At 43.3% G+C, this 967962-nt stretch overlaps 3 protein-coding genes and 3 long non-coding RNA genes across 12 annotated transcripts; 2 read left to right on the forward strand and 4 right to left on the reverse strand.

Moving 5' to 3' along the window:
• Nucleotides 1-127952: 127952 nt before the first annotated feature.
• On the reverse strand, nucleotides 127953-136154 carry LOC309641837. The gene is made up of 2 exons (XR_014252784.1): nucleotides 133167-136154; nucleotides 127953-132863 (listed from the first exon to the last, which is right to left on the reverse strand). It is a non-coding gene; the product is annotated as an uncharacterized lncRNA (long non-coding RNA).
• Nucleotides 136155-164692: 28538 nt separating this feature from the next.
• LOC309641219 lies at nucleotides 164693-169125 on the reverse strand. The gene is made up of 2 exons (XR_014252566.1): nucleotides 169006-169125; nucleotides 164693-168544 (listed from the first exon to the last, which is right to left on the reverse strand). It is a non-coding gene; the product is annotated as an uncharacterized lncRNA (long non-coding RNA).
• On the forward strand, nucleotides 169120-772570 carry LARGE1 (LARGE xylosyl- and glucuronyltransferase 1). 4 transcript variants are annotated; one of them, XM_082420992.1, is made up of 15 exons: nucleotides 169135-169611; nucleotides 316111-316298; nucleotides 447257-447558; nucleotides 464324-464406; nucleotides 480373-480496; nucleotides 528354-528525; nucleotides 651471-651575; nucleotides 683413-683525; nucleotides 685350-685475; nucleotides 715989-716144; nucleotides 732586-732749; nucleotides 741753-742031; nucleotides 764426-764572; nucleotides 768390-768585; nucleotides 770972-772570. In XM_082420992.1, exons 2-15 carry the CDS (start codon nucleotides 316193-316195, stop codon nucleotides 771167-771169), a joined length of 2271 nt encoding a protein of 756 aa, XP_082277118.1. In that variant the 5' UTR covers nucleotides 169135-169611; nucleotides 316111-316192; the 3' UTR covers nucleotides 771170-772570. The 4 variants fall into 4 exon arrangements, with proteins under 4 accessions (XP_082277121.1, XP_082277118.1, XP_082277120.1 ...); XM_082420994.1 differs by lacking the exon at nucleotides 169135-169611 and adding an exon at nucleotides 213200-213506; XM_082420993.1 differs by lacking the exon at nucleotides 169135-169611 and adding an exon at nucleotides 214620-214768.
• On the reverse strand, nucleotides 289657-841050 carry LOC309641222. Its single transcript, XR_014252569.1, has 2 exons — nucleotides 840331-841050; nucleotides 289657-289868 (listed from the first exon to the last, which is right to left on the reverse strand). It is a non-coding gene; the product is annotated as an uncharacterized lncRNA (long non-coding RNA).
• Nucleotides 841051-841171: 121 nt separating this feature from the next.
• On the forward strand, nucleotides 841172-857343 carry LOC309641212 (protein HP-20 homolog). 4 transcript variants are annotated; one of them, XM_082421022.1, is made up of 5 exons: nucleotides 841172-848146; nucleotides 850165-850632; nucleotides 851455-851720; nucleotides 852550-852610; nucleotides 854398-857343. In XM_082421022.1, exons 2-5 carry the CDS (start codon nucleotides 850626-850628, stop codon nucleotides 854874-854876), a joined length of 813 nt encoding a protein of 270 aa, XP_082277148.1. In that variant the 5' UTR covers nucleotides 841172-848146; nucleotides 850165-850625; the 3' UTR covers nucleotides 854877-857343. The 4 variants fall into 4 exon arrangements, with proteins under 4 accessions (XP_082277148.1, XP_082277149.1, XP_082277147.1 ...); XM_082421023.1 differs by having other exon boundaries at nucleotides 850314-850632; XM_082421021.1 differs by lacking the exon at nucleotides 841172-848146 and having other exon boundaries at nucleotides 848167-850632.
• Nucleotides 857344-871040: 13697 nt separating this feature from the next.
• Nucleotides 871041-882086, reverse strand: LOC309641213 (protein HP-25 homolog 1-like). The gene is given in 4 exon segments (XM_082421025.1): nucleotides 871041-873501; nucleotides 873505-873800; nucleotides 874965-875102; nucleotides 878171-882086. Coding segments are annotated over 4 exon segments (636 nt in total). The 5' UTR covers nucleotides 878214-882086; the 3' UTR covers nucleotides 871041-873342.
• Between the last annotated feature and the right edge of the window lie 85876 nt (nucleotides 882087-967962).

The raw sequence follows: 967962 nt of genomic DNA on the forward strand, positions 1-967962 counted from the left end.
AAACATATATAAATGTTAAGTATATAAAAACTTGTTTGTGTACTTGTAATGTATATATATATATATATACTTGTAGAACTGATACAATTATAAGAGAGAGTGTACAGTAGGCACTGACTATATGTTATGAAAGTGCTGGTACAGAATAACTACAAAAAATGGGTGGGAATATAGGGAGAGTACCTAAGAATTGAACTAAGTTGGTTGATGTACAGTTATTAACTGGGAATTACAAAGTATTACTTTGGGATGGGGGATGCGAGGAGGAAGAAGAAGCTGTTAATTAATTGCAATCGTTCATAACAGAGAACCAATAGACCATAACCAAAAACTGAGGGGATTGAGGGTATTAGTATAGAGATGAAAAAAGAAATGAGACATATCTATATATACTGCTATGGAGTAAATCCCAAATTATATGTTTAAGAGAAAATTTTAAAATATAGAAACATGCATATAGCATACTCCTGTTTATTAAGAAAGAGGGTTATATATATATACTTCGATTTTTAAAAAATCAATAAAAGATAAACCATGGATTATTTTTAATGGTTATCTATAAGGAAAGGAAGGACTAGGGTGAAAGGTACAGAGATAGAAGTTACACTTGTTTGAATATATCTTGTCTTATACACTTGATTTAGAATCATTAATTATTTTATGTAATTGTAAACTAAAATAAAAAGTATTGGCTAAAAATTAAAAATAAATCAAGTTGACAACAACAACAAGAATCCCTAAAAATCTATCTGATTTGTGGCAGAGACACACAGAGAGGAATTATTCCAAATAACTTTAAAGGACAGTAATTTTAACTGTATATCCCTAGTGAGCTATAGACCAAGGATTTTTTTAAAAATACAAAATAAAAATTAACTGTTTTCAGTAATCATATTGTTAGAGATAGTGTTGGTATTATTCTTCTGCTGCTTATGGAATAATAAAGCAACTTTCTCTAATACTCTAATTCTATTATTCCCAATTTTCATGAGATCAAGCATCTCAGAATAGAAGAAAGGAGATATAGATGTAATACAGAAAAGATTAAGGAGAAACCCTATAATCCTGGCATTGAATTGGAAATATCAGTATAAACTCATGATGTAGTTTCTCTTAGAAAATATTTCTTAGCACTGTCTACTGAAAAGACCTAAAACATTGAAAACCTTAATAGCAATGAGCATCCCTAAAGCACAGATTGCAGTCTTGACATTTCTTTTCCCAGTAGAAGAAATCAGGTCTCCTGGCAGAAACGACTGATTCTCTATCTGAGGCAAGAAATGCACAAGGTGAGCCTAAAACATTATTAATATAAATTAATATATTAATATTAATATAAATATTGTCATACCGGATTCCTAGGAAACTCTCCAAGAAGACCAATAGCATAATGTCAGAAAGAATCCAGAACCAAAACGAAGAGACTTCCACTGACCAAAAATAGGACATTTTGAGCATCAGGGGAAAAATAACTTCAGTGGGTTAAAATACAACAAATTGATTTGCACTCGTGAGTGCCTAATGATGTTTTAAAATTTTAAACTAACTGGTCACCATTGAAAGATATTAGAGAACTCAGTTTACTGCTTTTAAATACCTGACTTCCTTTACTTCTAGGCAACAAAACAGTAGAGGAAAAAAGCTGATTTTTCTAGAATCAATAATTCTATACCGAATCAATAACTCAATCAATGAATCAACAAGGAGCAATAAATTTGGAATGTTGCCGTTTTGTAAAAAGTGATGAGTACCGCCAACCAGTGATGAGTATGTAGGGTATGCAAGAAGTAAAGCTCTGTGTTGAACACCACCAAGATTCTGGAGTTGTTTTCTATTACATGATAATAATAGCATCACCTGACAGACAGTTAACCGGGGTTCTGCTTTGCTTTATTTCAGCAGGAGCAAGAACAGGAGAAGCCGGGCTTGCAGCAGCCCAGATGAGAGTTGATGAAACCATGAACTAATGGCAGTGGAAAGTGACGGGACTGAGAGATGTCGTAGAGGTAGCATCCGCAAGACCAGGAAAATGAATAGAGGGCATCAGGGAGAGGAAGATGCAAGAAGCAGTCCAGGGATGCCTGGGTGAATGGTGCTACTTTTTACTGAGAAAGGGAGCGCTGGGAGGTGAGCGGTGGGCTGTTATTGAAGGGGAAGATGATGACTTTGGTTTTAACTTAAAAGGGGTCAAGCAAGACTAAAAATACACTCTATTTGTGTCACCAAGTCCAAGTTCTGCTCTCCACACAACACGCCAATAAATCCGGAGACAGGGTATTGGGGCTAGGAATAACGACTTTGTTTGGAAAGCTGGGGAGTCTGAGAAGATGGTGACTAATGTCCTAGAGAACCGTTTCACCCAAGTCAGAATTCAGGCTCCTTTTATACTAAATGGGGAGGAGGTGTGGTTCGTTGTTGCAGACTTCTTGGTATCAGAATCCTTTGTTCTTGCAGATGTCCGGGAACGTCAGGTCATGATGTTCCTGTAAACCTCCAACAAGACAAAAGTTATCCTCTGTTCTGCAACTTTTTATCTCTATATGAATGGAAAAGTGTTACACAGTTAAAGGTCAGAGCCTTGAGAATGGGCTATTCTGTATATTTCAGGCTATAGGCAACATTCTTAACTGGAAGAAAAAGCAATAGAATGCAAAGGTTAAAGTAAGAGAAACAGATCTAATATGGAGTTCGATTTGTTTTCCCTGTTACATTTATACAGTCTAGCTGCTCAGTAAGCAAAGCAGAATCTCAACACAGACTGCAGGTATCAGAAAGGTGATGATATGAGTGGAGGCCCCTCCCAAGGTCATGTACCTTTCCTGACCTCCAAGCTGGGCTGGGCCTACAAAATCCCTGACATATGGGTGTGTTCCTGCTTCCCCACCTCTGCCAGGAAAGGCAATTTTCCTGACTTCTCCAGGACCCCAGCAGTGTCTGACAAAGCCCGTCCTTAGCAGGTTTTTCTCTTAGTAAGCGGGTAGCATTCACCCCTGGGGTGGGCGGACTACAGAGTATTAATCAATAATCCCTTTTATCAGGGCTTTCAAGGTTTGGCGTTGGAGGTAGGATTCCTGGATTTCTGGAGTCTTTCTGAGCCTCAACTTTGAAAAGGCCTCTTTCCAGAAGTCTCTTTCCTTTCCAAAAGTAAAACACGCTGTGAGAGATCTAAGCCATACATCTTTATTTGGGAGCTTCCTGTGGTAGCAATCTCTTACTGGTAGTGGTAATAATAAAATAAGAATTATAAAAATAACAATTTATTTAGTACTTTTATTATATTCCAGATATTGTGCAAGGGGCCACTGAGCCTGGCAGGAAGGGGGGAACGTGAGTCTTTCTAGTCTTAGCTGGCCTTTTCCAAACAGAGAATCGGACTTCAGTGAAGCAAGATGCTATCCACTCAACCCCGTAAAAGGGCAGGACCTTCCTTCTGCCCGTCCCCACTACTGACCCCAATTACCTTACCAGAGATGCAGGGAGATATAGTTTGAGAAGCCGAGGTTGTTCCACTTGCCAACTGGATCACCTTAAGTGACATAATTTCTCAGATCCCCAGTTCCCCAATAAAAAGAGCAAAATGGACAAGACCTGCCTAACAGTGAGCTAGTCAAGCTAAATTAGTCTAATATATGTGAAAGCACTAAATATCAGGCTTGGTACACATTCAGCCAAAACATGGACATAGCGTCCCCCATCACCACTACTCGGGGACTCAGGACTTTTCTCTTGTGAGTCATGACTTAGAGGTAGGGTTTGGGAACTGGATACACCTGGGCACACATCTCTAGGTCATCATGAGCTCTCTGAACTCTGCTCACCTGTAAAATGGGAACAAGGACAGGGGCTCCTTCTCAGGACTTGTCTCAGGTCCCAGTGAGATCTTACATATAAATCTCTCAGCATAGAGGCTGGCCCGCCATCAGGTTCCTCAACAAGGTTGTTATAGAATGTTTGGTCTGGCTTTGTTTTCAAACGTCCTTTCTTTCATTTCCCCATCATGTGCTGGCAGGCACAGAGCCCGCTGGCACTCACTTGAGAGGGCAGTGTTTGAATCACCACTCAGGCTGGTCTGTGGATGGGCAAACTCGGAGTCTCATCACGTGCTAACAATTCACAGGGAACACGATGTGGCCCCAGACTGTATTTTGAGAGCATCCTTTTATTGGCTTCTGGGGAACGGATACCTCCTTCCAGATCTTTGTTTTAGAGATATCTCTACTTAAAAGGGCAAAACATGTTCAAGGGAAGAGAATTATATTCTTGTTCTCAGACCTTGTTCTGGAAAAGGAACAGAAAGTGCTCCCAGTAGGTCGGTATCAATACAATTCTACATTTAATGGTGTGGTTTGCTTTTGTGAATTCTTTATTAGCTGGTCATTAACAGCATAATCACTGATTGGAATCGGTGCAGAGGGAGGAATTTCTTTTGAGTCTTAATTGTAAAGCAGATGGAATGAGTTTGTGTACTGACCTGGGAATGGGCCTGCAGACATCTTTCCAGTGGAGTCGAAACAAACAAAGCAGCCCACACACAGCCTGGCTCCAAACTCAGCCTAGAAGGCGACAGGGAAGGAAAACCAGACAAACTTTCCTTGGGCTGAACTCTGGCTCCGGTGGCAAAGGGTTTTGAAATCTTGGTTGACCACCAGAGAGACAAAGGCTAGATGGATGGTCAAATATTTTCATCAAGCTTGTTCTGAGCCCCTAATAAGTACCCTGACCTAGATGCTTACTACATACCAACCACACAACCCTGGGAAAGCTCCTTATTCTTCCTGAGTCTATTTACCTACCTCTAAAATGGGAATAATAATGCCTACTCAAGAGGACTGCTGGGAGATTTAATGAACTTCTGTCTGGTACATGGTAGCTGTTCATTATGAACGATGATAATTGCAGGTGATATTTATCAAGTGTCCACTCTGTGACACGTGTTTTATATGGGTTATTTCATGTAACACAGACAATCCCATAAGTAGGTATTCTTATTCTTTTTTAAAAAAAACAGGAAATTTAGACTTAAAGAAGGTAACTTACTTTCCTTGGTTTCAAAGCCAGCAAACATAGGCTAGAACCAGGTTTTAAATTCAGATAATTTTATTTCAAATCTCAGGTCTTAATTCCTACAATATCGTGGTCAGCGACAGAAGCAGGAACATCTGGATTCATCAATAGGTAAACCACCATCCTGGCCCCCCAGTAGCTTGCAGACTGATGGGGGAGTCAGACATGTAAACACATCAGTGACTCAGCAATGTGTTAAACACTGGAATAGAGTCCCAGACAAATGCTGTGACTGTATCAAGGAGAGAGAAGCTGATCTGCCTGGTGGAGTGAGAAAAGAATCACAGAGAAGGAAATGCTGAAGCTGCAGAGCTTGCCAGGCTGAGAAAAGGGGTGGGGGGGGATGGTCAAAACAAGGAAATGGTATAGCAGTTACGAGTTCAAAACATCATGAAGGGGCACGCTTTGTCCAGGTTAAGATGGGAAGTCCGGTGTGCCTTTACTGGATGGAGTGTGGATTGGGAAGGCAGAAAGAACTCTGCATGGAGAGTTTACTGGAGCCAGATTATGAAAGGTCTTACATATGGCAAGCTTGGGCATTTGTCCTGTAGAAACCAAGGGGTGAATGGCAGTTAAGCAGAACAATAAATGTATCAAATTGTGTTTTTTAAGAAAACTATCTGATAGCAGTTTGGGGTAGCAGAGGCAGAACTGAAAAAGGTGAAAAAGACTTTGAAAATTCGATAAAGAACTGATGAGTGACAGACAAATTAGAACACGGTGTCAGCAAACTGTAGCCTACAAATGAGGCAGGATGAATGCTCTGGTCCAAGAATGAAAGGCGTGTTCTAAGATGGGGAATCGTGTCTGCATAAAGGTCAGACACAGAGATGGGGAGGCTTTAAAATGAGAAATGAAAGAGGGGGAATGCCCAGATAAAAACCTTTTGCTTGAGGAAGATAAGCATGCATTCAGACATTCAGTAAGTTCGTATTAAGTGCTTATTAAATTGTAGGCACTGGGGACACAAAGATGAACACATCGCTGTAGTTCCTGACCTCAAGGAGCACAGAGTCAATACTTATGAAGCACACAGAGCACAGGAGGGCACCAGGGGTCACATGGGAAAGACCTTGGAAAACATGCCCAGGTTTCTCTCCACCTTCCCGCAGAGCAAGCGTGGATGATGAAAAATTTGACCTGGTGGTCATCACCCAGGGGAGCAATGCACTCCCAGAGCATCACAGGGACCTGGCGAAATAGAATTTGATGTAGGATGACTAGGACATGGGAAGGTATTCTTTTTCCCTTCAAAAAAAAAGGATGTAGATTCCATAGACCCAACATTGGTGACCCTAAGTGACAATGGAGCATAAGTTTCTGTATCAACATTTGAATAAGATAGAACGGCTTGGCGCCATTTTAGGAACATAAGAATTGGAGTTTTGCCAACCTAGGTTCTCTCCTGTTGAGCCTCTGAGTGATCTTGATTGGTAACTTCATCTTTCTCCTGTTTCTACAGCCTCTTCATCTGAAGAGTGTGGACGATAATATCTTCCACCTAGGTTTGTGGTGAGGAATACATGAGGGGACATTATGAAATGCCTATTGAAGGGACTGGAATACAGCAGAGTATTACAGTGCTGAAGTCTCTGAAGAAGACCTAAAATATTTCTCTCTCCTCCCTGCCCAGATTTCTAAGCAAGGATAGAAACAAAACACAAGAGTATTCTATTATAACCTATATGGAAAAAGACTCTGAAAAAGAATGGATATATGTATATGTATAACTGAATCACTTTGTTGTACACCTGAAACTAACACAACCTTGTAAATCAACTATACTCCAATATAAAATAAAAATTAAATTAAGAAAAAAACAACACGAGTAAAGATGGAGGTCAAATATTAACTTTATTACTAATTATGTGCATAAGGAACCACCTTGAAATTTAGTGACTTAAAAACAATACTTATTTTGCTCCTAAAGCTGCCATTTGGACATGGCTGAACGGGAACAGCTTGTCTCTGCTCCACTCAGCACCAGTTGGGGCAACTTGAAGGTCAAGGGCTAGAATCATGTGAAGACTCAGTCACACAACTGGCAATTGAGGCTGCCGTCAGCTGGGACCCATGGCTGGGACACTGATGGATGTCTTCTCCATACGCTGGCTGGGTTCCATGAACAAGCCTTCCCAGAGGACCAGGCAGAAGCTGTATTGCCTTTTACGATTTAGCCTTGGCATTCATCTGGCGTCACTTCTGCCATTTTCATAGACCTGCCCAGATGTAAGGATGGGGACAAATATTCTCGTCTCTTGATGGAGGAGTATCAGCACCACGTTTGGGGTACGTATTGGCGCAGTCATCTTTGGAAAGTACAGTCTGCCCCACCGAGAGATGCTACCCAGTCAGGCTAAGTTACGGAGGAGGGTTTAATAAAATGACTATTGACAAGGGTGTGGGAAAGGTTTAGAAAAGGACCTGGACCTAGTTACCATGGAAGCTGTTACTACATCTTAGCCTAAAGGGATAACAGGGAGGAGGGTCACCTGACAGAGCCACAGACTTCAGTAAGGAGGACAACCAAAGGCAGTCAGTTTGGAGACAGCCAAGGGAATAAGTACCCCACCCTCACTCTCCTCCTTCCTTTAGATCTCCTTCTAGAAGCCCCAACCCGAGTCTGCAACCAGAGGGCAAGGTAGTCTGTTGATGCAGGAGACAGTGTGAGATGCAGCAGAGAACAGAGAAAGTACACCTGGACCTGAAGGGGCAAACAAAAGTCATACGGCACAAAATCCATGTTGGAAATGGATCGACTATCTTCCAGCCTCTCAACCTCGAACTAGGACCATCAGTAGGAAGTTTGCGTTTGCAGAGCAGATAGGTTTACCCTGACCATTGCCCCCTATGGGTTGTGCAGAGAAGGAAGGAGAAAGGGACCATATCAGTCCCCTCTGGCACATTAGTCCAAACAGAAAAGGGGATGGGTCACCAACTGGACAATTCACTCCATCACTCTGGAGGTGGAAGATGTAAAGGGGATGGGGGAGGGGAAAGTCCCAATCAAGAAATTGGGTGGGCGTGGAAGGGAGATTCCCCCCAACAGGGTTCAGTCATTCTCTCCCTCTTGTCTACCTGCCCCTCGCCTCCCATTGGAAAGGAAACAATGACACCAGGTTATGTGAGCGGAGTGTAGGGTAGAGACAGAGATTTTTGTCTGTATTAAGCCAGCAGTACAATCCATCAGTTTCAGGCACATCAGACAGACCAGTTTAAAACAAAAGACTTTTCATTGGATTTCTGCATTTCCCACGTACACAAATAATACAAGAAGAGACAAGAAATACCCAAGCATCTCAATCTTCCTCTTTCCAGATCCTAACAGAACCTGACATTCTTCAGCACAACTTCTCAAATAAACAGCCAGGAATGGACAGGAGGCAAATGCTTTGTGCAAACACCAATAATTCTCATTCTATCCTCTTACATATTGACATGTTCTAGCAGTAATCTTTGTTTTTTTTAAGCTGTTCTCCTTTGGGAGAAGGTGAAGAGGCTCAGAAGGCAATTCCAATGATGGAGAAAGCAGAAGAGGAAGAAGAGTGACGTGGGAGATGGTAGCCTGGCGATGGCCTCCTCTGGGAACCCACCCCGGACCTCCCAGACCTCTCTCACTCTCCTTTTCACTCCCCCAACACATTGAATCATATATGGCATCTCTCTGTTCATATGGTCCACCCTCCTAAAGGGCAGAGGCAGCTTCTTCCAGGTAGAGGCTGTATCTTTCTTACCTGTATATAGCTCAGTACCTAGCTCATTACACATGAGGTGTTTAATAGCATGAAATAGGGTAGGTTGGAGTGAACACACAGCTAAGGAGATAATTGTAACATTCTTCCTCTTCTTCAATTGAAATGTTCCATAAATGATACATGGGAAATTGCTATACAAACCATAACACCTATAATGCACTATACTCATCTGAGTGCTGAGAGGTGTGTGGTGGTCAAGACCCAGGGGCTCCATGGTCAGACTAGTACAGACGATTTCAAATCCCCAAACTACGGCACTATGGTTAAAAGCAAGATGGTATTGGTTCAAATCCCAGCTCAACTTATTACTAGCTGTGTGATTTTGATGGAGTCACTTACCCTCTCTGTGCCTTGGTTTCATCATTTGTAAAATTGGGAATATAATAGAATCTACCACATAGAGTGGCTTGAGAATCAGATGAGCCAATATATAAAAACTTTTGGAACAGTACCTGACATAGAGCAAGCACTATGTTAAAATTAGCTACTATTGATAAACATCTTTATTTTCATTATTAATGCTAATAACTTGTATCAGTCTCCTGCAATTTTAGAAGTGGAGCAAATCTTAGAGGTCCTGCATTCTATCCTCCTGCCACTGCACCTCTGATGGGTAGGTGCACATTGCCACACTTTTGTCCCCATAAAATTCAGTGAGGTAGATATCATTATTCCCCCATTTTATAGCTGGGGGAACTGAAGTTCAAAGGGAAAGCTACCCCTGGTCACACAGCCAGGAAATGGTGGCGTTTGAATTCCAACAGAGATCTCCATACCCTCAACCTTTCATCAGCTCTTTTTTAGCTGGGGTCTCACTCTGGGCTCCAGTCGTTGCGTGTGAGCTCGTCTTCTCTCTCCCACCCACTATTTCCTCCTGCTCCATCCCCTCCAACCACTTTAATAAGTGTAAAAATACTTTTACTGATTTATTTATCCATAATTTTCTGAACACCCCATGTGCCAGTCATTAGCATGTGTGCTGTGGGTACAAAAATGGAGTCTAGAGAACTCTGAGTTTCTAGCGCCAGTTAAACATCCATTGGGTCATTTCATGATGGAGATAGAGGAAGAGATGGACAGCCACAGGCTGAGGTCCCCCTGCAAAGCCAAGCCTCAGTCAGGGGCTTACATGCAGGTGCTTTGTTTTGGAAAGTGAGCCTGGCAACAGGAGTGGGAGACTGGATAGTGAATCGTAGAAGGAGGGGAACCTCAGAATCGTCTACCAACATTTATCTACCAGCTCTTATCCTCTATGGCTCAGGGGTTCACCATGAGGTGTTAGTTGCCTTGCACTTCCAGATAGCACAGCTTGAGTGCCACGCAGGCCTCCCACAAGCAGCTCTGCTGGAAATCCAGAGATGCCCCGGGGCAGAAAGCGGTGCAAGTACATTCAGCTGGGTGGAGGAGTTGGCTTCCGTAATGGCTGGAACAAAAGGAGGACCAAGCAAAATCAGCATCAGCTAAGAAGTTATTATAAAAACAAATTCTCACGCTCCACCCCAGACCTACCAAGCCAGATACTCTGGGGGTGGGCTCAGCAAGCTGTGCTCTACAAGCCCTCCAAATGATTCTAATGCACACTCAAGTTTGAGAACCACCTGTCTACAGAATTGTGGCACAGGGTACAAGACGTGTCTAATACAGGCAACTGCACTTATCCGTAATTCTAGCAACTTAATGAATATTCAAACAACTTCAGATCCCAAAGTAGAAATCTGCAGATCACCTTCAACTCTTCCCTCTTCCTCATCTCCCATGTCCAACGCAGCCTCGGCCATGACAATAACTTATTGTTTATGACTACAAACGGGGGCGGAATCTGCCACCCTAAAATTTATCTCTTTGGCATAAGGATTATTTTGAGTTGACTGGTTTTTTCCAACATTTTATTATGAAAAATGTCAGATATATAGAAAAGTTGAAATGATTTTACAGTGAAAATTCACCATCTAGATTCTAAAATGAACATATTACATCACTTTGTCTAAATCTACATCTATCCATCTATCAATCCTTCCATGTATTTATCAGTCAACTTTTGGATACATTTCAGAGTACGATGAGTTCTTGAGTACGCTGCCCCCTAAATATTTCAGTGTGAGTATCATAAACTAGAGTTATTACTTGTTTAAAAGAGTTTAGTATTTGTTTAAGGCTATTTTTTTTCTCCTGAGGTAAAATTTGCATAGCATGGAATGCATAAATCCTAAGGGCGCCATTTGATGTGTTTTGACAAATGCATACACCTGTGTAACCCAAACCACCAACAAGATACAGAAAATGACCATTATCCCAACCAGGTCTGTTATGCCCCTTCCCTGGCGATCCCACTCCCCATCTCTCCAGAGGAAACATCTGTTCTGATTTTCTTCACAACGGATTAGTTTTGCCTATTACAGAACTTCACACAGTGCAATTACACAATACTCTTGTATAAGGCTTCTTTCTCTCAATGTAACGTGTTTCAGATTCAACCACATTGTTGCTTTATCTGTATTTTTTCTGATATCCCTTGTTTTTCTGAGCGACCAGTTCAGTAGTGCTACTTTGTATGAATATACTACAGTTTGTTCTCCTGTTTATGGACACCTAGGTTGTTTTCTGGGTTATGGCTGTTACAAATAAGGTTGCTATTAACTTTTGCCTATGAGTTATTTTATGGATTATATTTCCATTTTTCTTGGGAAAATTTGAGCCGACTATTTTTTATGAAACTTCAGACACACGAGAAGCTGTAAAAAATCAAGTCAAAGTTACAGTTTTGTAAGAGACATTTATATTTATAGGGAAATCTCCATTTGTAAGTGTGTCACCCTCTCTGTACCTGGAAGAGAAAAAAAGATTCTAAATCTCTAGAAATCCTTATCGATAGAGAATACATTGGCTTAAATCTGTGTAACAAACATTCCCAAGTTTACTATGCTTTTCCTAGTAACCTCCCATAACTGCCTACCACACCCCTCACACACATCACCTTTTGTCTTTAGAGGGAGATACTATTTAAAGTAGTGGCTTGAGCCATTTCGGAAAATTACTCAGTTTTCTTGGGTCTCTCCCACGTATACGGGATGGGAGGTATACATGTTATTAAACTTTTGTTTGTTTTTGTCCTGTTAATTTGTCTTCTATTACAGGAGGGTCTCAGCGAAGAACCTAGAAGGGGAAAGGAAAAATTATTTTCCCTCTCCCTCAACTACTTTCACTACAAAAGAGACCACATGTCCCACAGCCTAAAATTGCTATTACTATTTAGCCCTTAGAGAAAAAATTTTCCAACTCCTAAAATAGAGAGTCCAGAAATTGATCCACACAAATATGGTCAGTTGATTTTTGACCAAGTTGCAAAGGCAATTCAAATGGTAATCTTTTCAAGAAGTGGTATTGGAACACTTATGTTTCCATGTGCAAGAAAATGAACCACAATCTATATCTTGCACCTTATACAAAAATTAACTTAAAGTAGGTAATAGACATAAATGGAAAATATAATCATATAAAACTCTTATAAAAAAATTTCAGCAAAAAACAAATTGTGACCTTAGGCAAAAATTCTTAGACATGATAACAAAGGCATGATCCACAAAATAATAAATTTATAAATTATGGTTCATTTAAAAAACTTCTACTTTGCAGAAAGCAATGTTAAGAGAATGAAAGGGAAAGCCAGATACCGAAAGAAAATATTTGCAAATCATATATCCACACACAAAAAAAATTGTATTTAGTATATATAAAGAAAGTAAAAACTAAGCAATAAGAAACCAAACCTGATTTTTAAAATGGGCAAAAGATTTGAACAGATACTTCACCAAAGATATTTGGATGGCAAATCAAAAAATGAAAAGATTCTCACCATCATAAGTCATTAGGGAATGCAAATTAAAATCATGAGATATCCCTACACACCTGTTAGAATGGCTAAAATAAAAAATTTTTTTAAATCGGACACTACCAAGTGCTGGTAACTTCAGAGAGCACTGGATCTTGCATGCTTTGCTGTTGCGTATGTAAAATGATACAGGAAAATATTTCAGCAATTTCTTATAAAGTTGTAAACATACACTTATTGCCTGGCCAAGAAATCACACTCCTTATATTTACCCTAAAGGGATGAAGATATGTTTTCTTAAAAAACTGTATGTGAATATTTATAGCAGCTCTATTCAAAATCACTCCAAAAAACTGTAAATTACAAATAAGTCCTTCAGTAGGTGAGTGGATAAACAAACTGTGGTACATCCATACAATGGAATACTACTCATCAATAAAAGAAACAACGTGTTGGTAGTCACAGCAACTTGGATGAATCTCAAAGGCATTATGCTGCGTAAAGGAAGCCAAGCTTAAAAGATTATATGCAGTATACTGCATGACATTTTAGCAAAGACCAAACTATAGGTAGATTCCAAAGGCTAGGAATGGGGACAGGTGAGATAACAAAGGAACAGCATGAGGGAGATTTTCTAAATCATGGGGCTGTTCTGTGTCATGAATGTGAAGGTGGTGACACAAATCTATGTAATAAAACTCATAGAACTGGACAGCAAAATAAAATGAGTTTTGTTGCTTATAAATTAAAAACAAACAACCAAAAACAAAATCTAGAAGGTAGGCTCTGGGGTCACTTTATCTATTTGGTTCCCAGCTGCAACTTTGACTGGCTGTGTGAACTTCAGTGAGTCACTTAACCTCTCTTTGCCTCAATTTCCCAATTTGTAAAATGAAGTTAATATTTTCTGACTCATAAAATTTTTGTGAGGATTAACTGAGCAAATCATATAAAGCACCCAGAGTGTGGCATATAAAATAAACGTAACCATAAAAAAAATTACTCTTATTTTCAAGTTTAGTCCACTTGTTACACTGAATTGATTTTACTTTGTTGTTCAAAAACTGTTCTCTTCAGGGGGTTTGCACAGCAATTCTCACTTAATTCAGAATATCCTTATTTCTCATAGCAAGTTTTTCATCTGTACCAGATTCAGAAGGATTTTATGAATTTTGTACTTTATCCTTTTAAAGACCATGAGGTCATCCCTACGTATTAAACTGTCTGTCTGTCTCCCAGGTTTCAAAGGTTTTTCAAGTTTGCCAGTTTAAACTAGTTTGGGGGAGGAAGTCAGGACCGAAAATTGGAGTCCAGAAATGGCGCGGTGTCATTTGTTTAACACTGCATGGTTTGAATTCTTCCCAGCTAGTCTTGAATACCGTCACTTTGATGCAGTGAATTGTGATTCTTGACACATAACAACAAATGACTCATACACTCTTCCTCAACCGTGGAATTTTCTCAGTTATTCTTTTCTTTCCTGTCCTGTGGTTCTTGAAATAATCTCTCTTTTATATTCCTTCCATCCCCCAGCCCCTAGGTTCCCACCTACCCTAACACTCTAAAGTAAGGAGACGTTGGCCTTTGATATGCCATTTTTATCTTCAAAGGACTAAGTGTCTCCGTTCTCCTTCGCAAATCATCATTAGTCTTCTTTAGCATATTTTCCACCGGAGATAATTGTTGTGACATGTCCTCAATTCCTTTCTAATGAAAGTGGAGCGTAACCCAAGGCTTTTCAAAATTTGAACAAAAGGATTTCATCTCAGTCACACAAAACACAATCATAGCCAGCTGTCAGTTCAATGGCTTAACAAATGTATATTGAACATCATTTGTGCCATGCACGATAGGAACAAACATGACTAAGAACGGCCCCATGGAGCCACAGGATTCTCAGATACTGCTGGTGAGAGTGTAAATTGGAATAACACTCGAGGAAACACTTTGCCATTATTATTAAAGCTGAAGATGTACCCTATGACCCGACCATTCCACTCGTGGGTCTATATCTTAGAGAACCTATGTGCCTGTGCTCCAAGAGAAGGGTCTAAAAATATTACAGAGCATTGTTCCTTACAGCACCCAAACTGGAAACAACCCAAAGGCTCATCAGCATTTGAATGGATAACGTATCGCTGAATGTTTATACAATGGCACACAGAAATGAAAATTAATTAACGACAGCTATGCACAACAACGTGGTTGAGTCTCACAAACACTGTCGAACAAAAGAAGCCAGACGTAAAAGAGTGCATTTGATTTATATAAAGTTTGAAAAAGGTATAACTAAGCCATACTGTGGTACAGATGGTGAGTAAAAGATAAGTATGGAAATGGCTACCATAAGAGTTAATGGTTACATCTAGCAGGGAAGGGAACGAGTCATCATTGATGCTTTTGGGATACCAATAATGTTTTATTTCTTAACTTGGGTGGTTATTTCATGTGTCAATTTATACTCATTTAACTATATATACATATACATATATACATTATATATATGTGGACCTATAGTTATAGATACATCTCATGCTCTTTTCTTATATCAATTTCTTACGCCAATTTATACTCATTTAACTATATATACATATACATGTATACATTATATATATGTGGACCTATAGTTATAGATATATCTCATGCTCTTTTCTTATATCAATTTCTTATGTCAATTTATACTCATTTAACTATATATAACTATATATATATGTGTATATGTAGTTATATATGTATCTCCCTTATGCTCTTTTCTTATGTATATTATGTTTCATAATAAAAAGGTTTTTAAAAAGGTAAAATTTTTTAAAAATTTTAAAAAAGGAGAAAAGTGGAGAAAGAGATTCCTCCATCTTTCTCTCACTGGATTCAGAGTGCATGGAGCAGCTCTTCAAAGACTCTGAAAAGTAAATAGCAGCAGGTAGACTAGGGAAGATGCGAATTTGAACCACCAAATGGGAGGTGTGTTTACCACAGTTTTTCCTCCAGTGTTCCCTAGCTGAATGCAATGCGGCCTGAAGCCAGGAGGCGAGCTTCAACATGAACAGAGAGCTCCAGAAGAAGCTTCCAGCTGTGGCTCCAGGCACAGGAAAGGGAACCGCTAGCACTCAGAGGGAGTATGGAAACACTCATTTTTTCCTTCTCTCTGTTCTTACATACCCAGGTCTGAAGAAATCTTGTGTTGCCAGTGGCAGAGGCCCCTGTGGGAGGCCACTAGGGCCAAAACTCTGAGAGAGGGGATCTGGCTCTCTGATCTGTACAACTGTGATCCCTAGAAGGTGGGGCAAATATTGATTTTTTTTTTTAAATACATGTTTTTATTTTAGAATAGTTTTAGATTTACAGAGAAGTTGTGAAGGTAGCACAGAGAATTCCCATTTGCCCCACAGACAGTTTCTCCTACTGTTAGCATCTTACGTTAGTGTCTTTTTCTCTGACTTCCCGCAGCTTGGCCCTGGATACAGGCACAGGTAAGTGGTTGGTGCAGCAATGTACCTAAAGCCCCACCTTTCTAACCAAAGGAGGGGAAAGGGGATCCCAGGCATATGTAAAGTGCCAAAGACATAAGGGAGACAGAGGAGCTCAGGAAAGTGACTGCATAAAGAGGTCAATGAATTCCTGTGCTCACCCCCAAGCTGTGCCCACATGGGTCTGATCCTAATCAGCATTCTTAATACTGAGAACTGGACCAACAGCTCTACCACTACTCATGTACTTAGACTGATCCCCAGGGGGTGCAGACACGGGCAGACCTAAAAGCACTGTGGAGGTTTGGAAACAATTGATATTAGAATCAGAGCCCACAGAAGGGAGGTTAGAACTTTCCACCTGAATCTAAGCAGATTGATTTCCTACTCATACAAAAATGTTCAACAGAGTTCAACAGGGCCCAGAGTTAGATAACAGACTATTCAAAATGTTCAGAATCTAATCCAAAAATTACTCAGCATACCAATAACCAGAAAGCTTGTAACTCCTTTGGGGAAAAAACAGTTAAAAGATGACACAGATGTTGGAATGATATGACAAGGGGTTTAAAGCAGTCAATATACAAATGCTCCAATAAACAATCGTCCACAATTTCGAAACAAGTGGAAAAATAGAAAGTCTTGTTAAAGAAATAAAAGATATATCAAAGAATCAAATAAACATTAAAAATAGAAAAATTAAAATTAAAAAAAAACCTCCCTGGATGAACTCATTTGCAGATTAGAGATGACAGAGTAGATATTTAGTGAACTTGATGTATATGAATAGAAATTATCCAACTTGAAGAATAGAGAGAAAAAGATTGAAAAAAATAAGCTGACCCTCATAGACCTGTGGCACTATAACAAAAGGTCTAATATTTGTGTTATCTGAGTCCAAAGGGGGAAGATAAAGAATGTGATGGTAAAAAATATTTGAAGAAATAAAGGCTGAAAACTTCCCAAATTTGGCAAAAGACTTAAAGCTACAGATTGAAGAGGCTCAATGAATCCCAAACAGGATACCCTCAAGGAAATGCACATACAAGGACACATCACACTCAAACTGCTGAAACTGAAGACAAAGAAAAGGTTCCTGAAAGCAACTAGACAATGTATTAACTAAAGGAGAACAGTTATTCAAATGACTATAAATTTTTCATCAGAAATCATGGAGGCCATAAAAAAAGTACTATAATATTTTGCAAGTGCTGAAAAAGAAAAATTGCCAATCTAGAATTCTGTATTTAATGATCTACATCAGGAATCAAGTTAAAATAAAGGCATTCTCAGATGGAGAAAAGCAAAGAGAATTTCTTGACAGCACACCTTTAAAGCACACTTGCTTCAAAGGAATTTCTAAAGCAATTTCTTCAGGCAGAAGGTACATGGAACCAGAAGAAAACCTGGAATGTTAAGAATGAAGAACAAAAGATACAGAAAATATCTGGATGATATCATGGATAATTCTTTCCTCTTGAGTTTTTAAAAATGCATTTCACAGTTGAAAGTAAATATTACAACATTTTCTGGTTTTAATGAATTTAGCTGTCATATATGACAAACATAAAGGTGGGAGGTAAAGTTACCTGTATAATGGTAAGTTTTCTGTATTCCGCTTGGAGTGACAAAATTTTGATTATAAGTGGAGTGCAAGAAGTTAAATATGTGTATTGTAATCCCTTTGTTGAACACTAAAATGGCTATTAAAATGGATATAGTCAAAGTCTAAATAGAAACATTAAAATAAAATACTAAAGAACATTAAAATAATTCATAAGAGAGCAGGGTAAGGGAAATAGAGAAACAAAACCAAAGGGAACAGAAAATTAAAAATAAAACAATAAATCTAAATCAAAACATAATAATCACATTAAATGTAAAAGGTCTAAATACACTAAATAAAAGACATATTTTTCAGAATAGATAAAACACATGACCCAAATATATGCCATGTATAAGAAACTCACTTTGCACATAATGATATAGATAAGTTGAAATTTTAAAAAAATTGTTTAAAATGACATATCATGCAAACACTAATAAAAAGAAAGCTGGAGTGGCCATACTAAATAGACTTCAGAGAAAAGAAAATTAACAGGAGTAAAGAGAGACAATATATAGTGGTAAAAGGGTCAATTCAACAAGAAATCCAAAATGTATATGCAACCTAACAAGTTTCAAAACACATCAAGAAAAACTAACAGAACTGAAAGGAGAAATAGATAAATCCACAACCATAGTGTGAGATTTTTAACCCTCCCCTTTCAGTAATAGATAGAACTAACACACAAGAAATTAGCAAGGATATGGAAGAACTGAACAAAAACATCAGTCAACCAGACCTCATTGATTTTATGGAACATTCCACCCGACAACATCAGAATACATATTCTCTTCATGTGCACATGGAATACTTACCAAGACAGACCATATTCTAAGTTATAAGACAAGCCTAAACAAGCTTAAAAGAATCAAAATTATGCAAAATATTTTCTTTGACTATCATGGAATTATATAATAACAGAAAGTCTGGAAAATCCCAATACAGTTGTTTATTAACAACATACTTCTAATTAATCAATGAGCCAAAGAGGAAGTCTCAAGGGAAACATACATCAAACTGAATAAAAATATAACATACCAAATTTGTCAGCTGCAGCTAAAGCAGTGCATAAGGGAAATTTTATAGTATTAAATGCTTGTGTTAGAAAAGAAGAAAGGTCTCAAATCAATAATCTGTTTCCACCTTAACAAGGTAGGAAAAAAGAGCAAAATAAACCACAATTAAGCAGAAGGAAGAAAATAACAAAGAACAGAAATCATAAAAGTGAAAAGAGAAAATCAATGAAACAAAAAATTGTTTTTTGAAAAGATTTAAAAAATGATAAACCTCTAGTGAGACTGACTATAAAAGATACCAATTACCAATATCAGAAATAAAAGAGGAAATATCACTTCAGACCCTAAAGACATTAAAAGGATTAAAAAGAGAATATTTTGAACAACCTGACAACATAAACTTGACAAATTGGAAGAGATGGACCAATACCTTAAAAAGTCAGAAACTTCTCAATTTCCTCCAAGTTTAAATAGATAAGCTGAACAGACTTATAACTATTAAATAAATTGAATTCAGAGTTTTAAAGCCTTCCAAAAAAGAAATCTCCACACCCAAATGGTATCATTGCATATCAAACATTTAAGGAACCAATAACACCAATTCTACACAATCATAAGCAGAGGAAACACTTCCCAACTCATTTTATGAGACCAGCATTACCCCGAGACCAAAGAGATTTCAGAGCTGACAATACAGAATTGGGAGTCAGCAGCATAATAGGAAATAACAGTGCATGTAAAATCCATGCAATTAGCTGAGATTACCCAAGGAGACACATCTAATAGGAAGAACCCAGAGCCCATGGGAGAATGCTGGGAAACCACAAGGGCCTGGCAGCTGAGAACAGGGTCAGTGAAAGAGACCAAGAAGAAGTGGTCAGAACCGAGACCAAGAGAAACAACAGCTTCACAAAAAAACGAGAGGTCAGTAGTATCAAAAGAAGCAGTGCGATTCAAAACAAGAAGAAAGGTGCCTGCAATTATTGTCCACTTAAGAGTATAGCCTCCCTAAAAGGGAACCATAGTGCACTCACTGTTTGTGGGATTGTAAACTGGTTCAGCCACTATGAAGAAGAGTATGGAGTTTCCTCAAAAAAATTAAAAATAGAACTACAGTACGATCCATCAATCCCACTTCTGGGTATATATCCAAAGGAAATGAAAACTGGTTATGGAAGAGAGATCCGCACTCCCATGTTTCTTGCAGCATTATTCACAACAGCCAAGCTATGGAAACAACCTAAGTGATGTCAATGGATCAATGGATAAAGAAGATGTAGTATATATACACAGTGGAATACTATTCAGCCATGAGGAAAAAAAGGAGATCCTGCCATTTCTGACAACATGGATGGACCTTAAGGACTTTACGCTAAGTGAGATAAATCAGACAGAGGAAGACAAATACTGTAGGATAGCCCTTCCATCTGGAATCTAAAAAGAACTGAACTCACAAAACAGAGGGTGGAATGGTGGTTACCAGGAGCTGTGAGTTGGGGAAATAGGAGAGATGTTGTTAAGATACATACTTGCAACTAGTAGATAAATAAGGCCTGGACACCTAGTAAAGTGATTATAGACAACAAAACTGTATTATAAGCATTAAACTTGCTAAGAAGATAGATCTTAATTGTTCCCACCACTGGAAGAAATGATCATTATATGATGTGATGGAGGTGTTAGCTAACTCTTCAATTGCAATATAAATGCATCAAATCAATATGATGTGCCCCTTAAACTTACACAGTGTTATATGTCAATTATACCTCAATTTTAAAAAAAAGGAGTAAAGGTTTTCAAGTCCATCTCACTGGGTTCAAATCCTGGCTTCACTAACTCAGAGCCTCAGTGCCTTCATCTATAAAATGGGCTGATAATAGTTCCTGCTTCATAGATTGCTGTCCAAAAAAAATGGGCTAATGGGAGTAAACACTTGGTACAGTTGCCTGGCACAAAGAAAGTGCTAGATAAATATTAGCTACTAATGTTTCAGCGCCCTTCCTGCTGACTTTCCTGGCAAGAGTCAGACCTAACATATGTGGAAGCAAAATGAGGTAAGCAACCAAACCCCCACCTCAGCTGGTCTCACTGCAAACACATCACAATTGCCTTCGCAGCAAATTCTGGCATCAATAGAGCTTCAGCCCTTCTCTGAAAATGCTCAGAGAGCACAGTGAAAGCCCAATCACGGGTGTGACCTTATTTTCTGACTGTGCTATGTAAATAAGCCTTATCTTCCACATATAATTCAAAGGCAGCATGGTATTTATATAGGAACTGTAGGCCAGTTCTCCAAAGATCATGGTTCTAGCCCTGGATTCTGCCACCAATGGGCTGTGTGAGCCTGGGCAATTGCACTGACTTCTCTGAGACTTGTTCCCTCCTCAGTACTGACATTTATCTTCCCGTCTCATATAATACCTGTAGGGCTTGAGCAGTAACTGACAGCGGACTCTTCCCCTCCTTCAACATTCCTGAGAATCTTCAAGATGCGGCTGTGTCTAAAGTTGCCAGCCTGAGACTTACCTGGGAGATCTTGAAGATCAGCAGGCCAGTATGATGGAAGGAGTGACTGCATCACTCCATAGAATTTCACATCCCCTTCCAAGAGGTCAAGAGGTTCCCCAATCTTTCTGCCCTAATGTCCGTGATGGAGGTCTCACTACCCATCAAGACTAAACCCTAAAAGCCTTCTCCACAGCTGAACAGCTCTTGCCGTCCAAAAGTCCCCCTGAGGATATGGGAGAAGCAGAATCACCAGCACAAGAGTCAGGGGACCTGGGTGCCAAGCCAAGTCCTGACCCCAATTAACTGTGAGACCTTGGACAGGCTACTACCCCTCTGTGGACCAGTTTTCCAGAGTCCATGGGAACCACCCAAGAAGATAAACAAAAAGCAAGTAACTTTCCAACCAGAATACTTTGTTATTTTTTAACAAGATTTCCCACCCTACCCCCACCCCCGTCCTTCTCTATCTATTTGGGTGGCATTTAATGTCCATGGAAGTGTAGGTTTTAAAGTTACCGTGGCAAAAATGCTAGATGACAGTGATGCAAAATGGGACGAGGGGAACTTCATCTTATAACTGCTTCTCATTCAGGGGCACAGGAGGAAATCAGCTCCCCAGCATTTCCCAATTATTTCTCTTCCTGAAGCCCATTAAGGCTTTCTCAATTCATAATCAATACATTAAGTCCCTCTGTTTTATAAAACAGTTCATCAATATTTTATGGTTTTAATAATTTATGTTTTATTACAGAAGCAGATGGAACCTTACAGCACACAAGGTCTCAAGAGACGACAGAGGAGATAGAAAACCTGAGTTGCAGATTCTGGACTTAAATAACCAGCTTTTCCAGGTCCCTGCCTCCAATTTGGAATTTTTGGAGGCAGAATGGTGGCTGGGAGATGACCCACCTGATTAGACACTTCATGAAGGGAGACACCATGTCCGATTATTTCTTGACTACCTACCCCGTGTCCGGCATTACACTGAATACAGGCATTATACCATCAGCTCCCGCCAATAACCTGATGACAGACTGAAATCATAGTAGAGTAATCCTAGTTCAGGCCTACAAAATAGAGTTGGGCAGCCATTGAGGATCTGGTCCCAGATATGTCCCTGCACCACTGAGAACCTGAACTTTCTGAACTGTACCAAAACCAAGGACACAACCAACCATTTTTAGAATATCTGCTAGCTGCAACCTGGGAGTCTCAAGGACCTCTCCTTGCAACTAGGCAACCATTTCAGACCCCAGCCTATCCTTGCTTAACAAGCACCCTTACTTCCTGCCAGCTCCAATCATAACTCTTGACAAACCACATATGTAACTAACTGTGGCCTTGTGAGTTTTGCCTTTATAAGCTTCCTTCATTTTATGGTCCAGCAAAACAAACACAGTTCAAGTGCTTCTTGAATCTGTGCTTCCCGGGCTGCAGTCCTAACATAGCCCAAATAAACTCCTCTTTTCTTCAATCAGGTCTTTGTTTCTGAAATTTTGATAAACAAACCATAGGAGAAAAGTATTATTGTCCCCACTGCCCAGATAGAGAAACTTGAGGCTCAGAGTTAGCCAGTAACTTAGCCTAGTCGGCACAACTAGGAAACGGCAACACCGGGATTGAAATGAAGTCGTCTGACTCCAGCATCTATGCCGTGAACAGCTTGCTATACAATGGTCAACATATCTTCCTTTGGAAATGTTTATTTATTGAGCACAGACTTTTCTAAGCATTGAGGACGCTGAGATGCACCACACAGGCAGGGACCTGAACTCTTGGAGCTGACGTATTGGTGGGGTTGGACCACGTACAAGGAAACGTTTTTAAAAATCAAGAGAACTCGGAACTCCCACCAGAGTCCATCCGATTTCCCCGTTGCAACAAAGCTCCTGCAGCCCATTTTGCATCACTAGCCGGGTCATGGTATGACTTGACCGTCTCAGCGGGGTTCATATGGTCAAGAACAAAGACCCAGACTGGACAATGGAGACACTTGACTAGGTTCCAAACAAGTACCCCCAGAGGTACATGTTTTGATTAACTTTCCCCCTGGGAGTGTGTTCTCCCAATGCACCGATGAATATTCTCCTGGGTGTTAATGTTTTCCCAGTGGCTGTTATTCCCAAGGAAGCTGTGGTTTACTTCAGGGCCAGGGGAGTAACTTGTTTTGCAAGCCCACGAAGGAACTTCAGGCTGGGGGACACATTTACTTCAGTTTCCAAGGTGGAGATGGATGTATAAAGGCTCATTTCACTATAATTTCATTGTCCTCTTATGAATCTATCTCTCACATTCATTTCTTAACACTGAGGTTTACGTTTCATTACCTGTTAGATCCCTTTGCCTAACGCAATGCTAGATGCTCAATAGATGAATGGATGGATCATTGCTTGAGTTCAAAGCTGGGGGCTGTCATTTACTTCCTGTGCAACTTTGTGCAAGTTACTTAACTCTCTGTGCCTCAGTTTTCTCCTATATTAAATAGGGCATAAAATAGTACCCACCTCATAGAGCTTTCATGAGGATTAAGTGAGCTAAGAGACATGAAGCTATTAGAAGAATGCATGACCCATGATGTACACAAAATAAATGATACTTTCCTCTTTTTCACAGTGGGTATATAGTCAAGGCCATTTTTCTGATGAAGATATATAATTTTCCCATGCATATTTTCCCAGTGAGTATTTGTCGCATTCAGGATACATCTCCGTAGGTATTTTAAATAACAAGTCTGGTTTTTTTTCCAGTATGTATTTTTCCCTGTGCATATTTTTTGAGTGGTCATTTCTCCTAGTGAAAATTTTTCTTGTAGGCATTTTTCCCAGAAAGGCTATTTCTCCAGAGGTTACCCCCACCCCCATCCCCCCTGTTTTTTGCAATGATGTTTTTCCAATGGACACTTTTCCTAGTGAATATTTTCATGGTGTACATTTTCATAATTAACATTTTTCCTAGGGAGCATTTTTAGTGAGAATTCTTCCTGATGTGTATTTTTCACAGTAGGTACTTTGGCTAGAAAATATACATTTCCACGGAGAAGGAAGTGGTTGTTTTTCCAAATAGGCATGTTTTCCCAGAAGTTACGTGTTTCTCCTTGAGTGTTTCCACCAAGAAGCATGATCCTCATTATGGACTGAATTTTGTCCCCCTCTCCCCACCATATATTGAACCCTAATCCCCAGTGTATTTGGAGATACGTCCTTTTAAGGAGGTAATAATTAAGGTTAAATGAGTTCATAAGGATGAGGCCCTGATCCCATAGGAATAGTGTCCTTATAAGGAGAGAGAGAAACACCAGGAGTGTGTGTGCACAGAGGAAAGGCCATGTGAGGACACAGCAAGAAGGTAGCTGACTACGAGCCATGGAGATTGGTCTCAGGAGAAACCAACCCTACTGACACCATGATCTTAGACTTCTAGCCTCCAGAACTGTGGGAAAATAAGTTTCTGATTTTTTAAACCACGCAGTCTGATGTTTTGTTATGGCAGCCCGAGAAAACTAATATAGTCCCCAGTATTTAATGTTTTTCTGGCTGAAGCCAAAATAGCTATGACCTTTGGCCACTTTCTGCTGGTCCCTCCAAAGCATCCCTTGCTCACTCCACATTAAGGCTTAACGCTGTAGAAGCAGAAAGCCTATACTGGCCTATGGCTCCCTTGTGTGCTGATAAAAGAAAATACCATCCTTAATCCAATTTATTTCCCAGCCTGCAGCCCTCCATAACTCCAGCCCTGAAAAACCAGCTCAACAATGAGTGCCTTGTTCCCATCCGTGCAGCCCGGAGGTTGTACTACAAAGTTGCAGACACATAAAGATTCTGAGGAGTGCAGAGAGGTGGTTTGGGTCATTTTGCCTGGGTAATCACATGGGAGGGGGCACCCCAAGAATCCTCTCCTCAAGGGTCCATCCCTTCCATCCTGAATATGGTTCCAGAGACCTGGATTTGGGTTTGGAGTTGTTCAGACCCTGTCCACTAGAGGGCTTTCAGTGGAGATGGGCATAGCATTTGCCCATAGCATTTATACATTCACACATTAGACTTTGAATAATCATATACTAACTCTATGTGAGCATAAGGAGAAGTACTGAGCAAAACAGACCAGAAAAGCCAGAGAGCCAGGCTGGTGGGTAGAGATTATATTAGAAAAAGATATTTCACCTTTAGCCTCCCAGCATTACATTCAAAGTTCCCTTCCTCTAGCTTCTATCCACATTCAAACTTACACCCCACACACTGGCTGATGGATTCCATGCCTTCTACACAACTCCACACCAAAAATCCTTTTACCTTCTTATCTCGATCTATTTTTTCTCAACAACAAAAATAATCAAAAACTGATTCATTCTGAAGTCCAAACAACTGATAACAACAAATAATTTCACTCCTTCTCCGCTTCCCATTTTTTCTCACACATTCTTTTAAAAGAATCAAAGCTTTAAATTAAAGGAATAAAGATCCACCATATAGAATTTCCAGGATTAGCTAATTGGGGGATGGATGATTGGCAGGTAGTGACATCTGCTCTGTACTTCGCTCTACCTTTCCCGCACCTGGGTGATGTTAGAGAAACAAAGGTGTCTTTCAGGGCATCGGAGTGGCACCCGAACGAGATCCTGAAGATATCAAACAAAGCACAACAAGATGCTCTCACCCCTACCCAGGGCAGCACAAGGCATTCTGTAGAGTGAGAACTCCATGAAAAACAGGTTCACCATGCGTCGTAAAAAGAATAATGCCCCATCCCCCCACAAAGATGTCCATGTCCTAATCCCCAGAACCTGTGAACATGTTACCTTAACATGGAAAAAGTTACTTAGCAGAGATGAGAAGATTATCTGGGATGATCCCTATAGGCCCATCATAATCTTTGTCAGAGGGAGGCAAGAGGGTCAAGGTCAGAGAGAGAATTGTAATGCTGTGCTGCCAACATTGAACCTGTGTGAAGCGATCATAAGCCAAGGAAATGAGGTGGCTTCTAGAAGCTGGAAAAGACAAGGGAATGGATTCTCCTCTAGAGCTCTCAAGAGGGACACAGACCAGCTGGCACCTTGATTTTAGCCCAGTGAAACCCATTTCAGATTTCTATCCCCCAGGATTGAAAGATAATAAATTTGTGTTATTTGAACCACTGAGTTCATGGTAACTTGTTACAGCAGCAATAGGAAACTAATATACTACGGCTAAAGCCACTGCCTTGTGTTTACATGATTTTTCCATCAGCCCAGAGCTGACCCTCAGATATCCCATTATAGTGAGGGAGTATATTATTTATCAAGCTGGTGATTGTAGTGGGTGGAATGGTGGCCCCCAAAATGGTATGTCCAAATCCTAACCTCTGGTACCTGTAAATGTGAACTTATATGGAAATAGGGTCTTTGCAGATGTGATTAGGCTAAGGATCTTGAGATGCTATTATCCTGGATTTAGGGTGGACCCTTATAAGAGAAAAGAGAGAGATTTATGAAACAGAGACACAGACGAGGTCATATAATTAATAGAGTCAGAGACTGGAGTCATGCTTTCCCAAGGCAAGGAAAACCTGGGGCCACCAGAAGCTGGTGAAGGCTCCTCTAGATTCTTTGTAGGGAGTTCAGCTCTGCCAACACCTTGATTTGGGTCTTCTGGCCTCATAAACAATGAGATAATAAATTTCTGTTTGTGAAGCCCCCGAACTTGTAGTCATCTGTTATGGCAGCCAGGATACAGCTCAAATGCCACCTGTATTATCAGCCTTCTCCCCATCACCAGGAAGAAGTTATCTCCCCCTCCTCTGGGTATCTCTGGTCTCCTCTTGGGCAAAGAAGAAGAGGGCAGCATGCGTGGAGCATAACAACATACTATAGAGCCTCTTTGGAAACACTCATTCCATCCCAACACCACGCCCTTCAGGGTCTCATTGTCCCCATCTTAGTTAGAAGTACAAAAATAAGCTCAGAGAGGGTGAGTAGGTCAAGGTCAAACAGCCTGCAGCTGGGCACAGGATGCTGTCAGAACTCAACCCAGACCTCTGTGGCTCCTCCCTCATGTTTTCTCCACTGCACTCTGCCCAACCCTTGTGGCATTTATCACTCCTGCCTCTGTTCTATGTACTTATATCCATGTCTTATCTTTAAACTAGACCAAAGGCCCTTGAGGGTCCATGCTGCTTTCAGCTCGAATCTCCTCGCACCTCTGGCATCTAGTAGATGTTCACCAGGTACCTGTGAAAGAGAGAGGTGAAAAGCAGAGGTAGAGGGGGAAATAAGGAAAGGAGAGATGGGGGGATGGGAAGAAAAGGTGGAGGGAAGGAATCAAACATATATTAGGCATTTCCCCTCTTTTCTGTTGTTCTATTACTCAGGGCCCAGCTCTGTCTCTTACTACCATGTGCTTCTGGTGGGCATGACTGGCACTCACCAATATCCATGCTCTCTTCTCCGGGGGCACACAGTTAGAAAACATTTCCTGGTTGCGCCATAGAATTGAGTTCTGGACGACGAAATGTGAGCAAAATTGATGTGTGTCACTTCTACGTCTGGCCCAGAAATGCCTCCTTGGCATGATCCTCACACTCTTCCTCTAGCTAAACAGAGGTGTCTCTGAGGACTTGTAGCAGGAAGGAGCCACAAGGTGGAAGGAACCTGGGTTCCCAAGAGACCGTACGGAGCAGAGCCCAGGCCTTCCCACGCTGCGTGTAATGTGAGTGAGAATTACAACTTGACTGCAGTAAGCCACTAAAAGCTTAGGAGTCTTTGCCAGAGTAATTAGCCTACCTTGGACCATTTATTGGCCCTCTCTGAGTCTGAATTTCCAGATTAAGTAAAATAAAGCAATTGTGCAATTCCTAAGATGACCTGCCATAAAAAATCTGCAGGTCTCTGACTTTCTCCAGAATTTAGTTCCAGGTCTTCAGGGATAAAAAAACAAACAAACAAGCAAGCATGTCCATCCACCAAGTGGCCTCTTAGTGTTATGTATGTTATGGTCTGAAGAGATCCATTTCTTTTAATAATAGAACAGCAGATCCATCCATAACTGGCTCATTCTGAAACAGGGTTTCAATTGACTGAGGCTTGAGCATTTGAACGCCGTAACAGAAAATCAGTCAGCAATTGACTGAATTTAACTAATTTCAATTTGTGGGATGGCTTCTGATTTAAACACCATATCTTTTTTTCCCCCTATCACCCAACTCCTTGCTAGCTGAACACCTACAGAAGGATGATTATTCTAAATCTTCCAGCTAAGAAAGTTCCCTGGGGGTACCATCTGTTTTGATGGAATAAACATGCATCTTGATCTCCTCTGTTTGGGAAGTTTGGGGCACACCTAGAGGGAGGGACAGTTCTCTCCCCAGGCTAACTCTATTCACTGACAATAGTGAAGTCTTTCCAAATTCCCTTAATACAGGCTGCAGGTGAGATCCACCTGGGAAGCTGAGAGAAAAAAGATGTGTTTTGTTTGTTTGATGACAATGATTGATCTTCCTAATGGTCCCACTATTTCCCTGCTTGCCCCCTAGAGTTTACTGTCAACACAGCAGCCAGTATGATCCTGTTAAAACACAAGTTGGACCATGTCACTCCTCTGCTTGCAGAATTCCAAAGAATTCTATCCTGTTCAAAACCAAAGCTAAAGTCCTTCCAAAGGCCCATGAGGCCTTACATTTTCTGGTCTGACTACATTTTCTTCTCATCTCTTATTCTCCCTCCATCCCAGCCATATGTACTTTCTTGCTGTGACTCAATCACCCTAACCAGACTCCTGCCTCAGGGTCTTTGCACTTCCTGTTCCCTCTTCCTGGAACACACTTCCCAAGATCTCTTTGTACCTGCCCATACTTCCTTCAGCTCTATTCCAATTGAGAGTTCCTCCCTGAAAATTCTATTTATAATTATAACTCCTCTCATCAATGGCACTGCCTAGCCCCCTTCCCTGATGTTATATTCTCTGTAGCCCTTTGATATTCTAACTAGCATACCTAGATTTTATTTTGTTGTCTACCTAGTCCTTCTTGAATACTCTGTGAGAACTTTATGTTGTTCTTTTGCTGCCATTCCCCTAGCACCTAGAAGATTGACTAGGACATAGTGAGTGCTCAATAAATATTTGTTGAATAGAACAAAAATTTCATTCTGCCCTTGTATTTATCAAATGATATTAGAAGCACCTTGCATTTAACATATTCCATTCTGTGCCCTGGGAAGGTGTCAATTGTTTTACCGTAACTCTTCTGTAATTGCAATTTTGTCACCCAAAGGTAGAAAATGCAATGGCATTGCCCCACTCTGAAAAGCCAGCCTGGGGAGAAGGAAGGCGTTGCTGATCGCAGAGACCCTTTTCACTCAGGGTTGGAGATACCTGGGCCACAGCAGAGGTTTCTAACCCAAGATGTATGGATCCCCTGCTTCAGAAGGCCTGTAAATCCCCTGAAACCACAGGCAAAAATGTGTGTGTGACATAAATACATGCTCATTCATTCTTTCCACAACACCTAAATACAAGTACCAACGGCTTCCTGGTTCCTCTTGGGTTACAAAAAAAAAAAACCCAAAACACAAATGCCCCTGCCCTTGTGCAGCTTACATTCTTGTGAGGGAAGAAACATTAAGCAAATATATGTTTCTGTCAATAATAAAGCTAAGAGGCCAGAGAGTGACCAGGCTGGCAGGTGCTGTTTCAGGTAACATGAGCTGGAAGCTCTCTTTGAGAAAGTGAAACTTGAGCAGAGATCTGAACAGAGTAAGGGACTGAGCAGCGCGATCATCTGGGAGACAGCAATCTGGGCAGAGGGAACAGCAAAGACAAAGACCCCGAGATGAGAAAGTCTTGGCATATTCCGGAGGTGGGAAGGAGGCCAGTGTGGCTGAGTGTGGTGAGTGGTGGGGAGGATGGCAGCAGTGGAGGACAGAGACGGGGCAGGGCCGTGGGGGAATGGAGGTTTGTAGCATCCTGCGGAGCAATGTGCAGACTTTGCATCTGATTTAGCTGGGAGGACAATGCGATTCCAGCTGAGGGCTGTGAGCAAAGATGTAACGTGATCTGACTTGGGTTTTAAGTCTCTCGCAAGCTGCTGGGTGCAGTACAGACTGAAGGGGGCAGTGTCGAGCAGGGAGATAATTTTGGAAGCAAATGCTGTGATCCACCTGACAGTGGACGGCCTCGACAGAAAGGTGGCCACCAAGAGGTCAGAAGTGGGGTTGTTGGCTGATTACATGTGGGTGTATGTACATTTGGGGGGAGCAATGGTCTTTATTGGCCATCTGTTTCTCCTGACAGCCCAGCATGCATTCCTGCTTCTCTGGCAAAGGTATCTCCACTTTACCTTTGGTGAGTATGGAACTGTCCCTCAAAGTTCCCAAGCTTCCCCTGGCTGAGGGGCCAGCCCTGGGCACAGCTAGGTCAATGAGGTCCCTTCCCTGGAAAACTGTGTCTTCAGCAGAGTGTCATAGGTCTGAAATTGGGACATACTCACCCCAACAGTGGGGAAGGGGCTGCACATGAGTTCTGCTATTTCCATAGCAACAGAAATGGACACATCAAGGGGGCTGATTTGCTTCCCTTCTTTTCCGATAATTGGAAGTTCCACGTTTCCTTTGTTTGCATCATCCTATTATATATATAATATATAAAATTATATATATACACCTACATATACGAATACAGTTGACCCTTGAACAATGCACGTTTGAACTGCACAGGTCCACTTATTGCAGACTTTTCTCAACAGTAAATACTACAGTACTACACGATCTGAGGTTGTTGAACGCAAGAATTTGGAACCACAGATACAGAAGAATCACAACTTCATATACAGAGAACCAACTGCAAGTTATATAGAGATTTTTGACTGCATGGGGGGTCAGCTCCCATAACGCCAGCATTGTTCAAGGGTCAACTGTATATACATATATAAATTCATATAGACCATGATATATTATTTTATATAATTGATTATGTTATGTGTTATGCTATGTTATTCTACATGTGTTAGTCAGAGTTTCTGTTATCAACCACATAACCTTAGTTGTATTCAGATTCTCAAACCACAGACTGGTGGTTGCCAAGGGGGAGGGGTTGGGGGAGGGCTGGAGTGGGAGGCTGGAGTCAGCAGATATAAGCTTTTATACAGAGAATGGATAAACAACAAGGTCCTACTGTATAGCACAGGGAACTATATTCAATATCCTATGATAAACCATAATGGGAAAGAATATTAAAAAGAATGTGTATATATATATATATATATATATATGTATAACTGAATCACTTTGCTATACAGCAGAAATTAATGCAACATTGTAAATCAACTACACTTCAAGTTAAAAAAAAAAAAGAATAGTGTTCTGGAGCTTTATTAATCAAATTATGGCCTGACCAGCATCAGCATCACCCAGGTGTTGGTAAAAAATGCAGACTTTCAGACCCCACCCCAGCCCTATTCAATCAGCATCTGCACTTTCGCAAAATCCCCAGGTGATTGCTACGGAAGCTTGAAGAGCACTGCGCGAGAGCCAGCATGATGTGGAAGGAAGCTGTCAGACCCGGATTCAGGAAACCTGGGTACTAGACTTGGTTCTGCCGCTAGATAGTCATGTGATGTTGCCAAGTATCTTTCCTTCTAATTTTCTGCTTTTAATTTTCTCACCTTTTACAAAAAATAGAGGAAGTAGATCTATGACCCACTCGCTGTATGCTCCCATGACACTTTGTACGTGCCCGTATTCCAGCATGTGACAGAGAACATTATAACCCATTAAATGTCCATATTACCCCACTGGCTGGAGGAGGAAGCAGCTTTATTCATTCACAGAGAAATATTTGCTGAGTCCCTTGCATGTGCCAGGCATCTGCAATGTTCTGAGATACCTGTGTCTGCCCAGATCTGTACTAGTGTTCAGGAAATGTTTTGGAACAAATGATTTAATCAAAGGATTCCTTTAGAAACCAGTTAATGCATTAAGTGTACCATCAAGAGTGGTTTTTAATTATTATTACTAAAATTATCTCTTTAGATACCTCTCCAGTTCCAACAGCCTACGAATCTATGGAATGAGTCGCTTATCACTTAAAGGGTTAGCAAGGATGCATTTTATCTTCTGGAAATCACAGACCCTCAGCTAATGCTCTTCTTAAAGAGATGTCACCAGCAGGTTATTCCAACCCACTCATAGAAACCTTCTTAGAAAACAAGGATTAGTAGATAATTCACCTGTCTAGAAAAAACAGGTGCTAACTTCTACTTTATGGCTAAGCTTTTGGGGAGGGGGTGATAAAAAGTAACTGTTTCCATAGCAACAGAAATGCACACATTAAAGAACATACTGTCTTGCTTAAATCTATTTATAAAAGAAAGTGTCAGAAACACAATTAAGGAAACTAACAGCAGATGAAGTACTTGGGCTCTGGCTTGTCCGTCTTCCATCATTTAGCACTCAAGAAAAATGGTTTGCGAGAGGGTTAAGGGGTCAGTGATTGGGGGGTGCGCACCAAGAGGAGCACGTGACTTTCCTGCATCACTGCAGAGAGCTGAGCCCCTCCAGAGCCCTGGTATTCCCAACCACAAAGCTGCAGCTCCTTCTGCCGGAACCGGAACTGGCCCCGTTCAGTGTTTCAGGGCTGGCCAGAGTTTTACGTTAGTAAGCCTTCCCCTTAGAGGCCTGATTTAATTGTCCCCTATGGCTTACTAGCTGCAAAAGTCTTCATTGTTTACCTGAAATTCCCACCATGAGATTCCCAAAGCTTCATCTATATCCCCTGCCTCTTTCCCAAAACTCATAATGCTACCTGGTGCTTCAATGGTGCCGCTAACTCAACATTTTTAACGCCAGCTGCCCTTTCTGACCAGCTTCCTTCTGTCCCATCACCCTCTCTAGCATCCAGAACTGATACCTCCCACATCCCTAAATCTTGCCCACTTTTTCTTCTCACTTGTCTCTTGTAACCTGTCCATCATTGTGACCAAAGATTTCACAAAATGCAGCAGAGCCCGGCTGGATGCAGGTCTTCTGAGGACAGTTCTTGGCCCTTTCTTGGGCTACATCCCCTCTCCCATCACACACTCTGGTCCTGGGTTCCCAACCCAGGGAGTACCCAACTGTCTAAATCCAGTATGCTAAGCAAAACCTTGACCACGCGTCTCCTGAACTTCCCAGCCCAGCCCTTGAGGGTCAGATGCTGGTGCAAATACATGCTGTTCTGGGCTTCCCTGCTGGCACAGTGGTTAAGAATCTGCCTGCCAAAGCAGGGGACATGGGTTCGAGTCCTGGTCTGGGAAGATCCCACATGCCGCAGAGCAGCTAGGCCCATGAGCCACAACTACTGAGCCTGCACATCTGGAGCCTGTGCTCTGCAACAAGAGAGGACGCGATAGTGAGAGGCCCGCGCACCGCGATGAAGAGTGGCCCCCACTTGCCGCAACTAGAGAAAGCCCTCGCACAGAAACGAAGACCCAACACAGCCAAAAATAAAATATAAAGAAAAAAAAACAAAAAAACAAAAAAAACATGCTGCTCTAATTCCCTGCACAGCATCACCAGGTGGGTTTCAGCCCTCACCTGATCTTGCGGAAGTTGTGGTTCTGCGCCTTCCCTCACCACTGACCTCTTCATGGCGCATGGCACCACACAGGGTGTGCCCAGCAGTCAGTGGTGACTGCCGATCTCTTTCCCACATCCTCCCATGCTCCACAGCAACAACAGACTCTTGTTCAACCTGGAAAAAGACCACTCGGAATATGCCTGTGTCTCTCTCACTAACGAGGCGAACCCGATAGAGCCACCTGCAATCAACACAGACTCCTGAGCGGAATACGATGTGCCTCTCCTCATCACGTGGGTTGATAATGACCCAACACTGCAACAGAAAGAGAAAACCATAAACACAAGCACAAGAATACACAGCAACCTTGCTTGTTCAACCAGCTTTCCTGATCCATTTCTCCAGCACCCTTCTCCCTCCCCCCGAAGAGTAAATCATCCTCCATCTTTCTTCTGTAAGGACTAAAGGTCAGGGTGCTGCTGGAGGGAACTTCACCGTCAGGTCATCTTCCTCAAGCCAAGTCCAGGTTCTCCTCAAACAAGCCAGGTGCATTCCCTTGAGAAGGGCTGCTCCCTCCCCCTGCATCTCTTTCCTCCAAGTCATTGTTTGTTTGGCTCCTTTTGAACATTCTGTTCTCAGCTCGGAGTAACCTTCCTGGACTACCCTGTCTAAAGAACCCCCCCCTTCCTAAAAAAGTCATCCTCTGTTTGTTCAATTTCCTCCATGTCATTCATCCCTGCTTGTGATTATTTTGTTCATTTATGGCTTCACTTACTTATTTACTATTTCCTCCACTTGGATTATAACATTTGTTTTTTTTTTTTAATTTTATTTATTTATTTATCTATTTTTGACTGTGTTGGGTCTTCGTTTCCGTGCTAGGGCTTTCTCTAGTTGCGGCAAGTGGGGGCCACTCTTCATCGCGGTGCGCGGACCTTTCACTTTCGCGGCCTCTCTTGTTGCGGAGCACAGGCTCCAGACGCGCAGGCTCAGTAGTTGTGGCTCACGGGCCCAGTTGCTCCGCGGCATGTGGGATCTTCCCAGACCAGGGCTCGAACCCGTGTCCCCTGCATTGGCAGGCAGATTCTCAACCACTGTGCCACCAGGGAAGCCCCTATAACATTTGTTGAAACAGATACCTTGTCGGTATAGTTCACCATGATATCCCCAGGGCCCAGAGCAATGCCTGGCATGAAGCAGGAGTTCAGCAAATATGCATTGCATGAATGAATGGTTTGCTCATAGAGCCTAATGGTTAGAACCACAGGCTTCATCCTTGCTGTACAGGCTGACATCCTTGCTGTAAATCCTGGATTGAACCTTTAGTAGTTACCTGAGCACAAACTGTCTAAGGTCTTATTTTTTTCATTTGTAAAATACAGTCATTTATCTCATAAGATGATTGTGAGAATTGAATGAGATAACACAGGTCAAGCACTAAACACAGTGTCTGGCCCATAACCTCAACAAATGGAAATTATCATTATCTTCCTATTTTCAGCTATTCTATTTTACAATACTTTTCATATTATTGCCAATTAATAGAAGTTAAAATTCATATTCTATCTCACCTATAGAAAGTTTTCTTAAGGAGTCTCTGGTCTAATCCAATCCTTCCCTATTGCCATATGGAAGTCCTATCTCCTCACAAATTACTGTAAAATAAGAACCGAGTGCTTATTTTTATCGAGCATCTACTATACTCAGGCACTTGACATACATCCTCTCTCACCCTCAGGGAACCCTGCCAGGGAGAAGGCAGACACTGACAATTGTCACACAATATCCACTCTACTGTCCTTCTTTACTGACTGAGCCCTGATTATTGGGGGAGGGGGAGCAAAGAGAACATTTTTCAGCCTCTTTTCCTTACCTTTATTCAAGTCAGTGGTATCTGGGCTCTTCTGTCCTAAGTAGCAAAACCTAACCCTAACCTTTACCATAGGCATTATAAGTCCATGTTCTTGATAAACAACCGGAAGCTCAGAATGAATGAATAATTTGCCTAAGATCACACAGCAAAAAGTCACCAACCTGGTATTTGAATGCAGACAAACTTCATTCCCATATACAAGTCTTTCCCATTCATCTGCAAGCTATTTCTCAACTCAGAGCAGAAAGGATCTAGAGGGGCTTACCTCAAACCCTCACACACTAGGGAATCCTGAAGGATGATGGTGGGTAATGCTACAGCTGCCCAAATTCCAGCCTTCAGCTCAGTGTCATACTCAACTGGCAGAGAGGCAAAGGTACCAACATGGCCCTGGGAGTGGATAGAGGGATGAGATGGAAGGGGTACTCCTGGGTCCTCATGGCTGTACCAGTGGCCAAGGGACCAGGAACATCTACATGATCCAGTGAGAGGACACTGAGTTTCCAAGGGAAACATCAGAGCAGCAGCCTAGTGATGGAGCAAAGCTACCACAGAAGCAAATAACCAAGACCACAGACTCCAGCCGTGTCAGCACACCTATCAACCCACAAAAACAGATGGCACCAAAAAACAACAATAACAGCAACAACAACAAAGCCCACAGTAATGAGTATGTCAAATGAGTACAGGAGCCACTGAAAGAGCTCCCAATGGTGAAAGCTGGAAGAACTTGAGCAACAAAATAAACTCCTATTTATTGGGTTATAACCCAAACCATAAAATAAATATTCATGGGTCTATGCAAATCCTTGAGTGAGTAGATAAATGGGAAGAAAAGAAAAATCTCCCACGCAGAAAAATTTGGGAAAACTCCACCCTCAAGCAGGTGGAACATCATTTCCCACTCCTTAAGTGTCAGCTGTGCAGAGAGACTTCCTCCCAAAGAGGACAGTGTGGCGATTGGGCAGGATAACTTTACAGTGGAGAAGCCTGGCATATGTGACCTTGACAGATCATCAAGGTCAACATCAACAGTGATAAGTCATGTTGACAACGTGTACCCTTTACCTCTGTGATCTTCCTCCCCAAAACCCATAGCCCCAGTCTAATCATGAGGAAAACATCAGACAAATCCCAATTGAGGAACAGTGTACAAAATAACTGACCAGTACTCCTCGAGACTGTCAGAGTCATCAAAAACAAGGTAAGTCTAAGAAAATGTCACAACCTAGAGATGCCTAAGGAGACATGATGACTAAATGTAATGTGGTGTCCTGGTTGGGATCCTGGAATGGAAAGAGGATGTTGGGGGAAACTGAGGAAATCTGAATAAAGTATGGACTTTAGTCAATAATAATGTAGCAATATTGATTTCTTAATTGCAACAAATGCACCATACTAATGTAAGATGTTAAAAATAGAGGAGACTGAATGTGCAGTCTATGGGAACTTTCTGTACTATCTTTGCAATAGTTCTGTAAATCGAAAACTGTTCTAAAATTAAAAGAGTATTAAAAATACAAAACAGATGGCGTCAGACAAAGTGTGCTTCAGGGCTCTGCACATCCGTGGAGACGCTCTGACCAGCCTCTCTGCAGCAATGACCAGTAAGGATCCCAAAGATTTGATCTGAATTCAAAGGCCCTGTTTCTCTCCTCCCCACCACCTCTTTAAGGTCACCTAAGACATGTTCTCCCTTTTTATTCAGATTCTAACTTGCAGAGAAACAGGAGAAGGGCAACACACTGAAAATCAATGAATTAATTATCACAGATAAAAAAGGAGCTTAAAACACTGGACTTTGATTACTGCTTGGACCCATCCAGAGGGGTGGAGACACTTGAATGATAAGAACAGTCTTGGAGAAATAAAGAAGCTCCATTTATGCTGCACGTTTTTTTAAAATTTTATTGAAGTATAGTTGATTTACAATGTTGTGTTAATTTCTGCTGTACACCAAAGTGACTCAGTTATATATATATATATATATATATATATACACATACTTTTTCATATTCTTTTTCATTATGCTTTATCACAGAATATTGAATATAGTTCCCTGTGCTATACAGTAGGACCTTGCTGTTTATCCATCCTGTATATAATAGTTAGCATCTGCTAATCCCAAACTCCCAGTCCTTCCCTCCCACACCCCCCTTCCCCCTTGGCAACCATGAGTCTGTTCTCTATGTCCGTAAGTCTGTTTCTGTTTCGTAGATAGGTTCATTTGTGTCGTCATGCTGCACAACTGAATGCTATGTGAGTAAACATGTACCTCCTCTATCCATGGGGCATGTTTGGGATTCTTAGGGATCTGTGTGCCATTTTCACCAGCCCTCACAGGCTGATTACAACTCCCCATCAGGCCACCCTGAGGCTGCCGCCATGATGCCGAGAGACAAGGTAGATGTAGAGGCCCCATGGGAGTCTAAGAAAGGGAGGGCGTGGAGAGGAGAGTTCTCCCTACTTCATAGAGTTCCTTGTCATGCATAATGGTCTACCACTCAAATTCACTCCACTCCGCAGATGGATTATGAGGCTGGCCCGATGCAGACCATATTGAGCCGCCAGAATGAAGACATCCGTACCTGCCCCTGATCCACCCCTCCGCTGGAGAAATTTCACTGATCCCACCTGATGTTGGGGTCACTTTTTCCGGAGCAGAGGAGAATGGGGGGTCAACAATGAACAATGCCACTGGTTTTTCTCCTTATTTTTCCATGTTCAGATGGGAAACTAGACCACCCATTGTTCTCTGCTTTGGATGAGGAGACCTCTGGAGAATTATTTAACATGTAGCTAATTTTAGAAAAGGTTTGGCAGATCCAAACCAACTCATGTGATGTGGTATTATAGAGACGAATAAGGAAGTGTGAAAAACGGGAACCACGGCTTGCTAGGGAATACTAGATAAGAAAATACAGCCAGTGGCAGGAAACCCTTGCTCGTGTTCAGGAAGCTTGGCAGCCTGCCTTAAGTTCCAACTATAGAGGGAGAGTGGAACAGGGTAACCCACAAACTCAATCTAGAGCCAGTGCTTCTCCCCCTTCTCCCCTACCCGCACCCCCTGACCCTGAATCAGTGGATCTGGACTGGAGTCTGTGAATTTCCATTTCTTACAAGCTTCCGGGTGATACTGACTGCTGTCCCAGGGACCATACTTTATGTCACACTGATATGAATAATTTTTTTTTAACATCAATCTCTGGCCTCCTTTCCCAGAGATTCTGATGCAAATGGTCTGAGTTGGGGCCCAGACATCACTGGTGTTTTGTAAGAGCTGCCAGGTGATTCTAATACGTAACCAGGACTGAGAAACACTGCTGTCGCCCATAGAGAACTTACAGGAGGACACGGACAGTGCATATACATACACAAACACACACATATACACAGATGGGGTCTGATGGGGTCTGAGCAGGCAAGAGGCAGAAACATAACAGAAGCATTCAAGGAGAAACTGGGCTTCTCTACCCCTAACTCCATAGGACATCAGGAGAACAGTACAGCAAGGAGTCAAATTGTAGAGATGGGTGTGTGGGGTGACTTGGATTGCAGGGTTCTGGGAGTTCAGCTTTTGAATGGATCCTTTGGAACCTTTCAGTGTACAAGAGTGGAAGCTGAAAACATCTGGAGTAATCTAGAAGTATAGGGACCCTCAAAGAGTTTGGACCATGGGCTCCAGTATAGAACTGAAGGATGTACTAGTACTTAGTCCCAAATAAAGGAGTTTAGGCTCAGTTACTAACCATACTTTGTGAATGTGCCATCCACAAAAAAATGCTTCCAGGTCTAAAAGATATGGTTCAGCTCCCTGAACCCCTGAAACCCTCCCCTATTTGGTGTGGGGTAAAGGGAATTCCTAAACAAACCTTAATATGCTTGGGGAAGGGGAAATGCAAAATTCTGCTAAGGAAAGAAACAAGGGAGAAAGTGTTTAGTCATTAATCCACTAAATAAATATTAACTGAGTAGCTATTATGTGTCAGGATAAAGCAGTGAACAGAACATCTCTTTTCCCATCTCAGTGTATGTGAGTTTCCTCACTGCCTGTCAGAAGCATCCACATTGCCTGAAGATGTAGAATTGTCAGAGAAAGAATGAAAAGAACAGAAAGTTGTGAGCTGTAGGGGATTTGATAATAAAGTGTTCTCCCATCCTACTTGATGCAGTTACTCTTCAAGGCTCTGCCCCCAGGATCTTCCTGCTTGAGTTCAGAGATAAGTTTTGACTTAAACTGGTGAATTTAAAAGAGAAAGTGATTAAACAAGGACTCAGTTGAAAACATGGGCTGAAAAGTCAAGGTCCCATTGAACAGAGGAGAGCTAGTTTCCTCCCCTGCCCTAGTTAGAAGTTTGGTTAGCAAGCCCGTCCTAACGAAAGCTGCTCTCACGGTGTCTGGAGTATAAATTGACATTCATAACACCCATCCAAGGAGTGGACAATAATCTCATCTACTATGCATTTATTTTAAAAGTAATTGCTTATCTCCTACTCTCATTAAATCATTTATTGAACACTTACTACATATTATATTCACTGGGGATAGAAACGAAGGACAAGGCCCCATTCTCAAGTGGTTCACAATCTAATGAGGAAAAAGGACAGATAAACGGACTGTGGTGGAGCAGTTTGATGTGTGCTGTGATAAGATATATTTGCAGAGAGGGAACTCAACCCATGTGGGGAGAATTGAGAAAGGCTTTCCAGAGAAATTAACAACTGAACCAAGACCTGTAGGACAAGAAAGACTTGGTCTATGTCATGAGCTGAATTGTATCTCTCCCCCCCACACCCACAAATTCATATGTTGAAGTCTTAACCCCCAAAGTGATGGAATTTAGAGGTGGGCCTTTGGGAGGTAATTAGGATTAGATGAGGTCATGAGGGTGGGGCCCATCATGAACGTGGGATTAGTGGCTTTATAGAAAGAGGAAGAAAGATCACTCTTTCAACCATGTGTGGACACAGAGAGAAGGTGGCGTGGATGAAAGATGTTGTCTGCTGTTATCAGCAAACAAAGGTGCTGCAGACATCAAGCCCTCAGCCACTGCATCTCCCTCAACAGTGCAGCCTGAGAGGACTCAGGATAAGAAAGAACAGATACTGGCCCTACATAGCTAAGGTGCATATCAAAGGAATGATTTCAGTGAGCCCAGACTCTTGCATCTTCCCATACATAGAAAAACGCTAAATTCATTTACTTGAAATGTCTGGTTTTCTTTAATGAATAGTAACCTTTGATGTTCACTACATGGTCTTTGTGTCCGGGCTCCTCCCTTACCTCTTCAGAGCTGTCCCTCAGAGCTATCTGAGAGGCTGTCTTCTGGACTTCAGTCCTCAGTTTTGTCTACCAAATAAAACATAATTCTCAAATTTTAGGTTGTGCATTTTTTTTTCAGTCGACAGTTTCCATCTGAAAACCAGAAAGAGAGCTTTCACCAGGCACTTTCATCTGAGACTTTCCAACCTCCAGAACTGTGAGAAATAAATGGCTTTTGTTTGAGCCACCCAGTCTATGGTATTTTTTTTAATAGCAGCCTGGGCAGACTAATACGGGCTAATAACAAAAGGAGGGACAAACATTCTAAGTAGCAGAACAGCACAAGCAGAATCCCAAAAGGATGAGCGCCTGCCATGTTCAGGGAGCTCCAAGCACTTCTGGAGTACACGGTTCCCATATTACTTCTGCTACAAGGGAGGTAACAATGACAATGACAATTAGAAGTGGAAAACAGCATATAACCAAGAGCTAAATTGCACACTGCCAACCTAATTAGGATGTACACTCAAGGAAGGGCAAGTTCAGTGAATGCTGGGGGCGGGGGCCATGAAGCAGGGAAGATGCTTAGAGAAGGTGTGGCAGCAGAGGGGGCAGGCGCTGGCCCCAAGCCATGAATGGAATCCAGTACATTCCTATTTTGCATCCAACTGTAATATGAACATGGCCGCCTCTCTCTTCTCAGACCCTTTGCAGAAGTTTTCTTTCCACCAGAAGCTGTTGAGGGACTTGTATTTGCCTAAGGAAGATTGGAGAGGTCATGGCTTTGGTAAATGCACATGGAGCTCATTCAAATTGAATAGATTAAAGTACAGTTTGGCCAAAGGATTACCAAAAGGCTTTGCCAGGCTGGTTACACAGAGGCTTTGCTGCGTATCCTCTGATACCCTTCCCTGTGCTGGGCTGTACATCTATGACCACGTTTTAGGGCACTTACCCAGCAAAAAAATAAAAATATGCCTTGAAGTGGAGGCGTGATGTACAAGAGAGAGACACACACATCTCTATTAAACCACTTAGCACCACCATCCTCAGCCACTTGGGACCGGAAGAGATGGTGTGTTTGAAAGGTGTTGTTTAAAAAAACTCTTTCCAAACACGTACAGAATTCGTTTTTTCTAACGACTAAGAAACATTTTCAGATACTTTGCTGTGATGGAGTATTTCAGAAACATTTGTGTATTTAAATGCCAGATTCTTAAGACTGGTTATTGCAGAAGTATGAAAAAAAAAGATTCTATTTGAAGAAATTTGTTTCAGAATTCACTCAGTGGTTTAACATGGGGGATTTTTTACTATTTTTCAACCTTTTAAGCATATCCAGGAGTGCTTGGGACCTCTGAGGACCTTAAGACAAGCTCCCTACCTCTAAAGGTTCTTCTCTTGAAACTCTTCAGTTTATCTACTACATTCAAATACTGCCAAAATCTCAATAATTAACCAAACGTTTCATGCTTTTGAATGCCTTTGTTTCTGTGCTGTTCCCTTGACCTAGAATGAATTTTCACCCCTGTTTGCCTTTCCTACATCCTTTGAAATAGGTAGAGACATGACTTCCTCCAGAGCCCTGAAGATAAAATTCACTCATTTCCTCTCTTCTGCAGCAAAACCTGTGAGTTCGGTCCCTACTCTTGGCCACTTGGACAGTATAAATGAGCTTCTGCCCCATCCTCCATGGCTTATAAAAATTGAGAGTCACTGCCATAAAAAAGAATGAAATAATGCCACTTGCAGTAACATGGATGGACCTAGGAATGATCATACTAAGTGAAGTAAGTCAGACAAAGACAAATATCATATGATATCATTTATATGAGGAATCTAAAAAAAATGATATAAATTAACTTATTTACAAAACAGAAATAGACTCACAGACATAGAAAACAAACTTATGATTACTGGAGGGGATGGGGGGATAAATTAGGAGTTTGGGATTGACATGTACACACTACTATGTATCAAATAGATAAATAACAAGGACCTACTGTAGAGCACAGGGAACTGTATTCAATGACTCAATGTCTTGTAATAACCTGTAAGGGAAAAGAATCTGAAAAAGTCTCTCTCTCTATATATATGACTGAATCACTTTGCTGTACACCTGGGGCTAACACTGTAAATTAACTATATTTCAATTTTTAAAAGTAAACAAATAGAGACACCAGAGGGCAGACAGCTGAAGCAAGAACTACAGCCCTGCAGCCTGTGGGACGAAAACCACATTCACAGAAAGATAAACAAAATGAAAAGGCAGAGGGCTATGTACCAGATGAAGGAACAAGATAAAACCCCAGAAAAACAACTAAATGAAGTGGAGAAGGCAAACTTACAGAAAAGGAATTCAGAATAATGATAGTGAAGATGATCCAGGATGTCAGAAAAAGAATGGAGGCAAAGACTGAGAAGATGCAATACATGTTTAACAAAGACCTAGAAGAGTTAAAGAACAAACACGTAAAAGAATTAAAGAACAAACAAACAGAAATGAACAATACAATAACTGAAATGAAAAATACACTAGAAGGAATCAATAACAGAATAACTCAGCAGAAGAACAGATAAGTGACCTGGAAGACAGAATAGTGGAATTCACTGCCACTGAACAGAATTTTTAAAAAGTATGGAAAGAAATGAACACAGCCTAAGAGATCTCTGGGACAACATTAAACACACCAAAATTCCATTACAGAGGTCCCAGAAGAAGAAGAGAGAGAGAAAGGACCCAAGAAAATATTTGAAGAGATTATAGTTGAAAATTTCCCTAACATGGGAAAGGAAATAGCCTCCCAAGTCCAGGAAGTGCAGAGAGTCCCAGGCAGGATAAACCCAAGGAGAAACATGCCGAGACACATAGTAATCAAACGGACAAAAATTAAAGACAAAGAAAAATTATTAAAAGCAGCAAGGGGAAAAAGACAAATAACATACAAGGGAATTCCCATAAGGTTAACAGCTGATTTCTCAGCAGAAACTCTACAAGCCAGAAGAAAGTGGCACGATATATTTAAAGTGATGAAAGGGAAGAACCTACAACCAAGATTACTCTACCCGGCAAGGATCTCATTCAGATTTGATGGAGAAATCAAAGCTTTACAGACAAGCAGAAGCTTAGAGAATTCAACACCATCAAACCAGCTCTACAACAAATGGTAAAGGAACTTCTCTAAGTGGGAAACACAAGAGAAGAAAAGGACCTACAAAAACAAACCCAAAACAATTAAGAAAATGGTAATAAGAACATACATATCGATAATCACCATAAATGTGAATGGATTAAATGCTCCAACCAAAAGACACAGGCTTTCTGAATGGATACAAAAACAAGACCCATGTATATGCTGTCTACAAGAGACCCACTTCAAACCTAGGGAGACATACAGACTGACAGTGAGGGGATAGAAAATGATATTCCATGCAAATGGAAATCACAAGAAAGCTGGAGTAGCAATACTCATATCAGGTAAAATAGACTTTAAAATAAAGAATGTTACAAGAGACAAGGAAGGACACTACATAATGATCAAGGGATCAATCCAAGAAGAAGATGTAACAACTATAAATATGTATGCACCCAACATAGGAGCACCTCAATATATAAGGCAAATGCTAACAGTTATAAAAGAGGAAATCAACAGTAACACAATAATAGTGGGGGAATTTAACACCTCATTTACACCAATGGACAGATCACCCAGACAGAAAATTAATAAGGAAACAGAAGCTTTAAATGACACAATAGACCAGATAATTAATATTTATAGGACATTCCATCCAAAAACGGCAGATTACACTTTCTTCTCAAGTGCACACGGAACATTCTCCAGGATAGATCACATCTTGGGTCACCAATCAAGCCTCAGTAAATTTAAGAAAATTGAAATCATATCAAGCCTCTTTTCTGACCACAACGCTATGAGATTAGAAATCAATTACAGGGAAAAAAACGTAAAAAACATAAACACATGGAGGCTAAACAGTACATTACTAAATAACCAAGAGATCACTGAAGAAATCAAAGAGGAAATCAAAAAATACCTAGAGACAAATGACAATGAAAACATGATGATCCAAAACCTATGGGATGCAGCAAAAGAATTTCTAACAGGGAAGTTTATAGCAATACAATCCTACCTCAAGAAATAAGAAAAATCTCAAATAAACAATCTAACCTTACACCTAAAGGAACTAGAGAAAGAAGAACAAACAAAACCCAAAGTTAGTAGTAGGAAAGAAATCATAAAGATCAGAGCAGAAATAAATGAAATAGAAACAAAGAAAACAATAACAAAGATCAATGAAACTGAAAGCTGGTTCTTTGAGAAGATAAACAAAATTGATAAACCATTAGCCGGAATCATCAAGAAAAAGAGGGCGAGGACTCAAATCAATAAAATTAGAAATGAAAAAGGAGAAGTTACAAGAGACACCGCAGAAATACAAAGCATCCTAAGAGACTACTACAAGCAATAAAATGGACAATAAAATGGACAACCTGGAAGAAATGGACAAATTCTTAGAAAGGTATAACCTTTCAAGACTGAACCAGGAAGAAACAGAATATAAACAGACCAATCACAAGTAATGAAATTGAAACTGTGATGAAAAATCTTCCAACAAACAAAAGTCCAGGACCAGATGGCTTCACAGGTGAATTCTGTCCAACAGTTAGAGAAGAGCTAACATCCATCCTTCTTTTGAGAAGAAAAAAAAAACTGCAGAGGAAGGAACACTCCCAAACTCATTCTACGAGGCCATCATCACCCTGACACCAAAACCAGACAAAGATACTACAAAAAAAGAAAATTACAGGCCAATATCACTGATGAACATAGATGTAAAAATCCTCAACAAAATATTAGCAAACAGAATCCAACAACACATTAAAAGGATGATACACCATGATCAAGTGGGATTTATCCCAGGGATGCAAGGATTCTTCAATATACACAAATCAATCAATGTGATACATCATATTAACAAACTGAATAATAAAAACCATATGATCATCTTAATAGATGCAGAAAAAGCTTTTGACAAAATTCAACACCCATGTATGATAAAAAACTCTCCAGAAAGTGGGCATAGAGGGAATCTACCTCAACATAATAAAGGCCATATATGACAAACCTACAGCCAACATTGTTCTCAATGGTGAAAAACTGAAAGCATTTCCTCTAAGATCAGGAACAAGACAAGGATGTCCACTCTCACCACTATTATTCAACATAGTTTTGGAAGTCCTAGTCACGGCAATCAGAGTAGAAAAAGAAACAAAAGGAATCCAAATTGGAAAAGAAGTAAAGCTGTCACTGTTTGCAGATGACATGATACTATACATAGAGAATCCTAAAGATGTCACCAGAAAACTACTAGAGCTAATCAATGAATTTGGTAAAGTTGCAGGATACAACATTAATGCACAGAAATCTCTTGCATTCCTATACTCTAACAATGAAAGATCAGAAAGAGAAATTAAGGAAACAATCCCCTTCACCATTGCAACAAAAAGAATAAAATACCTAGGAAGAAACATACCTAGGGAGACAAAAGACCTGTATGCAGAAAACTATAAGACACTGATGAAAGAAATCAAAGATGATACCAACAGATGGAGAGATATACCATGTTCTTGGATTGGAAGAATCGATATTGTGAAAATGACTATACTACCCAAAGCAATCTACAGATTCAATGCAATCCCTATCAAACTACCAATGGCATTTTTCACAGAACTAGAACAAAAAATTTCACAATCTGTATGGAAACACAAAAGACCCCGAATAGCCAAAGCAATCTGGAGGAAGAAAAATGGAGCTGGAGGAATCAGGCTCCCTGACTTCAGACTATACTACAAAGCTACAGTAATCAAGACAGTATGGTACTGGCACAAAAACAGAAATATAGATCAATGGAACAGGATAGAAAGCCCAGAGATAAACCCATGCACCTATGGTCAACTAATCTATGACAAAGGAGGCAAAGATATACAATGGAGAAAAAACATCCTCTTCAATAAGTGGTGCTGGGAAAACTGGACAGCTACATGTAAAAGAATGAAATTAGAACACTTCCTAACACCATACACAAAAATAAACTCAAAATGGATTAGAGACCTAAATGTAAGACTGGACACTATAAAACTCTTAGAGGAAAACATAGAAAGAACACTCTTTGACATAAATCACAGCAAGATCTTTTTGACCCACCTCCTAGAGTAATGGAAATAAAAACAAAAATAAACAAATGGGACCTAATGAAACTTAAAAGCTTTTGCACAACAAAGGAAGCTATAAACAAAATGAAAAGACAACCCTCAGAATGGGAGAAAATATTTTCAAATGAAGCAACCAACAAGGGATTAATCTCCAAAATATATAAACAGCTCATGAAGCTCAATATTAAAAACACAAACAACTCAATCCAAAAATGGGCAGAAGACCTAAATAGACATTTCTCCAAAGAAGATAGACAGATGGCCAAGAGGCCCATGAAAAGCTGCTCAACATCACTAATTATTAGAGAAATGCAAATCAAAACTTCAATGAGGTATCACCTCACACTGGTTAGAATGGTCATCATCAGGAAATCTACAAACAACAAATGCTAGAGAGGTTGTGTAGAAAAGGAACACTCTTGCACTGGTGGTGAGAATGTAAATTGATACAACCACTATGAAGAACAATTTGGAGGTTCCTTAAAAAACTAAAAATAGAATTACCATATGACCTAGCAATCCCACTACTGTGCATACACCCTGAGAAAATCATAATTCAAAAAGACACATGTATCCCAATGTTCATTGCCTCACTCTTTACAATAGCCAGGTCATGGAAGCAACCTAAATTTCCATTGACAGACGAATGGATAAAACAGATGTTGTACATATATACAATGGAATATTACTCAACCATAACAAGGAACGAAATTGGGTCATTTGTAGAGACGTGGATGGACCTAGAGACTGTCATACAGAGTGAAGTAAGTCAGAAAGAGAAAAACAAATGTCGTATATTAATGCATATATGTGGAATATAAAAAAATGGTAAAGACGAACCAGTTTGCAAGGCAGAAATAGAGACACAGATATTGAGAACAAATGTATGGACACAAAGGGGGGTGGGGGGTGGGATGAATTGGGAGATTGGGATTGACATATATCCACTAATATGTATAAAATAGATAACTAATAAGAACCTACTGTATAAAAAATAAAATTAAATTTTTTTAAAAAGTAAACGTAAAAATAAAAATGGAGAGTCAGAACCAGCTTCAGAACATGACCTTTTGCTCCTCATCCACCTCAGACACACATCTTCCCTAGCTCTCCCCCAGGCTTGTTCCAAAGCTCTCGCAAAGCTCAAGTGGGCATGTTCCTTCCCCGGTAAGTGTCAGTTCTGTGTCCATTCTCTTGATGAACATATAGGTACACGGATGCACATATAATGATATCTGACAGTTTGTGCTATGAGCTTTTCTAAGTACATCCGGTGTCTCAGCAAGTGGATTATTTCTTACTGTCAGTCTTTATAGGCCTGGGCCTATGGGCCAGGGCAAACCAAAGGATCAGCCTCATATTGGCCAACTGGCCAAGAATAAGGATTGAACTCTAGGCATTCTGATGAGCACGTAATAGAATTTTTGGCACGAAGTGCTGTGGAAGCGCAGAGGATGGAACTGCTGATTTTGCCCAGGGAGCAGAGATAGCTTCACAAAGGAGATGCCCTGTGCAATCATCATATCTTTGCCAGTGCATCCCACACTGCAATATGGGCTTATATGGGCTCTTTGGTAGTACACGGATGAAGATTTAAGTTTAAAATATGTGTCAATTTAAAGATAAGAAATAGTAAAAGTGGAATATGGGTTTGGCAAAAATTCGAACAACCCTAGTTTATTACATACAATTCTATTTGCTTAATTGATGAATGCCATTCTGTCTTTACTGTGAGAGGGTCACTAATCTATTGTTTTCAAATATTAATTCTTCCGATCTTCAGAACAATTCTATGAAGTAGATACTTTACTATGTTTAAATCCATAGGATAGAGAAACTAAGGCACAGAAATGTTAAGTAATTTACCCAAGGTCATGGAACTAGCAAGTGGGAGGATTTGATCCCAGGCAGTATAGGGTTAGAACCTATACACTTTGATACTATAATATGTTGCCTGCAATGCAGATAACCATAAGAAGAACCATAAACTCAAGGAAGGTAGGACCCATATCTCCTTTTTTCCCTCCACTGTATATCCAGCCCTGAGTTTACAGCATGGCTCATAATAGGAGCTAAATATTAAATATTTTTGAATAAATGGATGGTAGAAACAATGAAAAGAACAGCTTTTGATTATGCTGATCACACCGTTGTTCATATCAATTTATGTATTTGTCTTCCCTTCAGACCTTGAGATTCTTAAATATAAGAACTGGATTTTATTCATCTCAGATTCATTTTGCTGTACGCCTGAAACTAACACAACATTGTGAATCAACTATACTCCAATAAAAATTTTTTAAGAAAGAATATAATAGGTTTCCTCCCTTATACTGGTCCCCCGGAAATGAATTTCAAACTTATCATTTTCAAAATTTTACCTTGCACTCACTTTTTCAAGGACACTCCTGTGACCTAAAGTGAGTGTACCCATAAATCAATCAACTTACATTATGCACATATATGTCATAGTGATGCCAACAGGAAAGGGCACAGAGTGTTCTCATCAGTTAGTTCATAATTCTTCTGACAAAATTATGTGATTGTTACCCTTTCAGTTGTAATTAGTGACATTATCCAATAGAGTATGGTACAGAATAGTGAAGAAACTATGAACTTTAAAATTGGACCCACAGGGGTTCAAATTTCAGTCTGCCACTTCTAGTTATATGTGCTGGAACATGTGACTCCTGAAAAAAATGGAAATAATAATGTCCATCTACATGGGGCATTGTGAGATATCATATGTCAAGTGCCAGACGTATAGTAGTTCTGAAATAAAAATTTCTTCCTCTCCTTCTTTCACATGGTCCTCTATATTCATAAAAAGTTATCAATTCCATACTATTAATAAGAAACACCTAAGCTAGAAAAGACATGCCTTGCCAATGTCTTGACCCCTTTAGTCAGCTACTCAAGGAGTCTGGTTATCCAAGGAGAAGACTAAGACAGACTAGCAATTGAAATAGCATAATAAGATTGACCTTCCCAAATACTTTCAGGAGCATTTTAGTGAGTTCTTTGAAAACTCAACAAAGGGAATTTCCATTGTACTGTTTCCTGAGGTGAGTGATGCAAGCTCCAGCAAATTATATATAAAATATGCACACATGCACATACTCAGTATTACGATGTAGTTTTCGAAAATGTGTGTCCCAGAGCCGGACTACTTAAATTAAAACTGAGACTTCACATGTATTAGTTGTGTGTTCTTAGGAAATGTATATCTAACTTCTTTATGCCTCAAGTTTGTCATTTGTAAAACAGAGATAAGAATAATATCTACCTTTTAGGGTTGTCTGGAGGATTGAATGAAAGAAGACATGTAGAACACTTAGAACAGTGCCTACCATGTTGGAAGTACCCAAGAAATCATGCACATCCAAATATTAACAGGGTTATCTGGGTGGTAAGATGATGGCCAATTCTCAGTACTTTATATTATTATATATTTCCTGAATCTTTTACAATGTGAGTGTATCAGTTTATCCTCACTCACACACACCCAAAACCTTAATTTTGTTTTGACATGAGAGATTTTTTTTAAACTGAGCAGCCTTTAATTCAAAGAGGTGAGAGTTGGAGACATATATAGAGTCAGTGGGTAGAATCCAGGAAGAACCAACAATTGAAGATTGGGCGATACCGTCTAGAGCAATTTCTAGGGGAAAAGTAGCTGCGAAAGCTTTTTACTAGATGGCCTGAAACTGCAGGCCACAGGAGTGAAAAATCTTTAAAGTAAGATCCAAACTCGGACTTCCCTGGTGGCTCAGTGGTTAAGAATCTGCCTGCCAATGCAGGGGACACGGGTTCTATCCCTGGTCTGGGAAGATCCCACATGCTGCTGAGCAACTAAGCCTGTGCGCCACAACTACTGAGTCTGCGCTCTAGAGCCTGCGAGCCACAACTACTGAAGCCCTCGCACCTAGAGCCCGTGCTCCGCAGCAAGAGAAGCCACCGCAATGAGAAGCCCGTGCACCACAACGAAGAGTAGCCCCTGGCTCGCCCCAACTAGAGAAAACCCGCGCACAGCAATGAAGACCCAATGCAGCCAAAACTTAATTAATTAATTAATTAATTTTTAAAAATTAAAAAAAAAGATCCAAACTCAAATACCAGCAGGTGATACGAATGCGTGAAGCTGAGAGGTTGCCTCACCAGTAGGGAGTGGTGGGAACACTGCAGAAAGACAATACACAACTTATCTAAAGAGGGCAGCTCTTGCTTGCTGTGGCCATGCAGAGTTTCCAGATCTTGTGATTTTTTTAAAGACAACTCAAAAACCTGGAACTTTGTGTAAAATGTCCTAAATTTTAAATGTTGGAAATTAAATTTTTAAAAAATATTGAAAGCTAAACATGTCCCAAAGCCATCAGTTTACAACCAATGCATTAAAAGCTCATCTCCATCCAAAGTAGTCTGTAGAAGAAGCAAAGAAAGTTCACCTAAAAGCCAACAGGAGGCATGAGGGATGCCCAGAGGATGGCAGAATAGAAGGGACAGAAGGACCTGAATTCTTGATGATATTGTTGAAACAATAAACCAATTATAGCACTATCTCCTGTCTTGCTAAAAAATAATAATAATAAGTGCTTAATTGTTTCATCTACTATCAGCCAGATCTTCTTTTACTTGGAGCCAAATGCATTCTGACATACACACGAAGCAAAAGAAGATCAGGAATAATCTAGAGAGAAAGGTAGCAGTGGGGACAGGCAATGGCCTCCAAAAAATGTAATTTGTTTGCTCAGTCTTTCTGCAAATATTTATTCTGTAACTACACTTTGCACTGGGCTAGACACCAAGGGTTTCGAGGATAAATCAGATTCAGGCTCCACTGAACATTTGCAGATCATCTCCATGGACTCAAAGCACAAAAAGAGCAGGTTTGAAAGATGAGGCCATGTAAATGGGCTTCTTGTAGGTACAATCTAGAGGACAGTTTCATGCGAGGCAGGGTGAAGAAATACATCTGTAGACAGGGCTTTGGCTGGTTGCCAAGAACACAGAGCCTGTGTACAAAGGTCAAGGACAGAGTGTTCAAACGGTGACCCCCATGCCTTATTTATAACCATTTTCATCTGGCTGCTATCTGGGAAGGCCCTGGCTCTCATCTCCTTGTCACTTTCTTGTACAGTCCAAATTGACAGCGTAATTTCCAGTCCTCCCTTCTCAGATACTCGCTAGGCCTGGAAATGAGTAGATAAGCAGGGTAGATGGCTCAAGAGAGAACTTACGGAGACTGGGGCATCTGGGAGGAAGAAACTGGCTGGAAATCACTCTGCCTTAGGGAGATGAGCAGGAAGTTATTATTCTCAGGGTGTCTGTCTGTATCTCCTCCCTCTAATCTCCCCACCACACTCTTCCTAACCCTAACCCTAACCCTGGCCTAGACACTAATGCCAGCTCTGGGGAAAAACTGAAGCAGATTCGACCACCTCAGAAAGTCGAGTAAATTAAAAGATGAGGGCCCAGTGTGTCCAATAAGAAATAACCTCTTCTCCTCTTGTTTCTACGTCTTTATGCTCAGAAGTGGGAGCTGGGCAGATGACACAAAGGGCAGAAAAGAGAATTTCTTCCCAAAAGAGCCCCATCTCCTTCCCCAAAGACCCTCTCAAACTAGGAGAGATTTTTTTCACCTTTCTTCCTCAAAGCAGAATTTGCCCAATGTGGCTAAGGCCGGGCAGCACTTAATTACTTAACAGCACACAGAATACTAGTGTCAAGGTCCCGCATAAAGTTCAAAGACTCATAAAATTTCAGATCTGGAGGTGAATTTAAACACCATCTTGTCCATCCCTCCACCCCACCCCAAGCTTTAATCCACTCTGCAAAATCAATTATTCACTCAACAAACATTTCTTGAACACTTACTGTGTGCCAGGCACTGAGAATAGAACAGTGAACAAAACAGGCAAAGACCGTTGCCCTCATGGGGCTCACACTTGAATGCCAAGTGGTTGTCCTAACTTTGTTTGAATAAGTGAATGAGATCTTGCAAGCTCTGGGGCCAGAATAGCCCTTCTTGTGCTAAGTCTGATTTCTACAAAGTTCTTCCTTTCAATGAACTAAAATATCCATTTAAGTCCTTCTCCTCACGTGCATTGAGCACCTACATGATTCTAGGGCATTTAGCTTGACACTTTCACCTGCTTGTAATTTTATGTTCTTCATAATGACTTCGCAAGGAAAATATTATTTATTCTCATTTTACAGCTGGGGAACTGAGCCATAGAGAGACTACGTGACTTGGCCAAACTGGAATACAGATTCTGCCACCTGAAATCCGACTTGCTGGTCAAAGGCAGCCCAGGACATCCTTGCTGGGTCCCATCCAGACAGAAGAAAGAACAACCTTTCTCCCTGAGATGGGTTCTTGGGATGAAAGCGGTTTGACCCCAGCTGACTGTTATGAATTCAAGAAAGAACATTTCTTCCTTCGATACCCCCGCTTTTATAGGAGCCTACAGAGAGGAAAGTTCCCCCACTTCATTGCTGCCTGGAAGGAATCTTAGCTGTTCACAGGAATTGCAGAGTAATGCTCTCTCTGCCAGAAGCTTGTTCTCAAGGACCCCTTGAAGCCTGCAGACCACCCTTCACCAGAAAATTCTGTAGTTATTAGGCCCCCTCATTGCTGCTCATTTCATTCAAGTAGGCTTTACCGCAATGCAGTGACTCAAATCTCGGGGGAGCTCTGGTCTAGTCCCTCTCTTTTTACAGATAGGGAAACTGAGCCTCAGAAGCAGGTAAACTGTGGGCCTAAGGTCATGGCCAGTAGGTGGAAGAGTTGGGACCAGGGGTCAGAAGGTTGTGAAGAAAGTCTTGGTCTCATGTCACATCAGTTGGGTGTTGACTAGATGCCCAGACCTGGCGCAGTGTCGCAGCAGGGACTTTGTGGCTGTCAGTAAGGGAGGCACTGTCCAGAGGGCTCTGGAGTGACCCACATCAAGCTGTGTGACCTTGAGAAAGTTACTTAGCTGCTCTGTTCAGCAGCAGCATCTATACAAGGTAGATAATAATGATGGTAATAGTACCTCTGTCATTGAGTTGGGAAGATTCACTGAGATACTCTTAGCACACAGCCTGGCCCGTGGTGAGAGCTCAAAAAAAAGGGGCTGCAATGGTAGGAACTGCTGGTGTGCACTGAGTATCTACAAGATGCTAGATACTGCTAAACATTTTACCTGCACTAGTTCCTTTCATGCCTTCCATTCCTTTTTAACCCTACTTCACTACACAAGAAAAAACCAAGACTCGCTTAAGGCAGATTAGAACCTAGTTCTAGTCTGATTCCAGAGCCGGTGCATTTAAACATGACACGTATCTGCTAACACTGAGAAGGCACAGTTTCCTAGATAAAACACTGGCCAGATGGACCACACCCACCTTTCTGTCTGCAACTGTCCCCTCCCTTGGGGACTACGAACTCCCCAAGAGTAGGGAGTTACCCATTGTGTTCATTACGTATCCCTAGAACTTGATACATTTGGGTGCTCAGTATTGGTTGAGTAACTAATTGAAAGATAAGTAGTATCTCAGATGACGTCACTTGGAGGAAGAGAATGAAGGTGAGGGATGGCTGTTCAATCCATTCCTCCTCCCTTCCTCCCTGTGATTTCTCCTTCTCCCTGCCTCCCTTCTTTTCATTACTGAGAAGATCACACAAGCAAAGCCTTGAAACCCATCTCTCCTCCTTACCCTTCCTATGTTATTTCTGTTTCTGGCAAACTGATTTTTGACTAAGTGTCCTATATCTTCCACGCCCTCTCTACAGCTAACAGACTCCTAATCATCCTTCAAAACCCAATGGAAGTGCTACCTCCTCGGCAATCTTCTCCTCTCCATCAGGGAATATAAGCACGACTCCCCAGGCTCTGAAGGACTTTGGCTGTTGTTCACGGTTCTGCTTTTGCACCTACCAGGCTGAAATCTTTGCTCGCCACCAATGCTATATCTGTCCTCCTCCCCGTAGTAAAAGCTACCTAGGGGCAAGGACCGAGTCTTCCTGTCTCTACCCACAGCATCAAGCAGAGAGGCTGGCAGCTAGCAGGTGTTCAGGAAATGTATTGAATAAATGAATGAATGAATGACCAGCATGTGTCCAGTCTTTTTTAATAGAAGAGTTGTCATTCTGAAGGCAGTAGCATTCAGGTGTTCCATAGCGATTTCTTAAGTGCCTACTCTGCGCTGGGTACAGTTCAAGGCCCTGGGGCTAAAGTGTTGTACAAGGTAAGAAAGATAAGAAGCAAGTACAGGAATAAACAAGATAGGTTATATAGTCATGATGCTATGTGGAAAATAATGCAGGGGAATGTAAGAGAGAGTCACTGGGGTTTCTTATAAACAAGGGGTCAGGATGGCCTCTCTGAAGAGCTGAGACCTGAATAACCAGGAGGAGCTGGTGGAAAAGATCAGAGGGTAAAGCTATACTAGGCAGAATGAGCAGTGAGAGACGTGCTCTCAGGAAGAACAAGCTTATCATGTTGGAGGTAGAGCGAGGGGACCTGGGTATCTGGTGGGGTGGGAATGAAGAGGGTAGAGGAGATGAGCTTGGAGACAGTATGTAAGGGTCGGGTTGTTCAGGCTCATGGACCATGGTAAGGACAGCAGAGGGTTTCCAACAGAACGGTGACTTGATCTGCATTTTGTTGTTGGGAAATCACTCTGGCTCAGGTGAAAAGGATGGGTTTTGATGCAATAGTAGGAGTAGACACAGGAAAACCAGTTAGGAGGCCATTGCATGAGTCCAAGAGTGAGCTGATGACAGCTGATCCAGGATGTATAGTGGTGATCGAGAGGGGAGGTGAGATTCGGGAGGCGTTTTAGAGCTGGGACCTACAGACCTTGCTGGTGTGGTCGGTGTGAAGACTAAGAGAAGAATGTGAGAGTAGGGTGATGACTGTTTGCACAAATGCATTTCTAGGCTAACATGTTTCCGTTACTCCGATGCTTCTAGAGAGGATCCCTTTCGTTTCGCCCCTCCTCTTCCACTAGAGGGTCCTGGAGTGTGAAATCTACCAGCACACCCGGCTGCCTTCTTCCTATTCCCCAACCCTTCTCCGTTTGCCTCCTGAATCTTTTCTTCCTCAAAAGCACTGCCTGAGCCTGCAAGTCATTGCTACTGATTTCTCCAACAAATGTAATTTGGGAAGCTAGTTTACTTTTTTTAAAAGCATCATTTGTACACAGGAAAGCGTTATGTTGGGGCTGATGGCTTCCATGGAAAGCAGTGCCATCTCGGGTGTGGTACAGCACTGGATGAGTCAACAGTGCCAGGGGCTGGGGACTGTAGCATTTCATGAAGCGCTGATTCCTTGCGGGAATTTCATGTCTTGGGGGGAAGTGGCCTGAGCCGATCTCATGCCTCTTTGCCTCGTGGTTGCTAGAGTCCTTTGAGAAGGTTGGGAGCCTCATTACAACAAGAGCCTATCATAGACCACACCCCATCGACTCCTAGGCCATGCTATGAAATTGACTTCTTGCACTTTATTTTCATGGTTTAAACAACAAATGGGGGTGTTGGCGGCTGGTTTACAAAAATCCACAGGTGGAAAATGCACCCCACTTCCTGACTGCCCATTCTTCCCTCCTCCCACCGGCATACATTTGTCAGACTGAGCCCCTCCCCAGGTTCTCAGAGCATTTAGTCAGTTGAACAATACACATTCGTTGAACACCTCCAAATGCTCCGGGGTTACAGCCATGAGCAAGATAGAGGCAACGTCCCTACTATTATGGAATTCACATTCTACTAGGGAAGGGGAGGCTGAAATAACAAATGAGATGATTTCATAGAGTAGTGTTACAAGGAAAATAGAATTGATGGCTATAGAGTGACTCCAGAACAGGGCCTGGCAAAAGTTTTCTGTCAAGAGCCAGAGAGTAAATAGTTTTAGCTTTGTGGGCCGTAGGGTCTGTGTCACAACTACTCAACTCACCTGTTGCAGGATGCAAGCAGCCACGGGCAACATGTAAAGGGATGAGAAATAAAACTTTATTCCCAGAAACAGGCGGCAGGCCCAGGGACTATATTTTGCCCACCCCTGCTCTAAGGGGAGGTGGGAGGAATATTGAATAGGGTAGACTGAAATAGGATGACATTTAAGCCAAGGTCTGAATAATGAGGCAGAGCCGGCCACCTAAATATTAAAAGGGAAGGCATTCCAGATAAGGAGATGACCGCATGTGCAAAGCCCTGAGTCCTGATTATTTCAGGAGCAGAAACGCCCACCCACGTGGTGGGGCAACAGGAAGGGGAGGGAGAGAGAAAGGTTGGCAGGGATCAGGTTACAATGGGCTTCACAGCCCGTGATGAGGCCTGGCACATAGTAGGTCTTCAATTAATTAATTATGGCTCTAGCAAAGGAAATTTAAGGAGCTCTAGATCATTACCCAAATAATTTACATGACTTTCCATAATCTTTGTCCAGTTCTCTGTGCACCAATTCTAGACTCTTACTTTGCTCCTGTGATCAAACTCCCACTTAGAACCTCAGTCCCCTGAATTATGCTTTAGCCTTGACTCCTAAATATTAAGGGGCCCACCTGTGCCTAAACCCTGCCTCCATAACCTAACTTGAGACCCCAAATCTTCCAAAACCAGGTCCTCATTGACTTAACCCTCAGGAATTCTTGCCTCTGGCCCCTTAGAAAGGAGACCTCTACTATGTGCTAGCTGCTAACAGGTGGAGACTTGTTATGACAGTTATTAGAAATATACACAAATATTCTAGTTCTCCTTTTACCAGGTTCTTCCTCGTCCCTGGAAAGTTTTATGTAATCGGTGACTTACTTTAACCAATGAACTGTAAACAGACAGAGCATGTGTCACTTCCAAGTAGAAGCTTTAAGAACCCAGGTACAAATTGCCACCTCTCTCTCTCTGCCATGACTGTGGAAGTATCTGTCAAGAGGGAGCCTCCATCTCACCCATGTTGGACATACAGTAGCAGCAGAAATAAACTCGTGTTGTGTTAAGGCACAAAGACTTTGTGGTTATGACTGCAGCATGGTGATCTCCACCATCCTGACTTACACAGAAATGAGTACTTAGAAGTAAGAGACTGTCGTAACAAAAATCTAAAATATGTTACATTGACCTAGAAGTTGGACAGTGGGTGACCCCAGATATCCAAAATTAAGTCAAGAGACAGTAAGCCATGGGAACATAGGAAAACAACAAATCTAGGAAATATGGCTACTACAGAGCTGTGGATATAACCGTGGGCTCACAGGAACTACTAGAGGCTAATTCCGGTCTCTAGAAGGTCACACTCTGTGGAGAGCACATCTAAATAAACAAGGAAATACAATGCATTGTATAACAAATGCCATGGTAGAGTCATGAACAGAGTAATAGGAATCAGAGAAACTGAGGTGGCATGAATACTACATTTAATTGTACAGTAATAGTAAGATTAATGAGCCAGGCTAAGTTTGGTAGATTATGTAGGCTGTGTGAAGGTAGGGATTTGTCTGTCTAAACCTCTGCTACATTCCTAGAACCCTCCTAGGGACTGGTGAGTAGGTGTTTTATAGATTTTTGTTGAATAAATGAATCTTGAATTCCAGAAATATAGTAGTAAAATAGTATTTCAGGCAGAGGCAAGAGCATATGCCAAGGCATGGGGCTTGCTGCTATAGTCTGAGGATTTCCACTTACCTGCATAATGTGATGTGCCCAGGATAAGAAGGAGGCTGAGGGAGACATGAGAGAAGGGGTCAGGATGGCCTTGGAGAAGTAACCTAGGACTCTGATTTGCAGACATCCTTGCATGCTACACTGTGTGTGGCTATTAGCTTAGAGAGCAGGCTACTCAAGGTTAAATACCTACAGGGATAAGGAAGAAAATATGAAAGTGAGGTTATAAGTTGTTAAGATAACATGTGCTGGTGACAACCAGGCCAACTTGACAAACTGTTGGTGCGTGTTCTCCTGAAGGCTTTCAATTTGGGATGTTTAAAAATATGGTGATGGCCAAACACAACATGGTCTGTAGGCCATTTGTAAGGCACCAGTTTTCAAATCCTGCTAAAAGAGACAGAAGCCAAAAGAAGTTTCTAGAAAAAGAGTACAAATCCACAATCCGTTATCCGTAATCTTAAAATTCTAAAAGCCAACAACTGAAGACTTTTTCATGAGTTTGGCACAAACTCATCTGGCAGTGAACACTAAACTTACATGAGGATGTTTATAATCTTTATTTGTCCCTCTTCGTGTGAATATTCATACATTTTACTCTTATGTGTCTGAGGATGGGGTGCTGGCCCAGAGTACACTGCTAGACCTACATAATGTGCTGTATCTTGATTTTCTTGAATCCGAAAGATTCTGAACTTTTGGAGCACTCCATGGTTTAAGTAAAGGATTATGGACCTCTAACACGATCAGATTCATAATCTTTAGGTGGAAAACTCTGGCCGCAGCATTAATGATAAACCAGAGGAAGGAGGGAAGGAAGTTGGTGAAGGGGCTGTGAGCAAACCGGTGGTGATAAACATTGACAGCTGCACCAAGATGGAAATTCTGGAAATGGAAGGGCTTGGGGGCTATTTCCCAGTCAGATCAACACAACTTGGTGCCTGATTGGAGGTGGGAGGTAAGAGAGGAAGGAATCCAGGATGAGCCTCATGCTTCTAGCTTGTAAGACTGCACAGATGGTGAGCCATCTACCACAAGAGAAAATCGAGAATGATTAGAAGTAAGAAAAAAATGATAAATGCCAGTTTGGACCCGTGCGTGTGAAGTTCTTCTGCACCGTGGCGTTGGAGACATGTGGTAGGGAGGTAGCAATGCGGATCTGGAGCCCAGGGGAGAAGCTGGTGATGGAGGTACAAATTTAGGAGGGGTAGTGGTTTGAATAAGGTCCTTCCCCCAAAAGATATGTCCAAGTCCTAACCCTTGGTAACTGCAAATGTGAACTTATTTGTAAGTAGGGTCTTGGCAGATGTAATTAATTTAAGGTTGAAATGAGATCATCCTGCACTTAAAGTGGGCCCTAAATCCAATGACTGTTGTCCAAATAAGAGAAAGAAAAGGGAGATTTGAGACACGGAGAGAACACAGAGGGAAAGACATGTGATGATGGAGGTGGGGATTAGACTGATGGGTCTGCAAACCAAGGATTGCTGGAGCCACCAGAACCTAGGAGAGAGCCATGGAACAGAGCATTCCTCAGAGTCTCCTGAATGAACCAACCCTATGACACATTGATTTTGGACTTCTGGCCTCCAGAACTGTGAAAGTATAAATTTCTGTTATTTTAAGCCACCCAGTTTGTGGTGACTTGTTATGGCAGCTGTCAGAAACTAATACAGAAGGGTTTTCAGGTATTTTCAGTCCCAGAACATGGTGAAGGAGGAGAGAGGTGGATCAAGGACAGAAATCGGGTGACAACAACCTTGAGTAGAAAACATCACAGTGACTGAGAAAGGGCAGTCAGAGAGGTAAGACAAGAACCGGGAGAACGGAGGGTCAGAAAGGCATGAGCTCCAGGCAGGAAGCTGTGTTCCACGGTGTCAAATTTTGCAGAGAAGACATCTAGGATTAAGGCTTAGAAGAGAACATCAGATTTAGCAATAAGGTCATTGATGACATTGAGTTGGAGCAGTTTCAGTAAACTAAGCAAAAAGTAATATGTGAGAAAAGTGAAATCAGTAGAGAATCCTTTCAAGACGTTTGGCAATGGTGAAGGGGAGAAGATGGCCATGTCCGTAGCTTGAGATGGTTTAGAGTCAAGAGAAAAAGTTTGTAGGATCGGAAGCATGAATATGTCTAAGGCTTTTGTGGAAACTAGTGCTAGGCAAGGCTGTCAGTGTAGGAAAGAGCAAAGAAAATGAAAGAGCCAGGATCATCTGACAGCGACAGTTACACGTCTGTCAGCATTTGTGGTATAGAGTACAGAGTATTTCTTAATATAGAGCTGTCGTTGGGAAGCAGGTACCCAGTGAGAGGCAAAATTTTCCAGCCTCCATTGCAGCCAGATGGGGACATGCAATCAGTTCTCGCCAGTGGAGTAGAGTGGAAGTAGTGAGTCTCCTCCAAGCCGTGGTGGGTGAGATGTGGGTATGCTTTGTCTACCCTTTTATTCCCCATCTCCAGCTGGATGCAGAGGACTTCACAGCCCTTAGAGATGGCAGCACCACAAAACTGAAGGATTCTGAGTTCCTGAATCACCACGTCCCATTAATAGGAAAACCTGCAATGGACCGTTATATGAGCAAGAAATAAAGATTGTCTTAAGTCACTGAAATATGGAAGCTTGTTTGTTCTAGCAGCTAGTGTGACTCTATTACAGATTGCATATTATATTTGTCCAGATCTTAAACTGCTGGGTTCCCAACACCTGCCAGAGAGCTCAGCTCCTACCAGACTAACCCACTAAAGACCATCTGCCTATCAACACCTGGTACCTGTCCTATCCTAACCGAATTCTTTCATTCATTCAATATAGAGGTATTAATCTCCTACTACGTGTAGTACACTGAGCTGGAGACAGGGATACAGCCGTTGATGTGATGGAGCCCTACCTTCAGGTATATTATATTCTAAAGGGGCAGACAGAAACTAAACAGATAGACACATAAACATATAATATCAGGTAGGAAAATACGATGTGTTATAAAAAAATAGATAAGGCAGAATAAAGGGATAGGAAGTGACGGATGGAGTATGGTGCAATTTTAAATAGATTGGCCTGGAAAGCCACTTTGAGGCTGTGACACTGATGCAGAGACTTATATAAAGTGACCTAGCAAGCAAAAAAAGAGCTGGAGGAAAGGTAACCCAGACAGAGGGAGCAGCTCTTGCAAAAGCCCAGAGAAGAGCATGTGCTGGGGGTTTTGGAGAACAGCAGGGAGGCCAGTGTGGCCAGAGAAGAGCAAGAAAGGCAGGGAGGAATGATAGAGGTGAGGCAGAAAGAAAACGAGGGGTCAGATTATGTCGGGCCATGGCAAGGACTTCGAGTCCTATTCTAAGAAATAGAGAGCCATTGACCCTGCCTAGACTCCCAGACAGGCAGGATTTCTCCCGCCACTCCCCAAGAGCCAGTTACTTCCTTGCAGACCTGTGCAGCTGCCAGGGCCCAGCTCCTGCCTCTCTGTTCCCACCCTGTCAACTTGATCTGAGCTCCCCTGGGTACTGAGCCGCCAGACTACAGGGTGCATTTGCCAAGGGTGAGCAAGGCAGAGGAAGTGGCTTTTTTTTCATGGAGAGCTGATTCCTCTGGAAAGAAAATAAAGCTCATAGGTTTCCTAGGGGAGAAGCAGCACCCACGAGGCAGTGAGCGCTAATTCTATATTTGAGCTGAAAAACATGCAGACAGGCGGGCGGGAGCCCAAACACAACTGCTTCTGCCTTCTGCGACCACAAATGAGTAATTTTGCCTCCTGGAGTTTCAGGAAGCTCCTCCAAGCTCTGAAACAGAGCCTTTCCTCATACTAGAAGGCTGCAAAGGTACGTGTGAGGGCTTTGCGGCCTCTGCAGATGGAAACACTTCTAAGAGCAGCAATAACGTGCATTTGCAATCTGCACTTCACTCATCCCATCCACGTTGCCCCATCTTCACAGCAATCTAGGATGGAGCCTGGACAACTTAATTCTACAAAGGAGGACATTCTGGCCATGAGAGGTGAAGTGTTATGACTATAACATCACAAAACCAGTGACGAGATTTTTCTCATGAACCACATTTAAAAGTAATCATTATTCCCACCAACAGTGTAGAAGGGTTTCCCTTTTCTCCACACCGTCTCCAGCATTTATTTTTTGTAGATTTTTTGATGATGGCCATTCTGACATGTGTGAGGTGATACCTCATTGTAGTTTTGACTTGCATTTCTCTAATAATTAGTGAAGTCAAACATCTTTTCATGTGCTTTTTGGCCATCTGGATGTCTTCTTTGGAAAAACATCTATTTAGGTTTTCTGCCCATTTTTTGATTGGGTTGTTTGGTTTGTTGTTATTGAGCTGCATGAGCTGTTTGTATATTTTGGAGATTAATCCCTTGTTGGTTGCTTCCTTTGCAAATATTTTCTCCCATTCTGTGTGTTGTCTTTTTGTTTACTTTATGGTTTCCTTTGCTGTGCAAAAGCTTATAAGTTTAATTAGGTCCCATTTGTTTATTTTTGTTTTTATTTTCATTACTCTAGGAGGTGGATCAAAAAGATCTTGCTGCAATTTATGTCAGAGAATGTTCTGCTTATATTTTCCTCTAAGAGTTTTATAGTATCCAGCCTTATATTTAGGTCTTTAATTCATTTTGAGTTTATTTTTGTGTATGGTGTTATGGAGTGTTCTAATTTCATTCTTTTACATGTAGCTGTCCAGTTTTCCCAGTACCACTTATTGAAGAGGATGTCTTTTCTCCATTGTATATTCTTACCTCCTTTGTCATAGATTAGTTGACCATAGGTGTGTAGGTTTATCTCTGCACTTTCTATCCTGTTCCACTGATCTGTATTTCTTTTTCTGTGCCAGTACCATACTGTTTTGATTACTGTAGCTTTGTAGTATAGTCTGAAGCCAGGGAGCCTGATTCCTCCAGCTCCATTTTTCTTTCTCAAGATTGCTTTGGCTATTCAGGGTCTTTTGTGTTTCCATACAAATTATAATTTTTTTGTTCTAATTCTGTGGAAAATGCCAGTGTTAATTCAATAGCGATTGCATTGAATCTGTAGATTGCTTTGGGTAATATAGTCATTTTGATAATATTGATTCTTCCAACCCAAGAACATGGTATATCTCTCCATCTGTTTGTGCATCTTTGATTTCTTTCATCAGTAAATCGGTACAGCCACTATGGAGAACAGTATGGAGGTTCCTTAAAAAACTAAAACTATTTTTTACCCTATGATCCAGCAATCCCATTCTTGGGCATATACCCAGAGAAAACCATAACTGGAAAAGATACATGCACCCCAATGTTCATTGCAGCACTATTTACAATAGCCAGGACATGGAAACAACCTAAATGTCCATTAACAGAGGATTAGATAAAGAAGATGTGGTACATATATACAATGAAATATTATTCAGCCATAAAAAAGAACAAAATAATGCCATTTGCAGCAACATGGGTGGACCTAGAGATTGTCATACTGAGTGAAGTAAGTCAGACAGAGAAGGACAAATGTCATATGCTACCGCTTACATGTGGAATCTAAAAAACTGGTACAAATGAACTTATTTACAAAACAGAAAGAGAGTCACAGATGTAGAAAACAAACTTATGGTTACCAGGCGGGGAAGGTGGGAAGGGATAAGTTGGGAGATTGGGATTGACATATACACACTACTGTATATAAGATAGATAACTAATAAGGACCTACTGTATAGCACAGTGAACTCTACTCAATACTCTGTAATGACCAATATGGGAAAAGAATCTAAAATATAGTGGATATATGTATATGCATAACTGATTCACTCTGCTGTACAGCAGAAAGTAACACAACATTGTGAATCAACTATACTCCAATACAAATTAAAAATGAAAAACATAAAATTGTTAGTATTGCCAAAGTAATTCATACAATGCAAAAATGTTGAAAATAGAAAGTGAAAGTCAACCTATAGTCCCACCACACCCACAGCTATCTTCTGGTAACAGCATGGTATGTAATTCTAGAGCTTTTTCTATACATATACATATGTGTTTTATTGTTACTTATTAAAATATGTCATTGTAAAAAATTAAAAAATAAAAGTAATCTTTATTCTCCTGCTTGAAATTGTCCATAGGTACTTAAAATTCAAACCCCTCCCGAGGTCCTGCAACATCTTATACCAGGGACCAGCTAACTACAGCCCACCACCCAATTCTGTAAATAAAGCTTTATTGGGACATGGCCATGCCCACTCATTTGCATATTGTCTATGGCTGCTTTTGTACTACAATGCAAGAGTTGAGTAGCTTCAGACTGTTAGGACCCCAAAGCTGAAATATTTGCCATCTGGCCCTTTACAGATCAAATATGTTGACCTTGCTCTTGAGGATCAGTCCAGTCCCTTCTCTTATCTCTTCTGTCCTCCCTTTTACTCAGTTTTTTCCAGACACCTTGGTCTTCCTTCCCTTCCCCAAACAAGCCTGGATTTCCTGCCTCAGGACCTTTGCACTTGCCACTCTCCCTGCCTGAAACATTTTCCTTCATGATTTTCACTTGCTGGCTTCCTTTCACATTTCAGGTCTCAGATCAAATGCTGATTCCACAATCTCCATATCTAACAGGACCTCCCAGTCCTATCTCAAATTCACTCCCTTTTTTTTTTTTTTTTTTGATGGCATATATCACTTTCTAAATTATCTTATTTGTTTATATACTTATTATCAGAGTCTCCCACTAGAATAATAGCTCCATGGGAACAAGTATCCAGACAGTCTCAATCACAGTTAAATCCCTGATACATAGAATAGTGTCTGACACCTCCTGGGTGCTTCATTGTCAAGAGCTAAATGAATGAGTGAATCAAATGACTAATGAGCAATTCATAACTGTCCTTACTGTACGTCAGAGTTTCTCGTCACTGGCTCTGTTGACATTCGGGGCTGGATAATCCTTTGCTGTGGGGGGCGGTCCTGGGCACTGTAGAATGTTCAGTAGCATCCTTGCTCTCTATATACCAGATACCTGGAGCAACAGCCCACCACCACCACCAAACTGTGACAACCAAACATGTCTCCAGATATTGCCAAATGTCTTCTTGGGGAAGAAGACACCACTCCCCGCTGAGATCCACTGGGCTATGTGGTTTAAATTTACCCCTGGAGCTTAAAACATAACAGTAAGCTTTTACACCAAACCACAATCATTCCATATTTCTAATTAATCGTAGTTGTACCTACGGGTACCCCTGCCTTGGGGCCAGCTCCTTGATAAGTTGATGAGATGGCTCCTCTAAGGAAGTATCAGCACAATTTTGGACACAAAAGTCCGAAGTTAGAGACCACTTTCGTGTTTTCAGTACAGAATGATTCATAACTGGAGAGTCAGAAGGTATAGAGCTACAAGTTATTACCACGTTCTGGGCTGACGTCACAGTAAAGAGATGCTATCGTGTAACGACAAGGGTGGCAGGGGAAGGAGGCAATGTGAACAGAGAGGCCAAGGGGCTCTCTTGGGGATTTGGCCATTTACAGGGCATCAGAATTATCGATGTGAGTGTTTTGTTAAGTCTTCCTCCATGACAACAAGTAAAATGGATGAGAACAGGGACGGAGCAAATGTACCAACTGGCAAGGGCTGCCAGTGATCTCTGGGGTCCGCAGATGAAGGAAGGATATGGAAAGTCATTTAGTGATCTTGTTTTCTACGAGCAAAATGCTGAGTGCAGGGCAGCTGCCACTGCTGCAATCTGGCTGCAGCTGCCGCCTTGGATATAAAGGCTGGTCACTGTATTTTGCTCAGTTCCTGGGCATGGAGTCTATTTTAATAGCTCTAGCCCCCTTGGGGCACAGATTAATGGGTCACCCAATGGCTAGAGTCCTGCTCACCAGAAGAATGGTTGCCCTCCAGCAGATGACCCATGGGACACCGTGGTGTCAGCCAAGAGGAAGGACTCGGGTCACACAGGCTTCCCTGAACTGTAAGCTGCATTTTTCTGATGAAAGTGGGATTTGGAGGGGAGAAATTGGGTGGCACAGCCGGCATCCAGGAACCAGGAATGTTGAAGTAAGTACATTTCTCCCAGACTGACTTCCCATCGGTCCTTTTCCCCTTCTGAAAGCCTCCAGGGATGAATCCAGCTTCCTATTCCTCCTTACTGCTGCCTCTATTTCTCAGATTTGTCTCCCACCAAAGACTAGTTTCAAATTAGGATGCAGTCCTGGCTCCCAAATTTTACTGTGGAAAACAAGCCCACAGTTTTTTCTTCCTAGGATGTCAGGACTAGGGAATAGAGAGGGATGAATATAAATAGCAAAAGAAGAGAAACGAATGTAGTGGAATCTGTTGTTTTTAATTTATCTAGCATCCATTGTCCCTTCTGATTATAACACTCACATGTTAGGGGAGATCCACTGCCCTCTACCCCTCAGTCCTAGGAATTTGAGTTATGGCTAGACTCAGCCATGCCAGATTCAGGGGTAGGCACATGGCCCAGTCCAGTGCCAATTATGGGGTTCCATCTTTGTTCATGAAAAGGGGGGCCAGGTGGACAAATGACCCAGGTCAATTCAGTCGTCATTAATTCAAGTTCTTACGCTAAAGAATTTAGAGAAGAGGAATGTTCCTTCTGCCTGGGTTGAGGAGAGAACAGGATGAAGACTACGAGCTGCTAGAAGCCATCTTGTCACCACTGGTAGGGAGCCACCAATGGAGCCAACAGTGAAAGGTAGCACCAGGAGATGTGGACAGCATGACTGCATCCTGATGACCACTTGATATAGCCATGCCTGAATCTGGCCCTACGCTGAACTTGTCAATTACATAAGATATTCGTTATATAGAATACTCCTTTTGATTCTTTTTTTCTCAAGCATGTGTCAGTTGGGTTTGGTATCTCTTGCAACAAAAGAATCTTGTATTTTAACTGAAAAGTTTCCCAAACTCTCCAGATTTCACAGAGACATGATCTTCGGTCAGTATTAGTTTCCTCTAGTCCCTTTGATTCCTAAGCCCCTTTCTTAAACAATGGGTGGGTACTTTCTTATATCTAAGACTACTCCTTCTTTAATCCCAGTGCTGGAAGCTACTAAATAAGCATTTATTGAAGACCAAATATTATATTCAGAGCACCATGCTTGGTTTTTAACTACTTTTTTTCATTTAACTTAGGTTATAAGAACTTGTGATACATAGTCTTACTCTCAGTTTAAAGATGAACAGGGGACTTCCCTGGTGGTCCAGTGGGTAAGACTCTGCACTCCCAATGCAGGGGGCCCGGGTTCGATCCCTGGTTGGGGAACTAGATCCTGCATGCATGCCGCAACTAAGAGTATGCATGCCGCAACTAAAGATCCCACATGCCCCAACAAAGATCCCGTGTGCTGCAACTAAGACCCTGCTCAGCCAAAATAATAAATAAAATAAATAATAAATTAATAAATAAATAAAATATTAAAAAATAATAAAGATGAACAAAGTGTGATTCAGAAAATAGATAAAGTGCTAAAAGTCATACAGCTAGTAAAGGAGAGAGTGAACATTTAAACCCAAGACGCCTTTCCTGGGTCACAGAAGCTCTCCCATTGAAGCCTGAAGTTACAACTAGGAAGAGCTGTAGTTATGTACTGCTTGACGATTCAGGATTAATAATATAATTCACCATCTGAGTCCTCACTAGAAGCCCAAGCTCTGGGCTATGTACCTCACCCATAATGTTTCTAATACACAACACTGTAAGATAGGAATTGCTTTCTCTTCATCGTCGTCTCTTTTTTTATAAAGGAAGATACTGAGACTCAGAAAATGTTAAATAACTTGCCTAAGGTTATACAGTTAGTTCAGGGAAAGATGGAACACAAAACCACAGAGACTGTAAGTCACTGCTCTCTCCAGGAGCCAAATTTTCTCCCAAGTCTCAAGTGAGAAATTAGCATCTTAAGAACTTGGTTTTCTCCCACCTCCACATATCCCTGGCATATAAGAGAAAGTTCTTCTTAGGACATTTCATCATATACCATCCACTTAAATACTTCATGCAGGAAAAGCTTGAATCCCCAGTTAAAATAAGATACTTGGAGTCTAGGTCCATGACGTACACATCTACAGACCCAGAGGCATAGCTGGTGCATCTTTTCTTTTTAATTTATTTATTTTAACATCTTTATTGGAGTATAATTGCTTTACAATGGTGTGTTAGTTTCTGCTTTATAACAAAGTGAATCAGCTATACATATACATATATCCCCATATCTCCTCCTTCTTGCGTCTCCCTCCCATCCTCCCTATCCCACCCTCTAGGTGGTCACAAAGTACCGAGCTGATCTCCCTGTGCTACGCGGCTTACATTATATATGGACATATATAGTGTATATATGTCAATGCCACTCTCTCACTTCGTCCCAGCATAGCTGGTGCATCTTAAATACTTACTGAAGACATAAGGCAATCCTACGTTGTTTCCATACCTTTAGAGCCTCCACTTACACATTTTCCCCAAGCGTGGTCCATGGAGATTTCTCCAGGAATTCTGCTAAAAATGAAGATGCCCAGATCTGAGCCCAGGTCTACAAAATCAGAATATATAGGATGAAAGGATAAAGAAAATGTGGTATAGTGGAATATTGTGTGTGTGTGTGTGTGTGTGTGTGTGTGTGTGTGTATAAAATATATATAAATGATATAATTTATACAATATAAATTATAAATTAAACATAAAATAATATAATTTATATATATTATAAATTATGCTATATATAAAAGTATACATTATATATAATATTCCAGTAATGAGTATATTATTAATATTTATTTATATACCTATATAAATAAATATGTTATATAAGTACTTTTTATATGTATAAATATATTTACATATAAATATATAAATAAATTTATATATACACTCTATATAATTATATATAAATAATATATAAATTACATGATATTTAATTATATTGTATACATAATTATATATTGTGTTATCTATAATTATATATTATACAATAATTACTATATACTATATATTATATCAATTACATGATTTATATATATTATATATAATAGGCCAGTAAACCACGCAGCCCTTATATTTATATATAACACTTATGTTGAGCTCTGAATGTTGGGTAGGAAAGAACTAAGTACACAGGCAAATTGTTGCAGGCATGATGATCGGCATGTACAAAGGTCTTGAGATAGAAAGGTGAAAAGAGGGTTCGAGAAACTGAAGGAAAGGAAGAGAGTCTATGTCTTGGAGAGAGAGGGTGAGAGTTCTGCATTATGAGGCTGGTGAAGCACATCATGGAGGGGTCTGTACACCACAGTCAGATCTGTAGTTTTGAACTATCAGCCCAGCTGCTTTGTAGAGAAGAGAAGGGAAAGAGGACAAGGGCGAAGGCAGGAAAACCAACAGGGAGGTGATTGCTCTCCAAGCAGGAAAGGAAGGTGACGTGGCCTGGGTGGCTCTAGACAGTAGACACGACAGTATATTGGAAAATAGAAACAACAAATCTCAGTGACCGATCTGATACAATGGTTAGGAGAAGAAAGAGTTGCACATGACGAGGTGGAAACTCCAGAAGAGAACCAGCATCTGTCCGGGGATATGATGATCTTGGTCTTAAAATTGTTGAATTTAAGTATATATCAATCAAGGCTCAGTTTTAAGCAACAAAAACCCCTCTAGTTATTTTAAGCATTAGTGGATTTATTTCCCAGATAGGTGTTCTCTCCGTTATCTCTTACTGTGTAACAAACCACTCCAAATTTTGTGGCTTGTAACAAGAGCCATTTACTTAGCTCACAATTCTGTGGGCTGTCAGTTTGGGTTGAGCTTGGCTGGGCAGTTCTTCTGGTCTTGGCTGGGTCCCTCTTGTCTGTGGTCAATTGCAAATTAGCTAAGCCTCACTGCATCTGTTGATTGAGTGTGATGGGTACAACTGGGCCACGTATTAATGATCATTTAGCAGCCTAGCTTGAACTTCTCACACAGCTTCTGAGAGGGTTACAAAAGGGAAAATGCCTCTTAAGGGGTAGGTTCAGAATGGGCACAATGTTACTTTGCCTCATTCTGTTGGGTAAAGCAAGTTACAAGGCCAGCCCAAATTCTAGGAGTGGGGAAAGAGACTCCATCTCTCGATGGGATGACCTGCAAAGGTTCATTGCAAAGAGGCATGGATATTAGGAGGAATAGGGATTGTGGCCATTTTTGCAAATAATCTACCATGAGCACTTAAAAAAAAATCATTGTCAGGATTAGCAGAACACGCTCCACACTCAACCTCTAAGAACGAGCTGCTCATTCTTACCAGGCAGCTTCTGCCTCTGCCACAATCAGGAAGGCTACACCAGGACCACTGATTTCAAGAATACACTACTGTCTTAGGATCCCATGATCAAGAAGCCTCTTGAGCTGCCCCTTCAGCAGGAACTGCCTTTCCACATCCAGGAAGGCAGTGACTGGAGCCTGGAACCCTGCTGCAGAAAAATCCAACATCCCAGCTACTCTAGCAAAAGAAAATGGCCTCCACCTTCCAAACCTCATGCAAGTGCATATAATTGATGGTTTTGATCCATAACTTCAATTATGGGAAATGTAACTGCTAGCTTTCCAGCCTCAGTAGTACAGGAAGGTACTCTAGAAGAAATCTGGAATGAATTCTGTGTGCCATATCACCATATATATCTTATATATTGTGAAAAAGCCAAGGAGAAATAATAAGGAAGTAACTGGATAGATGCAACTGCAACTTGGGTAGGGGTTCTGGGCTGATCTGAGATTTGAACAAAGACCTGAGCAGGTGTAGGAATTCATCACTGTATGCCTAGGACTCATGCCAAGGTCAAACATCCTAACCATTCCTTGAATGTAGTTAATATCCAATCCCTTTCCCACTGTCTCAGTGATTCTTGCTTCAGGAGAGGAATATAATAGAAACATTCTTAAATTACACCAAGGAGACCAGAGTCTAAGCTTGTTACTCAATAGCTCTGTGAATTTGACCACCCTCCCTCCTCCCGCAGCCTTGGTGTTTCCCCCTATGCAGCAAGTTGAGTAGGATTTGTCTACATGGGTGAATGGCAAAAGCCTCTTTCAGCAATAGAATCTATGAGAGTTCCATGCTCCAATGTACAGGTATGATTCACCCACCCCCTCCAGAGTCTCTTTGTCGAATGCACACTTAGGTACAGCAGGTAGAAGGGCTTATTCACTTGACACTTGCCAATTAAAGCAAGGGAGGTACCCTGGATGCCTTCCAGACTGTCCTGTTCCCTACTCCTGATGAGCAGCTGCTGTGCCCCCAGCACTGGGCTCCCTTGTTTCTTTTTCCCATTCCACTCCTCCCTCCTATAATACCTACCCCCATCCTGCCCTGGACCTGGTCTCTATTGGTGGCCAATTATAGGACATAATCCATTTGTCCTACAAGAGCAGCTTAATAGCTGGGATCTCAGTAAACCCCTAATCCATCCATTACAGACTCAATAGTTACTCAGGGACCAGCCAGATGGTTGGTAAAGTTGTTTGAGAACCACAGAGCTTTGCCCTGTGGAGTTATTCAGTGGAAATCAAGGGTCAACTGAGAGAGGTTAAGTAAAGCGGAGCAAAAAATCTAGAGACTCAGCAGTTCCATCTTTTTATCTAATCAAAGTATATGAGAAAGAATTCAGCCAGAGCAGTCCTCTAGACATAAAAATGAAAAATAAGAACGCTGTTTATATTTTTGGAGACCACACACACAGCACTTAGCAAAATGGTCGACATCCAAAGTCTTAGCGTCCTGGTTACAGGTCTCAAGTTGCTTCTTACACAGGAACTGAATAAAGATCCCTCTTTCCCATCTCTCGTCCAGAATCTGAGTCCTGAAAAGATAATCTCTTCATTCCCACTCATCACCCCCTCAAAGCCATCTTCCAACAACTAGCAGTGATCTTGTTTAATTATAATCTGTTGCTGACTCTCCGTGGTGCTCCTGTTCATCATACATGAGACCTTTCATGATCTTCCACTGACCTCTCTGGCCTTGTCTCTTGTTACAACTTCCTAGTCCAGGCTACACTCCAGTCCCGCTGAGCTTCTTCTACTTTCCTGGAAACACCATATCCCCAGTGTCTTCAATTTCTTTGCACGTGCTTCTTCCTCTTCCTAAAAGAGTTCCTCACGCACCACTCCCATCCTGTATCTGGATTCCTCTAGCTCCTGCCTTGGAACTTTATTCAGGCACCTGCTTCTAAAAAGACCTCTTTGATCCCAATAGAGTGGGTTTCAAACCCCCAAATTGGGTTTTCCTTGTCCTCTTCTCAGAGGGGGAGCTCACGAGGGTAGATATCACATTGCTTGTCAGTGTCTGGCTCAGAACAGACACAGAGTAAAGGTTAGATTTTGAAAATCAATCAATCAATCAATGCATTAGACAATCAGCCGTCTCTGAGGATATGAAGTGTCTTACTGGGTACCTCAGTAGTAGACCCAGTACAAATGAGTTCAAAATTACAAGACCAAGGCTTTGGATTCAACTCACAAATGGTCCAAATAACACTACTGTGCATCTTGGCCAGAGACGAGATCCCTAACCTCACACCAACCCTGATGATCAGTTACTAGGGGTATCCAGAGGACAGAGTACCAACACAGTAGCCCATCCATTTCTCCAGACTGGCCAACAAAAAATTATTGGGCGATTACTAGGAATCAGGCATGGGTCCTGGTGCTGGAGGTTCAAGGGTAAACATGTTTGACAAAAGCTGTGCTGTCGTTAAGTTTCCTTCTAGAGAGGAGACAGTGAATAGAGAATTGAGCCCATAAATGAACAACAAACTCTAGTTGATTGTTAAGTGCTGTGAAGAAATCAAAATAGGACAATGGAAGTTTGAGTGACTGAAACAATCTGCTCAATTCCAGTGACTGAGAAGGCTGCTCAAAGGCCACCGAGAGGTCACCAAAGAAGTGACCCATGAGCTTGAATGATGCTCAATGGTGAGAAGCATCAGGAGACAAAATTATGAGAGCATCAGTTTCCAGAAAGATGGGGAAACAAGTGCAAAGACTCTGAGTGGGGGTCAAGTTTGGGGTGTTCAAGGACAGAGAGGCAGCCAGTGTGGCTGGAACTCAGTGAGCAAAACGTGGGAAGTGCCGAGGCCCAAGAGGTCAGCAGGGATCAATGATGTACAATTGTACAGGCCACCTGAGAACTGGATTTTATTCTAAGAGCAATGGGGAGGGGTCAGAGGGCTTTAAGCATGGGCATGATGTAATCTAACTTAAAAGATCACTTTGGCTACTATAGAAAGAGGAGATAAAGGGGGCAAGAGAAGGAGGATAATTGATTAGAAAGCTATTGCCACCATGTAGGTAGGAGGTGACATGAAAGATGATGGGGCCTCTGTGGAGGTAATGGCAGTAGAAATGGTTAAGCGGTGGTCAGATGGGGCAGTGGGAGACTTAGCCAACAAGACTTGCCTTTGCAAGGGGTTAAGGGAAATAAAGAAACTGAGAATGACTTCTGGTTGTTTTGCTTGAGCTTCTGGGTGGGTTGTGCCAACATCCCTGAGATGGAAAGTTCTAGAAGACAGATTTGAAGAATAAGTGTCAACTGTTTGCCCATTTCACACTTGAGATGTCCATACGAAGCTGAATTGGACGTGTGAAAGGGATAATGGATATGGGGATCTGGAGCAGAGGAAGGTCAGGTCCAGAGATGATAATTTCAACATTATCACCAAATACATGGTTTATAAAAGCTTGGGCTGGATGTGATGACTCAAGAAAGAACACACACAAGAAAAAGACCCCGGACTGAGCGCAGGTGCACTTTGTTATTTTGCAATCAGACAGAGGATAACAAGTCAGCAGGGCAGAAGGACAAAGCTAGTGAGGTAGAAGTGAAAGCAGGAGAGGGTGGAATCCTGAAGCCAAGAGAAGCCCAGCACCTGAGTAGATAAGGCTAGAAAAGCCCAAATCAATCAGCCCTTCTGGAAGGACGTTCGATCAGTGACGCCATCTCCATGGAGAAAGGGGGGCACTTACTGAGGAAACGATGTTGGGTAAATAACTATATGATAATCGATAACCATCATCAGGGAGAAGAACAATTTGGTTCAAACAGTAATTACAAGCTAAAATCACAGATCATGGTTTGAATTAATTTTGAGAGCTTAATCTGGAAAGCCCCAGTCCTGAAAATATGTGGAGACCATCTGGACAGGAAATATCATGAGAGACTCCACTCCATCCTTTAGATAATGTTGCCATAGTGACCATTAATTTTTTTTAAAAAAAAAGGTCTTAATATTTAACTCGTTTAACTTATATTTGCTTTGCAGTGTTTTTAACTGTAGTTAATCACTTGTAGTTTCAAAGTGAAATGAGATGCTTCTGCTACAGGATCCAGAAGACCACCAGAGAAAAGAAGATTGATTTCAGATTGTTCTAGATGCAGGGACCCCTTGGGAAGCTGTGGATAGAACTCAGGAGTCTATAAAATTGGGTGGCAAAAAAATTTTCATCTTTATTTTTACTAACCTCTGATATTTGGCATTTCTTTCAGTGCCTTTGACTCTGTCACCAAAAGAATCAAGGTATTTCTGCATCATATCTATATTACAGTTGTTGCAGACATCTTGAAATATTGTTTACACTCACCTACTACTTTGAAGGAGACCTGTCTCCAGATCTTAATATTTAATGTGTTAATAAAGTAGTACAGGGACTTCCCTGGTGGTGCAGTGGTTAAGACTCCGCGCTCCCAATGCAGGGGGCCCTGGTTCGATACCTGGTCCGGGAACTAGGATCCCACATGCATGCTGCACTAAGCATTCATATGCCAAAACTGAGGAGCCCTCATGCCGCAACTAAGGAGCCGGCAAGCCACAACTAAGGAGCCCTTGAGCCACAACTAAGGAGACCAACTGCCGCAGCTAAGACCCAACGCAACCAAATAAATTAATTAATTTAATTAATTAATTAAAAAAGAAAAAAGAAGTACATACACTAGTAAATCATGGTGCTTATTTGTTTTGTTTCATCAATATTTTGATAGCTGAATTTCAATGTAATTCCTTAGTACTCCCTTGTGTTTTATTTTATGTATTTAAAAGCATTACTCTGAGAAGGGGTCCATAATCCTCACCCTACTACAAAGGAATCTGTGATGCAAGAAAGATGAAGAGACTGTGTCTAGAAGGAAGTCTGGGACCAGTGGGGGAGAATTGTTTCAGGAAAAATAGAGATGGGTGACTCCAGAGCAAACCTGCTCCAGAAGAGAAAGTATTCAAGAAGGAACATACCACATACTAGAAGAACAGAGCTAAGAGGAAACTGCTCCTCAGAAAATCCAGAAAACGTCAAGTAGCTCTTAGTACCTGGGAACAGCAAAGAAACAAGCACCCACTTCTGGAACTATCTGAGGCAGAAAAGCCCAAAGCAGAAATTTTATAGTAAAGGTTAAAAAAGACAGTAATGCAGGTGATAGATTATCACATTAATGGTTTCCAATATAGGGATGCCAGATTTAGCAAATAAAAATATTGGGTGACTGGTTAAATTTAAATTTTAGATAAACAAAAAAATAATATTTTAGGATAAGCATGTCCTAAATATTGCATAGGACATATTTATACTACAAAAGTGAACAAAGAATAATTTTTAGTGTATTTCCCAAATATTACATGGAACCTACTTACATATATTCTTTACTTATCTGAAATTCAAATACAACTGATTGTCCTGTGTTTTATTTGGCAACCCTACCAATAAATCTTGACTCCCAGCGTCCATACGTTTGCATGCCCCTCCCATATTGGCTCTGGCCATGTGACTTGCTTTGGCCAATAATACATCAGCAAATGTAACACAGAGAGAGTCTTGCTAAATGCTTCTGCAATGAGGCTAATACTTTTGGAATGCTGCTGCCACCATGTGAAGAAGCTTGGTTTAGCCTCTTTGAGGATGGAAGACACCATGGAGAAAGAAGCCCAGTTGGCCAGTTGGCTTAACCCCAGCTGACCCTCCAGCTGAATGCAGCTGCATGAGAAGCCCATGTGGGCCCAGCAGAACTACTCAGAGTGCCAACCCACAGGATTGTGAAAAATAACAAATTGTTGCTTTTCTGTGGTAGTTTATTATGTAGCAGCAGATAACTGATATAGTGCATCTTCTTCAAATTCACTTAATGAAGATTCTGGAGCACCTACTATATGCCAACCACTAAAATAGGCAGATGAACTGTAATTCCCAGAGTGCTGTGATTCACCTGCATTAGAATCACACAGATTTCTTTGTTAAAAATCCATATTCATGGACCAGTACAATTTAAACAGAACCTTTGGAGGCTGGACTGAGTAATTTGCATTTTTGACAAGCCTCTCTGGTGATATGTAATCCTCTTTAGAGTTTGAAGATTACTGCACTAAAGAGACATAAATTCAGTAGACACTGCTCTGCCCTCAAGCTATGCAACCTAGGAAAGGAGACAGAGAGGTACACAGGTACCTATAATAAAAGACAGAAGGAAATGACTGCCCCAAAAGTGTCTAAACGAAAACTCAATGAGCCACAAAGAAAGGTTAGATTAACTCTGAGAGGGAGGTACAAGAAGGCTTTGCAGAAAACAAAGCTTTAGAGCTAGATCTTATAGAATGAGCATGGGTCAGCCCAGGGCAATGGGAAAGTGCTGGGCTAAGCATTTGGGTTCCTAGGTTTGGGTCTCAGCTAATAACAGCCACCATTTATTGAGGAACTATTTACCATTTGTAAAGGAATGAGCTGGGATCTTCATATGTACTCTTTTGCATCTTCATAAAACCTCTTCAAAGTAGGTACTATGATCCAATTTCTAACTGAGAAAAGAGGTTCAGAGAGAAGATGTCACTTGCCCAAGGACACACAGCTAGGAGTTGGCAGGTAAGGATTTAATACCTGTCTGCCTGACTCTATAAATCAGGTACCTTTCACCACCAGCATCAAGGAGGCAGCTCACCCTTCTGGACTGGCCTCCGTTTCCTCATCTATGAGATGGGATAGGATGCACAAGATGATTTCTGAGGTCCCATTATTGGAGCCTGATCAACTCTACTCTGGATAATGACTGTACTTGTTGAGTCGGGGGGAAGAGGGAGTTTAGCAACTGAAGGAGTGAACCTTAGCCCTTGGGGATTTGTCGCTATGTCAACTTGGGTTGCTACAACAGAATATCAAAACCGGGTGGTTTGTAAACAATAGAAATTTACTTCTCACTGTTCTGAAAGCTGGAAGTTCAAGATCAGGGTGCCACCATGGTCTGGTTCCGGTGAGAGCCCTCTTCCGGGTGGCAGATGGCCAATTTATTATATCCTCACATGGCTGAGAGCAGAGAGAAGAAGCAAACTCTCTCATGACTCTTATAAGGGCATCAATCCCATTCATGAAGGCTCCACCCTCATGACCTCAACCTCATGTAATCCTAATTATCTCCCAAAGGTTCCACCTCCTAATACCATCCCATTGTGGGGTAGGGTTTCAACATATGAATTTGGAGGCTGGGGGTCACAAACATTCAGTCCATGACAGAACCCAACCCAGACATGCCAGCCGCAAACCATCTGCCCGTCCCTTTCAATAACTGTAACTAAGGACTCTGCTTGTCTCCTTCTCGAGGAAGAGAATGAGGGGGAAAGATAGGGTGAAGGGAGGGATGCAAGTGAATAGTGAATAATTGAATGATTATTTGAGAATAAGTGAAAGACTGAATGAATGATTGAATGGGTAATAAGTCAATAAATGAATAATGAAGAAACAGGTGGTTGAGGAAACTCTGGTAGATTGGCTTCCAGTTGCTCAGTCAAATTAAGAGGAAAATCAAGTGCCTCCGAGCAAGGCACAGAGTGCGAATGTGTTTCTGGAGACAAGAAGAGTTTAGCGAGCATGGGCTGAGGCAAGGAGTAAGACAAGGTGTGAATGGGTGGCAAGACTGACCTGCATAGCCTTGGCCTTTGACAGTCCAGGAGGAAAGGCAGAGAGGACCCAGCAGAGGGTGAAATAGCACCAGAGCCCTGGGTGGTGACAGCAACCCTACACCAGATTGCCACGAAATGAAGGCTGAGTGGGGAGCATGTAACACTCTCTGCACAAAGTTCTACCCACAGTGGGAGAGAAGCCACTAATTGATGATGAAGTAAACAGAGAGAGTTCACTGCAAAAGGTCAGAGAGGCCATTCAGATGCCTGTGTGGTGAAGTGTTGGAATCATCAGACTCTGAGACTGTGCAGGCTGGTGTGATGGTCAAGGATATCAGCCCATGCTGAGAGCCCTTAATTCTGTATTAAATGAAGTCAATTCAGATCACTTAATTAACTGTGTTCTGACGTTTTCTTACTTTGAAGAGAAAAAAAAAATACTTTCATTTTATTCTGATTTCTGAGACAATTAGACTAGGCTCTAAGACTATGCATGTAAACACTTTGAAAATTATGAAGTGTTTTTAAGTGCAAGAGATTGCTTTGTTCAACAGAGGAATCTGCCCAGAAGGGGAGAAAAGGGACCAACATTTATAGGGTTGGCCAAAACGTTCGTTCGGGTTTTTCCATAAGATGTGTTGAAAAGACCCAAATGAATGTTTTGGCCAACCCAATATATGCCATGCAGTGTACTAGGCACTTTTGTGAACATCACATCATGTAATCCATACAACAACCCTCAATGGTGTCTTGCTGTCTCAATTTTACAGGTAAGGAAACCCAACCCAGCGGTATCCAGCCAACAAGAAACTCCCCAGTTCAGAGGCTGGTCGGGGGCTTGGCTCCAGGACTGGGATTTGTGTGTCATTGTTTGATTTCCTTTTTCAGGGCCCAACCCAGAGAGCTCATCTCTTCCAGTATTTGCCGTACTAAAGTCTCTGTTCCATTGCCAGAACACATTCTATTAATTGAATTTGGGAATCCAGACTAGGGCCTAATATTTCAATATTATTTAATACTATTGCTTCTTCCTAGTTAAAAGGGTAAATGTAAAAGTTGGAAAGAAGTATTCAATCCAATATACTCCTAATCAAGGCTTTCTTCTAGTGGAAATAATGATAATTTTTATTTACATAGAATGTCAGAAAATTCCAGGCATCTCATGCCTAACACATTCAAGACTGAAGCCTGGGTTTTCCCTGAAGTTCTCCCACCCTTCACTATCCTTCCTCATCTCAGTCAACGTCACTGGCATCAACCTACTGCTCAGGCTGTGTGTTTAGGAGACATTTTTCATTTTCTTTCCTTTACCCCCAACTTGTTCCCCATGAAACCCTGAGTCCCAAACTCTTTCATTTTCTCCATCCTCATTGCCAGCCTCACATCCTACCATCTCTCGCTCAGCTCCCCACCATGGCTTTCTAACTGGTCCTCCATTTCTAGTCTTAGCCCAATCTGATTCATTCCCACTCAGACCATCTTCTTAAAACATGTCATCTTAAATTGTTAAGTCATCTCCCTGCTTAGAGCCTTCCAATGATCTGGGGTGGAGTTCATAGCATTGCACCAGTGTTCATGCTAGCTGCTGATAAAGGGACCATGGAAGACGTCAACATTAGCAGAACCTGGATAAATGGTCTCAGAGAACTCTCTGTATTATCTTTGCAACTCTAAATCTAAAAGTATGTCAAAGTTTAAACAACTTTTTTTTAACCTTCCCGAGATTTCCCTTTGACTTGGATTAAAATTCAAACTCCTTCCTACAGCCCGCCTGCCTCCCGTAAAGAGTTCTTGTGACCATCCCATGCTCCCGCGCTCCATTCAATGCAGGTTCTTCTCCTAGAAAATGCCAATCCTCAAAAGTCCTTCCTCGGGGCTTCCCTGGTGGCGCAGTGGTTGAGAGTCTGCCTGCCAATGCAGGGGACACGGGTTCGAGCCCTGGTCTGGGAAGATCCCACATGCCACGGAGCGACTAGGCCCGTGAGCCACAATTGCTGAGCCTGTGCGTCTGGAACCTGTGCTCCGCAACAAGAGAGGCTGCGATAGTGAGAGGCCCGCGCACCGCGATGAAGAGTGGCCCCCACTTGCCGCAACTAGAGAAAGCCCTCACACAGAAACGAAGACCCAACACAGCCATAAATAAATAAATAAATAAAATTTAAAAAAAAAAAAAAAAAAAAAGTCCTTCCTCACTCCTGGGTCTTTGAAACTGCCATCTTCTGGTAACTCCTTCCTCTGTTCTTCATGTTGCTTCTTTTGGCTCTTCGGGTCTCAGATGAAAGAACTGCTGCTCAGGGTGACTTTCCTGGCTCCCCACCAAAAGTGGTTTCTTCCCCTAGTCTGCCTGCACCTGACTGTGGGTTCCCTGAGGGCAGAGACCTGATCTGTCTCATCCCCCTTCTATCCCAGCCTCTAACACACTGTCTGGTACATGGAACACGCTCGCTATGAGTTCTCCTTTCCATCGTCTTGCAACGTGATTCCAAGATGCATGTTTGGTGTGTTTAAGGCTCTCTGTCTCTGGCACCAGGATTGCCTTCACAGGAACACTGGCCTTAGGGACCTGGAGAAACTTGTCTTCATCAGGGTATCATGGAAATAGACAAATTGTAGAATTTACATTCCCAGCCTATAGTCAAGACAGTGGATATTTTGAACATGGTTGATAAAAAAGAATAAGAAAAACTCCCTTCTGCACACTGTTTCTGGTCCCATTTCAGCCCTCCCCCAACACAGTCTGTAAAATGGGTATGGAAAACATGATAGTGAGAAATGGAAGAAATAAGCCTGCCATTGAGAACTTCATCTTTAATTCAGATAAGGGTGACTCAGGAGACATCCTTCTGTCACCCCCTTGAAAGTTTTTGATATCGTGTGACCCTCCGCTCAGCATTTTAGTGCCTGGATTCCCCCTCCCCCTTCCCCCATATCCTAGTTCAATGGATCAGGCCAATATGAAAGCTACAGAGATTCTACGTGTCACCCATGGGCAAGGGACAGCCTTCAAAACAAACAGTGCACATCACAGTTCTGTTTAGTGAATAAGAAAACGTAATACAAATGTCTGTCATTTGATGAACACTTTATGGCATGCAAGGGGCTGAGGGAAGGGTTTTGAGTGAAGTGTTTGCCTTATATGATCTCATTTGATTCAACATATTGTTTTGTTCAATGATGTCACCCAAATACCTAGGATAGGCACATAGTATGTACTCAGTAAATTTTCTATAAATGAATGAAGAATCCTCTGACGTAGGTATTGTTAATATCACCATCTTTTGGATGAGGACCCTGAGGCTGGGGGAGACTAATTTGGTCAACATGATACAAGCAGAACGTGGGGAATCAGGATTGAACACACGTCCAGTCTGAGAGCATGTGCTTTCCAACTTTAACAGCTAATCATCACAGCCCCTGCTTCCCATTCAAAACTCATTTTGGATTCAAGGCTATAATATTGTCTATTTCTAAAGCACAAATACTTAATAACCCCCATAATCTAAGAATAGTCACCCTCACACCCAAATACTTCCCTATTGACTTTCCGGATGATTGGACCTGCGTGCTGTTCTGAATGAAAGAACAAACTTACAAAGAGACCTTTCTCCAAAATGGCATTTGCCCTTTAAATGTGAAAGTCACCCGACACTATTTCTTTCATTAGTTCAGGGTTACTGAATTTCCACTTACTTTTCCAATCTGAAGATATACAGGGAATACATATGGGTTAGAAAGTCCAAATCAGTTTTGCTGAGTAACCCAAGGGTAGAGACACTGGTTTGATTGGTGGTCTCACCAACCTGCCGGTCAGAACTCAGGGGTGGAAAGTCTTAAATAGCTCTACCAGCTCACAAGTCTTCACTTCTTTATATGGGAAACAAGAAGCCGAAGGGGGAAAAAAACAGGCAAGAAGGCAAAATGGGAGTCAGAGCATCTCTTCGAAAATAAAAACAATGATAATAAGGGATGTTTATTGAACAGGACAATGGTCTAAGAATACAATGGGAATGAGAACCCTGGAGTTGTGCAATATGGCAGACTCATACATGCGCCAACAACTGTACTAAACACTTTACACAAATTCTCTCAACTAATTCTCACAATAAAACTTTGTATAAACAACCTTACTGTATGCAGTTTCCAATGCAGAGAGTGAGGCTCAGAGAGATGAAGCATCTTTCCCAAAGTCACACAGCTACCACATGAGAGAAGAATTTTACCAACTACCATGACAATCAGCAAGACTACAGAGAGGTCCTGTGCATTGGTGAAATGCACTGGGTTTAGGAGACTTGAGTTTAAGACCTGAGTCTGCTTCTCACCAAATATGTTGATGGGCTAATCCCTTCCCTGCTCTGAGCCTTGACTTCCTCATCTGTAAAATGGGGAGACTGGGCCAGTTTATGGAGGGGTTGCTGCCTGTGGATAGTTGGTGTTTGGAAAAACAGAGGAGGGAGTCTAATCTAGTGTAGGTTAAAGCAGAGAGAAGACAGAGGGGTCACAGGAGGTTATGTTTGACCTGAGATTTAAAAGATAAGTAAGAGTTTATTGGAGATTGAACTTCGGGTGCTGGGGAGAGCATACTGTAAGGGATGGGTTAGTGAGCATAATTAGAGAACCGAGAGAAAATGACATGTTCAGAGAAGGGCAAGCCAACTCGCTTTGTGTGGTTGTCCATTCACCCATTCAGCGAACATTTAGCTCAGCTGTATCAGGTATGTTCTAAATTGATGGGAAGAGATGGGGTGGAAGTCAGGGACAGTGAAAGGAAATAAAGAAGTTGGGTGGGGAGATCATGAAGAGCCTGCCGTGCTAAACAAAGGAAAGCAGCATTATCTTGGAATCTATGGTGAAGTCTAGAAGGATTTTAAGCAGGGAATCATATCAGCACACTTGCAGGGTATTCAGGGAAGGAGGCCAGTTAGGATGTGGCAGATGATCAGAGGGAAGGGAGGTGTTGCCCTGAACTGGGGCAGCACTGGGGGCTGTGGGTGGAAGCAGTGGTAATGGAGGAAAGAGGGTAGATGCATAAGATCTTAAAGAGGTGAAAACTGTAATACAGAACTTGAGAATTGGTTGGATGTAGAGGGGAAGGGAAAGAAAGGAATTCAGAGGATGGATAGATGAATGGATGGTAGGTTTGGATATAACGCAGCTCAGTTGTGTTTTAGACAAAATGTGACTCATATTTTTTCTTCACATTCCATAAAGAAGCATTATGTCAAGTCCTCAATATTTTCCCAAGTAAGTTACCCCAACTTCATATCCAAGGACATTTGTAGTACACATATTCTAAAATATCAGTACTTTTGTTACCTACAAGTGTTCTTGGACTTGTCGATAAATAGAAATTGATCAGAGGCCAGAGAAGAAATTCAGTCAAGGCTGTATTGGGCCCCCTGCTGCAGCAGAGGGGAGTGAGGACAAACAACAGGTTCTCTTGCTTGCTGGGTCCCTGGGGGGGGGGGTGGAGGGGGGCAAGTTGGTTCCTTACATGGGGTGAGGGTAGGGGTGTGTCCAGGGGTCGGGCCGGAGGGTGGCTTAGGTGTTTTGCCCACCCCATCGGTGGTGTTGTGTGCAGGGGGCATGCGCAGTACCCTGCTTTTGCCCCTGGCTCTTCAGAAGTGGCAGTTGGGCTTTTTGGTCTCTTTGTATCTTGCTGTCCAGAATTTGCCCCAACTGCACATGCACGCAGTTATTTTTAGTCCCTTATGGTTTCTTTGTATTTTGTTGCTCAAGGAGACGTTTGTCCAGGTACAAGCATTGCAGCACTGCAGCAAAGGGTCCCAGGTCCCAGCCTGTCTCACTTTGAGCTTCAGAATTACGTTTAAATAATTTCCTTTGTTTGCCTCTGGAAACCCTGTGGGTCACACTGTGAGTAGAAGAAGGTCCACTGCACGAGAAGATAGGAAATTTCTATTTCTGCATCTTATTCATAGGGGCAGGGGAGAGGGGGAGCTTCTGGAGAGCAGTGGTCTCCAATCTTTTTGGCACCAGGGACCAGTTTTGTGGAAGACAATTTTTCCACGAACTGGTGGGGGTGTGGTGGGAATGGTTTGGGGATGGTTCAAACGTATGACGTTTATTGTGCACTTTATTATTATTACATTGTGATGTATAATGAAAAAATTATACAACTCACCATAATGCAGAATCAGTGGGAGCCCTGAGCTTGTTTTCACTTGCCACTCACTGATAGGATTTTGATAGGAGTCTGCAAGCAACTGATTTATTATGGTCTCTGTGCAGTCAGACCTCTCTGCTAATGATAATCTGTATTTGCAGCCGCTCCCCAGCGCTGGCATCACTGCCTCATCTCCACCTCAGATCATCAGGCATTAGATTCTCATAAGGAGCGAGCAACCTAGATCCCTCACATGCGCAGTTCACAGTAGGGTTTGTGCTCCTATGAGAATCTAATGCCACCGCTGGTCTGACAAGGTGGAGCTCAGGTGGTAATGTGAGTGTTGGGGAGCGAGTGATGGGGAGCGGCTATAAATATAGACGAAGCTTCGTTTGCTGGCCAGCCCCTCACCTCCTGCTGTGCGGTCCCATTCCCAACAGGCCACGGACCGGTACCAGTCCGTGGTCCCAGGATTGGGGACCCCTGCTGTAGACCACTTCCCTTTTTCTTCACTTTGTTTTTAATCTGTGAAATGAAGTAATTGGGTATCTATCCAGCTTTAACATTTTCTATTAGGAATTAAATATCTCCATGATATTATCTGGAACATCAGAAAATGTGTCTTATTAAATTCATTTACAGTAATGAGTATGTCCACCATTTATCTAGGTGTGTTATCTTATTAGGATAATTTCCTCCTAATCTCAACACCATATTGCAATTACAAGATTGCCTGGATTTAAACTCAGCCCTGTCAACCACTAGCTATGGAATCTTGGGCTGGTAACATAGCCTCACTACATAAACCTATTATTTTTCAGAAGATATTTCAGAGAAGAAACAAATGTGTCTCTCTTAAAGGTGATAAAACAGGAAATAGTCACTAAGTTAAGCTTCAGTTCTTCTCAATTCTCTCTCTTCAACCTGCTCTCCTGCTTCTAGAGCTAGAATGACTTTGGTCTTCAGTTATATTACTGGAATAAGATACGAAGAATGTCTTTATTTTCCTAACACTAACATTGCCCCTGGAAACCTGGGATTGATTTGGTAGATACCCAAGACTCAGCAGACACTTTCCCTTCCCACCTCACTCCACCAAGTGCAATCCTCCCACCAAGAACTCCAGAAACCTTGGAACTTTAACTTACCATAACCTGAAAAAATAATCACTACTGATTTTACAGACATCATACTTACATTTTCAAATTTGATTCACTAAAACAACTTTCAATCACCATAGATGGTTAAGCCCAATCTTCAACCATTTTTTTAAACTCCAAATGAAGTTTGAACCATAATATCTTCTTCCTGACCTGTCATACCACCTGAAAGTCCACTATAAACATACTCTTAATCAAGTCCTACTATAAATCTAAAACCTTACGTGTTTACCAGCTCATGCCAGACCACTTTCCAAATCAACAAGAATGACAGACAAAAGAATTAACCTCGGTATGGATGGACAAGTACAGGAGAGAGAAATGATAAAAGGTAATTCCTACTATGGTACAATTTTCACAGGGGCTCAGACCAAGTTAAGAAGTGCAGAGAATTAGGGGTTCTGCTCTTCAGAACTTACAAAAAGTCAGAAAGACAATGCCAAATGACCTCGATAATTGATGTATAAGAGGGCCAAAGAAAAAGAATGTGGAATCAACTACGTGAATCAAAGTCCTTTTTTTGTTTGTTTGTTACCTTACAGTTTCCAAACAATTTCCATGGCAATAATGATAGCCAAAATATAACATATATCATGTAGGGTATTAAAGACCTCTACAGGTATTAAACATATGTACCAAATGCACTGAGATAGAGCAGCAAACAGAAGTTCTTCCTCAATACCTTGTCCAAACTTAAATTCAACAAACCACAAAAGAAAGATCCATTTCCTCTTTTAAAATACCCCACTTAGGCTGTGGCGGTAACTCTGTGTGTTCTTGAAGCTAGAGAGGCACACAGCAATCTTCCAAAGCACAGGGAGAGTGAATTGGCTGGGAACAGTAGTCTGGCTGGGGTTTGTCATCGACATAAGAAATGACATTTATCTCCCAGTGTGGGGTAAATTCAATCTGAGATGGCTCTAAAGGGCCATCTCTCTTCAAAAAGCCCTAGCACATGCTTCCTACAAAAACGAATGTTCTGCCTTCTTCCTTGAAGAATACTGTGTTTTATCTGAATGGTTTATTACTTTGGAGTTTAAGGGATGGGAAGGGTTTGAAAGAAGTAAGACTGTGGTTTATCAAGAATTGATTCTGCGGGGCTTCCCTGGTGGCGCAGTGGTTGAGAATCTGCCTGCTAATGCAGGGGACATGGTTTCGAGCCCTGGTCTGGGAAGATCCCACATGCCGCGGAGCAGCTAGGCCCATGAGCCACAACTACTGAGCCTGCGCGTCTGGAGCCTGTGCTCCGCAATAAGAGAGGCCACGATAGTGAGAGGCCCGCGCACCGCAATGAAGAGTGACCCCCACTTGCCACAACTAGAGAAAGCCCTCGCACAGAAACGAAGACCCAACACAGCCAAAAATAAAATTAATTAATTAATAAGAAAAAAAAAAGAAGAATTGCTTCTGCGAGTGGAGAATTTTAACTCCATGTCTGTGACTGCAACCTCAGGGGTCATTTGGTGAATGCTTTCTTCTGACTCAGACATTGCCTCAAACTTCACATCCTCCTTTCCAAGCTTAGTTCCATACAAAACTCAATAGCACATCCACTAGATGCTATGGCTGGAGAGGTTGATGAAAATGCTTGTTCCAATAGATATAAACTGGAACTTAGGGAAAATCATGTAGTCGTCATTAAAAGTATCTGCTTTGGGATCACAGTTAGTAGCAAATGACAGCCAAATGACTTGACTTTTCAGAAATGTGTTTTCCCCATTTGTAGAATGGAAGTCACAAAATTAACCCTAAAGGGCAAAGGTTAAGTCTTAAATACCATGATGCCTGGAAAACACTCAGCACGGTGCATGGCATGCCGTGTGATAAGCAAACAATGAATGGAAGGCACTGATGTAAGTGAACAATGAGGAATAGAAATTGGACGTGAGGATATGGGGAGGGAGAAGGGTAAGATGTGACAAAGAGAGAGAGTGGCATGGACATATATACACTACCAAACGTAAAATAGATAGCTAGTGGGAAGCAGCCGCATAGCACAGGGAGATCAGCTCTGTGCTTTGTGACCACCTAGAGGGGTGGGACAGGGAGGGCGGGAGGGAGGGAGACGCAAGAAGGAAGAGATATGGGAACATATGTATATGTATAACTGATTCACTTTGTTATAAAGCAGAAACTAACACACCATTGTAAAGCAATTATACTCCAATAAAGATGTTAAAAAAATAATAATAATAAAAAATAAAATTAAAAAAAAAAAAAGAAATAGAAGAAAGTGGTATTCAGAAAATGGGCACAACCCAAGCCCTGTGGGTCCTCGAGACCTGTCACAAGCCTGGAGCTGTGAACACGCCGCCAAAGTGAAGGAGCATATGAGAGTGGTTTTCTGTTGGAACATCCGTGAGCTTGATAACAAGGACCCCTACCTTCTTATCTCTGTACTATTAATGCCTAGTAGCATGGACCTTGGCACATGGAAGATGCTCAATGAATATTTGAGTGAATAAATGAATGAATCAGTCCAAAATCAACAAAGTTAAAACCATCACCATAATAACATCAAACACTTCTGTAGTATCTACTAAATGCCAGGTGCATGTGGGAAAAACTTTAAATAGTTTAACTCATTCAGTCCTCGTATCATCTCTACAAGGAATCTCCTACTATTATGCTCATCTTAAGAATGATGAGACTAAGACACAGAAGAGGGTACTAATTTTCCCAGTTGCACACCGATAATAAGCAGAGCTAGAATTTAAATCCAGGCAGACTGGTTTTTGATTCTGTGCACTTAAATCTAAATGTATTACCTACCTCAAAAGAGAAATTTGCTAATTAAAAAAAAAACAGTTTATATTCATTTGGGGGAAATTGGAATGCACAGAATGTTAATCTTCTGGTTTACTTCCTTCTAGGCTTTTTTCTATCCTTATTAAACAGATTATAACCACAGCTTACATACAAATTTTAAAGCCTGCTTTTAAAGGAACTCACTACACAATTAACTTTGCTACAAATATCTTTGAAAAGAATTTTTGCAAGGTGAAAATAATAAGCATATTTATTACTTTCAAGTAATGGTACCCAATCCCAAAGTTGGAGTCCTTCTCAACCCTTCTCGAACTTAGGGACTCTGACAGAGCTTTCCTCCCAGAATATGAATATGGAATGTGGAAGCTGATGGTGCTTGCCTGGTGCCTTGACTTTACATGCTCCAGAACATTCCATTGCTTTCCATCTAGCATTACTGTTCCCTCCACAATCTACTCAATACCTTCCTCCCTCTGCTCCCCTCCACATCTCCCAGCTAGGGGTCTATTCGGATGACTGCTATTGAACATAGCAGGGGACAATAAGTACTTGTTTTTTCCTTTGAGTTCTTGTTAGTTTATCCTCTGGGGCTTGTGAGTTATGATCTACAGAAGGTAGAGTCTGTGCTTTTCAAAAGCAGTTAATAAAGTGTTAACAACTGAACCTTTACATCCTTTGCCCATTGCTGCTATCCAAACACAGGGTTTACTAAACCTTCCTACATGTTGAAAAGAATACACCAGGTGCAAGATTTGGAAGCCTTTATTTTCCCCTGATATTGACCTGAAATATCTAAGTAAGTTCCCTTATTTCTCAACATTACTTCACCTAGGAATATATAAGCCAAGGTAAGGATTCTAAATTTGGCTGATTAGTAGTATCTCCTGCATAATTTGGTTTAAATACAAATTCCTAAACTTTCCCTATCCCTCCTAGATTGGAATTTCCAAGGGTAGGACTCAAGATGTTCTGTTTTTAAAAGGCCTCCCAAAATATATCTGATGGTCAGTCATGTTGGGAACCACAAAACTAAATCAAGGCATTCTTAAAGATACTGGGTAATTAAATTTCAACTGAAATGTTAGCTTTTCACATGGAAAACATTAACCACATGGAAAACATTAATCAAGATATAACTCAATAATAAAAAGACAACCCAAATGAAAGTGGGCAAAGGATCTGAATAGACATTTCTCCAGAGAAGAAATACAAATGGACACAATAAACACATGGAAAGATAACATCATTAGCAATCAGGGAATAGCTGATTAAAACCATAATAAGATATCACTTCATACCCATTAGGACAGCTATAATCAAGAACATAGATAATAACAAGTGTTGATGAGGATGTGGAGAAATTTGAGCCCTCATACACTGCTGGTGGGAAAGAAAAGCAGTGCAGCCACTTTGGAAAACAGCCTAGCAGTTCTTCAAAAGATTAAACATAGAGTTAAAATATGACCAAACAAATCCACTCCTAGTTACATACACAAAGGAAATGAAAGCATATGTCCGTACAGAAACTTGTATGCAAATGGTCACAGCAGTGCTAATTATAATAGCCAAAAAGTAGAAACAATCCAAATATCCATCAAATGATGAATGGATAAATACAATAAAATGTGGTATATCCATATAATGAAATATTATTTGGTAATAAAAAGAAATGAAGTGCTGACAGATGTTACAGCATGGATGAACCTTGAAAACATTATGCTAAGTGACAAGTCACAAAAGATCACATATTGTATGATTCCATTTATACGATATTTCCATAACAGTCAAATCTATACAGATAGAAGTAGATTAGTGGTTGCCTAGGGATGGGGGGAGGGAGTTATGGGAAGTTGGGAATGATTGCTAGTAGGTACAGGGTTTCTTTGCAGGGCTATAAAAATATTCTAAAATTGATTTGGTGATGATTATACAATTCTGAATACACTAGGAAAAAACATTAAGTTATACACTTTAAATAGATGAATTGTATGGTATATAAATTACCTCTCAATAAAGCCGTTTTTTAAAAAAATCAATCAAGACAACCAATTAGCTCAGTCAGACAATTGTCATTACATCATTAAGATAGTCAGACACACCAATCAGACATTTTTGACTCAATCCTTTCCTTTGTCTGGATATGCTAACCATCCCAAAACAGAGTATTTTACAATGGCAATCATTTATTTAGCTCATAAATCTGTGGGTCCCCTGGGTGGTGCTGCTGGGCTGATCTTGCTGGGCTAGTTCATATGTCTGTAGTCAGCTAGTCAGTCGTCTGGGGTCTGGCTAGTTAAAGTGGTCTCCACTGCAGTGATTCATATCTGCCTCACGTGATCTCTCCTTCTCCAATGGGCTAGCCCAGCTTTGTTCACATGGAGAGAGTGGAGTTCTAAGAGGTTGAGTAGAAATCTGCCAGACCTCTTGAGCCCTACCCTGACATTGGAAATTGGAACACAGTCACTGCCACCACATCCAGTTGGATAAAGAAGGTCATAAAGCCAGTCAAGATTCAAGGGGGTGGAGGTATGTCCCTGAAAAACCACATTGCAAAGGGCAAGGTTACAGGAGGCATTAAATAATTGAGGCAGCTTTCATAATCAATCTATCCCATAGTCTTTGGGGCCATAAATCTAGCTTTTAACTTAATATTAACCACTCATCTTACAGGTAGCGTTGGCCACGTTTATTGCTTCTTCTTGCAAAAGAGATCAGGCATGCTTGACCTTCCAACAGATTTCTTAGTTGAAATTAGATTTAAAACTTCTCTAGGATACTTATTTCAAAAAAAAAAAATGTTAAGGTTAAATACAGAGAGTATTCCATACTTATTTGCACTAGAAGTTTTATGATCCATGGATATAAATAAGGCAGAGTTCAAGCTACTGCATACTAGAGAGATCTGAGATTTCTCAGAATTAAAAAGCTATTTAGGGGGACTTCCCTGGTGGCACAGTGGTTAAGAATCCACCTGCCAATGCAGGGGACACAGGTTCGAGCCCTGGTCCGGGAAGATCCCACATGCCACGAAGTAACTAAGCCCGTGCGCCACAACTACTGAGCCTGCGCTCTAGAGCCCGTGAGCCACAACTACTGAAGACCGTGTGCTACAACTACTGAAGCACGAGCCTAGAGCCCGTGCTCTGCAACAAGAGAAGCCACCGCAATGAGAAGCCCACACACCACAACGAAGAGCAGCCCCCACTCGCCGCAACTAGAGAAAGCCCGCGTGCGGCAACGAAGACCCAACACAGCCAAAAATAAATAAATAAATAAACAAATAAATTTATTTAAAGAAAAACCTATTTAGGTAATACCTTCCTTGGAATGAAAACAGAATACAGAAAATTCTTACATATCCAGTGTAATTCACCCACTCCAATCCGGTCAATTTATTGTGACCCCCGTGTAAGACATTGGGGATACAAAAAAGAACAATACCCTATCCTTTCCTTCTAGGAGCAGGTTGAGGTGAGAATAGGAAAAGAGAAGTTTCATTCTAGAATCCAGAGTGTGAGAGAATTTCAAGAAGGATGTCCAGTGAGCAGCAGCAAAGGCCTCTGAGAAGACTGCTAGAGTGGCAGTGAAAAGGGTCCACTGGATTGGGCTGAGCTCATTCACTCTATAAATGTTAGTTGATTGCTTCTCAGCCTTTTGGCTAAGACCAAGTATAGTATCTGCTCTTATCAGTTTAATATAAATATTAGTTGAGAAGTTACAATGTGCTGGGCCCTGTGTTGAATGCTAGAACACAGAATTAGTAAGTCTCCTGGATCTCAAAGAACAGGCCAGTGGGAGAAAATAGACATCGAAATACAGCAATACAGTGTGAAAAAGTGTTTTGATGGAGGTTATTGGTCTCCTTACAAAGTGTGCTTTCAATGGAAAGAGAGCCAGAGCAAGAACAAGACTGCTGCAGGATGGATAATGAGGGAAAGATAAAGATAATAATAGTAATAGAGGAGAAGAAGAAATCAGGGAGTAGCTTGAGGGGAAGGTTGAGTTCTGGGAAGTTTTCGGCTTGTTTTGTCTTTGGTTTTATTTTGGTATGTATTTTGCCCAAATTTCACAGTATGTTTGAAGGTTACCGGAAGAAACCAGTAAAAAAGAAGAGCTTGAAAGTAGAGGGGGGGAAAAGCAATAGCATTGCCTCCTGGAAGGGAACTGGATCCAGGACACATGAGGAGGATTTATTTGGAAAGGAGTGGGGACCACTTCTTCCTCTGAGCAGAAAAGAAAGGAATAAACTGGGGCAACTGCTCATATTTTTTAACCAAATATCTGAACACAGAGCAATTTGTGTCACTTGGGGTCAAATAGAGGCAGTCTAGAGAGATTTACTTCGGATTTTAAAATATTGCCATTTCCAGTTATTTCTAAAGTTTACTGGAAGAACAAAACAGAATTATTGAAATTGGGAGCTTCCAGGAAAGCGCTGACGTGTGTTTGCTTATATATTCTTTTTCAGAGATGGATGTGAGGGAAGTTGAGAGAAATCATGGCAGCATGTCTCCATTTTCTTGGTGGGGTTAGAATAAGGTCATCTGCTGAGAGTAGCAGGGTGCAGTGAAGCAGGTAACTTTCAGGAGAAAGGCAATGAGTCGGATCAACCGACACAAAGGTGGGAAAGGGTGCCAACCAGGGGTCATCTCCCCAGTTACTGGGAACATCTGAACAGGGATTTATATATTCTGGGATAGAGGCTAAAGAGGTCACGCTGGTTTGCGGCAAGCCTAATTAGGAAAGCTAATCAGATGCAAAATTATCCCAATGAATTCATGCGTTCCAAAGTTCAAAAGTTATGATTTGAGGGTTGCCTGCTCTTTTGGACCCTGTACGCTGCCAACTCTCCTCTGTTACTGCAGATAACTACGTTAGTGCCATAGAGTGTCTCTATATACAAATGTGCAGGGCATGTCTCACTTTTCCTGGGTGCCACTTGTCTCTAGGCTAGCTTGTTGTCTTGAAAAGAGTAGTACTTGTGTTTGTGCCTGGAAGAACCGCACAGCCAGACAAGAAGGCTACCAAGCCTTTGACGGTGTGTGAGTGATATGTGTACCATTCTCATTCCTAAAAATACGTACTCTCCATCTCCAAAAGTCAGCTCCAAATACCTCGTATTAAAATATGCTTTCTTATTTGCTAGGAGCAAATAGTTGAGGGAGATAGTTGACATTTTTATAGTTTTCCTTTCTTCCCAGTAAAATTTAAAATGACTGTACTAAAAAAGACTCGCTGGCTATTTTATTCATAATCTTGATGTAGTTAAAAAAAAAATATATCCCAGTACAGGTTTTGGAGTCGGACAGTTCTAGACTAGAAAGTCAGCTCTGTTATCTGGGGTCTGTTAAGTTTGCTGAGCCTCTGTTTTGTTCTCTGTATTTTTGGGCTGACTATACATACACAAATATGTGCACAGAGTGTGTCGACAGACAGTAGAAAGATAGATGATCGATAGAGAAAGGCGGACAGATAGATAATAGAGATGATGCAGATAGATAGATACTATGATAGATAGAAAATAGACAGTGAAGGAGAGAGAGAAGAAGAAAAATGCACATGTAATTCAAAGTACGCTAGTTAAGAGCACAAGCTCTAGAGTTAAACTGCCTAAATTAAATCCAAGATGTTTCCATTACTAGCTATGGGAACTTGGGAAAGTTCTGCCTCATAGGATGGTTATGGGGATTAAACTCAATAAGCCTTTAAAATCCCTCGCCCATAGCCATATGAATAACCAACAGTTATTGCATGCCTATTTTGTGTCAGCGTGCAAGCTAAGCAATCTATGCACAGTAACATGCTTAACTCTCCCAAGATCCGCACGAGGAAAAAATGTTCCCCATTTTCAGACAAGAGGATGAGGGTCCAGGCGGCGTGAGTAGCCCGGAGGTCTGTGCATTGCCCAACCCTATGGCTGCCATCCACAAATGGAAATTCAGTAACTTGCCCAAGATTATATGGGGAGCAAATAGTGGATCAATTACTTAAATCCAGGTACACCGAATATCTAAATAAATTTGTGTTTTTAACCCCTAAACACCTTCTACCATAAGCACTATTTATTATGTTACCCAAATTAAGCTGGTTGAAAAATCAGTTTATTGTTCAGAAAGGTAAAGAAGAAGGGGGGAAAAAACTGTTGAAAAGATCATCTTGACACGTCTCCCTTTCTTCTCTGACCCTCCATCTGGGGCACTGCACAAATTCCATTAGCAAGCCTACAAAGCCAGCTTACACAGGATTTAAAGTGTGTGTGTGTGTGTGTGCTTAAGCTCCGGTTGTTCCCTACTCTCGATTAATTGGGTGTGGCTTGTCCTTTGCAAATCCATCTGCCAATGTCCCTTATTTCCCAACCAGTAGCTACTGGCCACTCCTGCCTCTCTGTCCTTTAGTGTTTGCCAGGGAACAAAAGCCAATTTAAATCGTAGCCCTAGGAGATCTCTTTTTTTTTTAATTTTATTTATTTATTTATTTATTTATTTATTTATTTATTTATTTATGGCTGTGTTGGGTCTTCGTTTCTGTGCGAGGGCTTTCTCTAGTTGTGGCAAGCGGGGGCCACTCTTCATCGCGATGCGCGGGCCTCTCCCTATCGCGACCTCTCTTGTTGCGGAGCACAGGCTCCAGACGCGCAGGCTCAGTAGTTGTGGCTCACGGGCCTAGTTGCTCCGCAGCATGTGGGATCTTCCCAGACCAGGGCTCGAACCCGTGTCCCCGGCATTGGCAGGCAGATTCTCAACCACTGCGCCGCCAGGGAAGCCCCCTAGGAGATCTTAATTAGGAAGTCCGTGCGCTGTTCTCTTCCTCCTTGCTCTGACAGAGTCCATGGCTGAAGGCCCAGACCTGAGCACAACCAGAAGAGTGAAGACACTCACCAGCATTTAGATAATCCGACCTGGAATAGACACTGAAGGTAGCAGCACGCAGGCTCCAGCTCACTCAGAGGCTGTCAGCGTCTCACCCTAGCCTGCTCTTCTACCTGTGACCTCAGCCCACTTTTTTCCTCCTTAGAGTCATCTCCAGATGACATATGTATGTGCACCAAAGGATTTAAAGCAGGGGAGTAACATAGCCAGATTTGCATTTCAGAGAAAAGTCATCTGACAGAAGAATGGATTGGAGTGGAGACAAAACTAGAAAAGGGAACTGGAAAGAGCTACTGCAACCTGGCCAGAAGTCAGATTGAAAAGTAAAAATGGAAGGACAGGTATGACTCTAGACATACCGGAGGAATTTCCTTATGTGACTTCCCCCAGTTCTCCCATTTTGCCCCCACCTCAGGCTAGAAATAGTCTCTTTCTTCTCAGAATGCCTTTTTTTAATTGATAATTCTCTTATGGTCTTTACAATTTTCACCATCCATTATAGCTTTACCTACCCAACTGGATTGATGCTTTCGATGACTGGGACTTTGACTGATTCATTTCCCCTCGTTGACCCAGGTCAGAGTTAGCCATAAATCAATAAATTCATAGAATGAATTAATCTTTACAAGTTAGGACAGAAAGATTTTGGCAAAGCCAATGAAGGGTAAACCTGAAAAGAGAGCTGTGGCAGTTACTTACTGCTACATAACCAACCATTCCCGAAACGTACTAACTTAAAACACCAACCACGTTTTAGTGCTTACAAATTTACAGGCGAGATGGGTGGTCCTGCTGATCTGGGCCAGGCATAGCCTGTATCAGCTGACCTCACTCTTGTGTCTGTGGTCATCTGGCTGTCAGCTGAGGACTGACCAAGTGAGACAGTTGTCAGCTGAGCAATGAGGACGCCTGGACCACGTGTCTCTCATCACCCAGCATGCTAGCCTGGCTTGGTTCTCATGGTAGCAAGGCAAGATTCCAAGAGAGTAAACAGAAGCGTGGGGGGCCCCTTGAGGTCTGAGCACAAAACTGGAACAATATCATTTCTTCTGTATCCAATTAGCCAAAGCAAGTTGCACGACCAGCCCAAATTCAACAGGTAAGGAAATAGAGATGGGGAGACCTGACAAGTCACACTGTTAAGGACATAGAAATAGGGAGGGGTAGATAATTGGGGGCATTTCTGCAGTGAATCTACCATGGGGAATTTCCAGGCACAGTTTTGGTTGAGGCAAAATAATCCCTTATCAGCAGTGACCAAGAGAGAGATTTGCTTAATGATTACAGATGATGATAATGATGATGATGATGGTGATATGATGGTGATGATGATGTTGATAATGATAATGATGGTGGTGATGACGATGGTTGTAAAGATAACACATCACAGGGTTTCTTCTCCATAAATCTCCTAGGTAAATACTGCTGTGACCCCCATTTTACAGATACGGAAATATAGTTTTCAAGCGGGGAAGTACCTTACTCAAGGTTATCTATCTACTAAGATAATAAATAGCAAAACTGGCAACAAACATACAGAATCACCTTATGGAACGCGGGACAGCTGGCTCGGGACCCAGCTACGGGGAAAATTTGACAGAGGTTTCCCTACTTGGCTGGGAACCGCAGAAGACTTTTCATTGAGGTTTCTTCTTCCTATTGCATCTTCTTTCTCTTCTCAACCCTCTTGACTATTCCTATTCCTGTTAAGTCTGTTTTTCAGATTTAGTTCATAATGTTTCATAATAAGACTGTTTCACTGCTTTATAGAGATATGGAGAGGATTAACACATCATTTAATGTTTTCAAAATGCCTTCAGCACCTTGGAATTAAACATGTCACGTGCAAATAAATAAATAAAGGCTTTAGAGTAGAGACATTGGTCTTCTCTGAATTATATGCTCAGAGCGTCTAAATGCATGCATGCACACAGCTGAAAATCTGCTGATTCCACTAGACAGGGACCAGGCGACCCTAAAATTTGCTCTTTCACATGTGGTGTTAGAAGGAAGAGGTGCAAAACAAAATTCCATCACCCACCACATTTTCTCTCTATATATGGAGGAGGTGGAAATAAAGAAAAAATGCTTTCCTTAATGTTTGATAATGCAAGTACGCACACACGTATCTTTTTTTCTTTTTAACATCTTTATTGGAGTATAATTGCTTTCCAATGTTGTGTTAGTTTCTGCTGTATAACAAAGTGAATCAGCTATATGTATACATATATCCCCATATCCCCTCCCTCTTGCGTCTATCCCCTCCCATCTTCCCTATCCCACCCCTCTAGGTGGTCACAAAGCACCGAGCTGATCTCCCTGTGCTATGCAGCTGCTTCCCACTAGCTATCTATTTTACATTTGGTAGTGTATATATGTCCATGCCACTCTCTCACTTCGTCCCAGCTTACCCTTTCCCCTCCCCGTGTCCTCAAGTCCACTCTCTACATCTGCGTCTTTATTCCTGTCCTGCCCCTAGGTTCATCAGAACCTTTTTTTTTTTAGATTCCATATATATGTGTTAGCATACGGTATTTGTTTTTCTCTTTCTGACTTACTTCACTCTGTATGACAGACTCTAGGTCCATCCACCTCACTACAAATAACTCAATTTCGACACACACATAGCTTTCCTATTTTTTTTCATCCCCTCCTCTGTTCCCTCTCCCCAAAACTCCTCTACTTCTCCAGGATCCAATCAGCTGGTGGGTGACTGAGCAATGAGGGGGAAGCAGACCCTCTAGGGTCTGCTTTAAAATAGAGACAGAAGTAAGTTTGAAGCTTACAAGCAGGCAATATCTAGTTTATTAGCACATTTTTATACTGATAACCAGTTTATTGATAACCTCTCTGGTTACTGCAGAGAGGGTTTCCACCCATGCTATCCAGTCCTACCTTCCTGACTCAGCTAAATATCCCCCTGAGAACTCAGCATGCATGGAAGCCTGAGGTTGGAGGGAAACTCTGGAACTCGTAATTTAGCTGAAATTACATGTGGATTGAATACGCCTTTGTGGGTTTCCCTAAAACCACTTAAAACATCTTCTCTTTGGAAAATCCATTTCAAGCCCTAAACAAACTGATGTATGAATGGAGTTTCAGAGTAAAATGTATGGTGGTCAAGTGTCTGAATTTATACTCAGATAAAGCAAATCAGATGAGAAAAAGTCTCCAATGCTCCCCTCCAACCACATGGCGCGTTTTCAATCAACTTTTTTAGAGCAGTTTTAGGTTCACAGCAAAATTAAGAGGAAGACGTATGGATGTCCCATGTACTCTATGCCCCGGCACAGGCATAGCCTCCCCCATTATCACCATCACTCACCAGGGTGGTACCTCTGTTACAACTGATGAATCTATGCGGACACATCTCATGACCGCCCAAAGCCCATAGGTTACACTGGGGCTCACTCTTGGTGTTGTACATGCTATGGGTTTGGAAAATTTATAATGACATGTATCTACTATTATAGTATCCGACAGGGTAGTTTCACCTCCCTAAATCATGGTGCATTTTGGTGAATCATTTTCCCTTCAAGGCTGCTCTTGACTTTCATTTTGGCCAGATTAGAGGATCGGGCAGAATAACACATCCTGTGAGTGGCCCTAACCTCCACACAACGTTAAATGAAACTAGGGATGAAAGATGTGCAAAGAAACATACGTGTACCGGGCATCTCCAGACACTGGTGAAATTTTGTTTTTCTGTGTCATCACATTTAATCCCCCCTACCCTTCAGGGGTGGATATTTTTACCTGCATTTTACTTATGAAGTCAATGGGGTTAAATAGCTTGCCTTTAGGTCACTCACACAGCTCTTAAATGGACTGTAAACTCCTTGAGGACAGGAAGTATCTCACTCATCTTAATATCTCCCTATGCCTCACACAGGACCTGGCAGAAGATAGGCCTTCGGTACACATTGGCTGAAGGAAAATTAAGGAAATGGCAGAAATAGATTTGAAACCCACTCCTCTCAGTCTCCAAAATCTGTGCATGTTTCTACTGAACCGACCTCTGTGTGTATGTATAACCACAGAGTTTTCATCCTGGCATAGGAAATACCCAAACCTGAAAACCTGTTAAGCTATTTGTCTTTGTTAAGCGCCCTTCCTTCCTGAAAATGAAATATCATTGGAATGTATCTTCTTTGACAGTACCTTTTATTCCTCTTAGACACCTGTATTCTCATTGCCTTTTCCCACTTCCAGAGCCAGGCCCTGAGCTAGAGAAACTCCCAGTAGATACAGCCATGTTTCTCACAGAAAGACATTTTGAACAAGACCCTTGAATTCTTGGCAAATTACCTATTTAGTTTTCAGAACAATATACAGATAAGAAATTCTCATTTGGTTACTAATTAGGGTGTTGGACCCAACCCCACGAACCTCAACATGATCTTGCCCCCAGGCAGCATGTGGCACCAGTTTCCCACCCCTGTCTTCCTTACTCACTGAGCTTCCACCACAATGGCCCCCTTGCTTTGGACAAACCCACACTGCCTTTACCACAGGGCCTTTGCACTTGCTGTTTCCTCTGCCTGGGTCTCTATTCCTGCAGAAACTACATTTCTCACCTCCTTACTTCCTTCTGGTCACTGCTTAAATGTCACCTTCTCGAGATGCTGTTCCTGACCATGTGATCACAAATACCCTCCTCTACCTCATCATTCTCTGTGCCCTTAACCTATTTGCTTTCTTCCCAGTACACTACTGACATATCACAGGTGGATTTGTTTATTATCTTTTTCTCTTTCTCCCACTAGGATGTAAGTTCTTTATTTGCTCACAGCCTAGAACAGTGCCTGGAACTTAATAGGGACTCAGTATTTTTTGAACGAATGAGTAAATGAACAAATGGAATCCTAATGTCATGTATGGCAAACACGTGTGACTTCACTCCTTTCTTCTGTGTTCCTTTCAGACCTCACTAACTTGTCATAGTAATCATTCCTGCTTAACCAAGATAGAGCCTCAGAATCCTTTCCACACAGCACTCCAGCCAGCAGCTACCACCTCACTGAAGTCGGCACTTGCAAAGAAACATATTAGCCCTTCTGAGGCCAGTGTGGTCTTCTACCCTGGGGAACAAAGCTGGGCCACAGATCAGGCAGTTGGACCCTCATTTGTCCCTCTGGCTTAAGGCCAAGACTATACCCAGCCAAGTGGCTTATTCCTTTGTGTCGTAATTTCCACTAAGTCCACAACCTGGACCTCTGTCTTGCCCCTGAAGCATACTGGAGCTGTCTTGGATGGCTCACAATAGCAAATTGTGCATTCTCTCTTCCCAAATCTGCATTCTGTGACTTCATTTGGTAGCTTAAAAATAGCCACAGTGGAAATATTTACACTACAGAAATTAACAAGTGCTACAAATCAGGCTTTTTTTTGGGGGGGTGGGCAGTTGTTAGACCATCACATCACTTTCTAACTTCCTAGACCTTCTAAGTTCCAGTAACTAGGGGAAATGTGGAAAACAAATACAAAGGGAATGTTTCTTTCCTTATCTAGAGCAGAAGTGGCCTAAGACACGCATGAGAGGCTTCCAGCCCAGGGCCCCAGTCTGGTTTCTGAGGGAGCTAGAGGTAAGGGAAGTAGAGCCCCCAAAAAGGAAGCAGTTTGGGTTACAGAAGAGACAAAGAAGATAGCAGCTTGCCACAAGAAGGCCATTCACCTCTTTGTTTCTTCCAAGGAAACTCCACTCTCCATCCTCATAAGCAGCTGGTAACTTTATAAGAGCCCCTCCTTCCAAGTGGGGAGGTGAGGTGTGAGTGGGGGAAGGGACCTGGAGAGGCTCTGACGGGCAGTGTTTGTCCAAGTGCAGTTTTTCTATGACTTGCATTAGAGTCCCCCGAGATGCTTGTTAACATTTTCATCACCATGGCACCACCCCACCCACGTGTGCTGATCAAACTCAGAAAATGGTATTTAGAAAAATGCATTCCAATGAGCACAACAAGTGATTCTTAGTCTTGATAAAATGAATCAGACTCACTTAGGAAAGTCATTTAAAATGTACGTGTCTGGGCCTCATAACAGGATTTACTGACTCAGCAGGTCCAGGGTAGGGCCCTAAAATCTACAGTTTGATGAAACTTTACAGGTGATTTTGGTGCTAGTTCAAGTTAGACTTTGCAGTAAACACAGATTTTCTTTTCTTTTTTTTTTTCCCTCACAGGATGAGCTTTTTTGAATTTCTAACTTCTTTGCCAGAAAATCTGGGAATTTTCATCAGACTAACACTGCTAAACACATATTGGATATTTAATGTGAGCAGGCTTTGTTCTGAGCCTTTTTGCACAGATTACTTCATTTAATTCTCAAAGCAAGCCCACGAGGTGGAAATTTTTATTGCAGAAGTCGAAGCTATTATTTTTCCCATTTTACAGATGAAGAAACTGAGGCTTGGAGAAGTGAACCCATTTCTATGAGGCCAAAAAGCTAATGAGGCAAAACCAAAATTTACACCCAAGCAGTTTGATGCTAGGGCCTAGACCCTTAATCATTAAGCATATTGCCTCCCAAAGACTTTCAGAATAAAAAGATTAAAAAATTAATTTAAAAACCTCACCAACTGAGCAAAAGAATTTTTTTTTTAATCCTAAACATTTCTCCAAAATGTCAAATTCCATTTTTCCGGATTTTCCTCATATAGAAGTCTGAACTAGTTAAAATAGATTTATATGGGTGGAAAGCAATCAGAATAATTGGTTTGAGTAGCACAAAGTAACCAATAAATTAGCTTGAACATGACCTTTCTGAGGTGGCCTTCTATTTTGTTCCGATTCTCTGGCCCTGAATTGTCGCTCACTAATTGGTAGTTTGTTCCCAGTCGGGCTGCTGTTTCTGACACTGGGTAATGCATTATGAGATAATCTACTTTCTGTGACTTCACACAGTTCCCATGGCAACTGTCAGTGCCATTTCCCTGCAGAACGGCTGCTTCATTTGTTCCAAATGTGTTGCAGGAATGTAAACATCTTCTATAAAAATGTCCACTAAAATGACAGTCCAAGCAAAGGATGACATTTATATAATTACAAAAGGGAAACTATCTATAATTATCCCAACTTCTTTCCCCAGATTAAAAAAGGAGGGGTAGCATTTTTTTGGTTGTATTTTATTTTAACTTTTTTGTTTGGGGAAAAAAATAAGGCAAAGGTTTACTTAACAAGACTAAATTGAAGAGACACAACACTTCTGTGAAAAGACCTTGTTCATTAAAGCTGTAGTTCATTAAAGTCGAGGTGGCAACATTTCTAGGAGGAAGATATCCATCAACCCAACCACCCCAAATGCAAGGCAAGGGCTCACCGGGAGCATTGCCTCAGATGACCTAGACATCTTGACATTGAAGATTTTCTTGGTCGATGGTGAGAGTTCTTTATTTTTAATTCTTTCTGGCTAGCTATCTGTGTCCTCAAAGTGAGCTGCTGTGGAAATTTCTCCAATCAAAACTTCAAGATGAAATCCCAAAGTGAAGAAAATCAGCATCTGGATTTTTTTAAAGCTTTATTGAGGTAGAATTGATATACAAAAATCTGCACATATTTAATGCATACAACTTGGTGAGTTTGGACGTAGCATCTGGATCTTGATAGCATCCATTCAGTGCTCTCTCTTCCTTGCACATGCTGTTCCATTTGCCTTGCCTGGTCTTCCCACCTTCTAGGTCAATTCATTACACTTGCCTTTTGGAACTAAGTTCAGGTACCACCTACTCTAGCAAGCTGTAACAGGCAGAATTCTAGGACTCCCACCCCCGGTATACACATCTTGTTTAACCTCCTCCCGTTGAATGTGGGTAGTATGTATGAATATGATGGAATTTATCTCCTGGCATTACATTAATCAAAAGGAAATTTATCCTGACCTAATCAGGTAAGTAAGCTCTCAAAAGAAGTTAATACAGGGCTATCAGTTTCAGCTTGGACATATAAAGAGCTTGAAAATTATCACTCCCATCCTCACACCAAGAAAAAAACTGGACAATCTGAAAAATCAATAAATTTTTGGACCCATGAGAGAACTGAAGATGAAGGAGAAACTGCCACCCTAAAATCTGGAGAGACAGTCCTGTCCAGAGAGGTACAGCTGAGATCTTCTTATCTGGAGCAGAAACATCTGGGGTCATAAACTGGTAGGAAGAATCAAATGGTAATTTTGATAAATTGCTGGAGGCTCAGCATGTTCTAGCACGTGAGGAGAAAGTCCTCGGGACAGAAGTCTTAGGAAGACTCCCACACTTTTATGAACTGTACCTCCAGGGATCCTACCAGGATCCGTGGTGAAGATCCAAGAAATATTCTTTCCTGGCTCTGGCAGCACGAGGGGAAGAGTAATCACTAGGAAATATATCAAGTGTCTTCTCCATTACAAAGGGCTACTCTTCAGAAGAACTTTGCCAGAGCCATCCAGCTGGAAGGAAAGGAATTCCTCCCACTCCAACCCCCTTCAATATTCCTCTCTCACCTAAGGGAGGAAAAAGATAGTTAACAAGGGTAAGGGCTTCAAGGAAATAGATAGGAAACACTGTAGCCTGAGAAAAGAGGACAAAACAAGACAAAAAAAAAAAAAAAACTATAACTGGAGAAATACTTGTGAAGGTCACGGCCTCAAAACACAAGCCCAGCAAAAGACTGAGATTCAATTGCAAGTTTATAGACTGTTCCCCCTTCTTCATACCTTAGCACCACATCAACAGGGTTGCAGTAAAATAACTTAGTGGGTCACAGCTAAAAGAGCCGCAAGACACAGACTCTGAGAAGGAGTACTTAAGGAAGCCCAAAGTCAAGAAGAGAGACACAAACAAGGACACTAATGAATTTGAAGCCTCTGGCACCCGTAGCTACAGCAAACATTAAACAGAGTCCAACTTCTAGCCAGATTAACATAAATCCTTACACTAAAAGTCTGCTTACCCCAGCTCCTACTACCTGATACCACGCCTCTGGCTTTCGGCAATAATTATAAGGTAGGCCAAAAGACAAGAAAAACCATCTGAAGAGACAAAGCAATCATCAGAACTAGACTCAGATATGACACAGATGTCAGGATTATCTGTCAGAGAATTTTAAATAATTATGATTAATATATTAAGGGATCTAATGGAAAAAGTAGACAACGTTCAAAAAATAGAAGGCTAACGTAAGCAGGTAGAAACTCTAAGAAACAATCAAATCATGCTAAAAATCAAACACAGGAATAGAAATGAAAGATTCTTCCAGTGGGTTCATCAGTAGACTCAACACAGGCAAGGAAAGAATCAGTGAGCTTGAAGATAGTTAATAGAAACATCCGAAAATGAAACGTATACAAAGAGAAAAAAAGAAAGGGAAAAAAATAGAGCATCCAAGAATTGTGGGACAACATCAAAAGGTGTAACGTACACATAACTGAAATACTACAAGAAGAAAGAGAGAGTGAAACAAAAGAAATATTTGAAGCAATAATGGTTGAGAATTTTCCAAAATTAATAACACCATCAAACCACAGGTCCAGAGAACACCAATGAGGATAAATGCAAAAAACACCAAAATATTAAGACATTCATATTCAAACTGCAAAAAGACAAAGAGAAAAATCTTAAAAGAAGCCAAAAGAAAAACACACTTTACCTATAGAAGAACAGCCATAAGAATCACAGGGGACTTTGCATCAGAAACCATGCAAGAGAGAAGAGAGTGGAGTGAAATCTTTAAAGTGTTGAAAGAAAAAAAATCATCAACCTAGAAATCTATATCCAGCAAAATTATTCTCTAAAAGTAAAGGAGAAATAATGACATGTCACACAAACAAAACTGAAGGGATTTCACTGCCAAAACACCTTTCCTATAATAAATGTTAAAAGAAGTTGTTTAAGCAGTAGGAAAATTATATGGGTCAGACTTGAATGTGCATAAAGAAAGGAAGAACAAATGAAGGTAAAATGAAAGCTTTTGTTTTTCTAATTCTTAACTGATCTAAAATATAACATTTTTAAAGCAATAATGGTAACAGTGTACTGTGTGACTATATCATATTGATAAGTGAAATTAACAGTAATATCGCAATGGATGGGAACAAGGAATTGGGAATGCTCTGCTATGAGGCACCTGCAGGACCTGTGAAGTAGTGTAGTATTATTTGAAACCAGACTTCGATTATTTGTAAATGTATATTGCAAATTGTAAATGGAGTGTCGTATCCTGAATGGGATCCTGGAACAGAAGAGGGTATTAGGAAACACATGAGGAGATTTGAATAAAATATGGATTTTAGTTGATAATAATGTATCAATATTGGTTCATTAATGATGCTAAAGGTACTATACTAATGTAAGATATTAATTATAGGAGAAAGTAGGTGTGGAATATATGGAAATTCTCTGTGTCATCTTGTGGCTTTTTCATAAATCTGAATCTACTCTAAAGGTAAAGGGAAAAGAGTGAAACTCAGAGAGATGATCCTGCTAGTGTCAAGGAAGGAAGCAAACAGAGCTGCCTCTGGAGAAGGGCAGTACTTAGGAGCTGAGGGGCTCAGTCCTACAACCACAAATAACTGAATTCTGCCAACAGCCAAAAGGAGCTTGGAAGAGGACCCCAAGCTCCAACTAAGAATCACAGTGTGGTCAACACCTTGATTGCAGCCTGATGAAGCCTGAGCAGAGGTTCCATCTGAGCTGTGCCTGGATTCCTAACCCAAAAAAACTGTGAGATAATAAATTTATGTTGTTTTAATCTGTGACATGTGTGACGATTTGTTATGCATCAATAGAAAACAAAGGCACAAGGCTTCCCTGACTATTCTAACCCCAATGTATGTGTTTCCCCTGGGGCTACTTATCCCTTTTATCCATTCATCCAACTTACATATATTAAGACCTACTATGTGCTACACACTGTGATAAACAATGAGTAGAGGGTGGTAAATGAAATATACTCCTTGCCTTCTTGAAGCCTAGAGTGTGGTGAAAGACTCAAGCAAACATCATGTAGATGCTTAATTTACAAACAATGGTTAAGTTCTATAAAGGGAAAAAATAAGATGTGGTAAGAGAAGAAATTTTTAAATACAGGAAGATCAGAGAAAACTTCTCTGAGGAAATTGCAATTAAAGTTGAGACCTGAAAGATACACGTGAATTGGCCAGACAGCAAGTGGGAGCAGAGAAGATAGGTCCTGAGAAAGGAAGGAGCTGGAAGGTTTTTAGGACTTGAAAACTACCAGCCTGATGGAAAAACCAAAGACAAAGAGAAAATCTTGAAAAAAGCCAGAGAAAAAGGCCAGCATGGCTGCAGTGAGTGATCAAGGGGAGAGAGGCAGGAGGTGCGTGTGGAGGAATAGACAGTGGTTGACTGTGTAGGGTCCCAAAGGCAGGGATACAGATGTTAGGAGTTTATGTTGAGAACTCTAGGAAGCCCCTGAAGGGTTTAAGCAGGAGCGTGCTCAGATTTGCTGTGTGAGGAAGTTCAGTCTGCTGATGGAGATCAGACCCTATGGGGGCAAGAATGGGCTTGAACAGAACAGTGAGGAGACGACCCCAGAAGCCCAGGTAGGAGACCAGCCAGACAAAAATGGTTGCCATAGATACGAAGAGAAGAAGACCTGAGAGCAACTCAGATGCTGGGGTAGCTGGACTTAAGGTGGGTTGATGAGAGCATGAAGGAAACAGCAATGCCAAGGAGGACTCTGAGGTATCCTTCATCCTGGGTGAAAAGCAGGTGAGGAAGGCTAGGGAAGATGCCCACCCATTCTCTTTCAGGACTGCAGCTTTCTATTACTATTCCCTCTGCCTTACATACTCTTCCCAGGCATCTTCACCGAGCTAGATCCTATTCTACCTTCAGAACCCAGCTCAGGTGTCAATTCTGGGAAGCAACCCCTGACCACTGAACCTTGTTTCTCCTCCTCTTGTCCCCGAGCATCTGGGCACCACTCTCATAGCACAGAGTGTTCTGTGACATGTCCGTGTACTCCCTTGTCCGCAAAAGCAGGAAAAAATGTACTTCAAAGCTCTCTACTTCCAACTAGAGTATATTTGGCACACAACAAAGTTTTACTGCATGAGCGAGTGGAGTAAAAATGTAAGAATGATTCAACACTGAGAACCACTTCTCCTCAGCGCACAGCCCAAATGTGAGGAATAAACAAGAGTTCTCCGACACACGGAAGCAAATGCCTTTAAAGGCGAGAAGTGAAGTTCATGCTCTGTACTCCAAGGCAAGACACCCTCGAAGGAACTGAGAGCTAGTTCACAATTTTAAGAAATATGACTTATCTGGTTTCTTCATCCAGAACAGATTAGTTGAAATTTATGGGGGTTGTCTCCCTGACAATGAGCACAGAGCAGAAAACAAAATGCACTTGACTGTTGAAACTGGGGCATCTTTCTGCAAAAATGCAGCCAATGTGTGTCTATTCTCCAGCCTGTGACCACATAACTGCAGATTTTAGAACAAGGTAATTGTAATAATGAGCATTTACATTGCACTGTCCGCATACAAGATTCATCCAGTCTTCTTAGCAAATGTATGAGAAGTAAAGAAGCTTCCTTTCAAGGAAGGATAAATTTAAAATTTTGGAGGTAAGACGGGATGAGGTTGGCACAGAATACAGAGGGAGAGGAATATGAGATGGAAGAGTTCACAGGGCTCTTCACAGGTTTGGGGATGGTCTGGGTGGTAGTATAAGGGGCTTTGCTTTTGAGCCTTTACTTGATAGTTATATGCAACATTTTTTATTTGCATGTAGGAATTTTAAGACACAGTTTTCTTGCCCAGGGTTACAAAATTAGTCTGTGGCAGAACTGGTTGGCACTTCAATTCAGACTTTGTGATTCTAAATCTGGTGCCACCCCTATTACTGTTTGGTGCCATTGTTGCATAGCAAGTATCGCCATGAGCTGTGTCATAGTGCATCCAAACTAGTATCTATGTGTGACAGGGGTATCCAGGGAGGAGACATGAGCTGCTTTGGTTAATACCACAAAGTTTAATAATAATGATGGCTTTGTTATTATTACTCTTATGGTTTTGGCAGTGCATGGGTGTACATTGCTCCACTCTATATACGTGGAATCTAGAAAAATAGTACAGATGAACCTATTTCCAGGGCAGGAATAGACACGCAGATGTACAGAATGAACATGTGGACACAAGGGGGGAAGGGGAGGGTGGGATGAACTGGGAGATTAGGTTTGACATAAATACACTACCATGTGTGAAATAGATAGCTAGTGGGAACCTGCACTATAGCACGGGGAGCTCAGCTCGGTGCTCTGTGATGACCTAGATAGGTGGGATGGGGCGGGGATGGGAGGGAGGTCCAAGAGGGAGGGGATATATGTATACATATAACTGATTCACTTTGTTGTACAGCAGAAACTAACACAACATTGTAAACCAGTTATACTCCAATTTTAAAAAATGATGATGATTGGGCTTCCCTGGTGGCACAGTGGTTAAGAATCCGCCTGCCAATGCAGGGGACATGGGTTCGAGCCCTGGTCCGGGAAGATCCCACATGCCGCGGAGCAACTAAGCCCGTGAGCCACAACTACTGAGCCCGTGTGCCACAACTACTGAAGCCCGTGCTCCTAGAGCCCATGCTCCACAACAAGAGAAGCCACCGCAGTGAGAAGCTCTGCAATGAAGAGTAGCCCCCGCTCGCCACAACTAGAGAAAGCCCGCGCAGCAACGAAGACCCAACGCGGCCAAAGATAAATAAATAAATAAATTTTTAAAAAAATAAAATAAAATAAAAGATAAAATTAAAAATTGATGATGAAATAAATTTAAAAAAAAAAAAGAAAATCGCTCAATCACATCACAGCTGCCCTGCAAGACAAGTTGTATTGTTTCCATTAAACAGAAAAGGAGATTCAGATTAAGTTAACTCATAGACTAGGTGGCGTTGAATTCATTTCTGCCTGATTCCAAAATGTCATTCTAGCCACTAGTCTCTTCTTATAAGGTAGGTCTCCACTCAACCTCCTTATCATGCTTCTTAGCAGTAAAGGATGGTGTGTGCAGGATTGCTCAGACCCTGACCCAGCAATCACCGTGCCTACTTACACAGGGGACGATTACAGAATGGCTATCAAGGCTTCACTTCAGCCAGAGCTTCCCATGAGCTGAATTCGTCGTTGTGGAGTTCAAGTAAGATGCTGAGCGTGTGGCTCAGATCTCAGGGCTAAGCATCCCCATGCCTTCTGACACTGAGGATGAACCTGCCCAAACAGGCATGCAGCAAGAGAGACACAGACAGACAGAAAGACAGACAGAGAACTGACTCCTCAAGAGAGCCCCTGAGCCCACCTACCCACATAGCCACCTGGATAAGAGGGTGGGGATGCTGGGGGTCATGACTTTGTAGTCACAGTGACCTGGACCTCGGGCAATCTGATGAGTAATTCCACACCATTTGTCCTTCCTTATAGCGGTTCGATGCCTGAACCGTGCTGCTGGGAATAGACAGAGTGTTTACTCAAGACCTAGACGGTGCCTTCTGTGTTGCTTCTGACACCAGCCTTAATGAGCCCAGGCAATGCACTGGCCTTCCTGTCTTCTGCAGCACATCAACCTGATGTCTTCATGCAACGGTTCTCAGAGAGTTCAAGGTCCAGCTCTGGGTCATAAGTGAAAGTGACCCTTTCTCCCTTCCTTCCATGCGTGTCGCGTGGGCTGGTTCCCTCCTGGCATCGTACTAGACAGGGTCTCATGGGAACATCACACTTAACACCCTCCCACCGGGAACCCCATGATGCTCCTGCAGGTACCCATTTGCCTTGCCATGTTATTAACCAGAAAAGCTGAGGGTCATTTGCATCCTTGGAGATGCTAATGAGAAGAGCAATTGTGAAAGTACCTAAAGTCCAAGATCTCTCTCAAATCCTGTTCTTTAAGGGTCTCCCTCAAGAGAAGGGTAACTGTCATCAGTTTGTAAACATTAAGCTGGTTTCCAATCTATAGAATAGCCTCTTACCCATTCCATTCCATGAGTAATTTTTTTCTTAATATATATACTTCCCCGGAGAATAAATCTCAGCACTCATCAATCTCCCTCCCTGCTTTATTTTTCTTCACAGTTCAGATCGTCTTTTCTACATATTCTGTTATTTACCCATGTTTTGTTAATGGTTTCTCTTTTTTACCTGCACTAAACGTATGCTCCATGAGGCCAGGGCTTTTGGTCCGGTATCTTAGTGTATCTCCTATACCCAAACAGGGAGAGGCATATTCTTGTACTTGGTAAATATTTTTTGAACGATTGAACAAGTGAATATTAGAAGAGGAATTTTTTTTACTTTTCTAGATATGCCTGACAAGGTGAGTTTTTTTCCCAAAAACACTGTGCATGAGATAATAGCGAGTCATCTCCTATATAGGCTCTTTCTAAATCTCTATATGAGGCAGCTCACTCAGTCTTCCCTGGGTTATTACTTCACATTTGCAAAAGTTAGATGTAAGATGTTCGACATTAGATGTTAAACAAGTTCTGAAGCCATGCCTAGTCTCGAACTTCCTTTTTTGCCTAAGCCAGTTTGAGTTCAGCTTCTGTTGCTTGCAACCAAGATTGTTGATCAGTAGTGTAGAGGAGGGAGCAAACAAAACTGTTCAGCAAAGATTCCTAGTGAAAAACTCTGCTAAAAAATACAGACTAACGTTTATACAGCACTACTACGAGCTAACAGTGCTCTTTTGTGTGCTTTATATATATGAACTCATTTAATTCTCACAACCACCCTATGAGGTCAGGACTATTATTACGCCCATTTCATAAACGATGAAACTAAGGCTTAGCAAGGTAATGACCCGCCCAAGTCTCACAGCTGGTAAGTGTTAGAATTGGGGTTTGAACATTAACAGGCCACTATGCTTTACTGCGCTCACCAGCTTAAAGTTCATGTGAGAGGATCATGGTATTAGAAGAAATGCTATCCGGAGTAATTGGACTGGCCCCTTTTTGTGTCCTATGAGATACCTGGAGATACAAGGACAGTCTGCCTATGGGGGATACCCTTGACAGGACATCTGAGAATGCCCATCTCTATGGGCAATTGACCCAGGTGCCCACACTGACTAGCTGCTGTGCCCATGCAAGCAGCTCAGCACACACATGGTCAGCAGGCTGGACTTCTAGCAGTGACCCCTACTGGCTAATCCCCACAAGCAGCTCTGGCCAGCTTTGACTTCAATCACAAAATCTTTTCCTAATTGAGTTTATTGCCTTTTTGGCAGCTCTCACAGGGCAAAGGATTACTGCTTGATAAAAGGAAAGTTTTTACTGACATGGAGTATAGAAACTTTAACTTGTAGTTAATGCAGTATTGGTCATACATGGGGAGGGTGTGTTCCTGATGTTAAAAACCATAGAGCACAGTTGGGGATAAAAAACAGTAGAATATGGTTAACTGTCAAGAAAGGAAAAGCACCATTGTGTTCATTCCCTGCCATAAAGTGGAGTAAACGTGCAGCAATCGTTCTGGAGTCTAAACTGAGTACAAGTCAGATAGTAGGAGTGATGATTCATCCAGCCCTCAGCATGGATTTTTAGGTTGTACAGACCTAAATTCAAATGCAAGAGCCAATACGAGTTGCATGATATTAGGCAAGTGATTTAATTACATCAGAGTTGCTGTGAGATCAGGTTCCACCATGCTTAGCACAGAGTAGCTAAGAGTAGCTCCACAGATGGTCATTTCCATTTCCCCTTGCTCTGGACACACTTTACAACTGTAAAGAATAATACTCAGGGTTAGAGTACAGCAGGGAGTGCAGTGACAAAACAGTGTCTGGACATATTACGCTGAAAACACCCAGCAAAGTCCAAAGGAAAAAAAATTAAAAGAGACAGTAGAAGAGAAGGAAAGAAACCAGTCCAGAAGAGTCTTTTTCTAACTCTTACCCTAACCAATGTAAATCACTCAACATGCCTGGGCCTCAGTTTTCTTGCCTGTAAAATGGGGGCATAGGAACGAGTCCATTTTATAATATAAATATTTAGAGCTATAAATTTCCCTCTGGGCATATCTTTAACTGCATTACAAAGATTGTTGTGTGTTTTTTTTCATTTAACTCAAAATATTCTCCAATTTTTCTTATGATTTCTTCTTTGACCCATGGGTTATTGAGGAGTATGTTTCATATTCTGCAAATCATGGGAATATCCCAGATACCTTTGTGTTATTGATTTCTCATTTTATTCCTGGTGGTCAGAGAACATTTTGAGACTTGATTAATGCCCATCTTGGTGAATTCTACATGCACTTCAAAAGAGTGTGTATTTTGCTATCGATAGGTAGAATATTCTATAAATGTCACTAAGGTCAGGTTGACTGGTAGCATTGTTCAGGTTTTCTATATCCTTTTCTGTCTACGTGTTCTATTAATTGCTGAGAGAGGAGTGCTGAAATCTCTAATTGTAATTGTGGATTTGTCTATTTCTCTTTTCATCAGATTTTGCTTCATATATTTTACGCTCTGTTATTAGGTATATAAAGAACAAGGTTTGTCATGCTTTCTTTTGAGCTGACCCTCTTGCCACTATGAAAAGTGTCTCTATATTCCTTTTATCCCCCAGCTTTATTGAGGTATAACTGACAATACAAAATTGTATATTTTTTAAATGTACAACCCAATTACCTGATGTACATATACAGCGTGAAATATTCATCACCAAGCCAATCAACATATCCATCACTTCATAACTTTACCATTTTCCTTTTTTTATCTTTCTTTTTTCTCTTATGTAGTGAGAACACCCATGATCTACCTTCTCTGGAGAACTGGTGTACAGCAATGTGATTGTAGCTGACAATATTGTATTGTGTGCCTTCCAAAGTCTACTTGATCTGATGTTAGTACAGCCACTCCAGCTTTCTCATACTTAGTGTTTACATTGCACATCATTTTCCTGCCTTTCACTTTTTACCTATCTCTGAATCTTAAATGAATTTCTTATGGACAGCCTAGGGTTGGGTTTTGCTCTTTTTATCCATTCTGACAGCCTCTGTCTTTTGATTGACCATTTATATTTAGACCATTTATATTTAATGAAATTATCAATATGACTGTCTATTTATCATCTTGCTATTTGTTGTCTATTGTCTCATCTGCTCTTTGTATTTATTTTTCTGCCTTTTTAAAGAATTATTTTGTAGCATTCCATTTTATCTCCACTGTTGGCTTATTAGATACAATTACTTTGTTTTATTTTTCAGTGGTTTCTATAGGCTTTACAATATGAATCTTCAATCGATTATAGTCTATCTTCAAATATTGTTATACCACACATATAAGAACCTTACAATAATATACTTCCTTTTTCCCATTCTTTGTGCCATGGTTGCTAAACATTTTACTTCTACATACATTATAAACTGCAGATTACATTGTTATTAATTTTTGCTTGAAGTAGTCAATTCTTTCTTAAAGATAATTTTTAAGAGAAGGGGGAAAGTCTTTTATATTTACTTACATATTTACCATTTCTAGAGTTATTCTTTTGTATAGATTTCATCTGGCATTATTTCTTATCAGCCTGAATAATTCCTTTAATGAATCTTGTAGTACAGATCTACTGGTAATAAATTCTCTCAGCTTTTGTTTGTCTAAACATGTCTTTATTTTGTTTTCATATTTGAATGATAGTTTCACCGAGTATGGAATTCTATATTGACAGTTTTTGAGTTTTGGTAGGTATATTAGTCTGCTTGGACTCCCATTAAAAAACATCATAGACTGGCTGGCTTAGACAAAAGAAATTTCTTTTCCCACCAGTCTGGAGGCTAGAAGTTCTAGATCAAGGTCCAGCGTGGTCAGTTTCTGATGAGGGCTCTCTTCGTGGTTTGCACACAGCTGTCTTCTTGCTGTGTTCCCACATGGTATAGAGAGAAATCTCTAGTGGCTTTTCTTATAAGGACATTAATCCTATTGGATCAGGGCCCTACCCTTATGACCCATATAACCTTAACTACTTCCTTACTCAAAATACTGGCACGCTGAGGTTTAGGGCTTCAACATACAGATTTTGGGGGTGAGAGGGACACATATTGATAGATTCAGTCCATAACAGGGGGTTTTTAAATTTTAGATCATTGAAGATGCAAACCCCTTGTCTTCTGGTTTGCTCCATTTCTGTCAGGAAGTCTGCAGTCTTTCTTGTCTTGAACCCCCTGTACCTCATATGTCCTTTTTCCTGGCCACTTGGAGTTTGTTGAATTTCTTGGACCTGTGAGTTTATAGTGTTCAGCAAATTGGAAATTTTTCAATTATTATTCCTTCAAGTATCTTCTCTGTCCCTGCTCCTGTCTACCTGGAACTCCAGTTTACACCCATATTATATCACTTGATGTTGTCTCACAATGTCAAGAGTCACATGTCACCAAGGCTCTGTTCATTTTTTTCTTGTTTTAAAATTTCTTTTGATTCAGTTTGGATGATTAGATTATTTCTATTGCTACATCTTCAACTTCATTTGATTTTTTTGCAGTGCCTAATCTGTTAATCGCACCCAGTGAACTTTTCATTTCAGACATTGCATTTTTCATTTCCAGAAGTTTCATTTGGTTCACTTTTTATATCTTACTCTCCTTATTATGTTCATATTTTCCTTTAAATCCATGAGTATATTTAAAATAGCTTTTTGTTCATGTCCTTGGTTGACTATACCATCATCTCTGTTATTCGTAGATCTGTTTAGATTGCCTGGTCACATTTGTTTCTTTGTATGTGAAATTTTTTTATTGGATTAGATTTTTGTCTTCCCTTAAAAAAATGTTGAGTGTTTTCTGGCAGGCAGATATGTTACTTGGAGTTCATTCCTTTTAGGGTTGTTTTTAGGCTGTGTCAAGGGCAGACCTCGAGTGGTCTTCCCTCTGGGTCTACTCTAGCCTCACTACTAAGGCATGACCCTTCTAGGTCTCCACAAATTGTCCTGGGTGTTCAAAGTCACAATTCAAATGTCTTCAGCCCTGTGTGAACCCTGAGAATTCTTCAGCTTATAGCTTACCAGTCACTCTTTGCCCTCGTGGAGTTTCACCCTACACACGTGGCTTAGTGTTCAGCAAAAGACTCGGATGGATTCCCATATAGATTTCCAGAGTTCTCTCTTTCTATCTCTCTCTCTCTTTCCCCATCCTCTCTGACTCTATGCTCCGTAAATACCAGCCACCACAACCTCCCTGGACTCCAATCCCTGTGTCTTCATCCTAGCAAGACTACCGTGCAACACAGTCAGGACCGTGCCTCCAAGTAGAAAGCCAGGACAATGGCAGGGATCACACTTTTGTTTCATTTCTCTCAGGAGCCATCATCCTACACTGCCTGCTATCCAATGACTGAAGACAGTTTCACATATTTTATCTTATTTTTTAGCAGTTTATAGTGGAGGGCAAGTCTAGTCCCAGTTACTCCATCACGACTAGGAACAGGAATCTGGTCCCTTTTTAAACTCTTTTTAGCTGCAAAATTCTCTTTTTGAATGAAATCGGTCATAGAATCACAGTAGAGCAGAGGGATAAATGTGAGAAATTTGGAGTGTCTCTGAATTTAAATCATATTCTTGGACATAATTCTTTCATTATTTATGGAACCCCTTGTTGCTCCACTGTAGGCATGACGTTTGAAAATCATCATCTAGATCAGTCTCCAAATTGCTAGACCAAAGAAGGGTCAAAATGACCCTTTGGGGTATTGGGAAAAATACTAGAATTTGTCCTTATTTTCAACTCCTTTTAAAATTTCCATTTTGGATAAATGTTTTATGATTAAAAAGCATATTAGCATGGTAGTACATTTAAATACTACTTTATAAATAAACAACTATACATATGTAGGTCAAAGGATGTGGGTTTTTTAACTAATAGGAGTACATGATCAAAATAGATTGAAGGCCTCTGGACTAGATCAGGGTCGGTAAACTTTTCCTGTGAAAAGCCAAATTGTAAAATATTTTCGGCTTTGGAGACCATATGGTCTTTGTCAAAACTACTCAACTCTGCTTTTGTAGCATGAAAGCTATATGTACATAAATGAACATAGCTGTGTTCCAACAAAATTTTATTTGCAAAAACAGGTGGTGAGCTAGATTTGGCCTGCAAGCTGTAGTTTGTCAATGCTTGGGCTAGGTGATTTCTGAAGACCCTTTCAGCGGAAGAGTCTTTTGGCTCAATCTCCATCTACAGACTAGAATGGGACAGAGTGGAGTATCTTTGATACCCCCAGCTCCTATATGTTCTTCTTAAAGGGCTAGCATGATTTATGCCACTTAATCCTAACCCCCCACGTCCACAATCCCTTCTTTCACAGCATTGAAATAGACAACAAAAATTCTTCCAAAATCACAAAGTGGTTAAAACTCAGGCACTGGAATAAAACAGAAGTTAAAACCCTAATGCCGCTACGTAGAGCTGGGCTCAGTTTCATCATTTCTGTGGCCTTCCGTCCTCATCATGTGTAAAATGGGGACTCTGAGCTAACTAGCAGGTCTGCTGCACTGATTGAAAGAGATAATGTACTTGAACTTGACACAGTAGGTAGACAATAAATGCTAGATTCCTCCTCTAGGCTTCACTCTGGGCCCTTTTTGCCCTCCAAAACAAAAAATGGGAAGAGGAAAACAGGGTGAGAGCAAATGGAAAGATGGAGAGAGGGAGAGAGAGAGAGAGAGAGAGAGAGAGAGGGAGTTTTGTTATTCCTTTGTCCCTCTACCAAAGGTTTTGCTTCTTGTGTTCGTGTGCTGGGAAAGGTGAGGTTCTTTAATACTTTTGTCACACACCAAGGCACTGCCCTAAGGCAATGGGGTGAGGGCAGGAAGGTAGGTAATGGCCAGCAGAATCTGTAATACATCCCTTAAGTTAGCTGTCTCCAAAACAAGGTGTCTGCACCAGGGGTTTTACAAAATGATCCAATGGGGCATAGGGAGAAAATGTTAGAATTTCTCTTCATATTTACTTTTTATCTCATCTTTTAAAAATTTCTATTTCTGATGTGTTTTCTCATGTATTTAACATACAATACTGTAGTACATTCATGTAGTTCATCAATAATTATATATATATTTTTAAAAGATTTACTTATTTATTTATTTTTGGCTGCATTGGGTCTTAGTTGCGGCATGTGGGATTTTTTTGAGGCATGCAGGATCTACACTGTGGTGCACAGGCTTCTCTCTAGTTGTGGCGTGCGGGTTTTTCTCTTCTCCAGTTGTGGCATGCAGGCTCCAGGGCGCGTGAGCTCTGGAGTTGTGGCACGTGGGCTCTAGTTGAGGCACACAAGCTCAGTAGTTGTGGCACACGAGCTTAGGTGCTCCGTGGCATGTGGGATCTTAGTTCTCTCACCAGGTATCTAACCTGTGTTCCCTGCATTGGAAGGCAGATTCTTTACCACTGGACCACAAGGGAAGTCCATATATATATATATGTATTAAAGAATATGCTCAAAAATATTTCCTGACTGTGATCCATGTTCAAGGAGATAAAAAGTTGGGGAGGCTTCTGTGCTTGGGCTTGACAGGTGTATTCACACACATTGATGTGTCAGGGGATTCAAGGAGCAGCAGGGTAAATTTGGTGCATCGTCTTGGGGGATCCATGTTGTTCAAAGATGTTTTCCATTATATTAAAACAAACATACTTTGGAGTTGAATGCTAAATCCACATGATATATATTTTTTTTTAATTTTAAGTTCAACGTAAGACTTCTAAGAAATTTTGAAGGAGTGACTGTTTCCTTCAGACATACCCCAGACCACTCAAGGGTATGAGTTTATGCTCTTCTGTCTGGAAAATTAGAGACAGTTTGAGAAACAGTTCTACTGACAAAGGATCTCCTTGAATGAAGTTGGTCTTGGGTCTCTGAATCCAACTAGTCCCAAAATACAGACTGTGGGTGATATTCTGGGTGTGTAGCCTGGAGACACACATAAGACTCCTAGAACAATAAAAACAATAGTGAACATTTATTGAACACTATTCCATGACAAGCATTTAATCCATATCATGTCATATAATCCTGCTAATAATATTATAAAGGTAGGTGTTATTATTATCCTCCTACTGCTAAGGATTTGTGGTAGGCAGACTTCTCAAATGACCCTCGATGACCTGTGCTCTCAGATGATCTCCTCTCCTGGAGTGCGGACCAATGTATATGATGGATGTCACTCCTGTGATTATGTTAGACTATACATCAAAGTAGGTTTTTGCAGACATGGTTAAGATTCCTAACCAGTTGATCTGGGTTCGACCTGGGTGGGCCTGACCTAATCAGGTGTTCTCTTAATAGCGGGTCCAGCAATCACAAACTAAAGAGATCAGAGAGACCTGCTCCTGCTGGCCTAGAGGAAAGCAGAGAGTTTTGCTGTGAGCTGCCTATGGCGGTTACATGCTGAGGAATTACCAGCAGCCTCTGGGACCTGAAAGCGTTGCATGACCAACCTCCAGGAAAAAAAAACAGGGACCTTGGGCTTAAACCACAAAGAAACTAGTTCTGCCAACCGTCTGGGAGCTTGAAAGAGGACCTCAAACCTCAGCTGAGAATTGCGCTCTGGCCAACACCATGATTTCAGGCCGGTGAGACCCTACACAGAGAACTCAGCTAGCTCGTACCCAGATTCCCAGCCCATGGAAACTGCAAAATAATACATCCGGGTGATTTTAAGCCACAAAGTTTGTGGTAATTTGTTATGCAAATTATGGAAAACTCATACAGGAAACTAGGAAGCTCACCTGAGTTTCCAGGTAACAAGAGGTGGTGTCAGAACTCAAACCCAAGCCGTCTTGGTCCATTTATGCACCCATTCCTTCATTCAACACTCTTCCCAGTTCTGGAAATACAGCAGTGAAAAATAGGTGTTCCTACTCTCATGGAGATTCCCTTCCAGTGTCTCCGGAACTCTTGTTATTAATGCTATACTGCACTGCCTACCTATCAGCCAAAGGGGCTATAAAACAAAGTCTCATATCCCTAAGTAGGAGAGGGGATTTCAGATTCTTGTGAAAGGGTGGATTTTCCCAAATAAGAGAATGCGAAAGGCAAGCCAAGATGAGATCACCAAACCCAGTAAAATTCCCATATACTGCAATTTTCCTTTGGATTTCTTCTGGGATTCAGGAGATCTTTCTCACGCAGACCAAAGAAAGTCAGTATGTGGGGCTTTTGCCACAATGTGGTTCGTGATAAATTCAATCTTATTTAATCTGGTTTGTTTCAGTGGGGTTTTTTTCTCTAAACAGGTTGTGATTTTTTTTTAAAGATACTCAAGATAACTTACAGATTTTCCAATGTGGTCTTATTTATTCACTTTTTTTAAGATTCACTACTTTGATGGCAGTGCCTGGAGAAAACGGGCTGGAACGTTGACACGCGTCTGGGAAGGCTGTGGTTAAACCACCTCCTCCGGCACGACTCCTGCACTGCAGCGCCCAGCAACGTGGCAGACGTAAAGGAGGTCTGTTGTGTGGCCGTGTCCTCAGAGAGACTGGACAGAAAACCCATAAAAATGAAAACCTAAGAGGGTAAAGCTCCACAGAGGCAAACACTAAGGCACACCCGGGAAAGTCCATGGACTTTGGAGCCATCCAGACCTGGGTTTGAATTCCTGCTCTACCCGTCTCTCCCTTAGTAGATTTCCAGAGTAATCATAATGATAGCAATAGCCACCATTTTATTACGTGCCTACTGTGTGCCAGGCACAGTGCTGACTCCTATGTATACACAACTGAGATCACTAATTCTCATGAATCTGGAAAGTACAGTACGATCCTTATTTTATAGGTGAGAATGTAAAGCTCAGAAGAATTCAGCAACCTGCACAACATCACCCAGCAAAACAGTGGTGGAGGTGAGATTTCAACTCCAGGTCTATTTAACTCCTCAACCTAAACTCTGAGCTTCAATTTCCTCATTTATAAAATGAGTTTAATAGTCCCCACTTCATTGGGTTGAGTGGAGGAGTAAACGAGATAATGTCTATAAAGTGACCGAAGGTTGGTGCTCAGGACTTGTTAGTTTCCCTACAGAAGAAGCTATGGGGCTGCAGGAATCCCAGTAGGCTTCCTGGAGAAGGTGTGGCCTGGGAAGGATGGATTCGACTCAGAGACCATTTTGAGTTCAAAGCCTTTAAAGCTACCTTCACTTTGCTTCTGGTCAGGCTTCCATGCACCATGCAAAAACAGAGAAAACTCTGCCCACTCAATAACCACAATGTATTCTCTTTCTTCTCCAGGTAACTGACTAGGGGGAAGGCATCTGTGATTCAGCTGTTGATGCAAATGCTCAGTGCCGGGCACACACCAGGATGCCCGACTCATCTGCTTTGCAGAACAGCCTCATAAAGAGGCAACAGTGCCCTTCTCGAGAAGTTATAAGCTCTTTTCCATTTGAGTTGACAGAGAAATATTTATCCAGGGTTGCAAAAATCCTCCAGGAGGGCATTACATGGAAAAAAAAATAGAAAAAAGAAAAAAAGAAAAAGAAATTTCTCGCTGTCTTGGAGAAGTAGCACTTCCCTTTTGACATTTCATGAGGCATAAATTTGATAGCAACAGAAGCCCCAGAGACACGCTGTTAGCTAAACTGTGGGTGAAGGCATATTGCCAAGGAGCCCGGGGAGTGCAGTGTCCTTGCCTTTGTTATCCTGGGCACTGTCTTGTCTACAGCATCTCTGGTACACATCTTCCTCCCCAAGGTTAACTCACCGGGGACTCCAGCTTCCAGTTTACCATCTTAAAAATGCATGCTTTAATCCACACCCGTGGCTCCCTTTCAGAACCCGTCCTGACAGTGAACAATTCCGGGGTCTGAATTTAAGAAATCTGGCCGAGCTCTCTGGGGCCTTGCAAGAAACAATTCTTATTGTTTCTGGCTGCCTTTTAAAAGTCACCCCCTTGCTCTTGAGTAAGAGGGAGAGAGAGCTGGACTGCCATCCGGATGGTGATATTCGGACCAAGGGGAGGCTTTAGACAAGGGTGCATTTACTCAGTGCTACCAGCAACTCAAGGTGGGTTTCAATGAGGCATTTGCTGCAACTACTTTAAGAAGAAAAAATTTTTTAAATAACAGTTGGGCAGCGTTCAGAATCCGATCCTTGCTGAGATGAATTTAGGGATCTCCTTAGTTAATGAGAGAAGGCTGGCTTGCCATGGCTCTTGAACTTTGGTGTACTTGATTTACCTGCTTGTTTTATTGAAAATATAGATTCTTAGCCCCCACTGCAGGAAGGTCTGATTCAACAGGGTGGAATTCTTGACTCTGCATTTTGCAAGTAGGTATGATTTTGAGGCAAATGGCTAGGGAGGTAATTTCTGGAAACTTTGATAAAATGAAAAGAGAAAGAATTCCTGGGCATATACCTGGAGAAAACCATAATTCGAAAAGATACATGCACCCCAGTGTTCATTGCAGCACTGTTTACAATAGCCAGGACATGGAAGCAACCTAAATGTCCATCAACGGAGGAATGGATAAAGAAGATATGGTACATATATATATAACGGAATATTACTCAGCCATAAAAAAGAACAAAACAATGCCATTTGCAGCAACATGGATGAACCTAGAGGTTGTCATACTGAGTGAAGCAAGTCACACACTGAAAGACAAATATCATATGATATGGCTTATATGTGGAATCTAAAAAAAAAGAGTACAAATGAACTTATTTACAAAACAGAAGTAGAGTCATGGATGTAGAAAACAAACTTATGGTTACCGGGGGGCGGGGAGAGAGACAAATTGGGAAATTGGGACTGACATATACACACTATTATACATAAAATAGATAACTAATAAGAACCTGCTGTATAGCACACGGACCTCTACTCAATACTTTGTAATGACCTATATGGGAAAAGAATCTAAAAAAAAAAAAAAGTGGATATATGTATATGTATAACTGATTCACTTTGCTGTACACCTGAAAATAACACAACTTTGTAAATTAACCATACTCCAATAAAAATTTTTAAAAAAACAAAAACAGGAAGAAAACTCTGGAGTCAGAAAGAAGCATCCGCTCTGATTCAAATCCCCACTAGGTCATTGACTTGCTGTGTGACTTTGGGCATGGGACTTAACCTCTCTGGGCCGGATTTCCTCATCTGTCAATAAACCTCTGTCTCGGGGAGCCCATCACCATTTGGATTCCTAATCTACTGAATCTTTGGGTGGAAGAGAAAAGGGGAGAGGAACCAACATTTGACTGAGCCCCTACGATGTGCCAGCCATGTGATCTCCCCCCACTCACCTAAGTATTTCTCCTTGCCAAGTCAAAGGGCCTACGCCAATCTGCTTGAGCTTCTGGAAAACACCTTCAGGGCAGTGGTTTCTGACCCGTATTCTAACCAAAATGTGTGTGGTGGGTTAATTTTGTTCAACACACCTTGGTTCTTTTGTAAAAGGAAAGTTGGTATGCATGAGTTATTTAATGCAATTCAGTTTCATTTATTCAGCAAGAATTTATTGAGTTCCTACTGCGTCCCCGGCCCTGTGTGAGACGCTGGGGATCCCACACGGAACAGACGCCAGGCTGCCCTCTCTGAGCTGGGCACACGGACCTTCCTGGCTGGCGCAGACTCTGCCCTGCTCATCCTGGGTGAGGAGAGGTTGAAGAGGAGCTGGGAGAGAACGGCCCAGGCTGAGCCGAGTCAGAGTTTGGCTGCTCTAAGATGCAAGAGACTGAAGCCAGGTGAATTCAAAACACCTGCCTAAGATAAATAGCGAAATAATGATAATGTGTTATTTAAACCCTGGCATCCAGACTTCTTATCAGCTGTGCAGGAGTGTAGGGAGAAGGCCAGAACAATGGAAAAGTCACACACACACCCTTAGAGAGGAACACTGTGACATGAACAAGCAGGTTTTCTCCAAATGTGGACCCCAGGCCACTGGCCACACAACCACCTGGGGAGCTTATTTAAAATTCCTCCCTCCTACACTGTTGGTGGGAATGTAAATTGATGCAGCCACTGTGGAAAACACTATGGAGGTTTCTCAAAAAACTAAAAATAGAACTACCGTATGACCCAGCAATTCCACTCCTGGGCATATAGCCAAAAAAACCAAAAACACTAATTCGAAAAGATACATGCACCCCAGTGTTCATAGCAGCACTATTTATAGTAGCCAAGACATGGAAACAACCTAAGTGCCCATCGACAGATGAATGGATAAAGAAGATGTGGTACATGTATACAATGAATACTACTCAGCCATAAAAAGAATGAAATTTTGCCATTTACAGCAACATGGATGGACCTGGAGGGTATTGTGCTAAGTGAAATTAGTCAGACAGAGAAAGACAAACACTGTATGACACCACTTATATGTGGACTCTAAAAAATACAACAAACTAGTGAATCAAACAAAAAAGGAGACTCACAGATATAGAGAGCAGACTACTGGTTACCAGTGGGGAGAGGGAAGGGGGGGAGGGGCAATATACGGGTGGAGGAAAAAAGGGTTATTATGGGATTATATGAAATCATGTGTGTGAAACTTTTGAAAATCGTAAAACACTATATAGAATTTAAAGAATCTTTCATTCAATTAAAAAAATGAAAAAAAATTTAATTAAAATAAAATAGAACTGAAATAAAATAAAATAAAATGCAGATTCCTGACACCCCTCCCCCACCCTCACTCCCACCTCCACCAAAATTTGCTGATCAGAACCCAGAGGGGGAGGGCTTAAAAACTGCATGTATAAGAAGCTCCTTCCCACCTCTTCCCCTCAGTGAACCTGCTACAGCTAATCTGAGAATTACTGGAATCTTTCTGTATCTAATCCACATAACTTCTGTAGTAGATGTGTCTTCCTCCTTTTTGTAATTAGTGGCAATAAAATTAATAATTTATAATGTTTCCTGAGCATTTTCTATCTGCCAGGGAGTAGTCTAGGCACCTCACATATAACTCGTTTTATCCCCACAAAAAACCCTATTTTGGTCCTATTGTTATCTCCCATTTTACAGATGGAGAAACTGAGGCACAATAAGTTTGGTGACTTGCAGGAGGGACGCAGCCAAGATTCAACTTCAGACCTACAGGTCACACAAGAAAAAAATCCCCATTTTCCAGACCAGGAAAACTGGTCCAGCATCCCAGGGTGAGTCAAGTCAGAGTTGGAGGGTTTTATCCCCTTCCCAAAGCCTCTTTGGACTTTATGCTAACCTAGTAGGAGTGTCTAATTGTGTTCTAACTATAAGGGAATCAAAAAATACAAAATACAAAGATTTCTCCCTGGCACCCCAAATGAGTTTGAATAACACAGTCTGAAAGCTATCTACAGATGTAGGCTAGTTTCAAGACCCAGAATCCAGGATGGGAGTGAGGGGTGCCAGGGAGAGGTCAGTGATTTTATCCCATGAGACCTTTTAAAATAACATGAATGACCCCAATCTGGGCTGGCTGCAAAGGGCTTTCAGATCTTCTAGTGGTTCTCAAGCACCAGGCAGGCTGAGGATGGGCTTTGCAGAATCCTCTAAGCCTATTAAAAATACATATTTCTAGGCCCTCACCTAGACCTGCAGAATCAGAATCTCCAGGGCGGCATCAGAAAATCTTTATTTCTAACACTCCTCAGCTGCTCCTGATACAGGGCCAGGTTTAGGAGTCCTTGAGTCCTTGTCATTATGAATCTATTTATATCCTAAAATGGCAAACCTGGCTTAGAGATCATTTAGACCAACTCTTCATTTTATAGATAAGGAAACGAAGTCTTAGAGAGATGTTGCCTGTCCAAGTTCCTAGACCCAGGGGGGGGTTAACTGTGGCCCATTTAACTTTGAGTTACACTCCCGTATCTAATTTCAGGATCAAATTGGTACCACTGAAATACTCTTGAATATTAACTTTTTTAATGACTGAAAAGCAAAGCCAAGTTTCTCATCTAGATTCTTCCATCCAATGAAGTAGGGAATTTGAGTCAGAAGACTACGCATCCTCACACCCCATCAGACTCAACAAAGTGATTTCCATCATGAATGGGGGAAAAATGCATCCTGTGAACCTTTTGATTTGTCTGCATTGGTCTTCAAGTATTAAGCAGAGTTGGTCCTGAAATCAGGTCCCCAGCTCCTTATACAGCTCCCAGGAATGTTTTGCTCTCCATCTCTCATTGGCCCACTCAGTCGGATGGATGCCTGTGGCTGACTTGGGTCTTTCAAATCCTGAATGATCAGGTGACCTCCTTAGTCAGACCCTAATAGCCACTCACCTGCAACAAACAAAATGCAAATGCGTTCTGCACGTGCTTTCTCCCTGTGGCAGGTATGCACACAGAGGGTTGTACACACTGGTGACATCTTAGAAAAAAACAAAAAACAAAACACATGTCCCTGGCCCTGGGAACAGAGGCAGCAGACTGGAGAATAAACAGGCCATCTGAGTGGGTGTGAGAATTGGGAGGGCAGCTGCAGCTGTGACCACCTGCAGTTCCTACCAAAATCTCTCCCTCTAGGGCTTTGTCCCTGCAGTCTTTGTTTGAGCCACCAAGGCCAGGCTTGTTTATCTTGCTGCTGGCAAGCTGGGTGCTTTCCTGGTCATCTGTCTCCTTAAACTGACCAGAGGCTGCCAGGAGCCTTGACCCCAGTGCGGTGCCTAGCATCCAGTGGGCACTCACAAAAATATGTGGTGAATCTTTGAACTGGAGTTACCCTGATATCCATATGTTTCTTGGGCTGCTTTCAACCTAATGGCTGATGCCCAAGTGAATTCCACTGGATTTTCACCCAACAAGCACCGAGGGCCCGCTCTTTGCTGTAGCCGTGTTAAGATCAGTGAAGTAGACGCCCTGCTCACCAGGAGGCTGTAATCAGGAGGAAATGTGTGTCTACACATTCACGTCACCCTTATGTAAGGCAGCCTGTGATGAACACAACTCAAAGAAGTGCACAGAGGCAGGCAGCCCAGCGGGAGAATTCCTCCTTGACTGTCTCCTTTTTGTGTATATTTTTAACAGCTTCATTGAGATATCACTGACATAAAAACGGTATATATTTAAGGTGTGCAACTTGATGTTTTTATATACATATACATTGTGAAATGATCACCACCATCAAACTAATTAACATATCTACTACCTCTACGTAGTTACCCTTTGTGTGTGTGTGTGTGTTGAGATTTAAGTTTTATCTTCATAGCAAATTTGAAGTATACAATATAGCATTGTTAACTAGAGTCAGCATACTGTACATAGATCCAGAACTTCTTCATCTTGCATAACTGAAACTTTGAACCCTCTCCCCAGATCCTGGAAAACATTCTACTCTTTGCTTCTATGAGTTTGACAATTTTCAATTCCACACATAAGTGAGATCGTGCAGTATTTCTCTTTCTGTGTCTTTCTCAGTTTGTCTAACATAATGCCCTCAAGGTCCATCCAAGATGTTGCAAATGGCAGGATTACCTTCTTTGTTAAGACTAAGTAAGATTCCACTGTGTGTGTGTGTGTGTGTGTGTGTGTGTGTGTGCATGCCACATCCTCTTTATCCATTCATCTGTCTATGTTTTCATGTCTCGGTAATTGTGAATAATGCTGCAACCAACATGCAAGTGCATACAACCCCCAACCCACTACAGGTTGTCTACTGCCTGTGGACCCCTCTTCAGACAGTAAATTCCTCAAGGGTGGGGATCTTTGTTTCTGTTTGCTGATCTTGCCAAGCACTTGAAACAGTGGCTGGCACATAGGAGGTGATTCACAAATATTTCTGAATGATTTTGATTCAGATAGAGTCTGGATTCCAATACTCTTTCTGTTGATTATCATCTCTGGCACCTAGGACAATGCTTTTTTAGGCTTCAGTTTCCTTATCGGTGAATCCAGAATAAGGACAGTTGTGAGGATCAAAGTTCATAAAAAGAAGTGGTTTTCAACCAATGGCATTAATGTTACTGTGATCATTGTATTAACTTAGTGTTACTATTTTTAAAAGGCACAATATCTTGGGAGAGAAGGCGATTACTTATAACCAGCCCACTGATTCTATCTTTTAAGTATTTTCTGATAGATACTTGTGTCTTTCAGCCAAGTCACAGAAAACCAGTGGCTTAAACAATTAGGGATTTATTTTTTCTTATGTAATGAGAAGTCTGGAAGTAGATCCCCAATGTCAGGCCTTTTGTCTCTACAATTCTCTTGCCCAGGAGTATTAAAGTAGTAGTAAAAATGTCTATTGAGCATTTATTATCTATCTCATACCATGTTAAATACTGTATATAAATCACATTATTTGAGTTTCATGACCACCTTATTAGGTAAAAATTGTATCCCATTTTACAGATGAAGAAAAGGAGGGTGAGAAGGATTCATGGTTCCATTTCACGTGACCCGAACTAAGATTTTGAATGCTAAGAAAAAGTAGGAGGCTTCCAGGTGGATTTTTTTTTTTTTTTTTTTTTTTAATTTTTGTCTGTGTTGGGTCTTCGTTTCTGTGTGAGGGCTTTCTCTAGTTGCGGCAAGTGGGGGCCACTCTTCATCGCGGTGCGCGGGCCTCTCACTGTAGCGGCCTCTCCCGTTGCGGAGCACAGGCTCCAGATGCGCAGGCTCAGTAGTTGTGGCTCACGGGCCTAGCCGCTCCGGGCATGTGGGATCTTCCCGGACCGGGGCATGAACCCGTGTCCCCTGCATTGGCAGGCGGATTCCTAACCACTGCGCCACCATGGAAGCCCTGCCAGGTGGATTAAGGGTAGAAAAAAGACATTTTAGAGAGAAGAAACAGAAAAAAAAATAGGGTGTTTCACCAAAGCAGGTGATTTCCCAGCAGGAGTGGCAGATGGGCAAGACCTAGGGAAAGAGGAAGAGGGGGAAGCAGGCAAAGATCAGACAGGGAAGAGCCCAAGTATCACACAGAGATGCATGAATTTTACTCTGCAGATCATTGGAAGCCGTAGAAGGAAATTACACAGACAAAGGACATCACTCAATTTGCGTTTTGGAGACAGGAAAACATTCAGGAGGTGACCCCATTCATCCAGACCAAAAAAAAAAAAAAAATGAGTTGTATCAGAAGGACAGTAGTAGTAGAGATTTGGGAGAGCTTCAGGAGGTACCTTCGACAGTCCTGGTGAATAATTTGCACATTGGGCTGAGAAGATGAGGGGCACTCCTCAGCTTCTGATGTGGTTGTGTCACTCATCTCATTTAACTCCGTATTGCCCTTCGAGTTAGGAGTCAGCATTTTTTTTTTTTTTACAAATGAGGCCACTGAGACCTGGAGAAGGTAAGTGGATTGCTCAAGGTCACACCAAGTCTGTGATAGAGGCAGAAAGTCTATCTGGCCTCTCCAAAGCCCAGGATCTTGCTACGAATGACCCTAACTGCCTCTATCCCTAAGTCAGGAAATGAGTCTCTATCCTCAGCGCTTCTTGTTTGTCAGACGTTAAATATGGGATGACTCACTCATATATAAAGTGTTTCAGTTCCTCACTAATCCACAGAGTATCTTGCCCTCTGGGTTCTTTGCTTGACTTTCCTTTTGTTCTCTTTTGGGTAAATGTCATGTTGCAGACGGAAAACAGTAATCCCATTTAATGTATACTCATGTTTTTTTTTTTAATTAATTGATATTGGAGTATAGTTGCTTTACAATGTTGTGTTAGTTTCTGCTGTACAGCAAAGTGAATCAGTTATACATATTCGTATATTCACTCTTTTTTAGATTCCCTCCTCATCTAGGTCACCACAGAGCACTGAGTAGAGTTCCCTGTGCTATACAATAGGTTCTCATTAGTTATCTACTTTACATTTGGTAGCGTGTATACTCATGTTTTTAACGGTAAGGAAAACTTCCTAATCATCCCTGTCCTTGACTGAGCACAACTCCCGCTCTGTCCATCCTCCTCCTATTCACCTCCAAGGGTCTGGGGCAGCTCAGAAGGAACTCCTCCACAAGGCTACAGCATCTTTAGCAAAGCAGGATATCATAGGAAAATTATACCTTGGTAATACTTTGGGGGAGGGTAAAATTCTATTTTAAAAGCTAAGACTAAATTTAATGCACGTGCCCCCAAAAGCCTTAGTTTTGACCTCGGTTATCACACCTGTCACTTTCTGATTGGCTTTTCAGTCAGCTGCAGAAAGTGGTGCCTCTCACGACATTGGGAACACACCGTGGCCAAAGCCTGAGTCTTCCCCATCTTGGAATCACCAGCATTGGTCCCACCCAGAGCTCCTGCCCACCTTTGGGAGGTGTGTGGTGTTGCAAAGTCCCTGGGCAAGTTATTTGTGTCATCTGAGGTCCACTTTCCTCATCTCAAAATGGGAAGAACAAAATGTCCATCTAGCAAGATTGATGCCATTAGTAGAAATAAGCATGTGCCCAGCAGGTAGAAGCTACTTGATATAAATTTTAATTTCCTTAGTTCTTAAAGGAATGTTAGAGATACAAAATAAGATAAAGATGGCTTTATGTTTAAATCAGTTCTTTTACCTGTGTGTTGTGAAACACTAGCTTCTTTTTTATTTTATGAAGGTATTTCACACTTGGTCTGGTTAATATATTTATAAGAATTTACTTAGAACCCATCATATTCTTACCATGATGCTAGTTATTACTGGGGGGGAGGTGGGAGGGGGGCTGGGGAGAGGAAGGAGAAGATGAAGAGGGAGCCGTAGATATAAAACGGGAAGGAACTAATTTTTATTGAACAAATACTAATTGTCAGACACTGTTTTGAGCTGAATTATATTCCCCCAAAACTCATATGTTGAAGCCCTAACCCCCAGGACCTCAGGATGTGTCTGTATTTGGAAATAGAGCCTTTAAAGAGGTAATTGAGATAAAATGAGGTCATTAGGGTGGGCCTAATCCAATACGACTGGTGTTCTTATAAGAAGAGGAGATTAGGGCGCAAACATACACAAAGGGAAGACCATCTGAAGACACAGGAAGATAGCCATCTACAAGCCAACTGAGAGAGGACTTCAGAAGAAAGCAATCCTGTCAACATCTTGATCTAAGACTTCCAGCTGTCAGAACCGTGAGGAAATAAGCTTCTGTTGCTTAAGCCATCCAGTGTGTGGTCATTTGTCAGGGCAGCCCTAGCAAAAGAATACAGCCACCATCCTTACTGCTTTATATATTTATTCCTTCCTTTGTCAAGTATTTGTAGAGTAGCTACAGTGGGACGAGTCCAGTGTAAAACAAGTGGTCCCTGCCCTCATGGAACATCCAGTCTAGCTCATGTTATTTCATTTACACTTCACAACAGCCCCGTGGGATAGATCATTACCGCAATTATACCCATTTTACAGATAGAGAAACAGAGGCCCTAAGAAAAAGCTGCTGGACAGCATGGTACAAAATGTTAAAGAATCCATAGGTCCCATAAGGGTGACTGAAGCAGTCTCAGTAGCTGAGAAGGCCCAGCCCAATGAGTAATGGATGGCAGTTCAAAGCCAGAGCTATGATGGATCATAGAAGGTCCTGTATTAGTAGAGGACAGGCAAGATTCACCCTAGCCTCCAGAGGAGGGATGAACAAGAGTTAAGTGGCATGAACCTACATGTACCAAGGGCGCAGCTTCTGTGTGGTCATGAAAATCCGTGCCTGTATCTACTCAGTTTGTGAGCAGACATGGGTTCTCTAGCTCACCCTCATCAGCACACATCCTGGGTTAATCCATAGGAGATTTTCTAAGTTGTTTGCAGTGACTATTATACCCTCTCCACTACCTCCTCACAAAATAATTACCAAACCTGCAAAAACCACGATACAATTGAATCCAATGTGAGAATCAGTGAAGGGTCCACCTTTATGGGAAGGTTGGCTCAAGGCCAGAGCAAAGCCAGCCCATACAGTCAGAGAGACCACTGAAGGTTGCGTTGTAAAAGGTAATGTTTCAGTTTATCAAACACCTACTGTGTGCATGAGATAATTGCACAGATTATCTCAGTTAACATTTATAATATCCCTAGGAAGCAAGTACTATTATCCTCTGCATTTTGAAATTTAAAAATAAATAAATAAATAAGGGCCAGAGAGGTTCAGTAAGATGTTCAAGATCTTACCATCACTAAGGAGCAGAACTTGGGTTTGAACTCTGTTCCATCCGATTCCATGTTCTTGCTCTTAATTCCTATACTCTCCAAGTTCCCAAATTAAAGGACTGGGTCCAGCCTGCAGAGAGGAGAGTCTGGGGAAGAGACTGACAAGGAAGCCATTACTTTTTTTTTTGGATTCCCCATTACCCTTTCTGCCTACCCACCAGGCACTTTGCTTTTACATTTAGGTAGTGTTTTAGAAAATTGGAACAAGAGCAAAGACCAACTACGTGGCCCTACATCCTGCTCTCATCCCCAAACCCTGTAACTGGTAAAATATATTTGAAAGAGCACATCTGTAGCAGGGATGAAAATCAATAAAGGACAAATGGATCAGAGGAATATCTGAGAGACTGAAGGCAAATTGGATCAGACCATCGATAGAGGGAAAACATGACCTGAAACACCTGCAGGGGTTTCCCAGGTTCTGGGGTTGCTCCAAGATTAGAGACAATGCATGAAAAGGCTCTGAAGCAAACATCAACGTGATTGGCTGGGGAGCCCATATTTTAAGCATCCAGGCCCTTAGCCTCGTCTGTGTCTTACATCTTCTTATGCCAAGCAGTGGGCAGGGAGGTTCCTGTCCCACCCTCCCATCCAGGCTGGAGTTATGAGTGTAGGTGTTTTGGTTAAAGAACCTAAATAGTGCCCAAAGATGCTTGGTAACACCAAGAAAGAATGAGGGGCCCCCACACATTAAGAGAAAAAATTACTGAAAGGCCATCCTTGGATTATGTCCTATTGTTTCCTCATAACTATTAGAGACAGGTGGTAACAAAAAGAGAAGCCACAGACAGGAAGGTAGGGAATCTGAAGAACAAAGATAGGCATATAACCTAAAATCACTGAACACCTGAGGAAAAGCAACACCCTGAGAGATGTATATGTCACCAGCCTTAAAGGAGAAGGAAATCTTGTCATATGCTGTAACACAGATGAACCTTGAAGACATTATGATAAGTAAAATAAGCCAGTCAGTCACAGAAGGACAAATACTGCCTGATTCCACTTACAGGAGGTATCTAAAGCAGTCAAACCCATAGAAGCAGACAGTAGAATGGTGGTTGCCAGAAGCAGGGGAAAAGGGAAATTGTTCAATACGTATAGTTTCCGTTATGCAAGATGAAAAATATCTCCAGTTCTGCTGTACCATAATTTGCATATAGTTAATGATACTGTGCTGTACACCTAAAATTTTGTTAAGAGGGTAGATTTCATGTTATGTTTGCTACTTTTTTTTTTTTTTTCTTTTTTTTATTTATTTATGGCTGTGTTGGGTCTTCGTTTCTGTGCGAGGGCTTTCTCCAGTTGCGGCAAGTGGGGGCCACTCTTCATCGCGGTGCGCAGGCCTCTCACTGTCACGGCTTCTCTTGTTGCGGAGCACAGGCTCCAGACACGCAGGCTCAGCAATTGTGGCTCACGGGCCTAGTCACTCCGCGGCATGTGGGATCTTCCCAGACCAGGGCTTGAACCCGTGTCCCCTGCATTGGCAGACGGATTCTCAACCACTGCGCCACCAGGGAAGCCCGCTACTTTTTTTTTTTAACCACAATAGAAAGAGAGAGAGAGAGAAAGAAGGAGGGAGGGAGGGATGGAAGGAAGGGAGGGAGGGAAGGAGGGAGGGAGGAAGGAGAAAAGAAAGGACTGATTCTTTTCTAGAGCCTTCAGAGGGAGAATGGTCCTGCCAACACCTTGATTTCAGCTACCTAACCTCTGGAACTGTGAGAGAACACCTCTCTGTTGTTTTATGGCCATTCGGCCATTCGTTACAGCAGCTCTAGGAAACCAATGTAAGACAGAAACACCAAGCTCAACAAATGGAAGAACTAATGCCCAAGGAAATATCAGAGGGCAAAAAAAAAAAAAAAAAAGGAAAAAGATTTTAAAAGAAAAGTAAATATTTTCGCAGTGACAAGGGAAGATATCCATGAAATAGAAATAAGCTCTTAAGAGATAGAGCCATCATGGATAACATCCTAAAACTCAAAACAAATTGGATAGTCTGACACACAGGATGGACACACATGGGGAACAGTGTGGGAATATGGTAGGTGGAGCCTAGGAATTCTCCCAGAATGCTGTGGAAAGGAATAAAAAGGCAGAAAATAAGAAAGAAGATTAAGAAAATAACTTGAAAAGACCAAACATCTTCAAACAGGAATTCTAGAGAATGGAGGAAATACAGGGAATTTAAAAATGAACGAGAAGACATTTCCAGAGTTCACGAAAGACAAAAAACTTCAGACTCAACGGGCGCAAGAATGCTGAGCGTTGAAGGGAAAAGACAATATTTTGATGTTACAAATTTAGGTCCTTCACACATGAGGTGCTCAGAGGGAACTGGGTTCCCCACCCTCACCCCTAACATTTATATTAGGCACATCGCTGTATAGAGGCATTCTCCTTTCTCTCTCCAATGCAACTTCTCCGTTACCTGAAATGCAATAAAAACATTGGTTCAGAATTCATCCTTGATTCTGGGCCCATATTTGTGGTGTATGGAATTGGAAGTGCCCATTTCAGAAGAGGCCTATAGTGTAATTAGAGTTTATCAGTCTCAGTAGTGTGTATTCATCAGAAGTTCATCCTGTTTGACACAGTCTTGGCCTGTGACAGGCTAAAGCTTTCATCCCTGCCAAATTAGAGGGGAAATCAAGATAAGGAATCATCTCTGAGATCCTTTATTGCATATAAAATGTGCAAAATGCTAAAAAAAAAAAAAAGCTCATGTAACAATCTGTTTGGATAATATTGGATGGTATTTATTGGAGATGTTGACATGTAAGTGAGAAAATTATTGTTCATAAAGTGAAATGGACTGGGGATTATAAGAATCTCTGACCAGATAACAAAAATAAAGAGCTCCATAAACTAATCAAATTTTTTAAATTAAAAGAGCATTATCTGGGCTGTGAGATATCAATTTCGTAAACATGGTTCAGGGCTGGCCCTGGGTGAGGTCTAATGTCTCTTGAGGAGTCAACAAATTCATAGGATTATTTTGTTAATCAACTCTTAGGAGACAGAATCAGACAAAAAAACATTTTACTCAGTAAATGAAACATATTTAATTCGCTGTCTCATTCTATGTCAGTCTGTCTTTAGAGGAACCCATATCAAGACATATAACAACAGCTTCCCATCAATAATTGTTTGACAGTTACTATGCTACTGGGTGTACCTTTCAAATCTATAATTAGGAAGACTTGGCAGATGGGACATATTGATCAATAACATAGTCAATTTTCTATTATGGAAACAAATTGATATTTCCACTGTAAAAACATTTCTTTCAGTACCTCAGAACAACACTACTTATTTATAGCAAGAAGGTAACTAAGGATAAGTATAAATGTTTGACAAATTAGAGTAGGCATTTACCAGTCTTTTTGACTACACTACATTTTCAGTATCCCTAGGAGGTGTCAGGTTTGCTCAGCAACTTCCTTGCAAGAGTTCTGCCTCAGGTCAGGACAACTGGACCCAATACTTATCTTACTGTTCATCCAACCAAGGTCACTGTTATTGGAAATGGAGTTGGCATCTGTGGGAGGTGGGAGGCAGAGGAATACAGAGCACAGATGTAGAAATCAGAGCTGGACATAAATCTTGGCCTTGAACTTGAACACATTGCTGACTCTCTCGGAACCTTAGATTCCTCATCTATAAAATGGACCCAAAGGTGCCTAGAGAGGGAGTGAGAGGCCTCAGGAATGGAAAGAAAGACATTTTAAAGGTTTGGTGGCAGAGCTACAGATTGCTGCTTTCCCCCCAGGGCAGACTGTATTTGCCACAGATGGCAGCAACAACCTCTCCCATCACACATGCTCTTCTTTTTTTTTTTAAATAAATTTATTTATTTATTTATGGCTGCGTTGGGTCTCCTTTGCTGCGTGCGGGCTTTCTCTAGTTGCTGCGAGCGGGGGCTACTCTTCGTTGCGGTGCGCGGGCTTCTCATTGCAGTGGCTTCTCTTGTTGCGGAACACGGGCTCTCGGTGTGTGGGCTTCAGTAGTTGTGGCAGTTGGGCTCAGTAGTTGTGGCACATGGGCTTAGTTGCTCCACAGCATGTGGGATCTTCCCGGACAAGGGCTCGAACCCGCGTCCCCTACACTGGCAAGAGGATTCTTAACCACTGCGCCACCAGGGAAGTCCCCACACATGCTCTTCTACAAGGTGACCTAGACTCTCCCCCACCGACATGTGGGATCTAATTACCTCCCTTTGAAACTTTTTTTTTAAATTGATTAATTTATTTTTATTTTTGGCTGCGTTGGGTCTTCGTTGCTGCGTGCGGGCTTTCTCTAGCTGAGGCGAGCGGGGGCTACTCTTCGTTGTGGTGCGCGGACTTCTCATTGCGGTGGCTTCTCTTGTTGCGGAGCACAGGCTCTAGGCACGCAGGCTTCAGTAGTTGTGGCACGTGGGTTCTGTAGTTGTGGCTCGCGGGCTTAGTTGCTCTGTGGCATGTGGGATCTTCCCGGACCAGGGCTTGAACCCGTGTCCCCTGCATTGGCAGGTGGATTCTTAACCACTGAGCCACCAGGGAAGTCCCCTCCCTTTGAAACTTGAGCTCATCTCCTGACTTGCTTGTGACCAGGAGGGAGCGTCAGAAGTGACTCTGCGACTTCCAGGACTAGGTCAGAAGAGGCCGGGCAGCTCCCACGTGGTTTTTGTGAAACCAGGCGCCACGCTGTGAGAGGCCCACGCCACACCTGGGTGCTCTGGGTGAGTTCTCCCAGCCCGGGTACCAGACCGGACCTCCAGATGATCCCAGCTCCCGGGTGCCTGAGTCCCCACCAGCCATCTGAGCCTCCCCAAGACAAGCCGGCCCCTTCGCTCCCTGCCTGAATTCCTGACCCACATGATCTGTGAGCTGAACAACACAGCCACGATTTTACACCACTCAGTGTGGGGTGGCTTGTTATGCAGCGTCAGTGATTGGAACACTCCCCAATGCAGATAACAGCTAATGCAGATAACAGGTAAGCACATGCATACACACACATGCGTCCTCACCCATAAAGGGGAGTGGGGCAAATGTTAAAGAAGAAAGAGTGACTCACTAACTCGCTCTGTGGCCCACTTTCCCCATCTGCAGATGATGAGAGGATGAGATGATGTTCCCAAAGGCCCTCCCAGCTCTAACATTCTGCTCCTGTGACCCTCCCTCCCCCTCCCTTCCATTAAAGCCCAGTCTGAAATTCTTCAGGTTCTCTGAGGCATACATGACTGACAACTCACCAGCAGAGGTTGTATTTTAGGTAGCATCAAAGCCTAAAGAGAAAGGAATAAAGCTTTGATGGTGGAATTTCAGAGCCAGTGGTTATTTTTTTTAGATGACAGAGACGTGGTTATCCTAAGTCTTAAAATCAGAACACTATCTGCATAGCCTTGTGATATAAATGAGTTCTACCAGACACAGTGATTGTTGTTTTACTTGGAGTATTACGACGTGTGGATGCACATTTGGTGCTGAGCGTTCTTCCAGGCACCGTGCAAGCATTATGGTCCCACCGCATCATGAGTGGTACCTGCCCTGACACCATGTTTGAGAACATAAAGAAATCTGTCCCCTGGGGAGATGAGTCTACTTGAGAGTTCTACACTAAATGTGGGTCCGTCCAGCCCAACGGTTTTCAAATCTCACTACTGTGAAACACTTACGTTTTATACTCTGAATCAAGGTGTTCTGCTGATAAAAATTGAATAATGTTAATTTCTTCATTTGCAGGAGAAATATATTAATGAAGAGGATTTTCAATTTTCCTCCCGTAATCTTTTTTAAACCTTTGACGTTCGGCACCGCTTGCTGGCTAGGAAAATCAGTTCTAGCTCAAAGGAAAGGAAAATGTTGAAGCAATTATGAAAATGGGCTCTGGAGTTAGACTAGGGTTCAAAAAATGAACAAAAATTAATCAGTCACTAACTGCTGTGTGACCTTGGGTAAGTCACTTGTTCTAATGCTTAATTCCACTATCTGTAACATAGGGCACCTATAGTTCCTTCCTCATAGGGTTGAGTTGGGACTAAAGGAGATTATGCACTAGGTATAGTGCCTAGCACGCTTAAATAGTTAGTCAAAGTTTGCTGCTTTTATTAATAAACCGTTCCTATATCACTGCAGGCAGGTACAAGATAGAAGGAAATTTTCAAGGTGATTTTGACCTGCCAGAGAAAGTCTTAGGAAAAAGGGAAGTTGTGTGTAAACACACATTCACATCTGAGTTTTGCAAAGTAGATAACTTCTTACAATAAAATTTCCAGATTAGTTGTTTTATTTTCACTCTTCTGATATAAAAATACCCTAGAGAAAAATAATACAGTGAAGCAGGAAAAGCATGGCCTTTGGAGTAGAACAAAAATGGATTCTAATCCTGGATTAGTTAGTTATCTTCTCTGAACCTTGATGCAGACACGCACTAAGTGTTCAATAAATATTTGCAGAACAGAATTCTAAAATTTTTATACTATCTACCTTTTACTTTTTTAGGATTAAATGAGATAGAGAGTGAAAGTACCTAGTTCACAGATGCTAGTTGGCAAGTGACCATTTTCTTTATCCATACATTATTTTTTAAGTGCCTGCCATTTTTTATTAAGAAACTCCAACTTTGACTAGTTCTTTTCATCCTGATACATGTCAGTTCTTCTGTTTACCATACAGATAACTGTTTTAGCTACAGAGCTGGTGTCACTGAATATACTCTATTCTATCCCAGAGAGTCTCTAAAACTACATGCTTTGTGGATAAAGCAATGATGCTTCTCAGGGGAACTCAGAATTCACACAGATGTTAATCCTCATCCTTGTGAAAATAGGAACCACATCATTTTTCATTAAGTTAATAGAGAGCTGAGTTTGCTTTTATCATGGACACACACACACACCCCCCTTGAGTATGGTGTCTCATAACCATGAAGTCTGATATGGTCATGGAATCATTAAACTCCCTTCCTCTGGGGATAAATTTAGACCTCTGTGACTTCCTGAAAGAAGATCATTTGTTTCACCTTTAAAATTAAGGAGTAGTGAGGGAAAGTTCCGGTGATTCTTTTTTAATGTTCAGCAATTTCTACACTTCCACTTAGAAGCAACTAAATTCACATCACATGACTCACCTTCCTGCCATAAATCTGGTGATCAGTCTAAAATCCCCAGTCAGCCAGGCATTTCCTAGGTAACCAACCCCAAGTGGCTTTAATGGACAGCCCATAACAGTCAGAAACCAGCAAGAGAAAGAAAACACCTGTCCTTCTGTACTTTTTCTCAATATGCTTAAATAATTAAAAACACCATCAAGAAACTAATCCACAGATAAGATGACATGTAAAATATAATGGCATAGTCCTCCTCTACCTTCATTGATTCCCCTGGAGAGGAAAGAGCCACTCAAGCCTTTACTTGTCCCCAAAGAAATTTCTTCCAATCAGGCTTCCCTGATTGTTCCACAGTGATCAATTCTTCTGCAGCCTTCTCTCACATTCAGTCTAAACAAGGAGTCTCCAAAGCACAAACAGTGAATCAAAAACAGTCGGCCACCTGTGTCTGTAAATGAAGTTTTGTTGGAATGCAGCCAAACTCATTCACTTACTTTATCATCTATGGCTGCTTTCACACTACAACGGCCAAGTTGAGTAGCTACAACAGAGACCGTATGTCCCTCAAAGCCTAAAATATTTTCTATCTCACCCACTGCAGAAGAAGTTGGCCTGCCCCTGTTCTAATCACCAATTAAATACATTTTCTGTGCTGTTTATGGTGATGAAGATCTACTGTTATTTGAAAACCCCCCTCCTCCACATTAAGATTTTAAGTTCTTTGAAGCTGGACCACCTCACGTAGTTTTTCTCTAATAATACTATTTCACATTCACTTCTTTCTTGCCAAAGAACTTTGATGTGTGAGCTGTCATGTCCCACAGAGTCTAGTATAGTGTTGAGCAAACAGGAGACACTTGAAACATATTTGACTGATTGATTGCCTTTCTCTGATTTATTTCAAGCTCTAAGCAATTGAGCCAATGGTTATTTTTATCACTGACGTGATAGGTCATGAAGACCATCACAAATCCCTATATCAAATGGAGGCGGAATATTTCAAACCATTGTATGAAATGGCTTTTTTGTAACATTTCTGGTTGTCACTCGTTTCCATCCAAATCCTTTAAAAGTATTATGTGATTTTTTTTTTTTTCCACAAGAGACAGTGCTGTTTCTGTAGAAAAGAACAATGTTTAGAGTCAGACTTGAGCTAAAAATCCCAGCTTGACCACTTCCTAGCTTTGAGGCCTCAGCCATATGGCTCATGTTTCAGTATCATTTAGAATCTAGACAAGCCAGAACCATGTTCTTCCTTTCACTCAGATGTCCTAGTCTCACTTTTCCACCTAGCAGCTCCACAGAAACAATGGTTTAGAATTTACCAGTTCCTGGGAAATCATATTGGTGAATCGTCTTTTTTAATTGTATACAAGGGCATAGACCCACCTAAAGTCAGATAAACTCATTAAGAAAAAACAATGATGAGAAGCAATGTTCAAGGCAGAAAATAAGTGATGCTGAGAAATACACATGCCTACCTGAGAAGCTCTGGAGTGACGTGACATTTCTTGTCATTGATTTGACCTACTTATAGCTCTTCCATGTAATAAATGGCAAAGCACTCAACACTACTAAATATTCTATTTCTGCACAATGTATAGTTAATTTTAACAGTGCTGTCTAGGGGCTTCTCTGGTGGCACAGTGGTTAAGAATCCGCCTGCCAATTCAGGTGACTCGGGTTCGAGCCCTGGTCCGGGAAGATCCCACATGCCGCGGAGCAACTAAGCCTGTGCACCACAACTACTGAGCCTGTGCTCTAGAGCCCACAAGCCACAACTACTGAAGCCCACAAGCCACAACTACTGAAGCCCACGTACCTAGAGCCCGTGCTCCACAACAAGAGAAGCCACCACAATGAGAAGCTCACGCACTGCAAGGAACAGTAGCCCCTGCTCGCCGCAACTAGAGAAAGTCCATGCACAGCAACGAAGACCCAACGCAGCCACAAAAATAATAATAATAATAATAATGCTGTCTAGTTATTTTGTGCTTGGTATCATATAAACCAGAAGGACCTCTTTAAAAAAAATTGAACTTACCAAGGGGATTTCTTTACAAAAACAAGTTGAACATGGTCCAACTACTTAATATTGTGGCCAAATGTAAACCTGAGTTGAAGTTTTTAAATGGGAGATTTATGTAATTATTTTGAGTTAATTCTCTCTTTACTCCAGGTATTAGATGCTTCTTTGTTGGAATCTTGTATTTACTGGATGCTTTTTTTTGTTGGATAATTTATAGAAGAGCCTCTGACAGGCATTATGCAGCTGGAAAACAAGACCAAGTGTGGAAAAGAGGTTTTTCAACTATATGAGAAGATAGCATAGTCACTAGCAATTCTGCACACAATTGCAGGTAACCAAAGGCATGAATTACCTTCCATTTTGCTGTCAAATATATAATTATTAATATTATAATAATTTATATTATTTGACAGCAAAATGGATTTTATATTTATATTTGAATATGGACAGAGCTTATGTTATGGGAATTCACTTCAAATTAAATAATGAACCATGAAGACTTAAACTTGAGCATCCTTCAGAACTTTAATAATGATAAGTTTTGGTTAATAAATAATAACATTCTCCCCATGGCACTTATCTCATTTGATCATCACAGTGATCCTACAAGGTAGGCCTGGCTGGTATTAAAATTCCTATTTTATAGAGAAAGAAAGTAAGCCTCAGGGAAAACAAGAGCTTTCTCCATGCCTACTACTGGGTTTTAAACTCATATCTGACTTCAAATCCGTTGTGCTTTCCAATCCTTTATCGATGTGCCATCCTCTGCTCTTCAGAAAAGGGGCAAACAAGGTCTCAACAATTGTCCTGCGTTCTCCCTCCCTACAGAGTTTATATGGCTTCTGACTTTTTCTCTGGTTTTGTCTCTCAAGCCTAATCTGCACCATCCCCTTGGGAGCCATTATAGATTTCAATTTCCCTTTTGGGGCCATACTTCTGGCTCCTTGTTGTTTTAGGGTAACTATTCAGTACTACCCAGTGCAGCTGCAAGACCTGAATCTATTTCTCTGTACCGTTGGCAGTTAGTACCTGCTCTAATAAGGTGTTTTGGCCTGCAAAGAGTCTCTGCACTTCATTTACTCTGGGAGCATATGTTCAGGGACTAATAGTAGAGACTAGAGTTCTGCCTGGGGACCGGGGATTGAAGAGGAGATGAAGACTATGAAGAAAAAATTCTCCATCTGGCAGGCCACTAGAGTCAGTTTTAGTCCCTATGGCTAGAGGAATAAGACAGATAGGATTGTTTTACTGAGAAACTTTATGAGACTCTGAGCAAAATCAAAACTTCTTTGGAGCCTTGTATAACATTTATTCAGCAAATATTTAATGAGAAACTACTGTGTGCCAGACGCTGTTAATGGACACTAAAGAAACATCAGAGAATGAAACAGGGAAAAATTCCTGCTCTCATAGAGCTTACATTCTGGTGGGAGATGCTGCAATAAACATAAACAAAAATATATACATTTTAGTCTTCCAATCCTTGAATATGGTATATGTTTTGATTTTAGTTATTTTACTTCTCTCAACAATGTTTTATAATTTTTAGTGTACAGATCTTGACTTTTGGTATATTTAGTTCTAAGTATGTTTTTAATGCTGCTGTAAATAGAATTTTTAAATTTCATTTTCCAATTTTTTCCTACCAACATATACAACCCAGTTGATATGTTTATATTGACCTTGAACCATGCAACCTTGCTAAATTCCCAAACTATTTCTTGTAGTTATTTTGTGGATTCCTTAGACTTTTCTATGTAAATGACCATGACATCTGCAAGTAGAGACAGTTTTACCTCTTTCTTTCTGATCCTTATGCCTTTTACTTCCTTATCTTGCCTTATTGCAAAAGCTAAGATGCTCAGTACAATATTAAATAGACTGATGATAGTGGTCGTGCTTGTCTTGTTCCTGACCTTGGGGGAAAGAATTAAATATTTTACTATTAATTATTATATTATTCATAAGTTTTTAAATAAGTGTCCTGTAACAGATTAAGGAAGTTCCCTTCTATTCCTAGTTTGCAGAGAGTTTTTACTATGACTTGGTATTGACTTTTGTCAAATGTGCTTTTACAACTACTGAAATGTTAGTATGGCTTTTCTTATTTATTCTGTTACTATTATCAATTATATAAAATTCTTAAACACAGATATATAAAAGAAGTTGTAGAATAAATGCTATAAAGAAAAATAAACAAGTTAAAGGGAATGAGACTAATGGGGAGTGCTGTTTCCAACAGAGTGGGCAAGGAAGACCTCTCTGAAGAGATAATATTTGCGTAAAGATTTAAATGAAGGGAAGAAGCAATCCATGCAAAAGTATGAGGAAATATTCCAGGCACCAAACAGTAGAAGATGGGTTTGAAGAGATAACCAGGGGCTGAACATACAAGCCCTTGGAGGCCATTGCAAGGAGTTTGGGATTTTGTTCTGAGACCCTGGGGAATCATCAGTAGGTTTTTAGCTAAAGAGCACCATGAAGTGATTTATTATTTTAATAAGATCATTCCAGCTGTTATGTGGAGAACTGAATGCAGGTGGCAAGAGTGGAATGGGGAAATTAATCAAGAGACTGTTTTATTATGCCACCAGGGATTATAGCATCCTGGACTAGAATGGTAACAGGAGGTGGTAAAACGTGACCTGTTTTGGATTTTCTGTTGGATTGGATCTGGGCCCAAGGGAAAGTGAGAATTCAAGGAGAACTCCTAGAGTTTGGAGCCTGAGAAACTGGATGCATGATGGTGCCACTAACTGATGGAGGAGAAGAAGACTGGGAGATAGAATCAAGAGAACAGTTTTTGCCGTTTAGATATTCACCTCTTTAGGTGAATTCAAAATAGACAGCTGGATATAGAGTCCTGGAGCTCAGGGAAGAGGCGAGAGTAGTGAAAAAGAAATGGAAGTCTTAAGAATATAGATGATATTTAATTCCACAGGGCTAGGTGAGTTCACAAAGGATGTGAGAGTAAATAGAACTATGCACTGGGAAATTCTAATACATGTAGTGTCAAGAAGAAGAGGAAAGGCCAGCACAAGAGGTTGAGAAGGAGAGCCAGTGGGGTAAGAGGAAAATAGGGAGGACTAGGGTGCCTCATCGCCAAGTGAAGAAAGGATTTCGAGAAGGAGGGAATGATCCACTGTGTCCAAGGTCCTAAGAGGCAAAGTGAGATAAAAATCAAAAACTGAGAGGCTTGGGAGTGTGGTGGTAACTGAGGTAACCAGGGATTGCAGGCATAATGGGATCAGTGCTGGGGGTCTTATAGGGAAAGATGGGTACCCAATTTTCATTATGGACTCCCTTTAGGGATTAACCTAGTGGATATTTAGATGTGGGAGGCCTATTGTAATGGTCTTATACCAAGAGCTCATAGATTTCTGGGGGCCTCCTTCAATGCTATGATGGGTTACATCATGAGATGTCTCTCCCCATGTCTGCACAGATGCCCACACCCCCAAGTCCTGGCAGTTTGGGAAGGGCTGAGTCACTCTGCTCTGCATGGACTGAGGAAGCATCATGATGAGTGTGAGGTACAGTGACAGCTGCAGGCATCGTTTAAGCAGATTCCAGGGTGGTCAAGATCAATGATGGGAACTGGAACGGGAGCGGAAGGGCACCCTTTTAAGGGTTCCCCCCAAATGGCCTACGTTCCTGCTTGAGAGGGTACGGGTGGAAAGCTTCCTAGTCACTGTAATCTGGACATAAATGTGAAGTGACTCCATTCTATGGTCATGGGTGGATGAGGCCGGAGGACATAGAAGTTAAAGGCAACCGTTCTAATATCGAGCCTCCTTGCAAAACCTTTCCCAAATAACTCACTTCCTGCTCCCTCTCTTTTTAAAAAAAATGTAAAATTTGCCTTTTTTGAAAGCGTCCCTAGAGCAGCAGTGGTTCTTCAGAAGTTACATTTCAAGGGATATCTTCGTTTGCAGAGCTATCCAGAGTCGAGATGTTAACAAAGTAAGTGAGAGAGTGGAGAGACATGGGGCCGTCACGTACACTGTGCAAGTTCTTCTGCACCAGGGCACCCAGAACAAGGAGTGCTGTTTTCTAATTTGAACGAAGGCACCATACGGGCTAATGGCAGTCCTGAGTGTGTAAACTTGAAAGCAAAACCAGAGTACTCTTCATCTGTATAAAGTGGGAGGACGTGGATCCCATTTATGGGAAGATTCAGGTGAAAGATGGAGAAAGAGACCTGGTTACTTAAATACTTCTCGGGGTTCAACAGCTTTTTTAGCAAATCTTTTCAAAAAAGGCAATTCGTGATATTTTGTCTTCAGTTCTATATGGAGTGGAGGGTCTCTCCACATCTGTTCTAGCTCTAATAAGATACACACTTCTGTGTTTCCCTTCCCTTTCTGAGGGTTAGGATCATAGTCTAATTTGTCTTATATTCCCAGGATTTGACCAAAAGTGGATACTGAGAACATGCTTATTGCATGGAACTGAGCAACGCACTGTATGTAACACGTGAAGTTTCAGTTCTAAGACAATTCTGAGCTCAGAATTTTAATCTTACAAAATCAGAATGGATACCAAAAATAACTAATTTTTATTCAGAGCTCTATATGAATTATATTATTTAATCCTCACAGTGTAGTCTGTAAGGTAGATACTGTTATTGCCTCTTTTACAAACAATAATAATAAATAATAATAATAATAAACAATACGTAGTGTTTAATATGTTCCATGCACTGTTCTAAGCACTTTTGCTTATATTAACTAATTTAATCCTCCAAACCAACCTTTCAGGTAGGTACTATTATTCTCCCCCTGTTAATAGCATGATAGCAGAACTGAGTTGTAATTAACACACTTAGTAAGTAGCAGAGCTTGGAAACTCTCTGGCTCCAAGGTCCATATGATTACATTGCCTCCCCAAATTCCCCAGCCCAAATAATAAACATTCCAGGATTTTCCAAAACGTCTACATTGACTTCCATCCAAAAACCAATTATCGTTCTGAACTCTGAATCCAAAAGACTCTGTGTTCTTAGGAGAGGAGGGAGTAACAAGAAATGGGAAAGTGAGTCTTTGAACGTATTTAATCCCAATGAAGCCTTGATGGGAGAAAAAGAAAAATCAAGAGTTTAGAAATGTTATTGCAAAGCCTGACTGCACCATTTCAACGATCCGTGTGCCACCCTCACAGTAAGTGGCTCAAGTACAGATTTCCCATTTGGTCATTAACCCCGATTATCTCACTCCCCCCACAGACTTGCCAAATTTACTTTTAACTGCTCTCAGCACTGAGACAGAAGGGGGGCCGGATAATGAATCTCCACAGTGTATAATTATTATGAATGAGCAGAGATAAACTACACCTGTCAAAATAAATGATCAGTATCCGAAATCGCTGGTTTCTCCATTTACTGTTTCGTAAACTCAAGTTATTCACCCTTGCTAATTTCTCCCACTGCCGTTCCCACAATTTTTTCCCCTGATTTTAGCCCCTAGAGTTCGCTCAGAAGGTGCCTGTCACCCCCAAATTCTTCTGAGGATAAGAGAAAAGCTTGAAGTAAATTGTTCCTGCAGGAAATGAATTACTAAATAGCTAGAGTTCCCTGAAAGTATGTCAGACAGGGACTGGTTCATTGTGGCTCCATCTATCAGCGTTCAGCCCTTCAATAATATCCCCTTTTTATTCTTTTCTAAGGTTCTGCCAAAGTGACAAAAAGACAATGGCGGCACAGCATAGAAGTCAGGCTAATTTTAAGTGTAACTGTATTTAAGGACTGTTCAGCCGACAGTATTTTGGATGCAGAAACACTTATTTCCATAGTCTCCGAAGTTCAAATCCAACTAACAAAACTATTGCCGGTTCCAAGTCTTAGTCCATACTTGTGTAAAATAACTGTCTATGTGGTTTTTAATGAGAGTACACTTACATTTTTTCCTGTGATTTTTAAAATTTCTCACTACCTGGGTCTATTGCTCTGGATTCTCAGGATGCAAGCAACAGAAAAAAGGAAGGGAGCTTTGTTAGAAGGACAATGAGGTCACTCAGCAAATCAGAGAAAGGACAGAACAATCAGACAGCACGTCGGGAATAGGGACACAGTTCCTCCTAGCGGGACCAGATCAGATTAATTTTAGCACCCCTCATTCTTTTGAGAAAAGATCTGATTGACCTTGAGAGAGCCATATGTCCAACTGCAGAGGTGAGTGAACAGGATACTATGAAAACTGACCCTATAACCAGAGGAAGGGGAAATAAGAACAAAAAGAAAAATATATATAGCTTACACCCTGTGTTTGGTTTGTTACTCCACACAAGGAACCCTCAGGCTTCCAGAATTTAGTTCCTGTTTCAACACATGCTCTGGCCCAAGACACAAGTTGGTTTTTCTTTGAGTTCTTTGGTGACAAGCAGCTCTATAAAAAGAAGGGCTTCTGGGGGTTGGCGCACAAGGTTGTTCAGACCATGCTGTTTCCATGGACCTGTCCCTCGTTGGACTGCTCTGGAGGCTCAGAGTTTAGGGAGAATAAAGACTGTGTAGCTGGCCTCTATTTACCAAGCACCCTCAAAAAGAGCTCTCACACGCTCTCAATCTGCTGGTGATCCTGTGGTTAACTTCACCTTGAGGGTGAATACATCCAAGCATGATATTCAAAGCCTGTGGTAACCTGCTTGGCTCAGCCTCCCCTGCCCCCTCCAGAACAGATCCAGACCCTGCTGTGCCAGGAATTGCCCCTTTAGTTGCTGGATCATGGGAGGTCCAAAGGCTTCAGGGGCAGGGGAGAAACTGGGGTGGCCAGAATATTGGCAGGAGCACTCAGGGGTCTTAGCACAGCAGCTGTTTACCAACCAGTACAGAATACTTCAGTAGGTGAACAATCTGTATGGCTGTGCTGGTGTGTTTCCGATATCAGCCCTACATATAGCCTTGGAAGACTTAAGCCTATGGGTCTTTGGGATTTTTAAGCAGATAAAATCTAACAGCAGGGGCTTCCCTCGTGGCGCAGTGGTTGAGAGTCCGCCTGCCAATGCAGGGGACACGGATTCGAGCCCTGGTCTGGGAAGATCCCACATGCCGCGGAGCAACTAGGCCCATGCGCCACAACTACTGAGCCTGCGCGCATCTGGAGCCTGTGCTCCGCAACAAGAGAGGCCGCGACAGTGAGAGGCCCGCGCACCGCGATGAAGAGTGGCCCCCGCTTGCCACAACTGGAGAAAGCCCTCGCACACAAACGAAGACCCAACACAGCCAAAAATAAATAAATAAATAAATAATTTAAAAAAAAAAAAAATCTAACAGCAGTCTTAGTGATGAGAAATTTTGATTGAGTAAAGAGAAATAGAGGGGACCCAAAAAAAAAGGAGTTGTGAAAGAGAAAGAGGCAGATACAGCACAGACCAGATGTTTACTCCTCAGCCAGTCTCAGAGAGCCTGCCCTCTTCCCCATAGCTGCAGCCTCTGGGGGCCCACCTGTTGCTGTCGGGGAAGCACTGACTGAGATCGCCCGCCCTGGCCAGGCGCCACAGTAACCATTCGCGTGAGCTATCTTAAACAGGAGGTCCTGGTAAGGAACACGGAACTAACCAGCCACCATCAACAGGAAGAATTCGGGAAAGGTCAAAAGGAGACACCAGACCATAGGTCCTACCAACCTCCAAGAATCCTCCTCTCTGGAATCCATCTTGGCTGAGCGATGCGTGCGTCCCCCGAAAGGACCCTGAGTCAGAGTGATTGGCCAGAGATAACCCGGAAACTAACCCCGTTCCCATAAAACCCGAGACTGCGAGCCACGTGGCAGAGCAGTGCTCCTGGGTTCCCTTAGCCTCCTGCTCTCTGCCCGGGCGCCCCTTCCCAATAAAGTCTCCTGCTTTGTCAGCACGTGTGTCTCCTCGGACGATTCATTTCCGAGTGTTAGACAAGAGCCCACTCTCGGGCCCTGGAACGGGTCCCCCTCCCTACAACAGAGCCAGTCCTCAGGAGCATTCTGGGAGCTCTAGTTTGGCCTTGGCATCAAGCCGTTTGCTGCCCGCCGGAATTAGACAAGTTGCTCCTGTTGGATATCTGGGTTTCAGTCCTAATCTTGAGCAAGAGTCCCCACGGAGTGACCCATTATTTAGATCCTACAGTCACCCTTTGTCCCCTGGAACTAGCTTCTGTTCCAATAATATGCCTAGGATCTCATTCCCAACCTATGACGGGGGCATGGGCTGCTACACACTGTTCCCCCTGCCATTCATCCATTGGGCCATTCACAAATATTCCCTGGGGACTCCAAGATTAATCAAAACACAATCCTTATCCTCCAAGAACAAAATATCCTACTCTTCGAGCCCTACCTTGTGCTGGGAGCTGACTACCTGCTCATGGAACTCTTAGAAAGCGACAACCTACTTGGCTTTTTGGTTTACCGCCACGCCTAAAATTGCAGAAGTGGCGCTCTACCCATTTGTTGGGAAAGCTGAGTACTGGGGTGGTCAATACAGACCGGGGAACTTGGATATTAGGACTCATCCTTCCTTCAGCCCTAGAAGCTGCTCCATCCCCCCGAAATGGTCCTAATTTAGCTCTCTTAGCCCCCCTTTCAAGTTTCCTGGTCTTACTAAGTAACAAGGCACATCTAGCCACATCCCCAATGTAGTACCCTTAAACTCCTCCTAAATTTCTGGTTCATCACTATCATGGGGACTCTCATGTTTTCCCCGTTCCTTGGGAACTCTAAGGCCAAGGGCTGTACTAGTCTGTACAAAATGTGAATGTTCAGCTTTCCCCAAAGCCTCTGCTTTAATATAAAAAGTATATTAGCTTAGAGAGGTCACCATAGAAAAAGTCATCACCAAAAATAGGTTATTAATTCAGAAGATGCCTGATTTTGAGATGTCCTACTTTGTTACCCTAAATTTCAGACTTTGCTATATCCATATCCATGACTAGCTGCTATATAGATATCGTGGTGTTTACAGAACATAGGAAATTGGAAGCATTGGTTGAAATAAGTTTGAAGATATACTTGTCCTTCAGAGAGAAAATAAGCCCCAAAAGGCAAAATGTCACCTGTGGCTAACAGGCAAATTTTTGTTTTTATTCAAAGGCAACCAGGACACATAACTGGTGAAAACTGAGAAGGTATGAGATTGTCTTCCTCCATTGGTTCTGTAGTGAAGGGAAACCTGCCAAGGTGAGTGGGTAACATTGGATTGGCTGTATCTTGTCATTGCATCCTGTCAATGTCACAAGATGTAAAGAGGGAACATTTCTAGGAGCAAATGGCCATTGGCCTTCAGCCCTGCAAGAGCCTGTCTCCCTGATTCATGAACCTCGAATACCCAGTGTTACCTGATTCTGACCCTCTTCCCAGGGCCACTTAGTACATTGCATTCTAACCTGGTCCCAACCCCCCAGGCTTCCAATCCCATCCCTCTTTCCTGTTGATGGCCATGGTTCATTTTGAAGGCCTAGTGTTCAGTCCCTCTTTCCCTCCTTCCTTACTATGACCTTGACTGATATTTAGAAGCCATTTCCAGCTACTTTGCCTCTGGATGCTCTGGGAAAATACCTTTCCCAATTCTTTTTGGCCACTGGGCACTAGAATGGTGCCTCCAGAAAAAAGAGGATTGATAGACAAGCAGTCATTCTCTAGAATAAGCTAACATTTATCTTTCCCGTAAAGACTAGCCACGGCAGGAGTCCATTCCCTTACAAAGAAGCTGTGAAGTCTATTGCCTTTGTTTCTATCTGAGATTTCATGAGGTTTTGTGCAAAACAAAACAAAAAAACCCTGATTTGCTGCCCAAGTGGTGAATTTGGATGGTATGTGTACACTGTGGATTCCCTTTGGTTAGAGCAGCAGGGCCTCCCAGCTGGGTCTTCTGGGCCCATTCTCGGCTGTTGAAGCCATCTCTACAAAAGATACTCATCATTTTTGGCAATTTGGTACATTGTAATAATTAATTGGCAGCTTATGTGATTGATAACAGAGCCCTTAAAACAGATTTTTTCTCTCTCTCCTGTCCCCTTGTCAAAAGTTCAGGGCTTAATTGTTCTTCCAGAGCATTACTGAGAGAGTCTGGGGAGGGTGTGGAACTCAAAACAAAACTGATGCCCATGTGAGAAATTTTCTGAACACGTTCCGTCATGCACCTGCTTGCTGGGCAATGAGATTTGTTAGGAAGAATGTATGAAAAGGGAAAGTGACTCCTAGATTTAATGTGCTCCTGGATTTAGTTGTTTATAAAAGCAGGGAAGCAAAAGTGGTTTCTGGTTCTGTTCTTCAGAAAATGTTCGTGATATACCTCAGTCTCACCATGTAAAGCTCCATCAAGATATGTTTTGGTAGCAAGAACTCTGGACTCTGAATTCTAGATGTAACGTCTGCCCCCAGCGCATCATGTGACATAGAATACATATGCATTTATTCATTCACAAATATTTACTGAGCACCTACTATGTGCCAAACACTCTACTAGGCACCAGGAATACCTACGTAAGTACTGTAGACACCACCCCTACGGTGCAGAGGTCATGTAAAAGTGGAATTAGATCCAGCAAAATGGAGGCCAATGGTGACTCTAGCAAGAGCCATTTTCCATGAAGTAATAGTGTCAGAAGCTTTGGGGTTGGGGGGATGGTTTAAAGAGCGACAGGTGGGAGAGGAATTGGAGGTAGCAAGGACAAACAAGTATTTCTAAACTTTTCAATAAGGCAAACATATCTCAATTGCCCATGCTTAGAGAAGAGACATTATAGGCCAATCCCCCTCCCTCAGATATAGCAAATGGATAATGCCAAAATTAACCACTTGATGGGAGATTTCTCTTAACAGAGTTTAAATTCAGAATGATTTAGATTCTGTTCTCCTGGAACAGAATGATTGTCATCTTAGCAAGGCTTAACCAAGGAAGATTTTCTATCCTATGTCTACACTCTTACCCTCAAATACCACTGATTCTCTGGTATGGCCTTTGGCAACTATAACATGAGCTTAGACTAAGGGCTGGGATGTTAAACACAATTTTGCTTGGGGTAGACGGTCCAAGGACTGAGAATTGACATGTTTAAAAATTTTGTGGATGTTGGGTTAGTGCTGGGAAAATCTTACGCATACTATTGATGAAATTCTTTCTTGACTAAAGCTTCTGCGCTATTTACCTCTTTTTTTTTTAATAGCAAAATTTCTCAACATGCAAAAGAACAGTACCTGGAACATAGCAGACATACATACATATATATATGTGTGTGTGTGTGTGTGTGTGTGTGTGTGTTGTTGTTGTTGTTAGTATTACTATTATTTCCAGGACTTAATCCTCCTGCATCTGTAATCAGGACTTTGATGATGGATGTCCACATAACACTGGTAAATTTTTTTTTTAAGATTTTGTTTTTTGATGTGGACCATTTTTAAAGTCTTTATTGAATTTGTTACAATATTGCTTCTGTTTTATGTTTTGGCTTTTTGGCCAGGAGGCATGAGGGATCTCAGCTCCCTGACCAGGAAGAACCTGCACCCCCTGCATTAGAAGGCGAAGTCTTAACCACTGGCCTCCAGGTAACTCCCACACTGGTAATTTTGAATGCTAAGCAGGTGGTCACAGAAAGCTACCAAAAAGAAACACTTTTATACATAGTAGAGTTTGAAACACTATGAAATTGATCATTATAGTTCAGTTTGGCAGGGATGGAGAAGCCTGGGTGAATGGTTCTTGAGATACCTGTGTTAAGATGCAAGTAATGGATAACATTGACACAACCGATCTAAACAGTAAGGAAGTTTTAAAATTTCAAATTGCAAGCATCCTGAGGTAAGATGGCTTCAGAATTGATTAATAAATGTTCAGTGACATTATTAAGGACCCATCTTTCTTCTCTTTCTCGATTGTACCATAGTATGAGCTTTGTGCTTGGTGAAATCATGGTCATAGGACAGCTGCTGCCATTTCAAGCATTACATGCAAACACCAAAATGTCCAAAGGAAGGAGGGGGCTGTCTCTTCTACTGTGTCCCTTTTTGTCGGTAATGAAACCTATCCCTCAAAGCTGCAGCATATTTCTCACATCTCATTGGCCAGAACTGCCTTAAGTCATAACTCTAAACCAATTTCTGGCAAGGGGTATGTGCCTCAATGGTATATTTAGACTAATAAAGATTTGCCCTGGAGCTGGGGGCTTTGCCAATAAGGATGAAGGGAGAATGGCCTTGGCAGTAGGCAGCGCACACCATCTGTACAGCAGAATTACTGTATGGCCAGCACGTGGACAGTTTGCAGACTGGTTGCTTTGCAGAGAATAATCAGGCCTCCTGGGATAACTTTCAGTGAAAGGGTGTGGTACATATATACAATGGAATATTACTCAGCCATAAAAAGGAACGAAACTGGGTCATTTGTAGAGACTGGATGGACCTAGAGACTGTCATACAGAGTGAAGTAAGTCAGAAAGAGAAAAACAAATAGCCTAGGAGTGTTTTATAAACAAATATTTAACAATGAGCTGCTCTTCTGAGCTAGGGGTGATAAGGGAACAGACTTGGAAATACTGCCTCAGGCTATTTCCTGCTAGATGTGCATTTACGACCACTGACCAAAAACTTTCTATGGACAATGGATATTCCAAACTTCCCTTAAGACCCCCTGGCTGGAAGAGTCAGTTACACTACAAAGTTAGTGTGAGACCAGCTCTCCAGCATGGTTTGAGGCACAGTTCCTAATCTCTTGAGCCCGTTTCTTCTGCCCTGCCAATGATCTGTAAATGATCTCTCTTCTGCTTAGTCATCTAGAATCACTTTGTGTTGATCACAATCAAGATCCTTAGCTGATGATGTATCTCTCTTCAATTTCCACATCTGAATTTGGGAACTTGCCTTCTACCAAGACCTAAATAATGGGGATTTCCCCAAAACAGGGGTGGGATTCTGATCCTGGAAAGCAAAAAAAAAAAAAAAAAAAAGCATTACTACTCTGAGTGTACTCTTACATACATTATCTCCAATTCTCACAGTGGTCTCTTAATTTGTTATTACTATACCCATTTTAGAAATGAAATAAATCAAGGCTCAAAGAGATAAAGCAACTCATGTGAAGTCACGTAAGCAAGCAGAGCTGCTACTAAGCCCATTAAGTTCTGATTCCCAGCGAGCATTCTAAGCCAGATCTTTCTAATTCCTAACGCTTTGCTATTTTCCACGATGACACACCTTTTCGTTAACAGAAAGTAAAAACACAACATGGCACCAAACACAAAAGCCAAGATCTACAACAAACCCTTCCCTCCAGGGAAAGCACATTCTTCCTAGTAGTAAATTTTGAGGGTTTTCTAAACAGAGTCCTTATATAGGAAGATTCAGTAGGGTGACAATGTCCTCACCAAGAGTTTCCGCAGCAAACACGGGGTAGGGGTCGTGGGGGAGAACCTCTTCTGCTGGTTCTTGAGGCAGCAACTGCACCATATCTAAGAGTACAGGGTTGGAAGCCACCCACACCTGACTTTGAACCCTGACTCCGCCCTTGAGCTGTGGCGTCCTGGGTGCATTTCTTAACCTCTCTGAGCTTCATCTTAGTTTTCTGAGCAACGGGGATAACAATAGAACCATCCCCTTTGTCATGAGGGTTGAAAGATAATGCATTTAAAGCACTTAGCGCAATGTCTGACATACGTTAAATGCTCAACAAAGGTTGGCTATTCTCATCCTCGGGTGACCTTTGATAAAAGACGAAGGCATTACACAGAGGAGCAAGTCAGCGAAGGGTTCAGAGGGAGACCGCCGTGATGTAGCTGAAGCCTCACGTTGGTCCAACTTGATCCTGAATCTCTACCGGAGTGAATTAAGGCTGAGTTTTGTTTTATTTTTTCCCCAGGGAGATGATAACATCCACCCTCCCTAATTCACAGAGTCATTAAGTGGACAAAATAAGATAATGTATGTGCAAAAAAAGCACTAGGAAAAAAGTTAAGTGCCATAAAGTTGGAAGGTATTGTTGTCCTTATGGCTGTTATTGTTTTTGGAAAGCTTTTACGCTGGTGAATAATAAGACTTGCCCTTGAAAGCCCTTAAGTATGTAAGGTCTAAATATGTGAAAAAAAAAAAAAAAAGTTTGTGGAATTTAAATTAGTCTGGCAAAAGGAAGGCTGAACAGGGTGATTTAATCATTTTTTGTAACTTGAATATTGCCTCCATAGGGAAGGTTATGACCAAATCGTTTGATTTCTACTAAGGTCTGAACAATAGGAAATTAGTTTCAAGTGCAAGTGGAAGAGATTAGGTTAACTCCAAGAGATTTCATTGGAAGGATTAAAGCTGTCATATGATAATGCTATCTGTATAACAGTTAGGGCTTTCTAGAGTGTGGAGCCCAGGTGGATGCTTTGACAAAAAAACATTTATAAAATAAGATCATGGCTTTTATTCTAAAGGTAAGTGGGGATGGGGCATGAGTTCCTCAAAATGGAAACTCAGAGCCAAGCAATGGATTGGAGGTGGTCCCGGTAAAGCCACAGTGACTGAAAGCCCATCCCATTCCCACTGGGAAGGAGATGGATGAGGATGGGATGAGAGATGCCATCACAAATTGTAATAGGGAAGAACAAATCTGACTCCATACTGGATCTGTTACTTTAACCTTTGTATTCTATTGCTTTTGCTACAAGTTTATCACTAAAGGGATGTTGCCTATAAGCTTAAATTATACATAATGGCCCATCTCTGGGAACCCAGCCTCCCAGGTGATGAGCCTTAAGCTAAAATATCTTTGTTTAGCTCACAGGAAACATCCTGACCAGGCCCACCTGTGAATGACTGCCGGAAGGAAGAAATTAACACATCCCCTCCAGAGGCTGACCAGAACCAGGAAATGTTTGACTTTTCTCCCTCCCCTTTTAGTATAAAAGAAGCCTGAATTCTAACTCAGGCAAGATGGTTCTTTGGGACACTAGTCCGCTATCTTCTCGGTCTGCTGGCTTTCCAAATAAAGTCACCATTCCTTACCCTAACGACTCATCTCTCGATTTATTGACCTGTCGTGTGGCGAGCAGTACGAGCTTGGACTCAGTAACAAAACCAACTCAGTTTAGAGTCAAAGAAGTATTGACAGCTTTCAAATAATCTCCCTGCTTAGGATAGGGTAGTCCCAGAATATGATTTAAGAATAGGCTACATAAGGGGATTAAGTAGGTCTTCCAGCACGAATTAGAGAAATGCAGAGGGAAGGAGCAGGGAGACATCACAAAGGGTAAAGCTGGGTTTCTCCACATCTCCTTAACAGAGGCAAAACTGAAAGACAAACGGAGTGATAGAATATTGTTGGAGAAAGTTCCAGAACTGTGCTGACTTTGATCAGCATTAATTCATGCTAAGTTCAAGGGACCACGCTGCTCATTGGCAATCCACTTATTCATCTCTTGTGGATTCCCCCAAATGCCCTCAACAGCTGTTCATGTCCTATTCTTCTCTGCAAGATTCTCCCTCCTACTCACTAAGCTCCAGCTACCCTGGCCTTCTTTTGGTCCCTCAGACCTACCACGTTCTCCTGCTTCATTGCTTTGCACATGCTGTTTCTTCTACTTGGAATATCTTGTCCTCACTTGTTGCCTGAATTACTGAATTACTCCTACTTCAGATCTCAGCCTAAATTTCCCTTCCTTGGAAAGATCATCCTGAACTCTAACTTTGGTCCTTTTCCCATTGTACCTACTTTGTTTCCTTTGCAGTATTTCCCTAATTAACATTATGTATGTATTTATCTTTGCTTAATGTTTGTCTCTCCAACTAGATCCCACTCTCTGTGAGAGAAGGAACACATACCTTCACATCTGGCACCAGGCTAGAAGAGGAGGAGGCCCTCAAAAAGTCCGGTTAAACATACGAATGTTAAAATAAACTCGAATGTCTTCATTGGAGATATTTTCCACCAGCATTCAGCACATACTTTACCTAGGTTGGGCAGGAAAGAGTTAACTCATTACCACATTAGTCTCAATGGAAGGGTGAATCCAAAGCAACAATTAGGCTAATTGTTAGGCTAATCTGGCTGGCTTTGGGGTGGCTAATCTGATCACCAAATATGTCTTCTTGTGTTCTTCTTATGTTTGGTTGAAGTGGATGATTGTTTTCAAGAGAAGATGCAGTATGTGAATTCTCACAGCCTGCTCCCATTGGGAAGTTGGAGTGTATACTTTTCACTAAAATTACAACACCAAGCAAATCCTTCAGCAGCTGATGCTCATAAACAAAGGCCCTATAACCAGGCACAAGAAAATAATAAGTTGTGATCGTCTCCCTCGTGAGCATGAAATAGCTTTGGTTGGTCACACATTGTCTTTTGCAACTTCTTACAGCACAATAACATGGAAAAGTGGGCCTCTCAGTTGAGTTTTTATTTCTACCAACTATGCAGCTATTGGTGGGGATGGAGAAGCAAACAGTCATGGGTCACCTTTATTGAGCCAGTGGAAGCAGCAGGAGCTTGAATTCATAGATAGACCCTTCCTCTGTTTGAGAAAGTCTAGGTCTCAACTAATGAGGATCTGAAAGGTATAGTCCCCACAGGTAGAGCAGTATAGTGATGCACAGTGAAAGGAAGGGCTGAGAATTGTGGTTTTGCACACCCCTCTTGTTCAGAGTATCGGAGAGCCAGGTGGCAGGAAAAGAGAAGATTCATTCTCAATCCAGCAAGCCCTATGTGACCCAAGTTAGCCAGGGAGGGGACATTGGGCCAGTAGCTATTTGTGCCCATCAATCTCTGCCCAGCTGTAGATCTGGAAAACAGTTCAAAGCTACCACTCTGAGGCTTAAGCTAAGGGAAATCCATCATCAGTGTATTGGTAAACACTGCATGCAGGTGGATTTGTTCTTATTTGAGGATAAACAAGCAGGAAACAACAATTATATGAAGCCGATGAAAGCACTACAGAATAAGGGAAAGGGAAGAATATCTTAAAGATTTAAGGAAAAGGGAATTCTGTCAAAATGATTTACTGTTGGAAATAAAGTAATACTTTAGAACCTGCTTGACATCCATAAAACTGGAGCAGAAAGTCCAAGATGTCAGGACGAAGAAAATGAAGTTAAAGGGGAGACAGATGACATAAATAAGAATTGTAAGGAGAACCAAAAAATGAAATACAAATAGAAAAATTTAAAAGTGCAATGAAGCAGTAAAGAACAGAAGTGAACATATGGAAATGTGGATCAGTGCAAGGGAGGACAAACCAAGGTAGCCCTCTCTGAAGGTGTATATCAATGACAGGGTGTTAAAAATAACAAGATGGTGAATGGTATCTGTATTAGATGACACATATAGACAAAAAGTATAGGGAACTAGCCTGCATCTTTAACCACCTCTTCCCCAGCCATTACTCAAGGTTGTGAACAACCTTTAAAAAGCTCCTACAGCTTTGTTTTAGCGGCTCAGAGATGTACCTCCAAATTCATCTCTTAGTCTGTACTATGATCTTAATTTGTTCTGGTGCTCGCACTTTACAGAGGCAAAATGGCAGAGTGGTTAAGAACACAGACTCTAGAAATAAATTATCTGTGTTTGGATTCCAGTCCTACTATTACTGTGTAACCTTTGGTAAATTATCTGACTTTTTTATGTCCTATTTATCTCATCTGTAAACTGGTCATGATGATGATAATACAGGTGTCCCCCGCTATCCGAAAGTAGAGCGTTCCTATGAGACCTTTTGTCAGCCGAAATGGTGTAAAGCGAAGAAGCAATGACCTTAGGACACATCTTGCTAACAGATTCTCAAAATAGAGGGAGGTGAAGCCCAGATGCTCACAGGCACAGTTCAAAGCTATGGCGGCTCGATGCAGACATGCTCAGCAGAGTATAGACCTCCGGGAAGGAGCTTGGGTGGGGCCACTCTTACCGCTTGGGGTGCTTGCTGCCTCGGTCAAGGCTCCCTGCAAAACAAATGCTGAATGCTATTTTTGCTTTTCGCCTTTTTTTGTAAAAGCAAAAATTCTCTTCAGATTTCTTTTGGTTAGCGAAAACAGCTACTAATGTAGGTCTTCCATAAAAGAGAGGTGGCGTAAAGTAAACTTCGGAAAAGTGTTATAATAATAACACCCTCATAAGGTTTAGTATGATTAAATGAGCTAATGCATGAAAGTGTTGTGAACAGTACCTACTGGATTGCAAATCCATGGCAAGTCATTATTCATATTTTCTGCATTGTCCTTGGTTTCCTCTTTTTTAACTTAATTTTTTACTTTGTATCAGAGTATAGTTGATTTACAGTGTTGTGTTAGTTTCAGGTGTACAACAAAGTGATTCAGTTATACATATACATATATCCATTCTTTTTCAAATTCTTTTCCCACATAGGTTATTACAGAATATTGAGTAGTGTTCCCTGGGCTGTACAGTAGGTCCTTGTTGATTATCTATTTTATATATGGTAGTGTGTATATGTTAATCCCAAACTCCTAATTTATCACTTCCCCCCCATGTTTCCCCTTTCATTACCATAAATTTGTTTTCAAAGTCTGAGTCTGTTTCTGGTTTGTAAATAGGTTCATTCATATCATTTTTTTAAGATTCCACATATAAGTGATATCATATGATATTTATCTTTGTCTGATTCACTTAGTATGATAGTCTCTAGGTTCATCCATATTGGTGAAAATGGCATTATTTCATTCTTTTTTATGGCCGGGTAATATTCCAATTTAGTATGATTAAATGAAGTAATGCATGAAAGTGTTCTGAACAGTGCCTCTCAGATTGCAAATCCATTGCAAATCATTATTCATATCTTTTGCATTGTCCCTTGTTTCTTCCTCTCTGCTCAAACCTGGTTGATATTTCAGGGTTGATACTTCATCTGAGGCTTTCAAGTGACATTCTGGACTTTGGGCTTTTGGCTCTACTCTCTGGAGCCCATGGAGCTCTTGGATCCCCCCATACCCTGTTGGGGGCTGGTATCCCAGATCCCCACACAGGGGAGTCAGGCTAGAATTATAACTATTTTTTGCAAAGGAAGTGGAATAAATAAGACAGACATAAACATAATTTAGTGAGAAATATGCTCAGATTTACTTTGTAGTGTTAAGTTGGTTAACATGTAGGCATGGGGAAAAGTCAGTATTAGGAAGCTAGTGAGGTGGGTTTTGCAGTATTCCAGGTGAGCTAAGGCAGTAACAATTTGGATGAAGCAGTGGGAATGGATTTGAAGGATATTTTGAGGGTAGGATGGACAAGGATTGGTGACTGAGGAAAAATAGTGGATGAGTCAATGAAAAGTTAAGAATTTAACCCATCACCTTTTAATTTTTCCCCCTCTATCCATTTGGCTGTGAGCCACTAAAAGAACAAGAACTGTCTTTATTTGTATTAAAATTCTCAGTGGTCAGCGTAGTAACTGATACACAGTAGGGATTCAGATACTACTTGTCAAGTAATTCTAGACCCAATTTACCTTTCCAGTTTCTGAGCCCTTAAATAAATGTGTCATCTTAGCCAGTCACACCTTCTGCTTATCATTTTTGCTGCTTCTTAAAGCTTGAAACGCCTTCCTTTTACATATGGTCAACTCTTGCCATATCTTCAGCCCAACAAGAACCTTCTGCTTTTAGACATTTTCCAAAGACTCGATGAACCATGGTAATCTTTTTCTTCCAGAGTCACAGCACTGCTTATCTTTACTGCATCTTTCAAGAATACTCAATGACAACTCTTCATATTTATCTAATATTTGCAAAGTCATTTAACTCTTCACAGTAAATGCTTGTCTCCTGAATTGGATTTGGAGATTCTCATTTCTAGGAACCACATCCATATTTCTTTCTTCCACCTTCCCCACCTCTCCTACCCCGTAGAATGTGTAGCACAGTAGTAATGTGTGAATAGTAGCTACTCTTCACATCATCATTCTAAACACTCAGGTTACATTTTTTAACTTCTTAAGTGAGCAATTAAAAAAATTATTTAAGATGAGAAATCCCTGACTTTCCAGCAGGACTTGGTAAAACACTGTCAGAAATTGCCCTTCCCTTGCTTCTAGGCATGCCCTAACCTCCCATGAGAGAGGAGAATAATTTGAGGCTTGGGTTTGGAGTTTAACTGGGACAGCAATGACTGCCCCACCCACACAGTGGTCATCCATCTAAATCCCCTAGTTCTGTGACCATAACATCCTCAAGTGCAAATGTACAGAAGTAAAAGCCAACGGTCCAATTGCCATGGTGGAGAAAAGAGCTGTTACGGGAACTTTGAGTCATCAGCAGTTCTCAAGTCAGGTTCTTGCCAGAATGTAGATCTTCAAAGGTCAAAGCAAAGGTTCTGGAGGCAGGATCCAGCCCCCATGATAGAAATACTGGCAGTAACTATGGGGTAGGGGTGAGGACGGTTAAAGGACCAACCAAGCAGTCTGGGTCTCAGGATTTGCTTCAGACTCAGTGGGGGATTGGAGTGTTAAATAGATCCTCAGGCAAAGTGAAGTTGTGGTTCAGTAGACCAAGCACGGATGATGGGTATTAGATGAAGTGTGAGAATTGCAGGTTAATGCTCATGAGGCATCTAGGTCTCTGTTCATGCCAAGCATAAAATAGCAAATGATTCCCAATCCAAATTTCACTCTTGGGAAGAGAGGGAGTGCCTTGTACTTTTCCAGGATCAGCCGTCATTGCATCCAGGAATAGGGAGGAAGAGAATTGCTGAGTCTGAGTCTTTGGACAGGAGGTCTTTTGTCTATACTGGTTAGGATTTTTTTGGTTCCAAGTAAGAGAAATAACTAAAACTTACACAGGTAAATTTATTGGCTCATGTAAATGAGGAATTCAGAGTGAGGATAAGTTTCAGGGCTGGTCCTATTCAGTGGCTCAGTGGCATCATCAAGGGTCCTAGAGCAGGCACTATTAGTTTGTACACAAGAGCCACTTCCTCTCCTTCTTTGTTAACAAAACCCAACAATGTTCCATTTCCAGAAGGTGAATCATGATTTGTGTAAGTCAATCCTAAGGGGGAAGTATAGTAAAAGAAAAAGTGCTTTCTGCCTGCCTTTTTCTTTCTGCTTTGGATGCTGGTTTGAGAGCATGATGTTTGGAGCTACCACAGCCATCTTGTGACCATGAGGCAACACATAAAGCCAATATGCAGCCGATGGCAGAGTAGTAGACTGGATATAAAGATCCTGGGTCCTTGATGAAACCACTGAGCTGCTGCACTAAACCTGGACTTGCCTAGCTTGAGATTTCTCATTATGTGAGATCATTATTTAAAGTCCTATGAGCTGGGTATTCTGTTACTGGCAGCTCAAAGGAATCCTAACTGATACATATGGGGTTTTCTGTCTTTCTGTGCTCTGCTGTTCTCCGTGTCACTTTTATCCTTTGTGGCAGCAAAATGACTGCAGCTTTGTGTCTGTGGACCACGTGGTCCAGAGGTGAAAGAACAATTTCAGTAGTCCAGCATCCCAAAGTCCTGAGAGTCACTTTGATTGGACCAGCCTAGGTTGTCTACTCAACCTTGCACCAATGATGGTAATCAGGAGTATGGAATGCATTGATGAGCTTATGCTATTCAGGGTCTGTTCCTGGAATGAGAGACAGGTCAGGTTCAAAACAAAATCTGGATTCTTTCAGCAAATGCTGTCAGTACCTTGTTCATCTCCCCTAGACCCACCTTGGGGATCACCTTCATCTTTGATGGACAGCTTCCATATACACTAAAGGTTTCCTACCTTAAGCACCTGTAATTCTCTGCTGTGGGTATTGTCTGGCCAGGGGAGCATGGTAGAACTACTAGGAACTGACCGATTTCCAGAAGCAACCCTCAAAAAGGAAGGGATTTTGTGGGTAAATACTCCTCTAGTTTTCTCGGCCCTTAATGGGACAATTTCAAGTTATTTTCTATACCTGCCCCATCCAACACAGTAGCCACATGTGGCTATTTAAATGTAAATCAATTAACATAAGATAAAAGAAAAGATTCAGTGTCTAAGTCACACTAGCCTCATTTCAAGTGCACAATAGTCACAGGTAGCTAGTGGCTGCCATATTGGACAGGGCAAATATATAACGTTTCCATCACAGAGAAGTTGTTTTTGTTTTTTGGACAATGGCATTCTACACAATCTCTTAGGGGGTCCTTATCAGAAGACCACCCATTGACCATTTATTAATTCATCCCTTGTTGGTCTTCCTCCCTTTCCTATTTCATTTCCTCACTCTCACTGAAGCTTCCAAATAAATCTCTTGCCCCCAAGTCCCTGTCTCAGGGTTTACTTTTTGGGGAGCCCTACTAACACAATACCCCCGGGATGAGAAAGGGGATATAGGAGGTGGTTGACTACCGACAAGTGTCCTCCACAGCCTTGCTACTCAAAGTGTGGTCCATGGACAGGAACTTGTTGGCAAAGCAGAATCTCAGGCCCCACTCCAGGCCTGCTGAATCAGTATTGGCCTTTTAATAAGATTCCCAGGTGATGTGTACGCACATTGAGGTTTGAGATGTCCTGATCTATGAGTCCCTTAGATAGAGAGAGCAGGAAAAAAGCAAGATCTGATAAAATATAGCCACACAACTATGACAGCCATTTAAACAGAAGTTTTTTGCCTAAAAGCCCCAAAAGGAATAAGCTATCATCTTTTATTTCAGGACTTCGATGTCTTTACCAATGTTTGAATTTTTTTTTTTCATTTTTGTTTTGAGGGTCTTGTGATCCAGTGGCTTGAGGTCCCCTTATCTTTATGGGGGCCATGATCTCAGGAGAAAAGCTCACTCTGTCCTCTAAATTGATCTCTTTAGCACTGATGTTTCCTTCCTGTCTGCAGAGGGGCTTTGGGTCCCCAGTTGAGCATTTTGTCATAAGGTGATCAGGGTGCTATATACCTGGTAAGGTTTTCCTCTGATGGACTTTCACAGTCAGTGAGTGAATAAACTCTCTCTCCTAAAGACAGTGGGATTCTCCATCTAGAACCAAATTTGTTCTAATTAGCTGGCTCTGAGGTTTTCAGTGGCAAGTTTTCTGGATGTTAATAATGCTATTTTGAGAATACCTGTACCTTGCCTGCTTGATGAACACGATGATGGGAACATAAACGACATTTTTTTCCACTCGGAAAGACTTCATCCCCATTCTCTGTCTCATGTCTCAATTCTAGACTTGCTTTGTTTTTAGTTAAATTATGTTCAAATCACATTTCCATTAGTGTTAATTTGGTGGCTTTTGCAACATTCTTTAATTCTTCAGCTAGCAAGTAGCTTGTTCCCTGCTTAGCCCTGATGGAGGCATTTTGTTCTGCCCAGGAATGTCTTTTGATTATTAGCCTCAATGACAGAGAAGAGTTTCACACCCAGTGCTTAAATTTACATCTGAAATGTGTCTGGATATGACATCTTTTGTAGATATTTCTGCAGTATTGGTTAAAGGATAATTAGGTTTCTCCATATCTGTGCAACCTGAGTGCTGTTTGATTCTTGACCCTCATAAAAGACAGCTTAACCTTATTTACTGATAAGATGTGGGAAATATATTATGTGACGGCTAAGGATTTGGAAACTCTGAGAATCTGATTGCTAGATATTGAAGTTTACAAAAAATTGGGGGCAAATTTATGTATGGTCAGGGCTGATATTCAGTTGTTTTGACAAACATTACTTGTTAAAATATTGAAATCCTTCCATATTGGCTGTTAAGTGTCCCCTCCCCCACCCCACCATTCCAGCTCTACCCTGCCTGTCACCCCAGCTACCACTGCCCTCCCCAAGGAATCCCCCCCCCAACCCCATCCTCCCACCTCCACCTTCTCACCAGAACCTACACTAAAGATTTAATACCTGGCCTACCAGGTGCTTCTGATCTTGAGGAGGCAGCAGTGAGTGGAGGCTTGCAGCAAGATCTTAGTTCCCTGCCCAGAAATTGAACCTGGGTAGCCTGGGTGAAAGCCAGGAATCCTAGCCACTAGACCAGCAAGGGCTAGAGGCTAGAAGCAAAGTTCCCCTGGCTCTTGCCCCATTTGAAAGCAAGAATATCTAAAGGAGGCAAAAACTGTAAAAACAGGTACAAAGTTTATTATTTGAGACACAGCACAATAAGTGGGAGAGCACACAGAGAAACAGTTTATTTAAGGCAGAAGCAAGGCAGAGGTACACAGCTGGAGAGAAAAGGGTGTGGGCATCTTCTCTAACGAGGCGGAGAGCCGCAGAGAGGTGATCAAATCACTTATATAGAGCAGTTCTTCTGGGTCTTTGTTTGCCTTTGGCCAATTATCTCACTTCTTTTTCCACACCTGACCTGTCCTAGGTCCCTCTCTGACATGCATGCACATCTTTCAGCCAAGATGGATTCTAGTGCAGAGGCCTATGGGAAGGTTGACAACACCCATTATGGGGTGGCACCCCCTGCCTTTGGACCCCCAAGGAGACTTTCTGCGCATGTGTAGTCAGGGAGGTCCCCTTGACCTCAAGAATGAGAAATATGTGGTCTCTTTATCTTCTATCCAAGCAGGACTCAGCTCCTCCTTGCTCCTGCCATCATCTTTATCTTGGAGTATCTGTCCACAGGGGACAGATTCCAGCCGCTCAGCCTGGGGCCCATCTATCTCCTGCTTCACTTCCAGGACTCTGGTCTATTGCTAGTGCCCCTATGGTTGGCACACTTCCCATAAGTTGGTTGGTGGATGCCCTGCTGCACAGGTTGCTTAAAAGCTTTTCATGTCACCCCTGTGAGGATGCGTTCATCTTGCTGCCTAGCACTTGAAGAACATTCAAAACATTCAGAAAACAGCCCTAAAATCTTAGATGGGAGGTTCTATTTGGAATAGTAAAAATAATTGGGTTGGCTTAAAGATGGTGACAGTATCTGGCCACTTTCATCTCAATTAATGCAATATTCCTTTTTCTGTTGTATATCTTGGAAGCGAGAAGGGTGGGGCGACTAAACTCTTGACTCATGAGTCAAAATGGGACTCTGGTCTTTTAAGGCTTAATGCCCGATTTGCCTCCAAACTTTGCACCATGCTCTTGTTTTTAGATTCCAGTTTCATTAGTACCTGGAAAATGAGACTTGGAAAAACGGAGGTGAGAGCAGGTTTTCCTTCTTCCTCTTTGAGATGCTTCTAGGGCCCCCTAGTGACTGTTTTGAGACAGGTTTCTTACGATTAGGTCTCCTTGACCCTGATTTTTAAAAAGAGACCTTTCTGAATCTCTCCCGTGACAAGTGTGGAGATAGATAACAGTTGGTTCAGAGGGCTCAATATTTTTTCACTTCTCAGCTCTTAGCAAAAGCAGTGCAGATTCCTTAGAAATAACAGATATATCACCTTACATATTTTATTCTGCATTCCTCATACTATATTATGTCATAGCTGAAATCCTTTGAAGACATTTATATCCGGTTTGTGTCAAAGGGCTATAATTCATAGGCAAGTACATCCTACTTTTGGAGATATAGATAAAATCTTCTGCTGGTGGGGCAAAGGGATTCTTTAAACGTGGGGCTTGACGTGATATTAACTAACAGAAAGGTTCCGTTTGTGGAATAATTGGCAACATTCCTGTCTTTTACAGCATGAGATATTCCACTGACTTTGAAACACTGCAACACTGAATTGATAGAACGGAGTTTTTACACCTTTAAGGTGCTTATTGACTGATGCAAGTAATTTTTGTGAAATCCCTGAATAATGAATATATCTTCAATGTACCTTGCTGACCAGGGTGCCTATTGTTCCCTCCCCGACCATGGGCATATTTTTCTTTCTAAAATCCAATGTCGAGAATGCACTACACTTCGGGAATTATAATGGAGATGTTCAGTTTCCACGTGCTTATCTTTTAATTTCTAATGTTATTCCATTATTTTCTCCTTTGCTTGTAAATGTCAGGTCTCTCCTTCCTCAGTCACAGCCTTATTAATATGCAAATGTATTGTAATAATGTATTTTACACCACTAATGAAGTGAAGCAAAGCAATGAATAAAAAGAAAGCCCAAATTCTTGCCTTAACTTTACCCAGTTCCGGGGCAGGGGTTGGAGTAGGGGAGGAGGAATAGAGTTGGAAGCAAGGACAGTCGGCCGCAAAAAATAAAAATGATCCCCTTGTTTTCAGCGCATTCTACAACAGAGCTGCACGTCACAGGAAGAAAGGAGCAGCTTTGGAGCTAAAAGGCTTGGCATTAAACTTTGACACTTTAATGGTCTCTAGGATATTAGATAATATTTTATCACATAACGTTCTTCTCCGACACGGTAATGGCATCAAAACCAGATAAGATCTCCTGTCCCTGCAAACGTGCAGGGCAAGCCTCATCCCCGCAGAGATAGGACAGCAGGACCCCAGCTTCGCAGTTAACTTATCCCGAAGCTCCAATGCAAACGTTTTTTACTTCTTCGCCGGGGACGCTGTTGTGCAAACGCTACCTTCTTTTGGCGTTCTCCTCGGCTCGGTGTGCCACTGAGATTAGGTAAACAGCGCTCCAGAGCCGGGGAAGAGCGGATGGTGGTGGTGGTGGTGGGGTAGTTGGGGGGTGGGGGGTGGGTTGGGGAGTCGTTGCTTAAAGGGGCTGGAAGAGAGCGGATGGGGGAAGGAACCCGGCTGGGTCAAGCTAAAGGCCGTGAGCCGGGTTATTTAGGCAGGAGCCAGGTCCGGAGGGGAGCGAGGGACGAACCTCCGAAGCACTTGGGTCAGCGCGGCAGCCCGAGCTCGGCGTCCTTTTCTTACGCATCCCCTCGCTTCACCACCCTTGCACTTTCTCTTTTTGCATCCTTCCCCTGCTCCTTCCAAGCGCTAGGGTGGGCTTCCCGCTGCCTCCTCTGAGACCAAGGGCTAAGAAAGCCGGCGGCCCGCCCGGCTGGGGAGAGGTGGGGACCCGGGGGGAAGGGGACCCCAGAAGCCCTGGGACCGAGCTGACCAAAATCCCGGGAGCTGGATTACGCGCCGGAGCTCCGGTCTCCCAGAGTTGTCCATCCCTCTGCGTCCTCCTTCTCTCCCCGCCTCTGCTTTCTCCTCCTCTGGGTTTTCTCTCCAGGCCTCCTCCTTCCAGCCACTCTCACACCCCCTGCCCCTTTGCCCGGCCAATTTCACTCACTCCCACCTATAGGGGACTCTCGGCGCCCCACCCTCGTCTTTAGAATTGGGAGGCTGGAAGTCCATTCAGTGGGATATTGAGCTCAGGGTTCTTGTGCCGGGAGGGAAAGAGAAAGAATGAAATCGTAAGAGGGAGGGGGCGTGCTGTGCGGGCCTGGGGTGTGTGTGTTGGGGGCGGGGGGGGGCAAAAAATGCAGTTTCCCCGAAGAATAAGAAGCTTTGGACCGGATTCTTGAATACGTGGCCCCAAATGATGCTGTCAAAGCCCTTCAACGTGGCTTCTGGCAGCCTCAGCCTGTCCCATACTCTGCCCACCTTCGAGAGAAGCGGCGACCCGAGTAGAAGTGGAGGCGGGGAAACTTCCTACTTCCCACGACGGCTGTTTTGTACAAGGAAGAGTGGGCAGTCTGCACGGCCTTGCGAGCCTGCAAGAGTCTCTACGGCAGCAGCTGCGGACCCGTCCCGCTTCCCTTCCCCCTCTTTCCGCGAGGCTCGCCAAGCCCGAGGCGGCCGGGAGCGGCCGGGGTGGGGGGGAGAAGGGCGGGGAGCTCCCAGCTTGCACGCTTTCGTCCCGACCCCGGCCAGAATCCCGGCTCCGTGTGTTGCTTCCGCCTGCGTGTGAGCGAGCTGAAAAAGTAGAAAGGAGGAGCCTCGCCGGGGGGCGGGGCCTAGGCGGGGGCGGCCTCTCGGTCCGCGCGGCTGAGGCTCCTGCCATTGGCCAGCCGCGCCGTCACGGGGTGGGGGCGGGCGCCGAGGTGGGCGCCGGCCCCGCCCCCGCTCGGAGCCCGGCCCGGGCTCGCGGTCCCCCCCAGCTGCACAGACATGACACAGACACACAGTCACTGCAGCTGCTGAGCGAGCCCGGCGCTTTGGGCACGCGGCGGCGCGGCCAGCCCGAACCCCGGACCCCAGAGCTCGCCCGCCCGCCCGTCCCCCCGCCGCCCCCCGCGCGGCGGCCCCCGCCTGGCCGGGCGCGGGAGGCGGGGATCGCTCGCCGGCTCCGGCCAGTGGCGCCCGGCTGCCGGCGGCGGCTGCAGCGGCCGCCCGGCTCCGAGTGCTTGGCGCTCGGGGAAGCCGGCGCGTTTCGGAGGCGGCGGCAGCCGAGGCCGGCGAGCGCTCCCGGCGGCACCGGGGCCGCCCTCCTCGGTTCCCTGCACGCACCGCGCTGCGCCCCGCCTCCGCTCCGGTGACCTTCCCGGGGCGCCTTCCCCGGCCCCGCGCCCCCGGCCCCGCGCCCCAGGCCGGGGCGAGGCCCTCTCCAGCGCTTCCTTACCGCGGAGCCGCGGGCGGGCGGCGCAGGCCCGGGGGGAGGGGTCGCCGAGGCCGGCTGCAGCCCCCCCCCGCCGCCTCCGCGCTCTGTGCTCGGCCGGGCCGGACTGCCGCTGCCCCGCCGCCGCGCGGGAGCCCGGGCGCCCGAAGCTGGGGGCGCGGCCGCGCTCGGCCAGCCGGGCTGGGAGCAGGCAGGCCCTGCCCTGAAGGGGCGAAGCGGCGGGGAGCGCGGGAGGTGGAGCCGGCCCCGGCGGCCGCCCGGCGTCTCTCCCAGCGCCCCCTCCCCGGACTCAGACCAAGGCGAACCCAGGCCCCTGCCCATGCGGGGCGCCCCCGGCTCCGTAGAGTCCCCGGGGCAGGGAGCAGCTCCAGGCAGCAGCGCCGGAGGGAGAGGAAGACGGGACTGTGCTCAGCTCCGGCGGCCCGGACCCTTCCCGTCGCGTTTGGAGGCGGGGGCCGCCCCGAAGTCTGCGCTTGTCACCGCCTCTCGGACTAGGGCAGCGCCTGCTGGGACCCCGACCCGGAACCCCTGCGCCTCGTAGGTGGCAGCGCCGCCGCACCACCCAGCTCTTCCGCGGTCTCCCTCTGCCTGGCGGCAGTCACGGCCAAGGTAGGAGCCCCGGGGGTGCGAGAGAGCCGCCGCGGGGGCGCCCTGGTGAGCGGTGCCGGACAAGTTCTCCGAACCTGTGGCTGGTACCCCCTGTACTCGGGATGCTGGCGAAGAGGGAGGGAGTGAGGGCACGGCTTCTGCCGCCTGGGCCCGGAGCCCTGGAGAGGCTGGAGGTAGAAGTCACGGAGTTTCTGATGTCCCCCAGGACGCGTCCCAGGGCCTGCCCTGCTCCTTAGGCTCACGGGCTAACTGAGAGAGCAAGGAGGAGTTTCCCGCTAACACCAGGAGGCGATGTCGACCCACCCTCCCCGGCCGCTTGTTGGCTGTGAGCACCTGTGCTTTGGGGGAACCTGCTATGTTTAGAGCTGTCCCTTTGGGCAGTCCCCACCTGCCTTTCCTGGCGTGATGCTGTGAAGAACTTTTCTTTGCTCCTTGTTGCAGAGTCGAGGCCGATTTGGGGTGAGAGCCACAGCTTGTGAGTCCCTCTATTGGGCAGAGCGGTTGGCTGGCAGCGATAGCAGTAGAGAGGAAACCCAACCAGTGTCGGTCCTACTGGACAAAGCTGCTTGTGATGAGTGGTCACTGGGTAGCGATCCAGACAGTCTTGTGAAAGTCGTTGTTTCTGAAGGGTGGAGTGACTGACTCCAAAGTTTGTGCACCTCTAAGTTATTTTGCTCAATGCCTTATTACTGTCTTTAAAATTTTACTCTTAAGGAACCTCAGTCCTGCAAGCCTCCCCTTGCCCGTTTGAAATTTATTAAACCCGTGAGCTTTCTCTGGAACGATCTGATTTTAAATGGGTCACTTAGGAGGGAACAGATTGTCTCTCCTGCACTCAACCATCCCCCCGGGTGACCCTGTTTAATGGGGATGGATTTTTTTCGTCCCTGAGCTGATGTACCTCGGTTGAGCAGGTTTTTGCTGAATTCTGAATCTGTGAATTTTGTCACTCAGTCCATTAAAATGATCTCCCAAGGAAGCAAAATAGCAGCTTACACTTTGCGTGAATGTCACAGGAAGTTTTATAGGGTCTTATGTAAGTGCCGCAAGAGAGGGCTCAGGCTTCTGCTTCGTTCATGGGCTGGGGGTGGGGATGGGGAAGGGGTGGCAGGTGGACGTTCCCCTTCCCTAAATGCAGGTGCCATCCCTCTCTGGCACTGGTGGAAACCCAAAGTGCTTATTAACTCCCTGCCAGCATGCAGTCACTTCAGGTTAATTTTCCTCCTCACCTCTCCTGCCTTACCACCTCAGGAGTCAGCTTTGGTAGACTTAAGATAAGGGAAGGTTCTAAATTAGGAAAGGAACACGTGGAGGTTTCTCTTCTCATGTCTCACAAAAGGGTGACATGAATGAATTACTCACGGGCATGGTGGGTCCTCACTGGGGATTAACAAAAAAAAAAAAACTGGCTTGAAGGTTTCACACATCTCTTAGTGTACCTTTATTTTTCAGGAGTACACTTCAGTGAAAATTGCTTGAGGGAACACACATTTATTGAGCCTGGCCCTGTTAATTCCAAACTGGGACGAGAACTAATTGGAACAGAGAGGCAAAATCGTTAAGATTTAGATCTTAGTGGGTTTTCGAGAATGGCTGGGAAAGGAAACCAGTCTCCCTAGTGGTATAGAGAGGTTTTTAAAGAAAAGATGGTATCGCTCTGGAGTGGGTGGAAGTTGCTGACAAGTATAGGCCCTCTGGCTTTACTGAATGAAGTGTGCCGGGTTGGGGGTTAACTTTTTGGCGTGGGATAATGCAGATTCCTTTGCCTTTTAAAACATAACTAGAAGGGCCTTGGGAATGAAATGAAAGGTTTTTCCATCTCATCCTAGGTCCCAGGAGTGCTTCCACCTCTTGGGAAGGAGGTGAAGGTTTCCTGTGGTTCTGGGTTCCTGAGCTGTGCTTGAAAGTTGATGCAGGAGTGTCTCCATCCTTCAGCCACCTACAGTGGCAGGACACTAGGGGGGACTAGTTTTCTATTCCACCACTGATGAACCTATGTTACAAAAGGCTGTGGTTTATCTTGAAGGCTCAGGAACCTAACTTTTTGGTACCCAATGCATGCTTGCACTAATGAGTGGATTCCGAATGCTTAAGCGATGGGTCTGCTTACATCTAAAGTGTCATTTGGGCAGCTCAGAACAGGTTAACTGCAAAGTATTATGTGAGACTCTGAGCAGACTCAGTGATAATCTCTAAGTAAGTGAGGGCTATACATTTTGGGGAGACAGAACCTCTGCAAACTCCATCCTTTGGGCATTAGACCGAGCTAACTCTAAGTTCCCTGGGGGTTTGTAATCAAAACTCCCCCCTTTGGTTTTTGGGCTGCACATCTGCCATCTTCATAAAGTCATGCTACCTCCGTTCTAGATGGAGTCTAGAACTGACTCCATTAAACTTAAAATTTCTCACAGTTATCCCCTTAAAAGTACATACCTTGTATTTATACAGATGTAACATTTGGCAGTGTGGTTGCACTTTCATCTCAGATGCTCTCTCTGCACTTTCAACGGTATTAAATCATTAGTGTCTAGGTGTCTTCCAGCAGAAATTGAAGATAATTCTATTTCCGCTGAAGAACAAAGCCGCGTGGCCCAGGCTTACCCACCGTGGCCAAGTCTTATCAAAGCTGACTCCAGAGGTGGGCAGACAGGAAAGGTCGGAGAAAGAGTCTAAGAAGAGACTACCCAACTCAGAATACTGGCACGAAGAGAGGCAGATGTCGCCAAGGTTTAGGACTTCCTGGATTCTTAAAGACCCAGTGCAGCATATAGAGGTAGACTCAGCATTTGGATCTGTGAACCTGCATGAGTTATGACATTTCCTAGAACTCTGGAGTCTGGTAGACTGCATTTGTGATCCTTTACTCATATGTATAGTGCATATTTAGGTAGTTTGAGGAGACCTTTTGTTGTGGCATAGGGAAGTGGTCAGCATAAAGCTTTATTTCAGCTATCGAAGGCTTTGTAGATTGATTCTCATAGGTGCAGTATAGCCAAGGGGTTAGAGATTGGAACAGGAAAATACTATTAAATTTTCCAATGAGCATCAGCTAGTGAAAACTGGTCATGGGGAATATATATACTGTGATCTTAAGGCGTGAATGAAGTCTTGTGAATTTCAAGGAAGCCACATGGCAGAGGTCGAGGAAGAAAGTGACACAGGATCCTGACCTTCCTTAGGGTCCATGAATAAGGTGAAGGTGTCTTTGCAGCCAGAGATTCTCAGAGAGTGGGGAGCACATGGGGCCAGGGCTGTAAGACGCAGGGGACTGAGAACTCCAGGCACCTTGCCACTGACACCCCTTGGCGATACAGCCACTTCACGGGATCTGCTAGTGTTGATGAGGCTTTGCAGTTCTGCTCCAGAGCATTTGACATTGAGAGGTACTCAGGTCCTCTGTTCCTCCCTGACCACATTGACATTCGGAGAGACTTTTCTCCTTTTAACTTAGCAAGTAACAACTGAATGTCTATTATGTGACAGACGCCATACTCTGTGTAGAGGCTGCAGAGGGTCCACAATTAGTTTATAGTCTTTTGGGGGCAGGCAGACGTTGAACCATTGCTATGAACTGCTCACGTACAGGTTTGTTCAAAGTAAAACCTTGAGTTTGCCGGGATAGTAGAACAGGAGGGAACCCCATGCAGAAAGAACAGCATGGAAACCTTAAAATATGTAGTGTGAATGGAGAACAGTCAGTGGTGTGGCTGGAAGATGGGATGTTCTGGAAGAGGAAAGCTTGGTGTTAGCAGGGAAATAATTTAATAGGATTCCTAGTTTCATGCTCTGTGTATTCAAGCCGTGGCAAGAATGGTGGCTGGATAAGGTCCAAGAGTACCAGTTGATTATCCCACATTGTTGTTACAAACAGAAAAGGACATTTTCTTTTTCGTCCTTTATCCTTCTACATATAGCGTTTTGCCTGTTCTTTAAAAAACTATTAGCAATGCAGATAAAGAAAGGATCCTTTATCAACCCTAAGTCTGCCTTCTTGTGTATGTGAATTACATCTGGGGCTTTCATTACGTGATTATGCAGCAGTGGGAGAAATGACAAAGTTACTTGACAAATGATAGAGTGGCGGAGGGACACAAATTTTTCCCTGTGAGAGTGTATTCCATTTTGTCATATTTACTTCTGGGTAGAGTTATGGCTGCAGTTAACATTTGAACAAGGTTCTTGTGTTTGAATCATCTCAGTTCTGGCCTCAACTTTCTTTGCTGTTGGAAAAAGAAGAGTTTTATAGTTTTGAGGATGGGTGTGGGCCTGCCTATGTGTGTGTTTTGTGGAATGAGGAAACTGTGAAGTAAGGAAGAGATGCAACGATGTAATGGCCAGAGGATATTAGAGAGAATGGAAAACTGCAGTTGTTGGAGCGATCCCCAGGGTCAAATATATTTAGTTTTTCTGAAACAGGAGCCAGGAGGACAGTGGAGGTAAAGAAGCCCCAGTGTGTGTGTGTGTGTGTGTGTGTGTGTGTGTGTGTGTGTATGTATGTGTTTGTTTTGTCTCTGTCATCCTTCCCTGAGTTGAGTTGACTGGTAGGCAGGGTGGTATAAGTAAAATCTGGAGATCTGGGTTCTCATCTTGCATCATCCTATGCTAACTTGCTGTGTGACCTTAGAATACGTCTTGACCTCTCTGGGCTTCAGGTGCTGTCTCCAAACTTCAGTGAGTTTTTCGTCTTGTAACTAGGAATGTAGAGGCTCAGAGAAAGGGCTTGCCTAAGCTAGTGGCAAAGCTCAGACTATATAGGTTTTCTAGCTTTCCAGCTCTGAAATGGGAAGAGGCCTGACCAGTTCCAAGGTGTACTCTACCTTGAAATATCAAACACTACAAGTATGCAGTGCTGAAGAGAAGAACCACAAAGTCTTTTCTGTGTTGGTTGTAGATTCCGTAGACTTGTAGACTGCATTAGAACTTCTCTGATACATTAGGCCATTCATAAGCAGCTGGGCTTGCTTGCTAACTTCTTATGTATTATGGAAACCAGTGGGTTTGGGAATGTTACCTACTCTTTGAGAACTGCTTGAGGATGATGTGCTTTGTGATAAAAAGCAGTGCTGAAAATTTTAATTGTTTCCAAATTAAGTCAATGAAAGCTGAGTTGAGCCTGTGGGATTCTGCAAAGCCTGGGCTCTAACAGGGAAAGGGGAATCTTCTCATTTTGCCAGGGAGGTTACCTCGTAGGGGGAGCTGGGGGGTGAGTGTGAAGGGAGGGATGTTGGGAAGAAAAACAGATTCAGAAAAGCAATTGTGTAGAAGTACAAGTCAGGAAAATTGCAAACCGACTTAATTTTATGCCACCAAATTTGTGTTGCTAGAGAGAAGCTTCCTCACCATTCTGGCACTGATGCTGTCCTGGGTGGAGAGGGCAGTGCTTATTGGAAAGAGGAGATTCGAAGTTAAGTACAGTTATAAATATAAAGTTTGTGACATTATTATTTCAACATTGAAGCTAAGCATAGGAATGCCCTGTTTTAGGAGAATTGGGAGAATTTGTTTTTCACTCTTCAACTGTTTATTCCATAATTGAAGCTAAGTGTAAGAATGCCCTATTTTAGGAGAAGTTGTCTTATAAATCTTATTCTAAAAGCAAATAATTTAAGAGAAGTAATTGTTTGGGGTACAAAAGAATTTTTATTTTACAAAAAGGATTCATAGCAAGCATCTTTTTATTAGCTAGTCCCTTAATTGTATTTCAGGTTATTTGATTAACGCAATCATGATGGATGCTTTGGGAGCCTTACCTGTTACAGAAAACCAAGGGTTTTTCAAATATAAACTTTTCCGTGTTTTAACAAATAACTCACCAGGTTCACCTGCCAAGGAGCCTAATATTGAACTGTGTTACGGAAAGAAGGACAGTAGTTACATAAACTTTGTAACCACTGACAGACCACATGGTGTTACTTTGCTCACTTACTTACTGGGGGCAGGTTTCTGGTTTAACCACTGTTCATCCTGGAGATTGCAGTCATAACTACTACCTGCATGAGTTCCTCAATCACCCTCACATTCTGCCTCTAAGGGTATATCAGGAACAGAAGTGGTTTAAAAAGGAAATCAGGTAAGCGTTTCCAGGATTCTGAGTTTTCCTAGTTTCACAGACATGGAATTAATTTTGTTCCACCTAAGTATATGGTAGAGGCGATATGCATGAGATATTTACAGAAAAAACCCTCGAAATTGTGCTCGCTCACGAAATATCTAGGGCTTTTGGTTTTTTTGTTCCTTCATCCCTTGTGAAAGTTTCCAAAAAAGAATTGGTTCTAGGAATGAAAGAAAATGTAAGGCGTTTAAGGCTCCAGAGGTAATTTTGGGTAATCTGGAGTGGTAGATAATCACAGACTGGGGCTAGAATGGGAAGTGCAGCCTCACCCATGATTTTAGCCTCTTTCGTCGCATTATGGGGCTGTGCTTTGGACGCGCAGCAAACGCACATGGAGATGGAGCCCTGGCTACTGGGCAAGGCTTGCTCTTACCAGAGTCCTTTTTTGACGTACCCAGGCCAATTGGGAAGAAAGGACTTCCTAATCTTTCCAGCTCTCCACGGTAGCATTAGAATTTAGGGGAATTTATAGCAGAACACAGGCATGCGGGGATTTCATTCTTCCTCTTTTTTTTTTTTAAATTTAAAATCAGTAGCCAATCATGTGGACTCTTCAGTGTTATTCTGTGATTAGAGACTGCCTTGATGCATTAAACACATGTTTGTTATTATTAAGGTTAACATTTTTGTGGCTAACTGGGAACCATCCCCTCCCTGCTTTTGTTTCCAGAACATTTGCGTAGGTCCTTAATCTGCCAACACTGTTTGTGTACCAGCCTCCTCGACTGATGTCAGCTCTCATCCGGGAAGGGAATGGTATTTTGTGCTTGTCTGGGGAGCCAAGAGAGGCGCAACCCAAGTGATAAGCAGGATGGGGCTTTTCTCGCTTCCAGGCACGGTGCCTGGTGCTTAGTAGGTCTGCACTGAATAAACAGTTGTGTCCACACAGAATGATTTGCGTTCCAGAGTTGTGTTTCCAGCTCCGGGGGTGATGGGGAGGGAGAGGTGAGTGTTTACCAGCAGACTCACAGCCTCGGACTCCTTCAGACCTCTCCCGAAAGCTGTTATTTTAAAAATGTGAAGGACATTTCAGATCAGCGAAATGAATTCTCTTAGGGATTCATTGTTGTGGTTCAGACATTGACGGCTTTGTAAAAAGGCAAGGAAAGTACAATCCTGGAATGCGGCGTGTGTTTCCTTTCCTCTGAGTTTGTAGGGATTTTGACTTATCTGGCCTGGGAGGAGTGAGCAGGCTCTAGCGCTTGTTCGTGTGTGCATGTCAGGGCGCCTTGAAAAGCGTCTTAAATACCTTAGGATGGATTGTGGGCGATGATCTTTCCGGCGCCGGTGATGAATGTGCAGTGACTTAGATGTGGATCGGGCCAGGGCTCCCACGTTCAGAGGACGAAGTGGGCCCGAGAAAACAGGGGGGACTCGAGTGCTTTTCATCCAGTAGGAAGGACTCTCCTCTCTGCCATCTTGGCGTCTTCTCCCCCTTCTCTGTTGGTGCGAATCCTTCCCACCTGGGCTTTGTAAGTACTTATGGATGCCTCCTCCATAAGTGGAAGGCAGATCTGTGATGTTGAGACAGCTCCGGGGCTGCAGGAGACCCTTGAGCCCGCTCGACCTTCATTTCACAGCTCTGGAAACTATGGCTGGGGAGGTCGAGAGAATTATCCAGAGGGGAGGCAGATCCAGAGCCCCTGCTTCTTGACCACCTTATGCGGCCCAAGGCTCTGCCTTCTCACACCCCCTACTTTCTGGGTGTCTGTCCTCTGCTCCCTGCCCTTCCATCCAGCATACTGGACTTCAGTCTTTTCCTCACACACATTCTTCGTGCTCTGTTTTTGTGCCAGGCACTCTTCTGTTTGATCATTTTGTGTCATTTCATCTTTATGGTAACCCTACGAGGTGGGTGGTCTTACTCTCCCATTTTCCAGATATGGAAGCTGAGGCTTGCCCAGGTCACACAGCTGTGGAGCGTGGAGCCAGAACTTGACTCACAGCTGTTCTGACTCCTCTGTCTGCTGTCTCTGTGCCGACCTGGCCTCTAGTCAGAATGTCTGCTTCCTGCCTACAGGCTCTGTACACTCTGTCTCCTTGATGGCATTGGTTAACATCTACTAAGCCAACATTCACTCATCAGCCAGCATTCATGAAACTCCTGCTCTGAGAGGTGTCGGCTTGACATCAGGAACAGGGAGGTGAGGAAATCACCTGCCTGCGTCATCTAGTAGCCTCGTCTTGGTGAGGGAGGTAAATACTAATAAAGACGTGGACAGGGCAGTGGGCACTGTGTCTTGGTAGCATTACGCTTGAGGGAGTCAAAGAAGGAGAAAGTATTAGATTGGGTCTCAGTGAATAGGAGCTGGAAGGATAGAGTGAGAGGAAGCATCACCTAAAACACCCCAGAGGCCATGCTTGTTCCCTTCTACTTGGCATTGTCAATATCTGTATCCTTTCCCTCTTCTTTTCCTTGTGTGTAAGTGCCTGAAAGCACTGGGACTGGGTTCACCCATCCGGCTACACTTCTAGCACTTAGGAATCCTTCAATAAACATTTATTCAATTAAATGGAAAGCCTTCTGTCCTTGCCCTCAAGCAACATAGTTAGAGAGATTGGGGAAAAAAACATGTGTGAGAAGTTAAACAACAATAGAAGATTCAGGGGCTTCCCTGGTGGCGCAGTGGTTGAGAATCTGCCTGCCAATGCAGGGGACACGGGTCCGAGCCCTGGTCTGGGAAGATCCCACATGCCGCGGAGCAACTGAGCCCGTGAGCCACAACTACTGAGCCTGCGTGTCTGGAGCCTGTGCTCCGCAACAAGAGAGGCCGCGATAGTGAGAGGCCCGCGCACCGCGATGAAGAGTGGCCCCCGCTCGCCACAACTAGAGAAAGCCCTCGCAGAGAAACGAAGACCCAACACAGCCATAAATAAATAAATAAATAAATAAATTTAAAAAAGAAAAAAGATGACTACTATCTTTTAAAAAAAAAAAAGATTCAAGTGAACAGTTCAGAGCACCAATAGTAATGATGTGGCAGTGCGGTGAATGGCTGTGGATTATTGGAACCCAAAGTTGATGGGAAATCAGAGACGGGAGTTTACTTTAGCTGCTTAAAGGCAGTGGAGGTAGGATTTGCCTTGGGTCCTTGGACCCAGGATGATTAAGATTTGAATGGAAGAGTTAAAGGGAGGTAGAGCAGCCAGCTTAGGTTGACGAATGCACAAATATGAATTTTGGGGTTATAAAGTAAGTCAGCTTGGGTTTCCATTAGCGAGGAGCTGGAGATGAAGTTGGCAAGCTAGATTGGGGCCGTGGGCTTTTGGAAGGTAGGGCGACTTTTGATCGGGAAGATGGTGTACGCAAAGCTCTGTTTTAGGAAGATGAACCTAGTGGCAGTATCGGGGCCAGACGGGAGTGGGGAGAGAAGATAGCTGGGAGGTCGCTGAACAGGCTTTTGTACTAGTTCGGATATGAAGTTAGTTCTAAAGGCCACTGAGCTAGAACTGGTACAGGCGGATGGAAACAGAGGGAAGCTTTGGGATTTCCTCTGATCCCAATCACTGGTACTAAAGTCCGAGATGGTTTTCATTGCCCACTGGAAAGCGGCCTCACTGGAATAAAGACTGCTTGCGACAGTAGCAGTAGTTCTTAGAATGGCACTTTCTCCCTTGGCTGGGCTGGGCGTGGGGATGGGGCTGGGCTGAAAATGTCCTCTCCGCAGCCTCTCTTATTGGAGGTTTGTTCAGATGAGCCCAGGGTGATAGAACAACCTTTTTACCTAGTCTAGGATGACACCCAATAAGGGGTAGAATGTAGAATATTTTTCTTTTCCTCATGAGTGGTTCCTAAAGCAGCTGTGGAGGGCCGAGAGCGAAATTATTGGAACTCTGACATGTGGGCTCCGGATCCACCTTAAAAGTGAAGCTGGGCCATGCTTCCCGTGACTGGTGGTGTGTCTCTGCCCGAGGAGGGCCTTGCTGAGAGATTACAGTACGCACTTTTCAGAAATGTGGAGTAAGCCATTCTGGATAACAGAATTTTTCAAATAGGATAGTCCAGTTCCTTATAGGGAGTCTTTATTTTGAATCTTTAAAGAACGAGGGCTTTTCTAGGATGTTCTGTGTATTTACCCTCACTGGCTCACTCTCAGCCACTGGAAAACATCCATCTTTCTTATCAGGACACACAAAGCTTGTTGTGGACTGGGCCCTGCCTCTCTCTGCAGCCTCATCTTCTCTTGCCAGCCCCACATTACCACCCACCAATCCCCAACCCATTATTTTCCTTCCTTACTGCTTATTTTCCCCCAAATCTGCCAAGCTGTGCACCTACATCTCCTTCTGGCTGATAAGCTCTTTCCCTCTTTATTTGCTTGGGATGCTTCTGTTTTTCCTTCAAAACACAGTTCAGGCGGTCTTTCCTTCAAGCTTGTCCTGATACTGGGCGCTGAACTGTATCTGTCCTTGGACTGGCTTCTCCTGCTGTGCTTTTCTGCACCATGTTTCCCGAGCTTCCAGATGGCTGGCTTGCCCGGAGTGTGGGAGTCCTTCAGTAAAGACTGCATCTCATGGCTCTGGGGAATCTTCAGTGTTTTACCGTCTGCCTGGACCATGCTGTCTACCCTGTAAGTGGTGAGTGGTGGTGGTGGTGATTTTGGATTGCACTGAATTTGCTGTCAGGCATAATGTAACCTTTTCTAGTTGAACCTTGAGTATTATGCCGTACTGCAGGGGTATTCCTGAATCTAAAGAACGCATGCCCCCTTGCTGATGACCAGATGGTTGTGGGCCATCCCTGGGGCCCATCGAGGCCTTCAAGGAATGTGGTGCAGGTGGTGGAGGGGGAGGGGGGGGAGGGGGGAGGGGGAGGAGGGGAGGGGGAGGAGGGGGGAGGAGGAGGAGGGGGAGGAGGAGGGGGGAGGCGGAGGAGGGGGAGGAGGAGGAGGTGGTGGAGGAAAAGAAGGGGGAGGAGGGGGAGGAGGGGGCGGAGGAGGAGGTGCCTTTGCTGCCTTTCCTGCTATTTCCTTGCTGCGTTTCTCTGCTTTTTCCATTTTCTCAGATCTTCAGCCTCCTCGTTCCTCTCCTCTTAGGCTTTTTTTTTTTTTTTTTTACAAATTTATTTTATTCAGTTATTTTTGGCTGCGTTGGGTCTTTGTTGCTGCTCGTGGGCTTTCTCTAGTTGCTGAGAGCGGGGGCTATTCTTCGTTGCAGTGCGCGGGCTTCTCATTGCAGTGGCTTCTCTTGTTGCAGAGCACGGGCTCTAGGCACCTGGGCCCAGTAGTTTTGGCTCGTGGGCTCTAAAGCGCAGGCTCAGTAGTTGTGGCACAGCACGGGCTTAGTTGCTCCACGGCATGTGGGATCTTCCCGGACCAGGGCTCGAACCCGTGTCCCCTGCACTGGTAGGCGGATTCTTAACCACTGCGCCACCAGGGAAGCCCTCCTCTTAGGCTTTTTAAACCCTGATGGAATCATCGTCAGACAATCTAAAACACATCCTTTCTTCAAGTGTTTGATTGAAGGCCTTATCCTCAAGTGTTTTCTTTTTTCTGGCCACGGTGTTGATCCCTAGATACTGATGGAGGCTTTGACTGTGGTGCCTGTTTACTAGGCTTAATACCACTCCACATTCCTAGAGACCCCATTGCAGAATTGCAATTATTATTGATTGAGAAATTATCAAATAGTGACGGGGAGTGGCTAGGGAGGACTGGATGAATTTGTGCAGAAGCTCAGCATCAACGCCCAAAGACTCTTTGCTGGATAAGCACGTGTTTATGTTGGATATTTATTATTGCCTCTGGTATTTGTGAGGTCCATTTGGGTTTTTATTACACTGCCCTTGTAAGCCAGGCATTGGTGCTGCATGAATAGGTTTGCTTAGTGAATCACGGAGGAGTGATAGATGAACCCTGGGCATATCAGACGGTTCGTGTGATCCAGGTACCATGCCTTATGAACCTGTGCTTGGCATGGGCACTGGTTACATGGTTCAGGAAGCCCTTCGCTTTTCCTGCGGTGGTCTGACCTAATGCACACCAAAGGATGCTTTCTCTGGCTCGTACTTCTTGACATTTTCCTTTTCGTTCCGCTCGGGTTTATCCATAACTCCTGTTGACACAGCATTTTTGAGCTCATTAAATCTGTTAATGTGTGTGTAATGCTTGGGACAGGAGCTGGTACACAGAAAGCACTCCATACGTGTTAGCTGTTGTAATTGATGTTTGTATTTAGAGCCTCTCCACTGTTTCTCCCTCTCCCCTTTCTAGTGGTTGTGCTTGGTAAAATAAGAAAACAGCTCCTGGGGATGAGGAGGGGGAACACCGACTTTCTCTGTTCAGCCCTATCCAGAGGTCTCAGAAAGTTCACAGAAGCCCTGAAGGTAAAGGCAAACGCTTGCCCACTAATCACCCAGGGCCATTTTTCAGGAGCTTCTGGTCCACCTTGCTGTCTACTCTCACTGGGATTTGGGCTCCAACAGGTAAGGTGGATGAGAGCCAGTGAAGGGTATAGGAAAGGACTCTTGGCAAGTTGTGATGAGCGGTATTTAAAATAACAGTAACAATAATAATGGGTGGTCACAAAGATAGCTCCCATTTATCAGTTGCTTCTTATGTGCTTCTGAGATGTGCTTGACATGCAGGGTGCTTTTTGATCCTACAGCCCTCTGAGCTGCAGTTTCATTTTATGGGTGAGGAAACTGAGGTGCACAGAGGTTATTTGCCCACATGATAAAGCCAGAGACGGAAACTCAGTTCTATCTCCAGAGTAATTTCCTCTTAATCTCTGACCCATGATCCACTAGCCCAGGTGTCTCAGCACTGGAATATACATAACCCTGGTGATACAGAAGCCTTTTGTGGAGTATTGCAGGTGTGGATAGTTTTAAGGGAATCAAGTTCCAGATTTTCGACCTCATATATGGACCCTTTCTTGAAATTGATTGGACTGAGACCACCCCTTTTCACAGTCATTTGTCGCTATTTTATAAAAGCACATCTCTTGCCCAACACGTGCATTGCTCTGAGTATAAAAACCTTAAGGGGCACTGAACAAAGGAACTATGAAATTGGTGTGTGGGAACCTTCTAATCAAGGCACTTTTACAAGGCTGACCCTTTCCACATTCTTTTTTACTTGTTTAAACTTGGTGCTAGAAACAGGGCATGTGGGGTCCCTTTCTTATGCTAAGGAATGATATAAAATTTTCAGATCTTAAGAAATAACTTGCTTTTAACTTTTTAAAATAAATGATGGGTATCAGATTGTTAGACTCTGTTTAAAAAATATGATGTGGAAGTTTTATTTTAAAATGCTCATGTTTACAATATGTTGGAAATTCTATTCTTAGAAGGTATTCAGTTTATGATGAAAACTTTAGACGTCAGCCTAAAAATAGGCAAGGTTTTCAAATTTCAGAATTAAAAAAAGCTTGAAGATAATTGTACTATACTTCCCCCTAAGATACTGAAGTTCAGAGTGGAAATTCTGAAGTTGTTTTCTGCCACAGACTCTTATGCACCAAAAGATTATTTTTTCATAGAATTTCAGGGACGTCAGTGTCTCCTAAGGCTCCATCATTGCACTCCTGATTAAGCACCCTTGAAATTATAGGGAATTTCAATAAAATGTAAGCATAGTTTAAATTTTGTTGAAACTTTTATATATGTAGTTAGACGTGTGATCTTGTATACCAGAGTGCCTTCCTTAGTGGCTCAGCAAGGACTGTTTCAGACATAACTGATAGAAACCCAATTCACACCGACATTAAAGAAAAAGAAATGGACTTTATCTGCTTCAGTAACTGGAAAAAAAAGGGCAGCTTCAGGTAGTGCTGGATCCAGGTCCTCAAATGTCATCCTGAAGTCCTTGCTTTGTCTCTTGGCTCTGCTCTCTTCTGTACTGGCATCATTCTCAGGCAGAATGTCCCTGTGAGGTGGCAGGGATGGTCCTCAGGAGCCCCAGGCTTACATCCTACCCATCTCACCATCACAGCTGAAGGAGAGAATTTTTTTCCCAGTAGATCTGGTGAAAGTCCCGGTCATGATCTGGTTGGAAGGGCCAAGGTCACATCCTTGAACCTGGTCAGGGGAGGTGGGGTCCGTCCTATTCAAATTGCTTGGGGAGAGGAGAAGGGGGCTTCCTGAAGAGAAGCTGGGCAAACAGAAAATCCCAGCATGTTCAGTAGGAAGATTAACCTGAAGACCTTGAAGATCAAATGGACTACTGGTGTCTTCTCTAAAACCCTTTCACTCTCCTGGGTATGCTTCTTCCCTTCCATGCACCACCAGCCAACACTTTTACCTTTATGATACCCATCTGCCCATTGACAAAATGACATTAGTGATACCGTCTGTTGCCTGCTTTGGTAATTTCAAGACTCTTAAAGCAGTGCCAAAAATCCCTGACTTAATGTATTTTGTGATTTCTTTTTTTAAAAAAGCCATTAGTTATGCGATTAAGAAAAAGAAATTAAAAATTATGGAACTCCATCTGTGTTAGTTTGCTAGGGCTGCCATAGCAAAGTACTAGGGACGGGGTGGCTTAAACAAGAGAAATTTATTTTCTCACCGTTCAAGAGGCTAGAAGTCCCAGATGAAATTGTTGGCAGCGTTGTTTGTCCTGAGGCCTCTCTCCTTGTTTTGCAGATGGCCGTCTTCTCCCTGTGTCTTCACATGGTCTTTCCTCTGTACGTATCTGTGTCCTAATCTCCTCTTCTTACACCAGTCATACTGGATTAGGGCCCACCTTCATGACCTCATTCAACAGTAATCATCTCTTAAAAGACCCTTTCTCCAAATACAGTCACATTCTGAGGTCCTGGGGGTTAAGGCTTCAGCATATGAATTTGGGGGGCAGTATGGTTCAGTCTGTAACAAATCTGTTATTTTAACTCTGTTAAATGGGTTATATTTTGAAAAATAATATTAATACCCATATCTTGTTTAAAACCCAAGTTAGTAACAGGTTCACCTGTGCAAATGCAAGCACAGGTTTCAGGGATGGTAAGTTTGATGCAGTTTGCTGTTTGGGTATACTTTTCCCTTCAGTAGGAGTAGAGAGAAGACAGTGTAGAGATGAGCGCTGGTGGTGTGCGTTTGTCAAAGATGCTTGGGATCGGGGAGTGGGAATCTGGACCGTTCTCGTCCTTAAGCTCAGTGCTGCCGCTGTTACTGCAGTAACAACTTTCCTGAATCCCCGAAGGGTGCACTCTGGTTGTGAAATGAGTTTTAGGACTTTTGGGGGAGTGTCGGGTAGGCAGCTGCCTGAAGGCAGGATTCTTCCTGTTTCCACAGGAGCAGCGGATGATCTGGCTGAGAGCTCTGCCGGGCTCTCTTTGTGCCAGGGCTGGTGTGAGCGAAAGAGAATCTTGTCACCCTAGCTTCTGTGTCTTAGGGAACAAAGTTTGCAAGCGAGGGGGTTAATGAGTCACTTTGATCCGAGTCACTAAAGGGCCACCGTTGCATCAGAAATTGCTTTCCATTCACACCCAAGGCTCATCCTTTTTAAGCGCCTCAGATGACAAACCTGTCCGTTATTCTCCTCTGCTAAGCAGTTGTCACTGTTCTCTTCCCGGCGTTAATTATTGTTTTAGTATGGCTTGTGTGTTCATTGTCTGGTCTGTCGATGTTTGTAGTGGAATATCACAGCCGAAAGGAAGTGGGGAATAGGTAGCAGCTTGTCAAATGGTAGTCTTTTCATTTCAAAACCCAAAAAATCTCCCACCTGAATTTTGCTTACCTACAATCCAGAAATTCCAAAACTTAAGAGTTTGGAAAGCAAGCTGCTACAGGACGTGGTTGAAGTGCACATGTGTTACCTGGGAGGATGATGGGCTTTTGAAAAATCCATCCGCATAGTATCACTCCTTCATAGGCCAGTGTGGGGGGTGGTAACTGATTTGGAGATTGTCTTTATTGAAAGAAAGTGCCAGTCTCGGAGAGTATAGGACCCAGGAGCAAGAAGTTTTGACCAAGCAAAATGTTGTTTGCTAGCTCACCTTGGATAAGGCACTTACCTACTCTGTATTGGCTACGTATGGCTGCTGTAACAAAGTGCCACAAACTGGGGCACTTAAAACAACAAGTGGAATGTTTTACAGTTCTGGAGGCTAGAAGTCTAAAATCAAGCTGTCTCAGGTGTCAGCAGGACCACGGTCTCTCTGTTGGCTCTGGGAGGGAATCGTTTCTTGCCTCTTCTAACTTCTGGTGTTTGCTGACAGTCCTTGACGATCCTTGGCGTAGAGATACATCACTCCAGTCACATGGCCGTCTTCTCACTGTGTGTCTTCACATCGTCTTCCCTCTGTATGTGTCCCTGTGTCCAAATTTCCCCCTTTTATAAGGACACCAGTTGTATGGGGTTAGGGCTCAGTCCAGTGACCTCATTTTAACTTGAATCCTCTGTAAAGACCCTATTTCCAAATATGGTCACCTTCTGAGGTCCTGGAGATTAGAACTTCAGCATATCTTTCTTGGGGAACACAATTCAACTCATAACTCTCCTAGCTTTATTTTTCCTCCTCCAGGAAACAAGATCCACCTTCAACCTAAGGTTCAAACACAATCATAAGAGAAAGCACCCTAGAAAATATATCCCCCGGGTGATGGCAGAATGCCCCATGGGATGTTACAGGTCTCTTATTCCCGCTACATGGTATATAGGGAGCATTTGGATCTAATACATGATATGTTCTGTGCAGTTTTTCTTTCTCTTTTGGCCGTGCTGCGTGGCATGTGGGATCTTAGTTCCCCGACCAGGGATTGAACCCACGCCGCCTGCATTGGAAGCGTGGAGTCTTAACCGCTGGACCACCAGGGAAGCCCCCCGTGCAGTTTTTCAATTGGAAGTCCTTTGGGGTGGTGTGACCTGGGCTGTGTGTTCGGTGGAAACGTGGAGCAACTTGCAAGTTGGCAAGATTTGCAGGGGAAGTGCCACCCAGAGGGTGGAGCTGTGGCCCCTCAGAGTCTGTGGCTGCATCCTCCTGACTTGCTGGCCACTCGCTGCTGTTCCACAGTACAATTTGGATGTAAATCCTGAGATATCTGTCCCGACTCCTGAATCCCAACTCCTGAGAGCATGGGAATGTGTAGTAGCTTTATTGGTTTCTTTTCATGAGTTGTATTTTGATATTCAGAAGAGGTTCACTGGGGCAGAGGCTAAGAATGTTTTCAGAATATGCTTCTCTTTTGCCTGCTCCTAATAACTTGCAGTGGTAAGTAAAAAAGCAACAGAACAAACAGGCCCAAAACAACCCTCAAAACCTTCACACTGACATTTAAAGGATTTGGCGTCTTTAACTGCCTTTTACATACAGCACAGTCATGTGTTGCTGTCAGAGTATATGTACGTGTAGATGTTTTCTTTGAGATGCTCAAAGCTCTGCGGAAGTCTCACTTTGTTGGCTAGCTCTTAGCTCTCTCCCCATTAGCTGGTTCAGAGTTTTTAGGGGCTGCGGGTCATGAATGCCACTTGCCTCTGTTTCAGTCCTTGGTTCACTCCTTCAGTGAACATGCAGTTGTCAGTCATCTGCTGTGTGCCAGGCACTGTGCTGGGCTCTGCGGTGGGGAGGAGGGCGAGGGCCCTGCCTGCGTGGAGCTCTCACTCTGGGTGGCCTGGTTCATTGTGACTGGGTTCGCTTGTCTCCCAGATCGCCATCCTGTTTGCAGGCAAACCTACCTCCTCTGCCACCTGCCCCCGGCGTCCTGGGCTAAAAGCTACCGTATATCTAACTCCATTTGGTATTTATTGGGTTGTTACACCAAATTTTGCAAAGCCAGAGAGGCGTCACTTTGTCAGAAGGAATCCTCTTTATTCCACTCCCGAGAGGCCACTCGGCAGGCTTTTGATGTCCATAAAACCCAGCTCCAAATCTGACACAGGAGAGCTTGTAACCTTGTTTTTTTCTTTTTTTTCCTTTTCTGAATTTGACCCCTTTATAGAGTATTTTGAGAGTTGGGCTTCATCAGGTGGGTTTATATGTCTGTGCCTCTCGGATGGGCCATGAAGTTCTGGGATCAGTTTTGTTATATGGCAGCCTCGCGCAGTGCGGTGCTTGGAAGCGTTACAGCGCGAGAAGTGGTCTTTCCATGGCGGGATTTCAGTGTGGTAATTGACATGGGGACGCCTGAAAGGACTATTGGTGTCTCCGTGCCGCACACAGGAGTCCACAGCCATCTTGCAGAAGAGCTGAGGGCATTTGTTGCCCTGCTCACTTCTGATGGGGAAGAGCGCAAACGGGTCCCCTGTGGACATCTGGCCCAGCACATTCTGTCCTTGGGTTCCCATCCTTCCATCCACTTCCTGGTACACAACACTGGGAGAGGACTTGGTTACAGTGTTTAGAATGCGCTGTCCTGGAAGACAACTCGAGGGATGAGGGGCAGGAGGGAAGATTTCTACATGGATCGGAGAAGAGGGCACTGGGGGAAGATGTCATAATGGACATCTTGCATAATGGGTTGGTTTTTATTTTAAGATGAATCTTGTAATGATCTTGTTGAGAGAGAGGTGGAAAGAAAAGTATTATTATCTGGCTTAAAGCTCCGCCCACTCCCTCTGCATCTTCGAGAAATGCAGAAATCTTCCGGCTCCAGAGAGGCATGTGGACCAACTGGTTTGTTTGGGCAGATGGGACAGTTCAGCCCAGGAGGTCAGAGGACCTGCCCCAGGTCACACCAACTTAATGGTAAAACCCAGGCTTCCTGAGTTCCAACCTCTGACTGTCTCCCTCCAGCCCAGGCTGCCTGCCACATGATTCAGTGACTCTTTAAACATGACTAAGGCCGTTATTGGGCATGTGGGCCCCTGAAGAAACAGCACAGCCCTCCTGATAATGGTTCGGTATCTTTCGGGTTGTTGCAGCCGTGACCACATTGATGCTGAAAGGAATGCCAGGCTGGGTCTTGTTTTTTAAGCGGGGTCTCATTGCTACGATTATCAAATGTATCTTTTAAAGATGAATATAAAACAGCTACCCTCCCAAGCAAATCATAAAACAAATTATGCCCTCGCCACCCAGAACTACAGAGAAACAGCAGGCTCTTCGTGGCACAGAGAGTAATGGCTGCAATATTAAAACAATGATGGGAAAACCAGGAACCAAGAGCTGAAAGGCCGGGAGGGAAACAGTCCCGTAATCCCCCAGTGATAATGGGTCTCAGCGACAGGTCTGTGTGATTTATTGTGCTTAATGTACTTATTTTTATTTGTCCCCTTCAACACGGAGTTTCGTCCCTGAAGAGATTTGATAATGGCTTGTTTGCAGTCACTTAGACTCCAAAATAAAGCGCCACATTTTGGCTGTCTGGAGATCCGGTGTCCTCATTGGCATTCCCCCTCCGATTTCACCTTCACTGGCTGAGATGGGATGGATGGAGATAAGGCCTTCTTTGCTGCCCTTGCGTTTTCCCATCACACCACCATCGCAACTCCTACCCTAGAGACGGGGTGGCTCCGTGGCTGTCCAGACCCGGCCTGCTTCCCTCTTTCATCTGGTGCTACTTTGGGACAGCAGGAAGGAACCCCTCATTCTGCCCGTAATAATAGATCCCTGGGACTTTGTTTTCCTGAACCACCAGTGTGAGTTTGCCGGTGGCAGCTTTTGGGGTAAGCAAAAATAAGAACGGAGGAGTAGACGTGGGAGGTTTTCCAAAAGAATGTGCTTGATTTAAAGGCTGAAGCGTGTTTGGGTCGTGGTGGCCAGCTGTTTTGCAAAGATGGGTTTGTCTCATTAAGCAGTTGTGACTGAGTCAACCTAAGCTTTCATTTTGGCTTCTTCCTGGGTTTTGGGGGATGGGAGCTGGAAGACTCCAGGGAGCGTATCAAAGGACTAGATGCCTGCCTGCAGAGCTGCCCCACACCTGCAGAGGTGTGGCCAGAGAGCTCCACGATGCCCAAGACTGGGGAGATGGCTGGAAAGAGAAGCTCCAAGTCTTTCCTGATCCCAAGCTTCCTCCCTTGAGGACCTCTGCTGGAATGCCGCTGGCAGCTCTGGTTGGCAGGGAAGGGGCTCTGGCATGTTGCAGCCACACTCGGCCCTAGGGCGGTGCTTTGAGAGACTCTTGCTTTCCCTGTGAGCTTATCTATCTAATTATAGAAAACTCAAACAATGGACAGAAAAAGACTCCTTTCAAATGTAGAGTGATAGCAAAAGTCAGAAGCAAACTAAGGATCGGTATTGGGGGTGGGCAGTGTCCCTGGTATCCTGTAGGTGGGGCACTGCAAACACTGATATGTTTGCACATCCTAGTGAGGCAGTGGCATCACTGAAGGACCGGTGGTGCTGGTAGTGTTACATTGCTCTCAGGTACTTGGGCACCCTTTACTCTTCCTCTGCTCCTTTAAGTCTTAAGAGGCTCTCAAGCCAACCTGATTCAGTATAGGTACACGTGGGCCTCAGCGGTGTCCGTAGTACCATGTGATCCGGGAATTCTGCTTCTGGGTATATACCCCAAAGAATCGAAAGTAGGGACTTGAATGGGTATTTGAACATCCAGGTTTACACCAGTGTTAAAATAGCCAAATGAAAGCAACCCAGATGTCCACCGGTGGAGGAACGGAAAAACAGTGCGGTTATATCCATACAATGAATGTTACTTGGCTTTAAAAACAAGGATTTTCTGACACATGAGCCATCATGGATGAACCTTGAAGACATCACGCCAAGTGAAATAAGCCAGTCACAAAGGACAGATAATTATGATTCCACTCATATAAGGTACCTAGAGTAGTCAGATTCATAGAGACAGAAAGTAGAGTGGAGGTGACCAGGGCCTGGGGAGTTAGTGTTTCATGGGTACGGAGTTTCGGTTTGGGAAGATGAAAAGAGTTCTGGAGATGGATAGTGGTCGTGGTTGCACAACAGTGTGAATGTACTTAATGCCACTAAACTGTACACTTAAAAATGGTACATTTGGTTATGTATATTTTTACCACAACGAAGAAAAAGTGGTACCCTGTGACCTCCACGTCCTGATGTTCGTGCCCTTGTGTAATCCCGTCCACTTGGGTGTGAGTGGGCAGGATTTGTGACTCGCTTCACCAACGGAATATAGCAAAGATGATGGGATGTGACTCCTGTAATTGCATTAGCTGGCTGACTTGCTGTAGGGGCTCTCCTTGCTGGCTTGATGCTGTTGGCGAAACCCACATGGCAAGGGACTGTGGGTGGCTTCGAGGAGCTGAGGGTGACCACCAGCCACCAGCAAGAAGGTAAGACCCTCAGTCCTGCAGATACAAGGAAGTAAATTCTGCCAGCACCCACGCTTGCCCGTAGATTCTCCCCGAGAACCTCCACCTGGGGATGCCTTGATGGGAGCCTTGTTTTCCTTTTTAAATAAATTTATTTATTTATTTATTTTTGGCTGCGTTAGGTCTTTGTTGCTGTGCGCGGGCTTTCTCTAGTTGTGGTACACGGGCTTCTCATTGCGGTGGCTTCTCTTGTTGGCGGAGCACGGGCTCTAGGCACGTGGGCTTCGGTAGTTGTGGCACGTAGGCTCAGTAGTTGTGGCTCGCGGGCTCTAGAGCACAGGCTCAGTAGTTGTGGCTCACGGGCTTAGTTGCTCCACGGCATGTGGGGTCTTCCTGAACCAGGGCTCGAACCCGTGTCTCCTGCCTTGGCAGGTGGATTGTTAACCACCGCACCACCAGGGAGGTCTCTTGATTGGAGCCTTGTGAGTCTCTATTTTGCTGAAGATTCAGCTAAGCCATGGCCAGACTGTGAGCCACAGAAACTATGAGATAAAGTACTGATTCAGGCCACCAGCTTTGTGGTAATTTGTTACACAGCAATAGCTAACTAATACTGAGCCTCACCAGAGACTTCTCTGAATTTATTCCATCCTCACTTTCCACCCCAGACACCTCAGGCCTCTATCACCCCTTCTTGTCCACTGGGAGTGTGCAGATATCCTGTTTTTCTCTTTTCTGTTTATGTTCATATACATTCATTGTTAGGGTCACTTCATCCCTCTGGTTCCTTCCTGTTCTCTTATGGTTTCTGGCTTGAGGGGTGTGTCTCATCCCCTGTTGGCAGGAAGAACAGTGGTTTTTAAATTTTTATTTGTTTATTTTTTTATTGAAGTATAGATGATTTACAATGTTGTGTTAACTTCCAGGTGTACAGCACAGTGATTCATATATATATATATATATATGTATATTCTTTTTCAGATTCTTTTCCATTGTAGGTTATTATAGGATATTGAGGACAGTGGTTTTTAGTGCAGTGACTGAGTCCTGAGACTCAGGGTTCCAACTCCACCCACCTCTGTGCAGTTGAGCTTTCCTCTCCATCCCCCACTTGCTCATGCGTTGGCCTAAACCCATATCTTGCCTCTTGGTCACAATGCTCGCTACACAAAATATAGGTAATCACATTTTTCTGGGGTGGCTCTGATTTCTAATATTCTGCCTCACTTGTTGTCCCCATAAACTGTGAAGCTGTCCCAGATATTCTATTTCGGTATGTAAACTCTGATTGGACTGGCTCCCTTATAATAAATTAATAAAAGCCCCTGCCATTTTGGGGGCACCTGCTGTATGTCAGACACTTGATTAACAGTTGTCACTGTGTCTTTGCATCAGCCCCGATGAGGTGGTATCACATTGCCCGATTTACAGAGGAACACACTGAGATGCAGTGGGGTTCATTTTCTTGTCCGAGGTCACATGGAGCTTGTGTGTATCCAAACCAGAATTAGAACTCCAAACGTGCCCTCTAACTTACCTGCCTTGGAAGAGTACAGGGGTATTTCTCCCAGATCCCGTGTCCCAGTTTTGCTTGGAAAATAGAGTTGCTACACACCGGCCACCTGGAGGGTTCTGATGATTCCTTCCTGCTGGACCACAGTGGGACAGTGTGGGGTTGGGGGCATAGCTGAAAGCTTAAATTGAAATAGTGAGGGGAGGGACTTCCCTGGTGGCGCAGTGGTTAAGAATCCACCTGCCAGTGCAGGGGACGCGGGTTTGATCCATGGTCTGGGAAGATCCCACATGCTGTGGAGCAACTAAGCCCGTGCGCCACAACTACTGAGCCTGCGCTTTAGAGCCCGCGAGCCACAACTACTGAGCCTGCGCTCTAGAGCCCGCTAGCCACAACTACTGAGCCGGTGTGCCTAGAGCCCGTGCTCCGCAACAAGAGAAGTCACCACAATGAGAAGCCCGCACACCGCAACGAAGAGTAGCCCCCGCTCGCCGCCACTAGAGGAAGCCCGCGCGCAGCAACGGAGACCCAATGCAGCCAAAAATAAATAAATAAATAAATACATTTATAAGAAAAAAAGATAGTGAGGGAGACCAGGTGGTCAGGGGTGGAGGTCCAGCCTGGGGCAGCTGCCCTGCTGAGGGGGAGGGGGAGTGGTTCTCAGCCTCGGTTGTATGTTAGAATCATCTGGGAAGCTTTAATGTCTACTGATGCCTGGGCCCCACTCCCAGAAACATTGATTCAGCTGGTTTGGGGCGCAGCTTGGGCAGTGGGATCAAAAACTCCCCAGGAGATTAGCATAATCCCCCAAGATTCAGAATCCTGGAAGGAGAGGCTTTGTATGACAGGCGGTTGGGCAGGGGGTGGAGAAGATAGAGGTGAAGGATGGCGGCATGGTCCGGACACTCCCACAGCTCTCCCTCCCCATTTAGAGGCAAGACCCTGTGTGCTTCTAGCCTTAGACTTGTAGAGTCCAGGCCCACAGGACTGGCTTCTAGGAGCCCAATTTGGGGACCCAGGAAGGCAGGCCTGTGGATTTGATAGATCCCTGCATCTTCAGTGCCATCAATTCACACCTCAGCACGCAGTGAAAGGGACAGAGGGGTTGGTTCACACACCCAAAAGGCCTTAGTAAGTCAGCAGTTTGCGTCTGCACGGGCTGCCTTTTGCCATTGCTTAGAGTTAGTGGTTAAATCTGGGGTTGGTGGTTTTCCCATGTCACTCAAGTACCTCTTGATCGCAAATGCCTTGTGGGTAGGGACCCCATTTTTGTGTCTGCTAGAGGGAATGACATGATAATTTATCTGTCCTGGGTGCTTTGAACAACTTCATTTGGTGATTGATTTAAAAAGCCTTTAAAAGTTAAAGCACAAAGAACCTAAGGCCACTGAGAGAAATAAAAAAGTTGGTGGTTTTCCTCCTATTTAAATGTGTAGCTCTCTGTTAACTCCACTCACTGGCTTCCTTAATATGCTGTGCAATTTTCTTGAATATAAGCTGATGACCTCAGAGGTTTCTGCCCCCTTATTGCACATTGAAGACTCTCAGTAAATATTTGTTGAGTGAATGAGCAAATGGTGGCTTCTAGCTGGTGTCAGTGGGATCCAGAGGGAGACATAGACTCACCTAAGACTCGTTCCTTGGCTTGAGCTCCAGGAGGGAACTGTGGGCTTTTCTGGGGCAGGGGGACTAGAGAGCCGAGGGTTAATTTTATTTTACCTCGCCTCTTGGAGCAGGTGTCTTCTTTCTCAATTAAGATTTTTTTTTTTTTTTTTTTTTTAGCAGTTACCTTGTAATGGAAAACGACACTTGTGCAGGCTTGTGTTCTTTTATGTCTCCTAAACCGAGCCCTTTCCCCTGCTGTGGCTTCAATAATGCATCATTTCATAAGTTCACGGACTTTAATGTGCTTCTGCTGAACCTCTAGTCTCAGCTAGGTAGTTAAATGGAAATTAACCACTGTGGGTTTGATTCAAAGGCACCTTTTCACCTTCTCTCTCTTCATCCCCTCCCTCACCCCACATATGCAAAACAGTGTCACGTTTTTCTTCTCTTACTGAGAGGGTGTGATGTGTGTGCACATATGGGCTCACAAGTGTGAAGAGATATTATCGATGCACTTCGTAATCAGAGAGCCATAAAAAAATAACAATGTGTACCTGCAAGTTTTTGAAATTCCACCTCTCCAGCTAAAGTACAGTGGAGTCTAGGGACCCACCACAAACTAATATTTAGGGAGAGTGGTACAGATGTACCAGATTTAGGACTCAACAGTGGCTGCTGGTAAATTGTCATGTCTTGACAAGGCTCTGAAATTTACTCAGTGTTCATTCATTCATTTATTCATTCATTCAGTGCCTGAAGATTATTTTATAAGTATGAGGCACCTGGGTGGTGGATGTGATTCGCTACGTGTACTGATGACCCCAATTCTTCACACCTTTCTGAATTCCTAGCCAAAGATCATAGTATATTTCTGCAACTTTTGACTTTGGGCTTAATTGTGTGGCTTACTTTGACCTGAAGGATAAAGCAGAGGTGGCGGTGTGCTAGATCTGAGCCTAGGCCTTAGAAGACCTTGAGTGTTTCTCCTTTTCTTTTTCCTGCCTCTTTGCCTTTGCTGCAAGAACAGCATACCCTGGTAGTCCAAGGAGAGGCAGGATGGGAGACACTTGGAACAGAGCTGCTCAGCCAACCCGAGAGTCTTCAGTGAGAAACCAAGCCCACCCTCGATCAGCCAAGTCCCAGCTGACCTGTAGATGCTTTAGTGACAATGAATGATTGTTGCCTCAAGACACTGCTTTCAGGGATGGCGTGTTACGCGGCATGATTATGCAGCAGATGGCTGATAATAGTGGGATGTGATACGACTCCTGTGTGATGTGGATCCTGTTTGAAAGAAGTCCTGGAGTTTGGTGATGGTGGCGGGAGGGCCAGGATAAGCTCATTGACGCGTACAAGGTAGAGAAAGTGCTAAAGTGCCCTAAGAAAGGACTCAGTAAGGGGAGTTTAAATAGGGAGGGTCTTCCGCTAATTCGGAAAGATACATGCACCCCAATGTTCACAGCGGCACTGTTTACAATAGCCAAGACATGGAAGCAACCTAAGTGTCCATTGACAGATGAGTGGATAAAGAAGATGTAATATATATATGCATATATATATGTGTATATATATACACACATACACACACACAATGGAATATTAGTCAGCCATAAAAAAGAACAAAATAATGCCATTTGTAGCAACTTGTAGATTTGTAGCAGTCTTTTAGTATGGAACTTAGAAATTACCATACTAAGGGAAGAAAGTGAGACAGAGAAAGACAAATATATGATATCACTTACATGTGGAGTCTAAAAAAATGATACAAAGGAACTTATTTACAAAACAGAAACAGACCCACAGACACAGAAAACAAAATTGTGGTTACCAAAGGGGAAAGGGAGAGGGAGGGATAAAATAGGAGTTTGGAATTAGCAGATACAAACTACTATTTATAAAATAAATAAACAACAAGGTCCTACTGTATAGCACAGGGAACTACATTCAATATCTTGGAATAACGTATAATGGAAAAGAATCTGATTCAGTATAACTGAAGCACTCTGCTATATACCAGAAACTAACACAACATTGTAAATCAACTATACTTCAATTGACAAAAAAAAAAAGGAGGGAGAGTCTTCTGGGTGAGTGATCAGAGAAAGCCTCATGAGGGGGTGGGCTTTTGAAAAGGTGTTTTTAGATGATGTTATCAAAGTTTAGAGTAGAGAGGCATTGACTAGGTTTCTGAGTTTAAAATATGTGATGTTTCAAAATTGATTTCTCATCAGAGGCAACACACTATGCCAATTTCCCATTAAGTATCTAATGACCTTGCTACCAAAAAATAAAGACTCAAAGCTACGTTGGTATCAGAAAGCAACACCCCCGTTTGATAATAGCCAACATTTACAATTCTCATCACAAAGAATTATCCAGCATGGATTTGGCTTACCTACTGAGTGCCAGGGATCTGCTTGCTCAGCATTTTATAGGCATGATCTCACGTAATCCTCCTCATCATCTCAAGAGACAGTAATAGATAACTAATGTTAATTCCATTTTCCAGATAAAGTAACCAAGCCAGAGAGGGGAGGTTATTTGCTAAAGCCAAGCAGTGACATCAGAGTGCCATTCCACTCCCTGCACCTGACTCTCCTGTTAGATTGGCATCCTCTCCATTAATTTCTCTATCACCAGCACATAGCATGAGGCTTGGCACAGAGTAGGTGCTCAAAAGATGTCTGCTCAAGGAAAATATGAATAAATATCTTAAAAACGAATAATGGCGTCATCCATGTCCGAATGGAAGTCATAGCCTGGTAGGGGAGACAGATTCCTGAGCTGACTCTTAGGAAACAGGCAAGGTCAGTGGTGGAGAGATAGGAAATATAAGTATTTGGGAGAGCACAGAGCGGATGCCCTTGATATAACCTGGAAAGGTTAACACCTTCTGGAAGTGGTAAACTCTGGAATGAGTCTCAGATGAGGAGTCTGAACTAGACAAGGGAGGTGCAAGTGGCTTGCGAGCAGAGGAGACGTGAGTTTACAGCTTATAGCTTCTGGAACATGGTAGATGCTCTGTTGTAAATGTTTATTGTTCTGACCTGTTGGGTGAGGGAGGCACTGGCTGTGAACCTTCTGAGCTGCTCTGACCAATAAAGCTATGAAAATTTGAGTCTCTGCATTCACTTCACCTCTTTTGTTCCAAATTTTCCAATGCTTGTCCCTTAAGGGACACTGAGGCAGCACAACAAAAGGAATTGGGACCTACTCTGTCCTAAAGAACTTGAGGAATTGTTGCCTAATAAGGCTGGCTTATCACCAAGATAATGATCCTTTTGAATAGTCCTAGGAATTGTACAGATATAAGGTAAACCTGAAGTAGCCTCTGGTAACCCGAATCTTAAGGTTTTTGAAACTATTTACTGAAGACTGTTGACCCAAATCTGAATCCCGGCTCCAGCATTTACCTGTGAGATTTTGGTGAAGTTCCTTAACAGCTTGCCTTTTTTTTTTTTTTTTTTTTTTTTTTAAATTAATTAATTTATTTATTTTTGGCTGTTGGGTCTTCGTTTCTGTGCGAGGGCTTTCTCCAGTTGCGGCGAGCGGGGTCCATTCTTCATCGCGGTGCGCGGGCCTCTCACTGTCTCGGCCTCTCCCCTTGCGGAGCACAGGCTCCAGACGCGCAGGCTCAGTAGTTGTGGCTCACGGGCTTACTTGCTCCGTGGCATGTGGGATCTTCCCAGACCAGGGCTCGAACCCGTGTCCCCTGCATTGGCAGGCAGACTCTTAACCACTGCGCCACCAGGGAAGCCCCCTTAACAGCTTTCTGAGCCTCAGTTTCTTCACCTGTGAAATAGGGATAAAATCCACATCCTAGAAATATTACTCAGCCATAAAAAAGGATGAAATAATGCCATCTCCAGCAACATGGTTGGACCTAGAGATTAATAAGTGAAGTAAGTCAGACAGAGAAAGCAAATATCATATGATATCACTTATATGCGGAGTCTAAAAAAATGATACAAATGAACTTATTTACAAAACAGGAACAGAGTCACAGACATAGAAAACAAATTTAGGGTTACCAAATGGGAAAGGCAGGGGGAGAGATAAATTAGGGATTTGGGATTAACAGATACATGCTACTATATATAAAATAGATAAACAACAAGGACCTACTGTATAGCACAGGGAACTATATTCAATATCTTGGAATAACCTATAATGAAAAAGAATACATATATGTATGTATAAAGGAATCACTTTGCTCTACACCTGAAACTAACACAACATTGTAAATCAACTATACTTAAATATAAAAAGAAATCCACATTCTAGAGTTGTACAGGTTAATTTCAAAAAAAAAAAGTAGCTAGAATTTTTTTTTTAACCACCAACTATGTGCACTCTTTTAAACCTCTGTATGAATGGATTCATTTGACATTTTAAGTTCTCACCAAAAAACCTTACGATGGGATAAACATGATGATGATCCCCACTTTACAACATGGAGTTTATAACTTGCCCAGATTACAGGGCTAGTTAGTGGGGGAAACTAGGGTTTGAACCCCCAGACTCATGCATGCTCTTCACGAACCTAAGCTATACTGTCTCTGTGCTGGTACCCAGCAGACACTCATGGGCCCCTAGTCCCCCATCCCCTTCTCTGTGCAGGGCTGACCACCATTGTTCTCCTCCTGCCCTGAGGACCTGGTTGGGGGCTTTCCTCTCAGCACTGACATGGCGGGTAGTTTGTTTGCCTATGTGTTTATCCCGTGAGGTTGCATACTTCACCAGGGCAGGGACCGCATCTGTTTTCCTGGACTGCACTGTATTTCTGGTCCTAAGCTTAGTACCTTGTCCACATTGAGCACTCGGTAGGTACCCAAGAAATGAATATACTTCTCTCCTCCCGCATCTTCTGGTCACTCAAGACCATTCTCCACTCAAGGTCTGGTTCAAATGATCCCATCCTCTTCTGGAGAAACTAGCAGCTGGAACCTGTCTGTGATGCTGGCATTTTATGTCGGTCCCTCTGTGAGTGTTGGGTGAGCCCCTGGGGACCCCCAGAGCCCACCTCCCCACCTCGAATGTTCTCCGTCAGTGGTGTTGGCATAAATTGATTGAACAGAGGCCCCATCTGAAGAGAGTCTGACTTCCGCCTCTGCTAGAACTTCAGAAGGGACCAAGAAAAAAAAAAGTTTATTTACGGTAGCCATTTTGCAGAGTTTCCAAAGATGTATTATTCCAGCTCCAGAATCTCAAAGTTATGAATGGATGGACTCCAAAGCATACGTTTTCTTTTCTGCCATTGAGAAGGATGTCACGAATGGTGCTGGGGAGTGCTGGTCGGTGCACAAGTCTGCCTAGCCCCGGAGGGAGCTGCCTTCCTGGGCCTTTGCCATGAGAACTGTCAGAGAGCTACACTTGCAAACCTGACAATTAAAACAGAAAGACGAGAAGATTGAATAAGAATCGTTTTCATTTATATTGAATGAAGAGGCTTGAAGAAAGGCTTATGTAATTAAAAAAAGAACCATGGTGCTTCGCAGAGGAGCTCGGGGAGAGTTTTAGAGACCCCTGTCATTTCACTGCACCCAGTTCTTCAAACGGTAGGATTTTCTTTGGGGGAATGAGGTGGGGTCCTGCATGAAGCTCAAGCTTTAAGGTCAGGCAATACCTCGATTTAAATCAGGCCCTTGCATATATCCAGAGAAGACTATAATTTGAAAGGATACATGCACCCCAATGTTCATAGCAGCACTATTTACAATAGCCAAGACATGGAAGCAACCTAAGTGTGTATCGACAGATGAATGCGTAAAGAAGATGTGGTACATATATACAGTGGAATACTGCTTAGCCATAAAAAAGAATGAAATGATGCCATTTGCAGTAACATGGATGGACATAGACATTATCATACTAAGTGAAGTAAGCTGGACAGAGAAAGACAAATAGCATATGGTATCACTTATATGTGGAACCTAAAAAAATGATACAAATGAACTGATTTACAAAACAGAAATAGACTCACAGACAGAGAAAACAAACTTAGGGTTACCAAAGGGGAAATGGGGGGGAGGGATAAATCAGGAGTTTGGGATTAACATACACACCCTATGTATATAAAATAGATAAACAACAAGGACCTACTGTATAGCACAGGGAAGTGTACTGAATATCTTGTAATAATCTATAAGGGAAATGATTCTGAAAAAGAATATACGTATATAACTGTGTCACTTTGCTGTACACCTGAAACTAATACAACATTGTTAACCAACTAAAATTAAAAAAAAATAAAAAGAGGAGGGACTTCCCTTTCAGACCAGTGGTTAGGTTAGGATTGCATGCTTTCACTGCTGAGGGCCAGGTTCAATCCCCGGTGGGGGAACTAAGATCCTGCAAGCTGCATGGCGTGGCCAAAAAAAAAAAAAGAAAGAAAAACAAAGAAATAGAAAAAGAAAAAATAAATCAGGCCCTTGACTAAGTGTGTGTCTGACTTTAATCTGCTAAAAACACTGCTGGTTTTTTCACCTCTAAAACAGGTGAAATATTTTCCAAGGTGGTTATGGGCCTCGCGTGAGGATATATTTGAAGGTGCTTTATAGGTAGGAGGGCCTCCAATGTTGGCCACTTTCTCACCCCCATCCATGATATAGAAACATTCCTCTTACATTGACCCACCAAATGCACAGCATTTCCTGGATTGGAAGGGCCATGGAGAGGCAGTTGAAAATGCAGCAGGGAGGGGTTTTTTGGAGGTTGTCGAAGATTTTGACAAAATGGAAGGGAAGAAGACTCACTAGGAATTGTTTCTCAAACAGTGTTCCTTCATGGGCTTGCAGGTGTTCTCTGGGTCACTTTTTTTTTTTTCTTTTTTTTTAAATTTTATTTATTTATGGCTGTGTTGGGTCTTCGTTTCTGTGCGAGGGCTTTCTCTAGTTGTGGCAAGCGGGGGCCACTCTTCATCGCGGTGCGCGGGCCTCTCACTATCGCGGCCTCTCTTGTTGCGGAGCACAGGCTCCAGACGCGCAGGCTCAGTAGTTGTGGCTCACGGGCCCAGTTGCTCCGCAGCAGGTGGGATCTTCCCAGACCAGGACTCGAACCCGTGTCCCCTGCATTGGCAGGCAGATTCTCAACCACTGCGCCACCAGGGAAGCCCTCTGAGTCACTTTTTAAAATTAAATGTTTGGCTTTCATTGACATTTCAAAAAATTGACACTTTGATGTTATCTCAAATTAATGCAAGCATCCTCTGGGTCATCTGCGTGACTACGAATAACCAAATACCGCTGGATGGGCACCAGTGAGTCGTTGCTTGGGCACCAGGTGGTCCCTCCTGAGCTGAGGAAAGCTCAGGAAGGAAGGACGGAGGAGGCTGATTGTGCGAAGGGAGCAGCCGGGTGGTTCCACGGTGTTTCCAACCTCAGGAAGGCACGAGGCTGGGGCCACCAGTCTCAGAAGAACCCGGCTGATGTGAGCAGAGCCAGCTGTACTGTCTCGGGAGAGTGATGGTTTAGGCTTAGCATCTGCTGTCACTTTAAGTCAGTTTAAACTTGTTTAGTGTTGAACTGAACCACAACAAGGCACCTTGTGAAGGCACTTTGGCTTCGAGGCTGTTTTAGCGTCGCAAGTTCTGGGCCTGTGTCCCTCATTGGATGCTCATGCTCTCCCTTCTCTTGGCTTGGAATTCTGTTTTCCTTCACCACCCCTGCCCCCCACTGCCACCCCCAGTCCTGGATAATTCCTGCTCTCATCTTGCTCTCAGTTTAGGTACCGTTTCCTCAGCCCTCTCTCACCACCTTGCCCACGTAGAAATTTGCCTTCTATGTTTTTAAAGACCTTTGAGGCCGTGTTCCCAAGTTGATTTCCATGGCTTATGTAGGATGTTTGGGTTCATTTCTTTCTTTGGCTGATTGCTGGACTGGAAGCTTCTTGAGGGCAGGGCATATCTTTTTTTTTAAATAATTTTAATTTATTCAAATCTACAATGCCACTGTTTATTGAATAGGGAACTCTAATTTTTTTTTTAAATTTATTTATTTATGGCTGTGTTGGGTCTTCGTTTCTATGCGAGGGCTTTCTCTAGTTGTGGCAAGCGGGGGCCACTTCATTGCGGTGCACGGGCCTCTCACTATCGTGGCCTCTCTTGTTGTGGAGCACAGGCTCCAGACTCGCAGGCTCAGTAATTGTGGCTCATGGGCTTAGTTGCTCCGTGGCATGTGGGATCTTCCCAGACCAGGGCTCGAACCCGTGTCCCCTGCATCGGCAGGCAGACTCTCAACCACTGCACCACCAGGGAAGCCCAGGGCGTGTCTTTTTGTCACTGTCCTCGGCGCTGTATCCTGCACAGTGCCTGGCACTTAGCACTCAATAAATACTATTTAAATTTTTTTTTATTTTAATATTTTATATTTTAGTGCTTATATAGTACTGGAATAAAAACGATTTAAGCCAAAATAGAGTTCCTTGCCAACTTCTTTTCCATACAGGTGGCTGCTGGTCACTCAAGTTTGAGGAACATGGTGTAAGAGGGATTGCCTCCTGTTGGGATTGACATGTACACGCTACTATATTTAGATAAACAACAAGGACCTGGACTTCCCTGGTGGCGCAGTGGTTAAGAATCCGCTTGCCAATGCATGGGATGCAGGTTTGCGCCCTGGTCCAGGAAGATCCCACATGCCGCAGAGCAACTAAGCCCGTGCGTCACAACTACTGAGCCTGTGGTCTAGAGCCTGCGAGCCACAACTACAGAGCCCGTGTGCCACAACTGCTGAAGCCTGTGCTCCTAGAGCCTGTGCTCTGCAGCAAGAGAAGCCACTGCAATGAGAAGCCCGCGCACCGCAACTAGAGAGAGCCCATGCATAGCAACGAAGACCCAACGCACCCAAAAATAAATAAATAAATTTATTAAAAAACAACAACAACAACAAAGACCTAATGTGTAGCACAGGGAACTCTGCTCAGTATTCTCTAATAACCTAAATGGGAAAATAATTTGATAAAGAATTAAAAAAAAAAGAGGGATTGCCTGCAGAATGACCGACCTCAGAGGTGAAGGAGAAGGAAAGGGAGAAGTAGTAATGTACTGGGTCCATGTGTCCTTGCTGAGCACCAGGGACAGGACTGCCCCAGGCCAGCGTCCTCTGGATCCGAGAAGAGGGATGCAGCCTGGAACTCACCTTGGCTACTTCCTTACCTGAGAGACTGAACAGGGAGTTTGTAATTCAGGGCTACACTCTCTGGGTTTGATGTCTCTTGAAAGGTCCTTGTAAGGGCTGCATTTGTGTCTTTTAATGATGTTTGGAGAGACCAGGCTTGAGCAGGAGGAAGTTGTAGCTCCGGTGAACTCACGCTCACCCCCAGAGGGTAGCTGAACTGCTTATGCCAAAAGCTCAGCCTCTTAATGGGCATCACTCACTAGATTTCATCGTAATTATAACTTTGTTTTAATAGCTTTTTACAGGCCACAAAGCACATTAACAGGCCTTTTAGTGCTTCATCAAAACCACAAGGTCCTTCCCACAACCAGGTGATGGGCAAACAGTCCCATTTCATAGGTGAACAGACTGAGGCTTAGAGGGATTGATTTGCCCTGGGAGCTCAGGACTTCAAGGCCCTGTTCCCTCCACCGTGCCACTTGCCATCTAAGGGAAGGGCATCTGCCTCCCACGGTGCTCCTGGGCTCCAGTCTGGGGTTTCAGCTGCCCCCTGCCTTCTGCAGGGGGTCACCTAGGATACCAGCTTGTGATAAAGTGGCTTAGTGGCCACTTAATTATATTTTCAGCAACTTAAAAAAGGATAGATTCTGTTCAGCTCTATGAAAGGCGGTGTCGCTTGTGAAACGCACCTCCTGTGCCGTATACACGGGATTTGAAAGCAACTTCTGCCACTGCCTGGCTGGAGTGGGTGACTTCATATCGTCTGAGCCTCAGTTTCTGTGTGGGTGAAATGGGGATAGCAGTGTTTAATCAGGGCATTGGCGTGAAAGGAGTTGTCATTAGAAAACTGCCCCGCTCATCATACACACATTCCAGTTAGTATTCCTAGTTCTCCCAGATGCTTACCTGTTTTTTTATTAAAAGAACTTTTCTGGTGGAAAGTCTCCCCAATGCACGTGCTGTTGGTACGATCACAGGCTCAGGTGACTCAGCTTACCTTTGTGCTGGGCATGCACCTGAGAAGCGCAGGGAGCTTAGGCTTCAGAGCCAGGAAGGAGGTGGATTTGAGTCGTCGGGAAACCTGGAGACGCTCCTGTCACTGTCCCTTGGAGGCTTGGCTTTCGGAGTTGGCGCGTGTGTGCCACCAAGATGGTGACTTGCGAGAGGGGGAGGCCTCCCTTCCCTGGGCAGGCAGATCAGAGGCTGGGTTGCGGCCCCCAGCAGTGTAAGCGGTGACCTGGAGAATCCGGCTGCTCTGTGGGGCGGTGGCATCTGGCCTTTGAGGGCCTCCTGCATCTGGTCCTGCTCGGCTCCCACTGGTTGGTCCCTCGCATCGTTGTGACGCTCCAGCCAAACTCACAGTCGCTTGGACGTGGCCCCGGCCTTCCAAGGCCCTCTGCGGGGCTGACACGGTGCTGGGGCCTCAGAAGAGATGCGGGGGTAGATACGAGGGCAGCTTCTCCTGGACAGAGTCACCCTGAGCATCATGTGTGAAAAGCACGCTCTTTAAGGCCAGCAGAGGAGAGAGGTCCTGCGTACAGTGACCCAGGCCCGTGTTCTTTGCAGATATACAAGTGCTTTCTTTAAAGTGATGCATTCCCACAGCCTGGAGGGAAGGCTCAGTAATGACTAGTCCATGGGAGGAAACCCGTGTGGACCGAGGCCCATTCTGTGGGCTCAGTTCCCACCCTCGTGGGGCTTAACGCTCTGGCTGGGGGGAGAGAGGTGGTGTTGAGAGCAGAGATCACCCTGTGGCAGACCTGTGTTCAAATCTTAATTTTCTTTTTGGATTCATCTCACAGGTACTTACTGAATCCTACTGTGTGTGAGGCACTGCTCTCAGCGCAGTGGGTCTATTTCAGAAACTGAGCGATAGAAGTTCTTGTCCTCAGGGAGCTTATATTCTAGCTGAGGGAGGGTAGCGTGTGTGTGTGTGTGTGTATGGTGGTAAGAGTTTGCAGGTTTAAGTTGGTCACAGAGGGATTCTCAGGGAAGGTGATTTTATCAAACACCTGAGAAGGTGAAAAAATGAGTCATGTGGAGCCGTCTGGGGAAAGAGCTGAGGCTGAGGTAAGGTAAGCGGCCCTGAGGCCACTTCTCAGTTGCTAATTGAGAGGCCACAAGGCTGTGCCCTGGCTGGAAGGGAGGGAGCAGGGAGGAAAGTAGTGGGGGATGAGGTCAGAGAGGAACGGGGCCCAGTGGTTCAGGCCCTCGTGGGCCGGGGCCATCGGAGCAATGGCGTGAGTTACTCATTTATCAGGGGCACTGGGACTTACCCCTATGTTGAAGATTGCCCATCGGGAGCAAGGTGGAGGCAGGGGTGCCATGTAGGAGGGGCTTCATTTCAGGCAGGCAAAGAGGCTGACTTGGCTAGGGCGGCAGTGATGGGAGGCATGGAGAAATGGCTGATTCCGGGTCTCTGTTGCTTACAATCTCTGTGATCCTGGGCGGGCTACTCGCACTCATTGAATCTTCGTTTTCTCAGTGCTACAGCGGAGATAATAAAACCTGCTACACAGCGTGGTTACAGAGTGGTAGCCAAGCGTCGGCCTGGCTCTGGAGGGGCCCTGCCCTCGTGCTGCTGGCCTTGCAGGTTTATGCGTTGCCGCTGCCATCATATTGAAGGGAAAGGCTCTTAAGTTGCTGAGGCTGAAACATAAAGATAACTTCCCGCTGCATAGGCCCCTCCAGTGTTGGCGGCCAAGGAGGTCTTTAGAGAAGTTCCAACCCGACCTTCTTGAGTTATTGATTCGGAAACCGGGGCCCAAAGTGACAAGTGTTCCCATTTTCCACATAATTCGTCCAGCTGTATGTCACGTCTCACGGCCCCTGGGGATTTGTGAAGAAGCCGAGCGATTTGTGGTCCAGCGTGAAGAAAATTGGATTATGGAGCGATAAATTAAAAAGAGTGCTTGATCCGTCTGCTGAAATCCCCATAATTTTGGGCTCCTGGAGTTCAAGATAATCCTAGCAGAGAAAGCAGGAGAAGGGTGGAAGAAAATCAAAATTTCGGCTCAGTTCTGTAAGCAGGGAATGTACACATGTTGGCACAAGATCAAATCTCAGGAATATACTAGCGATGCTGGAGTGAGGTAGCTAAGTGCATTTTATTGCTCTGTGAAATGTATGGAACTTGGATTTGCAAAGTGCTTTATTTACCCCTCGTTAGTTACTTTATATGACAAGGGTCAGCACTGCTGTTTAACAAGAGAACCCCTGCTTTCCTTGTGGAATTTCATCCTGGGTGCTTTTCCTACGCTTTAACCATGTCCCCTGCTAGGAAGTCCCCTGTGCCCTTTCTGACTGCTGGGGGCAGGGGTGCTAGCGGCGTGGCAGATCTGGATAGAAGCTGGGCCAGCTTTAGACACAGGCTCATGTGCACTAGGTCACTGGCCCTTGTCTTGATGCAGAAGGACAAGGAGTATCAAAGGACAGAGGCGGTGTTGCTGGTGCAGAAAGGGGGCTGGGGAGGACTTTGCTCCAGGTCCATCCGTGTCCGTCCTGGTTGTTACGGCCCTGAGGGCTTTTGCAGCGTCAGCTTAGCGTCCTGGAGAACAAGCCCCAGAGGTCAGTGTTGTCCTGTCCACGCACAGGAGCGCGACCCCCAACTTCAGCCCCCTATTTCACCCACTGCCTTTTAACCCCTTGTAACGATGTGCTGTGACTTGTTTCCCGAACAGTCCAGGCTGAACCGCGGTGAAATTAACACTGTAGATGAGTCTTTCTCAGAATGGGATCCATGGGTCTGCAATCTGTATGTTCTGAGAGAGGAAGCTGCTATTTCCTTTCAGTACTTAAAAAAAATTTTTTTTGGCCACTTGGTGTGGCTTGTGGGATCTTAGTTAACCCTGACCGGGGATTGAATCCAAGCCCCAGCAGTGAAAGCACAGAGTCCTAGGACCAGCAGGGAATTCCCAGGAAGCTGTTCTTTCAACAATACTTTTAAATTGGGGGCTTATATTTTTAGGATAAATAACAAAACAAAACCTTGTTGTGATTCTTAGCTGAGCTCATTTGCAAGGGAAACGCAGTTTCAAAAAGTAAGACCTGCGCTTTTTAACCAGCTCCCTTCTCCCCTTTAAAGGGGTCAGTTTATTACACACGTTTGGGAGACTTGGTAATTCTAATTGTCTGACCTTCCGTTTCTCAAATTCCTCTCTAGGTAGTGAGGCTCAGGCCTTCCCACACAGACGCTCACCTTCCCTTCCAATTCTCCGCCTGCTCATTCGAGAGCCGGAGGTGACTTCACCTGCTTACGTTGCGCAGGGACCCCCTGGGGGCTCCTGGACTGTTGGAGGCTTTGAGCAGTTTGCTTGTTGAGCTGGACATAAGCCATGTGGTGCGTCTCGTGTGCGGAACTCCTTTTCTGGCCCCAGGGGGCTGGTAACTATGCTTCTGGAAACCTGGTACACGGAAGGCATCTGGAACGTTAGACTCTCCATATGGGAGCCTGTCAGGGAATGTCATCACAAGTCGGCCGAGTGGCCTCTGTGGCATCTTAATTGAATGTAAAAAAAAAAAAAAAAGCTACTTATAAAGTAGAAGGGGACAATTTGGAAGGCTAGTACCCAATCTTTGCAAGCAGAAGCCTAAAAAGTACATTCACGTGTATAGTAAATCTTTCCCTCTTCCTTCCATCCTTCTGCTTCGGTGTTTACTGCCCACAAAATGGTATGTATTTTTGTGGGCATAAGTGAGGGACAGGGAGGTACCTGCTTCCAATACCTGTGTCCTAAGAGGGAACAAAAACATTCCTATGAAAATCGTTTCAGAATTGGAAAGCAAGATCTTGCCGAAGGTTCAGATGAAAACATCTTAGGCTGTGATGTCTGGAAGGTTAGGTAAAACTTTGGCGGAGGAAGGAAAACATCAATTGTGTGAGGGCAGCCTGCTGCACTGAAGTGACCGGAATATGGCTGGTAGGTCTGGGACGGTGAGCCAGGCCACAAGGAAGAGGCAGGAGTGTGACCGTCGGGTCCTGGGTGGCGGGGACTCGGCATGACTCTTGCAGTGAAGATGAGTGAGTCTGGATCTTAGCTCCATCCCATGCAGCTGGGTGACCCTGGGCAAGTGTGTAGTATATTTCTCAGTCGAGCCTCAGTTTCCTTATCTGAAAGCTGGCATAATAACAGCTATCTCACAGGACGGTGACAGGGCTCAGATGAGGAAGTACATCAAAGTTCACTCTTCTTTTTTGGCCACACTGTGTGGCATGCAGAGTCTTAGTTCCCCAACCAGGGATCGAACCTGTGGCCCCTGCATTGGAAGCACGGAGTCTTAACCACTGGACCGCCAGGGAAGTCCCTAAATTCACTCTGATACCTGTGTGCTGTGTAGAAGCTGAGATTTTGATCAAGACTATTATTCTTCCATCCAATCTGACTTAGACCCAAAGGTTCTGAAATATATGGCAGTTGTGCAAGATCCAAAAGGCTGTGAGATTATACCTTTTGCTTCAGCTTACACCTTGTTTTCTTGGCCATCCAGAAATGCTTTCACGTTAGCGTGGGTGGGCACAATTTGGAGTGCTTGGTTAACCCAGCAATTAATAAAAGTGGAGAGATGACAATCGGTGTTACCAAGCTGCAGTCGAAAGCGATGCATTTGGCCTCTCTCCATGCAAACAGATTGGTGGAGAAGCCGCCCGTGGGGAGGAACATGGGAATGCAGGAAAGGGAAGCTGGTTGGTAAAAGGGACTCAGAACAAAAACCAGGGTGTCAAGATGGGTTGGTTGATTATTTCATTCAATCAACAGATATTTATTGAGTAATTCCTGTGTACCTGATACTGTGCCAGGAACTGAAACTGTACGTATGGACAAGGCCTGGCTTCTCCTCTGAAGACGCTCAGGCTGTCATGGAGGTAGCAGACATGTAAGCAGTGAATTCTAACACTGTGAAAAGTACGGGATACCCCGTGACCAAAGGACGGAGTGATTAGTTTTACGAAAGAGGGAGAGAACAGTTTAGACTTTACGGAAAAGGTGGTCTGAGCCAGACCTCGCTGGGGGAAGAGGGGATTCTAGCACAGGAGACCACAGGAGCAAAGGCTGGGAAGTGTGAAATGAAGGGAGGATTCGTAGTTGTTAACAGGAACTGGGATTGAATTCCAGTTCTGCCACTTCTTAGCTGGCCGACTGGGCAAATCATGGAGCCTTCCTGGGAGTGTGTTTGCTCATCTGTAAAATGGGCATAAAGAATCCAGGTCTCATGGGGTATGGAGAGGATTCACTCTTAGTTCATGTGAGGCACACCTGGCCCAAGGTGACCCCTCCTGTAACAATTAGAGCTCTGAAGTATCCCGGGTTCCTTGAGCGTATCCTGTGTAAGAAAGAGCTGAGACTGGAGATGACATTTAGGGCCGGGTATCAAAGGCATGGGACTATCATAACATCCTGATCTTACCTCTGCAAACGCTCACCGGCACCCTGGTTAAGCCATGTCCCCCCCTCAAGGTACCAAACAATCTTACGTTTAAAACACAGCCACCCACTGGTGGCAAGTAACTGAATGTTAGTTGCTTATTCTTTTCTGGGGTGACGGCATGGAGAGACCACGATCTCAGGGAGCAGATTTGGAGATGGGGGTGAATTCGTATCCAGCCTTGGAAAGAGCTCAGCTCAGCATTGAGCTAGACCCGGAGTCGAATTCTCGCCCCACAGTTTGTCAGCCTCTGCAGGTCACTTCATCACTCCCAGGTTTAGCTTCTACATCAATGGAATTTAGTCTAAAAGGTATTTACATATCAAGAGGAAACACTTATTTTAAGAACTGGGATGAAAATTCCTTTGAAAGAGGGAACTGCCTTTGTGTAGGAAGATACCTTGATAAGCTAGAGCAGAGCTGCCCAACAGAAATATACTATAGGCCACACATGGAATTTAAAAATTCCCAGTAGCCACGTGAAAAAAAAAAGGTAAAAAGGAATAGGCGAAGTTAATTTTAATAATAATAGGTCAGTATAACCAAAATATATTAAAAAATCCTTGAGATATTTTAATTCTTTATTTCATGCTAAGTCTTTGAAAGCTGGTATATATTTTATATTTATAGCACAATTCAAGGGTTCGGTAGCCACATGTGGTTATGGCTACTGTATTGGACAGTGGACATGTTGGGAGGAGCCAAAGCCACAGATGAAGTGGCTTTACAGGGAAAGTGAGTTTTCTTCCTCCCTTCTCTCCCTCCCTCACCTTCCCTCCCTCTCTCCATCTGTCTCTCTTTTAGTCTCTCTCTTCCTTATTTGGTTCCCCTTCCTGAGAGGGCTGAGAAGGTAAATGACCAGTGGAGACCACTGTGGATGCTCTGGGTTAGTGGGTTTTCATGGAAAAGGAAGACAGAGATAAATTTCATGGACGGATGTAGGGAAAGGCACAACTCACTGGGAATTCTCAGAAATCACAAAAGCAGTAGCAGCCAGACTGCATTGAGTGCTTACTATATGCCAAGCACTATTCTAAGCATGTTACTGACTCGTCTTGTATAACTCTCACAGAACCCTAAGGGGTAGTCATTACTCCCATTTTCAAAATGGGAAAACCGAGGCCCAGAGAGGTTAAGGAACTCGACGTGGACACAGTGCTCTGTCTTCAGAGCCCTGCTGTGCTGGATGCCTCAGAAAATCTTGGAGGGAATAGAAGTCTTAAAAAGGTTCTTGGCTTCTATGTGGCATGGACTGGGGGTGGTTTACACCAGAGGGCTGGGGGGTGGGGGAGCCCCAGGGGTCACCTGGAGGAGCCTGAAGATAAGCCTCTTGAAAGGAGGAGCGTTCTTAGTTTCCTCCTCCTCTAGGTCCGTGCCTGGTCCACAGTAGCTGCTCGGTGAGCATGTGTGGAAGTCAGTGAGGATGGGCTGGCATCACTGGATAGGATGGTCTCTGAGTCCACTGGGCGGCCTGCAGGTGCAACTGTGCCATTATGGGATGGCTTTGTGAATAAGCCCTGGGGGGGAAGGGGCCCATGTGGCGAGATAAGCAGCTTGTTCAGATCCAGAGTTCTCGCTTTGAGCTGAGGACAAAGGCCGATTTATACGTCCCGTGCCAAAGCTTTTTTTGTTTTTTTAGTAGATTAAAAGAATTGAATTATAGTAAATATATTCTACAAGCAACGAAGTACAGAAAGCATGTCGTGTACTGCAGGTACGCAGGGGAGTCCACTTGTATAACCAGCTCCCAGATCAAGAAATAGGACCTTACCAGTACCCCAGAGTCCCCCTTGGCCCTCCCAGAGGTGCTTGCTATCCTGGCTTCCGACTCCATGGACTACCTTTGCATGCCCACGCTTTCTAGTGAAATCTAAGGATTGGAATGGTAGGGGATCTAGTTTGTTACAGCCCTGCATCCCTCATGCTCTCCAGGGTTGGAGTTCTACCCTGGTTCTTGCGTCCATTGCACAGATGAGAAACTGAGGCCGAGAGGCTCTGCAGCTTGCCCAGGTCTCATGGCTTGAGAATAGATCGCTGATTCAGGCTCAGAGCTGTGGTGCTCCAAAGCCCATGTTCTTGACCATCCCCCGTGTTTTCTTCCATGACATTTTGTCTACGATCCCAAGGTTGGGATGTTCAGGTTGAGATTGCCTGACGGCGCAGTTTCCGGGAGTGGCTGCCGGGATGCTGCACTGGGTTTATCCTGAAGGCACGCTCCCGGGCCCAGGGGGACTGAAGGCCACACCTCACCTGCCAGAATGACTTGGCTAGTGGAGCCCGTCCCCGGGTGGGGCGGCAGGAGGCGTCAGCATGTGGGGCAGGGGGGGTTCCTCGTGGCCCCCGGGCTTCCCATCTCCGCTCGCTGCTGACAAACGCGCTCAGGCTCTGGCGAGAGAAGCTTTCAATTAACCAGAGTCCAGCAACTCCCTCCCGCTGCAGTGGAAGTGCTCTGTGCTGCCAGATTCAAGCTGAAGGCGCCGGTCAGCTCTGGGGGCGAGGCTGGGGCCGCTGCCTGGGGCACCTTGGATTTCAGCACCGGTCAACGCTGGCTCGGGATGGAGGCGGAGTGGCAGGCAGGGGAGGGCAGCCTCTGTCCAGCCTGCAGGCCCCTGGAAGTGGTCGGAGGTGGGCATATGTACGTCAGGCTGGGGAGCTTTTGTCTCTGTGTGTCGTGGCCTTCTGCCCCCTCCACTCCCCAGTCAGGAGAGACAGGTGATGGCTGTCATTCTGCAGTTGGCCGCAGCCGCCGAGAGATTTGCCAACAATTCTGGAATGGAGACACCCCCCCAGCCTCTTCGGCCCAGAGAATGCAGCTTGACCCATCGGGCCGCACACAGGCAAGCAGTTCCCTGAGCCTGGCTTTCTCTCCAATGGGATGCGAGTGGAGAGCAGGCAGAAACATAAGCGATTACACTAGGCTCTGCGCCCCTGGGACGGAAATTTAATTCGAAAAGGCAATATAAAATCACCCCTCTGGAGGCAATCGTGTTTATCAAAATAAAGCCAATATTATTATGATAATGCTAGCGAGTGAGTTGTTGAACCGTTTACTCTTTGCTGGCCATTGGGCCTAACAGCAGCAATTGAATGGTGTAGCTCTGAAGCCAGACTGTCTAGGGGTGACGTCTGCATCCTCTGCTCAGCTGTGTGACCTCGGGCAAGTTACTCGACTTCTCCATCTGTGAAATAGGATCACAACAGTCCCTAGTGAGAGTTGTTGTGTTAATGAATTAATCCACATTAGGCACTTAGATTACTGTCTGACATGTTGAAGTTCACATAGTGATGGTGAAGATGTGTCTAGGGTCAGTTACAGGTATTCTAGGTGGTTTAGTATTCTGAGTTAACAGACAAGGAAACTGAGGCACAGACAGGGTCGGTTCCTGGCCCAGGGTTTCACAGCCAGTAAGTGGCAGAGGTGGAATTTGAACCCAGAGCTACCTGATGGCATGCTTTCCAGAGAATGGTGGGCAGAGCCATTATTGGCTTCCTCAGGATTTATTGCCTGAGGATTAAATTTATTTCAGAACAACCCTCCTCTCCCAAATAGTTCCAGTAAAAACAGGACAAATTCTAATTATTTTATGACCCATTAAAATAATAAACATAACTAATGGCCGGTGAGTGCATTGCCCCATTCCAGCTGCTACATCTCCACTGCCCTATTGTTTGGGTCATGTCCTCTGTGAAAAAGTTTTGAGGTCAGATCAAATTAGAGGCGCTTCTTTTCTCACCACGGCTGTCGGCTGTGCTCCTGAAAGAGGAGATACCTTGAGTGTGAGGACCTTCATGGTGGCATCTTAGGAGCAGGGAAGACCCGCTTTTTCATCTGTGTCTGTGCTCGGTGTCCTTAATGGGAAGTACGCCCGTCACCCCAGCTGGCTGGGCCCTTCTGACTCTCCGTGCCTCTTGTGGCCCATCCTTGGTGTCCACGTCGACTCTCACAAAGGACCAAATCAGCGAGGAAAGATGAGGTTTCGGGTTTGACAAAGGTAGGACGGCACAGTGCAGTCTGCGGAAATAATATACCATTTTCTCCTTTAAGTTCCCTGAGCAGAGGCAGGAACACAGAGGACCAGAGGAGCGGCATAAAGGGGGAGGAAGAGAGATAAAAAAATACACAGTGGGGTAGGGATGGGGGAAGAAATGTCAGGGTGGGAGGGTGAGAGGGGAGGGCATGGGGCAGGAGTGGAGGTGGAGGAGGAGGGAGGTGCAGTGGGTGACTTGAACTTGGATTTTTGTGACATGAGAAGGGTGGGGCGAGACCTCACAGGAAGCAGATCCTAGGCCTGGTGGGAGGGGGAGGAGGAGGAATGTGAGATGCAGCCTTGGGAGGGTGAAGGGTGTGTGTGAATAGAAGAAGGGGCTCTATAAGTTTTTTTGTTTTTTTTTTTTTAATTGAAGTATAGTTGATTTACAATGTTGTATTAATTTCTGCTCTATAGCAAAGTGATTCAGTTATACATGTATATACATTCTTTTTTTAAATACTCTTTTCCATTATGGTTTATCATAGGACATTGAATATAGTTCTCCGTGCTATACAGTAGGACCTTGTTGTTTATCCATCCTGCGTATAACAGCTCACATCTGCTCACCCCAGCCTCCCACTGCATCCATCCCTCCCCCAGCCCCCTCCCCCTTGGCAGCCACCGGTCTGTTCTCTATGTGGTGATTCTGTTTCTGTTTCATAGATAGGTTCATTTGTGACAGGCAGGTGGAGGCCCATTGTCGGCCGTGTAGCTGATCGGTGGCAGAGTTTCCTGTTCCTGATCCAGTGCTCCTTGGCCATGCCTTGTCACCTCTCAGGCCAGAGGGAGACGAGCTTGCTGAGCCGGGTTTGCTGGATGGTTCAGTCGGGACATCTGCAGAGTTGCCCTTCTGCATCAGAGCTTTGCAGGGATGCCCGGCCCCGGGGCCGGAGCCGGGCACCATTTGACCCCATTCAGAAGAGACCAGACCAGTGAACCTCACGGTGCTTCGTTAGTCTGGGACAGCTCAAGCTGTTGGAGGCGTGCCTCTGTTGTGCACTGCTTATGCCAGGGGTTAAAAAAAGAAACACTCACGCCGATCCAAGGGCTTTTTGTGGGCAGTGCTGAAATAATAAACCCAAACCCAGAGTCCGGCCGCTTCAGACGTGAGGTTGCGTGTCCTACGGGGCCAGATTCTGGCAGCTCCAGGAGGTAATCAAGGCTGCCAGAGGCGGTCAACTCCGCGCCCTCCTGGGGGGCGGCCTCCCCATTGCAGGACAGAGGTGAGTGGGCATGTTTTCTGTTCAAAGGATCCGATTTTTAGTGGAAGAGGCTTGTTTGTTTACTCAGTGAGGCCAGTGCCATGACTCTTTACCAAGGCCAGCTCCTGGTGTGAGCGGGGCCCGGCCTCACCGTCCCTGCATTTCACATCTGGCCCTCATGTCCAGGAGAACTTGCTTCACAGATGTGGAAACTCAGGTCCAGGGATATAATGACTTGCCAGCTCCTGGTGTGAGCGGGGCCCGGCCTCACTGTCCCTGCGTTTCACATCTGGCCCTCATCGTCCAGGAGAACTTACTTCACAGATGTGGAAACTCAGGCCCAGGGATGTAATGACTCGCCCAAAGCTTGCAGGCGGCTTTGGTGGCGGTGGTGGTGATGACAATGGTGAGGATGGGGAGGATGGAGGAATAGGATGATTGCTGCTGTGTGTTTGCCTAGCGAGCCTGTGAAGTTCTGTGATAGCGAAGGCTGTGTTCATTAATAACAGGCGTGGCTAACGTGGGCTGTGTGTCTGCTCGGTGCTCTGCAAGGTCCCACTGGTTCAGGGAGTGACCGTAAGGCAGACGCTCTGTGTTCCGTTTACAGTGGAAGCGACAGAGGTCTGGGTCAAGTCAGAGTCTGCAGTCTTTCTGCTAAGCCGCCCGCCGCGTGATGACCGTGCCAGCTTGCGGTGTGTGGTGTGATCCTGTGGGTGGGAGAGTGGCCAGCTGAAAATTGGTGACAGCACACATCTTTATTCTAGCTCCTTCTTCTTTGGCTCCCAGGAACCCAGGTCCCCACCTCCCTGACATACCTCCCACTACCCCTGTCCCCATCCCTTTTCCCAGGGCTGTGTTCTCCTCTTTGTTGATAGAAATAGACTGTATCTATCAATAGAGAGATAGTTTAGCTGAATTAACATTCACCATCACTAGTTATCTATTGACTTTAGTTATCCAAGGCTATGACCCCAAAAGCATTTTTTCTGAAGATGACCAATTACCTCCGGTCCCTTCATTATGGATGAGTAATCAAGAACATTGAATGTTGCCAAATATCTTGTTGGTCAACTGCATGGTTCATGCAGTGAAAAAAAATCTAGTATTTCAGGGAAAAGTTGCAGAGAGAAAGAAACAAAGGAGGAAGGAGGGAGGAAAGAAAGATGTGTGTGTTTGTGTGTGTTTGCGGCGGGGGGCGGGGCAGGGTAGGGTTGGATTAGCCTTAAAATAAGAAATAAGCTTGAAATTGAAGATGCAGCTCAAATGTCACCTGCTCTGAAACCGTGTGCTGTTTACGTGGGCAGATTTAGGTGCCTGTCCTCAGTCCTCCAACAGCACCTCTGTTCTGACTTCAGAGGTAAGACTCATCAGGCTGTATGGCAATTTGATCATTTCCATGTCCATCCTGGGCTGGTGCTGTGTGTTTTATACTGCCATTACCTGACACAGTGCTGGCACATAGTAGGTGCTCATTAAATGTTTACTGAAATGACTTAGTACCTCAGAGCTTCGTAAGAGAGGAGCTTTATGTCACTCTGCCTGCTTAGGACTCCAGATAACCTAGTTACTCCTTTCCTGATTTCTGTTGTCCATATGGGCCTGGGTCACTCTTAATGGCTAAAATGAACTAATTTAAATTTAATTTGAACTAACGGGATGTATGCAAGCCACTGCTCATTTGATTAATTTGTTTGTATCATTGGATAAGCATTTTAAGGGGCAGCTAAGTACAGAACATTCCATTTGGCAGACGGACTACAAAGTTGAGAGAGAAGGATGCGGGCTTTGAAACTAGGTTCAGGTCCAGATTTGATACTCTTCTGGCTTTAGGTGGTTCTGGTGGGTAAGAGCACAGATTCTGGGTCTGGGTTTGAATCCTGATTCTACCACTCACAAGCTGTGTGACCTCAGGCAAATTACCTAACCTTTCTCTGCCTTACTTTCCTCTTCCTTAAAGTGGGATAGCTTCATGGGGTTGTTGTAGGCTTAGGGTTTTTGTGGGGATTAAACGAGTTACTCTGTGTAAAGCACTTAGAACCACGTTGGTATCTGTTATTGGTAGTATTTACTTTTAATTAAGCTTCAGTGTCCTCATGTGTAAAACCTGACTTTTTGGTACCTAAGTCTTCATAGAATTGTGATGAGGATTGTATGAGTTTCCTGTGGCTGCTGTAACAAAATACCACAAACTGGGTGGCCCCAAACAAGAGAAATTTATTGTCTCACATTTCGGGGGGCTAGAAATCGGAAATCAAGGTGTATCAGCGGAGCCCTACTCCCTCTGAAACCTGTAGGGTAATCCTTCTCGCCTCTTGCTAGCATCTAGCCATTTGCCGGCAATCTTTGGCGTTTCTTGGCTTGTAGACCCGTCACTCCAGTCTTCTGTCATCACATGGCGTCCTGTCTGTGTCTGTCTTCCCATGGGTATCTTTTTATAAGGACATCAGTCATATTGGATGAAGAGCCCATTCTCTTTCAGCGTGATCTCATCTTCATTACATCTGCAATGTCACTGTTTTGACATTAACTTGATCCCACTGGGAGTTAGGACTTCAGCATGCCTTTGAGCGGACACAGTTCGGCCCATAGCAAGGATGAAATGGGAGAACCCATGTGGAGCACAGAACCTAGAAAGAAACAGTGCCAGTAAACGTTAACTGTGCCTGTTCTTATTGTTACCCTGTCCTCACTGTCATGATGACTGCCCTTGGCTGGGTGACCTTGGGCGGTTCTCAGGGCATCTTTGAACCTCAGTCTCCCATGTACTAACTGTGAATGGTGTGGTCCGTGGCAGGAGAGCGAGGTACTCAACCTCCCTGATGTGCATTGTCTCATCTCTGAAAGGGGGAGGAGGTAGACCCACCTCCCGGGAGGGACCTGCTAGGCAGCATGGGGTGAGGGCAAGTGTGTGCTTGTGGCCCAGACACGCGGGGCTTCCTGTGCTTGCCATTCCTTGTGGGCCCCTGTGGGTGCCACTGTGCAGTCCAGAGACTGCATGGGGTCAGGAAGGCTCAGAGGTGTGTCTAGACGTGCACAGGCTTGGATTGTCCAGACCCCCAGTTGCTTTGCAGTCAAAATGGGAAAAAAATATTTTTCTCCACTTGGGAGCTGAGCAGATTTGCTACAGAGAAGTCTAGATATCTACGGAAACAGTCCTAATTTTAGCCTTGCTACACTTAATGCCAACTCGGAGAGTGCAGTGTTGGGTCAGGGCCCAGGGACTGGGGAAAGGGTCAGAACAAGCGCAGAGTAGCCAGCTGACAGGCGAGGAGTGGGAGGATGCTGAGGAAATCTAAGTGGTCATCAAGGGGCTGGGATTTTCTTCAAGGAGAGAATGGGTCTAAAGGGAAGGGCCTGGAGGGGTGAGCGTGTATCAAAAATTAGTACTTTAAACTGAGGGATCTCCCTCCCCTCTCCCTGTCTAAATTCTGCTCGTCTTCAGCTTAGTTCGAGACCACTATTTCCACTTCCTACCTTGGGAATCAGCCACTTCTGCTCTGAATTCGCATCATCTTTTATAATTCTGTTGAAGCATTTATGGCAGCCTATTTAGTTTTGAGGTGAATTCATGTCCTTGCTGTCCCCCACTTGTTTTTGAGGCCCTCAAGGTCAGCCATGGCCATTGTCCTGTCTGTATGCCGAGCCTGCCATGGAGGAGACATGCAGAAAATACATAACAAATGGAAGTAGACATGTCTGGTGATTTCTGGTTGACCAACCAGGGGTAGGCAGTTAACTAGAAAGGGGCATGAGACGTGTGAGTGTTATAAAGTGTACAGAAGCGCTTCCGGTGGGGAGAATCCACTTGGATGGGAATGGAAGTTGCCTGTAATTCTGCTGAGGACATGTTGGGGAGGGCCACAGCAAGAGGAAGCCGTGGTGTGGTGGGAGTTGAATGCTCTGGGTGAGGGAAGACATAGACGGAGATCCTTTCAGGCCACGCAGGGAGCATCACTTCCCGCGGGTCAGCCCTGTCCTCCTGGCCAGGTCAGTTCTTAGCGGAAATCACTGTAGAACATCAAGCATAGGAAGAACCTTAGATCTCACCCACGTCTGTGTGTTTTGAAGTGTGATATTCAAGACAAGCATTTTTACGTTAATCCTTCGTGATTTATTTTCACGTGTGAGACCTATCATCAGCACACGTTCTGATGTGACCATTTGGAAGTAAGTGTTATGCAGATGGAAGAGGTTGCTGGGATGAATTTTGGTACTGAATTTCCATATGCCCTGTATTCTTTTCAGCAGGATGTAAAGCAACGTGGTTGTAAACTTGGGAAATTCGTGTGCAAGAGATTGCAGGGTGGGCAGCATGGACCCAGTCAGGCCCCCTCCTTTGAGTGATAAGGAGGTAGAGGAGGCCCAGGTAGACCAGATGGCCCTGATAGATAGAGACAGGACTGGGGCCTCGAACCACATCTCCTCTTGTCTGCCCATCTTGACATACTAGATAGAATTTAAACCAGTTCCTACCGAATACAAGTTAACTCATTTAATCCCACAAACAGCGTTGTGAAGCAAACATTATTTCTCCGTGCTACACGAGGCTGAGGCTGAAGGACTTGAAATGACTTGCTGGGGCCTGCCCTGCTGGTAAGATGAAGACCCAGTGATTCCACACAGCCCCTCCCACGACGTTTAGCTGTGTCAGGGCGCTGCAAACCTACCAAAATGAGCTTTAGAGTTTGGAAATAGAAACACATGCAGAGGTGTGGTGCCATCTGCCTCTTTGTGGGAGAGCTCTGCCTCCTGAGTCCTAGAACCCAGGTCAGCATGCAGGCTAAGCTGCTCAGGCCAGCAGGCCAGTCTGGGGCTGGGTAGGAGGAGTTTTCTGGGCAGCGGGATGCCTCCCTCTTGGCTGGCTCTGTGTATCCAGAGCCAGTGAAAGGCTGTTTGCCCAGTGGGAGAGGTGGGTGCCAGCTTCCCCGTTGGTTCTGTTCCCCCCTGGGTAGTACAGAGGGGAGGGAGCTGGCCCTGCTGACAGGGTGAGTCAGAACACATCCCAGAATAGAAGCCGGAGGGCATGCATGTGAAGGCCTTCTCTATCCCAGTCGTTTGGGTTTTAAGATTCGTGCTAAAGATGATTAAGCATTCATACGTAACTCTGCTTGTGGACTGCTTTGGGATCGTTTATATTAGGGTCGCTTGGCAGCAGATTTCTGAGCTAGCCACACCCATCATGGGGTTAGTTAACTGAATCACCCAGGGCCCAGCTCCCTGCTTACGCATCTGTTGAGCCTCCTCCCAGCTCCCTCCATTCATTCGTCATTCATTCACTCATTCATTCATTCATTCACTTTTATTAGGCACCCCCTTTGTAGCTGGCTTTCTATTTGACAGCATTCCCTTTTTATTGTTGGGGGTATTTAATATGTGGTAAAAATGGAAATGTTGGTGTTTCTGTTGCGTCAACATCATCACCCCGTTTATCGAGACTGTAAGCTTCATGAGGGCAGGGGCTTTGTTCATGTCTCTGTCTCCAGCGCCTAGAAGAATGCCTGACACATAGCAGGTGCTTTGTGAACATCTGTTGAAAAAAACGAGTGAGTGAACTGAGCGTCTGCTGGGTGTTTGGCCTCATGGCAGGTACTTTACATAAAAATCTTTCTAATTCTCCCAACAACCCATTCTTCACTGTGCCTATGTCTGTCTCTCACTGTAGGGTATCAGCTGGTGAGTGTTTACTTCTGTCGTAAGCATTATTGTAAGCACTTGCCCAGCAGCTGTTCCTCATCATGACTGAATAATGTAGCTACTCTTATCCCCATTTTACAGATGAGGGAATGAGGCACAGAGAGGTTACATAACTTGCCTAAGGTCACACAGATCCTCTAGCATCAAGCCATTTTTCTTTATTTCTGTGCCATCGCCATCCAACAGAACTTTGTGCAAGATGGAACTCCCCTGTATCTGCTCTGTCCACTACCCACAGGTGGTTACCGAGCACCTGAAGTGTGTTAGTGTGACTCAGGAGCTGGTTTTTTAATTTAATTTTAATTAATTTAAAGTTAAATAACCACATACTGCTAGTGAATAGTATATTGGACAGACAGCTCCCTATGACACTATCTCTAGATAATAGTAACAGCTCACATTTATTGAGTACTTTCTATATGCTGAAATTTTAAAAACCGCTTTACATATAGGAAGTGATTTAAATCAATCCTCACAACTGCAGAGGACTTAACAATGGTTAGAGATTAAGTACCTCTTCCCACCTCCAAGATTTTACAGAAAGAAAGTGGTGTAGCTGTATTCTACCCCAGGGAGAACTCTGTCCGACCCCAGAGTTTTAAACGATCTCCCTGCTTTTCTCCCTATTTTCCATGTGTATTGCCATGAAAAATGGGATCTCATTCTTCTAAGTGTTTTTCAACCCCAAACACAATCCACTGCACTTCTTGATAAAGGAGTCAACCCATATGCAGGCTTGCGAACTCACTGTTCCCACCAAATGACTCATTTCGGTTGAAAACATAAAGTTGAAGTGGAGTTGTGTCAATGTCACTCTGAAAAAAAAAAAAAACAACAAGGCGCCAGTATTCCTTACCAGAATGTTCACTAATGAAAACAAACCAACCAAACGAAACCTACTTCTTGATGTAGTGCTGATAATATTTTAAGGTCAGGCTGGGAAGGAGAGAAAGTGGAGCTGAAATTTTCTGCGTCTTGCTGGGTGGTACAGGTGGCTGCAGCCTGTGGGCATGGTGATCAGATTTGACTGCTCCCAGCTGCACCTTCCCTTCTCGAGGATGGGTGAGTGAGAGTGGGCTCTGTGTCAGGGCTGGGGTGACAGAGGAGAAAGCAGAGGTCCCTGAATTTTGTTCCACCGTAGAGGTCAGCCATACTTGGCGATAAAAATTCATCTGAATGTGTTCTGCATGCTGCCCTGGGCCTGTCATGCGTGCCGGTGGTTTATCTAGAAACTGAACTGATCTTGAGGCAGGGCCAGGAATTCAGGTTAGGGGCAGAACTGGGGTAAAGGTGATTGGTAAAGGCACATGGAAAGAGAGTGAGAGAGAGAGGCTGGAGGGTTGAGACCACATCAGGAGCACAGTCCAAATACAGGTGACCACAGGTCATGAGTGCTTTGGGTTTTGATAAAAAGGAAAAGGAGAGATGTGACCACAGGGCTCTGGGGAAAGCCTTCTTTTGAGGGCTTTGATTGACCAGTTAAATCCAAATTGTTCTTCCTGTTGCTGTCTCTAGGCAGTCATGCAGCTTCCCAAACCATCCCCATCTTTTTCATCGCCTTGTCTGTTTGTCCGTCCATCCATCCATCCATCCATCCACCCACCCATCCATCCATCCATCCATCCACCCACGCACCCACCCACCCACCCATCCATCCATCCATCCATCCATCCATCCATCCATCCATCCATCCATCCATCCAGCATTTGAGTCTCATCTCACTTTCCACAGTGCTGGGGATAGTGTGGTGAACAAGGCACCATTCCTACCCTCAAGGAGCTCTCAGTCTTGTCTAGAAACATGTATGTGGACATGTGTTTCTGAAGCAAGTAAAGGAAGGCTTTGATGCTCTGTATCCCAATGCACTTTGCTGGTGTAGCTTTCCCTAGTAACATGATGCCAGCATTGGTTTCTCTACTTACCCTCTTATCTTTATCATACATGTACTTGTTATGTGTATTGTGCTTTGGGATATTTAATGTGTACTCAGTGTAGCACTTTATTGCATCTTCATGGTAACCCTCCTGAAAATATGGGCCTCCCTGAGACCTAGTTCAATTGTAGGCACAGGTAGGGATTATTGAGGTAAATCAGAGCCCTTAAACCTGGAAGGGACCTTAATAGTCATCAGTGGTCTGCAGGGTCGCTCCCAGCCTTCTCCTCTTTGCCCGTTTTAGATAAGGTCCATCTGGGCAGATTCTGTCATGAGCCATTGTCGGTCAGTGGAAGAAGAAAGGGAAGCCCAGCCTTCCCTGAAGACGTAATTGGAGCCAATCACACCTCTCTATGCTTCACGGTCACCAGGAAACACGGGAGGGATTTGTTTTGCCAGATTAACAAATGTGGGATTTCGCATATTTACTTTTCATTCAGGTAAAACTGAAATCTGATGTGAACATGCCAGTTTGTTTGGCTACAAAAAAATTCCAGGTTGCTCTTGGTGTCTTCAAGGTAGGGAACCACAATTTACAATCTTTTGAAAATAAAGGCACTCCTCCTCCCCTTTTAGTCCTAATAAAGTTAACCTGAGCCGAGAACGAGTCCAAGGCCCGGCCCAGGCGCCTGCGCGTCAGGATGGCATTGTCCAGGCGGGATGGCATTGTCCAGGCGTCGTGAGGTGTGCAGCAAGCCCAGAGGGCAGAGATGCCCAAACTGCTGAAAGGAAGGACAGCGACATTATGGGAGTTTACTTTGCATCAAGGACTTGATTCATGTTGCTTTATGTTAATTGTCTCAGTTACCCAGGGTGGCTATATTATTCTTCACTTTAGAAATGAGGAAGCTCTATAAGCCCAGTGAAACCCATTTGGGACTTAAAACCTTCAGAACTCTAAGATAATACATTTGTCTTAAGCCAAAACAAAAACAAACCAACAAACAAAAAACCAGGAAAACAAACGACTTGAATGGATGACATGCCCAAGGTCAAACAGCTGTTGAGTGGCAGACCTGAGGCATGAACCCTAATCTGTCGGCTGCTGTGTTTCCATCTGCCACCCTGCAGAGGCCCAGTGTGGAGGGAATCTTTCTTTTTTTTTCTTTTTTTTTTTTGTAAGGGAATCTTCTTTCCGTACTCACATTCACACGATCTCGGGTAACTCAGTTGACGTCTGTGCCTGTTTTCTCATCTATAAGATAGGGTAATAATAATAGTAATATCTTGTAGGATTAGTAAGGATTAAGTGAGATTCTTCAGGTAAAACCTGCACATCATAAGCACTCAGTACGTCTTAGCTCTCTAATAGATAAAAAGCTCTAATAGTAACATCAATGATTATAGTTTTGACAGTTTTTACTCCTCATAGCAATTTTGACCATTGTGTTGCTGGACTGCCCCTTCTTGGTCAATAGAGTTGTTGTATTGATGAAGACACAGCTCTTCCAACAAGAGTTTGTATTTTGCGATATCAAGCCCACGTGCAGCATCATGGCAGACCCCGAGACATGTAGCAGAGCTGGGATTTGAACCTAGACCTGTCTTGCCTGCACGTCCACGTGCTGCCTCTCCTGGGACCCCGGTGTCCTGACTGGCACTCAGTTCCATCTCCGTGGTCCTGGTGACTCTGCTTCTGGCAGCTACGGTGTCAGGTAGGCCCACCCTGAGTGAGTAGATTATAATCTAGTTGTGGGGGAACCTGAAGCTCTTCTGGAGAATTGAAAAGGCAGGAGCTTGCAAGTGTCCCTCAAGGCCGGGCTGGAGTTACTGCTCAGTGACTACCCTCTGCCCCCTTCCCTGGGAAAGTCCGGTGTTGTTCCTGGCGGGGTTCAGCTGTCACCACCGCAGAGAAGCCCTCCCTGATAGCGGGACCCTCCACCGCGGGCTCCCAGGCGGAGTGAGCGGAGTCTTCTTTGCTCCCGTAGCAGTTTGTGTGAACTTCTGTTGTGGCCTTTTCCATTGTGTGTTCTTAGGGGTCTGTGTGTCTCATCTCTTCCGCTAGCCGTGAGCTCTAAAGGACGGGGGACTGTGTCTGAGTTAGAAACGTCTGCTTCTGGCCCAGACCTGATCCTCCTCTTCCGGGGCCACGGGAATGATTCCCTTCCCGGCTCTTCTCCATTAGTCAGGGCTGTGCGCCTACTTCTGGCCGCAGGGTGCCGAGTGGAGGTGACTTGCGTACCTCCTGCTACGGCCTTTCTTTGCTGGGGAGCCAGTGGGGCTGGAGGGAGCCGTGGGAGCAGGACTGGGGGTGCCACCCAACGTGTGACGGGGACATCTGCGCACCCTGATCCCCACAGCAGTGTCGGGCTGCCAGGCGTGGCAGTGTGTCCTTTCTGCAGTGAGGACCCTGAAGGCTTTGCAGGGCTCACAGCTGGGATTCGAGTCCATGTCTGACTTGTTCTGTGGCCATGTGCTGCCATTGGCTGGTCCTCGTTTCTTGGGTTGTTGTGATAAGAGTAGGCTAAAGGGGTGTGTGTGTGTGTAAGGGGGGGGGGTGGGTGTGAGCGGGGGAACATTTAGCAAAACTGCGAGGCTTGGTTGCCTTGGCAGAGCGGGTGATGCCGAAGGCTGCATCCTTCGCCCAGGTGTGGCTGGCCTTGACCACCAGGTTAACCGAGGGGAAAACCAGTTCGCTGTTATCTCTGGGCAGATGCCAGCCTCCCTTTAACGTGGAGTTTTGCTGAGAAGAGCAGGACACAGCTGTGCTGGCTGACCTTTTCCTCGCTGCACAGATGGGAAGAGGGGGTGCAAAGGGCAGGAGGAGGCAGGACCAGGAGCCGAGGTAGAGGCTGCCTGGGCGATGCCCCCCCACCCCACCCCCTTCCCCATACACTCAGGCTAAGGAGGCTTCGGAGCCCTGGCCAGTCTATGATTTCTGGGAGCGAGGATGTAGGTGCATCTTTGCAGTTCTGGCAGTTGGCCTGAGAGGCAGGCTGGCCCGGGGGGTCACGGCAGTGGCCTGGCGATCGGCCAGGTAGGATTCGTCCCCACTGTGCCTTGTTGATTCCAACGAGGCTCACATTTATGAGCACTTAAGGTGTGTTCCAGGCACTTTCCGCACGTTTATTCTCAGAATGGTCCCCTCTGAGCTCTGGACGCTTCTGCTGCCTGCAGGGAGGCTGGGTGACTGGCCTCAGGCCACACCGGAGACTCAGTGGAGAAACCAGGTTTGCACCAGGACCGTCTGACTCCAGAGTTTCCTAACTGCTCTGGTTTCTCTTCCAGGTGCTTATTAACTTGTCTGGGTCACAGCTTTCTTTTTTAATTTTTTAAATTTTTTTCTTTTTTTAAATTGAAGTATAGTTGATTTACAATACCATGTTAGTTTCAGGTGTACAGCAGAGTGTTCAGTTATATATATATATATATATTTTCCAGATTATTTTCCATTACAGGTTATTACAAGATATTGAATATTGTTCTCTGTGCTGTACAGTAAGTCCTTGTTGCTTATCTATTTTATATAGAGTAGTGTGTATCTGTTAATCCCAAACTCCTAATTTTTCCCTCCCCCTGCCCCCTTTCCCCTTCGGTAACCATAAATGTGTTTCCTGTGTCTGCGAATCTGTTTCTGTGTTGTAAATACAGCTTTATTTCTTATTTTGAAAATGAAGACAATGGGAGACACAAATATCTACTTGAACACCCCTTGTGTGCCGGGTCCTGTATTTAGATTATGAACATCGTGCTGTCTAAATCTTGTTTCAAGCCCTGGGCTTAGGTATCATTTTGTTGATTTAAAAAAAGACATCTTTAAAAAAATTTTAATTGTGGTATAATACACATAAAATGTGCCATCTTCACCATTTTTAAAGGTACAGTTTAGAAGGGTTAACTACATGCACATTGCTGTGTAAGCAGTCTCCAGAATCCTTCATCTTTCAAGACCGAGTCTCCATACCCGTTAAACATCCCTTCTCCCAGCCCCGGCGACCACCATTCTACTCTCTGTCTCGATGAATCTGACTACTCTCTAGGTACCTCATGTAAGTGGAATCATACTGCATTTGTCCTTTTGTGACTCGCTTATTTCAGTGTCCTCAAGATTCATCCATGTTGTAGCATGTGTCAGAATTGAAGGTTGAATGATATTCCCATGCATGAATAAACCACGTTGTGTTTCTCCATTCATCTGTCAACAGACACCTGGGTTTGTTTCCACCTTTTGCCCGTGTTTTCTTGATTTTATTAATCGGATGAGAGCAGTGTCACACAGCTGCATTTAAATCCAGGCCTCTGTTTGATACTCGACTTCTGACTTCTTTTTACTGCTAAGATCCTATAGTTTTAGGAGTTAAGATTTTTGATAGATGAGGGAATGATGTTTTCTATAAAGGTGCCAATGGGGAAAGTTCTAGAAACGTTGGCTGAGGGTCTTCAAGCTCCTCCTGCAACCTAGCTGCTGTGGAGCTGCTGCTTTTCTACCTGAGGTTCTGCAGTGACTCGCCAGGTGGTTCTGAGGCGGCCCAGGGTGTGAGGGCGGGGTGTGTAGCAGCGAAAGCAGAGTACACCTGGTTTCTGGCCCTGGCTCTGCCTCACAGGACCAGCCTGGGCCCACCCCTCCTCTGCTCTGGGCTCAGTGAGTCATCTGAAGAGTGCAGTTCTGGACGATGTCCCGTACCTGGAAGTTTCACGTGCCTTTGAAGTCTGGCCCTGCCTGTCCAGAGAAGTACATTCACCTGGCTCTTGCTAAGCCTGAGATGGCTTTGGACCTTTTTTTTTGAATCCCTGCTGAGACAGTACTTCTCACAGAAGCCTTATGGAGACCCAGTTTATATCACCAGAAGCCACAAAAGTGAAGACTTTTTGTATTCTGTTGGTGCCCATGATTTCCCCAAAGTGTACTTTCTTTATGTACTTGACTCTATCCCAGTTTGTTGAGTTCATGTAAAGCTCTTGCCTTTCTTTTCCTATTTAAAAACCTGATTGTCTTGAGTTGCTATTCTGAAATTAGCAAGTATGGTAATGTGACATTATTATCATCGTATAGGTTGGAGTTTGCACGGGTAGCTCCCTTGAGGCTGGAATTTTTTTCTCAAGTCCTGATAAATGGATGGCACAGTCATGGGGCTTGTGGTGGCACAGGCAAGACCTCCTGTGGGATGTGCCAGAGTTTCTGTCTAATCCAATCTGTCATCATTTTTTATTTAAAATAAGCGTTTTGTTTAAATAGGAGAGCGTTAGTTACCCATTGCTAACATTTATATATCAACAACTATAAGAAAGATTTAAATACATGTTTCCTTAGTATGTTCCCTAAGAAACTGACCTTGAATGCTTACTTTAGCTCAACCTTTCTCTGACCCCATTTCTTACAGTTGTGTGTCCATTGGGGATGTTTATTTGCCCCCATCTCTTGAACTCTAGCATTTGGGGGCTTCTTTGCTATTTGAGTGTCAACAGCTCATAATGGATTTTCTCCTGCCCTTGAGGGGAGTCTATTTCTTTTCCTTCCAGGTCAAAGGAGGCGGTGGGTGATGAAGTGAGCTCCCAGAGGTCGCCAAGCTCTGTCTGCCCCACGAACCTTGACTTAAGGTGCTATTTCTGCCTTTTCTGCTTGCTCTTGGCAAAACAAAAATTGGAAGAAAAAGAACAAGATAATGACAGACAGGTTCATCAGACAGCTAACCTTAGAGGGGCCTAGACTATTTTTCAGAAACTACATTTAGAAGCAAATTCAGAGGCATCAGCCCTTTTTAGAGCACCTGTTGTGGGCCAGGTAAGATGAGAAGCATTTTCAGAGTTTTATTAAATCCCCATGGAAACGCCTCTGAGTTCAGGGCTCTGTTCTGGTTCTCCCATCACAGGAGACATAATGGCTTCCTCATGTTTATGCGGAAGTGATTCTAAGTCCCAGCTCCAGTGGGATTCTCTCTCTGTGTCTTTTTTTTTTTTTTTTTAATTGAAGTATAGTTGAATTACAGTGTTTCAGGTGTACAGCAAAGTGATTCAGTTATATGTGTATATATATTTTTCAGTTTCTTTTCCATTATAAGTTATTACAAGATATTAAATATAGTACCTTGTGCTATGCAGTAGGACCTTGTTGGTTATTTATTTTATATATAGTAGTTTGTATCTGCTAATCCCAAATTCCTTATTTATCCCTACCCCCCTTTCCCCTTTGGTAACCATAAGTTTGTTTTCTATGTCTGTGGGTCTGTTTCTGTTTTGTAATTAAGTTCATCTGTATCCTTTTTAAAATTCCACATGTAACCGATATCATATGATATTTGTCTTTCTCTGTCTGACTTACTTCACTTAGTATGATAATCTCTAGGCCCATCCATGTTGCTGCAAATGGCATTATTTCATTATTTTATATGGCGGAGTAATATTCCATTGTGCGTGCATGTGCATGTGCATGTGTGTATACATATACTATATATACATATACCACATCTTCTTTATCCATTTCCCCATGTGTCTTCTTCTCTTTGCTGACGGTTGGTAGATTTCTTTCTTTATTACTACTAGGAGCTGCAGAGACCTCAGAGGCTTTGTTTTAGCCTCTTAGTTTGGTCTTCACTGAGGCCCTGAAAGGGGAGTAACTGCTTAGACCCTCCACACAGCTGGTTCCATCAGGAATTGTTTCTCTATTTCTGTGGAGGGTGTGTGGCTTTCTGGATGGAGAACATTTCCGGAGGAGCACGGCACCCAAGAGCTGATACAGCCATGCTTGTGGAACATTCCGGAAACTCTTCAGTGGAAGTCTGGCTTCCTCTCTTCTATGGCTCCTCCCACCTTGGCTCTGACCCTGCTTCTAAAAACAGAGGCCATTCCTTACGTTCATCACCCAGGTCCTGGGTCCACAGGAGGCCCCCTCAGTAAGCAGCCCTGGGGTGAAAGATGCTTCTCAAACAGCTCAGGCTGAACCCTGACTCCGTCATTTATTCTTTGTGTTCACATAATCTTTTATGCGTCAGTTTCTTTATCTTAAAAAAAAAAAAGGGGGGGGAGGGTGAGAATAATAGTCCATGGTTTTGCTGCAAGGACTCAGTGAGCAAAAATGTTTAATGAAGTCAGGTATTTTTGTTTTATTCAGTAGATTACCAGGGGGGTACTCAATACATACTCATTGAATGACTGAATGAATAAGGAATCCCTCCTCTACGCCTCATTTGCCCCACTTTGAAAAATGAGATGATAGTGTTGATCAGTGGTTTTTAAGGGGGGGCTGCTTATAAGAAATTCTCTGGCGGCCCTTCTCATAAGCACATGACCAAGCCCCGCTTCTGAAATTCTGACTCATCATGTCTGGGGCTTGGCACATGCATTCTGTAAACGAGATTTCCAGATTCTCCTGTGCAGCCCCGGTTAAGGATGAGGGGCTCGCTGGCCTTCGAGGTCTCTTTCCTGGTTCTGTGTTGGACACGCTGGGGACAACTGGAATGACCTGCTAATTGTCAGCGTCTTCTCAGTGGTCACTCCACCCCTCCACCTCCCACCCGTCCTTCACACCCAGCTTAAATGGCACCTTCCCTGTCCCCGGATGGAAGGCACCCCTCTCTGCTGGATGCCCCGCAGTCCTCCTCCTCAGCTTCTCTGATGCCTCCATCAGCTGGTATGAGGTGTGTCATCTTTATCAGGCCGTAGGCTAGTTGAGGACAGAGTTTCCCTGATTCAACATGGTGCCCCTCACAGCACCTTCCCCAGCCTCTCGTATCTAATTGGGACGTCATATATATTTAAATATGTCACCAGGAAATACATGAAAGGCGATTTCAAAAGCTAACCTCTTTGGTTTTATGTGTGTAAGTCACAGCTGTCTGCCCCGAGATTCCTTCTGTACTTATTCAGACCAGTAACAAAGGGCATCTTTGTTAGATGGGTGTTTTTTATAATAAACCAGAGACATTTAGGGGGAAAAAAATGATTTACTCTTCCTTTGTAATTAGCCTTGATGATTAGGCTATCTTTTCCATTATGTTTTATTTTTACTTTCCTGGAATTTATCAAGTAGCCTCTTTTCTGTGAATGTTACCCTTCAAATGAGTAAGGGAGCTTGATGAGAGTGCTGGGGGATTTACTTTGTCTTTTTAAAAAAATAAGGAATCTGCTGGAGAGGGCTGATGTGAGCAGATGGGTGAAAGGTCAGCCCTTGAAATATAAAAGAGGGCTTCTCTTGAGAAACTGAAACTGACGCTCCAAGGACAAGATTTTTTTGGCTGGCAACTGCTAAAGTAATTAATAGTCACTTCTGTTTTTCAAATTCGTTTTATATTTGACAAAACTTCCTGACTAGTCCTTCATGGCTTGTCTTTTATGTCCAGGGCAAGTTCCTTTTTTTTTTTTCTTAAAGCATATTAATAATTGCATTTATCAACTATAACTTTACGTTAGCTATTTGAATGTGATTTTTTTTTTTTTTTTTTTTGGATACAGATAGATTTCAGAGTTAATTCTAGAGTGCCTTGGTGGACTACTTACCCCCCACAAGACAACTTAATCTTCTTGTTCAGGATCTGAAAGGAGTGTCATGTGAGGCCGGGCTGGGTGCCTGCTGCGTTTCTGCCTGCCTGCTTGGGACTCAGCTGGGGATTTGCTGAGCAGTTTCACTTTCACACTTGCTTCCTCATGTCCGTAGCTGAACCAGAGGTGTTCTTGGAGGCGTCCCTGGAGTGTTGAGAGCAAAGAGCAGAAGGAAGTGCTTTCATCCATCCATCCATCTATCCATCCATCCATCCATCCATCCGTCCATCCATCCATCCATCCATCCATCCATCCATCCATCTATCCATCCGTCTGTCCGTCCGTCCATCCATCTATCCATCCATCCATCCATCCATCCATCCATCCATCCATCCATCCCTCCATCCCTCCATCCCTCCATCCATCCATCCCTCCATCCATCCGTCCATCCGTCCATCCGTCCATCCATCTATCCCTCCATCCATCTATCCATCCCTCCCTCCATCCATCCATCCATCCCTCCATCCGTCCAATGACTATTTAGTGCCTACCCCTATCCTTGTGTCTTCTGAGGATACACAAGACAACCCCAAATCCTGTCCTTGTGAACATACTTCGGCACCAAGCTCTTTCCAGTGCAGCCTACGTGGGAAGGGAGGTGTCCTTGCTGCCTTAGGCATACTTATTTAGTATCACAACCCTGTGCAGTAGATGTTATTAGGCATTGTATACACACACACACATCTGTAAATGTTATACTGGTGTGTGGTGTTTTGCAGATCAGTTCCAGCTATGGAGTTATGCAGTCTGGGCTTGAAAATAGACTCTGCCTCTTACCAGCTGTGTGATATTGAACTTCCACCATTTATAGCCTTGTGTCCTCTGCTGAAGGAGGCTAATGGTTGGAACTACATCTCGGGGTCCCTGAGATAACATGTGAAGTGCTCAGCAGATGGTCTGGCTGCACAGGGTAAGCTCTTGGTAGGTTAGAACCTTAACAGGGGAAGAAAAATTTTCCTCTACCCTGTTAGGTTCATTGGCTGGACCTGTGAAATAAACTGACAAAAGGCAGATTAACAGAAGAAAAGTCTACAAATTTTTTTTTTTTAATAAATTTATTTATTTATTTATTTTTGGCTATGTTGGGTCTTCGTTTCTGTGCAAGGGCTTTCTCTAGTTGCGGCGAGCGGGGGCGACTCTTCATCGCGGTGCGCGGGCCTCTCACTATCGCCGCCTCTCTTGTTGGAAGTACAGGCTCCAGACGCACAGGCTCAGTAGTTGTGGCTCACGGGCCTAGTTGCTCCGCGGCATGTGGGATCTTCCCAGACCAGGGCTCGAACCCGTGTCCCCTGCATTGGCAGGCAGATTCTCAACCACTGCGCCACCAGGGAAGCCCTACAAATTTTATTGGATGTTAAAAGTTTCACGTGGCATGGGAGTGGGGCAGAGGTGGGTGGAGGAGGTTTCATAGAAAGAAGAAAAAACCTCCAAAGTAGCCGCTAGGATGGAAGGCTTGTATACTATTCTGACAAAGGATGATACGTTTGTAGAGAAGTGGCAAGACAAAGGAAAGGGGTTTAGGGGCAGTAAATTGTGGGAAGGTAAATACATGGGGGGATGGCAGAAAACGGTTACTTGGCAGGATTTGTTTATGTTCATGCTTCTTGGTGTCATCTTCATCTCTGATGAAAAGGAAGCTTTCCCTACCTTCCTGCTTTTGGAAGATGGGGGCACCTTCACAGGGGAATTTATACCCTGCTTTCAGGGACATAGGATGAATCTTCTGCCCTCTCCCTATGTCTGCTTTTTTATGTTCTGATCCCCTACTGTGTGGATCCATGGATGTATCCTAAGCCTGTGGGAGAGTGAGAAAGCTGAGGCTCTTCCCAGTTTCAGACCTCACGCTTCCACCCATGCGTCTGGAGTCATTCCTGCTTTCAGTCCTGCACCAGGATGATCTGAGATCTGGTTTGTTGTTGGAAAGGCAGATTGTGGCAGAGACTCTGGATGCTTCCTGGTTCCACCATGTAATTGCTGGGCAGACTCGGACACATTCCCCGACCTCGCTAAGTCTCACTTTTCTCATTTCTGAACTGGGATAAGGATGATGCTGATTTTCATGGTCACCTCCTCCACTTCCTTCATCTGTTTAAATTTCCCATGGAGGAGGCCTTCCCTGACCACCCTGCTTATTATTACTACCCAAGCCCAGCACTCCCAGTCCCCTTGGCTCTGCTCTGCTTTTCCTTTTTTGCCATAGCACTGATCACCTTCTAACACACTGTAGGATTTATTTTTTTTTAATGTATTATGTTTATTTTTAATTATCTTGTTCCCCCATTGGAATGTCACCTCATTAAGGGCTGGGATCTTTACTTATTCTGCACCGAGACCCCCTTGAAATTGCCTGACACAAACAGGTACTAAGAATAGTTGAACAAATTACTGAGAAAAGAAAAAAAACAACAACCACCACCACCCAGCAACTTCTGACCGCTGTCAGCTTGGCACTGGACCAGCTCTGATAGCTAGGACCTGATGTTCTCCTAGTGGACATGAAGAATTTCACAGCATGCTGACACGTGACAGGGTTACTCTGTGACGATGATAGAACAAGACAAAAACAAGACCACTCCATAATCAAGACGGAGTACAGATAAAAATAAGAACATTGTGCAGTCTGCAAAACTGGCCAAGCACCTGCCTCTCTCAGAGCATACGAATGACTGCTGTGTCTTTACCAATTATAGCCAGAGCCCTGTGTTCCTGATGCCTCCTAGGTAAACGTTTACAAGGATACCTGGGCATAGCATTCCTGCTTTATGACTGCACCCACTGGAGCAAAACTGTGTCTCCTTGAACCCTCCCCCAAATCACTGAACAAGCCCAAATCTGTACAGTGAGCATCCCCTAACATCCTCTACTGAGATACCAAGGTTCTCTGTGGCATGGTAGTACACCCAACCGTGTCTCACTTCACGTGAGTTCCTGGTGGTCTTCGGCTGGAGGCTTCAGCACCATGTCTCATGGTGAATAAAACTTTGTAACTAGGCATCACTCTACAGCTGTGTAGGTTATTACACTCGGCCCTCCGTATTCGCGGGTTCCTTATCCACGAGGATTCAACCAAGCGCGGATCGATTTTCAATCTTCTGACCGAGGTTGGTTGAATCCGCGGATGTGGAACCTGCGAATATGAAGGCTGACTGTACTATGTCATTTTATGTAAGGGACTTCAGCATCCATGGATTTTGGTATCTGGCGGGGGGGCGGGGGTCCTGGGACAATCCCCACTGGATAACGAGGGACAAGTGTATTACTAGCTAAACAAATTGAACAGATGTGCTATCTGCTGGGCCTGAATTTTCTAATCTGCAACACGAGAAGGTTGACCAGATGACTCTCCTTACAGGTGTCACGTTCTGTAATTCCTGAGTATTACTAAGCATTTAGTGTATGTTGTACGTGTGGGGACTCTAAAAGGTGGCGTCTTGGAATTTCCTCCTGGGCTGCAGTGCTTACTTGCTGTGTGGCCCTGGGCAAGATACAGAGCCCTGAACTTCAGTTTTTTAACTGTATCATTGTGGTGATGTTGGTTAATAATAATATTAATGATAATAATAGCATAAAATTTCTAAGAGTTTACTCTATTACCTGCATCAAGCTCCCATTAATTCTCACAATAACTTTAAGAGGTCAGCACTGTTACTCCATTAAACCCGTGAGGAAATGGAGTCACAGAGGAGTTAAGTAACTTTCCTAAGATCACACAGCTTAGTAGCATCAGAACTGGGATTCAAACCTAGGTTTTTGTCATATTACATCACATCATATTGTGATTTCTAAGCTCAGACTCTTAATCACAACACTAGTGAACTAAGGTGGTTGCTCCTTAACAGATGTCAGACCGTTCTTAGCATGAACCCTGCTTTAAAGGGTGCACAGTTTAATTGCAGGGCTAAGTCATACATACACTTGTTGGTAGTTGAAACAAACCAGGATGTGATAGAAAGCAGAAACGCAGGGGGTTGGGGTGTACATGCCTCCAGGCATGGAGATGAGCGAAAGGGAAAGTCTAGTGGAGTGACCTGCTAGAGGACGAGGTAAACTCCAAGAGGCAGTGCCTGTCTCAAGAGCACTGATTTGGGAGTTGAGAGACCTAAGGTCTTACCCTGATTTTACTACATAGGAGCTCTTAACAACTCTAATTATTAATGTTCTTAATTTGTAAAAATAGTGTCAGTCATCTCTCCTCCTCATCTCACATAGTAGGTAACATCTGTGAGAGCACTTAATTAATGGCCATGTGCTATAAAAGGGTAAAGCCTGGCTCTAATTGTGGAGAAAAAAAATCACATGCGGTTTCGAGGACTTTCACGCAACGTGAGCCAGGTGCTGAATGATGCGTGCGTTTTCCACTGCCCCAACTTTAGAAAGGAGGGTTGCCATAGGAACCTTGTCGTTATCATTCAGCAGATGTGGACTTGTGAGGGTGGGGTACTTACTAAAGACCCGTTAGGTTACAGGTGGGGTCTTGGGAATGGGAGTGTGGTGAGAGGGGCATGTTGGAGATGGAGTGGAATTAGAAGAAAGAGGGAAGCCAACAAAGCCCCAGGCTTATTTTTCGACCAGGTGAGGGAGGGGCCCGGGATCCAGCTGCTACCTTTAAACCATTTACCCTATCCCCACCACTCTAATTGCTCAAGGATTTAAATTGGAAAATGTGTTAGCCAGATTATCTTTCCAAATAAGGTTCTTCAAAGGTCTTACCGGTATTAAAAGGAGGAGGCATTCCTTCTGTGGAATTTCAGATGAGGATGAGGATGAGGATGAAGATGATAATAGTCCTGCCATCTCCCACTTACTGGGTGGTAGATATCAGACACTATCCAGCGTGTGCCTCATCGTCTCCTTTAGCACTTAAAGCAAAGTCATTGTTGTCCCCTTTTGCAGATGAGGAAACTGAGGCATAGAGAGGCTAAATTACCCACCCACAGTCACTTGGTTTTACAGCCTATATTTGAACTAGGTCCTTCTGATCTCAAGTCCCAAAGCCTTAAGACTGCTCCCTGTGTCCTTACAGATAATTCTAGAACATAAGACCTATTATTTAGGACCGTCATCTTTTAGATGGGAAAATGGAGGTTAGAAGAGGTGAGGCCCCTGCTGGAAGGCTGTGTTGTTACTGGTGGTGGGGACTGGGTTGGGGCCTGGATCTCCTCATCAATCCAGAGGGTTAATATGCCTTTTCTCTGGATGGATTTGATAGGTGCAGTTATGGCTGCTCTGGCTTCTTGGACCTCCTTCCCTTTTTTGCGTGGGGAAGACCTAAAGCTGCAGAGCCAGGGCTCCCATCCTGCCTCTACCCCTGACCAGCCATGTGACCTGGGACTTGTTATTTAATCTCTTTATACCTTCATGTTTCCGCATGTGGAAAATTGAGATACCAGGGTTGTGTTAGGAACTAATGGAATTGGTATAGTTAAAACTCTTAGCTCAGTGTTTAGAGGGTAGTGAGTTGCCTGTGAGTGCTACCTGGCAATGAATTGCTTGTTTGGGGATTGTAGTCCTAATCGGAGTCTGTTGCAGTATACTGAGGTCCCCGTTCTTCCCCCTGCCCGAACCAGTATCTCCCCAGAAATATGGATATTGTTGAAGATGCGGTGAAATGGATGGGGTGCTGGATGGTGGGGTGGAGAGGTACTGGTTCCTGAAAAAATGACATTTGCTGGCCGTACCCACCCAGGTGGTTGGGGGTCTGTGGAGTGGACCTGCCTGTGTCTGCCGGACCCGGAGTTTAGGAGGCAGGCTTATTTTGATGCAGCATCCCATCCTGGGGTGACTCAGAGAGGCCAAGGCATTGCCTGGTGATGAAGGCTAATGACACACCATCACCCCTAGACCAGGAATGGCACAGGGCTTAGAGGTTATGTTCTCCGTATCTTTCTGTGCACGGTCCCTGTGGCAGAGCTGGTGCTTGCTGAGAGAATGGTCCAGGAGCTGTCCTCAGTGGTCAGGTGCAGATGGAAGTAGACGGGGTAAGCAGATGAAGAACAGCAGAGAGAGTGCAGAGAGATGGGGTGGGGTGGAGAAGAAAGGAATTGGCCTTTATCATGCAGTTAGCCTTTTTAATCCTTTGTGAAAACCTTAGGAGGTCGCGAATATGGTCTTCCGATTTGGAGACCAGAGAGGTGTCTCAGATAAGGTATTTGCACAAGGCTCGTTAGGGGTGGATCAAGGAGCTGATCCCAGGTCCCCAAGGGACTCTCCTCAAGGGATCAGTTGAATACCAGTTTATTCAGAATTAGGGATCTGTAATTGGTGGGCATGCCTTTGGTGAGACCACTGGATAAGGGTCCAGTGCCTGGCAGCGTGCAAGGAGTGCTGGGTATTCCCGTGGCTTCAGGAATTCCCTCGTCTGGCAGAGGCAGAGGGTGGGCTCCTGCTCTGGGACAGGTTATAATGGGCCTCTTTCCTTTGCTTCATTAATCCTGGAGGGAATGGTTCTCACTTGGAGGGATTCAGTGGCCCTTGAGGAATAGGAGGAGGAAGAGAGCTGCTGCTGAAAACTTATCGCCTGCGCTGTCTTACTCCACTGTCTCCTTGGGCCTGCAAACCTGGTTTAAAAACCACTTAGCCACCATCTCGTTTCCCTCCGTATACACTACGTACTTTAGATGTAAATAGGTTCGTAATGAAAAATATTGGGGTGGCTGAGATAGACTGGGTGGGACACTTTTTATTAGTCTTTTCCTGATAAGCCACCCACCTGTTGATACTCTGAGCTTGCACGGCAGATATAAGGATTAGTAGCCTTCTAGTGTAAAAAGAAAAGCCTACAGAGGACAAATAAAAAAAAAAATCTGTGTTGCCCGATGTAGTTATGATTGCTCCTGTCTCTGGCTTCTTTTGTGGGACAATTAATTGACTTTAGGGAGCGGCTGCTCCTCACCACAACAAGTTCCAAGTCATGAAGTGGAACGGTGACATTGATCGTTTTGGGTACCTAAGGCTTGGCTACATAGAGACAGGCTGCTAATTCTGTAACCACCAGTTAGTGTTAGTGGGGGAGGCAGGAATTACTGGTTTGATTATTGATCGGGGGCTGTGGTTTATGCTGAGGCTATTTGGGGGAGGAATAAACTGATGAATGGGTGCGTTAAGGCAGTGAAAAGATGGAGTCATGTGGATTTTTAGGCAGTTGTTTAAAAATAAAAGACAAAATGTGATATGGTGAAGAACAGGATTTGCCTGGCTTTGCTTAATTTATAATCTGAGAAGACAGTGGGAATTTTTAGAAGTCTTGGGTGTATCACACAGTACATCTGGTGGAGTTCTTGTGTGAATTGATAGCATAACACTACTTCTAAGAAATCCACTGGATTTACTGGTATTGCTTGTTTATTCAGGAACTATTTATCAGTCACTTATTGTGTGTAAAGCACTATTCTGGATACATGCCAGAATTTAAACTATAATTATTAACATGTTAAGTGTATCTTACTGAATTTTAATTTTTTCAAGATTAATAATCTCAAATCATTAAATAAAAGGTTTCAGAACAATAGTAAGGTTTAATGCAATGTGGGTAAAAATTTAAAAATATAACGTTATGTGTTAATCTACGTGTGAAGCGTTTTGGAAGATACATAAGAAGCTGAAAAATAATCTTATAAAGCGGCCATCAGTGGTTACCAATAACACAAAAAAGAGATGTTATGTGCCTCCTGATGGAACTTGATTCTGGTCAAGACCCTGGATCTAACTCTGGAATCACCAGAAAGTTCGTGTTAAATGGCAAACAGAGATGCAGTCAGGAAAATTCAGGCAATGGGAAACTCTATAGAAAAATGACTCAGTTCTTCATCAAATTAATTATGCGGAAAAACATAATGGAGCAGTGACCTTGGATGTCAGATGATGTTGAAGAATTAATGTTTTTATTTTTCTTAGTATGGTAATGAAACTGAGGTCTAGTTTTTCTAAATCTCTGTATTTTACATAGTTATTGAAATATTTTTAACTAGGTCGATAATATATTGGAGATTTGCTTCAAAATAACCTCAGGGATATGGAAATGGATAGGGTAGAGATGAAACAAGACTTGGTAATTGTTGATGCTGGGTTGTTGGTATATAGAGGATTTCCTCTTTTTTGACTATTTTTCAAATATTTTTGACATTTTTCATAATAAAATTTTTAAGTGAAATCATCAATCTAGTCTTGTTTTTTATCCACTCCACATTGAGAGGTGTCATAAGGTCCATTGTAAGTAACATCCTGAAATATTCCAGTCTGATGTGATCTTAGAAAAATGATCTAGTTTGCTAACACCATCTTCTGAGTTTCTAGGATTCTGGGTTTCCTAGAGGGAAGGGAGAGAGGCTTAGGTAGGTGGGGCTTCACGAATCCCACAAATGCACTCTGATCGCAGCTGCTCCACTGTATGTTTTATATATTGGAGTTTCCCCGTGTAAGATTTCATTTGGGATGAAAAGGTGTTTTTACTCCTTAAAAAGAAAGTTTGGAAATTACCACCTAATTTTATAAACCTGGAAACTGAAGCCCAGACAGGGAAGGTGATGGGTCCAAGTTTGCAGGCAAATTGCAGAGCCCAGACCTCTTATTAGATGTTCTTTGCATTACTCAGCCGTGCTGCTGGTTACCCCTTACACCTTCTGGGAATTCCCTGGCGGTCCAGTGGTTGGGACTCCGCACTTCCACTGCGAGGGGGCACAGGTTTGATCCTTGGTCTGGGAACTAGGATCCCGCATGCCACGTGACGTGGCCCAGAAAGAACCTCCTGCACAGGGTCCTCCAGGAAGATCGGTCACCTGCATTCTGGATTCCAGTGCTGCTTTGCCCGGAAAGTGGAAGCTGGGCTGACATCATTCTCTGCGTGCAAAGAGCCAAAGAGAAAGCCCCATTAGAGATGCACTTGCTGTGCGCTCCACGCACCCCAATGTTGTCTTTTACTAAACTCCTGGCCGAGTGCCTGTGCCAGGGAGCCTTGTAGCAGGAGGAAGACATTGAATTTGGGGAACAAGCAGTTCCGTTGAGACTCTACATGGGCTAGAAAGCCTGTATATTGAACACTTAATCATTCTGAATGCTTGTTGTGAAACCTAGGAGCCTCGGAGGGACTCAGGAGATGCCCCCATCCTTCAGGGCCAGGTGCACAGGTGGAACACAGAACCCTGGTGTGTAGGGCTGTTTCGGTAAATTGAAGGTTTTTCTCCTCCACCTCCTTCATCCAGATATCCACCTAGGAAAAGAGGAGGAGTTTTTTTTTTTAATAATTTTTTGGCTGCGTTGGGTCTTTGGTGCTGCACGCAGGCTTTCTCTAGTTGCGGAGAGCGGGGGCTACTCTTCCTTGCGGTGCACGGGCTTCTCATTGCGGTGGCTACTTGTTGCGGAGCACGGGCTCTAGGAGCACGGGCTTTAGTAGTTGTGGTTCACGGGCTCAGTAGTTGTGGATTGCGGGCTCTAGAGCGCAGGCTCAGTAGTTGTGGCGCACGGGCTTAGTTGCTGCGTGGCATGTGGGATCTTCCCGGACCAGGGATTGAACCCGTGTCCCCTGCATTGGCAGGCGGATTCTTAACCACTGTGCCACCAGGGAAGTCCCCGAGGGAGACATTTTGGTCAAGACTTGGCCAGGTTGGGCATGGAGAGAGGGTCCGGTGGGACATATGGGGAGGGTGGTGGTAGTCAGTTTGGACGCACTTTGAATGAGGACCTGTAAATATCTTTGGTCTTTCTGAGACCTCAGCCTTCTGCCCTTGCCCGCCTCTGTTCTTTTTTAGTCTCTTAGTTTGACATTTAGAACAAGGCTGTTTAGCATTATGGAGTGTATTCAGAACTGAGTTTAGGATTAATAATCTTTAATGAATGTATACTGTGTACTCTGACTCTGGGTTATGGAGATGGCTAAGACCTAGTACATTCTCAAAGGTGCATAGTCTAATAATTTGATGACAAATAATGCAAAAGAGCTCAATTTTATTGAGTCTTTGCTCCTTGCCAGGCAAACCTAGTGATGTTTTATCTGCATTTGGTCATTTAGTTCTTGCAAAAACCATAAAGGAGTTACCATTAATAACTTGATTGTACAGATGGGGCACTGAGCTCAGAGAGGTCCTGTAACTTGCTTGATGTTATAGAGCGAATAATAAGTGCTAGGGCCAGTATTTGACACTAGGCAGCTGTCTCCAGAGTGCTCGCTTATACCACCACGCCCTACTGCCTTCCACTGTGGAAGGGACAGGCTCGTGACCCATCGCAGTATGGTTGAGCCCAGCCACAGAAGTACGCAAGCACAGAGGCAGTGGAGAAGGAGAGGTGACCTACTCTCATGAGTGCGGAAGAGAGAGGAGATATCAGGGAAGGCGTCAGAGAAGAGGTGAAACCTGGGCTGAGTTTGGGGAATGAAGAGGAGTTTACCAGGCAGGCTAGGAGTAGAAATTCCAGGCCAAAGGAACAGCACGTGTAGGAGTCCAGAGGCACAAGCAGGTACCCTATTTGGGGAACGGCAGGCGGGTTTTTTTTGTGCTGGGATAGAAAATGCAAGTGAGAGAGAGCAATCGATGACATGCCAGAAAAGTTTTCAGGGGCAGTATCTGTACTGCTCTGCAGTTCAGTCACCACTAGCCACATGTGATTACTTTAAAATAATTAGAATAAAGTTAAATACAAATTGTTTTTCTGTCTCTATAGCCCATGTAAGTAGTGGCTACCATATTGAATAGCACAGATGTAGAACTTTTACATCATTGCAGGAAGTTCTGTTGGATGGCGCCGGGCTAAATCGTTTTCTTGTTCGGCTCATACCTGGCAGGCTGCACCCAGTGTTCTGTGCCACCTGCATGTGTCAGGTTTTAGAGGGTGTTGTGTTTGGGGGAAGAGCGTGTGTTGGCTGCCTGGGCCCGCTGTGGAGGGGCGGTGGGGGGATGGTATGTACAGTGAGAGGAGAAGCATAGAGCAGTTTCTCAAGATGTGAATATTGGTAACTGTTTTAATGCACTGCTCAGATCAGTGTGTAAAAATCCCAAGAAATATGTCATTTCCCCTCTAAGCCGGCAGAGCTACCAGTTTCATTAAACAGGCAATGGCAAATCTATTTTTAATTTTATTTTTTATTAAAAAAGGCCCTCTTGCTTGAGATTCTAATCTCCAACTGAAAATAGGTGTCATTTTAGAGTTGCATATAGCCAGTGCAATAGCATGCATTGATGGTACTTAATAAACAGGAGTTGGTGCTGTACATTAGTGTAGGGACAAAAATAGGTCAAAAAGCTTTTCCTTTTTCCTTTTGAGTACAATGTTCTGGCTTTGCAGATGGTGAGGAACCATTTAGAGCTATAAAGGGATTTTGATTTAGATAATGGTCACCTTCATTTAATTTTACAAAATTTATATTTTGTAAAAGGAACTTGGCTTTCTTTGAAGTTCTGTAGGCAGTCGATCAATATTTTAGAATGTTATTTGTGACCAAGAGATTCGGTTTGGGAGGCTTTTTGTGATTTACTCTGTTTTAAACCAATTTGCCACTATTTTTGGAGTACTTGGTTTCAGAGATTGCTACTTGAGTCCTGATTTTGTCTCCTTGTATCTCTGTGACTTTGGGCAAGTCACAGAGTCTGTAGTGGGCACCTCTTGGTTTGCCAACTCAGCGTTTATTCACCCTGCTCAAGTTTTTTTTGGAAATCCATGCTTCAGCCCATGAGTTTTGGTATAGATGATATTGCATGACTTTAGGGTGAGACATATGACTCAAATTACCCCTGACCACAGTCATTTGGGTGGGCACGTGGCCTCCTCAGGGCCAATAAAATGTGATGGGGTTGGGGGGGAATCATCCCTCGTGGTCCAGTGGTTAGGAATCCACCTTCCAGTGCAGGGGACGCGGGTTCGATCCCTGGTCAGGAAACTAAGATCCCACCTGCCGCGGGGCAACTAAGCCTGCGCACTCTGGAGCCCCGGTGCCACAACTAGAGAGAAGACCGCGTGCTGCAACGAGGATCCCGTGTGCTACACCTAAGACCCAATGTAGCCAAATTAATTAATTAATTAATTAATTTTTAAAAAATGTGATGGGGATTTTGTAGAGACTGTTGAGAGACGTGTGTGTGTTCTTTTCCAGTGGCCTTGAACCTTAGAGGATGTAGCTGTGCATATCCTTGCTATAGCCTACCTAGCAGCTGTCGCTCCACAGCTTGGCATTTGGGAATGAAGTCAGTATGGATAAAAGCAGAGCTGAGAAATGGAGAGAGACCAGGTCACACCATAGACCTAGATCAAACCTTACCTGAGGGTAGATCTACCCTTGGGCTTTGTAGATTAAAAGCCACTAAATTCTGTGTTTTGTTTAGACTAGTTTTCCTATCACTTGCCACTGGAAAAGCCCCCTTCCAATCTCTGTGAGACTTTTTTTTTACACATTTGTAAAAGGAAGTAAACAGTGAGTATTTATCTATGACCTAGGGTGGTTGTAAAGATGAAAGTAATAAATATCCAAAAGCATTTGCAAAGTGGTAAAACCATGATCGGATATTACATATCTGCAAGGGATATGTGCTAGAACCTTTCAAACCAAATTTTGACTTTGTATTTGTTAGAGAGCAAAACCTTTTCACAGATCAAAACTAACAGAAGAGATTAGACTATATTATAACACTCAGTATTTTCCCAAAGTGAGTTGAGTTCCAGAAATAATTTTAAATGAATATATGTGAAAGCAGTGCTTAAGGACTAGGAGTAAAAGTGCAAAAGGATTCTGTATTTATTTTTAGGACCATTTTTGTTTTTCTGAATTAGATCCTTTTTTTTTTTTTTTTTTTTTTTTTTAGTGTATGTGGCCGTGATTAATTTTCCTAGATTTTTAAGCGGGAGCTGTTCATTATGGGAGGGTGGGGTGGTGCCTTTTTGGTGCCGTGCTAGCTGTTTTGCCTATGATATTGTAAAATTGAGTACTTTTGTATTAAATACAGAGTAGGAAAGAATCCCAAACCTAGTCGGTATGGATGTGTGTTTCTTACATTATACATTTTCCTCTGTAGGTTTCATAGTCTTTTACTTTCTGCAATTCAGAGGCATTTTAGAGGCATGTTCTCAAATGACCTGGCCTGTGGATCATTTCATGATTTTATAATCCACAAGTGACTGGAATGAACGGTTTTATGTTGTATGCAGCAGAAAGGGCCTGGGCTTTTAAGGTTACGTGGATCTGGGTTTGAAACCCTGGCGTCCACACTCCCTGGGTCTGGGTGACCTCGCCTGAAAAAATAAAGGATTGTGGTTCTGTGTAGTGTGTTTGTTATGAAGATTAAAAGAGGCGATGCATGTGAAAGTGCCTCATACCTAGTAGGTAGTCAATAATCACTTTTCTTATTTTTTTTATTCATGTAAATGAGATGTTTTAAGGCAGCCGGCCTGGCTCTAGGGAAATTAAGAATTTTATTAAAGAATCAATTGGTCTCTATAGCTTTCATCTTTTAATTCTTTAGGCTAGTAAATCTTATTCTCACTAGATGTTCAGTGTTTGTGATCTGGACTAGTTTTGGTAGAATGATGAAAATGTCTTCTGTTTAGGCATGCTAAAATATGTTTATTTGTTCATTCATTTATTCATTCATTCAACAAATATAATTCATTCTGTCCCAGGTCACCTAGAGGAAACATTTTTTTCTTTTCCTATTTCTTGTCTTCCTGGTAGGTCTGTGAACTGGGCTATTTCTGAAGCTGATGTTGAGATAAAAATAGAGTTTTCCACCAAAAATTCCATGTTGGCTCCCTCTCTTGGGATAGATTTTTCTGTCATGAAAGTAGTCCATTCCTTTCATTTTTCCTCCCCTGATGCAAATAATCATCAGAGACCAAAGGACAATTTTTAGCAAGCATGATTTGAGGTCCTGGTGGCTCTATGAGTCACTGAACACTGAGTGGAGGAGATTCCAGCAGGCTTAGTCCCAGCATAGAATGTCAGGAGGACCTTGACATTCCGACCATGAGATAGCAATGGGGAATGGTCTAGAGCAGGGATTGGCAAAACTGTAGCCGGCCACCTGTTTTTGTATAGCCCATGAGCAAAGAATGGCATTTACGTTTTTCAGTGGTCCAAAAAAAAAAAAAAAAAAGGAAAAAGAAAAGAAAAAAACAGAAAAGAATACCATTCCGTGGCATGTGAAAATTACGTGAAATTTAAATGTCAATAACTGTAAACAAAGGTTTGCTGGCACACAACTACACCTATTAATTTACCGAGGCCTGTGGCTTCTTTCTGCTACAGTGGCAGAGTTGAGTAGTTGCAGCAGAGACCGTACGGCCCCCAAAGCCTAAAATATTTACTGTCTGACCGTTTACATAAAAATGTTTGACGATCCCTGTTCTAAAGTAGAACTTCCTGACTCCTTGCACCCTGAAACCCCGTGGAAAATGATAATGTTTGCACAGCACACTGGGGTAAATGGAAGGGGCCCTGCTGGCCCAGGGCTGGCGGTGCAGCACCTCAGTACACCCAAAATCCCCATTCAGAGACCACTCTGGCCTCTGGCAGAGGCATCAATCCCACCTGGGGCCGTTTAATATGGACACTCTCACCTGGGTCAGCTCTTTTCCCGTGGCTTCTTGAAGATGCTTCAAGACTTAAATGTTCATGGTCACCTCCAGACGTTTTTATAGTTTGCAAAGGCTTTTCACTGATGCCTCTATCTTTTCCTCTTTGTTATGACTCTCTAGTTTTGCCTTTCACATCTGGTTCTGGTCCTCCATTTGAATTAGCTTTTCTTGAAGGTGTTACGGGCAGGTACGAAAGTGTTTGTTGTTAAAAAATTTATAGTGTTGGGGAAACGGACTTACATATATAGAATAAAGAGTATTACAAACACTCTGTGCCTTTGACATGACTGTTTTGGAATCTGCCACATTCTCAACACCTGCCGGTGGAAATGGCCTCAGCCTTGTTGAATGGGCTGCCCTGGGAATACGTGCTCATTGGCTTCAGGGCGGGCAGCTGGCACACTGGCCATTCCAGAGTCTGGGCAGCACCCTTTGTAGCAAGCTAGCATATCAACCTGTGTGTGATAATGGTGTTAGTTACATGCATCTTTTGAGAATCTTCGCTAGAAATACAGAGAGAACCAGCCACTTCGTAGCAGGAAATGAAGCAGGAGAGGAATTCATTCCTGTGGCCAACAGTCACGGCATTCCTAGTACAGATGAGGTGTTCTTCTAGGGACATGAGGACACAGACAATCCCTGCCTTCTTGGATGTTATATTCCAGGGTAAGGAAATATGACAAAAAATTTTTTTAAAAGATCGGTGCTATGAAGGGAATAATCCAGATCGGGGGCCAGAGAGTGGATGGTGAAAGGGAAGGGTTAGGTGGTTAGGGAGGGCCCCTTGGGGAGGGGACAGCTGAAGGCTATGATAAAGCAGCCATGCAAAGACAGGACAGTAGAGAATTCTAGGCAGAGGGAATATAGCAAGTGCAAAGGTCCTGAGGTGCAAATTGACCTGGCTCGTTCAAAGGACAGAGAAAAGCCACTGTGGCTGAGATGTAGCAGTGAACGTGAGGTTGGAGAAGACAGGGCCAGATCTCGTAGACACAGGGAGCAGCTGAATCAGCCTGTGGCCAAGCCCACACTCACCTAGCTGGGTCCCTTGTGCTGCCTGGGTTCCAGCTGCTGGCTCTGTATTGCTTGCTTGTAGTACAGCTGCTGTTCTGAGGTTCTGGGAGGGCCTGTCTCCCTTTTGTCTTCTAAGCGTTCCTGGGAAAATGCCATTATCTGAGCTGGCTTCATTGAGTCACTGTTTTTTGCAATCAGATACTAATCACAGCTAGGACTTACAGTGTGGTGGACCTTGTCCTCACGCTTTGTATGGATTAACTAATTTTTTTCCAATGAAAAAATAGATATTTGATCATTCCCATTTTATAGGTGAAGAACCTGAGTCACAGAGAGGTTGAGTTACTGGTCTCAAGCAACCAGCTAGGAACTGGAAAGGCTGATGTTTGAACCCAGGTGGCTCGTTTCTGAAGCTGTGCTGCCACTTGAAATCAAAGGACACAGCTGAGGCATGGGGTGGAGCTCGGCGGCAACAGAGTGAACGTTGAATTCTAAGGAGGTGTAGGCAGGTGAGGTTGAGCCTGGCTTGGTGCAGGCATAGTGAAGGTGCCGGGGTTCGTGGTGTGCAAGGAAGCGGCAGATGGACGGAAAGATAGGGCGGTTGGTCCTGTTGGCCAAGAAGGAAGCTTCTACTTTCCCAGCGGACTGTGAACGGTGAGATTAACACTTAGTTGGCACCACTGCATGCCAGACATTTATTATTGTATTTAACCCTCCCAGCAATCCTGGGAGATAGCCTTGACCCAGTGTTACTGGGGTGGCATGATGCTCAGAGGGGTAAAGAGCCCCCCCCAGGGTCACCTAGCGAGGAGGGCACAGAGCCGGGATTTGAACTTCTGAACCATCTGACTCCTTTGTTTTTCTTTCCATCACACCACCTCTGTCCCGCATGCAGGAAGCAGGCTGAACAAGAGGAGAGCGCTGGACTCCACACTGCTCACTGTCAGCTTTTTCTGGCTGTGATTCCCTTTAAGGGGCTGTTATAATTTGGCCTCTTCCCCAGAAGCGCTTGTTGGTGCGCGTGTGCACACCGACCCCACCACAGACACACACACAGTTCTGCGTGCACATTGAAGGGCTTTGCTGAATCCCTTCTGGGGGCCCAGAACCCTGTTGCTGACCTTGCAAAGTCAGGCTGGACACAGGGCTAAAATGGTCGGAAGAAAGCGTGATTCCTAACTTTGGGTCTTGTCCGGATCTTTCTGGCCAATAAGCAATGACCTTGTTCATCTAAATAGCATAACTTGAGTGCCTAGGCTGTGTCAGACCCCGGGATCAAGAGCTTATTACGTGCCTGATGGCATTTCCCTGTTGCTTGTGATTTTCTCTATTTCAAAGATGACAGAACAAAGCTTAGAACCAGAGGGATTTATCCATGCCAGGTGGGCTCGGAATCCTGGATTCTAACTTAGCTCATAGTTACCTTGACTCTGAAAGTAGACAAGCTGCCGTCAGTGCCAGCATGTTCTTAGCATGAGTGAATGAGTGCCGGGAGATATTGCCAGGTCCTCAAATGTCATTTCTCACCTGCCTCTGCGCTACGCAGCTCAGATCCATGAGCCTGGGGGATGCTATTGAATTTCTGGTTCCGTCTTGAATGCCCTCCAATGCGTGAATTAGTGTGACTGTGAAGGCATCGCACACCCAAGGAGGGGTATAGAAAATGTGAAGTCCTTGCAACCCCTCCATCGCAGGCTGCAGTGCCGTTAATCCCCACTGACACAGCTCTGAGCCATCCACGGGGTTGACAATCATAGGGGGTTTGCAGAGACTCGTCTGCCATTACAGACCCCAAAGTGCAGAACTGTAAATGAAAAAACACTTAAGAATGCCACATATTGCGTAAATGCTTCTCCAGCAGTAAAATATTATACCGACGTAAAACCTCTATAAACATGTAATAATAATTTACGCCTAAGCACCAACCATAAAGTGAAATTCAGCTCCGTCCAGTTTTGCAAGAATCTTCCCTGGCAGAATGTGCTAGCCACTGTGTGAATTCTCATCTGGGTGAAGAAAAACAAAATCCATTGCCGTGAGCATGGTTATTCTTTGAAATAGCTTTGGCCTCAAACTTTAGAGGGAAACATTTTTCCTGCATAGCAAACGCCAACTGTATCATTTCTAAAACCACAGCTTTGTCGCTGAGGCATGTTAACATGATAGAAACTTTTACTCAGAGCTGATGACTTGCTCCTGTCTGATTTTTTTCATTTACTTAAAGAAGAATGAAATAAATGAGCGATGCTCTTCCCCCCTGCCCCCAGCAATTTCCCTTTGAATATTCACTTTTATGGTTTAGCTTTTTAGAAAGGAAACTTTATAGTTTGGCTTAAATGTTTAGAGTCAAAACTATAGAATGAGAAAAAAATCGCTTATTTTCTCAACACACTCCACTTATTTCTGAAGGTAGATATTTTATATTTATTTGACTATAGTTATCATTTATCTCCTCCTGTTGTCGTAAACTCCATGAGAGAAGGGACTTCTTGATCACTGTAATATCCTTAGCACCTTAAAAAGATCTTAGCACATAGAAGATACTTGGTAAATATTTTTGAGTAACTGTCAGATCCTCAGAAAGTGGTGGAAACAGCTGATTCTCTTGAATCTCAGCTTTACCACTTGGTGGCTGGCTGGCTTGGGCAAGCCTGAGATTCCAGTGTTCCCGTGGTAAAATGACACTAATCACGCATCGAGACTGATGCGTCTCGGGGTGTATTGATTAGTTAGGGCTGCCATTACAGAGGACCACAGGCTGAGTGGCTTCAAAAGCAGAAGTTCATTTGTTCACAGTTCCGGAAGTAGATCAGGGTATCTTCAGGTAGTTTCTTTTGAGGCCTCTCTCCTTGGCTTGTAGACGGCCGTCTTCTCCCTGTATCTTTACATGGCCATCCCTCTGTGTGTGTCTGTGTTCTAATCTCCTTTCTTTTTTTTTTTTTTTAATATTTATTTATTATTTATTTATTTATTTTGGCTGTGCTGGGTCTTAGTTGTGGCACGCGGAATCTTTGTTGCGGCTTGCGGGCCTCTTAGTTGCAGCATGCATTCAGGATCTTAGTTCCCCGACCAGGGTTCGAACCCGGGTGTCCTGCATTGGGAGCATGGAGTCTTCCTCACTGGATCACCAGGGAAGTACCTAATCTCCTTTCCTTATAAGGACACCAGTCAGATGGGACCAGCCTAGTGAAGTCATTCAACCTCCATTACTTCTTTAAAGACCCCATGTCTGAGTGCAGTCACATTTTGAGGCACTGGGAGTTAGGACTTCAATATATGAATTTGCAGGGGATAGGGAGGATGGGGGAGACACAGTTCCGCCCATAACGCAGGGTTATTGATTTGATTATACTTTGTAATTGGTAAGGTGTTCTTTGGTGTTTAGGTAGTACTGAGGAGTTTAAAATCTAATTGAGGAGATAATCTCATTAACAGCATAAAAGTCAACTCACTCTACAGGCTGGTATATTCTAAGCTCCTCGGTGAGCGTGGTGCTTTCAGGGTTCTGGAGAAGACTTCATCGCACCCGCACAGTGGGACATAGGAGCGTTCTCCAGAGTGGCTTTTCCAGTTGAAGTTACATGTGTGCCCTGGGGCTTATTGAATCCCTGTGGCCTGCCTTTACCCACGTGTGGGCAGGGCCACACCTCAGACACTACAGGGTGCCTGCCAGGCCCTGTCTGGTCCCACCTAGCAACAGTGGTCTAATAATAGCACTTACTGTACGCCGGACACAGTTCCAAGTGGGCCCCGCTGTAGAGTTTCAGCAAACTCCCCCAGAATCCCACAGCATGTGCTGGAGTCTGGATTTGAATCCAGGGAGTCTGCTTCCGGCTCTGTGTTCTTCTCACCTACTGAGGTATCGTGGATCCGTCCTCCTGGTCGCTCAGCTTTGCTGGCCTGGGACGCAGGTCGGTGAGCCTGGAGGCAGCTGCAAAGCCCCAGGAGCAAGTCTGTGGCTGTAGCTCCCTGAGCCTCTGACAGCTAGTTTCAGGGTTCCGTGTCAGCCCTGAGAGTGCTCCCGTGGGCCGGGGCTGCCCGAGGCCTGGGGCGGGCATGAGGTCCCAGCACAGCCAGGAAAAGGGGGCAGCTGCCGAAGAGCTTCCCGCCCACCCTCCCTGCAGCTCTTTCCCGACTCTTGGTACCTTTTCAGCTCTCCAGACCTGTGTCTCCTCATCTTCAGATGTGTTACTGGAGGACTAGGAAAGCAGACACAGAGGAATGGTGCTCACATGCACCCAAATGCAAACCAAAATACTGCATTTTTATGAAACACTTGTGAAATTTTCTCTTCGTGAAATAATTTTGGTCACTCCTTTGCTCTGCGTAACCCCAGAATCTCTGCCAACGTGCGATCAGTGTCATCACCGCCATCACTATTACTGTTTCCACCAGCACTGTCCCCGCCATCACCATTTTTCTTCTCCTTCCTCTTCTCCTTCTCTTTCTCCTTCCTCCCTCTCCTCCTTCTCCTCCTCCTCTTCTTCTTCTCCATCATCACCATCACCACCATCATCACCATTTATCACCATTATCGCCGCCATCGCCACCTCCATCATCATCACCATCATCATCATCATCATCTCCAGCCTCTAGAATGCTTGCGTGAACCACCTGACATACATGCATTCATGTAATTTGAATAACAACCCTGGTTGGTCGTAACTTGCTGTGATCCTCATTTTACCTCTGAGAAGACTGAGCACAGAGGTGCTAAGTGAGTGGTCCACGATCATACAGCTGATAATCGGCAGACGTGGAATTCAAAACCGGGCCATCTGACATAGTGTGCACCATTCCTGCCTCTCACGGAGGAAATGTGTCCCTGATGGTTTCCTTACCCCTGAGCTGGGAAGAAGGAAGGACTACAGCCGCCAGCTCCCTTTGCCTTGGCATCTGTTGGCGTTGGTTTCCGCTCCTCCGTTGAGCTCCCCGAAGTTTGTGTTCTAATCGAATGTGCTCAGCACATGCTCATGGCAATTGATTAAGCTGGACAACCTCTTTCTGTACTTCAGAGATGGAGGGTCCCTTGAAGACAGAGTGGCTGTGGGTCTCAAACCTTGAAGCTGAGAGCGTACACCACCACTGTTTTAATAAATGAGCTGAAAGCACAGTTGGCTCCCAGCTGGAAGGACCCTGTTGACAGATGGGCAAATGGTTTGTTATGTGTCTTGGTGATACCATTCCTCACGGTCCACGGCCATTATCTTGCCTAAGCACTTTTGCTTAGAATTTCTCCATCTCATCTTTTCCTGGGGCAAGTCATCTATAATCTCCCAAGCGGGGACCTTGCCCACCTCCTGCCTTCACCGTCAGGGAAGGGTGTTTTCTTCACTGAGCTGGAAACTCAGTGGCTCCTGGCTCGGAAGTAGTTAAGTCCAGCCAGGCCGCCTCCTGGGAACCTGTCCCCCTGGATCACTGTTTGTTTTCATCTTCATTATCTTGAATGACAATGCCGTCAGCACCCGGGAGGGGTCCTTGAACAGCCAGATGGTGGCTGGATTTTTCTGCCAGTCATCAGTTTTCATCTGATTGCAGCGCAGGTGCACGGGGGGAGTTATTTCTCAGCACTCCCCCTAACTTCTACTGTTCAAATACATTCCTCCAGGAGGCCTTAAAGAGACTACCAAGGCTGGGAGAATTCCAGAGAGGTAAGGTAGTGGATTCACTCATTTAATAAATATTGACTGAGCACCTACTATGTGCCGGCCACTACATCAGGCACTGGGGATACAGGAATGAACAAAGCCAAGGCCCTGCTCCAATGGATCTTATAGTCTAGTAAACAAAGAAACAAGTGAGGGGCTGAGAAGGGAAGATACAGCAGGTTACTGTACAAGGGGTCAGATGGTGATAAGTCCATGAGTGATGGGTGGGATGTTGTCCAATTCACCACCAGTCACCACCAATCACCACCAATCACTTAATAAAGCCAATAAGACCTTTAACATTTATTTAGTTGAATAGAAAAAGAGATTCTTAACAGCCTCTCAGAGAAAGTAGCAAGTGATCACAGCACCGAATGAAGTGAGGAAGCAAGTCACCTAGATAAGTGGGGAAGAGCATTCCAGAGAGAGGGCAAGGGCAGGGCCCTGAGGGCGGAGTGTGATTAGCAAGAAGGCTTTGGTGGCTGAGTACGAGTGTTTCATGTGCAAAGAATTTTTTCCTTTCTCTCATTCTAATATTATTACATTTTCTCATTTGTTCATTCATTCAGTGATCCTTTACTAAGGATGCCATTGGTGCCAAGCACTGCTTTAGCAACTGGGGATTTAGAAACACGTATACTCCTTTTGGGAAACCCCTGGGATACTGGGTGCTGGCACTGAAGGCACTCCCGGAGTTACCATTACCTTGCTTTACTGATTCGTGGCACTCAGGCCATCCACATCACTTCTCTTGCTTACCTCTTCCGTCTCTCTTTAGATGGCTTTCACCTCTGCAGAGAGTGAAAAGCCTTTCTTTCTCAACCCAGCAACCTCTCCATCTGCCTTCATCACCAGGCTCCAAAGAAGGGCTTATGGAGAAGGCGTTGACTTTCTCAGCTTGGCCACCGGTGTCTGGCTTCCGTCCCACAAGCCTCTGTATGTGCCGTGGGCGACCTGATCGTCACATCTAAACACGTCTCTGCAGTCCTCACCCTTCCTGAACTCGCTCGCTGATCTCATCGCACTGACACCTCCTTCAGCGGAGGCCTCCTCTCTGCGCTTCTGGAAGAGGGCTCTCCTGGGATCCAGCTTGCCCTTTGAGCTCTCCCATCCAGTCCCTTCCTGCCCTTCAAAGGCAGGTCGCCTCCGAGTAATGTGGCTTTTTCTCCTTTTTGAACTCACCCCCTTGGGGCGCGGATGTATTTTCCCACTTGTCCTGCCGGCAGCTTTGTACTCAGTATGTCAAATTCAGAAATAATTCTTCATCTTCCCTCCTCCGCTCCCTCTATCTGCGAGTACCACCTTTGTCCCTTTCTACCATCCTATGACTTCCAATCCCGCAGAATCTCAGGAATTCTCTCAGGACTGTCTCTGATATCCATCCCTTTGGTTCCATTTCTACTGCTTTTCTCCTCCCTCCCCACCCTTCGCCCCCCAGGTCCTCTAGAGAATAGTGGATCTCAGGGTTTTGCTCTCAGCTTCACCAGCACCTGGGAACTTGTTAGAAATGCACGTTCTTGGGCCCCACCCGCGATCTACAGAAGCTGAAACTCTAGGGATGGGGCCCAGAAATCTCTACAGATTTCATTCACCTCACTTCATTCGGTGCTGTGATCACTTGCTGCTTTCTCTGAGAGGCTGTTAAGAATCTTTTTCTAAAACAACTCTAAGTCCCCCCTACATACAAACCTTCAAGTTGCGTATTTTCAAAGATGTGAACGTGCGTTCACATGTCCAGTCACATAAGTTAGTTCATGTGTCTTGCGTACATTGTCACGTGCACGCATCCCCTACAAGTGGTTGTGCTTTTGTGTACTTTACTGTACAGTTCTGTATAGAGTACAGTACTACAGTATCTTTATTTCAAGCCCAGGATGTCTGGAAGCAAGTGTGAAAGCAGCGGTGATGTAGCTGGTACTACTGTACTTTTCAAGGTACTGTACTGTGAGATTAAAAATGTTTTCTTTATTTTTTGGTGTTTGTTTTTTATGTATTATTTGTGTGAAAAGTATTATAAACCTATTACAGTCCAGTACGCTATAGCCAATTGTGTTAGTTGGGTACCTAGGCTAACTTTGTTGGACTTAACAAACAAATTGGACTCAGCACGCTCTTGGAATGGAACTCGTTCGTATGTAGGGGACTTACCGTGTTTCAACAACAGCTGTCCAGATGGTCCTGATGCTCCCTAACGTTTGAGATCCGGGGAGGAAGATGAGCGCTTCCTTTGCAGTGTCCGTGGCTCATTCGTGCTGCTCCAAGCAGCGGTGCACCACGATGCCAGCTTACCTTCTCCAAGAGCCGCCCCAATCTCATCCCTCCTCTCATCAGCCACCTCTCGCGGTGTCTGTATCAGCCACTGTGTGACAGGTTTGAGTTCACGTTGTCCGGGTGTGAACCCAGGTCAGAACGCTTGGACTTTTTATCTCCAGTCTGCTGGGCTTAACTCAGAGGTTGCTTTTTTGGTAAATGATATCCCTTTGTAGAGATGTGGCTCATTTTATGCAGTAGATGGGTCCCAGATTTTATACATGATGGATTTTTCTGGGTGGGGAGGGGGAAGAAGGTAATAGATGACTGTTTTCAAGGAACTCTTAAATGTCCTAGGAGAAGCCATGGATTGAAATAGCTCTTGTGTGCTAGGGTTGATCTTCTGGGTAATCCCAGCAAATCACTTTCACATCTGGCTTCCTCTTTTCAGTTGGAGGAAACAGGAATTAGCTGATTTCCAAGGCTACTTCCAGCTTGGATATTTTAGCTCGGTGACTCTTACTCATTTGTTTTGAAAGGTTACACATTTGATTTTCCTAAGATTAGGTAAGAAGAGAACTGTAGCAGGATGAAAAATGTCCCCCAAAGATATCAGGTCCTAATCCCTGGAACCTGTAAATGTTACCTTATTTGAAAGTAGGGAAAAGCCCATTGGCGATCATTCGGCATGATGGGGGAGGGGTGGGCCCTCAATGCAATCGCATGTGTCCTTGGGAGAGGAAGGCAGAGGGAGAGTCTCACACCCCGAAGAGGGGAAGGCGGGGTGACCAGAGGCAGAGATTGGAGCCTCGCAGGCACAAGTCATGGGATGCGGGCGGCCACCAGAAGCTGGGAGGGGCAAGGGACAGATTCTCCCCGGGAGACAGCACAGCCCTGTGACACCTCGAGTTTGGACTTCTGGCCTCTCAAGCTGTGAGAGAATGTTTCTGTTCTTTTCCACCACCAGGTTCGTGTTGCAGCAGATACAGGGAATGTTACCGCAATTTAAAAAAAAAAAAAAAAAAAAAGATGCTGTAGAAAAGAAGAGAAATGGCTGTGTCTGTGTTTAAAACGTGTCCTGGATGGCAGGTGTGTCTGTCGTTGGCATCAGGGTGTGGGACGGGCGGAGTTTGTGTCCTCAGCAGTGTCCCTTCCCAGCTCGGTTCTGACGATTTCCTAAACCTCCCCCTCTGCCTTCTCCCTCATGAGTGGCAGTTTCTGCCTCGCATTCTCAGCCGCTTCCTCCCCGTCATGATGTTCCCGTGCACCCGCACCTGCTCTTCTGTTCTCACTAATTTCGCCTTGGGAGTTCAGCAGCCTCCAGTCCCTTTTGGAGTCGGGGTTGACAGGCAGTGGGAAAAACTAGGTGGGCTTTGTCCTCCGTCTCTGTCCCCCTCCCGTATCTGGAGACTTGATAAATATCCCTATTCTGAAATGAGCAGACTGGCCTCTGGAATGTTGCTTTATGAAGTTTTTCCTTCGAAGTGGCATTTGGGGCCCCTCCATGGTTTTCTGTAGTAAAGGCCAGTGTTCTCTGTAGGGTGGATAATTGTCTGGGATGCTTAGTTATTAAGTTACTCATTTATTGGTCAACCACGAGAATCACAAATCAGAGCATTTTTAAGACTGGTTCTTGGAGACAGCCTGATCCATTTTCCCCATCTTGTGTGTAAGAAAGAAAAGGTCCAAGCTGTTACCTCTGGGATGAACTTCAGTAGAATGAATGGGACATTAGACTGATCCTTGCTGCCCACCTTTCCACCCTCGCCCTCCAGACGGTGCTAAGATGCTCTGGTGGACGATGGCTGTCATTATATTTAAGTTTATGACCAGTTAACCTTTATTGAGGCCGTACTATGTGCCAGGCACTGCTTGTTACCCTTTTTCCTCTATTAAGTCATTTAATTCTCATTACAACCCTATGAGGTAGGTGCTATTATTAGTAGAAAGTGTTTAGTGTTTATAATTGGTCAAACCTTTAAATTCAGGAACCATCCTCTACTAGTTAAATTTTTCTTTTTATAAATTTATTTTTAAATTTATTTATTTATCTATTTATTTTTGGCTGCGTTGGGTCTTCGTTGCTGCATGCAGGCTTTCTCTAGTTGCAGTGAGCGGGGGCTACTCTTCGTTGCGGTACGTGGGCTTCTCATTGCGGTGGCTTCTCTTCTTGCGGAGCACGGGCTCTAGGCGCACGGGCTTCAGTAGTTGTGGCACGCAGGCTCAGTAGTTGTGGCGCACGGGCTTAGTTGCTCCACGGCATGTGGGATCTTCCCGGACCAGGGCTCGAACCCATGTCCCCTGCATTGGCAGGCAGATTCTCAACCACTATGGCACCAGGGAAGTCCTCTACTAGTTAAATTTAAAGCTCTTGTGTAAAATGGGGATAGGAGTGCCTCAGGCCCTCAATACATGTTTATAGGTGAAAGGGATACATAGGTGAACAGATAAGTCACTGACTCAGAGAAACAGATGTAACTAAGAAACATCAGTCAAGAAAATGTTAGCAAGATTCAGGGGACTGTGTGTCTAATGGGAACATGTGATGTGAACTTTTGGTTCTGTCATTTTCTAATCTGTAAAGTGAGGGTAATAATATATACGTTATAAGACTGTTGTAAGGATTAGATAGGGTAATCGTGTAAGTGAAGTACCTAAGCCAGCGCACCGCATAATGGCATGAAATCAGTGAACGCTCAGTGAATGGCTGCAGGTGATGTACTTAATGTAGATGAAGAATGCAGTGGGCTGTGGGGTGCCCTGGGGTAACCGTAAAGTCTTGTACCAAGATCTGCCCTTGAAACAGTACAGATGACTCAGTTTGAGCAAGGACTTCGTGACCCCAAAGGGCAGCAGAAAGAGCTGTACCCACCAACGGGCCTGGCTGGAAAATTCCTTCCCATCAAAGCAGAAGGTACAGTGGATAGAGGGTGCTGTTGGCCGCATGCAGACGCATCCGTCCACGATCACATTGTGGGTGGGCATGAGTCATTGGCTCTGACCTCACATGGAGGGCAAGAACAGGGGGCACCCCATGTCATCGGGGGCGGTAGGTGGAGCTCTGCTCTTGTAGAAGGATGGCTGGGCCTAATTCCTTTTCTAGTTACAAGTTTCATGAAAACTTGGGCAAGTTACTATAATTATTTTCTCCTTCCTGATATCTAGCAAGATTGCTAACTTAGATGAATGTGTACTGACCTCTACTCTGTCCCTGGCAGTGTATTAGGGTCTGGGAAGACAGGAGGAAAAGACATGGTCTCTGTGCTTGGGTCCTTGGGCAGCTTACAGCTCCTCGTGGACCCCACTGCAAGGAAGCAACAATGACAGGTGCCCTCTGGTTCTGTGGATGTATTTACACACACACACACACACACACACACACACACACACACACACACACACACAGCCCTCGGCAGCCAAGGTGTGTGTCATGGTCTGAATATAAGCTTATGCAGTTTTCTCATCGGAGGGCCTCTTGGCAGATGACTCATAAACTTGTTCTTCTTTTCTAATATTACCATTTATATTTATCAGGATGGATTAGGTTATGCTACGTATATGAACAACCCCCAAATCTCTGTGGTTTAAATAACAAAGATTTACTTCCAGCTCAGGTAATGCATTCATCTGCGGTTGGTATGTGTGTATGTGGAGAGAGGGGTCCTGCCCCATGTTACACCCTGGGACCCAGGTGGGTCCCACCACCTGGCATGTCAGAGCTCACAGTGGCCAAAGGAAGTTGGAACCTGGGGAGTCATGTTCTGGCTCTTGAAGGCTGTTGCTCCCACTTCTTTGGCCAGAGCTAGTCACCCGGGCACTGTTCACTTCCAGGAGCTGGGGAAGATCAGGTTTACCTGTGACGGCGAGAAGAGGAACCAGCGGATTCCTGACAGCCTGAAGGACCCCTACACTATTCCAACCGGCTTCATGTTTGAATTCTTAAGCTAGAGGATATAACAAAAGTGCCCTTGAAAGAGGAGCTTGAGAAGCTGGCCAGAAACACGAGTGACAAGTGGGTCTGACCTCTAGGAGAAGTATAGGAAAGCCGTGTGCACCAACTATCAGATCAAGTAGATCTACTGTGTAGGGCTGCTTGCCTGGACCCCTTTGTGCTCCCAAGGGCACACCTAATCCTGTTGCAGCTTGAGTAAAATTTAGTGCTGCACAGTTTCTTTGCCAGGCAATGTGCCAAGGTCGGGGATACGTGATTAACTGGGACCATTAAGAAAAATTTAGCATATATTTATTATATTGATTATAAGATCAGGGAAGTGTCTTTTTGCTTAGTTAAAACTAAGTGTTTTAGCAATAAAAACAGTAACACTTTTGTTACCTAAAAAAGTCACTTAAATGGTACCTGGGGAGTTGGGGCATTGCTGTTTATAGTTTTCCGTTTCCTTCCTGCGTAGACTTGATGATTTGCTTGATCATCTGGGCAGACTTCAGTCTCACTCCCTTGTTCTTCTTTTTTTTTTTTTTCTTGTTCATCATGCTAACGATTGTTGAGCATTTCCAGTAATGTGTTGCAATGCAGCTACTTTGGTATAAGCACATATGTGTACGTACACACGCACACACACACATCTTTCTGCTAGGAGAAGTATGGGCTTCAGCCAACAGAAGGTCACTGGTTGGGGTCAGAGAGGGTATGTGGCATCATTTTGGAGTAGTCTCACTTGTTATCTCTGCTCTGTTCTCCTCACATGCTCTTAGGCATCCTTTATGCAGGTGGTTGGAAAGAAATCGTCTTAAATATCTTTGGCTCACTTCCTGGAGATCTTCACTACCTAACAGTCAAACAAACATTTGTCAGCTAGTTTTTACCCCCAAGGCAAGGCAGGGAAAAAAGAGAAGTGTCATGTATCCTTCCCCTCCCACAGCCCTGCCCTGCCCCGCACTCTGGGAGTTTGCAATTCCGAGATGGGGAAGTAAACTAGGAGGTACCTACTGTGTGCCAGCCACTGTTCCAAGCCTATTCTGGGTACATCGTCTCATGTAAGCCAATAATAGCCCTCAGTAGCTGCTGTTTTTTCCACTTTGCCATGAAGAGATTGAGACTCGGAGAAGACCGCCGACTTTGTCCCGCCTACGTGGTAAGTGGCAGCGTTTGTATGCAAAGCTAGGATTCTTTTTTATTCCAGTCTGTGTTCTTGTCACAATGCCTGCCAGCCAATACGAAGCAATTAGAGATCCCTAACCCAGAGGAGGCTCTCAGGAGGGCAGAGATTTTTGTTTGTTCTCCTCACCGTTGTGTTCCCAGTGACTGAGGGAGAGCCTGGCGTAGATGTAGTGATGATGGAGAAGGGCGCCTGCCTCTAAGGAGCGTACAGTCCAGAGCAGTGAAACTGACAAGTACATTTATCATGTCAGTGTGGGTGTCAGCTACCATGGACCTCAGCGCAAAGGAGGGTGCATCCCATGAAGCTTTTCAGCAGAGGTGTGGGTTTTAGACAGCGTGCATCTTGAGCAGCAGCCTGGAGAAGGACTGCAAGGGGCAAGTATGGAGGTAACGAGGCCAGTCAAGACCTTGAGTGAGTGTGAATGAGAAGGGGCTGAATTCAGACAGTAGCAGTGGGATGATGTTATTACTAAGGGTGGCACTTGTGGGTGTTAAGCATGGGGAATAAAGGAGCAGGGAGAGTCCCGGAGGACCTACACATTCCTGGCAACTAGGTGGGTGGTAGTGGATGAGGAGGAAGACCAGGTTTGACAGAAAAGATCATCCTGTTTTGAATAGGATGAGAACATCAGCTTTGGAGTCAGGCACTGGTTCTATATTAGCTTTTTGACCTTAGGCAGAATTCTTAACCCCCCGAGCCTTAGATTCCTATACTATGGGAATACTAATTATACCTACCTCATAAGGTTATTGTAAGGATGAAATGAAATCATGCATGTAAGGCACTTAAAGTTTGACATGTAAATGCTGGCTGTTAGCAGTTATTAATTACTAATAATTAAAAACTAGTGATGAATATGGGTAAACTTACTGTAGTGGGGAAGTTAATATCTGGTAACCTCTATTCTCATTTAAAGAGTTGGGGCAAAATGCTATAGGAGAAAGTAAAGGGGGAAGGAAAAATATTAATCAAATATCTGTCAGATTGCCAGGGTCTGTGCCCAGTCCTCTACACTGTGTTTTGCAGATTTTCATTGTTTCATTATTATAACCATCCTGTCAAGCTAGAAGAATGGTGCATAAGGTAGAGCTGGCTGAGTAAACCCAAGAATGTCTAAGGACCCAAGATGTTTGTTTCCCCCTCTCAGAATGAGAATGTTGGGGAGAATAAAGGAGGCGGGTGTCTCTGCTCCACGCAGTGACTCAGGCTGCAGGAAACTCAGCGTCCACGTGCGATTTCTGAACCCTGGACACGGGTGTCCAGACAGCAGACGGCAGGAGCGTGAGCAGTGAGGGTGGGACCCCCATCACTGCTGCTCACATCCCACTGGTTAGAACTTTGTCAGATGGTCACCCCTCACTGCATGGAGGCTGGGGAATGTCTCACCCTGCCCAGGGTTTGGTGGACAGTTGCCACTTTCCACAAAGGGCCCAACTTTTAGGTGAAGAAGCTGAATTTCTGAGAAACTAGCAAGCTTCCTTAAGGGCACATAGATTATTTATAGGGAAGGTAAGATTCACATTCAGGTCTATCTTCCCCCACCACCCCTCATGGGAAATTAGAGGCTGGTTAGGGGGCTGTGTGGGATTTGGTTGGATTAAGTATTGAATGAAGTGAGTAAGTAATAAACAAAGGAGGGGTGTTTGAAGTTAAGATAGTTGAGTCAACTTCTAGAGGTCGTCCAGGGCCCAGGAGCTGGTACTAAGGAGACGTGGTGGTGAAGGTTGTTGGTATCAGGAAAATAAATGACATGGTAAACCAGGGGTGTGGGTGAATAGCCACAGGCCTGCTAGGGTTGCCCTGGATGGCGATATAATTGAAAAGCGGGGGGTTGGGGTGGGAACCTGAGATTTCTTAGAGGACGGCAGAGGGATACAGAGCTTGTGGCCAGAAAGCCTGAACTTCAAAAAAAGTCATCTCGAGCATTTGTATATGTGGAGTACCTTATTTTTTGTTTAGCCCTGCCATGCATATTATAGAATATTAAACCAATGGTGGGCTTTGAGCTCACATACCACTGGGAGGAGATAAAATGTGATGTGATGATGGACCTGACAGAAATTGGCTGTTGTGATCAATACCTTTGGATTACAAAGACCGCGGGGGCCTGTGTGAACTTTCAAGTTGCTTGCCATCTGGGATGAGGCTGCTGGTGAAATCGATGAGTCCAGTTTTCTTCAAACTGGTGGTCTTTGAAGTTGCTTTGGAACGTGGGGATAGATCAGTCCATCAGCACGTATTTATTGAGCACGTACCGTGTGCCCAGATATTTACAGCACCAGTTCTTAGGCTGGCAGCGGGAAGTAGGAACGAGGAGTAACCTGCAGCCTTAGCTGGAATCCGGTTGTAGAGAGGATGCCCTCCTGGGGAGTGGCTGAGGGGCTAGTAAGTCATTTAGCCGCCCCAGGGAGCTCCCAGAAAGCAAAGCCCTCGAAGTTGGGATGACCTGGATTCTCATCCACGGAATTCTGTGAGCCTTTGACAGGTTACTGGGCTGGCTGGTCCTCGGGTGTCTCATCCGTTTAAAAATAAACAAAAAAGCACGGGCAGATCCTCTTTGTTTTTGTTATCCAGTGAGTATTTGCTGTGTACCATCTGCCCAGGTCCACGGGGCACAGAAGGGTAGGACACAGAGCTGCTACCCTAAGAAGCGGAAGGATCAAGATTAATACATGCAGGGGGCAAGGCAGGCTTCTACAGATACTTATGAGAACCTCCATCGAGCAAGGCTTTTCTCTAGGGCCATCTGCCTACCTGCCTGCCTACCCTATAGTCAGTTACAGCCTAGTGCAGCCGGCCTGAGTGCATTCCCCCCGCCCCCCCCCCCACTTTCTTCCCCTCTCCTCCTTCCCTTTCCCTATTATTCATTCAGAAAATATTTACTGAACACCTACAGTCTATCAGGCTCTGGAGAGACACTCGTGAATGAGTTGATGGGGTCTCTGTCCCGGTGGAGTGTACATTCCCATTGGATGGGCAATCTTATCAACAAGTAAACAAGCTGATTTTGGATCTTAATCCGTGCCTGGAATAAACTGAAGACAGGGGGGTGGTAGAGAGTGACCCGTGGGGGGACACACTGCAGGGGAAGGTCTGTGCAGGCTTCTCTGGGGGATGACGGCAAGCCGAGTCCCGAGGAGGCAGAAGGAGCTGCCCGTGACTCCGGGGGACCAGCATCTGTCATGAGGGCGGAGGCTTGAATCAGTCTGTGCAGAGCAAGAATTGAAAGAGGCAGGGTGGGCGGACGTCTCAAAACTTGCTAAGAGGATGTGGGTAGACTGTTTGGATATTGAGAGACATGTAGGAAACAGTAGACACCCTCCCTCCCCCCCCCCCTTTTTTTTTTACTAGTACCTGGCACATAATGAAGCTCAGTAAATACTGTGAACGAGTGAGGGCACCCAAATATACCACCTGTGTTTTTTTGTTGTTGTTGTCTTTTTTTTTTTTTTTAACTAAAAGACCTTCTCTCACTTTTTGCATGAAAATGCCCTGACTGTCTAAGGATGGTTAGTCCATACACACAAACAAATTTTGTAAACCGTACTCTGACCCTGAGCCTGGGGGCCGCCACGTTGGAATCCTGAGCCCCTCGCCCCCTTGTGCCCCACCTTGAGTAGGAGGGGAAATGCCACTTATTCAAGTATTATGAACTGGCCCTTGTGTCATAGGGAGATTTGAATATTTGTGCCGGTATGAGTGGGTATAGCAATATCCCCATTTTTATAGGTGTGAACTGTCCAAGGTCAGATTAGTTGTGGAACTGGAGTCTAAACCTGTAAAGGCCCTTTGACCACCTACCCCATTCTTGCTGCCCCTGTTCTTGCTTCCTCCTTCAGCTTCCCCATGTGTCAAACGTGGCTAATGATTTTGTCCTGGCTTACTGCTGACCCCCTTAATAATACTGACCTAGCGGAAGTTGTAAGGCATAACTAATAAAAATGACAGTGAAGACTTTTGCCAGTAGAAGTGTGCTACTGCCTGCTAATTCATGGAGGAGCCCGGCTATGATGGGAGGGCAGATCTATCAGGCAGCTATTTAGCCAGCAGGTTTTTCCTGCCCCCAGTTCATTTAGGAAGCTGCGTCCGGCTCCAGCAGCTCCGTCCTCTATGTTTTTGCTGTGTTCCCTTCTGTGATCTCTCACGTGTGGACTTGGTGGCCTTGCGACCACTTGAAAGTGCTGCTGCTCTGGGAGTTGGGTTTGCTGGATGCCATGCTGGGTACCCAGCCATGAAGGCTTTGGGGTCTGCCCCGGCGTCTCCCGGCCTAGAGAGAGGAGACAGATAAGGAAGTGAGCAGGTGCAGGGAGGAATGGGAGGGCCTGAGAAAGTCCCCTGAACACACAGGGCTGTGGAACGCCTCGGCTCTGGGTGAAGGAGAGGAAGGAGGCCGTCAGGGGAGCCTTCCATAAGGAGCGACACCGGCAGAGTCTGAGACATGGTCCAGTGCAGGGGTCAGGAGCTTGAACTCTGGAGCCCAGCAGCCCCTTTCTGGCTGGGAGACCTTGGGCAAGGTATTCACTGTGTCTCTATGGCTGTCAAATGGAGATGGCAAGACTGTCATCATGGCATGAGAGACAGGAGGGCTGTTTTGAGCAGTAAATGAATTTGTACATGCCAGGGGCTTACAACAGTATCTGATACATGAGTACTTTAAACCTGAGTGAGTGTGCACACGTGTATTCCAAGCAGGGACATCAGTACCTTCACAGGTCGGTGGTGGGAATGGGCTTGCACAGGGCAGGGCTGGAGGCAGGTGCTGGGACACTTGTGTGGCTGGCAAAGGGGAAACTGCTGAGGCTTGAGTGTATGTATTTGACACTGTGTGTGTGTGTGTGCGCACACATATGACTTTCACCCAGTATCTTAGCTCTAGGGACAGGTTGTGGTGAGTGAGGTCAGGCTGAGTAGGATGACTTGAGTGATTGAGGCACTTAGAGGTGGGTGACAGTCCATCAGACTAGCCTTTCCAGGAGAGCATTCTGGAATTTGAGATGATTGAGTGAGAGTCATGGAGGGGATATTAATTTTGGAGGCCAGACAGACCTGACTTAGAATCTTGGCCCCCAACATATCTATTATCTATGTATCTATCTATGTATCTATCTATGTGTCTATCTATCAGTCAATCATCAATCTATTTATTTATATTTATGTATGTTTTATCTATCAATCGATCGATCTATCCATCCATCCATCTAGCTACCAGTCATCCATCTCTATTTACTTATATCTATATATGTTTTATCTATCTACCTATCTATCAATCATCTATCTACCTACCAATCAGTCATCCATCTCTATTTATATTTATGTATGTTTTTTCTATCTATTGTCTATTTATCTACCTATCAATTAGCCATCCATCTCTCAATTTATTTATATTTACATATGTTCTCTCTCTCTCAAAGCCAAACTACCTCTTGAGGATTAAGCCAGGCAGGAGAATCGAGATGCTGCCCTGCAGTGCTCCAAGATGATTTTTCACTCATTTCTTTCCTACACAGGCCACACAGCGGGGTGCTGTCTGAGTCAGGCCTTGAGTTTCTGTCTCTTAGACACTTTTCTGTTTGTGAAAACAGTGCAGGCGTCCAAATGCCAGGCCATGCCTTTGTGTGCTCATTTAATGAGCAAATTGAATGCAAAAGAGGAAAAATTTGGAGATAATTGGGCTCAGGAGGGTTGCCTGTTTTGGGGGAGGTGATGAGCAGTTGATAACCTCGTAAGAAGTGCTTATGATGATCTACACCTGGTTCAGCAGCTGCACTCCTTCCTTCGGAAGCACCTCTCCCTAAGGCGAACCCTCCCTGTTCTCTACAGACGCTCAACTCACAGGGGCGACGGTGCGGATGTGAACACACACACACCTTCCAGCGCCGTCCCTCGTGGGAAAGGCAGAGAAGGAGCTCAGCTCCTCGCTGCAACTCTGTGTCGAGGCTTCATTTTTCACAGCCAGCCGGCCTCTTCCCTGCAGTCGCAGCCCCAAGCGTGTGGGTCCCTGGGCTGGGCTGACAGACAGGTGCCTGCACGCTGCACGTCCTCAGTTCCCCAGATGGGGTCTTGGATGCAGAGGGTTCTGTTGTGCGATTGTAGACGCCCCTGTGCAGAGCCAATCGCTCATCCACTTGTCCTAGAACAGACGAAGGCCGCACAGTGCTTTTTCTCTGGTGGCAGATTCGCCCGGCATGAGGAAAGGAACATAATTGGAAAATGGGCAATATTCACAGAGCAATTACCGTGCCCGTTAATGAGGTTTACATGAAGGCTTCCAGTGAATGGATGAAGAACAGCGAGTTTGGCATTCACATTGAACAGCTGGACAGCTTGATAAGGGAGCAGACGAGGGGGGCCCAGGGCTTAGCCAAGGGGATAAGGACCAAGGGAAACCCTCGCCTTGGCTGGCCCCTTCCTCAGTTCTGCCCTGGTCTCCTTACTGTTCTGGGAGATACTGAACACGTTAGACTCCAGCCACCAGCCTGCACCTCCCCCGCCAAGAGGCTGTGGGCGCCCCATCTGCCTTGGGCTTTGCTCAAAGTGTAGCCAGTGGCAAATCGTTAAATCTCCTTTCCTTGGTGTTCTCATTAGGGATTGAGGGGACTTTTGGGGGACCGTGTATCTTGGGAAAAGCAGCATACCATTTTGAGTGTGAAGGTCTGAGTCTAAATCATGGCCCTGTCATTAACGTCAGTGTGTTCCTTGGACACGTTATTTGGCTGCAGGAAGAGAGGCAGTTTCCTCATCCGGAGGAAAGGCAGTCTTACACAGATGAACAGTTTACACAAAATTACGTTATGCATATGGTGCTCGCTGTATCGTTCAGTGTTTCTCCAGAGAAACAGAACCAATGGGAGGGTATAGATATAGACAGATATAGATACACATATTCCTAGAGGCTTTATTTTAAGGGATCGGCTTACATGATTGTTGGGGCAGGCAAGTTTGAAATCTGCGGGGCAGCCGGCAGGCTGGGACCTCAGGCAGGATTGAATGCTGTAATCTGGGGGCAGAATTTCTTCTTCTCTGGGAAACCTCAGGTTTTGCTCTGAAGGCCTTCGACTGATTGGATGAGGCTCACTCACATTATTGAGGTTCCTCTCTTTTACTTAAAGTTATCTGGCTGTAGATGTTGCCCGCATTTATATACAAAATACCTTCACAGCAACACCGAGATTAGTGTTCGATGAATAACCGTGGACTCTAGGCCAAGTTGACACATGAAATTAACCATTACAGTCACTGTCATTGTCATGGGTGTATCAAGAACCAGATGCAGTATTGGCCCCATTGGAGACTATTGGAAAAGTGTCATTTGCTGGTCTGACATACACCCGGTGTCTTAGCTCCAGGGACATACCGTGGTGGGTGAGGTCAGGTTTGGGAGGATGACTTGAGTAATAGAGATGCTTAGAGGAGGATGGCAGTCCACCAGACTAGCCTTTTCAGGAGAGCATTCTGGAATTTGAGATGACTGAGTGAGTCATGGAAGGGATATTAATTTTGGAGATCAGACAGACCTGACTTAAAATCTTGGCCTCAAAGCATCTTCTTTCCCACCCCACATTGTGATTACTAACTTAATCCTAGTGATGGTCTTTTTAATTTTTTCCTTAAAATGGGAAAAACTAATCATTATCTTCTAGGCTTGTTGCAAGAGTGTGGATTATATCTGGCATGATTTAAACACTCAGTAAATAATTGTTTCCCTCCCTGTATATCTGTTCAGTGTTCATGGAGTTGTTTTAATGTGACAATTGTTTTAATCTAAAGAGTCTCCAATAAGGGCTGTGAAATTGGGAGCATTGCAGAATGTAAGAGATGGAACTATCCATCAAGACGGGAAGAGTGTGGTGGTCGAGTGCCTGGGCTTCCTGTGTTCATAGTGAAAATTCATTTTCCCACGACATCTCTGAGCAGAAAAGATGGAGCATCCTGAGGCAGTGCTTTGTCGTCCGAGCTGAGAGCCAAGGTAGCCAGAAGTGGAGGGTTTCCCGATGGTTGTGTCCACATGGGACCAGCAGCACATCACCACCTCTGAAGATGAGCACTCACCATTCTCAATCCTGTTTCATGTATCCCCCGGTCTGTTAGGCAGAGGGGATCCTACGTACTAGACACACCTGTCTTCCACTGAGACGTGTGTGGGGGGGACAGTATTGGTACCCTGTTCTGTTTCTGGTCGTGGGATACTTGACTGTCACAAGGCAAACAAAAGAATCTATGTGACACTGGTATATTTCTACAAGCTTGACATCCTGTTGCTTCTTAGAATGGCACTTCCTTTTTTTAAAAAAATATTTTAATTTAATTTTATTTATTTTTTTTATACCAGGTTCTTATTAGTCATCAGTTTTATACACATCAGTGTATACATGTCAATCCCAATCGCCCAATTCATCACACCACCACCACCATCCCCCGCCGCGGCTTTCCCTCCTTGGTGTCCATACGTTTGTTCTCTACGTCTGTGTCTCAATTTCTGCCCTGCACACCAGTTCATCTGTACCATTTTTCTAGGTTCCACGTGTATGCGTTAATATACGATATTTGTTTTTCTCTTTCTGACTTACTTCAGTCTGTATGACAGTCTCTAGGTCCATCCACGTCTCTACAAATGACCCAATTTCATTCTTTTTTATGGCTGAGTAATATTCCATTGTATATATGTACCACAACTTCTTTATCCATTCGTCTGTCGATGGGCATTTAGGTTGCTTCCATGACCTGGCTATTGTAAATAGTGCTGCAATGCACATTGGGGTCCATGTGTCTTTTTGAATTATGGTTTTCTCTGGGTATATGCCCAGAATGGCACTTCTTAATGCAGTAGATGTTTCTAATAGCACCACTGCAATAGACTGAATGTCTGTGTCCTCCCCCCTGCCCCCCCCCCATTTCATATGGTGAAATCCTAACCCCCAAAGTAATGGTATTAGGAGGTGGGGCCTTTGGGAGATAATTGTAATTAAATGAAGGTGGAACCCCCATAAATGGGATGAGTGTACTTACAAGAGTCACCACCACCTGCTTTTCACCATGTGAGGATATAAGAAGTTGGCAGTCTGAAGCCCAGAAGAGGGCTCTCACCAGAACCTGACCATGCTGGCACCCTGATCTTAGACTTCCTAGCCTCTAGGACTATGAGAAATAAACCTGTGCTGTTATAAGCCACCCAGTCTGTGGTACTTTGTTATAGCTGCTTGAATGCACTAAGACAACCGCTGAAACCAATGCTAAACTAATAGTCTGCATTTATGTACTAATTTGGTACCACCTAATGGGAAGAAAAAACAGAAAGCCACCAGAACCAATCACATTAAATATACCTGTATCTTATTTGTCTTTTTCTTTCTTTGTCTCCTTGAGGGAGCTGTGAACTCCTTGAAGGACAGATGGTTTTCTTTTCATCTCTGTGCTTCATTGTCTAGCATGGGGCCTGGCATGCTGTCAGGCCCTAGTCTGTGTTTGTTGGATGAGTGAACAAACTGTGAAGGAATGTCTTGATCCATGTTGTGCCGTTGGCCTGGACAGCTGTTGAGGTTTCACTGTGCTTATGGAATGAATTGCTCTACACAAAGGGAAACTCAGCAATGGACCTGCATCCCAAGGGGGGCATCTCAGAGGGTCTGATAGATGGATGGGACAGCCCGGCGAGGCCTGCGCCATGTGCGCCCTGACCCGGCAGATGAAAGATGTACGTGTGATTGAGGTCTTACCAATGACAACCCACCCTGGCTGGAACATGCACGCTGGGGGGCTCTAGTTTGAATCCTGGTTTTCCTTGGAGACTTAAGTAGGTGGAAGTGACATTGTGGTTTGCAGAGCCATCACTTGGGCACACATCTAGGGGAAGTAATGACAGGGAGAAGACAGTACATGCCCAAAAGAGCCTTGTGCAAAACAAAACTGCCTGTCACAAGCTATGGGCAGGTGAGCTGCTCTGTTGGAACTGTAGGAAGGCAGAGTAGGGCAGGCACAATTCTCAGTACATTTCAGAGCCTGTTGGAGCTTAGCATGGCCTTGACCTCATGAACTGACCCTCTGGGGCCTCTTGTTCCTGGACCTTCAGATACTAAGTGCCCTTGAGTAAGAAAAGAAATGAGTTTTGGGGTTTTTTTTAAACTTTTTTAAAAAATTAATTTTATTTATTTATTTTTGGCTGCGTTAGGTCTTCGTTGCTACGCGCAGGCTTTCTCTAGTTGTGGCGAGCGGGGGCTACTCTTCGTTGTGGTACATGGACTTCTCATTGTGGTGTCTTCTCTTGTTGTGGAGCATGGGCTCTAAGCATGCAGGCTTCAGTGTTTGTGGCACGTGGGCTCAGTAGTTGTGGCTCGTGGGCTCTAGAGCACAGGCTCAGTAGTTAATGGTGCACAGGCTTAGTTACTCCGCAGCATGTGGGATCTTCCTGGACCAGGGCTCGAACCCGTGTCCCCTGCATTGGCAGGAGGAGTCTTAACCACTGTGCCACCAGGGAAGACCAAGATAAGACTTGAGTTTTTAAGGTCTATATCTACATGTGTTAATTGTCTTCTGCATTGGCCCACCCAGGTTAAACCTATCAAAACATTTCTACAAGTCTCTTTTAATGGCATCATTATGTCCCCAAGGTGGACATCTCAGAGTCATCCTTAGAAACTTGCTCTCTGTCTCTCCAGTTTCCCCTCTCCTTGGTCCTTCCTCGCTTAGGTCGTCCAATTGAGCCCTGTTAGTCCATTCCCTCATGACGTCGCCAGCAGGTTTTTTCACCTCCATCTGTCACAGCTCTGGGCGGGGTTCCCATCATCCCTGGCCTGGAGCGTTGGCACTAGTGGCCGTGGCCGGCCTGGTCTCCTCCTCCCTGTGTCTCCTAATCCATCATTCTCATGCTGCTGCTGTGGTTTTTCTAAAGCCCAGAGCAGCTCAGGGCAGCTCCTGCTTAAGCCTCCTTGATTACTCCTCATTGTGTCTAGAAAAAGTCCGAACAGCCTAATAGCATGTATAAATCTGTTCCCAGTTGGGCTCCAGCCTTCCTGGCCTTGGGCCCTACCTCAGTATACCAGATCTCAACTTCCCCACTCTCTAAATCTGACATATTCTCCAGTGTTTCCAAGATTTGGGGATTCTTTCTTCTCTTGGAAAGCGTATTAACTTTTTCTGCCTTCCAGATTCCTCCTTATCCTTCAAGACTTCAGGTTTTGTTGGTTGAACTGAGTCGCATGCAAATGATGACTAGGAAGGTGCTGAGACCAGCACCAGGCTTCTGTGAAGTGCATTGCTTTCCTTTAGTGGAAATTCTCTCCAGCTCAAGCTGGGAGTTCCCCACAAGGGAGCCTAGTTTGTTCATGCCTTTACTCGCTCTGCTAAATTGTGTTTTATTAATGTGTGTGATTGTACTGATGCTCGGGCTACCGTGCTAATGACTGGTAATTGCCTTAATGAGCTATTTGTGAGAAATACAGTAATACCAGTAGGAATGAAAGCAGACCCCACCACAGCTGGTGATGCAGTAGCCCTTTGGCTGACTTCAGGGAGGAGCAGTCTGCAGGATTCTGGCACTTAAAATAAGGATGAGTTCCGAATTCCCCACTTATTTTGAACACTGAATTTACCCAACTTCCACTCACAAGTTAACCATGTGCATTTCAGGAGGCTACATGATGCTGGGTAACAAATCTCAGAGGCAGACGATGATCACAGTTTTCCACATACTGTGTGTGGAAGGTCACCTGATGGTGCAGTGGTTAAGAATCTGCCTGCCAATGCAGGGGACACGGGTTCAGGCCCGGGTCCGGGAAGATCCCACATGCCGCAGAGCAACTAAGCCCGTGCGCCACAACTACTGAGCCTGCGCTCTAGAGCCCACAAGCCACAACTACTGAAGCCCACGCGCTTAGAGCCCGTGTTCTGCAACAAGAGAAGCCACCGCAATGAGAAACCCTCACACTGCAACGAAGAGTAGCCCCTGCTCGCTGCAACTAGAGAAAAGCCTGCATGCAGCTACAAAGACCCAACGCAGCCAAAAATAAAATAAATAAAATAAATAAAAAATTAAAAAAAAAAAAAAAGGCTGGTCACCTGGGGCTCCACTCCATGCTGTTTTCACCATGGGATCCAGGATGGTGAGGCCATCCCATCAGGACCATTGCTGGTCATCCTAGCAGAGAGAGGAAGGCACACAACTGGTTCTTAAAGCTTCCTCTTCATCGCTTGTGTTCTTATTTCATTGGCCAGAGTAAGTCATGTAGCCGTGCCTGGGCAGAGCAGTTCCATCCTTATGCGCTCAGAGCCTGACGAATGATATCTGTGAACAGCCTGAGGGCCACCATCGCACGGTATAGCGGTGTGCAAAACACTGGCTCCTTTTGCCGCATCCTCAAAGAAATAGAATCCCAGTGCACACTTCGCCCTATGGACTCCATCCATCTCTCGTGTCAGATCTTAAGCATCCTTGGGATGGGGAAATTCTGGGTCTTATTTATGTCTCTTTGATCCCAGAGTTGTGCAGAGTGCCTCCCTCACAGTTTATAAACACTCAACAGATAATGGTTGATTAAATTTATACATGACTGAAGAAGGCTTGTCGTCTGGGTTACCCCCACTTATTTGTGTCAAGCACCTTTGTGATGGCGGGGGTGGGGAGGGGTTGCATATGTTCTCTTGCTGACTCCTCCCAGCTCTCTGGCAAGGCTTCATCCTTCTTATTCCAGATAAGGAGACGGAGGAACTTAAAAATTTAAGACATGGTTTTGAAAACGAATGCTTACTAAGTAAGCACTTACTACGCACTGGTCCATATTCTAAGCACTTCATATGGATTAACTCCCTCCCCAACAGTCCTGTGAAGCAGATGGCTGTCATCCTGGTTTTGCAAATGGTGACACTGTGCACAGAGACGTTGAGAAGTTTAGCCAGGGTCACGCAGCTTGGAAGTGGCAGAGCTGGGATTTGTATCCAGGCAAGCTGTCTCCAAGGCTTTGCTCTTTATGACTTGCTGGGGTCTTACCTGCTGCATCAAACTACTGATCAAGCTGTGTTTCTGGGAGGCGCCTGGTTTGAAAATGCAAGGAAGAAGATTTGAGGTCAGCTCTGAGTCTCATTGTCTCCCTCTGAGCAGGGCCGCTGGCATCCCTGAGAAGCTTCAGAGGCCTGAACACTGCTCTGGGGGCCAGAATTCAAAGATGAATAAGCTCTCTTCCCATTTTCAAAGAGGTCATAGTTGGGGACGTGTCATATTACAGATAATTTCAATATAATGATATAGCCATGTTCCTGGAAAGCGTTCAAAGAGCTTATTTGTCTTCGTCCAATATGTGATTATATAAAGAGGTGTTTCTGCTGAAGATCGTGTAAGCGCCGCATCTAGAAAACATGCCAGGTTCATTTATAAGGCTCCAGGCTGTCCTGGAGGCCAGACCCAGAGACTCTGTGCCATTCTAATGCATGTCTGTAGCCAAGTTTGTGCAGCCACCTCTGGGTTTGATTTCACAGGCACGTCTGATCCTCGCAGCCCCTCCAGGGAACCTTGCATGAATCTGCTTTTGCGTCTTCCTTCTGCTTCTGGATGATATGACCCATTTACTCATTCATTCATTCATTCATTTATCTTCCCGTCCATCCATTCATTCACTTAACAAACATTTTGGCCTACTGTTTTTTTTTTTTTTAAAAGAAATCTCCATTTTAATTTTTATTTATTTATTTATTTATGTATTTATTTATTTATTTATGGCTGTGTTGGGTCTTCGTTTCTGTGCGAGGGCTTTCTCTAGTTGTGGCAAGTGGGGGCCACTCTTCATCGCGGTGCGTGGGCTTCTCACTATCGTGGCCTCTCTTGTTGCAGAGCACAGGCTCCAGATGCACAGGCTCAGTAGTTGTGGCTCACAGGCCCAGCCACTCCGCAGCATGTGGGATCTTCCCAGACCAGAGCTTGAACCCGTGTCCCCTGCATTGGCAGGCGGATTCTCAACCCCTGCGCCACCAGGGAAGCCCCATGGCCTACTGGTTTTTTTGTTTGTTTGTTTTGTTTTGTTTTCCTCAGCATAGGAAATACTGCGGTGAATAACACAAAGACTGTTGTCATAAGCTTCAATTCTACTGAGGGGCAGTGAAAGAAGTCAGACACTAGAAAGGTCCCATATTGTAGGATTCCATTTACATGAACTATCGAGAGTAGTTAATCTACAGAGACAAAATCCAGGTTGATCATGACCAAGGTTCTCCGGGGGGTGGTGGTGGGGTGGGGAGGGAATGGGGAGAAACTGCCCAATGTATAGGGGTTTTATTTGGAGTGATGGAACTGTTTTGGAACTAGATAGAGATGGCGGTTGCACATCATCTTGAATGCATTGAATGGCAGTGGATGGGTGGTTTGCTTTAAAACAGTTAATTTTATGGTATGTTACATTTCACTTTAATAAATTTTTAAACATAGTGAAAAAAATTGTAGGGAGGAAAGATGGACATTAAACAAAGTTCATAGTGGTAGTGAACATTTTAGAAATGGAAGAAAAGAAAGGGAAAGGAAATGGGGTGTGACAGGGTGGGGAATGATGGGCTGTCATTTTAGACAGGGATGTGTCGGGGGACGATTGAGGGAGCCTGAGGGAGGTGAGGGAGAGAACGTCCCAGGCAGAGGGCACAGCAAGGCAAAGGGCTGAAGAGAGCCGTGTTACCAAGTCCAAGCCCATACTGCTCGCGGCAGGACAGGCCAGTGAGTCGAGACACGAGGTGTTGGGGCAGGGAATAGCAGCTTTATCCAGAAAGCCAGCTGACTGAGGAGACGGTGGACTAGTGTCCCAAAGAACCATCTTACCCGCATTAGAATTCAGGCTTTTTAAATACTAAATAAAGGGGAGGAGGTGTGGCTGGTGGCTGCAGACTTCTTGGCGCCAGAATCCTTTGTTCTTGCAGGTGTCGAGGCAGGTCAGGTCACAATGTTCCTATAAACCTCCAACAAGACAAATGTTATTCTCTGTTCTGCAACTTTTTATCTGTATATGAATGGAAAAATGTTATACCTTTAAAGGTCAGAGCCAGAGAATGGGCTGTCTTGTATATTTCAGGGTATAGGCAACATTCTTCATTTATAGCAAAAGCAATAGAATACAAAGGTTAAAGAAACAGATCCATTATGGAGTCAGATTTGTTCTTCCCGATGACAGCCCTTGTATTCGGGGAACAGGCTGAGTGAAAATTAAGAGTGAGACAGTGCTGTCTCTAGCCCCCCAAATGCCTTATACAAATTAGCAAGAGACAGCCCCTCGGAGGTGCAGCCCGAGAGCAGGGCTCATGAGAGGGGCGGATTGGATTTCCGCCCGCTCTGTCCACTCCCCTTGTTCAGGGCACAGTGTGCATGGGTCACATGGTGGCCCTGCTAAGAGCTGAGGTCAGACAGGGAAAATTGCAGGTAGAGTCTTTACTCCAGTTGAAATGGAGTGAGAGAGCCGCTGGAGGTTTCCCAGCAGGGGAGAGATGACCTGCTTGCTTTTCGAAAGGACCCTCTGGCTCCAAGGGTAAAGGCAGAGAGACGGGTTAAGAAACGAGGACAGTAATTCAGGCAAGAGATGCTGCTGGCTTGAGAGTTGCAGTAGTGACAGTGGTGGGAAGTAATCAGAATCTGGATGTGCTTTTGAGGCTGGTTCAACACATTGGATGTGGAAACTAACAGAAACAAAGGAGTCAGTGGTGAATCTAGTTTCTCATTTGAGCAGCTAGAAGGAAGAAGGAGGGGGCTTCCATTTTCTCTACTGGGGAAGATCACAGGAGTAACCAGTTTAGAAGAGGATATTAGTAGTTTGGTGTTAGTCTTATGGAATTATGGATGCTTTTTAGGTAGATAACCACGTGAAGACACTGGGCTGGGCAGGTGGCCACGAGCCTGGGGTTCTAGAGCAAGGTTGGGCTGGGAGATAGAATTTGGGAGTTGCCAGCACTTAGGTGGCATTTAAGGCCATGAGCCTGGCTGAGATTGGCTAGGAAATGAGTGTAAGCAGAGAAGGGGAGCCTGAACTTGGCTGGGTTCTCTCCATGCTCCGGAAAAATAAAATCTGGGCTGCACTGGGAACATTGGGGACTAGTTTTATTTTTAAAAACAGATTTTTTTTAAAGCAAAGAGTTGCAGTCTTACTCCCAGGGGAAAATAAAAGTAGGTTGCTCGTGGTATCAAAACCACACAAATACAGCTGGCTCTCTGCAAAATGTTCCATGGGAAGCAGTGCCCAGGTGTGTGCTGATGTTTACCGTACTGAACAGCAGTGAGCGGGGCTGTGGGCCTCTTGCAGCCCTCTTTTTCGTATGTGTGTCTCTAGCAGCTAAGAAATTATCTGGGATTCAGAAGGTGCCAAATACATGTTTGAGGAATGAATGGTGGGATGGTCCTTGCCTTCTGTGCTTGGAGAGCAAAATAGAAAGATCCAGTTTTATTATTTTATTGTTAATTTGTGGTTTGAACCAAAAAGGCTTGTCTATACCTTGGTTATTGGAGATAAGGTCCACCTTCGTGGGTTGAAGTTTCAAACATTTTGCATATAGGGATCCAGGGCAGCTGCCAAAGAGAAATCTCAAACTGCTCTGAACAAAGGCAGCATTGTTGGAATCAGTGAATGACTTCCCAAGAAGACTGCTCTGGCCGAAATTCATTTGTGTGTATCCCCTCCGCAGAAGAAGTTGACTTAATGAGCCTGACTGCTATCCAAAGGAAGCCCTTGGTTCGTGTCTGAGAACTTCGATTTTAGGAGGGATCTCACCCTGCCCAAAGCTCAGAAGAGTGGCTCCCTGTGCCTAACCCATTTGTACAAACAATATAGTTTACACTGAACACTTCTTTCCTTCTGGGAGTCTGGACTTTTGGTACATGTTAGGCAAAGGATGCCTACCTGACAGTCCTCAGTAAAAAACGCTGGGCATTGAGTCTCCAAAGAGCTTCCCTGGTGGATCACATGTCACCTGTGTTGTCACAACTCATTGCTGGGCAAATTAGGTACGTCCTGGGTGACTCCACTGGGAGAGGATCCTCGAAGCTTGTGCCTCGTTTCCTCGGACTTAACCCCACTTGCCTTTACCCTTTGCTGAGTCCACTTGGTATCCTTTGGCTGTGATAAGTCATAGCCGTGAGTATGTGGGAGTCTATGCTGTGTCCTGTGAGTCCTTCTGGAGAGTCATGGAACCCGGGGACCTCTGACAGTCCCACCCCCTTTTTTGGTTGTTTGCCTTATTAAACAATCAGTCATGTTACCTTACAGACCAGTGAATGCCCTTAGCATCTCCTGGGTCCTCACTCCATACGTAACACATTATAAAATGGCCAGATCGCCAGGCGAGTTTGCCTTTAGAAACCAACTCACATCCCCACGTGCTTCCGTGGGTGACTTGTTCCCAAGACAGTCCCACATGTGGGGCGCCGTGTAAGCTACAGAGATGATAGACGTAGACAAACACAATCTCAATTTGAGAGAGAAAATGTAAGTTCTACAAAAGCAGAATTCCTCGAACTTTGGGGCAATGAAGTGCTCTGCCACTTTTGTGTTGTAACGGTAGCTTTTATTAAAGAGACGTTTATGACTCTTGTCTTGGAGGAGTTCCAGAAGTGACTGTAAGGCTTTGGTAGAGTTGGGTGCTTTGGAGAAAGAGTACTTTGCTCTTCCCTGGTCTACCTCACTCTTGGAGTTTTCCTTGGTCTGTCCACCCATCGACCCATCTTCCTATCCATCCACTTGTCTGTCTACCTGCTCACCCGCTTACCCGTTCACCCATCCATCCAGTGTCGCCGGGCAGCTTGTTGCATTACTGAGTGTTGATTATGTGTTGTGCACTGGGGTACAGGAATGAGTTGAGTGGGGTCCCTGCCCTCCTGGGTATGGCCTAGGTAAGGGAGATAGACATGGAAACAAATACTTCCAGGTGGAAAGTGATGGGTATAAGACTCCTTAGGGTCACACAGGAGGGTGTGCCTAACTCATCCTAGTGGGGAGAGAGGTAAGGTGACAAGTGAAGTTGTCACCCTACCACATGTCCTAGGAGATTATCCGAACAAGGGGGCCAGTGCAGGGGCTGTTCCCTGTCCCTGTCTTCAGGACCATTTAAGCAAAGCAAAGGGAAGAAGACCTCCTCTTGTGGGAGTTCCCCAAAGGTTAATTTAAAATATTCTTTTCATTTGGCATTAAGCTGGCACAGAGCCACCCATTAGTACATAGCTGGGGACACAGCCATTTCCTAAAGCAAGTGGCAATTACCTTCCCTCACCGGCCAGTGCTAATCAAAGAAGATACCCAAACTGAGTGGTCTGGAACATTCAGCAGGGCCCGAAGAACATTACTTTAAATGCTAATGCGGTCGAAGCCCCCTTCCTAGTGCCTTCTTTGCAATTCTGAGCCCTTTACGGTGGGAATGGCAGTTATGGAATTAGCAGTTGTGAGTTGAAGAAGCCAAATTATAGATTTTATTTTTGGCTTTGCCTCGGGTCACAATTCCTTTTGTGTCTGATTTACGTTTTGTTTGAGAAACTTGGCCTAATTTCTGTATTGGGAGCATTCTTCAGTCCTCTCTGTCTCAACCAGATCTTTCCATTGCACAGATGTTTGTTCACTCGCATTTTTGTTTGTAGTTAGTTATCCGGAATTTGCTCTTAGGACTTTCCCGAGGTGGTCTGAGCCAAAGAAGGTATTACGCATTTTCTAATAATGATAACAACAACAGCACCAGCAAACCTTGCGTGTTGGGTACTACGTAAGTACTTTATATAGTTCAACTCTGAATTCTTAAAGTGACTCATGAAGCATGTGCTATAATTACTCTCCCCGTTGCATATATGAGGAAACCGAGTCATAGGAGGGTTAAGGAATTAGTTCAAGTGACTTTACTAATCTTGGATTAAAAAAAGCGGGGCTGGGAGGACACACAAGGCACAACTCATAAAACAAACAAAAATGATAAATCGGGCTTAATCGAAATTTAAAACGCTGCTTTGGCAGACGAGTCTGTTAAGAGGCAATAGGATAAGCCACTGACTGATGGGCTGACTTCAGGCGAGATGGACCAGGGCTCCAGCTGTGTCTCAGGCAAACTTCTAGACTGTCCTCTTCCCCCAAACACCGTGGGTTCTACAGTCATCGGAGCAACTCAGACCCATGGGGACCCTGAATCAGTCACAGGCGTGGGGGCTTTGATTACACTGATTGGAACCAACCGTAAAACTTGAGGTGGTTCAACTCCTCTCCAAACCCAAACAGCTGGCTCATCTGGGACCTTTTGGGAGGAGGAGAGAGGAGCAAATGCCTGGGGGTTAAAGCAAGCAGATGACAGGGTCCAAAGGCCTCAGAGGTCACCTGTAGCAAGCAAGGTGGGGCTACGGGGGCTCATCCGGAGAAGGGGGTGTGCTGAGAAGCAGGAGGCGCAGCTGGGAAGGTGGGAGGGGTCTCCTTTGTCCCCTTTCATCCGCCTACTTGCACATTTATTTGAAATCCAGCCGCCCACTCATGCACGCACCGACCCCCATCTGTTTCTTTTTTTAAAATTATTCTTTAAATGTATTTCTTATACAATTTTTAAAGGTTACTTCCATTTACAGTTATTATAAAATAATTGGCTATATTCCCCGTGTTGTACAGTACATCCTTGAGCCTGTCTTATTCCCAAGAGTTTGTACCTCTCACTCTCCTACCCCTGTATTGCCCCCTCCCCCCACCGGTAACCCCTAGTCTGCTCTCCATATCTGTGAGTCTGCTGCTTTTTTCTTATATTCACTGGTTTGTTGTATTGTTTAGGTTCCACCTATCAGTGATATCATACAGGGTTTCTCTTTGTCTGACTTATTTCACTTAGCATAATGCCCTCCAAGTCCATCTTTGTTGCTGCACATGGCAAAATTTCGTTCTCTTCTATGGCTGAGTAGTATTCTGTTGTATATCCCATCTGTTTCTCATGTTCTTTGTAGGGTCCCACTTTAATGAGCACCTTCTAGGTGCTTTTAGAAGAGGCCAAGTCTTACTACGTCATCTTTAAGGTAGAAATGTCCCCTCCTCTTCCTCCTTGTCTCTGTCTCTCTGTATTTCCCCAGGGTCTTTCACTAGAGGGATTTTGCTGTTTTCTTTCTTTCAGTTTTTTTATTGTGTTCTTCTCTGGCATGATAATTTTACAAGGCAAATGCAGTTCCTGACACCTCTCCTCCTTCGATTTATGGTTTTAAAGGTTTATTTTGCTTTTTTTAATTAGCGTTTGGGTGATTTTGGATGCCCCTCCCCCCCCAGTGTGTCAGACATCACGGCTTCCTCCAGGTACCCCCGCCCCAATATTTTAGATTCTTAGCTGTTTGTTCTTTTTTAAAATTTTCTTTTAACTTTTTATTTTATATTGGAGTAGAGTTGATTAACAATGTTGTGATAGTTTCAGGTGTATAGCAAAGTGATTCAGTTGTACAAATACATGTATCTATTCTTTTTCAAATTCTATTACCATTTTAGGTTGTTACAGAATACTGAGCAGAGTTCCCTGTGCTGTGCGGAAGGTCCTTGTTGGTTATCCATTTTAAATACAGCAGTGTGTACATCTACACCTTCTAATGTTTTAGATTATTAGCTGTTTGTTCTTTATTTTTCATTGAAACTGACTCTCAGAAAAGGTTCTAATATGTTAAATTAAATTAGATAGTGCTGCCATTTATGTCTGTATTTCTGCATTTCCTGTATAATGTTTGAGCACTTAATATGTTTTAAGCATTTATATATATATGGTAGCTTACTCAAACATCACAAAATCTCTGTGAGGTAGGTACAATTGTTATCACAGTTTACAGATTAGGAAACTCAGGCCCAGAGATGTCAGTTGACTTGCACAAAGTCACACAGCCTGTAGGTGACAGAGGAAGGATTTGAACCTAGGCAGTCTGGCTCCAGAGTCTACACTCTTAATCATTGTCAACTGTGTTTACACACACACATACACACATACACGCACACATTTATACAACTCCATGTACATATATCCATTAATGCTGCCAGAATCAAATTGGTTACATCTATGTAGACTGTAATTATTATGGTTAAGAGTTAACCAAGTATGTACCGTATGCCGGGCCGTTTTGCTAGTTGTTTTACTTACATTATTCCACGCTGAACTTTCAGCAGCCCTATGTCTTGCTACTATTGTCATCCCACTTTTTAGATGACGACACTAAGGCTGAGAGAGTCAAAAATTTCTACTGGGTGACACAGTTGACAAAGATGGAGCCTGAATCTCTTTAGAGATTAGTTCTCTTTAAATAGGACCCGCAGCAAGGATTACCACTCACTGAGCCCTACTCCATGCTAAAGACTGAGGAAACTGCTCCTTACGTCATCGTATTTCAACCATCCTCTGGTATTTGGGCCTCATTTTCTATAAATGGTGCTCCCTTTCACTCTGGAGATGGTCCCACTTTGGGTGATTGAGTCTGGCTGCTGGACAGTTGAGGAAACTGAATTTAGAGAATTTGTGTGACTTGCCCAAGGCTACAGGACAGTGAGGGGTCGAGTTGGGTTTGAAATATCTGCCCGAAGAGCCAAAGGGATCAACGATCGTAGCCATCTGGTTCCTCTGTGATCTGCTGCCTGCGTGCTCCTCCTGAGAGCAGTTTTGGCCGAAAAAACTAGGTCTGTGGGCAGATGCCTCACGCTCCAGCCTGAGTGCTGAAGGCCCAGTTGGGACTACTGGTGCCTGAGATGCCAGGGCTTTTGGCCCCTCCCCCCTCTTTCTCCCTCCTTTCTCTCCCTCCCTCCTTCCCACCAGACCCCATCTTTTGTGGTCCAGTATCTGGGAAAAGACACAGCGTCCTTCAGCATTTGCAAATTATTCACAAATTATATGCACAGACACATGGGGTCCAACCACATACTTCACAGACCTGAACGTGGGTCTGGGGAAGATTGTGGATTTTTGAGTTTAGGAGGGTGGGCGTCTCATCAAGCATGGACTTATCTTCAATGCTTTCAGCCTTACAATATCCAAGCCCAGGTTATTCTTTATTTTCCTTGCAGTTGGAGGAGAGAGAGGCCCTATAGAAAACTTGGAAACCAAACACATTCTTTTGCAAAAAAAACCCTCAAAAAACAAAAAACAAGAGAAAAGCTCTCTCTATCCTTTCTGTTTTTGTCAGTTTTTCTTTATTTTCAGATCTCTTTACATGAAAGCAAGAAATTCTCACACCAGCCTCTGATATCCTTCCTCCTTTAAACCAGGAAAAGGCTAGTGTCCATTATCAGATGGGGCTGTTGGCTGTTTCCTTTCTCCCCGAGCTGTTACATTTTTGGAAATTGGCAGCCCTGGAATGATCCAGGGTGGTGAGAAAGAGTGAAATTTTAAACTTTTGGGACATGTTTTCCAGGTCTTCTCGGGGTCACTAATATATGAGTGACAGTGCGCTATGGAACACCTATCTCGGAGATGCCTTGGGAGCGCGGTTAGGCATCTCATCAGTTGGGGTGGCAGTGCCTGTGATGCCTGAGCCAGTCATGGAACTCCCCTCTCCGGATGCACTCAGGGGTCTTGGTTCTTCTTGTGAAAAGTCATTCGTGGATATTGAATAAGATAGTATTAGACGGTCAGTGTTAGTCCCTTCTGCCCCTCACCCTGTGTGAGGGGCTCCATCCCGCCCTCCACCTGCCTTTTCCTTTCTTTTTTTCAGGGGTGGGGTTTTGGGGAAACTCCTGGACCCAGTGGGAAGGGAAGTCTGTGTTCTCCTGGGGACTGAGTCACATTGGGTAGGGAAGGGGAAGAGAGAGACTGGTGTGGATGATGGGGACAGGGGCTTGGCAATGCCTGCATTTCCTATGGAGGAAAAGTCTGGAAGCTTGTTGTGTTTTTGGGGGTGTGTGCTGTTTTCTTTTAATAATTTTTATTGGGGTATAGTTGATTTACAGTGTTGTGTTAGTGTCAGGTGTACAACACAATGAATCTGTTATAAATATACATATATCCACTCTTTTTTTAGATTCTTTTCCCATATAGGCCATTACAGAGTACTGAGTAGAGTTCCCTGTGCTCTACAGTAGGTCCTTTTAAGTTATCTATTTTATATATAGTGGTGTGTATGTGTCAATCCCAATCTTCCACTTTATCCCCTCCCCCCTTATCCCCCCCCCCCCACCGCCCCAGTAGCCATAAGTTTATTTTCTACATCTGTAACTCTGTATCTTGGTGTGTGTGCTTTGCTTTTCATTTTTGAACAGGTGATGAGGAGTCTGGTTTGTGGTGCTGCCCTTAGGGCATGAAAGATGCTTCTCATTCCTTCCCGGTCCCCCACATCCTGCCCTCATAGTGGGCATCGCTAATAACAGGTTTCCCTGGTCATGCTTTTCTCCTCTAACCTGCCTCGTCCTAGAAAGGCTGCAGTCCTCGTGTATCCTGTTCTTAGAGTGACAGTAACACTGGCCTTGGACGTGGTGCGTCTGAGTCTGGACGTTGGCCCTGGGTTGGTGGCAGGAGCCTCGGCATCCACTCAGCCTCTCGGGCATCCCATTCCTCCTGTAGAAAAGGGGAAAATGATAAGAGCGTCATTTACCCATTAGGGCTGTTGTGAGGACTGAGTGAGATGATGTTATCCAGGGCCTATCCGAGCATGGAGCTTAACAAATGACACACGTGAAGATTTCATTTTCCCTTGGACACAAATAAGACCTAACAGTGTTTTTACTACAAAGATGGTGGTAGTTGTTACTAGTGGTAGTGGTACGAGCAGTACTATAGTAGTGGTACTAGTAATATTATTGCTAGTTGTAGTAGTGGTGAGCTTTTGGCTTAGCTTCAGTATGAAAGTCCATAAGGATTTCTCTATAATAATCAGCTAGATTATTATATAGAAAAATAACATTCTACTAATGTTATACTAATAATATTGTTAATATATTAATAAATAATAGTATAAAAATGATATTAATCATCAATAATAATGTATCATTATTGTTAGCATATGTTAATAATATTATTAATATATCATTTGTTAGCATAATAATATGCTAACAATAATATGCCAATAATAATGCAACTTAGTATTATGCCTATGGAAATTTATCCATAAAGCGCCCCAAAGCATAATAATAAGGCATTGTTAGCAGTAAAATATTCCTTACAGTTGAGTTTCCAGATGAAAGAACACTTTGCCTTTTAAGCAGCGCAATTTCCAAAAACAAAGCCCAAAATGCATAATTTTTTTTTTACATCTTTATTGGAGTATAATTGCTTTACAGTGGTGTGTTTCTGCTTTATAAAAAAGTGAATCAGCTACACATATACATATATCCCCATATCTCCTCCCTCTTGCCTCTCCCTCCCACTGTCCCTACCCCACCCCTCTAGGTGGTCACAAAGCACCAAGCTGATCTCCCTGTGCTATGTGGCTGCTTCCCACTAGCTATCTGTTTTACATTTGGTAGTGTATATATGTCCATGCCACTCTCTCACGTTGTCCCAGCTTACCCTTTCGCCAACCCTGTGTCTTCAAGTCCATTCTCTACATCTGAGTCTTTATTCCTGTCCTGCCCCTAGGTTCTTCAGAACCATTTTTTTTTCTTCTAAGATTCCATATATATGTGTTAGCATACGATATTTGTTTTCCTCTTTCTGACTTCACTCTGTATGACAGACTCTAGGTCCATCCAACTCACTACAGATAACTCAATTTCATTTCCTTTTATGGCTGAGTAATATTCCATTGTATATATGAGCCACATCTTCTTTATCCATTCATCTGTTGATGGACACATAGGTTGCTTCCATGTCCTGGCTACTGTAGATAGAGCTGCAATGAACATTGTACTACATGACTGTTTTTTGTTGTTGTTTTTTCATTTTGTTACAATATGGATCTTTTTTTTTTTTAACATCTTTATTGGAGTATAATTGCTTTACAATGGTGTGTTAGTTTCTGCTTTATAACAAAGTGAATCAGTTGTACATATACACATGTTCCCATATCTCTTCCCTCTTGCATCTCCCTCCCTCCCACCCTCCCCATCCCACCCCTCTAGGTGGTCACAAAGCACCGAGCTGATCTCCCTGTGCCATCCGACTGCTTCCCACTAGCTAGCTATCTTACAGTTGGTAGTGTATATATGTCCATACCACTCTCTCACTTTGTCCCAGCTTACCCTTCCCCCCTCCCCATATCCTCAACATGACTCTTTTTGAATTATGGTTTTTTCAGGGTATTTGCCCAGTAGTGGGATTGCTGGGTCATATGGTAGTTCTATTTTTAGTTTCTTAAGGAACCTCCCTACTGTTCTCCGTAGTGCTGTATCAATTTACATTCCCACCAACAGTGCAAGAGGGTTCCCTTTTCTCTACACCCTCTCCAGCATTTATTGTTTGTCGATTTTTTGATGATGGCCATTCTGACTGGTGTGAGGGGATACCTCATTGTAGTTTTGATTTGCATTTCTCTAATGATTAGTGATGTTGAGCATTCTTTCATGTGTTTGTTGGCAATCTGTATATCTTCTTTAGAGAAACGTCTATTTAGGTCTTCTGCCCATTTTTGGATTGGGTTGTTTGTTTTTTTGATATTGCGCTGCATGAGCTGTTTGTAAATTATGGAGATTAATCCTTTGTCAGTTGCTTCATTTGCAAATATTTTCTCCCATTCTGAGGGTTGTCTTTTTGTCTTGTATATGTTTTCCTTTGCTGTGCAAAGCTTTTAAGTTTCATTAGGTCCCATTTGTTTATTTTTGTTTTTCTTTCCATTTCTCTAGGAGGTGGGTCAAAAAGGATCTTGCTGTGATTTATGTCATAGAGTGTTCTGCCTATGTTTTCCTCTAAGACTTATATAGTGTCTGGCCTTACATTTAGGTCTTTAATCCATTTTGAGTTTATTTCTGTGTATGGTGTTATGGAGTGTTCTAATTTCATTCTTTCACATGTAGCTGTCCAGTTTTCCCAGCACCACTTATTGAAGAGGCTGTCTTTTCTCCATTGTATATTCTAGCCTCCTTTATCAAAAATAAGGTGACCATAGGGGTCTGGGATTATCTCTGGGCTTTCTATCCTGTTCCATTATCTACATTTCTGTTTTTCTGCCACTACCATACTGTCTTGATTACTGTAGCTTTGTAGTATAGTCTGAAGTCAGGGAGCCTGATTACTCCAGCTCCGATTTTCTTTCTCAAGATTGCTTTGACTATTCGGGGTCTTTTGTGTTTCCATACACACTGTGAAATTTTTTGTTCTAGTTCTTTGAAAAATGCCATTGGTAGTTTGATAGGGATTGCATTGAATCTGTAGATTGCTTTGGGTAGTATAGTCATTTTCACAGTGTTGATTCTCCCAATCCAAGAACATGGTATATCTCTCCATCTGTTGGTATCATCTTTCATTTCTTTCATCAGTGTCATATAGTTTTTTGCATACAGGTCTTTTGTCTCCTTAGGTAGGTTTATTCCTAGGTATTTTATTCCTTTTGTTGCAGTGGTAAATGGGAGTGTTTCCTTAATTTCTCTGTCAGATTTTTCATCATTAGTGTATAGGAATGCAAGAGATTATGTGCATTAATTTTGTATCCTGCTACTTTACCAAATTCATTGATTAGCTCTAGTAGTTTTCTGGTAGGGTCTTTAGGATTCTCTATGTATAGTATCATGTCATCTGCAAACAGTGACAGCTTTACTTCTTCTTTTCTGATTTGGATTCCTTTTATTTCTTTTTCTTCCCTGATTGCTGTGGCTAAAACTTCCAAAACTATGTTGAATAATAGTGGTGAGAGTAGGCAACCTTGTCTTGTTCCTGATCTTAGTGGAAATGGTTTCAGTGTTTCACCATTGAGAACAGTGTTGGATATGGGTTTGTCATATATGGCTGTTATTATGCTGAGGTAAGTTCCCTCTATACCTACTTTCTGGAGAGTTTTTATCATAAATCGGTGTTGAATTTTGTCAGAAGCCTTTTCTGCATCTATTGAGATGATCATATGGTTTTTATCCTTCAATTTGTTAATGGTTTATCACATTGATTGATTTGTGTATATTGAAGAATCCTTGCATTCCTGGGATAAACGCCACTTGATCATGGTGTATGATCCTTTTAATGTGCTGTTGGATTCTGTTTGCTAATATTTTGTTGAGGATCTTTATATCTGTGTTCATCAGTGATATTGGTCTGTAGTTTTTTTTGTGTGTGTGTGACATCTTTGTCTGGTTTTGGTATCAGGGTGATGGTGGCCTCATAGAATGAGTTTGGGAGCGTTCCTCCTTCTGCTATATTTTGGAACAGTTTGAGAAGGATGGGTGTTAGCTCTTCTGTAAATGTTTGATAGAATTCGTCTGTGAAGGCATCTGGTCCTGTGCTTTTGTTTGCTGGAAGATTTTTAATCACAGTTTCAATTTTGGTGCTTGTGATTGGTCTGTTTATATTTTCTTTTTCTTCCTGGTTCAGTCCTGGGAGGTTGTGCTTTTCTAAGAATTTGTCCATTTCTTCCAGGTTGTCCATTTTATTGGCATATAGTTGCTTGTAGTAATCTCTTATGAACCTTTATATTTCTGCAGTGTCAGTTGTTACTTCTCCTTTTTCATTTCTAATTCTGTTGCTTTCAGTCTTCTCCCTTTTTTTCTTGATGCGTCTGGCTGGTGGTTTATCAATTTTGTTTATCTTCTCAGAGAATCAGCTTTTAGTTTTATTCATCTTAGCTATTGTTTCCTTCATTTCTTTTTCATTTATTTCTGATCTGATCTTTATGATTTCTTTCCTTCTGCTAACTTTGGGGGGTTTTTGTTCTTCTTTCTCTAATTGCTTTAGGTGTAAGGTTAGGTTGTTTATTTGAGGTGTTTCTTGTTTCTTGAGGTAGGATTGTATTGCTATAAACTTCCCTTGTAGAACTGCTTTTGCTGCATCCCATAGGTTTTGGGTCATCGTGTTTTTGTTGTCATTTGTAGGTATTTTTTTGATTTCTGCTTTGATTTCTTCAGTGATCTCTTGGTTATTTAGTAGTGTATTGTTTAGCCTCCATGTGTTTGTATTTTTTACAGTTTTTTTCCTGTAATTGATATCTAGTCTCATGGAGTTGTGGTCAGAAAAGATACTTGATACAATTTCCATTTTCATAAATTTACCAAGGCTTCCTTTGTGACCAAAGATATGATCTATCCTGGAGAATCTTCCATGAGCACTTGAGAAGAAAGTGTATTCTGTTGTTTTGGATGGAATGTCCTATAAATATCAATTAAGTCCATCTAGTTTAATGTGTCATTTAAAGCTTGTGTTTCCTTATTTATTTTCATTTTGGATGATCTATCCATTGGTGAAATTGGGGTTTTAAAACCCCCTACTGTGATTGTGTTACTGTCGATTTCCCCTTTTATGGCTGTTAGCATTTGCCTTATTTATTGAGGTGCTCCTATGTTGGGTGCATAAATATTTACAATTGTTATATCTTCTTCTTGGATTGCTCCCTTGATCATTATGTAGTGTCCTTCTATGTCTCTTGTAATAGTCTTTATTTTAAAGTCTATTTTGTCTGATATGTTAATTGCTACTCCAGCTTTCTTTTGATTTCCATTTGCATGGAGTATCTTTTTTCATCCCCTCACTTGCAGTCTGTATGTGTTCCTAGGTCTGAAGTGGGTCTCTTGTAGACAGCGTATATATGGGTCTTGTTTTTGTATACATTGAGCCAGTCTGTGTCTTTTGGTTGGAGCATTTAATCCATTTAAGGTAGTTAGCGATATTTATGTTTCTATTACCATTTTCTTAATCGTTTTGTTATTGTAGGTCTTTTCCTTCTCTTGTGTTTTCTGCCCAGAGAAGTTCCTTTAGCATTTGTTGTAAAGCTGGTTTGGTGGTGCTGAATTCTCTTAGCTTTTGCTTGTCTGTAAAGGTTTTAATTTCTCCATCAAATCTGAATGAGATCCTTGCTGGGTAGAGTAATCTTCGTTTTAAGTTTTTCCCTTTCATCACTTTAAATATGTCCTTCCACTCCCTTGTGGCTTGTGGAGTTTGTGCTGAAAGACCAGCTGTTAACCTTCTGGGCATTCCTTTATATGTTATATTTTGTTTTTCCCTTGCTGCTTTTAATATTTTTTCTTTGTATTTAATTTTTGATAGTTTGATTAATATGTGTCTTGGCGTGTTTCTCCTGGATTTATCCTGTACGGGACTCTCTGTGCTTCCTGGACTTGATTAACTATTTCCTTTCCCATATTAGGGAAGTTTTCAACTATCATCTCTTCAAATATTTTCTCAGTCCCTTTCTTTTTCTCTTCTTCTGGGACCCCTATAATTCGGATGTTGGTGCATTTATGTTGTCCCAGAGGTGTCTGAGATTGTCCTCCATTCTTTTCATTCTTTTTTCTTTATTCTGCTCTGCAGTAGTTATTTCCACTGTTTTATCTTCCAGGTCACATATTTGTTCTTCTGCCTCAGTAATTCTGCTATTGATTCCTTGTAGAGGATTTTTAATTTCATTTATTGTGTTGTTCATTTGCTCTTTAGTTCTTTGAGGTCCTTGTTAAATGTTTCTTGTATTTTCTCCATCCTGTTTCCAAGGTTTTGGATCATCTTTACCCTCATTTCTCTGAATTCTTTTTCAGGTAGACTGCTTATTTCCTCTTCATTTATTTGGTCTGGTGGGTTTTTACCTTGCTCCTTCATCTGCTGTGTGTTTCTCTGTCTTCTCATTTTGCTTAGCTTACTGTGTTTGGGGTCTCCTTTTCGCAGGCTGCAGGTTCGTAGTTCCCATTGTTTTTGGTGTCTGTCCCCAGTGGCTAAGGTTGGTTCAGTGGGTTGTGTAGGCTTCCTGGTGGAGCGGACTAGTGCCTGTGTTCTGGAGGATGAGGCTGGATCTTGTCTTTCTGGTGGGCAGGACCGTGTCTGCTGGTGTGTTTTGGGATGTCTCTGAGCTTATTATGGTTTTAGGCAGCCTCTCTGCTAATGGGTGTGGTTGTGTTCCTGTCCTGCTAGTTGTTTGGCATGGGGTGTCCAGCACTGGAGCTTGCTGGTCGTTGAGTGGAGCTGGGTCTTAGCATCGAGATGGAGATCTCTGGGAGAGCTTTTGCTGTTTAATGTTACGTGGAGCCGGGAGGTTTCTGGTGGACCAATGTCCTGAACTCGACTCTGCCACCTCAGAGGCACAGGCCTGACACCCGGCAGGAGCACCAAGACCCTGTCAGCCACATGGCTCAGAAGAAAAGGGAGAAAAATAGAAAGAAAGAAAAAAATAAAGTTAAATAAAAAAAAGTTATTAAAGTAAAAAATAAAAAATAATTATTAAAAATAAAAAAATTAAAAAGTAATAAAAGAAAGAAGAGAGCAACCAAACCAAAAAACAAATCCACCAATGATAAGAAGCACTAAAAAGTATACAAAAAAAAAAAAATGGACAGACAGAAACCTAGGACACATGGTAGAAGCAAAGCTATACAGACAAAATCACAGAAAGAAGCATATACATACACCCTCACAAAAGAGAAGTAGGAAAAAAGATACATATCTTTACTCCCAAAGTCCACCTCCTCAATTTGGGATGATTTGTTGTCTATTCAGGTATTCCGCAGATGCAGGCACATCAAGTGGATTGTGGAGATTTAATCTGCTGCTCCTGAGGCTGCTGGGAGAGATTTCCCTTTCTCTTCTTTGTTCGCACAGCTCCTGGGGTTCAGCTTTGGATTTGGCCCAGCCTCTGAGTGTAGGTCGCCTGAGGGCATCTGTTCTTCGCCCAGACAGGACGGGGTTAAAGGAGCAGCTGACTAGGGGGCTCTGGCTCACTCAGGCGGGGGGGAGGGAGGGGTACGGATGCGGGGCGAGCCTGCGGCGGCAGAGGCCGGCGTGACGTTGCACCAGCCTGAGGTGCGCCGTGCGTTCTCCCGGGGAAGTTGTCCCTGGATCACGGGACCCTGGCGGTGGCGGGCTGCACAGGCTCCCGGGAGGGGAGGTGTGGATAGTGACCTGTGCTTGCACACAGGCTTCTTGGTGGCGGCAGCAGCAGCCTTAGCGTCTCATGCCCGTCTCTGGGGTCCGCGCTGATCGCCGCGACTCACGCCTGTCTCTCGAGCTCGTTTAGGTGGTGCTCTGGATCCCCTCTCCTTGCGCACCCAAAAACAATGGTCTCTTGCCTCTTAGGCAGGTCCAGACTTTTTCCCGGAGTCCCTCCCGGCTAGCTGTGGCGCACTAGCCCCCTTCAGGCTGTGTTCACACAGCCAACCCCAGTCCTCTCCCTGGGATCTGAACTCCGAAGCCCGAGCCTCAGCTCCCGCGGCTCTGAAGCTTCCCCCCCTGCCCACCCCCTGTCTCCGCCCGCGAAGGGGCTGCCTAGTGTGTGGAAACTTTTCCTCCTTCACAGCTCCCTCCTGCAGGTGCAAGTCCTGTCCCTATTCTTTTGTCTCTGTTTTTTCTTTTTTCTTTTGCCCTACCCAGGTACGTGGGGAGTTTCTTGCCTTTTGGGAAGTCTGAGGTCTTCTGCCAGCATTCAGTAGGTGTTCTGTAGGAGTTGTTCCACATGTAGATGTATTTCTGATGTATTTGTGGGGAGGAAGGCGATCTCCACGTCTCACTCCTCTGTCATCTTGAAGGTCTCCCCGAAAATGCATAATTATGTTCTGGAAAATGTCTAAACTTGTATTTGTCTCCCTTCTCCAACAGGCAAGTCTGCATCTTCTTTAAACTTTTCATTCATGTGACTCATTTCATCTTTGTGCCGTAGTGTAATCCATGGGAATTACTGAGGTGTGAAGAACAGTTTGCCCCGACAGTAAATGGCCCCAAACTAGCCTGCTTTTGTAGTTCTTGTGACTGCTTTTGATTGTTCATCTTTCTTTTGCGCTGCTGTCAGACCATCCTCACCAAGCCTAAATTGCTTGGTGAAAATTTGAAGATGGCTATGGATTTTTCAGTATGGAGCTCATAGACTTTTTTTTTTTTTTTAAACATCTTTATTGAAGTATAATTGCTTTACAATGGTGTGTTAGTTTCTGCTTTATAACAAAGTGAATCAGTTATACATATACATATGTTCCCATATCTCTTCCCTCATAGACTTTTTAATTTGAATGATTTATCTCATCACTCATGAGCTTTTCTCAGTTACTTCTAGGAAAATGGCCTCTTTCCTCATTTAAAGTCTTTATAGGTAATACAAGTTATAAAACAGAGCTCTTATGTTCTCTTAAGGAAATTTTGTTTATGGTATATAAAAAGAAAAGTTACTGCAGCTTTTTTTGGTAGAATTTTTACCTGAAGTTCACCTTGAAAGGACATGTGCCTGTGGGCATTTTAAAGCAAAACAAAAAAAAAATGAGGATTGAAATTTCAGAAGTAATCTAAATAAATATTCTATGGTATAGGTATAGGATAGGTATTACTATGAAAAAAAATTTGAACCAGCTTCTGGAAACGCCTGTCAATTCTGTCTTATATTTTGCTGAATTTAGGAAGGTGACATGTCAGATTGGTAGATCCTCTGGATGTGGAGTTTTTCAGTCTCTGTGATGGGCAGGATAAACCTGAACTTTGGTCAACCTCTACTGAGGTACAGTTTGGCCTTTCGTCGCATCTTTGATGGCAAAAGGATAGATGGAAGTCACTGGGTGGTATGAATTCTAAGTACTTCTGTGGAATTATAAATACCTCAAGGAAAAGAGCTATCTTAGTTTTCTTTGTATTCACTTAACAAATATTTATTGGCTCTTGAAGCACTTTGGAATAGAGTTCCAAAGTTGAAAACGTTTAGGGCTTAGAGTAAGAAGACGTGGTTTAAACTCCTGCTGTGTCCTTTCGTGATTCAGCTGTGTCCCCGAGTCTCAGGCTCCCTTCACAGATAACTATTGAGTGGCTGCTTTGTTCCAGATGCTATGCCAAGTGCACAGACACGGCCAGGAAGCAGCTGGACACTCCGTCTCTGCCCTCATGGAGTTTACGGTGGGGCAGGGCTTTGTCAGCTCCGTCATTCCTGTCCTCCTGTTCAGTGTTTGGCCACATCTTCTTAAGACCTTATTATGTGTATGGATACCTTTATGGTAATAAGAAATGTATACCATTCTCCGTAAGCAGCAGATAACCAAAGGAACCATCCTGTGTTCGAGTCTGGCCAGGTGCTGCTGCCAGCCAAAAGCTCGGTGATGGGAATTCGCAGATTCTCAGTTCGCCTTGTCGAGTGTTAGGGGCTGTAAGGATATACTAGCGCCATACCGAGGGTTGAAAAGGGGGGAAGAAACTTGTTCACTGAGTCTTTTTAAACTAAAATAGGAAGATTTTCAAAAACTGAATTGAATGCTTGATTTTCTTACTGTGATGGAGCTGAACTCTGCCTGCTGGGGAACCTTCACGGAGGAGGTGAGGGTGGAGTGGTGTCTGGAAGGACAGTTAGGAGTTGACCTGGCAGATAACTGGGAGGAAGGCTATTCCAAAAGGCCAGTTATAAACATTGATTTTATTTTCTTTTGAAATGTATATTATTTAATATCTAGTGTCAAATGTAGAAGTCTGAAGTTGTAGAAATTAAAAGACATTTCTCTTTTAATGAAGAATATTGAGACTGTATCATGAAGACTTGTTTTTAAGAGGATCATAGGGGAAAATGCCCTGATTAACCCCCACCTGCTCTCATTTCCTACTAAGGATGAAAACATCACCTCTTGGATTAAAGTTACCAGCCTGCCTCCTGGTCCTCAGGCCGTGAAACTTGCCTCTCCAGCAGTTTTGCAGAGGTTTGGGTTAAACTGTAAGTCAGGGAGTTTCAAAGATCTTAAAAGATTTTCTGTAGTTCCTGTTTAAGATTGGGTGAAAAATAATATCAGCCATTAGTTGAAATAAAGTGTGATATTTACTTTACTTAGAAAGAAGCAAGCCCCTGACTTTATGGAGCTTACACTCTAGAGGGTAAGAAAGTAAGGAAATAAAATAACCTTGCAAATAAATGTATTTGGTAAAGATGGTAAATGCTAGGAAGGAGAGGTACTCCCTGAGCAAGTGAGAATTGAGACTTGTGGGGGATGTTAAGGGGATTAAAGGAGAGAAGGATCTGGAAGGCAAGGATGCATAGAGACCCTCTGGAGGGAGTGGGGAGAGAGCTGGTTCTCCAACCTCCCTCCATGGTGCCTTTGTATAAGGTCAGAATATTTCATACCATTTCCCAGCTCCTGGAAAAAAAGAATCCATCTTTTCTTAGGTGACGTCTCTCAGCTCTGGAGAGTCTGACGTGGAATTCCAAGAGCTGTAACTGTGACTGAATGTGCCTAATTCCTCAAAAGAGAAGTGCCCTTTGGCTATGGAGTAGCAATATTGAATCTTACCTTGATAGCTGATGATGGGGCAATTGGGAGACACATATATTGGGGATGCTTTATTATTCCGATTAATGCACTTGAATATGAACCTTGGTGTTCCTTTGCATTATAAAATGCATGTCATAGTAAAAAATTAGAGTTTCCCTCCTACCAAGGGCCTTATTAGAACTTGGAAAGCCTCCTTCCCGTCTTCCCATCATCTGAATAGTGTGCCCTACTTATGCCCCAGATGACAGGCTTCTTACGGAATTCCTCGTTTCCTGATGATCCTGAGTTTTATTATTTGAGTTATGCTTTTACTACTTACAGGATTTAAAAAAAGAAGAAGAAGAAAAAAAAGAGGCAGTCAGAGTTGGCTTCCAGACAATTTAGAGCTCCCTGTGGCTTCCAACACAGGGCATTTTAAACATTCTCTGCCTTTTTCCTCTCTTGTATTTCTTTGTACAACCCTGCCCTGGTTGTGGAGATTTAATACGGCATGCCTGTAAATATCTGCTCCTTGTTTGCATGGAAATAGTGCACAAATTGGATCAAATAGCATTTCCTTTCTCTCCTGACAGCTTGGATTTTTTTTTTTTTTTAAGTGGCTTTGACGAGAGTCAGGGCCAGATTATTAAATCATCAGGGTGACCCTTTCTGTTCATTAGCCATTAATGAACTTAGAAAACTGGGATCTCATCTGGCAGACAAAATCATTTTGTCTGACAAACAGCTTAAAGTATTTGTAAACAAGGACAAATTGGGATATGTAATTTTTTTTTCCCCCAGTTGGGCCTGTGATCTGAATACATGGGTTTTAGAGTTTTTTTCCCTTTTTAAACTTCTCAGAGGTTGGTAGAAATAAAGCACTGGGTTCAGTTACTTCCGTTGTGTTAATTGTCAGCCTGATGGATCCCTGAACACAGCAGCTGTTCCGGAATTAACGGGTGAGGTGTCTTAGAAAGAATGCTAGGAAGTGTGTGTGAGTGAGAGATGGTTTGACCAGTTACTTATTAAGTGACTTTACTGAGTTAATATCTCTGTACCTCAATTTCCTAATTCATAAAATGGATAGTAAAGTAAAATGATATATACGTATAGTGTGTGTGTATATACATGCTGTATATATATATTATATACTATATGTATATATACCATACATAGTATATATATTATTGTATGTGTAAATATAAAGTATATATGCATATATGTGTATAATTGTGTGTGTATATATATATTTTTAATTTATATATACATATAAATAATATATTCATTTTGTGCTTACTCTAGTGTCTGCAAGCATGTCCTGAAAACAGAAAGACAGACCTCTTTGAGGGTAGACTGTCACTTTCATTGCAGTCTTTTAGCATATTATTTAATCTTATATTGGAGTACCTAAACTCTGAAGTGGTTTAAAAAGAAAATTAGGACATTAGAAACATTTACCTTCAATTTCTATTCCCTCAAATTTAGAGGAACATTCAGAAATGCTTTAGTTAACCTCCCGGAGTCTTGTTCTAGGAGGTGTGGTGGGAAACAAATGGTCTGGAGTCCGATTGCTGTTCCATTCTGGTTGTGTGGTATTGGGCAAATTGCTTAGTTTCCTCTTCTGTAAAATGGGGATTGTACCGCCTCGTTTACGGGGTTGGATTTCCGTAAGGCACTATACGTAAAGCCCTTAAAATACAGTGCTTGGTACAAAGAGACCGCTCAGGATATGATAGAAAATAGTACTACTGCTAGTAGTAATATTATTGTTTTAGTCATCGGCAATAAAGCAATGGTTGCAGTTGTTAAACAGAACAGGAAAAGAGTTCTACTTAACAGAGTATTGGGGAGGGGTGGCTCAAAGGAGTCTGGGTCAGCTTCACTAAAGAGGTGACCTCTGAAGGATGGATTGGAGGTTGTCATTCACAAAAGGAGAAAAAAGGAAGAAGGAAGTGAAAGATCGTCTTAGTGGCTCAGCATTGATTGTTTTCACCAACTTAGAAGTTCCGTTTGAGTCCATAGGACCTCTTTATGACCCATTGATGAAAGAAGACTCCAGTCCCCCCCTCCCCCCCAAGGCCCCTGCTTACAGCAGAGCCTGCTGTTCAATGGCTACCTGGGGATTTAGAGCCTCTTCTCTACCCAACCAAGATAGTCAGAATCATGCAGTGGCACTGGTGCTGCTGTTTTTACGATCGTGTCCCCTATCTCTTGTCCCCAGCTAGACTTCTCACACACAATAGGCTGCAGTGGATATTTGTTTGATTAAATTAACAATGACAACCCTTCTGCCTGAAGTACCTCTAGTAGACCCCTCTTCTTCCTTTCATGGAAACTCTCATTTCTCAGCTGTCTCTCTCTTTTCCCATCCCCTTGTTCCAGTCTGCCTCCCGGTAAATCTCAAACTGTTCTTCCAAAAGTTGTTCTTTTCCTAAAAAAACATAGTCCCTGTTCAAAGGAACTCACTCTCTGATGAGAGAAATCCAGACCCAACGAACTAAAATATATTTTGCCAAGCGCTATGATAGGAGATCAGAAGACAGGTGTTTCACCCCTTACATGATCTTGAGGACATCTCTTGTCTTTCAGGAGATTTAGTTTTTTATCTGTAAATTGGGGACAATGGCATTCATGTCACAGGATTATTGTGTGGATTAAAGCAGGCAAAGAACTAGAGTGTGCTGCCTGACACGCTCATGTCTAGAAATGGCTCAGGGTAAATAAGGTTGACCGGTATAATCTTTTTTTTTTTTTTTAACTTGAGTCCTTATTTTGGTAGGGGCTCATCTGTGTTATTGGAGCCTGACTATTCTGATGCCATGGGTATGTTTTCAATTGCGGTCCAGTTTACATGCCATAAATTTCACCCTTTTAAAGTGTACAGTTCAGTGGGTTTTAGTATATTCACCAGACTGTGTTACTGTCACTACCGTTTACTTCCGGAACGTGTTCATTACCCGCAAAGAAACCCCATACACATCAGCATTCACTCCCCACCCTCCTCTTCCTCGAGTCCTGGGTAAGCACTTTCTGTTTCTGTGGATTCGGACTGGGAGATTCTTGAAGGGTTTCTCCCTCCTCCATCTTGAATGCTTCCAAATCATGAGTCTTCCTATATTTAGGTCCTTTAAACCTTTTAAAAAATATGTGTTGATTTGATAATAATGATGATGATGATGATGACGATGATGATAAAACTGAAACAGTAGCGTGAGACGATGAGAATTCAGAATCTAGACTTAATTCAGTCCTGTGCTCTCTGGATAACTTTGGATGTGTCATTCCCTTGTCTGAGCCCCGGTTTCCTTATTCAGATAATTTGTATTGGATTCAAGAACTGCTCCCTCCCCAACTCCCAACTTCTCTGTTAGGTTTAAACTCAGTGATTTTGAGTCTGTGCATATATATATATATACCTTTTATATGCTTGTTCTTTAAGTTTCCTGCTGCTTTCTCTTATCTACAAAGCTGGAATTGTCTGCTTTCTTTCAGTTTCAGTGTTCTAATAAATATAAAGATAAGTAAATACATTATGTACACCTTTTTGTGTGTGTGTATAAAACAGTGGCTTTTTTTTTCAGGCACCTCCCCTCTGAGAACTAATGAGACAATTCATATAAATTACTTAGCACAGGGTTTGGCACATAGTAAGTACTAAGTAAAAATTCTTTGCTAGGTGAATGATGGGTCACCCTGGGTAAACCAGTTGACCTTTGCCTATGGGAACTTGTTAAATTAATTGTCCCAGATCATCCCAGTTGGAAGCTTTTTTGATCTTGGGATGGGGCCTCTGATATCTACTCTCGTTCCCTCTCTTTGCCTTCACTGATTTGTGGAACACGTCACTGTGAAATCACAGATTTGGAAAAACAAATGCCATGAGAGGAACAATTTACCTTATCCTGCTCTCTTCACGTGGCATGGGAAAATGAAAAACGTCCAAATGAAGACAAATCTATTGGATACCAAAACCACCAGGCTATTGATCCTTAAAGCCAGACAGCAAGGTTATGAATTGGGTGATAAAATGAAAGCATTTAGCTTGACTTCTAAGATGGGGACAGCTTTGTGTGTTATCACAGCTCTTGGGTTCTCCTGACAGCCCCACAACTAATGAACTAGCACTTCTTAACTAGACTGTTTATGTGTTGCATCTGTCTAATGTGTTGGGTGAGTGAGATATATCGGAACAATTGGCTCTTTTTTTTAGAAGGCTGGATGCCTGTGATTTAATCTGATTTAATTTGAAAGTGGCAGGAACATTAGCTGAGAGTTCTTACCTGGAGCTAGAAAAGGAGGAGATTGTTAGAAGCCATGAATAGTTCTGTACCCCTGCAGAGGAGGGATTTAAACCTCCTGATGTATTTTGGAACTGATAAGCAAATGTTGTGTTTCGGGTGTCAGAGATCAGTGTGGGAGTCTGTAATTATTTTAATTGGATGCCAAGGCCCAGAGGGAAGTGAGTGTCCAGTTGGGTCATGGAGTAAGGTGCTAGAACTAGGTATTCTGAAGCTTGCTTTATGCTCTTCCTTTCACACCCTTTAGAGTGTTGAGCCCGTAGTAGCTTTCAGGCTGTCCTGTCCATCCTCCAGTTGCCTTGAGTCAGTCCTGCTGCTCTTTGACCCATGGCCTCTGGGGACCAGGTGTCCCTGTGACCCCATAGAACTGAAACGTCTCTTCCTGACTCTGCCTCATGGTGGTTTCTTTTCTTGACCTTTGTGTGATGGGGAAGGTAACCGTCATGGGATGAATTGTGTTCCCCCCAGGGACTTCCCTGGTGGCGCAGTGGTTAAGAATCCACCTGCCAATGCAGGGGGACACAGGTTTGATCCCTGGTCCGGGAAGATCCCACATGCCACAGAGCAACTAAGCCCGTGAGCCACAACTACTGAGCCTGTGCGCCATGGCTACTGAAGCCCACGTGCCTGGAGCCCGTGCTCCGCAACAAGAGAAACCACCACAGTGAGAAGCCCACACACCGCAATGAAGAGTAGCCCCCGCTCGCTGCAACTAGAGGAAGCCCGCACACAGCAACGAAGACCTAATGCAACCAAAAAAAATAATTGTGTTTCCCCCAAATTTTATATGCTGAAGTCCCAGCCCCCAGGACCTCAGAATGTGTTCTTTTTCTGGAAATAAGATGTCATCATTGCAGTTGTCATTAGCTAGGATGAGATCATATTTGATTAGGGTGAGCCCTCAAACACGTGATGGCCAGAGTTGCGGTACCCCAAGCCGAGGGATAACCAGAAGCTCAGAGAGAGGCCTGGAACAGGGCTTCCCCTAAGCGTCTTCAGAGGGAGCATGCCCTACTCATATCAGGATCTTGAACTTCTAGCCTCCAGACTATGAGATGATAAATTTCTGCTGTTTAAACCAGCCAGTCTGTGGCACTTTGTTACAGCAGTCCTAGGAAAGTAATGCAGTAACCCACTAAGCATTCTATACCATGAAAGTACAATTAGTCATGAGAGGGGAAGAAGTAAAGAGGAGGCTGTACCTTCTTATCCCACTCCCAGTTCTTTTGTTTTTTAATGATCAAACTGTCATTAAGTGCTTGATAAATCAGTGTTCATTATATACCTGCTGTGTACCGGATAACATGCTGGGCACGTCTCCACCATATTGAATCCTGGTTCTACCCCGTACTATGTGTGTAACGTGTGGCATGTTATTTTTTAAATAAATAAATTTATTTATTTATTTATTTATTTTTGGCTGTGTTGGGTCTTCGTTGCTGTGCGTGGGCTTTCTCTAGCTGCAGCGAGCGGGGGCTACTCTTCGTTGCAGTGCACTGGCCTGTCATTGTGGTGGCTTCTCTTGTTGCGGAGCACGGGCTCTAGGTGTGCGGGCTACAGTAGTTGTGGCACACGGGCTCAGTAGTTGTGGCATGCGGGCTCTAGAACACAGGCTCAGTAGTTGTGACGCACGGGCTTCGTTGCTCCATGGCATGTGGGATCTTCCTGGACCAGGGCTCGAACCCGTGTCCCCTGCATTGGCAGGCGGATTCTTAACGTATGGCATGTTATTTAACCCACACTGAGCCATGGTTTTCTCAGCTGTACAGTGGAACTATGATACACAACTATTAGGAGTTCTAGGAGGATTAAACGAGATGTAAATGCGGTCAGGCGCCCAGCATAGAGCCAGGCACACAGTAGATGCTAAGTAGATGCTGTTACTTGAGCTCCCCACGTGCCAGCTTCTAGAAATTTAAAGCCATTAATAATAATAAAGATGCTTTCTTATGTGCATAGAACAAAGGGATTTAGGTAACCTCAAGAAAAGCCATTCTTCTCAAACAGGTACTTATACACAAACGTTCTTGGTAGCATTGTTCACAACAGCCAAAAGATGGAGACAACCCAAATCTCTCAGCTGATAAATGGATCAATAAATGTGGTACATGCAGGCATTGGAATATTATTCGGCCATAAAAAGGAATAACACACTGATACAGGCTAGAACATGGATGAACCTCAAAAACATTATATGAAGTGAAGGAAGCCAGACAGAAAAGGCTGCATACTGTATGATTCCTCTTAAATGAAATATCTGGAATTGGTGAATCTATAGAGACAGAAAGCGAATTGGTGGTTGCCAGGAGCTCGGGGGAGGGGAAAATGGGGAGCGACTGCTTAATGGTATGGGATATTTTTTTTTGTAGTGATGGAAATTTTTTGGAATTAAATAAAGGTGGTGGTTGCCCAAAACTACGAATGCACTAAATGCCACTGAATTGTACATGTGAAAATGGTTCATTCTATGTCCTGTGAATTTTACCTCAATACAAAGAAAATCCATTCTTCTTTAATTGCAAGGATATTTATGTGGCCGAAATCAGGGGAACATGGAACAAGGGTTAAAATATATAACTACTGGGAGTCATCACACAGGACAGTTAGATATCATGGAATCTGGAGGCCCTTCAGCATCTACTCTTTAATCTAGGAGAGATGTTTTCTGTGATCCGAGGCAAATAATGTTTCTGTCCCTCTAAAAGAGGAATGGCCTTTGTGGCATTCTTCTTCCTGTGGCTCAGTGACACCGTGACTTTTCCCTCATTGCAGCCCATGACCAGGACTGAGTCATGGGCCATCCCCCAACCAATCCCTGGCAAAGAAGAATGGTGTTGCTCCAACACACTGAGACCAGCTGTGATTTATCCCCTGCAGCCGGAGGTCCCCTCTCAGCACAGTGCTGCCCCACTGTCTTCGTCCCTTAGGACTCTGTAACACAGTGCCATGGACTGGGTGGCTTATGGACAGCAGACGTTTATTCCTCACAGTTCTGGAGGCTGGGAAGTCCAAGATCAGGTGCCAGCATGGTCGGGTTCTGGTGTGGCCCCTCTTCTGGTTTGCAGACTGCTGACTTCTCCTTGTATCCTCTCATGGTGGAGACAGCCCCTTTAATAAGGACACTAATCCCATTCAGGGGGGCTCCACCCTCATAACGTAATTACCTCTGAAAGACCCCTACCTCCTAATACCATCATATTGGGGATTAGGATTTCAGTATATGAATTTTGAGAGATACATTCATTTCATTGTACCCACACATGGGCCAAATCAGCATTTTGTTAACAGAAATGTTCCCAAATCAAGGACATGGCTCTAGGCTTGGCTCCCAGCCTTCAGGTTGGCCTCTGGGTTACACTTTCTCCTGCACTGACTCAGTCCTCACATGGCTTGCAGAGGTGTTAGCTTCCTCAAGCACAGATGCTGTAATTCCTGCTCACGGATCTTCAGTAGCTCCCTAGGAGCTGTGGAATGAAGTTGATGTTCTCCTTCACTTAGCATTCAAGGCCGTCCTGGTCTCATTCCCTCCACCCGTCAGTCTTGTTATGTGATGGTTCTGCGCACTGTCCTTTGGAAGAATGGTTTGCTGCCATCCCCTGGCCCCAGGCATGCCCTTCACTTCTCCCAGTGGTTCCCTCTGCCAGGGATGACTGCTCTTGCCTTGCCAGCCTTTTGACATTGTGGCATCCTCTTTGGCTCAGATCAGATTTTTTTTCCTGAGACCCCTGCCTCCCCTGGCCCTATCTTGTGTTCATGTTCATGGGATCTGTGTCTGTCTGTCCGCTGTGTTCTCACTGGGCTCCTCAAGGGTGGGGACCCTGTTTTATTCACTTCTGTAACCCTGGCCCCAAGCCCCAGGCCTGGAATAGAGCGTATGCCCAGTAAACATGGCCTGTGTAGAATTGATGAATGGCAAAGAGTTGAGAAAAAGCAAAGAACTCACTGCCTTCATTTTCATTTGCCACAAGAGATATTTGCATAAAATCTCCATCGGCCTCTGAACGTGGAGGAAAAAATAGACTCTGCAAGTTAGACACGTAATCCTCCAACAGTCGGGAAGACTGGAGTGCATTTTGCAGTATCGGCCCTTGTTAAATGCTTATGAGCATTTGCTTAAGCAGAATGAGAATGTGAGGCATGCCTGCATAAATCATCCCTTTCCAGAATGGAAATCAAAAGAACGAAGACCAAAACACTCCGATGGGTGGCTTCATGAGTAGCCTCGTGGATGTGATTAAAAGCTGATTTAACATTCAGAAGAAAAACATAAAAATCAGCCTTCCCGGAGCTGGAGTCTGACCCCAGGAAAAGTGTATATCCTCAGGAAAGATCAATTTGCATTAAAGATCTCTTTGGCAATGCATTGTTGAAAGAGGTTAATATTGTAAGGGGAAATTTTTGATTGCTTCACGATTCTTTTTCCCCTTTTTTGCTTCACCACCTGTGTCACCCCAGAGAGAGCTCTGTGCTAGAAGTGATATTCTCACTTCTTGCCTATTGATGTCTTTACCAAGCTTGCGTTCCTGCCCTTAAAAAGCGGAATCCCGGTTGTATGGTATAAGAGAAGGGAAGGAAATTAGGAAAAGTACCTGGGATTCAGGTCAGTGCACTCCACTTCCCCAGGCCAAGGGAGGCGATTTTGGAGGAGAAGATGACCACGGTGAATTTGTAGTTCTTCCTGGCATGTTCCCCCTGGAAACATGCTCTGAGCCCTTTCATGAGGGATGGATGGGTCCCCCCTGAAGAAGCGGTGCCTTAGACCATGGTTTCCCAACCTCAGCCCTGTTGTTATTTTGGGCTAGATAACTGTTTGTTTGGGGGCTCTTCTGTGCTTTGTAAGATGCTTAGCAACATCTGTGACCTCAACTCACGAGATGCTAGTAGTACCCCATTCTCTCTAGTCTTGATGATCAGAAATGTCTCTTAGACATTGCCAAATGTCCCTGGGTAGAGGGCAAAATCATCCCTAATAGAGAACCACTGTTTTAGAGGCTTACCATGTTGCTAAGCAGAAGTTAGTCTAGTAGCAAGAGGAGGTGGCAGTGGAAAGGCAGGGAAGTGTGAAGGACATGGTGCCCTTCCTTCACCTGGTGGTCCTGCACCAGAAGGTATGACTTGGGTGGACCTGGAGTGACTAGGTTGGCAGGAGTCACATCCAGGAGGCCTTTAATTGCCTCCCTGAGGAAAGCACATTGGGTCTGAAGTCAGAAGTCTTGGGGTTAATCCAGTGCCCCTCTTCCCAGCTGTGTGAACTGAGTTACCTAACCTTTTGAGCCTTGGTGCCTTTATCTGTAAAGCTGAGTCTCCCAGATTGGTTGTGAAGCCTGAGTGACCTCAGGCCGTGTGGAAGTGTCAGTGTGGTGCCTGGCATCCTAGTTGCCCAATGAACGTTGCTCTCTTTCCTGAGCGCTCCCAGCTCTGGTTAAATTCAGTTCTCTCTAGTTCTGCCACCACCCACTCAAGGTTGCTATTTATCCAGCCTGTATTACTGCAAAGCCATCAGCGTTCTCTGCCTCAAGTCCATTGTCAAGCCTGCAGCCGAACTTACTTCCCTAAACAGGATGGTGTGAAGGCCTAGAAGATATTTAAACTGGTACCATCCAGCATCATGGCTCTGCAGCACCTGAAGTGTGGCTAGGTCAAATGGAGATGTGCTGTTAATATAAGGTACCCTCTGGATTTTGATGATGTAGAATGAGGAAAAGAGTGTAAAATATCTCATTAATATTTTGTATTGACTACGTGTTAAAATGCTAATATTTTAGACATGCTAAGTTGAACAAAATGTATCATTAAAATTAACTTCTCTTATTTACTTTTACCTTTTTAAAAGTAGGTATGGAAAACAGGATGAGTTTTGTAAGAGTAGCTATTGTCTTATCCAAGGAAGCATATTGGTTCTTCATGGGAGAATCATTTCCTGGTACAAAGTATTGAAGTAGAATTTGTTTCATGGGGCAGTCCCTTTTTAAAGAACGGAAGTTGTCCCCTTATAAAGAGCAGTAACGTATTGAATAATTGCTGAGCACATTTCTTTTTTTCCTCCTGGCAGATGTTAGGATGTTCTTTCCTTTGTATAGTACTCCCTTTGCTGATATGCACCACCTTGAGGCTGGGCCAGGGCACCGTCATATTTATTAATTCCCTCTCCTCCTTTATATGGACTGAATGTCTGTGTCCCCCTAAAATCTGTATATTGAATTCTAACCCCCAATGTGATGATGGTTTTGGGAGGTGATTAGGTCATAAGGGTGGAACCCCCATGAATGGGATCAGTGCCCTTATAAAAGAGACCCCAGAGAGCTCCCTCACCTTTTCCACCATGTGAGGACACAAGGAGAAGATGGCCACCTGTGAACCAGGATGCACCCAGACACGGTCCTCACCAGACACAGAATCTACCAGCACCTTGGTCTTGGGCTTCCCAGTCTCCAGAACAGTGAGAAATGAATGTGTGCTGTTTAAGCCACCCAATCGATGATATTTTTGCTATAGCAGCCCAGATGGACTAAGATGCCCTCCTGCATGCTTTGTGGATGTCACAGCAAGGAGGCAGTAGCATCTGTGGTGTCTTTAGAATCTGATTGGTCAGGCAGCTAAAATTCAACTAATTCATTTTTATGTTACTAATACTGCTGTAGTATCTCACGTTGTTGTGTAATTGTATTTGGGTTTCATTTGATCTCCCTTGATCCTTGCGACAACCCTTAATGCTTGATATTGCCATGGGCCTTCACAAAAAGAGATGGGACGTTCTGAGGTATTGAATGACTTTCTGAGATCCTACAGCCTATGCGCAAAGCCCAGGTCCTGACGCCCGGTCCTCTTAGAAATGCTGTGAGGTCCGTGTGAAATTCACGCTGTGCCTTGGGGGTTGTTTTTTAAAACATGATTAGAAACAAAACAGGCAAAACTCTCAGGCTGCAGGTAGCGTGTCCTAACTGCAGAGTTTTGGGGAAATGCGTGGTTGAAAACTGGGTTCGTGACCCTAGGGAGACCTCTGCCCTTCATGTGGGCCATCACAGTTGTTCCAAGGTAAAAGGACCTGTTTCCCTGGAGCAGGAGATTTTGACTTCCCAGCAGGATCATGACCAAGTAAGTTGGCGGGGATGGACCCTTCGAGACCTTAAAACACAGTGAACTCCACGTTGTTCGTGTTTGTTTCAAAGCATATTGCATGTGGCTTTTACTCTTGCAGTTCACATGATCAATTTTTAAACAGTGCCTCCCAGGCCAAATGCCATTCTCCGAATGAAAAAAGAGATCACGAGTGCCAGTTCAACAGCCGAAGCTACAGGTTCATCGCAGGAGGGAGAGGCTTTGGGGCCTGATGTGCAGAGGAGGAGGTGGAGGAAGGAAGAGACTGCTGGTAGGCCTTTAGGAGGGATGCTCCAGGTCCAATGCCTCTTGTGTGCTCTTCCTCCCGGGGCAGAGAAAGGAGAGAAAGTTACCGAAGTGAACTTTGCAAGGGACCTCAGACTTAACAAAGGGTTTCTAAGGGGCACACCATTGCTGCAGGGACCTACTTGAGGTGCTGTGTGGATTTTGTTTCTCATATTACAGATGGTGTACAGTCAGACAGCTAGCTGGCAGACTTGTTTAAAAGGGCTTTGGGAGCAATACAAGTGACAGCAAGGTGCCTGCTTGCTGAGGCTCTCCCAGCACCTTCATCTGTTCATTTAAGGAATGCCTCCTATGTGTCTGGGTATGCATTGAATATAAAGCAGTCATGGACTTTGCCCAAGTGGAGATGACAATCTAATGGGTGAGGCAGCCATTCAACAAGTAGTCAAATAATTGGATAATTCCAAAATTTGATGAGTCCTGTGAAGGAAACACCCAGGGCGTGGTGATAAAGTGAAGTGGGTTGGGGAGGAGGATACTTAGGCCTAGGAGTGTCCGAGAAGACCTCTCTGAGTTGGTAGCTTTCAAAATCTAGACTTGAAGGGATGCAGCCAGATCTAGACTTGCCCGCAGTGCAGCCCTAGAGATAGAAGTTAGCCAAGCAAGTCTTTGTCGGCGTGGGAGAGAGTTTAGGATTTGAGAGCTGGGGGAGACACTGAATGATTTCAAGTATGATCAGAGGTAGGAGGTTGCTGTAGGAAGCACACATGGGAGATGATGGTGGCTTTGATTCATATCGTGGCAGGAAAACGGGAGAGAAATGGGTGTGTTATGGGAAAGAGTACATGTTTTAAAGGTGAAAAGGGCAGGATGGGAGGATGCGTGGACTTGACAAGATGAGAAGGGTAAGTGAGGCATTGAGAATGGCTCCCAGGTATCTGGCCTGAGCGATGGAGTAGATGATGTTGCCCTTTATGCAGGTGGGAAAGATCTAGAGAGGGACGGGTTTGGAAGGGAAATCGGGAGTTGAGGTCTGAGGCATGTGCAGTAGAGGAAGATCATGATACATGTCAATCTGGAGGTCAAGGAGAGGCTAGGGTTAGAGGTACAAAGGTGGGAGTCATCAGCCTGGAGATTGTTTTACAAGCCATTGGAATGGGGGATATCACCTGGGTAGAGAAACAAAGATGCGTCCCCAACTGATTCCTGGAACACTCCTGGAATTTACCATTCTGAAAGAAAGAGGTGTGGGGAGAAAAGGCATATATGAAATAAATATCTCCGGGACTTCCTTGGTGGTTCAGTGGTTAAGAATCTGCCTGCCAATGCAGGGGACACGGGTTCGGGTCCTGGTCCGGGAAGATCCCACATGCCATGGAGCAACTAAGTCCGTGCACCACAACTACCGAGCCTGCACTCTAGAGCCCGTGAGCCACAACTACTGAGCCCACGTGCCACAACTACTGAGGCCCACGCGCCTAGAGCCCGTGCTCCGCAACAAGAGGAGCCACTGCAATGAGAAGCCCGCACACCACAACGAAGAGTAGGCCCTGCTCGCCGCAACTAGAGAAAGCCCGTGTGCAGCAACGAAGACCCAATGCAGCCAAGAAAAAAAAAAAAAAAGAAAAAATATCTCAGAGGATAGGAGAGTGAGTTTGCCAGAGAAAGAATAGTAGCATTTCTGAGCAGGTGACCGCCCATTTGAAACCAGAAATGATTAAAGGGAACGAATCTGCCTGCCCGAGAGCATGATTTCACACCCTAACATTTGGTTTCCCACGGAAAGCCGTGGAGAACAAGAATAGTTGTGTCCGTTCATTTGAAGCATCAGATTTCTCCAGGCTAGTACGGTTGGAAAAAAGGAGGGCCAAGGGGGGTGTGAGTCCTTGCAGAGGGAAGTTATAATCATAAACCAGGGCATCTGAGCCGAATAAGTGAAGATATAAGGAAAATCTAGACCTGGATGAATAGTAATGAAGGAAGCCAGTGGATTGAGGTTCATGAAGACAGCGAAGCATTTGTGTAAGGGCAGCCTGGGGAGGCGACCAGAGGGCCTGAGCGGCCACTCATGTTGACATTTGCTATCTCGGAGGTTGTTCTAGAATGTGAACCTGGCCCACGTGAAGCAGCAGATATTGTGAATTGGCTACTTGCATCACGGTATTAAGGTGGAGAGGAGTGGTGAGAACTAAAGTCTTCCAAGAATGAGAGGCGTGACCAGGACTTACTTGCTTAATGACTGAGTAGGACAGAGAGCCCATGGTGGTGCCTCGGAGAAACAGTGGTCTTCCTGCGGGGGAGGGGCAGAAGATTCGGTAGCGACAGCTGGAAGCCAGGAGGGTGGAGACCCACTTCCTAGTCCTTAGGTATGTGGACTAAGAATGCCACCTCAGCCACTGCAGCTGCCCCCCAGTGGTGCACTTTGAGGAGCCTCAGGATGGGAAAGAACAGGCCCTAGATAGCTAAGGTGCATTTCAAAGGAATGATTTCAGTGAGCCCAGACTCTTGCATCTTCCCATACACAGAAAAGCGCTAAATTCATTAACTTGAGATGTCTGGTTTTCTTTAATTAACAGGAACCTTTTGATGTTCCAGCTACCTGGTTTTTGTTGCAAAACTCCTATATATCCTGGCTCCTCCCATACCTCTTCAGAGCAAACTGAAAGGCTGCCTCCAGGGTTTGAAGTCCTCAGAAAATCCACCGAATAAAACAGAATTCTTAACTTTTAGGGTGTGCATTTTTTTTTCCAGTAGTTGTGTGTTTGCCTCGAGAGAGTAGTGGAAAGGCTTTTCCCTTGGGAAAGCAGTGGTCCAGGGGACAGCTATGCATTCGCTTAAAAGCTGGAGGTGGAATGAAGTGAGGGGAAGTTGAGGATAAAGAGGAATGTGTGGGTCACACAGTGGAAGTTCCACAGGATTTCATCGTTGGACTTGGGAGGAAAGAGTGGGCTGGAAGTTGTGTGACAGGAGTAGTTTGTATGATAATGAACATGCAGGGAGACTGCTGGCTCTCACTGAGAGGTTCAGGCCTTGACCCACTCAGTACATATTTATTGATCACCTCCTTGTGTGCCAGATGCTGTGCTGGCAACAAACAAGCAGCAGTGGCCAGAATGGACAAGTTGCCTGCCCTTGAAGTATCTGCTCTGACTGGGGAGGTTCAGACTGGTCATCAATTGTGTGTCCTGTAGCAAAGAACTCTTTTCCTGTTTATTTTCAGAAGATACTAGAATTTGAATCCCAGGGTTTCCAACAACTAAATCAGTGTCCTTAGCCTCTTTTAGTGTCGATTTTCCCTTCTGTAAAATGGGTGTGGTGGTGCCTCTGTGGGTGGTGTTGGTGTTGCTCAGTTATTATTCAAATGTGCAGGAATTGCTTTTGCCAGGAGGTCAGGGTGGGTCATCAGAGCTACCGTCAGTCCATAAGATGCTTGTGTTTAATTAGAAAAAGGCACTTTTCCTTCTAGAAACTCTGCTTCCATCAGTCAGAGAACTGTTGTAGTAAATATGCAATCGAAGAAGTCCAGGAAGTGAATGGTGCGCCCTCCTGCACTGGCTTGTCCCTGCAGGGTGAGGTGAGGGGAGAGGCTAGCTTTGGGTATTAACCAGTTATTTACTAAGTGCTTGAGCACAGGCCTCTCAAACAGTAATGTGCCCTCCAATCACTTAGGCTCTTGTTAAAATGCAGATTTTGATTCATTGGGGCCGGGGTGGGGCCGATATTCTGCAGTGGCTGCTGGTTCAGAGACCACACTTCGGGTTGAGATGGCTACGTGTAAACCTTTGTCTTCAATGCCGGTAGAAGACCTGGATCCTTTGCCCTTAGGGGTTTTGGTCTGATGTGGAGAGATTAATGCACAGGAAATGATTAGAAAACAATTAAGTGATCAGGAATGCGCTCTTGACACCTGTTGGGGTTTAGAAACAAAGAGAAGGAATGCCTCTAGGTCTGGACTTGCCAGAAAGGTTTCACAGAAGCAGTAGGACTTGAAATTCCTCCTGAGGTCCAGCAGAGGAGGAAGGACATTGCAGGACGGTTGGGGTATGTGAGAGGATGGCTTGGGTATAGACATGAGGTGGGGATGTCATACCAGCAATAATACAAATAATGATAACAGCCAAGCTAACATCGGTAGAGGTTCTATCTACTGTAGGACCTGTTTTATGAGCTCTTTGCCCTTTTAGTACACGGGTGACAATGTTATGACTCTCAGGATTCAGCCACTCTTTTTGTTAGAAAAATCGGTGGCGCATGTCTGTTACTTGTCCTAGGATCAGTTTGGGATCCTAAGTGATTCTGATGGGTTTGGCCATTGTGTTCCTTAGACTTTGTTGTTTTTGGAGGTTACTTAGATTTTTATTCCCTCTTCATGTGCAGTGTTTCTGGACAATCCACACGTCTTGAACACCCATGAAAAATCATCTCTAACATCCATGATGCTAATTAAAAGACAGCCTCTGGTGGTCTCATTTTTTGTTTGTTTGTTTGTTTGTTTTACAACAGAAACTAACACAGTATTGTGAAGCAGTTATACTACAATAAAGATCTATTAAAAAAAAAAAAGAAAAAAAGACAGCCTCTGGTGTTGATCAGAGCTGGCTGAACACAGCAGTGTTTGGAATGTGGGCCTCTGACTGGGGTCTTTCAGGTGGTAACCAGCAACCCCTCGAGGGTATACTCCCAACTAGGATCCTACATATGTTAACTCACTGCCCCCAGCATGTAAGGTAAAAGTAACACGTATATACTACAGTGTCTGCACTGAGGTGTTTTGAATAGAAAGCAATATAACAAGAAGACATAGTGATTTAAGCTTTTAAATATTTTTAAATGATAAAAGGAATGCATACTCCTTATATTTATATAATATTTAGGAAAAGTATATGTTCATGTATATTGGAATTATCCGTATGCTATACCCAGAGATAACTTTCAGCACTTATACCTTTTTCGTATCTGTAGCTACGTAGGTATTTATATGTTTATATACAATTTATTACATTGGATTGAAGGATACTTGCAATCACATTTTATGTTCAACTTTGAATCCTACCTTCTGAGGCTTAACAGCTCATGAGAATTTTTCTGGCTCGTACAGTGTATTTCATAGATGTGAATTTCATTGGTTAAGACGAATGGGAGAAGACAGATGGAGTAGATATTTAGGAGGAGAAATTGACCAGCTTGGCTAAGGAATTGGGTGTTGGATTTGAGGGAGGGGCATTTAGAGATGACTCTTAGACACCTGGATTAATAGATGAGGCCTTCTCCCTTTCCCCAGGCAAGAACAGTTTAGAGACTGGTTTTCTAGTTAATGCATCAACATTTGCACATGCTTGGGATGTAATTTCCAGCCCACCTCTGGTTCCTTCCTTCCTTTCTTCTTCTTATGTTGATTCCTATATTAACTTCCTGGAGGAACTTCTGATATAAATTGAGATTTTTCTTTAAAATATGTTTCTAGTGCACAGAGGTGTCATTTAAAAGTCAAATTCATGAAGGAATGTTTTTTACCTGCTGGGTTTAATTTCAGATGCCAGTGTTATCATAAAAGGCAAACCACCCTAGACTCTGTTTTAAAACTTTGTACAAATTGTGCCAGTTGAAATTAACTTCTGCAGATGGAGAGAGGAAAGGAGGAAAATAAGTGTTGTAAAGAGTCTTTTTTTAAAAAAAATTTTGAATTTTATTTATTTTTTTATACAGCAGGTACTTATTAGTCATCAGTTTTATACACATCAGTGTATACATTTCAATCCCAGTCACCCAATTCATCACACCACCACTCCCACCCCACCGCCGCTTTCCCCGCTTGGTGTCCATATGTTTGTTCTCTACATCTGTGTCTCTATTTCTGCCCTGCAAACCGGTTCGTCTGTACCATTTTTCTAGGCTCCACATATATGCGTTAATATATGATATTTGTTTTTCTCTTTCTGACTTACTTCACTCTGTATGACAGTCTCTAGATCCATCCATGTCTCAACAAATGACCCAATTTTGTTCCTATTTATGGCTGAGTAATATTCCATTGTATATATGTACCACGTCTTCTTTATCCATTCGTCTGTCGATGGGCATTTAGGTTGCTTCCATGACCTGGCTATTGTAAATAGTGCTGCAATGAACACGGGGGTGCATGTCTTTTTGAATTATGGTTTTCTCTGGGTATATGCCCAGTAGTGTGATTGCTGGATCATATGGTAATTCAATTTTTAGTTTTTTAAGGAACCTCCATACTGTTCTCCATAGTTGCTGTATCAATTTACATTCTCACCAACAGTGCAAGAGGGTTCCCTTTTCTCCACACCCTCTCCAGCATTTGTTGTTTGTAGATTTTCTGATGAAACCCATTCTAACTGGTGTGAGGTGATACCTCATTGTAGTTTTGACTTGCATTTCTCTAATAATTAGTGATGTTGAGCAGCTTTTCATGTGTTTCTTGGCCATCTGTATGTCTTTGGAGAAATGTCTATTTAGGTCTTCTACCCATTTTTGGATTGAGTTGTTTGTCTTTTTAATATCGGGCTGCATGAGCTGTTTATATATTTTGGAGATTAATCCTTTGTTCATTGATTCGCTTGCAAATATTTTCTCCCATTCTGAGGGTTGTCTTTTCGTCTTGTATATGGTTTCGTTTGCTGTGCAAAAGCTTTGAAGTTTCATTAGTTCCACTTGTTTATTTTTGTTTTTATTTCCATTACTCTAGGAGGTGGATCAAAAAAGATCTTGCTGTGATTTATGTCAAAGAGTGTTCTTCCTATGTTTTCCTCTAAGAGTTTTATAGTGTCCAGTCTTATATTTAGGTCTCTAATCCATTTCGAGTTTATTTTTGTGTATGGTGTTACGGAGTGTTCTAATTTCATTCTTTTACATGTAGCTGTCCAGTTTTCCCAGCACCACTTATTGAAGAGACTGTCTTTTCTCCATTGTATATCTTTGCCTCCTTTGTCATAGATTAGTTGACCATAGGTGTGTGGGTTTATCTCTGGGCTTTCTATCCTGTTCCATTGATCTATGTTTCTGTTTTTGTGCCAGTACCATTTTGTCTTGATTACTGTAGCTTTGTAGTATAGTCTGAAGTCAGGGAGTCTGATTCCTCCAGCTCCGTTTTTTTCCCTCAAGACTGCTTCAGCTATTCAGAGTCTTTTGTGTCTCCATACAATTTTAAGATTTTTTGTTCTAGTTCTGTAAAAAATGCCATTGGTAATTTGATAGGGATTGCATTGAATCTGTAGATTGCTTTGGGTAGTATAGTCATTTTCACAATATTGATTCATCCAATCCAAGAACATGGTATATCTCTCCACCTATTGGTATAATCTTTAATTTCTTTCATCAGTATCTTATAGTTTCCTGCATACAGGTCTTTTGTCTCCCTAGGTAGGTTTTTTTTTTTTTTTGCAATTACCAAACATGAAACACACTCATACTATGTCATAATATTGACATTCAGTCCAGTAATCCTCCACTGTAACAGCTCCTTTACTTTGCAGTGAAAATTGATTTGTATATTCCTTGCCTCTGAGTCCTTGTGGGATTTTTTTTTTTTTTTTTTAGTTCAGACAGAAAGTCACAAAAATTATACTCATCCTCATCAGTTCATTCAGTCCCATGTAATTAATTTTTTTTTATCTTGATCTTTTGTTGGCACTTTTATGTGTTCATCAGTTTTTCATTAGAGTTCTGAAAATGCTTATTCATTCAGTTCAGCAGTACAGTCAGTTACCAGAAACCTGTACTTGTCAGAGTCTTTTCCATGAATTTCTTGAAGCTGAAACCCTTTTATAGGAACATATTTGCAAAGGCATCAGAGTACACCCAGAACTGTCTGTAAATGACAGAAGACTTAAAAATGACCACGGTTAAAGATTTGATGAAAGTTCATAATAATGCAGTTGACAAGAAAATTAGTTATTTCTGAGATATACATTTTAAGGTAATAACTAGGATTATGACTTATAACATTATACCAGAACATATAAGATTTTTAGAAATTTCATGTAATGTCTGAAACATTTATATTAACATATTTCCATACAAATAACCCAATGAAAGTTTAGTATTAGTTCTTTGTTTTTTTATACTGCAGGTTCTTATCAGTCATCAATTTTATACACATCAGTGTATACATGTCAATCCCAATCGCCCAATTCAGCACACCACCATCCCCACCCCACCGCGGTACCAAACCCTGTTGGGACGGGGGAGGGTGGGAATGGCGAGACATTAAAAAACGTAAGTAAGGCTGCTCTTTGGTGTTCTGGAAGGGCGGTGGGGTCACCTCTGCCTTGTGCTTGATCATCTTTGCTAGTTACTTATTCTAGGGCGCTCTCATTTAAGGCTCATACCATCTCCCACTGCAGAGGGCAGCGCTTATGTTATAGATGGACAAAATGAAGCTTCCCCAGAGACAGGGGCCTTGCCAGGGTCACAGCTAGTCAAGTGTGGCAGCTGGATTTGCATCCAGATCTTTCGAACTGCACAGCCTCTCCTCACAACACTCCCTCTTCCTGAGAGATCACCAGCATTGCTGTGCTTCTCATTCTTAGTGACTAGCGGAGTTTGTGTGTAGGGTTTGATTCCCATACTTCAGAACGGAAAACTTCCCTAGGGGAACTTCTCAAGTCCACAGTCTTTGTTTAAAGGGATTTTGCTTTTTCGTGTTTTACTTTCTCGTCCACACCCTCCAGCCCTGTGGTCTTTGATCTGTTTCCAAAGAGGGCCATTTAGAGAATCCCGTCAGAGTGGTCACAGAAGAACGCTTAGCCTTGACAGCTGAGGTTGGCTCCGTTGGGCGTTTATTGCCGGCAAGTTGCCGAACACAGATTCCTGAAGCTTGAGAGGGTCGCCTCTGGTTAGAATCTGATTCCGTTTATTTGTTCGACAGACAGTTATCAGGCCCTGCAGGTGACAGGCGGTAGGCTAAGTCTTAGTGAATACAAGGTGAGTCAGACGGGGCACCTACCTTCTGGAAACACCAAGGCTGGTGTGGAAGGAAGACACTTAAACCAGACCATCGTCACATAGGGTTTAAGGGTTACGGCAGAGGGAAGGACACATCCAAGGGGACATTTAAACCAGCTCTTTGGTGGTCATCCCTTCCTCAGGAATCTGCAGCCTTTTGTACCTGTCTGCCGTGGCAGTTCTGCTCTGTGAAGGGGGCTCCACGTGGACTTTTCTCTCCACCTCCAGCCACTGTGATGTCTGTGTTAGGAGCTGAGAGGACATGAGATTGTATGGTCTGTTGGTTTTTAAATTTTTTTGTAAGTCACATGCCTTCCTGGTCAGGTACTCAGATGAAAGATCATTCGCCCTCTGCTCGGTCTGGATTGACCTTCTGCCTCGTCTTTGAACCTGTCTCAGCCAGCCTTCTGCGTGGTCCACGATCGTCCCTCTGCAGGCTGGTTGTAGGTTGTCTGTCTGCTCCTCTCCGGTCTCTGCATGTTTGAATTGTTTCATGCTTTTCTGGACATCTTCTGTGAAAGGGTGGAAACTATTAAGACAGTCCCTGTGGAGTGTTTCTAGGTTTTCCACTGTGATTGAGATGTAGCCTCCCGCCCATGACGTTGGGGCCTCTCTGGTCTCCTTTCCCTTGAGTGCGTTGTCTGTTAGCCTTGCCCGCCTTCCGTAGTTCTCGCTGCCGGGAACATGGGAACTGTTTTGCTCTATTTTTTTTTTTTTTTGAAACTAGGAATCCAGGCTGCTTTTTTTTTTTAATTTTTATTTATTTATTTATTTATGGCTGTGTTGGGTCTTCGTTTCTGTGCGAGGGCTTTCTCCAGTCGCGGCAAGTGGGGGCCACCCTTCATCGCGGTGCACGGGCCTCTCACTGTCGCCGCCCCTCTTGTTGTGGAGCACAGGCTCCAGACGTGCAGGCTCAGCAATTGTGGCTCACGGGCCTAGTTGCTCCGCGGCACGTGGGATCCTCCCAGACCAGGGCTCGAACCCGTGTCCCCTGCACCGGCAGGCGGACTCTCAACCACTGCGCCACCAGGGAAGCCCTGTTTTGCTCTCTTGACTAAACATGGATGGGTCGGCACCTTCATCTGTCCTCCCATAGAGGCCTGTGCAAATCTCAGTCATCACATTCTTGGTCTTGGGGTTCCTGTGGATGTTTTATGTTGGTCTTTCTTGTTAGACGGTGTTCTTTAATAAATTTATTTTATTTTATTTTATTTTATTTATTTATTTTTGGCTGTGTTGGGTCTTCCTTTCTGTGCGAGGGCTTTCTCTAGTTGCGGCAAGCGGGAGCCACTCTTCATCGCGGTGCGCGGGCCTCTCACTGTCACCGCCTCTCTTGTTGCGGAGCACAGGGTCCAGACGCACAGGCTCAGTAGTTGTGGCTCACGGGCCCAGCTGCTCCGCGGCATGTGGGATCTTCCCAGACCAGGGCTTGAACCCGTGTCCCCTGCATTGGCAGGCAGATTCTCAACCACTTCGCCACCAGGGAAGCCCCAAAGACGGTGTTCTTTAAAGCCAACCCTTACTCTGGTCATTTTTGAAAACACAGTACCTGGTTAGTGCTTGGCACATATAAGATACTAACTAGGTGCTCTTTTAATAAGTGTTTATTAGTCCAGGCTTCAAAACTCACCTACACTATAAAATATATGCGTGTATGTATGCATGTGAGAGAGAGAGATCTGTTATAGTTTGTATCGTCCTGCATTTGTCTTTTTTGTAAAAACCTCTCTCAGTTTGCGTAGACTGCAAGACTGCTGCATCACCTCTTGGGATGAAAGGTTAGCAGGAAACTGTAGATGAGTCGAACCACTCAGGATCTGCAGGATATTCCTCTTTTGCAATCTGCATCCATTGACAGTGCTAAGAACTCAGCCCTTCCTCTTTGCTCTTTCTTTCAGAAAGTATTATGAGGGAGGCCGAGGACTCCACGCTCCGGGCAGAGAAACGGCGCTGGGATTAGGGATTGCCACTTCTGAGAGGATGCTGGGAATCTGCAGAGGGAGACGGAAATTCCTGGCTGCCTCGCTGACTCTGCTCTGCATCCCAGCCATCACCTGGCTTTACCTGTTTGCTGGGAGCTTTGAAGGTAAGAAGGAAGCTTTCCCACAGGGAGAGGGATGGAGGGAAGAAGGAACACTGGCTGTCCCAGAGTCCTGGGAAGAAACTCCAAGTCTTCTAATCCCAGCTTCTCATTCTGTAGAACAATGGAATCTTGATGCCCGATCACAGGAAAAGATTTACCTAGGTTTACAGAGGGAATTAGAGGGAGTTAGTGATGGGAGGAGAAAAAGCTAAATACGAAAGCAAAAATAAGGCGCCCCTGGATGCAGCAGCGTGGCGGAGGTTACACAAACATCAGATAGCAGCTGTGCAGGCTGATCGCCGTGTGGATAAAGGGGAAAAGGTTGAGTCCTGGGGGGATTATTTAGCTATTTGTGGAGTAAGATGTTTCATTTGTTCTTTCATCTATTCATTCACTTATCTGCACATTCAGCATTTTGCTACTGTTTAACATCTATGCTGAACCAGGTACTGGGAATCCGGTGATAACAGATCTGGACCTTCCGAGTGCAATGGAGGAGACAGGTTAACACGTGATCTCTGTTCATTGCTGTACGTGATACTCTGTTAAGATAAGGCAAGCCCAGGGCGCTGGGGGAGAGGGTGATTGAGGCTGTCAGGCGGGCTGGGTACAGAAGATGCGCCGTGATGCTGACCTGCTGAGTACAGGAGCTCAGCAAGGAGTCGCCTTCCCCAAACAAATAACAAACGCTCATCCCTGCCGCGTTCCCGAAATCCACAGAAAAGACGAGCCTCACATCCTTCCAGCCAGCAGTTTCAAATGCAGTGCAGTGTTCTGAGTATCAAAGATGGTTTTCTAAGCTTCGGGGAGGGAAGGAGGGGCAGTGTTGAAGAGCACACTTTCTGTTTATTTACCCCAACACTTGAGTTAAAAAATATATATATATCTCTCAAGTGAAAATCTGTCTCCAGGAAGTCACTACTGTGTTTTTTAAAAACATTTCCTTTATGCATAATTTTATGGACAGCTCAAGGCTACCTTTTAATTAGGAGTTCACTGCCTGAGGTTTGTCCTGAGTTCGCTAGGCTGAATATAAACGAGGTGGAACTCTGTGCCTGCATAGCAGGCAAGGGCTCAGGGCCACACCCCTGTCCCTTTCCTGCCCCAGACATCCCTGGAGTAGTAGAGCTTTCATCTAAGCAGCTAGATAGATTATGCATGGCAGTGGATGGTTAATTTTTGGCAAAGAGATCAGAGGGAGGAAGGTGAGTTGGTTTTGGCGCTGGAAGAGGTAGAAGGAAGCATTCTCCAGGGATGATGGAAGAGACCCTGTGACAGAAGGCCAAGAGCATCGGTGCTGGCACAGGTTTAATACACTAAACACTGACTTTGCCAGTATAACTATAATAATAATAGCATAACAACAATAACAATAATGATGATAACAATATACACCACAATATTCTGAGCATTTCTACATGCCTGGCGTTGTTGTAAGGACTTGACACCTGTTAACTCTTCCTCCACAATAATCCTATGTGGTGGAGACAGATGAGGAGGGCAAGGAAGATCAGCTTCAGTGACGTCCCCAAGGACCCAAAGCCAGGCAAGATGTGGCCTGGATTATTGGACTTGAGAGCTGTAATACCATGTTGTGGATTGGGCTTCGGTGAGGGTAGACTTTGGTGGGGGGCGGCGGGGGGGGTGCTGACAAAGTGTCACATGATGTTTTTGGATGTGTGTGAGGGAAATTGTACAATTTTGAGTTTTCACTCATTGGTAGAAACCCAACATCAAATAATTTTAGCAAAAAGGCAATTTGGGGACTAATAAAAGTAGTAAGTTCAAAGGTAGGGCTAGCTTCAGGCAAGGTTGGATCCAGGGGCTCCAATGATATTTTTGTAGCTCTGTCTCTCTACTTTCCTTTGCTCTACTTTTCTCTGCTATGGTTTCTTTTCAAGAGTAGCTTTTCCTACACAGTGAAAGCTTTGGCTTACAACTTATCCTTACCAGTCCCTTGTAGAAAAAGGAGGACTTCCTCCCCCTAATTCTCCAGCATTACCTCTGATTGGATTGCCTCTGGCCACTCGTGGTCTGGAGAGCATTCACTGTGGTTGGGGGGAGGCTGGTGAGGGCAGCCCTGAGCCCTGTGCCTATTTCTGGTCACAGGGTAGAGAAGAGTTCCCTGAAGCATGTGGAGGGAAACTGGGGAGGGGTGGCCCCCAAAGGTAAATGGTGCAGTTCCCCAAAGAGGAGAAACTAGGAGTTGATCTGGGTTCTGGAGAATTCATACCTGGCTGTGCTTACTGATGGGCTGATATCGACTTGAAGGTCGCTTTACGGCATCATGCTCTCTGGTCCAGCCCTGGCCAATAGAGGGACTGTGCTCCTTGACTTTGAATGATTTTATCAGGCTGGCAGATAGATTGCATTAAATAGGGGCTGGATGGTGTGGGTACATTAACAGAAGCATTCTAGCTAGAAGTATGAAGGTGACGGATTTCTTTTACCGGGCCCAGTTAGTCCACTGGTCCACTGCATTTATTTCTGGATGCTACACTTTAAGAACAATCTAGACAGGTCAGCACATTTAGGAGAATATAGGTGAATGACCGTGTCAACTCAAACCTTGTTTCATACGAAATAGTGGAAAGAATGGGGCTGTTTGCCTTGGAGAAGCAAAGGCTCCAGGTGTACAGGATCAGCTTCAGCCACCAGTCAAAGGGCCGTCACCTGAAAGAGATTAGGCTTCCTCTGATGGCCCCTGAATCTATGGAGGGACGTGGCAGGGAGCCAGATGTCAAGCTCATCATAATAAGGGTCATTCTGTCCACTGCTGGGACGAGCTGCCCTGGGAGGGAGCGATGAGAGGTGTGCAAAGGGAAGTGTGAGCATCAGGGGCAATTGCACGGGGTGATCTGCCTGACCCGTCCTGACCCAGAGAGCTTGAGACTAGAAAAGGCTGAATGTTTATCCAGAGACAAAGGTTTCCTCCTCGGAGTTCCTGCCGGTTGCCCCAGGCATCGGTGGTACACTTCCAAAAGAACCTGCAGAGACATTCTTTTCTCTGTAGTTAAACATAACAACTTTTCAGTCCACTTACTGACACCCTTGAGTTTTCTGTTTCAAGGCAGGTGGAGCCATAAATAAGGGACAGAGCAGCTGCCTGGATTCATGGTAATGCTATTCAGGCTTTTTGTGGGTGTATTTATTTTTCAACCCTGTTTAATTTCAATGGGTCATCTCCTGAGAGCAGAGTCTAGAACTCTCCCTGAGATATGGAAGCTCTTAGCATAAGGTTCTGGAGTCAGATTACACGCAGAAGGACGATATATCGAGAGAGCACTGGCTGGGGTCAGGGTCCCAGGCTCTAAAATCAACTCAGCCAGAGTAGTTGGTGATCTGGGGCATGATCACGCCTCTCTCTTTCTCTCTTCCAGCTTGAAATGATGTTGTAGAAATGAAGCTCACCTATTGGTGCACTAACATTCTACACGCTTATGATTCTAAGCATTGGGTGTGCATGAATTGGAAATGAGCAGAATCTTCTCCAATTAATGGGAAATAGGACAGGAGGAGGGAATAGGCTTATTGTGATTTGCTCGGGAGTGTGGATCCAGGATCAGTGCGTAAAAGTAATGACGAAGCAGGACTGTTCTCAGTGTAAGAAAGAACGGCTGTTCTGACACATCTGCCGGGCGTTGGAGTGCACCGTCTGGGGAAGCATTGAGGTCCCCCTTCCCAGAGCTGTTTGTCAAAGGCCAAGTGACCATTGGTTGAGGATGCTAATCAGGGGATTTTTTTGCTGGTGCTTTAATCCCGAAGTTCCTAAATGCTACTGACTTCATTTCTTCCCACACCCTCCTTTGTTCCTCTGCCATCTCCATTAACATCCCCAGCTACCCAGGCTCCAGACGCTAAGCCTTCATTATCTTCCTTCTTCATTCTCTCCATCGCCTGGTTGCCATATCCTGTTGGATCTGATCTTGACCTCTTGCCTCTGTGTCTCCTGTTTCCTCCCTTTCAGCACCTCTGATGCCCTGGCTCAGCTGTCGGTGTGCATCCTCTGGCATCAGGACCGATGTGGCAGCCATCCTCGTCTGCCCTCCGGCCCCATCTCCTCGCACCCTCCTCACATTCCCCATCCAGCCACACTAGACTTCCTTGACGCTGGTGTGCACTGCCCTCGGTCCTCTGGACTTTGCACATGTTGTTCCTTCCCCTCCTGTCTTTGCCTGCCTGACTTAGATCCTCCTGTCTCAGCTTAAACATGATTGCTCCTCACCCTTAACTCGCTGGCTTCCTCAGCTACCCCGTCCTGACACCACCCCGCCCCCTGCCAGCTCCTCATCCTTTCCCCTCCCTCATACTCAGGGCACTTCGTTTTTCTTCTTTTTATAATTGCTGTCTTCACGACTGACTACAAGCATCTGGAGGGAAGTGGTTCACTCTTTTCATCCTTCCATCTCTAGCACCTACTACGTGCCGGGAGAACTGTTCGTTGAATGAGTGAATGAGCGAAGGAATGTGCACTCTTGTGGCTTTAAGTGCTGACAGCTGTCTTCATTGCTTCCTGGATTAACTCCTGACTCCTTATCATGGCTCTGGGGTCTTTCACAGGCTTTCTCCCTTAGCTTATAATTTCTGTCTTCACTCAGGTGAGGGTCCCTCATCCAACACCCTGAGAAAACGCCTTCATTTTTGCTCTTTGTTCTTTCTGCCCAGGATACAGTTCTCTTTTGCCACAACCCTTCCTCCCAGCCTGCACCTTTTCAGTGTCATATTCAGTGTCATTTTCCTCTAATGTCTGATCCTATACGGAAACTTCTCTGACAGCACTCACCGAGGGATATTTTGCTTGTTTGGTGTCTTTCTAACCACTTACCTGTGAGATTCTTGAGACAAGAGACTGTTTTACTCATCATCACATTCGCACAGCCTGAGCCTCGCTCTGGTGGGTTCTTAGTAAACGCTGGCTGGAAAGGATTCCGCTTCTAAGGGCAGCAGGAGCCAGTGGTGGACAAGGGCTCTTCCTGGTGCTCTGAGGATCTCTGATTTTGAGACCTCAGGATTTGGTGCCAGGAACCTCACCTGCCTTCTGGTTGGGATGTTAATTCTGGGACTTGACTAGTTCTGCTCAAACACCCCTCCACTTGAATTTAGAGCATGTCTGTTATTTTCTGCCAGAATAGCCTTTTCTCATGGGCATGAGAGTTTTGTTTGTGGGGTGTGGTTCTTTCTTTTCTGCCCATCAAGGAGATGGCATTCAGCTGCTATTGAATTAGCAGCAGGTGGAAAAGGGTGCTTTTCAGTGGTTCAGAAAATTGTTCACACGTTGCCCTCCGATCATATATAACCAGCTCTGCGCAGACGCTTCGCAGACGCTTCCTGTGGTCAGGGAGGTGGGCCGGCGAGGCTGTGGGTGTCATTTAAAAGCAAATGTCTTCAGAGGCCGCAACGTCCAGAACATTTAAAAACAGTGTCATGAACAGGCACAGGATATTAATTCCTAGCCGATTTCAGCCCGCACCTGCGTTTTGCCGTTCCTGGACCCTCTTCACTGTTCATGCGCTTCTTATCAATACAAACTCCTCCTGAAATGAATGGCTTGAGAGTCGTCACTATAAATTTCAACAGGAAGAAATGAGGTCCTGACATTTGACCATTTTGGAGAGTTGCAGTGAGAACCAGCGTTGTAAGTTAAAGCGTTTTCTTTGTTTTATCGTCACAGGGGATCACGGGGCACGTGAACAGAGGAGTAGGGGAGATGCGGGCTTGACCGAACATGACTGATTTCCCAGCCCTGCATCCCCTCTCCCCATCCATCAGCCCAGACACGGTGCCGGGAGGTTTGTGAATTAAGACCGTGCAGGGTGTTAGCGGGTAATGTGCTGAAGGTTTCATTAGCCCCTGAGGCTAGGCTGTGTGGCAGCTTTGATGGCAGCCGAGCTATTTTGCCTTCCTGCCAATGGCCCCGATGTATGACTTAATACGGGTATTAACCGTAGAAAGATGTTATGGGGTATAAGAACATAGGATGCTGAATGCGAAATGAGATGGAAAAGGTAATATAAAAGTCATATTGATTTTTTTTTTTTTAATAGATCAGAAATGAAGGGCTTTCCTAGCCAGAGCTTAATAGCATCCGTGCCGGGCCTAAGCAAAAGCCTATAACGGATGAGAATGTGCAAGTGAGACGCTTCGAGTGGTGCCCTGCCACAGGGCACAGTGGGCTGCGTGTGTCTGTGGTTCTTGCCTTGGGCAAAAAGGCATCTCTTCAAGGTCTTGGAATCTGAGAGGGCAGGGGAAGTCTATCACGATTTTATTTGGTTGTGAGACGGTTGCTAAGGTAACCTCTACTTTTCTTACACGCAGCTTTTGATCTTAAAATCATATCGGTGATCCTGCTGGGGTGGAGAAAACGACCCTGATGTGTCAGTTGGCTGCATCTCCTGGAAGAGCTCATGGCAAGAGTCTTAGACCAGGAGTCAGGAAAACTGGTTTCCATTAATCCCAGCAGCTACCTTGTATTAGTTTCCAGTGGCTGCTGGAGCCAATTACCACGAATGTAGTGGCTTTACAAAGCACAAATTTATTATCTTAACAGTTTCAGAAGTCAGAAATCTAAAATGAGTCTCACTGGGCTAAAGCCAAGATGCTGCCAGGGCTGGTTTCTTCTGGAGACCCCCAGGGGAGAATTCATCTCCCGGCCTTTTTCATTTTCTAAAGGCTGCCGTTTTCCTTGGCTTGTGGCCCCTTCCTCCATCTCCAAGGCCAGAAGAGTAGCATCTTCAAATTACTCTTTCTGACTGTGACCTCTGCCTCTGTGGTCACATCTCCTTCTCTGATTGTGACCTTCCTGCCTCCGTCTTACAAGGACCCTTGTGATTACATTGAGCCCAGCTGGATAATCCAGGATAATTGTCCCATCTCAAAATTGTTAAATTATCACACCTGCCAAGTCCCTTTTGCCAGGTAAGGTAACATAGTCACAGGTTGTGGGGATTAGGATGTGGACATGTTTGGGGAACCATTATTTGGTCCTCCATACCCCTCCCCCCAAGTCCTATGCTCCTGCATCCCCTCCATCTTGTTATTGTTCTTTAGAGGCAAAGTAAAGTGGTGTTGTACCATCTGCTTTCTCATATGGACATCTTATCCTGCTCCAGGAGTTTTGGCTTCAGTAATTTTGATTTGATACATGAATATCTAGCAGGACTTAGTGCTCATGAAAAAGGCATTGTATTCAGACGTGTTTGCCTGTTCAAACAATTTTGGATTATAATACATTGCCTATAATAGGTGCTTCATCAGTAACCAGTGATAGGTTAAGGTTATCTGAAATGAAAGGCCCAGAACTTATGCTCTTTGGGGGTTCTGGTCTGAAAGTGATTTCATTTATTTTTTAGTTTCAGATACCAATTTAACAAAAGGAGGGGGATTTCATCAACCTGTTGATGGTTATGTAAGTCCATTAATTTTAAGTAAATGAGAGCCACTTGTGTAACTACTTGGACGACTCTTTGGTGTTATCAGCCCAACCTATCAGTTCTGTCCCCAGCCATCTACCAGAGAGAAATGTGTCTACATTAGCACAAAAGACGTGTAAGAGCACGTTCACATCGGTGTGTGTGAAATGCCTGTCCACAGTGAAAATAAACACATAAATAGTGGCATATTTATATCATGAAGTACAGCAGAGCCATGAAAATCTACTCACAGACAATACTGCACAAAAGAAGACAGACACAAAAGAATAAATACTGTATGATTTCAATTATATGGGCAAACGGTAATCTAGGGGTGGAGATGAGACTGGGACAGGCCAAAAAGAAGACTTTGGGGCACTGGCAGTATTTGAATTTACTTTTAACTTGTGTAGATTATACAGGTGTGTTCACTTTGTGACAGTTCATCCAGTTTTTCATTTATGATTTGTTTACTTTCCTGTATGTGTTTTATTTATTTATTTTTTAACCTATGCAGGTCTTGAATAAGTACCTGAATTTGAAGAGCTGGTGTGGGTCTTGCATTCTTTTCAGATGAGAGGGATTTTATTAACCTTTGGGATTTAAGAATCTATGTCACTGTTTAACTTTGAAATTCAATGCTTTTTAAGCATGGGACTTTTCTTTGGGGATAGATGTTTAACATTTCTATGTCACCACATTTCCATTTTTTCTAACTTCTGTACCTCACCATTTGGACATGTATTCCCCCTGTGAGGGTCTGATCACAGCTCTGACTTTAAGATCGGAAATTTGCTCATAAAACCCTAATTCTGAAAGAGTGTTTTCATCAATTTGAAACAAGACCAGTATTCCTACCAGAATTCTGGCAATGACATAGCTCCAATTAATATTAAAATGATATTATTTCATAATATGGACACCAAACCACATTGGATAAACATTCCCATCTGCATGAGTCAATAAACATCTTCATAAAGCCGTGGTGCCTGGAAAAGAAAGAAAACTTTTATTGTATTGTAGGAGATAGGAAAACATGAAAAGGCTATGTACTATTTACACTATAACTATAATGGAAGCAGTAGCAATAATTTCTGTTTATCGCTTGTTAAACAGTAATTGGCTGCCTCTGGCCTGCAGGTGTGTTGGGTTTGGCCTGCCAACTGCCTTTACCGTTTGTGAATTCATTATTAACAGTTAAAAATTTGGAGATTGCACATAAAAATCATGATATCTGGCTTTCCTTAATAAAATGGAAATATCTAGCAAACTGGACCCTCATTTCACGATAGCACCCACTGGCTGGAGCTGAGTAGTAGCTGTTCCTTTGCCCGGTGTGTGGATGCTCTGCTTTGTCATGGTCCCTGCCCTCCCTGGCTGTCCCTGTGTCGTCCTGTGCTCAGAGCTGAACTGAGAGGAAAGAGCCCCTGGTCTTTGCTTACCTCACTTGCTGACCCTGGTCGGGCTCACGTTAACTTTTTTTTTTTTTTAAACATCTTTATTGGAGTATAATTGCTTTACAATGGTGTGTTAGTTTCTGCTGTATAACAAAGTGTATCAGCTATACATATACATATATCCCCATATCTCCTCCCTCTTGTGTCTCCCTCCCACCCTCCCTATCCCACCCCTCTAGGTGGTCACAAAGCACTGAGCTGATCTCCCTGTGCTATGTGGCTGCTTCCCACTAACTATCTATTTTACATTTGGTAGTGTATATATGTCCATGCCACTCTCTCACTTCGTCCCCATTTACCCTTCACACTCCCCGTGTCCTCAAGTCCATTCTCTGCGTCTGCATCTTTATTCCTGTCCTGCGCCTAGGTTCTTCAAAACCTTTTTTTTTTTTTTTTTTTTTTTTTTTTAGATTCCATATATATGTGTTAGCATACGGTATTTGTTTTTCTCTCTCTGACGTGCTTCACTCTGTATGACAGACTCTAGTTCCATCCACCTCACTACACATAACTCAATTTCATTTTTTTTATGGCTGAGTAATATTCCATTGTATATATGTGCGACACCTTCTTTATCCATTCATCTGTTGATGGACACTTAGGTTGCTTCCATGTCCTGGCTATTGTAAATAGTGCTGCAGTGAACATTGTGATACATGGCTCTTTTTGAATTATGGTTTTCTCAGGGTATATGCCCAGTAGTGGGATTGCTAGGTCGTATGGTAGTTCTGTTTTTAGTTTTTTAAGGAATCTCCAGACTGTTCTTCATAGTGGCTGTATCAGTTTACATTCCCACCAACAGTGCAAGAGGGTTCCCTTTTCTCCACACTCTCTCCAGCATTTATTGTTTGTAGATTTTTTGATGATGGCCATTCTGACTGGTGTGAGGTGATACCTCATTGTAGTTTTGATTTGCATTTCTCTAATGATTAGTGATATTGAGCATCCTTTCATGTGTTTGTTGGCAATCTGTATACCTTCTTTGGAGAAATGTCTACTTAGATCTTCTGCCCATTTTTGGACTGGGTTGTTTGTCTTTTGATATTGAGCTGCATGAGCTGCCTGTATATTGGGAGAGTAATCCTTTGTCAGTTGCTTCATTTGCAAATATGTTCTCCATTTCTGAGGGCTGTCTTTTCGTCTGGTTTATGGTTTCCTTTGCTGTGCAAAAGCTTTTAAGTTTCATTAGGTCCCATTTGTTTATTTTTGTTTTTATTTCCATTACTCTAGGAGGTGGGTCAAAAAGGATCTTGCTGTGATGTATGTCATAGAGTGTTCTGCGTATGTTTTCTTCTAAGAGTTTTATAGTGTCTGAACTTACATTTAGGTCTTTAATCCATTTTGCGTTTATTTTTGTGTATGGTGTTATGGAGTGTTCTAATTTCATTCTTTTACATGTTAGCTGTCCAGTTTTTCCAGCACCACTTACTGAAGAGGCTGTCTTTTCTCCATTATATATTCTAGCCATTATATATTCTATATATGTGAATATATATATTCATTATATATTCTCCATTATATATTCTTTATCAAAGATAAGGTGACTATATGTATTTGGATTTATCTCTGGGTTTTCTATCCTGTTCCGTTGATCTATATTTCTGCTTCTGTGCCAGTACCATACTGTCTTGATTACTGTAGCTTTGTAGTACAGTGTGAAGTCAGGGAACCTGATTCCTCCAGCTCCGTTTTTCTTTCTCAAGATTGCTTTGGCTGTTTGGGGTCTTTTGTGTTTCCATACAAATTATGAAATATTTTGTTCTAGTTCTGTGAAAAATGCCCTTGGTAGTTTGATAGGGATTGCACTGAATATGTAGATTGCTTTGGGTAGTATAGTCATTTTCACAATATTGATTCTTCCAATCCAAGAACATGGTATATCTCTCCATCTGTTTGTATCATCTTTAATTTCTTCAGTGTCTTATAGTTTTCTGCATACAGGTCTTTTGTCTCCTTAGGTAGGTTTATTCCTAGGTATTTTATTCTTTTTGTTGCAACGGTAAATGGGAGTGTTTCCTTAATTTCTCTTTCAGATTTTTCATCATTAATGTATAGGAATGCAAGAGATTTCTGTGCATTAATCTTATATCCTGCTACGTTACCAAATTCATTGATTAGCTCTAGTAGTTTTCTGGTAGCATCTTTGGGATTCTCTCTGTATAGTATCATGTCATCTGCAAACAGTGACAGTTTTACTTCTTCTTTTCCGATTTGGATTCCTTTTATGTCTTTTTCTTCTCTGATTGCTGTGGCTATAACTTCCAAAACTATGTTGAATAATAGCGGTGAGAGTGGGCAACCTTGTCTTCTTCCTGATCTTAGTGGAAACGGTTTCAATGTTTCACCATTGAGAACAGTGTTGGCTGTGGGTTTGTCATATATGGGCTTTATTATGTTGAGGTAAGTTCCCTCTATGCCTACTTTCTGGAGAGTGTTTATCATAAATGGGTGTTGAATTTTGTCAGAAGCCTTTGCTGCATCTATTGAGATGATCATATGGTTTTTATCCTTCAGTTTGTTAATGGTTTATCACATTAATGGATTTGCGTATATTGAAGAATCCTTGCATTCCTGGGATAAACCCCACTTGATCATGGTGTATGATCCTTTTAATGTGCTGTTGGAATCTGTTTGCTAATATTTTGTTGAGGATTTTTACATCTGTGTTCATCAGTGATATTTGTCTGTAGTTTTTTTTGTGTGTGTGGAAAATGTTTGTCTGGTTTTGGTATCAGGGTGATGGTGGCCTCGTAGAATGAGTTTGGGAATGTTCCTCCCTCTGCTGTATTTTGGAAGAGTTTGAGAAGGATAGGTGTTAGCTCTCCTGTAAATGTTTGATAGAATTTGCCTGTGAAGGCATCTGGTCCTTGGCTTTTGTTTGTTGGAAGATTTTTAATCACAGTTTCAATTTTGGTGTTTGTGATTGGTCTGTTTATATTTTCTATTTCTTCCTGGTTCAGTCTTGGAAGGTCGTGCTTTTCTAAGAATTTGTCCATTTCTTCCAGGTTGTCCATTTTATTGGCATGAGTTGCTTGTAATAATCTCTCATGATCCTTTATATCTCTGCAGTGTCAGTTGTTACTTCTCCTTTTTCATTTCTAATTCTATTGATTAGAGTATTCTCCCTTTTTTTCTTGATGAGTCTGGCTAGTGGTTTATCAATTTTGTTTATCTTCTCAGAGAACCAGCTTTTAGTTTTATTCATCTTAGCTATTGTTTCCTTCATTTCTTTTTCATTTATTTCTGATCTGATCTTTATGATTTCTTTCCTTCTGCTAACTTTGGGGGGTTTTCGTTCTTCTTTCTCTAATTGCTTTAGGTGTAAGGTTAGGTTCTTTATTTGAGATATTTCTTGTTTCTTGAGGTAGGATGGTATTGCTATAAACTTCCCTCTTAGAACTGCTTTTGCTGTTTCCCATAGGTTTTGGGTCATCGTGTTTTCATTGTCATTTGTTTCTAGATATTTTTTTATTTCCTCTTTGATTTCTTCAGTGATCTCTTGGTTATTTAGTAGTGTATTGTTTAGCCTCCATGTGTTTGTATTTTTTACAGATTTTTCCTGTAATTGGTATCTAGTCTCATAGCGTTGTGGTTGGAAAAGATAATTGATACGATTTCAGTTTTCTTAAATTTACCAAGGCTTGCTTTGTGACCCAAGATATGATCTATCCTGGAGAATATTCCATGAGCTCTTGAGAAGAAAGTATATTCTGTTGTTTTCGGATGGAATGTTCTATAAATATCAATTAAGTCTATCTTGTTTAATTTATCATTTAAAGCTTGTGTTTCCTTATTTATTTTCATTTTGGATGATCTGTCCATTGGTGAAAGTGGGGTGTTAAAGTCCCCTACTATGATTGTGTTACTGTCGATTTCCCCTTTTATGGCTGTTAGCATTTGCCTTATGTATTGAGGTGCTCCTATGCTGGGTGCATAAATATTTACAATTGTTCTATTTTCTTCTTGGATTGATCCCTTTATCATTATGTAGTGTCCTTCTTTGTCTTTTGTAGTGGTCTTTATTTTAAAGTCTATTTTGTCTGATATGAGAATTGCTACTCCAGCTTTCTTTTGATTTCCATTTGCATGGAATATCTTTTTCCATCCCCTCACTTTCAGTCTGTATGTGTCCCTAGGTCTGAAGTGGGTCTCTTGTAGACAGCATATATACGGGTCTTGTTTTAGTATGCATTGAGCCAGTCTGTGTCTTTTGGTTGGAGCATTTAATCCATTTACATTTAAGGTAGTTATCGATATATATGTTCCTATTACCATTTTGTTAATTGTTTTGGGTTTGTTATTGTAGGTCTTCTCCTTCTCTTGTGTTTCTTGCCTAGAGAAGTTCCTTTAGCATTTGTTGTAGAGCTGGTTTGATGGTGCTGAATTCTCTTAGCTTCTGCTTGTATGTAAAGCTTTTAATTTCTCTGTTGAATCTGAATGAGATCCTTGCTGGGTAGAGTAATCTTGGTTGTAGGTTTTTCTGTTTCCTCACTTTAAATATGTTCTACCACTCCCTTCTGGCTTGCAGAGTTTCTGCTGAAAGATTAGTTGTTAACTTTATGGGGATTCCCTTGTATGTTATTTGTTGTTTTTCCTTTGCTGCTTTTAATATTTTTTCTTTGTATTTAATTTTTGATAGTTTGATTAATATGTGTCTTGGTGTGTTTCTTCTTGGATATATCCTGTATGTGACTCTCTGTGCTTCTTGGACTTGATTGACTATTTCCTTTCCCATATTAGGGAACTTTTCAACTATAATCTCTTCAAATATTTTCTCAGTCCCTTTCTTTTTCTCTTCTTCTTCTGGGACCCCTATAATTCGAATGTTGGTGCATTTAATGTTGTCCCAGAGGTCTCTGTGATTGTCTTCAATTGTTTTCATTCTTTTTTCTTTATTCTGCTCTGCAGTAGTTATTTCCACTATTTTATCTTCCAGGTCACTTAAACGTTCTTCTGCCCCAGTTATTCTGCTATTGATTCCTTGTAGAGAATTTTTAATTTCATTTATTGTGTTATTCATCATTGTTTGTTTGCTGTTTAGTTCTTCTAGGTCCTTGTTAAATGTTTCTTTTATTTTCTCCATTCTGTTTACAAGATTTTGGATCATCTTTAGTATCATTTCTCTGAATTCTCTTTCAGGTAGACTGCCTATTTCCTGTTTATTTGTTTGGTCTTGTGGATTTTACCTTGGTCCTTCACCTGCTGTGTGTTTCTCTGTCTTCTCATTTTACCTAATTTACTGTGTTTGGGGGTCTCCTTTTCACAGGCTGCAGGCTTGTAGTTCCCGTTGTTTTTGGTGTCTGCCCCCAGTGGGTAAGGTTGGTTCAGTGGGTTGTGTAGGTTTCCTAATGGAGGGGACTGGTGCCTGTGTTCTGGTGGATGAGGCTGGATCTTGTCTTTCTGGTGGGCAGGGCCGTGTCCGGTGGTGTGTTTTGGGGTGTCTGTGAACTTAGTATGATTTTAGGCAGCCTCTCTGCTAATGGGTGTGGTTGTGTTCTTGTCTTGCTAGTTGTTTGGCTTAGGGTGTCCAGCACTGGAGCTTGCTGGTCGTTGAGTGGAGCTGGGTCTTTGCGTTGAGACAGAGATCTCTGGGAGAGCTCTTGCTGATTGATATTACATGGGGCTGGGAGGTTTCTGGTGGACCAGTGCCCTGAACTTGGCTCTCCCACTTCAGAGGCTCAGGCCTGACACCTGGCTGGAGCACCAAGACCCTGTCAGCCACTTGGCTGCTGCTGGGTGACTATGGATTCCACAAAAAGCAGTGAATGAAAAGGTGAAAAGCTGAGCACAGTTTTCATTAGTGTGTGGAACTTTGGCTGCGTTTCATTTCTCCTTTATTCTAGGACCGAAGCTGAAGAAGTATCTCTCTCATTTGCATGGCAGAGGTGAAAGGGCCGTGTTAACTTTTTGAGTTTGGACGTTTGGGCTTACTGTCTGCCACGGGCTGGGCTAGGTATTTTACAGACGTGATCTCATTTATTCCTCCAAACACCTTCACACTTGTCCCATTTTATAGATGAGGAAGCAGGCTGAGTGATCTTCAACTCTTTGGCCAAGGTCACCCAGGTTGTAAGTAAGGGAGCTGGTATTGGAACCCAGGCCGTGCCTGTAAGGAGCCTGCAAACTGCTCTCTCCCAACAACTTGCAGATGTAGAAACAACTGGTGGGTGACATTTTAAAGTGAAAATGCTTAAGTTCCAGACAAGGACAAGACAAACCCTGAGACGGGAACAGGGGCCATCTTGGACGAGAAGGCAGACCATGTTCTGTGGCTGACGGGGTTATCATAAGCCAGTAATAAGCAGAAAATTCAGTTAAACCCTTAATGCAATTTGTATTTTGTTTCTGCCATAGACTCATACAATTATGATCAGGAATGGACGGTAGGAATTATCTAGGCAGGCTTGCAACCTAAGCAGATCAAGCCTTTGAAAACTACCCAAGGACTTTACCTAGAGCAGGAGCTGATGGTGGGGGAGCGTGTCCCTAAATGACAGGTGACACTTAAATCACAGGGTGACAGTAGACAAATTGCTTAACATCACTGCTGGTCGGTTTCTCCTCCACGAGAAGGGGAACAAACTGTGTACCTCATACACATGTTAACAGGCTAAGTAGAGTACATGTTATAGAATGGCAGTAAGTGTTAGTTTTCTTCCCTTCTCTTATTTTCCTGGAATGTTGGAAGGTCATCCTAGGAAAGATGCAAAAGATCACCCACCTGGTCTAAACAAGGCTCACTGAGGCACCCAAGGTCTAGAGCATGTGACCGAATGAACTAAGGTCAAAGCCTCAGCCAGTGGTGTAATTGGAATCACCACCTGATTCACTGCTTGATATTGATGTGTCCGTTAACATTTTTAGTAAAGGCAAAAGGTGATTGCCCCATTTGTTCATTTCTATCCATCTATATTTCCAGACATTTGCAGTTAGAAAGCAGGGGGTTAGGAGGGAGGAGGCAAGGAGACACAGACATATATTGTAACTGTAGTCATAAGTACACCTGCAGGCAATCATGAACCCATCGGCCACATTTGGAGAAAGTTATTTCACACAGGTGACCTGTTGTGAGAACCTTTAAAGAGTCACAAAGAGGAAAGGACCATCCTCTGATGCAAAGTGGAATCACTTCTCTAAAGATTTTTCTGATGGGGTGTAGCTGAGTCAGTACACTTTATTCAAATTCCCAAACCTCCTTTTAAATGCTGTGTGTCCTCAGCTGAGTAACTTAACCTCTCTGAGCTCAAATTGTCTCTTCCAAAGTTGGAGGTGCTGCTTCCTATTTAATAGGGGTTTTGGGCAGATGAAAAGGAGTCCATCGTGCCTAGCGGAGAGTAGATTTACAGAGTCACTTTGTGTTCAGCCGGGTTTTATATGCTGACTGCTCTCTGAAGCAAGAAATTGCTTAAGGAGTCAACAGAGTTGAGTGTTTAAGATCGCACTGTTTGGAAGAAACCTGAAAATGCAAGGTTCCTTCTCTTTCTAGGGTGGGCCCTTCAGATAGTGGGTATTTGTCATTTTTGCCCCAGCAGAGGGCACTCCATACCCCATCTCCTGCCCATTGTGACTTCTCTTGGTGCACAGCCAGTGCTGGGTGTTGAAGCTTGCAGTGACATCCCAGAAGGAAGTGTCTCCGTTGCACCAGTAGGTAGCAGTTACAGGTAGGTAGCAGGGTGGTGTTGAATCCGAGCTCTCCCGTATACATTTGAACAATCCTCCCACAACCCCCTCAGGGAGGGAGGGTGTTCTGTTTCCGAGATGAGGTGGCTGAGCTTCAGACCCCTTAGGTGGATCATCGAGGTGGTTCATTCCTGCAGCAAACACCGTCAGTCACTGTTTTAGGACATTGGGGACAGAGCTATGAATTACATGAGCGTGTCTCCTCCTGTCTAGTGCAGGAAGAGAGGTGATTCACAGACAGCTTCATACTCTGCTGAGTGGTGAACCATGCTACAAAGAGGAAAGCAGGAGAGGCTTGCTGAGGAATGGGGAGGGGGAAAGTGCTTTTGATAGCGTGGTCTCTACAGGGCTCTCTGGTGATGTTTAAGAAGAGTCAGGCAGAAGGCAATAGCAGAATGCGGAGAGCACTTGGTACCTTTGCAGAAGAACAGGGAGGAATCAGGGCGGCCAGAGGGGAAGGGAGAGGAGGGAGCGGGGTGGACGAAGCCAGGAAAGGTGTAGGACCCATCTCACAGGCCTTGGGACAGGGTCTTAGAACCTGTGTTCTGAATTCTCTTTCCTCATCCCGTCTCTTCCTTGGGAAGCAAGCCATCTGGACTTGCCTTTGGCTGCTAACCTAGGACGAACCTAAGAGTATTTCCTCCTCCAGCCTGTAAGGAAGTCACCTGGATCTCTGGTTCCAGAATTGCTAGATGATAAGAATCACCTGGGCACCTGTTGAACAGGCAGACGCTCGGCCCACCCTGGAGCGATACTTAGGAAAAATACAGTGCCAGGGCCCTGGCCCAGGTCTCCTAAATGGGAGTCTGCAGGGGAGGTGCCCAGGTACCTGCATTTTTCACAAGGGCCTCAGGTGATCCTTACCTTCTGGCCAGTTTGAGAAGTTTGCCCTGGCTAAAGCGAAGCCTCTGGGTGGCTGATCTCAGCTCCCCTCCTCAGCCCCCAGCGTCCAGGACTTGAATTTGATAAGGTTGAATCCGGGAGGTGATGACAGCACTGATTGACTGCCTGCTGTTTGTCTCACAAGGCAGCTTTATCTCCTTTGACATTTAAATCTCAGTCCTCACAACCAGGTTCCTGAGGGTGATGTTATTATCCTCAGCTAATATATCGTTTGTGCTTCTGTTAATCCCATGTGTTGAATTGCACCTCACTTACATAACTTACCTCCTTTTCAGAGCTGTTGTGTAGACTTAATGGTGTGTATTAGAAAAGTGCCTGGTGCTTAATGAGTGCTGGATAAATTGTTATCAGTATTTACTGTGATTTCTACACCCTTCAGATGGCGAGGCCTTGCCTTTCTGTAGTCAACGCCGAATCCTGAGTCTTTGGCACAATACCTGGAATAGAGTAGACGCTTAATAGGTGTTGAAGTGCCAGAAACGAGGATGATATTAGCTACTCTTTATGGAGCATTTAAATCCTTGACTTGCATTAACTCATGTGTTCCTCAGAACTGCCCTATAAAGTAGGTACTGATATTCCCATTTTACAGATGAGGAAAATGAGGCACAGCAAAGTTCAAAAATCAGCTCGAGGTTCCAGAGCTAGTAAGTGGTAGAGTTAAGATCTTCACCAAGATCTAGCCAAGGTTCCGTTCACCTCTTAAGTCGGCATTACTGATCTTCCTCTTTTCTGTGTAAGATTCCTTTCTCCTGCTCTGTTCTCCAAGGAGATTGGGAAAAGTTGGTCATTTCCTGCGTATAAATAACCCTTCACATATACTTGGAAAAGGTACTAGATTCAAACTTCTCCAGGCTAGGTGGGCTCAGTTGTGCTGACTTTTCAAACCATGGCTTTTCTTTGCTTGCCTTCTGGGCTTAGCTGCCAGGTGCCTCTGTCCTGGTTGCTGATTGGCCAGACTTCAGGGACAGGTAAGGGTCAGTCTTTTCTGAGCAGTAAGGTAACTGGGCCCTCGCCTTCCCTTCCCAGGAGCCGTACCTGTGGTTTATGCTCCCTAGGATGCTGTGCCTGGCTCACTCCACAGAGATTTGGGGCAGTTTGGGTTCCAGAACTCCTGAAGTCAGCAATCCAGAAATGAACGCAGGCACACCTTCGTGCCGGGAGAGGCTGGGCACACCTGGGGGCTCGTTCTGGGGCGGCAGTGAGGGAGAAGGGTCAGGAGAGAGAAGAGCATCTCACATACGGCTTTATTTCATGTTTTGGATAAACACTGAGGTGAGTGGCATGAAGGGGCGGATAAGTAAGCATCTCTGGGAAGTGAGTATTTACAAAATTTTTCTATTCCTCTCTCACCAGTCTCTTAATAGAGAGTCCTGCTCAGGTGGCTCTCTGAGCAGAAAGGAGTCTGCTTTTCCCTTTGGTCCACTTCTCTGACCCAAACAGTCTCTGCCTTGCTTTCCACGTGCTTCAGTGACAGGTAGTAATCAGAAAGAGACCCCGGAATTGCATATTTTCTCCGCTTCTTCACTTGTTCCGTTCGCAGGTGACATCGCTGGTCTCCTCTTGGCTGTGAGGGAGTTCCCCCCTTCTGTCCTTACTGTAGGATAGTGGAAGTTAACGCTGGCCAGCGTTTGCTTTGTGCGCTGTTCGAAGCCCCTCTGTCAGGTGGGACCTGCCCTCATCCCCTCTTATAGATCACGTGCAGGATAAGAGTCTTCCCTGGACACAGAGCTAGTGTGTGCAGACTTGGCTTGTGTGACTCAGAGCCTTTGCTCTTAACCACTGATGCCCAGCCTCTTGCTTCCCTCCTGGGCCGCCTTTTCCTCCCTCCTTTCCGTTCTGATCAGTCGCCTGCATGGAGTTCTTCCTCCGTGCTGAGCACCATACCAGTGACCAGGGATCAGAAGTAAGATTTAGACACACAGGAGTGAAACAGGCTGGGTTAACGGGAAATTTGAAGGTGTCCCATGTACATCGTGAAGCATTTCCATTGCCTATCGGAGAGGAGCGCCTACCTCCCAGGAGCGAGGACAGCAAATCGGAGTGGGAGGGGCACAGCTTTGCAGCCAGAAAGTTCTGGGTCTGTGCCACGTAGCAGCTGTGCGACCCCAGGTGCGTCTCTTAACTTTTTCTAAGCCTCAGTTTTCTCATGTATAAATCTCCCATACAGATTTATTTGAAGGTCTGAGTGTGATGATTTAGGTAGGCAACTGATGCATATTGGGCTCTCAGTAAATCCCAGCTCCTTGTCTTATTACATTTATTTTTGATGAGGTCATTTATCGGTGAACTTCAGATCTGTAATTGCAAATAAAATATAACATAAGAAAATCTCTTGGCACGTAGTTGTTGGCCAATAATTATAGAACAGAGGCTTCATTTACATGCAGTCGGACTGGACTTGTTGCCAGCATAATGGAAAAGCAAAATGAGAACAGAGAGTGGTTAAGTAGATGGCTCAGGGTCACTCTGCTCGTAAGTGGCAGAGCTTTCTCGTTGGATCTGTAGCAGCTCTGGGTCAAGCTAGGCTAGCATTGTCTTCCTCTTAGAGAAAATGAGGACCCAGGGAAGTTGAATATATCTTGTCCATGTTTTCAAGTCACTGGCACCTAGAAGGGACTTCATCACCAAACAGCCACGTGGCACGTCAAGGACTCTGTTTCTTAATCTGTAGGATGGGAGTGATACTGTCTGCCCTGACCTCCCCTAAGAGTGGTTGTGGAGATCAGATGAAATATTCCATGAGGAAGAAAACCATGAGATATATAAAGGTGAGCTGGCCTGACAAAGTACAGGTCGAATTTCATTACCAGCTCGTAATTTTCCAGGGCTCCCCTACTGAGTCCATTTCCATTTTCTAGAAATACGGAAAGCATTTGGAAACAAGAAGCTATTTTTGGTCCACACAAGGATCTAGGGTAGAAGTCAGAAGATGAAGCGCTTCCTCCCTCTGAATGTAGTCAGTAGCTGAGGTCTGTGGGATAGAAGATGGGGGCACTTAGCCCCATAGGAGAATTTCTGAATTTATTATATGCCCCATTGCATCATTCGGAGAGCAGCCTCGGAGCCTGAGTTCACACCTTTGCTCTCCCAGCTCCTGCCCACCCTTCAAGGCCCAGCGGCAAGCCACACCACCCTCCCGGTGCTCTTCCCAAAGCCTTTTTCTTCCCAGCCCCTAATGATAACTCTTTCCTGTGCCATCCATCCACCGCTAGGCATTTTAGAAGCAGGGTCTGCAGTCTGGTGTTGATTTCATACTGCCTCATCTACTTATTCATTCACTCAAGAAAAATTCGTTGAGGACCTGCTATGTCCCAGGCACACTTGGGCACTTTGGAAATATTCCAGTCCTCATGGAGCGTAGGAGTCAGTAAACAAGAGAATGACACCTGCGTGCGCCATTTGGATATTGTGGTCAGGAAGGACTTTGACGAGGTGACGTATGAGCTGAAGCCCGAAGTATAATTGTGAGCCAGCTGTGTGGGGACAACACCCCGGCAAAGAGAACAAGCGTAGTTGCTCAGAGGCTGGAAAGAACTGGATGTGTCTGGGAGAAGCTGGTGGAGTCCAGCAAGTCAGGGGTAGATGAGCAAGAGGATACGGGGTCGGAGATGAGGTTGGGGACGTAGGCAGACACCCCGTGGACAGGCCACTGAAAGGAGCTTGGACGCTTTTAACGTCCACGGGGTGTCTGCCTGAGTCTAAGCTGATAGCAAGGCTATGTGTGTTAGTGTCCTGTTTCTGCTGTAACAAACGATCACAACCAGATTTATTGAAACAACACAGATTTATTCTTAAGAGCTTTGGAGATCAGTCTAAAATTGGTCTTGGGACTTTCCTGGTGGTCCAGCAGTTAAGGCTCTGCGGTCCCAGTGCAGAGGGCCCGGGTTCAATCCCTGGTCAGGGAACTCAATCCCGCATGCCGCAACTAAGACCCGCCACAGCCAAATAAATAAATATTAAAAAAATAAAATCGGTCTCACTGGGCCAACATCGAGGTGTTGGCAGGGCTGATTTCCTCCAGAGGCTCTAGCGGGGAGGCTGTCTCTTGCCTTTTCTGGGTTCCAGGGGTTACTTGCATTCCTTTGCTGTTGGTGCCTTCCTGCATCTTCAGAGCCAGCCATCACATCATTCCAGCCTCTGTTTCCATCATTACCTCTCTCTGACCCTGACTCTCCTGCCTCCCTCTTATAAGGACCCTTGTGATTACATTGTACCCACCTGGATAATTAGCATAATCTTTGCGTCTTTGCATTAATTTAATCACATCTGCAAAATCCTTTGAGGCAACATAGTCACAGGTTCAGGGATTAGGTTGTGGACAGCTTTAGGGGTCATATTCAGCCAGACATACCAGGTGTATGTTTCCAAACAATCAATCCTGGTGTCCGTAGAGAATGATCTAAGGGGCATAAGAATTTAGGCCAGGCCTCCAGCTAGGTGACTCACGTGGTCATCCAGGTGAGCCGTGAGGTGCCCTGAACTCAGATGGTGTCAGTGGAGATGAGGCGGAAGTGGCCGTCTGGAGACAGGGTTTGGAGGTAGAGCCTCCAGGTCTTGGTGATGTTTGGGCTGTGAAGGTGAGAGACGGAAAGGATCAAAGATGACTCCCAGGTCTTGATGGGAGCAAGTGGATTCTGGGTGGAGAAGCCTGGAGGGGAGAGCAGGTGTGGGGCAGGCGATTGATGGCTGGTTAGGGACAAGAGAGAGCAAAATAAAGAGAGAGCAGAATAAAGATCTGACAGTAAGCATCCCACCCTGCTCACACCTGGGTATTGGGACCCTTGAACCACTGACACCCAGCAGGGAGGTGAGCAGGACTCCAGTGTCAACCATCTTTCCTAGGGAAAAAAAAAGATGGTATATGGAAAGAAAGATTGGGGTGCCTTTTTCATTTCCAGAGTGAAGTATACACTGTACTGTAATTTTTATCATAAAAATGCGGTTGAAGTAAAGCTGGAGTGCCAGCTTTATCAGGCGGTGTGCTCAAGGTATGCTGGGGTGGAAAGCGCATGGGTGCCGAGTCCGATTCCGCCACTCTCTAGCTGCGTGGCCTCACAGCCGCCCTTGACCTTTCTGACCCTTGGCTCCTCATCACTCTTTGGGGAGTGGTTGTGACACTTAAGTGAGCTAATACGTGAGCCTTGAATGCATGGTGCCAGGCGTACAGGGCTTGTTCTGCAAGTATTAGCCTCCTTTAAGGGAAAAGGGATGCGAAAGAACGTCACCATCATCTGTAATAATAATAGCCACTAATTTATTGAACACTTACTATATGCTGGGCGCTGTCTGTGGTTTACACGGATTAACTCATTCAGTCCTCACGACCACCCTGTGAAGTTGGTCCTGTTATTACCCCCACTTACAGGTGAGGACACTGAGGTCCAGAGAGGTTAAATTACTTGCCCAAGGTCACTCTGCTCGGGCTCAGACTCACCCGCCATTCTGGCCCCCAGGGACCATGCTTTGACTTACTGAGCTCTACGGTCTCTGCGTGTGGAGAGGAACCATGGTCATCCCCGTCTCACAGAGGAGGAGGCTGAGCCACCGAGAGATGAAATACAGAGACACAGCGGGTCGGTGGTAGTTGGCACGTTTCTCACTGATGGATGTTAAAAGCTGAAGCTGGGGGCTTCCTTGGTGGTGCAGTGGTTAAGAATCTGCCTGCCAATGCAGGGGACACGGGTTCGAGCCCTGGTCTGGGAAGATCCCACATGCCGCGGAGCGACTAAGCCCGTGAGCCACAACTACTGAGCCTGCGCGTCTGGAGCCTGTGCTCCGCAACGGGAGAGGCCGTGACGGTGAGAGGCCCGCGCACCGCGATGAAGAGTGGCCCCCGCTTGCCGCAACTAGAGAAAGCCCTCGCACAGAAACGAAGACCCAACACAGCCAAAATTAAATATAAATAAATAAATAAATTTATTAAAAAAAAAAAAAAAGCTGAAGCTGGTTCTGCTGGGACTCTGAGTCCGGGAGTTGTTCTTTATCTTGAGCGAGGCTCCATCTGGAGGGACAACGTGGATCTAGGCTCAGATTCCCTTCCTTGGCTTGCACCCTCCTTCTGGCCCTGGGTCTTGGAAAGGCTGGATTTTTTTTTTTGCACGGTTGTCCCAGGGCTACTGCCCTTTTCTCCCTTCCAGAGGCTCTGACTGTGCTGCCTCACTCAGCATCTGCAGCCCCTCCCACAGGTCTTCCCCGCCCCTGCCTGTGGCTTAACGAGAAATTACAGTCCTGGGTGTGGGAGATGGGTTGGTGCCTCAGCCAGGAATCCTGCCGCTCTAAGGACTCCCAGCCCAGTGGGGTTGGGTGTAATTGCTGGCTCAGCGTTTCTGCCCTCGGTTTGTGCACACGTGGGCATTTAGGAAAGTCTCAATTCCACTAGAGATGCTTGCAGCCACCCGCGGGTGACCAACATTTGATCTTCAGTTGCTGGTTTTTCTGAAGATATTTACACTCCTATCAGCTTGGAAGTGCCTGGAAGGTTCAGACTGGCTTTGGGTCTCTTGAAATCCCCTACTGTGCGGTGTCCACAGTGGGAGTGATTCAGTTGTTTTTAAATTTGTCTTTTTTTAACTTACCTGAGGGAGCCGTGTCATTGCATGAAATGTCAACTTTGTTTTTCGTTTTTGTTTTTTGGGGTATAGTTTAGCTATAGTGTTGTCAAGACTAATCTACAGGTAGACCTCATTTTATTGCACTTTAGTGTGCTTCGCAGATAGTGCATTTTTTACAAATTGCAGGTTTGTGACAACATCAAATCTATTGGCACTGTTTTCCCACAGCATTTTCTCACTTTGTCTCTGTGTCACATTTTGGTAATTCTTGCAATATTTCAGATTTTTCCATTATTATATTTCTTACGGTGATCTGTGATCAGTGATCTCTTTTTTTTAATTGAAGTATAGTTGATTTACAATGTTGTTAATTTCTGCTGTTCAGCAAAGTGATGGTTATACATATGTATACATTCTTTTTTATATTCTTTTCCATTATGGTTTATCACATGGTATTGAATATGGTTCCCTGTGCTATACAGTAGGACCTTGTTGTTTATCCATTCTGTATAGTTTGCATCTGCTAATCCCAAATTCCCACTCCATCCTTCCCTGACCCCTCCTTGGCAACCACAAGTCTGTTCTCTGTGAGTCTGTTTCATAGATAAGTTCATTTGTGTCATATTTTAGATTTCACACATAAGTGATATCATATGGTATTTGTCCTTCTCTTTCTGACTTACTTCACTTAGTATGCTAATCTCTAGTTGCACCCATATTGCTGCAAATGGCATTATTTTGTTCTTTTTTATGGCTGAGTAGTATTCCATTGTATATATGTACATCTTCTTTATCCATTCACCTGTTGATGGGCATTTAAGTTGCTTCCATGTTTTGGCTATTGTGACTAGTACTGCTATGAACATAGGGGTGCATGTATCTTTTCTAATTATAGTTTTGTCCGGATATATACCCAGGAGTGGGATTGCTGTGTGATCAGTGATCTCGGATATCATTACTGTAATTGTTTTGGGGTGCCACGAACCACACCCATATAAGGTGGTGAATTTAATCATTTGTTGAAATGACAACAGTACATTTGGAATATTACATAAATTTAGTTGATAAAACTGCAGCAGATTTCGAGAGGATCGGCTCCAACTTTAAAAGAGGCCCTACTGTGGGTGAAATGCTATAAAACAGCATTGCATGCTACAGAAAAGTCCTTCATGAAAGGAAGAGTCAATGGATGTGGCAGACTCCACTGTGGTCTTTTTTTTAAAATTAATTAATTAATTAATTAATTAATTTATTTATTTATTTTTGGCTGTGTTGGGTCTTCATTTCTGTGCGAGGGCTTTCTCCAGTTGCGGCGAGTGGGGGCCACTCTTCATCACGGTGCGCGGGCCTCTCACTATCGCGGCCTCTCTTGTTGCGGAACACAGGCTCCAGACGCGCAGGCTCAGTAGTTGTGGCTCACGGGCCTAGTTGCTCCGCGGCATGTGGGATCTTCCCAGACCAGGGCTCGAACCTGTGCCCCCTGCACTGGCAGGCAGATTCTCAACCACTGGGCCACCAGGGAAGCCCCGCTGTGGTCTTATTTTAAGAAACTGTCACGGTCACCCCAGCCTTCCACACCCCCCTACCCTGATCAGTCAGCAGCCATTGACATCGAGGCAAGACTCTCCACCAGCAAAAAGGTCACCACTTGATGATGGCGCAGGTGATGGTTAGCATTTTTTTTTTTTTTTTAACAATGAAGTATTTTTAAATTATGGTTTGTACATGGTTTTTTTAGACATAATGCTGTTGCACACTTAAAACTACAGTGTAGTGTAAACGTAACTTTCATATGCACCAAAAAATTCGTGGGACTCACTTTACTGTGATACTTGCTTTATTGTGGTGGTCTGGAAAACCCCACTCGCAATATCTCCAAGGTGTTCCTGTAATGAAAAGCTGGGGCAAAGAAGCCACCATACTTGTAAGGCCGCAGCATTTATTCTATATGCGTGTACTTTGTGTTCCCGTGAGCTGATGATTCTACGCACAGCACAGATAATATGTTCATCAGACACATTTTGGTGATGGCTTGTCCCCTTGTAGGAATCGCAAACCAGCCCCCCTTCACATTTGAAGTTTCTCGTGCACTTAATGAAACGGTTCCAGTTCACTCTTTGAAACACGAGGGTAGACATTGTTCTTCATGAGGTTTGCTCTTCTGGGATTCTGCCATTCTGCGTCCGCATTTCCTAAGCCCTTAAGCCCAGTTGTCAGATGCTGTGAGATGGGGGGAATCAGGAATCTTGAGCTTATTTGAGATGAAAATTCACCCAGTGTTTGAGTGAGTGAGGATTAGCAGGGAGTAGAGGAGGAGATATTCCTTTTTGCTGCCTTTTTTGAGAAAGATCCCAATACTTTTGAATAGACCTGTGTTACCCCTGATGTATTTGTACATTTCATTGTCATGCTGAGGTTTCTTCTGTGCAGCCAGCTGATTTTTGGTGCCTCTGTTTTCCACTCCCCTGTTTTCCTGTTAGGTGATGGGACAAATATTTATTAAGAAGCCAGCGTATGGTTGATACTGGACTAGAATCTGAGAAAGACACAAAGAGGTTTGAGCCACGGTCCCTGCCCTCAAGAAAAATTGTCCTCTTTTTGGTCTTAGGGGACAATGACCTTTCTCCGTGTGCTCGTTCCCCGAGGATAGTGGGTCCTTGGAGGAAAGCAGGAGACGAGGTGATGGAGACACTGTTTAATGGGTAAGGGAAGTTACAGGATGGTAGGAAGCAAGCATTTAAGTCTAAGAGTAGCCGTCTTAGGCTTAAATGGGAGGATGGCTCCCAATTGCAATGCACAGGAGTTAACTGTAGTAAAAGTATGTACGCCTGTCTTTGGGAGTCCAGAAGGAAGGGCTCGTAACTATCTGGGGATGTCCAGTAAAGCTTCATGAAGAAGCTGCCTCGTGGGCTGAGTCTTGAAGCATGGCCTGGAGTGGTCCATGGAGAGTGGAGTTGGAAGACCCTTGGTTGGGATCTTGAGATTGCAAGGGGGTGACAATCTCTCTGCTGAGATCATTCAGTCTTTGAGATCAGCATGTTTAACCAAATTGGTCCAGCGGTCTTAGTAAAAAAAAAAAGCACAAAGTACATCTGATGCTGTACGGTCTCATGCAGTGCCTCAGCTAGCAGGTTTCTGTCATAACTTTTGAGCCTTGAAGAAATCCTGTCTTCGTACGTTCAGGGTGTCCCTTTCTGCTTCTGTATCGTATTGGCGAGGCACTCTCATTCCTTCCCCCACCTCCCTCCACGCCCCCATCTTTGGCCCTCAGTGATTCTGTATTAATAGAAGCGATTAAGCCGCCTCATCTCATCAGGGAGGAGATATTAATCTTCATCAGGCCCGGGGAGGAGCTGCATTTTTTTATTTCTGCTCTTGCTTCCCTGCCCCGCTCCCCACCGTGAGCTCAGGGGCTACTCCAGTGTCTGTGGGGAGCTCCGTAATCTGCTCCTGCAGATGCGTTTCCGGGGGTCACTTCTCTGCCCTCTCTCCCCTAGCCTCCCCGCATCGTGCACTGTAATTGAAGACCACTGTCAGGAGATGGAGGGAAGGGAAAAATGTTCCCTCAAATGGAAACTCCCAGCTTCATTGTCCTCGCTACTGCTGGGGAAATTAGAACAGGGCAATACCACAGCTGGAAGCAGTAGGCTTTTTTGGTTTATGAAATCCTATTCAGCCCTTGGAGAAGTACGCCAGCACCTGGGTGTCTTTTTTATGCTCTGTTGCTGTGATTAGCGGTGAGCTGAGGATGCCGGGGGTGTGGGGGGGGGGGACAGGGGCAGGAGGAAGGGAAGCTTGAGAATCACTCAGAGAATTAGGAAGGAAAGGAGCTTTTTCCCAAGCTCAGCATCCCAGCTCTTCCTGCTGGTGTGAACTGACTGCCAGTAATAGCTTATCACGCATCGAGATTCTATTATGTGCCAGGCGCTGTGCCGGCACAAGTAAATTACGTACATTGTCTCATGGAATCCTTACAAATCAACTTGCCAGATGTGTATTGCTGTTCCGTTTTTCAGATGAGAAAACCGAGGCTGGGAGTTTCAGTGCCTTTGTCCCGGTGGCATGGGGAGCAGAGAGGGAACCAAATTCTATCCTTGGTTTCTTGACTCCTCCTTGGGAAAAAGCTCCTTTCCATCCTCATTCTCTGAGTGATCAAGCCTCCCTCCTGCCCCCTGGCACCCAGCATCCTTAGCTCATTGCTCACGTTCTGCCCACTGTACCTAGGAAGGCAGTGCAATTTATTGTCCAAACTGGAACGCTTTGAAGGATGAAAGAGGATGCCGTAAGTTATTAGGCTGGGACAGCAGGCATAAGTGGGGATTGGTCCAGGGTAAACTAAGAAGCTTCCATTGCAACTGGGGGCAGGGGATGCTTGCATGCTCCTTTTGGAAGCAGAGATGGCACAATGCACGTTGTCTCCCGCCCCTCACCTCATCTCCCGCACCACCCCCCACCCCGCCCCAAACCACCACCAGGAGTCATCCGAGGTATGTGAGAGCCCCGCTGGCCTGCCATGTGCCTGGTGCAGGAGGGCCTGATGAGTTTGCTTCCACAATGAAGGATCTCAAATAACCACTGCCCCTTCCGCTTAGCGCGCAGCCTTCATACCCAGACCACCTCAGAGGATCTATTTAACTCCCTCTACTCGGAGGGATTGGCCTTCTTTGCAGCCTTGGAGCACACCTGGGTTGGGGAGATGGTTCTTTTTCCCAGATGGCTCTATTTTCATTCCACCAGCAATCTTCTTACTCAGAGGGATTCCCAGGACATTAAATTAGCAGAAAATGACATTAGCGCTAAGAACCAAACTCGATTATCTGAAATACAAGTATTTATTGTAAGTAATCAAGCAACCTCATCTCTGCCTCCCCACGCCTAGATCATATCCTCAACACTGAATTTTATTAATGCCATTTTCCTTTTCGTTGGCAGCATTTTGCGGGGGGGGGGGGGCAGATTGTCTCAAAAGTGCAGAGTCTGCAATGATACTATGTATCAGCACAAGGCAAGTTTGTCTGTGTCTTTTTCTCATGTAATTTGCTGGCTCTCCAGGTGGTGGTCCATGGATATGAATGCTGACAGAGGCCACACGCTTCTCCTTGACATGCCCCATCTCCCTCCTATCTACACGCACCACTCTGCTCACTTTTTCTCTAACTCGGCAGATATTTGTATGCCTTGATTTTTGCCCCCATTCTCTGCTTTTTTCCCTGAGAAAAATTCCACTGTCCAACCCCCAGTCCCCTTGTACTTGAAGCTGTCCCCAACTCACTTTTTGCTCCTGGTCCTTACTTGTCCCGTTATTAGTGTGCTTTGTGCAGAATTGGTGCTTAATGTGTGCTGTAAGCGGGGCAGTGTCATTGCTACCTCATCAGGTTGTTAAGGAGTTAAGTGATGCACGCAGAGCACAAAGTACAGAACCAGGCACGTAGGAATTAATATTAGCAATGGCATTTCTTAGTATTAAACATCGGGAAGGTGATAAAGTGCCAGTATTCAGTGTGTGTCTCCCCCCAACCCCAGCTGAAGTGACAGCTCTTCTAGAGTAGGGGGCCGTATCGTCTTACTCAGCTTTGTATCCCTGGGGCTGAGTGCAAGGTGCTGGTTAAGTGTTCAGTGAATTGAATTGTTGTAAGATAACGGCCCACTTGGGGAAGTAAGGTTTTGATAAAGATCCTTTAGTCCCCTAAATACCTGGGGGCCAGTGTGTGGTGGGGGTGAGGCACGGGGCCTGAGATTAATTAGAAAGAGTCCTAGGATGAATGAGAAGCAGGTGACAGGCATGGTAAGTCTGTTGCGAGCACACGGGGTCATTTTGGGCCGCCGCAGAGCTGATTCCCGGTGTTTACACGGGGGTGCCACAGCCTCTGTGAAGAGGGTAAGAGGATCCCTTCCGACCTGCACAACACTGGAGCCTTCGGTTCATTGGGGGAGGTTTGGCCTCTAGTGTGATGATGACCCTCCTTTCTAGAATCTGTGAAATAAGGTGGCTTGGTGTTGGGAGAGTTAAACAAATTTTATGTAGGTTACCATCCCCTCAAAAGGGTAAAAATGAAAATCAACTCAGAATGGGTCGTAGACATAAACATAAGAACGAAAGCTGTAAGACTCTGAGGAGGAAGCATAGGAGTAAATCTTTGTGACTTTGGATTAGGCAGTTGTCTTAGATATGACACCAACAGCACAAGCCAAAAAAAAGAAAAATTGGACTTCATCAGAATTTAAATCTATTGTGTGAATACCGTTAAGAAAGTGAAAAGACAGCCTAAAACATAGGAGAAAATATTTCCAGTCATATCTGACAAGGGACTTGTATCCAGAATAGATGAAGAACATTTGTAGCTCAACAAAGACAAGACAACCTAGTTTAAAAATGGGCAAAGGACTTGAGTAGACATTTCTCCAAAGAAGGTTTACAAATAGCCAATAAGCACATGACAAAGAGGCTCAACATCATTAGTCATTAGGGGATGCAAATCAAACCCACAGTGGGGTATCGCTTCACACCCACTAGGGTGGTGATTATCAGAAGGATAGAAAATAACAAGTGTTGGAGAGGATGTGGAAAAATCGTTATCCTTGGACCTTGCTGGGGGGAATGTCAAATGGCCCAGCCACTTTGGAAAACAGTTTGGCAGTTCCTCAAGGTTACACATAGCCTATAACCCAGCAATTCTATTCCTAGGTAAATGCCGAAGAGAATTGAAAACAGATACTCAAAAACTTATACATGAATGTTTGTAGCAGCTTATTCATAATAATCAAAAGAATAGAAACTACCCAAATGTCTATGAATTGATTTTAAAAAATGTGATTTAGCCATACAGCGGAATATTATTCAGAACTAGAAAGGAATGAAGTATTGATACATGCTGTAGCATGATTGTACCTTGAAAATATAAGTGAAAGAAGCCAGCCACAAAAGGGCATAGTTATGATTCCATTGATATGAAATGTCAAAATAAGCCATTCCACAGAGACAGCAAGTAGATCAGTGGTTTCCAAGGGTTTGGGGGAGGGTAAAATGGGGAGTGACTGGGAGTGGGTACAGGGTTTCTTTTTCGGTTATGAAATTGTTCTGGAGTTAGATGGTGGTGATGGTTGCACAACTCTAGGAATATACTAAAAACCACGGGATTGTGTACTTTAAAAGGGTAGATTTTATGGTATGTGAATTATATCTCAATAAAGGTGTTATTAAAAAAAAGATAAAAATGGAGCTGTTCCAGGTAAGACAGAACCAGGAGGCCCTGACTTCCTCATCTGTTCATTCTCCTGACCTCACCCCACAGGGTGTTCCCTGAGATGTCCTCGCAGTTCCAACGGACACAGTCTGAAGGACTCTGTGGTCCTCTGGCTTGGGTATCATCTAGTTCTAGGAAACTAATATGAGTGAGCCCAGGGCAGCAAGAGAAAGTGTGGAAAAGTTCCTCTTTCTGTCTGCCCCTGACTCCCTGGGTGTGTAAGGTGTGTGCCTGCCAGCCTCCCAGTCTAAACAGAAGTGGGAGAAGGTCATTGTGATGACTTGCCACTTAACGTACAGATCAGTTCTGTGCCAGAGTTGAGGCGAGGTTGTTAGGAAAGAGAAACATGAACCCCAACTCCCCTCCCCCATTGAAATGTGAAGGTTGAATGGGGCTTCCCTGCCAGTTCTTGGGACGAAGGCAAACAAAGGGACAAAATAAAAATTATCTTGCAGATGGCCAAAACAGTCTTTCAAAGCACCACACTGTTGTTTCAGTTCCTTGCTTAAACCCCTTCAGTGGTTTCTCGTCACTAATAGGATGATAGCCATTGTCAAGGCCTCCAGTTACCTTGTCCCATCTTCCATGCCCTGAGCTGTCACTGGCCTGCTTGCCGGACAGTCACAGGGTCTCCCAGACCTCCACTCACTTGACCGTGCCCACACTCTTTTCTGCTGTCCTGTCGGTGAGCTTGTATTTGTCTTTCAGGATCCAGCTTTTCAGCATGTTATGGGTTGAATTGTGTCCCCCGCTGCCAAAAAGGATGTTGAAGTCCTAACCCCCAGTGCCTGTGAATATGACCTTATTTGGAAATAGGGTCTTTGCAGATGATCAGGTTAAGATGAGGTCATTAGGGTGAGGCCTAATCCAATATGACTGACATCCTTATAAAAAGGGGAAATTTGGACACAGACATGTACAAAGTGAGGACATGGGGAGAATGCCATCTACAAGCCAAGGAGTGCCTGAGGCCACCAGAAGCTAGGAGAGAGCCCTGGAACAGGTTCTCCCTCACGGCTCTCAGAAGGAACCAACCCTGCTGGCATCTTGATGTTGGACTTTCAGCCTCCAGAACTGAGAGAGAATACATTTCTGTTGTCTGAGCCACCCAGTTTGTGGTACTTTGTTATGGCAGCCCCAGGAAGCTGATATATACCACCTTCATGAATACTTTTCTCCACCAAACCATTCACTTCTTCTGAGTCCCCTAGCTCTTTATCATTTGATTATTATACTTAACATATCACATTGTATTTACTTCTGTTTGTCTCTCTAAATAGAATGTGATGGTAGGGATGATCTCTTTGAATTCCTAAGGTCTAATGGTGTACATGTCATACAGGAAGGATGGATGGATGGGTGGATTGATAGATGGATGGGTCAGAAAGTCAGCTAATCTCTTTTGATTTCCTGCTTCCAAAAGAGAAAAGCCAAGTTCTTGGTATCAAAGTTTAAAATGCAAATTAACATTTGAAAGATACATGTGTCATCTTTATTTGAGTCTCTCTTTGGCAAGCAGTGTTTAAGGATGCATATCCCAGTGTGAATAACTTTGGATGTGTTAAAGAGATCACCAGTGTTTAAGTTCATTAAATTAATGTTGTCATTTTGAATTGCTGAGTGTGTTGAGAGTTGTAAACTGTTCATCGCATTTCCGTGATTCTGCGGTAGTGTCATCTTCAGGAATGTTGAATGTATTAAAAATAGAAGATTTGCTTCATACCAAAGAGTCCTAGACCAGGAATTAAACAATGCAGGTCTGCCGCTTAATGCTGTGTGGATTTTATTTGTTCATCCATTTAGGCGTTCAACTAAAATTTGAGTGCCAACTTTCTGCCAGCAACTCTATTGAATATTAGGGGTACAGAGGTAAAAGCTATAAGCTCTTTCCCTTCAGGGGCTTATAGTCTGGGGGGTGTGAGAGAGGTGAATGAAGCAAAATTACGTAATGAAAAGTGGTATGATGGTAGTTAGCACAGGGTGCTGTGGGACATGGGGTAGGATACTCAGTCTCCAAAGGTGGTTCAGAAAAGACTTGTCACAGGAGGTGATTTGCCTGGCCACAGGTAACAGGGTGGGTGGTGTTCTGGACACAGAAAAGTATATGCAAAGGCACTGAGGCCTGTGCAAGGCCCCACAGGCAGATCCCTGAGAAAGGGGCCAAGGCGACAGCCAGCAGTGGCAGCAGCATGAAAGTTAGTGACGTGGCCTCTGGTTGTGAGTACCTTGGAGGTGACTGCAATTATTTGGATATAGAGGTTCCAGGGTAGTTCTTAGAAATACAGTCACATTCATTAATTTTCTTCTGTGTCTTTTGCAAATGTTACCAGACAAGCAGAGAAAGCTGGGCATTATTTCTTTTGCAGAGTTGAGAGAACTGAGGCCAGCTCTAGACCAAAAGACACTCACCTAAGGCCGTACAGGTACCCCTCGCTTTTTGAACCCTTATAGAAATACCCTGGCCTCCCTCCCCACCCCAACCCACCAGCAGCAAGAGTGGCCCCACCAAGCTCTTTCCCCAGGAACTATACTCAGCATCTCAGCATCAAGCCACCAGAGCTTTGAACTTGGTCTGTGAGCTTCTGTGCTTCATCTTGATTTATTTTGTGCACCTGTTAGCAAGATGTGTCCTTAGGGAATTGCTTCTTTGCTTTAGGCCATTCTGGCTTACGGAAGGAAGGTTTCGTAGGATAATGCTCTACTTTCAGATGACGAGCAGACCTTTAATTGCTCCTTTCCTTTATCCTCAGTCTTCTTTTGTGCACTTGATATTTGAGCGTCCATCACACGCACATGTAGAGCTCCAGGTCCTGCTTCGAGTAGCTGGTGGGGAAGGCAGCAGTGCAGGCGAGTCTGGGATAGTCTCCTACCCGCTGGGTGAAGGCATGGCCTCCTGGGAGTGGGAGGACGTGGGAGTAGGTCTCTTCTTGAGTTTAAAGGACAACTTCCCACAGAGAGTGTGCCTGGAATAAATCTCCTGGAAATGTTTTAATTTGCAGGATAGTATCTCTAGGCTGGAGGTGCCATCCACCTGTGGGTCGAAGAGTCGATGGACGAACTCAGGAAAAGACCAATGGTGGTTGGGCTGATAAGGTCAGCGAGGGTCCGATCATATGAACCCTGTGGTGTAGTTGGTGGAGGGCCATCTGCAGGGGGTTCTGAGTCAGCCTTGGATTTTAGTTCGGTTTAGTGGGACAGTTGGTGTCTGCTGTCAGGCCTGGTGTGTGCAGGCCCGTCTGTCTGGCCTTTGTCCCCAGTCCTTTGATCCTGCTGCCCGTCCCTCCTGATGTTTTCTGCACTGGCCCCACTCCTACCAATCCTTCAAAGCTCGGCTCAAATCCCGCCTCCCCTAGGAAGCTTTTCCTGACCTTCCCAAGCCTCAGGAATTCCCCTTTTCCCCCCTTTCCTGACCTTCGCTGCCTTTGCTTTCTGTGTTAGTCATTTAGAGAAGGGACCTGGTTTGAGGTCCCAGCCTTATTCGACTGTGGATCTGTGATTTTGGGCATATCACGTTACATTCTGTGTTTTATTTTTTTCATCTGTAAAATGGACGTCATGATGATACTTTCCAGACAAGGAAAATAAATAGACTCGTATCTGTCTTCTTCCTCAAACAAATGAACTTGACCTTGATCTCGTTCCCATGAGGCAGCATTCATGGGGGGGTTCAAAGCCACAGGGCTCTCAAATTGCATTTCTCTTCATGTTCTGTGGTCCAGCTCCATCCCCAGGACTACACTGTGGTGGCAGAAAGTGACACTGACACACTCAGATACGAGTGCTGGCCCTTTCTCTTCACTTGGTTTAGCAAAATACTTCTGGGGCCTTGGTTCCCTCATTACGGTATATATGGGGTAAAATCTACCACTTCCTTTAATGTGAAGATTGAATCAGGTAGTGAATGGATCACCCTTAGTTCAGTGCCCAGCCCAGAGTGGGTACTAATTACATGGCTTCATCAAACCCACCCAAGCTGCCTTATTTGATGTCTCAGAGCAATCTGACATCTCTTGATTCTTTTTACCAACCACATAACAACGCTGTCATGAGGAGCAGAAAACATTTCTCTTTAGGGGGGCCAGTTTTGGAGGTGCTCTTGCTTGTGAAGGCCTCTTCCTGGCCATCCTTAAACTTACAACTCCTGTGGATTTGCCCTGTTTCACCTTGACCTTCATGAAATCTTGGTTCTGCTGCCAGCCTTTGCCTGTTCCTGCTCACCATGGCAAACGATTCTCCCTACGTTGCTTTTCCAAATCCACTCACATCTCATCTGAAAACCTCTCTCTTTCCCTCACTCATATTGCCTTAATTTCTCATTCCTCTGCTGTTAAATGGGTATTGATTTCTATTAAGATGAACATCAGGATTTATTGAGTGGAAGGTAAATATTGCCAGGGGCAGGGAGGGGGGAATGCTGCCCTCTTCCCCCCACCCATCCTATCCTGCTTGTTGTTTAGAGAGTTAGGCAGAGTCCCAGTGTGGCACCTCCAACTGTTGCTTTGGGGGAATTGCCCACTGTGGGCCTGGGCAGGTAATTAACACTTAACAAGGTTAAGAGGAACCTCATGCATTTTGTATTAGAACATTCCCCGTCGTGGCACCGTGCTTGACAAGGGGTGGATGTCAACAGATAACTCCTCCCTCCCTCCTTTCTTCCTTCCAAAAGTATCTCGCAAGGCATTTGGCACTCCTGCCTTCTCTGGGCAAAGGGGAAGGAATTCAGGATTCGTATGATGAGTGTTGCCACAAGTTTGTCAGTATTTACACAAAGCTAATGTTTCTGCTCCAGAGAAGAATTAGCCCCAAAAATGTTAAAGCCGGAAGTGAGTGATCTGCATCTCCTGAATTCAGGAGAGGGAGGCCTAGAACCACATGCCAATTCTTGGCAGAGCTGGGCTTAGAGAGAATTTTGGTCCATGCCCTCATCTTTTCCCTATTTCTTGATTTTCTCATTTTTGTCTCAATCTGTCTGCCTATCTGGTGCACTCTACCTATCTATCTACTTACCTGTGTGATAATTAGAAATGCATACTTGGTTTCTGCCCTGGTTCCTGACACAGAGCTGTTAAAACCCTTGCAGTTGTCTGAGTGATATGGGTGAGAGGAGTGTCATTTGTTATGCCTAAGCCCCTTTCAAACATACCTGAGTTTATGCTAATGAGGTGACACCTGATGGGCCCCAAAATAGCTTTAGGACTGGGGGGTTGGGGACTGGTTGCCAGGGCAACCAACTGGGAGGGGACAAGGCCTGGGCATTGAGTTAATCACCAGTGGCCAGTGACTTAATCAGCCTTGGCCACTTAATGAAAGCAGAGAGTTCGGAGGGCTTCCGGGTTGGTGAACACTTGGAGGTGCTGGGAGGGTGGTGCCCCCTGATGGCACAGATCCCTCTCTCCTCACATCTCCCCTACACATCTCTTCCATTTGGCTGTTTCTGAGCTGTATCCTTTATAATAAGCTACTGATCGTAAGTAAAGTGCTTTCCTGAGTTTTGTGAGTCAGTCTAGCAAATCATCGAACCCCAGGAGGGGATCTGGGGAACTCCAGACTTTATAGCTGGGTGGTCAGTGGTACAGGAGACCCAAACTTGTGACTGGTGTGTGAAGTGGGGCACAGTCTTGTGGGGCTGAGCCCCTCACCTGTGGGGTTTGCACTAACGCCAGGAAGTGAATTGGATTGGAGGACACTCCGTTGATGTGAGGGAAGAAAAAACCTGCATATGTGGTGTCAGAAATGTTGACTAGAAACAGTTCAACCTGCCTGTTGCCTTACGTTGTTGTCATTTTATAGTTCAGAATGGTCCTCACCAAGCTGTCTTTGGGCAAGTTAATGTCCCAGTGGCCCAGTTTTTTCAAATAAAGAGTATTGTGAGGATTAAATAAGCAGGGTTTCTCAACCTCGGCACTTAGACGTTTGGGGCCTGAAAAGTCTTTGTATTGAATGGAGTTTGGCAGTTTACCCAGCCTCTACCTGCTAGATGCCACAGCACGACACTCCCCATCCCCAACACACGCATGTACAGTTGTGACATCAAAAATGCCTCCAGCCATTGCCAGGTGTCCCCTGGAGCAAAGTCACCCTCAGCGGAGAAGTACTGGCATAGAATAAGACATCATTAAGTGTTGTTAAAAACATTGCTGTTCTGATGATGATGATGATGATGTAGTTCTTGAATTTATGCCCCCAGGTATTTATGTAGTGCTTACTGTGTACAGTGCCTGGCACTAAGCTTGGAGAAACAAAAGAGGAGTGTAAACCCTGTCGTTCTTGCCCTTTAGGGGGCTATGATGGGGTAGGAGAATCTTCCGATGTTGTCTTGAGTGTTTTGTTTTGACCTAGATACATCAGAAGGACAATGATGAGACAGCTTACTGGCTGTCAGGCCTCTTCCTGGTGGATGGGTCTCTTCTTTTGATTCCCAGTGAACATGGCATTGCGGAACGGGGAAGACCTTGTTGGCTGGTCCCCTGGTTCCTGATGAACCCTGGCCTGGGAGAGACTGTCCGAGACTCAGAGTGGCTGGATCTTTGGAAGAGCAGGCACTGTCGGGGTGTCAGTGCTGTTCTCCTGTGCGTTCACAATCCTTCCAGGACCTGGCGGGCAGAGCACCGCCACCTCCCCTGTGCGTGCCCCACATAGCAGCAGAGGGGTCTTCTCAACCCACAGCCACATTGCACAGCGCCTCTGCTCCAAACTCTCCATCAGACCGGACCGTCGGCCTTCCAGCATCTTCCGGAGCTGCTGCAACCTGCTCCCCCTTTGACCCACCCCACCAAGTCCCCTCCTATCTCTGCTTCTCCTCCTGCCCCCTCAGCTCCCCGATTCCCACCACAGCTGCTCTCCTGGCTGTGCCCCCCGCTCCGGCCCCTCTGGGAATGCTCTCCCCCCAGATCCGTCATAGCTCACTCCTTCCCTCCCACCAGGTCTTTGTTCACCTGTCCTCTCATAAGAGAAGCCTTCCCTCAGGGCCCTTTATGAAACAGCGGCCCTCCTCCTCCTTCCCGCCTGTGTCCCCGCTTTATTTTCTTCACAGCTCTGACCACCACCTTACGCATCCGCTGTGTTTTGCCGTCGTCGAGGCTGTTGCTTGTCCGTGCTCTCCCGCTGGAATGTGGATGCCCCGAGGGCTGGCAATTTGTCGATTTTGTTCGGTGTCCAGAAGAGTGCCTGGCATGTCCTGGACGCTCAGTAATAGCCAGTGAATGAATGAATGAGTGAACGGACAGATGGACAGGGGGACAGATTCTCGCTTGAGAAAGGAGACATTAAGAGGACTCTGAGAAAGACAAATGGCATGGGGTATCACTTATAGTGGAATCTAAAAAAATGGTTCGAATGAACTTATTTACAAAATAGACTCACAGACATAGAAAACAAACCAATATGGTTACCAAAGGGGGGGGATAGTGGGGGAGAAGATAAATTAGGAGCTTGGGATTAACACGTACACACTACTATACATAAAATAGGTAAACAGGGCTTCCCTGGTGGCGCAGTGGTTGAGAATCCGCCTGCCAATGCGGGGGACGTGGGTTCGAGCCCTGGTCTGGGAAGATCCCACATGCCGCGGAGCAACTGGGCCCGTGAGCCACAACTACTGAGCCTGCACGTCTGGAGCTTGTGCTCCCAACAAGACAGGCTGTGACAGTGAGAGGCCCACGCACCGCGATGAAGAGTGGCCCCCACTTGTCGCAACTAGAGAAAGCCCTCACACAGAAACGAAGACCCAACACAGCCAAAATAAATAAGTAAATAAATAAATTTATTAAAAAAAAATAGGTAAACAACAAGGACCTACTATGTAGCACAGGGAACTCTACTCAGTATCCTGTAATAACTTATAATGGAAAAGAATCTGAAAAAGAATATATGTATAACTGAATCACTTTGCTATACACTTCAAACTAATACAGCATTGTAAATTAACTATAGGTCAATATAAAAAAAAGAAAAGATGACTCTGTTAATACAAAGTTGCTGTGAGTGTGCAGAACCTTTGTTCACCCTTTCGTGGGAGGGATGGGCCTCCAGTACCGTTAAAGCTCTGAGTGAGGTCAAGTCCATGTTATGTCAACCCCTCCCTTCTCCGTCTTGAGAGAATTGTCTCCTGGTTAATGAGCCCACCCGCACGTACAGATGAGGGCATGAAGAACTTTGTAGAACTCGGTGGCTGACAGCCCCGGGTTCACGTCTCTGATCCCTACAGCATTGTCAGCCTTGTCTTTGTGTCCTGGGCTCTTTGTTCTGGGACCCTTGCTGTGCTCTGTGCTTTGCTCATCCCCGACATGCAGGAGACCTTTGCATCCTTCGCATCTAATGCATAAGGGATTTTTAGGAGGAAATAGGAACATGCATTTCGTCACCGTCCCTCCTCTAACCGGCTGTCTTGCGCTCAGCGTCGCTCAGGGAATCTGCCTGTGACCGTGGCACGCTCCGTCGCCCACGCACCTCTTGCTCCCCAGCCTGTGTTTCCTTGCACACGTCCCCTCTGCTGTCCTCTGTCGCTCTTGCTTGGCATCCTGCCTGTTCCCCCTGCCCCCACGCTGTCCCTGGTCCACGCTTTTCTCTCCACGAAGTCTCCTTTGACCCTTCCCCTCACAGCTTGTGCTGCCTTTTGCAGCTGACGTGTCAGCATCATTCCATTTCTAAAGCAGGAAACTGATTTGGTCTGAACTGGCCCCAGGTTTTTCCTTCTGGTGCTTCCAGATCCTGAAACCGATAGGTGGTGTTTTGGTGGGGGGGGCTCCAAGGAGCTCCGGTTCTTTATGTCTCAGCACAGAAAGAATTCAGCAAGAGGCAAAGTGATAGATGCAAAGTGATTTATTAGAACAGGGCGCTAGTGAGGCTTACAAGTGGGCGGGCCAGAGGGTGCCGTGCCCCGAGAACTTAGTGGGCTACAGTTTTATAATCAAATGAAAAGTGGGGAGGAGGAAAATACCACCTTCTTCCTCATTCTTGAGTAGATGTCGTGTTTCCATCGTCATCTCCTCTTCCACGTCAGGTGGGGGAGTTTTCTTGTTCCTCCATGGTCAAGCCAGGACTGTGATGGCACAATGGAAATGAGCAAAAAGGTGGTAATGTATGCTAAAAATGGCAAATCATTTCAGGTTTCAGTATAATGTCACCCTTTCCTTATATTTTTGTTTTCAATGTGCCCAAAGGAGTGTGTCCTAGGAAACATTAACTTACTGAGCTCACTGGGCAGGATGTGGGTCTCATGCCACCATTGTTTTATTGTTTTGGGTCTTGTCTCATGCTTCTGTTGCATGGTTTTGTGGTTAAGCAAACCTGCTTTCTTGAGTCATCATTAACTTACAGGGGTTGCCCATACTTTTTTCTTTACTTACAATCCGCTAGTGGGACTAGCTATTTAATTACCTACTTTGTCCCTATCAATTCCTCACTTTCTTCCCTGTGCTGGCTGCCGCCAAGGGCTGGGATCAGTGATGAATCCCAGTTGCATCGGTGGCCAGGGCCAGGCTCTGCTCAGGCTGAAGGTGGTGTTGGGAGCTGTGGGCATGAGTGAGGTCCCCCAAAGGCACCGTAACGCACGGGGAGTGGGAAAAGAAAAGGGGGTTTGGGATGGCTCTGTGGATGGCAGGGTCCTAGAAGACGGGACTATTTTCCTTTAAAGTCCAGCACTAATACCACCTTCCAACAGTGTCTTCTTCCTTTTCTGAATCCTGTGCCCCCATCCCCTTTTACCATGATCCCTTAGTTAAGCCTCATATATCCTTTACCCAAATATGCCTGTATCACAGCTGTTTCTGTGTGTGTGTAAGATCCTTGGAATCAGCAACTGTCTTTTTCATTCTTTCCCCCGCCTCACTTGACAGAACATGGCACACAGTAGGATTTCAGCAGTGTCTGTAGACATGGACTGGCTGGTAGAAGAAAGGAGGCATGGGAGTGGTAGTATCTAGAAGTTCTTTGCATATTAACCAAGTCCTGGACTTACTACTTGAGGGGTCCAGAGATGGCATGCTTCCTTTCCTCCCTGATCTTGGGGCTTGTGCTGCTTTCACCAAGAACCCAACTCTGGGCTGGCTTTGCCGCCAGCCTAGAAGTTCATTATTGCATTTCCCCTTTTACAGGCGCTTCATAAAATTCTTTTAAACTTAAAACTTTTCTTTCCTGTATTTGCCCCTAATGGCTGTCTTATTTGAATTAGCCCTTGTTAGCTCTTATCTGACCTTGCCTTCTGCCTCCTTTTCTTCCCTCCATTCTTCTAGAGATTCCAGAGGAATCTTTCTCAAAGGCTGCACCCCTCCTGCTCCAAAGCCTTCCATAGCTCCTTCTTGCCTGGAGAGCAAGAGAGGCAGGCCAGTCTTGTATTTACTCCCATCCAGGATCTTTCTCCAACTTTCCTTTCCAACTCTATCGATCCAGTTGGCCCCCAACCACCAACCTCAGCTCCCACTTATAACCCCAACTCTCATCGTACCTGTGCTTTGGCCATCGGTGTTGGTTCCCCAAATGCGTGTGTCCCTCTTCTGTCTCTGTGCTGTTAGGACCCACCTCCTCCCTAGGCCAACCCCATCCTCTCTGCAGAGTCCATCTTAACTGTTTCCTCTACCAATACTGCTCCCTGTTCTGTCTGCTCAGAATTATGTTTTCCCTCCTCATTATCGCCACCATGCCTCCCTCCATTGCAGGAGTTGTTATGACGTGCCTCCTGCTGTGACTGTCGTGTGATTTTGTCTGGCCGCTCGATTCCGAGGGCAGGAATGGTGTGTCCCCATAACATCCATTTAGTTCCATACACATCATAAGTCTCAACTTATTTTCGTATCGTTGAAGGACTTTGAATATCGTCTTTATCATGTTTGGTGTCATTGCTATTTTCATCATCGTCGTCATCATTGGTATCTTCATAGTGACTTAAAATTGACAAAGTTAATTTCTTGTCCAGGTGTTCTGTTGTACTTCTGACCAACCAGGTATAAAATAGTATGTCAAAGACAAAGCTAAAACATAAGAAATGGAGTAAGGGTCGCACACAATACTTTTCTGTTCCCATTTAGCACCAAGGAAGATACTGCTCAGACCCAGTCAGTGGTTTTACGTGCAGAGGGGTATGAAGTCTAGAGCTTCTGTGAGAAGAGAATTTTGTTTGTCCTTAAACCACATATAGTTTTTCTTCTGTACATTTAGCCTGTACTAACCAATCAGCTTAAAAAGAGCACCACCCATGTTTATTCTCTGGCTGCCCTGGTCTTGCGTCTGTCAAATTTGTACGGTGCTCTTCAGTCAGAGCCTCGATTTGACTTAAAAGACGTCTGTTCCGGACACTTCGTGAAGATGTTCATGAATGCATTTCTTCTTTGTAACCTTTCTTAGTCTTTGCTTCTGTTTATCCAGACCTTTAAGTTAAGTGGGCAATCTCTACGTTAATGAGCAATCCCCCATAATTGTTAAGTATTGTATTTAGAAGAGACACACATATTCAAATTCTCATGTAGTCTTCGTAATAAAGCTGAGAAAACAGGTATTTTTGCCCACATTCTCTGAATGAGACAATTGAAATTCAGAAGGAATACATGTTTTGCTGTGATTCAGTGACTTGCCCAAGGTCACACAGCTGGAGAGCCGAGATTCAAGGTCACACGGCTGGAGAGCCAAGATTTCAATCTAAAGCCAGTGGCTCCAAGTTCAGAACTCTTTTGCCTACACAACACCTGATCCCAAAGTCACTTTTACTCAAAAATCTCAATCATACAAGAGGTTGCAAATAATAGAGCCCAGTTACATTGTTTAGTTGACACCACGCTACTGAATCCTGCTTCCTTCTGCCTTTGTTTCTGGTTTTGTTTTTCATCAAAAAAAAAATTTTTTTTTTTTTTTTTTTGGCCGTGCTGCACGGCACGTGGGATCTCAGTTCCCCGACCAGGGATCGAACCCACGCCCCCTGTGTTGGAAGCATGGAGTCTTAACCACTGGACCACCAGGGAAGTTCCTCCATCAAAATTTGATTTGCCTTTAATGCTCTGAATTTCTGGCTTCCTTCCACTCCCTCAGGAATCCCATAGGCACTAGGGACCCAAGGAATTGCCCTTCCAGAGCCAAGCCAGTGCTCTGCATGGGAGTGGCGGTCCTGGAGGACCAGGTTCTCCTTCCAGCAGCCCTCTGGCTTCAGTTGCTTCAGCTTTTATTAGCACCCATCTTCTGCAGTGCAGCCAGATCCCTTCAGCCAACCATTTCACCCCCTACTTAACCCCCACCCACCCCACAATGGCTTAGGACAGTGTAAGTTTTTGGATCTGTTCAGTGTGGCCCCCGCCCACCTTGTATGTCTGGCCAGTTCCTTTTCTGACATCCTACATGTCAACCTTGTATAACCACAAACCGTCCTCTCTAGCCTCGGACCTCAGGTGCGTGCCGGTCTACCAACTCTGAGAAAAGAGTGATTTTTAAAAGGCCCTGATATGTAGCATTTACCCATTTCTAAGGTGTAAATTCTCCCACCAGTAGGAGTCAGCTCCGGCACCCGACTGGAGCCACACTGCCTGGGACACCCTTCTCTCCTCTCCTCACCTCGCTGATTCTTGGCTGTTGTCGAGACTTAGATGTTGCTTCTTCCAGGATGACTTTCTCAACCAGCACCCACCTGTCTCCTGCCTGGCAGAAGCTCTGTGTTTCCACATGCCCCCTCGCTAACACAGGTTATAAAGGGCACTTACCAGCACAGCTCATAATTGTGTGTGCTTGGACATCTTCCTTCTGTTTTCTGCACTCTGTGGGTGGGTACCAGCTGTGTTTTGATTCATTTCTCTAACCCAACGCTAAGTACAAGGTCAAAGACAGAAGATGTTCAACACATGTTTGTTGGATGGAGGCTTTAAAAGGACAGTAACCTTTGTACTTAGCGCAAGAAGAGGGTTTTGTGTTGATGCAAGTTCTAATCCTGCATGTTTCAGTTGCAAGACACACAGGTATGCTCAGGTTCGAAGAGGGGGATGGCTGTGTTATTTATGAGACTGGGGTCACATGCCCAAAAACCCAGGAGCAGGAAGTACAGCTCAGTTTTTACCTGAAAATTTTGAAATCAAGGCTTTTTCTTCTAGGATGTAGGAGGCCATAGGGTCTGTCTCTGCTAGTTCTGTCTCCATGTCTGTGTCTCTCCATCTTTTCCCTCTGACTCTCTTGTTCTCTTTCTCATTCCTCCACCCCATGTCCTCTCCTCGGTGTCTCTGTTCATCAGCTGTGTTCTTTTCCCCTCCACCTGTCCAGCTTGCTCTGTTCTTTCTTCGTCTGCACAACCCAGTATGGTCTTTCAGCCCCAACTCTGAATGCCTGGCAGCTTAGTCACCTACCACCAGTGAGAACTTCTTTTTGTGCCTTCTTGAAAATTCCCAGGAGAATAACTCTGGTTGGCTCAGCACTGCTGGTTGAAGCCCCCCTGTCGCCATCTTGGATCAGGCATCCCTGGCTGGTGTGATCCGTAGAGGGGCAGGCGGAGTCGGGGTGGACACACAGACAATGACGGGACTTGTCCAGGACATTCAGAAATAAGGTGTTCCCCTCTAAATGGTGCAGTCCCGGCTGGTTGAAGCTAAAAATGATGGTAATTTGGAGTTGGGGTGGGGTGGCCACTTCATTCTCAGTTAAAATAATCATGGATCAGGAAGGAAAGAACTCAGCCCATTGCCCATGTGGCCAGGCAGCTCATTATTGGCTTATGTTGCTTCCACCCAATGAAAACCTAAGTCTATTAAAATCATCATGGCTGCAGCTTCCGTGATTGCCTTGGGGCGTCCAGTCAACACATTAATTAATTATCCTCAGCGTGAACAGATTTCCTCTAAGAAGCTTCCTGTCTGTTTATTTTCTTAGCCTCATTCTGTGCCTGCCAATTTGTCCACCTCATTCCCCTCATACATTGGTTGGTCACTGTCTTAGATTTCTCCCCAGCATCTGGTTTGGCTCTGCTCAGTGTGGTCTGGTGAGCCTGGCTGTGGTTCTGATGAATTACACTTAGCCAAGAATCCTCGGAGCAGGAACGTGGGTGTTTGTTATGGTCTGCCTCTTGGATCAATACCTCAAGGAATTGACATCCTTGGGCATCTGCTCTCTAGACACAGTCAATGTGCTAATAAGTGCCTGTGAAATGACGATAAATAATAGCTCATTTGGCTTGATTGAAGGAGAAGTACAGATAGTACCTAGAATTGTCTGCAGTGCAACAGAAAAGGTTGTCTACACTGCAGTTTGTGATTGAGGCTCTTTTTATTTTTTTAATTAATTTATTTATTTTTGGCTGTGTTGGGTCTTTGTTGCTGTGAGCGGGCTTTCTCTAGTTGTGGTGAGCAGGGGCTACTCTTGATTGTGGTGTGCGGGCTTCTCATTGTGTTGGCTTCTCTTGTTGCGGAGCAGGGGCTCTAGGTGCGCGGGCTTCAGTAGTTGTGGCTCGTGGGCTCTAGAGCACGGGCTTAGTTGCTCCGCAGCATGTGGGATCTTCCCTGACCAGGGCTCGAACCTGTGTCCCCTGCATTGGCAGACAGATTCTTAACCACTGCACCACCAGGGAACTCCCTGAGCTGTTTGTTTTTTTTTTTTTAATAGAACTTCATTAGAGTATAATTGCCTCACAATAGTATGTTAGTTTCTGTTGCACAACAAAGTGAATTAGCCATATACATACACATGTCCTCATATCCCTCCCCTCCCTCTTGAGCCTCCCTCCCATCCTCCCTATCCCACACCTCTAGGTCATCACAGAGCACCAAGCCAATCTCCCTGTGCTATGCTGCTGCTTCCCACCAGCCAACTATTTTACATTCGGTAGTGTATATATGTCGATGCTACTCTCACTTTGCCCCAGCTTCACCCTCCCAACCCATGTCCTCAAGTCCATTCTCTATGTCTACCTCTTTATTCCTGCCCTGCAACTAGGTTCATCAGTACCAGTTTTTTTTTTTTTTTATGATTCCATATATATGTGTTAGCGCATGGTGTTTTTCTCTTTCTGACTTACTTTACTCTGTATGACAGACTCTAGGTCCATCCACCTCACTACAAATAACTCAATTTCATTTCTTTTTATGGCTGAGTAATATTCCATTGTATATATGTGCCACATCTTCTTTATCCATTCATCTGTCGATGGACACTTAGTTTGCTTCCATGTCCTGGCTATAGTAAATAGAGCTGCAATGAACATTGTGGTACATGACTCTTTTTGAATTATGGTTTCCTCAGGGTATATGCCCAGTGGTGGGACTGCTGGGTCATATGGTAGTTCTATTTTTAGTTTTTTAAGGAACCTCCATACTGTTTTCCATAGTGGTTGTATTAATTTACATTCCCATCAATAGTGTAGGGGCATTCCCTTTTCACCACACCCTTTCCAGCATTTATTGTTTCTAGATTTTTTTGATAATGGCCATTCTGACCAGCGTGAGGTGATACCTCATTGTAGTTTTGATTTGCATTTCTCTATTTATTAGTGATGTTGAGCATCTTTTCTTGTGCCTTTTGTCCATCTGTATGTCTTCCTTGGTGAAATGTCTATTTGGGTCTTCCTCCCATTTTTTAACTGGGTTGTTTGTTTTTTTGATATTGAGCTCCATGAGCTTTTCGTATATTTTGGAGATTAATCCTTTGTTGTTTCATTTGCAAATATTTTCTCCCATTCTGAGGGTTGTCTTTTTGTCTTGTTTATGGATTCCTTTGCTGTGCAAAAGCTTTTAAGTTTAAGTCCCATTTGTTTATTTTTGTTTTTATTTCTGTTACTGTAGGAGGTGGGTCAAAAAAGATCTTTCTGTGGTTTATGTCAAAGAGTGTTTTTCCTATGTTGTCCTCTAAAAGTTTTATAGTGTCTGGTCTTACATTTAAGTCTTTAATCCATTTGGAGTTTATTTTTGTGTATAGTGTTAGGTAGTGTTCTAATTTCATTCTTTTACATGTAGCTGTCCAGTTTTCCTAGCACCACTTAGTGAAGAGGCTGTCTATTCTCCATTGTATGTTCTTGCCTCCTTTATCATAAATTAGGTGCCCATATGTGTGTGGGTTTATCTTTGGGCATTCTGTTCTGTACCATTGATCTATGTTTCTGTTTTTGTGCCAGTACCATACTGTCTTGATTACTGTAGCTTTGTGGTATAGTTTGAAGTCAGGGAGCCTGATTCCTCCAACTCCGTTTTTCTTTCTCAAGATTGCTTTGGCTATTCGGGGTCTTTTGTGTTTCCATACTAATTGTAAGATTTTTTGTTCTAATTCTGTGATGAATGCCATTGGTAGTTTGATAGGGATTTCATTGAATCTGTAGATTGCTTTGGGTAGTATAGTCATTTTCACAATATTGATTCTTGCAATCCAAGAACATGGTATATTTCTCCATCTGTTTATGTTGTCTTTGATTTCTTTCATCAGTGCTTTATAGTTTTCTGAGTACAAGTCTTTTGCCTCCTTAGGCAGGTTTATTCCTAGGTATTCTATTCTTTTTGTTGCAATGGTAAATGGGAGTGTTTCCTTAATTTCTCTTTCAGATTTTTCATCATTAGTTTATAGGAATGCAAGAGATTTCTGTGCATTAATTTTGTATCCTGCAACCTTACCAAATTCATTGATTAGTTCTAGTACTTTTCTGGTGGCATGTTTAGGATTTTCTATGTAGAGTATCATGTCATCAACAAATATTGACAGTTTTACGTCTTCTTTTCCAGTTTGTATTCCTTTTATTTCTTTTTCTTCTCTGATTGCTGTGGCTAGGACTTCCAAAACTATGTTGAATAGGAGTGGTGAGAGTGGACATCCTTGTCTTCCTCCTGATCCTAGTGGAAATGCTTTCAGTTTTCACCACTGAGTATGATGCTTGCTGTGGGTTTGTCATATATGGCCTTTATTATGTTGAGGTAGGTTCCCTCTATGCCCATTTTCAGGAAAGCTTTTTCATAAATGGGTGTTGAATTTTGTCAAAAGCTTTTTCTGCATCTATTGAGATGATCATATGGTTTTTATTCCTTAATTTGTTAATGTGGTGTATCACGTTGATTGATTTGCATATATTGAAGAATCCTTGCATCCTTGGGACAAATCCCACTTGATCATGGTGTATGATCCTTTTAATGTGCTATTGGATTCTGTTTGCTAGTATTTTGTTCAGGATTTTTACATCTATGTTCATCAGTGATATTGGTCTATAATTTTCTTTTTTTGTGATATCTTTGTCTGGTTTTGGTATCAGGGTGATTGTGGCTTCGTAGAATGAATTTGGGAGTGTTTCCTCCCCTGCAATTTTTTGGAAGAGTTTGAGAAGGATGGATGTTAGCTCTTCTCTAAATGTTTGATAGAATTCGCCTGTGAAGCCATCTGGTCCTGGACTTTTGTTTGTTGGAAGGTTTTTAATTACAGCTTCAATTTCATTACTTGTGATAAGTCTGTTTATATTGTCTAATTCTTCCTGGTTCAGTATTAGAAAGTTGTACCTTTCCAAGAATTTGTCCATTTCTTCTTGCTTGTCCATTTTATTGACATATAGTTGTTTGTAGTAGTCTCTTATAATCCTTTGTATTTCTGCAGTGTCAGCTGTGATTTCTCCTTTTTCATTTCTAATTTTATTGATTTGTGTCCTCTCCCTTTTTTTCTTGATGAGTGTGGTTAAAGGTTTATCAATTTTGTTTATCTTCTCAAAGAACCAGCTTTCAGTTTTATTGATCTTTGCTATTATTTTCTTCATTTCTATTTCATTTATTTCTGCTCTGATGTTTATGATTTCTTTCCTTCTACTGACTTTGGGTTTTCTTTGTTCTTCTTTCTCTAGTTGTTTTAAGTGCAGGGTTGGATTGTTTATTTGAGATTTTTCTTGTTTCTTGAGGTGAGACTGAATTGCCATATACTTCCCTCTTAGAACTGCTTTTGCTCTGTCCCATAGGTTTTAGGGCATTGTGTTTTTGTTGTCATTTGTTTCTATGTATTTTTTTATTTCTTGTTTGATTTATTCAGTGATCTCTTGGTTATTTAGTAGCACGCTGTTTAGCCTCCATATATTTGTTGTTTTACAGTTTTTTTCCTGTAGTTGATTTTAAATCTCATAGCATTGTGGTCAGAAAAGATGCTTGATACGATTTCAGTTTTCTTAAGTTTTCCGAGGCTTGACTTGTGACCCAAGATGTGATCTCTCCTGGAGAATGTTCAATGTGCACTTGAGAAGAAAGTGTATTCTGCCACTTTTGGATGGAATGTTCTATAAATATCAGTTAGATCTATCTGGTCTGTTGTGTCATTTAAAGCTTGTGTTTCCTTATTTATTTTCTGTTTGGATGATCTGTCCATTGGTATAAGTGGGGTGTTAAAGTTCCCTACTATTATTGTGTTACTGTCGATTTCTCCTTTCATGGTTGTTAGCATTTGCCTTATGTATTGAAGTGCTCCTATGTTGGGTGCATAAACATTTATAATTGTTGTATCTTTTTCTTGGATTGATCCTTTGATCATTATGTAGTGTCCCTCTGTATCTCTTGTAACAGTCTTTATTTTAAAGTCTGTTTTGTCTGATATGAGTATAGCTACTCCAGCTTTCTTTTGATTTCCATTTGCATGGAATATCTTTTTCCATCCCCTCATTTTCAGTCTGTATGTGTCCCTAGGTCTGAAGTGGGTCTCTTGTACACAGCATATATATGGGTCTTGTTTTTGTATCCATTCAGCCAGTCTGTGTGTTTTGGTTGGGGCACTTAATCCATTTACATTCAAGGTTATTATCGACATATATGTTCCTATTACCATTTTCTTAATTGTTTTGGGTTTGTTTTTGTAGGTCCTTTTCTTCTCTTGTGTTTCCTGCTTAGAGAAGTTTCTTTAGCATTTGTTGTAAAGCTGGTTTGGTGGTGCTGAATTCTCTTAGTTTCTGTTTGTCTGAAAAGCTTTTGACTTCTCCATAGAATCTGAATGAGATCCTTGCTGGGTAGAGTAATCTTGGTTGTACGTTTTCTTTTTTCTCTTTCATCACTTTAAGTATATCCTGCCACTCCCTTCTGGCCTGCAGAGTTTCCTTTGAAAAATAAACTGATAACCTTATGGAGATTCCTTTGTATATTATTTTTTGTTTTTCCCTTGCTGCTTTTAATATTCTTACTTTGAATTTAAATTTTGTTAGTTTGATTAATATGTGTCTTGGTGTGTTTTTTCTAGGGTTTATCCTGTATTGGACTCTGTGTTCTTCCTGGGCTTGGGTGACTATTTCTTTTCCCATGTTAGGAAAGTTTTCCACTATAATCTCTTCAAATATTTTCTCAGACCCTTTCTTTTTCTCTTCTTCTTCTGTGACCCCTGTAATTCGAATGTTGGTGTGTTTAGTGTTGTCCCAGAGGTCTCTGAGATTGTCTTCAATTCTTTTTATTCTTTTTTCTTTATTCTGCTCCTCGGCAGTTATTTCCACCATTTTGTCTTTCAGCTCACTTATTCGTTCTTCTGCCTCCATTATTCTATTATTGATTCCTTCTAGTGTATTTTTCATTTCAGTTATTGTGTTGTTCATCTCTGTTTGTTTGTTCTTTAGTTCTTATAGTTCTCTGTTAAGCATTTCTTGTATATTCTCAATCTGTGTCTCCATTCTATTTCTGAGTTTCTGGATCATCTTTACTATCATTACTCAATTCTTTTTCAGGTAGATTGCCTATTTCCTCTTCATTTATTTGGTCTTGTAGGTTTTTACCTTGCTCCTTCATGTGTGACATATTTTTTTGCCATCTCATTTCTTTTTTTTTTTTATGAGTGGGATTGTGTTCCTGTTTTACTGGTTGTTTGGACTGAGGCTTCCAGCACTGGAGTTTGTAGGCTATTGGGTATAGCTGGATCTTGGTGCTGAGATGAGGAACTCTGTGAGACCTCACTCTGATGAATATACCCTGGGGTCTGAGGTTCTCTGTTAGTCCAGTGGTTCGGTCTTGGATCTCCCACCATAGGAGCTTCTGCCCGACCCCAGGCTCATGAATCAAGATCCCGCAAGCTGTGTGGGTGGCAAAAAAAAAAAAAAGAACAATAACAAAGTAAAAAATAAAATTAGACTAGGAAACTAACATATGTTAGAAAATAATGTAAAAATAAAAATATAGATGAATCAACAACCAGAAGGTACATCGTTACCACAATAGTAAAAAAGAGGAGGAGGGAGAAGAAAAAAAAAAAAAGTGAGGGGAAGGCCTTGGCTGTGGAGAGTGGAGCCTAAGCAAGGGCGAGGTTTGGGTGGTGAGCGGGGCCAATGCTCAGGACCCACAGGGCTGGAAAAGGCCCTGGACGCTCTGGGGGGAGTGGGGCTTAGGCTCAAGGAACAGAAGGGGCCAGGGGTGCCCCCACCCCTGTTCTCAGAGGGCAGGGGAACTCACCTGGGAGCCCAGCAGGCTTCCTGGGCTCGAGTGGGCGGGGCATATGCCCTCCTCTCTTCTCCTGCTCCTCTGGTCTGGGATCTGGGAGTGCCCCTCCCGTCTGCTTCTCCTGATCTCCCCCACCTCAGGGTCGCTGATCTTGTCTGGCCTCCACTTCTCCTCCCCCCTCGGTCCCCCTACGTCCTACCGGTTCACTCTGGGATTCCTCCCATCTCATTGGGGGTCAGAGTCCCCCACCAGCTCCCGACAGGCGCCCTAGTTGTGGGGAGACGCTAACTCCGTGTCTTCCCACACTGCCATCTTGACTCCTCCCTCCCTGAGCCTCTTTTTAAATAGCATATATTGCAAAGTATTGCAGGGACCTGGAGCTTAGAAAGAGAAACGCTTTAGAGCTGAGATGGAAGGAATAAAAGAATGATGACAGATAAAAGGATGACTCAGAGATGGAAATTAATGGTGCAAGGAGTAGGGAGGCCCAGCCCAGGAGGGCTGGAATAGGGGTGGACAGCCTGACTCTTTGGGACAAAGTGACTTCTGAGGAGTATATTTGAAATGAAATTTTAGGACGTGGTTGGTTAAGTGGTTCCATGTATGGTTTTGGTGACCTTCATCCTTCATGCATTAAGTTTCCTTTTCCATTTGTTGCACCAGAGACAGAAGTAAGTGCCAGTTGGTTTCTTAAGCACAGTCATTAGTGCTTGGGATGGTTTACAAAAGAAGCATCTGTTGGGTCAGCAGCCTTCTCAGATAGCCTGTGGCTGAGAGCACTCCTGCCCTACTGTGGGTGCTGGGGTGTCCCGGAGTGGATGTCTTGGTCCTCAAGGGCTCCTCCATGGCTATTTTGGATTTCTACAGTGTTGTGATCTGACCCCAAGGAAGTGTACTGAGTAGGTGAGAAGAGGGTCTGGGGATGATCAGTACTGGAAGGAAAAAAGCCCTTACTCTGTGGTAGCATCTGGGGGCAGATTTACAAAATACTCTTTGAAAGAGGCCCTTGATGGTAAACATTGGTCATGGACTCTTGGAGAGTCAATCAGAGGCACTAATTGGGATGTCTCCCCGTAGCTCTAGAGTGTTTCACCATTGGATGTTACAGTAGAATAAATAGGTAAATGGTACACTGTGTGTGATGGGTGGGTGGGTGGATGGATGAATGGATGGATGGGTAAATGAAAGTGAAGGAAAGAAGAGATCCACCAGCATGACTCGTAAACAGAAACAACTTTTGTTCTACTTGGAGAGGCAGAAGATAGCATACATAGCAAAGAGGAGTATTTTCTGTGTATCCGTTGGGAATCATTTTGGTACTAGTAGCAGAAAAACCAACTAACAGTGGCTTAAATACGAGTGTATCTGTCTTGCTGTATAAAGTCTTGGAGGGAGGAGGTTGTTGCCATCAGTCCTGTGGCTCAATAACCTGGTGCTCTGGGTGGGCATATCTGCTGGCCTTTTGGTCTCCTCATGTTTTTACAAGATGGTTGTAGGAACTTCAAACCTCAGCAAGTGCTGAAAGCCATGCCCTCCCCCAAGAGCCACTTTTTAAACATTTACCACACACCCCTACCTATATGTCTTGCATTTGTAGCAAGTAACACCTACTAGAGGCTCAATGTATATTTTTTTGAATGAGTGCACAGGTGTCATAGCTCTTTGTTAAGTCTGAATTTCAGATAAATGCTTAACAATTTTTAGTATAAGTATATCCCAAATATTGCATGCGACATGCTTATACTAAAAAAAAAATTTTAGTTCATCTGAAATTCAAATCTTACTGGGTGTACTATTTTTCTCCTAAATCTGGCAACCCAAGGGCATAGGAGTGACTTTATGGAAATAGATTTGACGATTTGCCTCTATTTCACAAAGTGAGGGCTACCTGTTTGAATCCTTCTTAAGCATATGGGATGAGGTGGAAATTTGGGCATCGATTGTGCAAAGGGTTGGAACAATTTATCTAGAGGGAAACATGACATTGGAATTAGTAGTTAGTGATGGAGAATTAACTCAAGATTCAATAAATTGTGGATGGTTTGTAACTCCTTAGAGATATTTCTTAGTGTTGGTTTCAGAGCAGTGAAAAGAAAGCCCACTGCCAGCTGGGACCCACAGCACGTCAGTACGGAGTCATTTGCTCAGTGACATCTATCTGTGATCACAGGAGAGATTTGAGCTGTGTCTGAAAGTAGGGCAACTTTAGCTTGGTGTGTCTGATGCCACTGGAATTGCAGATGGGGGTCTGATTTTCTATCCCTGCCACCTGTCGCTGGACGGGGGAGTTTGGGAGAGAGAATTTCTGAACGTAGAACTTGTTTGAAATGTGAATTCTTGGACTCCACTCCAGACCTACTGCCTTGGAGGTGTAGGGCCCTGCGTTCTCACATTTTAGCCAGCCCTCAAGGTGACTCTGATGTCCACTTAAGTTTGGGAGCTACTGTTGTAGTTGGTGGAGAAGCCATGGAAGAATGTTTGCCTTGCAGTCAGCAAAAGGGCCACTGCAGTTTCGGGGATGGGAGCACAGCTGGCCTGGAGGGACCACTTGTGGACGAGGTAATCGCCCAGGTGTTACCCTGATATCAGGGTACCGACCTGCCCTTAGGAATATTTACTCAAAGCAGCAGGATGGCAAGGGATCTGTGGTGACTCTGAGGAGAAGTGGGGAGGGCTCCGGGGATGGTGGAATGGCTCACGTTGATGTGAAGATGTGGGGAAAGACCGGTGGTAAGTAGGTACCATGGGTTCTAGTCCTGACCTGGCCAGGAACTTGCTGCCCAGTTGCTTGCTTTTCTCCAGACCTCAATTTCTGATTGTGTAAAATGAGGATTTCAGAGGAACAGCCTAACTGATTCTTTTTAGCCCAAGCTTCTCATGCAAAAGACCAAGAAAGCAGAAGGCAAGGATTCCCACTAGCTGAGCGTGTCTTTGGGTCCCCCTCCTTGCATCCAGGCCCCTTCCTCTCCATGTTGCCCTCATTTGGTCTCCCTCACTTGCACAAAAGTTCTCCTGGCAGCGTGCCTCCTGAGGACATGAGTTGGGGACTGCCTGTGACTTGAATTCCAGAGGATGACCTGGAGTGAGCCGGGGGGTGGGCCTTGGAGGACTTCAGAGCTGAGTTGACATTCCTAAACTGTGGGGCGCACAAGGGGATGCTGGATGAGCAGATTAACCTGCTGAGCCTCACTTTTTCCATCTGAGTAAAGGGCTGAGGAACCCAGACTCAGCAGGGCGTGGTGCTGAAATGAGATGAGGCACTGAGTGACTAATCCTCTCCCGCCCCTCCTGCCCCTCCTGATAGGATCATCCCAAAGACCCCTCACTCATACCACCTCTGCATCTTCAGAGGCCGCTGCTCAGGACACAGTGAGGTCGCCATCCTGCAACCTTCCGTAATCTGAGGTGGCTTATGTTGGAATTCAGGGCGCCCAGGAGGCCAGAGTGAGGTTTGAGTGGGTCAGATTGCTGTGTGCTGTTGGCTGGTCTTGGAGGGGCCGGTGATGGGCCTATGTGAGGACAAGTTGGGTGGCAATATGGGATGATGTCATGGTCCATTTTACCTGGACACTGCAGATTTTTTCAAGTTTCTTTTGTTTTTCTTGTCTTTGGTTTGTTACTCAGGTACATTTGTATTACACTTATCAATTGAGCATTTATAGGATCAAAACAGTTATTACTTGTCTGTATCTCCAGTGTGGTGTCTTTGGTCTCAATTTTGACTTTGCCCATTTGAGCCTATGAAGTAGGTATAATTCTTTCCCCAGGTTTACAGATGAGGCCACAGGCTTAGTGAGGGAAGAGATGGATATTCCCAAGTGTGCACAGGCAAAGAAACCAAGATTTGAACTAGTTTGTCTGATTCCAGAGCAGACACTTCCATTTTTCCTGGCAAAGATCAACTTTTTCATTTCTTTCGAGTTGTGTGATCATGTGACAGAGTAGGGAGACAGACCATTTCTGTCCTGCCGGTCACTATAGTTCTCAACTATCTTTGCAGCTGTCTTAGCCAACTTAGTAGAAAAGCAGGAGGCAGTCCTCAGTTGCCTGGACCAGTTTGCAAGATGGTCCAGTTCATCATTATTGACTGGTGGGGGCTGATTTTTAATGCTATCTAAGAATAAACAGATACAGGATTTACCATTTATAACTTAAGAAATTTATACCTGGGAGGGGAGGAAGCCCAAAACAAAACCACCAACTAGGTAATTAAGGAACTGTCAGATTAAATAGAGCATCAGCCTGGTTCGCCGTGTCCAGCCGTGTGCGTGCTGGCTGGTGTGTTTAAAAATAAACCACCAACAACTACAGTAATGAGTGAACCCTAGACTGTAACTGATGTGCTTCCAAAAGCCAGAGGTGGTGCGATACATTTATATACTAGTGGCATAGCCAAGGTGGGAGGTTCTTAGTGAAAGGCTGTCTGGGGATACATTTTAATGTGATTCCAGAAGAAGTGGAGATAGCCCTCTCGTTTTTGTTTATCCAATTCGGGGGAGGCAGGGGGAGCTGGAAATTTTTTTAAAACTTACTCCATCCATTTCTTTAATGATCATCTGAACAGCTAAACCTTCTGGGACTATTATGTATAATTGTTCTCTAAGCTGTATCCATTTTCCCTGCTCTGCAGATATATCTGTTTCCCCTCCTCCTCTTTAAATAAAACTGATTAATTGTAAGAAATTGATATGAAATGAAGCTCCGAGCTTCTTAGCAACTCTCAGCCCCCAAGTGATGCGATGTTGCTCTCAAGATGGAGAGGTTCATAAAGGGGAGATCTGGAGGACGAACACAAAACAAATGAGCCGTGGGGACAGGCAGCTTAGGTGGCTGTAAATGAGTGGTTGTCACTGTCACCCTCACCAAATATTTATAACACACCCCTGTGAGTACAGCTGCCACGTGAGGCAAATTCCTGAAGGCACTAGAGTCTGTGCCGTAGGAACATAATTTAAACTTGACTCTGGTTGAGGCTGCTGAGGGATGTTGGGGGCCAAGGTTACTGGCTCTTTTTCCCCCTGTTTATGCCTCTACTTCCTTTTTTGTTGTTGTTTTTTGTTTTGTTTTTAAAGACTAGTATGTTATTAGCTTTTGTCACTGGCCTCAGTAGGATGCATGATACCCATATGTGTATACACACACACACACATTCTCCCTCTCTCCATCCTTCTCTCCCTCCACCCCTCTTTCCATCCTTCTGTCCCTCTCTCCACTCCTCCATCCCTCTCTCTGCCCCTCCATTCTTCCACTCCCCTCTCCATCTCCCCTCCATCCCGCCATCCCTCTCTTTCTCAACTGCTGTGACTCTACCCAGTCTTGGTTTCCTCCAATTCTCCACCTGTTCATTTCTATGCCTTGGCCATCTTTGGAGCCAAGTTGAGATTTCCTGATATTTGTCCATCCATGATGGAGTAGAGTGTGTGGCTCACCTAGTTGCCCAGCAGACTGTCATTCCGCAGTGCCTCATAGCCAGTGGGTCCCGGGCCTCAGTGAACACTCCCCTTGAAGGCCCCAGGTCCCGTGAACCATCCGATCCTGCCTGCCTCAAGGCTGCTTGGATGCTCAGGGAAGGACCATTTCTCCCACTGAGGCTGTCATCCTTACTGGTCCAAGGCTGTTCATGTCCAGCGTTAGGCCTGGAATCCAGGTTCCTAGCTTCCCTATGAAGGTGGCATCCTCCATCTTGTTCTTCACCCCGCAAGCTGCTGAATGGGGTACAGGAGTGATTAAAGCTCTCTAGAGGCGAACTACCTGGGGTTGAATCTTGGCATTAGCTTCTACTGGTTGGATGATTGGGACAAGTTACTCTACTACCCTGGACCTCAGTTTCCTCGTCTATAAAATGACACACCACTAAATATGCAGCAAGCATGAGCTCTTATGTTTATTTTGTGAAATCTGGAAGAAGCAACTTTTATTTAAACCCCACATTTCTGCTCGCTTTCCCCTAGTCTGTGCTCTTTTCTCTCTGTCTGCTCTCAAGAGTGTTTCTGCTCATATCATTTGGCTGAAGGTGGCACGTATTTCTTTCTGAACAGCACCGTATGAATTAGTCTACTGTGGGCAACTTACCTCCCTTCTTTACAGTAAGATGATCAATGCCATTCCTGGTTTCCAGAGCATTCTTCAGACTTTTATTCCATTTGGTATTTTAGGATACATTTAAATGCAAGTATGAAGAATTTGGATTGAGGCTGGGTAGTAGCAGAGTATTGTAATATCGAGGTTAGAACCCTTGAAAGAGATCAATCCAGTCTGCTCTTGGAGTCTCTGTTTCTTCCTCTCTTGCTGCAGCTACAATTTGTCTGTCCTTCCGTCCTTCTGTCCTTCCATCCCTCCGTCCCTCAGCTCCAGCAGTTGACAAACTTGGTAGCCCCAAGGCCACACTTTGCCCTTGCACTTTAGCACAGACTCATTTCTCTCTTCTGTCTTGTTTCCACTTGTTCACCTTGCAAAACTGCCACCCCTCTGAGGAATTAAGTTGGAGTCAGGTGTTTCTCATCCCGTTACCTCTCGTACAATACCTGGCACGTTCATGCCTTCTCTGTGCCTAGCAGGGTGCCTCATACACAGTACGGGCTTAATCAATGATGAATGAATGACGTCCTAAAACAAGGGTTTGGAACAGTTTGTTATCAGCGCTCTTTTCCAGTTCTGTGATTTGTTGCTTTGGAAATGTCTAAAAACTATGGTCTTTTGAGAAAAAAATCACACAGTATTTATATTCCACTCTAGTACCCCACTGTTGTGTCAGTGACCTGTTGAAGTGTGTCCCTGGTTTTCAAGAACTTTGCTCTCTTCCCTGAGCCTCTACACTAGGTTAGTTTTCACCCCATACCACCCTTCCTTTTTCATTGTAATTTACTGTGTATGTTTTTATTGGGTGTTTGGATCCTGGTCTCCCTTTCCTGCGGCCTGTGCCTAAGCCTGTCTTTTCCACTGAACAACAGCAATGCCTCACACATAACAGACACTCAATAGATAAATCAGTGTCCCATCCCAATTCCAAAAAAAAAAAAAAAGAACGTTGCTCCCTCTTTCTGTAGTGTATGAGACCTCCTCAGTGCCCTTGAATCATCATGCCCGCCTTTGGGGCCACCTTCCTTGATTCATTCTACTCCCATCAAAGCAGTGCAGTTGGAATGCTATTAATTCCTCAGAAACCACTTGCGTCGTTTTGTTCCTCTGCTCAGGATAATTGAATGGGTTTCTGGTGCCCATTGTGTCTGGTCTAAACGCCTCAGTTGAAAGGACCATTTATGGTCCCCCAGGAAACCCCTGCACCCTGCAGTTGTCAGCTCCATCTTCCTTCTCCAGACAGCCCCACCTCCTTTTTGTCCCTTTTCCCATGACACGTAGTATGGCTTCTGCGCCTTTAATTTAAACCATTGTTCTTCCTAACTTGCTCAGTACCCTGGTCAAACCATGTCCATGGTCATCCGTTAGACCCAGATCTATCTATTTCCTAGGGTCAAGGCCAGGATTTCCAGTTTTGGTTTCCCATGTAATTCTTTGATTCACTGACTCCTTAAAAACTAAATGCGTTTTAATATAATTTGCATTATATTATTCTGCATTCTCAAATATTTTTTACCTCCTTGAATTACTTGTAAGTGCCTTGCTTTCATGAGCTATCGTCTTCCGCTTCTTTGGAAACTGCCCATGGTAACTCTTTGCTTATAGAGTTACTCAGACAGACATTTGTTGAACGACGATTGCATTTTCCAGATAGGAGCACAGACCCCAGGGACAGTGGAGTTAGATAATGACTGTGAAATTTTCCTTCTCTTTTCCACCTAGTAAGAGTCTGGCAAGAGAAGAAAGAACATCAAGTTAGTGTTGTGATTAATTCTAAGGGGAAAGTTTAACTGGTCCCAGGGCTCTCTATCATGCTGAACCTGGGCAAGGGACATTATCCTCAAGGGCATTTCCGTTTCCGTTGGTGATACTGCCCTAACCTGCTGGCTAGGTCGAGAAAGATACACTGTATGAAGGAAAGGTACTGATTTGGGTCTGATACAATCCTCAGCCATCAAGCAGCAATCCCAGGGTCACCTGCTGCAGCAGAATCATGGAATTTAAAACTGGGAGGGGTCTTTTGAGGTTGCCTTGACTACTCCATCCATTCATACACACATTCATGTATCCAACAAATATTTATCAGCTGACTTCTCCATGCAAGGTTTTCCACTAGGCACCATTAAGAGGCTGTTAGGAAGCGTGAAATCCAATTTGGAGAACAGGCATCAATCACATGGGGGATCTCTGAGGGTTGTCCTGATTCTACCATTGAATGGCCTGCAATGAAGGTTTTTTAAAAATTGGTGCATTGCAATGGAGAATGTGTAGAGCTACCCAATCATGGTGTCTGGACAACCCTGAATAGAGGAGAATGAGTTATGATGATAGACAGTTACTGGCTCAACAAAGAGCAGTTTTAATCTGAGTAGTCTTGGCGTGTTCAGTGCAATTAACTACTGGGGGAAAAATTATCTAGACCCTGGGTGCAAGTCCCAGTGTCACGCTTTTTAGACCTGTGACTCTCTGGTAAGCTATTTCACCAACCTGAGCCCTGGTCAGAGGCAGCTCTTTCAGAGCAAAAGGATCATGTTTTTCGGGTCTAGGAAATATGGGTTTGAATCCTAGGTCTGCCACAAATGAGTGGTATGGCTTTTGAGAAGTCATTTAATTCCTGTGTCATTTACTTCCTGTGTCTCGTGTCCCTCTGTGGTATAAAGATGGTCATGATTTTGATGGGTTGACTTGTCCCCCCTCAACATTCTTATGCTGAAATCCTAACCCTCAATATCTCAGAATGTGACCATGTTTGGAGATGGGACCTCGAAAGAGGTAATTAAGGTAAAATAAGGTCACGTCCAGTATGACTGCTGTCCAGTATGGACAGTATGACTGTCCTAATCCAGTATGACCGTTGTCTTTATAAGAAGAGGAGATTGGGACACAGACAGAGGAAGAAAGGAATATGTGAAGATACAGGGAGAAGATGGCTGTCTGCAAGCCAAGGAGAGAGGCCTCAGGAGAAACCAACCCTGCCAACACCTTGTTCTGGGACTCCCAGCCTCCAGAACTGTGAGAAAGTAAATTTCCCTCGCTTTAAGACACTCTGTGGTCCTTGGTTATGGCAGCCCTAGAAACCTACTACAATGACAGTCACCTGAAGAGGTACAGTGACTCAGAAGACATGTTGTCATATGATGTCTGGGTTAAGGTGTGTGGCACAGGGCAGGCATCCTGGCAAAGCCAAGTGAAACAGGTTCAGGCTGGCATCTCCATCCAGGTCTCTGTGGACGCATTCACTACCACTGCCACCTTCTATGGCACCCTTTCTGGTGGATAGACTCAGGGTCTGGTGTACCGTCATGTTAACTAGATTCCTTTATAAATGCCAGCTCCTCTGAGTGTCAGCAGCTTCTCTTCAGTCTGTGGAGGATGGTCCCATGGCAGTGCCAGGCTCCATTGAAAGCACTTTTTCTCCTCCAGGCCATGTGATGGTTGAGTCCTGAGCTATCCATCCTGGGAAATGGTCAAAGACCTTTTTCCTAAGGGTCCTACAAGGTGATATTTGGGGCCACATCATTCTCAGCCCTTCAGACTTCGTCAGCCTGCTCGAGTGTCTCTACCTCTGAAAAACCTTGGCTTGGTCCAGCTGGCACATGTGCACAAATGTCCATTTGATGGGTCTCTGCTTGGAGATTCTGCGGACATTTTCAGAGCCAAGGACACATTGGTTCTCTCGTTTTTATCTCTGGCTTTCTCAGATGTGCTCGCTGTTGATTTTCATGGGGGTACTTGCCCAAGGCCTGCACAGTACTACTAAAATCACAACAGTGACACCAGCCACTTGGGTGTGTGGGTAGCCAGTGGGAGTCAGCTCCATCTGGAAACTAAAAAGAGAAACGCAATCCTCTTCTTTTCCTTCCCCCGGACTTTTCTGTATCTTTGCAGGTAGACAGGGCCAAGTAGGGAATTTACAAATTGACACCTTTTTTTCCCCAAGCAGCTTGATGATTTAAAAAAAGTTCCTTTGATTCCAGAGAACTGGGAGCAGGGAGTAAGTTTGGCCGGGAAGCCAGAGCAGTTGGAGAGAGGTGGTGGTGGAGGGTTGCTGGTGCATATGTGCCTGGAGTCCTGTGTGCTTGGAAAATCTCGGTTGTACACTGCAAATGTAGCTGTAAACCCCAGCAAGAGGAACCTGATAACCATTTCCAGCTGTTAACACCTGGAGGCTTCCAAAGTTATGAGGAAAAGAGCATCTCTGGCAAGCCAAACTTGACTTTATGAATTTTGTTATTTTAGGTCAAATGCTGTTCCTAGTCATCTGGGCATTCCGTGTGTTTTACTGATGGACACGCAGTAAAACCATCAGCCTGCTGGTGCCAGAGGGCATGGGAGGTGAGGTGTCCCTTTAGCAATTGGCAGGAGGACGACATCCCGCTCATATCAGGGTAGTAAGGAAGGGGAGTGGCTTTTCCCCTTCTTCCCATTTCTTTATTAGTCATAACATGATTCAGCTGGAATTGGTCTCTGTGTGCCAACTCTGGATCTCCTGGAGATGATTGAATTCTTACTTGATGATGGAGGTAATGGTTTCTTTTTCAGTCTGCTTTCAACCTGCAGTGTTACCAGGATGTGAACTGCTGTAGGATCGTGAAGACTCTGTGACGGGAGCTGCCTTAGGGCAGACAAAGGCCAATGCATGGGTTTATACCTGTGCATTTTGAGGACAAGAACTTCTAACGGTAGGTTAGTTGTGCCAGTGATCTAGGACCCAGGTATCTTGTGTTGATTTGCTGAATCCTTTCTTTAGAGCTATTCAGTCATTCTTTGCTAAGACTCTCCCCCACTCCCTCCACAGGGGAGTCCAAAATTACGTCACGTGGTTTAATAATTTTGTTAGTGTTCATGAGGCCAAGACTTCCTTGCTCCAGGTCACACAGCGGGTTGCTGGCAGAGCTGGGACTTGAACCTGTGACTTCTTTCCCAGCCTGGTGCTGCCCCTTATACAGAGCGACTTCTGTCACTTTCTAGCGGTCCTCGTCTTTCTACTCCTGCCCCTGCCCTGCAGAGGGTGCCCCGAGAGGGAGCCTTCCTGTGCTCTCCTGGGCTCTGATGAGAGGGTCCGTCTCAGCCACCGGAGGCCTGTGTCGGGATGTGGGCCGATTCTTGTGACTCTCCTTTGCTATAATGGGAAGCAGCCCTCAGAAGAGAAAGACTTGCATTTGTAGGCAGCCAGTCGGATGGCGTTGAAATAAACGCAGCACAGATCAAACTACACACAGCCAGCACATCGCGGGGAAGAGGAACCAAAATGGAATGCCGATTTTTCTCACCATCTTCTTTAGAAACCTTCTTCCTCGCCACCCACCGGATGATGCTGGCTGTTGGGGCAGTCTAGCATTGAGATGAAACGCTTAGGTTTGGGAGACAGCCCTGTTCTCAGATCCATTTATTGATGGATGTATTTCCCATTTATAGTCTGTGGGACCCTTAAGGGAAGTCACTTTTCTGAGCTTCAATCCTTTCATCTATAAACTGGGCCTATTAATGTCTCGCTTATAGATTTTAAGAGAGTTAAAATAATAGATGAACATAAAGTGCTTTCTTTGCACAATGCCTGGAACATATTAGCATTCAGGAGCGGGTCGGTGCTATTCTCATCAGCGGCAGCGTGATCGTTTTGACTGCCTCATTGACTTGGATGGATGTGGGAGTGTACGTAATAAAGTACCCAGTCTAGAACCTGGCCTGTGGTTATCGTTAATAAATGAAAGCTGTTGTAGTCGTGTGGGAAAGCTCAAAGATCTGAGTAATTCAGCAGATACCATGGAACTGGAGGAATCTGGGACTTAGATTCTTCTCCCAGCCCTGTCTCCAAAGAACTTAGATTCTTCTCCCAGCCCTGTCTCCAAAGAACTGTATTGCCCTGGGCCAGTTGTTTTGTTTTATGACCTCACATTCTGCATCAGTTGCATGGGGGTGACTGAGCTTTGTGGGATACTGAAAAGAGAGGACAGAAGTGAGGTGCCTAGCTCGGTGCTGGAATAAAGCCAGGGCTCCATCAACGGCCGTCGAATCTGAGTTGCTGGTCCCATCAGCATCGCTTTTTCTGGAGAGTAAACTGTTGGTTCATCCCAAGAACTATAAATTGTGCTTACCCTTTAACTCAGTGATTCTATTCTTAGGAAGGTACTGTTCTCACATACAGATTCTAAAAGAAAAGGTGGAGCTGGGTAGAGTGGAGCCTGTCAGAGGGCTTCATCGCAGCGCTGTTTACAGCAGCTCAGATTGAAGACTCCACACGTACCCAGCGTTGTCAGGCATCTTGGGTGTTTTAATACCGTAGAGCCCTCTGGGGCTGTGGGGAATGTCAGATGCCTGGGAAGCGTACGTGGCTTTCAGTTTGTGGGGTGTCCCATTGGGGAGAGAGTTGAGCGGTGGTGTGAAGGCAGTGACCCGCTATTTTAACTGAGGTCCAGGGAGGGCTAGCGATTTTTGAAATCATTCCATTGAGCACCGTTCCCTGTGGGTCCCCTGCTTTGGCCACAGCCAAGGCACTGCCTTGGAACCTCTGCAGGGCCTGTCCCGTGGCCTCAGGGGTCAGGAGGCAGTGCCAGAGCAAATCCAGCTTGTTCAGACCCGGGGCTGCTTAGATGCCACCTAGGTGATTCCTTTGGCAGCAAGTGACATTCGGTAAAGGGCACGGCTGACAGAGGCCTTGAAGAGGCGGGTGTTACAGGGAGAATGTGATGCACAGAGAGGGTAGGAGGGGACGGAGCCCGGAAGTGGCTGCAATTGTACGTGTAAAGGCCGTTCTGTGTGCAGCCCCTGGGCAGAGGCTTGTGGGTGCAGGACAGAGGGATGGTCTCCTCTGCCTGGGTTCTCTGATGGGCCTTGTGCTTGGGGAATGGAGCTTGGTCACACGAGACTCGGGGATCCCCCAATGGCACCAAGAGCGTGCCCAGAAGGGTGACGATCGTACATCCTCAGAGAATCCAGCGAGGCCGTGTTCACAAAGCTTTTGGCCCCGAGTGAGCACTCAGCGTGTCAGTTGCCTTCCCCCTTCCTAGAGGTGGGGGTCGGGGGGGTGGTTATTTCAGCACGTGGCCTTTTTAGACATATTACAGTAATCATCTGGTCAGAATTTCAGGGAAAGCTCCCAATTTCCGGTGCCGTCCGGCTGTCCACTGATGCGTACGCGTCCCTGATTGCAGCTCTACAAATATAGGTACGCGTCTTCGGAGACATTTGAATGGAATTGGGGGCGGGGGGCCGGAAATCGTTACATCTACCAGCCGGTTATTCCTTCTTTTCATAAAGTCATTACAGCCTATGATAAAAGAAATGAGAGTCAATAAAATGGGGAATTAGGCATGTGGTAATTCCTACGATTTAAGACCTTAAAGTTTGACGATTCAGTGCTTTAGCGATCTTATTCTGTCATCCCTCCGCTTAATATATCCTTTAGCCAGCAGCTCCACATTGAGGATAATTCAGCCTGGTACACAAATTCTTTTGTGATTTGGCCCGTCGCTTGCCTCCTCAGCTGGTTTCATCTTTCTGACATTTTTCTTTAACATTCCTGAAGGTGTACCTCAAACAGTGTATGTGTATCAATTTCCTGTGGCTGCTATAACAAATTACCACAAACTTAGCCCCTTAAATTAATACAGATTTATTCTTGTATACTTCTAGAGGTCAGAAGTCCAGCATCAGTCTCTCTGGGCTAATGTCAAGGTGGTGGCAGGGCTGCATTCCTCGGCTTGTGGCCCCTTCCTCCATCTATGAAGTGCACGTCTCCAATCTCTGCTTCTGTTTTCACAATGACTTTTTCTCCGATGCCAGCTCTTCCTGCATCTCTCTTGTAAGGATTTTGTGATTGTGTCAGGTCCAGCCAGATAATCCCGGATGATCTCCCCATGTCACGATCTTTAATCGTACCTACAAAGTCTCTTTTGCCTTATAATGTAACATTCGCAAATTCCAAGAATGAGCACTTGGGCATCTTGGGGAACTATTATTCAACCTACCCTAATGTGTCTTTGTATCTTGTGTTCTTGCTGCCTCCGATGCCTTTTCCTACCTTCTTTGCCAGGCTAACTCCTATTCAGAACCCAGCCTCAGGGTCTTCTCTGTAAGAAGACTTCCTTGGACCTCCTTCCTCTCCAGTCCCATTGATCTGGTAATGTGCCTCTCCTCCTTGCTTACCTAACATCTTGCACCTGTACCCTTAGTACCATTATTACACACCATATAGTTGTCAGTTTGTCTGTCTGTCCCAGTCGTCCTTGCAGACAGGGACTGCATTGTAACCACCTCCTTATTCCTACCACATAGACCCATGGCTGCACTTCGTAGGCACTGGTTGATGGGTGTTCAGGGGACCAGGGCAGGAGCACACCTCCTGCCTTGAAGACATTCCCATGGAGAAGCCCTTTGTCCTGATTTCCATGCAGCCTTGTGGGCCTGGAATTGCATTTCCTCCTGGGACCTGAGTCCTTTGGGCTTCAGCATGTCCAGGTCCCATGTTTTCCTGTCCCTTCTGCTGTCTAATTCCCTCTGTTAGACTGCAGGAGATCAGCCTAACGAAGTGAGAGCAAAGAGACAATTTCCAATTAACATGTATATTGCTTTGCTTTTCTGTTTCTTGGCGAGGCTCTGAGGACAGGGATGGCTGCAGAAAATGTTCTTTCATCTAAATGATGTCCCTGTGGGGGGCTGGACTTGGGCTTTTTGCTGGGCTGTGGAGAAGAGTGGGTGTGGTAGACTCATGAACCCAGGAACTATGAAGGCACAGAGGTCAATGCAGAAACTGCAAGTTCGATTCAGTCAACATTTATTGAGAACACACCGTGTGTCTGCTCCCATGCTAGGACTTGGCGTCCAGGATTAATGTCTAGCATTTATTAAGTAGTTATTCTGTGCCAGACATTGTTCCTAGTTCTTTAATTCTATCACATCCTTGACTTGATAGAACTGCCCTGTGAAATATAGGTCCCATGATTATCTGAGTTTTACAGATGAAGAAACTGAGGCAGAGACAAGTTGCCTTAAATGTTTTCAGTCCCACTCCAGTAAGTGGCATGGGCTCCAGAGCCCACTGCTGTACCACCTTGCTGATGGGGAAGACTCAGTCCCTCTCCCCAAAATACTCATGGTCTGGAGGTGGCATCTGAACTGATAGCACACCGAAGGGCGAGTGGATCCACGGCTGGTCAGAGGCTTCAGAGGGCATCCCAGGCAGAAGCAGTTAAATAAAACAAAAGCAGGGAAGTGTGAAGGTAATTATTTTGTCCAGGGAAGAGTGAGTAGCAATTCAGGATGGTATAGGTGGCTTTTAGAGTTGTAGGAAAGATTGACAAAGAACGAGAGACCTGGAGGGACGGGAGGGTGTAGCCAGAGAATGCGTTTCCCAATCTGTGGTCTGGAGGTGAGCAGCTGTAGGTGAAGATGATGATTACAGTAATGTCTCTCAAACTGTGATGGACACACATATTTCCTGGGATTTTGTTAAAATGCAGACTCTGATTCATAAGCCTGGGGTGAGCTGGGGAGTCTGCCTTTCTGACGAGCTCCCAAGTGATGCTGACGTAGTCGGTACCTGGGTCATACTTTGCGCAGTGAGGTGTAGGGGGGATGAAGGTGCTACAGGGAGTGTGGGTGAAGGTGCTTGGAAATGATGCCCTTATTTTGCTGTCAGGCTAGAGGGTTGGGCGGGTCTGTGATAATGTTCTCAAGAAGAATGGCAGTAGGTGGAGAGGAAGATGGGGAGTGGGGGCAGAGGTATTCCTCAAGAGGAGGAAGAACCTGGAGTTTTGCAGATTCAGAGGAGGCCGTTGGAAAGAGAGTGGTGCGTCAGTGACAGGCTTGATGGCATGACAGCAGGTCCCCTGTAACAGTGGTTTCACCAGAGGGAAGCTTATTTCTCTCTCACATCCAAGAAGTCAGGGTGTTGGCAGTGTAGCGTGGTGCGGTACTTTAACGGTGTCGTTAGATCCCAGGATACTATCTTGCAATTCTGCCATCCTCAGCTGTGCGCCAAAGCACCTCAGTGTCCAGCGTGGCTCTTGGGTGTCAACATCCTTGTAGGCCAGCAGCCAAGAAGAAGCCAGGGAGAGGACCAGGACGGGCACACATCTCAGAGGGCAAACTGCCTCTGGGTGGCCTTCCTGAAGTCCCACAGCCATGCTTAGCTGCCCTAGAGGCTGTCGGGTATACAGTCTTTTCTCTGGCTGCTTTACTCCCCTGAATGGAAGCCGGGTTCTCTTCCTAAGCAGACAAGGGAGAATGGCTCTGGGGTGGCAACTTGGCAGGCCTTGCCGCAAGTGGAATCCATGGTGAGCATGTAAAGGTGGGGTGGGGGAAGTGGATGTCGAATTAATCAGATTTCAGAGCACACCTGAGTGACGGCCCCCTATGCTCATGGGGCTCTGAATGTTCTCTCGCCCTCTCCTTGTCCTAGTTCCTTAGTGCATCTCTCTCCTCTACCATAGAAAACCTATCCAAAACCCTCTTACCCTACATTGCCACCTCCTCTGAGAAGTCCACCAGGACTCTTCAGTCAGAATCTGTCCTCCATCCCCTGAATGGAGTGTGGTCTTGGCACCTCCATCAGCCTTCATTTCATTCCATTTTATATTTTATTTAGTCATTTGCACACGTACCTCTTCAGATTTCGAGGCAGCATCTGTCCCCCAACACGGTGCCTGGCACAGGATGAATTCCCAGGACATTTTAGTTAAACTTCAGTGAGTAGTTAAACTTGAGTGATCAAGCTGCTGGCATATGGTGCTGGGTGATTTTCCTGAAATAGGGCTTCTCAAACTCTAGACTCCATCAGAATCAGCTGGAGGGCTGGTTCTAACAACTCCCCCTTCCCCCAATTTCTGATTTAGGAGACTTGGGGGGCCTAAGGATGTGCATTTCTAAGAAGTTTCCAGATGATACTGATACTGCTGGCCCCAGAACAACCCTTCAAGAGATCACTGTCCTTGAGAAACACCCAGATTTGTTTCTTTCCCCCGGGGAAATGTGCGATGTAAATTAGGCCTGAAAATAGACATGGGAATTCAATACAGGAATATTAAGTCAATGGATGAACTAGTAGAGAAATATCTGAGGTCAAGAGTGCATTAGAGTTTTGTTTCAATTTTTTTCTCAAACAAATCTCCTATATCACCTAATCTTAGATGCTGCCAATTGTAACACATACCATTATTTTATATAAAGCCAAGAAATTTAAAAAGGCTTTTAATTAAGCTGTGACACAATGCTTTCTCATCCCTTTGAATCTTTTATACTTATTGTTTTTTATTTTTTTAACATCTTTATTGGGGTATAATTGCTTTACAATGGAGTGTCAGTTTCTGCTTTATAACAAAGTGAATCAGCTATACATATATCCCCATACTTATTGAAAGAGCCCTTTTAGACCAAGTTAGGTGGGTTTTATCATATTTTACTGCTATGCCTACATATAAAGGAAAATATGGGCAAACATGATGGTTCAGGTATTTTTTTTAATTAATTAATTTATTTATTTTTGGTTGCATTGCTGCCCACAGGCTTTCTCTAGTTGCGGCGAGCAGGGGCTACTCTTCGTTGCGGTGCGCAGGCTTCTCATTGTGGTGGCTTCTCTTGTTGCGGAGCACGGGCTCTAGGCATGCGGGCTTCAGTAGTTGTGGCTCGCGGGCTCTAGAGCGCAGGCTCAGTAGTCGTGGCACATGAGCTTAGTTGCTCCGCGGCATGTGGGATCTTCCCGGACCAGAGATTGAACCCGTGTCCCCTGCATTGGCAGGCGGATTCTTAACCACTGCACCACCAGGGAAGTCCCGGTTCAGGTATTCTTAAAGCTTCTTCGCATTGAGCCTCACTCTTTGGAATCCCTTCTGTACAGTGGCATTGCCATCTATGTTTTCTCCATTGTACTGTCCTCTGCATCGTGAGCATCAGATTTCTTGTAAGAATCCTGAGAAAGCATTTGTGCCCACTTTGCAGCTCTGTGGAGCTAGCCTACTCCTGGCTCCTCTTTTGGGAATGTTGTGGACACATTGTACCCTCCACCTGCCCCTTCCCACAACCATTTGAGGCATAAGGGTTAAAAGAGTGACCCCCACCCCCACCATTGTCTCCAGGATTTTCATGGAAGCCACTGACACCTATTGTGCACCTGTTGTGAATGTGCTAGCGGTGCAGCTGTGTTACCACTGCTGTAAGCTCTCTAGTTATTGCTGGAGGCTACTTGATTTCAGAGATGTTAGAATGTGGAAAACAGTTTGTCCTAGAATTAGTAAATTTTTAAAAATATCCACCACGTGCTGGGCACATGGTTCACTGTCATGGCTTTTCATATAATCCATCTCAGTTAATATTTACGACGGTTGTCAAAGGTCAGCGTTGTGACCTCAGGTTTAGAGATGAGGGCCTTGGATCCCCATTAAACATGCAGACAGGCGGCATGCATTCACTCTTCGGATTTACTGAGCTCCTACTATGTGCCAGTCACCATTCCAGATACTGGGAATACTGAAGTGGGAAACAGGTACAGTCGGCCATCCGTATCTGCAGGTTTCACATCCATGGATTCAACCAACCATAGATCAAAAATACTCTGGGAAAAAAATTGCAGAAAATTTCAAAAAGCAACACTTGAATTTGCCGCACGCCAACAACTGTTTACACAGCATTTACATTGTATTAGGCATAATAAGGAATCTAGAAGTGATGTAAAATACACAGGAGGATGTGTATAGGTTAAATACTACGCCATCTTATATAAGGGACTTGAGATTTTGGTATTCACGGGCGGGTCCTGGAACCAATCCCCCACGGAATCAAGGGATGGCTGGTTATAAGATTGAGTCATATCTGTGCTCTAAGAAGAAAACTCAGGATGTGCCAGGTATTACGGAAGGCTTTTTGAGTAAACACTAGAGTGACGTGAGGGTGCTTGCCATACAGATAACAAGAGGGTGCAGGTTCCAGCCAGAGGAAACTGCAGATGCAAAGGTCCTGTGGCAGGACTGTGCTTGTCTTATTGGAGGAACAAGCCTACACAATTTTTACCTACAACACTGTGAGAGCAAATGCTTGGGAGTTTCTTCCCACACCAGTTTTCTGACTCTCAGGACTCCAACTGGTTGTCCTACGATTTAATGCTTGCACTAACTACCCAAAGTTAGTTCAGACCCCATGGCTTAAGGGCTCAGTTCCACAAGACTGTCCCCACTTCAGATTCCAGTCACATGTCTCAGGTTGGCACCTGTACTTCTGCTCAACTGGGTATAAATTCAGGGGGTTTCCACAAACCCCCCCATCTTTGGAACTCGAAGTGCTTTACTTACTATCCCCGGTTTATTATTATTATTATTTTAATTAATTAATTTATTTATTTATTTATGGCTGTGTTAGGTCTTCGTTTCTGTGCGAGGGCTTTTCTCTCGTTGTGGCAAGCGGGGGCCACTCTTTATCGCGGTGCGCGGGCCTCTCACTATCGTGGCCTCTCTTGTTGCGGAGCACAGTCTCCAGACGCGCAGGCTCAGTAATTGTGGCTCACGGGCTTAGTTGCTCCGCGGCATGTGGGATCTTCCCAGACCAGGGCTCGAACCTGTGTCCCCTGCATTGGCAGGCAGATTCTCGACCACTGCGCCACCAGGGAAGCCCCCTGGTTTATTATTAAAGGATACAACTCGGTAACAAGGCAGGGATCACATATGCACCCTCTCTAGGCATGCTTCTCCCAGGACCGTGATGTGTTCATCAACCTGGAAGCTGTCTGGACCCTGTCACTTAGGTTTCATTGTGCAGGCATGATTGATTGAGTCACTGGCCATTGGTGCTTAACTCAGTCTCCAGCCCCTCTCCCCTCCCTGGGCATTGGGCATGGGGTGGGGCTGAAAGTTGCAACCCTCTAATCATGCCTTGGTCTTTCTGGTGACCAGACCCCATCCTAACGCTCTCTAGGGGTCCCCAGTCACCAGTCATCTCATTAGCATACACAAGACACTCATCATTCCAGAATTCCAAGGGTTTTAGGAGCTGTGTGCCAGGAACTGGGCACAAAGACCAAATATGTTTGTCACAGCAAGGAAGCCAATGGAGCTAGAGCAGTGGAAGCTCAAAAAATGCTTGATCAGTAGCCCAAGCTGGGATGTAGCTGGGCTGTGATTTCCAGATCTTTGGGTTCTAAGTTCAGGGTTTGTCCACATGCAGGTAAGTATGGGAAGCCACTTTAGATTATATCCTTCTCTGTTTCCTAGAGCGAGTTCAATCTTTTAAGAAACAAACGTCTTGATTAATTCAACTGCAGTCACAAGGCAGAGCAGAAAAACGTTCTCACTGCTGTCACCACTGTGCTGCCTGGGAAGTACCCACAGTATCTGGCTCCTGAGTAGTGGTTAAACCAACCCAGGTAATGATGACAGCAGGTGTGGGAAAGTGGACAAAGGAAATGACATAGAAATACAAACACTTCATTCCCAGTGCATGTTCTCAAAATAGAACATGGGACTTTCAACTCTTTCTTCTTTGAAGAACGTTGTCAAGGGAGAGACTCTAGCAGCGCACTGTAGAAGAAAGAGCAGAGATCAGCGTTCTGATCCCCGCTCTGCCAGTAATTAGTCATGGGACTCCCATCTATTAGAGTTCAGTTACAGACTAGAGAATGCATGAGTTTAAGCAGAAAAGGATTTGTTGCCATTATTAGGTGCCTTGCAGAATTCCAGGAGAAGCTAGAGGCACAGACTGTCAGCTGAGGGGCAGTTCTTGGAACCTCCCAGAACCAGATCGCCAGGGAAACTGTGGTTAAGAAGCCACTGGGACAACTCTCCCCGTAAGGACCACCTTGTCTGCTGGGACCTGTGGGGGCAGCAGGGGCACCATGTTTTTTGGTACTCATGAAGTTCAGGACTGAACTCAAAGATCTGATTACAGATGCCTCTGGAAAATACCAAATATCTCTTACTTATACTTGCCAGAAAAGAGTCAAGGCAACAGAAGAGCTGCCCTACCCCCTGATGTTCATTTTTGCATCTAATCTCACGCAGGTGTATCTGCTTAGTGAAAACTAAGTTTCACAGTAGGTGTCCAAGATGTAAAGGCATTTGGAGAATGTCTGATTTGTCTCTCAGTGTATGTAGGGGAAATGTTAAAACAATCCTATTGTAAATGGGAGAGGATAAAGGGAAACAAAGGGAGGTAAGGTTTCTGCACTTCACTAAAACTAGTAAGCTGTCTGTCAGCCCTAGTAGGCGTTGCTAAGTTACGTAGATATAATGCAATATTCAGAGCAACCACTCCAAAAGCCATACAAAGAGATACGTTGAAAAACACCATCAGCAAATCAATGGAATTCTAAAGAAAAAGCTTGAGGATCCCACAGAAAGCCAGGAAAAACTACCCTGAGATGCCACCACAAACCCACCAGAAAATGGCTAAAATTTAAAAGACTGACAACATCAAATGTTGACAAGGGTGTGGTACAACTGTAACTCTCATACTTTATTGGTGGGAATATAAAAGGGTTCATCTGCTTTGAAAAGAAGTCTGGCAGCTTTTTTTTTTTTTTTTTTAACACTATTTTTATTTATTTATTTTATTCATTTATGGCTGTGTTGGGTCTTCGTTTCTGTGCGAGGGCTTTCTCTAGTTGTGGCAAGTGGGGGCCACTCTTCATCGCAGTGCGCGGGGCCTCTCATTATCGCGGCCTCTCTTGTTGCGGAGCACAGGCTCCAGACGCGCAGGCTCAGCAATTGTGGCTCACGGGCCTAGTTGCTCTGCGGCATGTGGGATCTTCCCAGACCAGGGCTCGAACCCGTGTCCCCTGCATTGGCAGGCAGATTCTCAACCACTGCGCCACCAGGGAAGCCCCCCTGGCAGCTTCTTGTAAAACTGAATAGACACCTGTCCTCTGACTCTTCCGTTCCAATTGTAGTTGTTGCCAAAACTGTAAACAACCTAGGTGCTCATCAATAAGAGAATGGATAAATGTGATATATTAATATGACGACATAGCTCATATTGAGCAGTACAAAAAACCAGACAGCTGATACATGCAACAACATGGGTGAATCGCACAAATGTTACACTGTGAAAGAAAGCATACCCAAAAGATTATATACTTTGATTCCTGATGGACGAAGTTCTGGGATGGGAAGAACCAATTTATAATGGAAATAAATTTTAAAAGTGCTTACATATAGGGAGTGTGGGCAGAGATTGAGTGGGAAGTTAGTTGAGTGAATTACATCATTAGCCCAATATGGTCTGTATCTTAAAAGTGGTTTGGGTTACATAGGTATAGATATTTGTCAAAACTCACCAATGGTTGGTCTGTGCATTTCGTTGTATGGAACTTTATTAAACCCGAGTTAATGCAGTTCGTACCAAAGTGGCTAGAGAATAATGGGCTGACGACTAACTTACTGTTTTGAAATGCATTTAAAAAATGGGTTGATGGATGACTAGAAGGATAGGATATGATATAGCAAGTATGGTAAGATGTTAATAATGGTAGAATGTAGGTGTAGGGATATACACGTTCACTTTAAAATTCTTTTACCTTTACTGTACGTTTGAAAACTCTCATAAGAAAATGTTAGGGAAAAATCTTAAAAAAAAAAAAATCATAGAATGTGTGGTCCCTTCCTCTCCTGCCTCAGGTGGTGTGGTTGGTTGTTAAGAAAGTTAGTCCAGCTGTCTGGCACTACGTTATGGGACATGGTGATTTTTGCTGAACTGAATATAGAGCAGAAAGGACTCAGCACTATCCACAGAAGATGCCCAATAAGGACTTAACTACTTCTCTTAGTCTCAAATGATGGTCCCAAACTCTGATTTCTTTGATTCCCCATCCTGGCCTCTCCACCCCAGAGTCAGTGCCAGCCATGCAAACACTACAACTAGCCATTTCAGAGATAAGGTTAAGTGTCAACTTTTATAGCTGGAAGGGACCAAGGCGGGGACTACCTAATCCTATGTCTCTTTTTGTGCGAATTTACCTAAAGCAATTGGGTCATGCAAAAATCTCAGATGATTTTGTTAGGTAACAGTAGTGGCCAAAATGTTTGAGGTGAAAACGGGTTAACTTCCCACTACATCCTCACTGTATTCATTAGTCAGGAGGCATCAGGTGATTCAAGCAACCTGAAAAATATCAATATCTCTGCCTCTGTCATTTCAGATGCTCTGGCCAGCGCCTTGCAGACAGGCTCATGAGAGACAGACATGGCGATGTTATAGGGACCATTGCTCTCACCCTCGTAGCTGGTATCAGGCAAACAGAGAGCGGTCTTTCCAAACAGAGGCTAGAAACAAGACTGCTTAGGGATCACCCCGGGATGGCATCACTAAGGATGGTGATTCCAGTTTCTCTAGGTTTTCAGTATGTTGATGAAAAGGAGGAGAGAACCTCTAAAATATTTTAGCCAGCCTACATTTCTTGAAAACCTTTTCTCACCAATGAGCCCTCTTTTCTGTCATTCCATATGCCATTTAACAAGCCTGCTATGTCACCAAAAAAAACTCATTCCAAAATTCACTGCATCCAGATATTGATAACCTACTACCTACAGCCTACTTCTGGGTTGAGGTTTTCCAAGTAGAGTGCTTCTTGTTTTAATTGTCATAAATTATATATAACATAGGGAATTCCCTGGTGGTCCAGTAGTTAGGACTCCGTGCTTTCATTGCAGGGGGCCCAGGTTTGATCCGTGGTTGGAGAACTAAGATCCTGCATGCTGCGTGGTACGGCCTAAAAGAAAAACCCAAAAACAAACCCCAAAAAAACCCCACAAAACAATATATATACATACATGACAAAACTTACCACTTCAACCATTTTTAAGTGTACACTTCCATGGCATTAAGTACATTCACAATGTTGTGTAACCATCACCACGATTCATTCCCAAAACTGGTTCATCACTGCAACTTCTCATTTCCCCTCCACCAGCCCCTGATAACCTCAGTTCTACTTTATTTCCATAAATTTGCCTATTGTAATTACCTCACATATGTGGAATAGTGCATTATTTGTCCTTTCGGGTCTGGCTTATTTTACTTGGCGCAAAATATCAGTAAGGTTCATGCACATAGTGGCAGGTGTCAGAATTCCCTTCCTTTTCAAGGCTGAGTGATACGCCCTCGTATGTATGCACCGCATTTTTGTTTATCCATTCATCTTTGGATGAATATTTGGGTTCTTCCACCTTTTGGGGAGCGGGGGACTGTGGATAATGCTGCTGCCCCTTTTTTAAATACCTAAACTTCATACAAAGTACATATCTCGATGGCATATTTCGGGGGATGATGTTTACATAGGGAAAATATTTATGCTGCAAAAATCAATATACTATTTTAAATCAAATAATGTATTACGGTTAAGTATTAAGTCCTAGACCAGATGCAACTGGTAGAAAACTGGAACTGTGTGTAGACATTCTGAGAAGCCTCCAAGCATCAACAGACCGGGGACGTGGGCCCGGGGTGCAGCCGGCGCTGAGAATAGCCAGGTGGCCTCGCGCACAGCAACTGCACGCTGACAGCCATGCGGACGATGTTCTGATCAGGAAGCAGCGGGTGTTTTTAGCATCTTACATCCTCTCAAGAGAATTTGTCACTTCTGTACAGGTGTTTTATGTTTATGATGTCTTTATTTCATTTTAGGAAACTGGGAGGAGGGAGTTGGCTTCACATCTAATGCATTGTTAAGTTTTAATTACAATCTTAATTTATAATTTTAATTATAACTTTTCCCAGTGAAAATTGTGGGAAATTGGTTCCCTTTGGTTAGCTTTGTGGCACGCGACATTTTATTTTCAGGAATGAGTTATTGGAATAACAAGGGAGATGCTTGCCTTTAAAGGTATATTACAGAAACTGAAACACAGAAGAAGGAACGTGGGTGCAGAGGCAGGAAGTGTCCTGCTCCCCCAGAGTTCTTGGTGCTGCCTGGAGAAGAGCAGGGAACCCCCCCCAACCCCGCTCCCAGGCCCTGGCCCTCCCTGGTTCCTTACGGGTCTCCCGTTGGGTCCATGTCAGAACCATCAAAGGGCCCAGAGAATAGGAGGAGGTTAAGTGTTAAGAGGAGTCCTAGCCTTTGCCACTGCTTGTTAAAAGTCAGCCGTGATGGGCCAGGACACACCGGGAGGCTTAGGAGAGATGAATGGGGCTTGGCCAGTTTTTGTGTCTCAGCGTGTAGGGGGAGATGTACGCACGTGAGCCGAGAGACGTGTATTTTGCTTGCTGACTTGCCCACTCCTGGCCTGTGAAGGGCCATGTTCCAGTCTTGGACTCACAGGCTTTCTTACCGCACAGTCAATATTTGCTGGTGAGAAATGAGTCCACTGGTACCGCCGCGTCCAGTACTCGGCCACGCTGATTCTCTCTGATCAATGTCGTGTGCGTGGCTTGTAGTGTTAAGGCAACACCAAATCTATTTTTAATTCTCCCCTTCTTCCCATCTTTTGGAAAAGTGTGAAACCACCCTTCCTGACCAGCAGCCTCTCCTCCTCCTCCCCCAGATGTCAGTTGGATTAACACTTTGCTGTTGGGGATGCCTCCACATCTGCTTACAGCACGTGGAAAGCAGCGGCGTGGAGTCCTTGCGGGGTTTCAGTATTCATTCTCTCTTGATAACGTCCACAGAAATTTACTCTGCTCTCAAGCCAGAGGGTGATGTGTGCAACTGCCAGGGCTGCACAGTCAGGCTGGGCCCTCCCCAGGAGAGGGCTGTCGGGCCTGCTGCCTCACCGGCTCTAATGCAGCTTCTGGAACTAGGAAGGGACCCTCGTGCTTTGAAGAGGTTCCAAAGCAGGGTCCATGGGAGCCCCTGATCTGTGCAGCGGCAGTGTCTTTGTGGTGCTGGACGAGTCCAGAAGAGTGTTGGGTGGATAGATGCTGTGTGGGAGGACCAGCCCAGTGGGACCCTCTCCCAGGGCTGGCCTCACTGGCTAGAGGGACCCATTAGGCCAGATGGAGATGGTCCAAATGCTGCCCTTCAACTTGGTTGCCTTTGTCAAGGTCTCGGGATCTCTCTACCCAGGCCACCCCTTTTTTCTCTTCCCCCTTCTCTGATTTCTTTGCCTTCTCGCTGTCTCCCATCTCACCTAAGGGGAAGAGGATGCTTCTTCCTCTTTTTTTTTTTTTTTTTTCTTTTCTCTCTTCCATGCTCTCTTTCCCTCCTTTCCCTCCCCCCTGGTCTCTAGTCTAAAGAGCATGAAATGTGTTTGAATTCCACCTCCTGTTGATTATTGGGTGTATTAACTTGGGTACCAGCATCTTCAAGGGTTGACTGGGGATGCAGATGCCTACATCTGGGGTGGTTGGGAGGACTGAGTGATCAGAGCAATCACTAAACTTGTATAGCTCTGACGTTTATATGGCACCCTCTGGCTCTACATGTGTGCGCTCAATCCTCACGACCACCCATGGGACAAGACTGTTATCCTCAATTTAGATGGGGAAACTGAGGCCTAGAGAGGTCCACCAACTTGCTGAAAGTCATGGAGCTATTATAGGGTGAAGCCTGTGTTGGCCCCCGGCCTACCTGGCCCCTCCCTTCACACCATGATAGGATTACCCATGGAAGCATCTAGTACATGGGGAAATGATGTGTTTTGAACGTCTATGGGTAAAAGTTCTTTAACATGCATTGTGAAAAATGTACATTATAAGTATTTAAAAGATTATTTATTTATATCGTTTTTCTCCATTTTTTTTTAATTTTTGAATTTTATTTAACTTATTTTTTTATACAACAGGTTCTTATTACTCATCAATTTTATACACATCAGTGTATACATGTCAATCCCAATCGCCCAATTCATCACACCACCATCCCAACCCCCCCGCGGTTTCCCGCCTTGGTGTCCATACATTTGTTCTCTACATCTGTGTCTCAGCTACTGCCCTACAGACCGGTTCATCTGTACCATTTTTCTAGGTTCCACATACATGCGTTAATATACGATATTTGTTTTTCTCTTTCTGACTTACTTCACTCTGTATGACAGTCTCTAGATCCATCCACGTCTCAACAAATGACTCAATTTCGTTCCTTTTTATGGCTGAGTAATATTCCATTGTATATATGCACCACAACATCTTTATCCATTCGTCTGTTGATGGGCATTTAGGTTGCTTCCATGACCTGGCTATTGTAAATAGTGCTGCAATGAACATTCAGGTGCATGTGTCTTTTTGAATTACGGTTTTCTCTGGGTATATGCCCAGTAGTGGGATTGCTGGATCATATGGTAATTCTATTTTTAATTTTTTTAAGGAACCTCCATACTGTTCTCCATAGTGGCTGTATCAATTTACATTCCCACTAACAGTGCAAGAGGGTTCCCTTTTCTCCACACCCTCTCCAGCATTTGTTGTTTGTAGATTTTCTGATGATGCCCATTCTAACTGGTGTGAGGTGATACCTCATTGTACTTTTGATTTGCATATCTCTAATAATTAGTGATGTTGAGCCGCTTTTCATGTGCTTCTTGGCCATCTGTATGTCTTCTTTGGAGAAATGTCTGTTTAGGTCTTCTGCCCATTTTTGGATTGGGTTGTTTGTTTCTTTAATATTGAGCTGCATGAGCTGTTTATATATTTTGGAGATTAATCCTTTGTCCGTTGATTCGTTTGCAAATATTTTCTCCCATTCTGAGGGTTGTCTTTTCGTCTTGTTTATGGTTTCCTTTGCTGTGCAAAAGCTTTGAAGTTTCATTAGTTCCACTTGTTTATTTTTGTTTTTATTTCCATTACTCTAGGAGGTGGATCAAAAAAGATCTTGCTGTGATTTATGTCAAAGAGTGTTCTTCCTATGTTTTCCTCTAAGAGTTTTATAGTGTCCGGTCTTACATTTAGGTCTCGAATCCATTTCGAGTTTATTTTTGTGTATGGTGTTAGGGAGTGTTCTAATTTCATTCTTTTACATGTAGCTATCCAGTTTTCCCAGCACCACTTATTGAAGAGACTGTCTTTTCTCCATTGTATATCTTTGCCTCCTTTGTCATAGATTAGTTGACCATAGGTGCGTGGGTTTATCTCTGGGCTTTCTATCTTGTTCCATTGATCTATGTTTCTGTTTTTGTGCCAGTACCATATTGTCTTGATTACTGTAGCTTTGTAGTATAGTCTGAAGTCAGGGAGTCTGATTCCTCCCACTCCGTTTTTTTCCCTCAAGACTGCTTTGGCTATTCAGGGTCTTCTGTGTTTCCATACAAACTGTGAAATTTTTTGTTCTAGTTCTTTGGAAAATGCCATTGGTAGTTTGATAGGGATTGCATTGAATTTGTAGATTGCTTTGGGTAGTGTAGTCATTTTCACAGTGTTGATTCTTCCAATCCAAGAACATGGTATATCTCTCCGTCTGTTGGTATCACCTTTAATTTCTTTTGTCAGTGTCTTATACTTTTCTGCATACAGATCTTTTGTCTTCCTAGGTAGGTTTATTCCTAGGTATTTTATTCTTTTTGTTGTAATGGTAAATGGGAGTGTTTCCTTAATTTCTCTTTCAGATTTTTCATCATTAATGTATAGGAATGCAAGAGATTTCTGTGCATTAATTTTGTATCCTGCAACTTTGCCAAATTCATTGATTAGCTCTAGTAGTTTTCTGGTGGCATTTTTAGGATTCTCTATGTACAGTATCATGTCATCTGCAAACAGTGACAGTTTTACTTCTTCTTTTCCAATCTGTATTCCTTTTATTTCTTTTTCTTCTCTGATTGTCGTGGCTAGGACTTCCAAAACTATGTTGAATAGGAGTGGTGAGAGTGGACATCCTTGTCTTGTTCCTCATCTTAAAGGAAATGCTTTCAGGTTTTCACCATTGACAATGATGTTTGCTGTAGGTTTGTCGTATATGGCCTTTATTATGTTGAGGTAGCTTCCCTCTATGCCCACTTTCTGGAGAATTTTTATCATAAATGGGTGTTGAATTTTGTCAAAAGCTTTTTCTGCATCTATTGAGATGATCATATGGTTTTTATTCTTCAATTTGTTAATATGATGTATCACATTGATTTGCGTATATTGAAGAATCCTTGCATCCCTGGGATAAATCCCACTTGATCATGGTGTGTGATCCTTTTAATGTGATGTTGGATTCTGTTTGCTAGTATTTTGTTGAGGATTTTTGCATCTATATTCATCAGTGATATTGGTCTGTAATTTTCTATTTTTGTAGTATCTTTGTCTGGTTTTGGTATCAGCGTGATGGTGTCCTCATAGAATGAGTTTGGGAGTGTTCCTTCCTCTGCAATTTTTTGGAAGAGTTTGAGAAGGATGGGTGTTAGCTCTCCTCTAAATGTTTGATAGAATTCAAGTGTGAAGCCATCTGTTCCTGGACATTTGTTTGTTGGAAGATTTTTAATCACAGTTTCAATTTCATTACTTGTGATTGGTCTGTTCATATTTTCTATTTCTTCCTGGTTCAGTCTTGGAAGGTTATACCTTTCTAAGAATTTGTCCATTTCTTCCAGGTTGTCCATTTTATTGGCATAGAGTTGCTTGTAGTAGTCTCTTAGGATGCTTTGTATTTCTGCAGTGTCTGTTGTAACTTCTCCTTTTTTTTTTCTAATTTTATTGATTTAAGTCCTCTCCCTCTTTTTCTTGATGAGTCTGCCTAATGGTTTATCAATTTTGTTTATCTTCTCAAAGAACCAGCTTTTAGTTTTATTGATCTTTGCTATTGTTTTCTTTGTTTCTATTTCGTTTATTTCTGCTCTGATCTTTATGATTTCTTTCCTTCTGCTAACTTTGGGTTTTGTTTATTCTTCTTTCTCTAGTTCCTTTAGGTGTAAGGTTAGATTGTTTATTTGAGATTTTTCTTGTTTCTTGAGGTAGGCTTTTATAGCTATAAACTTCCCCCTTAGAACTGCTTTTGCTGCATCCCATAGGTTTTGGATTGTCATGTTTTCATTGTCATTTGTCCCTAGGTATTTTTTGATTTTCTCTTTGATTCCTTCAGTGATCTCTTGGCTATTTAGTAACATATTGTTTAGCCTCCATGTGTTTGTGTTTTTTATGTTTTTTTCCCTGTAATTCATTTCTAATCTCATAGCGTTGTGGTCAGAAAAGAGGCTTGGTATGATTTCAATTTTCTTAAATTTATTGAGGCTTGATTTGTGACCCAAGATGTGATATCCTGGAAAATGTTCCATGTGCACTTGAGGGGAAAGTGTAATCTGCTGTTTTTGGATGGGATGTCCCATAAATATCAATTAAATCTATCTGGTCTATTGTGTCATTTAAAGCTTCTGTTTCCTTATTTATTTTCATTTTGGATGATCTGTCCATTGGTGTCAGTGAGGTGTTGAAGTCCCGCACTATTATTGTGTTGCTGTCGATTTCCTCTTTTATAGCTGTTAGCAGTTGCCTTTTGTATTGAGGTGCTCCCGTGTTGGGTGCATATATATTTATAATTGTTATATCTTCTTCTTGGATTGATCCCTTGATCATTATGTAGTGTCCTTCCTTGTCTCTTGTAACATTTTTTATTTTAAAGTCTATGTTTTCCAATATGAGTATTGCTATTCCAGCTTTCTTTTGATTTCTATTTGCATTGAATATCTTTTTCCATCCCCTCACTTTCAGTCTGTATGTGTCCCTAGGTCTGAAGTGGGTCTCTTGTAGACAACATATATATGGGTCTTGTTTTTGTATCCATTTAGCAAGCCTGTGTCTTTTGGTTGGAGCATTTAATACATTCACGTTTAAGGTAATTATCCATATGTATGTTCCTATGACCATTTTCTTAATTGTTTTGGGTTTGTTTTTGCAGGTCCTTTTCTTCTCTTGTGTTTCCCACTTAGAGAAGTTCCTTTAGCATTTGTTGTAGAGCTGGTTTGGTGGTGCCGAATTCTCTTAGCTTTTGCTTGTCTGTAAAGCTTTTGATTTCTCCATTGAATCTGAATGAGATCCTTGCTGGGTAGAGTAATCTTGGTTGTAGGTTCTTCCCTTTCGTCGCTTTAAGTATATCATGCCACTCCCTTCTGGCTTGTAGAGTTTCTGCTGAGAAATCAGCTGTGAACCTTATGGGAGTTCCCTTGTATGTTATTTGTCATTTTTCCCTTGATGCTTTCAATAATTTTTCTTTGTCTTTAATTTTTGCCAATTTGATTACTAAGTGTCTTGGCGTGTTTCTCCTTGGGTTTATCCTGTATGGGACTCTCTGTGCTTCCTGGACTTGGGTGGCTATTTCCTTTCCCATGTTAGGGAAGTTTTCAACTGTAGTCTCTTCAAATATTTTCTCTGGTCCTTTCTCTCTCTCTTCTCCTTCTGGGACCCCTATAATGCGAATGTTGTTGCGTTTAATGTTGTCCCAGAGGTCTCTTAGGCTGTCTTCATTTCTTTTCATTCTTTTGTCTTTATTCTGTTCCACAGCAGTGAATTCCACCATTCTGTCTTCCAGGTCACTTATCCGTTCTTCTGCCTCAGTTATTCTGCTATTGATTCCTTCTAGTGTAGTTTTCATTTCAGTTATTGTATTGGTCATGTCTGTTTGTTTGTTCTTTAATTCTTCTAGGTCTTTGTTAATCATTTCTTGCATCTTCTCAATCTTTGCCTCCATTCTTATTCCGAGGTCCTGGATCATCTTCACTATCATTATTCTGAATTCTTTTTCTGGAAGGTTGCCTATCTCCACTTCATTTAGTTGTTTTTCTGGGGTTTTATCTTGTTCCTTCATCTGGTACATAGCCCTCTGCCTTTTCATCTTGTCTATCTTTCTGTGAATGTGGTTTTTGTTCCACAGGCCGCAGGATTGTAGTTCTTCTTGCTTCTGCTGTCTGCCCTGTTTCGCGCCGCCCTAGTCTCGAAGCTTCCGCCCCTGCTCCTCAGGCCAGGTCCCCTCCATTTTAATTATACTCTTTTTTTTTTTTTTTTCCTCTTTATGCTTCTAATTACTCCCTTCTCTTGGAGACTTGGCCCAGCACTCCTTCTTCTTTCCTTTGGTCTTTTCTACTTTTTGGGCTACCTGCAGTTCCTCCTTCCCTTTTTGTTTGTTCCCCAAAGATCCCCCTTCCTTTTTTGTCTCCCTAAATTTCTCCTCCCAGCCCCCTGCTCCATGCCTTTTTTTCTTCTTCTTCTTTCTTTCCCCCTCTGTGTCTCATCTCTGTGCTTTTATCTACCTTGATACTTGCCAAACCAAATCCTGAAACTCCAGCAGGGTTTGAAGTCAGCCCCCAGACACACGGCATGACACAAGCCCCTGGAATCATGCTGGCTTGGGACTTCCTGTTCCACGATGCACAGGAGCAGAGGATGGAGTATGGCTCCTTGAGCATCCATCCGGGTTCACTGTGTATTGACTCCTGTTACAGGAAATGGACCACAGGCAGAGAGAGATCACTACCGCATGACTGTGGCTGAGAATTTCATCTCCCCAAAGTCAGAACAGTTTGGAATGAATTTTTGCGTTTCTCATAACTTAGCCAGACACACACACACACAGGCACACAGGCAGGCAGTAAATTTGTCAACCCATACAGTAATACCCAGTTCTAAATATGGGCACGGTAGGAAGAGAGATGGTTACTGTGGGAACTATAATTTTTAATTTACTGCCTTGGAGCTCTAAACCAGGGCCTGATGCTTAATGTAGTGTTTTTACATTTGGGTATGTGCTCAAGAGAGACATAAAATCTTGCAAAGGTCCTCCTGAACTGGAGAAGGTTCAGACCAGTGGCAGGGAGGGGGTTGAAAACTTCGGGAGGTGCAATGGGGCCAAGTAGTGAGCATGTAACAGTCAGAAGGGAAGAAGCAGACACATCCTGGGGAGCCTAGCTAATTAGCATGGGGGGTGCTTAATGACCAGCCAAGGCCATTTCTGTCAACTTGAAGATGAGGAGACCCAGGTCCAGAGAGGGTTTGGAGAGGGGTCGACGTGGCCAGGGAAGGAGGGGCAGGAGCCAGAGGAGGTGTTCCAAGCAATGCACCACACGGGGGATTTGGACTCCAAAAATCTAAGCTTAAAGAGATGCTTACCACTTAGGTTCTACTTCAGGTGTGCCAGGCAGTGTTCTCAGCAGTTAGGACTCACTCATTTAATCTTCAGCGTGTCTCTGTGAGGCAAGTACTGCTCTTCTTGTGGCTGCTTTATAGATGGACATTATGGTATAGAGGGCGTCAGTCCTGGCTTTTATCCCAGGTGTTCCAACTCTTGAGTCCCTACGCTGAACTGGCTACGTTTCACTGCGTTTAAATCCTTACTTGGTTACTTCCTAGCTGTGTGATCTTGGGTAAGTTACCTAACCTTTCTGAGCCTTGACTTCCTCCCCAGTCAAATGAGGACAATCAGACCTCCCACATGTGGTTGCAGTGACTCTTGGGAGAAAACAAACATATGGAAGTTCTCTGCAGGCATGACGTTTTATTGTTTACCATCCATGGAGAGAAACTGATTGAGGGCCCTTTTTTTAAAATTGAGGTATAGTTGATTTACAGTGTTGTGTTAGTTTCAGGTGTAGAGCAAAGTGATTCAGTTATACATACATACGTATATATTTTTTTCAGATTCTTTTTTCCATTATAGGTTGTTACAAAATATTGAGTATAGTTCCCTGTGCTATACAGTAGGTCCTTGTTTATCTATTTTATACATGGTAGTGTGTATCTGCTAATCCCAAACTCCTAATTTATCCCTCCCCCCCCGCCCTCCTCCCGCCCTTTCCCCTTTGGTAACCATAGATTTGTTTTCCTTGTGAGGGCCCTTTTCTTGAGGAATAATAGGACAAGAATTGGTGTTGGGGATATTTCGGCTTCTTAGGTAGGCGTCCCAGGTTCACATCGCACCTACCTGATGAACAGGTCCTCTTACTGCCTCCCCGCCCCCTCTCGTCCTGCCACACTTGGCCAGCATGAGCTGTACCTGAGCCGTTCCCCCACCTCCCGGCGTTTCAGGCTGGCAAGGTTTCTGTGCGGCTCTCGTGAGTGGAGTGGGATGCAGTGCCTTTTCCAACTTTCCTTCACTCCATGACTGTTTATTTTGCACCTATTATGTGCCACCCATTGTCCTCAGCTCTGGGGGTACATTCATGACTAAGAGAGTCTTTGTGCTCATAAAACTTGCTTTCTAATAAGGGCAATGGATAAGAAATTCTGTCCACTAGCAATGAATGTTATAAAATAATCAAGGTAAAGAGATGGAGCCCAAGGGACTGAATGGAGAGTGGGGTTTTGGCCGTCTTGGATTAGAGGGCTGATTGGAGCCAGGGGATGGAACCAAGCAAGGATCTGGGGGAATAGTGTCCCAGATGGAAGGAATGACACGTGTAGCCATCTTGAGGCCCAGCAAGATTGATGTACTCAAGGGACCGCAAGGGGGAGGAGGCGAGAGCAGAGGGTTAGGCCAGTGCCAGTGGTGTGGGCCTCACAGATGCTAGTAAGGAGATTGGTTTTGATTCTAAGTGCAGCAGGAAGCCATTGATAGAGGGTTGCCAGATAAAATACAGGGTGGCCAGTTAAATTTGAATTGCGGATAAACCACAGTTAATTGTGTAGTTTGGACATAACTGGGCGTTCTGTATTTTTATTTGCTAAATGCTGGAACCCTGCATCGATGGGCTCATAGCAGGGGCCTGCTGTGTGGAGAGAGTGTTGGCTGGGAGGAATTTTATAGTCGGAACCGGGATGGAGGCTCTTGTCTCCCAAGACACAGCTGGTGTTGGTCCAGGCCATGGTGTTCCCAAGTGGAGGTGCTAAGAAGTATTTGGATTCGGGATATATTGTGATACCTATGGGACTTGGTGATGGATTGGATATGCCAGGGAAAGAGAGTCGGGCAGTCCTAAGCTGGTTCCTTAAGCTCTAGTTCACGAGAGGAAGTATTGAGTCTCAGGCCCTGGTCAACTGTGGACCACGTTGCCTGCTGTATCCCTGAGCTCTGACGGGTTAAAGATTCAGGTGCCCACAGAAAGGAGAGTCCTTTGCCATGTTTTGCTGCATCTTTCTACACTTGATAAATTTATATGCACTCCGTGTAGGTAGATGGATCGATAGATACTGTCATAGATGAATATATCATCTTTTGAGCTGTTATCCTTCCGCTAATTGCTCTCCATGTCTGTCTCCCTCTTGTTTGAGTCTTGCACAACCAGGTGGGGTCGTGCTGGGATCGTCCACATTTTACAGCTGAGAAAGTTGAGGCGCTGTGAAAACATGACATGCGTGCTCTTTGCTTTATTGGTGTCAGGGTTACTTCTCTGTTCTCTACAAGGTTGTGGGCATGCGAGTACCAGACCCACATTCAGCCCTCAGCAGGGACATTGCTTAGATGAGGGACATCTTCCAAAGCTGTCCTCATCCTCAGGACCAGACTTAGAACCCAGATCTGATTCCACAACTTTATATAGCAGTGATCTCCGTCTTCAGTGGGAATAAAATCCACAGAGGAGATTTGTTTAAAATGGCACATTCCTGAGACCCTTGCCTGGGATTCTGGTTCAATCAGACCGAGGTTATGGCCTGGGAACATGCATTTGGACAAACCTCACAATTGATTCTGATGCCATTATTTCTGGAGTATGCCAAACATAGAAAACCCCTGCTCTCCCAGATGTCCCAGTGGGGCATGCTTGGATTCCATAATTTGGGTATCAGCGATGCAATTTTGAATGCAGTTTGACAGCACGTGTTCCTCATATTCCTATTTTCAGGAATTTCCACACACTTTCATAGATGCCTCCAGGAGGATCTGCTGTCAGCATTTCAGGCAGAATCGCTCTGGGTGTCTCTTGCATATTAGTGCCCTCATGTTGGCTCAGCACCCCCCTAGCGCCCAGGGTTTCTAGGTCCCCATCATGCTGCCTTCTCCCTGTTTCTCATCTCCGGGCCCCATGGCAGCTGTCCCCACACGCCTTCCTGAGCCAGATGCTCTTTTCCTCCCCCTCCCTGTGTGCAGAGTTTAAGGATGGATTTCAGTGGGCTCTGTCTTGATTACATGCTTATTCCCAGGGAAACCTCTGCTGTTAGGAGTCTGGAGAAGCATGGCGGTTCCACCCTAGGAAGTCATCGGAATGAAGACTCAAAATGCTCTGGACCCTCAGCAGATGTCATAGGGCACCTTAAGGAAGTGAAGTAAAAAGCTCAGAGCCTTGGCTGGAACAGCAGGAGGGGTGGGGGGGTGGAGAAAGGGAAGGCGAATGTGCGAAGACAGATAGGATTGGAGTGCCATCTTGGCCAAATGTGCAGGAGGTTGCTGGGAGGAGAGGCTCGCCTTATGTAATAGGTTCTCTGCTTCTTGGATACACTTTAGCTAACTTGGCAACATTTTTCTCCATCCCTGGGTGCCTGACTCGTAACTAACGAGAAACTTGTCATGACAACGCAGTGACCCCCAGTGGGCTAGGTCCTGAAATTCCGCAGTTCCCATGGTGTTCTGTGCAGGCATAACTGTTCCTAAATGAGCCACCCCATTGCTAATAGGCAGTACTACTTAGGAAGCCAGTGAAACATGAGATTAGTCCTCAAAGAAAAGGTCCTCAAGGGGTCTCCTGCATCAGTCTTGTTCCTTGAGGGTAGGTCGCGCCCTGTGGGTACCAGGGACACGAGGGTATAAAACACGTGGATAGCCCAGGGCCAGTCTTTGTGCTCTAATTGGTCTCTGTCATTGTATCATGGTTTTCTCACGTTTCCTCTTAGTTTGTTGTCAAGGTTTCGGTGGTGGGGAGCTTGGGTTGAGAAAGGGAACAGGTGCCAGAGAGAAGGAATTCCAGAGAGAGGGGTCATACGACACTCCTTCCCCAGACACAATCTGTATTCACCTTGGGTACCACCCGTGATGATTTCTGATGCTGCTGACTTAAGGGCAAGCACATTTGGTACTAAATCTTGCTCCGTGTCTTACTAAAGACCTTCTCACTGTAAAACTCTTATGTTAGTATCTCGGAATAGTTTACTTTCAGCACCTCCCCTGGCTGCCGTGGCAAGGGCCAGCCTTCCGGCTAGAGCAGTCTTGTTACTATTACAACTATTACTCCCAGCGCTAGTAATATGAAGACGCTGTCATGTCCTAGACTCTGTGGAGGCTTTACCTCCATTAAAACAATTCTATTCTAGTAGTTCTGGACCCACAGTTGGGCTTTTCATGAAGGGCTACAAAGAGGGTCCCCGCTGGGAAGAGAGGCAGACGTGGTAGATGATTCACTTACCGTCTCCACCATTTAGCAGCTGTGTGACTTTTTGGTACATTGCCTAATCATTCTGTTCCTCAGTTTCCTCTCCTCTAACAATGGAGATGATGACCGCATATGCCTTACCATGTTCTAAGGCTAAAATAAAAATGCAAAGCGCCTAGCATAATACTTGTTACATGGGAGCTTATAATGTGTTACCTATTGTTATTTCCATCTCTGTTACTGTTCCTCTTACATGGTGGGTTGGAACCAGGAAACCTGGGAGGAACTTCCTGCTGTTGGTGTCACTTTTTATTTTTTTGGCTGTTCCACACAGCATGTGGGATCTTAGTTCCCCCACCAGGGATCAAACCCGTGCCCCTTGCAGTGGAAACACAGAGTCTTATCCCCTGGACTGCCAGGGAAGTCCCTGTTGGTGTCACTTTGGGCTAAGGATTGGCTTCCCAAGTCCCAGTGAAACCAAATCACACGTCTCTGGTGTTCCCTTGGGTTCAGATAACACAGCGACAGGCACACAGCAGAATATCTGGCCCACAGTAGGTGATACACTCATAGGTGTATTTTCACCGAGCTTCTGCTCTACGGCACGTTATGCGTTAGTTGGTGTAGATCCAGCAATTCAAAGATGCGTGGTCTTGGGGTGGGATAGGGAGGTTGGGAGGGAGACGCAAGAGGGAGGAGATACGGGGATATATGTATATGTATAGCTGATTCACTTTGTTATAAAGCAGAAACTAACACACCACTGTAAAGCAATTATACTCCAATAAAGATGTTAAAAAAAGAGAAAAAAAAAGATCTATGGTCTCTGGTTTTCAGCAGCCTTCTGTTTTCTGAGAACACAGATGTGACCAGAGAGGGTTTCACACAAAGAGAGAGTTGCTGAAATGGAAGGCTGCATGCAGGGCGACAGAACCAGTCAAAGAAGAGCTAAGTTCTGCCTGCTGGAGTTGGAGGACTTCCATGGATGGGTGTTAGAGGGATTTGAGAGTTGTGTAAGAGTTTCCCACTTGGAGGAAATAGTAGAGGCCTGGTGACAGGGAATAGCATGGGGTGTTCGGGGGAGGGGAGAGAGGCCAGGGCCAGATCACAGGCCATTTGTTCCGTGTATCTCTCTTTAGGCTAAGGTTCTTCAGCTTGAGTATCTTGCCAGCCCCCTCCCAAGCAGCACAGTTTTCACAGAGGTAAATAATTCTCATTATAATGTTACTTACATGGGCAACTTGGTGCGACGTCTGTGAAGAGATAGCTTGAATCAACTGGAATAGCACAATACACAGATTTATATAATATTTCTAACAAAACTGCAAAATCAACAAAAAGTTCAAATCATCAACATGATTTTATTATGTCAGGTGGTGCTGTGTTACTCTCCCAGCATAAATATGGGATGGACCGTGGGTTTCATAGAATTTGGAATGCCCGGGTGCCACGTGATGGCCTGCCTTTCCGTGTTGCTTTCCTCTCTTCCCACCAGAGAGCCCCAAACCGCTTTGCATCCTTGGCCTTTGTATGGTGTCACGGCGTCATTTAGGTATCCAGTCTTCGTTCTGTTCTCACTAGCCCAGAAGCGGGCAGTGACATTGGGCTCCACTCTAAGATAGCGGTCCAGATGACCCTGATTGTGCTTCTATGAACTTTTAAAAGATTATCCTCAAAGTGAACATTCCAAATTAGCAAACACTTTCTGAGAACACAGGGAACCCACCCCCACCCCCGAATGACAGTTGAGAAATAGAAATCCAAAGGGAATATTTGGTGCAAATCTAGTTGGCAGAATCACTCTAATATAGAGTGAAGGAATAAGGATTATTATTTTTATATGAGTGGTGGTAGTGACTAATATTATGGGAAATACTTATTTTAGCAAGTGCTTAAATTGTGCTTACCGTATGCCAGGCACCATTCTGAAAGGTTTATGTGTGTTACCTGATTTCATCTGAACCACACTCCTTTGAGGTAGGTATTATTAGCATTCTTATTTAACAGAGGAGAAAGATAAAGCACAGAAAGTTTAAGGCACGGGCCTAAGGACACAGGGCTAGTAAACAGCAGACCCAGGATTTGAACTCGTGCAAGCTGGCCCTAGACCCCTTGCTCCTAAAAATTATAGACAGGGATTGACTTTTCAACTCCTCTTTTAATAGCTACCTACTCAAATAACTAATGACCAGTTTCCATTATTCTCCGTATGTGTTTAGGGGTTGCCAACTTGTTAAAGTTTAACATTCAGAGCAGTGCTGTCACTGCTATTTGACAATTTCAGATATAAATCTACCTTAAAGATGTACAAGTACAAATTATGCAATTTGATTTTTAAGTGCTTTCCCAGCGATATAAATAATGAAGGGTGTTGGAACTGGCAGGTATAGTACATTAAGTTGAGTGCAATTAAAACACTGTGCTATTTTTAAGTGAACAAGAAAAAATAAGAGGCGAAATTACAAAATCTGAATCTGTCTTTGCAGCCTCCTCCAGCTGATAACTGGGTGGGTGACTGCAGCGGGTATTAGTAACATTTATGCTCTGGATTTCAAGTGTGATGATAGTCACATTTAACACAAAGAGCACTTTGATTTCGCCTCTGCGTAACAGGCAGATGACATTTCCAGCAACATCATCTTTTCAGTTTTTTTTGAAAGCAGATGACAAGGGGGGTATTCTGGGAAGACATCTGAGTTGAATTAATGACTTGCCTTCTGGGTAGTGCCTCAATGAGACATCTGAAAGTCAGGATTCTCTTTGCTAAATGCAAGAAGAATCTGCATCTTTCACACTCACGGGTGGGCTTCGCCCTTTCCAAAAGGCAAGAGTCTGTTCATTGGGACCCAGGAGGATGGCACAACCGTCCGGATTGTTTTTCATGTCCCTCCCAAAGGCTCGATGGATGGGGCGAGAGCTACTCCCAGCTAATAGTTACTGTGAAACCCGATGGGTACATCTTTGTTTATCAAAGATCTCTTTTGGCCTCCCCCTCAGTTCTGGAAGTAGAAAGGTCCAGGCAAGAGACCACTGACTGATTTTGTTGTAAACATGCCTGTATCTCTGAATTCACCTGAGTGTGTTTCCCACAAAAGTGGTCATCTCACTTACCTGTCCCCTTACTCCCAGTACTTACTACCCTTTATCAGTGTTCAGAGACTCCATGGAGATCCCATTTTTTGAAACTGGCCTACAGCCCCTTGTTTTGGGTGACCCAAATGGGGGCTGTGAACAGCTTTAGACTCGAATGTAACTTCCTCAATTTGGAGTCCCTGTGTATTAGCCTGCTAGGGCTGCCATAATAAAGTGCCACAACCCAAGTGGCTTAAACAAAAGAAATGTATTGTCGCTAAGATTTCTGGAGGCCGGAAGTCCAAAATCCAGATGTGGCCGGAGCCATGCTCCCGCAAAGGTGCTAGGGAACGGTCTTTTCCAGCCTCTCTCCCCACTTCTGTTAGTTCCTTGACTTGTGACAGCATCACCCCAGTCTTTCGCGGCCTTCTCTTGCATGCATGTTTCTTTCCAAATTCCCCGTTTTCTAAAGACAGCAGTCATACTGGATTAGGGGCCCACTTCATTGGAGTCTGACCTCAGCTTAACTAATTACATCGGCAACTACACTATTTCCAAAAAGCATCCCGTTCTGAGGTATTGGGGGTTCGTACGTCAGCATAACAAATTTGGGGGAGCACAGATCAACTCATTACAGCCTGTAACCAGCAAGTGGCTGGCACATAGATCAATTCCTACATTGATCGTTCAGCCCGTGAAGATTTGAGGCCTCGCTTTGTGCCAGGTGCTCTTCTAGGTACTGGAGGTAACCAGCGAGCAAAACCGACTCCTTGATCTCAGGAAGCTTGTATCTTAATGGGAGAGATAGATACTAAGTTTAAACAATAGAATGTCAAGTGATGGTATGTGCAATGAAGAAGGATGAGAAGGCAGATAACCAGCGGTACTTGGTGTAGGAGGCTATCTGAGATGGAGTGGCCAAGGCAGGTGTCTTGGACCTGGTGGCCTTTGGGCCAAAACTTCATTGAAGTCAGGAGTAAGCCATGGAGTGATCTGGAGAAGGACTGTCTTAGAGATGAATGCTCAGTTGTACATCTGTTAAACAGTACATGTGTGTACACTCAGTTCAGGAAGGTATTTGGGGAAGGGGTTATTTTTAAAACACCCTGTGAGTATTTGGGAGTGACTTCTGAATGTGTGTACACTCAGTTCAGGAAGGTATTTGGGGAAGGGGTTATTTTTAAAACACCCTGTGAGTATTTGGGAGTGACTTCTGATAAATAAGGGATGGGCAAAAGTGTTCAGGGAAAAGGGAAAAGCAAGTGTTAGGTTCAATGTGTGGTAGAACTGCCAGAATCTTGTGTCATCTTCAGTCTGAACACGGACCTGGAAAGCCATTTCAGAGACCTCAGGGCATTCTACCCCTGTGTGAATCTTGGATTCATGGGGTTTCAAAGAAACTTCACATCTGTTCAGACCCTCCTTCCCCCGATGCAGAAATGAGCCTCCCCTACTGACGTTTCCACTGGGGCTCAGCATTCAGCCCTCTCCTGAGCCACCTCTTGGATGTGTAACTCAGCTGCTCTCTTTCAGATAGCTCACTGGATGAGCAGCTCCAGACTTCACTTGCTGGCCTATGGAGATCTTTATTCCTCTGCTTTTTCTCCTGGTCCAAAGTGTCGGTGTCCTTGTTTAAATGTTTCATGCCCTAAACCAGCAGTTCTCAAGGCTGACTATACGACAGAGCCATCTGAAGGGCTCTCCAGATGGGCGATTCCCAGATCCATATTAAATTAAAAAAATATAATGGCATACGTGCTGAATTGGAGTTTTGTGGGTAGGGGCCTGGGAAATAAATATATAAATAAATTATATATATATATATATATTTTTTTTTTTTTTTTTTTTTTTACAAAGCTTTAAAGATAATTCTGCCATTAAGACTCACTGCCTAAAGCATTGAGACTGTTTCCCCGGTGGTCAACTCTTTTACTAGTAGAACATCGAGAAAAAGGGAATAGATGGGGTGTCACCTCTACCCCTACCACGATGTCTTAGCCATCAAGATGCAAAACTGTCTCGGATGTGCCCCTTCCTCGTGGTAATCACGAAGGGTTCTTTCTGTACCACGGTGCGCTCTGCTCAGATCTGTGGAGAATAAATCACATCAAAATCACAAACTGTCCTCAGATCTCAGCACGTCATTAAGAAACGCTGAGAGATCTGGGTCAGCTTGGAGAAGCAGAAAGAGAGCTGTTCTGAGAGCTGCTTCTAGTACTCGTGCTAAAAACAGAACTTGAGCAGAGATGCATCTCTCGTTGCCTAAGGACCATTTGGACAGAGAAATCAAAGAAATTAATGAGGTTCCCTGGTCTAGCATCTCCACGTTGAAATCTCTTACAAAGTGAAGAAGAAATCTTTGCAGTGCTACTTACCCCAGCCATGCCCCCATGTGTCCTGTGTACACATTTAGGTGATGATTTATACCAAGTTATTTATGTCGATTCAGACACTTTTTTGTACCCTTTCACAGCCCCTGTTGGAATTTTCTGTCAACTTTTTTGAGTCAAATAGGTGCCCCTGCTTTGGTTCTTACTCCCTCGTGATTTGCCCTTTATGGGGTTAAAAAGCAGCTTTCTGAACTGTTGAGTAGTATCCCTTTACATAAAATAAGAACAGCCTTTGCCACAATTGTATTTTTATAGTTTTGCATATTGGATTTTTTCATGCATCTGATTATTTTTATCACTCTCATTTGGTCTGTCTCCAAGTCCTCCAGATTCTTCCCGAATTGAGTAAACACATCCCACTCCTTTTAAGTAATTTTTTGATTCCAGCTTGGCTTTGTGCGCCTCCAATCTGCCTGCTATTTCTCTCGCATTGTAGAGCCCAATCATCCTTCCTCTCTTTCTGATGTTAGGTATGTTTGAGGTGAATGCCAGCTTCTCAAAGAACTGGCTTTCACCCGTGGCTCTGGCAGGCATTCCTAAATGTTTGGCATCACGGGCCTACTCCATCCTTGGCTGTGGCTGATTGGACTAAGAATGCATCTGTGACCCACCCCTGGTTATTCCCTGTACTCGATTGTGACCAGTTGGATGCTCCATCCCAAGAATTTGGACAAAGAGACACAGGGCATAAGCTGTGGGTCTAGAGCAGAAGGAGAGGGTGGCCTCAGGGCAATGGTACCACTCTGGCCAGTGTACTCGCTCTCATGTCAACTGGGGATGTGAAGGCATGTACCTAAGAGCCAGCAGAGGACACCAGCTGGTAGAGCAGGGAGAATGTTGTAGATCCCTGAGGAAAAGCACAAAGGAGAGACTCTCAGGCTCCTGAAAGAGGGAGGTTGGGAGGGAAGGAGGAAGAGAGAGAAAGGGAGCGGGGGGAAGGAGGGGAGGAAGGGAAGGAGGGAAATGGGGAGGGATGGAGCGAGGAATGGGAAGATGGAGATAAGACATGGAGAGATAGCTGCCTTGATTTCCAGTGGCTTTCCAGTCCCTCCAAGACTCAGAGTACTTTGTTCCTACACAATTTCCGTGGGTTTATGGTAACCTTTCCTTTTTCCAGTTGGCTGGTTCGAGTGAGTTTCTGTTCCTTGCCCCTAAAGATTGCAGACTGAATCCCCTTTGGGTCTGTTCCATCTCAAGGCCCATCTCCTTATGGCATATGGTGAAAAGCACCTGAATGCTGAAAGCCCAGCGTGCCTGGGTTCTACTCCTGGCCCTGCCCTTTACGGCCTGGGTGGCCCTGTGCAAATTGTTTAGAGGTCTCTGAGCCTCAGTTCCTTCTTTTGTAGAATGGGGATAAAATGATATTTGCCTCACAGAGTAGGGTTTTATGAAAATTATATAAAAGTTTGGGAAACATTTTAATTTCCATTCTGGTGTGAAATCCAAGCTCTGTGTTACTGCTTTGAAAGATGTGAGAGTCGTGCTTTATTATTTTGTTGTTGTTGAGATATAGTTGCTATACAACATTATATAAGTCACAAGTGTACAATATAGTGATTCACAACTTTTAAAGGTTATACTCCATTTATAGTTACTATAAAATATTGGCTGTATTCCCTGTGTTGTACAATATATTCTTGTAGCTTATTTTATACCTAATAGTTTGTACCTCTTAATCCCCTACCCCTCTATTGCCCCTCCCCGCTTCCCTCTCCCCACTGGTACCCACTAGTTTGTTCTCTACATCTGTGAATCTGGAGAAGACTTATTTTTGACCTTTAGTTACAGGGCTTGGCAAATTACGGGCTGTAGGTCAAATCAGGCTCACCGTATGTTTCTGTAAATAAAGTTTTATTGGAGCACAGCTTTATTTATATACTGTCTGTGGCTACTTTGAGCTACAAATGACACAGTTGAGTCTAAAATATTTAGTATCTGGACCTTTATAGGAAAAGTTTTCCAACCCCTGTTCAAGGATCTCAGTGTCTCGATGGGAATTAATAGACTTTAACTTTTATTGTAGAACTCTATTGGTCTTTATGTAGTTTGGCTTTTCACTTACTTGTCTAGTACATTTGATGCCATTCTCAGTTCTCTTTTACTGTCTTTATAAACCATTTTTAGCTAGCTATTTTTTTCTCCCCTTTGAATCTGTTACTGTATGACGTGTAGGTTGAACCCACCAGACACACTGTCACATGCAAAGGACTGCATGTGGCCAGTGGCATGGCTCAGAGGATTCTCCACCTGTGACTGGCTGGCGCTTGCCCCTCTGGTTTCATCTCCAGAGTCTGCCTTCCTTGGGGAGCCTCAGAGCTGTGACCTGAGTCTCCCAGCAAGGACAGTGAGTGCTGAATCTGCATGAGCCACTTTTTGATGTTTTGTGCAAAAAATATCCTTTGTTACCAAAATATCACCTACAACTTAGACTGCTGGTGTCTGCAATGCATAAAAACATAGAACTGTCTTTTGGAACCAGAATTTAAGTAAGTATTAGAAAAAAAAAAAAAAAAGGTCATGACTTGGTGAAAATACCATGGATGTTGAAGACAGATCTTTGTCCAAATCTCAGGCCCTTTCACTTAGCAGCTGAATGACCTAGGACCAGTTGCTTAACTTGTCTTTGCTTCACTTTACTGTCCTCTAGACCGGAGAGAATATTTCCTTCAGAGAGGTGATGGCAGGAGTAATTGAAATAATGCATATACGAAATTAGGGTTACTGCCCTGCACACAGTCCTTACGTGTGTGTGCTGGGTCGGGGGTGGTCTTGGAGAGCTGCTTAGAGACAGTTCTTTGGGAAAGTCCCTCGATAGCGTAGTACTGTTTATACTGGAACTTGCTGGGATTGGAAGTCTTCAGAGAACATCAGTTTGCTGAGGCCTTTAGGTCCTGCTGCATCAGGCAGCCCATCACCTGAACCCCCCACCCCTCCCCGTTCACACTGCTCCCCCAGCGATGGCCTTTGTTTTGTGTTATGTTGTTTGTTTTCCAGTTTTGCAAATATACCAACCTCCTTGTTACCTGAGGGCTTTGACTTCCTGCCCTTCTGTTTTGGATCTTCTACCTCTTCCAGTTTTGCCTAGTGAATTCTTTCTCATCTTTCAGTCCTTGGATCAGATCTCACTTTCTCAGGCATATGCCTTTCCTGAACCTGTCCAAGTCAGGTTTTCTTGAGCTGATTTGTTCAACAGTGCCAGGTGCTGCAGATAGTAGAATGGAAGTCAAACACTTGAAGTCAAGGGCTCTGCTAAGCGAAGGAAGCCAGCCATCAACAGACACATCTTGTGTGATTCCTCTTATGTGAGCTACCTAGTGTGGTCAAATTCATAGAGGCCAAAAGTGGAATGGTGGTTGCCAGGAGCTGAGGGAAGGGGGAATAGAGAGCTATGGTCTGATGGGTATAGAGTTTCGGTTTTGCAAGAAGAAAAGAGTTTTGGAGATGGATGGTGGTGATGGTCACACAACAATATGAGTGTACTTAATACCACTGCACTGTACATTTAAAAAATGGTAAAAACAGTAAATTTTATGCTGTTTTCATTTTACCACAGTTAAACACGGCTTAAAAAAAAAAAAAGAATGGATCCGAGTGGATCAATTGGAAGGCCATTTGCCGCAGTCGGGGGAGAGACCACCTGGGAAATTAGCATGTGGAGTTGCTGGTGGGGATGGAAAGAATCCGATTTCCCTGCGAGGTGATGGGGAGATGAAGTAGCTAGGACTAGGTGATGGATTAGCTATGGTCCAGTTTGGGAGTGAGGGGAGGGGGCAGCGTTAGTGTTGAGTAGTTCCTGGGTCTGAGGCTTGCCCATCTGGTGGAGACATTGACCAAGACAGAGAATCTTGATGAGGTCTCTCACAGCACTTTGTACTTATCACAAATATGACTAAGTAATTAAGCGGGGGTTGATTATATGCCTGTTGAACTATAAATAGCTCCCAAGGAAAGACCGTATCTGCCTTCCTCCCCAAGTGTCCCCATCACCTAAAAATAATGTCTTGCACAAAATAGGGGCTCCATATCATATTTGTGAGAAGCAAATGATTTGTGGTTTGTCAAATCTACCTTTCCACTGACTGCCTTGGTTCTTAACTTTCTTTATAGGGTCAAGGTTTTAGGGATCAGTACATAATACCCCTCTCTTCCACATCTGAGATGAGACCACATTGAGAGAGAGAAATAGGACCAGGCAGAAAGAGATCAAGGTACTGCTTTTTGTTGAAACCACTTGGAGAATGAATGTGTCTCCACAAGGTAGACTTATTTCCTCACCCAAATCAGACCATCTTAGCAGCATAGCAAACCCCATCAGGTCCTCTCCGTGGGGACTCGTGACACATGCTCCCTGCAGGCAGATGGATCCCGAAAGAGCAGGGAAGCAGGGTCAGGCTGAAGGCGAGCACCTCCTTCACATAGACTCTAGATCAGCTGTGTCGCTCCTCTTCCCTGGGAAGGGGGTGAGTGACGACTGGGATGAGAGCCCAGGCTTGTCTGTTGCTCTGGTAGAGCTCGCCCCTCCTGGAACCCTGAGCAGTGAGGTGGAAGGGTTAATAAACATAGGATAGCTTTTCTTGCTGCAATTTTCAAAACTAGTAGGTTTTTCTGGGGGAGATGGTAGGAAGGGCCAAAGTCTCTTGTCCCCTGACCATTCTCTGTCCTACATAAGAGAAGGAGCATGAGATGCAAGTGTGCTCCTGGCTCCTCTACTGGGCGATTGTTCTAGGCCGGCCTTTATGACATCCTTCTTCTTCCTTCTTTCGAAGACCCAGGGTGGGCAGGATGACTTTGATTACCTGTTTCCATAATGGTTTTTTTTTTCTAACTTCTGGACGTGCCAGAGAAGTGGGGGTGATGTAGTCAGTTTAGCTTTAGATTGATAAAGCTTTTCTGTGACTGGTAAGAAGCTTTTCCTCAATACAACATTTTAAAGGAAAAAAGAAACCTTCATGTAAAACGTTTTAGGAGATGGGTTTTCAGTATGCTTTATTGTAAATCACACAGGCAGACGAGAAGAGTCAGCAGTCTTAAAACTCTTAGATGACACTTCAGAGAAATGACAGCATGCCTTGTTTCAAATGTTTCTTGACAATGGACTATTATTCAGCCGTAAAAAAAAGAATGAAATAATGCCATTTGCAGCAACACATGGATGGACCTAGAGATTATCATACTAGGCAAAGTAAGTCAGAAAGAGAAAGACAGATACCGTATGATATCACTTATATGTAGAATCTAAAATATGACACAAATGAACTTATCTATGAAACAGAAACAGACTCGCAGACATAGAGAACAGTTTTGTGGGTGCCAAGTGGGGGAGGGATGGATTGGGAGTTTGGGATTAGCAGGTGCAAACTAGTATAGATAAACAACAAGGACCTACTGTATAGCACAGGGAACCATATTCAATATCCTGTGATAAAACATAATGGAAAAGAATGTGAAAAGTTATACATACACATAACTGAATCACTTTGCTGTACAGCAAAAACTAACATGACATTGTAAATCAACTACACTTCAATTAAAAAAAAAAAAACAAAAACAAAAAACAAATGCTTCTTGAAGTTAAACAGTTCAGAGTTCACCATATAGCTTTCTCGTTTTTTCCAAAAGTTGTTTTAGGAATTAGAGGAATAACCAAGCATAAGCTTTGGTGATGATGCAGAAAAAGGAAAAGAGATGTTAGCAACCTGCCGTGCAAGGGGTCGAGGCAGGACTTATATTCATTGTAGGTTGACTGCTTTTAGAATATGCAGCACAGTCAACCACCAGAGGGCAGAGAGCAGAAGCAAGAAAAACTACAATCCTGCAGCCTGCGGACCAAAAACCACAGTTACAGAAAGATAGAGAAGATGAAAAGGCAGAGGGCTATATACCAGATGAAGGAACAAGAAAAAACCCCAGAAAAACAACTAAATGAAGTGGAGATAGGCAACCTTCCAGAGAAAGAATTCAGAATAATGATAGTGAAGATGATCCAGGACCTCGGAATAAGAATGGAGGCAAAGATTGAGAAGATGCAAGAAATGATTAACAAAGACCTAGAAGAATTAAAGAACAAACAAACAGAGATGACCAATAAAATAACTGAAATGAAAACTACACTAGAAGGAATCAATAGCAGAATAACTGAGGCAGAAGAACGGATAAGTGACCTGGAAGACAGAATGGCGGAATTCACTGCTGCGGAACAGACTAAAGAAAAAAGAATGAAAAGAAATGAAGACAGCCTAAGAGACCTCTGGGACAACATTAAACGCAACAACATTCGCATTATAGGGGTCCCAGAAGGAGAAGAGAGAGAGAAAGGACCAGAGAAAATATTTGAAGAGATTATAGTCGAAAACTTCCCTAACATGGGAAAGGAGATAGCCACCCAAGTCCAGGAAACGCAGAGAGTCCCATACAGAATAAACCCAAGGAGAAACACGCCGAGACACATAGTAATCAAAGTGGCAAAAATTAAAGACAAAGAAAAATTATTGAAAGCAGCAAGGGAAAAACGACAAATAACATACAAGGGAACTCCCATAAGGTTAACAGCTGATTTCTCAGCAGAAACTCTGCAAGCCAGAATGGAGTGGCATGATATACTTAAAGTGATGAAAGGGAAGAACCTACAACCAAGATTACTCTACCCGGCAAGGATCTCATTTAGATTTGATGGAGAAATCAAAAGCTTTACAGACAAGCAAAAGCTAAGAGAATTCAGCACCACCAAACCAGCTCTACAACAAATGCTAAAGGAACTTCTCTAAGTGGGAAACACAAGAGAAGAAAAGGACCTACAAAAACAAACCCAAAACAATTAAGAAAATGGTCATAGGAACATACATATCGATAATTACCTTAAACGTGAATGGATTAAACGCCCCAACCAAAAGACATAGACTGGCTGAATGGATACAAAAACAGGACCCATATATATGCTGTCTACAAGAGACCCACTTTAGACCTAGGGACACATACAGACTGAAAGTTAGGGGATGGTAAAAGATATTCCATGCAAATGGAAATCAAAAGAAAGCTGGAGTAGCTATACTCATATCAGATAAAATAGACTTTAAAATAAAGAATGTTACAAGAGACACGGAAGGACACTACATAATGATCCAGGGATCAATCCAAGAAGAAGATATAACAATTATAAATATATATGCACCCAACATAGGAGCACCTCAATACATAAGGCAACTGCTAACAGCTATAAAAGAGGAAATCGACAGTAACACAATAATAGTGGGGGACTTTAACACTTCACTTACACCAATGGACAGATCATCCAAAATGAAAATAAATAAGGAAACAGAAGCTTTAAATGACACAATAGACCAGATAGATTTAATTGATATATATAGGACATTCCATCCAAAAACAGCAGATTACACATTCTTCTCAAGTGCGCACGGAACATTCTCCAGGATAGATCACATCTTGGGTCACAAATCAAGCCTCAGTAAATTTAAGAAAATTGAAATCATACCAAGCATCTTTTCTGACCACAACGCTATGAGATTAGAAATGAATTACAGGGAAAAAAACGTAAAAAAGACAAACACATGGAGGCTAAACAATACGTTACTAAATAACCAAAAGATCACTGAAGAAATCAAAGAGGAAATAAAAAAATACCTAGAGACAAATGACAATGAAAACACGACGACCCAAAACCTATGGGATGCAGCAAAAGCGGTTCTAAGAGGGAAGTTTATAGCTATACAAGCCTACCTAAAGAAACAAGAAAAATCTCAAGTAAACAATCTAAACTTACACCTAAAGAAACTAGAGAAAGAAGAACAAACAAAACCCAAAGTTAGCAGAAGGAAAGAAATCATAAAGATCAGAGCAGAAATAAATGAGATAGAAACAAAGAAAACAATAGCAAAGATCAATAAAACTAAAAGTTGGTTCTTTGAGAAGATAAACAAAATTGATAAGCCATTAGCCAGACTCATCAAGAAAAAGAGGGAGAGGACTCAAATCAATAAAATCAGAAAGGAAAAAGGAGAAGTTACAACAGACACTGCAGAAATACAAAACATCCTAAGAGACTACTATAAGCAACTTTATGCCAATAAAATGGACAACCTGGAAGAAATGGACAAATTCTTAGAAAGGTATAACCTTCCAAGACTGAATCAGGAAGAAACAGAAAATATGAACAGACCAATCACAAGTAATGAAATTGAAACTGTGATTAAAAATCTTCCAACAAACAAAAGTCCAGGACCAGATGGCTTCACAGGTGAATTCTATCAAACATTTAGAGAAGAGCTAACACCCATCCTTCTCAAACTCTTCAAAAAAATTGCAGAGGAAGGAACACTCCCAAACTCATTCTATGAGGCCACCATCACCCTGATACCAAAACCAGACAAAGACACTACAAAAAAAGAAAATTACAGACCAATATCACTGATGAATATAGATGCAAAAATCCTCAACAAAATACTAGCAAACAGAATCCAACAACACATTAAAAGGATCATACACCACGATCAAGTGGGATTTATCCCAGGGATGCAAGGATTCTTCAATATACGCAAATCAATCAATCTGATACACCATATTAACAAATTGAAGAAGAAAAACCATATGATCATCTCAATAGATGCAGAAAAAGCTTTTGACAAAATTCAACACCCATTTATGATAAAAACTCTCCAGAAAGTGGGCATAGAGGGAACCTACCTCAACATAATAAAGGCCATATATGACAAACCCACAGCAAACATCATTCTCAATGGTGAAAAACTGAAAGCATTTCCTCTAAGATCAGGAACGAGACAAGGATGCCCACTCTCACCACTATTATTCAACATAGTTCTGGAAGTCCTAGCCACGGCAATCAGAGAAGAAAAAGAAATAAAAGGAATACAAATTGGAAAAGAGGAAGTAAAACTGTCACTGTTTGCGGATGACATGATACTATACATAGAGAATCCTAAAACTGCCACCAGAAAACTGCTAGAGCTAATTAATTAATATGGTAAAGTTGCAGGATACAAAATTAATGCACAGAAGTCTCTTGCATTCCTATACACTAATGATGAAAAATCTGAAAGAGAAATTATGGAAACACTCCCATTTACCATTGCAACAAAAAGAATAAAATACCTAGGAATAAACCTACCTAGGGAGACAAAAGACCTGTATGCAGAAAACTATAAGACACTGATGAAAGAAATTAAAGATGATACCAACAGATGGAGAGATATACCATGTTCTTGGATTGGAAGAATCAACATTGTGAAAATGAGTATACTACCCAAAGCAATCTACAGATTCAATGCAATCCCTATCAAATTACCAATGGCATTTTTTACGGAGCTAGAACAAATCATCTTAAAATTTGTATGGAGACACAAAAGACCCCGAATAGCCAAAGCAGTCTTGAGGCAAAAAAATGGAGCTGGAGGAATCAGACTCCCTGACTTCAGACTATACTACAAAGCTACAGTAATCAAGACAATATGGTACTGGCACAAAAACAGAAACATAGATCAATGGAACAAGATAGAAAGCCCAGAGATTAACCCACGCACCTATGGTCAACTAATCTATGACAAAGGAGGCAAAGATATACAATGGAGAAAAGACAGTCTCTTCAATAAGTGGTGCTGGGAAAACTGGACAGCTACATGTAAAAGAATGAAATTAGAATACTCCCTAACACCATACACAAAAATAAACTCAAAATGGATTAGAGACCTAAATATAAGACTGGACACTATAAAACTCTTAGAGGAAAACATAGGAAGAACACTCTTTGACATAAATCACAGCAAGATCTTTTTTGATCCACCTCCTAGAGTAATGGAAATAAAAACAAAAATAAACAAGTGGGACCTAATGAAACTTCAAAGCTTTTGCACAGCAAAGGAAACCATAAACAAGACGAAAAGACAACCCTCAGAATGGGAGAAAATATTTGCAAATGAATCAACGGACAAAGGATTAATCTCCAAAATATATAAACAGCTCATTCAGCTCAATATCAAAGAAACAAACACCCCAATCCAAAAATGGGCAGAAGACCTAAATAGACATTTCTCCAAAGAAGACATACAGACGGCCACGAAGCACATGAAAAGCTGCTCAACATCACTAATTATTAGAGAAATGCAAATCAAAACTACAATGAGGTATCACCTCACTCCTGTTAGAATGGGGATCATCAGAAAATCTACAAACAACAAATGCTGGAGAGGGTGTGGAGAAAAGGGAACCCTCTTGCACTGTTGGTGGGAATGTAAATTGATACAGCCACTCTGGAGAACAATATGGAGGTTCCTTAAAAAACTAAAAATAGAATTACCATATGACCCAGCAATCCCACTACTGGGCATATACCCAGAGAAAACCGTAATTCAAAAAGACACATGCACCCGAATGTTCATTGCAGCACTATTTACAATAGCCAGGTCATGGAAGCAACCTAAATGCCCATCAACAGACGAATGGATAAAGAAGAGGTGGTACATATATACAATGGAATATTACTCAGCCATAAAAAGGAACGAAATTGAGTCATTTGTTGAGACGTGGATGGATCTAGAGACTGTCATACAGAGTGAAGTAAGTCAGAAAGAGAAAAACAAATATCATATATTAATGCATGTATGTGGAACCTAGAAAAATGGTACAGATGAGCCAGTTTGCAGGGCAGAAGTTGAGATACAGATGTAGAGAATGGACATATGGACACCAAGGGGGGAAAACTGCGGTGAGGTGGGGATGGTGGTGTGCTGAATTGGGCGATTGGGATTGACATGTATACACTGATATGTATAAAATTGATGCCTAATAAGAACCTGCAGTATAAAAAAACAAAAAAAAAAACAAAAAAAAATATGCAGCACACATATATGAATGCTAGATAGTGATAACTTTTGTCTGTAAAGCATTCTACACTTTACACTGTGTTTTTCCTTAGCTTCAGTGGATTAGATGATGTTGCCAGCAGAGAGCTTGGGATGGCTTCCGTCAGAACTGGTCTGCTTCTCACCCCCCCACTCCTCAGGTGGACTCTACCGCATGGTATCCACATGATGGGTGTGAAATACAGCAGTTCCAAGAACTGCGGAAAGTCCAGTTAAATTCGGGTGGTATTTTGTGCAACAGTGAAGCTTAAAACTCTTGTGACAACCCTGCCCTGCCCCAGCCTCAGAGTGAAGGCCAAGTTCATTCATGTGCTTACAAGGCTGTCTGGGATCTGCCCCGTCTGCCTTTCCAGCATCTTCTCTCACCGGTCCTCACCTTGCCCTCCGTGTCTTAGTCATATGAGAGGATTTAATGTCTGCTCTAAGTATTGTGTCTCTGGGCTCTAATCCACAGGTTTCTCACATTTTCTCATTTCTTGGGGCCCTTGGTGTAAAAATTTTAGTAATTATTTCACCCCGCCCATAGGCCAAATGAAATACTTAACTATTACATTTATTAAGTGGTTATGTCCTAACAGTTTAGTAGCTGTTTGAAAAAACAATGCACATAAAGTGAAGGAAAAAAAAAATTTTACATTTCACTCTGAAATAACCACAACTGTTTCCTTGTGGGATGTTTACCTGTTGGGCTGCACAACTTCTCAAACCTTAGAATCAGACTGGACACCCGTTGCACATTGATTTTCACGCAGCTACTGCTTTTTATCACAGCAAATTCTGAAAACCCAGCTTTGCAAAAAATAGGGCATGTGATACAATCTAACGTGGAAACCATGAGCTACCTTGAGCTGGTTTGCACAGGAAGTGCCCAGCAGATACTGAGAATTGCTGTGCTTCTCTGGAACTTTTAAAACATCCGTGGTGCCCCTGGGGGTTTACTGTGTCACACTGGGGCACCTGGGCACACAGTTTGGGAACCATGGTTCTGAGCCTTTGCGTGTGCTGTTTCCTCTGCTTGAACACTTCTCCTCTCATCCTTCAGCTCTTAGCATGGATATGATGACTCCTAGAAGGTTCCCTGAACCTTTAAGACTGAGCTCAGGGGCACTTCTGCATGCTCCCCTAGCACACAATGTCATTAATCCTACTACTTAATCTCTTTGCTCTGTCATTTTGTCTTGACTTATCTTTCTGTGCACTGGGCTTTCAGTTCCTCGAGGGAAAGGGACTGTATATTCATGTGGTCATATTGCAGATGCTTTGTACCTGTGTGAATTGAATGAATGAATGAATGAGTGAGTGAGTGAAACACCTCTTGGATCTGGTTCAGAATAAGCTTGTACACTGGAGGAAATCAAAATAACAGTTCCAAACGGACAGGTTGACAACTCCAGGGCTCTTTTCCTTTGTATGAGGAGATGTCTTTTGAAAAGGCCTGACCTGAAGGACATGCCATGTCTCTTTCCTCCCATGGCCTCATTTGCTCCCTGGCCACTTACTACAGACCTCCCTGGGTACAGGCACGTCGTCCTCCTGAATTTTAATACAAATATCAGTGGAGGCCAGTTTGATTCTTTTGCATTTATTCGTGTTGTGAGACATTGACCCATACACACATCTCTTTGGCTCAGAAATTGTAGATGTAACTTGATTCAGATGTGTTTGTTCTTTCCTTGAGAGGGAAATATATTATGTTGCCTGATGGCTTGACCTCTCCCGGCACCCTGTAGCATTCTAGAAAATACAGTTGTGCTGCAGTCACTTCACCAGGAGGTGATAGAGACTTGGGGACTGTGGCACAGCTTCTCTCAGAGGGAGCGGGACTGGGGCTTTACACCAGAGCGGGTGGGAAAGGTCACTCCGGGACTCGGCTAGCAGATGGTGGCCATTCAGGTTCCTGCTCACGGTCCTGTATATTTCTCGTGTCTGTTCCTGGAACTAATGTAACATCAGGAGCCTTCTGACATGATGACTGTCCTCCCCCGGGCTAAAATGACTCAGGTGGCTTTTCAGAGCCCTGTGGACATTGTTTTTCTTTAGTTTTGCCTTACCTTTATAATATATGAGGATGGTAATGCTTTCATCTGCACGGATGGCTGTTTTTACTCGTAAATTAAATAACGGTGCATGGACGTTGGCTGATCATAACAGTAATAGTAATACCGAGTCCTGTGTTATCTTCACTTAGGAAGAACATTATGTCCTATTCCCATAAGATTCCCTGTCCTACCTAGGCCTTTCCCACAGCCTTTTTTTTTTTTTTTTTTTTTTAATTTATTTATTTATGGCCGTGTTGGGTCTTCGTTTCTGTGCGAGGGCTTTCTCTAGTTGCGGCAAGCGGGGGCCACTCTTCATCGCGGTGCACGGGCCTCTCACTATCGCGGCCTCTCTTGTTGCGGAGCACAGGCTCCAGACGCACAGGCTCAGTAGTTGTGGCTCACAGGCCCAGTTGCTCCGCGGCATGTGGGATCTTCCCAGACCAGGGCTCGAACCTGTGTCCCCTGCATTGGCAGGCAGATTCTCAACCACTGTGCCACCAGGGAAGCCCTCCCACAGCCTTTTAAAAAATGCATTTCCCAAATGGCCCTGGAAAGTAGAGAAGTTTCTTCGCTGTTCATTGAGGCTTAGAGGTATTAAATGACTTGCCCGAGGTCAGCACAGCTGGGAACCCCTCTTGTTTCCTCCTGTGTGATGGCTCCCTTGCTGCAGGGGAAGATTTTCCTCACTTCTGCTGCAACTGTATGGGCCTCGAAGACTTTGTCACACAGGCTGAGGCTTCAGGACCGAAGGTCTGCTCCAGTGTTTCATGTGGAAGGCCAAGGTGGGCTGAGGGGTCTGCAGAGATGCTTCAAGTCTGCTCTCTCCTGACTTTCATTTTTGCAAAGGAAGATCTGTTTCTGTGCTCCTTTTCATGTCATTAAATACATGTCATCTTTTTAACTTTAGAAGGAGTATAGGAAGCAGCATAATGTGCCCTAGAGCAACTTCAGGGAATGTGAAGTAGCACAAGGAGAATTCTGTTCTCCTTCTGGTCCTGCTCCCAGTATTCCCGGAGATATTAGGCAAGTGCCCATGGGCCCCTGGATCTCACTTGCCTCAGGGAGAAGGGGGCACGGTTATTCCTTCTCCACCTACGTCACTTCACGTGAAGGACCAATGGACTTAGTACATCCACAGATGCTCCAAATTGGTCTCACGGTGTTCTACCAATGGGAAGGAGTATTGAGTATTATCTTTATCAGAAGCTCATGGGAGGATATTTCAAAACCAGCATCCAAGTGACTTGACTGATGTAATAAGATCAACTACTACTAAGAAATGTTTACCAAGCCTTTATTTTGTACCTAACGTGGGAAGCTAAATGCCTCCTGTGCATTATCTTATGTTCTTTCCAGCAGTGCCACCAAGCAGATGCTCAGTGGAGGATTTCCTAACTCACTTCCACTTAAGAACACACCCAGTACCCAAGTGTTCCTCCGGCCCCTCTGTCAAAGCACTGTTCACTGTCTAGGGCACGTGGAGTCTCCTGCTATCGGCCTGCTTTCTAGTACCATTTGGCACTGCCGATCCCACCAGTTGAATTGTGTGTGTTCTTAGCAAAAGTCGTTTCAACCTATCATCAAGGCTTTTATGGTGTACCTTTACCATATAATTAAATAGTATAATTTCATATAACTTAATTATAATTTAATTAGTAATAATATAATTTAATTATTACATAACAGTGACATAGTACAGGAAGAAGCATTTCTGTAAACAGCTAAGTTGTATGTTTTGGAATGGCAACCTAAATTGCCATAAAAAATAGCCATCAAATTAAATGTAACCAAGACAACTAAAAAAATGGGGGAAAAGATAAAAATGAGAAAGGAATTCTGTACTCTGATTACTTCACAAATGTCTTTTTAAGTTTTCCCTATATTTTAAAGATACCCAGACCAAAAGCATTTGGCAATTTCTTTGTGGTCTCAGCACATGAAGCAGAAAGGCAATGTAGAATTTCACACCCTGGGTATGCTTTTACAGAAGAAGGCTTAGCCTCATACCAAAAGGCTGTCAAATGAAGGCACGTATATAGGTTGTAAATTAAAATGAAATGTTGTTAGTACGTATATACCCTGATGGTGCCATGTAAGGGGGTTCCTGCAGAATCTTCACTCCCATTTTATAGATGAGGGCATTGAGGCCCCAAGAGGATCATGGACTTAACCAAGGATGAAGAGACCCAGAATTCATCATTTATATTGTTTTTCATCCCATTGTCTGTTTCTGTTTTTGGAATGTCATGGGTATAATCTTATACACCCTGTAAATTTAGACAGTCCTGGCAGCTTCCTTATTACAAGCATGTCCTAGGGCCTACAAATGACATTGGTCTTTTAAAGTCCCTGATTTTTCAAGTCATGCTAAGGACAGGGTCGTCTCTATACTCCTGGGAGCGAAGGCTTTTCCCTGTGTGGCATCCTTTCCTGTGGGAGGAGAGACAAGCTCAGTAACTTCTTTCCTTCTCACAAGCCAAGATAAATGTCATAACAGAGATAAGCCATCAGATACTTGGAATTTGATGCCATTTGCATTTCCTTCTTGCTTCTTCCGGGCTAAAGCTTCTTAATCGACAGGTGCAAAGATTGAAAAGTGTCAAATACGTGAGGAGGATAGAAGCCTTCTTTTTGGAGAAACTAATAACTGTGCCATCATCCAGTGAAATAACCCAGGCGTGTGTGTGTGCATGCCCACGTGTTCCAGACTGGATAATCACAGGCCTTATAAGACACGTATCATGGTAGAATGCATCCTTGCCAGAGCTGGAGAGAAAGGTCTCTTATCTGAGCTGGGGATTTGGACAAATGGTGTATTTTGGGATGTGGGGTTTATTTTTGCTGAATATCTGGCTTGATGAGTGTGGAGAAGCACATGCAAAGCAGGCTGGAGCCCCACCCTACCCAAACCTCCCCAGGGCTGCACAATCAGGAAGTGCTTCTCCCTCCCATTGTGGCTTTGGAGGGAAGCGTGCTTTACATATGCAAATACCAGCCCTGAGTTTCACTTAATAATTATCAGCTGGAGATTCTATTGATGAGCAGCTGAGCTACTCATCCAGAGAGTAACTGTGAGTTAACCATTTCTAGGCCCCCTGAGTACTGCTGCTTCCAACCAGTCTCTCAATACTCTGGTGATTGCAGACAAAGGTTTTGATTCCCACCATTCTTCCCTTCTCCTGCCTGGCCTGAGCCTGGCAGCTGAGTCTTCCTGACCCCTTTTATTATCATGTGTGCATCTTTCCTCTGCCCCCACCTCCTTTCTGTTTTATAGGCTACGGAAGGCAGAATAGATCCATCTCTGTTTGCAGCAGGGGGATTGCTTACAGCTCCACAAATAATGGCCTTAGGTTCACCCTGCAGTAGCTCTCAGGCTTAGGCGACCCATGGCTGGCATTCTTTTAAAAGGACACAAGGGAGGCCTTCAAGACGGTGGAGGAGTAAGACGTGGAGATCACCTTCCTCCCCACAAATACATCAGAAATACATCTACATGTGGAACAACTCTTACAGAACACCTACTGAATGCTGGCAGAAGACCTCAGACTTCCCAAAAGACACCCTGAGGCAACCTACACACAGAGGCGGGTCCAAATCCAAAGCTGAGCCCCAGGAGCTGTGCGAACAAAGAAGAGAGAGGGAAATCTCTCCCAGCAGCCTCAGGAGCAGCAGATCAAATCTCAACAGTCAAGTTGATGTACCCTGCATCTCTGGAATACCTGAATAGACAACGAGTAATCCCAGAATTGAGGCTGTGGACTTGGGGAGCAACTGTAGACTTGCAGTTTGCTTTCTGCATCTATGTTTTTATGTTTATCTTAGTTCAGTATTTAGAGTTTATTATCATTGGTAGATTTGTTTATTGATTTGGTGGCTCTCTTCCTCCTTTTTTTTATATATAGATTTTTTTTTTTTCATTTTTCTCTTTTTGTGAGTGTGTATGTGTATACTTCTTTGTGTGATTTTTGCCTGTATAGCTTTGCTTTTACCATTTGTCTTAGGGCTCTGTCTGTCCGTGGTTTTTGTTTTTGTTTTTTTTTTAAGTAGAGATTTTAGCACTGGTTACCATTGGTGGATTTGTTTTTTGGTTTGGTTGCTCTTTTCTTTCCTTTTTTTTATTTTTAATTTTTTTAGTTTTAATAATTATTTTTTATTTTAATAACTCTTATTTTATTTTATATTATTTTTTTCTTTTTTGCTCTCTTTTCTTCTGAGCTGTGTGGTTGACAGGGTCTTAGTTTTCCGGCCGGGTGTCAGGCCTGTGCTTCTGAAGTGAAAGAGCTGAGTTCAGGACATTGGTCCACCAGAGACCTCCCGGCCCCTTGTAATATCAAATGGTGAAAGCTCTCCCAGAGATCTCCATCTCAACGCTAAGACCCAGCTCCACTTAGCGACCAGCAAGCTACAGTGCTGGACACCCTAAGCGAAACAACTAGCAAGATAGGAACACAACCACACCCATTACCAGAGAGGCTGCCTAAAATCATAATAAGGGCAGAGACACCCCAAAACACACCACCTGTTGTGGTCCTGCCCACCAGAAAGACAAGATCCAGCCTCATCCACCAGAACACAGGCACCAGTTCCCTCAACCAAGAAGCCTACACAACCTACTGAACCAACATTACCCACTGGGGGCAGACACCAAATACAACGGGAACTATGAACCTGCAGCCTCTAAAAAGAAGACCCCAAACATAGTAAATTAAGTAAAATGAGAAGACAGAGAAATACACAGCAGATGAAGGAGCAAGGTAAAATCCCACAAGACCAAACAAATAAACAGGAAATAGGCAGTCTACCTGAGAAAGAATTCAGAGAAATGATAGTAAAGATGATCGAAAATCTTTGAAACAGAATGGAGAAAAAATAAAAGAAACATTTAACAAGGACCTAGAAGAACTAAACAGCAAATAAACAATGATGAACAACACAATAAATGAAATTAAAAATTCTCTAGAAGGAATCAATAGCAAAATAACTGAGGCAGAAGAACAGATAAGTGACCTGGAAGATAAAATAATGGAAATAACTACTCTGCAGAGTAAAGAAAAAAGAATGAAAAGAACTGAAGACAGTCTTAGAAACCTCTGAGACAACATTAAACGCACCAACATTCGAATTAACAGGGGTCCCAGAAGAAGAAGAAAAAAAGAAAGGGACTTAGAAAATACTTGAAGAGATTATAGTTGACAACTTCCCTAATATGGGAAAGGAAATAGTCAAGTCCAGGAAGCGCAGAGAATCTCATACAGGATAAATCCAAGGAGAAACATGCCAAGACACATATTAATCAAACTATCAAAAATTAAATACAAAGAAAAAATATTAAAAGCAGCAAGGGAAAAACAAAAAATAACATACAAGGGAATCCCCATACGCTTAACAGCTGATCTTTCAGCAGAAACGCTGCAAGCAAGAATGGAGTGGAAGGACATATTTAAACTGATGAAAGGGAAAAACCTACAACCAAGATTACTCTACCCAGCAAGGATCTCATTCAGATTCGACAGAGAAATTAAAAACTTTACAGACAAGCAAAAGCTAAGAGAATTCAGCACCACCAAACCAGCTTTGCAACAAATACTAACGGAACTTCTCTAGGCAGGAAACACAAGAGAAGGAAACGACCTATAATAACAAACCCAAAACAACTAAGAAAATGGTAATAGGAGCACACATATTGATAACTACCTTAAATGTAAATGGATTAAATGATCCAACCAAAAGACATAGACTAGCTGAATGGATACAAAAACAAGACCCATATATATGCTGTCTACAAGAGACCCACTTCAGACCTAGGAACATGTACAGACAAAGTGAGGGGATGGAAAAAGACATTCCATGCAAATGGAAATCAAAAGAAAGCTGGAGTAGCAATTCTCATATCAGACAAAATAGACTTTAAAATAAAGACTATTACAAGAGACAAAGAAGGGCACTACATAATGATCAAGAGATCGATCCAAGAAGAAGATATAAAATTGTAAATATTTATGCACCCAACACAGGAGCACCTCAGTACATAAGGCAAATGCTAACAACCATAAAAGGGGAAATCGACAGTAACAAAATCATACTAGGGGACTTTAACACCCCACTTTCACCAGTGGATAGATCATCCAAAATGAAAATAAATAAGGAAATACAAGCTTTAAATGATACATTACACAAGATGGACTAAATTGATTATATAAGGCATTCTATCCAAAAACAACAGAATACATTTTCTTCTCAAGAGCTCATGGAACATTCTCCAGGATAGATCATATCTTGTGTCACATATCAAGCCTCAGTAAATTTAAGAAAATTGAAATTGTATCAAGTGTCGTTTCCAACCACAACTCTATGAAACTAGATATCAATTACAGGAAAAAATCTGTAAAAACTACGAACACATAGAAGCTAAGCAATGCACTACTTAATAACCAAGAGATCACTGAAGAAATCAAAGAGAAAATCAAAAAATACCTAGAAACAAATGACAATGAAAACACGATGTTCCCACACCTATGGGATGCAACAAAAGCAGTTCTAAGAGGGAAGTTTATAGCAATACAATCCTACCTCAGGAAAAAGGAAACATCTCAAGTAAACAACCTAACTTTACACCTAAAGCAATTAGAGAAAGAAGAACAAAAAAAACCCCCAAAGTTAGCAGAAGGAAAGAAATCATAAAGATCACATCATAAATAAATGAAAAAGAAATGAAGGAAACAATAGCAGAGATCAATAAAACTAAAATCTGGTTCTTTGAGAAGATAAACAAACTTGATAAACCGTTAGCCAGACTCATCAAGCAAAAAAGGGAAAGGACTCAAATCAATAGAAGTAGAAATGAAAAAGGAGAAGTAACAAGTGACACTGCAGAGATACAACGGATTGTGAGAGATTACTACAAGCAACTCTATGCCAATAAAACGGACAACCTGGAAGAAATGGACCAATTCTTAGAAAAGCACAACCTTCTGAGACTGAACCAGGAAGGAATAGAAAATATAAACAGACCAATCACAAGCACTGAAATTGAGACTGTGATTAAAAATCTTCCAAGAAACAAAAGCCCAGGACCAGATGCCTTCAGAGGCGAATTCTATCAAACATTTAGAGAAGATCTAACACCTGTCCTTCTCAAACTCTTCCAAAATATAGCAGAGGGGGGAACACTCTCAAACTCATTCTGTGAGGCCACCATCACCCTGATACCAAAACCAGACAAAGATGTCACAAGGAAAGAAAACTACAGGCCAATATCACTGATGAACATAGATGCAAAAGTCCTCAACAAAATACAGAATCCAACAACACATTAAAAGGGTCATACACCATGATCAAGTGGGGTTTATCCCAGGAATGCAAGGATTCTTCAATATATGAAAATCAATCAATGTGATAAACCATATTAACAAATTGAAGGAGAAAAACCATATCATCTCAATAGATGCAGAAAAAGCTTTCGACAAAATTCAACACCCATTTGTGATAAAAACCCTTCAGAAAGTAGGCATAGAGGGAACTTACCTCAACCTAATAAAGGCCATATATGACATACCCACAGCCAACATCATTCTCAGTGGTGAAAAACTGAAACCATTTCCACTAAGATCAGGAAAAAGACAAGGATGCCCACTCTCACCACTATTATTCTACAGAGTTTTGGAAGTTTTATCCACAGCAAGCAGAGAAAAAAAAAGAAATAAAAGGAATCCAAATCAGAAAATAAGTAAAATTGTCACTGTTTGCAGATGACATGATACTATACATAGAGAGTCCTAAAGATGCTACCAGAAAACTACTCGAGCTAATCAATGAATTTGGTAATGTAGCAGGATACAAAATTAATGCACAGAAATCTCTTACATTCCTATACACTGACAACGAAAAATCTGAAAGTGAAATTAAGGAAACTCGCCCATTTACCATTGCAACCAAAAGAATAAAATACCTAGGAATAAACTTCCCTAAGCAGACAAAAGACCTGTATGCAGAAAACTATAAGACACAGATGAAAGAAATTAAAGGTGATACAGACAGGTGGAGAGATATGCCATGTTCTTGGATTGGAAGAATTAACCTTGTGAAAATGACTGTACTACCCAAAGCAATCTACAGATTCAATGCAATTCCTATCAAACTACCACTGGCATTTTTCACAGAACTAGAACAAAAAATTTCACAATTTGTATGGAAACACAAAAGTCCCCAAATAGCCAAAGCAATCTTGAGCAAGAAAAACGGAGCTGGAGGAATCAGGCTTCCGGAATCCAGACTATAGTACAAAGCTACAGTAATGAAGAGAGTATGGTACTGTCACAAAAACAGAAATATAGATCAATGGAACAGTATAGAAAGCCCAGAGATAAACCCATGCATATATGGTCACCTTATCTTTGATAAAGAAGGGAAGAATATACAGTGGAGAAAAGACAGCCTCTTCATTAAGTGATGCTGGGAAAACTGGACAGCTACATGTAAAAGAATGAAATTAGAAGACTCCCTAACAAACACCATACACAAAAATAAACTCAAAATGGATTAAAGACCTAAATGTAAGACCAGACACTATAAAACTCTTAGAGGAAAACATAGGCAGAACACTCTATGACATAAATCACAGCAAGATCCTTTTTGAACTAACTTCTAGAGAAATGGAAATAAAAACAATAATAAACAAATGGGACGTAATGAAACTTAAAAGCTTTTGCACAGCAAAGGAAACCATAAACAAGACAAAAAGACAACCCTCAGAATGGAAGAAAATATTTGCAAATGAAGCAACTGCCAAAGGATTAATCTCCAAAATTTACAAGCAGCTCATGCAGCTCAATATGAAAAAAACAAAGAACCCAATCAAAAAATGGGCAGAAGACCTAAATAGACATTTCTCCAAAGAAGATATACAGATTGCCAACAAACACATGAAAGGATGCTCAACATCACTAATCATTAGAGAAATGCAAATCAAAACTACAATGAGGTATCATCTCACACCAGTCAGAATGGCCATCATCAAAAATCTAGAAACAGTAAATGCTGGAGAGGGTGTGGTGAAAAAGGAACCCTGTGGCACTGTTGGTGGGAATGTAAATTGATGGAGTCACTATGGAGAACAGTATGGAGGTTCCTTAAAAAACTAAAAATAGAACTACCATATGACCCAGCAGTCCCACTACTGGGCATATACCCTGAGAAAACCATAATTCAAAAAGAGTCATGTACCACAATGTTCACTGCAGCTCTATTTACAATAGCCAGGACATGGAAGCAACCTAAGTGTCCATCGACAGATGAATGGATAAAGAAGATGTGGCACATATATACAATGGAATATTACTCAGCCATAAAAAGAAACGAAATTGAGTTATTTGTAGTGAGGTGGATGGACCTAGAGTCTGTCATACAGAGTGAAGTAAGTCAGAAAGAGAAAAACAAATACTGTATGCTAACACATATATATGGAATCTAAAAACAAACAAATGAACAAAATTCTTCTGATGAACCTAGGGGCAGGACAGGAATAAAGATGCAGATGTAGAGAATGGACTTGAGGACACGGGCAGGGGGAAGGGTAAGCTTGGGCGAAGTGAGAGAGTGGCATTGACATACATACATTACCAAATGTAAAATAGATAGCTAGTGGGAAGCAGCCGCATAGCACAGGGAGATCAGCTCGGTGCTTTGTGTCCACCTAGAGTGGTGGGATAGGGAGGGTGGGAGGGAGATGCAAGAGGGAGGAGATATGGGGGTATATGTATATGTATAGCTGATTCATTTTGTTATAAAGCAGAAACTAACACACTGTTGTAAAGCAATTATACTCCAATAAAGATGTGAAAAAACAACAGAAAAACTGTATGTCAGTAAATAAGTTTGGGTAATCTGGAAAAAAAAAAAGACACAAGAGGGGGAGGGGAGTGGGGGGCTGGACTGGGAGTTTGGGGTTAGTAGATACAAACTATTATATACAGAGTGGATGGACAACAAGGTCCTATTGTAGAGCACAGGGAACTATATTCAATGTCCTGGGATAAACCATAATGGAAAAGAATATAAAAAAAAATGTGTGTGTGTGTGTGTATTTATATATGTATGTATGCATATATATATATGAATCACTTTGCTGTACAGCAGAAATTAATGCAGCATTGCAAATCAGCTGTACTTCAGTTTTAAAAAGTAAAATAAAATAAAGCTGATGGTGAAAGGACACAAGAAGACTGCAAGGCAGGGCACCCAGGATGTCTAGATCAAGATATCAGGAACTTTTCTCCTCCCTGCTTTTCCTTTTCTTTATCCTGTGTGTGCTTGCCCTCTGGGACATCTGATAGTGTATTTGGGTCGCTTTGTCAGCCTCACCCGTTCTAGCTGTGCCTGAGCAGAGTTCACTGGGCTGTTAGAAAGGTTTTTTCGAATTCTCTTCCTATTAATCTTTTTGCAGAAAGTTCCTTACTTTCTTGATCCTTATTGAAACTGTCTTGCTACTTGTCTGTCTTGTAAGTGTACTACATGCAGGGTGTCCCGACTTGTTACATGGGAATGCAACTTTTATTTCCTTCAGAGAGCTATTTAGAGACAGAAGGTGGAATGAAAACAGGGTTTCTGGGGGGAAGAGGGGTATCAGTTCAACCTCTTTCCTTTGTTTGCAGAAAGTCTTGGCAAGTTACTTTAGCTCAGTGAGCTTCTGCTTCTTCTCTTTAAAATGGAGACAATAAAACCCACCTCAGAGATCTGGGACTTAAATAAGATAATGTGTGAGACTCACTCAGCCAACATGGGTGGTCAGTAAGGGAGCTATAGTGGTCATCCTCATTTGAAACCCAATTCCTGTCATTGAACTGTGCTAGTAATTGCTTGTATTCCTTGCCTTAGTCATTAGGACCTTGACTGCGTGCGTATTATGTGGCTGGTTCTAGACCCTGGAGATATAATGGTGGATGGGACAGATCCACAAAAGACGCTTCCACCGCGGAACTTGTATTCTAGGGGTGGAGACAGACAAACAAGAAGGAAACAAAGAAATGTCTCCTTGGGGAGAGTACTGTAATGTGTGCAGTGGAGAAGAAGAACCAGAGAAGGAGTGACAGAGACCAGGGCTGACAGACAGGCAGGGATGGGGTTTCAGAGACTGGTGTACAGATTCTTCTCTGAGGATTGGTACTCAAGCAGGTTTCCCACTTAAGATCGTGAAAGCCAGCAGCAAATGCAGAGGCCCCAGGGTGGGACAGTGCTTGGTATATTCGAGAACATCTGGAGGGCCAGTGTGGTGGCTGCAGAGGGAATGGAGGAACATTCTAAGGTCAGAAAGATAACCCCGGTCAAGGTTTTGTTGGGCCATGTAACCCACGGTAAGGTGTTTGGGTTTTGTGTTTAGTTTGATGGGAAGCCATCCGAGGGATGGTTTGAGCAGGGTGGTGGTGGGGTCTGAGGACCATTTTCAAGTGTCAGCTGGCTGCTGAGTGGTGAGTAGACTGAAGCAGGGTGGCCTGGTGTAGGTGGCTATTGCATGAGTCCAGGTGGGAAATGGTGGGACCTGGGCTGGCGTGGTGGTGCTGCGAGTTTGGATTTGGGGTATACTTTGAAGGCAGAGCCAACATTCAGATATGTTGCTAACGCAGCGTACGTGGGAGATGAGGGAAGAAATTCAAGGATGAGCCCTGGGTTTCTGACCTGTGCATTGGGAACAACAGTGATGCCGTTGGCTGAAGCGGGGAGCGGAAGGTTTAGGAAGGGCTGTTGTTTGGATGTGAGGACATCACGTAACTCCTGAGTCATCATCTCTTTCCGCAGTTGGGGACACGTGAGAATGCTCATTGCTTACAGACCTGGTGCTGGGCTCTCGGGAAACAAAAGTGACTCAACGTGGTCCCTGCCTTCCCTGGCACAGCATCTGCCCCGAACAGGTGCTGAGGGGATGGAAGTCCCAGTGCCAAGCAGTTTGCATGAACAGCTGCTACAAACGTAGTAAGAGCCATCACCTTAGATCCATGGTGGGAGGTTACAGGAAATCCAGTTATGGGGAGAGGAGTGGAGCGGCCAACCCACCCTGGGCAGATTGGAGAAGGGTTCCTCGAAGGGAATTTTGAACCAAATATTGGAGAAGCAGTGGTCATTCACCAGGTGATAAGTCCTGCAAAGGGAATGGCACAAATACTTAATGCTTATTCCAATTGCTGGTCATGCCAGCCAGGATCTTAGCATAGGGCTGCCGTGTGTAAAGGCTTTGGGAATACTGGATGGTGAAGATCACTGGTTCTCAGAGGTGCTCTTCAGGGCCAAAAGATGGAGTCAGAAAGTGCAGGAGACTTCAAGAGCAGTTCCAGAAAGTCTAGAAAGCCTCGAATAAGGGTTTCCTCTTGACAGATCTGTTCTGATGTCTTGACACGGCCTCTGAGGTCAGTCACATTAGTACAGCCTCGGGTGGGCCTCTGGCCTGCAAGGGACTCTTCTCTTCAGGGCCAGGAACTGGGATCTGGTACTGGAGCGTCCCCATCCTGGCATCCTTTGGGTCCTTTCTAAGTCCTCCCTGTACCCAAGCCCATGCTTCCTTTCAACTTGCTGAGGAAAATCCTGGGTTTGCCTCACAGCGGAGCTGAGTTGAGGGTCCTTAGTTTTATTCTTTTTGCTTCTGTGATAAGGTTGGAAGCACCTTATAGAAAAATCTTCATCATCCCTGGAGTAGGACTTGGAAGAAAATAACCATCTGTCAAAAGTAGAGATGGCAGGTTTTGCTTAATAGGTATGAGCACGGTATTTTACCCAAACATCTATTTTGCTCTTGGTAACGTCTTATCTTTGCCAAGTGCCCATCCTGAAAAATGCTATTTCTGTCAAGCTGAGCTCCTGATAAAAATCTTCTATCTACCCCACCCCCGCCCCACTCCCAGTCTATCCTTATAAAACCTCCTTCTTCATTTCTGATTTCCTCCCCAGGGATGGTTTGGATTTGTCAGGAAAGGGTGAAAAAAGGATGATAAGGGTTTTTCTTTTCTTCTTCTTTCTTAAAATTGTGTTTCCATATAGATGCTCATGGCAATTGGAATGTCATTTTGAGTAAGTCAAGCTGATAAGGGGTGGAGGCGTTGGAGACTGTGAAGAAAGGAAAAGGAGAGAAAAGGAGAGCAGTCATTTATAGGCAAGAGCACGTTCAGTCAGGCTGTTGGTTGTTTTCTCTTGTTTTTCATTTACAATTGAGCCGAGGATGGTAACATTGATTTAGGTGACGTGGCAGTTTACAGGCAGGGGATGCTGTTGAAGGAATTAGCCACATTCACAAAAACACTTGCTTCCTGTTCTCTTTGAAATATGTAGGAATATTCTTTATGGCAGCTACTCGTGCTGGTGGTTGGCTCCGCAGCCATTACTGACTTTCACCAGTGCAAATCAAGCGTCCTACTTGTCTTTGATAACTCTTTCCACTAATCTCCTTTCCAACTCCTCTTTTTCAGTATCTCATCAGGTCTAACTGTACCATGAACATTGCAGGCCAGACTCGGGTTCTCCTGATGTACTGCAGCCTGCATGAGGTTTGCACGAAGGGCAGAGGCTTTGTCTCAAAGCCAGTTCAGTGTAGAGGAGATGAGGTGTGTCAGAAGGCCCAAAAAATCTGATGCAAATCAAGCCAGTCCTCACTGACGCGAGACCTCCTGAAATACCAGAAGTGGGAGAAGGGATTTTTTTCCCCTAGGTTAATCCTCACTTAAATGCAGCCCAGAGAAAGAGAGCTTTTGCTCAGGTGGGCGTGTGCCTAATTTCAGATGCGGTGGTGGATAAGCACACTGACCGCCGTCACTGACGTAGAGCGTGAAGGCTACTCTCTCGCTTTCTAGTCACGCTTTGCACTCAGTTTTCCTCTTTTACCCCCGGGACATTCATGGAAGTGCCATCCTCCAAAAGCAGGAGAATCTCCAAGCCTGAGGGTACTGTTTGGTGGTCCCCCTTCCTCCCTAGATGAGCAGAGCGCCATCGTTCAAGTCTGACACAGTCCAATGAAAGAGGCACTCAGGATGCGAGGCAGTCGTTCTTTTGGGTCCTTTTTGCAAGAGTCCCTAACTCTTTTCCCTAGATCTGAATTCCGCTCTGGCACTTCACCTCTGAAATGAGATGATCTAGGAGCCCTGGGGAGGAGAAGGGAACGGAATGGATGGGCCAGGGCTTTGCTGATTCGTCTGGAGTCCTGAAGCATCTGCTGCGTGCCATTGAACTCTTCCATCCCTCTGTAGTCCAACCCAGACATTGTTGTCAGTACTCCCCATTAAAATTCTTTTCTTAGATTTAATTTTTAAAATTCTTTTAAAATGTTTTTTGATAAATAAATATAGCCACCAAGTATGACAGCGTAGGGCTTATGGATGGAACGTATGGGTTCACATTTTTAGAAAAGGACCGTTTTCAGTATCCTTAGTGCAACGAACGTAAGATTTTAAAACCTTGATAAAGAGTCATCCCATGTAGCTTTATTGATGTGAACAAGATTTTAGTTACCAAAAACAAAACAAAACAAAAAACACAAGCCTCATTAAAGAATTTTTACCGTAAAATATGATTCTCCCCAACATATATGATTGGCCACTCTTGGAACATATTAGTGGGATTTTATAAGGGCTATGAATATTTCATATAAAATAACACATATATTGCTAAGGTTAAAAAAATAGATCAGTGGAAAAATATGAAGTCATATATCTTGAGTGCTGCTGAAGAGAAAATGAAGGAGAAATTCTAGAATATTTCTGAGTCCGATTCTACAGTCAAGGGTCATGTTGGTGACTTGGGGATGCCCAGTTCATGTTTTACAAAGGATAAAATCATCTTGCTCATTTTAGTTTTGATGTCTTTCCTAATAAAGGGAACTGTTTCCAACTATTGCAGGTGAATGGAATATGTCTCAAGAGACTCTGGGAGGGGAAACGCCACTTTCTCAAACTCAGCCAGCCGTTGGAGACCACCAGTAAAGCTTGGGTGTCTTTGAGGCTATGCAAAAAGTGATTGAAATTAACTCAGTAAGGGCAGAGAGTGAGCAAAGGTGATTGGAATATGAATTTATTTTGCTCTCACACACTGGTTGATTCTCCAGATTGGAATAAACATCACATTTTCTGGAATGCACTGTATTCTTCCCTCCAATAGTTGTTTCTAAACCACCTGGTGATCTAAGAACTCAACTCTGCTGTCATGCCATTCAATTATATTAAAAAATAGAGCACTAAATACATTATCCTTTGTCTTGTTCGGTGACGATTTGAATGCTACCAACGAAGTCTTTCTGTTAATACTTAGATTCCTTGGACATCAAAGAGAAATAAGATGGGCCAAATTTAGAAGTGGAAAGATTCAGTTACTCTGCTGTGAGAACCAACTGCCTCAGACTTTCAGAACTTAGGATATTTGGCCAAAAACATTTGAAGCTTTGAAATCACTGATCCTAAAGTTTCAAGGGGCAAACCACTGACATCGTTGCTTATTAGGACACCCTTCCTTAAGTGCTTCTCGCCAAAACCCAGCTATGGATACAGCATATCGGTGCTAAAAATGTCTTCATTTTCTTGACTTAAGCTCTTTAAGACAAAGTTCTTCTGCAAAATAATTTCATGGAGGAAAAGAAGTCAAGCTGCTTTTACCCTATTATGATGAGACAAATCTAGGCTTCTTTTCCCGGCCTGCTGGTTGCTGATTCTTTTCAGAAGCTTGCCGGGAGCTCTGTTGTGTTTGGTCTTTGCCAAAAATGCTCTAAGGTCTTTGCTGGAACTCAAGTTTGCTTTGGTTGCCAAAGATGATTCCAGGATATGACTCTGGGGCATTTTGGGGTAAAAACGTTCCCTCTTTATCCTGTAACAAGCAAACAGCCTTTTCGTGTCATCACTCCCTTTTTCCTCCTCTGGGCAAATCTGGTTCCACCATTCCGGAACTTGGGAAAATGGCTCCACCCAGACCTGTGTCTTACTCTGAACCTGTAACCTACCAAGAGTGACAGCTGAGCCTGTGACGTGTCAGTAGAATCAGCTGTCATGTGGAGATCCAGTGATCACAATTTAAAAGCAGTTTTTAAATGTGAGATTTTAAAGATTGAACTGAGTTTTCTGAATTTTTCTAAAATGACTTTGGCCACAATATTTAATTTAGTTTGCAATTTCAAAATGCATTGAAGGAGGGTGCAAAGTTTTTATGTTAATCGCAAGGAAAGCGTTGTGCTTTTTAAAATTACAAAATGCTTACTTAATGAACGCAACCTTATGTGGAAGGCGAGAAATTGGAGTAAATCATTGGAATGAAGTGACATCTTGGTCATAGAGGGCGGAGTCTGGAACCAGGGAAGCTGGCAGGTCTAGCAACTGCAATAGTAGAACCCTGCTTTGGGAAGAGCTCTCATCCTGGAAGGAAGGGGGATTGATAGCAGCAAAACAGCCCCAAGCGTGGAGGAGCTAGAATGCCGGGCAGCCTAGGTTATAGGAAATCAGGAAAGCCCTGGGTTACAGGATGGGAGCTATTCTAAGAATACAGTAGAGACTGGAGCAAGGGCAGTACCGGAATTAAGTGCGACAGTGCTGCTAAGACGTCTTTGCATTGGAGCCCGTTCCTTAAGTTTGTCTTAAGGAGCAAACAGTGGCAAATGGGGTTTATGGCGTCTCAGCCTCAGGGATGGGAGAAATGCCTAAGCCAGAGTTTCTCAACCTTGACTACACATGAGAACACGGGAGGGTGGCTGCTTTTTAAAATGCTCATAACTAGACCGTAACCTCCAGAGATTCTGAGCTAATTAATCTGGGATTTTTTTTTTTTTTTTTTTTAAGTTTCCCAAGGGATTGTAATGGTAGCCAGGATTTAGAACCACTGGCTAAGGGACCAGGAGATGAAGCAGAAGCAACGAGAAACTAGATTGGACTTATTTGGAGAGGGGCAAATAGGAGACATTGTGGTTTGGGGAAAATAGAGAAATTGATCTGGAGCCAATGAACCTGAGTTCAAGTCTTTCCCTTTGCCCTCTGTTGCTGGGATGACATTGAACAGGTTAAGTCATGTGTCTATTTCTTTTCTTTCTTTTTTTTTTTTTTTCCATTTGTCAAATAGGGTTAGTGAGAACACCCACTTCATTAAAGTGTTGTATAAATTAAAATGAGATGACACAGCCTGTAAGCACTGGACACGTACTCAATAGGAAGTGACCAAGTGTTTGTTGAATTTTATAGATGACCTTGAAGCAGATGGAGAGGCTTCTGTACATTGTCAGACTGCAAAATGTGGTGGGAATAGGGTTTTCATTAAGAACATCCCTGGCACCTGTGAGTAAGGCTGGCAGGAACAGAGGGAGATTGGAAGTGGGGAGACAAACCGAGGAGACCAATGTTCTAGAACAAAGATCCACAAACTAGGGCTTGCAGGCCAAATCTGGCCCAGCACTTGTTTTTGTAAATAAAGTTTTATTGTAACACGGCCATGCTCGTGTGTTAGGAATTTCTGTGGCTGCTTTTGTGCTGCAAAGCCAGAGTTGGGTCCTTGCATCAGAGACTGCATGGCCTACGGAGTAAAACATATTTACTCTCCGGGCATCTACAGAAGAAGTTTGATGACCCCTGTTTTAGGATAAGATTAAAAGGCTGGGTTTGAGATGGAATGTTTGAAATAGAATGAGAAGGGCTTCAAACAGGAGAATTGGCAGGCCCTGGTGACAGATTGTACATAGGGGGATTTTGCCGTATAAAGGTTAGGGATGCAGTGTCTTCATCGTGGGTAGAATGATGCAGGGGGACAGCCTTCCTGGAATCTGGGCATGAGTGCAGGATTGTGGTGTCCTTGGCCAGAAAGATCTAGGACTGTCACCACTGGAAGGGGCTGGTATGTGCCCCCAACGTGGCGGTCTCAGGGCTGGGGTCCCTGCCCCCATTAATGAGCCCCCCAGTTCTGTCTGCAATGGTGGCTATCACAGTGTGAAACGCCAGTACTCCAGAGAGAGTCATGCACACAAACTGATTCAGATCATCACTTAGGACGTTTTGGATGCCAAGTCCCTAATCTCTGTCACCGTACTGCACGGAGGTTGATTTTCAATTTACCTTTTTTGTTCTGAATCTTAGCTGTTTTGATTCTTAATTCAGAGCATTCATCTCAAGTGGATTCAGAGATTCAAATCTGATGATAAATTCATGTTTGTTGAGAAGTTTGGGAGGGAGGAGGAAGATGTTGTCAACTGAGGTTTTGAATAATGTCTTGTTTGACATTTTAAACTCCAAGTGGGCTGAACTGTAGATCAACACATATAGGCATTATGTGACAGAGATGCATCTTGTGTACAAATACAGTGCAGATCTGGGGAAAAAAAAGAAAAAAGAAACCTGGAAGGAAAGGTAATAGAAAAGCAAAGGTCACAGGGGCTTAGAAATGAAGGATCCTATTCACTGTTGTCTTTATGTGTCCTGCCTCTGGGTTAGGATGGGTGGAAAGGGGAAATTTGAGTATCTACTCTGATTAGGCCTGATGCTAGGTAATAATGTACACACACCCCTGTCTCCCATTTTACATATGGCGACAGAGAGTCACAGAAGTTAAGTACTTTGCCTAAGGTTAATTATTAGTAGGTGGCAGAACCATAATTCAAACTCAGCTCTTTCTTATTCCAAATCTATGCTTTTATGACTAGATTTGATTTGTTTGCTTTTCTTGGTTCTCTCTCCCTCTTCCCCCAGCAATTAACCTTATAATGAGGTCACTTTGTAAGTACAGTTGATCCTTGAATAACGCAGGTTTGAACTGCATGGGTCCACTGCATGCAGATTTTTTTCAATTAATACATATACTGTATGATCTGTAGTTGGTTGAATCAGCAGATGTGGAACCACAGACATCAAGGACCAACTCTAAAGTTATATACGTGGATTTTCAGCTGCATAGGGGATCCATGCCTCTAGCCCCCAGGTTGTTCAAAGTTCAAGGGAACTGGTAGTTGAAGATTTGCTAGATCTATTTTTTTCATGCCTTTTTTTTTTTTTTTTTAAGTTCTAGATGCCAGTCCTTCCCTTCATCCTTTCTTGAAATGCTTGTTAAGTGCAGGCAGCGTGCCAGGCCCTGAGGACGGAGAGGCTGGGTACTGGGCAGTGGTACTCAGTGTGACCTACAGAGTGTTGTTGGTCTCTGTACTAGTTAGGGTTGTTCAGAGAGACAGACAAATAGGGTGTATGTGTGTGTGTGTGTGTGTGTGTGTAAAGAAATTTATTATAAATAATTGGCTCATGCAACTATAGAGATGGTCAAGTCCCATATCTGCAGGGTCAGTTTGCAAGCTGGAAACCCAGGGGAACCGATGATGTAATTCTAGTTGAAGGTTGGCAGGCTCGAGACCCAGGAAGAGCCAGTGTTTCAGTTCAAGTCCAAAGGCAGGGAAAACAAAACAATGTCCCAGCTCAGAGGTTGTCAGGCAAGAGGAATTCTCCCTTCCTAGTGGGGGAAGGGTCAGCCTTTTTGTTCTATTCAGGCCTTTGAGTGTTTGGATGAGGCCCACCACATTAGGGAAGGCAATCAGCTTTACCCACTCTACTGATTCAAATGTTAATCTCATCCCAAAACACCCAGAATAAGTTTGACCCCATATCTGGACACCCCATGACCCAGTCAAGCTGACACATAAAATGAACCATCACAGCCCCCCCAGACTGTTACTGGTCTTCAACAAGGTAAGTATGGAAGTTGAGGGCAGGCACGTTGAGAGCAATTGGATGTGCGTCAGGCATGCGATCAGTGGACCTTGTCTTGATGACTAGGGTAATGGACCAGTTTGTTGAATTCAAGTGAAGAATTGCATGTAGGGTAAGCTATGTATTAGGCATGTGTATTGGGCCAGCATTTTATCCAAGATGGATTGGAGGGAAAAGCTTCACTACTGCCAGTTTGAGAAATAACTGCTGTGGGTTCAGTGGTTTCCATAGGCGATAAAGTCCCACGTGATGGGCTTTATAATGACGACCTAGACACAAAGAAAGAGGAGTGTTCCTGGGAGAGACCAGGGCCCAGAAGGCATCACAGAGATGTGCAGACCACTTCGAAGAGGGCAGGCCTTGCACTGTCCTAACCCTCCCCCCACTACACATCCCCCCAGAGGGTTAGGAAAAGCAGGAAAAAAGGGGTCAGGAGCCAGAGAGATGTGTAGTCCAGGAACAAAAGCGGTAGGCAGGCTGAATGAGCTGTGAACATGGCAGGGCAACGGGCCCCACTGTCCTGACTTCCGGCCACGCAGCACTGGATGTGTCGGCTGGGTGAGAGATGCAGGGTCCATCTGTACACGAGCCCACGGAAAGTTAGAGCCGAGAGGTGCCCGTCTCCAGGACACTCCCTTTCAGGAAGAGAAAGAGGAAGGGGCCAGCTCAAGGTGATGCACCTTTCAAACACACACACAAATTAGCAGTTCCAATTCTGCTGTTTATTGAGCCCTTCTTACATGCCAGGCACCAGGCACAGTATAGCATGTGGCATTTTCCAACGTCTGCTCCCCTCCTTGAGGCCTGGCTTTTACTATTTTATGTGTCTTCATTGGTGACTAGTCTGTGGAGTTTTAAGGTAGAGAAAACACCTGCAAGTCTTTGAGAGCTAAGTTTGGTCAAAACCAGATGGGATCTAAAGCAGGAAATGGACACAGGATACTGAGAGCATTTTCCCCCTCACTACGCTGGAATTAGGATTGCTTAGGGATTACATAATTATGCCTTTAGAAGCACATCATCAAAGAATTAGAAATAAGTGAACTGGGGGGCTTTTGGGAGAGGAGCTAGAGGAAGTGACCGGACCCCCATGGGAAGCCTGCCTGTTCCTTCATTTAGCCTCTGGGTGAACTTTGACCTGCCTAAGGCTGAAGGAAAGAAGGTTCAGAGATGCCACATATCAAAGTAAGTGAAGGTTTGTTGGCCACTTTCTCCCACGTGCCACTCAGAGAACAGCCCGTGTTCAGAAAATGGACGGCCCTCAACACCCTAATTTACATCAACTCATCTTGCCCGTAATATCACCTGTCTGCACCCCTACCCCCCGAGTTGGACAGGGGTTGCAGGAACTAATTGACACCAAATACCTTCCAATGAGAGTTCGAGTGGTTGGTATTTCAGTATCTTACTTAAGCCTCCCCCATCACCCTTGCAAGGTTAGCGTTTCTACTTGCATTTCAGAGAAGGGAAAACCAAAGCTCATAGTACTTAATCCCTCCAAAGAACAAATTCAGAGTTCCCATTTGTTGTATACTTTCCAGAGCTTCTGGGATCCTGGTGGGCTTCCAGAGCTTCCTGGGTTCCTTCCCAAAAGTGCCAAGGTCCTTTCAGAAGAAAGAAGACCCCTCAAGCCCCAGAGCAACTGTACCTCCAACTCGGGCCATACTTGCAGGAGTTTGGCCACATGCAGTCACAGAGACCTTGTTTCCAGTCACCACAAGGGGAGCACGGCTTAAGCTTGTAGAGGCTCAGTTTCCTCATCTGTAATGGGGACACTGATTGCCACCTGCTTGTGCTGTGATAACCCAAGACATTATCAGTGTGAACTACCCAGCCCCTGCACAGAGCCATAGCAGGTGCAAAGTGTAACTGCCCTGCCCACTGATGGAAGCTAGATGATTGTCCTCCCCACCCCTGCTTGAAGGGTCAGTGTTGGCTGAGAAAACACAATTGCTGTGGCTCCCTTCTCTTTTTCATTCTCAGTGGAACTAATTTGGTTTTACCAAACAAGGAGACAGGTTTCAAAAGCCTGAGTCATCTTGTAATCGGCCAGCTTGGTAACAATGCAACCCTAATCAACCTTTCACATCCCCATACACTTGGCCTTGGCCTTTGGTCTGTGGTCCGGAGCAGTGGAATTCAGCGAGTCATATTTGCTGTGTTGATAGCAAAGAACCGGGAGCTCAGGCGTTTAACCCTGAGGTGATTAAGAGGGAAAAAAGGAGTCGTGTTTGTGAAAACCCAGAGACACATCAAAGAGCCCTGGGCAGAGGCAGGCGAAGTAAGGCAGCACAGGTGAAACTCGCAGGGTGTAATTCATCCCATTCTTTGATCCTCAAGTTTTGTGAGTCACAGAGACTCCCTGGGACAGTTTGCAAGCTCAGTGGGGTCTGAGCAGGAAGGAGGAAAAACTCCAAGTGTGGAAAAAGAGTGTTTTTTTAGCAGGAAGCTGAGAGAGGGTAATTTTCTGGAGATGTGATTTTTGCTTGGTCTTCTCTGAGGCGGCTGTGTTGTAGCTGGATCCTGGGATTTCTGCAGCATGACAAGAGAGGAGGGAGAGTTTTGGGTGTGTCTTGTGTCCCTAGGGCTCCTCAACAGTAAGTGTGCATTGAGCACTTACTGTGTACAAGGAGTTATGCTAAATATCCTTGGGAGATGAGGTTTTTACTTTAATAATTTTTAAATCCGTGGCTCTATATGTAGCCTTTTATGAATCTGCATTTAAGGGGAGTGTGTACAGGCTCGGGTATAAGAGAGACCTGCGTACGAATTTTGATACCACTGGGTTCTGATTGTGTGACTTTGAGAGACCTACTTGTCTTCTCTGTGTATGGTTATTAAATAGACTGTTTCTGGCTCTCAGTTTCATGATTATGCTCCTACTTTCTTCTTTCTTTTTGCACTTATTTTACTCTCTTGTCATGGACACATGCATCCACCCTTCCAGCATTTATCATATATTATGATATGTTTCCACAAAGATAAGTGAGAGCCAGTTTTTGTCCTCGTTGAACACCCAGTCTTCATAGGAAACATTTAGTAAAACAATTTACCAAATCCAGTGTGGCAGGCACATATTTTTCTTAGTGCTGTGTACGAAATGCTGTTGGAATATGCTGATAGATATTTTATCTGCAAATTGAAGAAGGCTTCCCTTGGGAGGTGATGCTTCTGAAACTGGGTTTTGAAGGATAAATAGGAGTTCACATAGGAAGAACTAAATTAACTTAATCACTATTAATACTTCTTTATTCCTTCTCTTCTTTTTTCCTCTCCTCCACTTCCTCCTACTCCCCCCCACCCCATTCTCCTCCTTTCCCTCCTCCTCCTACTTCATATTCATGTTTTATTGCTAACAAGGATATCTACCTGGAAATGTGCCAAGTAGGGAAAAGAAGACAGTGCATTTAATTAGGAAAAATTATATTGTGATTGCCTTCTCTAAACAGCATGTTTTTTTCTTAATTGTAGTATAGTTGATTTACAGTGTTGTGTTAGTTTCTGGTGTACAGCAAGTGATTCAGTTATACATATATATACATACTCTTTTTCATATTCTTTTCCATTATGGTTTATTACAGGATATTGAATATAGTTCCCCATGCTATACAGTAGGACCTTGTTGTTTATTTTATATATAGTAGTTTGAATCTGCCAGTGGCAAACTCCTACTAATTTATACCACCCCATCCCCTTTGGTAACCATGTTTGTTTTCTATGTCCCTGAGTGTCTTTCTGCTTCATAAATAAGTTTATATGTGTCATATTTTAGATTCCACATATAAGTGGCATCATATGGTATTTGTCTTTCTCTTTCTGACTTACTTCACTTAGTATGATAATCTCTAGGTCCATCCATGTTGCTGCAAATGGCATTATTTCATGCTTTTTATGGCTGAGTGATATTCCATTGTGTATATATCCCACATCTTTATCCATTCATCTGTTGATGGACACTTAGCTCTTGGCTGTTGTAAACAGTTAAACAGCATGTTTTTCCGCACCACGGTAAGTCATTCTGTTCTCAACTTTGTTCGCAGTTCAGTCTGGATGCGTGTTTATTTAGAACTCACTTTCCACCCGCTTTCGCTTCTAAATGGGACTGCAAAAGGAGCCCTGGACGTCTGGGGTAAGGGTAGGGGCCCGTGGGGTTCTATTCGGCCTTAACTCTTACGGTTTTCTCCGCACCTGCAGATGGGAAGCCGGTGTCGCTGTCTCCGCTGGAGTCCCAGCCTCACAGCCCCCGGTACACGGCGTCCAGCCAGCGGGAGCGCGAGAGCCTGGAGGTGCGCGTGCGCGAGGTGGAGGAGGAGAACCGCGCGCTCCGCCGGCAGCTCAGCCTGGCCCAGGGCCACGGCCCGGCCCACCGGCGCGGCAACCACTCCAAGACCTACTCCATGGAGGAGGGCACCGGCGATAGCGAGAACCTTCGGGCCGGCATCGTGGCAGGCAACAGCTCCGAGTGTGGGCAGCAGCCGGTCGTGGAGAAGTGCGAGGTAAGGAGCACCCGGAGCCTTCCAAGGTCCCAGTCCCCACATGGGCCACAGCCACCGCTTGCAAATGCCACCTGGAAGCGTGGCCAGGGGCCTGGAGAGAGCTGGCGTTCTTGGCTCAGGCCTGGGCCTGAATCTGGCTTGGTCATTCACTTTGCTGAATGGCCAGGCAAATCGTTTTAAGCCTCTGAGCCTCAGTTTCCCCACCTGAAAAATGGGCATAAGGAGGCCTGCACCGCAGAGATATTAAGAACAGCAAACAGAACCTGCTGCTTGTTTCTTTGCGGCTCATTTTGACACGCTCAGGATTTCCACGCGTAGCTGTCATCCTGGGGGCCCCTGTTACTTAGCTTCCAGGGGGCATGGTGCACCTGGCCTTGAGGCCCTGCTGGGCAGTTCCCCTGGACCTCATTCTCACTTTACACACAGCTTCTGTAATTGAGAACCAGAGACTTGCTTATCTAAAGCAGTTCTTTGAACTTTTATAGCTTTGTATCATTTTCCCCCTTTTAGAGTACACTGGCTTTCTTAGTAACTCTTTGGTCGTTTGGAAAACTTACCCACTCCCTCTCCCTCTTGCCCCTCACCCCGCCCCCGGTTCATGCATCCATGCTTATGTGTGCACTGCATGTGCATGCGCACACACGTGCGTGCACACGCACACACACACACACGCACTCGTTTTCTGCCTCTTCCAGTCCTAGTGGAGAGGAATTAGAACATCCCTGTTAACAGCAAGCCTTTCTGGGACAGACAAACCTGAGTTCATTTCCCAGCTCTGGCGGTTTCTGTTGTGAGTGCTTGAGCAGGTTACCTAACCCCTCTGAGCTTCAGATGTGTCTCATCAATAAACTTTAGAAAACAATACCTGCTTCCTGCCGTATTTGTGAAGAGGAAATGGGACGGCCATATAAAGCCACAAATAGTGTCTGGTATATAGCATATTTTCAATTATGGGTAATTTTTGTTATTTTTAGTTAGATGCAGATATTACCTGCTGTTTGTTTGTTCCATTTCTTGGCTACATTCTCAGAATGTTAGACTTCAAATGCCCTGAAGAGAAAACAATTTGCAAACTGTAAGATGCTGTTCACGTGAATGTGGTTTTTAGTGATATTGGTGATACTGTGTAGTATGCCATAAGGGGATATGGGGCTTATTGAGTGATGTAGACTCAGTTCCATGCAAGGTCAGTGGTCAGGGAGATTTTAGACTGGAATGGTCAGGGGGAGCCCCTGGATGGGGTTCATGGATTCTCAAGCCTGATTGAAGTGTGGGCTGGTAGAGAGGTGGAGGAAGGTAGATGGAGGACATCCAACAAGGAGTGTATGTGTGAGTAGGAAAAATATGAAGCGAGGCGCTGTCAAGCAGGAAAGGATTCAGAACACAGTGAGTTGGTCGGTCAGGCGAGCACAGAGAACCTGGGCGGGGAAGCGGGTGCTACATTGTCATCATTCATCCAAAAAATATTTACTGAGCCTCTATTATGGGTCTCACACTGTTCTCTGTGCTGGGAAATAACAGTGACTGAAAAAGAGACAAAACTCCCTTTCTTCTGGTTCTTATGTTTTGAGGTGGGAAGTGAGGAAGAGACGATAAACAAAAAGAAATTCCTACTGTTACCAAACCCAGGTTTGGCTGCTCGCTGCTTATAAGCCAATAATTGGAGAGGCAAGTGTTGGTAGAAAGGAAAGGTACTTTAATCAGAAAAGCTGGCAATCTGGGGGGAAGGTGGACTCATGACCTGAGACCAACTCTGAAGATTCTGCTCAGCCATGAGAGTTTTTAAAGGGGAAAAAGGGGGAAGAATCTCAGTGAATCACTGAGGCAGGAGGTGGGATTCTGCATCATTCTCCATTGCACACAGACGGGCTCTTTCTTCAGATGTTACGTTGCCTGCGTGATCTACCTGCAGGATTCTTAGGGGGGCTGTTAGGGGTAGAGAGCTAGTCATTTTTTAACTGCTTAATTCTTCATTCTTCTTTTTATATAAGAAAAGAATCAACAGGTTAGGCAAGGCGTGGTGTGCATTCAGGAGAGCATAAGTCAGGAGTTAGGTTAAATTGCCTAGTGATCTCATTCCTATAATTAGGTTCTGACTACATGCCAGGCCCAGCCTCATTTAATCTTCCACAGCCATTGCCAGTGGCCTGTGTAATGGAAGATCTCTGTTTTGCATCTTTGGGGACTTAGCAACTTTAACAAATTCCCTTGGTCTAGGCTGGTCTGGGATGGGCCCTAATTTGGGGATCTTCTTTCCCTGCCTGGGTGAAGGCTGGTTTGATTTCTTACAGATTCTGTGCTCTCAGGTTATGGTCATGGCATCAGTTTAGAGTGTTGGCTGGCCCAGAGGGAGGAAATTCTTTTCTTCGAGTGTGTTTACATTATTATGACTCAGGCTGACTTAAACCATCAACTACGATCAAGGAGGTGAAAAATAGAAAAGGAAAAGGAAAAAATGGGAGGATACAAGTGTAACAGAGGGAGAAAGCAGAGGATTCCTCTTCCTGCTGTAGTCTGTGTGGCCAGTGTCTTCCCCCACTCAGCTTTCTGAGATACACACATCCTATTGATATTTTTAAAGAGGGCTTCTGTCCCAAGCGCCCCACCAAATAGTGTGGGCAAAGACCATTGGCTTTCAAAATGGGAGACAGGAGCCCAATTCTGGTTCCCTCCGTACCTTGATGACCATGTGGCACTGAGCAAGTTACATCACTTTTCTGTGTGTTGGCTTCTTCGTTTGTAAGTTATGTATTAAAATCAAGTTCCTGCCTCAAACTATTTCAGTGGTGACTGTGGATATTAGAAATTTAGGCAAACAATAGCATAGTTAGTTGTGTTAGCAGTTGATTTCACTGTGATTTATCAAACAATCCCAAGTTAATGGTAGCTTTGCATCTTATTTCTGTTTACATGTAAGAAGTCTGGAGCTATTGGTGTAGGTATGTTCATGTCTGGATGCAGGCTTCCTTTATCTTTCACCCAGCTGACTTGACTGGCATTCTCAAGGTCATCTCATGGTCTTTAATGACTATCAGAGCTTCAGCCCTGTCATTCACATTCCAGCTAGCAGGAAAGAAGAAGCATTAAGGTGGGGCATATCAGCTTGCTTTAAGAACACGTCTCAGAAATTTCACAATCAGTTCCTTTTAGAACACACTGGCAGAACTTCATTTAGCTGCTACCTTTAGCTGCCACCTAGCTGCAAGGGAGCCTGGAAAAGATAGATTTTCTTCAAAGAAGCCATGTTCTTTGTTAACATTTTGGAGTTTTGCTCCTAGAGAGAATAGATATTATGGTTAACGGTGAATGTTCTCTGTCAAATGAGTAGTTACCGAACTCGGTTATACATTAGAATTATATACCAAACATGCATATTCATGGGACCCGCCACAGAATCTACCGATTGAGAATCTCTGAGAATAGGGCCCAAAATATAAGTATTACAAATATGTATCCGAGTGATTGTGGGATAGTGGAAACTGTTTGGAAACCACTGCTTTAAGGGACAATGAAAATAAATGATGGGGTTCACTTTATCCTTATGCTCTTGGAGAGATAAAGACCTCAAGCTTGTTAATTGTTACTATAACTTATTTTTTAGTCTTTTGCACCTGAGAATTAGGTTTTGCCCATTTGTTTATCTTCTCTTTGTGCGTCTTGATAATGTTATGTCTTAGACCCTTAAAAAGTTATTTTTTGGTGAACTTCACCTGTGATGAACCCCAGGTCCTGTTCGAGGTTCCATAGATGGATTAGAAAGTCCTGACCTGCTGGCATCTTACTTCAGTGTGGACTACTCTGGGGGCACATGTGCCCTGAGATGCTGGCTTTATACCCATTAGCAGTGTGCTGCTTCGGTTTCCATCGCTTGGCATATTTAAAGATTTTTGGGAAAATGCCATAGAGGCAGATGAGAAATGTCATTCAGTGGAGTCAAAATAGAATCCTCCCTTCATGGGAGCACTCGTGGTTACAAGTGCTGAAGTTGGTCCTGACACCCTGTCAGCGTGCAGGGCCTCGTCACCAAGGACGTTGTCATCGTATCTGGTTGTGCTGAAATTTCTCTGGGCTATGACAAGTATTTCTGAAAACCCTTCTGAGATGACGCCCGGGCTGTCAGCTGAGATATTTGGTGATGGAAATCAGGGGCCTTTGCCAGTCCCTGTGCCCTCTTGTCGTTTTCTAATGGTGTGGCCTTCAAGTAGCTGCCCATGTTATTCTTGCACATATCTGTCGTCAGGACAAGGCTGCTTCCATGAGGGACTGGTTTCTTTGTGCCTTGGGACTTGGGACAGGATGATCCTCTTTGATCTCCACTTCTGCCTATGTGTGTACAGATGTGTGCTGCGTTTCTCGTTCTGGTCTATTCTGGGAGTCAGCTTACGGTACAGCACAGAAATCACTGAACTGGAGTCCGAGTTTCTAACCAGGAATCTTTACTTTTGCCACTCACTAACCATGTGACCTTGGGCAAGTCAGTTACCCTCTTGGAGTCTATTTCATTATCATGAGATGAAAACGATAATGTGTTCTTCCCTATGCGATTGTGAGGATGAAATGAGATAGCAGGTGGGAAACTGACTTTGTATGGGTGTCACATAGACTTATGATGGATATTCCAGTTCTCAGTTGCTGCCTAACACATCACCTAAAACGTAATGGCTTGAAACAGTGCCAATCATTTTATTAGCTCTCCTGGTCTCTGTGGGTCAGGGATCTGAGAAGGGCTTAGCTGAGTGGTTCTGGTCTGGGGGGGTGGTGGGTGGGGGACTCAGGCAGTTACTTGGTGGCTGGAGCTGGAATGGTGAGGACTGGAACAATGGGTGCTGGCCCAGCATCTGTCTTCCCTGTTGTGGACTCAGGGTCTCTCCCTGTGGTCTCTCTCTGTGGCTAGTTTGGACTTCCTTACAACATGGCGGCTCCAGAACAGTCACCTGCTGCCATGGCAGCCGATGGCTTTAAGTACAAGTATCCCAGTGAGCAAGGCAGAACAGAAGCGCTTTTTTTTTTTTTTTTTTAACTTTGGGTTTATTTATTTATTTATTTATTTATTTATTTATTTATTTATTTATGGCTGTGTTGGGTCTTCGTTTCTGTGCGAGGGCTTTCTCTAGTTGTGGCAAGTGGAGGCCACTCTTCATCGCGGTGCGCGGGCCTCTCACTATCGCGGCCTCTCTTGTTGCGGGGCACAGGCTCCAGACGCGCAGGCTCAGTAGTTGTGGCTCACGGGCCCAGTTGCTCCGCGGCATGTGGGATCTTCCCAGACCAGGGCTCGAACCCGTGTCCCCTGCATTGGCAGGCAGATTCTCAACCACTGCGCCACCAGGGAAGCCCCCAGAAGCACTTTTAATGACCTGGCCTCAGAAGTCACATAGTGTCACTTTTGTTGATAGTGTAGTTTGTTAGTTGACACAGTCACAAAAGCCCACCCAGTTTGAAGGGAGAAGGAGCACACATCCCATCGCTCGATGGGAGGAATGTCAAAGAATTAAAACAGCAACAGTTGGTATTGTTATTATGAAAAGCCAGGTGAATGGTACTGTCTGATGTCAGACCACCCCTTGAGGAAGTATCTCTTTCCTTCTATTCCATGCTTTGAACTTCATTCAAAATGAAATAGTAATGTAATAGTAATACAAGTTAACATGTATTGAGCCCTGAAAGTGTAGGCGACACCATGCTAAAGCTTACATCAAATATCTCATTTAATCTGCATAGCATACTTTCTTCCTTTTATAGATTAGAAAACTACTGCTGAGAAAAGTTAAATAATTATTGCAAAGTCACACTGTCTGGAAGAGGTGGAGCTCACATTTAAACCTTGGCAGTTTGCTTCCTAGAACCTGTGCTCTGAACTAGTGTGCTGGAGACTTCATAAGTTAGAGCTGCTGGGACCCGTGTTCCCATCAGCTCAGAACTGCAGTCCTTATTCCGTGCCTGGCAGATGCCTTACCTCAGAAGGCTTCTGGGTGACAGTCGCGATATGGAGGTCACCTTTCACCTTGGGGGCTGTCGCAGCCCTATGAGGGTAATCATTCCTCTGTGGGTCTAAGCAAGGATCTGTCTGTTCTTTAAAAAGAAGTTGGGTCGTTCTAAAGTGCCTGCCAGATTGTGACAGCATTTGTCAGCTCAGTGGGAGTTTACCATTTTGCTTTAGGTTTTATGTTTATAAATCTTGACACCTCTTACCTGCATTTTCTGGACCCATAACAGACCTCCAAGAATTTTGATCTACCTCTTTGTTTTTACTTCATCTTCAAGGTCTTTCCATAATCTCTCCACAGTGGAAGGGTTTGCCCGCAATCTTTTCATACATCATGTTGCTGTTGAAAGATACTCTTACAGCATTTGGAGTCACATTTCATTAGCTTCATATGTTGTCTTTGGGGCTCCTCAAAGGACGTAAATCTACTAAAACATCCTTGCTAAATGTCAGGCCCTGGAACTAGGGGATGTTGTACTGGAAGGTACCTAGTAAGACTTCTTCTGCAGTGATTTTCAGGAACCCTAGCTCTCAGTGTGGTCTTTCGGGTACCTTCCTTGAGTGTATTAATTATTTGTTGCTTCATGGCAAGTTATTACCAAAACTTAGCAGTTTAAAACAACATGCATTTATTATCTCATAGTTTCTGAAAATTGGGAATCTGAGAGCAGCTTAGTTGGAGATCGAGGCTCCAGATCTCTCCTGAGGTTGCAGTTAAGACATCTGCTGGGGCTGCATCAGCTATAGGCTTGATTGGGGCTGGAGCATCTGCTTCCAAGCTGGCACATTGGCCCAGCTGGGGTCTCACTTCCTTAAGACTGCTTGAGTGTTCCCCTGGTGTAGCAGCTAGCTTTCCCCAGAGGAGGTGATCCAGCAGAACAAGGCAGAAACCACAGTCTTTTTTATGATCTAGCCTTGGATGTCATGGACCATTACTTCTGCTAAGTTCGACTGGTCACACAGACTCACTGATACAATGTAGGAGGGGCTGCACAGGGCATGGTTCTCAGCTGGCAGGGATCTTTGAGGGTCAGTCTTGGGCTGGCTTCCACACCATGGCCATGGCAAGGGGCCCTTTCTCTGGCAGCCTCCTGGCTGTGCTTACCTCGAAGCAAGGCTGCCTTGATCTGCTTTATCTATTGTGCCCTCTTGTAAAACTTACTTTGAAAATGTGCCCTTAAGAGCAATGACAACAAATAAAGATGCAACCCTCTCATTTTAAAGTTGATGAAATTAAAGCAGGGAAATATAAAGAGTCTTACTTAAGGTTACACAGTTGCTACCACAGCCCAGATGACGACGCTGGTGGCTCACCTCCGCATTCCGGGGTTTTCTGCCTTCTTGTATTGAAAGAGGATAAAGGCAGCGCCAGCGTTCGACAGTGGAGGGAATTGGGCATCTTTGAAAGCTTTCCTTTCAACAGTAAGGGAAAGACTATTTCAGTTCTTACTTGAAGAGGAGTAGAAGTGAGGGCAGAAGGAAAAAACCTGATGCCTAGCTTTTGCGAATATTTAAGGTTCAAAGCCAGGAATTCCCTGGCGGTCCAGTGGTTAGGACTCTGTGCTTTCACTGCTGAGGGCCTGGATTCAATCCCTGGGCGGGGAAACTAAGATCCCATAAGCCACACGGTGTGGCCAGAAAGGAAAAAAAAAAAGGCTCAAGGCCTCAAATTCAGAGTCTTCAGCATATTATAAACTCTCTTATAGTAATAATAATGATAATAATTTAATAATGACTGCTGATACATATCTACTACTTACAGGATGCCAGGCTCTAAATCATGAGTCATCTTACTTAATGTGTCCAACCCTGTAAGTTGACACATTTATTACTCCTTTTCTATAGATGAGGAAGCTGAAGTCCCAAAAGGTAGTCCTGTATCTTGAAAGATGGGGAAGAGTTTGACAGGGGCGGGGAAGCGCTAGAGCATCCTAGGTCGAGGGTACATCATGAAAGCAAGAAAGCTCAGTGCCTCATCTAGCTTGATCATGGCGTGAACAGCGTGGAAGGCGAAGGCGGGGCTGCTGATGGTAATGATGTTAATCAGACCTGCTTTCATTAATTGTGCAGGTATTAGGTGCCAGCATTGAACTTGACATACCTTAGCTTAAGAAATCATTTTAATCATCCTCATTTTATAGATAGGGAAACTTAGGCTTAGTGAGACCATGTAGTGCAGATCCAGGTTGTAATTTTTCTTTTAATTTTGGTTAAAAAAAAACCCCTCAAAACATGAAACTTCTCTTCTTAACCATTTTCAAGTGCACGGTTCAGTTATATTTAGTATATCCACACTGTTGTGCAACAGATCTCCAGAACTTTTTCAAAACTTAGACTCTGTTCCCAATGAGCAGGGACTTTCCATTCATGCTTCTGTCCAGCCCCTGGCAACCATCATTCTACTTTCTGTTTCTGTGATTGGTCTACTTTAGATACCTCTTATAAGTGGGATCATAGAGTATTTGTCTTTTTGTGACTGGCTTATTTCACTTAACATAACGTCCACAAAGTTCACCATGTTGTAACATGTGACAGGTTTTCTTCCTTTTGAAGGCTGAATAATAATTCATTATACAGATAGACCACATTTTGTTTATCTGTTCATCTGACAGTGGACACTTGGGTTGCTGGCACCTCTTGGCTGTTGTGAATAGAGCTGCTGGGAACGAGGGTGTGCAAATATGTTGCTGAGGTCCTGCTTTCCATTCTTTTGGTTATATACCAAGAAGTAGGATTGCTGGATCATATGGTAATGCTGTTTCTAATTATTCCAGGAACTGCCATACTCTTGTCTTTAGTGACTGCACCATTTTACACTCCCAGCAACAATGCACAAGGGTTCCGGTCTCTCCACATCCTCGCCAGAGGTTGTAAATCTTAATGTGTGTGATAGCCTGCTCCCTCCACTGGAGAAGCCGACCGTGAACTGGTCATGAAGGACTTTGAACTAGGATGCCCTCTGGCCCTTTCTCACCCCCACCACTGCCTCCCTGGCCCATTTCATCTCCAGCTTCATGTGCCGTGAAGCACACCCAGAGATGGAGTTTCACGTGCTGACCGTCTATGAAGGCATGTCCACGGGGCCAGCCACTGAGGATGCGGTGGGAGGGTCATTGGCTGCAGCTGCCCCAGGAAGGGGCCGACCCTCAAAAAGGCAGCTCTTGGCAAGGAGGCTGTTCCTAGCAAGTGGGGCAACACACACCTCATGAAAGGGGCCTTAGGCAGCATATCACGGCGTGCACCGCACTTGGGTTATTGCAATAGCTTCCTGACTGTTCCTCCCACTCCCACCTTCCTTGCTTGCTCCCCTACCCCCCAGGTATGTGCACACTCACAGCATCTGTTCTTAACGGGCAGTTTGCGTGATCCTTTTAACATTTAAATCAGATTGTGCCGTTTTTTGGCTTTGAACCCTCCAGTAGCGTCTCTCCTCACACATAGGAAAAGCCGAGTTCTTAAGGATCCCTGGGAGCTCTAGAAGAGCTGCCTCACGGACTCCAGCTTTCCGCCCTGCCGTCTTTCCCAGGCTGCCTGGCCTCCTCCCTGTTCCGCAGGCGGCTGCCTTGTATCTCAGGGTCGTTTCCGCTGCCTGGGACACTCTGCCTGGACACCCAGAGGCCTCATTCCCTGACCTACGTCAGATTTTTGCTCCAGTGTCACCTTCTCAGGGAGGGTTGTCCAGACAACCTCACTTAAAATCTTAGCCCTTCTCACCAGCTACCCATCCACATGCCCTCCTTCCTCCCCTGCTTAATTTTTCTTCCTAGACTCCTCATCGTCTAGCATTCTATGTAGTTTAATTATATGTGCCTTTGTTTGTTTATTTTCTGTGTCCCCCCAAGTGGAATGCCAGCTCCCGTGATGGGGGGCAAGGATTCAGTCTCCTTCACTTGCTGCTGTATCCCCAGCGGCTACAATTGAGCCTGGTACATAGTAGGTGCTCAGTCCACGCTTGTAGAATGACTGAGTACTTGGCAAAGGTGTGTAGACTTTTGGGGTCAGGCTGGTCATCCATTGGCCCCATAGATGGGATTGTGATACGTGTCAACTGTGCTGGGTATGGGGCTATATTTAGACAACCCACCTGCCCCAGGCATGCGTTTACCCTAATAATTAAACTCTTCTTGACCCACCCAAAAATCAGTCTCACCCTTTCCCATGTCTTCCATGAAACACTTGGGTTTCTGATTCCTCGGCTTATGATGTTCTTCATAACACAAGAAAACCTACCCTAAAGCAGACCAGGAATATGCCGGTGGGGATGCTGGGAGATCGTTCCTTTGTTGTCCATTTATTGGGCCTTGACCACGGAGGACGCAGTCACCGCCCCCTGGAGGTTTGGCCCTGCGCTCCACCTGCCCCCTTGCCCAGCCCCTGATGACTTGGCTTCCATTATGGTTGGAAGGGGTCTCCTTCTGTTTTCTACAGGGTTGAAATAATTTTGTCTTCTGGGTCCGTGGATCAGTACTTTGAGGGAACAGACAGAATTCGGTCAGTGGTTTCCCAAGAGGGTAGAGCCTGAGCGGTTTGTAAGATTATTTTAGGTGGCACGTTAGCAACGTATTTTTAAAAATTTAATAGTTAACATATGTGTGTTACTGAGCCGAGTTGTGTGGGTTGAATGGCAGGAATCTGAGTTCTTCGACCCCTTTGCCACTGACTGGCTGAGGCGAGGGGCCTTGGACCACTCATCTGCTCTGTCTCACTTCCTTCCTCTTGAATTTTGGAAAATCTTGGGTATTTGGCAAGCTCTGTATATAGAACTTCTAAATCCCTCTTTTTATAAAGGAGTCACCGAGGATCAGAGAGGTTAGGTCATTTGCCCAAGGGCACCCAGGTGGCCAGAGGCAGAGCTGGGCTGCCGTCCTGATTTCCAGGGCTTTGTTTTCACGCAGGAGAAGCTGCGTCCCGTGTTCTCCTCCCCTGGCCTTTTCATCACCCTGGAAGGGTCGTCAATTCCAAGGCGGTGGGAGAATGAGGTAGCTGTGCGGGAGCACTGCCTCTGCTTGTCTTGTAGAAGGTGGGGGGGGGGGCGGTGCTTCCTCCTCGGAGAGTATCAGAAGCAGATTCTGCGAAGACCCCTCCTCCTCTCCCAACATAATCACAGCTGACATCTGTGGAGTGTTTAACCGGAGACACTCTTCACAGCGGTTTACACACACAGCAGTTCTCAGGCGGAGTCCCCGGACCAGTAGTGTCAGCGTCACCTGGATTCGGGGACTCCTCAGGCCGCTCCCCTGAACCTCCTGAATGAGGAGCTCAGGAGGAGGGGCCCAGCGCTCTATGCTAGCAAGCCCTCCGGGGAGTCTGATGCACGTTAGACTTTGAGGACCACTTACCCTCAGCAACCCCTTGAGGGTAAGTAGTGTTATGTCCCCGTTTTACAGATGAGGAGGCTAAAGCCGGGGGATGATGAACACCTTCTCGTTACGCTGCGTATGCAGTCGGTAACATGAACGAACATCAGTTCAGTAGCGCACCTACTTGCACTTACTTGTCTGATCCCCGCAGTTACACAGCGGAGTGTCCATTTTGATCTCCATTTTACAGGTGGGCCAGTGAGGCTCAGGGATGTTAAGCGACTGCTCCAAGGTCACACAGCGACTTAGCTTTGAAGTTACGGCTCAGACCCAGGTCTCTTCATTCTCGTTGGGTTTTCCCAGCTAACTGGCTCCTGCCTCTGTCGCCAGCTGTGTGCCTCTCCCTGGCTGCCATGGGAGCATCTGTCCTCTGGGAGGTCCTGCCTCTCCACCCCCTGTTCCAGCAGCTGCAGTCCAGAATCTGGGCCGAGCCTGACTCCCCCCAGCCCCTCCGCTCATATGCCAGCGTTTAAATAGGTTTCCCCTCCCACTCCCAAAGGCTCCCGGTTATGAGATGCTTTCACTACGTTGTGCCCCCAGGCGGAATGCCTGGCCTTCAGGGTCGCTGCTAATGGGGTCGCTGCTGGACATGTGGCTGGCTGGAGTGTTGATTACTTCTGCCGGGGCCACAGTTTGTCTTCCGTCCTTTGGTTTGGTCTGAATTTCTTTGGGGACAGTGGTTATTTTTCTCTTGCATGCCTGTATGAGGAAACAGCCCTATGGGGATTTTTTTCCTGTTGGAGGGCAGTTCTCTTTCAGGTTACATGGAGACTGGCAGGCACAGTTATAAATCCCTGCTGACCCCGAATAGCAGCAGTGAATATTGCCCTGGTGTCGTTACTAGAATGCCCTCTCTTCCTGGAAGCTCTCCCTGCCTCTGCTCGGTCTGGGGTGCTGCTGGCCACTCTGGGGGCAGGGACGCCGAGCTTGCCACCACAGAAGCCTCTGCAGTCCCTGCTGGGGTTGTCTGCTTGGCTCTTTCTCTCCCTTCACTTGACCCGGGGGATGAAGGCTGATTGATGTTTCGGTCCTTTGAGCCCAGCACGGTGCCTGGCACATCAGTCTCCAGAAACACTCCGGTCATGTCTGAATTCTTCCTGCGGGCCCTAAAAGTAATGGTCACTCACTTGACCCCAGTGGCATCAGGAATGAGAGCCTAGCTCTGGCACTCTGACCGGTATCTTTGGGTGCAGCTTGCAGCACTGTATTCAGGAATAAAGGGAGTGAGCAGGAAGCTTTACTGGCTTCCTTAGAAAGAGCCTTGTGGTCCCTGTGCCTGAGAATTTTGTGTAGTGCTCTAAAATTTTGTTTTTTGGTTGTTTTTTTTTTAATTTTTTTATTTATTTATTTTTGGCTGTGTTGGGTCTTCGTTTCTGTGCGAGGGCTTTCTCTAGTTGTGGCGAGTGGGGGCCACTCTTCATCGCAGTGCGCGGGCCTCTCACTATCGCGGCCTCTCTTGTTGTGGAGCAAAGGCTCCAGACGCACAGGCTCAGTAGTTGTGGCTCACGGGCCTAGTTGCTCTGCGGCATGTGGGATCTTCCCAGACCAGGGCTCGAACCCATGTCCCCTGCATTGGCAGGCAGATTCTCAACCACTGCGCCACCAGGGAAGCCCTAAAATTTTGTTTTAAGTAAATTTTTTTTTTTTTGGCCACGCCACACGGCTTGTGGGATCTTAGTTCCCTGACCAGGGATCAAACCCCGGCCCCGGCAGTGAAAACACTGAGTCCTAACCGCTGGACCGCCAGGGAATTCCAGAGTGCCTTAAAATTTATAACGACAATTTATCCATTCTCAAGTTTGTTATATTGATGCTCTCCTGCCTTGTTTTATTTTCGGAATCGGTGATATATCTATGGATGCTCCAAAATTATCTGTGGTTCCCTTCCAGCCACCAGGACGAATGGGGTGCTGAGGAAGGATCCCTGGAATTTGGTCTGGTCTTGGCAGGAAACAGAGGGACACTCACAAAAGAGGTGGAGAGGGTTTAATGCAGGGTTAAGGGGAACCAGCGAGGGTGGTACAGCTCCCACGAGGGAGTCACTACAACCCCTGGGCCCGAGAGGTGCAGGCAGGAGGCCCTGTGGAACCCAGCAAGAAGTGGACATAAAGAGGGGGGCCTTTGGACTCCCGCTAGGGTCTCCCATTGACCAAACTCAACCAGGAACCAGAAGCAGGAGGAACCCAGTTAATTCGGTCTAAAAAAATCAGGCTCTTGGGGCACAGAGCCAGTTGGAGAAGGGCAGAGAGTGAGTCTAGAGGAGCAAAGAAGAGCAAGTACTTGCAGACTTTTTGACCAATTAAAGCAAGTATGACATCTACCAAGTATAGGGCAGAAGTGGACCAGTGGTCACAGAATCTGATGTTTAGACCCTTCCCTTTGGGAGTTGGAATGTCCATGTATCTGTGACCATCTTTAAGCCACCACATTGAGAAACTTGAAAACCTGGACTTCATAGCTTCAGAACAGAAAGTTCTCATGGTAAGGCCATGTGCGCACCCCTGCTCTTTCAAGGAACCTTCATCCCTGTTCCCGGACTGTCTCCGCTCCTACCCCGAGCCCTGCCTCACTCCTGCCATTCGCTGCTGCACCCACAAAATTTGGGACCACCCCGAACTCTTCCAAGCGCGTGTTCGTGACACTCCAATTTTCTGCTTTCCTGGGTAGCAGGGCTCTGCCGCAGCGGCTCCAGAGGATGAATTTATTCATGGTGGCAGGTGTACTGGATGAAACTAAAGAGATTGGAAAATTATGTAAAATGTTTGAGAATGTGCGTGCTCGTGCTTACATTTAATGGGCCCATTTGAAAACGTCCCTGAACCCTGAAGCCAAGACAAAGTTTGATATCTCGGAAGCCAGGTGTTTAAATATTTGCAATTCCAAAGAGCCTGATTCAGCGTGCTTTTACCCATTCTCATCCCCACCCTGGTTATGTCTCCCATGTGCAGGCGTTTCCCTATCCGTTTCCTTCATGATTTAAACAGTGACAGTTGCATCCACATTACAGGCTTTGATTCCGAGTCTTTTGGAGATATTATCCGGAGCTAAGCGGGGCTGTCATCATTTTACAGGTGGAGAAGTTGAGATGTGCAGAAATGAGTTTGAGAAAGGTGTCTTTGGTGCCCCGTGAGATCTGAGCCTCCCCCACCCGCCTCCCCACCCTGAAAACCTGGACCTTTTGCACAGCATCATTTTTTTGGTGGAATGCCTCCTGCTCATTGTAGGATGTTGAGCACCATCCCTAGCCGCCACCCACCGGATGCCAGTAGCCCTGCACACCCCCAGGAGTGACAACCAAAAATGAGTCCAGACATTGACACCTGTTCTGGGGGAGGCAGAGGGGAGTGAATTACCCGCCGTTGAGAACCACCGCCTTCCAGCAGGGTATTTTAAGATCTTGAGCATAGGAGATTGTTAATTGGTCTGAGATGGGGCTGGGGCACAGGGTGTATTTTTTAAATCTTTTGGGTGTTTCTGATGTACCACCAGCAGGGTGAAGAATCTCTTTTGCAGAATTCAAATCCCATCTCTCTCAGCGTGTTTCCTGATCTATAATGCTGAAATAGTAACACTGTACTTGCCTTGTACAACTAAATCTGGCAGTCTGTGTGCTGAGTACAGTACCTGGAATGTAATAATTTGCTCAATAAATATTAGCTCTTAGTGTGGTGATTATTTTTCTCTTTTATCTTCCCTCGTCCTCCTTCTTGATCCCCAGGTATAAGTCTGGAGGAGGGACCCTGTAGCCCTGATCCAGGAGTCGGGGTTTGTGTATTGAGTGTGGGGTTGAACATGTCAGGGAGCCAAGGGCACAGTAGATGGGTCAGGCAAGGTAGGGCCTGATACACAGGGCGAAATGGGGTTCTTCAGGACGGGGAGGGGCAGGTGCAGGGGTGAGAGGCTCTGAGAACCCCGCAGCTGCGGGTGAACCCGTGATTTCAGGATTTCTCGAAATGAGCATCTGGATGAAGCTGAGGTTCAGCTCCTGGCATTGAGAGTGCATGGCCAAGGTGCAGTGAAGGTCACTGGAGTTGAAGAGGTCTTGAAAGTGCATTCCAGGCTCTTGGCTGGTTTATCCTTGAGATGGCTAAGCTTCCCTTGGTGATGTCAGGAGGCACGGTGCTGAAAGTAGGTCCGGGGAAGCCTGTGTGGCAGTGACCAGGACCTCAGAACTGCACTGCAGTTGGAAGTGACTCATGAGGATAACAGGTGGTCTGGGAGCCGGGCCCTGGGAGGAAGGGCCATGTGTGTGGTTCTGAAAACAAAGAGGCACCTATCAAGACGAATTTCAGTATTGGGTGCCCTGGGGAACATATTGGTTCTGCAGTACTCTCAGGACAGAACAGGGCTGGAGTGGGTGTTAGTAGGCAGGTTTCAATTCAAAGGAGGCTGTGCTTTGGTAAAAGGACAACATGGAGAGGCAGGACCCCCCCCCTTTCTTCCAGCTGTTCTGAGAGAGGCTGGGCAACTTCCTAAAGGGGATGCCCTAGGGCAGTACTTTCCAGTCTTTGTCAGGTGTGGTTCCCACAGAGGATGATAATTGTATGGTACAAGGAGGTGAATAGGAAAAATTGCTGGCAGCAGAGGGCAGCCAAGCCTGAGGGGTAGCCCTGCCTGGTAGCCTGGAGATCTCACTTCAAGAGATGAGCGTCTTCGTCGCCTGTAATTCATTTCACGGCACACCAAGGTTCCAAGTCACCCCGTTTGGGAAGCTCAGCTCTTGACGTTTTTGCTGTGATTGGACCGTGGTGTGCTGTATTTCTGCACGTGGCATAGTTCCCTTCCGTGACATCCTGCAGGACACGTGTCATGCCCCTCATGTTGCAGTGATTGGTTAATGGACAGACTGGGGCCCATGCTCTCGAGTGCTTGGAGGAGATGACCCGTCCTCATCCCATTGATTCTGCCCGTCTTCAGTTCCTTGAATGGCGTCCCAGCTGGGGCCCATAGGTGGTTGTTGGTCCCTTTGCCCTGTTTTCAGGTTACCCCTGACCTGAGACATCTTGTGAGAACGTTTCCCAAACTCTGAGCCACCACGTCTCCGTCTGAGATCCCCGATTGTCAGTTCATCCTTTCAGGGCGTATTACTTTCTCTTCTCTTGTTACCAGTTGTCACTGTCTCCAGGCATGGGGGGCCCGGGACTCAGTGTTTAGCTATTCAAGCCAATTGCCATTTCTCTCATCCCCAAAATGTAATTGAAAAGAGCCTTAATGGTTTCCAAATGATGACAGCTCCATAAACCGATTAAAAAGGCCTTAATAAAACTGTCTCGAGTTATTCTTGACAGCTGCCGCCAATGCTTTTTGTGTCCCAGTGATCCCAGCGAGAAATAAGGGCACTTTTTCGTGCGGTCCAAAGCGCCAGGAAAGCCCTCTTCCTCCATCTACATCTAACTGCTCCCCTGTTTGCTTTGCTTCCCAGACGATCCACGTTGCCATTGTCTGTGCCGGATACAACGCCAGCCGGGATGTCGTCACCTTGGTGAAGTCTGTCCTGTTTCACAGGTAAGCGTGACTATCGTCCTCCGCGGGCTCACGTGTGTAGCTGCCAGCCTGTGCCTTTCCTCCAGAAAGGGTTAAATAAAAGCAACATTTCTCATCAATCATTTAAGCTGCCATGAAAATGTGAATATTGTCTGAAACCCTGGGGAGATTATCATGTTAATAATGTTTAACAGCCGTGATGAGGTGCCCTCTCGCAATGTTTAGAATTGTAGCTCTTAGACCTTAAGGGACCTTCAAGGACACTCCAGATTTGCTCCTTCAGTTTCTTCATTGCCTTCCCCTGCCTGACAGTCATCATACCTCCATTTACACTTCCCTGTTGACAAGTTGTGTTATGGACTGAATTGTGTCCCCCTAAATTTTCTCTGTTTGAATCCTAAACTCCAGGACCTCAGAATGTGATGGTATTTGGAGATAGGGCCTTTCAAGAGATAATTAAGTTAAAATGAGGTCATATAGGTAGGCCCTAATCCAGTATGACTGAGGTTTTTATAAGAAGAGAAGATTAGGACAGACGGACAGCCATTTTACAAGCCAAGGGGAGAAACCTTAGAAGAAACCAACCCTGCTGACACCTTGATTTTGGACTCCTAGCCTTCAGAACTAGAGAAAATAAATGCCAGTTGTTTAAGGCACACAGTCTGTGGCATTTTGTTATGGCAATTCTAGCAAGCTAATACAGGATGCTTATTCTATTCCGGCGTAGCCCATCCCACCTCCGGGTGTTTCTGACCATTAGACAGTCCTGCCTTACATCAAACTGAACTTTTCCAGCCGGTAGATTGTGTGATGAAGCCCGTTGGTGCTAGTGCATCACCATGGAGACAGTCATACAAAGGATGGATTCCTCTTCCACCTGGAAATGACGGTCCCTCCTGAGTCCTCTGTTCTCCAAGTCAAACTCCTGCCATTTGCTTTTATAATACTTTTTCATGGCACTTTTCTTCTGTCCCCTCACTATTTTGATTGATACCTAGTTATATTCAGAGTGCATCCAGAATGGGACCTACAGCCCCAGCCAGTGTCCTTGGGCTCTGCTCGAACATTCTTTCTTACCAAGGGTTTGGATGAAGCCCATCCACAGCTGCAGCCAACAGCATGGAAATGTATCAGGTGACCACGGCAGGATCCAGAAGGGTCTTAGCAGTAGGAAGTCATGAAGAGCTCCCACAGTTTAATTGAACAGTGATCAATGTAAAGTTTTACACCCAAATCTGTCAACAGCATAAAAGGAGAAGGGAGAGATGGTGGACGCCCAAGACATACCCACCCTGCAGGAAGGTGGGATTCATCTTGTGTCCACTTCCTCTCTCAGTCCCCCAACCAGCCCATCTGTCACCGATGCCTTGAGGTCCTCCTGCCTAAGTAATTTTCAGTTCCACCCCTTCCCCTCCATCCCCACTGTGACTGTCATAGCTCATGTCTACATGTACTCTCAGCTGTGCTTTCTGTCTCCCTGACCCATCCTCCCTAATGTCAGAATGATATTTCAGGCATGCAAATCTGATTTCCTAAAACCTTTCATTAGCTTCTCCTTGTCGAGGGAAGAGAATTGAATCTCTTTACTGTGGCACACAGACCATCCGGGAGGTGACGTCATTCTCAGCAGTGTTCTCTTTCTCCTCCTTGCTGTTTCTTCCTGCTCCAGTAGCACTGATCTGCTGGTAGGTCCCCACCCTCTCCAAGGTGCGCCCTGCCTGTTGTTTTCCTCTTGCCGCTCTCTCTGCCCATTTCTCCCCTCCCCCTGCCTCTCCCTGCCACCCCAGGCTGGCAAACTCCTTTTATCCTTGAAGCTTTTGTGTAGGCATCATTTCTAACCAGAAGCCTGGGTCGGGGCTCCCCGTCTACCAGCCCATAATACCCTGTGTATCTTTCTATCGTTATATTTATTACATTGTAATTTATTTATGTATTCATGTTATATCTTCTGTAGTAGAATCTGGGGCTTCTGGAGACAGACACCATGCCTTATTTTTCCTGTTTTCCCAGTATCTCAGCAACGTACTTAACATGTATTATATGCTCAGTAAGTGTTGACTTGTTTAATAAGTGAACCTAGGAGACTGCATTAATAAATAACCTGAAGAGTGTTAATTCATCCAGTTACCTACTAGCCCAGATTTAGTTTGATTTCACATTCAGGCCGCTATATAGCTCAGTGATGTTCAGCAGATCATCTCACTCTTGAGACTCCAGTTTGTATATCAGTTAGCTTTTGCTAGGAATCAGTTCACCCCAAAACTTACTTGGTTGAAAACAACATTTCTTAGCTCAGCTGTTTGTACTGAACTCACGTGGCTGGTTCTTGCTGGGCCCCCAGTGTTCCTGCAGTCAGCTGGCAGGTTAGCAAAACATCAGATTCACTGCCTTCTGGAGCAGGGAAGGGAGCTGGGAGAGGTGAACAACCAACAAATATATTACAGGATCAGTTACTGCTAGGGGTGCGCAGGTCCTCCTTTTAGCTCTGTCCGGTTGCCACTGTGATTTCAGTTGTACATCTGAGGAGGAGATGGGAATGCGAAAGAAGAGGGGCCCTTTCCCAACACCATGGCTTCTGTGCATTTTTGACACTCATGGTTCTGCAGCCTTCATCTGCCCCTTGAAACCAGGCATTATGTAGGCTAAGCATTGAATCAGATGAGTGGTTCTCAGCCTTTATGTGTTTATTCCTTGCCTCCACTAAAGAACTCGGGTCCCTCCCTGATTGAAAAAAAAAGCCCACTCTTTAGAGAAGAGTATTTGCATGATGATAGGTAGTCGTGCTCTTTCTCAATTACGACACATTTAAGGTCATAAAACCTAAATAATTCCAATAGTTGCTAAGAATCCTGTTGAGTATAAACTTTTACTCCTACAGTAGCTGAAGCACAAAGATGTTAAATTTAAAAATAGCAATAGTGGGCTTCCCTGGTGATGCAGTGGTTAAGAATCCACCTGCCAATGCAGGGGACACGGGTTTGAGCCCGGTCCAGGAAGATTCCCACATGCCCTGGAGCAACTAAGCCCATGCACCACAACTACTGAGCCCGCGTGCCACAACTACTGAAGCCTGCGCACCTAGAGCCCACGCTCTGGAACAAGAGAAGCCACCGCAATGAGAAGCCCACGCACCGCAACGAAGAGTAGCCCCTGCTCGCAACTAGAGAAAGCCTGTGCGCAACAACGAAGACCCAACACAGCCAAAAGTAAATAAATAAAATAATAAATAAATTTTTAAAAATAGCAGTAGGTTTATTATCAGCTGCTGATGGCATGCCATACTTTCATGGCGGCATGGGGATTTGAGAAGAAAGCAAACTCTCAGTATGTGGTATGAACATTCTACACCCCACATCAGTGACTACTTGATCTCCTTGGACCGAATAGCCAATTAAGTCCCTCCCATCCTTGAAATTCTACAGATGCGAATCATTCTGTGAATTGATATGCTGGTGATAATGATTTGAGATATCAAAACAAAAGGACCTTTGAAAGACATTCAGCTCAGAAAGTCCAGCTATAAATAGCTTCATTGTTTCCAAAGCATGCTATGAGGATTAACTAATACTTGATTATAAAATACTTTGACAAATGGAGTACCTTCTTAATGTTAATACTATAGTGGTGCAGGATGCTTCTTTTGGCTTTCACTGTTAATTACAGTAATTAGATTTATTTTCCAGACAAGAATTTTAGCAAAATTTCATTTAAGGTTTGCTTTGTTACATCAAATCAATTTTGCTTCTGCAGCACGCTTAATGACAGTGGACACACTATATTTTAAAAGATAGTAAAAGTGTTATGGGCACTCTTATATGCTGATGCTGGCAGTAAAAAATTGCTATAACCTTTTAGAAAGAAAGTTCATAGTATTATGACCAAGATATTTACCTTATGACTACTTTAGGGAGTCTGTCTTAAAAGGATAATCCTAATTACAGAAAAAAAGTTTTTGCAAAATATTGCTTATAATCATAAAAATTCAAATAATACTTAAACAGTAAGTCTAAATAATGGAATGTCCTCTTATAGTAAACCATAGTCTTAGTTGATTGTAAAAAGTATGTCATAACAAGGACAAGTGATATTTTTATTTATTTATTTATTTATTTATTTATTTATTTATTTATTTATTTATTTATTTATTGGCTGTGTTGGGTCTTTGTTTCTGTGCGAGGGCTTTCTTTAGTTGCGGCAAGCGGGGGCCACTCTTCATCGCGGTGCGCGGGCCTCTCACTATCGCGGCCTCTCTTGTTGTGGAGCACAGGCTCCAGACCCGCAGGCTCAGTAGTTGTGGCTCACGGGCCTAGTTGCTCTGCGGCACGTGGAATCTTCCCAGACCAGGGCTCGTACCCGTGTCCCCTGCATTGGCAGGCAGACTCTCAACCACTGCGCCACCAGGGAAGCCCAACAAGTGATATTTTATGATATAAGGTGAGTGACAACACAATTCAAAAACTCATGCATAACATCGTTCCACTATATAAATACATGCACACATGTGTGGCATGCATACAGATACACATATACATGGTTGAAATACGGGGGATGAAAGAATAGCAAAACATACATGAAAAATGGAATTTTTGTATGTTGTGCCTGGGGTGGTAGAAATACAGATGATCTTGGTTTTGTTTTCTCTTTATATATATTTTTGATCATCTTATTCTGCACCCTCTATGATGAAGAAAAAAGGAGGATGAGAAAAATAAATACAAAATAAATGTGAGCAAAGGTTTACCTAGTTGAAAATAACACAATATGTGTCTGTGTCACCTAGATGGGAGACTATTTAAAGAAAAATTGGGGGGATGCCTGTAACTCCAATCCCAGTTGCAGATAAACTGGGAAGTATAGCTGCTCTTCAAGGAAACCGAGCTTTTAGTGAGCAGAGGAAGAAGTATATATATTCACTTAGTCACTAAGTGCTTACCTCCTGGGCAGGAAGGTGGACCAGCTTGTAGACATTTAATATTTGTTTGCTGGGATAATCTGCTTACCCTTACTCCACAGCCCTGTTGGCAGGAAGAAGCTGGGTGATTTGCCTTACTTTTCATGTCAAACAGCTGGGGTTTTGTGTGTGTGTGTGTGTGTGTGTGTGCGCTTACGCCCGTCTTTTTTTTTTTTTTTTTTTTAAGCTTTACTTGTGCCCCTCAAGAACAGAGAGGATAAAAGAGCATCTTCGTGACCAGTGTCTGCCTCTAATTGTCTTATTGCTTATTCAGGCTTCAACTTGTTATAGAAGCAGTTTCCAGATTTGGAAGGGAGGAACCTAGGATTTAAGTAAAAGAAACTAGAAGTAGGTTCTGATTCTGGGCTTTTCCATCTATGAGCTGGTGACCCAGCAGGTCACTGTACTTCTTGGAGCTTTGCCTTGCTCCCCAACCTCTCATAGAGCCCTATTGTGAATATCAGAAGAGGTAATCGATGTGAAACATTTATGCATTTTATTTATTTAACAAATAGGAAGGTAGTTCTCACTGTACATCAGGCTGTGTTCTGAGTGTTTTTCCGATATGAATGCACTGAATGTTCATGTAGTTCCGTGGTGTGGTTACTGGTATCCCCATTTTATAGATGATGAAACTGAGGTCCCATGTGTGAAGTCAAGGCTCAGGGTCACAGAGAGGAGGGGCCGGGCTGGGTTTGGACCCAGTCAGTCTAGCTTCAGAGTCTGAGCTCTTGGAAAGTTACCGTTTTGAGTATCATTTTCTTATTTTTATTTTCATTCATCATTTTGGGTGACCATGTAGACATTATTATTATTCCTGTAATTTCCATTATCATCCTCATCCCCCCCCCAGGTATGTATTTTTGAGGTGTTAAGTATAAATAGTGGTTTTAAAGGCCTGGACATTATTAGTGTTCTAGTAAGACTTAAGAAAATCGCATAGAGGAAAGAAAAGAAAATGGTAACTATGTGAGGCGATAGATGTGTTAATTAGCTTGATTGCGATGATGATTTCACAATGTATACATGTATAAAAATATCACCTTTAATGTTTTCAAAGTATTTAATGTACACCTTAAATATATACAATTTTTATTTGTCAATTTTACCTCACTAAAGTTCAGGGAGAAAAACAGCAAGGACATGTAGAATCTGTGAACAGGTAAAAGATCTATGCTATTCAGTTACGCATGTATATGTAAAACCAAAAAGAATTAATTCGTATAGTTCAGATGCCAAGGATAGGTCATTGTATTTGACCTTCATCCCAACCCTGTACAGTGGATGCCGTTACTCCCACAAATGGACGAGGAAACTGAGGCTCAGAGAGGTTAAATAGCTTGTTCAAGGTCACAGGTGAATAAGTGATGCTCCTGGGTTTCCAGCCTTGGCTCCGGCCAACCCTGGAATCCATGCTGCTTTTACTACACCATGAGGCCTTTGATTTGCTCTGTTCTTCTCCCCGGGAGAGCTTTTCTGACATGATACTGACTTGTCCTCGATTCTTCCCACATTATCAAGGCCACTTGTCCTCCCCCAAACCAAGAACTCACACTGAAAAGCCCTCATTCGGGCTGCTGTGGTCTTCTGCAGTGAGTTCCATTTAAATCTCTCAGTGTAACAGATTCCCTGAGCATTCAAGTTGCTGTCACAGGCTCTTTCTTTTTCTAAAACTGCAATTCCATTGTAACCTTAATAATTAAGGATTATTTCAACTCAGCTGTCCCTGTATATTTTAATAAAAAACAGACTTTGGATTGCCTTACAGGGGCTGTGGCACATTCCTGACAAAATAAGAAAGGAAAAGCAGGGAGAAAGCTAGGGTTTCTTTGCCTCTTTGTATTACCATATTTATTGCATCCCAGCCTGGAACAGGGGAGCAGTTAAGGAAACCGGAGGCAGCAGGAGCATTGCTCATTATGAGCAAAATCTGCAGGCTGTGCTAAAGATGAAGCATGCACTTGCTTCCTTCTTTGTTAAAAAAGTGTGATCTGGTCTGAATTAGAACAGACCTAGTGTCTGTGTTGCTTGAACCCAACCAAGTGGACCCCAGTGTATTTGAAGATGTGTACTCAAGCTTGCCTGTTCAGGTAGAAGCCTTTTCTCATGGGCTTAAAGCAGTGCTCCCAAAATGTGTATGTAACTGGTAGACTGGTATAAAAGACTATTATTTCAGATGTTATATAGATGTAAAATTAAATAACATTGAATCATATATTAAGAAAATTATTCCTTTCGTGATTCTTCTGAATGAGTTCTTATTATCTTCAGTTTATGAAACTCATTTTGGCGTAAATATGTTCTTAACATCTGTCTAACTCTTGCTAATTTACCTCTGGACAACAGAGAATAGGATGGAGGCTCATCACCTCTGGCTGATTTGGGGAATTGGAGGCCTCTATCTTTAAAACATTTTTACCTTCCTGAGTTAGGAACCAATTGCAAAATAAGACTCAGAAGTTACACATGGAGAATGAAATATCACCTCTACTGCTGTTAGTCCTGAACTGTGGAATGTTCTTTCAACTGTGGGTTCTTTTTTGGCCTCATGAATTGGGTTTACTTACAGTCTGAGCCAACCTGGAAAACTGCAGGCCTTCCCCACCTGGGCAAATGATTTACTGTACAACACAGTTCCCCACGGAAAGAAGCCCAGAGACAGCTGAACAGACCAGGCCTCAATCCCTCTCCCAAACTCGTAGGTCAGGCCATCACTCCACATCTCAGGCCAGTAAGTAAGCATTGGAATGTAAATCACATACCATGAAATTCACTCTTGAAAAGTGGTTTTTAGTGTAGTCAGAGTTATGCAGCTGTCACCACTATCTAACATTAGACCATTTTCTTCATCTTGTAGAGAAACACCCATATGTATTAGCAGTCACTCCGCATTTCCCCCTCCCTCCATCCCCTGGCAACCACTAGTCTACTTTCTGTTTTTATGGATGTGTTTATTCTGGACATCTCATATCAACAGGATCATGTACTATTTGGTCTTTTGTGACTGGGTTCTCCTACGTAGCATAATGTTTTCAAGGTTCATCCATGTTGTAGCACGTGTCAGTACTTCATTCCTTTTGATTGCCTAGTAATATTCCATTGTATGCATGTACTACATTTTGTTTATTCATCAATTGGTGGCCATTTGGGTTGTTTCTACTTTTTGACTGTTATGAATAATGCTACTCTGGATGTTTGTGTTCAAGCTTTTGTGTGAATATATGTTTTCATATTTTTTCGTATATAACGAGGAGTGGAATTGCTGGGTAACTCAGCAATGGTAGCTTTGCTCAATTTTCTGAGAAACTGCAAAACAGTTTTCCAAAGCAGCTACAATTGTGTTGGAATTCCACAAGTAACAAATGAGAGTTCCAGTATCTCCATATCTTTACCAACACTTGTTATCATCTATCTCTTTATTTTAGCCATGTTAGTGGGTGGGAAGAGGTGTCTGAGTTTTGATTTGCATTTCCCTAGTGACTAGTGATGTTGAACATCGTTTCCTGTGCTTCTTGGCATTTGTATATCTTCTCCAAGAAATGACCATTCAGATCCTTTGCTCCGTTTTTAACCTGCTAACTTGTCTTTGTCTTGAACTGTAAAAGATCTTTACACATTCTTGGTTTTAAGTCCCTTATCAGACATATGCTTTGCAGATATTTTCTCCCATTCTGGGGCTGTCTTTTTCACTTTCTTGATGGTGTTTTCTGAAACACAAAAGTTTTTAATTTTGAAGACCAGTTTATCTGTTTTTCTTTTGTGGTTTGAGCTTTAGATGTCATATCTAAGAAACCATCACCTAACGCCAAATTAAAAGATTTACTCTCACATTTTCTTTTAAGTGCCTCTGCACCTAATTTCCAGGTAATTGTGTCCACTCAGGGAATTTGGTTCTCTTCGGTAATTATTCATCTGTCCGTTCATTCATTCTTTCAATAAACAATCACTGGATGATTATATCTACAAGGAACTGTTAAAAATCTGAGGAAAAGATCATCAACAAAATGTAGCTTCCAGTGCCAAGACTCCGTCTAACAGGGAACAGTTGCAAAAATCTGAGTTTTGAGCCCTGATATCAGTGGGAGGCACTAAGAAAGGGCATCTGACTCCGTGGAATGGCTTCCTTGGATCCGTGGCGTCTAAATTGAGAACAGAAGGCTGGAAGGGAAGTGCGGCAACGTGTAGGCGGTGTGGAAGCCACGACAGCGTGAACACAGTCTGTGGGAGAACGTGGCCAAGTGCTGGACCTGACTCTCGGCCAGGCACTTTCTAGGCACTAGGGTTGTAGAGGGGGTTAACGAGAGAGTAGGCGCTCTGTGAAACGAGAGAATCTCTACCCTAGACAGCTCACATTCTAGTGGAGGATGGAGACAGACCTGCAGATGAAGATGGAGATTTCTAATACTAGTCAGTGCTAGACAGAAACCAAACAGGGCAGTGGGGTGGGGAGTGATGGGGAGGGAGAGGGGCATTTTGGATAGAGTAGCCATGGAGGGCTTCCTTGAAGAGATGACACTTCAGTTTATTCTTGAAGGAGGGATAAGAGGTGGCCACATGCAGGTCTGCGGAAGACAATGGCTGGAGTGCAGGAGGGAGTGGGGAGGTGTGAGCATGGACGGGGAACGGGGTGAGGTCATTGAAGGTCCTGTTAGCTCCAGGCGGGAGGCCGTATGGTGAGCGGGGGATCACGTGATCATTTTAGAGAGTTCAGGGCTTGCAGGATGGACGAGCTATTGGAGGGAGCAAGCTCAGAGATCGGGGAGAGAAGGGGTGACTATATTCATAACATGTTACTAAGGTTAGTTGGGATAATAATAGCTAATTTTTATGAAGTCCTTACTGCCTGTGAGTCACCGTTCTAAGTCCTTTTTATATTTTAACTCAGTTAATTGGGCAGTAACTTTGAGGTAGGAGCCATCAGTATCAACCCCATTTTACAGATTTGGAAACTGAGACTAAGATTTAAAAAGCTCACTCAAGGTCACATCATTTGTGACAGGACCTAGGTAAGAAGTAGCCAGGCGGTTTGGCTTCAAAGACCCAACCATGAGACTAACGCTGCCTCTGGGGACTTGCGGCTGACTGGGTGTGTGGGCCGTGGGCGGGGAAGGAGCCCAGGTGACAATCCCATTTCTAGCTTGTGAGTCTGGGTGAATGGTGCACCTTTCACTCAGGCAGGGAATTCAGGAGGACGGGCACGTGTAAGGGGCCAAGAGAGGACAACATGAGCCCCTATTTAATATGCCAGGCACTGTTCCAGGGGGTGGGATACACCAGTGAATGACCAACCAGGTCCCTGTCCCCATGGAGCTGACATTCTTGGTTTGTTAGGAGGGTTGTAATTGGGTCGTCTTGATTCCAAGGGGCCCATGGGATATGAAGTGGGACCATCTGGTTGGCAGCCGGATTCAGAAGTTAAAGCTCAAGGGCGACATTCTGGCTTACACAGGGGCTCTATGAAAAGTGGTCTGGGCCATGCTTTCAGGTGCTTTACCTCGTGGCCGCTGGAGGTGCAGTTGACGGGACCCACATCCTTGTGATGGTACCCAAGGTGGAACATTAGCAGAGCCCCTCCAGGTGTTCATGCTCCCCACGATGAGACGTGCGCTACTGCTGGCTAGACCGCATTGGATTACTGAGACGGGGTCAGCAAACTGTCAGGGTCCTGGTGGTCCCCTGAGCTGGGGACTGTGTGTCCTCTGATGAGCGTTTTCCTAGTTGTCTAATGAGGGAAGCTGATGAGGCTCACTGACCCCTTTGACAATGCAAACACCTAGTTTAGCCCTAAAGATGAGCCCAGTGTCTTTCTGGAGTTAAACTCCCTTCTGGAGAGATGCTTTAAATAGACCAGAGGAAGAATGCAGAAGAGGGGGAAAGCCTAATACAGATGCTTGCACCGTCCTCCTCTGAGAGCCTGTTCCTCTTACCCACACTGGCCCATCTTCTGCTTGGTAACTAGATTAACCTCCTGAATTACAACTTCAATCTGCTGCCTGCTGAGCTCCCCAAACCTTGTTTGGCTGTCTTCCTGTTGTTAATACTGTCTGTCTCTTCTTTTTTTCCTCCCCATTCCGGGCATACACTAGGTGTTCAATAAACGTTGTTGAATGATCCACTCAAATAAGACTATTGTTCTTTCACTGACATATGGTGGACTTTCCCACCTCTGTTCCTTTCCTTATTCTGTTACCTCCTGCAGAATGCCTTCCTCTATCCTCCATCTTTTTGCATCCAAAGGTCCGGTTTACTTGCCCCATCATCCATGGACACTTCCTAGATTCTCCACTAGTGAGAAGTGGTCTCTCCCACCCTTATACTCCAGTAGCATGTATGCTCCTCCTTGTGGAACCGTCCTGTACCGTTGTGCAAGTTGTTCACTATCCAGTTCCAGGAGTACCTTCACTCACCGTCCATGTCCGTGTCTTCAGGTGGCTCCCTGGGAGCTGTGCCATTCCCAGACTTTGCGGCTGTGTGTGTAGCCCAGTGTTATGGCACACCGGTGTTCTAACGTTTATGTGGTTATTTGTATTCTTTCTCTGTCTCTGCCAGATTGATTGCTGCCTGAAGAGAGGACTCGGAGCCCATTCATTGTCTAAATCCCTATTCTGCCTTACTTGCTGCTTGATAGCTCTTTGTCGGATGTTTATTCATTCAACTCATTTTTTGTCTGTGAATGGAAGAATTAATTGAAAGCACTTTATTTGAAAAGTGACGCAAAAGCAGTAGAGAAAATAACAGCTTCATAAGTTAATGTAGATAATAGTGGTCCTAGTCCATTCAGGCAGCTATAACAAAATAGCACAAACTGTGTGGCCCATAAACAAGAGAAATTTATTTTTTTTCTCAGTTCTAGAGGCTGGGAAGTCCAAGATCATGGCACCAGCGTGGCCTGACTCTGGCTGGGGGCCAACTTCCTGATTACAGACTGCAGAATTCTCTCTGTGTTCTCATGTGGTCAAAAAAACGAGAGGGCCTCTTTTATAAGGGCACTAACCCCTTTCAGGAGGACTCTTCCCTAGTGACCTAAATACCTCCCAAAGGCCATACCTCCTGGTATCATCACCTTAGGGGTTAGGATTCAACATACGAATTTGGGGTGGGGGGCAGTGAACATTCAGACCATACCAATTGTTAGCATGTATTGAAATACTACATGCCAGGTATTTGCTAAGTGCTTTATGTGCATCACTTAATTGTCACAATTACCCAGTGTACTACCGCTTACTTACCATTATTGTTTGTGATTTGAAATGAAGAAATTGAGGCATAGAGAGATGAAGTCACATGCTTTCGGTCATTTGGTTAGTCATTAATGCAGCCAGGGTTCTGACCCAGATGTCCTGGAGCAGAGCGCCAGCCCTGAACCGTTGATGCAAGCGTGCCATCAGCTGCTTTTACTTCTTATGGGAATGTGAACGGTGACAGGGAAGGAGGGGCGCTGGCTTTCTTCCTCTGTTGTACCAGTGTTTCTTTTTTTTTTTTTTTTTTTTTAATTATTTATTTATTTATTTATTTATGGCTGTGTTGGGTCTTCGTTTCTGCGCGAGGGCTTTCTCTAGTTGCGGCGAGCGGGGGCCACTCTTCATCGCGGTGCGCGGGCCTCTCACTATCGTGGCCTCTCTTGTTGCGGAGCACAGGCTCCAGACGCGCAGGCTCAGCAGTTGTGGCTCACGGGCCCAGCTGCTCCGCGGCACGTGGGATCTTCCCAGATCAGGGCTCAAACCCGTGTCCCCTGCATTGGCAGGCAGATTCTCAACCACTGCGCCACGAGGGAAGCCCATACCAGTGTTTCTTGAGCACCCATTATTTGCCATCCTCTCTGCTGGGCACTGGGGGTGGCGATGAAAAGATGGTTCCTGTTCTCAGAGGCCTGGTGGTGGAGAGAAGGAGCCAGGTGTTTGAATTTGTATCACACAGTACTTTGCCGTAAGTGGTAGATTAGCTTTGCATTTGAGGTGCCCAGTTAGCAGGAAAAGGGAGGGATGAGGATGGGCTCACAGAAGGCTTTGAGGAGGAGATGCCTTACAAGGGGAGTTTGAAAGGAAGAACAGGTACTCAGGGACCTCCAAGTATCAGGGGAGTATCCCAGGGAGAAGGAACAGCCCAGACAAAGATACAGATGTGTGGAAAACGTGATGCGTTGGGGCAAATATGAGTATCTTGATCTGTTTGGTATTGTTACCCCATGTCTAAAATTAAGCCATCTCTCTACTGTGGATAAAAATGCAAGCTGACAGTTATACAGTTTTATCTTCATTCATTCTTGATACATAAGACTCCGGTCACGGCTCGTGGGAGAGGGGGAGGACTGTGCCAACACTGAGGGCTAAAGGGACCCTCTGACTTCCAGGTGGCTGTCTAGCTGTCTCTGGCTTAGCGTCCAGGTAAGTCACTGGCCAGTGAACAAACACACCATCACTGCCTCATGCCACCAATCATCACCTAGGACTGCTGGCAGCTTCTTATAGGGAAGCGACCTATAGGGCTTCCAGGGAAGCTGTAAGGCAGGCATGCCCCTTCCTTCTGAGTATAGATAGTTTAATGGGAGAGTTTGCAGTGTTCACACCATGGGTGCCATGGAGAAATTCAGCAGTGCTGATTGCTCCTTTGGGTCATTTGTTCAGCTCAGCACCCTGAGCGCCTGTTATGTGTTTGGCAGGTTGGCCTTGGATAATAACTTTCTTCAGGTCTAGACTCATCTACCCAGCTCCACCTGGCTTTGCCACCCTCACCTTAAACTTGGTCTACCCAGTCCCAAACCCATCGTCTTCCTCCAGTGTGCCTTTCTACTTGTAGCCCCTGTCCTGAACGAATCACCACCAGCCCAGGAACCCCCGTGTCTTCCTCTTCCTCTCCATTTCTCCCATATCTAAGATCTCTTCTCCTGAAATTCCTCTGGATTCCACTTCTCTGTTGTTCTTCCCCAGACACTAAGTCAGATTCTTGTTTCACGTTCACCTAATCTCCTAAATGAGGTGTACACCTCTGTTCCCCTTAGCTGCCCACTATCCATCATCTATCCCACTCTTCGTTTCGTTTATTGAACTCCTGCTGCATCCCAGGCACTGAGTTCGATCATGGGGCTCTCCATTTCAACACAACTGGCATCATCCTTTACCCCCCTGAGCTCACGGTCGAGGGGGGATGCGGACCAGTAAACAGGCAACCACAGCCTAAGGATGGGCACAGATGCTGAGATGACTGTGCATTAGGAAGGGCCCCTGACTTAGTCCTGGGTCGTCCGGGAAGGATTCTAAGAGCAAATGATGGCAGACCTCAGAAGTGAAGGCTGGGTGAGAACCAAATGCTGAATGGGGGCTGTGGAGGCGGGGGAGGAGGAGGAGGAAGAAGGAGAGGACAAGACCACGAGAGCAGGGATGGTGTCTTACCACCATGTCCCCAGCATCCTGCTCGTCACCTGGTGAACAGTGGGTGTTTAATAAGTATTTACAGAATGAGCAAATGCAAGAGGGTTTCCTGCAGAGTAAATGTATGTGCAAAGGCCCAGGTAGAGAGAGAGCACGGGGGTAGGGGGAATTGAAAGAAATCTGTGTATCTAGAACTTAGAACGGGGCTGGAGAGCGATTGTGCAGGAGGCTGAGAGCTATGGGGCCAGTCTGTTACTCCCCCCCCCACCAAGCTGATCAAATCCAGACTGTTTAAGTGGGCGTTCATTGCACTGCTCCCTACGCGCTTGCATCTCTCCCCTTCTCTGCTCGAACCCGCGAGTCCCTGCTAGCCCTTCCCTTCCCACCACACCCTCAGCACCCACTGGGCTCCAGCCAGAGTCTTGTGTTATTCTCCTTGGATCGAGTCCCCTCTTCCTTTGCCAAGAATAAAGTCATTTATCCTTCAGGGCACTACTTTCCCCAACTCTTACACATTCTTCTGACCCGGTCCAGATTAGCCCTTCTTTTTCTTTACTCTCCTGGAACCCTGTGTTCTGTTGTACCTGTTATCACAATCCACCTTCTGTTTATATTTGGGTTTATATTTAACTGTCTCTAAATAGTAAGAACTCCTTGAGGTTGGGGTGGGCGAGGTCATTCTCATCTTTAGATTTCCAGAGGTGCTCATTCGTGGTATTACGATGTATGCTGTTATTCGTACTAGAGCAATGATATTTCTGATAATAGTTCTTCTGGCTTGAACTACTGGTTTGTGCCTGGCGGTCCCTCAAGAAGGCGTATCTGCTGTCTATTATTATCCCATCTATGTTTGTTGTTGAGATGCATCATGTATTGTACTTCTTATCTAATTGACCCAGTAGCCCGTAGAGGAGGCTTTTCACATTTTGCAGAATGAAGAAGCAGCAGTGCAGAGGTATAAGTGACGTGCTCAAAGTCCTCCCCTGATAGATGCCAGATCTGGGCTTCAAACCCATTTCCATTTGAATTGGAAGCTTTGCCCTTGTGTACTGCTGGTTTGTATTTTGGGTGCTGGCTCAGTGTAACAGCGGGTCAACTAAGGTAGAATGAATAAAGGCTTTAGAAATATTACAAGTGAGGATGAGCTGATTCTCAGTTATGGGAGCCCCAGGTGATGCCATCGTGGCTGCCTGTTTCTCTTTCGGAGAGGAACAGGCAGAAGACAGGACTTAGTGCTATGCTGGGGGAGAAGTGCCTTGCCCGCTCCACACAGCCGGTCCAGAGACCTCATCCTTTGTCCACGTGCTTCTGCACTGATGCCGGTACATCCAGGTGGTAAAGAGAAAGTGTTGACCAAATTGTTACGCATGCTCTACTTAAGATTTTTAGAAACACAGATGCCCTAGTAACAGGTATGGCGATTGGCTTGCACTGAATGTCACCAGTGATTTTACCCTCTCTGGTCCTTGGTTGCAACGTCTCTGAAATCCTGAGGTTGGATGAGACATCCTCTCTCCTTCTCAGCTCTGACATCCTCCCCAGTAGGAAACATGCCTGATTGTCCTTCATCACTGCTGTTAGAAACTGGCCACACGTTACCAGCTGGTAAGAGCGTGTCTCTGCGGCCTTGGTTCTCCCTCCTGACTCTCCTCCTCTCCCTGCCCACAGGCGGAACCCCCTGCATTTCCACCTCATCGCCGACTCCATCGCTGAGCAGATCCTGGCGACGCTCTTCCAGACCTGGATGGTGCCTGCCGTGCGAGTAGACTTCTACAACGCAGATGAGCTCAAGGTACTGGTGGGAAGGGAGGTCAAGCAGGATGCTTTTCTTGTTTCTGGTTTAGTAGACAGCAGCAAAGGCAGAAATCTCAGCTTGCAAACTGGAAACGTCCAGGGTATAACTGAGGGTGTTTGCTACCGGCCTGGTCCGTATTTAAGGAAGGCCTATGGTGGCCGATATCTGGAGAATTCTATTACCCGGTGAGGTCAGCGCTGAGTCCAACAGGCCTGGGTTTGAATTCGTATGTTGTCATTTACTGGTCATAAGACACAAAGTAAACAAGCTATACCTTTGGATCTGTTTTTTCATGAGTAGAAATGTACTTATAACACCAACCTCATGGAGTAATTCAGAGGCTCAAATGAGAGAACATATGTGAATGTGCTTTAAAAGACTATGTTGAATAAATATTAAGGATTATGTTGGGCCAGAGGGTTTCAACCAAGGGAGACTCATTTGGCCATGTCATTCCCTTGCTTAAAATCCTCCTGTGGTACCACGTGGTCTGCATCAAGCTTGAGATTCACAGTCTGATTTAAAAGTCCTGCATATTCTGGCTCTTGACTCATCTTCCAGTCTCATCTCTGGCCATTCCTGCAAATTTGCTTATTACTCAGCTCGAAGAAACCACCTCTGGGCTCTCTGCCCTCCCTCCTGCATTTGAGCCTTTGCTTCTGCTGTTCCTTCTATCTGACACACCCTTCCAGCTACCTGTCACAGCTCCCACTCATCCTTCAGGACTCAGCTCCATGGCCACCCCCTCTGAGAACTTTCCATGACTCCTCCAGGAAAGAGGAAGACGTTTTCTGTTCACTTGCCCGTCGACTGCTTTAGTTTAGAACCTTCTTAACAGGGGACGGGGCTGGGAGCACATCTTGTTCTTTTCTGTATTTCTGGCTCATTTGTTCGTCCCCTGTAATGCTTGTGGATTTAATCAATTGCTGTTATTAGTGGAACATATAACTTTGCAGAAACCGTTGCTGCTCTGTCTCCAGTCACCTTGGGAAGGACTAAACACCTAGGCATGAGGCAGATTTTAGCAAATTGCTTGGTCTAAACCTCATAAAGCCATTATCTTTTCATTTCAGAGCCATAGCATTTTAAATAGATCACAAAGATGTTGACCAGAGTTGCTGATTTTCGCATATTTCAGGCTCTGAGGTTGATCGAGATGTTCGGAATTTAGCATTTGGGGATTGTCGTGGTAATTTGTGTGCCACTCCAATCTATTCTGAGCTAAAATTGATTAACACTCTTAAAAAGGGAAAAACAAAATTTAGCAAATTGCTGCGCTAATTAAGGTGAAAGCAAGCCACTCTGTCTCCCGGGGTCTGAGGGCCAACACCATGGGGAAAAGCAGCGGGGGGCGGGGGGGGTGCAGGTCTGGCAAAGCATATGCATGTTCTTTCTTAGTGCAGTCCTGTGTCTGTGCCCTGTGCAAGCCTGCAGCCCCTCTGCTCTTTGAGGAACCACGAAGTAGTTGAAAACCCCAGCTTCATTTCCCATCTTGCCATTAAAGAGCTATCTGATTTGGGTTCTGAGCCTTGGCTTGATCAGCTGAAAATGGGTGGAACCCTGCCGGCTGTGGAAGAAGATATTGGATTAAATAAGAAAACTCATGTGAAGGCCCAGCAGTGCCTGAAATGCAGCAGGTTCTTGACAATCCCTCATTCCCCTTTGCAGCCATGGCAACATAGGATTCAAATGCTCTTGATTGAAGGCCCGTAGGGAAATCCACGGGCAGTTGGGAGGTTGAAAGGTAAGGCACGGTGGCCTGTAAGCTGCCCCCGGGAACCCCAAGGCTTCCTTAGGGACTTGGAGGAAAGGCGGGGACTGGTGTGGGGGAAGACTAGGGCTCTGACTCCCTCATGCCCACATGAATCCAGGTATCCATTATTTTTACACACTGGAGTTTTGTCCATTTGAATTGAGGACTCCATGGCTTAAAAAGAAGCATTAAAAAAAAATAACAATCTGATGCGTTCTAAAGGATATCGTCTCCAGAGTCCTGCCCTTGACCCTGCCTTCTGTTGCTGACTCTGCCATGCAATGTCCCTACCATCTGCATTTTATTTCCCTACCTCTTACACATCTATCACCCACAGTCCTGTATCCCGTGAGGCAGTTGTCAGAATCTGGTAAGGACAGTGAGTATGAAGGCATTTTGTAAAACATAATTTTTCCATACTTCATGATAACAGTCATAATAATTTATACATAATTCTGCTCAACAAACCTAAACCGTGGTCTGCCCACTCCCCCCGACCTGAGCCTCTCCTGGAATCTAGCACCACCACCTACTTAGTCGCTCATCCAGAACCGAGAGTTTGCCTTCGATGGGTCCCTTTCTCTCTCCGAGCATCTGGCCATTTGAGGTCCTAGCTGGTCTTCGTCTCCCCTGCTACCATCCTTGTCTAACCCTGTGTACTCTTTCGCCAACACAACAGCAGTTTTTTGTTTTGTTTTGTTTTCCCAGACAAGTCTTTTCCCTTCTCCTCCGCTCACGTCTCCTCACCCGCATCTGTTCTCCGTCAGTAGCGTGAGTCAGCCTTTCCAAAGGCAAGCCCAGCCACACCTTCCCCACCCTCTGCGTAAAACCTTCAGTGATTTCCGGATGCTACTAGGATGGGGAGACCACAGTCCTTAACTGAGTCGAGTTTTTCTGCACCGTCTGGCTCCTGCCTCCTCCTGACTTCGTCTTGTACTGTTGGCGCCATTGCTCCCCCACTGGATCTTCCAGTCTGCTCTGCTCCTTCCCTTCCGCTGGGGGCCTTTGCACGAGGCATTTCTTCTGTCTCTTGTACTCTGAGCCTGCTCTCCCCCATCGCTAACTGAGTCCGCGTTCTCTTGCTTAAGCTCCCATGTACACAAGGACACCTTCCCTGCCTTCGTCGTCTCATAGGGGTTTCTTTGTTGTATCTTCTCGGAGGATCACATACGTTTCTTCAGTAAACTCGCTGCCGAGTGTAAGCTTTCACGCCTTTGTGTGATAAGCTGGTAAATGTCTGTCTCCCCTAGAGTGCAGGCTCCGAAAGAGCTGGGATCCTGTCTGTTTTTCATCTCCCTTGTAACCTTAACACCTGCTCAGCAAACCTAAACCATGATGATGCCTCACCTATGAAAACATTTGCTGAATGAATGATACACAGTAAACTCAGCACTGGGTGCCTAAGAGACATAAAGCCATTAGGAAGAGGTTTCAGGTTATTATTTTTTTTTAATTTATTTATTTACTTACTTATGGCTGTGTTGGGTCTTCGTTTCTGTGCGAGGGCTTTCTCCAGTTGCAGCAAGCGGGGGCCATTCTTCATCGCGGTGCGCGGGCCTCTCACTATCGCGGCCTCTCTTGTTGCAGAGCACAGGCTCCAGACGTGCAGGCTCAGTAATTGTGGCTCACGGGCCTAGTTGCTCCGCGGCATGTGGGATCTTCCCAGACCAGGGCTTGAACCCGTGTCCCCTGCATTGGCAGGCAGACTCTCAACCACTGCGCCACCAGGGAAGCCCCAAGGTTTCAGTTTTTTTCTGGTTTTTTTTTTTTAATTGAAGTATAGTTGATTTACAATGTCATGTTAATTTCTGCTGTACAGCAGAGTGATTCAGTTATACATATACTCTATACCTTCTTTTTTTATATTCTTTCCCATTATGGTTTATCACAGGATATTGAATATAGTTCCCTGTGCTATACGGTAGGACCTTGTTTATCCATCCTGTATATAATAGCTTACATCTGCTCACCCCATGCTCCCACTCCATCCCTCCCCCAACCCCATCTCCCTTGGCAACCACCAGTCTGTTTTCTATGTCTATGAGTCTATTTCTGTTTCATAGGTAGGTTCATTTATGTCATATTTTAGATTCCACATATAAGTGATGTATGGTATTTGTCTTTCTCTTTGATTTACTTCGCTTAGTATGATAATCTCTAGTTGCATCCATGTTGCTGCAAGTGGCATTATTTCATTCTCTTTTATGGCTGAGTAACATTCCATTGTATATATGTACCACATCTTCTTTATCCATTCGTCTGTCAGTGGACATTTAGGTTGAGGAAGGGGTTTCTTGGTCACTGTCAGGGTTCACCACATTCCTGAGGCCCCTTGTGGCTCAGGGCGTGGGCAGACAGCCAGGTATTTGTCTGCCAGTGACCCTGCAGTGGCATAGATGAGGAAGCTCCATCTGTGCCAACCCGCCTTAACATCCCAAGAGCAGCTGTGGGACAGGTGGAGTGTCTTTCCATGACAGGTAAACCAGGAAGGGAACGCGCTGAAACACCATCCGTTAGATGACATTAGAGAAGGGATGGATGATGACTTGGAAAGGTGCTGTGTTCTTTACTTGCATCCAGGAAACATGTCGGATGGTAGCGTCCGCGGACACGTAAGACGGCCTCCCCCGATGGGGATGAGAAATCGCTTTGTACCACTGTTGGAAATGGCATTTCTCAGAAATACTCCTATGGGCCCCTTATTCTATCTGTTAGCGCTGGAGAATGGAGTAATAGGGGAAAGGACGTTATGAAGGATTAGTGCATGATTAAAAATGAGCTGTGAGAAATTTGCGCTGGACTGGTGTGCTTCTCTCCGTAATGACCAATTAGTGCGGATTTGCAAATAGTGATGGCTCAGCCAGCTCGTCCCTGTGGCCTGTGAAACACTCACTGGTCTTTCTGATGTTTATGTGGCCCATTCGTTTCCAGCTTCCGAGGCCCCAGATCAACAGGCTACAGGGACTGAGTGCCCCCAACTCTACCCAGGATATGCAGCTCCTGTCACCAGGGGAGGGGGGCAGCAGGACAAGGACGATGACTTGTTTTCGTGTGGAGCTTTGCAGGTGGCGGCGTGCTCTCACTCCCTTCTCAGGGCTACCCTGTGGGGTGGAGAGAGGAGTTTCATTACCTCCATCTCACAGGCAATTTATAAATTGAAGCTCGGAGTCGAAGGATATTTGCCTAAGATCAGGCAGCTAATAAATGCCAAGGCAGCTATTTGATTTTTCCCTTTCCAAATGAAATGATATGAGATGCATGATTGTGTAATTCAGTAGACACAGAGGTGGGATGGATCCGAAGGAAAGGAGGGGGACGTGGGTTGCAGCCACTGGATGAAGCTGCCACTGTTGAATTGCACTTGAACTCAAAATTCCTGTTTTCAGTGACTGTGGACCCCATAGGCTGTGGTGTAACCTCAGCTATTTATGGAACACTTTCTTTCTTAGGTTTACATGGTTCTCTCATGGAACGCTCACAATAATTCTGTGGATCGGTCCTGTTATGATCCCCATTATACAGATAATGAAACTGAGGCTTAGGGAGATTAAATAACCCCAAATCACATGCATAGCTAGTATGTGGTAGAGTTGGGATTAAAAGCCAGAACTGACACCGTAACCCATGTTCTTTCTCCTGTGTTCTGGTTTCTTCTCTGTGGCCTGTTTTTAAGCTAAGATACTATAATTGTGTCTAGACAAGGGTCCTCTGAGCTCTCGGTGGTGTTCTTTTTCTGGTTGTTCCTGAAGAATAAATGAGTTAAGCGTGACCCCTCCATTTAAAGGCCTGCAGCGAGCGGCCTTCCTGCTGGGGACCAAAGTGTGTCTTCCTAATGATGCTGCTGAGGGCTGGGACAGCCCCATCACTGCCATCCAAGGATCATTTTCTAAACTAAACAGTCACCACTCTGGACAGTTTGCCTTAAATCAGCAAGATATTTGCCAGTGTTCAGATGAGGCCCTGCATGCCCAGCAGCCTTTGATCTTGCCCCTAGTTGGCCCGGGAAGTCACCCCCAAGCCACCACTGGGGTGAGGATGATCCCGAGCTCGTGAAGGGAAGTGGCTGGCGCGGGGGCTGTTTCATGATTCCCCTGTCTAGCTGGGAGCCCTCATTTATCTCCTTTTCTCTTAGACCTGATGCCTGCTCATTACCAGCATCAGAAAGATTATGAAGTGGGATTCAGGGCTGTGGTTACAGAAAACATAGATGGTTGACTCTAACAGTTGCCGTCCTACTCATACTCAATTGCCTTTGTGCTGGTCCCTATGGAGTATTGTAGAGGTTCTCTTAGATAACTGCCATCTTTCAGCACCTGCTGTCCTTTGGGAGACAGACTTCTATTGTTCCTCTCACTGGGGGATGGAGACATTACTGCCCGCCCCATCTGCTTCCTCGGAAGATATGCCTCCTGAGTGATGGGCATTTTCAGTTGGGAGGGATTGATAATGACATGAACTTATAGGGTCTCAGGGTTAAAAAGAAACCCAATACTCATAGCTATTTTTTGACAAATGAGGCCCAGTGGGGGTTAAGCAAGTTGCCCCAAATCTCACATATGACTCTTCTCCAAATTGGATCTGGATTTTATGATCCAGGCCTGGAGTATAGTTCAAAGGGACCACAGGCTTGGCAGTGGCCGAGCTTCCAGTGCAGTGACCAGATATCCCCATGGGCTGGAGCAGTTCCAATTAGACTTGACCTGCAGAGGAGAGACAGAAGCTCTGGGACATGTGTCTCTCATAGAGGGTAGGATCTGCTCGGAGATGCCCTGCAGAAGAAAGAAATGAAGCCAGGTGGCCTTTAGAATTGCCTTGTCCAGTTTCACCAGTAATATGGTAATGATGAGAGTAAGACAGAGAACTTAATCGTCTTTCCACGTTGGTAGCTCTAGGTCCCCTTTATTGGTAAAGAAGAGGTCTTGTAATGGAAAGCATGGTGCTTGGCACATAGTAGGCCCTCAACAGATTCTATTTCCTTCCCTTCCTCTTTGGTGTATTTGGAGATGGCTGTGATTAACCTGTTAAATCTTCTCTTGTCCAAACCCACCACGTCAACACACCTTCTCTTCCTCTGCAACAAAGGAACAAACGACGGCTGACCGCTCATCAGAGGGCACATGTTTTAGGTTGTTTTTCTAGAATAGTTTATGGATTTAGGCTCTTGTTCTTTCTGTCCTTGTGGGCCAAACATTATGCAGGAGGGCTGGCTGAGGTTACATATTATGTCCAGGTCTGGAAAAGTTGGCATTTTCCCGTTTTCTTTATTGCTTTACTGGTTCCTGGATTATCTGCATGGTTTTTGAATGGGAGAGCTGGTTCTGTAAGGCCTGCAATGCACCTCAGGCCTTTGTGTTAGGCTTTTCTCTCCCCTAACAAGCACGAGATCACAGAACAGACCTGGATAAGTGAAATGCGTAACGTACTTTTCTGTATTCAGAAGACTGATCTTTGGCTTTTAAATACCAGACATGGAACATTGTAGACAACCAACAGAAATTGTAATCTGTGTTAGAAGAGAATCTTTCTGTGTCAGTTGTACAATTCACTTTGTACACAGGCAAATGTCTCTATGTAATGCAGTGTCCTAATGAATGGGCTCTGTCCCCTTTTGAAAATCACAGAATCTTAATTAGGAAGGAACTTGGCATTCATCTGGCATAACCTTCCACTTTCTTCTATAATATTCTATGTAAATGGTCATTAATCTTCTGCTTTTGAGTCCTTCCAGAGATAAGAGATCATTACCTCCCAAAGGACCTTGTTCCATATTTAGAAACTCGATTAAAATGTTCGCCTTGTGCTGTGCTGAAATCTTCATCTTTTTGATCCCCCCCTGCCCGCATTGGTCCTGAGCATTAAGAAAGACTGAATGTGGGTGTATATATCATTGTCTGGTCACTTGTCTGCCTTCCATACTAGACTGTGAGAACCAAGAGGGCAAGGCCCGTAACTTTTTTCTTTAGGCCCAATGTTTAGGATACAACCTGGCCAATTGTGGCTCCCAGAAAATGCATGAGCTCTGTTTGGGGTCTGCAGAGTAGGTCAGCCAGGTGTTTGAGGACCTAGCATATCTACTAAGTCCTCTCCTCGTCATCCCCATGCCTTCAACTATAATCCGAATGGCAGTGCTGGGAGCCTAGTTGACACTTAAATTTATCCTCTGACGCATTAATGTGATAAGTGGTTTCTGAGTTTTTACCTTCCTTGAATGGGCTCACTTTTTTCTCTGTCTCTTATGTCTACCATTCTCTATGGTTCTTCAGAATATAACAGTTGTTCCAGATCTCTGCATGTGACATGCCCCTCCTGGAGCTCAGACTTAAACTCATTTAAAGCAATTTAGTGTCCCCTGACCCACCTTTTCCCCATCTTGAACATTGATCCCTTTCCACTTGCATTGCTGTGGTCTCCTCGTCCATTCCCCTTGATAAAGAAGGAAATGCTTTTCCAGAAGCTGATTTCATTGTGTCTTTTCAAGAATCCCATGCTATAGAAACAGCATATGTTTTCTTTGGTTAATAAGGAACTTACCAAAGGTATTGGCAGAATGCTGCTAATTAGAGGTCTGAGTGATGCTGAAATCTCATTCTCTTGGATTTCAGTGCAGTGTTATTCTCTGGTACCACAGGTCTTATTTGTACAGAATTTGAGTTAAACAACTTCAGTGATTCAAGGGAGTAGTTATAATGATGGGTTTTGGAATATGAGTTGGACGCCCCCCCCACCAAAAAAAAAACAAAACAGAGAAAAAGAGAGACCAGAGGTATTTGATGGATAGTGAGAAAGTAGTGGGCAAAGTCAACTGGAGATTATGGTGAGGTTAGAAAATTTTTACAGTGAGAGCAGGAGTTTTTGTCCAAATGTTTTGAAAGGATAAAAAGGCTGGGTTTGGGGAGTGAAATGTTAGAGCATCTAAAATGTGTTTTAGAGGAGGTACATTTTTGGCACGTTACCCTGGGATGGAGTGGCTGAGTTGGTGAAAAGCTAACGAAAATTAAGGGCTGCAGGCACTCCAGAGTCAAGGTGTTGGATGGGCCCTCCAGAGTTTGATGAAATACAAGAAGAATTGTCATGAGCTAAAAAGAATTCCATGCATGTAGATCAAAAGGGGCCCTTACAATCCAGGTAAAATCAGTGGTAAGTTGCCCACATCAGGCTGTATACCCTAGAAAAAAAGTTTTTTTATTTATTTTATTGAAGTATAGTTGATTTACAATGTTGTGTTAATTTCTACTGTATAACAAAGTGATTCAGTTATATATATGTGTATATATATTCTTTTTCATATTCTTTTCCATTATGATTTATCATGGGATATTGAAATATATCAATAGTTCCCTGTGCTATACAGTAGGACCTTGTTGTTTATCCATTCTCTATATAATAGTTTGCATCTGCTAATCCCAAACTCTGAATCCATCCCTCCCCCACACCCCATCCCTGTGGGCAACCACAGATCTGTTCTCTTTGTCTGTGAGTCTCTTTTTATGTCATAGATAAGTTCATTTGTGTCATATTTTAGATTCCACATGTAAGTGATATGATATTTGTCTTTTTCTCTCTTACTTCACTTGGTATGATAATCTCTAGGTCCATCCATGTTGCTGCAAATGGCATTATTTTGTTCATTTTATGGCTGAATAGTATTCCATTGTATATATGTACCACATCTTCTTTATCCATTCATCTGTTGATGGACATTTAGGTTGTTTCCATGTCTCGGCTATTGTAAATAGTGCTGCAGTGAACATTGGGGTGCATGTATCTTTTCAGATTATAGTTTTGTCCAGATATATGCCCAGGAATGGCATTGCAGGATTATATGGCAAGTCTATTTTTAGTTTTTTGAGAAACCTCCATACTGTTTTCCGTAGTGGCTGCACCAATTTCCATTCCCACCAGCAGTGCAGGAGGGTTCCCTTTTCTCCACACCCTCTCCAGCATTTGTTATTTGTAGACTTTTTAATGATGGCCATTCTGACAGGTGTGAGGTGGTACCTCATTAGAGTTTTGATTTGCATTTCTCTAATAATTAGCAACATTGAACATCTTTTCTTGTGCCTGTTGGCCATCTGTATGTTTTCTTTGGAGAAATATCTATTTAGGTTTTCTGCTCATTTTTTGATTGAGTTGTTTGTTTTTTGGTTACTGGCATGACTGTTTGTAATGTTTGGAAATAAAGCCCTTGTCCATCACATCATTTGCAAATATTTTCTCCCAGTCTATTAGAAATATATTTAAATTATAAAGAACAAAAAAAATTCTTCCTTTAAGAATAACTCTCATTAATAAGAGTTGATTATGTACGAACTTAATAGCTTCACATGCATAATCTTATTTTATCCCCACAGTAAGCCTTGAGGTGACTGTAATTATTTTCACCCATTTCCAGGTGAGGAAATAGAGGCTTATAGAAGAGACTTGTTGAAATTACTCAGTACTGTGGAACTAAACTGTGAATCCAAGTCGTCTGACTCTTGAGTAATGCCATCCAATAGAACTGTAATGATGAATCATGTGTAATTAAAAAATTTCTAGTAGCCATATTTGCAAAAGCAAAGTGAAACAGGTGAAGTGAATTTTAATAATACATTTTATTTAATCCTGTATATCTAAAATATATTGATCAATATTTTAAAAATTACTGACGAGGAATCTTTTTTTTTTTTAATTTTATGTATTTATTTATTTATTTATGGCTGTGTTGGGTCTCGTTTCTGTGCGAGGCTTTCTCTAATTGCGGCAAGTGGCGGCCACTCTTCATCGCGGTGCGTGGGCCTCTTACTATCGTGGCCTCTCTTCTTGCGGAGCACAGGCTCCAGACACGCAGGCTCAGTAATTGTGGCTCACGGGCCTAGTTGCTCCGCGGCATGTGGGATCTTCCCAGACCAGGGCTCGAACCTGTGTCCCCTGCATTAGCAGGCAGATTCTCAACCACTGCACCACCAGGGAAACCCACTGATGAGATATCTTGCACACTTTTTTTTTTCCACACTAAGTCTTTGAAGTCCAGTGTATGTTTTATGTGTCCCACCTTGGACAGCTGCATTTCACGGGCTCAACAACCACGTATGGTTGGTGGCTGTGGACTAGGGGTAGAGCGTCATATCTAAGGCAACCTTATAATGCAAGGGTAAGAGGTGGAGGGAACCATTCTGTGTTTGAAGAATAAAAATTCTCACTATAATAAATGTCCTAATAAAATGTTTACAGAGTTTTGAGCAAGACAGAGACCCGAGAATACCAGCCAAGTTCCCTCATGTATAAAGGCAACAGGAAAAAAAAAAAAAAAAGATATGTTATGCAAGTGCTCACACAATATGCACCAAAGTATTATACTTCTTGAAGAAAGAATCATCAGTTACTTGCCAGCCAACCAAAAAAGTAATCAAAATGAATATTCACAAATAGTAGAGGTCTTGTTCTAAAGGGGCAGGCAGTATGTACTGGAAGAAGTTACACATGGAATGATCTGTAAATAATTGTTTTAAGTCAGTTGCAAAGCTGAATGCAGATGCCAAAAGTTGCTCTTGCAAACATACAAATAACCAGATGATCACAGACATTTTGAAACAGCCTCAGAAGTGTGTTGGATGTAAAAGCTGCTAAATTTCTGCTGTTTTGTAGGGTAACTCAGATGGTATTTTTTCAGCCCTTCATTCTGATCATCAGGGAAAAAAAGATGTTTCTGGAAAGTTCAAAGGTGACCGCTGGTAAAGTTATAAATAGATTTAAAACTAAGTTATTGGAGATGATTATTGCAGATGAAAGAAACTCTACATAAGATAGGTAGGAAGCAAAGAAAATGAGAAAACTATTGGATGTCCATATGGGGAAAAATGAATTTTGACCTTCAGTATATACCATATGCAAAAATTAACTTGAAATGAGTCTCACCCCTCAATGTAAGAGCTACAAATACAGAACAGTAGAAGAAAGCAAAGGAGAAAATCGTAGTGACTATAGGTTAGGCAAAGATTTCTTCAATAGGATACGAAAAGCGCAAACTAAAAAAAGATACTGATAAATTGGACTTCATCTAAACTGATAATTTTTGTTCTTCCAAAGACATTAATAAAAATAAAATGACAAGCCACAGACTGGAAGAAAATACTTGCAGAGCAGATGTCTGATAAAAGTTTTGTATCTGGAATATAGAGAGAGAACTCTTAAACAAGAAGACAAATGACTCAGTTTGAAAATGGGCAACATATTGTAAGAGACACATCACCAGAGAAGACATAGGGATAGCCAGCAGATCCCTGTAAAATGCTCAACATTGTTAGTCATCAGGGAAATGCAAATTAAGATCATCATGGGATACTACTTCACACTCACTACAATGGCTAAGATTAAAAAGACTTAAAATAAAAAGTGTTGGTGAGCATGCGGAACAGCCAGGACTCTCATACGTGGTTGGCGGAAGTATCAAATGGTTCAGCCACTTTGGAAAACAGTTTGTTAGTTTCTTAAAAAGTTAAACACGTACTCACAATATGGCTGAACGATTCCACTCCTGGATGTTCATCCAAGAGAAATAAAAATGTACATGCACACAAAAATTTGTATGTGAGTATACATAGCTTTATTCATAGAACTCGAGTGTCCATCAGTTGTAGAAAACAACGGTGGTATATCCATTCAATGGAATGTTACTCAGCAATGAAACATATGACGCATGTAACAATATGAATGAATCTCAAAAGTGGTATGCTAAGTGAAAAAAGCCAGACAGAAAAGACTGCATGTTACATCATTTCATTTACATGAAATTCTTGAAAGCAGATCAGGAGTTACTAGGGGCCAAATGGCAGTGTGGTGGGGATTGCCTTCAAAGGGGCATGAGGAAACTTTTGGGGCTGATGGAATTGTTCTGTGAAGTGATTGCTGTAGCAGTTGCAGACTGTACTTCTGTTGAATTGTACGTTTAAAAGGGCTGATTGTAGGGACTTCCCTGGTGGTCCAGTGGTTAAGACTCCACGCTTCCACTGCAGGGGGTGATGGTTCGATCTCTGGTTGGGGAACTAAGATCCCACATGCCAGGTGAAACGGCCAAAAAATAAAAATAAGTTTAAAAAAATAAAAGGGCTGATTGTAATGTATTTAAATTTTTTCTCAAAGCTGAAAAATAATGCATAAAACACTATTCCAGATGCAAAACCAGCATCATTTCTTTTAATAAATATAAATGCTTTAAACTCTTCTATTGTTGGACAAAACTGATGCTTGATTAAATGCTGATATCTGAACTGTGTGCTTACTATCTTTAAGAAACACACCTAAAATAAATTATAAAGTTTAAAAATAAAGTTTATAGGGTGTCTCAGACTTACGAAGATAAATACAGTAAAGATACGTTAATTGCAGATGAACACAAATATAATTAAATACATTTAATTAGATAAAATTAATAATTTTGAATTGATGAGTGTGATATCCATAAGAGGATGTCCTAGCCAAGCTATTTTCCAATTAGGAATCTTCCAAATATATAAAGCAAAAACTGATAGAAATATGGGGTATATTGGGAGAGTTTCAGCCACTAAAAACGCAAATTGTATTGTTAGTGACAAAGATAGTTTTAAAACTGTAATCAATATCAATAGATATCAAATTTCATATCCATCAAATGGAATAAAAATGATTTTTCAAATGGAATAAAAATGGATTTTCAAGTGTTCATGAAAAAATTACGTAAATTGAGGGCCAGAGAAAACCTCATTAAAATTCAAATCATAAAAATTATATAGGCCCCATTTCTGACCACAGTGTAGTAAAACTACATGTCAGAAACAGACTTTTAAGCCTATCCTCTATGTCTGTGAGTCTGTTTCTGTTTTGTAGATAGGTTCATTTGTGCCAAGGGAGAGGGAGTTGGAGGAGGGAAGGATTAGGAGTTTGGGGTTAGCAGATGTAAACTATTACATATAAGATGGATAAACAACAAGGTCCTACTGTATAGCACAGGGAACTGTATTCAATATCCTGTGATAAACCATATGGAAAAGAATATTAAAAAAAAAGAATGTCTATATGTGTATAACTGAGTCACTTTGCTGTACAGCAAAGATTGGCATAGCACTGTAAATCAAGTATACTTCAATTAAAAAAATTTAAAAAAACAAAAACAAACTTTTAAATGGGAGGTTCAGAATACTTGGAAATTAGGAGAGGGTGAAGAATTTCTCTAAATGCTTATTTAATCCAAAAGGAAATAAAAACTAAAATTATAGCCTACTCTGAAAATAGCAAAAGAAGGACATTTCACTGTAAAGTTTATGGCATGTGCCCAAAGCTGTCACTGGAGATGTTTTAATAGCCTTTAGTGCTTTCATTACTCAAAAACAAAGACGATGATAAATGAATCTCACATTCCACTTGGTAATTTAGACAAGAACGGTGGTGTGGACCTGAGGAAAGCAGAAGGGAAATAAAGTTAACAGCAGAAGTCCATGAAGTAAGAAAAATGAAAAACAGAAAACTAAAATTAAAATTTTGAAAGCTGGTTCTGTGTATAAGAAAATGGCAAACATCTGGCAAATCTAATAATGAACAATAGAGAAAATATTAATAAGCTAAAGAGTAAAGATATAGTATGCAACAATACACATAGAAAATGATAATAGCAATAATAGCCAACATTTATTTGGTATTTATCACATACCAGATACAGTTGTAAGCATTTAATGTGGATTATCTCATTTAATTCTCACAATGACCCTTTAAAACTAGTGCTATCATGATCCCATTTTGCAGATGTGGAACCTGAGACTAGAGACAATTTGGCCAGGATATTTGGGTTAGAAAGGGGTGGAAACAGGAAGGAAGCCCTTCAGCTGGTTGTGGGTCTGGGTTTTAACCCTACACATAACACTGTAAAATCCCAGGCTGATTTGTGAAATCAGTGAGGTGTAATCCTGTGTTTGCCTGAAATAATGTTTGCATTTATTGCTGCCAATCGCCTGAGGCACTGTCAGCCCTAATTACTTTGAATTAACTTCTCTGAGGTTTGTCAGGTCTGACAGGTAGCCTGAGTTGAGAGCACACACCATTGTATGGTCCAGCTTCAAGGTATTGTACTAATTCTCAAGATTCCCTCCCCACAACCAGCCACAGTTAGTCATCAAGCTAAAGACTGGTGTGTTTCCTGGCTTTTCTCTTCTGGATGGTGGAGTTTATTTCTAGATTACCTTTATTCAGAGAGTAAAGAATTTGGGGTCCTAATTTTCTTCAGATGTCTTCTCTCTGACTCCTTATTAAGCCAGACCACGATCCTTATCTTCTCTCTCCTGTACCCCACCCATGGTAATGAAAGCAGAAGTTCAAGGGCTGCTTCCCTCAGGGCAATGCTTGGGGTCAGGAATTACTTATAGTCTAATTTTCCAACTTTTATTTGCTTTTTTTTTTAAATACATTAATTTGATCATGTTGCCTCTGTTTTTTTTGTTTGTTTTTTTCAATTTATTTATTATTTATTTATCTATTCATGGCTGTGTTGGGTCTTCATTTCTGTGCGAGGGCTTTCTCTAGTTGTGGCAAGCGGGGGCCACTCTTCATCGCGGTGCGAGGGCCTCTCACTATCACGGCCTCTCTTGTTGCGGAGCACAGGCTCCAGACGTGCAGGCTCAGTAGTTGTGGCTCACGGGCCCAGCTGCTCTACGGCATGTGGGAACTTCCCAGACCAGGGCTCGAACCCGTGTCCCCTGCATTGGCAGGCAGATTCTCAACCACTGCGCCACCAGGGACGCCCCCTTTTATTTGCTTTTAATGTTTGTAGTTTTGCTTTCATGCCAACTTATGTTTTATTCATATAATATATATAAACTATACATATAATTATATGTATTAAATACATAATTGTATATGCATAGGTATTATATATTTATAATATAGATCTTAATATATACTGTATATATAAGGTCTATATAATATGCATATAATATGTATATATTGTGTAAAATATATATGTAAATACATGTATGTTTGTGTATTAAATTGTATACATATCTCCCATTGAAAGGGGTTTTGGGTTATCTAGTTCGCCATGTTACCTGTAACGTCTTCCCTCCCCATCTATCATTTAGAGCTCAGGTTAATCTCAAGGACACTGTTCTTCACCCACCATTCTATTAATGTTTGTGTTCCCCTCCTAATTAGGCTGTCATGCCACTCTGTGCTTCCTTTGTCATAACGCTCGTCATTGTATAATTATCTGTTAAACATCTTCCTTATATAATTATTTGTTAAATACCTTCAAGGCCTAAGTGTTGGTTATAAGTGTGACTCGTCCCCTACGATGTGAAGTTCGCTGGATGGTCTTGCCCACCCCATCCCTGTTGTTAGCATAGTGCTTGCGCAGAATTGACTCTCAGTAAACATTCGGGTGAAGGAGTCTTGATAGCACTGCTGAGGCTTTTCCTCCACGCAGCAGGGAAGAGTCCCAGCATCAGTTACTTCTCTCTGCTCTAAATATGAAAAGGAAAGAGTGATGTCTTACGTTTTGGTATTTATCAACCCTTGCTTGAGGAAGAATTAGCAACCTATAGAGAAAGAACAGATTATGCAGCAAAGGGTGTTATTGTGAAGATTGCGAATTTGGGAAAAGATCAGACAGAGTATCGTCAGATACAAAAAATGAATTTTGGATTGATTAAAGAGTTAAGTTTAAAACAGAACATTAAACAAAACTGGGAGAAAACTATGAACACTTTCATCTAAGAGTGAGGAAAATGTGCATATACCCAAGGGAAATGGGAAAAAAAATTGTCAAGGAAAAAGTCTACCAGATTTGACTAATTAAAATGGGGAAAAAAAGGGAAAAATTCTGAATGTCAATCAGCTATTGAAACAAAATTAAATGGCAAGTGATATGTTGGGAAAATTATACTTTAAACAAACATAGCAGATAACATATATAAAGGGCTCTCACAAATCAATAGGAAAAATAAATAGACCAATGGAAAACGGGTAAAGGATAAGCATAAAGGAATTCACAAAATAAAATAAGCAAATGGTTTAAAATATATATATATATAGAGAGAGAGAGTAATACAGCAATATCACTAACTATTCAAAGCAACAGGAAGTAAGATTTTTATATATAAAGGGCAAAGACTTTAAAAAAGGTATCACCTAATACTGGCAAATATCCCTTGGAACCAACTCTCATGAAAGTGTCTGTTATAAATGAATGTCAGAATAGTCTTTCTTTTTAATAGTTTGGCAGTACTTATCAAGATTCTTTAAGAATATATACAAGCTGTGAGTCAATTTCCAAGTACGTTTGGAGTTCATTGTGTGGGTACAAAGGAGAACTCTCACTTATCTCTTCTTTAACTTATGGTGGAAACAGAAGAGCTGTTTTGAAGATTGGACTGCAAGAACAAGAAAACTCAAATTCAGAGATCACCACCATCAGTGTTTTATTTTTTGGAAAATTAGCAAAGGAGTGTGGTAAAGTTTTCTATGAAGGGGACACCATTGCAGTGGCTGGATTTGTTGTTTTGTCAGCATCTTCATCTACAAACAGAGATAGTAAACTTTGCTAATTTTTGAAAGCATCTGAGGACTTCGAATCAACTGTTTATGTTTATGTTAGGTCTGTAAGAGATTTTTCTACAGAATCAATGTCTTTGGTTCGAGCCACACACTATGTATATACACCCCTGAATCAGCTTAGGAGTGGCATTATTGTCCATGTCTATGGTGTTGTGAAGTTCTTTTTGCCTCCATACCTAAGCAAAGGAACTGCCGTGTGGCTGACAGGGTCTTGGTGCTCTGGCCAGGTGTCAGGTCTGAGCCTCTGAGGTGGGAGAGCCAAGTTCAGAACATTGGACCACCAGAGACCTCCCAGCCCCATGTACTATCGTTCGGCAAGAGCTCTTCCAGAGATCTCTGTCTCAACGCTAAGACCCAGCTCCACTCAACGACCAGCAAGCTCCAGTGCTGGACACCCCATGCCAAAGAGCTAGCAAGACAGGAATCCAACCCCACACATTAGCAGAGAGGCTTCCTAAAATCATAAGTTCACAGACACTCCAAAACACCACCGGACATGGTCCTGTCCACCAGAAAGACAAGATCCAGCCTCATCCATGAGGACATAGGCACCAGTCCACTACACCAAGAAGCCTACACAACCCACTGAACCAGCCTTACCCACTGGGGGCAGACGCCAAAAACAACGGGAACTACGAACCTGCAGCCTGCAATAAGGAGATCACAAACAAAGTGATTACGCAAAATGAGAAGACAGAGAAATATGCAGCAGGTGAAGGAGCAAAGTAAAAACCAACCAAAGTAAAAAACAAGACCAAACAAATACACAGGAAATAGGCAGTCTACCTGAAAAAGAATTCAGAGAAGTGATAGTAAAGATGATCCAAAAACTTGGAAACAGAATGGAGAAAATGAAAGAAACATTTAACAAGGACCTAGAAGAACTAAACAGCAAACACGGTGATGTACAACACAATAAATGAAATTAAAAATTCTCTAGAAGGAATCAGTAGCAGAATAACTGAGGCAGAAGAAAGGATAAGTGACCTGGAAGATAAAATAGTGGAAATAACTACCACAGAGCAGAATAAAGAAAAAAGAATGAAAGGAATTGAGGACAGTCTCAGAGTTCTCTGGGACAACATTAAACGCACCAACATTTGAATTATAGGGATCCCAGAAGAAGAAGACAAAAAGAAAGGGACTGAGAAAATATTTGAAGAGATTATAGTTGAAAACTTCCGTAATATGGGAAAGGGAATAGTCAAGTCCAGAAAGCGCAGAGAGTCCATACAGGATAAATCCAAGAGGAAACACGCCAAGACACATATTAATCAAACTATCAAAAATTAAATACAAAGAAAACATATTAAAAGCAGCAAGGGAAAAGCAACAAATAATATACAAGGGAATCCCCATATGGTTAACAGCTGATCTTGCAGCAGAAACTCTGCAAACCAGAAGGCAGTGGCAGGAAGTATTTAAAGTGATGAAAGGGAAAAACCTACAACCAAGATTACTCTACCCAGCAAGGATCTCATTCAGATTTGACAGAGAAATTAAAACCTTTACAGAGAAGCAAAAGCTAAGAGAATTCAGCGCCACCAAACCAGCTTTACAACAAATGCTAAAGGAACTTCTCTAGGCAGGAAACACAAGAGGAGGAAAAGACCTACAATAACAAACCCAAAACAATTAAGAAAATGGTAATAGGAACATACATATCGACAATTACCTTAAATGTAAATGGATTAAATGCTCCAACCAAAAGACATAGACTGGCTGAATGGATACAAAAACAAGACCCGTATATATGCTGCCTACATGAGACCCACTTCAGACCTAGGGACACACACAGACTGAAAGTGAGGGGATGGAAAAAGATATTCCATGCAAATGGAAATCAAAAGAAAGCTAGAGTAGCGATTTTCATATCAGACAAAATAGACTTGAAAATAAAGACTATTACAAGAGACAAAGAAGGACACTGCATAATGATCAAGGGATCGATCCAAGGAGAAGATATAACAATTGTAAATATTTATGCACCCAACATAGGAGCACCTTAATACTTAAGGCAAATGCTAACAGCCATAAAAGGGGAAATCGACAGTAACACAATAATAGTACGGGACTTTAACACCCCACTTTCACCAATGGACAGATCATCCAAAATGAAAATAAATAAGGAAACACAAGCTTTAAGTGACACATTAAACAAGATGGACTTAACTGAAATTTATAGGACATTCCATCCAAAAGCAGTAGAATACCCTTTCTTCTCAAGTGCTTATGGAACCTTCTCCAGAATAGATCATATCTTGGGTCACAAGTCAAGTCTTGGTAAATTTAAGAAAATAGAAATTGTATCAAGTATCTTTTCCGACCACAATGCTATGAAACTAGATATCAATTACAGGAAAAAATCTGTAACAAATACAACCACATGGAGGCTAAACAGTACATTACTAAATAACCAAGAGATCACTGAAAAAGTCAAAGAGGAAATCAAAAAATACCTACAAACTAATGACAATGAAAAGACAATGACCCAAAACCTATGGGATGCAGCAAAAGCGGTTCTATGAGAGAAGTTTATAGCAATACAGTCCAACCTCAAGAAACAAGAAACATCTTAGTAAACAACCTAACCTTACACCTAAAGCAATTAGAGAAGGAAGAACAAAAAAAACCCCAAATTTAGCAGAAGGAAAAAAAATCATAAAAATCAGATCAGTAATAAATGAAAAAGAAATGAAGGAAGCCATAGCAAAAATCAATAAAACTAAAAGCTGGTTCTTTGAGAAGATAAACAAAATTGATAAACCATTAGCCAGACTCATCAAGCAAAAAAGGGAAAAGACTCAAATCAACAGAATTAGAAATGAAAAAGGAGAAGTAACAACTGACACTGCAGAAATACAAAGGATCATGAGAGATTACTACATGCAACTATATGCCAATAAAATGGACAACCTGGAAGAAATGCAGAGATTCTTAGAAAAGCACAACCTTCTGAGAGTGAACCAGGAAAAAATAGAAAATATAAACAGACCAATCACAAGCACTGAAATTGAGACTATGATTAAAAATCTTCCAACAAACAAAAGCCCAGGACCAGATGACTTCACAGGCAAATTCTGTCAAATATTTAGGGAAGAGCTAACACATATCCTTCTCAAACTCTTCCAAAATATAGCAGGGGAAGGAACACTCCCAAACTCATTCTACGAGGCCACCATCACCCTGATACCAAAACCAGACAAAGATGTCACAAAGAAAGAAAACTACAAGCCAATATCACTGATGAACATAGATGCAAATATCCTCAACAAAATACCAGCAAACAGAATCCAACAGCACATTAAAAGGATCATACACCATAATCAAGTGGGATTTATCCCAGGAATGCAAGGATTCTTCAATATATGCAAATCAATCAATGTGATACACCATATTAACGTATTGAAGGAGAAAAACCATATGATCATCTCAATCGATGCAGAAAAAGCTTTCAACAAAATTCAACACCCATTTATGATAAAAACCCTCTGGAAAATAGGCATAGGGGGAACTTACCTCAACATAATAAAGGCCATATATGACAAACCCACAGCCAATATTGTTCTCAATGGTGAAACACTGAAACCATTTCCACTAAGATCAGGAACAAGACAAGGTTGCCCACTCTCATCATTGTTATTCAACATAGTTGTGGAAGTTTTAACCACATCAATCAGAGATGAAAAAGAAATAAAAGGAATCCAAATCAGAAAAGAAGTAAAACTGTTACTGTTTGCAGATGGCATGATACTATACATAGAGAATCCTAAAGAAGTTACCAGAAAACTACTAGAGTTAATCAATGAATTTGGTAGAGTTGAAGGATACAAAATTAATGCACAGAAATCTCTTGCATTCCTATACACTAATGATGAAAAATCTGAAAGAGAAATTAAGGAAACACTCTCATTTACCATTGCAACATAAAGAATAAAATACCTAGGAATAAACCTACCTAAGGAGACAAGAGACCTGTATGCAGAAAAGTATAAGACACTGATGAAAGAAATTAAAGGTGATACAGACAGATGGAGAGATATACCATGTACTTGGATTGGAAGAATCAACATTCTGAAAATGACTATAGTACCCAAAGCAATCTTCAGATTCAATGCAATCCCTATCAAACTACCAATGGCATTTTTCATAGAACTAGAACAAAAAGTTTCACAATATGTATGGAAACACAAAATACCCTGAATAGCCAAAGCGTTCTTGAGAAAGAAAAACGGAGCTGGAGGAATCAGGCTCCCTGACTTCAGACTATACTACAAAGCTATACTAATCAAGACAGCATGGTACTGGCACAAAAACAGAAATATAGATCAATGGAACAGGATTGAAAACCCAGAGATAAACCCACGCACATATGGTCACCTTATCTTTGAAAGAGGAAGCAAGAATATACAATGGAGAAAAGACAGCCTTTTCAATAAGTGGTACTGGGAAAACTGGACAGCTACATGTAAAAGAATGAAATTAGAACATTCCCTAATTCCATACACAAAAATAAAGTCAGAATGGATTAACAACCTAAATGTAAGGCCAGACACTACAAAACTCATAGAGGAAAACATAGGCAGAACACTCTATGACATAAATCACAGCAAGATCCTTTTTGATCTACCTCCTAGAGAAATGGAAATAAAAACAAAAATAAACAAATGGGACCTAATGAAACTTAAACGCTTTTGCACAATAAACACGACGAAAAGACAACCCTCAGAATAGGAGAAAATATTTGCAAATGAAGCAACTGACAAAGGATTAATCTCCAAAATTTACAAGAAGCTCATGCAGCTCAATATTAAAAAAACAACCCAATCCAAAAATGGGCAGAAGACCTAAATAGACGTTTCTCCAAAGAAGATATACAGATTGCCAACAAACACATGAAAGGATGCTCAACATCACTAATCATTAGAGAAATGCAAATCAAAACTACAATGAGGTATCACCTCACACCGGTCAGAATGGCCATCATCAAAAAATCTAGAAACAATAAATGCTGGAGAGGGTGTGGAGAAAGGGAACCGTTTTGTTGGTGGGAATGTAAGTTTATGCAGCCGCTATGGAGTACAGTATGGAGGTTCCTTAAAAAATTAAAGATAGAACTACCATTCGACCCAGCAATCTCCCTACTGGGCATATACCCTGAGAAAACCATAATTCAAAAAGAGTCATGTACCACAATGTTCATTGCAGCTCTATTTACAATAGCCAGGACATGGAAGCAACCTAAGTGTCCATAGACAGGTGAATGGATAAAGAAGATGTGGCACATATATCCAATGGAATATTACTCAGCCATAAAAAGAAACGAAATTGAGTTATTTGTAGTGAGGTGGATGGGCCTAGAGTGTGTCATACAGAGCGAAGTACGTCAGAAAGAGAAAAACAAATACTGTACGCTAACACATGTATATGGAATCAAAAAAAAAAATGGTTCTGAAGAACCTAGGGGCAGGACAGGAATTAAGACACAGACGTAGAGAATGGACTTGAGGACACGAGGAGGGGGAAAGGTAAGCTGTGACGAAGTGAGAGAGTGGCATGAACATATATACACTACCAAATGTAAAATAGCTAGCTAGTGGGAAGCAGCTGCATAGCACAGGGAGATCAGCTCGGTGCTCTGTGTCCACCTAGAGGGGTGGGATAGGGAGGGTGGGAGGGAGACGCAAGAGGAGGGAGATACGGGGATGTATGTATATGTGTAGGTGATTCACTTCATTATAAAGCAGAAACTAACACACCATTGTAAAGCAATTATACTCCAATAAAGATGTTAAAAAATATATAAATAAAAATAAAATAAAATAGATAGCTAGTGAGAAGCAGCTACATAGCATAGGGAGATCAGCTCTGTGCTTTGTGACCACCCAGAGGGTTGGGATGCAGAGGGTGCAAGGGAGACGCAAAAGGGAGGGGATATGGGGATATATGTATACATATAGCTGATTCACTTTGTTATACAGCAGAAACTAATACAAATTGTAAAGCAATTATACTCCAATAAAGATGTTAAAAAGAAAAAGACATGCACCCCAATGTTCATTGCAGCACGATTTACAATAGGCAGGTCATGGAAGCAACCTGAATGCCCATCGACAGATGAATGGATAAAGAAGATGTGGCACATATATACAATGGAATATTACTCGGGCATAAAAAGGAACGAATTTGGGTCATTTGTTGAGATGTGGATGGACCTAGAGACTGTCATACAAAGTGAAGTAAGTCAGAAAGAGAAAAACAGATATCGTATTTTAACTCATATATGTGGAATCTAGAAGAATGGTACAGATGAACTGGTTTTCAAGGCAGAAATAGAGACACAGATGTAGAGAACAAATGTATGGACACCAAGGGGGGAAAGCTGGGGTGAGGGTGGTGGTGTGATGAATTGGGAGATCGGGGTTGACATATATACACTAATATGTATAAAATAAATAAGAACCTGCTGTATAAAAAATAAATAAATTAAATTTTAAATAATATATATGATCTGTATGATGTAGAAATTTGTGGTCATACAGAAACAGAGTCTAAGAATCTCATTTTGGTGTTGTTTGTTTACCAGTAGCAAATGTTAGACACAACTTCAATCCCTACGGTGGCGGAAGGGTGGAGACATTACAGTATATCCTCACAATGGCACATTTGAAGCTTTTTAAAAATTACTCATTTTAATAAGATTTTTATTGAATGTTACTTGAATAAGTGAAAAGGGAAAATACTTGCGTTGTGATATTAAGTTATAATAAACAAAGACCCAGAGCTACTTCTCCTCAAATTTAAAGTCATCTATATATGTAATAAAATTATTGTAAAAGGAAGAACATAAGGTAACATTAAATAGGTCCCCTCTGGGTACAGGAAATCTAGTTCTCTTTGTTGTTGCATTTTACCAAAATTGTGTAGTAGCACAGTTTTTTAAAAAACACATTTTTCCTTCTGAAAGAAAGGAGGGAAAGAGGGAGAAAAGGAAAGAGAAGATAGTGACCTGAAGCAGATAGGGAACCGGAAGAGAAGCCTTGTTCTCCCAGCGTGAATGGCAGCGTGGCGTGTTCACGGGTATAAGAACACACTCACTCTGGGGTCTAGCCTGTCTGCGTGGGAGTCGTGGCTGTCCGGAGTGTGCCCATTTTTGCAAGAGGGGCTTGCAGGTGAGAAGCTGGCTGGAGGGGCACCCAAGAGTTTCTTGGGGCTTTATGTCCATTGGCGAGTCCACCCTTTTCACTTAGATCATATCTGAGGTGTCTTTGTGGGACAGATCCGGAGCCTAATGTGGAGAAAGGTCATCAGGAACCCACCTCACAGCCTTTTGTGCGGCCCCAGTGACACTTGCTTTATTTGTGTGGTCATAATATCATTGGTCCATCTATTCTAGACTTACCATTTTAGACCATGACAGACAGTTCCCAAAGAGAAGGTATAGAAGTGTTTTGGTTAAAATACAAGTGTTTTGGTTCCTAGTCTTTGACATGATGATCTGATATCAGTTAGATTGCTTTTGGTGCACGTGGGGGGAAAAAAAGACCCCAGTAAAGATGACTTAACCTATTTCTCACAGCAAGAAGCCCAGTGGTTGGCAGTTGCATGCAAGTTGGTAGTCATGTTGGGGATTCTCTTGGGCTCCTCACGGTCACAGTGGTCATTGCCAATCCAGTAGCCATCTCCTCACAGGATAGCGGGAAGGAAAAAGAGAAGCCTTATTCCTCTCTATCAGGGAAGGAATCTTCTCCCCCATATCTCCCAGCAGACTTCTCCTCAGCTGCATTGGCCACGATCGTGTCCTTTGCCCCCTCATGTCTACAGAGGAGACTGGGCAAGTGAGGGCTTCTGTGTGTCTTATGTGTGTATCTGTGTCTGTTGCTCTCCCCTTACTTTCTTTAATCTGTGATTTCTGAGTTAACTAGTTTGGAGTTTGGGTTGGCTAACTTTGTTGGGATTTTCTGAGGCACTTAGTCTGTAAGTGCCTTATGGAAGTTCCCAGTCCCTCTAAGACCAAGGTGGATCAACTGCCAGTAGTTTCCATTTTCTTAGCAGCACAGGGCAACTGGCTGGCTGGGGAAAGCTGACGCTAACTCTAATTAATAGGGAGCTGAATTCTCACCTAATTAAGAGGAAACAACTCAGGTCTGTACCTGTGTACAAATCAATCAGTAGGTAAGGATTTGCTGAATACACAGTATTCCAGGAGAATTCAGATGTAGAAAAGGCAATGCCTTTTCCAAGAATTTAGTGGAAACTAAAGAAATAGGGAACAGTGCAATACCAATCAGTTACCAGGCGGATAGGCAGGGAAGGCTTCCCAGGAGAGATGGGACTTGGCACTGGGCCTTGGGAGCTGGTGTGATTTCCACAAATGAAAGGCGGCATTCCCCGTGCTAGGTACCTCATCATCAGAAACAGGTGTAGAGCTTTTTATCTTGCCCTATGAATTAATGATAGCTTTCATTGCCTGAAGAAGAGAATAGCTTTCCCTGAGCAGAACTCCTTTGCCTGCTTATGATCTGCTGGGCTTAGCTGTAAAACTTAATACCCTATCATTGCAGTTTTTCTGTCAGAAAAGAAAGAAATGCATTTCTTTTTTTTTTTTTTTGAAGTGCATTTCTTTTATCTGCCTGGCACTTCTTTCTATTTTTCACTTATGAAGTCTACACCTTTTGATAGTAGAAACACCTAATAAACCAGTACTAAACTGTCTCCAAGGGCTGCTCAGGATGGCCCTAGGGGAGTGGAAATTGGATTATTTTACCTCTGGTCTTCACTGTCCAAATAGTCAATATGTCTACATTTGAATTAAAAGCAAATGGAATGTCTACTGTATGCAGAATATCTTGGAAAGCACTAGGGGAGTTTCCGAGGTAAAAACTGTGAACCTACCACAGAGGATACAAAGGATGCCCATATAGAGGAGATAGATACATGTGTGCCAGAGTGTATTACCCACAGAGTAAATAAGGTGTAGAGAAGCATGCTTAGTAGCGGATGAGCGTGGACCTAACTGGCCTCACATTTGGAAAACTGAACTTTCATTTTATAGTGTGCAGAGTCCATTTTAAAACCAGTTTCCCTGCCCTATTCAGTGGGTCTGAGGGCAGAAGAGGCAGCTGGGTGGGATAGGCGTTTTTTGAATTCCTGCCTGAGGTTCTGTTTCTCTTATTTATTAGATAATGTGCAACAGAAAGCCAGCTCTTGCCCCGTGGGGCATTGCTGAAATGAACAAGTAAGTCCAAGATCCTGATATTAAGGGTCTCAGGTCCAGAGACCTAGTGACAATATGGGCAGTATGTCTTGGCAGATGAGTAGAAAATCAGGAAAGAATAGAGTTGGCGCATCTGCTCCAGACTTACCATTGTGTGCCATGGCAGTTCCCCCAAAAGAAAGCACAGAAGTATTTTTGTTAAAAGCTGCCTCCGTAGACTGCCTTCATCCCCTCCAGGTGACTGCCTTGAAAGGCAGATGGGTTTTAACAGCAGACTTGACAGGATTTGGACCCGTTGGATATAGCAGTAGAGGGAGAGAGGGATCAAGTTCAACTCCTAGAATTCTGGAACAAGCTGGTGGGTGTGTGGTGGTATTGTCTAAGTTGGGGGAAACTGAGGAAGCAATAGGCTTTAGTGGGAAACGCAAGAGTTCTGTCTGTCATCTAGACTTCCACTTAGAGGTGGTAGGTTCGGAGTTTACTATATGGGACTGGGAGCTGTCCAGAATAAAGACGTTCTCATGCTTAATGTGACTTCCCCCGCCCCCTACATAATTGCCTAGTGCAGGATTAGCTGATGCACAAGCGTGCCTTTCTCTAGGGGTCCTGCTACAAGGTGAGCACTGTTTAGGGGACAGCTAGGTCCATCCAGCTATGGACATCCTGCGGCTCTGATCCAGCAGAAGGAATCTACTCACCCCCTTTCGGGTAGGGCCAGCATGAGTGTGCTCTTGACCTAGTGACATTAACATCTGGGGCTCCGGTACAGGGGAGCCTGAACTTCGGTGCAAGCATTTAGAAGATTGCTAATCAACAGCAGGTGCCCGGCACCTGGAGCTTAGAGTCCTTGGTTCAGTGTGAAGTTGAGTTTAGGATGAGGCTCACCTGGTTGGCTGACGAGGCACTGAGCCTGGTGGAAAAGTGGAATCCCTCTTGCCTGGGAGTAGGGCATCCGTGGGCCCGGAGAGTTCATTGCTGCCAAGCCAAGAGAGACTTTTCCTTGAATCCACTCCTGGACAGTCTTGCTTGTCTCATCTTTGCATTCTTTCATTTGTAAGCCTCATTTAATTCTCCTTCTTACTTATGGAGTTGTCATTTTTTCTTCCTGTAAGTCAGGATGCTGACGACTTTAAACCCTCACCTCTTTCTTCAGAGGCAGTTCCTTAACTCTGGATAATGCAGAACTTTCCAGTAGGTCAAAACTAAACAAAACGTGTACTCTTGTACCAGGATCAAATCAAGATCGTGCTGTTCATCCACACACAGTTTTCTGAGTCTTCGCTAAAGCTTCCAGGCAAGGCGCCTCAGCTGTTGATGTTCTGGGCCAGATGACTCTTCATTGTGGGGTCTTCCTGTCTGATGATGTGTGACGTCATCCCTGGCATCTACCCACTAGATGCCAGTAGCACCCTTCCCCTCGTGGTGTGACAACCAAAAATGTCTCCAAGCATTACCAAACACCCTTTAGGGGGGAAATTCGCCCCTGGTTGAGAACCACTGCATTAGAATCTGAAAAAATTAAGGGTGACTCCACTGTTTAGACAAGCCCTGACTGACCTGTGATGCTCTGGAAGGCAGTGAGATGGAAAATTCAAGTCACTAAGTCAGAGACCAGCCAAACGGATTTATGTCGTGTTATTCCCAGTCACGTGAAACGTAAGCAACATCCAGACGTTCCTTACTGGACACCTGACCTGTGGGCCCCACGGTGATATCCATTCATAACTCTCTGACCTCACTTGGGACACCAAGGGGCCAGATCCTGTTTGGTCCCTAACTGAAACACGGAAAGCAAGCCAGAATTATTTCTAAACAAGGATAACTTGGAGTAGGAAACTTGTAAACATTTAAAATTTTCACCCCATGTTGCACCATGTCACTAACTCGATTTTGGCAAAAGGTGCATATAGGTGTTAATGTGTGAGTTTTCTTGCTTAAGAACAGTAGACGGGACTTCACAGTCTATAAATTCTGTCTGCCTTCCGTGATCGAGTCACAGCATTCCATGGGGGCGTCAGAAGGCCCTGGGCTTCAGAAAAGTGATTTTCCTGAAGGTCGGGAGAGGTGAGTTTCAACCCTACCATTTACTAGCTGTGCGACTTGGAACAATGATGTTTCGAAGTTTTATAGTTTCCTGTATGTAAAATGGAGATATGAATTCCTTCCTTGCTTAATTCACGGAATGTTTTCAAGAATCAAATGAAATAAAAGATGTGAAGCTGCATTGTAAACTAGCAAATGCCCTGCATCCATGATTATTATTACTGTCATCATTCCTATTATCATTTTTGAAAGATGGACATCTTTAGAAACTGACCTGTTAAATATCCTTTTATATACTCAACTCCCTTGGCTAAAAACTTATCTAACTAGGATATTTTCATTGGATTTAACCACTCAGCCAGGCTGAATTCAAGAACCCCAGTGGGTTTTAAATCTGCTCACTACTGGCTAAATAAGATGTTTGAAGAGAAAATAGCAAGTGGTGATCAACATCTTATTCACAGGCATAATAGCATTGCTGAAACTCCCCTTTCTCATCCCCTATTGTTATTAATATGGTGTTATTACTTAACATACATTGTGTCCCAGAGTGTGCTTGTTGCCTTTACATTACATATACATAATACATAAACCGTACCCTCCAAAACCAGCCATTATGAAGAAGCGAGGGGAGATCACGGGCGGTGGCAGTTGTGGTAAGGCATTAGCGTTCCGAGCTCCCTTACTGTGATCAGACCTTTATTCTGCTTGTCTGGTAATGAAATATTCCTTATTCTAGATTCAGAATTAACTAGCAGCTCGCGAGTGCAGATTCTGTCAGGCACTCTGCTAGCTGCTTCCACATACATCATCCCATTTTCAGCCTCCCGGAACGAACGTAAGTGGCTTTGTCTCCATTTTTCAGACGCCGAATCTGAGAGAGCAGGGGACGGACCAGACTCCAACTTGGATTTTCCAACTCTCAGTCCAGTGCTCATTGCATTATTCCAGGTTGTTTCCAGATCAAGAATGCTTAAGTATTCCCACACCAGGGAATTAAAAACAAAAAACATCTATCGATAGGGACTTGATGGTATCTGTGCAAGTTACAGAGCTGGGCCGTTAATCTGGGTGTTGGTGGTCCCAGCCAGGAGTTAGCATTGATTGGTTGGTTCATTTCCCCAGTTGTTGGGTACCTCAGGCTTGATTGCACAAAGGAATCACTTGGTAGCTTTTGTAATGCAAAACAATACCCGAAAAACAGTGCCAGCCTCTCCCCTTAATTGTATATTAGCATCACTCCTATGCGATCTTTATCAATCCAAAACAAGCAGCGATGCCAGGCCCCACCACTAGATATCCCAAATTAGTTTTTCTGGGCAGGCCTGGGAGTGGGCCCAGGTGATTCTAATCTGGACCACTGCTCCAGTCGGTCTTCATCAGCGTTCTGGAGAAGGACACCCAGACTCCAGTTGACCTTTGCTCTGGGCCCTTGATAGATAGCATTGCTCATGTAAAAAAGGCCAAGCATCAGAGGCCGAGATTTTTCTCTGGCACCCTCTTGAGGTGCTAAGGATTAACAGATACACACTACTATATATAAAATAGATAAACAACAAGGATCTACTGTATAGCACAGGGAACTCTATTCAACATTTTGTAATAACCATAAGGGAAAAGAATCTGAAAAAGAATATATATGTATGTGTAACTGAATCACTGTGCTGTACACCTGAAACTAACACAACATTGTAAATCAACTATACTTCAATTAAAAAAACAGAATCCATTCTAACGGTCTTTCTGGATCTAGACTTATTTTTCAGGCTTCTCTCTCTGCTTTTTTTTATTTGGGTGTTATTAACAGTTTTCTTAGTAGAATGTTACTGGCCACTTGCCATCCTGCAGGTGTTGGAGAAACATTTGTGCTGAGAAGGTTGGTGACTCCTCATATGAGTTGCATTGACTGTCACTCTGTTGCAGTGTTCATTTGTGCTGCAAATATGAGCTCGATATAGGAGTCACCTTCCCCTTTGCTGATTTTACTTCCCATTTCCAGGTGCAATTAGGGCTCCATCCCAAGCTTCCTAGTAAGACTTTATCTATAGCTTTCACTGCCTAATGATCATTTGAATATCTTATTTTTCTTTTGAATATCTTATTTGAGTCAGTTTCCAAAATGATTAAGATTTTTGGAACGAGGCAAATCAGATTTTCAGTTCCAGCTCCTGTAATTCTTTAAGATTGTGTGACTTCCTTGATGTCTACTTTATTAGGGATATTGTGTGACTTAAAAGATAATATTTGTAAGTTGCTTATAGTGTCTACTACAAAGTGAGTAATCAACAAATGTGGTATTATTGTCATTGTCATAAATATAATAATATTCTTTTCCTTTTAACTGTGATCTCCTAGGAAATAGGAACGTTCCACATTTATTATTTTTTTCCTTAACATCTAGTACAGAGTTTGCACACACAAGGAATGTTTAGATAAATGAGTCTTTTTCAGAATTAGGTGATTTTTTTTTTGAAGGGGGATTTAAAGCAATAGGAATTCCTTTGATCAGTAGCCAAATCCCCAAGTGGAAGTAAAGGCTTAAATAGAATTATCTTGTAGCACGCACCATTGTCTATAGTACTTTCTAAGGGTGACATTCTTTTCCCTTCTGCATTCTCACGTATGATCAGTTCTAAATCTAGACAAGTTCGGCAGCTATATCCTCAACACCTGGTTTCCTTGACAACCCTTCATATAAGTAGTAAGGGCCTGTTATGTGGGGGGTGGTGAATGCCAATATAACTACAGTCTTAAGTCATCTTGAAACAAGACTTTCAAGGTCAAGGCTAAAATATTTGAAATTATAATAAAACCTTTACTTAATATTTCCTAGATGCATTACAAGAATTGAGTAAAGGCATCATCTTTTCAGGGGTGACCAGTGAAGAGGCTCATTTTTGGCTGTGAGCTGAGAGAAATTCTGATTGTCATTGACAAGGTTTACTTTTGGATCTTTTTGCTACACCAGGAGAGTTTTGCCTTCCATGTTTCATTAAAAGAAAATAACTTTTAAACCAACCAGAAATTAATTAAGTGGCACCTCTGGTTCATCCTCCTTAACCCTCCTTCCCTGCTTGTCGTTGGCCCTCCCCTGCATTTTGAGTAAAGTTGACCTGTAGGGTGGATCCCTGGAGCTGGGAACAGAGAGTGTCACCGGCAAAGGCTTCACCTCCAAAGGATCATAGAGCCCTCTGAAAGCAAAAAGCCCTTCATTAATGCAGAGCAGCATGGGGCCGCATTAATTGCAGCCTCTGAGGCTGTCCTTTAGATGGTTCCCTGTGAAGGAGGTGGTGAGAGTGGAGGAGGAGGAATGGGGAGGGTAAGAGGGTGAGAATGGGTAAAGTGTCCTCAAATCTCCAGATGAACTTCAGAACAGATCACTGTCATGTTTTATGATTAAACTGCCTTCTGATTAAATGCAGGAAGGCAGGAAGAACTGCTGTACTCAGCAGATGCAAATGTCTGGACTCAGGTTTGGGGTTATTTATCTATTTTTGCACACTTCTTCTGTGTTTTGTGGCTTATTTGGTGTCATATAATCCTATAGAGTGAAGTTTTTCAACCTTTTGAAAACTTTATTATTACCCACCCCCAGTAGCCTTTTTAGATATTTTTAAATTGTACTCCCCCCATTACATTTTAATAACAAATCACAGTAATATCCAAGATTTTTTGTTTTCCCCCCAAGAAGCAATTTTTGCTTTTGTTGCAAGAAGCAACAATTTTGCATTTTTTAAGAATGAATGCTGAGAGGGCAGACAGGAGAAACAAGAAGAACTACAATCCTGCAGCCTGTGGAACAAAAACCACATTCACAGAAAGATAGACAACATGAAAAGGCAGAGGGCTATGTACCAGATGAAGGAACAAGATAAAACCCTAGAAAAACAACCAAATGAAGTGGAGATAGGCAACCTTCCAGAAAAAGAATTCAGAATAATGATAGTGAAGATGAGCCAGGACCTCGGATAAAGAATGGAGGCAAAGATCAAGAAGATGCAAGAAATGATTAACAAATATCTAGAAACATTAAAGAAAAAACAAACAGAGATGAACAATACAGTAACTGAAATGAAAACTAGACTAGAAGGAATCAATAGCAGAATAACTGAAGCAGAAGAACAGATAAGTGACCTGGAAGACAGAATGGTGGAATTCACTGCCACGGAACAGAATAAAAAAAAAGAATGAAAAGAAATGAAAACAGCCTAAGAGACCTCTGGGACAACATTAAATGCAACAACATTCGCATTATAGGGGTCCCAGAAGGAGAAGAGAGAGAGAAAGAACCCGAGAAAATATTTGAAGAGATCATAGTCGAAAACTTCCCTAACATGGGAAAGGAAATAGCTACCCAAGTCCAGGAAGCTCAGAGAATCCCATACAGCATAAACCCAGGAAGAAACACGCCAAGACACATAGTAATCAAAGCGGCAAAAATTAAAGACAAAGAAAAATTATTGAAAGCAGCAAGGGAAAAATGACAAATAACATACAAGGGAACTCCCATAAAGTTAACAGCTGATTTCTCAGCAGAAACTCTACAAGCTACAGAGCAGTGGCATGATATACTTAAAGTGATGAAAGGGAAGAACCTACAACCAAGATTACTCTAACTGGCAAGGATCTCATTCAGATTCAATGGAGAAATCAAAAGCTTTACAAACAAGCAAAAGCTAAGAGAATTCAGCACCACCAAACCAGCTTTACAACAAATGCTAAAGGAAGTTCTCTAAGTGGGAAACACAAGAGAAGAAAAGGACCTACAAAAACAAACCCAAAACAATTAAGAAAATGGTAATAGGAACATACATATCGATAATTACCTTAAACGTGAATGGATTAAATGATCCAACCAAAAGACACAGGCTCGCTGAAGGGATACAAAAAAAAGACCCTTATATATGCTGTCTACAAGAGACGCACTTCAGACCCAGGGACACATACAGACTGAAAGTGAAGCGATGGAAAAAAGATATTCCATGCAAATGGAAATCAAAAGAAAGCTGGAGTAGCAATACTCATAGCAGATAAAACAGATTTTAAAATAAAGAATGTTACAAGAGACAAGGAAGGGCACTACATAATGATCAAGGGATCAATCCAAGAAGAAGATATGCAGCCAACATAGGAGCACCTCAATACATAAGGCAACTGCTAACAGCTATAAAAGAGGAAATCGACAGTAACACAGTAATGGTGGGGAACTTCAGCACCTCACTTACACCAATGGACAGATCATCCAAACAGAAAATTAATAAGGAAACACAAGCTTTAAATGACACAGTAGACCAGATAGATTTACTTGATATTTATGGGACATTCCATCCAAAAACAGCAGATTACACTTTCTTCTCAAGTGCGCACAGAACATTCTCCAGGATAGATCACATCTCGGGTCACAAATCAAGCCTCAGTAAATTTAAGAATATTGAAATCATATCAAGCATCTTTTCTGACCACAACGCTATGAGATTAGAAATCAGTTACAGGGAAAATAACGTAAAAAACAGAAACACATGGAAACTAAACAATACGTTACTAAATAACCAGGGGATCACTGAAGAAATCAAAGAGGAAATCAAAAAACACCTAGAGACAAATGACAATGAAAACACGATGATCCAAAACCTATGGGATGCAGCAAAAGCAGTTCTAAGAGGGAAGTTTACAGCTATACAAGCCTACCTCAAGAAACAAGAAAAATCTCAAGTAAACAATCTAACCTTACACCTAAAGGAACTAGAGAAAGAAGAACAAACAAAACCCAAAGTTAACAGAAGGAAAGAAGTCATAAAACTCAGAGCAGAAATAAATGAAATAGAAACAAAGAAATCAATAGCAAAGATCAATAAAACTAAAAGCTGGTTCTTTGCGAAGATAAACAAAATTGATAAACCATTAGCCAGGCTCATCAAGAAAAAGAGGGAGAGGACTCAAATCAATAAAATTAGAAATGAAAAAGGAGAAGTTACAATAGACACCGTAGAAATACAAAGCATCCTAAGAGACTACTACAAGCAACTCTATGCCAATAAAATGGACAACCTGGGAGAAATGGAGAAATTCTTAGGAAGGTATAACCTTCCAAGACTGAACCAGGAAGAAATAGAAAATGTGAACAGACCAATCACAAGTAATGAAATTGAAACTGGGATTAAAAATCTTCCAACAAACAAAAGTCCAGGACCAGATGGCTTCACAGGTGAATTCTGTCAAACATTTAGAGAAGAGCTAACACCCATCCTTCTCAAACTTTTCCAAAAAATTGCAGAGGAAGGAACACTCCCAAACTCATTCTATGAGGCCACCATCACGCTGATACCAAAACCAGACAAAGATACTACAAAAAAAGAAAATTACAGACCAATATCACTGGTGAATATAGATGCAAAAATCCTCAACAAAATACTAGCAAACAGAATCCAACAACACATTAAAAGGATCATACACAATGATCAAGTGGGCTTTATCCCAGGGATGCAAGGATTCTTCAATATACGCAAATCAATCAATGTGATACACCATATTAACAAATTGAAGAATAAAAACCATATGATCATCTCAATAGATGCAGAAAAAGCTTTTGACAAATTTCAACACCCATTTATGTTAAAAACTCTCCAGAAAGTGGGCATAGAGGGAACCTACCTCAACGTAATAAAGGCCATATACGACAAACCCACAGCAAACATCATTCTCAATGGTGAAAAACTGAAAGCATTTCCTCTAAGACCAGGAACAAGACAAGGATGTCCACTCTCACTACTATTATTCAACATAGTTTTGGAAGTCCTAGCCACGGCAGTCAGAGAAGAAAAAGAAATAAAAGGAATACAGATTGGAAAAGAAGAAGTAAAACTGTCACTGTTTGCAGATGACATGATACTATACATAGAGAATCCTAAGGATGCCACCAGAGAACTACTAGAGCTAATCAGTGAATTTGGTAAAGTTGTAGTTTACAAAATTAATGCACAGAAATCTCTTGCATTCCTATACACTAATGATGAAAAATCTGAAAGAGAAATTAAGGAAACACTCCCATTTACCATTACAACAAAGAGAATAAAATACCTAGGAATAAACCTACCTAGGGAGACAAAAGACCTGTATGCAGAAAACTATAAGACATTGACGACAGAAATTAAAGATGATACCAACAGATGGAGAGATACACCATGTTCTTGGATTGGGAAAATCAACATTGTGAAAATGACTATACTACCCAAAGCAATCTACAGATTCAATGCGATCCCTATCAAATTACCAATGGCATTTTTTATGGAAATAGAACAAATCATCTTAAAATTTGTATGGAGACACAAAAGACCCCGAATAGCCAAAGCAGTCTTGAGGGAAAAAAACAGAGCTGGAGGAATCAGATTCCCTGACTTCAGACTATACTACAAAGCTACAGTAATCAAGACAATATGGTACTGGCACAAAAACAGAAACATAGATCAATGGAATAAGATAGAAAGCCCAGAAATAAACCCACTCACCTATGGTCAACTAATCTATGACAAAGGAGGCAAGGATATACAATGGAGAAAAGACAGTCCCTTCAGTAAGTGGTGCTGGGAAAACTGGACAGCTACATGAAAAAGAATGAAATCAGAAAACTCCCTAACACCATACACAAAAATAAACTGAAAATGCATTCGAGACCTAAATGTAAGACCAGACACTATAAAACTCTTAGAGGAAAATATAGGAAGAACACTCTGATATAAATCACAGCAAGATGTTTTTTGATCCACCTCCTAGAGTAATGGAAATAAAAGCAAAAATAAACAAATGGGACCTAAAGAAACTTCAAAGCTTTTGCACAGCAAAGGAAACCATAAACAAGATGAAAAGACAACCCTCAGAATGGGAGAAAATATTTGCAAATGAATCAATGGACAAAGGATTAATCTCCAAAATATATAAACAGCTCATGCAGCTCAATATTAAGGAAACAAACAACCCAATCGAAAAATGGGCAGAAGACCTAAATGGACATTTCTCCAGAGAAGACATACAGATGGCCAAGAAGCACATGAAAAGCTGCTCCGTATCACTAATTATTAGAGAAATGCAAATCAAAACTACAATGAGGTATCACCTCACACCAGTTAGAATGGATATCATCAGAAAATCTACAAATAACAAATGCTGGAGAGGGTGTGGAGAAAAGGGAACCCTCTTGCACTGTTGGTGGGAATGTAAATTGATACAGCCACTATGGAGAACAGTATGGAGGTTCCTTAAAAAAGTAAAAATAGAATTATCATATGATCCAGCAATCCCACTACTGAGCATATACCCAGAGAAAACCATAATTCAAAAAGACATATGCCCCGCAATATTCACTGCAGCAGTATTTACAATAGCCAGGTCATGGAAGCAACCTACATGCCTATCAACAGACGAATGAATAAAGAAGATGTGGTACGTATATACGATAGAATATTACTCAGCCATAAAAATGAACAAAATTGGGTCATTTGTAGAGACGTGGATGGATCTAGAGACTGTCATACAGAGTGAAGTAAGTCAGAAAGAGAAAAGCAAATATCGTATATTAACACATATATGTGGAACCTAGAAAAGTGGCACAGATGAACCTGTTTGCAGGGCAGAAACTGAGACACAGATGTAGAGAACAAACGTATGGACACCAGGGGGGAAAGCGGTGGGGGGTGGGGATGGTGGTGTGATAAATTGGGCGACTGGGATTGACATGTATACACTGATCTGTGTAAAATGGATGACTAATAAGAACCTGCTGTATAAAAAAATAAATAAAATTAAATTTAAAAAAAAGAATCAATATAAAATGGTGGTAATGTAGAAATAGATAAACAGAACAACAGTGAAAGGAAACATAAATGGTATCTTGAACTTCCTTTCAGAATCTTAAAAGGCACCTCCAAAAATAGGTATTTTATTTATTTATTTATTTTTTAACATCTTTATTGAAGTATAATTGCTTTACAATGGTGTGTTAGTTTCTGCTTTATAACAAAGTGAATCAGTTATACATATACATATGTTCCCATATCTCTTCCCTCTTGCACCTCCCTCCCTCCCACCCTCCCTATCCCACCCCTCTCGGTGGTCACAAAGCACCGAGCTGATCTCCCTGTGCTATGTGGCTGCTTCCCACTAGCTATCTATTTTACATTTGGTAGTGTATATATGTCCATGCCACTCTCTCTCTTTGTCACAGCTTACCCTTCCCCCTCCCCATATCCTCAAGTCCATTCTCTAGTAGGTCTGTGTCTTTATTCCCATCTTGCCACTTAGGTTCTTCATGACCTTTTTTTTTTTCCTTAGATTCCATATATATGTGTTAGCATACTGTATTTGTTTTTCTCTTTCTGACTTATTTCACTCTGTATGACAGTCTCTACGTCCATCCACCTCACTACAAATACCTCCATTTCGTTTCTTTTTATGGATGAGTAATATTCCATTGTATATATGTGCCACATCTTCTTTATCCATTCATCCGATGATGGACACTTAGGTTGCTTCCATGTCCTGGCTATTGTAAATAGAGCTGCAATGAACATTTTGGTACATGACTCTTTTTGAATTATGGTTCATAATTCATGGGTATATGCCCAGTAGTGGGATTGCTGGGTTGTATGGTAGTTCTATTTTTAGTTTTTTAAGGAACCTCCATGCTGTTCTCCATAGTGGCTGTATCAATTTACATTCCCACCAACAGTGCAAGAGTGTTCCCTTTTCTCCACACCCTCTCCAGCATTTATTGTTTCTAGATTTTTTGATGATGGCCATTCTGACCAGTGTGAGATGATATCTCATTGTAGTTTTGATTTGCATTTCTCTAATGATTAATGATGTTGAGCATTCTTTCATGCGTTTGTTGGCAATCTGTATATCTTCTTTGGAGAAATGTCTTTTTAGGTCTTCTGCCCTTTTTTGGATTGGGATTTTTTTGTTGTTGTTATTGAGCTGCATGAGCTGCTTGTAAATCTTGGAGATTAATCCTTTGTCAGTTGCTTCATTTGCAAATATTTTCTCCCATTCTGAGGGTTGTCTTTTAGTCTTGTTTATGGTTTCCTTTGCTGTGCAAAAGCTTTTAAGTTTCATTAGGTCCCATTTGTTTATTTTTGTTTTTATTTCCGTTTCTCTAGGAGCTGGGTCAAAAAGGATCTTGCTGTCATTTATGTCATAGAATGTTCTGCCTATGTTTTCCTCTAAGAGTTTGATAGTGTCTGGCCTTACATTTAGGTCTTTAATCCATTTTGAGTTTATTTTTCTGTATGGTGTTAGGGAGTGTTCTAATTTTATACTTTTTTTTTAATATAAATTTATTTATTTATTTATTTTTGGGTGTGTTGGGTCTTCGTTTCTGTGTGAGGGCTTTCTCCACTTCCGGCGAGCGGGGGCCGCTCTTCATCGTGGTGCGCGGGCCTCTCACTATCGCGGCCTCTCTTGTTGCAGAGCACGGGCTCCAGACGCGCAGGCTCAGTAGTCGTTGCTCACGGGCCCAGTTGCTCCGCGGCATGTGGGATCTTCCCAGACCAGGGCTCGAACCCGTGTCCCCTGCATTGGCAGGCAGACTCTCAACCGCTGCGCCACCAGGGAAGCCCCTAATTTTATACTTTTCATGTACCTGTACAGTTTTCCCAGCACCACTTATTGAAGAGGCTGTCTTTTCTCCACTGTATATGCTTGCCTCCTTTATCAAAGATAAGGTGAGTATATGTGTGTGGGTTTATCTCTGGGCTTTCTATCCTGTTCCATTGATCTATATTTCTGTTTTTGTGCCAGTACCAAACTGTCTTGATTACTGTAGCTTTGTAATATAGTCTGAAGTCAGGGAGCCTAATTCCTCCAGCTCCATTTTTCGTTCTCAAGATTGCTTTGGCTATTTGGGGACTTTTGTGTTTCCATACAAATTGTGAAATTTTTTGTTCTAATTCTGTGAAAAATGCCAGTGGTAGTTTGATAGGGATTACATTGAATCTGTAGATTGCTTTGGGTAGTAGAGTCATTTTCACAATGTTGTTTCTTCCAATCCAAGAACATGGTATATGTCTCCATCTATTTGTATCATCTTTAATTTCTTTCATCAGTGTCTTATAATTTTCTGCATACAGGTCTTTTGTCTCCTTAGGTAGGTTTATTCCTAGATATTTTATTCTTTTTGTTGCAGTGGTAAACGGGAGTGTTTTCTTAATTTCACTTTCAGATTTTTCCTCATTAGTGTATAGGAATGCATGAGATTTCTGTGCATTAATTTTGTATCCTGCTACTTTACCGAATTCATTGATTAGCTCTAGTAGTTTTCTGGTAGCATCTTTAGGATTCTCTATGTATAGTATCATGTCATCTGCAAACAGTGACAGCTTTACTTCTTCTTTTCCGATTTGGATTCCTTTTATTTCTTTTTCTTCTCTGATTGCTGTGGCTAACACTTCCAAAACTATGTTGAATAATAGTGGTGAGAGTGGGCAACCTTGTCTTGTTCCTGATCTTAGTGGAAGTGGTTTCAGTTTTTCACCATTGAGGACAATGTTGGCTGTGGGTTTGCATATATGGCCTTTATTATGTTGAAGAAAGTTCCCTCTATGCCTATTTTCTGCAGGGCTTTTATCATAAATGGGTGTTAAATTTTGTCGAAAGCTTTCTCTGCATCTATTGAGATGATTATATGGTTTTTCTCCTTCAATTTGTTAATATGGTGTATCACGTTGATTGATTTGCGTATATTGAAGAATCCTTGCATTCCTGGAATAAACCCCACTTGATCATGGTGTATGATTCTTTTAATGTGCTGTTGGATTCTGTTTGCTGGTATTTTGTTGAGGATTTTTGCATCTGTGTTCATCAGTGATATTGGCCTGTAGTTTTCTTTCTTTGTGACATCTTTGTCTGGCAAAAATAGGTATTTTATACCTAAATCCTTAGTTTATGTCATGTTTAATGTCCATTAAAGCTCAAAAATTGAATATCAAAAAAGAAAAAAAAGAAGAATGAATGCTAAAAAGTAGTTTATGGTAAGAGGAGAAGAGTGGTTTTTTTTCTTTGCATTTACTAGAAAAATGATTGCCTCCATTCTTAGCAGATGCTGAGAGTGTGTGTGTGTGTGTGTGTGTGTGTATTTGTGACTTTTAGCTGGGTCCGCTTTATTCCTGGGTTCATTCTCCATCACATTCTTGCCCCTTGGCTCCTCATGATGTCAATTTGTACACGCACGCACATACACACAGTTGAAGATTGAAGATAAAGAGGTTATGATATAAACCAATAAAACACCATGCCATCTGACTTAGAACTAGAACAGTATCACCAAAGATATCTGGATGTCTTCGCATTCCATTACCCTACCTCCTCCAGCCCCCATCAAGGTAAACCACTAATGGGAATGCTGTAATAATGCTTTTTGAAATTGTTTTTCTCTCTCCCCAAATTGTACTGTATTCCCCTCCAAGCATTCATCTGGTGTTTGAATGAATGAATGAAGCAGTTCCACCAGTGTATTTCCCTCACAAGGAATGGTTCTCAGTAAGCATTGCTTGTTTACATGTATTGTTTTGGTTTTTCAAAACTATTCATTGAGTGCCTCTGTGTGTCAGACACTGTGCTAAGTAGACATACATAAATACATACCACACACTGTAATAAGAAGAATTGCAGCTTCTAAATATTAAGTCCAGGCTACGCAGGAGCTAATGCAATTTTCTCCTCAGTGCATTGAAAAATCTATTAGTTAAGAAGGCAGCAATATTTCAGGAAATTAAACCACTGTAACAGTCCAGTTCACAAATCAGAACTCCCAGTGCTTTGAAATGCTCCATTTCATAACGTAAAGTACTCAGCGAGGTTCAGACGATCCATGAATGCTCCAGGGACCAATCCCCCCGGGCTTCACAGAGCTAAATAGAGGATGCTTCTTGACAGGCATGAGAGAGGAAGGGGTTTTGTGGCCACTGATATGAGGAGGAACATGTTTATAGATTCGTGATCACATTCCTCTTGATTCACTGTGCCTTTGTCATCATTCTCGAATTAATTATGCTTGTGGAAGATGGCTGCTCAGTAGATTTCTGAATAATGAGCATTTCAGGTGAAAGCCAGATAACTCACTTTGGGCTGGGGTTTTATTTTCTAAATAAATGTTCATTGACGCCTAGTAGGATTGCTGTTACCTGTAAAGACCGACTTAGGGCTCTTACAAGGTTTTCCTCCAAGACTCCATTGTGGGAAGATGTGAAATGTGTAACTTAGCTCTCCTGTTGGTACTGGTTACTCAGAATTTCACAGGAGCTGACCTAGAGCTGCTTTTACCAAAATGGGATTTCTGAGTTTAGAAAGTAGAACAGTCAGGAAACCTTCATGCCATGAAGCATAGGGTCATCTAAAGAATGCGATCTTCCACCAACACTTTCTTTTGTTAGTCTTTGAGAAAGATCCTCTCTCCCTATACATCCAACCCTGTCAAGTTCAGGTGGGACTCTTAAGTTTAGGGCTATTACATATCTTGTTTCTGAACAATAAGCTGGTTGATGATCCAATATAAATGATCAGCCAACAGGCCTTGAGAAATACAGTGCCTACTGTATCTCCTAAATTACTCTTTCTTAGTGTGTAGTCCACTGCTATATCTAAAATGGATAACCAACAAGGACCTACTGTATAGCAAAGGAAAATCTGCTCAATGTTATATAACAACCTAAATGGGAAAATGTATAACTGAACCACTTTGCTGTACACCTGAAACTATCACAGCATTGTTAATCAACTATACTCCTGTATAAAATAAAAAGTTAAAATAAAAAAAAGCAATTCCATGGACATCTGGTTAACAATACAGATTTCTGGGCCCTACCCCAGACCTGATGAATCCTCACCTCTGGGTATGACCCTGGGAATCTGCATTTTCTGTAGGCATCCTCCAAGGTTTTGATGCCCATCAAACTGCCTTCTGTTAATCTTTCTCTTCCATGGGTTGCTAGAGTATATTCCAAAAATACAGTTGAGATTATGTGTCTTTGCTAATGAAAACCTTTTTGTTGCTTCCCACTGACCTTAGGATATTGGCCAGAGTTCTTTATACATATTCTCCATATCCTGTACTTCATACAGTATTCTCTAATGTCTCACCCTTTGCTCCTTCCCCACAGCCTTTCCCATCACTTCCAGCTTCAAGCTTTATCTGGACATATCAGGTTGTAGTTATTTTACACACACACACACATACACACACGATTGTTTATTTATATCTCTGTGCCTTCACTGATACTAATACCTCTCCCATCCTGCTTTTCTCCCAATATTTGAAAAACTCAATTTTCACCTGATTTGTCAAGATCAAATGTAAGGCTCATCTTTTCCAGACAGCTCTGATTATTCTCCCTCACTTCCAACCACCCCACCTTGACTGTCCTTCTTCTAGATCACTGCTGTACATATACCTGGAGGTATCATAGTCCGGTTCTTACCATCGTAATATCACAGATGTGGTAGCCACTTTCCAAGATAGCCCTCAGTAATCCCATCCCCTGGTACTCACCCTCTTGTCTAGTCCCTTCCCACATTGCCCAGGGCTGAGCTGTATAATCAGTAAGACATGGCCGAAATGACACCATGTAACTTCTGAGGCCAAGTCATAAAAGACATCCTAGCTTCTTTCTTGTTCTCTCTTGGATCACTCACGCTGGGAGAAGCCAGCTGCCATGTTGTAAAGGCGCCCAGACAGCCCTATGGGGTGGTCCACGTGGCGAAGAACTGAGGCTTCCTGCTAACAGCCGGCATCACCTCCCAGGCGTGGAGGAGTGAGCCTTCTTGAAGCAGATCCCAAGCATTTAGATGTCTGTAGGCTCAACCGACGTCCTGACTACAACCTCATGAGGAATCCTGAGCCAGAGCCACCCAGCAAATGCGCTCCCAAATTCCTAACACAGAAACTGTGCGAGGTAATAAGTATCGCCGTTTTAAGCTGCTGTGCCTTGAGGTAACTTGTTATGCAGTAAAGGATAGTGAATATACACTAGACCATAGACTCGTCAAGCACCAGCCATGTTTTGTTCATTGTGCATGCTGGTCCCTAGCCCCTCCTCGGTACCTGACCCATATTAAGTGTTCTGTAAATGCTGATTTAAATGATTCCAACTGAGCTAAACTGGAGCATATTTTTTGCTGGCAAGGGTAAATACAAATGCAGATGACTTTATCTAGTAGGTAAGAATCTCATCTTTTCTGTCGCTCTAAATAGAATTGGTAACAATATTAACAATTAAAAATAATAGCCAGTACCTATATACAGCATCAGAATTCTCAAAAGCCTATAGAGTATGTTCTGTGAGGATGCCCATTTTACAGACGAGAAAACAAAGGTACATTGAGGTTTAGTTACTTGCCCAAAGTGACCCAGCCAGTGAGTGATGGAGCCAGGATTCAAACCCAGGCAGTCAGACTCTGGAGTGCATGCTGTTAACCAATTGAAAAGGTAATATTGAGCGCTTATGATATAGCGAACACTGAACCGGGCCCCCTAGTTCTCTTGCCTCATTTAATGCTTTTGCAAAACTCATGGGGTCTGTATTTATGTTCTCTATTTCATGGGTGAGGAGTTTGAGGATGAGAGAGATGAGCCTACCAGTGGGAATCTGGCCATTCGGACTCCCAAGCTTATGCCCAGTTCATGACCCCGCGTGGCACTCTCCGGAGTCCCCACCCCATCCGAGCTCCTCACCCTCCGTTTCTCAACAGTTATGTTCTGAACATACAGGTTGGTTGCCAAGACGACCACTCAGAAACGACATGAAAGGCAAATGACTTTTCAGACATTCTGCGTCTAGGATGGTTTTTCCTTTTTAATTTTAAAAAATGGGTCACGGTGATTTGTAATCCATAGGAAAATGTTGATAGGAATAAGAAATGTATTGTGAGTAATAAATATTTCCAGGATAATGAGGAAAGCTTCCAGCTTACAAATAGAGCAACTCCTTAGGAAGGGAGCAGGATATGCTACTATTATCCCTATTTTTCAGATGAGAAAATTAAGGCCCAGAGAGACTTCAAAGCCAGGAGTATCCAACTCCAAAGTCTTTGTACCTACTTGCCTTGAAAAACTGCTTCTTGACGAACATAGATTTGGCTGGGTTGAGGCAGGGCCTTGGCTATGGCCCTACAGTAACTAATCCAGGAGCGGAGAGCACGTCTGAATAGGCCCGGGGCTGCGGGAAGGGTGAAGAAGAAAGAAACACTGGCATCATTTCAGAGTAGAATATCTAGGGCTGGGGGACTGAAATATGAGATAAGGGGAAGGACTCAGTCCTCATCCCCCAAATTTCAGGTACTGAGATAATAATATCTGACCTTTAGACTAGTTGGAAGGGATGTAAATAAGGTAGCACATAGAAAGCTCTTCCCATGATGCCTGACACCCAGTAAACACTCAGCAAATGCTAGATAGTATTTTCTGTTGTGATCATTACGGGAGCATCCCAATGCCTCCTTAAAAACAATGCCTTTAAGAAGAAATAGGGATCATTTCCTGACAAAACCAGCCTCTTTCCCTGCTTTCCCTTGTTTATCAAAGGTCAGAAACCAGCCTCACCCCTGAGATATCACTTTCCTTCATGCCCTGGGTTTTAAGCACGCACCTTTGGGGATGTGTCTTCTGTCAGCCCTTTACCTCCATCCTCATGTCACTGTTCTGGTCAGATTTCCTGAGTAACTTTTCTTTGGGCCACCCAGCATCGCATGAACCCTAGAATCACTTGCAGCACTTCACAGAAACTCCCCTTGGGGTCCATGCCCCCAAGGACGTGGCCACTTTGGGAAGGTGAATTTCCCCTTGACAGCATCCACCACCCCCTACTTTACACAGAAACACTTAAAACCTGGGATTGCTTTTGTTCCTTTATGTAAGTGCATTAGGTGGTATTCTTGAGCACAGTTGGATTTTTCTGCTAATTAAATGTCAGAACATGCTGCTTAGAATTATTAACAGCCATTGCAAGGATAATAATCTTTCCATTAACATAAACCTAACTTTCATTCTTATTATTGTTTTAATTACATGAACCCTTGCGCGTGCTGAGTGATGAGGAACACTCTAGGATATTGCTTGGCTAGGCGGTGGTGTTTCTACAGGGTTCTCTGGGGTCAGTCTGCATGATGCCCTCCAGGTTTCTGCACCTTGCCTCTGAGGATGGACTTCTCCCCGTTGACCCCAAGACTTCATGTCCCTGGTTGGACTGAAGTTTATTGTAGGGTGGAAGTGAGATCAGTAGCAGTGTGGATTGCTACTGAGAGTGCCCCGAAAGGTTATATGGGTGACCGCTCTCACCCATTTTTTTTTTCCTCCTAAAACCAAGGATGTGCAGTCCAATTTGGAGATCCACCAGAGGGGGCTTCACGTTTCCCAGTAGATCCCAGTTTGTGATTTACTAATCTTTTATATAGAAATATAGGAAAAAGAGATGGGTGATTTATTTTCCCTGTCAAAACAGTCTCTATTCCCTACTTCCCCTTTACTGTCAAAGGTACCATAACTTATCACGCTCCAAATCCTGAATCATCTGAGCCTGGGTAGTGCTGACACACATTCACTAGGGGAAGGGAAGTGGGCTTTATGGATACTGGATGCTTTGTAATCCTCCCAGCAATATTGTGATGTGAGTGTCTTAAGCTCCCATTTTGCAGATGAGAAAACCGAGGCTCATGGAGGTTACATGACTTGCCTGAGGTCACACAGCTTATTGGAAGTGGAACTGGTGCTAAAGCCCAGGCTCTGGGGCTCAACAAGCTGTGCCTCTTCCAGTGTACTGTGCTGACCCGGACCCTAGCAATTACAGATACCTCTTCTCCTAGTTGAGGAAAATGCCAAAGGTAGCATTTGAACCCAGGCCTGGCTAACTCTGCAGTCATGCACGTGATCAGACATTTTTTGAGAAATGACTACGTTGTTACCATAATACAAAAGACGTTGTCCCTGCCTCAAGGAGTTCCAGTCCAGAGCAGGAGGGAGACATGGAAAATTAGACACAGCACGATGGCTTGCTGTGCTGGAAGAAGGGAAACAGCTTGCTTTGGGAACCCTCGCCCAGCCTCGGGCAGCGGGGAGGGGCGGCTGGAGGGTACCTTCTAAGTTGGAACTCGGAGGAAGAGCAGGATTTGGACAGAGGCAGAGCGTGTTCCATGCTGCTTCTAAGAGAAGGAGCCATTTATGACAAATGCATCTGCTTCTCACCACACGTTCTTTCCCCCTATAGATTCCTTAGTTTTCTTTCTGGGATTTTCTTTCTGAATACAAACTCATTCAAATGCTTCCTTTACCTCTAACTGAACACTCTAACTTAATTGATTATGTATTAAGTCGGGGACTTGGGGCGACATTCAGGCCTGGGCTCATGTTGAGATTAATTTATTCCTGTAGTCCTACTGTTCTGTAATGCATCTGAGTGCCTTGCGTGTGTGTAAAAAATAAAGTCAGGAGTTGGAGCCATCTAATTAGACGGCTTAACCTAACGTGCTGGTGTTCGGTCTCCACCAAGCTCTCCTGCTTTGATGGTAACCAAAATAGATGAATAAGTTAATCAAAGGTCTGATTAAATAGCACGGCCCTGCAGCATGGGCCGATGATTGCCAAGCTTCAGTTCAGGCAGATTCTCAGGGGAGAGAGGAAAGTGAGCTGAGTTCCCAAGGCCAAGGCTTACATGAAAAAGAGTTATATAAAACCCACTGGAGGGAATTACTCGAAGTCCTCAGACCTCAGATCTTAAGATGATGACCAGCTCCATTACAGCTTTAACAAAATAGATAAGCGTAACAGTACCATTGAATAGTCATTTTTAATGACACAGAAATGGAATATGACTTAAAGAAATATATCTACCCAGGAACAATTAGGTACTGGTTGCAAAAAATATATACAGTATGATTCAATTTTTGAAACCTTTATTTCTTGTTTTGTGCATATTCTTATTTCCTCCAATGAGCCTATATAATTTCTATAATAACAAAGATCTTATTTTAAAAAATCTGAACATAGCGTTTGCATGTGATAGTTATCTCATAAACAGTACTTTCCTTCCCCCTTGATTCGGATACATTTTCTTCCAAAAGAACTTCATATGCCATGAAGTTACATGAACAAATCTTATTAAGAAAATATTCATTCATTTACTCAACAAATTTTTATTCGATGCTTTTTATGTACCAGGCTACTACTTATAATGGTTATACAAAAAAAATTAATGCAGTGATTTGTCTTCCTTTCTCCTGCCCCCTCTCTTCACTGCCCTGTCTAGTCTGAAGTTTCCTGGATCCCCAACAAACATTACTCTGGGATTTACGGTCTGATGAAGCTCGTCCTCACCAAGACGCTTCCTGCCAACCTGGAGAGGGTCATCGTCCTTGACACAGACATCACCTTTGCCACCGATATTGCAGAGCTCTGGGCTGTGTTCCACAAGTTCAAAGGTAATGGTGGCTCATTTTTTCTTCTGGTATCTTTGAAGGTGTCAGCATGTCAAGGATAGTGATTTTTTTTTTTTTCCCAACGTGAGGTCAACTCTTAATGAGGTCCTTCTGATGAAACAGACAAGGAATTATAAATAGAGTTGAGCATCAGTTTTAGTACTGCCATTTGAAACATGTGAAACTGGAATTTGCTTGCGTTTCTTTAATAATTGAAGAGGTAAGATCTGTGTTCGTAGGAAGAACCCAGTTGAGGGTTGCTGAATTGCTTGGTAAGAGACAAATATCAAATGTGTGTATTCTGTATGCAGATAATTGAGTTGACTTCCTGGTGTGGAGACAGGCATTTATCAGTTTTCTCTTTTTGTCAAATGATACTTTGATTGCCGAGAAAGCCTGTGAGGTGGTGGTGATGGGCATTGATTATAGAGTGTTTGCAAATGTTCTTATGGCTTTCATTAATGTTGTGGTTTATCGTTTTAAAGAAGTATATAAGTTTGGCTTTTTAAAATGTTCCTTCTAATCTAGTTGGTTTCTGTAGCTCTTGTCACTGCCCCAAGGTGTATGCGAGTATAAGGTGGGAAATTGTGAGCCCGATGGGTGTACGTAACTTTGGTGTGGATGCATGAGAGAAGTGGAAGTTAGCACAAACCTTGGACTATTATTTAACACCCCTCTTCCAGGGGTCTTCCTTAAAACTGCATAATTTTTTAATTTTATATTCTCAGTATTAGACAAATACCATGAGAGATAAATATGGCGGTGAGATTTTTTTTCTTCTGGCTTCTGCACTCTGGCTTCTGTGTTTAAAATCCCTCCTGCGTCTTTTCTATAGCTCCTTATCCTATGAAGGTGAACTACTGCTTAGTGATTTTAAGTCACAGCACTTTCGTGAATCAGAGGATATTCCAGTTGGTTTCTGTTTCCGTTCACGGACAGAAGAGTAAACTCCTCACCCACTCCAGTCTCTGCCTGCTTCCTTCTGAGGGCCTCCCAGCTCTGGGGTAATTGAAAAAAGTCCTCAGCACACCATGGGGGGAAGCACTCTGACCCTTGGACTCTTTTCCTTGTCAGGATCAAAACTTTCCTTACTCGTGTCAATAATGGCACTAGTTTTACTAGTCATTTAGCAAAGCTGTTGAAATGGAGTGTGTCTCAGCTTTCTGATCTCTTCTTCACAGAATGTTTGGATCTGTCTTTTTATTTCACAAGTCAAGGAACAGAAGCTTGGTAGGATGCAAGGTTCCACCCGGAGCTGAGACCAGAATGCCTGTGTGTGTTGGCTTCCCTGTGCATCTCTTTTCGAGTCCCCCTATCAGATCTGCGGGGTTTTTCTGATTACGTTGAACTCACTGGGGACAGTTTTTCTATAGTTATGTGGTTGAGTTGGCCAAAAAGTTCTTTTGGGATTTTTCCGTAAGATGTTATGGAAAAACCCAGACGAACTTTTTGGCCAACCCCATATTTTATTCCTGTTTTCATGCTGATGTTCAGTATTCAGTGATGTATTTATTCAACAGGCGCTTATTGCATCCCCACTGGGCGTCACTGGCTGTAAGGAGTGGGCTCTGGCTGTAAGATGAGCAGTGAAGGGGAGTGAGAGTTACCACCTCTCCTGAAGGGGCTAAAGCTGGGACAGTATCACAGCAGAGGTGATGATCGTGTCTGTCCTGCCGGATAAGAGTAGTGGTTGTGCGCGGTGGATTCCCACATTCCCCTTTGGAATAAAGGGCTTCTTCCTCCAGCTGCTGGGAGCATTGCCTGCAGATGGGCTGAGCTCTCAGCCCCCTTTCAGGATGATCTTAGGCGAAGAGAGCCACCTTGCCTGGGGCCGTGCCCCCTTCCTGGGACGCCCCACATCATGGACCGACTGATGCATGTGGGATCTTGCAGGATCCACTGTAGCCTTCCCTGGAGTCCGCCTGGCAGCTCCGTTTCTCCCTGTGCCCAGCCCTGCTGGTGTTCCTTCCCTTTCATAGGTGCTGTTCCAAGAGCTCTCCCTAAGTTAACCTCCTGCGTGCTCGCTCCCATCCTAGAGTCTGCTTCCCAAGAAACTCAATCTGAAATATTCATTCAGAACTGCAAGTCTCCCCTGGATAAGTGTAACTCAACAAAATCCCTGGAACAGGTGGCCACTAATTGTAGCCTTGTAACTAGGAAATCACTTTTATTCTGTTCCAGCCAGGACCTGCCACAGTGCTGGTGGGGTTCTGTCACCAATCATAACAACAGTAATAATGCTGGTGTTAAGTCGTACCTGTCCCATATCATCTGTGGAAGGGAAGGCTCCCAAGGCTCTTGTTGCTCCCAGAGCTGGCCCAGGGATTTCGATTTGGAGGAGGGCTCTGAGACTCAAGGCAGTTTCTGGGGCAGAGCAGAATATATGGGTCAAGGTCATAGCAGAGGAAATTTGAATGTGTGGAGTTGATTTAATAGGCTTCATTTATTTGTTCATTCTCTCACTGGTCCATTTCTAGCATTAGTTAGGCCTCCACTGGAATATATTAGATGCTGTTGTTAGAACAGGACACCTGCCTTCAAGGAGCTCACAAACAAGGCATACTGTCTTCCGCTTTTATCTATCACCATCAAAGGAGTGATTATAAAACATCTGAGGTTTTCCCATGCCCACCCTAACTTTTCTGGGAAAATATGGAAGTGAAAAGAAAATAAGTAAGCCCTTATCTTTTACATATGGTACTCTTTTGTACAGGGTTTGTTTTGTGTGTGTGTGTGTGGTTCTTTCTTTCTAAACTGGAATGATTAGAAGCCAGGTCATGGTACAGGAAGAAAGTCCCTTAGGACAGACCCATGAATGTAGAATGCTCTGATCCAAGAGGGAGAGTTCCCCTCTCATAAAGGCAATCGCAGTTGATATCTTCACTGTAAACATTTTGAGTGATGTCGATGCAGTTAGGCCTTGTTGGTTTTTCTCTGGTTTGGAACAGCTAGTTACCTGGGGCTGCAGTGGCTCTTGTGTTCAGTCCCATATAGGCTTGACTCCTTAAGGATGCTGTGAAATCGCCCTTACCTAAAGTCATTATGTGGAGAACCTAGTACGAAGCTTGTTGTGAGGACTTAGACCATCCTCAGCCTCTGCCGTGGGCAGCTTTGTGTGCCTCTTGGGGATGTGCACGTGCTCCCTGAGCCCTGACTTCGCCTAAGTTGCAGATGCTCCCCCCTCAGCATCTGCACCCTTATCAAGCCTGCTCCAACTGCTGGAGGATTTTCAGAGCCTCTGATTCTTAATAGGAAGACTCGGACATGCCATTGATGGCTAGACTTAGGAGTCACGTTTACTGAGCTCCTACTAGCTGCCAAAGAGTTTGCTGACTGTTGGGAGTGTTGCAAGAATAAATCAAGTTCAATCCCTATTCATTTGAGTGTATATGTGAATAGGGAGAGAGAGACGATAAACAAAAAAATAAATAAATAAAATATATAGTGTATTAGGTGGTGAATAGTGCTCAGGTGGAAATTAGAGAAAGGAGATAAGGGATGCCTCTGTGTGTGTGTGTGTGTGTGTGTGTGTGTGCGTGCGTGTATTATTTTAATATGCAAATAGGGTCATAATGGAAGATCTTACATGAAAAGTGACATTTAAGCAAAAATCTGAAGAAGTTGAGATGACAGGCATGCCAGCTGTCTAGAGGAAGGGTAGGAATAGTGTCCTAGCCAGAAGGAACAGCAAGTGTGAAGTTTCAGGAGTGATGTGGCCTGACTTATTTGGGGACTCGCACGTAGTTCAGAACAGAGCAGAGTGAGCCCAGCAGAGGGGCGGGGGCTGGTGAGGTCAGATCATGGGGACCTTTGTAGGGCAGTGGGAGGATGTTGTCTTTCCCTTCAGAGATATGGGAAGCTGATGTCTGGCTTTGAGCAGAGGAGTGAGGTGATCTGATGTACATTTTTAGTGGATCATGCTGGCCACGGAAACGATTTCTGAGATGGTTGCAATCGTCCAGGTGAGCCATGTTGTGGACTCAGACCTGGATGCGACAGTAGGGGTGAAAGACGTCATCATATTAGGTACAATTTGAAGGTCAGATAGTCATGACATCCTGTTGATTGGATGTGGGGAGCAGGGGCACAGGAGTGGAGGATGTCCCAAGGTAGCTGGAAGGGTGAGGTGGCATCTGTGAGATGGAAAAGGCTGCAAGAAGAACAGGTTATGGGGGATGATCAGGAGTTTGGTTTGGGGCATTTTTAAATTTGAAATACCTAATTGGACATCCACATGGAGATGGGAAGGAGGCAGGCGGATAAAATGAGTATTTGTAAAGCAAAGGGAAAGTAACTACTGTTTCTTAAGTACTTCTTCTGTTCCAGGCACTGAGCTAGAAGCTTTGCACATTTGAAAATCAAAATAAACTGGGTCCAAGAGAGGTTAAATAACTTCCTATGATCAAAGAGCTATTGCACAGCATGGCTGAGCCCAAACTGTTTGGCTCTGGAGTCTGTGCTCTCTCTGCTACCTGCTGCGTCCCCTCCAGGCTTCCTGATGGCATGGAGGAGGGCATGCTCATCACCTGGGAGGCGGGCTCTGCATCTTAGTTAAGGTGTGGCTGCCGATCATGAGTCAGCTTGACCCCTGGGTGCCATAATTTTCCATAAAAATTTGGAAATAATATCTGATTCTAGCAATCTGGGGAAGTTGTTGTAAAGGCATAAATAATAAATGTGAAGCCTTAATTTAAAGCTTTTGGAAGAAAGCCATGCTGAATAGTCAGGTTAGTATTTGTATTCATATGGACAACCACCTTCCCTTTAAGAAGACCCTATTGCCATAGTGTCAAGTTCTGGCCTCAAAACAGGTATGGTGAGTGGAGCAGTGCCTTGCCCAAGAGGCCATCCAAGAGGCCAAAGGCTTACTTGCAGCAAAGTGGGCTTCTGGAGCTGAACCTGGGGCCCCAATCTGACATCTGCCAAGGACACTTTCCTGGCTTGTTCAGCACTCCAGATCAGTCAGTGCAAAAAGGCGGAAATGCGCACTCTGGCTTCCCGAGGCACCCTTTTCCACTTTGCAAGTACAGCCTAGGTACAGAATGTCACCATCCTTTGCCTGATTTCACCAAACAAGCCTTCTGACAGGTCTCCTATCCTCTAGCTTTCTCCTGCCTTCAGTCCATCTTCTCCAGGATGACCCAGCCGTGTGGCTGACAGGGTCTTGGTGCTCCAGCCAGGTGTCAGGCCTGAGCCACTGAGGTGGGAGAGCCGAGTTCAGGACATTGGTCCACCAGAGACCTCCCGGCTCCACGTAATATCAAATGGTGAAAGCTCTCCCAGAGATCTCCATCTCAATGCTAAGACCCAGCTCCACTCAATGACCACCAAGCTCCAGTGCTGGACACCCCATACCAAACAACTAGCAAGACAGGAACACAACCCCACCCATTAGCAGAGAGGCTGCCTAAAATCACACTAAGTTCACAGACACCCCAAAACACACCACCGGACACAGGCCTGCCCACCAGAAAGACAAGATCCAGCCTCATCCATCAGAACACAGGCACCAGTCCCCCCACCAGGAAACCTACACAACCCACTGAACCAGCCTTACCCACTGGGGGCAGACACCAAAAACAATGGGAACTACGAACCTGCAGCCTGCAAAATGAGACACCAAACACAGTAAGTTAAGCAAAATTAGAAGACAGAGAAATACACAGCAGATGAAGGAACAAGGAAAAACCCACCAGACTAAACAAATGAAGAGGAAATAGGCAGTCTACCTGAAAAAGAATTCAGAGTAATGATAGTAAAGATGATCCAAAATCTTGGAAATACAGTGGAGAAAATACAAGAAATATTTAACAAGGACCTGTAAGAACTAAAGAGCAAATAAATAGTGATGAACAACACAATAAGTGAAATTAAAAATTCTCTAGAAGGAATCAATAGCAGAATAAAGGAGGCAGAAGAACAGATAAGTGACCTGGAAGATAAAATAGTGTAAATAACTACCACAGAGCAGAATAAAGAAAAAAGAATGAAAGGAATTGAGGACAGTCTCAGACACCTCTGTGACAACATTAAATGCACCAGCATTCGAATTGGTCCCAGAAGAAGAAGAGAAAAAGAAAGGGCCTGAGAAAATATTTTAAGAGATTATACTTGAAAACTTCTCTAATATGGGAAAGGAAATAGTCAATCAAGTCCAGGAAGCGCAGAGAATGTCATACAGGATAAATCCAAGGAGAAACATGCCAAGGCACATGTTAATCAAGCTATCAAAAATTAAATACAAAGAAAAAATATTAAGAGCAGTGAGGGAAAAGCAACAAATAACATACCAGGGAATCCCCATAACGTTAACAGCTGATCTTTCAGCAGAAACTCTGCAAGCCAGAAGGGAATGGCAGGACATATTTTAAGTGATGAAACGGGAAAACCTACAACCAAGATGACTCTACCCAACAAGGATGTTATTCAGATTCGACAGAGAAATTAAAACCTTTACAGACAAGCAAAAGCTAAGAGAATTCACCACCACCAAACCAGCTTTACAACAAATGCTAAAGGAACTTCTCTAGGCAGAAAACACAAGAGAAGGAAAAGACCTACAATAACAAACCCAAAACAATTAAGAAAATGGTAATAGGAGCAAACATATCGATAATTACCTTAAATGTAAATGGATTAAATGCTCCAACCAAAAGACATAGACTGGCTGAATGGATACAAAAACAAGACCCATATATATGCTGTCTACAAGAGACCCACTTCAGACCTAGGGACACATACAGACTGAAAGTGAGGGGATGGAAAAAGTTATTCCATGCAAATAGAAATCAAAAGAAAGCTGGAGTAGCAATTCTCATATCAAACAAAATAGACTTGAAAATAGACTATTACAAGATACAAAGAAGGACACTACATAATGATCAAGGGATCAATCCAAGAAGAAGCTATAACAATTGTAAATATTTATGCACCCACCATAGGAGCACCTCAATACATAAGGCAAATGCTAACAGTCATAAAATGGGAAATCGACAGTAACACAATCATAGTAGGGGACTTAAACACCCCACTTGCACCAATGGACAGATCATCCAAAATGAAAATAAATAAGGAAACACAAGCTTTAAATGACATATTAAACAAGATGGGCTTAATTGATATTTATAGGACATTCCATCCAAAACCAACAGAATACACTTTCTTCTCAAGTGCCCATGGAACCTTCTCCAGGATAGATCATATCTTGGGTCACAAATCAAGCCTTGGTAAATTTAAGAAAAGTGAAATCGTATCAAGTATCTTTTCCGACCACAATGCTATGAGACTAGATATCAATTACAGGAAAAAATCTGTAAAAAATACAAACACATGGAGGCTAAACAATACACTACTAAATAACCAAGAGATCACTGAAGAAATCAAAGAGGAAATCAAAAAATATCTAGAAACAAATGGCAATGAAAACACGATGACCCAAAACCTATGGGATTCAGCAAAAGCAGTTCTAAGAGGGAAGTTTATAGCAATACATTCTTACTTCAAGAAACAAGTAACATCTCAAGTAAACAACCTAACCTTACCCCTAAAGCAATTAGAGAAAGAAGAACAAAAAAACCCCAAAGTTAGCAGAAGGAAAGAAATCATAAAGATCACATCAGAAATAAATGAAATGATAGCAAATATCAATAAAACTAAAAGCTGGTTCTTTGAGAAGACAAAATTGATAAACCATTAGCCAGACTCATCAAGAAAAAAAGGGAAAAGACTCGAATCAAGAGAATTAGAAATGAAAAAGGAGAAGTAACAAGTGACACTGCAGAAATACAAAGAATCATGAGAGATTACTACAAGCAACTATATGCCAATAAAATGGACAACCTGGAAGAAATGCAGAAATTCTTAGAAAAGCACAACCTTCTGAGACTGAACCAGGAAGAAATAGAAAATATAAACAGACCAATCACAAGCACCGAAATTGAGACTGTGATTAAAAATCTTCCAACAAACAAAAACCCAGAACCAGATGGCTTCACAGGCGAATTCTATCAAACATTTACAGAAGAGCTAACATCTATCCTTCTCAAACTCTTCCAAAATATTGCAGAGGAAGGAACACTCCCAAACTCATTCTACGAGGCCACCATCACCCTGATACCAAAACCAGACAAATATGTCACAAAGAAAGAAAACTACAGGCCAATATCACTGATGAACATAGGTGCAAAAATCCTCAACAAAATACTAGCAAACAGAATCCAACAGCACATTAAAAGGATTATACACCATGATCAAATGGGGTTTATTCCAGGAATGCAAGGATTCTTCAATATACGCAAATCCATCAATGTGATACACCATATTAACAAATTGAAGGAGAAAAACCTTATGATCATCTCAATCGATGCAGAGAAAGCTTTCGACAAAATTCAACACCCATTTATGTTAAAAACCCTCTGGAAAGTAGGCATAGAGGGAACTAACCTCAATATAATAGAGGCCATATATGACAGACCCACAGCCAACATCGTTCTCAATGGTGAAAAACTGAAACCATTTCCACTAAGATCAGGAACAAGACAAGGTTGCCCACTCTCACCACTATTATTCAATATAGTTTTGGAAGTGTTAGCCACAGCAATCAGAGAAGAAAAAGAAATAAAAGGAATCCAAATCGGAAAAGAAGAAGTAAAGCTGTCACTGTTTCCAGATGGCATGATACTATACATAGAGAATCCTAAAGATGCTACCAGAAAACTACTAAAGCTAATCAATGAATTTGGTAGAGTAGCAGAATACAGAATTAATGCACAGAAATCTCTTGCATTCCTATAACTAATGATGGAAAATCTGAAAGAGAAATTAAGGAAACACTCCCGTTTACACAAAAAGAATAAAATACCTAGGAGTAAACCTACCTAAAGAGACAAAAGACCTGTATTCAGAAAACTATAAGACACTGATGAAAGATATTAAAGATGATACAAACAAATGGAGAGATATACCATGTTTCTGGATTGGAAGAATCAACACTGTGCAAATGACTATACTACCCAATGCAATCTACAGATTCAATGCATTCCCTATCAAACTACCAATGGCATTTTTCACAGAACTAGAACAACGAATTTCACAATTTATATGGAAGCACAAAAGACCCCAAATAGCCAAAGCAATCTTGAGAAAGAAAAACAAAGCTGGAGGAATCAGGCTCCATGACTTCAGACTATACTACAAAGCTGCAGTAATCAAGACAGTATTGTACTGGCACAAAAACAGAAATATAGGTCAGTGGAACAGGATAGAAAGCCCAGAGAGAAACCCACGCACAAATGTTCGCCTTATCTTTGATACAGGAGGCAAGAATATACAGCTGAGAAAAGACAGCCTCTTCAGTAAGTGGTGCTGGGAAAACTGGACAGATACATGTAAAAGAATGAAATTAGAACACTCCCTAACACCATACACAAAAGTAAACTCAAAATGGATTAAAGACCTAAATGGAAGGCCAGACACTATAAAACTCTTAGAGGAAAACATAGGCAGAACACTCTATGACATAAATCACAGCAAGATCGTTTTTGACCCACCTCCTAGAGAAAGGGAAATAAAAACAGAAATAAACAAATGGGGCGTAATGAAACTTAAAAGCTTTTGCATAGCAAAGGAAGCCATAAACAAGACGAAAAGACAACCCTCAGAATGGGAGAAAATATTTGCAGACGAAGCAACTGATAAAGGATTAATCTCCAAAATATACAAGCAGCTCATGCAGCACAATATCAAAAAGCAAACAACCCAATCCAAAAATGGGCAGAACACCTAAATAGACATTTCTCCAAAGAAGATATACAGATTGCCAACAAACACATGAAAGGATGCTCAACCTCACTAATCATTAGATAAATGCAAATCAAAACTACAATGAGGTATCACCTCACACCAGTCAGAATGACCATCATCAAAGAATCTACAAACAATAAATGCTGGAGAGGGTGTGGAGAAAAGGGAACCCTCTTGCACTGTTGGTGGGAATGTAAATTTATACAGCCACTATGGAGTACAGTATGGAGGTTCCTTAAAAAACTAAAAATAGAACTACCATACGACCCAGCAATCCCACTACTGGGCATATACCCTGAGAAAACCATAATTCAAAAAGAGTCATGTGGGCTTCCCTGGTGGCGCAGTGGTTGGGAGTCTGCCTGCCAATGCGGGGGACGTGGGTTCGGGCCCTGGTCTGGGAGGATCCCACATGCCGCGGAGCGACTGGGCCCGTGAGCCACAACTACTGAGCCTGCGCGCCTGGAACCTGTGCTCCGCAACAAGAGAGGCCGCATTAGTGAGAGGCCCGCGCACCGTGATGAAGAGTGGCCCCCGCTCGCCGCAACTAGAGAAAGCCCTCGCACAGAAACGAAGATCCAATACAGCCAAAAATAAATAAATTAATTAATTAATTAAAAAAAAAAAAGAGTCATGTACCAAAATGTTCATTGCAGCACTATTTACAATAGCCAGGACATGGAAGCAACCTGAGTGTCCATCGACAGATGAATGGATAAAGAAGATGTGGCACATATATACAATGGAATATTACTCATCCATAAAAAGAAATGAAATTGAGTTATTTGTAGTGAGGTGGATGGACCTAGAGACTGTCATACAGAGTGAAGTAAGTCAGAAAGAGAAAAACAAATACTGTATGCTAACACATATATATGGAATCTAAAAAAAAAAAAAAATGTTTCTGAAGAACCTAGGGGCAGGACAGGAATGAAGATGCAGATATAGAGAATGGACTTGAGGAAACGGGGAGGGGGAAGGGTAAGCTGAGACGAAGTGAGAGAGTGGCATGGAGATATGTACACTACCAAATGTAAAATAGATAGCTGATGGGAAGCAGCCGCATAGCACAGAGAGATCAGCTAGGTGCTTTGTGCCCACCTAGAGGGGTGCGATAGAGAGGGTGGGAGGGAGATGCAAGAGGGAGGGGATATGGGGATATGTATATACGTATAGGTGATTCACTTTGTGATACATCAGAAACTAACACACCATTGCAAAGCAATTATACTCCAATAAAGATGTTTTAAAAATAAATAAATAAATAAAATTAATTTTTATTGGAGTATAGTTGATTTGCAATTTTGTGTTAGTTTCAGGTGTACAGCAAAGTGAATCAATTATACGTATACATGTATCTATTCTTTTTCAAATTCTTTTCCCATTTAGGTTGTTACAGAATACTGATCAGTATTCCCTGTGCTATACAGAAGGTCCTTGTTGGTTATCCATGTAAAATATACTGGTAACATTTTGCAGCATTTATTCTGTGCCCGCCACTCTGTTAAACTTTGAGTAAACTCATTTAAGCCTCATGACACTCCCTTGAAGTAATTACTGTTAATGTTCCTGTTTTAAAGATTTGAGAACAGGTGGTTTGGGAGACAAGGTAGCTTACCCGGAGTCTCAGCTCCTAAGTAGAGCTGGGATTTGAGCTCAGGGAGTCCAACTCTAAATTCAGTACTCTCTACCTTTCACCCTTCTGTCCCTGGAAGAGCAGGTGGTGGGTCTTAGAGTCTCTTCGGAGAGACCAGAGTTAGACATAAGAAAGAACTCTAGGTGACCATGTAAAGTTTGTAGAGGGTGGGCCCATGGTGATGTAGGCATTTAGAGAACAGGAATGTCAGGCAAAATCAGAGGCATAAGAAAGTGTGGTTTTCCTAGGATTTGAGAAATAAAACCTCAGTCTCCGGAATCCTGGCCCAGCTTGTGACATTCCAGGACACCCTGTTTAAAGTAGCTGTGCGCCCCAAGAGCTCTCCCCACGTACCCATCATTGTCCAGTAAAATAAGCCAGAATCAGGGCTCCCCGAGGGACTCTGTGAGCACAGGCAGGTTACGTGACTTCTCTGGGCCTCAGTGAACCAGGAACGATGCCAGCGGGGTCCTTGCGAGAAATGCACAAGATGCCGTGCATTATTCTTCCCATGTTCCATTTTCTCTAAGGACACCTGCCGGCAGGTACGGGATAATGGCAGATCCCGTTAATGGGTGTCTGCTCCATTACCTCACAGCTTTGTCCACATAGCCATTGGGTGGGCATGGGATGGCTGTAAGTGTACAATAATGTAAAAAAGCTGAATATGAAGAACTTTGGAAGTATTATTTTTGAAAAGAGATTTGTAGAGCCTTTGTGGTTATATAATCACTTGCCTTGAAGGGGTCTTTGGCACTCTTGGACCTTTCCGCAGGTGTCTTTCCTTCTTACCTGGTCATGACCTGCCCCTCCCTCCTTTGCCGCTTCCCCTTCCCTCTCCCCTCACTCCCTTTCTCAGTGGAACTGGTTTGGTAGGAGAAGCTTTGAAAGGAAGACACCAAGTTTAAATCCCTGCTGGTCTACTCATCAGCAGGCTGACGTGGGGTATTCATTTAACCTCTCATCCTCGCTTCTGCACCTGTACAAGGAAAATGCTCACATTTTCTCATAGTGACGTGAGGTCCGAGGAGGTGATTCACTGATCCCGGTACCCAGTGGATGCTCTGGCCACAGGAGTTCCCTTCTCCTTTCCTTCCTCCTCTCTCCTGTGTCTAAGTTTGTTTTTATTCCCTGTGCCCCTTCACTGACCTCCAAATGAAGCTTCCTCCCTTTAGCTGGTGTGAAAGGAATCAAAGAAGGCCTTTCAGGACGACTACGTAACCTGTTTAAGCATCTTGTGGGGAGGAGACTCTCTGCCGTCAGGGTCCTGTTCATCTCACATCAGCTCCTGACAGTTTCTAAACTTGAGAGACTGCTTTGCCACAGGGAAGAGAAACAGAAACTTTAAAAGATGTAAAGCCTCACATAAAGTGGTTTAAAATGACTCCACCAGCCAGTGTGTGCATGGGTGACGTGCTGTTAGTTCAGAAGGCTCTGGAATTCTAATGGGAGCGAGCCACTCAGGGTGTGTGGTCTTTGTTGTCAATCACAGTATTCCACTAAAAGGCTGGGGCATTTCTTTATCATCTGGGCATGGTTTTAAACATTCTCCTGCACTCCTAGTATTGATGGAGCTCCTTCCTCACCACCAGTTTTCATTGTTTGGTTCTGTTTTTTACCTTCTAATTCCTGGTTGATTTTCCCCTCGGAAACTCCCCAGGGCCTCTTTATTCCTCTTTCCTCCCCCTTCTTCACACCTGTTATCCGGCTGCCTTCCACTCCGAATCCGGGAACTACGCTCTGATTTTCTCTCTACATGCTTCGCGGTGCTTGCATTTGGCAAGCTGAGATGCTCACCATGGGGGGAACCTCAAGAATTTTATTCCTGGCAAAATGGGGGAAGAGGTTTTAATTATTTTTCAGATTAACGGTGAAGTGGATCTGCCTTCTCTTACTCTATTAGGAACATTCTTTACCTTCCCTGATTCTCTTTTGTGCTGTAAACGTGGGGGAATGGTATGGTAATCACTGCCCCATAGGCTACATTTTGGTGGTTAAGTCGCCAAATAGCTCTGCCTTACACAGTACTTAATAAATTATCTGCCCCTTCCTTTCCTTCTGCATCTTTGTTTTCATCTTGTTCTTCAACCTGAAACTCCTGTGAGTTGGGGGAGCAGAAGCTTCCCTGCCCCCTCTGCCTCCCTGCCCATCCTGCTTCCCTCCCCTCTCCCTGCATTCCTGCCCCCTGCTTCCCTCCCTCCTCTTCCACCCGCTGCCTCCCTGCCTTCCACGTTCCTTCAGTCACTCATTCTTTCATTAATTCATTATCTTTTGAGCCCTTGGATCTGGCCTAGGCCTGGGGGATAAAATAGTAAATAAGACAGGCCGACCTGCCCCCCCCTCCTCCCCGTGCAAATTCCTATTAGCTGCTTTTTCTGTGTCGGGCGCCAGGCTATCTCATTTAGCCCTCAGAAGTCCTTAAGTGTCGCGCCTGAGATCATACAATGAGGGGCAGTGGCGGAGCCTGGATGGAAGGCAGGCCGCCCCCAGGCTGACCTCAGAGCCCACGCTTTTAACCACTAGATTCTAGATCCAACTCAACACACAGTTACGTTAAAGTGTGGAAAGTACCTTGAAAGGCGGAATTCAGGGTGAAGTAGAATCACAGTTTGGGGGGAAGCAGTCCTGGCCAGGAGCGTTGGGAGGGTCAGGAAGGCTTGTGAAGGAAAGAGGCGTGAGGACATCAGCCTCCATGGCCCGCTTAGAGGGAATGCCGTATCCAGAAGCCGGAGGTCCGGAGAGAGAAGCGGTGCAGACGCTGAGAGAAACATCGAGGTCTCATCCTCAAACAGATCAGGTGGGCCCTGCCTTTGGTCCTTTGCTCTGCTGTGCCTCTGCTGGGAACGCTTGGCCCCCAGATCTCTCCCTGTCTTGCTGCCGTAACTCCCTTTAAGTCTTTGCTCAGATCTTAGCATCTCAGTGAGATTTCTGCCACTTGGCCCCTTTCATCCTGCAACCTGGGATACCATCCCATCCCTCACACCCTGTTCTTTTCATGTTTTTTATAGCATCCATCATCTTCTAATCTAGTTTATGATTACTTATTAAGATCGCTGTTCTGCTCTACCCAGTAAGCAAGACAGACCCAGGTACCGGGGACGTGGCTGGCTTTACCTGGTCATTGTGTGTCTTTCCTGCTAATACATAAATACCGTGAGGGCAGGGATCTTTGTCTTGTTCCTGATGTGTTCTCAGCACTTAGAACAATACCTGGCAGGTGCTCAGTTAATAAATGAACAAATAAACATGTGATTCTAGGCGGTTTGCAGAGCGGGAAATAAGGCAAGAGAACCATGAAGGGTTTTGTAAATTACAGCTTTGGGTTTTATCCAAAGGTAACTGAAAGACAGTTCGGAGTTTCAGGTACAGAAAAGGATGCTCAGATTTTCAGATTTGAAAAGGTTCCTTTGGCTGCAGTGTGGGGATGTTCTGAAAGCAGGAAGCAGGAAACCAGTACCTTGAAAGAAAGTTTTGGCAGCAGGTAGGAGGCTGGCTACTGCTGCACTGCAGGCAAGATACGATAGTGGCCTATAGCAGGGTATTGCCCTTGGGGGCGAGCAGAGGACGTGGACGAGAGATGGACAGGGAAGTAGAGTGGATGAACCTGGGTGACGAGTTCAGTGTTGGCCATGTGGAGATGGAATGAACAGGCCTGGATCTTACAAAAGAGGATGGCTGGAGGTATCTTTAGGTGTTTCCTTATCGGAATGAAGTAGAGCTGTTTTATTAAAATGTTCTCACCGGGTTATGACGGTTTCCTTTTCTGGACTTCCAGGTGTAGAATCCAGGGGTGCCCGTGCTGTGGCTTCCGGCCCTGAAGGGAGGGTGGCTTGCTGGATCTGCTGGATCTAATGGGAGGCTGTTGGGCGGTGGCAGATGGGGATCTGCAAGTCCAAAGGCTGGGCGAGGTGTGATTGGCGAGCTGTGCTTAGCGAGGAGGGGGGGCACACTGCATCGGAGGAAGGGTCACGGAGCTCACCCTGATTGTGTCAGGAGCCCCTGACCGTGCAGCCCATACCCAGCGAGTGACGTCGCCTCCTGCCTCAAACTGCCACTGCGTCATCAAACCAGCCACATCCTGAGTGTCCCTGTCTGCACAGCTCCCGGAATGGGGCAGGACAGCCACTATGATCTTTACATCCCCAGGATCCCCCAGTGGGGCAAATGGGACTTGTGTCCACTCTGTGACTTCCCTTCATGCACAGGGATCCAGGCTCTCTGTGAAATGAGCTAGAGGAACACTATGGGGCCCATACGGAAGAGGAGGAAAGAGATATTTCTAGAAGTGACTGTGAAGTATTTCTTTCCCTTAGTCCTTACCCAACTCAAGTGTCCACTCCCCGAGTGATAGGACAGAGCAGCCCAGGGCCTTTCCTACGGTCGCCCCCCCCATCCATCCTCTTACCATCTTTATAACCTTGGCACTACTCAGATCTCTGAACCTCCATTACCTACAGGCAAAATGGGGCTGATAACGCTGTGAGGGTGAAGTGAGATTGTACATAGAAAGGTCTCAGTGCAGTTCCTGACAGAGAGTGAGCGGCAACAGTGTTTCGCTGCTGCTGTTGCTAATATGAGAATCATTTTACTGTCATCACAATAAGGCAGCTATCTACATACCTAAGAGATTCCGATGGGAGGATCTTCATCTTAGAGGAGATGGTATTAGTCCTCCATGAGTAAGAAAAGTTCCCCAAATATCCTCGATCAAGATGACGAGGGGGGGCTTCCCTGGTGGCGCAGTGGTTGAGAGTCTGCCTGCCAGTGCAGGGGACACGGGTTCGAGCCCTGGTCTGGGAAGATCCCACATGTCGCGGAGCAACTAGGCCCGTGAGCCACAACTACTGAGCTGCGCGCCTGGAGCCTGTGCTCCGCAACAAGAGAGGCCACGATAGTGAGAGGCCCGTGCACCGCGATGAGGAGTGGCCCCCGCTTGCCGCAACTAGAGAAAGCCCTCACACAGAAACGAAGACCCAACACAGCCAAAAATAGAAATAAATAAATAAATAAATTTAAAATAATAATAATAATAAAAACAAATACAGGTGTAACGACATCACCTTATTAAAAAAAAAAAAAGATGAGGAGGGGTGCCTGGGAGGGTCACGTGAGAGTAAGAGTCAGGATTTTGTCCTGATTGGAAAGAGCTGGCTGTGTGTCTCAGTGGGGGAGATCAGAGATGGTAGAGTGTGACCCTCCCAGGACCTGGGTGGAGGCCCGGCTCTCCCAAGCAATTTACACTTCAGTTTTAAAGGGAAGGATATTTCAGAAGCAGAATCTGTAATTCACCTGGTCCTTTGCAGGGATTTGTTATCTCAGTTCTTCGATGCAGGGTTTTTCACATTTTACGGTTTCTGAAATTGAGATGTGACTTAACCAGAGCAACTTGACTGATGGTCTTTTTCTCCTGGAAAATGTTTTGCTATATCCTACAATCAGTGCCCCCTTAGAAGCCAGAAAATATGGCATTATTATTTTTATTAGTATTGTTTCTCTAGCTTTTCCTTTTATCTTAGAGCGGTGGAGGAGAGACGGATGGTGGGTAGGGCTCCGGACTGGAGAAGTAAGAGCTGAATTGGGAGGCTGATTAGAATCAGTGAGAGAGAAGGACTTTTGGGTCTTAGTGGACTACTCCTTGATTACCTTTTATTGTATGACCACAGGGTCCTGGGACATTGTGCTGTTGTTATTTTTGGTAAATACCTTGCCTGTATATCACATGTTGGAATGGTTACCACCTCCTGATGGGCCCACGGGATTTTTTTGAAAATTTCAGGGAGAGATACTGAAAAGTTTAAGCATTAAACCTAAAACTACAGGAAGTTACTCTGCCCAGAGGTCTTTTCTCACTCATTCAGACACTCCATAAGTATTTACTGAACACCTACTTGGTACCGGCCACACAAGTTATTCTCTCTAATACCTGATCCATTAGACATTCGTGTGACTAACTCATCCTTATTTGAAAAAATCAGATACTTCTGGAACCGTTTTAGGGTTACTTGCCATTAATGTGAATTACTTAGCCAGATTGCTTTTCTACTATTTTTCTGATATCAGCTGCCTTGAGTCAAGGAGATTTTGATTGTGAACGTAGCTATTGTGGATGCATGAAGGGGAGAGGGCTGTCCTAGGTCATCCTTGGGGGAGGAAGGGTGAGGGGGCAGGTTGGCACCAAATAAAGGCACAAGAGACTTAATGGGAGTGACGGTGAGAGACAGGTGCAGTCCAGGTAGTGGGAAGAGGTGAGAAGCAAATACTTATCAAATAAATTTATGGAGACAAAGCCAAAGCCCATCTTTAGAATCATGTGCTCAGAAAAGAAACCTCTTTTCCTTGTTTGTTCTAAAAGTATCTGGGGCCAAAGGGGTCTTCCGTGAAGGTTAGGTCTGCTCCGAGTCTATATTAGTGAAATATCAAATTGGATTAATAGACATGTGATAGCCAAGCAGTAACCTAATGATCATTTGCAACTGTGTTCTCTGAGCAGTATTTCTGAGTTGTGGGGTGGAGGGTGGCTTTCAGTATCAGAATTACCTGTGGTGTCTTTGCAAATTGTGCAAGTCCAAGGCCCACTCCCATCTCCCACCAGCAGCCTGGACAGCACCAGTACTTTGACAGCCATTGCCTTCATGCAGGGTTTCTCCACCTCAGAGCTCTTGACATCCGGGGCTGGATAATTCATCATTGTAGGGGGCCGTCCTGTCCTTCCCTAGCCTCTACTCACTAGGTACCAGTTGCACCCCCTTCCCCAGTTGTGACAACTAAACATATCTCCAGGCATCTTCACATGTCCCCTGAGGGCAAAGTCCTTCTCTGTTGGGAGCCACTTCCTTAGTGGCCCTCCATTACTGACCAAAAGGTGTAGGATGTCAGGTGCTGGTGGTGGTAGTTTAAGTGGTTGATAGTGGCTAGCCCCAAAGAGGAAATGAAATCTGAACTTCCTACCGCTTGTTTACTGGTTCATATCTTGGAGACCCCCTAACCACGTGCCCTTTTTGAATGACTTTCTGAGTCAGCCCGGTGCCCAAGCTCCTATCGTGTGTGCTTCAGACTTCCTTCCCCTTCTTTCTTATACTCGACACTAGCCTCCAAGATGCTTGAGCTATGAATTTTCTCCTCTCCTAGGGCCACAGATAGCTGAATAGCCAGTAGTAAATTTCCTCTTTCAGAAGATAAATAAATGCATTCATTCCCTTGTACCTGGAAGGAAACGTGATACCAAGGGAAAGTATGATTGAATTGACCCGACTCAAATGCGTCCATAGCCATAGATTTGGGGGTAGGACCCACTGGGGTTTACAATCTTCCCTCGAAATTACAAGAGGATCCAACGTGCTGCCCATCTACAGACTCGTGAAGAGAGGAAATCGTGTCGTTGTGTGACTATCACAAGGACACAATTTTTTTTTTCCTAAACGCATATCCGTAGATTATTAGCAGAATCTAATATATGACAAGGACAGACGTGGCCTGTCAAGGAAGACAAATAGCTGTTCTCTTCTCTGTGCGGTGCGCTGGGCTTGCCCATCTGGAAGAGTGAAGTGGACAGAGTTGTGTGTGCTGATTCTTTATTGAGATGGATGGAGGGGCTGTTGAAGAGAACACTGTCAACTGGTATAGGACCAGGTGATATCACCAGCTTCCCTAGAAGCCAAAGGATATATTTTTTTATTAACAACCGTCTCCATTCGACAAGGAAGCTTGGGTTTCTGTTTTCTTGTTTGCCTTTTGATGGGTCTCAGGACAAAGAAGGTATGGCAGTTTGGGGCTTCTCTTCTTTACTGCTTAGACATCAAAAGACCATATCCCATAATGGCAAAAATTCTTAAAAGATTAAAAAGAGGATTTCCCAAATCTAGCCAGTAATCTTTTTTGGGGTGTTGGTGGGGAGGAAATGATACTGATACTAGGATATGAAAAAAAAAAAAAAAAAAAAGAGGCATCCCTTGAAGGGTTTTGGGTGGAGGTGAAGAGGAGGGGAGGGAGGGTTGGTTGGTAGGGATGGAACTCACGTTTTTCTTTTTTAAAGTGAACTTTTAAAATTTTGGAACAGTTTTTGATTTACAGAAGAATTGTGAAGTTAGTACGGAGTTGCCATATACCTCGCACCCAGTTTCCCTTATTACTGTCTTGCATTAGGGTGGTACATTTGGGGGGTAACTGGCTTTGATGAGACGCCTGGTGCAGTCCAGACTCTGCACGCAGCCTGGGTGTCCCACGTGCATTAGCTCCTGTCATCCTCACAACAGTCCTGACGCACGGCTCGTCCAATCCACATCTTACAAGAGGGAGAACCAATGCTTAGAAAGGTTGAACAGCACACTCAAATCATCTGACTGGTAAGTGGGAGAGCCACGATCTCAGCCTCTTTCATTTGTGGATTCAGTTCACAGGCTTTTAAGCACTGCTGCTTGTCATTGTAGTCAGTACTGAGCTCTAAGGATGGATAAGATGATTCGCCAGCCTTCATGAAGGTGAATTCTAGTTGAGAATTCAGAAGGGCAAATAAATACTAAGAAAGGACTGTGGTGAGAGATGCGGGGCATGTACCAAACACAGTGGTGCCGTCATGGGAGGGGGAATTAACTTCGGGGACTGGGAAAGTCGTCACTCACGATATAAGATACATGGGTCTTGTGGGTTGGCTGCAGATCTCCACACGGCAGAGGGGGACCAGGGAGAACAAAGTGGACCAAACTCACAGCATGAGACAGCATGGCATGTTGCCTGAACTTCAGGGGGGTTCCCTCTGGCTGGACCATCTTGTACAAAGAATTGCATATGGGAGGATGGATTGGAAACATGCTGGAAGATTGCAGAGTAGGCGGGAGGTAGATCAGGGAGGGTGTGGGGTGTGGCATGCCACACCAGGGAATTTGGGCTTTTCCAGAAGATGGTGAGAATCCATCAACAGTCTAAGGAGAAGAGTGATCTGATCAGGCTGGTCAGTCCTCAGCATAGAAAGGTGATTGAGCCGCAGTGGGGGAATGGGCTGGATGGTGCAAAACCAGAACCAGAGTCCAGTTAGTCGCCCATGTCAATAATCCAAGAAACAAATGATCATTCCCTGAGCTAAGGTGGAGGTAAGATGCAGCAACATAATCAATTAAAAATGGGTGTCCCGATAAGATGCGGTACAAGAGAGAGAAGATTTGTCCCTATTTTCCCAGTTTAGTAGATTAGGTGGGAAATACAAGAGAAAGCGTAGATTTAGGGTGAGAAAATAAGTTCAGCTCTTTTACCTCTGTGATTTTGTGCTGGCGGTGGTTAATGTTTATAGAACAAATGCTTCCTTACAATGCACTACATTTGTGCTTCACAAATAGAAGTTCTGTCCTAACTGCCCAGCATCCATGCCCCCCCACCTCCACAAACATCAGCAGAATGTCCCTTTTTCTTTTGAAAACCATGTCTCTCCTTGTCTTAATTGGTTTTCAGTGTGCGTAAGGGGTGGTGATTCCATCCCTGGCTGCAGGACAAGACCCAGTCCTGTCCAGCAGCAGGACTGCAGCCGTCTCCCTGGCTCTGGTGATTGGCCCAGGGTGGTTGTGTACCCGAAGCTGAGCCAATCACAACTAATGAGCGTAGGCGAAGGACTTCTGTTGGAACTTCTGGGAGAGATTTTCTACTACAGTTGCTAAACTATGAGAAGGTGATTGGAACTTCCATTGGTTATTTTTCTGTTGTGTCCAAGGTCCCCAAGACCACCCCTAGGTTCAGTGGTCTGTTAGGAGCACTTATAGGACTTAGCATGAGTCAAACTCATGGCTATGACTTATTACAGCAAAGGGCATAATGCAAAATCAATAAAGGACAAAGGTTCATGGGGTGAAGTCTGGGGGTAACAAGGCTCAGGCTTCCAGAATCTTCTCCCAGTGGAGTCACGCAGGACACACTTAATTCCTCCAGCAGTGAGTTGTGGCAGCATGCGTGAAATGCTGTCCACCAGGAAAGCTCATTAGAAACTCAGCACCCAAGATCTTCAGTGGGGGCTGGTCATATAGGCATCCTCTAGCACATAACAAAATTCTAGAATCCCAGAAGGAAAGCAGGTATTCATCATAAACCATAATGTTTGCGCAAGCAGTTTTAGACACATTGGGCCCGTCTTACCAGGGAACGGTGGGAACCTTCCTGGAACCCAAGTTCACACGTGCCAGCCAAGGGCCACCTTTGCAAGCAGGCCTTTCTAAGGATGACGGTCTCAGGCCGGGTGTGTAACCTCTTTCCTGCACAGCCACTCTGTCTGAGAGTGAAAACAAATCTGAGATCCTGAGACTAGAGACAGATTCCAGATTACACTGTGTTGCAGTCTCTAGTTCCAGCCATGCCTGAAGCAACATTTCCCTTTTTTTTTATTTCTTAAGTCAGTTTAAATTTCTGTTACTTGCAGCCTTAAGGAGCATGCTGGCTAATAGAACCCATTCTAAATAAAGTCTTCTTTTTTGGTTCCTTTCCCACATATCCTCATCACCACCTCCTTGGTGACCACGATGGGCCTATAATCGACGTTTGTAAATTTTTGGTACGTGAACAAATTTTCTTTAGCATTTTAGAGGATTATTCTGTCTAGATGGGAAAGGTAGATTTTGGAGCCTGTTTACCCACAAGTGTGACCTAAATTGAAAGTTTGACCTGGCTGAATATCTCCTTGATCTTTCCTTTTACAAATTAACTCTGCCCTGAGAAATGGACCACTTGCTCGTGGTAAGTAGTGCTTCCAGCTCAGATGCTGTCCTGGGCTTTCTTCCTTGTTTGGCCTAATTACTTTTGTCATCATTCAAGCCTTCCCAGGACATCCATTACAAAATATATCAGTGTTTGTCAAAGCGGAGAGGTGACATGTTGAAAGATACATTTTCTTTTCAGTCTTGTATGGAAGCAGTAGGCAACAGGGGAGGTTGTAGAGCGGCTTTGCTGGCATGCACGCATGGAGAAAATACTACTGGAAGGAGTGAATCTTAGAGATTGTGAACTAGTGCAGGGCTTTTTGTTGCAAAGGTAAAGAAAGACCCAGAAGGTCTTTGATTTGTGTGATACAGTTGCAGGAGTACTTAACTTGGACGTGGGTCTCTGTTCTACCATTACGAGCCTCAGGCAAGTCACTCTACCTTTCTGATCCAAGGATATCTGTTCAATAAGTATTTATTGAATGACTGGTGAGGAGATGAATGAGTCTGTAAAATAGGTTTGACTGGGTGATCTCAGTGTTCCTTTCAGGTCTGTGAATCTGATACAAATTCACACTGGCAGAAGCAGAGCCAGAACCATATAAAGTATGAGTCCCTTTGATGTCTTTCTTGCCCTCACGCTCTGCATTTATCTGCCAGCAAATCCTGCTGGCTCTGCCTTCAAGGTATATCCCAATCCGAGCCTAGGTGATGCTAAAAAACTAGTTACAGTAATCCCCCCTTATCTGCAGGGATGAGTTCCAGGACCCCCAGTGGATGCCTGAAACTGTGGATAGTACCAGACTCTGTATATACTATGTTTTTTCCTGTACATACCTACCTATGATAAACTTTCATTTATAAATTAGGCACAGTAGAAGAGCATCTGAATTGCCAACATCACTACTCTTGGCTTTGGGGCCATTGTTAAGTAAAGCGAGAGTTACTTGAATACAAGCATCGCGATACCTCGACAGCCCATCTGATGACCGAGGCAGCTATTAAGTGACTGGTGGGCAGGATATGCTGGATGGAAAGATGCTTCACAGCCAGGGGGGGACAAAGCAGGGACAGTGCACAGTTTAAAACTTATGAATTGTTTATTTCTGGAATTTTCCATTTAATGTTTTTGGACCACAGTTGACCATGGGTAACTGAAACTGCAAAAACTGTGGATAAGGGGGGCAGGGAGGCATTACTATACTGAATAAACAAAATTAGGTCTGCAGCCTCTGTGACTCTTTGGGTTCTACAGTACTCTTGTTCCCTTTATGCTCCTATGAAGTAGCAAATCCCAGATGCCCTGGAGTCACCCCAGGGGCTTGCACCACTGAGGTTCTATCCAGGCAAGAAACACTATGTAAGGCTGGAATGGAGACACAGAGTACAGGGGAATGATGAAGTTAGCCCCCAAACAGAGTTCCACGAGAATTTAGATCTCCTAAGAGTGAGTGGTGACCCTCTGGCTCAGCCCAGTGAGAATCTCAGAACATAAATCTGGCTTCCAATCCCATGCTCAGTTCCAGCCTCTGTCTCTGGAGACAGGCTAGGAAGCCATTACAGTGGGAGGTGGGCTTTTGAATACCTCTCTGGATGCTTTTCATAGCGGCACACAGTAGGTGCTCATCCCCAAATGTTTGTTTCTCTTAGGTTTTTAGAGATGCATTGATGCCCTGTGGCATCAGTGCGCGCTCTCTCTCTCTGTATATGTTTGTGTGTGTGTGTGTATATATATATATATATATATATATATATATATTAGTTTCGGGGAAGAAGATATGTATTCTTTGTAGAACCGTAAGAACAGAATTCCAGACAGGACAGTGAGAAGGCAGCATAAAGGTGCCTCCGGGCATTATTGTAATAGTGAAAGGGCTTCATCTCCAGAGGCAGAAACAAGAATTTACTGGATGCTTTGAAGAGTAGACTGCTCTGTCCCGGGCATCATTAAGGTTCACTAGACAGATCCCCTTGATATGTGTGTCATGAATAAAACAGTGCCTATCCATGACACACAGAGAAGAAAATAAAACTCCTGCTACCGAGAGCTGAATGTCATTAACGTTTTAGTGTATTTCCTTTCAGGCACTTTTCTGTGCATTTAAAATTGTTGTTTTTTAATATATAAATTGGGATTGTATTATAGTAATGTTTATATATTAATATTTTTTCTTGAACTACATATTACAACCATTTCCCCATGTTATGCACCGTGTCATTTGTTATGCTTCCTGGTATTTCATGGTGTGGCTGTGTTGTTATTTATAAATTCAAGCCTTGGATTCTTGGGCTGTTTTCAACTGTTTTTGGTATTCTACAATAAAAAAGAGCAAAATGCTAGCCCTCTCTTTTGAACATTATAAGGCTATGGCCCGAGGCTGCTCACATACAGACATCTGTAGATGCTCTGAGCTCAACAGTGTGACGTCATGGCTATAAAGAGAGTCAGATAGCCCTGCGGCCAGGGCCCAACTGTCTATGTGATCTTAGATGAGCCAGTTAACTTCTCCCTGCTGTACGTTCCTCGTATGAAACTGGAAACCACCTCCACCAGTTCACAGAGACTGGCCTGAGGATTGGACCAGATCCTCTACCTCTCTGTTCCCTTCACTCCTCCCAAAGGCAGCTGTATTCCACACTGGCTGCAGGTTAGAATCATGGTTGGGGGAGGGAGGCTCCTTAAGAAGAATGATGCCCAGGTCTACCCTGTACCAACCAAGTCAGAATCTCTGGTCTGGGCACTGGACATCCATACTTTCCAAGCTCCTTATGTATGCACCCAAGTGCAGATGGGTCCATACTCACTGCCCAAAAGTTACTGACCCAGGCTCTCCTGGCTACTGCAACAAAAGAGACATTGTGTCTTGGCTGTTTTGTCACGGGGGTGGCAGGGCAGGGTAGCATTTAGGAGATTAAAATCCTGACGCTTGTGCCTCCCAGGGAAGTATGCCAACCTGTTTACTTTGTGTCAAGAGCTCAAACGGTGATCAAAATCCAGTCCGACATCATAAATACCAGAAAAGGTCAGGGCCAGGCTGGTGGTGGGATCAAGCACACACAGCCGTGCTGGGCTGACCCTGGGTCAACTCCAGACTTTCAGCCGGCACACAGTGCCAGGCCTGGACACACGGTGCCCCAGCCACAGAACGGAGGTTCATGTGGCTCTGTTGCTTTTACTGAAGGAGGAGAAATGCCATTTTCTCAGTGGTGGTTCTCTTTGACTCATTAGTGAAGTTGGCATGTGGTTATTTTGTAACTTCTCTGCAAATATTCATAGAAAGAGAAGGGGAGCTGAAGGCGGGAGGTGTGAATGTTTACTGAGCTTGTATTCTGTGCAGGCCTTCTCAGTATTGAAGGGACGACTCCCTCACCCCAAGCCCATGGCCCACAGTGCAGCTGAGGGTCCCAAGTCACATGGCCACCAAGTGGCAGAGATGGGGATTTTGTCCCAGGTCAACGGAACTTCAAAGGCTGCATTTTTTCCTCGAAGCTACACATCACAAGAGTTCAGGGGATTTAATTAGACCATTTCTAGATAATCAGATCTTGATTATGACAATTAGAAGGAAATCCCATTGTATGTAGTCTATTTAAAGGAACTTTCCACATATATTTTGCAGGCCAGCCGAGGTAATGGAACAAGATGTACTTGATCAGGTCATTTGCCCCTTTGGGTTCTCACGGGAACCCCACTGGCTCCTTTAATAAAAGAGCATCCCAATCCTCAGGGATGGCAGTGGAGTGAGTGTGAAGTACAGATGCCCATGGGCTTGGGGAGCTTACCTACAGGCCTTTTATTAAAAGAGCTGGCGAGAGTCCCTTGCCAGGCCTTGCTTGCTCTTTGTATCCAGGTAGAGATGTAGGCCCATCAGTACGTTCCATACATTTCTGACTGTATCCCACAGTAAGAAATACATTTTACATCACAATCCAAAAAATATATGTGCGTATGTGTGTATGCACACATCTATACATATATACAGACACATTAGTAGATGTGCAACTAAAACAATATTTTCATAAAACAGTACTTAACCTTACTATATGTTCAATGAATTTTTATATTTTCTAATTTATTTTGTGTATTTTAATTTTTAAAATGCGTGTCAGACCCACTCAATTATTTTCACAACCCCCTAATGTGTGGCAAACTCTAGTTTCAAAAGCACTGGACTGGAAGGTCTTTTAAGGTACCTTTTAAATCCATGTGAAGCATCCTGAAATTCAGCAAAGCAGCCCATAATCAGAGAAGAAATCATAAACTCAATTTCTAGAATCCATGTGCTGGAAGGGGCCACGGGGATCTCATTGAGGCTGCTTCCCTCTCACCTGGCAGACCTCCACTTAAATGAGCTAACACGTTTGGGGGTGTCACACAGTGGTGGGCACATAGTAGGGGACTCCATACATCTCGTTTTCCTTTCCTCCCAGGCAGGTGTCATGTTTTATTCATCTCTGTATTCCTAGCAGCTGGTATAATGCTCAGCATCGGGCTCAGTAAATTGATGGGGAAAAATGAAAAAAATGTGTCTCGATTCTCTGTTTTTACTTAGCCTTTGGGGAAGACTGCACAGTCTGCCTTTTATCATACAGTTCATTTAATTTTTTTTTTAAAGTAGTTTCAGTTTAGTTCACGAACATGTATTGAATGACCTACTATGTGCCCGGCAGTATTGGGCATGGAAGATACTAAACAATCCACAAAGAAAGGAAATTCCTATATAAATGGCAAAAGGGAAGGAAGAAGCAGAAATAACTGCAGAGTTATGTGGTTGTTGCTTGTACAGAGAGGTTACCAAAGTGCTGCGGGGGCATTGAAAACGGAGAACCAGTTCTGCTCAGGAGTGGCAGGGAAAAAAGGATACAGAGGAGAAGCACTTGAGCTGGGCTTTGAAGGTCAAGTAGGAGTTTGTGAGGCGCCAAGTAGAAGGGAACTTCAGACAAAAGAAACACCTTGGAAAAGGCATGGAGGAATGGCCCTGCAGGGTAGATGTGGGACACAGTGATCATGGGTGGGCTAAAGCTCAAGGTTCATGGGGAAGTGGGTGTACAGGGTGGTTGGATGCTTGGCTTTCGGGCACAAGACTCTGGTCTGAATCCCAGGCCTCCCTCTTTCTACCTGTGGTAGAAAGAATAACGGCCCCCAAAGATATCTTCATCCTAATCCCTGGAACCTATGAAAGTTAACCTTTATGGCAAAAGAGACCTTGCGGATGTGATTTAGTTAGGAATCTTAAGATGGGAAGATTATCTGGGACTGTATGTGTGAGCATTAAATGTAATGAGTGTCTGTGATATAATAAAAATATATGTATTTGGTCTTTGTCCCCGATTCCTCACACAGAGTTCCTAGACTCTTTGGAATTTCCTGTGTAATAGGAGCATCTTTTATTCGAATGATGCCACTCTTGACCCCTAGATAGCTTTAGGATGGGGCTGGTCACCAGAAAGACCAAGGCATGATTAGAGGTTTGGAACCTTTAGCTGCACACCCCCGACCTCCAGGGAGAGGAGAGGAGCTAGAGACTGAGTTAATCACCAAATCACAGTGATGTGATCAATCCTTCTATGTACTGAAACCTCCATTGAAAACCCCTAAATGACGGGATTCAGTGAGCTTCCAGGTTGGTGAATACAAGGAGGTGCTGGCCCGGGGGTGGGGAGTGGTCCACCCAGAGAGAGCCCTGATGCTCTGTGCCCCTTCCCATGTACCTGCCCTATGCATCTCTTCCATTTGGGTGTTTCCAAGTTGAATCTTTTATAATAAACTGGTAATAGTTAAGTGCTTTCCTGAGTTCTGTGAGTGTAGCAAATTATTGAACCTGAAAGGCAAGGGTTGTGGGTACCTTGGGGACCCGATTCTGGTGACTGGCACCTAAAGTGAGGGCATCTCGTAGGACTGAGCCCTTCAACCTGTGGGGTCTGTGCCGAGTCCGGGTAGTAAGTGTCAGAATTGAACTGGGTTGTAGGTCATGCAGGTAGTGTCCACACAGAGAATTGGCTGTGGTATAGATGATCTTATTTGCAAAGCAGAAATAGAGGCACAGATGTAGAGAACGAACATACGGATACTAAGGGGGAAAGGGGGAGTGGGATGAATTGGGAGATTGGGATTGCCATATATACACTATTGATACTATGTATAAAATAGATAACTAATGAGAACCTACTGCATAGCACAGGGAACTCAATGCTCTGTGTTGACCTATATGGGAAGGAAATCCAAAAAAGAGGGGACATATGTATACATATAGCTGATTCACTTTGCTGTACAGCAGAAACTAACACAACATTGTAAAGCAACTATACTCCAATGAAAATTAATTTAAAAAGAAAAGAGAATTGGCTGGTGTGAGGAAAACGCCTACACATTTGGTGTCCCTGGTGTTATAAGTAAAAGCAGTTCAGAGTATCGTCAGAGGAGGGGGAGAGAGAGAGATTTGAAGGCAGAGAGAAGCCACGTGGTGACAGAAGCAGTGGCTGGAGCAATGCACGCTAAGGACGGAAGAAGGGACCACGAGCCAAGGGGTGCAGGCAGCACCCAGAAACTGAGACAGGCGAGGAGTCGGAGTCTCCCTCGGAGCCTCCAGAAGGGCACAGCCCTGCCAACACCTTGACTTTAGCCTAATAAGATTTTGTATTGACCTCTAGAACCATGAGGTAATAAATGTGATTTTAAACCACTGAGATTGGGATTGACATATATACACTAATATGTATAAAATAGATAACTAATAAGAACCTGCTGTATAAAAAAATAAATAAAATAAAATTCAAAAATAAATAAATAAACCACCGAGTTTGTGGTAACTCAGCAATTAGGAAATTAAAGCAATACCTAAATAGCTTTTGAAAATTACCTCACTGCTTTAAGCATGGGGATAAATGGGAATAATCATAGTGAACTAGATACCTCGTAGGGTTCCGGTGAGGCTTGCGTATGTAAACTTTAACATGAGGCTTAGCCAAGGACCTGGCACGTAGTAGGGCCAGGAGGCAGATAAAGATGAGCTAAGAGAAGCAATCAGAGATGGGCTTCATATCTTATTGAAAGTGCTTGTTGATGTGTCTTTGTTTCTGGCGAAGCACAAGAGGAAGGGACCACATCTGTCCAGCCATCACTGTCTTCCAGTGACTAGCGCAGGCCCCAGCCTGTTTCGCTTTCCATAATTAACTGGTAGATGATTGAACACGTGCTCTGTTGTATTTAGAGGTTCTAAATCAGGGCAGGGAAATGCACAGCACAGAAGCCGTTTAGAGACGGAGAGGTCCCAGGTAGGGAGACCAATGTGGCCAGCACAGTGATCCAGGTGAGAGATGGCTTTTCTTCGTATCTGGTTGAAATCCCTCATTGTTGCCCTTTAATGCTCAGGCCCTTTCATTATGTTCTCCGAGCAAGAGAACAGCTGCAAACTGTCCTCAAATGGTCTCTCCTCTACCATTAATTTGTTCTTCTGCCTTCCCTTTCCAAGCAAAATGACCCAAATTATTTTGGCTTTCCCTTGTTCAGGGTGCAGTATTGCAGTGCCTGGCAGATGTTACAGGCGATGGCCCAGAGGACACGTTTGTCTTGCACATGTGTTTTAAGTGACCCACACATACTTTTTTAAAAATGTGAATTATAAAACAGAGATTGAACATATGAGCTTATTGTTATGCCTTCCCAAAGTCCACTAAATTGGAAGGAAAGGAGTAAAGGAAAGACATAGCTCACAAAGACAAAGATAATAGGAGAAGAGAAGAGCAGACAGGGGGCGTCACTAAGTCTGGGAGCCAGAATGCAGGTGGAGGGGTGGGGACTGGCATCTCAGAGCAGCGATCTGATTGGGCAACAGGACAGCAAACAGGTGCTTGGCTCTCCTGACCTCAGACAAGGCTCAGCCATGAGAGGCTCCAGGTAACCTAAATGCAGCATGGACTGCGTCTGAGTAGAGAAACAGGTGGAACCCCAACCCTTTCTTCAGCCCGTGCAGCCAGACAACCATTCCTCACCCCCCAACCCCGTCCCACCCCACAGTGCTAGAGCTTTTCTCTTGGGACACACTGTACCCATATGGCTCAGGACACAGCCCACCATGCAAGATGGGGCTGGGCAAGGTGCTGGAGTGAAAATAGGGAGACGACCTGAAAGTCTGCATCCAGAAAGGGAAGACCCCTCAGCCTCCTCCTCTACTTAGAACTTAGGTCTGAGGCTGGTTTTGTATCCTCCAGACAAGAAGTTGTATGATGTCTCTGGGGAAATGACCCAGCTGAAGAGTCCAGTACTGATGTTTGGGATACCCACACCCCACTGGGCTCATTTAAGGTAATTTTAAGTTATTACTCTCCGTTTCAAACCCACCCTTCTGGACTGCGCTCTGTGATACTAGGCTGGGACTCTGCTAACATTTCAGTGTTGCCAGAGGCTCCTGGGAAGGTCTACACATCGGGGCAAGAGGGAAACTGAGGCTGGAGGGATGAAGGGTCCTGCTTCTGCTTGTCTTGCTTTCTGTTTTTGGCAGAACCATCCCAGCCAGGCTTCCTCATCTGGTTGCATCATTCATTCCGAACAGCAGCCCTGCATCGTGATGCCCCCTTCTCCGAGGCTGGATCTTTGTGCTGTGGGCCCCCTTTCCAAGCTCCAAAAGCCTGGTAATCCTAACTCCTTCCTGCTACTGGCCCAGACCTAAGAATGGCACTTGTCACTCTTAGGTGCTATTTATAGGGTATCTTGGTATTCCCCTCTTGCTTTTACAGTCTCTCATACCTGGCTAGCAGGTCTTTAGTAACATCTCTCTGTGTGGAATTCCTGTTTCTTAACTGGACCCTGACGGATGGACCCAGTAAAATCCCATGACTTGCTTCATCACCCTTTAATGAAGCCCAACCACCAAGAAGCCCGCCCCCATGAGATGTCAAAGGGTATAAACTTCCAGTTGCAAGATTAACAAGTTTGGGGATCCGATGTGCAGCATGGCAATTACAGCTAATGATACTGCATCTCATATACTTGACTGATGCTGAGAGAGTAGATTGTAAGTGTTCTTACCACAAAAGAGAAACGGCGACTGTGATGGGACAGAGGGGCTACCTAACACTATGGTGCTGATCATTTTGCAGTTTATAAATGTGTTCAATCAATACGCTGTGCACCTTAAACCTACACAGTGGTATGTGCCAATTATATTGCGATAAAGCTGGGGGTTAAAAAAAGGTAGAAAAGAAGCTCACCCACAGACTCAAGGCTGCCAAGCCATCTTCAGTGCCTCACTCATCTGTACTGTAAAGAGTCAGCAGACACTGGAGGAAAAGCAAATGGAAAAGTCAGAGGTCAGTTTTGACAAATTAAAAAAAGGAATGGGTGAGAAACAGATAAGGCAGAGGGGAGCAGGAAACTTCAAAAAAAGCTGAAATTGGTGTCCTCAGAGAGGAGAAAGCAGCTATTTCAGTCATAAAACATGAACGGAGCCCATGTTTAAAAAAAAAAAAGGATTGTTCAGAACACAAGCACTCTAGGAAATGAAAGATATGAGAGTTGACGTTTTACAAAATTGTCAAAAGTTAGAAGACCAGGTTGAGCAGTTCTCCTTAAAGTAACACAAAGAGACAGAGATCTAGAAAAGAGGAGACAGAAGATAATTAGAGCATCAGTTGGGGGTTTTCTACATCTAATTAATAGATGAAGGTGAGGAAAGATTTTTTCTTTTTTTTAAATTTTTATTGAAATATAGTTGATTTACAATGTTGTGTTAGTTTCAGGTGTACAGCAAGTGATTCAGTTTTATATATATGTGTGTGTGTGTATATTTATATATATATTCATTCTTTTTTTTTTTTTTACATTGTCTTACATTCTCCATTATAGGCTATTGCAACATATTGAGTATAGTTCCCTGTGCTATACAGTAGGTCCTTGTTGGTTATTTTATATTTTTTCTTTTTTAAAGCATGCATTTCCAGATTGAATGGGCTCACCAAATGCTCAGCACAATGAATAATTAAGAAACACCAAGGCATATCCTTGGGTGGGAATTTCTGACCCTGGCACTTATTAACGTTTGGTCTTAAGAAAGTTACTAAGTAGTTTTGGGCTTCTGTTTTCCTGTAAATGGGGATGACGGTACTTGGTCCCTCATGGAACTGTTGTGAATGTATATCATAAGATATACACAGACATTTAGCATGGCTCTTGACACAGTATTGCATAAACTTTTTAGTAATAATAATAGGTAATAATTCTTTCAAATGGCTTTGGGCTCATGAGAAAGAAACACAAGCTAACATTTATTGAAAACCAAGTGCCAGTCACCGGGTTCACTTTTCTCCACTTTATATTATCCCATTTATTACTGGTAAAAATCCCCAAACTCTGAGTGTTTTTCATGCATTGTATTGAGAAACTGAGGCTCAGAGAGCACTGCCTGATTTCGCAGCTCATGTTATTCTCTGTGCCTCTGAGAAGGGGAATTGCATGCCAGCAGAGGCAGCCTGCCGCAAAGTTTCTGAGGGACCATATGGGCAGACAGCCTCTTCGTTGTCTAGCTAATATAAAACCAGGAAGGTATTCCAAATAGAACTCAGCTGATGGGAATAGTCTCAAGCGAAGTCTCGCTCTTTCAGGCATGGACAGGGCCACCCAGCCGCTGACAACGTTAATAAAATTGTCAGGCAGCTATTAGAATAGCTCAAAATTATCCAAATTTTTATAGGTACCTGAAAGGGCTGAACACCTCTTGCTTTTGCTCATAAAACGAACATCTGTTAGCTCCCAAAAGACTGATATCTGTACCTCATGGCTGGCCCTTAGCGACTCCCTCCTCCTGAGATGCTCAGTTATATATTGGGTTTTCACCCCCTTCTCTAAAATGCGCCCTGTACTCAATGCATGTGATTGATGTTTCTTTGTTCTAAATATTTTTACCTTTTTTTAAATTACCCCCACTGAAGGATCTTGAAATCAAGCATTCGGATTCAACAGCATGCCTTGAGCTCTAACCTCCCATGTGTCTTGCTCTGTGCTAAACCTTTGGTACACTAGTTCATCTCTGTGGCCATTTCTCATGAATCAATAACTGGACATTATCTAGCAGCCATTTCCAGGCCAATTGTGCTTAAACACTCTGTGCTTAGCAACCAGGGAGGAATGAACACATACTTGTTGTATGTATAAAGGAACAGGGTTATAGGACTGAATACTTTCTTTCATTCTGATGAATCAGAATAGTCTGAATATCATGCCTTACAAATACCAGGAGGAAAAAGCCTAGAACTTAAGCAACTATTCGTAATGGTGATGATTCTGATCATTTGCATACAAGAATTATGCTCACCTGTTAGCTGTCTACTCTTGAGTCAATGATAGTCATCCCCTCTTAGCTTCAGTTTTTTTTTTATATTAGCCTTTTATTTATTTATTTATTTTTTTTCACACACACACACACACACACTGTATTTTATTTTTACAAGAGATAAATAAACTGACACCAAGCATTGTAAATGGATGACCACAACAAAAGCAACAATGATTGCAATTACCAAACACGAAACACGCTCATACTGTGTCATAATATTGACTTTCAGTCCAGTAATCCTCCACTGTAACAGCTCCTTTACTTTGCAGTCAAAATTGATTGGTATATTTTTTGCCTCTGAGTCCCTGTGGGATTTTCTTTTTTTCATTCAAACAGAAAGTCACAAAAATTATAATCATCCTCATCAGTTCACTCAGTCCCATGTAATTAATTTTTTTTTCATCTTGGTCTTTTGTTAGTACTTTAATGAATTCATCAGTTTTCCATTAGAGTTCTGAAAATGCTTATTCATTCAGTTCAGCAGTACAGTCAGTTACCAGAGACCTGCACTTGTCAGAGTCTTTTCCATGAATTCCTTGAAGATGAAACCCTTTTATAGGAACATTTTTGCAAAAGCATCAGAGTACACCCAGAACTGTCTGTAAATGACAAAAGACTTAAAAATGACCACGGTTAAAGATTTGATGAAAGTTCATAATAATGCAATTGACAAGGAAATTTAGTTATTTCTGAGATACACATTTTAAAGTAATAACTAGAATTATGACTTATAACATTATACCAGAACATATAAGATTTTTAGAAATTTCATGTAATGTCTAAAACATTTATATTAACATACTTCCATACAAATAACCCTAAGAAAGTTTAGTATTAGTTGTTTTTTGTTTGTTTGTTTGTTTGTACTGCAGGTTCTTATCAGTCATCAATTTTATACACGTCAGTGTATACGTGTCAATCCCAATCACCCAATTCAGCACACCACCATCCCCACCCCACCGCGGTTATCCCCCCTTGGTGTCCATACATTTGTTCTCTACATCTGTGTCTCAACTTCTGCCCTGCAAACCGGATCTTCTGTACCATTTTTCTAGGTTCCACATATATGTATTAATATACGATATTTGTTTTTCTCTTTCTGACTTACTTCACTCTGTAGGACAGTCTCTAGATCCATCCACGTCTCAACAAATGACTCAGTTTCGTTCCTTTTTATGGCTGAGTAATATTCCATTGTATATATGTACCACAACTTCTTTATCCATTTGTCTGTCGATGGGCCTTTAGGTTGCTTCCATGACCTGGCTATTGTAAATAGTGCTGCAATGAACATTGGTGTGCATGTGTCTTTCTGAATTGAGGTTTTCCCTGGGTATATGCCCAGTAGTGGGATTGCTGGATCATATGGTAATTCTATTTTTAGTTTTTTAAGGAATCTCCATACTGTTCTCCATAGTGGCTGTATCAACTTACATTCCCACCAACAGTGCAAGAGGGTTCCCTTTTCTCCACACCCTCTCCAGCATTTGTTGTTTGTAGATTTTCTGATGATGCCCATTCTAACTGGTATAAGGTGATACCTCATTGTAGTTTTGATTTGCATTTCTCTAATGATTAGTGATGTTCAGCAGCTTTTCATGTGCTCCTTGGCCATTTGTATGTCTTCTTTGGAGAAATGTCTATTTAGGTCTTCTGCCCATTTTTCGATTGGGTTGTTTGTTTCCTTAATATTGAGCTGCATGAGCTGCTTATATATTTTGGAGATTAATCCTTTGTCCATTGATTCGTTTGCAAATATTTTCTCCCATTCTGAGGGTTGTCTTTTCGTCTTGTTTATGGTTTCCTTTGCTGTGCAAAAGCTTTGAAGTTTCATTAGGCCCCATTTGTTTATTTTTGTTTTCATTTCCATTACTCTAGGAGGTGGATCAAAAAAGATCTTGCTGTGATTTATGTCAAAGAGTGTTCTTCCTATGTTTTCCTCTAAGAGTTTTATAGTGTCTGGTCTTACATTTAGGTCTCGAATGCATTTTGAGTTTATTTTTGTGTATGGTGATAGGGAGTGTTCTGATTTCATTCTTTTACATATAGCTGTCCAGTTTTCCCAGCACCACTTACTGAACAGACTGTCTTTTCTCCATTGTATATCCTTGCCTCCTTTGTCATAGATTAGTTGACCATAGGTGAGTGGGTTTATCTCTGGGCTTTCTATCTTGTTCCATTGATCTATGTTTCTGTTTTTGCGCCAGTACCATATTGTCTTGATTACTGTAGCTCTGTAGTGTAGTCTGAAGTCAGGGAGTCTGATTCCTCCAGCTCCGTTTTTTTCCCTCAAGGCTGCTTTAGCTATTCGGGGTCTTTTGTGTCTCCATACAAATTTTAAGATGATTTGTTTTAGTTCCGTAAAAAATGCCATTGGTAATTTGATAGGGATTGCATTGAATCTGTAGATTGCTTTGGGTAGTATAGTCATTTTCACAATATTGATTCTTCCAATCCAGGAACATGGTATATCTCTCCATCTGTTGGTATCATCTTTAATTTCTGTCGTCAGTGTCTTATAGTTTTCTGCATACAGGTCTTTTGTCTCCCTAGGTAGGTTTATACCTAGGTATTTTATTCTTTTTGTTGTAATGGTAAGTGGGAGTGTTTCCATCATTTCTCGTTCAGATTTTTCATCATTAGTGTATAGGAACGCAAGAGATTTCTGTGCATTAATTTTGTATCCTGCAACTTTACCAAATTCATTGATTAGCTCTAGTAGTTTTCTGGTAGCATTTTTAGGATTCTCTGTGTATAGTATCATGTCATCTGCAAACAGTGACAGTTTTACTTCTTCTTTTCCAATTTGTATTCCTTTTATTTCCTTTTCTTCTCTGATTGCCATGGCTAGGCCTTCCAATACTATGTTGAATAATAGTGGTGAGAGTGGACATCCTTGTTTCATTCCTGATCTTAGAGGAAATGCTTTCAGTTTTTCAGCATTGAGAATAATGTTTTCTGTGGGTTTGTCGTATATGGCCTTTATTATGTTGAGGTAAGTTCCCTCTGTGCCCACCTTCTGGAGAGTTTTTATCATAAATGAGTGTTGAATTTTGTCAAAAGCTTTTTCTGCATCTATTGAGATGATCATATGGTTTTTATTCTTCACTTTGTTAATATGATGTATAACATTGATTGATTTGTGTATATTGAAGAATCTTTGCATCCCTGGGATAAATCCCACTTGATCATGGTGTATGATCCTTTTAATGTGTTGTTGGATTCTGTTTGCTAGTATTTTGTTGAGGATTTTTGCATCTATATTCATCAGTGATATTGGCCTGTAATTTTCTTTTTTTGTAGTATCTTTGTCTGGTTTTGGTATCAGGGTGATGGTGGCCTCATAGAATGAGTTTGGGAGTGTTCCTTCCTCTGCAATTTTTTGGAAGAGTTTGAGAAGGATGGGTGTTAGCTCTTCTCTAAATGTTTGATAGAATTCACCTGTGAAGCCATCTGGTCCTGGACTTTTGTTTGTTGGAAGGTTTTTAATCACAGTTTCAATTTCATTACTTGTGATTGGTCTGTTCGTATTTTCTGTTTCCTCCTGGTTCAGTCTTGGAAGGTTATGCCTTTCTAAGAATTTGTCCATTTCTTTCAGGTTGTCCATTTTATTGGCATAGAGTTGCTTGTAGTAGTCTCTTAGGATGTTTTGTATTTCTCCGGTGTCCATTGTAACTTCTCCTTTTTCATTTCTAATTTTATTGATTTGAGTCTTCTCCCTCTTTTTCTTGATGAGCCTGGCTAATGGTTTATCAATTTTGTTTATCTTCTCAAAGAACCAGCTTTTAGTTTTATTGATCTTTTCTGTTGTTTTCTTTGTTTCTATTTCATTTATTTCTGCTCTGATCTTTATGATTTCTTTCCTTCTGCTAACTTTGGGTTTTGTTTGTTCTTCTTTCTCTAGTTCCTTTAGGTGTAAGGTTAGATTGTTTACTTGAGATTTTTCTTGTTTCTTGAGGTAGGCTTGTATAGCTATAAACTTCCCTCTTAGAACTGCTTTTGCTGCATCCCGTAAGTTTTGGATCATCGTGTTTTCATTGTCATTTGTCTCTAGGTAGTTTTTGATTTCCTCTTTGATTTCTTCAGTGATCTCTTGGTTATTTAGTAACGTATTGTTTAGCCTCCATGTGTTTGTGTTTTTTATGTTTTTTCCCCTGTAATTCATTTCTAATCTCGTAACGTTGTGGTCAGAAAAGGTGCTTGATATGATTTCAATTTTCTTAAATTTACTGAGGCTTGATTTGTGACCCAAGATGTGCTCTATCCTGGAGAATGTTCCGTGCCACTTGAGAAGAACGTGTAATCTGCTGTTTTTGGATGGAATGTCCCATAAATATCAATTAAATCTATCTGGTCTATTGTGTCATTTAAAGTTTCTGTTTCCTTATTCTTTTTCATTTTGGCTGATCTGTCCATTGGTGTAAGTGAGGTGTTAAAGTCCCCCACTATTATTGTGTTACTATCGATTTCCTCTTTTATAGCTGTTTGCAGTTGCCTTATGTATTGAGGTACTCCTATGTTGGGTGCATATATATTTATAATTGTTATATCTTCTTCTTGGATTGATCCCTTGATCATTATGTAGTGTCCTTCCTTGTCTCTTGTTACATTCTTTATTTTAAAGTCTATTTTATCTGATATGAGTATAGCTACTCCAGCTTTCTTTTGATTTCCATTTGCATGGAATATCTTTTTCCATCCCCTCACTTTCAGTCTGTATGTGTCCCTAGGTCTGAAGTGGGTCTCTTATAGACAGCATATATATGGGTCTTGTTTTTGTATCCATTCAGCAAGCCTGTGTCTTTTGGTTGGAGCATTTAATCCATTCACTTTTGAGGTAATTATTGATATGTATGTTCCTATGACCATTTTCTTAATTGTTTTAGGTTTGTTTTTGTAGGCCCTTTTCCTCTCTTTGTTTCCCACTTAGAGAAGTTCCTTTAGCATTTGTTGTAGAGCTGATTTGGTGGTGCTGAATTCTCGTAGCTTTTGCTTGTCTGTAAAGCTTTTGATTTCTCCATCGAATCTGAATGAGATCCTTGCCGGGTAGAGTAATCTTGCTTGTAGGTTATTCCGTTTCATCACTTGAAGTATATCATGCCACTCCCTTCTGGCTTGTAGAGTTTCTGCTGAGAAGTCAGCTGTTAACCTTATGGGAGTTCCCTTGTATGTTATTTGTCGTTTTTCCCTTGCTGCTTTCAATCATTTTTTTTGTCTTTAATTTTTGCCAATTCTATTATTGTGTGTTTCGGAGTGTTTCTCCTTAGGTTTATCCTGTATGGGACTCGCTATGCTTCCTGGACTTGGGTGGCTATTTCCTTTCCCATGTTAGGGAAATTTTCGACTATAATCTCTTCAAATATTTTCTCAGGTCCTTTCTCTCTCTCTTCTCCTTCTGGGACCCCTATAATGTGAATGTTGTTGCATTTAATGTTGTCCCAGAGGTCTCTTAGGCTGCCTTCATTTCTTTTCATTCTTTTTTCTTTATTCTGTTCCGCAGCAGTGAATTCCACCCTTTTGTCTTCCAGGTCACTTATCCGTTCTTCTGCCTCAGTTATTCTGCCATTGATTCCTTCTAGTGTAGTTTTCATTTCAGTTATTGTATTGTTCATCTCTGTTTGTTTGTTCTTTAATTCTTCTAGGTCTTTGTTAAACATTTCTTGCATCTTCTCGATCTTTGCCTCCATTCTTTTTCCGAGGTCCTGGATCATCTTCACTATCATTATTCTGAATTCTTTTTCTGGAAGGTTGCCTATCTCCACTTTATTTAGTTGTTTTTCTGGGGTTTTATCTTGTTCCTTCATCTGGTACATAGCCCTCTGCCTTTTCATCTTTTCTATCTTTCAGTGAATGTGGTTTTTGTTCCACAGGCTGCAGGATTGTAGTTCTTCTTGCTTCTGCTGTCTGCCCTCTGGTGGATGAGGCTATCTAAGAGGCTTGTGCAAGTTTCCTGATGGGAGGGACTCGTGGTGGGTAGAGCTGGGTGTTGCTCTGGTGGGCAGAGCTCAGTAAAACTTTAATCTGCTGACTGCTGATGAGTGGGGCTGGGTTCCCTCCCTGTTGATTGCTTGGCCTGAGACAACCCAACAGTGGAGCCTACCTGGGCTCTTTGGTGGGGCTAATGACAGACTCCGGGAGGGCTCATGCCAAGGAGTACTTCCCAGAACTTCTGCTGCCAGTGTCCTTGTCCCCACGGTGACCCACAGCCATCCCCCGCCTCTGCAGGAGACCCTCCAACACTAGCAGGTAGGTCTGGTTCAGTCTCCCCTGGGGTCACTGCTCCTTCCCCTGGGTCCCGATGCACAGACTACTTTGTGTGTGCCCTCCAAGAGTGGAGTCTGTGTTTCCCCCAATCCTGTCGAAGTCCTGCACTCAATTCCCACTAGCCTTCAAAGTCTGATTCTCTATGAATTCCTCCTCCCGTTGCCGGACCCCCAGGTTGGGAAGCCTGACGTGGGGCTCAGAACCTTCACTCCAGTGGGTGGACTTCTGTGGTGTAAGTGTTCGCCAGTCTGTGAGTCACCCATCCACCAGTTATGGGATTTTATTTTACTGTGACTGCGCCCCTCCTGCCATCTCATTGTGGCTTCTCCTTTTTCTTTGGATGTAGGGTATCTTTTCTGGTGAGTTCCAATGTCTTCCTGTCGATGATTGTCCAGGAGCTAATTGTCTTAGCTTCAGTTTTTATACCCATAAATTGGGGATGAAAGATCTCAGCCGTAGAGTTTTGGTATCTCGATTATTTGAGATAAGCCATCCACGGGAAAGACACAAATTGGCACCTGCATAAGAGAAGGGCTCAATAAATGGGTGTTCCGTAGTCTCCCCCTTTTCAGGACTTGTACATCTATGCATTCACCTTTACATGCACTGACCCATCCTAGAGTCTGTGGATATGGAGACAGGTATAAAAGGTGTTACAGGTGGGGGAAAAAATGGGGCATTGATAGATTAACAAGCCCATGGATCATATTGTACAAGAAAAGAAAGATTTATAGAGGTTAATACCATTAGCACATGATGGAGATAAAATAAGGGTTATATCTGGTCCTTCTCATCCCTGTTATATTCAGTTCATTTATTTAGCAAATATTAATTAAATGCCCACTAAGTGCCAAGCATGTCAGAGTTGTATACCATTGCTGCCTCCAAGTTCATTTCAGAATTGTGCTTAAAACAGCTTTCTGGATCTTCTTGGTGCTCCTGAGTCTTCAAGCCCTTGCTTATAACCCCTGCCTTGCATGTGTGCAGCCTCGGTTATATGCATCCTTTGGAAGGAAACTCATCGGGCAAGACAGTCTTCTCTATTTCTGAGCATCTTGAGTAAAGTTTGTATAAGCCTAAACCAGTGGCTCCCTTACTTCCTCTCTCTGGTTTGAGTTCTGTTCTTGAGACCTTATAGCCAAGGTTGATTGATTCTCCTCTGACTGGCCTTTCAGGTAACTAAAGGCTGCTTTCACAGCTGCCTGGGAGCTTCTCTACTCTAGGCCAAATAGTCTGACTTCCCCTAGGAAAAGCATTCCAAGTTCACCAGGACCTTTGCCTGGGGGCTGCAGCACACAATCACAGAACCAGCATTAGGGTCTTATTCCTGTTGCACTCTGCCATTTTCTAGCTGCGTGACCTTGAGCCAGTGAATTAATCTCCATTAGACTCCTCAAAAGGAAGTGGATGTCACAATGGTGTCCAGCCCCTGGCTAATGGAAGGATTAATTGATGTAATTTTGCATAAGAGTGTTGTACTTGGAGGGGGGGTCCCAGTTGTCCACAAGTGCAGTGCTACTGGCTTGATGTGGTCGGGTCTAAGGTTATCAATGAGGAGGCTGCAGTACAGTCAGGACAAGCGAGTCTCCCAGTGGCCCATCTGTTAGTGAGAACCGGGTATCAGTGCCCTGTCACCATTAAATGACCAGGTGGAGGGTCAGTCTCTGCAGTGCCTGAATGCCTGGTGTGTACACCATGGTACTTAATGGCCAGTCAGTAAGATACGGTCTTTCCAATAGCAGGAAAATGACCAAATAATTGCCTCAGAATCCTGAGTCTATCATGTAGGTGGGTGTTTCTCAGCTTTGAATGTGCATCACAGTCTTTCCCCTAGGGAGCTTTCAGATCCTGTTCCCCATCCTTGAGATTCAGATTCTGCAGGTACTGGGGTGGGGCCTGTACTCTTGTGAGTCTGGTACATTTGTCTTCAGGGGTCACGGGAGTGTGAATATGCCTAGCTTCTCAATGCCTAAGTGAGCTGAATCATGTCAGGCCACAGAAGACAGAGTGCCTGGAGAAGGTGGAAGATTTCCCTGTGATTGTTTTGTTTTCATTTTTAGTTTAGCAGAAAAGTATAAAATTGGTGTCATTAGGAAGCTTGTCTGATAGCTGAAAACATGCCTCAGCAAAACAATCTTTCCCAACAGAAAATGTACATGTTTATTTTGTCCAGTTCTGGGCCAGATGCTATTTATATCATTTCCATTAGGAGAGCTTTTGGCTACAAGTACCAGTGTTTTAAGCCATAAGGAGGCAGGGAATCCATTGCCTTTGCAACAGCTCAACAGTGTCTTCAAGACCCCAGATTCTTTCCATCTTTTTTGATTCTTAGCACGTTAGCTTTTTGTCTTCATCATTCTTGCCTCTTGGCTGCAATATGGCTGCCATAACCCCAGACATCTTATCTTCACTCCAGGGTCTCAAGCAGGAAGGAAGAAGCAAGGCCAAAATTCTTTCTCCTTAGCAGGCTCTGCCTTTTCATTCAGGATAAGACCCTCCACAGCAGACTTCCCTTTACCTCTCATGGCTTAGAAATTGGTCACATACTGAATCCTGGACCCTATCACTGCTAGTCAGGAAGGGGATTACCATGACTGGTTTGTACAGATTATTAGTCATCCCCAGGAAGAAGTAGAGGCCTACCTTTCTTGAAATCAGGAATTTCCACCTGCTGCCTAAACACAAAAGCTTGGTTCTTTTAGCAGGAGAGAAAGGGGAAGCTCAGAAAGGAGAAGTAACTTTCCCAAGGACACACAGACAGCAAAGGATAGCCAGTGGTCAAATTTAGGTTTGGCTTTGAAGCCTATATGCTTCCTACTTTGCCATCCTGCATCTCTTATCACACAGACTTCTAGTAAACCAGAGATGCCTTCTGTTCAAGCAAACCTTAGAAATGGCCTAATCCCTTGCCCTCATTTCACAGATGAAAAAATTAAGGCCAACATCAGGTAAGCAGTTTACCTAAGTTTACTCAGCTGTTTGGTGGGCTGTGAACCACACTCCCTTTCTTTTGGTTCACTGTGCTGGTTCAACCTGAGGGACACATAGCAGGGGGAGGGTAGAGAGCAAAGCGGTTGGGTTGCCAAGGCAAAAGGCCATGATGGCACTCAATGGCTATGATCCCGGGATTAGAGAGGGATGGCCATTTCCTCTTCTGAAAAATGTGCAAGGTAACTTTTGAACTTCCTCTTTGGAGACTTCTTTTTTTGGTAAGGCATGACTGGTAAAAAAGATACTGGGGAAGGAAAAGAGAGAGAGAATAATTAGAGAAAAAAATTGCCATTTCATGTTTAAGGAGTGGGGTAAGGGAAGTGGAACATTGCAGCTTGTTCGTGGTGGGTGTACAATAATTGTAGTGGATGCGTTTCTCCACCTTGAAAAATAAGGGTAATAACAATAACTGCCTCTCAGGAGTGCTATAAGACTAAATGACTCCACATACGTAAAATGCTTAGAACAGTGCCTGCCACTTAGTAGATGCTCATTAAATAATCTATTGTTATCATTAATATTGGAAATCCTGCGAGATTTGACCCTCTAGAACCCATAGTTTGAAGGAGAAGAAAGCAGGTACAATACTTTGTGCAAAGGTCTGTTGCTAGAACTTTCCCCCCCATATTTAACCCCTCCAAGAGCCTGAGAGGTTAATATTAATATTCTGATTTTACAGAGCAGAAATAGGGGACCCAGAAAGATGAAGCTGTTTGTTCAAGTCCAAAAATTCGTTGACACCAACGCTAGTGTTTGTTTTGCTCCTTCCAAACTGGAATCCGTCTCTGCCTACCATTGGCTGTGTGTCGCTCTGGGGTAGGGTGTGATTTGTCCTTTAGGAACACCAGGTCATCTTCCTTCTTCCCCTCGGGCCTGCTCTCTGCTCTTATTTTTCCCTCTTGCTGTTGTAATTCCTTTTAGCCAAACGACTAAAGCCCCTTTCTGTTTGTTTGTCACCCTCCTTTAATGGGGTCAGCACCTGGCCAGATAATTCCACCATCCACAGAGGAGCCCGGGAGCCTTAGAGTCTGGGTCAGAAGGTGGTGTCACATCTGATACAGGGACATGTTAAGTCATCTCGATGGAGAAAGATGACGATAGTGGTTAACGTTGGCACTCACCTTTGAGGGTGTCTCTGAACTGATCCGCATCCCAGAACCACCCGCCAAGAGTCATGTGAAAATTGATCTCCCCTGGGAGGATAAATCTCACTGCCCTTTGCTCTTGTACCCACTGCATCACCCAGCTGGCCCTTTGGAGACCCTGCCATGTGATAGTATCATTGTCCTCGTACCTGTGTTTCTCAAGGTTGTTTTCAGGACCACAGGCCAGAAGCATGTGGTGCATCCCTGAGAAAGCAGATTTCCAGGTCTAGCTCCCCAGACCCACTAGGATTTGTCCTTGGGATCCATATTTTTCACCAACTCCCTCGGTGGCAGGGCTGCGGTCTTTGGGCCACGCTTTGCGAAACGCAGAGTGCAGCCGTGAGCTGCTTGGGAGCAAGTCTGTGATTCTATCTTTGCATTCCCAGTACCTTGCCTGGTATATTTATTTTTTTCTTAATTGAATGGTGAGTTAACTGAGTTATTTGATTAATTAGTATACAAAGAGAACAGAAGAAACTCCCAGAAATGGAAAGTTCTAGTTTCCTAAGAGTAAAGGAAAACAGAATAAATCAAAGTTACCCTGAAAGATCAGAATGGCCTTTGTGATTTAAGGACTTGTGTTTGGCTTCCCTGTGTGAACTCTTCTCGGGGCCCCACTCGGAACAGGCACTGTCCTGCTTCATGCACACTGAGACTATAGGCTCTGGATCTTGTACTCTGCAGAATTTTAATCTCAAGCCAAGCCCTTAGTTGGGGAACCTCACTGAAATGTAAACAGATGCCTATACTAGATCGAGTCATCTGATCAACGCCTCCAAGGGCCCCAGTCCGGCTTGAGCATCACCTTCTCTCTCAAGTCCATTCTTCTGTCTCCAGGCCAAGCAAGGTCCATCTCTCCTTCATATAAGCACCGTCTGTTTCTAGAACAGACCTCTTTAAGAGCTTTGCATTATAGTTATTTAATATGTTCATGTGTGTCTCCCTCATTAGACTAGAAGCTCTTGAGGACAGAACTTCAAGTGCTATGTACATAGTAGGCATATAAGTCTTTCTGGAATGAATGAATAATGGAGTGACCAGATTCTGATGCCAGTTCTGCTTCTTCGTAACTACCTGACTTCATCTCCCTGCCTCGGATTTTCTTGAATCTCAGAAAATGAATGATTAAGCAGTGCATCAGGCTGTGAATGGAGGAAGATAGTAAATGGTGGGCTGAAGGCTCTTTATTATCATTTATAACATGTAGCATAGAGACCAATCAGTTTAGCTCATCTTCCACAGTTACAAGCATATTGGTTAACTTTGCTTTGATTTTTTTTTTCCCTAATACTAATTTTTTAGCATGCATTCATTTACTGGGTCTTTCTTCAGGTATTTTATTGGACAAGCCTATTTCTTTTTTTTAATAGCAGCTTTATTAAGACATAATTCATATACTATAAAATTTATTCTTCCAAAGTAGGCAATTCAGTGTTTTTTTAGTATATTTAAATATTCAGAGAATTGTGCGACCATCACTACTTTCTAATTTTAGAACATTTTAATCACCCCGAAATAGATACCTCTTACCCTTTAGCAACCACTCCCCATCATTTCTCTGCCCACCAGTGCATGGTAACCACTAATCTGTCTCTAGGATTTGCCTGTTCTAGATATTTCATATACATTGACTCATACAGTATGTGACCTTTTGTGACTTGCTCCTTTCACCTAGTATAATGTTTTCAAGATTCATCCATGTTGTAGCATTTGTCTGTGCTTCATTCCCTTTTAAGGTCAAATCATATTTCATCCTATGGATGTATCACATTTTTTAAAATGCATTCATCAGCTGATAGACATTTGGGTTGTTTCACTTTTGGCCATTATGAACGATGCCACTATGAATATTTGCATACATAGTTTTTGTGTGGCCATATATTTTCAGTTCTCTTGGGAATGTACTTAGAAGTGGAATCGCTAAGTCATATGGTGACTCCTGTTTAACATTTTGAGGGACTGCCAAACTGTTTGTGCCCAAGTGACTGCACCATTTGCAAACCTGTATCTTAGACTTAGCTGTTCATGTGCTAAGAACACCAATGCCCTATATCTTCATTGCATGCCAGCTAATCGGACAGGTGGAACCAGTGATGAATGTTGAGCAGAGAACTGCAGAATCTTCTCATCACTGCCACCACTCTGGGCACCAATTCAGACCTGATGAGTAGGTCCAGTGCACTGGGTTAAAACACGGAGGATCCTGGGTATAGGGGCCACCTAGGAACAGATGAAGTTGTTTAACCACGAATGAAGGCATGATACTATTTAAGAGGTAGATTTCCATGTCTGGGGCCTGTATCCTAATTACATATCATGTATCACTTGCATTTGTTTTTCTTTATTTTCAGTGGCATGCAACAGAATTATTTGAGAATCTATTTTTTGCAGTTTTCAGCTTGCTTCAGCCTCTTTTTTTCCTTTGCACAATAGTCACAGTCAAGATTCTTAATACCTCCAATCTCTCATTGGAGATCACACCTTCTAGGCTGCAAATTGTGCTGATGTCATGGCCCTGCAGTGTTGGTGGAATTTGCACAGGAGACAGTTTCATTGAAGACATCTTTTCTCTGGGTCTAGATCTTAAAGAATCAAGCTGAGCGTGTTATTGCCAGAAGGTCAAGGGACCCCTCTGTTCGTGATGGCAGAGCGTGTAATGAGACCTTCCAGAATGGGGTCAGGATTGACCCTTGTCCTCTGTCCCCCTGCCCTGATTATGTGTCTCAACTGAGATGGGACTTCCATCTTTATGACAATATCTGCCTGATGGAAAGATTCTAAACCAAGATTAAACATGTAAATGCTTCCTCAACCATAAGAGCTGCATATTAAATTAATAAATGCTTAACCATCTCGGGTAACAACCCTGCTGTGTTTCAGACAAATTCTCTGGAGTCCCTCTTGCTGGGTTTCTTTACCAGAATAAACTACCTCTGCCAACCAGAGATAAATTTAGTAGATACACATGGGGGAGAAAGGGCCCCTGTACTGTGCCTTCTCTCACTGGGCTAAGCTCTGCTTATGACTTCTGTTTAACTTGAGGATCTTTTTTTAAAATCGCTACCTTGCGAATTTTGGTAGACCAGTGATTTCAGCTAACCAGGAAGAGGGAAGGAGCTTTCTCAGACCTTCAGAGGTCACCCCATTTCCGTTTCCTCACACCCATATTGGAATGAGAAAAGAGATGGGCTGACCCTACGACCTCTGGGATGGAAGACATTTGTCTGGCACCTGAGATATTTCTAGAAAGGGGTGGTTGGAGAGAATGGGGGGGCTCGGGAAAGTGAGGATGGATGAGATGTGGTCCCAGGACTGAGTCCGAAGTCTGCTCTGCACAAGTAAACAAATTTTACATCTAATCCTATACTTGGAGCACTAGAGATTTTATAAGATGACTAGAGTATGAAGAAAAACTCAGTAGATTAGAAAGGAAATAGTATTAGTGGTTGCCAGGAGTTAGGGATGATGGGGGAGGGGACAGTGCAAGGGAGTGGCTATGATTTTTTAAAGGGTCGAATTAGGGAGATCTTTGTGGTGATGAAACAGTTCTGTATCTTGATTGCTGTGATGGTTTCATGAATCTACACATATGATAAAGTGGTATATACACATGATACCAACGTCCGTTTCCCAGTTTGTATACTGTAGCTATCTAAGATGTCACCACTGGGGGAAACTGTGTGATGGGTACATGCACTATTTTGCAACTTTCTGTGCATCTATAATTATGTCAAAGTAAAAAAAAAAAAAAAAAAAGTTTAACCTGGGAGGGAAAAAAAGGAAATAGTAATGCAAACAGAAAAAAGTAAATGATATGATGGACAGTACAAATAATGGCATAGCATCTAAGTAGATATAACCTCTGTTAGGCTTCTGACAAATGGTGACATTTAAAACAGGAGGGAAGCCACACTGTGACTAATGTGGGGGCTGTCATTAAGATTTCCCAAGAGGAAAATGTCTGTGATTCATGTCACCAGACAGTGGGCTAATCTCAAAATTATATACAAAGAACTCCTAGAAATTAATATGGAAAAGACCAATAACCATGGTCAAAGAACATGAATACATAGTTCACAGAGGAGGAAATACAAATGGTTCTTAAACATAAAAAAGAGACTCAACTTTCCCCTCTCAAAAATTAAAAAAATTTAAAAAAGAGTATTGCAAAAATATATATATATATACCAAGATCCCATTTTTAACTCTTAGGTTAGTGAAAATCTATAAATTTGGTAACACATTCTGTTGGTGATGCTGAGGCCCTCTCAGGCTTTACTGGCGGCAGCACAAGTGGATACAGCCCCCTACAGACTCATACTTGGCAGTCAAGCCAAAATTCCTGGAACAGAGATGGCTGCGTGTTCACCAAGATTCATTTTCCCCTTCTGCAGTAATACAGATGCAGCTGGAAAGTGGCTAAGCAGATAAGGAAAGCACTTCCCAGCTCCCTTCCCAGGCATATTGCATGTTCTTTCCAGTGGGATATGACTAGAAAAACAGTATGTACGTATGCTTGTGAATGTGTGTGCATGTTTGCAAAGATGGCCAAAAGTTCCTCCCGTCCCTATGCTTATGCCCTGTGCCATGACTTTGCAGCCCCTCCCATCAGGAGGAGGCGTCTTTCTTAACTTCCTGAATCTGGGCTGCCCTTGCGGCTTGTTGCAGCCAGTGGAACAGGAGCGAACGCCAGGAGCAGAGACCTGGAAGTGCTGGCATTGGGGCTCACTCTCCTGCTGCTTTTGGAAGCCCCCTGCCATGATGTGAACAAGCCTGGGCTAACCTGTCAGAGGATGGGGAACCATGCGGAGAGAAGCCCCTGTCGCCTGAACTGTCCTTTGAGGACTGTCATATAGTAGCCGTCGCCAGCTGATCAACCAGCTGACGACAGATGCTGAGCAAGACCAGCTAAGAGATCAGCCGCAGCCAGCCAGATCCAGAGAAGCCCAGCTGAGTCAGGCCAGATTGCCCACCTGAACCTTTAAGCCACTACATTTGGGGCGATTTGCTACACAGCAGTGTTAACTGATACAGTGTCCTAATTCTGAGACAAGGTTTCTCAGAACTGCACATGCCCCCTCCACGTTTTCTTTTCACCATGTCCTGAGATAACTCATAGTTCAAAGCCAGTGGAATATCTCATTTTTCAGTCAGGCAGGCAGTACCAACAAATAACTTATCAAGATTCCACTTCGCCAACTGCTGGAGACTGAAAGTCAGATGCCTCAAATTCAAGGAGTTTTACCCTCCATCAAAGGGGGACAACGCATGTGAACAACGCAGGAGATACTAGAAACATCTCAAACTCTAAGTGCAATGATGAGAATAAAATGAGAAGGTTGGTGTGCCTTTCCTAAATTGACAAGGAGAGAAATAGGACCCTTAGCAACTCAACACTCACCTTTTACAACTGAGGGAAGAGAACCCCACCTGAGCAAGTCACAAAGCGAAGGCTCGTGTTTTGCGCAGTAATCCCATGAGCTTCTATCAGGCCATGTTTCACAGGGTATTCCTGAAACCAGCACAGGAAGATGCAGAAAACTTTACGAAGTCGGGCAGAACCCGGCTGGGGTTAGAATTCAGATGTGGACCTGGGAAGCAGTCAGGGAACTGACCTTGGTTCAGCCCAATGCCCAGGAGGGTAGTGGAGGCATGTGTTAGGGGCGTGAGTTAGAGATAAACGAGTTCTGTGTTCTGCGGGGAGAGGTGTGAGTTACCTGTGACGCTTGTTGGAAACAGAAGCCTGGAGGGTCCTTTCTGCACAGTTGTGGGATCCAGGGAAGGACGTTTTATCAACTCTGCGTGTGCATCTCAGACCCACAGCAGCTTAAGAACCGCTGGAGTAGATGGACAGTTTCTTAGCCTCTCTACAAGAGGAGGCCAGCCAGAGCAACTTTTTAACCCTAAGGAGAAGACAATGCTCTTTAAATGAATATCGAGATGAAACAGATCCCCCTTTCCTTAGGAACATGACTTGGTAATCTCTTTTATGCCCCAAATTAAAAACAGAATGTGGGCTGGTGATGTAGCCATCCAGATCAGGCCTCTGAAAGATTGGTTTTCCTTTGCTTTTTTTTTTTTTTCTTTTTCTCCTTCTAAAATACTAAATTTCTTCTTTTGGTTAAATGACAGACTTCCTTCTGTAGAGGATGTAAAAATGGCAGTGATTTAGATGAAGTCTGGGAAGGACTGTATGAATTTTTTTTTTTATTTTGGAGGTAAACTCCTCAGGGGTGGGAGATGGGGAGACTGGACCTGGATATCAGGTCCTGCGGGGTCTGCTTGATTTTTATCAGCAGCTCAGGTAACTGGCCTCAGGACCTGTAGCATAAGGTGGGTTTTAGAGGTAACAGTGCCCCCTTCTGGCGTAAGTGGATTTTTGAAGTATAACGTGCAAATCCTGAGCCCAGTGGCCCTTTTTTCCGTCTCTGAGGTGGTGGGATCCTTGCCATAGCCTGTCTTCCGTCTCCTTTGGGATGGACCCCTCTCTGGGGTATCTGTGTCCTCCCCCCATGTGGGCAGCTCAGGGGCCTGCAAGTTTTGCCAGAGATCACTGCTGAGTGAGGAGTTCTTCAATCTCGGACTTTCACTCACCATCCTCAGCATATCCATGGGATTCTTTCCCTTTGACGGTGGTGTCAGGCTGCAAGTCAAACCTTGTATTTTCCTTCTTCTAAAAACATTACCACTAGCTGTCTACATGGGATTTTCTGTTTGCATATCTGTGTGCTTTTTCCTGGGTGTATCAGCAAGTGATCAGAATCTAAACCTTAACTGGTGACCGCCACCAACACATGCCTTTCCCTGTCCAGTCGTCCAGCAGGTCCCCCCAGGGGAAATCTGGTACTCTCTTTCCTACAGGCCTCATTTCGCCCTCATTGGCTCCCACTCTAGTGAACTGTCTGTGGCCTGGTGATGTGGACAGGCCCCATTGGGCAGACAATGTATATGGTTCACTGCAACCATCAACACAGGTGGAGAGGCCCCATACGCCTGGGTTCAGATCTTGAGTTTGCCGCTTACTAGCTGTGTGACTTTGAGCAGGTGATTGGACTTGTGTGGGCCTTGGTTTCCTCATATGTAAAATGGGGATGATAATACCAGTATCTCACTCAACAGAGTTAGCGTGAGAGTCATATGAGTGAATGTATGTTATGCATTTAGAACAGCAGTTAGCATAGAGTACCCAGTTCCTGTTTGCCATTATTCTAGCTCCTTAGCTTGAGGCTTAAAGTTATCCTGTGGTTGTCTTCCTGGCTGAATTTCTTCAGGGCTCATCCTGGATCCCGTTGTCTTGGGAAAAGGGAGCCTCAGATCACAGAAAAGTCTGTAGGGGTTGGAGTTACCTAAGATAGCTAGGAAAGTAAACTTTTGGTCTCATTTAATTCCATTTATATTGTCTAGACCCTGATCACTGGGGTCCAACTTTGTGGCCTAATTTTTCCAGAAGAAGCCACTATTATCGACCCAGATCTACCCCTTCCTCCTTAGGGTACACTGCCTCGATCTCATGCACATGTAGAGCAGGGGCTGGGCCAGTTCCCGGCTATGCACCCCCATTCCTGAGTCAGGGATTCTTACCTGGGGTCCATGGATAGATTATAGCAATTCTCAGACCCCCTCAGAAATTGTGAACAAAATTTTGTGTAGTAGGTACATTTTTGTTGGAACTGCCCCACAGAGGTCATCATTTTCTTAGAGGGAAACCGTCCTAGAGGTTAGAGTATGTCCCTAATACTTGATGAGTGGTGATGGGGAAGGATATACTTGTAGCTATTTCCCAATTTTTCATCCTACAGGTGCTTTTTGAAGTCACCTAGAGTTCGCTTTACCATGGCTCAGGTTGTATGGCCTTAAGATCATCAGTCTGGACTTACTCACAATTAAGGAGAATATGCAGAAAGGAAAGCCACACGCTGCCTAACAGAGCTGGGGATTCTCATCAGCTCTTCTGAATTATTCACACTCCCCATTCCCTTTATTAACGTAGGTAATAAAGAGTTGACAGCAGTTTGGAGGCCCAGACCCCAACACAAGAGTGTTTGGGGTGTTTTTTTTTAAGACTCCAGTAAACATATAAAGTAAATGATGGTGTCCCCATGGGCTTTTCTGTGAGATTCTTGTCATCACTCTCTAGTAAACGAGGGACAAAGGGGCTTAAATAGGAGAAAGTTGGGTGCTTTCCCTGGTTAATGGCAGCCTTGTTCTTGAGGGTAATCTTGGCCAGTCCTCCACGAATGGAATGGCAACAGGCAGGACCAACTTTGTAATTTGTAGGGTCCAGTGCAAAATTAAATGTGGGGCCCTTTTAGAGAAACTGTTATCAATTCCAAAATGGTGACAGCAGAGCTTTGAACCAAGCAGAGCCCTTCTCAGCACAGGTCACAGGACCCTGAAGCCAGCCGCGGCATGGATGCTGGAATGTGGAGCTTCTCCCCCATCCGTACTTCCCTGCAGCCTATGGGCCTTCTTGCTGTGCCTTCATCATGCCAGGCACACGCCTGGCTAACGGCTTCGCCCTTGCTGTTCCTCTGCCTGGAAGGCTGTGTCTCCAAATCGCCCTCTAGCTCCCTCCTTTCCTCTAGATTTCTGCTCAGATGTCATTTAGCGGTGATACCTCAGCCTCCCTTCACACTCTCCCTGAATCCTTTTCAGCAAAGACGTGACTCTCATTATATATTTCCTCGTTTATCATTTATTGCTGTTCTTACCCCAGCGAAGTGGGAACTCCTGGAGGGCTGGGGCTCGGTTGTCTTTGCCCTCTTCTGTCCTCTTTATGGCTGGCACAGGGCCGGGCACACAGATGTTGCACACAGGTGTGTATGGAGTGCACAAGTGGGGATGCTTTGGGCCAGGTGACGAAGGCAAGCCAAGGGTGAGGGTTCAAGGAAACGGTGAGGGTTTGCTCTTGACTCTTGACCTGCTTATCACTGATCTTCTCGGGCAGAAGCATTTTCTTCCTCCTGGTCTCCATCCCTCTGGATGCCATTTGTAAGATTCAGGACCCTGACCATGAAGCAGAGGAAAGGCCTTGGTGTAACAGAGGCTGAATTCATCACTGATTTTTGAGCATCTGCTAAAACACCCTACTTTCCAAGGCGTGTTAACAGCTGTCGTGTAGGAGGACTCTGAGGGAGCGTGGGTTAGACAAGGTCACCTGATTCTTGCCTGCAGGATTCTCAGAGCCCTTTGTGTGCTACTACATGTTGCGTTTCACCAACTTACTAGGCCACGGGAACCTCTACTTTACCAAGCATCGCAGGGCACCAGTGATCTGTGAAGTATACATGGGGACACCCTGGTTTGGTGGCCTGCATGTCAGGAGGCTGCCTCCCATCCTCCCTCGGCACTACCTCCTAGGCAGATTAAGTCAAAGGACTGCCACTCCCTCTCCTGGGTTCTACAGTCTGCAAAACGAAGGCAGCTCTTCTGCTTTTTACTACTGAATGTGTTCTGGGTGAGCCCCGAGTTCTCGTCCAGCTCCAGCATTCTGGAAAAGACAGTCCTGGCTTCCTATTCTCTGATCCCTGTCAAAGTTAATTCATTTATTCAACAAGTATGTGTTCAGTGCTTACCACATGCCAGGGATTCTTCTAGCCCCTCAGAAAACAGCAGTGAAAACCAGCAAGCCAAACCTCTGCCCTCCCGAGCTTATTTTCATAGAGGTCCTGGATGAGCAGGCTGGCGGGGGAAGTGTTGGCTGTCTGTCAAGGTCTGGATGGATCACTTGGCACTGGCAAAGCCACTCGTAACGCTGAAAAGGAAGGAGCATTGGGACCCCAAGTCTGGAGACCCAGGTTAAGGTCCACGCCTCGCCACCAGCAAGAGCGACTTCGAGATCAAGAGCTTGTGCTCTGAAATCACTCCACACAGGTCCAGTCTCAGCTCTACTGCTTGCTGAGACCTTGAGCGCATAACTTCTCAAGATCAGTTTGGGTTTGTTTTTGTCTTCATCTGGAGGATGGGGTCAGAACGCCACCCGTCACCAAGGAGACGCTGCACACGAAGCACTGAGCCCAGGGCCTGGTTCCTGCTGTTCACGTGATGCTGTCAGTTGCTTCCTGTTATCACACCCCCAGCCAAGTTAGGCAAGTCACTGTCTTTGGACCTTGCTGTCTTCTTCTATAAAGTGAAGTGCTTGTCTCAGTTCTGTATAAGCCTGTATTTTAGACTCAGTTTAAATGGTATTGGAATGTAGATGATTGTCTCTCCTCCAAATATAGACCAGCCGACTGAAATATGGCTGTGTGAGACGTCTACATCTCTATGGAGGTCCAGGCACACCTCAGAAATACGGCACTGGGGTTCCAGACCACTGCAGTAAAGTGAAAATCGCCATAAAGCAAGCCACACAAATTTTTGGCTTCCCGGTGCATATAAAAGTTATGCTTACACCCCTCTGTAGTCTATTAAGTATGCGATAGCATTAGGTCTAAAAAAAACAACGTACATGCCTTAATTAAAAATACTTTATTGCTAAAAAATGCTAACCATCATCGGAGTCTTCAGTGAGTTGTAATAGTAACATCAAAGATCACAGATCACCATAACAAATTTAATAATAATGAAAAAATTTGAAATATTTTGAGAATTACCAAAATGTGACCCAGAGACATGAAGTGAGCAAATGGTCTTGGAAAAATAACACTAGCAGACCTGCTCCACACAGGGTTGCCACAAGCCTTCAATTTGTAAAAAAAACAGAAACAAAAACAAAAACACAGTATCTGTGAAGTGCAATAAAATGGAATATGCCTGTATATCTATACATATATGTTTTACATGTGTACATAAGTCTATGCATATATATACCTATGCACGTGAATGCATCATCACTGGTGTGTGTGTACACACAGACACACACACACACACACAGACACACACACACACACACCAGCTTTCAAGCCTCCAGAGCTTTCTGCAGTTCATTACAGCCTTTCAGCCAGCATTCTAGACCTGAAACATGCTGCTTTTGTGCATGTGGGAATGCTCCAAGGTCAGAAAAATGAATTCCTGCCCCTTCCAATGCAAGAATTCTATCATTCCTGTTGTAATTCAGGGAGATCTTGCTTACGTTCCTCTTTTGCATGTGTTTGTTTTATTTCTGTTTATTTGAGAGCTGCCTCTCCCTCCCTGCTGGATCTACTCATCAATCTGCTTACCACTTACAGATGTCCTTGGGCAGAAGCATCTTCTTGGGCTGGTCCGCATCCACCTGCCATTTGTGAGAGTCAGGACACTGGCCCTGTAGCAGTCTGGAATAGGAACCAAAAAGTGCTTGAACTGCTCTGTGCTCAATATTACTCTGATTTCAGAAGAGTTAGCCCATTTAGCACACAAAGGAATCTCAGCCAAAATTTAGACATGGGTAGCTTTTCCTATTACCTTGAAATTAGTCTCGATTACCCTTAAATTATTGAAGATTGACCACCGTGCAGAGTGGTTTCTCCTTTCATTAATCTTACTAACTGGCTGCATTTGTTACAAATCTTTTTTACCCTAGCCAGCACATGGTTCCTTTTCTGCAGAAAGCCTCCTCTCCTGCAGTGCTTTTCTTTTACAGTACTTACTTTTATTTGAGCATTTGATTAATGGTCACACCAGAGCACATCCTGACAGCCTGTGTTTCTACCTGTGTTTCACCAGCCAAGGCATCTGGATGCAGTGTTTGCATCTTCTGGGATCCTCGGGTATTAAGCACCTCTTTTTGCAAAAACCTTGGTCAAAGTGATACAACACATCTGGCTCAGGCATTTAAAAAATACTATAAAATTAACAGTGAATATGCTTCCTCATTATAGAATAAAGCATATGCATCACAGGTATGTTGGAGACTAGAGAAAATCTGGAGGGAGGAGACGAATCATATATCTCCTACTACCTAGAGATCGCCATTATTTGATCAGTTACTTCCAATTTATTTTTCTGCATATTTTTAAAGATAGTTGTCTTCCTTCTATGTGCAATTCTGGTTCCTGCTTTTTATTTTCACTTAACATTATTGATCTTCATGACTATCTCTTTCACTGGCTGGGTAATGTTCCATCTAGTGATTTATCATCATTATTATTTTAAGACATTCTCCTATTTTTGGCCAGTTAGGATGTTTCTGAATTTTTGTAGATTTAATGAAGACTTTGTTGAATTTCTTTAGCATGTGGCATTCCTTCTTTCAGATTCATCATTTAGTATAAATTAGCAGAATGTGATTTCTGGGTCAGAGGACTTGAATTTTCTTAAGGTTCTTAATCTACATTGTTAATTTTCTTCTTAAAAGGCATGCAACGCTTTGTAGTGCAACCAATGATGTCAGAGAGAGCCCTAGCAGAGGTGAATTTAATGTTTTTGCTCATAATGAAGTTCTGCCCATGACTTTGATTTTTCTTTAACAGAAAGAAAGTTTTGATTTAAAAAAAAAGAAGGAAAAAAATAGTGGCTTTCAAAAAAATTATTTTAATTCTATGACCTGCCCACCAACCCACAAGAAAATGGTTCCATTTGCTGGGCTTCAGTTTTCCTCCCTGTAAAATGAAGAGATCAGATGAGGTGATGCACCATGGGTCACATCCCTGTGTGGGGGGACGTTACAGTTGGACAGTTTGACCAAAGCTTCTCTTCCGGTGGAGTCGAAGGAGGAAAGGCTGGCCGCTAAGTAGAAAAATGACATCCTGTTTCATGGGGGACAAGCAACCTTGACATCACTCAGATTTGTCTTACCGAGATGGAGTGGGCAGAAATGGCCTCGCAAGAGATGCAGGATGTCATGGAGGCGGTTAGAGGTGAGAAGACACGCTGCGTGTAAACGCATTCCTTCTCCTGGGTGAAGCATGCCATCCCTGTCATAGGGGCTTGCAAATGTCCCAGCTTTGGGGGAGTTCATTCCCCAGACCGGAGTCATCCTGTCTTTATGGGATTAATCTCAGTGGTGAAACTGCTTAGTTCAGCTAAATCCTTAGAATATTCGGGAACTCTGATAACAGAGCCAGAAAGGCTCTGGGGTTTATGATGCAAAGCTGATTCCTGCTTTGCTCTCTGTAGTAGCAACATGAATAACGTGTAGAAAACCCCTTTAGATGCCAGGGAAATACTACCTGTGCTGTCTGTGTCAAAGCCTTCAAGCCTCCTTAACAGTGTAAAGGGGACTCGAATATTACCACGTAAGGTATTAAGCTTCCAGATCACTCCACGTAAAGGCATAAGGAAGTGCAGACACACATACAGCTCATGAGGGTGGTACCAGCAGCATAATGAAGAAGTAGCAGTAAAACTGCATGTGAAGATACCCAAGCACAGCTGCCACATGTGGAAACATCTGTCCAAATGGGAGCAAAATCTGTCTCCCCCAGATTGGTCTCATTAGTCATTTAATAACCCATCAGTACAAGAGGAAGAGAGTTGCCTTGTGTGTGATGGATGGTTTGACACCATAGTACTGTCATGGCACCCTCCACCTTCAATCGTGTGCATTTGTCTATGAGCCTGTCCCCCCTTCAAGAGCAGGAACCACGTGCCTGTCATCAGAGGGCCCTGGGCATGTAGCACAGACTTCAGAATCAAAAGCTAAGTCAGTTTCTAACCTTTGCAGGTTTCAGTTTTCTTATCCATCGAAACATGGGTGACATCACTCACCAGCAGAGACACTGGTGGATAGCATAGTCCTTGGTCAGTACGGCCCTCTGGAGCCAGGTAATGTGGGCACACATTTTACCTTTCACCTTTTATTAGCAGAGTGGCGTTAGCCAAGTGACTTAACCTCTCTGTGGCTCAGTTTCCTCGTCTGTAAAGTTCCTAAGTCACAGGGTTGTTATGGTGATGAAATAAGTAGATAACGTGCAAAGCACGCGAAGGGAGTGTGGGACCCAGCAGGCGCTGTGTGCACGTTCGCTGGCGTCACTGGCACTGCCACAGCCATCCGAGGGAGCTGCAGGGACTGGGATTCGTACCATGAGGCCGCTTGGTGCACAGCGGGCTTCGTAGCTGGTTATTACCATGTCCACGCTTATATCCTTTACTCTGCACATCGCCTGCTGACGGGTGGCTTGTTGAATGGAGTAATTCCTCAGGTTTATTCTCTAACCTTTTAGGTAGGGGCCAGAGTCATCACTTTATCTTGTTGTTGTGGTCACACATTCTGGGTCTTTGGGTCTAAAGTTTTCATAAGGAGAGGGTTGGGGATGATTCGTAGAAGTGAAGCACGGGGTGCTTTTTCTAATTGCTGAGTCCTCGGTAGCTGAAGCCCAGGTAATCAGGCACTGCTCACTTTTCCTTTAATCTCTCTGTGATTCATTCTTTCCCAGTGAAAAACAGAATAGAGAGATTGTAAAATGCCTGGTTAGATTTTGAAGGGAAAAAAAGCAAATAAACAGGGACTTCCCTGGCAGTCCAGTGGTTAAGACTCTGCACTTCCAATGCAGGGGGCTTGGGTTCGATCCCTGGTTGGGGAACTAAGATCCCACATGCTGCGCAGTGCAGCCAAAAAAAAACCCAAAACAACAACAAGAAAAAACAAACAAGAAAACAAATAATTCATTTTTTAAAATCCCACCTTTCAATAGATGTCCCCCTGTTAAATAGAGCACTGTTCACCGTGCAGTGCAATGTCTGCTGAGACCCTCATGGCCGTTGTTCCTGTGGCCCTGCCTCTGCATTGCAGGTGGGAGGAGCGTAATGGTGAGCATAGTGGTTCTCAACAGGTGGCCCAGGACCCGCAGCGTCAGCACCACTTGGGAACTTTTTAGATGTTCACGTTCTTGGGCTCCACCCCAGACCTACTGAACCAGAATTTCCGGGGGTGGGGCCCAGAGTCTGTGCTTTAAAAACCCTCCCAGTGATTCTGACACATGGGGAAGTTTGAGACCCATTGGGTTCGGCTGAGCATTTTAGGCAGGTGATCCCTTTTATAAGGCCAGCCTAAGACCTGATATACCTGCTCTTTTCCTCACTCCCCTAGCAGATATATACCTGTGACCACACAATCAGAGCGGTAAATTGAAGCCGATTAGCAGCTAAGTAACTGCCAGCACTTGTCACCAGGGTAGTTGTTAGTAATTAGCACTAATGACTCTAGAAGGAAAACAGTTGTGGTTCAAAGGCATCCCACCATTTGAATTCACTCTGAGTTTTTTCAACGTTCTCCTGCCATGTTTGTCTTTTACATGCAAACACCCTCTCAGTTGGATGGATGCTTCTCGAGACAAGACCGCGAGAAGTAGTAACACACGGTGCTGTTTTTTAATGCTTGCCAGAATGAGCTGATTCAGCTGGGGTGTAAGCAAAAGTTGTGAATCAACCTTTTGGATGCACCCTGCATAATAACTATAGAGATGTCAGAATGTGCATTGTAACCTTCTCCAGGAAGCAGAAAGTGATTTATCAGCATGACAGAAATTGATGGATCAGCTCACCAAATGACAGTTCTTTCTGAATTTTGGGAGACTAGACCCAAAGAGAAGGAAAAGAAACTAAGAAAGGATAATTTTCAAATAGAAAGCCAAATATGTAAACTTTGGTGTTGAGTTACCAAATGTATGTTTTTTTTAAAAAAAATTGAGGGTCTTCCCTGGTGGCACAGTGGTTAGGAGTCCGCCTGCCAATGCAGGGGACACGGGCTCGAGCCCTGGTCCGGGAGGATCCCACATGCTGCAGAGCAGCTAGGCCCGTGCGCCACAACTACTGAGCCTGTGCTCTAGAGCCCACGAGCCACAACTACCAGAGCCCGCGTGCCTAGAGCCTGTGCTCAGCAACAAGAGAAGCCACCGCAATGAGAAGCCGGAGCACTGCGACTAAGAGTAGCCCCCGCTCGCTGCAGCTAGAGAAAGCCCGTGCACAGCAATGAAGACCCAATGCAGCCAAAAATAAATAAATAAATAAATTTATTTTTTAAAAAAAATTGAAGTATAGTTGATTTACAATGTTGTGTTAATTTCAGGTGTACAGCAAAGTGATTCAGTTATAAATATACATATATACATATCTATGTATATATATATTCTTTTAAAGATTCTTTTCCGTTATAGGTTATTGCAAAATATTGAGTATAGTTCCCTGTTCTGCACAGTAGGTCCTTGCTAGTTCTCTATTTTATATATAGTAGTGTGTATATGTTAATCCCAAACTCCTAATTTATCCCTCCCCCCCTTCCCCTTTGGTAACCATAAGTTTGTTTCCTATGTCTGTGGGTCTATTTCTGTTCTGTATATAAGTTCATTTGTATCTTTTTTTTAGATTCCACATAAAGCGATATCATATGGTATTTGTCTATCTCTGTCTGACTTAGTTCACTTAGTATGATAATCTCTAGTTCCATCCATGTTGCTGCAAATGGCATTATTTCATCCTTTTTTATGGCTAACATTCCATTGTGTGTGTTTGTGTGTGTGTATAGGCCACATCTTCTTTATCCATTCGTCTGTCGATGGACATTTACATTGCTTCCATGTGTTAGCTATTGTAAACAGTGCTGCAGTGAACATTGGGGTGCATGTATCTTTTTGAATTATGGTTTTATTTGGATATACACTCAGGAGTGGGATTGCAGGATCATATGGTAGCTCTGTTTTCATAAAAAACTAAAAACAGAGCTATCAAATGTAGGTTTTAGAAAACTCTTCGAAGAAATGTTGAAGGATAGAGTTAACATGATGCGCCCATCCGCTTGTCCATCAACATGGTGTGTGTTGGAAGAGGGGAAAGGCTACTTTGGAACCCATGGCATTCCTTCCAGTTGACAGTGACTGTATCTTACTTGCTGACAGTCTTCAGAAGATTGGATTGAGTTGAGGGGCACTGGAGTGAACGGTGTCTGATTTGGGCAGTGTGAAATTCTCCTGTTCAGTATAGATACTGTGTGCTCCACCGTGATCAAAGCTCATCACTGTGAAAGTTTTTCAAGTTGGCAGATGTTTAGTTGTGCAGGGTCTTGTTAATTAGGAGAGGGAGCAAGTTATCAAAGGGAAGCCTGCTGTCTCAGCTGTCTCCTTTCTTCCCTCAACCCAAAGGTATAAAATTAGGAACACTTGTTTAAAAAAAAAAAACTTGGGGAGGAGGGGGAAATTGTGTGATTGGAAGGTTCACCTCTTTCGGGAGGTGACAGCTACTTAAAACTGCTAGATTGTTTGTAAACAGTGAGTCTGGGACGGTTCCCACAGGTATATGATTCCCGTACCACATCAATACAAAACAAGCTGAGATTTCTGAACTTCCATAGATGAGAGTGGTGCTGAACATGTGTCTATCAGAACACCGTGCTTCCTGGGCATTTCCTTGTTTAAAAAAAAAAAATTGTGGTAAAATATACGTAACAAAAATCAGCATTTTAACCATTTAGGTGTACAATTCAGTGGCATTAAATAAGTACGTTCACACTGTTGTGCAACCATCACCCCTGTCCACTAATCTTCCCAAACTGAAACTCTGTATCCATTAAGCACTAACTTCCCATTCCTCCCTTCCCCCAGCCCTGGCAACCACCATTCAACTTTCTGTCTCTATGAATTTGACTGCTCTGAGTACCTCCTATGAGTGGAATCCTTCAGTATTTGTCCTTTTGTGACCAGCTCTTTGCATAAAGTCTTCGGGGTCCAGCCACACTGTAGCCTGTATCGCAGTTTCATTCCTCTGGGCATGTACTTAAGGACCGTCAGCATCCTTAGCTGTAGTGTTCAAGGTTCCTGTCTAGGTTTACCTTCCAGCCCCAGGTGACCACACAGACCCTTTGTCTCAGCCACACTGAACTCTTTGTGGTTCACTGGACTCACAAGCTCTCAGGTCTCTATGCCTTTGCAAAAGCTCATACCTGTGCCCAAGGCTCATCTCATCAACCTGCTAAATTCCAACTCATTCTTAAGGCTTCTGTCAGGTGTCACTACCGGCTAGGCACTCTCAGCCCTCTGTTTACATAGATCATGCCTGTCAATTCCCTTATCTCTTCATGACTCCTCACTCCTGGTCCCTGCAGCCAGTGAGGACCCTGAGAGCAGAGACTCTTGCTCCAGTGTCTCCCAAATGTCTGGCACGAAGTCCTGCAGTCTGCGCTAGTAACCTTTGTTGTTCACATAATTCTGAGCAGCTTGCTAATCGCAGGCCAGAAAGCCCAGAAATTCTACTAGAATTTTTCCTAATGAAGGAGATCCATTTGGGACCACATGGATTCTTTATCTAGCTCCATTATACTATCTCAGCTCCTTCCCGAGTGGGATTTTGCAAGTGGCATCCAGCCTAGGCAAAGAAGAAGGGTTCCTGTAGGACACATAAGCAGTTGTATGCCGCTGATGCTAAATCCCTCCTCCAGCTGGCTTGATCTCTGGCCCCAGGAGCTGTGTGGTTTCTATGCATGGTCCAGACTTGCCACTTATTGCTGGATTTAAATGGAAAATTGTTCCAAAAGTAGCAGCTGCCTCCCCAGCCCTGAGTAAGAATATCTCTTTTCTCTGATTAAAAAATTATATATATTTTATGCAGCACATACGGTGTTCAAGGTATCCTGTGAGGCAAAGAGGTTTGCAAAGAGACCCATTCTCCCTTCAGGGAAGATCTAACCTCAGAGGAGAGTCGGGCAGGTGTCAGGGAGAATGCATCGCGGTGAGTCTTAAAACTGAGTGAGAATAGTTCGTAACTGTAAAACATAGGGGGTGCTACTGCCCTGACTCAGACATTCATCTCTTCAGGTGAATGGGACTAGAGGTGCCCCTGGCCAGGAGAGACTAGGGGAGCCCCGGGCAGCAGGATCATTATATCAAGTGTAGAGTGGCCAGTGCTTTGTCGAGCAGAGGGCAGGTTGCCCTGGGAATAAAGTTGTTGTCAGATCCTTCTTTTTATTAAGCATTGGTAAGTGAGGGAAGAGAAGGGAAATTGATTCCAAATGACAGGAACCAAGAGATGATGCCGAAAATGACCCACTCTCAGCATGACAAGGAGTCCTGAAGGCCTAGGATGCCCGCTTGCCTTGCCCGAATCATCAGTCAGACTGTGCGCACACAGCCCCGATGACAGGGGACTCACTACCTCTCACCACGGCGCACTGTGCCTCCTCCAAAGAGCTCTGGCTTTGGAAAGTTCTTCCTCTTCAGCCCCAAATCTCCTCCTGTAACTTCCCCCCTTGTTTGGGTTTTGCCCGTCACCATACAGAATAAATCCTCTTCCCAGCATTAACTTTCCAATATCTGGAGCATCTCTGATGGACCTGGTGAGGCTCTTCTTCTTCCAGGGAACCATCCTCAGTCCCTGCAGTCTTTCTAGGGCTGGGGCTGACGTGCGGGCTGGGCAAGGGGTGATGGGAGCCCATCTGGATCCTCTCTTCTCCGCTGTGTGACGGTGTTACAACAGCTCCGGATGGAAGTCAGGGAAGCATCTGGGTGGGCCACGGGAAGGATGTGCGGCTCGGGCAGGCTGCTTGTTCCCTTCATTGTAGCCCGTGTCCAAGGCCAGGGCTCCTCTGTGCACCTCGGGACATGGGAGAGGACAGGAAAGGACACAGATGGGCTCCTGAAGGCATGTGCCTGCTCAGTCCTGAACAGACTGACAAACAAAAACGCTTCAGGAATGTGCTGTGTTCTGAGCATTTTCAATGTTGAATATTGAGCTTTTAGAAATGGAGCAGCTCATTCTGTCTGGCGGTCAGCCATTCATTGCCTCCTCACCCCTGACGCCTTCGGCCACCGCCTACCTTCTGACCTGGGCTGACCCACCTGAGTTTTGTCTCCACGTCCAAACTAGGATAGACAGGAAACGCCTGAGTAATGCAGCACCTGCCTGAAAACATGATTAACTGTGCTTCCGAATTCCATTTGTTGTTTCAGTAATCACAACGTCTAGGTAAGGGATGAACTTTTGTTAACGGCTCTATTCCCTTTTGGATGTGGGTATCTTAAGGCAAATGGGATGCTAACACTTCAGGTGAACTATTTCATCTTGGAGCCAAAGCAGCACCGTGAGTTGGTTCATGCATCTTGCACAGATGTGGAAACTAAAGCTTGGAGAGAAAAATTCACCTGCCCTATTTCTCATGGTTTAGCAATTAGTAGAACTAGGACTCAAAATCCCAACTGTTGGACTCTAATATTTGAACTCTTACTGTTCTTTTTTTAGACATAGTGCAGATACTGTGAAATCCACCCATTTATAGAGTACAGTTCAGTGGTTGTAGTATATTCAGAGTTGTGTGACCAACACCACAGTCTAATTTTAGAATTTTTTCAACATTCCAAAAGGAAACCTGTCCCCATGAACAGTCACTCCCTATTCCACCATCCCTCCAGGCCTAGGTAACTGCTAACCTACTTTCTGTCTCTGGATTTGCCTGTTCTGAACTTTTCATATCTATGGATTTATACAACATATGGCCTTTTGTGACTGGCTTCTTCGACTTAGCATAATGTTTTCAAGGTTCATCCACATTATAACAAAGGTCAGGATTTCATTCCTTTTTATGCCTGCATGGTATTCCATGGTATGGATATATCACGTTTTGTCTATCCATTCATCAATTGATGGACATTTAGGTTGTTTCCACTTTTTGATTATTATGAATAATTCTACCTTGAATTTTCGTGTACAGGTTTTTGCATGGACTTATGTCTTCATTTCTCTTGGTATATGCCTAGGAGGGGAATTTCTGGGTCACGTAGGGAGTCCATATGTAGCATTTTGAGGAACTGCCACACCATTTTCCATGGTGGCTGCAGCATCTCCTAGTCACCGTGCTTGACTGCTTTTTTGAGTGCAGGAATCACATCTTAGGTGTTCTGGGTAGACCTTCCCCACCTCATTAGTCTAGTTTAGTAACTCACCTGGTGATTTTTTACTGTGTTACACAAAGCAGGAAACTTTCTGAAGCATACCTGATTGGGATCTCAACTTTGGGATGTGCCACTTCTGTAACTTCGGGTTTATCAAGTGTTCTTTCTCTAACAGCAAAATGAATTGATGTGATGAGAATCAGTGAACTGAAGGATCCCGTGAGGTGCAGGATATAAAGCCTGGCATAGACCCTAGCCCACAGTAGGTACTCTTTCATTCACTCAACATTTATACTTAAACTCCTACTGTGTGTTATCAAAGCACATAGCAGGAGCCAAAGAGGTAAGCAGTGGAGAATACAGGCAAAAGTCCACGCCTCCCTGTCTTCATCTTCACCTCTCCACGCCTCCCTCTCCCTGGCTCACTCTAGAAAGACTGGTGTTCTGTGTTTCTGGAGTGCATCATTCTCCCTTCTACCTCAGGACCTTTACACATGCTCCTCCCTCATAGTGGAATTTTCTTCCCTGTGTTCAGATCAGTTCCTCCTATCTCATACCTACACAGACATCACACATTCCCCCTTTGTAGCACTTATCACGGCTGTTAGTTTACATTTATCTGCATTTGCATGATTCTCTAACATCCATATCCCCCACTAGACTATAAGCTCCAGGAGGGCAGGGCCTGGGCTGCCATTGTTCGTTGATTTATCCCCAGTACCTGGCACACCGTAGTAAGTGCTCAACCAATATCGAATGATGGGATGAACACCCGTTCCTCTCCCTGTCATTACAATCTGTCAAACGTGACTTGCTTCAAGCTGGAAGGCAGGCAGCGTCCACATCATGCCTGGGTGAGTGAACAAGCCGCCTCGTTGTGCAAGCCGCCTGCCACCCGGTCTGGACCACCATGTTCAATTAGAACATGCGATGATGGACAATCAGGTGTTTAGCAAGGTTGAGGTAAAGAAAGACTTGGAGCACTTCCTACCAGTTTCAGGGAAGAACCGCAGAGCGCGTGAGATCAGAGCTGAGGGCGGCCGGCGGGCGATTTCAGGGCAGCCAGCCCATCTCCCTACTCCACAGTAAAGTTAATTAATCCTCTCCCTGATCCATCTTCCTCCCTCCCTGTGACCACTGCCCGCTGCTGATCATCACAGGTGCACACATCCAGATTCACGCCCCGCGGGGCTGGGCTCTTTTTGTAGCAGAGACACAGGGACGACCTCCCGCCCTCTCTCCGAGCCAGCGTCTTCCGTTTCCTGCTCCTGTTCTCGGGAGGAACAGCGCCTCTCCCCATCCCCTCTGCTGCTCACTGCCTTTGAAGTATAAGTAATAAACTTTTACAGATGGTGACAAGAAAAGCCTCATTGGCTTCGTCCCCGACTTGGAGAGTGGCTCTAATCCTCTTGCCTTCTGAGTCCGGCTCTGTCATGTATCATTTCCAATCCAGTGCCTCTGAAATTCAGCCCTGCAGCTTCTTTGAAGTGTCACAGTCCCCCACTCCCTTGGTTCCTCTTTATGTTCCAAGCCTGTCTGTGGAGGGTCCTGGGCTGGGCCGGGAAGCCTCCTGTGGGCGTCCCCGGAAGCCTCCATCCTTTCACTGATCCAGTGACGATGGCCCTGCCCCCTCTCCACTGTGCTCGCATCTGAGCTGAGGGCACTTGACCCTCCTCCACTCCTTCTGGGGATGGCAACTCTTCCTTTAGTTTAGCAGTGAATTTAGGCCATTTGCATGGATTGGCTTCTGTGTCAGCAAGTACTAAAGTTACAACAATAATAGTAGTAATGACGTTAGTAGTAAGACCTTCGATTTACTGATAAAGCTGGTCATTAGACTAACGGCTTCATACATATTGCATTATTTAATCTCCCAACAATCATGTAAGGAAAGGTGCTTTTTTTTTTCATCCCCACTTTATGGATGAGGGCACACAGATTTAGGGAGGTCAAGTAGCTTGCCCAAAGTTACATAGTCAGCAGGGAGAGGTTCTGCACTTTGAATGAGGCAGAGTGATGCAAGTACATGCACTTAACCACCTTATAAACCAGGAAGCGATGGAACGTATTTTTCTTTAACAAAAACACACTAGAATTTGTATATCTGAATGGTCTCCCATGGGCGATTCTGCACTTCAACAATATTTTTCCCTCCCGTTAATTGTCAACATCATGGTTTTCAAAGGGTGTTTATTCCTATAATTGGACAGGTAAGATTAGGAGTTTGGGGAGATTGAGATTACGTAAGTGCCTTGCTACTTCCTTCGCTGCCTAAAGATGTTCCAAAGCTTAAATGTAATGGTCTTTTGAGAGAAGCATCTCCCACTTAGCACCTAACTATTGGCAAAGCCGTGTGCTAAGCACCGGGGATTCAAAAGTGAATTAGACCCACTTTCTACTCCGAGAAGCTTACACAAAGAAGAAAACAGAAACATATAAGCAGATTTACATACTATCTCATGTAAATATATGTATTTTAATGTATATGTAGTATATTTATAATATAAAATTGTGTACTGTATGTTTACATATCTCATAATTATTGTAAGGCTTGATGATGTGAGGTGCTATGGAAACACAGAGCATTAGGCAAAAGTCAGAAGTAACTAATAATATATTGCATTGATGTTCATGCCTTGCTCTAAAAGAGTTGCTCTTATTTATTCAGCAGGTTCTGGACACTTTTTATGTTTTATCACATTGAGAAACTGACAAGAATATAGACCTATGCTTCTGGCAATGATCTTGCATGAATCATCTCTGCTGAAGTACAGGACTCCTTTTAGACACTGTGCAGAATATACTTATGGTAGCTGGCACTTACATAGCCCTCACTCTCAGCCAATCACCACGAGGCAGGCATTTTATCATGATCCTTAGTTTCTGTTGAGGAAACTATTTATATTTCTATTGAGGTTACTTCATTTACCTAAGAAAATAGCAAAAGTAGGGTCTGAACTTGGCAGTCTTGCTCTTAAGCCTGGGATTTGGGTCCTTCTCCAGGTATCTCAGAGTTCTACAGAAAGAGCTCTGTTTTCATTGACAAAAGCAAAAAACAAAAATAAACAAACATAAAAAGAAAACAAAAAACACAGTTGAATATATTACTTATTTCCTTGCCAGGCAAGGGAACGCACACCAATGAAAAAAATTTACTGAATAGATGGCAGAGAGAAAACTTCAGGGTTTTTAAGCGCAAAAGGGGAAGGTAGGATAGGAGATAGAGTCTGAAAACTGTGTTCTGGGTAGGATGGAATGCATTCATAGGTTTGTACAAAGTTGTTCATCGGCCAGGAGAGAGGAGAGGACATTGCATTAGACCACAATCACGGCAAGCTCTAACTTGGTCTTTTAACAGCTTCGGCTGTTTCAAAGCAGCTGTATTGAAGTACAAATTGAGTTTTGATCTCTCCTAGGCAGGTACTGGTGGGGGTGGGAATCTTTCTTTTTACACTAAATTCCAAGAGCTGCATGAGTGAACAAGACAGACACCAGGCTTGTAGATTTCTAATTGGGGGAAACAGACCATAGACAAGCAAGATAACGCGGATGGTGGTTAAGTGCCGTGAGGGGTAGAGAAGAGCCACACGATGGAGATGGAAGGGTGGGGGTAGGAGGCTCTAGGAGGCTACTGTTTAAGGTCACAAAAGATGAGAAGGTTCAGGCAAGAAAAGACACCGTCACGAGAGGAGGGGTGCTCTAAGCAGACAAGGGCCCGTGTGCAGAAGCAGGCGAGGGTTTGTGATATTTGAGGAGGAGAAAGGAAGCCAAGGTCCCTGAAGGGTAGCAGGGGGAGGAGGGGGAGTCGGGGGCTAGTTGATGGAGGACTTCCTGATGAACGGCAGGCAGGGGACAGAGAGAAGAGAGGAAATCCTCACCTGTTCCTCAACTTGGGGCTTGAATGACGTCCGTGAATGGAGTTTGGCTCTCCCTCTGAGCCCCAGGGTGCAGTCCTCTGCCTGAGGCATCACAGGAAGAGGATAGAGGCTCCAGAACAGTTTCTTGCCCTCTCGTGGACTTGTTGCGTGGTCCTGGAGAAGTGGATTGTCTCTCTTCGTTGTGAATTTTGCAGAACCTGTAGGTGTTTTCTAAGCAGCAGTGGCAGATAAAAAAGGAGACTCCAATTCCTGGTCTTAGCTGCAGCAGCGATACCAACTAACCTAGTGCCTTGAAGCAAGGTCTTTAATCTCACATTTCTCATCTGCAAAATGAGTATATTAGTTGAGCTACCTACCTGCGAGGGGAGTTGCGATTCTTCGTTGGAATAACTGGTGGGGAAGCAGTTTGAAACAGTTGAAAAGATACAGATTCACAAGGCATTGATGTTACTGATCTGACCAATTGAAAATATAAATGGCAGCATAGCATCTAACATTTTGAGGCAGTTGTCATTGTCATCAACATCTACCATTGACTGAACACTCACTATGTGTTAGGCACTGTGCTGAACGCTTTCACATGCATTAATCTGTGTTGTATCTTTAGTAGCAGCTCAGCCATTCCAGTCATTTACACAACCCATCAGATAGCATTTAACCTAGGGAAGCTCATCTCCATTACTTTTTACAACAGCACCAAGAGGCAAGTATTGCTATCTCTGTTTTATAGGTGGGGGAAAAACTGAGAGGTGTTGGTTAGATTCAGTGCTCAGAAGCATGCAGCCTGCAACTGGAAAAATTCCAGACCTACACCCAGGGCTGTTTGTCTTCAAAGCTGATCATCTGACCACGATGCAGCACTGCGTCTTCTCTGCAAAGTTCTCTATAGCTGTAAGCATCACCTGGTATCTACAAATTATCTAATACTCAGACTCAGCTCCTTGGGCTGAAAAGGTTAAAAAGCAAACTTCTCTTGGGCATTTACCCTTGTACCTGTGTTAAACTGAAGATGGGCATCACCATGCTCGGAGTAGCATCTTTTAGATGAGAACCTTTAAAAGGGATTGAGCGATTGCTGTGCCCTTTGCAAACAGAAGGCGCCTTATGACTGCTCCCCAATCAGAATATGGAGGGCCCTAGTCAGCAAATAGGTTAGGAGAGCTTCTTAACTGTGTCAAGAGAATGGGCACTGATATTTGTTAGCTTTGTACTACGCAAATGTGGACCAAGGAGATAGGCTCCCTGGGGCCATTGGGTAAAATGAATGTTTTTTGAGTCCAGTTACGTGGCTGTGAATCCCAGTCCCAAGATATCCTAGCTTGGGTCCCCTGGGGCAGTGGTTCAACTACTCTGTCCTCAGTTTCCTCATCTGCAAAATGTATATGATAGTTCTGCCTAGTTCATAGGGTTGTTGAGGGGGGTTAATTGGGAGCAACTCATGTAAAGCCCTTTGGCCGATACCTGGACCAGCACTCAGAGTCAGTCTGTCATTTCCACTAGGCTGAGCAATCGTGTTACTTCCACAAAAGGCACTTAAAGATGTGGGCATGTAAAAAAAAAAAAACACCATGCCAGTAGGGACATCCCCTTAGACAGAGATGATTTTTACCAGGAAGGTAGCAGAGATAGGTTCTTTCTCGATTCAAGAGAGTACACACACGTTACTCGCCTGAACCCTCCTACGCTCCTCACTTACCCAGCCATTAAACATAATTTTGACTTTGATGGGGTACTCTGATATTTCCTAATTTTGCCCTGAAAATGAGATGTTAGCAGGCAGCATGGTAGACTACATTGCCTTTCAAGACAGAGTGCGTATCGCCCCCCATTGCCCTCCCAAGGGGACTCGCTAGTCTGTCAGACGCTGTTCCAAGACCCCAGGACAAGGTCAGTGTGCCCTTCTATATGGTAAGTAATTTAAAACATTATTTTCCAATTAAAACACAAACAAGTATGAGATGAATTTTAAAATACTCCCAAACGATTAAGATAAAAATTGAGACTTCAGAGAAATCACTCGCTCACCAGCAGACTCCTTTGGGCTCTTAGGGATTTTGTTAGTGACAGAATCTGCAGAGCTCTGGGAGCGCACAGCCTGTGCCTTTGGACAGGTCAGCCGAAGTCCGCGCTCTGCTTCCTGCTCGCTGTGTAACCAGTGTATTACTCAGAGACTCTGCTTCCTCTGCTGTAGAGTCAAGATGGTATTGCTTTCCACTTCGACCGATTTGGGGCAGTGTCAAAGGAGATGACCCAGGTACAGGTAGAGCACAATGCCCAGCAGGTGGCTGACACCGGTATAATCGCCCACCCTCCTTCGGCTTCACTTGGCATTGGGGAATCAAGGTGGGCCAGCTGTGTTGCTGGGCCGTGCAATCTGCAGCGCAAGCTGCTGGCTCTCTGCGTCTCCCAGCTGCAGAGGCCTCGTCTGGAGCCTGGAGTATCTCGATGCCTTTCCCTCACATCTCCTTTGGTGGCGCATTGGCTTATCTGTCACCTGCCAGTGGCTGACCAGTCCCCATCAGTCTTGCTGTTACCTGTTCATCCGCCTGCTTTTTCTCTTTTCTGTCGTCACCCCATTAGTACTTCAGCAGCACTTTCCTGGCACCCACTCTGTGCAGAACTCAGCAACGTTTGCATCTTTCTGGTTTTCAAATATTCTGTGAAACTCTTGTCATCTGTTGAGTCCTGCAGCCCCTTCAGTGGGTCAGTTCCCATCTCAGCAGAAACTTTGCATTACGGCTGCCTCTGGAATGCTTTGCTTTTGCCTCTGACCTTGTCTGCATTTCATAGTAATTCAGCTACATCTTGAGTTGCTCTTCTTCTCTGTGTCAGTTGGACAGTTTTGCTTAGTTTCAGCTATGCAGGCAGTGATAGTCAAAAAAGATGGATGGATTCTTACTATCCAAAAGCTTTTCGAACCTACCCAATGCTGGGCACAGAAATGAGGCTGTAAAACTTGTGATGGAGTTCCAATTTCAGATTAACTGTCTTACTGTATAGGCAAAGCCCTATGTGATTTCCTCTTCATAGACAAAGAGCTAAGCTCAGGGGAAATGCAGCCAACCAGCACATTAATTAAAAGGAAGTTTTGAGAAGATTCTTTCATCTTCAAAATTTCCTCTCACCTTGAAATGAGCACCTGGCATTGTCTTTTAAATTATTGAGTCCTGGCTGGCTGGGATAGCTCAATTGAGAATATGCATTCATCTTCTTAACTACTTTTATCAGCGGTTCTGTCTGACCCTCCAGGGATGCAGGTCTAGCGACCTCAGTCTCTTCCTACCCGCATGCAGCTCTATATAAAAACATAGTTCCTGCCTGTGCCTAGTTAATAATTCTTTAGCTGCATCTTACATACACATGTAGTAAATGGCCAGCTATTCAGTAAGAGTATTTTTGTGTCCTCAAGCTTCTAGAAGTCCCTAAGCTTGGAAGTAGACACAGAACAACCACGGTACTAATGACCGTTCCGGAAACTGTATGCCAGCCCTATCGTGTGAAGATATGAGCATCCTCTTACCTGCCTTAAAAGCCAGTGTTGTCCCCTCTTTACAAGGGCATTCTGAGACCCAGAGACGTATCTGCCCAAGATGGTCTCACGGACATTTAAGTGGGACATGTGGGTGCCAGGCTCAGTTTTGTCTGGGCGAGCTGCTAAGGTTCTTTCCAGTTTCTAAAGGACAATCTATAGGCAACGCAAAAGAGAAGAAACATGGGACTAAGAGGGAAGAGTCCCCGGGGAGTTGGCAGCGCTGGTGGGAAGAGGCTAACAGCAGAGGAGGTTTATGTAGTGAGGGCAGCTCTGCAGCTCAGGCTTGGGGGTAAAGGGCCCCTGAAGTGTCAGCTTTGAAGACAGAGAGCCTCTCCGCCATATTTGAGTGTGAAAAGTGTTGGAGGTGATGTCGAGGGTCAGTAACCACCTCTAACTCAGCTCATGCTTGAAGGCATTGCACCGTCTCTTTAGTGAGCAGGTAAGCTGTACAGAATTCCCAGGAACTGTAGCACCAGCTGTGGGGCATGTGGGTTTCATCTCACTCTGGTCAGAGACTAGAATTGGAAGCATTTCAATAATACACTGGGTAACAGTACGTGTATTATAGTGAATCTACAAAAATTGATTTAGATTAGTAATAATTATAGGAACCACTCATATGTCCTGAGCAATTTCAACGTTCCGGTGCTATTCTAAACACTTGCCGTCTATTATTTCATTTAAACGGCACATGAGTCCTTTGTTGTCAATGAGTGAGGTGGAAAGAAAAGCAATCTTTCAAATAAGGACAACATGGTGGGGTTCCTCTTTTATTCTCTATGATAGGGAAGCTGGGCAGGCTTTGCAGTGGGTGTTCCATGAAAGTGTCTGGAATAAATAGATGAGGATGGATAAGACAGTCCCTGCCCTTCAGGAACTTGAACCTAGCAGGACTAACATATACCTAAATACATAAACATAATGTAATATCACGTGATACTAGATAAATCAAGGTATTCACGATGTACACGGAGGACCCAGTTGAGAGAGGATCAGACAAGCTCCAAGAAAGTACCGTTGCAGTCAGGGCTTGGAGGAGGAGGTGGCCATGTGTGCAAGGTGGGGAAAGTGCATGCCAGCAACTGTAAGCCATGCAGGTGTATAATCTCTGCACGTCGAGGTGCAGTGACCTTCTGTATAGGTGGGAACACCACCTACCCCAGCCCCATCTGTGCACTCCCATCTTTCTTCACCTGCCTTATCCTCCTTACCTTCACCTGAGCTTTTACAGTATCGTTTTGTTTACTGTCTCTCTTTCCCACTAGTATGTAAGCTCCCTCAGGTCAGAGCTTTCGTCTGTTCTGTTCCTTGTTCTGGTCCCAGAACACATAACACCTCTCAGCACATGGTAAGTGTTCAATAAAACTTTACTGAGTGAATGAATGAATAAATGACAGTTTCAAAGGATTTAAGAAACTAATTAATGTAACATCTAAATATAAAAAAAACTACCCCCCACCACCACCACCCATTTTTGGCCTCTGTAGCACCATCACCATTTGACATTCTATGCATCTTCATATATTTATTTCTCCGTTGTCTGTCCTCTCCTATTACAGTGTAAGCTCCGTGAGGGTAGGGATCTGATCTTGTTTTCTGTTGTCTTCACCGCCATATCTTTAGTACCTAGCGTAATATCTGGCACACAGCAATGCTGGATAAATATTTGTGGAATGAATGAATGACTGAATGAGGCGGCCGCTGGGGGATTGGATGGAGAAGGGGCAGTGAGGGCAGAGGGGTGGAGAAGTGACAGTGGGAGATTTGGCAAGCTGTATAGTTCCACTGTGAAGGGGATCCTATGGCAGAAGCCAAGACTCTAGGGAATGGAGTGCTTTGTGGAAATTTTGAAGCTGGGTGATGTGATCACGTGCATTTTACAAGGAGCATTGGGTGTGGCCTGAGGGAGGCTGGGAGCGTGTCAGAGCACTAGTATATGCTAGGTTAAACCTAGACTCACCACTCCTTGCATTTGGGGAGTGGCTCCTTAGTGCTAGATTATCACAATTAACATTGTCAGGGCAAATGGTAGGGGAGCCATTTAGCTTGTAGGAGTGGATTCTGTATGACTTTTTTTAAAATGTCTTTATTTTGTTTTTGCTAATTAGTGAAAGATCTGAAAATGTAATAACCTTTGAATGGTGCTGAACTGTTAGTAACCATAGCTACTAAAGCTGTCCTATGAAGCCATTAAATGCCCCAAAAGCACTTTGTCAGGACAGCCCACCAATGAGAACAGCCTTACCCCGTTGGCCCTGACAGGTTATTGAAAACATGCTGAAATTTCACGAGCCTCTGAGGAACTGACCCTCAAGGCCTCCTGTTGACTTTTCTATTTCTCCTCTCATAACTTATTTTCCATCTCCCAAGTCTATCCAATAGAACTTTCTGCAATGGTGGAAATAATTTATACCTGCACTGTTCAGTAAGGTAGTTGCTAACCGTATTGGTCATTAAGCACTTGAGATGTGGCAGCTGTAACTAGGGGAGTACCTTTTAATTTGATCTAATTTTGATTAAACTAAATTTAAGTAGCTACATGTGGCTGGTGGCTAACGTATTAGCACAACTCTAGACTTTTGGATCAGCTCTGTCTGAAATTTCACCAAATCTTCTGTGCACCATTGAAGTATTTAAGCCCAGGACTATCCCGGTTGCTCCAGAAAAACACTCTTCCTGGGAAACAGAAATGGCAGAATCCTTCAGCAAGGCTAACGTGAGTTAGAACAACTGGGGTTAAATAAGGTTCTATTTGTAAAAATGCTTCACACACTGCCTGACTCATAGTAAACTCTCAGTAAAGGTAGCATTTACTTAATCCTTACAGTAACCCTAAGGGGAGATCCCATTACCTCTGTTTTGCAGGTAGGGAAACTGAAACACCAAATTTTAAATCAAGTGCCCAAGATGGTCCTGCAGCCAGTGAGTAGCAGAACAGAGATTCCTTACCCAAGTCTGTTTGTGCTTTCTGTTTTCCTTTCCAAAAAGCAAACTTGTTTTCCAGATTTCAGTGCGTTTTATCACCTTACTCTGCTAAATGAGGTCACCTCTCACAACACCAGCACAAACACTGCATCCTTTGCAGCCCGTTCTCCCATCTCCCTTATTCGATCCATATACCGACCCTGCGAGATGGATAGGCACTCTTTCTGATTGCCCAGCTTGGCAGCTGGAGGGAAAGGCCTTTAAAACCAAAGTGCCCTCCAAAGGTCCTGACTGGGGTAACTCACGAGCCGGAAAAGCAGCCAGAGGAGTGTGTGTTGGGGGAAAGGACTTGGAAGAGAAAAGAAAGATCATAGGCTGCTGCAGAGAAACCATCAGACTGATGTAAATCAGAGCAAGAGGAATTGACGGTCTCCATCCCTAAGTGGAGTAGGGTCCAGGGGATTCTGCAGACCTGTGACGAGGACAGGAGACTACTTTCTAATTCCTGGCACTAGTGACTTGCATCTTTCTCTCCAGTTTGAATGAGATTGTTTATCCCCATTGCCTGGATCAATGTTTTGTTGGTAGGAGATGCTCAATAACTATCTGGTGAAAGGATGAACAGGTGAATGAGTGAATCATTTGATGAGCATAAATTTGCTATTGCCCTAAAGCACTCTTCCATAAAATAAAATAAATTTTAAAAAGGTGTTTGCTCCTGCAAGCTTACAGCAATCTAGAAGGACTGGACTGCAGTCACTCCCCCGGAGAGAATGTGAAAAGGGATACTTGCGCCTGCAATTCAGATCTAGCATTTTGATAAAAGTCACAGAATTACAATAAGATAACAGTTATATAACCCAGTAAACAGATTTGATAGGAATCTAGATATAGTCTCCTAAATGAGTTACGGGAGATTTAGCAGCAGCTTTCTGAGGATCCTGTAACCCTCAAGCCAAGTTTGGGGAGTGGGAGGAGGAGAAGCTCACCTAGTTTCCCGTTCCCCATCAGAGGGGTGGAGGAGGAGGCGTCAGGATTCGATTGGCACCCGTTTGGATAATCCCCGTGGGATTAGTGCAGTGTGACAGTTACATAAGGAGTATTTAAATAAGATTTGGATGAACTGTGTGAAAATTAGCTCCCCTGCCTTTTGGTGCTCTCTTTCTCCCTCTCTCTGAAGTTACATTTAATCTGATGGATGGAATTTCTCGGCCTTTCTTCGGCTGTCTCTCCCTGTCTCTTCTGTTTAGTCCAGCTGACTTTGTCAAGGCGTCTTGGGTGCCCTCCATGCTTGGTTTTGATGCTCTGTTTGAGAATCTCGGGCTGGTTAGCCAATAGGTAAATTAATGAGATAATCTAAATGAAAGCACTTAGTAAACTGTCAAGCGCTGCGACAGTGGAAGGAGGTGTGGATGACATGGGGTAGTTGAGGTTAGACGCACAGGTTAGACGCATAAAGAAAGCAAGTGAACCCTGCTTTCTTTGGGTTCGTGTTGTTTTCTCCATAGAGTCTCCATATAATATTGAAGAACAGGGAGATGGAAGAGCCTTTGGGCATCGGGTACGCCCAGCCCTCTCACTTAAATTAGCCAGGAGACTGGGGCTCAGGGAGGACAAGGCACGTGCTCAAGCTCAATCCAAAAATTAGCAGCAGAGCCCACGCTGGCCGCAGGTCTCCTGTTCTCTTCGTGTCCCTCCCTCCCTTCCCTCTGCTGGCAGAAGTGTCAGGGAGCAAATCTGCAAAGACCATCATTTGTTCCTAGCAGCTCTTGACTGTTGGCAAAGAGAAGCATTCGCTGTTCTCAAGATAATCTGGACCTGTTCCTTCTGCATCCTTTGTCCTTGGGCACTGGGGATATAGCAGCAAACAGACAGACAAAAATCCCTGTCCTCGTGGAGCTCATATTCTCCCCTGGGAACATGCGTAGAGATAGGTGTTACATGGTGTTACCTGCCTTGGTGAAAAGCAAGTCAGAGTTAGCGGGGCTGAGAGCACCAGTGTGCCCGGGGAGGGGACTTGATGGTAAATGGCAGATGTGGGTCAGAGAAGTCTCGCTGATAATGTGACACTTCGCTGATTGTTGAATTTGGACGGCGGCCTAACTTAAAACCCAAATTCAAAGCAATAATTTGGTAGAAATCAGGACAGGATTTTTTTAAAAAATTTTTTAAAGCATCTCATTGACAAAAAGTCATTGAATATCTACTAAAATGTTCACAGTGCCAATCTCTAATTCATGGGATTACGATTATTTCTATTTCGTGTATTTTTTTATTTCCTGAATTTCCTATACCTAATACGTATTCCTTTTGGAATTAAAAGAAAAAAAAACACAAAGTCTCATTGACTACATTGGGTGAGGGGATTTCACTGCATTGAAGCAGCAACAAGCCAAGGTGGCTGGGAGTGAGAGGTGCCGGCATGCAGGGGAAGAGAGAGACTGAACAAGAATAACCAGATGGGGGCACGGCTTTAGTCCTGGCTCAGCATCTGCTGACAGGTTTAGCTAAAAGCACTTACGGAAGGGAAGAAAGAGCAGCCATTATGATTGACCCTTAAAGTCAGCAGGAGAGTAGTTCCTCAGCCTCTCTGATATCTGTGTTCTCCAGTTTGAAGAGCCTTCCTGCCTGCCCTTCCCTCCTCCATTTAAGATGTGAGAGTCCTCAGGCCCTGTAACATTGCTCCCACCTTTAGATGCAGAAACTCTGAGAAGATTGGGAAAGAGGAATTTATCATCCTTTAACATGTGCTTTCCAGAAACATTATTCCCTTTCCAAGTATGATTCACAATAAGATTTATTAAGTTCTGTTCCTGCATTTAAATCATGATGCTATTGGTGTTAGGGGGAGAAAAGACTCTTAAGTAGTCAATAAGTTGAAACTCTTCAAGATTAGGGACCGTGGCTCATTTTTCTTTGTATTACCCATAGCACCTAGCCCCATAAATATTGATTTTATTTGAAAAGGGTGTTTGATAAAGTGAAAGGAACAATGGAAATGTTATCTAACTAGTTGTTTAAACATAGGGACATCAGGATCTCCCCAAGTTGTCCACTATCCCAGTTTCTTTATTTGGTGAAGTGTATCTTTGAAGATTTGGATGTCTCCAAAGAGTATCTTTGGAGAGATAAATGTATTTGTAGGGAGGAGGCAGTGATCATCAGCCCAGATCACTGCTTCCCACTATTTACACCCAGTCTCCTCAGATGTGCTTGAGGATTAACAGAAAATCTGAAAACCTTGCAGCTCTCTTGACTGTGGGTCCCACTTTGCCAAACCACCGTGATGAGTGCACGCACCACCAGGCTATGCCCAGCAGTAGACGAAAATTCACAAGGAACGGGGTGGATGTACCTTATAATAGGTTACATCACTCCTGCCTCTCCTAGAGCGTTACCCCTTTCAGATCTGCAACCCTTTGGCGTGTCATCCCTGTTTCTAAAGAGGATTCTAAAATCCAGTAGCCCACTGCCCTGCCTCCATCTGTTTAACTGAGTGAAGATAATTTAATTGTTCCTTAACAAGGCAGGATCTGCAGTGCCTCGTGGTTATAATTAAGAACATCAGCGATCGTCATAAGCATCTATTATCCTGGTGTGGTCCCCTCCTCTTTAGTTCCCTGTGGCTACTCCCCTGCCTACTGTCACTTACCTCCCTCTTAAATAAGTGCCTAGAGCTTCCATCTCACAATTTCTAACCTGCCTCTTCACTTTTCTTATCCCCTTCCCATCCACCCTTTCCTCCCCAAGCTCCCAGTGTCTCCCCAAGCTTTGCTGGACTGCTGGTCGTACAGGAGAGCATTTCCATTAATACACCGTAAATAAATACATTAATATTATTAATTAATTAAATGAGATCTTGGATCTGCAGGGTGATTCTAGAAGTAAAAATGCCTTCTTTTCTGAGAAAAGTTCGGTACCTTCTGAATTTGACCTACTGCTATGGGGCCTTTCTCTCTGTACTCAGGCAGTAGTGTTGCTGGCCCTCTGGATGATACCACAGAACGCTTAACCCTCAAGTGTGACCCACTTCTAATGCAGACCAGCCAAGACTTTCAAAAAGATTGAAATTTTGCAGTCAGAATGGAGGGGGGAAACAATACTCATAAATAGAACACAAGAGGCATAACAACAACCGGAAGAAGATAGAAGGGAGAGGTTTCTGGTGCTGCAGGGGTTAGTTTGCCTTGAGGCCTCCTGGCTCTGTCCTGTCTCACATGCAGGCTCTGCTTTGCTTATTTCCCAGCATCACGTGAATAGGGCACCACACCCACCATCCACCCGGAGCTGCTCCAGTGCTCAGGCTCCTGGCATGGCCATTGTCAGAACAACGGAGCCAGTTTCCCATTCTGCTTCCCCACCCTCAAGGTCGGACAAGGGTCCTTTAGCTCAGCTTTCTCTTCTAAAGGAAAAGGTTTCCTTTAGGGGAAATGACCCATTGATTAACATCTCCCTACTGTGGGACCCTCCTTTAACATGCAGGAAGTAGACTCACAGATCCAGAAACTGTGAGTCCTTTGAGGGACTCCAAATTCTCAACCCTGTCTATGACCTCTGTGTCTGTCATTCAAAATTTTATTGTCCCAACTGAGACTACCGCTGGCTGACTTTGCTAAGAGTACTGGTGTGGTTTCTCTAGGACCAATTTCTACATGAATTGCCAGCTTCTGCCTGGGTTGGTGGTAGCTCTAAGGGGCATGGTTTACCACCTTTAAGAAAATTCCTTTGATCATCCAGTACATAAATTAGTGATACACCTTGAGTGAAAGATGGTGTTTTTTTCTCTCCTGCCTAAGTATTGCTTTACCACTAACTATTTGACAAGTAAGGAGAAAAGGAAACTACAAATGAAAAATTGGGAGGATGGATGAGGAAAGGGAAGAAAAACACCGTTAAAAAAATACTGAAACAAACCACTCTAGGGGAAATGTACATCTCAGATGAAAAATAATGGATCAGTATTTCACTATGTAAAATGTTCCTACAAATCAATAAGGGAGAAAGAGAAGAATGGCCAAAGGACATGAATGCTCCTCACTGAAGAAGAAAACAAGTCAGTTGACACATGTAAAAACTTCTATCTCACAAGTAATCAAAAAATGAAAAATAAAACAGGAATTAAGCACTGGCAGTACTTTATATACATAGTTCCAGTGGTAGTAAAGATGAGAAAAATGTAAACCCTTCTTGCTGGAGGAAATTGCAAAAGCATTTTTGCAGGACAATTTGACAAAATGTAACATTTTTAAAATACGCATATATGTGGCATAGCAATTTCATTTCTAGGAAATTATAGGAGATGAAAAATGGAGGTCTTATTATTTATGATAAGAAAATACTTAAAACAAATCCAACTTGTGAAAACAAAGACTTGTTAAATTTTGGTGTGTCCATATAGCAGAATAATATGGAACTAGTAAATAAAATGTAGAATTTTGGCATGAGTAAATGTTGATCATTCATTGATCAGCTGTAAAAGTGGGTTACATAATAATTCTACTGTTATCCTATTTTTGTCAAAATATATGTCTGTATATCCAAACATGGAATAAAAGTCAGATTACATTCTGATATTACCTCTAGGTGATAAATTGCAAGTAATTTTTATTTTCTTGTTTATGCTTTTTTCTGCTTTGCACATTTCATGCAAGGAACACTTTTTTGTTTTGTCATCAGAAATAAAGGTAATATATGTCTAAAGTTACTGGAAACATGAGATTTGATTTACTGAGATTCCATTTATGTGCAGCCTTTGGAGAATGTGTTCATTGTCGAAAGCAAAGCCCAGGTCTCTACTACTCGAATAGGACTTCTTTCTGGAAAATACTCCCAGAGAGGACAGGAAAGTCTGGTGTGGGGCACTGTGGGGCTCACCTTTCCTCCCTGGACAGAGCGGGAGGGGCAGAGAACCGGAGAAACGAGCAAGAGATTTATACCCACTTGACTTCTTGTGATTATCCTTTTTGATTAAAAGATACATCAAGACGTGAAACGGATGGGAAAACCCATAAAAATTGTTTTACTGCATCGTAAAAGGCTTACATTTCTGACACTGGGATCACGGAGGGATTAATTGACGCTGTCAGTCTCTGCCTTGCTATCAGAGCGCGCTCTAGTGGGGATGACGCGGCCCTGCTCCACGATCGATCCTTAAAGCCGCTGAGGGTGCTATTCCTTCTCCCCATGCTGCTGCCACCCCACTGTGTTCCATTCAGGCAGTGTTCCAGGTCTTTGTAGCTCCTGGAGGGCAGAGACCTTGTCTTGTTGAGTTCCCTGAATTTTGTACGTTGCTTAGCCCGCGGGAGACATTCGTATTAGTTACTATCCCTCATTTTGGATTATATGAATATTAAGGTATCTGAATAATTTGGGAGAATAAACAGATCAGGAAGCAATCTGAGAGCAGCTTGATCTGTTAGTGAGTAGTCGTCCTTTAGAGCCAGTTTTCCCAGTGGCAGCTTGGCTTAGTTTTCAGTCACTCATCTCTTCATTCAACAAACATTTATTTAGTTTCTACTAACGCCAGGCACTGTTCTAAGTCCCATTGGATACAGAAGCAGCTAACAAGGGGCAAAGATGCTGTTTTAAGGGAGTTTATACTCCAGGAGCATTGAGGTTAGCTCATGCCTTTGTTCCTTCTTTTCCTTCCTCCCTTTTTCACATTCTTCTTCCCTTTTCCCCATTCTTCCTTCCTTCTGTCCAGCTACCATTTATTGAGTGTTCGTCACGTGCCAGGTGCTGTGCTAGGCATTGGAGGATACCAATGAACAAGACCCCATTCCTATTCTGAAAGAGCATAGGGTTTAGTGCGGGAAATGAGACGAGGTCAGGTCTGTCCATAAGACCTATGCCAGGCATAACTTCAGGGTGCCAAGGGGGCCACATGGTGGGCCCTCCACCAGCTACAGCTCACCTCTTTCCTGGCCACAGAGGTACCTGTCTTAATCTAGTTTCTGCTACTGTAGCTCGCCTGCTCTGCCCGGAAAGAGGGGGTGCTCAGAAATCAGGCATCGAGAAGTAAAGAGATGTCGCCATGCTGCCAAAGCCACACTGGTGAATAGTAAGGTTCCTTGAGGAAATAGCTGCTGACATATGCATTGCAGCATGCAAATAACAAGGCTCCTTGAGGAAATCGGTAAAATCCTTGATGTCACCCACACATTGAGTCACCTGCTACGTTCTGGGGGTTAAATATTAAAAGATTTAAGTCTCAGAAGACCCAAGGTCTAAGCCCCAAGGAGCATTCCGAGGAAAAGATAGCCAGCAGTACTCACTCACACCTTTAAGTGCCAAGTCAGTGACTCGGACTGTCCCTATGACAGGAGCTCCGTGAAATAAGAGGGGCAAGAAACAAACTCTTATCGAGCACCTGTTAGATTCCTCTCAGGCATTGTATCGGTTGCTTCCATGTGCTATCTCATTTAGTTTTCACAGAAATCCTGTGACAAACAGTTCATTATGTTTTCACGGATGATGAAATTGTGGTTCAGAGGGGTTAATTGACTTGGCCAAGGTCACAGGTATTGAACTGCTAAACTGAGTTCCCAGACAACTGTCTGACCTCTTCATCCTTCTGCAATTAGGAAAGCAGCGTGGAGGAGAGTGTACCCTTTGGCACTTTATTTGAAGTTCTCTCCCAGCAATTATTTCATCCTACTTTGTAGTGCAGCACCGTGTCCCAGACTGTTTTGTAGAACACAAGATGTTAACAGGTGTTTGTGGTTAAATACACTGGGTAGACACCAAGTTAAACAGGCTTAAAGAGAGAACTCCTTCATGTCTTCTGTACCCCTCCATGTATTGTGAAGCTCAGAGAAGTTGCGGCAGGTGTAGTGTCCCGTGGAAGCCAGTTTGGGAAGTATTGTTCACTTAACAAGCGTCTGATAAGCTGCTGCTCTGAGAATGGCACCTGAGGTCTGTGCTTTTGCTCCCTCTGGACCGTATAACAGAGATTGTGTTGTGTTCCTCCCTTTCTCCCTGTGCCCACTGACTTCTCATAGTCAAAACTTAATTAGTTTTCTCAGGGTATATGCCCAGTAGTGGGATTACTGGGTTGTATGGTAGTTCTATTTTTAGTTTTTTAAGGAACCTCCATACTGTTCTCCATAGTGGCTGTATCAATTTACATTCCCACCAACAGTGCAAGAGGGTTCCCTTTTCTCCACACCCTCTCGAGCATTTATTGTTTGTAGATTTTTGATGACGGCCATTCTGACTGGTGTGAGGTGATACCTCATTGTACTTTTGATTTGCATTTCTCTAATGATTAGTGATGTTGAGCATCCTTTCATGTGTTTGTCGGCAATCTGTATATCTTCTTTGGAGAAATGTCTATTTAGGTCTCCTGCCCATTTTTGGATTGGGTTGTTTCAAAAAGAGTCATGTACCACAATGTTCATTGCAGCTCTATTTACAATAGCCAGGACATGGAAGCAACCTAGGTGTCCATCAACAGATGAATGGATAAAGAAGATGTGGCACATATATACAATGGAATATTACTCAGCCATAAAAAGAAACAAAATTGAGTTATTTGTAGTGAGGTGGATAGACCTAGAGTCTGTCATACAGAGTGAAGTAAGTCAGAAAGAGAAAAACAAATACCATGTGCTAACACATATATATGGAATCTAAGGGAAAAAAAAAAAAAGGTCATGAAGAACCTAGGGGCAAGATGGGAATAAAGACACAGACCTACTAGAGAATGGACTTGAGGATATGAGGAGGGGGAAGGGTAAGCTGTGACAAAGTGAGAGAGTGACGTGGACATATATACACTACCAAACGTAAAATAGATAGCTAGTGGGAAGCAGCTGCATAGCACAGGGAGATCAGCTCGGTGCTTTGTGACCACCTAGAGGGGTGGGATAGGGAGGGTGGGAGGGAGGGAGACACAAGAGGGAAGAGATATGGGATATATCTATAACTGTATATGTATAACTGATTCACTTTGTTATAAAGCAGAAACTAACACACCATTGTAAAGCAATTATACTCCAATAAAGATGTTAAAAAAAAAAAGAGTGGGAAAAAAAAAATTAGTGTCTGAGTGGGTGAGTGAAACAGGCCTTGACCTTGACCCTGAAGAAGGTCGAAGAAATAGTTGTAGACTTAGAAGAGGGCTTCCAGGAAAAAAAAAGTCGTAGGACCTGTAACTCAAATGCACGAATGGAGATGCTGGGTGCTGGGGAGATATAGAAAGAGGTTTGGGGGAGGCAGAGGCTGAGTATTTTAGACTCTATGACAATCTAGGATCCTTTCTCTGGGCATTTGGACTATTTTTATTGCAATGAAAGGAACTTGGCAAGAGTTCAAGAGAGAAATGGCGTCAAAGGCTTGAATTCTCCATTTATTACGGATTCACTGCAATTCTTAGCATTACCTAGGTCATAGCCATACTGCTTCTAGCCCATTGCTTGAAGTGGGAATAATTCAGCTGAACCCTAGGACTGGAGGAGTTTACTGACATTTGGTGGGGCGGGTAGTGGTGGTGAGGTGCATCCACGGCTGGGGGAGATGCGCATGACCACAGATAGATTTTGCGGGCATGTTCTGAACTCTTTTGTGATTTTTCTTGGACATGAAATTAAGGTCCCATGAGGACAAACAGCTTTCTTTTACCTTATTCAGAATACTGATGGGCAGAAATTTCCCTAATCTTTTGTTGAACCGAAAGAGCAAGCCTGCGTGGTTTCTAAACAAGGAGGGACTTCTGACAGAGAATCTTTAGACGGCATAATGATCAAATACAAACTCTCAACAAAGGACCCTTGAGAGATTGCAAAAATCCCCTTTCCTTAAAACTGACAAGTAAATGCTTTCTTGGAAGGGACCCATTGGTCTTGCCTCACTTTTGCTTAAGTGTTGTAATTACCCTCTGTTGATCCCCTCCTGATTCATTGAAGAAGGAAGAATCTATACACTCAAGTGTCAGGATTTCTCAAGCCCCAGGTGGGACGACTTCTCGGAATATTCCTAACGATACCCTTGTTACCAGTGGCACTTTGAAAATTGTAAGTCACAGTAAAGCTCTTAGCTCTTCTCTGTCATCTCTTTGAAAACTTTTTCCAGGAAAGTTATTTCTGCATGACCTGAGAAAAGAGAGCTTGTGACAGGCTCATAAGGCAGCCCCTGTAAGGAGTTTTTTCGTGTCCTGGGCAGCCCTGAGCCTCCCCACTGCCCTTCATTTCAAGCAGAAAAGGCTGAGGAGTAGCAGGTGTGTTAGTCTGCTCAGGATGCCATCACAAAATACCATAGACCAGGTGGCTTAGACATTTTTCTCCTCACAGTTCTGGAGGCTGGGAAGTCCAAGATCAAAGTGCCAGCGCGGTAGGTTTCATTATGAGGCCTCTTCTCTTGGCTTAATAGATGGCTGCCATCTCGCTCTGGGTTCACGCGACCTCTTCTTTGTGTGCATGCGGGGGGCGGGGAGCACATGCTCTCTGACGTCTCTTCTTATAAGGTTATTATAAGGACACCAATCCCATCAGACCAGGGCCTGCCTTCATGACCTCATCTAATCCGAATTACCTCCCAAAGGCCCCCTCTCTAAATCCCATCCCACAGGGGTAAGGGCTTCGACATAAGAATTTTGGAAGATTGCAAACGTTCAGTCCCTAACGTCAGGGTAGCACATCGCAATGCATTTCTGAGTAATGTCACTGAAGCTTGACATGCACTTGCTACTAAGTCTAAGCTTGTACTGCTCGCTGCACAACAGGCCAGTAATCGAGAGACGAGTTGTTGGGTGAGGAATAACGACTTTATTCGGAAAGCCGGCTGACCGAGAAGACGGTGGGCTCGTTTCCCCAAAGAACCATCTTGCCTGAGTTAGAATTCAGGCTCCTTCTATACTAAAAGGGGAGGGAGTAAAGTCAAACACTTCCTGGTTCCGGTCCGCCTCTGGAGGGAATGTGTTAATTTCTTCCTCCCTGTAGTCATTCACAGGTGGACCTGGTCAGGATGCTTCCTGTGAGCTTAAACAAAGGTATTTTAGCCTAATGCTCATTACCTGGGAAGCAGGGTTTCCAGAGATGGGCCATTATGTATAATTGAAGCTTATAGGCAACATCCCTTTAGTGATTAATCTGTAGTAGAATACAAAAGGTTCTTCCCTATTACACATTGATAAAGAAAACCCTGTGTTATCTATACCCTGACACTGCCATTTTGGTCTCTGATTCTGTCCCTTTTTGTTCATGACCTTGCCATGCACTGAGGGCCTGCATAATTAATACTCAGTTATTCCCTGGGGGTGTAGGTGTGGAACAGAACAGGAATGAAATGTTACCTTGTTTAAATGACAACCTTCTCTAATTGCACCTATCCAGACTGTGGGTTCTGGATGGTGTACTGGTGACAGTAATATGATTTAAAAGAATGGCTCATTGTTCAGCGTGTTAAGTATATCTTAATAAAGTTGTTAAAAAAAAAAAATGGTAAATAATGGGAAACTGATAACTGAGTATCCAGAATGGACCAGGAACTGGACTAAACATTTTCTCTGCATTATCTCCCTCAATTTGTGTTCAGAATGATCTCTATAATGTAAATTCTATCATTATCATCCTTACCAAACAAATAAGGCAGCCAATTCTGAAATAGGCAGATTGGCCTCGACTGGTAGTAGGGTTATGGAAGAAGAAAGGGATGAAACAGGAATTCAAACCCTGGTGGTCCAACCCCAGAACCCACCTTCAATTTTGGATCAGGCAAGATTTCAGAAAAAAAATTTCTTGTAAATGCACTGTTTTACACCCCAAAGCCCTATTCCAGTGAGTTGACTCCCTATCCCCTATCCCAAAATTCAGGTCTTCTGCCCCTCCCTGGTCACACCCCTTATGGTTCCTACAGGTGGGTATGTGTAAAGAGAGGCGTGGCTTGACACAAGAGGGCATGAGGTGTCTCGGGAAGTCCTGATATTCCAGAAGCAGATGCTCCTGGCTTCTCACTTCCATTTGTCCGTCTTCTTTTTCAACCAATTCTCCCTCGAACAAAATCGCTTCAAGATTGCAAACGAGCAGCCGTGCTTTGGGGGCAGGCACTTGTGCATCTTGCTGACAGCTGAGTTTCCTCTGGGGACATCAGCTCACCCACAGCACCCTGTTCCTGTTCTGCCCACCTTATTGTCCCGCAAGCTTTGGTTGACTTCTTCTTGTAACCACAACTTAATCTCACGGAAAACTGTCCTCCAGTTACTGCTTATTATCTCAAAGCGGATGTTCAAGATGAGACTCAGGATCACGTATCAAAAATATAGAAGGTAGTTGTGTCTCCAAGTCACAGAGAGCATGCTCTCAAACTCACAGGTATGCAGGCAGAAGGGAGGTAATGTCAATACACAGAGCTTTCCAAATGCAGGTTGGTAGGTATTATGTCTCAGGAATTGTAACTAAGTGTGTCACCTGTTGAGTTATATTGCCTTTTAAAGGACAGGCTAAACACAGTGGCCACAAATACATGTCTGAGACCCTTTGGGTAAAAAAGACTATCCAGATTGAATGACTTTGAGGTTCCTTTGAAAGTCTGTGGTCCTGTGATATTATGATTCCTTTTCAGAAGCCAGGCCAACCTGCAAAAATGTGTTGGGGAGCCACTTGGTGTTAAACTATAAGAATATGAGATGTCTTCACGGTATAGGGTGGTGGGAAGATGTGCCTTGATACCATCCACACATTCTAGAAAGAAGCATGAATATGGGGTAAAATGTTGGAAACTCTGAGAAAATGCACTCCCCTTTTCTTTTCTTCTCCCTCGCCTCCCATTAATTTAATGATATTTTTGCAGCACTTTCCATGTGCAGCCACTGTGTGTATGGGGGCATAAAGAAGAAGAGGTGGTATGATTTTGAAAGTACAGTGGGGGTTTTTTTTTGGTTGTTTTATTTATTTATTTATTTATTTTATTTTTGGGTCTTCGTTGCTGCGCACGGGCTTTCTCTAGTTGCAGCAATCCGGGGCTACTCTTCATTGTGGTGAGCAGCCTTCTCATTGCGGTGGCTTCTCTTGTTGCGGAGCACGGGCTCTAGGCACGCGGGCTTCAGTAGTTGTGGCACATGGGTTCAGTAGTTGTGGCTCGCGGGCTTAGTTGCTCCGCGGCATGTGGGATCTTCCTGGACCAGGGCTCGAACCCATGTCCCCTGCATCGGCAGGCGGATTCTTAACCACTGCACCACCAGGGAAGCCCTACAGTGTATTTTTGAATGTTCATGTTAATAGGGTTTCCAGTTCATCCCACTTTGCCTGGAACTTTCCTAATTTAGCGTGAAAAGTCCTATGTCCAGGAACCCCCTCAGGACTAACCCCCTTAGTCACCCTTATGCTCAGAATGACCATGCAAGAAGAAATCATGGGGTCATCATATGCAAGCATCAACAGGTAGAATTCCTGTGCATGTGACAGCCACACATGCAGAAGGATGCAGGTGTGGTTGTGTTGGTGACTTAGATACTCCAAGTGGCACTGCTGTTGTCGTTGCAAAAAGATGAACAACTCTTGGTAAAATTCCAAACAAAACAGAGTACAGTCTTCCCTCAATTTCCACAGCAGTGCATTGCTAGAAAATTCAACATATATTAACATGTGAAGAAACACTTGGAGTTTGAATGTAAAATACGACTTGGATTTTATACAAGATGATTATTGACATTTTTCACTTAAATGAATATCTCGTGAGGTATTTGAAAGCCATGAGAGGCAAGGGACAGTTCTTTGTTGTGTGGAATTGCCCCGTACACTGCAGAATATTGATCATCCCTTGACTTTGCCTTCTCCATTTAGCCAATGGCATCCTTCAGTCATAGCGGCAACAAAAACCACCTGCTTAGATTTCCAAAATACCCGCTAGAAGGCAGTCTTGTCCTCCTTGGACACCATTCTACGAGATATATGAGAAGAAATAAATATTTAAGAAGAGAGAAGGTACAGCTGGATCCTTCTGCTGTCCTCTTCTCTTTGTTCTTTTTTTTCCTCCTTCATCAACTATAAACTGTTGAAATTTTCTTTAGGTACAAAATCCTACAAAGTGCTTGGAAAAGTCTGCAGATAGCTACCACTTTTGTCCCCAAACAGCTCAAAGTATGCTTGGACATATAAGCAACCTGAATGTCCATCGGCAGATGAATGGGTAAAGAAGATGTGGTATCTATAGACAATGGAATATTACTCAGCCATAAAAATAATGAAATAATGCCAATTTCTGCAACATGGATGGACCTAGAGATTATCGTACTAAGTCCGTCAGACAAAGACAAATATCATATGATATCATTTATATGTGGAATCTAAAATATGGTACAAATGAATATATTTACAAAACAGAAACAGACTCACTGACATAGAAAACAAACTTATGGTTACTAAAGGGGAAAGCGGGGGGGGGGTACAAAATAGGAGTTTGGGATTAACAGATACACACTACTGTACATAAAATAGATAAACAACAAGGTCCTACTGTATAGCACAGGGAACTATATTCAGTATCTTATAATAAACTATAATGGAGAAGAATATGAAAAAGAATATATATATATATATAACTGAATCACTTTGCTGTATATCAGAACCTAACACAACACTGTAAATTAACTCTACTTCAATATAAATAGATAGATAGATAGATAGATAGATAGATAGATAGATAGATAGATAGATAGAAACCAAAGGATCGGCTGTAAAATGACCACCAGCACTAACTCAGGGATGTCTGCTCATCTCCAACTGCAGCTCATAGTTTGGGGGTGTGTTTTCCATGCCTTTCCCAGCTCTCAGCTGAGCCTCCACTTCTCATTTATGGGTCATAAAATCAGCCCAGTGTTTCCAGCTTCTTTTTGTCCCTTGGCCTGGCAATGGAAGGGAATGAAGGATCTAAGACCCACGCCTGCCAGGGTGGAAGAGTGTCCTTGGTAGTCTTGTGTTTGCTCTCCACCAGTTATTCAATGTGTTACATGTTGACATTTTTTGGAGTGAGGTGAGGTTCAGTGGTGGGAAATGAGATGTATAAGACATAAGAAATTAGAGATGAGAGAGAAGAGAGACCTGAAAGAAATTATGGAAGAAGCACATTGAGAACGTGAGCAGATGTTTTGTACTGCTCTAGGAGCAACAGTAATAACAACAATAATAATATAAAATAATAAAATATAATAATTATTGTTGTTTTCATACTTCATGAGGTTGGTTTTGGACTTCCCCATATCCATGTCTCACTGCTAGAAGAAGGACTCAAATGTTGAACCTCACCATATTTATAAGTCACTTTTAGAAAGATTATCATATACAGTCATCCCTTAGTATCCGCGGGGGATTGGTTCCAGGACTCCCAGCAGATACCAAAATCCACAGATGCTCAAGTCCCTTCTATAAAATGGTGTTGTATTTGCATATAACCTGTGCCCATCCTCCGTATACTTTAAACCATCTCTAGATTACTTACAATACCTAAAACAATGTAAATGCCATGTAAATAGTTGTGAATCCAATGTAAATGTTATGTAAATAGTTCCCTGTGCATGGCAAGTTCAAATTTTGCTTTTCAGAACTTTCTGGAATTTTTTTCGAATATTTTCTACCCGGGGTTGGTTGAATCCACAGATGCAGAGCCCACAGATATGGGCCGACTGTGCAGTCCTCACAACAGCCTGCTTCCTATCCCTATTTTACAGACATGTAACCTGAGGCTCAGTGAGAGTGGGTGATTTGGCTAAGGTCCCGCAACCAGAAAATAATTGGCTCGTATCCACTGATACGGTTTCCACAACACTACACTACTTTTTGCACAATGGGTACTTGTGGAACGAATCTACATTAAGCACGAGGTGTGTAGGCTACACCCTAAGAGGGATGGCAGGGCCTGCTCCCCCACTTATGGAAGAAGTGAAACTCAAACTAGACTAGAAATGTGGGGAGGATTTTTGGACGGGAGTGAGGGGCTCTTCCTGGGAGGCGAGGGAGAGGGGTGCACGCGAGGGAGCTGGGAGGCTTAATAATGAGGCCAGGCACTCATGTGTGTTTTGACAGAGAGGGGAACGTGGAACAAAAGGAACAGATTCTGAGGTCTTTAAGGTCAAAGATTGTCTGTTCATGTTTATATTCCCAGGATTTGGAATACAGGTGCCTCAGACAGGGCAGGTACCTAATGAATGTGCCCTTGAAGGTTGTATGCACAGGTCGAAGCCAAGACAAGGGATTTAGTCTTGAAGATGTCAGCCAGAGAGAACCTATCTGCCTTTTCGAGCCCATTTAAATACTGTGGTCTCTAATTAATGAAACTCACACCTCCTGGGGAAGGATGAACAGTGAACGTGGTATTATAGGAAGAGCAATCTGGTAGTGTTGTGAGTTGGAGAAAGGGTACAGTCAGAGGTAGGTCCGGATGCAGGTCTGGGCTCATGAGGAGTCCAGATGGGAAGAGGTGAGATTCCATGAGACCCTTCAGGAGGTAGCTTTGGGTAATGGAAAGAACCGGGCTTTGTGGTCTCACAAACCTGTGTTTGAATCCTGGTTCTGCCACTGTCTAGCCGTCTGCCCCTACACAAGTAGCCTCCGCTCTCAACCTCAGTTTCCTCATCTGTAAGAAAATGGGAATTGAGATACGTACTTCAGAGAGCCACTGGGGAAAAATAAAGCAGAGAATACATGTGAAGTTCCTGTTCCTAGGAAATAATCAATAAATGCTATGGCTTTTTGTCTTTCTTTTTTTCCAAAGGGATTCTTGATCAAAATTTGGTAATTAATTGAGTTCAGGGCCCCAGATGTGTTGCCTAAAAACATTGACCATGTTAGAAAATTGAGGACTTTGGGTTTTTGACATGTTGAATTTGAGTGACAGCCTAGGTAGACGCTGGTATGGAGTTGGTGACATGGGCTGAGAAGAGAATTGATAGGAGTGAGTAGCGCTCAGGACATTGGTGTGGAGAGTCCTGAGCAACGAGGGCCTTCCTGATGAAAGGGCGGCAGCATCAGAGCAGAGGCCGGGGTCCTTGTGTTTAGCTCACTCATCAGCATCGCCACGTTTTAGGAAACAGGCTGTTTAATTCCTTTGGACAGGATGCTTCCCAGGTGTTACTGTCAGGTTCCTCACCTTCCGCTACAGCTAGCAAGGTGGGCTGCAGGTGGGGCGTCCCTGGTGGCACAGTGGTTAAGAATCCGCCTGCCAGTGCAGGGGACACGGGCTCAAGCGCTGGTCCGGGAAGATCCCGCATGCCGCGGAGCAACTAAGCCCGTGAGCCACAACTACTGAGCCTGTACTCTAGAGCCCGTGAGCCACAACTACCGAAGCCCGCGCGCCTAGAGCCCGTGCTCTGCAGCAAGAGAAGCCACCAAAATGAGAAGCCCATGCACTGCAACGAAGAGTAGCCCCCGCTCACCGCAACTGGAGAAAGCCCGCGCGCAGCAACGAAGACCAAACACAGCCAAAAAATAAAAATATAAAAAATAAATTAAAAAAAAAAAAAAGATGGACTGCAGAGCCTCACCATGACAGGAGAGAAGCTGGAGCCAGGAACTTCGTAACACTGGATAGGCTTCTCCACAGATGGGTGGAACTGAAGAGGGAGGCTTTGGGTGGCTTGGGACTGAACCAAAGCCATTCCAGATGTTGGAATCAGAGGACCCTGCTCTTCTGTTGCTTTCTGCCCATGTAAAATTGAAATTATCCGGAGAGCGAGCACCAAGTAATGAAGTCTGGGTCACTCCCCGCCTGTCTCACTAAATGCCACTTGGAACCAGCGCCTTTACATTTGACAACAAAATCAATGAATGAAATATCGCAGGGTTGAAAGCGATGGTGCACAGAATTCATTATGGGCGGCGCTGTGTTCCCAGGGATGGAAAGGCTTGGCCCTCTGTACTGTACCTTCTGGGAACATCAACACATCCACTTAATGAAACTCGAACCTTCTGTTAATCCTTCACCTTATTTGCTTTTAAACTTGACTCCTTTGAACAAAACTCAGAAGGCCTTCTCTTTGGATTCTGCCTCTTTATGAATGAGCTGTGATGAAAAAAATGGAATATGCATCAGTTAAGGGGAAAAGGGACTAGTTAATTAGGAAAATGGTTGATGAGATTAGAGGACTCTTTCTGTTAATCACCGGGTCCCCTGTGTGCCAACACCATTTCCTTTGAATTGTTCTTTCCTTCTGAGGATCATCTCAGTACTGAGCACACTGAGCTGAGTATTACGATTTGTACAGATTCAGAGATAGCCACGGGGTCAAGGGAGGGGAGGGTGTCTTCTTCACTTTCCCTTGGAGAACTGAAACAACATTATTAAAACAATAATGTCATTCCTTCAGAAGTGATGAAAAATAGGGTCGGGGTGAGAGAGTGACCTCTTAAGGTATGTGTGTGGCAGAGTGGGGAGAACAGAAGATAATCAGGGGAGGGTGAGGCAAGGGCTGGTTGTCCTGCTGCCCTTTTGTTACAAGGAAGTGTTCTTTCCTTGAGAAAACAGGTGTTTAAGTGAGGGATCAGGAAAGAAGGAAAAACATCTAGGATCACAGTTAATGGCTCATCTAGGGAATACCTTCAATTTTAATCCAGGCTACCATTTTTTCTTTTTTTCCTTCAACAAATATTTATTGAGGACTTACTATATTCCAGGCACTACTGGGCTCTAGATATATAACAACAGCTCAACTGCTAAAAAGTTCATGTCCAAGTATGAAAGAGAGGCAGGAGAAAAGCATAAACATGATGGGAGCTATGAAGGAAACATAAGAGATTGAGAATTAGAGAATAAGGATCAGGGAGCTACTTTGGAAAGAGAGACATGAAGGAAGGCTTCTCTGCAGAGGAGGCATTTAAGCTGCAAGAGGGCAGAGGAGCCAACCCTGAGAAGAGTAGGGGAGAAGGTGGAGGAGAGCATTCCAGCTTGTGTGGAGCCTGAGGTGGGAAAGAACTGGTGGCCTTGGGGGAACAGGAAGTCCCCTGTGGCTGGAGTAGTGAGTGACAGTGTTGAGAGGGATAGGAGACGGGCAGGGGCTTGTTCCTAAAGGGACCTGGAGGCCATGATAATGAGTTTGCTTTTTATGTTTAAACAGAGTTTTGTAGTGGGGGACTGAGATCTGTAGTGAGATCTGATTTGCATTCCAAAAGCCTAACTTGTTTGCACTGTTGGAGAATAGATTGGAAGAGCCAGGCATGGAAGCAGTTAGCAAAGCAGCCTTTGCCGAGAGGTGGCTAGACCTCAGGTGCATTGGGGATGTGCTATTTTGCATGCTAGGATGTGGTTGATGAGGGAGAGGGGGGAATCAGGGTTGACTTTCACCTTTCTGGCTTGAGCAACACGAAGAGGGTGTGGTCACCACTGGTCGTCCTCTTAATAAATGTTGGTGGCCCATCAGCACTGTGCTCTGCACCAGGCCAGGGCTGAGGAAATGGATGTGAGTGGAACACAGTCCCTGCCCTCACTGGGTTCACAGTTGAAACAGGAAGACACTTAATAGAACGTTATAGAACCTGCACATACAGGCATGCAACTGGAGGTATTTATCAGAATCCCCAGTTGACTTATTCTCCCCATGTTCTCCCCCCTACTGGTTTTATTTGTTTTGTAGCAATTGTTACATTTTTGCTTTTGCTTATATATTTAAAATATATGATACATATTCTACATGGAAAGGAATATGTATAATATTTATATTGTGTTTAAAGAATAATAAATCCAACATCCATATATCCACCATCAAGCTAAAGAAAGCAACCTTCATCAAACCCTTTGAAGCCCTGTGTACACTTTGCCCAGAGTTAAACTTTATTCTGGATTTTGGATTTATCAATTCCATGCTCTTCTTTGTAGTCGAATTCCCATGTTCCCAAACAATATATTATTTATTTTGCCTTTTTTAACTTTACGTAAATGGAAGCATTCTGCATAGACACGTCTATGACTTCCTCTTTTTTGCTCATGTTCTCATAGTGGGATGTATCATTGTTGTGGCATGTAAATCGAGTTCATTCATTTTCACTACCATGTATGAGTAAGTCACAGTTTATCAATTCTTTTGTCACAGGTCACTTGGGCTATTCACAATAATACTTCTATGAATGTTATTTTAATATCTGCTAGGGCACATGTCTCCTGGGGTTTTCCTGAGGGGTTACATAGGAGTGGGTTATAAAGTATATATGCTCAACTTTATTAGTGATCATCAATGATTTTGCAAAGTGGTAGTTACAGTTTACATTCCCATCCTAGGGATTAACAGTTCCCATGGCTACCCATCTTCAACAGTATTTACTCATTAGTTTTCCTTTTAAATATCTTTTCCAACCTAGTGGTTGAAGAATGATATGTCAATGGCATATTAATTTACATTTTTTATTACTGATGAGGCTGCACATTTTTAGTATGTTTATTGGCTGTTTGAATTTTCTATTTTAGAAATGTTTGTCCATGTCTTTTGTGCATTTTCAGTTGAGTTGCTCATCTTTCCCTTATTGATTTGTGGCCACTCTTTATATGTTCTAGACACCAAGCCTTTGCCAATTTTATGTGCTGCAAATATTATCTCGCGGTTTATTACGTCTTTCCACTTTTTTTATGGTGCCAATTCAGTTGATACACTGAAATTCTTAATTGTAGTGTAGTTGAATTTATCAGGCTTTTCCTTTATGGCTTGCATGTTTTTGTATTTGGTTTAAAAAAATAACCCATACTCTGGGGTTATAAAAATATTCTGCATATTTTATTCTATTTTTTTTTTAGAGTTTTGCCTCTCATCATTTAATTCCTTCATTCATTTGGGAGTGATTCATATGTGAAGTATGGATAAAGTTTGTTTATTTTTTGTATGGTAACCATTTGTTCCAAGATAATTTTTCAGGTTACCTTTCCCTCCTTTATCTGTCAGAGATCAAGTTCCTACACATGAATGACTGTTGCATTGGTCTGCTCGTATATCCCTATGTCAGTACCACATTATATAATTATACCTTTATAATAAATCTTAACAGCTGGTAGTGCTAGTACCCTCACTTGTTCTCCTTCCTTTTTAAAAATTTTAAAAAATTGAACTATAACAAAAATATAGTATGTGTGAATATATAGCACAATGAATTATCACAGTCTTGGCTATTCTCAAATACACGTTTTAGAATAAGTTTGTCAAGTTCTATGCATGTACATAAATACACACACATACACACACACACAATGGGATTTTGATTGGAACTTTATTGACTCTATATCCATAAATCACTTTGATGAGAATTGTTATCTTTATGATGATGAATCTTCCTATCTGTAATCATGATTTGTTATTCTTTTGGTTTGTTCTTCTTTAATATCTTCCAATAACATTTTACAGTGTTTCCCATAAAAGTCTCACACATCTTTTGATAGTGGTATTTCTGGGTACCTGATATATTTTGTTGACATTGCAAATGATATTTTAGTGTATTTTTTACCTATTGCTGGTATATGAAAGACAATTAACTTTTGTTATCCAGAACCTACTCTAATAATTTATCAATAGACTTCAACTTTTTTATAACGTAAACACATCCGCTAGTAATGTCTTTTTATTAATAGGCATAGTTCATATTTGCCTTTTGGATTTTTTTTCATCTTTTTATTTTCAATTTTCTTTCTGTTCAATGATACATAGCTGGAGTTTTAAAAAATTTTGTTTAAATATCTGTCTTTCTCCCAGGAAGTTTAGTTTATTTACCTAAATGGCTATTACCAATATGGTTCGTGTTATTTCTGCCATTTGATTTTGCACTTCCTATTTGTCTCACATTTCTTTATTTCTCCTTTCCTACCATCTGTGGAATGATTATGAATTTTTATTTCTCATTCCACTTTTAACCTCTACTAGATTGAAAGTTACATAGTAGCAATCTTAACATGAATACTTAAAGTCTGAAATTAATATCTTCCCTCTTCTAAACAATGTGAGAGCTTTAGAATGCTTTATCTATAATCACCTCCTCCTGAATTATATGCCTGTTATTTAAAGTATGCTTGTTTATTTTGTTTTTGTCCTATTTTCATTCATTACATGGTATTGTTGATTTTCACCTGCTAGCTTTTTAAAATTTTATCTATAAATTGGCTATTTTCTTTTCTCACTATTCTTTCTCACATTTCAGACTTTCCTTCTGGGATCATTTTCCTTCTTCCTGAAATATATCTTTTAAAATTTCCTGTAGTGAGTGTCTGCTACTAGTAAAATCTGTTTTTGATTCTCTGAAAAAATGTCTTTATTTTGCCATTCTGAAGGATGTTTTCACTGGATCTCTAATTCTAGGTTGACAGTTATTTCCTCTTGGCCCACCAGGGATGTTATTCCACTCTCTTAGGGCTTACGTTGTTTCTGTTGGTAAGTCAGCTGTCAGTCATTTTTCATTTGTATACCTTTTACTTGCTTCATTTTCAAATATTCCAGGTCATTTTTTGACAGTTTTCTTGTTCTTTGTTGTACTTTTTATAGTCTGTATAGTTGTCTATTCATCTGTAACAAATTGCAGTAAAACTTAGTAAGTTCAAACAAGTCACTTTATTAGGTCTTGCAGTTTCTGTTGAACAGAAATTCAGGAATGGCTCAGCTAGGTTATTCTCTTTTGGCAGCTCTCATGCAGTTGCAGTCATATGTTAGCTTGGGCTGGATAATTGACTTTTTTAACATAAAAATGATATTGTGTTATGGTTGTTTGTATTTTGGTTTTGGGGTTTTTTTCAGCTTTATTGAGATATGATTGATAACATTGTAGAATTTTAAGGTCTACACCATGTTGGTTTGATACACTTATATATTGCAAAACGATCACCATCATAGTGTTAGGAAATACCTCCATTATGTCACATCATTACCATTTCTTTTTTTGGTAGTGAGAACATTTAAGATCCATTCTCTAAGCAACTTTCAAGTATATAATATGGTATTATTAACTATAATCACCATGCTGTACATTAGTTCCTCAGAACTTATTCATCTTATAACTGGAAGTTTGTACCCTCTGAGCAACATCTCCCCATTTTCCCCACCTTCCAGCTCCCGGTAACCACCATTCTACTCTGTTTCTGTGAGTTTGGCTTTTACAGATTCCACATATAAGTGAGATCGCACAGTATTTATCTTTCTCTTTCTGACTTATTTCATTTAGCATAATGCTCTCAAGGTCCATCTATATTGTCCCAAATGGCAAGATTTCCCTCTTTTTATGGCTCAATAATAGTACACTCTGTGTGTGTGTGTGATGGCGGGGATGACATTTTCCTTATCCATTCATCCATACCTGTACACTTAGGTTTTTTCCATGTCTTGGCTATTTTGAATAGTGCTACAATGAATATGGGAATGTAGATATCTCTTTGAGATCCTGTTTTCAATTCTTTTGGCTATATACCAAGAAGTGGGATTGCTGGATCATATGATAGTTCTGTTGTTAATTTTTTGAGGAACCTCCATATTGTTTTCCACAGTGGCTGCACCAATTTACATTCCCACCAACAGTGCACAAGGGTTCCCATTTCTCTACATTCTTGCTAATACTTATTAACTCTTATCTTTTTGATGATAGCCATTCTAATAGGTGGGAGATGGTATCTCATTGTGGTTTTCATTTGCATTTCCCTGATGATTTGTGATGATAATGTACTTTTTGTGTACCTTTTATATCTTTGGAAAAATGTCTTTTCAGTCCTCTGCCCATTTTTTAATCAGACTGTTTGGTTTTTTGCTTTTGAACTGTAAGAGTTCTTTATCTATTTTGGACATTAACCCCTTATCAGGTATACGATTTGCAAATATTTTCTCCGATGTCATAAGTTGCATTTTCATTTTGTTGATTGTTTCTTTCACTGTGCAGAAGCTTTTTAGCTTGAAAGTCCCACTCATTAATTTTTGCTTTTGTTTCCTGTGTTTTTGGTGTCATATCCTAAATATCTTTGCCAAGATCAGTGTCATAGGGCTTTTTTCCCTGTTTTCTTCTAGGTGTTTTATAGTTTCAGTTCTTATATTTAAGGCCTTAATCCATTTTGAATGAATTTTTGTGACTGGTGTTAAGATAGGGGTCTAATTTCATTCTCTTACATGTGGTTATCCAATTTTTCCAACACCATTTATTGAAGAGACTAGATAATTGACTCAAGATACACTTACATAGCTGGCAAGTTGGTGACTGCTGTAGGCCAGGGGCTTTATTTTCCCTCCTTGGGGGCTCTTCACAGTACATCTTGAGTATCCTCATGACATGCAAACTGACCTCTCTCAAAGTGAGTAAACAACGAGAGAGAGAGAAAGAATATGAATGAACCAGGCAGATAGAGAAGGATAATGAACCAGGAGCAGTTGTATCCTTTTTATCACCTGAATTCAGGAGTCATATGGCATCACATGTGTCCCATTCTATTCATCAGAAATGTCACTGAAATGAATCATTCAATAGGAGGGGGATTAGACTCTCCCTTTTTATGCAAAAAGAATGAAAGAATTTGGGAATATATTTTAAAACCACCACCTAATTCTTGTTATTTCTTTTAAATATATTAAACAGATCTGCCTTGTGTTCTATATATATTAATTCCAATGATCAGTCTTTTGGGGTCAAATTCATTGTTACTTCTGCAGGGTTTGTTTCCTGATAGATTTTGTGATCGTGGGTGTGTGTGTGCGCGTGTGTGTGAGTTCATGTTCCTTGAGTATTTATCTGTGGGAATTGAGGCCGAGTTTTAAAATACAGTCCTCTATAAAGAACTTGTATTTGTTTCTTTATTTTTTATTTTTATTATTTTTGGCTGCATCGGGTCTATGTTGTGGCATGCGGGATCTTCACTGCAGCATGCGGGATCTTTCTCTTGCAGCACACAGGCTCTTCGTTGCGGCACATGCGCTTCTCTCTGGTTGTGGCGTGTGGGTCTTCTCTCTCTAGTTGCGGCACTTGGGCTGCAGAGCACGTGGGATCTGTGGTTTGTGGCTCGCGGACTCTCTGGTTGAGGCACGCGGTCTCGGTAGATGTGGTGCATGGGTTTAGTTGCCCTGTGGCATGTGGGATCTTAGTTCCTTGACCAGGGATGGAACCTGCGTCTCCTGCATTGGAAGGCAGATTCTTTACCACTGGACCACCCGGGAAGTCCCTGTATTTGCTTCTGCCAAGCAACAAGTTTCACAGTGGCTATCAGACCAAAAAGATAGCTATGAATTCTGACCCCCAAACTACCCGAGGGTGAGCCTAGAGTTAAGAATTCCCAGTAGAGACCTCTTTATCACTGTCTTTCACCCAGACCCAAAACCAAGACAGGTTTCTTACCCTCTTCTTCTACAGGGCCAGCTTTCTACCACTTCACCTACCAAGGTATGACTTTTGGGGGATTCTGGATTCATGCTTTGGTCTCCAGGCTGCTTTTGTACAGTGCTAGTCTTCTCCCGTTCCTGCGTTTGGCTCATTTAAATCAATGCTTGATGACGCTAGGGATGGGCAAGTTCCCCAGCTTACGTACTGCCTTCAGCTTGGTTCGCTCTCTGTGTTTGTGCTTTCCTACCAGTTTTCCTTAATGATTCTGAGGAATTACCTTATTTTCTTGCCTACTCATTTTTTCTTATACATACATTATATGTATGTATAAATTCACACGTGCATTTATACATACATATAATTCTTTTTTAATCCAGCATTTTTAGATGTTCTCCACCAGGGTTTTATTTTATTCTTCAGGATATATTCCCTTCCATAGGGTCAGATACTCATGGACCTAAGATGCACTTTAAAAATACAAATTCCCTGGCCCAACCCAGACTTAGCAAATTAGAATCTTCTGAGATGGGGCCAAGTACATATATTTTTTTAAAAACCTCCCCAGAGGATCCTGATGTCTGCCACTGCCAAGAGATAATTATTATAATGAAGACATGGTCCAGAAGCAACAGAAGTGCAGCAAAAGAGCTAAATTTGGCCAGAAAAGTTGGGGAAGGTTTTATAGAGGAGGAAATTGCCTTTTTTCCTAAACATTCCCTCTTATCTTCAGACTGCTGCAGTTAGCTTTATGGTATGTAAGCATCCCCACATCAGCATCACTCCATGTAACTGAACGCCTCTGGGGAATGTCCCAAGGCAGCTATCTTCTCACTGTGTAGCAAGATCATGTGACTTAGCCTACCTTGTGGTGTAAGACTCCCCAGCACTCGCTAATGCCCATCCACACGTCTGCCCATCGCATGGGCTCAGAACCACCAGTAGTCCAGTTTACAGAGCAAGAACCCACCTGCATTGCTCTCTGGTCCTATTGAGGGTATGGAGTGGGCTGTCTGAATTGACAGGTAGAGCGTGAAAGAGAATTTCAACTATATTGCCTGGGCAAGGAGGATTCTGCCTAGAAGATAACTCTCAGAAGTTCAGATCCCATTCTTACATTATCCCGAGCTGCACCAAACCCTATGATGTCAATAGAGCTTTGCTTGACTTTCCTCTTCACTACGGTGTAAAGACTTTCACACCTAGTAGATTTAGTGGACCACACCCCTAGATCCACTTTAAAAAGAGATACTAAACAATTCGAGAGGCTTCCCTATCTGGAGTCAGGAAGACCTAGTTTTGAATCCCAGCTCTATAGCTTACTAGCAGCATGACCACAGGCAAGGGACTTCAAATTTTCTGAGCCTCGCTTTCCATTTCTGTTCAATGGAAGGTAATAATATCTATCTTCTAAGATGATCAGAAAACTTAAGTGTCCTGTACAATGTCTACTGGGCACTTCTGTTTGTTATTTTTGCTTTTGCTCTTATGGTTCTTAAAAACCCTAAGGGATAGATAGGACAAGGATTATTTTCATATTCTTCTCCTGTGCAGCAAATTGAATGTGCATACACCCCTGCATACAGGTCAAGATTATTTTCATATTCTTCTCCTGTGCAGCAAATTGAATGTGCACACACCCCTGCATACAGGTCAAGACCAGCCTTCTGTCTCCACATGCTGACCCTCGTTTACGAAAGTTTCCAGACTGCAGGCATGCAAGTAAAGGAGCTTCTCTCTGCCCAAGTCACATAAGTTGCAGAAGTATGACTTGATCGAATATCCTGTTGCCAGTCCACGTCTTTCTCTCTGACCTCCTTTGGCTCCTCAATTCTCACCTGGCATGTTATTCCAAATCTACAGAAGGGGACCAGACAGCATGTTGAGTTCTCTCCAATCAGAGCTGCAGCTGCCCCCATGTACAAGCTCTTTAAAATGATTCACCATGAGGAGCCTTACACCTAAGTTCCTGGGTCAGCATCTGTCAAAAATTGCATAAATGGAGTGGAATTAGAATCTCTTGGGGGCTAAAAGGTTGCATTTATAACAGGTTCTTCCATTCCTCTGATGCCTTTCATTCAATGGCACCTCAGCGGAAAGTTAATTGAAATGGAAAACATCAAGCACAAAGGCAAAAAGGACTTTATAAGTTGTTCAGGATTAGTCTACACTTTGATTTAAGCATAGATGCAAAAGTCATAGGCAAACCAAAAACTTTATGTTTGAAAACTGTTAAGACAATGATATTTCTAAAATCTTCCTTTCTCTAAGAAAGATTCAAAATACCCAAAATGGGGAGTATTGATTCAGCAAATAAGGTAGGTCAGGGTTCTTAGATCATATGGGAGATTTTTTGGTACAGACGGATTAGCGATTATGTCTATGTCTTAAGCAGCTATGGAATAATTGACAGCCGTAGAATCCTAGACAGTCAGAACTCAATGGGGCATTTGGGATTATTTTATGGAAATCTTTCACAAAAGTGGAGGTCAGGGTCTCAGAACAATTGGGCCTGGCCTAGAACTCAGATTTCTCGTTGCTTATTTCTAATACTGTCTGTAGTAATGGCTCCGATTATCACAAAGCTGGCCATAATATAAGAAGAAAATGTACAAACAAATCATCACTGTGTGATAGGAGAATTGCTCCAAATGAAGGTATTTTAGAGCCACAAGATTTTTCTTTGAGTTAGAGTCTACTGATCAGAGTTATGTGGCATTTTTCTTACATAGCCTACACCCATAATGTTATTTCCAATTCCAGTTATTTAAAGCAGAGTTAATATTTAAAGGCATTCCTCAAGCACTGGAATCCAGAATCCAACTAGATTCTTAACTACCTTTCTGAGTTGTCTAGTACAATAGCATTTTTTTTTTTAGCACTCACCCTTATCAAATCTTTTTCAAGAATTCAGTTTAGTTTTCAGAGAAACAACTGTCTTTTCGCACTCGTAATTAATCCATTTACATAATATTGACTGAGCATACTTAATTGTAACAATAAGAACTGGCGTAAACAGGTTTGAGAACAACCACAACTCACTCTTGGTAAACACACAGCCCGATAGGTGTAGGGACAGGGACGGGTCCACGTGCTGGAGAGCTGCTCCTCGTGAACTTTGTTCTGCATGCCATGTGCATTGCTCAGTGTAAAAACACACCTGGAAAGGAGGGAAGGATTGACAGCAGGCCCTCAACATACTGCAATCCAGTCCCTCCCTTTATGGACGCAGGAAAGAAAGAAAGGTGACCTGGTCGTCTTATCAATGTACTAATGACGGACCTTCCCTCAGACACACTCTTAGTACTTTCTAGGAGAGGGTTCTTATCTGTGGATCACTTCTAGCAGCATGTATTGATACTAGGATTGGTATGATGTCTTAGTCTGTTTGGACTGTGGAAACAGAATACCATAGACTGGGTGACTTATAAACAACACATATTCATTCTCAGAGTTCTGGAGGCTGGGAAGTTCAAGATCAAGGCACCAACAGGTGTGGTGTCTGGTGATGACCTGCATCCTGATTCACGAATGGCCATCTTCTCGCTGTGTCCTCAGGTGGAGAAAGGGGCAGGGGATCTCTCTGGGGTCTCCTTTATAAGAACACTGATCCCATTCATGAGAGCTCCACCTTCATGACCTAATCATCTGCTGAAGGCCCCACCTCCAAATAGCATCACATTGGGGATTAGGTTTTGACGTATGAATTTTGGGGGTACACGAGTATTCAGTCTGTAGCATATGGTAAACAGATCTCATCAGTGGATTTATGGGACGTGGCTCCACGGACAATAGCACATAAATGGTGTATCTGTTGGAATATAGAATAGGGATGTTTCGTGGCAACATGGCTCCCTTTGGTGTAAGTGATGGCAGAATACATAGCTCAGAGACCTCGTATGTTACAGCTGGACCAGAGCACTTGCCAGTGCGGGGAAGAGTGGTGGCACGACACCGCCGTCCTGGCTTCTCTCTGCCTCTCTCATGCCTCGTGGTTACTTGACACTAGGAAGGACCTCTGATCCTGGCAGATCTGACCCTTTATGTCATTTCAGTTGCTTAATCCAGTGCACAGATTAGATGTACTTCAGTGAAGAAAGCCTCTGATGTATGTTCAAAATGCCATGGGAACAGGATAAAATGAGTGGTTTTCTCACTTTTCAGGTTTCTGAGAAAACTTTGAGAGAACGCAGACATGCAGTGGAAGCCAGAGGAAGTGAAAAGGTCACAGGAGCTGGGGGTCAGGACAGGGCCACTCCTGCCCGAGTTTAGCTAGAACCACTGGGAAAACCAGGGTCCAGGAGACAGAGAGAGACGGAAGGAGGAGGAGTTGGCCGCAGGCTGCTGGTCAGATGTGCTCCAAGTCAAGGTTCATGTGCAGGGCCTGGTCCCTTGGTGATATGGGTGAACCCTTCTCCCGTTGACTGTTAACTGACTCTCTGTACATCAGCTGTCGCTTATAGACTCCACCCACCGGGGTGGGGTCATTTCAGTTGCTCTCTGGGAGACTAGACTGAACATATGGAGTTGTCTGTGAAAGGACAGCATCTCAAAGTCTTAGCTCTAAGAGAGTCCTAAACCTTTATATGGTGGCAGTGAAGTCAGCTGGTCCCTGGTCCCCTATTAGAAACCAGAGAATGGGAAACAGTTTTCAAAAACTCATGTACAACACGTCACAATCAGAGACCATGCAAGACGTTGAAACAAACAGGAATCTAACAGGCACTATGTTTGTACAAACACTCTGTTTTATTTATTACTCATTTATAGCCTACTTTCTTTTACAAAAGGTTTTAGGCAACTGATAAGAAAAGTTACCATAATTTATGGACAAGCATCATCACATCTGACTGTATTTTGAAAGTTGAACTCTGAGCTTCTTGGCAGTCTACTTGGTCAGTTAGAGGATTCTTGCTCCAAAAGAATATATATCATTTATTTCCCGTGGACTCAGGTGAAACCTGTTGTTTAGGTTTTTTTGTTTGTTTTTTTAAATTTATTTTATTTATTTATTTTTGGCTGCGTTGGGTCTTCGTTGCTGTGCACGGGCTTTCTCTGGTTGCAGCGAGCGGGAGCTACTCTTCGTTGCGGTGCGCGGGCCTCTCATTGCGGTGGCTTCTCTTGTTGCGGAGCACAGGCTCTAGGCACACGGGCTTCAGTAGTTTTGGCTCGAGGGCTCAGTAGTTGTGGCACATGGGCTCTAGAGCGCAGGCTCAGTAGTTGTGGCGCACAGGCTTAGTTGCTCCGCGGCATGTCGGATCTTCCCGGGCCAGGGCTCGAACCCGTGTCCCCTGCATTGGCAGGCGGATTCTTAACCACTGGGCCACCAGGGAAGCCCATGTTGTTTAGTTTTGAAAGGAATTTCTCACCTGGGATTTCCCAGAAGGAATACTGACCTAGCACTGCGGCAGACAGTGTCCTCCAGAACACCCCTGCTGTAAATGCGACAGAGAGTTTTATAAAGCACTCCTGTTCCACGTCCAGCCTCATGCTTTCCCCTAAGGGCCCGGGACTTCAGCGCAGGCCTGGGCAGTGTGGGTCAGGCACACGGGACTCTGTGATTCTCCCACTGGCCTTCTCTCTGCTGGGCCTTTGGAAGGCCTACGTAGCAGATTATCTAGGGTTAATTTTTGGTAGAGGAAAAAAAAAAGAGTATTTTGTAAAGTATAATATAAATTAATTGAAACGGTCCTCATTTTGACTAAGAAAAGAGGATGAGCCATCTGCAAGGGAGTCCCACTCGAACTTCCAAACCTCTGGGCTGAGGGAATGTGTCATTTTCCTGCAATTTTTGGTCTCTACGTGAGCTGGGCATCTTTCCCGTCCTTTGGTGGCTCTGAAATGTTATTCTGACATATCCACCATGCAGCCGGATGCCTTCTTGACCTACTCATTGTCAAGCAGCCCTGAGCCCTAAATAAGGAACAAATGTCATCCCAGGCCTACTTTCACCCGCCACTCACTACAAAATCGGTGACCTTTTCCAGATCAAGCCTGAGACAACAGCTTCTTTGTGCAGCCAGCTCACCTGAGACAGGCCCGCCGGAGCCGCCCCTACAGGGCCTTTCCTGGAGGCCTCCTGTTCATCCTCAACTCTTTCTGCTTCCCCTGGCATTCCTGTGAGCAAGGAAAATGTCCTTTCTCCTCAAATGTCAGCTCAGCTCTGCTTTCCCAACCCCGCCCCCCATCTTCTCTAGTGGAGGCTCTGCCCCCATCACTCTCCATCCCTTCATGTACTTTACTTTCATGCTGTCTCTTAGCACCACTCGGCATTTTATCACATATCTATTTGTGGTCCAGCTCCCCTACTAAAGCGAACATGCCAATAGATGGGGACTTTGGGGTTTTGGCTTTGTTACGTTGTTGTTTATGACTCAGAACCCAGAACAGTGCCTGGCACATAATTGGTGCTTGGATGGATGAATGAGTGGATGGATGGATGGGTGGATGGATGGATGGGTGGATGGATGGGCGAATTTAGATGGAAATGCAGTCTCTGGCTCCTTATGAAAAGTGACTGCTTCGTGGTCATCACACATGCATTCTCCCCTCTTGCTCTCCCCCACCACTGCCCAACCATCTCCATGACTTTACCAGACAACATTGTTTTCTCCCTTGAATTTGGAAGCCTCCATGTAGTCTCTATCAGAAAGGATATCGAAACTATTAAGAGGCAAGGTCTTGAGCGTTGTTATCGTTGGTGATTTAATGCCATGCCAAGAGAAGACCATTAGCTTGACTGTTACGGGTATGTTGTCCTTGGCTTGCTAAGAGAGGACTCTCTCCCAGGAGGGCAGCAATGAACCGGCTTATAGAGGGTGGCTTCACTAGCAGAACCCCTAGTGGTTCACATGGCATGTTTGCTGCTCAGGTTTCGGGGGTGTTGGGTGAGAATAGTGTGTGTCAGGGCCTGAAGGAAGCCGGGGTCCATCTACGCACCCAGTTCTAGCTGATAGTTTCAGCAGCCTTCATTTCCAAGTTGATGTGGAGTGGCTGAGAAGCACAGTTTTGTTAAGAAACAAGGGTTCTGGTCCCTACCCATCTGTGTGATCTTGAGAATATCGTTTCCCACCGCTGCAACTCAGTTTCATCTGTTATACCCTGAAAAGGTTGGGCTAGATGATCAGTAAGGTTTTTGCCAGGTGTAATATTTTTAACTATATTAAGATCTCCTATTTGTGTGGTGTTCAAATTTCCTTTTAAAGTTTGCCTGTTGTTAACATGCCTCCATAACACATATTTCAGTCTGTCTATTTGGTCATGTGCTTTGTTTCCTTGATGAAGCCGCAGCCTTTACAAGGGGGAGAACCTGTCTTATATTTGGCACCCAGAGTCTGGCAAAAGGCCCAATACTCGTATGTTCAGTGAACGGTACTACCCAGCCCTTTCCCCTGCATTTGCTTACCTGTTGGTTGTGCAGTGAAACATCCCAAAGACAGGTAACTTGTGCAAAATTCATAAATCATCCATGATAGGTTCTCAGAATCTGATCGCCCTTGCATGCCATCTCTGACACCTCTTAGATACAGAAACTTCTTTTAATCTCCTCTCTTCTCCTTCTCCTTTAACTTCATCCCAGTAAAACAAGACTGAGGCTTTGGGGTCACACTTGGATCCCAGCTCCATCATTTACTACTTAGCTGTGCGAAACTGGGCTGGTTACCTTCCATCTTTGAACTTCAGGTTTCTTCATTGTAAATGAGAATAATAATACTAACTTTGCAGGGTTGGTCACAGGAGCCTCTAGCACAGCACCCAAGAGGTACAAATAATTTTAGTTGTTCCCTCCCGGGTTTAGTTCAAGACACCCCTTCCCCTCAGAGCTTTCCCAGCCAACCCTTGGCAATTGTTCTTTAGGCGCCTTAGGGTATGACATCTCTATTATTATCTGTCTTGGAACATCTGAACTGACTTCTGCAAGATGGACTGCAGGATGCTAGCAGTCAAGGAGCTTCATGGCACCTACTGAAATGTCTCCTCCTTTCTCAGCCCGGTGTCCTGAAAACAGCCGGTGCTCAATTCATGCTGCGTGATGGCAAAGGCGACAGCACGGTATGCGGGACCAGAGCGTCTTTGCCACGTGCCCTTGGTTAGGTCACGAGCCCTCGCTCCGCTTTAGTTGTCTCATCATTCACATGAAAAGTTTGGTCCAGAATATCCCCCAGGCCCTTGCAGCTTTGGTATCCCGTGCTGTGATGCTGCGCCGGGTTTTTTACAAAAGTACAAAGGCCTCACCCTCAACGCAGGAGTTTCCCTCGACACAGAGGGGCCTTGCTAAAGCACGAGAGGCACAATCTCCTTGCATGAGCATATTGTTTCAGGGGGAAAGACTGGCACTGGTTTCTCTCCTGGAAGAAAGTGCATCATGACACGTGTGTACCAGGCATTGCCATCCGAAGTTGGTGAGAGGAAGAGATCTTGGTTTTTCGCTGAGGAAGTCAATTACGAGTCTCATCATAGGTAGAGCATCTTGTGAAGGAGAGGTGGGGCAGCTGTAATTAAGTGGTGGTAAATATGAGCTTTGGGGTCAAGACTGCTTGCCTGCAAATTTCAGATCTAGAAAGATCTAATACAGTGACAGTCCAGAATCCCTACCTTTAGATCCCCATTGGCTTTTCTTGACACAGCCAGGTGGAGGCCTTCTGCTGGGGGGAGGCAGGGCGGGGTGGGGGGGACATGCACGTCCTCTTTTAGGAAGACTCCTTTTCCGGCTTCTCTTCCTCCTTTGTTCAACAGCAGCTAAATATTTGGCTGTGGGGGGCAGCCTTCCACCTTGGTCTTCTTCTCCATTAGCCCCTCCTGTCCATGAGATTATGTTTTTAAATATCATTAAAGATCAAAATCTGCGGTTTGGAGCTCAGGCGTAACTTAGGAAAAACAGAACTCTTGATTGCACACAAATTGTGCTATATCTGTACTTAGGAATACCACTCAGCAATGAAAAGAAATGTGATAATAATATATGTAGCAACTTGGGTGAATTTCAAAAACATTATGCTAAGTACAGGGAGTCAACCATGCAAAGCTACATGCTCTGTGATTGTGATTCTTTTTATGTGCAATTCCAGGAAAGGTTAAACTGTGGTGACAGGAGGGAGATCAGGGGCTGCCTGGAGTGAGGTTCGGGGAAATGGATTGCCTGCAAAAGGGCCACAGGAAAAACTTAGGCTGTTGGAATAGTTCTATATCCTGATGCTGATGATGGTTCCATGATTGTACACAAGTACCACAGTTTTTCAAACTACACTTACAATGGATGAATTTATTGAATTGTATTGTTCTTCAATAAAGCTTAGGGAAAAAAGAATGACTCCATAATTTCTGGTCTAAGCAACTGAGCAGCTGGAGAGAGTGAGCTGCTATTTCCTGACCTGCGTGACGCTGAGGGGAGAGCAGGTGCAGAGGAGAAAATTCAAGATTTCGATTTGGGATATTTAAGTCTGAGGTGCCCATTAGATGTCCAGAATAGAGGTGTCAGGTGGGCAGTTGAATTTATGATTCTGGAACTCAGTGTAGAGGTGAGACTGGAGGTACAAAGTTTGAAGTTATCAACATATAGGTGGCATTTAAAGCAGTGGCCTGGAGTAGATGATGGAGGACGCAGGGCAGGGATGGAGAACAGGAGAGCTCTGGGGGGTGAGGGGGTCCGGGGCGTGCCAGCATTTGTAGTGAAAATTCGACAGGATAAACTGTGTAAAAATATCATTGGCCTATTGCAGTTATTCCTACCGTGCTAAGGTGAAATTCACGTGGTTTCATGTAAGTAGCCATTTTTAAATGTGCAGTTCAGTGGTGTTTAGTTATTTACGGCATTATGCAGCTCTCTCCTCTCTCCAGTTTCAAGACTTTTTCATCACCACAGAAAAACACCGTGTACTCATCAAATAATCACTCCACATTCCTCCCTCCCCCATCCCCTGCTAATCACTGATCTGCTTTCTGTCTTTATGGATTTTCTATTCTGGATATATCATATCAAAGGAATCATATAATATATGCCCTTCTGTGTCTGGCTGCTTTCACTGGGCATAATGTGTATGAGGTTCATCCAAGTTGCCGCGTGTATCAGTGCTTCGTTCCTCTTCATGGCTGAATACATTATTTTATCTTATTATTATTCCACGCCTTTTCCCACACCGACTCCAGAGCATGCATGAGTGAGTGTTCTTGCCTGAGAACTTCTCTCCTTCCATCCTTTCTGCCTGGGCTTTCCTTCCTCCTCGTCCCTGTGCTGATGTGAGTTGCACCCGCCTTTTACTTTACAGGCACAGTCTACGTGCTCCAGTGACTGACCCACACCCAGCAGCTCCCCTTCTGCATCCTCCAGGACACAGACAAGAATGGTTTCTTTTTTTTTTTTTTTTTTTCATTTTTTTAAAGAATGGTTTCTTAAAGTCCCCTCTACCACCTCTTTCCTGGAGCCTGATTGGCTCCAAACACAGGCTAAATTGCTGTTTTTCCAACATGAACATTCAGCGAACAGATATAGAACCTTTAGACACTGTCCACAGTATGCTGAGCCCTGGGAGATCTGGGGTTACAAGAGCAGTGGCGTCTACACCCTTTCCTCACACGACTCATCCTCTTACCAGATTGCAGAGGAGTAAGCATTCTCATTTCTGCCTCTTGGTCTGGCCCTCGACCCAAGCATGTCGCCTGCGTGCAAGTCCCTCGGATGCTTGTTGACCGTGATGTCTGTCTCCAGCCCTTACCTCTCCCAGCATCTCTAGGCTTGTGTGTCTCTAATGTGATATTTCTAAAAGATTGGGAAAAAAAATAAAACCCTTGGTTTTTAACCCTGCAAATCATCCACTAATGCATTCCCACACAGCAGCAAGAATATTCTTTGCAGAACATTCAGATCACGTTGGCCCCTCACTTACAGCACTGCCACGTTGCATCACCCAAAGGGGCACTGTTCCCATTGTCTTCTTTGCAAATGGTGCTGTGGTGTTGTGCCTGAGACCCTTTACTTTCGCCCCCTGCTTGTCCTGCCTGGATCAACCTCCTTACTCTGGGCCCTGACCCCCAAGGCCCCACAGGTGTGTCCTGCCCGCTTCAGCCTCATCTCTCTCACTGTCAGCTCACCATCCTCTCCTTGGTCTGCGTGTCTCAGTCCCACTGGCCTTGAGTCCTCTGAGACGTGTGTGTTTCCTCCCGACACCAACTAATTCTTCAGTTCTCTGAAAACACCACATAGGTGTCCTACAGTTCATTCCAGTTCTGACACTACTACCCAGTGTTAGCGACAGACCCCACGGGTTAAGGGCTCAGACCCACAAGACCACCTGTACTTCAGACACCAGTCACAAGTATCGGGTCCCCGGGTTACCCACACTTCTGTCCAATTTGGCTACAAAGTTGGGGGTTTCCAAAACCCCCTCTCCTCAGGTAGGTTTGTTAATTTGCTAGAATGAGTCACAGAACTTAGGGAAGAGCTTTATTTACTGTTACTGGTTTATTATAAAGGATGCAACTCAGGGACGGCCAAATGGAAGAGACGCACAGGGCAAGGCATGGGGGGAGGAGCGTCCCCTCTGCGGGCCCACCACCCTCCCAGAACCCTGTGTGTTCACCGACTCAGAAGCTCTCAGTCTGTAGCCTGTTGTATAGGGGTATGTGTGGAGGTTCCAGCAGGCAGGCGTGGGTGAATCATTGACCATCAGTGATTAACGCAGTCTCCACCCCACCTACCTCTCACCCGGAGGTTGGGGAGTGGAGCTGAATATTCCAAGCTTCTAATCAGGGGTTGGCTTTTCTGGCAAGCAGCCCCCATCCTGAAGCTGTCTAGGGGCTTCCGAGGGTTTCCTCATTAGAACAAAAGATGTTCTTATCACTCAGGAAATTCCAAGGATTGTAGGAGCTCTGTGCCAGGAAGCAGGGACAAATACCAAATATCTTTCTGTGACACCACAGCCTTCATCTTGGTCACGCTTCCCACTGCAAGGTTTTAACAATCACTCTTCGCCTTGCCTTGACACTCTAACCATCTCCCTTCAGATCTTGATTTAATCCTTATTTCTTCAGGCAACCTCCTGGCTGGCGTCTCCTCTTTCAGACCCTGTGCATTACTCTGGACCTCTCCCTCCCAGTTCTTTCAGAGTCACAGTTCCACATTTGTTGGTGTGATTGTCTAGTGACCTTGCCCTATGGGATGGCTGAATTATGTGTCCCAAAAAGTTCATCTGTTGAAGTCCTAACCTCCAGTGTCTCAGAATGTGACTGTATTTGGACTTAGGGTCTTTAGAGAGGTCATTAGGTAAAATGAGGTCATTAGGTTGGGCCCTGACCTGATAGGATTAGTGTTCTTATAAGAGGAGATGAGGGCACAGACACACAGAGGAATGACCACGTGAGGACCCAGAGAGAAGATGACCATTTACAGGTGCAGGAGAGAGACCTCAGAAGAAACAACTTGCCAGAACCTTGATCTCAAACTTCTAGCCTCCAGAACTGTGAGAAAATAAATATCTGCTGTTTAAGCTACCCAGTCTGTGGTACTTTGTTACAGCATCCCTAACAAACTAATACACACTACAAGGATGTTAGCTCCACCGAGGGCAGGGACCATCTCAGGGTTCACCCATCATTGCATCCCCGAAGCCCAGCACAGTGCTTGGCTCTGATATGTATTCAGTAACTATTTGGTGAATGGATGAATGACCTATCTCAAGGTGATGACAGACATCTTTGAAATATGGACGTTTCATAAACCCTATACTGAGTGGTTCCAGGCCAATATTCCTTTATCCTTTCAGTATCTCTGTTTTGAATTTCCTGCCTGTCTTTCCTCCCTGAAGGAGCATTACTTCATCTCAATAATCTGCCCAAAGACCAGCCGTAAGAATAGAGAGAGATTTTGTGCTCAAGCTTCCTGAGTGCTTCTCAGCCACGCAGGCGCCTCTCCTGGTAACTCCCACCTTCCAGGCTGTGTTTCAGACTGTAAAGTTTGCTCAGTATCTGGCCTCTGCATAAGTAGAGTATCAATGAGTAATAATGCTATAATCTCAGAAATGCTATTGGGGAAAAAAAATTAAGTAATAGCTACATAAGACCCAGAAAGGCTTGGTAATAATGATAATACTTAAAAGTTGAATAGTATTTTACAGTTTACAGCCTTTCATTTCACTCTTAAAACAACCTTATGATGGCATGATGGTGAATTTTATTATCATCCCTTTTATAAAATGAAAATAATAACAAAATAATAAAAACTAAAGTTCAAAAATGGAGTAGTTTGGGCCCGGGTTGCACAGTTAATAATTGGAAAAGCCAGAACTTAAATGTTGCCCTTTGAATCCTGCAAGCAAGTGCTTTTTCTGCAGCCCCAGTGGGAAAAGTTAAAGGATTGCTACTAGGCACTATTATTAGTGATTCAAGGAGTGTCTGTGAATGAAGGATCTGAAAGATACCAACCAATTGTGTTTTTAAAAAGAGACCGACCCAAGAAGTCCATGGATGGCAGTGGTAGCTGGATGCAGGCCAGCTCTGCTCCCCGAGCTGAGGCCTCGTCTGAGAGGTGACGGCAGCCGAGCGTCCTGGGAGTCTGCGTGATAAAAGCAGCCTTGGAAGAGAGCCCAGCGGCTCGCTCCGCATCCCTTTTTCATTTTTCCCATTTCCAAAGACCAAAGATCACGGAAGGAAGAAGAGAGAAATCATTATCTGAGACTGAGCAGGAGTTTTTAAACTGTAAATTAAGTTAATGCGGGCCCACCTGGGGAATAGGGAAGCTTGGCCTTGCATCTCGGCAGATGGAATATCGTTATCTAGACCTTTATTGGATGGCAGGCTCTTTTCTGAGTCTCAGGCCTGCCTTTTCTGTTCTTCCTAGATGTCCCTGGGTAGGACATGCTCTCAGCTCAGCGCCCTGGGATTAATGCTGAAGGAAACTAGACTCAGAGTGCCCCGATGGGATCCACAGGACTCTGCAGAGCCCTAGACCCCTGCCTGCAGCCCCAGGGGGCACCACGGGCAGGAACGGGAGGGCTAGTCACATACACCTCGACCAGCCTTTCCACCCATCCTCTCTAGGTCCTTTGGAGCTTGGCCCACAGCTGTGCCAGCTGCAGCCCTTCCCCTGGGGAGAGGAATGCCTTGCAGATTGTTCCTAACCATGAATTTAGGTGTAAAACATAGACTTTTGCAACAGAGAGACTGGAACACAAGCCTCAGCTCTGTGGTCCTTAGTCACACGTCCTTGACACGTGACTTTCCCTCTCTTAGCCTCAGTTTCCCTTTCGAAAGATGGGATGAGCACCGTGCCCACTTCACCGGGGTTGTTGTAGGACACTCTGCGATGATGCACGACAGCATGTATCCGGTGCCCGGGCAAAGTGCTCACCGAGCAGGGGCTGCCCGGAGAAGAGCAGCCTCCGCTCGCGGGGCGGCCACGCGCACACGCGCAGCACACGTGCGAGAACACGTGTGGGGACAGCCCAGCACGAGGAGGATGTTGAGAAAGGCGTTGCTAGCCTGAATAAAGAGATCTCATGGTCGGGTTGCAAGGGAGCTTTGAGGTCAGCCAATCTTGTGTTCTGCTCAGCGCAGGTAATCCCCGCCTACAGCATGCCTGCTGGGTGACCTCCCACTCCCAAAGGTCCCCAAACCTGCTTTGCATCAGAATTCCTGCAGCTGTCCTTTGCAGAGAGACCCCCTGGCCTCACCCTGAGAGAATCTGCTTCAGTCAGAGTCCGGTGGGGTGTGCAGAGAGCAGCCAAACCATTTGAGAAGCTTTTTGCAGAGATCACGCAATCCAGAAGGCAGTGTTTCCCTTACTGCTGTATCTGCAGCAGTTGGTACAGGGCCCAGTGCACAGCAGGGACGTGGTGAATACCTGCTGGATGGGGGTGGAATCACGCAGCCTCGGAAGCCGTGCTCAGGAACTTCTCCCTGGAAATGCAGCTCACTTCTGTCTGGGTGAACTCCAGTGATACGGTCTTGCTTACAAGAAGCAAAATCTATCTTCCTTCCATCTTAACTCATGCAGCCTATTTCTACCTTCTAGAGTGACACTGATTCTAATTCCTCTTAGAAGGGATTATCCCTCAGCTATAGAGGTCAGTAAGGGTGAAGGATTTTTCTCCAAATGAAATCAGGGTTGGCTGAACAAGGTGTAAACTGGAGCCGGGGGTGCTTCATCAAGCAGCGCCAAGGAAACAAAATGATGGACGACAGGACCTTTTTAACTAGAGCACATGGATTCCATCTCAAGGACATGCAACATAAACATGGGGTACACAAACCTGGTTCAGGGTCCCAGTGCAGCCCCGTGAGATAGAAACCTTTACCATCTTACGGAGGAGGAAGCTGAGGAGTAAGAATTTGCCCAGGATTACCGTTCAGCCGTACAAGAGCTGGAAATCTGGACCAGATGAGAATTATATTAAAGTTTAAGGAAAGAAGAGGAGGCCAAGTTGGAGAAGCTTAAGGATAGAAAAGAAAAAAAACAGGGAGCGTTGAGTCGGTGGTGGAGTCCTGTATCTTGCGTTGACGGCGTGTTTCTAAACACCTCCATCCCCTTCTCTGGGCCTCATCTGTCAAACTAGGCTGTTCCAGAGGAATTATTAAGCCCTCCGCAGCTCGTGTGAACCTCTGTGTTCCCAGAGTGCATTTAGCTACAACCAAACGGAAGAAGTCAGAGCTGTGAAACCTGCAAGTTCCGAAACAGTCCTTTTCAACCCTTTCAGGGCTGTTTAAATACCCCTTTGTGTCCCATCTTCTCGGGAGATGTTTTATTATTCTACACCCACTAGCCGGGGGCACCTATGGCTGTGAAGCGGTTCTTTCAGATGTTTAGTAAATGGCAATGTGATACTCATGTTTTCCTTATTACAGCCATGCTGTACTCAGACATGCATGGAATGGTACTATTAAAGGCTTTTCTATTTTAAAATAGCTTAGTCGAATAAACATGAGGTTGGAAGGGCATTGTTGTTTTCTCTGCTGATACTCAGGACAGCCCCTGGTGATAACATTTTAATATTCCCCTGCTGCTATAAGCACAGCTGGTTTGATGTGCAGCAGTGATTGGCAGACTCCCTCTGTGCACCCAGGAGCTTTCCTGGGGGTGGGGAAAAGATAGCACTGGAAGCATCCATCATCAGGGCTAGAGCTACCTGCTCCTGGTGTTTACCTGGAGAGGTTAACTAGTACCCATCCACTTCCACGCCATTCACATAGAGCTCACCAGTTCTGGATGGTCTCGGTTTGTGGGTTGTAGATAATATTTATTTTTCATTTATTCATTCATTCATCTATCCACCCATTCATCCACACTGTACTAGGCCTCAGGAGCATTAAATTTTTCACTCAAGGAGGCAAAGTCATTAAATCTGTACTTTTAAAATATTTCTACGGCTGAGTAAAGCAAAATAGAATGGCAAGGGGCACCCCTGAGGGAAAGGTGATCAAGTATGATTCTGCTAAGGTATCAGGGAAAGAGAGATGATGAGGATAGAGCAAGGAAGGGGATGAGTTTGAAAAATAATCGATAACATCTGTAGGAGTTGGTTATGGCAGTGATGTGAGGGGTGAGGAGAGGGGGGTGTCAAGCTTGGTTCAAAGGTCCTAGCTTCAGTGACAAGGTAAACCTTGATGCTACTAACCATTAAAAGGCAGGAGTCAGACCGATATTTAGGGAGAGAAAATTGTGGATTTGATTTTCATCAGTTTGAGTTGAAGGTCACTGTGAAAGAGCCAAATGAAGATAGTTGGATTTAAGAGTAAGAAGCACTGGAAAGTCGTCTGATATGGAGATGGGTGACGATCTTCCCCTCAGTGGTATTTGAAGCTGTTGAGATAGATTCCATCATCCAAGGATACGACGTAGAGCAAAAAGAGGGGGCCAAGGATGGGAGTTGGGGAGCCCAGCATTCACGGGAGGCAGAGGGAGGGGAGCCCCATGAAGGAGGCAGGGAAGGAATGTCCAGAGGGAAGAAAACAGCCAGGAGACTAGTGTCATAGAAGCTAAAGGCTTCGAAAAGTTTCAGGGGGGGTGGGGAAGGGCCAGCAGCGTGGCAGCTGGGGGCGCAGCTGGCTGAATTTCACAGAGTCCAGCCTATGCAGCTAGGGTTAGTGCTTGAATCGGAAAACTTAGCCTTTATGAACAATGACCATCACAAAAGGGGAAAAGGGAAATGCCTTTAGCTGAGCATCTACCACGAACCAGGCACTTTACGGTACTATCTTATTTATCAATACATCCATTCTTGGAGGCAGGGAGTGGGGATTCTATTCTTGCCCTTTTACTGATAAGGAAATTGAGGCTCAGAGAAGTTATGCCTTGGTCAAGCCATACAGAACTGGAGCTTGAACTCTGTTTTGCCTGGTTGTAAAACCCTTTGTCTTTCTAATTTATACCTGGTGGGCAAATGCCCCGCCTGCCCTTTGCACGTTCAGTGTGCCACGTGGAAGCATCACCAATCCCTGCATCCCTGGAGCCTCACCTCCTGAATGGCAGCAGCCCTGCCTTGAGCCAAAAGCTGCGGAAGGAGGGAACCAGGGGAGTTCCCAGTCTGGAGCCATCCGTCTGCTGGCTGGTGACACCAACACCGGGGCCCCAGCAGAATAGCAAGCTTGTTCGCTCTTGTCTGGCTGTTAGTGGTGATGTATGAATAAGCAAAGAAGACAGCTTCATTTTCATAAGTTAACTTGTGCCGAGAGTAAGGAAGACGGGAAACAGCGCACTTAATCATAACCACAGGGCCAGCACAGAAAACAATGACAGAGCCTTTTCTGTTCGTCACAGTGTTTTATTATAATAACTCCTATTATAGAGGAGACAGGCGGTGTGGAACGCTGAGGGCGGCAGCACACCAGCATCCCGTGTCATCTCCCCAAGAGGAATCCCTGGGATTGTACCTCTTAATGGGATAGCAAGCCCAGGATGGGTTTGCATCATCAAGATTAAGGCTTTAGACTTTGACCTCTGGAGACCAGGCTGTAGATGCCACCTGGCTGGTGAGCTGGGATTGCCAGAGCTGTGAAAATAAGCTGTCTCATACGTGCTGTCACCGGGGGCCTGAGGAGAACTATGCCCAGAACAGTGTTCCAGGACAGCACTCCTACCCGACAAGCTTTGGGGGGAGCTCGGGAGCTTGGAGGTCTGTGTGGAAGGGGCAGGTGTGGCCCGCAGTGTGGCAGGGGCTGCGGTAGACAGGAAACAGTCATCCCCCACTCTCCCCGTAGAATCCACTGTTCCCAGCCCTCCGTTCCTCCTACTTATCAGCGTTTCTGTCATTGCAAGTACCGCGCTGCTTCATAATTGTTTACCTGTCTCCTTCTAACTGCCTCTAGGGTGCAGACTATGTTTTATCTGTCTTTGATTCCTTAGGATTTCGTGTGGTATCTGACACAAAGCAAACCCTCAGTCGATATTAAACTGAACGAAAGTGTAGGTAGGGTAAGGATTGTGTCAGCTAAGGAAGGGAGGGGACAGCTGAGACCGAAGATGCCGAACCCAGGCCAATGGGGCAGAATATTGGGCCAGGGAATTCTGGGTATGATGGTAAGAGCAGATACCTACTGAACATTTTACTATTTTCTGGGTATTGTTAGTGGCGATGTTTGAATAAGCAAAGAACACAGCTTCATTTTCACAAATTAACTTGTGCCTAGAGAAAAAAAATGTTTAATTCTGAGGTGTGTACTTTTGTCAACGCCATGTTATAAATGAATGAAGAAACAGGCACAGAGAGGTTAAGTAACTTGTCTAAAGTCACACAGCTAGCACCTGGGTGAGGAGCCAGGATTGGAAACCAGGCAGTCTGGCTCTGCCATTCATTTTCTTCACCACTTTACTGTACTCAAGAAGTGTAGCACTGGAGGCGGCCACTGAATTCTGCTGGTTGATGCGCTAGATTTAGACACCACGTGAGTTTTATTGTTTGCTAGGGGCCCTGCAAGGGAACCTCACTGATGACCAAAGCCGGGACAGAGCTCCCAGACCCTGATCAATAATTCTCAAATTTTAATGTGCATCCAGATTACCTGGGGATTTTTTTTAATGCAGATGACTAGACCCAGTGGCCAGAGTTCTTATCTAGAAGTGTTATGTGATGAGGGAATTAGTATGTGATAGTACCCCCATACTCCCAGATCCTGAGAGATAAGACAAAGGAGAGCAAGATGTCACCTTATTTTGCTGATAAAAGTTAAATTGGAGGTTTTGACTTAGATGTGCATCTACGGTGGATATTCATAATACCAACCCGGGAGCTGGAATCGCCCACCCTGTCACAGGAAGCGTGGGGCGACTGCAGCCTCATCCGGAGGGGACCTGCCCTGCATAACTGATCCAAGGTGGAGCTCTGCTGGCATACTGGCTCCTGGGAGGAAGATGAAGGAATGGCTAGGCCACCTGAACTCGGTTCTCTCTGAAACCCACCAGGTCCGGTAACTCCTTCCCTGCCCTTGGGGAAGAGGAAGGGTTGGGGTAAGAAGCCAGGAAATCCCTCCTTCACAAAACAAAAGATGTAGAGGGAAGCAGCCTTCCGGTCACAGTTGAGGCCTGGGAATCTGCACTTTTAACAAGAAGCCCAGGTGTTTCTGTAGCACTTGGTCCTCAGACCACACTTAAAGAAACAAACTTCTAGAAGGACTTAATTGTTGTGCTAGATGGCCTTCAAAAAGAAAACCATTTGGATGGGCTCACTGTCTTTCAGAAGCTTGACCAATGAGCTTGAATGATGATATTTAAGAAGAGCTTTTACTTATATAGTGTTTCGTATGCCCCAGCCCCTGTGGTTAGCCCTTAACACATATGAAGTCATTTAAACATGTGAAGTCACAGCTGTTAGATACTGGGGCAGAGAGAGGTTTAGTAATTTTCTCAAGGCTACACAGCTAAAAAGTGGCAGGGCTGGAAATTGGAACCAGGCAGCCTGGCTCCAGCCTTCCCCTCTGGCTACGCTGCTGCACGTGGTTCCCGGTCCACGGACACAGACCTCTGCAGGGGTGAGGGCAGTTAGCCCAGGGTATTCACAAGCCCACTTGCAAAGCCCAGCTGTCGCTTTAATCATCGACGAAGCAGCTAATGAATTCATCTAAAAAATCAAAATGAAATCTTAGTAGCTGTTTATTATTTTGCCTTCTCAACCAGTGGATATTAAAATGACAGCTATCATGTTGCTAATTAAGGATTTTGTTTTCTTAACCTTAAAGAGGACTGGCATATGTGAAAGGGCCGCTTGCCACCATCAAAGGATATGCAGCCCAGGTGCAAAGTGACAGAAGGAGAATTTGGATGTTATTCTTTGAGATAACATGGCTTAAGGTTAACCATGCAAATTACTCCTTCTCTGAAGACGAAGCCCTTGATTTGAAGGTTCCAGTAGAGCAACCCATATAAAAGATGCTTTCAGGCGCTGCCACCCCATCTTTGCAGTTTTCCGTGCAACTGAGGAAGATGCCAGAGTTCCCAGAGCTGAGTGAGAGAATATGTTGATGTTGGCGAATGGGGAGAGGATGAAATGCTTTGAGACCTCAGAAATGTGGGGACACGAATGCACTAACATAAGTGGTCTCCATTCAGGAGAGATTTACGCACCAGATGGCATTTATTTAGCAGACATTTATTCATGCTTATTAGCGTGTTAGATATTATGCAGTCCTTGCCCTTGGACAAATGGAGAGGTGGACATTTTCAGATGAGGTGTGTGTGCTCGAATATCACCCATTCTGTCCTTGACATAAGTCAGCCGATGGCAAAAATACCGGGAGGAAGCGCTAAGCAGAGATGTCCCCCATCTAACGCGGGAATTCACAGGCTGCTTCTTGCTAGAGATGGGCCTGAAAGGATTACTGGTGGGGGGTGGCAGGGGGCAAGGCTGGCGGGAGCTGTATGAGCAAGACATGGAGATGAAGACACAAGCAGTAAAACTATGCATTTTCGTGTGGCTGTTAGAAAATTCATCTGAAGGAGTAGGTCGAGGCAGAATACAATTCATGGAATGTCCGAAAGTGGAATTTGGACTTTCAGATAGCCGAAGATTACCTTTCCTGAAATTCAGATGGCCACCCTAAATTCAGTGAAACATCATTCCCCTTTATCGGTTCTGAGCACATGACACCCTTCTTTCATCATGCCAAAAAAAACCATGGTGGCGCCAACCAGGGGTCATTAGTAATAATGAACCAGCTCCCCCAAGGACCCCACGTGCCCTTTGAGTCCCAGCCTCGGAGTGAGGTTATTAAACAGGCTCTCTAACAAGGTTACAGCATCAAGACTCAGCACACAGCTTTCTCGGCTGAGGGCACTGCGCCTTTCAGATCTGTTTTGCACGAACGTCCCAAGCTTGTTGCATGTGGAATTGATTAGCTCTTGCACTTTCTGAATTGATGATCTGTTTTTCTGAGGGATTCTACACGTTTTGGTTGTGATTATATACAATGACACAGTGGGTGGTAGTATTTTTCCTATGCCGCTAATTTATGTATTTGTGCTGGGGCAGTGATTTAGATGGGAGCTCGATAAATTGATCAAATAAATTACACCAAACCCACACACCATCATTTCAGGGAGCTGTCATCACACCAAAGAGGTTCTGTGTCACCCAGCGTGGTATTCCAGGAAAACCGTTGTGTTTTCTTCACGCGTTGCTAGGCTTTCATTTGATCGGAAAGGGCCTTATTTCTCAGACTGGCCAACAATATAAGGATTTTAGCTCCAGAAGACATCAGTTAGCTGTGGAAGACAGTGCCCATTAGTCCTGTGACCTTCAGCAAGTTACTTAAATTTCTGAGTCTCAGTATCTCATCCTGTAAAATGTGGACTTATAATTTCTACCTCGAACGTTTGTTGTAAAGCTAAGCAGTAATGCAGAGACAGTGGAAAGAATCTGGATGTCAGATAACTATAGATTCATATCCTGGCTCCAGGATATGCAAGTTATACAAATCACAGTCCTCAGTTTCCTAGTTTGTAAAATGCTGTTGATAATAGTTGCAAGGGAATACCTTCTGCACATGGCATGATAGGGTTGTCTAATAGAAGGTAGTTGATTCTGATGGCTACCTGCCCCACCTAGAAGGCCTGAGTCCAGAAACATTAACAGTCTAAGAAATTGGGGTGAGTGGAAGACTCACCTGAGGTGCTAAAGCTGCTAAGAAATTGATTGGGAGACCGACTCGCCTTTGATGTTGGCCTCAGTAGAGGGCGAGACCCATGTCAAAGCCGAGCTCTGGGGACAGAGAAGCAATTGTTCCTCTAGAAAACACGCCTGCCTTGACATGATGCTTGTTGACAAAAGACAAAGTGGATGTGAGAGTAAAAACGCTGCAAGAATGTGGCTCTTCTCTGGGGGCTCCCTTCTCATTAACCAAGGGTCCTTTCTTCCTCTCTGAGTGAGAAAATTACCTCAGCTCCTGCCTCAAAAGCCAGTAAATTAGTATACATTGGGAAATAGTGAACTGGAACATTTGAAGAAGAGTACGTCAGTAAATAAATAATGTGTTACGTGAGTTAAGGGATAGATGGACAGATGGACGGATGAATAGTTTGGGATTCTGGCTTTGTCACAGATTAACTGGATGACCTTGGGCAAGTTAATTAAGTACTCTGGGCGACCTCCATTTCTTTTCTATAAAATAGGGATAATGAAAATGGCTGGGCTGCCGAAGTGTGAGAATTAAACATATTAATACCAGTGAAGCACTTAGATAAGAGTTTGGCACCTCATAAAAGCTCCCAGTAACAAAACCTGTGTTAACGATGATTTGCCATTGTTGTGTCTGCTGTTCAGTACTCACTGTCCCACGTGGCTTGGCTTCTTTTAAGACCTTTGCATTCTCTGTACTTCACAGGTCAACAGGTCCTGGGCCTGGTAGAGAACCAGAGTGACTGGTACCTCGGAAACCTGTGGAAAAATCACCGCCCTTGGCCTGCCCTTGGAAGGGGCTACAACACAGGTGAATCATGGTGGTGGCTTGCTGGGGGTGGGACAGCAGGTGGGCCAAAGCACGGGGGAAGGCCACCTGGTTGCCTGAGTTCTGCATTGGACGGTACATAAGCCACTGGCCTTCTGGTTCTTGCTTAGGGCTGCAGCTACTGGCAAAGTCGCTACTGGGCCGTGGCAGTCCGTGGCATTCTCACCAAAAAGCCCCTCTCCTGACTGACCGTCAGCCCCAGATCCAGCGGGACGTCTTTACGAGTGTGACCTGTAGGTTCCTTGGCTCTGTTAATAGAGACTAGAGATCATCGTGTCCACTTTAGGGCCCCAGGGTCTGTGTGTATCCTCAGCATTCAAGATTTACCTTTGTATGGGGAGCAAAGTTACTGATGTGTATTGACTCAAAGTTTCTTGTCAGAAGTGACATAATTTCTTTTTTGTTTGTTTTATTTTGTTTTGTTTTTTCCTTTTTTTGTATAATTGAAGTATAGTTGATTTACAGTGTTGAGTTAGTTTCAGGTGTACAGCAGTGATTCAGTTATACATGCATATATATCTTTTTTTTCAGATTCTTTTCTCTCATAGGTTATTAGAAAATATTGAGTATCATTCCCTGTGCTATACAGTAGGTCCTTGTTGGTTATCTATTTGATATATAGTAGTGTGTGTATGTTAATCCCAAACTCCTAATTTATCCCTCCCCGCTCCCTTTCCACTTTGGTAACCGTAAGTTTGTTTTCTGTCTCTAGGTCTATTTCTGTTTTGTACGTAAGTTCATTTGTATCATTTTTTTTTTTTTTTTAGATTCCACATATAAGTGATGTCATATGATATTTGTCTTTTTCTGTCTGGCTTACTTAGTATGATAATCTCTAGGTCCATCCACGTTGCTGCAAATGGCATTATTTCATCCCTTTCTTATGGCCGAGTAGTATTCCATTGTATATATATACCACATCTTTATCCATTCATCTGTCAACGGACATTTAGGTTGCTCCCATGTCTCGGCTATTGTAAATAGTGCCACAGTGAACATTGGGGTGCGTGTATCTTTTCGAGGAAATGACATAATTTCTGCTAACATGAAATTGGCTAAAGCATATCATGTGGTCGTGCTCACCTTCAAGTAGTGTGGCCAAGTGCAACCCGACCATGTGCCTGGAAGGAGAAAAGGCAGAAATATTTGCTAATTGGTACTTAGGGATACCACAGCCCCTAAACACCATGTGTCTGAAATCAAATCCATTTTCTACCTTGTTGCTAACCCAAAATGTGCACCTCCTCTTTTCTTTCTGTCTCTGTTAATAGCATCATTCATTCATTCATTCATTCATTCTTTGTGCAGCTCTTGTCTGTCTAATGCTTACTGTGCACTAGGCCCTATGCTAATACACCAGACACAGCCCATGACCTCGTGGAGCTTATAAAGGATGAAACCAGAGCAACCTCCCTCTCCTTAGGCCCAGGTCCTGCCACTGTCTACCTATGAAATGCCTCTGAATTCTGCCTCTTCCCCTCCATCCTCTTTGCCACTACTTTGGTACCCTATTCTCAACGGATGCAGACCCATGATCTGGGTCAGGACTGGAACTTGGAGCTCAGGGGGCAGTAGGGTAGGTCAGGCCAAGAAGGGCTGGAACTTGGCATCTGGGACCAGCTATACTGAGTTGGGGCAGGGGTCTGGGGATGGCGCCACCTGAAGGTGACAGGTGGTAGCCTATCCTGGACACTAAGGTCAGTCTGTAGTGGGAAGAGCCAGACTCAACTCTGAGAGCTGAGGGTCAGATTCCTGAGAGGTCAGATGCAAACACGGAGCCCCAGAGGCCGCAGGAAAAAGGCTGCGAGTCAAGCTTCCAGAAGTGAAAGTTCAGAGATCAGGTCAGAGTGGGGTCAAAGCTGGAATAAGACAAGGAAAGAAAGGTCCAGGGTCAGTGTCCTGCGCAGCCAGAGGTTAGGGAGGCCTTCGTTGCAAGCTGTCCTTTGAACTGGGGGGACATTCCTTAGCCACCATTTGCCAGAAGGTCCAGGCCTGCCTCACGGGATGTAACACCTACCAAGCGTCACAGCCTGCGGGGTTTGCAGTGGAAGAATTGTAACCACCAGCCCTTCACAGACCCAGGCTGCATCCTGGAGGCTGTGCCGGGCATTCACCCGTGAGTTGCTGGATGGTGGGAAATTCTGGGGAGTCCCTGAGAAGGGGCCAGGTTCAGGGAGGGGGCCCAGAGGGGCTCAGAGCAGCAGCTTTTCTTAGCTGATGTGGAGGTATTTCGGTGTTTTAATAATGGGTAAGCCTCTGCATCCCAGCCAAGTATTGACCAGGTGCTGTCCCTGGTGCGTTCTAGGTGTGCATCTCATCTCATCCTCACACTAACCTCATGAGGCAGCGGCTATTCTTATCTCTACTTTATACCCGGGAAACTCAAGCTTAGAGAGTGAAAGGAGGTAGTCTGATAAGTAAGGAGCCTGCTGTTAACTGCTAACCTTCCTAGCTTGAACTTTAGTGGCTTCAGGATCAAGAATACTTTTTTAAAATGTGGGGTCCTAGACTCTTGAAAGGTCTGGGGAGGGGTCCAGGATTCTGCCCTAAAGGAAGCCTCCAGGATGTTTCTGGAGCAGAAGGTCCAAGGGTCTGCTCTGATAAAACGTGGCACCCCATTACCCCTTCCTGCAAGCTTCCCCAGGAACTGTTTTCTCAGCGCATTTGAGGCTGGACCCTTTAGGAACCCACGGTGGGTCATCGAGAGGGCTCCCCATGCTGCTTTCGCTCAGCAAATGATCACCTCACGTTGATCTCCTGTGCCTGCGTTTCCACACATTCACTCCCGGCTTTCCTAAAGCTCGAGACACCCATGCTTATCGGGTGGGAGAAGGGGCATCTCAGGTAAGCCCTGGTGTGTTAGTTCCTGCCTTCCACAGCATAGAATAATAGAAAATGTCACATGGAGATAAACTGCAGTGCCTCTAGGACACAGTATCGGGGTCATGGTTATCTGCATCAAACAAAAACCACCGGTCATCAATCTGGGTTTGCAAGAGGAAGAACAGTGTAGCACACTGGGGAATTGATTATGACCCCTGCTCCTCCCAATCTGTCTCTGACTGTGAGGTCAGGAGACAGACAGGTACCTAAACCCTCTGCAGCCTCTACTTGATATACCAAGGCAGTGAGTTGCTTCCCTTCTTGCTGCTTCTAAAAGGGCAGAGCAGATGGGAAAAAGCCCTGTTAGAAGTGATGTGTCCATTTAAATAAGCCAGTGACACCAAGTGATCATTAGAAAAGGATTTATGCGACATCAAAATGCATTGACTTTCATGATGGGGATTTGTTATTTTAAGACTGAGGACTGTGCCACACGTCAGTGGATGAGTCATCCAGACACTTAGATTCTGATGGAAATTGTCAGGACTCCACTGGAGAGAACCTGCTCCCCTGAATCCCAGCGCATCTCAAGCCTCCAGACGGGCTATCTCCAGCCGAGCCCCGTGCTGAGCCCACAACTTGGTGCTGGGAAACCAAGACAGGTCTGGTTAGGCTGGAATTTAGCCGTTTATTCTCTGGGAGCTTGGCCAAGTTGCTTCACCTCCTTGAACCTTAGTTCTCTCCCTTATAAAACAGGACAAATAACGACAGCACCTAGCGTGTGAGGATTAATGAGGTAACTTGTTTAATGAACTTAGCCTGTGTCCTGTTGTATTTTTCTGCCACTTATTTCATCAGGGAATGGGATCCACCTGCTTTAAAAATGGTGGTTACCTGGTTCCCTAGGGTTTGCTAAGGTCTCCTAAGCTCTCGGGTCAGAAAGAACCAGTACATTTTCTTGCTTTTCCCCAAATATAATGCAGTCACCTTGCAGTTATTAATCTCTCCACTAACTAGAAAAGGTTTACTTTTCATATCATTTTAGAAAAAAAATGACAATGTTAGTTTGTATATCAGCCGATTCTACTTTGAAAACCCCCAGAAAATGCATAAAATGTTGGAGCTGGAAGATCTGCCTTTAAGACTTGACCTTGACGCTTTTCCACTTTGTGCCTTTGGAAAGCTGCTCAAGCTCTCCAAGCCTTGGGTTCCTCATCTGTGATCTGAGAATGATAGTCCTACCCCAGAGCCCGCTGTGAGGCTCCAAGGTGGTGGTATAGATACAAGGGAGCTGGTCAACCCAAGTGCTTTTGGAAGTTGGTGGTTGTTTTTCTTTCTCCTCCTGACCACAGCCTAGTATCTGTTTTCAAGTAATTCAGGTTCAGCCACATTTATCAGATACAGCTGCATTCACCAGGCATCCTACAAGGCACCTTACCATGCGTCATCTTTGTTAATTCCTAGAATTGTCTTGTATGGTAGACATTCGCCTTCGAAGAGCCAGCCAGTTTCCCTTCCTCTTTGTTTTTCTTTCCCAGTCTGCTTGCACAAAGCCCCCAGGGTCCTAAAAGATGAGGGAAGATCTGCCCACCTCTCCCACTCATCCCGCTCCCTTCTTCCTGGAGCGGTTTACAACTTAATTCCGTATTAAGGGAGCTGCTAAACCACAGCAGCTGCGGATGTCCAGACAGACGCCGCTCAGGGTCCTTGCTACAGCCATTCAGGTGGAATAAAGGAGAACGCCCATATCCTTGCGCAGAGATGTATCCATTCCCGACCATTCTGTCAGTTCATCATCTCCTAGGTGCAAGCAGCTGTCTGCAGGACTTTAAAAAACAAACAGATAAAACCAAGATTATGATAGTCTCATAAAGATTCAACCCACTTCAGTTCATATGCTGAGAGTGAGTATCTTAGAAACAAACACCAGCAAAGAAGAGAAAGGATAAGAGAGCTCAAAGTAGCAGGGGATTGGAGAAGGGGCCGGGGAAGGCAGGCCAGTAGAAAGAAGATGGCAAGTTTACAGGAGGCTTGTCCGCACAGGATCCTAGACGTTACTCACGGAGAGGATGTGTCCTCCCTGAGACATATTAAGGATATAATATTAACCAGAAGATGTGCTTCAAGGAACAATGTAAAAGTAAAATGCACCCTGTTCCTTTCAGTCCCCAAATTAGGCCAGAGACAGGCAGATGGAGACCTGGCTCTCCAGGGAGGGAGGAAGAATTTCTCTAGGAATCCTTATCTACAGAACAACAAAATTGGGACATTCAAGGACTGACTCACCTCTGAGGTTGGAGCAAACTGGGCTGTGAAGAAGTTTGGAAGTTTGGGCTGTGAAGAAGGGAAGGAAATTCACGGTAAAGTCAGACACCGTGGCGAATTCCATGGTGGTGATCAAAGGAGCCAACATTTGACAACTTGCTCAAGAGCTGTTAAAGAAATAGCTTTGGGCTTCCCTGGTGGCGCAGTGGTTGAGAGTCTGCCTGCCAATGCATGGGACACGGGTTCGAGCCCTGGTCTGGGAGAATCCCACATGCCGCGGAGCAGCTGGGCCCGTGGGCCACAGCTGCTGAGCCTGCGCGTCTGGAGCCTGTGCTCCACAACGGGAGAGGCCGCAACGGTGAGAGGCCTGCGCACCGCGATGAAGGGTGGCCCGTGCTCGCCGCAACTAGAGAAAGCCCTTGCATAGAAACGAAGACCCAACACAGCCAAAAATAAATAAATAATAAATTTATTTAAAAAAAAAAAAAAAAAAAGAAATAGCTTTGGTGGGACAGCTGGCAGTGTGGGATGTACGTCTACCCTCTGCTCTCCCGCTGGCACCTGGCATTCTGCAGCCCTAGGCAAGTCCTTTCATTTCCCTGAGCCCTCTTTGTCTCTTGGGTCAAGAACCAAGATCTCTTCATGCTCTGAAGGAATATTGGGGTTGGATGATTTCTGTCTGTAATAAATACGCCCAGAGAAACCAGATTTAAATGCAGTTTCTTCCTTCAGACATGCTACTGAGTGCCTGTTATTTGGGGCAGAAAATGTTTTTTTAAAATGTGATACCAATTGGGCTTCCCTGGTGGCCCAGTGGTTAAGAATCCTCCTGCCAATGCAGGGGACACAGGGTCGATCCCTGGTCCGGGAAGATCCCACATGCCATGGAGCAACTAAGCCCGTGCGCCACAACTACTGAGCCTGCACTCTAGAGCCCGCAAGCCACAACTACTGAGCCCGTGTGCCACAACTACTGAAGCTTGTGCGCCTAGAGCCCATGCTCCGCAACAAGAGATGCCCCCACTCGCCGCAACTAGAGAAAGCCCACGCACAGCAACGAAGACCCAACGCAGCCAAAAAAAATAAATAAATTTATTTTTTTAAAAAAGATGGTTGTCTAGTAGAGGAGAGTTTGCTTATCTGTAAATAAATTAAGTGTGACTTGAGCCTCTAGCCTGATTGAGATTCAGAGTTGAACATCAGCCCTGCAATAACCCTGGACCAGCATTTTCTAGACTAATTCTAGGAGATATTGCAGGTGATGGTAGTACATGTTCAGAAACTGTGAACCGTGGACAGCTAAGGTTGAGAAATCTGCATATTGCATCCCTCCCTTGGAGATTCAGATTTCATGTTGGCATATTAGAGGTGCTGGAGAGTCCAGAAGTAAAGCTGTTAAACCCACCAGCATTCCCCACTCTTACTTGATCGTAGAACTATGGAAACAAGTTTGGAAAAAACCGCCCCTACCTATGTGAACTCAGAGGACAGAGATGATCACTTTTTGAGCTCTGTATCCCAAGCCCTTGACGTAGAAGTATTTAAATGGAGTTTGTAGAATAATCCCTATGAAAGATGCTTGCTGTTCAAGGAATGGTTCATCTGACACCACACTTAATAGAAATGTTTACTGTCTTTTGTTCTGCAGGTTCTCATTCATTTTTCTACTTTAAGGACGTAAGCACCATAAAATTGTACCTTCTTAATCAACATCCTCTGTGTCGTTACGTATCTGAAGCCAGTCACCAGCTAGCAGCCCTCCAGAACTTTCCATGTGAAGGAATGGGGTGTGAGATGGCTCTAAACCTTTCACCATACTGATTGGTGGGTCGCCTCTAGATAACCCCAATTTCTGTCTTCAGGGGTGACATTCTAATTCATATGACACGTTCTGGCTCTTATCAAACTATCAGAGGCTCACACCTCCACCTGGACACTTCCACCCACTTTTCTGAATCACTTAAAATGCCTATTTAAGATGTTACTTTCCAGGCCCTAACCTGGAGAGACTGAATCTGAATCTTTAAAGATGAGGCCAGGTAACCACTATTGTAAACATGCTCCCTACATGTTCTGATGCATACCAGCCTCCTAGGTCAGACTTTCATGGCCATTTGCACATCAAGCTCCAGTTGAACTTGAGTTCAACTGAAAAGCTCCATGAATGACTGGTCAGCCAAAGGTTCCCAATTCCGTACTCCTGTAGTAGATTTATTGAGCCTAAAGCACAGACTTAATATTTATCTCTGGCGAGTGTTATCGGAGTTAGGCCAATCTTTGTGTCCTTTTATATGACTTCATTTTAGTTTTCAACTTAGGGTCAACTGCAAAAATAATGAAAATGCCCTCTGTTCTTTCAGCCAGTGGCCTTGCCCCGTTTTTTGTAACAAATGTCTTGAGTGCCTCTTTTACAATCCTGGAATAAAATCCAAAGATTACCTATATTACATGGTCTACAAATATAATGTCAGAAAAATCAATACAGTTCCCTAGCTATGATATAAAGAAAAAAGAGGAAATTCATTTACTATAAAATAACATTGACTGCGATGTGTAATTGCTCAGGCTTGGCTATAGTCAAAGACATAATGAAGTTAATGAAGTACTAGAGGCTTGTATGCCTGTGCTCGGGAGAGAGCTGTCTTCGGTGTGGCAGCTACAAAGCAAGATGGTTCTAATGGGAGACTGGCGGTCCAGGTTCCGTGAGCGGCGTTTGCCATCTGTGAGAAGTTTTCCAATCTAGTGAACAACTCTTCAGGCAGCAGGAAGTACCATCTTTGCTTGATTTGTATTCCAAGTTCAGTGTCTGTTAAATGATGGCCCAGAAAAGCACTCTGTTTTGGAAGTAGTATTAGTTGCAGGCTCAGATAGTTAGGACAGTTATACACGAGTATAACATGCATGTCCAGTGGGACCCAAGCAGGATGCAGGAATGCTCTTCATTGTGCCTGCCTGTCCCGGAAAGGGGTTCTGTCCCCATTAAGAGTCATGAATCCAAGGCGTTGCAGGTGTTCAACAGGCTGACTCACACACAAAGCCGTGATGTGCCCAAGATCCCCCTGGAGGTTGATATCAACTAATAAAGAGTGCTTCCTGTCCTGGGGGAGCTGAGGGAGGGATGGATTGGGAGTTTGGGATTAGTAGGTGCAAACTATTATATATAGAATGGGTAAACAGTAAGGTCCTACTGTAGAGCACAGGGAACTGGTTCAGTGATTTTACCCAAAGCTTGTCCACTTCATATCCTGAACCAGAATCTCCTTTGGCCTTAGTGCTGCCTTGTGGGTTCATACTGAATAGGTCTCCCTCGTCCGCCTGATGACCCCTTAGATATCTGAGGGAGAGAAGATGAACAATACATCGCAGTCTCCTCTTCTGGGGACTTAGCACCCCTGGTTCCCTGCACGTCACTGGTTCTCTGAGCCCGGGTTTATTCACATGGCTGTTGTTTCTGCCTCACAAAGGACTGTTGTAGGCCAATGAGATGACAGAGTGCATTTACTATGATAGGACAAGATTGGGCGTGTAGTCAGTGCTCGGTAAATGCAGCAGCGGGTGCATGTCGTCATCACTTAAAAGGTAACAAAAGAGACTGCAGGGCGGCTGACCGTCACCCTGTGCTTCTGGAGCTCCTATTTCATTCTTCCTACTAAAAGACAGTATTGCTTATGTTCTGGAGATGAACTACCCTGGGTTCGAGTCCTGCCTTCATGATTCTGGGCAACTTAACAATCTTTTCTTTAGTTATCATGTCAGGACAAGAAGAGTTCCCACCTAACAGGGTTGCTTTGCTGAGGAAATGAGATAATATTTGAAAAGTGCTTGAGACAGTGTCTGGATCAGTAACTATCAGAGATTAGCACTTGCCCTTTCCTTTTCTATTTGAGGATCAAAAGTGGGCCCCACAAGTGTGGCTCTTCAGCATCTTTTGATAGGAACTCTGTCTTTTGTCCAGTGAAGACACCTGGGGCTGAGCTCTCCCTCCCCAGAGCTGACCACTCATTTGTCTATTCACTAGGCAGGTATTCATCAGACACCTTTCTTGGCCTGGGGATGCCACTGACCAAGACAAAAAGGAGCCCTGTTCATGGGAGGTTGCTTGTCATTGTGGGAGAGAAGCAGTCTTGCCCTGGTGTCCTTTGGTGCCATCTCCTCCTGGGCTCCTGCACCCACCCAGCGCCAGTTGTTCTGCCTTCCCTCTGTTCCTTGAACACGACCCCTGTGAGCCTCTCCAGCTGCAAACTGCAGCCTCATGCCCCCACCCTGCCTCCTCCTTCTCCACGGTGTTTATTGCCATCTGGCCTATGATCATTCTGTCCATTTTCTTCTTAGTTATCTGTCTCTTTCCATGAGGATATAAGTTCCTCAAGGGTTGTAATAATTCTGTCTGTTAATTTTCCTGCTTTATCTCCTGTACCTAGAATCATTCCTGGCATACACTACACATTGAGTAAGTATTTGTGGTCGAATGAAATAAATAATTTTGGAAGATACTGTTTTGAAGACAGTGACATAGAACAGCGGTTATCAGTGGGCGTTGGTGGCAGATTTGGTGCCCCAGGGGACATTGGCAATGTCCAGAGACATTTTTAGTTGTCACAACTAGGGAGATGCTCTTGGCCTTTAGTGGGTAAAGGCCAGGGAGGCTGCCACACATCCTGCAGTGAACAGGAGAGTCTCCTACAGCAAAGAATTGTCCAGCCCAAAATGTCAGTAGTTCTGAGTCTGGGAAACCCTGACATAATGTGATGGCTGGGAAGTATGGAGGAAATTGGATTCTTCTAGAAAGAGCCATCTTTTACAGAAGGGTTCTCTGAGGGAATAACATTTGAGCTAAAGACCTGAGGACTGGAAGTCGTAGCCGTGCTACAAGATGGCTTGATCTACAAGATCTAGAATAATAGCATTCCAGGCAGAGAGAGAGGGGCAAGTGCAGAGACCCCTGAGCAGGAGTGGACCTGGAAGTGTGTGTTCCTTTCACATCATCATGCCTCACATCCCCTGGTCAGAGACATCAAGCAGGCCTTCACCAAGCCCCAGATGATTAGCCCATGTCCGGACCATTCCTGTTCCCCTCGCCTACACTCTAGTAATGCTCAAATCAGATTCTCCCAAGTGCTCAGATTCAGAATGCCATCGGTTCTGCCTTCCATGCCCCCTGAGCTCTCGATTAACATGCTTTAGAGCCATGCACCTGGTCCTGTTTTCCCGCCTTAGCTCTAGAGTTTGTAAAGACCACCAGCAGCCCAGAGTGAATCATGGCAAAGCACAGCATCGGGGAAAAGAGTCTTCCTGGGTTGGCCTTGGCTAACTCTCCAGTCACGTGGCCCCTGCTCTTCCTTGGGCACTCCTTCAGCCCCGCTGGCCTCCTGACAGTTGCCCAGTGCATTCCCACCCTGGGCCTCAGCCCTCTGCCCAGACTGCTCTTCTGCTAGCCTCCCGCACTGCCCCCCCCCCTTCTCGTCCGATTACCTTCTTCTGTCCACTTGGATGTTACCTCCTCATGGTGGGCTTCCCTGACCATCTTATCCAAAGTACCACCCTCGATCCCCTCACTCAGATTTATTATTCTTCATTGCACTTTCCAGCAACATTATAAAATATATAAATCAAATAAAAATATCAAATATAAAAATCAAATAAAATTTTTATTATTCCCCTGCTGCCTATTTGGTAGGCAGAATGGCCCCCGCAAAGAAGTCCATGCCCTAATCCCTGGAACCTGTGATTATATTATGTTACATGGCAAAAGAGACTTTGTAGCTGTAATTACGGGCCTTAAAATAGGGAGATTATCCTGGATTATCCAAGAGGCCCGGTCTAATCACAGGAGTCCTTAAAAGCAGAGAACTTCCTCTACCTAGAAGCAGAACAAATATTGCAGAAGGGAATTCAGATTTGAAGCATGAGGAAGACTCACTGTGCCTTTACTAGTTTGAAGATAGAGAGGACAAAGTGACAAGGAATGGAAGTAGCCGTTAGGAGCCAGTAAAGTCTCCCAGCTGACAGCAAACAAGAGGGGAGCTCAGTCCTACAACCGCAAGGAACTGAATTCTGCTAACAACGCGATGAGCTTGGACTAGATTCTCCCCCCAGAGCTTCCAGATAAGATCCAAGCTGGCTGACACCTTGATTTTGACCTTGTGAGAGTCCAAGCAGAGATCCCAGCCCAGCCCAGCCCCTAGATTTCTGACCTATACAGCTGTGAAATAATAAATTGATATGTTTTAAGCTCCTAAGGTAATTTGTTATGGCAGCAAGAGGAAACTCATATCCCTGACTTTGCCCATAAAAATGCAAGTTCCATGAGGGCAAGGATCTTGTTTTACTTATTCCTACGTCCCCATCTGGGACATGGAAAGCTCTCAATAAATATTTGTTGAATGAGTAAGTGAATTCCAGCCTTCTACTCTCCTTCCTTTCTGGGCATGGAAGGGAGCATGGAAAGCTGCTGGTGGGAAACATTCTGTATTCCCAGTTCTTACCGTGTTGCGCATTCAGTAGGCAAAGCTCTCAGCAGGTACTGGCTACCTGGCATTGGACCCTGCACCAGGAGTGGAAATTAAAAGTAAGTTGTAGTCTCTGCTTGCACCATCATCGCCCCCTGCCCGCTACAGGTGGTCCACCGTAGACTCAAAGATCAGGAGGTTAAGGACAATTAAATGCCATGTGGTTGGCTGCTGTGATGGAGGGGCACATCCATGGTACAGAGAGCTATGGTAGAGACCTGCTTGGATGCACTGAGAAGAGTGTCAGAGCCAGGAGGGCTGTAAGTGGGGAAGGTGGAGTGCATCTTCCAGGCCAACAGAGCAGCAAGTGTGGAAATACTTGGCAGGGTCAGGGAACAATGCATAGTTTGTCTATTTAATTTAATCAATGTGGACTCTGCCCAGTGTACAGGGAGTGCCTAAGTGCCCAAACTCTGTCTCCATCCTTTCTAGTAGAATGGCCTTGGGCATAATATCCCTTCATCTTTTTTCCTTTTGGGGGGGTTTTTGGCCGACTTTCCTCATCTGTACAATAGGGGCATCAGTACAGACTCACAGGATTGCTGGAAAGATTAAGTGAATGGAAATACCTGGCAAACAGGAAGCACTCAATACAGGGTAGCTAGGATTCCTGGCCCAGCCGTGGAGATAGATGGGAGGTCCATGCAGGGTAAGCAGTGAGGCTGGGAGCTGGGCAGGTCTGAGGTCTGAATGCTAAAGAGGCAGTTCAGCTTTATCCAGCAGGCTGGTGGGGTTTTAAACAATGCACAGTTTTGCCCCAGGCCCCAGGGAGAAACCACCCTCACCCAACCTCCTCTTCCCTTTTTATTGTCTCCATTTATGTCTTGTCCCTGAGCCAGGTTTTCATCTCCTAATGCAGAGGGGCAGCCTGTTCAAACGCTACGCAGAAGCTCCCATCAGCAGGCCCCGGGCACTTAACCCACCGCATTGCCTTCAGCGGTACTGGGTCCTCTGAAGTACCCTCACGAGCAGCCAGGCGCAAGCCCCGCTGCTTATCGGACTTGGTTGGGGGAGCCTCTAATTATACTGAGCTGCTAAAGAGTTTTCCCAGCAGCATCCTGAAAAGATGGCAAGCTTTCCCATCGCCCGCCCTCCTGAGCCAAAGCCACTGTTCTAGAAGAGTTACTCTGTCGTTCCTTCCTCCATCCCCTTGCACGGCCTCACGGGAGAGAATGTGTATTAATTTGAGGCTTCCAGAATCTGACCTTCAGTGCAAGAAGACTGCCCCCAACTTCTCCTCACTCTCTAAGAGAGACCTTTACGCCTGAACTATTTTCCTTATAAATGATCCTTTCTATTTCCTCGGTAGTTCTGATGGTAGTCTCGCGGTTTTTCTTCCTCTTTGATAAGTAAATCACAAGGCTGCTGTGTGCTGCATAATGGGAAAGAAAACAAAAAGAAACCAAAAGCAAAACCAAAACTTTTCCACTGAGCTGGTCCTCACCTGCCATTGTCCAGGTGAACTAGAAAGGCTGCATCTGTCAAACTGGAGAACAGGACACTGGGCGCTCTTCCTGAGCTTGTCGCTTCCTGCTTGTGCATCTGGACTTAAGGCAGTCAGTCCATCTCTCCAAGCCCCAGTCCTCTTCTGTGAATTTAGAATAATGGTGCTGTCTTAGTCCTTTCAGGCTGCTATAGCAGAATCCCATAGGCTGGGGGCTTATAAATGATGGAAATTTATTCCAGTTCTGGGGACCAGGAGGTGCCGGCAGATTCTGTGTCTGGTGAGAGCTCACTTCCTGGTTCACAGACGGCCGTCTTCCTGGTGGAAGGCATGAGGGAGTTTTGTGAGATCTCTTTTATAAGAGCAGCCTCCAGAACTCTGAGAAAATTAATTTCTGTTGCATAAACTACACAGCCCATAGTACTTTGCTATAGCAGCTCCAGCCACCTAACACAGAACCTAATTTCAGTTTTTTTTTTTTTGACATAGGCAGGTGGTCTCTGACTAAAAGATCCAGCTAGGCCTTTGAAGCCATGAGTGATGGACCAGTGGCTAAGTAACGCAGAGCCCTTTCCTTGCTGTGGGTAACTCTACCTGGCTCTGGCATTTCAGCTCTGGAGCTAATTGAATTGACCTGGCCTGTTAGTGGACATAAGAGGTGGCCATTTCCCGAAAGTGTTTCTGCCCCACTCTGCTGATCCTATGCAAGGTCACTGGTTTCTGTGTCACTCACTCAGGTCCCAGCCGCCCTGACACCTGTGTTGTTCAGTTTGCCGTGCAAGGGAGAGAAAGGGAACATGGGATCCTGAATCTTCCTGCCGTAAAGAAAATAATCGGGTATTCATTCAGTGCACGGTTTCCTTGAAGGCATATTTATGATGGGAAGAGGTGTCTGATTTCCTGGAGGTCTCTCAGGTTCACAGTCTCCATCTCTTCGATTTGACTCGCACATTCATGTGCATTCGCTCACGTAATCCCTGTTTTAGAGGAGCCGATGGTGGCACAGAGAGGCTAATTGACTTCAGAAGTTAGCAGAGCTAGTGAGCAACAGAGCCCTGTGCTTAGGCCTACCTTTCAGTCTCTTCTCAGGGCTTCAGTGCTTGAGATTGGTGGAGCAGTCGTTGAGATCTGTCCCAGGGGGTTATTAGTCCAGCCCCTTCCCCGATACACAGGGCTAGACAGCTGTGGACCACCTTGTAACCTGCTGCCATCTACGAATTGAGGGCCCAGTATTGTGTTTGGATCACCAGCTAACATTCACTGAGCGTTTACTTTGTGCCAAGCCTATGCTAAGTGCTTTTCATGCTTTGTCTCATTCAGTTCTCACTATATTCTATGTAAGGTTTACGTGATTATTCAAAATCATACTTTAGAACATACTTCAGAAACATGGCTGCACATTGAAGTCACCTGGGGAGAATTTAAAAACCGTGAGTCTAGGGCTCACCTTAAACCATCAGAGCCTCTGATATGGGACCCCTCCATCAGGAGTTTCTAAAGCCATGCCAGGTGTACACCTAAACCTAACATAATATTGTAAGTCAATTATACTTGAATAAAAAATAAAAATAAAATCATACAGGTGATTCCTACCTACCAGATATCCTATCTACTAGGTAGGAATGCTTCCTTATCTTTCCAAGTATTGCATTATGAAGACCCTCATTTGCACTTTACTACCTTTCTTTGGAAGGGTACTAAAGGAAAGAGTACCTTTCCTCTTTATCCCCTTTGTCCTGTTTTCCTAACCATCCCCAGACTCCAAGACTCCCTAGCTATTTGAATTTGTGTATATTCATTCAGCTCGAGATATTTTGAGTATTAGCTGTGAATAATATCAAGCCCCACGCTAGACTCTGGGGATGCTTAAGTGACACCAGAATCCTAGCCTCAGACGGCTACTGTCAAGAAAGACTTAGGGTAATGCCCTCCAGATTCATCCATGGTATCACAAATGGCAGGATTGCTTTTTTTTTCTAAGGCTGAATAGTATTGCATCGTGTGTGTGTGTGTACACATTATATATACATATACTGAGGAAACATTTTCTTAATCTTCTTTTATAGATATATATCTATCTCATGTTGTTCTTTATCCATTCATCCTCAAAGGACTTGTAGGTTTTCCCATATCTTGGCTATAATGCTGCAGTGAACATGGTGTGTAGCCATCTCTTCAAAATACTGATTTCAGTTTCTTTGGAGAGTTACCTGTGTTACCTGTGTGAGGCGATGGATGCATTAATTGTCTTGATCTTGATAATCATTCTACAACATATATGTGTATCAGATCATCATGTTGGACACTTTAAATAATACAGTTATGTGTCAATTATTCCTCAATAAAGTTAAAATAAAACAAACCTTAAAAAAAGACTGAGGAGCAATTGCAAGGGATTATCACACATAAGTGCCCAGATGGAGAAAGCCCTTGGGCTACCTGTAGGGACGAGGAGGTGCAGGGATTCCCCTGCAGTGGTTTGTTTGCACCTCTGTCCTCGTCTGGATTACCATCCTGTGCTTTCCCTGGGACTGACAGAACCCGGCAAAAAAATGTGAGTGGCATCATCGAAAAGGAGAGCAGCCGCCTCCTAGTCATCTCCTTGAGATCTGTTCCTGTCAACCACCGTTATGCTTAGACATCCCCTCCTCCTCCTCCCCCGCCCCCGCCTTGTCGCCCTGGGCCCTCAATTGCCCAATCTCCTCTTACAGCGTATGTGACATTTCTCCACAGCAGGTCGGAGGTATCTGAATCAGAATGGCGAGGCCGATCCTGAATTGGTTAGCAGAGCCCTGCAGGACCTGCTATAAGGAAGGGAATCTCAGCTCAGACAATTATCCGAGAGAAATGGCTCAAGTTGCTGTCCTTCCCAGAGAGGCTTTGCCGGTCGGACCCACATGTATTCAGCGCAGACTGAATGCCCAGTGCAGTGCAGGCAGGCTTATCGTCAGCTCTGCTCAAGGGGACAACAAAAGCAGTAGAAAACATGACTCCTGTCTTCAAGAAAAGCCTAACGTCAAGTTGCAGCAGCAGCAGATGTACTGAGGAAACATTTAACCCTTAATCTCATTCAAAGTCGACTTCATATCTTCCTAAGGAATGTTTAACTGTTTACAGCAGGGGTTGGTTCATGCCAGATTTACCCACCACCTGCTTTTGTTTGTCTCAAGAGAGGAATGGTTTTCACATTTTTTAACAACTGAGAAGAGAAATCAAAAGACAAGTATGTTTTGTGGCACATAAAAATATGAAATTCAAATTTCAGTGTCCAGTAATGAAGATTGATTGACACACAGCCACACCATTCATTTTTGTTTTGTCTGTGGCTGCTTTGGGGCTAAAACTGGCAAAAGTTGAGTAGTTGCAACAGAGACTTTTTGGCTCACAAGGCCAAAAATATATAGTCTGGCCCGTTAAGAAAAAGATTACCAGTGAAAGCTTGCAGCTTAGCAGAAAGAACATAATTTGGGGAATCCAGACTTGGATCAGAATCTTGCCTGTGCCACTTAGCTTTCCACATCAGGAAAATGAGAATAAGAAGACGTCCTTAATAGGCTGTTGTGAGGATTAAATACGCTATTGTAAACATAGCACGGAACCCAATGATCTAGAACTAGTATAGATGCTCAATAATTATTGGTTACTTTCACCCAACTTAGTTGTTATGCAAATATGATTTCTTTTCTAGGCAGTGAAAGGACAAAATTGCATGAGATCTAGTCCTGCTTTTAACTGGAGAGAAATGTCTCCGAAGATAAAGGGGAAAGGAATGGAACTAATGTATGTATGTGATCTGTTAAAATCTTTACTCCCCACCTATGAGGGAGATGGGGAGGGAGGGAAGAAAGAAAGGAGTTACAGGTGTGATTACTCCCTAAAGTAATTAAGCAGGATTCTGTGGTTGAGGATATCAGGGACAGACCTCTCTTGAGGAGATGTTCTAGCTGAGACCCGAAGGGCGCATTGGAGCTGGCCACGGGCCTGGCCTGGAAACAAGAACCCAACAGCCCCAGTGGGGGCACGGGCTTGCCTTGTTCTGGAACTGACTGCAGGGTGAGGGGCAGGAGAAGCTTGAGGTGAGACTGGGAATCAGCAAGAGCTTCCTGGGCCGTGATGGGATGCTTTGGAGTGTGGAGTTTGTTCTGTAACACAGTGGTAAAGACAGCCCCTACTGAGAGCGTCAGTGATCTTTTGTACATTACTAATTAGTAATAATGACTAGTGTAAGATTAATTCCTATTTATCATTCCTCGATCAATACTAATTTTACAGGACCCCCCCTTGCATTTCAATAAGCTATTTATTACTGTGCTTTGCTTTGCCTACCCATGACTGATCCTCTCTCCAAATGTTCATATGATTGTAGGACATCAAGGGACACATTCCTAATTCTGTGTTCCAACTGTGACTTAGATGGCTAGGGCAAAAGGGACTCCCAGTAGCCTTCATTTATCATTCAGTATTTCCTAGAGAGGTATTTATCGCTACATCATCTCCCCGCCCCTCTCTCTGGCCCCTCATGGCTCCTTCAACACACAGATGGGATAATCCAGATGCCTCTGGACTGTGGAGCATGGCCGTTCCAGCACCTTCTACTGCTTTATCTTACCACACTACTCCCCCATTTCCTCCCTTTTTGGAATTATCACCAAGAGGTACCTCAAAATCTTTGTATAATTAAAGTAAAAAGCTTGTATTTGAGGAAAAAATCCACAGGAGTAATTCTGCACAGGGTAGAATATTCCCCAAGGGAAACTTGCCTCTGGAGAAAAGAACTGTATCGTTGCCTCCATTTCACAGATTAGAACAGAGAAGTTAAGTGACAGTCCCAGTGTCACACAGCCAGGAAGCGTCAGAGACCAGATTCAGTCCCTAGCTCTTCAGACCCTAGCTCTTTGCAAAACCCTCTGCTTTGGCCCAAAGGTATCAAGTGGGCTAAGGAGATGGGCCAGAGAGAACTTCCTGATGCAAAGTTTGTGACACTTCTGGCTATGATTGGGAGATGGACAGTCATTTAACACAAGAACAGTGTTTTGACTTCCTGGCCTGATTTGTCCTGGCTCCACCCATCCAGGACGAGCTAACTGCACTGTACAGAGCCTCTAGGATCTATCTCTGTTTTTAACCAGTTTATTTGTGTGTATCAAAGCCCTTTTTACAATTAGCCATTCAGCAGATATTAATTGAACTTTTGTTAGGTGCCTCTGGGCAGGTCCTCTGTCTAATTTCTGAACTCATTCATTTATTTTATCAGCTCAGTTGTAAATGTTCTCTGGGTCTATCTGCCAGGCCTGCCATAGGGATGGGTTCTCCTGCCCTGGAGAACTCACGAGGGGACCCCGAGCAGCAAGATGGGTAGTGTAAGGGAATAGCTTGTGGGTGGAGAAGAGACACGTGGCCAGCTGTGCTACAGGGTCCAGGAAGGCATCCAGAGAGAAGGCTGGGAAGGACGAGGAGCAGAGAGAGCAGGGGGTAAATGGAGGCAAGAGGGAGAAAGAGCAAATTATATTTAGCTCAGTTAGAGCTCAGAATGTCATGATTTTTTTTCTTCCAGTGTTATAATTGACATACAGCACCGTATAAGTTTAAGGTGTAGAGCATAATGATTTGACTTCCATGCATCATGAAGTGATCACTGCAGTGAGTTTGGTGACCATCCATCCTCTCACATAGATACAAAAGAGAAAGGAAAAAATATTCTTCCTTGCGACAGGAACTCCTAGGATTTACTCTCTTAACTTTCGCATGTAACATACAGCAGTGTTAGTAATATTTATCTTGTATATTACATCCCTAGCACTTATTTATCTTAAAACTGGAAGTTTGTACCTTCTGACCACCTTCATCCAATTCCCCCTCCCCATATCCCACACCTCTGGTAACCACAAATGTGATCTCCTTTTCTATGAGTTTGGTTGGTTGGTTGGTTGGTTGGTTTTTAAAGTATAATTCCATGATTTTAAAGAGATTCATAATTGTTCTGAAGAGATCCAGTTATAAGAGGGCTGGCGGAAAAAAATGTAAGCACAGCTTAGGATGACTGCATGCCCTTAAAAGCCAACAGCAGGAAGCCAGCAAACGCCTTTATTTTCTGGTCCCCACCCCTGCTCCCAATACAGAGTCCATCCATCTGGGATCCTCTTTGGTTATCGTGATTCCTAAGAGTCCCCCGGAACAATTGCTGGGAGGTACAGCTCTCACCACGCTTCCCCTCCCCCACTTAGCAGAAGCAGAAATTTGTTTCTGGGGAGACATCTCACCCTGCATTAAAGAGCTCCTTAAAAGGATAAAGGGCTTGGTTCCACTTTCCCCCACCCCCTTCCTTCTTTCTGTGTTACTGGAAAAGTCATCAAGGGAAGGGCACTGATCACTCTTGCCGAAAAGCTTGAACCAGGGATCATTTTGCACGTTCTTTGAAATGATTGACACCACAAAAAAGCTGGGTTTAGTTCTCCCTTCTCTTTTCCCAGCATGCAGTGCACACCCCACTAATCCAATTTGGAGGAAATCCTCTCCCATGAACGGGACAGCCTGTAGGTTTGCCACATCAGGCTGGCAGAGAGCGGAGAGCACATTCATTCGTGAAGGTTCAGACCCCAAAGGGTTACCACGGCCTCCTTGCCTGCCAGATTCACTTTCTAGTAGATAGGGCCCTTTGTGTGCCCACGGGAATAATGTTACTAGTGCTAGCTAACATTTATTGAGCAGTTGTTATGAATGTGATACTTCAAATGGATTATTTACTTGTTTAACCTTCACAGCAGCCCAAGAGGCAGGCACTCCTCACCGTTCTGCAGTATATCAGCTCGCTCAGGGCCTTTGCACTTGCAGCTGATTCTGCCGGAGTTCTTGCCTCATTATCAGCGTGGCATGCTCCCTCCCGCAGGTCTTTGCTTAAATAACATCCCCTTCTCAGAGAAGCCTTCGCCAACCACCCATTGAAAATTTCAACAGGTCCCCCACCTGAGTCTTCTTGCCTTTCTATGCTCTATCATTATCATCATATATCATCGGTATGTTTAACCTACTTACTTTGCTTATTGTCTGTCTTCTATTCGTGTAAAGCCTCCACGAGGATAAGGATTTCTGTTTTCAGAATGGGTTCTGGTACATAGGAGACTCTCAACAGGTATCGATTGAATGGAAAGAAAAAAAGTGTAATATCACCATAACCATTTTACAGGCTAGGAAAGAGAAGTCTACAGACATTCGCACACGGGCCCCAGGTTCTATGGAAAATAAGTAACGGATCCAGAATTAATCTTCATCTCAGGCCTCCAAGTCTTTACAACACTACAGGGCCAGCACTCGAACAAATCCAAAGCCTTCTCTAGACCTATGGTTGTTCTAGGAAACAAGGAGACAGAACTGCCTACTCACCCCATTGAAATGTCTGCTTGAAGTTGGCTTTGGTACAGTAGGGCTTCGCATTAATAGAAGAGCCATCTCAGCCCCTCCTCTGCTCTGGACACTTGCTTATTGAGATCCAACTCCCCGGAAAGAATTCACTTCAGTTCAACACGAGTGTAGGTCATTATGCTCATCTTGAGCAGACCAACTGTGAGTTGCCGATGGTGTTGGAAACTGTGGGTACAGAGGCCGTGAGATACGTGGCCACCTGTACGTATCTGCACTCACTGCATCTTAACGACGCCGGCGTAGACTGGGTTACGTAGTGCTTTTCTGCACCTGGTTTCCTGTACTAGTCACATCCTACTTCATCTTATCAACAACAGTATTAGAAAATGCATGGGCTTGGGAGCCGGATGAAACTGTGTTTGGGTTCTTACTTACTAGCTTCTCAGTTACTTACTCAGTATTTCTGGGATGTTATAAGGAGTAGAGGTGATGGGCATCCCTAGCACGGTACCTGGGGCCCCTGCCTGGGGCCTGGCAGGTACCTAGTAGTGGGCTGCTGCCAGCTTTGTTAGCTATCAGTGTCATCATTTATTTTTGGTCAGCTCATGAGTGGTGGATTCAGTGCCTACAGGTGAATAGGAACTTAGTTTGGGTTTTAAAAAAATCTGCCCCAGGTAATAACAGCAGCACTTATTTAATTGAAACTAGCCTTTGTGTTAGTCACTGTGCTGAGGGGTCTACTTTATCTTTTTTCATCCTTATCACAGTTCTATGAGTTATTATTTATACCTATTTTACAGAAGAGTACACTGAACCGTAGAGCAGTAATCAGGTCACCTAACCAAGGTCATGCAGCTAGTAAGCACGGAGCTGACACGTGGATTGATGCTGAGACCTTTAATCTTTGTGGTCAGATCCCCACGTAATCCAAATATGGGACTTGAGAAGTGACTCTCTTCTTGCTATCATCCTCAAACTAGTCAAGGAAGCAACAAAAATTTCTAAAGCTGGAGTCCAAAGGCTTACATTCAAGTCCGTATTCTGCCATTTGCAGAAGCGCCCCGACCTTAGGGCATTCAGCTCATTCCTCTGAGTCCTGGTCTCCCCATTTATGGAAGATGAAGAGATTGCCCTAGATGATGTCCAGGGGTCCTTCCTACTGCACGGGCCTCTGATTCAGAGAGACAGCCCCTTCTTTCAGCCTGCTGCAAGCCTGCAGGATCAGCCACACTGCCATTGGAGTCAGAAAGACCTCGATGGAAACCTCAACTCTGCCGCTCATGAGCTGTACAACCTCACTTTCCTTCCATGTAAAAGAAGCGTAACCATCCCGATTTCACAGGGGCAGTCAGGGGATTCAATGAAATAACATACATGTAAATAGTCAGGATCCCATCATCTTATCAGGTAATTCAAGGTATTTTAATGAAGGGACTGTTTATGGGGTGGACAGCACTGAAGGTGTCGGCAAGGAGACTGAGGCACCAGAGACCAGCAGAAGCGGCAGCTGTTACCAGCTCTGGGCCAAGAGATACGTGTTAGTTTCCTAAGGCCGCCATAGCTAAGGACCACAAACTGGGCGGCTTAGACGGCAGGAATTTATCTTCTTACCATTTTGGAGGCTGGAAGTCCAAGATCAAGGGTTGGTTCCTTCTGAAGCCTCTGGCCTTTCCTCGTGAGATGGCTGTCTCGTCCCTGTGTTTTCACACGGCCGTCCCTCTGTACCTGTCTGCCCAGGTTTCCTCTTCTTATAAGGATGCTGGTCCTACTGGATTAGGAACCTCCACTGACCTCATTTTAAGTTAACACCTCTATAAAAAGCCTACCTCCAAATATAGTCACATCCTGAGGTCCTGGGTGGGGGGTTAGGACTCCAACATATGAACTGGGGGAGGGGGGCACAGTTCAGCCCATAGTAAGATACAAAGAAGAGGTGCTGCTGCCAGACACCAGTGAGAATTAGAGCCGTGGAGGCGGCTGCCCAGAGGAAGCTGCAGGGCAGGGGAGACAGGCCCCACTGGAAACACTGTCCAGAGGAAGCTGCAGGGCAGGGGAGACAGGCCCCGCTGGAAACACTGTCCAGAGGAAGCTGCAGGGCAGGGGAGACACGCCCCGCTGGAAACACTGCCCAGACTCGAGAGTGCGCAAGGAGGATGGCACTCTCCTTCCTCCCGCCCTCCAGTCTGTCGCCATGCTTCCTACAGGGAATCTGCCACCAGGGATCCCAGGCGATTCCGTCTGTGATGGTCGCGAGCTCTGCATACCTCCCCGGATGTTCTTTCAGCGCCTGCTTGTTCCTCGTGTGCGTGAACGATTGAATGATGAAAAGATACGTAGTGTGCCCTTCCGTGTGGGTTCACTTTGTTTAAGCTGGAAATGGCAGGAATGCTCGTTGCCCTTCCACAGTCCATTAGCTCGGCGTTCAGTCAGGCTCTAGCGCACGTGCAGCGGGTCCGCACTGCCCGGCCATCCGAGCCGTCTCACCCTTCTTGGTGAGCAAATGAGACATCATCTTGTGCAGTGAAGCATCCAGCCAGGCCGGTAGGGAGATGAAGGCTCATTATTTGATAAGAATTAAAATCTCCATTCCAGCAAGCCAGGCAGCAGATCTGACTTCTGTTCAGGGAGTAGTTATTTTTCAGTACCTGATAGAAAGCCCGTGGGGCTGTGGACCCCCAGGCAGGTTCTGTGGCTCTCTGCTCAGCTCTTGCATCTACCTCTGGCTTTTCTGAGCATCAAAACATGCTCCGTTTTGTTCAGTGGTCATTTTAAGATCAACACCTTGGACACTCTATATTTTTTCCCTGTACAGATCCAGAAAATACTTTCTTCAAACTGAGACAGGCTGGAGAGTCTTTAATAACTACCTTAACTACAGTAGGTTTGCACTCAACAGAAATGCATACAAATGACACCAAAAGACATGTTCAAGAATGTTTATAACAGCTTTCAAAACTGGAAGCATCCCACGTGTCCATCAGCAAGGTAATGGATAACTAGGGTGAGATATATTCATAGTGTAGGTAACGATACAGAATTAAATGAACAGACTACAACAACATGCAGTCATGCAAATGGGCTTCACAGAAATAATACCGAGCCAAAAGGCCAGTTATAAGAAGGGTGAATACTGTATGATTTGATTTATATATAATTCAGAATCTGATAAAACTGAACTATGGTGTAAGAATTCAGGATAATGGCAGGACAGTGGGTGTATGTGTGAATATAAGGGGGATTCTAGTCTGTTCATGATGTTCTGTTTCTTGGTCCAGATTCTAATTACAATGGTGGTTTCACTTTGTGAAAGTTCATCACGTTGTGTACTTAGGATCTGTGTACTTTTCTGAATGTATATTATACTTCAATAAAAAGTTTACTTATAAAAATCTTGGTTAAAAAGTATTTGCCAGCCACCAAAGCCTTTATGTTCTCAGTCCCATCACAGTTCTGTTCAGTGAGAGGAAGAGATATGGTACAATTCTGTTCTCTTAAAGGACCGCTCCCCATGACATGAGATCTGAACCCACCTCCTTTTAAAAGAACCAACCTTGCTTGCCCAGAACACACCTCTCTATTTCAGTGCCCACAGCACCTCCAGATGCTTCAGAGCAGGGACCACTGTGTTTTCCATTTCTGTGTACCTAGTGCCTGGCGCATAGAAGTCGCTTGATGGACATTTATTGAGTGAATTAATGAGTGAGTGAGTGACCAGCCTTTTATAAGGTCTGAGCAGCCCTTTATACTCCATCCATCCACCCTTTCAGAAATCCCAGCAAAGTCAGGGAAGGCTTCAGGTGGAAGGATTTCCATTTTCTCTCTCTGATAAAGAGCTTTTGAGAAGAAAAAACACTTATAAATTAAAAGGTTCTACTTTCGCTTTTTATGATCAAAAGTGAGTCCTAGGTAAAATCAGCAGGGGATTTTAAAGTAAGTGTATTTTAATAAACTCACCTTCTATGGGGTCATCATGCATGAGAAGAGAATTCTAGTGCTTCAAAGCAGAAGAGAGGAAAGTCGAAATTATGTGGGTCATTGTCATAAACATTTCCAGGATGAGGGCCGGCATCTTCCCCAGAGCCTCCTGTGTAGCCAACCACTCAGTGCCCACTTAAAGTTTTGTTTCTCTGGTTCAAGCCAGTGAAGCCACAAGAAATGCTAAAGGACCAAAGAATAAATCTTCATTTTCGTGTATCAGCCCTTACTGTGCAGGTGGAGAGCTGAGAAAATGCAGGTGGAAGTGAAGGGAAAAGCAATATTCTACCAGCTTCCTGGGGGAGAGCAGGGGCGCGGGGAAGAGGTCCTGGTAAATAAGTCTAGGAAATGTTGGATGTGGTAACCACCTTTGAGATTCGCCATGCACACTGATAAAACCAACAGTTTAACTTTATTTAACCCACCATCTCCTAAACTTATTTAACACAGCTAACCCTGCTTCCCACAACACCTATTAGCATCCTGCAGAAGGCCATGGAAAACACTGCCTTGAGGAATAAAAGGTTTAATCTGAAACCTGCTCTGAACTGGTCTGAAGGCATCAGGTAGCCACTTTGGACCTCAGTTTCTTCTTCTGAATTAAGGAAGCACATGATCAGAATTGACCAAGTCAGTTCTAGCCATATTCTTTAGCTTGGCTGAAGCATGAAAGCTGGCTCCATGGAAAGAAAGAAAGAAAACAAGGCAGAACCTCCTCTTAAACAGCAGGTTTTCATAACATGAGCTTACGGTTGTCCATTCGTTGAAAGGGTTTTAAGGCGTTCTCCTGGCCTGCAAGAGGTGGTCCAACGCAGGCTGAGAGGTTGTGGACTCAGATGCAGAAAGAAGAGGACTTCTGTGCCGTGTGGGAGGGAGAGTTGATATAAGTTAGCTCTGGAACAGTGTGCTGATTTAAATATTTCTTGACTGCACCCCATGGTCCCTTATACCGGGTTAGAACCCACCTATGCGAGCAGCTTCAGTGACACAGGGCCACCCTGCCTCTCCTGGCCTTGTATGCTTGGTCTCTCCCGGGTTCTGACACATGCAGTCTGGTTCTGGCCTGTGGTCTTCACAGTCCCCCAAACATTCACATTACTCTTCCTCCAGGAGCTCCCTGACTTGTTTTGGTTTTAGGCCACCGATTCAGCAAAGTCTCGCCGTATTTACTATGGGCATGTACACAGACACACACGCACACCAGGAGGCAGCGTGGCGTGGCTGAAAGACCACAGGTCTAAGAGTGAGACTAATTTTGCCACTCACTAGCTAAGTGCGAGCCTTAGTTTCTTCATCTCAAAAATGGGGATAATTCCATCGACCTTGCAGGCTTGTCGTAAGAGGCAGAGGTCATCTAGGTTGCGCACCTTGTCTTTAGGATGCAGCAGTTGCTTAATAAATAGTAGGTGGCAGTCATCAGCATTGTCACCGCTTTTAGTCTGTCCTCCCTTTTACAGTTGCATCGATAAAAATCAATATCTGGCTCATTTTTTTAAAAAAGCATTATTTTCTCTCTCCACATCCACGTCCAGCTCCCTTTCCCTGCCATATTGGCTACCGAGATGTTACTACATATTCAGTTTGGGAAAAAAAATTGTCCTCTGATCCACAGATGAAACAACGCCCTTCCTCTGGACCAGATGTTCACAGGAGAAGCCTTTGATTTTTAATTTATTTATTCATTTATTTATTTAGCGTTGGTCTCTTAAGCTCCCAGCACAGCAGGAGTAGGTAAGGCTGTGTGAGCCCCACGCATCCCAGCCAGCTCCGTTGGGAGGGCCTTTCAAATTCAAGGCATTTTTGCCTCTGTGCAGAGTGCTGGGGCTTGCGCCATGCTCCCAGACCCCAGTGGCAAGTATGGAAAGGGCAGATCACGCAGCAGCAAAGGCCAGAGTCAAGCTTTTTGGCACTCCTGTCCCCCTGACAGCAGGGAAGCAGTGTCAACGTCTGTCTGGGGGCACTTATTCCAAAGCCAAAGCTGTGTTGTTTCAGCTTGAAAGGGTCCAATTTCAGAAGGAGCCATTTTCATCATTTTAACTAGTGTTCACTTAAAAAGCTTGTTCCCACATTGCGTGTGTGCACATGATTTGTATTAATTCGAGTGGGAATCAAGCAAGTTTAATGAGTGATAATTAGGTACCTTAATGAAGAAATGTATAGTTTCTGTAACTGTTATTTACAAACTTTTAGGTACCACTTCATATTTCCAAAGGCCTTCACAATCGTTAATTAGGGTATCTCCCCAGCACCATAGGAGTTAGGTCAATAAGTAGTTAGAGTTATGTTTCCCTAGAAATGTTGTTTTTTTAGCCTTGTACAATCTGGGTACAAACTCCCAACCTTTGAAGAAACAGGCAGATTCTTTTATAAGTACATGTTCGTGTGATTATATTTAACAGCTTAAACAGACTGCTTAGCTGCTTAAGAACGTAATTTGCTCACATGATTGTTCTTGGGGTGGATTTTCTTTCCATCAATTTCTTTTCTTCCTGTGGGTTGTATCCCTTAGTGGCCGCTTGCAATAACCCCAAGGGACATCTTAGTCATGCTGGTGGTGACACCCTAAGTGACGATTGACAGAAGACTAAGAAGCAATATGGACCTGGCAATATGTCACAATTTTTAAGCGTCCAGTGCATTCTACACGCACAAGGAGATTTTTAGAGAGACCAGTGAGTTCAGGCTCATAGAGAAGTTTTTGGGTATGGACATTTATTCTCAATGAATATTTCTCAAGTCAGCAATATTGAGTACTGTTCCTATTGTACTCAGTACTTTTTTTTTTTTTTTTGATGTCATAGAATCTTTACCTCAAGATAGGAAATAATAAATCATGGCATATACCAGATGCTTTGAAAGATATAATTTTTAAGTCCTTATAATCATCTTGGAGTTAATGTGGGATTGTCCCCTTATTACAAATAAGGAACTGGGGCTCAGGATCCCAGTGACTTTTTTAAAGAGATATTGCAATAAGTGATCATATCAGGACTCAAACCCAGGACTTACGTTTCCAAGTCCAGCACAGTTTTCATGTTACATACAGCTCCCTTCTGTGATAGCTGCAAAAATTCCTGTGTTCCTGGACTTCATTCTACTGCATCAGTGTGAGGTTACGGGAATATTTATTACACAAATAACCTGTGGTTAATTATAGATTTATGAACAAAGACAAATGCTAGACAGCTTTATGCAGCCTCTTTTTAATTGTCTTTTTTGAGAGAAGAGAGGGAAATGGGTCATTACCTTTTAAGGTCTGCTATTCAAATGTGTTAGAAAAGATCTGCTGCCTGATTGACATTCACAGCCCTGGAGGGAGAAGTCTGTCTGGCCTGACCTTCAGCAGGTAATCCTCTGCCTCTTTTAGATTTCAGTTTCGACATTAGTTATTTCAGGAAGCTTTTCCCTAATGCTCCCCCCACACCCAGATCACAATCAGTTCCCCTGTCCCCAGCTCCCATGGTTCTTCACACATCTCCTCTCTGTCACTCTTTTCCATTTTCTTGGTTACCCATCTCCCTTCCCTGTTAGGCCTTGCTCCCCAAGAACAAGGACTGTGTTTTACAAGCTGCTGAGTCCCCAGTTAACCCAGTGAATAGAACTGTAGGAGTTACTCAAAAGGTACCTCTAAAGTGAACTGTGTGCACATTGTATTTCAGCATCTGTATACGCTGCAGTGTGCTCAGCACCAAAAGTTTAGTTTCCATCCATCACCCTACAGTTGACCCCTTTTATCCATTTCACCCTCTCCACCTCCCCCTCTGATAACCACGACTCTATTCTCTGTATCTATGTGTGTATAATGTTGTGCACATGAAACTTATATAATGTTATAAACCAGTGTTACCCCCATCAATTTTTTTAAAAAAGAAATTTCAGTTAGGTTGCACATAGTAGGTGCTCAATAAATAACTGTTGAATGAGTGAGTAAAAGAAGAGATGTGAAAGGCACTTTAAATGTAGACTCCATGAGTCTCCGTGATGGCCTAAATTGTAAGAGAAAAGGAAGATGGGGCAATTCAAGATGTTTCAAGACAAATAGCACCATCAACACAGCAATCCTTGTACAACGTGGGAGGCTGTACCCCCGCTGAGCGCTCAGAAGTGTGCCCAGTGAATTGGGATTAGGATGTTTATTGCAGCATTGTTTATAAGAACAGAAACATGGGAAACAGCCAAAATGTCCTTCCGCAGCGGAATGCATAAATAAATTGTGGTGTAGCTATACAAGGAATGAATAAAGTGATTACAATGAATAAACTAGATACTGAAACCGTAACATGATTAACTCTTAAAAGCCATACATTGGGTGAAAAGGTAAGTTAGAGTAGAAAATATGCACTGTGAAACATACTGAAAACACTGTATATTGTTTATTAATATATGCATAAAGAATACAAATTAAAAAAACATGCAGGAAAATGAAACCCAGTCACTCCAGGATACTGGTTACCCTTGGGAAAGGGAGGGCTACAGTGGGATGGAGGAGCTTCTCATTTACCTGTGACATTTTATTATAAACAGCAAATGTGGCAGTATATTAACATTTATTAAATCGGGGTGGTAGGTATTTGTCATATTAGTCTCTGTACTTTTCTGTTAGTTTGAAATAGTTCATGCTTCTAAAAATTAAATTAAAATCACACAAAGGAGAAGGTTGGGTAACTGGGAGAAGGACCCTACATTTCTGCCTTTAGTCTTCTGTTCTGGACCACCCCCACCCCCCACCTCTTTTCAACTAGCCTGGCCAACTATATGGAGTCACATCTGCCACTTGGGACTTGCTAAGTCTTAACACCGTTTAAAAGCATCAATTCTCAGCTCAGTCTCCAGAGACTGATAGATCTACCATTGATGCCTCTAGAGGCTTCACAGTGTTCATAAGTATCTTTCGTCATTGTTTATAGTTTCTGCAGTCCTCATTTTTTCTATATATTGGAGCATCTAGCCCTAATTCTAAATCTAATTACCATTAGTTTCTGCAATAAGATTTAGTGAAATTCTCTTTCATATGTGTGACTGGAATCTATTTTCTTGACTCCATCACTACATTCTCTTGTTTTGTAACGCTGTCACTTTTTCTTTCCTTTCTCCCCCAAAGAAGCAATCAAATAATACCCTTGTGGTGAATTTTGCTGTTTCTAAAATTCCTCCCGTGTTTGGGGAACACTTCCAGTGGTGTGCTGGACCTAACTCCCCCTAGCTCAGGAGGGCCAGTTGTGCTCAGTCCTTCCCAACTGCTTGTTTGATGATATCACATCAGTAGCTTGAAATCGGCCACAATGAGAGTATTTACACCATGGCAATCAGCAGTCGCTACAAATCAAGGTTTGGGGTGGTTTTCCCCTGAAGAGCTAGCTGGTGGTTAAACATTTACCAGCCTACCACTAGGGGGCGTGGCAGTTTTCTGAGTTTGCAAGGCAAGTAGCATTTTCCTCCTTTTACCCAGGTAGAAACCAAAAGTCAGAAAAGGAGAAGGTCTTGGCCTGAGTCACAGAACTCCCCAGAGGCATTGCTGGGGCTCTGGTCTGTGTGGTATAGCTGAAGAAGCACCAGCTTTGGAGTCAGGCAGATCTAAGTTTGGATCTCGTAGAGCTGCTCTTGTACTGTGAACTGTTTAAGCGTGTGACCCACCTGCCCCCCTCAGTTTCCCCACCTGCAAAATAAGGATGACAATATTTACCTTATCAATGTGCAAAAAACCTAACAAAGCACAAGGGAGATATGCGATAAATATGATTTGCCCTTCTGACTTAAAAGTTCAGATCTCTGTGTATTATCCCATTCTTCCCATAACCATATATATTCTATTTCAACTCTCCCTACCTGAGCAAACACCTTTCACTAAATAGTGAATGTACTTTTGGGCTTCCCTGGTGGTGCAGTGGTTAAGAATTCGCCCGCCAATGCAGGGGACACAGGTTCGAGCCCTGGTCCAGGAAGATCCCACATGCCGCAGAGCAACTAAGCCCGTGCGCCACAACTACTAAACCTGCGCTCTAGAGCCCGTACTCTGCAAAAAGAGAAGCCACCACAATGAGGAGCCCACTCGCCGCAACTAGAGAAAGCCCACTCGCAGTAACGAAGACCCACTGCAGCTAAAAATAAATAAATAAATAAATTTATTTTTTAAAAAGTAGTGAATATACTTTTTCTCCAAGTATGTGCCACTGGAATAAGTAGAAAAAAGTCTCAGTGTTGCCATTTATGTGTGATTTGGGGAATCAGTTTCTTTCCGACAATCTTAGAAAATGTACTAGGTATCAACTAAGATCATTTTTCAGCTGCCTGGAGTTTTCTCCACTGACTGTTCTGCTGAGCTAAGCTTCCTGAGGAGGATTGATTTGGGAGGCCATCGGGGCCACAATTCCATCCACCAAAGTAACTGCGGTGGCCTGCAGGGACATTCTCTTGCTCTTGTTCTGTGCTCTGTGCTCTGTACTGTCTCTGCATGCTCTCACCGACCTGGTGATAGGCATTTGCTCCTAAGCCATTCAGCTAAGCCAAAATGTATTTTTCTTTTTAGACTTTTACTAATGTATTTTTACCTGAATAATACATTTAGTTGTTTTTAACATTTTAAAAAATACAAAGGTATATACAGTGGCAATTTCCCTTCCTAGACAGTCCGCCCTTCATTCAGGTCCCTCCCCATGAAAACTAACCCCACAAAAAAGAAGATGGAAAGGAGGAGGAAGCAGCCTCTGACTATTAGTTTCTTATGAACCCAAAGGCTGTTGGAGCCCCATCTTGAACACCCAGCATCAGCAGAGCCTTCACCATAGTTTCCATCTGTGTTGATTCTGTTGGACCAAAGAAGTCTGTTGAAACCAGGACTACTGCAACGAGCTCATATGGCTTATCAGTAGGTATAAAGCAAATTGGCAAAGACATACCCAGAATAAAGTCAGAGAGGATCTGCTTTGTTTCTGTAAAGATAAATGGCATATGTTGTATAAACACCATCCATCAGCTAACCCTAGGTAGGTTGTCATATATCTGGAGAAAAACATAGGAGAGAATCTATGCTTACAGGTGAGGTACTATGTGTCAGGTGCAGTGCTAGGCTTTTTTTTTTTTTTTTTTTTTTGGTGGTAAAATAAACATAACATAAAAATGCCATTGTAACCATCTTTCAGTGTGCAGTTCAGTGGCATTTGGGGCATTCACGTTGTGGTGCAGCCATCACCACCATCCGTCTCCAGGGCGTGCTGGGCTCCTTCGCCCATCTCACTCAGTCCTTGGGACAGCTTCTGAGGTCTGTGTTAATGTTCTCCACGCAATGAGGATATTTCAGAGAGATTGTTTACGTCTCATCCTGAGTACCTGGCAGAGCCTGGGGTGAATCCAGGCGTGTTCATCTCCAGAACACGTGGACACGCGTGCCTGGCTGTCTCTCTTACTGTCGTGTTTTTCCTCTCTTCCATCCTGTACTGTGGTCTAGGGGTGATCCTGCTGCTTCTGGACAAGCTGCGGAAGATGAAGTGGGAGCAGATGTGGAGGCTGACCGCAGAGAGGGAGTTGATGGGCATGCTCTCCACATCCTTAGCTGATCAGGTGAGTAGCCAGCTTAGAAGGTACGGTTATTCCTGAGCTCCCTGGTGCTGTTTCTCAAAATTGGCAAGTGGCTGAGTCTGCATTGTTTTTCCAGATCTGTATGACTGCTTACTTGGATAGATCTGCCTTGTACTTGCCAGCCTCAGACAACAGCACTCCCCTTAGTTCATTCCCCTTGTTCGCTCGTGTGCGTGTTCAGCAGACTTGCCCTGCACACAGTGCGTGCCAGGGAATATGTTCAGAAATAGGATTACAGAGATAAATGAAGGACACAGTCCTTGGCCTCAGAGAGCTCACAGTTTATTGAAGAAGAGTCATAAGTAAATGATAATTTGGTGTGTTAGGAGGTCACCGTCTTCATCTTGGTGTAGAATATCCAGTGCCTGCCCCCTGAGATTCCAGAAGACCAAGGAATATTTCCCAGACAAGATTCCATTTTCCTTTCTGGCAAATAGAATCTAACTTTTGAAGCAAACCTTTTGCTTAGATCCTATACTATGACCCCATCCTCAAGGGAAATGCATTTAAATAGAAGGGACAAACCTCCTTGGCTGGTGAAACCAGCTTTTAATCCAGGTAATCTGAAGAAGCCCATGAACTCCACCAAACTATTAACATAAATTCATTAAAACCCCATTTCTCATTTTGGCTAAGAAATGCAGAGGCCTGAGCCTTTGACGTTGAATCTACCAGGGTCACACATCTAGATTATGAGTTTCCCATGGTATAAATGGCCATCTTGAAATGTAAAGATGATTTCTGTGAGTTCTCTGCATTTTATCCTTTCCTGTTTAACCAGAAAGCAAGCTCACTCTCCCTTTTTTTGATCAACATTCAGTTGTCTGATTTGTTGAATTTTTGCAAAGTTTTCTAATGTGGAGGAAACAAGAAACTCTGTGGTGTTAGTTTACTGTATTTTTTTAGCATTGTTATTATTCTGTATTTCCCAAGCAGCCAGAAACTAATTTCCTTTTTCAAACGTGAGATATGGTATAATGAATGAGTTAAAAATTACCCAGGTAGCTGTTTTAAACCTGAGGGGAAAATTGTCCTCCATCATCATATTTCAAGTCAGGTCATAATGACTTGAGTGTGTCCCCAAAAGCTAGCAATTGCCTGTCCATGTCCAATGAGGATAGTTTATTCAGCCATCTCCTTCTGCGAAGGCCCATAATTCACCTCCCAACACCACCTGTCAGCAGCTAGTTAATATGTGTGGCCTGCCTGGTGCAAGAGCTTGGAGAAGAGCTGGAAAGAAGTAAAGCCTCCCTAGAAAAGTCAGAGTTGGATTTGGAAATGGGGAGCACGGGCACAGACACCCTGGCCCGCAGGAATCCCAGGTGCATCCATCACCGAGTCTGCCCCGCGCCCCAGGGAATGCTCCTGAAGCAGGATCTGTAATTTGTCTCAGGCCCTCAATGAGCAGAGCAACCTGTCATCACGCAGTTTCCTCTCCAGGAGGCTCAGGATGGATGACACAGGGTTCCCCGGTGAGGTGAGAAGAGGGGCGGAAAAGTGACTTCATTTATTATATGCTGGCTCGGGTGGAAAAGACGCTCCGTGTCTGCCCCCTTTGCTGGATGGTGCTCACTGAGACCAGCAGGACCCGTGAGCTTCAAGTCAGTGTGGGGCATTCCCCCCTCTCTATTCAAACGTGACTGCTTGGTTTCTAGAGATAAAAGGCAAGGGAAATGCCCTGCAGTGCAAGTGAGCCTGTGCTCCGAGCAGGGGGCTCAAGAGAGATTGCACAGGAGATGCGGTGCCTCAAGAGCCAGCATCACAAGCTCAGCCCATCTGACTGTATCTCTGGCTTTTATCCCCTAGGATATTTTCAACGCTGTCATCAAACAAAACCCCTTCCTCGTGTATCAGCTCCCCTGCTTCTGGAACGTGCAGCTGTCAGACCACACCCGCTCTGAGCAGTGCTACAGAGACGTGTCTGATCTAAAGGTAGGGTAAGGAAGGCCCTGGTGGGCGGTGGCAGAGGGAAGCTGGATGGGGCAGCGCCCTTCAGGGGGATGATTGGCTCGGAGCTTTGTGTGCAGTGTGGTGAGAGAGAGAGAGAAGGGTGCAGAAGAGCAAAAAGAATGGGCTTTTATTCTTTGTTTTGTTCCCCCCCACCCCGCCCTGTTTTGGCTTTCTGGAAAGCGTCAGGCCTCCCAGCACAAGAACCAGCTTGTGTGGTTATTCTTCCTGCTACCTGCTGCCGGCTGTTTTGGCTCATGTTGGCTCCCCAAATCCAGTCATTTAATTCAAATGAAAACATTTATTGAGGGCCTACTTTGTGCCAGGTGCTGTAGATATGGATATGAATAACTTATTTTCTACTTTCAAATCATTCTTGGCAGAGAGGAGCAGAGACACATGTAAGGAAATAAATGTAAAGAAATATGACAGATGCTGTGATAGTTGTGGATGAGGTGAGATGCCAGCAGGGAGAAGGGACAGTGAGAGAAAAGCCTTTATCATTGGTCTCTAAGTACCAAACACAGTGGTAAGGCCTGACAGGAGATAGACAAAGAAGAAGGGGGGTGTGTATCAATTACCTACTGCCACAGATAGTGCTGCGTAACAAACTATTCTAATAGGGGCTTAAATCATCAACCATGTATTTAGTTGATGAGTCCACAGGTTGACTGGATGGTTGTCTGATATTCACTGGCTTAGCCAAATGTCTATGGTCAGCTTCAGATGGGGTGGCTGGTGGCTAGGGCAACTTGGTTCTCCTCCAGTGTCTCCTATGTCCTGTCAGCAGGCCAGTCTAGCTCGTTCTCATGGCAAAGCAGAGGTGGAAAAGGAAGCCCTAGGGCACACAAGGAAACCCGAGTCCTTCTTGCTGACATCCTATGTGCCAAAGTAACTGTGTGGCTGAGACCAGAGCTAAGGGGTGTGTCAGAATTCCCTACCTATAGTCGTGAAGGGTTGAAAGAGTGAAGAACTGACCTCAGCTATTAAATGACAGATTAATGATTTGAACCCAGGCCTGTCTGACACCAAGTGTGTTTGCCCTCTGGCTGTAACAGAAGAACTAGATACACATGCATCCATAGAGAGTTTGTTTCATTTAAAATTTATACCCATTGCCCAGGTGACGATGTGGTGACAATAATTGCAAGTTATAAAAAGGAAAAAGGGACCCAAACCTTGCTTTTCTAACAAGTCAGGCTTCTCTTATTGGTTTCTGGTCCATATCCACATTATGTACATATTATGTCTTATTTATAGTCACAATTTACATGGAATTTTGTATTCTTCCATTGCTTAGCCATTCTGGTTACCTTAGTTGTTTTCAAACTTTCACAAATATAAATATTGAACAGCTCAAAGTTCACACCTTCTCAGGAGTGAAATCACAGAGTCAAAAATAAAGAACTGTTTTTTAACACACTTGAAATTCATTGCAAAATATTTAAAACAGAAGTACCTGCATTATTCATTCTTTAAATCGGCATTTATGAAATTCCTTCAATATGTCATGTATTTGTTAGCCATAAGGAGAATAGATGAAATGCACAGGAATATTTCCAAGAATATCATGAACTAAAAGTTCAAAGGGGAGGAAAATAAAACCAACCCTATAAAGAACACCTAAAAATGCTGCATAAAAATTTTTTTAATATTTTGAAAGCATAGCTGATCAGTTCATAAATTAAATGAAGTAAGCAGAGGCCAAAAAACAGTGATAAAGTGTGACTCCAGAATGATAAGCAAAAAGTAGCTGCATCTGACATTTGCTGGGTATTTGCTTATCCTTGGTGTCTGGGAGCCTGGTATAAATGTAGGTAGCTGTATAATTATTGTTCAAACAAGGGAATGCTACCATGGGTTGCACTGGGATAATAGGCCTAAATCAAAATCAGGCAACCCATATGTATAGCCATTCTGTTGAAATGCTATGTGTGGGAACTTGGGCCCCAACACGAAAAAACACAATTAGAAGACCCTGACATAAAGTCAGGATCCATGAAGAGTGATATCCTCGGTAGATAAACAGTTTAAAAACCCATAGTATAGGAGGAAACAGCAGAGATTGTTGCCTGTTTCATTCTTTGCTTTTGGTGGAACAAGAGAGAAATGTTTCCCCTGAGAATTCCTAATTTGAAGCCTGTGCTCATATTATTTGGGGGGCTAAAATTATATGTGTGGGGCAGAAATACAAAGAAGAAAATGAAAAATTTCCAGACCCCTGGGAGAAACAAACAGAAATCTGATCTTGAAGAATACTCTCAAAAACAAGACTTCAGAATCCTTTAGGTGGAGTTTCTAGAAAAATGAGTTCTCAGTCAGTTATCACTGAACACACAAGGAAGTAAGCTACCATGAGAGAGGGCAGAAACTGACCATAGAATTAAACCTCAAAGACTACAGGTATTAGACTCATCAGGCATGAAACATAATATAAGCATTTCTATTGTATAAAATATTAAAAAAAGAATATTAAAAGTAGATTAGAGGAACAAGAGATTCTCAAAGATGAATAGGCCTATTCAGATCAACTAGGATTTGTAGACGTGAAAAATATAATTATTGAAATTATAAATTAAATAAATGTGTTAAGCAGTAGATGAGACCCAGCTGAAGAGAGACTTAGTGAACAGGAAGAGATATCTAAGGAAATTACCCAAAACACGCACACTGAAAAAAAGAGATAGAAAAATAAAGGGAAGTTAAGATACTGGGATATGTCTAATTAGATTTTCAGAAGGAGATAAAGAGAAAATTGGAAGTGAGGCATCATTGGATGGGGTGGTGAATGGGAATTTTTCAGAACTGTTAAAAGGTATCCATAGATACAAGAAGGATTGTGGGGCTTCCCTGGTGGTGCAGTCGTTGAGAATCTGCCTGCTAATGCAGGGGACACGGGTTCGAGCCCTGGTCTGGGAATATTCCACATGCCGCGGAGCAACTAGGCCCGTGAGCCACAACTACTGAGCCTGCGCGTCTGGAGCCTGTGCTCCACAACAAGAGAGGCCACAATAGTGAGAGGCCCACGCACCACGATGAAGAGTGGCCCCCGCTTGCCGCAACTAGAGAAAGCCCTTGCTCAGAAACGAAGACCCAACACAGCCAAAAATAAATAAATAAATAAATAAATAAAAATAAAGGAATTCCTTAAAAAAAAATGCAAAAAAAAAGGAAAAGAAAAGTAAATAAGAGCATAGAAAAAGTAGGGGGAAATAGAAAACAAGAAATCAAAATGATGTAAATAAGTCCAGATATATCAATAATCAAATAAACAAATTTTGCCAGGGAGAAGATAGGTTGTCAGATTGACTAGGAAACAATATCCAACATATGCTATTTACAAGAGACATGCCTGATACAAAACTACCCAGAAAGGTTGACAGTAAAATTATGGGAAAAGAATATCAGGCAGATATCATCCCAAATAAAACTGGGTGACTATCTTGATATCAGACAAAGCATTGGTAGGTACAGAGATGGTCACAACTTAAAAACAAAAAGTTCACCAAGAAGAAGATATAAATGCAGATTCATTTACTCAATCTCTTAATGTTTTTGAGCCCAGTGATTCTTCCGAGTTCTAGGAATACAACGAAGGTTAAAGCAAACAAAAGCCTCTCACATGTGGAACTTTCTATCTAGGAGATAAAGCAGAGTTATAGGAGATAACAAGAGAATACTGTGAACAAAATTATGTCAATAAATTTGAAAACTGTGAAAGGAACATATTCCTAGAAATGTATAATTTATCAAAACAGACTTAAGAAAAAAATATAAAGTCTGGATTATTTTCTAGTCATTACACTTTCTTACAAAGAAAATAGTACCCCTAGATAGATAGTGAGAAGAAGATGTTTTACCAATTTTTTTTTTAACCAAAAGGTATTTCCAGTTTTTAGTCAACTTTTCCAAGGAATAGGAAAAGAGGAACACTTTTTTTTTTTTTAATTTATTTATTTTTATTTTTGGCTGTGTTGGGTCTTCGTTTCTGTGCAAGGGCTTAATCTAGTTGTGGCAAGCGGGGGCCACTGTTCATCGCGGTGCGCAGGCCTCTCACTGTCGCGGCCTTTCTTGTTGCGGAGCACAGGCTCCAGACGCGCAGGCTCAGTAGTTGTGGCTCACGGGCCCAGTTGCTCCACGGCATGTGGGATCTTCCCAGACCAGGGCTCGAACCCATGTCCCCTGCATTGGCAGGTGGATTCTCAACCACTGCACCACCAGGGAAGCCCGAGGAACACTTTTTAACTCATTCAGTGAGGCCAGGATATCCTTGATACCAAAACCAGACAAGGAGATTACAAGAAAGGAAAATTGCAGACCTATCTCATCCATGAATACTGATGTAAAAATCTTAAGCAAAATATTAGCAGACTGAATCCAGCCATGTATAAAATAGATCATACATCATGGCCAAGTTGGGTTTATTCCAGGAAATACAAGAGTGATCTAACATTGAAAAAAATCCACAAGTGTCATTTAGCATGTTAATAGATTAAAGGAGAAATACCATCTGATTATCTAAATAGATTCAGGACGATTATTTGATAAAATTAAATATTCATTTGTGACAAAACCTCTTATGAACAGAATCTACTGAAAACCTACAGCAAACTTTTGCTGAGCATTTGCTTAGGGTTCTGCTAAATAATTAAAAGAAAACAATAGGGTGCCCACGAACACCCACACATTTTTGGAAATTTGATACATGACAAGGTGGCATTGCTGGCCATTGGAGAAAGGATGTAATTTTCTGTAAATGGTGTTGAGACACCTGATTATGTACAATAATCAGGAAAAACTGAAAATGGGTCCCTGTCTCACACCATATACAAAACTTACTCCGATGGATTAGAGACTTCAAAGGGAAAGGCCAAATTAAATGTTGATTTTTTAAAAATTAGGAAATTAGCCTATGACCTTATAATAGGGAAAACACCAAAAGCGTATATCATAAATGAAAGGGTCAATGAATTCAACCACATTGAAATTAATAACTCCATCAAAGTGGCATCAAAAAGAGAAAAGAAAAAAAAGTTTCAACATACACAACTGACAAAGGACTAGTAAACAAAGTATACAAAAATTTTTAATTTTTAAGAGAAATGTGTAAATATAAATTCATTTCACAGAATTGCAAAGAAAATGGCCAATAAACACTTGAAAAGATGTACAACCTCTTTGTTAATCAGGGAAGTGAAAATTAAGACCACAAATAATTGAAAAAGTGGTACTAATGAAGTCTCATTTATCAGTAGGAACTCTCCTGTACCGTTGATGGGAGTGTAAATGTATACAACCAAGTTGGGAAAACACTTTGGCACCATACGGTAAACTTGAAGTAATACCTATTTTACAATCTAGGGCTTGGATGTAATTGGTCAAAAATTGAGACTTGGATGACTTCCTGCAGAAAGCACTCTGCCAGCTACCAGCGGGCAAATGGTGACAGATTGAAGTCAGGCCATATGTCCTCATAATAAATGGCATTGTTTGACTAGGCAGCGGCACAGTAGAGTTAAAAGCTCAAGTCTTATTTTCATATCAAAAAGTAAAACAATAAAATTCCACAAAAATCAGTGCAACTAAAAGCTTTGGCAGGCCTTATTGAAAAAGGAAGGAAATTCTGTCAGCCTACAACGTGGATGACCTTTGAAGACATGCTAAGTGAAATACTCCAAACACAAAAGGACAAATGTTGTATGACTCCACTTATATGAGATAACTAAAATACTCAAATTCATAGACACAGGAAGTAGAATAAAGGTTACTAGGGGCTGGGGTGAGGGGAGAATATGGGGTTAATGGGTACAGAGTTTGAGTATAGGATGATGAAAAAGTTCTGGAGATGGATAGCGGTGATGGTTGTACAACAATGTAAATGTACTTAAGGGCACTGAACTATACACTTAAAAATGGTTAAAATGGTAAATTGTATGTATATTTTACCACAATAAAAAAAAATCTGGGGCTTCCCTGGTGGCGCAGTGGTTAAGAATCCGCCTGCCAGTGCAGGGGACACGAGTTTGAACCCTGGTCCAGGTAGATCCCACATGCCGCGGAGCAGCTAAGCCCATGCACCACAACTACTGAGCTTGCGCTCTAGAGCCCGCGAGCCACACTACTGAAGCCCACGCCCCTAGAGCCCGTACTTCTCAACAAGAGAAGCCACCGCAATGAGAAGCCTGCGCACCGCAACGAAGAGTAGCCCCCGCTTTCCGCAACCAGAGAAAGCCCGCACACAGCAACGAAGACCCAACACAGCCAAAAATAAATAAAAATAAATTTTTAAAAAAAAATCTGGAGGTGGAGGGACCTTGGCAAGTGTCCTATGAAACTGATTGTTTTTAGGAGGATTAGTATGAGTTTCATTAAAGAAACCAGTCATAAGCCAGTATATTTGGCATGATTTCTGAGCACCTCTAAACTGGCAGCCACAAAAAGGAAAAGAAAAAGCTTCATAAATTAGAGGAGACTCTTCATTTGCAAACTTTCAACTTCTATGTTTTATAGATGCCAACAAAGCTTGGTCTCCAAGTGTATGTCCCATCTGCCCACCACATACATACCAATGTGTTCATGCTGCCATATTTATTGAGTGATTACTATATGCCAGGTACTGTTACAGGTCCTAGTGATGCCGCAGGAAACTAAACAGACAAAGCCATTGGTCACGTAGAGCTTAGGTGCTGGCGTAGCAGATGGCTGTGCCTCTTTGGCATTGCTTAGTGTTGCTTAATTATTGTCACTTTGAACCTATCAAATGAAATAATTTGTGAACCCCCTTTGGCAGCCTCTTCTATATGTGAATAGAGGAGTTTCCATTAAATGACAAAACCATGAAGATAGATTTAAACCAACTTTAATCCATATCTTTTTTTTTCACACACACACACCCTGTATTTTATTTTTACAAGAGATAGACTGAAACCAAGCATTGTACATGGATGACCACAACAAAAGCAACAATGATTGCAATTACCAAACATGAAACACACTCATACTATGTCATAATATTGACATTCAGTCCAGTAATCCTCCACTGTAGGAGCTCCTTTACTTTGCAGTGAAAATTGATTTGTATATTCTTTGCCTCTGAGTCCTTGTGGGATTTTTTTTTTTTAATTCAAACAGAAAGTCACAAAAATTATACTCATCCTCATCAGTTCACTCAGTCCCGCGTAATTAATTTTTTTTTTTTTTCATGATCTTTTGTTACCACTTTTATGAGTTCATCAGTTTTTCATTAGAGTTCTGAAAATGCTTATTTATTCAGTTCAGCAGTACAGTCAGTTACCAGAAACCTGTACTTGTCAGAGTCTTTTCCATGAATTTCTTGAAGATGAAACCCTTTTATAGGAACATATTTGCAAAAGCATCAGAGTACACCCAGAACTGTCTGTAAATGACAAAAAACTTAAAAATGACCACGGTTAAAGATTTGATGAAAGTTCATAATAATGCAGTTGACAAGAAAATTAGTTATTTCTGAGATATACATTTTAAAGTAATAACTAGGATTATGACTTATAACATTACACCAGAACATATAAGATTTTTAGAAATTTCATGTAATGTCTGAAACATTTATATTAACATATTTCCATACAAATAACCCAATGAAAGTTTAGTATTACTTGTTTGTTTTTTTATACTGCAGGTTCTTATTAGTCATCAATTTTATACACATCAGTGTATACATGTCAATCCCAATCGCCCAATTCAGCACACCACCATCCCCACCCCACCGCAGTTTTCCCCCCGTGGTGTCCATATGTCTGTTCTCTAAATCTGTGTCTCAACTTCTGCCCTGCAAACCGGCTCATCTGTACCATTTTTCTAGGTTCCATATAAATGCGTTAATATACGATATTTGTTTTTCTCTTTCTGACTTACTTCACTCTGTATGACAGTCTCTAGGTCCATCAACCTCACTACAAAAAACTCAATTTCCTTTCTTTTTATGGCTGAGTAATATTCCATTGTATATATGTACCACAACTTCTTTATCCATTCGTCTGTCGATGGGCATTTAGGTTGCTTCCATGACCTGGCTAAATAGTGCTGCAATGAACATTCAGGTGCATGTGTCTTTTTGAATTACAGTTTTCTCTGGGTATATGCCCAGTAGTGGGATTGCTGAGTCACATGGTAATTCTATTTTTAGTTTTTTAAGGAACCTCCATATTGTTCTCCATAGTGGCTGTATCAATTTACATTCCCACCAACAGTGCAAGAGGGTTCCCTTTTCTCCACACCCTCTCCAGCATTTGTTGTTTGTAGATTTTCTGATGATGCCCATTCTAACTGTTGTGAGGTGATACCTCATTGTAGTTTTGATTTGCATTTCGCTAATAATTAGTGATGTTGAGCTGCTTTTCATGTGCTTCTTGGCCATCTGTATGTCTTCTTTGGAGAAATGTCTATTTAGATCTTCTGCCCATTTTTGGATTGGGGTGTTTGTTTCTTTAATATTGAGCTGAATGAGCTGTTTATATATTTTGGAGATTAATCCTTTGTCTTTTGATTCGTTTGCAAATATTTTCTCCCATTTTGAGGGTTGTCTTTTTGTCTTGTTTATGGTTTCCTTTGCTGTGCAAAAGCTTTGAAGTTTCATTAGGTCCCATTTGTTTATTTTTGTTTTTATTTCCATTACTCTAGGAGGTGGATCAAAAAAGATCTTGCTGTGATTTATGTCAAAGAGTGTTCTTCCTATGTTTTCCTCTAAGAGTTTTATAGTGTCCAGTCTTACATATAGGTCTCTAATCCATTTTGAGTTTATTTTTGTGTATGGTGTTAGGGAGTATTCTAATTTCATTCTTTTACATGTAGCTGTCCAGTTTTCCCAGCACCACTTATTGAAGAGACTGTCTTTTCTCCATTGTATATCTTTGCCTCCTTTGTCATAGATTAGTTGACCATAGGTGAGTGGGTTTATCTCTAGGCTTTCTATCTTGTTCCATTGATCTATGTTTCTGTTTCTGTGCCAGTACCATATTGTCTTGATTACTGTAGCTTTGTAGTATAGTCTGAAGTCAGGGAGTCTGATTCCTCCTGCTCCGTTTTTTTCCCTCAAGACTGCTGTGGCTATTCGGGGTCTTTTGTGTCTCCATATAAATTTTAAGATTTTTTGTTCTAGTTCCATAAAAAATGCCATTGCTAATTTGATAGGGATTGCATTGAATCTGTAGATTGCTTTGGGTAGTATAGTCATTTTCACAATATTGATTCTTCCAATCCAAGAACATGGTATATCTCTCCATCTGTTGGTATTATCTTTAATTTCTTTCATCAGTGTCTTATAGTTTTCTGCATACAGGTCTTTTGTCTCCCTAGGCAGGTTTATTCCTAGGTATTTTATTCTTTTTGTTGCAGTGGTAAATGGGAGTGTTTCCATCATTTCTCTTTCAGATTTTTCATCATTAGTGTATAGGAATGCAAGAGATTTCTGTGCATTAATTTTGTATCCTGCAACTTTACCATATTCATTAATTAGCTCTAGCAGTTTTCTGGTGGCAGTTTTAGGATTCTCTGTCGTATCATGTCATCTGCAAACAGTGACAGTTTTACTTCTTCTTTTCCAATTTGTATTCCTTTTATTTCTTTTTCTTCTCTGATTGCTGTGGCTAGGACTTCCAGAACTATGTTGAATAATAGTGGTGAGAGTGGACATCCTTGTCTCGTTCCTGATCTTAGAGGAAATGCTTTCAGTTTTTCACCATTGAGAATGATGTTTGCTGTGGGTTTGTCGTATATGGCCTTTATTATGTTGAGGTAGGTTCCCTCTATGCCCACTTTCTGGAGAGTTTTTATCATAAATGGGTGTTGAATTTTGTCAAAAGCTTTTTCTGCATCTATTGAGATGAGCATATGGTTTTTATTCTTCAATTTGTTAATATGGTGTATCACATTGATTGTTTTGTGTATATTGAAGAATCCTTGCATCCCTGGGATAAATCCCACTTGATCATGGTGTATGATCCTTTTAATGTGTTGTTGGATTCTGTTTGCTTGTATTTTGTTGAGGATTTTTGCATCTATATTCATCTGTGATATTGGTCTGTAATTTTCTTTTTTGTAGTGTCTTTGTCTGGTTTTGGTATCAGGGTGATGGTGGCCTCATAGAATGAGTTTGGGAGTGTTCCTTCTTCTGCAGTTTTTTGGAAGAGTTTGAGAAGGATAGGCGTTAGCTCTTCTCTAAATGTTTGATACAATTCACCTGTGAAGCCATCTGGTCCTGGACTTTTGTTTGTTGGAAGATTTTTAATCCCAGTTTCAATTTCATTACTTGTGATTGGTCTGTTCACATTTTCTATTTCTTCCTGGTTCAGTCTTGGAAGGTTATACCTTTCTAAGAATTTGTCCATTTCTTCCAGGTTGTCCATTTTATTGGCATAGAGTTGCTTGTAGTAGTCTCTTAGGATGCTTTGTATTTCTGCGGTGTCTGTTGTAACTTCTCCTTTTTCATTTCTGATTTTATTGATTTGAGTCCTCTCCCTCTTTTTCTTGATGAGTCTGGCTAATGGTTTATCAATTTTGTTTATCTTCGCAAAGAACCAGCTTTTAGTTTTATTGATCTTTGCTATTGTTTTCTTTGTTTCTATTTCATTTATTTCTGCTCTGATCTTTATGATTTCTTTCCTTCTGCTAACTTTGGGTTTTGTTTGTTCTTCTTTCTCTAGTTTCTTTAGGTGTAAGGTTAGATTGTTTACTTGAGATTTTTCTTGTTTCTTTAGGTAGTCTTGTATAGCTATAAACTTTCCTCTTAGAACTGCTTTTGCTGCATCCCATAGGTTTTGAGTCATCGTGTTTTCATTCTCATTTGTCTCTAGGTATTTTTTGATTTCCTCTTTGATTTCTTCAGTGATCTCTTGGTTATTTAGTAACATATTGTTTAGCCTCCATGTGTTTGTGTTTTTTACATTTTTTTCCCTGTAATTCATTTCTAATCTCATAGCGTTGTGGTCAGAAAAGATGCTTGATATGATTTCAATTTTCTTAAATTTACTGAGGCTTGATTTGTGACCCAAGATGTGATCTACCCTGGAGAATGTTCTGTGCGCACTTGAGAAGAAAGTGTGATCTGCTGTTTTTGGATGGAATGTCCTATAAATATCAATTAAATCTAACTGGTCTATTGTGTCATTTAAAGCTTCTGTTTCCTTATTTATTTTCATTTTGGATGATCTGTCCATTGGTGTAAGTGAAGTGTTAAAGTCCCCCACTATTATTGTCTTACTGTCAATTTCCTCTTTTATAGCTGTTAGCAGTTGCCTTATGTATTGAGGTGCTCCTATGTTGGGTACATATATATTTATAATTGTTATATCTTCTTCTTGGATTGATCCCTTGATCATTATGTAGTGTCCTTCCTTGTCTCTTGTAACATTCTTTATTTTAAAGTCTATTTTATCTGATATGAGTATAGCTACTCCAGCTTTCTTTTGATTTCCATTTGCATGAAATATCTTTTTCCATCCCCTCACTTTCAGTCTGTATGTGTCCCTAGGTCTAAAGTGGGTCTCTTGTAGACAGCATATATATGGGTCTTGTTTTTGTATCCCTTCAGCAAGCCTGTGTCTTGTGGTTGGAGCATTTAATCCATTCACGTTTAAGGTAATTATCGATATGTATGTTCCTATGACCATTTTCTTAATTGTTTTGGGATTGTTTCCTTTTCTTCTCTTGTGTTTCCCACTTAGAGAAGTTCCTTTAGCATTTGTTGTAGAGCTGGTTTGGTGGTGCTGAATTCTCTTAGCTTTTGCTTGTCTGTAAAGCTTTTGATTTCTCCATCGAATCTAAATGAGATCCTTCCCGGGTAGAGTAATCTTGGTTGTAGGTTCTTCCCTTTCATCACTTTAAGTATATCATGCCACTCCCTTCTGGCTTGTAGAGTTTCTGCTGAGAAATCAGCTGTTAACCTTATGGGAGTTCCCTTGTATGTTATTTGTTGTTTTTCCCTTGCTGCTTTCAGTAATTTTTCTTTGTCTTTAATTTTTGCCACTTTGATTACTATGTGTCTCAGCGTGTTTCTCCTTGGGTTTATCCTGTATGGGACTCTCTGTGCTTCCTGGACTTGGGTGGCTATTTCCTTTCCCATGTTAGGGAAGTTTTCGACTATAATCTCCTCAAATATTTTCTCTGGTCCTTTCTCTCTCTCTTCTCCTTCTGGGACCCCTATAATGCGAATGTTGTTGCGTTTAATGTTGTCCCAGAGGTCTCTTAGGCTGTCTTCATTTCTTTTCATTCTTTTTTCTTTAGTCTGTTCCGCAGCAGTGAATTCCACCATTCTGTCTTCCAGGTCACTTATCCGTTCTTCTGCCTCAGTTATTCTGCTATTGATTCCTTCTAGTGTAGTTTTCATTTCAGTTATTGGATTGGTCATCTCTGTTTGTTTGTTCTTTAATTCTTCTAGGTCTTTGTTAATCATTTCTTGCATCTTCTCAATCTTTGCCTCCATTCATTTTCCAATGTCCTGGATCATCTTCACTATCATTAGTCTGAATTCTTTTTCTGGAAGGTTGCCTATCTCCACTTCATTTAGTTGTTTTTCTGGGGTTTTATCTTGTTCCTTCATCTGGTATATAGCCCTCTGCCTTTTCATCTTGTCTATCTTTCTGTAAATGTGGTTTTTGTTCCACAGGCTGCAGGATTGTAGTTTTTCTTGCTTCTGCTGTCTGCCCTCTGGTGGTTGAGGCTATCTAAGAGGCTTGATGGGAGGCTCTGGTGGTGGGTAGAGCTGACTGTTGCTGTGGCGGTCAGAGCTCTGTAAAACTTTAATCCACTTGACTGTTGATGGGTGGGGCTGGGTTCCCTCCCTGTTGGTTGTTTTGCCTGAGGCAACCCAACAGTGGAGCCTACCTGGACTCTTTGGTGGGGCTAATGGCAGACTCTGGGAGGGCTCATGCCAAGGAGTACTTCCCAGAACCTCCGCTGCCAGTGTCCTTGTCCCCATGGTGAAACAGAGCCAGCCCCCGCCTCTGCAGGAGACCCTCCAACACTAGCAGGTAGGTCTGGTTCAGTCTCCCCCAGGGTCACTGCTCCTTCCCCCGGGTCCCAACGCGCACACTATTCCGTGTGCGCCCTCCAAGAGTGGGGTCTCTGTTTCCCCAGTCCTGTCGAAGTCCTGCAATCAATTCCCACTAGGCTTCAAAGTCTGAATCTCTATGAATTCCTCCTCCCATTGCCGGACCCCCAGGTTGGGAAGCCTGACGTGGGGCTCAGAACCTTCACTCCAGTGGGTGGACTTGTGTGGTATAAGTGTTCGCCAGTCTGTGAGTCACTCACCCAGCAGTTATGGGATTTGATTTTACTCTGATTGCGCCCCTCCTACCGTCTCATTGTGGCTTCTCCTTTGTCTTTCGATATGGGGTATCTTTTTTGGTGAGTTCCAGTGTCTTCCTGTCGATGATTGTCCAGCAGCCAGTTGTGATTCTGGTGCTCTCGCAAGAGGGAGTGAGAGCACGTCCTTCTACTCTGCCATCTTGCTTAATCCCCCCCATATCTTTTTAGAGAAATGTAAAACAGAAGTCATTTTATCACTGATAGCTTATCTAACACAATCTGACACAGAACCCTGAAGTACAGGCAATATATGAAAGGGGAGCTGCCCTGGAGGTGGGGAGAGGATTAGGGGATGAGGGAGAGAGGCTGGAAGGCCTGAGCACCACCTCTGGGTCATATCAGGGTCTGGACATTGGTGAAGAGCCTGAAGAGCTGGTCCAAGAACACAGCATGTCTGTAGGTCCCTCTAGGCCAACCTGGGCCTCAGATTCCTGGGAAAGGTGTATCTTTGTTGTTTCCTTTCTTCTTAATTTTCTTTCTTCTCTTCCTCCCCCACTTCTTTTCATTGTGTTCAGCATCTATGAAGGAACCTCCTGTTTGCTAGTTATTATGTCCCTCCCTGGGGAGTATCCAGGGTACCCTGAGCTCTGCTCTCCATCAACTTACACTGTTGCCCCAAAGGGTAGCCAATCTAAGAAGCTCACCTGTGGGATCCACAGGGACCTGTGCTGGGTCAGCTGATAGAAAACGTCAGTTTAAGCAAGACTCATAAAACTGTATTCACCTTGACTGTCCTTTTGGGCAAATCCAGGGCCAGGTCTTTTTGTGGCTGATTGTGCTGTAAGGTCACTTAAGTGACTCTCCATCTGTTCCTCTGTGGTTCTCAGGGTCCTTTCAAGTTGAGCAAGAACTTAAGGACTCTCACAAAGCAAGTGAAGGGCAGTCCTGGACTTTTGCATTTCCCTCACTCTTATATAGTCATCTCACCCATGCCTAATCCGACAGCCAATTTTTTTTTTTTTTTAAGAACTTCTTTTTATCAAGTTGTTCCAGAATGTTTATCTTGCCTTTCGTGGAAATAGCAACTCTCACCTAATTCAAAGAATGTTTAATTTCATTTCCAATTACATTTGAAGTGGCATAAAAACACATTTGGTAACAAACACAGCTCCCTCCTGATAACCTAGGGCTCAGGTGTAGCTGCAGACAGGCTCCCACTTCCTGCCAGAGAGGAGTTTACCAGCCTTGGCATCTAGCCTGCCCTGGGTGTCAGCTGACAACTTTGTGCTGAGTATAGGTTGGTTAAGAGAACATCTAAGAGGAGGAGTGGTTTCACTGAGGAGGCAGAAGAAGTATCTAGGCTTTTGGAGCCAAGCAATCCTGTAAATTCTAATGACAGTTCTACCTCTTACCAGCTGAAGGACTTGAGTAACTCACTTAACCTCTCAGGCTCAGTTACAAAATCCTCGATAAAATGGAGACCATTATTCTTGGCCCCGTTCTTAGCCAGGCCCGTTGAGTGCTCCTTAGAAATGCACTTGACCTTACCTCCGTCTTTTGTGTTTCAAAGACCTCCATTTTTATCTCTTCAGTCCTAAAGCTTGATGACTCAGCCTTCCCTGGCTGAGTCTTAAATTAAAAGAGAGGGACCCAAAGGAGCAGCTTTTTATTCCTTCACCAGGAGTGCAGACTCAGGAGACCAGCAAAGAAGCTGTGTGCTGGCTTAGAGCCGGGAGATTGCGAGAGATTCCAGGAAATCATGTCTAGTCCTTGAGTCTTTAGTAGACTGTTTGTTAGAGAAGGAAGCCCTGGTCAGAAATAGTGGGTGATGGCCAGGAAGTGGCAAGCAGTGGGTCCAGTCCTCAGGTCTGTGAGAGTTACTAGAGCCCAGGGCTGAGTAAGCCATGGTTCCTGCCCTTGGGAAGGTCACAGACTATTTAGAATTAACCAGTAAGGAAACAGAAAATCCCAGTGCAGCCTGCTAAGTGCTGTGAAGCAGGGAAGTAAAGGGGGCTGAGAGCAGCTGGAGGAGCGCTGTCTAGTTGGGAGCGGGACGCAGCCTGTACCTTGGAGGGATCTCTATAGGAGGTCTGAGCTGAATCTTGATATCCAAATTCCGCTGCTTCCTCATCTTCTGCCCTCACATCACTCTTTAGCCCGCAAACACCCTGGCTGGCCCTCTGCCCAGTCCTCCCTCCATCCCTCCCCTACTTAGAGCCCTGGAGAATGGGGAGTGGAAACTCACATGCAAGTTAGAAAGAGTAAACCGGATGCTGGGTGGGCAAGCAACAGGGACCACGCCATTGCTACAGACACAGCTGCCCAGAATGCACTGATCCCTTTCTGGGATTGACAGGAAACACATCTCATCCTTTGGGGTCCTGGTCCTGTGACCAGGACCCCAAAGGATGAAATGGCATATTCCAGGTCAGTTGGGTGGGAATGGTGTTCCAAGTATGGTGTCACTTAATCTTGACAAAAGTCTCACAGGGTGAATATTGTTCCGTCTGTTTTATAAATCAGAAAATTAAGAATCGTACAGACTAGTCACTTACTTGCCCCAAATCCCACAGCTCAATACGACAGAGCTGAGATTCAAACTGGTGTCTGTCTTACTCTCAGTCCAAGGTTCTTTCTTCTGACTTGGGGCTGAGTTCCCACCTGAATGTATTTTCCCAGGAAAGTATTTTATGTGAGATAATGATTCTATAGGATTATTCTGTGTGAGCCCTCTTTAAATTAAGTGCATTTTTGAGGGCTAACTCCAGAACAGAGACCCTTAATATAACATTCCCTCCTTGAAAGAACATGTGAATTTGAAGCAGCAGGCACAGAGCCTGAATTTTTGAATTAGGAGCTGCGTGCACTTAAAAGAAAAGCCCTAAAGGAGAGGAGAAAAACCAAGAGAAAACATGCCATCCATATGGGGAAATGATGTGTGTTCCAGAGGCAATCTGTAACATTTGCATAAAAGGAGTAGCACATAACTCAAGTTTTAAAACATTTTATAATACTTAGAGAGGTGTCAGATTTCACATCTTTTGAGGAAGACGGGGGACCACCATGTATTAGTGTATTGAGCTTGCCATAGCTAAGCTGGCTGCAGTGAAAAATGAGGCAGGGGAAGGCAGAGAGAGGGTACTAAGAATGATGAATGGTAAGGTTGATTTTGGAGGATTAGGATGGATTGAGGAAGGAAAAACAGTTGCTTTGGGGAAGAAGATCTAAAATTTAGAATTACCGCCTTCCAACCAGACCTCTCTTTACTTCAGGCCGGTGCCTGTTTGATTTCATTGCATGACCCAAGTCCGAGGACTCTAAGTCTTTTCTTGTCTCTGTGCACCGCTGCGGCTGGTAAGCCCGAGGAGTTCTGGGATTAAATATGAGGCAGCTGGCCCCTGTCCAAGTAGTCTGTCTTTTGGCACCATCGCTCTAGGGCTCATACCTGGGAATCGCCCATTCACCCAGCAAACTGCAGAGTACCCACTGTGGGCCAGGCTGCAGGGCTGTCGCTGAGCTACTTACCCTCTCTTCACCTTGTCGTCATCTGAGAAAGTGGGGCAGTAATCACTCTGTAGAGGAGATGTAAAGATGAAAAGGGGTGATATATTAGTACAGGGTTATGAGACATGTAGTAAGCCTAGTATTCTTTTTTGTTTGTTTTTTTGTGTTTTTTTTAAAATTAAAGTATAGTTGATTTACAGTGTTGTGTTAGTTTCAGGTATACAGCAAAACTGAATATATATATATATATATATATATATATATATATTTCAGATTCTTTTCCATTATAGGTTATTACAAGATACTGAATATAAATAGTCCCCTGTGCTATACAGTAGGTCCTTGTTGTTTATCTGTTTTATATACAGTAGTATGTATCTGTTATGCCTAGTATTCTTACTTTTTTTTTTGTATCTTTATTGGAGTATAATTGCTTTACAATGTTGTGTTAGTTTCTGCTGTACAACAAAGTGAATCAGCTATATGTATACATATATCCCCATATCCCCTCCCTCTTGAGCCTCCTCCCACCCTCCCTATCCCACCCCTCTTGGTGGTCACAAAGCATGGAGCTGATCTCCCTGTGCCATGCAGCTGCTTCCCACTAGCTATCTATTTTACATTTGGTAGTGTGTATATGTCCATGCCACTCTCTTACTTCATCCCAGCTTCCCCTTCCCCCTCCCTGTGTCCTCAAGTCCATTCTCTACGTCTGCGTCTTTATTCCTGCCCTGCCACTAGGTTCATCAGTACCGTTTCTTTAGATTCCATATATGTGCGTTAGCATGTGGTATTTGTTTTTCTGACTTCACTCTGTATAACAGACTCTGGGCCCATCCACCTCATTACAAATAACTCAATTTCATTCCTTTTCATGGCTGAGTAATATTCCATTGTATATGTGTGCCACATCTTCTTTATCCATTCGTCTGTCGATGGGCATTTAGGTTGCTTCCATGTCCTGGCTATTGTAAATAGTGCTGCAATGAACATTGGGGTACATGACTCTTTTTGAATTCTTATTATTAATAATCTGTCAGTATTGTTCCCACTCTCTTGGGGTAATTTTCCGTCAGCTGGTAGGCAAAACCTGTAAACAAGGGATCTTCTTGCTCATCCATTCCAATGCTCACATTTCACAGACCGGAAGCAGGAACCCACAGAGGGGAAACGGCTTGCCCAGGGTTAAGCACTGGTGTGTGTCCCGTCATCTTGTGCCCTGATACTGTGCTGGAGAACGACCCGCTCAGTGGAGGGGACTTTGGGTGCTTTAAGCTTTAGTCTTTTGTCTTTGCCTCAACACTCACCCATTCTTGGCTTATGTGGTAATTTTTAGAACTGAACTCCTTTGGTTGTTATTGATTTAAGTTATCCGTCACTGGCTTGGTTATGCATAGCTGATGAAGTTCAGATGCATTTATTCCTGGAAACATCAACAAGATCCCTAGAAGCAAGGCCATGGCTCTGGAGAATTCGCCCTTCAATAATAGCACTTTGTGGAGTACGTATCTAAACAGTTCTAAGAACTGTTAGTGAGATTTCTTTAAAACACTAACAGGAGAGCTGGGGAGGGGTGGGGAGAGAGGAGTTCCGTGTACCATATACTGTACCAGATACCCTGTTATGATGTCCTGCAGCAAGGAAATCTGATCGATTTTAGTGATTCCCCAGCACTTCCCCCACGTATTCTATGTCGACACCCAGAACCATGACCATGGAATGCCTTGCGGAACAGGTTCTTCAGAAGCCCGCTGTAAGAAACATTTCCCTGGATAATCTGGGCTCTATTAAGAAGGAAAGGGATTCCGAGAGAGGGAAGCACCCACTAAGCAGTGTTTGGTAGTTATGGACATCAAACCACTGACGTTTCTAGGAATGTGGAAATGAGGGTTATGATAGGGAAAAACATTTTTGCCTAAAAATCCCTATAATGAGGAAAACAATTTCAAATATTTATTCCTAAAAGTTCCATCTATATTACAGGTTCTTTGTAAAAGTAGTTACTTTTCCATTCATCACCTTTACATTGAAGGGTCGGATTCAGGTGTGTGTGTTTTTTCCCAAAAGCGTGAGATAGCATAGCACCGACAACCATTTTTTCATAAAAACAGAAATGCATAAATCGTCTTTACGTATGCCATTTATTATAAGTCCTTTGCCGTGAGTTAACCAGCTAAGCTCTGTGTTGGACAGAAGATTTTCATTGTCATTCCTCACGTCTTTAGAAAGTATTGTAAAAATTCTATATTTTCAGTCTTTATAAAGTTAACCAGATCAACGACATCTAATAGTACTAATGCACACTGGCTTCCAGTGTTTTGTTGCAAACTTGCCTATCAGTGATACAGTAAAGGAATTCAGTATGGGGCGCTCCCTCTGTAACTTTTCTTGGTATCCTTTCGTTATTCCAGTTAAAGCAGCTGTACCTTCAGTCATTCCACATATGCACGCTTCATAAAACATTACCATCATTAAAGTAGGAATTCACTGCTCAGAATATCACTTCCCCAGGACATCTTTCCTTTAGTGCTCACTGAAAAGTTGTTCTTTGTGTATTTCATTTTCTAAACAGAGTCTTGCAAATAGCATAAGATGACGCATGTCAGAATCCTCTGTACTTTGATTTAACTCTATAGCAAATCACCCGTGTAATTTGTTCTAATACTAGTTTCTCTAGGCTTTCATCATTTGTTTTCTAGGACTCTTCCTGTAATATTTGCTGACCCAGGAATTTACTTCATTTGTTACCAGATTATCTTCTGTGTGTTTTTCCAGCCATTTTTGCCAAGGCAGGAAAAACAAGTGTTTTCCTTATTGGATTTTATTATCTTTCATTTTGATGTATGAAATCTCCAAAGAGACTGCAGAACTCTTTTCATGGGGTTTAGTGAAACCTTGTAAATTTCAAGACTGACTATCACAAGACTTTAAACATCATCAAAAATTTATGGAGGCTCATCTTTATATTCTGGATGCTTTGTTTTTAAATGTCTTGCTCATCATGCATCTCTGTACTAACATTAAGTAATATCTCAAGGCATAATACACACTTGGGGTGAAGTTCTTCCTTAACGATCATGGTTATAAATGGTTTTTGAAATAGTCTTGAGGATTTAATTTTTTTTTAACCAACTTCTTGTCAGATCTAATTAGATGGGCATTTCTCTACTTGGAGATGTAGCTAAGGAAGAGCTTATATTGGGAGCAGAAGTGTCAGCTCAGCTGTTTTCTTGCTGGTCCCAAAAGCTTGTGTTACTAGTATTCTCAACCTCTCGTTTCTTTGTAGAACTGGTCTGTGTTTTTAATAATACACTTTTATTTGGAAGAATTTTAGACCTGCAGAAAAATTGTAAACGTAGTACGTAGAGTCCCGTGTGCCCCATCCAGTTTCCCCTGATGTTAATATCTTATGTAACAATGGTGAACTTGTCAAAACTGACACACCGACATTGGTGTATTGCTATTACTAAACGTCAGGCTTTAGCTGCATTTCACCAGTTTTTCCATTCATGCCCTGCTTCCTTAGTCTCCTTTGGTCTCTGACAGTTTCTCAGTCTGTCTTTGTTTTTTCATGACTGACCTTGATACTTCCAAGGCATGTACTGTGCCATACATGTTACTATTAAGGATACTAACCACCTTTCTTTGGCTAAGGTGGTCTTTTCAGGCTTCTCCACTGTAAAGTTACTATGTTTCCCTTTCCTTCTTCCTTTTTTGGAAGTGAGTCACTTATCTACCCCACACTGGAAGTGAGGAGATTAAGTTTCACTTCCTGGGAAGGGGTAGAATCCACCTACATCATTGGGGTTCTTCTCTAGGGAGATTTGTCTCTTTCCCCCAATTATATTTATTTCTTACATCATGTATTCATAACCCCAAGGACTCACATGTATTTATTTTGTACTTTGGGTTAATAATAATAATAATGCAGGGCTCTTTTTAAGTCCTTTGTTCATTTTATGAGTTATTTTAGTTAAAATTATTGTTATCATTAAATAATATTAATAAATGCACTAAAATAGATATAGTATGATTGGTGGAACACTTAGCCAGGTTTATTCCTCAGTACATTTCAGTAAGCGAAGGCTCAGTATCCTGCCCTCTGCATTGACACAGTTAGATATGGGAGCTCGAATGACATAAGACCCCACTCCCTCTCCTTCTCTCTCTGTCCCTCTGTCTTGCTTTCTTTCTGCCTCTGCTTTCTCTGTCATGGCAGGGTGACTTCTGGCAGCCTCCCCAGCCAGTATGTAGAGCCTCGTCATTCAGCAAATACATATTGCACGCTTGCTGTGGACCAGGCACTGTTCCAAGCACTGGCTATACGTGGAAAACCAGACAATGCAGGCCCTGCTCTCCCCAGCTTACATTCTAGTGCAGAATACAGATATCAAACAGGACAACAAATGATCAAATTGGTCATTTCAGGCAGGAAAACATGCTATGAAGAAATCAAAGCAAGGGGACATAAGAGTGACTAGCCCACATGATCCCGTATTGAAAAGAGAGACCCTCTTTCCCTCTGTGACTCTGCAGAGCAACTCTGTGGACCCTGCATGGGACTCATGCCCACAAACGGTCTGGAATGTCCCATTGGTCAGCCTGAGTCACACGCCTTTGCTCTAGCAGGTCAGGCCTGACCGGCAGCCCTGTTAGAATCATCGGAAGAAGGCAGGGTCTTGATCTGTGAAGGAAAGGTGCAGGGCACACGGAAAAGCAACAGCAGGCCGCTACAGAAGATGCCTGCTGGGATCCTGGAAGCCAGTTTTGCCTTCTTGGAGTTTCCAAGCAGTGAATCACGGGGCGCCCACCCCCAGGGGCATTACTGACATTCCGCCAAATCGGCTTCTCGACCAACCTTGGTAGAATCCTTCAGCTGAAGGGTCCCTGCCTGTCTCTAGAGGTGAAACCCACTTCCCTCTGTCCTCCTTGTCCTCAAATCAACAGAGACACTCCCCGGACGACCGTGTGGGGACTCTGTGAAAGTGAATAGAGTCTTAGCAATTAATGCCTTAGAGAGGGAGCGCACTGGGCTGGTTACCTTCCACAGGTCACATGACTGCAGAGAAGCCGCATCAGGCGACGCCACGGAGGATCCTTGTACTGAATGCATCGCTTTCCCACTTGCTGCTCTCGGAGGTCCGTCGGAATTCTTCAGACAGGCCAGAATCCAGTTCACATTGACTGCTACCCCCACTATATAGCAAAAGAACCAGAAACATTCAACATGACGAACGTGCGAGAACAGAGCAGGATCTTCTCGGATTCATGACCCTCCCAGCCCTCAGTGTTATCAGAGATACCCATTTTTCTGTTCTCGTTTTTTTCCCTCTTTACAACGTCCAGCACCTCAGGCAGGGAAAAATAAGAAATGTTACAGGTGACAGAACAAGAAATGATAGGCTATAGGACAGGGCCTCGGATGCATGCACTGGCCTAAGTGTCTACGTTTTCCAGATGAGGGGACTAAATAATCGCTGAGTTTCATCTATTTTCTTCCCCTTTCCTGGGTAGTGTTTTTGTCTGGGAAGAATTTTTTTTTTTTTTCTGGGACTTGTAAAAAATCAAGGAACAACAGGAACCTTTGTAAAAGGAGGCAAAGAGTCACAGAACATCTGTGGCTTGAAGTCTTGAGTATCAGGGACACTGTTTTTATTTAATAGCCACTACCTGGTAATTGTCAGGAATGGGAAAGGAGAAGGGAGAGAGGCGGAATAGAGTCTTTAGCAGTTGGTGGAGGGAAGAAAAAACCAGAGTGGATTCCATGGCTGTCTGCAAACGTTGACCGGACCTGGCACTGTGCATGCAGAGTTGGACAAACACAGGTCTTGCATTCAAGGAACCAACAGTCTAGGTTTAAATACAGGCAGAGGGACAGCGTCACTTTAGAGAAGATCCCATGGGAACGGACCACGTATGTTCCCGAGACTCATGCACGCTGAACACCAGCCTGCTCTGGGCTCCGTGGTGGACGCCTTTACATCTCTTGTCTCATGGATGCCCTGAAGCAGGTATTATTATTGTTTCCTTTGAACAGATTGGAAGATAGAGGTTCAGATGCATTAAGCTGTTTGGGTGACAGAGTTGGGAAGAAGCAAGGGTGACCTTTGCCTCACTCCCTGCCTGTTAGCACTCTCCAATCTCTGCCCAGCATGTTAAAACCCACCTTAGTGCTTTCCTTTCTGGAAGCCTCCTCTTCGGGCCTCTCCTTGAGGTCCAGCCAGGAGGAGCCTGGCCCCTGGCGTGGCGTCTCCTCTGGGCTGTGTTGTCTGTGCCCATCCTGCCCTTCTGCCCCAGGCTGCCTCCACCTGCAGTTCCTCCTTTAAGTCTTCTTTCTTATTCCTCTTTCCTTTCCTGTCTTCATCCAGCCTTCCTCGTTGGTAAGGTGGATGACCATGAAGTCTAAAACCAGATGTATTTTGTAATTTAATGAGCACGTGTGAAATGCCTTCACGCCCATCAATCCATCAGTCCTGGTCTTGACCACAAACTGCAAGGCAGTTGCTGTTATGTCCCTTTTATAGGTGAGGGACTGTCTCCATGATACTAGGCAACTGTGTGCAGGCCGCCTAGCGGATAAGAGCTGGAGCTGGGGCTGCGATCAAGTGCATGTGCTCATCCTTTTCTAGCGTGCATCATAATCCTGAAGAGGACGAGGAAAGGGACTCGTGAGACCCTCGTGAGACCATTGTCCTTCTCCTTGAAATACCAGACAAGGGAAGAACAGAGGGAGCTTCAATTCCTTCAAAAGAAAATGACAAGCTGTTTGGCCCTTAGATGAAGAAAAGGGGAATATGTTTCTCCATCCAAAAGCCCACATGAATAGGGCTTTTATAACTGATTTGCTATAGACAGACAGAATGTGAGGATTATTGAGAATGTCATCATCATGATTTCCATTCTTGAACCAAAGGGCAGCTATTGAATACTAACTACCTGCCAGGCAGTATAGCACTCAGGAAGCATAATAAGTCATGGTCCCTGCTGGCTCAGAAATTCATATTCCAATGCTGCCAGGTGCAGGGATGTAAATAAATAATTACCAGAGCATGCAATGAGTTCTCTAATTGAGTTAAGTACAAGAGCCTGTGGCGCACTGAGGAAGGACCCAGCAACTGCCTTAGGTGTTATATTAGGAATGCTTACAGTGAGAATCAGAAAACCCAATTTGTAGTGGCTTAAAATAAAATAGGGGGTTTGAATTTCTTTCCTAAGAGTCCTGGAGTAAGCAGCTGTAGAACTGGTTTGTAGATCAGCAGTGTGTTGACTTCACAGTCACAGGATGGCTGTCAGAGTGCCAGTCATCACATCTCTGTTCACAACAGGAAGGTGAGTGGGGTGGGAGGAAGACAGCACCTTATCTGAACCTTGTGATTAAGAAATCAAATATATGCTTTGCCACGTGTCTTTTTGAGCAATCCTGTGTGTCACATGGCCACCCCCTAGCTGCAAGGGAGTCTGGGAAATCAGAGAGGAGAATCGTCATGATTGCTTGGATCTTAAACGGATCATGAGCCACTCAGAGGGACTAGAGACACTGCAACTACGAACAAAATGAATGTTCTCTTAGGAATGAAGAATAGAGTGGAGAGAAAGACTGCTAGGAGGCAACCTTCTGGCATGAGTGGTCAGGGAAAGAGTTACAGAAGAGGTGCATTTGAGCTCAGCTATGAAGGACAAGCAGGCATGAATATGGTAGAGAAGAAATAAGGATATTCTAGGGAGGGGGGGAAAAAGGCATATGCAAAAGCACTGAGTCATGGAAGACAGGTTCAAGAAATACCAGGAGGTTCTTTTAGCCTGGAGTTAGAGTTGGAATTATAAGTGGGAACCAGTTTGCAACCAGTTTGCAACTGGCAGCTTCACTGACAGTCTAAGGAGGATAGTTGTTATTCTGTGAGCCAAGAAAGTCAGTGGAGGTCTTGAGACAGAGACCCATTTTCCAAATACCCCTTATCTCAGTAACTTGGAACACATAAGCCCCATGTTCTTATTCACGTGGCATTTGCACACAGGTTCTGATATCTTGGCACTTTTGCCAAGAAATCAGAATTACTTTTATGAGCCCTGTGGGTTCCAAGTACTTGAGAAGCCGGAGTATGGGCTAAACTCTTTCCATAGCCTTGTCCTTGTACTGAGGTCTTGTTTCTGTCTTTGAAATGCTTTTTCCTGCGCCCTTGATAGGTGATAGAGTCTCTCATTTCTCCTTTAATCACGTTGACTTTTGCTGTCTTCCCGGATGATGTTTAAGTTTCCTGGACAGTAATCAATTTTCATCAATTTCGCAGGCTCATTGCAGGCTGACTGCAAGTCTGTACATATACTCAGCCTTTACAGACATTTCAGATCCAATCAGATCATACCCCTGGGGCCCCTGATGCCTGGTAGCTTCTGCAGCCCACCTGCCATGCAACCTGGATGCCTCCTTCTCTACTTCCTCCCAAGCTAGAGGTTCAGCCCATGTATATGAGAAGTCCTAAATCACCCCAGCAGCCTTCGTGTCCCAGGGATGGTGCCGTGCCTGTGTTTGGGAGGGGAGAGTAGGTTTCATTTCTGAGGAGAGTAGGTTTCATTTCTGATCCTGTAATCTTCTGAGAATCTCATGTTCATTGCTGTAAACAGTCAGTTGATGATTACAGACATGGGAGAAATAAGAGAGAGAGAGATTCCTCATGTCTCTACCTCTTTGGGTTCGAATCCTGACTCTCCCACTTTCTAGCTGTGTAACCTGGGACAATTGGCTGAACTTTCCTTACCTGTATGATGGGATAATGAGAATATACTTGTAGTATTAAGTAAAGTATAAATGAGCCATGACAATGTCCAGAGAAGTGCTTGGCACATAGCAAACATCCAATATATGTTAGCTGCTAATATTAACAATAATAATTATTACTGTGCTGATGTGTCCCAGCAAGTGGAATAAGTTATGATTGGTTTTCACAAGCGTCATAGACTCACGTGTACTTACCAGCTTCTTGCAAAAACGTATTTTGGGCACATTCCCAGTGTCACTTTGCCTCGTGTGTGAAAGCTTGTCAATGTATGTCATCTACACCACCAGCTTGCTGGCCCTGAGCCAGTGATGATGGGTGATTCTGTCCCTCAGGGGACCAGGAAATGACATTTCTCAGTAGTCAGACATGAGCTGATGAGAATTATCAGCAATACTCATCCTGAGTTGGAGTTTCCGAGGCAGGTGCGTGGTTTAGTGGGAGGAGCGCTGGCCTGGGAGACAGAGCTGGGCACCACTTCTCCCTCTGCTGTGAGTCTGGGCAAGTGACTTTCTCCCTCTGGGCCTTGGTTTCTCTATACTTGAAGTAGCCCAGCCCAGAAACAATCACCAATGGCTTCTCTTTACCATCTCTTTAAAAACACGAGTCATACTTGTAATTTAAAATGGACGGTTATGTGATGTCTGCCTCTTCCCCTCAGTTGTCGGTTCCAGAAAGAGAGTCTTGATCTTCTGTGTCCATCTCTGCAATCACAACCCCTATCAGTGCCTGGCGCAGAGTCGGTGCTCATTCTAGTATTGTATGAATGAATGGTGTGGCAGAAAGAAAAAGATTTGGGAGTAAGACGGGCCTGATTTTGTATTAGGATTGGCTACTTAACTAGCTGAGGGACCCTCAGGATTATTGTCTGTAAAATAGGGATGATAATAGAAACAACGTTACCAGGTTGTTTTGAGGGTTGAATGTGAAACCACACACACACATACACACGCACACACAACAACAATAACAGCCCTGGCCTATGTCTAGCATATAATGGGTATTAGGTAAACAATAGATATTACTTACTTCTCTGGAGCCTAGCACAGGGGAATGGAGTATTCTCTGTTCTGATGATTAAAAACCTAGGTGGAAAGGTAAATCTGAATATACCTTAATAGACTTCGAGTGGGCTTACCTATTACAGGGCAGCTAGGTTCACAGGGTTTTTTAAAACCCCCTTGGCCTACCAGTGACCCACCGTCTTCTCCCCCTACCTTCCTTTAACCTTTGCCGCTTGTTATAGAACCTCAGTATTTACCTGTAGATGATACACCAACCCAGATCCCTGGGCAGACACAGAACAGGATGAGACATGATGGGATAAGAGATGACCTGGAGTGGGAGGGCGGGGAGCACCAGGAGACCTGCGTCCTCGTCCCAGTCCTGGCCTGGTCCAAACTCACCACGTGATCTTGGGCAAGCCGCCTCTCCTCTGCAAGCCTCCCTCTCCGCACCTGTAAAGTGCTCGGCCATTGACGTGGAACTCGATAGCAGTCAGGAACCTGGGGGTTTAGGTTCAGAGCTGGGTTCGTGTCTCAGCTCTGCAACTTACCAGCTGTGAAATACAGGCACGTCAAGTACCATCTTTGTAAAATGCACAGTGGGATTCAAATGGGCTCATTTGGAGCATTTAATGACACAGTGTCTCCAAAGTACCTGGTAGATTCGTGAATGATAAGTGATGATTTGTTTGCCTGGGGACTCATAGGCCAGCCCTGATTTCCCCTTAGTTAAAGTTTTTCCCTGTTGAAGAAGCCCAGGTTTCCTGAGTCAGATGCACATCCATCCGCCTTCCTGCTGGCTCAGCACTTGGCAAGGACCAGAATCTTTCACAGCAGAGACGTGATCCCCACTGGGTATGAGTGTCACCAGCTCGCATGCAATTATTTTAATGCCTGGCCCGGGACCTTCTCCTGCCCGGGTTGGGTGTATTCTCAAGGGAGTCTTCCCTCTCCTTCCCTCTCGCACCCTTCAGAGGGCACAGGAAGAGAATTGCGCATTGTATACTCATCCTTCCCTGAAATGCAAACACCGCCAAGTGGCCTCGTTCCAAGGAGGGTCTGCTGTCCCTTTCTGCCCTCTCCTGAGTGCGAGATGCCTGCTTCCCTCCTCACGGCTGCAGTGGACCTCCTGCTGGCGGGAGGGAAAGGAGGGCAGAGCACTCGTGGCGCAGGTTGGTCCCATCTTTGAGGGGGAAGAGAACCACGTATATGGAGCCGCTGTGACATGCAGGCACTGTGCCAGGCATTCGTGTAACCCTCTTATAACCACCTTGTGAAGTTGGGGTTACTGATCCCCTCCTTGCACATGAGGAAATTGGGGCCCCAGGAAATGCAACAAGATGCCCAAGGACACGCACAGCTAGTGAAGAGGATGGCTGGGATTCAGACCTAGGCTGGTTTGACAGCCCCGGTTCTTGCTCTGTTGTTACACCTTTGCTGATTAGGGGAGAGCCGTGATGTGGTTTGGACCACATAGGTTTCCTGTTTTCGCTGTACCTTGAGAGAGGGGCTTGGTCTTACAGAGCAGTGTTTCCCCAGCTCAGATGGTCAGATAGGCTGTCCGTCCCGCCGTGGGAGGAGAGAGTGAGGGCCATGGGGGGCCAGTGGGGGAAGAGGAGAGCTATGTTGTCTCTTCTGTAATGTGATGCAGCGTGAAAAAGAAAGTCTTTAGAACCTGGCTTCTCCTGTTCTCCACAGAGTAAAGAACTTTGGAATCAGATTTATTCAGGTTTATGTTTGAATCCCAGCTCCAACATTTACCAGCTTTGTGGCCCTGAGCAAGATACATCTCCATAGTTTCTTCATCTTTTTTCTTTTTAATTTTTTGATTTTTTTAGATTTATGTGTGTATGTATTTATTTATTTATTTTTGGCCACGCCCTGTGGCATGTGGGATCTTTGTTCCCTGACCAGGGATCGAACCCGCACCTCCTGCATTGGAAGCACGGAGTCTTAACCACTGGACCGCCAGGGAGAGTCCCCAGTTTCTTCATCTTTAAATTTGCATTCCTTGTTAGGGTCATTGTGAGGATTAAAGGAAGACAGTGGATGTGAAACAATGTGGAGCAACATAGGGTTCCACGCAGAAATGCTTCCCCAGCCCAGGGCGTGGGCCATGCCCCCAGGCTTCACAGCTGACTCGTAACCAGCGTCCCTGGTCCCCCTTTGGGCCCTCCCACCCTGCCCCTCGCATCTCCTCCATTACAATCAGAGTAATCTTCCCAAAACCCAGAGTTAGTAATTCCCTGGCCCCCTTAAAAATCTCCAGTGTTGCAGTCTGAGTTCAGAACATGGTCCCACGGGGCCAGGATCTCCCCTGTCACCTCTGCAGCCACATCTGCCCCCCTCCCCCTGCCCAGGCCCTGTCTCCCCAGGAAGCTCCTGCTGGCCCTTCGAGCCCCAGCACAGGTACCTCCTTCTAAGAGATGCTTCTCGGAGCATTCTGGAGCTGCCATGTCTTTTTTTTTTTTTAAAGAGTCATAGGTCTGAGGGCGTTTTTTTTTTTTTTATAACTATATTTTTCTTCCCTCTCTTTGTTTGCCAAGTGCTATTTAAATTTATTTATTTATTTTTATGGCTGTGTTGGGTCTTCATTTCTGAGCGAGGGCTTTCTCTAGTTGCGGCAAGCGGGGGCCACTCTTCATCGCGGTGTGAGGGCCTCTCACTATGGCGGCCTCTCTTGTTGCGGAGCACAGGCTCCAGACGCGCAGACTCAGTAGTTGTGGCTCACGGGTCCAGTTGCTCCGTGGCATGTGGGATCTTCCCAGACCAGGGCTCGAACCCGTGTTGCCTGCATTGGCAGGCAGATTCTCAACCACTGCGCCACCAGGGAAAACCCCCGGCCATGTCTTCTTGATCCTCCCTCCACGACTGCCTTCTGTTACCTGTTTGGGGACATGACTCCCCAGCAGACTGTGAGCAAGCCAGGGGCAGGCGCTGCCCGCAGGGGCCTCTGACCATCTCCCAACTCCGTATACTGTAGGCACTTAATAGTTGGAGCCAGCATGTATTGAGCACGTGTCCTTACCACTTACGTGCTTTACTTGTATTAATGAGTTGCTTTTTCACGGCAGCTCTGGGAGACCATGCATCCATCAGTACTGGCTGGAGGCAAAAACCATACCAATTATTTGAACAGAGAATTTAATCTTTAAAAATGGTAACTAGACATAAAGTGTTCACTTGTTAACTATACAAGGGAAAATAGAAAATTGCAGGCAACAGTTCCCACCCCTGGAGCTGAAGGAACAGAGGGAAGAGGTAGGAATTATTACAGCTCCGGGCTGGAAGCCACACTCTGGGGTCAGCAGGCAGCTCCAGAGGGAGCAGCACCAGGCGGGGACAAAGGCCCATGATGCTGCATCTGAGTTTTGAAAAAAACTGCAAAGTGTGCTTAGCTGCTGCTGAAGGAAAGAAGTGCCACCACTGGCATGGAGAAAGGGGCAGGGACAGGAACACAGGAAGGGGCAAGTTCCTTTTTCCCCCTCCAGACCTTGTCTCCCTCTCACTGCCCCCGTTGGCAGTGCTGAACAGGCAGACACAGCAGAAGTAGGGTTGACAGAGTCCTGGCTTCAGCATCACAAAGCTGGTTTGGAGCCAAGAGATGAAAGCTCAAAGACTGGCCTTGGCAGGAGCTGTTACTATTCCATTTCACAGATGAGGAAACTGAGGCACAGAGAGACGAAGCAATCTGCCTAAGATTAAATCACTACCTAGAGCAGAACCAGGATTTGACCCCAGGCAGTCTGGCCTCAGCACCCTAGCTCTTAACCCCTGGACCGCAAATGTTGAATGAATGAATGAATGAATGAATGAATTTGAATGAATGAATGAATGAATGGGCAGGCCCCCAGGTAGTACTCAGACCAGTGCCCAGCCATGCCTCCCACAAGCACAGGTCGTCCCGGCCTGACTGCCTCCTTGTCACCTGCCAGGTCATTCACTGGAACTCCCCCAAGAAGCTGCGGGTGAAGAACAAGCACGTGGAGTTTTTCCGCAACCTCTACCTGACCTTCCTGGAGTACGACGGGAACCTCCTGCGACGGGAGCTGTTCGGCTGCCCCAGCGAGGCTGACGTCAACAGTGAAAACGTGAGTGGTTCCAGGGCTCGGCTGCGCAGGCAGTAATGGCCTCTCCGCTGGTCTGCTGAGGACCTCCGGCGCCAGCCCCCATACCAGGCTCAGGGCAGGCCCAGGAGGAGCCAGGCACCATCCCCACCTCGGGGCAGTGGCCAGGGGGACAGGCATATCAGCAGATCACCTCTGTGCTCGTCCCTGTGGTTGCAGAAGGGGGTGCGCTCGCCCAGACTAGGTGAAGTCAGAAGGGAGCTGCCAAGCAGAGGAATCAGAGTGAGCAAAAACACCAGTGAAACAACAGACAAAGGGTCTCTCCACAGCCGGGAACTCTGAGGTCTTTGTGGACATGGCACCCACATGGGAGACCCAGGAATCAGGGTCAGTGCCTGGGGTGGCACAAAAGATTTTCACAAATGGTCACAGGCATAGCTGACGTCTACTATATTGTCCAGTTTCTTCACTGTTTATAATTTTTTTCGTATGTTGTATCTCATTTGATGCTCATGGAAACCCTCTTTTTTTTCCCCAATTAGAGTTGAAGACATTTAGGTACAGAGAGGTTAAGCAGGTTGCTCATGGTCACATAACATGTAGGAGCAAAACTGAGACTGATTGGAAGTTCTGAGGAGCAGGATGTGGGGCAGCAGCTCACTGTAGTGGAAAAGGTAGGGCATGTGGGGTCAGGCTGACCTGGGTTTGGCTGTAATCCCTTCCGATTTCCACCTGTGTGACCTCAGGCAAGTTACTCAACCTCTCTGTGCTTCAGTTTCCTCAGCTGTCAAATAGAGATAAGAAAAAACGGTTATAGGGCTGTTCTGAGACTAAGTGAGAAACTGCATGTAACGCACCTAGCTCAGCATCTGCCATATGTTGGGTGCTTGATAAATATTTGCTCCCTGCCCTTTCCTTGACCCTTAGTATTAGACACAGAAGTAATTGGTTTATTCAGTCAACAAACATTTACTGAAGGCCTTCTTATTCTGAGCACTAAGGATTCATAGGTAAATAAAGGTCCCTGCTCTCATGGTATTGATATTCTAGTGGGGGAGACACAATTAATAACTAGACGAACTATCAGGAAAAATTGCCAGCCAGTGGCAGGTGCTACATAGTGACATATGAAGTCAGGGAGGACTTCTCTGAGGAGGTGACATTTCATCTGAGACCCAAATTCAAGAAAGAGACAGCCTTGGAAGAGCAAGGGATCAGGGAAATACAAATCAAAGCCACAATGAGATATCTCCCTATGCTTGTTAGGATGGCTATTATCAAAAAAACAAAAGATAATAAGAGTTGGCAAGGATGTGGAGAAATTGGAACCCTTGTACACTGTTGGTGGAATGTAACATGGTGTAGCTGCTATGGAAAACAGTATGGAGGGGCCTCAGAAAATTAACAGTAGAACTGTCATGTGATCCAGTGATTCCACTTCTGGCTCTTCTGGGTCCTAAAGAATTGAAATCAGGATCACAAAGCAATATCTGCGTTTCCATGTTCACTGCAGCAGTATTCTTAATAGCCAAGCTATGGAAACAACCTAAGTATCCATCGACAGGTGAATGGATAAAGATAATGTAGTAAGTATATATATATATGTAGTAAATATACATAGTAAATATATATATGTGTGTGTGTATGTGTGTGTGTGTGTGTGTGTGTGTGTGTGTGTGTGTATGTATATGAATATTATTCCACCTTGAAAAAGAAGGAAATCTTACCATTTGTGACAAGATGGATGGACCTGGAAGACATTGTGCTACGTGAAATAAGTCAGTCACAAAAGGACAAATATATGCATGAGTCCAAATATACGAGGCACCTAAAATAGTCCCACGCATAGATGGTGACAACAGAATGGTGGCTGCCAGGGGGTGGGGAGAGGGCGTTGTGGGGAGCTATGGTCACTGGTTATAAAGGTACAGTTATAAGTAAGTTCCAGAGATCCACTCTACAACCTAGTGCTTTTAGTTCATGGGATATTGTGCACTTAGAATTTATTTAAGAGTGTAGCTCTCATGTTAAGTGTTCTTACCACACACACACGAACTAAAAAACCGAGACACTTTTGGAGGCAGTGGTTATGTTTATTACCTTGAATGTGGTGATAGTAACCTGAGTATATACATATATCCAAACTCACTAGATGGTTTTCATTATGTGTCATTTTTTGTGTGCCAACTATACGGCAGTAAAGCTGGAAGAAAAAAAAAAAAAAAGAAGAACAGCAAAGGAAGTACATTCCAGGTGGAGGAAGTTGCTGGTGCAAAGGTCCTGAGGTAGGGCAGGTTTGCTGTGAGGAGCTGAAGGATGGCCTGTGTGCCCGGGACTGCTGGGGGAGGAGGAGAACAGGAGATGCTGAGTGGCAGGTAGCCGGGAGGCAGGCTGGAGGGATGCTGGAAGTGGGTTAAAGAGTCAGGATTTTGTTTTGTTACTGTTGTTGTTTGTATTCTTATCTTGGATGTCAGGAGAATTCTCTTAGGCTCCAGTGGCAGGGCAGGGCGTGTGTGGAAGCTCTTGCAGGCTTACACTCACCTGGCCCTGTATCAGGGTGACTGGTCTCACGGCCACCCCTGCTCTCTGTCACTTGGCCCCCAGTTCACAGTGGCGTCGCCTCTAGCTCCAGCCCTTCTCCGTGTCACCCTCCCTACCTGCCTCAGCGTCCGCCCTTCTTTACCACTGGCAAGAGAGGAAGGAAAACCATTAAGCACTTGACCGCTGTCTCAGATTCTGGGAAGCCCTTAGAGGTCTCAACAAACACTGTGTTCGTCTGGGTTTTCCTTCCGTTCTCTTTCCTCAAATCAGTATTTTTTGTCATCATCAATGTTTGAGTGCCCATTCTGCACTCTTTCCCCAAACATTAAATATAAACTCTTCTCCTGCTCCTTTTTTTTTTTTTCCTCCACGGAAGAGGCTCAGATAAAAAGCCTTGCAGATTGACGCCATCAGTTAATCTCCGTATGGGTGAGTTCCCGTGGCACGCTGCTCAGTGCCTTACGAAGTGGAACTCCCTTGAAAAATGACTCACCAGCTTTTCCTACACCAGCTTCCCCTGGTGGGTCATCAGAGGGGAGAAGTCTTTGGTTGTCCCTCTCGGAATCTGTGACTGCATTTACTTGTTTAACACGCACGTGTGAGAGACGGCCACCTGCCAGGCGCTATGCAGGGCACCGTGGTTGAAATCAGAGGCTGGCCCATGCCCTGTAGCAGGTGCTTGCCATGGAACAGTGTCGGAGGTGGCAAGAGGACAGTCTGCCCGGGTACAGGGAGGGCCATGAAGGAGAGAGCAGCCTTCTTTGGGGCTCACCTCAGCTGTCCCCCCAAACACCCCCCTTGATGCTGAGCCCACATCCACCACCTTTCTGCTGCTCCTACACCCCAGGTTCCCCCCACCCTCCTTGGGAAGGTCTTTGTACTTGCTTCCCAAGTCCTGGGACACCCTGACCACCCGCCAGCCTCGGGTAACCCTTAATATCACTCTCTGTGATGTGCCATATTTTCTTTTCATCAGCGCATACCTACTATCCACAATTATTTGATTCATGTCATTTTTTTCCTGATTTTTTTCCCCAAATATAAGAGACTCTGCCTGTACCGTTCACCTCTGGGGTGCCCTCCCCTACAATGGAAGCAGGCACATAACAAGCACTTAATAAATGTTTATGGAATGAACTGAACAAATAAGAGAGAAGAATGAAGGACCAGACACAAAGGAAGAACAGATGAAGAAGTAGAGAGTTCGGAGAGAACGTGCCGGCAGTTTCTGTACTGGAGCAGAGGCGTGTCAGGAGAGGGGCAGAGAACGAAGCTGACCGAAGGGCCTGGGCTGTGCTTAGGAGTTTAGACTTAATCCTGTCGGTAGTGAGGAGTCCCCAAAGGGCTTTAATCGTGGTCACATTTACATTTGAGAAAAATCTCCATGTAGAGAATAGAACGGAAAGGGTGAGACTGGAGGCAGGGAGACCACTTAGAGGCCGTTGCCGCATCCCAGGCCAAAAGATGGTGATGGGGCTCTGACCAAGGGCGGCAGCCGCGGGGATGGAGAGGACAGATGGATTGTTTTGTGGGCGCTGAGAACAGGGGAACGTAAACCGAGACGCCAGGTCCCTGTGCTCTGCTTCAGTCAGATGCCTCTGGCTTGACAGGCCCGCGGCGGCGCGGCAGGGGCTGGAGCAGGCAGAGAGTCTGTAACATCGCAGCCTGGAATCGTGTCTCCGCGGGGAGTTCCAGCCCTGGTCCTTTGCAGCATGCTGAGTGTTATCTGCAAACACAGCCAGCGGGAAAAGGGTAAGACCTTGTATCTGGCCCAAAGCCGAACGCTCCCAGCTTTGGGGAAGAGGTCATTGGAACTATGACAAGCTCACAGTTAGTGGTCGTCTCAAAGACTGGAAGTCAGGGACCTCTCCATCGGACTGCAGATCCCAGGTGGGAAAGGGCTCTGGTGGCAGGGTCTGAGTCTCAAGACGCGTTCATCCATTCAGCAGATAAGTCATTGAAACGGTCACCAGCCTCAGGGCTAGTGATCCTGGGGGAGCAAGTGCAGATCGAAGCCTGACTCTCACAGGGCTTGTCTAGTGAGGGATGCAGGCAGGCACGGGGTTGCCATCCAGTGTGATAAGTGCCGAGACAGTGTGATGCTTTGAGAGCACACAAGAAGGGGAGAGCAGGTATGTCAGGGAAGACTTCCTGGAGGAGGTGATATTCGAAGGGTGAATAAGGAGGAGTGAGAAGGTATGGAGAGTGGAGGGAGCAGCACAGGCAGTGGAGACCAGAGGTGAACACGAGCATGGCATACCCGGCTTCCGGTGAAGCCAGCGTGAGCGCATGGAGGGCTGCACAGGTGCATTTTTGTATTATTATGTCTTCACGGAGGTGATGATGATGATAAGGGTGTGAGCTCTCCGGTCATCCCAGATCACTCATTTAGTGGACGTAGGACCTCAGAGAGGTCACGTGGATGCTCTGAGCCTTGGCTCACCATCTGATACATAACTGGGGACAGTGATGCCTTTGTCATAGTGTCTCATGGATAATTGACGTTAAATCACCAAAAATAGGACACCCAGAACACAGTGTTCATTGAGAAGGGGGTTTATCACAAACCACAGTGCCCAACCTGTCTGATCATACTCTGTTGTTCCACGAGTGGGTTTTGGGATTTTAAGATTTTTTTTCTAGGAAGGCCTGGCAGAGAGATGAACCTACAGAGTCACTTAGAAATCTGTGTATAAAGCATGGGAAGGGCTGTCACATTTGCTCTGGATCAGACAATCCCAGGTAGATTTCTCCTCCAACAGGAGACTCCGGGTGGGAAGAAGAGGCCATTTGGTTGGTCTTGGTGCCAGAAAGAGAGAGGGAGAGAGAAAAGAAGAAGGAAAAGAGGGAGGGAAGGAGCATGAATTCAGGAGGTTGGGGGATTCAACCCTTCAGTAAGCAGCAAACCCCATTTTCCAGCCTTTGTTTGGGGTACTTGCTCCAAAACAAGATGGTTTTGTTTGGAAGAGCTGGTGCTCCAGCTGCGGTGTAGAATGACAGTAGCTGATGGGACATGGCCACTCCTGTCCCATAGTTTGTCTGGGCATCTCTCCCTGGAACCAATAAGTTAATCTGTGTAATGCAATAAGTATTCACTTGGCATTAGTTACTATAATTTGAAGTCGCAGTGGAAGCTAGGATTCTATATATTAGCATTTCTCTCCCCTTTCCTCAGCAGCCCAGCTGCTCAAGCATAGCCAAGAAACTCTGGGACTCCACAGAACACGGCTGGATAATCATGGATATTCTCTAACCCCTAATCCGTGCAAAAATCCTTCTACAGTGTCTCTAACAGGCTTACATCTGGTTTCTGCTGGAATCTTCCCAAAGACAGGGAGCTCACCACCTCCAGCAGCTTAGTGCACTGTTAGAAAGCTCCAGATGCTAACCCATTCTTCCTCATGTTGAGTTGAAATCCCCCCTTCTGGAAAGAATCCATTAATCTGAGTCCTGCCCTTGGGTGCAGTAAAAAATAAGGACACCCCCTGTGGTCCCCAACAGCCGGGCAGATAGTGTAGCTTCCATACAGCGTGTTATCCAGAAACATGTAACTCTCCCCAAGCATTGTATTTATAGAAGGCTGCTTTATCATCAAGAGTGCCTTGCTCCACCTCAGGGAGTTTTCCAGATAAAAGAAACTCACCTTTCTAAATGCAAAACCATTAAAATGTATGTTATTATAGATGTTTTCCAATTTGGATGGGAATCGTACTAAAGTACATGCCCTTCCTTAGGAACCAAAGTATACCAAACTCAATTTACAATTTTCAGTGACTAAGGTTGCACTGAGTAGGCTGAGGGGGCAGGAATTGGCCAGAGGAGGGAAGATGCTGTTTATCCTGGCAGGAAATGGCCTCAGACTGTTTGCTGCCTATTCTGCAGATGCCTTTCTGACAGCTGTCACTTTCACTTCATCAGCTTCAGAACAACCCTTTCTGGGCTCAACCCCCTGTTCATCCTTCCCATGGCAGCCAAAAAAAGGAAAACCAATGGTATTGAAGTCAGAAAGTCCAGTGGTAAAAGAATTATCCACTGTCATGTTAGAAGTTAAATTATGAAACATAGCGAACACCTAAAAAGTGAAAAAAAGCAAAAAGACTGGACACCAATGAGTTTTCACATTTATATGTAATTGCAAGTCAGTAGACAAGCGTCTGCAGACTTGGAGTTCCCTCATCCGATGCCCACAGCAGACATCACTAACTGATGACCCCGTTTGTCCCTCTGGGCTCAGCCCCAACCCCAGGATCCTCACCAAGACAGCACTCCAGAGAACCAGTAACAATCTCCAAGCAATAACACGGGAGATGCGGAAGCCTACGGGGCATCCGTGCACTAGGCCTTCATCATTCTGTTCTCTCCTGCATGGGGAGAGCTCTCTATGCTGCTCCAAGACCTTTCTCTGCTTCTTCTAGCCTTTGACAATTGGAGATTTCCTGCAGGGAAAGCAAAAGGGAAATGCAACTTTAATCTTCACCACAATCAAGGGAGGGAGGCGTTACGAGTCACATTTCACAGATGAAGGAAACCAAAGCTCAGAAGAGATGAGTTACGTGCTCAAAATCAAGCACCTCCTACATGATGGGGCCATGATTGGAAACAAGGTCGCCCTAACTTTGAAGTCATAGACCGACCGAGGCCATGCTTCTCAAGTGGATGTAGATCCCTATTTAAAATTAACATAAGAGGAACTACAAGTCATTCAGCGATTCTCCTAGTTGCTTTTACTTTGTATCACTGTTCTTACGAACAGTGTTCTTTTACGAACCCTGCAAGGTAGTTTTTATTTTTATTTTTATTTTTTAGAGGAGAAAGCGGAGGCTCAGTGATATGAAATCAGAGGACAGGTTGGTGGCAGCTCTGGAACTGGTATCAGTCTTGCTGAGTAGTCTTTTTACAACTGCTGAAAACACTCCATGATCTAAAGTTGTAATACTTACCCCAATCCCAGCACCCCCATCTCCCAGAGCTCGTGCCTTTATTTTTCTCCATAGCACTTATCACCCATCGATGTATTATATTCTGGACTTATTTATTTTGTTGGTTCTGTCTCTCCAACTAGAATGTAAGGTCTGGGACTGCAAGGATGTCTGTCTGTTTCATTCATCAGTATATCTTTATGCCTATGAAAGACTGCTCGATAAATTTATGTGCTCGATAAATTTTGTCAAACCAATGAACTATTAAAAGTCTTTGTCTTGAAGTATTTGTGGTACTCTGGAAAGATCCCCGTACTTAAAATCAGAAAACCAGGCCCCAGGACTAGATCTCTGCGTTCAAGCATAACTCTTGCCTTCCCTGAACCTCAGTTTTCCCACCTGTAAAATGGTCAGTAAACAAACCCAGCCCAGGCTGGTATGTGCGTTGAAGGGCTTAAGGTGCGCAAAGGGCTACAGGCCACGGGCGGTCTCCTTACGAGTATTGGCCAGAAAGCTCGTCCTGGATGCCTTCCCATCCAGCTGCTCTCAGCCCCCTGCCTCACCTCTGAAATGAGGGCTTCCACGTTCAACCCCCTCGTGTCACAAAGGTGATGGGCCGCCTGTGGGGTCACATTCCCTGATGCTAAGCTCACTAAGAAGAAAAGACAACGGCCTCACGGTGGCTCAGTGAGAAGTTAAAAATAAGACACGTGTAAACAGAATCTACCAGGGAGCAGATGGCTCTGTGGAAACAGCTGTACCCCAGAGAAACCCCAGAATGCATTATTTCTCTCACGTGCGAGCCGCATGTCACCAGCTCTTTAATCACACCGTGGGCAGCGGAGCCCAGGGTGGATGGCGTCCAGAGCCCTACCACAGGCTGCCCGAGGCCAGCCTCCAGTGGCTTTCCATGGCGTGTTAGGTTCCAGAGCCTGAAGCATCACAGTGTTTGCCTGGGTGGCCAGGAGAGGGGGGATAAAGGGGGGAGTCACGGTCCAGATACTCAGAGGGTGTGTCTGGGCCACAGGAATACATCCTTCCTTCACACGCCTAGGCTCTGGTTGTCACCTGTCCAAACCTGCCAGGTGCTCGACTCTCCTGTGCCTTTGTCAGTCGCAGCCCCCGCCCTCTTCTGCTTTTGGCTGAATCTTCCTCCCCCAACTGGCTCCTTGTGCGGTAGGTAAGAGGACAGCTCCGGAGCAAGACTGCCTCGCGTAAGATGCTAGGAATACTCCCTTTGGGATTTCAGGCCACTCAAACTCTCTGTGCCTCAGTTTTCTCACCTGTAAATGGGACTCAGGTAGGACTGTTCCTACCCTGTAGGCATGATGAAGACTAAGTAAGGTAAGACAGGTCAGGAGCTTCGGTCCGTGTAGCACGTAGCACATCCCCCCGACCTTGAGTTTTGTTTGCATTATGAATACACAGTTTTACAATTGCTAACTTGCTTCTTTGTTTCCCCACCCAGACTGTATAAACAATCTCAGTGCAGAAATGTGTTCGTTCCCCATTCCTAGCACAGGGCTTGGCATAAAATAAGGGACTATTAATTGTGTGCGATGTACACGTTAATGCTGATAGCTGGGAGGGAGCAGACCATGCCTTTTTCTTGTTTCCTCAGAGCCTCAGTCAGTGCTCAGCAGACCCTCTCTGAACCGTCACTGAATGGTCCTAGGCCCAGGCTTCTCCCCTCCCAGGAAAGAATGAAAGCGGGCCCATGGTTTGGTTTCCTTGGAAAACAGTGTTTTGGGTTCCTGGAACTCTGTTGATTAACATGCATAGCAGGCAACCAGTGAGCTAGTAATTTTTCTCTGCCTGTCCACGTGGTTTAATAAAACTTAACCACTTCTTGGAAACCCCAGGGAAGAGCCCTGAGTTAGGTTCCAGGAGACGTGACTTAGAGCCCCAGCTTTTCTGTGCACATCCCCGGTGCTCCAGTTTCCTCATCCATCAACTGGGGGCAAGAGGGCAGCCGTGCCAGTCTCATATAGATACTGGGAGGAACGGATGAAGAAATGGATATCCAGGCCGCTGAAAGTGTAAAGCAACACTCCTGAGTGTTATTTTATCCATCAGATGTTTCTACCCATTGTCCTAAAGCATCAAAAGGACAGGTGTCGAAAGAAGAAAGGGTGGCCTCAGAGACTCCTGACTTGGTCCGTTGTACTGTCTTCATCACTTACTGGCTGGAAGAGGTCAAGTAGGTGTGTTAGTTAAGGTAACACAAGCAACCGTAAAATGGACTCGGCAGAGACTGAAAGTTTATGACTCACACGAAGTTCAAGCAGGTGTTCCTGATTGGCAGGCGGCTGTTCTCCAGGTTCAGGGCCCAGACTCCTTCCATCTCGTGCCTCTGCCCTCCACGGAACATCCTCTACTGGGGGCTCTTGCTCTGGCTGACAAAGAGAAGATTGTGCATGAGACAGTCTTAGAAGCGGTGCCTGTACTGGCCAGAATCTGCCCACATTCCACTGACGCAAACTTGGCTACATGGTTTACCCTGCACTGCAGGAAGGTTGGAAACTCAGCCCAAGAGCAGAAGATCTCTGCCACCGAGGGAAGCACGTGATTCAGTCCTCTGCAGTCACAGAACCATCTGTCATTAGACTAGAAAGATCCCCAGAGACTGATGAACACGGCATTGTAGTGACTTGATTATGTACAGGAACTTGGAGGAAAGACACCTGGATGTGAATCTCGGCTACTCTGTTCATTCATTGTGTGACCTTGAACAAGTGGCTAAGGCTTTCTTTATAGAACTGGACTGCTGGTGGTCTCTAAGCACGGTGACCATGTGAGTGTTAGTGAGAAAGTGCCCACAGGGCTCTCAGCCCTTACCTGGCCTAGTGAGCACGTGATCCTATTTTTTTTTTTTTTTAAACTTTGGGTTTATTTATTTATTTATGGCTGTGTTGGGTCTTCGTTTCTGTGCGAGGGCTTTCTCTAGTTGCGGCAAGTGGGGGCCATTCTTCATCGCGGTGCGCGGGCCTCTCATTATCGCGGCCTTTCTTGTTGCGGAGCACAGGCTCCAGATGCGCAGGCTCAGCAATTGTGGCTCACGGGCCTAGTTGCTCTGCGGCATGTGGGATCCTCCCAGACCAGGGCTCGAACCCGTGTCCCCTGCATTAGCAGGCAGACTCTCAACCACTGCGCCACCAGGGAAGCCCAAGCACGTGATCCTTGAAGCCGGAACTCTTTGTCTTGCTGTTGGGAGAAATGACTTGCTCAAGGTCACGTGGAAAATGAGGGTCAGAGGAATCAGGCCTCAGTGTCCACTTACCCCCATAATCTCTCCGTGTAGTTTTTCCTGACTTTGAGCAGAAGTCCGTTAGGCCGGAGCCCGGGGACACACTTCCCACCCATCTGAGTCCTCAGGCAGGACCAGCCCAGCTCAGAGGTTAGTCTAGGCCACTGCCCTTCAGGATGGGAAGAAATAAATGCAAACTGCGTGAAGGTCATTTTCCCTTAAGTCCAGATCTCCCTGTGCCTCAGCTGGCTGCCCAAGGAAGCAATTTAGCAAATGCATTTTATCTCAGGAGGAATCTGTCTTTTGTTTCTGTGACTTGCTTGTCAGGAGCCCCTGCTCCCCACGTGGCTGGAGTGTGGAGTGGGGGTAGCCTTCAGACCCTGTTCACAAAAGCCACCCCAGCCCTGCCTTCCAGCTCCGCAGCTCCCTGGAGAAATTACCTGGGTGAAAAAGAGGCGAGTTTCAAGCTGCTCTAGTCTCCCCCTTGGGATAATATCAGCCGTGCAGTCAGCGATAAGCAGTCCTAGATTAGAATTTGAAAATGTACATAATGCAATCATAATAACATCGCTGAGGCGTGTGTGGCACTCTACAGTTTACAAAGCACTTGTACGTGCATTAGCTCATTTGAGAAAATTGCAGGGAATTACTTAAGTACAGAAAAGTATAAAGAAGCCAATAAAATTCATCTGTGAATCCACCACTCAGAGAAAAGCTTTGTTAACATTGTAACGTGTTCCCTTTGGTCTGTTTCTGTGTGGGGTTTGTTTGTCTTTTTGCTGTATTGGAATCATAACTGCATATGCATCTTTATGGCCTGCTTTGTTCACACAGCATTGTATCTTCCACCAGCTCATTTGATCCTCACATCCACCCGCCAGGAGAGAGGTAATTGTGTTGTGAGATGTCCCTGGTGTGAGGTCCAGAGACTGGATTCACAGTCCGGACTGCTGCTCTCTAGGTGTAACTGGAAGATTATGGGCAACTTCTGAGCCTCAGTTTCCTGTTTCGTAAAACGGAGATCTGTGCTCAAGGATTAAATTAGTAAAGCAATGCACCTGATTTAGCACTGCACCTGGTGCACAGTAGATGCTCAGTCTATATTAGAGCAGAGGTGCAAAGCACCAGGTTGATAATAAATATAATATTAAAGCTCAAGGAAGGCATCTATTTGGTCCAGAGTCCAATAGACTCTGACGTTTTATGTCTGACCTCATACCTGCTGTGCTTTCCACAGTACCCAGTGTGGTTGGTAAATGGCAATGTTACCTAGATCCTATCCGTTAAGCCCTGTGATGGCCACAGGTGACCTTGGGATGTGGCTGCCATTGAACCACATTGGTACCATGAAGTTCATAGATGGAGGCTACTTATCCCCCGGGACTGCTGGTAGACCCTCCCAGCTAGGGCAGCCATACTTTGGTAGCTCTAGGAGCATTGTCATTGGTCGCTGTTCCCTTTCTTAACATGCTGTGGCTCTGAATGCATCCAACAGAGTCTTGCTGGGCACTCAAGATGCACTAGGTGTTCTGGGTTCAGGGGATTCAGAGATGGATGGGATACGGTTCCTGCCTTTAGGAGCCCACGCTATGGGCGCTTTCCAGAAAATGGCTCTTGGAGCTATTTACCTTGGAATGTCATTTTCCACAACTTAAGGGTACTGCCGGTATGAGGCTAAGGGGGAAGGGAGAACCCCGTAACACATGCATTTCTCATGTTCTGGTCACTAGTTTCCTTTCTCTTGTGATGAGGATAAACAGCTTTTTCGAAACCTCATCAAAGAAAGACCTTTTGCTCCATACGCGTGTGTCCGACCGTGCTCACACACGGACCTGCATACACATCCTCACACGCTCCCCCTCTCTCTTCACTGGGCTGGAAGCCATGCACTCTTATCGGCATATTAAAAATACAGCACGAAACAAATACCCCCCAAACAGCCCTGCTTTTGCAAAGAACTTGACAGACATTTATTCTCTAAAGGGCAGTAATTGCTTGTTTTCTTCAGCAGGGTGGGTGAGAAAGGGAAGGTGGGTGTCGGTTGGTTCCGTTTCCTCCTGGCAGGCAACACTGCCGCTTCCAGGCATATTTGAGTTCAAGGAGGAAGACGTCGGGACTCTCTCTGACACTCATGAAACAGAAGGTGACCCAGCCTCATCCAGCCCCTCTTCCCCTGCCCTCCAGACCCTTGCCATGCCATCTCCTTCAGGTGACGTTTCAGCACACGTCTACCTAGGTGTCTCCGGGAGCCCAGGAGTCTCCCTTTCCTAATTGTGATCACAACCACGATAATAGATGACATTGTTGAGTCACTCCAAACACTGTGTTCTTCATATGCAGCATCTCCTGGAATCCTCCTGCCATCCCCTGAGGTAGCTACTGTTATTATCCCCATTTTACAGGTGAGGAAATTGAGGCTCAGAAGGGTTAAATGATTCACTCACTCTCCCAAGATTTCACGGACAGGATTGGGATCGAAGCAGTAACCTCAGCCCCTGTCCTGTGTCTGTTTCTTGACCTGAGGCTAAACAAGCATCTTTTCTGGAGAGGCAGTTTGGTGGTCCAGGGACAGAGACCCAAGTTTGACCTCCCTGGGTGATCTCAAGATCTCCAAACAGCTTTCTCAACTGTCAAGTGAGGGTTTGACACATGCCTCACTGGATGGCTCTAAGGAAAGGAAGTCAAGCGCACCTAGCACCTTGCACGGAGCCCGGCACATGCTTGTTTGCTGGACACAACCTTTTCAGCCGTCACAGACCCTCCCTCAAACTGCAAATATAGGAGCAAATGATGGGTGTAAGAATGACAAGCTTCTATGCATAACATTAGAGGATACAAAAGGGAAATGACACGGACAGACCTTAACTTCAGTGACTGCAGCCTTCTTGTGTGCGGCAGGTATTTCTCATGCACACAGCACATGCATATTGAGCACCTGTCCTGCAGTGGGCACGGTGCTGGGGACAATGGTGAAGTGTCACAGTCTTGCCAGGGAAGTTGCTCTTAAACGATTTCAGTTCAAACTAGCAAGTGCTTTGGTGGAATTATGAGTTGAGCGCTCTTGGAGCACAGAGAAGAAATGGACTAGCCCTACCTGGCAGGGCCCATAAAGGTTTCACAGAGAAGGTGCCATTTAAGCTGAATCTTGAAGGTAAATAGAATGTCCCCAGGTGGGGAAGAGTGGGTGAGGTGAGGGAGGGTGTGGCAGAGAGGGAAGATGGGCCAAGTGACGGAGGTGTGGGAGGGAAGGCAGGTTTGGAGAGCGGAGGGAAGACCGTTGGTGTAAGGCAGAGTGTGTGGGGATTGATGGGTCAGAGAGAGAGAGTATGTGATTGTCAGTGAGGATTTGGGTTTAGTCCTGCAGGCCAGAAGATACCTGGGTTTGGTCCTGCAGGCCAGAAGGCGTCACCTGGCTTATAGGATCTTAGGTGGGATGAGAGTTCTAGTTCCTAGCTTCATATCAAGTAGTTACCCTGCTGGCATGGAGGGAATCTTCAAATAGGCAAGGACGTCGAATTGGACTTGAAAAGCTGAAGGGTATCCCTGATTGCATCCTTTTTAAAGGTTAAAAATGTCAAAGATAGCTGAGAACGTCTCATACATCACTTGATCACAACCAATTCCCCGAGTGGCCTTTGGGAACATATGGGTGCATTTGTAGTTGTACACAGCCGTCTGGAGAATCCTGCGAACGTTTATTGGGCCGGGGCCCTGGAAACCAACTGCCCCGTGGTATGTGGGACAGACTCACACAATGAAAAGGTACCCCACACAAAATGCCAATGGCACTACCTGTTATCTAGTGCTCCAAACCCATAAAACCTCAGTGGTGTACGGTGAGAAGTGTTTGTGGATGCAGCTCTACTGATCTTGGCCAGGCTTGCTCACGTGACAGGCAACTGGGGAGACTCCACTCTGCTCCAGCTCTCGCTCTTCCCCCAGCAGGCTAGCCGGGCATTTTCCCAAGAAGCAGGCACTTCCTCTTGAGCCCTAGCCTCAGGATTGGGGCATCAGTGCTTCCCCCTCCATTCTGTCTGCCAAAGCAAGTCACAAGTCCAGCCCAGATTCAAGGATTAGAGAAATCGGCTTTGCCTCTCTAGTGGGCAGCACCAAAAGTCACATGACAAAGGGGAAGGATATGGGGGAGGGGGCAATGAAGAAACTGGAGCATTTAATGCAGTCAGCTGTCAGAGCACACATCTTGAGAAATAATATCATAGCTTAACCTGTCAAGGCAGTGGTCTTTTTTTTTTTTAATAAATAAATTTATAAAAAAAACAAAACACTGCAACAAAATTTTTTTTTTAAAGTCTTTTTTCAGGAATACAAACACAAAAATTACAAGATCAGCATGGTCCTAATATAAAGCAAACTAAAATTTACCATGATTTTGAACTACTGGTAGAGAATAAAGAAGGATAAACCATTTGACCTTAACAGTAAAATCATTGGAACTGTAGACAAAAGAATAATCATAGCATATCACCTAGTTCAAGGCGGTGGTCTTAATTGATAGGTCATAGAGAAGTGAGTGAATATATTTTCTTGTTGGGTTAGAGATTTTATATATCTTTTTGGAAAAATATTCTGTTGCATTCAGCTCTTAATCACTCTAGTCACGTAAAGTTTAATCTATATTCAACTATATGTCATCATGTGATGGACAAGGTTCATGTAACTGAAGAAATATTGGAAGCAACCATGTGACCTTTGGCAAATTATTTTCTTTAAATAAGTTTTATTGAAATACAATTTGCATATGATAAATCCACCCGTTCTGAGTGTACGTGTATTTTCACAAATGTGTACACCCAAATGATCATCACTCTGATCATGACAAGACATTCCCATCACCCGAAAAAGTTCTCTCCTGCCTATTCCCAGCCCATTCATTCTAATACCGCACATCCACTGACTGAATTTCCATAACTGTCGAACTTCTTTTACTTGTTCATTGCAATTTTTCACCTATAAGGCAAGCATAGTCAATCTCACCTGCCTGGGAGGGATATTGTGTATCGGGCAGCTGCTTATAAGGCAGATCTGGAAACCTGTATATCCGCATCTGCTTATGTGAAATGCTAAGTTCCTAGTTCCCTGTTAGCAGGACAGCTCACTCTTTCACTAGTTGGGTAGGAAGGAGAATAGGAGAGGTAAGTAAAGAACTCCTACAAGCAGATTAATAAAGTAAAAGACGTCAGAGCATTAGAAGAGAGGGAGAAAAAGAGTGGGTACTGAGACTGATTAAACTTGGATGAAATTAAAAGAAAAGATGTTTTGTTTATGGGTTTGCATTGCATTTCTTTCCAATACCTGGTACAGAGATTGAAATCTGTAGCTCTAGAGAGAGAAAAGCATCAGGTCACACAAAGGTACTGTTCCATTTGGTTTCCGTTACTCTGTTCTTAGACAGTTTCCCCCTGTTATTTGAAATTGTTGTGCTGGGTCATGAAGGAAAACGTTTTATGTTTTGTATAAGGACTTTGTGGTTGCTTATACATTTGTCAGTGCTACCACCATCACTGTTAGCTCAGAGGGTCTCATTCCTCAGAGGGTGAGGCAGCTGCCCTTTATCATCACCTCTTTGAAATCAGATTAAATTGCAGAGGAAAATGACAACAGGATCCTGTCCTTCTCTGATTGGCCCATCAATAAGGTCCAATGGGTAACAAACTCAGGGGAGAACAGGGCACAACAAACAGACAGGCCCCCTCGGGGATCTTCTTCTTGTTTCCAAGCCCTCTTGCCTACCTTTCAGCTCCAGAAGCAGCTGTCTGAGCTGGATGAGGACGACTTGTGTTATGAGTTCCGTCGAGAGCGTTTCACCGTCCACCGAACCCACCTGTACTTCTTGCACTACGAGTACGAGCCCACTTCAGACAACACGGACGTCACCCTGGTTGCTCAGCTCTCCATGGACAGGTAAGCAGACGGGCCCTCACCCCCCACACAGTCGCCTCGCCACCACCCTGTACCCGGTCGGATGGAGAAGGGAGAGATGGCCTCACAGGCTGAGAACATTGAAGCCTGATAAGATAGGGCTTATGTCTCATCCCCTCTCCAGCACTGAAAACCAAGGGCTCCTGTCTCTTGATGGTGCTGGTTGTTTCTGAGGATGAAGAATTGATTCTAAAAAAAATAGAGCTCTACTCAAGTTACCTCAAGGAAAGGGGGAGTGTATTATAGGGAAACACATGGGCTGGACCCACAATTGCTGCTGGAAAGCAATTGCTGTTTGTTTTCCTTATATGCGTGTTGATGCAAGCATCATTCGTGGAGCCTGTATCAGGAAGTACTGACGTGATCCCTGCCCTCATGTGGCACATGGTCCGTTGTACTGATTCTCAGCCTTGACTGGGGACAAATTGAATCAGCTGAGGAACTTTTAAAACAAATTCATGGTCAGGTTCCATTGCAAACCAGTTAATAAGTAAGAATCTTTGTGGGGTGGAGACCTTGAATTGTTTTAAGTTTGCCATGTGCAGCCAGCGTTGAGAAAATGGGACTGGCGGTATAAAAACAGTAAATAATTAAGTCAAATGATTATAATTGTGATAAGTGCTTTGAAGGAATGAAACACATATTATCAATGTCAAGTGAGGGACCTTCTTTAGGTGGCATGGTCAGGAGAGGTCTTTCTAAGGAGAGGACATTTCTGCAGAGACTTGAGGATGAGAAAAGGAGTTAGGTATGTGAGTTGCTGAGAAAAGTTTTCCAGGCAGACGAAATAGCAAAGTGCAAAGGCCCTGCAGTAGGAAGGGCCTTGTGTATTCAGACACCTGATAGAAGACCAGTGTGACTGAAGCATCACTTGAGAGGGGGCTTGAGCAGAAAGTTGCCTGAGGTTAAGTTTATAAACATTAGAAACTCATAAAATATTTGGATTTTATTCTAAACGTGGTTGAGAACCTATTGTAGAAATTTACACAAAGTTTTATGCTGTAACTTAGGTTTTTGAAAACATCTCTCTGGCTGCCAGGAGGTGAATGGATTCAAAGCCTTTCAGGGCTCTGCAGTTTTTCTGTACCTGGCCGTCCTATGTGCCTTCTGTGCACCTCGGCTAACCAGCTTCCTCTTTGATTTACTGATGTCCACGGTGGCTGTCCTTGCCCCAGTTTCCTTCATGTCATTCCCCCTCGACTCCCACAGTTAGGAAGGGAGTTTGATGGTCTCATTCTGTCTTTGAGCCACTTCGGAGATGCCTGTCCAGCCTATGGATGAGATTCCGTGGGGTCGTTTTAGGATTGAAATGAGTTAACGCCTGTAAAGTGCTGAGGACAGCACCTGGCGCACTTAGTAAGTGTTCAATAAATGTCACTTGTGATTAGTCATGAGTGATTGAAGAATGAGTGAACACACAAAGGAACAGCACTGGGACACGAAAAGGTTCACAGCCAGTAAGCAGCCTGGGAGTTCGGGAGAGCGAGGGCGACCTTGCCTCCGGAGGCAACCGGGAAGGATGCGTGCTGAGAGCGGCTGTGGAAGCAGGTTCCTTTTTGCTTTGTGGGTCCCTCTGCTTATTAGCAAATGACGGCTCACAGAATTAAATGGCTTCATGGCTAGTGGTTTCCTGGAGAGGCACAGCCTCCGGGACACCTGTACAGAAACTCAGAGAACTTGCTGACCATAACAGGTAACAAAGACCCAACGGCATAAAAAGGACAAACACAGAGCTTCTGGCACCAGCTGGGTCCTTGACCTGCTGTGTCATCTCAGGAGAGGTCTTCCCTTCCCGTGGCCTCAGTTTTCTCATCTCCAAAATTCACGTGATTGCTCAGCAGATACTATGTAAGCATCTATTACAATCATGTGTCAGGCTCTTGTGGGGCTGGGACTACGTAAGAAGACCCTATTCCTGCCTTCAAGGAATATGTAGTGTATTCAGAGTTCAGACCATGTGTTCGTTTTCTATTGTTGTTTAATAAATCACCACAGATGTTGCAGCTTTAGAAACACATTTTTTTTTCTTTTTTTAATTTGACAGCGTCTGGGTCAGGAGTCTGGCTATGTGTTAGCAGGTTCTCTGCTTGCGGTCTGAGGCCTGAAATCCAGGTGTTGGCTGGGCTGCAGTCTCATCTCGGAGTCAGAGTGCACTTCTGGGCTCATTCAGGTTCTGGCAGAATTCAGCTCTAGCACCGAGGTCCCCGTTTCCTTGCTGGCTGTTAGCTGGGGTCCTTCTGAGCTCCTAGGGGCCACCCTCAGGTCTCAGCCGTGTGGCCCTCTCAGCATAGCAGCTTACTTCTTCAAAGCCAGCAGGAGAATCTCTCCAGTCTGTTATATGACATAGTCACAGGAGTAACATCCCATCGTATTCCCAGGTTCTGCTCGCACTCAAGGGAGGGGTGCTACAGGGTGATACAGCAGGGCAGGGGCAGGAGTCTTGGGGCCAGCCTAGAATTCTGGCTGGCACAGGCAGGGAACAGGTTCTGACAACAGAGAGATGCTCCAGGAGAAGCCCCCATCCTGGCCGGGGCAGAGGAAGGAAGAGAGAGCGTATGTCCCCGAGGGAGGCTGTGTAGACTGACAGTAGGAGGCCCGTAGGGAGAGAAGGAGCCCCCTGCCAGCCCCCAGGTGGAGCGTGCCGCATATCCACAGGATGGAGAGGGTGCCAGGCCCTCTGGGGCACACACAGTTAGAGTTTAGGTGCTTGTGCTTAGGGTGAGGGTGAGGAGAGCAAAAGATCTCGGCCAGGTGGGCAGGGCTTGGGGAAACCGGGAGAGGTGGCCAGCCCTTCCACCTCAAACCTGCCAGGCTCCCAGTGAGGCTCCATGAGGGACTGGCCTAGACCAGTGTCCCAAGTCACCCCTCCCCTTCCTTATCAGCCTGGGTGTGCACGCGCTTCCCCACCAAGCACAACAGCAAGTCACCCGCCATAACAGTCGCTCTTTACATTTATTTTTCCTTCTCCTCTATGCCATTTAAAATGAAAACAAAACCTAATCCTTGATATTCATGCTGCATGATGGTCTAGATTGGTCTTCTGTTCTCCAGGCAGCATAAATGTATCTCAGTCCCCTCAGACGAGGCACCTGAAGTCCACATACTATGACCTGGCCAGGTGAGTGAGTTCCAGGTGATCCCAGGTTCCCATCAGAGCATCCTGGTTTTCCTTGGTCACATTCACGACTGCTATTCGTACATTCAGTTTGTCACCAAGATATTCCTCATGAAGATCAGTAGCCAGTGGTTACCTGCAAACTCAGGTGAAAATGTGAGACTCTCTGGGAAAGCCCTGGGACATATTTACATTCAGTCAGTACTTGCTAGGTCTGTGTTCTCTGACCACAGCATCTGCACATGGTAGGTATTTAGGAGAGAGAAAGTGATGTAGGGGGAAAAAAGGAGAGGAAGACTTGGGTTCAAAGTCGAGTTGCACCACTTCCTAACTGTGTGAATTTGGGCAAGTTATTCAGGCTATTTGAGCCTCACTCTACTTACCTATGAAGTGACAATAACATCGTCAAGTTCACAGATTGCTGTCTGGGTTTTATAAAATAAGACGCTGGAAAGTGCCCAGTGATTAGCAAGTGGGCCACGAATATTAGCACACTTTCCTTAATGTTTTTCACCTTTATGCTGGCTATGGCATTTGCTACCCAGAATTTACAAACAATTAGAAGACAAAAATTTTTAATTATTAACAACTCAAATCCATCCTTATGTATACACTTGTTATTAACAAAAGAATACAGACAGGACAGAGCCCCTCTTTCTGCGGCCACCCCGAAGCATCCAGCCTGGGCTGCAGGAAACCCGGCAGGACCTCCCCTCCCAGCCCGCTTAAAAGAAAGCCCCGGCACCTCTCACATCTGCTGCAAACACTAACCTCAGACGCCTTCCCTTCAGGGCACACACACATCCCCCAGCATGGCAGGCGTGTGATTCCCCCTAACGCGCTGTGACAAGCAGTGCCATCCAGACAGTACCTCAGAGAACCCAAGGAATTCCACACCCTAGCAAGAGACACTTAGCGGGACATAATCAAAAATTATAAAGCAGTCGCACAGGTGGATGAAGACGGCAGAAATTCCTCCTTCCACGCCGCCATCCCACATATCCAATTACGATGCAGCAGGCTGACTGGTGCCTGTTGGATTGATTTTTAATTGAGGAAACATTTCGGGTGTGTTTGTAAACCTTTGAGTCAGAAGTAGGCCCTACGTGAGTGCCACAACGAATTAGGGGCGCCAGCATGCAGGCTCCCGTGCCCAGCTCCCTCTAGAATTCCGTTCAGAAAGAATGAACGTTGCCTGCTGCAGCTGCGGAGCTGGCAGGGCGGCTCCTCGCCCAGGCGCTCGCTCAGGAAGCTTCCCTCCCATCCCAGCAGCGGACGAGAATGGTTGAAAGGACAGAGCGGGCTGGTTAGGAGGGATGCTGATTGCAGCATCCCTGCCACCTGGCCGGGAGACGCTCGCTCTGTTTCCTGCTCCTTGGATGAAGTCCTTGGAGTAGCAGCTACAGTCCCAGGGAATCACGTGGCTGATGGGCCTTCTCTCTGTTTTCTGCAAGCGGGGGAAGGAGAACATGAGCTGAGCTAATGGGGTCCCATCCTGTAGGTCCCATCCCTCCGCTGGCAGCACAGCATCTTCTGGGAGCTTGTTAGAACACAGATACAGGGACCCCATCCCAGGCCTGCCGAATGGGAATCTCTTACAGTGGGTCCCAGGGATCTGTGTTGTAATAAGCCTCCCAGGTGATCCTGAGCCAGCTGAAGCTTGGAAAGCATCGTTCTAGAGAGCGAGAGGTACTCCTTTCCCCATGTAACAGCCAGGGCGATCTTAATCTGGTCACATGATGCTTTCTCATTGCCTTTAGAATAGTATTAGAGCCGTCCACCATGACCTTGAAGGCCCCATAGGACCCGGCACCTGCCCAGCCCCCAAATCCTCTCCTTCTGCCCCTCACTTGCCTACGTGCCATCCACACTGGTCCTGTTTCTTCTTACTTGAGCGTGCTAAACTCTGTATCCCAAGGGCTCTTCCCTTTTCTTGGAAAGCTTTTCACCCAGGCTTTCTCAAGGCCAATCCTTCTCATGATCTGGGGCTCACGTTGACCTCTCCTGCAGGCCTGCCCTCACCGTTACTCTTTATCCTGTTTCCTGTTCTGTTGCCCCTCTGGCACTCAGTTCACTCTGAACTTACCTTGGTTTGTTTATTCCTTCTCTCCAGAAGTGCAGGAACCTTGTCTTTCTCGTTCATTCTGGGGCCCAGGACAATACCTGCACATCGCAGATACTCGCTGGATATTTGTTGGAGGAGCACATGTTTCAAAGGGAGGAGTTGAGCCTGAGGAGGAAATGACAGCTGTCACGTACGAGTGCCTGCTGCACCTCCAGCTCTGTGACACACACTTGAGAGTCATAAGTAAGCAGGCTGTTCACACAGTGGCGCTCGCAAGGTTCCAAGAGCAGCTCCGGGCAAGCCCCACCAAACAAGCACTTTTCAGCGCCCCTGCTTGTGTCACGTTGCTAATGCCCCGTGGACCAAAGCATGTCCCATGGCCAGCCCAGAATCAGTGGGGCGGAGGGTATTACCAAAAGGTGTAGATAGATAGAGGGGGAGGAATTTGTAGCCATTTTGTCATCGACAAAGGTATTTTTATCCCCTCTATGCATATGTGGAAATGGAAGCTCAAAGAACTATTGTCACTTGCCCAGAGATACTGACACAGGTCAGAGTTCAAACCCAGTTCTGCCTGAGCCCAGAACCCCCAGTTGCCCTCTGTACCCCGCAGCCTGCCTTGCTCTGTGTACCAGATTGGAGTCGTCTGCCTTGCAGGGAGTGGGTTCCCCATTCCAGCAGAGGCTGAGTGGCCACCTGCCTGGGCTGCTTGGCCAACTGACATTCTAGAATTCCTTCCAACCCCAGTCTTTTAGGTTTCGAATCAGCCGTCTCCCTGCCTGCTCCCTTTCACCTACACAGACTGTCTGGGGCCTCCTGTCTCAGTAGGACTCCCTGGGGGAAGCCCTGCTTCTTTCTAGGTCTTGCAGACGTATCTCTGGCCATTCCTGAGCCTTTGCCCTCCTCGTCCCAGCATGAAGCGATGGCGGGCGCTGTGGGGGAGGGGAGAGAGCATGGGACAGAGCATCAGGACGGGGTCCTCGTGTCAGCCCTTCCTCTCGTACACGGTGTGCTCTTCCGCAGGTCATGCTCTTCTCTGAGGCCGAGGCCTTTCATCATAACAATGCTATAATCAGACTAAAAATCTCAAAGATTCTTTCCAAACGGGTAGGAATTACCCATTTTTTGAATTAATCTTTGGCTCTTGAAACACTCTCCCTTGGCCCAAGTCCTTGCTGTGCCAGATCCTTTGTCTTCCTACGTAAGACACCAAAGAGAGACTTGGCACAAAACTCAACAGGAACTGCACAGGGACAGACCTTGGGGAGTAGGTGTGGGGAGAAACAACCAGGAGAAGGATGGAGAGACTGGGGGATCTTGGACTCCAAGAGAGACCAAGGAGGAGGAGGAAGGAATAGAGGGAAGCTGACACCAAGGTTAGAACACGTTCCTGTTTGGGGAAACAGGTGATGAGAAGATATTTGGGGAACATCTTTCTCAGCCAAAAACCGGTTCATGTTGAGTAGTGGTCTGGTTGGCACTGGGGTCAGACCTGGGTGCGAATCCAGCCCCGCCACTTTGTAGCTCTGTGACTTGAAAGAAGTCATTTCACCTCCTGGAGCTTCCTCACCTGTAAAACAGTGATGAGAATCTCCACTATGTCTATAGCATTACTGTAAATGTTACAAATGACAACAGCCGAAATGTGTCGGCACGCTGTGAGCAACAGATAAATGGTAGAGACGTATTGTCTCATGATCACGCTTTGTGTGTCATCATTATGATGAACCTCGCTCAGTTTGTCTGTTTCACCGTTGTTCGGGTCCTGGCAGAGAGCTTGGTTTTAAGGGAAAAGAGAGACTGGAGCTAGTGGCAGAGAGACAGAAGTGATTGTGCTATGATTCGTTTTCACTCAGTCAGTTTCTTTGGAACATCTGGCACCATTTCCTGTGGAGTCTGCATGGATATGATGTTTGTCACATCAGCAGCCCCTTTCTCCTGAGAACCCTAAGTATTTTGTGTCTCTGTTCTCTCTCTAAACTTTTCGCAGAGGTGGGAAGATGGGGCTGGACCAGGCAGGGCTTGCTCCCTGCTCGGAAAACTCAGACACTGAGTCCAAAACCAGGTCAGTGGGAGAATCCACAGCAGAAGCTGGTCTCTCTTCACGCTCAGTCAGACATGCCGCCTGCATCCACTCCCTTCAGCAGCTCTGACGTCCACATAGTAGAAATTATCCTTGCCCCGTACTCCCCAAATCTTAAAGGATTGGTACAAACATCTCTCTCATCCAAGTGCAGAGTCCTCCCATTTTGCAGACAATGCAACTGAGGTGCAGGTGGGATAATTCAAAATCCCAGATTCTCAAGAGCCCAGCAGAAACCAGGGCCCTTGTAGCAGAGGCCGAACACAAATTTCAGTGAAATCAAGCATTGTGGAGAATGTAGTGCCTCTTTCAAAACTGGCTGGGGTCAATTTGATTAACAAGTGCTATAAAGTATGAGAAATGGAGGGCATTTTACCGTGATGAATATCTTAATCCTCCTTAGTGAAAGAGGAAGCAAATCCACACAATACCAATTCACGGAATTACTGGGAGGAAACTGAAAGTCCATCAGGAAAGCCATTGACACAAGATAGGTGTGCCCATTTTCTTTTGCTTAGAAGCATGGAAATGCATGGAATCTATTTCCTGGTAATTGTCCGAATAAAGTGGGCATTCTGACCAGGAGACTGCTGATTATGTACCTCTTGCTGGGTAGGGAAAAATTGAAATAGGCTTTTGCTGTTTCTTAACCATAGATTTTATGTACCAGGCACTTCTAATGCTTCTGGGGGGTGGGGGGAGGGAACATTTTTCTAGATTTCTCTTCAGACATTTTTGCAGAACCCTCTTGGTTGGGAGCATCTTTCGTTTTTTCCTCTGGGCTCTGTTCCCACCCCACCCTCACTCTCCCTGGCTCAGCGCCTCTCGGGTAGCCTTGCAAAATTGCCTGGCGCCCTGGAGCAATAAGCGCTCTGAAAAATGAAGACACTGTCACCCCAGGCTCGCTTTTGTCCCCAGCATTCACATGATTTTTTTTCCTTGCCTTTGCCAGACACCCAAGAGTATTTTCTTCTCACTGTCTTCAAAGTCCTATGCATAAACCTAGCCACACACATTTGGTGCAAGTCCAAAAACCAAAGCTGACTGGACATGTAGAGCCTCAATTCCTTCATCAGGAAAACGGGGGAAATGACAGATGGGGCACAGGGTTTGGGGGAGAATTCTGGGAAGTGTCTGGTGCATAGTAATGAGTCAGTAATTGTGTTTATTATTACTCTTGTTTTTACTGCTTGTTTTAATGCTCCTTGTAACTCGTGGCCTCAGTTTGGCTAAATCTCCTATGGCTGGTGCCTGTTTCAGGAGAGTGGTGGGGCTGCTGTACACCTTTGCTGAGGGAGAAGGAGAGGTATAGGAGTTTTAAGCTGGAAAGGGATCTTTACATCATTTCATGTATTTTTTTCCCACCCATTATTGAAAAGAGGAGTCTGAAAAGAAGAAGCTTAGTATTGTGGGATGTGACTCTCTCCATATCACCCCTCTGGTTGGAAGCATTCAATAACTAGACGCAAAAAAGGTGAGTGTTTTTGTGCCCATTTTATAGATAAAAGAACTGAGGTTTGGTTCTTGGCCTCCATCACACAGTGATTAACATTTAGAGCAGGGGTTTGGATTTGGCGCTGACTGACCAACGGTGGATGGAGACGGAGTTCCCCAGCCCCAGGCTAGCGGACGGGACGAAGCGGGGATACACAGATGACACCCGTATATACGCAGATGAGGCCCGCGCATGCGCGGATGGGTCAGGTTTCCCGTCTCTTGCAGGCTCCAGATGCTCGAGGCCATCTGCAAGCACTGGGAGGGGCCCATCAGCCTGGCCCTCTACCTGTCGGACGCTGAGGCCCAGCAGTTCCTCCGCTACGCACAGGGCTCTGAGGTGCTCATGGGCCGCCACAACGTGGCCTACCACATCGTGTACAAGGAGGGCCAGTTCTACCCCGTGAACCTGCTGCGCAACGTGGCCATGAAGCACGTGGGCACGCCCTACATGTTCCTGTCCGACATCGACTTCCTGCCCATGTACGGACTCTATGAGTACCTCAGGTGAGGACCTATGGGGCTCAGGCGCGGGCAGTGCCGGGGCCGGAACCCCCTTTAGGATCGTCGTCTAGTCCAATGTTCCCTCTGTCGGTGGGTCAGCCAAGACCCAGAAGGGGACAGCACCGGCCCAAGTCCACCCATAGATAAACGGCCCCTGACTGCCGGGTTTGGAGGGGCACTTAGGCTATCCAGTGTCTGCATTTTTACGATGATCAGACTAGAACCCCAGTTGGCCTCATGAAATGTTTATGGCAGAGCTTGGTCCAGGAAGCATCTCCTGTCTCCCAGTCTAATGCTCTTCCTATAGCTTTGATGAAAACATATCATTCCTCTTCCAATTTTGGATCCGACAGCCTTCATCTAACCATTCTAGAAAGATCACTGCATATTCTGGAAAACAAATCAAAGTGGTGGTGATGGCTAACATTTATTGAAGTGCTCGCTGAGTGCCAGGCACTGTTCTGAATGCATGACAGGTGGGATTTCATTTCCTTCCCTTGTGGAGTCCCTGCCACGGGTACTATTATCATTCTTTATGTTGCCAGCGGGAGACTGGGAGCGAGATGGGGAGCTCACAGTAAAGTGGGAGCTGGGGTCAGCCGGCCTGACTCTCTGGGACTCCTTCCAGGTCTCCCCATGGGGGGCGGGGGGGGGCAGGCGTCCAGCAGCTGGGGAAAGCTCTCAGCTTGTTGCGTTTTTTATGGAATAACAAACCATCTGAACTGGAAGGGACTGTAGAATTCACCTAGCCCAAAAGTCCTCACGTGAGCAAACTAAAGTCACAAGATGTAAATGGTCAAAATTTGTTTTAATCTTTTATCACTGTCGTTTGTCAACATGAGTTATCTCTGCTGCCAAGTGAGTACCTTCCTGATCCAGGTACCACGAGGGGTGGTTTGCATATATTAATTGTCCTGCTGGAGCCACACATCAAGCCCAAAAGGCAGGCATGGTTACCCCCTCCCTTTTATTGTGGTGAACGGTGAGGCTCAGAGAAGCAAAGTAACCTGCTCGGGTGCGCCTAGGCTGCTCCAGGATTTGAACCAGTATCTGTCGGACCCCAGGTCTGCAGCCTGCCCTGCTTCATACTTGTCTGGCTGCTCTGGGGTTTATGACTGTCCCAAACAGAGCAGGGTCTGAATTCTCTCTCTCCTGGTCTCTTGGCCTCCACGACTTCCGTGTGTGTGTGTGTGTGTGTGTGTGTGTGTGTGTGTGTGTGTGTGTGTGTGCGTGTGTGTGTGTGCGCGCGCGCGTGCCTGTCTCTGTCTGTCTCTGTCTTAACTGTCTGTCTCACTCTCAAAAGAGCTCCCACAAGAGTCTTTAAACCTTTGGTACTAAAGCCAGAGCATGGATGTGATACGAGCTCCCTCCCTGCCCTGCTCTCTAGATCAAGGGAAGGCAGACTATTCTCTGTCCACTTTCTGAGTCAGGTTTCCTTCCAGGGTTATCTTGGGATGCCATAGCATCAGTCTCTCCCCTCTGAGCAGCTGGAGTCCCTTCCAGACTGTCTTTATTAAGAACAACAGGTGATGAGAAAACCGTAGTTCAAAGAGTCATGCACCGCAATGTTCATTGCAGCTCTATTTACAATAGCCAGGACATGGAAGCAAACTAAGTGTCCATCGACAGATGAATGGATAAAGAAGATGTGGCACATATATACAGTGGAATATTACTCAGACATAAAAAGAAACGAAACTGAGTTATTTGTAGTGAGGTGGATGGACCTAGAGTCTATCATACAAAGTAAGTCAGAAAGAGAAAAACAAATACCGTATGCTAACGCATATATATGGAATCTAAAAAAACAAACAAACAAAAACGATTCTTATGAACCTAGGGGCAGGACAGGAATGAAGACGCAGACATAGAGAATGGACTTGAGGACACGGGGAGGGGCAAGGGTAAGCTGGGACGAAGTGAGAGAGTGGCATGGACATATATACACTACCAAATGTAAAACAGATAGCTAGTGGGAAGCAGCCGCATAGCACAGGGAGATCAGCTCGGTGCTTTGTGACCACCTAGAGGGGTGGGATAGGGAGGGTGGGAGGGAGACGCAAGAGGGAGGGGATATGGGGATATATGTATACGTACAGCTAATTCACTTTGTTATAAAGCAGAAACTAACACACCATTGTAAAGCAATTATACTCCAATAAAGATGTTTTTAAAAAAAAACAACAGCAGGTGAGCGACCCCGAGTCAACATAACCCTGTCGGGGAGGATGAGAAGTGTCTTCCCAAAAAGCATCGGCTGTGGTAGGGAGCACCATGAACCCTAACTCCTGACCCTGCAGGGACTCCAGGAATGGAGCTGTCTTCCAGCTCCAGCTGGGCCTTGGGATCCCAGTGTGTGGAGTGAGGGCGCCCCCGTGTGGCCAGACAGCACTTTCAGCCCCTGATTCCTGTGAAGTGTGAAACCTCTGCAGCTTGCAGGATGATGTCAGGCTCTGGGTGTGTCAGGCGGGGCTTCCAAGGGAACAGACGGTAGGGGTGAGGGCTGCCCTCCCCCAGCAAGAGAGGCTTCGCTATGGGACCACAGCCCACCTTCTGGGGCTCTTCTCCAGGAGCACCCGCAGAGACTTCCTTCCAGCTTGTTGAAGGTGAACTGGCCCCATCTTAAAAGTCTGTGGTCTCTGCTCCCCCATCCAAAGACTATATCATCTTGCCTCGTGGGCCTCGTGATTTGAAAAACATTACACATGAACAGACTGCGTTTTATGTCATCTTCGTATGTTTTATTGATCAAAGACATCAATAACGGCTAATCATGACCTTACCCAATGTGAGATAACTGGTATTGCCCGTTAATTAGCATTTCCTTACTGCACAGTCACCTGAAGTTTGAGTTGGCCTTTAGCCACCTCCTCACAAGAAGGTGTGTGGTTCCCCTCGCGCATTTTGAAAGGTTGCAGATTGCCCCTGAAACCCCATTGCTTTCTTCACAGGCCCTATAGGAGTGCAGAGACCCTGAGTTGAGAATAACTGATCTTGTCCAGTGCTCTTTTACTGCACATGTGAAAACAGACCAGAGAAGCAAAGCGACTTCCGTCTAGAGTGAAAAGAGAGTGGGACTTTCCGGATTCTTTCTTCTCCATCCATAGTATCCATTCATTTAGTGAGTAACCATTTACGAGGCACATTAGGGGCCCCCGTATCTGTGAACCACACAGATAGGATCTGTGAATCCTAGAGCTTTAGACCAACAGGAATGACAGTTGAGCAAAGACGCAGACTCCTTGGGTACTGTGATAGGTGTGTCCTCTCCCAGGGTTATCAGCCTCATCTGGGGGGGGGGGAGGCAGTATAGGAAAGGATGTCCTGGAGAGGTTAGATCTAAATGGAGGCCTGAGGCTGAGCTGGAGTTGGCCAGGAGAGGGGACGATGTTCCAGGTAGAGAGAGAGATCCATTCTGGAGAGGCAGGTGGCCAGAGCCCTGATGGGGAGAACAGCAAGAGATGATGTGGCCAGAAATGTAAGCCAGGGTGGGTCCCTCAGGACTTCTCATAAAATACGCTAAGGAGTTTGGGCTTTATGAGGCGGGGTGGGGGGGTGGGTAATGGAAGATCACTGAGAGAATGGCATGATTAGATGTGCATTTAAGGAAGATCACTCTTGTTGCATCAGGGAAGGCTCACAGTCAGTAGGGCCAGAGGAGATAAGTTAGGGGGCTCTTGTGTTCATTCTGGTGAGAGATGTTGGAGGCCTAGCGAAGGGGTCAGAAGTAGCAGCAGAGACAGGTAGATGGACCAGAGAGAGATTCCACAGCTGGAATCAGTAACTGTCTGCAAAGGTGGCTGGGCTTTGGAAGGCAAGACAGGGAACCTCTTTCAAATGTTGTCACCTGAGACTTCCTTTTCAAAAGCCTGTACCTAGAAGTCCTGCCTGTTTTGGCCTGTGTCTCGTGCTGGCCCCCTCTTGGTCTGCTGTGCCCACGTCCTTCCTGGACTAAGCAGGATATCATGGCATTGACTCTTGAGTGTCATGGTAGACAGGTACCTGCTGCAACCCTGGTTCCAACTCACACTCTGTGCCGTAAAAAACTGTGTGACTTCCAACAATTCTGTTTTCTTCAACCTGTTTCCTCATTGTGAAATGAATAAATGGACTTATGTCAGGAGTCACAAACACACATGCCTGCTGGGGCCAGGACCTTGGCCTAAAGGAACCAAGGATGCTGAGTACAATTCACTAGGGAGACCGGAGCCCCCATCTCAGGCAGCTGCCACCTCTGCATTCTGATTGTGGAATTATTGCTCTGGAGAGGATAGAGGGCAAGGCTAAGGTCTTCATATTTTTCAAGAGGAGCTAGAAATCTGGATTTTCATGTTTTAATTTTTAGTGATGACAACTAATTTTTAAAAAAATTTAAATACTGTTGAGTCAGACCAAACATGTCTTCAGGATGAATAGAACCTTCTCGTCCCCACAGACCACCAGTTTGTGACCTCTGACCTTTTTAAAAAAAATTTTATTGGAGTATAGGTGATTTATAATGTTGTGTTACTTTCTGGTGTACAGCAAAGTGATTCAGTTATACCTATACATATATTCATTCTTTTTTAGATTCTTTTCTCATATAGGTTATCACAGAATATTGGGTAGAGTTGCCAGTGCTATACAGGCGGTCCCTGCTGGTCATCTGTCTTATGATATAGTAGTGTGTGTGTGTTCATCCCAAGCTCCTGATTTATCCTCCCCCCCACCTTTCCCCTTTGGTAACCATAAGTTTGTTTTTGATGTCTATAAGTCTGCTTCTCTTTTGTAAATAAGTTCATTTGTATCTCTTTTTTTCATTAGATTCCACATATAAGTGATAACATATGGTATTTGTCTTTCTCTGGCTTATTTCACGTAGTATGATAATCTCTAGGTCCATGCATGTTGCTGCAAATGGCATTATTTCATTCTTTTTTATGACTGAGTAATATTCCGTTGTATATATGTACCACATCTTTATCCATTCCTCTGTCGAAGGACATTTAGGTTGCTTCCATGTCTTGGCTATTGTAAATAGTGCTGCAGTGAACATTAAGGTGCATGTATCCTTTCGGACTATGGTTTTCTCCAGATATATGCCCTGCCCAGGGGTGGGACTGCCAGATCATATGGTAGTTCTATTTGTAGTTTTTTAAGGAACCTCCATAGTGGCTGCACCAATTTACATTCCCACCAACAGTGCAAGAGGGTTCCCTTTTCTCCACACCCTCTCCAGCATTTATTGTTTGTAGACTTTTTGATGATGGCCATTCTGACCGTTATGAGGCGCTAACTCATTGTAGTTTTGATTTGCATTTCTCTGATAATTGGTGATGTTAAGCATCTTCTTATGTGCTTTTTGGCCATCTGTATGTCTTCTTTGGAGAAATGTCTATTTAGATCTTCTGCCCATTTTTTGATTGGGTTGTTTGTTTTTTTGACGTAGAACTGCATGAGCTGTTTGTAAATTTTAGAGATTAGTCCCTTGTCGGTATGACCTCTGACCTTGATCATTTCTAGGAACTAGAATTTTGAGAACTGGTAAGGAATACGATTCTATCAGAAGTCCCAAATAAGCGTGCACTATCCTTTTCATGTGAAGATAACCATATTGACTTGCCATTAGCTTAAGGAAAAATTTCTTCTGTGTGAGGTAAGTGTTATTACAGGTGACCAAACTGAGGCCCCAGAGAGGTTAAATCTTAGTGTCAGAGGAGGAAGGTGGCCACCCCCTCTACAGTAGCCTGCTCGTTAATGGAAGGGGCTAGATCCCTCTCAAAACTCAGGATACCGGAGCAGGCTGATTGGCAGCCCTTCGATTAGACCTCCAAACACTTACCCGTATCACCCCTTTTGGGGAGCCTACTTGGTTACCAAAAAAAGTTCAGCATCGTAGCTCCCTGAGCAGTTGCTTAGCAACCAGCTATTATCATAGCAAAAACAAACAGATCAACTGGAAAATAATGAAATCGGTTATATGCATGGGCATAGCTGCAGAGTTTCACTAAAATATCACTCCCACCCCTTCACCTGTGTCTTCTAAAAAATGAGGGTGGAGATGTGCAGCTTTCACTCCTGATTTCAGAAATGTCAAGTGAAATTCAGCAGGCATGGCGGAAGTCACGCAGACCTGCCTTTGCCTGCAGGTTCTACGGTGCTTATCAAGGATGTGACTCGGGGTTGCTTATTTCGTCTCCCCAGTCCTCTACTTCCTCAGTTAGTAAAGGGGCTAGTAATAGCTTCTTGCAGGGGTCTAGTAGGTGTTCAACAGAAGTTAATTTTCTGTGCTTTGGCCCATTCTCAGCGCTCAGAACTTAACGTCTTTGCCAGGCCCCCGCCCAAACCCCCACTGTTGCGAACTGCCGCCTTCAGTACAGCCTGGTAACTTCGTGTAACCGTCTCTTTTTTTTTTTTTTTTTTTTTAATGAAATGAGAAACTATATACTCATGCTCATTCACTCCAGAAACTATTGAGTGAGCACCTACTATGTGCCAGGCAGTGTGCTGCATTGTGACAGTGCTGTCTCTGGATTCGCTCGACCTGCCTCTCAACACTGAGCACTCCTTACTCAGCATTTACTGGACCTTGGGAAAGGTACTTAGCCCTCAAACTTTCCACCTATGAAGTGGGGATCATATTCTTTCTTCCCTCTTAAGGTTCTGGGAAGGTTAAATGGAATAGTACTTGGCAAGCACCTAGCACATGCCTGGCATGTTCTGCATTCCACAGATATACACTGTGCATCTGCCATGACCAGGCTCTGTTCTAGGCACTGGGGCTTTCGCGGTGCACAGCACAGGCCGGGTTCCTGCCCTCATGGGGTTGCGTTCTAGGGGGCACTCCAGCTGCACGCCCTGCTGCTGCTCTTGTCATTATCAATACAGGTACAGAGATAAAAGATGATAACGGGAGCTCAGACTCACAAGATGATGACCCAGTGTGGCTGGGCTGGGAAGGCCTCGAAACTAGGTGATCGTTCAGTTCAGGCTTTAAGGACTAATAGGTATAAAGGCATGAAATATCTTGGCATGTTCAAGGAATGTTCCAGAATGGTAGAGGCCTAGACAGCTCTGTCAGGTGGGACGTCCCACATGCATGAGACTGGGGCAGGTTTCTCGCCTCTTTCCCTAACCCAGCAGAATCCTCACCTTTGTTCAGTGCTTGAAGCTTTAAATCTCTGTGCTTTGCTTTGCAAATGTTGCCTCGCTTTCGAGGGGACAAACGTGCCACGTTGGTTGAGACTATATCCTGAGAGTGTACAGGAGTGACAGATTCCAGTTTTATTGTGTTCTCTGCAGGATGACATCTAACCGCCCTCCCCCATCACGTGTCCCCTGGCACATGATGGCGGCTTTGTAAACACTGGTTGAATGAAGGACAGAAATGTGAACAAGGCCAGGGACAGGTGGCGCCAGGCGAGGCCGACTGGCTGCTCGATGAGGGACATTACCAGGTGGCATTCCCTTGTGTACATTCGTCATTTTGTTTCTACTGTAGCATTTATTGAGCACGTATTAGAGGCCAAGCACTGTCGCAGGCACTTTCGCATGTATTTTGTCATTTAACCTCATCGCAGTTCATTTAACAGATGAGGATGCCTGGGTGAAATAACGTGCCCACGGGCACAGCATCACTAAGCAGACATCTTGCTTATCCTGGCTTATCCAAAGGCGTTCTGTGCTTACTGTTTTTATAATGTTTGTTTGTTTGTTTTATTGAAGTATAGTTGATTTACAATGTTGTGTTAATTTCTCCTGTACAGCAAAGTGATTCAATTATACATATATGTTTACATTTTTATATTTTTTTCCATTTTGGTTTATCACAGGATATTGAATATAGTTCCCTGTGCTATATAGTAGGACCTTGTTGTTTATCCATCCTATATATAATAATTTGCATCTGCTAACCCCAAACTCCCACTCCATCCCTCCACATCCCCTTGCCCCCTGGGCAACCACAAGTCTGCTCTCTATGTCTGTGAGTTTCTGTTTTGTACATAAGTTCATTTGTGGCATATTTTAGATTCCACATACAAGGGATATCATATGGTAATTGTCTTTCTCTGGCTTATTTCACTTAGTATGATAATCTCTAAATCCATGCATGTTGCTGCAAATGGCATTATTTCATTCTTTTTTCATGGCTGAGTAGTATTCCATTGTATATATGTACCACATCTTCTTTATCCATTCATCTGTCGATGGACACTTAGGTTGCTTCCATGTCCTGGCTGTTGTAAATAGTGCTGCAATGAACATTGTGGTACACGACTCTTTTTGAATTATGGTTTTCTCTGGGTATAGGCCCAGGAGTGGGATTGCTGGGTCATATGGTAATTCTATTTTTAGTTTTTTGAGGAACCTCCATACTGTTCTCCACAGCGGCTGCACCAATTTACATTCCCACCAACAATGTGGGGGGGGGGTTCCCTTTTCTCCACACCCTCTCCCGCCATTTGTTTGCTGTTGTGCTTAACCTGTTTATTGATCCAAACGCCTGATGGGCTGATCTCTACCATCATCATGATGGCCATGATCATCCTCATAGGTTGTAGTTATCAAGTGCATTCTATGCGTTGAAGAACTGTCTTAAGCTCTACATGAGATAATCCATTTAATTTGTACAAAACCCCACAGCCCAAGTCCCAGTATATCCCCATCTCAGAGAGGATAAAACAGTGGCACAAAGATGTAACTTGCTGGAGAGAACGAGCAGGTGAGTGTCCAGGTAGGGCCTGAATCTGGGCAGGCTGCCCCAGAGCTGCCCTCTGAACTGCAAAACTCTTGATGGCCCCTCCGGTTAACCTCCAGCTCACAGCTGACCCGGGGCAGCACATAGAAAGCACCGCTGGATGTTCAGCCGTGATTGCTAACAGCAAACAGGGCAGTGGGGTAATTAATTAGATAGACAGGAATGAATAAGGTTGTTGAGAAGGACATGAGATTCTGACTATAGAGTCCCTGGCACAGAGCCGGGAGCAGTCAACGATAGTTTTTTCTTTTATTAACATGCCCCCAAAAGCTCATTCTTTGCTTCTCTTTCCTTCCTGCCCCTCCCTGCCTGACAGCTTCTCCCTCTGGATGTGTTAATGCCATCAATTCAGGAACCACCCAGTTTTGCTGGCCCTGGGGGCCCCCCCAGCTCTCAAGATGACTCTGCCCCTCTCTGCCCGCATCCCTGATGTGTCAGTCTCACGGTGCCACGCCCTGTAGGCAGCTTTATCTCCCTCATTTGCAAGTCCTTGCTGTTGTCCCCACACACCTCCTGGAAGCCTGTCTGCTGGGAGCTCATTTCCTAGGCAACTATAATAGAATGTGAGCAAACCCCATTACCCGGCCTCCTGTGCAGGGGAGTGCAGCAAGGCCTGGGACGGGCTGTGCCCAGGTCTGCCTCCACAGTTATCTGAGCAGATGATAAGCACAGCTTAACTCTGCTCCCTCTGCCCTCTCTGCCCAGAGGTAGGTTGCTAAGTCCTGAAAAGTGTTATTCAGATGATTTCCCATTGCTCTGGTTGGAAGCCATGATTCTATCTGGTACTCTTGAAGGTAGGCAATGTAAGGGGTGTGGGGGGCAGCTGGGGACCAGGGGGCTTCTCAGAGCCACAGACACACATGTACACGTGCACATGCACCTATCTGTGCTTCTCACTGGTTGCTGGTGTCTGTGGCCGCGGTAGCCCTGCTGCTCTTCACCATCTGCCGGCTTGCTCACTGGTTCTGTTTGCACCGCGCCCACGTAGTTCCAGGAATAAGCTGAAATCAGAAAGGTACGGGGGAATCTCAGCCTTCTCTTCAAATAGGGATCACCCCAACTGTGCCCGTCTACGCCTCGTGAGCCTCGTGAGCCTCGTGGGAGGACCCGAGGGTGCCGGCAGCCTGTGCAGGCTGAGGAAGGGAGAGAGACGTTTACAAACACCCCCCTTCCCATGCACCTGGTGGTGTGCTAGGTGCTTGACAAATGTTTTTTGGGTTTTTTGTTTGTTTTGTTTTGGCCATGCTCTGCTGGCATGCGGGCTCTTAGTTCCCTAACCAGGGTTCGAACCCACGCCCCCTGCAGTGGAAGTGCAGAGTCTTAACCACTGGACCACCAGGGAAGTCCCTAAATGTTATCTTTTTTAATCACAAACGTTATCATTTTTTAAATGCAAAAGATAAACTTGATCAAAAGTCGTATGTATTTAAGTGGCAGAACTACAACTGCCACCCAGCTCTGTTGCTTCCAAAGAGCCCTCTTCACAGTACCACCCTCTCTCTCACGTAAGACAACTGCAAATTGATTCCTTCATTCCCTGCGTATTTATTGCATGCCTGCTGTGTGCCTGACACAGTGCCAGAGCTAGAAACATAACCATGAACAAGGCTCATCCTTGACCTCAAGCCTAGCAGAGCTGATTGATAGGTACATAAGCAGGCACTCTGCATGTTATTACTACTGCCACCACCCGCCATCCTCGGTGAGCAAAAAAGTCCAGGACGATGCCCACCATCCCTAATTATTAGAGAAATGCAAATCAAAACTACAATGAGGTACCACCTCACACCTGTCAGGATGGCCAGCATCAAAACATCTACAAGCAATAAATGCTGCAGAGGGTGTGGAGAAAAGGGAACCCTCCTACACTGTTGGTGGGAATATAAATTGGTACAACCATTATGGAGAACAGTATGGAGGTTCCTTAAAAGACTAAAAATAGAAGGGCTTCCCTGGTGGCGCAGTGGTTGAGAATCTGCCTGCCAATGCAGGGGACACAGGTTCGAGCCCTGGCCTGGGAGGATCCCACATGCCGCGGAGCAACTAGGCCCGTGAACCACAATTACTGAGCCTGCGCGTCTGGAGCCTGTGCTCCGCAACAAGAGAGGCCGCGATAGTGAGAGGCCCGCGCACCGCGATGAGGAGTGGCCCCCGCTTGCCACAACTAGAGAAAGCCCTCGCACAGAAATGAAGACCCAACACAGCCATAAATAAATAAATTAATTAAAACAAAACAAAACAAAAAGGCTAAAAATAGAACTACCATATGATCCAGCAATCCCACTCCTGGGCATATATCCAGAGAAAACCATAATTTTAAGAGATACATGCACCCCAATGTTCATAGCAGCACTATTTACAATAGCCAAGAGACGGAAGCAGCCTAAGTGTCCATGGACAGAGGAATGGATAAAGAAGATGTGTCACATATATACAATGGAATATTACTCAGCCATGAAAAAGAATGAAATAATGCCATTTGCAGCAACATGCATACACCTAGAGATTATCATACTAAGTGAAATAAGCCAGAGAAAGACAAATACCATATGATAATCACTTACATGTGGAATCTTAAAAAATGATACAAATGAACTTGTTCACAAAACAGAAACAGACTCACAGACATCAAAAACAAACTTATGGTTACCAAAGTGGAAAGGAAGTGGGGAGGGATAAATTAGGAGTTTGGGATTAACATAGTCACACTACTATATATAAAATAGATAATCAACAAGGACCTACTATATAGCACAGGGAACTCTACTCAGTATTCTGTAATAACCTATATGGCAAAAGAATCTGAAAAAGAATGGATACACGTATATGTATAACTGAATCACTTTGCTGTACACCTGAAACTAACACAACATTGTAAAACAACTGTACTCCAATATAAAATAAAAATTAAAAAGAAAAGTCCAGGACGAACCAGTCCCAAAGAAGATGTAGCCCCATCGTCAAGGGGGACACATCAAGGCCAACAGAGGTGGGCAGGGGAGGTGCAGGGAAGTAAAGTTCTCTAATTGGCTGCACACAAAGACGTAAGAGAAAGCGTGATACTGTTCTGGGGTTTCAGAAACAGACACACACTCCAGCACAAATTTCTTTCCCTCCTCCCATTCCTTTTAATATAACTTGCCTGTGAGTGAGTCCTGGGAACTTGTATGAGCATCGCTTGGATTCCTTACAACACAGGGTTGATTAAACAATGGGCTCTCTGACATTTGATGCTGTGGACCTCCGAGGCTCTGAGAGCCGACGTCTCATTCTCTCCGGGCATCCTGACGGCAGCCGCAGTGCCTTCGGCCCCATGGTTCCGAGCAGTTTGTCACCTGTCAGCACCAGCCTCAGCCATTCATTGCACCAACACAAAGAAATCAGCCCAACCACTTCTGTTATAGGAGTGGAAGCTCTCGTGTCTAGAGAGTGAGGATCTCCATCCCTGCCCAGGGAGTAGGGGCAACGAGATGTGTCCAGATGGTAACCAGCATCAAGAGGGCTGATGGCATAAAACAATTACCCTGACCAAAGCCCAAGAGGGTGGGAAGATGTTCTCCAGAATTCTGGGACATTGTTCTAAAGCTAAGGGCAGCGGGAGTGGTCTTTAGCACCAAGTGCAGAGAAAAGTCAAGAAAGATGAGAAAGGAGAAGTCTGTTGGATTTGACAATGAGAGGCCATTGCCAACCTTGGCCTGATCCAAGGAGTCAGAGGCAGACTGTAGTTGTTAGAGAAGCTAGTGGATGATAAAGAAAAAAAAAAAAAATCACCAGCACAGGAGGCTCAGTAAGCCAGGAGGTCAACGCCCGTCTCTGCACCTCCAAACGCTACCTGTGTTGTGGCCTCTGCCCAGTTAGCTGCTACAACGTGGGATCCACCATCGGGATGCCAAAGGGGCATCAGCGTGCAGGCTGCAGCCTCCTGCCGTCTCCCTCCGTCCCCTTCCTAACCTCTCCCACCAACTGCCTTAATCCATGGGCTCCAAGAAGCTCATTGCTCTAGCTGCAAAGTCACCACATTAACAGACTCGGTCCACATAGATCCTGCGATTATTGATCTTTCCAGGTTATTTCTACACTGGTGCAGCCTTCATTCATACAATGATGATTTTATCATCATCATCATTTGTTGTTTTAAGGCAAATTACTTAACCTCTCAGAGTTTGAATGTCTTCTTCAGTAAACTGGGAATACTAGTACTTATGTCATAGTATATCAGCAATGATTCAAGGAGTAATGCCTATAAAGTGCCTGGCACAGTGCTTGTTACTGAAACGTTGAAGAAATACAAGCACTTTTGATTACTGTTTGTTTATTGACCACTTACAATGTACCAGGTGTGTTCTAAGAAATTCAGTTCCCCTGAATCCTATATGCTTTCTTATTTCCAAATTTTGCAAATACCTTGAACCCCCTCGCCTGAGTGGCTAACTTCTGCTTTTTTTTTTTTTTTTTTACTTATTTATTTTTGGTTGAATTGGGTCTTTGTTGCTGTGCACGGGCTTTCTCTAGTTGAGGCAAGGGGGGGGCTACTCTTTATTGCGATGTGCGGGCTTCTCATTGCAGGGGCTTCTCGTTGCGGAGCACGGACTCTAGGCAGGCGGGCTTCAGTAGTTGTGGCTCGCAGGCTCTAGAGCGCAGGTTCAGTAGTTGTGGCGCACAGGCTTAGTTGCTCCGTGGCATGTGGGATCTTCCCGGACCAGGTCTCGAACCCGTGTCCCCTGCATTGGCAGGCGGATTCTTAACCACTGCGCCACCAGGGAAGTCCCACTTCTGCTTTTTAGAACACAGCTCAACCAATGACATTTTTCACAGAACTAGAACAAAAAAATTTTGAATTTATATGGAAACATAAAAGACCCCGAATAGCCAAAGCAATCCTGAGAAAGAAAAACAGAGCTGGAGGAATCAGACTCCCTGACTTCAGACTATACTACAAAGCCAGAGTAATCAAGACAATATGTTACTGGCACAAAAACAGAAATATAGATCAATGGAACAAGATAGAGAGCCCAGAAATAAATTCGTGCACCTATGGTCAATTAATCTACGACAAAGGAGGCAAGAATATACAACAGAGAAAAGACAGTCTCTTCAATAAGTGGTGCTGGGAAAACTGGACAGCTACATGTAAAAAAAATGAAATTAGAACATTCTCTAACACCATACACAAAAATAAACTCGAAATGGATCAAAGACCTAAATGTAAGGCCGGACAATATAAAACTCTTAGAGGAGAACATAGGCAGAACACTTTTTCACATAAATCACAACGGTATCTTTTTTGATCCACCTTCCAGAGTAACGAAAATAAAAACAAAAATAAACAAATGGGACTTAATTAAACTTAAAAGCTTCTGCACAACAAAGGAAACCATAAACAAAACGAAAACACAACCCACAGAATGGGAGAAAATATTTGCAAATGAAGTGACCAACAAGGGATTAATCTCCAAAATATACAAACAGCTCATGTAGCTCTATGTCAAAAAAACAAACGAGCCAATTGAAAAATGGGCAGAAGAACTAAACAGATATTTCTCCAAAGAACACATACAGATGGCCAATAGACACATGAAAAATACTCAACATCACTAATTATCAGAGAAATGCAAATCAAAACTACAATGAGGTATCACCTCACACCAGTCAAAATGACCATCATCAAAAAGTTGACAAATAATAAATGCTGGAGAGGGTGTGGAGAAAAGGGAACCCTCTTACACTATTGGTAGGAATGTAAATTGATACAACCACTACTGAGAACAGTATGGAGTTTCCTTAAAAATCTAAAAATAGAACTCCCATATGATCCAGCAATCCCACTCTGAGGTATATATCCAGAGAAAACCATAATTCAAAAAGATACATGCACCCCAATGTTCATTGCTGCACTGTTTACAATAGCCAAGACATGGAAGCAACCTAAAAGTCCATCCACAGATGAATGGGTAAAGAAGATGTGGTATACATATATATAATCAATATTGCTCAGCCATAAAAAAAAAGAATGAAACAGTGCCATTTGCAGCAACATGGATGGACCTAGGGATTATCATACTAAGTGAAGTCAGACAGAGAAAGACAAATACCACATGATATCACTCATATGTGGAATCTTTTTTAAAAAAAGATACAAATGAACTTATTTACAAAAACAGATTTACAGATATTGAAAACAAACCTATGGTTACCAAAGGGGAAAGGTGGAGGGGGAGGGATAAATCAGGAGCTTGGGATTAACACCCACACACTACCATGTATAAGATAGATAACCAACAAGGACCTACTTTATAGCTCAGGGAACTCTACTCAATCCTCTGTGATAACCTATATGAGAAAAGAATCTTAAAATGAATGAATATATGTATATGTATAACTGAATCACTTTTCTGTACTCCTGAAAATAACACAACATTATAAAACTGTACTCCAATAAAATTAAAATTTTTTTTAAATGTATCATTTTAACCCATCTATACATTTTTAAGTGTACAGTTTAGTGGCATTAAAAGAATATTCTCATTGTTTTGCAGCCATCACCATCATCTATCTCCAGAATTCTTTGTGCCTTCAAAACTGAAACTCTGTAACCGTTAAACAATAACTCCCCATTCCCTCTCTGCTCAGTGCCTGATAATCTTTAGTATACTTTTTGTCTCTATGAAAAAATGAAAAGGACACAGCTCAGTGATGGGAAGTTCCACACCAGAGAGCCTACACTTCTGCCTCTCTCCCTCCCTCCACTTTGGGCTCTGTCAGGACAGAGGTTATATCTGTTCACCCAGCTCTGGACTCAATATTTCTGTCTGGCTTCATAAATATTCACTAATTAATGAATATATTATCTTAGTTCTCTTAATAACCAAGCCTGTGAAGTATTTGTTATCATCAAGATAAGGAAACAAAAGCCCAGAGTTAAGAAAATTGCCCATGATTACACGGTTAGTAAAGTGGTGTTGAGATAGAATCAGCATCGTCTGATGCGGAAGATCAAGCTCTTTTTCTCACTCTTCAGCCTCTCTTCGAACTGGCAGCCCCTGAGAGAGACCCATTCCCCACAAGGGTTGAAAACCGTTTTAGTTGGCTCCTCTTGAAACATCGGAATATCTGGCCACCCCATAAGGTAGCACCTGTGTTACATCAAGGGCCCCGTGATTGACCTCCCAGCTTCTACCCAGGCGACCCTACAGTCGGCTCTCAACACAGCAGCAGAGTGATTCTTCTAACACAGAAAACAGATCCTCTGACTCCCCAGCTCAGAGTTCCCTGGTGGCTCCCCATCTCACTGAGGAAGATCTCAAGACCTTTGTATTAGTTTCCTGTTGCTGCTGTAAGGATGCCGAAAAGGGTCTGTGGAGGCTAAAATCCAGGCGTCAGCAGGGCTGCTGTCTGGAGGCTCTAGGGGAGAATCTGTTTTCTTGCTGCTGGGAGACCACGCACCTTCTTGGGCTTGTGGCCGTGTCACTCCAGCCTCTGCCTCCTAACTCCCTCTTAGGAGGGCCCTCTCTGTTACACTGCACCCACCTGAATAATCCGGGACAACCTTCCTATCTCAGCATCCTTAGTCGCATCTGCGGAGTCCCTTTTGCTGTGTAAGGTAACATAGCTGCAGGTCCCTGGGATTAGGAGGTGGTTATCACTGGGGGAGAGGCGGGGGAGGCATTTGCCCACCACACCCTTCAGTGATCTGTAAGGCCCTGTATGAGCTGCAGCACCCTCTCCCTCCCCCATGGCCTTTCTGGTCCCCTTCCTAGGTACTCTCTCTGTTCCTTACTGTGCTCTTGTCATTAGGACCTTTGCACTGGCTGTTTCCTTAACCCAGAAAGCTCTTAACCCAGGTCACCACATGGCATGCTCCCTCACTTACTCCAGGTATTTGTTTTAGATATCCCCTTCTCCATGACGCCTGCCTATTTAAAAAGTACAACCCATTCTCCACCTCCGGCGTTCCTAACACCCCTCACCCAGCTCCGTTCTCTCTCAGCAGGTCTCACTTTCCAACACACTATGTGATTCACTATTTGTTCTTCTCGTCTGTCCCCCACCTGTAAAATGTCAGCCCCACGAGGGCAGGGATTTCTGCCTGTTCCATTTACCAGTGTATCCCAAGTGCTCCAACAGTGCCTGGCACAGAGTGGAACAAGCGAGGAACCAATGAAAGAGCAAAGTGGGAAAATCCAGGGTGGGCGCCAGGCTTTATGAGCGCGGTCAGGCTGGCATGAGAAGAGGGGCGGGCACTCATGCCGATGGCCAGCGCACATCAGTGCTTGTCACCTGCCAGGCACGGATTAAGCATTTTATGTATAGGAACTCATTCAGTCCTCACAAACACCCTCTGAGATTAATGCTGTGATCACCGTCCCCATCTTTATAGACAGAAACTGGGGAACAAAGAGGTTAAGTAAGCAGCCGGGTTGCAAACCTAAGCCTCGCAGCCTCAGCGCCCTCATGTTCACCGCTGATGAGGTGACGTCATTAGAACTACACAGTGCATCCCTGTTTCTTATTTCTCTGAGACACTTTCCCGTAATCTCTTCATGCCAGGAACCTGGGCTGTTTTCCTGGTGACAGAGACCTGCCTCTAGGGCAAAGGATGGAGTTAAAGAGAGAGGAAGAGAGGGAGGGTGTGTGTGTGTGTGTGTGTGTGTGTGTGTGCGCGTGTGCGTGCGCGTGCACGTGTGCATGCATGTTTGTGCATGTGCAGTCAACTGCCAGGGTCAGTCTTCAGGTTTGGTCATTTTAAGCACCAGGAAGCCCATCTACCTAACAGTGTACCCTTTCGTGCTGTTGCTTCAACTTAGCGCTAAGCCCCATGAACGCCTGCAGTCTCTGCCCATCTCCGTCCCCTCAACTGGCACAGGAAGCCTTGCTACTCACATCCCCCCCACCGCCCCGCAAACCCGGTCACCAGTTTTACCAAATGGGAGCAAAAAAGGCCATGAACTATTTGCATACTTGAGTAAACTAGCACGAGAGGCTGAGGGGAAAAGATGCACAGGAGAGGAGATGGGGGACTTGGAAGACAGGCACCACCCAGCTCACGGTTTGCTACCAGGTCGGCTCCGCCAGGCTGGAAGGGATGAATTTACTCTGTCAGAAACACCTGAATTGTTTTTGACATGAGGGAGGACTCGGGGAGCTGGCTGGAGACCGAAATCAAATAAACTCTGTCTCCATAGACAAGCAGGCTGGCAAGCCAGAAAATCTGTCCTGGTTGTGGGCAGTTTGTGGCCTTTTCTGAACCCTCTGCCCTCGTACTTTCTCTTGCACCAGGCCCACCGGGAAGCTGAGCTGGGAAAGGGGACGCAAGCTCATTTGTTACTCAGTTATTCCAAGTCAGGCGCATGCCTGGCTCTAAATGATTATTTCATCCTCACAGCAGTTCCGATTGGTAAGAGAGGAGTGTTACCTCCATTTTACAGATGGGGAGCCTGTGACTACAGTGTCGCCAAGGTCACAGGAGGGTGGCAGGCAGGACCTGAACCCGGTGCCAGCTGCCTCTGAGTCACTGTGTTTACCATGCTCGGTTATACCAGCGGGTTTCTCATTTACTTCTGTAGATACCTAGGGTGTCTTTTACAAGTTTTCAGTCCAAAAACGTTCTAGTAGGTTTGTGAATATTTTTGAAGGGGTCCTGGACAAGGGCAAGTGGATCAATCAGTATTCTTCAGAGAAACAGAACCGTAGGATGGGTAGATGGCTGGATAGTGATTTTAAGGAATTGTGACGACTGGCGAGTTCGAAATCCATAGAGCATGTCAGTAGGCTGGAAACTCAGGCAGGATTTCTCTGTGACAGTTTTGGGGCAGAATTCCTTCTTCCCCAGTTAAGCTCAGTTTTTGCTCTGAAGGCCTTCAACTGATTGGAGGAGGCCCACCCACATTTATCAAGGGTAAGGGCCTTTACTTAAAGTCAGCTGATTCTAAATGTTAATCACATCCACAAAATACCTTCACAGCAACATCTAGACCTGCTTCTAAGGCAAAATGGGGTTATTATAGAAGCCTCTTCTTGGAATAGAAGATAATTCCCTCTCTCGTGGTCCCTGTACATAGGGGCAGCTCTGAGCTATGCTTCCCCGTGTGAAGCCCTGGCCGGGACCGACTGTTTGACCATCCAGCTGGGCACCACAGCCCAGCCTAATTGACACATAAAACTAACCATCAGGAATAGCAGCCATTGTGTAGTCAGCACCTAGCGTGTGCCAGGCACTGCACCAGCACTTCTGCACGCACCGTGTGCTTTTTCTCATCAAAGTATTTACCCCATGCATGAACTTGGAGACTCAGAAGGGTTCAAGTGACTTGCCCAAGAGGATTGGTGGAGTCAGCTAGAAGCCAAGTTTGCCTGGTTACTACTGCACCAGACTGCCTTCCAAAATCTTCAGTTTGAATACTCTAGATTAACCAGTCTCAGAGAGATGAATGATGGGACCCAGAACCACTCAGCTGGTCAGAGCTGGCTGCAGAACGCAGGTTTCTTGGCTCCCAGGCCAGCCTTCCCACCTCGCCATCCTGCCCTCCCCTGCTCCTGGAGGATTCTGCACTGGAAACACTCCATCCCCTGCTAGACTCGCTTTCCAGGTAGAGCATGGCCACAGACCGTGCAACTCCAGGTGGTCAGCAGGCCCAGCCAAGGTAGTATGTGCTAGCAGGACACAGTGCAGGAAAGCCCAGGCTGCCATTACCATCTCAAGGAACAGATGTGCTTAGAGTTGGTGCCCTGAAACCACTTTGTTGCTGAAACAACTTCATAATGAGACCCATTCAGGACATCGGTATCAAAGCCTCCTTGAACTGAGGCTGAAACGGACCTGTCTAGTGACAAATCCATCTCCGTGGCATTTTGTGTTTTAGCGAGGTTAAAGGGAATTTGCAGAAAACACTTGAGAGTCTGATGCTCTCTGTGCAGAGGGAAATAAGGTTTTCTAGGACTCAGTTTTGTAGGGCATGCTGCTGACTGGATCTGCTTACTCTGGGCCTTGCAATATATTGGTGGGTTTGTTGCAAGCAACAGACACCAGTGCTAGGCACTTAATTAAACTGAAAAGAAATCAAAGGGGGGAAAATGTTGAATGGTTTATCTTACGGAATCAAAGTAGGATTTGGAAAACCAATACTTGGGACCATAATTAACCCTGGGCAGCTCCGGGCCCCTCGCAGTAGAAGTTCAGAAACCTCTGGAGTGTTGCCTGATGTTAGTGCAAGTCAGCTCTGTGATCTCCAGTCTCTGCATCTGTTCAGATTTCCAGGAGTGAAAAACTGATTTGCTCAGCCCAAGTGTCTACCCCTGAACACCCGGCCCTGGCCAGGGCTTCACCTGTGTCAGCATAGCTCAGAGCTGCCCCTATGTACCGGGACCATGAGAGGGGGAATTATCTTCTATTCCAAGAAGTGGCTTCTATAATAACCTTGACTGTAATAGTAATTTGGGGTTTATATAGATAGAGACGTCCATGTTCATAGATCTCTATATCTACTGTGTATGTGTGTACACTTCACCATTCCCTTCATGGTTCAGCCCTCCTAGCCTCCCACTCCATTTCCATAGCAATCATATCTTCAAATAATTAACTGCAAATGCAATCTCGAGCCCCAATTTAGAGATACTTGCCCTTGGGCTTTAAGTATCCTGAGACATTTCAGATGAGAATGTAAGCACCAGGTGGGAAGAGACTGGATGTTTTGTTCTGTATTTCCAAGTGCCAAGCACAGTGCCTGGCACATAGTAGGTGCTCGGTGATTGTTGAATGAATAGCAACCACCCATCAGTGCTGGGACATCTTCCCTCCTCCCTCCAGGGGCTTCGCCATCTTGATCCAAGGGTATTCTTTAGACCCATATGTCCCATCCCTAACACCCATATCTGTAAATAAGGTACATACCTCTCCTGGGGGAAAGGTAATGAGCTCCAGCTCTGCTCATGTCCAGTGTAGGGTTGATATGAAAGAGAATGCCTGGCCATCAATGAGGAAACCTCGGGTGTTTGTATGAAGTCATTGCTCAGAGAAGACAAAGAGAGAAATGCAGGCCAGACGGGGTGACTCAGACCTCTGGTCCTCCAACCGGCTACATATAGCTCACCCAGATTCTATCTTGGTGTCATCGTTTATAAATCTCCCCTGAAATAGTGACATGAGGGCCATGTATTATTCGGTATATAGTTAACTTAAGCATAATTATAAAGAGTGAACTGCAGCTGATATTTGGAGGATTCCCACGTCAATTTCCAGTCTATCTCAACCACCCCCTCTGCACTGGGAGCTGGTGAGACCCCTCAACCAAGAGTGGTTTCCGAGACCTGTCCTTATCCTGACCTGGTCCAGGTTCCCCCTCATTTGTTGCTTCCAAACGCTGCTGACGTTCTTCCTGGATCGCCGCTCTGTTCTTGTCCCACGCTGGCCAGGGCTAACATGTTCCTTCCTTGTAGGGTGGCTCTTGGCAGACCAGCCCCGGTCCCTGCATATGCACAGGCTCAGACTCCTGTTAAGTGAAAGTGACTTTAAGCAGCAAGCAATTGTATTGCTTTGGAGGGCTGCTATTTCCAGTACTTTTGCAAAGTGCCTTCCATGCCTCACATTACCCCAAGGGAGACTGCTTTCTCTGTCTCAGAGATAATGAGCAGACAGCCCAGGCTGGCCTGAGACCTAAGGGTCACTGGTCTGAGCAGAAGCCCGCATGAAGTATCAAAGCCACGGCCAAAGAGATGCTGGAAGGTGAAGCCAGGGAAGAGGACAGCACTGCCATGTAATAGGGACCATTTGTCGCTTCCAGCCTGCCATGTGCCAGGTGTACCAAACAGTGCTAGTATTTCTATTACCTTGTCCGGTCTCCACAGCAGCTCAGGGGTGAGTTATTATTGCCCCATTTTAGGGAGGAACCTGAGTTCGTGAGAAGCTAAATCACTTGTACAATATGGCAAGACTCCTAAAGTGGCAGAGCCAGGATTTAAATCCTGTCTGTGTTCATTGCAAGCCTCATGCACTGTGACCTTTCTGGGCCTTTCTCTCTTTCAAAGGATGGCCACAGAGCTGGGCCATGGCAGATAAATCCAGAAGGCAGGACATGGGTCTCAGAGAAGCAGAAGGCCAGGCTCAAAGGCCAGGAGTGAATGAGAGGACGAGGGATGGCAGAGCTCTGGCGCATTGGTTGCTGGCTGCGTGGGGTGTGTCTGGCCAGTTTGAAGGCTCGGGATGTGAAGGAGTGAAAGGATTGAAGAGTCACAGAGACGGGACCCACAAATGCCCAAGTTGGTGATCACCTCATTAGCTTTATGTCCCACTCTCCTGTGGCCAGTGGTGCACTAGGAGCACGTGGCCGACGCAGTGGGCCCAGCAAGTAGGCAGATCTCCAAACCCTGTGCATCCCAGACACTTGGCTTTTGCACTTGGCTCTGACAGGGGCACACACTATGAAAGTGAGGAAGGGTCCCCAGCCTCTCTGTTCACTCTCCAGGAAGACTCCGCTCTCTGGTCCAGAGACAGCAGGGCTCCCGAGTGGCGTTGGACCAGCCACCTGGCCTCCCCGGGCCTCGGATCCCCCATCTTTAACCCGAGAGGCTGACCCCTCCCTGTGCCAACCACCTCCACGCCGTCCCGTGGGGAAGGCCTCTGCCTGGCATCACAGGGACCCTGTCTCTCTTCCTGCCCACTCTCCAGGAAGTCTGTCATCCAGCTCGACCTTGCCAACACCAAGAAGGTGATGATCGTCCCTGCGTTCGAGACGCTGCGCTACCGGCTCTCATTCCCCAAGTCGAAGGCAGAGTTGCTGTCGATGCTGGACATGGGGACCCTCTTCACGTTCAGGTGAGTGGCCCTCACTGCCGCCTCCTGGGGGAGGGGGAGCCTGAAGCCCTTCTCATTCCTGGGAACCCAGGCGCCAGAGCTGCTGGCCCAGACAGTTGTCGCTGGCATTAGGCCATTTTAAGGCCAAAAAAAGCACCGCTGGCCCCAAACTGTGTGATTGGAGTGTTGTTTCTCTTCCCACATGCCATGCGCTTTTTGTACATGTGTGATCGACCTGTGTGTCCACATGCAAGGACAGGAGCGCTGGGCAGGGCAGTCGGCTTATTTCTTCTCCTACTTCACTCAGTTTAAGTTCCGCTCCTGTCTCCCGGCTCTGATTCCTCTCTTGGTTTGTTTGTCCATTCAATCATTTGGTAAGTGCGTTTCGTCGTGTTAGTGCCGTGGAGGCCGTCTCCCTTTTTCTTGTGAGTGGTCTGTTCTCCGAGGTCCTCGGGCCTGGGGTGGGCAGCAGTAGCTTCAGCCACTAAAGTCATCAAGGTGACTCCAAGGTTGGACACAACAATGCGGCAGCTGACTTTCCTGTTGCCCAAGTGACAGTTTCAAACAAACCCTTCATTTCCCTGATTTCCTAGACCCTTGAGTCCTGCAGAAACATTGCAGAAGAGCTACCCTTCCGCCTGTCCAAAGGGCCCAGAGAGTCTGCAGGATAGCACAGGCGCCGATGGCTTCTGTCTGCAGGGGACAGGCTACAGCATTAAGGGTCGCGCCCCTGCGGGGGGAGTAGGAATCCTGCTCGGTCTCTTGACAGAGCAGTTGGAAGAAAGAGAGAGCTGCGCCTTCCTTCTGCTTCCATTTTAAAGAGAGACCTCCCTTTTGAACCGTGTAAGAATGGCCAACACTTCCTTTGAGCTAAAGAACATACATTTCTAGGCAATCTGAATTTTATTGGAAAGATCATAATAACTTAGGTTTTCATACCACTGTTAAGTCACTAGAAGTTTCTGGAAGGTTTTCTCAAACATTATTTTGTGAAATAATCTTATCAGGTAGGTTATTCATGCAACGATTCAGAGATGCTGCCTTTTCACATTTTATACAGATAAAGGAATTGAGGAGTGGAGTGGTCCTGGGGGAGCCAGGACTCAAACTCCAGCCTTCTTCCTCCCTCCAGAATTCTGGAAAGTAGCCTCAAAGAGTTAATACTCCACCAACCAATCCTCCTTTCTTTTTGGAAAAAAACAATAACTACCGTTTATTGAGTGCTTAACATGAGCCAGGCACTGTGATCACCTCCTTTAATCCTCACAACAAATCCATGAGGCAGATATGTTGTCCCCATTTTACAGATAAAGAAACCGAGGCTCTGAGAGGCTACATAACTTGCCAGGCCACACAGCCAGTACATGACAGAGCCCGGATTCAGCCCAGGTCTGAGGAACTACAGAGCCTGTGCCCTTAACCGAAGTACCGTCAGACCACTGATCAAGTCCTGAATTTTCTTACCAGTGTTTGAAGATGCATGCAAAAATAGAGGCTCTAGATGCCATAGCCTGATAGCTGACCACCCGGCAAATTTCCAAGACATCCTTCCTTCCATCTCCATCCCCAGATTATTTAAGAACTCATTTCAAGGCCAAGTCCGTGGGCCTGCGAGCTGGGGTTTGGCCTGCTGTGTCCGTGATTGTTGCTCTGGCCAACAGCTTGCAAGCCACCATGCCAAGTGCTAAATGACAGACCTTCCCTCCGAGAAATTGCTTTTGTCACCTTCCCTCCAAACGATGAACTCTTAAGCCTCCTAGCAGCTGAAACCTACTCCGCCCTGCACCTGGAATGAGAAATCACCCACACACCTACACATCCGTCCTCCAGGGCGGCGGTTCTGAGTGTGGTCCCTGGACCACTAGCCTCAGCATCCCCTGGGAGCTTGTTAGAAATGCCAGGTCTCAAGCCCCACCCCAGACCTACTGGATCAGAAACTCTGGGGGTGGAACCCAGAAATCTGTTAGAAAATAGTCCTCCAGGGGATTCTGATACACACTCACGCTGGAGAGCCTCTGCTCAAAGCAGAGTGCCCCGCGTCTCTTCTAAGCAACATCCCACAAGGTGTACCCAGGAATTCTCTCTCATCACTGTGTTTGGAGGCTGAGGATGGTCTCAGAAAGCAAGTCCTGGAGACCACTGTCTACCGGTCTGACAGTAGGTTTCTTGGGGCATTTTCTGAAGCTTTTCTTTCTAGAATGTTCTTTTTCTTGGGCCCCGTCTGTTCTTTCACTAGAGTCTCAGCCTGCTGCCATCTCTTTGTAGCTTCCAGAGGCACATTCCTGCCCCACTAACTGGCTTCTGTCTCAGGTACCTCTCAGGTTTTTACAGTGCTCATTCATTCATTAATCTGTTCAACTTAGTGCACAGCCATTGACTACTTGCTCTAGATATAGGCCAGAGAGTGCGGTGACAGTGACATATAAGAGAGGTAACCCAGCATAGTGGTTAAAGGTCCTGGCCCTTGAGCCAGGCTGCCTAGGTTTGAATCTCAACTCCGCCACTGCTGTTTGTAACTTGACACTGGGCACGTAATAAGAATTTAAAACTATAGGTATAGCATGTACAGTATAACCAGTATAGAGTAAGTGCTTACTAAATACTGGCTTATTATCATTATTTTTGTATGGTTGTCTTCATTTTTACTGCTATATAACAAATTACCACAAGTTTTGAAGCTCAAAACAATACAAATTTATTATGTCACAGTCTCTGAGGGTCAGAGGTCCAAGCATGGAATGTCTGGATTCTCTGCTTAGGGTTTCGTGTGGCTGAAATCAAAGTGTGGGCAAGGCTGCAGTTGTCCCTAGAGTGTGTGGTTCTCCTCCAGGCTCACTGGTCGTTGGCAGAATTCCTTTCCTTGTCATTGTAGGCCTGCCATGTGGCCCCCATAGGCATCTCACGCATGGCTTTTTGCTTTCTTCCAGACTCAGATTTAAAGGTTCACATGATTAAGTCAGGCCCACCCCCCATAATCTCCCTTGTAATTAATCTAAAGTCAACTGATTAGTAACCATAATTACATGTACTAAATCCCTCTTGCCATATAATGTAGCATAATCACAGAGGTGATACCATATTCACAGGTTCTGCCTCAAGAGGGAGAACATTATACAAGGGCAGGGTCACCCAGAAGAGAGTCTTCTGCCTTCCACAATGGCCCCTGGTAGGAATGACCCTATTACAGACTAACATGCAGTTCCATATAAATGACAGCACTCCAGAAAGTCATGTACCCTTTCATAGTGATAGCCTCTTCATTAGTAAAGGATGTAGATAGTGGACTGTATTCGTTGCTGTAACACAGTACTACAAACTGGGTGGCTTAAAGTGACAGAAACTTATTCTCACCATTCTGCAAGCCAGAAGTCCAAAATCAAGGTGATGGTAGTTCCTGGCTTCCTCCAAAGGCTCTAGGGAAGATTTCTTTCGTGCCTCTTTCCAGCTTCTGGTGGTTGCCAGCAATCCTTGGCGTTCCTTGGCTTGTAGGTGTATCACCTCAATTTCTGCCTTCATCTTCACATGACATTCTTCCTGTGTATCTCCGTATCCAAAATTTCCTCTTATAAGGACACCAGCCTTTGGATTAGACCCTGCAGTAATCCACTATGACCTCTTGTTAACTTGATACATGTGCAAAGACCTTCTTTCCAAATAGGTTACGTTCTCGGGTACTAGAGGCTAGGGGTTGAACATAGCTTTTGGGGGCGGCGGGGGACAAAATTCAACCCACAACAAGGACTATATCAGCACATAGCTCTTCGTCCTCCAAACCAGCAGCATTGGGAAAGCTGAGCTTCCTTCCCTCCACTCAGTGGCTTTTCTCCATGTGTCCCAGGTACCACGTCTGGACTAAAGGCCACGCACCCACAAACTTTGCCAAGTGGCGGACCGCCACCACGCCTTACCGGGTTGAGTGGGAGGCCGATTTCGAGCCGTATGTTGTCGTGAGACGGGACTGCCCTGAGTACGACCGGAGGTTTGTGGGCTTTGGCTGGAACAAGGTGGCTCACATCATGGAACTGGATGCCCAGGTGAGAAGAGTGGGACGTTATGGACCCGGTGCTGTGGGGAAAGGGGAGGCCTGGATCTTAAAGCTGGAAGGGCCTTGGAGATAAGACGCGGGGACCAGAGAAGGAACACAACGTGTTCAGGGATCTAGAGTGAGAAGATGACAGTACTCACTCTCAGGGCTGTTGATTCCCAAACCTTTTCTCTTTCTTCTCCCTTGAGTGACAGACAGTTGTGTTCCCAGCCAGGACTCAGGCACACGTGAGTGTCCTGTGACAAACCATTTCACCCCCTCATCCTCATTCAACCCAGTGATGAAGACAAGCAAATGATGACCATTCATCGCTCAGCCTGTGAGTCATGTAACTGACACAAAGCATTCTAGGAGTTCGGTATAAATGACACAAAGCACGCAGCTGAGGAGCAGCTATTTATTCTACCCTGTAACTAAAAGACTGACGATTTTCAGGCTGTATTTAATCATGAAACCTTTTCATTCATTCAACTAATACTTAACTGAGCACCTACTTCAAAAGAAATCTCCTGCAGAACTCTAATAGGTTAAACCAGGGGTCTGCAAAGCTTTTCTCCAAAGAACCAGATAGTAAATTTCGGAGGCTTTGTGGGACCTACAGGTTTCTTTCTCAACTACTCAGTTCTGCCATTGTCGTTCAGTTGTAGACAGTATCTAAAGAATGGACGTGGCTGTGTTCCAATAAAACTTTATTTATTAAAGAACATGCAGCCGGCCAGACACACCACAGCTTGGCAACCCCTGTGTCAAACAAGCAAAAGCAAAGCTATTCTGGTTCAGTTAGGAGAAGGATGCTTAGGCCCCTCAACCCCACCCTTTGGTCTCTCTGTATGCTGTTCCCCAAGGCACCTCCTCTCGGAGCACAGTGTAAATATTTCTCAACAGGGGCATCCTGAATTCAGAAAAAGCAACCGATGCCCAGTGCTGACTGCCCTGAGTCACCTGGAGAACTCTCCAACAGTTCCGGTGTGTTTGAGAGCAGTCCCAGGTGATTTGAATAAGCCTCTAGGGTTGCAAAGCACTGATGTAGATAGAAGGTTATGGAAGTGTCCATATTTAACAACGGAGAGCACGACCTGTAGTGTCCATTTTTTCAGTCTTGGAGGTGGTCCAGTGCTTCTCACCAACAGAAATGCTTAGTCTGCCTCAGCTTCTGCTTGAGAGGAGTGTCGTAATATTCGTGCATCCGGCAGTGTGGTGAGGTGAACTGGTTCAATAAAGTTAATTTTTCCAGCACTGAGACCTGGGCTTTGTTTTAGACAATTTTGACAGAACTCTTGAAAATTTGTTGCATATTCTCCTTGCTTTGCCAAACATAATTTTACCCTTTCTAGTGATTTAGGGAGATAATGAGTACACACCTGACAGGTAATCCAGCTGGTGGGATTGGTAGGGCTCTTTGTCCCCACGTGAAAAATCCCAGACAGCTAAGCCCTGGGAGTTCTTGCATTTTCTTTTCATGGTTTTTCTCACTCCTTCCTCACCATCAACTGTCATTTCTGGCTGCTGTCAGTATTCCTGCACCTGTAACAGCTACCTTTCCCCATCTTGATGTTTCCCTTTGAGTTTATGCTGATCTGCTCTGGGCTGGGAAGCTAGATGACCAAAGCTTATCAGACATTCTGTCCAAAGTCAGAGACTGTAATTCTGAGTGCAGCTGTGCTGGTTCTCCTTTGAGTTACACATCCCGAATTTATGTCACCTGTTTTGGCTATTTAGAGGCATTTTATTTTTTATCTGAGTTCCTATCTATGTTCTGCAAAGTGGAGAATACCATACGATGACTCGTCGTAAGGCTGTGTGGGTGAGAATTTTGGTGTGTGTTTATTTTTTGTTGGGGGTTTTTTGTTTTGTTTTTGAGAATTTTGTTCTTGATGAGCTTCAGTCCAGTGGAGCATCTTTTTCCTCATTCCTTTTTTGTCCCCTCTTTTGTACTAATCTGACGAGACTGTTAAATCTCATCAGACCCTATGAGAAGTCACATAAGCAGACATCACTTAATCGAGCAAGAGAGTCTCCTGTGGCTGGTGTCATTCTAGAGCAAACATGTGGGTGTGTACTCACACTTAATCAGGAACTTTTTATGGGCCATAAGCTCTGCCCAGCACTCTCCGTACATTACTGGTCATCTCGCAAGGTGGGTATTATTACTTTCACTTTATAGATGGGAAAACTAAGGCTCAGAGAAGCCAGGTAATGTGTCCAAGGTCATGGAGACAGCGCTGAACTGCTCCCCTCCACATGGTGGTGCTGTCCTGCTTACTGGTGTCATTCACCACTTACTCCTTCGCTTAGTCAGGCGGCCATCCGCTTGGGTGTTCATCATACATCACTGGGGGCTCTGCAGGTCTCACACTGCTCTTGTCTGCTTCCAGGAGTATGAATTCATCGTGCTGCCCAACGCGTACATGATCCACATGCCTCACGCCCCTAGCTTCGACATCACCAAGTTCCGGTCCAACAAGCAATACCGCATCTGTCTCAAAACCCTGAAGGAAGAGTTTCAGCAGGACATGTCCCGCCGCTACGGCTTTGCCGCCCTCAAATATCTCACGGCCGAGAACAACAGCTAGCACTAAGAAGCCCATCGCAAGGGAGAGACGTTCTACAGGGGGAGAGCCACTTGCTGTTTGGGGCCCAGCCTTCAAACTCAAATTGAGCACCGCTGTTTTTGGTTTGTTTTTATTTGTCTCTTTGGCCCAACAAAGCTGCCCTCCCTACGGAGATCTGGGACAAGGATCTGGCCGGTCCCCCTCTGGCCCATGACCCATCACTCCCAGAGCGTGGAAAAACAGCCCACCTACGTGGTCTCTCCAAGAATGGGACACAGAGGGTGAGAGGGAGCAAGGGGTTATCCTACCGCAAAGGCGCACCACCAGGCAGGTCTTCAGGGTATTCTCATTGCTTTTTTTAAAAAAAAAAAAGAGAAGGCAGGGTGTAGGGGTTAGCCATCCAAGGAAATAAAAGCAAAAAAACGTCTCTTCATCAGAGAGGACTTTCTTCTTCACCCTGCAGTTCAACTGGGTATCCGAAAGGAGGGCCCCCCAGTGATCGGAACTGTTTGGGAAAACCCAGTGGGGACACTGTACTTGGCAGGACCTAGACGTGGGATTAGTTGGTTCTTTATCCTCAAGGTCACTCTTGTTTTGTTTTGGGGGATTTTGTTTATTTGTTTATTTTTGGTCTGGGAATCCCAAATAGAAAACCTGATCCTTTAAGGCTCTGAAGGAAAAACAGCTGCCTTAGCTGACATCCCTCTATCAATCAGCAGTGGCCCAACAAGGAGGACAGGAGTCTACGGCCAATATTTACGTGGGTCGCCTTCTTCGGGATGGTCACCGAGGCCCCATGACCTTGAATTCCCTACTGTCCAGAATCCAGGGGCTACGATGGGCACTGTGGAAGTACAGAGACCAGCTGTTTTACAACCAGTCACGTTTTCTATTGGCAGTGACTGATTCATGGGGACAGGGCTTTAAAGGGACGGTTTCCATGCACGCGAAAGGTACGAACCTCTCAGGCCTTTAGAAGAACTTTCATAATTCACTCGAGCCCAGTGCTGAAGATTCACAAGCCCGTTTGGAGAACTTCGGGAAGAATGCGTTGGGCTCCACCGTGTTCACGTCCACTCCGCTGCAGCTGGGACGAGGTCATGACCTCAGGCTCCCTTAGGGACCCTTCCAAGGGTAGGCCAGCACCTTTACCGTTACACAGATTGAAGGGACACTGGACTTTTTAGCCATTTTCTTGAATCTTCAATGTTAATGTTGTGTTTACATTGATGAGAACAAGAGTCAGGGCCCTACTCTCTGCCGGGCTTCTTTGTATCAAGTTGCAGTGTGACCAGCAAACGCTGCATCAATAAACGAAAGTACAGACTGTTTCTTCCCTGCTCCCCTCCCACTCTTGTAAGGAGCTACTGGACACACTTCCATGTAGAGAGCAAAGTCGGTAAACAGCAACTTTACACTTTCTGTTCTCCCGTTGTGTTCTCTCATTGCTTGAACTTGAACCTCTTTTTTCTCTTTGCCTGAGGTTAGATCTCACTTCATGCTCCAACCCTCAGAGCATTTTCACATTTTCCATGTAGCTTCTGTCTCAATACTGAAGGCCAGATGTTTTAGGTAGCAGATGTGGGCCAGCAAGGTAAATCGTGGCAACTGTCCTGTTAATCATGAAACGCCGCAGCAGCAGCCTGATTTATGAGAGGCCCTCAATGTGTTACGCAGTCACGTGCATTCACTCAGATTTACTGAAAAATTTAGGAAAACTATTAGGACTAATCCTCACACAGATATGCATAAGTTGGTGTGTGTGTATATGTCTCATACGTGTGTGTATATATATATATATCTCACATACATAAATTACATATATAGTATTTGTTATTACAAAAGTTATACATAAATACTGTAAAAAGGAAAACATCACAAAAGTATTCAAAGTTCATGTTAGAGTTTCCTTTTTCCATTGGTGTGTGGGAGCCAGCTTAGACCAGCTCACGAGAACTTATTGTGCACATCTCTTTCCTACTCCTGTGTTCAGTGACATCACCTTTGTAGCGTGAAATCATCTGTGATTGGAGTATTTACACCATGGAAATCAGAAAACATCACAAATGAGGGCCCTGCCACCCTGAGAGCCGGTTGTTAAATATCTACCCGCACACCACTGCTTTTTCCTCTCCCCTGTGCATACACACACACATGCACAAGGCACTCAAACTTGCATATGCTGACGGCTCTAGTTCCTCAGTGTTGAAAATCAATTTTTAATTCCCTAAAGCCTTTTATTTTTTAAATTTTTTCATGGCCCCTGAATCATGCCCAGCCACCTTGCTCTTTCACATGCATTTCTGTGGGTATAGTTGTGACCATATAATCTATTATCATCTGAAGTGGGTCAGCTCTGAGAATGAAGGAAGGTGCTAATTACTTTGGGACAATAGGTATAAATTGGAGGATGGTGTAGCTTCATGTACGCTGAATTTATTAAAGCCAGAAACTGACACTCCACACCAACGAGAGGAAATCCTATTTCCCCAAAGACAGGCGCCTGACACTCTGAAGCTAGTCTCACTTAAGGCTAGAACTCAGATCTTGGCTGCTTCCCAAGTTCCACACAGAGGCTGCCAAGCCAGTGGAGGCTGAGGTCTGCAGCACCAACAGCGTGAATTCCCAGAACTTACACTGAGGGCAGCAGCACCTTGCCAGCCCCAGCTCATGTGTGGGGAGCTGTAGCCACTTGGGCAGAGGCAGTTGCTACAGATGCTGATTCCTTCGTATCAGTTCCCTAGGGTACAAGATGCTTGTACATGGGGCACCCTGATGTTTTCATGCTTAAATAAGCCAAAAGCATCTTGGCTTTCAGTTGGGAGGAAGGAAAGGATTCTCTCATTTAGCCCCCATAATATTCAGTGTCCGAGAGAGCTGAGATATATTGGGTAACCACTGTGAAAGGACCTTTGGCATGCAGTAGCTCGTTGAAGCCTTGTGGCAAAACAGCAAAGTGGCTGTTACTGTTGATTGATGAGGAAACTGAGTGAGCTCTGGGAAATTCAGTAAGCCCCCCAAACTCACATAGTCGGTACACGGCAGAATCAGAACTTAAACCCAAGCCTACTTTTTAAAATCCAAAGCCACGTAATCTGCAATGATGCTCTCTTCCCCAGTAGAAAAGAAACATACTAAATATTGGCAGACAAGAGGATTTGAACCTATGGAAGAGGATGAGATTCCTAGTCCTCCTTCACCATCCATCCAATAACCACACAGCCTAGACAGCAACCCCTCCTTAGATGCTCCAGATCTTGCCATGCTCATGGACTTTCTCAAAAATTCATTTGAAATAGACCTGGGCAATCTATAACCATATTTAGAGAGCTGAGATCAACGAGGAGGGCAGTAATTGATTCTCTGAATGCTTCTCCTGGGTTATTTCCTAGATTACATGGCACAGGTAGGGACACTAGGTTTTACGCTCCCCTTTGGACCTCATCAGCATGCTGCTTCCAAGTGAGCTCTCCAAACGCACTGAGCTGATTTACAGAGGACGTATTTGCCGAGTTGACTAATAGCTTCTTTGTACCCCATCATGAAAGGACAGACCCTACTTTAATTCTGTTCCTTTCAAAGACTCTACTGTCTTTGAGTTAAGGCTTCATTTGTGGTCACCAGGCCTTTAGGGAGCTCTGTGTTAGTGGAAGAAACGTGATTAAAATCCCCTCTCAGACACGGCTCCCACACCCTCTTGCTGAAGATAACAAGAGCTACCATTTACTGAGCCAAGACTTCTCTGGGCGTTGGTACTGATGGGTCCTCACAGCAACATTATAATATAAGGAAGGTATTTATCATTATCCCCATTATTTAGCTAATGGAACCGGTCCTGAGAGAAATTAACGTTACTTACTTACCCCGAATCACACAGGTTGTTAACGGAGGTGCTGGAATTTGAACCAAAATCCAACTGCCATCAGAAACCCACGTCTCTCCACCCTACGCTGCTGTCTCCTTATACGATACTGAAATCAGCTTGGCTGCCGGGCTTATCCAGTCATATCTTCATGTAGTTCATGATGATATGCGCTTTTTTTCCCCTTGCTTTTTTAATCCTAAGGGTTTATTTTCCAATTTAATGCCATTAAAGTTTAGGAAAGTCGGTTATCTACCAAATGCATTCTAAGAAGTTTCAGACCTGTAGAATCTAGTGTCGGGGATACCAGACTTGTTTTCATTCATTTAGCAAAAATGTTCTTAGTAAGCATTCTCTAATTTCAAGGAATGATTGATGATATCTGAAAGGAGACAATGGGGGCACCACAAAGATACAGGGTTTCTGATTGTGAATAGTTGATGGATTTGGTCATTGGTTTATTCCAACACATTCGATAGTCTTCAGAGACAATATCTTCTGGAATGAAAGAATGTCAGTCAGTGCTGGGGAAGTGTTTCCCACTTGGTTCCCAAGGTACCAAGACCATCTGGTCAATGAGGCCGGGACGCGGTCACAAAATGATTGACAGGGCCTGCTCAGAGCAGAGTCTTCAACAGATTCCTGGGTAAGTTATGCTGCTGTGGTTTTGAAGGAACAAAGTCAGGGCTGCAGTGGCATCAGAATAATTTCATTATGCTCTTCATCACTTCTTCTGTATTCCACACAACTGAGCATCTACTCCGTGATGGGCACGTGAATACAACAGTGAACCAGGCACAGTCTATTTTCATGTCGTGTAGAATTGTCTAGTTAGCTGAAAAGTAAAAAGACAATGCCAAGATAAGTTTCACCATATTACATTCATGTAAACAGTTTATTTTTAAACTTACAGTGCAGAAAAGTGGCAAGAATAATACACATAACTTTTGTATGCCCTTCATTTAGGTTCACAAATTGTTAACATTTGGCCGCATATGCTTCATATCTCTCTGTCTATAATGTTTTTTCTAAAACATTTGAGAGTGAATTGTATATGTCCTGCCCCTTTAAATCTGAATATTCTAGGATGTATTTTTTTTAAAGAAACAAGGACATTCCTTTTATAACCACAGTGCAGTGATCAAATTCAAGAAATTTAACATTGTTACAGTAATATCATCTAACATACAGTCTACATTTAAAGTTTGCCAATTGTTCTAGTAGTGTCTTAACATCAGTAACCCCTATCACTCCTATCCCTCACCCCCACTCCTGATCCCAAGATCCAGTCCAAGACATATTACATCTTAGTTGCCCGTAGTCTCTAAACAGGAACAATTCCTTTGTCCTTTTTTGCACCTTATGACAAGGACATTTTTGAAGGGTACAGACAGTTGTCTTGCTGGCTTACTGTTTTGAATGAGACATAGGTACACATATACAGGGCAATTCAGAAAATAGATATATATGCATATGTGGCTTTTTGAGTTCATTAATATTAAATAGCATATGATGTAACATAAACATTTATGGCAGATGGTGCTGAAGAAGCCAGGACTCAGAAGGTTCACCATCAATGTGTATGCATGTGCATTGCTGAGATGGTCCCATAGGTGGGACCCTACGGCAGTGCATACTGTCATAGGACACATCACTCACCCCACCCTGTTGCCTTATTACCTGACAATAGAAGTGATCATGTTCTACCTGCTTAAAGTTTTGTAGCAACTTTTAAGATATATCCATTAATTGAAATACTTTGTGTGTTCAGATGGGTGCATGTTATGTGTGGATATAAATGTGAACCTTTTGAGTTTTTTCAGCTTCCCAGATCTACAAGAAAACAACTATTCTAGACCTTCCTCCAACCTCATTATCTGTGATCCCACATTAGCTATTTCATTAATATTTCCACTCTCCCCAAGTGAGGAACTTGATTTCCTTCCCATGAATATTATGATAAACATTTTGTATTCAGACCTTTAAAGGATTAGAAACTAGGTGAGAGAAAATTCTCTCACCCCCCAACAACCAACACCCTGAAGGAAAAGGGCCAAGAGCCCTCTTTATGTAGACTGGCTTGGCCATCTGGCCTCAAAATAAAGGGCTCCCCTCAGAAATCCCAGAAACGTCTCTGTTTTCTCTCTGGTCCACAGTCACTGCATCACACAAGGCTAGTCACTCTCAGATTCCAAAATCCCAGGAATATCTCCCTAAGTGATGCACTCTGCAGCCTAGTGTGTCCTATACATATTCCAAAACAAATGGCAATTCTGAGCTTGGGCGTTTCATCAACTCTGAGTTATTTAGAACATAAAACATAAAACCTGCAAACATAAAAACCTATGTCTAATCCAGCAGAGAAGGCTAATGGAAGACCCCAGTTTAATCATGTCCTCTGACAACAGATGTGCTTTGCACATTCTAACATCGTTCAGAGCTACCTGTAGCCAACCACAGCCACCATTTATGGAGCACTTATGTGCTGATGGGCTTTTTTGCTTCTCTTGCCTGTTGGAATTTCATGAGAGGAAGGATTATTCTTTTCATGGATGAGGAAACCGAGGCTCAGTGAGATGAAGTAATTGGGGGAACCACATCTCAAACACTATTTTTCTGACTCCAAGGACTATTCTCTCCAGTTTTGGTGTATGGAAGTGACATGAGTATGGGGTATAGAGACAAAGACAATGGGGAGACACATGGGTTCCCTCCTTAAAGTCTAAATCCTTTCCTACAGCTGTTTGGTAGTCATGAACCATTCTCAATAATGCAGGTAACAGTGAGTCCAGAACTTGGAAGGAAGGGAATGGAACAAACATTTGCTGAACAATATACATTATTTTATTTAACCATCAATAGAAAGTATGACGCGAGTATTATCCCCATTTTAAAGACAAGGGAACAGAAACTCAGAGAGGTTAAATAAGAGTCCTGAAAACTGAACCCAGGTCTATGTGCCCCATAGCTCAAGACATTGTTAATTGCACTGTTTCCCAGAGATTCAGATAAACATGAGATTATAGAATCTTCACTGTTGAAAGAAACTTAATAGTAAGAATAAGCCTAGTCTTTGGGGATATATGTGTGTGTGTGTGTGTGTGTGTGTGTGTGTGTGTATTTTTTTGTTTTTGTTTTTGTTTTTTTTTTTTGGCCCACAACAGTGCTTCTCAAACTTTAATGAATCACTTGTGAGGATCTTAATAAAATCTGATTCAGGACATGCAGCCTGAGATTCGGCATTTCTGCAACTCCCACGTGGTGCAAAGGCTGCTGGTCCACAGACCGCACGTCACATGGTCTCTTCAACCTTTAAGAATCAGTCAGCTATTTCCAAATATTGTGAAGCCCTGATAGCATGTCCAGCAGTCATCACAAGATCCTGCAGAAACCCCACTTAAGTAACTGATTTGTTCACTTAAAGAAAAAAAAAAAATAGTTAACTAGGGTTCAGCAACTGTGCCAAGCGGTAATAATTCAAAGATATATAAGACATAGTTCTTGCCCTCATGGAACCCCAGTTCAGTGGGGAAGACAGACAGGTGTATGAATAGTAACATCGTACAGGGAGATAAAGGGGAGGGAGCCCAGGATGTGATGGAAGCTTGGCAGAAGCGTGCTCACTGCAGGCTGGGACCGTGGAAGTCTTCCAAGACAGACGGCACTTGGTAAAGAAAAAGTATTGATTGACACTTGTTAAAAGCAGTACAGAAGATTTTTCTTAGGACTATTGTGGTAGGTGTCAAGCCTATCACAATAGGGGGGAAGAGATTAGGTTCAACTCTGAGTACAGGGGAGATTTGTAGACAACAAGCAGAATTGGGGGCAGGTCGATGTATGGAAAATTACTAGGAGGAGACATCAAGAGGGAGATTCTTAATCCACTTAACAGGATTCTTGCTCAAGACAAGTCAAGGACTTACACATCAAAAGGTAGAGGGTGAAGAATTTGCTCAGATATCAAGAGTGATCAGATATCAAAGGTGTGGGGCGATGGTTCTTACTAAAATGATTTGACAGAATTCTTTGCTTAAGACTGGGCTGGGCTGGCCAAAGACAGGATAGGGACCTAGGTGAAGAGAGGGCTCAGAGGAGCCTGAATAATGTTTGGTCAAGGAGAGAGTCTTTGTCACATCTGAAGGAGGACATCATTGGCCTGAAGAACAAGAAGGTAAACCTGATCTAAGTGGCCCACCGAGCATGGAGAGGCCTGAAACTGCCCCATTTTTCTCGAACCTAATTTAGGCTGGATTTCCCCATGAACAGGTTACATAGAATATGATTTTTAGCCTATGGATTCTCTGAGCCTTTACCTTCAGGATTAAATGTAGTTTGTAAATTTAGAACTACTCTTCTGACCTTGAACAAAACACTTCCTCTCTCTGGAGCTCAGTTTCTGTCTATAACATAAAGCAGTTGATCGTCTGTGTTTCTGAATACAGATTGTTTTGGTTTTGATGTGATAATAATGTTAGGAAGCACTTGAGTAGTACTTGCTATGCATCGGTCACAGTTCTAAGTGTTCTACATTTAGTAAGTTCAATACTAAGTTTAATTAGTAACCTAAGGTAGGTACTATTACTAGACCCATCTTAGAAAGGGACAAATCAAGGCACAGAGAGGTTAAGTAATTTGCCCAAAGTCACACTGTCAGTAACAAAGCTGGAATCTGAACCCAAGCAGGTTGGTCCCAGAGTTTACATTCTTGACCACTAATCTCTGCTGCTTCCCTGAGCAGGGATGAAATGGCATACAGTTATAACAGATCCTTCATTATGCATTTAATCTCTTTTGTGTGTGGGGGGGGTGTCCATTTTCTATTGCTGTATAACAAATTACCACAAACTAGGTGGCTAAGCACATTTATTATCTAATCGTTTCCATGGGTCAGGAGTCCAGGTGTCGCTTAGCTGGGCCCTCTGATCAGAGGGTCTCACCAGGCTGCAGTCAGGTGTCAGCCATGCTTTGTTTCTCATCTGGAGCTTGGAGTCCTCCTTCAAGTTCAGTGTTGGAGGAATTTAGTTCCTGTGGTTGTAAGACTGAGAGCCCTACTTTCTTGCTGACTGTTGGCCCAAGGCCATCCTCGGCTCTTAGGTGATACCTGTCATTTCCTGCCACGTGGTCCTCTCCACAACATGGCAGTTTACTTCTTCAAAGCCGGCGGGGGACCCTCTCCCTCCATCCTGCTAAGACAGAGTCTTATCATTTCCTTCACACCTGGACACACTGACAGAACACTGGATATACCGTCACCTCACTAAAATTCGAGAATCAACTGCAGCGTTGGGTGTTTGGGGTTATTTTTTCTTCTTTCATTTTGTTTTATATTATGTCTTGACTTTGGCTCATTTTTTTCTTTTTCATATTTTTATGAAAGAAACAACCTTTTCCAGGCACTCTCTAAGAGCCACTTCTGAATCACAATTTGAATTTGGGACATAGGAAAATGGTCCCAATGCCTTCGGTCATCAGTAGTCTGAGATCATCTAAGGAGTAGATAAAGAAGTGTCTAGGGTCTAAGACAGAACCCCAGAGCACTTCCAAAAGTCCCAATTCTCTTTGTTCTCGGAAGTTTAGACATTACAAAACCTTCATCGAGATAGAAGATAAAATCAAAGAAAAACTGTGAGCGAATCAATGACAACATCCTGTGGAGGAACCTCTGGTTGGCATGACCAAGTGATCGTCATGACCCTCCTCTCTCCAGGCTAGACTGGACACTCCTCAGGAGAAAGGGGCATTGCTGTGTCCCATCACTGGCACCTTGGCACAAAGGGGAGCTCAGTACACATTTGCTGCAAATTCCAAGGTGTCTCAGAGACTGTAGGGCTCTCACTTTGGGTAATGCCAGGCTTGGGCCATGCCAGGTGTGGTGCCAACATGCATTGGACACTAACATTTCGAGAACACTTACATTTCTGAAAGGAGAAATCTCTCTCATCCTATCTCAGACATTTTTATCCCCCCAGTTCTTCCTTCACCATCTTCTCTCTCATTCCCTTGTGTTCCTTCTCTTCCTGGGGTGGATGGAGACGTTCCTTTTTCCTTAATTAAATGTAATAACAAACATTCAGTGGTAACTGTGTGTGTGCTGGATTCAGCCCCATGGGCATCGAAAGAATATACAGAGAAGAAGCTCACTGTTTAGTACAGGAGATGAACCCACAGAAATAGTCAGAGTCAAGTATGAAAAGAAATGAATACCAGGAAGCATACTTGCTCCAAGGGAGATGTTTCCTTCCTGTATTGGCTGAAAGGGATCATTTTTATAATACAGCCTGAGGGTGGTCCTTTGGAAGTTGTTTCTCTTTAGAAAGAAACAATATTCCAGCACCTAGCATTGTGCCCCTCACATAGTAGATGCTCAATAAATATGTATTGCCTGGGGAGCAAGATACCATAGTAGTCAAGAGCTCAGACTTTAAAAAGATCTCATTGTGAATCAAGGATGGGCTACTTCCCAACTAGTCATTGCATCTCTCTGAGCCTCCATGTCCTCATTTGTAAAGTGAGGGCACTAAGGATCCCTACCTTTCAGGGCTAAGAAGTTTATGTGAGATAGTAACTGGGACATAGTGGGTACACACACACACACACACACACACACACACACACACACGAAGTTGATCCTTTCTTTTCCTTTTACTTTCCCTGTTTCTCTGACCCTCTCACAAGCATTCTTTCTGCCCCCAGAAAGGAAAGTCTGGGCTCAGAGCCACCAGCGGGGTAGGGATGGGAGGGAGAAGAGAAGAGTTGAGCAGTGAGAGACCTGGGATGGTAGGGGCAGGATATAGGGATACCAGGAAGTAGAGAGGGAAGTACAAGATACACAGAAGAGGAAAAACAGAGGTCCAACCCCAACTGCCTCTTATATTTTTAATTATAGTCCCTCGTACTGTTACATCACTTTACACTTCTCATATACACCATCCATCTGCCTCTCAAAACAGTCCTGAGATATAGGTAGCATGTACATTTTTAACCCGATAAAGCTTAAAGTGGTTAACCAAAGTGCCCAGGTCATACATAAGAAGCAGAGTCAACACTGGAACCCAGGCCTGACTCCACGTCCTGGGCTCTTGGGATAACTCCTGGACAAGCCATTCGCAAGAGTGAAGCAGCTGGAGTGAGTGTTGGGTCCAAGCATTTCATCAAAAACCCACACTCAGAACATATCAGAGTTGGCAGGGGGCTTATGAAGGGGAAAATAAAAGGCTCTAGTTGGCTGGACGCTAATAAATAAAGGAAGCAAAGGTTGAAAAGCTCACAGTAAGTCATCCACGGATTTTCTTCAAGATTCCTAGTTGACTGAACAACAAGAACAACAAAGAAAAACGGGCAGGCAGAAAGCAGACAGCAAAGGAAGCTCTAGATGACTGACAGGAGGAGAGGACTAATGTGCATCACGCAGCCACAATGTCCTGGGTCCTGTGCTGGATGCCGGACCTGCATTATTCATTTAATCCTCAACCAGCCTTGTGACACCGATGCTGTGATCCTCCTTTCTGTGCATGGGAAGTAAGGGTCAAGGAGGTGAAGCAAAAGCCCACAGTCCTGCAGCTGGTAAGGGGTGTGGCAGGGTGGTCAACTCAGGTCTGCCAGACTCCAGAATCCTTGCCTTTCCACTAGCAGAAGCCCTGAGGAGACCAGAGGGATTTCACATGGGATTTCTCAGAAGGAAATGAAAGAAGACAGTCTGAGGAAGAGGTTTTAAAATGGAGGTTTTATTATTCAGGTATGATGAGGCCAACAGATCAGGAGATGACTGTCATTGAAAAGAGAGTTTGTTACTCAAAGTTCCCAAGAGGAGGGGGCCAGCACACCGTGCGGGGCCACATGGGAAGCACCAGGATTGGTCAGAAGGCAAAAGGAGGAGGAGAAAAATGTGGGCAGGAGCCGTTATTGTGATTTCCAAGGGAGGCAACAGGTGAGACAAGGTAAGCAGGCTTAGGATTGGCTAGTTTGAATAATTTCAGTGGGTTCTAGGGTAAGGGCTTTCTCTTCTTGTCTGGTACCTGGCCCTGCGGTGATTGGAGCAGAGAAGGGGCTCAGAGTATAAGAGCTTGATAAAGGAGGTGGCAGGGAGAATGAGCTTTGAACTAGTTGATTTGCATATAGAAGGCTAGCTCCCAGAGGGGCCCCAGATGTGGGAAACACATGGTTCTTACAGAAGAGCAATGTTTAACCAGGCAAGCAGCTTATATCACAGACCTTCAAAGTGGCTAATAATGGTGCTCCTGGGTCTTCTCTATGTTCTGGAACCAGAGAATGGAACACCAGGAGAGACCTCTCGATTGCCTTGCCGTCACTTGGAGAAGTCAGGATGGGCATTATTTTCAGCACCCTGAGAGCAAGTAATTGCAGATCAAATGACCCAATTAGATAAACTAATTGGGATTAAATGAGATGAATCAGAATAAGCTCTGTTATCCCTGTATCAGGAATGTCAAGACACTGTTTTCTGTATGGACACCAAGGGGGGAAAGCGGGGGTGGGGGGATGAATTGGGAGATTGGGCTTGACATATATACACTAATATGTATAAAATAGATAACTAATAAGAACTGCTGTATAAAAAATAAATAAATAAATTTCAAAAAAAGAAAATAGCTAATAAGCGCACAAAAAGGTGCACAACATAATAAAAAAAAAAAAGACATTGTTTGCTAAAATGAAGAAGTACATATAAAGTGTGTGTGTGTGTGTTTACTGTGTACACACAAATCCGGCTTGCAGAGAAACAGAAGGCATTTGACTGCCTAGGTGGCCAGGAAAGTAGGATGTGGCAAGGGACTGAAGGAATGTTTTTCCAAGTTTATTTTTTGCCCTTTGGATGGTTCGTGGATATAAATAGAAATTGAATCTGTCTCCTCTGTTACTTATCCTTAACGTTATTTGACAATGCGATTAAAGGCAAGGAATAGAAACAGGAATCAGATAAATCTTGCAGTATTTCTTAGGATAAAGATAAAATTTCTTATCATGGCTTATAGGGTGCTGCAGACTCCAACGTCTACCTCTATTTCTAACTTCTTCTCACACACACTCTACCCCACTGCCTAAAAAGCCCTTTGCTCCTCCATCAGCTGCCTGTCACTCATTCTTCCAATCTCAGCTTTAGCACCATTCCATCAAGAAAGTGTTCACTGAGCTCCCTGTCAAGCCCCCAAACTATGTTCCCATAGCACCAAGTATTTCTCCCTTGCAACACCTGTCACAGCTGAAGTTCACGTTTATGTAATGACTTGTTCAATAAAGCTGACAATGGACAGATCACCCAGACAGAAAATTAATAAGGAAACACAAGCTTTAAATGATACAATAGACCAGATAGATTTAATTGATATTTATAGAACATTCCATCCAAAAACAGTAGATTACACTATCTTCTCAAGTGCACACGGAACATTCTCCAGGATAGATCACATCTTGGGTCACAAATCAAGCCTCAGTAAATTTAAGAAAATTGAAATCATATCAAGCATCTTTTCCAACCACAACGCTACAAGATTAGAAACCAATTACAGGGGAAAAAAGTAAAAAACATAAACACATGGAGGCTTAATAATAGGTTACTAAACCAAGAGATCACTGAAGAAATCAAAGAGGAAATCAAAAAAATACCTCGAGACAAATTACAATGAAAACACAACAATCCAAAACCTATGGGATGCAGCAAAAGCAGTTCTAAGAGGGAAGTTTATAGCAATACAAGCCTACCTCAAGAAACAGGAAAAATCTCATATAAACAATCTAAATTTACACCTAAAGGAACTAGAGAAAGAAGAACAAACAAAACCCAAAGTTAGTAGAAGGAAAGAAATCATAAAGATCAGGCAGAAATAAATGAAAGAGAAACACAGAAAACAATAACAAAGATCAATAAAACTAAAAGCTGGTTCTTTGAGAAGATAAACAAATTGATAAACCTTTAGCCAGAACCATCAAGAAAAAGAGAGAGAGGACTCAGATCAATAGAATTAGAAATGAAAAAGGAGAAGTTACAACAGACACCACAGAAATACAAAGCATCCTAAGAGACTACTACAAGCAACTCTATGCCAATAAAATGGATAACCTGGAAGAGACTGACAAATTCTTAGAAAAGTACAACCTTCCAAGACTGAACCAGGAAGAAATAGAAAACATGAACAGACCAATCACAGGTAATGAAATTGAAACTGTGATTAAATATCTTCCAACAAACAAAAGTCCAGGACCAGATGGCTTCACAGGTGAATTCTATCATTTAGAAAAGAGCTAACACGCATCCTTCTCAAACTCTTCCAAAGAATTGCAGAGGAAGGAATGCTCCCAAACTCATTCTACAAGGCCACCATCACCCTGATACCAAAACCAGACAAAGACAGTACAAGAAAAGAAAATTACAGACCAATATCACTGATAAATATAGATGCAAAAATCCTCAACAAAATACTAGCAAACAAAATCCAACAACACATTAAAAGGATCATACACCATGATCAAGTGGGATTTATCCCAGGGATGCAAGGATTCTTTAATACACGCAAATCAATGTGATACACCATATTAACAAAGTGAAGAATAAAAACCATATGCTCATCTCAATAGATGCAGAAAAAGCTTTTGACAAAATTCAACACCCAGTTATGATAAAAAACTCTCCAGAAATTGGGCATAGAGGGAACCTACCTCAACATAATAAAGGCCATATATGACAAACCCACAGCAAACATCATTCTCAATGGTGAAAAACTGAAAGCATTTCCTCTAAGATCAGGAACAAGACAAGGATGTCCACTCTTGCCACTATTATTCAACATAGTTTTGGAAGTCCTAGCCACGGCAATCAGAAAAGAAAAAGAAATAAAAGGAATACAAATTAGAAAAGAAGAAGCAAAACTGTCACTCTTTGCAGATGACATGATACTATACATAGAGAATCCTAAAGATGCCACCAGAAAACTACTAGAGCTAATCAATGAATTTGGTAAAGCTGCAGGATACAAAATTAATGCACAAAAATCTCTTGCATTCCTAAACACTAACAATGAAAGATCAGAAAGAGAAATTAAGGAAACAATCCCATTCACCATTGCAACAAAAAGAATAAAATACCTAGGAATAAACCTACCTAAGGAGGTAAAAGACCTATACTCAGAAAACTGCAAGACGCTGATGAAAGAAATCAAAGATGACACAAACAGATGGAGAGATATACCATGTTCTTGGATTGGAAGAATCAATACTGTGAAAATGACTATACTACCCAAAGCAATCTACAGATTCAATGCAATCCCTATCAAACTACCAATGGCATTTTTCACAGGACTAGAACAAAAATTTTACAATTTGTATGGAAACACAAAAGACCCCGAATAACCAAAGCAATCTTGAGAAAGAAAAGGGGAGCTGGAGGAATCAGGTTCCCTGACTTCAGACTATACTATGAAGCTACAGTAATCAAGACAGTATGGTACTGGCACAAAAACAGAAATATAGATCAATGGAACAGGATAGAAAGCCGAGAGATAAACCCACACACAACTATGGTCAACTAATCTATGACAAAGGAGGCAAGGAAATACAATGGAGAAAACACAGTCTCTTCAAGAAGTGGTGCTGGGAAAACTGAACAGCTACATGTAAAAGAATGAAATTAGAACACTCCCTTACATGATACACAAAAATAAACTCAAAATGGATTAAAGACCTAAATGTAAGACTGAACACTAGGGGGTCTGGGCAAGATGGCGGAAGAGTAAGACACGGAGATCACCTTCCTTCCCACAGATACATTATAAATACATCTACATGTGGAATTGCGCCTACAGAACACCCACTGAACGCTGGCAGAAGACGTCAGACCTCCCAAAAGGCAAGAAACTCCCCACGTACTTGGGTAGGGCAAAAGAAAAATGAAATAACAGAGACAAAAGAATAGGGACGGGACCTGCACCAGTGGGAGGGAGCTGTGAAGGAGGAAAGGTTTCCACACACTAGGAAGCCCCTTCGCGGGCGGAGACTGCAGGTGGCAGAGGGGGGAAGCTTCGGAGCCACGGAGGAGAGCGCAGCCACAGGGGTGCGGAGGGCAAAGCGGAGAGATTCCCTCACAGAGGCTCGGCGCCGAGCAGCACTCACCAGCCCGAGAGGCTTGTCTGCTCACCCACAGGGGCGGGCGGGGCTGGGAGCTGAGGCTCGGGCTTCGGAGGTTGGATCCCAGGGAGAGGACTGGGGTTGGTGGCGTGAACACAGCCTGAAGGGGTTAGCGCACCACAGCTAGCCGGGAGGGAGTCCGGGAAAAGGTCTGGAGCTGCCGAAGAGACAAGAGACTTTTTCTTGCCTCTTTGTTTCACGGTGCGCAAAGAGAGGGGATTCAGAGTGCCGCCTAAATGAGCTCCAGAGACGGGCGCTAGCCGCAGCTATCAGCACGGACCCCAGAGACGGGCAGGAGACGCTAAGGCTGCTGCTGCCGCCACCAAGAAGCCTGTGTGCCAGCACAGGTCACTCTCCACACCACCCCTCCCGGGAGCCTGTGCAGCCTGCCACGGCCAGGGTCCCGGGATCCAGGGACAACTTCCCGGGGAGAACGCACGGCGCGCCTCAGGCTGCTGCAACGTCACGCCGGCCTCTGCCGCCACAGGCTCGCCCCGCATCCGTACCCCTCCCTCCCCCCGCCTGAGTGAGCCAGAGCCCCCGAATCAGCTGCTCCTTTAACCCCGCCCTGCGTGAGCAAAGAACAGATGCCCTCAGGCGACCTACACGCAGAGGCGGGTCCATATCCAAAGCTGAACCCTGGGAGCTGTGCGAACAAAGAAGAGAAAGGGAAATTTCTCCCAGCAGCCTCAGGAGCAGCGGATTAAAGCTCCACAAACAACTTGATGTACCTGCATCTGTTGAATAACTGAATAGACAACGAATCACCCCAAATTCATGAGGTGGACTTTGGGAGCAGGATATATTAATTTTTCCCCTTTTCCTTTTTTTGTGAGTGTATATGTGTATGCTTCTGGGTGAGATTTTGTCTGTATAGCTTTGCTTTCACCATTTGTCCTAGGGTTTGATCCGTCCGTTTTTTGTTTTTTTGTTTTTTTGTTTTTTATTACTTAAAAATTTTTTTTTCTTAATAATTTTTCCCTTATTTTTTATTTTAAAAAATTAAAAATTTATTTTCTTAATAAGTTTTTTCTTAATAATTTTTTTCTTATTTTTATTATAAAAAATTAATAAATTTATTTTTAAAAATTAAAAAAAGTTTTTTCTTAATAAATTTTTTCTTAATAATTTGTTTCTTATTTTTTATTATAATAGCTTTATTTTATTTTATTTTATCTTCTTTTTTTCTTTCTTTCTTTCTTTCTTTCTATTTTTTCTCCCTTTTATTCTGAGTTGTGTGGATGAAAGGCTCTTGGTGCTCCAGCCAGGCATCAGGGCTGTGCCTCTGATGTGGGAGAGCCAACTTCAGGACACTGGTTCACAAGAGACCTCCCAGCTCCACATAATACCAAATGGCAAAAATCTCTCAGAGATCTCCATCTCAACATCAAGACCCAGCTTCACTCAACGACCAGCAAGCTACAGTGCTGGACAACCTATGCCAAACAACTAGCAAGACAGGAACACAGCCCCATCCATTAGCAGAGAGGCTGCCTAAAATCATAATAAGGCCACAGACACCCCAAAACACACCACCAGATGTGGACGTGCCCACCAGAAAGACAAGATCCAGCCTCATCCACGAGAACACAGGCACTAGTCCCCTCCACCAGGAAGCCTACACAACCCACTGAACCAACCTTAGCCACTGGGGACAGATACCAAAAACAACGGGAACTACGAACCTGCAGCCTGTGAAAAGGAGACCCCAAACACAGCAAGATAAGCAAAATGAGAAGACAGAAAAACACACAGCAGATGAAGGAGCAAGGTAAAAACACACCAGAACTAACAAATGAAGAGGAAATAGGCAGTCTACCTGAAAAAGAATTCAGAATAATGATAGTAAAGATGATCCAAAATCTTGGAAATAGAATAGACAAAATGCAAGAAACATTTAACAGGGACGTAGAAGAACTAAAGAGGAACCAAGCAATGATGAAAAACACAATAAATGAAATTAAAAATACTCTAGAAGGGATCAATAGCAGAATAACTGAGGCAGAAGAATGGATAAGTGACCTGGAAGATAAAATAGTGGAACTAACTACTGCACAGCAGAATAAAGAAAAAAGAATGAAAAGAACTGAGGACAGTCTCAGAGACCTCTGGGACAACATTAAACGCACCAACATTCGAATTATAGGGGTCCCAGAAGAAGAAGAGAAAAAGAAAGGGACTGAGAAAATATTTGAAGAGATTATAGTTGAAAACTTCCCTAATATGGGAAAGGAAAGAGTTAATCAAGTCCTGGAAGCACAGAGAGTCCCATACAGGATAAATCCAAGGAGAAACACACCAAGACACATATTAATCAAACTATCAAAACTTAAATGTAAAGAAAACATATTAAAAGCAGCAAGGGAAAAACAACAAATAACACACAAGGGAATCCCCATAAGGTTAACATCTGATCTTTCAGCAGAAACTCTGCAAGCCAGAAGGGAGTGGCAGGATATACTTAAAGTGATGAAGGAGAAAAACCTACAACCAAGATTACTCTACCCAACAAGGATCTCATTCAGATTTGATGGAGAAATTAAAATCTTTACAGACAAGCAAAAGCTGAGAGAGTTCAGCACCACCAAACCAGCTTTACAACAAATGCTAAAGGAACTTCTCTAGGCAAGAAACACAAGAGAAGGAAAACACCTACAATAACAAACCCAAAACATTTAAGAAAATGGGAATAGGAACATACATATAGATAATTACCTTAAATGTAAATGGATTAAATGCTCCCACCAAAAGACACAGACTGGCTGAATGGATACAAAAACAAGACCCATATATATGCTGTCTACAAGAGACCCACTTCAGACCTAGAGATACATACAGACTGAAAGTGAGGGGATGGAAAAAGATATTCCATGCAAATGGAAATCAAAAGAAAGCTGGAGTAGCAATTCTCATATCAGACAAAATAGACTTTAAAATAAAGACTATTACAAGAGACAAAGAAGGACACTATATAATGATCAACAGATCGATCCAAGAAGAAGGTAAAACAATTGTAAATATTTATGCACCCAACATAGGAGCACCTCAATACATAAGGCAAATGCTAACAGCCATAAAAGGGGAAATCGACAGTAACACAGTCATAGTAGGGGACTTTAACACCCCACTTTCACCAATGGACAGATCATCCAAAATGAAAATAAATAAGGGAACACAAGCTTTAAATGATACATTAAACAAGATGGACTTAATTGATATTTATAGGACATTCCACCCAAAAACAACAGAATACACATTTTTCTCAAGTGCTCATGGAACATTCTCCAGGATAGATCATATCTTGGGTCACAAATCAAGCCTTGGTAAATTTAAGAAAATTGAAATAATATCAAGTATCTTTTCCGACCACAACGCTATGAGACTAGATATCAATTACAGGAAAAGATCTGTAAAAAATACAAACACATGGAGGCTACACAATACACTATTTAATAACGAAGTGATCACTGAAGAAATCAAAGGGGAAATCAAAAAATACCTAGAAACAAATGACAATGGAGACACGACGACCCAAAACCTATGGGATGCAGCAAAAGCAGTTCTAAGAGGGAAGTTTATAGCAATACAAGCCTACATCAAGAAACAGGAAACATCTCGAATAAACAACCTAACCTTGCACCTAAAGCAATTAGAGAAAGATGAACAAAAAAACCCCAAAGCTAGCAGAAGGAAAGAAATCATAAAGATCAGATCAGAAATAAATGAAAAAGAAATGAAGGAGACAATAACAAAGATCAATAAAACTAAAAGCTAGTTCTTTGAGAAGATAAACAAAATTGATAAACCATTAGCCAGACTCATCAAGAGAAAAAGGGAGAAGACTCAACTCAATAGAATTAAAAATGAAAAAGGAGAAGTAACCACGGACACTGCAGAAATACAAACGATCATGAGAGATTACTACAAGCAACTCTATGCCAATAAAATGGACAACCTGGAAGAAATGGACAAATTCTTAGAAATGCACAACCTGCCGAGACTGAACCAGGAAGAAATAGAAAATATGAACAGACCAATCACAAGCACTGAAATTGAAACTGTGATTAAAAATCTTCCAACAAACAAAAGCCCAGGACCAGATGGCTTCACAGGCAAATTCTATCAACATTTAGAGAAGAGCTAACACCTATGCTTCTCAAACTCTTCCAAAATATTGCAGAGGGAGGAACACTCCCTAACTCATTCTACGATGCCACCATCACCCTGATACCAAAACCAGACAAAGATGTCACAAAGAAAGAAAACTACAGGCCAATATCACTGATGCACATAGATGCAAAAATACCAAAATTCCTCAACAAAATACTAGCAAACAGAATCCAACAGCACATTAAAAGGATCATACACCATGATCAAGTGGGGTTTATTCCAAGAATGCAAGGATTCTTCAATATACGCAAATCAATCAACGTGATACATCATATTAACAAATTGAAGGAGAAAAACCATATGATCATCTCAATAGATGCAGAGAAAGCTTTCGACAAAATTCAACACCGATTTATGATAAAAGCCCTGAAGAAAGTAGGCATAGAGGGAACTTTCCTCAACATAATAAAGGCCATATATGACAAACCCACAGCCAACGTTGTCCTCAATGGTGAAAAACTGAAACCATTTCCACTAAGGTCAGAAACAAGACAAGGTTACCCATTCTCACCACTATTATTCAACATAGTTTTAGAAGTGTTAGCCACAGCAATCAGAGAAGACAAAGAAATAAAAGGAATCCAAATCGGAAAAGAAGTAAAGCTGTCACTGTTTGCAGATGACATGATACTATACATAGAGAATCCTAGAGATGCTATTAGAAAACTACTAGAGCTAATCAATGAATTTGGTAAAGTAGCAGGATACAAAATTAATGCACAGAAATCTCTTGCATACCTATACACTAATGATGAAAAATCTGAACGAGAAATTAAGGAAACACTCCCATTTACCACTGCAACAAAAAGAATAAAATACCTAGGAATAAACCTACCTAAGGAGACAAAAGACCTGTATGCAGAAAACTTAAGATACTGATGAAAGAAATTAAAGATGATACAAACAGATGGAGAGATATACCATGTTCTTGGATTGGAAGAATCAACCTTGTGAAAATGACTGTACTACCCAGAGCAATCTACAAATTCAGTGCAATCCCTATCAAACTACCACTGGCATTTTTCACAGAACTAGAACAAAAAATTTCACAATTTGTATGGAAACACAAGAGACCCCGAATAGCCAAAGCAATCTTGAGAACGAAAAATGGAGCTGGAGGAATCAGGCTCCAGGACTTCAGACTATACTACAAAGCTACAGTAATCAAGACAGTTTGGTACTGGCACAAAAGCAGAAATATAGATCAATGGAACAGGATAGAAAGCCCAGAGACAAACCCACGCACATATGGTCACCTTATCTTTGATAAAGGAGGCAAGCATATACAGTGGAGAAAAGACAGCCTCTTCAATAAGTGGTGCTGGGAAAACTGGACAGGTACATGTAAAAGTTTGAAATTAGAACACTCCCTGACACCATACACAAAAACAAACTCAAAATGGATTAAAGACCTAAGTGTAAGGTCAGACACTATCAAACTCTTAGAGGAAAGCATAGGCAGAACACTCTATGACATAAATCACAGCAAGATCCTTTTTGACCCAGCCCCTAGAGAAATGGAAATAAAAACAAAAATAAACAAATGGGACCTAATGAAACTTAAAAGCTTTTGCACAGCAAAGGAAACCATAAACAAGACCAAAAGACAACCCTCAGAATGGGAGAGAATATTTGCAAATGAAGCAACTGACAAAGGATTAATCTCCAAGATTTACAAGCAGCTCATGCAGCTCAATAACAAAAAAACAAACAACCCAATCCAAAAATGGGCAGAACACCTAAATAGACATTTCTCCAAAGAAGATATACAGATGGCCAACAGACACATGAAAGAATGCTCAACATCATTAATCATTAGAGAAATGCAAATCAAAACTACAATGAGATATCATCTCACACCGGTCAGAATGGCCATCATCAAAAAATCTAGAAACAATAAATGCTGGAGAGGGTGTGGAGAAAAGGGAACCCTCTTGCACTGTTGGTGGGAATGTAAATTGATACAGCCACTATGGAGAACAGTATGGAGGTTCCTTAAAAAAGTAAAAATAGAACTACCATATGACCCAGCAATCCCACTACTGGGCATATACCCTGAGAAAACCATAATTCAAAAAAAGTCATGTACCAAAATGTTCATTGCATCTCTATTTACAATAGCCAGGACATGGAAGCAACCTAAGTGTCCATCATCAGATGAATGGATAAAGAAGATGTGGCACATATATACAATGGAATATTACTCAGCCATGAAAAGAAATGAAATGGAGGTATTTGTAATGAGGTGGATGGAGTTAGAGTCTGTCATACAGAGTGAAGTAAGTCAGAAAGAGAAAAACAAATACAGTATGCTAACACGTATATATGGAATCTAAGGAAAAAAAAAAAGGTCATGAAGAACTTAGTGGCAAGACGGGAATAAAGACACAGACCTACTAGAGAATGGACTTGAGGATATGGGGAGGGGGAGGGGTGAGATGTGACAGGGTGAGAGAGTGGCATGGACATATATACACTACCAAATGTAAAATAGATAGCTAGTGGGAAGCAGCCGCATAGCACAGGGAGATCAGCTCGGTGCTTTGTGACCACCTAGAGGGGTGGGATGGGGGGGGTGGGATAGGAAGGGTGGGAGGGAGGGAGACGCAAGAGGGAAGAGATATGGGAACATATGTATATGTATAACTGATTCACTTTGTTATACAGCAGAAACTAACACACCATTGTAAAGCAATTATATTCCAATAAAGATGTTTAAAAAAAAAAAAGACTGAACACTATAAAACTCTTAGAGGAAAACTTAGGTAGAACACTCTGTGACATAAATCACACCAAGATCTTTTTGGATCCACCTTGTAGAGTAATGGAAATAAAAACAAAAATAAACAAATGGGACCTAATGAAACTTCAAAGCTTTTGTACAGCAAAGGAAACTATAAACAAGACGAAAAGACAACACTCAGAATGGGAGAAAGTATTTGCAAACGAATCAATGGACAAAGGATTAATCCCCAAAATATATAAACAGCTCATGCAGTTCAATATCAAAAAAAAACCAACCCAACCCAAAATTGGGTGGAAGACCTAAATAGACATTTCTCCAAAGAAGACATACAAATGTCCAAGAGGTACATGAAAAGCTGCTCAACATCACAAATTATTAGAGAAATGCAAGTCAAAATTACAATGAGGTATCAATTCACACTGGTTAGAATGGGCATCATCAGAAAATCTACAAACAATAAATGCTGGAGAGAGTGAAAAAAAAAATTAAAATAGAATTACCATGCGACCCAAAAATCCCACTACTGGGCATATACTCAGAGAAAACCATACTTCAAAAAGACACATGCCCCACAGTGTTTATTGCAGCACTATTTACAATAGCCAGGTCATGGAAGCCACCTAAATGTCCATCAACAGACAAATGGATAAAGAAGATGTGGTACATATATACAATGGAATATTACTCAACCATAAAAAGGAACAAAATTGGGTCATTTGTAGAGACGTGGATGAATCTAGAGACTGTCATACAGAGTGAAGTAAGTCAGTAAGAGAAAAACAAATATCGTATATTAACGCATATATGTGGAACCTAGAAAAATGGTACAGATGAACTGGTCTGTAAGGCAGAAATAGAGACACAGATGTAGAGAACAAATGTGTGGACACCAGGGGGGAAAGCAGGGGTTGGGGGAGGTGGGGTGAATTGGGAGATTGGGATTGACATATATACAATAATATGTATAAAATAGATAACTAATAAGAACCTGCCGTATAGCACAGGGAACTCCACTTGGCTGTACAGTAGAAACTAACACAACATTGTAAATCAACTATACCCCAATTTAAAAAAAATTTTTTTAAACTATAATTTCATTTTTCTATCAACACTTCCTTACTTTAATTATATAATTAAACTTACATTTATGCACAAAGAAGACGTAAACAATATTTACCCAATATTCTCTAAAACAAAAAAAAAAGAAAAATGAAGTGCACATGTAATATCCTTAGCATAGTATTTGGTGCATACGTGGTGCTCAGAAGATGCTAATTTCCTTTCCTCTCCTTCCTTTTGCATGGCTGGAACAGTTCTTCAAATGGGAATGGGAAGCTGGGGCTTGGGACACATTGAGATCATGACAATACATTTGAACAGAACTTAATTATGTTCCTAAACACTGGTACCAGACAATTTTGTGAGCTATTCAGAAGAGAGATAATTATCTCCACTTTATAGATGGAAAGAATAAAGCCCAGCAAGTTAGAGTGGCTTGCACGGGATCACAGAGTGAACGAGTGGCAAAGCAGGGGTTTTGAGTTTCACAGTCCTGGTGCGCATTTCTCTCTGTGTTCTTTCCAGCTATTTCTCTCCAGTGTTTGGCTTCAGTTTGTTTTACAGTCAACCAATTTCCAAACGTGCTGGGATCTGTGAAAGTTTTAAATAACAAGGGCAGTTCCCATAGGTGTTATCCACACCATGCCTGAGAATCTCTTCTCATGTCCTCCAGATGTTGTAAAAACCACATTTGAAAGATTCAAGGAGACACGCACCTCTCGGTAGATTAATTCTGCTGGAGGAACTACAGCTGATAAATTCTTGCCTTGCCTTGCTGATAGTTAGTTCCCTGCTCAGCTGGAAGAGGAAGCAGCAAGAACTGTCATTCTGGACTTGATTTAGATCAATAAGGAACCACTGACTGCCTGTCTGGCAATGACAATGAAATGAAAGAAACAGGTCAGCGTGGGGTAAAGGGAGGAAGCCACACCACCCACCTCCCAGGGCTCTAAACTTTGATAAGGCAGATGTCAAATGTGAGGCAAAAAAATGGACATGATCCCAGAAACCGACTCTTCAAAAGAGCAAAACACCTAAGATAGAAGACCGTAAAAATGAAATCTGACAATATAATTTAAAATATTCCTAGCCAGAGATGAAAGAAAGAGACACCTTAAGAAATCAATGTGGCTGCCCAGGTGGGGTCTGGGTCTTAGGTAGCATCCTTTTTGGTGCAAGTAGCAAATCACTTTGAATTAACTTTAGAAAAATCAAATAAAGAGGAATATATTAAAAGGATTCTGGGATAAATCACAAAACCCAAGGGCAGCTAAGCCTCTTTAGTGGTCTTGAATCTCAAACGATAAAGTCAGATATGCAAGAAATTGATGTCAACATACATCTGGTTATGATTCTCCCATTTTGCCAGACTGGAGGGATATAAAATCTTGGTTATTTGGCGGACATCGTTGCCCACCTTTGTCCAAGGGGCACTAGAGAACAGGCGAGAGCTCTCCAGGCTTTGGTCAGCAGTTCACAGTTTCCACCTGTTGTTCTATTTTTTCCCTACTGTCCTGGTCATTTTCCCCATAGTCCTAGTCTGTACTTCAGGTCTGGAAACTCTGTTACTTTCTTGCTGAATCAGATAGGATTCGGTATGACTGTATACAAAACAAAAACAAAATAACAATGTCTTAAGATAGAAGTCTATTTCTCTCTCATATATATATATTTTTAAAAAAAGGAAATCTGGCCACTTTTATATGGGTGGCCAGCTGAAATTTGGCTTTCTTTTCCTAAAGAAGAAGGAAAGACTGGAAATTGGGGAGCTGCTAGCAGTCTGGCATCCCTGCCGTCCTCTAAGCGTGGGGACATCTGGCGAGGCTTTGGAGCAGAGTCCTGCTTCCCCAAACTCGGGAGGCAGCCCTCCCCTCTGAGGCTCAGCCCATCCTCAGACACTGAACTGCACTCTTCCGGGCCATTCTAATCTCTACTATCTTCCGGGTCTGCTCCTCCCGACACACACCATGTCCTCCAGGTGCTCCTCTCCCTCATTTCACCCTCTGGGGTGCCTAGTACTGCTCTTCAATTAGTTCTGGGCTTTGGGAAAAAAACTGAGATGATAAAAATAACTTGCATTTATTAGTTCCTTTATGACATGATGATGATTGTTCTAAGGACATTACATTTTTACTTAATTTGTCACACTAACACTACAAGGTAGGCAGCGTTATCGCTATTTTACAGAAGGGACTACAGGTGGGGTATGTCACTTGTCCAGGTTCACAGCCAGGAAGTGACACAAGATCTTCTAAGCCCGATGGCCTGGCTCAAGAACACGTGGTCTTATCCACAGCCCCACACTGCTTCTCTGTGTTGTCTTTAAGAAGCTCTTGTTTTCTACCCTATAACATGGACAGTCAAGGGAACAGTGATAATCCAGCTACCACCTCATAATGGGAGCAGGTACACCCAAGAACACAAATTGGAATTTCAAGAAATAATCCTGCCGTGATTTGCTAGGACCTGGAAAGTCATCAGGAGCTCATCTCCTTGGTTCACTGTCTTTCCTTCTTTCAATACATCTGTCCATTTTCCTCTCTCACCAATTCATTGTGTATAGTCCAATTATGCTGCATTTCACAACTTCCGAGGTCCTAATCTCTGCATTCAGGTAGCCAGGCCAGACTAAAATACCAATTCATTCTCAGCTCCAAATTGCTGGGATAAAGAGTCTGATTTCCCAGGTGTCCATCCTTTGTCCAGTCTGTGGTCAAGGGGGATGACAACCTCACATAAACCTTAAATCTGGCCATGGACTCTCAGAGAAAGGGAGTGACCTCAAAAAGCATCTCCTAGGCTCTGTTTTTCAAATAGAAGCATATGTATAAAATCCAGAGAAAGGGATTCAAAGCCAAACAACAACAAAAATTATTGAACCCGAAATAATTTTGCCAGCAATAGCAGAGACTGGCATAATTGTAAATAATACTACAAAGGAAACAAAAGTATAGACTCACTTCTTTAAGGCAGATATTAGAATGTTATCACATGAAAGAGAGAAAAGTAAATGATTCAATTTCTACTCTGCTTCACTGCCAAGGGGAATAATTCTAGCAATAAATGGTAGGAAAGCTGTCCTTAAGAGGACACTTCCCTGAAGGTAAAAGATGATAATAAAAGAACATTTAACATGCTTTAAATTCCCAGGACCAGAATAATTACATCTCAGGGCACAGAATGTATTAATAAAATGTATCTATGTTGATGAAGTCGACATTTCTGCTCTTTAAGAAATGATGGAGAAGGAGAGTTAGGCTGGAAGACTGGGGGAAAGTAAATGTTCTGTTTTACCAACAAGATAAAAAATAGGGCTTCTAGGAATAAATATTAATGTGTTTGAAATCAGAACAAAAAAACTGAAGGAAATATCATTAAAAATATGGTTTGTGCACATTTATGACTTAAGATAATTATTAGAAGTTAGCAAATTTATTTGATTAATTATTCATTTGTCAAAACATTTATTGAGTACGTAATACATGTGTCAACTGAAAAAAATGTACAACCTAAAAGCTGAGAATTACGTTTTATTTGGTGAACTTGCTGAGGACTTAAGCTCAGGAGGCAGCCTCTCAGGTAGTTCTGAGAGACAGCTCCTAAGAGGCATGAGAGGAACCAGGATATATAGGAGTTTTTTACCAAAAGAACAGGTAGTCAGAACATCAAAAGATTACTGCTAATTAGAGAAAACCAGACATCTCAAGTTAATGAATTTAGCCCTTTTCTATGTATAGGAAGATGCAAGAATCTGGGCTCATTTAAATCATACCTTTGATATGCACCTTAACTATCTAGGCCCAGGATCCTGCTTTTCTCCATCCTGAATCCCCTCAGGGTGCACAGTAGGGGCAGCTGCAGTGGCTGGTGGCTTGTTGGCCGCAACATTATCTGTTTACAAATATGGCAGGCGACATTTTTCGTCCACACATGCCAGGACAGAAGTTATAAAAATACCATCAATTTAGTAGAATTTTCTAATAAAAATTCAGAACAAACCAGCCTCACTATGTTTTTTGACACTTTTACTCGTTTGGTAGGGATACACTTAGATTTCAGCAAGCCCTTTGAAATGGACCCTAATAGTTTATGGACAAGATGGGGATGTATGGACTGGTTGGAATTTGTTAAATGTTTTCATAACTGGTTAACTCACAATAGACAAAGGCTGTTGACTACTTGTCAGTCTTACCACAGTGAGCTTCTCTGAGGCCCAGGCATATTGTTTCCCAGCTGATGGGGACAAGGAATGGGCAAAAAGGCTGTGCAAGTTCCCGTCACCAAGGTGGGATGGCAGGGGAGGAAACTGATCTGGCAACACAGCCCATGTTTGGAATTTGAACAAAGCTAAGTAATAGCACCCCTCTCCTAACCCTTTGAATTGGGTGAGAGATGGGAAAATACTGGGTAAAGGGAGAACAAAAGTACCACTTTATTTACCAAGAAAAGGTGATCTTGGTAAACGTGACACACAGGCCAGCTGAATCCTTAATACTGAGTCCTGTAATGGACAGATTCATCTACCTTGTCACTGCTCATGTGGGACATTGGCCGGATTGCCCACGTTAGTGCAGCCCCTGTTCCATGTTTGGCATGGTCCCAAGAGGAAACGGGAGGAAGGCACTGGGTTACTCATGCTCAGTTTCTTCTTCAAAAATCATAAATCCCATAAATGAGGATAGTTAAGGCCAGGTGTGTTTCACTAGCTGAGCTACCTCCACATGGAAGGACCCATCAGGAGTAAGGAAGAAACATGTCTTTCTCAACAAGCTCCAGAAGGAGCACATGCGTGGTCCATATTCAACAGAACACCATAGTCTATCTTACTGCCAAACTCAAGCAGTTGGCTCCAGGATAATCAATATGGTGGGTGAAGTACAGTATCAAGGGTCCAAGTAGTGAGCCACAGTAAGCAATCAGATTGAGTCATGGGTCAAAAATCAAAAATGGGGTACAAATCTTGGGGGGAAAAGGTGTGGCCAAAATGAGGACTGATGTTAACTTAGTCAACAGTCTGTGATTCGGGGTGATTCACTGTTTCAGGGGTAGGGGCTTTCTGAGGAGACAGAAACCTAGTCAGAATTTCTAGCACAGTGTTTCTCAATTTCTCAGCATTTGCAGACCACTTCATGGGCATTTGTTGCACACAAGGCACCACTTTTAGGTTATCTATAACCAGCTTGATCATGAACAGCTTGACACATGTCCAGCTTCCACAATCAGTAGATTTCCTTACTTTTTGTTCCTTCTAAATTGGAAGATCCCAATTCATACTTGTAAGGATGTTTAGATAATTCTGGGTATTCAACTAAAACACTGACTCAGATTTATCACTGAAGATTGATTTGCATGTTCATTAGACATGAACACATCATAGGCAAAGTTTTAATTTTTAACTAATCTTTCAACTTAAAAGATGAATACCAATTCATTCTTGGTTTGAATGCATCTCTGGAAAATATTTCTACATGGTTTGTGACAGCATTTTGATGTTATTTTTCAAACATTATCAATAATATATCATTAGTTTCTTTCTCTGACAGTGGAAGAAAATTATTAGCCATAATGATTGAAGAGTTTCTTTACAGTTTGGTCTTCTTAAGAAATTCTACTACCTTGTCCTAAACATTAAAAATTATAATCCTTTAGCTCTGAATCCTTTAGCTCTGAAATCCTTTAGATTCAGTTTATTCAAGATACTGACTCCCATTTTGAAATATATCAGTCCATTCTAAGTAATTGAAGTAATGAAATCAAAAATAAATGTTTTCTTTTTATCCCTAACTTTAAAAAAAGATTACATTGGGCATCATCAGAAAATCTACAAACAACAAATGCTGGAGGGAGTGTGGAGAAAAGGGAACCCTCTTGCACTGTTGGTGGGAATGTAAACTGATGCAGCCACTATGGAGAACAGTATGGAGGTTCCTTAAAAAAACTAAAAAGAGAATTACCATATGACCCAGCAATCCCACTACTGGGCATATATCCAGAGAAAACCATAATTCAAAAAGACACATGCACCCCAATGTTTATTGCAGCACTATTTACAATAACCAGGTCATGGAAGCAACCTAAATGTCCATCGACAGACAAATGGATAAAGATGTGGTACATATATACAATGGAATATTATTCAGCCATAAAAAAGAATGAAATTGGGTCATTCGTAGAGACATGGATGGACCTAGAGACTCTCATACAGAGTGAAGTAAGTCAGAAAGAGAAAAACAGATACTGTATATTAACGTATATATGTGGAATCTAGAAAAATGGTACAGATGAACCAGTTTGCAAGACAGAAATAGAGACACAGATGTAGAGGACAAACATATGGACACCAAGGGGGGAAAGTGGGGTGGGATGGGGGGGATGCTGGCGGTGGGATGAATTGGGAGATTGGAATTGACATGTACACACTAATATGTATAAAATACATAACTAATAAGAAGCTGCTGTATAAAAAATAAAATAAAATTCAACAAAAAAGAGTACATTTTGTTTTTATCAACTCCTATATGTCAGTATGAAAAAAATAGTTTTGTATTCACCGACCATTTCTCAACACATCACACTGAAAAGATGCACATATACTGGCTTTCATTCATCATGGTAAAAGTTTCCAGTTTTTTTCAACTTTGGATCAAACTTGGGAGGCATATTGTTGGCTACTGATTAGCCTCTGGGAATAAAATGTTCTAAAAACTATGTGTGCACTACTGGCATGAGTCCCAGCACATTTGTACTGTCCTCCTCATGGCTCACAAAATCACTTTAATTTAAATGAAAAAAGTCTTCTTACGACACAGGATTTCAATGATAGAAAGTTGTTGAATGCTTCTCTGTCATGTATGTGTAACCAAGCAGGACCCTATGGGGCCTTCCCAGGACAAGTCCCATCCCACCCATGTCCCCTGCCTGTCTCTTGTCTGCAGAAAAACGTTAGCCTCGTAGGCCTTCCCCAAGTACCAAAGAATAAATTGAATTAGATAAGTGAGAAAATGCAGAAAGAAAAACAGTCAAGCAAGACAAAATAATAATACTTTAGCCATTAAACAAAGTCAAGGACTTTTAGTTCCTCCTCAAGGGCTATAGATAATACTCTGAGCCATGTCCTTTGAGCTGTTTTGCAGATACTGAAACCCCCACCAGGTGGGAGAAGTTAACTGCATGCTACCCACAAGCAGGCAGACCCCAGACCAGTTGGAATCAGAAGGTTGATGATGACTCCTGATTACCTCACCAGCAAGCAATCAGAAGAAGGTCTATGAGCTGATCATGCACCCCACAATCCCCCTCCCTCACCCAGTCTTTAAAAACCTTTCTCTGAGAGCCATCAGGGAGTCTGGGTCTTTTAAGCACTAGCTGCCTGGACTCCTTGCTTGATGCCCTGCAATAAACACAGCACTTTCCTTCACCACAACCTGGTGTCAGTAGATTGGCTTTACTGCGAGCAGGCAGGTGGACCCAAGTTTGGTTCTGTAACAAATGCATTACACACATCCAAGGAGTTGACTTATGTTCTGCATACCAGTGGGTTGAGCTACATGTACACCAAGTAAATGCTAGAAATTTACACCTAGTAATTTCTCTTCACATTTTTTACAATTGATAATATGTAATATCCAAAAGTGTTATATGATGACAGAATTTTGCAAAATTTTCACTAACTTTTTGACTAGTTTAATAAGATTTTCAGCAGTGGTGTGATTGGTACATATTTTGAATAATGCCTGTGGAGTTTTAGACATTTTTCTACATTTGGATAGACAATTCACTTATATCATACTAGCAAGCATTATTTGGTGCAAGGACTTGGGTGAGAAAAAGTGACTGGATTACCAAAGAGTCACTGTTTTATTTAAAAATGCCACATTTCTATGGCTATCTGTCAGTATTTTCAAGGATTCAAAACTGACAGTTCCCTAGGCAGCAGAAGCAAATGGACTGCAAGTTCAATAAAATACATTTTCAGATACTTAATATATTTTATATTTATACTTTTTGGATAAAGATTTATTCTTCACTCTGTGTTGCGTGGAGACTTTTCCATAATTTATATCTATAATGTTATTTTGAATTTCTCTTTGCCCTGAATTGTATGGAGCTCTCTCCACAATTCACATTCATAATATCATTACTATTTTCATTACTTTTATGTTTCAAAGAATTACTTTTAAGTCAATGGTATTTTGCACTTTGCATAATTTAGTCCAAAATGGGATAGTTCTTGTCATCACTTTTAAAAAGATGATAGCACTTTAACTGTTGTCTTCACGAGGTTGTCACAAAGGAATTAGAGAAGATACGGGAAACCAGCATAGAGCCTGACACACAGTAAGCAGCTCCATAAATGACAGTAGAGTCTGAAAGAGGTGCATTCACAGGGGTAAATGGGAGCATGAAGATAACATTCAGATAAATGATTTTATCCAATTTAATCTTCCTGATAACCCCACAAGCTTGATTCTACATTTTCCTCACCTGGATGATATATATCATTAAAAGTTACTTCTCAGGGGAAGTCTTCACAACTCTCTACCCAGTCCCCAAACGAGGCTAGATAATCCTGTTCTATGCTCCTATTTAATTCTGTAATTTCTACCTCATGACACTTATCTTAATTTCTTGTTAATGCTTCTTTAATTATCTTTACTCCCCACTGGATTACATGCTTTATGAGGGTAGTGACTATGTCTGTTTTGTTCAATGTTATATCCCTAGTAGCTTAGACAGTGCTTAGTTTTTTGTTTGTTTTTTTTTTAAATAGAGCTTTGTAAAGATTGGTTAAATGAATGAATGAATAAAATTGGGGTTCAGAGTTTTTGAGATGCTAAAAATCTCATAGTCTGCAAGTGGCAGGTATCTAGAGCTATATCCTCAAAATTCATATATTGAAGTCCTAACACCAGGTACCTCAGAATGTGACTATTAGAAAATAGGGTCATTGCAGGTGTAATTAGATATATTTAGATGAGGTCATACTAGAGTCAGATGGGCCCCTAATCCAATATGACTAGCGTCCTTATAAAAAGGGGAAATTTGGACACAGAGATACACACAGGAGGCTGCCACCTGAAGATGAAGACAGAAATCAGCATGACACTTGTATAAGACTGCCAAAGATTGCCAGCAAACCACCAGAAACTAGGAGAGAGGCATGGAACAGATTCTCCCTCACAACCTTCAGAAAAAACCAACTCCGCCAATATCTCAGACTTCTAGCCTACAGAATTATGAGACGATGTATTTCTGTTTATAAGCCACCCAGTTTTCAGTTCTTTGTTACAACAGCCCTAGCAAACTAATTCATGTCACTTGAGTTTACTGTTCAGCTTTGTTAATCATTAAATTCAATTTATGCTTACTGAACATCATCATTAATTTAGATCCTGTGAGGGAAAAACATGAGAAATAAGAGCTGCCCTCCTTGGGGAATGTATATATGAAAAAAAGGAAAGAAAAACTTAGTTCTTTCAGTTCCCAGAAGGAGTTCTGAGATTGTATCCATGTCAACCAAAATTATGTAAGATTGCTTTTAAAAGTAGAGGCCAAAATACTCATTTACAGTGTGAATCTATCTATCATTATGTATCGTCCAACCAACACATTTCTGTTCCAGTGAAGAAATCTACTTGGGAAGGGCATTAAGATTAGAAGATCAATTGATGCCCGTAAACTGATTTTGGATAAGGGGTATTTTTAACAAGTGCTGGGGGCAGAATATGTCATCTGTCTCCACCACAGGTACACGACTTCCATAAGGTCTTTAGTGAGTCAGGGTTCCTATCCCCTAAGAGTATATCATGAACATACTGACAGTATCTACTTTTTTTTAAATTGATTTTTAAATTTTTTATTTTATTATTTTTTTGGCTGTGCCACGCAGCATGTGGGATCTTAGTTCTCTAACCAGATATCAAACCCATGCCCCCTGCAGTGGAAGCACAGAGTCTTAATCACTGGACTGCCAGGGAAATCCATCTACTTATTATTCATTCTTTCATCTAACAAATAATGATGGAGAGCTTTGTGCAAGACACTGTGCTAAGTGCTGGAAATTTAACAGTGAGAAAACCCCAGTTCCTGCCTTTGAGGTGCACAGTGTAAGTGCTATGAGGAATAGCAAACTGTTGTTATGAGCACTCACAGATGGAACGTCTTAACCACCCTTGAAGAATCAGGAACAATCCCTAAGCTAACAGGATGGGGAGTGGGTGTGTCTGGGGGAACTGTTTGAGGCGGCAGTAATAGGATGTGCAAAAGTCCAGATCTGAGAGAGAGCATGTGCGTTCAAGGAACTACTAGTGGCTCATTATGGCTGAAGCAGGAATACAAGATAGTGAGATTAAGTGAGGAAACTAGAGAGGTCCCACCATGTCTACCACATTAAGCTGTTTGGAGACTATTCTCGTGGCTCTTCCCAGGAGTACAAGGCATCCCATGGAAACTGGAAATGAGAGTGCCTAGTTCCCAAGACAGAGAGATCATAATACTGAGTAGATAGTCTGAGCAGAACTCACCCAGGAAGAAGGAAACAAGCCATGAACTTGGAGATAATTTATGGATTGGTAATTAGATGAGAGGTAAGGCATCGAAGCAAGAGATAGAATTGGTACAAAGCTGAGTTTAATTGGATGACCAAGTGAAGAGTATAGGGGGTCTAGACACAGAACAAGCAGAAGATAAGTAGTGCCTAAACCTAGAGTGGGTTAGTAATAGACAAGAAAGGGTCAATGGCTTTTTTTTCAAAGTCAATGTTTTGGTTTTTTTTTTTAGAGTAAAATTGCTTTACAATGTTGTGTTAGTTTCTGCTGTACAATGAAGTGAATCAGCTATATGTATACCTATATCCCCTCCCTCTTGGACCTCCCTCCCACCACCCTCATTCCACCCATCTAGGTCATCACAGAGCACCGAGCTGAGCTCCCTGTACTATACAGCAGGTTCCCACTAGCTATCTATTTTACACATAGTAGTGTATTTATGTCAAACCTAATCTCCCTATTTGCCCCCACCCTCTCCTTCCCCCCATGTCCACATGTCCACTCTCTATGTTTACATCTCTATTCCTGCCCTACAAATAGGTTCATCTGTACCATTTTTCTAGATTCCACATATATGCGTTAATATACGATATTTGTTTTTCTCTTTCTGACTTACTTCACTCTGTATGACTCTAGGTCCATCCACGTCTCTACAAATGACCCCATTTCATTCCTTTTTATGGCTGAGTAATATTACATTATATATATGTACCACATCTTCTTTATCCATTCATCTATCGTTGGTCATTGAGGCTGTTTCCATGTCTGGGCTATTGTAAATAGTGCTGCAATAAACATTGGGTTATATGCGTCTTTTGAATTATGGTTTTCTCAGGGTATATGCCCAAGAGTGGGATTGCTAGGTCATATGGTAGTTCTATTTTTAGTTTTTTAAGGAACCTCCATACTGAATGTCCACCCTCCCCAAACTGATCTATAAGCTCAATAGGTTGCTTCCACGTCTTGGCTATTGTAAAACGTGCTGCTATGATCATTGGGGTGTATGCATCTTTTCGAATTATGGTTTTCTCTGGATATATGCTGAGGAGTGGGATTGCTGGATCATATGGTAACTCTATTTTTAGTTTTTTGAGGAATCTCCAAACTGTTCTCCATAGTGCCTGCACCGATTTACATTCCCACCAAGAAACACAGGAATTTTGAAGAGCCAAACAATATTGAAAACTAAGGAAAAAGTTGGAGGACTTACACACCTGATTTCAAGACTTACCAGTATCTAGTCAGTATCATTGACATGAGGAGAGAAAAAATAGATCAATGGAACCTAACAGTCCAGAGGTGTACCCACACATACATGGTCAACTGATATTTTTGCCAAGGCACCAAGTCAACTCAGAGGAGGATAGAGGTTTTTTAATAAATGGTGCAAGAACAACTGAATATTATTTTGGAAAAAAATGAAAAAAGGTTCATGCCCCAAATATAAGAATATAAAGAAGTCCTTTAAATCAATAATAAAAAGGCACTTAAATATTATTTAAAATATTTAAATATTTTTAAAGACCTTAAAAAATATTTATGAATGGGCAGTTGCAAATGTTATTAGTCTTCAGGAACATTTAAAATAAACCACAAGAAAATATTTCACACCCACTATGACAAAAATTAAAAGGACAGACAAAATCAAATGCTGGTGAGGATGCAGAGCAACAGGTACTCTTACACATTGCTGGTGGGAGTGTAAAATGATATAACCATTTTGGGGAATGGTTTGTCAGTTTCTTATAAAATTTAATGCATATCTATATTATGATCCAGACTTTCCACTCTTCCATTTCTTCCATTCTTTTTCCTTTGGGGATTATTCTGTTTCATCTTCTTGATCATAACAGCTTCCTAAATTATTTTCAGTATTCCTTGTTTCTCAATATATGAATTTAAAGTTACAAATTTCCCACGAGGCACTGCTTTAGCAATATCATAAAGTTTTCTGTATGTTCTGGTTTCATAGTTATATGATTCTTAATATTTTCTAATTCCCATTACAGTTTCTTCTTCAAACCATGAATCATAAAAATGTATACTTTCAGTCCCAACTGTGGTTTTAACAAATTGTATTTTTGATATTGATTTCTAATTTTATGGCACTGCAAAATATTTATTCTTTGGTGTTTGCTAAGTTTTATTTAAGGGCTATTTTGTGGTCAATTTTTGCAGTCGTTTCATGTGAGCTAGGACACAAATTTATTCTTTTTGGGGGTGAATTTCTCTATCTGTGCATTGGCTCAAGTTTACTTATTAGATTGTTTAAATGTTCTAAATCCTACTAATCCTTGGTATGCTCAATCTATTGGTTTCTGAGAGAGATATCTTAAAAACTCTATAGTTATGGATTTGTCACTTTTTCTTTGTAATTATGTCAGTTTTTGCCTTACATATTTTGAGGTTCTTTGGTTAGCCACTTACATGTTTGAGATATATTTTGGACCCTCTCATTCTATCCTCAATGTCTCTAACTTTTACTTGATATTTTCTATCTCCTTTTGTTGCATTCTGGATAATTTTTCCAGTTTACTCATTCTCTCTGTAGCTGTATCTAATTTGATTTTAACCTAACCTCCAAGTTTTTTATTCCAGTTGTTATGTTTTTATTTCTTAAAGTTCTATTTGTTATTTTTTAAAAATTGAAACAGCTTGTTTTTTTCAGTCTCCCATTTATTATTATTTTTATTACTTATTACTTTATTTAAGCATACTTACAGCTCTTTTGAAATTATTTGTTAGTTCCAGCTTTGGGTGAGGGGATGATTATTTTCCTATTATCACATGTCCTCATGATAGTTCATTTGCTCGTGTATTTTGTAATTTTTTCCCTAGGAAAGTCAATGTTAGCAGAATTTGTTCACATTTCCTTTTTGTTTTGAGTTGGAAGGAGAGAACTATGACCACTGTATTGTCAAAATGTTACTTCAGGGTAGGTTGACATTTATGTCTTCTTGAACCCTGTAGTTTCAATCATCTTGGACTAATTTTATTTTTCAATTCTCAACTTGGGCTTCTCATCATAGAGGCAGTTTAATTCTTACTGCATGGCAAGAGCATGCATGGCAAGAGCATGGGATTTTGTTATTCCATGGATGACTTTCTCTCCACCTCCTTTGCCTGCCACTAATTACCTGGACAGGATAGGAAGCTGCCTTGCCTCTGATGGCTGGATCTGTGACACGTTTATATGTAGTGAGTTCTCTATTAGTGGAGGGATGTCGTGGGAGGATTTGTTAAGAGTTGGACTAGAGATCATCATGGTCTAACTCTAATCACCCGTGGTAATCTCTGCTGTCTTATATTTGTTACATTTTTAAAACTTTGTCCATACCCACTGTCTCACTTGACAATGAGATGCCAGTAATTTGATGGTCTTTAAGCTTCAAGCTTAAAGCTTAAATCTCAGATTCCTGGTAAACAGCTGGACTTCCTGAGGCATGTTCAGAAGACACAGGAGACTCGTATGAGTCTGTCTCTTATATGAGTGTATTTGGGACACACTCCATCTTTTCAGACCCATGGGTATTGGTCTCCCTCTAGCTTTGGGCTGGACTGGCCCTGGTACCTTATGGGGAGGAGTGGCAGCAGTATCCACCAACACCTGGGTGATTAATTATGATTCCTTGATCTCAGTCACAGTGGGAGCTCAGAAATTGTCAAAGCTTTAGCTCTGTCGTTACATACTGCTGAGAAAAAAGTTTGAAATTCAGTCTGGCAGAAAAACAGTGAAACTTGAAGGTTGTGGTGTAAGCTGTAGCCCTACCCCAGAGGAAAATGTTGTTGGTTTGTTCACACCCCAGCACTTTCCAAAGAAAATATTGAGACTTATAGCAAAGAATACACACCCACCCACCCACACAAACACACACATCATGGGTCATACATAGAAACAGAACACATGAATTACTAAAGGGAGAGGAAACCAAGCTGACAGCTACTGAGGCTATTACTGTTTGGGGATATGAACAGTAGTAGCAAATTGTATTTTGCAAAGATGGGCCTGAAAATATCTCCCATCATTATTCTTCTCTTCTGCAGTGTGACTTTAACACACTTTCATCAGGAGATGGAGTTTATTTTTCCACTCATGCATTAGTTTTCTAGGGCTGCTGTAACAAATTACCACAATTTGGGAGGCTTAAAACAACAGAAATTAATTTTCTCACAGTTCTGGAGGCCAGATATCCTAAATCAAGGTGTCAGCTGGGTTGGTTCCTTCTAGGGGTTCTGGGGGAGGATGTTCTCTGCCTCCCTGCCTCTTCCCAGCTTCTGGAGTTTGCTGACAATCCTTAGTGTTCCTTGGCTTACAGTTGCATCACTCCAATCTCTGCCTCTGTCACTACATGAGTTTCTTCCCTTTATCCCCCTGTCTCGCCTCTTACAAGGATGCTAGTCATTGGATTTAGGGCTCACCCCAATCCAATATGACCTCATTTTAACTTAACTAACTACATCAGCAAAGACCCTATAAAATAAGGTCACATTCTGAGATTCTGCATGGAAATGAATTTGGGGGAACACTATTCAACCCAGTGCAACCCTCTTGAATCTGGCCAAGCCCTGTCATTGCTTTGATCAGTAGAATATTGTGGAAGTTATTCTGTGATCATTTCAAGCTAGTTTCTGCTTGCTGACTCTTGGAATGTTTGGTCTCGGATATTCAGTGTTGGAACGCCACCGTCAAGCTGTGAGAATTTCGTGCCACCCAGAGAGGCCATATATAGGCTGGAGGGGCTCACGTGGAGCCCCAGTTGAGCTCCTAGCTAACAGCTATCATCAGCTGCCAGTTATATGAGTGAACCATCTTGGACATCAGTCCACTGGCGCTTTCATATGACTGTAGCTCCAATATCTGACTGCAACTACATGTGAGATCCTTTTATTTCTTAAGTGTGCCAGTTTGTCCTGACATTGAGGCCTTGCAACTAACTTTTTTTCTCCCAAATGACTTTTCCTTCAAGCATTCATGTGTGTGGATGCTTCCTATCATTCAGGTCTGAGCTCAAATGTCACCTCCTCAAAGTAGCCACTCTATCATATAACCCCATAATACTGTTGTCATCTGATATTTTCTTGCTTGCATAGTTGTGTACTTGGTTTTTATTCTGGATCCCCTCCCCTTCCCCTAGAATGTATGTTCCATGCAGGAGAGCCCTGTCTTGTTTACTGCTCTATTCCCAACTCCATAACAGTCCCTGACATACAAGTGTCTCTCAATAGATAACTGTTGAATGAATGAAAAAATGAGAACATGTGTTTTAAAGTTGGAAGGTTCTGGAATCAAGCTGTCTAGGGGTTCACATCTCAGCTGTAGCATTTATTAATGTCCTCATGCAAGTTACCTAACTTTCCTGAGCTCAGTTTCCTCATCTATAAAACAGGAATAAAAATATTCATCTCAAACTATTTTCGTTAATTATTTGATGAAATAATTCATGTGTAACATGTAAAAATCTCAGCTGGGAAATTCAGGATTTTTGGTTTGTTTTTTTTTTTTTGAATACCATTACTTAATTTTATTGGAACTTGATTTTCTTATTATAAGTCCCTTGTGTCAGAAGCATAATCTCAGGGACTTCCCTGGTGGCGTAGTGGATAAGACTTCGTGCTCCCAATGCAGGGGGCCCAGGTTTGATCCCTAGTCAGGGAACTAGATCCCACATGCATGCCGCAACTAAGAGTTTGCATGTCACAACTAAGGAGCCAGCAAGCCACAACTAAGACCTGGCTCAACCAAATCAATAAGTAAATAAAAAGAAAGAAAGAAGCGTAATCTCAGAACATTTGGTTTCTCAGCTTCCTTTGTATTGTCACTAAGTGTTGGGCACATGTGATGTCACAAGGGCTCTTTGCCAAACATTTCTACTTTATTTCTTCCAGACACATGGCAGGGTTAGCCCCGTTGAAGATATGTGTGACTATATGATGCCCATTGCCCACTGAAATGTAAGCAGACATGCCATGTGTCACTTCCTGGTAGAAGCATTAAGAGTCAGTGTTCAATATGCCACAGTCTCATTCTCCCTTGGTAACTGTTCAAGCAAACATTAGGATGAAGCTTTCATCAACTGGACCCCTGAGCAACTAGGATGAGCAGAGACTCTTGCCGACACATATTAGAGATGTAGCATGAGTGAGACTTTTGTAGATGAATCCACTGGATGTGGAGGCTGTTACTGCAGCCTATACTGAATAATGCAATGTGTTCCCTAGAGCCAAGGCATTGGTGGGGACACTGGCCCATGGGATGCAATATAATACAGGGGTATAGGGCAGGAATAATGTTTAAAATATTTTAAATGTTATTTTAAATGTTATTTAAAATGTTAAAATAATGTTTAAACAATCACTGTGGCACAAGCATTTATCAATCTGAATGGTGGGACCTGCAGAGCTGAAATGGGCCTGGAGGACATAGGAGTTAATTCTTAGCTTATGAATTCTGGTCTGTGGGTTCTCGGGGGGACCTTGGTGAACAGGGCAGGAAGAAGGCATTCAAGAGTCTTGGACCAGCAGTTGTATGCCAACAGCTATAGAAGCATTTTGATATTTATAGAAGCAGTGTTGACATATTGTTGGGTGGTGATTAACATTAACTCCAGTTATAAGCTTAGCCTATGGATTGAATCCTGGCTATGTCACTTCCTTACTGATGACCTAGGGCAAGTCTCCAGGACTCAATTTTCTCATCTGTGAAATGGAAGTAATAACAATAGCTATTGTATAGGGTTGATGATAGAATTAAATGATTTAATTCAAATGTAGCACCTATAACAGTACCTGGCACTTAGTATTATATAAATGTTTGGCAGTATTGGATATCAACATTTATACATGCTTATATTCTCTGTGATATCCTTCTTTATGTCTGATCTTAGGTATTGTGTCACTGTCTCCTTTTTCCTTGATGACACAGTGTTTTAGGTCCTCCACCTGTCTGTGCTATGTCTGACCTGCTCTTAGGTACAAAGGTCTTGGCCACTCTGGGTTTGACAAACTTTGTGAGGTGAGCCCATGTTTTCCTGCAGGGATACAACATACAGCCATTTCTACTGTGGGGTCTTGTTGGACTGCATGGGGTCTTATTTGGGAAAGAGGATCTGGCAAATCCTCTGTGTTTCCCCTTCTACTCCTTGTGTTCCTTCTCCCTTAGGCAATTGTTAAGGGCTGAAATGTGTCCCCCTAAAGTTCCTATGTTGAAGTCCTAACTCCCAGCACCTCAGAATGTGACTGTGTTTGAAGATAAGGTCTTTAAAGCAGTAATTAAATTCAAATGAGGTCATTAGGGTGGACTCTAATCCATTATGACTGGGGTCCTTATAAGAAGAGATTAGGACACAGAATACACAGAAGGAAGACCATGTGAAGACAGAGGAAGGAGGAGGAACCAAGATGGCGGAGTAGAAGGACGTGCTCTCACTCCCTCTTGTGAGAGCACCAGAATCACAACTAGCTGCTGGACAATCATCGACAGGAAGACACTGGAACTCACCAAAAAAGATACCCCACATCCAAAGACAAAGGAGAAGCCACAATGAGACAGTAGGAGGGGCGCAATCAGAGTAAAATCAAATCCCATAACTGGTGGGTGGGTGACTCACAGACTGGTGAATACTTATACCACAGAAGTCCACCCACTGGAGTGAAGGTTCTGAGCCCTACGTCAGGCTTCCCAACCTGGGGGTCTGGCAACGGGAGGAGGAATTCCTAGAGAATCAGACTTTGAAGCCTAGTGGGAATTGACTGCAGGACTTCGACAGGACTGGGGGAAACAGAGACTCCACTCTTGGAGGGCACACACAAAGTATTGTGCACATCAGGACCCAGGGGAAGGAGCAGTGACCCCAGGGGAGACTGAACCAGACCTACCTGCTAGTGTTGGAAGTGTTGGAGGGTCTCCTGCAGAGGCGGGGGGGAGGGGTGGCTGTGGCTCACTGTGGGGACAAGGACACTGACAGCAGAAGTTCTGGGAAGTACCCCTAGGCATGAGCTCTCCCAGAGCCTGTCATTAGCCCCACCAAAGAGCCCAGGTAGGCTCCAGTGTTGGGTTGCCTCAGGCCAAAAAACCAACAGGGAGGGAACCCAGCCCCACCTATCAAGAGTCAAGTGGATTAAAGTTTTACTGAGCTCTGCCCACCAGAGCAACAGTCAGCTCTACCCACCACCAGTCCCTCCCATCAAGCCTCTTAGATAGCCTCATCCACCAGAGGGCAGACAACAGAAGCAAGAAGAACTACAATCCTGCAGCCTGTGGAACAAAAACCACATTCACAGAAAGATAGACAAGATGAAAAGGCAGAGGGCTATATACCAGATGAAGGAACAAGATAAAACCCCAGAAAAACAACTAAATGAAGTGGAGATAGGCAACCTTCCAGAAAAAGAATTCAGAATAATGATAGTGAAGATGATCCAGGACCTTGGAAAAAGAATGGAGGCAAAGATCGAGAAGATGCAAGAAATGATTAACAAAGACATAGAAGAGTTAAAGAACAAACAAACAGAGATGACCAATACAATAACTGAAATGAAAACTACACTAGAAGGAATCAATAGCAGCATAACTGAGGCAGAAGAACGGATAAGTGACCTGCAAGACAGAATGGTGGAATTCACTGCTGTGGAACAGACTAAAGAAAAAAAAATGAAAAGAAATGAAGACAGCCTAAGAGACCTCTGAGACAACATTAAACGCAAAAACATTCGCATTATAGGGGACCCAGAAGGAGAAGAGAGAGACAAAGGACCAGAGAAAATATTTGTAGAGATTATAGTAGAAACCTTCCCTAACATGGGAAAGGAAATAGCCAGCCACGTCCAGGAAGCATAGCGAGTCCCATACAGGATAAACCTAAGGAGAAACATGCCAAGACACATAGTAATCAAACTGGCAAAAATTAAAGACAAAGAAAAATTATTAAAAGCAACAAGGGAGGGCTTCCCTGGTGGCGCAGTGGTTGAGAGTCTGCCTGCCAATGCAGGGGACGTGGGTTCGAGCCCTGGTCTGGGAAGATCCCACATGCCACGGAGCAACTAGGCCCGTGAGCCACAATTACTGAGCCTGCGCGTCTGGAGCCTGTGCTCCCCAACAAGAGAGGCCGCAATAGTGAGAGGCCCACGCACCGCGATGAAGAGTGGCCCCCGCTTGCCGCAACTGGAGAAAGCCCTCGCACAGCAACGAAGACCCAACGCAGCCAAAAATAAATAAATAAATAAATAAAAATTAAACAACAAAAAAAATTAAAAAAAAAAAAAAAGCAACAAGGGAAAAATGACAAATAAAATACAAGGGAACTCCCATAAGGTTAACAGCTGATTTCTCAGCAGAAACTCTACAAGCCAGAAGGGAGTGGCATGATATCCTTAAAGTGATGAAAGGGAAGAACCTACAACCAAGATTACTCTACCCAGCAAGGATATCATTCAGATTCGATGGAGAAATCAAAAGCTTTACAGACAAGCAAAAGCTAAGAGAATTCAGCACCACCAAACCAGCTCTACAACAAACGCTAAAGGAACTTCTCTAAGTGGGAAACACAAGAGAAGAAAAGGACCTACAAAAACAAACCCCGAAAAATTAAGAAAATAGTAACAGGAACATACATATCAATAATTACCTTAAATGAGAATGGATTAAATGCCCCAACCAAAAGACACAAGCTCGCTGAATGAATACAAAAACAAGACCCATATATATATATATATACTGTCTACAAGAGACCCACTTCAGGCCTAGGGACACATACAGACTGAAAGTGAGGGAATGGAAAAAGATATTCCATGCAAATGGAAATCAAAAGAAAACTGGAGTAGCTATACTCATATTAGATAAAATAGACTTTAAAATAAAGAATGTTACAAGAGACAAGGACGCACACTACATAATGATCAAGGGATCAATCCAAGATGAAGATATACCAATTATAAATATATATGCACCCAACATAGGAGCACCTCAATACATAAGGCAACTGCTAACAGCTATAAAAGAGGAAATTGACAGTAACACAATAATAGTGAGGGACTTTAACACCTCATTTACACCAATGGACAGATCATCCAAAATGAAAATAAATAAGGAAACAGAAGCTTTAAATGACACAATAGAACAGATAGATTTAGTTGATATTTATAGGACATTCCATCCAAAAACAGCAGATTACACTTTCTTCTCAAGTGCACATGGAACATTCTCCAGGATAGATCACATCTTGGGTCACAAATCAAGCCTCAGTAAATTTAAGAAAATTGAAATCATATCAAGCATCTTTTCTGACCACAACACTATGACATTAGAAATGATTTACAGGGCAAAAAATGTAAAAACCACAAACACATGGAGGCTAAACAATACGTTACTAAATAACCAAGAGATCACTGAAGAAATCAAAGAGGAAATCAAAAAAATACTTAGAGACAAATGACAATGAAAACACGATGATCCAAAACCTATGCGATGCAGCAAAAGCAGTTCTAAGGGAGAAGTTTATAGCTATACAAGCCTACCTAAAGAAACAAGAAAAATCTCAAGTAAACAATCTAACCTTACACCTAAAGGAACTAGAGAAAGAAGAACAAACAAAACCCAAAGTTAGCAGAAGGAAAGAAATCATAAAGATCAGAGCAGAAATAAACAAAATAGAAACAAAGAAAACAGTGGCAAAGATCAATAAAACTAAAAGTTGGTTCTCTGAGAAGATAAACAAAATTGATAAACCATTAGCCAGACTCATCAAGAAAAAGAGGGAGAGGACTCAAATCAATAAAATTAGGAATGAAAAAGGAGAAGTTACAAGAGACACCGCAGAAATACAAAGCATCCTAAGAGACTACTACAAGCAACTCTATGCCAATAAAATGGACAGCCTGGAAGAAATGGAGAAATTCTTAGAAAGGTATAACTTTCCAAGACTGAATCAGGAAGAAACAGAAAATATGAACAGACCAATCACAAGTAATGAAATTGAAACTGGGATTAAAAATCTTCCAACAAACAAAAGTCCAGGACCAGATGGCTTCACAGGCGAATTCTATCAAACATTTAGAGAAGAGCTAACACCCATCCTTCTCAAACTCTTCCAAAAAATTTCAGAGGAAGGAACACTCCCAAACTCATTCTATGAGGCCACCATCACCCTGATACCAAAACCAGACAAAGATACTACAAAAAAAGAAAATCACAGACCAATATCACTGATGAATATAGATGCAAAAATCCTCAACAAAATACTGGCAAACAGAATCCAACAACACATTAAAAGGATCATACACCACGATCAAGTGGGATTTATCCCAGGGATGCAAGGATTCTTCAATATACACAAAACAATCAATGTGATACACCATATTAACAAATTGAAGAATAAAAACCAGATGCTCATCTCAGTAGACGCAGAAAAAGCTTTTGACAAAATTCAACACCCATTTATGATAAAAACTCTCCAGACAGTGGGCATAGAGGGAACTTACCTCAACATAATAAAGGCCATATATGACAAACACACAGCAAACATCATTCTCAATGGTGAAGAACTGAAAGCATTTCCTCTAAGATCAGGAACGAGACAAGGATGTCCACTCTCACCATTGTTATTCAACATTGCTTTGGAAGTCCTAGCCACAGCAATCAGAGAAGAAAAAGAAATAAAAGGAATACAAATTGGAAAAGAAGAAGTAAAACTGTCACTGTTTGCTGATGACATGATACTATACATAGAGAATCCTAAAGATGCCACCAGAAAACTACTAGAGCTAATCAATGAATTTGGTAAAGTTGCAGGATACAAAATTAATGCACAGAAATCTCTTGCATTCCTATACACTAATGATGAAAAATCTGAAAGAGAAATTATGGAAACACTCCCATTTACCATTGCAACAAAAAGAATAAAATACCTAGGAATAAACCTACCTAGGGAGACAAAAGACCTGTATGCAGAAAACTATAAGACACTGATGAAAGAAATTAAAGATGATACCAACAGATGGAGAGATATACCATGTTCTTGGATTGGAAGAATCAATATTGTGAAAATGACTATACTACCCAAAGCAATCTACAGATTCAGTGCAATCCCTATCAAATCAACAATGGCATTTTTTACAGAGCTAGAACAAATCATCTTAAAATTTGTATGGAGACACAAAAGACCCTGAATAGCCAAAGCAGTCTTGAGGGAAAAAAACGGAGCTGGAGGAATCAGGCTCCCTGACTTCAGACTATACTCCAAAGCTACAGTAATCAAGACAATATGGTACTGGCACAAAAACAGAAACATAGATCAATGGAACAAGATAGAAAGCCCAGAGATAAACCTATGCACCTGTGGTCAACTAATCTATGACAAAGGAGGCAATGATATACAATGGAGAAAAGACAGTCTCTTCAATAAGTGGTGCTGGGAAACTGGACAGCTACATGTAAAAGAATGAAATTAGAACACTCCCTAGCACCATACACAAAAATAAACTCAAAATGGATTCGAGACCTAAATGTAAGACTGGACTCTATAAAACTCTTAGAGGAAAACATAGGAAGAACACTCTTCGACATAAATCACAGCAAGATCTTTTTTGATCCACCTCCTAGAGTAATGGAAATAAAAACAAAAATAAACAAATGGGACCTAATGAAACTTCAAAGCTTTTGTACAGCAAAGGAAACTACAAACAAGACGAAAAGACAACACTCAGAATGGGAGAAAATATTTGCAAACGAATCAATGGACAAAGTATTAATTTCCAAAATATATAAACAGCTCATGCAGCTCAATATTAAAGAAACAAACAACCCAATCCAAAAATGGGCAGAAGACCTAAATAGACATTTCTCCAAAGAAGACATACAGATGGCCAAGAAGCACATGAAAAGCGGCTCAACATCACTAATTATTAGCGAAATGCAAATCAAAACTACAATGAGGTATCACCTCACAACAGTTAGAATGGGCATCATCAGAAAATCTAAAAACAACAAATGCTGGAGAGGGTGTGGAGAAAAGGGAACCCTCTTGCACTGTTGGTGGGAATGTAAATTGATACAGCCACTATGGAGAACAGTATGGAGGTTCCTTAAAAAACTAAAAAGAGAATTACCATATGATCCAGCAATCCCACTACTGGGCATATACCCAGAGAAAACCATAATTCAAAAAGACACATGTACCCCAATGTTCATTGCAGCACTATTTACAATAGCCAGGTCATGGAAGCAACCTAAATGCCCATCGACAGACGAATGGATAAAGAAGATGTGGTACATATATACAGTGGAACATTACTCAGCCGTAAAAAGGAACGAAATTGAGTCATTTGTTGAGACGTGGATGGATCTAGAGACTGTCATACAGAGTGAAGTAAGTCAGAAAGAGAAAAAGAATTATCGTATATCAACGCATGTATGTGGAACCTAGAAAAATGGTACAGATGAACCGGTTTGCAGGGCAGAAGTTGAGACACAGATGTAGAGAACAAACGTATGGACACCAAGGGGGGAAAACCGCGGTGGGGTGGGGATGGTGGTGTGCTGAATTGGGCGATTGGGATTGACATGTATACACTGATGTGTATAAAATTGATGACTAATAAGAACCTGCAGTATAAAAAAACAAGCAAAAAAAGCAACTAATACTAAACTTTCTTTGGGTTATTTGTATGGAAATATGTTAATATAAATGTTTCAGACTTTACATGAAATTTCTAAAAATCTTATATGTTCTCAGAAATAACTAAATTTCCTTGTCAATTGCATTATTATGAACTTTCATCAAAGCTTTTACCATGGCCATTTTTAAGTCTTTCGTCATTTACAGACAGTTCTGGGTGTACTCTGATGCTTTTGCAAAAATGTTCCTATAAAAGGGTTTCATCTTCAAGGAATTCATGTAAAAGACTCTGACAAGTACAGGTTTCTGGTAACTGACTATACTGCTGAACTGAATGAATAAGCATTTTCAGAACTCTAATGGAAAACTGATGAATTCATAAAAGTGCTAACAAAAGATCAAGATGAAAAAAAAATTAATTACATGGGACTGAGTGAACTGATGAGGATGATTATAATTTTTGTGACTTTCTGTTTGAATAATAATAAAAAAATCCCACAAGGACTCAGAGGCAAAAAATATACAAATCAATTTTCACTGCAAAGTAAAGGAGCTGTTACAGTGGAGGATTACTGGACTGAATGTCAATATTATGACATAGTATGAGTGTGTTTCGTGTTTGGTAATTGCAATCATTGTTGCTCTTGTTTCGGTCATCCATTTACAATGCTTGGTGTCAGTTTATTTATCTCTTGTAAAAATAAAATACAGTGTGTGTGTGTGAAAAAATAAAATAAAATAAAAAGACTGGAAAAAAGGAAAAAAAAAAAAAAAGAAAGAGGAAGAAGACAAATATCCATAAGCCAAGGAGAAGGTTCTCAGAAGAAACCAACACTGTCTCCATCTTGATCTTGAACTTTTAAACTCCAGAATCATGAGAAAATAAGTTTCTGTTGTTTAAGCCATCTGGTCTGTGGCATCTTGTTAGGGCAGCCCTAGAGAACTAATACAGCCATATCTGAGGGTGTCCAACTATGAGACTCTTTTCTTAGAGACCAAAGCTTTGTGTCCCCTCTGATACTGTGCCTTCACCCTAGTCTGGGAACTCTTTTCTCATCTGCAACCCTACCTCTAGCTAAGGAAATCTGACCATGCATTCTCTGTCGCCTGAGGCCCCTTCACAACCCAGACTTTTCAGTCCTGAGGCCAAACAAATAAAAAGGAAGGGGGGTACGAAAAACATAGGATGTAGGACGGAGGCCAGGGGGAGGACAGGGGGTAGGAGAAAATACATGACACCTGTTTTATATGGAGCTTCTTAGCATAGGTTTGGCATAGAATAAATGCTCTGCAGGTGGTTGCTGCTATTACGGTATCATCATCATCTCCATCATCACCATCATCATCTCCATCATCACCGTCATCATCTCCATCTTTGTCATCATCACCACCACCACATAGGCTGCTAACAAGCTGACTTAGGCAACTCCCTCTACCTGGAAGTTTACTACTCCTCCACCTTCATTATGTCCTCTCTCACTAGAGCCTCTCAGAATTCCTTCTTGCTCTCTTGCATGCTCAGTGTCTGGACCTGCCTTAGAAAACCAGCTCCTGATAAGGGTTAGCAACCCTTGGAAAAATGAGAATTTGAATGAGTTGTAATAATAACTCAGAATTCAAAGCACATCCTACTTTTAAAACTCTGCAGCAGTTTCCAAGGCCTGTGAATTGCCCCACCCAGGTGATGAATGGTGCACAGAGACACCACATGAGGCATGAGGGTGGAATCCTGCTTCCTGCTCTCAGAAAGCTGGTTTGTATTTGGTGTTCAGTCACTTTCTCATTTTTGTCCATTGTTTTGAAGCACAATCGCCAAGTCCTAAAAGTCTTATGAGTCTATATGTCAAGCACCTTGCAAAATGGCTACCATCACTGTCCCATTTTTCACCCCACATTTCCAGTAGCCCCCATTTATCTGTGGCCTCCATGCCACACAGCTTCCTTCTCCCCCTTACTGTTTTGTGTTTCTGTCAATTAGACTCCATTGAGGCCATCACCTAGGATGAACTTCATCAAAATAATCATGCCAAGAGCTGGAAGGGAAGAGCCTAAGTGAGAAAGCTGAAGGGTCAAAGGCTTTCCAAATACCAGAAGGAAGACGGGACTTATCTTAAACTAATCTTCAGGCCATCCACTGCCAGACTCACAGCCCCATGGTGGTTTTATCTTGGTTATATTTTTTTTTTCCTTTCTTTCTGCAGGTGAGCATGACAGAGTTCATCCTTGCCTTTGGTCCCCAGAGGACGTCCACAGACTTATCATTTGCAGGAAACATTGCAAGTCAGTGGGTGTGCTGCACTTTGATTCTGTTACAGTTCTTGGAACACAGGCATCTGCTGGGTGTAGAAAAAGCTGTCGTCCTGTGCTTTTTCTAAATCATTAATACGTCACTGGCATTATGACAAATTGGTACCGATTGTCAGGCTCAGAAACTGGGAGCAATCTGTTTTGCAGGCTGAGAGAAACAGCTGTAAAACTCCGGTGAAAATCTGTTCTATTGTGTTCAAATACATTTTAGGTCGAGATGCAGACTGGTGAAGTGGAAAAGGCATGGTCTTGGGAGCTAGAGGGATCTATGTTTGAATCCCAATGCTTCTCCTCACTGGCTATGAGTGGTGAGCAAATTTTTAGACATTTCCCTCATCTGTAAAAATGGGGAGATAAATACAATTCTTGCAGAATTGCTGTAATGATTAGAGATAATACTTTTTTAAAGTGTCCAGCATAAGGTTGGTGCTTCGATGGTTTCTGGTAGTAAGTTAGTGAGGATAGCACAGCAGCAGTATTAGTTATAGTTGTAGTAATAGCAGTTATAATAACAGTAGCTGTAGTGTAATTATTAATAATAGCAGTTGTTGTAACAATAGTAGTAAAGTAATGAGAGTTGCTGTTTATGAGCCAGGAGACTGGGGTTGTACCAGTGATAGAGTTAATAGAATGAGTGTTAGATTAAGAATCAAGAGACCTGTTGTCTAGTCTTGGTAGTTACTCAACATTTTGTGAGTCAGTGTAGAATTATAGAAAATTGGAAGATTTTATGGTCCTCTCCAAATCTTCATTTAGATACCCTTCTCTTACTTGCAATAACGTGTAAGTTGAATAGCAAATGTTTCTTCCTTGTTCTGTGTGATTTAAGTGTTAATAAAAATAATAGCAAATTATGCTAACTTATATTGAGCATTGCCATGTATCAGGAATACTTCAATTTTATGCATATTGTTTCATTAAATTTTTTAAAGTACTCTATAAGCTATGTCTTCATTTTATTCTTATAGTTCAGTGTTGAGACATAAAGAAATTAAATATCTTACCCAAGGTCACAGAGCTAGTGGTAGAATCAGAATTAGATCCTAGGAAACCTGACTCCATAACTTGTGCCTACACTGTTTACTATACTATCCTGCATTAATGAAAGTCGTCACAACTTGGAGGGTAAGGCACATGGCTTGTATCATACACAAGATTTCTCTTTCTATGTACAGACTGGTGTTATAATCTATCAAGAGTGGTTTAGCACAGCTGAGATGCCAAGACATAAGGATATATACATTGCTTTTGTCTATTCAACCAGTCAATCAATCAATCAACAAACAAATTTACGAACATAGTTCATAAAATATGACTTGTTTTCAAGGGTTAGTGAGCAGTCCAACCATTTTGAGGGGAGGGTTAGTCTGGGGAGTAGTGAAAGATTATCTGATAGGACATGATGGTGAAAGACCTAGGATGTCAAGCTAACTCTGAACTACAGACAATGAGGAGACAGACGCCTCCTCTCTGGGTGGCCACTGTACCACACTTTTCTGCTTTAGAGTATATCCATTCTTTATAGTGATTATGAACTTACTTATTTCATTCAGTGTCTTGTAAGCTCTTTGAGATCTGAGACAATTTCAATGTTCTCCTGACCAGCCCAGACAACTATGTGTGTTTTCCATCAGAACCTCCCAGGTCAGTTCAGTCACCTGCCCATACTATGAGCCTAGCCCGTCTCTGAGAAGGGAATTACACTCAGAGGTTGGAATAGGTTAAGAACTTAAAATTAGCACAAGTTTATCTGCCATGAACTTCCTTCCTTTTTCTAGAAAGAAAAAGATGTTTTTATTTATTTTTAGGAAATTCTAGGTCCATAAATACTGTCTTACACTCTGATTTCATGGTCCTTTTCATCTGCTGCTCTATGAGGGCAAGGCTTGGAACTAATTCATCTAGGGTGTTCACCAATGCAGCGTTTCACCACTTCTACTGAATATGAGAGAGCTGGCATTAAATTCCAGGACAGCAGTTATTATACCTAAGAACTTTGAAGATATCATTCTACAGTTCTCTAGCCTCTATTGTTGTTCATAAGAACTCTGCTGTCGATCTAATCGTAATTCTTTTATAGGGCAGTCTTTCTTCGTCTCCTGTTGCTTTCAAGGTTTTCTTTTTGTCTGACGTTCAAAAGTTTTACCATGATGTGTCAAGGTTCGGGCTGGATTTTATTTATTCTTCTCAGGACTTAGTGTGCCTTTTCAAGTCACCTTTGTTCATTTCAGAAAACTTTGCAACTGTTATCTCTTCAAATATTGCCTCCCCTATTCTTTCTGTTCTTTCCTTCTGAGATATTTATATTCTCTCTTTCTGAAATTTCTATGAAATGTATCCTTGTACCTTCTTATGTCCTCATTTTAAAATATCTCATAGTTTTACTTCCCTGTGGCACAACCTACAACCTACTTTTTTTTCTTGGGTTTATCTTCCTGTTTACTGATTCTTTTTTCAGCTATATCTAATCTTGTATTTAAATCCACCATACTGTTTTCAATTTTAATGACTACCTTTCTTTATTCTTCAATATTTTGATTATTTTTCAAATATGTGTACTCTTTTACTCATATTCCTTGTTTTTTATGACTTCTGTTTTGTCTTTTTTGTCTCTTTATTTTACATATTATTATTTTATATTTTTTCAGGTTTTCTTTTTTCCATATTGTGTGAATACTAATTCTCTTTATTACTTGCTGAATTTTTCTCATGATAATTTTGTTATTTATAATCTTAGATGGAAACTCATGTTCATATGATTTTTTTTTCCTGTGGGAGGTCCATGTATCTTGTAGGTATCCTCAAAGTGTGCTTTTGAATTTGTAGCTGCTAGGATCCTTGTGACCACAACAAATTCCAACTAATTCCAACTAATTCCAACTAAAACCACAACTAATTCCACAACAAATTTTGCCTTTATTTCCTATTTGGGGTTTTCTAAATTATGGTAATAATGTGAATTCAGATTACCTACCAGGCATGCTTCAGGCTCAATATTTCTATTTCTTATAGCGACTTTGTTTTCTCAGCCACAGTTATACTGAAACTTACCTGAGCTAGAGAATGAAATTTTATCTCCTTTTCGCAGATGGGACAGCACTTCAAGGCGCCCAGCCTTGTGCAAGGGGCTTTGTTAAATCTCAATCTCTCTCTCTCTCCCACCAAAGCCAAGCCTCTTGCCCTCATACAGCTGTAACTATCCCAGTGCCTAGCTCTTATGACCTATATCTAAGACCAGTAACCCTGTGCAGCATTATCTCTTACTTAACATTTGCCTCAACTCCTTATTTTGTTTCTAGCAACTAGGTATTTCTTTTTCTTACTTTTGGGCTCAACGTAAGGCCAAGCACATGGCTGGTATAACAGAAAAAGTGTATATATTTAATGGACTTCGTATTAAATTTTTTTCTGGTTTTAATTTAGCCAGTATTTGTAGTACTAAGAATCCCTGCAACATTAACTCAGTCTGACTTAGTTTTCAGATAGAGCCAATGTTCAAAAAATACACGGGATTATCCTCCGAGTTGTCTCCATAACATCCTTCTGATTTTTTTTTTTTAAAGTCATTTACCTTTTCTTTTTAATTTATTTATTTATTTATTTATTTTTGGCTGTGTTGGGTCTTCGTTTCTGTGCTAGGGCTTTCTCTAGTTGGGGCAAGCGGTGGCCACTCTTCATTGCGGTGCGCGGGCCTCTCACTGTCGTGGCCTCTCTTGTTGTGGAGCACAAGCTCCAGACGCGCAGGCTCAGTAGTTGTGGCTCACGGGCCTAGTTGCTCCGCGGCATGTGGGATCTTCCCAGACCAGGGCTCGAACCCGTGTCCCCTGCATTGGCAGGCAGATTCTCAACCACTGCGCCACCAGGGAAGCCCCCATCCCTCTGATTTTGAGGCACTAGTCAAGAAACAGAACAACTGTGCTGGGTAAATATTTACTCCCATATAATGTTTGCTTCACAATGCAGCAGTCATGGTAAGGATGCACTTCCACCTCAGTTATAATGATTTAATCTGAGCTGCAGCCACACCACATTTATCTTTTATCTTGTGTCACTGGTACCTGTCATTACGGTTGGCGAATGATAAAAAATAACTATAACAACTAACATTTATTGCACTCCAACTTTTGTGCCATGCACTGCTCTACGTACTTCACATATACAATTACATTTTATTTTTACAGCAAAGAACTGAGGAACAGAGAGGTTAAATAACTTGCCAATGGCCACGTAGTTAATAGGAGGCGGGGCCAGTATTCAAATCTAGCCATTCTGATAGATGAATACCTTAATGGGTACCTAAATAGACTCCCATTGGATGAATAGGAATATGTTGAAGTTATTATTATTACTATCATCATCATTTATCTGGAGAAGAAGAATGCATTTGAGCAAGATCCTCGCTGACTGTGAGTGAATGGATGACTGAGGAGCAAGGGAACCAGGAGGAAGGAAGCGTGTTAAGAAAGCTGTGCAGGAATATGCTCAGCCCGGAGGTTTACGTTCCAAATTGCTCTTTCCTTCCACGCATGGCCCCAAGCACATTACTTATGCAACTGATCATTGCAGGAAGCTTTACTTTGAAATCTAGCTTTTCTCCTTCTAAACTCTTCAAGCCTTATAACTACAGACAAAATGATTAAATGAAGTAAATTTAAAAATTATCTTTGGTAGCACCACGTAGATATAGTGCTCTGTATGGTGGAAAGAGCATATTTTTTAAAAGCCAGACAGGTTCGGGGTCAAATCCAAGCACCACTACTTACTATGCCTCAGTTTTCCCAGTTGTAAAATGGAGGGAACTAGCAGGGTTGTTATAAAGACCAACTTAGATAATGTAATTGGGGGAGGGGCTCCTGTATCTAGACGACAATATTTCTGAACCTTTGATGACAGGAAGAGGGGACACACCTGATAGCATTTCTTCTCTAAGGCCCCACAGTGTAAGCTTGGGATTGTCTTTGGGACTGGGCCTCCTTCCGAGCAGTAGGGGACCACTGCAGGGAAGCGTGGTCCAGTAGTTAAGAGCACTGCTACCCAGCCAAGTGAGTTAAATCCTGCTCTGCTACTTGCTGGCTGTGTGACACCAGACAAGTTACCCAGGGTCTCTGTGCCTCAATGCCCTCATCTGTCAAACGGGGATCAAAGTAGATGCTACCTCATATGGTTGTTATAAGGATCACATGAGCTTATATTTGGACAGCAGTACCTGGCACTCAGTAGGTGTTTTGTGGGTCTGCTAAATACATACCTACGTACATTTATAATTTAGTCACTCAGAACTCAAGGCAAATGGTGAGTTTCAAACGTGCATACTTTAGACTGGATGGTCTAATTTTCTGTTTAATAATTACAGGGCTATCTTCATTACAGGTGGTATATCTCCAGTGAATTGTTTTTACTTATTTTTTAATTTTAATTTTGTACTTCCTCTTGTGAGGCCCTGAGAAAGAGGAGAAAGAGAAGGGGTCTGGAATGGCAATGATAGGACTTTAAAAAGAGGATTCTTGTCTGGGGAGATGAATGAGCTCCCATATCACAGCCTGAGGTCAACAGCTATGGGTCACAGTGACAGGAGGAGCTTCGTGGGAAGGGAAGGGCTGATGTGTCCTAGAAGCCATGACAATGGACGTCCAGTTGCAGTGCTGTGTCCTTGTTTAATTCCTAAACTCTGGTCAAAAGTATCCAGCATGGCAGCCTTGAATTAGCTGTGCCCTGGGACTTCAAGGAGAGTCCTGCATGCACTCTGGTGGTGACCTGTGTGTAGCAATGTGCCTAGTGGCCCCGTGAGGCTGCTGACAGCATGGAAACATGATTTTGAGGCAGCCAACGTGAACAGACTTAAGTTCAGAAAGCAGCCCAGAGGGAGCGGTGACAAGCCACAAATGGATTTTTGGAACACAAAGCAGTCTTTGGGAACTCTCAGAAATGCCTGAGAGATGCCCTGTTCTTCCAGCAAGCTGCAGGATGAGTGTTTATATTATTTGGTTATTTAAAAATAAAGGAAGACCTACTCTAAAATTTGGTAAAAGACAGACATACAGTGTCTATCCTTAAAACAGCCAGCACGGTGCCTAGTGCACTGTGGATGCTCAAATGTTGATCATTTTCTTCCCCTTATTTTTTTTTAAACCTTTGAGAACTAAGGTACACCCAAGGCACCCGAGAATTAGGACCAAAAGGCTGGCAGCTTCCTGCAGCCCTGCTCCTGGGCCCAGAGCATCTTCCATGGCTTTGCTCAGTGAGTCACTCTCAGTTGCCTGACCTGGATGGTTCCTATCACACCCCGGGGCAACGTCACCTAGGGACACCTGTTCCCTGACAACCAAGCAGATGTAGGAAAGTAGTGTCTTCCGTCAGGATGCTAAGCAGAAGTTTTCTCAATGAGCCATTTGGCAGCCCTGACAACCAATGCTGAGGGAACTTTATCAGGGAGTGTGGAGTATGGAATCATCCCAGTTGCCAGCCAGCTATCTGGCAGGAGCTTGCCTGCCCAGCAGGGTCCACGCTCACCTAACGATTTCCTGCAAAAGGAGAAAACAATCTCTTCCCCCTTCTCCTCCAGACAAATGACTCTGAATAATTTTTCTGATTCATTTCTTTTGGCTGGCAGGCCCGGCTCTGTCTTCGTTTGACAGGGGTTGACAGCCTGGGAGCCTGTGACCTACCTCTCCTGGTTCTTCCAAACACTAGCTTTCCCTGTCCTGTTGTTAACAAGTGTCACAATCTGAACTGCCTTTGACAAGGCCTGCAGGTAGGGATCAGATGCATTATTCAGCTGGCACCAGGGAGTTTGCTGGATCCCGATTTAAGACATGGTGGACTCCGGAACCTAGGGCAGTGTTCCCTAAAAGGTGATACTTTCACAATGTTAAGACATGACATGGTTTTTGGTTGTGTGAGGTGTAGAAGGATCCCTGTATCCTTTACTGTGATACAAGGAGACTGAGATACTTTTTTTCATTTAGACTCTAAAGTGTTCCTTTAAATTGGGATTTTTACTCAAAATATTTAAGGGAAAAAGGTGATTCAATTTAAAGAATATCAATAATATACTAGTACTGGCAGAACGTGGGTATAGAAAAAGTCACAAAGGTAATATAAGAATAAATACATTTTAGCAAGTTTGACACAGGGAGGAAGCTGTACTGTGTACATACAAGGGGAATGTATTCTTTTATCCATTCATTCAACAGCTTTTTGAGCACCCACTATGCTAGGGTTTTGCAGAGATGGGGAGTATTGGAGTGGTGATTGTACAACGATGCTGACCCATCGCTGGGCCACATGAGCATCAGTGAATTGTTTTGGGATTGGGTGACCAGCATTTAGCAATAGCAAGCTGCAGGGCCAGGTGCTTGGTAGATCTGAGAAAGGTTTGCTACCAGAGACCTAAAATCGGGTAATGTTAGAGGCTGGTCCATGCAGAACTTGGACGTCTTCATTTAGATATAACAAGTATGGTTCCTGGAGTCCAAACTGAGTCACAAACAAGGCGAGGCCAATCCAGTAGTTGGCCTTTGAGGGACTGATTTACATGAGGGCTGCTTCTACTGAATGAAGGAAGAAGGAATTTGGTGTATGGGTGTCTGCCTTCCCCCTAACACGGTGTCAGACACCAGCATTGCCTGGCTCTGACTGTAGGACAGATTGGGTACCACACCACCCTGGAGGGCATCATTCCCATCTGAAGAACTGACCATTTGCACCTGAATTGTGGCAGTTTCTGGGCAGATGATAGTAAACTGTCTTGTTCCAACCAAATCAGCATATTATAACCATTTTCCAGTAGATGGAAGTGAAATGTTTTGGGGGAGGGGGCACCTTAGGCAAATGCCCAAGTGATTCACACTGGGCAGCTTGTTCCTTTTAATCTTGATTTTGCCCACCATCAATAATCTTGGCTCACAGAAATAAACCCACACACCTATGGTCAATTAATCTTCAACAAAAGAGGCAAAATATACAATGGAGAAGACAGCCTCTTCAGCAAGTGGTGCTGGGAAAGTTGGACAGCCGCATGTAAATCAATGACATTGGAACACTCCCTCACACCATATGCAAAAATAAACTCAAAATGGCTTAAAGACTTAAATAGAAGACATGGTACCATAAAACTCCTAGAAGAGAACATAGGCAAAACATTCTCTGACATGAATCATAGCAACGTTTCATTGTCAATCTCCCAAGGCAATAGAAATAAAAGCAAAAATAAACAAATGGGACCTAATCAAACTTACAAGCTTTTGCACAGCAAAGGAAACCATAAACAAAATGAAAAGACAATCTATGAACTGGGAGAACACATTTGTAAATGATGCAACCACAAGGGCCTAGTTTCCAAAATATACAAACAACTCATTCAACTCAATAACAAAAAACAAACAAACCACCCAATCAAAAACTGAAGAAGACCTAAATTGACATTTCTCCAAAGAAGAAATGACCAATAGGCACATGAAAAGATCAACATCGCTAATTATTAGAGAAATGCACATCAAAACTACAATGAGGTACCACCTCACACCAGTCAGAATGGCCATCATTAAAAAGTCTACAAATAATAAATGCTGGAGAGGGTGTGGAGAAAAGAGAACCCTCCTACACTGTTGGTGGGAATGTAAATTGGCTCAGCCACTATGGAAAATAGTACAGAAGTTACTTAAAAACTAAAAATAGAGTTACCATATGATCTAGCAATTCCACTCCTCAGCATATATCCAGAGAAAACTCTACTTCAAAAAGATAGCAACACTATTTACAATAGCCAAGACATGGAAGCAACCTAAATGTCCATCGACAGATGAATGGATAAAGAAGATGTGGTATATATATACAATGGAATATTACTCAGCTATAAAAAAAGAATGAAATAATGCCATGTTTAGCAACATGGATGGAACTAGAGATTATCATACTAAGTGAAGTAAGCCAGACAGAGAAAGACAATAGTATCATATGATATCACTTATGTGTAGAATCTAAAGTATGATACAAATGAACTTATTTACAAAACAGAAACATACTCACAGATATAGAAAACAAACTTATGTTACCAAAGGGGGAAGGGGAGGGAAGGGATAAATTAGGAGTTTGGGATTAGCAGATACAAACTACTATATATAAAATAGATAAACAGTAAGGTTCTACTGTATAGCACAGGGACCTATATTCAATATCTTGTAATAAACCATAATGGAAAAGAAAAAATATTATTGGTTCATCTTCTGCTCATGGCAATGACTCGTTAGCATTGATTATTTTGAGATTTTAGGAAGTAATAGTTTATTTTCTCTACCTGAGAGATGGGCAAAAAACTCAGGCAGATAGAGATCAAAATATCACCCTTTTGACAGATGAGACTGGAGTGAAATGAATCAGATCTTTTGTAAAGTGGTCTTTCTCATTAATCCTGAGTAAGACATGCTCATTCATCCTGATATTGATTCAACTTCTCACACTCACAGGTCTCCCCCGACAGGGGCAGGCCCTTTACAACACTGCAGAGAGCAGGTGAGGAAAGGTATACAGGTAGGCTGATCCAATGTGGAGGAAATAGAAAGGGTCTGAAAACTCCATAAGTCATTTTGCCTCCTGTGGGGGAGAAAGGCTGGGAATGTTACTCAAATATCCCTACTATCGAAAGTGATCTACAGATTAAATGCAATCTTTATCAAAATTCCAATGGCATTTTTCACAGAAATAGAAAATACAATCCTAAAATTTGTGTGAAATCACAAAAGACCCTGTATAGCCAAAAGAATCTTGAGAGAAAAGAATAAAGCTGGAGTCTTCACATGTCCTGATTTCAAACTATATGACAAAGCTGTAGTAATCAAACCAGTATGGTATTAAAACAGACACTTCAATCAATGGAACAGAATAGAGAGCCCAGAAATAAACCCATGTATACATGTGTGATCAATTAATTTATGAAAAAGGCACCAAGAATACACAATGTGGAAAGGATAGTCTCTTCAATAAATGGTATTGGGGAAACTAGGCAGCCACATGCAAAAGAATGAAACTAGACCTCTATCTTACGCTATGCAGAATAGTCAACTCAAAATAGATTAAAGGCTTGAATGTAAAACCAAAAACTGTAAAACTTCTAGAAGAAAACACAAGGTATAAAAGCTTCTTGACATTGGTCTTGGCAATGATATTTTGGATTTGACACCAAAAACAAGGGGAACAAAAGCAACAATAAAAAAGTGGGACTACATCAAGCTATACTCATTTTTTATATTTAGCATTTTTAATACAAAGAAGAAACAAGTTTAGACTTCAAAACTATGTCCTGGCCTTCATTGGGCAGGTAGCCTCTTAGAGAAGACTATCAAGGCTAGCAGAGGAGAGAGAGAGAGGAGGTGTAGGAAGAGATGGCACAGCCACTTTCCCTGGATGTTTATAATTGACCTCTCTAGAGATGTAAACCACATAATATTTGTAACCAGAATTGTATGTCAAAATAGCCTTTATGATTAATTCATTTTTATTATTCCCTCTCCCTTTTTTATAAGGACAAAATATTGAGCAGAAGAGAGAGGTACCTTATAATTTTCATAACTTTCTTAATGGTAGGAGGATTTCCTACACTTTTGCTTCTAGGTGTGTGTGGTGGGGAAGATGTGGTGGGGAGTGGAAATCTAGGGCCCCATGGGAAATCCTCCCTGACCTTCCAATTTTTCAGGGTCTCCCTCTTGTGGGAATGGAAGAGAGAGAAGAATAGTGCAGATCAGAGCCCAGAAGCCTTGCTCTACCCATGCAAGGCTGAATCTGTCCCCTAAATAGCAAGGGATTACATGCAGCTGTCTTTCTAAGAGAACGAGCGTGAAGGACTCAGCTGAAGGGTTTCCAGGAGATGGTGGGAGAGGGGAGAGGGCAGCCAGCATGGGCTGTTAAAATGTGCAAGATGCAGGGATTGATTCCTTTTCTGTGGCTGCATCCTCTGCTAAACAGCACCAGACTCAGAATAGTCTACAGACAGCCTCAGTGCCACACTCAGGAAATTGAAAATTTTCTAAGATTATCCTTCAATATCTGTTTTAGGCTCAAAGGGAAAAAAACAGGGTCATGAACAATTTTTCAGGGGTTCAGGAAAGTGAAATCTTATGCCCACGCTCTCTTCAAATGAAAAAGGAGGAAGCCAGGACCTAAATTTTCTTCTCCTTTTCACTATACCAAGTTTTTCTTTTATCTGTCTATTTGCTCTCTTTTTATATACTGACTCTCCACTTCACCTCCCATTCTTTCTTTAGTCTTTTTATTTGGTGTGTGGGTTTTTTCTTCCTTGATTTTTCTGCATTTTAAACAACTGTTAAAACAAAACATAAAGTTGACAAAACAGGCAAATATCGTTTTATAACCTAACCTCTGAGCTTCTAACAATATTAGCATAATTTGTCTCCCTAGAGAGACAGTCATTTTGAGAAAATGGCTTGAGCTGGCAGCAAACTCAATAAATTCCACGCTCCCTGAGCTGTGTGTGACCCCACAAATCCAAAGATGGCCTTTCTTTGTCCCCTTCCATTAAGAGAGGTTAGCAGTTCTCCCTAGAGCCCACAGTAGTGGAATTTAAGACTGAATCAAATTCACCATCAGTTGGATGATCCTAGCGTTAACAGTCCTTGTAGAATACTACAGCAAACATCAAGGTCATAGTGGACTTTTATCAAAAAGCAATCTCAAAGTATTTTTTTTCTTCTCAGGACTAAGGCTATTTGAGGGGGAGGATACTTTATGAAGGATGGTATTGAGAATAAACTATCCCCAGTGACAGTGGGGGGAGTTTGACCTTAACTGCTGCTCTTAGCTTCAGGCTAATGACCTGCTTTGTGGGCAGGCTGACAGTAAGTCCAGCAGGCATGGGGTCTGAGTTCTAGCAGCTTGAAAGACAGCCTCCAGAGGGCCCATTGCAGCACTATTTACAATAGCCAAGACATGAAATCCACCTAAATGTGCATGGACAGAGGAATGGATAAAGAAGATGTGGTACATATATACAATGAAATATTAGCCATAAACAGGAATGAAATAATGCCATTTGCAGCAACATGCATGGACCTAGAGATTATCACACTAAGTGAAGTAAGTCAGAGAAAGACAGATATCATATGATATCACTTATATGTGGCATCTTAAAAAAATGATACAAATGAACTTATAAAACAGAAACAGACTCACAGACTTTGAAAACAAACTTATAGTTACCAAAGGGAAAAGGTTGAGGGAGGGATAAATTAGGAGTTTGGGATTAACAGATACACACAACTACATATAAAATAGTCAACAAGGCCCTACTGTATAGCACAGGGAACTCTACTAAATATCCTGTAATAACCTATATGGGAAAAGAATCTGAAAAAGAATGGATATAAGTATATGGAAAACTGAACCCCTTTGCTGTACACCTGAAACTAACACAACATTGTAAATCAGCTATACCCCAATATAAAATAAAAATTAAATTAAAAACAAATAAACAAACAAAAACCAAAAGAAAAACCCAGCAGAGGACCATTTCTGACAATGGTTTAATGCCTTCCTAACTTAAGAAGGAATCCTAAAGAGTGCTATCCAAATGGGTTTATGGAAACAGCACTGGATTTGGAATCAGGAAGATATGGAAGGTCTGGTGTTCCTTTCCAAATAAATGCCCTATTGGCGCAAACGTTTGTTTCACTGATGTACACAATGTTCCTGGACCCCCACTCGGTGCAAAGCACTATGCTAACTATTAGGAAGGAGACAGCATAGCATGGAGAAGAGTTTCTCAACTTTTAGCATGCACCCAATTCTCCTGGAGAGGTTGTTAATAATGCAGATTGTTGTCATAAGTACTAGAGAGATTTTAATTCAGAAAACCTGGGGTGAGGTCCTATGTCTACCTCTATTACAGGCACATCAGGTGACCCTTGTAAAGGTAGCTCTTTGCCAACATTATGAGAGACACTGGCTTTTAGTGATTAAAAGTGCAGACGTTGGCTGTTACAGAAACAGCTATATCTTTACATTATTCCTTTACTCAGAATCATAATAATTTGAAACTATGCAAAAGCAGGGCTAAGAGGGAATTTTACTTTATTATATTTCATTTTATTTATTTTTTTAACATCTTTATTGGAGTATAATTGCTTTACAATGGTGTGTTAGTTTCTGCTTTATAACAAAGTGAATAAGCTATATGCATACATATATCCCCATCACTCCTCCCTCCTGCATCTCCCTCCCACCCTCCCTATCCCACCCCTCTAGGTGGTCACAAAGCACTAAGCTGATCTCCCTGTGCTATGTGGCTGCTTCCCACTAGCTATCTATTTTACATTTGGTAGTGTATATATGTCCATGCCACTCTCTCACTTCGTCCCAGCTTACTCTTCCTCCTCCCCGTGTCCTGAAGTCCATTCTCTACATCTGAGTCTTAATTCCTGTCCTGCCCCTAGGTTCTTCAGAACTTTTTTTTTTTTTTAAGATTCCATATATATGTGTTAGCATACGGTATTTGTTTTTCTCTTTCTGACGTACTTCACTCTGTATGACAGACTCTATGTCCATCCACCTCATAACAAATAACTCAATTTCGTTTCTTTTTATGGCTGAGTAACATTCCATTGTATATATGTGCCACATTTTCTTCATCCATTCATCTGTCAATGGACACTTAGGTTGCTTCCATGTCCTGGCTATTGTAAATAGAGCTGCAATGAACATTGTGGTACACGACTCTTTTTGAATTATGGTTTTCTCAGGGTATATGCCCAGTAGTGGGATTGCTGGGTCGTATGGTAGCTCTATTTTTAGTTTTTTAAGGAACCTCCATACTATTTTCCATAGTGGCTGTAACAATTTACATTCCCACCAACAGTGCAAGAGGGTTCCCTTTTCTCCACACTCTCTCCAGCATTTTTTGTTTGCAGATTTTTTGATGATGGCCATTCTGACTGGTGTGAGGTGATACCTCATTGTAGTTTTGATTTGCATTTCTCTAATGATTAGTGATGTTGAGCATCCTTTCATGTGTTTGTTGGCAATCTGTATATCTTCTTTGGAGAAACGTCTATTTAGGTCTTCTGCCCATTTTTGGATTGGGTTGTTTTTTTAATATTGAGCTGCATGAGCTGCTTGTAAATTTTGGAGATTAATCCTTTGTCAGTTGCTTCATTTGCAAATATTTTCTCCCATTCTGAGGGTTGTCTTTTGGTCGTGTTTATTGTGCAAAAGCGTTTAAGTTTCATTAGGTCCCATTTGTTTATTTTTGTTTTTATTTCCATTTCTCTAGGAGGTAGATCAAAAAGGATCTTGCTGTGATTTATGTCATAGGGTGTCCTGCCTATGTTTTCCTCTAAGAGTTTTGTAGTGTCTGGCCTTACACTTAGGTCTTTAAGCCATTTTGAGTTTATTTTTGTGTATGCTGTTAGGGAGTGTTCTAATTTCATTCTTTTACATGGAGCTGTCCAGTTTTCCCAGCACCACTTATTGAAGAGGCTGTCTTTTCTCCACTGTATATTCTAGCCTCCTTTATCAAAAATAAGGTGACCATATGTGCATGGGTTTATCTCTGGGCTTTCTATCCTTTTCTATTGATCTATATTTCTATTTCTGTGCCAGTACCATACTGTCTTGATTACTGTAGCTTTGTTGTATCATCTGAAGTCAGGGAGCCTGATTCCTCCAGCTCCATTTTTCTTTCTCAAGATTGCTTTGGCTATTTGGGGTCTTTTGTGTTTCCATACAAACTGTGAAATTTTTTGTTCTAGTTCTGTGAAAAATGCCAATGGTAGTTTGATAGGGATTGCATTGAATCTGTAGATTGCTTTGGGTAGTATAATCACTTTCACAAGGTTGATTCTTCCAATCCAAGAACATGGTATATCTCTCCATCTATTTGTATCATCTTTAATTTCTTTCATCAGTGTCTTGTAGTTTTCTGAGTACAGGTCTTTTACTTCCTTAGGTGGGTTTATTTCTAGGTATTTTATTCTTTTTGTTGCAATGGTAAATGGGAGTGTTTCCTTAATTTCTCTTTCAGATTTTTCATTAGTGTATAGGAATGCAACAGATTTCTGTGCATTAATTTTGTATCCTGCTACTTTACCAAATTCATTGATTAGCTCTAGTAGTTTTCTGGTAGCATCTTTAGGATTCTCTATGTATAGTATCATGTCATCTGCAAACAGTGACAGCTTTACTTCTTCTTTTCTGATTTGGATTCCTTTTATTTCTATTGCTTCTCTGACTGCTGTGGCTAAAACTTCCAAAACTTTGTTGAATAATAGTGGTGAGAGTGGGTATCCTTGTCTTGTTCCTGATCTTAGAGGAAATGGTTTCAGTTTTTCACCATTGAGAACGATGTTGGCTGTGGGTTTGTCATATGTGACCTTTATTATGTTGAGGTAAGTTCCCTCTATGCCTACTTTCTGGAGGGTTTTTATCATAAGTGGGTGTTGAATTTTGTCAAAAGAATTTTCTATATCTATTGAGATGACCATATGGTTTTTCCCCTTTAATTTGTTTATATGGTTTATCACATTGATGGATTTGCATATATTGAAGAATCCTTGCATTCCTGGGATAAACCCCACTTGATCATGGTGTATGATCCTTTAATTGTGCTGCTGGATTCTGTTTGCTAGTATTTTGTTGAGGATTTTTGCATCTATGTTCATCAGTGATTTTGGCCTGTAGTTTTCTTTCTCTGTGACATCTTTGTCTGGTTTTGGTATCAGGGTGATGGTGGACTCGTAGAATGAGTTTGGGAGTGTTCCTCCCTCTGCTATATTTTGGAAGAGTTTGAGAAGGATAGGTATTAGCTCTTCTCTAAATGTTGGTAGAATTTGCCTGTGAAGCCATCTGGTCCTGGGCTTTTGTTTGTTGGAAGATTTTTAATCACAGTCTCAATTTCAGTGCTTGTGATTGGTCTGTTTATATTTTCTATTTCTTCCTGGTTCAGTCTCAGAAGTTGTGCTTTTCTAAGAATTTGTCCATTTCTTTCAGGTTGTCCATTTTATTGGCATATAGCTGCTTGTAGTAATCTCCCATGATCGTTTGTATTTCTGCAGTGTCAGTGGTTACTTCTCCTTTTTCATTTCTAATTCTATTGATTTGAGTCTTCTCCCTTTTTTTCTTGATGAGTCTGGCTAATGGTTTATCAATTTTGTTTATCTTTTCAAAGAACCAGCTTTTAGTTGTATTGATCTTTGCTATTATTTCTTTTTCATTTATTTCTGATCTGATCTTTATGATTTCTTTCCTTCTGCTAACTCTGGGGGTTTTTTGTTCTTCTTTCTCCAATTGCTTTAGGTGTAAGGTTAGATCGTTTATTTGAGATGTGTCTTGTTTCCTGAGGTAGGACTTTGTTGCTATTAACTTCCCTCTTAGAACTGCTTTTGGTGCATCCCATAGGTTTTGGGTCATCGTGTTTTCATTGTCATTTGTTTCTAGGTATTTTTTTATTTCCTCTTTGATTTCTTCAGTGATCTCTTGGTTATTTAGTAGTGTATTGTTTAGCCTCCATGTGTTTGTATTTTTTACAGATTTTTTTCCTGTAATTGACATCTGGTCTCCTAGCACTGTGGTCGGAAAAGATACTTGATACAATTTCACTTTTCTTAAATTTACCAAGGCTTGATTTGTGCCCCAAGATATGATCTATCCTGGAGAATGTTTCATGAGCACTTGAGAAGAACGTGTACTCTGTTGTTTTTGGATGGAATGTCCTATAAATCTCAATTAAGTCCATCTTCTTTAATGTATCATTTAAAGCTTGTGTTTCCTTATTTATTTTCATTTTGGATGATCTGTCCATTGGTGAAAGTGGGGTGTTAAAGTCCCCTACTTTGATTATGTTACGGTCGATTTCCCCCTTTATGGCTGTTATCATTTGCCTTATGTACTGAAGTGCTCCTATGTTGGGTGCATAAATATTTACAACTATTATATCTTCTTCTTGGATTGATCCCTTGATCATTATGTAGTGTCCTTCTTTGTCTCTTGTAATAGTCTTTATTTTAAAGTCTATTTTGTCTGGTATGAGAATTACTACTCCAGCTTTCTTTTGATTTACATTTGCATGGAATATCTTTTTCCATCCCCTCACTTTCAGTCTGTATGTGTCCCTAGGTCTGAAGTGGGTCTCTTGTAGACAGCATATATACGGGTCTTGTTCTTATATCCATTCAGCCAGTCTCTGTCTTTTGGTTGGAGCATTTACTCCATTTACATTTAAGGGAGTTATCGATATGTATGTTCCTATTACCATTTTCTTAATTGTTTTGAGTTTGTTATTGTAGTTCTTTTCCTTCTCTTGTGTTTCCTGCCTAGGGAAGTTCCTTTAGCATTTGTTGTAAAGCTGGTTTGGTGATGCTGAATTCTCTTAGCTTTTGCTTGTCTGTAAAGGTTTTAATTTCTGTGTCAAGTCTGAATGATATCCTTGCTGTGTAGATTAATCTTGGTTGTAGGTTTTTCCCTTTCCTTACTTCAAATATGTCCTGCCACTCCCTTCTGGCTTGCAGAGTTTCTGCTGAAAGATCAGCTGTTAACCTTATGGGGATTCCTTTGTATGTTATTTGTTGTTTTTCCCTTGCTGCTTTTAATATTTTTACTTTGTATTTAATTTTTGATAGTTTGATTAATATGTGTCTTGGCGTGTTTCTCCTTGGCGTTATCCTATATGGGACTCACTACACTTCCTGGACTTGATTGACTATTTCCTTTCCCATATTAGGGAAGTTTTCAACTATCATCTCTTCAAATATTTTCTCAGTGCCTTTCTTTTTCTCTTCTCCTTCTGGGACCCCTATAATTTGAATGCTGGTGCATTTAATATTGTCCCAGAGGTCTCTGAGAATGTCCTCAATTCTTTTCATTCTTTTTTCTTTATTCTGCTCTGCGGTAGTTATTTCCACTATTTTATCTTCCAGGTCACTTATCTGTTCTTCTGCCTCCTTTATTCTGCTATTGATTCCTTCTAGAGAATTTTAAATTTCATTTATTGTGTTGTTCATCATTGTTTGTTTGTTCTTTAGTTCTTCTAGGTCCTTGTTAAAACTTTCTTGTATTTTCTCCATTCTATTTCCAAGATTTTGGATCATCTTTACTATCATTACTCTGAATTCTTTTTCAGGTAGACTGCCTATTTCCTCTTCATTTGTTTGGTCTGGTAGGTTTTTACCTTGCTCCTTCATCTGCTGTGTGTTTCTCTGTCTTCTCATTTTGCTAAACTTACTCTGTTTGGGGTCTCCTTTTCGCAGGCTGCAGGTTTGTAGTTCCTGCTGTTTTTGGTGTCTGCCCCCAGTGGGTAAGGTTGGTTCAGTGGGTTGTGTAGGCTTTCTGGTGGAGGGGACTAGTGCCTGTGTTCTCGTGGATGAGGCTGGATCTTGTCTTTCTGGTGGGCAGGACCACATTGGTTGGTGTGTTTTGGGGTGTCTGTGACCTTATTATAATTTTAGGCAGCCTCTCTGCCAATGGGTGGGGTTGTGTTCCTGTCTTGCTAGGTGTTTGGCATGGGGTGTCCAGCACTGTAGCTTGCTGGTCGTTGAGTGGAGCTGGGTCTTAGCTTTGAGATGGAGATCTCTGGGTGAGCTTTCGCCATTTGTTATTATGTGGAGCTGGGAGGTCTCTGGTGGACCAATGCCCTGAACTCGGCTCTCCCACCTCAGAGGCACAGGCCCGACACCCGGCCGGAGCACCAAGACCCCGTCAGCCACATGGCTCCCAAGTCTACAGTTGCTCCCAAAGTCCACCACCTCAATTTTGGGATGATTCGTTGTCTATTCAGGTATTCCACAGATGCAGGGTACATCAAGTGGATTGTGCAGATTTAATCCACTGCTCCTGAGGCTGCTGGGAGAGATTTCCCTTTCTCTTCTTTGTTCGCACAGCTCCCGGGGTTCAGCTTTGGATTTGGGCCCTCCTCTGCGTGTAGGTCGCCTGAGGGCGTCTGTTCCCGCCCAGACAGGACGGGGTTAAAGGAGCAGCTGCTTCGGGGGCTCTGGTTCACTCAGGCCGGGGGGAGGGAGGGGTACGGAGGAGGCGGGGCGAGCCTGCGGCGGCAGAGGCTGGCATGACGTTGCAGCGGCCTGAGGCGCGCCGTGCGTTCTCCCAGGGAAGTTGTCCCTGGATCACGGGACCCTGGCAGTGGCGGGCTGCACAGGCTCCCGGGAGGGGCGGTGTGGAGAGTGACCTGTGCTCGCACACAGGCTTTTTGGTGGCGGCAGCAGCAGCCTTAGCATCTCATGCCCGTCTCTGGGGTCCGTGCTGAGAGCCGCGGCTCGCGCCCATCTCTGGAGCTCGTTTAGGCGGCGCTCTGAATCCCCTCTCCTCGCGCACCAGGAAACAAAGAGGCAAGAAAAAGTCTCTCGCCTCTTCGGCAGCACCAGACCTTTTCCCGGCCTCCCTCCCGGCTAGCTGTGGTGCGCTAACCCCTTCAGGCTATGTTCACGCCGCCAACCCCAGTCCTCTCCCTGCGATCCGACCGAAGCCAAGCCTCAGCTCCCAGCCCCCCACCCCGGCGGGGGAGCAGACAAGCCTCTCGGGCTGGTGAGCACTGCTCAGCGCCGCTCCTCTGTGCGGGAGTCTCTCCGCTTTGCCCTCCGCACCCCTGTGGCTGCGCTCTCCTCCGTGGCTCCGAAGCTTCCCCCCTCTGCCACCCGCAGTCTCCGCCCGCGAAGGGGCTTCCTAGTGCGTGGAAATCTTTCCTCCTTCACGGCTCCATCCCACTGGTGCAGGTGCCGTCCCTATTCTTTTGTCTCTGTTGTTTCTTTTTTCTTTTCCCTACCCAGGTATATGGGGAGTTTCTTGCCTTTTGGGAAGTCTGAGGCCTTCTGCCAGCGTTCAGTAGGTGTTCTATAGGAGCTGTTCCACATGTAGGTGTATTTCTGATGTATTTGTGGGGAGGAAGGTGACCTCCACGTCCTACTCCTCCGCCATCTTGAAGGTCTCCTCAAGCGGGAATCTTATAGCTGTACACGCTTACATTAGAAAAAAGAACTAGGAGAGCGGCCAAGATGGCGGCAGAACAACCCTGAGCTCACATCCTCTCACAAGCACAACAGAGCCACAACTATCTGCAGAACCGCCATCAGTGAAAAAGACGGGAAACTACCAGAAAAGATCTTCTACAACTAAAGACAAAGAAGGAACCACAACGAGATGTATAGGAGGGTGTGGACTAGAGATATAATCAAATCCCGTAACTCCTGGGGGGGAGACCCGCAAACAGGTGAATAATTGTATTGCAGAGTTTCTCCCACAGGAGTGAGAGTTCCGAGCCCCTCATCAGGCTCCGCAGCCCAGGGCAGAGCGGGGGATTCCTGCACTGGGAAGAGGAGCCCCCGGAGCATTTGGCTTTGAAGGCCTGCAGGGCTTCATCGCAGGAGCCCCACAGAACTGGGGAAAACAAGAGTCTTCACTCCTAAAGGGCATACACAAAATCTCAGGCACACCGCGTCCAAGGGCAAAAGCAGTAATTTGATAGGAGCCTGGGCCAGGCCTACCTGCTGGTCTTGGAGAGTGTCCTGGAGAAGCGGGAGGCGGCTGCAGCTCACCCTGGGGACGTACGTAGACACATATTGGGGAACATTCATCCACGTGAACACTGCTGCTGTGGCGGCTGATATCTTGCCCCTTTAGCCCCGAGACCTAGCACCAGCCAGCACCCTACAGACGCCAGTGCTGGGCTGCTTCAGGCTGAACAACCAGCTGGGAGAGGACATAGCCCTACCTATCAGCACACAGGCTGCCTAAAGACTGAAGAACTTACAGCTGCCTTTGGACACACCCCTAGGCACAGCCGGCCCACCTGAGAGCCAAGACCCTGCTCCACCCACCAATGGACCTGCACCAGCCCCTCCCATCAAGAAGCCTGCATTAGTCTCTAAACCACCAGGGGGCAGACACCAGAAGCAAGAAAACTATTAATACAATCCTGCAATGCAGGCCAGATGCTACCCTGGAGCCAGCTGGGCCGAGGCCCTGCCCACTAGCAGGGCAATGCAAACTTCTGGACACTCCAGACCCCAAACCCCACCGTATAAGGAATTGTCGACACCTGCACCTCCGCTTCCCCCACTTCCCGCAATGATCTCACACCAGCTCTGGGATCCCTGGGCCCTGCAGCCACACCCCAGGAACAGCTCTGACTGCCAGTAGTCTTGCACTAACCCCAGGACCTGGCTCTACCTGCCAGTGGGTGGGCAATAGCCCCGGAGTCTTTGGGACCCTAACTCCGCCCACCAGGGAGGCAGCACTAGCCCCAGGGTCCCCTAGGATTCCGCAACCAGCCACCTCGGGACCAGCAGCCAGCAGCATCTGTACAAGGCAGGGCCTGGCAACCAACCAGACTAGGGGCCAACCAAAAAAAGAACTATCTCAAATTAACAACCTAACTTTAGGGAATTCCCTGGTGGTCCAGTGGGTAGGACTCCGGGCTTTCATTGCTGAGGGTGTGGGTTCAATCCCTGGTCAGGGAACTAAGATCCTGCAAGCTGTGCAGTAAAGCCAAAAAAACAAACAAAAAACAAACAAAAAAAACAACCCAACTTTATACCTCAAGGAAAAAGAACAAGAAAACAGAACAAAAAAATAGAACAAATTAGAGGGGGATTAGAGGTATAAGGGAGAGGGCATGAAGGGGGCAGAAAGAAATACATAGTCGATTTTACCAGGGAAGGGCAGGAGGTGGTGATCAGGCAGGGATTCATAGAGAAGGTGACAGATGCTGAGCCTCCTGGGAAGAGTGGACATCGGCAAGCAGAGTGGGTGGGGGAAGCATCCTGGGAAAAGGAAGCAGCATGGACAAAGTCTTAGAAATCCAAAGTGCTTGAGATGCTGGGGGAAATAGTGAGCAGGTCTGTGTGGGTCTCACCTCAGCATACATTTCATCACCTCTGCTTGCCTTTTCAGCTTCATCTCATGCAACTCTCCCCTCGCTATGAACAGCCTCTTCATACACCAGTTAAAAGCCTGGAAGCTGTGGAAGCCTTCCTAACCAGAGCCAAATAATAGAGATATTGTTGGCACACCTGGGAGTTGATTGAACAATGGAAAGATGAATCGTCAAAGGAAAGGATCGTTGCTCAGCAATTCCCCTTTGGAACACTGGGTGGCGCTGTCCACCCACTAAGGGGGAAAGACTCATTTTGAAGCCATTTTCAGCAATCATCTTCTTAGGAGTTAAGTCTCTAATCATCCCACCTGAGCACTATATAAGGCAGTTGAGCAACCTGCTCTGAAATGGGACAAATAAAAATATCTGACTTTGGGGAAGAGAAAGAGTGAACCTGTCTTTTCAAATTGATTTTGAAGTGCTAGCAGAATTGAGACCCATGATACCAGCCCTGGTTGATTTACAACATGTTTTGCTAGGGTCAGGAACACACACACACACACACACACACACACACACACATAACGTAGTATAACATTCTGTTAAGAAGTATGTCAATAAATAGCCTTGGCCACCCTGGAAGCACCAAAGAAAGTGTTCCAACAGAAGGACACTAACTCCCATAAATACACAAAATTACAGGGAATTTCAGAAAGAAAGAGGAAACAGTCAGTTCACCTGGCTGGTGAAATAACCCTATAGTCTAGAGCTTAGCTAGGAGAATTTCCATTCCAACGCTGTAGCTATCAATTAGAGAACTCATGTTTCTCCAATTAGCAAACTCAGTTCTGCTGAGCCGGCTCCTTGCCAAAGTGGAAGGGGAAACAGCCTCCTGGACCGTGTACTAGGACAGCCAAAAGATGAAATATTCTTTCCTAAATACACTACCTAGATCTCCTATAATCCTATAATCCATCTTTACTTCATATCGTTTAAGGATGTGGCAACGTACCCATGGTCACATTACTTGTTTTTTTGTTGTTGTTTTTAATGAACTTTATTTATTTATTTTGGCTGCGCCGTGCAGCATGCGGGAGCTTAGTTCCACTACCAGGGATCGAACCCGAGTCCCCTGCAGTGGAAGTACAGAGTCTTAACCACTGGACCACCAGGGAAGTCCCACATTACTTGTTAATGGTGAAATTTGAAAATAAACCTACTTAGTTTGGATTCTGAAGGACATGCCTGTGTTGCAGAGGCAAAATATTGACCAGGAAGGTAGAGAAGTTCTTGCCACCCACAAAATAGTAATGTTGTATGTTGACTTGGTGGGTTCCCATATACTACCAGGATGTGACTTGTTTAGTGTGAACCAGGAGAAAGAATCAACAGAAATTATGTCTGGGCCCTACTCTCCTCTCCGTGCATTCCTTTATCAAAGTTGGCTCAGAGAAAGAGTCTTCAGCATATTTTATTTTTATTGTAATTTAAGCAATTGTTCACCCATCACAGAGACATTTGCATCAGCAAGGTCATCTTTAATTGTAAAGGGAAGGTTTTGCCCCTGGAGGGAAAAAAAGATGCCAGAATTAAATGATGGAGGGGATGTTTGTGGACACTTAGGTGCTTTAGAGTCATTGTAATTGAGCATCTCTAAAGCTCTACACATGGCTGGCTCTGAGACTTCTGCAGCTCACCACAGCTCTCCTTCCACCACATACACAAGTGCATAAAGGCTGGCGCCTTTCTGGGCATGTGAGAGATGGCCAATACAGTAGTTTAGTGAACTCAAAGTTATCATTTTATTCCTTTAAGAGTAATGCTTTTAGTATCCTGTTGAAGAAAATTCTGCCTAGCCAAAGCATGAAGATATTCTCCTATCTATTCTAGTAAAAAGCCTCATTATTTTACTGTTCACATGTATATCTATATTCAGCTGTATTTGATTTTTGTATACCAGGTGAGATAAGATATAAGATTTTTTCTCAATGCATAATCTACTGACCCAGTGCCATTAATTAAAGAGATCATATTTCCCCAACTGTTCCGTTGTGCAAACTTTTATTTATTTTCTTTATTTTTTTTGACTGTGTCGGGTCTTAGTTGCAGCTGAGAAGCAAGAGAGATGGACCCTTGGTCAATGCTGGCATTTCCTTTATTTTAGTATGAATCATATGTAATGGATTTCCAGATGGAGATGGGACTTGATTTTCTTTAGAAGAAGAAAACCTGTCCTGAAAAGTTATATCTATGGGTATAGAGAGGGAGACTCAACTCATCTTTGGAATTATCCCTATAAGTTATGTACGAGCGACATATATCCATCCATTTCTCACAGGGAAAGTTTAACAGGATATATTTTCGCTTTCAAAGGGACTTGGCATGAACTGTTCCAACTGAAGGAACTGTTGGAAGGAAAATGATATGTGTAGCCCACACTCTATCTTTATTTATATCCAAAAGGCAAAAAGAAGCAGTTTATAATGGAATGATATACTTTAATGGCCCTGGAAGAAGGCAATCTGGTTTGGAACATACTTCAATGATTGTATAAGCCTTGGAAAGATACTTCACCTTTCAGTTAATTCTAATAAACCTAGGAAGTATGTACTATAAGCATCTCCATTTTATAGAAGAAGAACTCAAAGCACTGAAAGATGAAGTTAATTTTCTGAGGTCACACAGGTTGTGGACAGAAACTCATGAACACTTAACCACTCAGTTATGCTGCCTTGTAGCATACGTATTTGAGACGTACATACTGTGAGAGAAAGAACTTCATTCTTTTTACCAAAAGGAGCCACAGAGGTGGGAGTCAGGACATTGGATAAATTTATTGTTGTAGGCTCTAAGAACTGATTGGGTTTCAGCAGAATTTTTACCTATCTAAACAGTGAAGGCAGGTCAACTCTATACACAGTTCTAATCTCAAACATTCCTGCTTCACTGAGGATGTAAGTCTAATTATGTATGATTTATTTGAGGGAGCTAGGGCCCCTAGGGGCCTCTAAGTACATAAAACAGAATTTGGCTTCCATGAGTGGAGAAGGAAAGGATTTCCTTGAGAAACAAATCCTAACAAGTTGAATATTAAATGCAGCATTATCTTAGTTGTAATTTAAATCCAGCCAAGCCTGAGGACATCTAGTTCACACAAATAAGTAACTACTTCCTGTGGCAAGGTATACTTTTTAATATATTGTGGAATTCCATTTGCTGATGGTTACCAAAGCATTACATGTCAGTGTTCCCAAGAGATTTATTTCTGTGAAGCACAGTGTTCCTGAATGGAGTGGGGGGACCTTGGCTATTTCCTCATCACTAAAGTGGGGGGAGAATACAGGAGACTACATTGTGAAGTTTGTTGGTTTCTACAGTTATGGAGTCCATATGTCATTGCCTACCCGTGTGATCCATGAGCAGAATTGCTAGAAAACTCAATCTGGTACTGCTAGGTTCAGAGAATTCTATGGAGAACGGGTGGAGTGATAATTAATCAGACAGAGATAAGGCAACCACTGCACTGTTGAATTCCATAACTTCCCCCAAAGTTGGAATAATGGATCCTGTCAAATACCTACAGCACTGGAGTTGGGAGAGTTTTCATGGATTAGGATTGGGAAATTGGCGTGGCCTGCTACAGCATGTGGACAATTCATGGGCCCAGGGGAGGAATGTGGTGTAATGCACCTAGCTGGGAGTTAGTCAGCATATGAAGGAGAATCTAGAAGAGGGATAGCTTTGAGTCAGGTATTATATGGTCAATTTAATTGGAGTTGTCTGTATTAAATTTTTAACTTAAATTCATAAGAATTTATAGATTTATAGATTACATATTTAGACAGAGATTTCACTAAATGTCCCTCTCTTTTCACAAGGAATGGATTAAACAGAACAGAGTACATGGCAGCTATTGGGTAAATAGAAACAGGTCAGTAGAGCGGAGTGGTTAAAAACTGTAGACCTTAGAGTCAAAATCCCTGTTCCAAAGGGGCTTCTGGACAAGTTACTAGACATCACTTTGCCTCCATTTCATTTTCTATAAATTGAAGATAATAATAGTAACTCATATCATGGGCTCATTGTGTATTAAGTAAAATAATCATGCAAAGCCTAGTACATAATAAATTCACAATAAATATTAGCTATTACTTTTGTTGTTATCGCTATTGTTTATAAGTCAATAGAGATTTCTCAAATGATAAGGTTATATATAACAGTATGAAATATTTGCATATTTTTAAAGCTTCTGTCTGAATAACCATCTCTAGAGTAAAGTATGTTTATTTCTTTTGTGCTAGGGTAAGTTATTCTACATATTATGGGAATGAAATAATTAAAAGTGTATTAAAAACTTAGAATCAGGCTTGAAACAAAGTAAAGGGCTTTAACATTGCTGTCTTTGTGAGGGACCCTTACCTGTAATTCCCATGAAGAGAGTTCCCCTCTACCGCCACCCCCAGGCATCCTGACTTGTGAAAAGAAACTTGACCAACCGTAAAGCTTCTCAATGTCTCTGTTCCCTTCTCATGAGCTTCATTTAGAAAGGTTTAGGAGGGCTGATTAAATCAATTGATTTCAAAAAATGTTTGATTTCTTATCTCTCCTGAGGTTAATGGACTGGTTAATTTTTAACCAGAGAGAATTTAGGGCGATTGACATTCAAACTGGGGTCCTTCCCTCCACATACCTCTGGCAGTGAGTTGTTGGCTGAAGACTAGGATCTGACTGTTGAGGTAAGTGGACTCTACCCTGGATCTCTTCCTTTTTTAGCCACATACCAACCCCAGAATGTGGACCCAGCTCCCCCTATTTCTCCTCCTACCTGCAGAATAGGACCAGAGGTGTTCACTGGGTTTATGAGCTTGGGTTTTCTCCTTGACATTGACAAAGACAGAAGCTAAAGAATTAAAGGATGCCAGTGGGAAAAGCATGAAAACTACAAGTCCTATGTGGTTCTTGATTGCTGATGTAAAATTACCACAAATTTAGCAGCTAAAAGGCATCAGTTTATTATCTCATAGTTTCCATGGGTCAGAAGTCTGGGTGAAACCAGGGTGCGGGGGCCCTGTGGGCTCCTGGGCACGGAAGCCTTTTTTTTGTCCCCCGTTTTGCATAAGCAAGACTCCAGCCTCCATGATCTTCCCTAAGTTCCAAAGGGCAGATTTGAACAATTGCTAATCAATTTCTCTTTTCCAAAAAGTCCATTTATCAATTTTTTTTCTTTTATGATTTATGTTTTTGGTGTCATGTCTAAGAATTCTACCTAGCCCAAGATTGGGAAGATTTTCTCCTATGCTTTCTTCTAAAAATACTACAGTTTTACACTTCACATTGAGATCTATCATCTACTTAGAGTTAATATTTGTATAAGGCATGAGGTTTAGGTTAACATTAATTTTTTCGACTACCCATTGTTCCAACATCCTTTGTTGAAAATTCTTTCTTTTCTCCACTGAATTGGTTTTGCACCTTTGTGAAAAATAGGTTGGTCGTGTGTGATTTATATGTAGACTTTCTTTTACGTTCCATTGATGTATGGTTATATCCCTCTGCCAAAACCACAGTGTGTTAATCACTAACATTATAAACTGTCTTAAAAATAGAGCAGAAAATCATATGATTATATCAATTAATACAGAAAAAATTATTTGACAAAATTCAACACCCATTCACAATAAAAACTCTCAGCAAACTAGGAATAAAGGGGAACTTCTTCAACTTGATAAAGAACATCTGCCAAAAAAGCTACTGTTAACATCATATTTATGGTCTGAAAATCATGCCTGGTACATGCATGTTCATTTAGTTCTCTTCCCTGTGGTCTTGGCTCCAGCTGCAACCACATCAAAACACATATTCTTAGCAAGGACTCTCCCCAACAAGAAGTACTCTCTCCAAACAGAATTTTAGGGCCACATTGGAAGACGAGGAAATGTTTCCCCACCTTATTATATATAAGGTCAAGTTCTAACCTTATTTGATGGAGGAAATCTCTATCATCAATTACCTCGGTCCTTAGTACAGCATAGATTTTTTTACAAATCTCAGTCATATCTTATACAAAAGCAAAGTCATGACAACTCTTCAACAATCTATTTGCAAAAATATTCTGGAAGTGAAGTCAGAGGATTCATTCACCTACATGTTCTGGGTTGCTTCCTGGACATTTACAGTCCACTGGTAGGTCAGGCAATTTTATTCTTCTCTTTGACAACCATCGATATGCCGTTTGGCCTTGTACTCAGGCAAGCGGGGGTTTACCGAAAAATAACTAGAAATTATTCACTTTTAATTATAGTTCACCTACTGTGCTGTGCTCAATGCTGAGTTGTCCCCTACACTAACTCAGAATTAACTTCTAATTTCTTCTCCTTATAAAAATGTGCTCTTCCCATACATTTGTATATTTGATATAGATACTAAAGGAGACTTTTGACCCAAACTTTAGATAAGTTCGTCAAAGCCCAGGGGCATATGAATTACAGGGGGAAAAAATAAAATAAGGCTAATAAGAAAGAATATGGAGTATTATATAAATAGTTTGATTTGTGTAAAATATGATATAATACAGATATTTTCCTTATGAGATTGTTATTAATATCAAAAGAGGTGAGTGCCATGCATGTTAAGATAGTAACTAATATTAATTAGCACTGCGTGCTTTACATTTGTTTGACTATTTAATTATGTATCACTTAATGTTGGTTTCTCCTTGCACATTATTCTCACTGGAAATTGCCCTCAATTCTAGACTTTCTGCTCTGCATTTGGCTTCCTGTCCAGAAAATGGTTTGTGATGACTCCAGATGTGTGGTTGAGCATAAGGAATTAAGTCTTCAGAAAGAAGTCAGAGCAGGAGGAAAAATGACCTCTTTACATTGGCCTTTTATGTATTGACAGCTGCTTCCATAATAGACCTGCTGGAAAGGAAATCTGAAAATGACCTAGGACTTGTAGTTGACAACTCTACCGAGCCTAAGATCCAGAATCAGTGAGAGTGGGTGGCCTGAATCCACCTTGTCATTAAACATTAATTTTGTTGTCCCAGTTTGGACCAGAGGTAAATATTTGAATAGGCAACTTTGGACCATTTAGTTAAGGTCTTGACAGAGTGACAGTGACAGGAGCCCAAGCCTCAGACACACAGCTAGGCATTTCAGAGAGAAATCTGAGAGAAGCCTACCCCCGCAAAGGAAAGACTTCGTCTTGAGAATGGCTGGTAGGAGACGGACACGGATTGTGGGAAGGGGTTCAAGTGCTTGCAAGAGGGTGGAGGGAGGGTGTCATTTTGTTAACAGAGGTGTGAATATCCTAGTGCCAAAAATGGATTTTCTGACATGATTTCTCTGAGGGAGAGAGAATAAACATAGAGGATGAATGCCACCCAACTCAAGGTGCTTCTTGTGGGTTGCTGTGTTGTAAGCCTTGGCTGGACAAGAAAAGTGAAAGCCAAGGGCAGAGGGTTTGGAGAAACGAGAGGGCAGGGGCACTGGCTAAGAATTAAGTAATTTATTTAAAACACTTATGGTTAAGAACGCTGATTCTTAATTCAGAATGCCTGGAATTAGAATCTTGTCTCAGGCTGTAACTAACTAGTAATCTGGTTGAGAATAAGTAGGATCACCTCTGAATCTCAAACTACTAATCTGTAAAATGGAAAAGGAACCTTACCTTGTAGGGATGTAACGAACGGTTCTAGGTACTTTCGCTATCAGCTTCTTGGCCGCAAGCATTTTCACTACAAAAGTTTTTGCCCCATAACGAATTTATCATAAGGCAATTTTGCTGTAAAAGATAAAATAATGAAAGATAAAAGAGAGACATTAAAAAGAACATAATGAAACATAAGAAATGAATAACAAAATTCGGAAGACTTTATTGTGAAATGCAAAATATTTGAATACATTAAAAATGTGTGCAGATTCATGGCAATACCATGCAAATAACTGATTTTACTTTGTAGGTTGTACCAAAGCACTTGTCTTCCAAGTCTTTCACAGTATTTTATACTTTCTTTTTTTTTTTTTTTTTTAGCTTTCAGATTTGTCTCTTCATTCAGCATCACACTTTTTCTTTTTTGCTAAAATTTCCTCCTTCATTAAGAGAGGTATCAGTTTCCAAACACTAGGATGCATATTTGTAACTGAGTTCTGCATTGCGTTGTGCAAGCCTCTACACGGTGGTTGTTCTCAGCATTGTGTCACACGGCCGTTGATAGACGTTCCAAAGTTCTATGGGAAATGCTGGTTCAACTCCGTGCCTTCAAGTCACCCAAGGATTTGCAAACTGATATGTTGTCATTTTCTGGTATAGTATGCAATCTGGCTTTGCACTCTCTTATTTCACACTTCCAGTAAATTTTTTCCCCATATTTTCTCTCAAGTTTCTATATGTAGTTGTTATCATACACTGTTTTAAGACCACCATGCCTACTCATCACTATCAGGACCATTACGAGGGCTAAGATTTATGTAATATAAAAATGGGAGTACTGAGCCAGTGGAGAAATAAAACCAAACAACTGTTAACCAGTTATTTTATCTTTTATGGCAAAATTGCCTTACGGACAATTAGTTATGCGGCAAAAAAATGTTTGTGGTGATAACGTTTGTGGCAAAGATGCTTACAACAAAAATACCAGGCACGTCATGAAAACTTAATGATATGATGTTTCTAGCACAATGTCTTTTCCATAATAAGCACTCAATATATAACAGGCTCTAATAAGAATAAATCATTTCTTAATTCAAGAAATGTTATCAAGTGCTTACTATGTGCTATCAATTCAAAGATGGATGAAAAAAAAGGTTGACCATTCAGGATTCAGAAACACTTTTAATGGAATAATTACTGCTATATATTAAGTGATAATGAAGGGGGGTTAACAAACTCTAGCTGAAGTTCAGAGAGTAACCTGCTCAGTTTACTAGTATGGGTAAGAATGATATTTGAGTCCATGAATTTAATTCTAGAGATGATACCTTTCCTGGACCAGGTTGCAACTCTACCTATCCAACCTTCACATAAAAACAAAACAAAACAAAAACAAAGAACAGAAAAAACCTCTGTTTGTTTCTTTAATCAAGACATCCAGATATTGGTCAACATCATCCTAATGGAAACTGCTGTCTTTCAGAAAGAAGGATGTGCTGGACCTCCAGGGCCACCAGGATATCCAGGACCTCCAGGTTTGAGAGGTGAGAAATATATCCTTCTGCCTCTTATTTGCCCCTCTCATTTCATATTCTTGGTAGGAAAGTCATAATCCTCAAAGGCTCAGGAGCACTAGGCATTAAGGATGAAAAGAATGCAGAGAAAATGATCAGCTGTAGGATTGGGTCCCAAGGCAGGGCGACCAGAGCCCAAATCACAGGGCACAAGAGAGACTGGCCTAGTTTTAGTACCAGGGGGCTGTGATCCATGTGGGTTAGTCATAGTGGGAGGATGTGCTAAGTAACAGTTAGTATCATGGATTAAACTGTCTGATAAGCAACAAGAAAAACGTAGGGGTTAGTAAGTGTAGCAGGGCATCATGTATCATCAAAAGAATTGGATTTCATTGGGCACTTAGAGCTCCAAACTTAGTTATTACGAAAAGGATGATGCCCAATGAGCACCTGAATATGAAGCAAGATTCTTCCTAGATTCTGTCCTGGTTACTTCTTTGTAGCCAGTAAGACTGGACCACGAGGGGACTCTCAGGAAAGCTCACAACTGTGTGTCATCTCTTATGGGATGGTCTCAAGGATTAGATTTGGTAATCCAAAGGTTTCTGGTTCCCAGACTTAGACACCCAGGCCTTTTTATTTATCCTCATCCTCAGTAAGATTAGAATCATTAGCAAGAACTAGTCCCACCCAAATCAGGGTGAAATGATACATAGGATCATTATCATCCATATACTATCAGAAAATCACATTGTTTGCCATTTATTGTTACATTTCCCTAAATTATCCCAGGAAGTACAGAGTCTTATCAAACAATTGGAGGCCAACAGAATTAATAATACTTAACATATGTTAACATTTGATTGCTTTAACTGACAAAAATTATATATATTTAAGGTGATGTTTTGATATATATGTACATTGTGAAATGATTATCAAGCTAATTAATGTATCTATCACCTCAGAATAATGAGGTGTGTGTGTGTGTGTGTGTGTGTGTGTGTGTGTGGTGAGAACATTTAAGATCTATTCTCCCTTAGTAAATTCCAAGCATACAATACAGCATTGTTAACTATAGTCGCCATGCTGTCCATTAGCTCTCCAGAAATTACTCATCCTGCATAATGGACACTTTGTACCCTTTAACCAACATCTCCCCATTTCCCTCCTCTGTGTGTATTTGAGTAAAAGAAAAGGGAAGAAATAGAGCCATGGCAGGGTGAAGAGAGGAGCTGGGAGTAGAAACGCCTGCATTCTCACTACCTTATGCCAAGAATCGTGAATTTTCAATGGATCTGATCAACTATAGTCACCATGCCATCCCTTAGATCTCCAGAACTTATTCATCTTACATAACTGAAACGTTGTATCCTTTGACCAACATCTCCCCTTTTCCCCCACCCCCAGTCGCTGGCAATCACCATTTTACTCTCCGCTTCTATGAGTTCAGCTTTTTAAAGTCCACTTATAAGTGAGATCATGCCATACATGTCTTCTTGTAAGGCTTAATGTTTTGTAGGCACTACAAGTATTTTAAATGCATTGTCTCATTACAACTTCACAATAGTCACATGAGAAGTCAGTAATATTATTTTCAGATGAGGAAATACAGCCCAGAAACATTAATTAACTTTAGCAAGATTACAAAGCTGGTCAGTTTCAGAGATGTGACTTGTAACCATTTAATCATACACCAAAGATCAATCTCTTAACCATGATGTTATAACAAAAAAGTGGTGGTTTCATACATCAGCTGAGGTACCATCTTTTTATTGGATGCTATGACCTCCTTACTGGGTCTTCTCCATTTTTCCAAGGGATACCAGGTTTACCAGGATTGCCAGGACCTCCAGGACCAAGTGTAAAATGCCCGTGCAACAGAACGTCCGCCTTCACTGCGAAGCTCAGTGACAAGCTGCCTTCACCTTTGAAGCCTGTTACCTTCAAAGAGGTCCTGTACAATGCCCAGAGAGACTTACAGGAGGACACTGAGGTCTTCACATGCAGGGTGCCAGGAAATTCCCATTTCCTCTTTGATGTGGAGCTCCAGCACAGCACGGTGATCGTTCGGCTGATGAGGAACAAAAGTTCTGTCTTAGAAAAGCGTCAGGTCTCCACCAAAGAGTCCAGGAATCTCTATGGCATGTTGACCCTGCCACTGAGCGTAGACAAGAAGGTGTGGCTAGAAGCAGAAGTGGAAACCGAGGAGCCCGAGCAAGCCACAGTTACAATCTATTTCTCTGGTTTCCTGACATGGTTCTGGCCTCTCTATATAGCGAAGACAAATCCCTTATGATTTTGCTGTCTAAAGCAAGCAAACAAATAAATAAATATGCACTATATCTTGGCCTCTTGGGCTTTCCTTTCCTTAGCATTTTGGAATTTTTGTACATTCTATGTTTATATGAAGGAACAGGTAGATTTGGTCACAGTGGAACTGGGCCTTAGAATTCTGTTCCAGAAATCATGACATTATTTCACTTAAATCACTTTTCTAATATTTACCAAGGCCATTCTGCCTCTTTGTCCCCAGACCCCATTCCTGGAAAATGGAAATCCTTTTATCCAAGGAATGGGATTTCCCTGGAGGTCCAGTGGTTAAGACTCTGCACTTCCAATGCAGGGGGTGCAGGTTCAATCCCTGATTGGGGAAATAAGATCCCACATGCCGCGTGGCACGGCCAAAAAATTAAAAAAAAAAAAAGAAAGTCTTACCTTTTATCCAAGGGAAACAGGCTCACGGTCCCTCCCTCTCCCCAATCTACTTCTCCAATTAATTGACAAGTTTCACCATGTGCCCCTCCTTATCCCTCTAATGCTTTCCTCTTCTGTCATTCACACTGGAAATTCTGTCAGATCATTTTTACAGTCAAAGAGGGTTGAAGTAAAACACACTGCCATTATTCTGCTTACGATAATGATAGGATTTACCCTCCTTCCATAACAACAAAAACTTGGGGAAATATTGTATGATTTAAAGGAATATTAATTAATGAAACAGGGAAAAACAGCTTAACTCAATAGAAGTTTACTTCTCACTCATTAAAATTCCAATATTGATATTCTGTACTGGGGGATGAATCTCTCCTAAACAGTGATTCTGGGACTCAGACTCCTTCCATCTTGTGGCTCTGCCATCTTTGACATGTGGCTTATGAGCTCTCCATTATTCTTGTATCAAGACAGCAAAAGTGGAAAGATCCTGGAGAGTCTCGTGAAAGATGTTTTTAATGGGCAAGGCTGAGAGATGGGTCACAGAGTTTTTGCTTGCGTGCCATTGACAAAAATTCAGTCGTTGACCATCCCTAACTTTACCTCCTTCGGAATTGTGGAATTTTGGTAAATAGATTCTATTCACTTAAAAATCACTCTTCTCATAGCTACCAAGGCCATACTTTCTTCTTGTCCCTAAACCCACATTACTGGCTGGAAGAACCCTTTATCATATTTACAAATTCAGTGAGAAGATTACATAGCCATTTAAAAGGGCAATAAAAGCACTTGCTTAAAAAAAAATCAGAACTTATTAATAATTTAAAGATCTGTTAGGAAATAAAAATAGAAGGGAATTTTCTTAATCTCATAGTGACTACCGAAAAGTTACGTACAGAACATCTCACCCTGGAAATGTAAGCTTGCAGATTGAGAGCCAAAATAATATGCCCACAATCACTTCTACTCAGTATTGTGCTGGAGATCCTCATCCATGGAGTAAGGAGGAAAAATATAAAACATATAAAATTGGAAAGGAAGAATCAAAGTTTATTATATTACCAGTGTATGAATTCAAGCCAAAAATCACATACATTTATACGTTATTAAATTAATGAAAATTAGCAAACATTTAGGATATAAATTTAAGAAATCAATTGTGTTTCTTTACAGCAGAATCAATTAATTAGAATATGAAATAAAACCATACAATTTAACTAGCAATGAAAATAGCAACTATAGGTGACTTGGACTGGGGAAGAGGGGGCTGGGCATGCCCCCAGCCGAGTGAGCTGGCAGGAAGAAGCAGGAATGGGTTGATCCAGCTGCATCCCCACTGCTCAGCGGTTCCTGTGGCCACCTCTGCTGCCTCTGCCTGGGACTGTGTCCACCAACTGCTGGGAGGGAAGCCTGGAGTATGGGAAGGGCACTCTATTTTTTTTTTTTAAAAAGCAAATGTATCTAGGACTAAATATAACAAAGTTGTGAAGACTATTATGAAGAGTAGTATAAATTTTTATTGAAAGGTTTTAAATGAAAGAAACAAAGAGAAACCCTGTTCAGGGATTGTAAGACTTAATATGGTAAGCATTTTCTCCAAACTGATTGACAGCATTGATGGATTCCCAGTCAGATGAAAACAGGTGGTGTAGGGGCTGTATTGTGTGGAATGTGCCTAGAGTGTATCCTTGGAGAGCTGGCAGGCATACTCAGCAGAAGGTGTGTTTGCAATAGCATAACAACACAGATGTACCTTGACAGTAAAATAGAAACAGGATTCATGGTGCACTCATGCAATGGAATGCTATACAATGAAATTAAATGAGTGTTGCCCACCTATGTTACACATGCTGTGAAGGAAAAGTACTACTGATTTAAAGGATACTTACAATAATATCCCATTTTTATAAATTTAAAAAACATGCAAACTGGGAGTTCCCTGGTGGCCCAGTGGTTAGGATTCTGGGCTTTCACTGCCATGGCCTGGGTTTAATCCCTGGTCAGGGAACTGAGATCCCACAAGCTGCATGGTGTGGCCAAAAAAAAAAAAACAGGGCTTCCCTGGTGGTGCAGTGGTTGAGAATCCGCCTGCCAACGCAGGGGACACGGGTTCGAGCCCTGGTCTGGGAAGATCCCACATGCCGCGGAGCGACTGGGCCCGTGAGCCGCAACTACTGAGCCTGCGTGTCTGGAGCCTGTGCTCTGCAACAAGAGAGGCCGCAATAGTGAGAGGTCTGCGCACCGCGATGAAGAGTGGCCCCCACTTGCCACAACTAGAGAAAGCCCTCACACAGAAGCGAAGACCCAACACAGCCAAAAATAAATATAAATAAATAAATTAATTTAAAAAAAAACAACCTACTAAAATTAATAAAGAAACATTTTTTAAAAATGCAAACCTGAATTACATTTTTAAATGATTGATGTGTATGTATTAAGATGAAGAGAAATAGGAAACAAGTGCCTAAAAGGAGCGTAGGGTCTTTTAAGAGAATTTTGCCCAGGGGGTTGTTTTTCAGTCACTTATCATACTGTTCATTTACGCTTTTCACTTTTCTGTATTTGGGCTTTTTTCACAATTACAAAAATGTCAGTATGCAGCCACAGTGATTTCATTCTCAATTCAGGGCTACTGGTCACAATTAGGCCCTTTTTGTTGCTTAGCAACTCCATGCTGTGTCCTTCATTCCCGTTTACAATTTCACACCCTCATTCTCTCTCCAGATCTCTAGCACCAACACTCAGCTTATTACCTTGTGTTCTGTTTTGCTGAGAAGAAGAAATAATTAGAAGCAAACTTTCCAAAGTCCCTCCATCACACCGACCCCCAGGTCTGCATCTCTGCTGAATTCTCTGCCTTCCGTCTTATCCCACAGGCTGACACCCCCGCTGCTATGTAGGAATTCCACTTGCGCACTTGATCCTGTTTTCTTGAACTTCTCACAGACATAGTTTTAGTAAGTCTCCCCCTCACCTATTTTTTTGTTCTCTACTAGATGATTCATTTCGTATGTAACCACACGGAGTTTTCACATCTTCAAAGAGAAAATTCTCGCTTGACACCAAAGCCTTCTCCAACTACTGCCTGATTTATCTTCTTTACACAAAATCTTCTTGAGAAAGTTGTTATGGGCTGAGTTATGTCCCCACAAAATTATTATTATTATTTTTTTAAGATTTATTTATTTATTTAGCTGCACCGGGTCTTAGTTGTGGCACGCGAGATCTTCGTTGCGGCACTCGTGGCATGCGGACTTCTTGGTTGCTGCATGCGGACTTCTTAGTTGCGGCATGCGTGCGGGATCTAGTTCCCCAACCAGGGATCGAACCCAGGCCCCCTGCATTGGGAGCGCAGAGCCTTACCCACTGGACCACAAGGGAAGTCCCCCCACAAAATGATTATGTTGAAGGCCCAACACCTAGTACCTCAGAATATTACAGGATTTTTAAAGAGGTGATTCAGGTCATGACAGGGGAATCCTAATCCTATTATGAACTGGAAACTTAGACCCAGGAAGGTACAGAGGAAAAACCATGTGAAGACACAGCGAGAAGGTGGTTGTCTACAAGCCAAGGAGAGAGGCCTCAGAGGAAACCAACACTGCCAACACCTTGACCTCAAATTTCCAGCCTCCAGAACCATGAGAGAGAAACGTCTGTTGTTTAAGCCACCCAGTTCCGTGGTACTTTGTCATGGAAGTCCTAGTAAACGAACACAGTTGTCTATACTTCTCTTCAATTCCTAATCTCCCCTTCTCTTCAACCTACTTCACTCAAGTTTTCCATACAGTCCCGCCAAAAGTGCTGTTATCAATGTCACAAATAACCTTGACACTGGTTCCAGACGGTCAGTCCACTTGTTACTTGATATACTTGATCACTGACTTGCTGCCACTTTCCTCATTTGGCTCCTATGTCACCACCCTTGCCTGATTTTCCTCCAACCCCAGTGATTTTTCTCTCAGTCCCCTACATGTTGGCATGTCCTATTTTTTAGATCTGTTCTTTTTCCTTCTCTATATCCATTTACCCCACATGTGATTTCATCCCTTTAAATAACTTCTAGATGCTGACCGTTCCAGAAATGTCTCTTTCCAGACCAACCTCCTGGATGTCAGACTCCAGCTGAGAGGTCGAATAGTGCTGAATGGTCAAGCACAGTCCCATGAAATACAAATTTTACCCAAGCAACATGCTTTATTGAGGGTGGGCAAAAGACATGGCAGAGAAGCTATCACAGATACAACATAGACATTTTGGAGATCCTGAATATGTCAGACATAGATCACTGGATCTCTTTTCTCACCCCAGATGAGAAAAGATCCAGTTTCAGAATGCTGGTTGCTGACTGTGTGAGCAGGACAAGATAGCCCAGGAGAGACACTTTGTTTTGGGATCTCTAGGGTTTTATGCTTTGAGAGTCACTGGGTCCTTCTGGTCATGAGGATTACATGACTATCTTCCATGTTTTATCACTACATTAATAAGTTGCAGGATTATTTAAAATAAACCATCCAAGAGCATTAGATCTTTCCTGCTACTGTTATTCTTTATATTGTTAGTCAGTAATAGCAACCTCCCTACAAGACTATTATTTATCTTCCAACTAGTAAATTCCATCAGTCAAGGTTTAGAAGGCGGTCTGGTTGGTTATGTTTACAGATTTCTTTGAGCATCCCAAAAAGGTGAGAATCGAATGTCACACCAACTATTCATCTTTTCTTTTTCCTTTTAAGACTTTTAAAATTGAAGTATAGCTGATTTACAATATTAGTTTCGGGTGTACAGCATAGTGTTTCAGTATTTTTACAGATTATACTCCACTAAAAGTTGTTACAAGATAGTGGCTATAATTCCCTGTGCTGTACAATATATCCTTGTTGCTTATCTATTTTATTCATAGTAGTTTGTATCCGTTAATCCCTTACCCCTAAATTTCCCCTCCCCCCTTCCTTCTCTTTGGTAACCGCACGTTTTTCTATATGTCAGTCTGTTTCTGTTTTGCATATACATTCATTTGTATTATTTTTTATTTTTTTAAATTAATTTTTATTGGCGTATATTTGATTTACAATGTTGTGTTAGTTTCTGCTGTACAGCAAAGTGAATCAGTTATACATATACATATCTCCACTCTTTTTTAGATTCTTTTCCCATATAGGTCATTACAGAGTATTGAGGAGAGTTCCCTGTGCTAAACAGGAGGTTCTTATTAGTTATCTATTTTATATATAGTAGTGTGTATATGGCAGTCCCAATCTCCCAATTTATCCCTCCCCATCCTTTCTTCACAACATCTCAGACCTAACATGCCCAGCCCAAGCTCTTGACCTACCCCAGACATCTACTTTCCCCACAGTTCTCCCATGGATGCATGTGGCAGTTTTGTCCTTCTAGATTCCTAGCACAAAACCTTGCAGCCATTCTGGATTCTTCTTTTTCCTTCACACACCACATCCAGTTTGTTAGGACATCTTGCTAGTTTTTCCTTCAAAATATATTCCAAATCCAAACTTTAAAAAAAACAAACAAAAAAACTCAACTCCTAGTAGCTTGATGTAATCCACCATTACTTTTGGATGGAATCACGGCAATAGCCCCCAGATTCGTATGCCTGGCTCTATATCAACCCCCCCCCCCCCAGTCTAAATCCATCATGGTATGAGTGATCATTTTAAAATAGAATTAAGTTCATGGAACTCTTCCACTTAAACTTGACTAGCTTCTCACCTTTTTCATTGAACATCAAAGACCTTCCATTTGTCTATGAGGCTATATATGATCTGTCCACATCCATCCACCACCCCAACTCCATGCTAACTTTGACTGCAGCCTCTATTGCTCTCTTCCTCATTGATTCCACCTCGGAAACAATAAATCCCTTGCTGTTCCTCAACCATGAAAAATGTGCTCCTGCCCTAAGACAATTCCCACTGGTCTAGTCCCTCTTCCTTGAGCATTCTTTCCTTAGTTAACAAATGCTTCCTTATAATCCAGAAAATTAGAAAGAGTTGAGTACCTTAGAAAGTATGGAGTACAGCACCCTAGTGGATAGGGTGTAGTTAAATAGGAACCAGGAGATTTCCTTTATGGTATTAACAGTAAAGATATAATATATGACCAAAGATGTATCACAATTTGATGGTGGGAAATATTTTCAAGGCAAATTAGTGTACTAACAAAACTAGGTACTTTCAGAGTAAGATAGCCTTCTCCTTACTAATTTATTATTTATTTTTATGAAATATGTGAGTTCTTTTCCAGGATTGAACATGCAGTGCTAATTATATCTTTACATCATGCCTGTAAAAAGTACATCATAGGGAATGGGACTGGGCTGAGGAAAAGGAAAGCCAACAGTGGAATCCCACAAAAAGTGTTATTTAAGAACAAAGAATTCAGATTTGGAAATAGATTAATGCAGATACTGTGAACACCTTCTTGAGATTTTGGGGACCGATCATACCACGCTTGATTAATGGTAGAATTTTCCTTAAAATGTAAGGGATATTCCCACTGATATTCATCCTGGGGAGAAATTAATGTTGGGGTAGAAAACAAAGCAGGCCCTGGATTGGGGACTGAATAGATCTTCTTTTTTCCTTGGGACCCAGGATCACTGAGATTTTAAAAGACTGTTGAAGAGAGACTTGGAGCAATGCAGCCCTTAATGTTACGTCAGCTCCCTTCTTGTGTGCTTTGGAGCAACTTCCTTACAGTTTTTTGAAATATTCTCTCCAACTTCTGTTAATCTGTACACTAGTACTTTGAAATGGGAGGAGAATAGTTTCGACCCCTTAGCTAATTTTCCATGTGTAATAGAAAAAGATACAATCTGTCTTTCAAATAAGGAATGGTGATATATATAAAAAATAAGATTTCCCATCCTGATTATGTTTTACTCAAGCATTGTAGGTATCTGTAAGCCAAGCTCAACCTTTCATTAAGACAGCAGGTGACCTCATAACAGGTTAGCCAGGTGAAAAAATATTAGGCAGACTAATTTACCAGAAGTCAATTTTCCAAAAGCCAATTCAGTAAATGAGTTATTTAATGACTGGCCATTTTGCTAAATGGGCTTTCAAAAAATAAACCTACATCCTAGAAAGGCTGATGGAAACTCAAAACTTGTCGAAATGCATATTATAGAGCAGACATTTTATAAGAATTAATATTATACCATTTACATTTCAAAGCAACCTCCTAGTAGCTTGATGGAGTACACTTATGCTGGATCACATAATATTGTTCCAAGGGTCACTGAGGGTTCGCTCCTTTTCCTTCAATATTTGCTCATTCTGTTCTTTGGATTGGGTAATTCTGTTGATCTTTATTTACTGATCCTTTCCCCTGCCAGCTCCAATTTGCTTTTGAGCCAATCTAGTGAATTTTTGTTTCAGTATTTTCTTTTTCAGCTCTCAAATTTCCTTTCTGACTATAATTTTTATTTTTTTATTACAATTCCCTCTCTAAACACGTATTTCCTTCATTTTTGAACAGACTTCCTTTATTTTAAAAATATATGTATGATAGTTACTTTTAAGTCTGTTAATTTCAATGTCTGGGCCTGGTTGAAATCAATCTCTACTTTTTTTCTCCTCTGAAAATGGGTACATGTTTCTGTTTCTAGTAATTTTTTTGCTTGAAAATTAGATATCATAGATAATGGTATTCAGTCCCCAATCCAGGGCCTGCTTTGTTTTCTACCCCAACATTAATTTCTCCCCAGGATGAATATCAGTGGGAATATCCCTTACATTTTAAGGAAAATTCTACCATTAATCAAGCGTGGTATGATCGGTCCCCAAAATCTCAAGAAGGTGTTCACAGTATCTGCATTAATCTATTTCCAAATCTGAATTCTTTGTTCTTAAATAACACTTTTTGTGGGATTCCACTGTTGGCTTTCCTTTTCCTCATTATCATAGATAATCCAGAGTTGAGACTCTGGATTTTATTAAGTTGTTCAGAGGATTGTTATTTTTTGTTCTATTAGGCAGTTAACATGTCTGAACTCAAACTGCAAATATATACCCGGCTAATATCTCTGCTCTCTTTCTGGAGTTTCTAACTCTTGATTTTTTTTTTTTTTTTAACTAACCTCTGTGGGATTCCCCCGTGCCTGTGTAACTTGGCGATCAGCCAAATATCTAGGTAGACAGACGTTATAGAGAGACATTGGGCCCACTCTGTGCTTATTTTGTTTGTAGGGATAACCCCTTGATTTCCAGCTACATGGTTGGCTCTATCCTCTGTCACCTTAAGGCCACAAGGCTTCAGAGTTCTTTTGCCCAAGCTGTGCATTATTGTGAAATGCATTCAGCTTAAAAGGCAGAAAATCACAGGTCTTGTCCTGGGCTACTGTGTCTTTCAAGAGCAGGTTTCTTTCTTGCCTCTGCCTGCTTTTCCACGAGGCCCTCTGTTGCCTCTCATGCATATGTAATTCTCAGCCAGGGTTTTGCTTAGAGTTCATACTCAGATCTTGGGTCTAACTCCTCCCAAGACTCTCTAGCTGCTAACATTTCCCCCTTTAAATTTCCAGGTGATTTTCCAGTTCTGAACTTTTTTTTCTGGCACCTTGCATGGGTGGTAAGTCTATAGACTCCTCTGCTGTTTTTGGCCGTAAGAGATGGGGGGGTGGGGTTGGGGAGCATGCTAGGCCAGAAAGGTACAAAATTGCAAATTCTACCCTTTCCAGGGCGAGTTTTTTGAGCATATATGCTTTTCCATCTACTGTCTTATTCTCTATGCTTTCCAGTGTCGTTTTCATATTTTTATCAAGTTTTTATAGTTCCCATGGCATAAACTTCAGGTCTTTTTCTTTGATTTTTATCCTGACAGTCAATTAAGTTATATACAGTAGCAGACTTTACGGTAAGATGTTAGATGGAAGAGTTTTACATCATAGCCCATCGAACAAGTTAAGTGGAATCAAATCTTAACCTCCCATGTTCTTCAAAGTTGTTGCTGTAGTTTCAGACCCTTTCTCTTTTCACAGTTTTACACTGATCAACTCCCCTTCTTTTGTTATATACAGACCCACTTACTTTTTGGCTGGAAGTCTATCTTTTCACATCTAAGGATTTATTGAAGCAGTCTATGTACTTGGAAATTAATTAGGGGGTACCCCAAGATTGATTTCTAAAGAGGAAAGCTTATGAGTATTAAATAAATAAAGAAAATATATAAATAAAATTATATACAAATAAAATTTTATATGTAAATACAATTTATATATATTTTATTTACATATAAAATTTTATATATGTATATAAAATTTTATTACATATATATTCACACGCATTGTGTGTGTTTTAGGATTATGTATATGTTTTTGTATGATTGTTGCAATTTGTCAGTTAGTTTGTATATGTGTTATTAAAATCTGGAACTATAAGGTACTACAGCTAACTCTAATATACTGATAGATAAATAACTACAGCTGGTATAAAAGTAAGTGCTAGAATGTTGAGAGTGTAACTGGACTATTTTCTGGCAACATTTCTGAAAGTAGGGGTTAGGAGTATGATTAGGAACAAACCTCCTCTGAACTTTTGACACCTTGGTTCACCAGCCGTTCATCCAAATGGGACAAAAGTGGCCTTCAGCTGCAGCTCCAGGGAACAGTGAGGCAAACTTAGCTGCCCAGACCACTAAAATCATGTACATCCGTATTTCTTGTGAGACAAATGATGTGTATACTTTCTATTACATTGAAAGTAAACTTTTAGCAGAGATGTGTGGCCTGGTCAACATTTCCATACTCTAGAAGCCTGTTAGTGTTTAAACAAAAGATCATTCATTCTGGGTGGTGTTTAATCTTTCCTTCCTCTCTCTCCCATCATTGTTAGTAAATAGAAATCCATAGTAGATATGTGTTTCTTTCCCACTCATGGGAGAGGTTATTCCTCCCCTCATGCCTTGGCTACAAAACACATGCATGTGTGTATGTGGACGTCCGTGCGCGTGCACACATACACACACAATAGAAGTCAGAAGTAGCAAGAGTCAGTTTTGTGTTTTATGTGTCTTTTCATACCTATATAGCAATAAAAATGCCTTCTAAAGATGGTGGAAAATTGAGTGGGAAAATGTATATTAAAAGAGTTTGGGGGGCTTCCCTGGTGGCGCAGAGGTTGAGAATCTGCCTGCCAATGCAGAGGACACAGGTTCGAGCCCTGGTCTGGGAAGATCCCACATGCCGCGGAGCAACTAGGCCCGTGAGCCACAACTACTGAGCCTGCGCGTCTGGAGCCTGTGCTCCGCAACAAGAGAGGCCGCGATAGTGAGAGGCCCGCGCACCGCGATGAAGAATGGCCCCCCTTGCCACAACTAGAGAAAGCCCTCGCATAGAAACGAAGACCCAACACAGCCAAAAATAAATATAAAAATAAATAAATTAATTTAAAAAAAAAAAGAGTTTGGGAAGGATAAAGTGCCTTCCTGCTGTTCTTTACCATTAGCAGAGATTTCATATTCAGAAACAACTAAAACTTTTTAAATATATTCTTTCTATCTTCCTTGAAATTTTTCATAAATAACTCAAAAATATTAGCAAAATGATATGGCTCCTTTCGAATATTCCTAGGTATTGTAAAGCACCAGGTAAATTAAGACACAGAGGTAAGTGAAGTGCTTGGAGCAGAGTAAGTACTTAATACATATAAAACAGGTTATGATTGGAACAAAGCCAATTTCTAGTAACAACAAAATAATAAATCTGATTATAGCAGGTTAAACTTACCATGTCCTAATAACTATGCTAAGTGTTCCTCTGCTATCATTGTTTCAAAAATTATTGAGCACCTAGAATGTGCTAGACATATGTGGGATTTTGAGGTTACAGTAAAGACCAAAATAAAAGATAGAGTTTTTGATATCATGCAACTTACAGTTTAGCAGAGGAGAGAGACGTTAATCTGAGAATTTTTAAAATGTAAAAATAAAGCTGTGGCCATTGCTACAAACAGGTAAGAAGAAGGTCATAATGTAAGAATGCATGAAAGGGGCACTTGGCCAGTTACTTTATTATCCATTCCTTTCTCAAGAAGGTATTTCTGAAATCTGACTGGGCACAAAAAGTATTGGTGGTTATGGAGATAAGTGACCTAGGCAGAGGGATGAACCAGTGCAAATGCCCTGTGGCAGTGTGGTCCAGGGACCATACATTATTTGAGGGACTAAAAACTCAATGTACCTGGAAACCAGCCAGTAAGGAAAGGTGTGGTAGGAAAAAAAGATGAAGAGGTATAAAGTAAACCATATTAATAATTTATTTTTTATTGAGGTATAGTTGGCATACAACATTATATTATGTTCAGGTGTACAACATAATGCTTCAATATTTGTATATATATTGTGAAATGATCACCACAATAAGTCTACTTAACATCTGTTATCATACATAGGTACAGAATTTGTTTTCTTGTGACAAGAACTTTTAGGATTTACTCTCTTTGCAATTTTCAAATATGCAATAACTATTTAATTTTTATCCTAAGAAAAATGAGAAACCATGAAATGATTTTAATCAGGGATTAATATGATAACATTTTCTTTTGTGCAATGAGCATTGGCTGCTGGGATGGGATAAATCCAATCAAAGAGGCACAGAGTGGAGGACTGGTCCATCAGTTAGCACGGTGACAGGTGAAGATGATGGTATTGCTTGTGGGAATGTAAAAATGTGAATTGATTTGGCTCGGTGACAGATTGGATTGGGGAGGTGACAAGAGGGAGGTGGGTGGCATCAGTCAGTGGTTGGTAATGCTGTTCATGGGGAAAGAAAACAATGGAAATACATGAGGTGTTGGAGGAAGAAGCAGCCATGAACTCAGTTTTGGATACCTTGGTACAGCGACCCCTGAGGAAGCCTCTGGGTGTATCACTGATCTCTGATCTCCTCTGGTAACACATTACAGAGCTGTGACTAGCTCTCATGTCTGTGTATGAACTAGATTGGGACCTTCAAGGTTAAAGATAGTTTCTTAGCATATTAAACATAGATGTTTGATAGATGATGGAAGAAAAAGGGGAAAGAGTAAGGGGAGTGGGGGGTAGGCAAAGTCTCTAGGAGAGAGCAAGTCTGTGAAGGAAAAGAACAAGTATATCAGGGTTGCATTTGCTTACATCTAACAGAAACCAGTCTACACTGGCTTAATAAAATCAGTGGTTATTATTCTCATATGTAGGTCTGGTGTGGCTGTGCAAGGAAATTATTAAGGACCTGATCTGCTTCTATCCTACTCCCTCAGCCTGCTTGGCATATGTGTCTTTTGTTCTCAAGTTCGCAAAATGGCTGCTTCTGCCCCAGGCATTGCATCTTCTTGGGGTGGAGGAGGGGGATTGATGGGTGAAGAGGGAAGAATAGAGGGCAAAGGATAAAAATACAAAGAAACAAGTCACTTGAGGACTTGCCTTTTAAAGAATCACCCAGGAAGCCCCACCTGATTACATTTCATTCTTCAGATGGTATCACATGCCACCCATGCTTTGCAAAGAGGCTGAAGATCCTGCCCTTAACTAGGTTCATTGACAGCCCAAAGTTTGAGCTCTGTTAGAAATAAATTAAGCAAGGAGTGGTAGAATGGGTACTGCATAGGCAACTAGCAGGGTCTGAAAAGTTTTTTTTTTTTAATTTAATTTATTTTTTATACAGCAGGTTCTTATTAGTTATCTATTTTATACATATTAGTATATATATGTCAATCCCAATCTCCCAATTCATCCCACCACCACCAAACCTCCAACCGCTTTCCGCCTTTGGTGTCCATACGTTTGTTCTCTACATCTGTGTCTCTATTTCTGCCTTGCAAACCGGTTCATCTGTACCATTTTTCTAGGTTCTACCTGTATGCGTTGGTATACGATATTTGTTTTTCTCTTTCTGCAAAGTATTAAGCAGCAGAAATTGTTCCCTCAATCCGTACCCTCGTTCCTTGATCAAACCATCATCAACGTACGCACTATGCATTAAATGCAAAATATGTACTTGGTAGTTTGTATTCACTGCTTAGTGTGACTTTAAGCAAATTTTTTTCATCTCTCAGGGATTTTTGCTTTCCTAGCTATACTATAAATTGTGAAATTGAAGTGGTGTTGGGGGCTGTGATCAAAACTATTTTTTCCTCTGGTGAAAAATGTTCACACATACTCAAGAAAAGGCATGAGGACTTTCCTGGTTCCCCCAGCCTCCACCAGCTCTGATTTCCTGACATACGCTCTCCCTGAAGTTCCTTGGATATAGCAGAATACATGAAATTTGATTGGCTTTCAATAAGAAACTGTTGACCAATTAATGGATAATTAATCTTGACTGTTTTTTAGGGTTACTTTGACATAGATAAATTGGCATTCTTAATGTTATTCATTCAACGGTCACTGAAAAATATCCAGGGGGGAAGGGAAGTTTGCTGTGAAATTTAGGACCACTTGAGGAATTTAAGTGTGCTGTTACCCCTTAGCCAGTATAATTTCCATAGAGCAAATACCCAAAGAACATACTTTCAATCAGTCCTTTCTCACTCTCTGCTGTGTCTAGCTTGGATTCCAGCCAGACTCTGTCTCCCATCGTCAGCTGCAAGATGACATTTCCAGAAACATGCCTATAATTGTCCTTGGCCTGGGCTTCCTTCTCCAGGACTTGGGTGCCATTCTTCATGAGCCCTAACTTCATAGCATGCTGGAACAGCTCAATGTCAAAGCCAAAGTGGTACATGCCTGGGACGGTGCAGGTGAACACTCCCGTGGTAAGATTGAAGCGGTCCTGGTCGTTATGCAGGGCTTCCTTGAAGACAATGGGCTGGGAGGGGGCTGGGAGGGGATCACTCACCTTCACTGCAAAGGCAGATTTTGGGGGAGATGAACAATTCTTAATGTCTCCAGGAATCCCAGGAATTCCTCGTGGTCCTGGAGGGCCTTGGGGTAAGGCCAAGATAAACAGAAGGAGGATAGAGGAGATTTGAAGTTCATGCATTTCACAGTCCATAAATTTCTTTCCACACTACCCCCCCTACTAGCTTAACACTTGCCCTTCAAAGATCATCTTATGCATCACTTTTCCCAGGAAGTCTTTCCTCTCTGCCATTACAGTAGCAGAATCCAGTGTTTACTTTGTAGCATTTGCTACACTGAATAGTAATCTCTCCCATTATGTACCTATTTTGTTTCCTTAATTAGATGAAGAGCCAGTGCCCTACTTAATTTTGTTCCTAAAGTGCCATTATATGGTATCCAGTGTCGAGTTGATAAGCATAGTATATTTTTGGAAGCAATGATTGAATAAATAATTGTTTGAATTGCCCTTTCAATTCATTTCATAGGTGTGATCATGTTTTTATTATCACAAACACCAAGTAAGGATTACTCTTGGGAAACAATGACACAAGGAGATCTAGGAATTGTATTATTCCAGAGATAAAAGGGCCTGTTAGAGCAATGTCTCCCCAGCTGGACTGTGCATGAGAGTGTCTTAGCTAATAATGCAGTGACCACCTGAATTGGAATTTCAAGGGGATGAATCCAGGACCCTGAAATTTAAACAACGTCCACAGATGATTTTGATGCACAATCAGGTAGAGGAATCACTGATGCAGGATCAAATTGGTGAATAGTTTCCAGTGAGGATGAGATGGCAGAATAAGTTCTCAGAATTGAGGGAAAAGCTCCTAATACCTTATTCTAAATTGTTTTCTACGATACCATTTTGCCCTTGAATTTGCAGGAAACTCACCAGTATTCCAGTGTTAATCATGGGTGAGCACAGAGTAATTATGCCACAGTAAAGAGTATACCAATTTAAATGTTATCTGTGGAGAAAGAAAGAAATGAAATTGAGTTATTTGTAGTGAGGTGGATGGACCTAGAATCTGTCATACAGAGTGAAGTAAGTCAGAAAGAGAAAAACAAATACCGTATGCTAACACATATATATGGAATCCAAAAAAAAAAAAAAAAAGGTCATGAAGATAGGGAGGGTGGGAGGGAGATGCAAGAGGGAGGAGATATGGGGATATACGTATATGTATGGCTGATTCACTTTGTTATAAAGCAGAAACTAACAACCATTGTAGAGCAATTATACTCCAATATAGATGTTAAAAAAAAAAATTTCAAGGAATCTACAAAAGAAACTCCGAGCACTAATCAGTGAGTTATGCAAGGTTACAGGATACAAGGTCAACACACACAAAAATCAATCATATTTCTGTATACTAGCAGTGAACCATTGGAAATAGAAATGAAAAACACAATACCATGTATTATGGCTCTGAAGAATGAAATACTTGTGTAAAAGTCTAACAAGACATGTATAGGATATGTATGCTAAAAACTATAACCAGCAATCCCACTCCTGGGTATTTATCCTAGAGAAATGAAAATGTATGGTTCTGCAAAAACCTATGCATAAATGTTTCTAATAGTTTTTGTTGTTGTTGTTGTTTTGTTTTAAAGATTTATTTATTGATTGATTGATTGATTGCTATGTTGGGTCTTCGTTTCTGTGCTAGGGCTTTCTCTAGTTGCGGCAAGCGGGGGCCACTCTTCATCGTGGTGCGTGGGCCTCTCACTACTGTGGCCTCTCCCGTTGCAGAGCACAGGCTCCAGACGCGCAGGCTCAGTAATTGTGGCTCACGGGCCTAGTTGCTCCGCGGCATGTGGGAATCCTCTCAGACCAGGGCTCGAACCTGTGTCCCCTGCATTAGCAGGCAGATTCTCAACCACTGCGCCACCAGGGAAGCCCTCTAATAGTTTTATTTGTTATAGCACCAAACTGGAAACAAACCAAATGGACTTCAGTGAGTGAATGGAGGAACAAACTGTGATACATCACATAATGGAATACTAGTGAACAACCAAAAAGAAAAAAAAATTATTGATATTCAGAGCAGCTTCAATGTGTTAAAAAAAAATTCAGTCTAGTAAATTCGAAGATATAATTGGCTTTGTTAGGTGATTCCTGAGTTGGGTAGCAGCCCACCTAGCAATTAGAAGGGTGATCCAAGGAGAGGTACAAAGTAGAAGGTTTAGAAAGGAGAGTGGGGCAAGGAAGTCATTAGCAAAGGAACGGAAAGGGTTATTTTGGGCCAGGACATCTTTTGGGGGGGAAGGAAATGGTGAGGACGTTATCATGCCAATTGACTCTTCTTCCTTTGGAGAATGGAGAGGGCCAACATGACAGGTTACCTCATTGGTACTGACCAGAAAATTCCAAACTGGCTGATTAAGATTACATTTTTGAGGAAGGTTGAAACTACAATTAGGTTAGGTATTAAATCTAGGTTTGGTATCATGGGCTTTAGTGCAAGTGATACCATTCTGAGTCTGTGATTTTTCTCTTTATTAGCTGGATCTTAAGTTCATTATATTGAGTGAAAAGGTCAATCACAAAGTCACTCTACTATCCATCAGCAGAAAAGTAAATAAATAAATGGTGGCATATTTATAATGGAATACTGTCCATTTCCATTCAATGAAATACTTCACTACTGTTACCACAGTGTGGATGGATTTCACAGGCATTATGATGAGTGAAAAAAGACTAGACACAAAAGATTTTATATTGGATTATATCACTCATATAAAGTACAGGAATAGGCAAAGATAACTGATAAATGATGCTGAAAGTCAGAATAATAGATTCAATGCTGCAGATGTGGTTGTGGACCGGAAGGGCACAAAGGAGACTTCTGGGATGATAGAAATGTTCTATGCATCAAGCTGGATGGTGGGTCCATGTTTGTATGCATATAAAATTAATCAAGCTGCGCACTTTAGATTTCTGCGTTTTACTATATTTAAGTTATAATTCAATAATAAAGAAACAAAACCCACCAATATTTTTTTAGAAGTCTGGTCATCAGTAGTATGAAGTTGGCTTAGATTCTCATGTCAGTGTACAAAAAATGTGGTTACTTTTATCCTCCTGCTCCACCACGGAACATGGGGCTTTGATTTGATGCCCGCAGGATGGCTGTTGCAGCTGTAAGACCTGCATCTTCACTCTTCAGAGCAGAAATGGAGAAAGCAAAGGGCAGAGGCCAAGGGCCAAAGACATAAGCCAGTTGAGTCTTTTCCCTTTTAAATACGACTCCTGCAAGTACCATGTGCTTACATCTCACCAGAAAGGATGGTGTTTCTTATGGCCACCCTGAATGTTATAGAAGCTGGTCAAATTACATTTTTTAACCGGGTTCGTTGAGGCAATGCAAACGAATTTAGCTAGAATAGAAATTGGTAGAAGAAGGGATATTGGGTAAGTAGCAGCCTGAAGTAAATTAATAATTAATCTGAAAACTCTGAAGCCACAGAAATTCCCTCACCTCCATCACCCATCCAGTTATGCTTTCGGAGACCCATCTGATGAAGAACATCTTCATTTGGTCTTTTAAGCAAAATTGACATCTCTGCCAGAGATATTTACTTCTAGATTTATATCCTTAATTCTAGAATAGATTTGAGAGTTTGAGCAAGGTTTTTGTCCTCTGGGGGTGAGGGGGCGGGGCAGGCTTCAAAAAGGAGCTGAATGGGGGTTTTCCCGGTATATTTAACAACAACAACATGGCTGGGCAGCTTCCTACCTCACTCTTTTTTTCCCCACTTTTTTTTAAAGATTTTTTATTTGATGTGGACCATTTTTTTTAAAGTCTTTATTGAATTTGTCCCAATATTGCTTCTGTTTTATGTTTTCGTTTTGGCCAGGAGGCATGTGGGAACTTAGCTCCCCGACTAGGGATCAAACCCGCACCCCCTGCATTGGAAGGTGAAGTCTTAACCACTGGACTGCCAGGGATGCTCGTCCCCACATTTTTGCCACCTAGGATCTTGAATTTTGGGAATCACAAATAAGAAATTTTTGACAAATTGATGAACCATGAGTCTTTATTGGTTTCAGCGATTGGTAATACATTCATTTTGTTCAACTTGGTCATTACTGATTTTGTGAGCTCTTCATCCTAGAAGAACTATGTGGAATGAGAGGAGTAGAAGGCTTCCTTTCTTAAATTCAGTGTTACATGAGGGAGAGAATCATGCAGTTACCCCTAGCTGTCCTAATTTCCACTGAGCAAAAACCCATAAAACACAGTGTGAGTAGTTCCTTTTTCAGATTCTTCTTTGTCCAGCTTAGACTCCAGCCAGACCCTGTCCCCTTTCTCCAGCTGCAAGATGGAACTTCCTGAAGCTTGCTCACGGCTGTCCTTGGCCTCTGCTCATTTGTCCCAGATCTGGATGCCATTCCACATGAGACTCACCTTGACAGCATTCTGAAACAACACAATGTCAAAGCCAAAGTGGTACACACCAGGAACGCTGCAGGTGAACACTCCAGTGGCCAGGTCAAAGTGGCCCTCACGGTTGTACAGAACTTCCTGGAAGACAATGGGCTGGGAGGGTCCTGGGAGATGCCCACTCAGCTTGACGGAAAAGGCAGATTGAGGTAGACATGGGCATTTCTCAACTGCTCCAGGCACCCCAGGTATACCACTTGGTCCTGTTACACCTGGGGGTCCTAGATCCCAAAATAAACAGAAAAAAGAATGATAGAATTTAAGGTTTTGTATTTTGCGTAGTATTAATACATGAATTGCTTCTTCCTTCCTACCCTTCTTCTCACTGGTCAGAGCCTAGCTCAAGCATCACTGCTTCCAGAAGGCTCTCTTGTCTCCTCCAGATTTGGAAAAGTTCTATCTCCTTGTACCACATCTGGTATTGATTGTTACCATAGGTATAAAGAATTACCACAAAGAACTGTAATCCTTCCCTTAAGTGACTGTCTCCTTATCCATACTGGGAACGAGGCATCTTACTTAATTTTCTTTCTAAATGTCATACTCAGTATCAGCTGTAAGATTAGCACTAAAAATATGTTCAATAAGTGAATAATTGAATGAATTAGTATATGAATGGATCTTCAGACATGTTTTGCCATGTCTTTACTATAAGGCTGAGTATTAAGGATCACTACTGGAAGTTACCCAGACAAATCCAGGGATCATACTATTGCCAAAACTAAATGGGAATTTTGAATAGTGGTATCCAAATGTGCCTGTTTATTAGAACCAGTTGTGGAACACCATCCCACCCCTGTTCCCCAGTTACTCAGGGCCAGTCTACACTGTGGGCCTTTAGAGGAATCTCTGAGGATGGAGACTAGGAACCTACACGTTTAACAAGTCTCTGAGTGATTCTGATGCTCAGCCAGATTTCAAAACCACTGCTTTAGAGGTTCAGTACAAGTATTCAAAGCTGATGGGATCTCTGTGGGAGCTTAGCCCAGCATACCTCTCAGCAGATGACAAGAGAACAGGAAGTCAATGTATCTGCTGCGCACATGACTCTGGTATCACTGTATGAAGCTCGGCTTTCGCCTACACTGTATGACACCAATATGAGTGCTCTACACTATGTCTCAATTTGGACTGTACATCCAGTGTGTCTAAAGAGGTGGCTTAGCACACAGATTTCTTGGTGGTTGGAAGCCGTCTTAGTAGATGAATTCTATGACTCTTAAGAGTTCAGAAAAAGAGACCATGGTCATTTGTTACCAAGAAATGACTTACCTCAATGATCAATATTCTCATCAGATTACCTGGAAGATTTCACTGAATCTATGAACATTGCAGTCAAAGAGAAACTATGAGAGGCTAAGAGAGCAATTGCATTTTTTTTCCACCTGCTAAACCAAGTAGCCCTGGAGGACCCCTGGGTCCTGGAGGTCCTCGGGGTCCACAAGGGTCACATAGTTGATAATCTGCTAAAGATTTGACATGGGCCACAAATAACAGGACAAATAAAGCTAAAATCCAGAAACCTGAAGCAGAAGAAAAATGAATGAAGTTTCAAATAGTTTGGGAGATGGATCAGCCTCTCTTAAAGAGAGTGTGCTATAAATTTTGTCAAGTTAGGGTTCACAGTTCCAAGAAATTGATGTTATTTTGGTCTTTAGTTCCATGAAATGCTACATGTATCAATGCTGTGACTCATACAGACAAGATTAGGAGGCATTTTGAATTGGGATGCTTTCATGTCAAACAGAGCAAAATCCAAGAAAATCAGCTAACTCATCCTATTTGAAACCAATGCTGCTTTTTCAATCTCATGCGAACCCCAGAGTTCCTCTCTCACGGACTCTGAGCCTCCTGCCATCTGTTTAGCAATGATCTTTAAATAATTGGTGTGATTAATCTTCTTATGACGATGAATAAGCACCCGATTTGCCTATGTGTTATTTTATATTGTCTTACTGCTTTATCTCTTGGATGGGCTTGGAACATAGAAGATATATGACGAATCTTTCTTTGATGGTAAATGAATCGACAAATGCCAGATACTGAATTAGCCAACTATTTCTTCCCACTACCCTAAAACTTTTACTTAGTGCAGTAGCCTTCATTCTACTTTGAAGTATCAAGCCAATAAGATCAATATGCTTGCATTATACTAGCTTCTGTTAATGCACTTGTTATATTTTCTCCTTTATGACACATTGAATCTTCTACTTGCCCTCAATAATCAACTTTTATGGGTTACAAATGTATGCAACAACTACAGAAATTTGTGTCAAGAAACACAATCAACTTTAACGTGATTAATACACTCTTGAAAGTAGAGTGCTTCTAATTCTTAAATCATCAGTCAGTAACCGTAACTTTTAGAATATCCTTTCTAATTCAAGTAAGATATTCATCACTTTTTGGCCTTAATTTCTGATTCAAAAGATGCTCTTCCAAAGCTGAAGTTAACTTATGAAAGGAAATATGCTAATTTATGGGCATATTTTTAAAGTCAAAGGATGTGGATTCAAATCCTAGCATTGCTACCTCCATGCTGGGCGACCTTAGGGCAGTCACCTAACTTCTCTCCCAGCCACATCTATAGAAGGATGCTGGGAGCATCTGCTTGCCTTGTTTAATAGTTCTAAAGTTTCAAGAAGATATGTGTATATTCTTTGTCTGGAGTCTAGCAGGTACTTTATATATCTTTATATATATATATATCTTTAAAATTATTCCTTATTACTTTTATTCTTCTTGCTGTCTTACAAGGAGAGTGCTATTCTGATTTTAAAACCAGAGAGAAAGTTAATTCAAAGAGTTTTGACAATCTATTACATGAAAACTAAGGATATATCTCAAAACAATTTAAAAACAGCTGTGAGGATATCTTGAACATTTTGGCACATTCCATTGCTTCACATTTCCCAAACTCCTCCATGAAATAGTGAGGGGCTTGGTATCACATGCAATCATGTAGAGAAGGAGAAACTGAGGCCTAGAAAAGGTGATGGCTGTACTTTCTCCAGGCTCTTAGTTTTTGAGGATGGAACCAGGATTGAAATGCACATCTCCAGGCTCTTGGGTGATTTGTTCTTTCACACAAATATGGTGCTGGATTGTCTATGTCTTGGTGGATATAAGTGGGCAACAACTTTTTTTGACAGTCACTGACTCCCCCATTCCATTCCTACTGATCCCAAAATAGAGACACACACATACTCACACATACATACATACAAACACACAAAGGCCACACAGAATTAAATTAAAATCATACATTCAGTTGATTTTGCTGAGCTAAACTAGCATTATTCTAAAAATATAATGCTAGGACAATAAACTGACTGTAAGAGGAAATCTTTCATTGAATTTATTGTGATGAGGAAAGTTGATGAGGACTTTGTGGTTTAACTTACTTGGTGTCCATAAATCAAAATCCAGGAAAAAAAAAAAAAAAAAAAAAAAAATCCAGGAAAATGATTTCCTCTTGCCCTAAGATCAAGACCCTCAAGAAAGAAGTAGGCGTGACCTTCACAAACAATATTAATACAATTTGCATAAGTGACTATGTTTTGTTCTGTATTTCTTCATCATAAAGCTTGGATACAAATTTTCATCTAAATTTCAAAAACTGTCTTGATACCTACACCTTATTTCCTTCAGTCCTCATTTTAGCCTACTTGTTTTGGGCTTTGCTATAAGTTTTTTTTAAAAAAATCTATACTCCTGTATTTGTTTATATTGTCCTGTGATAATATGTGAATTCGTTTAAACTCCCACAAATACTTTGTGGAATCAGAGGAAGTTTAAGAGACAGAGATAAAAGACTTGTGTGCAGGGGGAGGCAAACAACTAAAATGCTTTAAAAACATTGATTGGATATTTCAAACATTAGTAATTAATAACAATAGATACTATCAAAAACATACTTTATATCATATCAGTTGATATTGTTGAAGGTAGGGTAGTAAAATCAGTTGGAAGATAATGAACAAGGATATCAAGAAGGACATAAGTCAAGAGAGATCTAGAAAGGGACAGAAAACAGCCTCAATGGGAATAAATAGTAAACACAGGGATAGTCACAGTGAAACACAATTGGGGATAAAATCAAGACAAAGAAAAATAGAAACGGAGACAGATACCAAGAATGGTAAAGGGACAAAGAAAATTTTAACATGTAGAGCAATGTATTATACTACTGGTTTGATTATGAGCATTATAGTTTTAAATTTTAATACATAATTGAAAAATATAATGGATTTTCTCACTCTCCATTGTTTTACTTATGTCATAATGACCTTGACTTAATTTGAATCGTTTGACATTAATTTCATATTAAAATCAAAGATCTTGCCCCCCCATCCCCCCAGCATCGGCTTCTACCCCTTCTACTCCTTTTTCGTTGCAATATCTAATAGGCAAGTTTGAAAAAGTGTCTTTATTTTTGTCCAGCATTATAGGCAATTGCTTTCCAGGGTTGTTTTAATTTTAAAAAAATAATAGAAATCATATGCAGGGAGAACAAAGTGCTTTAGAAAGTGCTCTCTACCAATGCAAATGGGTTATATTCATTATGATAGACATTAATAAGAAAACTTACATGCAATGCTCATGCAGCGAGCTCTTCCCCTTTGTCCAGGCATTGAAGCTCTTTTGTTGACCACCTCCTCACCTGTCCTATAACTAGCTTATCTGCTTGTTTTTGAAACTTTATGGTAGATGGTTTAATAAATTGGTTTTTCTCAATATTTGCTTTTCTGGTCTCCTGAGGCTGAAGTCAAGGTTAATTTTTAACCAGAGCAGTTAAACATTCAACTATGTTTAGGAAAGCTCACAGATTGACGTTCAAAGGGAAGTATTTCTGTCCACCCATCTCCAGAAGACATCTCTTCTTGTGATGGCCACGCCTGGGCCTGTTAAGCTGATGAACTTTGTTTTGGTTATTCCCTCTCTCCTAGTCATTTCTTCAACACCATTCTGTGAACCCATCTCCGACTCTTCCAGGACAACAGAAATAGGAGAGAGGGACTAGTATTTCATTTCCTCTAGTCTAAATCCATAATTTTACAGACTGTGATATTAGCCCAAGGAGGAAGTGATTCAGTTGATAAAATTGGGGCTAAATATAGGACAATAAATGCTTTTCTCCTCATTTAGAGCCCAGGAGTTATTTTCTTCTGCTTCTCTCCCTTACTATCAATATTTTCTGAGAACTTCTTGCTTTTCTATAATAATCAATCTACTGAGGTCCTTGTATGCGCCAACCAGGCTCTCTGTGCTTGACAAAGTGAATGTAAGTTAATAAAAATTAAATTAATTGAGGGTGAGACCTTGGAAATAGCTGAGTAGAGAGCTTGGCAATCTTCTCTTTAAAAAGCAAAAATAAAACTGGACACAATCGCCAAAAAACAAACATTTAAAACGTTGGGAAATGACCAAAGTATAAAACAAACTAAGAAATATTTATTCAAAAAAGTCCACTGAATCTCAGTAAGAACAGTGGTAATCTGTGGTTTCTTCATCAGGGACTGCTCCCACCTAACTCCCAGCTCTGTGGCCAGAAGTTCTACTAGAGTTAGCAGAGGGGGTTGACTTTATTTTGAGCAGTAAGTAGAAAAGTCCATGCCCAGGGCACTGTCAAAATAATAGTGTTATAAATATGCAGTGATCAGGGAAGCCCAACATCACAGCTAGTCTGACGTCTTGATAATAGTTGCAGCCAGCAATGGACTAGCCAGAAATTTTAAAGATTGTTGGGGGAATGGAACAGCCAACAAGGACTTTAATAAGATCCTAGTTATTCATGGGGGTCTGGAAACCCGTGCATGTGCATGGGCTTCCTTCAAGCTTAGAAAGATCAGAAAGACTTGGCTTGGTATTGCTAAGCCAATTGTCCCTGGCTGAACACATGAATTTTTTGGTTCCCCAGTGCATATGAAAGTTATGTTTACACTATACTGTAGTCTATTAAGTGCGTAATAGCATTGTGTCTAAAAAAGTACTTACTTTAATTAAAAAATACTTTATTGCTAAAAAGGGCTAACTATCATCTGAGCCTTCAGCAAGTTATCTTTTTGCTGGTGGAGGGTCTTGCCATGATGTTGATGCTGCTGACTGATCAGGGTGGGGGATGCAGAAGGCTGGGGTGGCCGTGGCAGTTTCTTAAAATAAGACCACAGTGAAGTTTGTTGCATCCATTGACTCTTCCTTTCACCAAGAATTTTTCTGTATCATGTATTGTTGTTTGTTAGCATCTTACCCACAGTAGGACTTCTTTCAAAATTTAAGTCAACCCTCTCAAACCCTGCTACTGCTTTATCAACTAAGTTTACTTGATAGTCTATATCCTTTGTTTTCATTTCAACAACCGGTCAAGTTAGCCGTCACATGGGCTTAGTTGGTGGTGCCCCAAAACAATTACAATAGTAACATCAAAGATCACTGAGCTCAGGTCACCATGACAAACACAATAATAATGAAAAAATTTGAAATATCGCGAGAATTATCAAAATGTGACACAGAGACATGAAAGTGAGCAAATGCTGTTGGAAAAACGGAGCCAAAAGAATTGTTATGTGGGGTTGCCACAAACCTTCAACTTGCAAAGAATACAATATCCGCAAAGTGCAATAAAGCGAAGCACAATGAAACGATGGACTCTTAGTGAACACATAGATATGGCAGCAAGACACATCCTCGACACCCTCTACTGGTCAGAAGGCCTATGGGTGTCCTGCTTTCTTTGTAAGTTTGGCTCAGAACTGAATGGGGCTTGATTCACTTCTGCCAGTAGTTGACTGAGGCTAGGTCAAAGCTTTTCAGAGAAGTCCACATGTTTTGTAAAGGCTCCCTTGGCTCTAATACCATAGTCACTACATATTCAAGTGTTGTCCTGCCTTTGGTTCAAGAGGCTATAGGTTTGGTGAATTCTAGTATCACTTATTCCAAAGATAAAAGACTGAGATCTTTGGATTTAGAATCTTCGGGAAGACCAATATCATTAAATAAATTTTAGATTTATCTAAGTCAGAGGGAACTAAACAATATTCTATGGCTTTGTTGTTACATTCTTTTTAAACTTCCACCAGGAACACAGAACCTAATCTAAAAGTGAGAAGCCAACAGAAATAAAATAATAGTTTATGTTCATTTTGTGTTGCCATCCTCCAGACACTGTGGTAAGTATTTTTCATAGGTTATATCTTCATTATCTTTTGAAGCCTCATAATAGTCCTATGGGAAGATATTATTTCCTCCATTTTGTAGTCAAGGGAACAGAGACTTAGAAAGTTTAACTAGACCAGGGTTACACAGCTGGAATGTGAGGACCTATGATTTATACCTACTTTATTAATAAATCAAAAGCTCATGTTCTTAAAAATGATGCTATGCCAACAAAGCAATAATTTCTTACAATTAACCTGCAACAGAGAGATGGTATTGAGTTAGCACCCTGATCACTGCATGGTATGTTTGGAGCAAAATAGAAGAACCCTTGGGGGAGAATAGGGGAGTTAGTAGGAAATCAGAAGAACTTAGGAAAACAATGCAAAGCATCAGAATCCAGAGCAGGAACCAATTGTAGACATGACCATTTGGGTCCAGAAATGGGTCAAGCCAAACATAATGGTGCTTGGAACATGTGATCCATGGTAAGTACATGAGCTAATGTGTGTTGGGTGAAAAAAGAGCAGGTATTACCTTCCAAGGTAGGTCATTTTGAGGGCTTTGTTAGGGGAGAAGAAAACTGAAGCTGATATTAGAAGCCCAGCTATATGCCAAGTAGAAGAGGAAAGAGTTTTGATGAACAGCAAGCTAATCTCTACCACGATAAATGTAAACACACACACACACTTTAATGGCTTTGAAGAAGTAATGTGATTTTGGAGAACTGCCAGGTCAAATTCTGAGGACAAGCCTACATTTTGAAAAGCTGGGTATGAGGGCACAGAAACTGCTTTTACCATTTGACGTATTCCAATTCTGTCAAGTTTGGGTACCTATTTGGCTTTTTTACGGGTCAAAGAGGACAGAAGTCAAGCTCAGTATCCACAAAATTGGGAAATTTTATGCCCTCTCTAAATGTAATGGGACCCCCAAATTCCATCCTCAATGTAAGAATAAACAAAAAATAAATCACCTCATTTAATTCCAGAAAGCCAATTTTTACATGAATAAAATAGGAGAAGAAATTGAAAAAATATCTCTGAGAAGTCATGGTCACAGGAAAACCCACACTGAGATGCTGCATCCCAGGTATGCAGGTCAAGGCAGGCTCAAAAAGCCTATATGAGAATTTGGTTTAAGATGATCATACACTGATACCTCTATGAGCCTACAGAAGAAAATGAAATGTTCTCTGGAGAATGTACCTTCATCCCAGGTTTCAAAAAGTGCCAACATAATTTTTTCTCTGACGTGTAGTTTAGCATTCACAAAAACATGTCACTGCATGTGTGAACCAACACAAAAAACCAGTAGCCACAAACACCTGCATAAACTTCAGAAATTAGAATTATTAGACACATATAAAATAATCATGCTTACTATATTTAGAAATCAATAAAAATCTTGAAAAGAACATTATAAGTGAGAGCAAATTTGAAAAATAACCCCCCAAATATGTTAATAAAGCCAATAGCAACAAAACAAAACATTAAAAATTCAGCTTGCTTTGAAGAAAAGTATAAATAGCAAATGAGAAAATAAGTAGAAGATATATTAAAATCTAGTGAAAATAATTCCCAATCTAGAAATATATATATTAATGTCTCTCAAGAACAAGGATACCCACCAGAATAGGTTAAAATATAAAAACAGACAATACCAAATATTGGCATTTATGTGGAACAGTTGGAATTCTTATACATTGATGGTGGAAATTCATATTTATACAACCAATCCTAAAAGTCTTTGATAGTATCTAATAAAATTGTTCATGTACATGCCTTAGAATACAGCAATTTAATTTCAAATTAAACCCCCCAAAATTCACATATATTCACCAAAAGAAACATACGGAAATGCTTTTTTATATCATTATTGTTCATAACCAACCCCAAATGTAGTAAACAAAAAGTCCATTAACCATATGTTAAATTCATAAATTGAAGTATTGAGGTGTATTCACACAATGGAATGCTATATAGCTTTGGGAATAAATTAAGTAAAGCAACATAAAAGAAAATAATGTTGAGAGAAAAGAAACAGACACAAAAGAGTATGTACCGCATGAATACTTTTTATATAAGGTATTTTTTTAATAGAAAAAAATAACCTCTGCTATTAGAAGTAGGGATGATAGTTGGTGGGGATTTTAGATGGGTAGGTGGCATTTCTCTCTCTCTTTTTTTTTTGCTAATTGAGATGTAATTGACATATAGTCAGCCCTCCTAATCTGTGGGTTCCACATCCATGGATCAAAAATGTTTTTTAAAAATCCAGAAAGTTCCAGAAAGCAAAACTTGAATTTGCCACAAGCTAACAACTGCAGTTGATGCTTGAACAGTGCAGGTGTTGGGGCGCCTGCCCTCTGCGTAGTAAAACATCCAAGTATAACTTATAGTTAGCCCTCCTTTTACACAGTTCCCTCTATATCCATGGTTCCACATCCATGGATTCAACCAACTGTGGATCCTGTAATACTGCAGTATTTACTATTGAAAAAAATCCACATGTACGTGTACCTCACAGTTCAAACTGGTGTTATTCAAGGGTCAACTGTATTTACATTGCATTTACATTGTATTTACAACTATTTACATAGCAGTTACATTGTATTTCCATTTGCATTTGCTTCACTTGAAACCAAGGCAATATTCCCTTTACACATTCCCTCTAATGCCTTCTAGTTGGAAAAAGTTAGAGGATTTAGTTCTGTTTCTTTCTTATCTTGGTCTAATCCTTGGAGAGCTTAGTCACTGGAGGGTTTTTCATGAGACTCCCCAACTTGGAGAGTTCCTGGGTCATTACTTCTGCCCTCATTGTCCCATAAAGTGACTAAATGGCTGCTCATGTATGAACACATTGGAAAATGCCTTCTGTGGGGAAAAAGCAGCTTCTGTGTCTTAATTTCCTTTTACTTCTCTGGGATCAGGTTTTCCCTCTAAACTCAGCCTTGTCTCTTCCTTAACATAGTGTTAGCTTTGAAATGCTATTAAGGTGAATAGAATATATGTATACATATAGATAGATGTATATCTCTATCTCTATCTCTATATCAGAGACTGGCTAGCTGTTCACCCAAACTGCTTCTCCTTTATCTTGGTTTCATATGTAAACTCTCTTCACCTTGCAGTTAGTAAGGACCATACAACTGGCTTCCAACCCACACAGTATTGGCCCTCAGAATGGGAGCCACTTGAAAGACTTGTCCCTGGATTTCTCCCATCCATCTTCTTTTCTCCTCTGCTACTTCGAACGTGGAGAACCTAGAAGCAATGCGGAAGAAGATGCCCATCCACAAGAAGGAAGGACCTTGGTTCTCTTACCACTTGGAAGAGATTCACCCTTTTTTCAGAAATACCCTTGCAGAATTTTTGTGAGCAGTGTTTAGCTACTGAGATTTATAAGTGGATCTGTTATAGCAGCTATTGTCACTTTTTCTAATACAATATTTTAAATCATTCTCATGTTTCAAGAACAGGAAAGATCACAATCACTTACCCTTTATTATTGGAAAGGGAAAATTCCAGTTTTGCCTCAGCCCCCTTCAGCAGTGCAAATAAGCTTGACAGAGCCTATGGGGTGAGTAACAGAAAATTATTTACATGGAAGAATGTACAGAGAATAAGATCTTCAGGCACATAAAAACTCTGAAAAAAGATAGGATGTGACTAAGGCAAGTGGAGAGAGTACATTGATCACATTTTCCCGAAATGGATGAATTGGGGTCCAATGAACTCCGTTGCCGAAATATCGGCTTCCCTGTGCACCGATGCTGAACAGAAATACGAAGATAGAGATTTTGGAGGAAGAGAGAGAAGGCTTTATTTTTCTGCCAGGCAGAAGGGAAGACACAGCAGGCTAGCGCCTCAAGAACTATGTCCCCCCCCCTCCTTCGGGAATCGGAGAAGACTTTATACATGGGGCTTGCAGTCTGGGGTATATGATAAGGATCGAAGTAGTGAAGGTCTTGCATTCTTCTTCTTGCATTATTTCAAAACAGTCACAGCTGGCAGTCAGGCAGCCTGGTAATTGGGTCCGTTTGTCTCTGGGTTATCGGCCTCCGACCCTTTTTTCTGAAATGCAAATGCTACAAGGGGTGATTTGCTACAAGGGAGCGCAGGATGTAATTCACAGAGTGCTAAAGAGTAATAGGTTAGCTTTATGATGTACAAATCTAGTTACAGACACTACAGATTAGTAACAGTTAAAAAAAAGAAAAAAACACCTAGGAGTGATTAACTCTTTCAGGCCAGGTTATGTTTCTTCTCTAGCCTGTTCACTGTTCCCTTTATTTTCCTTGTTCTCAGGAGAGGGAGAACTACATTTCTATTTTTGCTGCAACAAATTCCCCACTGCTAGTTCATTCCCTCCATATCAATGGAGGAAGGGAAACGGGCATCATTCTTGTCTGGCTGAGGACAAAACTTCAGTTTTCCTCCACTTGACAAACTTCAGCTGTCCGGCCCAGGGGCCCATCTATCTCCTATTTCAAATCCCCCCTGAGAGACGTGAACCCCAAGAAATCTTTATTGGGAGGATGAAGGACGATGGTCTGTCTTCTGTAGCTTCTTCAGACTGGCATGGGGCTCGTAGACCCTACCTAGTTGGGGTCACGGAGGTCTTGCCCTGTCTTATTAAGGGCCCCAGGGTGACTTCTGTTGTTGTTTTGGCGGATCTGTTCTGAGAGATGGCTGGAATCTCTGCATCACCATTATCTTGATGTGAACCTATTGTAATCTGGAAGAGACAGAATTTAACAAGTAGCTTAAAAAAACAGAGGCCAAGGATTAGTAAAAGAATTATTGTAGCCGGGGGCCCAAGAAGGATTAAGAGCCGTGTTTCGTTTGGTAGTAATTTTGATCCTGATCTAGACAGAGTCAGCGCTTGGGTTGCCCTGTCTAAAGGAATGGAGCCATTTGGTGTGGTCATATATATAATTTTATGTCCTCTTCTATTAGCCCAGTGTGATTGATGTAGGTGTAACAGACCCTGTTTGAAGTATTTGGAGGAGTGACAACCTAAACATTAATAGACAAAATAGATCTCATTTCTTTTTAGGAGAATAAGCCTGAAACCCAGTCTAGGCCTGGCACTCTGGGGAGACTTGTAGCCAGGTAGCCGGTTATCTAGTTTCATCAAAGTAGGTGTTAACCTTTGATGTGGTATTAACATATAAATAACAGGAGCTACTGGTCACTACATGTGTTTTCTCTTTTTGTTAACAAATGATCTAAAGCAAGTTTATTGTCTAAAAGTATAATAGTTACAAGAGAAGACCTTTAAGAAGTAAGGTGGCACTTACCAGCTGCCAGCAGACATTGTTTTGAGAATGGCTGGTGACATCCCAAATCTAACACAGCTCAGAAAACTCAAGTTCTTAGCAATAAAAGGACTTGCCTAAAATCACACCATAGTGTCACCGTTAATGAAGTCAGTGTTTCTCTAGGTATGAGAAGATGCAAGAATTGGGGCTCATAAAATCTTCTCCTGAAAGTATTTAACTCTCTGAAGGCCTATCCTGTCAGTTTTTCCCAGAGCACAGAGGGCCTCATTTCAGATCTCCACCCTGAACTCCTTGTAGGGGGTGTTGAAGGTCACCAGCTACAGCACCTCATGATTTAATCCTTGTAGAAGTAGATGGCAAGTGTCAGTTTTCAGTCAGCAGGGCCCCTTTATGGTCATAATTTCAACCATGGTTTGGGGCATTTCATGACCATTTTGTCCCATGGTGCTAGGAATGCTCATTCCCAGGTCTGGTGAAGATTTTGCTGATAGGCCACTCCATGTGCTATTACTGGACTAGGTGTTTACTAGTATCCAAAAGTCTCTGCACAACCAGTCTTCCTAGTCTCTTATGGTCCAGGACAATATTCCCTCTTGTTGCTTCTTCTCATATCTAGAGTTAGACTACTGCAATCATTGATCTCACATGAAACTATATATCATCATTTTATCAGAGGCTCAGTCACACACTTGGTAGCATAAGAAACAATAATTTTTTGAAATAGGCAGAATACAAATAACATAGCTGGCAGTATTAATAAAGTCATAAGTAAGAATTAAGCCAAGAACTTCCATTAGGTACAGCCCAGTATATCCCAGGTTGTCTGACTTAGTCTCTTCTGTACCAATCCCTATTCTTCAGGGAAATTATAATTGGCATTGTCCATAAGGTACTCAGCCCAGTTTCCTAGTGTTACTAGACTGATTATCCTTAGTATGATTTAATTGTTCCCAGCATAGAGGACCCTTTAAACTTAAATTACCATAGCCTGTTGTTAATTACATAAATCCATCCCATAATTGTGGGAGGCTTTATTCCCTGGCTGAAATTTTGCTTATTGCTCTGTTTGAACTTTGAGCAATAGAGGAAAATTCATATTTATGGTCAGGGTCAGAGCAGGTATTGTTAATTGGTCGGGTGAGGGGATCTCATCTAGTAATATCAGTAGTGGCCTGAACATGACTATAACTTTCCTTTTAAGATAAACTTCCTAAGAGTCAACCAATTAGAGCCTTGGAGTGGATAAATCCACTCAAGTAACCCAGAAGTACTAGACATAGGTAATTGGCCACAAACCCAACAATTGGACGGATTTTTAAAACTAGCATAGGATCATGCCTATGATAGAAAAACATTTGATTCATATGCAAAGGTCCAAGAAGTCGAGAAAACATTATAAATGAGCATATGAGTCAGGTCCAGAATCTTGGGTAAACTGTCTACTTCTGATGTTGTCTTTGTCTCATCCTGGTGTGAGTGTAGCTTCTCCTCTGTTTGAGAGTTGTTTTAAGGTGATTTTGAGGTCACCCATCAGTCTCAGACTGAACTTTTAAAAGACCTCTCAGGAAAGTCACACTAAGGGCTTGTCACAGATTTCACTTACCAGATCTAGGTGAATTCCTCCTTTTTCAAGGTCCCAAAAATACCTTGAGATTTCTGTACCTGTTAGTGAGGTAGCCTTCCTAATTTATCTGATAAAGGTGCTGGGGACCTAAGAGTTTCCAATCTCTGGATGGAGTAGATAGAAAAGATAAATGTTTTAATTTTACCCATAGGTGTAAATTACCAAGTTGCTGTAAACCATAAGTAGCTTGAGGAGAAGAGCTTCTTTATATCCAGTTTAGCATTATGGTCTGAAAGTCAGAAACTTGTATTTATCCAAAAGTCCTTTTTATAAATCTTGAAGAGGAAGCATTTTTGCAAAGGCATCATAATGAAACCTTAAGTGTCTATAATGACAAAAGACTTAAGGCAAGTTTAAAATCTGATTACAACGTAATTAACAAGGTAACTTGGTTACTGTTGTAACATATGACACTTAAGATAATAACTAGAATTATGACTGATAACATTTTATCAGGACATATTAGAATTTTTTTTGAAACTCCATATAATTTCTAGAATATTTATATTAGTAACAATTACCATACAATATAACCTAAGAAGATTTATTACACATTTGACAATACTTCCCGTGTACTTTTAACATAACCAAGTGAACCAAATTAATGTAATATCTCTCTTTGGGATGCTTCAGGGGCCCTTTGAAGCACCCCAAAGTTAGCTAAAGGTCAAAGAAACTTCATTACAATTTGATTTGGGAAGTTCATCAAAAAAATCAAAAGGTGGGGCTTCCCTGGTGGCGCAGTGGTTGAGAGTCTGCCTGCTAATGCAGGGGACGCGGGTTCGAGCCCTGGTCTGGGAGGATCCCACATGCCGCGGAGCAACTGGGCCCGTGAGCCACAACTACTGAGCCTGCGCGTCTGGAGCCTGTGCCCCACAACAAGAGAGGCCGCGATAGTGAGAGGCCCGCGCACCGCGATGAAGAGTGGCCCCCACTTGCCGCAACTAGAGAAAGCCCTCGCACAGAAACGAAGACCCAACACAGCCAATAAATAAATAAATAAATTAAAAGATTACTATTAAAAACTCAACTATCCTTTCAAAAAAAAAATGAGTTGACAGGGAGCTCACATTTAAAAAAAAAAAATCAAAAGGGTTTAGAACACTCAGTCAGATAAGATCATACATCACTGTGAAACAATAGTTATTCACTTAGCCAAAGTAACAATAAAAGATTTTAAAAGGGGCTTCCCTGGTGGCACAGTAGTTAAGAATCTGCCTGCCAATGCAAGGGACACGGGTTCGAGCCCTGGCCTGGGAAGATCCCACATGCTGCGGAGCAACTAAGCCCATGCGCCACAACTACGGAGCCTGAGCTCTAGAGCCCGCAAGCCACAACTACTGAGCCCACATGCCACAACTACTGAAGCTGGCACGCCTAGAGCCTGTGCTCCTCAACAAGAGAAGCCACGAGAATGAGAAGCCCATGCACCGCAACAAAGAGTAGCCCTCGCTCACCGCAACTAGAGAAAGCCCTCGCACAGCAACGAAGACCCAACTCAGCCAAAAATATAAATAAATAAATAAATAAATAAAATTAATTTAAAAAAAAGATTTTAAAGGCAAATATCGAACTGATCACTTAAAAGGTAAAGAAGCTTAAAATCTGTCATCCAAGGCAGTTCAACATCTTAAGAAAATTTTTACCATGCATAAAATTCCTTTCTCAGGGTCCACTTTCCACAAACTTTTTTACCACTTTCTGTATCCATCACTTTATTTTCCCATTCAGAAACAACCACCTGTAAGTTAGACCTACTTCCTTTTCCCTTAATAAACTGCAATTCCATTCCTCATACCTTCTTTGCTAAAAACATACATCCTACTTTCCTTAAGCAACCATGAACTGTCCTTTATATCAGCACTCTGTAGATTGGTAAACATACATCCAAATAATAATTTTTGAAGAATGTGCTTTCTTATAGAAAATATCTCAGTGTGGCACCAAACACATTTTTTAATAGTTCTAAACCTTTTGTTTCTCTGTAAAAGGAAGCCAGTGTTCAGCAATTAATGTTTTAATATCTTATTTTATTTGGAAATGGCTTAGTTATTTAATAAACTTCCATCCTTTAACTTAAGTTAGCACAACTCTAAATTTTCAAGTTGTCGAATATCTGGAGAGATCATTCTTAAGTAAATATTCCTAAAACATAATTATTCCTAAAAAGTTCACCCAAAGCTCTTATCTCATTTGCAATTTTTTTTCTTAAGTTACTTCTTATCGAGTTATTTTCATTGCTGACAAATTTGTAACAAATATAAGATCTTATTTAGTTTATATTAAACCTAGGCACAATGAAAGTATTATACTTAATGTTGATGGCTCGAAAGACATGTCTATATTAATTAGATCAAGAAACTTAAACATTAATACCAGGTATTAGGGACTTCCCTGATGGCGCAGTGATTAAGAATCCACCTTAACGGGTTCGAGCCCTGGTCCAGGAAGATCCCATATGCCGCAGAGCAACTAAGCCAGTGCGCCACAACTACTGAGCCGGCGTGCCTAGAGCCCGTGCTCCACACAAGAGAAGCCGCTGCAATGGGAAACCCGAGCACCGCAACAAACAGTATCCCCCGCTCACCCCAACTAGAGAAAGCCCATGCGCAGCAACGAAGACCCAACACAGCCTAAATAAATAAATAAATAAATTTACAAAAAATAAAAAATACCAGGTATTAATTTAATATTGAATATTTCCCAGTTCACGTGAACCTGAAATTTAATTTTTCTTGTATTTAGAATTGTTTGATTTGTAAGCGCTTACCTTTCTTTTAAGCCAATTAAATAGAGCTCATTTACAAATTAACCTCAGCAACATTATCCAAAGACAAAAACACATACTGAGACATACACATATATCCAGACAGACAGAGATCTCATAGTTTCCACTTGAGATTTAAAATGTCTCTTTGCCGTTTTTTTTTTTTTTTTTCTTGGCTTGAAGTTCTACTAATTAACCCAAGGCTGAAGTCTCAAGCAGAGCGGGCTATGTTTGTAGCTCAAGGACATGATAAGAGTTAACTTCAAGCTTTGTCCTAGGCATATTTTTGTTCTCTCAGGGTCAGAATTTTGAAGAAAAGTATTTTAACAAGCTAGCTTTTTCTAATTGCACATGCAAAAAGAATTGGTTTTGCAATTTTAAGAACAGTTTTATTTTAACCAATTTTCTCCAGAGTCTAAAGAATACTGTGGCCATACTGTCAAAAATCATCTTTCTCTTTCTGTGGTCATGGTTTCATAGCTAAAATTTAAAACAGATAGTGCTCAACTTGGCTCTGATAACAGGGGCAGACTGGCTGAGAAAATGTTGTCCCAGCAGGGACTGTCCCTCTGGGGAGGTGGGGTCTTAGTTTGATCAGGAGAATCTGAAGGCATGAGGGAACTTGCAGGAGTGGGGGAAGCTTGGTTCCCACCCCCGTCCCCTGAGAGTTGGGAGAAGTTAGAAGAGGATCATTTAGAATGTCAGGAGAGTTTTTCTTTTGTTTTTTCTGATTCCTCAGGCTTTTGATTATGGAGCCACCTAGAGCAGGATTATAATAAAAGGGGCATAAAGTCCTGAACATAAGGGAACCTCAGTCCATTTTCCCCATCCTGTGGCAATAAAGATCTAATTGTAGGAGACCCATTTTCAGGCCATTTTTCTTTGTCACTGGATCATAGCTATTGGTCGACCAGTCATTTAAAACTTTCCGTAAGGGTTCCCAGGTTGGGGTGGAACCTTAGAGGAAGCGCTTCCCATTTTGGCTCCAGCAGTTGGTAACAGACTTTAGACGTTAGGCGTTAGCGTGCTCAAATCAAAACATAAACCTTCACCTCTTCAGCTGTGTCACCCCTTCTGCCTGGCAGAAAAATAAAGCCATCTCTCTTTTCCTCCAAAATCTCTGTCTCCGTATTTCTGTTCGGCATCGGTGCACAGGGAAGCCGATATTTCGGCAACAACTCTAGTCCAGGTGGTGTAAATAGGAATGGCCTTGGTCTTGAGGATAGGGTTGTTTGAACAAGTTAATTTCCTGATTCTGATAACATCTTTCAAGCCCCAGCTTTAATGAAAGCAGAAATGCCTTTTTTTTCCCATGCAATTATTTTTCTCAGAATGGGGAATGAAAGAAATCCAAGATTTCAGAAATTAGAAACTGGCTTTATTCCTTTTCAGGCTGCAGACTCACATGAGGCTTAGTTTCAGGGATGAATTCAGGAAACCTGAGAAACAGATAATGACTTCTGCTTGCTTTGGTTCCTCAGTTTCAACTTCTGCTTCTAGCCACACCTTATCCCCCTTTTTCAGAAGCATAATTACAGCGCCAGAGATATTAACATACTCTTTTTTGGCGATCAGATCCTTTTCCAAAACTTGGCTTTGGTTCGTCATTAGCCAAACCTTCACCTTGCAGTGGCGAAGCTCTACATCAAAGTCGAAATAGTAATTTCCAGGAATCCTGCAGGTAAAGACTCCCATGGCCTCCTTTAAGTCCCTCTGGGCATTGTACAGGACCTCTGTGAAGATGACGGGCGTGGAAGGTGGAGGAAGCCTTCCACTGAGCTTCACCGTGAAGGCTGACCTTTCTCCGCAGGCGCATTTTACATTTTGACCTGCTGGTCCTGGGACTCCCGGCTCACCTCTCAATCCAGTAGGTCCTAGGAGGAACACAGAACAGTCTATGAGAAACTGATACCTTAGAGGAGCATGTATCCTTCCAGAATGCACTGGTGGTGGTGTGATTTCACACACTGAACTTGAGATGCACTGCTCTGCAGGTTGTTCTGTCTAGACTCTAATATCTAGAGTTTCATTTCCTGTCCTAGCTCCCCCTGTGCTATCAGAGTCCTCAATACAGTGTCCCGTTGAAGGCAATACTTGCTCTATTTTTGTCTGGCATTCCTGGATCCAGATGCTGAACCTTCCCTGGAGCGAAGTCTCGAGGACTGCTATGCTATACTTAGGCCAGTACTGACCACTTCAGGACTGTTTCAGTTCTGTATTTGGTGATCCTTATTCAGAGCTTGGAAACTTGAGCTTGTTATCCACTAACCACCCCATCCCTGCCCCCCAGGGAACTTCTTTCACTTTTATCTGAGCAAGCTATGCATCAATCAGAATGTCAATTTTACATTAGCCTTCCTGTGGGGATTAAGACGCTACCTTGGTTAAGAGTGTGAGCTTTGGCTTATAAAGGAAATAGTGCAGGTCATATCTCATCCCTGGTCAAGTTTCTTAACATTTATAAGGGTCCATTTTTTTCATCATCCACAAAAGCAAGTCATGATATATACTCTCACTGGTCTGTTCTGGAAAAAAGTTAGCATTAAATATTATGTTTGCTCTTATGATTATAACTGCTGGCCTCTAAGTTTGGGACTGTAATCTATGCTCCTAATAAGATTTTAGGATAATGTCATAATAAAGAGGCAGTGTCAAATCATTTTACTGTACTTTTTCTTTTCCCCTTACTTTATGGGTCTGCAATTTACTTCATGACACTATTCTTGAGTCCAACAGCCTGGGTCTCTTATTTTCAGGAAAAACAAACCTCTGAATCACTAAACCTTAGACATTTGATCCTAGGATAGGGGCCTATGGATATTCAATGACAATAATGGCCCTATAAGAAATTTTTCAAAATATGTGAGATTCTCTGGGGGATGGGGGAGCCTTTGGCTCAGACTTACTCAGCTGCAAGCAGCAGTTTATAAAGCCTCCCCATTCTGAGTGGTTCTTAAACTTTGGCATGCATCAGATTCACATGGAGGCCTTATTAAAACACAGATTGCTCACCTCCAGAGTTTCTCATAGACTAGATCTGGGGTAGAGACTGAAATTTGATTTTATAAGAATATCTCATGTGATGCTGGCGCTGCTGGTCTGTGGACAACACTTGGAGAACCCTGACTCTGACTCATCCACTTCGAGTCTACACGGCGAAGACAAGCAGCACACCAGGGACCCCGCGTGTAACCAGTGAGAAGGATCTAGAGCATAAGCATACCCAGGGCTTACTGAGGGCCAACTTTCCCATAATACCTGGACTTGGTACAGTCTTTGTGATCAAATGCACACCTTCTCATATAGTACTATGTGCTATAAGGTTCCACTAGCTCCGTTTTTTCCCTCTTAACTAGAAAGACTGTCCTGATGCGTGATTCCAACTCTGCAACTATGAGTTTTCTTGACATCTCCACTACCCTGACTTACCCTTACGGAGCAGTGTTGCCTTAAGTAACAACCTGGGTCTGGACTTAGGTCAGATTCCATAGTCTTCATAAGACCTGTGGCTTGGGCTAACGAACACTCTGCTAAAGAAACCCTTTGTGCGGCCCATAAGTTTCCCCAGATTCTTTCTATTCTTACTTGCTATCAACACCATGAAGATTATGACATTTTACCCAAAGAGAAAGGGGGAGGGGAAATTAAAGAGACAGAAGAAAAGGCTTTCTTACTTCTAGGACCTGCAACTCCAAGAGGCCCCAGAGGTCCAGGAGGCCCTGGAGGTCCACAGCATCCAATTTACTCAATGAAAGTATTTGCTATCAGAATAGACATAGTGAATCTCCACACACCTAGAACAAGAAAGCGAAGAGGAGTTATTTGCTCATGCAATCTGTGTGGGTAGAATTAAAGCTTGGTCTGTCAAAATTATACATTGGCTCTGGAATCAGACATACTTGGATCCAAATGACAGCTGTGCCACTTATCAGCTAACTGAGCATGTTAAACTCTACAGTTTAGCTGGCTCTTTATTAATTCCTCTGTTCTGTTATGAACCACCAGACTGAAATCACTACTCATTTACAAATGTTATTTCACTCAATATTATTTATCTCCTTTCTTATCCATCTCTTTATCAACTGAACGTAATGAACACTTAATAAATAACATTGGCCTATTATATGAATTATTATTAACAGAGGCTCCTAGGTATTGCCAATTTTGCACAGGGCACAATACTAGAAACATTATTTTTTAAATCAAATTTCCATTTCAATTATGTAAGAGATTAGTTCTTGGCCCACAATTACAAATAAGAAAATTGAGATTCAGAAAGTTATAATGACCAATCCAAAACCAGAGAGCCAGAAAGAAAAAGAGGTAGGATCTGAATCCTAGTCTGAGCCTGGACCATTATTTGAATGAGTTAATAAATGAATGAATGCCTATACTATATGGTCCTGCCCTTTCCCGTTCCCAGGTGCTCAGCCTTAGATCCTTTAAAAAAATTTACCCTGGGGCTTCCCTGGTGGCGCAGTGGTCGAGAATCTGCCTGCCAATGCAGGGGACACAGGTTCGAGCCCTGGTCTGGGAAGATCCCACATGCCGTGGAGCAACTAGGCCCGTGAGCCACAACTACTGAGTCTGCGCGTCTGGAGCCCGTGCTCCGCAACAAGAGAGGCCGCGATAGTGAGAGGCCCGCGCATCGCGATGAAGAGTGGCCCCCGCTTGCCGCAACTAGAGAAAGCCCTCGCACAGAAACGAAGATCCAACACAGCCAAAAATAAATAATAAATAAATAATAAAATAAAAAAAAATTAAAAAAAAATTTACCCTTATATCCTTTTTGTAAACATGCCTTATATTTAAGCAAATAACAAAAAGCTGCCTGGACTGTTTGTCTTTTATTTATGTATTTTTCCTGTCCCCCAAAGCAGAGACCCCTAGAAATAATATGTAGAAAATTCCATGATCAACATTGGAGGTTTCAGTGCCCTATTAAGTCCAGTTATTCCTAATCCACCCTCTCCTGGGGACCAGGCAACTGGACCATCCCTTCCTGCAGCTTGCATCAGGTCCCTACCAGTGATTCTCAGACAAAGAGACTTAGTTCTTCTTGGGCTGGCTTCTCCCAATGTGAAGGATCCCTGTGTTACTCCAGCTGTTAAATCTGAAGCAGGGGCCCCTGTTAGCACTCCACTGCAGCAAGAACTTCTTAAAGGTTTGAAGTCACCTCTTCAATATTTAAATATTTTCATGCAATCCAACCTGGGTTCACAATAAGATTAATGTTCAACCACAAGCAGGATTTGAGGTCACCTACCCTGACTAGCTCCAGAGTTTGGACTAGGAAGATGTTAGAAACCTGGTCAACCCGCGATTTTCTATCAGAGATATCTCTTGTGGCAATAGCTGCTGCTACAGGTAAAACCAAAGAGTGTGATTTTCCTTGCTCCTTGACTACTTTTTGAATACTTTCTTGCTGTATCTAATCTCAGATCAGGAGGCACTGAAAGCAAGCTCCTGGATGAGAAATCTGTGTAGGTCAAAGAACTGGGAACCGTAAGAACTTAATCACTGGGGACAAAAACAACCATTATTTGAAGTCCAATGTGTAGTATACGTAAGTTAGTGTCGTTAATGTTAATACGTGAACACCACATAGGAAAAAACAATGTCTGTCTAGCTATTATTATTACTCATACATCATCTTTTTAAACCCCATTACAATACCATGACTACCATGACGATTTTTTACCTGGCTTTTGTTGATTACCCACTCATCATGCCGGTCACAATATTCCTCTGTTCTCTGTGTACCACTTACACATTAGTGGACGAATCCACAGGCTCAACCAGACTCAGGTTCAATCCTTTTGACAACACTATAGATGGTACTATGTTGTTTCTTTTTGTGATATTAGTAGGTACTGATGCTAGGTGCCCAGATCCATTAATTCATTGCTGTTTCAAAATAGTGTTATTCTATGTTCTATAATATGTTTTTTCATGTATTAGTTGGAATAACCTGATAAAGACAGTCAACTCTTTGTCTACTTTTTGATTGTCTATTATCTTTTTCATTTGGTAGTTGGAATAATTTGATAATGAGACTCAACTCTTCATCTAGTATTTGGCTACCCAGGGGTATAATTCATATAAGAAAGGCAGAACAAATGCTTGACTGTTTTTCTTTTATTTGCCAGTTTTATTGATTTCCTTTCATCCTCCAAAGGTGGTGAATCCATTTTGTTTGGTTTTTATTTTATATTACATTAACCAAAGCCCATACTTTATTCAGATTTCCTTATTTCTTTTTCCTAGAGTCCTTCTTTTCCATGACTTCATCCAATATACCACATTGCATCTAATTGTCTGTCTCCTTTAGGTTCCTCTTGGCTGTGGTAGATTCTCAGACTTCTCTTGTTTTAGACAACATTGACAGTTTTCAAGAGTACTGATCAAATATTTTGTAGAATGTTCCTCAACTGAGATTTGTTTAATGTTTTCCTCATGATTAGAGAGTGTTATGGATTCGGGGCAGGAAGACTACAAAGGTAAACTGTCATTTTCATCACATCCTATCAAGGATACATATTATCCACATGACTTATTCATAATAAGGAAGTCTGAGGGAATTCCCTGGTGGTCCAGTGGTTAGGACTCTGTGCTTCCACTGCATGGGGCACGGGTTCGATCCCTGGTCAGGAAACTAAGATGCTGCATACCACAAGGTAGAGCCAAAAAAAAGGGGGGGAGTCTGACTCCATTTTTTAATGTTTGCTGATAGTTTTTAAGCCTCATTCCTCCCTTTTCTCTTCCTGCTTTACATCTGGGAAAGCTGATAATAAAGTCCAGATGCTCCTTTCCTCTGGTGCTAGTGCGAGGTACAAACCACATAAGCCTCTCCACATGCAGCCACACTGTCTTGTTTATTGTAGCTTTATAATAAGCCTTGAAGTTGGGTGGCCTGAGTCCTCCAGCTTTGTTTTGCTTCTTCAGTATTGTGTTTATCTATGTCTTTCACCTTCTATTACAAACTTTAGATCAGTGTGTTGATACCCATATGATAGGTTACTGAGATTTGGGTTGGAACTATGTTGAATTATAGATCAAGTTGGGATGAATTGACATCTTAACAATATTGGGTCTACCAATGCATGAACGTGGAATATTTCTCCATTTATCTTCTTTGATTTTTTTCATTGCAGTTTTGTAGTTTTCCTCATATATATATTATACGTATTTTGTCAGATTTAACCTAAGTATCTCATTTTTTTGGTACTACTGTAAATTCTACTGTGTGTGTGTTTTTTTTTTTTTATTTCAAGTTCTGAACGTTCATTGGTGATACAAGGGAAAACAACTTTTTAAAAAAAATGTTATACATACACAATCATGTCTTCTGCTAACAATGACAATTTTATATCTTTCTTCTCATTCTCTATTCCTTTTATTTCCATTTCTTGTTTTAGCATCCAGTTTCTCACCAATAAGTATATTGCTAGTTGTAGGTTTTATAAAGATGTCTTTGATCAAGTTGAGACAGTTTCCCTCTGTTCCTACTCTGGCTCTGATATTTTGTTGATACAGTACTAGAATGTTTGTAGTGAAGAGGCCCCACTTGATGAGTTGAGAAAGTGACCATACAAGGATCGCCAGTGACAAAGACCACATGTTCGGAGACTGAACCTTGACCCGTCCAAGTAAAATCAGCCAGATGTATATGGATGGTATTGCCTCATTGTGAATATCAACTGCAGCAACTTCTCTCTGGTTAAAAATATAACCAGGACATTGGCCTCAGGAGAGACCAGAAGACCAAATATTTAGAGAAATCAATTCTGCAAATCATCTAATCTCAATTTGAAAATCAAACCAAGTGAGACAAAAACAAGATAGCTGAGAAGCTGATTTTCAGTAGGTTTCCTTCCATAATATCAGAATGCTTGGACCAAGAAAAAGCACTCTCTCCATGGGAAATCTTGGTAAGTGTACCTACTCTTAGTTACAATAATGAATTAAACCTCTTATATTACTTCCATTACCCCTCTTTCTTTCACATGGAAAATATTATATAAATATATCTACCCTGGGAGACCATATTCTCATAACTTTGTCAAAGGTATAGATTTTATTCCCGCCTTACTACTGGTGAAAGTGGGTAGGAATGGAAGTCAAATAGTGACCGTGAATGATGTCATTATTATTTAATTACTCTCAGTTATGCAAATTAGTACAGAGGACTTATGACAGAATGGCAGGTGGTGAAACATCCCACATATGTACTTTTGAAATATATATTCAACTTTAATACTCTGATGCCCAGAGTCTAAGTCATCAGCATGAGACCTATCAATACCTGCCAAGACTCTTTCCCTTCCTCTATATTTGCCTCTGATTCTGGCGTTCATGTTTTATCACTATCCAGCTGAGTGTTTCTGTGCTACCTCTTGGGTTTGTTTGTTTGTTTGTTTATTTATCCTTTAATTCATCTTTTGTCTCTTTTCTATCTCTCCCTCCCACACATTTTCTTACTGTATTATGTCCACGCTCTCCTTTACCACCCTTACTGTTTTATTAATAATAGTAAGATATTAAAGTTTACTACTGATTTCATTCATTGTATCCAACTTAAAAGCCAAAGCTATTGTATATGTTTCATCTCTCTATCCACTATCCCTTCTCTCTCCTCTATCTCTGCTTTCACATTAGACCATAGCATATTTGAGTTATCTTACATAAATTAATAGGACAAAGTATAAAAATATAAGCAGGTAAAAATTAGGAGTAGACAAAAGACAAAAAGCAAAACCACAGTAAATGGTCAATTAAAGTGCAGATGTGTGCACCTGCCAAGTTTTAAAATTTTAGTTGGAAACATGAATCTGACTTTCCTAGGTGCAAAACAAAACAGAAAACAGGTCCCTTATATAATTCACATTGTCCATAATGGGAAATATGCATTGCCTTTGGGGATTTGCCATATGGATCGGAAAAAATAATTCCCAAAGATTTCATATAGGAACTTTGCATGAAATAAGTCAACCGATTCTTTAATAATACCTTCCAGTGGTGGTTATATTTTCTAGTCAGCTGAAGTATTATTACAATATGTGCTGAGGACAGTGCTATAACATCTAACAAAAACCTATTAAATTTACTCTTTGTTGTACTAGGCAACCTGTACTGAATGATTTTGTGTGTGTGAGAACTTTCTGTTTGAGTGGCGAGTGGGTATATGTCTGTGGATGTTTATTTGGGGGCAGGGGGTGTGGGGATACTTTAGACTCTGAACATACAAGGTGTTCCCCACTAATATCCAGTCATGTGAGATCCCAGCCATAATTAAATGAAAGCACAATCACCTAAGAGTAAACAATAGAATATTCCAGAACAAGTTCCATCCTGTAAAACAGTCTCAAAGGAGTCCAAATACTTCCATTTTTCTGGACCTCAATTTTTTCTTCTCTCCAATGAGGAATGTAATATTGAAACTCTCCCAAACTCACAGAGGGGTCTAGAAAATTACAAAAATAAAATGAGGGCTATGCAAGTGCCTGAACACTTGGGATTGTCTCATAACCATCTTAAAATTATTTTAAGATGCCCCAAGGCTTTCATATGAGAAACCATCAATAATTTCTAGTCATAAAGATGCTCAAATATGTACAGTGTTTTCATTAGAACGTAGAGAGTAGGGGCCAGGGGCCAGGAGTTAATATAAGGGGACTGTTTGATGTACTGTGCATCATGGCAGGCATATTTATTACATCATACTCTTTCACTTCTAAGAAATTCTGTGACTTAAGTTGGAATTCATAGCACCACTGTATAGTTGAGGCTGAAAAAGAGTTTAGTTAATTTCTCCAAGGTTGCACAGTTGGGAAGTGTCAGAGCTGGGATGTGTGAAACCTTGTCTGACTTTGAGAAACAAATTCTTGGGACTTCCCTGGTGGTCCAGTGGTTAAGAATCGCCTTCCAATGCAGGGGACATGGGTTCCATCCCTGGTGGGGGAACTAAGGTCCCACATGCCGCAGGGCAACTAAGCATGCACGCCACAACTAGAGAGCCTGCGTGCCGCAAACTACAGAGCCCACGCACTCTGGAGCCCACATGCCACAGCTAGAGAGAAGCCCACGCCCCGAAACGAAAATCCTGCATGCCACAACTAAGACCTGATGCAGCCAAAAATAAAAAATAATAAAATAAATAAATATTTTTTAAAATTCTCAGATTATTCTGATAACGATTTTATTGACTTACTTTCATACTTATTTACTTGACTTACCATTTTGTAAGTTATCAATGGGATCAGAAATTAGAGCCAATTTTATTACCAAGGATATGATTGGTGGCTTAGTTGTCTTTTAAAGCAAGTATTAAGATGATATAAAAATTAAACTTGTAAGGTAACATTTAGGACCACTCTGCTACAATAGTTGATTTATCAGGACAGACAGAGCTTTCAGTCTCTGGGGACAATTTCCTCTAGAGTTTGTATGTATTGGTGACCTATTTTTTTAGACTTAAGTCCATGTCCAGGCTTTTCTTTGTTAATGGGAATAAAAGGATGTCAATCAAGGAAAATTTCTACAACCTAGATATATTCAAAGAAGAGCAAACGTCAGGGCAATGTTATACTGGGAGTCAGCCTTGTGCCTTCACTGTGCTAGATACTTTATTATATTATCCCCAAACCCTATGCTACCCTCTTCGATAGGTGTAATTATCCCCCAATGTATAGGTGGGAAAACTGAGAGAAAAAGAAGCTAGGCAATTTCTCTATAGACACAATGTTAATGCTTAAGTGAGTGGACTTCAGATACCAAATCATCACAACTAAGACCAAGTATTGAATGTGACTGCCAGAGACTATTTCTAGGCCGCAGAGGCATAAGTTGGAAGAAGCAACATTGGATTCCAATAGGAAAGACCAGCAGGTCCCTTCTGTCTCTTCTGTGCCCCATCTGGGGAGGGTTCAATAACATGGGATAACGCCCTTGGAACGTTCCTAGCCATCTCTGACCCTAGTCCCAGCACTGATGTGGATGCCCACAGTAATGGACACTCCTTGGGACTGTGAGGGTTTGCATCCCTTTGACGGGGTGGGAACGTGATCCTTCAAGAGCAGCAGCGTCCTTTTCCAGTCTATGTGAACTTTTCCCGTTACTCTCCTGCTCTAGGTTTCTGGCTTTGGGCCCTGTCCATAACATCAGCCCCAGCTGATCTCAAGACCGAAGGAAATTCTGAACCCTGTGAACCTTGGGGACCCCCAGGCCCCCCAAGCCCTCCAGGCCCTTTGGGAATAGCTGGTTAAGGTGAGAGATTGTTTTCTTTTGCTTTTACTGTTCTTTCCTTTCTCTCTTTGGTTGTAATGTTCACAGACCCAGTTAAACCCCTAAATGAGCCTGGTAAGATTGCTGAAGCAAGACATTTCTTCTTTTCAAGGCCTATGAGTTGTTTCTCAACTCTGATTATGCATCAGAATGTCAAAACTTCATCTTACAGTTACTGAATCAGAAACTTGGGAATAGATGCAAATTACCCATATGTTTAGAAAGCTCTCAGGATATTTGATATACCACTGGAGTGGAGACCCAAAACTATAACTCTGGTTGCTATTCATACACAGCATGCCATGGGGCAAGGACAAAAACATATATTAGGTTCATTTAGTGTATGTATAAAGAAATGTGGGAGAATTCTTATGGGGAAAAGTATCTGTAGCACAAATTCATCCCCGTGCTCTCACCACCTTGCTGAGGACCAAACTGGGTTTGAGGCAGTTGGTTTGTACTTTGAAAAGATCTCCAAGAAAGGGATTCCATCTGCCTACTACTATTTACAGTAGGTTAAACCATTCAAAATTGCTGTTTTGTGGGGCAAAATCAGGGAAGTACTGACACTGTAAATATTTCAATCTAATATACATAGAGAAATTGGCAATGGGACAGGTGACACATAGTCAACTATGCAACAAGAAGTGCTCCCTGAATGAAGAATTAATGTTTGGCTGGAGCTCAGTGGGAATTTACACACCAATACTCCAGCTCTTGGCTAGAGACCCAGTGTTTTCCCACTAGTTAGCTCTTCCTCTAGAATTGGAAAAACATAGTAAGTTCTAAATTGAGATACGTTTTGATTCACATGGTAAGAAAGATCACTCAGCTACACACATGCACATGCACACATGCACACACCCACAAACATGCAAACGCAATGTGAAAAATAACTCACTTGTAAAACATTTAGAGACAAATCTTATTTGCTAGATTAGAGAAAATGGTTGAACCTGGTGAATTTAGAGAGCATACCATACAAAACATGCATGAATACTCAGTTTGTTCTTTAATTTTGAAGTTCAGTCATGTATTTGGGAGAGTAAGGTAACTTTGTATTCTAACAAAGACATCAATGGTGCCTATATGGTTGGTTATCAGTCAGGATAACAAGTTTGAGAAAATAGCTTGAATAGCACTTAAGTAGATGTACTCTTACTAATATCATTGTTATTTCTGTGCAGTGTGGCAGCACATATTTCACACTAAAGCAGTGGTGATTCCCACAAAATCAGGGGCAAGGTGGTATCATGAAAAGATACCAACTGGCTGGGGATTAGATCGCCATTCAACTCTGAACAATTGCTCTGCCACTTGGATACCTGAGGACAATGATTTCCATCAGATTGACCTGTGTACATCATTAACCTGAGCTCCACATCCAGGGATTCAGATTTAGAAGAAGCAGAGTGCAGCTAGGGCATCAGTGAGCCTTTTGAGCTCCACGGGTGACTGTAACGCTTATGTGGGTTTCAGTACAACTGATCTGTGCTCTTTTAGCTATAGCACAATATGATTTCTGGATTTTTCTGCATCAGTTCCTACAGAAAGTTGTCCTTAGTTATATGGTTTATAATAAAGAAAACATATGGTTCTGCCTTTGGGATAAGTTAAGAAAAACAATTCATGCACTTAGCATTCAGAAAATATACTTTGAATGCTAACTACAAGCTGGGCACTCTAATGAGGCACAGGTATGGTCAAGGACACAAGTGCTTAAGGAAGGGGTTACAATTCAGTGTGGTAAAAGCTACGACAAAAGTAAGCACTGGATGATAGTCCCACAGACTAGAGAGAGAAACTTTAAGGGAATCTTTAAGATCATAAGTAAAAAAGGTAGATGGGAGGGAGGGAGACAGAAGTATGCTGATCATAAAATGCATGAGTTCAGAATTACCTCCTTCCTTTGTCTGTATATCTTGTGTAAAGGTCCTCAAGGTCATCCAGGAAAAATGGGACAAAGAGGGTCACCTGGAGCTATTGAGAGGTGCCCATTGCCACCAAAATCTGCCTTTTTCGTGAAGCTTAGTGAACCTCTCCCAAAGCCCTTCCAGCCCGTTGTTTTCAAGGAAGTCCTGTACAACCAGCAGGACCACTTTAATCTGACCACTGGAGTGTTCAGCTGCACCACCCCTGGTGTGTACAATTTTGCCTTTGACAATGAGCTGTTTCAGAGATCTGTGAAGATAGGACTCATGAGGAACGGCATCCAGGTCAGATGGAAGCAAGCCCAAGCCAAAGACAGTCACAAACATGCTTTGGGAACTGTCATTGTGCGTCTGGAGAAGGAGGACAAGGTCTGGCTGGAATCCAAGCTGAATGAAGCAGAATCTGAAAAAGGAACGACTCAAATTATGTTCTTTGGGTATTTGCTTTATGGAAATTAAGATGGCTTGGTGTTAATAGCACTCCTCCCTTCCTCATGTAAGTCTAAACTAATGAGCATAATTTCCCCTCTCACACATTTCCTACAACATCATAGAATGAGGGGAAGTCCATAAAATTGAGTGAGCAATTAAGAAAAGTGAATTTGACACCAATCAAAGAAACATAAAAACAATCCTTGCCAATGATAAGTAAGTGAGAAAGGCTTCTGAGGAGTCTATTTAAGTGAAGGATCAACTGAATTTACTCTTTGGCTCTTGGCTTTTGCCCTTTGTCCTTCCCTTTTCTTCTTCCTTGGTCTACAGGTATAATAGCAGGAGCTGCAGCAGCCATACTGTGATCATGAGAACTAAAGCTCAAAGCTTTTTTAAAAGTAGAGCATATCCTAAATTAAAACTGCACATAGGGCTTTCCTGGTGGCGTAGTGGTTAAGAATCTGCCTACCAATGCAGAGGACACGGGTTTGAGCCCTGGTCTGGGAAGATTCCACATGCTGCAGAGCAACTAAGCCCATGCGCCACAACTACTGAGCCTGCGCTCTGCAGCCCACGAGCTACAACTACTGATCCCGCGTGCCACACTACTGAAGGCCGCACGCCTAGAGCCTGTGCTCCGCAACAAGAGAAGCCACCACAATGAGAAGCCTGTGCACCGCAAATGAAGAGTAGCCCCCCATCGCCACAACTAGAGAAAGCCCGTGCACAGCAACAAAGATCCAATGCAGCCAAAAATAAATTAATTGATTAAAAAAAAACCTGCACATAAAACATCAATATAGTGTAAACAGTAATAAAATGAATATCTGTGTATCTAACATTCAGGCCAATTAGTAGAAATTTTGTTATACACCAGAAGTATCTTATATCCCCCCATTTGCAAGGTGGGCATGAATATAGAGAAAAGTTGCTTCCTTAACAATTACCTTAAGCAGGTGACCCAGCCCTGGACTTCCTTCTTCTAGACATATTGTTATGTGAGACAAATAAACTTCTCATATAACTTCTCATTTAGTTATGCCATTGTAGTGAAATTTCTGCCATACAAAGTCAAATATAATCCTGACTAATTGTGGGCTTGCTTTCCCCTGGGGTTATTACTTTCTCCCTCCAACCCTTCCTTTTTCCTTCTTTGTCTCTCTTCAAAGTCAACAATGAACTAAGCAATGTTCTGTTACTGGGCATATAGGAATTGGCGGAACTCAGTTTCTACCCATGAAGGACTTAAACTAAGTAATATACAATACATAAATATAAACTTTCTCTCATGAGAGCTCTAGAGGAAAAAAATAATTATCCAACAATGATGAGATGAAGCTCAACAATGAGTTTCCATGGGTGGGAGCTGAATGCATGACCTGCCTCTTCCTTCCCATCTCATCTTTATTCCATTACTCCACTTCCAACAAATACCAAGACCTTCAACCCAGACATGCCAACAGTCTCTCCCTCACCATGCTTGTCCAGTCCAAACCTATTAATTTTACCTTCTAAGGTTCCTATAAAATCAATTTTTCATTTTTCCCACATTTACAACTAATACCATCTTCTGCTAATACATTCTCCATTCTCATGGGCAACACATAGCCAGACCTTCTGCCAACTACTTCTCAACCTGGCAGTCACAGGAAGCTTTAAATATGCAGCTATAATTACCTTGACACTTGCCTTTACACCTTCAGCAGTTTTCCATTTTTCAACATTTTTGGCCACTTTTCCCTCCTCTTCTCCCCTTGGTGGCTGGACTTCAGATACATACATTTTACTTTCACACATTGCTGTACTCTCTCCTATTTCATGGTTTTGGATATGCTCTCCCACTGCCTGGGACACCCATACCTCACCACTCCCATCTCTACCACCTCCACCACCATCTATGACTTCTCAGAGGGCCCAGGGGATGCCTTTCTGTGCCAGAGATGATTGGGCTTGGTTGGACAACCCTCTTTCTTACATTCTTAATGCACCATGCTCCTCTCCTATGTTATTACAATTTCATTTATATCTCCTAAAACATTATTAATGTTACTCTCCACCTCTAAATTACAACTTCCATGAGAGAAAGACTGCAACTTTTATTTTGCCCTGCATTTAAATCCCATAGCCCAGTATTAGACATTAAGGGGCTCAATAACATTTTGAAAGAATGAAACAATTAGAATTTATCATATCCACTAGCACAAAATGAATATTGGCCATTAATATTGCCAATTTTATTGTTACAAATTGATCTCATACTCATACCCATCTAAACTCATAGGTTTCACTTACTTGACATGTTCAGGTCCTTTATTCTTTCATTTGTTCAGTAAATAAAACTTACTGAATGAGATAGAAGACATTAATAGAAATAAAGTGACATTTATCAAATATTTTATATGCCAAACATGCCTCCTGGTACTGCCACAATTCACTTATATTATACATAAGGTGGAGACTTGTCTTAGATGGCTTGGAACAGTCCCAGTTTATGTATACTGGGCTGATGCAATTTCATATTGTAGCATTACAATTATGACTAGTGTTCCTTTTACACTTAAAATTGCCCCCTTTTATGAGAAAAGTCTATAATCTACACACTTATTTTTATTTATATATAAATAATATATATTATTAGAACCATAAAAAGGCAAGAAATATTTAAAGAGAAAAAAATCTTTTTGCCATAAATTTTGAGCCCTTTATGAATACAGCAGGTAAGATAGCGGAGATCATATATTCTGTCTTCATATTTTCCAGATTTTTTTTCTAAGCACCAACACCACCCTCAATGATAGTTAACTTCCACAGGAACTTTAAAGTTGCAAAACCCTTCATGAACGTTTTCCTGTGCAATCTTCAGAGCAAGCTTTTGAACAGCGTTTTTTGCTTACTTTCATATGATAAATTATGTGTCCAGTGATTAGGATGTGGCTATCTTTCGGGGCCATTATTCAGCTTACCCATCCCTCACAGAGACCTTAATCAGTGAAAAAGAGGAAATAGGGGGAAGCCAGGAAGATATGTTTCTTCTCATCTCTCTCTCCAATGGATGGTTCTGAGCTGCAGTAGTTTCAAGGCCCCTTTGTGCTCCTGTGGAATCTAACATCAGCTGTGGTTATTGTAAAGCTTTGATGGGCATGGGAATGTACCACTATTTGCTCTCCTTCTTTTGCCTAACTTCCAATTTCATGCACAATTGGTGCCCTAAGATTGCGCCCGCCAGTAAATTATTCATACGTAAAGGTTCTTCCTCAGCCTGGGTTTTCTGGGGATCTGGCATAGACGTTGCCATTAACAAGAGCACTTATACACAATCCACATGCAGAGAGTTCTTCCATCTTCCCCGAGGAAAACAACTTGAGAATGGAAGCTCTTCTGGTAAGTGATTCCTCAAATGCCCTGTTTTGTCTCACTTGTTTGTTTTTCAAGGTTTTGAGTGAGATGCATTATTAACCAATTTCCTTTATTATTTGCAAGTCTAGTCTCTTGCAAGATGATACATGCAAGTTAGAAGGCTTTGCTTCTGTACTAGGGCACATGTCTAGATATCCAATTCTGCTAATTAATGACCATTTATACTGATGATCAGGGATCTTTTTTTTTTTTTTAATTAATTAATTTATTTATTTATTTATGGCTGTGTTGGGTCTTCGTTTCTGTGCGAGGGCTTTCTCCCGTTGTGGAGAGCGGGGGCCACTCTTCATCGCGGTGTGCGGGCCTCTCACTGTCGTGGCCTCTCTTGCTGCGGAGCACAGGCTCCAGACGCGCAGGCTCAGTAGTTGTGGCTCACGGGCTTAGTTGCTCCGCGGCATGTGGGATCTTCCCAGACCAGGGCTCGAATCCGTGTCCCCTGCATTGGCAGGCAGATTCTTAACCACTGCGCCACCAGGGAAGCCCAGGGATCTTTTATAATATCCCGATTGGGGCTATTTTCCATCTTCGTGTTGCCTAGCTTCCCAATGGTTCCAGGACAATAGTGTGTAAGAACAGAAAGACACCTTGAATATTGCACCCCATCCCGATAAATTAACAGATGGAGAGGCTGAGGCTTAAGAAGGAAGTGAGTTCCCACATTTACACAGCAGTTTTTAGAACAATTTATCTTTTTTAAGTGTGAAAATACCCTAAATTAACTACACATAAAATATCAGTCAATAACAGTAATAATTAACTGAATAGCCATGTATTCACCACCCAAGGCAAATTAGTATAGTGTTGCCATACACCAAAAGCCTCTTATAATCCCTTCCTGCATTCCCTTTATCCAAATAACTACTATCCTAAAATTTGCATTATTTTTTTTCTTTTATTTGTAAATAAAGTTACTAAGTACATATTTGTGTATTTTCATAGTGGACCCAGGCACTCATCTTGTATGCACTCATCTTTCTTGTGTATAATATACCTAAGAGTGAAATTACTGGGTCATAGGGTGGGCATATATTCAGCTGCAGTAGTAATTGCTAAATTAGTTTCCAAAGGGGTTACACTATTCTATACTGCTACCAGCAATGTATGAGAATTCAGGTTGTTTCACATTGCCACCATCATTTGGCATTAATATTTTAAAACTTGGCCATTTTGGTAAGTGTGAAGTGATATATCATTGTCATTTTAATTTGCATTTATCTGAAGAGTAATTACTTGAGCACCTTTTACTATACTTCCTGGCCATGTGGATACCCTCTTCTGAGAATGAGCTATTTGTCCATTTTTAAATTGGGTTATCTTTTTCTCATTGATTGCAGGAAATCTTTAAGTTTTACTATTACATGTTTTATCAGATACATATAAATTTTAAATTTCTTCTCTAATTCTCTGGATTACCTATGTACTCTGTTAATGGTATATCTTGAACAGATCTTCATTTAAATGAAAGTCTCATTTATCTTCTTTTATAGTTAGTGGGTTTGTGTCCTACTTAAAACAGTTGCCTAATTCAAATTAGAAATAAATTCCTCTATGTTTTCTTTGATAAACTTTACTGTTTTAACGTTCTCACTCTGAGAAATTTATTTCATCATTTTCTTTCAGGAATGGATATAAGTGTTCTGATTTCTGGTAAGTTAATAACTCTTGCTAATTATCCAAGGTATAACGATCCTGAAGTGGGTCTTATCACACTTTCCTCATTATTACCCACCACAATCCCCTCTCTCCCCTTTCTTCTGACCCCTCACACTCTTCCCCTCTACATTCAGGAAATTTGTTGTTCTTCAGGTTTATTTAGTGACGGGAATGATGTGGAACTTTAAAAGAGTTGAGTGTGAGAAAGAACTGGAGGTTAAATATTTGAAGATGAATTTTATAATTAAAATTGCATTCTGTGGTTCACTGCGCTTGGATAAGTTCTTCTCTCCCTTCTTCTGATAACTGAACAGGGTATGTTACCTAAGTGGTCCAAGAAGGTAATTCAGGCACCATATTTAGTGAGATCCTTGGCCCTGAGTCTTTGGCCTCTTCAGAATTCACTAGAGATTCAGTTATTGTCCTGTTGAATGTACTCCCAGCTGACTACCCATGCTCAGGAAAGGATTTTTTTTTTCTGAATCCTGTGTGGCTCTTTGTCTTCAGATCTCGCTGGGGGTTGGATATATAAGCAGCCAGAAAAGTGCATTGATAGGGAGGAGTGGGTTAAGAAAAGCTGGATCCTCCATCGCTTGTTCCCTCCGCCCACATCTCACTTGTTCCTGGCACATTTCACCTGCACCAGCAACTGAATGATGAGAAAAATCTGTCTTCTCTCAAGTGGAACAAATCCCTCTATTGTCCCTAGAGGGTGCTCAGAATCCACCAATCTACCCACAGGCAGCTTCCGGACCTAAAGTGAAGAACACTGGAGAGCCAGAGAGAGAAAGAATAATGTAAAGAAGGAGCAGAGAGAGCTACAAAAGGACAGAGCAAAATCCTCCTCTCCTTGGGGAAAGAATCAGTGACCACTGATTCTCTGACTTGCTGGGCCCCAATATTTCAATTAGCATTTGGCCTTCACCCAACAGGTATCTTTGGAGACAGAATTGATCCATGTATTCCTTAATGCCAGGCTCCAAAGGGATCGCAATATATATATATATATATATATATATATATATATGGAATAAATATAACTACCGTTATATGTACATCCATTTTGCGTGTTACTTTGTTCACGATGCTTTACCCACACACTATAACTTATCCTCGCAGCAACACAATAGTATACATTTTATTCCATTCATTTTGTAGGTGTGGAAGTTGAGTTGTAGAGAAGACAAAAAGCTTGGCCAAAACGAACACAGCCTATTGGTATTGTAACAAATTTCAAATCCATGTTCTCTCTAATACACCATCCAGGTCTTTTCTCAGGCTCTCAGGAAGTCCAAAATTGACTTAAGGAGCAATGATTTTTCACACATAATGCAAAATAGCAATGTGTGATACAAATTGTTAAATGCCGTGTATGGAAGTTTATAAAATAGAATTTCATGGCTAAACCTGACCTCAGAGGCCATTCAGTCCAAAGCACAAATCAATGAGTCCATCTTCATCATATGTTGAAGAGTCCTCTCCAGCTTCTACTTGAATGCCTCAAAGAGAAGGAATCCCCTACTTTGCAAATACATCCTTCCACTGATAAACTACCATCAGAAAGATTTTCCTTGTGTGAACCCAAGTCTGTTCCAGCTGTATCCTAAAGGCATCTTTTGTGTCCACACAGTACAAGACCACTATTCATTTCATATAACAACATCTCACATATTGCATGTCCATTAATCCGGCCCTATTCCTAGGATTTTTCATCTCCAGGTTTTAAAGAAAATCCAAGTTCCTCCTCTGTTACCTTATATGTTGCAGGTTTGAGGTTTACCCACAATTCTAGTTGTCTTATTCTGGACACATTCATAAAGATGGGACCAAGAATGAGCAAATATCTATTCATCACACACCAAAAAAACCTCACATATGTCCCATCTACTGCAACTCTTTCCCAGACACCTCTTACAGTGAGTTAATTGTACACTTCTCAGAACCACTCCTCTTTCTAAAGCTATAATGGCATGTAACATTTCTGGGTTGTGATTATATGTTCGTATCTTTAAAAAGAATTTGAAGGCAGGAACTATATTCATCTTTACAACCTCACAGAGTATCTGGTACATATTGGATGCTCAACAAATGTTTCAGTTCTCTTCAGAGATTTTGTTCACTGATGTGTACCCAACACCTAACCAGAGCCTGGCTCTAGTTCTCAAAAAATATTTGCTGAGTGAATGCATGCATCACTCAACACAGTGTTCCAGAAAAAACATTAAATCACGCATTATTTTAAACAGTATCTGCTGAGCATATACTACGTGCCTGGCATTATTCTATCCAAAAATATTCTATAAATGCAATCCAAAGTGTCATTTTATGATTTTGACAATTCAGTATGTTCCAACAGTCTAACGTTGTTTACCATAAAGGCAAGACCTTAGCCTTTTTTTCAGAGCCTGCTATTAAGCCATCCCTCCCACTTACCCTCACTATAGCGTTTGAAGGTTTAGAGGCAATGTTTTAGATTTATTTCTAGCACAATTCAACTTGCCTCTTTTCTTCCCTTCATGCCAGGCTATTGATAGTTTTCTGAATCCTGATTCTATTATGCAATCCATTTGTTCTTCCTCTCAGCCTTGGTGCATCCTCAGATTTGATTAGAGGACCATCAATGCTCTCATATGAAACATTGATAAAAATGTGGAACTGGACAAGACCAAAGCCAGAACTCCTCGACAGAGACCTTTGTTCTAGGTTATCATTAATCCATTAGTCAGCAATCTCAGGACACAGCCATTCAGGTTTGATACCACTCAGCAGTAATGCCGTCAATATTTGGTCATTTGTTCACAAAGACATAATGAGATTTTGGAAAATGCCACACGAAAATCCACATGCCCATGTCTCTAGTCATCCTCCCAATAATTCATGTATAAACAAACCAACAAAGAAGGTGAGTATGGCTTGTTCTTAGTAAACCTCCGATCCTTCTTTGTAACCACTGTTTTATCGTCCAAGTCTTCACGTGCCATCTTCTTGGTATTCTTATCTAGAAACTCTCCCAGAATTTCCACCAAGCTCACCAACTATAGTTCATGACTTCCATTTTCCTCATCTGTTTGAAAATGGAAACATTCTCCCGTATCCCCAGGAATTGTCTCCATACCTCCAAGATCCCTAAAGCTATTCAAACAAATTAAGCTCCCGGTGAACTCTCACATGTTAAAAAATAATAGGGGTAACCTGAGAAAATTACGTACAGTATCTACGACCAAGGGTGCGGTATGTGTCCTTCGTCCAACATCTCTTACTCCGAAGATCTGCACCAGACCATCTGTTGGCAACTCGCTGCCTTTTCTCCCTTCTATGTGCTTCTCTGTGTCACAGAGGCCAAGAAACTGAATGCAAACTATATCTCCCAGAGTCCCTGACAACTAGTTTGCTAATGTGAGGAGTTTTCACAGGATTTGGAAGATAGGGATAGACAGGCAGATAGATAGGCAGGTAGATAGGTAGATGATAGTCACTGCTCCTTTAGAAACAGAAAGGAGGTATGTGGGTTTGAACTCATGACCCTGGGGTGAAGAGTTCCATGTTCTACTGACTGAGATATATAATCTGAGGTACTATTAACACCCCCATTTTAAGGAAGAGGCACTGAGGCACATGGTTATGTGATTTTCCCAAAGACATAAATTAGTAAGATGGAGAATCAGGTTTTGAATCAGAGTACAGCTTGTGTCTGAGTGCACACTATGTTATTATCCCCACTAAACAACCGCGAGAAAAAAAAAAAAAAGGCATAGGGAGGTTAAGTAACTCTCCCAAACTAGCAAGTCATAGAAATAGTTGTGTGACTCCGGGCAAGTCACTTATCCTCTTTGGCCTCAAATTCATCAGCTGTAAAATGGTTAAATAATACTACCTACACAATAAGTGTGGGGTGATAATTAAATGGCATAAATTCATATGAAGCTCAATGCCAAGTTCCTGCCACAAAGTTAGTGCTCAAAATAGTCCTTCTCAACAGTCTGAGAGGTTTATAATGAGCATACATTCCTTTAAAACCCACAAAACAATAAAAACATTCCCATTTTGAAATGAATCTTCACATGCCATTTGTCTGAGCCATGTGACTTGAATGTATTTAACAGAGCAAGACACTCTCTCACCAACTTTCCTTCTCTCTTGGATTTTTATTTTTTTATTTCCTCCAGCCAGCTTCAGCTTCCATGCTCCTGACTCAATGATTAGTTTTCCTGGCAGGGAGGGAGGAGGCAAGGAACACTCAGGTTACAGTATATACATCTTTTGTGGGCTTCTCGTACCAAACTAAAAAAAATAGCCTTTTCACCAACCTGGAGGTTTTTTAAGCTTTCTTTCCCGACCCTCTTCAAAGGGGTTTCAGCCCGCTCACCCCATCTGCCACCTTTGGGACACGTTCTCTTTGTGCCTAATTCTCAGGAGAGCTCACAAAGCAGGCACACTGACCTCTTTAGACAACAGCCCTCCTCCCCTCTCTACTTCCTTCCTCACCAGGACCCTTTGTACCTTTTAACCAGGATTTCATTTTTGAAAAGGGCTTTTTCTGGTACCCGCTGCCCATGTGTTTGTTTCGTTTGTAACCTTAGCATTCCCTGAGAGCATCCCGTAATGTTTCCAGGACCCCTGCTACCACCACCAGTGACAATAACAATCGCTTCCATCCTGCCAGCGCTCAGGGTGTGGCAGTCACCGTGCTCCGTACTCTGCATGCATGATCTCATTTAATCCCCTAGCAACTCTGGGACGAGGATACTGTTATTATCTTCCATAAACAACTGAAGAAAAGCTGAGGCTTAGTGAGGTTATCCAAAGCCACAGAATGAGCACGTGGCACAACTGTCCACTTTTCTCTATACCCACCTCCATCTCCCCATCAAGGCTGCCACTCTATTCCCTGGACTGGGTCACCAGCCTCCCAACTGGGCTGCCTGCCTCTAGCCTTGACCCTCTGCAATCTTTTCTTTACCCGGGCAAAATGAAGTTATAAAAACATAAGTCATGGTACTTCTTTGCTTAAACCCTTCAGTGACACCTCATTTCTTTTATGATCATGTGCTAAGTCCTTATAGGGCTTTGAACTATCTGGATTTGCCTGAAGTTTCCAGTCTTAAGTTACTTCCCCTCAATCCCTTCCCTGTAGTTTATTGGCAGTCCAGCTCTGACTTCATTTGTCCCTGGGCCTTGCACTGTTTGTTCCCTTAGCCTGAAAATTGTTCCTTGTCCTCCACTTAATTCCCTGGGAGAAAATAAAGGTATCTCTCTTGCTTCACTGCCTCACACTTCCTTCAAAAGCATATGAATTCCCAGGTAATTTAATACATTTATAAGGTTTCTATTGCATCATTTAATACCTTTCCAACCCTCCACAGATGAGCAAGCCGACCTCAAGCAACCTGCTCAAAATCCGAGTTCTAGCAAGAGGATGAGTTGGGTTATGAACACGTCTGTTTGACTTCAGACACTGTGATCTTTCCTCTGAGCTTTGTTGCTACGATGTTGTTTGAGGTTAAAAACAACAGCAGGTAAACATGGCTTGGGGGTTGGGATTGTCTATGAGGCTGAAATTAATCCAATGAATGGGGAGAAAAGGAATCTTAGCCTATGCCCTTGGGGGTAGGAAGGTCAGTCATTGGGCTCCAGCTGGAGAGTGGTTTTCTGTTTTTTGAATCAGAGTAATTTCTTTGCCTACCTTTGTGTGGCTATAATCACAGGAACTGTTTTATTAATGCCCTTGGCAAAGCCCAGCAAGATGATCTGTCCTTAGCAACTAAGAGGTAGCTGAGGTCAGGTCTACGGAGCCGGAGGCTCAGCAGGGCACTTGCAGGGGAACAGAAAGGAAATCTGCCAAGGAGACAGATATCCCAAGAAACCAGGTTTTCAGAAATGGGCTCCAAAGAGTTCTCAGCAACTCTGCCTTAGCCCTTCTCCACCCAGCACTCACCTACTCACTTGAAAACTCACTAGGGAAGGGTTGGTTCTTCGTGTCTGACAAAAGTCTTTGAGTTCCTGCTCTGCTGCGTCACTTTCTCCACGTCCTTTCACCTACCCAGCTTCAGTTTCACCATTTGTCAAATATAATAAAAGTACTACCTACTGGGGGCTTCCCTGGTGGCGCAGTGGTTGACAATCCGCCTGCCAATGCAGGGGACACGGGTTCGAGCCCTGGTCTGGGAAGATCCCACATGCCGCGGAGCAATTAGGCCCGTGAGCCACAACTACCGAGCCCGCGCGTCTGGAGTCTGTGCTCCGCAACAAGAGAGGCCACGACAGAGAGAGGCCTGCGCACCACGATGAAGACGCCGCAACTAGAGAAGGCCCTCGCACAGAAACGAAGACCCAACACAGCCAAAAATAAATAAAATTAAAAAAAAAAAAAAAAAAGTACTACCTACTGCACAGGGTTGTTTGTGACTTCATTGAAACCATTGTATGTAACAGGGACTCACACAGTGCCTGACGCATAGAGAGATTTTTTTATAGTTATCTTTGTAGTCACTGCCCTATACTTAGAAAAATGAAATTAAGAAAAATGCACGAGACTCCTGCGTAGAACGGCCCCCCTCTTGCCTGCAGCTTTTGGCCTAAACACCCACCTGATTGCCTGAAAGACCAACCCTGATCTGAGTTCAGCCTCCTCTCCTTCCCGAGCAACAATCAGCTCCCTGTCACTGAATTCCCTGCTATTTGCCAGGCACCGAGAAAAACAGAGATCAAAGCATCTGCTCCTTGCCTACAGCCCAGCAGACGGACAACTCTGTCCTTCTCATCCACTAAGGCTGTTTCAGCAATTAAGCTCCGTGATAACAGTATCTAAGACCTACAAGCTTTCCAAGGGCCTAGGGAAATCTCTGAGATCTCAAATACAGAATCGTTGGCCCTGAAATATGAAAGCAGTAAAATTAAATTAATAGGTGTTTCATTTAGTGTGTCTACAAAATGCATCATATCAACTTTTATAACTTTTTTACAACTTATAATTTTTACAATTTATCATGTGTAAATTCCATTTATCATGGGATGTAGGGGGCATTTTAACTTGTCCGAGTGAGGAACCAAAATGAGAAAGCCTAAAGCTAATGAGGGCCTTAAAGCAGCCTGTACTAGCACCACACAACAGACAAATTCCATCTGCTTCCTGGTAAACCTTCACTCAGAGTTTTCCTTTCCCCAAAATGACTCCTCCCCTCTGTGCGGCTGGTGCTGACTGGCAACTAGGCAGGGCCCTCTACCTCCTCAGAAGGCTGTCCTCTCTGTGGTTTCAACATCCCTCTATCACTCTCTGTCTCTACGGTACAACCTCACTATCCCTGATTGTTAGGGTCTCCCTTTGTCAAAGAGAGAGAGCGTCTATGTCCCTAAGACCTCACTGTGAAGCAGGGAGGTGAACAAATCCACATAAAAACACAGTGTTAAGCCAGCTTTCCAAGGTACGGCAGATTTCCTCTGGCTTTCTCTGTCTTGAGAATTACATGAATTTGTAGGACCTCTTATTAAAGTTCTAGGACCTCTCTTAGCTGGACCCAGGCCCTCAGAAGCTGTCATGATTAGGGCATTTCTATGTAAGGTCCTCTGTTGTGGGGGGAAATCAGGGAAGTTTGTTAATAGCTACAGCCAGCTCCTCCTAATTAATAATCCGGTCTCAAAGGGAACTGGTGTCTAGTGTGGGATGAAAGGCTGGATGCTTTGCCCCTGTCTTTGGCCTGATCCTGTTCAGCTTTTTTTAAAAACATGCCAAACATACATCATACAGCTTTACCTTTATATAAGCCTTCTTTTCTTAGCAGAGCTTTTTTGTTTATCTCTGCCTCACATGGAATTTTCCCCTTTGTTGTTTTTATTATCTAAGCAATGCATATTTATTATGAAAGAATTAGAACAACAGATAAACAATGACTCAAACCACCATCCCTTTGGCATTGTGACTGAGCATCAAACCTGCCACTACAGCAGAATGCCAAAAGCCTCCTGCCAGATGGTAAACAACTTGAGCAGAAGAGCCATGTCTGCAGCCAGGCACTGTAGGAAAGCGTGGACTGGGGAGTCGTCCCGATTTGGACTTGGACTTGGAGCCCAGCTCCCTGCCTTGCTGGCTGTGCAGAAATCCTTACACAGACTGATAGGAACAATAAGGACATCCATTGGCCCACAGAACTGGAAGCTTCAGGATTGACTTAATCCAGTGGTCTCCGATTCCCCTGGTCAGGCCCACCCCCTGCACAAGTGTCACCTCAGGCTGATAGTCAGGTGGCTGCAGCATCCCCAGACCCCAAATCCATACACGGAAATGTCAGAGGATGAGATTATCTCGCTGCAGCATCCCCAGACCCCAAATCCATATACGGAAATGTCAGAGGATGAGATTATCTCGCTGCAGCATCCCCAGACCCCAAATCCATATACGGAAATGTCAGAGGATGAGATTATCTCGCTGCAGCATCCCCAGACCCCAAATCCATACATGGAAGTGTCAGAGGATGAGATTATCTCGCTGCAGCATCCCCAGACCCCAAATCCATACACGGAAATGTCAGAGGATGAGATTATCTCGCTGCAGCATCCCCAGACCCCAAATCCATACATAGAAATGTCAGAGGATGAGATTATCTCCTGCTGAGGCTTTCTCTAAAGAGTGAAGACAATATTTGCAGAAGCCACAGAAAATTTTCCCTTGCACCTTTTTGATTAAAATTGATGCTCATTTCTGAACTAATCCTGTAGCCAGCAGAATGCTCTGCACTGATTGGCTTAAGCCTGGGTTCTCCAACTGGAAATGGGCATCCTATTTCCAAGGATAGTTCCACTCATCAAGCCCTGCCCCTGCAGATGTTGTGGAGTGGACGTTGGGAAGTTGACAGTAATCGTGTGGTCTTGGACAAGTTATCCACTCCTCTGAGCATCAACTCTCTCACTGATAAAATGGGAATAGTCACACACATTTTGTGGTGGAGAGTACCTGAGATAATTCATGTGAAATGGCAAAACACTGTGCCTGACACTTAGGAGGGGCTCAGGTGGTGAATAATGTTTGATGAATCCAATAACTGACTAATCAGGTTCCTGTGGTGGAACAACCCACTTTCTTCCCACCATGCTGATTGGACAATGCTCCCTTCTTCAGATGAGTCACTCCTTCCTCTGTGTCCCTGAACCACTGGGCAGAGCTCTCCTTTGGCATGGATGGTAATCAATTTCAGCTTCGTCTGTTTAACGTCTGACTCCCCCTTGGTCCTGGGATGGGGCATCATGTCCCAGCTATCTTCCTTTCTCCAGTGCTTGACACAGAGCTGGCACAGGATACAAACTCAGTGGATGTTTGTTGAATGAATCACTGAATCACAATTAGGATGAGTACCTACTGAGCACCGACTGTGGTTACAAATGACAAATGTGCAATTTAGATAAGCTTAGATGGAAAAAGAGAAGAATCTATAGGACCACATAATCTGATAGGTGGTTATATAGTATTTGCTTTATGATAATTTTAATATTATATAATATATTATATATATTTTCTTCAGTCTTCTGTATGTATATGTTTTATTCAACTTCTGTATGTGTGATATCTTAATTTTTACTTATTTTGTTTTTAAATCTTCAAAACAAAAGCCTGAAGGCAAAAAATCTTATTAAGGAGAAAATCATAAAACTAAATGAAGCCTCATGGTACTTGAGAATATTAAAATATGTAACTAAATTTTAACATTTGCTTTAAATGTGGTTTAAAATGCAATGTCATAAATATTTTTTAAATGGTTGAAAGACATTTTGGAAATGCTGACTACGGTAAATATATGAGAAGATGAGCACAACAGAAATAGAATTTTCACTTTAGGAATTATTCAGTATCTTACTCTTGGTATTAGAAGTGGTTTCTCAGTTGAGTGGCCCCCATCATTGTGTGTGAATTATTTGTCTTTCAGTTATGGGGAGACTCCAGTATGGTAACCAATCCTGAATTATTCTTGCTGTCTGGAGAAAACTGTGTGGATGTTTAAATGTTAAATCATTTGAAGAAAATGAATTTTGAACCTCTCTGGTCATTTCATACTGACCTCTTTCTCAGTAAAACTTTTAAAAATAATTTTACTGGCGTATAGCTGATTTACAATGCTGTGTTAGTTTCAAGTGTACAGCAAAGTGATTCAGTTATACATATACATATATTCATTCTTTTTTAGATTCTTTTCTCATACTGGTTATCACAGAATATTGAGTAGGGTTCCTTGTGCTATAGTAGGTCCTTGTTGGTCATCTTATATATAGTAGTTCGTGTATGTTCATCCCAAGCTCCTGATTTATCCCTCCACCCCCATTTCCCCTTTGGTAACCATAAGTTTGTTTTCTATATCTGTCTGTTTCTGTTTTGTAAATAATTTCATTTGTATCTTTAAAAAATTAGATTCCACATATAAGTGATATCATATGATATTTGTCTTTCTCTGTCTGACTTAATTCACTTAGTATGATAATCTCCAGGTCCATTCATGTTGCTGCAAATGGCATTATTTCATTCTTTTTAGTGACTGAGTAATATTCCATTGTATATATGTACCACATCTTCTTTACCGATTCATCTCTTGATGGACATTTAGGTTGCTTCCATGTCCTGGCTATTGTAAATAGCGCTGCAATGAACATTGGGGTGCTTGTATCTTTTGACTGAGGTGGGGAAAATCTAGTAACAGAACTGAATTCCCACTGAAGCCCACGTGGAATGTTGTGTTCTATTCCTCATTCTGAGCTATTAATACTTGCGTGTATCATTCAGTCAGGGATTAGCAAAAGAGTTTGCGCTGCCGGTCATCTTCTTGTTGTCTACATCTTCTTTTCACACCCTCATGTGGTAGACAATGAGTCCTTGAAGGGACCTTGTCTCTTTCTCCTCTGTATCCCAAGCTGTTTCCCAGATGCCTGGCACAGTGGAGGTGCCAGATCAGTGGGTCCCAATGGAGACTGTCTCAGTCGAGCAAAGGCTGCTGAGGGCCACCTCAGAATTTCTTTCTCCATCTTTAACATCCTACACCAGCCAGCTGGGACCTGAGAATGATCTTGGAGACCTGGCACTTGGGGAGTTGCTCAGATAAACTGAAAGAATGCCAAAGCCAGAGGAAAACTTGAAAATCATCTGGGCTTACATGTTTATTTTGCAACTGAGAAAAAGGAGACCCACAGTGGTGGAGGGTGTTACATGACCTGACATACCCGGTAAGCAGTTAAGCTGGGACTAAACCTCATGTCACCTGGCTTCCAGCCCAAGCACCTCTTCCTTTGTCACCAGGCTTCCCTTGCTCAGAGGGGTGTGTGCCTCTCCTTTTACACTGGCACAGAAAGTCTCCAGGCTATGAAGCACCATGCCATCTCCAGGAAGAGGAGCCTACTGCCAACCTATCTTAGGGGAACTCATTTTTCAGGCTTACAGCTCTTGGCATAAACAACTCAGACTCAAGGGGGATGTTTCTTACAAGGAGCAGTCATGCAGCGATTGCTCCACTCTAGGAGCTGACTCACCCCTGCCTCAGCCTCTGGGTTTATTTTAGCCCCATGTTTCTGGAGGAGGAAATGAGAACATGATCAAGGATCCTGTGGGAAGAGCCTGGGGCCCTGGAATTCTCACTGGGGGCCTCAGGCAGCACCTCACAGCTCCAGCTGCTTTAGAAACTCACAGCCAAGGGCTCCTACTGAATTAGGGCTGCCAGCCTGGCCTGGTTACGGTGTGCCCTGCTTTAAGAAAACCCACCATCTGGAAATGAGAATTAGGTAAAAGAAGGATTAAATTTTGAGGTTGATTATTGACCTAGCAAAGAGTTTCTTCCCTTTCTTCAATGAATGTGGAATAGTTGAACAAGTAAGGCTGTTGGATTCCCAGCTTCCATTATTGAGCTATAAAACCTTGGGTTTGGGATTAACCCTACTGAGACTGGGAAGTTAGGGGGTGGGCAGGGGAAGAGTTTTGGGCTGGGTCTTGAAAGACAAGTGAGGAAAAGGCAAAGGGCATTACAGACAGAGGAAGGGGCATGTGTAAATTCCTGGAGGTGTGAAAGTGCAGGGAAATGGCTGAAGAAAAGGAAGGGGGAAGCCAGGCAGGGTCCCCAGCAGCCTCCTTACTCCTCCTGCAAGACACCTTCACATTTTGCATATTCCTGCCCACACACTTTTCCTTAGATCAATCCTCTTACCTGAAGGCTTTCCCTTTTCTCTCCAGCTGCCCAACTCTACCATCCATCACCAGCACGTAGTCCATTTCCCACTGTCCCAGGCCACAGGTCCCTCGAGTGGCCTCTGTCAGCACTTGCCATCAGTGCTCCATTCAGCCTTTAGCCTTTGCACTGTGTGACCAGTAATCTTTTTATCTAGAACCGCAACAAAAATGATTCATCTATGAGCTTCCATATCTTATCTGTCCTCCCTTTCCCTCTGTTTTAGTTTTCTATATTAGTTGCAGGTAACCATTTACTGCAAACTTAGAGGTTTAAGACAGCACCCACTTACTAGCTCACAATTCTCTAGGTCAGATGTCCGGCCACAGCATGGCTGGGGTCTCTTCTCAAGGTCTCACAAGGCTGACATCAAGGTGTCAGCCAGGCTTTGTTCCTTTTTGGGATGTTCTGGGGAAAGAATCAACTTCCAAGCTCATTGAAGTTGTTGGTCAAAATCAGTTCCTGTGGTTGTGGGACTGAGGTCCCCATTTCCTTATCAAAGGTTTCTCTTAGGTCTTAGAGGTCACCCACATTCCTTGCCACGTGGCCCCCATAGATGGTTCACAACATCTTGCTTCTTCCAGGTCAGCAGGACCACACCTCTCTCGCTTCTTCCTAGTGACCAACAAGAGAAAACCCTCTGCTTTGGTCTGTTTTGGTTTGTTTGCTTTGCCATGTGGTTTATTTTTTTAAAATAATGCACATTATAAATATAAACAAATGCATATTATACATTTATATAGATTACAATTTGAAAATTGTAAATTATATATACATTAATTTTAATAGCTATTCAATGATTTGTTTCTAAAAAAGTTAAAGCAATTCCTAATACCATCAGCAACGTTTGAGAGGATGTTTCTCCCCACATGCAAACTAACAATTAAAGATGAGGGTTTTAATTGAGTTATTTGTAGTGAGGTGGATGGACATAGAGTCTGTCATACAGAGTGAAGTAAGTCAGAAAGAGAAAAGCAAATACCGTATGCTAACACATATATATGGAATCCAAAAAAAAAAAAAGGTTCTGATGAACCGAGGAACAGGACAGGACGCAAACGCAGAGAATGGACTTGAGGACACGGGGAGGGGGAAGGGTAAGCTCGTACAAAGTGAGAGAGTGGCATGGACATATATACACTACCAAATGTAAAATAGATAGCTAGTGGGAAGCAGCTGCATAGCACAGGGATACCAGCTCGGTGCTTTGTTACCACCTAGAGGGATGGGATAGGGAGGATGGGAGGGAGATGCAAGAGGGAGGAGATATGGGATATATGTATATGTATAGCTGAGTCACTTTGTTATACAGCAGAAACTAACACAACATTGTAAAGCAATTATACTCCAGTAAAGATATTATAAAAAAAAAAAGGCCTATCCTATTTTCCCCCTATTTCATTGGTTAAAATTTATTATTGATAATTGTTAAATTTTATTCATCTTCAAAACTTGTTAATACACTGATGACAAACTTCTGGCCATCAAAAAAAAAAAAAAAAGATGAGGGTTTAAAATTTTTTTGCAGTCTGTTTGGAGAAAAGTGACTGTATTATTATTTTAATATGCATTTCCATATTTCTGTGAAATTTATTATTTTCACATGTTTCTTGGTTATTTGCACTTATTTAAATTGCCTATTCATATCCTTTACTCATTTTCCTTTTGGGTGATTTATCTTTTTTGTCTACTTTTTAGAGTTCATTTTTTTATTGTAGATATTAATCACTGAAGTATCATTATGTGACTACTTTTTTTTCAACTTATCTTTGGTTTTATTGTCATGAGATTTTAATTTTAAAGGCTCAAATATATTTACATGGTTTTAATAACTTCTGGGTTTCCAATCTTGGTTAAGATCTCCCCTGCCTGAGATTGTACTCATAGTCTCTTAGATTATACTATAAGACAATGATTATTACCAAACTTATGTGTGTAATATGTCTAGAAGGTTTCTTTTAATGATTTAAGAGCAAGATCCAATTTTGTTCTTGCATTTGGACAGCTAGTAGTGTCAGCACCATGTATTAAATTACTCAGCCTTTTTCATTTGGTAAAATCACAACTTTAGTCAAATATTAAATTACCATATATACTAGGACCTACTTTTGGATGCTACATTCTATTCCCTGACCAATAAATAAATCAGTCCATAGCTATGCCCATGTCATATTTGTAAAAACCCTGAGCTTTTAAAGTGTTCACTTGATTAGGTCAAGCTCCCCTGGAATGATCTCCCTTTGTTAAAGTCAGTATGCATGTAACAAAACCTGATCACAGGAGTAAAATCCAGCACGCTTACATTCCCAGGCGTTATTCAGGGCATGTACCCCAGGAGGCGGGGATCCTATGGGACATCTTAGAATTCTGTCTACCACACCCTCCAAGTTTCTCTCTAAGAAGGAAGAATTTTTGCTTTCAGGGTCAGTTTCTGAACTCTCTTTTGTAATCTGAGAACTGGACAGATTCCACCCCAAAGTGGTGAGAGCTAGAATTACATTTCCTCTCCCAGAAGGTGGCAAGATGTGGAGCAGGCCAGGAGCATGAACTTTCTGGAAGGCAGTGGGGCCTGTGAACATCAAGACCGGAGGAAGAGGAAGTCATAGGAAACAGTTCATGCATTAAGGGATGGGCAGATGAGAGAGGCAAGGTTTGGGTCTACTGCACGAGTGGGAAATTGGGAGAAGAGGCAGGAAAGAATCACAAGGTTTATTTCAGGTAAAGATTTGATAGGAAATGAGAATGAGAAAGGGAATTGAACGAATAGGGAAAAAAGATTTTAAGAAGCACTGCTTTGAGCTGTAAATTGCATCCTCTGGAACACTCTTTAAGAGAAGCCAGTACGGGACTTCCCTGGTGGCGCAGTGGTTAAGAATCCGCCTGCCAATGCAGGGGACATGGGTTCAATCCCTGGTCCGGGAAGATCCCACATGCCACAGAGCAACTAAGTCCATGTGCCACAACTACTGAAGCCCATGTGCCTAGAGCCTGTGCTCTGCAACAAGAGAAGCCACTGCAATGAGAAGCCCGTGCACTGCAACGAACCCGCTCGCCACAACTAGAGAAAGCCCGCACGCAGCAACAAAGACCCAGCACAGCCAAAAATAAATAAATAAATAAATAAATAAATAAGAGAAGGCAGTAAAAACATAAATTTGCTGTTACTAATGTTAGTTACTGGCCTGCCTTTCCTTGGATATGACTCTGTGCAGACCTGGTGACATATATTCCAGTTGCATATAAAGGTACCCTATATAACTAGTTAAGCTGTAAGCAGGGTTGCCCTATAATGTCAGCAGAAATACTGAGCATCAAGGTAATGGAGCAGCATAGATTCTCATAGAAATGTTCCATCTAACATCATGAGACATCTTTTTTATTTATCAAACAAACTACATAACATCTCATTCCCAAAAAGACCTATACCAATGCCAGACATCTACAATTCTACCTGGGAGCCCTTCAAGGTCAGGGGCTGTCTTGATCATATCTATATTTCCTAGTCCCTAGCACAGAGCAGATATATGAGAAAATATGCTTTGCAATCAAACCTATTTGATTAATAAATATAGTAGCTAACATTGATAAAGCACTTACAAAATTTCAAACAACATTACAAAATATTGGTCTTTTTCCCTGTTTTGATGATAGAAACTAAGGTACAGAGAGGTTAAGTGACTTGCTCAAGTTTACACAGCTAGTAACTTCTAATGTCAGGAATTTAACACAGGCATTCTGAGTTTTTAGCCCATGAACTTGTCCATAAACTGTGAATCTCTTGTAAGGGACAATGGGATTAATATGCTATATGTCTTCTTCCTTGAAGAAATAAGATCCAGGATGAGTGTGGAAGGAGTTATGTAGAAGCTCCCTGGGCACCATCTATTTCCTACAAGCACTGGAGAACATGCCCTAAGTTCTAAGTCCTTGTTACTAAAGAGTGGCTGGTAAATAAGCAGCACTGATGCCACCAGGGAGCTTATTAGGAATGTAGAATATTAGGCACCACCTCCAGACCTAATGAATCCAAATCTGCTTGTGACAAGATCCCCAAGTGATTCATAGGCACATTCGAGTTTGGGTAGCTTGAGTCATATTAGCTAAGCCAGCACAGTCCAATAAAGCTTTCTGCAATGATAGAAATGTTTTACATCTGCACTGTTCAATAGAGTAACCACTAGCCACATGTAGCTATTAAGCACATGCAGCTAGTATGATCGAAGAAGTGAATTTTTTATTTTACGTAATTTTGATCAATTTAGATTTAAATAGCTACATGGACAGCACAGATTCTAGACTTGTTGTTCCCCTGTGTTTATTTCCCTATGATCCAATCACCCTTTGCAAAGTTTCATTAAGGGAATCTTGTCTTAAAACAGTCTCGTCAGGGAACACAGTGGAGGACTTTGTGTTTCCTCTCAGCTTGGGTCGGAGCATTAAAGAAGGCAAGGAATCATAGCACAGAAGGCATTCTGTGGTCTGGCTGATCCTGCTGCCTGCCTGACATGCCTATGTACTTCTTCAACAGTCCGTGCATTCTCCTATGGTCACATATATAGTATTATCTTCTGGTTACTCAACTGTATTCACCACCTAATGCAAGCTCTCCGAAGACAAAAACCAAGCCTAATTATTAGGCAACATCTATAGCCATCAGGATGCCCTCCGCTATAAGTAACAGAAAAAACTATTCATTGGAAACACCCCTTGCCAACATTTTTATTTTAAATTACCACCCTCCTGCTCCACACTCCTTATTTTTCTCCATACCATTTATTCCCATTCGTCACACGTAGGAAAGGAAAAAAAACCTCTTCCTCTACTCTCCTAGGTTCTCTAGGAGGCCATGCTGAGGCCTTGCAGATTAAACTGACAAAAGACAGATTAACAGGAGAAAAATAAACAGATTTTGTTAACACGTGCAGCACGTATGCATGTGGGAGAAACACAGTGATGAGTAACTCAAAGGGGTGGTTAGAACTTGGGCTTATACAGCATCTTAACAAATAACAGTAAATGTGCAGAGAAGTGATAAGACAAAGAAAAAGGTTTAGGCTTCCAAGGGCAGTACAGTGTGGGAAGGGAAATAGAATATTTGGGGGAACTAATGGAGGAGGCTTTTTCTGTGCAGATGCATCTCATTGCTGACTTTCTGTCTTCTTCATGACTATGAACCTTCCCTGGGAGAGGGGATTTATGGCAGTCATTTCTCAGAAGTCTCTGCTCTTAGTTGGATATGGGAAGCTCCTGGAAAGAGTCTTTCTGCAGCTGTCATTTGCCTCCAGCACAAAATAATCTGTATGTCAAAGTGACATTTTTGGGGAGGGATATTTTTTTTTTAAATTAATTAATTAATTTATTTATTTTTGGCTGTGTTGGGTCTTCGTTTCTGTGTGAGGGCTTTCTCTAGTTGTGGCAAGCGGGGGCCACTCTTCATCGCGGTGCGCGGGCCTCTCACTGTCACGGCCTCTCTTGTTGCGGAGCACAGGCTCCAGACGCGCAGGCTCAGTAGTTGTGGCTCACGGGCCTAGTTGCTCCGTGGCATGTGGGATCTTCCCAGACCAGGGCACGAACCCGTGTGCCCTGCATTAGCAGGCAGATTCCCAACCACTGCGCCACCAGGGAAGCCCGGGGAGGGATATTTTGACCCTCTACACATGCTATATATTTTCCTTGCTTATCTGTGTATGGTCTCACTTCAACAAAAGCTTTATGAAGGCAAATGTTAAGTGCTAGGGATAGAAAAATGAAAAATACATTCCAAGGGTTTCATATATCTAGTTATCTATAATAGCTACCATATAATTGTTTGTCACTATGCCAGAACTACTTGAAGCAGTTGACAAACATCATGTCATTTAATTTTTACAGTAACCCTGAGAGAGCATAGTATTATGCTCACTATTTTAGATGAAGAAACTGACAGAATAAGTGCATTCACCTTCCTCTTACTTGACCTAAACTCTTAATTCTTGAGTTAGCTAGAGCCATATTAGAAATAATTGGGATAACAAAAGATGTCCTTGTAGGAGGTATTGGAGCTCCAAATGCTAAGATCTAGAGAAAATGAACTAATTCTCCTGGATAGAGGTGCCTTAAGATGCTATTTAGATACAGCACTCCTCACTGACTTATGCTTTGCTTGGAAAAAAATCACATTAAGCTTGATTATCTCTTCTGCTGCTCCCTTCCTCTATATTAATGGTTTAATCTATGTGATAGGTGTTGGATGTGCACCTTGGGGCTGTTTACAGCAACTTGTGAAGTACTTAACATTCTAAAGAAATTAACTGTCCAGTGTAGAGCACTCCAGAGAACAGAGGAGCAAAAGATAGATAGGATGTCTGATAATTCTGGTGTTCTTCTGGACAGAGGATAAATGAAGTAGTTTTCTCCTGGTTCTCCTCCAAACTCGCCGAGTTTTCTCATTTTCTTTTTCTGTTATTTCTTTCTTTGCCGACTCCTTAAATGTAGATGTTCCCAAGGTTTATCTTTGGCCGTCCCTTCCACCAGTGCTGTGTTCCCTCCGTGGACCATCTTATCCATCCAGTGTCTCAGGAGGCAAGGTAAGGGGGCCCTGGTGAGGGGCCTAAAGAACATAAGATACCCAGGACTGGTATTTAAGCACATACTTCTTATTTCTTTCTGTTTTTGTTGGAAATACTGGAATTCCAGTACCATTAACTTCAGGAGAATTTTTAGGGGGTGGCCCAGCCTTACCCAGAGTAGAACTAGAGCCACTTAGCACCAGAAAAAGAACTGTGACTTGAATATGGCCAATCATCCCACTGAATGAACCCAGATACTTTCAAAACCCCAAAGATATTCTAGAAGGCTCCAAACCAACTGAGTCCAGAAGCGTCAGGAGAGTTCCTTTGGGGATGCCCTGGCCATGCCCAGCACAGGTCCTGAAACTATGTCTTCTGAGTCAGGATAGCCTGATAAAATATCACGAGTAAGTGATTGATTGAGAATAAGCTGCTACCACCTAGGAAAAAAAACTAAAAACTTGCCTGGAATAAAGCCAACATACAGAGAGAAGCAGAGCAAAGAGACCGAATGAGCTAAAGACTTGATCACATCATTGGGCTCCTTGGATCCAGCCATATGTGAAGCAAAACTATTCTAGGACTTTCCAATGATACTGTTAATAGAATTCAAAGCCCTGTCTTTTTTACTATTTTGTTTTAAGGTAGCTTGAATTAGACTTTCCATCAATTACCATCAAATGAGTTCTAATAAATTCTCCACCTAAATGTAGATAGATGACCTACAGCTTGGTATCTTCTGCCCAAATGTCTTTCCTGAGCCTCAGACTCAGATATTCAATGAGCTACTTTTCTGGATACTTCTCTGGAGATCCTCACAGGTCCCTCAGCTGAACAGGCACCAGTTAATCTGCCATCCATCCTCCCCTGCCCTTTCCCCTCTTCTGTCCCTACTCCTCAAGACCAGCTTCTTTGTCAGTCTTCATTGTCCCAGCTCCTGCTGACCTAGTTCCTGGGAGACCCCAGGAAACTAGGGGTCTCCACCCTTCTTTATCATCCCTCTTTTTCATCCCTCATACCCAATCATTCATTAAACCTTCCTCCAAAATAGTTTCAGAATTCATTCTCTCCTCTCCAATCCTACTTGTAGCTTCTTGACACAGTCTATCATCATGTCTTACTTGGCAATAGCCTCCTAATTAGTCGCCCACTCTAACTTTTCTTTACTTAATGTAACTGCAATCATTCTACATTACAGTTATAAAGTTATGTCTGTCTGTCCCCACCCTACCACTTTAAAAGTCTCTGTGTCACCCCATAACTCTCGAGATGAATTTCAAATCCTTCAGTGTGGTATTCAAAATCACTTATAACTTTTCCGGTCTCCACTGCTCCTCACCCCAACTCTCTGTGCTCCTGTGGTTTTGCAGTTCCCAGGATATTCCGTACAGGTTGATACCTCTGTGCCTTTGCACAGGTAAAACTGCACCTGTCACCAGCACTTTCTCTCTGACCACACTCTGAAACAGAATTAATTGTTCCTTGCATGAGCCCCAAAACACTTTATATGAAACATCTTTCATAGAACCTTTCCCACTGCATTATAATTAATTTCTGTCCTATGTTTATTTCTTTCAGTAGATTTCTGAGAGCTTCTTGAGCAACTGGACCAGGACTTATTCACCTTTGTGTTCATGAACTGAACACAGTGCCTGGCACATAATAGATGCTCAATAAAAGCTTATTGATTTAAATTGAGGTAGAAAAGCCATTGACACCTTCTCTCAGCTTGTATCTCTCATGTTCCCCCTTTACAATCACCTCTCATTTATAGGCCTGTCTCTGGATTAGGACATAAACCTGTTTGTAAAATTGTAATGCACTATATATATATATGGCAGAGTCATAATTATAACTCATGAGCAATAGAAAAAAATAGACTGATCAACTGAGAATTATTTGAGCCCATTCTTAGATCCCTGCCAGAGCACAAGGAGTGCTGAATACTCTTTAGTTCCTGTCCCATATTTACTACTTACTAGCTGTAGTAGATTGTAAAAACAGACAAAAATATTCCTATCCCTGTATTCTTGCCCCTTTTAGGGTGACCTTGAAGTTCCTCTCATCAAAAGGGTGAGACAATTCCCTAACTCCTTGAATATAACCTTGACCATGTGATTTGCATTGACCAACAAGAACAATAAAAATGATGCAGGTGCAGATTGAAAAGTACTTGAACATCAGTATTTGACTTTGTGGCTCTTGGAAATTCTGTGACAACTTCTATATGAATAACCCCAGGTTAGTCTACTGAAGACATATGGCCCCCAAATCTCCATCACCCCAGCTAACAACCAGCCCCAACTATGGGACATATGAGTAAGATCATTATAAGAAAACTGTCCTCAACTGACCTGTCAGCTGACTGCAGCTGCATGAATAAGCCCAAGCAAGACCAGCAGAAGAACTGCCCAAGGGATCTCAAGTCACATTTGCAGACCCACAGGAACATGAGCTAATAAATGACTGTTGTTTTAAACCACTAAGTATTGGGATGGTTATTATGCAGCAAACACTAACTGATTAGCTGTGTGACCTTGAGAAAGTCATGTTACCTCTCTAGGCATCAGATTCCTTATAAATAGGAGGGGATAGCATCTCTATCCTGGAACAAAGGACTGTCATGAAGGTCAGTTGAAATATGATTTTAAAATCTCTTTCTAAGTTGGCATCAATTTATAAACATGACACTTATTCTGATATATATATAATTAATGTACATATTCAGCACTGTTTCAGGCTGTCTTTGCAGACTGTCTATGCATAGTGTCCCTGGTCTTAGACTGTCCTTAGAGTGTTCCTAGAAGCTGTGGCCAGTTTTTTTATTTACTCAATAATGCACACAGTCTGAAGAATTAGGACTAAGACCCATTATTAAGTGAATATGACACTAATGAGGTTCAGAGTACCTGAGGTTACTGGACTCCAAGGGCATGTCTGAACTTCGGAGACTATGCAGGAAGTGGGATCCAGCACTTTTCAGAGTCCTAAGGAATTTTTTTAAAGACTACCAAGAGCCACAGAGCAAGTGCCAATATCCGAGTGCTTTTCAACCTGCATTTGCACCGTATTTACTACTCTCTCATTGGTCAATGCGGATCACATGGTCAAGGTTATAGTCAAGGAGTAAGAGAATTGCCTCCACCTTTTGATGGGGGGGAGCTGCAAGGTTGCCTTGCAAAGAGGTGAGAATACAGAGACAGAAAAAATGTGTGTTCAAATACATTTTGAATACTAAATAACTAATAAAGAGTGTAGTAAATGACTTCCACGTCTACTATCTCACCAACCTTGAGAAATCGGATACTACCCCCATTTTACAAGTGAGGAAATAAAACTCAGAGCGGGACAGGAGTGGAAAAGTGGGGACTCGTTCCAAAAGAACCTACAGATTTATCCTGTGTCTAGATGCAGAGAGTAAAGCTCCCACAGCTGCTGAGTGGGAGCAGGCCCCAGTGATCTTTGGGGAATGGGGAGGTCCCAGCTGGACTACCACACCCCTGAACTCACTGCCAGGAAGGTCCTGAATTAGTCATGAGCACTCTGGCATCAGGCACATTGGTAGGTCTACTTAAAGCTAAAGAACGTGGGGTGAGCTGAGGACTGCAAAAGAACACGGCTGGGACGTGCAGGCACTTCGTGGGGAGTAAATGATGGCTGGAGCCACATCTTGTTCTCCTCTGTAATCTCAACATCTCACACAGGGCCGGACGTAGATGGAAGCACACAGTGAATGAGTGTGAACTGGGATAACGCATTCTTCCTTTCACTCACCATTTCTGCCTTCATCACTGAATGAGCATTTTTATGCACCACTTAGATGCCAGGCAGTGACAGTACACAAACATATAAAACCTAGTGTTGTAGGTTGAATTGTGTCCCCCCCAAATATGGTATTTTGAAGTCCTATCCCTCCCCCAACCTGAAAATGTGACCTAATATGGAAATAGGGTCTTTGTAGATGTAATCAAGCTTAAATGAGGTCACATTGCAGTAAGGTGGGCCCTAATCTTGTGAGTGGTGCCTTACGAGAAAGGAGAGAGAGATTTGGACGCAGAGACACAGAGAAGGCTATGTGACAACAGAGAAAGAGATTGGAGTGATGAACTTGCAAGACAAGGATTAGCAAGGATTGCCCGAAATCACCAGGAGCTAGGAAGAGCCAGGAAGGGTTCTTCTCTAGAGCCCTCATGGGGAGCATGGCCCTGCAGGCACCTTAATTTCAGACTTCTAGCTTCCGGGACTGTTAGAGAATAAATCCTGTTGTTTTAAGCCAGTTTGTGGTACTTTGTTATGGCAGCCCTGGTAACCGGCTGAGTCTTTCTCCTCTGTTGGAGAAGACAGATGCATTAACAGATCATTGTAATACAACACGCCAATTACAATACAATGGAGGTGTGTGCAAAGTGTTGTAAGAGCACAGGGGAGGGAGTAATAAACTCTTTCTGAAGAAAACAGGGAAGTCCTCATAAATGAAGTGATATCTGAGTGGATCTTGAAGAATGGATGACAGCTCATTAAGAAAAAAAAGTGGAGAAAGGCATTTCAGGTGGAGTTGACAGCACATGCAAAGGACTTGAGGCTTGGACCTGAATGGTGTTTGGGGGGAATGGCAAATAATTTTGAAAGATTACAGCTAAGGGTGGGCTGGATGTGAGGTTGGGAAGTTCCACTGAGACTGGAGTGTGAAGTCCATAGGAGCCTGATTACCAGGGGGAGCTCTGAGAGGAATGCCATCATCAGATCACAGCTGGACAGAACTGGAGCTGAGACTGGAAGCAGGGCCCTGGCTGGGAGACCGCTGAGTGCGATAGTCCACACAGCACGTGAGGAGCCTCTCCACCAGGACGGTGGAGAGGAAGGCTTGATTTGGCCAAAGAGCCAGTCCGATAATGACCCGGATATGCCACAGCCTTCTCCCTAACTCTCCATCTCCCACATCAGAATAGCTACAACCATTCAGGGACAGCGTCTTCTCTGATCTTTCAGCTTCAGATGAGCTGTGAGTCACTTTTATTGCAGAGCTATATTGATGATGCTCTGAAATAGTTCTAGTTATATCTTTATGCCATATGACAAAGAAAGAGCCCACTCTCCCGGGCTTAGAATAAACACTCTATTTGTTACAAAGTTAGGCAGCCAGAACGTAGGTAGATCACTCCATCCGCTGTTCCCCATAGTACTTGCCCATGACCCACTAGAATGATTCCCCAAACCACCTCTACAGCCCCTGAGAAGCTGGATCTTGGGCCAGTGAAACTTCTCTATTTATTCATTTGTTGAAGAAAAAAGATAAAACCCTGTTTACAACTCTCTTATTAAAGATTTAGAAGGAGAGCATAAAGAATATTTCTGCTAGGGACTCAGGAGACTAGATTTTCTGAGATTTGGCTCTGGGAATAAAATGCTATAGTGGACAGGGGGAGGAAAACATCAAAGGAACAGAAGAGATTAAAAAATCAACTTTGAACCTTTACGAGGTGCCAGGCAACTGTCAACTCATCAAACCGCTAGACTCTGACAGCATAGCTCCAAGGTTGGTGTTACCACCTTCACCGCAGGGACACAGAAACAAAGGTTCAGAGACATTCAACCACTCCCCAGAGCCACACAACACTGAAGGGGCAGACCTGGGATTTGAATCCATGCCTCTCAAAGTCTTTCCCTTCACCCCACTAGAGCTTGGAACCTGGCCCAGGCCAAGGATGGGATGGCTCTGGCCTGGTCTTCTCCATCCAGGTACATCTGGGCTCCCTTCTGGGCATCAGATAAGCAGACCTGGAGCAGAGTCCAAGGACAGAGAACAGATGCCGGATATATGTGTCGTATGAGGAATGAGAGCAGGAACTGGGGAAGAGAACACTCTGGGGATGTGGCAGCTGTCTTCAAGCATTTGAAGGGCTGTCATGAGGAAGCAAGATTAGACTTATACTGAAAGGCCTCCGGGGGGTAGAAATAAAGGTGATGGATGGCAATGACAGGCAGTCAGATGTCAGCTCAATACACGAGAGACTCTTCCACCAGGCAGAACTAGAAAGATGGGAAGACGAGAGCTCCCTGTCACCAGAGTGTCCAAGAACAGGCAAGTTGACTCTCTGATGGCAATGCTGAGGAAGGAATTCAAGGATTGATGAGCAAGAAGACTCAATTCTCTTAAAGGCCTCTGATGTCTCAGAGAATCCAATTTTCTGGTCTATTTATACCCTCAGTGACCAAATTTGACTTGAAATAACTATACAATTAGTAACTCTAGCCCCATAGTTATATTCTGTGCCCCTAAATAACTTCACTGGCAGTAAAACTCATAGTCTTTACACTGTCCCGCAAGGCCCTACATGCAATGGCTCCACCTGTGTCATTCTACTCCAGACACAGCGGTTTCCTTGCTGTGCTTTGAACAGACCAGATGCACTCCCCCCGTCGGACCTTTCCAGTGGCTGTTCCCTCTCTAAACACAATCTTCACCCAAATAACCCTGTGGTTATTTCCCTGGCTCTTTCACATAGTTTCCCAAATGCTCTATTCTCAATAAAAGCCTTCCTGAGAATTCTGTTTAAAATTATTTCCCAACTCTACATCCCACACCTCTAATCCCCCTGTTAAGTGTGCTCCGTTTTCTTCACAGTGTTTATCATTTTCTAACATACTGAATAATTTGCTCATTTATTATGTTAGTATTTATTGCCCATCTCTGCCCCACCCTACCACTAAGATGCAAGCTCCACCAGGGCAGTTTTTTTTTTTTTTTTGACCATTTTGTTAACAGTTGACTGCCAAGCACAGCACACAGTGTCTGACACAAGGTAAGTACTCAATAAATATTTTTGGAAATAATGAATAAATGAATGAGGTCTCCTTTCATTCACATTCTTCTGCTTGCAGGGAGGTTGTCTGGTAAACCTAAGTGAAGAGGCAGAAACTACCCAGCATGATAGCACATCGACATTCAGCTGTGAAATAGGGTCAAAGTCAGCAGGAAGAGTTGTTTTAACAGATATTCCATTCCACAGAAAATGGAAGACATTGTCTCCTCCAGTGATGAGCTGGATCTTAAGGACTTGTGATTTCTCAAGTTAGAACCAGAGTACCTTATGGAGGACAGAGGGATTAGTGAGGAAGTAGATGGAGAGGAATCAGAAAAATGAGGAAATTCCTAGACGCCCATCCACAGTGCATTCAGAATGGATGAGAACAGTCGTTACCCATTTACTGAGAACTTAATCTATGGCAGGCACTCTTTTAAACACTTTATAATGGCTATCTCTCTCTTTAGTCAACCCTATGAGATAGGCCCTATAATTATTCCCATTTTATAGATGAGAAAAATGAGACATGGCAAATTAATTAATGTACCCAAAGTCATACAGCTGCTAAATCCTAAATCCCAAATCTTAAATCCTCTAGCAGTCGGGGATTCAAAGCCTGGTAGTCTGGTTCAGGAGCCTGCACTCTTAGCTATTAAGATCCACTACCTGAAAAAATAAACAATTAAGCTCTAATCTCTGAATTTTGTGTTACTGTGATTGGCTGAGAGTAAGACATCTCTCCGCTATCAACTGTACCTATACACACTCTGCCAGCAAGATGGGCTTCCCCACCTACTTAACAAAGTCGTCCTGCTTTCTACAACATGGATACTTTCTGATGGAGTGGCATTCAGCCTGAGACAGATTTCCCACTGGCACAGACAAGACAAAAACACGAACATTTGGACGGTGTTTTAAAACCTATAAATAGAAATATTTTAGTTTGATCCTGACAGCAAATATGTGAAATGTTATAAGCAATCTCTTTTAAAGAGGAGAAATCTAACACACACAGCTAATGAGCTATGGAGTGGGGACTCCAAGCCCAGTCATCTGGTCCAAAGTCCGATGCTTTTCCCCATTACACCATGCTGCCTTCACCACACATGGTTGTCTACACCACTCCAAACTCTAGTATCCCCACTAGTCTATTGAAAATTGGATATTGTCTCTGTACCACTGATCTTAGATTAGAGAGGCACTGAGTATGATGCAACTATGCTTAGGTCTTAATTTCCAAGGCTCAAATGTAAAGTTGGTGAAAGATGTTTATGTGGGTCTATTTATTCAAAGGATATTTGAGGATTGTATACAATGTGTTAGGCCTTTGCTGTCCAATGCAGTAGCCACTGGCTACATGTGGCTTTTGAGCAGTTGATTTAGGACTAGGATCACTGAGGAACTAAGTTTTTAATATTATTTAATTTTTATTACTTTTTTTAATGTTAAATGGAAATGTAAAATATTTTTCTATTAACAGAGCTTTACTGTTTTGGTAGAAGTACATTTCACTTTAGCTTTTGCATTGCATAAGATAGTACTATTGTATAGTAATGCACTTACATGCATGCATTGTTTCCACTAATACACATAAACACATCACTGATCTAGCTGGAGTTGATGGATTGATTCAGTTTGAATGATATTTTTCTATACATGCAACATTGTAGGGTGTTTCTTGGAATACTTTATTCTGACAGCTCCAGTTACTGTGACAACTATGTAAATCTTAATTGATAATTAACTTGAAATACTTGCTAATATTTTAATTATAATACAATGAAATTATTTTTTAGTATAAAAATAAGTATGGACAAATTTTAAAATTTAAAACAAAAGCAGACTACTGATGCAGGATTGAGTGGAGATGGCAAAGCTAATACTATGATCAGAATAGAAAAGAAAAGAAGAGATTGGAAGAAAAATATTTTAAACTTTACAGTGAATGGCAATTGCAATTTACTGCAGAATAAAACAAAGATTTTTGTTTTGTTAGAAAAAAAAAAGATAACAGACAAACATTAGAGACATTTACAGCAAATATGATGAATTTGATAAGAAGTTCCTTCTCTACAGTCAAAAAATAATTGACTAAATTAGTCACCTGATATCAGAATTAAACAACAATCAATAAAAAATTTTAAAGATTTTTAACAGAATCTGTGCTTTTAATTTTGGCCAGCTGTGAAATGACTTAGATTCTTACACACACATACATAGAACCATTTCTTGATAGATAATAAAATGAATTATTATTTCACTTATGAACATCTTAAAGAAAATTATGAGGGAACTACTAAAAGTGATATTTTTACAAAAAGTGGAAGACTTTCAATTTCCTAGCCAATATCACACTATGTATGAATGAGACAAACCTGAAGCTTCATAGAAAGAAAGAGCTTATTTGTGACCCAGCATGATTGGGATGAGAATTTGCTGAAATTAAAAGTTCCATTACACAGATTAATAATAATAATTTACACATTTTTCTAATGAGAATCAATATGAAGATTATAATTGAAATTGAAAGAATTATGCACCTTGGCTGCAAAAATGACAGGAAAAAAATTGAAGACCTTTTTTGGGGAGTAAATTTAGAGTTGCTTTTCAATTTATACAATACCCTTTTGCACCCAATGCTAATACTGAGTTTACACAAGAGTTAATGAATCTATTACGAATAGACATAGTTTTGAAATGGATGTGCTTTTAGCTTCATTTGCAACCAAATTAATTGTTCTAAAAGTAATGGGTCAGTTTTGCCTATGTGAATTTGAATGTTAAAGGAAAATGATATTTTTGGTATTTAATTCCAATTTTAGAAAACTTTTAAGTATGTTTGGAGCACAGTGTGAGCATATGACTATACATTTTGAGAAGAAATTTTGTAAACTCTAAGTGTAGATCAAGTACTTCTGATGAAACTTTGGTTTCTGAGTTGAGACGTGCTGCAAGCATAAAATACCTACCAAATTTGAAGACTTGGTGTGATAAAAAGAATATAAAATTTAAAATTACATGTGTGGCTTGCATTATATTTCTATTGGACAATGCTGAGTTAGGCAAAGAGGATAGAGAGGTGAATAAGACCTAGTTCCTTCCCACAAGAAGAAAACTAAGCTCAGGCATCCCACTGTAAAATAGTGTGGAAGTCAAGTGATGGAATCTAAAAGATGTGGAAGAAGTATCAAGGACAGCATCTAACTCAGATTGAGGAAAACAAGGAAGACTTCTGGGAGGAGGTGATAACAGGATATGGCCTTAAAAGAGAAGTAGGGATTAATAAATGAGAAAAAATAAAAATAGCTTTCCAATAGAGTGGTTATTATCAGCAAAGGCCTGAAGGGGTGAAATTGAGTGCTCATGTAGGGAATAAAAGCAGATCTGGTTTTCCAGGGTGTAAACTGTGAGGAGAGTATGGTCAGGGATCAGCTGGAGAGGTAGTTGGATCATAATAGGTCTAGTAGACCATGCTAGCATGGGGCTTATTCTGTAGATGATGGCAAATGGATTAAGTTGGACACTCAGGCAGTAAACTCTGTAAACTCTAGTTCCAAAAAGTTTTTCTTTCCTAATCTGTTTCACTGGGGAGTGGGATCACTGATAATTTTCACTGGTTGGATAAACAGAGTTAGTTGCATGGACCTTTCTTGAGAGATGAACTCTTATATTGTATGGCAGCTGGTTTCATGTCACTAGATTCAGGTCTTCCCCATATAATATAGTTCAAACACAGCTTGTTTCATGTCACTAGATTCAGGTCTTCCCCATATAATATAGTTCAAACACAGCTGATTAATTTCAGAGCCTGAAGTTTTAAATTTCAGCATTTATTGATTCCACTGATTACTGTTTGATATAATATTATATATTCATTTGTAGTTCAGATTTCCCCACTGGAATATAAGTTTCATGAAGCAGAGACTCTGCCTAGTTCATGACTGTATCCCTAGCACCTACAGTAGAGCCTTACATATAGTATGTGCTCAGTAAATATTTTTGAATAAATAACACATTAGATAAGATGGTGACACCTACTGGTAACATGTAGTATTGCAACCTAGCTCTATTGCAGTCTGTAGATACCTAGATAAGACACCTAAGGAAGCCAAATTCCACCAACATGGCATCATTACCTCTGAATCATGCTGACTTAACTGGCTCAAAAAAATTAAAGTGGAAAGTCAAGGGAGGAAAATGCACACCTAGAAAATGAGGCAGCCTAATATAATGGAAGAATAAAGACTTCATACTGAGACCAACATGGATTTCAATTCTCTACTCAGATTTTTACTTGCTGTGTGACACTGCGCAAAGTAACTCACATCTCTGAGCCTCAATTTCTTTATCCTTAAAATGGGACAGTAAAACCATCAGTGTTTTGATATTGGCAATAATATATTTAGAGTGTGTGCTATACAGGATAGCTAGTATTAGCTTCTATGTAAGGTTATAAGAGGTAAGAAAATGGGGCTTGCTTGTCTGTTTCCAACTTTTCCTCCTCACTTTGGTCTAGGAGGAGACTTGTAATCATTCTCTGCATGTGGTTTTTCAAAGAAGGTAGTTTCTTTGCTCATTGCATTATAGGCTATTTCCTGGCCTTGTATGGTGAGTGAATAAGGTAACACGTGGATTGCCCAGGCTGCTGAGATCAGAAGCCTCTCTCCGGAGGTTTTCCAGGCACTAGGAAATCAATATCCATTGTCAAGCAGCTTCAAAGCTGATTACCTTGAAATGAATGGTCATGCCTCCTTTTTAGGTCTCCATCCTCCCCTTTTTCAAAGGATTGGCTGCAATACATTAGGTCCTTAATTAAGAAGGATGGTGCTCAGCAAATGACTCCTTTGAGCAGAATGCTAAACCACTGGAAAAGTCTTGAAGCAGGTCTTCTGGAATCCACAATGAGGGAGCATATGTGAATAGAGTTGATGCTGCCTTAATTGGTAGTGGTGTAGGGATTATATTTCACCACTCTGCTGGGAGTAATAAAGGCTGACGTTATAATCAGTGCGGCAGTAAAGAAATGGAAGCTTAGAATCTGAGCTGCTCTGCTATTCAGCTAGAGCCAATGAAAAGGAAATAGATACTGCCTCAGCTGTTTGAAAATATAGACCTTTCACCTAATAATAAAAATACCCTGGGCAAGATGAAACCAGACCCTACACCTAATAATAATAATATTTCTGGAGTGAAGCCAACCTTAATTCAAGTTCTTTATCATTTACTACCCACTTAGCCTAAAGCATATTGCTTAGCCTTTCTGATATTTGGTTTTAACATTTATCAAATGGGATTATGAAAAATATGTTAATAATTTTTCATAACTGGCAAAGCTTCTGGCACAGAGAAAGCTCGCAAACAATGTCACTTTCTCTCTTCTCTTTTCGTACTATTCGAAATGTCTTTGTATTTTTCAGAAGTTACCAACCTGAGGTTTGTATGGACATGAGGGTCTTTACTGATAAGCATGGCTATGGTTTTCAGCAGATTCCCTAAGGGGTTTTTAAACCCCCAAACAAGGCTATCACTTGTAAAATCTTGTAAAAAGATCACGGGTCTGTATCTTTCTTTTATGGTCTGGTTCCTGTCTCCCTCTATACCTTCACTACCTACCATTTTCCTCCTCATTCATTGTACTACAGCTAATCTAACCCTCTCTGTTCCCAAACACACCATGCTTATTCCTGCCTCAGAGGTGTTTTGCTTGTCATCCTCTCTGCTCTCTAGCTTTTCACATGATAAACTCAGATCAAATGTCACTTCTTCATATGGTCTTTCTCTGATCTCCCAATCTAAACAGTCATCCCTAGTCACTTTCTATCATATGTGTAATTAGTCTACTCCGGCTGTTACAGGTTGCTGCATAGAGTGGGTGGCTTAAACAACAGACATTTATTTCTCACAGTTCTGGAGGCTGGGAAGTCCAAAATCATGGTGCCGACCAATTCAGTTTCTGGTGAGAACCCTTGGTTTGCTGATGACTGTCTTCTTACTGTGTCTTCACATCGTGGAAGAATAGTGATCTCTTGGTCTTCCTCTTCTTATAAAGCCACTAATCCCATCATGAAGCCCCCCACCTTCATGACCTCATCGAACCCTACTTATCTCTTAAAGGTCCCATCTCCAAATACCATCACATTGAAGGTTAGGCCTTCAGTATATGAATTTTAGGGGGACACAGTCCAGACCATAGCAGTACCACTATATTTTATTGACCTCAGAGCATTTATCCATACCTTGCTTACTGATTTATTCTCTTATTTATTTTATTATTTATCCAATGCTTCATGGGGCATGGAAGAATGTACCCTCCACGAACACACAGACTTACTTTTATTTACTGCTAATTCACAATAATTAGAACAATGATTGGCACATAGTATGTATGCCAATTACTGCAAGAGTGGATAAACGGATGGATGGATGGATGGATGGATGAGTGGACGGATGGATGGATTGAGGATGTCTAAGTGTATATTTGTGAGGGATGGAAGAAAAAGATTTCCCCCATTTTTACATATGGGGAAACTGAAACTTGGACAAGTTCAGCGCCTTGGAAAAGGTTTATGCACAGTGATTAAGAGCTCTTTCAGCTGACCACTTGAGTTCAAATCCCAGCTTTTCCGCTTTCCAACCTATGTAACTTTGGGCAACTTACTTAACCTTTCTGTTCTTCAGTTTCCTCCTCTATAAAATGCTGATAATAATAGTATATTATGGAAGCCTTAGAGCTATTCACCAATATTCTGGTTCTCCTCTTGCAGGTAGATAATAAGACATCTCTTCCATGCCCACTCAAAGTTAGGTATCGCCACAAAATGGGAGTTCTATGACTGTGTCATTTCCATGTGGAAGCTTTTAAGAGCCAATGTGTGATGTCTTTTCCTTTTCCCTGACATGAAATCTGAAACATTCCAGATGGAGGCTTCTCTATTAGCCTGGATCCTGGGGTAAAGACAGTATGTTACAGAATCCCCACGGACTCACAATGAACATAGAGTATGAGTGAGAAACAAACCACTGACATTTGGTAGTGATTTGTTATCACATCATAACCTAACTTAGCCTGACTAATACACATGCCAAATCCTTATGCTCTTGTGATGATTAAATCAGTCATTGAAAGTGTCATGTAAAGAACAGTGTCTGTCACATAGCAGGCACTATATAAGTGGCTGCAATTATCATTACTCAGTTAATGTCAAAGTTGGGACCGGAACCCAGGTTTCCTGGCTATAATTATAATGTAATTTTTACTGCATTTTGTTATTCCAAAATCTGCAAAAGAACACTTGAGAGGAAGAGGGGAGAAGCCTCACCCTCACATGCCTAAGAATCCCCAGCACTGGGAGGGATGATTGCTCCTGAAACAAGTTCCTGAACACATGCAAGATCAGAGTCACTCTGGCCAATGATTTCATTGTCTGGGGAGAAGGGCAATGATCTACATTCACTAAGCAGAGCATCCTTGCCCCTCTTTTCCTTTCTTTCTTTCCTTGGGGCCCAGAATAAAATTGTGCCTTGAGGGGAAATTTCCAAGCAGCACTAAATGGCTGGGCTCTTCTCAACAGAATGGACACAGTTCAAGGTTTAAAAGGAGGAAAAGGCCATTTCTTGCCAATTCATTTTGTGAAGAAACTGGGTTTGTTAACTGTGTTGATGTCTCAGGAAAGCTTGGCGAGGCTTGCAAGAAAATTACAGTGTACGATCCAGTCAAGCCTGTATTATCTCTAATATAACAATGAGAAATTAATAAGCATCAAAATAATAAAGATTGTGGGTAATAAGAGTGATAACTAGCTACTGTGGAGTGCTGTTAATAAATATGCCAGGCCCTGCTCTGAATGATTTGTGTACTTTAACCCTCACATTTAATCCTCACTGCACTATTAGGGAGCTAATAGTATGACCATCCTCATTGTATAGATGAGAAACTGAAGCACAAAGAAGCCAGTGAACTTGCCACTGGCCACCAGGTGGGGCCAGGATTCAAATCCAAGCAGTCTGGCTCCTGGGTCCGTACTTCCAATCACTGTGCTGTACTGTCTCCCATCTATTTTGTGCTAATTAGTTCCACATTTCCAAGCCTTGGCACATGCTGTTCCCTCTGAATTTTTAAAACTTAGATCCAGGGCCATCTCATTGTGGAGATTGCCCTGACCTCTCCTCCCACACTCCCCTTTGTCTTTCTCTTTCTCTTCTGTTACCCTCTCTGCCTTTATTACAGCAAATTTCAAGGGACTTCCCTGCTGGTCCAGTGGTTAGGACTCTGTGCTTTCACTGCCGAGGGCGCGGGTTCAATCCGTGGTTGGGGAACTAAGATTTCGCAAGACCAAGCCACGCTGTGTGGCCAAAAAAAAAAAAAAAAAAAAGAAAGAAAAAAAACCCAACAACGAATTTCACACTAAGCCATGAGTACCTTAGGGGAAGAGACTACATCTTAACAATCTAATAATCTTAGCATCCTTTGCGTCTCACACAGTCCCTGGCACAAATAAAGGCTAATTCAGTGTTACTGAATTGATATCTAAGGATTTGAAAACTATGAGTACATAGAAAGCAGCAGAACATAGACAAAGCGAGCATTGGCTCTGAGTCAGACTACCTGGCTTCAAATCCCAGCCACCAACTATAACTAACAGGTATGACCATGGCATGTTTATTTACTTTTATGTGCCTCAGTTTGCTCATCTATACAATGGGGATGAAAACAGTACCTACCTCATTGAGTCATTGCATGGATTAAATGACACGATGTAGCAAAGAACTTAGCCAGGGTCCTGACATATAGTAAATACTTAATAAATGTTAGCTCCTCCTTCCTGAGCATCCTGGTACATTTCACACTGAAGATGCATTATAGCTATGCCTATCACTGACTAATGAGAAAAGAGCTCATAAGACCTAGGCCAAATGATGATAACATGGCAGACTGAGAGGTATAAACCAATTTATCTGTAAAGCTGCTGTACTTTAGTAATTTAGTCCATGCCCAACAGCAATCAGCACCTGCTTAACATTTTTTCCATTCAGATGCATGGAGGTTGAGCGGTCAAAAACGGGGAAAAAGAAATAACCCTGAGAAAACTGATTACACCATTACCAGTTATTTTCTGGGAACATAATAACGCAGCTTTCATTATTTCTTTTATATGCCAGTCTCCTACTTCAAATTGAAAATAGTACATGCACTCAGATATCTCTGAAAAGAAGCTTAGTTTTGAAAAAAAATGGAAACAAAACAGTGGTGTATAAGCACATCCATTCTGATTGGACATGAATTACAGTTTATTATACTCAGACCGCAAGTGGAATTTCAAGTGAAGAATATTCAGTATTCAAGTTTAGACTATTGACCCAATAAACAAAATGGACTGTCAAAATTATTTTAATAACTAGATCAGAGGTGAAGGCAGTAAACCAAAAGGCATAACACATTCTAATCTCTGCATTAATGATAAAATATACATAGCATGTGTTTAGGCTTTACATCCTAAGTGTCCTAATTGGAAAAGGAAAGGAAAAATCATCCCTTCTCCTCCTATCTCCTCAAGGAAAAAGATTAAAATTTTGGAAATTTATCTTGTTCTTTGTCAGGCTGTTACAGCTCAATATTGGAAGAAGATTTTTAACATAAAACTCTCTTTGAGCCACTACCTTCTCATCTACAGAAAATATTCCTTCCATATCCAGCCTGCCTTCTATATCACCAATAGTGGAAAATCAAAAGTATTGAGAAGCAGCAAAGTGTTGTGCTTAAGGGTCCAGATTTTGACTATAGATAACCTAGTTTCAAATCTTAGTTCTAAAACTGCTATGTGGCCCTGGGAAGGTTACTTAAGCTCTCTATGAGGTTCCTCCCTTTACAATAGAAATAATAATAGTACCTAGATCACGGTACTGTCCTAAGGAAATAGGAAATTAATATGTCTCATACAGGGCTTCCCTGGTGGCGCAGCAGTTGAGAATCTGCCTGCCAATGCAGGGGACACGGGTTCGAGCCCTGGTCTGGGAAGATCCCACATGCCGCGGAGCAACTAGGCCCGTGAGCCACAACTACTGAGCCTGCGCGTCTGGAGCTTGTGCTCCGCAACAAGAGAGGCCGCGACAGTGAGAGGCCCGCGCACCGCGATGAAGAGTGGCCCCCGCTTGCCGCAACTACAGAAAGCCCTCGCAGAGAAACGAAGACCCAACACAGCCAAAAATAAATATAAATAAATAAAAATCAAAAAAAAGAAAAGAATGGTAATATGTCTCATACAGAATAAGCTCTCAATACATTTTAATCATTATTATGTGTCTTGGATATATTATTCATAATTATCCTTAACAAAATGGAAAGAAGTAATAATAACAATAATACATAGCACTTTCAATATTACAGATTCAGCTTTTAGCATTTTTTTTGTATATTAACTCCTTTGATACGATAATAACCCTTTGAGGTAGTCCTACTGGGTAGAGGTGAAATGACTTTTCCAGGGTCACACAGCTAGTGAGTAGTGAGTAGCACACCATGATGTGAACCCTGATAGTCTGATTCCAGAGCTCTCATTCTTAAACATTAAATCTATATTCACTTCTTCTGAGCACTATGACTGAACTTATTTGCCATTCACTTAAAAAAATATTCTTTGAGAATCTACTCAGGGTCAAGTAACATTCTGGCATTTGAGATATATTACTAAAGAAGAGAGACACAAGGTCTTTCCCTTACAAAAACTTAATATATTTAATAAATATTTATATAGTTATACTGTTTCTTTTAAGCTTGTCCATGTCCATTTCATTCATAGGCATATTGATGAATACTATTTGCCAGGTCTATAGGTCTTTATGAAGTCTAAACATTTGGTTTTGTTTCTTTTACCTTTTCCTCTCCAGACGAAAGTATCCACATTTGGAACCCTAATAGCTTATACAATTCAGCACCAGGGACAGCAGAGAAGAGCTATTGGCACCAGGAATATACCTGAAGTTTTTCTCTCAAAATTCATGAAGATCTGGTACTTTAGAACACACACACACACACACACACACACACACACACACACAATCAGGTATTCAAAAATATCTTAGGAAGAATCCTAAAAATTACTAAACACAAATACCTTGAACAGAGAGGGAAATTTGCATCCACAGAGCCACACAGCTGAAGTCAAGAACTAAATTCCTAAAACGGTATATTTATAATTCACCCCATCTCAAGTGCACTGTCACCATCAAGCAGAAGAATTGTGTGTACATTCAGTGACATGGGTGTGGGGTATAGTGACAATTCCCTAAATAGGAATCAAGGAAGAAGTCAGGTACTCTGATTTAAGCTCCAGAGGTATTCTTACTTAGTCAGTTAGGAAGATTTATTTCCTAATATTATTATTTATTATTTCCTATTTCCTGTATATTTCCTAATGTATTTGAAAGCATAGGTGAAAAGAAGTTTCAAGGTTCATTAGAGGAGAAACAGATCTAAGTTACTACTGACGCTGCCTTAGACACTGCATTTCTGTGACCTCACTGAGTACATTAGAATTCTTTCCAGCCTATCAATGTTTATAGATTTGACGCTGCCTAATTCTGACATCCCAAAGGAAGGTGACTCACTCACAGGAAGCATGTTAGTTTCTAAAGACACGTCTAATCTGGATGACATCACCTTGTCTGGAAGATACATTTTAGGTAGATTGTCCCCAGAGCTCATGAAAGGAAAACTTTCCATTTACTGTGCTTCTCTAATCCCATCCAGTGAAAGCAGCTATGAGAGGCTAAAAGAGAATGTGATTCTGTGAAGGAATATGGAATTATAGATTTAATCACTCAAGACTATAATTATTATAATAGTGCAAAGTTCTTGAAGGAAGTCTCTATAGATATAAATAAGGATCACTATAAATCGTTCTCCTCCAAGATCTTTTCAGCAATCATGCAAGTTCTACTACCTACTAGCTATGTAATCATGGAAAGTTACTAAAGTTCTCTGAGTCTCAGTCACCTCTTCTGAATAATGAGGACTGTTTTACTTATGGCCCCTCATTGGGGCATTGTGGGGAATAATGAGATAATTTGCAACCACTGGTGCAGAATAGTGGCAAGCAGAAGAAGAGGAAATGAGGCCCAGTTGACTAACTCACCTAAGGGAACTGAAATACATTTTTTGAGAAAAAGAATGAAGGAAATCTCCCTAAAGATTGGCACAAGGATTTTCCTTTTCACTGCCAATGAAATTCTTCAACTACCCAAACGTTAAAAAGCTATGCAATTTGAAGTAAGAACTGACCTCAAATTCCATCCCTATCACATATTAGCTATCATACCAACCACCTTCCCAAACTTTTATTTCTCCAGCCTAAAAAATATAATTCTTTTACTGGAATATGGTTATCACTATATTTTGGTAAAGAATCCAACTAGCTACTTGGATTAAAAGGTAGAGAAGCAGTGTTGCATAGTGGTTAATAGTGCAGGCTCTGGCAGTGGTTTGGGTTTAAATTCTGATTCCACCACTCACAAATTAAGTGACTTTGGACAATTTCTTAATGTCTCTGAGCCTGAATTTAGTCACCATTAAAATGGGAATAATATCAACAACCGTTTTATGAGGATGTTAATGATGATTAAAAATGTTAATAGGTGTCAAGCACTTAGGGCAGTATCTGGCACATAATAAGAACTCAATAAATGTCAGATATATGGAAAACATGCCAGACCAAATATAAAGTAGTCCAGGCCTTTGTGGTAGGTACCTCCCTTTACATACTTCCTGGACAGAGGACTAAAGACCGAGAATCCTTTCTTCTCTGTAGAGCTGCTTATTGTGAAACCATGTCTTATTTTTCATTTATTTATTTTTCTTAAGGCTATTCCTTGCTCAGATGATAACTCAAATTGTGATCATGATCACGGTGGGGGGGAAATCACATCAAAGATAATTTACGTTACAATGATGCATGAAGGAGTGGAATTCTGTGGAAGGAAAGAAAGGATGAAAGTGGGTCCCGGTGAAGAATCAAGAGACCAGGCTATAGAGAAGAGTGAGGAAGAAGACACAAGACAAGCTACGCTCTCTCCTCCTAACGTTTACAAATGCTAGACCTCTGCTGATTGAGCCAGTTCACCCTCTTTCCTGTTGACATCAGTTCAGAGCATAGAAACACAATATGAATCACCAGAATGAGCAGATAATGGAGCTGGAAGAGCTTAAGATGAGAAAGGCAATGAGACCCAGGAAGGAAGCTCCTAGTTAGAAGAGACAGGAAGTCTGAATACCCTCCTGGTGCTGTGGGAGGGTTACAGGAATACTATTACAGTGGCTGTTTACAGGATTATGATCTGCAGGACAGATGATAACCCCAAATACACATGCGAAGGAGACAAGATTTACTAGTGTGTCTATGTTCCCAGCCTGCATATTCTCTACCCCACCTCCATTAAAACTTGTTTTTTAACTTGTCCAGCAATTAGTAGAGTTCTGGCCTGCTCGTCCAGTTATTAGGGTTTTGTGATGAAATTCAGAATACGAAGAAAATGAATGGAGAGACAGGCCTAGAGATCCAAAAGAAAGAGAAAGAGGAAGTAAAAATAAAACCATCAAAGGTTGGGTGTTAGAGCCTGAGGGATTTCATGAGGGTGCGCTCAGGAGCATAAATGAGCTGAGAAAGAGTGGAGAGAAAGACTAAAAGGGATTTAAAAAAGTTGTTCTAGTTTATAAAATAGACTCCTTTTATTGGTCTTCAAGAGAGCCAGGCACAGTTTAAAACTCCTTTTGATTGCTAGTTTGGACTTTTTAAAATATGACTTTATTTAGAGACTGATTTGGGGTCCAGTAATCAGGGTTATGTATGTGCACTCTGAACTTTGAACTTCAGCCCCACTCACTAAAGACATGGATTGGGACATGCAAGCCCCTTGACTCTATTAAAGGCAAGTTCCTTTGCTCTCCTAAGGAACTGTTGGTGAAGGCAAAAGAGAAAATGTCAGCAAAGTTTATTTAAACTTTGGGAATAATGTTTAAAGGAAACAGAAGAAAACCCTCAGTCTTTTCCTGAGCAGAAATAGGTGGCATTTCTCTCCTGCCCCTATTTCCTATGGGGAAGAAGAGCCAGTCAACAGATGACCTGTTTAAATTGGATAAGCGCTGACATGATGTTCCCATCATCAGGGAAATTACCAACTCTAATGATAGGAAACTTATATCCCTTGAGAGAGCTGCAGGAGAAATTGGTTTTCTCCCTTGCCCAGAAATGTCTGTGCTGAGGATTTACTGGGGGCGGAGTGCAGCTGCAATGGGGGCCAGCCCTGGGGTTTCATAGAGCAGTGTTTGACAGCCAGGACTGAACAGCCTTGGCTGTCATGAGCTGGGTCCAAGAATTGATGAGAAAGAATCTTGGGGCTATTTGCTGTGGCCTGGGGTAGATGATGCTGCGACTTAGAGCTGGGACAGAAAGAGTCAGAGCTGGCTTAATGAGAGGATGAGACTGGGCCATGCTGAGAAGTGGTCCACCACCCACTATACCTACCAATCTGAACTGTATATAAGAATCTCTAGGGACTTCTCTGGTGGCACAGTGGTTAAGAATCCACCTGCCAATGCATGGGATGCAGGTTCGAGCCCTGGTCCGGGAAGATCTCACATGCTGCGGAGGAACTAAGCCCGTGTGCCACAACTACCGAGCCTGTGCTCTAGAGCCTGCAAGCCACAACTACTGAGCCCAGGTGCCACAACTACTGAAGCCCACACGCCTAGAGCCCATGCTCCACAACAAGAGAAGCCACTGCAATGAGAAGCCTGCGTACTGCAATGAAGAGTAGCCCCCGCTCGCCACAACTAGAGAGAGCCCGTGCACAGCAACGAAGACCTAACGCAGCCAAAAAAAAATGTATTAATAATAATAATAAATAAATAAATTTTAAAAATAAATAAATAAATAATCTCCAGGGAATAGTTTTGGAAATAAACGTTCCTGTACCTTACCTGTGGAGACCCTGATTCAGAAGATATCATGTGAGGCTTGGGCATAACTTTTTCATAAGCTTCTCAGATGATTCTGGTGAAGCTTACCCCCAAGCCAGAATTTGAGAACTACCAGTTAAGGCAGTTTCCGACCAATCGATTAAGAAACTGATTCCACTCACCACAAGCTAGTCAATCAGGGACTTTTTTCTTTCATTTCCACAGTAAACTCTCTCCAGGAAAAAATGAATAAAAGTCTCCATAGCCTGTCTTAAAAGACCATGCAGTCTTCTTCTTCTTTTTTAAAAATCTCACATCAAACACCAAACAGAGCTTTAGCACGTATACAGCTTACATTAAAACATAAATGCACTTTGCATTCTAGGTGTCTTCAAGCAGATCTTGAGAGATGTTCTTATAGATCCAGGAATGCAGTGTTATGGCCATGAGGGTGTCGTGAGTGTTGGGGAGAGTGCAGGGAGGTTGAAATTAGAAACAAACATCTCACTCAATGTCAAGTAGAGATGTTCCCCTTAGGGTTTGGGCTATGAAGGACCTGTATTGCTCCAAGGTCAATTCAGAGGATCCTAGCAGGGTCAGAAATTCAGGGTCACTCACTGCTCACGGACAGTGAGTCCAGGGACTTAAAGGTCCCAAGAGACAAGGATCAAGAATAGTCAGTGTAAGAAGGTTGGGGTCTTGATCTCAGTGGGACAATCAAAGAGATGTCCTCTCTGATTGGCATATAGCGCTTCCCAAATGCTGGCCCCTGGACATCAGAAGTAGTCAAGGAACTAGTTTAAAATACAGATTCCCAGGCCCCACACCACTTCTGATCCTTGCCACCTCCAGTCTTATTTATGCTAATCATTTTGGTCAGTCCATAAACATGTAAAAAGTGCCTACTATGTGCCTACCAGGCTGTTCACTGTATGAGAATAGGGATTGCATCTGTCTTCTTCTGCCTCAGTATCTAACACAGTGACTGAAAACAACATCCACGCATTCAAAAAATGTGGTGAGTGCTATCCACCAGGCTGAGCTAGGCACTGGGACGAAGTGGTTAATAAATATGCTCCCTATACCAAGTCTAGTGGGACAGACATCCCAGAGGTCTGTTTCACAGCAACATGACTAGTGCTTGAACAACACATATAAACATTTCTTATCTTCTGAATCCAATGCACACAGGAGCCAGGAACACTTTCCTAAAACACCGAATCCAGCCACGGTATTTCCTCAAGACAGTCAATAGTTTTCTATGGCTCCTCTTCCCAAAGAGGCGTCTGTAGACTCCATGTAGATAGATGTCTGGGAAAGAAGTTTTCATGGTCAAATAACTTTGGAAGACTCTGGGATAAATTAAATAAAATAATTCAAGTTTCTTTAATGTAGGAATTCTCAAACGAGCCTTGTAAATCTCCAAAAGGGGAGGGAGTGGTATTCAGCACTTTCTCAGTCTTCTTTCCCTGTGGCCGCTTCTGGTACACCTTGAAGAATTCGTTCTCAGGGAACAGATTTTGGGAAATTCCAGCTGACCGCATCATGCCCAAGCTCCATAGTATGCCTCCCCTGGGGCCCCCAAGATCTCCTCCCCAGCCTCTGCTCCCCCACTCTCATCCTTGCGCTTTAACGAAACCGCACCCCTTCCCACTTCCGAGCCTTCGCTCCCCTCACGTTCCCCAGCCCTACAACTTCTCCCAGGACACAGAGAATTTGCCTGAAGAGCATACGTGTCCTTGAAGAACCAGCTCAGCCACTGGCTCCACCAGAAGCCTCTGCTGTCCAGGGCCTCTTCGCTCTGCCTCACAGCGCTCTCTCCATCACCTGCACAGCACTCGTGTGCCTTGTTATCATGGTTATCAAAGCTCTGGACCAAGAGCTTCTGGAGGGAAGGAGTCTTTACAAGGCTTCGTTTCTCTCTGATCTCTGACACTGGAGTTTCTCAACCTTGGCACTACTGACATTTGGGGCTGGATAACTCTTTGTTGTGGGAGGCTGTCCCTGGTACTGTAGGATGTTTAGCAGCACCCTTCTCCTCTACCCACTAGATGACTATAGCACCACCATCACTTTCTCCTGCTCCCCCAAGGTGTAAGAACCAATGTCTCCGGACATTGTTTGATATTCCCTGGGGAACAAAATCATCCCTCACTGAGAACCAGTGTCCTGCATCTAGCACAGTGCCAGGCATTCATCAAACAAATATTTACTGAACATGTACTAGTTTAGGCTCTGTGCCAGGCACAGGTAATATAACTATGAGCAATCACATGCTCCTGCCTTCAAGGTATTTATCTAGTTACAGGAACTGAGAAGTAAACGGACATTATTAAGAATGTAATAATAGTCACAGTTCCATGAAGACTTGCTTATTTTGCTTATTTTTATATCCCCAGCTCATAGGACCGTGCCTGATACATACTAAGTGCTCAATAAATATTTGTTGATATACCATATTAACTAAAATTTATAGAGTATTTATTATGTGCCAGAAACTGTTCTACACACTTTATGTAGATTAAATAGCTTTAGCTCCTATGAGGATCTATTATTATACTCATTTTACAGGTAAGCAAACTAAATCATAGAAACGGTAGGTAACTTGACAATGATCATGTAGTGAGTGCAAGGCAGTGCCGGGAATTGAACCCAAGCAGCCCAGTCCAAGCTCAAGTACCTCACGTGTTATTTCCAAGGATGAACAACATCGATCGAACCTTGCTTTGTGCTAGGCATAACGACAACACAGTAAGCTATTTATTTTATTCTCATCCTTATCAGCATTTTATAAATGGGAAATTTATAAATTACCCATTTGGGAAAGCTTGAAGCACAGAAAGGTTAAGTAACCTGCAATCTCCCGTAAGTGCTAAGTGCTGAGTTGCTCTGTCTGACTGTGGGGGATTGTGCCCTTAACTACCATGCTATACTGCCTCGAATAGGGAGGAGTAATAAGTAACTGTTAGATGGTTGAGGAACAGTGTCTAAATGCTTTCTGCATCTTCCACCAAGCAGAGGGCCTGATACCTAGATGGTGCCCCACTCATGAGTTTTGAAATGATCAGATCACATCTGACTTGTCCTCCTGGCTCTGCCTCAGAGTTGTTGTGTGACCTTGAAGACTTCACTCCCACCTAACCAGGCCTCGCAAAATGAGAGATTTCAGTTTCCTGAGTTCCCTACAGCTCTGATGCTGATTCCAGCAGCCACAGTCCTGAGTCGACCCAGAGAGCCTTCTTTCTATCTTGGAGGCCAACCAGGTAAAGCTCCTCCTCTGACTGTCCGGATTGGTTTGTTTGTCTCCTGATGCAGGTGCTGTTTTGGTTGCCTGGCAACACAGTGATGGAGACTGCCAGTTCCCAGAGGAGTAGTAAATGAATGAGCAGAGATATTCATGCTGGGAGCAGTGGTCATAGCCAGAGCAGAGCATTGCAGAATTTGTAACTCCACCTGTCCTGAATGTGCTTTTCCTATCATGCTGCTAGAGCAGCCTACTGGGGAATATTTGGTTGGGGAGCGGAGAGAAAGAATCTTCATTCTGGAAGTGGCAAAAATCCCTTATGCACAATCTTGGGGGATTGTGCATAATCCCTTGTGCACAATCCTATCTGCCCACGAGGAGGTGACCCTATTACAAAAATCACAAACACAAGTGTATATTTTAGTATCACTAATAAAAGCTCTTCTGCTCTCTTCCATGTACAAAACTACTGCTTCCTCTCTTCCACCTGCTTTTAAAGGTACATCCCAGGCTCTGAATTAAAGGACAGGTCATATAAATTGGCCCAACTGATCCCCATGATCACCCTGCAAAACAGGCAGAACTGAAATCAGCAGATAGAGAAAACTTTAGAAAGGTTAAGAGCAGTGATTCTGAAATAACGCAGATGTGGGTTCAATTCCTGACTCTTCCACTTATAAAGCGTGCAACTTTGAGTAAGTTTCTTAGCTTCTTTGAGTGTCAGTTTCTCCATCTGTAAAATGGGGATATTAACACCTATCCCAAAGTGTCATTGAAAGCAGTAAGATAAGAGATGTTAAACACTTACGCAGAGGCTGGTGCATAAGTGCACAATTATTATTATTATTATTGCTATTATTACTGCTTAGGGTCATGCACACAACTTAAGTATAAAGCTGGGATTTGAAATCAAATCTCTAGTAATACCCAGGCAAATTTTTGCCATTACTTCCTACCTCCTCTGAAAGGAAAAGTTATAAGAATGCATTCTTTGAACAAATATTTATGTGCCACTATGCGATGGTGACGAAAATTTTACCTTGCATATAGCATTTTATAGACCAAGCAGTGCTTTCAGATGCATCCTCTTAATATCCTGGTGACTCCTCTGATGTCTGGATGGAGATAGTTTTGGGAAAAGCAATTGTCTGCCTCTGAAAGTTAAACTCTGTTCTTCTTCCAGGGGCTTGAAAGCCAGGAGAGGGAACCCCATCCTCCAGTGCATTGAGCCAAACTAACGGCATGGAACTCAGCATCCAGGCCACTCAGCAGGTCCTTCTCTCTTCTGTTTGCTCTGACCAACATAAAGGACTCAAAGTGCAGCATGGAGGGACCACCGTGTGGCCAGATGTCTGGAGTCCGGGCTGAATCTGTTCTTGCTGATGACAAGGGAGAGATATCCAGCCAGCAGCCTCTTCGCTGGCTCCCCAACACACACGCTAGGATTTAGATCCAATCATCTGGCTTCTGTTGATACTTGCTTCTGCTTAGAATAGCTGAGCTGAATGGAATCATAGAAAGCCTCCCTCCCTCTCTCTCAGTCTCTCTCCCTCCTTAACTCCCTCCTTCTCTCTCTCTCTCTCCTCCAACCCCCCCTCCTCCCCCATCCCTCTCTTGTTCTCTGTCTCCTCCCTACCCTTCTCTCTCTATGTCTCTCTCTCTCTCTCTCTCTCCAAGCCCTGCCCCACACCCCTCCCCCTGAACATACACACAGTTTGCAATGGCCCCTGAGCTACCTCACACTGGGAAGTACATAGAAAACCACTGACCAGGTCCAAACTCCTCCTCACTCTACAAAGGAAGAACAGAGACCCAGAGAGGGGAGGTGACTCCCCCAAGATCACACAGCCAGACAACCTGACTCCCATTCTAGTGCTCTTCCTTCTGCATAGCACTAAATATAGAAACTTTTTCAAGTTTCCATTCTAAAACCTCCCATTTAAAAATATCTACTGTATTGTTCAAATTAAGAAAAATAATAAAATGCAAGGGTTTGGGTTTTTAAATTACATTTTGATTATATTAATAACGATGCAAACATAATCTTATACAAATTTGAATATTATGGATAAGGCTAAAGACCCCTTTGAAACCTACCCACACAAACACATACATAATGAGGTTGTCTCCTTGCTATCCTTAAAGATAACCACTGGTAGCAACTTTTTTGTGCTTCTACAGTATATGCGTGTGTATATACATTATATATGTGTGTATAGTGTGTGTAGATAGATAGTGTGCATATATTCACAAATAAAATAAAATATGTAAAATGCCTATATATAAACTATCTATATCTAATATATACTATATCTAGATAGACAGATAGACACACACATACTATAACACTTTTCTTCAATTTACTTATTCACTAAGCAATTTGCCTTGACCATTATTAGCACATATTAGCATGGATCTACCTCATTCTTTTTAGTACTTTATAATATCACACATATATGGACATGCTATTTTATGCTTAGTCACTCCCCTACTGATGAACAGTTAGGTGGTTCATCATGCCTTGATGGACATCTTTGTATTGTACACATCTCTTTCTGCACATGAGTGAGCCTGTCATTAGTGAAGGGTCCTAGAGATGAAATAGCTGGATCGTGGGATATAAGCATTTTTAATTCTGATGTGGCCCCAAATCCTTCCCACTGATACACATTGGTCTCTTGAAGGGTACTCCTGCCAAATTACTCTTTCCACACCAAACAGGAAGTAAGATACAATATTTTCTTGAGTAAATAATACCACATGCACAGGAACAGATGGGTCTGGAAAGTAGAGATGCACAGAAGGGATAAGCCGATGTGTAAGAAAAAGGTGCCTTATTGGAAAGGTGCCCAGAGTCCCAGCCTGAAGCATAGCCTGCAATAGTGCCCCAGAGTTCTCTCATGAGTGGACCTCCTATGGGAAAAAGCATTAAGTCTCCAGAAAGCTCTTGTGAAAATATAAGTATCCTACCTTAGAAGGGTGACACCTGAAGCCATTAGCATGGATTAATTGATCATTTTACCCAACAGAGAGGTGTAACAACTTGAGCAAACAAGTTCACTTCTCTGAACAGTAATAACTTCAACTTTGGAGGGTTTTGTGAAATCAAATCAAATCAAATATGTAAAATGCCTTTGAAAGGACCTAACAAACAGTGCATACTTGATAAAATGTAGTTTTTAGTATTGGCTCAGAGAAATAAGGAACAGAAAAGATACATTTTAAGTTGGATAACTGGTTGGGATTGAAAAATATTTGGCTCTGGGTTTCCCAATCCCATGCTGGTTCTAACTCAAATGCAGCTAACATTGAGATCATGGTATATGCCAGGTGCTTTCATGTTTAAGCTTCACAACAGTCCTGTAAAGCTATTTATATTACCTTATTTTATAGATAAAGAAGCCACAACTTGGAGAAGTGAAGAGACTGGGCCAAGACCACACAGCCGCACAGGAAGCTGTGGACCTGACAAACTCCAACTCTGGTTCTCAACCTTGATTACACAATGATGTCACCTGGAAGGCTGACAAAAAATGTCTGCTGATACCCAGGCCCCATACCCTCTCAACTGGTTTGGTTGGGGCATCAGAGGCCCAGACTTGGGTGCATTTTAATATCCAGAGGTGACTCTAACGTGCAACCAGTAGTAAGAACCACTGCTTAGGCGTTTTTGTTGCCTATCCCATTAGATGGAGGCTGGTCTTCTTTCTGCCTCTCTGCGGCTGCTTCTTAGTGAGTTGTGAAGGCAGGTGTATTAGAACATTACCTTGAAAGTGACTGATCAGCTAAAACCTTCAAGTGCCCTTAATTACAAAGGAACAGCCACTGACATCTGCCTCCCTGTAAGGGGGATTCCAAGGACTTGGAAACTTATTTTCCTGGTTGCCATGACAATCTTTTGCAACGTCAGCAAAAATGCTCTGCACTATAAACAAGCAAGCACAAAATCTTTAGCTCAGAATCTGCTCAAAATCTTTAGCTCAGAATCCCCCTCAGCTCCAGACCAGGCCATGTCACTTTTGAGCCTTTACTTAGGGATTCTAAAAATGAACCATAGATGTTAGGACATTTTAAACACTCCCTTCATTTTACTAGGGCTCGGAGATGAAATGAATTGCTTCATTTATTTCACGAAGTAAACGAATATAGGAGTAAATTAATATTTTCGGATTGTTTTTATTCTATGCCCTACCTCCCCATCTTTCTAAAACAATTTTTAAATCCAAAGAGGAAACAGGTGAAATTGAAAAGTTTTTCCACTTTTACCTTTTTAATTTTTTGTAAATTTTTGTTTTTTAATTTATTTTTTAACACCTGAAGAGTATTTAATATATGCCAGGCATGCTCTAAGAACTTTCTATGTTTTAATAGCTTTTGTCCTTACCACAACTCCAGAAGGTATTATTACTGTTGCTGTTGTTATTATTATCCCCATTTTATATTCTATAGATAAGAACCCTGAGGCAGTTACAACATGATTATTTGATATGTATATACACAGTGAAACGACGACTACCTTAACCCTCTCTGGATAGACTCCAGAGCCGTTTTACTCCTCCAGCTGATAAAGCAGCATTTTTCTCCTCACAGGCATATTTGCATTTGGGTCCCTTGATCAATCTACAAACATAGCAATTCATCTTTGATTATAAGGATTTTAGGTACCATGATAGGTAGAGAGCAGGAAATAGGAAATAAATTTTCTATGACCTTAAAAATCTCATCATGGATGGACAACCAAATCAACTATGCCCTTGTTGACAAATCTGAACAAGCCATACCCAAATGGAGTAGAAACTTTCCGGACTCAGGTCCTGGGTTCCAATTACAGCAATGTCTCTCACTAGCTGTATTACATGACACCAAGCTGAGTGTGTTAAAAGCACACATGGCCTTTGCTGTCAAGACAGAAATGAGTTTGAGTCCTCACTTCAACAATATATCATCTATATGACCTTGCACAAACCTCATTTTCTTCATCTATGAAATGGGGATAAAGTCTTCTTAACAGGGTTTGTTATATGGATATGTAAAATATTTAGCTCAGTGCCTAGCACACAAAAAGTGTTCAATAAATGATAGCTATTATTAATATAATCTATAAACCGTGAATACTATCTAATCTGCCTACCATACAGGAATGTATATAAAATGAGGGGATTTATGTGAAAGGATTTTGCAAACTGCAAAATTTACATACAGGAAGGCTTATTTCTGCAGTTGTTTTGTTATTATAAGGGCTTGATCAGTTTTTTGTTTTTTGTTTTTTAAGATATGTTAAGAATAGCAGATCTGAGTTCTTAGCAAAAACAAATATCCTGATCCCATGAATACCCCAAGCCCCTTGCCTTCAGGGAAGTGAATCTGAGACTTGTTCTCCCATCTTCTTGATTAGCTGCCTTGCGAATAAACCCTCTCTCTGCCGCAAACCTCGGCATCTCAGCATTTTGGCTTGCTGCTGGTCGGGCAAAACGAACCTGGTTCAGTAATAGTATCTCCGTTGGAAAAATGGAAGCTCAAAGTGGTTAAGAAGTTTAAAAGTATACCAGTAGTAAGTTGTAGAGATTGTGTGTGCAGCCTGGCCGGTTGCTGGCAGCATTCTACCTGCCGCATTGGGAAAGGCTGAACCTTGATGGAGAAGAAAAGGAGGCTCCACTGTACAGAATGCTCTCCCGTGCACATGCTCCAAGAGATTTCATGCCAGGCAGAGGGCACAAAATACTTTGATAATTATCAAACTGTGTGGTTGACAGGGTCTTCGTGCTCCAGCTGGGTGTTAGGTCTGTGCCTCTGAGGTGGGAGAGCCGAGTTCAGGACATTGGTCCACCAGAGACCTCCCGGCTCCACGTAATATCAAATGGTGAAAGCTCTCCCAGAGATCTCCATCTCAATGCTAAGACCCAGCTCCACTCAACGACCAGCAAGCTACAGTGCTGGACACCCTATGCCAAACAATTAGCAAGACAGGAACACAAACCCACCCATTAGCAGAGAGGCTGCCTAAAATCATAATAAGGTCACAGACACCCCAAAACAAACCACTGCACAAGGCCCTGCCCACCAGAAAGACAAGATCCAGCCTCATCCACCAGAACACAGGCACCAGTCCCCTCCACCAGGAAGCCTACACAACCCACTGAACCAACTTTACCCACTGGGGGCAGACACCAAAAACAATGGGAACTACTAACCTGCAGCCTGAGAAAAGGAGACCCCAAACTCAGTAAGTTAAGCAAAATGAGAAGACAGAGAAACACACAGCAGATGAAGGAGCAAGGTAAAAACCCACCAGACCAAACAAATGAAGTGGAAATAGGCAGTCTACCTGAAAAAGAATTCAGAGTAATGATAGTAAAGATGATCCAAAATCTTGGAAATAGAATGGAGAAAATATAGGAAACATTTAACAAGGACATAGAAGAACTAAAGAGCAAACAAACAATAATGAACAACACAATAAATGAAATTAAAAATTCTCTAGACGGAATCAAAAGCAGAATAACTGAGGCAGAAGAACGGATAAGTGACCTGGAAGATAAAATAGTGGAAATAACTACCGCAGAGCAGAATAAAGAAAAAAGAATGAAAGGAATTGAGGACAGTCTCAGAGACCTCTGGGACAACATTAAACACAGCAACATTCAAATTATAGGGGTCCCAGAAGAAGACGAGAAAAAGAAAGGGACTGAGAAAATATTTGAAGAGATGATAGTTGAAAACTTCCCTAAAATGGAAAAGGAAATAGTCAATCAAGTCCAGGAAGCGCAGACAGTCCCATACAGGATAAATCCAAGGAGAAACATGCCAAGACACATATTAATCAAACTATCCTAAATTAAATACAAAGAAAAAATATTAAAAGCAGCAAGGGAAAAACAACAAATAACATACAAAGGAATCCCCATAAGGTTAACAGCTGATCTTTCAACAGAAACTCTACGAGCCAGAAGGGAGTGGCAGGACATATTTAAAGTGATGAAAGGGAAAAACCTACAACCAAGATTACTCTACCCAGCAAGGATCTCATTCAGATTCAATGGAGAAATTAAAATCTTTACAGACAAGCAAAAGCTAAGAGAATTCAGCACCACCAAATCAGCTTTACAACAAATGCTAAAGGAACTTCTCTAGGCAGGAAACACAAGAGAAGGAAAAGACCTACAATAACAAACCCAAAACAATTAAGAAAATGGTAATAGGAACATACATATCGATAACTACCTTAAACGTAAATGGATTAAATGCTCCAACCAAGAGACATACACTGGCTGAATGGATATAAAAACAAGACCCGTATATATGCTGTCTACGAGAGACCCACTTCAGACCTAGGGACACATACAGACTGAAAGTGAGGGGATGGAAAAAGATATTCCATGCAAATGGAAATCAAAAGAAAGCTGGAGTAGCAATTCTCATATCAGACAAAATAGACTTTAAAATAAAGACTATTACAAGAGACATAGAAGGACACTACATAATGGTCAAGGGATCAATCCAAGAAAAAGATATAACAATTGTAAATATTTATGCACCCAACATAGCAGCACCTCAATGAATAAGGCTAATGCTGACAGCCATAAAAGGGGAAATCAACAGTAACATAATCATAGTAGGGAATTTAACACCCCACTTTCACTAATGGACAGATCATCCAAAATGAAAATAAATACGTAAACACAAGCTTGAAATGATACATTAAACAAGATGGACTTAATTGAGATTTATAGGACATTCCATCCAAAAACAACAGAATACACTTTCTTCTCAAGTGCTCATGGAACATTCTCCAGGATAGATCATATCTTGGGTCACAAATCAAGCCTTGGTAAATTTAAGAAAAGTGAAATCGTATCAAGTATCTTTTCCAAACACAATGCTATGAGACTAGATATCAATTACAGGAAAAAAAATCTGTAAAAAATACAAACACATGGAGGCTAAACAATACACTACTAAATAACCAAGAGGTCACTGAAGAAATTAAAGAGGAAATCAAAATACACCTAGAAACAAATGACAATGAAAACACGACAACCCAAAAACTATGGGATGCAGCAAAAGCAGTTCTAAGAGGGAAGTTTATAGCAATACAATCCTACCTCAAGAAACAAGAAACAGCTCAAATAAACAACCTAACCTTACACCTAAAGCAATTAGAGAAAGAAGAACAAAAAAACCCCAAAGTTAGCCAGATGAAAGAAATCATAAAGATCAGATCAGAAATAAATGAAAAAGAAATGAAGGAAACAATATCAAAGATCAATAAAACTAAAAGTTTATCTACTTTGAGTAGATAAACAAAATTGATAAACCATTAGCAAGACTCATCAAGAAAAAAAGGGAGAAGACTCAAATCAATAGAATTAGAAATGAAAAAGGAGAAGTAACAACTGACACTGCAGAAATACAAAGGAACATGAGAGATTACTACAAGCAACTATATGCAAATAAAATGGACAACTTGAAAGAAATGGACAAATTCTTAGAAAAGCACAACCTTCTGAGACTGAACCAGGAAGAAATAGAAAATATAAACAGACCAATCACAAGCACTGAAATTGAGACTGTGATCAAAAATCTTTCAACTAAGAAAAGTCCAGGACCAGATGGCTTCACGGGCGAATTCTATCAAACATTTAAAGAGCTAATACCTATCCTTCTCAAACTCTTCCAAAATCTAGCAGAGGGAGGAACACTCCCAAACTCATTCTACGAGGCCACCATCACTCTTATACCAAAACCAGACAAAGATGTCACAAAGAAAGAAAACTACCGGCCAATATCACTGATGAACATAGATGCAAAACTACTCAACCAAATAATAGCAAACAGAATCCAGCAGCACATTAAAAGGACCATACACCATGATCAAGTGGGGTTTATCCCAGGAATGCAAGGATTCTTCAATATACGCAAATCCATCAATGTGATAAACCATATTAAGAAACTGATGGAGAAAAACCATATGATCATCTCAATAGATGCAGAAAAAGCTTTTGACAAAATTCAACACCCATTTATGATAAAAACCCTCCAGAAAGTATGCATAGAGGGAACTTACCTCAACATAATAAAGGCCATATATGACAAACCCACAGCCAACATCGTTCTCAATGGTGAAAAACTGAAACCATTTCCTCTAAGATCAGGAACAAGACAAGGATACCCACTCTCACCATTATTATTCAACAAAGTTTTGGAAGTTTTAGCCACAGCAGTGAGAGAAGAAATAGAAATAAAAGGAATCCAAATCAGAAAAGAAGAAGTAAAGCTGTCACTGTTTGCAGATGACATGATACTATACATAGAGAATCCTAAAGATTCCACCAGGAAACTACTAGAGCTAATCAATGAATTTGGTAAAGTAGCAGGATACAAAATTAATGCACAGAAATTTCTTGCATTCCTATACACTAATGATGAAAAATCTGAATGAGAAATTAAGGAAACACTCCCATTTACCATTGCAACAAAAAGAATAAAATACCTAGGAATAAACCTACCTAAGGAGACAAAAGACCTGTATGCAGAAAACTTAAGATACTGATGAAAGAAATTAAAGATGATACAAACAGATGGAGAGACATACCATGTTCTTGGATTGGAAGAATCAACCTTGTGAAAATGACTGTACTACCCAGAGCAATCTACAAATTCAGTGCAATCCCTATCAAACTACCACTGGCATTTTTCACAGAAGTAGAACAAAAAATTTCACAATTTGTATGGAAACACAAAAGACTCTGAATAGCCAAAGCAATCTTGAGAAAGAAAAACAGAGCTGGAGGAATCAGGCTTCAGGACTTCAGACTATACTAGAAAGCTACAGTAATCAAGACAGTATGGTACTAGCACAAAAACAGAACTATAGATCAATGGAACAGGATAGAAAGCCCAGAGATAAACCCACGCACATATGGTCACCTTATTTTTGATAAAGGAGGAAAGAATATACAATGGAGAAAAGACAGCCTCTTCAATACTTGGTGCCGGGAAAACTGAACAGCTACATGTAAAAGAATGAAATCAGAACACTCCCTAACACCATACACAAAAACAAACTCAAAATGGATTAAAGACCTAAATGTAAGGCCAGACACTGTAAAACTCTTAGAGGAAAACATAGGCAGAACATTCTATGACATAAATCACAGCAAGATCCTTTTTGACCCATCTCCTAGAGAAATGGAAATAAAAACAAAAATAAACAAATGGGATCTAATGAAACTTAAGAGCTTTTGCACAGCAAAGGAAAACATAAACAAGACGAAAAGAGAACCCTTAGAATGGTAGAAAATACTTGCAAATGAAGGAACTGAAAAAGGATTAATCTCCAAAATTTACAAGCAGCTCTTGCAGCTCAATATCAAAAAAACAAACAACCCAATCCAAAAATGGGCAGAAGACCTAAACAGCCATTTCTCCAAAGAAGATATACAGATTGCCAACAAACACATGAAAGGATGCTCAACATCACTAATCATTAGAGAAATGCAAATCAAAAGTACAATGAGGTATCACCTCACACCAGTCAGAATGGCCGTTATCAAAAATCTACAAACAATAAATGCTGGAGAGGGTGTGGAGAAAAGGGAACCCTCTTGCACTGTTGGTGGGAATGTAAATTGATACAGCCACTGTGGAGAACAGTATGGAGGTTCCTTAAAAAACTAAAAAGAGAACTACCATATGACCCAGAAATCTCCCTACTGGGCATATACCCTGAGAAAACCATAATTCAAAAAGAGTCATGTACCACAATGTTCATTGCAACTCTATTTACAATAGCCAGGACATGGAAGCAACCTAAGTGTCCATCGACAGATGAACGGATAAAGAAGACGTGGCACATATATACAATGGAATATTACTCAGCCATAAAAAGGAACAAAATTGAGTTATTTGTAGTGAGGTGGATGGACCTAGAGTCTGTCATACAGAGTGAAGTAAGTCAGAAAGAGAAAGACAAATACTGTATGCTAACATATATATATGGAATCTAAAAAATAAATTAAAAATGGTTCTGAAGAACGTAGGGGCAGGACAGGAATAAAGATGCAGACATAGATAATGGACTTGAGGATGTGGGGAGGGGGAAGGGTAAGCTGCGACGAAGTGATAGAGTGGCATGGACATATATACACTACCAAATGTAAAATAGATAGCTAGTGGGAAGCAGCTGCATAGCACAGGGAGATCAGCTTGGTGCTTTGTGACCACCTAGAGGGGTGGGATAGGGAGGATGGGAGGGAGATGCAAGAGGGAGGAGATATGGGGATGTATATCTGATATATATGTATGGCTGATTCACTTTGTTATACAGCAGAAACTAACACACCACTGTAAAGGAATTATACTCCAATAAAGATGTTAAAAAAATATATATCCTTTTAAACCACCACTACCACTGCCCTGTGGAGCTGGATTTCTTAATGAGTGGTAGGAGAATGTTTACCTGTCACCGTGTGTGCATCCACACGTATGCACATTACTGTGCTGAACTGTTCCCCTTGGGGAAAGTGTCCTATGATGCAATATGTTTCTTTCCTTCCTGGATCCATCAGGAGTCTTGGTTAAAAGCAAGATAAACAATTTGAACTGCTAACACAAGAAGGAAATTTAGCAGAGATGGGAGATTGACAAACTAAATTTGGATGGGTGGCAGGAATGGCATGAAGGAACAGGCGTGAAAAACTGGCAGAAACCAGAGGAATTCTGGAGGTTGGCCAACAAGATTCATGACTGAGTAGCAACCACTGGTCCAGCCTCTTCACGATGCTGCTGCTGCCGCCACCATCACTCTGATCAATCTCATGGCCAATCTCTATCTTTCCATCCTTGCTACTTTCTGGAGAGACAAAGCCCCAGAAATGAGCATCTAATTGGCCCAACTTAGACGACATCTCTTCCTGAAGAATTCTGGGGGATTGAGAGGTGGAGAATTGTGGAAGGATCTGGCCCTGGGAATTACCAGGTCCTCACACAATGAAAAATTCCCTCCAAAGAAATGTGGAGATATGAATACAAATATCTTCTAGGAAAGCCACCTTTGTCCAGTAGTCATTTTACTGATGGAGACGGTTCAGAGAGGTTATTCAAGGACTGTGTGTCAGGTCTCCTGGCTCTCAACACCAAGTTCACTCTGCTACACAAAACCCAGTGGTTTATAAAATCATAAGCTGTTTCTTCAGCTTTAAACCATATCTCAGGTGGGGACAGAAGGGACTGATGCTACGGAGAGCAATTATCTGTTTTCAGGCTCTTTTCATTACATAAGCTCAGCACATAAGAATAAATAACGCTAGAGTGTAGCTGACCTTCAATACATGACAGGAGAATCTCATTACTGCAAAACCCTTGGTGATATATAGAGAGAACTGGCTACAATACATTGAGTTTTCAATAGAAACCCTTAAGCATTCCTGTATCTAATTGCTTTTTTTTCTTATAGCACAATAAAAAAATAATTTTCTTTGCCAAAATTTGCCTGGTTTCTCAACTAAACCTCCATCTCACTCCCTGTTTCCTCTTTTCTTCTTTGTTAAAAGTGACACTAGTGAGGCCTTTTGAATTTATAGACCCAGACAAGAACACCCTTTCCATTTTTCCCCAAGTAAGTTTCCTGTGCAGATTTGGAAACCAGTATTAAAAAAAACTATTGTTATGATATAACACCCAATGTTAGAGTTGGGAGGAGTCTTGGAGGAGCACTATTCTGAGCTCCTCATTTTACAGGGGGGGAAACTGAGGCTTAGAAATGATATGCCAGGTGGGTCGAGGCAGAGACTGGCCAAATGCCATCAAAGACTATGCTATGCTCCCTGAGTTGAGATTTCCTTGGTCCTCTTATGTCCAACTATTGTCACCATCTGTGTCTGGACAGAAACCATTCAGGAAGTTTCTTGAAGGATCTGAGATATTATCTAATCCAGAAGTGATAAGTAGTAGCCAAAGGAGCAAATCCTACCCCGTACATAGGTTTGATTTTGCCCAACAGTACTGGCCAAATTAGAATTAAATTAATTGCCAAATTTAAAAATCTGGAGATGTAACATAATCTGAATTTCTGGCTCTTTAATAAAAATCAGATCATCTGGCAACTCAGGGTCCATGCTCCCCCATGGCAAAAACCAGCTGTTGCGGAGTAACAACTGCTCCTTAGACAGGTGGGCACACTCAGTGTGCCACAGCTCCCATCCCTCCCTGTTCTATCACACCCTGCCAACTTCACTTGCTACATTACTGTCTGTCCCCATCGGTATTAGAGTGTGCGACCCTTGAGCTAGTCTTATTCCGTCTTAGTTACTAAAGTTGGGTCACTCCTTATCAACTGAGATCGCTGAGCAAAGGTGACCATGCAATAAGTGGAAGACATTGGAAGAAAACCTTGCAAAGGCTCAGCCCTTGTTTCTCCTCTCTTCTCACACTGCACACTCTCTCTAGGTGGTTTCATACAGCCCAGGTCAGGGCACCCCCAATGCACATCTCCAGGTGCAGACACTTGCCTGTGCTCTGGACTTGTGTATCCAGCCACCCACCTTGGGCAAGTCGCTTAACCTTTCAGTGCCTTCATTTCCTCATCTGTAATATGGGGATAGTGAGAGTACTTTTCTGCCGTATGGTTATTATGAGAATTATACAGACAATTGTTACCATATGTGAAAACATTTGAAGAGAGCCTGGCATTGTTGTTATAGGATGTCTAACAGGTCGCTCGAATGTCAACAAGGGAGCTTTCATTTCCCTCTGCTTCCAGCCTGTTCCTCTGTAGTCTTCCCCATGTTGGCAATAGCACCATTATCCCATGGGTAGCTCAAGGTAAACACCTAGGAGTCATTCTTCATTCATCCATTTTCCTCATCCCCTAAATCCAATCCATCATCAAGCCTTTCCATGATACTCTCAAAATGTATTTCAGTCAGGCCACTCTCCCCATCTCTGCTGTCACCACCTTGGTCTAAGCCCCCGTCATCGCTTGCCTGGACTTCTGTAATAGCCTCTTTGCTGTGCACTGAATTATGTACCAGCCCCCCACCCCCCATTCATACCGAACCCATAGTGTGATGGTATTTGGAGATGGGGCCTTTGGTAGGTAATCAGGTTTAGATGAGATGATGGGGATGGGGACCTCACAATAGGATTAGTGTTCTTAGAAGGAGAGACACCAGAGAGCTTGCTCTGTCTCTACCCACCATGTGAGGACATAGGGAGAAGGCAACAGTCTACAAGCCAGCATGAGAGCTCTCACCAGAAACTGACCCTGCTGGTGCCTTGATCTTGGACCTCTAGCTTCCAAAACCGTGAGAAAATAAATTTCTTTGTTGGGCTTCCCTGGTGGCGCAGTGGTTGAGAATCTGCCTGCTAATGCAGGGGACACGGGTATGAGCCCTGGTCTGGGAAGATCCCACATGCCGCGGAGCAACTAGGCCCGTGAGCCACAACTACTGAGCCTGCGCGTCTGGAGCCTGTGCTCCCAACAAGAGAGGCCGCGATAGTGAGAGGCCCGCGCACCGCGATGAAGAGTGGCCCCCGCTCGCCGCAACTAGAGAAAGCCCTCGCACAGAAACGAAGACCCAACACAGCCAAAAATAAAAATAAATAAATAAAAATTAAAAAAATTTTTTTCTTTGTTTAAGCCACACAGTCTATAGTATTCTGCTATGGCAGCGCAAGCAGAATAAGACTAAGACACCTCCTAACCGGTCTCCCTGTTTCCATTCTTTCTCTTCTAAAATCCATTCTCCACACAAAAAGCCAGAGTGGTCTTTTAAAACTGTCACAGTCCCGCTCAAAACCCTTCACTGGCTTATTTTTGTCTTTACAACGAAACTGGAGCTCCTCACGCTGGCGCACACGGCTCTGGGTGACTTAGCTCCCGTCCACCTCTCTGGCCATGGCCCACTCTCCGCTTGCTCACTGCACTGGGCCATCCTATACTACAGTTCCAGCCTCAGAACCACGGAGCATTTGCTGCCCCCTGTCCTCAATGCTCTTCTTCCAGCCCTGGAATCGTTTTATCTTCCATCTCCTGGTTCAAAGTGGCCTCCGGGACCATCCCATTTATAGCATCCCCGGCCCCCTTTCTTATTTAA

Source organism: Balaenoptera physalus (genome assembly GCF_965194825.1).
Source record: "Balaenoptera physalus genome assembly, chromosome: 13".
Taxonomy (NCBI): domain Eukaryota; kingdom Metazoa; phylum Chordata; class Mammalia; order Artiodactyla; family Balaenopteridae; genus Balaenoptera; species Balaenoptera physalus.

Coding starts and splice junctions, on each gene's coding strand:
- LARGE1 (XM_082420992.1), top strand. CDS start 316,193: ATGCTGGGAATCTGCAGAGGGAGACGGAAATTCCTGGCTGCCTCGCTG. Junction 528,526..651,470: donor TGTGTTCCACAAGTTCAAAG/GTAATGGTGGCT, acceptor TGTACTTCACAG/GTCAACAGGTCCTGGGCCTG. Junction 742,032..764,425: donor GGACTCTATGAGTACCTCAG/GTGAGGACCTAT, acceptor CCCACTCTCCAG/GAAGTCTGTCATCCAGCTCG.
- LOC309641212 (XM_082421022.1), top strand. Junction 851,721..852,549: donor TGATATGTTGTCATTTTCTG/GTATAGTATGCA, acceptor GCTGTCTTTCAG/AAAGAAGGATGTGCTGGACC. Junction 852,611..854,397: donor AGGACCTCCAGGTTTGAGAG/GTGAGAAATATA, acceptor CATTTTTCCAAG/GGATACCAGGTTTACCAGGA.